Here is an 884,786-nt window from a genome sequence, read left to right on the forward strand (position 1 = left end):
ACATGTTACCCCCTGTTGATTCTCACAACTCTAGGTAGGTCAGGTATTATTATCTCCATCTTTAAGTACTAGAATACTAGAGGGAATAATAATAGGTAAGCTTAGAGAAATTTAGTGATTTGCCCAGGGTCACACAGAAGGCCAAACTAGAACAAAAAAACCCAGGTGACTCTCCCTCAGTGAAAACTTAAGACTATAATACAACAAAGGATATACAGTAGTAATACTGAAGGAAAATAGAGTAATTAAATATACCCTCTCCTCTAACTTTTTATTTCATATTTCTTTTTTTAAATATTTTTCAAGTGTTGATGGACCTTTATTCATTTATTTATGTGGTGCTGAGAATCAAACTCAGTACCTCACACATGCTAGGCAAGCGCTCTGCCACTGAGCCATAACCTCAGCCTTTTTTCATATTTCGTATGCTGAAGCAATCCTCCAGCTTCAAAATTAACTAAGAACATATAAAGAAGTAGTTTTAAAAAACATTGAAGAGAAACCTGAAACCCAGAGTTGTGCAGAAGTCATTTTCTTAAAGCATGTGCTAATCCCTAGCAAATTCCAACTTGATTTTTTAAATTAATTAATTAATTAATTATTTTGATGTGTGGGGGTACTGGGGATTAAACCTAGAGGTGCTTTCCTGCTAAGCTACATTCCCAGCCTTTTTTTTTTTTTTTTTTTTTCGGTACCAGGGTTTGAACCCCAAAACATTTACCCAATGAATCAGATCCTGAGTCCTTTTTAAATTTTTCAAGTTTTATTTAGATACAGGGTCTCACCAAGTTACGTAGGGCCTTTCTAAGTTGCTGAGGCTGGCTTTGAACTTGAACTTGTGATCCTCCTGTCTCAGCCTCACATGCTGCTGGGATTACAGGCATGCGCCACCACACCCAGCTCTATTTTTTATTTTAAGACAGGGTCTCACTAAATTGCTTAGGGCTTTCTTAAATCGCTGAGATTAACCTCCAACTTGGATCCTCCTGCCTCAGCTTCTTGAGTTGTTGGAATTACAGGTGTGCACCACTGTGCATGGCTCAGCTTTAATTTTCATAGTTTCCTGGCACCAGGATCAGGAAAATCAAAGTGCTTGGTAAACTCAATAGGGAGTCCAGTAGGCAATTTGGATTCAAACTGTAAACTGAGACTCTAAAAGAATTCACCTTTGGGACAATGGTAAACCAGGGATAAACCATTTACGTTTACATTAACTGGATGGTTTCAGGGAACCTCAGCCCTTGAAATTAGATTCAGGTTGTCTCCAATTGGTAGTACTACCCCCAAGACCCTAGCAGAAATAAACAGAGGAAGCTACCTTTATCTATGGCCTCGAATTAGTACTTTGAATAACTTTTCAAGTACAATGAGCTGTGCAAAGATAATTGAAGTACATAAGAAAATCTTTCCCTATAAGCAAGCTTAAAGGAAACAGCAGATAGAAAGAGACCCACAAAATTTTATACATGTGCGACAAAGACTATAAAATAAACATGTTGTCTTTGATTAAAAAAATAAATAAAAACTAAGGCAGTAGAGAAGACAAACCTGCTGTGACGAAAAAGCCCACTTGATCCTAATTTTCAGGACCAATTCCAAGAAGGATGAGAGCAGGGAAATTCTTTGTGACCTTTTGGATTTGAAGCAGAAGATGTCAGGAAAGTTACCTCAGCGATTTAAAAAGGTGAGGGGGCCTGAGGGTGTAGCTCAAGCATGCATGAAACCCTGGGTTCAATATCCAATACTTAAAAGAAGAAAAAGACAGCTTTGGAGAACATAAACTACCTAGTGAGATAACAGATTAAAAATGATTATTTTGACTAAATTGAGTAAATTTAACTATTTTGGTTTTTTTCTTTTTTGGTCTCATGTTTGAAACTTTTATCAATTTACTGTGGCCAAAATTGTTAATCTCAACAATCCTGGAGAATATAGATACTATCATCATCTTCAAAAAATCAGATGGGCATGGTAGCCCACATCTGACTCAGGGCCTGTTATCCCAGTGGTTCAGGAGGCTGAGATAGGAGGATCCCAAGTTCAAGGATAGCCTTAATGACTTAGCAAGACCCTAAGCAACTTGGTAAGACCCTGTCTCAAAATGAAAAAGATTTGGGGATGTAGTATAGTGAAAAAGTATACTTGTGTTAAATCTCCAGTACCAAAAATAAATAAATAAAAAAGAGAACAATCACAGTACCACAATGAATGATTATTAAGTCTAATGATACTAATATTTCAACTTGCAATACACCAGATTTATGACCTCCCATTTATATAATGGTAATTTATTTTGACCCTTAAATTATTTTTCTGACATGTCTATCTGTTTTATTTATGTATTTGGTACCAGTGTTGAACCCAGGGGCACTTAACCACTGAGCCACGTCCCCAGCCATTTTTTATTTTTTATTTTGAGACAGGGTCTCCCTCATTTGCATAGGGACTCACTAAGGTGCTTAGGCTGGCTTTGAACTTGCAATCCTCCTGCTTCAGCCTCCCAACCTGCTGGGATTACAGGCGTGAGCTACTATGCCCAGCCCCATCTGTCCAATTTAAAGAGATGAAAATCAACCTTAAACTTACTGATAGATTCCTGCAGCAGGATTAATTTCAACTGTGAGAAATAAGTCTCAACATAGAAAAGACTTAAACAGGTAGACCTTTCTTCATCTCATATAAAAGTCTGCAGCTGTAGTGGGCTAGGGCTATTGTAGATTCCATTACCAAGACTGTGTCATATTCCAACTGGACTACTCCAGCCCTTTCAACCACGTTCCATCTGCATGAATGAGGGAAAGAAGAATCAGAGAGGCAAAGGACACATGCCAGCTCTTTTTAAAAAAGGTTTCTGTGTGTTACTACCCATAAGGAAGAGAGAAACAGTCCCTGGCTTCCCAGAGTAGTCCTAGCACTTGCAGACCTTGATGTTCTGTTGAACATACACAGTTTCAAAGAAAAACATTTGACAAGGCCACTCTGATTGATGGATCAATATAAAAACAAGACTACTGCACAATTATGTCTAAACAGGCGGAAACATGAACATTTTCCAAACCACAAAGTGACAAAACATCTCCCTTATTCTGCCTATTATGGTTTGCTCTCAGTTGTAGCTTTGTCTGTGCCTCATTCCTCCTGATAATGTTTTAAGATGCCCAATCATAGACTAGCTCCTACTTACTAATCTGGAGTAAATCCTTTCAACACTCCCTAAATTTAACTAACACAAAACAAATCCTATAGTGAAACATTTCTTTTTTTTTTAATTTTTTTGTTAAAATATTTTTTATTTTTACAGACACATTTTGATTCATTGTACACAAATGGGGTACAACTTTTCATTTCTATGGTTGTACACAATGTATATTCACGCCATTCTTGTAATCATACATATATATAGGGTAATACTGTCTGTTTCATTCTACTGTTTTTTCCATCCCCAGCCCCTGCCACCTCATTTACCTCTACACCATCCAAAGTTCCTTCATTCTTCTCTTCCCCCTTCTACCCCCCCCATCTCCATATATTGTCATGCACTTATCAGAGAAAACATTTGGCCTTTGGTTTTTTGGGCTTGGCCTATTTCACTTAGCATGATATTTTCCAACTTCATCCATTTACCAGCAAATGCCATAATTTTATTCTTCTTTGTGGTTGAGTAATATGCCATTGTGTATATATACCACAGTTTCTTTATCCATTTGTCAACTGAAGGGCATCTAGGTTGGGTTCCAAAATCTAGCTATTGTGAATTGAGCTGCTGTGAACATTGATGTGGCTGCCTCCCTGTAGTATGCTGATTTTAAGTTCTTTGGGTATAAACCGAGGAGTGGGATAGCTGGGTCAAATGGTGTGTCTATTCCAGGCTTTCTGAGGAATCTCCATGCTGCTTTCCAGAGTAGCTGTACCAATCTGCAATTCTACCAGCAATGTGTGAGTGTGCCTTTTTCCTCACATCCATGCCAACACTTATTATTGCTTGTGTTCTTGATAACAGCCATTCTAGTTGGAAGTTAGATGAAATCTTAGGGTAGTTTTAATTTGCATTTCTCTAATTACTAGGGATGATGAGCACTTTTTCATATATTTGTTGATCACCTGTATATCTTCTGTGAAGTGTCTGCCCATTTCCTTAGCCTATTTATTGATTGGGTTCTTTGTATTTGGGGTGTAAAGTTTTTTAAGTTCTTTATAAACTTTGGAGATGAGTACTCTGAAGTGTGTGTGGAAAAGATTTTCTCCCATTCTGTAGGCTCTCTTTTCACATTGTTGATTGTTTCCTGTGCTGAGAAAAAACTTTTTACTTTGAATCTATTTATTGATTCTTGCTTTTATTTCTTGTGCTATGGGAGTCTTATTAAGGAAGCCTGGTCCTAAACCAACATGATAGAGATTCAGGCCTACTTTTTCTTCTATTTGGTGAAGGGTCTCAGGTCTAATTCCTAGATCCTTGTTCCATTTTGAGTTGAGTTTTGTACAGGGTGAGAGAGAGGGATTTAGTTTCATTTTACTGCATATAGATTTCCAGTTTTGCCAGCATCATTTGTTGAAGAGGCTATCTTTTCTCCATTGTAAGTTTTTGGCACCCTTGTCTAGTATGAGGTTACTGTACTTATGTGGGTATGTCTCTGCGTCTCCTATCCTGTACCATTGATTTACCTGTCTATTTTGGTGCCAGTACCATGCTGTTTTTGTTACTATTGCTCTATAGTAGAGTTTAAGGTCTGGCATAGTGATACCTCCTGCATCACTCTTCCTGCCCAGGATTGCTTTGGTTATTCTGGGTCTTTTGTTCTTCCAGATGAATTTCATGATTGCTTTTTCTGTTTCTATGAGAAATGTCATTGGGATTTTAATTGGAATTGCGTTAAATCTGTATAGCGCCTTTGGAAGTATGGCCATTTTGATAATATTAATTCTGCCTGTCTAAGAACATGGGAGATCTTTCCATCTTCTAAGGTCTTCCTCAATTTCTTTCTTCAATGTTTTGTAGTTTTCATTGTAGAGATCTTTTACCTCTTAGGTTAGATTGATTCCCAAGTTTTTTTTTTTTTTTTTTTTGAGGCTATTGCAAATGGAGTTGTTTTCCTCATTTCCCTTTCAGATGTTTCATTGCTTATGTATAAAAATGCTTTAGATTTGTGTGTTGATTTTATAACCTGCTATTTTGCTGAATTCATTTATGAGGTCTAGAAGTTTTCTGGAGGAGTTTTTTGGATCCTCTAAATAGAGAATCTTGTCATCAGCAAATAGTGACAGCTTAAGTTCCTCTTTTCCTAGTTTGTATCCCTTTAATTTCTTTAGTCTGTCTAATTGCTCTGGGTAGTATATCAAGGACAGTGTTGAATAGAAGTGGTGAAAGAGGGCATCCCTGTCTTGTTCCCATTTTTAAAGGGAGTGGTTTCAGTTTTTCTCCATTAAGAATGATGTTGGTCGTGGGCTTAGCATAAATAGCTTTTACAATGTTCAGGTGTGTTCCTACTATCCCTATTTTTTCTAGTGTTTTGAGCATGAAGGGGTGTTGTATTTTGTTGAACACTTTTTCTGCGTCAATTGAAATAACCATATGATTCTTATCCTTAAGTCTATTGACATGATGGATCACGTTTATTGATTTACGGATGTTAAACCATCCTTGCATTCCAGGGATGAACCCCACTTGATCATGGTGCACAATTTTCTTAATATATTTATGGATACAGTTTGCCAGTATTTTGTTAAGGATCTTTGCATCTATATTAATCAAGGATATTGGTCTAAAATTTTCTTTCCTTGATGTGTCGGCCTGGTTTGGGTATGAGGGTGATATTAGCTTCATAGAATGAGTTTGTTAGGGTACCTTCCTTTTCTATTTCCTGGAATACTTTGAGAAGTATTGGAAAGAGTTCTTCTTTGAAGGTCTTATAGAATTTGGCTGAGAATCTATCTGGTCCTGGGTTTTCTTGGATGGTAGGCTTTTGATGGCTTCTTCTATTCATTGCTTGATATTGATCTGTTTAAATTGTGTTTGTCCTCCTGGTTCAGTTTGGGAGGAGCATGTCTCTAAAAATTTGTCTATGTCTTCCGTATTCTCTATTTTGTTGGAATATAGATTTTCAAAGTAACTTCTCATGTTTTGTAGCTCAGTGGTGCCTGTTGTGATATTTCCTTTTTCATCACAAATTTTAGTAATTTGAGTTTTCTCTCTCCTTCTCTTTGTTAGTGTGGCTAAGGGTTTGTCTATTTTGTTTACTTTCTCAAAGAACCAACTTTTTGTTTTGTCAATTTTTGGAATTGTTTCTTTTGTTTCAATTTCATTGATTTATGCTCTGATTTTAATTATTTCCTGTCTTCTACTACTTTTGCTGTTATTCTGTTCTTCTTTTTCTAGGGCTTTGAGCTGTAATGTTAGGTCATTTAGTTGTTGACTTTTCATTCTTTTCTGGAATGCGCTCCATGCAATGAATTTTCCTCTTAGTACCGCTTTCATAGTGTCCCAGAGATTTTGATATGTTGTATCGTCATTCTCATTGACCTCTAAGAATTTTTTAATCTCCTCCCTGATGTTTTCTGTTATCCATGTTTCATTCAATAGCATATTATTTAGTCTCCAGGTGTTGGAGTAATTTCTGTTTTTTATTTTGTCATTGATTTCTCCTCTCAGTTCATTATGATCTGATAGAACAAAAGGCAGTATCTCTATTTTTTTGCATTTCCTAAGGGCTGCCTTGTGGCATAACATATGATCTATTTTCGAGAAGGTTCCATGTGCTGCTGAGAAGAAAGTGAATTCACACGTCAATGGATGGAATATTCTATATATGTCTCTTAAGTCTAGGTTATTGATTGTGTTATTGAGTTCTATGGTTTCTTTGTTTAGTTTTTGTTTGGAAGATCTATCCAGTGGTGACAGTGGTGTGTTAAAGTCACCCAGAATTATTGTGTTGTGGTCTAATTGATTCCTGGTATTGAGAAGGATTTGTTTGATGTACAGGGATGCACCATTGTTTGGGGCATAAATATTTACTGTTGTTATGTCTTCCTGATTTATGGTTCCCTTAAGCTGTATGAAATGTCCTACTTCATGCCTTCTGACTAACTTTGGCTTGAAGTCCACTTTATCTGAAATAAGGATGGAAACCCCCGCTTCTTTACTGAATCCATGTGCATGGTAGGTTTTTCCCCATCCTTTCACCTTTAGTCTGTGAATGTCTTTTTCTATGATGAGTCTCTTGAAGGCAGCATATTGTTTGGTCTTTCTTTTTAATCCATTCTGCCAGTCTATGTCTTTTGATTGATGAGTTTAGGCCATTAACGTTCAGGGTTATTAATGAGATGTGAATTGCATTCCCAGTCATTTGGGCTTATTTTTGGTTTTTAACTTGACTTGGTTTCTCCTTCAAGTGGTTTTCCTATAAGGTATTTCCTCCCTTTGCTGATCTACATTGTTGTTTTTCATTTCCCTCTCATGGAATATTTTGCTGATAGTATTCTGGAGTGCAGGCTTTCTATTTGTAAATTCTTTTAACTTTTGTTTATCATGGAAGGATTTTATTTCATCTTCAAATTTAAAGGTTAGTTTTGCTGAGTATGGGATTCTTGGTTGGCAACCATGTTCTTTCAGAGCTTGAAATATGTTGTTCCAGGCTGTTCTAGCTTTTAGAGTCTGAGTTGAGAAATCTGCTGATATATTGGTTTCCCCCTATATGTAATCTGATGCTTTTCTCTCACAGCATTCAAAATCCTATCTTTATTTTGTATATTAGGCATTTTCATTATAATGTGCCTTGCTGTGGACCTGTTGTGATTTTGTGCATTTGGTGTTCTGTAAGCCTCTTGTACTTGATTTTCCATTCATTCTTCAGGTTTGGGAAATTTTCTGATATTATTTCATTGAATAGGTTGTTCATTCCTTTGGTTTGTATCTCTGTGCCTTTCTCAATCCTGATAATTCTTTTCATGATGTCCCATAGTTCTTGGAGATTCTGTTCATGATTTCTTACCATCTTTTCTGTTTGGGCAACTTTATTTTCAAGATTAGATATTTTGTCTTCATTGTCTGAGGTTCTGTCTTTCAAGTGGTCTAGTCTTTTGGTGATGCTTTCCATTGAGTTTTTTATTTGGTTTATTGTTGCCTTCATTTCAAGGATTTTCATTTGTTTTCTTTGGTTTTTTTTTTTTGTTTGTTTGTTTGTTTGGTTTTTTTTTTTGAGAATCTCTATCTCTTTGTTGAAATGATCTTTTGCTTCCTGCAATTGCTCTTTCAACTGCTTATTGGTATTATCATTCATTGCCTACATTAGCTCTCTTATCTCATCCTTTGCTTCATGAATCATCTTAATCATGTATAATCTGAAGTCCTTTTCTGACATTTCTTCTACCATACTGTCAATGGATTCTATTAATATAGAATCTAGATTTGTTTGGATCATTTTCTTCCCTTGTTTTTTCATGTTGTTCATGTATCTTCCCCTCTAGCTGTGCAGATCTGGGGTATTGCAGTTTCTCCCCTATAGGCTTATAGTGACCCTATGGGTTTCCAAAACCTTTTCTTTAAGGGGGAGATCAATATTAGCAGTGCCCAGTTCAGACAGTATATAATCCTAGACCAAATAGCCCCTATGAGGACATTAACAATATTGTCATAATAAACAGAATGAGTTCAACTGTTATCTTCAGCATATCAAATAGATTTGCAATAAGGTCTGCAGTTTCTAATGGAGGACAAAGAGGATGCGGAAGGGTGTAGGATGTAGCTGTTAATGGGATAAGAAAAGAATATATAGAAGTTCTAGATAATAGAAAGAGTGAGAGTGTAATCAAAAGAAGTTGGTTGTTGACATGCAAAAAGGGAGAAAGAGACTGAGGGAGCAGGTAAACAAAAGGAAAAGAGAGCAAGAAAAGTAAAGAAATAAAACCTTAAAATTTTTCAATATGGAGAAAAAAGAAAATCTACAGTATAACAGTCATATAGTATTCAAACCTCCCAGTCTTCAGTAGCCTGATGCATGAGAGGTAACTGACAATGAGCTTCAAGTCTCCAGCAGGCATCTCAGGATGGGATTTGCCCCACCTAAGGATCGGAACTACGGCTTCCAGGATTATCCAAGATGGTCGCTCTGTCTTCCAAATGTGTTGGCAAATGGGGAGCTGCAGCTCGGGGTGTGGGCATGGTTGACTGGAGGTCCTGGAGACGGGGTGCAGTTGGTCAGGTAGGGGTCCTAGAGATGGGGTATAGTCGGTCTGGTTGCAGGATCTTGGAGGTGGGGTGCCGTCGGTCTGAGGGTCCTGGTGATAGGGCGCAGTCTTTCCATCTGGGGGTCCTGGTAGTGGGGAGCAGTCAGTCTATGTGAGGGCCCTGGAGGCAGGGAGTGATCAGTTGGGCTGAGGTATCCTGGAGACGGGGCTCAGTCAGTCCGGCCAGGGGTCCTACGGGGCCTCTAGTGAAGGCTTTCTAATGCCCTCTTCACTGAGCTAGCCTGGGTTCCTCATGGTGTTCATTCTCCCTTGTTACAACAAGCAATAAATCCAGCCTATTCAACTGCTAGGCCATTCCTGTGGTCATTGCAGGGAGGGTATTGATACCTATTATTGACAATAAATTAGTTATAGAACTACACTTGTTTTCAAGGGTTACTGAGAAAAGTAGTCTTGTTGGATAGAATTTTAGGAATGCCAAGATGGGGGAGGCAGGGTATAAGAAAGATGCTGCTGGAGGACAAGACAGAGAGGAATCATCATGTCCCTGTTTAGGATAGGTGCCATTACCATGACAACTCCCATCACTGAGGAGTTATCACCATGACAACTCCCGCTACAGGTTCTATATTTTTAAATGACCAACAGGGTAAACTGGGAAGTATTCTAATTAGGTTTTCTAAAGTAACCAATGGGAGAATATTGGACCATATTCTAATCAAGTATCATAGGGTAACAAATGGGAGCAAATGAGGTAAGATCTTCAATCCTGTCCGCATAGAAAAGAGAACACCTCATAGCTCAGCATATAAGACACTAAATTCCAGACATTGGGCTGTAAGCCTCTCTTTCTCGCTTGGCCACTCTATTATACCTATACTCTCACCTTCATTTTCAATAAATCTTTACTTTTGCCTGTTGCTTTTGTGTGTCTTGCTCAGCTCTTTGTTCAGGACACAAGGACCTGCACCCCAGCTGGACACCCCAAACAATGACAGTCTTTTCCTTGGGTCTTTGTGTGCTCAGTGAATGTTAGATTTCTATTGTCACAGAAGTGAGAGAATACAGGAATCAGCTAACCATTCCTTCCATAATCTCCAAACTGAAGAAGCTGAGAAGCTTTTTTCAATGTCTATTGTTTCACTATCTAAAATAAATATGTGTATCAGACTCTGTGGTGCACACCTATAATCCCAGAGACCTGGGAGGCTGAGTCAGGAAGGTCACAAGTTGGAAGACAGCCTCAGCAATTTAGTGATTCCCTCAGCAACTCAGCAAGACTGTCTCAAAATAAAAAATGAAAAGGGCTAGAGATGTAACTCAGTGGTAAAGCATTCCTGGATTCAACCCCTGGTACCAAAAGTTCCCTGGTACAATAAATAAATAAATAAATAAATAAATAAATAAATAAATAAATAAAGTGTGTGTTCAGAAGCAAGAACATAAGTTTAGAAAATAAATAAGCCATGTAATTACCTGACAATCAAAGAAATGAAGTATCCCAGATGAAAATATCAGACTCTACAAAGGTTATCATTTTGGGAGAAAAAAAAATGCTGCCAGTGTAATGAGGGTTTCAAATTAATTATAGTAAAGAAGACAGCAGGCACCAGCACTATCAAACTTTTTCTGTTGTAAAGTATTTTTTTATGTCTTTGGGCCAGTTCTTTTGTTTCTATTTGCCACAGGTAGGTTTATTAGATTTTTTAAAATGGCATCAAAACAAATATCCCTGGGTTTATTGCTTTGAAAAAAAGTAATTGTGACAAACTTAGCTTCTGAGATGTCTCTTCAAAGATACTCATTAAAGTCCCTTTATTAAAAGAAACCCACTGCCTAATGAATTTATTCCTCACCTTCTGATTTTTTGCAGACCCAAAGGAGGAAAAAGTGATGACAAAATTGGAAAACAACATTGCCCCTTGGGTCGTTGGTCATCTATTAAATGCACCAAACACTAAATGATTGATCTCTACCACTTCCTGAATAATAATACTAGCTAATATTTTTGATCCTTTATATACCTTATTTTATTTGGCCAAACAACTCTCTGAATTATTTTTCATTCATTTTAATTTCATGGATTTCAAGGTTACATAGTATTTAAGTGACACTGTCATAATTTTAACATAGAGATATACATTTTAGATTCTGAACTCTTTTTTATTTTTATTTTTTAGAATCTGAACTCTTAACCAACAAGTCTATGATATCTCAGTAATAACATATTGTATAACAGTATATGATTTATAAATAAGTAAATCTGCTGTTTGAGGGCAATAAATACAAAGAAATCAGCTGTTTTGAGCAAACACTATATGCTATGCACTGTATTGTGGCTTCACTTATTTAATCTTCAGATCACCTGCTGCATGATGGTATGTGCAATTCCTATTCTTAATTTATAGGTATGACAACTGAGATTTCAAGAGCTTAGATAACTTATTCAAGATAACTTCAAGGCCATCTGGCAGTAAATTTCCTGTTGTTTATCACTGTAAGTTGTTGCCTGTGAACTCATGATTTATTTTCAATCCTGAAGAAGATTTTGCTATTTTTAGTAAGAGAGTTCTAGGTTAAGTCAACTTTTAGTTTTTTCTACATTTTGTATTTTATGTAAAACATTTTCAATTGCTGATAAGATCTGTCATATTGCTCACAGATGTCAGAGAATAGAGAATAACTTTAATATTGAAATAAAACACCATAAATATGATATACTTGCCTTATAATTATCTCATAGTTTAAGATACTACAAAGTTAAATATAGGTGATTTTTAAAATCATGCCTCCTTGGATTATTCACTATACTATTCCTTTCTGTTAATGAAGATGTAAAATTTATAATTTAAATACTAGTTTCAAAATTCAAAATTTATCTAAATTGTATTCACAACTCACAATTGATAACCATGCTCCTTTAACTAATGTTTTCCTCATCTAAGCTTTATATATTTTTGTTTTTATTTTCAGTGCTGGGAATCAAACCCAGGACCTGTGCGTGCTTAGTGAGCACTCTACCACTATCTACATCCCCAGCCCTCATCTGAATTGTAGATGTGACAAAATACCAAAATGATAGAACCTGAAAACTGAACAAGATTTTTTAAATTATGTAGTTCAGCCTCCCAATTTTATAGATGAGGAAACTGAGGACTCAGAGATTAAAAGAATTTGCCGGGTGTGACAGGTAGTGCTGAGGAGTAACTGGAGGCCTCTACCCCGAGCCATGCACAACATTACACTACCTAAATAAGTAAACATGCCATCTAAATAGAAATGTGCTTGTTATGTAATGAAACTTAAAGACCAAATATCTATTAGAATTCGCCCAAATCACTTCAGCTTTACTTGATAAAAATGTTCGTTGCATAGTCACGGAATCAAATTGCTGTTCCCCTTTTCTTCTATATTAATTCTGAAGTCATGCCTATGTCAGAGCCGCTGACTTCAAGCACAAATTGGTACTGAGTCCACTTATGACATACTTTTTAATAACACTTAGGTTGTGCTCTGGTCAGAGACTGTGGTAAGTGTTTTGTGTACAGGAACCTTCTGAGTTAGGTTCTTCTATCATCATCCCAATTTTAGAGATACAAAACACAAGCACAAAGAAGTCAGAATCATCCAAGTTATATGTAGCAAACTGGGGATTCACACACAGGCAGACTGGGTTCAAAGTAGTGCTCTTAAACACTGTACAAATGCTTCTTGCAATGTAACATCCATAGGTCTTTCCAGAAAAAATTTAAGCATCTGTTCTTAAAATTTCTTGTAATGTAAGTATCTTCTTGATTTATAGTTAACTCTTTTGCTGTAGGTAGAAGAATTCTTCCTTAGAGGTGTTAGACCCTTAAATCATATCGATGGTCATTCCCTTTCTCTATATATTTTCAATAATGAAAAAACTAAAGTAAAATACACCCAATGTAAAAACAATTACACAATGTAAGGGTGAAATTCTTTTTTAACCTCTTCTCCAATTCTCTTTTAATCTGTTTTTTTCAAGTATTTTTCAATCTGTTTTTAAAAGTATATACATAGGTTTATGTTTATATGTATGTGTATACATGTATGCATTTTTATCTACATGCACACAAATATGTGTGTATATATATATATATGAACATGTGTGTATAAATACCTGAAACACATAGGATGTAAAATTTTTTTCTACATATTTTTCAAAATAAATGTACTCAATGAAATATCTACATGTGGTTCTAAAAAAATTAATTAGTAATAAAAACTTACAGAAAAACAGCAGAAGTCTATCTGTCCTCTCCCCATTTATCCTGTCCTCAATAACAGTTGGGTTTTTTGTAATTACCCCCCAAATCAATGTGCTTATAATTTTTTTCTTAATTTATCAATTTAAGACTTTAGATTAGTACACTATTACTCACATGACAAATTACCTAAAAATATAATAGTTTAAAGCAGCAGACATTTATTACCTCACATTTTCTATGGGTTAGGGCTTTTTTTTTTTTTTCCTCGGTCCTGGGGATTGAACCCGGGGCCTTGTGCTTCTGACTGAGCTATCTCCCCAGCCCGGGTTAGGGCTTTTGAGAGTAGCTTTAACTGGGTGATTCTGGTTGAGGACCACAGTCATCTGAAGGTTTGACTGAGGGTGGGGGACCCACTTACAAGATGGCTCACTCACCTGCTTGTTGGCAGGAGCCCCCAATTTCTCAGGGGCTGTTGACTGGAGGCCTCAGTCCCCGACCACCTGGGCCTCTCCACTGGAACTCAGGACACAGCAGCCTGCTCTCTGCACATAATGCAACCCAAGGGAGTCTAAGTGGCAAAAAAGCTTCAGTGATATTTAGGATCTAGTCTACAAGATTACACTGTCACTTGTACTTTATTCTGTTTGTCAGAAGTAAGTTACTAGCTCAAAGGAAGGGGAATTAGTCTCCAACACTTGAAGGAAGAATTATCAAAGAATTTGTGGGGGTGGGGGGGAAGGGAAAAAATAACAGAATGAATCAAACAACATTACCCTATGTAAATGTATGATTACATAAATGGTATGCCTTTACGCCATGTACAGAGAAACAACATGTATCCCATTTGTTTACAATAAAAAAAAATTCAGAAAATGAAAAAAAAAAGAATTTATGTACATATTTTAATACCATCACAGACTATTTACTCTGACATCATAGATGTGAATTTAGAATTATTATTCCCCCACCACCATAGGTCTTCCCTTCTACCCAAGTGACTTAGGTCCTTTTTTTGTTTGTTAAATATAAAGTCAATGCTTACATTGTTATGATTATATAAGTGGTATTCATTATAAGGCCAATCAGGATCCTATGATTACATTTGTTTTTTCTTATATAGTGTTTTATTTTCCTGGAGTTTCCGATTCTCTTTTTCTTCCTTTATCTATCCTAATTATTTTCCCTGAATACCCCAATGTAATGGTTAAATTATGGAATACCAATTTTTTTTTTTCTGGAAACTTTCCTCCTAGATAACAAACTATTTGCTTCATGTCTGCTGCACAACCAGAATCCCAGAATTTCTCTTCACTGTTCCCTCCTGTATTTCTTGGATCCAGTGTTTTCTCTCTATCCGTTTACTTTTCCATTTTATTGCAGCATATATTCAAACTGCTTTCTAAGAAAGAGAAAATGGAAAGTTAACTCCTTCTTATCCTTAGTCCATGTTGTACTACTATAACAGGATACCTGAGACTGGATAATTCTTAATGAACAGAATTCTTGGCTCACAGTTCTGGAGGCTGGCAAGTCTAAACTCAAAGTACCAACATCTAGCAAGGTCCTTTTTGCTGTGTCATCACATGGCAGAATGTGGAAGGGCAAAACACAAGAGAGGGCCAAACTTGCCCCCACACACACAGCCGAAAGTGTGGGGATCCATCGAAGGCCCTAGAGCCTGCTAGGTGAGCACTATACCAGCCGCCACTCTCCCGGCCAAAACTTGTTCTTTAATAACAGCATTAACCACTCATGGCTAGCGACTCCAAAGGACTCCACCTCTCAATGCTATTACAATGGCAATTAAATTTCAACATGAATCTTGGAAGGTACAGACATTCACACTATACCATACCCTATGCTAGAGTTTTTGGGGCCAACTGGTTTCTTTTTTATTAATTGCTGTTACTCTAAACTGTGCTTTCTCATTGATTTCTCTCCTCCATTTCCTTTAGAAATCTATGAAAATCACTTGCTTCTTTTATTCTGGGTCTTTGTTATTGTGGATTTATGTGGTGTTTTATTCTTTTACTATCATTTTAATGAGGCTTTAGTGTAATAAAATTTATATCTTTAATGAAAGACTACCTCATGACTTTTAAAGACTGAATAGTATTCACAGTTTGGATGTATCATAATTTATTTAGCCCTACTCTTATTGAAAGACATTTAGATCCTTAGTTAATTTTTTTGGTGAGTATCCTTACTTGTACATTCTTGAATAAATGTAGAAGTGTTTCTAGAGGATAAATTTCTTCTCTTTCTTTCATTAGTATTGAGGATTGAACCAGAGGTGCTTAATTACAGAGCCACATCCCCAGTCCTTTTTATTTTTTATTTTGTGGCAGGGTCTCCCTAAGTTGCTGAAGCTGACTTTGAAGCATGTATTCTCCTTTCTTAGTCTCCTGAGTTGCTGAGTTTATGGGCCGCCCCCAGCTTTTTAGGATAAATTTTTATAATGTGTTATGTTAAAGAATATGTATTTTTTTATTTTAAAATTTGGTAGTATCTTTAAGAATAGCTGTATCAGTTAATCCCGAAATTCTTTTTTTTTTTTTTGGTACTGAATTTCACCCATTTACCATTAACTTACATCCCTAGCCCTTTTTATTTTGTGTTTCAAGACAGGATTTCACTAAGTTGCTTAGGGCCTTACTAATTTGATGAGGCTGGCCTCAAACTTAGGTCCTCTCATCTCAGCCTCCCAACCTGCTGGGATTACAAGCATGTGCCACTGTGCTCAGCCCATTTTAAATTATAGTTGTTCCATACGTAAACATCCCAAGACTAAGCAAGAATTCTTCTATGCTATATCCTGTTCATGAAAAAGTGGAAGGAAAGGGATATATAAGCTGTTTCCACATCATAATGACAATTCCATCTTTAGTTGGTAAACAGGAAACAGAACCAGAATAAAAACATGACTTCCTTCATTTTCAATGAGAAAAGCATAACACCCTTCCCCCACCTCTGCTTTAAAAAAACAAAACAAAACAAAACAAAACCACTCAACTAAATAAACAGGCTGTCACTTCTACATAGTCACATTCACAAGTAAAATTAAGATTGACATTTTAAACCAAATGAAAACAAGAAAGCTGGTAGAAACTTAAGATAAAACTTCTGCTTATACATTGTCTATATCCTGTCTGGTAACATTCCATTGGCTAAAGCATGACATAGGTCACACCCAACATCAGCGGATGGGGCTACATAATTCTCTTTCAGGAACCCATACTTGGGAACACTCATTCTTCTACTATACAAGGTGACTATATTTTTTATGCTGTGGATATGGATATGATGAAGAGGTGAGAAACAAAGGATTGCCACAATTAAGATCTTGCTCTTCTGATGGGCTAAGAGAAGTGCTTAACAATAATAAGATAGCTGTGCAGAATAAAGGCTTTACTTATATTGCTGTGACGAAAGAAAGAACCAGATTACAGTGCAGTGAGCCTACAATCAATGCATGCATGGACACAGGGTTTGTTTTGGGAGTAATGAAAATGTTTTAAAATTAGAATATGTTGATTGTTGCCCAACTCTGGAAATAATAAAACCATGGAAGAGTATATATTAAAAGCGTTCATTTCTTTTGCTTTAAAAATTTTTTTTAGTTGTAGATGAGCCCAATACTTATATTCTATTTATTTATTTATTTTTTTAATGTGGTGCTAAGGATTGAACCCAGTGCCTCACATGTACTAGGCAAGTGCTCTACCACTGAGCTACAACTCTAGCCCCAAAAGGGTTTATTTCATAATATCTGAACTATATTTCAATAAAACTTTTGTTTTAGTTATACATGACAGTAGAGTATATTTTGACATATTTATACAAACATGGAGTATATCTTACTTTTTAAAAAACAATTGCATGCTGAGATTGTAAACTACTGCCTTCTATAATTTGAGAAACTTCATATTTTTCTTGAATAATATTTAAAAATATATTCAGAAAAATGATAGGTTATATTTATAAAACCCAAGCTGGGTACAGTGGCACACACCTATTATCCCAGCAACTCTGGAGGCTGAGGCAGGAGAACTGCAAGTTAAAGGCCAGCCTCAACATCTTAGCAAGACTCTGAGCGATTTAGCAAGACCCTGTCTCAAATTTTAAAAAATAACTTAAAAAAAGGTTTGGGGATGTAGCTCAGTGGTAACGCATCCCTTGATTCAACCTCCCAGGACCAAAAATAAGATAAAATGCATTTTAATTTTTTCAGCTTTTTGTTATGGAAGATTTCAAACACATACAAACAGAACAGTAAGAAAGTCCACATACCTGTCACCCACCTTCAGCAAGTATCAATTAGCCAATTTTCTCTATACCTGTTACTCGAAGTCCTGAGGGTCAAATTTTATCTGTAAATATTTAGTACATATGTCTAAAAGAGAAGGACTCCATCATTTAAACAAAATCACAATATCATTATTGCATGTCCAAAATACAAGTTTTTTTTTTTTTTAGTATCATTAAATATCTAGTCAATATTCTTATTTTCTGGATCTACAAATAATATTTTGTGAAGTACTTTTCTTACTTAAAAAACAATTTAGTATTGTGAATTATTATAAAAGAGGCTATTCAGAACAATAAAATAAAATTCTTTTTAAACACTCACTAAACTACTCATACAATACTATGTATTTGAAAGGGGATTTCTTTTTGCTGCCTTGATTATGTATCTGTAAACTGATATATAAATATATGTGTGTACCAGGGGACTTCACCTTTATACACAGGTAGGAAAATCTAATCAAGTACAACTAAACAGAGCAGCGAAAGGAAGTCTCCTAGAGGAAGGAGATTGGGAGAGGGAAGACTGGAAGGGAAAAGGGGGATGCAAGGTGGGGGTGGGGGGAGGAATGGGGGTGGATCATTTAACTGAAATCGAATCTGTCCATGTATGAGTTTTTTGGGATGAACCCAACTGCTATATATAATTATAAAGCTCTAATTAAAAAATGTTTATGTACATCTATGTGTGTATTTGTGCATGTGTCTATAGAGAAAATAAATTGGAAAAGAAGGGAAAGATTTTTAACTTATTCTCTCTACTCTTTGAAATTTCTAACTATAGCCATATATTACTTGTACCTTTAAAAACCAAATATCAAAAAGACTTCTCTAGGTGTTCCTTTTTCTTTTTCTCAGTACTCAGGCATTGTATTGCTGAGCTACATCCCCAGTCCTTTTTATATTTTATTTTGAGACAGGGTCTCACTAAACTGCCCAGGCTGGCCTTGAACTTGTGATCTTCCTGCCTTAGCCTTCCAAGTAACTAGGATTATGAGTGCGCATCAGTGTTGCAGGCGATTGTCTTTTTATTTTTCTCTATTCAAATATAATACATGTTACTTTTTAAATAAAGTGTGAGAGAAGGCTGAAACAAAGGACAAAAGTAGCATGAGATGCAGCCAAGACTGCGCGAATACCATTAAGCTTTATACAGTTGCTAAGAATGGACTACAAAATTGTTTTTAGATTTTCTAAAGCTGTCAGTAAGAAGAGAACAAGCTAATGTTTACCATATTTATAAGAGAAAAACTAACAAATTTCTGTGGACAACAGGTTGCTTATTAGTTCTCTTAATAAGGTCAATAGGAAATTTCTTCTCAAGGTCTTCATAAAAGATTCAGCTCTGTAAACATCATGGAATCTACACTCACTACAACTGAATACAGAGTTTCAAAGGCTGCTTTATAGCATCCATAAATATAGGCTGATGACAACTACTAAAGTAAAATCAGTAAGAGAGGCTAGAAAGGCAGCATCATGATGAGATCCTGGTGCTCAGTTCTCTGCTGATCTGATCAATTTTAGGATATTTGTAGGAGTCACAAATGCAAACAATGACCAGGGCTGGATATGAGATGATAACAGAGTGTGTGTGTGTGTGTGTGTGTGTGTGTGTGTGTGTGTGTACTGTGACCACTGGGACCCTCTGTCCTAACTGAATGGAGCAGCAGCCATTTCTCGGCACCTGCAGGTGTTGCCATGTGGGGATACTGAGTACAGAGATGCCAGACCATCTAAATGTGAAATCTCAATGTTTTTTTCAATATAGGCTAAAATTTTTAAAAAATACTGTGTGGGTCAGATAAATTACTACTGTGAGCCAAGTTGATTCCAGTTTGTGACTGGTTATTTAAAGGAATGGATTGATTTCATATCCTTTAGGTAATTTCCCATGAGCACGTTTTCTTAGCATATATATTTGTTTTAATGATTTTCTAAGTTGGGGATGTGATGAACTTCCTCCTGCAAGAATAGAATTGCTTAACTAACATGGGTTCCTGAATAGAAAGCCAAAAGGAAGTGAAAGTAATTCATTGTTTTCATCACTTGATCATTTCTTCTAAATTTTCACAAAATGACCAAATGACCAGAATTTTAATTTTAGAGCGAGGCTTCTTTCACAATGCACCTGAAACTGACCTAGAAGAGGCCTAGCTTATTTCACAGAGATTAAAAATAACCTCGTGTCAGCACTCAGAGGGGACTTCCTTTCCACTTTGGTTCTTGCAGTTATACTTCTCACCACTGATATTAATGCTTGACATTCTTTTACTCATAAGTAGCCAATTCAGAGTTCCTAGATGATGTGCCTGGAACGTTTGACCCCCTAATTTTATTAGCACCAGAGTACCATTGAAATGTCTACATATTTATTCATGGAAGCTCTAGTTCTCACACAGTGACTTCCAGAGCTAAGCCTTTCTGACAAACGTATCACTAAGGCGAAGTCAAGGAGAATGCTGCAGTATAGTGCTCTTCATTAGCTTTGCATCAAGGATGACAAACATTTATATAAAGTTGCATAGCTATTAGATTGACAAAGATCATTTCAAGACGACTTCAATTACTCAGTTAATCAAAATCGACCTTGCAGATCACACTCAGTTAAAAACTTCAGAGACCACATGCAGAAGTATATCAGATTTATTTGTGTCTACTATAAATCAGGGAATAACTAAGATTTTTTTTTAAATCTAGGTATAAAACCAAGTGATTGATAGTAGGAATTAAGGGAATTTTTCAGCATAATGGAGTACATGACATTACATTAAAAGTATACATATTTCTATTTGGAGCTGTTGGACACATTTGGAGGTAACAACCATATGTACTGCTGGGCAGTATGACAGTAGATTACATCTAAGTAAACTCACACCCCAGCATTTCCTGCTTGTGTTGGTGTACTGCTTATTAAGAGTTTTCAGGGCTGGGGTTGTGGCTCAGTGGAAGAGCACTTGCCTTGCATGTGTGAAGCACTGGGTTCAATTCTCACCACCACATATAAATAAATAAAATAAAGATCCATCAACAACTAAAAAAATAAAAATAAAAAGTTTTCAAATTTAAGCTTTAACATATAAGCCCAAGCATGATGTTAGCTTTGATTATAGTAATTACCAAATTAAGAAAAAATAATTTACATTATTTGACAATATACATTTATCTGTATTCTTTCTGAAAAGATTTGAAGTAGATTATAATAAATCACAGAAGCACATTTTTAATAAACAGGAGAACCAGGTGCAATAGTGCATGCCTATAATTCCAATGACTAGGGAGGCTGGGGCAGAAGGATTGCAAGGTTGAGACCAGTCTCTTTGGAAATTTTGCAAGACCCTGTCTAAAAATAAAAAAAATAAAAATGTCTGGGCATGGAGCTCAGTGGTAGAGCACGCTGGGTTCAATCACAAACACCATAAATAAACAAACCAGAGAAAAAGAATAAAAGCCACCTTATGAATAACAGAAGGAGTAGTGATGATGAGTAATTAACCTGAAAACTTAAACATAAATAGATGTTAAAACTAAGTAGAAAATGTAACTCGGTTAACTGTTTTGGCAAACTGAGATTTAAGTTGCATAGTTTTTATTAACTGCTAAAATGAAGCATATTAATGGAGCAAAATACTGTATTTTCTAGCACTAAACTCTAAGCTTAGCATACAGATCTTATTATGAATGATATTAAAGAGACAAAAGTATAATTAAATTGCAATTTTGTAGATGTTAAAATATTTCTCACATGGTCATTTCAACATAGACTTTTGGCAGAAGTTCAAGAATGTAATGTTAAATAGATTTCTATGAAGGTTGAAAAAATGTAAAATAATTTTGTAATTTTGAGATGATGGTATGTGAACAAGGATAGATTCAGTAGTTGCTATCTCTTAAGTATCCCACCCAGTAAACAAATAGTTATTGTTAGTAAATAATTCCTTAGCAAAAGAGATTACTAAATACAACACATTTTGAGATTCACCAATCTTCTGAGATTGCTTATGTTCATTAATTCACCTGGATTTATTGATATTCTTGTTCTGTTACATGCTCCTGAATTTTCATGAACATCTCATCTCTAGCTCGATAGTTCTTAAGCAATTATACATAATGCACATATCCACTGGGCCTAAGGAAAAGCTATACTTACCATAAATTCATTCTGTGAAATGTATGTGTATTGAATTCTGAATTCAACTACTGTTTTCATGAGGTTTATGGTTTAATTTTTACCAATAGTAAAGTGAAGATATGTGGTTAAAAAGAAAAAAAAAACTTCAAGAAAAATACAAGACTTCAATTTGGAAAGAACGTTTTATGTTAATACTATAAATAATTAAAACAATAGTGGGCAAGGGATTAAAAATACCCAGAAAAAGTTTCAGACTTGCATAAACTTTTATCTGGCTATTTGATCTAGCCATTTGTAGTTCTGATATAAACAGGTGTTTTGGTTCAAGTTTGTTTGTATTTATTTTGACCCTTGGCTCTGGGAACCCAAACAGCTAACATACATGCCAGCTGGTTCTGATTATAATAGGTGATAAATGATGCAAGGTAAAATATGGTAATGCCAGGCCTATATCCAACTCTAAAGCATAAATCTAACAATTTTCTCAACTTTTATCCTTTGTTTTCCTGGGAAACTGCATGTGATGTTAGTTGGAATGGATGAGGAGGATCTCCAAAGACACTCAGTAGAAAAGATGAGATTAACTTTACTGAGGCTCTCCTGTAAAAGACACTATGAGATGAGGCAGTACCCTGGACATTTTTAAAGGTATTATATGCTCTCAAATCCCACCCACACCATCTTATACATGAGCAAACAGACTCTTAAGTAACTTGGCCAACAAGGTGAACCAAGTGAATGTTGTAAGGATAGCAATAATGTGAGGAACCTGGTTCCAAAGGGGGTTAGGCAGTCTCCTCAAACTCCCACAGTAAGAAAGCTGAGAACCAGGACCTGATTCCATTGTCCACAGGCAGCACTATCAGCCTGGATGGACACAAGAAACATATACTTTCTGAACTGAAAGAGACTTCACAGATCATTGAGTTAGTTCAACCTCCTATGGCACACCAATTTTACACACACGAACAAATGAGAAACAATATTAATGTGCTTTCAAATGAAGATAAGTTGTGAAATCGTTGGGTCGATTTAATTATTTGCCTAGTATATTATAGGCATTCACATTACAGTGAAGAGGATGCTGTGATAATAATTGTTAATTTTTTGGTGGCAAGAAGGATGTTGCTGGCAGTGGGATGGATAATCACCAGTGAACTCTGACGGCAAAATCTAGGTGCTTGTGCTTTCCTGGGCTCTCCACCAGTATTTCCCCCAAGTCCCCCAATTTCCTGTCATATACTTATAATTTTGTTGAGGCAACTTGGGAAGTTAAAGAAAGTTAGGAGTGAGTTCCCCCCAAATTATCATACTCTTCACCAATTCACAGCTGGGAGTAACTTCTGTTATCTGAAATTATCTAAAATTATGGGAGGCAGTCTCATTAAAATAAGAAATCAGTAGATCTAAAAACCTACACTGGGGCTGGGGGTGTGGCTCGGTGGTACAGTGCTTGCCTAGCATGTGTGAGACACTGAGTTTGACTCTCAGTACCACATACAAATAAATGAATAAAGTAAAGGTCCATCAACAACTAAAATTATATTTAAAAAAATTTAAAAACCTAAACTGTAAAGTGCTCCAGATGGTTTACTAGATCTTTTGCAGAATAAAAATCTCCTGTAGCATTATGGTGTCTGCTTTTGTTTTGGACAGAAATGAATACTTAACTCATATTACATTTTTTTTTAAAAACAGCTCTTTTGCCTTTCATTCACATCAAAACCTGTCCTCCCCTACTGTCTCCAGTCACGTTCAATCAGAGGCACATGGTTTGCAGAGCTTTTTTCTATCAGAGAACTTTTCCCCAAGAGAGAATGACTTCTCCCAAGGTGGAGGAGAGTTCACAGATTCCCTCTTTAAGTGTTTACTCATCTTTTTAGTCAGGAAATTCATCTTTAGATTTACTGTAGATGATTCTACTGCATTTTCTCTGATTCTGGCTGTTGTGCCAACTGGGTCTCACCAGGGAGCTTTTCCAAGCTCTGGCAGATAATGCTTAGTAGAATGGTTGTGGCCATGAAAGGTGCCAGAACTAATTGTGATGTGCTCACCTTGCCCTTTAAATGGGAGTAATCCACTTTTTTCTTTTCTTTTCCACAGTGCTCGGGAGGAACCCAGGGCTTTGAGATTGCTAGGCAAGTGCTCTACCCCCAACCCAACAGTAATCCCACTTTGATGCCCAATTCACACTGGCCACCCATGAAATCTCAGTACTCTCAAATTATTTTATTCCTTATCTATCTCCCACTAGAGCAACCTCTTATTAGGTTTAGGGAACAGAGCAAAGTGATTATCCAATGAAATATTTTTTAAGTTTGATTTGAATGATTGAAAAACTTTTTGCCCTTCCAGGAGGCACTGACTTTTTAAAGTAAGCACCTATTTATTAAGGAATAACATGCTTATTACTGAAAGGCATTAGAAGTTGGGACTAAAATTACAGACTTTCAGGCTTATATCAAGTTTAGAAATAATAATAACAAAGCCCTTAACTGGTTGTATCCATTTGTATCTATTTATTTCAGCAAATCATATCTATTTTTATTAGATTTTATAGTCCAAGAAGTCTTTTGTTCCATGAATAATATTTCCATGACTCTATCTGAAAGGTTTTCTGCTTTATTACAGTCCATATTAATAGCTCTGAAAGACATAGTAGACCAATTAGCTCAATTTAAGAGTGTCCTTATAGATCTGATTATATCCTTTAAAGGTTTTGGTTGCCTTTCCTTATAATCTCAAATTAATCCATAATATATCTATGAACAGTTATTTTTTCAATATTTCTTTAAAATGCATGCATTTTTAAATGTGAAAAGCCAAAATAGAACTATTGCTGTGACTAAGATATAACCAATGCTGAGAACAAAGGAAGGATAACTTCATGGTAAATTTTACTTTGTTCATACATAACAATATTAATTCTTATTTTTGAATGTCCTACTTTCTTGACTCATATTTAGAATGGGGATCGCTCTAATCCTTTATTCTTTTCTATTCTTTCCTAATATAGTTGTATAAAGTATATCCTATGCCACCTTGTGTTTGAACAGTGTTTTTCTTCCCTGAAGTAATTACACTACTATTGTCCCACAAAGTATCTTTTCTCTTCCCATGCATTTTCTCTCATCAGAAGTTTTAATTTTAATGCAATTTTCTTAGCCACTCTACCCAATTTGGGATTACTTTTAATTATCATCATTCAAAATATTAATGGAAGTGCTAATTGGCATAGGGCTCAGGACTGATCCTTTAAGACTATCCTCAATACACAAGTCCCAGTGATCTATGAATAAATGAAAGAAGGTAACTTTGAAAAGGTGGGAAAATGTTTGAAAAAGGAAAGAGATCAGAATGAGAGAGAAGAGTGGAGAAAGATATCCAGAGATCTAAATACCTAAAAAGAAAGATAAGGTTAAATGGGAAAAACATGGAAAAGAAAAATTAAAGTCTGCAAAAAAGAGGGAGATATATGGTAAATAAAAGTTCAATGTATATACAAAGTCTTACAAAGACCTGACAAACCAGATGTCTGTTGTTTTCAGTGTCTATTTTTAAATGCATTTTTAAAAATTTGCTGTTAGAATTTGATAAAAATTCCCCTCAAAAGTTAATCTACTTTTATGTGGAGAAAAATCAGTAACATTTGTAAATGTTTAAATTTGATTAGCATTTCTCATTTAAAATAATTGCAGTAAGTTATGTTAAAACAAGCAGAAGTTTGAGTTCCAGGTAAATATAGGTTCAAATATTACCCTTTCCACTTACTACCTATAAAAGCCACAAAGAATCATTGGCCTCAGTTTCCTTATGTGCAAAATGGGACTAAAATTAAAATCTTTTAGGCCTGTAATAAGGTTTAGAAACAATGTAAGTAAAGTGTTTTAAAGAAAGTATGCATAAAGTAAATCAAAATTATTTTTATTAGATCATATAGTGCAATTAGTCTTGATAAAAGAAGTAATATTTCTTACCTGGATCCTATTATTTCAATTAATAGTAGGACCTATATATTTCCTTACTTTGTGTGCTGTGTATTTTGTCATTAAAAAAAAAGAAATTTTAACATTCAGAAAACTGCCCACAAAAAACTCTAAAACTTTATCTAATTATTTCCTTTTATGCCACAAGTAATTCATGTTTTGCTGATGAACATCACATTAACCCAGTAATGAAATTAATATCACTAATGTGAAAATTCTCATCATATGCCCCTTGCTGTGATGCATTGAAGATACATTATCATTCACTTTAAATATTCTCACCAAAGATAGGTACTTTGATCTAACAATGAGGAAACTTGAAAGAAATTCAAATTGGGAATATTCTCATTCCCTCCCTCCCTCCCTTCCTTATTCCTCCTTGTTCTCCTCCTTCTTTACTCCCCCCCCCCCACTTTCCCTTTCTTCCTCCCTCACTCCCCCCACCTCTTGAGCCTAGGGATGTTACATGAGCTTATGTACTATGACCTACATTCCCAGCCCTTTTTATTTTTTATTTTGAGACAGGGTCTCACTGAGTTGCTGAGGTTCGTCTTGAACTTGAAATCCTCTGCCTCAATATCCTGAGAAGATAAGACTATACTCTTAAAAATTGATAATGTCCAGAAAAATTCTGGGAAACTTTCCAGATTAAAGGAAATTAAAAGATACGACAACTAATTGCAATGAGTGGTCCTGGATTGGATCTTGGAGTAGGGAGAAATTTGCCATAAAAATCATTATTAGGAGATCGGCAAAGTTTGAATATGGACAGTATAGTAATATAATATTGTGTGAATGTTAGCTTTCCTAATTATGTAGGAGACTGATTTCTATATAAATAATACATATGTACACAAATGCAAAGCTAGATAGATTTTGTAGAGAGGACAGTAAAGACAGAAACTGGCAAAGATAGTACTAAAGTAAATGGGTCAAACTGTTAAAAACTGGTGAATCTGGCCAGGTGCACATCTGTAATCCCAGCAGCTTGGCAGGCTGAAGCAGGAGGATCACAGTTGAAAGCCAGTCTCAGCAATTTATCAAGATCCTGTCTAAAAAAGAAAAAAAGAAAGAAAGAAAAAAAAGAGTCTGGGATGTGGTTCAGTGGCTAAGCGCCTTTGGGTTCAATCCCTGGTACAAAAAATATATATTGTTGAATCTGGATGATGTCCTATTTTTTTCAACTCTTCTGTAAATGTGAGGTTATTAAAAAATAAAATGCTAAAAAAAAAGTTTAGAAAGTTTTGTAGAAGGTAATTGATCTCTTGATGCAACTACTTGACTTTTAAAGCAGGATTTATTTAGAAATAGCTAAAAAATCCAAATCAGGCCTTAAGTTTGCCCTTAACCTGTGAAAATTGACCTTGACAGAAGTAATGAAAGTGATGAATTCTCACTCATCCTTTTAGAGGGTGCTTCCCCTAGGCAAGTACAAGGTCATGGATAGGATCTTCATGTAAAAGTTTGCATTATTAACATGAACTGAATTAATGATTAACGAGTATAATGAATGGCTTTGAACTTCCATATGCAAAAGTTGCACCCAGAAAATAAAAATAAAACACCTGTTGGGAAAAATATATCTCAATTTGGCACATTGATCCTCAGAGCAAACAATTAATATATACATTTTGAAAAATCATTTAAATATTTTTAATTGGTTTTCTTTGAAAATTTAAGACATAAAATTTCTCAGAAATCTGTATTTAAATTTCTCAGATTAAATATTACTTTCTGGAATTGAATATTTCCAAAGATAAAAGGGAGTCCTGAATATTTTACTTTCCCTCTTTTAAAATTAAGAATGTAAAATTCCTTATATGTAATAATCAAAATATTTCTTGTTCGTCCTCCTCTCCTCCTTTTTCTTTCTCTTTTCAGATATCACATTCTCTTTATTTCCAAAACCTAGTGCCTGCCATAGTGTGGTGTGGCAAAAAAGCATGAGCCCTGAGTAAGTACAACCTTGAACTTCAAATTTAAGTTCATCATTTACTGATTTACAACCTTGACAAATCGCTAATGCCTTTCAGATTTCTTTTTCATTCTTAGGAAAAAGTGAGCTTTTGTTTTAATTTTTAAAACTTTATTTTATTTTAATCGACACATTAATAATTATATATATTATGGGCTACAGTTGATGTTTCAAAACATTATATATAGTATAATGGTCAAATCTGGGTAAGTAGCCATATCCATCATCTCAAATATTTATAATTTCTTTGTGATGATAACATTCAAAGTCCTCTCTTCTAGCTATCTTGAAATAAGTAGTATATTCTTGTTAGCTATAGTCATTCTCTGTAATAGAATGCCAGAATTTTTTCTTCTTTTATCTAACTGTAACTTTGTACCTGTTGAGCAACTTCTCACCCTCTACCCCACTACCCTCCCAACCTCTGATAATCACTATACTAACCCTCTACTTCTGTGAGATCAATTTTTTTTTTTTTTTAGATTCTACATATGAGTGAATCATGCAGTATGTCTTTCTGTGCCTGGCTTATTTTATGTCCTCCAGGTTCACTCAAGAATGACAGGATTTCATTCTTTTCTATGACTCTTTCATATTCCACATTTTTTTGTCTGTTCATCTGTTGCTGGACACTTAGGTTTATTTCATTTCATGTTTATTGTGAATAGTGCTGCAATAAACATGAGTGCAGATGTCTCTTCAACATACTGATTTCATTCTCTTTGGATGTTTACCTAGTAGTGGGCCTGCTGGATCAAGTAGCAGTTATATTTTAAATTTTTTAAGGAACTCTCCATACTATTTTCCATAATGGCTGTATGAATTTACATTCCCATTAACAGTGTTTAAGAATTCTTGGGGCTGCAGTTGTAGCCCAGTGGTAGAGTACTTGCCAGCAGGAGTGAGACACTGGGTTTGACCCTCGGCACCACATAAAAATAAATAAATAAAGGATAAAGTAACTAAAAAAGTATTTAAATAAAAAAGAATTTCTTATTCTCCACATTCTCACCAACATTAGTTGGGTATTTATTTATTTATTTATTTATTTATTTATTTATTGTCTTTTTGATAATAGCCATTCTAACTGGGACAAGGAGATATTTTACTGTGGTTTTGATTTGCATTTCCCTGATGATCAGTGATATTGGTTGAGCATTTTTTCAAATACCCATTGGTCATTTGTTTGTCTAATTTTGAGAAATGTCTGTTCAAGTCTTTTGTGTATTTTTTGGTTTGTTTTGTTCTTGTTTTTTTTTTTAAATTTTTTGTAGTTTTTTGCTACTGAGTTGTTTCAGTATCTTATATATTCTGGTCATTAACCCCTTGTCAGACTCATAGTTTGAAAATGTTTTCTCCTTGGTGGTCTTCACTCTGTTGATTGGTACCTTTGTTATACAGAAACTTTTGAGTTTGATCTTATTTGTCAATTTTTGTTTTAGTTGCTTGTGTTTTGAAATTTTATCAAAAAACTTTGCCTGTCCAAAGTCCTAAAGCGTTTCCCCTGTTTTCTTCTAGTAATTTTCATAGTTTTGGGTCTTACACTTATGTCTTCCATCCATTTTGAGTTGATTTTTTTATATGGTGAGAAACAGGGATTGGTTTCATTCTTCTGCATGTGAATGTCCGGTTTTCCCAGCACCATTTATTGAAGAGATTGTCCTCCTTTGAATGTGCATTCTTGGGGCCTTGTCAAAAATAAGTTGGTTTTAAATTTCTGGACTTATTTCTGGGTTCTGTATCCTGTTCCATTGGTCTATATGTCTGTTTTTATGCCAGTATCCTGCTATTTTGATTACTATAGTATGTTTTGAAGCCAGGTGGGTAAAACATCCAGGATTTTCTTTTAAGATCGTTTGGGCAATTAAAAATCTTTTGTAGTTCCATAGTTCCATATGAATTTTAGGGTTGTTTTTCTGTTTATGCAAAGAATATGATTGGTATTTTGATAGGGATTGCATTGAATCCATAAATTACTTTAGGTAGCATACACATTTTATCAATATTGATTCTTCCACTCCATGAACACTGAATATCTTTTCATTGATTCAACCATTATATAATGGTCAAATTTGGCTAAGCAGCCATATCCATCACCTCAAACATTTATAATCTGGGTAAGTAGCCATCATCACCTCAAATATTTATAATGTGTTTTCTTCAATTTCTTTCATCAATGTTTTAGTTTTCATATAAAAACCTTTCACCACCTTGGTTTAATTTATTCCTTGTTTGTTTGTTTATTGTTTATTATAAGTGCAACTACTTTTTTGATTTCTTTTTTTCAGAGTTTTCTATTGGCATATGGAAAAACTATTAATTTTTATATTTTGATTTTTTTATTCTGAAACTTTATTGAATTTATTTAGTAGTTCTTAAAGTATTTTGGTGGAAGTTTTAGGGTTTTTTTCTGTATATAATCATGTCATCTGTAAATAGGGAAAATTTTATATTCTCCCTTCTAACTTAGCTGACCTTTATTAAAATATGAAGCTTTCAAACAAAATATAAATGCAAATACTGCTATTTGTATTTGCATCCTTTCTGTATTCTTTACTTTGTTTTTAAGCTATAATTTTAGATTTTGTCCATTAAAAAAAACCAATAAATTTCTTTTATAAAACTAACAAAAAAACAAATGCTAATTTATCTCATATATTTTCCAATTGAGAAATGGTCACAGGATCAAAGACCATGTGTCAATGAGGTCAGAGAAATGGTTCCTATGTTGTGGAATCTGGAGTGCTTTTGTAAGTCCTTGGGTGGTCTGGCTGGATTTCTGAGTTCAGTTATAACAATCTTTTATGTCATGGGATGCCCTGCCCAGGTTGTGCAATATAACCATTAAACCAAGCAAACCTGTTGCTCAACTACTTAAGTCCTGGTTTCTTCTGTTTCTAATGCAGGTTATTTACATTCAAATAGGATTTCATAGAATTTTTACCATCTGCCAAGAAGGATTGTAAAAATTTCTGTGGATTTTCTGATTTAAAAAAAGAGGAAAAACCTATTATGGAAATATGATTTGAGCCATCTGGTGCTCAGAAGTCTTTATTTATTGTCTTGATAAAATTCAGGTTCAGAAAAAAACTGGTGATATCCAAAAATTGTCCTTTACAGAGGGATCACCCTTTCTTTTTTCTACCCACATAGTCTACCCACATGCTCCTTTACTTCTCATCCTGGGACTATGCCACAGGTGTAGTAGGTGTGGCACATGCTTGCACAATATTGGAAGGGATGTCTATACTTCCCACCAAAGCCAAAGGCCAGGTTGGGCATTTGAGTAGGAACCAATGGGGCCTTTTCCTGACTTGGGACAGAAGGTAGGAGGGAAAGAAGAGTACATGAATCACCCTGACAAGAGAGAGTATTAAGTTCCAGACTTCAATAGTTCAATTGTTCCAACATTCTATAGTTTTTATACACAATGACCTGGACGTCAGTCATCTATTTCCTTCAAAGTAGGTGATTCATTTTTGTGTTTTGTGTTCTGGCTTCCAATTTATTTTGAGGAGAATGTGGATCAAATAAATTTTAACTCAGTTTCAATGTATACTTTATTCATTAATTCTTCAACTGTTAATTCCACAAAGAAAAATAAAACAACCAGGAAATTTCAAAAAATTGATTTGGAAAATTCAATTTTAAAAAGAAAGGAAAAATAAATCACTAAAATTTCTTTGGGCAGTTCTGTGTCATAACTTTGCACTGGAACATCCAGAGACTGGGTTTGCACAAACTGCTTTTGCATAAAGTTTTTAAAAACTTATTCTGCAATGTTTAGCGCCCCCGACTACTTTGCTACATTGTGAGGACATCTCAGGGTCTAAAGCATGTAAAGATACACAGATTAATCCAGTCTATGTAATAAATCATTACTGAAGACCCACCATGTGTCAGTCACTGTCCCAGTACCAAAGACACAAAAATGAAGCTCTCTTTCTAATTGGGGGAATATATACATATCTGAAAAGTAGACATAGTCACAGAGATACCTAAAACAGATACCTACTAAGTACAATTGGGGCTAGACAATGGAAAAACTGTGCCAGAGAGTCCAAGAATGTGGTAATATTTGATCAAGGTCTTCAAGGATGACTAGAGATTGACTCAGTAGGTCCACCCAGTGGGAGTAGGCATTCCAATCACAAGGAACATTGTTTGCAAAAAGCATGAAGCCCTGAAATGCAAGATAAATCCCCAAGGTGGCCAGGAATCACTGGAATTTAGGGTGCAAAGATTAAGCATACCTTCCCCTACCCAGCTGGCTGTTTTTCTTAGCTGCTTCTCATATTTTCTTAGTTCCATTCCTGCTTCAGCTGCTATGCAACAGCTCTCCTTTTCTCATTAGCATCTCTCATCATTGAGTAGGTAATTTCTAAGCTGCTTTACATGCATCAGACTCCTTTCATGAAAAGAATACAACTTATGCCTCTGGGTGCATATTACTACCTTAAGAAAAAAAAAAACAGTACTGCATCTGGGTACAGTGGTGCACACCTATAATCCCAGCTATTGGGAAGCTGAAGCAGGAAGATCTTATTTTCAAGGGAAACCTGGGCAATTTAGCAAAACTGCAACACCCCCAACCTCTCCTGCCAAAAAAAAAGGAATAAAGAAAGAAAGACTGAGGGGTGATAGAGCGTGGGGTTCACTTCTGAGTAACCAAAACAAACAAACAAAAAATCATTACTGCTCAGTCTGATTATTCTCACTATTGCAGTTTCTTCCTAAAATATTTACAGTTGTGTAAGTCAAATGTAGCCATGAAAAGTGAAGATTGGTCATGATTTGGGATACCTCGTCTTGAAACATGCAAAAATAAACTTGGGATATAGCAAGACTTGAAAGTAACCCTGATCAGATGTATTCCAAAAATGTTTTGAGAAATACTAGCATTATTGACAGCTAGTTGATGATTTTTTGAAGAAAACCCTTTTTTGGAGGCGGGGGTTTACTGGGGATTGAACTCAAGGGCACTCAACCATTGAGCCACATCCCCAACCTTATTTTGTATTTTATTCAGAGACAGGGTCTCACTGAATTGCTTGGTGCCTCACCACTGCTGAGGCTGGCTTTGAACTGTGATCCTCCTGCCTCAGCCTCCCAAGCTATTGGGATTACAGGCATGCACCACGATGGCAGGGTGAGAATCCTTCTTTATGCAAATAATGGTATATTTAAAAATAAGCCAGGAGCCAGTGTGGTGGTGTATACCTGTAATCCAGTGACACGGGAGGCTGAGGCAAGAGGGTCACAATTTTGAGGCCATTTTCAGTAACTTAGTGAGCACCTCAGCAACTTAGTGAGACCCTGTCTCAAATATATATAAAAAGAGCTAGGAATGTAGCTCAGTGGTAGAGTACCCCTGGGTTCAACCCTCATACCATCTCCCCCCCCAAAATTCATTTTTAGAAGGATGTATATACTGGAATAATAAAGATGAAAGGATGTGGGATTTGCTTTAAAATAACCCTGTGATGGTAAGTGGATGGAGTTGGAGAATATCATGCTAAAGGAAATAAGTCAAACCCAAAAAACCAAAGGGTGAATGTTTTCTCTGATATGAGGATGCTAATTCACAATGAAGGGGCTGGATAGGGAAGAATAGAGTTACTTTATATTAGGTAGAGGGGAATGAAGGGAGGGGAAGGAGCATGGGGGTAGGAAGGACAGTAGAGTGAAACAGACATTATTACCTCATGTACATATATGACTGCATGACTGATGTGATCCTACAATATGTATAATCAGAAAAATGACAGATTATACTCCATTTATGTATGATCTATCAAAATGTATAAATGCATCCTACTATCATGTACAACTAATTAGAACAAATAAAAAATTTTTTAAAAACCCAGTGTGAGGAGTATAGATGAAATTATATTAGTCATATGTTGGTAGACATATGGGATTCATTATACCAGTCTATTTTTGCATATGTTTGAAAATTTCAATAATAAAAAGTAAAAAAAAATAAGTTCACATTGTAGTTACACTTCATCTTGCACTTATAGCAAAGGAATAATCATTCCCACAAATATAAAGATACAGAGTACACTTTACTCAATTCTGTACTCCCTCTATAGGTAGGGGAAATCAGTTCTATTTATAAGGACCTCCAATAACCCTTCACTATAAAGAATTTAAATATATATTCATATGTACATAAGTAATCTTTTAGTAATTCTAAAGGTAACTAAGTAGGCAACTAAACATTTATTGCAAATCTAAGTTAATGTATACTAAAATTTCTTTTACCTCAAAGATCACGTCAGTTCTTATTTTAGCCTCTTTTTTATTTTATAGCATAACTGCCCTAGGAACACTTAGTGGATAAATATTACCAAAAAATATAAATGTAGAAGTGTTTTTCTCTCAGTGCAATATGTCATAGGGTGAATTGCTTTATTTCATTCTCTTTAACATTCTCCTCTGCCTTAAAAAAAAATTTTTTTTAAGAACTCCAGGCATTCTTGGGTAATTAAAAGTTCACCAAAGCCAGGTTTGTCTTTAATTCAATTTGTTTAGCCTATAAAGTAGTTTATATAGTGGGAGGACGTCAGCCCCTGTAGCATATAAAATGTTTTAGGAATGGTAACATGACTCAGTGGGTCCTCTCTGCCCTTGGAGAGCCCATAGACCACGAACATAGGGCAAATTCATCAGTCTCGGCTTACCTCAGGACCTCAGAGATCCTGGGAGATATCACTACAGCATCGTTATGCTTCTCTGGTGCAAATGAACACTGATCTTGTCGTGTATGCACTCTGCTTAAGCCAGCTAATTTACAGACCCTAGTTCTTAACTTTTTCATTTTATGAATCACTGCTACAAATTGCAATTTATGCATTTTCCAACATGCTTTCCCTTTAAGTAAATGATTCTCAAAGACTGACCTAAGGATCCTTGCATCTGAATGATTGATGTTCTGGCTGGGCATCTCCAGAGCCTGGGAACAGGGCTCCTGAGCACATTTAGGACTGACAACCAAGCTTTGCGGGGAATTTGAATATGTAATGGTAGGACCAAGAACAATAGAGCACTACGCTTCTGGCTTGCCCCTTATTTAAAAGCATATTTCCTCAAGTTGTAAGATGCACTGTTGATTTAATGACAGCTTTTAAAAAATATTAAATATAAAAATATCCATTGTTCCTAACATCAAGGAAACTGCTAATATACGTAGGTTTTACAAATTCCCGTCACTTACAGTAATAGTAAACTCTTTAGAAATACAAATATACCATTTGAGATTTAAATGTTTAGTCATTCTCATCCTTTTAACATTCAATTTCAAATTGTGAATATAGAGAAATATACTAATAGAGAAATAGGCAGTGGTCTTTAGACTAGTGTGGTATATGAACACTTTATAAGGGATATGAAGATTAAGAAGAGTTTTAAGAGAGTCAAATTCTGGATATTCATTTTCTCTTTGTCCTTATTTAAACTGACCTTCCTGAGGACACATCTTTTCCACCTCTTCTTTCACATAGCATTCCCCTATTATCTCACATCACCCTAATCTGATTACAGTGTCCCTAGGGTAGAAAAACTTCTGGAACCCCCTGGGATAATTAGAAACATAGTATAGTGATTGGTATTGGTGTTGAGAAAGGAGTTGCATTACTGAATGAGTAACAAACTCTTGTGCAGTTAGATCGTTTTCTAGTTTGCTTTCAATAAAATAGCAGGAAATTCTACAATTGAGTTGTAAATGAAAAGATTATTAAAAATAATTTGTTGTCTGGCAATAGTGTTTGAACTCATGACTTCACACCTCCTAGGCAACTGCTCTAACCACTGAGAAATAGTCCCAGACCTAAAAATAAAATTTGATGCTAGTTTGTCTCAAGATTTTTGTCATGATTCTGACAGAGTGCAAAGAATGAAAGGCATTTGCTTCTATCCCTACCTACTTACCTATGCAAACAAATATCCTCAGCATTTACATGAATAGTAAAACAAAGAAAGGAAGAGGCATAAAACTGAGATTGAACCATGTCTTAATTTAGCAGTAAAGAATTTTTATCTACAAATAGTTGGCCTAATTTTAACAAAACCACAGAGGCCCATCCTGCTCAATAGAGAGACATTTAAAATAAAAATTTACTTTTTTTTGTTCAATAATTACTCATCAAAATTTATAATATATTCATGCCTTTATCAAGAGTATGCTAATAATAATTGAACTTACAACTCAATCTAGAATAATTTTAAACCTAATTTCATTGTCACAGAAATTAAACATACAATTTTGATATATATTTGTATATATATATATATATGTATATATACTTTTATTATGATAACTTAGATAATTGATCCAAAGGCTTTCAGAAATTAAAATATGTCACAATAGAATAAAATTCTTTGGTGAAAACTGAATAGAAATAAACTCAAGGAGAGAAAGTAAAGATGTAAAATCTCTACTAAAGAACAGCTTAATCATGCATTTTTAAAAAATAGATGATGTGGTATTTAGATTCTATTGGATATGTTTTTTGAGTACTATAATCTTATTTTAAAATGACAATATTTACAGCACATTGGGAGTTACAGCCTTTGCAACTATTTTAACTACGAATGAGAAATTTTAAATGTCAGATTAGTAATGTGCAAGAGGATACAAACCTTTGCAAAATTCTTTTTGGAAGCAGTTTCAAGTAAAATGTTTGAGGAACACTATTTTAGGAAACTCAGTTCAGGGGTCAGTGTGTAGAATGAACTAGAATGGGGAAGAATTGGGAAAAATTGGGCAGGTCTCCAGTTAGAAGACAACTGAGGTTTTTTCCAGACCTAAGGAATTTGAACCATATTAAATTCACAGACGCAGAAATGAAGAAAACCAGACTGAAAAAGCTACTGGGAAGTCAGAATTATTGGTAACTGTCCCTGCTTCCTTTTAGCTTAGGTTTTAAATATCTTCTGAACTAAGTTTCCTAATGTTTTCCACCTGTTGTCTCTGTTGTGACCTGGTCCTGAGTTCTTTCCTTCCTTGCTCACTTCCTTCTTTCCTTCCTTTTGCTACTTAGTTGTCAGATGTTCTGTTGGGTGCTGGGGCTTATGAAACAACTGTCAGGTACCTGGCCTCTGAGAGCTTCCAATCTTGTGGAGAAGCTTACAGCTTACTAGGGTGCCGAGAGAGATATCCTGTCTGACACACACCATTAAACCCCTCTTCTCTTTGTAGCATAAGACAAAGAACTGAAACTTCCATTTCCCAAACTGCTTCAGATACTGCATGTGACCCAGCCTTTGTTAAACAGACATATGAACATGATATTTGGATGACAGAAGTGTGACAGAGGTGGCATATCTGCTGTTTACACACTGGCAAGCAGGGACATGGAGATTCCAGTTTTCTGTATGACAATGTAGCAGAGGTCTCAGGGTCTGGTGGCCTACTTCTGTGAATGCCAGTGACAGCTGTTCTGCTTGCACGGATCTGGGCAGTCTGCCTGGAACCAGCATTTTGGGCATTTCCTCATTTCGATTATTCCTTATTTCTGATTATTCCTGAGTTTTCTGAACATGGCACAGGCAAGAGCTACATTGGTTGGCACTTCTGACAATCATTCCTGGAATTTCAGGGCTTGTTTTCCCAGGTTTTCCAACAATTTTATAAGCAGCTGATTAATTGTACAAATGCTGCTTGATTTATCATCAGGTTACATCCTAATAAGCCCATTTAAAGTTGAAATATCTGTAAGTGGCAAATGCATTTAATACGGCTAACCTACTGAACATTATAGTTTGGCAACACAGTATGCTATAAATATCCTGTTGTTTACCTTCATGATCACGTCTGACTCGGAAGTTGGGGTTTGTTGCCTACTGCTCAGCATCAGGAGGGAGTATCGTACTGTAATCACTAACCCAGGAAAAGATCAAAATCCAAAATCTGAAGTATGATTTCTATTGACTGCTGATGCTTTTGCACCATTGTAGAGTTGAAAAATCATTAAGTCAAAACATCCTAAATTGAAACATCACTAAGTCAAGGATCATCTGTATTAATTAAGTTTCTGTGACTTTAAAGTAGCTACAATGGCTTTCTTTTCTGGTGACCACATCCTGACTGACACAGGGGAATCCCTGAATCATTCCTCTAAGCTCCCCATCAGCCTACTGCATTGCTCCCTAGAGCTTATTTTATTATCAAACAGAGCTGGGATCTAGCCAAAAGTGATAACCCTGGAATGTCACATTGTTACCTGACTTGCTACTGTTCCTCTGGTGATTGCTTTAATTCTCAGAACTAGTCTCTGGCACAACTTGTTCTGGTTGGTTCTCCCCTTGAGGAGATAGAGTGTCTCCTGGTCTATCCTGGCAAAGACTATTCATATATGAATCTAAAAGGTGAGAAACAAACCTTTCATGCTGTTTGCTTTTATTTTCTGCCTTGGTTCCACCCTCCTGCGTGGGACTCCATTGCTTCCTCTTGGATCTCAATTGTGCCCTTTGAATAGGGTGTCTTACTCACCTGCTCTTCTTCCTTGCTGTATTTTTCTGTAATTGGGTCATTTCTTTTAGAGTATTGATTCTTTTTAGTTGACTTTAAAAGTCCTCTTGGGATCTAATTTAAAATGCTGATTCCTTAACCAAACCATGATTCAGTAGGTCCAGGTGTGGTTGGAAGCCTGCATTTTTAACAAGTGCTGTAGGGTGTTGTGACTCATAAGGACCTTGGATTTCACCTTGACAACTCTGATGTCCGTGCCTAACCTACATTACTTTGTAGAACTGAGAATAGGTTCTAGCTCCTTCCCTCCTTCTCCTCGTCTCTTGGCTGGAGAAAAGGTGTAACTTGTACTGGGAGGATGAGTAAAGAGTCATCCTAGCTTGTAAACGCGAATGACTAGGATTAAGATTGTAGTACTGGTTCACACAGAGAAATTAAGAAGGGAAACCAGTTTGTGGAGGAAGATAATAAAGTCCATTTGAGACCTGTTGGGGTTGATATCCAAGTGAAGATGATATATTGTTGGCGCTAGTAAAATGGACTTGATGACTCAGGTCTGGAGGTTGATTAGTGGGATGGATTCTCTGCTGAGATTTTAATCACTGCTGTAGCTAAATTATTTCTTAAATATGGTTCAACTATCGTTGTCTTGAAGATGATATAAATCTATTAGTGTCATTCTAGCATGACACTTAGAGTCAAGTGTATATTGTATTTTCTAGTTGGTTGTCTGAAAGGAAAAGTAAGAAGGTTCATGGTAAGAAAATCAGCCTTACAGATGCTTAAGAGATGCTGAAGGTTCAACTCTTTCCCTGAGAGTTGTCTTTCCCTTTCCCCAAATCCTTCTTCACCTTCCCTCCAGCCAACTGGGAAATACATCTTGGTTGGAGAAGGAAAAATTATGTAGGCTAAGTGTAAGCTTATGGCCCACAAATGACAGAGGCAGGAGACAGGAAGCCAACCCCAGATCAGCAAGCTTCGCTTTATTCTTCAGTGAGGTCCATGGATCAGGCATGGGAGGGCCAATTTTCTGGGTATGGAGCTGGCCAACAAGTTACAGAAGGAGTCTGGGTTTTATAGTTTCATTGGAGACTAAGGATGTGCAGCTTGGACAGTCAGGGACTTGTACAGGTTAAAACTTTAACTGAGGGAAGGTAATTGTAAAAAGGTTGAAACTCCTTATTATCTGGGGAGAGAGAGGAATCCAGATCCCAAGGGATGAATACTCAAATCTTACCCATTGCTTTTCTTTCTCTGGGATCTATTGTTTCCCAGAGTTTCAATATTTGTTGTTTAGGACTAATTTGTGATGGGGGAAGGTCAAAGTTTAGGGCCCAGCATTCAGTATTTGCTCCTTTCCTTTAGGGTTCATTGTTATTAGGAAAGGATTTACTGGGAGGTTAATCCTTGACTAGTTTCCCCTCCCTCCTCCTGAGCTGCATTGTCCCTCTATTCTTCTTGGGGAGCTGTCTTGCAGGAATATTATTTTTCATAATCCTTCATTTCAGGCTGTGACTGTGGGAGGAGTGTGTTCTGGGAGGCAGTTTGAGCTGGGCAGATTACTTCATTAAGAACCTGCTTCTGTACAAAATTAAGAATAGGGAGAAGAAAGGTTACTATAAGAAAGGTGAGCGTTAATTAGTTAGTGCTAGGAAAATAATTTTCCAGTGTCAAACAGGACATGTTCTTCTAAAATGCCAGGAATTATACACCTCAAGTATACAGCAGGTAAAATAGTTGGAACCCTATTTTCCTTAATCAAGGCCATTGTGCCCCATTAAACTTAGGGTACACTCTCCATCATTTCAGGAGTTTGGGTCCTCTGAAGCATAGCAAGCATGATTAACTTTGGAACCATAATTTCTGGATGTTTTAACCATCTCCATCCTGCTTGGCAAACTACGTAAAACAAGAACAAAGATAAAATAGTACAGTTATAGCCAGTAACCCAGCTACATGTGCAGAAAAGTATTTAAAAGGGTTAAGAGAAGAAATTTCTTCAGGTAAACTGTCTCAAATGTCTTCATTATTAAAAGTAGGTGTTTTTGCATTGGTTAGGACCAGAACCTGTTAACACATCTAAAGAGGCATTATGAAAAGGATCAAGTCCCTGATCAATATGTACTTGAGTTTGCCAGATCTTAGTAAAATTTTTGAAATTGTTGAAGGAAATGAGTTGTTGCTGCCTGCTGGTGCACTGCCACCACTGCAGTAGATGCAGAGGCGATTATTCCAGCCACGATAACAATGTCAGCTATTAGCCCGCAGATAAAAATGTTCAGCACCTTTACAGGGAGCCAGGTGGCTACTGGCCTTTTGGGAATCATAACAATTTGTCCCAAACTTTATCATATACCCTGATTGACATATTTTTGTACAGATAATAAAACATAGGTACTTAATACACATGCTGTGAAATAGAATTCCTTATGAAAGGAAATATTAAGATGGCTAACATTTTAAACTTATTAGATTGAAAATCACTGTTCCAGATTTGAAAAGTCTCCTGAGTCAGGAATTTTCCATATTCCAGGTGGTCCTGGAGCTGTTTAAACTTGTCTCTTAGCACTCCTGATTGTTTTACATAGAAACAGTATTCTTCCCTGGTTGGTTTTGTAGGACAACAGATGTTCAGGGAGTTCAATTGAATTTTTAAAGTCAGTACCAAATCAGTGACCTGTTGGATATCTGCAATAACCTGTGTTGACTATTTTTATAGTGAATAGAGGTTCCTAATCCTGCTGCTCCTGTGTTAATTCTGGTGGATGTTTTTAGCCCATTAAAAAGGGAATAATTTTTTTTTGTGGGGGTGGCTCCTACATCTAGTGTGTGCTGTTAAGTTTCATTAAAGGAGCTATTGTCTTTCTTTTCAAACCCAGTTATGGCTATATTTTGGTTACAACTGGTTTTGCTAGGTGTTTAAGATCAAACTAGTCAAATTGACATTGTTTTTATCTGCTGTTAAGAGTCAGCTGAGTTTCCATAGGGCTCACTTTTGGGGAACTTGAGAGCAGTTTCTTAGCTCTTTTAGTGCCATCTGCTAGGTAGGGTCTCCTTGATGAGGTGGCTTTTCTTGGAAGTATTAGGGATGTCTCCCTTTTCCAACAATCCTCCTCTTTGCAGCAGGTCCACTGATTGGCTTTCTGTTCTCCAGTGGTCTCATTAATCTCCCTGATTGGGAGGTCATGTGGCCCAGAGTTGCAAAGCTCCTTAGAGAAGTTCTCCCCTCTCCTGGGTTCAGACGGACTCAGAGGGCAAGAGCCAAATACTGGTTTTCTTGACCCTTTTGGGTTAATCTTGATCTTGAACATCCAGCAAGGCAGTCTCACCAGTCTTAAAGTAAGAGTACTGGGCTTTAACTTTAATGTCTATAACCTTACAGTCATTTACCCTTTTATTTAATTGGGGTCTGTATTAGTACTGGAAGTTACCATTATATACTATTTATCCTGTAGGTGATGGTTTATTATCTCAAGTTAACCTAGGTTGTGTGTTCTTGAAGCAGTATCTCTACAAAACATTAACAAGTAACAGTTTTACAAAATGAAATTAGCAAGAGTAAAAATATATTTAGCTTACATAATAGCTATCTTGAATTTTGACTGAGTTATACATTATATTCCCTATTTGAGATTACAACAAAAATAAATCTTTTGAATACAACTTTAAATGAGCTGGAGTCTGGCCTACTTTAGAGTCATCCTAACATGCAGTGAGGTGGGAGGCAGAGCCTTATATCAGATAAGGTGGGGCTCTTCACAAATCTTAGGTAAAGTGTTCTAATTCTGAAACTGATCTTTGCCTCATTCTTAAATGTCATTTTACAAAGTTTACATATATTGTTTCCTGAGTCTACATGAACATTAGTTAACAAATATAACATTATATCTAAAATATGAGTCAGAGAAAGACCAAGAGAGCTTTTAATTTTCCTTTTGTGTAGAAAAGTGGCAAAACGCTTTCATGTTTCATGATATTAACCTTTAAATAGATCAGACTTACATTTTTATCCCAGTATAGAAGGTAACATAAGGTTCAGGTCCAGTTACAGAACATTAAATGATATAAATAAGTCCGCACTAAAATTTACTATTCTTATAAGTTTAAAATTACCATTACAGACAAGTTTAGTTTGGAGATCAGCAGCTTGATAAAAATATTCTTTAAAATTTTCTGCTTTAAAGACTTGTATACCTGGAAGATAAGAACACATTTAGTATGCCATACTGATGTTTTTATATTAACCAAGTTTAGCTTTTAAAGGAAAATTCTTACTCATAATGTAGCGTAATACTCGAAAATAACTGTTGCTGTGCTACTAGTGTTGCACAGATCCCAATTCCTTCAAAAATAGTCACTTTAAAGAAAAATACTTAGTAGACACAATGGTAAGAGTAAATTAGGGCTGGGGAGATAGCTCAGCTGGTAGAGTGCTTACCTTGCAAGCACAAGGCCTTGAGTTCGATCCCCAGTACTGAAAAAAAAAAAAAAAAAAAAAAAAGTTAATTAATGTTTTAAGAAATTCTTGTCAGTTTAACATATAGATTAAGCTTTTTTAAAAAATCTGTATATTAGTATTTGATCATAGGGAAAAACACTAAATAGCTTTAACTGATTGTCTCACATACATATAACAACTTAGTTACACACAAACTTGTTGAAAAATGCCCTTTACTTACACACAGACTTTCTTAGCACTTATCTAGACCCTCATGAGTTTCATCAGATGAAGACTTTCTTACCCAGAAACATTTTCTTTTTCCCTTCTACTAAATATATTTCCATACCTAGAACCTTCTATTTTCTCTTTCCTGTCTGTTGACCCCTCTTTTTGTTCACATTTTGAAAGAACCCCTATGAAATTTCTGACTTTAAATAAATTACTCCATTTTAATAAGAAGAAATAATTTATGCTATTTACAGTACTCTAATTGAAAGGGTTGAAACTTTTGGAACCCTTGTACATATAATCACATCTGTTTATCAATTTATGAAAATACACAGTGTTCAAGTGTATCACCCCATGGATTTCAAGAAGTTAAGAGTACTTTGTGCTATATTTAACAGCATTCTAACTTTGCAAATTAATCAGATGTTTCTAACAAACACATCTATGAAGTTTAATCCCATATATGTCAAATCTCATTTACTTATTAACATAAGAATCAAGGTATCAGACAAGTATATTGAATAGCATTTGTCTCTTCCTTGGTGAAAAAGAAATCCTAGAAATAATGAATTTACACCTTTACATTGTCATCTGTGTACCCAATGTAAACTGAACCTTTTAAATGATGTGAATTAAAGGTGCTTAGATTCATTTTTAAAATTTTAATTCATGAGCACTCATATCTATATGCCAGTTTTTATAGCATGTACATGATATATGGACGTATGCACATATGTAGACAAACAACACAATATATACATAATACAAAAGTAAAGACCTTGTAGCTTTTTGCTGGGGAATCTCCATCGCAATGTTACAGATGTTCAACAAAATGAAACAAAACAAAACAAAAAAATAACTCTAGAGCTGAATAAAAATAGAACTGATCAGAAAAACATTAACCTAGGTATGTAGAATTAAAATTATGAGCTCAAAAAATATAGCATTAGAAAAAGAAAAAAAAATCAAAACAAGAGTCCTAGAAGAAAAAATGATAATGGTCATTAATTATTTTAGTAAAGTAGCTTGAGAGAGTGAGAGAGAGAAAGAGAGCGAGGGAAAAAGAAAGTCTTAAAACCGTTTTTTCTTGTGTTGCAACCCAGGAGAAGTTTAAAATGGACACTTTCTTTTTCTTTTTTTTTTCAGTCTCAGGTCAGTCACTCCTTGGGCCTGCTGGCTTTTGCAGCTTACATTTCAATGCAAACTTCAGCAAGGCTACACCAGGGAAATTGCTGCCTAGGGCTTTTTAACCCTTTTTTCCTTGGTTGGTAATCAGGTCAGGTTTGGATGCTGAAAATTATGAAACATAATCTCCCACTGCTTTTGAGGAATGAGGCTGCTATATCATACTCCTTACTGAGAAATGCCACTGTTTGTTGGACTGTTTGGGTTTTTTTTTTTCCTCTCAATGACAATCAGGTAAAATTTTTCTCCATAGGTAAATTGAGCATAGGCACTTGAAATAAGGCTTTTTACATGACTTTGTGTTGGGACCTCACTTAGAAGTCCCATATTTGGGCATCTAATTTGTATTTTTGGCCAAATTTGAGTGCTGAGCTTAACAAAGTATTTGATTTTGAGGTCAGTTTGGGAATAAAGGGTCTTAAAATTACTAATGAGACAACCCAAAGGGGAGTCCTGTGGAATTGACTGATTCCCATGTTGGGGAGAGGTGATCAGGGTGTCAGAGTGAAACCAAAGCATCCCCTGGATTCTTTCTGACACCATGCTGGACAGTGCTACCAGAAATGGGGGAATGTCTTCACCCCAATTTCAATGGTGGGGGGACCCATACAGATGGACAGACAGTTTTACCTCTCTGGAGAATTTAAAGGCCGGTGTTGGATGCAGGAAGAAAATTGCAAAGCAGTCTCTGATCTGAGGTTTGCAGGGTGTAAGGGAAGGGAGAGGATAGCAAGGATGTGGGAAGGGTATCAGAAAGAGGATGTCTCCAGCACCAATAAAGGACTCCTTGCACCGTCCATGTAGCATAGGTAGTGAAAACCTACCCAGGGTTGGGGTTGGTTATGGGTTGCCTACTGGCAGCTGTTTGGCCAAAGTAGACTCAGAGGGTGTGGAGGGTCTCTTTCTGTTGGGTGGGGAGGGAGGTGAGGGGAGCAGTCAGTCTGGGGATTCAGCCTTAGCTGCATGAGCCTTGACTGGGAGTTCCCCCAAACTCAGAGATCCTTGGCGGTGCTGGACACTTCAACAGTCACTTCCCAGGTCCCAGTGGTTGTTTAACTAGACTGCAGGGGAAGGAGAAGGGTAATGGGGAAGGATCAATTTTACCTTGCTCCCAGTCAGGAACCAAAACGTAAGCTCATGGCCCACAAATGACAGAGACAGGAGACAGGAAGCCAACCTCGGATCAGCAAGCTTCGCTTTATTCTTCAGTGAGGTCCATGGACAGGCATAGGAGGGCCAATTTTCTGGGTATGGAGCTGGCCAACAAGTTACAGAAGGAGTCTGGGTTTTATAGTTTCATTGGAGACTAAGGATGTGCAGCTTGGACAGTCAGGGACTTGTACAGGTTAAAACTTTAACTGAGGGAAGGTAATTGTAAAAAGGTTGAAACTCCTTATTATCTGGGGAGAGAGAGGAATCCAGATCCCAAGGGATGAATACTCAAATCTTACCCATTGCTTTTCTTTCTCTGGGATCTATTGTTTCCCAGAGTTTCAATATTTGTTGTTTAGGACTAATTTGTGATGGGAGAAGGTCAAAGTTTAGGGCCCAGCATTCAGTATTTGCTCCTTTCCTTTAGGGTTCATTGTTATTAGGGTTCATTGTTATTTACTGGGAGGTTAATCCTTGACTAGTTTCCCCTCCCTCCTCCTGAGCTGCATTGTCCCTCTGTTCTTCTTGGGGAGCTTTTTGCAGGAATATTATTTTCTATAACCCTTCACTAAAGGCAAGAGAAGCCAATAAAAGATAGGACTGTGAGTAGTACTGTAATGGTTTCAGTTGACCCCAAGTCAGGTTGGGCAAAAGAATTAGGATCCTGCAGATCTTTGTGTAAAGACCTGTAGAAAATGGATGCAGTGGCACAACCTGTAATCCCAGCTACTAGGGAGGCTGAGGTTGGAGGATTACAAGTTTGAGACCAGTCTCAGCAATTTAGTAGGACCCTGTTTCAAAATAAAATTTTAAAAATGGATGAGGATATACTCAATGGTAGAATGCTTGCTTACCTTATATGTGAAGCTCTGGGTTCAAATCCTCAGGGTAGGAAGGATGGAAGGAAGGAGGGCAAGAAAATGTTTAGATTATCCTTCCAACCTTATTGTAAAAGTTCTGTTTCTGCTCCCTGCAAATAAAAAGGAAGGTTCACAAGCTCTCTTTTCAAATGAAATGTGTAGAAATCGCATTATTTTCTTACTGTAACTGTACTTGATTGAGTTCATGTATGTACCATATTCATCTAAAGTTGTTGCCTGAGTTTTCTAAGAACAATGAAAGTTTATTTATTGTTTTTTGTACTGGAGATTAAATGTGGGTGGGGGAGGTCTCTATTATTGAGCTACATCCCAGTCCTTTTTATTTTTATTTTTCATTTTGAGACAGGGTCTCACTAAGTTGCTGAGGCTGACTTTGAACTTGTGAGCCTCCTGCCTCAACCTCCTGAGTCATTGGGATTATGGGCATATACCACCATGACTCCCAGCTAGCCATAACTTTATTTTCTTTTGTACTGGGGCTTGAACTCAGGGGCACTTAACCACATCCCAGTCCTTTTTATTTTTTTATTTTGAGTCAGGGTCTCGCTAAATTGCTTAGGGCCTCCCAAAATTACTTAGGCTGGCTTCAAATTTGTGATCCTTCTGACTCAGGCTCCTGAGCCTCTGGGATTACAGGCATGTGCCACCATGCCCAGCCTAGACATAGGCTTTATTTTATTTATTTATTTATGTGTTTATTTTAATGAGATTCTTTTGATGGAGTGAAAAATTGGGCCAATCATGAAGGTTAGTGGTAGAAGAGCCTACTGCCTACTTGGCATGTGCTAGGTCCCTGTTTCAATCCCCAGGAACTCAAAGAGAGAGAGAGAGAGAGAGAAGAGAGAGAAATTTAAGCTTGTAGGTTATATGTAAGCAAGCAAATTTATTTCCACATTTGTATTTGTTGTGGGGTATTGATGAAATTCTTATATACTTACAAAAGTAGTTGCAAATGGAACACTTAAAAAGAAAAACATGTTCTGTGGCCTTAGATACTGTAGATAAACAATTCTGAAATCTATGCAAAAAGAATTTAATATTGTCATCAGTTATAGATATTTACTGAATCCTTAGCATGTTGTAGACACTGAGATTCCATTAAGGAACAAAAGAGACACCTGGAATTTATAGCTTAAATTCTACTACTATAAACACAAGTAGACATTAAATAAATAATTGTAAGTAATTATAAGTTCATAATTTACAAGTTGGAAGAAATTCTGAATATACTGGGAATGAATAACAGGAGGCCTTCTCTTATATAAAAGTGGTCAAGTCAGGTGAGGTGGCACATGCCTGTAATCTCTCAGCTCGGGAGGCTGAGGAAGGAGGATTGTGAGTTCAAAGCCAGCCTCAGCAAAAGTGAGGCTGTAAGCAACTCAGTGAGACCCTGTCTCTAAATAAAATACAAAATACCCTAGGTACATGTATGATCACACAAATGGTATGACTCTAAATCATGTACAACCAGAGGAATGAAAAGTTGTGCTCCATTTGTGTTCAATGTATTGAAATGCATTCTGCTGTCAAGTATAACTGATAAGAACAAATTTTAAAAATACAAAATAGGACTGGGGATGTGGCTCAGTGGTAGAGGGTCCCTGAATTCAAGCCGTGGTATATGCCCTGTTATGATTTGGATGTGAGGTGTCCCCCAAAAGTTCACATGTGAGACAATGCAGGAAGGTTCAGAGGAGAAATGATTGGGTGGTAAGAGTCTTAACCCAATCAGTGAATTAATGCCAGGTGGGATTATTTGAAGTGGTAGGGTGTGGCTGGAGGAGGTGGGAATTGGGGCTTGGCTATGGGGTATATATTTTATATCTGGAGAGTGGAGTCTCTCTCTCTCTCTCTCTGCTTCCTGATCACCATGATGTAAGCTGCTTCCCTCCACCACCTTCTCTCGCCATGAAGTTCAGCCTCAACATGAGCCCCAAAGAATGAAAGCCAGCTTTCTATGGACTAAGATTTCTGAAACTGTGAGCCCTCGAATAAACTTTTCCTCCTCTATAATTCTGCTGCTTAGATCCTTTTAGTAACAGCAACAAAATAGCTGACTAAAACATGTCCCCCCCCAAAAAAAGGTTGAAGATGTTTTCCTAAGGATATGATATTTCTATTAAGACATGATAGGTGAATACACAAAGGGAATGGGAATAAAAAGTATTCTGGGAAGATGGGACAATTTATGCAATGGCTTAAAGGTGGGAGAGAGCATGGTGTATTCAAGGAACTAAGTCAGCATGACTTTCACCTAACGACTTGGAGAGGAGAGCATCACAGAGAGACCAAGGAGTACAAGACATTTTAGCCAGTGTATTGGGGGCAGTTTGTAAAGTATTAATTGACGCGTTTTTAATCCCAGAACTATGTTAACCTTCAACCCTCCACCACTTGAACTGTAAGCCAGGAGGCATTTCCCAAAGACAGGAAGAGGGTGCTACAAAGACAGCCGAGAAAAGAAACTTGAAGTTGAACAACTACAGCAAAACAACAAAATAGCCATCCGAGCGCTAGAGAAATGTAAAACGTATACTTCCTGAGTAGGAGTATATGCAGATCCTGCTGGGGTACTAAAGAAATGGACCCGAGCGCAAATTCACAAGCAAGTGGGCTGTGGAGAGGTCGTATTTTCCAACATGGCCAAAAAGTGACTCTTACAGCTGGCTGACTAGGAGGATGCAGATGAAGCCATGGAAACAGCAAACAGTTAGATGAAGAAAGATAAGGGTCAGTATCCTGGTGTGGGGTTGGGGACCACCAGTTAATATTTTTTATGTCATCCTGATATATCTACGTTAAATATTTGGTCATTTTTTAAGATATTGGAAAACCATTGAATGATTTAAAAAAGAAAACTAACATAATAATATCCCTCCTGTTAGGTTTAGATAATGTTCTGAAGGGGTGTTAGACTTAAGTTAGATGGAAACTTAGAAAACTATTGCAGTAGTCCAAGCAAGAGGTAATGGTAGCCAGGTGCTGCAGTGCACACTCTGGAATTCCAACTACATGGGAAGATTTCAAGTTTGAGGTCAGCCTAGGCAACTTAGTGAGACCCTGTGTCAAAATGAAAGGAAGGATGGAAGGAAGGAATGAAGAAAGAAACGAGTTATGAGTCTGTCCAAGGATGGTAGCAATGGAGATGAATGGATAAATTCATTAGATATCTGTCTTAATCTTCATGGACTCCCATAATAAAGTACCATACACTAGGTGACTCCAACAACAGTACTTAATTTTCTTATTATTCTGGAGTCTGAAAGTCCCAGATCAAAGTCTGGCAGGATCAGTGTCTGGTAGGGGCTTTCTTCTTGGCTTTCAGAGACCATCTTTTTGCTGTATCTCAGAGAGAGGAGACAGAGAGACAAATGGGAGGGGGACCCTTCTTTTTATAAATCTCAATCCTATGTATGGGGTTGGGGTCCCATCCTTACGATTTTATTTAGCCATTTAATCTTAACTACTTCCTGAAGAACTCAGATAGAGCCACATAAGATGTTAAAGCTTCATCATATGGATTTTGGGGGGAACATATTGACCCATAGCAATATCTTATGCTGTTAGGAAGTAGTGCTTGATTGGATAGTAGATGAAGTGGAAGGGGAGGAGTCAAAGAAAACATCTAGTTTTCTTGCTTGAGCAGAAATGATGGTGCCATTTGTAGAGACTGGAGGTAGAGAAGATGTGGGGGGCAAATATCTGAACTTAATTTTAAACATGATTATTTTGGAAATATCAACTGAATAATTGATATATGGACTTGGAATTCAGAAAATTCATCTGAAGTACAGATATTGATTTAGGTCTTGTCTGCCTAGAGATGATGTCTTGGTACATTCAGGATGCTTTTAGAGATTAGTATAGACTGGCTTATAGTTAACAGAAATTTATTTCTCACAGTTTTTGCTTTTAATATTTTTAGTTGTAGATGAACACAATGCCTTTATTTTATTCATTTAATTTTATGTGGTGCTGAGGATGGAACCCAGTGCCTCACATGTGCTAGGCAAGTGCTCTTCCACTGAGCCACAACTCAGCCCCTCACAGTTTTTCTTTTTAGAAAATGTTTATCCAATTTTATTATCTGATTGGAAAACAAAACAATCCTCAGCCCAGGAGGGAGGGGTGGGCTTAACCTTCGTCCTCTTCATATCCAGCTCGGACCCCACCTTGGCCCTTCTTGGCATTCTTCCTCTTCTGGTGGTCTGGGGGCTGCAGAGAGAAGCTGATTGGTTATGGAGGCTGCAGAGAGAAGCTGATTGGTTATGGAGGCTGCAGAGAGAAGCTGATTGGTTCTGGGAGTCCAGGCAGACAACAAAGGGGCGAATGTTCACCACCTGCTTGCGGACGCTGAAGTGGTGCTGACGGGGGAGCACGCAAGCTGGATGTAGTGGATGGGAAAGGTGGATGGACTTAGCCAGACCCAGCTTAAAGACCGGGGTCTGCAGGCACCTAAGAAATATTCCAACTTCAGGCCCAATATGCAATCCACCTTCAACTTGACTCGTCCAGCACCGCATGCAGCTTTGCTCATCAGCTTCAGTTCTCGGTCAAGGTGGGATTTATTGAAGGGGCTCTGCAGGGTACCGGCCACTTGACTCCACTTGCTGGTCTGTGCCGTTGGGCAGGTCTCCTAACTGAGAGAGTGATTTTTTCCCTCACAGTTCTTGAGGCAGGAAGTTCAGGATCAAGGCATCAGCAGTTCCATGTCTGGCGAGGACTCAATTCCTGCTTAATAGATGGAGCCTTCTTCCTGTAACTTCATGATGCAGTCGGACAAGGGAGTTCTCAGAGTCCCTCATGACCTAATCACCCTGAAAGGCCCCATCTCAGACACCATTACATTGGGGATTGGGTTTCAACATGTGAATTTTGGGGTCACATAAACGATCAAGCTATATCTCACGTGGTCATTAGGCCAGGAAAGTGAATGAGAATGTCTAGGGCATTGGTTCTCAAATGTTTTAAAACAAACTAACCCCACCATCAAAATTCCTGATAGCATTGTACTTTCAGAGGAAGTATGAACTTTTTAAGATGTTTGAAATATACTGGTAAATTATTTTCCATAGAGCTTATAGGAATTTACACATTTCCTAGCCGAGTATGAGCCATCTCATCTCAAAGTACTGTTTTCTGCATTGAATAGTGTGATTTTTGTAAGTATTAGAAAGCAGATCTCAATACAACTTTATTTTGCATAACTTTGGTTATGAATGTGATGGTGGATTTTTTTTTTTTTTTTTTTTTTTTTTTTTTTTACGCTTAAAATTACTGTTTGCATGTCCTTTGGTTTTTGGTTAAAAAAAACTTTCGGTTTTACACATTTATATTTTAACACATTTATTCTTGGGGCCCTTCAATATACCATTGCATTTCATGATAGGCATGTGTGGGAGACAGTTCATCATGATGAAATGTACCCTAATGTGTGTGAATACTCACTATTAGGCAGGTGTTTCATATTTATCTTTGTGACTATGATGAAAATACTGTGCCACTGATATTTTCCATGTTGAGTAATATGAAAACGTAGTCTGTGTGATTCTAGAGGCAGTTTGCATGTGTACGTAAAAACAAGACATTGTTATTCTAACTGATCCTAGGCTGTCCTGTGGCCTTTTAAGGGGACAGGGGCCCAGAAATTCTTCTTCTAAATGTAGAACATACTTGACTGGCTGTGGCAAACTGGACATGACCTAATGTTCCATTGCACGCAATCCCATTGCATGTGAAAGCCCGCCCAGGATGTTTAGCCAGACAGCAATGAAGTTAATGATGACAAAACCAGATCCTTCTGGGAGCTCAGCTGTCTTGTCTTTATGGCTCTTTCAGTTAAAACAGGGCTACTTTTCTGACAACCTTTTTCAGTCAGTGACATTAGATGTCTTGAAATTATACTTGAACGTATGCTGCAAATGCCTCCTGACTCTTTCCTGGCCCATAGGCTCCCTTGTTAATTTGTCATCACATCTGCTTTGGTCCCTGTCATCACTCCTTTTGGCACCTGACAATCTCAATGCAATGAAGCTTGGATTAGGTCTGGTTTGATGGCTGTGAAGCAAATGTTCCCCAGTCATCATTAAATTGCATGTCTCAAGCACTCACCCTACAGTTAGTTAATCATAGCCAGAAATGTTTTCTGGCTCTTTGAAGTAAAAAATAGCCTGCAGATTTTGCTGATAAAATGCATGTATGGCATCATAGCAAGGTCAAGTCTCTTCATATCCAAAGGACATTGGATTTTACAATGTATTTTCACGTTGAATATAGATTTTGGGGTCCTGCAACTGCTCTTAAATTGGGGAAAGAACAGAGTATGGTGGAAGGGGTGTGAATTCTTAGTCTAGACAGACCAGTCTTTTGGTTGTGTGACTGAGAGCAACTTTCTTCATTTCTCAGAATTGGTTCCTTCTTTTGTGAAGTGGGGTAATGTATGTCTTACAGAACTTTTGTAAGAATGAGGAAGCATGTAAAACAGTGCAGGTGCTCAAATGTCAGTTCCCTTCCCTTATTGATTAGGAGTAACTACCACTTTGTGAGAAGAATTTTTAGTGCAGGACCAGGACTCAGAAAGTAAGTTCTTCAATGAATAGCCTAATTCTTTGATAATAATCGTTCAACCACAGGGCTTGAGTAATTGTTTTATGGCATTGAACTTTCCTTGGCACGGGCCTCACCCAGCCCATATGAAAATGAATACCTGTGAACAGCCAAATGTTCCTCATTCTCAAGACAAATTAGTAGAAAGAAATTCGTCATTCAAGAATCAAGTAACCACATTTGAATATTATGCATGAAGATAAAAAAATCACAAGTCCAAAATCTTTCATATTTCCTACCGTTAGCATAACAATCTCATTTCTCTTTATAGTATATGATAATTAAAGGGGACAATGAGTCAAGAAACAGTGTTCCCATTTGGTGCTCCAACTGAAAGTCTAAGTTATTTTCTGCCAGGTCCCTTCTTTCCCTTTGATGGAGATTTTCACAATTACAGTAACACCTTTATTAGGACTTCCAAAATTCACAAATTTGATAGAAGCTGGCTAGTCTTGAGACTTCACTGATAAAGGAAAAGATGGAACAACTGAGCTTAGACATGTGATTACTAATTCTCCACATCCAGTTATTAAAATAAGATCCTAATGTCTTTGAGTGAGACATGGTCAGTCTAGTCTCATTGCTGTATTTACTCCAAAGAAAAAATTCTTCGGAAGTATTTTGAACTTCACTCTTTTGATCAATTCAGACTGTGTTCCCACACAACCTACAAATCCTTTCAGTTCAAATTTGACAGATGTAATTGCTTGAATATGTTTTCCTTTAAGTATACTGAATAGAGGTATAATTATCACAATTTATAAAATACAGTATAATTTAGAGGCTGGTTATTAACTTTTTGAAAAATAATTTCTTCTCTGGTTGAAACTTCTCTGGTTCAACTAAGTTGATGATAGATATGTTCATGGAAAAAGACAAGCAGGGAGCTTGGGAAGAGCTCTGGCCTAAATTCTAAGGCCGTTACCAACCAGTTTTGTCACACTGGTTACATCAGATAATTCTCTAGTCCTTGGTTACTTAATATTAGGGAGATGAACAAAATATTTGCCATGGTTTCTTTGGTAAATTCAAATTACAGGAACTCAACTATTGTACAAACCAAGACCGGAATTTCTGTCTTGGAAATTCTGAATCTCTTGTGAAATTGTTAGTAGAGTTAGGAATTTCTCGAATTCTATTTCCCATCATTCCTTCTACCATTAAGTGCCACTGGTAACTGACTTCTATATGTTTTATTATAGGAACAGTAATTCAAGGGCATATGGAGAAAAAAAAAGTTCATGTTAAAAGCATTCCTAATATGTCTCATGTGATAATGAACTTTTTCAATAAGGTTGCAAAAGTTTCCAACTAATTCAGTGTTATGTTTTACAACTTTATAAACTCTAATGAATGAGCCGGGCATGGTGGCCACGCCTGTAATCCCAACAGCTCGGGAGGCTGAAGCAGGAGAATCAGGGGTACAAAGCCAGCCTCAGCAACAGTGAGGCACTAAGCAACTCAGTGAGACCCTGTCTCTAAATAAAATACAAAATAGGACTGGGGATGTGGCTCAGTGTTTAAGGGCCCCTGAGTTCAATCCCCAGTACCAAAAACAAACAAACAAATAAACAAAAAAATCCCTAATGAACAATGCCTTTCCCATCTGATTCAAACGTATGCAAACTGATATTAGTGAGAACATTTCAAATCTCATCTATCATAGAGTATGACTTAAATCCTAAATTTAAAATCATATTGCATTACAATTCCCTTGCTTCCTTCTGATACATTTAAGAAGGTTGATAATATTATTGAACCATATCTTTGGACATTTAGGATAACTCTATTTCTAAAAAGTCGAAAGCAGAAACTCTGAAAGGATTGCTTATAAAAGTGACTCGCCCAATTTGGTGGTCAGCCCATTTTAAAAAAATTAGGTTTGAGTGGAAAATTGAGAAAGCAAAAGGCTATTAATAATGACAGGAGGTGGGTGGATGAATAGGTGTAGTAGATTGTGGTGGCAGATATGCGAAATTACTATAATTCTAAAGAACTATGTCTCTGTTTCTTTATCACCTCAGCGAGCTGTGGTTTCATGGTTCGGAAAAAGATGTACTGAACGTTCAGATGAGATCTTGAGACTCATTCAAGGGGGTTGAAAGATTTCAACTTGCTATTTTAGTACTCAAAAATAAGAGTGAGTGTTATTTGTTTATATATGAATTTTATACCCGTGAAGGCAATTTAATATTCTTACAAGCAATTATAATGACCATGACCAGAAAGTCCCTCATTCTTCACGTGAAGGAAGTTATCAGGTGTCGTGGACTCTAAATATCTTCACTTATATTCTCTATTCTCTATCCTCACTGTCACCCCTAGGTGCATTCCGTTACCATTTCTTACTTGGGTGCCTGCACCAGCTTCCTAACTAGTCTGTTTCTAGCACTGGTTCTCCATTCTGCCAACAACTTGATCATCTAAAAACACAATTCTGATTATGGCCCTCTGCCATTAAAAAATCTTCCATGAATTCCCATTGCCTTCAAAATAAAACTCAAACCTTCAGCAGAACAGAAATGGTCTTTGTTACCTCACAGCTGCCCCTCAATTCAGCCTTATCTGCCAGCACTCTTTGTCTCTCTGCAACTTAACTTGTTGGTTATGCAGAAACAATTTTACTTCCCTAAACTTATCACACTTCCATAACTTCACACATACTGTTACTTTTGCTTGAAATGACTTTCCTCACCTGTTCACATGAGAAACTCTTGACTCATCCTCTAAGACTTGGTTATCATATGCTTTCTTCATTTGTTCTCACTTCTCCAGTTTGATTTGCACCAGGATAAGAATCTTGATGTACGTCCCATTGACACTTCCTTCTCTAAAAGGCACTTCATCTTTGCTCTGCAGTGTAATCGCTTTCTTTAGACTAAAACAAGGAAAAAGACTGTCTTGTTTATCCTTTTCCCTCAGCACTTAGTGTAATGCCTGGCACACAGTAGGCATTCTTTAAGTGAAAGTTAAAATAACCAATGTTAAAAGTTCAAGGAGGAAAAAACTCAACATGGAGTGACTTCAAAATGGGATTAGTTATGACAGTTGTTCAAATTGCTTTTAATGCTGTCGAAGCTACTTCAACTTAGAGTAAAAAGGCCTAAAAATAATCTCAATTTGACCATAAAGAACTACATTAGAACAAAAACCTTCCCTGACACTTTTTAATTTTAGTTGGACAGAAAAGACTGATTTTTGTAAAAACTCATAATTTCTTCTCTCAGTCTGCAGTTATCATTAGCATCTTGATATCTCTGAAAACTTATCAATCACATTTAAAAGAGAAGAGATAACTACTGTTTTTGCTCCATTATCAACAATTTCTATAAAGATTTTAGAAATTTTACTTTTATTTTCATATTATAGTTCCAGGGAAAATCCAAGTCCCCAGTGACCTTGCTTTCATAGGGAGAAACAGCTGGCAAAGCAAGATAAAACTCCAAAAACTTGGGCATCCAGAAATTTTATCATATTTTTCTATATGTCTAGAATTCTATGAGCTTAATAGTAAGGCTAAAATAAAAGATGGCAGAAACTTAATCTTGGTCAATTTATGCTTCTTTCTTCTTGAAGTCTAGAGGCTAATCTAGTTGTTTTGTTCTTAGTCTTGTCATTTAACATGCTGTCTCTCAAGTCTTTTTGTAATACAAACATGGGTAAATGCAATACAACTACAGTCCACCTCCAGTTGATATCATCTGAAATGAACTATTAAAGACATTCTAAACTCTGAAAACAAAAGTCATAGCATACTGCTGTCTACCAGATCCAAGTCATAGATTATATTATCTAAGCATCAAAGTATTTTATATGCCTTCTGAGAAATTCATACCAGTTCCAAATAAGTTAAAAATTTTGTACAAGGACAATGCATGTAATAGATTCTAAATAAATTAAACTATTATATGTTTCAAAGTATGAAACATTGTAAAATAAAGTTAAAAGTAGGCAATTTTTATTTCCAGGAAATCCTGATTGCTAAGCAAATCCCAGGGTTGAAATCACCAAGGAAAATAATAATGACTCTACTGAGTACAAAAATATAAACCCACCCAGAACTACATGCATAGCCTTGAATATAACAATGGAAAAAGTCAGGAAAACAAAATGAATTCTGAGGTGTTAATAATGATTGTTTCTAGATAGCAAAATCACTAGTGATGTAATAACTTTTTTCCATTTTATTCATTTTCTAAATTGTCTGTATTGCATATGTATTATTTTTAGAGTAAAAATAAATTGCATCTGAAATTTCTTTCTTTTGAGGGTATCATTACTGAGATAGCAGGAGCTTCAAGTATGTTTGTGCACTCATGTTAATCGTGAAGGCTGTGTAAGGGCAGATTGTACTCTAGGGCACTAGGGAGAAGTTCAAGTGGTGATGGGGAGGGCAGACCAGAAATGTAGGTGAAAGAAGGAAGGGAATGTGGAAAGGATGCACTCTGTCTTAAGGGGGGAAGCTGTTTCACATTACCAGCTGACTGATGCAAAATGAGAATATTATTCTCATTTTGTTAGGGATCGCTGGCTCAGTTGTGGCTCACTGGTGGCTCCCAGAAAAAACGCTCCGCAGACACAAGATCTCACGCAAAAGACTTTATTTATGTGGACGAATAAGGTCCGCTTGGGGTGGAAAAAAGAAAAAATAAGAGATGGCACACGGCTTCTCCCAGATGTTGGAATTTCGCGGGCTCAGAAGAACCAATAGCATGTTAGGACATAACCGTGGGAAGCAGGAAGATGGCGGCAGAGTAAGCTGGAAATTCCTGTAATGTAAGAGGCGGGCAGAGCGTAGATTGACAGGTGGTGGGAAGGCCAGAAATTCCTGTAACGGAAAAGGCGGGCAGAGCGCAGATTGACAAGTGGTTGGGAGGCGGGAAATTCCTGTGACGGGAGAGTTGGGTGGCTTTATACCTTACACATTTTTCATGAGAAACCAGATATCTAGATTTCTATCTGAAAATTGTTAATGTTGAAAACAAATTATTATTTTTTTAAGTTGTCAGCACTGTTTCTGCCAAATCAAAGGTGTCTACAGGCCAGATGCAACTTTTGGGTAGTGTATTTGAACTTCTGCTTAGACATTTTGGTTCATGATTTGATAAATAAATAAATAGCACTTCCCAACATACTTGAACCAGGGCACATAGAAAAATAAGGTAATATTTATTCACCACAGGAAAAGAAGCTTCTTATTGCCTAGAGGTGTCCAAACTGTGGTCTCCCAGTGCCTAGGTCTTAGCCCTTCTGTTTGAATTACTAAGGGACTGAAGAATTAGCTAACTTGGGCATCTATGTAACCCATTTGCAGCACTGGTTGTGACATGGCACACTCTGCATTTTAAAACATGGAATAATGTCTGGAGAAATTAGACGAACATAGCTTTTGGTGGGTGGTAGAATAGGGAACAGGGGTGTGGGGAGAGATCCCTGGGAAAGTCCTCCAGGGAAGCAGAGGGTAATGGGTGGGCTAGAGAATCTCAGTGAAGAACTTGAGACCTGATCAGCTGGTATAAGTTCCTTGAAGATAAAGAGTGTAAAGGAGTGAAAAGGTCCTGGTATCCCTGGGTCTCAGCACAGATACTGACTTTGAAAGTGCCCCCCCCCAAAAAAAAAAACAACCCCCAAAAGTTTGTTGAGTGATGGTGCAATCCCAGGGTGCTGATTGAGGAAGGAAAGATCTGACTTCAAGTTTCTACCCCTTTCTGAGAGTAAAGGTGGGTCTTCCATTCCTGATCTAGCCCACCCATGGATACCTGCTCTCTTTCCTTCTCCTGCTTTTCCCAGTCCCATTCTCTGAGGAGTTTTCCTTACCCCTAAGGTCAGACTGGTGTTTCCCACAATTTTTTAAAAAATACTCTTGCATTTATTACACTTTTCTATTTTTTTTTCTGTCTTTTAAAAAAAAATAGGGTATGAAGCAAGAAAGGAAATGCTGGTTAGTTTAAACCAACTAAGGATATACCACGATTTCTAAGGGGCATGAAAGTCTAAAGAGAGATTTACTGAAATCAGTTTCTGGATCTTCAACTTCCACATTCTCCTTTAAGCTAATCCGCTTAGGACACCCTTGCAGTATCTACTTTCTCTTTTCTTATTTTCCTTTGCTCAATTTCCTTCCTTCCACCACCCACCTTTGGAAATTCAAGACAGTTCTACAGTACATTACCTTGGGGTGGAAAGAAGCTCTTAAGTGCCAAACCAAGAGACAATTCAAACAGTTGGAATGGATAATTCTCCATTATCCATTGGGGGAATAATTACAATAACTGAGTAACAAGTCCTTTTGTAACTCAGGTTTTCAATTCTTTCAGCAAAATGAAAGGAGAAACTTTAATTGAGTGGTCAGTCACCGAGTTATTATAAAGTAATTTTTTTTCCCGTTTTTACTTAAAATTTTTTTACTTTATAATTTTTTGTATTTGTTCTAATTAGGTATACATGACAGTAGAATGCATTTATGCACTTTGATATACATAAATGGGGCATAATTTCTCATTTTTCTGATTGTACATGCTGCAGAATCACATCAGTCATGCAGTCATGTATGTACATAAGGTAATGTCTGCTTCATTTTACTATCCTCCCTACCCCAATACTCCCTCCCCTTCCTTCACTCCCTCTGCCTAAATCTAAAGTAACTCTATTCTTCCCTAGCGCAATGCCCTCATCCCCTCTGCCCTTATTGTGGATTAGCATCGCATATCAGAGAAAACATTTGGCCTTTGGTTTTTTGGGATTGTCTTATTTCGCTTAGTATGATATTCTCCAACTCTATCCATTTACTGGCAAATGCCATAATTTTTAATTCTTCTTTAAAGCTGAGTAATATTCCATCGAATATATATATACCACATTTTCAAAAATTAACTTAAAAAAAATCTCTTTAGTTGTCAATGGACATTTATATGTGGTACTGAGAATCGAACCCAGTGCCTCACACGTGTTAGGCAAGTGCTCTACCACTGAGCCATGATTCTGACCCCCAAAATTAACTTTTGATAATACATTACTATGTGATTTTACTCATAACTCTAAAGGTTTTGAATAATTGCAGGTCATTGCTGTAATAAAACTCCTTCTAGTTTAACTGTCCTTTTATGTGAATAAGTTTTTTCAGAGCTAACATTGAAGAAAGAATAAAATGGATGTCTAATTATAATAATAATTAATATTAACTGACATTACATAAACTAATTGAAAAAAAAGTCCCAATTATCTCACAGGATGCATTTGCAATAAAATTTTAATCACATATATTAATATTTAGCTATATATGCCATTTATCCTGGTGGATCATTTCTGTCCATATAATAACTATTATGACAACTACATACAAAAGAAAAAAATGACAGCAGTATAGAACCAGAAACTATTTCAATTTGTATGCATATTTTAATGCAAAGGATTATGATACAATGGTCAATAAAATATTTTTAAGCATCAAAATATGACATATTAGTATCTAATTTTGTTGGGAGAGTGGAATGAAAATATGAGTTCAAGGAGAAAAGGAAATAATGTAGAATTTCTGAAAATAAAGAAGAGTTTGTTTATATACATATTTTTAAGTAGATGATGATTACCAGGCATGGTGGCACACTGTAATCTCATCAACTTGGGAAACTGAGATAAGAGGATCACACATTTGAGGTCTTAATAATTTGGGAGACTGGTAAATAGTCTTAACAATTTGGGAGACTGGTAAAGTTCACTGGCAACCTAGCAAGACCCTGTCTCAAAATAAACAATAAAAAGGACTGGGATGGAACTCAGTGGTAGAGCACCTGTGGGTTTAATCCCTAATACCACACACACCCGCCCCCCCAAAAAATAAGATAAAATAGATGATGGTGAGTGTTGGGCCTATATGGTATTTAAGTTGTCTTTTCCTTCCTCCTCTTCCTCCTCCCCTCCCCACTCCTTCTCCTTCCTCTTCTTCTCCACATTCCCCAGTTCCACTAAGTTGCTGATAGTGGCCTCCAATTTATGATCCTTCTGCCTCAGCCTCCTGAGTCCCTAGAGTAACAGGCATGTGCCACCCTGCCTGACTACCTTCTCTTGGTTATATTTAAGAGTGATTTTATAGCTTAATTTAAACTATGTCTATATTATAATACACCAGAAATCATATCATATGCCATTAACTAAATTTATGATGAAAAAATTTAGATGACAATTTTAAAAAGTCTGAGGGGATATAAAAAGTTTCAAATTTATTTTAGGGAATATGCAAGCAAAATCTGAAGATCTCTGCCTTAGCATCGGCTCCTAGGACCAAATGGAATCCTGTTTATATTTTTCATGGGTACCATAGACTTGATTTTCAGAATTGTCCTAATCTGCCTTATTGTTTACTTCTTCAGTGGAGCCAATACTAAATGCTACAAGAAATTCCCAGTGATTAGCTGTCACTCAGTAATAAGGAGAAAACATCTTGAGTATTCAGCTTTAACTTCTAAAGGCAGATAATTCATAAACTTGTAATTCTAGTCAGGACCTCTTCTCTGAGTTTTAGATTTACATTTCCAGTGACATGTGACAAATCCACCTGGGCTGTCTCTCAGGCAATGTGCCCACATCAGGTCCACTATTCCAATTCTGATACCGCGATCCCCTTCCCTACAATTGCAGACTGGCTTCCAGCTAACATTTCATCTCAGAGTTTTCAGCGGCTGGGACGCCCTGCTCCTGCCAGTGTGTGGCTGCCACAGATGCTCCTCTTGGCTTGCCTGGATGAGTGGGCATGAGACAATGGAGGAGAGAAAAGGGGAAACAGATGTTTCTCCTGTTTTCTCTAAGCACTGGGGATCTCCTTTTTTACTCCTTGGGTTAGAACTACAAGACTTCATTCAGTTTTTTCCTTGCCTGGTTCCTGCTTCAGGTTTCAGGAGATAATGGAGGGAAAACATAATGGGAAATTCCCTGCTTGTCAGCATGATTTCAAAATCTGGTCTTCTTTCCCAGCCTGCTTGCTGTGATTTCATTTTCATTTTATTTAAAAATTATTATCCTTATTATTAGGTGGTAGGGATTGAATCCATTTTACTTCATTTTTAGAGCTGCCACATTTATTCTGTCCATTTTACATCTGCAGTCAGTGGGAAAGACAGGGTAGAGTCTGCTTATTCAGAACTTCTCTGTATTCTGTATTTTAATTTGTTATGGGATAAACATTGTCCTTTTTTGTTAGTTAACGAATGCATGCTCCCCTCTTTACCATCTTTAACCATCATAACCATTCTTAAATGTATAGTACAGTAGTGTTAACTATGTGCACCTTGTTGTACAACAGATCTTTAGAAATTTTTTTTGTCTTGCAAAACTGAGTCTGCACTCATGAACAATTCCCTATTCCACTCCCCTAAGCCCCTGACATTCACCTACATCACATTCTTGATTGGGTATTTAGTTTCTTCTCAGTTTCTGACTATTATAAATTGTGATGAGTGAATAGTTAGGAGAATTTAGAAAAATCTCTTTTTAGTGGAGCCTAGGCCTTCTATGCAAATTCCTGTTACAATCAGACTTTCTCCTTTTGCTACCAGACTGTCTCTTAATTTAGCTGAAATAGTAGCTTTCAAGTTATAAGCAAGATCAAGCAGCTCTGTTATACTGTAGCAACTGAATTTGGGGACAGAGGTTGTATCTGACCTGTTAGACCACATCTGGCTTATAGTAATGTAATTCAAAGACTTATGTCTGACTGTTGTTAAGACCCATCACGATATCTTGATAGACCTGGAAATACCTGAGCCCTCTGTTCTCCCCAGAAGACCATGTGTTCTGCCTGCTGGAGCCTGTGGAAGACTCTGCTTCCCTCTCCTATAGATTTGAGGCAGATGTTGTGATCTTGAGAGGCTTACAGGCATCCAGATATTTCCAATTCTTTCCATCAGTATGTGCTCTAAATTTTCCCCAGGATAGTGAAAATCAAAACATTTGCTTTCTCTCCTGGGGCAGGGACCTTCATTTTTCAATTCACTAAGTCTGCTGAGGGCAGAGAAGGCAGAAAATTAACTTTTTGTTCTATCTTATGGCACTGGGTCTGAATTCTCTATGTGAATTCACTTGATTAGAGGAAAAAAGAACCAGAATTTAGTTCCAACTTAGTAAGAAATTACTCTGATTTTCTTGTGAGGAATAACCTTGCCATTGGTTAGATTTTTTTTCCAGAAAAAATGATAACAATTTACATTTATACTAAGAATATACAAAAATACCTGTCTCACCATGCCCTCACTATCATTCTCATTCTGTTGTTGCTGTTGTTGTTACTGGGGATTAAACTCAGTGCTTTACCACTGAGTTACATCTCCAGCCCCCCCTTTTTTAAAAATTTGAGACAGGGTCTTGCTAAATTGCTGAGACTGGCCTCCAACTTGTGATCCTCCTGCCTCAGCCTTGCAAGTTGCTAGGATTACAGTTCTGAAATCATTTTACTGCATTATTTATTCTAGGTTTACCTAAGAGAATGGTGGCAAAGGTCACATAAATAACTCTAATCTAGAAAGACTCCAAAGCCTAAATTAAAATAATGACCTAGGCTTTCTTCTTCCAACTTTTTAATCAAACCAGTTACAAATTCTTCTTCTTGCCCTGCCTGCCGTCTGGTGGAGTGGCTAAAGAGCTGGCCAGGAGACCAAGTAATCCCTAAAGGGGATTAGGGAAGAAGTTTCAAGAAAGTCTAAATTGCAAACCACCCCTGTCTAATGTGGAATGAATGTCTATTTCTTGGTTTTTCCAACATTGAATGGGGGGAACAGTATGGGGACAAGAAGATTGTTATTCCCAAGCTGATGCCTTTCCATGGGTACTACTTTCCACCTTTGGTCTTGCTGACCTGGGTAATTCCCACATGGGAAAACCATTTCCCCCATCTTGCAATTCTCAACCTGGAAGAGAACACAGCTGGGTAACGCAGTGAACTTGGAAGTGAGGTTCTGTTTCCAGTATTGGCACTTGCTAGTTAATCAAATGCCCTCAGGTAACCTCTTAATCTCCTGAAGGCTTCATCTATAAATTAAGAATAGTGATATGAATGGGTCTATTGTGAGATTCCAATGAGATAAAGGCAGTACAAGTGCTGTGTAAACATTAAAGTACTCTACAATCCAGGGCAGAATTGATAGAGTGTTGACAACTCTTCTCTCTGAATCAACATTTGACTTGCCTTAGTTGTCTGTGTATTTTAAAATAAAAAAATAATCAACTTATCCTTTTAATCTTTAGCAAATAAATGGAGGCTTTGGTTTCAGATCCGTAGGAAAAGCATGTTGTGTGTCCTGATGTGACTCAGGTCTCTGTGTGTACTCTAGTTTCACTTTCATTTTTGTTTTAACTATAGCATTGAAAGAGTAGAAGGCTTACAGTTATACCTGTCAGAACTAGTCATTACTTAGTGGTTCTACATTTCAAAAATATTGCTCTTGTCTTTAACAGAAATGATCAGAGTCTTTTACTGTTACCTTGGCTAACTCTAAGTTTATTGACAGTGATGATAATGACTTTAATTTTTTTAAACATTTAATTGAAGCTATAATAATTTAGAAGATGTATGTATTTAACAGACTAGGTGTTCAGATTGATGACACCTTTTATTCTGTGTGGCTAAAGATAAATGTGAAAAGTCAAAGAATTGCATACCCAGAGAGTGGAATTCTACATTTTTCTCTCAGCTTCACATGCAATCTCTCATGCCTCCTTCCATCCCACTATAGTAGGGTACATTAGAAGAAAACCAAAAACAGAAAGGTAGGTAACTGAAAAGAGAAAAGACTGTCAGAGTTGCCTGGTCCAAGTCACCACTTCTCTTGCCCAGGTGTTTATAATAGCCTCCTATCTGGTTTTCCTACTTTAGTAACTTCTTAACAGTAGCAGAATGTTAAAATTCAAGTCAGATAATGCCATTCATATACTCGAAATCTTCCTAGGACTTTCCCTCCTTAGTCCTCATTTGTTTGCTATTTCCACAATCCCAGAGTGCTGGGGACTCGAACCCGGGTCTCCAGCATGAGAGGCAGGCACTCTACGAGATGGGGTATATGGTCTGAATTCCCTCCTTAGTCCTCTATTCCTGCCCACCCCTCACTCCCTCAGTCCAGCCACACTGGCCTCCTAGTCTAACCAGGACCACCTCAGCCTCAGAGCCCAGGGATGCTCTGATGTTGTGAGATGCTCTTCCTCAGGTATCTATCTGCACAAGTGGCTTCCTCACCTCTTTCAGATTGATTCATTTTTCCCCATATTCTTATTGGTGCATTAAAGTTGTACATAATGATGGGATTTGTTGTTACATAGTTGTACATGCACACAGTGTAACAATATAATTTGACCAATATCAGCCCCCAGTCTTTCCTCTTTGATCTGTTTATTTTTCAAGTGGGATCTTTTCTGTCACTCTTTTAAAATTCCAGCTCACATGCCATCCTTATAACCCTTCATTTATCACTATCTAACATACAATGTATTTACTTATTTCTTTTGTTTATTGTCTGTTGCCCCCTCTAGAATGCAATCCCCAGGACAGCAAGGGGTTTTGTTTGTTTTGTCAATAGTTGTACCCTCAACATCTGGAAGGAAGTGCTCAATAAATACTTTTTGAATGAATAAATGAAATGAAGTTAAGTTGTGGTCCTACTTGATTTGCAGTACTATAACAGTTGCAAAATGTTCATCAAAACTTTACCCAAAAAGTCACAAAACTTTGGATATCTTCTGTTAAGACCTGTTTACTATAACATCCAAGGGGCTGGTGTTCTCCCCTTGCATATTCCTGCTGCTACCCCCAAATATATTGACCTTTTTATGTTTCTAGAATAAAGATCTCCTTTAATCTATCAATGTCCCTTTTATTATAATTGTTTTAATCATTCCTAATTTTTCATAAGAGGAGAAATGAACTATAATGAAACACCTGTCCTGTACTTTCTTTAATGCTATAATCTCCTAGTGGACTTAGCATTGGTTACCCATTTTCTGACTTCTCATTTTCCCCCATTTCCAAAATATAGGTATTACCAGAGGATTTTACTTGGATTTCTTATCTTGCTTTACATGCTCTTCATTAGCAATCTTACACATTTTAATGATTTCCATCATCTCTTTTTCTTAGGTTACTCTCAAATTTTTAAGCCCAATCTTGAAATTTCTTATTGCTACTAGGTTGGGCTGTCATTCAAATTCACAAACCTCCTGTGTCTAAAACCAAATTTATCTTTTTCCTTTAACACCGTTTCCTGTTGCAGTAATCTGTGTGCTAATGACCTTGTCTTCTTCCAACTTTGGAAACTCTTCTAAGGCTTATAATCATGAAAGGATACATGAATTTCTTCAGTGTCAAGATACTTCTTCTACAGTATCTTTTGATTTGTACCTTTCTTTGCTTTTGGTAGATTTGTGATGAGCCTGAGATCCTGCATTTCTAGTATGCTTCTGAGTTGACTCCTGTTGCTGGTCCATTGGTTACTCCTTAAGTTGCAAGGGCCTGCTCTAGGCTAACAATGGCCATCTGAGCCTAGTCTTCCTGTTCATAACTATAGCTAAGAAAAATTAAATTTTCTTCAAAAAATAGAGATCTGATATTGCCCAGTATTGCTTTAAAAAAGAAAATGGTGCCTGGGGGGTGGTGGCACATGCCTATAGTCCCAGTGACGTAGAAATTGAGGCAGGAGGATTGCAAATTCGATGCAAGCCTCTGCAATTCAGAAAGACCCTGTCCTAAAATAGATATTAAAAAAAAAAAAAAAAGAACTGGGGATGTAGCTCAGTGGCAAAATGCCCTTGGGTTCAATTTCTAGTACCACGTAAACAAACAAAAAACAAAAACCAAACAAAAACAAAAACAAAACCCCAAACAAAAAGAAAAAGGTTGTTTCTATGTCACAGAAAATTCAGATATTTATAGATAGAAGCCATAATGATCAATTTGGATTCGTTCATTAACACATTAAGGTATATCCTTGCAGTTCTTTCCTTCTTTGTATGTATATGCATATTGGTATTATTAAACCATAAAAGAATCATTTATATCTTGTTGCCCAGTGTACAAATTTGCTCCTTAAATTTGTTGAACTTGCTCATTTTATAAAGCCGAATCTTCCCTCTTTTCTCTATATGATAAAAATGCCTGATACTCTTTTTCTCAGCCTCTCTTACAGCTGGGAACTGGGGCCTGAGTGAAGTCAAGCAGATGCATCCTCTCTGGACTTTGATTCAGGAGTTGGTGACTCAAAACAGCAGGGATGACGCAGAGTCCACTCTGGCCAGGGCATAGCGGCCATGGCAGCTGCATCCGGTTTCCAGTGGCAGGGGAGACAGCTGTTCTGTGGCTGTAGGCAATGTCCTGCACCCAAGGACTTGGCAGTGGGAGCCATGGGGTCAGTGTTCGGCAGCTGGAGTGGTGACTTCACAGGACCAGCTCTGTGGAATGATTTGGGTGTGGTTCTTGCCTGGATGATTCTCCTTCCCACCTTTGCTTCTTAAATTAGTTTAAAAGTTGTTTTAATTTATTGGCAACAAATACTAATGCTGCAAACAGTAACTAGCCCTTGGATAGTTACACCCTTTCTATGTGCCAGGTGAATTTCTGAATGCCTTTTGTACATTAACTCATTTAATTTTTACAACAATTCTGAGAGGTAGGCACTAGCATTACCCCATTTTACATATGATGAAACTGAGTTATAGAAAGATTAGGTTATTTGACCAGGGTCACATGACTATAAATGGTGACACTGAAAATCAATCTTGTGTACCTGTTATGAGCCTTGAATGATTCATATACTGTTTTATAACCTATTTTTTCATATAACAAAATTTTGTATTTTCATGTCATTAAATATTCATTTGAATATTTAAAGTAGCTGAACAGTGCTCAATTATAAGGATGACCTGTGATTTTTTTTTTTTTTTAGTCAATTTCCTATCGTTTAACATTAAGGATATCCTAGTGGCTAAACTTTTTCTTAATATCCATGACTATTTCCTTGCAATACAGCCGTAAAAGTAGAATGCTTGGTCAAGGGTATCCAAATTACCTTCCAGAAAGATTTTTCTTATCTGCACTCCTGGCAGTGTACAGAAGTGTCCTATTTCCCGGAATTCTTATTAACATAGAATGCTGTCATAAATTATTTTCTTTGCGGTATTGAAAATGACAGATCATTTTCTCTTAAATTTGAAATTCTTTAAACATTTAAAAATACCTTTTTTTTGGACCATTTGTCCAAAGTCATTTTGTAAATTGTCTTCATCAACTATGGCTTAAATTTGAAATTATTTCAGTTCAAAACTCTTCATACTCTGGTCCCAACTATTTTTCTAACATTCCTACAAGTTGTAAATGTTCATCCTAAATACTCATAGGGATTATTTTGTATTAGATTGAAGTGTATGAATGTGCTACTTTTGTAGGTCAAACTGGCCTTGAAATTGCAATCTTCCTGCCTTAGCCTCCCAAGTCACTGGGATTATTATGGGTGTGTGCCTGGCACACTATAATGTTTTTGCAAATACATTTGCCTCTCTCTGTTTGGTGAAATTCTATTAGTTTTTTATGAGGCTGCTTGTATGGGTCAGGTCCTCGTCACTCTTCTTCAGATCCTCCTTCCACTCTTCTTCACCTTTCCACTCTCATTCTTTTCTGCCATAGTTAAAGAATGGTAGGTTCCAGGACATTGTAATAAGTTTGCATCTGCTTAGCAGAGGGCAAGTTTCCTTTTGTTGTTCCCTGGTGAGACTTTTTATTTTGGCAGCCACAGGGAATAGCAAGTTTCTAGCTCCCCACAAATGCACGACAGATATCTGTTGAATTGAAGAACTAGTAAGTTTTGGGTACAAGAATTGCCTTATTAGCTAATAATACTTGCAATTTTCTCCCATGTTGAAAGAGAAAGAATATTGTAATGTCCTTAAATATCTTCTAATTTGGTTGGTATTTTGTTTGGAATTGGTCCTCCATTTTTTGAATCCTCCGACTCTCTAATTCAGCTTTCCTTATATTTTCAGGTGTGATAATTATATTGCTATTTAGTGAAATTATTTTATCTCATGGCACAATTCTCAAGAATGAAACAACTCTCTAACTTGTTGAATAAGTAATTGGTGTACTTTCTTTTTAAAAATTTTTTAAGATGTCGATAGATCTTTATTTTATTCATTTATTTATATGTGGTGCTGAGAATCGAACCCAGTGCATCACACATGCTAGGCAAGCACTCTACCACTGAGCCACAACCCCAGCCCAGTCAGTGTCCTTTCTAAGGGATAAATTCTATTTTTTTTTCCCTTTAGCCATATTCATCTTTTCTTTTTGGTGAACTTTTAGTGACTTTCAGGAAATATTAATAATGCTAAAGATAGAGTTACAAATTAAACAAACTTTAAAGCACATTAAGTACAAATATTTTTAAAAGGCTTTAAGATATTTAAATTGAATGTTATTCAGACAAAATCTTCTTTTTATAAAAGAGATTGCTGTAGTTTGGATCTGAAGTGTTCCCCAAAGGCTCATATGCTAAAGTCATGATCACAAATCTGTGGCACTGCTGGGAGGTGGTGGACCCTTTAAGAGGTGGAGCCTAGTGGAAGGGAGTCAGGTCATTAGGGGTTTACCATTGGAAGAGATACTGGGACTCTAGTCCCCTCCTTCCTCTCTTTGACTTTCTAGCTGTTATGAGACAAGGAGCTTTGCTCTGCCCCATGTTCCCCACCATGACATTTTGTCTCTGCCACAGGTGCCAAAGCAACAGAGCCAACCAACTATGAACTGAAACCTCTGAAACCATAAGCCAATATAAATCTTTTTTCCTTTAAGTTGATTTTTTTCAGATATTTTTGTTCCAGCAATGGGAAGCTGACTAACAGGGATACTCTGTATAGTCAATTTAAGATATACTTACAAGAAGAAAATCATGGAATTATAGAACTTAAAAAGTGGAAGAGATCCCCAAAGGTTTCAGTATGTGCTCTTTGGGGACAAAATACCAGACAAAAATGTGGAGGAGGAGACAATAGTCTGAGTTTAACTTTGGCTCCAAAGTCCTTCTCAAGTTAATTTGAGTTCTGTCTCAACCCTTTCTCATCTTTTCTCAGCTACATGTCCTGCACTAACCATTCCTGAAACAAGTTCCTGTGGAAACAACTACAATGCCAGTCCTCTTGGTTTATATTCAGAGGGGACTGCTTTATGTTCGCCTTGCCCCTCTTGCCCCACTAAGTCCTGCAGACGTCCAGACAGCTCTGGCCTTTTCTTTCCTGCTTACCATTAGAAAAATATGCACTCAGTATTTTGCCTTTTATAAGTGAACTTCTCTAAGCAGATCCAAAGAGCCAGAAGATCAGTTTGAGATTTGTAACAAGGGGGTGAGGTATTATAATAAAAAGATAGGGAAAGGCAAGCGCTGGTGAGAAGTAGAAAAAATTCCAACCCCATACATTGCTGGTAGGAATGGAAAATGGTGTGACCACTTTGGAAAATAGTCTGTCAGTTCTTCAAATATTTGAACAGAGTTACCATTTAATTCAGCAGTTCTACTCTTGGATATACTCAAGAGAAATGAAAACATATATCCATGTAAGAGCTTGCGTATTAAATGTTCATAGAATTAATATTCAAAATAGCCAAAGAGAAATTTCTGTCAACTGATGATTGGATAAATAAAATGTGGCATTTCTCTAAAATAGAATATTTTTCAGCAATTAAAAGGAATGATGTGTACAAAATGGATAATGATGGTCCAAAATGGATAAATTTTGAAAACATGTTAAGAAACCTATCAAAAAGACCACATACTGTAGAATCTCTATATAATGCACTGTATATATGCGTGCTATAAGTAACTCTATACAGATAGAAAATAGATTAATAGTTGCCTACAATGATGGCTAAGGAGAAAGAAGTTTCTTTTTGAAAAGGATAATGCAAAGTTCTAAAATGGTGATGGATGTACACATTTGTGAATATGCTAAAATCCATTGAATTGTATGCTTTAAATGGGTGAATTATATACTATGTGAATTATTTCTCAATAAAACTGTCTAAAATGAAAATGGCATCTGACTTTTACATTTAATTTTGTCTCTTGGTACTTCTCTGGCTAGCTGGATATTCCTGTGCCTAAGTCTGCTCCAAGACCAGCCAGTAGCTAATGTAGTAGAGTAGAAATTTAACTCACAATACAACTTGGGCACGAAGAGAAAATTTAAGTTATTTATTTAGTCTATCCTCCTGAAGTTCAACTGATGGGGGAAACTAATGGGTGTTGAGTGTTCAGTGTCTGGGAAGGCCACTGTGCTGGAAGGAGTGGCTGGGACTGAGTTACCTGCAACTAACACACAATATTCTCAATATACTCAAATACTCAATTAATACACTCAAATTACTAATGGACAGGGCAGTCAGGGTGTTACTTCGTACATATGATCTGAATTTTTGTCTTGGTTCTTGATTCTGCTCCTTGGTTTGGACTATTATCTGTGTGATTTAGGATTTGCTGTGAACTCCTGCATGTATGTGCTCTGTAGCCTACAAAAGCTCTCTTGACTTCTAACTGCTGGCTGTCTTGAGCATTGGTTCCCTGGCAGTGTCCACGTCTCTGGGTTTGCTCTACTCCTGTGGCTAGTCACAAAGGTTCATTGTTTTGGTGTCTGCCTTGGCTCATCCCATCTCTATGATCAGTAGTTGGCCAGGGTGATAAAATTATTGTTTTGTGGCTTCCTGAAGCATTCAGGCTCAATAGAATACATGCACTTATTCCCTTCTTCCAAAACTATATTTAAAGCACTCTAAAATGTTTTAAATAAAAATTACCATGTTTTTATAATTTTTGTATCGATGATGATATGAACACTTATTTTACTTGTAAACCTGTATTTGTTTGTTTGGAAAGAGATCTGCCCAGCTGTATTGGTGCTTTGGAGGAAGGTACAAAATCATATGACATTAATTGACTCTGGTGGAGATAAATTGTAAAGTATATTTACTTTTCACATTGTTTTATTTTGGCCAAACCAAATCAGTGATGTGATAGTTCAGAATGAAATTTGGAGTACTTACTGGTTTCTTTGAGTTATTTATATTCTAAAGGATTGTGACTTTTATAAGAAACCAAAATTATTTTCAAATTGCTATTCATTCAGGACAACTTTAGAGTATCTGCCATTCTTTTTTTTTTCTGTTTTACAGCAAGCTTATTTCTATGCCATTAAACATTACTCAACACTCCTACTTAAAATAGCTATGCAGGGTTCTGGAGTATTCACTAAATCCCTTATCATGGGGCATATATTTTGCATTGCCCCCTGAATATTTGTGTCTTATGATAGACAATACCATTACAAACAAAACACCTAAATCTTTGCATATTCATTACTCCTTTTAAAAAATTATTTATTTATTTTTTTATATTTTACAAACTTCATTTTGATTCATTGTACACAAATGGGGTACATCATTTCGTTTCTATGGTTGTGCACGATGTAGATTCACACCATTTGTGTAATCATACATGTACATAGGGTAATGATGTCTGTCTCATTCCATGATTTTTCATACCCCCCTCATTTCCTTCTACATAATCTAAAGTTCCTCCATTCTTCTCTCACTCCTCACACCCACAACCCCCATTATACATCATCATTCACTTATCAGGGAAAACATTCGGCCTTTGGTTTTTTGGGATTGGCATATTTCACTTAGCATGATATACTCCAATTCCATCCATTTATTTGCAGATGCCATAATATTATTCTTCTTTATGTCTGAATAATATTCTATTGTGTATATATACCAGAGTTTCTTTATCCATTCATCTGTTGAAGGGCATCTAGATGCAATGTGTTGGTTCCACAATCATGACACGTTCCTTAAGATAATTTCCCAAGTGGAATTTTGAAGTGAAACAGAATGCTCATGATTGAGGCTTTGAATGGGCATTTCCCAGTGGTCCTTGAAAGCGAGGTCTGTGCACAATCCCACTAGCTGCGAAAGAGTGCCCATACCTTACCATCCTGGCTGACATTTAGTAGTGTTGTGCAATTTTTCAATTGGATAGGAAAAGGGGGTTTTCAATGTTCTCTCTTTGTTTACTGGTAAGGTTGAACATTTTCATATGCTTATTGGTAATTCGTTGGTTTTTTAAATTGTTTTTTTTTTTTTTGATGGATTTTGTTGTAAATATTTGAAGTTTACAACATGATGTTTTGGGATACATGTTGGGTAATAATATGGTTGCTCTAAGTCAAGGTGTGTGTGTGTGTGTTTGTGTGAATTGGAGTATCTGACATTCTCAGTACCAATGCCTGGGTGGTCATTTTTATTACAAATAATACTTTAATTTGGAAAAATAGACATTTTACAAGTATTTTAAGAGTATTTTACATAATATGAGTGTATTTTGAGTTTACAAAAAGACCAACGATTAAAATATTTGACCACTAAATGAGTAAGAATTTGAGAATGTATCTGTTACATAGGATTTTTATTAAAGATAAATCATTTATGCCTCTATTACATACATATGTATATATGCACAAACATATTTATTTGTTCCTTTTTAGGAATGTTGCCCTAGATTCAGTGGGATATAATTTTTGCATTATTACCTCAATCAAATCATGCCTAATTCATAAATGTTTATATCTGAGAAATAAAAGGTGAATACAGATGATTTAAAAGAAGTGTACTCTTTTGATTATTTATTTACTTATTCAGATCTCCAAAAGTATTAAGAGGTAAAAAAATGCTTGAGTTATTTCTAACAACTTTAAAGCAGTTGTAGAAGAAATGCTAATAGCGTGAAGTGAAATTAAGCAGATCTCTCGACCTGAATAAATGCAATGGTGATAGACAAAGAATAGCCAAGAAACAGAAGGAATCGTGGAAACCAGAAGATGAGTGAAATGTTAAAGGGCTGGTCTAGCCCAAGCCCCGGATGGATATGGCCATCAGGCAGACGGATATGACACAGGAAAAGTGTGTTACAGCCTTAGCAGTTGCAATGAGTTTATGCGTTATTCTCACACCCTGGGTGCCTCTCATTCCGTTCATCTTGGTTGGGATACAGGCTAGACTCTTGTGTCAACATACAAAGACTCAAACACACCTGGCCCAAGACCTGTAAGGAGGTTTGACGAACTCTGGAGGTGAGGCCCCTTCTGTCCTGTGATTCTGCCATTCCTGAAGGTGTTGCCTTTGTTGTCCACACTGCTGAAGGTGGACACTCAGCTAGGTTCATGTTCCAGTCTGGGAGGAAGGGAAAGGGGGAAGCAGAAGGCCTAGGAAGTCTGATACGGCTATTCGAAAGGGGAACCAGGAGGCAAGGTGTTCGCCAGGTGCCCAATGTGGTTTGAGAGTAGTTAGATTGGTAATTTAAAAAGACCCATGTCATTCTAGGAAGAAAATGGCCAGCCTCTGAGATGCCCCCACCCTCCTGTGTCTCTTCTTAAGAAGATGCTCTGGCGTAAAGGGAGGAGGGACGTGGTTTATGTGTCTCTACTGATGCAGTGTGAATTAGGAAGAATTGGCTGCTCACTGGGCTTGAGGAGGGTTGGTTGCAGAGATCAGCCTTTCCTGGATACTACATGAAAATCAAGGGCAAGAGACTTCTTTGTCTTTGGTATTACTTTGATTTATTAAACAAGGTGGTTCTCAAAGTGTGGTCAGTATTAGCAATACCTGGGAACTTGCCAGAAATGCAGGTCCTAGACTCAATGAATCAGAAACCCTTGAGGTGGGGTCCAGCAACTGTTTTATCAAACATTCTAGGGGATGTGACACAGTTTGAAAATCATGGATTGAATACAATTCTTTGAAAGGGAAAATCAGAATATATGTTTGACTTTTGCATCTTCCTGATCAGAATATATGTATGACTTTTGCATCTTCCTGACCTCTCTCTTCTTTCTACAATTTCTCAGCACTAGAAAGGAGCAAAATTTCCTTTTACCTGACTTAATGTAACATCCTACTACCATAAAGCATGAACCCTCATATCTACATCACATAGCATGAGCAAACAGACTGTGAGAAAGAGCCCGGCAGGCTTGGTTGCACAGAAAGGAAAGAAGATATTTGGAAAATAATCTGGATTCCTGCACGATCCTATTTTGAATGCCAGAAGCTGAGCATTACTTTTGTCTCTGTATCCCTTCTTTAAGATGTATTAATTTCTAGTCCCACTTCCTGAAATGAATACCTTGAACTGACCATTGCAAGGGTCCTGTTCTCAGAGCAGTAGGAAAAGAGCACATTGTTTTCAAAGTGTGTATCACCCAGTTATACATATAGTCATCCCTCACTATCAGCAGAGGAATGGTCAGGACAGCCCCCTACCTTCTGGGACACCAAAATCTGCAGATGCTCAAATACTTTATATAAAACAGTATAGTATTTCATAATAAAACCTATGTACATCCTCTTGTATGCTTTAAATTATCTCTAGATTACTTACAATATTTAATACTCTGCAAATACTATGTAAGTAGTAGTTATAATGTATCGTTTAGGGAATAATGATAAGAAAAAACTCTGTACATGTTCAATAAAGATGCAATTTTTCCCAAACAATTTAGATCTGATGTTGGTTGTATCCACAGATATGGAACCTCCAAATGCTGCCACAAATAGGGAGGACCCACTCTATAGTGTCCACTTTGGGCAGGAGTCTGTCTGCTACTCCTACCTGCTTGACAGGAAGAAGCAGTTCTGAGCAACAACAACAACAACAAAAAAAAAAAAAGAAAGAAAGAAAGAAAGAAAGAAAGAAAGAAGGAAAGAAAGAAAGCTACTTAAGAATGGAGAATTTCTAATTCTGGCTGTTTCTGTCCCAGCATCCTCAGGGGACTGCATCGCTCCCCCTGCTTATAAAATAGGGATAATGTTCTGAATGCAACATTACATAAAATGGCACTTATTTTAACTTCTTCCTTAAATTACTCACCAATAGTAAGTTGTCTTCATTCTCAATGTACGTTAGAACTTGTATTGTCAACAATATAATACAAAACATTTCAATTTTCATTCAGCGATAGTATGTTTCCTGGGAAAAGAGTTGCTTCCTAAACAAGAATGTAATTATTGAAAAGAAATAACTCTAAATGTGCTACATGATTTTTGTGAATGGGGAGGCTAGAGGGAATGGGGCGCGGTTCTTGCCTCTACCCATTCATTCATCTGACTTTTTGAATAATCATTTGTGGAATGTAAATGGCATGGCCCTCTTTCGGGGCTTCCCATTGCATTTTGAGTAAACTTTCCTCACCATGTTCCTTGAGCTCTGCAGCAGCATCTCAGGTTTTTCCCCCTCATATTGAATTTCTCTCTGGTTCTTGAAGAAACTGAATTCTTCCCTATTCCAGAGCTTTGGGATATTCCCATTGTCAGGAAAAGTTTTCCCCTAACCCTTTGTGAGGGTTCTCACTTATTCCTAATTTCTGGTAAATGTCTGTTCCTTAGAAAAGCCAACCATGATTTTAGGATTCTCTGTTACCATTTCACTTCATATGTCATCACAATTTGTAGCCTTGTATTAATTTGGTGCTTATTATTTTGTCTACATTAGATTATAAACCTGAAAAAATCAGAGATCACATCCGTTTTGTTTACTTCCCTATACTCAGTGCTTTGGATAGTGCTGGACACATAGTGGGTGTTCAATAAATATTTAATGATGGCATTACCCAATATCATAAAGAAAATTGGGCACTATGGTTTGAAATATGTGATAAATTGAAATTTTAAAAACATTACAATTTATTAGATTTGATTGTTCACAAGCGAGTTGTATTTCTGAATTTGCAAACCAGTTATTTGACACTCAGAACATATTACTGTATGGAAAACTGTCATCGTTGATCTGGGCCTGCATTTGCTGAAAATAACAGTTACAGATCTCATGCAAATATCTGTATCGTTAGACCTCAGTTTCCAAATCAGAAATCCTAGTTTTCAGTCTTCACATAATTTTTAAGGTCTTATTTTTGTGAATTAAAGAAATAATGTATTAAGATGATTTTTAGTTCTCTCTCCATGTCTTTTTCATGATTTCAATTTTTGCAAGAGAGAGAAAGTAACATTGCTATAAAGTTGTGCTCAGGGTAAGGGGTAGCCTTAGGTATCAATCAGGGAAAAGGGACAACATGCAGTAGAAGTCTGGAATATGTCCTCTGAGCACACACTGAGACCTCAGCACAGGGTGGCGGTGTTTGTGTGGATGTGGGTGGGAGGCAGGAGTGGGCGGGGAAGGGGAGAGATTCTGCTTGGAGGAGGCGGAATGACCCTGGGATTTTTCCCTTGTATGCTGGCGTGTTCCCTGTTTAGTCACAGTGGCAGCTGCACAGCCCTAACTACCATCGGAATGTTGGCTCTCAAAGACTTCATCAACAGGCCCAGAAGTGGCCACCCACAAATGCAGATGTATTTCTTAAAGAGCCCAGCATCAGTGGGCATCATAAGAGCAATTATTCATTGCGGTGATCTCTTCTGGAGTTCAGTTCAAATCAAATTTAATTTTGCTTTCAAGTCCCTCTCAGACACAGAAAAGCATATTAGACTTGGAAAGGCCCGAGTGGCTGAAAGTTTCCTGACCAGAACAGGAATTTCCTCCACACCCTGACAGGTGTTCCTCTCGTTGTTGTTTGCTCACCTCTTTGGACAGCCACTTCATATTTGGACAGGTCTTATTGTTACATATTTCACTTCCTTACCCTGTGGTGAAGTCTACCTCCCTGAACTTTCACCCTATTTGTCTTTGTTCTGCTTTTGGGAGTTATGTAGAATATGTCTAATCCTTCTTCAAAATGGCAGTTCTTCAAGCATTTGAGACAGCTGTCCTATCCCTACCCCTAAATTTTCTTTTTCAGGTAAAATAGCTTCAGATCTTTCAATTGCACCTTTGGTAATTAGTGTATTCACGTAGGGAATATGTGAGCAACAGCTCTAGGCAGACCTCAGCAAAGCTGATTTGTTTATTCAATTATTTATTCTTCTTGCATGTATTCACACACTAATAATAGACTATTAAAATAATGATAACTGCTACAAACGAGAGGGCACGGCTCAACAAGGGCATGCACTCGGGCAGAGGAAACCAGCCCAGGCACTCTTAGGAGGTCAAGGTTGAACTGGGAGCTGATGGACAGGAAGAAGTTAACAGGGTGAAGAGAAGGTGGGGAGTTCTTTCCCAGCAGAAGGAGCAGTATTTATACAGGCTGCTTGGTTGGAGGGACCTGTGATGGAAACATCACTTACCCTCTTGGATCTTCAATCTCTGCGTTTGCAAAGGATTACAATACTTTCTCTCATCAAAAGAATGGTTTTGAAGACCCATGAGATGGATACAAATATACTCTGAGCTATACAGTGTTATTCCACGAACCCAGCCAGGCCTGTTTCCTTACTGTTTACTAAGAGACATTTCTACTTCTATATTTTTGCTTCTGCTCTTCCTTCCCCAGAAAGCTTTTCCTATTTCTCCATGTTTACCCAATCCTTAAAATCTTTACAGTCCATCTTAAGTCCCAATTCCTTTGGGAAGCATCCCTGGGCACTCAGGCTCAGCTCTGTTACTGTAGGATGAGGGCTCAATGCTGGACTTGGAGTTCTGAGTTTGATTTCTGGTTCTGCTACTCACTACCTAATGGACTAATGCAAATTACTTTTCCCATATTCAATTTCTTTATCTGCCCAAAAGGGTTAATAATGGTAACTATTTTATGAAGTGGTGGTAGAGTGCAAACAAAACTATAGAGAACAGTTTCCAACAAAGGCAGGGGGGAGTTTTATTTGGGAATATACAATAGGATTGCAATCCTAGGAACACAGGCACTGGTCAGGGTGGCCTCTGGACTATCCAAGGGACATATGAAACGTTAGCATTTCATTCAGAAAAGGAAAAGCTATGAGGTGTTTTGAAAGGAAGCTCATTGGCACTTGTGCTGTTACATAAGAGTTGGCTAACTGGTTGGTGAGTGGTTGCAGTTATTAGGTAAACTAGTCTTAAAGTCATAGCTGGCTGTTTTGTGGATAGCTGCCAAGTAAAATTAGTCTTGAAGTCATGGCAGGTTGTATCTTTGGATTGATATTAGCAGATAGTTCCTTAGGACACAGGCTCCCTGGTCTGAGGATTTTCCCCTGTGCTTCCTCAACCCCGTTTTAGCGAATGGGACAGAAACCACTCCACAAGGCACAGTAATTTTTCAAACACATGTAAAACAGAGCACTTCCTAATCATCCTTATCTCAGCCGGCAGGTCCTGCACCTTCTTTCTGGCCTGGGACCTCTTACCTCCCACCCTCATCCTGTCCCCACCCCTCATCCTGTCCCCAAAGTCATTCTTTGTGCCACTCTCTCTCTATCCCTACTGACTAGGAAAAACCAGACCAACACCACTAATAACGGAGAAAGAAAATGTTTTCATTTCGCATTGGAAATAACCATCCTCCTTCTTATCCCTTCTGTCTGACACTAAATGGCTCAGTAAATCTTTCAAACATATATATATATATTATATATATATTATATATATATATATATTATATATATATATATATATTTTTTTTTTTTTTTTTTTTTTTTTTTGGTACTGAGGATTGAACCCAGGGGTGCTTAACCACTGAGCCACATCCCCAATCCTTTTTTTGTTTGTTTTTGTTTTTCATATGATTTTATTTTCTCCCTTCAACCATAATAATATGATATCCAAATTTTGTCTTAACTGGTAGATCGGTAAACACAGGTTTATCCATCCCACTTACAGGCAAGGCAAGCTGCTTCTTGAAATGGTCCAACCATGGACCCTCTGGTCATCCAGCACAAGTCACCCCCTCGCCTGGCTTTATCTTCACTATATAGTGTGGCCACTTCATTGACTCTCATTCCAGACTTTAACTTCTCCATTGCTCCCATGATTCTGCCATGTTTCCACATAGAATGTGCCTGACCTTCACTGCATTGCCAACACCCTCGGGTCCCTGAGCATTCTTGTCAGCACTGTCAACCCAGAGGCTGCTCCACCTTTCCCCACTCTTCTACTTTTTCCTTTGGGCGGCATCTTCGAAACTTGCCATTGAACTCTCAACTGCTCTGGTATCCATAAAAGCCCCCCCAACCCTTTTTATATTATATTTTGAGACAGGGTCTTGCTGAGTTGCTGAGGCTGGTTTTGGACTTGTGATCCTCCTGCTTCTACCTCCGAAGCCTCTGGGATTTCAGGCATGCACCCACCACACCTGGCTATATACTCTTATTTTTCTTTTTATTTGTTCTTTTTATATATACATGATGGTAGAATGTATTTTGGCATATTATACATACATGAAGTATAACTTATACTAATTAGTATCCTATTCTTGTGGTTGCACATGATGCGAGTTACCCTGGTTGCATTTTCAAATACAATGATAGGAAAGTTATGTTTGATTAATTCTATTGTCCTTTCTATTCCCCTTCCCTCCCTTATCCCTCCATTCCTCTTTGTCTATTCCAATGGACTTCTATTCTTCCCCTTCCCACTCTCCCTTGTTGCAGTTTAGCATCCACATAACAGAAAGAACATTTGGCCTTTGGGCTTTGGGGGTTAGCTTATTTCATTTAGCATAATATCCTCCAGCTCCATCCATTTACCAGCAAATGCCATAAATTCATTCTTCTTTATGACTGAGTAATATTCCATTGTGTATACATACCAAATTTTCTTTTTTTTTTTTTCATACCACATTTTCTTTATCCATTCCATTCATCTGTTGAAGGACACCTAGGTTAGTTCCATAGCTTAGCTGTTGTGAATTGAGCTGCTATAAACATTGATGTGGCTGCATCACTGTAGTATGCTGATTTTAAGTCCTTTGGGTATGACCAAAAGAGTGGGATAACTGGGACAAATGGTGGTTCCATTCCAAGTTTTCTGAGGAATCTCCATACTGCTTTCCAGAGTGGTTGCACCAATTTGCAATCCCACCAGCAATGTTTGAGAGTACCTTTTTCTCCACATCCTTGCCCACATTTATTGTTATGTGTATTCTTGATAATTGCCACTCTGACTGGAGTAATATGGAATCTCAGGGTAGCTTTAATTTGCATTTTTCTAATTGCTAGAGATGTTGAACATTTTTTCATATATTTGTTGACTGATCATATTTCTGCAAAGTGTCTGTTCAGTTCCTTAGTCCACTTATTGATTTTCCTTTGCTCATTTATTGATTTGGTTATTTATTTTTTTTATTTTGGTGTTAAGTTTTTTGAGTTCCTTGTATATCCTGGAGATTAATGCTGTATCTGAGGTGCAGATGGCAAAGATTTTCCTCCCATTCTGTAGGCTCTCTGTTCGTGTTCTTGATTGTTTCCTTTGCAGTGAAGAAGCTTTTTAGTTTAATACTATCCCATTTATTGATTCTTGATTTTATTTATTGCGCTTTAGAAGTCTTATTGAGGAAGATGGTTTCTAAGCCAATGTGATGGGGATTTGGGCTTACTTCTTCTAGGAAGCTTACAGGATCTCTGGTCTAATGCCTAGGTCCTTGATCCACTTAGAGGTGAGTTTTGTGAAGGGGAGAGATAGGAGCTTAATTTCATTTTGCTTCATATGGATTTCCAGTTTTCCTAGCACCATTTGTTGAAGAGGCTGTCTTTTCTCCATTGTATGTTTATGGCACCTTTTTCTAGTATGAGATCACTGTATTTATGTGCATTTGTCTCTGTGTCTTCTATTCTGTACCATTGTTCTTCATGTCTGTTTTCATCCGCTATATACTCTTAAGAAGAGAGTAGAGAGGAAAGCATTGTTCTTCTCCCAGGTATTTGAAGATTGGGTTTCTAGATCTCTACTACACACCCATTGGACATGCTCTCACTCACGGTGAGCCCACATGCGTATGCTAAGGATCTCTGCACCTCCCACCAGCTGACCAAGCCACCTTATAGCTTCCCACACTGGCTCTAGTTCTGGGTCACTTTACAGGACCAGTGGAATTATAGAAGGCAAAGTATAATTCATATGTTTTAGGTGGCAAGTAAAATCACTTTTCAGAATGTCATATCTGAAGTTTTTCTAGATTAAGGATCATTTTACAGAAACTTGCATGGCAAATGTATCTTGAACTGTTTGTTACTTGGGATTGAACCCAGGGGCACTCTACCACTGAGCCACATACCCAGCTTTTCTATTCTTATTTTGAGACAGGGTCTTCTCTGTTACTGAGTGTCTCACCAAATTGCTGAAGCTGGCCTTGAACTTGGCCATTCTCTAGCCTCAGTCTCCTGAGTCTCTGGGATTACTGGTGAGCACCACTGTGCCTGTATTTTGGTAATTTTTAATAACATGGAAACAAAAGAGATAGCTTTTTAAAGGAACTTACATTTGAATGATGTTAAGTAGGTGAAATTCTAGCAGTGTCTTTTGAAAGGTTGCAATAACAATTGTCAAGACTACAGTCAAGATTGTCAGGACAATGTTCATAGCAGCTCAATTCACAATAGCTAGATTGTGGAATCACCTAGATACCCTTCAATTGACGAATGGATAAAGAAACTATGGTATATGTACACGATGGAATATTACTCAGTCATAAATAAGAATAAAATTATGGCATTTGCGGTAAATGGATGAAGTTGGAAAATATACTAAGTGAAATAGGCCAAGCCCAAAAAACCAAAGACCGAATGTTTTCTCTGATAAGTGCATGACAATATATAACAAAGGGGAATGATGGGGGGGAAGAGAAGAATGAAGGAACTTTGGAGGGTGTAGACGAATATGGGGTGGAAAGGGTTGGAGGATAGAGAGATAGTAGAATGAAAAGACAGTATTACACTATGTATATGTATGATTACATGAATGGTGTGAATCTATATTGGGTACAACCATAGAAATGAAAAGTTGTACCCCATTTGTGTACAATGAATCAAAATGCAGTCTGTAAAAATAAAAAAGATTTTAATAATAATAAAAAAAAGATTGTCAGGACAGTAGTCAAGGTTGTAATGACAAGGTATTGAATTTCCACCTTGTAAAAGCAATGGAAATGTCCTGAACTGATTAACTTCATTGATTGAAAATTCTTTATATTGACAGACTACAGATGATTGTAGTTCAATAGTGGAAGTAATTTTCTTCTTTGTAGAATTAAAAGAATCTGCAAAATAGAAACTCAACCAATACTGTACTAGTGGTTTAGAATTTAACCCCTTATCAGCACCAGTCTGCATTACTTCTGACACTTCCTATGCTCTGCTAGTCAGGGACCATAAAAGCCATATTAGTGCATGTCTACTTCTGCAGTTAATAAAGTTATTTAAATTATCTTCTAACAGGTGAGGTAAAAGATTAGTATTTAGGTCTGGGATTAACTAGTGAAAATAGGCCACTGTGGGATATCCTATGGGACATAGCACAGTTCAGGGTTTAAGGCTCAGAGAAAATCTATTTTGAGACATGTATGTGACGAATACTTCATTATGAACAGGTGTGTATCCTACTAATGAAGATATCTTTTCCTTCAGACCCAAAGGCATAAACTATTAGATATAACATTTCTTTTCCTTACCAGCCTAAATCCTACCAACTGAATATTTTCTGCCTCTTTTGTTTTGAAATGTAGCTTCCAGTCACATTTACTGTGCTTACTGTTTGACAGACACTGAAATGAGGATCAGCGTGTCTACTTGTATGTTGCAACCATTTTGATTAGAAGTATTCAGTATATAAAATCTCACTGAAGCACTTAATTGGGAATATGAAAATGTGGTTTCAACACCAGCACATGATTCTATGAAGATTGAAATTGGCCATTTTGCTTCCTTATGAAATTGGTCACAATGAAAATGTACATTTTGTTCTCTTCATTCGTTTTCTCTTCTCTCTTTAATTCAGCATCCTTTCCTTTGTTCCTCTGGTTAGTTTTCTTCAGACCTACTCCTGAAGGATACCTGACATCTGTGCCCATGTTTTAAACACCTTTCTTAAATGTAATGTCTTTCATAAAAATCCAGGGACATTTTAGGAAGTCAGGCCCCTAATAAATGTTAGCTAAACACATCTATAGCCAAATATCTCTTTTCTTACTGCTTTCACTTTTATTTTGACAATTCCCTTCTCTTTTTAACCATGAGAACTTGATTCATTTTTCCTTATTAATCTTTAAACTGATAAATAAACCCATAAAATACACATACTAATGGAGTACCATGTAGTATTTTGATACATGTAAACTTTCTGTACTGTTTAAATCAGGTTAAACATTTATCATTTCTTTGTAGTGAAGAATTTCAGAATCCTTTCTGCTAGCTCTTTGGAATGTTTTTTGTTATTTTCTGATCAAGAATTATGGTAAGAAATGAAGAAATCTCATTTTTTCTTTTACTACCCAATGTTCTATTTTGAAAGGTTCCAAACTTACTGAAAGGTTGAAATAATTATACAGTGAACATATGCACCTGCTAATACATATTCTACAATGAATATTTACTGTTTATTACCCACCTATGCAAGTATCTCTTCTTTCATCCATCCATCAATCCAACTTAGTTTTTTTAATGCAGTAAGTTGCAGATACTAGTAAACTTAATAGTAAAGACTTCAGAATGTATATCATAAGATTTTTATATTGGTTTATAGTTCTCTGTCTTTCCTTAAGTAATATGTACATACAATGATCTATAAAAATTTTAAGCTTACCATTCACTGAGTTTTGACAAATATCTACACCTGTAGAAAGGGAAACCCTTCTCAGGACATAGATCATTGCTATCACTGTTGTGGGGCACAACTTAAGAACAGACCGATCACCAATGAGAAGTCCAAATTTGAGTCTTTATTAGCGGCCGGTTGACTGTCTCACACAGCGCCCCAAATGGCTATTTGGAGAACAGCTCCGAGGGTAGGATTGCAGAGGTTTTTATTCCATAAGTAAAGCATGTTTGAACATTAATCATAAGTGGCCGTTGCTATGATTCGAAACTACACACTAATATCATGAGATCTAAAATAAAAAGCTGAAGGGGAAAAGGGTTAAAATGAACTTAGTTGGGTCCAAGTTAAAGAATGGTTACTTCACTTAGCATGATATTCTCCAATTCCATATATTTACCTGCAAATGTCATAATTTCATTCTTCTTTATGGCTGAGTAAAATTCCATTGTGTATATACCACAGTTTCTTTATCCATTCGTCTATTGAAGGGTGTCTAGGTTGGTTCCACAATGTAGCCATTGTGAATTGAGCTGCTATAAACATTGATGTGGCTGTATCACTGTAGTATGCTGATTTTAAGTCTTTCGGGTATAAACGAGGAGTGGGATAACTGGGTCAAATGTGGGTCCATTCCAAGTTTACTGAGGAATCTCCATACTGCTTTCCAGAGTGGATGCACCAACTTGCAACTCCATCAGCAATGTATGAGTGTGCTTTTTTCCCCACATCCTCGCCGACACCTATTATTGCTTTGTTCTTGATAATGGCCATTCTAATTGAAGTGAGATGAAATCTCTTAGGGTGTTTTTAATTTGCATTTCTTTAATTACTAGAGACATTGAACACTTTGTCATATATGTGTTAATCGCCTGTATACCTTCTGTAAAGTGAAATAAGCCAATCCCCAAAAAATCAAAGGTCAAATGTTTTCCCTGATAAGTGGATGATGATACATAATGGGGGTGGGGAGGTGGAGGGTAAGAGAAGAATGGGGGAACTTTGGATTACATAGAAGGAAATGAGAGGGGGGAGGGGGTGCGGTATGAAAGATGGTGGAATGAGACAGACATCATTACCATATACACGTGTATGATTACACGAATGGTGTGAATCTACATCGCGTACAACCATACAAATGAAGAGTTGTACCCCATTTGTGTACAATGAATCAAAATGCAGTCTATAAAAATTAAAAATTAAAAAAATAAATTCTTAGCTTATATTGATTCACTTTGTGTTGTAGATTCTATGAATTATGTCAAATAATGTCATTTTCTGCCAAAAAGAGAGAGAATGTATTATAGATTTTTTGAAATTTCACTTACATTCTCTTCATAGTATTGGCTGTTCACTACATATTACCTATGTCTAATATCATCAAGTTAATCCCTGTGACTCAGTTTACCAATATGTAAAGTGGGGGTTATAATATGTCATCATTAGCTGTTGTAAGGACCAAGTAAGTTAACTTATGTGAAGAACCTTGTACACGGTAAGCACTTAATTGGCATTAGCTATTATTATCATTATATGGACTGTACACATTTTCTATGTAAGTAATTATTTCTGTGTTTCTGTTTCAGATTTGAAACCACTAGAACATAGGTCCTCTGGCTATTTACTCTGTTCCTATTCCTCAGTGAACTAAGATGTATGAAGTCTAGTAAATCAGTAAACATTATTTAGAAAAAAAAAAAAAGAGGATGGTTTCTAACATCTAGATAATCGTTGCTGACAGGGTACATCGTCCAAGAAAAACAGGAACCAAAAAGAGAACAATTTTACATTATATAAGAATTGCTGTTTTGTGTTGCCAAACATGTTATGCTAAGCAACTGTGGATGAGCACAGAGGTGGGGTTTTCCCATGGGAGAAGCATTTCCTACATAACATGGAGTCTCAGGGTAAAATGGAGTCTGTTTAGTCATTGCCCGTATAACCTGGCCTATAACGTTTCCATGAACAACCCATCACATATCACCCCGAAACTTTCCTCATGCCCCTTTCTAGTCACCTTCCCCAGACAACCAATGTTCTAATTTTTTTCTACCATAAGTTAGTTTTTCTTTTTCTAGAACTTTACACAAATGGAATCATAAAGTATGTGCCTTTGTCGATAAGACTTCTACCGTTTAGCTTTATGCTTTTTGAGATTCACCCTCATTGTTGTGTGCATCAATGGTTCCTTCTTAACTGTTGTGGGACTATGCCAAATGGTCTCTCCATTTTCCTATTGATGAACAACTGAGTGGTTTGTGACTGTGACGAATAAAGCTGCCAAGAGCATTTTAATACAAGCGCTTTTGTGGACATATGGATAAACAATATTTAGAGTGGAATATCTGGGTCACAGGGTATGTGTAGCTTAATATTATAGAGACTACCACCCTTATTTTCCAAAATGATTATGCTATTTTACACTACAGCTAGCAATCTGTGAGAGTTCTGGTTGCTCCACATTCTTGATGACATTTGGTGTGGTCAGTCTTTTGAACATTCATTGTTTTGGTGGGTACGCGATGATACCTCTTGTGGCATTCATTGGCATTTCCCTGATGACTAATGATGTTCAGTAATTTCCACATGCTTAATGGCCATTAGTGGGCATTCTTTGTGAAATGTCTGTTTAAAATCTTTGGCTCTTTTTATAGGGTGCTTTTGGTTTTTGTTGAGTTAAAGAGGCTCTTTATATGTCCTAGCTCCTAATATCTTGTCAGATGTATATTTGTGAAACCATTTCTCCTTTGATTTAATCTCTATTGACCTTCATTCTGTAGCATAAGTGAACCTGTGCTAAGAGATGCCCAAATAGGTTGCCCAAAGATCCTTATAAGTTTGTGTGATAAATATCTGCCGGGTGAATTTTTCTTTGATGTCATAGCAAGGAAGTAGTAGAGTGCTGGAAAACTGGTGAGTGCCAAGGACTATGCTATTTGTCCTTATCAGCAGTTATTATCAGGATGGAAAATAGTGTTCACTTTCCTACTTTAAAACATTCGTTTATCTAGGAGTCTGTTTATAAAGTAAGAAAAAATGAAAACTAAGAGTAATTGTTTTAAAAAAAAGGAAATAAAAACCCAATAAACATTTTTTGTTTTACTTTATACATAGTTATCTAGGGAAAAAGTAATTAGTGTTATTGTGACTGACGGTAATAATAAAGTCGATGAGAATACTGTAAATATGTGAAGCCATCATTTTTTCCCCAAATATTTTCACATCTTCCATATGTCATTAAATCAAGAAATAAATTTTAGAGTTATCTTCATCTCTAAGAGAGAATTCATATTGCAACTAGTGTAACCATTTTAAATTATCATACTCAGAGTTCAGTTCTTACAACCAAATTGAAAATCTAGCAGAGTGTAAGTACTTTTGCATCATTCATTGCTACATTGTAATTCATAAGATTGGTAACAGTCCAAGCATCCACCTACAGAGTCTGGTTTGAATAAACTATGTTTCAGCCACATCATACCCTGGAATGCTCTCCTTTCTTTGTCTCTTCCTACTGAAAACTTATACTTTTTTTTTTCTCCATGACTTTATAATGATAGGGTTTTTACAGATGGAAAGAACGTTGGGTTCAATTTTGTTCTATCTCCTCATTTTACAGAGAAGACATGGATCAGAGCAATTAAATAATATGCCTCAGATAATAGAACTCACAATTCTGGGAGTTAGGACAAGATATCCATCTTCTGAGTGAATAGACTTTTGGTTTTGTGTTTTTTTCCTCTGTCGTCAAGCCCCGTGCATTTGCATCATAAGTAGATTCTTGCATTTATCTTTTCCTTTCCACCGAGTTTGCCTATATATATGGTCTCTAATCATATCAAAACTGGATTACCACAACATCCTCTTAGCTAGTCACCCAGACTAATCTTTTTCCTTCAAATCCATCCTGCACTCTTGTGTCACTAATTTTCCCAATATAGACCTTTATCAGGCATCCATTTACTCCAGAAGTTTGAGTGGTTTTGTTGAATCAAGTCCTAAATTCTTAAGGATCTCCATATCCTGACCCCATCCTGCCTCTTCATCCTTATTTCTCATTTCCCCCAAATGGTACCTGCTCATCAGAGTGGTCTCAGTATCCTCCAGTTGCATGTGAATTCCTGCTTTGGTGGCTTATTCTGGTATGCCTGCTCTCCATTTAGCCTTTATAACTCTTAGTGCAAAATCCAGCTCAAGTTCCACCAACTCCATGAAGCAATTTGTAATTTTTTTTTTTTTAGCTGCAGTGATCTCATTTTTGAACACACAAGGCAGTGACCCACCTAACAATTGATATGTTTCTCTAGTCTTTAGAAGTCATAAACATTCAAATCTCAGTGGTTTAACACCAGAGAAATTATGCTTGTTTTGGTGGAGGAAGCTGTGTTTTCTGCAGCCCTAGGGACCCTGGGTGAGGGATCTGCCACCTTCAATATAAAGCTTCCAGAGTTGTTCAGGGCAGCAACATTCAGCTAGAAGTTAGAGGGAGAGTAGAGAAGGCACATCTGCTTCTTGGCTGCATTGGTCCAGAAGTACTTTTGCTGGTGAGAACTAGGCACAGGGCTCCACCTTGTGCTAGGAAATGTACCCTTGACTGAAAATCTGCATCCTCTGAACTACTCTCTGAAGCCAAGCACAAAGCTGGGGAGCAGCTGGCTACCTTTGTTACAGTATCACCCTGTTCTGATTTCTAATTGTTTTATGAGGGCAGCCCTAGTATCCCTAACTGCATTTTACACTGTAACTAAAATTCTGCAAATATACACAACAAGATACCCAGCACTTAGTATGTTTTTCAGTGAAATGTTTTTGTTAAATAATAAAATAATTTATGTAGTTTTTTTCTTGAGTTCTTCACTCCTAATGAGAGAGAAAAACCAAAACCAAACCAAAACAAAACAAAACAAAACAAAAACAAACAAACAAACAAAAAACCCAAACTCTAGGGATTCTGACTTTTTAAATAAATAAATAAATATACACATGCCCTTAAAGAAAAGAGTACTTTGCAATACATTTCTCATATAGAAAGCAAAGTTCAGTTGTATTATATTCAATTTCATATTAATATTTTCTACTCTAAAAACTCTTCTCCCTCTTTGGTTCTGGGGATCAAATCCAGGGCCTTGTGCTTTGCTAATCAAGCAATCTACAACTGATTTTGAGGCAGGGTCTAGTTGCCCAAATTGATCTTAAACCCCTGGTCCTCCTGCTTAACCCTCCCAAGTAGCTGAAATCACAGGCACTGGGCTCTATAAAATAACTGGTAAATCTTGTTTCGCTTTCTTTCCCTGTCTTTTTCATTATAGGAAAAATAACAAATATATAACAATAGAGATGGCATTATAATGAAATCCCAGGCACATATCACCGGGTTTCAACGATTGACACATGACCAGTTTTGTTTTATTTATACCATTTCTATCCCACCCTGAACTTTCTGGTGCTAAACATAAATATTACATTATTTCATGTATAAATATGTCTACTTGGATAATAGATAAGGCCTAAAAAAGAACCTCACAATACTGTATTTCTTCGGAAAAAAAAAAGAGTAATTCCTTAATTTTACCAAATAATTCAGTTAGTATGCAAGTTTCCTGCAATGTTTAAAATGATTTATTTAACTCAAGATTCAAACAAGGTCTAAGTGTTCTTATTAGACACACAGAAAAATAAAGAGAAGGCTGGGGTTGTGGCTCAGTGGCAGAGCACTTGCCTAGCATGTGTGAGGCACTGGGTTTGATTTTCAGCAATATATATAAACAAACAAACAAACAAATATTCATCAACAACTAATAAATAAAGAGGGTGGGAGGAAATTTTTGGAGGTCATGGTGGTTTCACAAATGTATGTTCACCTCCAAGCTCATCAGGTTGTATATGCCAAATACGTAGTCTTTACATGTCACTCATTCACAAAAAGGTGGTTAAAAAATATCAAAGGCTGGGGCCATAGCTTAGTGGTAGAATGTGTACTTACAATGAGCAAGGTCCTGAGTCAAATCCCCTGTACTCCCTCAAAAATAATCTCACACAAACAACCGCCACCCAAATTCCATCATTAAGAAACTCAAAAAAAAAAGAACAAAACAATGTCTACCACACTAATGTGTTTTTGACATACCTTTTAAATATTTTTTAAAATTATACCTATCCTCCTCTTCTTTTTCCTTGGAATTTACTTGTTGAAGAAACCAGAACATTTGTCCTGTGATGATTCTCACATTCTGGATTTGACTGATTCTGTCCTTATGGTCCATTTAACCACTTAATGTATTTCTGCTTCCAGCACTAAGAGCAAACTGAAGTTAGGGCTAGAATCTTGATTAGGTTCAGGTTTGATTTTGTTTTTTTTTCCATCAATGGTGGGCCTGTGTACCTCCAGCAAAGGGCACATAACGTCTGGCTACTCTCTTTTGATGTTAACATTTAGCAGGGATTTAAGAGTGGTCACCCTGATCTATCATTATCAAGTTCCCCCTCAGTGTTTGACCTGCTGCTCTCTGCTGCTGTTGATGTCCATTGCCATCCATTGAGACCCATCTTGTCCCTCTTTATGATTCAATCTTCCAAAGTTTTGAAATATTTTATCATTTTTTCTCATTTTATACAATTAAACACATTAAAGACAATTAATCCTTCCCGTAATCATAATAGTAATCATCATCTGTTAGACATCTAACACTTTAACATTTTCAAACATACTGTTTCACAAATATTATCTAATCCTCACAAAATACTCTAGAGGTAAACTGGCTCCTTGACCTTGGTAGAGGTCAGAGATGAGGTTCTTAGATATGAGGAAGATAATAATAGTCTTATAGGATTGTTATGAAAATCAAACAAGGTAAATACATGGAAGCACCATAGAATGGTACTTACTATATTAAGAAGAGTGAAATAAATAGAAACTACCATGATTACTTACAGTTATCTTGCTATCATCACAATTTTTTTAGTTGTGGTTATCAGTGGACCTTTATTTTATTTATTTATTTATATGTGGTGCCGAGAATCAAACCCAGTGCCTCACACATGCTAGGCAAGTGCTCTACCAGGAGCCACCACCCCAGCCCCCACAACCTCTTATAGTTTTCAACTATTATAGTGTTATTTTAGCCTGACATTTCTTTGATTTTTTTTCTAATGATTATGGAGATTAATAGGAACAATTTAATTACTATGATTTCATATATCTTCAGTCTGATCCCCACTCATAAGTCTAATTATCCTATATTAACTTTTATCACTTTTTGCTAAATATTGTTTAAATATTCTGTTTTCCTTATTTTTTAAGAATGATTAAGAATCTTTTTTTTTTTTTTTTTTTTACTAAAACAAATAAACAGAAAAAGAAGATATTTAAGTTACACTGTTTAGGATAGCTATACCATGTTTACTTTTATGAGAAAAGAAGGAATATATTTCATATGATAAGCCTTTAAAATGTTCTATAATAAGCTTCAATGTAATTATGGAATGTTGGAGCTTAAAGAACCTTGAAGAGCAGCTGTGGCACTTCGTTTACAGGCAAATATACTGAGGACTAACCAGGTTAAATGATTTGCCCAATTTGTCCAACTTTACATGATAAACCAATGGTAGACAGAGGACTAATAATAGCTTTTAAATCAAAATCAGCTCTGTCCCCAAACTTTTTACATTATCCTGCAAAATGCTAAACTATTTTAAATGTTTCTCCAGTGACTCCCATACCACTCCTGTAGGAGCAGACTATTTGCAATTGAAAGTGAGAAACATGAACTGCGTGTTGAAACCACAAAAATGTCAGTAGAAGCAGCAAAATGGAACCCAGGAACCTATCCCTGTTTATGACACTTGATTGATGACAGAGAGTAAATGTAAGACTAAATGTACATGTAAATATACATTAATTCATAGGCATAAAGGAAAATGACAATTTTTCCACTAGTGTGCTTAGTAGTTAGTACTTGTCTAGTCCCACACAGTCATATATGAAGATTGGAATTACAAGGAAGATTTTATTTTATTTTTGACCTGTTGGCTTTTTACTTTGAATAGTGGATAATTTTAATTTTGCATAAAAGAACTTTACATAGAAGTAAGACAGAGTGGCACAATGGATCCTTATGTACTCACAGTTGGCCTCAATATCCATCAATCCCATCCCATCCCTCCCCTTGTCCATTCCATTTTTGTATTATTTTGAAACAAATAACAGACATCATATCATTTAATCTTTACCTATTTGAAGCATATTTCTCTAGAAGACAAAAACTCTTTTTAAGAAAGTAACCTCAAGATCATTACCATATCTAAAAATTTAACACAAATTCCTTAATATCATCAAATAGATAGTGTTCAATTTTCCCATTGTTTTAAAAATATCAATTTTTTTTTTTTTTTTTTTTTTTTTTGGTACTGGGGATTGAATCCAGGGGTTCTTTATCACTGAACTATATCCCCAGATATTTTTGTTTTTTGAGACAGGATCTTGCTAAGTTGCTGATGCTGGTCTTGAATTTGGGATCCTCCTGCCTTAGCCTCCTGAGTTGCTGGGATTAGAGGTGTGTGCTGCCACATCTGGCTCAGGTTTTTTTTTTTTTTTTTTTTGTTTTTTTTTTTAAATTGGGCTCTAATCCCATACATTGTGATTTTTTTCTTCTTATTCTGTATATTAATTTTCTTTTTCTCTTCTCTGTGCAATTTATTTGTTGAAGAAAATAGTTTTGAGTTTTAGCTTTCCCTTCAGTTTGTACTCTGCTGCTTACATGCCCATATAAACGTTAAAGAAAAGCTGCATGGGGGTGCAGTGGCATCCACCTATAATTCCAGCAATTTGGGAGACTGGGGCATGAAGATCACAAGTTCAAGGTCAGCCTCCGCAACTTAGGGAGACTGTCTCAAAATGAAAAATAATAAGGGATGAGATGTAGCTCGGTGGTAGAGTGCTTGCTTAACTCACCCAAGGTCTCTGGTTTAATCCACAGTATTGCAAAGAAAACATTCATGTATATTATTATCAGGTTTCACCTAATTTTGTGGGTACTACTTTGGATGCTGATAATAACAGCTGGAAGTGGGGGACACCGGTGGTTCTGGAGAATCCCTGCTGTATACGAATGCTCTGTGACTGCGCAAGTTGTGACTGTCAGTCTGAGTAGGCCAGGGGAGTTCGTAGTGCCCCAGTCCCTCCCTGCTTTCTAATCTAAGTTGGACCTCTTGTTATATCTTCGCAGAACATCCTCTACTTTTCCTTTGAAGCAGTTGTCAAATTTGTAATTGTAGTGGACTTTGACATTTTGGTATCAGAGAAGTCAGGATTGCACAAATGTGATTTTGTGTGTGACTGAATTTTATATAACAAAGTCATAGTTTCCAGCTGGGAATAGGAAATCATAAATTTGACAATTTGTGATAATCACTTCCAGAAGAGAAGTTTTCCTCTTGTGACTTAACACCAAATCAGATGCAATTCTTCCTGCTCTCTTCTCCCTGGGGAGAACTATTCCTGGGCCACGGTCATTCCATATGTATGTCATTCTTTACTCAGTCCTCACCCTTAACTGAAATTGGAGCTATTCCTTCATTTCATAAGCTTATTGTACAAACACTTCCAAGCAGACGGGAAGAAGAGATCCAGAGGAGGCATGAGGAGGGTGTGTATGCTCGTAGATACTAAGAAGCCCCTGGCACCCTGTTTCCTAAAGCGCAAAACAGGGAGGTAATTTTGATACCTAGGCATACTAGGAGCATCTGAGGTTTAGAATAGCAGTAAGGACTGAGGTAGTCCTGGCAAAAGGGGATTATAGACCCTGCACCTTCCAGGGTAGTATGGTGGAAATTGCTGAGACATCCTGAGCCCCCAAGGGGTTTGAGAGTTTCAGCAAAATGCCAAGATGTCCACAGAACCAAGAGAGACTGGGTGTGTGAATCTTAAGGTTGGAAGCAAGGCAGGGATCATAGATAGCAGCAATAGGTGTTCAGCACCAATCAGAGTAAACCACACCTCAGCTAATATTGTGATTCACCAAGGGTAATGTGGAAAATCACACAACAGATGTCCCTTGTCCCCTGATGCTGGGGGGTGATTAAGGCTTCTTGGGGAAATAAGGTCATCATGAAAAAGGGAAACAGAGAAAGGGGGTAGAAAAAATTTGAATTTGAGAGAATATTCACTGAAAGAGACTGAGTTATCTTCTAATAGCAAGACTGAGTTAATTTTCTTCCTTTCAGTAGAAAGGGAACTCTGGAATTGGAATTGAGTTGAATTCCATCAGAAAAGATAAAGGCATATTCCAGTACACATGGGTTATGATTATAAATTCTAAACCCACTACACAATTCACATTTGTGTTTATTTTAAAAGTCTTCCCTAGATTTTCAGTTTCATGAGGGCACAGAACATCTCTTTTTTGTTCTAGTGCTTAGTATGGGAGAGATCCTATTTTAGTCAACTTTTCATCACTGTGACAAAAGATCTGCCAACAACAATTTAGAGGAAAATTTTATTCTGGCTCATGGTGTCAGAGGTTCAGTCCATGGTCAGTTGACTCCATAGCTCTGGGCCTGAGGTGAGGCAGAAAGTAATGACAGAAGGGTGTGGCCGAAGAAAGCAGCTCAGGACATGAGGAGGAAACAGTGGGGTGGGGACATGGGGAGGATGTACCCTTCCATGCCCACAATGATCCACATCCTCCAGACAGACTCCACCTGCCCACAGTTACCACCCAGTCAGTCCACTCAAACTGACAGACTGATTAGATTATAGCTCTCACAATCCAATTGTTCCACCTCCAAGTATTCCTGCATTAATGGGAGCTTGTAAGGGACATGTCACATCCAAACCATAACAGACCTTAAGAAGAAATTTGTCTTTTATCAGACCTACACATCTGAGTACCTCCCACAATACTTGATATAGAACAAGGGTGTAATAAATTATATTTTCTTCTTTCCCTCCTAGGGAATGTATATTTCTTTTTTTTCCTGCTAATAATTCACTCTAGTTGGTAAATTCATTTTTAAAAAATTTTTATTTTTACAGACTGCATTTTGATTCATTGTACACAAATGGGGTACAACTTTCATTTCTATGGTTGTGCACAATGTAGATTCACACCATTCATGTAATCATACATATACATAGGGTAATACTGTCTGTGGGAATGTATATTTCTTTGGGTATGTTCCATCTGACTGGCTGTTGAAAGCTAATTCTGCCTTAGTGGCTCTGAAAGTAAATCCCATTTTGGTCCTTTTATGGGAGGAACATAAGAAACTGAAGGCACAAGGTTTGTCGTCTTTGATCTTATCCAGCATTGAAAGGGTGTACTGGATAAAAAGCTGTAGTCACAGCTGCAACTGCTAATGGGGTATTTGGTGGAAGATCCTGAATACCCAGTCAGTGGTGTTTGCACACGGCCACCAACACAATCCTGGCTCCTAGGTTCCGTCCTTAATTACAACAGTTTTTGTTTGTTTGTTTGTTTTGGTAGTGCTGACGCTCAAATTCAGGGCCTTGTGCATTTGAAGCACAAACTCGACTGAGCAAAATTCCCAGCCCCTAATTTAAATACATTTTATCCCTTTGCCTTTCAGATGCTTTACTGTCTGGCCTGCTCTTCTCCAGTCATCCCCACTCCTGTGACCCCTCCCCTACTCAGGATTCGCTGTGTCATCTCCTAGCACTGCTTCACCTGCAGAGCTCTGTACAATGAGCTCTGCTCTTCCAGAACTTCTGGCCAGAAAGGGGCCATATGTCCAGGATAGTTCTCATTTTGAATATTCATCTTATTTTAGAAAAAAATCACTACCACCACCACCAACAACAAAAAAGGAATTTATAAAATATGCCAAAATTTTATTTTATTTATTTATTTATTGAGACAGGATTTCACTATGTTGCTCAGTCTGGCCTTAAACTCAAGATTCTCCTGCCTCAGCCTCTGGATTTACTGGGATTATAGGTACACACCATCAGGCCTGACTTCGAAACACAGTTTAATATTTGTTCTCTTTAAGCCATTAATTTGCATTCCACCTCATTTATAACAGTATTTGAGGTAAGTGCGCGGGCGTGTGTTTCTTTTTGTGGTCCTAGAATTGAATGCAGGGTCTCACACGTAGTAGCCGAACACTCTACCACCGACCTAAGTTGCCAAGTTGATTCTTGCAAAGCATCTTGCTAAGTTGTTCAGGCTGAACGTGCCATCCTCCTGCCTCAGCTTCAGAGAAGCTGGGATTACAGGTGTGTGTTCCCCTGTACCCAGCTGAGGTAAGTATATCTTAAGTAAGACATTTGTTGTACATAAATTACAAGCCATATACTTTAATCATCTCTGGATTATTTATAATACATAATTAAATGTAAACGCTAATGTATATAGTTGTTTTATTGTATTGTTTAGGAAATAATGGCAAGAAAAAGTCTACATGTTAAGGATTAATAAAACTTTTAAAAAACTTAATCTGTGGTTGCTTGAATTCATAGATGGAGAACCTGCTTAATATATATCTAGCTAAATGCTGATAGTCAAAAAATTCATGGGATTATGAAAAAGATAATATTGACTGATAGATCAATAATATTGATGGTGTCAAAATACTCTGAACTAAAGTAACAACAACAAAAAGCCCTAAAAGAACCCAAGGCTTTGTAAAGAGTACTAATTATAATTATTTCAAGGACCTCCTTACTGTTATATCTTTAAAAAAATTTTTTTTTAGTTGTCAATGAACATTTATTTGTAGGTAGTGCTGAGAATCGAACCCAGGGCCTCACACATGCTAGGCAAGTTTTCTATCACTGAGCTATGACCTGAACCCTTACTGAATCCTTATATCTTTTTACCATGTGACAAAAACAAGTTGTAGATTTTATTTGATCAGAACAGTAACTCTCCCCCTTCTAAATACTCATCTATATTATGTAGCCTTCATAAATAGTGTGTGTAGTATGTTTCCTTCTCAACCTTATAACATTACTGGGAAGGGCAGCTTTTGGGAGGGTGCTATATAGAAGGGAAGGAATAAGGAGAGGAGTCAGCTGTGGGCTTCAGCTGCAGGACAACCTCAGATTCTGGGGGTGTTATGGCGGGGCTTTGTGGAAGTCAGCAGACTGGAGGTTTCTAGACCTCCAGTTTAAGATTCTGTCAACATGTTCCTGACTTAAAAGGTGAGATTATTAAAATTAATAATTCCCAAAGGACCTGTTTTTGTTGTATGACTCTCTTCCTAACAAAACGTGGCACAACAGGAAAGAGGATTAATAGTGCAGGTTTTGGGGCTGTTTTATCTGCTCCTTGGGTCTGTGGCTCTGCTGTTTAGTGTCAGTGATTTGGCTTCAGGCCAGAGACAGCATAGTTTCTAATCCTGTTGCACTGAAAACTATTGTCATTTGGAAAAATTCCCAGTCGCTTGGTACTTCCCAAATGTTGAGTACTTTTAGAGGTTTGCAACCGTGGAATAATGCCTATTAGTTTAGTATTATGCCTTCTCTGCCTGCTTTTTATGTCAAACAATATGGTGCTGGCTGATCCATTGCTGATAGAATTCAGCACCGAAGGGCCTTAATTATGTTATCCAGAAAAAGTTAATTTGGTTTCCATAGACTTGCACTGCTGCTGCCCATATTTACCAGTCTCATCATTTCCTCTCTTTAGAGGAGTTTTGTTTCTCATCACTAAAGAAAGAAAATTAAAAAAAAATAAAAAAAAAAAACAAAACAAAACAAGAAGAAGAAGAAAAAAAAAACCCCAATGCCTTTAGAGGTTCCCATAATACCAGTTTTCATAAATCAAAGGGAAACAGCACTGACAGGAGAGGCAGATCATATTAGAATTATTTGGACCCTTTGCTTGATTTCCTTGTTGGTTGATTCAGTCCAATCCTTTGTGTCGGCCTATCCATCTGTGAAGAGGAAATAATTATACCTGTTCCTTGTTTACCTCGGAGGAATGTTACGGGAATTCATTTAAAAAGTCTATAAAGCTGTATGAGCATGGAGAAGTATAATTACGAGAAAGCATATTTTCATTGCAATGGTCCTTGCAAATCTTGGGCAATTCCAGTTGTCAATATGTTGATGAATATGCATTACTATATTCAGTTTCATTAAATAAAAGTTGATTCTTCATGCTCTGTGATTTGTTCCCAAAGTGTGTATGTCTAAGGAGGGAGTATGGAGGGTAAAATATGAGCCACAAATGTAGGTTTTAAATAATCCTTTTTCTTTTAACTCATCTATGTTCAGGCATGATGCTGAAGGAGGTAAGCTAAAGAAGAAATATGTAGTAAGCAGCAATCCTAAACGCTAATATGCAGACTAATATTTTTCTGACTCATGATCAAAAGTGATCACTTGTGTCAGAAAAGATTTCTCTAGTCAGAAATGTTTACTTCTGTTAAAAAATAGTTTCTGTGTAAATCTTGGCAAAGATCACTTGGACCTTTTTTTTTTTTTTTTTTTTTTTTTTTTTTGGTGCTGGGGATTGAACCCAGGGCTCTGTACTTGTAAGGCAAGCACTTTACCAACTGAGCTATATCCCCAGCCCCTCACTTGGACCTTTTTAACTGATTGGTTTTCTTAATGATTTGAGAGAAAATCAGGAGTCAATTTTCACATTCCTAAAATGTCAGTCATCAATTATCAGTGATATCTAGGATATACACCTATTTCTTTCAAATACCAATTATTAGCTATTATTGAATTTTCATTGTCTTTCAAGGAAGAAAGAAGTAACTCCTGAAAATTGCTTAAATAGAATATGGTAGGCAAACAGAATGAGAAGTACAAGAAATATATACAAACTCAGAAATGCAGAATGATTCCTGTTTCTTCTGTTCCATAGTATACAGCTCTGACCTCTTATTATGAAAATGAATGGGCCAGGCAAGGTGGTGCATGCCTGTAATCCCAATGGCTTGGAGGCTGAGACAGGAGGATGATGAGTTCAAAGCCTCAGCAATTTAGCGAGGCCCTGAGCAACTTAGCAAGATCCTGTCTCTAAATAAAATATAAAAAGGATTGGGGATGTGGTTACGTGCCCCGAGTTTAATCCCCAGTACCAAAGGGATTGGGGGGAAGGAAGAAAAAAGAAAAAGAACAACAAGTATTTGTTAAGTGACTACTGTGTACTGGAGTAGTGGTTCTCCAGAGAGGTTTCCCAAACCAGCAACATCAGCTCCATTTGGGAACTTACTAGAAAGGCAAATTGGAAACTCTGGGGGTGGAGCCCAGTATTGGGTATTTTAACAGTCTCTCCATACCTGCTAAAGGCACTTCTTAGAATTGGAATTTCACAGGGTAGTAGAAGGTGAGAAACAGGAGGCAGTGGTTGATCACACAGAACACTAAGTTTATCCCTGTGACTCATTAAAGGCTGCCCCTCTTTCTGGCCCAGCTCAGGACTTGTGTTTTGGGAGAGGAGTGATTCTCCTCTGGGATTCAGATCTCATTCCAGATAAAATACCCAACTGGGAGATAGTCCAACTTGTGGTTAATACTACATGGCATAAAAACAAAGCTTCTCTCTATGGCTTTCATAACACCCAGTTACAGAGGAAGGGAGAGGGGGAGAAACAGACAAGAGGGTCTAAAAAAGGATTTGATCCCTACCATTGCTGTTGCTCACACCTAGTTCCTCTCCCACTACTCTTTCCTGTTTTCCCTCTTGACCTCCTTGAGTTCCACAAGTAAATGCTGTGAGAGGGAAAAAACTGAAGGTAAAAAATGCATGACAGAAGGCCTGAAAATAGGGTGCACCTGGGCAGTCCGACTAGCTCTTCAATCTGTGTAATTCTGATTCCAAGGGGTGAGTTGCGTCTTAGCTATTCACAGCAGTCTGGTATCCCACCCCACTCCTGTCTTCCTTTCCTCAGACAAACAATTCCTGGAAATAGAATTTGTCTTTCACCTCAACAGGATGTGACTGTGATGTATGTTCCAATTTCAGTTGTTGGTAACCTGCCTCCCCAAAGGAACCCCCATCTCTTCAACTCTCAGTGGAGAAGGCTGGCTGTGCAGCTAGCTTCCCGAGCTTTATGACCTTGTGACTCATAGAGCAGGTTGGTCCTCCTCACACTGTCTTAGCCAGCAGATTTGGTTTCTCATCATACTTGAAAACAATATTCTCCACAGGAAACCTTTCTTAGAAGCTTTGAACATCTTCGCAATATCAAAGAGAATTGGGGAGTGCAGGCTTTAATTTTCACATATGGCTTAAACTTAATATGAAGAAGGGAAAGGAAGCTGAGTGGACTCAGCCACCTGAGACATCTGGCTTTGCTTTATTCCAGTATTAATTTGTTTTTGAGATTATTATTCAGCTGCATTCATGGAAGAGATTTGTGAATGAAAAACAGGACAGAAGATTTGGTATACTTGGGTAGCATACAACTCCTTGTACATTGATTTTTCTAGCACTGAAAAATATCTTGACTGAGATATTTAATGCAAAGTACTGCTTGAATCTTAGATTGAATAGAAGAGTTGAACCACCCCAAAGAATTATTAAGCATTTATCCAGTGATCTGTGGAAAACCTATAATTTGGTTTTTGAGGGGCAATTGAGAAATAGAAGAGAGTTTTTGAAAATTCTCTGTAATATTCCTTAACCTTTAATTCTATTTTTTCTGGTTAATTTTGTGGAATTTATCTTATTTTGTTCCTTCCACTGGTAAAATCTTAGTGTTTTCTTGGTTACTAGGGTTGAAGTTTTATTCTAAGCCTGTCTCCACATATGAACTTGGTGATAAGGGCCTGGAAATGGATTTTTCTGGGGTACTATTTTATTGCAATGATGGTTAAGAATCCCAGAACTGTTTCTAAGTAAAAGGGATCATAATCCAACCTCTTGTATTTTATAAATAAGGGAACCAAGTCTGGAAAGATTAAGTGACTTGCCCAACCCCACGGAGCCTGTTGATGCTAGGACCGTGACAAGAATTCAAGCCCTGGCTCTCAGTCAAGCCCTGAGCACATCACACTATTGCTGGCCTCTCTTTAATACCTGAAATTCTTTACCCTCCTGGGACTCAGCTAGCATCTGGCCAACCTAGTGTTGATATCAGGCTTTTTCTTAGTGACAAGATTTTGATACAATCAGAGAACAACCCGAATGGGGAACTGTACTAGCTGCTCCCAGGGGTGGACACAGATTAGATGGACATTGGAAAACCAGAGGCCCTGAAGGGAAAGGTGACACAGTGCAGGCTTCAGGTTGCCATTAATCCTAAGCATGCTGATGGTGTTGACTAAAATGGTAGAGAATCTGATCATCTTTTTACAAAAAAAAAAACTCTGCAATAGAGGAGATAGGCTCAAAGTTTGAGAAACAGATTTTTGAGAATGAAGAGTCTTTAAAGACATTTCAAAAAAATTATATAAAAGGGGGAACATTCATGAATCCCTCTAAAAAATTTAAATGATTACCTGTAAATCTCAACTTTCACAAATTAAAATTTCAGAAATAACAGGCATTTTTAAAGAATACAGGACCATTTTGGTGAGTGGCTACTTGCAACCTCTTTTGAACACACTGGGCTAGGTTTTCTTTCTCTCAAGTGTCTGTATTGTTAAAATGCACAGAAAGAAAGCTTCAATGGTTCATTGTTTTTTGGCACAAAAAAATCATATTCAAAAGGATTTTCTTTGATAGTCTTTTCTTAATACCTCAGGTCAAGTTATGTAGCTTTGGTATATATCATGATTCATGGGAAGATAAATAAAAAATAAGCCATAATGAAATTTAAGCAGAAGCCACTTAATGAAGAAGATCTTTAAGTAGCTAATGAGTCAGTGTGTATTCATAGAACTTTGATCAACACTTGCAGGGACTATTCTGTGCAGAGAACAAAGACACCAAAGAGATAGCCACTGAGAGAGAATTGGAGCGAGGGAAGAGGCTACCCTGGAGCACTGGAATCAGGAAACATTTCTCAGCCTAATTAGCAAAGCCAAGTGGAGGGGGAGGGTGAAGCTTGGGGAAGAAAAATCAGAGCCACAATCAGGTGAAAATGTAGAAAATGTAAAGTTCTTTGCAAGGAGACACATCTTTCAACTAGGATCATCTATAAAATATTTCAATGTAGAATCTTTTCAAAGAAAAGAGGCTCTTGTGACTCAACCACTGAAGGACAGCCTGTCATTTCCCTTCCCCCCACAACTGACACTTGCCGCAGGGACACTAGATTCCCCTGAATTGTAGCATTACATCTTACAACATTATATTTAATTGTAATCAGATTTATTTTCCTAGAGACATTCAGAAAAGCACACTAACCCTCTACTTTGCAGATGGTAATTTTATTTACTTAGTTTTTATTTATTGGAGACCCTCCTTTGCTGACTTGGTTCCTCCAGGAATTGCCCCTCCAGAGAGATGTGGTGACAATAGGTCTTCTGTGGAGGGAACTACTGGGAGAGGGTTCAGCTTCAGTGAAGGCTGCTTTTAGGGAAAGCTGGAGCTGAGGGCCTGGCTGCCAAGATTTTAATGAATTGCCTCAGATATTCTCTCTGGTGTTTAGAAATTCGAAAAAAAAAAAAATCTGTATATGGAACACATGGCAGTTGGACATTAAAAATCTGCCACACACACAAATATCTATTATACATTTCCTTTTCAATGGCTAAGTGCTGTTCATGGAAATCACAAAGAATTTTATGAAGTCAATGTGTGCATTTTAAATGAAACTCTTTCTGTAATAGACACATTCCTTGCCATCAGTTTCCCCAGGAAATAAAGTCATATGATTGCTATGAAAAAAAAAAAAAAAGTTTAGTTTTAGTAATTTTTCCCTGAGGCTAGTTAATGGAAGTTTCCTAGGCAGGAGAAAAGATAGTCATTTAAGAGGTAAAAATTTCCATCATTCTTCTCCTGTTATTTGACTCTGGCTTATTTCAGCCAGTTTTGGAGAATTAATTTCATGTAGCACAAGGTTAACAGGTACAGCGACTTTCTTCAGGGGTTTGCAGTAGAGTGGAAAAATGCAACCTAATTTAAAGTCCTTGCATCTACTGAAAATTGTGTTTTAAATCAAACCCACCCATGTTACTATTTAAAGTTTGCAAGAGTAAACATAGGGCAATTGGGGACAATAGTTCCTTATATGCGAAAAGAAAAACAAAACTTTATGAGGGTTCTGAAACACCAATTGTTCTGATAATGTCACCGAGGTCTGAGGAGTTTCCAGAAAGGGGGACCTTGACTGAGGACAAGTGGGGTTCTTGGCTTACGTGATGGAAAAGAATTTCAGCATGTGCCAATCAGAGACAGAGAGGTTTATTTAGGAAAGCAGATACACATTCAAGGGAGAATGTGGGCCATCTCTAGAGGGAGAAAACAGCAATCCCTTGGTGTGGGGTGTTAATATTTATAGAGGGATGGTTGCTAGGGGCTGGAGTAGAGGTGGAGTCAGGGCAGAGTTAAGCAATTTTGTGCCAGTTCTCCCTGTGCTTGCTAATTGCCTTCATGTTACTCTTTGCAGGCAAGGAAATGGATTGAAAATATGGGCTAGATTGCTCCAGGATGCTTGTTTTGCATTTCAAAGACTCTTGAGACTTGGTCTATCTTTCCTTTGCCATATTTCCAAATTCCTATCATAATAACACATTTTTAATTTTTTAATTTTTGAAATTATCACAAACTTATAGAAAAGTTGGGAGTAGTAGTATAAATAACTTTTTCCTGAACTATTTGAGAGTAATTACTGATCTGATGTCCAATCACCCTCAAGAACTTTAGCATGTATTTTCTACAAGCAGGATCATTCTCCTATAGAGCCACAGTAAAAACATCAAAGTAGAAAATTAATCTTGATGTATCACTGCCACTTAATCTTTAGATCCACTGAAGTTTATTCAGTTGAACCAATAATAAATTTTAAAGGAAAAAGATTCCAAGCAGAATCATGTGGAGTATTTATGATCATGCCTCTTTATCCTTCTGTTTGGAACTGTCCCTCAGTCTTTCCATGACTTTGACACTTTCAGAGATTACAGTTAAATTATTTTGTAACAGTCCTTCAGTTCAGTTGATGTTTCCTCATGATTAGATTAAGGTTATTTATTTCTGGAAGTGATTGTATCCTATGATTTTCATTTGTCCCTCTGCTGATTAAGGTAGTGAGAACTAGGCTTAATAAGCATTTTGGCAGAGTGGTACTTGGAAATCGATATTTTGTTCCTCATCAAACTTTCAATCTATGTGTATCTTTCCTCATCAAACTTTCAATGTATCTATACCTCTATAAACTCATAGAGTTTATAATTTATATATATTTTTTCTTTTTCTTTCTTTCTTTTTTTTTTTTTAACTATTATTTATTTTGATGTTCAAATTGTCCCAGATCTGGCCAGTTGAGAGCCTCTTTACACTAGCCCCTGTGACCTTCTGACATGTTCCCCTCTTCCTTTGAGCACATTCTTACTTTCTGGTACTACAAGATGTTCCAAGTTCATCTTTTTTCCTTGTGTGTTAATTAATATAGGGTATTGTTGCTCCCAGGTTTCAGTGGACAGAACTAGGAAATACATATATGTATCCTCTATACACATATGCTTATACACATTTGTATTACATCCACATTTCTATCTATTCATCATCATCTATCATCACATATTTCTTTCCAAGGGACTGGGGATTAAAAGGAGAGTTTGGATATGGGTATCCCCCCTGAAACATCCTGTGTTAATGCAGGAGGTGAAATAATTAGATTGTGAGGGCCATGACCTAGTCAGTTCATCCTAATCTGAATGAATTAACTGGGCAACAACGTAGGCAGGTGGGGTGTGGCTGAAGGAAGTAGGTCACTGGGAGTGTGCCTTTGGGTTTATATTTTGTCCCTCAATCTCTCTTACTCTCTCTGCTTCCTGGCTGCCACAAGGTGAGCAGCTTTCCTCCACCATGCTCTTCTGCTATGATGTTCTGCCTCATCTTGGGCCCAGAGCAATGGAGTCAGCCACAATGGACTGAACCTCTGAAACTGTGAGCTCAAAACAATTTTTTTCTTCCTCTAAGTTGTTCTTGTCAGATCTTAGTAAGTTGCCAAGACTGGACTTGAACTTGCAATTCTCTTGACTTAAACTCCCAAGTAGATGGTATTACAGACCTGTACCACCGTGCCCAGCAACCTATCATAATTTTTCCTTGGAAAATTGTAAGTTTACACCAGTACCTTCAGCTCCAATCTGACACTACAAGGTTTACTTATTTTATTTTTTTCTTTTCCTCCTTCTATTTTGTGACTTCCTTTCTAGAAATAAAGCATGCATTATTCTTAATACATGTACTTAACTGGTCAATGCCCATGTAAGTAGCCAATCTCTCGGTTTAGCTGCCACTCCCGTTCCTTCAGAGATGCTTTCTTGTAACCACTTGAAATCTGGTACCCCAGGCTGGACCCCTCCCCTGCTTGGTCCCTGCCCATGTTCCTCTGCACCCTCTTTGAACTCTGATTTGCTGGGCGGTCACTATCTTCCCTTGGATTCCCTCTTTACCCTGTTTGAGTGCTGACATCAAAATTTTTGGTCAACACCTTGTTCTCAACCTACTGGGCAGATGTTTATCTTTTTTTGCCTCACCTGAGTTTTATTATTCAGAAAGAGAAGGGAGAATGAACTAAGGAGGATGAGAAGGAATAAAGGGGTGAAAAGAAAGGCAAAAGAGGAAGGGGGAAGAAAAACATTTATGTGTAAGTCACAAATAAGACGATTTTCTGTTTGAAACATATTTTTTTAAAAAGAAAGAAGAATTTAAGAAACCACTTGAAATGGATTGTTTTCTGATTGACATTGAATATAAATACTTTTTTTCCCCAGCATTGAAGAGCAAACCCAAGGCCTCGTACTTGGTTCATGCTAGGCAGTGCTCTACCACTGAGCTACATCTCCAGCACTTTTCATTTTATTTTGAGACAGCATCTCCCTAAGTTGTGCAGACTGGTTTGAACTTGTAATTCTCCTGCCTTTGTCTCCAGAATAGCAAGCATGAACTCCTATGCCAAGCTATAAATCCTTTTCTTCTAGGTTGTTACAAATAATAAGATCTAGTATTCATTTATCTTATGAAATATCACAAATGGCGACATAATTTTCACATACTTGCATATTTCTTAGATGATCTCTTCATATTTCACACATTCCATTGTTCTTCTTATTTGAGATTTAGTAGTTCCACAGTTTATGCTATTGTTCCTTAACCTTAAGAACTTGGTGAAGCATTCTTGCCGTCAAAAATGTTCAGTACACTTCCTGAACATTTTTGTCCCAATTCTTTCCTATTCTATTGATTAAATCAGGTATAATTGCTTTATAATATTCAAATTATTGCCTAGTTCCTTAGGGCTATACTTTTTCTCCCTCCAAATTATCAGACTATTATTCTTTAGGACGCTTCCTTTAAAAATCTATGTCATAATGAATCCCACTATTATGTATAATTATAATGCAACAATAAAAAAGAATACATATAGCTAAATTGCTGGCAAGGATATAGGGGAAAAGGAACATTTATACATTGTTGGAAGGACTGCAAATTAGTACAACCACTTTGGAAATCACTATGGAGATTCCTCAAAAGACTAGAAATGGAAACATCATATGACCAGGTATTCCACTCCTTAGTGTTTATCTAAAAGAACTAATATCAGTAAACTATAGTGATGCATGCATACCAATGGTTATAGTAGCCCAATTTACAAAGGTCAAATTATGGAACCACCCTGTCAACAGATGAATGGATAAAGAAAATGTCACATATACGCACACACACACTCCATAAAGAAGAATGAAATTATGTCATTTACTGGTAAGTGGATGGAACTAGAGATTATCATGCTACATGAAATAAGTCAATCTCAGAAAGTCACAGGAAGGATGTTTTCTTTCATGCGGGGAAGATAGAAAAAAGAAATAAAGGAATATAATAAAACTAGAAGGGAGATAGTAGAGGCAGGGGATCAAGAGAGAGGGAGGAGAGGGATCAAGGGAGGATACTGGGGAATGAAATCAACCAATTATGCTATATCCACATATATACACAGTGAATCCACTTTAATATATAGTGTGCAAGTTTAAAAAAAATAGAAGTGATACTAGTAGAGTAGAAGAAGAGGTTAAGGGGCAGGGGAAGGAGAGAGGAAAGAGGAGATGTTGGAGAATGATTACTGATCAACTTAAGAATCTATTATGTATAATTGTAATGTGTCGGGGTTCCCGGGACCCCCAGCCTTGGGCATGGTCATGATGGCGCCTGGCACTGAGCCAAAAGCGGCCAGCTATACAGTAAACAACCAGCGAATTCCAATGATTGGCTAGTTAACGATGTGATTAGAGCATGCCCCCCTCGTGTACCTATTCTATGCCTGCAGCTGTCCGCGCGATTACCTCGTGTGCTCTCCCCTGATTGGTTGAAGTGTATATAAGCTTGGTGGGTGGGGGAGTAAGGCGCGGAAGCTGGGAGTAAGAAGAAGCTGGGAGTAAGGAGAAGCTGAGAGAAGAAGAAGCTGAGAGTAGGAGAAGAAGCGAGGAAGAAGAGTGCGAGCGAGGACGTGAGCCGAGCGGGAGGAGCGGAGCGACCGGAGCAGGCGAGAGTTAAGCAGAGAGAAAGAGGGCGAGAGTTAAGCAGAGAGAAAGAGAGCGAGAGAAAGAAAAGAGAGAAGGGGATAGAAAAGAGGGAAAGAAAGGAAGACTGTGCACAATAAACTTCCAAAGCTTCAGACGTTTGTCGTGTCTCTCTCTGCGGCCAGAGGGAACGCGATAGTAATGCACCAATACAAACCATAAAAAAGAAAAAAAATCTGTCATCTTCTTTTCAACAAATGCTCTCACATGCTAACATTGTGCGTGAGAAGCAAGTCAACTTAAACAATCTATCAATCACTGCCAGACTCAGTGTCAACTTTCTTAGAAAACATGTAAAGACAATATTTGACATCCCTTGGCATTCAGCCATCTCTGCAACTACACGGGACAGAAATTAGCATAAGTTTTCAGGAATAATGGCTTCTAACAGTTTGAACAAAATTTTATAGCCAAAATCAGAATGAAGTCTTTCTTTAAAAAAAAAAAAATTAATCTATTTTTAAAAAAACAGAACAATTGTATGATCTAGCTATACCACTCCTTGGCATGTACCCGAAGGAATTAGTCAGCATACTGTAGACACAACTGTACACCCATGTTTATCATGGCACGATTCACAATAGCCAAATTACAGAATCAGCCTAGGTGTCCATCAAAAAATGAGTGGATAAAAAAAATGTGGTCTGTATGCACAATGGAGCATCATTCAGCCATAAAGAAGAAATCATATAATTTGAAGGAAAATGGATGGAACTAGAGATCATAGTGTTAAGTGCAATAAGTCAGACAAATATAGCATGTTTCCCCTCTCATATGTGGAATCTAAGAGGAGAAAAGATGACATGAAAGCAGAGGGAGACTATTAGATAAGAGGAAGGCGGTCAGGGGGAGGAGGAAGAGAGTAAGGGAATGCAGTGGGAGAGGTAATATGCTCAAAATATAAGCATGTATGAATCTGCCACAATGAAACCTCTTATTCTGTATAATTAAAATGTACTAGTAAAAGTGAAAAAAATTAAGCTAGTTTCAAAATTAAGAAGTTAATGCATGCCTAAGGTTAAAAAAGAAAACAAAACAAAAAAATTTCACATAGCTACCACATTCCCCAGAGATAATTCTGGGATGTAGCTCAGTGGCAAAACGTTTGCCTCATGTTTGCAAAGCCCTGGGTTTGACCCCAGGTTCCAGAAAAGACAGAAAAAAAAAAAAAAAAAAAAAAAAAAAAGCTGGGACAAGTTTTAGAATTCTACTTGTAACTAGTAAGAGACAGAACCATATTTTCTATTTTTAAGCATATTTAAATAAGAATGTTAGATGAAGAAGATATATAGGATGCCAGTCCGCTTTATTTTCATCTCTTGGACAGAATTAAAAACTACTGTGAAATGACTACAAAACATTTCACCATTACAGAACTTGTCATTGGCAATTTAGGGTTATCCACCTTGAACATTTTGTATCTTTGAAAAAATTCTCTAGAAAGTTCACATCTTTTCCTATTTCCTGTTGTGTAGATTTTAAGTACAATTCCTAGGATCATACCAAGTAAAACACTGGAAAGGTTAGGAGCAGGTAATGATGATCACCTGGATTTGGGATGCCTTGTCGTTTTTTTAGGACCACTGTGTTGTGCTGAGTGTGTTCTGGAAGACATACTTCTCTGCCCTCTTGCCTCCTGCATCTTGGAGTGAGGCCTCTGCTCTACAAGTCAAGAAAGGCTTGAAACTCAGCAAATCAGTCACCTCAGAGAAAGAAAGGAAACACCTCTTATTTAAGGTAGAAGGTAGCCACACCAGTGCTTCTCAAACCTTAGCGTGGGGGTGAATCATCCAGGGCTCTTGCCTCGGATTCACTGCCTTGTGTCCCAGTGTTTCTCGCCTTTGCTTGCTTCTCTCCTGTAATGTCAGTATTTTCATTTTTGTTCAGGCTCTACTTTCCAGAAATCCAGGCTAAGAGTCTTTTATTTTTTCCTAACATCACTTCCTCCCCGTTTACTGATTCTCTGTTGTCTGCTACTATGACTTATAGCCCATGACCTGGTTCACACTTTTGATATCAGTACCTTACTTTCAGTTTACACTTATCTCTGGACCTAGACCTTTAGCTCTGGGGTATCTCCAAAGTGAACCATCCAAGCCTGCCATCTGTACCAGGCACTCTCCATGGTGGAGTGTAAGGAAGCAATATGGGGTGGGGGGATCATCACATTAAGTAGCAGAATCTCACGGTTCAGATTGTCATCGGTGGATCAGCACCACCTGGGAGCTTGTTAAAAAATGTAGACTCCAGTACTACCAATGCATGCTGCATCAGATCCACCCTTAACAAGATCCTCAGGTGAGGTGTTTATTCATTAAAGTTTTTGTATCCCTGATTCGGGGTGTTTCTACCACAAGAGAAATCCAATTCAAACTGGCTTACACAACAAAGAAAATTGATTCATGTCAATAAATAAAATTGAAAACCCTGCTGATAGAATGAGTTTTAGGTATGATCTGGTCCAGAGCTTCTTAGGGTGTCAGGACTCTGGAACTTATCCTCTTTGCTTATTTGGGCTTTCCCCACTAAGTTTACTCCTTAACATTACTTCATTTTATGTTAATAAAAACAATTTAAGGGCTAAGGTTGTGGCTCAGTGGTAGAGTGCTTGCCTAGCATGTATAAGGCACTGGGTTCGATTCTCAGCACCACATATAAATAAATGAATAAAATAAAGTTCTATCAACATCTAAAAACAAATTAAAAAAAACAATTTAAAATAAAGAACAATGTGTCCATATAAGTTTTTGTTCTAACAAAACAAAACTTAGCATAAAAACTTCTTATGATCCCAGAGCTCTTTATGTCTGAATTTTTGAAACATCACCCCTTAAAACTGAGACCCTTGGTTGCAAGTAAAATAAAATTATGACTCAATGTTGTTTTAACAGTAGGGAAATTTATCTCTATTATTAAAAATGCCAAAAGTAGGGCTGGCTCCAAAAATTACATGTCAGGTTTCCTCTTTTCTGCCATTCTCTGAGCTCTGACTCCATCAGTTGACTCTATTTCAATCTGGTTGCTGAAGTTCTAGGAGTCATATCCAATCTCAAAATATTTAAAGACAGAAAGGGACCATCTTTTTCCATGTCTTCTTTTTTAGAAATAGAGGAATCTCTCCCAGAAATATCACAGCAGAGTTTTCTTCACGGTCCATTGGTCAAAATTGAGTTTCATCCCATAATAGAGATCTCTAGTTGCTTCAGAATATCCATTTTCCTCATCTTATTTAGTAATATTGTCCTGGTTTTTATTGAGTACATCACTGGTCAGGTATATTTCCTTACCTCCTTTGAAACTACATTTGGCTAATGACTGAATTCTGGCCAATAAGATATAAGTAGAGTATAGTGTAAGTTTTGGGAAGCATATACTTAAAAGGTATCTTCCTTTTATCCCCCTACTTCCATTTTCACTTTTGGAATGCAAACCCCATGGCTGAAGCCTTTGCAGTCATCTTGGACATGAGGACAAAAGTACACTCAACATCTGGTGGAGCAAAATCCTGGAAAGTTTAGATGCCTGATGACTTCAGGTACCTTCCCCTGAACTTTTAGCTACCTCCCTCAAGATAGGTGCATGTGTGTTTCATTTACAGTTAATTTGGGTTTCCATTAACTTGTGGTGAACCTAGATCTAACTGATACATGTGCCCATTCCTAAATCGATCACTGGCAAGAGGAACTATTACTACCTCACTGGTGCAAATAGGTTTTGGGAAGTCATAATGACTACTACATGAAATAATTATTTCTTGAAAAATCTATTAAATATTTCTATTAAAAATGAATTACTCTGGGGAAGCAGCATTCTCAATATTTATATCTCACTGTTAGTGCTGTTGCATCTTTGTTAAGAGGCTTAAAACAACATTTCCTGTAAAGTGCAAAGTAAACTTGCTCATTGTGTACCATTTAGATTCTAATGGGTTTTGAGATAACTTCTATTAATTACAAGAAAAAATTCTTGGCTATCCTAATTTCAAAGCCATAGCCTCCAAAGGCAGGTCTATTCACTAGTCTATTCACTTCCAATTTCAAAATACATGAGTCTATTAATAAAAATGGGATTTTTAAGATATTCATTGATCCACTGAATGCAAATTTCAAACCTTATGTCTTTAACCCTTTTCTTAGGCACTGTACAGTTGATTTTGGGGTTACATTTTGTTAAATAGGCTATTCTCTAACTCCTTCAAAATCAAACTATAATCCCATCTGTATATACAGCTATAATGCACCAATACAGATATGTGGGAAGAAAAAAAAAACTTTTAAAAAATGTGCTTTTAAAGAGTTAAAAAAAAATCAAACTATGCTTTCTCATTTCTAGGAGTGGTCAGGAGAGTGAAGGGGAACTTTAAATGTTAATGCCTTTGTTAAATACACTCTCTTCCATATACAAATGATTCACTTAATCCACATTTCCAAATTCTTTTTATTTCCTTCAAGTCTATTTATTTATTTTTTTAATTATTTAGTGGTACTGGGGATTGAACCCAGGAGTGCTATACCACTGAGCTACAACCCCAGACCTTTTAATTTTTTGAGACAGGGTCTCACTAAGTTACTGGGGTTACTGAGGCTGGCTTCAAACTTGAGAGCATTCTGTCTCAGCCTCCCAAGTAGCTCATATTTCAGGCATGCACCACCACACCCAGTCATTTCCTACAAATCTAAAAACTCAAGATGAGCTTACAAAGAATCTGTGCTATTTTAAGAAAACAGTAAGATCCAAGTTTGGTGATTTCTCAGTGTGGTGCAAGAATTCTACCCCAATCTGTGGTATTTCAATAATTAGAAACCTCAGCTGGAAAGTAACTGAAGCTTCCTCTAATCAGTCTGCTGGTGCTAATCAACATCAACACTAGCAGCAGGAAGCTACAGCCTGGTTACCATCCAGACCAGACACCTTTTGAGCAGAGCCTTCCTTGACAATATGATCTTTAAGTCTCTAATTCTATCTTGTTCTGATTTTAAGGAAGATCATGGTTTATTCTTAAAATTCTGCAAAAGCAAAAATATATTTTATTTCATCTGAAAGCCAGTTTTAAATGACTCTACAAGGCAGCTTTTTAAAGACATTACAGTCTCTAGTTATCTCTTCAATAAAGCTGACACACATCCCATCAGTATACTTCTATTAAACCTTCACAAACTTTAAGCTAGTAGGTAACCCTTCATCAGGCTCTTTTCTAATCTCCAAAGTTCTGCCACTCATATGGCATCTTTGTGGTCTGGGCCACATCTTTCTGCTACCTTGTTTACTATTTTGAAACTTCTTTACAATTTTTTAAACTTATTTTGAAGAAAATTTTTATATCATCATTGCATGACTATCAAACTGGTCTTGCTTGACAAAAATAGAAGTTAACTGCAAAGACCAATAAAAACAGCAAATTTTAAAAATTGGCAAGTGAGGACATTTCTGTTTGATAAAGGCATTTAGTTCCATTTGATGTGAAATAATTGTGGCATCTCATGTCTTTAGTGTCCCTTTTAAAATTTTTTTTTTATTTATCTTTTTGGTGGTAATGGGAATTGAACCAGAGGCACTCTATCACTGAGCCATACCACCAGCCCTTTTTATTTTATTTTAAGACAGGATCTTACTAAGTTGCTGAGGTTGGCATCAAACTTGTGATCCTCCTGCTTCAGCCTCCTGAGTTGCTGGGATTATAGGCATGTGCCACAGGACCAGGTGTATTCTTTTATTCATAGCTAATGTTAGCATTAGATTTATCTTCAACTTTCATGCAAATGACAAGCAGGAGGATTTCACCATAAGATCATCCAGTAACCCCTTGAAGACATGTGTCTCTAATTTTTAAAATTTTTTTATTTTTAATTTATGGAGTAGATTTTGAACCATAGCAAGACTAAGGTACCTGAGGCTCTGACTAACTGCCCTGGTCTAGACTAGACACCAGTAATCTGCATGGTAAGATAGTGCCTCAGATAACTTCAGTGCATGTAGTTTTCAGACCCCAACTTTGAGAAATAAATGTAAAAGTAATTCTTTATTTTGCTATTCACCCATTCTTCCATAACTGTTGAACATCTTCCAGAATGCTGTTAGCTCCTCATGGGAGCAGAGGGGATATTCCAAGACTCAATTTTCATGGCATTATACAATTACCATATGAAGTGTTCTATCCATGCCACTCTAGGAATTTAGCCTTGGGAAGGTCGCTGTGGTCTGCAGTTGTGAGAAGGCTCTGTGGAGCTAGGCTGGAAGGACCTGGAGATTTTTCTAGGAGGAAGGAGGGTGGAATCAGAGGACTTCTGGGAGCCAGGTCAGCTAATTTAAGTTCTGGGTGGAGAGACACTTTATCCTGGGGCAGTAACTCAAGGTCTTCTGCACACAGACATGAGGCTAGCTCAGTTTTAGGGAGAGCAGTAATCTGACGTTGACATTCAGGATGGATTAATTCTGACTGGGCCAAGAGCACAGCGAACACTGGATTTACCAATGTTGCATGCCGGAACAAACAGAAAACTAAAGGATGGCCAGATTATGGTAACACGGGGTTTATTTGTGAGGAGAGGGAAGCGTGGGTGGTAATGTGCCCAAGATGACAGGTGCCCCGAAAGAATGAGAGCATTCTTAAAAACAAATCTCCGCAGAGGGAAATCCTAGACTCCAGCTTCCTTAAACTACTGTAGTGTAGGGATTAGTAGGCAAAGAGGACCCTGTTTGTGTTAAATATTTAAGTGTCCAGTGTCTCTCTTAAAATAGAATAACGTCGGGAGGCTGAGGAAGATTCCAAGTTTGCGACCGCCCTTTGCAACTCAGCAAGACCCTGTCTTTAAAAAAAAAAAAAAATCACGTTCTTCACATGCTCCCAGCTACTATTATTACCTAAACGCTACCAATAAAACACCATCACTCCGAGCCGAACTCAGTAAGTCCAAGACCCTGGCTGCCTCTGCCTCGGTAGCGACCTTGAACCTGCTCAGGTGACCCAGCTCTCTCTAGCCAAGTGGTTTCCGGTACAGTGAAATCACCTGGGGTTAAAGAAGAAAAATGCCTACCCTCAACAGCAAGGTGCGGCAGCGTTTGGAAACCAGTGGTCTAGTCACCTGGTCGGGACCTACAAACCCCGCACATCTCGGCTCCTGTCTTCCCCCGGAGGGTGCGCGCGAGCGCTCGCGGCTCGGGCTGGCCTGCGGTGGCGCCTCAGTTCTGCCCTGGCGCAGGCTGCTGGCCTGGAGGAGGCGGTGCTCGGGGCTTCTCAGGCCCAGACGCCCCAGAACCGAAAGCAGCGGGCCGCAGCGGCCGGCCTGGGAGGCGGGGGAGAGGAAGGAGAGGGCGGTCTCTGGGGTAGAAGGGCGACGTGGTGACCCAGGGCCGGGAATGTCCGCGGCGCGGGTGCCCAGAGCCGCGCCGGGGCCGCGTGCGGGCGATGGCTCTCCGTCTGGTGGCCGACTTCGATCTCCGGAACGACGTGCTCCCGTGGCTGCGGGCGCAGCGGGCGCTGTCAGCGGCCGCTGGGGCAGAAGGCGGCGGCGCAGGTGACCGGGGCGAGTCACCTGGGCGGGGGCCCACTGGGGGAGCGGAGTCGGAGCCTAGAGGGCTCCCGGGCTGCGGTGGAGTGCTCCCGGCCCGATGGGGAGCACCCCGAGGCCCTGCCACCCTGTGGAGGTTTGTGCGCAAGGGCGAGCCTCCCTCCCTGGAGCCCCTGCGTCTTTGGCTTTGCCACACTCGCCGCCAGTCGCTGGGCAAGGCTGGAGGAGGGGAGCCCCGGCGAGGTCGCGGCTGGGCTGCGCTGCGCTGCCTCTGCCTGCAGCGTCTGTCTTGCTTGGTGCCCGCAGTAGTTCACCCTTGGCAGAAAGACCCGGGACACTGGTGGGACCCTCAGCGTCTTCACCTCGCGGGAGGGTGTGGAGGAGCAGCTGCGGGAGCGAGAGAGGCTCCTTCTCTCGGTTCATTCGCATTTCACCTACCCAGGAAGGTTCCCAGCCGTCGGATGAGGGCTCTGCAAGGACAGGAGGCTCCTGCATAGTTCCGTTTTGAGAACGGAAAGATGAATTGTGGCTACCGAGAAAACCAGCACAGAGATATTCAACTGTTGCACAGTTTGTCCCCAACTGTGATTTTTGAGCCTTCTCGGCATCAATTTACCTTACAGGGAACTGATTTCCTGTTTTGTTTTGTTTTTTTTTTTCTTTTTAATAAAAGTTCGTAATTTTGCGAGTCTCATTTCTGAACAGTGTTAGGTGGCTTAGGGGACAGGCCACTCCGGATGTGAAGTGAGAAGTGTTTGCTTTCAGGCTTGGAGCGGTGAACTGCGAAGCATCAAGCCCTCCCTACCGCCATCCATCATTACCACCTGTGCAGGCGCCAAGCCATGTGAGACTAGTGATGCTCTGCTTCCTGCCTAGCTTTCTCAGGGTGTATTGGCATACACATTCCCAGCAGTTGAGGCCACAAATGTCTTTTGATTTTGGTGAGGGCGTGAAAAGTGACTTTTGATCCTCCCTAGAGTTGATCTACTTTAAAGAGGGGGTCTGTGATTTCCCAGTTTTTTCTTGTGGGCTTATACAAATCCCATCATTATGGACAGCTATAATGCACCAGTAAAAAAAAAAAAAAAAAGTTTGTAAATAATGGAGCATCTTGGGGTTTAAGGTCAGAATTCAGCTTCAAAGCAGTGGAGCCTTGTACATTAAAGCTGTTCACTTCAGTGTGTTTTTGCTTCGTTTTTTAAATTGAGGATTGAACCCAAGGCTGCTTTACCACAGAGCTACATCCCTAGTTCTTTTTAATTTTTATTTTGAGACAGTTTCATGAAATTGTTGAGGCTTTAAGTTGCTGAGGCTGTCTGGGCCACCACTGCTAGCTAGCTATGCTTTGCCTCTTTTTATCTTTGTTTTTCCTTAAACACTAGACTGCAATACATTTTTTGGGGAAGGGATATCAAATTACCCATATCTACAACTCCTTTTTCCTAAACTCTGGTGAAAGTTTTTCTTTGCTGCATCATATCTATACATTCTTTTATGTGTTAGCAGAATTGTTTGTAGGTTTCTTTGTCTTGGTATGTTGTTAGCTCCAAGTAAGGAGTCATATGTTTGTGTAGTTTCTGATTTGAGTTTGCTGGTAGTGTCATTATTAGTAAAGCATTTTGTGGGCAAGGGGAGGAAGATAATTTAAAAAGTCTCCTGAATGTCTGAAATGTTTTTTTGAAGGTTTAACTTTTTGAGATACAACAGGCAGCTCCAAATCTGTTTTCCACTACAAAGTAGTCCTTTCTTTCTGAACTCTCACCTTATTTTGCTAAATGGCAGGTGACTGCAAATGAGAAGTTGGATGAAGTGTGAAATGCCACAGTTTTATGTTTCAGTAAGTTATGTTGTGATTGAAAAACTGAGTGCCCCAGTAGGATTTTTGGCTTCCTGCATTTTTCACTCATCTGAAGAATTATAAACTTGTATAATGATGTTCCACTGAAAAAAGATACCCCTGAGTCCTCAAAAGGTAAACTCAACTAGAAATGCTAGTTTTTCTGATATTGGTAGTATTGTGTTCTTTCAGAGAACCTTCAAAGCAAGATATTAACCCTGTTATGCTAAAGAATTTCTACCTCTGATAGTAACATAAAACAAAAACAAGTCAGGGCGTCTTCTGTAATTTATTGCTTTGGCAGGGAAATCTGGTATTCTATCCTATTTCTAGTATGGTCATTATTGAAACATTTGTACAAATTATTTTCCTTTCAAAGTTCCAGCCTTACAAATAAAAATTGCGTATAGCTAGAACACTAAAGTCTACTCTCTGCACATTGCTTTCTAAATTTGAAGCTTTACTATTTCTGCACCAACAAATATAATAAAAATTTCATAATTCTCATGAAATGACATTCCTGGCAAAATAGCCAAGGAGTTGAGCTAAATCAGCCTTGGAAATTGGGTGACTACAACATTTTAGTCAACAGGGTCAAAGAATAAGGAGAACAGATTTAGTTACTGCATCTGTTCCTGGTTCTGGGTTGAACGTTGGGAAAATGATCTCTCCTGAAATAAAATGAGAAAATACTCTCAAATCAAAGCAATTATAGATAACTTGTTATAGATAACAAATTACTTTTATATAAGTAATAATAATTTTTAAAGTCCCATGTGTCCGCCATCCAACTTACAACAATTTTAGGACTTTTGAAGACTCTTGTGTGCTTCTCTATGATCCTGTTTTCTATCTCTTGTCACTGCCCCCAGATAACAATGACTTAAACTTTTTTTTTTATCTAAATAGTATTTTGATTTCTTTATAGTTTCAAACCCATTTTTTATCTGAACTTCAAGAAAATTAAAGCAAACTGTATGTTTTCTTTTTGCTTTTTTCCCTCTTCCCAGTATCGTGAGGTTAATTCAAGTTGCCTGGCTATCTTTAGGGCATTGATTTTCACCACCGTGAGTGTTTGTGAATATATACAACATGGTGGACATAGAGATGTAGCCCTTAGATTGTCCTTGCAAGGAAGGGCCCGTCGTGGATGTTGTGAGTATAGTCAGTTCCCTCAGGGTTGCCTCCCCTAACTTCATTCTCTTTTGAGTGTGACCCACATCCAATGAATGATTAAGGTGGGTGTAAAGGCCTGACTATTTTGACTCCACATGGAACAACTCTGGCAATGTGTTTCAGTTCTGGACATCCCCCGCAGGGGGCTCCAAGGTCATTTGAAATTATTGCACCTGGCCTGCTGGCAGCTTGATCTCTCTCCTCCTGCTTCCCAGTCCTTCCTTCTGCAGGTGGTAATCCCAGCCTACTAAGGACGGCCTGTAAACACATACTAAACTGTCTGAATGCTTGCTAGAAAACCAACTTTTACTTGTTCGTTTTTTGGTAGGTGACATCTGGGAGGTTTCTGGATTTGTCATTATAGTCAATGCGTTTGCTAACCACCTTGTGCACATCTCCTGGTACAGGAAGAGTCAAGTTAACCTAGGATTTGTATCTAAGAGTAGAGTTGCCACGTCATAGGTTATGCACATCTTCGCTTTCCCTGGATATCGTCAAATTATTTTCCAAATCGTACTCAGGAACACCCTCATTTTGTGTTTCTGAAGTTTTCCTGACACTCTATATCCTGACAAGTTCTTAATGTAAACTTAAAATTTTTAAATTGATTTAAAATTCCAGATTTTAATTTTTTTGGTCAGACTTGTGAGTCTAAATGTTATTTCATTGCATTCTGAGATTGAACATCACTATTGGCTATTTGAGTTTTCTATGAAATGGTTTTTCATCTTTCTTTCTATTTGATTTTTTAAAAATGATATTGAGGGGGTTTTAAATGTATTCTGGATGCTAGTTCTTTGTTCATGATATGTGTTACAAATATTTTCCCTTAATCTGTTACATGTGTTTGTTTGTGTGAGTGTGTGATGGTGCCTTTGATAAACAGGAGATCTAATCTGAACCAAAGCCTCACACTCACTGAGCAAGTGCTTTATCACCAAGCTACATTCCCAGCCTTTTTTTTTTATTTAAGACAGGGTCTAAATTGTCCAGGTTAGCCTTGAACTTGCCACCCTCCTGCCTTAACCTCTCAAATAGATGGGATTACAGGTGTATGTCAACATGCTCAACCAGGAGATTTTAATTTATGAGTCTTTTTCTTTGATATGTGCTTTTTTTCTCTTTTAAAGAATTTCCTCCCTAGTCAGAAGTCATAAAGACATTTCAAATATTAACTTCTAAAAGCATTACAGCTTTGCTTTTTGCACTTTGTTTTTTCCACCTGGAATTTTTGTGTGATATGATGTAGACATTCAGTTTTACCATTTTTCCATATAATAGCTCCTGTTTCAGTATCACAAACCAAATAGTCCTTTCTGTTCTGACAGCAAAGCTACCTCTGTCAGACATCTCATTTCAATGCATGTGGACATCTTCATTTCTGCATTCTTTTTGTTCCATTGTCTCAACTTGAAATGTCACCATCTAATAACTATCTTTATGTTGAGTCTTTATAATTGGTAGGGTAAGTCCCCTCACCTTAGCATTCTTTGGAAGCATCTTAGTTCTTCTATGTCTTTTGCTCTTTCCTACATATATTTTGTAATTCACCCGTCAGATTGCACCAAGAAGTCTATTAGAATTTTTGAGTTGTATTGCCTCTATACAGCTTGGGGAGAATTGGCATTTCTACAATATTGAATCATTCCAACTATGAACAGAGATAGCTTATTTATTTAGATCTTTTTAAATGACTCTCAAGTCTTAGCATTTTCTTCACAAAGCTTCCACACATTTCTTGTAATTTATTAGGTTATTTCTTTGTTGGTCTCATAAATGGCACATTTAAAAGCATCACATTTTCTAATTCCTTTTTGGGAATCAAATCTTCAAGACACTAAGGTCTAATATAAAATTTGTAAGGTTTAAATTTCATATATACAGATGTTTCTAGATTTATGATGGGGTTATGTTGCAATAAATCCATCATAAGTTGGAAACAGTAAATTGAAAATTCATTTAACATGCCTGACCTACTGAGCATCCTGGTTTGGCAACACAGTTCATGTAGGGTATAGGTTGTTTACCCTCATGATCATGTGGCTGCGGTTTGCTCCTGCTGCCCAGCATTGCAAGAGAATATCCTATTGCATAATGCCTGCTCAGGAAAACATCAAAATTCAGAGTATGGTTTCTATTGGATTTATCTTGCTTTGGCACCAATGTAAAGTAAAAAAAAAAAAATCATAAATTGAAACATAAACCAGAGATCATCTGTATATAATCCTGGGGGGAAATGTGGGTTTTTCTTTTGCATATATTTTCTCTGATTAGTCTTGGATTTATGATATACTAGATCGAGACATTTTTCATATCTTATTTTTAAAAAAATGTACAATTAGTGACTTTGTTATTGTCATAGATGGATACAAGACCTCTATTTTATTCATTTTTGTGTGGTGCTGAGGATTGAAACCAGTGCCTCACATGTGCTAGGCGAGTGCTCCACCACTGAGCCACAACCCCAGCCCCTTTCATATCTTATAGTACACCTTTGCCAGCTAAGTGATGTATTTTGCTAGATTTTGAGAGTAAGCTTTTCTTTGTTGCCTCTTGTGAACCCCCAGATTGATGTGGAGGCCTGCAGTTTGCCTTAGTCTCACTGTTTTCATTTCCTTCACAATTCTCTTGCCACTGTCTTTCTGTTTACTTTTCCTTCCCTTACTTCCCTAATTCTCCTCTCTTTTTATTGTTTCTGAACTAAGTGCACCATTCTTTTTCTCATACACAATATAAAATATAAGTTATGTGATATTTACTTCATAGACTTAGGAGTTATAATATCTGGTCATATTGAGCATGAGGACTTAACAGGTATTATTTTACAGAATAGGGATGTCATAGATATGGTCCAATTTCATTACTACTTCTTTTTTTAAAAAATTTTTGGTACCAGGGATTGAACTCAGGGGCACTTAACCACTGAGCCACATCCCCAGCTCCCCCACCCCCTTTTTGTATTTTATTTAGAGGCAGGGTCTCACTGAGTTGCTTAGGGACTCACTAAGTTACTGAGGCTGACTTTGAACTCTTGGTCCTCCTGCCTCAGCCTCCCAAGCCACTGGGATTACAGGCGAGCCCCATCACACCTGGCTATTTCATTACTTCTTGATCTAAGGTATTAGAAACTAATTCTGATTTTTGTGTAAGTCTTCATGACTCCCCTCTCAATACTCGCCCCAAGTATTGTCATTGGAAAGACAAAAATACTTTCATTTCTGTCTTATATAACAGTTTGGGATAAAATTTATGCATTTGGGATACATCTTCCAGTAAAGTAAAATTGCTTTTGGCAAAGAATAGGTCAAAATGGATGAGACTACCTGGAAAGCCAGCCTCTGTTTTACATGAGCTATGACTTCCCAATACCTTGGAAACTCACCTTTCTTTGGTAGGTTTAGTATGTAAGTATCTAATCTATCAAAATGCTACTTTTTTCCCCCCTTTGTGAGCACTGAGTACACTGAACTATGAAATTAAACCACATTTCCTCATTTGAAATTGCTGAACTTCCTCCTCTGGACTTTCCAGAGATGAACTATTGGGAGAAGAGTCAGAATGAATAAGCAAAGAGGTATTGAATACTTTTTTAAAAAATAGGGTGTGTTTAAAACATGAGCAACTAATTCAGGAAGGGAGGGCCAGTGGGTTAATAGTATGTGGTGATATATTGGTCTCTGGATTTCCAACATTGCCAAACTTGCCTGTTTTACATATTCTTGAAATGTGAGTACTTAACTGCAGGGTTAGTATTGTTTAATGTACTCCCATGAAGGCATTATTTTTTCCAACCCTCTCTACCAAAATTTTATCATATTTTGGTCATAGTTATGCTGTCTAATGTTGCTTAATATGTAATGTAAATATGTGGTTTATTGGTTTGCAATCCAGGCTTCATATTAGAAACACTCAGGAAATAAACACACTAAAGAGAGTGGGCCCCACACTAGCCCAATAAAATGAAAATATCTTGGTAGGGCCTGGGAGGGTATCAATGTTTCTTTAAAAACTTCCCTGATATTTCTCCCTCAGTCAGAGCTGAGAGCCAATGGTTTAATGGAATAAACATGTATCATTTGAAAATTTTTTTTAGTGATTTGAAAATAGATGTGTTTATGAGAAAACTGGGGTTTCTTACCAAGACTTTTTATCAGGGAGTTTCTTATCTTGGTTGAAACCTTTTAAGTGTACTTTTGTGCAAGTCTGTCCCAGCAACCTTATAATCTTGAAAGAAAAAAAAATACTTCTCAAAATATTGACACACTGCATTCCAGAAGTTTTGAGTCATGTGTGGGATCAAAAGGAACTCACTAAAATTCTCTTTAGATGTTTGCATAATCTACCCTAAAAGGATTTTTGAATAATTACCCATCTTCCTGTTGTGAACTTGATACAGGACACTTTGCATATCACTCTGCTCACCTTTTTTAGGTTTAAGATGAGTCTGCCCCATTTTTGTCAATGTTGACCAAGTCTTCTCACTGAAACTCAATTGTGTTATCAGTATAATGGGCCTGCAGTATGGTATTTGTGGTGTGGATGTGCTAGAAACAAGAACTCTGAATTGGGGAGTGCTGTTTAGCAGTAAGATAATTGAATCCTATTCTGCCAAGAGACCAAATGGTTATCCTTATATTAAAAACAGTGTGAAATGTGCCTGATAGGTCAATATGTATTGAAGAAAAACATATATATAGATATATGTAAACTTCTCCCTGTCTCTTTGCCCTGCCCCTAGGATATCCACACAGCTGCTTCTTAGGAGGAGAGGAGAGGAGCTCTCAGGATGACTGAAGTTCTTGGTGAAGCTGCATTCCCTCTCTTTAAATGCTTCCTAGCTCAGCTCAGGTGTCCTCACCAGTTAGCCTTATTATCTTGCTTTTCTTCCCTTTTAAATAAGGAATGCAAAAGAAAATTTGCTCTGAGTTATAGGATGTTTTGCGTGTTTTATCTGAATATTATAATTTGCCAACATAATGTAACATCTAAAAGCAGTATTAATGTATGGAAAAATGAGTCAGTTAAGCAATTTAATTTTTGGGATAGCTTTGAGGAAGCTGAAAATATGCATTTCTCCCCAAGAAGATTGTATCCACTAACACTGTATCCACTAATGTTTGAATCCTTTAGCTGTACAATTAGGACAATACTAAAAGTTTTAGAAGAAAGATGGCTAGTTATACATATTTTGTGTATAGAGTCTGTCCTTCAAAATGTCTTTGATATAGAAAAGTACAAAATCAAATGCACAACTCAATTGCTTTTCTGAGTTAAGCTCACCCGCATAACTAGCATTTGGCCCAGGAATGAACATTAACAGCACCGTGGGGACCCTCAGCTGTCATTCAAACAGCAATGTAGGTTAGTTTTATGTGTTTTTGGAAATGATCGCAGTACTGGGGATCGAACTCAGGGCCTTGTGCTTGCAAGGCAAGCACTCTACCAGCTGAGCTATCTCCCCAGCCCTAGTTTTATGTGTTTTTGAAACATGTATATAAATTGAATCATATAGTTTATTATTTTTATTAGTGTTGGGGTAGGATCTGATCTTCTTTTGCTCAGTTTTTATATTGTTATAGGCTAATTCATTCTCCCACTGTATTCTGTTGGATATAACACAATTATTCATTCTTGAGGTATATTTGGGGTTTTTACTTTGGGTTATTCTGAACCACAGTACTGTAGACATGTGTCTTTTGCTGAACATATGTATTTCTGTTGACTATAGACATGTGTATATATATATATATATATATTTGTGTATATTAAAGTACAGTTACTGAGTCACTTACATTGAGCCTCAATAGATATTGCTAACAGTTTTCAACTTATATCGCATTAGCAGTTTATGAAAATTTCACTTACATCACATTTTCTTGGTACCAGTAACATTAAAACATAATGTTGAGAATGCTCATTATAATCGTTAGGATAACTAATAAAAGAAAGCAAAAGAATACATAATTGACAAGGTAATAAGAATGAAATAATAAACTGAGTAATCAAGAAGAATGAGAGTCAAACAAGCAAGTCACAGAAAGCAAATAGTAATATTATATTAATCCAGTATGTCAGTAATTATGGTAAATGTAAGTGGACTATATATTACAAATAAAGATTAAGACTGTCAGATGAGGGAATCACAAATAGATACTGTTTTATAAAATACATAACTTAAATATAAGGGCACAGGAAGATTACTAATGAAAGAATAGAAAAAGCTATCTCAGATACACAATACTCAAAAGAAAGCTGTTGTAGTTACATTAATATCAGGCAAAATAGACTGGAGTGAAAGAATTATTAGATAAAAATACCTTTTATATTGAAGTGGTTGATTAGCTCCTGGTTAAAAACTTACGTGTGAATTTTCAGACCTGAGTATGTGCGATTATCAGGCTTTACCTGGGAAACTTCACAGGAAAACTGTCCTTCCTGAATCAGACTCGATATATAGCCAAGGCACTGCAGTTCCCAAGAGAGTTGCAGTCAAGCCTGGGCCGAGGCCATACTCCTTCGCCACGGTCTTCCTAGGCCTGGGTGCCTTCATAGCTGCCTTCCTGGGCTTGGGTGCCTTCCCTGGGGGACCTCTTTTTAAGGGTCTTCAGCAGAGACTTTCCTCTGTGAGGGGAGCTTTGATAATTATCTTTTGTCAGTCAGTGGATTCAGACTCCAAGTTGCTCCACATCTCCCTTCCTTCTGTTTCTGTGTCCATGTCATATACTTCTTTGGGGATCCCTCAACAGTCAGAAATTCCCACATCTCTGCTAATCCACCTGATCCTTCACCAAAGGCGCCATTCCACAGGGAAATGCAACAAGGAAGTTGGCACTTTCTCTGTTTAGCCTCTGGATATAGCATCATAGTGATTTAGGGCTTGACTGTTATTTTCTTTTTTATCCCATTTAACAACTGAGACACCTGGCACTTTTGCTGCATGCCTCATGAGTTAATCTACCAGGAAGTTATACCAGTTCTAAATTTGTATGTCGCTAATAAAATAGCTCAAAATATATAAAGCAAAAACTAGTAGATACTGGAAATTTATTGAGGTGTAACATACACAGGAAAGTATGCAGTATAAGTGTGTAGCTCAGTGAGATATTGAAAAGTGTAACCAAGGCATGCAAACCTTATCAACACCAGAGATGTCCAGTCTCTGCCCATTTTCTTCCTCCTGAAAGGTTACTGTTGTTCTGACTTCAGTATGTGAGATTGGGTTTGCTTGCTTTTAATCTGGGTATAATGGAATCATCATTATGAATATTTTGTACTTCTTTCACTAATATTAGATATGTTTTTAAACAATCTTAAATATTAACTGACTTATTTTATTTCAGATGTTTTAGAAACAAATTATGAGAGCTTACGTGTACTAAATGTTGAAAGAAATGGAAATATTATTTATAACTATAAGGTATGTGTACTCTTTATTGTGGTAAAGTATATGCAATAACTTTTACTATTTTAACCATTTATTTTATAAAACTCTCTAATGTATAGAAGGATAATGGATAAGACTTGTTGGTATTTAACCTCTGACCTTGTTTTTGTGTGTGAAAAGACAAATCAGTTTGAATAGACTGATCTAAAGTCCTAAGAAATGTTCCTTTTTAAAAGGAGAAAAAATGTGCATATTTGAAGTTCAAAAATTTGAGTAAATGAACAATTTGACTTTCTAGAGGGAAATGTCAAGATGTTTAAACTTAACAACTGTTAATTTTTTGTCTTTGAAGATATGTTAAATTTGATTTTTCTGTCTATTCAGAATTAGATATTCTAGGACTTTTGAGGCATTATTTGACAATGTGTTTCCAATGTTAAGTGTTCTAGGGAAAAATCTAATGATAACTACTAGAGACACATGAAAAAATAATTCTAACAGTTAGTTTGCACAATGATATCACTGTACTTTTCTTTCTTTTGGTTAAAAAAGTTGTATCTAAGGATATTGTATTTAAAGCATTGTATAATTTGAAAGGTTTTCCTCATAACAATATCATGAATTTATCCTAGCTAATCCCATTATCCATTATATGTATTCTTTGTTTTAGTAGTTATACATGGCAGTAGAATGCATTTTGACACATCATACATAAATGGAGTATAAATTCTCATTTGTCTGATTGCACATGATGTAGAGTTACACAGGTCATGTAATCATATGTGCACACAGGCTAAAAATATCAGATTCATTCTATCATTCCTACTGCATGCCCCCTCCCCTCCCTTCACTCCCCTCAGTCTAGTCCAAAATACATTTATTCTTCCCTCTCCCCCTTATTGTGAATTAGCATCTGCATATCAGAGAAAACATTAGGCCTTTGGTTCTATGGAATTGGCTTATTTTGCTTAGCATAATATTTATCCAGTTCCATTCATTTACCTGCAAATGCCATAATTTCATTCCTCTTTAAGCCTGAGTAATATTCCATTGTGTATATGTACCACAGTTTCTTTATCCATTCATCTGTTGAAGAGCACCTAGGTTCGTTCCAAAGTTTAGCTATTGTGAATTGAGCTGCTATAAACATTGATGTGGCTGTGTCACAATAGTATGCTGGTTTTCAGTCCTTTAGGTATAGACCAAGGAGCGGGATGACTGAGTCAAATGGTGGGTCCGTTCCAAGTTTTCTGAGGAATCTCCATACTGCTTTCCAGAGTGGTTGCACCAATTTGCAGTCCCATCAGCAATGTATGAGAGTACATTTTCCCCCATATCCTCACCAACATTTATTGTTGCTCGTATTCTTGCTGATTGCCATTCTGACTAGAGTGAGATGGAATCTCTGTAATTTTGGTTTTGCATTTCTCTAATTGCTAGGATGTTGAACATTTTTCATATATTTGTTAGTTGTTTGTATTTTCAGTTCCTTTGTCCATTTAATAATTGGGTTTTTTTTTTTTTTGGTGTTAAGTTTTTTGAGTTCTTTATCTATCCTGGAGATTAATACTCTATCTGAGGTACATGTGGTAAAGATTTTTTCCCATTCTGTAGACTCTCTCTTCATGTTATAATTATTATTGATTGTTTTATTTGCTGTGAAGAAGCTTTTTTAGTTTGAGTCCATCCCATTTATTGATTCTTGTTTTTACTTCTTGTGCTTTAGGAGTCTTGTCCTAAGCTGACACGATGAAGAGTGGGCCCATTTTTTCTTTTAGTAGTTGTAGGGTCTCTGGCCTAATGCCTAAGTCTTTGATCCACTTTGAGTTGATTTTTGTGCAGGGTGAGAGAGAAAGTTTTAATTTCATTTTATTACATGTGACTTTCCATTTTTCCCAGGACCATTTGTTGAACAGGCTATCTTTTCTGTTTTTGGCACCTTGTCTAGTATGAGATAACTGTATTTATGTGGGTTTGTTTCTGTGTCTTCTATTCTGTACCATTGGTCTACATGTCTGTTTTGGTGCCAATACCATGCTGTTTTTTATTACTATAGCTCTGTAGTATAGTTTGAAGTCTGGTATTGTGATTCCTCTTGCCTCACTTTTCTTTCTGAGGATTGCTTTGGCTATTCTGGGTCTCTTATTTTCTAAATAAATTTCATGATTGCTTTTTCTATTTCTATGGAGAATATCATTGGAACCTTAATAAGAATTGCGTTAAATCTGTATAGCACTTTTGGTAGTATGGCCATCTTGACAATAGTAATTCTGCCTATCCAAGAAGAGATCTTTCCATTTTCTAAGGTATTCACTTTCTTTACTTAGTATTCAGTAGTTTTCATTGTAGAAGTCTTTCACCTCTTTTGTTAGATTGATTCCCAAATATTTTATTTTCTTTGAGGCTATTTTGAATGGGATAGTTTTCCTAATTTCTCTTTCAGTTGTTTCATCACTGATGTATAAGAACACAATTGATTTATGGGTGTTAATTTTATATCCTCCTACTTTGTTGAATTCATTTACGAGTTCTAGAATTTTTTCTGGTGGAGTTTTTGGTCTTCTAAATATAGAATCATGTTGTCAGCAAATAGGGATAGTTTGAGTTCTTCTTTTCCTATTTTTATCCCTTTAATTTCTTTCTTCTAATTGCTCTGGCTAGAGTTTCCAGGACTCTGTAGAATAGAAGTGGTAAAAGAAGGCATCCCTGTCTTGTTCCAGTTTTTAGAGGGAATATGTTATGGTTTGTATGTGAGGTGTCCCCCAAAAGCTTATATGTGAAACAATGCAAGAAAGTTCAGAGAAGAAATGATTGGGTTGTAAGAGTCTTAACCCAATCAATGAATTAATCCCTTAATAGGAATTAAATGACTGAAGTGGGAGGGTGTGGCTGGAGGAGGTGGGAATTAGGGGTGTGGTTTTGGGGTATATATTTGTATCTGGCCAGTGGAGTCTTTCCTCTGCTTTCTGATCATCATGTGAGCTGCTTCCCTCTGCCACACTCTTCTGCCATGATTTTCTGTCAAGCCTTGAGCCCCAACGAATGAGCCTACTGGCTGTGAATTGAGACCTCTGAAACTCTCAGCCCCCAAATAAACTTTTCCTCCTCTACAATTGTTCTGGTCAGATTCTTTAGTCACAACAGTGAAAAAAACTGACTAAAACAATGCTTTCAATTTTTATTTATTTAGAATGATGTTGGCATTGGGTTTAACATATATAGCCCTTACAGTGATGAGGTGTGTTCCTACTATCCCTAGTTTTTCTAGTGTTTAGAACATGAATGGATGCTGAATTTTGTCAAATCCATTTTCTGCATTATTGAGATAATCATGTGATTCCTCTCTTTAAGTCTATTGATGTGATAAATTATTTTTATTGATTTCTATAGGTTGAACTGGCCTTAGATCCCTGGGGTAAACCCCTTGAATATGATGTACTATCTTTTTAATATGTTTTTATATGCAATTTGCCAGTATTTTATTAAGAATTTTTGCATCTATGATCATCAGGGATATTGGTCTGAAATTTTCTTTCCTTGATGTCTCTATGATGGTTTTGGTATCAGAGTGATGACTAGTTTCATAGAATGAGTTTGGAAGGGTTCCCTCCTTTTCTATTGGTGTTAGGATTGGTGGTGTTAGTTCTTTTTGAAGGTCTGGTAGAACTTGACTGAGAATCTGTCTGGTCCTGGGTTTTTCTTTTTTGTAGGCTTTTGATGATGTCTCCAATTTCATTGCTTGAAATTGATCTGTTTAAATTTGTATGTCCATCTGATTCAATTTAGGTAGGTCATATGTCTCCAGATGTTGATGTCTTCAAGGTTTTCTTTTATTAGAGTATAAATTTTCAAAATAGTTTCTGATTATTGTCTGTATTTCAGAAACATCCATTGTGATATTTCCTTTTTCATCATGAATTTTAGTAATTTGAATTTCCTCTCTACTTTTCTTCATTAGCTTGGGTAAGGGTTTATCAATTTTATTTATTCTTCAGAGAACCAGTTTTTTGTTTTGTCAATTTTTTTGGATTGTTTCATTTGTTTCAATTTCATTGATTTCAGCTCTGATTTTATTTCCTGTCTTCTGCTTTTGGTGTTGATTTGTTCTTCTTTTTCTAGGGTTTTGAGATGTAATGTTAGGTTGTTTATTTGTTGACTTCCTATTCTTTTAATGAATGAGCTCAATGCAATGAACTTTCCTTTTAGTACTGCCTTCTTAGTGTCCCAGAGATTTTGATATGTTGTGTCACGATTCTCATTTATCTCCAAGTATTTTCTTAGTTCATCCCTGATTTCTTCTATCCACTTGTCATTCAGTAGTGCATTATTTAGTCTCCAGGTATTAGAGTAGCTTCTATTTTTTATTTTATTGTTGATTTATCATTTCATTCCATCATAATCTGATAGGATGAAAGTTATTATATCTTTTTATTTGTATTGCTGAGTTGTTTTGTAGAATAACATATGGTCTGTTTTAGAGAAGGATTCAAGTGCTGCAGAGAAGAAAGTGTATTCAGTCATTGATGAATGAAATATTCTATATATGTCTGTTAAGTCTAAATTATTAATTGTATTTTTTAGTTCTATAGCTTCTTTTAGTTTCTGTTTGGAGGATATATCCGGTGATGAGAGAGGCATGTTAATGTCACCCAGTAATTATTGTGTTGTGGTCTCTTTGATTGTTGAAATTGAGAAGGGTTTGTTTGATGTACATAGAAACTCCATTGTTTGGGGCATAAATATTTATGATTGTTATGTCTTGTTGATATATAATTCCCTTAAGCAGTATGAAATGCCCTTCTTTGTCCCTTCTGATTAACTTTGCCTTGAAGTCCACTTTATCTGATATGTAGATAGAAACCCCTGCTTGTTTATGAGTTCTATGTAAGTGACATGAGTTTTCCCATCCTTTACCCTTCAGTCTGTGGATGTCTTTCCCTCAGAGACAGCATATTGTTTGCTCTTGTTTTTTAATCCAATCTGCCACTCTGTCTTGTTGATGAGTTTAGGCTAGTGTTATTATTGAGATATGATTTTTATTCCCTGTCATTTTATTTCTGGTTTTAATTTGAATTAGTTTCTCCATCAATTCACTCTTCTTTTAGTGTAGTTCCTTCTTTTGCTGGTTTTCACTTTTAATTTTCCTTTATTCTTCATGAAATATCTTATTGAGTATGTTTTGTAGTGCAGGCTTTCTAGCTGTGAATTCTTTTAACTTTTGTTTATCATGGAAGGTTTTCATTTCATTGTCACTTCTGAAGCTTAATTTTGCTGGGTGTATTTTTGGCTGGCATTCATTTTCTTTCAGAGCTTGGTATATATTATTCCAAGAGCTAGCTTTGAGGGTCTGGGTTGAGAGATCAACTGAGATTCATATTGGTCTTCCTCTAAATATTACTGTTATTTTCCTTTAGCAGCCTTTAAAATTCTTTCCTTGTTCTGTATTTTTGGCATTTTCTTATTAATGTGCCTTGGTGTGGATCTGTTGTAATTTTGTATATTTGGGGTCCTGTAAGCCTCCTTTATTTGATTTTACTTTTCATTATTAAGGTCTGGGAAATTTTCTGACATGATTTCATTGAGAAGATTGTTGGTATCTCTGAGCCTTCATAGGTCCCAATAAATTTTAAATTTGTTCTTTTCAGATTATCCCATATTTCTTGGAAGTTCCATTCATGGTCTCTTAACATCTTTTCAAAATTATATATGTTGTCTTCATTGCCTGAAACTGTCTTACAAGTGATCTAGTTGATTGGTGATGCTTCCAATTTAATTTTTAATTTGGCATATTGATTCTTTCATTTTGAAGATTTCTATATTTTTTTCAGAATCTCTCTTAAAAGAGAGATTTTCACTCTCCTGTATTTTCGCTTCCTGTATTTTCTCTCTGATTTCACTTCTTATACAGTCCTTTACTTCCGGATCAGTTTAACTATGTACATTCTATATTCCTTCTCTGACATTTCTGTCACTGTCATGTCATGACATGTTCTGTTATATTGCAGTATCTTGGTTTCTTTGGAGCAATTTTTTTTTCTTGCTTTTTGTGTTGTTTGTGTGTCTACCCATCTAACAGTATGGATCTGAGGCAGTAGTTTCTACCCTATGGACTTCCCTGAAGGTTTCCAGCACCTCACCATTTAGGGGGAGACAAATAATAACAACAACCAATACAAAGAATATGCAGTATTAAACCAAATAGTTCCTACCATGACATCTACAATGTTAATTATCACAATAAACAGAAATGATATGGTCAGTTTTTGCCTACAATAAAAACAGCAAGTTTGCAAAAAGATTTACAATTTTGAATGGTGAACAGGGAGGGAAGAGAAGACTCGTAGGATGTGATGATTATGGAGGAGGAAGAGAGAAGATAGAAGTTAAAAAGGAAGAGTGAAAGAGAGACCAATAGAGATTGGCTATTAGCCGAAGAAAAGAGAAAAAGAGAATCAAGGGAAACAGATACGCAAGAGAAAATATATATAAACATTTTTAAAAATTAAAAATAAAAATGAAGGAATACAAAACTACAATATACTAATTAAACATCCAAATCCTCAAAAAACTGATCCATGAAAAATAAGTAGCTTCAACAATGTTAGAAATTAGAAAAAAAAAAAAACCCCAAATATTAGTAGGTATAAATGTCCACATACCATTAAGGTCACAATTAAACAGAGAAAAGGAAAAAAAAAAAGTCAATGAAAAGTTAAAGAGTTCTTTCCTTTGGAGTTCAGAAGAGTCTCAGCTTCTCTTCTTAGTAGTTTTAGGTGGGGATGTCTGGAGCATGATGCTCCATCTTCTGGGTTGCTGGAGTGAGAGAGGTAATCCCAGAGGTGGGGTTCCTGGAGGTAGGGTTTAGGCTTAGGTGGGTTCCAGTCTCTTTGCTGAATGCCATTTGGTCTGGAGATTTTAAATCTGCACACCTCCAGTGCCCAATAATTGCTGGTGCACACTGGAAGACTGTACCCCAGGGCTCTCCTCTGGGTTCCACTCATGTGGTGGAGGAGCCAATTCTTAGTCCCCTGCATCACCTGCAGACCCCATGCTTCCTGGTTTTGGGTTCAGTCTCTAAACTTGGTCTTGCCCACCCCTACCCTTCTGAATTCCCAGCCAGATGCATCTCTCCCAGCTGGTCTTGCAAGCAGCTGGATTGGAGGGGAGGAGTAGAGCTGGGTGGGTTTCCATGAACAGTTGTCCCCTGAGTAAACCTCTCTCCCTGTTTGATTTTTCTTCTGGTCACTTAAGCACTCTCTATGTCATGCAGGGTGTGTTTACGGGACCTGTATTTTGGGACAAATTTGGGTTTGCCATGAATTGCTTCCCTCAGCTGCTGGCCCCCATACCGAGGCTGCAAAATGGTTCTGTCCTTTGTACTCCACACATTGTCTAGAGAAATGGCAGCTTCTTTCCTGAACAAGGATATGGTGCAGCATGCATTTCAGTTTAGTTGGGCAATATTCTTGATCTCTAAACTCAACATGCCTCTGGCCTCCTAGAAATATGGTTCCTTTAATTCTCTTATCCCTCCACTATGCTCACAAAGGGACTGCTCTGGCTGGTGCTTTTGGCTCAGCAGCAGCTGTACCACTGGGAATTTCTTCCTTATTTTATTATATCCAATGTCCTGAGTCCCAGATCTGCTTTGAATGTCCAGTTTTAAATTTCAGTAAAGTCCCCCCCACCCCACTTATTTTTGTTCACCCACTTTGCTGAGAAGTGCCTGTCTGCTTTCTTGGTTTTATGTCATGGAGCAGCCAGAAAAGTGACATCTTTTCTGCCATCTTGAAAAAAACAACCCCTCCTTTAGAGTTCTTACTGCTAAGATTGAATTATTGCAGGTTTGTTTTAAAACTAGTGATAGCCTAACTTCCTAAATTATGAGCTTTAACAAACATCTGTCTCTTTTTCTTTTTCTAGGATGATGAGAGAAATATTGTCTTTGGATTATATGATTGCCAAACCAGACAAAATCAGGTAAACATCACCATAAATCATAGATTACTCATTGTTTACTGCTTTTAGAGTTTTCTTCTGCCTCCTTTGTTTTCTAGATACAAATTCTCACTTTATTTTCTAAAATTTCTCTTTGTCTACCTTCTCTGCTTTTTTATTTATTTATTTTTTTTAACTAGGGTCCATTATCTTTTTGTTTGTTTGTTTTTATACTATGGATTGAGTCCAGGGTCATTTGATCACTGAGCTATATCTCCAACCTTTTTAATTTTTATTTTGAGACAAAGTCTGGCTAAATTGCTGAGGCTTTCCTTGAACTTGTGATCCTCCAACTTCTGAGTCATTAGGATTACAGACATGTGCCACCGTGGCTGGCTTTGGCCCCATTATCTTAAAAAGAGAAAAAGTTGTAAGGACTCCTCTTGAAATAAATGTTATCTGAAATCTTAGTCCTTTGAGATTTAAGTAAAATTGGCCCAAACCAACTTTCCAATATCCCAAAATGAAATAGGAAACCCAGTGCTCTCCCAGGACTTGTATGCACCACGTCATTTCATAATGACCTCTGGCTCTGTGTTCTGCTTGTGCTCAACCATCCCTTGTCTTGCTTTTAGCTCCTTTTCAACAACCCAGTGTGTGGAACTTGACTCCTTTCCCTTAATTTTCTGCAAAGTACTCACATAAGCCTTGGTTGATGTAGATAAGCTTTGTCTAATTGGTGTGTGTGTGTGTGTGTGTGTGTGTGTGTGTGTGTATGAAGCAGGAGTTGTTTTGGGCCTATATGAAAGCAATTTAAGTTTTAACGTTAGACTTCCTCGAACTTAAATGTTCTGTATCAATTCCAAATTTCTCCCAGTCACCTTACTCTTTAGGCTTCCAATATTTTGCTTTGTTAATTCTCTGGTCTTTTTCCTTCCTCAACCCCTTTCATCCACATACATTCATTTATTCACTGATCCAACAAATACGCATTCAGTGTTTCCTTTCAGAGCTTCTGGAAACCCAGCAGTGACCAAGACAAATCTTGTTACAATACACAGTCTTGGGTAGAAGCAGATAATAAAATCTCATGTGTTAGTGCAATTCTTAGCTTAATTTCTATGTGCTATGAATTCTAAGATGACTTGAGAGAAGACATTGTAGTCTTCCATGGTGGTGGGTATTATTATCTTTTGTGGATGCATTTCTCTCTCTGCTAAGGCTGTGAGTGCTTGATGAGTAGCATTTTGCATACCAATGTGTTTCATCCCCGCTTTATTCAGCTTACTGCCTTATAAGCCATAGTAATTCAGTGAAGGGTTTTTACTGAATTGACAGTGGTAGTTTCCTTCCACTGTGGTTGCTTTTCAAATGTTTTCCAGTGACCACACTTCCTTGGATTTCAAAATATGGAGATGATTCTAGAAAATAAATCAGTTAAAGGATAAATTAATGGGAAATTCAACTAGCTTTTATAAATAGGCAAGTTTTGCTCCTAAACCATAGTTACTGACTTGGTCCATTTTCTGCTGCTCTAACAGAATGTTTGAGATTTGGTAACTTATAAAGAACAGAGGTTTGGTTCTTATATTTCTGGATGCTGGGAAGTCCAAGAATGAGTAGTCCACATCTTGTAAGGGTCTTCTTGCTACATCATCTAATGACAGAAGGTAGAAGTATGATAGTGAGAGGGTAGAGGGGACTGAGCTTGCTTTTATCATAAACCCATTCAGTGATAAGTAACCCAAACTGGAGATAACAAAACTAGTCCATCGAAGAGGGCGAATCCCTCATTACCTAATGATCTTTTGTTAGGTCTCACCTCCCAACACAGTTGCAGTGGGATTAAGTTTCAAACACATGAATTTTGGGAGTCACATTGAACAATAACAGTTGCTAAGCTCTCTTTTCCCATCCCTTCTACATACTCAAAAGTCTTACAACCCACTTATTTTTTATTGGCTCTTTGGTTTTATTGAGGGAATGAATTTGTATGCCAAGTCTAATTGGGATTTAAATTTTTAAGTACTGTGTTTTGCCTTGGAAATGTGCTTCCAAGAGAAAGATGGTGCTTTTTCTTGGTGAGAGAGCTTAGTGCCTGAGTCTTGAAGCAAGTTTGCTTTCTTTTCTTTCTCTCTCCTTCCTTCCTTCCTTCTTTTCTTTCTTTCCCCCAAATTAGTACAGTTTGCCCAGTTTTTCCCAGTTATTAGGTCTCGTGCAGTTAGGCATAATACTAAATACTGATAAAAAATAAATTAATAATATAATAGGAAATTGACATTGGTAGAGTGTACATGTATAGTTTTATGTCATTTTATATGTAAACCTATGTGTAGATTCCTGAAATTGCTGCCGCAATCAAGATACAGAACTGTTCAATCACCCCAAAGATCTGTGTCTGTTGACATTTTACCAGTTTGAGTGAAATGTGACATTTTACACTTATCTCCTATTAAGCTCATTCAGTGTCCTTAAACTGAGTGCATTTAAAGTTGTATTCACTACTTTTCTACATTTTTAAAGATCTATATCAGATGATACACTTTTTGCCTTTATTTCCAACTATAATTTAGAAAGCACAAGGGAAGGAAAGTCAATTATGTTTCACCCATATTTTTGTGCTTCTCATTCATTCTTCTTTTCCAATTTTTCTAAGGTTCCTTTCAAAAATAATTTCCTTTCTTTTTCAAGAACATGTTTAGCTATTATCTTAGGGTAGGTATGCCAATGACAAATTCTTACATTTTCCTTCATTTGAGAATGTCTGTCTTTGATTCCTAAAGGATAATTTTTCCAGTAATAGAATGCAGCATGACAATTCTTTTCCTTCATCTCTTGAAAAATATATCACTTCCTTCTGCCTTCCATAGTTTCTTTTGAGAAATCTGTTGTCTTTCAAATTGTTTTTCTCTTAGGCTTAAGTTGTCATTTTTATTTTCTGATTGCTTAAAAATATTTTTCTTTGTCCTTCACTTTCTGAAGATTGATTTGAATGTTTCTGGGTTTGTTTAGATCTTTCCTCTTGGGGTTTGCTACTTGAATCTGCTGTCTTTTGCCTGATTGGGAACATTTTCAGTGACCAGTCATTATTTCTTTTTTCTTTTAATTTTTTAATCTGTTCTTTTTAGATATATATGACAGTAAAGTATATTTCGACATGTTATACAAACATGGAGTATAACTTACTCTAATTAGGATCCCATTCTTGTGTTTGTACACGATCTGGAGTTTCACTGGTGGTGTATTCACATACGAAGAACATAGGAAAATTATGTCTGATTCACTTTACTTCTTTCCTATTTCCATCATCCCTCCCTTTCCTTCATTCCCCTTTGTCTAATCCAATGAATATTTATTCTTCCCTCCCCCTGCTTATTGTGTGTTAGCATCAGCATATTAGAACATTTGCCCTTTGTTTTTTGGGGACTGGCTTATTTCACTTAGCATGATAGTCTCCAGGTTCATCCATTTTACCAGCAAAATCATAAAGTCATTCTTTTTATGACTGAATAATATTCCATTGTGTATATATATATATATATTTTTTTTTTCTTTTCTTTATCCATTCATCTGTTGAAGGACACTTTGGTTGACTCCATAGCTTAACTATTTTGAATTGAGCTGCTATAAACATTGATGTGGCTGTGTCGTTGTAGTATGACCTGCCAGGATTTCTTCAAAATATTTTTTAAAGTCCCACCTTTTTTTCCTATTTTATGGACTTGAATTGTATGATTGTTAGATCTTTTGTTTTAGTCTCACAGATCTGAGGTTCTGTTCTCTTTTCCCATAGTTTATTTTCTGTCTGTTGGGCAGATTAGTTAATTTGTATTGTTTTATCTTTACATTCATTGATTCTCCTGTTCCCTCTGCTAGTATGTTGTATTTATCTACTGAGGTATTAAAGCATTATAATGATGGCTGCTTTAAAATCTTTGTCAGAGAATTTAAACACCAATACCTCTGTCATCTTGGTGCTTGTGCCTATTGTTGCCTTCTCTTTCAAGTTGAAAATTTCCTTATTCTTGGCATGATGCATGGTTTTCCATGTGTCTCAGCCATTTTGAGCATTATGTATAAGAATCCGTATCTTATTGAAATTTTCTGTATTTCCTCTGAAGTGGTTCTTGCTGGAGAATGAAGGCACAAACTCACTGCTGCTAGGTAGGGGTGAAGGTCCAGATTCCTCACTTGGCCTCCTTTGATACCAATTAAGAGGTGTTGCTAGACAGAGGCAGGATTTCAGGCTGCTCTCTAGGCTTCTACTGATATCTTAGCTGGGGATCAGGGAGTGATACTTAGGTAGGCGGAGGTCTCATTGTCACTGGGTGGTAGTAAAAGTTTTGACTTGCCATTCAGTCACTTCTGATACTACTCAGTGAAGAAGGGGAAGGGGTGCTTCCTTACTGTTAGGTGTGGGTGGAAGTCCAGAATGCCCACATAACTTCATGACACTCTTGGTGGGAGGAGGCTCATTTCTATCAAGTGGAGATAAAAGTTTTTATTTCCTATTTGATCTTTTCTGATAGAAATATGGCAGGAATGGGAGTGGTGCCTTGTTATAGCTGGGTAAAGATGGAAGTTTAGTCTCCTCACTCAGCCTTTGCTGGTAGAAGTAGGAGTAGGACTGCATTTTCTCGCATGGTGTTTGGTTAGAGTAGGATGGGTATAGTCTAAAGCTTTTCTGCCTGGCAAGGTTTTCCCTTTCCTGTTTCTTGGCTGGAGATAATGGGTGTGTGTTTCTGCTTGCTCTTGTCAGCATTTCTGTTGTGTTCTCTCCTTTAGCTTCCAGTCTAGGATATAAGACACAAAAACTGACTGCTCTTATTCTTTGGTGCCTGAGGTCCCTAGAGGATCCATGGCTACTTTCATCAGTGCTGGGGATTGAATCCAGGGTCTCATGCATGCTAGGAAAATGCTCTACTACTGAACTACAACTCCAGTTCTTGCTTTCTTTTCTCTACTTTTTGGTCTTCCTTGGTTTCTTCTGGATAAAATGTCCAGGGTTTGTAGCCCTACAATAGGGCTACAAAATGTGTCTACTCCACCTTGGTCTGGATATCTCTTGAATGATCTCTCTTTGCCGTGGCCAAATGGAAAACAATATGTTATGTATACTTAGGCAGGTTCCCAAATCTTTGCTTCCTCCCTTCTGTACCCCCTACCTCCTCTCTGTTTTATGCAGGCCTACCCTTTTAGTGCATACAGGAGTGAATATGACATAAACTGGTTGACTGTAAGTGTTTAACTGACTTCGGGAATTTGTACCTGGACTCTTCCATTGGGTTTGGTGATGGGTAAATGAGGTTGGGACTACTGTGGCTGTGAGGAATAGAACTTGGAACTTCATTGCATGAAGGTTAAAATTGTATTGAACCCAGACAACCAAAAGAATGGTTATTTCCAGTTCTGGATCAAGCCAATGCTGAAGCCATATCCTACTTTATTCAATTCCATGAGCCACTATGTAGTTGTCTTTTTGCATAAGCTAGGTTAGGGAAGAGTTTTTGATGCTCATAATGGAAGAATTCAATACTTGCATACCTTTTGACCTACAAATTCTGCATTGAGGTATGATTCTACAGAAATACCTGTATGGGCTTACAAAGATGTATGAGAGGAAGTACATTGGATCATTATAATACCTGAAAGTGGGAGGTAAACTAAGTGGACATCAGTAAGTTCTTGGGACCTCAATATGACCATTAAAATGTTAAGAAGTCTATAAATGTACACTGGCACAGAAGGCTCTCCAAAATATTGTTACACACAAAAAAAGCACATTGTAAGGATAATACATTCCATTTACATTTTAAAAAACTTAAAGCTATGAAATGTAAGGGCATAATATGTTGAAAATACTTTTTAAAAATTGGGAAGGTTTAGGCTGGGGTTGTGGCTCAGTGGTAGAGCACTCACCTAGCAAATGTGAAGCACTGGGTTTGATTCTCAGCACCGCATATAAATAAATACAGGTCTATCATCAACTAAAACTATATTTAAAAAAAACTGGGAAGGCAAATTATAAACATGCTTCCTTTGGGATGGGAGTTGGGATTGACTAGTAAAATGCAAGAATTTAGTTGACTTGGTCGTGTTTGCATCTTTTAAACACTGAGACTATGTTCATGTGTTTTGTAGTTAAAAGGCTAAAACGTTAAAAACTATCTACATGATCTTTCTTTCTTATACATTAGAATCCCTTGGAGCAAGAATCAAAGAAATCCAGAATTTATCCCAGGAATTCGCTGCTTTCTTATTAACTCAGTTCATCTTTTGGGTTTCCTGACTTCTCCAGCATTTTTCACAATTTTTGGCTGTGCAGTCCAGTGTGCCGGTGCTTTTTCAGTCTACAAGTGCTAATTGCCTTCTAAATACTTCTGCTGTTCACTGCTTCTCTCAGCCTGTTCTCTCCTGAGGTCTAAGACTTCATTGTTCCCTTATCTTCTGGGTGAACTTTAAAAGAGTTTGCTAATGTACTGCAAGTGTCTCCAGTTCCTCAATCTGCATATCACATCCTCCTTCTGCATGACTGTTTTCATTTCCTTTAATGGAATCTTTTGATATTTTGAACAATTCAAACAGCAATAAGAAAAAGATTATAGACAATTTCTTTGCTAATTCTCTAAATATGAATTGTGCTTGTGACAATCCCTGAGAATAACTAATGATATATGGTCAGTTGTGTATTTGATAAAAACTTTACTTAATAATTATAATATTAACATTTGAGTACTTATTATGTGTGGTACACATTGTACTAAAGACTTCATTTGTTATTTCTCATGATCCTCCTAACAATCATATGAGATGGGTATTGTGATTCCTATGTTATTGATGGGGGGATAGATTGAATAATTTGTCCAAAGTGACACAGCTTGCAAGTGACAGTTACAATTTGAACATGAGTCTAGTTTGGCTCTAATGTCTGTGTTTGGTTATCTCATGGCTAAGTTTCAGTGCCAAATATGGTCTAAAATAGCAAACTTTTCTTTAAAAATAATGTAAAATGTCTCAGTATAGATAAACTAGTTCATTGAGTGTTCTTTAGTGAAATATTTAACCATAATACTTGACATAAAGCTCAGTGGGAATTTGTCATACTACTGTTATTTGATATAAAACTTCAAATTAAAAAGAGAAAACTTTTGTTTTAATAGCATTTGTATACCTTTGAGAAAGACTTGCAAGTTGTCAGTTGCTCCGTCAATAGTGAAAGAACGTTACTCGGTAAGTCAATCTCTCTTATTGCTACATATCAAGAACTAAACTACATCTTCTAACAGTTTTAAAGTATTGGATTTTAGAATATTTGATTATTCCATTACAATGACTTCTGGGAAAGAAGTGTTCTTGGGAAATTAATTTTGAAATTAAGAATCTGAAGGGTATACCTACAAAAAAAGAATCCTTTGCATTCTACCTTAATGTTCCACTGACAGATCCTTTAAACTGATTTACTTCAGATAAAAAATGGTAAACTTTAACAAGATACTACACAGATCAATTGCTAATGGGGTTTTTCTTTCTCCATCAGCTGCAAGTTTAGTTCAATCTACTGAAGAAGGTAGAAGGAATGAACTTCAACCAGGTAATGTAATTATGCTTCTCTGGATATATTGGTAGATGATTTATTGGACGCAGTCAAATGCCAAGCATCTTTAGAAAAACTTTGTCTTAGAATGAAAAGGCAGTGATCATTTAAGCATGAACAAGCTTTAAGACTAATTTTTCAAGTAAACATGAAAGTACAGAAAATAATTAAACAGTAAATAGCAAAAGTATTAAGATGATAATTAGCACTTGAAAGCTAGATACTGCAACAACAGTAGAACCCTATGGTCAGCAGCTGTCGAAACAGTTGGGAAAGTCACTAATATCATTTTAAAAATTTCTGATTGAATATTGACTCTTACCTAGCACATTGTGAATAGCCTACCAATACAAAATTAAAAAAAAAAAATCAATTCTCATTTGTCAAGGCCCACTGAGTACTTTATTAGCCATGTGACCCTCATCTTTTAAATTTAACATTTTGTGCCATTTGTCTGTCTATAACTCAACAGTATTGAGGAACAGTATTGAGAACCCCACAGAAACCAGGAAATATTTTCTCTTTTATGGGAGGCAGAAAAGAGTTTAAGAGCTATAGAGACTAGTTGTGTGGTGTAGATCCCCCAAGGGAGACTTTACAGGGGAAGTCACTACTCAGCTCTAGCATTTTGTTGTCATGTGGGGCTGTAAATCCAGTCGGGTCAGCTTTTCAATTTAAGAGGAGCCTAGATTTTTACATTTAAAAAATACAATATGTAAAAGTTGGCCCAAGTGTTTTTGAAATCCTGCCCAGGCAGTTACCACCACCTGTGGGCTGGACCAAGCGTGTGGACTACCACCTTTCAGTCTCTGGTCTAGTGGATCTCATTACAATCCCTTATTGTTGTGATCCCAGGTGCTTTCCATCTGTTCTATATATTTGGCATTTAAATTTCTTTTTTTGTTAGCTTAGTTCCACTTGGATGCATTCTCCTGTGTTTGAATCTGATTGAAAAACCCTTTATACCTGTTTTCCATATGAGGCCTGTGAAGAATCCTGGGCTTCTCATGACATATGCTCCCCGCCCAGAGGCTGCTTTGAGAGGCAAGAGCACCAGAGTTGAGTCTGGATGGGCCCTTCTTGGAGTGCTCAGCAGAAGAGTTTATGGCAGAGCTGGGTGCAGTAGCACACACCTGTAATCCCAGTGACTCGGCAGGATAATTGCTGGTTCAAAACCAGCCTCAGCAAGAAGTGAGGTGCTAAGCAACTCAGTGAGATTGTGTCTGTAAATAAAATGCAAATAGGACTGGGAATGTAGATCAGTGGTTCAGTGCCCCTGAGTTCAATTCCCAGTACCAAAAAAAAAAAGAACTTTATGGCAGGTGTTGGTGGACAGGAGCTTTCCCTGAAATCTCATTGTATTCTTCACCCTTTCCTCTCCCTTGCCATGATATACTGAGAACTCGCTTCTGTGCCATGCCTCCTGTAGGTAGTTCCCAGCACTCTCTGCTCCCCTTAGAATTGGATGCAAAGCTCACTTCAGAGGAGAAGAAACTGGACTAACTTAAGCAAAATGTGATCTAGAACATTGGTGTCCTGACCCCTAAAACCAGGATCTGGCATCCCCTTTGAGAAAGGAACGGCCTCTCTGCTTGGGTTTCTTGAGGTGGTGAGCCTGGGAATCTATATACAACCTTGGATTTGCTCCCTGTATCTCCCAGGTCTTCTCATTCCTTTTAGCCTTTGACATGTTTTTTTACTCTGGTAAACCAAGCTATAACAGTATTTTTTACTTTGTGTTTATCTATGCATGATTGTCATGCAGAACAATAATTATTAGTGACTATATATGCTATAAAACATACTTTCAGATCAAACTTAAAATTTTATTTGATAAAACAGCAAATTCTATACAGATATGCTTGCTCAGACTTTTAAGCTTGCACCTATAATTAGATTATCTGCCTATATCTTTAAAAATATTAGAATGAATATTGTTAGTTATTGTATTGGGTATCTCACAGCTTTACTTAGCTTACCTTTTATGCTGACCACTGGGGTGAGAACTTGACAGTGCCTTGCCTCAACTGCTCTGCCTACTTCTTACTTTCTGCCTGGGGCCTTGGGGAAAATTTTGTTATTATCTATACTTGTCAGCCAGGAAATATGGTTGGAAACGATACACAGTAGGGCAACTCATGATCAGTGGGGATCAAGGAACTAACTGGGGCTAAGTGTTCCCCATTTCCATCCCAAGAATGTGTAATTCTGAGGTGCCCCCCAAGCATACTCAGTTTGAAATGCCTCATAAATGTCATGGTGGAGAAGTGAGGTAGGAATTTGAATGAGTCAGAAGTTCAGCTGAGAGTTTGGGGCTGGAGATAGAAGTAATCAGTGTTCATCATGGGAAGGTTTCATTTTGTTAAATTTCAGAAATGATGTAACCACAAAGCATTATAGAGGCTGTTATGATGTTTTGTCCTTTGGATGGATATTTTGGAAAGACTTAATCTTTCCATAAATGACCTTGTAAGTCATTTGATTAAAATGTATATATATATGTATATATATATATATATATATATGGTTTGCTACAAGGTGTTGCTTAATAGTTACTTACAATGAGATTATTTTTTCCATTGCAAAAGAGACAAATTGTAACTTGTTTTTAGAGTTCTTCCATTCACATACTTTACAAGGCAATTTTTATCAATCGTGCTTCTCTCCTTGCTGTGACCATACAGAGATAATGTTTTATTTAGAAAATGACTTTTCCTAGGAAGCCAGGCTCAGGCTGTCCTCCACACTGTCCCCTGTGGAGTAGCATTTGCCACAGTGCTGACAGAGGACAGCAACTGGGGTGACCACGTGTTGGGGTCCCACTGACTCCTGGAGACCCTTGCCCCATGAGGGGCAGTGAAGTGCTCCAGATGCTTCAGAGTGTGGTTCAGTTCAGGAGCTGCACTAACCTGAGCTCTGCTGACTCTCCCAACCTGGTCACCATCTCTCAAGAGGCACCCTCTCCTGCATCAGACCAGGTTCTTCTGCCACCTTCCTCCCTCTCATGTTATGCCTGTTCTGGGCTTTCATCTTGCTGTGTCCCTGGAACATCCATATTCTGCCTGGCTACATGTTTCCCTTCTGTGATGCCCTCCCAGGCTCCACTGATATCTTGATTTCTCTACATTCTTAACATAAGTTTAGCACTTCATGGAATAGTAGGCTTTTTATGACTTAAAGTGATTATAGAAATAATCTGTTTCTGTAGTCTTTTATTTTAATAACAAGGTATTATGGCCTAGAAAAACTTGGCAATATGTTGAAAAGTATGTTACATTAGTGGCAAAGCCTCCAGAATTCTAATCCAGAATGCTTTCTGCTTCCCTGTGAAGCAGTGCTTCACTGCTCCTGAGGGAGATTCCTGTGTGCAAAGGTTTGCTCTTAAAATTATGCCAGTTATATTAATCAAATGTCTGGACTGCACTAAGGAAGGAGAAAATTAGTAGAGAAAAATACTTCTGTTCTTGAAGATTCTCCTATTTTGAAGATAAGAAAATTTAGTTGAGTATTTTATTTGAGCATAAATTCTAAAAGGGACAAATATGAGTTGATTATTTTTCCAGTGAAAAAGTTTCTTCAGTCTTCCACCCCAATTTTTTTCCCCAGTTGGAATATATGAACTTTTAGGGCAAGAGATAAGATAGTGACATGTCAGCTTGTCCTATTTAATAATTTAGTTACACACATTTAAAATATTGATAGGGAAATTTGCCCCCACCCCACTCTCCCCTTTCACAGGACATTTCTATTCTGCTTTTCTTTTTGTGAATATCTTTGACATCAGTGTCTTTCTCATTCATGGGACCATGTTTTGAATCATCAAGCACATTCCCAAGGCACCTCACTTTTGCCTCTGTCCCAATTATGGGGAATACAACCCTGTTGAAATGGTGTACACACCTGTCACTAGGATTTTTATCCTGAGCTACAAGTACTCTTTTGCCATACATTTGGTTTTTAGTCTACAGTTATAGATTTGTGATTCCACATAACTCACTTGTTCTCTTGGTCTTTCAAGTAACCTTTGAGACATGTTAATAGAACGATTCATCCTCATAATTGTTAGGTCAGATCCCAGAAGTTATTTTACATTCTTTACCCTTTTTTAATCAGCGCTATCATGTTACTTAAATATTGAAAATTGGTATTGATTTCTAGGCTACTGTACCATTCCTGAATGGAATTCCTGAACCCTATTACACCACAATAATATTGTACATTATTATTCGAAATAAAGTCTTTGAGAGAACACCTGATCTTTATTAGAGACTTAAGAACTCAAATACAAGGCAACACTTTGTTTTCTGAGGGTTAGTTATGGGGGAGGGGGACCTTTGACCTAAATTTGGATATCTGTGGTAAACCCCTTCCCGCCTGTGCCCTTGGACTTCCTCCTAATTGCTGTGTTTTATGACATTTCTCAGATGTGACACTGAGGCCCTGAGAGGGCCATTATCACTGAGGGAAACCCAGGCTGTCCTAGTGATAGGTGCTGTCAGCTATGAATATGTTTGTTCATCAGAAATAACTTTATGCTTTCATACACAATATTCACGATTGTGCTACAGAATTGGAGTGTCACTGGGTTGTGCTTATTTGAACTTAGAAGCCTAGGGGACCTGTGAAGCTATGTTAAAAATAGCTGAGGACAATCTCAAAAAAACCAAAAGCCGAATGTTTTCTCTGATATGCGATGCTAATTCACAATGAGGGTCTTGGCTAAGGAAGAATAGAGTTACTTAACAATAGGTGGAGGGGAGTGAAAGGAGGGGAGGGGGTATGGGGGTAGGAAGAAGGTGGAATGATCAGACATTATTACTTTATGTACATACGTAACTATACAACTGGTGGGATTCTATATCATGTATAACCAGAAGAATGAGAAATTATACCCCATTATATATGATGTATCAAAGTGTATTCTACTGTCATGTATAATTAATTAAAACAAAAATTTTTAAAAAATGACTGAGGCTGAGGGAACTTGTTCCTTTCTCTGTGCACATTGCTCTGTGATGTTTTCTCTGTTTCGAAGCCCCCTTCCTCCCCAGCCCCTACATGCTGGGAATCAAACCCAGGGCCTCACAAATGCTAGGCACTAAGCTACACCACCCCTGAAACCTACTTTGGGTTACAAAGGGTAAAAGTAAACTTTAAGAAAATTCCTTTTCTTTAAGGAATAGCTAATGCAGTAGGAAACACAGTTACATTTTCAAAATCCAGATGTACCTACATGCAAATCTTAGAATCACAATCATTTGGGGAGGGATGATGCTGTTAGAATCCTGTTTGTTAGGCACTGGCATTCGTTGCTGGTGAGGGTTCAAAGTAACTTCATCTTCTATCTCAGAAACCCCTGGTGTCTGCTGCTGTTTACAGGGATGGTCAAAGACTTCCCTTTTGACATTTACATTTTTTGAGCATCCTATGGTTCTCATAATAGAACGCAACTTCTTTACAATGTCGAGGGTGTAGAAGGCAGGTCCTTTGCCACACTGATTACTCTTTTGTGGTCCTGGAGTCACACATTATCCCTGAAGTGTGGAATTGGAGATAGAATTACAGTTTATTTCACCTCAAGGGACTTTGATAGTGGTAGAATTACTGTGTGGTGTAATAGGATTCAGGAATTCCTCTTCCTACTTGTTTTGGAAAAGATAATGTGATTTTCTAATGTTTACTTCTAAAAGCCTTCTTTTCTCTGTAGGATCAAAGTGCTTAACTTTGCTGGTTGAAATCCACCCTGTTAACAATGTGAAGGTTCTAAAAGCAGTGGATAGCTATATTTGGGTACAGGTAAGTAAGCTTGTTATTTATCACTTATCTCATTAAAAAAAGGTATGAAACCCAGTGGAAAAATATTTACAAGGTGCTTTCACATACATTATCACATTCAATCCTCAAAGCAATCTTGTAGATGGATACAGCTGGAAGCACCAGCTCTTCCTTTGCAAATGTGGAATTTAAGAACTCAAGTGTAGTTTCTCTGATTCTGCTACACCAGGACTTGTCTGATTGTAAGGGAATATTTTTACAAGATAAAACACTGGATATTAAAACACATTTATGGTAAGCATTAAACGTTTATTTGCCCAGTGCTGTGGTGCACGCCTGTAATCCCAGCAACTGGGAAACCTGAGGCAGGTAGATAGCAAGTTCAAGGCCTGCCTTAGCCTTTTAGATCCTTTCTCAAAATAAAAATAAACAGGGTTGGGAATGTAGTTCAGAGGTAGGGGGCCCCTAGATTAAATCCCTAGTAATTCTCACACACACACACACACACACACACACACACACACACACGGTAATCACATGGTCAATAGACTAATTATCTATGACTAAGTGACTTTATCAATTCCATGGATAGATACAGAAGCATTTGTGTATGATGTCAGGTGGATTACTGTCTTCTTTATTTGCAGATTCCATATTTGCGAATTCTTCTTGCTAAAATTGATTTGTAACTCAATATTAACAGTCAAGGCGCTTTCCCTGTCATTTGCAGATATGCTGAGTAATGAGAAAAATTTGAGTCACCTGAGGTGCACGTCCCCAGCTGAGGCTGAACAAGGAGAGCTTTGCCTTGTTTTGGTTCTCATGCTGTAATTAAGGGGGTGGCTTCACTATCTAGTGCCATGTTATTTTAATTTTTGTGCTTTCATTGGTGATTTCTCTGTTTTAAATGACCTCCCAGTGTATTGTTGGGAGTGTGCTATCTAGTGTTCCTAGGGGCAGGAAGGCTGTGATGTGCCTTTACAGAGAAAATATGTGTGTTGTTGAGGTAAGTTTCATTCTGGCATGAGTCGTAGTGCTCTTGACTCTGAGCTCGATGTTAGTGAAGCAACAATATATATATTATGTAAGGTATCTTTTAAACAGAAGTATGTAAAACCAGGTTATGTATTATCTGTTGACAAAAGTGTTATAAACAGAGGATCACAGTAACCTAGCCTTGTTTTCGCCCCGGGGAAGGTTAGTATACAGTAGACAGTGTTTTGGTGACTTTATGGAACATGGTTGTCATGGATAACAAGAATCAGCTGTGCATATAATGGACATGCTAGGGCTTAATTTCCCTGTGTATAATTTGATACTCTGCTACAGGTCAAAACATTCCTTTTGGTCTACCTGGGGTCCACTGGTGTCACATGAAGTACCTGCTTCTTCCTTCCCACCCCACCTCCACTCCCAGCCAGCAGCCAGCATGTGTTAGGGGAGGGGTTGGCTCCCCTCTGCCCTGGGTCCTCTGAGGTCAGCAGTCCTTCCTGTTGCTCCTAGATGGGGCCTGTCCTGGAGCTCCCAGGCTGTATTTCTCCTCCCCTGGAAAGTCTGTCATCAGTGCAGGGCTGCAGGGTACACTTCTCTTTTCTGGCTTGGTTTTGGGCTCCCTTAGCATCCTCACCCAGTGCAAATAATGGAGACATTATTGAAGGTTTGGGCAACTAAAGGGAATTAAAATGTGGAGAGTTTTGTAAACTTTGCAACATTATGAATAGATTAAAAGTCACTGAAAATTGTGTATGTTAAAGTGGTTAAAATTACAAATTCTATGTGAATTCAAAAAATTAAAACCATATGATACATGTCAGAATCTATAGGCCAAAAGGAAAAAAATCTCCACCCAAACCAAGTACAACCTGCACACATTCTGTGACCCCATGTCAGTTCCTAATCCTGCTCCCTGTTTCTCATGTCTAAGCCTCTAACGAGAGAAAACTCCTCCAAACCTCCATCAGTGGCTTATCTTCACCTTTTCCCTCTCTTCCTGCTCCCCAAATACAGTGATGCCATTCCACAGTCTACTGGGTTCTGACTCTCACTGGGAACTCTCTCCTTTTTCTCATCAAAACATCTGTGGTGTGATTTCCAGTAGTACATTTCCCTGTCTGCATGTGCAATCTTGGTTACCTTCTCAGAGGAACCTCAGCAGGAGTGTTGGGTGGTGCTTGTACCCCAGTCTGGTAACCTTTGAGAGTCTCAACCAACACAAGGTGCATCTTCCAGATAGTTCCAGTGGGTAAATACACAGCCTTCTACACAACTATACAACCTGCCTCCCAAAGACAAGTATCAGTTCTCAGTCTAGCTCTATACTTGTGAAGATAGATGTCTCCCTAAATATGTGAACACCTGTACAACTTCCTATTAGGATGCAAAAAAAAAAAAAAAAAAATCACTTTGAACACTTTTGTAGAGTTGTATTTGAAGTTTTTTTTTTTTTAACTTTCAGGCTTTGCTCTAAGGCTGCCTCATAGTAGGAACAAAAGCAACCATTACCTGAATGGGGTTTTTAAAATTACTTTCTTACTGGTCACCATGCAAAGACCAGGCAGAGAGTTAGAGGTTGACAATTATAACTCTTCAGCACTCATGCTTCTAAATTGGCAAATCCCTGCCACCTTGGTAGACCTAGGAGGTCAAACTGCCTCCTGTAGGAATATTTTCTTATTTTGAAGCACTGGGTACTTGCTCATTGTTATGCATGTGGTGCCAATTATCTCTGCTGTTCTTCAACCCCAGAACACAGCATGTCCTATTTGTGCACAATTTCACAATTATGAGTATTTAGCTCTATACTATTTTTGTAGCCAAACACCACATTTCTATTTATTTTTCAATTTGAGGTTATTGCCCTGAGGAATGGTATATACTTAATGTTTTGGTTTTCTTTTCTGAATGTCCTTTTTGTGTGTGCATGTGAATTGAACCCAGTGCCCTGAGTATACTAGGCAAGCATGTCACCACTGAGCTATATCCCCAATCCTTTGCTTTTTAGTTCTACAAGGGAATTTGGCTATAAGCACTTAAATAAATTGACCAGTTCCTATTTCTAACATTATAAAAAGTTAGGACACTAGGTAAGTGCATTTTATCAAAAATTTTCTTAAGTTTTAGTGAGATTGATGACTATAAAGTAGAAACATGAAAGGTTATGTCCTTTCATAAAGGTTTCAAGCCTTGGGAGCAGGAGAAAGAACAAAATTTACTAGTGGATCTTACCTAGTGAGCTGTCTTTCATGCTAGAAAATGAAATGGCTGATTTGTAGTCACCATTTTGATGATGAAAGAATTAAGTCACTGGAGTCATCCGATGAAGTTTCCCTCATTATCACAGATAATGGGGTCAGGTCTTGTGATGTCAGCTGCCTGCTTTGTCCTATGAGGGCCCTATGTAGACCACAAAGAAGGAATAGGGTGAAATAAGCCTTTTCTTCCCAGTGGAGATCATTTGTCTTTGAGGCTTGTAAATTGTCAACCACATGCCACATCATGACTCACTGAACTTTCTTGGAAAATCCCTAGTTGTGCTTTGTTTCTGGGGTGCGGGAATTTGGAAGTTGCAGTGGGGAGTATATTTACTTGACTCACAAATTATATACTAGGTTTAGTTGTACAACAAATAGACTGATCACTCTATTTTTATACGTGCAAAATAGAATGTACTATATAAATGTTTGCATTGCTTCTTCCAATTGGCTTCAGAATCAAATATTCCAAATAGGAAGTATAATCCCTAGAAGTAGCTCAAACTATTGCTTTATTGTTTAAATGAATGGTGATAGAGTTATGCTCAGGTCAACTTCCTCCTGGGAAAACTGAGGTCTTGAAAATATCCCTTCTTTCTGCTTACTTTGACTTGTGGGGTGTGTGTGTGTGTGTGTTTTCCCCCAAACTATTGTGTGACTTCCAGTCCCCTATATGGTATGTAGTAGTGCAGTGACTAAATGCAACTTCTGAAATATTTGTGCAACCAAGATAGATACTTATGATTTTGATTAATTTGCTTTTTACAGTTCCTCTACCCACATGTTGAAAGTCATTCTGTACCACAGGACCACCTGTTACTGATATCAGAAGAGAAATGTAAGTGTATCTTTAAGTGCTATGTGGGGGCATGTAAATGGCACATAATGAAGTGTGGACATGAGTGAATCTTCTAGATGTCTTTGCCATTGCTAAGGGTCCACTGATCTTTGTTCTATTTCAGACCTAGAATTCTCGTGGAAGAGCTTATCCTTTGCCACCCACCAGTTTCCCTGTCTTGGGAATGATGGGCTCCTTTATACGTAGATCTCCAATTTCATCATGTGGTGCAATGTGTGTAGAACAGTTGGGTAGGCTTCTTAGTCCATCCTTCTTAAGGATGTCTATCCCAGTGGATAACCTTAATATAAGGTGAAAGAAGTTTGAATGGAGAGAAGGGAAGGTTTTGGTTGCTAGAATTCCATGGCAGATCTGAGGACACATACCAATATGGCCAAATTTAAGTAAAAACAAATAAGATTATGTCAGAAGAGCAATGTCCTTTATGTGATGTTTTCAAATTTGGGAAGTGGGGAAGGACAAAACCCTATGGTGGAACTTGTCTAGTGAGCCATCTTTCTTTTATGACTGGAAGAATAGACTTGAGAACTTCGGTGTGTGTTTAGTTCCTGTATTCTCACTCAATGTCCTTTCTCATGTTTTTATAACTAGAACTGGCAGAAGGTGTGACTGAATCAAATTGTTATTGATAATAAGGGATCATATGGAAATTGACAAAGTATTGGGGTTTTGTTCTTGTGAAATTGACCCCAATAAAACTGCCTCTCCCAAATATCTTGTATGATGAGTTTTCTCTATATATTCATACAAACACAAGTTTGATATTTGGAAATTGAAGATAAACCCTGCTAAGGAGCCCTTCTTCACCCTATGAAGACTGATGGCATATGAGAGCAAACACTTGCTGAGGGAAGAGGGACAGAAAGACCACATGCCTCATGCTTTGGTGCTATTAAAGAGTGAAGTAAAAGTGGGTCTTCAAATAGACTATAATGAAAGGAGGAGAAAGGCAGGTTTTTGTGTTTGAGTCTATTGTGAGATTACAGTCTAATAATATTGTTTCACAGCAGTTGTTTAATTAGTTACTTTTGTAAAAATTTGTTCACAACAGAAAAATATACTGATGTTTTTGTTGAAATTTCAATTATCTTTTTTTTTTTAAAGATATTGAGCAATTTCATATCCAAGTCACCCAAGAAGATGGAAATAGAGTGGTAAAGATTTGAAATTCCTTTTTCTTCAGTTTTCTTCTACAAAGAACTATGTAGACTGTTAAAAATTAATGCTGTCAACATGTGGCATTTTCTTTATTTGAAGTTTTTAAAAATTTAAACTTGCTATTATAACATGTAGAACAAAGATATATGAGGAAATTAATTATCCCCTTTATCTCCACATCACCCATGTCAATCTGTCTCTTGGAGTAACTAATATTTTCTGTGGGGTCTTTGCACAGCTTTTGCTTTGCTCATGCAAACTTGTACAAGGTTAGACACACATTTACGGGGAATCAATTGTTCTTACCAAACTAAAATCATAATATGTACCTTTACCTGCTGCTTTTGTGTTTATTTTTTTACTTAATATATCAGGAGTAAATAGGTTACTAAATAGAAAAATAATTGTTTTTATAATTTTATGCATATTACACACATAACAAATGAAATCATAACATTTATGCTTGCAGTTTTCCTTTTTTGTTTCCTTTCCACATCTCCCTTTCTTCTTCACCTCTAACTTAGGTTCACAACCTGCTGTGTATCCTTTCATACTTACAAAATCTCCTAGCCCCACCCCAGCAAACCCAGGGTTGATTGTGATTCACTCCTTACCTCATTCAACTTTGTGGCGTTACCTTTAAGTTAGCTAGAAGAGCTCCAATTCATTCTATTTAGAAGCATGAACACAAAATAAAAAAAAGCATAATTTTTCAGTCATTCTACCATGGATGGATAATCACTTGATTGCCAGTTTTCATTTTTGTTTTTGCTTTAAAAATCATCAGAAACCTGGTGTGGTGGAACGTGCCTATAATCCCAGTGACTTGGGAGGTTGAGGAAGGAGGATCACAAATTTGTGGACAGCCTCTGGAGAGAGTTAAAAAAGATGGGGTCAGGAATAGGAAATGAATGTGAGGACTGGGTGCAGGAAGGGTGATGGGAAGGGCACTTATCAGTTGCCCAGAAAGGCTTTTACTGGCCAAGATGGCACAGCCTTAGCATTTCTTCACCCACATGTGCACTTCCAGGGCAACCCTGTCATTCTTAAAGGTTTCCATGATTGCTGCTTGCAGCAGAATGCAATTTCACATATTAACCACAGCCTCCTGCCTGATTGAGGTTATGGTATCATAACTAACTCCATTTTCACAAAGAAGATGGCAACTAAGACTCACGGAGGTGAGGTAACTGCAGAGGGACAGGGTGGAGATTTGAACCCAGGTATGCCAATCTCATGCCCATGTTTTTGTCAGTATATCCCTTCAGCTGAAAGGGTTCCAAAATCTGCCCCAACCTAACACATTTCCGAAAAATGGAAACAGGATGGGTACACAAGTTTAGAGAAGAACCTTTGTCAGGTGTCACTTTCCTGTGGACTAAATGTAATGGACCTGGCAAGCAAGAAATGGAGATCTACTAATATTTATGCCTTGTATTTCCCTCAGGTTCCAAATTAACATGAGCAAAGAGATTCCTTTTAGGATTAGAGGTTAGGCATGAATATAGACCATTCTGATGTTCCCCCCTTTTCTTCATTTCTTCTATCTTAACCTGTCTTCATTCTTTATTCATCTCTCAGTGTAGAGTATTTTTGCTTGGTAAGCATTTTGAAGAAAGTGAATTAAACCTAGAGTCTCCTGCTCACTAAACATGCACCCTACCACTGAAATGACACCCCCAGGCCCTGGAAAGTGAATTCTTGACTCCTTTTGAGTTATTTTGAAGTCAGCTGAGGTGTCAAAAGGGTACTGACAGGGTGCCAGATGTTGTGAGTCTGGGTCTTGCTGAACTAACTGTACTGCTTAATTTTACCTCTCTGGGTCTCAGGTTTCTCACCTGTGTAAATCAGAGGGTTGAATTAGATGATTTCTGGAATCTTCAGATTTTAAATTTCCATAGTTCTGACTTTGTTACTTAGTAAACAAATATTTTACACCAAACAGTTTGCCTTTGCACACCTTATTTTCCATCTTTTGAACAAGCATTCCTTGAATACTGTTACATGCTAGAAACACTCAAGACATGGAAAAATGAAAGTGCTGTACAAGAATGCAGGCTCGCTGGGGGAAGCTTATAGAATTAGTTAAGGTGTAACTGTAATAGATGCATGCCAAAGCACCAGAGCAATACTGAGGTGAGGAGCTTTGCCTTCATCTTGGGGAGGTGAGGGAAGGCTTTGTGCTGGAGGCAGTGCCAAAGTCAGGTCTTTAGGATGAGTAGTTGAGTATTGTTGAGAAATGGGCAATGCCATCATACTGGTTGTGGAAGACGTAGCAGCATGCCCAAAGTCAGTGGATGGTTTATGGCCAGACTGGGGTCATTGTAGAACTCCCTGTGTTCAGACCTGAATGTTTCTTTGGCATCACAACCTTTTCTTTGATGTTGAAACCTTCTAGTCTGCAGAGGTCTGACCAAGGGGCTTATGTCTGCAGCAGGATATTGTGAATCTTCTGTTAACACAGCTATCAATGTTTTGGTAGGTGTAGTCTTGCCTCCCCAAACCCTGGCCTGTCTATTAAACTAGGAACAAGAATAAAATAGTATATTTTAGAGTATTTGTGAGGGAACTATGCCTTAACTTTTCTGGAAAGCCTGTGTGTTTTGGGATGCAGGAGGTGCTAACAATAAAGTAGAAATATTTACATATATCACAGAGATGGAATATGCAAAATAATAATTCCAGGTATGTCCTTGTAAATAATATTTATAACATCTTTTTGCTTCTTTAGGTAATTAAAAATTCTGGCCATCTCCCAAGAGACAGAATAGCTGAGGATTTTGTTTGGGTTCAGTGGGATATGTCAGAGCAGAGATTATACTACATTGACCTGAAGGTAAAAACTGGCATATGGGCACTCATTTTTACAGAAACAATTTTATTTTGACATTATTATCACTGCAGTTTATTAATCACTACATTTTCATTGGTGGGAGCCGTCAGTAGAAGTTTTTAAAAATAATGAAAAGGTTTTGGTTACTACTACTGGATTGCTTTCTTTTCTCTCTCCTTCTTTCCCTCTTTTCCTATTGTTTTTTTTTTTTTTCTTTGTGGGGGGGATGTCATAATGTTTTCTCTTTTAGAAGTCAAGGAGTATCTTAAAGTGCCTCCAGTTTTATGCTGACCAGAGCTTTGCTTTAATGGTAAGTCCAGAATGATCAGCTGTAGGAAATTTTGTAACACCTTGCCTGCTTTTAAGAGTTGCTACTGTCCACAACATTCTAGCATTTTTGATGTAGGGTTAGTCACCTGCATGAGGAAGTAAAATAGTCTTGCCATCTCAAGCCTTCAACTCTATAACAAATACATGTTTAATATGGTTGAGAAGACCACAGGCGGGGAGTTCTCACTAAGTACCTCACATTATAGGAACAAGCATAAGAAAGGGACTCAGGAGAAGTTAACGGGTGTGATCTACCATAGATGACTCTAAGTGGTTGCAAGTGATTTGACCTCTAAAAGAACTTGTTTGGATTTGGAGATGAGGAAGAAAACCAATAAGAAAGTACAATAAGATGATTTAATTAGCAAATATCCAGCATTGCCCCCAGGAAAGGTACTGAAAGTGTTAGCCTTATAAGGTGTCCTCAATGTCTTTATCTGTGATGGATGGTACTTCCTCCTCCTCCTTGACTGTCTAGTACTAATTGGCTTCATGCCATCCCAGGAATTTCATTTACCCCTTCTGCCTTTTATTTTTCAAATTTTTTTTATTTTAGACTTAGCCATTCTCCTCATAAAGACCCCAGGCCTGCTTGCCTTACACGGTCATTCAAGTCTTGTAAAAGCCTGTCACTTTCAACTGGCCTATTGCACAACTCATTTATGATATTTGGATGTAAGGCAAAGTTTGCCAAGCCTTAGTTCTTTAGGAAATCAGTATACATCAAGCTTGTGGTTTCATGTAAATTACAGAATATTCCCAGTGACTTCCTATGCCATGCATTTGGCTGTCCTTACTTAGTGTCATTCTCTCGCTCTCTCTCTCACACAGTTTGAAACACCTTTGGACATATCATTAAGCAACTCAGGATTTAAGTAAGTTATTCATAAATTGTTATTTTTGTAGATTTTTTTGATATTCCTAATTCATGATACGCAGATAAAGGGAAAGTTTGATATTCTGTGTATCTTATTTTATATTCCTGTTCTCTGTAGGGACTATAAATGACACTGTCAAGCATAAGCATGGGATTTTACATGTAAAGTCAATTTGTGGATTTTCTTAGCCATTTATTGCTGTAGCACATCCCAATTTATGTTGATGTATGGAAGTACCCTTTTCCTCATGATTAAATAAAAAACTTTGTGGACTAGAGAGCTGCATTTAGAATCAAACATCAAAACCCATGTTACCTTAGAGAGCATCTAAAAGGTCCATCTACTCACTGTAGCTTGGCCGAGTCTATTGCTTTACTTTTCTGTTTTCCTTTTTATAAAAAAGGCAAGCTTTCGTTTTTATTCTGGAGTACTTTACATGTAGTAAAAACCTGAGCTGCTTTGGAAAAAACAAACATAAGGCCATCAGAGCACCGTAAAAATAAAAAGTCTTCCAAAATTAGAGTAATGATAATCCTGGCCTGTGATATATTTCACTAGCTTTATCTAATCATATAAATATTTAGTTGTGCTTATTCAGAAACATATGCTTCAGAGAATATCTCTAAATTTAAAAAAATTAAAAATTGAAGTTTTAAGGACTATTTCTCTTGCTCAGCCCACACTATTTATGTACCCTATATTTTTTAAATAAAATGCTGTTGTTTAGCATTTTATTTTATTTTATGTTTTTGGGTGCTGGGGCTCGAACCCAGGGCCTTGTGCTTACAAGGCAAGCACTCTACCGACTGAGCTATCTCCCCAGCCCCAGTTGTCCAGCATTTTAAAAAATTGCTTTTTAGTTGTAGATGGACATAATTCCTTTATTTTAATTATTTTTATGTGGTGCTGAGGATCAAACCCAGTGCCTCAAATGTGCTAGGCAAGCACTCTATCACTGAGCTACAACCCAGTCCTTGTCCAGCATTTTTTAATCAAAAAAAGTAATTTACTTAAATATCTCAGGGACATGTCTCTAATTCTATGGGCACATTACAGTGGTCACTCACATCACTTATGCGGGAATGTACTTTTTAATGCATTCAACTTTTCCTTTATCTTCTCAGGCTTGTCAACTTTGGATATGATTATCGTCAAGACCAAGAAAAATTGTGCAAATACCTGACTCTATGTGTTTTTACCAACCATACAGGTAGAACCACAGATGTATTTATCAACTTATTCCAGTATACTCAAGTTCTATCTAAAATTTAATTATCATTTAGCAATATGGATCCTGAAAATGAAATATAAAAGAACCACTTTATTATATCCTTATTATATATGTACCAAATTGCCTTCTCCACTGTAATTTTATTTATTTTTTGCTTTTAGTGCTAGAGTTTGAACTCAGGTCCTTATGCAGGCTAAGCACATGCACTACCAGTGAATGGCACCCCTAACCCCTCCAGTATAATTTTATACATGTGCTGTCTGTATGAAAAAAGCCACAGTTAACAGGATCAATGTTCTAATAGGCATCATTTGTGTTGTTTTGACAGAGGGGATGGGTTTATATTTAATCCACATTTTCTCACTTGCTTCATCTTTTAACAAATGGTGTGCAGAGATAGGGATGCCTGTTGTATCTTGTTTGCTGATATGTTTGGGTTCTAAACCCATTTTTTGACTTTAAAAGCCATACTGTCACTACTATTCTAACATTCAGAGCTCGACATAAAGTTATCAGGATAGAACATTCTGTTTCTTCATACCTGTTTATTGTAGGCAGAGAAAATGGAGAGGGAGAAAAGAATATGTAAAAATGAGAAGAGAGGAGTAGGATTGCATTCAGTGCCTCTGGTGAAAAAATGTTCATTAACCTCAAAAATCATCTAAATAATCAACTCTAAAACGGAAACCTTAATAGTCATTTTTAATAGTACAATTTTAGCAGACACTATTTCATTTGACTAGCACTTGGGTTAAAATCGTACTCCTTTCATAAATGTATAATTATATCAATGAAAATGAAAAAAAACATGGTCCTTTAAATTCAAATAGTGTACTATTCAAATATTAAGCCAGCATTAACTGAACACTTACTGTGTGCTTGGTTTTGAGGATATAGTGAGGAACAAAACTCAGTCTCTATTAGTATAGAGGTAACTTTTTGGTGTGGATTTTGGACGTGACCTAAGTGCACACATAGTATTTAAATAGAATCATAATAAACATTATGAATGAAAATTATAGGAAGCTATGAGAGCATATCTTTGGGGTTTAATAGAAGACACTGGTATCTTTATGTTCTAGTTTAATCCGTTTCTCTCTCCCTCCAAGTCATCCCATGCCATTCAGTCTTTGTTCTGAAATTGCCCTTTCTCACCATGTTCCTTCATATTCCACCCATTTTCTCCCTGTCCACCCCAGGTCTCCCTCAGGAACATGAGTCCCTTCATAAATCAGTCCTGGGGAGTTCAAGGAAGGACACGATAGTTCAGGTGAAGTTTCTGTGTGAACTGGGACCAGTGCAACTGACGTAGAGTGAGCAAGGGAGGTGGGCAGGGCCAGGTGGTGTGGGGCCTTGTAGGTCACAGAAGGACTTTAGATTTTAATCCCAAAGGTGTTTTCTTTTTTCTTATAACAATTTACTCTCAGAATGCTTAAGCACATCTGAGTACCTTTCTTTAACTAATCCTATCATTTGTAGTGTTCTCTTTTTCTTCCCATAAATAGGTACCATTTTCTTTTTGACTAAACCATTTAAAAGTAAATTGCAGACATCGTAACACTTTACTACTAAATAATTTAGCTTGTATCTCCTTAGGTTAAGGAAGCTCTTCTATATAACCTCTGTTTCATTGTCACTGAAAGAAATAAAAAAAATTATTTCATAGTCAGAATTTCCATAATTGTTTCAAAAATGTCAAATATGTATACGTGTATATGAGTATTTGTTATAAGGGGACACACACACACACACACACACACACACATACATACACATGTTTGTAACTTTTAAAGTCAGGATCTCAACAAGATTCATGTATTAGATCAGAACCAGTCTTTGTAGTCTCTTTAATGTACAATACTCCCCTTTGTCCCCTGCCCTGTCCCTTTTTTTATAACTTAGATATTTTTGAGGAGTCATTTTACCTTAAGGTAAATGTCCCACAATCTGGATTTGTCTAATGGTTTCTGTGTACAAGCCTTTCCCCGCACCCCCGCTCTCTCTGCATTTACTGTGAAGTGGAAGTTTGAGCCCAAAGGTGTGGTTAGATAGAGCTTAAGTGCTTTTGGTGAGAATGCTTTGTAGGTGGTGTCGTGAACCTCCCTTGCATCAGATCAGGAGACAGAATGCCAGGATGTCCTGTTGTCAGTGGTGCTAACTTGGGTCATTTGGTTAAGTGGTGACCACTGTCTCTCTTGTATGTTAAAAGACACATTTTAACCTCTAATTGCATTTGTGGGTGATCTTTGGCACCATGTGACTATCCTATCCCTGACAAACTTCATCTGGCGATTTTAGGGCCCATCGATGCTCCTTCCCAGCAGTGTTTCAATCAGTCAGTGGCATGATTAGATATGTCATGAGATCACTGTGGCTGCTGGGTGAAGAATGGACTGTAGGAGGCAAGAGAAGGGGGAGGTCAACAGTTAGGATGAGACTGTAGTGATGCGTTTTGAGATGATGGAGTCTGAATGATCATGGGCAGTCGCGGTGGAGGGAGCTGGATGAGTTTGAGGTGCATTTTGGCGAGGAAACTGAGAGGACTTGCTATAAATAGATGAAGAGGAATGTTTTTCAGGTTTCCGGCCTCAGCAAATGGGTGAACAGTGGTGTCGATTTCTGGGGTGTAGATGTTTGGGTGGGGCTTATAAAGGAAAATCATGAGTTTTCTTTTGGGCAGGTTAATTAGAAGCTCTGGAATTTAGAAGAGGAGTCACGACTGGTGATGAATGAATGTGGAATTTTTCAGAATATATCTAGCATTTGAAGCCGTGGGAGTGGTTCAGGATCAGGATCAGAAAGGAAGATGTTTAGGAATAAGATCTGGGAGCATAAATGTATTAAAGGTTAGGGGGAGCATCCCAAGGATAAGGAAAATAAATGTCTTGAGAGAGAGGAAGAACACCAAAATAAATGAGATGGTGTGGGAGCAGAGGGCAGAAGGGACTGACAGGAGGTAGTGAGCGGTGGAACCCATTGGGCCTAGCAGCACAGAGGTTATGGAGGTTACTGTGGGATGTCTGTGTGGAGTGATGTAGGTGAAATCTAACGGTGCTTGGTTGAGTGATGCATGCGAGTTGAAAATGTAGCACTGTATAGACACCAGAGAGGCAGCAGCTGAAGGTGAAAGTGGGGTTCAGAGAATATTATTTTTTAATGGTGGAGACTCTAGTATGTTCAAATCCTTACATGATATTTTAATGGAGAGGGAAGGAGGACCATCAGTGGTAGGATGAATTTACTTAGGAGATGCTATGAATTGGGATCCAGAGCTCACAGGGAGGCTCAGGGTAACCGTTTCCCTTGTACTTCATTTTAAATCTGTTACCTCTAACTCTCATTTTAGTCTTTAATTTTATGTAAATTTTTATTCCTTTTCACTTTATTCCCATAGGAATTTCTCCTGAACCATTGCAGCTGTGACCTATAAATGGGCTACCTGTGACATCTTATTTAACAAAATGTTAGCATTTCTGGCAGGAGATAGTAAATCCTTTTCCCCTTTCTCAGCAATGTCTGGGAGAGTAGAAAATGAGACTTGCTCATCACAATAAGCTTTGAAACAGGAAAAAAAAAATGTCTATTGCAAATGAGATGCTTCCAAATGTAAAGATGCAAAAGTCAGAGAACCAGTCATTTGTTTTTCAACTGATAGGTTGCCAGTTCATATATTTCCCAAATTGGTTTTAAAAAGTTTTTTAACCTTTGCGGTTAAAACAAACAAAATCTACTCGAGCAAAGTAGGGTTAGAGATGGGAACGTATAATTGAATCAAAATATGGCTCCACATAGAATAGAACTTAGAAAACATGACTCTTGAAGGAATACAAGACTCTGGGCAAATTCAGTTTATTTCAGCTATTCACACTGATGATGACATAATGATATTTGGTACTCATTGGTCATATCTTGGTTATTTGGAGAGACTTTGTTCTTTCAACATTACTTTTTATGTTTTTGAAAGCATCTTTGTCCTGAATTTGTTTGCCCTAAGAAATGAATTGAATCTCATTCCTCTCATACCTTCTGAGGAATGACAGGTTGAAATATGGATGACGGTTATATTCATGAAAGTTGGTGGTGGGCTTTGAGGTCTCTTATATATTATTTAGCGAGCTCATCTAGGCTTTTCTTTTCTTTTTTTTTTTTTTTTTTTGATACTGAGGATTGAACCCAGAGGTACTTAACCACTGAGCAACATCCCCAGCCCTTTTTTAAAAATATTTTATTTAGAGACAGGGTCTCACTGAATTGGTAAGTGCCTGGCTAAGTTGTTGAGGCTGGCTTTGAACTCATGATCCTCCTGCCTTAGCCTCCTGAGCTGCTGGGATTACAGGCATGTGCCACTGCACCTGGCTTCATCTAGGCTTTTCTGATAAATCTCTTACAATAAGAAGGTTAAAGCAGTCAGAGACTTTAGGCATTAAGAAGGTAGAAAATACTCCATCATGTCTGATAGCTCTGAAGCTGTGCCCACCATATAAGTCAGTGGCTATCGTTCTTTCTCATGTACCTGGTGAGATGTAGTGAGTGGGGACATGTGTACCTTCTTTCCACTTATAAAATTGTAAGAATTGCTCCTTATGAGCAATTAATTTCACAGAATTAGACCAGTGTTTTAGGGTTTTATAGGCCCCTGTAATAACTGTTCCAAGGAGATAATTTTCCTTGGAAAACTTTGTAATCGTTTTCATTGTATAAATGGTTTCTTAAAGGTTAGCCAGTGTTGAGATATTATCTTCATTTTTGATGAATATTTATTTAAATCTCTGGAGCCAGGTGTGGCAGTGCATGCCTATAACCCCAGTTACTTGGGAGGTTGAGGCAGGATGATCACAAGTTCAAGGCCAGCCTTAGGAACTCAGTGAGATTCTGTCTCAAAATAAAAAGGCCTGAAGACGTAGCTTAATGGTAGAGCACTCCTGGGTTCAATCTCAGAAAGGTCTGCATATGCTATTAAGAACACTTTGTTTTTTCAAACTGTGACTTCCTCAAACTTATAAATAGCAGCAAAATTATTCTGAAATAATATTAGCAGCTAACATTTATAGCCAGATATAACTACTTTTTCAGAGCTTTATGCACATTATTTCATTTTATTTTCACATAAGAACCTTATGAAGTAGGTTTTATATTTTCTTTATTTACAGGTGAAGAAACTGAGGCCTAGAAAATTTAATTAACTCACCGTAGTAACTTACTTAGTAAACCCAAAGCCAAGATTCACATCCAGATATGATTTTTAGAAAGTGGTTCTCAACCTTGGTTGCACATTAGAATCTATTATTAGTAGATTCTGATTTAGTTGATTGGAAATGGGTCTTAAACATCTGTGATCTCAAATAAGTTCAATGTAGGGTCAAGGTTAAGAACCACTGCTCTAGAACTGTGTTGGTCCATAAGGAAGCCACTAGTCATGTGTTACCAAGTTCAGATAATTAAAAAATTTAAAAGTAATACCTTAGTGACACTAGCCACATTTTAATAGCTCAATGGCTAGCTCTGGTGGATAGCTACCATATTGGGTTATGTAGATTTAAAACATTTCTGTCATCAAAAAAGTTTACTGAACAGCACTGTAGAGCCTGTGCACAGTCCATTTCAGATGGATGTCTCTCTTTCCCTTTGGGTTTGGGAGACAGAATTAAACCACAACCTAAAAATCTGGAAATATTTGCTTATCAGATCTGATTATGGTTCTGGGTATATGTAATTAGGCACATTCATTTTACATATCACTTTAATTTTCTTCAAAATGACAGATAATTACCCTCATTCTCTAGAGGATGGTGTGTGGAGGATTTTGTTATAATGGAAGTTATGATCTTACTTTGTTGACACTTCATGTTCATTCCTTATGATAAACTTCTAAAAGAATTCTTGAGTTTATAGACCTGAATATACTTAATCCGCTGTAAACCTATTTTATTTATATTTTTATTTTATTGGTACTGGGAATTGAACCCAGGAACATTTTACCACTAAGCTTCATCTTCAGTCCTTTTTATTTCTTGAGACATGATCTCACTAAGTTGCTGAGGCTGGACTTGAACTTGTGATTCTCCTGCCTCAGCCTCTTGAAAAGTTGGAATTGTAGGTGTGCACCACCATGCCCAGCTGAAAAACTATTTTCTGGAGATGTTACACTAGTTCTGTCTTCCACTACTCCTCAAGGATGTTCTTCCTACTGCTCTCTGGAAAGCACTGATTATTGTTTTAAAAAATTTGCTGATTGAAAGACATGGTACCTTGCTTTATTTTTTCTTTAAGTTTTCCTTTTTAATTTTTTATCTCTGCTTGCTAGCAGTTTCTTTCTCCTTGTGATCCTAGAATATAAAAGAATGGAATAAACCAGTGGTTTTCTTTTTTTTTTTTTTTCATTCCCGAAGACATTTATTTCACAATCTACAAGAACAAAGAGCTCTTAACAACCATTGTTTATCTCTTAAGGGATTAAGGGTGACCAATAAGAAGTTATACCCTGAGGTTACACTCAAAATTTAAAAAACCAACAAATAACACACTTCTTCATAAGTCATTCACCTCATGCTGCTGCTCGGTTATAACCTAAGAGGCACCCAGAGACTTAATGGGCAGGCTGAAAAAATGAAGATCCCCTCTCAGCAGCCCAGGTCTATGCATTCCTGTGCTCTCACTACACCCGTTCAGGCATGTAGAATTTGCCCCAGTCTTGCCCCTTCTGGGTCAAGTCATATGGGCTCAGTACTTTCCGAATCCCCAGCATGTTGGCAGTGGCTATACGCTCAAAGGTCCAGGGGTTTTGGTTGTTACGTTCTCTTTCCTCTTGATCTTTGCGCATCTTCTCTAGGGACTCACGACTCACAGCCTTTGCTGGGAAGGGCAACTTGTGGGCAACCTGGTGCAGGAAATGCTGTACCTCTCTGAATTCCCACCGCCCCCCCATCTCAACTATGACGTGACCAGCCTTGACGGGTGTCATGTAGTGATTGATGGCACCTTTGCCTCCCTCCATGCGCTGCCCAATTCCTTTGCAGGTAATGGGCTTGAAGGGGGCTAGTACTCGCCATATGGCAAACATATTCTTGGGGTCATAGAACGGTTGATTGTCAGGTGCATCATTTCAAAATGATCCCAACGGAGATAACCACCTCCCAATGCCAAAATTGCAAAATTGCCTTCTGTGAATTCAGTAGTTTCAGTGGAAGTTCCCCATACGTCACTCAAGTTTTTAGGTTCTCTTCTTACTTTTGGTACAAGTGGTACTCTTTCAACAAATTTAAGCTTGGGCTTTTCAGGAATGGAAACATCTTCATAGGATGGCACTGGGAGCAGCGTCTTTAGGCCAGCACTGGTGGGCATAGGATCTGGCCGATTCCATCCCTAGAGTCAAGGGATTTGCCTTTCTCAGGGTCACAGCACAGGAAAACGGTGCAGTTGATATCGCCGTCTACCGGTGAAGAGTTCTGCTCCTTCTAATGTTAAAGTTTGAACACTAGAGAAGCACGCCAAGGCAAGCATATTAAGCAGGTTTTATTTAAAAGTAGTAATAATACAGACTTTTCCCAAGGGGGAGAAGGGGCCATGGCTGATGTTCTAAAGTTCCCAAACCAGTGGTTTTCAATAATGCTTACTGTATAACAGTAGTCTAAGTGGTACACTGTACTTTTGTAATGCCTATGGTTATTTTTGTTTAAGCTTCAGTTATAAATTACTTTTATTCTAAGTAAGTCTGTAATTTTAAAGAAAAGTTGTTATTGTGTGCTCAGTAACCATAAGAGTAACAGAATCATTACCATTTTTATCTCCTGGTTTTTAAAATTTTATATTTTCAAGATGTTGCAATAAAGTATAGTCTAACAATACATTGCAATTTTAAATGCCATTAAAATAGGCACAACTGAGAAATATTGTAACAGAATGTTTATGAATGTCCTTGAATAGCCTTCCTTAAGAAAATGGACATTTTCCCCCTTCCCTGATTCTTTTATAAAGGAACTAGTGGAGAATAAAAAAGGAAATATTAAAATTCACTGAGATAGAGTAGGGATAGAATTCACACATCTAGTCAGTATGGCTCTGGGACTAGAACCTGGGTTTTCTAACTTCTGTCAAGTTTCTTTCTATTCAGCAATGTCCTATTTCAGTCAGTCACATCAAGCTTAACATAGGGATGAAAGTACAGGTTGAGAGTATTCCTAATTGGAAAATTCAAAATGTGAAATGCATTTTGAGAACAAGAAGAATTGAAAGGTGAAAGTGAGTCCTCCTCTACCCTGGAAAGAAGGTGAGGACTAGGAAGAAATAGCATTTATCAGCTGTGGCAAGACTGAAGATGAATATCAAGGTCATAACTGGTCTGCATCACCTGCAGCTCCCTGGCAATCCTTATTCTCCCTGACTGTGGTTGTCATACACTTCTCTGAAGAAATGAGAAGATGCAAAACTGGTCTGGGAAAACTCAGAATTCCTGACTTCTTAAGGATCTGCTTTCTGTTTTATCTTGCCTGTGACAATCTGTCTGGTGGTCATTATAACAGCAGTTCACCACTAGTATATACGAGTACCATGAATACATTTTGTTGGAGATTTCATTCACATCATCAAAAAGTCCTGTGGTACCACTGACTTCATTCTATACTTGACCACAATCAGAATCATATCAACATTTTCATTTCTCATCTAAACTAACCAAAGAACTATTACCAGCCCTACAGAATCCATTGTCATTGAGAGTCCATGTGCTACAGTTTTTAGTAATATTTTATCTGTTAAGAAGAACATGGAGTCTGGGTCAATTTCTATACTGGTTGGTGGACTTGTTGACTGTGTAGCCCAGTTAATAAGAACAGCTGAAGAGCTCTTACAATCTATTCCACAAGAACAACAAGTTCCTTGTAAAAAATGAAATGATAGAACAGATTGGAGCAGATGCATCTCTGGAGGAAACTTCACTACCAGATCTTGCTGATCTCTCTACTTGGAATCAATACTTCCACTACAAGAAGATGAAGAGCTAATCCTTGATATAGATCAAGACATGTTAGACATGGATGAGCTGTATGAAGATGCATTCTCTCTGATATAAACAATGGTTTAAGAAGTGAATAAGACCCTGTTTGCCCTTACCAACATGTGAGAACTGATCACTGATCTTTTTCTTCAAATATATCTGATTTTTCTGAACATGAGCAATATTTTTCTCCTAGTTCTGCATATTTTCATTATTAAAATCTTATAGAACAAGTAAGAATTGATTTTCTTCCGGAAAAAACTGGTTTCATCTTTGTTTTTATTAAAAAAAACTCTGACTTTAGCAGTGTGGTTCTTCCTTTACTTGTATTTCTTATATTAGGCTTCTTGATGATAAGAGCAAATACTAACCAAGAAGAGAATCTCCTCAACCTAACATTGGATTAAAGTACATATGAACTATCTTACATCTTGGGACCCAATTTCATTGTTCTACAATTAATGGAAATTAAAAGGGGAATATTCCCCAGGATGGTGTTTCGCTGTATTGATAGGACCATGTTAAGGCATTTGTACTTGAAAAGATATAACTCTTTACTGGGTCTTTGAGAATGTGTTAAACAAAAGATGCCCTATCAGACCACCGGAAATAAATCTGAAAGAGAAGCATCTATCACAGAGCAAAACTACAGAAAGGTTTTCAGATGAGTGTTACCAGGGAGAAATCTTTGAAAGAGTTGGGGCCAAGAGGTTCCGGTGCAGGACTGAGTCCCACAAATGCTGATCCATGTTGCAGTTACTTTAAACATTGTCCCCAAAATGGAAGTGGCACAACATACCCATTAACCAAAGAGAGAAGTACTGGAATGGTTACGTGGATCTTTCTCTACAAGGACTATTCACCAATGGAAAGTCAAACGCTTATTGTATAGGCTTCGAGGTGATGGTCCACAAGGGGAAATGGATAAAATATGTCTTTGTGTATATAACTGAGTACAAAATGAATAGTGGGTAGGCTTAGTAGAGTGCACCTGATATGACTTCACCCTAGAAGTGTTCAATATTGAGAGGCAGGAGCAGTGATAGATATAAATAAAATGTGGACTGCCATTTAGCCACAGTAACTCTACACATGCAGTAGTTGAGGCACTTCTACACCCAAACAGAGAGGAACCAAATAAGTGCACAGGAAATTCACTGACTATACCAATTCCATGTTGCATGATCCTCTCACTTCTATCTGAAATTACAGCTGTCCTTCAGCTAAACCCATAGATACTATGCATGACCTTCCATCCTGGAGATTGGCCTTTGCCCTCTCATGACACAAGCAACAACTGGGTAAAGACATAACGGTAAACTATAAGCAATGTGGTCTATGCAAATTGTGAAAAGATGACTCATAGAAGGCAATCCACACTGGTGGGAACTAGACTATACCAATTTATAGAGAGTCCTGAATATGGTCTAGTTGAAAGGATTAAATAACAATTAATACATGATGTCAGATCTAACCACATGACAGATGCTGCATCTAATATTAAATGAGGTCTGCATGCATAGATGATTAGTTACCTTTAAAGATAAATGGGGAGCAGTTGTAGACTTTATAACCAGGTCTTGTTTGGATGACCCATAGTAGGAGTAAAAAATCAGTTTGGCCACTGACATTTAGGATAAGTGATTCAACAAGTTTAAAAAGAGATTGCTATATCTGGAAAAGCTAGTGCAGTTCCTTTTGAAAAATCAGAACAATTTATAGAGCTATTCAACATATTAGTGTGAGAAAGTTCCACAACAGACTGCTTGTTATGTGGAAAGATTGATGAGAGTTGATAAGGTCCCAAGGCACAGGGAGAAATAAAGACAAAAAGGAAAAGGAAAAGTTATGTCTAGAGCAACTGCTGTGGGTAATTACAAGCCATACTGGTAAGGAGATTGTGAGACTTCATGGCTACCGTGACTGAACAAACTGAACCTTACTTTTGAAGTGTAGGTACCTCCAGAGATGTAGTTTATGTCAAAAATGGCAAATAATTGATACACTGCAAAGGGCTGCACCAAATTAACCCAATAGAGTATGAGAAAATAAGAAGGACCTGTGTATCCCCGTGAGCCAATAGAAATAGTCTGCCAAGATTAGTGAAAGCAGTTAAACTAGGACATATATACATTTAATTATATGTTTGTTTCACCCTTAGGACATTTAGTAAGAAGAATAATAAGGGGACTAGATACAATTTAGAAGATAAAACCTATGCTTTAATTAGGAACAGCCAGAGAAGATATACACTCCCCATAGGGAATTTGGATTTTTAGAAATTGGGCTATAATTTTGTGTCAAAACTTGAAGCATCTGTGTACAAGATTAGGAAATATATCTAAGGAGAGATCACTGTTCTTCTATAAACTGTGGTGAGCAGTTTAGCTGAAAAAGGACAGATGTGGTGCTCCTCAAACACAATAGATACTAAAGGGTAGTTATCCATCCAAGTGGAACTCTGTGATATGGACTTTATAACAATTTCACAACAGATTAAGTGTGAGCTTGCTAAAATATGTACATAGGGTAATGATATCTCATTCTACCAATTTTATACACCCCTCCCTCTAATTTCCCTCTATGTAATCTAAAGTTCCTCCATTCTTCTCACACCCCCCACACCCATTATATATCATTGTCTACCTATCAGAGGAAACATTCAGTCTTTGTTATTTTGGATTTGACTTATTTCACTTAGCATGATATTCTCCAATTCCATCCATTTATCTGCAAATGCCAATGCCATAATATTATTATTCTTTATGGCTGAATAATATTCCATTGTGTATATATACCACAGTTTCTTTTTTTGTGTTTTTTTTTTTCAGTGCTGGGGATTGAACCCAGGGCCTTGTGCTTGCAAAGCACTCTACGAACTGAGCTATTTCCCCAGCCCTACCACAGTCTCTTTATCCATTCATCTGTTGAAGGGCATCTAGGTTGGTTCCACAATCTAGGTATTGTGAATTGAGCTGCAATAAACATTGATGTGGCTGCCTCACTGTAGTATGCTGATTTTAAGTCCTTTGGGTATAAACCGAGGAGTGGGATAACTGGGTCAAAAGGTGGTTCCATTCCAAGTTTTCTGAGGAATCGCCACACTGCTTTCCAGTGGCTGCACCAATTTGCAACTCCGCCAGCAATGTAAAGGTGTTAAGATGTAACACTACTCCAAGGAATGGATCATTGTATGAAGTATGTTTGCTGTATGGAACAGAATTAGAAACAGTGTTAATAATGATAAGAAATGTATGTGAAAATAAGAAAATATTTAGGAGCAAGAGCTAATAAGGAAGGTGTTTTCAGGAAAGAGAAGAACATTAACAAATTATTAAAAGTTATGCAACTGTTTAGGGTGGAAAGCCATTGTATGAAGTTAATTCCTAGGCAGGTTTATGAACCAACCCATTTTTGCCTCATGTAAATCTGCCAACCCTGAGATGTTAATAGAAACAACTGGTTGACAGTTGATGAAGATCTTATACCTAAAAGCTCAAGTAGAAGGAGAAGTATTAACTAACTTAGTTCACTGATTGGATACCTCTGATTGAAATCCTGAATCTCTTTGGGGAGAATGGAGAGAATGACTGATCCTTTATACAAATTAGCCCTTTTCTGGAACTTCTTGAGACCAATGCCAAAGCCAATTCTTGTATGGCAAAGGGAAAGAGAGCTGCCATCCTGAGACGAGCTTAAATGTGTTAAAACCAAAGGAGATAGGCTGGTAGATGGCAGTGAAGTAGGTAGCACAAGTCTTGTCCTTATGTACTTTGAATAATGTGCGAGGGCACTTCTGAATACATCCTTGCATCCTTCACATATGATGATTGCTTCCAATTAGATTATAGTTGTTTATGTTCCTTAAGGCTGTTGGTCAAAACAGTTTTGTTGTTTTAATAGTTTTAAACTAACAAAGTTTTCATTCACAAATAAAAAAAATGTGAAATGCTCCAAAAGCTAAAACTTTTTGAGCACTGATGTGATGCTTAAAAAGTTTCAGATTTGAATTTTCAGATTAGGAATGCTCAACCAGTGAAGTCTACCAAATATTCCAAATTTGAAGAATCCAAAATATGAATTACTTCTGGTCCCAGGAATTTCAGAAAAGTAATACTCAACCTGAGTCATTTTAAGCATAATGCCCTCATTGGTACATCATTGATGGACATTGTTCTGTCCAGTTACCAACAACTGGTAGAGATAGTGTACAGTTTTTTGCATAGAGATGAGAGGGCTGAGGGTGTTCTGTGTGTTGGGGTAAGTGCAGCAGTCTGGGCTAATGTGGAAAGACCACTCCACGCTGGGACTCGCCTTGGGACAAACTTTCAGTGACCCAAATATAAGTGGGCATGGGCTCAGACACCAAATTTGCTGTTACTACCCCATAAGATAGATCACAGTTTACCTTTTAGTCTAAATAAACAAGACTGAACACCTTCTGGAAAGACTGGAACACATTTTTGATAAACTGGGTTTATCTAGCTATTAGTAATGATTGAAGGTGGCAAGATAGATAATAGGACAGGGCAGTATGTACACAGTAGGAGAATCTCACGAAGTCTGGAGATGTTTCTAGACTCCCATGACTTCATATATAGGAGTGTGTCTCTATTCATTTTCCTATTCATCAGTAGCCTCTCACAACACTGCTTATACTTGTTGATGATAAATAGTTGTTGATTTGAAATTCTGAGCAACTTGTTAATTGACCACTTCTAGAATTTGGGAATAATCTATGGGGTAAGATGGGGAGGATATCTAAAGGAATAGAAGTGGTTAAGTGGCTTAGGAAAATTACCTATTAACACAGATTCTTTTAATCTTTATTAAATATGTTCTTATTTCCAGGAAGCTTGTGTGTATGTTACAGCCCGAAGTTTGACTCTTGGGAACAAATCACATACTCAGTGTTTTACCTTCATAAAGGTACTTTATATTTATTATATTTTACTTTACATAATTAACTTTTTCCAAATAGTAGCAAATTAGATTTTTAAAGTCTTATTACTTCTCCATTTTCTTCGATACATTCTATACCTGTATACCTACATAATACATGTCTCTGAAGAAATTCACTAGTGATAAATGTTAAGTTAGCTAAATATTACATACTGTGTATTTTTTTTGTTCTGGCCTTTGTCTCTTTGTTGGCCCACAAACCAATTCTAATAGATGTATTTGCCTAGAGTATGTGTGTTTGCATTTTAATTATTAGTAATTAGAAAGTATCTGTAGCTTTAAATCAGATGGTGACATAAGATTTTAGTTTTAACCTAAAATCATAATCTCTGACCTTTAGACCTAAGTTTGTTTATTTCATTTTACACATTGTGGCCCTGAGATATTGATATGGCAGTGGCCTGGGGAGCAGGAGTCAATGCCCAAACTTCTCCAGTTCTGCAGCAGGTCATAGCATGCCCTCTTATTACAGTCTGAACCATAATAAGGAGTACTTCTTTTGCTTGTTTAGTTCTTAAAAATTAGTATTTGTGTAGTATATGGGTGGAGCTAAGTTTTTTTAAAAGATGGATTTTCTTTCCCCAAATATTTAAGAAATTTTACGCCAAGCCATATCACAATTCATTATTCTGCAGGCGTGCCTGATATTACCTAGGTGCTAGAGATCAAGGTAGATGAGTGTGAAAACTTAATAATGGAGAAACTAAAAGTAACTTTTACAACTAGACATATATACATACTAGTATATATGTATAAATATAGTATAAATTTAAATATATATAGTAATTAAATTTATATATAGTATAAATTTAAATTTTTGTGGGATGTTTTCATACATTTTTCTAATGGTGAATGATTCAAACCAGTGGATGAACTATTCTGAAGAGTAAGAATATTAGAGTGAAGCCCAGTCTGCTGGGTTTAGTGGCAGGCCAACCCCCTTTCTAACTAAAGGTGGCATTGTTACTCAGAGGGTCAGGGGGTCTTGATGCCTTCAAGTGTGGCAGTGAGCCTCGAAGCAGAAGGGTTACTGAGCCATCTGATCTCTTAGATCCTTAAGTAGATTTCTTTGGGTCCTTCTCTCCCTGAGCAGTCCACCTCTATGGTCTAAGGTTACACAGGAACTGAAAGAAACCACTAGATCATGCCTGTACTCAGATGATCCTCTTTCGTGCTGGCTTTCGAAAATGAAGGCCCCAGTGAGATGGAGAGAGAAGTCAGAAGGTGCTTGCTCTTTCAGTTTCAGTAATTCCTCCAGTTACTGAAATGGAGAGTGCACTGCCTTATGTCCAGGTCCAGCTCCGTTTCTGACACTCTTCTCTGACTTCCAGGATACAGCAAGACCTTCACTGCTGCTCTTGGGAGTGCTGGCTCACGCGGGACACACGGCATTACTTTTCTCAATCTTGGTGGGTGACGAGGAGAGAGTCTTTCTCTGCTCTGACCTTCTAGTACACGCTGTGCCTCAGCGTTCACGGTCTTACTTTCTTCTCTCTGCACCCCATTTTCTCATGCCTCTTTGGGACTTGGCTTGTGATGCCAGTCACCAACCCTCTTGAAGTCTGATGGGAGAAGGTTTTCTCTGAAACACACTCCTGCACTTGACTCCATTAGCTTTGGTGGTGGGAGTGTATCTTCCCTCTTTAGAGAATCTAGGCTGTGATCTTATGTTTTGGGTCGCAGTCATTAAAACATTTGTTAGTATTGATGTATGATGACCATGGATAAGACATTCCCTAACAGCCTATGAGAAAGGATACATCATCTTGACCCAGAAGGCAGGACCTTTTGAGAGTTGTTTATTCCCATTTGCTAATCATGATAAGGTTTGTGGGTTGCTTCAATGATTTGTGGACCAGCTTAAGCACATGGTTTTCACTGAGGATGTATGGCGATGGGAACCTGATGAATATCAGACTGGAGAGTATTAGGGGGTCTAAAGGTGTCTATTGTATTTCCCTACTGAAAATGGCTTTTCCAGGTCAATTGGAATGTGGACACAGAGTTTGGTATAAGAACTATGAAATAGGACTGTTACTTGCCTACATATGGGACATGGCACAATATTTATTTATAGATTGTATTTTATTTAGTTCATGTATTAATTATTCTTATTTTACTACATACTTTTACATTTGAGGTCAATGAGTTTTTGTACACTTGACTTGGCAGATTAGTTTCATGTAATTGTGTTAGGTAACAGTAAAGGAACAACTTATACAAAGTATTCCATTTGTGAGCAATGGCAAAATATTTAAAGAAGGAAAGCTTCAGGTTGAGAGCACGTGATTACTTAATATCTTTCTGCGTCCCTGTTCCCTGGTCCAACTGCTATCAGGGTAAAGGTTTATAGAAGTACAATGTGAGGGAACTGAAAGAAGTGAGAACCAGAAATGCTAAGTGTATACAAAGGCTTAAAAAAAAACAAAAACAAAAACAGAACTACTTTATTATTCTGTGATGCTGGGGGATTTGACCCAGGTCCTTACACATGTTAGGTAAGCATTCTACCACTGAGTTTTATTTTCAAGTCCCCATGATTTTTATTGATAAAGTTAAATATTTTATGCTAAATGGGCCAATATGTGGCAATTTTAACATTGATCTTGAGACCTATGGGGAATGGTCTTAGAGAGGCTGCCCCCACTGCTTCCTGTGATAGGGAGAGAAATATGAGGCTCCCGGGCCTGGGACCTGATTTTTATCAGAGTGCTGAATCAGCATCCCACTCAAGAGTGTGTGGGAAACTTCCCACAAAAATAACCTAGCATTTTATGAGAGCAAAGATTTCTTTCTTTCCCCACCCCTGGGAATGACTTGGAAAGGGCAAGGCAGGATTTAATTTGTGGCCTTCAGAGTGTAGAGAAGGCAGGAATACTGGAGCTTTGTAAAAACAGGCTATTTGACATAAGTTCTCTCTCCTCAAGCACATTTTGGTTTATAGGCACCAAATTGTACCCAAGATTTTAACTGTTCTAGAGGAGATTTTATTAACAGTAGTACTGGTTTGAAGGATGTATTTTTTGCCTTTAACTGCTGATAATTTCTATGTATTATTACCCAGTTAAATGTGTCTTCTATTGATTGGAATATTAAAGAAATATTAAAATTTAACAAATTTCCATAAGCCTCAGACATATCTACATAAGAGCTCTGCTTAAAAATAAAAAACCTAGTCTGGTACAGTGGTACATGCCTGTAATCCCAGCAATTCAGGAGGCTGAGGCAAAAGGATTGCAAGTTCAAGGCCAGCCTCAGCAACTTAGTGAGTTCCTTAGCAGCTTAGTGAGACCCTGTCTCTAAATAAAATATATAAAAAGGGACTGGGGATATGGCTCAGTGGTTAAGTGCCCCTGGATTCAATCCCTAGTACAAAATAAACAAGTAAATAAATTTAAGAACAATTAAAAAATAAAAAGCTATTATTTAATGAATACTGTAAGCTAAATGTTTTACTTAAGTTATTTTGATTCTTACTACAGCTCTGCCTGGTGAGGGTATTCCCATTTTACAGATAATGAAACTAAGGCTTGGAAAGGGTGAGATGTATGCCTAGACTTCTTTCAGTGTCCCTCATGAGGGACACTATATCAGATTCTCACTGTGGCTGTCATATACCACAAACTGAAGGCTTAAAACAACCCGAGCATTGTCTTGCACCTCTGGAGGTCAGAAGTCCAGAATGAGAGCTGAGGAGCTGAAATCAAGGTGTGGCAGGAAGAGCTCCTTCTGGGGACTTCAGGAAGAATTTGTTCCTTGCCTCCTTTAGCATCTCAGCCGCGTCACTCCAATCACGTTGTCACCATATGGTCCTCTTCTCTTCTGTAGTCCAATCCTACTCTGCCCCCCTCTTATGAGGACTTTTGTGATTATGTCGGTTCCACTTCTGATGTTCTCCCCATCTCAAGATCCTGATCACATCTGCAAAGTCCCTTCCGTCACAGAAGCTACATGATTCACAGGCTCTGGAGATTTGCACATGAATTCTCTCAGGGGCCATCTTTCAGCTTACCAGTGGTCCTACCGACATTTTTGAAGAGAGACTTATTCTTCATATGAGACTGTCCTGCACAGGGAGGGTTGAACTCCTCTGGCAGCCACTCAACAAATGCCAGGAGGAATCCCCTACCCTGCCCCAATCATAGCGACAACCCCAAACACCCTAATACGTTTCCTAATGTCCCCTCCCCAGGAACTTAGTACCATCCTAATTAACTAGTTAAGTGGTTGTCCTAGGAGTTAACCTAGGTCATTCGGTGACTAAACTCTTTCTACTATGCTTCAGTAGGTTATTCCTTGTGTTTTTCCAACTGAAGTGTTGACATTATAATAAGATTATTACGGTCATTTGTGTGAAGCACTTTAACTTCACTCAGTCCATGTGAAAGGATGCTTACCTCATTAGTTTACAGCCTCTTTTCTACAGAATGCTTTCTGTGCCACTGATTAGCACGTGTTTCTTTGCTTCTTAGAGAAAGGAGCTAGCTGACTCAAAATCAAAAAGTTTCTCCTATATGAAATTCACTACTACCACACAAATTTATTTTTTTAAGAGCCTAGAAAAATTATTGGTAAGGGCTACTTCCACCCTCCCATTCTCCAGAAACCTAAATTTATACCATGTTTCAATCTGGGTAAAAATGTTCTGGTTACACAAATATCTAGCATAGGGACCACTAAGTTTTGAATTCTAAGCAACTAGCTATGCAAGGAAACAAATTAGTACTTCAAAATGTTGGGATACTATGGAGATTGCCTTGATGAGTATCCTAGTTTCTGTAAACAAAAGGATGGTGACGACCATGGATGGACAAAGATGGGAAACTAAACCGGAGAGCTCCCTCAGCCTGGCAAGACTACGAAGAAAATCCCATCATAAGCCATTCCCAGCTTGTCAGATTAAGGAATGATTCATGTTGCTCGCTACTTTTGATTCTAGTTTCCTCTGAGATCACATAGATTGACATAAAGCCATGCCTGACTTGGAACAGACTACGGGTACAAACTAAGATAACCATGGTTAAATGTCTGAAGAAAATTGACCACAAATAGAAATAAGTGAGACCTGGTTAGTAAGATGAAGTAGATTAGCATCAGGCAGCTTGTTATTACATTGGCAAATACTTTTGTGTTTTGAGAGGTTAAAATTGGGGTAATGTATAGTTCTGGGCCTTATCTGAACCTGTACGGCTTTTACCACATGTAGATGATTTAAATCTTTCTCTTCTACAGAGTATTATGTGGCTGTTTACTTACCTGGTCATTTCTTTCATTTACTTAACATTCAACATCCAGACTTGATCTGCCACAGTCTATTTCTGACAGGTAGGGATAGAGCTTTTCTCCCATGAATGTGGTTTGTTTGGGTTTGTCATGGCTTTAATATCCACATTTGAGTGAAAGAAGTTTCCTTTATCTGCTGACTTTTTTTTTCCCCAGGAAATGACAAAATGAATGATATGCTACCTCATAGTTCTTTACAGTCACTGTCAGGGTCCCTGGTACTGGATTGGTATTCTGGAACGCTCTACAGAGCACTCCTTGACCAGTCATATTTATTGCGGTTCCTATGGAACACCTGCCTAGACTGTGAGAAGATGGCCATATTGCACTGTGTGCTCTCTTGTGGACGAGATCCACAGTTCCTGGAAGGCCAGGTGAGATCATGGTAAATAGACAACAACAAAAGTATTTATTTATGAGTTGAAAATGACCAGAAGTTATGTGTACTTGTTAACAGTTGAGGGTTATGGTCGCTGTTGTGACTCAAATGTATCCTTCCTTCGCATTTCCTTTTTACGGATCTCTACCAGAACTTGGACTGTGAGCGTGTATTTGTTTTTTGGGTAGAGTAGTCACCCACTGCCTACATCCATGGTTTCACTTTTTGCAATTTCAGTTATCCAACATGAACTGTGGTCTGAAAATAATAAATGATAATAATAAATAATAAATGGAAAATTCCAGAAATAAGTTCATAAGTTTTAAACTGCACGCTTTTCCAAGTAGTATGTTCAAACCTCACACTGTCTTGCTTGGGATTATGAATCATCCCTTTGTTTGGTGTACCCAGGCTGTATATGCTACCTGCTCTTTAGTCACTTAGTAACTGTCTCAGTTTTCAGATCCATGGTTGCAGGGTTGATAGGCTTGTGTTCAAGTCACCCTTATTTTACTTACTGGTCTCAGAGCATTAGAATAGTGATGCTGCAATTCAAATGTGCTCCAGAGAATCTCCAAAATGCTTAAGTGAAAGTTCTTAATGAGAGAAGAAAAAACACAAGCTAACATTGCCAAAGTTTCAGAATAAGACTTCAAGCATCCACTGCGGGACTTAGAACGTATGCCCTGCAGATGAGAAACTACTGTTCTCTTTTCCACATTATGAATGAATGTTTAGCTACATCAGTGACTTTCCAATCAAGTGCTCAGTAAATAGTGAGTTTCTCAGATATGTACTTTTTTTCCTAGTTTATATTTGGCATAAATCTATTACCAAAAGGACTAAAATTTGGTAGTTGATATTTATTGCATTTTTAATGATGATAGCTTTCATTTGTGTTGCATGTGTTTGCAAAACATTTCCACACCATTTCTGTTATTAATTTTTACAGCTAGGCTGTGAAGTCAGAAATCTTATCAGATTTGGTTGGGACTAGTAGGTAGCTGATTAATTGGGGGAAAATACAATAAGCATTTAATTTTAACCTAAAACATATAAAGGTACATTTATTCACCTATATTTTAATGTATATTAAAGTCCTTTCTATGTAATTCAGCTCATTGGAGTTCAAAGTTATTTTTCTTGCATAAACCCCCCAAAATATGTAATCTCTGACATTACTTTCTGAAAAAAAATTATTTCTAAGGAGATCAGTAATTTAAGAATCTTTCCAAAGTAATCTATATATTGGCATTTTAAAAATCCAATCTTATATAGTTGTCTCATTTATACCTAGTTTTAAAAGAAATGTTTGAGAGACATGCCTTGGAGTCTTTCCAAAGCATTCAACTTGTATCGACCCAGCAACATTCTTTGCACTGTATTTCACTTGTCTGTAGTAAATTTTATTAAATTACCTAGTTGTAAAAATAAGTAAAAGTGGTATAAATAAGTTCAGAATAGACCAACATATTGGTAGGAGCAGAAATGTGAACATGCACTTGGGCAAGGCAACCCTCAGGAGACATGGTGCTTTATTCCTCCAGCAGGTGAGGATAGCTGTGGAGATTGTGCTGCCTCCAAGCCTGGTGGTGGTTTTGCTTCATTTGCTCTCGTATCTTAGAGCTCTCCCCACTGGTGCCTTGTGTGACATGATCCATCCTAGCAAAACAAACAAACATGCATTGGCACTGAAGGTTTATCTGGATTCCAGCCAAGGGCATTTATTTTAAAAATGTATAAAAGAGGCCTCATTTATAATACTCTTTCACCCACCCAGAATTACATTAAAAATAGTGTAAATACATTAAAAATAGCGTGTTCTTGGGTAATTCTAAAATATATAATTAAAAAAATTCATTTATATAATGTGTACACTAACACACATGTATGTATATATATGGGCATTTGTACTTTGGTGGTGGGGATGAAGTGCAGATTTAAATACCAACAGAGTTCTGTTCTCTTCTTAAAGATTATTCAATGGATTTCTGAGAATGTCTTTGCCTGCCATTCATTTGACCTCATTCAGGAATTTATAATTGGTAAGAGATGCTGATGTTGTACATTAAGTTGAATACTTGACCCTTTTGCTTGAGGGAAAGCAATAAATTGATAATGAATGCCTCAATCTGTCAAAATGCTGCCTAGGAACATAAAAAAAAAAAAAAAACTATTGCAGTCAGCAGTTAATTAAATTTCATTCTCTTGTGGTTTTTGTGAGAAGCTGTGGCTTTTCAGACACAGATGATATGTAAGATAGGATTTTGATTTTGTAACCTTATTAGTGACTTTTTTTCAATAAAATGTAACTTTCTTAGCTCAGTTTTATGTTGTCTGGCTCTGCATAAAGTGGTGTAGTGTCATTTGGGTAGATGTAGTAACAAATTATTTTTAAAAATTTGAAATTATTCTCACTGTCAAAAGCAGAACCTAAACATTTAGTCTGTAGATAAAATCACAATGGTTAACCTTTTAAGGATGATGAATAAGGCAGTGGAAACTTTGGTTGGTTTGCTTGATTTGGTGGAATTATAATGTGATTCTTATTAAATCATGTCTCCTTTCTCTTTGAAAAATCTACTCAGCTTCTTCCTATTGGAGCATATACGCCAAGACAAGTAATGTGGACACGCTTTTGCCATATTCTTCAGTGCTCACCTGGAATACAGTAAGCTAATACTTTGTATGCAATTAAACTTGATTCATAGTTGTGGGTCAGTTGCAGGACATCCCTGTTATAGCAACCAAGGTTATTTCATTTTTGTTTTGACTGATAAGGAATTGAGTTGGAATTTTATGGCAGAAAAGTTGAGCATTCCTAATCTGAAAATCTGAAATTTGAAATTCTCCAAAATCTAAAACTTTTGACAGCAGGAGTGTCAACATGAGGCCATAAGTGGCAGATGCCACACCTGACCTCAAGTGATGAGTTACAGTTAAAACATAGGAAAAATATTGCACAAAACTGCCTTCAGGCTAGGTGTTTACGAAACATAAATGAATCTCATACTTAGATTTAGGTCCCATGCCTCAGATATCTCATTATGTATGTGCAAATATTCCAAAATATGAAAAATCTCAAATTAAAATATTTCTCATCCCAAGCATTTTGGATAAAGAATGCTCAATGTATAGTGAATCCCTGTCCTTGGCCCAAAGTATTTATAGAAAGAAGTAGAAGTGAAAGAGAAAGTACAGGATATTTGTTACTTTTTACGGCCAGGCAGGACTAAATTTCAATTGTAGTATTTTTATAAAATGGCATTTTTAGTTCTTTATTGCCTTGTGGATTAATGTATTAGGTTTTTACAAATGAGCAATGCCTGGATCGCTGCAGTTAGACTTGGCTGATTAGGACCTTCATGACCTCTTTGTCTAGTCTTGTTGAGAAAACCTATAATAACTCAAGCTTCTAGATCAGTAAAATTCAGAAATTTTAAGGAAACTCACTCCATTCAACCTTTTCTTCTTTTGGTCTTGATTCTTCCCTTTTAAATTAGTAAATGTCCGGCTAAAACACAATTCATTTTCTCTTGAACATGGTGCAATAAACAGTTTTATAGACCAGCAGGTGAAAACTGCATAGCCTGTGCCTGAAAAAGGTTCTGTTCTTCCTTTTCATATTTACATGTTGGAACTACATGCTTAGTCTTGAGGTAGAAGTTGTATCAAATAGGTATTTAGAAAAATAACTTTTATTTAGGTCACACAGACATAGGAAAATAAGTTCTAGAGTAAATTCTGATGCTTTCGTTTTGTGTTTAGACGGCATCTTAATATAGTCCTTAACAAAGATATATCATGTGTTTGATTCACTTCTAAAATTTTGATAGGCACAATGGTCGTGTTTTCCTGAAGGCCCTTTGTTCTTTGACCTTTGTAGTTATTGATTTTCATGCTTCACTGTAGAAGTGTGAGGGGAAAACCTGAACTTGTCTCTCCTCCAGGCACCCACGTTTTTCTTTAAGAACACTTGTGAATATACATGCAGACTCTGTGGTTAGGCGGCAGGAAGTCTGCAGGTTACACCAGTCTAGAGTCAGGAAATGCACACAGCAGCTCCCCTCCCTTCTCACCCACTGTTCTTATGTCCTGTGTTCAAAATGTCCAGGAGGCAGGGCTGGGACCACCCTTCCCAGGGTCGTGCTGAGAGATGGAGCGCGTTTTAATTGAATGTTGTGTGGGGGTATCGTCCTGAAGGGCCACACTTCACTTCTGCATTTCTCAACACCCTATGGGACACAGAAGCCATTGTGAACATATGCAGAGTGATATCAGGAAGTCCCACATAGAACAACAATGTAAAGAAACCCTCTGGCTTATTTGGGGTTTACCATGTTGCTTTAAAACTTCTTGCGGTTGGAGTAGGTTACCTTAAAGTCCTCTTCTAATCCTGAAGTTCTATAAATTTTATGCTTATCTTTAGAAATGATATGTCATTTAATTTCCCCTTCTCTGATTAGCAAATGTTCTTTTTTCAAATTAACATGTATTAGTTGTAAAAATTATCAGATTTTACTGTGATACTCCCATCCACGTATTGATCAGCACTAGTCAGATTCACCTTCTACTCTGTTTCCTCCCCTGGCCCTTTTCTAGTCCTTAATGGTCCCATTTCTACCTTCAGGCCATCTTTGCAAATGTTCTTAATGCTACAACCTTAATAAAAACTTGCCACAGTAGAAAGACATTAATTTCAAGCTTTTGAACTGAGACAACTGACTTGTATTTTTTTAAGATACTAGAAAATATGGTTGCCCTACACTTAGATAACTTGAATTGTGCTTTGCAAATAACGAGAGCTATTTTAAAATGCTATTGTCGTACCTATTTTTAAATGCTATTCATAGCCTAGAATTGCAATATTAATGCCGTTTTGAGGTATTCTGTGTGGTTGAGTAGTGATGTGAAGCTCACAGTACTTCTTACCACGGGCTTCATGTTGCTGTATGGAGACCTCAGTTGTTCAAGTTTTCTGAAAAATTTCTCTATCACTGTGATGCCTTTTTTCAAAGGATATTGTATGTCAGTAAAGTCCAGGCCATTTAAGCTCTAACCAAAGACCAATTCCTATTATTACATAGCACTTCCTAAACTGTCTCTTAAAGGGAATCTGAAATGACCAGATGAGAGGTTAATTACATAGCTACCACAGAGACATATTTTTCAAAATACAGTGAAGAAAGGAAATTTTGGATATCCATCCTTTCAGAGTCTGCTTTAATGCTCATCAATTAAAAGAATGTTGCCCAAATTCCCATTAGTTATGTTAGAATCCTGTTCATTTTGGTTCCTTCTGTGAGGCAAGGGCCAACTATAATACCCATAAATGAAGGAGAAGAAAAGGGAAGAAAGTGCAAATAATGGAACATTTCCCTTTATTATTACATTCGATAGTACAAACATAATTGGCCTCATTTGTTCTTACATAGAAATGTGTGAAGATATATTTGCTCTATTATTTCATAGTGATTTGTTTCTTTAGAGACCCTGTCAATTATTAATTAACCAATATATCAGCCAGATGCAGCGGCATGCCCCTGTGGCTCAGCTACTCAGGAGGCAGCTTGAGCTCATGAGTCATAACCAGCTTAGGCATGCAGTGAGACACTGTCTCAAAAAAAATTTTTTTTTTTCCCTTTTTAAGGCAAGAGATAGGTTGTATTTGCTATTTATATACCCCAGAGTTTATTTAAAGTAGAGGTTAGCAAACTGGAAGCTGCCCTCAGTGGCTGTCTGTGTAGAGAACACTTCCTGAAGACTGTAGCTTGTAGCGGTTGATAGGTTGAGCGGTTGATATGTTTGGTGTGTGTTTTCCTTCCATAGGAAATTCCTGGAATAACCCTTGTGACGGAAGAGATCGAATTGCCTCTCATGAAGGTAAGGCACTTACACTGAGGGATGAAAGCCCAGATGTGCATGACTGAACCTTTGCTGCCCCCAGTAAATGGTGGTTCCAAAAGGGACTGCAGCCTGGCAGGGGAGGACAGGGCCAAGGGGCAGGTTTCATTCCCTGGTGAATCCTTCCTTAGTGGTTGAGTGGTCATTAAGTATGATGCTACGGCACCTTCTAGGAATGCTCTTTGAGAGAGCAGTTTTCTGAAGACAGGAGAGAATTACACGGTTCAACTTAAACCATATACAACTAATACTTGCCACAGTGCCTCAAATCAGCTCTTGCTGGAGTTCTTGTGAATTATCTTCAAGAACCTGGGAGCTGTTTTTTATTTCTTTCACAGTCACTCCTTCAAAATGCACACACATGTACAACGCCTACACAGTTTCCCATCTTAGACTCATTAAGTGACCTGGGCTGGGATTATCTATGGCCTTTGCAGCATTTCTCAAAACTGATCTGCAGGGCTCAGTCAAGCTCTGCACACCTCCTTCCTGTGCACTGAGCTGTGACTATTAGTGTCTTTGTGGTGGTTTCAGAGTAAGATGGGAGGAGTGGCTGGTGTGAGTAGAAAACTAGTTTAAAACTGGGGAGTCTTTGAACGGTTTCCTTGAAGTTCCTCTGTTGTTCTTGGCACTGCCTCCTGGTAATTACAGCTTGGTGCAGACTGGGAAATCTCAGCTTTCAGCAGCAGGCAGCTCAGTGGGCTTGTGCCTTTTATTTACACTTGAGTGTTTTGGATGCATCAGGGGCAGGCCAGGTCTCTGCAGTTGGGGAAGGCTGGGGTTGTCTGAGGTCCTAGTGATGCACCAGGGGGCCAGAGAGGGCAGACCGAGAGCTAGTTTAGTGGTTTTAGGTTTTGGTTCTAAGAAGAGTACCTGAAGGACAGACTGACCAGCTGTCTCTAGGTGGAAGTGTGGGATGACTGTGAAGTCCTACTAATGTAGGAAGATGAAGGGAAAAGAAAGGTTTCATTAATAGGTTAAAAGGTGTGTTAAGAGACTCCATCCTTTTATTTCATTGTTTCTGTCTTTACCAGTAGTCTTACCAAACCTATAATGTGTTTAGTGGACAAACAACAAATTAGTGAAGAAAATTTTTAGAAGAAAAAGGGTATCACCTACAGTTCTACAATTTCTAGTGTATCAACTGTTTATCTCCCCCGCCACAGTCCATTTCCTCTTGATCTTTGTCATAGGCATGCATATTTTACCTGGTAATAATAGTAACCTACAGACATTTGGTAAATACTGCAAATTATAATATATCATAAACATTTTTTTCACATTACTACATAAACTCATGATTTCTAATATGTCTTAATTTATTTAACCAATTTGGACATTTAGCTTATCCCTAGACACCATTAAAAGTTTTTTTTGCTTGCTATTCAAAAGTAATGGTTCAGTGAATATTTTTATACTTATAGTTTTTCTTTTGATTTATTCCCGTAAAATTAAATGCCAGGAATATCACTGGGTAAAAAGACTATGATAATTTTTATGGTTTTTGATTCTTATTGGCAAATTAATATTCAACAAAAGTTGTAATAATTTACACTGTCACAAGGGATTTGTGAGTTTATCAGTTTGACTCTAACCTTATCAACATTGTGCATTTTCATTAAAACTAAGTAGAAAAGAGTGATGGGGAAGTACCCTTAAGATTTTTTACTCTTTGGCTTATTCCATACCTCCTCCAGCAGAGCTGAGGATTGAACCCAGGCAGGGCCTTGTGTGTGCTAGGCCAGCACTCCCAATGAGCCACATCCACACCCACCCCATTGTCCTGTTTAAGAATAATATTTGGCTTTGCTTAGAAACAAAGTAGCTTATTTTTACATTCCAGTGGATTTCTGTGTGTGTATAAAATGATTTTTGTGTTCTGTTTTTCCCTCAGTTGACATTCCCTCTTCTCTTCCCTTTTTTCTTCTTCTGCCCATCATCTTTAGCATTTTGACTCTGCAGAGTGGTTTCTCACTGCACATTCCCACACATGCTTGGGAGTTCCATGTGTATTCATAGGCTAGTAGTTTCCTGGGACAAGTGTGAAGAACCATATCTGTTACTGCCCTCCTTTTCAGACATAATCCATCAGGGAAGACAGAGGTACACGGCCAGGACCTTGTTGGGTGCAGGAGATGCTGCTGCTGGCTTTGGTGTGACCAGCTGCCTCCACTCCCACCCTAGTCATTAGTGTGAGAGACTTTAATCAGTACCTTCAGGTTCACAGAAGGCCTGACCCTGAGGGTTCCCATTTGCTTCTCCCTCTCTGCTTGCATGACGTCTTTGTCTTTGACCTACTTCTATGGACTCCGGGTCCCAGCTTAATTACATTGTGATGGACTGTGGCAGTGGCACCTCCTGTCCTGTCCCTGCCTCTTCAGCCCCAGTTCTGTGTCCATTCTTGCCCTGACTACCTGGTAGGAGCTGGCTCTGGATACTGTGACCTGCATCACAAGTTAGCTTTGGAATGGGTTCTTACGGCAGACTCCCCATGAGGCCCAAGGGCCCTATTCTGTCCGACTGACCGCCCTTCTACTTGCCTTGGTGTAAGAGGTCAAAGGAGGAAAGAACAAGGAAAATAGATGTGTGCTTTCCTCCTGCCCCTTTTGCAAGTAATTTTAGTGTGAAGTAGAGTACTTTACAAATATTTTAATATATTGTTATGGTCTAAATGTCTGTGTCCCCCTAAATTCATGTTAAAGTCCTCCTCCACAAGGCTGTGGCTTTAGGAGATGGAGCCTTTGGGAGGTGATTAAGTCTGAGGGAAGTGTCCTCAGGATTGAGATTAGTACACTGTTAAAAGAGCCCCCAGGGAGCTAGCTTGTTCCTTCTGCAGTGGAAACACAGCTGACTAGGACAGGACTCCTCAGACACCAGATCTGCCAGTGCCTTGAGTTTTGAACCCCTTGGTCTTCAGAACTGTGAGAAATGAATGTCTGTAGTTTATCAGTCACCAGTTTATGAACTAAGGCATATATTTCCATGTTGTTGCAGCAGATAAATCAGTTAAACCAGAAGATTTCAAAATTTGAAAGACAAGACTTTCTCATTTATAGATGGTTTGCAAAATATTAAGCAAGATTCATATTATAAATAAAACATCTTCAAGAGAGACTTTCCTAAGAATGATTTTATCCCTTTGTAAACTGTGGGCTGTTCTAGGGAGCTAGTGACTTTCATAAGAAGCTAAAAACCAGGCTGAGGTTGTGGCTCAGTGGTGGAGTGCTTACCTAAAACAGACAAGGCACTGGGTTTGATCCCCAGCAACACACACACACACACACACACACACACACACACACACAAAAAAAAAAAAAAAACTAAATAAGTAAAATAAAGATATTATGTCCATCTACATCTAAAAATATTTTAAAAAGAAGCTGAAAACTGCCCTTGATTTTATAGTGAGAAGAGAAACCATTAAAACTAGTCAACCACAGGAAGCATGTAATGATTTTTAAAAAAAGAGAACAATAGCTTACTCAAATATAAAAGGAATGTGCTACAAATGGAGAAATGAGGTATTTTTACCAAAGTGTTTTTTAAAATTGGACACTTTTAGTGTATATGATCACTTGTAGAGATTACTGACTACCTTGCTCAGAAATTGGGAAGGTCAGAGAGATTTAAAGGGCCTTCTCACCTATGGCCACTCAGAGGTGAGAATGTTACTGCAAGTATAAATCAGGGGTCTAGAGTTCCCGAGCCACTGGGAAGAGTGGTTGATACCTGGGCTTTTCTCCGTCCAGGGGCTTGTTCATGTGCTTCTTTACTTAAAAGTGAAAATGGTTTAAAAACTGTTTTAACTAGACAGAGCATGAGAATTATTGCTTAGTGAAGCGCACTTTATTTTCCTTGACCCTGCCCAATTCAGACAGATGCCATCACTTACAGATTTGTTAAGCAATCCCAAGTAGCAGCACAATCACAATGCAGTTGTTCACAATTCTTAAAAATCAGAATCACTGCAAAGGTTAGCATTGTCAGAAGTGTCAAGTGGTTACATGGGAAGTATTGATATTTCTCCCCACAGTTCAGTCTGCACATATTTTCTGGGACAATGAGTTATAGCGAGTTCAATTAATATCATGAACCATAATTTTATGATACAACAAAAAATTACTTTTTGGAAACAGAGCTTTGGACTGGTGACCTCATTCCTGCCATTTCTGTGAGATGGGGATATCATCAGACTAATTCTTTGTTGATAAAATTCAGGAACAGACCCCGGATCAAGGAATCTTGTTCTTGTTCCTGTGTCAGCCACTAGGTTGTGCTGCAGTTGTTTATAGTTTTGGTTAGAGAAATAATGTTTAATTTTTAATGTTGAGAGGAGGGCTTTCTCAGGGGATATGCTCTGAGAGAGCCAAATGTGAGATGGAATAGTTTAGAGCCATATTTAGTGATTGCATAAAAAAAAAAAAAAAAAAAAAAAACCTAGCCCATTACAAAAATGGCTAAACCACCCAGCTGGATAAGGAAGTGGAATTTTTTGCTAGATATTGGGGAAGAAGGAGGAAGTCCCAAAGGAGAAGGAGACCTTGAACTTGCAGTTCTCTCAGTGGGCAGCCTAAGGAGTTATAGTTATTTGTGCTTGTTTAAAGTGCCTTAGTTTAGTGTGGTCTCTTACTGATTTTTGTCCCGTGTAGATGTTTTCTATTTTATTCCGTCTATGCTAGAGGTGGTGGATTGCCGCTGTTTCTCTGACTGTAACTAAAAGCTCATTCTGAGATGAGATCAACTAACAAGCCAAATTGGTTTGGCACTTTAGCTCTGCTGGTTGAGTCCTGACACAGAGCGAAGGGTTCTCCTGGAGTTGGCCTCCTCCCCTAAGACTTGTGCTGACGAATCGCCAAAAATAGGACCAATGCCAAGGGGCCTTTTAGAAATGAAAGACAGATGTTTATTCCTGGCAGTAGTTTGCAGATTAACCAGTACCATAGGGCTTTTTTGTTTTGTTTTGCTTTGTTTTATTTATTTATTTTTGTTTTTGGATCTGTTAAACAATTCAAATCATAAATGGGAAACAGTCTGTTAATGTAACACATCAGTGCTTTTGTTTAATTAATAGTTGTGATGGGCTGCATTTGGTAACTGTTTCATGTCATCTTATGAGAACAAATGAGATTATTTCTGAGGAAGAGACTTTTCAAATCAAAAGTTAAAGCTTCCTTTTGTGCAGGAAAGTGCTCCTGGGTCATTCCTTGAGAATTTGATTGCTTCTAATACCAGTCTCCCAGGAGGAGATAAATTCATAGATATTTTGCATATAAAGCATTTCTCTGTGTGCTTTTAAACATTAAGGGCTCTTGTCACGTAGCTGGTGATGTGCTTCTTGAGCTGGTGGTCGCTTTTACTCTGTTGCCATTGTTCTCAATGTGTATAGGACTTAGTGCTATCTTTAAATTCACAGTGATCTCTGAATTTTCATAATTAAAATATTGTATCATTTACTTAGTAGATAACAAATAGTGGCATATGTACTGATTCTTTTTTTTTTTTCTCTCTGTATTCTCTTAGTTTCTGTAAGACACTGTAGCTATTATAATTGGTCAGTGACCTCCCTGAAAGATCATAAGTTCACATGAAAATATTTCTGGGACTTTTGGCTATCAATATTTCTTACTTAAATATAAGTTTTAATTTTGGTTTTGAATTCAGATCCCTTTCCTTTTAACTCCACGGTTTTGGACATTTTAGGCCACGGATTTCTTTGAAGATATGATGCGAGGTGTGAACTGTCTCCCCAGAAAAGTGTTCGTACAAGCACTCGGACTCCATTTTACACACAACCAGTGGGTGCTCAGCGGCTTTGCAGCCTGCCCATGGTCTTGTCAAGAATTCTGTTTGTCTGTTTATTCTTGGCTGACACAGATTTTGAGGAAAGGGATTTTTTTTTTTAATGGAGTGAGGAGAAGCCAGGAAAGGAGGGATTTTAGTGGGGTCTTCTGACAGCAGGACAGCATTTGGCCTGAGGGGAAGAGGCCAGAGGACAGGTAGAAGGTACCAAGCATCTCGCCTCCCCCAACCCCTCCTGGGCAGCGTCTGGTTGAACCACCTCCTGGGACCAGTGGCAAAGCAGACAGGCTTCATAGCCTAAGTGACCAGTAGGTGTCACCACAACACCATCAGGGTTTCCGCTTTTGGCACTGGCGTGCCTGGGCCCAGATGTCGGAAGCAACAAATCTGCAGTGACCTCCAGTCAGGGACTTCATCCTGCCAAAGGCCTGCAGGATTTGTCCTACATATTTTTTCAATACTAAGAAGAAACAAAGGGTGGATAAAGGCACATTCATTATAAATAAATAAAAGGCGAGCAAGGTGGGTCAAGTGGGGAGTCAGATGTGACTTTCTTGTTCCCTTTCCCCCCAGGAATAATACTTTCTTAGTTTTAGTTTTGAGATTTTTGTTATTGTCTTATGTAGCTTTTGCTACATTGATTAAAGATTTTTTTTTTCTGCCTCTGAAAGAAGAGACATTGGCTGAGTAGGCATTTCAGGCTTCCAAAACAAGTCTTAAAATGTTATGTAAATCACCTTACTGGTACTTCAAAATCCATTTCAAACCAACTGTGACTCTCCTTTCAATAAAAATTTAGATGACATGGTGTTACTTAACATAAGAGCACTTTTCTTGATAGGTGTATTTTATTTAAATTCCCTTATTTTCTTGCAATTCAGCCAAGTCTATCATCACAGTTGGCAATAGATCATTGACAATGTATGGTCACACATGTCATCCCTGGCTCCTGTCAAATCTTTTATAAATGTACATTTTTGGCAAGAATGAGTATATCATAAATCCATCTTCCTTGGCTTAAACCAATTTGTGTCAGTATCCTCCAACATTAAGTATATTAGCATTGCATTTTTTTTTATTAAAAATATAATGGGTATATTCTTTCTTCAGAATAACTAATAATAACTCAAAGACCTTAGAAAATCAGCTAATTTTGTTTGGGAGTGTTTGACAACTGAATGTGAAATTAGTTTATTTTATCCCCCATTTTTTTTTTAAATAATTTTTTAAATGTTGATGGACCTTTATTTTATTCATTTATTTATATATGGTGCTGAGAATCAAACCCAGCGTCTCACACATGGTAGGCAAGTGCTCTACCACTGAGCCAGAACTCCAGCCCTGTTTTATCCCTTTTTAAAAGTTCTTTTTAGTTTTGGATCAGTTGGCAACCCAAATCATAAGTGGGAAACCGTCCTTTAATGTAACCATTTGTCCTTTTCCTTAATAGTTGTGATGGGTGGCATTTGATAATAAAATTAGGAAAGTAAGCTTACTCTGCTTCCTCCAAATTTTGTGAATACTCTCTGAACACAGCACTGTTGATACCACCTAAGTCATAAAATGGCCCTCGAGGGAGGAAATGGTTTGCTGTGTTGAGTGCAGGCTTCCCCCATAAGCCTAACCTAGAGAAGTCTGTTGGTTTTGGTAAGTCAGCACAGTTCTCTCTGTTGGAAAGGGGATAGGTAAGAAACAGAAAGTTCAGACTCTTAGGTCTGCTTTAGAATTCCTGTGGGGACCAGACTGCTGTCCTTCTTGTGAAGTATTCACTCAGAAATGCTGTCACCAAGGGCTGGGGAAGTGAGGCTTGTGAATCCTTGCTGGGTGTTTTGAACCACAGGGCCTGTTTCTCGAACTGGCTGATGTTTTTTGTCTCCCACAGGTCCACAGCTTTAAGGGCTATTGGGAAAAACTGAACTCCAACCTAGACTATGTTAAGTATGCCAAACCGTACCTACGATATAACAACAGTGTGGTCAAGAGAGAGTGGCATAACCTGATCTCTGAAGAGGTATGTGTGGGTCAAGGAGAACAAAGCAAGCAGCCAACACACGGTGGGTTAGATCACAAGGCCACTTGATTTTGATGGTGCCAGGCTGTTTATTGTCATTACTGATCTCCTGATAGGTAGGATAAGGCACTTCTATGATCTCTGTTCTTTGAGAAAGAAACTACAGTGCAGATGGGTTAAGGGATACAGAGTATATTCAGAGAATTGTGACTTACAACCATATCTCAGTTGTGTCCTTAGGGTACTTATGAAGTTAAAAGTTGATTTATAAAAATATAGATGTTCAGTGTCTTGGGAGGCTGAGGCCCGAAGGTTGCGAGTTCAAAGCCAGCCTCAGCAAAAGCGAGGCACTAAGCAACTCAGTGAGACCCTGTCTCTAAATAAAATGCAAATAGGGCTGGGGATGTGGCTGGCTCAGTGGTTGAGTGCCCCTGAGTTCAATCCCTGGTATCCCCCTACCCCAAAATCTCGATGATGCTAAATTAGTGATGCTAAATTAGTGATTGAGAGGGAGAAAAGTGGATGTGCACAAGGGAGATCTTTGGGGTGATGGAATAGTTCTGTGTCTTGATTACATGAAGTGACTTGTGATAAAATGACATTGAACTATGCACACATGTTGAGTCAGTGTTGATTCCTGATTTTGAGATTGTAGTATAATTATATATGATGTAAATATTGGGGGAGACTAACTGAAGGGTACCCAGGATTTCTCTGAGTTTCATATATAGTCTCGTGTTGTTATACATAGCTGGCTTGCAACTTCCTGTGAGTCTGTTGTTTCTAAGTAAGATGTTTAAAAAATTTTTTAAAAAATCTGTGTATACTGGAATGGGGGTGTAACTCATTGGTAGAGTGCTTACCTAGCATGTGGAAGGCCCTAGGTTCCATTCCCAACATTGGAAAAAAAAATTTTGGTGTTTTGATTACCTGGAAAGTATATTTCTTCCTTCTGAAGCTCTTAGCCAGAATGCATTATGTCCTTGATTAAAAAAAAAAAAATAACAAAGCCACCCACAAAAGCTTCACCTTCTATACATCTGACAAGTTCTTACTCCTAGAAAACAGGAAAAAGAAGGTCCACGGCATACATGAGGAGCATTCTTGATAATGCAACACGGTAAGTAAAACTAGAGATGGCATCTTACCTTGTTGGCTGCCTTCACAGAAACAGCTTGTTTTTGTTGTATATGCTCAGTAAAATGATGCAGTTGGCTTCATGAGTGCACCTGATGGGGCCCTCTTCTGGATTTGGTGCTGGAGTTCGGTGGGAAAAGCTCATGTGTTAAACTTAAGGACTTGCACCCAGGGTTGGATGACGTATAGTGGCTAAGTGGTAAACAGATATTATTAAGTGAGTGCTCATGAGGACAAGAGCAGATAATAGGTTGATTTTTTTTTTTTTTAAAACTGTTAGTGGGCTGGTGAGCTTGCTCTAATTTTGAAGCCGTATTTTCTGGGTAGATGAGTCATCTGAGTGCTAAAAGTATAGGCCTTGTTCCAACCTCTGTTCTATTTTCTACCTCCATTATTTCTAATAACTGAGAGCTACAATTGTTCTAAATTATTGCCGTTGTTGGCACTTAAAAGGTTTACAGACTTTATAATTGCCTAAATGTGGCTTTTGCTACATTGAAAAGTTTTTGAGGTTTCCAGTAGCCTGAGAACAGTTTCTGCAGTGGTTTTATGTTTTTTTTTTTTTTTTTTTTTTTTTTTTTTTTTTTTAAAAAGGAGGGAATCTTTGTATAGTGTTGTGGTTTTAAGTTTTTTTTAAGTGCTTCCTATGTGAATAACAAGACTAATTTCTTTGTAGGGTGATTTCTAATGTAGAAGCAAGGAATTCGGGTAAGAAAAGATCTCTAATACAGTTGTCTGGGTTTCTGTGTTTTGTATGTAACACTGTTTTTGTCTCACCACTGTGGGTTGGCAGGAAAGTCACTTCCAGTAGTGTAATGAAGGCTGCACCCTTTAATGCTGCCTCATTAAAGTGACCACATAGCCATTTCCATGTCTGTCTTGGCACCAGGACACCCAGGGACAGCTGCCGAATGTGCTTTTGCTGGAGGAGTCCCTGGGAGTTGACCCTCTGGTTTTCATTTTTTCTCCTCAGAGTTGAGCAAATTACATGCCCTCTGGCTGTACCCCAGGATGCACTTTGGCAATTCTCTTGGCTGGGGCTGCTTTCTCTCCAGCTGTCTGAACACACAGGGTCTTGTACATGCCTTCATTTTGGTTGAAACTTTCATTTTGGCAATGCACTGGGCGAGGTACTGGGGAAGCAAGGATGAGGAGTCTCCAGGCTAGCCGTGTGGTTCTGGGGAAGGACTATGGGCTCAGGAACCAGATACAACTGGGCTTAAATTCCGCCTCGCGCTGTGTGCTCCTGAGCAAGTTTCCTGCATTGTCCTCCTCAGGGCAAGGAGAAATGAGGGTGACACCCAGGACCTGGCATGGTGCTTGGTGCACATGAAGCGCTTGCAGTGACTGTTTTATCATTAGTGAGGAGGAAAGGCTAACGAATCATCTCTAAATCAAGCAACCAATATTCTGAAGCCCTTAGGTGCAAGGGCTTAGTCTAGGTGAAGACAGGAGTGGGGATGGCTGGGGGAGGCGAGGAGGCTGGAAGAGGCTTCCCAGAGGGGCATACCTGAGTTTTGTCTTGACAAAGGGAACTTAGCCTGGTGAGGGATTAAGGGAGGGGAATGCTGAGTATACCCAGGTACTAGCCATTTTTTTTTGTAGTTGTCAGGGGAATACTTTCAAGCCTCATGAAGATCAGCATTCACTAAAGAAGCTGTTGTTTTTATATCCCACTCCTGTTCTATGGAGTTGGATATTTTAGGTACGTGCTGGACTGTAACAGAAATTATTTATGTCGCTGCACACCCCACAGCTGTGCACACAGCCTGGTGAACCATGCTGGTGAACTTGTCCTCAGGGGAACCAGTCTCTGCCTGTTACCAGGCCATCTGTGCCTGAAACCAGGGCCTGTGCCCTGCCAGAGAGGGGTGAGTGAGTGATTCAGGCTCACTCTCCGTGCATTGCTGGGGGTCTTGCAATATGGAAACACTGCTGTCTAGTGTGCGGTTTTGATTGTGTCCACCCACTGCCCAGCTCAAGGAGCTCCTCCTGCTTCCCTGCTCAAGCCTGTCTGCGTCATGTTTCCAGTTAGTCTCTCTCCATGCACATTAGTAAACTTCCCCTTCCTCTCATGTGTGTTGTTTGTGCTAGTTTCCTATGAGGACTGCTGTCACTGTCTGCAACAGAACACTGAAATTCAGGCTGTTGAGCTCGTTTTGAGTTGCTTCATCTTAATCATGAAGGTTATGTGGGACAGAGGTAGGCTTTTTCCTGAGGGGTCAAGGAGGAGTCGTCAGCCGGCTGAGCAGGGCGCTTCTGTGCATTTGCCTGGCTCTGGGCCTTAGGTGTTCTGGGAGAGGAAGAACCAAGCAGGAGGCTTGTCAGGGAGCATTAGAGCAGATCTTCCAGCAGAGACTGTCTGCCTCTCTGGTCTTGCTAGTGCAGTATCAGTTATGGTGGGGAAAGTGTCATTTTGATTTAACATTTATTTCACTTTTCCATCTTGATAACTTTTTAGTGTGATAACCTATACTAATTTGTATCACTGACCACTGTAATTGTTTGGTCCCTCCAGCTTATTAACTCCAAATCACTGACGCACAGGGACCAGAGAATAGAAGACAGCCATACAGTCCTTCTAGCGAGCCCCACTGTCTCAGCTTCTGGTCACCTTAGGGTTAAGAGGATCCTTGTCCCTGCCTCTAGTAAGTAGAGGTTCTTAATGGAGAGTTTGTGTTGAAGAGAAATCAACGCCAGAACCTATGGTGCTGGGCAATGTGTTCCTTTGCTTGCTCGCTTTCTCAGTCTTTCCCTCTGTTTCACGGAGCTGTCTCTGGGTGTCACCTGAGTGATAGATTCAGCTGGTAGGACTGGGTCACAATTAGCTATTGAAAAATGTTCACTCTATTGTGCAAGTGGTGTTTTCCAGTAACTCAGAGAAGGAAAACCTGGGCTGACTCTTTTTCCTTCTAATCTATGTCCTGAAAATTATTCTGCTTGACTCCTGCTCTGTTTAATTTCAGAGCCAAGATTAACACTCCTCTTGCAGGAGAATGACAACCACCAGAAGCTGCTCTTGGGGCTGGTAAGTGGCCTGTGGTTTCAGTGGTGAAGGGCTTGACTATATTGGCTCATTCTGTTTGTATTTTCTATTACTCTTTCAACAAAAAGTTGTTGTGGACCCTGTGTGTCCAGCAATAAGGAGTTTACACATGCTTTCTGCCTTCTTGGAATATGTATTCTAATGGTGGAGACAATTAATAAGTCACACCAATAAATTTGTGTTTACAAACCATGACCAGGAACATATGGCATTGAGGAGGTTTTCTTTTTAAAAAAAGGAAATAATAATGTTTTTGTGGTATTTATTTTGAGTTTAAAGTGCAAAAGAATAAAGCATTCCTCATGTTCTAGTGCTAGGATGATCAAAGAAATAGAAATAAATTAATTAAAAAGAAAAATGGATAAATAAATCTAAAACCTTTAAAAATGATTAAAAAGATATATATATATATGTATATATATATATATAAAGTCTAATAAGATATTTTTGGTACTGTGAAGATTTAAGAATGGGACAATCAATTATCTTAGATATGGCAAGTCTAAAAATATGAGGAATATATGTATAAATCCATGTTTATAACTTGGACAATTCAAATTAAAGAGTTTTCTTGACAAATAAAAATTCCAAAACTTGGTCTATGAAGAAATAGAAAAGCTGAAAGCATAATACGCATGAAATAATTTGAAAAAAATGTCAAAGATTATCTCTAAAGAAGGCACTGTTTATTCTTTCAAACTCGTCCTCCTCGTATTACATAAAGTTTTATTTTGAAAGAAGATAGAAGGCTTCTCAGTCATTTTACAGGCCTGTGTAGCCTCAGAGCCAACATCTGCCAATGACCACACTTATTCACGAATGTAGATTCCACAAGCTTAATTAAAGTACTTTCCAGTGGTCTCTCAGAGCCATATATAGTCAAATATGGTTCTTTCCAGGCTTAATATTAAGAATTATATTAGGAAATCTATTGATGAAATTCAACATTACAAAGTCAAAGAAGAAGAAATATCTATAGGTGTGGAAAAAGGATTAAAAATCAAGTTTCACTCCTGGAATATAATAACTCAGTATAACAAATATAACAAATAGTCTAGTACTTAGGGCCAACATCATTTAAGTGGGATGCTAGAGGTATTCCTGTGAAAATCACAAAGGAATTAAGAATTCTTGTTATTTTCACATTGTTCTGAAAATTGTAGCCAATGCGATAAGAAACCCAGGTAAAGGCAGATTTTAAGATTGTCTAATGCAACAAGCAAACAAATTAATCAACTGGAAAAAATGGAAAAGAACAAAGAATTAGTTATTTCTTTTTTAAAAAAATTAGGATTGAGCTGTTAGAAATGATAAAAAAGAAAAATATTCTATTCTGTTCAATTCATCAGTGTTTAGGTTTAATAAAATTATAACCCAAAAGCTGATGAAATTTCTCTAATAATCAACTAACTCACTGGACAGAGTAAGTAGAAGTAGACTGGCATTACCAGATGTCTAAAGGTGTTGTCAATCTATGAAAATAAAAATAATATGGTATACATACAAAAATATACTGTTAGTAGACTATAGTTTAAATTTGAATCTTTAGTGTATGATCAATGAAGTATTTAAAAGCCATGTGGATAGAATTTTTAATCAATTATTAATGGTTAATTATTTGGAGTAGAAAATTAGATTCCTTCTTTCTCAAAGACTATTTTATATTATAAGCTAAGAGAAATGCTAAATAGATTAAGGAATTTAGTTTAAAACATTAAACCATGTGAAGGAATATGAATAAAATAAGTGGATATTAGAAAATACTGCAATAGAAAAGAACTTCAAAATATATTATTGAACGTAGACAGAAAAAGATAGATTTGACCAAATGAAAACTTAAAGTATAAATGGAAAGTAAAAAGACAAACAACAAATTTGGAAAAAATCTGCAACAATGTGACAAATGATTGACGTTTGGTATATGAAAATTATAAATCAATAATAAAACAGTACACCAGAAAGGAAATGGGCAAAGTGACTGGCCAATCAAATTTCAAAAGTAAATGGCCAGCTGGGCGGGGAGGTGCATGCCTATAATCCCAGCGGCTTGGGAGGCTGAGGCAGGAGGATCTCCAGTTCAAAGCCAGCCTCAGCAACAACGAGGTGCTAAGCAACTCAGTGAGACTCTATTTCTAAATAAAATGCAAACTAGGACTGGGGATGTGGCTTAGTGGTCGAGTGCTCCTGAGTTCAATCCCTGGTCCAATAAATAAATAAATAAATAAATAAATAAAAAATAAAAAATAAAAATAAAAATAAAAAAAAGGCCAAAAAATATAGAGTAGGGGAGAACAGAAAAAAAAAATGTTTAGCATTACTATAGTCAAATGACAAGTGACCTTGAGCAAGAAGAGTGATTCTGGGCATATTGCAATACCTGATCTTGAATTATTTCTGTACTATAGGAATAGCATGGTATTGATATTGAAATAAACATGAAGACCAATGGAACAGAATAGAAGACACAGAGACAAACTCAGTCATCTGACAAAGTCATTTGACAAAGATGCCAAAAATATATGTTAGAGAAAAGATAGCCTCTTTTTTTTTTTTTGTACTGGGGATTGAACCCAGGGGTGCCTAACCACTAAGCCACATCCCTAGTCCTTTTAAAATATTTTATTTAGAGACAGGGTCTCCCTGAATTGCTGGGAAAACTGGATATCAACATATAGAAAAATGAAGCTAGATTCCTGTCTCTCACCCTGCACAAAAATCAAATCAAAGTGGATCAAGGACTTAGAAGTTAGACCAGAAACTTTGCAACTACTAGAAGAAACCATAGAGTCAACATTCCAACACATTGGTGCAGGCACCAACTTCCTTAACAAGACCCTGAAAGTATAAGAAATAAAACCAAGAATCAGTAAGTAGGACATCATCAAATTAAAAAGCTTCTGCTCAGGAGAAGAAATGATAAAGAGCATGAAGAATAGGCCTACAGAATAGGAGGAAATCTTTGCCAGCTATTCCTCTGACAGGGGACTAATATTCAGAATATAAAAAGAACTCAAAAAGTTTAACACCAACCCCCCCCCCAAACAAACAAAAACAACAATGAAAATCCAACAGTCCAATTGATAAATAGGCAAAAGAACTAAACAGACATGTTTTTCTTCTTTTTAGATATACATGACAGTAGAGTGTATTTTGACATATTATACATACTTGGAGTATAACTTATTCTAATTAGGATCCTATTCTTGTGGTTATACAAGATGTGGAGCTGAGCAGACATTTCTGAAAAAAGCACAAATGATCAACATATACAGTAAAAAATCTTCAACATCCCTAGCAATCAAGGAAATGCAAATCAAAACTATATTGATTTCCTCTCACTCCAGTCAGAATATCTATGAACATAGACATATGAACAATAAATGTGGGTGAGGTTGTGAGGGAAAAGTTATGTTTGTACATTTTTGGTGGGACTGTAGACTAGTACAACCACTCTGGAAAGCAGTATGGAGATTGCTCCAAGTAGGAATGGAACCACCATATGACCCAACTATCCCACTTCTTACTGTTCCCCCAAAAGATCTAAAATCAGCATACCATAGCACTACAGGCATCTAATGTTTATAGTGGCACAGTTCACATTAGCTAAATTATTAAATCAACCCAGATGACAGTCAATAGATGAATTAGATGAATGGATTAAGAAATCGTGGTATGTATGTATGTGTGTGTATAAAATATATCTTGAAGTTCTACTCAGTTCTAAAAATGAATAAATTATGGCATTTACTGGTAAATGGATGGAAATGCAGAGTATCATGCTAAGTGAAATAAACGAGACTCAGAAACTCAAAGGTTGAGTGTTTTCTCTCCTATGTGGAAGCTAGAGTAAATAAAGGTGCAGAGAAGTATAGGAAAATATAAACAACTGATCAAATAAAAATTGAAGGAAGGTGGAAGGAAGTTGAGTAGAGGAAGAATGGGAGAGAAGGGAGGATGGGCAGGAAAAAGGGGGGAATCATGAACTGAAATCAATTACCATGTGTGTATGAGTTTGTCAGGATGAACCCAACTACTATATGTAACTATAAAGCTCTAATAAAAAACATTTAGTGACATAAATGGAAACTATAACATGAAAAAACAGAGATTACAAAACATTAGAACGGGTGTGCATTGCCAGAAAGAAAAGGGTAGGAAACCAAAATATGAATGTAGGTGGCAGGATTAAGAATGACTTAAAATTCCAACTTTAGACCATCGTGAAAAAGCCAAAAAGTGTGCAAAAGTATGCAATATTTCTGAAGTTAACATAAAAAGTGAAATCAACTAATGCATGCAGGAGACTGAATTGAAACATGATAGCACTGCATCTTGGCCCCAAAAGCCAGAGGGAATCAGCTGAAATAGAAGATATGTGCACGATGATGTTGGTTATACAGTTTTCCTAGGCTTCTGCTTGGTGCAAAGATCTCCACACAGGAGGACCTCTTGCTTAGGAGGACCTCTAGACAAAAAGGGAAAAGAGGAGGAGGGAGAGAGAAAAGTCAAATGTGGGGAGGACCAGACATGTTACCCTCTGAGGAGGAAGGCCCGAGGAGATCAGAGCAGGGATGAAATTGGGTTGGAAGGCACTAGAATGAGTAAATCATTACCTTTGCACGTCAGTGCTGGGTAGAGTGTCTACGAACAGAGGGGCATACCTGATGCACTTCCTTTTTACTACTGCCTCTGTCCTTCCAGATGCCCTAGACCATTTCCCCTTCAGCAGTCCTTCCCTGCTTAAAGTTGTTTGTTTTGATTCCCCAGAGCTCCAGGAACAGATTTCAGTTCTTTGGTAGGTCACAAGTTCACTTTCACTTCTAATTTGTGACCTCCACAGGCATCTTTGGAGAATTCTCATCAGGGCCTAGAGCCTGATTTTGTTGACTCCTTGGCCTTTGGGTAAATTGTAAATAGTTCCTCTTGAGGGATATGTTAGAGTCACCTGGTTTATTTTACCAGAGAAGTGTTGAGAGTTATGCATCTGTTGGTGCGATCATCCAAGACTTTTCATGTTGATAAGTAATGTTAATGAATGGTTCTAATTTAAGTCAGTTGCATGTGTGAGTGGGTAGTTGTGGCTTAACTAAGGCATATTCTGTTTTCAGATGGTGTCTGAGCTGAGAGACCATCTTTTGAGACACCTACAGAGTACTGAAAAGAAGAAAATTGAACAGATGGTTCTGGACTACGTTTCAAAACTGGTTGGATTTACTTTTTCTTCTCACTTTTCCCTCATTCTCTACTCTCTATATAAATCTCAGAATATAGTCCAGTGAGCACATTTGTGTTGTACAAATTAGATTTTAGGAGATCTCCTATCTTCAAACCAGAATATTTGGTGCTGAAGATTGAGGAAAGGGAAATAAGAACAAAAAACAAAGAGAAATTGGTTTTCAAAGTGATTTACTGTCCTCCCTTCAACTAGTGGTTATGTGTTTAAAGAGGCATAAGACAATGAATTTAGGATGGTTGCCAAATGTTCACTCATCTTGGCAACTTCCAGTTCCTTATTAAACACTAACTAGTGATTTCTGTACCTGGAGATTTATGAGAGAATCTGAACTTCAATTCTTAATTAGCTCCAACAGGCCTACTAGGTCAGATTCCAGCTCAGTTGTATTAATACTACCATGTTTGAGCTTGTTGATGAGATAGCAATTCATTACCTGGTAGCCATGTATTGAAATTGTGTAATACAAGTTAATAACATCAGTTCATTTGTAAATAGAAGCAATGTGACAAGATTGAATTAACTTAAGGTACCTTGGGTCTTTCAAAAAGTTGAAGTCTGGTTCTGTTTAGAATACAGAAATAATATCCTTTGACAAATTAAAAAACATTTATAGAGAAAGACTGCTCCATGATTTTTCCAAGTTTGGGTAAGACCACTACACAAAAGAGTCCACGTGTCAACATATTTTTGTATTGAGCTCTGGAGGATTAGTTAAGTTTATTAGATCTGACTGATCTATTCCCTTCAAGTTTAATTTTAAAGTTTTTCATCTTTATTACAGTCATTAGTGACTGTTTTTAAAGTTTGAATTTCTATAGAAAGTTTTGAGTCTCAGTTTTTTATTTTTTTGAGTTTTATAGTTTGCAATGTGTTAGGACATGTTAGTTATTCTCCTATTCTGACATTTATAAACAAGGAATTGAATTTTCCCTAAATAATTTTCCTTCTCAGTAGAACTATAGCAAAGGGGCTCACTTCATGAAAATGATATTGACTTCCTCATCTGGACATTCACTTGCTTTCTTAGAAAGTCTGCTATGTCATAACACAATTATTTAACATCCATTTATCACCTTTCTTTCTGTTGACTTTAAATTTCACCTTCCAAAGTTTTAAGGTTTTTCATTCAGGCATCATTCTTCTCTGTAGTTAATCGCACAAAAGTCATAGCACTAGTGTGCGTTGACAATCACTTAGAACAAGTAGGCCTGGAAATGATACATATGATGACTCAGAAATCTCAGTGTCCCTGACTTCCTGACTCTGCAGTCACTGAATGAGGCCAAATCTCCCTGCCTTTGCCCAGCAGCAACCAGCCATGCCTCCTTCTCTCCTCTGAGGATGGCTGGGCAGTCTTTCTAAAATATATCAAGGACATTGCAGCACAATTGTTGTTTACATGTTATCTTGATTTCCGCCAAAAAATATCACCAAGACTGTGTATCTATGGAGATTTTCTGCCTTGCCCCCTTTCTTAGCCTGCATGTGCGATGCACCAATCCATGGCTGATAGCCCTGGAAACTGCCCTACTGCTGACAAACTTACTGCAAAATTAGAATGGGCTTCTGAATAAAGCTCTAAGGCAAAGAAGGCTATCTACTTTGGTTGATTACAATTATGATTTATTGACCATCAATGGTGCTGATTCTTACAATAGCCCTGCTTGATAGTCCCCCTCATTTTGCAGATGAGAACACTGAGATCTGGGGAGGACAGTAACTTGCCCGGGGTTACACAGCTAGTGAAATACAGGATCTGGACTTGATATCAGCCTCCCACAGCTCATGCTCACTACCTCTATTCTATTGTGTCTTTTTTCTTTGGCTCTCATCTCTTGGGCCTTGCAGTATAATCCCCAGAGCACACTGAGTGGCACTTGACCTTCACTGATGGGTCTGTAAGTGTGAATGATGGGGACAATTTGCCAGGCTGGGGAGACTCAGTGGGGCACTGCCTGCACAGACAGAGTGTGCTCTGTTAGACTCTGGGAAGCATTTTCCATCTTTCCATTTTCGATTCTTGTGCCTCAGAATTGACCTCAGAAAAGCTGGTTCTGTGTCAGGGCCTGAATGCCCGTTGTCAGAGCTGTGCTGGGATAGCTGGAGGGGTCTGGGGGAAAGAATGTGAGCAGTGGTTAACACTCTTTTCTACCCTCTAGCTGGATCTCATTTGCCGCCTGGTGGAAACCTGCTGGAGGAGACATGATCTTCAGTCTTGGGTTTTCCACTTGTACGCAAGTATTTCCCACTGTCCTTTATCGTGGTGTGCAATCAAGCAACAACTTTGATGGCTGCCTGTTCTAGCAAAGCCCTTTTGAAACTACCTAGTTCAAAGCAATTCTCACCTGCCCCAGTACCATCAATCTTAGTTTTATATTCAACATTTAATACTTTAGCCATTCTCTTTCCCTGGCAGATGGTTGATGAAGAGGGAGAGACACAGGAGTACAGTCAGAGAGGAGAATTTCAATTGATACAATTTATAAATTTTGAGCCTACTGTCTGGTTAGATTCTAGGCCTTTGACTGATGGTTACTGTCCTATTATGAGCCTTTCTGCAGGGCCTACCATTTCACAATTAGCATGATCCCCTGTGTGGTACTCAGAGCCACTTCTTGGGGTAAATGGGACTTTAGCCCTGCTAACATGCTGCTTCGTTATCTTTTCCCAGCAACAGGCCTTGCAGTGCTGCTGAATTCGCTGTCTTTCACATCATGACCAGGATTTTGGAAGCTACTAACAGTTTATTTTTACCTCTGCCTCCTGGTATGTCTGGGTTCTTTTTTCTTTTGGTGTAATAAATTTGTTATTTCTTTTTCACCTTGTTCCTAGGCATTGTCACTTTATGAATTTCAAGATGACTGTTAGGAATTGTGTATCTCACAGTGTGTCACTGTGAGAGATGGGTATTGAGGTTGGTCTCTGCTGGCCAGACCTTGCCTGGCTACTAAACTGAGCTGTAGCTTGTGACTGCCTTCAGGAAGTCTAGACTGGACCCCATGCAATTTTCTAGAATAATTTGAACCCGTGGAACTGATCCAGGGAGATCTTTTTCTGAGGTTTTCAGACCTTGTTTATCTGATGGAGACGTCTGGAGGTAAACACTTGTGAGGAAGTGAGTCTGATTCTGTGCCAAGAATTGAGCCAATTATTAAGTGATTGGAAATTATTTCCCTTAGAATTTTGAAATAAGACCAAGTCAGGCTTAAAAACACCCTGAGGACATGCGAATGCAGTATTCATTTAAGTGGTCATTTGTTCCTTCAGTCAACAAACATTTGCAAAACACATTTCATCCCAGGTAATCCTAGAAATTAGAAGTTACAAAGATTACAAGGTATATAAATCAATATCCATAATAAATGAATAAATTCCTGTCTGCTATAAACTGCCTTGTGTTTGTTACATTACTTTTTTAATAGTGAAAACACCTAACATGACAATTATCCTCTTAATAGATTTTTAAACATGCAATACAGTATTAACCATAGATACAGTGTTATATCTCTAGAATTTATTCATGTTACATAACTGAAATATTTAAAACCCATTAAAGAGAAATTCCTCCTTCTCCATTGCCCCAGCCCCTGGTAACCACCTTTCTATTCTGTTGCTATGAGTTTGTTTTAAAAGCTTTAAAAAAAAAAAATCATTCTTTTGAATTCTTTGTCTAGCATCTCATTCACTTTGATATCTTCGGAATGTGTGTGTCACTATGGAATTATGAACTTTAGGAAATGACATTGTATGTTGTTTTTTCATATTTGTTGTATTTTTCTATGTTGAGATTGTGCGTTTGTTCAGACATGGATGCCCTTTTCACTTTTACATGGTATTCTTTTTCGTATGTGGCTTTCTCCTGCCAATGTGCCTTGAGGCATCAGCTTGTTGTATAATGTTGCATTTATTTCTAACTAGACTCTGTACTGTAAGTTCTTGGGTTGTGATTCATGGATTTGGGCACAGAACATACTGTATTGGAGTCAGAGATTCAGTGTCTCTGAAAGTCTCATGAGAGAGGGAGCATTCTGGGATTTGACGTAGATGTGTAAGCCAATAGCGTATGTGGGATGCGCCCTCTGTGGTTATTCCTACTGCAGGAGTTGTAGCACCTGTCAGGAATTGGGGATTTCCACAGGTATTCCCTCTTGATAGCAGCTTTGTTACTTGAAAGTGATTCTGATATTTGTTGTTCCAGTTGCATTGAAGAGCCCGAAGCTCTTGTCCTCTAGAGACTGGTCCTGACCTATGTACTTCACCAGCAGGGAAGGGGCCTGGAATCACAGGTCCCCTTGGGACTCACCTTCAGTCTTATTAATCCTGGGCAAACAGATCAGTTTCTCCTCCAATTAATAAAGAGGACCCGTGTAGAGGTAGTGTCAGCAAGCATTGTATATTTTTTCCCTGTGCAGCTACTGCTGGGGAATCTGTCCAGGAGCTGGACATCCGCCTCCTCCTGCCTGTGCTCACCTGGGAACGGGTCAATAACTGAGAGTTTACATCTAACCTTTTCCTCAAGTGTCCACCAGGGTTTCAGTGAGACTGGGTTGTGGCTTGAGTCGGGCTTAATTCTCAGCAAAGGTGGGGGTATAGCTTAGTAACTGAGCACCTGCCTGAGGAAGCCAGGCCCTGCCCGGGCTTTTGATCCCTAGCACCAGAAGGAGGTGGTGGTGGGGGGAAACAGTAATAATAAATAAATTAAAAATAAAAAGGATAATGAAGAGGAAAAACACAAAAACAGAAATACAAGGAAAAATGAGAAAGGACAAAAATAAAAATTTTAAATAAAAATCAAAGAGAAAAATAAAAGAATTGACAGATTAAAAATGACTCAAAACTTTCTGCGGTGCTTGGAAACGAGTTGGTGTGGCTGGTAATAGCCTGTGCTGACTTAAGTTTCCCTCCAGTCTTTAAAGGTTGGAACCTGCCAGGTATGAGGCAAGTATAGTGGGCAGAGGACACAGTTATGGCAGCTGCTTGTTGGAGTTCTCAGCTTTTGCCATGCTAGTTTGGGTGGAACGCAGGCTGTGCCAGGTGTTTCTTGCCCGGTAGATTAAGGTGGAATGTTGATCACACCAGGAGGATATTCTCTCCTGAGGTTGCTAGTCTGCCCACCTGGGGGCATGGCAAATGCTAGAGCCTCCAAGGGCAGGGAGAGCAAAAGAACCACTGAATTCTTCTTTTGGGGGTGGTTTGTGGAAGCCAGTGATCTGCTACCCTTGATCCCAGCACCTTCAGGCCTGACCCTGTGTGAAACCACGGGACTGGTGTTGCTCTCAGCCACAGAGGGGGAGGTTCCTGGAGGCTTCACTGTTGTAGCCTACACTCCTGGAGCCACAGGACTTTTCAGTAGGTTTGTGTCAGACACTTCCCGATCCAGCAGTGTCCTGTGTGGCCACCGCCTGCTCAGTCAATACAGCAGGGTATCCACAGGATATTATGTGATTGTCAGATTTTCTGACCCCCCCCTGCCAGATCAGTATAATTTTAAGAGGGCTCCTGGCTATAGCATCCTGAGAGTTTACTGAGGGAAATTTCTTCTCTAAAGCTAGCTTGTTATTCAGAGTCCAGGTCACTTATTTACTTAAGCTGTCTCCAGGTTTAACCTTCCACCCTATGCTGTGACTCTTTTACCTTCTTAAATGGGAGAGTCCCCTTTCCCTGACTGAGGACCTGAGCACCAGGAGCTGGGGTATTCCACTTCTCTTGCTAGTCTCTGGATTCACCAGGTTTCATTTTCTGTGCTGTCAGTTTTCAGTGGTCACCCATGGCTACTCACCTCAAGCAGTTGCATGACTGTTGTCTTGTTTCTACTCCCAGAGGAGCAGGCTAGTGCTGGGTGTGTCTATTCTACCATCTAACTCTCCATCTCTCCTTTAAAATTTTTTTTATTTGTTCTAATTAGCTATACATGGCAGTAGAATGCATTTTGATACATCATACATAAATGGAGTATAACTTCTCATTCATCCGGTTGTATACGACATAGAGTTACACAGGTCATGTAATCATATATGCACATATGATAATAATGTCTGATTCAATCTACTATCATTCCTACCCCCATTCCCCCTTCCGTCTAGTCCAAAATACCTCTTTTCTCTCCCCACCTCCCCCTTATTGTGAATTAGCATCTGCAGATCAGAGAAAACATTTGACCTTTGGTTCTTTGGGATTGGTTTATTTCACTTAGTAAAATATTCTCCAGTTCCATCCATTTACCAGAAAATGCCATAATTTCATTCTTCTTTAAGGTAACATTCCATTGTGTATATATACCACAGTTTCTTTATCCATTCATCTGTTGAAGGACATCTAGGCTGATTCCATAGTTTAGCTATTGTGAATTGAGCTGCTATAAACATTGATGTGGCTGTGTCACTGTAGTATACTGATTTTAAGTCCTTTGGGTATAAACTGAGAAGTGGGATAGCTGGGTCCAGTGGTGGCTCCATTCCAAGTTTTCTAAGGAATCTCCATACAGCTTTCCAGAGTGGGTATACCAATTTGCAGTTCCATCAGCAATGTATGAGTATACCTTTTCCCCCCACATCCTTGCCAACCCTTATTGTTGCTTGTATTTTTGCTGATTGCCATTCTGATTGGATTTGCATTTTTTCTAATTGCTAGAGATGTTGAACATTTTTTAATGTATTTGTTGATCGATTGTATTTCTTCTTCTCCGAAGTGTATGTTCAATTCCTTTGTCCATTTATTGATTTGGTGATTTGTTTTTTTGGTGTTAAGTTTTTTGAGTTCTTTATATGTCCTGGAGATTAGTGCTCTAGCTGAGGTGTGTATGGCAAAATTTTCTTCCATTCTGTAGGCTCTCTCTTCATGTTATTTCCTTTGCTGTGAAGAAGCTTTTTAATTTGAGTCCATCTCATTTATTGATTCTTTATTTTACTTCTTGTGCTTTAGGAGTCTTGTTAAAGAAGTCAGATCCTAAGCCAACATGGTGGATCCTTTATGTATTCTTGACACCCTTGTTGAACATTTGTTGCTGGTATATGCATGAGTTTATTATTGTATATAAATTCTAATGAGTGTTGCTATGGTTTGGATGTGAGGTGTCTCCCAAAAGCTCATGTGTGAAACAATGCAGGAGGGTTCAGAGAGATGATTGGGTTGTGGGAGTCTTAACCCAATCTGTGAATTAATCATGTGATCAGATTAATTGGTGACTGGGGGTGGGTGCGGTATGGCAGGAGGAGGTGGGGCATTGGGATTGTGGCTTTGGGGTATTTATTTGTATCTGGCAAGTGGAGATTTCTCTCGTTGCTTCCTGATCATCATGTGAGCCACTTTTCCACTCTACCACTTTTCTGCCATGATGTTCCGCCTCACCTTGAGTCAGAAATGGATCTAGCTGTGTATGGATTAAGATGTCTGAACCTGTGAGCCCTCAATATAAACTTTTATTCCTCTTATATTCTGGTCAGGTCTTTTAGTCACAGCAGCAAAAAAGCTGACTAAAGTGTTAAGCTTTATGATAGCTGTCACTATGTAATGTTATCAGTTGGTTTTATTTAATCACATATATCTACTGATCCATTGTGTTAGCTTTTTGTTGCTGTAACAACTTAAGAGGAGGAAAGATTTACCTTGGCTAATGGTTTCAAAGGACTCTGTCCATGGTCCACCAGCTTCATTGCTCTGGGCCTGAGCTGAAGCAGAACATTATGGCAGAAGGGTGTGGTGGAGGAAAGCTGCTATGCATGTAGCAGCCAGAAAGCACAGGGAGAGGGAGAGGAAGGGGTCAGGGACAGATATAGTTTCCAAGGCTACATCATCATTGCTGTATTTTCTCCATCTGTGCTCTACCTGTCTTCCACTAAATACATTCAAATTATTTATCAATCAAATGGATCAATCCACTGATGAAATTAGAGCCATCATGATCAAATCATTTCCCCTTTGAACATTGCTGCATTGCTCTTAACACATGAACTTTTGGGGACATTCCATATCCAAACCATGTTGTTGATTAGCTGGATGATGTCATTGTGAAAAGCTTAGGCTATAATCCCACCCTGCATTCAGGTTACTTCAACCTGAAGAAATAGAAACTCAGAAAGGCTTAGTTACCTACAGGTGGTAAGTAACACAGCAGGATTGTAGCTAGGTATGCTCATGCTTAATATGGTACTTTCTAATATCTCCACTAAGTTTATTCTCTTGTCTCATTTCCACTTCTGAGAATTGCATTTATTCTTCAAAAACACCCTCAAATGCCATCATTTCCAAGAGGGCGTTTCTAATTCTCTTTTGGTCTGATATCATCTTCCATGTGTCTTACTTTTGTTCATTGCATTATTAGTATATATAGAGCTCTGGGTTTGTGTTTGGTTAGCCCACCCCCTGAGGCTTAGACTTGAGAGAGGGCCTACTTTTCTTTTGAACCCCTATAGATTTGCTATCTGGCCATGTCATGTACATTCATCGTTTCCTTCAGTATAGTCTGGGTAGACTCTAAAAGCCTTTCTCTAGGATATGACCAGAGATTAGGCATGTAAACTGTAACCTTCTGGCCCAGTTTTTCCCCTTTAGCAAGATAGTCCATATCCAACAACCTTTTAACCTGGGCTTATGGAATTTGAGGCTCTTCTGTTCTCTTTCACTATCTTGCTGTTGAAAATATTATTAAACCATAAAATAATTTTATACTATGTAGACCTTGCCTTTGTTTTGCTCAGTGGGCCAAAGAACAAGGAAATTCCTACTTATGGGGAATTTACTATATACTCAGTATGATACTTAGTTTTGATAATACAAAGGAAACATGGACTTTGTCTGCAAGGAGTTTAGTTGGACCTTAGACACCAAAGTACTGAACTAGGTGCTTCATTAACATGATCTGATTCATTCCCTCTGGGATGTTGGAGATGCCAGCTGATGTGTCTACCCTCTGGATCACTTGTCCTAGGTTTCCACACTCTGCATACCATCCTTGGAGTCCACTGTCTTCCTTTGCACAACCTGCTGGATTATATTGACAATGGAGTGTTGCTTCTCACCGAAACAGCAGTCACAAGGCTTATGAAAGGTAAGAGGCTCTGAGTGTGTGAGACCACTGGTTCCAGCCTGGGCACCACCAGGGCTGGCTCCCTGGGGATGTGAACTGTGCAGTCCACAGAGCCTGCTGCTCTCAGAAAGTTCCCATGCTTGGCTTAATGCTCTGCAGCAGATCTTGACATTTGTAATGTTTGAACATGTTACTTGTTTTCCTTTTGTGCTGGTCCCACAAATTATGCAGGTAGTTTTGTTGAGTATAGTCCATTTCCTACCACCATCCTTAGGGCAAACTTGAAGTACCTTAGCTCTTCAAGAAGCCCTGAAGAACTTCTCAAGCCACACACAGCTATTCAGCTCTTTCACTGTACAAAAGAGCATTTGAGACTAGGTGACCCTGTAGGCTTGTTTCTCAAAGTGTCATAAAATGGCTTACTTTCAGCTGACTAACTCTGTCATCATCTCAGTCTTGAAATTCAAGAAAAACCAACGAGAGAAGTAGTATTTACGTAGATTTGACTTTTAAATAAGATCTGTTGTGTAGTCCCTCTCAATTTTGGTATCTTAGTAGATGAATTTTGTTAATACATATGAGAACATTTGCCATCCCTCAAAGTACCTTCTGTTTGAAGTTTGTCAATAAAAGTACTTTGTGATTGGCAGTCTGTTACAGAAAAATCCCTTTTTATTTAGTCATCAAACAAAAATTTCAAAGTATTGATTAACTCAAGAATATAAGATTGGTGCCTATTACCAGGATAAACCACTAAAGTGTTAAAGATTTGCTGAAGTATTAAAATGAGTATTTGTCATTTGCCAACACTTTCTTACAGATCTGGACAATTCAGAGAAAAATGAAAAACTGAAATTCAGTATCCTTGTGCGACTTCCTCCGGTAATCCTGAATTTTATTTTCCCCTAAGTCTTGGCACAACCCTCCTTCAATTTCTTTTTGCAAGAGGAGCATTTACTTGCTTTTGGCTAACGTCAATTTAATTGTTTCATTTTCCAGCCCTTCCCAAGAAATCCCATCCATCCCCACCCTTCTGTTGGCTATTTCCCACTAGATCTACAATGTGCTTGCTTTTCTGGCTTTGCACTGTGTTGGCACAGCCCACTGAGAACATTTAGCCATTTTCTCCTCTTAGGAAACCACACTAATATTTACATCTGAGTCTGAGTAGGAGTGAGAGGGGAAACATGTGCTTTTGGCATTTAAACTGATAAGAAATTTAAATACAGGTGAGGTCAGAAGGTTCTGAAACTGTATTTCCTCCTTGTACATTTCCAGCAGGAAAACATTCCCAGGTCAAAGGTAGAATGAGAAACATGAGGGGAAAAAGTTAGGTGTTTTTTTTTTTTTTTTTGGGGGGGGGGTGCTGCACCCTAATATCTAAGTCTAAAATAACATGAAAAATACAGAATTCCACAGCAAGGTCTTCTGGAGTCTCTGACTTTGCAAACTTCCTGACCCTAAGAACCTGGGAAGCCCTGTCCATGGTTTACCTCCCTTGAGTACTTGGACCTCTAACAGCATCCTCCCCAAGGGATGTCAGTTACCTAGTGGTCTCACTTTGTAATAGTTTCTCCCCCTCATAGACTTAATGAAGCAAAGACAAGAATAGAGAACAAAGCATATTTTCCATGGCTCAGTCTCTCTGGGGAACTTTGTTGAACATTTAGTTTGGTCTCTGATTTTTTTTTTTTTTTTTTTTTGCCTCAGAGAACAAACATATCCTAGGTAAGACAGTTGCAGAGAAGTTGGTATAAACATGTCTACAACCTTTAGTTTGCTGTTAAAATATCACTTAGGTTTGCCCACACATTTCCAGCTTTTAAGAGTAGCAGATAACTCCATTTCAGAAAAAAAAAAAAAATTGGCAGCATCAATGTATCAACTACTTTACTCAGGATAGCATTTGAGGGAAATCTTCATTCAAAACTCAGAAGCATACTTCATAGGAATGTGGCCTTTCTTTTAGAATGTCTGGTTATTTTGGAATAATACTTTTAAAATCGTGAACACATGAGGTATATTTAATGCACTGTGAGATATAGTCTTTACACATTTTTCAATTTGCATGATAGCACATTGGTCAGAAGATCTGTCGAGTGTGGGATCATCCTATGAGTTCCAATATCATTTCACGGACCCATGTGACACAACTGCTTCAGAACTATAAGAAGCAGGTGAGTCTGTGAAAGCACAGCCCCTCCATGGTACCTGGATCCTGTTTCCCAATCAACATATCCCCATGGACGGCAATTGTAGGTCTGATCACTTTTAAGTGCATGATTGTTTCAGAGAATCTGTTAATACCAGGAGTGGTTTCCCTTTTAGTCTCGGAATTCAGTGATGGACAAGTCATCATTCAGTGTAGAATTTCTGCCTCTGAACTACTTCATTGAAATTCTGACTGACCTGGAGTCCTCCAATCAAGGTAATTCACTCCTCTGTTCAAAGGGTTTTTCCCCTTGACACATAAGTCATTCTCTATTCACTTTTGTATACCATAATCTTCTTGAAATATTCCTTAGTTTACAAGTAGGTCTTCACTGCAATTGATTTTCACTAGCCATACACAATTTACTGCCTAAATGACAAAAGGAATAATCACCTTTGACGTTTTAAAAGGTTTAAATCCTGTGTAGTTGATGTAAATGCTCTTGAAGTTTGATGAAATTTCACAACACATTCTAAGAATGTGTTTTAGTAAAATATAAAATTATTCTAATAAGCTATGGGAAAAGTTATAAGTATTCCTTGGTTCCATAGTAACACACATACATGTGTTTTTCCTCCACCAGCTCTGTGTGATTTTGAAGGACATGACAATGTGGACGCAGAATTTGTACAGGAAGCAGCCCTGAAACATACCACAATGCTTTTGGGTTTATAAAAGAAAAAAAAAAAAAAACTCAATTGTAACTACTTGTAATATTTTAATCTTTCTCATTAACCTCTTATTGATAATTCTTTAGCAGTATTTAAAACTGGTAACAATCAAAATATATTGTTGAACCATCTGTGTTTCTCTTTGGTACTGGTTTAGACAGAACTAAACCCATTCCAGTTTTGAACAACCAGTAAGTCGTCAGGTGTAGAGAAATGACAAATGGTCCAAGAAAACCTACAGTGGCATAAACAATGCTCTTCCTAGTGGCCGAGTAGACCAAGAGCTAGTTTCTGTTGAACTCTGGAATAAAATGGACTTCAGAAATGTGGGGAATAGTGCTTAGGTCAGCAAAAACTAAAAAATAACAAGCAGAAAAACTAAATATTATATAAGAATTTTACTTGAGGATTTAAAAAATTGGGCTAAACCAAATCTATCTCCTCTATACCATAATTTGTAACAGAAATTTGTAAATGTAATAGAGTAGGGTTTGTCTTTGCGATAGTTCAAATGGAACTATATTTAATTTTTTTATATTTATAAAAGTTTGATTTAGTATTACTATTAAAAAAACCACATGCTGACAAATTTGGGCTGACTCTTCCTGTTTTTGAACATAGCCTTTTTATCCAGGAATCTTGAGTCCATGAACATTTTCCTCCAGAATTACCCAGGACACCTTAACTAGTTGTACCATTTTTCTGCTTTTCTCTCTCTGACAGTGACTTCATTCTGACCCATAAATACAGTTGCTTCTGGGGCTCAGCTCATAATACTTTTTATTCTCTTCAGTGTTCTTGTGAAAATTTAATGATTATCAATATCACCAATGATAATTCAGTTTTTCTTCTAAACAATCACCATTGTGTCCTACAAATTGCCCTCTCCTATAGAATTTCCTCTTTTGTTCAAACACTTACTGGTCACCAATACTCAAGATCTTGGAAATCAGCAATGCAGTGCTGATTCTTTTGATGAGGTCTTTTTGAATTGTCGTGTCCTAAAGCTTAATTTATCAGACACATATTTAAGATAAACATTAATTTGATCCTCTCACATGCTCAAAATCATTCAATAACTTGCTATTCAGTAAAAGATAAAAATCAAACTCCTTGACATTCAACTTTCTCAAATCCTGAACCATATACCATGAGCATTCTGTTGCAGGTAGGCCAGTTCAGTGGGCCTTGGAAACAACTTTTTCAAGCTCTTTCTCTCACTTAAAATCTCCCTTCACCTGTTAAAATCTATTTCATGCTTAAGGGTCAGATTAAAAGTTCCATTTGAATATAATCCAGACCATTTCAGCACATGGTGGAACTTGCCTTCTCTCAACCAGTAGCACACATAATAGTTGTTGTTATGGTTTGGATGTGAAGTGTCCCCCAAAAGCTCACATGAGACAATGCAGGAAGGTTCAGAGGAGAAATGATTGGGTGGTAAGAATCTTAACCCAATCAGTGAATTAATCCCAGATGGGATTAATTGAAGTGGTAGGGTGTGACTGGAGGAGATTGGAATTTGGGTGTGGCTTTGGGGTATATATTTTTTATCTGAACAGCAGAGTCTCTCTCTGCTTTCTGATGATGCAGGCTGCTTCTCTCTGCCACACTCTTCTGCCATGATGTTCTGCCTAACTGGAACCCAGAGGAATGGAGTTGGCCTTCTATGGACTAAGACCTTGGAAACCATGAGCCCTCAAATAAACCTTTCCTCCTCTATAATTGTTCTGGTCAGATCATTTAGCCCTTGCAGCGAATAGCTGACTAAAACAGTTATGTATCCATTCCTTTGTGATTTAAAAAAAAGTATTTCCTTTTTTGGTGTGTTTAAATTTATGTGCAATTTTTTTTTTTAATCCTTTAAAGAGGTTACGAGTTTCTACAACATAGCTATGTTTAAGTATGTAGTATTTCTTTATATTCAAGTAATTGAATTGCTTTATAATAACTTTGCAAAGCAATTAGGTTAGATTTGGGACTCAGAATGAGAAGGAGATTAAATTTTCCAATTTGACAAGATAGGGGCTTAGAATAGAATATTTAATTCAGCAAAATAAAGGGATGTATTTCTCATTCCCAGCGTTGTGAAATAAAATTTGTAATTACTACCAGTGAATATAAAAACACAGGTTTTAAACCCAATTGTACATCCTTGCATATGAGAAATCAGAATTAGGAAAATACACTTGGTGAAATGCCATAATATTAAAGTAGTAAGTAGAACAGGCCTCATTTTCAGGTCTTCCCTCTCACGTGCAAAATTGTAAACATAGTATTTTTATTGAGATTTTGATAAATCTGTTATTAGAGCTTAAAATAATCATGATTTTATTTGCAGATAATGTGAAAAATCTGGATTCATAAGAAAGACAAATTAAGACAAATATTTGTGTAGCAAAAGGATTCTTGTAAAAAAAAATCACTATAGCATCACATCAGAAAAGACAAGCCTCACTACTGCTTACCTGATTTAGATTTACTAACATGCCTTCAGGTGCCATCTCAACAAAGTGAGTTGTGCCTTTGTGATCCCTGGGATAACTTAAGTTCCGTGTATTCAGTTGAAAAAGAATTTAATTTCTGTACTTTGTTGAAAAGTTATTTTATTTTGCAGTTTTATAGTACCTTGCCTACTATGTATTTCTGAAACTATAAAGAGTGAAAAATACATGAGCAATTAAAATACATGGTTTGAAGTGTAGGGCAATTCTGCATACTATTCAAATCATGTGAAACGTAGTAACTGGTTAGTATAAAAGGAAACCATGTTGTACTTTTGCTGGTTGTGCTTCATTGATCTGCAGCTGTGAGAATGATGATGCTCATGTGCTCCAGCTGTAGTTATGAGGAAGCCTGGGTTGGTTTACATATTCAAATTTCAATTGGTTTTATAACAGGTTTCCTTATATGCCTCATATTGGCTCCTGGTTCACTGGGCTTAAAAGGAGCCAGAGCACCATATGGCTTTGGCAAAGGAAGAGTGGCGTCTGCTTCAGGAATGTAGGCATTTGGACGCTGCTCTGCTGTTGTGTAAACACCATTGGGCAGCAGTTGATTATCTGTTTCTTGAAAATCCTGCAAAGAATGATTTTCTTTCAGTTTTCTGAAAATTCTGAAGTTACCTCACCCTTGGATCCCCAAAGACACAGCTGAGTCTGAGCAGCCTGACACTGTGCTGAATGATCCTCCCCAAAGGGACAGAAGGGTAGGAAGATGGGTCCCCTCCCCCCACATTGCAACTCACTGCTATGAACTGTATTGCTTAAGCATCATGATGATGCTGAGGCTTAGGGTTTATCAAAAACTGCTTGCTGGGTTCTGGAAGCACTGTATTCCAACTCCAATCTCTCATCAAGAGCTAATTATTTCCACATTTTTGAAAATGGCAAGACAGTATTATTTTCTTTGGTAAATGACTGATGAGCAAATTTACAATGGAATAGACAAGAAATAGAACCAGAAGAGAGAAATGGTCAGCAGTTTGAGCCTCAAGGTCTTCAAAATTCTTCCTGTGCTTCTGAAAAATAATCTTAGGGCACTAAAATGAACTCTGCATGATGAAGAGTATAGTCCCTGGAAAGTACAGTCCCAGGTGGTATGGAAATTACAAATCAGCCCTGTGCTCTGGTACTCCTAGGATGGGTTCAGACTGTATATTTTACTTGACTTAGCGAATGAATAGTGATTATTTAGGGACATTCACCTGACAGTCTAAATTGTACCCCCAGGATGCCATCTCCTTGGAAGGAGAGGTTTACTTCTAATCTTAAACTACTGAAAGGTTATGGGTGTAGACAGAAGAACTGGGCACAAAACTTGTAAGTGGATAGAAGTGAGACTTAGGCCAGGGGTGGGAAAAGAAGGAGTGGCATGGAGGCCTGTGAGGCATAAGGGGTGCCATGTCTGTGAAGGCAGTGGCAATCACCTTGATATGCATGATATTGTGGAAACTTAGTGTGCTATGGACACAGAAGGGATCTGGGCAGGGGTTTGAGAAGAAAGACTGGAGACCTATGGATGCAGCCAATGCTGTCATTGCCATGCTGGTGGGAGCCTAAGATGTAAGACTGGGATGGGACTTGGTGCTTATCAAGTGTTCTTCAAGTGAGCTGCTCTACTTTGACTTGTCTATGGAATATAACAAGCTTCCTTTTAATGTCTATTGGGATTGTGTGTAGTAGAGAAAGTTTTTTCATAATGGGCTATGTGTATAAAATGGTACAAAACTCAGGCTATGTGTATAATGTATATATGAAATATAAATAGGTCCCATCTTCAAGATAGCTCATTATGTATATGCAAATATTCTAAAATCTGAGAAAATCCAAAATACTCCTGGTCCCAAACATTTTGAATAAAGAATAGTCCACCTGCATAGGAGGACTGATCCCCAGAAAACAGCCCTTCCTGCCACACTTTAAAAATTTTTTTTGTTGTTTGGTACCCAGGGGTACTTTATCACCGAGCTACATCCCCAGCCCTTTTTATTTTTGAGACAGGGTCTGGCTAAGTTGCTGAGGCTGGCCTCAAACCTGTGATCCTTCTGCTTCAGCCTCCTCAATTGCTGGGATGACAGCGACTGCATCTGGCCCTTCTTGGCACACTTTACAAATGCAATATGGGAGCCAAAGCTTACCCGACACTTTTCAGCAACAGCCAGTTCATACATTTGTTCATCTCGAAGCACTTTCATCCATTGTCTCTCAATGTCTTTATTGAGTGGAAGACCCTTTTCCATCCTGGAACTGCAATAAAAGATGAATTCTTCTTTCTCTCTGACTTCCTTCCGGAGTTCAATGGTCAGGGCTTGCTTCATGGACAGCTCAGCAACAAGAGCCATCATTTTTTCAGTAGCATCTTTGATCTTTTTCTGATAGCCATTCATCTAGAATCAAAGAGCCCAAGGTTTAGTCAATATGTACATTCCAAGAAGACGTGAAGAAAATGGCAGTGTGCTGGCTCTATGTAATGGTGGGGCATTCTTACCTGAAGCAAGGAGGGTTTAACTGACAATTTATAGAAAGTAAGAAATGAAAGAGACTTCAGGGATTGAGCCCAACACCCTGGTTGTGTAAAGGAAAAAATGTTTATCAGTTGGTTAATTTCACAGTGAATAGCATGAAGGGGAAGTTAAGGGTCTATTTTTAAGAAGTGAGAAGAAGAGAAAAGAAAGATTTAAAAAAAAAAATTTTTGTAGTTGTAGATGAACAGAATACCTTTATTTTTATGTAGTGCTAAGAATCAAACCCAGTACTTCACACATGCTAGGCAAGTGCTCTGCCACTGAGCTATAGCCCCAGCCGAGAGAGTGCTCTTAATGCTTCAGTTCTAGTCTGTTTATTAATAGTTTGCATCTCATGCAGCTGTACTAGAGTTTTCTTGGCTATGTCAAAGTGATCACCATTAGAATTTCTTTGACATTACAGGTGCCTTCCAGACAGACATTCGGCTTTGACAAATCAGCCCTCAGTTAAAAAAAAAAAAAAAAAGACTTTTTTCTCAAGAAGGGAAATTCATTTTGCAGAAGGAAGGTGGCAACATTTACAGAAATATGGGGCGTGCAAATTCATGAACTTAAGTAAATCTCAGTGATTATTTTATGAGGTAAAGTTGTGAACTACACAGTTGCCCCTGAACTGATCAGTCTATTAGAAATCACCAGAGGACAAGTGTAAACACCAAACAAAAATGAAAGCACCCTAAGATTTACTAGCTTTCCTGTTTAGTGTGCCAAAACTTTCTAGAACAGGATTACTTATTTATGAATGTTTTTCTAGAGTCTATTCACGTTAGACTGGGGAAACTGAAGGAGAATGAGAACTATTGCTGCCTCTGGAGCCCACAATCTGGGACATAGGCACCACCATCATCTACCTTCTTTTGTCTCCCCTGCTAAAGGGTGTGAGCATCATACAGTGTGGGCAGGGTGTCCCTTCCTCTTTGTGTGCCCTCGCAAGTTAGCATGAGGGTAGCATAAAGCAAGTGTTCAGCGACTGTGGCTGAGTAACTGAAATCCCTGTGTTGGTGCCATGCTGCCAGGGATGACAGGGGCCAGGTGAATGGTCCATCTTCTCATTGCTCAAGGTGCTGAGTCCAGTCCTGCTGTCTGATCACCAGCCTCCCTCCTGTGACTGCTGCTTTTAGTGGTCCCACCCCCAGTCATTTTGACGCTCCAAGTTATCGGCCTTCCTCACGGGTGGTGGCTGCCTCTCGTGGTGTCGTCCGCCTGGGTGTCACACGTCTGCACTGCTCTTTAAGGAAGCTGAGTTCTGAATTGGGGCCTTTCCGACAGACCACTGGATAACTGAGGCCTTCTGTTCAAAAGGAGTTAGGATTTAACTTTGTGCATGAAATACAAAGATAACAGTTTTCATACTTGAGTGGTTGCCTGCTAACTTATTCACTGTTATTGAAAACTTAGGTTTTTCTCATTGTAAGGTGGATTCATTCAGGCAACAAGACCAACATGTTTTGGACAATTCTGAGTCCTTTTATATTTTTATGTTTCTGTATCTCTCCAGTGCTTCTCTCAAGAGACCAACCAATCTGGAAAATGAGAGGTAATGAAGGACTAGGGGCAGAAGAGAGAGGGTGGGTCTTGGGCAGACCTTCTTGGCTAAGAGCAGCGTGTCCTGCTTGCTGGCCTCAGTTCGGTTGCAGAGTCTGTCTGTGAGCCGGGAGACCTGTTCGTAGATGAAATCCTTCTCTAGCAACTTCTCCTCCTTCTTGGCCAGCTGTAGATCCAGCTGTTGAAAACAATTTCAGTAGGGGAAAAACAAACAAACAAACAAACGAAACCAGTCATGCAAGGCACAATCTTCTTTCCTAACTGGTGCACTCTCTGACCACCCCTACCCACACACCCACGGTGGAGGCACGCTACTTTCTCAGTTGCCAAAATACTTCTGGAAAGTGGAGATTGGGCCAAGTCAATACTTCCCTTGCCCCAGCCCCCTCCAGATAGCTCTGGGAGTTCTCCCCCCGTGGCAGACTAGGGTCCTTAGTTCCATCTGGTGTCTACAGTTGTCCTACTTGGGTAGTTGCCTTGCAAAATGAAACTCTGATATATTGAAAAGTTTAGGTTTGCTCATTGCAAAATGAATTCATTCTGGGAACAAGACAAACTTGTGGACAATTCTCTAAATCACTTATAGTTTGTTTCTCTAGATATAAAGTCTAATCTCTCCACTGCTTCTCTCAATTGCTCTAATATAGCACTGGGAATTCTTACTCCCATGGTAGACTATGGCTCTCTGAGCTTTGCCCAGAGTCTAAAATTATCATTCTTTTGGATCAGTAAGATAAATTAATCCATCCAATCAGGAAGTCAAAACTGTTGCTTTTAGCCCTAAGAGAATGGTGTCTTTGGAATCTTGAAGGCACTAGATTTTTACTTTTCATGTGTCTAAATCTATTTAGAAAGTTTTACTAGGTTACAATAAAAGGACTATATGAGTGGCTAGAATAAAGGATAGATCTATCAGCATAACAGGAAACTATCAACAAGAGACAAGTAGATGCGATTTTAAGCAAGAGTATTTACCTCATCTAATTTTTTGATCATTTCTCCTTCGGTCAGGTCCTTCCCTCGAAGGAGACGGATTCTGTTTTTATCCCCAGGATTTATAAACTGTTTCTCCAGGTCTCTTATTCTGTCTGTACACTGTGAAAACTGTTAAATAACAACATTAGCTTTAAAACTAATTCTCCAGCTCAGTAAATCTTAGGCTTGCATGGCCAGGGTCTCTAAAGCCCAGGCCTGCCCCAGACAAGGGTGGAGGAGAAATGTTTTCTTGACACCCATAAATTGGGACTTGTGGTGAATGGTATTTCCGTCACTCATGGAACCATGAGGATGATGCCTAGGGTTGACTCTGCAAGACAAATCTGTCTGCTGAATCAGAGAAAAAGCCGAGTTCACAAACAGCCTTTTGATTGCTTCCCATTTTGTGTGGGATGCTGTGTGGTTGCAGGACTTAAAAGTATACACCCTATCCTTTTGCGTTGTAGATTGTTACAGAGGCCAGAGTAGCTAGTATATAGTATGCTGGATTCCACTTTAAAACCATTTGCTGGCAATGGGCTTAATGGCATCCCCGCAAAACAGAAAGTTGTTAATAATGGGGTCAACAGTGTATGTACACTCTTAGCAACATCAGTCATGTGTATATTTTTTTGTTGAATCTCTAATATAATGTCTGAAACTTGGAGGTGGATGAAGAAACATAGCTACTCCCAAATAGGAATGACAGGCACACTTAATTTTTGCTTAATAAGGTGAGATGTGGAACATGGTGACAATCAAGAGGCATTATTTCAACTTTCTACTGAAGGTTTATGTGATCAGGCAGATCATTTTCTCTAAACCTTCGCTTCTTTGATTGTTACATGGGAAGATATGGCTCAATCCGATGGAGTTGATCCACCAAATGAGATAACAGATTTGAAGTATTTACAACATGCCCAAGAGTGACACAGATAGAATTTCAAAATGCCAATCAGTGTTCCTCCTTCTTATAATTTTTTTTAAATGGTAACAATTGTTTCCTCTCTCTCCACAATCCTTAATTGCCCTTAATATAGACTTGAAGTATATGTGTGATCAAGTATTCAAGTTATATCATCATCTACTTATCAGGCTTTTGGTTTTTGGAATGGAGGAACTTTAGATTATGTAGCAGGAAATGAGGAGGGGTATGAAAAATGGTCAACATCATCACCCTATATACATATATGATTACATGAATGTATGAATCTACATCGTGCATAATCATAGAAATGAAAATATGTACCCCATTTATATTCAGTGTATCAAAATGCAGTCTATAAAAAATTTAAAAAATAAAAAAAAGAATTCAAGTTATTGCTAACACTTAATGTTCCCTTAACTAGAAAACTGAAAAACAAAAATATGGTACTTATCAAAGTGATGCCTTCATTTTATTTTCCTCATTGGTACTTGAGGAAAAACTGTTCACTTTCTCTCTGTAAAAGTGTTCTGGTAGCCTAAAATAGTTCATGAGACTTCTAAGATCCTGAAAATGGAGTTGTTAGTACAGGATCCAGGAGATTATGACTCATGATAGTCCTTATATTAGCCTGTGGGACAATTAAAAACTGTTTAAAATAACTGGGGTGTGTGTGGGGACAAACCTTATTAGACTTCTGAAAAGAATGCAACAAAGACAACTTGAAAAAAAAAAAAAAAAAGCTGAAACACTGCATCTGAAACCAATAACAGGATATGAGGAGGATCCGGCCCTAGAGGACAGAATGCAAACACCGTGTGCTTGAAGCTAGAAATTTCGCATCACATCCTTCCAGAGCACATGATTAGTGCTGTGTAGACAAACAATTAAATGCAGTTTGAAGACTAATGGGAAACTTCCTATCCAACTGTTCCTAAGCATAAAATTCATCCTGCTAAAATAGGTAACTGATGACATGTGGCACACGTCTCCATTAATATGCAGTCAAAACGATAATGGCGCACCACTGTCAGGCAGAGCATTGTAGTATTAAATAATATTTTCCCTTTGGGTAAAACTGAATTCACATTTCACAGTGGAAAACTGATTTTGTCTAATAAAATGCCAAGTATTTTTTTTTCTGAAAACAATTTTCAATGGCTGGAAGTATTGATTTGTGGTTCACACAAAGAATATGCTGACAGAGAAGAAATTTTTCTGTTTTTGATCTTATTGAATTTAAAGTCCTTTTGGGCATGCTGATAGTTTAGAAAGAATGGGCAAAGACAGACCTGAAACTACATTTTTTGGGGAGAGCCAAATTACTCTGTAAAATGCAGTGGGCAAGTATGGAGTTCCTGGGGGACAATATGGAACAATGAGGCTGTGGAAGAAAATGGGAGATGAAAGACCAGCCAATGAAATAAAGCCAGGTGGGGGTGCTGCATGGGGCAAAGCACCTGGGGGTCCATCCCTGAGATAGAGTGGCACCAAAGGACTTTGAAGAGCTTGGATTTCTGAGATCTAATTTGAAGTTCCTTGTGTTTCTATAACACGGAGTTGCTTCAAGTCTTCACTAAAATCTGTTCAAAGGCCTTGATCTTGAGCAGGTGTAGACGAAAGAAGGGGACAGTCCAGAGGCCACACTAATGTGTCACAGAAGTGGAACAGGCACTGAGTCCCCAAATGAACCTCTTGTTAATTATTAAATTTAAGGAATCTCATTCTATGTGATTGCACACTAATAAGGAGCAAGCTTCAGAGGACGAAAGGACCACACATAAGAACTGGATGGTAGCCAAGCTGTTCCCAGCAAGCATCAGCAACATAATTGTGCTGGGGGTAGTGAGAGCCTAGATTGTGAAGTTTTAAACTATGAGGAAGCTGAGCTAGAAAGAAGTTCTAGGGGAAAGCAGGAGATACTTTGTGAGAGAAAATGTATGGCTACGAAGCCTTCTCAGATTCCATTCTGGAGTAGTGTTCAAAGGTATTTAAAAACAAGACATTACTCATGGGTTCTTACAGGTACCAGGAGTAGCATGGCTTGGTTTACATGCAAGAACTCATATAATCTACAAACTAAGGTAAGAGACAAAATGCAAATGGTGTGAGGAAGTGTCCCATGACAGCTCTCCCACCTGAATCTGGAGCACCGCAAGGTCAGAGTCCAAGGCCCTCTTGACTGGCAGTAATTTCTTGGTCACACTAATCTGTCTTTGCTTCTCGGCAATCTTCAGTTTTAGGAATCGGATCTTTTCTTCCAGGACATGTATTTCAATTTCCTCATTTAGTTTCATCTTCTCTTGGATATTTATTTTTTCATAAAAAATGCACACTTCTTCTTCCCGCTCTATGAGCTGAACACCACTGTGGTCAAATTCAAAAAAGAGACTGAGTGCTAAGGCCACTGTTTCACTAGTCACTGTAGTTCCCTCTGGCTTTGGGTACAAAATACACAACACAGTAAAATTCTAGAGGGTGGGAGATACTTACCAATGACTTTCTAGTTAAATTACACACTGGATTTTTCTGGAGAGAGGTGTGTTTAGCAGTTTGACACTTAGGCCAGCCATGTGGTTGGTTGGTCACAGTATTTGTGTGGGTCCCAGAAGTTTTCTGGGGACAGGAAAGAATGTCATTCCCCATGTGTGAACAAAGTAATCCCATAGTCTGATTTTCTGCAAACCTTGTTCTTGGGCCAGATTTGCCAACCGAGTCCTGGCCAGAAGCACACAGGCGGGGGGCCAGAGAATGTGTTTTGGGAATGATTCTGCTCTATAGCAAGTTGCTAGGTTCACTTAGGTCCTTTTAAAGTTGAATGTTTTTTATGCTAATTTCCCCATAAACAGGCAAAAATCTGTCCTTTGTAATCGTGCTGGTGAGTCGGGGTGGGGAGACTCCCCGTTCCTTGAGGGGAGACTATGGGAAAGAAACAAGGATTTTCTAACTCCTACAGCTCTATTCTGACCAGGGCCTGGGAGCACAGGATTTGCCCAAATGCTTTGGTCTGTTCTAAGAACGAAATGGGATATATTTCCCCACCTCAGAGAAAACACTCATCCACCCTCTGAAAAAGTGCTGCTTAAGGACCCTAAGGGTCTTCCTATACCTACTTTGTATGCATCACCCAGAATTCCACCTTTAACTCTTTCTGTCTCCTCTCTCCAAACATGCATGCACATAGTTGTACTTGGCTAATCTTAGCTGTATATTTTGTGTCCTTTCTCTGTTAACGTTTCTCATGATCAAGTTGTTTTGACAGAAGCGAGGGGCAATGTTTTACTGTCTTTTTGAAGTCTGATGGTCAAGCACTCCAATGCCTCACACAGAACAAGAAATCAGATATCAGGGGTCATTACTACAGGGCTCTACAACCACACATTCCAGTTTCTCAGAGCACAAGCAACTTGGGGGAAACTGCTAGAACATAAATTGATTCATGACATAACTGCAGCCTGGAAGAAACAAGACCCTCTAAAGTTCTTGTTGAGAAAACAAGCTAAGGGAATGACTTTGATACATAAGACCAAACTTGTCACCAAAATGAATACCAGTTACAAAGACTTACTTATGTCAATTATGTGAAAAGAATTTGATATTATCAGAGATATTCTGAATGGTAGCACGAGAAAGGACTTTGATCTTCAAGTGAGTAACTTCCTAACCCCTCCTTTTTGCCTGTTTCTTTTACAAGGATAGCAGTTTTTATTTTCGGGTAAAATAGTCATTAGCCTTCTCTAAGAGCTAATGAAATCTGAATGTTACATATCCCTCACTCCTCACTAGGAGGACATATCTAAGTTACGTGTGTTTGGTACCCTGTTTTCATACCAGGTTCCTGGTCTTTACCTTTCATTGCGCCTCTGCACAGCCTTCTCGTACTTTCTGCGAAGTCGCACCATCTCCTCTTCTATCATTGTGAGCATATTGGCGAGTCTGTCCATGTTGTTTAGCTGGGCTTCCTTCTTCTCTTTCATTTCCTGAAGTTTTGATACGATTTTGCACACATCGTTTTGCAAGCTCTCTCTGATAGTAACGTTGTTGGCATGTTTCAGCATAGAATTTTGCAGCTTTCTTTTAAAATAATGGGACAGTGGCTAAGATTATGAGTCCAATGAGGACTTCTGAGACACAAGCAGTTCAAAGTAGCTCTTGGTTTTGTGTGGCTCTTTTGAAATAACAGTAGTAATAATAGTGATACTCTGTATACAATTCAGGAGTTTTTGTAATTGTCCCCAGGTCTCAAACTCTCCTCCCTCCATCCAGAACAGGACACCTTTCCTTTGTGCCCAAGGTTTCTTTGTGCCCACTTTGTCAAAGCAAGAGACTAGTCAGTCCTCCTTGCTCTGCTGTCCTCCAGAGCCCGCTCTCCCAAGGACAAGGTTGTCCTATCTGATGGCATCAACTGGACCTGAGCTGATGCCTGAGCTTCAGTGTGGGCCATAATTCACGCTGAATGAGATCACAGCCTCTGTAAATGGTATTTAACTTTTCAGTTGTGAGAGAACCTGATTGGGAAATTACATTTTTTCTTTCTACACCTACCACTCTCCAAATGAAGTCATTTGTAATATTTTTATTAAAGGAAACTGGATAATGGCCAACAGAAAAAGTTCACATGTGTAGACTTAGGAGATCAGGAACTAACATGGGTAAAAGAGTCCAACGTACCTTGGCACATGGCAAACAATAAATCAATAAAACTACCATTTGCCAGACACCCTTCTGTGTGCTATTACATAGATTAGCTCACTGAATAATAAAAGATCTTATGAAATAAAAACTCTTCTTATGTATAAGGAAAGGGAGTCCAGAGATATGTTAGCTTGTCCAAGGTCAGTCAGCTAGTATGTGGCAGAGCTGGGACTTGTGTCTAGGAAGCCACTTCTCTTAATTGCTCTCTTGTATTGCTTCTCTTAATTACCTCCTGTAGGTACATTAGATGCTTTAACTCTACAACCAGAGGATGCTAATAAACACTTGTTTTCTAACAAGTACAGATTACCAGAGTTGGATTTTTCTAATTGGGCAAATGATAATCATCAAATCATCATATTAAACAGTTATACATTATAGTTGCCCAGCAATGGATAAAGACAGTATGGTATACATACACCATAGAGTTTTATTCAACCATAACAAAGAATGAAATTGTCATTTTCAGGAAAATGAATGGACTTTGAGTATATTATGTTAAGGGAAATAAGTCAAACTCAAAGTCAAGGATTGGATGTTTTATCTCATATGAAAGCTAGAGAGGAAAAAAGAAAAGAAAGGTAGTTGGGGAAATTTCATGAAAATGGAAAGGGGATCAGTATAGTGGAGGGGAGGGAAAAGAAACGCTGGGGAAGGATGTTGGTCAAATGATATTGTCATATTGTGTGCCTGTAGGAATGTGTAACAACCAATCCCACCACTAAGTACATCTATAATGCATCAATGAAAATTATGGACAAAGGGAAAAAAGTGTGGCTCCCAAATGGAAGCATAAGCAATTGTGTTCAGAAGATTAGATTATTATTTAGGAAATAAAGTGTTTAAACAGGGCGGCGTTCCCAGTTCTCTAAACAACTTATTTTCTATCTTATGTTTCCCCAGGTAAGGCTTTGATAGGATGTAACATTTACCTTTCCTGAGTAATCGCACTATTTCTTAAAATTTCCAGTTCACTTAATGACATTTTATGCCTTTCTCTTATTTCATTTACTTTCTGGTGAGCTTTGTGAAGTAGGTTAACAAACTTGTTTCTTTCATTTCGAATTGTGTCATACAATTTTGCAAACTCTCTGAGCCTGTGAAAGTACAAAGTGTTTTTTGAAATGTGTAAAATAAAAAATCAGCTTTGCCCCACCCAAGTAGATAATCACGCGATTCTTTTACCTTCGATGAATTTCACGTTTTTTCTTCCTGTGTATCCTGATTTCAAGATCCTTTGCTTTGATTTCCTTAACAATGCTGTTATATTTTTGCTGAAATGTAAAACTTGTGTATGAAATAACATGAATCCCCCCAGCTGAACCCCATTTCATTCCCATCCATGAAGGAATCGTCTCTCTTGGCCTGCTGGGTTGTGCAGATCAGGAGGAGGGACTCGGGCACATCCGAAAGTTGTCTTTTAGTTGAACAGGTTCACATGGGCCAGGCCAAAGGGTAACATATAGAAGAGAGAGAACCTGCACTGATTGGGTTTGAGGATCTAGTGAGAGAAGAGTGTGGACTGCATAGACAGGGCGAGCATGGAGTTTCTGGTAGATAAAAAAGGGAAGATTGATAGGAAGTTTTGAAAAATTTTATGCACAAAACCCTCTGTGGCATTTCATGAGAAACTGAAACAATGATTAAAGTGCTTTTCCATTGCTCTGTGAGAATGGGTGTCAAGAAGAAACCAATATTTAGGTAACTGTGAATAATTAAATAGATATAAAAATGTAGTGCTGTCTACGGTTTTGGGGGTGATAGATGGCACCACATTTCCTCTTTACCTTTTGTCTCTGTAAATGGCACTACATTTTTCCCCCTCTTTTTGTCTTTTTTTTAAAAAAAGGAATGTAGATGTTGCATGAAAGGAAAATGATAAGCTATAATGCCTTCTGATGGAAATGACAGCAAACTGCGAGGAACATTTAACAGAGCAATTCCCACTGCTAAGAAATTCCAGGAATAAATATTTTCCCTTTATCAATTTCCAGATCTCAAAAGGAAGAATTATTATTGTGCTTCAATATGACTGAGCTCATTTTGATTTTGCTCCTCTGCTCCTCCTCCCCTCAATCCCTCTCTTCTCTCTGGTTGCCTTTCCTTCCCATTCCTGCTTGCCCTTTTTCTTCTTTGTTGGAATCCACCTGTCCCAGGGACTCTGCTGGGCTTCTTACAGTCTTTTGATGGAATCAAAATCATTTAACATGGATTGAGTTACCCTCCCCATCTCACCTCTCCTGCTTTCTGGTTTTGCCATTGGACATCCCTTCTTTCATCTTCCCCTGTGTCAACCATGTTGAACTTCTTTCAGTTTCTCCAATGTTAAGGTGCAAAAATAGTGAATGGGGGATGTGGAGAGTTTGCTATTGGTTGCATAGTTAGATCTTTCTCTCTGTAAAACCTAATCTCATTGCTACTAATGCTGTGGTGTGAGTTTTTTTTTTTTTTTTTCCTGGAAAATGAGAAGATATGTCATCCTCATGTAAATACTCATTCAGAATGAGAATAAAGGTTGCATTTAAGGAATTTCTGGGTATAATCTGGACATAATCCTTCCATGGAACAAATAATTCTAAAGTTAGAATTTTAGCTAGCATGATAGAAGGTTTTGTTTTGGGATGATGCACTGGGCCCTCTCTGGCACTCTGTAGGGGTCTGGGAAAATCATGGAGTGAAAAAGCAATAACCAAGGGTATCCTGGCACTGGTTTGAATATGCTTCCTGGATGTACTTGGGAGGGAGACAGTCAAATGCTACTGCTCAAGTTGTTCCTAGGCAAATCACAGTGGGATCTGAGATGGTAGTGAATCACCAGGTTTTGTCTGTGGCCTATGCACCTACCTGCCCTGTCGACTGGAGGAATCCCCTACCCCCAGTTATTGTTACCCAATCAACATCTGTTCCAATCCTCTCCTTATTGTAGATTGCTGACTATTGCTAATTGAATTCTGGGACTATTTTTCAGTGCATGACTGAGTCTCATTCAGGAAAAATTTATAGTTGCTGGGATATGAAGGAGATTTATAGCTATAGATTCCTAATGAACACTACACCAAAAGGAGGCCCCTCAGAATTCTCTGTAGTAGTAAATGAATGGTTACAAAAATGCAGTTACCTGAGCTTTCAGGAAATCCTTGGACTTTTGGTCCTTTTCATCGATTTTGATTTGTGTCATACGGACAAGGTTGAACACCAATTCTCGCAAGTGTTCTTGATTCTTTAAAAGCTTGTTTTCTTCTATAATTTGCTGTTCTACCAACTTCGACTCTGATTCTGATAGAACTTTCTTTTGAAAACCACAACATAATTATAATTTGTTTGAAGGAACACAATTAAGGATAGTATCTTGGACTACCTTTGTAGTCCTGTGTAGATTTATTAAAACATAAAACAAAGTAACTCCACTTTATTTTCCCTCTGTTTTATGAAAAAATGTGCAAATCAGTGAGTTAACATGACGAAATTTTTTCTTAGACTATTGTCAAATGACCATAAAAAGAGACATGAAAAGTGTTTTCAAATTCGTCAAGAGTACCTTGAATGAACAAACAAAAATTGAATTCTTAAATTAGACATTGGTGAAATAAAACACTGCTGTTTACTTTTTTAATTTTGGTACTGGGGATTGAACCTAGTGCTTTGCACAGGCTAGGCAAGTACTCTACCACCGAGTTACATTTCCAGCCTTTTAAATTTTGTTATGTTGTTTTTTTGGTGCTGGGGATCAAACCCAGGGTCTCATGCCTGCTAGGTAAGAGCTCTACCACTGGGCCACATCCCCAGTCCTTTATTTCGAGATAATCTCACAAAGTTGCTGAGACTGGCCCCGAATCCATATGTGCCACTGCATGTTACCATTTATTTTTAAAGTAGTCAATAGTCCTTTTATTTTAAAATCTCATTGATTTGTATACATTTTGCCAGATCAAACACATCCTTTTTTCCCCAAACTTAGTGTGGGGTTGAGTGAACTTTGAGATAAGAAAGGACTGAGGTGTAGCTCAGTAGTAGAGCACTTGTCTAGCATGTGTGAGGCCCTAGTCTGATCTCCAGCATTGAGAAAAACTTTAAAGAGAAGGAAATACATCCACATTAAGCAGAATGATATTTCTTTGATGACTTTTACTGATGAGGTTTCATTGGAGCACAATTAAAATACCACAATAAGCTGGATCTAGAGTACACACCTGTAATCCCAGCTATGTGGGAGGCTGAGGCAGGAGGATCACAAGTTCAAGGTCAGCCTGGACAATACAGTGAAACCCCATCTCAAAAAAATAGAATCATCAGGACAACCATATTACCATATTGAGAGAGAAGCTTAAATGAGAACTGATATTAACCTGCTGGACCAAATTCCTCTTAGCTACTTCAACTTCCTTGTGGAGTTCTCGCCTCCTCTCAGATAATACAGAATCATCTTTAGGAAATGCTTCCATCTGGAAATCAAAATTTAAAACAGGTACTTATAGAAAAATGCAATCTTTGGTGCCATGTAACCAAACCCATCACATACTTTCTGGAAAAGGCAGGCAAATCATGTTCTCAATCTTACAGGAACTGCCTAATATGCTGAACATTCTCTACAAAGTCATAGCACACTATAACATGAAGAATTGACAAACATCCATTATTCACCAGCTGCAAATATTTCACTTATCCATCATTTTCAAATAAATCTTACTAATAGTTATTGTAATTGAGTATTGAGTAGGTGCTTGGAAAACACTAAGGGCATATATGTATGGTCTTATTTAATCCTCACAATAACCCCATTAGTTTAGATACTACTATTATCTTCAAATGAACAGATGAAGAAAATGAGGCACAAACACATTAAGCAATTTGCCTTAATGGTACAGGTGCAAACCCAGGCAGTTAACCTTGAACCCGTGACCTTACTATAGCATCACACTACCTCTCTAAATCATGCTTCAGCACTTTGAAAACATACATATACTATAACGATTCAAGTGATGGTTATAAAACATGAGTTCATTTATGAAATATTATAGGTTAAAGAAAAATAGAAGCTATTTCTTAGTAATAGTGGGACCGGTTTGATTCTTTCATGTAGTGAAGCCAAGGCCTTGTCCCAGAACAGCAGAGCTGTAGGCTGGGTGGGCTTAAATGCAGGTAGTGAGCATAGGCAACAGCCTTGCAGATCCCACCATGCCAGCACAGGTGAGGTGCAGAGAGCGCCAAGGCAGCACAACCTGGCCTGGTGCAGATGCCCACTTCACACAGCACCATAACCCAGAACCCTGAGCATCCACCATCTGACGACCTTAACCTCCTGCTTCCCAACAAGTCACGGGAAAGGGAAGTGGGGCAGACCTGAATGAGATTACAGGACTAACTAATAGCATTGGTGCTTTTCCAAACCCTGATTAGCATAAATTTGGACCAATAGTGTTGACCTGAGTGCTATAGAAACCCCTAGACTAGCACACTCAAGTGACCACCTGCTATCAGGTCCCCTCTTGCCCCTGTGAGAGTTTCACACTTGAATAAATCCTATTCCTTTCACTCTTGCCTTCTGTTATCCCATGAATTTTATTCCTTGGATTTGGAAGACAAGAACCTGGAAAGAAGTTGGCAGGGAGCGGCTGAGGTCTGTTGAAAAACTGGAGGGCATAGTTTGCTATGTAGAACTGCAACAAAATACTCCATAGTGGTGGAGGAGAATCATGCTTTGCTGGCTGCAACCCTGGAGCTGATGTCTGTAGGCATTCCCTGCTGTGATGAGCTGCTAACGTAAAACAGGCTTTCTTGGCTGCAGAGGCCTGCAGGATACACAGACCCATCCACCATCAGAAGGGGAGATTCATGGTTTGATGAGTAGCCAGAAAGTTCTTACACAAAATAAAAGACTCTTTTCTGTTGATACCTAAATTTTGTTTGCACTTTTCCCTATATTTAAGTTCTTCGGGGAGAGAGCAAAATCTGTCTATGAGTTTTTGTTGCCCTATTTGAAATGATCTTGATAGATTCTTTATGAGGAGGACACATGGCAACTGATATGGGAAGAGGTGCCATCTGAGGCCACAGAGAGGGACACCTTGGGGTGTTTATAGCCTACTTCACTTTGGACCATGTTTTGGTCAGCTATTTCGCTGCTGTGACTAAATGACCTGACCAGCACAGCTGCAGAGGAGGAAAAGTTTATTTGGGGGCTCATAGTTTCAGAGGTCTTAGTCCATAGAAGGTCTTGGGGCTGAGGTGAGGCAGAACATCATGGCCTAAGTGCAGCAGAGGCTTACATGGTGATCAGGGAGTAGAGAGAGAGGTTTCCACTTGCCAGATTCAAAATAGCCATGCCCTCCAGTTACCATCAGTTAATCCCATCAGGGATTAATTCACCGATTAGGTTAAGGTTATAGCCCAATCATTTCTCCTCCAAACCTTGCATTGTCTCACACATGAGCTTTTGGGGGCTGCCACATCCAAACCACAACAGACCATTAAAATAGAAGCATGTGATGCCAATCTGATGTGGCTGATTTCCTACTGTGACAGCACATACTTCCATGCACCAAGGTTAAGTATTGGCTAAAACTTGTCCCAAGAGGGCAATATCATGCTAGTTAGTGATTTAAAGGTCACCTAACAAGATCATTCTGAGAGTCAAGCTGCTGTTTTAAAGTAGTTGAAGTGTTACTGGGCGTGGCGATGCACGCCTGCAATCCCAGCAGCTCCCATGCTCTTCCCATGCTCTGAGGCAGCTTCAGCAACTTAACAAGGCCCTAAGAAACTTAGCAAGAAACCTGTCTCAAAATAAAAAAAAAATAAAGGGTCTGGGAATCTGGGAATGTGGCTCAGTGGTTAAGCACCCCTGGGTTCAATCCTAATACAAAAAAAAAAAAAAAAAAGTAGCTGAAGTGTCTTTGGACACTTGAACCTGTGGATCTGCAGGACCACCTTTTTACCCTTGGGTGCCCAGTGATGTCCTGCTTCCCATGGCCTCACCTACATGGACAGCTAGTTGTCAAGGAGCACATACTTGATTTAGGGAGATGAATCAGGGTCTTGAGACCCATTTAACAATATACAGGATCTTGTGGTCTTAAGGAACAGATAATTGCTATAGCAGATTTGCAAAGGGGGAGGTCAAGGAAGACTTGAATAATCAGAAGAGACTTGATGGAAGGGGTAAGAAGCCAGTGAGATTTTCCACTGGAAACTGGAGTTAAGCCTTTCTGGACAGACAAAGTCCAGCAAGCATCCTGGTTTCCACTGGGTTCTCTGCTACCAGTGGACTAGGAGTGGGCTGCTTCCCATGCTCTCTTCCCAAGGGTAGGCAAATCTGCACATAAATGCTACCTGGGACCAGGAAACCTTATAAACTTTTGACAAAAAATATGATTACACACCACCAGTTACTATGTCAACTAAAGGCACCCAACAGATTTTCCATCTATAACTTCATAAAAGTTAAGAAATTAGATATTATTCTGTTGCTGTAAACATCCTAAGTATTTGGTATCAGGAAACCCCAGTGTTAAGGGTAATGCTTTGATATTTTTCGAAAACATCCATGAGGCTTGTGTCTTAAGTTTCTGGAAGAATCTCTCTGAACAGTCAAATGCCATAGGAGAATCAAATTGTCTCTGGGGAAAATAAATTCTGAAGAATAGCCAGAACCCTCTGACGCTCACTTTTTAATCTTTTTCCTTCTTGGATTGCATGCAAGAATGAAGTGTTCAGGGAGTGACTGGCCTGACTCCTATTTTCAAGTACTGCCATCTGTGGGCAGTGGCCAAGTTAATTAAAAGTCATAGGTCAAAGAGGAAGTATCTTATTGAAACTGTTCTAGGACAATAACAGAGTTTTTTCTTGAAGTCAGTGAAGGGAGAGTATTTTAATACATTTTAATTTCTTTTAGTTTTATATTCATTGATGCTATTTTATGAACTCAGTAACTGATAGTTATAATATAAATAGTTTTTATTTGTCAAGATTTGGACAATGTGAGCGTTCCACTGCAAACTCCTGTTTAGTTAGGGGCCATTCCTATGTACTCTGGGTCTAGCTAGATCAATCTATAAGCCTTACCATTGGAATCAGAGCCTGGTTAGATTTATAGTGTCCCATGCTTAAATAAAAACAGATAGCCAAGGATCACCATACATTGGAGGAAAGTTTTTAATAAGAAAGAGACCAAAACAATCAACACAATCAATGAAATCCAGGAAAAAGTGATTTAAAGAAAATAAAGTCCCTGCAGGAAGAAGTAGAAATCATGACTAGTATCTTCAGTGAGATAAGAAATGAAATATGAGTAAGAATACTTTAGAAAAAGAAACATTCGGGGAACAAAAAGAGCTTATGGAGATATAAAATATAAGAGCCAGATGAAAGAGTAGAGGGTTGAATGGAAACATTGAAGTAATCTCCCTTAGGCAAGTCAAAAGACAAAATGGAGTGGGCAAAAGTAAAGAAACAGTTCAAGACAAAGTCTCAGAACTGAGTGACATGTTTCCACATACAAAGAACCAACCAAGTGCCCAGAAAAATGAATAAAAATAGGAGCTCACATGTGGGGACATCCCTGTGAGATTTTAAAATTCTGGTGGCAAGTAGAAGATCCCACAAGCTTCCAGCATGGAAAAATAAAGACTTCCTAAAGGATCTAGAATCAGAATAATACTAGATTTTCCTAACTCTGACTTCAGAAGCTACAAGACAATTGATCAATGTCTTTGTGCTAATGGAAAATTATTTCCAACTAAAATTCCATATCCAGTTAAACTATTAATTATATGTACAGCTGGTATGAAAGAAAAATATTTTATATCATGCACTTTCTTTTTCTCTCTTTTTTTTATACATACATTTTCGGACACCAAAGCGCTTTAAAAATTACTTTCCAGTGCCAGGCACGGTGGCGCATGCCTGTAATTCCAGCAGCTTGGGAGGCTGAGGAAGGAGGATCTTGAGTTCAAAGCCAGCCTCAGCAAAAGTGAGGTACTAAGCAGCTCAGTGAGACCCTGTCTCTAAATAAAATACAAAATAGGGCTGGGGATGTGGCTCAGTGGTTGACTGCCTCTGAGTTCAATCCCTGGTACCCTCCTACCCTCCCAAAAAATTACTTTCCAGTCTCATTTTCTCATGAAGCTACTGGAAGGCATTCATCCTTTCAAAAAAGGGAGTGAAAGAGAGATAAGATCTGTGGAATATGGAATCTCAGAAGGGAGGCAAAACATTTCACCAAGATGGTAGCATGAGGCTCCAAAAATGAGCAGGGCAGTAGGCACATAGAAAAATAAGACAAGTTTGTAATAGATCAGAGACTGAGAAAGAGAAAAGCAGCCCTGATATCCAGGAGCTGGCTGAGCACTCACAGCTAGGCCTTGGTGTTCTGTTGATCCTAAATAATTTCAGAAAACATCAACTTCTGACAAAGTCACTCTGTGACTATGGAGCAAGACAAAACCAAGACCATTTCATAATTGTGTTTGAATACAGGTAAAAACATGAATGTCATCCAAGCCACCAAACAGCATACATTCCCCACTTACAATTTTCTTTACCAATTTACAGCTTTCCTCAATCTAGTCTTTTCTGTAAGATTTGTTAAGATCCTCAACCATAAAATTACTCTCATCTCCTGACAACATCCAAATTTAAGGCTAAGTCTCATTCCTTAAACCATTCCCCACATCACATGACACAAGTCCAAGTGTGGCTAATACCTTCTTCTCCCTTCTAATTTCCTCTACTGAGACCTCCTTCCTTTCCCTGTGGTTATGTGTTCTCCCTTGCTGCAATGTGTGATTTAATAACCCATTCAGCTACAGGAGTATTCCTGTTATCTTTTGCTAGAGGTCACTGATAATGCTCAGGGATGATTTATTTTAAGAAGATTAAATGTATAAATTATCAAATATGTTTGAACACACAGAGGAAATTCAGGCAACTGGAGAGAAGGGCTTGGGGTTGAACTAATGATAAGTACATAGAAAAACAAGCAAATGAAAAAACAGGATGATTATAAATTCCTGAGACACTAGTTTTATAAGAAAGGACAATTATATAATATTACATGGCTCAGGTGTGCATAGACTTTACATATTCATATCAATGTAAACACTAAATTCTGAACTAACCAAAATTATGACATAAGCATATTGGGCTCATGGAGTGACAAGAAATGTGTGCATGGTGAATAGGGGCCTAAAAGGGAGTTGTATCCTTCAGTTTTAAAACCGAAAACTCAAATAACAGTATTATAAGGGTGTCACACAGGGAATGAAGACATACTGAAAGAACTAACAGAAGGAATAACATTTAATTTGAAGAAAACTTGATGAGGAATAGGAAGTACATAGAAAATCTTTCTTTCCATGCCTAGGACAGACATCACTAATTGACCACAGAGCTCCTATCTGACAAGGCAGTGCTTGGCCACAGAATCCTTGGCAACATGGTCACTATGAGGAGCTACCAACAATTGAATGGTACTGATACTTGGAGTGACATCTATTTGCCTTGATTAGATCATATGATCTTTATGATTCCTCCTAGTTCTTTCATTCTATAATTATGTTAAATAAGGATCCATTGAATGTCTTGCATAGGTGAGTGACATCCATCAATTTTAATTTAGTAGCGAAATGGAATATAGATTGGACATGAAAGGAATAGAACCTACAGAAAACAGCCAGTGGGAAATTGTAGTCATTCAGGTAGTGAGAGGGTACCGAGAAACATTTTGAGGCTCATCAACATGGCCTGATGATGTAGTCTTCTCCACTATAATAAAATAGCCATATTCATAATCTCACCCTAATTATAAACATTTCCTTGGCTTTTAAAAAGGTTTACATATATAAAGACAGAAAAGCAATGCTAGAATCTGGATAGTCCTTGGCTAGTTGGAGGTACAAGCCAACTGACCATATGTACATGATTTGATCTGGTCCTTGATGGTCATAGTCTGCCATGATGCCATTCTGAATCTGACTTTCAACTGACACAAACAGCGATGCACTCAGCCCTACCCTGTAGTGAACCCTCTAGTTTTTCTAGAACTAGATGGCTAGCCAGGCTGCTATCTGATCCAAATAAGACATTTCTCTGGTCTTGGGCTCTTAAAAGAGATTGAAAAACATTATAGGACAATAAACTGTATACTAGGTCTGATGCATTTGAAAACTGCCTTTTTCCTCCTATTTTTCTTCTTCTTTCTCTATTGATTCCAAAAACAATTTTCCAAAATATTTTTACTTCAAAAGATAGCACTCAGTTTAAAAACCAGACAGAAGTTTTCAGCACTCACCTCTAATAGAAGCCTTTCATGCAAGGCTTGAGTTTGAGTGAGCGCATCTGAGGACACTTTCAAGAGCATCTCCATCTTTTTTAAATTTCGAATATCTCGTTCCTTCTCTCTTTGCTTGTGAGAAAGTTCATCATGGTAGTTCTGCTTGTCGATGATATTGTTTCGTATATTGAGATCTAAGATCCCTCTGTCCAGGTACAGGGAGAAAATGAGAGTGATCTGTCGTCAGCTGTCCTACCTGTTTTATAAAACCTATCAAGACAGCATCGCAGTATATATGTACAAAACCATTCTTTTGTTAGAATCATAAATTATAAATAATGCCCAAAGTAACCAGGCTGTGAGTAGATATCATTTGGAGTTATAGTCTTATAAATCCTCAATGTAATAACATTTGGCACAGAGAGAGAAGCCATGACTTTCCCTAAAATTTTATCTAAAAATGGTAAGTTGGGGCTGGGCATGTAGCTTAGTGGTAGAGCACTTGCCTAGCATGCATGAGGCTCTGGCTTCAATCACAAGCACTGGGGGAAAAAAAAGCATGAAGTAAAATTCTCCCAAGGAATCACATCATGAATTTTCTCCATTAGGAAATAGTCATGATTACCTCAACAACATTGGTTGGTGAAATCCCTGAACTGTAGAGCACACACCGGTGATATAATTTTCCAGAAGTACATTTTGGAAACTTACAGCATTTAATGGATTTTTGTCTTTGAAATTTGGTCACAGAGAATTGAGGAAAAGTATGAGTAAAAGATGGAAAAAATGCCTCGAAATAAATTACATATGTGTATTATACATGTATATATACATTTATACTCTATTTATGTATATGTATGTGTGTGTATTTATATGTGTGTATATATGTGTGTGTGTATGTGTGTGTGTGTGTGTGTGTGTGTGTATAAATAAAGTTTTATCTTATTTTATTTCAGTGCTGGGGATTTATTTAACCCAGGGCCTTGTGCATGCTTGGTAAGCACAATACCACTGAGCTACATCCCCAGTCCAATAACATATTTTAAATTAATGGCAAAAGTTGATTAAAAATTCTTTTAATGCCTGTGATACAAACTACTCTGGAACCTGAGACAGGAGGATCACAAGTTTGAGACCAGCCTCAGTAACTTTGCAATGTCCTAAGCAACTTAGCAAGACCATGTCTCAAAATAAAAACTGAAAAGAACTTGGGATGTAGCTTAGTGGCAGAGTGCCCCTGATTCAATCCCCAGTAACACACAAATAAAAAGGAAAAAAGAACAAAAAGTCTTAATGAATCACATAAAAGCATTTGAGAGTATATTTTGAATCCTTGCTTATATGTTGAATAAAAAATTTAGATGACAGAACACACATAAATATAACTGACTTTTCAGTTAATGAAGTGGCTTCATTCTCTCTGGTTAATTCCAGTAGCTTGATCAGTTGGTTATATTCTCGTTCTTTGACTTCAAGCAAGGTTCTTTTGCCTTCGACTTCCTTTATTACATCCTCCTTCTCTTCCACTACAGCACTAATTTTGTTTTCAACTTTCTTTAGGGAGTCATTTAGTTCTTTGACTTCATATTCCAAGACAACTTTTTTCTTTTCCATTTCTCTGTGACACACACAAGAGTAGCTTATTTCAAGACCATGCTCAAAACCTGTCAAAAGAGCTAGTCATTAATTCAGTGATCTCAGAGGTGTGTCCAAGTGCCACTGGTGGCAGAATTTGCCTAGCTTCCCTACTTCCTCCCCAGATCCCAGGTGTTGTAATCTCCTGTACTTCTATCCACATCCTGACTAGCTTCCTGGGACTGACCTAAATTTCTCAACTTTGATGCTGGTGAACTTGGTTTTTAGAACCATTTCTGCTTCATATGCCCCTCCCTCTCTTAAGATCAGTCACCAGAGTTATATTGTTTCTCCATAATACTTGTATCTTCACTAATCTTTGTTCTTTTTGGTTCTTTGAAACCCTGAGAATTTCTTCAATGACCTCTGAATTCAAATCTGTTCCAAATGTCTGAGGGTGCTATACCCTGATTAGATGGCAAAGTGAGGAATTACCATCATTTGGGCTGTTGGCTGGCTAACATACTTCTGGACCATGAAATTCTAACCAACTTAAATAATGTATCCCTACCTCTGTTAAAGTCAATTGAAGTTTTCCATATAAATGATTTATAAATTGGAAACAGAATCTTGACCCATAAATAAATAAGAATGATAGCAATTTGCTGTACCACTTTCTTTTAAAGAACTTGATATACACGACTTAGGGCCAAAAGCAGATATTTCTAGAATGATGATGCTAATTTGATGTGTCCAGTGATTAGTATCTTGATTTAGCCTGCCCATATTACTTGGGAGAGGTTGGGCTGGGAAGGATTCAAAATAAAAATATTAATCTTACACTTTTCTGCGTGCTATTTTTTCTATCTCTTTTACAATCTGTACAGGAACAGTTTGATGGTGGACCACTTCATCCTATTAAAGAAATGTAATCATGTTTTATCATGTAGTCTTGGATCAGAAACAATCAAGATGAGCAAATTAGACAGGAGAGGAAAAGGAACTATGATATGTAGAATTCTTACAATCATGCTGACCTTACGAGACAGTATTTGTTACTATTTTAAAGAGGATGTCACTGAAAGTAACAAACACTGTCGGAGATCTGCTCAGGTTCCTTTACGGAGGTGCTCTTCCCATACATGCTGCAGAGGACAATTGCCAATAGCTCACATTAATCTCTCCATTGCATTGCCACTGGCTGAGCAGAGCTGTCTTGTCAGGGTAAGTGGGTGGTGAGGTGGAGATGGTGAGCAGTCTGTGACAAGTTGCTTAAGGGTCAGTATAACAGCCTATTCCCCCTTGCCTGTGGGCAACAGCCATTGTGGTACAATTCAAGATCTAGGGAACTCCATGGGGTCAAGTTAAGACAAGAGTTCTTCTAGTATAGAAACCGTATTTGGATCCAGCATCTTTCCCAGCTCTATCCTGCTCCCCAGTCCTCTGTGGGATCCTTCTGCAAGCTCTCCCTCAATTACTAAATATCTTAGGCACTGCTTCTAGGGAACCCTGCCTAAGACTCATGCTTAAACCATTTTCCTCCACAGTCAAATAGCTAGTAAATGGCAAGAAATTAAATTTACTATCAGAAGTTAAGTTTGTCTAATACCACTTCCCACCATGCTCTGTGGACTCATGAGAGTTCCCCAAGAGTCACATGTACATGACCTGGTTACCTTAGAGCCCCTTCCTGCCTGAGGATCACACTGGAGTTTGGGACCTGGAGTCACACATAGGCATGAGGTTGAACACATCACTGTGGCAGAACATCCTTCTATGGAAACTTGCTCAATCCTGGGGCAAATTCAAGTTTGTGAGGCTGCCACTTGTACTTGGGAGTCCCACTTCAAGTAAAAAAGTAAAAACTTACAAATGGTAAATTAGGTATAGGCCCTTAGAAGAGGTTCAAATAAGTGAGGGGCCTGAAACTCAAGCTTCATTGGGGTCCTGATAAATCCATCTCTGATTAGTTTCTCTATTCCAGGCAACACCGGGGCACATGTTGACCAACTGCTCTTAGACTCAAGGAGAAAGAGGTCAAAGTATAATACCAGAATTGTCCTCTAAGTCAACAAGGTTCAGCTCATTATAAAAATAACTCTAAAAAAATTATTTTTAAAGAAACTGTAGGTCATATAAATTGTTTTTTGAGAGTTAGTATTATACATTTTTCTTAAAAAATGAATTTTAGGACCAGGTGTGGTGGCGCACACCTATAATCCCAGTAGCTCAGGAGGCTGAGGCAGGAGGATCGTGAGTTCAAAGTCAGCCTCAGCAACTTAATGAGGCTCTAAGCAACTCGGCAAGACCTGTATAATAAAATACAAAAAAGGGCTGGGGGTGTGGTTCAGTGGTTAAGCACCCCTGGTTTCAATCCCTGGTACCAAAAAAAAAAAAAAAAAAAAAAAAAAAGAATTTTAGTTCATTACCTCCTAAGATATAAATATGGGCCCTTTATCATTTTTATGGTAAGAGGAAGAGAAGTGGACCAAATAGACAAGGATAAGGCAACACAAGAACACACCAGAGGTTATGACATTTGATTGCTCTTTAGGGAAACAAAAGTGTTTGTGACATTTACTTTAAATATTGAAAAATATTTGATGACGTCTAGAGAGGCCTGTTTCCCAGAGTCAGGGCTTTAAATTAAAACAATAGTATTTATCAAACACCCCAGAGCTTAGGTTTAGTTTGATAGGATCCTCCAAAACACACATTTGTGTGATAGTGTCCCTTTTTGTATACAAAGATATTTTTATCTCCCTGCAGGTACAGTGTTTAATATTCCTAAACTATAAGCAGCATACCTTTAGGACAACCTGGTGTTCCAGCAATTCTTCCAGTTCCTTCTGCTCCTTTACTAATTGCTTTTGCTTAGATGCCAAATCTTCCCGCAAATTTTTAATTTCTAATTTTTTCTGAATTGTTTCCTTACGTAATTCTTCAGTACTTTCTCTGAGTATTCTCATCTTCTTTTCCATTTCCTTTAAAAGTCATGAAAATTATCAGGTTACATAGTCTGAGCAAACATTTGTCTATGTAAAAACAGAATTAAACATAATTTCATCATTTTGATTATATTTGTTTTGAAGTGCATGAATGCTTCCTCACAAAGTTAAATGTAACTTATGCTTTCTGACATCTTCGACAGGGACATGACTATTATACTGCATGTTTAATTCAACATTTTACATTAGGTTTGGATTTTTTAAACTTATGCTTCATTTTTTAATGTTTCCCTTTCCTGAGTTAATTTTTATTTCATACCAAAAAACATTAATGACAATGTCCATTCTGTTTTTTAGTAGCTTTGTGCTTTGACAAAATCAAATGCAAAAAATCTTTGATATCTGGCTTATGGTTAACTTGAGTCACACATGGGAACTGAAGATAAGAGGGTTCATATTTGAGAGGTCTAACTCTTTCCATCCCCTAACTGCCCCACTTTCTTCTTACTATCACTTCTCTAACTTCTATACATTTTCCCCAAATGCCCTCTACCCTAGATCATAATAGATCATGTTTTATATGACTTATTATTGGGAGAATGCTTGACTTATGGGAGAAAAGCCTTCTTATACTCAGGAAGGCTACATGGTACTCATGTCTAAGTAGATGGGTCTACTTAACCAGCTCTGGGATTTCTGTGTAGCTCCCTCCTTCCACTGCTACCAGGAAAGAGTAAAATTAGTAATCTACAACCTAGAACTGAAATTCAAAATGCTTTTTCCCATAAAATCTCTGTTGTAAATGGTGTTAGATGTACTTATATAGAATTAACAGTATTTTACTAAATGCTAAGTAGGTTTTTGTGGGCTGGCCATGGAATTAAATCATCAATATATTTTAAAAACATTATCATTCAGAAAGCAGATGCAATATTTGATGTATGATGATCTACTTCTTCTCTATGGTATTAAAAAATGGTCACAGATTCCTCCTGTTCCCCAGGATGTGCGTGCCCCTCTGTAATCTGTCTTTGCCATTCTTCTATTAAAGGAAAAACCTATTGTTCTACATCTTGATTGTAGACTTGGCCATGTGAATTGCTTTGACTACTGAGATATTACCCAAAATGATTTAAGCAGAGGTTCAAATTGTTCTTGCCATTGGGATTTGCCCTCTCTTGAGGCTGGACACCCTTCTATTATCATGAGATCGACTAGCAAATGTGACCTTAGACCAACTAATCTTGTGCAGGTTGATATACACCAGCCTTAAATGAGCCAGCTCATACCTGAAGAATTCAGAACTGTAGAAAATAAGAGATGATTGTTTTAAGCCACTAACTTTGGGTTGGTCTGTTATGCAGGAATAGATGAGTGACATTTTTTTTTTATTAAAAGAGTTCCTGTAATAACTTGAGGAGTTCAGAAAGCTATGAGGGCAAGAGTTACAGCAAAAAGAATGTTTTAAAGTGCTCAACACAGAAACTTCTTTTGGAAATGAAACAGATACTGTTGAACTAAACAATTAGATGCCAAATAGCTAAAGCCTGATATGCACCCCTCATATTTACTTTAGAAGTTGCATAGATACTCATTTCCACATCAATAGTCATGACTTTTCAGTATTCAAATGTTTCAGGGTATGTTTGATGTGATGAAGATTCTTATAAAGGGATGTTTAAATCAAGCTGTATTTAACAAATTCTAGAACATCTAATACTTACTCCTGGTTTAGGTATCTTCTCAAACTCCTTTAATATGAGGCTCTTTTCTTCTTTTAAGCTGCCAAAAAATAAAGTTCGACAATGTACAAAAGAGCAAGAACTTTTTATTTTCTCTTCTCACGGTGCCATTCCCAAGTTTATTTGCACGCATCCTGGTGTATTCTTTATGATGGACTTCCTCACTCCCTGGGCCCATTTGAGATGCTTCCTCTTCCCAAGAACTCCCACAATGCCAACTACTCACACCCCGTGGAGAAAGTCATCTTAGCATGTTATGACTTTTAGGGAGCACAGCCCTACCTCTAGACTCAGGCTCCTTCCAGGCAGGCTCTGGGCCTTTATACTACCTGCAATGGACTAGTGGCTGCCTGGGTTACTGCCACAGCCTCCTAACTGGCCCACCTTGCCTCCAACCTTGTTCATGAACATGAATTACCACTCAGCACTCCAGGGACGTTCACTTGGCCCTGCATGCACTGCCTCTCCAGTCTCACTGCCTGCTACCCTCAAGCTCTGGTCGCACGGGCCTTCTTGCCAAACTTGTTCCTATCCCAGGACCTTTGTCCTTTCTGATCCCTCCACTGGCTTGCTCTTTCACAGATCTTTGCACAGCTCACTCCTCACTTCATGTAGAGCTGTTCCTGGGGTCACCTTCTTGCAGAGGTGCTGGATCATCCTATCTAAAACAGTACTAACATCCTTTCCTTGTCCTGATAAAATTCTATATAGTATCCATCACAATCTGAAATTACATTATGTATTTGTCAATTTGACTAGCAGAAAACCTAGCTCCTTGAGGGCAGGGACTTTGTCCTATTTACCACTGTATTGCCATTGACTCAAAAAGCATTTGCATGTAGTTGGCACCCAATAAATATTGATATGAATACACAGAATGACTGAAGTTAGTTTTATTCCTAGTTTCATTATTTGAAGTAACATAGTTTACATGCTAAATGAGAAGGCTATGCATATGGAAATAAATCTTCCCTCAGAATGACCTACTGCATCACATTGTTCTATATCCAGACTGGAGGAAAGGCTGGTGTAAGTCATGGAAGGGAAGACTCCACAGTTGTTCATAGATGTGAAGAAGGGTTATTCCAAGAACTCACTCTAGTTTTGTGTGGCAACTAAATTCCTGAGGGATAATATTAGAGGGGAACACCACAGAGAAAATCATAGGATGCTGGAGCCAGAGGAAACTCAGATCCAGATGTGGTTGGGTAGTGGATATCCAAGCGATTAAATGGAGTTTCAGGTAAAGGACAGATTTAGACCAGGAGGCAAGTGTAAAGAAGTATTATATGTGGGAACTTGAGAACAATCCATTTTATTTCCCTTCCAAACTATTAGGAACTCTAATATGAATTCACAGGAAGATCCTGTGGACATACATTGTACTTTTATCTCATGGGTGTTTGGTTCATAAGAATCTGCCTTTGACCCCTGTGACAAACATGTTACCATGAATTTGTCATGCCATTTTCCCTTCCTGAATATACAATAAGTCCATGTTTTACAGCCTCCCTTGCATTTGGATGGGACTATGGGACTAATTCTCAGCAATGAAAGGGGAATGGAAGTAAAGAGCACTGTTTTCCCAGCCAGACTGAACTCAGAAGGCATGGGATACAGTTGCCAAAGCTATAAGATGGAGGCTATATGACTTGCAATGGACTGCTAGGAGCCAGAAACAAAATTTGGTTATTCCATTGATGTTTGAACATTTGTTACTGCTGCACAGCACAGTTGAAGTCTAGTTTCTTATCCTCTCAAATTAAAACTCATTATCTTCCCCTCTGAGATCTGTTTTTCTATTCTTCCTCTCACTGGTTCAATTAAGTTTTCAAAATTACAAGTGTGAGAGTCATTCTTGAAGCTTCTCCATTCCTTGCTCCTGTCAAGTTTTTTTTTTCCCCTTTGTGTTTAGCTTTCAGAAGTTGTGTTATAATGCACCTGGAAGGTATTTCTTCAGGCTCACCCCGATTGGGGTTCATTGAACTCCTCAAATCTGTGAGTTTATGTCTGTCACCAAATTTGGGAAGTTTTCAGTCATTATTGCTTCAAATATTTATTCATCACTTGATAACTTTTTTTCTCTCTGCAACTCTGATAACATGAGTGAGATCTTTTGCTATTGTCCCATGCATACCTAATGTTGTTCATTTTTATTCAATTTATTTCTCTATATTGCTTAGGTTGGATAATTTCTATTTATTTGTCTAAGTTCAATGACTTCTATCATCTTCAATCTTCTATTGAGCCCAACTACCAAGTTTAAAATTTTTATTCACTGTACCTTTCAGTTCTAAAATTTCCATGCAAGTGTTCTTTATATGTTTTGTTTTCTCAGACTATTTTTCCACTTGTTACAAAGTTGTTTGGAATTGTTTGTGGAGTGTGTGTATACAAGCTGCTTTAAGTTCTTTGTCAGATAACCCAAACACTTCTGTCATCTCAATAATGATATCTATTTTTCGTCTTTTCTCATGGAAGCTGATATTTTCCTGGTTGGTTATATATGACAGATTTTGGATTATAGCCTGAACATTTTGAACATTCTATAATGAGATTCTGGGTCTTACTTAAATTCTTTCACAACCATTGATATTTTTGGTTCAGTAGACCTAGTTAGGTTTGTGTCAAAGGGTCCAGTCAAGATTCTGGGGGCTATAATTTTAATTTCAGTTCAGTTTTCAACACCTTTGCAATACTATTCAGATTTTTCCTGCATGTGTGCCACCGAGGACAAGTTTGGGACCTGGGAAATGAACTCCCTTAGTTCAGTCCTCAAAGACTTCAGTAAGCTGTTTAGGGTCAGATACACAAATGCTGAGCTCGAGAGTGAGCCCAGAAGTTCACGAACATATGAATGAGTTCACATGTACAAGCTCTTCTTCCTCCGAGATCCCTTCAGTAGTTTCTGGACACTTGGATCTTCTGATCTTCCATTTTGACCTTCAGCCAGAGAAGTGAGGATTCAGTTGCCGTGTGCTACTTCTGTAACAGAGCTTATGTCTGGAGCTAAGCAGTGGGAGGACAGAGAGAAAATGAAAAAATAAACAAAGGGAATCTTCCTATTCTTTGGGGAATCATCGCTCTAAAAATAGCGAATTTTCCCTTTCCTTAGAGTTTTGGTTCCTGTGGTCTCCCACTGCATGTGGCTCTGCCATTGCCACCTCGGCGTTGCTTGGGAGCTGAGGAGTGAGAGAATGTAGAGGAGAAAACACCACAATGGGGTTCTGCACTATGAGTTCCTTTCCTGCTCTTTGAGCCAGAACTAGGTTGTTTTTTCTGGACTCTGTCTGCCCAGGTCAATGTCCACTTCGGGATTTCAGCTTTAACATTCAGGCTAAGAGACAGCAGGGGAGGAAATGCCAAATTCACCACCACTTCAGGATTGTTTTCCTCAATATGTTGGCTATTATTTACTTTTAGGAGAAAAATATATGCTACATGTGTTCCATCCAGTTTTATAGTTACGTTTAGTAGAAGAGACTGGCTAATGTGGGATTATTCCACGGTTCCTGGAGTCAGAATCCATGTTTAAAGCCATAGGACTGGATAGGATTACTCTGGGAGAAGGTGTAGATACAGGGCTAAGGACTGATTTCTGGGATTCCAAAATTTACATACACAGAAGATTAGGAGAAACTAGTTAAACAAAACAAAACAAAACAAAACTAATCTAAAGCTATTCTGATTTCCATTTCTGTACGTAAGCAGTTTAGTTTCCACTCCATTCTGGCAACAAGAAAAATGCCAAATGAACTCAAAACTAGATAACTCTTCTTATATATTTATAAGAAAATGAGGTCATAGGGAAAACCACTGCCACTAAAATTGGAGGGACAGATAGCTGAACACAGAGAATTGAAGCCAGAATTAAGGACAGGTAGTTAGTGTAGAAATAAGAAATCGGGTAAATTCGAGGAAATGAAGCCATGAAGCCATCTGCCTCTGGAAGTTGGAGACTGCCCCTGGGAGAATGGAATATCAAGGATCTCCAGAGCCCATTGATTACCAAATTTACCTGCCTTTATCAAGGACTGCAAGCAAGAAGCTGCTAATTAATGCCCCCTGGGCCCTTGCCTGCCTGAATCACCTTGGCCCTCCCTTTGCCCTCCGAACTGCCTGACTGCTTTTCCCCACTCACCCCGAACCCCTTCAGAGGAACAGGATGGCTAGAGTGAGTTCTAGTTGGGGTCTAGTTCTAGTCTTCCATGAGGATGACTACAGCCGACTAGAGTTGGTCATTTTATTTTTCCCAGGTGAGTGAGACTCTAAAAAAACGTCACCAGGCTAAGCGCCAATGGTTGTTTCTCCTGAGGGCGGGTCTTCTTAAGAAGAACAAAGCACCCATCGGAGGGCTTCTCACTTAATGCAAAACCAGGCCTAGTCACTTAGGCAGGAAGGAAAGATAAGGGAGAGAGAACTGGAGAACAAAAGAGACCCTAACCTATAAAAGATGGAGGGTGCTCTCAGTTCTGGGGACTTTTAGAACATCAGTCATGGCCCCCTTCTTCCTGCCGGGAGAAGTCTGTATTATTACCTTTAAATAAAACCTGCTTAATATGCTTGCCTTGGCGCGCTTCTCTAGTGTTCAATCTTCAATTAGAACGGCGGTATCAGATTCACAAGGTCCAAGAGCAGAATCCTCTGCAGGAGCCAGTGTTGGTAGAAAAACCTAAATTGTAACTGTAGCATTGCTGGAGGCTCAGTGTGGATGTCTGGGAGTCAAAACCTCCAGGGGGGCAGAGCTTGTGAGCTTTACCTCATGAGCTTAACCTGATTCTCACGGTGAATATAGGATAAAATCCCTTAGGCATTCAGTGAGGAATGGAAAAGGGAACCATTTTGAAAAAGATGGGTGCTTTGTTCTTCTTAAGAAGACCCGCCCTCAGGAGAAACAACCATTGGCGCTTAGCCTGGTGACGTTTTTTTAGAGTCTCACTCACCTGGGAAAAATAAAATGACCAACTCTAGTCGGCTGTAGTCATCCTCATGGAAGACTAGAACTAGACCCCAACTAGAACTCACTCTAGCCATCCTGTTCCTCTGAAGGGGTTCGGGGTGAGTGGGGAAAAGCAGTCAGGCAGTTCGGAGTTCAGAGCTGCAGGCTCACTAAAAGACTAAAGCCCACACTCAGCACTACAGAATGCCTCCCCTTTGCCGCACCTCACCACCACAGCAGTCCTAGTTACAGCGGTTCTTTTTACACCATGTGTCATGTCTGGCTATCGAGACAAAACTGCAGAGTACACTAAAGGGCAAAAAGCACCATTTGAAGAGACAGAACAAGCACTGGAACCAGATCTGGCCAAGATGGTAGAGGATAAAGTAACACAGCAAGCAAGAAGATGGGCAGCATAAGCAGAAAGATGGAATTCTAAGGAAAAAATAAATGCTAGAGATGATGGATGCCTCTGGATAGCCTATTCGTAGAATGGACACAGGTAAATAAAGAATCCCCATTCTTGAGGTTATTGCAATAGAAACCTTCAAAACTGAGAAAGAGAGAGAGAGAGAGAGAGAGAGAGAGAGAGAGAGAGAGAGAGAGAAACACCCCAGAATATCCAAGAACTTTGGGACAATTACAAAAGCACATGTACATCATTCCAGAGAGAAAAGAGAAAATAGCAGAAGAAATATTTGAAGTAATAATAATTTCCTTCACATTAACTTCAGACAGCAAATTCTAGATCCAGGAAGATCAAAGTACACCAAGCAAGATACTCAAAAAAGCTACACCTAGGACTCTCACATATAAATTACAGAAAATCAATAAAGAAAAATTGCTGAAAGAAGAGGAAAAACACTATATTTACAGGGTAGTAAAGCAGAGAACTATATCTGACTTTTTCTCAGGAATTATGCAAACAAAAAGAGACTGAAGTGAAATATTTAAAGTGTTGACAGGAAAGACCCATATGAAATTATTCTTCAAAAGTTAAGGAGAAATAAAGGCTCTCTCAAACAAAAATAGAGGGAATTTGTTGCCATTGGACTTGCCTTGTAAGAAATGTTCAGAGAAACTCGCTACTGGGAAAATGGTATAGGTCAGACACTTGGATCTACATACAAGAAGAGCATCAGAGAGTAGGTTTAGATAAAAGAAAAACAATTTTCTCACTCTTAATTGATATAATTTGTTTAAAATTATAATAACCAACTATATTCGATTATGTATGCTTATAAATATAAACATTTATGTATGCTCATATGTAGGAAATAATGACACAAAGAATAAGAGTGAGTGAGGAGTTAGAATATTATAAGGTATTTGAAATTATGTGGTATTAATTGAAAGCAATCTTGGATTAGTTGTAAATGTATATTCCAAACTCTAGGCTAACCACTAAAAAAAAGAAGTACAACTGATATGCTAACAAAGGAGAGAAAATGGGATTGTGTAACATTCTCAAAGTCACAAAAAGCAGAAAAAGAGTGGATGACAAATAGAAACAAAGAATGAGTATGACAAATATGGTAAATGTTAATCTAGTCCATCAATCATCACGTTAAACATCAATTAAAAGACTGTCAAGGTGGAAGAACGAAGGCTCAAATATACGTTGTCTGTAAGAGACTCTCTTTAAATAAATCTGTGTGTGTATATGTACATAAATTAAATGGATGGGTAAAGATATACCACGTTAATGCTAATCGAAAGAACACAGGAGTTCACTGTACAGGTTGAGCATAATCTAAAATGTTCCTAAATTGGAAACTTTTTCAGTGCTGACATGATATTCAGTTTCTGATTCCAAACTTTTAGATTAGGAAGGCTTAATCAGTAAAGTTTAGGCAAATATCCCCCAAATCAAAAAATCTCTGAAATCTAAAACACATATCTGGTTCTAAGCACTTAGCAAAAGGGGTACTTGCCTGTTTTAATTCCAGAGAGAACAGAGTACAGAGCAGAGTTCAAAGCAAGGAAAGTGAATAGCGCTAAAGAGGGTCATCACAACAACACTAAAGTAGATTCTTCAAGAGAACATAATGATCCCTTAGAAGTATCCACCCGGTCGACAGAGGGCAAAAATACAAAAGGCCAAAACTGATGAACTACAGAAGAAATAGAAGGATCCACAATTGTAGTGGGAGACTTCAACACTTTTCTACCAGAAACAGACAAATGTAGAAGGCAGTAGGTTAGCAAGGGCACACTTTAATTAAACAGCATCAGTCACTAGGATATAATTCCCATTTGTAGAAAGAAAGGCCAGGGGTTTTTTTTTTTTCTTTTTTTTTCCTGAGAGCCAGTCATCATTGCAAGGTGAGATTAACAAAAGAAACCAACTATTAGGAAGTACAGACAGTAAATGGGAAAATGTACTTTCTCTCACTTAATGAGAATAACAAAGAGAACATTTTTAAAATTTTAACTCTTAGTAATAGATGGCATAATGCCAAAATGAAATTTTAGAAATTGCTTCAAATAGTTAGCCTGAATGTTCTAAACAAAATAAATAATAGTGGGTTGGATATGATCGCTTGTTTATTTTCTTCTTCCAAAACCGTATTTTGAACTCAGTTTTGTCTACTGAACTTCCTGACAGAGTCTAAGAGAAATATTTTCTATTTTTTCTTGTTATTCTGCATTCAATGGCTATTAAGTGTTAAAAAGTCTTAAAATTTTCTACATTTGATCAACACAACCTTTAAAATATAGAAGACCTATAAAATAAAGGTTGGGTCTGCCGGTTATACCAAGGGCCCACTGGTTATATCCACTTGTCAGTAAATCTGGTAACATGGAGCTAAGGCATATGCACATTAACTTTAATTTTTATGAAATTCTATTTACAATAATGTAGATTAAGGATAGGGTCATAATATGAATTTAATATGTTAATTTTCCAGAGCAAAAACTGAAACTAAATTTTCAGAGCTTTGACTCCTTAATGCCTTTGCTTTCAGAGTTTGCAAAATTGGTGTACTTTAATTCACAGATATTAATCCTACACTTTAGTCAAGCTGCCACCAGGGGGTGGTAGTGTGTTGCCATCTTTTGGTTATAAAGGCATTTTGAGCATCCTTGAGTTTCAAAATGGTGTTGTGAAGTTATTCCACAAGGTAAGACTTGTAGTCTTTTCTTTAAATAATCTTCATAAGTTCAAAGCCAGCCTCATCAACTTAGCAAGGCCCTAAGCAGTTTAGCGAGACTCTGTCTCTAAATAAAATAATTTTAAAAAGGGGTTGAGGATGTGGCTCAGTAGTTAAGCATCCTGGGTTCAAACCCTGGTATGAATAAATGAATGAATGAATAATAAATAAATAAATAAATAAATAAATAAATAAATAAATACAGTTATCTTTAAGTAAATACAAATGGCTAATTCTTTAGGACATTTTAAGCTAATTAAATTTATATTATGTAATTTTTACTAACAGACACTGATTTCTATTTCCTTTAAAAGATACATATTTTTATAGAGATAAAGATCATAATCCTAACCTTATCACACCACTGATGATCATTTTAATTTTCTCTATTTTAAAATATTATATTAAAAAAGTGTATGTGTAGTTAAATCCAGTTTTGCCTAATAGTTATTATTTTCCCAAGTTGCTAAACAGACTTCATAATTAATGATTTTAATAGCTACTTTCAAGGTCTTCTAGGCCAGATATACTATATAAAAATAATCCTATATGTAATTTATCATGTATTGAACCTATTATATGCCAGTCATTTTACATATATCATTTCTAACCTTCACAACCTTGCTAAGTAGGTTTTATCTTCACTGTATAAATGAAGAAACTAAAAGTTAAGCATTTTCTCAGTCAGTCAAGGTTAAACTGACATTCAAATTGACTCCAGAGTCAGTATCAAGATACCTCTGGACTGATTATGTAAATATTCCTGTTTCCTAGAAATTCAGACTACTTTTAATTTATCACTTTTATAAAAAATGATGCAATAAATATCTTTGCCTAATATTTCTTTTTCTCTTTTTGGATTTTCATTTTTGCAAGGAATTACTGGAGCAAAACTTTTTTTTTTGTTGTTGTTGTTGTTGTTGTTGTGATGGGGATTGGACCCAGGGTCTTGTGCATGCTATGTAAGCACTCTCCCAACTAAGCTATATTCTCAACCCCAGCAAAACATTTTTGTATGTACCTCTTGGTATATATTAATTCCTAATCTTTTAAACTCACATTAAAATTTAAACATGACATTTTTCAGCTTTCTGGACTAAGGGGTGCTTCAACATCAAAGCTCCTTAGGATTTACTTCCTTTCTGCAGTAAAATAGTCCTAACTGAAGCTAGGTCATTGAAGGTTTTGGGTTTTGGGATCTATGAGAGTAGAAGTGATGCAGGGAGCCCAATATACTGCCATGGGTGAGAGAAATCCTTCACTATAAGAAGTAGAATCAGCATGAATGTGAAGACTTCTGAACCAATCTAATAACCAGCTCAGGGTAGGACCTTTCCAGAATTGGAACTGGTCACTGAGGGAAGCTGAGCAATCCGTATGGATAGTGTTTAAGTGCAGACTGATTGATTACTAAGAGAAGATTCAAGTGATCCTAACATGTAGCTGGGGCTGAGAACCATTTTTGGAATCAATCGTTCTCAAACTCTAATTTGAATCAGAATCATGTGGGACTTACAGAAAATTCAAGTGTCGCACTGGGGTGGAGGCATGGGCAGAAATCAGAATCCTTAATTTCAGGTTTGGATATACCTTTCAAATGAATATCTCAGGTGCTTTTCTTTCTGTTATACTGAGAAACCTATTTTATACTTAAGATATTAGTTGCTACAAGGAAGCAAGAAAAAAAAAGTAAAAGGTTAGAAGATAAAATCTGTTCCAGCTGTAAGTTTTTTCTTATGACTACCCCTGAGAACCTGCCTGCATGCCCCTCTGTCATATTCTCACTTTCTAGAATTCCTGATGCACTGCTAAAATCATCCTTCTATTTCTTACATGATTTGTTTGCTTCTTAGTTTCTACTTTGCTGTCATTATTGGACCAAGAATGAAAAATAACTAATAAGCCCTGTGTGAGCAACAGCAGGGACTACGAGAACCAGCTAAGGAGAGTGAACAGTCACTAAGGTCAGGGTCACATCAGGACAGCCCTGCACGTGTGTGTGTGTGTGTGTGTGTGTGTGTGTGTGTGTGTGTGTGTGTGTGAGGCCTGAGCAGCCCTCCTCTTCATGTCCACACTGTGACAACAGCACTGACTGACCATGGCCTTCTTTTCCCAGTTGACTGAGACTTATCAGAATATGTCAGATTTAGTATGAGAGACATGATGTATTTGCTGTTCATGTTTTAGGACTTACTAGGAAGCAGGGAAGCCAAAGGCAAGGAAAAGCTTGAAGAGACAATTGAAAAACCTTTTCACAGGAAGTTTTTAGAAAGATAATTACATCCATTTTGTTTCAAAAGTATGTACTCAGTAGTGTCTAGTTACTTCATTATTTACTTAGCTTATTTAAATAGGTTACCTATTCTTTCCTAAAGTGCATATTTATCAAGTGGTTGTTGTTAATGAATATAATCCAAAAACTATGACTATTATAGCATAATTATGAACCAACCAGGTAATTATACTGATCATCAGTATTTTTTAAAGGGCTTATCTTATATGAAAACAGGAGAAAATCAACCTCGACCGAGTTACAGAATAAATCCTTTTTCAAGAGTATCTGAACAAGATGTTGTTCTTAGTAGCTGCCAATGATTCAGACGTTCCTAAAGAGGCTGGGGTGGAGGGGTGCAAGTTATTTGGGCTCCTATTTAGACACTGAATAAAATGAGAGTTTATTGTACTGGCCTGACAAATGTCATCTGTATATTTGGATGAATAGTTTTCTCTCACTGGCTTAGTTTCTTCCTTTTTATCTGGGGATGGAAATATCTACTTTTTTTCCAGTGGGGAGGGTGTTGAGTGACTTTATTTCTGTATCATGTCATACTAAGCATGTTAAGCCAATGAAAATACATGGCCTATAACTCTTGCCTGGTATTTCCTTTGGTATCACTTTTTTTGTGTGTGTGAAAATAAGCTTGTTAATTCTTGAGCTGTTGATATTTGAAAATGCAAGGGAGTTGGCTCAAACTAAAGCATCGTATGTCACAAATTAAAAAGAATCCACACAAGGCATTTCTGTAAATGTGCATTTTGGATGTTCTTGTTCACTGTGAACTACCATTCACCATCCCCTCCCTATCTCAAGTAGCTCAGTGAACAATCTGCCCATCTATACCTAAAAGGCAAGAGTTCTTTCTTTCTTTCTTGGCAGGAATACTTGGAAATTTTAAACAATTTAAATATCAACTGCCTTATGTTCTTCTTACCCTTTCACGAAATGTCAAACATTCATACTTTCAATACTAATGAACAACCACCAATTGTTTTAATTTCATTATTTTCTCAGCTGAAAGAGTGCTTACAGAGCACAGAAATAGCTAAGCTTTCTTTTTATAGATCTCAGTGGTGAGTTTAAAACAAGTTTAGACTGAAATAAAAAAATACTGATTTTTTTCCCCTCTAAGTGGAATGCTCTTGATTAAACTGGCCTTCATTATCTATCCCTTGGTTGAAAAATGGACCCCACGAGGGCTTGTGAGGGTTTTGACAAGTCATTTACTGGTCTCTAGGACTGAATTATATTTGTACTGACAACAATCTACCTATTCTTAAAAATTGCTCAAGTTCTGCCACCTTAAATGGTGACAAATTCTAGGACAGATGGTTTGGCTTTCTCTCCAGTACCCAGGCATAGCACAGGGCACACTGTGGCACAAAACCTGAATTGCCATCATTTTGAAATTCAGCCTACATGGTGGCTCTTCTACCCACTTGCTACTCCATGGGAGGAATGTTAGAGATTTTTGGAAATAACATTTGCCCTTCTGGTAACAGATTTCTTTTTTAGTTCATAAAATGACATCCTCTAGATTGGGATAAGTAAGCCACATGTGACCCTTGGCTCACACATGCTTGTTTGGAAAGGGCATGTGGGGAGAAGTGCTCCCATAGGACAAGTGATCGGGGGATCCACACTTCTGGGGATAAGGATGAGGTGCCACAGTCAGGGAAGGGAGAGGGAAAAGGCGTGTCAAGTGCTTGTTTTGTACAGTCTAGTTTTTGGCTGCAGTTTCCAGAGCTATGGATTTCCTGACACACATTAAAAAAACAACAGGATCTCCATCACCTGAGTCATTTTTCCTAGAAGTCAGTTGTGTACCCCTTTTGTTCAGAGACTGCTCACTCCAGGGAAGCGAGGAAAGAACTGAGCTTGTCACTGTCAGCATATGCTATCTCACACTCTTTGTACCTAAAATGACTTTCTAATTTTTCTTATTTCTGTGCAAACAGCTATGCTCATATCTGTCTTCAGTGCGCTTGAGAGAACCGAGCACTTACCTGTTCAGTCTGTACTGATTATGGAACTCCCTTTCCTTCACTGCGTTATATTCATTTTGATACTTGAGCAGCTGTTCTCTCATCTTGGAGACCTCGGTGGAGAAGGCCTCTGGGAAGCTATCAGCTTGCTGTATGTGAAACCGCTGCTGTTGTATTTGCTCAGTAAAACTTTTGGCATTCTGTAGCAGCTGGACCTCTGACTCTTGGGTGCTGGGTTACAGGAGGACAGATTTGCACAATGAGAAATATACACCCTCCATACCCTGGGTTGCTCCTGTGGGCAGCATGGAGCATGTCCACAGTTGCTCCCCATTCTTGGGTTCAGTTCACCTCAGTATTATTTGGGGGCCAAATACTGCACTTGGTGCTCAGGTGAATAAGGCTCAGCTCCTGGCCTCAAGTTGCTCATCATGCAGCAGAGAGAACTGGTAACTGGAATGCCTGCTGACAGGTCCTTCCCTAGATCCAGACAATGGGAGGTTGACAGAGAAAGGACTAAATTCAATGGGAATATGCATATTTCCTCTGACTTTGAAGAATGACCAAGACTTCCAAGGAAGAAGAGAAATAAGGGGAGAAGAGTGGGTCCCTTGAACTGCCCCACCAATCCTGGCTTTCTTGAGTTTCCTGACATGATTATAGGAATATCTTTGCCCTCTTAGGAAGAAATAGAAACTTCTAATGGGACAACACAAGGAAAGTATGAAGAAAAATTTCCCTGTAAAGTTATAATTAGGGATTTTTTTTTATCTTAACCTTGAAGACTTTCTAAAACTAGACTTGAACACCACAGAAGAGGAGATTCCTACAACCCCAATTATATTCTGTGCCCTTGGCCCAATTTGGAAAGGGTGGGCATAGAGGCAGATCTGGGTGGATACAGAAATTGTACTTGGTCAAATCCCCAGAATCTTCTGGAACTCACCAGTTTTACCATCAAATATTACTTATCTTTCTTAGAAACCCTTACATTATCTACTGCTCCTATTCAGAGCAAGGTCTGGCCATTTCCTGTTTTAGAGCCAGTGTTCTCTTTGGCTGTGTACTCCCCACTATCTTCAGATTTTAGCTCATTTGCAGAGTGCCCCATAACTTGATGGAGTCTGTCTCAGCTGAAGTTATCATCTCCACCCATTTCTCAGACTTTAATTTATCAAGTATCCAATGGCATCCAGCAAAAACATTTGCTATTAGCAGAATATGTTCCAGGCACTGTGTTGGGTGCCAAATAGTAACTTACTACAGCTATGGTGACAACACATATAATTTCCGCTAATGAAATTTAGATTTTTTTTTTTTTGGTGCTGGGCATGCGAGGCAAGCACTCTACCACATAGCTACTGGAGTTAGTCTCTTAAATTTCCTTGCATGCTCATATACTCTGTGAATCTAAAGTTATCTACTTTTAATATGACAGACTTCAACTACTAGACTGTGAAGTACTGGATTAGGCCATAGTGCACGTTTTCCCACAGAGAAGAAGGGGACAATGTGGTGTTTTGGGGTCTAGGCAGAACGGAAATGACAACTTTCCACAAGCTCTTAAATATATTTCAGTGGAAATATATTTCTGTGTCTGTAGAAGAGAATTTAACAACTTTTATCATGTGGTATCTATGGAAAACTCAATCAGTTTCACTCTGATATCCAGCCCACACCTACCTGCTGCAGCCCCAACACAAAAGCAGAGAGTGTACTTCTTCATGCCTTTACCTCCCTCCAGGCCGTGGGCATAGGAGAGAGTGGTTGGTGTTTACCAGGAAGAGAGAGGGAACTAAGGGGTCAAGAGGAGGTAAAATGTGGGTAGCAGAAGGGAAGTAACTATTTTGCAACGTGACCTGGAAGCAGGAAGAAATAACACCACAACCTTGCTCCTACGTTGCTATTTGTCACTGGGGCCCAGGGATCCGAGTTGTGAGGCATGGAGCTGTTTGGGGAAGTCAAACCATTGCACCCTGCAAAGCTCCCCAGGGCTCCAAATAAGAGCTATCCAGAGGGTAAGAAACCCTGCAATATACTTGTATTTGCAAAAAGGCTTGAAGGGATGCCCTGACTGGTAGAGTTTTCTGCCAGTAAAAGTAGTTGAGGTACGTTGAAAAAGATGTCTCCAAATTTTTCACCTATAGCCTCCAAATTCTTGAGGACAACTTGCTGGCAGGCAGCACTAACTCTGGGAGAATGGATTCTCCAAGAAGGCAGCGGGGAGGATGAGCCAAGGCTGGGGCTTCCTGAAGGGAGCTGAGTTAGTGTGGAGTGGGGGGCAAGTGAAGTTTGCACAGGGACGCAGCCTGCTCCTCTCCCAGCCATTCACTCTTCCCTCACGCTTCCACCCTCAAAGTACCCAACTGACAAAAGACCCTGGACGTGTTAAGAACTAGGGGCAATGGTTGGGGATTGACAGAAGAGGATGGCTGGGGACGGGTGGGAGGGAGCTTTTGATGAGTACATCATACAAGGCTCTGAGGCAGCTTGTAAGTGTTAAGAAATGGCAGCGGATTTGTCCCTCTCCTTTCTCCATTTCCCTATCCCCTCGATTCCCAGTGCCTAATAGCAGGAACTTGGAAAAGCTACTGCATCATTCTGTGGAAGCTTCTTCTGGTCTGCTGCCGACCTGGTATTGACTAAGGTGAATAGCCTGGAGTAGGAGGAGGAGGTGAGAAGCAAAGACAGGTGTCTTGGCAGATGCAAGTTGGGACCGTCATAGAATCTCTACCTCCGGGTGGTGAAGAGAGGTGGGCAGGAGTCTTGCAGGAGTGTTCTGCAGCACATGGTGTCAGCATGCCACCAAAATACCCTTGTTCCAAGCTTCTGTACCATCAGCAAGCACTTGCATACCTCTATCTCCAGCTATAGAAGCTTGTTTGACTTCTCAAAGGGCAAGCTAGAAGTTCCAGGAGTGAATCTCCCTGGGGACAATCCTTAATCAATGAGGGATGGAAAAACTGGGGGACAAGTATCCCAGTTTTGTCACTCCTCAGTGGCAGAGTTCTGAAGTGCATTCTTCACAGTCACTCAGAAAGTCCTCTGTGAGACTGCACCCCAACTGCCCACAGGGTGAACCCACAGACTGACCCACCCCAGCTAACTCCTTTCCCAGTCTCACTTCCCCATTCTCTCATGACACTTTCTTGAGTCATTTCTCAGACTACCTGAACTCAGTCCTTGCCTCAGAGTCCAGTTTTGGGGTGAACACAAAGATAGGAATGTAGCTATGATGAAAGGTGTCTCCACCTTGGTAAACAGCTTACCTCATCACAGTGTCATGCAGCAAGGTGTACTTGGCTTTTAATTCTGCCATTCTGGTTCCAGGAATCTTTCCCATAGCATGTAACTAGCAAAGAGAACATAAGATCACTGTTAGTCATCACTCCCCTCATGTTGAAGCAGGAGATAATGTGACATGTGGATATCTTACCAAACCTTTCATTAAATATTAGAGACGATACATATGAGGCAATATGACTTATTGGCAAGATACTGGGTGTTTAGAGAAAAGAGGTAGTTCTATCCTGCCTCCAGTCTCTTTGTTCTTGGACAAATCTTTTTGACTTTCTAGGTTGTGACTTTTTCATCTGGTAATTGAAATAACTTCCAACTCTAGAAGTATATTTCTAGGGTTAGCAAACAACATGAATATTATAGATTACTAGGATGGCCATTTGTATATTAAGTGAAGCGATGATTAAACATCTATTATAAATAAGTTATTTATTCTCAAAAAATATTTTGTGAGATAGGGATTATTATCTCCAGTTGAAACTAAAGTTTTGAAGAGTTAAATAATTTGCCCAAAGTTATAGATAAAATGCTAATTGAAACAGAGGCAGCATTTAAATCAAGTGGTCTAGCTTGGAAAACCCAGCATCACTGTTCTTACCTGATGTTTCTGCCTCTACTGTCAAAATATCAAGGAAAGTACCCAGCACATGCAGAGATGTTAATTTATTTCTTTTTCATTTCTGGTAAAAGAAATTTGACTTGCTCTCTGAATAGCATGACAATTAATCAATAACATCATAACATTAAAAACTAAAGTTTTACCTTATTAAAACCATAACACCATGAGTATTTTGAATTAGGTTTGACTTTAAACTATTACTGACATAGTATCAAAAAACAGAACTAAAGAAAAGAATTTTTCAATGCCTTGTTGTTCTTACCTCCACAATATTGCTTGAATCCATCCACTTTCCTCCCTCTCTCTGAACCCACTAGTCCAAGACACATCATCTCTCAGCTGATTAGTATAAAACCTTCTAACTGCCTCCCACCTCCCCTTGTCCCTTCTATCATTCAGGAACCCCACCCATCTACTCTCCATAGAGATCTTTCTAAAAAATCAAGCAAGGTCTGCTGGGCTCAAAACCTTCAAGTGGAATAAAATTTGAGACCATAGTATTCAAGATCCTGAGACCCTACAGGACCCTGCCTCCCTCTCCACCTCTCCTTCCACAGCATCCTCTTCAAGTTCACAGTGCTTCTGCTGCACTGGCTGCCTTTTCTTTCCATAGATGATTTATGGATCTCTTCCCTTTTTCAAGGTCTCTGAATGAACCATTCTTCACTTTTCTCCTATTTCATTCCAACTCTTTCTTTGTGCATTAGTTTAAATATCAATGAAAAGGCCTTCTCTCACTTCCAAATCCCCTACCACCCCAAACTCTGTACTTTATAAAACATAACATGTATGTTCTTTAATAAAAGAATTATTTTCTTTCTTCCCTGACTGGTATATAAGTCCCAAGAGGAAGGGGCTTTGGGTATCTTGTTCTTCATTGTATTCCAGGTGCTCAATAAATTGTTTACATTCATTAACAAGTGAATAAAAGTAACTGACAAAACACAAAAGGTCTACACAGTAAGGCTTCAAGGTCTCTCTACCCAAATCAGGGTAGAAAATGTTAAATACACTGAGACCATTGCTTATTTGTGAGTGTTAGAAATCTTTTATGAGGGCCAGAACACCTAGGTTCAAATCCCACAGCCCTCATTTTTTAATCTGTGGATGAAATGTGGCGAACAGGATCTTTAAGACCTTTCGGGAGGCTTAAAATACATTCAAATGCCACCTTAAATAATAATTTATATGTAACTTTTTTTGGAGGGTGCTGGGAATTGAACTCAGGGGTACTCAACTACTGAGTCACATCCCCAGCCCTATTTTGTATTTTATTTAGAGACAGGGTCTCACTGAGTTGCTAAGTGCCTCACTTTCACTGAGGCTGCCTTTGAACTGGCAATCCTCCTGTCTCAGCCTCCTAAGCCTCTGGAATTATAGGTGTATGCCACTGTACCTGCCTTAATTTATATGTAACTTTTCAACTGAGTTACTTTGGTAAGATGACAATGTTACATTTTATAGACATTTATTTTGGTTCTGTATTTTTTTTCTGTATTTTGAGGCACTGTATAACTTATTTCAGGACTTGGACATTTTCACTGGTTTCTGAAAAGGTGTTGTGCCTTCAAAGTCTAGAAGCAAAAAGTAAATAAATAATATTAATTTGCATATGAACAAACATTTCTGGGAAAAGTTTAGGCAAAGGCAAGCATGTGAGTGTGTTTTTCTATATGGGTATGTACTATGAAGGTCAAGTAAGGGGCCAGCCTTATACCTAGCCAGCTAGTCATCATCTAACCACTGTGTAAATTAACTATGGATTTACATATTCAAAAATACACAAAGTATTTAGTTTTGTTCTTAAGATGGAAAGATCATTACCTTCTATCTACTGCTCCATGTGTAACAGAAACAGAAATGAGTATGACATATGCCCCGCCATAAGGTAAATCACAGTTTGAAGAGAGAAGAAATGACAGAATGTTTCACCTACATTCTGTAGTTTCATAGTTGATAACTATTTGATTTTTTGTGCCTTTGTTTTGGCAGTTATTTTCTTTATATTGTAAGTTAAAGCAATTAAGTAAAATTATAAATTATAGACCACTTCCGGGGGCCAGGAGTGCTAGAATGGTGTGTGAAGAGCTCAATGAATCCCTCTCTCAAACATATTGATTAAACTCATCAAAATAGGCTAAGACAACAATTTAAAACCTCTGAAAATTATTGTAAGGGCATGCAAGAAATGGAGAAGCATTTATTCAGTGAGCCATGAGCTGCATCCATTACCCCTAGAGCTCCACGTTGCCCACAAACTATTTCAGGCATGTTTTATAGTCAGTGAAGTGCCCATCTCCCCACTTGTTGATTGCTCCAGATCTATTCCAGGTGGGCAGGATAGCCTTGGAAAAGAGTAGCACTCATCCACTCACTCTCAGCTTGGTATGCCGGAAGAGTTTTACCAGTGGGTAGCCGCAGCTGCTTGGTAGTACCTATTCCCACACTGAATTGTCCTGCTCTACAAGAAGAATCTGGGCAGGGAAAACAAGAAAGATCAGAGTTCCTCAAATACCCAGTTCCTGTTCAGTAACAGAAGGCTGGGGGCTGAGCAAATTGTGAAGATTTACAGTTCTGCAGCCCTGCCTTTGGTTTTAATAGGAACAGAGTACATAATATCCTTGCACCAGAGCATTATCAAAAATGATAGATATCACAAGAGCTAAAGGGGAAGTTAATAATATCTTTGTGATACCACTTAAGGCAGACCAGCAGAAATATAACAGAGAAATCAGGGCAAGAGACAGTCAAAGAAGGCCCTGCTAAAAATCACTCAATAATGGTGAATAAGGAAGCTATGAAAAAGCCAGAGGCATGACCACCCAGAGTGACCAGAGAGGGTACTTCTACTCTACAGTCCCTGTGTTAAAGTGAGGCAGATAGGTAAACTCCCTGAACTTTAAGAGTGGTCCCCAAGCCACATGAAAAAGGATGAAAACCTTATTTTCTCAGGGAGTTTAAGTACAACCCCTGACTAATCAGTATCTAGCCACTAAGTTAAAGTGATCCAGGAGCAGCTCCCAGGAAGTCAAGCTTAAAAATAATGAGGAAAGGGTGGGGGCTATTGCTCAGTGGCCGAGTGCTTGCCTTGCACATGTGAGGCACTGGGTTTGATCCTCAGCACCATATAAAAATAAACAAATAAAATAAAGGCATGCTGTCTATCTACAACTACCAAAAATAAAATAATAAAAAAACTAACAAGGAAAAAATATCTGAGCAGGAATATCAGAGACTGCATATTGGAGGAGAAATACAATTTACAGAATTAGTTTGGCCAAGTCACTAAACAAGTGAACATATGAACAATAACAAAAACAAAATGTCAACACAATAAACCTGGGAGGATCAAACTCCACAGTTGCTACAATGTATTGTAGACAATTTATAATTTTTAATAAAAAATTATAAGACATGCAAAGAAACAAAGTATTATCTCCTACACAGGAAAAAAAAAATAACTATGTGGAAACTGCCTCGGGAGGATACAGATGTCAGATTTAACAGACTTCAAAGAAGTTATTATAAATAATGTTTGAAGAATGAAAGCAGTATGACATTCATCAAATACAGAATATCAATAAGCAGGATTTTTTAAAACACTACATTGAAATTCTTAAGTAGAGAATTATAATAATTGAAAATTTTACTGGAGGAACTCAGTAATAGATTTGAGCAGGCAAAAGAATTAGTGAACTTGAAGACAGATCAGTAGAGATTATATCATTTAAAAAAAGAGAAAAAGCATGAAAACCCATGAGCAGATCCTTCCAGAAATGAAGGACACCATAAAATCCACCAAGTTATGTGGAACAGGAAAACTGGTGAGAAAGGGGACAGAAAAAATACTTGAATAAGAACTGTCCAAATGTGATGAAAAACATTAATCTAAGAACTCAATGAATTCCAAATAGGATAAACATAAAGATATTTACACCCAGACATATCACAGTGAGACTACTGAAAGTCAAAGATAAAATCTTGAAAGCAAGAAAACAAACAAACAAACAGGAAACAACATCCTCCCTCCCCCACAAAAAACCAACAACAAAGAAACAGGAACCAAAAAAACAGTCCGTTATGTACAAGGAAATCACTTTTAGAATAACGGGTAACTTCTCATCCAAAACAATGGAGGATGAAAAGCAGATGGATGACATACTCAGAATGAAAGATAAAAACAAAACTGTCAATCAAGAATCTATACATCAAATGTATCTTTCAAAAGTAAAGAGGAAATAAAGACATTCTCAGATAAACCACAATGGAGAGCATCTGCTGGCAGACTTGCCTTATAAGAAACATTAAAGCAAGTTCTTTAGGCTGAAAGTAAGTCACGTTAGATAAATCTACATGAAAAAGAGTGTATCCAAGCAAATTGCAAACACATGCTCACACAAAAACTTGGACACAAATCTTTATAGCAGTATCACTTGTAATAATAAAAAAGGAAACAACCTAAAAGTCCATCAGTTGATGAACAGACAAATGAAATGTCATATATTCACAAAATAGAATATTATTCGGCCGTAAAAGGGAATGGAGTTTTGATACCTGCTACAACATGAATGAACCTTGAAAAAATTATGCTAATTAAAGAGGCCAGACACAAAAGGCCATATATAGAACAAAACCTATTGTACAATACCTATGTACAATGCCTATTCAGAATAGGCAAATCTATTGACAAAGTAGATTTAATAACTGCCTATAGATATAGTGGCTAGGGAGAAGGGAGTGACTGTATGGGTGTAGGATTTATTTTTGTGTAATGGAAATATTCTAAAATTAGAACATGGTGATTATATGACTGTATATACTAAAGATCACTTAAAACAAAAGTGAACTTTATGATATGTACACTAGAACTCAGTAAAACAAACTTTTAAAATTGTTAGAAATCAAGATTTTTTTTTACTTTAAAAGATACACAATTGTAAAATCAAAGAAATTGTGAAAACACTATAAAGTTAAAACTGAATTGCAAATACTAGTATCAACTCATGATTCAAAAAAACAAAACAGGCACTGGAGGTGGGGCCTGTGCGGAAGATGGAGTTGCTGCAGGTCTTGAAGTGCGGGCTGCAGCAGGTCAGCAGCCACGGCGGTTTCCGTGGCTATCTACGAGTTTTCTTCAGATCAAATGACATGAGAGTTGGTACATAAGTGGGGGAAGACAAGTATGGAAACAAATACTATGAGGACAACAAGCAATTTTTTGGCCATCACCGATGGGTTATATATACTACTGAAATGAATGGCAAAAGCATCCTCTGGGGTGTAGATGGAAGCATGGTGCTTCCTCAATAGTATCGTTGGCTTCTCTGTAAGACTGATGACCCTCCAACAACAAAACCACCGACTGCTCATTTGGACAAACCATAAGTTCAACGTGAGTGGCACTCCAGAACAGTATGTACCTTATTCCACTACCAGAAAGAAGATTCAGGAATGGGCCCACCTTCAACACCTTACAAGTAAAGACAGTGAAAAGCGGTTTCAGCGTGTAACATATGGGACTTTTCATGGACTTGCACTTTTACTGCTTACCATTAACTTGAATAAAAATTGTTTGATCAAAGCAAAAACCAAACCAAAACAAAAACCTCAGCTCAGTTTTGTCCATTAAAATGGTCTAGAAACAATGCCACATTAGCAACAATGAGCAGACCCTAACAGCCATGTTGCAGTCTTTAATATCACCCCCTACTGAAAGAAACCAGCGCGTGTCAGAGAAATGGCTGAATTTGGGCCTAGTGCAGGGAAGATACAAAGCAAAGTTGACATGTCTGGGCTAGAAAGCAAGTACTGTGTGTAGAATGTAATCTTATTTTACATATGAGGATGTAAACATATAGAGATCCAGAGAATAAGAGCTAAGATGTTAAAATTGAACTTTCAGGGTGGTACATAAGTATTGCTTTCATGTTTTTCTTTTTGTTTGTTTATATCTCCTACTATTTTTGCAACAATAGGTATTGCTGTTAATAAGTCTATTAAATATGCTTGAAAATGATTGTTTACACAGAAGGGAATTAGAAAAGAATGTTGGATCTGGAGAGTGCTGGAGTCTGATCCTAGTGAAAAATACAACCAGATTATAGCTCTGACTTAGTGACTACTCAGCTTTATTTCCTGTAAATGTGTCCCACCTTTAACATAAAGATCTGAAAGTGTAATGGTAGGTAGGCCAGCAAGGCATGTTAGTAATAACAAAATGGAAAATCCACAGGTTTCCTTTTATGTTGGTTGTCCCCATTTCCACTGGCCTTTGAGGTCTCAGGAACCTGCAAAGAAAGTTGATGGGCAAAACATCTTATTTGTTTTTGCAGTTTCTGCACAAATCAGAGAAGTCACAGATGTTCAGAAAGAAGACTAATAAACTGTCACTTGGTCTCCTCTACTAAATGCAAATATTTTAAAGAGAAAAATGATGTAGGACCAAACTGTGAAGAATGAATTTTCCTCCTTAAAATAAAAAAAGTCATAATCTGGTTCTTAAGAAAGTGACTTTATCAAGTTACCAACTTCTCTAAGCAGGTCTGTTCCCGATAGAAACTCCAGATTTGGTTCTAGTAGATGGAAACGCTTCACTCACACACAGTGTAGATGTGGAAAAAATGGTTGTATGTTCACACTGCACAATACAAGCAAGTATGGCAACCAAGTTTGTCATGTTTTAAAAATGCAGAATCGAAGGGATACAGCATAAAGGCCAATCTTAAATGGTCAAAGAGTATACACAACAAAAGGTTAGATATAAAGTCAAAAGTTCATAAATACGATTTCACAATAGATGCTTGTGTTACTGAACTGCCCTGTTGGTAACTGTGACTCGAAGGAAACATTTACACTAGAGCTAAGAGTTTAACAAGAAGAGTTCATGATTCATGGATAACATGGAATGATATGGAAAAAATTTCAAAAATGGAAATTCTAGGACATTCCAAGGAAAGTAACAGCTTAGTAAAAGCTTTGACTAAGTGAGCTTATCTGGAAGAGGGTCAGCATGAGGAAACAACTAGATGTTCGTGTGGGCCTGGGCAGGGGACCTGGCCCTGTCCAAGGTGGCTGTGGTTGTTAGCCTGCCTGTTCTTCTGGCCTCTTTGACATTACCTTCTGGTTTGACCTCATTTGAATATAACAACCTTGAAAGCATAAATTCTTAACTACTTTCATTTCCCTCTCACTCTTCGCCTCTTTTTTTTTCACCGCTGGAAATAAACAACACAGTCATTTGAAATGACTTCCAAATGCAATTGGGCAACACTGCTTCACCACTTCTCTGACATTTTCTTTAGTTGTATATCAACTTTTGTTTTCTCACAACCTCATTCAGCAGAAAAAACTGGGCCACATGAACTCATCCCCAATATCAACAGCGTCAACCTCCAGTAACTTCCCCACATCTCAAAAATTAAGTATTTCTTTCTTCTTGGTTGAGACCAACCCATTTACATGCTCTCACATACTGTCCTACCCCTTCCTAAAATGGTGAATCATTCGTTATGGTTTCTCTCCTCTGTAATCTCTACTTCTCCCTTTTTACTAGCTCAGTATCACACAGTAGTCAAGTTCATGATAAGTGGACTTTGGTTTGAATTCCAGCTCTGCTACTTTTTAACTATGTAACATTGAATAATATTTAACCAATCCATGATTCAGTTCATTCAGTTGTAAAAGAGAGGAAAGTAGTCCTTATTTCATAAGACAATAGTAAAGACTAAATAAATCAATATACATATAGTAGGCAGTATAATATCTTAGTACACAAATAAGGACTTAGTCATTGTCAGCTATTTTATCATTATCCTCAACCTATAAATTTGCTCATCTTTCTTACTTAAAAAACACAAGCCAGTTGTGGTGGTACACATCTGTAATCCCAGATACTTGGAAGGCTGAGACAGGAGGATCACGTTTTAGGCCAACCTGAAACATGTGAGATCCTGTCTCAAAATAAGAGCTGAGATATAGTTCTCTCGTAGAGCTCTTGCTTAGTGTGTGTGAGCCCTGAGTTCAATCCTTCAGTACTGAAAATCAACAACAACAACAAAAACAAAATAAAATCTACACTGGAAACTGTACTCCCATCTAATTACCTGCCTCTCTCTCCTTTTCAGTCAGTTTTCACACAGGTAATTTGTAATAGCTGGATCCTTTCAAGGTTTGCTTTTAACATTTGTTTAAGAGGTCCAGAACAATCTTCTGTGTAACAATACTTTGGTCCTACTGCTGATTGCGCACTCTTACTGACTCATCCCCACATACTAGGAGGTTTCTCTTTGTGTTGGAGGGAACATGACCTGGCCCCGTGTGAGCTTCAGTTTCTGAAAGCTCTTCCCCCAGCCTGAGCAGTATCCCTACATGCATGCACTGATTAATATTCAGATTCTTCGGAGGCCCTCTACAGATAATCTGGAGCTATTTCTGAAACTCTTTCTTCTTATCTGTGTCATTTAGTTGATTTGGCCTATATGAACTCCAAACTCTGACCCCTGAAATCATCACCGTGACCACTTGCCTCTGTGTTTCCATCTGTATGCTATAACCCAGAAAATCTGGGAAGTAAGAAAGGCAATCACAGGTTTCCCTTTGTTATTTTCCTACTCCCTAGGCATCATTTTCCTGTGTGACCTGTGGTCAAAAGTCTGAAAAGGAATATTTAATATGATTTGACCCATTTTTTTTTTTTTTAGGTAAGATGGGAGGTAAAAATGTTTCCTATTATTCCATATTAGTTGCAAATGGAGGTCCTGTAACTTTTAATTATTAAATTCAAATGACATTTCTCTGGCCTTATCTTACTTAACCATTTTGTGATATTTATTACTATATTACTATTGACTTGCTATAGTTCATCATTTATGGAACTCTCCCCTCCTCTGGTTTCTGACATACAGTGCCAGTCTTTCTTTCTTTCTTTCCTTTTTTTTTATTGTAAACAAATGGGATACATGTTGTTTCTCTGTCTGTACATGGCGAAAAGGCATACCATTTGTGTAATCATAAATTTACATAGGGTAATGTTGTTTGATTCATTCTGTTATTTTTTCCCTTCCCCCCACCCCTCCCACCCCTCTTTTCCCTCTATACAGTCTTTCCTTCCTCCATTCTTGCCCCCCTCCCTAACCCTAACTCTAACCCTAACACTAACCCCTTCCACCCCCCATGATGTGTCATCATCCACTTACCAGCGAGATCATTTGTCCTTTGGTTTTTTGAGATTGGCTTATCTCACCTAGCATGATATTCTACAATTTCATCCATTTGCCTGCAAATGCCATAATTTTATCATTCTTTACGGCTGAGTAATATTCCATTATATATATATATATATATATATATATATATATATATATATAACAGTTTCTTTATTCATTCATCAATTGAAGGGCATCTAGGTTGTTTCCACAATCTGGCTATTGTGAACTGAGCAGCTATGAACATTGATGTGACTGTATCTCTGTAGTACGCTGATTTTAAGTCCTTTGGGTATAGGCCAAGGAGTGGGATAGCTGGGTCAAATGGTGGTTCCATTCCAAGTTTTCTAAGGAATCTCCATACTGCTTTCCATAGTGGCTGCACTAATTTGCAGCCCCACCAGCAATGTATGAGTGTACCTTTCTCCCCACATCCTCGCCAACACCCGTTGTTGCTTGTATTCTTGATAATCGCCATTCTAATTGGGGTGAGATGGAATCTTAGGGTGGTTTTGATTTGCATTTCTCTTATTACTAGAGATGCTGAACATTTTTTCATATGTTTGTTGATTGCTTGTAGATCTTCTGTGAAGTGTCTGTTCATTTCCTTAGCCCATTTGTTGGTTGGGTTATTTGCATTCTTGGTGTAGAGTTTTTTGAGTTCTTTATAGATTCTGGAGATTAGTGCTCTATCTGAAGTAGATTGGCAAAGATTTTCTCCCACTCTGTAGGCTCTTTCTTCGCATTGCTGATAATTTCCTTTGCTGAGAGAAAGCTTTTTAGTTTGAATCTATCGCAGTTATTTATTCTTGCTTTTATTTCTTGTGCTATGGGAGTCCTGTTAAGGAAGTCTGGTCCTAAGCTGACATGTTGAAGATCTGGACCTACTTTTTCTTCTATAATCTGCAGGGTCTCTGGTCTGATTCCAAGGTCCTTAATCCACTTTGAGTTTAGTTTCGTGCATGGTGAGAGATATGGGTTTAGTTTCATTCTGTTGCATGTGGTTTTCCAGTTTTCCCAGCACCATTTGTTGAAGAGGCTATCTTTTCTCCATTGCATATTTTTGGCCCCTTTGTCTAGTATGAGAAAATTGTATTTATTTGGGTTTGTGTCCGTGTCCTCTATTCTGTACCATTGATCTACCTTTCTATTTTGGTACCAATACTATGCCATTTTTGTTACTATTGCTTTGTAGTAGAGTTGAAGATCTGGTATTGCCATATCCCCTGCTTTGCTCTTTCTGCTAAGGATTGCTTTAGCTATTCTGGGTTTCTTATTCTTCCAGATGAATTTCATAAATGCTTGCTCTATTTCTGTAAGGTACGACATTGGGATTTGAATTGGAATTGCATTGAATCTGTATAGCACTTTTTGGTAGTATGGTCATTTTGACAATATTAATTCTGCCTATCCAAGAACATGGGAGATCTTTCCATCTTCTAAGGTTTTCTTTAATTTCTTTCTTTAGTGTTCTGTAGTTCTCAATGTAGAGGTCTTTCACCTCTTTTGTGAGATTGATTCCCAAGTATTTTATTTTTTTTGAGGCTATTGTGAATGGGGTAGTTTTCCTAACTTCTCTTTCTGAAGATTCATCACTTATGTATAAAAATGCCTTAGATTTATGTGCTACTTTACTGAATTCACTTATGAGTTCTAAAAGTTTTCTGGTGGAATTTCCTGGTTCCTCTAAGTATATAATCATATCATCAGCAAATAGGGATAGTTTGGGTTCTTCTTTTCCTACTCATATCCCTTTAATTTCTTTGGTCTGCCTAATTGCTCTGGCTAGAGTTTCAAGGACGATATTGAATCGAAGTGGTGAAGGAGGGCATCCCAGACTTGTTCCAGATTTTAGGGGGAGTGCTTTCAGTTTTTCACCATTTAGAATGATATTAGCCATGGGCTTAGCATAGATGGCCTTTACAATGTTAAGGAATGTTCCCACTATCCCTATTTTTTCTAGTGTTTTGAGCATGAAGGGATGCTGTATTTTATCGAATGCTTTTTCTGCATCTATTGAAATAATCATGTGATTCTTGACTTTAAGTCTATTGATATGGTGAATGACATTTATTGATTTCCTGATGTTGAACCACCCTTGCATCCCTGGGATGAAACCCATTTGATCACGGTGCACTATCTTTTTAATATGTTTTTGTATGCGATTTGCTAAGATTTTGTGAAGAATTTTTACGTCGATGCTCATTAAGAATATTGGTCTGAAATTTTCTTTCCTCTATGTATCTTTGTCTGGTTTAGGTATCTGGGTAATATTGGCTTCATAGAATGAGTTTGGGAGGGTTCCCTCCTCTTCTATTTCAGGGAATACTTTGAGAAGTATTGGAAGGAGCTCTTCTCTAAAGGTTTTGTAGAACTCAGCTGAGAACCCATCTGGTCCTGGACTTTTCTTTGTTGGTAGGCTTTTGGTGACTTCTTCTGTTTCATTACTTGAAATTGGTCTATTTAAATTGTGTATGTCCTCCTTGTTCAGTTTAGGCAATTCATATGTCTCTAGAAACCTGTTGATGTCTTCGAAATTTTCTATTTTGTTGGAGTATAGATTTTCAAAATAGCTTCTAATTATGTTTTGTATTTCAGTCGTGTCTGTTGTGATATTTCCTTGTTCATTCCGAATTTTAGTGATTTGGGTTTTCTCTCATCTTCTCTTTGTTAGTGTGGCTAAAGGTTTATCAATTTTGTTTATTTTTTTGATGAACCTATTATTTATTTTGTCAATTTTTTGTATTGTTTCTTTTGTTTCAATTTCATTGATTTCAGCTCTGAGTTTAACTACTTCCTGTCTCCTACTACTTTTGGTGTTGGTCTGTTCTTCTTTTTCTAGCGCTTTGAGCTATAGAGTTAGGTCGTTTATTTGTTGAGTTTTACTTCTTTTATTGAATGTGCTCCATAAAATAAATTTTCCTCTAAGTACTGCTTTCATAGTGTCCCAGAGATTTTGATATGATGTTTCTTTGTTCTCATTTACCTCTAAGAATTTTTAAATTTCCTTCCTAATATCTTGCCAGTCTTTCTTTATTCTTGTTTTCTTTCCTGACCCTCCCTTTAAAGATTGTGTTCACAAGAATTTGACCCTTATCACCCCCTTTTTTAAAATTACTTACTTTCCCTAGGATCTCTTATTTACTCTCATGGTCTGAACTACCAACTATATGCTGATGATTCCCAAACAGAAGGGTTTGTAGGATAAATGTCCTAGAACAAGTTAGATAGGACTTTATTTGGACAGGCACCATGTAAGACCCTTCTAGGGTCTTCTAGGCCCAACACCTTCTAGGCCCAATGCCAGTGACCATTTGTTAGAGGGAAATTTGTATTATGAGGCATTTTAGCTACAGATTCTATTGAATTACATATTGTCAGATAGTTTCATAGAATGAACAATCCATAATGTGCCGTGCATATATCCTTGTCATTTCTTATTGAGACTTTGGCAGTAGCCAACTTCCCTGGCTTTAGGTCTTGTCCTCCTTGAGACTGTTCCATGTACTACCAGCAGACTACTCTATCCAAACACAATATTCATCTTGCTTTAAACTCTTCAAAGGGTCCCATCCCTTCAAGAGGAAGCCTAGGTTCCTTGACGTTGTCTACAAAAGGTCTTCCTTATCCAGCAGCTTCCTTCCTCTCCACACTGTCTCCACCCTCTCCAATCTCCCATGACCATTTCAGCTCTGTAATATCAACTGCAGTTCCTGTGGAGGGTAAAATAATGCAACCCCAAAGATGTCCATGCCTAATCCCTGGAACCTGTGGATGTGTTATTCTACAGGGCAAACAGGTTTCTATAGATGTGATTAAGAGTGTGGATATTGTGTGCTATCTGGAAGGGTCCAATCTAATCACATGAGTCATTAGAAGCAGATAAATTTTTCTTGGTTTTGAATGTGGAAGAACGTTGTCATGAGTCAAGGAATGTAAGTGGTCTCTGGAGACTGAAAAGACAAAGAGTCTGAAGTTCCCCTAGAGCTTCCATTAAAGAATGCAGCCCTGGCCACACGCTGATGGACAACTGACCTACAAAGTCATAAGATGATAAAATTGAGTTTAAGTCACTAGATTTGTTGTGATTTGTTATGGAGGCAATAGAAAATCAGCTGTCTCCAAACCATATCATATATTTGCAGATTATATGCCTTCACCTGCAACTTCTTTCTTTTTTTACTTGGAACACTTAGTCTTCCTTCAAAGTATCTCAGTGGTCACTATCTGTGGTTCCTTCAGGTGAAACCACCAGGGAGAATTAATTTCTTTTGGTTTTTGTATTTTGAGATACATTTGTTATTGTAGACACTGTACATTATTATCAACATTTTAAAATGTGTTTATGGCCATTCACTGTTTGATAGGAAACTTGCTGTATTCATCTTCGAGGTCTAGCATGCAGTTTGGTCTTTTGTAAATTCTCATTAAACTTGTTCATTTAAACTTGTAACTAGGGATATACTTGGAAGAATGCATATTTATTCAGTCACTTTGATTCCAACTAATCTGTCACTAAAGGTAAATGTAAAGGAGGAATAAAGCAAAGTATTTTGGACACAACATGGGTTTAGATGAGCAGAGAATTTGCTGCACAAAACTGGTTGTCTTACCCGAAGCTTCTCCTTTCCTTTCTGTGTGGTTGGCAAGGTTCACAGGATGAGTAGAGAGATCTGGGACTGTTCTTTTGCCACAGCTGTCTGGTTCCTTCTTTGGTGGCCTGCCACAGGAATGTGAGGGGGAGACTAGAGGAGGCAAACAGGACCTCCCAAGAGTTAAGGTATCAAATGCAATGGACATTGTGAATTAACAATGCAGGTGCCAAGCTATATGTATAACTTCAAAGTTAAGTTACAAAAATTTAAAATGTACAAATAACTAAAGCATGCTGAAGCACATACATGTCAATGAGTGTCATTCCTTTAAAAACATAGTTGTCCTTTTGAAACTGCAATTATTTGGATCTTTAACAATTATTTAACCCTTATTTAAAATATCTCTGCCTTCAAAGATCCTGGCTTGTTTTCGGCAGGAAATGAGCCAGACTTAAACCCAGATGCCTCTTTAAGAACTTTCAAAGGGTGAACTAGTGATTAAAAGCAAAGAATCTAAGAGGACCAAAACCACAAAGGGCATTCACGTGAGGATCAGAACAAAACTGGGGTCAGGAAACAGCAAGGTTAAAACAAATGGAATGACTAAAGTCACAGCAGAGGAACCAGAAAAGTTGGGGTGAAGGCCAGATGCTGCATGGGTCCCAGAAATTCTGTTGATGTGACTCCAACCAATCACTCTTAGTCCTTCACATGCAGGGCGCCTCTACCTCCATGCACATGTCAAGGACTGGAGTGGGTTTAGGCAGTGAGAAACCTAAAATGGAACTTGGGCCATCTCTCATGCAAGGGTCACAACTGTGTGAAGAAGATGTGCACAGCAGTCATTTATTCATTTCACTGTGTTGATCACAGATTAAAGCCACTGCCCTGACAGTCTGGAGGGGCTGTCACTGTAAACCTGAGTGAACCCAGAGACAGCAGGTTGGTGCTCTTAGCCTAGCAGCTTTCCATGCTGCTGAGTGGCTTAGGCACCCAGCTTTCAGAACCCCTCTTGTGTCTAGCAGTCAGTGTACCCCAGTTCTAGGTTGTAACAGCTTTAGTTCGGGGATATAGGTGCTCCCTACTTTCAGGTTTTGAAGATACATCGGTCCATGGTGATCCTCCCAGTATTTATCAGTAACAATGTATTTAGCATGGAGGTGACCAGGAGTGCCCGACACTTCCCTCCTAGCAGGCAGCCTGTGAGGATAATGATGCCTTGCCTTTAACTGCTGCACAGAAGTGGTCTTTAAAAAAAAGAACAAAAACTGAAAGTTGCAACTTCAGCTTCTGCATTGATACCATAAAATGGAACTTGAGAACAGAAATGGAAATGTTTGATTTCCACTCACGCTAATTCTCTTTTAGGGGGGTTTTAAATCCTAACAGCATATTCGGTTCAGCCATTGACTTTTTGTTAAATTCATTCCCAAGTATTTTTCTTTTTGAAGCTATTGTAAATAAAAATTTCCCTCAATTTCATATTTTAGATAATTTATTGCTCGTGTATAGAAGCCATTCAATTTATTCACTAAAATTATTACCACATATATAGAGGCTTAAATGAAACAAAAGATGCCATCAAAAGCCTACCATCCAACAAAAGTCCAGGACCAGTTTCTCAGCCCAGTTCTACAAGACCTTCAAAAAGAAGAACTAACACCAATCCTCCTCAAATTATTCCATGAAACAGAAAAGGAAGGAATCCTTCTGAACTCATTCTATGAAGCTTGTGTTACCCTAATACCTAGACCAGACAAAGACACATCAAGGAAAGAACACTTCAGACCAATATCCCTGATGAACATAAATGCAAAAATTCTTAATAAAATTCTGGCAAATCACATACAAAAACATATTAGAAAGATAGTGCACCATGATCAAGTGGGGTTCATATAGAAACCAATAAACGTAATTCATCACATCAATAGACTTAAAGACAAGAATCATATGATCATCTCAATAGATGCAGAGAAAGTATTTGACAAAATTCAGCAGCCCTTCATTTCCAAAACACTAGAAAAACTAGGGATAGTGGGAATACACCTTAACATTGTAAAAACTATCTATGCTAAGCCCAAGGCCAACATCATTCTAAATGGAGAAAACTTGAAAACATTCCCTCTCAAACCTAGAACAAGGGAGGGAAGTCCTCTTTCACCACTCTTATTCAACAAAGTCCTGAAAACTGTAGCCAGAATAATTAGATGAAAGGAATATGAGTAGGAAGAGAAGAACTCAAACTGTCACTATTTGCTAATGACTTGGTTCTGTATTTAGAAGATCTAAAAAATTCCACCAGAAAACTTCTAGAACTCATAAATGTTTTCTGCAAAATAGCAGGATATAAAATCAACACCCATAAATCTAATGCATTTTTATACATCAGTGATAAATCCTCTGAAAGAGAAATCAGGAAAACTACCCCGTTCACAATAACTTCAAAAATAAAATAAAATACTTGTGAATCAATCCAACAAAATGGGTGAAAGACCTCTACAATGAAAACTAGAGAAGACTAAAGAAAGAAGTTAAAGAAGACCTTAGAAGATGGAAAGATCTCTCATGTTCTTGGATAGGCTGAATTAATACTGTCAAGATGGTCATACTACCAAAAGCACTTTACAGATTTAATGCCATTCCTATTAAAATCCCAATGTCATTCTTCATAGAAATAGAAAAAGCAATCATGAAATTCATTTGGAAAAATAAGAGACCCAGAATAGCGAAAGCAATCCTTAGTGAGAAAAGTGAAGCAGGAGGTATCACAATACCAGATCTTAAACTACACTAGAGAGCTATAGTAAAACAAACAGCATGGCAATGGCACCAAAACAGACATGTAGACCAATGGTACAGAATAGAAGACAGAGATAAACCCACATAAATACAGTTATCTCATACTAGACAAAGGTGCCCAAAACACACATTGGAGAAAAGATAGCCTGTTCAATAAATGGTCCTGGGAAAACTGGAACTCCATAGGTAGCAGAATGAAATTAAACCCTTGTTTTTCACCCTGCACAAAACTCAACTCAAAGTGAATCAAGGACATAGGCATTAGACCAGAGACTCTGTGGCTAACTGAAGGAAAAGTGGGCCCAAATCTTCATTATGTCAGCTTAGAAACTGACTTCCTTAACAGGACTCCTAAAGCACAAGAAATAAAATCAAAAGAATCAATAAATGGGATGGGATCAAACTAAAAAGCTTCTTCACTGCAAAGGAAACAAGAACATGAACAGAGAACCTACAGAATGGGAGAAAATCTTTACCACACACACATCAGATACAGCATTAATCTCTAGTATATATAAAGTACTCAAAAAACTGAACACCAAAAAAGCAAATAACCCAATCAATAAATGCACTAAGGAACTGAAAAGATACTTCACAGAAGATATACAATTGATCAACAAATATATGAAAAAAATTTTAACATCTCTAGCAATTAGAGAAATGCAAATTAAAACTACTCTATGATTTCATCTCATTATAGTCAGAACAGCAATTATCAAGAATGCAAGCAACAATAAGTGTTGGTGAGGTTGTGGGGGAAAAGGTACACTCATACATTGCTGGTGAGACTGCAAATTGGGGCAACCACTCTGGAAAGCAGTATGGATATTCCTTAAAAAACTTGGAATGGAACTACTGTTTGACCCAGCTATCCCACTCCTCAGTTTATACCCAAAGGACTTAAAATCAGCATACTACAGTAATGCAGCCACATCAATGTTTATAGCAGCTCAATTCACAATAGCTAAACTATGGAACCAACCTAGATGCCCTTCAACAGATGAATGGATAAAGAAAATGTGGTATACATACACAATGGAATATTACTCAGCTTTAAAGAAGAATGAAATTATGGCATTTTATCTTAGCTCTTTCACTGCTGTGACTAAATGATCTGACCAGAACAATTTTAAAGGAGGAAAATTTTATTTGAGGGCTCACAGTTTCAGAGGTCTCAATCCATAAACAGCTGGCTCCATTCCTCAGGGTTCAAGGTGATGCTGAACATTATGGCAGAAGAGTGTGGCAGGGGGAACAGCTTACATTATCAGAAAGCAGAGAGAGAGAGAGATTCTACTCTCCAGATACAAAATATATACCCCATAGCCACGCCCCAATTCCCACCTCCTCCAGTCATACCCTACACTTCAATTAATCCCATCAGGGATTAATTCACTGATTGGGTTAAGACTCTTACAACCCAATCATTTCTCCTCTGAACCTTCCTACATTGTCTCAACGTGTGAGCTTTTGAGGGACAACACACATCCAAACCATAACACATTTGCTGGTAAATGGGTAGAGTTGGAGAATTTCATGCTAAGCAAAATAAGCCAAACCCAAAAAACCAAAGGCTGAATGTTTTCTCTGATATGCAGATGCTAATTCACAATTGGTTGGGGGGTGGCGCACTAGGGAAGAATAAAGTTACTTTAGGTTAGGTAGAGGGAAGTGAAGGGAGGGGAAGGGGTATGGGGATAAGAAGGATAGATATTATTACCTCATGGTACATATATGACTACATGACTGATGTGATCCTACCATATGTATAATCAGAAAAATGAGACATTATACTCCATTTATGTATGATCTATCAAATGCATAAGTACATTCTACTGTCATCTATAACTAATTAGGACAAAATTTAAAAAATTAAAAACTCAGTCACAGAAGCAACATCAACAGCCTGAAAGGTGTGTATCTGTGCCTGTGTGTGAGCAAAGGGAAAAGGACATCAAGCTGATACTGACTGTGGGAGATTTATGAATTGATTTGTAGTATGTGAATTATACACTCCCCATACCATTTAGAGTGGAATATTAAGAGCCTCTGAATAGAACACTCATCAAATATTTTCTCCTGAAAGTTTGCTTTCCAGGGATAATTCAACATGATATACCTGTCCAAAGATATATAACTAAGCCCATGGTTACTTGATACAAATAACTTTAGTATATAGGTAGGCTAAACTTAAGAATCAGAAAGATTAAAATTCCTGAGTAATGCCGAAAATTTGATGCCTGAAATATTTGAGTACCAACAAATACTTCTTAGTGAGCAAGATAATAGAATTCTAAAATAACTCATTGAGTATTATACATCTAAACCTGTCGTATTCAGCATCTTTTAGTTTATAAACGAATATGAACTAGTTGGCTGCCTTATAAATTTCTTTTAATACTGCAATTCACATGTAACAGAAAATAGTTATTACCCATGGCAATTACACAACAGATTATCCTGTAATTTTCTCAGAAAAGGGTGGGATATTCAGAAATTAGTATTTTTCCAAGAAATTTATTTTTTATGGTAGAGACATGAATGGTTCTTTAGCTTATCTTAATTTCTGAAAAAGCAGGGAAAACCATATAATATCTCTAATATAATGTAAAACTTTTTTACTCAATACCAACTTTCATACTCAAGCAAAGTAGAAACAAAAAAATTTTTAAATAGATTTACCAAACACATCTCCAAGCACAGCTGTTTCTAGTTCACTAAGTTGACTATTACAAAATATTTTAATGTGTTTTCTGGCAAACACAAATAGCTTCATTTCATGGAAATGCCACATTTCCAGTTATTACTGAGTGGTTATAACTGTTTAAGGATATATAAACATTTTTACAGATTTCTATATCATGAAAAGGCATTTAAATCTTTAAAAATACATAAGAGGGACCTTGATCCATGTCATATTAGTATATTTTGCACCAGAGATCACAAATTAGTAGCAGTTTTCAGCAGATGTTTTCAGCATGCACTGTTTTTTTTAAATTAAAAAATTCATTATCAACATTTAAAAATTCATAGCTTCAATTTAAAAATTGTTCCACTTGAGGACACTAGGTTCATATTCCAACATTGTAATCATCAAGTGGTATTTAACACAAATTGACTTTTACAGGTACCAAAAGAGGCTGCTTCTTATTGCTCTACTCATCCGATGTCTACACCATATACTAAGACCTAGTCTGTTTTCACTTATCTATGTTATTTTATGGACTTTATAAGCATTTGAGATTGGGTCTGTGTTAGCTAGTTAGCTAGAAAAATATCATTCAACTGATTGAAAGAATGACTCCATTTCTAAAACTCTAGGGTAAACTTTTCACACATCTTAATCCTCTGGTTAGTATGTTCTGCCTTGCTTATCTCCACATCTACCTGAGCTTAAGGCTGTATGACTGCATCAGCTGAAGTTTTGGATTTAATGCATTAACACTTTAGGATTTCCTTGCTGTTTTTCCATAAATTTATTCAAAGGATTATAAACATAAGTCTGATGCTTTGTTAATTTAAATATTGAATAACTATTTATATTGAAATATTTTGCTACTTGGATATTGACATGTATTTTCAATTCAATAAAAATATACCATGGAACAACAACAACAACAACAAGAACAAATAGCTACAAGAGATTAATTAGAAAGACGCTGTGAGCAAAGGTGTGGGTCAAGCTAAATTTTGTTGGTGCTGAAAAACAGGAAACACAGGTGAAATAGAGGACTTTGCCTTATCTACAAACATCCTTGCAGCTAATGATCTCTTCGGTACTACACTTTATAAACTGACAGAAAAATAAATTATAATTTTTAAGGGAAGTGCAGATAAATTCTGAATAACTACACCCAGAAGTTATTATTTTAGAAGATATTTGAGCCAAAAAAGGAAGTGGAAAACCAGTCATATAGTCAAATGATAAAATCATTTCCAGGCAAGACAAGCACCAGCAAACTGGGGATCCTCAGAGGGGTGTTATGGGGATGAAAATAACTTATTCAAAAACTGCACAAGTTCTTGACTTCTGTTAAGATGGAAGACAGACAGTTTCATTAAGGTAGGGACTATGTCCACTTTTTTCACCATTATATCCCCTCAGTTCAGCCCATGTAGAACTCACAAATATTTGAACAATAAGACTACACACAAGTACCTGGGAAATAGAAGTCATTCCATAAATATTTACTAAATGAATGAAAAATTCAAGAAATGAACGATTCAACAAATATTTATCATATAAATGCATAAAAAGTACAGATTAATAATTCACCTCTTGTATCTCTTTAAATAAAATATCAACCACTACTTTTCTTTATTGAGATCGCTATATATCTACCATGTATTATTTTAGGTGCTTTATGTGTTATCTCATTTAATCCTCACAACACCACTATGAAATGGTCATTATAATTCAAAACTTGTAGAAATAAAATGAATTTCATGATGGTTAGGAAACTTGAGCAAGGTCACAAAGCTGGCCAGAGGCTTGCAGGGATTTGACCACAATTCTATTCCATTACTCAATTTTAAGTGAGTTCAAGATACCCGGAAATGAGTTTTTAAGATTTTACTGATGGCATGGAGACAGCATTAAACACATTTAGAGAACTTTAGTAGTTCAGTTTGGCAGGCATAAGAGATCATTTGGGGATAGATGATGTTCATACGAGAACAGTACGTCAAATTAACATTGGATATTAAGGGCAGGGGGAAGAAGATGTGTTAACTAATTTTACTTAGAGTATGAAACGAAGAGATACTAGTCAAAATTAACTTTTTAAAAAGAGGAGGTATTATATAATAGTATAAGTATAAAAATAATAATTATAAGAAAAGCACAAACCTTCCTAAATTCCAGGAGCTATACTATGAATAAAGAAAGACCTTCACAAATATAAAGGATTAACCTTTAGAGTTGTATAGGAGAGGGAGGGAACAGGGCAGAGGAGCTAGGGATAGAAGCTAGAATTCTTTGAACAGACTTTATTTATGAGCATACTTTATTATGATCTATAATACTATTAACACTGTATAAAACTAAAAAGCAAATGTGAAAATTTGGAAACAAAATAAATGAAACATAACTGTGTATCAAGTTGGTATATCACTTCACAGAGAGGAACCATTCCAATTTTACTTTAAATCTTATATAGGGGGGCTGGGGTTGTAGCTCAGTGGTAGAGCACTTGCCTAGCATGTGTGAGGCACTGGGTTTGATCCTCAGCACCACATAAAAATAAACAAAATAAAGATATACTATCCATCTATAACTATAAATTTTTTTTTAAAAAATCAGAAAACCTGTAAAAACCATCATTTTCCTGACAATTTTTTTTAAATTTTGCATTTTGCAAATTTTTTTAATTTTGCATTTTAAGACTGCATTTTGATTCATTGTACACAAATGGGGTACATCATTTTGTTTCTATGGTTATACATGATGTAGATTCATACCATTCATGTAATCATACATGTACATAGGGTAATGATGTCTATCTCATTTCATTTTTCATAACCCCCTGAAACTGCTTTCTATAATCACATCATTGGTGGTGGCATTATTCTGAAAAAGTTATGTGTCCAATATGGAATAAAGAGAATGAGTAATTTTCTTAGTGTCATTGAAAACCAGGATTTTAATGTGTACAAAAGAAACACATATATAATATTAAAGAGTTTAAGTAAATTTGCTGTGTCATTGACTTTGAATTGGCAGTTTCAAAAGGTATTTTATTTTTTAAAAATTATTTCCCAGTTCTGTTAATTAAAAAGATATAGTATAATGAGCACTCCAGCAATAATTAGTACTTCTAGCCCCCAGATTCTAGTCTCCAAGTACCATTCTCCACTAAAAGAAACAGGGCTCTTTAGAATAAGTGGCTGGTTCCAGGTTTGGAGCATGGAAGCAAATGAGCTTTGAACCTCTTGTCACACCAGAAAGCAAAACAGCTAGCAAAGACAACCAGAAATGGGTCAGGTTGACTGTCAAAGATAATAACCTCAAATGGCTGGAATAAATAAGTTTAAATATGCAAGTTCATAATATGTAAACGGGTGGCAGGGGACTCACCTCTAGAGGAGATTAATCAATTAAGAATTTTGAAAACAGAAAAATCAAGGGAATGAATCAAACATTTAACATGCTTTTCCTGCAAGAACTCTGTCTGTGGGCAATCAAATAGATGATAGGAAGTGTCTCTTTTCAGAGGGGTTCTAATTAATAAATGAAAAAGAAATCATAGCATTAAAAGATTGTCATTTTGTACTCCCCAATCAATTAATGGATCTAGACAAGGATCATCAATGGTGGGAGACATCACCAAAGGGGAGATGACTAGCATATTTGCTTTTTGATGAAAGTTCATGGCATCACCTAAAAAGCATACTTGCAAAAAAAATTACAAAGTAAGAAATTTAAATGTGACCTGGATCAAGACTATGAAATAAGCATCCATGAATGTAAAGGAAATACAGAATGAAGTAAGCAAAATCTAGACTAGGAAAACATAGGGGAAATTGATCCAATTTTTTTAAATAAAAATTTCTACTATACTACTCTGTCTCCTGTTATGTAGGCTAAAAGGAGAATTCCTATTATAATAAAAAATAAGAAAAGGTGCTCACAGGACATGATTCAGGAAATGTTTACCAAGGTACTTAGATAAGAAAATAATATACACATGTGGGAAAGGAAGACAAATGGCCACTATTTGTGCCTGCATGAAAAATATAAAATAATTAATATTATAGTGCACTATGATGACCATATATAACACACACAAAAATACAGCTCTCCTATTTGATAAAAATAGCAAGTTTGAAAACAAAGAAAAAATTTCATTCACAACAGCAAAGGGTAAGATAAAAATATGGAAGTAAACACAACATGAAATGTGAGATTTGTATAAAGAAAACTACAAAAGCATATAGGAAATCATACAAAAAAATTTGAACAAATATCCCAGGATAACAAAAAATACTTTGATAGAAGTCAATTTTCTCAAATTAATCACTAGGATTTGGGGAACATAAAAATAATTGCAAGGAGCAGTGGAATAATAAGTTGAGATTTTGAAATAAAAAGTAATGTGTGAATTTTCCTTTTCAGATTTAAGATGTATTGTAGATATGATACTTAAAAATAACAAAAGTAGCACCAGAATGGGGAGACTATCATCGTAACCGTATAGAAAGCTCAGAAACAATTTTTGTAAAAGTTGTTTGTGTAAATTCAACATATATTAAAATGTGCTATTTTAGTCAGAGTAGGGAAAGAAAAAAAAATTCATGAATACATTATACTCAAATATCTTATTAAAAATGCAATGGGTACAGAGAATTAGCATGTTTGTTGCAGTACTTTTTGCAATAGCCAAGATGTGAAATAAACCTATGTGTCCATCAGTGGATGAATGGATAAAGAAAATGTGGTTTATATACACAACAGAATATTATTCAGCCTACAAAAGGTGGGTATGCTGTCATTTGCACTATGTATGAGCCTGTATGATGTAAGTGAAATAAGCCAGGCACAGAAAGTCAAAACTGCATGATCTCATTCATAGGGAAATTTTAGAAAAGGTTTATCTCATAGAAATAGAGAATTACCAGAGCCTGGAGTGGTTGGGGGCAGGGACTGAAAAGCTGTTGGTCAAAAGATACAAAATTTCAGTTAGATAGGAGAAATAACTTCAAGAACTCTATTGTGCAACATGGTGACCACAGTTAACGATACACTGTATTACTAAAAAAAAATGCCAAGAGTGGATATAACCTATTCTCATCACAAAACAGTGTAAGGGGGCTACGGTTGTGACTCAGTGGGAGAGCACTTCCCTAGTGCATGTGAGGCACTGGGTTCCATCCTCAGCACCACATAAAAATAAGTAAACAAAAATAAAGGTGTCCACCTACAACTGAAAAATTTCTTTTTAAAAAACTGTGTAAGGTAATACATGTTAATTAACCAGAGTTATTCATTCTACCATGTATTTATATTTCAAATCAATGTTCTATACATGGTCAATATATATAATTTTATGTCAGTATAAAAAATCAAATGAAAAAAATGAAGAACAACATGGGTATTTATCCAATTGTAATATTAGAAAGAAAACATAAGGAAAATATTAATACAAAATGCAATACCTAAGATGTTGACAAATCAATACTACAATTACAAATCAAAAGTCAAACTTGAGCCGGGCATGGTGGTGCATGCCTGTAATCCCAGCAGCTTGGGAGGCTGAGGCAGGAGGTTCTCAAGTTCAAAGCCAGTCTCAGCAAAAGTGAGGCACTAAGCAACTCAGTAAGATCCTGTCTCTAAATTAAAAATACAAAAATAGGGCTGGGGATGTGGCTCCATGGTTGAGTGCCCCTGAGTTCAATCCCTGGTACCAAAAAAAAAAAAAAAAAAAAAAAAAAAAAGTCAAACTTGAAAAAAACAGGCAAACACTTGAAATACAAAGTATCAATAATACAGGTGTATAAAAAATGTTTTACAAATCCAAATGAAAAACACAATAGAAGACATGTCATGAAATGTAAGTCACTATATCCAAATGACTAATAATTATTACCTAATCTCATTCATAATCCAGGAAGTTAAAATGAAAGAAATTAGTTATTTTTGGCATACACTCTTGGAAGAGTTTTATAATGATGATGATACTCTGTTTTACTGAATGTGTGAGAGAAAATGAACACGTACACTTTGGGTGAGGATTTAAATATTTAGGCTTTTTTTTTTTTAAGTAGAATATGTGCAATCAGTTTTTTAAAAAGTGCCTTAAGTTTTTTTGAGTTTATGAATTTTACTTCTGGAATTTCACGTTAAGGAAATAATCTACAACCGCCCAGTGAAATGTGTGTTTTGTATATGAATATATATGTATGTTTACATACATATTTTTGCATATCTATATAAAAACAAAAGGTATTGATTATGGCAGTGAAAATTTGAAAATATAATTATTCTCTAATAAGGGACTGGTTAAATAAACTATGTTACTTTTCACTATGCACTTGCTAAAAGTGATTATGTAGATGTAGTTTAACTGCCATGGAAAAACACTAGTTATAAAATAATATACAACTGATAGTACCAGTACCCAGAATGTGGAGATAATAGATTTATTGGAAAGACAATGAAAAGTTCTCTTAAAGTAAAAGAAACACAAACCCTATAATGAAGCAATTAATTTCTTGGTAAATAGCCCACAAAGAGGCATGCACACTTATATCAGGAGACTTGTACAGGAATATTCAAGTAGTGTTATTTATAATGAATGGAAAATCAGAAACAATCCCAATGTCCATTGGAAATATAATAGATATAGAGGCGTAAGCATACAATAGAAAAATATACACAATAATATGATGGCCCTCACAAAAATAATGTAAAGTGAAAAAATCCAAACACTATAGAATGTATTCCATGTGATTCTATTTACATCAAGTTTAAAGATAAGCAAAGGTATGATGCATAGGAATTCATATTTAGGTGGTAAAACTGAGAAAACAAGAAAAAGATGGACATAAAAGCCAGAAGAGTAATTACTTCAGGATGAGTGAGGGGACATGGGGGGCATTTCTGGGAGCTGCCACTGTTTAGTCTTCAACAGGGTGGTGGTTACTTGAGTATTGATCTGAATCATATTTTATATTTTGGATAGTTTGATATATGTGTACACCTCACAATTAAAAGAGTAAAAGCTATTAAAAGGTGGTCTAATTTTTACAAAACTACACAGACATGCATGAATGAATATATATATTTTTTTAATTTATCTTTTAATTTTTTACAGACTGCATTTTGATTCATTGTACACAAATGGGGTACATCTTTTCATTTCTATGGTTGTGCACAATGTAGATTCACACCATTCATGTAATCATACATGTACACAGGGTAATGATGTCTGTCTCATTTTTCATATCCTCCCCTCTCATTTCCTTCTACATAATCTAAAGTTCCTCCATTCTTCTCTCCCTCCTCAACCCCCCTGAATGGATATATTTATATACAAAATTAGATATATATGTAAATATATATAATGTATGTGAATATCTATATAAATAAATTCATATATAATTTATGCTTATAAATTTTGAGAGAAATATTCTAAAAAGTTAAAAGTAGTGTTACATTCAACAAGAAACTCAAATAGATCAATTCATAATGGGCTAAGGAACTGAATAAGACATCTTTTCAAAGACATATACATGACCAACAAGTGTGAAAAATGTTCAACATTACTAATCAAGGAAATGCAAATAAAAAGCACAATGAAATAATACTTCACACTCATCAGGATGGAAATTTTACATATACATAGAAGAAAAAACTAAGTCCTGGCAAGGATGAGGAAATTGGAACCTTTTTTGCATCACCTGGTAAGATTACAAAATGTTGCAGCTATGGAAAACATATGGTGTTTCTTCAAAAAATTAAACATGGAATCACTATCTGATCTAGCAAGTGTACTTTTGAGTATACACAGGACACAAAAAAAGGAAAGCAGGGATTTGCACACCAAGGTTCCTAGCAGCATTGCTCACAATAGCCAAAAAATGGAACCAATCCAAGTGTCCATCAACCAATCAATGAAAAGAAAATGTGAGTACATGTAGAAGTTTGGAACTTACTGCTATCTCTTACCCTGTACAAAAATGGACCCAAGACAGATCAAAGTCTAAATGTACAACCTGAAACTCTGAAACCACCAGTATAGAGGAAATACTTCAAGACATTGGTACAGACAATGATTTTCTGGGTAGGACCCAAAAAGCACAGGAAACAAAAGTGAAAATTTACATCAAATGTGACAGGAAACAACAAATGCAAAGGAAACAACAGAGAGAAGGGACAACCTACAAAATAGGAGAAAATATCTGCTAACTATTTGTCTCAGAGAGAGTTAATAACAGAAATATCTAAGGAACTCAAGAAGAACAACAATAAAACCCCAAAGTAGTCCAATTTAAAAATGGGCCAATAATCTGAATAGGTACTTCTCAAAAGAAGTACAAATGACCAACAAATATATGATAAAATGTTCAATTAACCATTAGGGAAATGCAAATCAAAACTTCAGTGAGACAGTATCTCACCCCATTATCAAAACCAAAAAATAACAAATGCTGGTGAGAAAAAGGAACTCTTACACACTGTTGGTGAAAATGTAAATTAGCATAGTGTTTTAGTCAGTTTTTTTGCTACTGTGACCAAAAGACCCAATAAGAACAATTAGAGGAAGAAAGGTTTATTTGGGGGCTCATGGTTTCAGAGCAATTCATAGGTGGCTGACTCCATTGCTCTGGGCCCAAGGTGTAACAGAACATCATGGTGGAAGAAAGCAGCTCAGGACATGAAAATAGGAGGCAGAAAGAGTGCTCTGCTCACCAAGGACAAATCACATACCCTAAAGGCATGCCCCCCATGACCTACCTCCTGAACCCACACTATATCTGTTTATAGTTACCAACCAGTTAATCCCTATGAGGAGATTAATGCACTGATTAGGTTAAAATTCACATCCTATTCATTTCACCTCTAAACTTTTTTGCATTGTTTCACACAGGAACTTTTGGGAAACACCTAATAGCTAAACCATAACATATAACTATTATGGAGAATGGTATGGAGGTTTCTCAAAAAACTAAAAACAGGTCTACCATATGATCTAGCTTGTATATAATATCCAAAGAATATCTGATATCTAGGTATATATCCAAAAAAATGAAATCAGCATATCAAAAAGAAACCTGCATACCATGTTTATTGTGGCACTATTCACAATAGGCAAGATGTGAAATCAGCTCAGGTGTCCACTGATATATGAATGGATAAAGAAAATACAGTATATATACACAAAGGAATATTACTCAGCCATAAAGAATGAAATATCCCTAGATTTTGAAGATGGTGGAATATAGGAGGTCAGTTTCCTGGCTTCTCCATGGTGTGAAACCAAGAAAGAGATAGGCAGCTTCTCAGTAAGGTGGGTGAATTAAAAAAAAAAAACAAACAAAAAAAAAAAACAGAGGAACTTTACTAGAATTTAAAACTGTACATTAAAAGCAGATCAGGAACTCAGGAGGCTGGATATAATAAAATAAGAAAGAAATCTCCCACACCACTTCCAGTACTAACTGGAGCAGTCCAATGCAGGGATATGGCACTTTTAGGAGGCCTATGGCATGTCTGGGTATGGAGAGATCAGAGATCAAAGGTACTGCTGTACTAATGTGAAAGGCAGGCTGCACGTGAAAGGCAGGCCCCCTCCCTTGACTCCTCCCTTGCAGGACCAGCTGGTAGGGCCATACCCAGCCAGGAATTCAAGAGGTTGGGAGTGGGAGTGACTGAGTTTGGAGACTGAACCCTAGGGACCTGGAAATGAAGGGACCATGGACCATGGAGGGGACAAATGATCACTTCCTGTGCCCCAGAAGTAGAACCCAGGGGAGATTCCTGGCATGCAATCTCCCAGCATGGACCAGCAACTACTGGACCCTGGAGGTGGCTGCCGATTTAAAGTCTTAAGACCAATTGTGATTCAATGAAGAACCTGGAGCCTACCTAGGCCTAAACCCCACCTACAGGAGCTCTGCCTATGAGATGTCCTCTCACACTCCTTCGACCCCACCCTGAGGGTGGAGCAGACATCACACTTCATCCCACCCCACCTAACACTGCTGAGAAGGGAAACTGAGAATTTTTTGAACTCCAGCAGAAACAATTCTTTAACTTTTCATGAGAACTCTTTTTCTTCTTTTTTCTGTTTAATTGTGAGCTGAATGGTTCATGGACACATACATATTTGTCTCTTTTTTCTCATTTCTAGCATTTTTTGAAGGCAGTTACTTTTCATGGCTCAGCCTTTAGAGGGTAAGGATGTTTGATTAGTATATTTCAGTTTGTATTCGTATATATGTGTATATATATATATATATATATATATATATATCACTTATGTTTCCCTCGATTCTCTCTTTTTTCTATTGAGTCAAATTCTATTGTTCTCTTTCACTGTTCCATTGTTTTAACTTCTATTTTCTCTCCTCCTCCCTCATAATCATCACATCCTACATCTTTTCTATTCCCTCACAGTTCACCATTCAAAATTGTAAACCCTTTAGCAAACTTACTATTTTTATTGAGGGCAATAACATATCACATCATTTCTGTTTATTGTTAGAATTAACATTGTAGCTGACATAGTAGGAAATACTTGGTTTAATGTTGTATATTGTTTGCATTGATGGTTGTTATTGTCTTCCCCTAAAATGTGAGGCACTGGTACCCTTCAGAGATATTATAAGTCCACAGGGTAGAAATTCTACTGCCTCAGATCCAAACTGTTATATGGATAGGCACACAAACAACATGAAAAACCAAGGGAACAAACTACCCCAAACAAATCAAAATACTTCAATAACAGAATCCATCAACAACACAATGGAAGAAATGACAGAGAAGAATTTAGAAAGTTCATAGTTAAACAAACCTGTGAGGTAAAGGACAATGTAAAGAGTGAAATCAGACAGAAAATACAGAAAGGGAAAGATTAGTTGAACAAAGAGATAGAGATTCTAAAAAAACATCAAGCAGAAATCCTTGAAATGAAGGAATCAATAAATCAAATTAAAAATTCAATGGAAAGCATCACCAGCAGACTACTAGATCAGACCACTTGGAAGATAGCATTTCAGGCAATATAGATAAAATATATAATCTTGAAAATAAATATGACTATGGAGAAAAGATGTTAAAAAATCATGAACAGAACTTCTAAGAAACATGGGATAACATGAAAAGACTGCAAATATAAGATTTATCAGGATAGATGATATCTCAGAGATACAAACCAAAATAATACACAAAATTTTTAATGACAAGAAAATTCCCCAAACATTAAGAATGAAATGGAAAATCAAATACAGGAGGCTTATAGAACCCTGAATATACAAAATTACAATAGACCCACATAAAGGCACATTATTATGAATATGCCTATCACACAGATTAAAGATAAAATTTTAAAGACTAGCTAGAGAAATATCACAGGTCACATTTAGAGGTTATCCAGTTGAGATCTCAGCTGTTTTCTCAACCCAGACCTTAAAAGCTAGGAGTTTGTGGAATAATAGATAATCAGCTCTGAAAGAAAATAGATGCCAGCCAAAAATACTATACCCAGTAAATTTAAGCTTCAGAATTGACAATGAAATAAAAACTTTCCATGATAAACAAAAGTTAAAAGAATTCACAAGTAGAAAACCTGCACCACAAAACATAATCAATAAAATACTTCATGAAGAAGAAATAAAAAATAAAAGTAAAAACAAGTAAAGGCATGGAAGAATAATCAATCAAAGGGGAAACCAATTCAAATAGGGAATAAAAATCATATCTCAACAATAACATCAAATGTAAATGGCCTAAACTCATCAATCAAAAGGCATAGACTGGCAGATTGGATTAAAAAATGACCCAACAATATGCTGTCTCCAAGAGATTCACTTCATAGGCATAGACATCCACAGACTAAAGGTAAAAGGATGGGAAAAACATATCAGTTACATGGATCATGTAAACAAGCAGAAATTTCTATCCTCATATCAGATAAAGTGGACTTCGGGCCAAAGTTAATGAGAAGGTATAAGGGCATTTCATACTGCTTAATGGAATTATACATCAACAAGACATAACAATTGTAAATGGAGCATCTACGTATATCAAACAAACCTTTCTCAATTTCAAGAATCAAATAGATTACAACACAATAACACTGGATGACTTTAACATACCTCCCTCATCACTGAATAGATCCTCCAAACAAAAATTAAATAAAGAAGCTATAGAATTAAAAAATACAATTAACCATTGAGACTTAATAGACATATATAAAATATGTCATCCTTCAATGACTAAATACACTTTCTTCTCAGCAGCATATGGATCCTTCTCTAAAACAGATGATATCTTACACCACAAGGCAACTTTTAGCAAATACAACAAAATAGAGATAATACCTTGCATTTTATCAGAACATAACGGAATGAAATTAGAAATCAATGATAAAATAAAAAATAGATGCTACTCTAACACCTGGAGACTAAATCATATGCTACTGAATGACCAATGGATAGCAGAAGAAATCAGGAATGAAATTAAAAAAATACTTAGAGGAAATGAGAATAGCAACATAAAATATCAAAATCTCTGGGACACTATGAAGGCAATCCTGAGAGGAAAGTTCATTTCATTGAGTTCATTCATTAAAAGAATAGGAAGTTACCAATAAATAAACTTATATTACATCTTAAGGCCCTAGTAAAAGAACAAATCAACAACAAGCAGAAGAGAGGAAATAATTAAAATCAGAGCCAAAATCAATTAAATTGAAACAAAAATTCAAAATAATCAACAAAACAAAAAGATGCTTCTTTGAAAAAAAATAAATAAAATTGATAAACCCTTAGCCAAGCTGATCAAGAGAAGGAAAAAAAAAAAAAAAAAAAACTCAAATTACTAAAAATTTGATGAAAAAAGAAATACCACCACAGATATTACTGGAATACAGATGATAACCAGAAACTATTTTGAAAATTTATACTCCAATGAAATAGAAAATCTTGAAGGCATTGACAAATTTCTACACAATTTGTAGCAGGACATAGAAAATTTAAACATCAATTTCAAGCAATAAAGTTGAAGATGCCATCAAAAGCCTACCAACAAAGAAAAGCCCAGGACCAGACAGTTTCTCAGTTCAGTTCTACAGGGCCTTCAAAGAAGAACCAACACCAGTCATCCTCAAATGATTCCATGAAACAGAAAAGGAAAGAATCCTTCCGAACTCATTCTATGAAGTTTGTGTCACCCCGTTATCAAGACCAGACAAAGACACATTGAGGAAAGAACACTTCAGACCAATATCCCTGATGAACATAAATGTAAAAATTCTTAATAAAGTACTGGAAAATCACCTACAAAAGCATATTAAAAAAGATAGTGCACCATGATCAAGTGGGGTTCATCCCAGGGATAAAGGTTGCTTCAACATATGGAAATCAATAAACATAATTCATTACATCAATAGACTTAAAGATAAGAATCATATGATCATCTCAATAGATGCAGAGAAAGCATTTGAGAAAATTCAGCAACGCTTCACGTTCAAAACACTAGAAAAACTAGGGATAGTAGGAACATACATGAACATTGTAAAAGCTATCTATGCTAAGCCCAAGGCCAACATTATTCTAAATGGAAAAAACTTGAAAGCATTCCCTCTCAAAACTAGAACAAGGGAGAGAAGCCCTCTTTCACATTCAACGTAGTTCTAGACACTCTAGCCACAGCAATTAGACAGAAGAAAGAAATTAAAGGAATATGAATAGGAAAAGAAGAACTTGGACTATTTGCTGATGACATGATTCTATATTTAGAAGATCCAAAAGATTCCACCAGAAAACTTCTAGAACTCATAAATGTTTTCAGCAAAATAGCAGGATATAAAATCAACACCCATAAATCTAATGCATTTTTATACATCAGTGATAAATCCTCTGAAAGAGAAATCAGGAAAACTACCCCATTCACAATAACCTAAAAAAAAAAAAAATCCTTGTGAATCAATCCAACAAAATAGGTGAAAGACCTCTACAATGAAAACTACAGAACACTAAAGAAAGAAATTGAAGAAGACCTTAAAAGATGGAAACATCTCCCAGGTTCTTGGACAGACCGAATTAATATTGTCAAAATGGCAATACTACCAAAAGCATTATGCAGATTCGTATTAAGGTTCTGATGACATTCTTCATAGAAATAGAAAAAGCAATCATAAAATTCATTTTGAAAAGAGACCCAGAATTGCCAAAGAAATCCTTAGTGAGAAAAGTAAAGCAGGAGGCATCACAATACCAGACTTTAAATTACACAACAGAGCTATAGTAACAAAACCAGCATTGTCTTGGCACCAAAACAGACATGAAGACCAATGGAACAGAATAGAAGACACAAAGATAAACCCACATAAATACAGTTATCTCATATTAGACAAAGGTGCCAAAAAACATGTTGGAGAAAAGATAAGCCTGTTCAACAAATGGTGCTGGGAAAACTGGAAATTGGTGTATAGCAAAATGAAATTTAATCCCTATCTTTCACACTACACAAAACTCAACTCAAAGTGGATCAAGAACATAAGCATTAGACCAGAGACCCTGTGCTTACCAGAAGAAAACTTAGGCCCAACTCTCCATCTTGTTGGTTTAGGAACTAACCTTTCTCAGTAAGAAGCCTAAAGCACAAGAAGTAAAATCAAGAATCAATAAATGGGATGGATTCAAACTAAAAAGCTTCTTTACAGCAAAGGAAACAATGAAGAACATGAAGAGAGAGCCTACAGATGGGAGAAAATTTTTACCACCTGCACCTCAGTAGAGCATTAATCTCCAGGATTTATAATTCAAAAAACTTAACAATAAAAACCCCCATATAACACAATCAACAAATGGACAGAGGAACTGAACAGGCACTTCACAGAAGAAATACGCTTGATCAACAAATATATGAAAAAATGTTCAACATCTTTAGCAATTAGAGAAGTGCAAATTAAAACTACATTGAGATTTCATCCCACTCCAATCAGAATAGCAATTATCGAGAATACAAGGAACAAAAAGGTTGATGAGGATGTGGGTAATATGTTACACTCATACCTTATTGTTTGGTTGCTAATTGGTGCAACCACTCTGGAAAGCAGTATTCCTCCAAAAACCAGTAATGGAACCACCATTTGACCTGGTTATACCACTCCTTGGTATGTACCCAAAAAAGTTAAAATCAGCACACTACAATGACACAGTCACATCAATGTTTACAGCAGCTCAACTCACAATACCTAATCTATGAAACCAGCCTAGATGCCCTTAAACAGATGAATGGATAACGAAAATGGAACATTACTCTGTCAAATAAAAAGAATGACTTTATGACTTTTGCTGGTAAATGGATGGGTCTGGAGACTATTGTGCTAAGCAAAATGTTAATCCCCAAAAAACAAAGGTCAAACGTTTTCTCTGATATGTGGATGTTAACACACAGCAAGCGGAGATGGGACAAGAATAGGAAAGACAGTGCAATGAACTGGACATAACTTTCCTATGTCCATATATGAATACACCACAGTGAATATCCACATCATATATAACCACAAGCATGGGATCCTAATTAGAATAAGATATGCTACATGTATGTATAATATGTCAAAGTATATTCTGTCATGTTTATCTAAAAAGAACAACAATCAAAATAAAGAGAATGAAATATTATTTGCAGCAAAATCGATTGAACTGAAGGATATTACATTAAGTGAAATAAGTCAGACACAAAAATACAAGTACCCACATGTTCTCTCTTATATATGGAAGTTAAAAAAAAAAGTCAACCTGAACGTAAGAATCATGATTATTAGAGACTGGGAAGGTTGTTGGGGTGGGGAAGAGGGTGGAAAAAGAATGGTTGGATTTGATAGATGCACATGTTTGCATATATGGAAATATTACACTTAATCCCATTAATATGTACAGTTAAAATTATTATTATTATTATTATTTTGCAGTGCTGGGGATTGAACCCAGGGCCTCATGCTTGTGAGACAAGCATTCTACCAACTGAGCTATATCCCCAGCCCTAAAATTATTAATAAATGTATGAAATAATCTATAGCAGAGTAAAAATAATTAGTGTACTGTATATCACAAAATAGATATGAGAGGATTTTGAATGTTCTTATCTCAAATTATACTTCAGAGCTATAGTAACAAAAGCAGTACAGTACTGGCACCAAAAAAGAAGACATAGAGACCAATGGAATAGAAGACACAGAGACAAAATCACATACATACAGTTATCTGGTACTTGACAAAGTTACCAAAAAACATGTTGGACAAAAGACAGCCTTTTTAAGCAGAGGTGCTAGGAAAACTGAATATCCATATACAAAAGAATAAAACTGGAACCCTGCCCAAAAGTCAACTCAAAGTGGATCAAAGACCTATGAATGAGACCAGAAACTCTGCAACTGCTGGAAGAAAATGTAGACCCAACACTCCAGCATATTGCTACAGGAATCAGCTTCCTTGACTAAAACTCCTAAAGCACAAGAAATAAAGTTTAAAAATCAATAATTGCAATGGCATTAAATTAAAAAGCTTCCACACAGTGAAGGAAATAATAGCATGAAGAGAGAGCCTACAGAATGGGAGAAGACCTTTTCACCTGTTCCTCAGGGCATTAATATTCAGAATATATAAAGAACTCAACACCCCCATAACTCATAAAAAACCTAAACAGACACTTCCCAAAGGAAAAGGTAGAAATAATCAATAAATATATGAAAAAATATTTACAATCTCTATCAATAGGGAAATGCAAATCAAAACCACATAGAGACTTCCTCTCACTCCCATAAGAATGGCAATTATCAAGAATTCAAATAATAGGTGTTGGTGAAATTGTGTGGAAAATGGTATACTCATATATTGTTGGTGGTACCGCAAATTAGTGCAATCACTCTGGAAAGCAGTATAATGATTTCTCAAAAAACTAGGACTGAAATCACATATGACCCAGCTATCCCGCTTCTCAGTTTATATCCAAAAGATCTAAAATGAGCATACTATAGGGATGAAGCCACATCAATGTTTATAGTAGTATAATTCATGATAGCCATGGAACTGACCTAGGTGCCCTTCAACAGATGGATGGATAAATAAAATGTGGTATATATCCACAATGGAGTATGAGTCTTAAAGAATAATGAAATTATGGCATTTGCTGGTAAATGGATGGAACTGGAGACTATCATGCTAAGTGAAATAAGCCAGACCCAGAAAGTCAAAGGTAGAATGTTTTCTCTAATATATGGAAGCTAGTCCAAAATAAGGAAAAAAAAGAAAAAGAAAAAAGAGGGCACAGAATTTCATCAAAAATAGAAGATTATCAGTGGAGTAGAGGAAGAGGATTGAGGGGGAGCAGATGGAAGAGGGACAGGAAGGGTAAGGGAAATATAGTGCAATGAATCTGAATTAACTTTCCTATGTACACATATGATTATACCACAGTGAATCTCACCATTATGTACATCCACAAGACACTAATTTGAAGAAACTATAAACAAATAGCAGAAAAATTGATACAAAGGAAACAGAGAAGGGGAGGGAAAGGAAAAATACTGAGGATTGAATCAGAGCAAATTATATGCCATACCTTTATAATTATGTCACAATGAATCTTAATGTTATATATAACTATATAGAACTAATAAAAATTCAAAAAAAGATAAAAGTTTAAGATGATAGATATGCTAATTACCCAAGTTGATCATTATCTCATTTACACATGAATCAAAATATCACATTGTGTCTGAACTATGCACAATTTGAGTCAATAAACAAAAAGAACAAATATTTTTAAAATATGATACATACAAACAATGGAATATTGCTCAGTCTTCAAAAGATAATGAAATTCTGATACATGGAACAACATGAATGAAACTTGAAGACACTGTGTTAAGTAAAACAATCCAGACACAAATGGATAAATTCTGTATAATTCCACTCATATGAGGTGCCCAGAATAGTCAAATCCAATAAGACAGAGAAAAGTTGTTTGAAGGAGCAGAAGTTACTGTTTCACAGATAGGGAGTTTCTGGTAAGGGTGATAAAGAGCTCTGGAGATGGATAGTGTAGGTTGTTCAACAGGTGAATGTGCTTAATACTACTACACTGTGGTTAAAATAGGAAATTTTATGTATGTTTTACCACAATCAAAAAAACAATGAGTATGGTTATCATACTCATTTCTGTAGTTTCTAATATCTTTTGTGATGAGCAAGAATTTCAATTATAATTTGAAATTTTTAAAAATGTTTTTTTGTCATATGCCTTGAACAATGCAGCTCTGGGAAGAATGGGCACAAAATGTTTTTTTTTAAAGTTATTATTCTAAGAATTTATCCTCTAAGACAACACACACAAATATAAAAATAGAAAAACAAATGGGAAAAATTTTTAGAAGCAGCTCAGCTTTGCAAACTGAGTCATATTCATGTACAACAAGGCTTGTGAATAGCACATCTGGGGACTCCCAATTGTTTTGAAGGACCTGGAGAAACTGTATTGCATTGGAAAATCCCAGATTGTACTAGGAATTTTGACATGGGTAAGCCCTATTTCTGTAACATTTTTTTCAATATTAAAGAGGTGAATCTAATGAATAGTCTGGAAATTTGGAGACCTAAGCAGCTTCAGTCAGGGTTGGATAGATTAGCTTCTCCAAGATATGTTTCTTTATCTGTAAACTGAAGGGACTGATGTTGATATGGAGTACCGACACTTCCTGAGGTCTTTAGGCATTGCAAAAAATGAGCTTGAAATAGCTGTGTAAACATTAAAGTTGCTTAGCAAACTCAAAAAGCTATTTTTTATATTCATTCAACTTCTACCTGAAAATATTGTTTTGCAATTTTGTGGTTATAAAATATGAAAAACTCAAGAAATGATAATGAATAGCAATGAATAGCAAGCAGTTCCACAGCAGAATTCCATTACACATTTGGAAATTGTGTGTTTTGGCTAAAATCACACTGTTTGTAGAATTAAGCTATTTGGAAACTGGATGTCCTACAACTTTATTTAACTTTGTCCATGGGCATTATAATAGTAGAAGCCAAAGCAACTATTAGCAAGACTGGCCACAGTCAGAATGGAAGAGAAGGCATTTATCTTTCATGCCATAATGCTATGGTTCTCATCAGGTCCTCTAAACTCTATTCTCTTCAAATCCACTCCTAAAAAATTAGCTTTACATATGAACTTAATATCATTAAACAAAATATTGTGTTAATTATGTTCTATTTCTCCCCCTCCTTTCCCCTCTTGCTCACTGTTTGTCATCTTTCCCTTACCACCTTCATCTCTGTGGGTTCTACATCATTCTTCTACACTATATTTCTGTCTTCTACCTCAGGGTGGGAATCGAAGAGAAAATTTAGAGAAGATGGGCCACATAATAAGCAGCAGATGTTTGCTATTTTTGGAGCAACTTAAACTTGGTTTGGGTTCTTCAAGTAAAGACAGACAAAGGAGAAAATCAACGTCTTTTCTCTCCTTACCTCCACTGCTTCCCACAGTAGAAGCAAAGATTTAAAAAGGGGGAGGGGAAAAAACTGGGAAAATAGCAAATATAAAAAACCAGAAAGTTGTAATGTATTTACCACCTATGATTTTATATTTCCAATGATGTAGACTATATATTTTATATATTCTGGAGAATCTTTAATTTATTGAATAAACACCAGACTCAAATTTTAGCCCAGAGAAGCTAAACATGCCATTTGCATGGAATAAGGTTTTCTTTTAAAAATCTTTTTCATTCTAAACAGTTATTTTTCTTCTTTGCAAATGGGAGATTTTGGAGTAGTGGTAGTTGTTGAGATGGGTTAAGAGGGAAATAGAGAAGCCTAGTAAAGAGGAAACCCAGTAAGCTTTCTTCTCTGTCCAGGCAGCATAAATGCACCACAGTGGTAGTTATTTATAGATGCCACCTTTGTGATCTAATTTGGAAAAAATAACCCCAAAAGAGGCCATTTCAGGGTTCCTAGGAGAGGACACTGCCATGACACAGTGGAAGGCAATGAGGGGTTTGAAAATTTGTGTTTACTGAACCATACTCAAAGACTGAACAGACTTTGCTTAAGACTGTGGCTTGAAACTCATTGCTCTGCAACTTCAAGCCCATGAAGTCAGGGAGAGGCCTGATTTTCTATCCTTGTTAACCCCAGGGTTTCTACAGGGCCTGGTTCAATAAATGTAAAACAATTACTTGTTGAATGGAAAAATTGCTAAAAAGAACATCTTTATGATTTTCTATTGGAGTTAATGATTTAATTGAAGGACTGACCATATTTCTGTTTACATTTTGATGATCTGCTCTGCTATTATATGACTTCTGATTAATAACATTCAGCATCATAAAATGTACCACCTGCAAAGGATCTTATAGATTTCTAACTTTCTCATATGACAGATGGGAAAACCATGGCCTAGCTTCCCTAAGCCCTTGTTTGACAGTAAGGGTTAGTGGATGTTTCTTCACTAAGAACTCAGGTTCAGTGATACTAATCTAAAGCCCTTTTAACTTTGTTATATCTTGGTATGTTTTGAGTGATCACAGTAATAAGTGGAGTTTTATTTTAAATCTATTTTTATGTTCAACAGATACAATTTGTATATTTTGACATCTTTCTGTGTGAAACAGCAATTGTTGCAGTTGAACTTTGTTATCAGGTGTCAAAACACATGACATTCATACATGCAAACATCAAAATAATTCTGTGTCAAATCCACAAGCACAGGAAACTGACAAATAATGGTGGCTAGTTTAAAACAATCATCAGTTTTATATCTATTGATAATGATCATGAGTGGTTTCTTTTACTTTGAAAAGTTTTCACTGCAAATAACAGGAAATGACTCAAATCATAGATAATATCAAACTAGAAGCAGAATGAGAAAGAAACTAAAGATTCCACACCTTAGAATGATAAATACTTAAAATCATGTTTAAAAAATTTCCTTAGAAGACCTTGGATGAGGGACTATCACTTTATTTCAAAGCTTGACCATTAAAAATGACATGTATTTCATTTCATAAAATTTCTTTAATTACTGGCACAGTGGAGATGGTCTTTTAAATTTGATGAAAGGTTCATATGCTGATATACATATTTTATAAGATAAACTTAAGACTCTAAAAAATTAGTTTCAAAGCATGTAAGACTAGACATTTAAAAGAGACATATTATGCACAAAATTTGTTTTAGCAGCATAGAATTTTTAGTTTCCCATAATTATTTTTAGGAGCATACTATTTTTATGAATGAACTGAAATTTTTCTTTTCTTCTTTTTCCTTTGTGTGTGTGTGTGTGTGTGCACGGTACTAGGGATTGAACTCAGGGCTTCATGCATGCTAGGCAAGCATTCTGCTACTGAGCTACAACCCCAGTCCCACAAACTGAAATACAACATTATGGAACATAGATACATGCTATAGCCTATATAAATTCATGTTTATATGTTATTTCAAAATGCCAAATACAGACAAAATGAACAAAATCCTAAGGAAAGCAAGAGTTAAAACAGGTAAAATCAAATAACCATTTTAGTTTGGAATAAATGTATAGACATTTCCAATAATTTAAAGTCATGGATTTTAAAAGAACATATATATAGTCAATCCTCATTATTCATGGATTTCATCTTTGTAAATTTGCCTAATTACTAAAATTCACTTGTAACCTGTATTATTCAGCTTTCTGAAACTATAATAAATACCCAAGGTAATCAATTTATAAAGAGAAAAAGGTCATTTTGGCTCACAGTTATAGAGGATTAGTCCATGTTCAGTTGGCCCTATTGGTTTAGGTCTGGGACAACACATCATGGCTGGAGCAAATAGGGAGCAAATCTGCTCACCTCATGGTCAGAAAGTCAAAGAGCAGAAGTGGAATGGATGGGGGTACTGTTACCTCCTTAAAGGGTACATCCCCCATGACCTGAAGACTTCCTATGAGGTCCCACCTTTAAAAGATTCCATAACCTCCTAATAGCACTACCACTGAGGACCAAGCCTTTAATACATAGGCCACTGGAGTACATTCCCATTCCAAATTACAGAATAACCCTAAAAGCAGTATTTGTGAAATCATTTATAGACATGCACAGCTTGATGAAAAAAATTTGAGTTGCCAAACATAACATTGCCAGCTGAAGTCAAAGAAAGCCACACTCTACGTTCTCATTTAAGCTCTCATACTGTAAACAAGTACCCTTTTTGTGCTGCAGTGGAAGTTTTTCACATTTTTGTGGATTTTATTGGTGACTTCACTGTTTAACATGGTCCCTGACTACAGTGCTGAAATGCTGAGTTATTAATCACAGAAAGGTTGTGATGTGCCTTATAGAGAAAATATGCTTTTTTAGATAAGCCTCCTTCAGGTATGAGTTATAGATCTGTTGGTCATGAATTCCATGCTAATGAATCAACAATATACATTAAATAAAGTGTTTTTAACAGAAACACATTAAAAATAAGGTTATGCATTGATTGGTTGATGAAAATTATGGGACCACAAGCTTTTAGAAACATAACTGTGAAAGTAGTGGTTTAATATTTGCTAATTTAATGTTTGTGATGAATTTATGGAATATAACTACCATGAGTCACAAGAAATGAAGAGAAGATGCCAAAGACCACAATTTTATTTTCATAATTTACTATAATTTTATTGTTTGTTTCGGTATATATACAGAAACTAAGATCTTTCTCCAATTTAAGAAATAAATATATTTTGTTTCTTTGATACTGCTTATGACAAGTATTTTAGTCATTTTTTATGTGACTTTGACCAAAATATCTGACAAGAACAACTCAGAGGAAGGAAAGCTCATTTGGAGCTCATAGCTTCAGAGGTCTCAGATGGTTGATTCCATTGCTCTGGGCCCAAGATGAAGCAGCACATCATGGGGGAAGGGCCCAGCAGAAGAAAGTTGCTCCCCTTAGGGTGGGGCCACAGGAGAGAGCAAACACTCTGGTAACCCACCTCCTCCAGAAAGGCCTACTTACCCACAGTTACCATTCAGTCCATTCAAACTAGGATGAATTGATTAGGTTGCAGCTCTCACAAACTAATCATTTTACCTAAGAGCATTCCTGCATTAATGCAGGAACTTATGGGGGTTACCTTATATCTAAACTATAATGAGAAGTTTTCTAAGTTTCTGAAAATTTAGAGATGATAGCAAAATTAGATGCCATATCCATGAATGTCTGGGATCCTCCATGACCCCTGGCTTGGTATGAAACATATAAGAGATTGTGTTGATACATTTTGACTAATGGATACCCCAAGACATCTATGGAATATTCTAGTTTTATAAAATGTTAACACAATGAACCTTGAAGACCCAGGCTATTAGCATAGCAGATGACTCTCATTAGTAGATCTTTGGATATTTCTTCTCTGTACTTCAGTTGGTTCAGGATCCTCAAGGATTCACATAATAGGTCTTTCATGATAGATTCATAATGGAGAAATTTCCAGCCTGAATTTCCTTATCTATGCCAGATAAGAGGGACTTACAACAAATACCAAAGAACTTAACTACTATTACTCTACCTTAAGAAAAAGTGAGGTATTCTTGATCTCTCTATAGGTTGTTGAAATCAGGATTTTGTTTAAAGTTCTTTTCATGAAATTCCATAAGGAATAAGACCCCTAAGGAATATTAAACTTTTTTTTAAACTATTGACATTTAAAATCAAACAATTTAAAAAAGTGAATGTTTTAGTTTTCTTATAAGAAAAGCGCATATCCACTAAAGAATAATTAAGGGCTTCAGAATTTAATACCAGAAACTATAAATGTTAAGTTTAACAATAAAAGAATCTCAACACTATAAAGAATTTCCATTAAATTTACTTACTTTGGTACAAATAGAAACATTTCTTCACAAAAATACTATATGAGGGAAAATGAAAATTTAATCTACGATATGATCCAGATAGAGAAAATGCAAATCCTCTCTGAAATCTATTTTGTATACAAAAAGAAGCCTGAATATGTTATAAATATAGACTGATGAAAGTAATTTTCATATGTGTCTTATAGAAGCAAATCTTATTACTTTGAAAGTTCATCATGGCTGGGTGTGGTGGTGCTCGTCTATAATCCCAGGGGCTTGGGGGCCTGAGGAAGGAGGATCATGAGTTCAAAGTCAGCCTCAGCAAAAGCGAGGTGCTAAGCAACTCAATGAGACCCTGTCTCTAAATAAAATACAAAATAGGGTTGGGGATGTGGCTCAGTAGCTGAGTGCCTCTGAGTTTAACCCCCGGTACTCTGTCCCGCCATAAAAGAGGGGTTGGGGATGTGGCTCAGTGGTTAAGTGCCCTTGGGTTCAATTCCTAGTCCAAAAAAAAAAAAAAAGTTCATCCTGTAATGTTGTTAATTTGTTTAGATTCAAAAACACTTCTGTAAGTGAGTAAAATGTGTCAGTGCTGGGTTGGGGTAGATTTGGGGTAGAAGGGAAGATTCTGACACTGCTGTGAGCGATCAGTAGTAAACACCAGGAGTCAGGGCAGACTGGGTGAGAGAATCCAGAAAGGTTTTTCAGCAAGAGGGAGGAGGCAGAAGGTCAAGGGCAGAGGGCAGAGAATTCCACAGGAGTTGAGGACAAGGATGTGAGCACTTCAGTTTCTGATTTTCTGATGACCTCCTCCATGAAACCCTCTCTCCTGTTTTTCTGACACTGCACTCTCCTGCTTCTTGCCTTATTTCTTTGAGGAGCCTTTTGGTACCTGTAGTTTCAAATTGACATCCACAGCTATGCTGTGCTGATTTTCATATCTCGATGTCTTTTTGCTAGATATTTCTACTTAGTAGTTTGTCAATACTTAAAATTCAACTTAAATACTTAAAATTAAGAATCCTGAGTATCATGTATCAGCGACAATGAAATAAATATAGTATATATTCTACTTTCATTTGGGGAATTTTCTGAGGATCCTAAAGGGACAAGAACCAGTTCCCAAAGGACACCCAAACATTTTAGACAGGTAAATGAGGCATAAGATGTGTACAGCATGCTTGACAAATGTTTGTAAACAATGTTACATGTATACATTCCCCTTTTTTCCTTAAGCACTCAAAGTTTGTGTAACTCTCATTCCTGTATGAGCAAAGAATAGCTAAATCCCTCCTTTACCATATAGGAACAGAAGTGCAGTAAAGTTAACGATCTGTGTATCCAGGGGAAGTGATTCAGAGTTGGAATCCCAGTCTCCTGTGTATTCAGGAGTAAGCATAGTCATGAAAGCAGAAAGAAGTCTGGCACATTTCCAGAACATGAACAGATGAAGGGAGTGTATAGAAAAGTCATCAGAAGTCAGCCTAAAGAAACATATGAGATAGATTACAGAGTGCCTTAACTGCTACAATAAAGAATATGGATTTTTATGTATGTTGGTGGTGTTGAAATCACTTTAAAAGCAATCAAAACCTTTTTTTAAAAGTAAGAAATCTTATGAGATACCAATGTGCAAAACCAATGAAAAGGAGGTGGTTTTTCTGTAATTCAAGCCAGTTCCCCTTCCTGCCTCTTAGCAGAAGAGTTTGAAAACTACTCTTGTGAGTGCTGACATGTTGTGGACAAGGTGACATGCTAAGACACCTAGAGAGCAGGTGGAACCCACTATGGAGGCAGACAACAAAGGCCTGCCTGCCAGGGCTGCTGGTGGAAAGGAGTCAGGAGACACATCTGAAGAGAGTCTGGAATGGGAGGGAGATTCACACTTAAGTCACTGTGGAAGATGGCAGTACAATCACAAAATTGGGAAAAGAGGCAGCTACTGGTTTTGATAAAATACAGTGTTATATTATGAATGTGTTTTAGCCAGTTAGACAATCACATATACTATGCTATGGTTGAAAAAAGGAGAAGGCAGCACTTTTTTTCCCTCTACCAGTTTTCTTCCCTTTTTCAAACAGATGGAACAAAGTCTTTTTCCAAAGAGCCAGAAAACTGTGCTTTATTCTTTTTAGAAACATTTAAAAGTGTTTAAGATTTCATCTGAAAGCCCAACATGGAGAAAACTCGAGGTCCTCAGTGCCCCAATCTAATTTTGAAAAAGGACAACTTCCATTTTTCTTCTTCAGACAGTTTGGTAAAAAATACAATAAATACTTATGTTTTAAAACTCTTTGTTTCCAAAGGAGTTGAGTATAATTAAGTGGTCTATTTCAAGCAAATGTATAACAAATTATTTCGAAATTAAAGATTTTATAAAGCGCAAACTTATTTTACAAAACAAGTCATTAAAGTATATTTTGGCAAATATGCGCATCCCACAGATTAATGTGTATTATTTATTTATTCTCATGTATATTATTTTGGCTGGGAAAGAATTAGGGCTGGATAAACGGCATTTGGTGAGGACCATCTTCCCTTCCTGTGCGGTTCTGAAACTTGTGATGCAAAAGCTCCCGCCCTTTTCTGGAAACGCAGAAAGCCTGACTCAGGCGGCTGCCCCAGTTAAAGCACTGGGGCCCTGCACGCTGCTTCCTTGCTGGGTGAGCGCAACGCAGAGATGAAGCTTCCTAACTGGTACTGGCTGAGCTCAGCTGTCCTCGCGGCTTATGGTTTCTTGGTTGTTGCAAACAATGAAACAGAGGAAATTGAAGATCAAAGAGCAAAGGACGCCTGCCCGGTGAGATTAGAAAACAGAGGGAAATGCAACGAGGCAGGCGACTGCCCCTTCCAGGTGAGCCTGCCCCCGCTGGCTATCCAGCTCCCAGAGATCGGGAGGATCCAGGAGGTGTTCAAAGAAGTTCAGAACCTCAAGGAAATCGTAAACAGCCTGAAGAAAACGTGCCAAGACTGCAAGCTGCAGGCTGACGACAACCGAGACCCAGGCAGAAATGGACTGCTGTTTCCCAGCACAGGAGCCCCGGGAGAGGCTGGTGACAATAGAGTGCAAGAACTTGAGAGCGAGGTGAACAAGCTGTCCTCTGAGTTAAAGAGTGCGAAAGACCAGATTGATGTGCTTCACGGCCGCCTGGAGAAGCTGAATCTTGTAAATATGAACAACATAGAAAATTATGTTGACAGCAAGGTGGCAAATCTAACATTTGTTGTCAATAATTTGGATGGCAAATGTTCATCGAATTGTCCCAGCCAGGAACGAATCCAGTCACAGCCAGGTGTGTATACTGTTTTCTTATCATTTGTTCATGAATGTGAGCTAGTGAGACAGTATCTATAAACATTAACCTGAATGAATAAGTTGAATAGATGATGGATTAAACAAACATCTATTTGTTAAAGTAATCCAGAAAAAAAACAAATATTTTCTCTAATGTGACCACAAAAATGATACATAATCTAATTATAAAAATCATTAGTTCTATATCCATTAGGAAGCACTTTCGATTTCAAAGATCTTAGTTGCTAATGCCAGATCTACACACAAGCAGAAGCACAGAATTTCTTAATGTTTTAGTGCAGTCTATCTCTTCACTGAAACGTTTGAAAACAAGAGATAAGGCAATACTGTGTTTGTGCTTTGTTCATTGGAAATTCGTTTTTCTTGTGGTTGGCTGACTGCCACGTCTCATGTAGCAACAAGTGATCCATGCAGGATTTAGAAAATATTTGCAATTCATAACTTCAAATATCTAATGAAAATGGGAGATTTTATAGATGGAATAAAAGCAGTTTCATGTGCGTGCAAATTTTTTTTCTTTGAGACCTAGTGTTTTAGGGGAGAATTTTGGCATGCCACTAAGGGATGGTACATATTCTTTCTTTTTTTTTTTAACCCTTTGGCAGCATTCAAGCACATAATAGAACCCATCCTCACCATCCAAATTACTTAACTTTAGTAAACATATGTTAAAGATGACAGTCTTGCCTATTCTGTCAATGAATTAATAGTAGTATTGATTCCCCCCAAATTCTGGCTTTCCACCTGGACTCCTGGGACCACTGCTGCTAGTCTGATTGGTCTTATTATACTTTGGAAAGCCATCTCTGCATTAGAACCTCTGCTTACCATGAATCTGAGATTGAGAGAATATGGTAGCAATCACTTAATTTTGGAACAAGTACCCCAGACATGCTCCATCCCCAGGGAATCTGCCTCTGAAGGAGTTCATGGTTTCCAGGACCACTGTTGTCAATACTTTTGGCAGCCTATATCTGAACGTGCTCTGCACATTGCACATCATGTCTTAGGTGACATCACTGGTTGTACATTAAATATGATGCTATATGGTAACTTGTCATGATATGAAAAATATGGTATTATTCACTTTTCTCCTAAAAGTTTTGGGAAAGTAACTGAATATTCCAAGTTCTAAATACACACTAATAGATTTTTGTGCATTGGAGTATCTTATATTAAGCTTATTTGTCACAAATTTTTGTAAGAATTATCTGAAAATAAATCACTGTCTTTTGATTTCTATAAAACTCTCTTAACTGATTACATTTATCCTGAACATGATCACCTGTTGTTTATTTCTAGAAACAAACACATGAAACACTGGCTGAATGTACTTTCCTATATGAAAAATTCAGACTAGTATTGGCAAATTATTGAAAAAAAACACATTTCATGCGGGTTTTTATATAGTTAGGTAAAATCATGTGAATTTATGATCAGTGCTGTGCATTAGAACATTAATGCATCAAACAAAACATATTCAATAAAATTTTCTCACAGTAGGAGTGATCTTCCCCTTTAGGTTAAAGGAACAAGAAGCTTGTATGCCTGGAACGCAGTTCTAGAACAGTTGGAATCATCTGAATTAGGACAAAGGAATGAAATGGTTATGAAAATAAGCTTTGCTATCATGACCAGATCTGAATTTGTGTCCTCACTCTGCCAAATGCTTGTGTGAACTTGAGCAAGTCAATGATTCTTTTTGGGCCTAAATATCCTCATCATCAAAATATAAAAAAATCATAAGTGGCAATAATAACTACATTATAAGATGACATGCTGAAATGTAAAAATGTTATCTAATCTTTGGTAGCATGCTTAGAACGTGGAAGTAGTCCTCATTAAATATTACCTTTACTCATTCTTTTCTTCTTCTTGTTTGTTGATGTTGTAACCATTATTACCAAACAAGAGTATGTTAAAGAGTCTCATCTACTTTATAGAAACAAGTTTTTGTTCTGAGGTCTTAAAAACATTTGCTAATCAGGTTCAGGTAAGTTTATCAGAGCAAGGTTTCATTATCAAAATTATATACGCAAAAGCAGTTTCATAATTTAAAGAATTCCTCAGATGTGTGGTTTTTAACAAAATCCAATGCCTTTCTTTTCTCCCTCCTTCAGTTCAACATCTGATATATAAAGATTGTTCAGACTACTACATAATAGGCAAAAGAAGCAGTGAGACCTACAGAGTTACACCTGATCCCAAAAATAGCAGCTTTGAGGTGTACTGTGACATGGAGACCATGGGGGGAGGCTGGACAGTGCTACAAGCTCGTCTCGATGGAAGCACCAACTTTACCAAAACTTGGCAAGACTACAAAACAGGCTTTGGAAATCTCAGACGAGAATTCTGGCTGGGAAATGATAAGATCCATCTTCTGACCAAGAGTAAGGAAATGATTCTGAGAATAGATCTTGAAGACTTTAATGGTGTCAAACTATATGCCTTGTACGATCAGTTTTATGTGGCTAATGAATTTCTCAAATACCGTTTACACATTGGTAATTATAATGGCACAGCAGGAGATGCATTACGTTTCAGTAAACATTATAACCACGATCTAAAGTTTTTTACCACCCCAGATAGAGACAATGACCGATATCCCTCTGGGAACTGTGGGCTGTACTACAGTTCAGGGTGGTGGTTTGATGCATGTCTTTCTGCAAACTTAAATGGTAAATATTATCACCAAAAATACAGAGGTGTCCGTAATGGAATTTTCTGGGGTACCTGGCCTGGTATAAGTGAGGCTCATCCTGGTGGCTACAAGTCTTCTTTTAAAGAAGCCAAAATGATGATTAGACCCAAGCACTTTAAGCCATAATCACTAATGCTTATTTCTCTAAATGTTCATTATCTAACAGCAATTAATTCCTTCAGTCCTGTAGAACATGCCTTATTTCACCTTCCTTTCTATGGTTAAAAATGATCTCTGAGTAGGATCTTACACAACATAGCATTTGAAATAAAGGTGGAAATATACATTTAAAAAGACTCCTTTGTTGCTATTATCCAATGAATGCTTGCAAGTAATCAAAAATATTGAGAATTATACATTTTATAATTCTTTTAATTTCTATTAATTGAAAAGTTCTCAATGTTTGTATTACTTTCTAAAATTAAACAATTGTTTATTCAGCAAGCTAGATCCTATTCAAGCAGTCTCTATTTTGGCTGTGAATTAATATGCACATTTGAAAATATGTCACTTTTTTCAGCCTTTGAGCAGTTATTTGTATATTTTTCTCTAAACACTGTACCTTTCATTCTGAGATAAACTTACTGACTTTATGGCACTTACTTTGGGTCAGGAAGAGCTTACAGTATTTTAGTTCCCAAAGAAAAATAATATATGTAATTAAAGGTGTTCGTGTAATAGTCACAAAATGCAAATTTTGGCATTAAAATATTGTAAAATGTGGTAGCATGATGTTAGCCCCCCAAAAGAGTCAGAAAATAAGGTAACCTTAAAAACCCTGGTTTAAGAAAATTCATTCATGATTTATAACTTGTTAGATGTCTGATGGTAAAAACTGCTTTAATATATCTTCCTCCTGCTATATCTGCACAGTCATTTTTAAATTAAGATTGCTCACTACTGTGCTAGACTACTGGGAGCCTCTCTTTTTGGGGATAGGAGTGTGTGAGGAAAGAAGTGTTTACATATACTTTGAAGTACAATTTCATACCCAAAGCAATATCATTGAATGATATACTTCATAGGAAGCTAAGTTTTCTAGAATGAATAAATTTATTTATTAAAACATGAATTTTGGAATGTATAGTAGTTTGAATATTATATATTTAAACCCCAAATGGTAGGCTGTTTATTTTACTATCAGAGATAATGTGTTATTTTTTTAACTAAACAGAAGTATCTGGAACTTTTATAATTCATGCATTCTGAATGCTAAGAATCATATAATGTTTAATTTCATTGTCAAAAAGAGGATAATTTCAGAGAAAACAGTATTTTGCTATACATTTAAAAAATGCTCTTGACTAAAATTTGAAGTTATTCACTATATGTATGTGAGTCATAGCAAAAAATTTGACCTTCAATTTCTAGTGTTTGGTTGAAATACGCTAACAAAGTTTTCAAAATATATTCACAAAAATGTATCTTTACCCCTTTAAAATGACTGATGAGGTCAATTATTTTAGGTTAACAATTCTTTTTAAAACATGGCACAATGTTTTCAAGAAAATATGATGAAAACTAAGTTATTATGAATACTTTCAAACCATAGGAGCAAGATAAATGAAAATGTAATCAAATGATTATGAAAATGAAAAATATAGTACCTATTCAAATGCAAAATGTGTATCTATTCAGTGGGATACTAAATGTAAATGATACAATATTTTATTTCTGTCTCTGATAGATTTTGATATTATGTATTTGTTTTGGATAAGGGCATTTTTGTTTACTATATGTAATTATTAATATATATAAGTAATTTCTGTGATAAAATGGACTTATCACAAAATACAGTTCTAAAGAAAAATATATACTTTTATAGAGAGTGCCCACCAATTTTAATGGGAACTTGGTATCATTTTGAGGGAATTTGGTGAATAATCATTAATTCATGTAAATATTCTGTCTTTGCACATTATTTCAAAAGATCAAACATTTTCTATTATACTTCTATAACACTTTTCTAATAAATTCCTTAACACAGAAAATTTTTTGAATCATTGCATGTCACTCATTATAAAATATATTCTAGACTTTGATGCTTTACAACGTATTGATGGAAATAGATTGTATCTGGGCAAGTTCTTTGCCTTAACATAACTATTCACTAATACATGCTAATGTCCATAAATGAGGACAATTTATAAATATTTTTAGATTCTTGTCTTGGTTTCATTTTAGTGGTGGATATTTCTTAATTAAGATAAGACTTTATTTCTAAATACTATCATTCTTTGAAAATGTTGACTGAAACTGGGTCCTTAGAAATTCCAAGTGGAGTAGATTCACCTATCACTGAGGGGGAAATCAAATTTTTCTAATAAGCAGTAATGCTCCAAATGGATTAATGAATGGCACATGCATCCAATAAATATCGAGCTTAAACATACAAAGCATTAGATATATTTGAATAACAATATTTACTGATCCTTATTCTTTAATAACCACTCAATAAAAGGTTTTAAAAGTAAAAGGGATGGGTAATGTCATTACAGTAAGCTTGTTTAAAATTCTTTTGTGTGTATTTAGGGTTATGACTCCTGTCTTTTTAAAGCCTCATAAAATCATGTGTTTATTTTTCAATGTGGAAATAATTATTGTTTGTAAAATATAAATTTGCTCTTGTCTGAAAAATTGTGTGTTTACCTAACCTAGACAATATTCTTTCTTATTTTTTTAGTTGTAGATGGACACACTACCTTTATTTTATTCATTTATTTATTTTTATGTGGTGCTGAGAATCAAACCAGTGCCTCACACATGCTAGGCAAGCGCTCTACCACTGAACCACAACCCAGCCACCAACATTCTTAACTCTTTGAAGATATTAATGAGTGCAATTTCATTAACAGGAAGGTGGGGCAAATAGAGGAACATCATTATCTTATTTCCCTCTAGGATATTGTTGACATGTTTACAATGCAAAATCTTCTGTTTCCTTTTGTGTCATTCAACTGCATCTCTTTTTCTATCTCCAATGTTGCTGATCTGGTTCAGTCATTATCTCCTCAGGATACTGCAAACTCTTCCTATTAGTAGCCGGTATCTCCAATTCCAATCTATGTCCATTCATCTCCCTTATCACTGCCAGAGGGATTATTCAGAAATACAATTCTGATATTTTATTGTACTGCTTAAAACTTTGAACAACTCCTCACTTCCTGTAAGATGAAATCCAACAAATGAGCCCCTCTCTGAACTAATTTCTGCCTACCTTTGCAGTACTATTTTCTGCCATTACTCCCTCCTGCCCTACTGAACACCTTGTTGTGTGAGAACCAACATTACTTTGTGTATACTGTGCCCTTGGTTTAGAGAGAATGCCATCCTCAACTCCCATTGGGTCTTGTCTTATCACCATGTTGGAGCAGGAACTCAAGAGCCAGACTTCTAGCTTTGAATTTCAGCTCCACCATATGCAAACTGGGTGATAATGGGCAAATCACTTAATGTTTTTGGTTCCTCTGATTATAAAATAGGAATAACAGAATCTGCCTGGTAGAATTAATAGGAGGATTCAATGAGATAACATAAGTACCTAGAATGTATATTGTTTGTAATCATCATCATCCTGAATAGTTCTCTCCTGTGAGCTGTCTTCCACGATATTGGGTGGGGTTTCCTCTTGGATCCTACAGCCTCCTATGTATTCCTTATTATGTATTACTGAATAATTGAGTTCTGCGGTGTGTTTGAATAGGTGTAAAGGAGATTTGAGACAGGAGTGTTATTACTTGGTGGTTAAGAATAAGCTACCATTTAAAGCAACCAGAATTGCAATTGGGAAAGGAGTGGACATTGTCAAATCAGAGGATTTGAGAGATTGAATATAGGTGATGATCAAGGAGGGCATATAGCAAGACAATATTATATATTCTACAGGATTGGATACATAATCATGGCAAACTTTTAGAAGAAGCCTAGGGAATATGCTTCTGGGATACATGCCGCATGGAGGTGTTTGGTTGTACCAGGCTGAACAGTGAGTGTTCCACTTTCTGAGTTCCTAAGGAAAAAGCAATCTTTTTCACACTGCTTATATTATATTGTAATTCTGAAATAAATTTTATTCATACAAAAATCCATTAACCTTTAAAAATTACAGATTAGCCTGAAGACCGCTTTGCAAACCACCTTCATTCAACTCCAATCTCCTCCCTGTAACAAGCTGAGGTGGCTGAATCCAAATTCTAATTTCATTCTGTGTATTGCCAAGTTGCAACATCTGTTGACTCATAGCCTTACCATGTCTCTTTTGTTTACTGATTGGAAAGAGCTAGAAATGAGGGAAAATGAGTGCAACTGGAGAACCCAAAGTCCCCCAAACCCTCCAAGGTGACTGAACCTTCCTTAGTACTTGAAGTGGTCCTATTGCCAATGTATGATGAGGCTCTCCTTGTCTTGCTGGGAGACACTGTTGCTTTCTTGCCTGAGGGAAGGATCTTAATTCTCTTTTTGGTTCTTTATCCTACCCATCAGAGACTGCAGATTTGTAATCAGGGCATAGTGTAGTCAAATTAGAAGGAAAAACTTTCACAACCTTGCTAAAGTTATTAAGGAGACAATAACCTTAACCTATTGACAAAGGTTGGGGAGGATGTGTGCAGACAGATTTTGAGGATGCTTGACTAAGGAAGAAGAAATCAAATTTTAGATGTTACTGAATTTATTGATACAGATGTATTTACCAGAAATTATGGATTCAGCAGGGAGGGCTAGATAGAGAATATATATTTTATTCTTACAGTGTGCTTTCTTAGTTAACACAAACCTAGATTTGACAGTAGCTCTGGTTGAGAAGTGAGAAATGCCTTAAAACTCAAAAACAAATGGAGATGGGAAATCTGGGATGGAGTTATCCTTAATTCATTCAACAAATGCTTATTGACTAAACACCATGTACCACAGTTTTCTACAGACTAGAGATATCAATGGCCAGTAGACAAAAATCCTAGTCATTATTATTAAAGACAAATAAATAAGTGAGATGTACCATGAAAAATGAACAGGACAAGGGAATGTAAGAGGGATACTATTTAATACAGAGTGATCCAGGGAGACCTCTCTGTGGATGTGGCCTTTGAACAGAGAACTAAAGAAAGTAGAGAGCAAGGCAGGCAGATACCTGGCAGGCAGGAGAAAAGTGTTCCAAGTCACAGGAGCAGGAGGTACCAAAGTCCATAGTCTGGAGAGTGATTGGCATGTTTGAGGGTCAGCAAAGAGCTCTGTGTGTAAAAGCAGAGTTTGGAGTGGTGGAAATGCAAGAGATAAGATCAGAGAACTTTGGAGGGTTGTGGATGGGGGTGGGGTACTAGATCATCTAGGCCTTGTAAGCCACGGTAAGGATTTTGTCTATTACTCAAGTAGACAAGAGCCATGAGAGGAAGGACATGATCTTATCCAGGCTTCAAGGATCACTCATGTTGAGAGTGGAGGCTAAATCTGGAGCAAGGACCCTACCTCACAATAAAGTATTTGCTATAGTCTTGGTGTGAGATGATGAATACATGCACTCTGGTAGTTTCAGTGAACTGCATCTATTTTGAAGGCACAGTGGACAAAATTTGCTCATCAAAGGTCAGTGGTGGATAGTAAAAGAGAAGTAAAGTGAAGGTGTTACACAAAACCACAACTTTGAAGAAATGAGAAAGCCTTCAGGGAGATCCTATGTGGAAAGTGTGTAAGGAATGGGGTGGGTGAGGGTTGGAATCTGAAGTTTTGAGCATTATTTAAATTTAAATACCTCTAAGACATCCAAGTGGACAGAGGAATTTGGATATTAGTCTGAAGTTCAAGGAGGACACCTAGGGTTCAGAAATACATTTGAGAGTTGCTAGATTGTAGATAAGGAATCCATGAGCCTAGAGGAAACACCTAGTAAATAAGTGTACATGGAACAAAGATTTTTCCAGAAGGAACCTGGAGAAGCTGGCCTTGCAGAGGCTGGAGATGAGGAGGCACTACCACTCCACCCACCCTGTAACTAAGTCAGTTGAGAGATCCCATAGATGCTTCTTTGTAGAAGGGCAGAGATGTATTTCCACTGGAACAGAAATTTATTCTAGGTTATTTTATAGTTGGATTTACTTTTCCTTCCTTTTGACAGGAACACTTTTGTTGAGTTATTGGAATGTCTTATAAACCATAATGGTATTCCATAATAGTAGTCTACAAAATTCTGATCTTGACTTAGGAGGTCATGTCACAGTGAAAGACTATTATATTGATAATAATGACATCTTGAAACCTCAGATATTGTGTCTTCTGGAAGAAACCACCTTGTGAGTTTGGGGTGTTATCATGCAAGACACTGTGTGTGCATACATGTGTGCAAGTGTGCATATAGCAAAAGAAGCATGAATAGAGCTGCAGAACAAGGCGAACACTTTTGTCATTTGTTAGCAGTATCTGTTCAGGTTGAAGGAAGATTTATGATCATTTAAAATCATTATGTTAATAGTTCATTATGATTATAAATCTTTAGCTAAGAAGAGATTGATTTTTCTCTTCTCTATTTTTGAGATAGTAATGATATTCAACTTTGTTTCTTTCACAAATATTTTCTAAAAGTTATCAAAGTTAGCTTTCAAAATGTGAATGGCCATAAATGAATCTGACTCACAATTTTTACTAAAAGTTCCAGGTGCAGGTGGAAACAAATGATACTTTCTGCAAATGGGTATGTTTCCCTTATGGATGGATCAAGATAAATCTATATATGTATTCATGTATACATACAGGTATGTACATATATGTATACATATGTTGCACATGTATGCTTATACATATTACTTGTAACACATATGCTATAATATACAAGGAAACCTGCCCATAAAAATAAAATAGATATGTAACTCTTACATGTAGTTAAAAAAAATAATACACGAAAAATCACCACACTTAACATTCCATGAACTAGCTAACTGGTGGTCAGTATCTTTTAGACATAGCACAGTCTCTCAAAAAGATCCATATTATTAGGCATTTCAAGAGGAAAACTATACCATACATCTAAGAATACTCACTTCTCTTTAGAAAAGAAATAATCACACTTTAAAATAAATGTATAAATCTTTATGTCTTAGTCCTTCAAAATAATCAATATTTCTTTGTATTTATTATTTGAATCCAATATTTACCATTTGTTTACTGTGTGCTTAGTTTCAAAATTATTTTCTAAACTCTCAAAATCTGAGCTTAATCACTAATTTTTAAAATTTTTCCTTAAGGAGAATGATACTGTGTAAAGTAAATAGTTTATTACAAAAGGCAACATATATACAAGTGAAACATATATGGGAACACATGGGATCTCCAAACTGGTTTAACTTTTATCTCTGAAACTTGGCTTTCTCATATTCTCCAAGATGCAAGTAATTTTTGCTTATGTTGTAAAAGTTTATCAAAGAAGAGCCCACAAAATTATTTGCTTACATTTATTTTCCATTTGGTAATGGCAATTTTTTTAATGAATCTAACCTGTTTTTATTTTTGCTTAGATTCTTGCCTCCACACACTAATAATAAGCAGCTGTCACTTGCTGAATGCCAACCCTACTCTGGACACTTTCCTAGGAGTATTTCCAGTGTTATCTCTGCTTGTGATTAATACTCCAGTGAGGCTTTGCACTGTCTTCCTTGCATTGAAGGGGGAGTCTTGTTTATCTATGAACTGTTTATCATTTGTGGACCATTATCCATTTTCCAGCTTTCCTGACATTCTTGGTGTATTTTTCACAAAATGGGCTGATTTTCCATGAAGAAAGTATATATACAGTAAGCCTCAGTATCATCCCTCCACTGACTTTCTGGATAAACCCAGAAAGTGGGAAATGATTCCAATTATATTTCAGTATAAGGTGGAACATTTCTTTTTGTGTCTTATCAAAACAATTATATAATTTTTGACAGGAGATATTTTTTAGATTAATATATTTTAAAGTCTGTTCATGTCCCTACTTAACCTACTGGTTAAAAATTGTCTTCCCGTAGCTAAGTCAAAATTTATAACAACTCTGATAGAAAAGGCAAATAAGTTTTTATGCTCTCCAAACACTGTTTTACTCCATGGTTACGTGGCAGAATTCACTGAGAACACATTCTGCTCACATACAAAGCACTTTTTAAAGTTCTTTGGAAGCTGGAAGACTGCTCATGTAAATGCCAAAGTTCTCATTTTCATTTGTTAAATAAAATAATTCTTGTAAAATATATCACAAATGAATGGTGTTGGTGATGGTTACTTTTAAAATTTCTATCCCACATTGAGTAAATTTTTTAAACCGGATAAAGTCCTCTCTTGGAGACCTAGAGGGACCCCCCCCCTCTATCATGGTAATTATGGATGCTGATAAAAAGATATACCTTCATGTTGAATACAGGGTTGGTATTTAATGTGCTGAGCTGCTACCAGAGGCTTTCAATCTGTCCCCAGAACCCAAAGTTTCTACGGATATATTTTAAGAGTGCCAAAGAAATCAGAGTTGGGGGAGAAGCCAGGAGAATGCAAGATGTGTGAAACACTGTCCAACTGGAATAGTGCTGTTTGCTATATCTTGAGGCTACATCTTTAACTTCACTTTAAGAAAAGGGTTGTGGGCTGGGGATATAGCTCAGTTGGTAGAATGCAAGCATAAGGCCCTGGGTTCAATCTCCAGCACCGCAAAAAAAAAAAAAAAAAAAAAAAAAAAAAGAAAGAAAGAAAAGGGTTGTGTGCATGTGTGATTTGGATTTGATAATCATTGCTTCCATATCACACATCCCTTTGGGGGTTTAACTGACAAAACTGGAATTTCTGGACTTAGAAGTTTCTAATTTCAAAAATTTAAATTACTGAGAACTTAGGTTGAATCAATGTAGAAAATGCATACAGAAACTTGGAAGAAATTTAAAAAGAAATTTGCTTTTTAAAGTGGTGATTTCATAGAGTGATTGTTTTAATGGAGTGTTTTGCTAATTACTATGGATATTTACGTGTTTGAACATCTTGACTTGGTTGTATGCAAGATAGTGAGCTAACTAAGTTTGCCAGGAACATCAAGAAGCGTACCCTTTGCTTTCTGCTCTCAAAGCTCCTGAGGCTACTTTAGATTAGCTTAAAAATAGGAAAGAAGTGACATGAGGTGACTACATCACTGTGGAGGTTACAGAAGCAGAGGTGATTCACATTTTGTCAAGAAGTGACTAGGAAAGAAAAAGGTGGGATCCCAACTGGCCTGGAAAGACCCAAAGAATTTGGAAGTACAGAAATGGGAAGCAGAGCACTCCCTACCTAGGATCTGGGCGGGGAATGAACAAAGGCACCGGCAATGTGGAAAATTAGGAACTAATTTAGCAACAATCATCTAATTTTGCTGCAGCATGGGCTTTGTGGCAGGGACAATAAAAAAAAGGGGGAGAAAGGAATGGCAGATGAGACTACAGAGGGATTTGACTATAAGGTCAAGCAGGTGACAGTCTTTATGATCAAGCAAGGGAAAATTCAGACCCAAGTATCCACAGTCTCCCCAACTACCTACTGATTATTTAGTTCTGAGCCTGGTCCTTTTAGAGGACAACAGGATACTACTGGATGGGAAGGAAAACTGGAGGGAACTCTGAAAACTGCATTACAAAAATAATGAAATGGCCAAAGATATCAAGAAGATGGGTGGAGATACAAAGAAAAACCCAGCCTGAGGGTGGAAAGGCAAGTTTCTGGAGGATTTTTAGAGAGGGAGTGAAAAAATGTGGCAAGGCATCTGCTCTGAGGGAGAATTTTAGGAAGATCTGCAGCTGATTGTGTGTGGAACTCACTCCTCCATTTCCTAAAGGAAATCTCAGCAGGGACATGTTGCTTCCCAAGGCTCTCAGGAGATGGCTCTGTATTTTCTTTATGCTGTGCTGTAAGATGGGTCTCAAGGTGGGGGTGGGAGTAGGAGAGTTGCACTTGGTCTGTCCACAGCAGGGGTTTCCCCAGGGGTGTCTTGGGGCGGGTGGGAGTGGGGCAGGGCTGATGGTGACAGTAGAGAGAAAGGGGAGAGACAAAGGCCTTCATCTTGTGACCTTCACCTCCCCGTCTGCCACATACAAATCCATTTTATATATATGTAGTGCTTCTGTGTAAGATTTGCACCAGAAAAAAATAAAATAAAATAAAAAGCAATCCAAAATGGGAATGAAAGTACTCTATGTACAGAGCAAGAATGAAGAGCCATTTTCTTGGGTCTACTTTCCCCCTTCCTGTTGATCTCAGAGATTATCTTCCCCACCAAGTCATTATGAGTTAAGATATTTTGAACCTGTCCATTCTTAGTTATATCCTTTACAGATAGCAAAATGCCTATCTTCTTAATCTGAGGTTTAATGGCAGGTGATTCTTGTATTCCCTCATTTCCTATTTCTGATGCTGCCCAGGCTTCCCTGTTGCCTCCATCTGGGTATATATGGGCTGAGAATACAAAAAGGACTTTTGCCTCAGTAGATAATGAACTTGGCATTGGGTTCTAAGCTTGTTGCTGGTATCTCCTTTCCATTTCCTTTTATGCCAACATATACACCAGATGGACAAAGGTTAAAATATGATGACTCACATCATCAAGGTACTAGAAGAAAACACAGGCAATAAATTTATAACCTCAGACTAGCAAAAGTCTTTTAAAGTATGACACAAAATCCTGAAGTTGCAAATAAACTCAAGCATATTATTAAAAAATAAACTTCCATATAGGGCAAAACTAAGCATAAGCAAACTAAAAACAAAACAAAAAACCCCAACAAACACAGAAATCAGTGTGTAGTATACACAAAGGCCTACTTTCCAAATGCATAAAGAGTTCCTATCAATCTATAAGAAAAAAAACCAAACCATCAAATAGAACAGAAGAAAGAATGCGAGAAGAGTTCACAAAAATGGGATTACAAATGGGTCTTTGTATTAACCACAACTCTAACTTCTGCAAAGTCAATGCTTTAACATCTGCCTACATATGTATGCCAGATACACCTTGTTCTAGACAACCTGATAAAATGATTTCTGAGTCACCTTGCCTTTGGCTTCCTGCCTCCCTCATCTACCCCTCCCCAGTCCTCCTTCTGGGGGCACACTTTCAAATGCCAACTAATCTAGAGCCTACACCCCCACTGACCCTAAGCAACCCAGTACCAGGTACTAGACAACTAAGGATTGCACCTGTGCCCCAGAACCCACTGAAATTATCCATATGGGTCAATCCTAAACTGCTTACCCTCCTTGCCTGTCCTTTGGCTGGAACACCACAATAAAGTCCCTTGCTCATGGGCCCCTCTTTTCTGTCCTCTTCCTGACCTGCCCCTGTACTTCCCCATGTGACACCCCTCTACCTGATGCCCCCATGGCATAGCATGCCCCCTCCTCTTGGAAACTGAATAATTATCATTTCAGTGGCAACAATCTCCTGACCTATTGGCCTTCCTATGCCTAAAATTTTTGTATTAATATACTTTTATAAACAGTCTTAAACATATTCACTCACTCATATTCTACTCATTTTTAGATAAATATAAAGGCTATGATATAATTACTTTTTTTTCCTATTAAAATAACAAAGGTCAGGTTCCCCAGATTGGACAGGGGGAAATATGGAGAAGAAAGCAGGGATGGAAATGGGAAAGAGAGCAGAATGAGTCAGACATAACTTTCCTAGGTTCATATATGAATACACGACCCATGAAACTCCACATCATGTGCAACCACAATAAGGGGAAGTTATACTCCATGTATGTACGATATGTCAAAATATAGTCTACTGTTATGTATAAAGAACAAATAAAGAATAAAAAACAAAACAAAAAAAAAAGGAATAAAGGTCAAAATGTTAGTCAGCACAGTGCTGGTATGAATAAAGAGATGCCCATTTATGGTGGAAATGTAAATTGTCACAACACCTAGGGAGAATACCTTGGGTAATAAAAATAAATTTTAAACACAGAAGACCACTTCTGGGTATATATCCAAAAAATGAGTCAAAACTGAAAGCAGTATCTTTTTTTTAAAATATTTTTTTAGTTGTCAATGGACCTTTATTTTATTTATTTATTTACTTATTTATTTATTTATATGTGGTACTCAGGATTGAACCCAGGGCCTCACAATGCCAGGCAAGTGCTCTACCACTGAACCACAGCTCCAGCCCTGAAAGCAATATCTTGATATTTTTATACCCATATTCATAGCAGCATTATTCCTAATAGCCAAGAGATGAAAGCAACCTAAGTGTTCACTAACTGATGAATGGATAAGCAAAATGTGGGATAAATATATATTGAATTATTTAGTCTTAAAAAGAACTAATTCAGATGCATGCTACAACATGGATGAGGCTTGATGATATTATTCTAAGTAAAATAAGCCAGTTGCCAAAAGAGAAATACTGTAGGATTCCATTTATAGGAGGGACCAGGAGTAGTCACATTCGTAGAAATAGAAAGTATGATGGTGGTTGCTAGAGCTGGGGCAGGGGAACTGGGAAATTATCATTTAATAAGCACAGTTTGTTTTGAATGTGAAAATGTACTGGAGAATTGGTTGTGCAACAATGTATATATAATTCACACTACTCAACTATAATTAGATAGTATATTTTATCCTATGAAAAATTATTTTTAAATAAGCAAACTAATTGACCCAGCAATGCCATTATTAGAAATTTGCCCTTTTAATATGATTACTCCAGTGTGAAATGATGTATACCTAAGGTTATTTAACCTATGACCTAAAATTATTGTAACAGAACTGGTTAAAGTGTGCTCCATCTTCTGGGCAGGAAGAGTGATGCAGAGGTATCATAATACCAGACCTTAAACTGTACTATAGAGCAATGGTAACAAAAACGGCATGGTATTGGCACCAAAATAGACAGGCAGACTAATGGTACAGGATAGAAGACACAGAGACATACCCGCATAAGTATAGTCACCTCATACTAGACAAAGGTGCCAAAAACTTAAAAGGGAGAAAAGATAGCCTCTTCAATAAATGGTGCTGGCAAAACTGGAAATTCATATGCAGTAAAATGAAATTAAATCCCCTATCTCTCACACTACACAAAACTCAACTCAAAATGGATCAAGGATCTAGGAATTAGACCTGAGACCCTTCACCAAATAGAAGAAAAAGTAGGCCCAAATCTCCATCATGTTGGCTTAGGACCAGACTTCCTTATCAAGACCCCAAGAGTGCAAGAAATAAAAGCAAGAATCAATAAATGGGATGGATTCAAACTAAAAGCTTTTTCTCATCAAAGGAAATAATCAGTAATGTGAAAAGAGAACCTACAGAGTGGGAGAAAATCTTTTCCACATACACTTCAGACACAGCACTAATCTCCAAAATTTATAAAGAACTTACAAAACTTTACACCAAAAATACTAAGAACTCAATCAATAAATGGGCTAAGGAACTGGGCAGACACTTCACAGAAGATGATATACAGGTGATCAACAAATATATGAAAAAGTGCTCATCATCTCTAATAATTAGAGAAATGCAAATCAAAACCACCCTAAGATTTCATCCAACTCCAATTAGAATGGCTATTATCAAGAACAGAAGCAATAATAAGTGTTGGCATGGATGTGGAGGAAAAAGGCACACTCATACATTGCTGGTGAAGTTGCAAATTGGTGCAGCCACTCTGGAAAGCAGTATGGAGATTCCTCAGAAAACTTGGAATGGACCCACCTTTTGACCCAGTTATCCCACTCCTCAGTTTATACTCAAAGGACTTAAAATCAGCATACTACAGTGACACAGCCATATCAATGTTTATAGCTGCTCAATTCACAATAGTTAGATTGTGGAACCAACCTAGATGCCCTTCAATAGATGAATGGATAAAGAAACTGTGATATATATACACAATGGAATACTACTCAGCAATAAAGAAGAATAAAATTATGGCATCTACTGGTAAATGGATGGAGTTGGAGAATATCATGCTAAGTAAAATAAACCAATCCCAAAAAACCAAAAGGCCAAATGTTTTCTCTAATTAGTGGATAATGGTGGGAGGGTGGCAGGGGTGACAAGAAAAGAATGAAGGAACTTTGGATTGTGCAGAGGGATATAGGGAGGGGGTGGGGAAGGAAAGATAGTGAACTGAAACAGACATCATTACCCCCATGTACATGTATGATTACATGAATGGTATGAATATACATTGTGCACAACCACAGAAATGAAAAGTTGTGACAATGAATCAAAATGCAGTCTGTAAAAATAAAAAGAAAAAAAGTATGCTCCATTTTCACTGAAATACCATAAAATATAAAAATTATATGTGTATGTGGGGGAAAAGTAAGTGCATACATCATTATTACCACTTCCTTGTTTGTGCACAGACATTCTATAAGACTGTATAAAGATGGTTAATCATGTTTGCCTCTGGGGACATCGACTTTGGATTGTGGAATGGGGTTGGAGGCTTTGCACTGTATATGTTTCTATACCATTTGAATTTTGTACTATGTGCATAATTTACAACTTTAAGATAGGTTTAAGCAAAAAAAGCTAATTCTGTGACTGAAAAAACTTTATTATCTGGTTCCTTGATACTCTTCTTTAATTTCCTTTTCTGGCTTGCATCTCACTGCTTTACCATTGAAAACCTGATCTTGCTTGGGCAAGCACTCAAACACTGAGCTATACCCCAGGCCTACCTATACATATATTTTAATTGAAAAAGGTTATTCTTGATTTAATCCTTAAGCTTCCTTCTTTAATTTCTAACATATTTGAATAATTCCTGGATTACTAAAGGCACCATGGTTTGCAAGATGTACATTTTCTACTGAGTCACAAATTTTCAAAAGTCAACTTACTTTCTACCTCAAGAATTTTCTTTCACAAATGAAAAAAACAATACCATTAATTATTTCTCCTATTCTTCATTTTAAAATGCAACATCTGATCAAGGTGATTTAAAAAAACTAGTATCCAAATTTAGACAGTTTTCAATATTTATTCAAGTTGTTATAACAGTTGCTTAAAAAATGAAAAATAAAGAATTGACACCTTGTTAAATATAATTAAAAATAAACATGTGCAGATGTGCACACGAGGTTCCCATTCTATCAGTAAAGGAATAGAAAAAGATAAAGAGGAAGAGAGGAAAATGAACCATACAGCTGAGGGACAGCAGGTCCACTGCCACACTTCCCTCTTTTCTGTTGCTTGGTTTGGCATATTGTAGATGCTCAGTAAAGACTTTCAGAATGAGTAATGGAAGATAATCTCATGGACAGAGGGGAGAGGGACTATGAGTTCTTCTCCTCAATTTTCAATGCTCTTCTGACTCCCACTTGCCACAAATCACAGTCTGTTCAGATAGTTTTCTGACAACATCCAGGATTCCTGCTCAGAACCCAGCTTCATGTTTATTGTTTTGAAGGTGCCAAGAATAAAGACACCCTCAAACGAGAACTTCCTTTCTGTGCCCCGTTCTGCAGCACGTAATTTTACTGTTCAAATTTAAGCGTGTTGATCTGCTCTGCAGAATGAAACATGGTCTATATGCTTGTCATCCTAATAAAAGTCTTTAATCTTCATAAATAGATATAATGTGTTAATACCAACATATTTAAAGGGCATTCACGCACATCCCAGGATCTTTTATGATACTGGAAAGAATTTTAAAATTCCACCCCACTGTCAGAGTAAAAGCAACAACAGAAACGAAACAAAACAAAACAGCATACCTGTGTGGATATAGTGGAAACTGTACTGTTTAATAAAATTTCAGTCTATTTAAAGTCTTTTGACGGCTAAATAAAATCTTGAAAAATTATTCTTATAAGGTTTCCTGGATGTGTGATAAAAAAGTGAAAGTCTGCCAACAGAAAGATTTATACAAAGATTTTAAAAATAAATTTCACAGTTTTTTAAAAACACATTCTTTTGAGTATAGCTATTAATGAGGTGTGATAAAGAGAAGAATAGGGATGTGAATAAATATGTAATTCACAGGATGTTACATATTTATCTTTATTTTTCATTTTAATGTAAAGTTTATTTTTAAAGTTAATTTGTAAAATCCTAAAATAGCAGTGTTTAAAAGTATCAAAGCCAAGTGAATAATGTCAAAGGCAATGTGTACTAAGGTAAGAGATGGAAGATTGGCTTTCCTTCAAGGTTCTGCCAGATGTATAACAGGGAAAGTTCAAGTTTTTAGAACATTTAATATAAATGACATCTCAAAATTCCTTTTCCTTATGAACTCATTAGAAAAATTAAATTACATGGTTAAAACTATTTTAACTGTAAGCTCCTTGAGGAGGGAAGACTTATCCTTTCAATTTTGTAACAGGTACTTGATTGAGTTATCAAAGTAATAGAAATCATTTTAATTTCCTTGAAAAATATTTTGAACTTCATTAGGAATTATCTCAAGAAACTCATCAGCGGCTCTATAGAATGTCCAAACTAGAAAATGAGTGAATGTTTGATAGTAGCAGAAAAGCACCAATATTTTCAGGAATTAAAATTTGAATAAAACAAAATGTATTTATCTGGTACTAGCATTAAGAGAACCAAATTATAAAAAATATTTTTTGAGTATGTGAATACTCTAGTAAAGAAGTAATATTTTCCACACTTTTTAAATTGGTGCATTATAATTGTATCTAATGGTGGGATTCCTGGTTACATTTTCAAACATGCACACAAGATATCAATATAATTTGACCAATCACTCCCCAGCACGTCCCCTTTCCTTTAACCTACTGAGCTCTCTGATTTTCATGAGATTCCTCCCTTCCACGTTTCTTTTCCTTTTTCCTCTCTAACTTCCACAAATGAGAGGAAACATATGACCCCTGACTTTGAATTTTGCTTATTTCACTTAACATAATGGTCTCAATCCATTTTCCTGCAAATGATATAACTTATTTCACTTAACATAATGGTCTCCATCCATTTTTCTGCAAATGATATAACTTCATTTTTCTTTATGACTGAATAAAACTCCATTGTGTGTACATACATTTTCTTTATCCATTCATCCATTGATGGACACCTACAGTGGTTTTAAAAGAAGTAATTTTAAAAATATGGAATCAAGTCAATGATGGCAGTATCTTTTTATAAATATGCAGTGGTAGGCAGTGCTGTTCAAATACACATAAGTAGGAAGTTGCAATCCTTCCAGAAAGTAATCTGAAAACTATCAAGTGATACATCTCCAGTCAGGGACTATCCTGGCAAGCTCAAATCCACACACTAACCATTCCCCTCAGACCTGTTGCTTCTTCTGAATTGTCTGTCACTTCTTCTACTATAATTTAGCCCATATCCTACATCAGAATCTAAATAATAATTTAGACTCTTTCCCTCACCTCCATCCATTCAGACATTAAGTTCAGAATTTTATACTTCTTTAATATCTATTAAATGTATTTGTCCCTTTTTCCCATGGGCACTGCTGTAGTTCAGCCTCTCTTCACATCTAATCTCAGTGGAGAGAGGATGGGAACAGAGAAGAGGCAAAGTCAGGAGAATTCATAAGAGAATCAGTTGACAGAATACCCAAGGAGGGTTAGGTCTGGGAAAAGAATCAAGTAGTTCTGATATATTCACTTTGGGGTACCTTGGGGTCTGAAGATATTCTAAGAACATACATGTATGGGTGTGGGCAAAGTTTAAGGATAGAAAAACTCAGGGATATAGATGAAATAGACCCTCTCATGGCTTACTGCCTTTAAAAAGTCTTTCTAAATCATCTGTTCCACAGTGATGGATCCTTCCACACTCACATATTCCCTTTTGTTGACATTTAATATTTTAAGCTTCTTGTCCCCAATAAAAGCTTCCAAAGAGTAGGAGTGGGCTGGGGATACAGCTCAGTTGGTAAAGTGCTGCCTCCAAAGCACAAGGCCCTGGGTTTAATCTCTGGCACCACAAAACAAAAAAAGAAAAAAAAAGAATAGGAGACTTTTTTATGCTTTAGGTCTGTGAATCCCTGAGGTATCTAACACAATCCAGCACACAGGAAGTACTCAAAACAAGTTGAAGGGATAGATTTGATTCCAGTAGCTTTAGTAATTACAAAATCTCCTAGCAAAGTGCCTGGCACTTGGTGGGTGCAGTATCTGTTAAGTGGATTAAGATTTAATGTCCATCATCTCCGTTCTTATCACATCTGACATGAAACTAAAACTTAGATACAAACACCACTATTTATTATACATTTTGTATAGTTTTATATATAACCTGGTTTAGCGAGAGAGCATATTATCAACAAACCCTTCTTCGTCTACTCATCCATAAAATCTCCTAGTTCACACTACTCTTACAGAATTCCCTATTTTATCCTGATTCACAAGTTACTGCCCTAGAGTTTCCTATGGTGTTTGCACTCCCTCTCTGGCCTCCCACATGTTTCTGCTCTGCCTTTTCTCTACCCCTTGGCTAAGTTAAGTCAAAGACTTAATGATTGGCACAAGAATTATTCACAGGAAATGAAAAGAAGGGAGGAGTCAACTGGCCTTTGGTGAGAAACAAAGAGCCAAAAAGCTTAGGGAAAACAATATAATGTTTTGATTTTGGCTGATGGCACTAAGACAAAAATGTTTTTATCACTTCCAAGTCCTAGAAATGTTCACCATCTGACACACTGACACTTGACAACAGAGGTCATTTATAAATCGATGCTGTTTTACATAGCACATACAGACAGAAGTAGGAAAACTGATTTCAGGAGAGTCATAACAATAATCCTGGATGTGTTTCAGCATCTAACATCAGGCCCATCAGAGCATATTTGGTACGATCTCTTTCAGAAACTATTTGCAGTTCTCTATTTAAGCTGAAATAAACCTAGACTATGACAGTAACCCCATGTTTTGGGGGGTACAGGGAATTGAACTCAGGAGCACTCAACCACTGAGCCACATCCCCAGCCCTATTTTATACCTTACTTAGAAACAGGGTCTCACTGAGTTGCTTAGGGCTTTGCTAAGTTGCTAAGGCTGGCTTTGAACTCGCGATCCTCCTGCCTTAGCCTCCTGCGCTACTGGGATTATAGGCATGTGCCACTGTGCCCAGCTATAGTAACCCCATTTTTATGTACATACCCATGATAAATAAAATTTTAAGTACAAAGCATATATAAGAATAGTAGGACACTATACAGGCAGTGAAAAAAGAAACCATTGCCACACAATGATATTTTCATGGATACAATGATGAGCAAAAGAAGTCAACCAGAAGCACAGCATATAATTCCATTTATACAATGTTTAAGGAAGAGGCAAAATAACATATGGCAATGTCACGACAGTGTTTATCTTTGATGAGATCAATGACTGAGAAGGGTCCCAAGGAGATATCTGGATTGCTGGAAATATAATGGGAACATGGTGGGAAAAAAAAAAAAATGAAAGAGATTTTTAAATCCCTAGCTGCCAAAGAACACAGAATTTGGAGAATAAAATTTAGCCCTGAACATAGTGGTAGTAAGCATATGTAAAAAATTCACTGAGCTGTACACTGGCTGGCATGCTATGCATGTTATATACCTTGTCAAAAAAATCAAATAGAAAATGGGATCAAATTACATTTTAAATGGGACAAGAAAAGTCTGTGAAGTTCCAGGCCTCATAGGCAGTGATGGCTGAGTTGGGGAGCAGGTGTCCAGCATTAGCTTACACAGTCCATCAACAGGAGTTGTGTGGCTTAGTGTGCAAGTATCACTCTGAACATTCACCCCAAAGAGTGAATGAACACAGTGTAGTTCCTGCCTTGTTGACTTTATTGCTTATTGTGATCATAATGTCACCAAGGAATGCAAAATTTTCTATGCAATATCTTATAAGATATTCAAAACATCTGTTAATGACTACCAAGTAACAGCTACAGCCTACAAGTGCAGCAAGTTGGAGGTTGGAGAAACCCCTGTGAGCTGGGTACCCAGGCAGTTTCCTGATGGATATGGAAATTGAGCCTGATTCTGAAAGGCTAGGACAGAGCAAGGGTTCCAAGTGTCTTTTAAGAGGCAGTGTGACCAGGCAGATTTGTGGGTAGCCATGATTTTATATCATGCCACAGTGCCAGGCTGACTGTGCAACTAGCATTAATAGCAATAAATGCTCAAGGTGGTTCTGGTTCTTTCAATGTGATGCTAAGCCTCTGAACATTTGAAGGTGGATTCCCAACAGCTTTCTTCCATTTGCCATCTGAACTCTTGTTCAGATGCACATATATGTGGTTTATTGTTAGAAGACTAAAGGAGGACTACTGTTTTAGGCGACTTTTTTTGTTGCTGTAACCAAAGGACTTGACGAAAACAATTTTAAGGAGAAAAAGTTTATGTTGGAGATCCCAGTTTTATGTTGGACCAGTCCACAGACAGCTGGCTCCATTCCTTGGGGCTTGAAGTGAGGCAAGATTCGAGGCAGAAGAGAGTGGTGGAGGGAAGCAGCTCACATAATGATCAGGAAGCAGAGAGAGCCTAAGCTCAGTTTACCAAATATACACTCCAAAGGCATTCCCCCAGTGACCCACCTCCTCCAGCTGCACCCTACCAACCTGCAGTTACCCTCAGATAATCCCTGCTAGGGGATTAATTCACTGATTTGGTTAAGGCTCTCATAACTCAATCAGTTCACCTCTAGACCTTCTTACACTGTCTCACATGTAAGCTTTTGGGGGACTTCTAATATCTAAACCGTAACAACGACTTTATATAAAGAAGATTGAAAACTTTTAGATCATCCACAAATCTTAAGAAAAATGTTAAAAGAATTAGAAAAACAAAGCTACAGGTGTCAAAGCTCAGTAATGTTTTGGTAGTTTTTTGTTTTTATTTTTGGGGTACTAGGGGATAGAAGCTAGGATCTCACGCATGCCAGGCAAGTCCTCTACAACTGAGCAACACTTGGAGTCCCTTAGTAGTGTTTATTATGCAAAATAGTTGTCCAATGCTGATAATTTGTTCTGTAAGATCCTCCAGGTTTGAGGAACAGTTCATATACAGCAAAATTGCTAACGTTGATGTTATGTGTAAGGGTACTGACACTTATTGAAATCTCTTGTGTATCCACTTTCTCAGACTTATCAGAACCAAGGTTAAATAACTATATTTGTGTGTGCATGTATATTGAAAGATTTTTGAAATACTTAATAAGTTGTTAGATTGAAGATAAATATACACAGATTGTACTAAATACTTTGGTTTTTAAAACCCACCTTTTTGTTTCAGTTTTGGCTTAAAAATGAAAATAATTTTTTACTGTTAGCATAATTTTCCTAGAAAAAAACTCAAGTTGTTGTAATTTTTTTTCTTGTTATGATTTCTGCCAAATTTGGTCTTGAGATCTCTCTGTGGAAAGTGGCCATAAGCCAAGACAGCCACTATTTGGATGAGACCTGATCTGGGAGCAAGATGCAGGGAGGAAGTTAGACATGGGAGTGTCAGTTATGTGAGACAATAATGAAGAGGTGTAAACCCAAATACATGAAACCGAAGAAATGTATTACTTACGTATCCCAGAGAGTTTAGGGGTTGTGGTAGAGGGTGCTGGGAAGAAGTCTGGAGCAGGATGGGAGCTCAACCAACGGATAGGAGCAAATGAGAGAGGACCTATCTGTGCCTTAATTAAGGTTGTGGGCCTTATCTCCTAGATATTCCTGCAGGGGTTGTGGATTGTCTGGTTTAAAGAAAACACATGCAAAGGTTGGGGGTGGGGTACTTGAAATGTTCTTGTATTGACCATTAAGCTTTATCATGGCTAGCAGCTATGGGTGTGTTGGGTTTGGGGCCAGTGAGAAGAGGGACAAGTGGGCTAATCTCAATCACATGGAGAGGGGATATTTTAATTAGGTCAAAAGGGACTGGGTTTCAAAAAACTTATGATAGACTTAAAAATGGATGATCTTCTGTATGTTGGTAAAACCTCTTTGGTAGTAATATTAAATCAATTTATGACACAACTTTAGCCTTAGTTTTAACAGAATTATTAAGGATAGATTTTATTGCAAATTTGGACATATGACGGGTTTTAGCAGAAATAGAGAACCATGATCAGGTATAAATGAATGGTTTTAAAGATACACATGTAAAGATACATATAGATATTGATATAAATTTGTGTAGAGGCAGATATTCATCCATCTGTTTCTAACTCTGTCCACTGAGAGGGCCTAGAATCAATGACAGACCAGTAGTAATGACCATACCCAGCACTGGGATCTTAGTTTTCAAATATTATTCTTCATTAAAAGAAATTACAGATTCTCTAAGAAATGGCTGATTTGAGGGCCAGAGGAAAGAAGACACAAAATGAGCCTGGAACATATTATTGTACCAAAAAGTAAGGAATTGCACAAAGACTCATGACAGCAGGCTAAAAGGACAAATGAGCCTACTTAAAGACATGTATACCGGCCAAATTAGGAGTAACTAAAGAATCAAAGTGAATAATGGCAGTAATGGATTATATAACCCACTAAATAAAGCAAAAATCCATAAATCTATGCATAATTCTATTCTTCCCAAGTGCCCACCACCCCATTGTGAATTAGCATCTGCACATCAGAGAAAACATTCAGCCTTTGGTTCTTTGGGTTTGGCTTTTTTTTCTTAGCATAATATTCTCCAACTCCATCCATTTACCAGCAAATGCCATATGGCATTCTTTAAAGCTGAGTAATATTCCATCATATACATATACCACATTTTCTTCATCCATTCTTCTGTTGAAGGGCATTTAGGTTGGTTCCATACTTTAGCTATTGTGAGTTGAGCTGCTCTAAACATTGGAGTGACTGTGTCACTGTAGTATGCTGATTTTAAGTCCTTTGGGTAAAAACCGAGGAGTGGGATAGCCGGATCAAATGGTTGGTTCCATTCCAAGTTTTCTGAGGAATCTCCATACTGTTTTCCATAATGGTTGCACCATTTTTCATTCACACCAGCAATGTATGAGTATACCTTTATACCCACATCCTTGCCAACACTTATTGTTGCATGTATTCTTAAAAATTGCCATTCTTACTGGAGTGAGATGAAATCTTAGTTTTGATTTGCATTTCTCTAATTACTAGAGATGTGGACATTTTTTCATATATTTGTTGATTAATTGTATATCTTCTGTGAAGTGTCTATTCAGTTTCTTAGTCCATTTATTGATTGGGTTATTTGTTGTTTTGGTGTTCAGTTTTTTGAGTTCTTTATATATCCTACAGATCAATGCTTTATCTGAAGTGCATGTGGTAAACATTTTCTCCCAATCTGTAGTCTCTCTCTTTACATTATTGATTGTAGGAAGAATTCCTTTGCTTTCCAATTTACATGTTTGAAGAATAGAATTACTATAGATTAGGTAGAGGGGAGTGAAGGGAGAGGAAGGAGTAGGGGGGTAGGAAGGACAGTAGAGTGAAACAGACATTATTACCTCATGTACATATGTGACTGTATGACTGATGTGATCTACAATATGTATAATCAGAAAAATGAGAAATTATACTTCATTTATGTATGATTTATCAAAATGCATAAATGCAGTCTACTGTCATGTATAACTAATTAGAACAAATAAAAAAATTTAAAAAAAGAAATTCTTCCTTAGAGTAGTCACCTAATACAATGGTAGAAGGAGCCAAAGGTATTGGTGAGCTCCTGTAGCCCAGAACTTGGGAGGCTGGGTTCAAGTGCAGGGTTTGAGACCATCCCAGTAACTACACTGAGACCCCATTTGGACAATGACAACAAAATGTTTGGGCTGGGAATGTGGCTCAGTGGTAGAGTGCTTGCTAACATGGGTTTGATTCCAAGCACTGGAAAAATAAATAAATTCACCATTTGGCAAGAATCATCAATAGACGTCAAACTAAAAGGTGAAAAGTTTTTGTGTAAGATACATCAGTAGTCTCAGATCTCTCCCCATAGAGGTTTATTAATTTCAAACATAAAAATAATGATAATAAATAGAGGAGAAACCTGGAAGTCATCACCTTAACCAAGAGATCAAGGTTTACAACAATAGTAGTAGGACAAATCCACATCCTGTTTCTGCTATCAAATACATAAGAACAACATAACATTGTGTCTGATGATCCTGCCCAAAATACATAACTTGAATCTGATAATGAGAACATCAGACAAATCTAAATCGAAAGAAATTCTATATAATAATTGGCCTCTACTGTTTAACAGTGTCAATGTTATGAACATTTTAAAAATTCTAAGGAGTTATTTCAGATTAAAGGAGACTAAAGAGGTGACTATTGAATGCATTGTATAATATGGGAGTTTCTTTTGATATAAAGAACCTATTGAGATCTGAATAAGGTCTGTAGGTTAGCTAATGGTATTGCAGCAACGTTAATTTCTTGATATAATTGCACTATGATTGTGTAAAAAAATGAACTTATTTTTAGAAAACACACTGGTGCATTTAGTTATAAAAGGGCATCTTGTCTTCAGAGGGTGGGGAAATTGACACAGAGAAAGTAGTAAGAAAAAGATGAAACAAATGCAATAAGATGTTAACCTCAGGGGATTTGGATGAAGGGTACATAGGAATTCTTTGTACTGTCTCACAATTTCTGTATGTCTGAAATTATGTTAGAATAAGAGAATGAAAACTATAGAAAAAGTAAACAACTTAGCAACGTAGATCACACACACACACACACACACACACACACACACACCACTATCATTTTTTTAAATTCCCTTTTTGTTACATTTTATTCCCATTTGGTTTTTGCTTCCTGATTTTGAATAAACTCTGTTACTCCTTGAAGAATTCTTTTTTTTTCTTTTTTCTCTTTTAGTTGACAATGGACCTTTATTTTATTTATTTATATGTGGTACTGAGAATCGAACCCACTGCCTCACATATGCTAGGCAAGTGCTCTGCCACTGAGCCACAACCCCAGCCCTACTTTAAGAATTCTTAAGTTTCTTTTTACTGGATCTGTAAATTGCTTGGATGTTGTTAAAGTTTGGATCTGGACTATTCCCAAAAGGTTCATGTATTAAAGGCCTGGTGTCCAGTGCAGCAGTATTCAGAGGGAGAACTTCTAGGAAGTAACTGGATCATCAGGGTGCTAACTCTATCAATGGATTAATTAATTTATGATTTCATAGCTGAATTGACTATTAGGATGTAGACCCAGTTGAAGGAAGTAGGTCATTGAGGGCATGACTTTGAAGGGTGTATTTTGTCCCTGGACCCTTTCTCTCTCTCTCTGCTCTCTGGTCACCACAAGGTGAGCAGCTCTATTCCATCATCCCTCCCCACCAAGATGCTCTGCCTCACCACAGGCCCAATAGCAAAGGAGCCAGCCAACCATGAACTGAAACCCATGAAACTGAGCCAAAGTAAATCTTTCCTCCTTTAAGTTGTGCATGTCAGGCATTTTGTCACAGTGACAGAAAGCTCACACAAAATGCTTAAAGTTAATAGGAATTCAAATGTCCTCTAAACTTTTCTTTTTAAATTCCAGCTCCCAAGCATGACAAAATAACAGTTTCCTATGTGTTCAGTTTTGTTTTTTTAACCCAACTCTCCTCATCTGGGTATTTCATTTTGCTTTTCAAAAATCAGACAATGAAAGTATGTAATCTATCATATCTCTGTTTTGCTTCTTTGCAAATAGGAAGCAGATTTCAGTGTTCTACTTCAGTAAATATATTTAATTAGGTTAATGAATTTATTATTTTATGACAAGGTCTTTTATCTTCATTTTGTAAAAGCAATTTTAATATATAAATATTAAATATTTTTTATTTCATGTATCAACCTATGAAATGTACTTAACCAACTACATGTACGAAAATACTTTTTGTGCTTTAAAAATATCAGATCCTATACTATTGCATTAATAAGAACAGTATGACAAGCTCTTAAGATGAAAAAGGAGGGCCCATTTTGTTTTAAAGAGTTTCAAACTGTACATATTATCTATAGGATATATGTAATAAAGAATTTTGTTGAGGTGCTGGGAGAATAGCTCTGTGTTGGAGTATTTGCCTTACGTGTGTTTAGACCCTAGGTTCAATCTCTGGGACACCAAAAAAAAAAAAAAAAAAAGAAAAGAAAAAAAAAGAATTTTGGCTTCATCTGAATTTTTAAGCAGATGATGATTCAGATTATATTACAGAAATAATAGGCAGGAGGGGGGAAGGAAAAAATAACAGAATGAATCAAACTCCATTACCCTATGTAAATGTATGATTACACAAATGGTATGCCTCTACTTCATGTACAGAGAAACAAGTTGTAACCCATTTCTTTACAATAAAAAAAAAAGAAATAATAGGCAAAGAGAAATATACCTTATTCAGACAAATGAAAGCTGGAGACTGAGACAAATCCACGAACCGCTCATCTTGAATATTAACTGTGGGCACTATGGCATAGGTGAGGTCTTTTTGATCCTTTTCATCTTTCTCTTCCTCTTCCTCTTCTTTTTCTGTGTCTGTGGTACTATCTCCCATTTTTCACAACTCTGAAATAAAATCATTTCGTATTCAGCTATTTATAAATTTCTTTACTAACTAAGTAAAATTAATGAGAAATAGTAAAAGCAAAACTCAACTGGAACAAGTTGTTTTTTAAACTACATTTTAATTATATGGAGTAATGGAATTAGCTGGTCTTCAATGAAACTGTAAATCAGAAAAGCTAGATATAATGTTATTACTATAGAAGGCTGCTCTGATTCTGGTTACAAAGATTCTTTTTCTTTTTTAATGTTTTTTTCTCCTACAGTGCTAGAGATTGAGCCCAGCGTCTTGAACATGCTAACACTCTACCACTGAGCTACACCCCCAACCTCAGATACTTCTATTATTATAATCAAATCCATAATTCTAATGTTTAAAAATTGGCTATTGTCACATTGATTGGAAAATAAAATATATAACTAGAACATAAATCCCACAAGGAAAGAAACTTAGTTTCTGAATTTACTGAACACTCAATTATTATTATTAAATAAATAAATAAATACAACCTTCACCCTTAAAACATAACACAAAATTAATTCCAATTATTTTGGAGAAATATAAACTAACAGCCAGGCTGAGATGTGGGCATGAGAAGGTTGAGGCTAGGCAGAAATAGGCTCATGAGGAGCCATGTCTGGGGAAGGAAGGAAGAGAGCAAATTCCATTCAGCAATATTTGTACTGGTGGAAGGGCTGGTGGGTGTCTGGTGTCAGGTAGCAGACTGTTCTCCATTAAATGCACAAACAAAAGGATTCCAGTAAGAATGCAAGTCCATACCAGCCTAGACATTCTTGAACAGGTTGGCAGGAACCTTTCCAGCTATCCCATTGGGTTAATCACCCTTTACTTTCTGATACCAGTATAATCTGTACCTGTACACACTTCGATGGCCACCCTTAAAATACTGTATTATAATTTACTATTTTTCATATTGTCTTTTTAAATGGATTGCTTACAACAGAAATTATGTTTATTTTTCCATGTAGCTTCAAAACCTAGCAAATAACACACATGAATGTGTGCAACAAACATTTGCTGATGGAACAAACAAGATTGGCTACCCTTCCAATGACCAATTTGCTTGATTTTTCAGAAATAAAATGCTAAACCAATGAAGTAATAATAAGTCATTCAACTTTACTAGAATGTTAGTTAGTCCAAACTAAAGTTGCAGAGGAGCAAAACTGAAGTTCTTGTGTGTTTGCTGTGCACAATTGCTATTGCCAGCTTTGAAAAATTTTCTTCCTCAAATAATATTGGCAGGCTACTACATAATTTGCAGGGCCCAGGGCAAAAAAGGAAATGAGGGGTTCCCTGATAAAAAGCAAGAGAAATGTAATCTGAAAATTACCAAAATGTAAAATATTCCTCTTAAAAATATTACTCATGAAATGTAATAGGGGTGCTGTGAGACACAACAACCCAAACTTACAAATCAGCAGAAAACACTTGGTGTCATGATTTTTTATAACAAAATGAATAATAATGATGTGATGTCTTGATTAATCACAAGATTTTTCTGGCTCACTTTTCTGCAAATTAATTTATTAGTTCCTCCTAATTATACTTTTTGCAACTTCCTTTTTAGTTGATATATTTGAAAGTGATGTCAGTGGCCCTTGGGAAATACGAGATAACCAAAAATTTTTGACAATTTTTAAATTTGAAAAGACTTTTCCTTGCAGATGCATCTGTTCCTGGAATTGTTTAGAGAATTTCCAGGCTGTGACAGCATTTGGATAAATTTCTGATAAACATTTCAAAATTCATAACATTTAGAGCTGTTAAGTCCCATAGAACAATTTTTCTAAAGTACATGTTGTGATATATAGTACATCTATTTACATGTGTGAACTTTATTTAAAGTGTATTTAAAATTTATTCAATATTCATTAAAATGAATTCATTAAAATGAAACATTAAAATGTTTCCTGTGACATCCCATGTAATTTGTGGAGGTTATGCAAGAATCTATACATGGTTTTGGTTAGTAGCAAAATACTCACTATGCATTTTATTGTTGTATGTTCAATGACAAAAATAAAACAAAAAATGACCTTTGTTGTTAATTCTTAGTTTATACAAAGCTTCACATGAAAAATGTTCTTTATTGTCAAATGCAATGACATTTAAATATCATTTTTATTCTAAGCATGGATATTTGATTTGTAATGTTGTAGCAGTTTTCAAAACTGGTGATTTTTAAACTGTGAGGAATTCTTAATAACTCCCTTATATGCTTTATTGCAAACCCCATGTGTTTGCTTTTATTTTGTAATATTTATTTTAAAAAATGTCTGTCTGAGTGCCAGCAGTTCCTGTCCTTAACGTGCGAATGCCACATGGACAAGTTCTGGGGACCTGCCTCCCATGTTAGGTCCCAGAACTGTCCTCATACAAAGTGTCTTCTGTCTCCTGACCCTGATGGTTGTAGCTTCCCCTACTACTTCTGCTGTTACTGCTGCTTCTACTGTTGCTGTCATCATTGCCACTAATTTGGACCCAGCTGTTTCCAATTTTCTGCTATTATAAAAGAGTTGCGATATATAGTACATCTATTTACCTTAAAATACATTTTAAAGGTTCCTAGAATCTTTATAATTAAAATGGCATTAACTTTGAAAACCAAGGTTGAGGCAATCAAAGCACTGCACTTTTAAATATGGTACAGCTTACCTGGGCAACAAAATATGGTTACTACATTGAATTTGGACAAATTTCTGTTTACTGAAGTTTTCAGTTTCTTTTGTCATGAAACATTCTAACTATTTAGACCAGATAAAGCATTTTACATAGTGAAGCAACTAAAAGATACTTTAACAGGGTTCTGATTGACATCATCAGACAAACTTCAGCCCTTAGAATAAAATATTTGGGCATAAATTTAACCAAAGACATGAAAGAGCTCTAGACTGAAAACTATTTTTTTTAAAAAAAGTGATGAGAGAAATTAAATAGTCATAAATAAAAAGAAAGAACTCTCACATTCACAGATCACAAGAATTAATAGTTACACTAGCCAAGTGAGGTGGTACATACCCATAATCCCAGCAGCTTGGGAGACTGAGGCAGGAGGATCATGAGTTCAGAACCAGCCTTAGCAATTTAGCAAGGCCCTTGGTGACTCCCTGATTTTAAATAAAATATAAAAAATGACTGGGGATGTGGCTCAGTGATTGAGTGCCCCTGGATTCAATCCCTGGTACCAAAAAAAAAAAAAAAAAAAAAAAAAAAAGTATCCATACTATCTAAAGTAATCTAAAGATTCAGTGTAATCCCTGTCAAAATTCCAATGAACTTTTCCTAGAAATAGGAAAAAATCCTTAAATTCATGTGGAATCACAAAAGACCCTGACTAACCAAAGCAATCTTGCCCAAGAAGAAAAAAGCTGGAAGCATCATGCTTCCTGATTTTAAAATACAGTACAAAGCTATAGCAATCATAATAATATGGTACTGGCATTTAAAAAAATAGACCATAGCTACTATAATGCACTTAGGCATAAATTTAAACATTTAAAAATTAAAAACATTTAAAAAATAGACTAATGGAACAGAAAAAAGAGCTCATAGATGAACCCAGGCATATACAGGCAAATAATTTTCAAGAAATGCAACAAGATTTCAAAATGAGAGAGTCTCATCAATAAATTGTGTTGAGGAAACTGGATATCCACATGCCAGAGAGTAAAACTACACCTCTGCCATTCATAAAAATTAGCTCAAATGGATTAAATTTTTAAAAGAATTAGAAAAAAATCCAGAGAACAGCAGCAACAATAAAATGGATTAAAGACTTAAGAATTGAAACTATAGGGCTCCAAGAAGAGAATGTAGGGGAAGAGCTCCTGGATGTTGGTCTTGGCAATGAGTTTTTGGATAGGACACCAAAGCACAAGTAACAACAGAAAAATAAACAAGTGGGATTACATCAAACTAAAAAGTTTCTGCACAGCAAAGGAAATAACCAATAAAATGAAATGGCAACTTGTGAAATGAGAAAATATTTGCAAATCATATATCCAATAAAATGAGACATTAATATCCAAAATATACCAGAAATTTACAAAACTGAATAGCAAAACAGACAAAAACAAAAGCAAAATGTGATTGAAAAATAGGTAAAGGGCCTGAATAGATACTTTTTCAAGATGTAGATGCGGTCAACAGATACAAGAACCGGTGCTCAACATCACTAATCATCAGAGAAATGAAAACCACAATGAGAATCGCCTCACACCTGTTAGGATGGCTACTAAGTACAACACAAAAACAAAAGATAGTATTGAGGAGAATATGACTTGTACACTGTTGGTAGGAATGAAAATTGTAAAGAAACTATGGAAACCAGCTTGAAGGTGCCTCAAAAAATTAAAAATGAAACAGCTTTATGAAATAGCTTTATAATCCAGAAGTACTACTTCTGGGTATATATCCAAAAGAATTGAAATAAAGATTTTAAAGATTTATCAGCACTCCCATGTTCAATCCAGTGCTGTTCACAGTAGCCAAGATATAGCATCAACTCAGTGTCTTAACAGATGAGTGATAAAGAAAATGTGATATGTTTACACAATGGAATACTTTTCAGTCTCTAAAAACAAGGGCATTCTGCCATTTGTAATATCATGCATAAACCAGAGGGTATTGTGCTAAGTCAAATACAGTATTGTATCATCTCATATGTGGAATCTAAAATAGTTAAACTCTGAAACAGAGTAGGATGGTGGTTGCCAGTACTTGTGATGGGGAGAAATTGGGAGGTGGTGGTTGAAGGGAAGGAAATTATTGTTATGCAAGATAAATACATCCTGGAAATCAACTATTTATTATAGTGTCCATGGTTAACAATACTCCACAGTATACTTACAACAATAATAAAAGGGCCAGGAGGAACCTTGGAAGATAATATGTCATTAGTAATAATGATGGTTTCATGGGTATATTCTTATCCACAAACTCATTGACATGTGCATATGAACCATGTCCAGCTTTATGTGTGTGTGTGTGGTACTAAGGACTGATCCCAGGGTGCTCTACCACTTTTATTTATTTATTTATTTATTTATTTATTTATTTATTTATTTATAGACTGGGTCTTACTAAGTCCCAGGCTGGCCTCAAATTTACAATCTTCCTGCCTCAGCCTCATGCCTGGGATTACAGGCATGTGTGACTATACCTAGCTAGGTACAGTTTTTTTTTTTTAAATTAGAGTTTTATAGTTGTACATAGTAGTTGGGCTTATGTACAACTTTTTTATATGCCAACCATACCTCAGTAGAGTGGTTTAAGGAAAAATTAAGAGTGAGTGGGAAAAAAGAAAACATAATAGGGACAAATATAAAAGTCTCTGTTAAAACTTAAGCTAATTAAATAATAGGAAGGAAAAGACTTGAGTGGATAACAAAGTTTAGTTTGTTTTCTGTTTGTGAAACAAAATATCCAAGGATTAGTTAATATAGGATTATAAAATCCATTGTATTGATATTACCATGCTGCAGGCAATATGATTGACAGCTATAAATAAACAAATGAAAAAAAAAACATTCTCAGGCTACAGTGATATAAACTAGAGAATGTTTATAAAATGCCTTGAATTCTTGGTGTGGGAAGAACTACATAGCTGTCAGGTGTAATAATTCTAGAGACTTAAATGTCCAGAATACATAAAACAATGAAGACCAAGAATCTACAACTATGTAAACAACTTATAATCTAAAGAGGAATCAAGGCAGGGAAATAACTAAGCCTGTCATACAAGGTAAGGTAAAATAATTCCCCCCAAAAGCAATGTCCTTAGGTAGGTAGAAAAAAAAATGTCATTTGCAGCCTGGAATTTAGACTTTCATCTACAGGTCTTGGGAACCATTGCAGTTTTTGCAGAGAGGAGTTAACCTGTGTTGTAAAGATACCGGTGACACCAGGAGGAATGGGTTGGAAAGAGTGTGAATCTGAAGGCAAGGAGGCAGTGTAGAGGCTGGGAGCCAGCCACTGTGCCGTAAGAGAAAGATCCTGTGATTAGCAAAACTAGACAAGGGTCCTAGCCTCAGGGAGCTTGGAGACTGGTAGAAATTAATCAAGAATCACAGACATAAATTTTAAAAGTTTATAACTGAAATAGGTGCCATGAAGGCTTGGACTGGAGAAGCTGGTGGTCATGCAGGGTACACTTGCAGGGGCGCTACTGCTGGAAGACTCCAGGATGAGCCCCTAGCTGTGACTATGCTGCAGGCCTCTGAAGAGAGGACATGGTCTGATGCGGCCTTCCAGAAAGCAGAGGACGTGAACCAAGCTTTGACACATATGCTTTTGACCCACACAGAAGCAAAAGACCAGTGAAGGAGAAAGGAAGCTACATATCGAGGTTTCGTTCCATCTAGCTCTATTCTTCATACTACATCCAGGGGTTAAGAAAAAAGCCAAAGCAGGAAGCTTCACACAGAATAATTAAGCAATACATGTTGCGGGCAATGGCTTGTTTTGTAAGACACACCACCATTTCCTCTTTTTGAAAACTAAACAGGGGTGATCATCATTTTGTTTGGATTTTGAACTCTTAAGATTTTTCTTGACGGTTTCAAGGAGTATGTGCAAAAAAGCAAATAACACATGTTCCAGAGAACAGGGCAGGATACACAGTGTGAATTTTGTATGGTGCGATGGCAATGCTCCAAGAAAGATGTTGTAAGAAACCACACTGTCTTTCAATATCACTTGTCACTGGACAAGCACACATTTTGTTCATTTTAGAAGCAGCACGGTATAATTTAAAAGTAAAATATGTTCTATTTCTCGCCTATGTCTATGTGCAACCTGATCATTCGTCAATGTAATTTAGCTTTTCTAACAGCCCTGGAAACAGGATTGCGTGCTTCTTTCCCCAGGAGCCCACTGCTGTAGAAGGTTAGCTGCAGGATTGTTTCCACAGTAATTCAGAGCCAAACCTCTTGGAGGAAGGGAGAACTCTAGGACACTTCCATTTATTTACTTTTTGTTTCAGTTTCCTAATATATTTTTAAAGACATCGAAATGTTGGAACAGCGTCACAAAAATTGTTTAACAAATGCCTCTTAATCCTGTCAGTGTGCTCTTATGTATATTTCTTACGTATATTTCATTAAAAGTCTCCATCGAAGGCCCATTCTAAGAGCACACTGGTCCATAACATGACAGGCTCAGAGTACTGGGCAGCTAATCTGACGTGAGGCATGCCTCAGATCCACTTAACAGACAATAATAATATCGGATATTACAAATTTGGCAGTCCTAAATGCAACAGATAAATTTATTGCATTTATTAATGTTCAGATACTTTATTCTAAGACTCATTCTTACTATAGGAAGATAATATTAGACTTGAAACATTTTTGAAGATATAGATACATGTGTTAAAGAAATAGATGATAAAAGTTTTTCTTGAAGATACAACAAACAAGAACACTACTTCTTTCTGTTCAAAAAAAGAAAAAGGAAAAAGAAAGAAACTATCCTATCAAAAAATAATTCTGTAAAAAGAAAAACCATTGAAGCACAGGAAAAAAAAATGCAGTGGGTATGTACAATAGAATTTGCCTCATTGAAATGTTCAAGAAACAATGTGGGTAAACCACCTTTAAACACACACACACACACACACACACACACACACACATACACACAGGTATGAAAGCAAAACTCTGAGAAGCTCCAAGTGCACATGTAGCCATTAAATGTTCACATATATTAGACAGTTAAATCCTAGATGATATGTATGTGTAACCAATGAGGAATCTGTTACTTGTCCACAACTATGGAGAGTCCACAGCTCTGTAACAGGATAAGTCCCCTCCCTAGGATGGAAGCATGTTGAGTGTACTAGGTCCTGGTTCTTCTCTGCACTATCCTCTTGCCTCTCTGTGCCCACTCCCACCATGTCCCAAGCACAGATCCAAGAAAAGTTCATTTTCTTTTCAAAGGTTATGTATTCTTCCATTTTTTCTTTGAAACCTACATGACCAAAATGAGCTCTATATTAGTCATTTCTGAGTAGATATAACATATCTACGACAGGAAGCGCCATACAAGTGGCAGAACTGTCATAGAAACAAGATTTTATCACTAACACATATTCCTGGTGACCCTTGTCAGTATGAAGGCATTCATGCCCAGTGGTCATCTGCTGTTCACCTATTAACAGCATTTATATAGTTCTTAGAATTTAAACAAAGCTTTCCCTCATCTTATTTCACTGTAATCCTACCAACAACCATAGACCACAAGAATTATCTATATTTTTTTTCTTTCTTTTTTTTTTTATTATTGTAAACAAATGGGATACATGTTGTTTCTCTGTCTGTACATGGCGTAAAGGTATACCATTTGTGTAATCATAAATTTACATAGGGTAATGTTTGATTCATTCTGCCATTTTTTCCCTTCCCCCCACCCCTCCCAACCCTCCCCTCCCTCTATACAGTCCTTCCTTCCTCCAAAATTATCTCTATTTTGTACATGAGGAAACTGAAATTCAGAAAGGATGAAGGTTGTACCCAAGATCACACAACAATAGATGGAAGTATTTATTCAAACCATGTCTCCTAGCTCAAATTCCTTGCCCTTTTACATCTATCACCTTTAAGACTCTATCTGTGGTCTTAGCTAAAGAGCAAGGGTACAGGTAGTCTGGTGGAATCCAACATCTGTCACTTGACCAGTACAGGGTTGGGACTCCTTTAGGAAAGAGCAGGCCAAGATAGTGTAAATCAATCAAAGATAAACTAATTCTGGTAGAGCAGTGATGATTAGGCGGTCTACGAGGTGGGAAGAGTGAGTTGAGCAAAACAATGGGCTACAGAGTTTGTTGCTATAGTTACAAACAAAAGGAAAGGCTTCGCATATACACAGCATGGCAAGAAACACCAGTTTTATATGTGCAGTAATTTGCAGTCCTTCTGCAAGTCTCGTCAGGCTTTAGAAATTCAGAGTGCCTAAAAGGCCCTATCAGTTCCCTTTAGAGTTTCCACATAATTTAGTAGTGAGCAGAGGCTGAGAGTTCCAAATCCTGTAGGAGGTTTGGAATGCCCAAGTAGGTCTAGCTCTGACACTCTTCCAGGTCTGTAAAACAGAGATTCCACATGTTTGAGTGCAATGAAAATCATCACACTGTAGCCACTCCTCAAGCTTGCTATGAAGATACACATTGGAAAAACTCCACCAACCTCTTTGCTTGAATTTTTAAAAATGATACCAAAAAGTACGCTTACAATGTTACAATAGTAGTCTATATATCTTTTTTTAAAACAAGAAAGAAAAACAGATTTAATTATTTACATATGCATAGGAGTGGACTAAAAAATATGACTCCTGGTGATAGCTAGGATTTACGTCTTACACACTATTTTAACAGGGCCTGGGGTTAAAAGGGCACTTCTGGGAAAACAAATCTCTTTTAGGAAAAATCAGTGGACCTTTAGGAGAATAAATGGGAGATCTCATAGATTTTTTTTTTTCTTTTTAAATTGGAACTTTATAGTTATACATTAGGATTCATTTTGACATAATTATAAAAGCATGGAATATAATTTGCTCTAATTCAATTCTTAGTACTTCCCTTTTCCCTTCCCTCCTCCCTCCCCCTGTTCATTTTCCTCTATAGTCTACTGATTTCTGTTATTATAATTTTTTTTGATGGTTGTTTTTAGTTAGGGTCTTGTGGATATACATGATGGTGTGATTCACCATAGTATATTTATACAGGTGCATAGGAAAATTAGGTCAGATCCATTCCACTGTTCTTCCGTTATCCCATCTCTCCTCCTTCCTCCACCTCAATCCCTTTTGTCTACTCCACTGATCTTTCTTCTATTTAGATGGAATTATCTAATTAAGAAATTACCTTGAAAACCTGCTCCTTCAGTTCCCTTTTCTCTTCCTCATTCCCTGGTTGTAGGAATGTTATATCTAGATGGGTCTGTTTCCTGAGCAGAGCACTTAATGAAATATGAATGATCGCTGCTTCCCAGCCACAGCAGCCAGGTTCTTCTCCGGATCCCTGCCTTCTTCCACCTCCTCCGCCTGTATTTTGTCTAAGACTGGAATTAGTGGCTTTAAGTCAGTCTACCAGAATGGCAGCATGGGATAATAGAAATGACTATTTTGGTCATTGCAGGGACTGAATCCAGGAGTGTTTATCCATTGAGCCACGTCCCCAGCCCTTTTTATTTTTTATTTTGAGACAGGGTCTCACTAAGTTGCTTAGGGCCTTGCTAAATTGCTGAGGCTTGCTCTGAACTTGTGATCCTCCTGCCTCAGCCTCCCAAGTTGCTGGGAGTACAGTGGTACATGCACCTGGCCTGAAATGACTATTTTGAAGTTCAGTGATTTAGGCTTCATTCTCATTTCTCCTCTTCCTGTGTGGCCTTGGGCAAGACATTCATCCTCTGAGCGGCTATTTCCTAAACAATAAGATGATTTAAAAGTTGTGAAGATTAAATGGGACAATGAGCATGATGTCCCAGTGCAGAGCCTAGCTTATGGTCCTCAACAAATGTTAGCTTCCTCCCACCACTGCCTCCTTACTTTGCTTTTATATATAATATTCTTTATATTATTTTGACAGGGAACAAATAAATATAAGTCAGTCTGGAGCTGGACCAAACATTTTACATATTAGTGATAATATGTAAGCTGGAAATGATGATTGGTTCTCTCTGTTAGGTAGGAATTTGGGCAACTATAGGAGGGAGAGTGGAGTAACTGAGACAAAGGGCAGCGCGCCACAAGGTCACCAAACGGGCAGGAAAACTTCACTGACCCTTACATCCACCTGTCACTCAGCAGGACCCCTGCCCATTCCGGCCTATAAAGATCCTGGACAGCCAGGGCCATGTGGGATTTTCTCCGGCTCCCTACCCTGACCTGTATCCCAGGGGGCTGGGAATTTTGCCCAAGAGCCAAATTCCAATAAAGCTTGCTTTGGCCGCTTTCTGTCTGATTTCATTTGACTGCTAACTGTGCCTCTGAGCTTACACTCTCCAGTACAAATTTGTCCCAGAGCTCTCCATTAGGTACTTGGAAGTCCTGATCTTCAAATCCCACAGTAAGATATTTAAATGTAGGATAAGAAAGACTGTAGAGGGCATTGAGTTTTTGAGAAGGAGAAAGGGAGTAACACCTTCTTTTTAAGTCCTTAAAAGAATACATGTCAACTTTGAGTCAGGGGAAGAGCCACCTTAGACAATAAGTGATGCTTTCTCTTCCTTTCCCATATGTACAAATTTTACGGCCTCCTATTTTGGTTGCATAAGTATTTCCTGGTCTCAGTTTTTCACTGGTCCTAGACAGATCTCCATTTTATTCTTCCTCTCTCCTGATAGCATCCCTTACTCAATTCCTTCCTCTAAAGACAAAAGTTCATTAATTAGAGGATTAGAAGAGTACTTACCAAGATGGTTTTTCTACTTCTACATTAGAAGAGGAAATTAAAAATAAAAATCTCTGAACTGGGAAATGGGAGAGGTAGTGAGAAAGGGCCTCTGAGGAAATTACCCTGTTTATCCAGGGTAAGTCTTGGGAAAGGAAAGGTGGAACTTAGACATTCAAGAATAGCAAGGGGATGAAGTGCCTCCTTTCCCAGGTTGCTCTCAGGGACAATAGTTAGGTTCCAGAACCATTGCCACTCTTACCTTTCATATAACAAAGTAAAGAGGGCTATTTAGGCAGAGAGGGCCCAAGCGAGGTCACAAAGTGGTGTTGAAAAGATATTGAGGTTGGGAGCACTATAACCCAAGAGCCCTTAAAGTTATGATTTAAGTACACTGCTTTGGAAAGCTTTGAGAACCAGATAGGGGTACAGATTTCTCAGAGGAGGCCATCATGGAGACACTTCTCTGAGTTCCAGATGGATTAACAACCTCAGAAGGGGTCAGTGTGGTCAGATACCAACCACTGATCAGACAACCAACCTGAAATCATATGCTATCTAATGATCCCAAATTTAGGTCTCATGAGAGGAATAGGAAATCAGGAATTGAATTTAAAAGTCACAATTTAAAGTGTATAATTGGATGAGATTTTTATAAATGTTGCCATCACTATCACAAACATTTCCATTGTTCTAAAAAGTTTGTGTCTCTTTACAATCAATCCCTCATCCCACTCCCTCCTACTCCTGTCCCTCCTCTCCATCTCAGGAACTAGAGAACCACCAATAGTTCTGCATTTTCTAAAAGTTCAAATAAATAGAATATGTGATGGAGTGAATGTTTGTACCTAACCAAAATTCATATGTTAATATATAATTTTAATGTGATGTAAAAGGTAAGGGGCCTCTTAGGGGTATAGGTCATATGGGTGGGGCCTTCACGAATGGGACTGGTGGCCTTAAAGAAGGGGCCAGAGAGCTATCTAGCTTTCTTTTGCCATGTGAGGATACAATGAGAAGTTGGCAGTCTGCAATCTGGAAGAGGGTCCTCACCTGAACTTGACTGTGCTGGCATCCTTATCTTGGACTTCCAGCTTCCAGAACTGTGAGAAATAAATTTCTGTTGTTTATAAGTCATGGTCCTTTGTTATAGCACCCCAAACTAAAACAGAATCATAATGACTGACTTCTATCACCTAGTGTACCTAGGTTTTTGAGATTTACCTACATTATTGTGATTACCAATATTTAATTCTTTCTATTGCTGAGTTCAATTCCATTGTACACATATGCCACAATTTATTTTCCATTTGATAGTTGATTTGTTTGTTTCTAGTTTGGGGCTATTATAAATCAAGTTGTTAAGAACATTAAAATACAAGTCTTCATGTGACTATATATTTTCATTTCTCTTGGGTACTACAAAGGAGTAAATTGTTGAATTACATGGTAAATGTATATTTAATTTTATTGATTTCTAAAATGATTGTACCTTTTTATAATCCCACCAGCAATGTACAATGGTTTCTACTACTTTAAATCCTTGCCAACACATAGTGGTGTATTTTTAACTGTAGATATTCTAGTGTATGTAAATAGTATTTTAAGATTTTAACATGCATTTACAATTATTATATTGAGCATCTTTTCATATGTTTAGTTGCCATGTATATATCTTCTTCAGTGAGGTGTCTTTTAAGATATTTGATCATTTAAAAAATCTTTTGTTATTGAATTTTAAAAATTATTTGTATCTTTTGGGTAATATTCCTTTGTCTCACAAATATTTTCTCTGTCTGTGGACTTAATTCTAATTCTCTTGACATTGCCTTTTACAGACATTTTTAATTTTAACAAGTTCCAGATTATCAATTATTTCTTTTATGATCATACCTTCAGAGTTGTAGCTAAAGCATCCTCATCAAACTCAAAGTCATCTAAGTTTTATCCTACAGTTTCTAGAAGTTTTCTAAAGTTTTGAATTTTATTTTAGGCACGATCCATTGTGAGTTAACTTTTGCAAAGAATGTTAAGATCTGTGTCTAGATTCAATTTTTCCTTTCTTGTGGATTTTCAGCAGTATTCCATTCTGATTCCCAGCATACATTTGTTCAAAAGACTGTTGTCTTTGCTCCTTCTTCAAAGATCAGTTGACTATATTTATTTGGGTCTATGTCTGAACGCTCTATTCTGTTCTATTGATCTACTTCTCTGTTGTTTTGCTAATAGCACAATCTCAATTACTGGTTTCAAGGCAGATATTAATGTTTGGGTAGTATCTGTCGTCCAACTTTGCACTTTTCCTTTAATGTTGTGTTGGGTACTCTGGGTCTTTGTTTCTCCATATTAAACTTCAGAGTGAATTTATTTAAACCCACAAAGTAAGCTGCTGAGATTTTGATTGGCATTACTTTAAATCTATAGATAAATTTGGGAAGAAATTACATCTTGACAAATACTGAATCTTCCTATTCATGGACTATCTCTCCATTCATTTAGTTTTTCTTTGCTTTTGTAATCAGAATTTTGTGTTTTCTCATATTGATCTTGTACACATTTTGTTTTTTCTATACATAAGCATTTCATCTTGAGGGGTTCTAACACAAATGGTATTTTTTTAAATTTCAAATTCCACTTGTTTGTTGCAAAATGATTAACTTTTTGTATATTAATCTTGTTTCCTGAAAATCAGTCATTATTGGTCATTAGCTCCAGGTTTTTTACTGATTCTTTTCATATTTTCTACATAGGCAATCCATATCATATGCAACATAATTTTATTTCTTCCTTCTTAAATCTCTATGCCTTTTATTTCCTTTCTTGTTTTATTGTATCATCTAGGACTTCCAGAACAATTCTGAAAAGGAGTAGTGAGAAGGGACATTTTCAGCTTGTTCTTGATTTTAGTTGGAAAGTTTCTAATTTTTCACCTTGAAGCATGATGTTAGCTGTAGGCTTTCTTGTGGATATTCTATCAAGTTTAGGAAGTTCCCATTTACTGAGGTTTTTTAAAAAATTTTAAATCATGAATCAATGTAGAATTTTCTCAAATGATTATTTTTTCTATGATGTAATCATATGAATTTTCTGGTTTTTAGCTTATGGATGTAATGAATTACATTAATTGATTATTCAATGTAAAACTGACATTGCATACATAGAATAAATCCTATTTGGTCTCTTTTTATACACTATTTGGTATTCTTTTTATACACTTTTGGATTGAATTTGTTCAAATATTTTTGAGGATTCTTGCACCTACATTCATAAGAGGTATTGGTCTGTATGTTTCTTTTCTTAATGTCTTTGCTTGGTTTGGATATTAGGGTAATGCTAGCCTAAGAATGGTTAGGAAGTATTCCCTTTGATTCTATCTTCTGAAAAAGATTGTAGAGAATTGCAACAATTTTATACTTAAATATTTGATAGAACTTACCACTGAATTCATCTGGCCCTTGTGATTTATTTTTGCCGAGGTTGTTAATTATTATTCAATTTCCTTACTAAACATAGGCCTATTTGGATTGTCTATCTTCTTATGTGAGTTTTGGCAGATTTCTCTTTCAAATACTGATCCATTTCATCCTAATTACTAGATTTGTGTTTACAAAGTTGTTCATAGTACTCCTTTATTATCTTTCTAATGTCCATGGGATCTGTTGTTATGTCAAGTCTTTCATTTCTGATTCCAGTAATTCTGTCCTTGTCTTTTTTCTTGGTTTGCCCTATTAGAGGCTTACCTTCCTTATTAACCTTTTCCAGTAACTAGCTTTTCATGTTATTAATTTTTCTCAGTTGATTTCCTATTTTTAGTTTCATTGATTTCCACCCTACTTCTTAGTTCTTTTCTTCAGCTTACTTTGTATTTAACTTCCTCTTCTTCTTCCAGTTTCCTAAGGTAGAAACTTAATTTGGGAGCTCTCTTCTTTTCTGATACATGCATTCAAGGCTACAAATTTCCTTCTGAACACTGCTTTTACTGATTCCATAAATTTTGATAAGTTGTGTTTACATTTTCATTGAGTTCAAATTATTTTTTAGCAGTTGAGCATTCTTTGGTCCATGTGTTATTTAGAAATGTGTTAACCTCCAGGTATTTGGGGATTTTTCAGTTTTCTTTCTGTTATTGGTTTCTAGTTTAATTCCATTCTGGTCTGAGAGCAGATGTAAGATTTCTATTCATTTCAATTTGTTAAAGTGTGTTTAATGGCCCAGAAAGTGGATATCTTGGTGAATATTCCATGAGAGTTTGAGAAGAATGTACATATGATAGTTATTGGAAGAAATAGTCCAGAGATGTCCACTATATCCTGCTGACTGATGTTGAGTTCAATTATGTCATTATGAATGCCCTGCCTGCTGTATCTGTCCAGTTCTGATAGAGGGGCATTGAAGTCTCCAACTGTAATAACAGATTCCAATATTTCTCTTTGCAGAGTTCTATTAGTTTTTGCTTCACCTAGTTTGATTCTGTGTTGTTAGGTGCCTATATGTTAATGATTAAGTCTTCTTGGAGAATTGACCCCTTTATTATTATGTCATTTCCTTCATCTCAGATAACTTTCCTTGCTTTGAAATCTGCTGTTTTGAAATTGATATAGCTACTCTCTCTCTCTTTCTTTCTTTCTTTCTTTCTTTATTGGTGTTAGTACAATATACTTTTTTCCATCCATTTACTTTTTTGGGGGTACCAGGAATGGAACTCAGGGGCACTTGACCACTGAGTCACATCCCCAGCCCTATTTTATATTTTATTTAGAAACAGGGTCTCTCTGAATTGCTTAGTGCCTCGCTTTTGCTGAAACTGGCTTTGAACCCATGATCCTCCTGCCTCAGCCTCCCGAGTCACTGGGTCCATCCATTTACTTTTAATTTATATGTGTCTTTAGATTTAAAATGAGTTTCTATTAGGAAGCCTACAGTTGTGTCTTGTTTTTTTTCATTAACTCTGAAAATATCTTAATTGGTACATTTTGACCATTGCTGTTCAAAATTATTGATATAGTTAGATTAATATCCATAATATTTGTCATTTTTCTATTAATTGCCTTTATCCTTTGTTCTTATTTTTGTCTTCAACTCTTTTTCAGTCTTCAGTGGTTTTACCTGAGCATTTTATGTCCATTTTTTTCTCCTTTCTTGGTATATCAGTTACATTTTTTTAAACTTCCTTTTAGTAGTTAATCTAGATTTTGCAATATATATTTCTAACTAATCCATATTTCTTTTCAAATAATACCATATTGCTTCACCATATAAAAATAAAATAATCATAATTTCTCTCATGCATTGTATCACTGTTATTCATTTCAATTATATGTGAACATACATTAGCATATATTTATATGTACAAAATCATACATAATTGTTGATTTTTCAGTCTATTCAGATTTTCACTTGGTAGAATGGAGGAGAGACTTCCAAGTTCCTTACATGTGGAACCTGAAACCAAAAGTTCTTTTATTTCCTTACATTGCCTAATTTCATTGTATAGAAATGCTGATTAGAAATGGTGATAGTTTTTGCAGATCTTAAGAACAAAGCATTCAGTCTTTCATGGTTATGTATGGTATTAACCATTAAGAGTAGATTTTTTTTAATAGATAAAAAAGTGAAGGAAGTTCCCATCTCCTCCAAGTTTGTGAGAGTTTTGATTAGAAATTGTTAATATATTTTACCGAATGCTTTTTAAAATTTCATTGAGGTGATCATATTTTTCCTTTTATTTAAATGTGTGAATGATAATTTACTTTTTTTTAAAATCATGAAACAAGTCCAGGGATAAACTGCACTTGGTCATTATGCATTACCATTTTCACATATTGATGAATTTAATTTGCTTATAAGGTGGTAAGGATTTTACATCTATGTTCATGAAAAATACTATTATGTAGTGTTCTTTTCTGACAATATCTTTTTTTTTTAATGAAGATAATGCTGGACTTGTAAAATGAATTCTCAAGAGTTGTCTTCTAATTTGGGGGAGACTGTATGAGGAATTGGTGCTATTTTTATCTTAATGTTTAGTAGAATCTACCTGTGAAGTCATCTGCTTCTCAGCTGGTTTGTTTTTAATGGGTGATTTTTAAAAATTCATTTTTCATTTACAGAGTAAATATCACTTTTTTGTTTAGTTCTTTACCTTCTATCAAATGGTTGTACTCATATAACACTCAAGATACAAAATAGTTCCTTCCATTCCTCAAAAAATATATGTATTCTATTGTCCTACCCCTTTATAGTCAAATTCTACCTTCGCAAATAACCTATGGTAACAACTGATCATCTGTGTTTCATCCTTTTTGTTTTGCCTTTTCTAGAATATCATATAAGTGGGAAGACAAGATAAAGAAACTATAATATATAAACATGTCAGTTTAAAGTAAGAGAAAGTAGATTTGTAAAAGAACCAAATAAATTTTCTAAGAATGAAAACAGTCACTGGGATGAAAACTCAGTGTAGGTATTACACACTGGATTAGCAAAGTATTAGTGAATTAGAATATAGATTTGAGGACATCATCCAGAAAATGAAGAAGCACATGTCAAGTGAACACAGTTAAGGCACATGAATGATAGAAGAAAAATTTCCACTGTATATCTAAATAAAAGCTCCAGAAGTAAAGATTGGAAAATCGTGGGAAGGGGCTTTGACTTAGTAAGAAGTTTTCCAGATTTATCCATTTTGTTTTATGTACTGTCACTCTGTTTTATTACTGAGTAGCAATCTATTATGCAGATATATGTCAATTTGTTTTTCCATTCATGTTTGAGGGACATTTGGGTTTTTTCAAGGTTTTTGACTATTGGGAATAAAGTCTGATAATCTGAGGTTGGTATCTGTTTTAGTCAGCTTTTTCATTGCTGTGATTAAAAGACCTGCGAGAACAGTTTTAAGGAGAAAAGGTTTACTTGGGGACTCACAATTTCAAAGGTCTCAGTTCACAGAAGGCTGGCTCCATTCCTTGGGGCTAGGCAGAACATTATGGCTGAGGAGTGTGGTAGAAGGAAGCAGTTCACATGATGATCAGGAAGCAGAGAGAGACTTCACTCCCCAGATAGAAAACATATACCCCAAAGGCATACCCTCCAGGGACCCACATCTTCCAACCACACCCTACCTGTTTTTAGTTACCACTCAGTTAATTCCTGTTAGGGGATTAATTCATTGATTGGGTTGAAGCTCTCCAAATCCAATCATTTCATCTCTAAACCTTTTTGCACTGTCTCACACATGAGCTTTTGAGGGATACCTCAAATCCATACTATACATTATCTGTTGATTGTCTCTTTTCTTGAGGATTGGTTAGATTGCAACCAACACCCAGGACGTGTTCTGAGACCTTGATGGTGTTTTTACTGTAGCTCTTTTCTCAAAGCATTAACGGCTTCTTTGGCATATTCCATGTTTCCTGCAGGGGTGGAGTTGACCTTGTTGCTTGCATAATTTCAAACACAGAAACAAGACTTACCTTCTGCAGCTCTCTCCCACATTCCCCTATACTTTCATTTCATGAACCCCCTTTGTTAGGGCCAGAACTAATTTCTTACAATTTTGCCTGATGCTATCATTCAGGTCCGCATAATTGAGGCTGCCCATGAGATACAGTAGCAAAAAAAAAAAAAAAGAGAACAGGAGCATCCCAGCCCCACCCCCACTCTTTTCCAGTTCCTCTATTTAAAGAGTCAGTGTTCTCTTATTCATAAGCATACTCATGGCCTGTCAATGGCAGTACAAATATGTCTTAGGGCAGGGCCAACAGAGAAAAACAAACAGGGATTTCCCTACACTCAGTGTTGTAGAAGCCCCTTCTACAATCTTCTCAGTTCAGCCCACATTGAAGTAAAAGCCAGCAAATAAAGGAAGAAAAAAATTATGGAAAAAGAAAACTCATTGGTCAGGTCTTAATTCTATGGGTCCAGAGATGTTCTTTTTGCTATTCCTTATTCATACTTCATATGCATTCTTCTACATGAATGAATTACTTTACATAAAAGGATATGAAACAAAAACAAAACAAAATAAATTAAAGTTGAAAACTGGCCTCGTGACCATGAAAATTGGTGAAGCTCTGAATAAATTCAAAGTTGTTCTGGAGGGATGCTATCATAATCTGGAATTTAAAGGATTTTCACAAAGAGAATTCTCACTCAAGAGGAGCTAAGAGTAAAAATTTATAAGCCATTTCAGAAAATAAACCACCATGAGGAGTTTGCAACAAAAGAGAAATAGCAACCCTGAAACAGAATGTAATAGAACAATTTTAAATATGTTTAAAATGATTAAAGAGGAGAGGCAAGGTGAAGAAACTACAATATATAAATAGGTCAGTTTAAAGTAAAAGAAAGTAGATTTGTGAAAAAAACAAAAAACAAATTTTCTAAAAATGAAAATACAGCCATTAGGATGAAAACTCAGTGCAGGTATTAAACACTGGATTAGCAAAGATTAGGAAAGAATTAGTGAATTAGAATATAGATTTGAGGACATCATTCAGAAAATGAAGATACACATCTAGTGTGAACACAGTTAAGGCACAATTAGAAGGAACAAATCTAATATACATCTACATAAGAGCTCTAAAAGTAGACTGGAAATGTGGAGAAAAGCTGAAGACTTACAAATTGAAAACTTCAGATAAAGAAAGCAGAATAAATAAAACTCATAATCATAATACCAATTCTCTGCAAATCTTCCAGAAAATAAAAGGAACATTTGTCCCGAAATTTTACAATGATACTGAACAGAAAAAGGCATTAACAAATTTCCAATCAATATCTCATGACTATTGCATATACAAATTCACACAAAATTTTAACAAGCTGAATATAGCAATTTTTATAGAAAGGATAATATAAGATGACCAAATAAAGTTAATCCAGGGAACAAAAAGTGATACATTTGGAAAAATCAACCATTGTAATATAAAATATCAATAAAAAGAAAAACTATATGACTTTCTTAATAGATGCAGAAAAAGCATTTGATGAAATACAAAATGTTCATTCATGCTAGAAAGTCTGAGCAAATCAGGAATGAGATGTCCCTAACCTGATCAAGGGCATCTATTAAGACTACAGGAAATAGTTGTTGAAATACCAAATGCTTTCCCCCATATGATCGAAAAGAAGACAATGATTTCTGCTTTCACTGTTCTAGTTCACTATTGTAGTGGCAGTCTTAGCCAGTGTGATAGCATTATAATTGAAATATAAACCATACAGATTATAAAGGGGAAAAAAAAGAGCATCTCTATAATTTCACATACAGATTTCAAAAGGGTCCATCTATATATTCATTAAATACTTCTTGGTATCCTTAGTTTAGGATTTTGAGTTTATTAATATTTTATTAGAATAATATAAAATCAGAAGACATATTTCTTTTAAATAGTTTATAATTCAGAAAGTTAAATTCTTATGACTTCCTTTATTTAAACAGAATTAATATTTGGTTACATTTTCTTCTGAAAACTCTCTTATGCCCTCTGCTGTCCATTTACTGAACATAAGTCAATAAAATTCATTTAGATGATAAGAAGTCTAATTTTTTGAGTCAGTCTTAGGAAACAATATATGCTGAGAAATGCTCTTAAATTTTTTTCCTTATTGTAAGAAGCACCATATGACCCAGTTATACCACTCCTTGGTATTTATCCTAAAGAATGAAAGTTAGCACACTATAGAGATACAGGCAAATCCATGTTTATAGTTGCACAATTCACAATAGCCAAACTATGGAACCTGCCTAGGTGTCCATCAGCAGATGAATGGATAAAGAAAATGTGGTTCATATACACAGTGGAGTTTTATTCAGCCACAAACAAGAATGAAATTTAATCATTTCTAGGAAAATAGAACTTGAGAACATTAAGTGAAATAAGCCAAATACAGAAAGTCAAGGATGGTATGTTTTCTGATGCATATGAGAAGCACCTGAAGAGTTAAAATATTCTCCAAGTAAACTATGAACAAGGAGAAAACATTATATCTGATTCTGTATTTACAAGGTGAATATTTTCTTTTCTTTCTTTTTTCTTTTTCTTTTTTTTTTTTGGTCAAGGGTGTCAGAAAATTATGGGCTGGGATTGTGGCTCAGTGGTACAGCACTTGCCTAGCATGTGTGAGGCACTGGGTTTGAGTCTCAGCACTACATATAAATAAATGAATAAAATAAAGGTCTGTCAATTTAAAAAATATTTTTAAAAAAAAGGTGTCAGAAAATTCGGACTTTTGGGTCAGATCTTCTAATTGCTTAATCTTAAAGTTTATCAATCTGTTTTTTCATCTATAATGCAAAGGGAATAATAATTGTCCTCCTAAATAAAGAGTGTTTTGTGAGGATACAGTGAGAAGATGCAGGTGAACATGATTTGAAAACTATAATGGCATACAGATGGAAGGCACATGTTTTATTAATCACTATAGGCATATAGACATATTTGATACTCATTAGGCTGTTTTATGTGTAAATAACTGCTTAACATCTTATATTAATCTTGATATCAATAATTTTCTATATTTTCAACCTCATACAATCAGAAAAGTTGTTCCTCTATTTTATTTAGTTTATTTGAAAATAGTGAAATGATTATGTTGACAATTATGGTTGAACTGCCAATTCCATTAATTTAGTTTGTCTCCAGAAAGGAAAAATTACCATATAAGTAATTACTTATTAAGGATTCATATTTCATCTAAAAATATCTAGCACTTACACAGAAAATTTGAGTGCATTCTCAACTTGCTTAATCCAGTTTCTTTTTAAAATTTCTTTTGAAAAGTTTGAAGTTTGAAATCAATGGATTTGCCTGTGGGTTTTCATAAAAAATGATAGTTTGAAGATTAATCTGAGTAATTATGACCACATTATTCATTCATTGGGCCCTTGAAGAGCCTAAAAGCTAGCACCTATCATGAGTCTTCATTAAATGAAGAATATGGAGGAAGGAAGGATTAAGGATAGAGAGGAGAAAAGGGAAACTTAAGCAAGTATTGAATTTTTTTTAAAAAGGCATCACCAGCAAAGAATGGCTAGAACTCAGGAGAACTTTAATCTAGTCTCTTTCTCTCTCCTCTCTACCACCATAGTTCCCAAGAATTCTGGTCATGCACTTGGGTAAGGACTTCAATTCTTGAAGACATTCAGTTTCAGCACTTGTGTTTTATTAAACTTTGTTGTTATTTGGTGTCTTGGCTAAATAATTTTGGGGAATTTGTAGAAGGTAGAGGCAGAGAAAGAGAGAGAGATCAGGCAGGTAAAAAGGAAATAAGTCTTCCACCCTCAACCCCCTTTTTTTACCTTCATAAAATAATAAAATAGAAAAAGAGAGACCCTATAGAGTTACTTAGTACATACATCTTTAACATTCAGAAACAGGATCAATGCTGTTCTCAAAAAATTTCGATTTGTCAAAACTGTTTTGGTAAGTTAGAATCAATGTTTTCCCTAAAATAAAAATACAGTACTTTACATTGCGATTTGTGAACTATGCACCGTTGCCATCCATTATCTCAATTGATCCTCTGACGTAAGGCAAGGAAATCACTGGCCTTATTAAGATCGAGCAATTAAACCCCAAAGACATCCAATGACTGGAGTAAGGTCACTTAGATCAGGGAAAGCCAGGACTCTAACGCTATTCCTACACTGTATTTGTTACAGAAGGAATTTCCTCAAAAGGCACCAATGTGACTCTATTTCTTGTCACAGGATTCTCCATCCCCCAGGGAACCGTCCCCCTCACCCCCTAAACACTAGTTTAGCGAAGTTTGGGTTTAAGCACCCAGAGGGGACTTCTACTTTGCACCTAATTCTCGTCTTTTAAAAGAGCAGCTTCTTACCCCTTCCCTTGGTCCTGATCCTTATATAGGCTCCTATTTTCTTTTGGGGGTTTGACCTCCTGGATCTCACTCCAAAGCTCCGCCCTCTCCAAACACGAAGTCGCGTCCTCGGTCTCCAAGGTGATCACGCAGATTTACCCACTTACCCCTCTCGGGCTTTCCATTGGCCAGCAGGATTCCCATGTAGATTTTTTTTTTTCCCATCCCTCCAATGGCCAATGGGCTTGACGTACAGGTGGCGCGTCTTTCTCGCAGAGTCCAACAAAGCACGTGACCCTAACTGTCCTGCGCATTGCCTCCCGGGATATGTAGTTTCTAAACTGCCAAAAATCCCTGACCATATGGCGTTTCCCGAACTACCTATCCCGTTGGCCTTCGCGAAAGGGGCGGGAGTTAGCAAGGAGTCCGCGTTTGGATTTTGTATTTACAGCTTTGGAATTCCAATTTGCTGCTGCCGCGCAGCTGAGATTTAAATCGCCTAGTCGGGTGAATGGGCTTGCTCTAGCTTCCGCAAACCCTCGCAGACGTCTCCTTTTTGTCTTGAAGCAGCTCAGTGCTTAAGGCGATTGGCCCCGGCAAGGGACGTCGCCGGCATAGTGGAGGTGTTCCCAGGGGTGGGTAAGAGGGACACGTCATGTTCGCCCCCAGTTCGGGCTGGGGGCTTGGCTGCCTCAGGCTTGGTCAGCGCCGTGTGTGGGCTGGCGCTGGGATCTGGACTCTTCGGGCCTGCCAGGCCAGGCGGTACGGCTCAGCTGGGGGCGAGCGGCGGCCGGGATCCGAGCCCGAGGCCTCTCTGCCTGGCCCAGTGCGCCGGACTCTGAAGGAGTGGACGTTCCTAGTTAGCCCGTTCGGTCAGCTGCGGGTGAGGCTCCCCTGTCACCTGTCTGTGAGGCCCCTAGACCCCCTCACGTACCCCGATGGCGACCGCATGCTGGTCGAGGTGTGCGGCGTGGAGGGCGGAACACTGGACCTGAATGACCTGCAGGTGAAGTATGACGAGGCCCTGCAGGAGATGGCCATCCTGTCTGACACCATCGACCCCCAGGCGTCGGTGGAGGTGAACACACCCCTGAAGTTTGGCAAGTGAAGTTTGGGCCCCGAGGACAAACACAGCAACCTTCTTAAATTCGACCAAGTTAGGCGGATGTGCATTTTTGATTTGTCCCTTTGGACCTGACTTTCTAACCTAATTTACAGTTGGCCTCTTTTCTTCTGGACTGCTGAGTTCTGAGTATTATTTAAGAATTAGGTTCCAAATGAAGTCAAAAATTTAAATTGAATGCAAACATGTTTTGGAATAATCCCAAATAATATTTGTGGAGACCTTTATGGGTTTTTTTTTGTCACATTGTCCTTAGCAAACTGTTTACTTTTTAGGGTTGAGGTTCATTGATAATTCATTAAATGGTATGGCAACCCATCTACATTTCCTCTTGTGTACCATCTCCCCTTGCTGTCCCCATACAACTCCTTACCTTATGGGCCGTTCCATATCTAGACTGGAGCAAGTATTTGGTTTCAGAGAGGGACCTGACTTATTACTGATTTCTCTGGTTCTTTTTGGTCAAAGTTCTCCAGGAGTAGCAAGCTTTAAAGAAAAACATACTGAAAGATTGCCTAAGAAACTTCAGAAATAATGGCTGCACGATATGTATTTCCTAGGCATTTGGGTTGTGTTATTTCTTAGGTGCAAGACACTATGTACACATACTTTTCCAGGAAGGACTCCCCAGGCTCTCATTCTTCCAGGAACTGAAGGATGATATTGATGGTGATCACAATAGTAACATAATCATTTCTAATATAATCTTTTCTAATCCTTACTATAAAGTACATGTTATTGTCACCATTCCAGATGAGGAAATTGAGATAAAGGGAGTATCATAAAATAAATATTTATTGTGGATGAACCAAAAGAAGCATGAAATTTACATTCTAGTATGGGGGGGTTAGTAAATTAAGAAATGTCTTCTTTCTCTTAGATATAAAGTGATAGAGCTGGGATTTGAACTGACCAGAATTCACCCAACCACTTTGCTTCTCAGCTTATTTTAACTAGCCCAGATGACTAAGAGATCCTTCCCTAAAAATGTCTGGGAGATGCTAGTGGAAATTTTCCCATAGTACAGAAAGGACTATTTAAGTAGAGCTCAGCAAAATTTATGGCAGCACAGATGAAAACAGATAATATCTTTGTTGGTGATTCCAAACTTCATTATTTGTTGCTGACTCTTTTTAGTTCCAGAACTTCACTTTTAACTTACTGTTTCCATGTTTATTCCATAGTTCTCTCAAATCTACATAACTCGGTTTTCTTCATACTGTTCCTTCAGTTTGTCTGTTAGCTGTTTCAGTGGAAGGGTGAAAGCAGCATTACTATCACTGTCTGGTTTCAGTTTCTTCACTTACCTATCAAAGGTAGAGTATCTGTGTCAGTCATGTTTCTATCACTGTGGCAAAATAACTGAGACAAGAACTTAAAAGGAGGAAAGATATATTTTGGTCATGGTTTCAGAGATTTCAGTCCATGGTCAGTTGGCCCCATTGCTGTGGACTTGTGGTGAGGCAGAACATCGTGTAAGAGAAGGGCATGGTGGGAACAAAGCTGCTCACCTCATTGTGGCCAGGAAGTAAACACACAGAAAGAAAAGGACTGGGGACACGATAAACCCTTCAAGGACACCCCCAGTGACCAATCCTAGTTTTTCACCACCTCCTAGTTACCACCAGCTGGGAACCAAGTGTTTAATACATGAGCCTTTGGGGACATTTTAAATCCAAACTATGACATTATCTCCTTCACTACATATTAACCTATGCCACCTTAGATCCAGGAATATGTTGTAACATTACTGGGAAATAAATTTTGCAGTTATACTTACATCCATGTTTATGTGGCGTAAAACTATCGTTTTATATATTCTCACTTAATCTCAGCCAAAATATTGCTGTTATTTTAAGCCTTTTCAGAGATTGCTATGCAACTGTTTTTGTGCTCAAACTATTGAAATTGTGACATTAGCCCCCCATAGTTTGTATTTGGGGGAACATAGTGTTTACTTCTATAGCCTACATTAAGGAAAATCACCAATATTTATGTGAATTAAGTATTAAATACTAGTATTCTTAATTATTTTATTTTATACAGAGATACCTAAGGTTATGCCTTAAATTGACAAAGATGGTACCTGTGATTCTTTATTTTCTAAACTTTCTTCAAATAGCACTCTTATTTTTTCCACAATCTTATAGTTTTAATACTGTTTAATTAAGTTTTTCAAAAAATTATTTCAAATACCTTGTGATGTAGCTGCATGACTATATTCTCATTTCTTAGGTTTGAAAGGTTAGAGTTAGGATTTGAAGTCTAAGTCATGATCTTATGTACTAATTCATGCTACTCCTGTAATCTGGTTTTAATTTGAGGGAGATTTAGAGAAGAATCTTTAAATTTTCTTGATATAAGAGAGAGACTAGGCTGACCAACTTAAATGATTTATGATAGTGACTCATTAACTCACTGTATTAGTCATTTGTGTGTTTATGGGGGTGTTTCTCAGGGGCTAAGAGGCTTCCATGCTCTTCCATGTGAAACATGAGTAACTACAAGAATTGCCTTCACTTGCCTCTTTTACTTCCCATCTATGTTACTTCCTCTGTTTATTTTTTTATTTTTATTTTTTTTTTTTGGTGCTGGGGATCGAACCCAGGGCCTTAGTGCTTACAAGGCAAGCACTCTACCAACTGAGCTATCTCCCCAGCCCTACTTCCTCTTTTTAGATGATAGAGGCCAACAGAAATTATGTCCAAATACTGGCAGAAAGCCATTGTACTTGATCCTGTTGCCAATTTTAGAGAGAGACTGTTAACCAAAGATGCTCTGTCCCAAGATGCAGTAACATTCTTGACATAACTAAGGAGCTGAATTTCTACGGGGTACTAAAATGCTTTGGAACTCATTATTACTAACTTGTTTTTTTTTTTTTTATTCCTTTTTTACTTCTAGATTTGAATATCAAGTCATCAGGGTCTGGCTGTGTAAAAGTCCAAAATATTCAGTGTGATAATTGCAAAATTGAAACTGAACAGGGAACCAGCATCTTACAGTCTGTTAAGGTATAATCATTTTTCTAGTTATGTTTCAGTTAAAAAAAAAAAACCTTAAATTATGAACTCTAGTATCAAACTAAAGAGATCATTCATTTTTTTAGAATATTATAATTTACTTATGTGTCAGAAATTCTTTGCAAACATTTTGCCTTGACAGCAGTTCTGTTTTGAAAGTAACAAATGTTGTAGTAGCTTTCAAGGTTTTACCTCATATTTCTTTCAGGTCTCTTTTCAAATTGTACAGTAAAACTCAGAGTATATAGTCTTAGTATTCTGAGATCTTACTAAGTTAAAGAAATTTTAGTCTTCACAGTTGTTTTCTTCCATTTATTTAAAAATAAGAAATAGTCTTTTTATACACTATAAATGTGCTTAAAATATTAGGTTACTTTAATCATATTTTTCATGTACCAGGTAGCACTTTTACTTAGAGACTAAATAGCTATTTATGCAAAACAGGTAATTCATCTTATTTTATAATTAACATTTTTATATTTAATTTTCTTTAAATTAGATTGATCTTAACAGTAAATGATTTGAAATACATCTCTGATAGGTAGCTTATTGTTGCGCCTAGTAACTCATAGTCTTCTAGCACTTGCATAGTCAAAATGCAATACTTTTGTGAACATCAATTGAAGGTAATTTTGTTAAAGTGAACTCAGTCATCTTTACTTTACAGTTGTAAAACTTTTTCATTTTTATATCTAAAACACTTATTGGAATGATTAGTTTGATGCATTTTTATTTTTACATTAGTAGTTTTTTATCCATCTTTACTTGCATATCTACTTTATGGTCTACATATGAACCATTTTAAATAAATTTAGTTGTACAAACATAAATAATTAAGAATATCTGCCAGGTGTGGTGGTGCATACCTGTAGTCCCAGCAGCGTGGGAAGCAGGAGGATCACGCGTTCAAAACCAGCCACAGCAACTTAGCAAGACTCTATCTCTAAATAAAATATTAAAAAAGGGACTGGAGATGTGACTCAGTCGTTAAGCACCCCTGGGTTCAATCCCTGGTACCAATAACATAACATAACATAACAAAATAAATAGAATTAAGAATATCTTGACATGCCATTTTAACAAAACAGGTTGGTTCAGATTCTTGTAAAAAGATTGCACTATGAAATCCTCATCTTGACACATGAACTGGATAAGAATACCACAGTTCCTTTTGTCCTTAGAAGTATATTATTCACTTGTTGGTACTCAAGTTTTGGAGAACTAATGTAGAATACCATACTCTGAAGACTCAGAGTTTGGAATTTCCAATTTCACATTGGAAATTAGAATCTAGAATGCTGCTGTCTTTATTTCTGCTGTCATCATTTTTTTCATCTGATAAGTCTGAAAGATCTTAAGAAAAAAAATTGGTTTCTCAGCCTTGGCACTATGACATTTTGTGTCAGATAATTTTTCATTGTGGGGCTATGCCCTGTGCAGGATAGGATGCTTAGCACCACCTCTGGTCTCCAGAAGAATGCTCCTTGGTTATAATAAGGAAAACTATCTCCATACATTGCCAAATGTCCTCTGGGGGAGAAAATCACCTCCAGTTGAGAAACATTCTAGGCTAAGTCCATCATTCTTCTGGTTTCCTATTCTTTTAATGTCTGTCTCTGTCTTTCTCTCTCTAGCATGGTTAGGAATAATCCATGAATAATAATTAAATAACTCCTAGGAGAATGAAGTACAAAATGTTGACATACTAAAAATAAGAACACTATTATCCTATATAATGTATTTTAGATTTATGAAAAGTTCAGTGGATTGTTACAGTAATTTCAAGATAGATTGAGTTTAATTCTATTTTTAAAAAATAAGTAAATTATTTGTTTTTTGAAAGACTTCTAAGAAAGAATAAAAATCATGAAATATCAATTCTTATAAATAAAATGACTCAAATTCTTATAAATAAAACTGGGCCTTTCGTTGCTCTGGTGTACTAAGGGTTAAGGGAATTATTCTTGAGATCTTAGTATTTAACTGACTTAAATTCACAAGTCAGAACACTTTGGTAAAATATTTGGTTTAAGTTTTTAATATGGTACAATATCATCTTGAATTAGTGATCATCTGTTAATATAACTCACTTATTTTAAGGTCTTATGTAGAGTTCTGTGTAATAAAATTTATAACAATAATAAGTATTGCTCATGAGTCCCTTTTATGTACCAACTAAGCCTCTGTTTGATCCTTGAAGCATCTCCATTTTCTCAAGAAACTAAGAGGCATTAAGAGACTAAGGAACTCACTTGAGTTTATATAGCTAAAAAATTTGATCTTGAATCTTCCCAGTCTCTAAATTCATGCTTTTACTACCTTTATTGTTGTAAAATGTATGACAATACCACATTTATTCAACTTCTTTAGGGATTAAGGTAAATAAACTTTTAGGCAACAGACCCTTAGCTCATTGAATGCCACACATTTGCATTTTTAAAGAGTGTAATGATTTTCTTTTCTAAATAATTTCTGATTTAAATATCTATTATATTTATTTTCAATCCAGTTTTATTTATCTTTATAATTTTTCACATTTTGGGATAATTAGATGAGCTTAAAATTATAACAGTAGCTCAGAGTTTTCAAGCCTCTTTGGCCTCTTGGAAAATCTGATTTGTCTTCTTAAAAAAAATGCACATGTACATGAAATTTTGTTTATAATTTCATAAATTTCACAAACTCTTGAAATTCATGGAGGCTCAGTTAATAACTCTTGATTTGAAACAACAGTTTGCTTTTTGAAAATCCTTTAGTATTTGCCTGATGAAGCACATATTAAATATAATTCAACTTCAGACTCATGTCTCTGTGGGCATGAAGTTAACCATACTATCTATAATACAAATCCTTTTGAGAATGATTCATTTTGCTCTTCCACTCAATATTTTTAAAATCGATTCCTGAGCTCTTTTACCCAAAATTGAACTATTTTCCCTGTATGGAAGGCAACCAGAAGCTCCTTGGTTGTTTTGAAATTTTGTATCCCTACCATTTAGACATTTTTCTGCAGTGACTGGTCATAATGGTGATTTTGCTTTTGCTGTTTTTCAGCCTTTGCAACTTCTACTATTTACCTATTTTTTTCTCCTTTTAATTGTAGAACTGAAGACATATAGTAGTTGAGGGAAAGTAAATTACTCTAAAAAAAAATAGACCAAACATCTATTTGCTGAGGTACAAATATAGTTTCTCACTTGTGCCCGGATGTGTGGGGGGCTGTCTTCCATTCAGTGATTCTAGGTTTCTACTCGCTTCTGGCTCTGCCATCTCTCTCTTAGAGCTTTGTTGTAAACTACACTCACCTGTTGGAAGGGGATAAACACAGAGAAGGCACACCTATTCTTCTAAAAACACCAGCCTAGCATTTCTGCTTACATTCTGTTGGTAAGAACTTAGCAACATCTAAGAGGAAAGGGAAGCTGAAAAATGATCTCATCATGGGTCCAGCTACACTGCTTTTACTTTGCAGGTGGGGAAGATTTAGACAGGCTAACGGTAGTGTTTGCCCCAGTTGCCAAGTGCGAATCAAGGTGCACACAATTTGTGTGTGTGTGCGCGCACTTGAGAGAGCAAGCGAGAGAGAACTGACCTGTGACTGCTGTTTTATCTGTGCCTGGAGACATTTTTCACTTGGTGTTAGTCTGCTGTGTGTTGTGCTGCAAAGTTTAACAATGGCCTGTTACCCTAGGTGTAATCTGCCCTCTTCCAAATTGGACTTTGAAATCATACAGAGCTGGATTCTAATTGTTAATTTAGACTTTGTCACCCTGATAAAGTTTTTATTTGTTTCCCAGCACTGGGATCAAAACCTGGAGCCTTGTACATGGAAAGTGCTTGCTAGGAAAGTGTCTCCTTCTGAGCCACACCCCCCAGCCCTTATTTGGAGATAGGGTTTAGCTAAGTTGCCCAGGCTGGCCTCAAACTTGCAATCCTTCTGCCTCAGCCTCCCCAGTAGCTGGGATCACAGGTGTGTGCCACCATACTTGTCTCATGCTGAATTTTGGGTTTCTTCCTCCATAAAATGGAAAAAAGGAATACCCATCTCTCTTGGTGGTTGTGAGGATCAAATGATAAAGTTCACATAAAGCAAGTAAAGTTGTCTGTAGTACTGGAAAACTGCCAAGTAAGTGACAACTATTAATAATAATGATGAATATTAACAATGATTAATGTTGTCATCCTCATCCTCAGTGGTGGTTTGTTCGCTGGTCACAGTAATCTTCAACTCCCAAGTCCTTCTTCACTGAGGCTACTGGAATATTCACATATCTCTTCTTTTTCCCTATGAGTACAGGTGTTTAACAGCAGTCGACATTTCCTTCCAGTTGATGTTATGATTCCACACAATGAATTTCTGTTTCATTACTGATTCTTTTGTTTCTTTATTATTAATAAAAAAGCAATGTTGAAAATGTTTTATTAGTATAAGTCAAACTTATTCTTTTTCTGTATATGTATTTTTGTATTTGTCTTTCAGAGTCAAAAACTACATGTTAAAACAAAAGGAGGCAAAGTGATCTGTCTGGGGACAATTTATGGAAATATAGACATTCATGCATCAGATAAAAGTGTAAGATAGAAATTTTCTTTTTTTAGCAATTGCAGTCTTGCTTCCAGTTGACTCACAAAAGGGTAGCTTCTATAAAATTGGTGCTGTGATATTTCCTTTTTAATACTTTTTATTTCAAATTCATATTTGGAATTGAAGTGATTAAATATTATGCAATTTAAAATTTAGTTTGTGACTTAATACTTTTGACAGTTATAATTCCTTATTTGTAATCAGTAAAAACTTAGTTACCTTTTAATTCTGACGAGATTTTTATTTGATGATCATGGATTAAAATATCTCAAACTACCAGTATCTGGATTGGGCTTTTTCTTATGTGTTAGGTTTTTTGTGTATGGTATTTTCCAAGACCTGTTTACTTTGCCATTAGACAAACTGAAGAACAAGGTTTGGAACTCATTATTCTTCATTATTTTCCACAAGGTGGCATCATTAGATAGCTTTTCTGCCTTCCCAAAACTTTTTTTTTTTTTTTTTTTTAAGGAAGATTGTATTTTTTAAAAAATTATTTTATTGTTTCCTGTGATTTAGAATAGTATTAAGAGTTCAAGTCTAATTTTGGAAGTATAAGTCATCATGCTTTAAAAATATGTTCAATGATGTTTTTAAATTTTTATGAAAAATTTTGGTCTTTTTTTGTGTCTGACTTTTACAGTTTGCACTGATCTTTGTATAAATTCGCTGAATTTCATAGCCAGCTTTATTCTTCCATAGTTGGAGGGGAGTAATTGTGAGCATATCTTATAGGGGGAGTGTTGCTCTTGTAACTAAAGTGGATTATAGCACCGTTTCCATTGTTATTCTCTATCACCTTTCTCTTAGAAACTGTGGGAGCCTGTTTAAATCCAAATATTTGAGTACACCCAACTGCCTTTCAAATTAAACTAGGAAAATCTGTAAGACTTTGTGGCACTTGATGACAGCCCTTTTGAGATGGCATTTAGTTTCACCAGAATGCTGTGGTTTTAGATGTGAAAGAGGGAATTTGGACAACTTTCCAGCTCCTTCAAGTTCAGCCCTTTAATTGATGGCTAACGTATTTGGAATGATCTCTAAACTACCAGAATATTATTTACATTCAAATAAAAGTATCAAATGTTTAAATCATCTCTCAGTTGTTTACTATTTTAAATAATTTAGCCACTCAGTTAGTTATTTGCTCCAACTTTCATGGCTTATTGAGTCTTTATTTCTACTTCCTATTATGCTATTTTACTTCTTGCCTTATTGACTTATACATCCAAAGATTTGGTCTAGATTTTTTCTACTTTTTTTACATATAGTGTTAATTTATAAAGCTTATTCCTAAGCTTGCAGCTTTTTAAAAATATATATATAAAATAAATAAGAAATTCATTAACTTTTAATATCCAACTTTCATAGATATGTGCCTTGGATATTTGAGCGGTGGCATAGGGAATTGGTTAAGAGCACAAAATTGAGAATCAAACTACCTGTGTTTGAATCCTGGTTTAGCCTCCGTAACTCAGTCAAGTTACTAATGAACCTAACTCAGGGTTGTTATGAGAATTGAGTTAATCCAGGTAGAGTACTTACTATCTAACACATAGCTAACTCTATAATAATGCTTGCCCTGTTAATGATAAAGATGAAGGAACTGCGGGAATGATAACTTGACCAATCTTATTAGCTCTACTACTTTACTTCGCTGAGCCTCTGTTTTATTATTCAGAATACAGAGATGGTAGTATTTGCCTATAAACAATAGCATTGTTACATTGCTGTGTTAAAATTATATCATTTATTTTGGTGTACTAAATTTAGTTTTATAACTTAACAGAGAACATAAAAATCAATTTTATCTGACTATTGGGTGAGTTGGTGACATAGTTGTCAGTTTTCCTTTCATTCTTAGTCTGGACTACAAACCCATAGTACTTCCTTATAACTTTTCATTGTTTGTAAGAACTATATAGTATATATGTATAATATCTAAACTTAGGAAAAATGTTCCTTCTTATGTAGAAAAGAAAATTATTTTATAGCAATACCTTTGTCCAGGAAGGCATTGGTTTTCGGATCTGCTGTTGTTTCTGTTTTTAAGTAGCTACTTTCATTAAAACACAAACTCAACAGTTTTTAGAGAATCTACTCATGACACTTCTTTCCATTAACATTTAATGACTATAAGTCAAAGCCTCAGCATTTTACTGTAAACTGTGCTGTCCTAAATATAATTATTCTAGTTAGTATCTGGTGTCGTGCATTACATATGACCCTCTGGGAATTTTTAATTTCTTTGCAATTTTATGAAATGATTCATTAATATTGTAAGGGGGGTTGTTATGGTTTCACTTGCTTTCATAGAGCAGAGTATTTTTCTAGCTTCCTAGAAAGTATAATATTCAGTGTCTAATGAACAATATAAATCTTTGGCATTTTCCAGATGCTTGCAAGGAGTGTCTTGAAAGCTTTATTTGGTTGTTGGGAGAGTCTAAATCATAAATGTCCCTTTGGCAATTCAATTAAGTTTCAAATTTCTTTTCAATATTTATCTTTTGGTGTTCCCTAAAACAGCCTCAAAATCACTGTCTATAGAAAGCCAGATTTTTGCCTGCTTTGTGGAAATAGTTGTAGAATTTTACTCATAAAGCAATTTTTCAAATAATTTGAGTATAAAGCAACCTTTCATGAAGAGACTTTATAGGTAAAGGATAATTTTTTTCAGGAATTTTATACCTTTACTGTAAGATCAAGGAAGATAAAACATTTGTATTCTCACAAATCTGATTATAGGTAAAATATCTCTATATTTGACAGATTTATTGAAACTAATTTTAAAGTAAAAATTCCTCTCAATCCATCATTAGATAAAAAGAAACTATAGTAGTTTAGAAGCAAGTTGGTGTATATAGTATACTTAATAACTGCCCTTTAGAAAAGAAAGTGTATTTTAAATTAGAAGAGAAAGTAATTCTAATTTACTTCCCATAAGACCTCTACATTCTTTTCTTTCTCTTTTTGCACTTTTATTTTTCTTCTAATATTCAGGGTTCTTGAAACTCAATTCTTGTTACATAACATTTCGAACTAAATTTTTGAAGGACTCATTAGGATCAATGCACTAATGTATTATGTATTGAAATCAGTGATGCTCTTTCTTCCAACAATCCAGTGTATAGCTTGAAGTTGTCCCTGGACAAAACTGTGAGAAACCTTCCTGGTGATGCAATTTGTATGTCAACAGTTTTACAGTAATACTTACATTTTTTAAAAATACCATAAAGATGATTTGGAATCCTTAACTAGATAGCTTCATTTTACGTTGTAAGCAGTATTGGAGACATAAATATATATTGAATTTTGTTAGGGAAATCTAAGGATAAATATATAATTTCTCCCATTTTGTTTACTGGAAAAGTAAAGTGGAAAAGTTCTAGAAATAATATATATTCACTACATTAACACACTGAAGGAGAGAAATCATCATAGCTTAATAGAATCATATACAGTATGTGCTAATATTCAGACTCTGTTCAAGATTTGATAAAAAGTAAGAGACATGCATAACAAACATGCTCAATGTTGCAATGCTGTTTTTACTCTGAGAACAAGAATAAGATTAAAATGACTGCTTACATATATTAGCTGTTAGTCACTGTGAATTGGAGGCCAAGGCCAGGTGGTAAGACAAGAAAAAGAATGAAAAAGCAGGGGGAAAGTATTAATATAAGGATTGGAAATTAAGCTATTGCTTGTAGATAACCTAATTATGCATCTAGAAGTTTTTTTCTTTTTTTAATTTTTTTTATTTGTCAGTAGTGGACCCTTATTTTATTTATTTATTTTTATGTGGTGATGAGAATTGAACTCAGTGCCTCACCCGTGTTAGGCAAGCCCACTACCCCTGAGCTATGACTCCAGCCCAAGTTTTTTTTCTTAATACAGATAAATTACTAGAACTAGTGAGTTTATGTGGTTACTGGATTAAGGTCAGATACAAAAGTCAATTAAGATAAAATGAAATATTAAAATGTACCTTGTATAATAACAAATGGAGGAACTGTGGAATGAAATTGACCAAATTATGCTATGTACATGTGTGAATGTACTACAGTGCCCCTTATGTATATCTATAAAACACAAATTTTTAAGAACTATAAATAAATAGAAGGAAGACTCAAAGAATAGAGGAGGGGAAACAGAGGAGAGTGGAGGGGAGGGAAAGAGGAAGCACTGGGGACTGAGTGGAGAAAAATTATATTGCATGCATGTATGATTGTCAAAATGAACCCCAATATTATGTATAACTATAATGCACTAATAAAAACATTTAAAAATCTAATAGGACTAAATATAACAAAAGAAGAAGAGCTCTACATAGAAAATATAAAACAGTAAGAAAAATGAAAGAAGACCTAAATAAATGTGGGGATATATATTGGGTCTATTCCACATTCTACACAGAGTGCATGTTACAATCTTGTAATTAGAGTTAAGAAATCACAATTAAATGATTGTAAAGTATGTAGTAACTTCTTATGTAGTTGCCCACTAATTTCATAGGTATCATTTTGTTTTTTTCCAGTCTTTGTTTTATAATGAACTGATGAGTCTTTCTCTTACTAGACTGTGACCATAGATAAACTGCAGGGAAATTCTGTTAATATATCTACTGAAGATGGTTTGCTGAACGCCAAGTATCTTTATACAGAATCATCATTTCTGTCTTCTGCTGCTGGGGATATTGCATTAGGAAGTGTTCATGGTAAGCTGACAAAGATCTGATACATCTTAGACTTTACACATAGCTTAAATTTTAAGAGATGACATCTGCAGTTGAATAAGGATTAGGAAACTGACCTTCTAATAGACCAGCCATCTTTTAAAAATGCGATGACTCATAAGCTAGCTTAATGTTACTTTGACAAGAAATTGAAGATTATGCTGTTATATTGAAGCTACTATGATTTTTAATAGATTGCCTTATAATAGAAAATGAGTAACAAGGATATATATGCAGATGAAATATAAGCAATATTAAATAAAGATGGGTTTTGAGTGATTCCTTTTATGTTACAATAGGAAAGCTGAAAGTTAAATTAATGAAACATCTGGGTGGAATATAATTATAGCAACTCAGTATCAGAGATACTGATTTGGGTTAAAGTGCTTTATGGGCATTTCTATTGATATGAAGTCCTCAGCACCCCACCATTTTCAGTTTTCTTTGGTTAAGTATCCTCTCTCAATTTCCAAAACATGTCTCTACAGACAGGCATTATTACTTAGTCAATATTTGTATTATTGAAAGTAAAGGATAGAATGTAATGGTGAGATAATATGGCAAATGGTGTCACTCAGCCTGCCTTAAGTTTCCACAGAGCAGATGATTTAAATCCAGGTATGTTTTCTAAAAAATATACAGGTAGAATTAAGAATCACTTATCTCAGAAAGAAGTACAGAATATACATATCTGCTAAATACCTTTGGGCTATAATCCAGGAAATTTAGACTTTAACCTTTTCTATATATGGTCTACCAATTTCACTTCTGTACTAAACTGAATATTGGTATCTGTGCACTCTGGCTAACCCCCCAGATTTTAGTGAGTATAAGATATTTGGTGGTAACTGAAACCATGGTAAGAGCTAGCCATGCTGTGTAGCAAACAGACAAGCCATGTTTTCATTCTTTGAAGAAAAAAAAAAAAAGAGTATGTATATACTTGGAATAATTCTTGAGCCTTGAGCCTAATTTAATGACTAAGCCTCAGCCATTCTTGCAAAGTTAAAATATTATTTGAGCCCAAAATAGCTTGAGTACAAGTAGAGCTGTAGCCAGATAAAACAAATGGTTTTGTTTACTTACTCATTTATTTTTTATTCAGTTGCTCATTAGGTAGTTCTGGCAATTTGTAGCTTCATATTTTAAAAATAAGATATAAGCACTACATTTCTGTTAATTAAAATACTGTACCTGACATACCGAATAGCTTTTAGTGAAAAACAATTCCTTATCAAAATAGATTAACATCCAGAGGAAAAACAGTTCCGTTCTCAGCACTGCTTTATACCATGTTTACACTAAATGCATTGATGTGTGATTTCTTTGCTTTAATATAGATAAGAACTCAAATTGGAACAGGTACACTTTTTGCACTCTTGTTCTGTTGACCACAGTGTAGCTGAAATAGAAATATTTCTAGGGATGAGAGATCATTCCTTGGCTTTTATAAAACCTTTTAATATTTACTGACCTTTAATATTAAGTCAAATACATTTCCATATGTGGTTTAAGCCTAGTCCTCTTTTGGACTATTGTCTGAGGTTGGGGTTCCTTGAAAGCAGATGCTCTTGAGGTAGGAATTAGTGTCGCACATTTACTAGGGAGAGCTCTTGAAACCTTCCTGTGAAGGAAGAAACCCCAATGTCCATAGAGGTTGGACTGTGATACAGTTTCAACAACATCAGGAGGGAGCTCAGAAGCTGGGGTGGTCCCCCAGAGTTGTATGAACTTGGAGTGAGGGAACTGGACTTCTATATTCCCAATCATTAAATGCCAGCTGCCCGAGGAAGGGATGTGATCCTGGGCCAAGATGACTCTTTTCAGCTGAGACAGCTTCCAGAGAGGGCTGATAGCAAGGGCTGTTCGCCTGCAGTACATCCAGCAGCTAGGAAAATAAGGCATACAGGTATGAAGGGGACTCTGGATGATGAGTAACAGCCTCTGCTTCAGTTAAGTCTGTTTTTTCATTCAGCACCTTTATTGACCATCTACTGTGTGCTGAATTTCCTGGCACCAGGGGTGCAAATTAAAGCAGATAATATCTGTCCTTAAAGAACTCAGAGTCTAGTGGAAGGATTGAATGTCCTTTTTTATTTTCTCAGATACTACTGTCCCCTTTGGGATACCACCTCCCCCCTCATCTCGAATTGCCATCCTTTGCCTCGATGCAAAGCAATCATTTAACTGTTTCTCACAGCTCTTTTGCAATACTAGTGTAGCAGTGAGCAGGCATAGGAGAAGGGAAAATTTGATCCACTTGCAATCTTAGAAAAGCTTCCATGTTGTTCATCTCTGCTTTCCCCATCTAGTCCTTGGTCTTCACTCTGCTTTTGTATTTTTCAGTATATACAAGTCACTCCTGAGTCACATCCTAGGCCTTGATTATTTTTAAAAGCATCCTTCAGACAAGCCTGTTTCTTGCCCCTTCTCCCATGTCACCTCACTTTCCATCCTTATCCTGAGGGATTCTGTGAACATACTATTTAAGTTTGGAATGTAGGGGTGGGATGGGTTCAGAAGAGCAAGCAAGGTTTTTAGTCCCTTTGTCTTGGTAGGTAAGAAGAGTAGAGTCATGGCTGGTGAAAGGAAGTCTCTGTATTGTATGTAGCTCCTGAGTTTTGATTGGGACTGGGCCATGTCGCCCAAGGATCTTCTCAAGCTAGAACTCTGAATATATATTTCAGTGAATTCTTTGTTCTAAATACTGGTGGTTATATAACACAAATTAGGTGTATATTTTGGCTATATTTAAATAAGCTGGCGTGGGATCTTAAAACTTGTTTTTACAGAAAAATATCTTGCTACTTCTAAACATCTTGATTGGCAAAAAACAAACTTTGAGAATATATGCATTTAAAGTCCTGCCTGTTCAAGATTTATTTTGGTTGGCTTCTTTTACTAAGGAAAGTTTAAACTGATTTTTTTTCCCAGGTTGAGCTGAAAAAAATCTAACATATAGATGTTTTAAAAAGTCATTTTTTATATAAATATAATGCAATAATTATCTTCTTGGTAGATTTTACTAGGTAGAGGACTTTGGAGCCCTTGTGCCAGTAGGTGGATGGGTGGTTGTTTGAAAGCAAACATGTAATGAATGCCATTATCAGCCAGCCTTTCTCGTTTTATGAACAATTGGCTGTTTACATATGAGGAAAACAAGACTTAGAAATGTCTAATTATTTACTCTCTGATCTAAATTAATTAGTAAAATAGCAAAGATTAAATTGTCTTCTTGACTTTCTAAGGAGATGTTCTTAAATAGTATTCAACCAAATTTGGACCCACGGCCATGGTGAACTTTTTGATTGCACTGAAAATTCCGTCATCACTTTGAGGACTTCCTAGCTCCAGAGATGTTTCCTCTAGGCAGACAGACTGGTAACACTGGCACTTCTCTACCTTGTGCTATGTTGTAATCTTCTTAAGATTCAGGACCATTTATTATTACCTTAGGACATCTGACACAAAATGTGGATGCTCCACAGTGTTCAATCTGAGCTCCATGGTGGCATTCAGGAACTAGACTCCTTCCATAAAAAAAGATCCCGTTATCTTAATTGTATGACTTCTAAGGCTTCCATGAAAGGAGGAAAAAGCATAAAATGTATTTCTTGTCAGCATTTTCCTCATTACTGGGCTCCCTCTAATTTCTCAGCACAGTGGGATGTTGATTTGTCATCAGTTTTTCCTCAGGTCAGCTCAGCTTTGAGACACTCAGAGACTCAGGTCCTTCCCTAAAGGTGATGTTGCCATCTTCAGTTTGTGGCCTCCAAGGCTTCCATGAGGAAGTGCACAGGGGAATCATGCAGGAAGTTTCAGGAACCAGGCCTACTAGTGCACACATTTCTTCTGCCCATATGCCTTTAGAAAGAATGTTTTGGAAAGGCTTTATCTAATTGCCAGAGACTGAGTGAGATTTGTAACATATCAGTATTCTAAGGAAGGAGAGAGGAGCACATAACACTTAATGGGCTTAGGCATCTCTGTCATACCTTATATGTAAATTGTTCTTTTGCAAATGTCTACATATTCCTTTTCTTTCCACCTCTTTGATGTTGGTATTTGCCAGGATTTCATATGTGTCCATTGTACTTTCTTAACATTTGACATCTGATGCACTGTTTAGTCTTAACTGTGCTTGAATCTTGATGATTCAAATCTTTATTTCTAGCCCTGACTTCCAATTTAAATTATCCATCTGCTTGATAGACATAGCCCTTTGGATCTTCACAGGCATCTCAAACTCAACATTCCCAATTTTTTCCCTCTTTTTCCAGCCTCCCAACCTCATCCATAAAGTATCCTCCTTCTTTATTTCCATATGCAGGTTTTGGTATCACCATGTACCTAAATCCCCATGCTATAAATTTATAAGTATCCTAAATTCCTCTCTCTTCCCCCCTGCATCTAATCAATCACTAATTTTTAGGCAGGTTTTATGGCTCACCTAAATATTTCTTCAATCTCTTCCATCATTTTTCTTCTGATACTTCTGTTTCAAATTCTTCTCATCTCTTGCTTCAACTCTAACAGTAACTTTGCCTCCAATCTCGCCTTTTTCAAATCCATCCTCCTTACTGTAGCTACAGTAGTTTACTTGAAATGTACATTGAACATGTCATTCCTTTACTCAGACCCTTTCCTATTGTCTTCAGTGAACTAACTTCCCTTTTCTGACCCTATGCCTTACCTTCCAGAATTACAGTCTCTTTCTTTTTCTCATACCATTCTTAAGCTGTTTTATATGTCTGACTCCTTGATCAGAGCCTTCTATCACAGTGATCATGCTGTTTTTATATTCTGCCCAAAATGCTTTCAAAGCTTTATAACAAATCTCATTAAGTAATCTTTTAGTAATTAACTGAAGCATCCTCACCTTGTCTCTGACTTTAATTCTTGCCTAATTATAAATTCCTCAAAATAAAGGATCATGTTTTATTTGTCCTCAGGTTCTTAGCATTTAGCATTGTGCCTTACAGATAGTAAGGCTTCCTTTCCTGTCTCCCTACTCTCTGTCCTCCAAAATACAGCTATTGAAAACAAGAAACATTTATTGTCCCATTAGGTGGGTCAGGAATCTGGATGGAACTTAGCTGGGTCCTTTACCTCAATATCTCTCACAAGGATGTAATCAAGTCATCTGCTAGGGCTCTGAGCTCATTTTTTTTTTTGCGCTGCTGAGGATTGAACCCAGGGCCTCGTGTTTGCAAGGCAAGCACTCTACCAACTGAGCTAAATCCCCAGCCCCTCTGAGCTCATTTGAATGTTCAACCAGAGGAGAATCTGCTTCCATGCTCACTCTTGTGATTGTTGGCAAAATTCAGTTCAGATCTTATTGGTCAGGGCCTTTTTGGTTTCCTTGCCAAATTAACCTCTTCCATAGGGCAGAGACAACATGGCAGCTGGCTTCCATAAGACCAAGAGAGGACTAGAAAGACAGAAGCCAAAAATTTTTGTTACCTAATCTTGGAAGTGACATTCCATTATTTTTATCCTATTCTCTTTTAAAAGAGCAAATCAGTAAGGTTCAGCATACAGTGAGGGAAGGTGAGTATACAAGAGCATGAATATCAGAGGCAGGGATTAGAAGTCATCTTAGAAGTATGATCTTTGCCCACTATTTGCATGTGATGGTGAATCTATATTTATTAGGTCTGAAAATTGGAAGAGAGTATACAGAACACACCAATGAAGTAATATTTATTTAACACATTTAACAAGATCTTCACAGCCTTATAACTTTCTGAGACTTAAATATTTTATGAGCTTCTGCATACAAACCATGTTTTTATTCCTACACAAATGTAGCCCTTGTTCATATATTTACATGAACTATGATAGAATGTTGGAAATTTGGAAAGAATCTTGCAGTCAGGTACATAAATCAAGTGCCCTTTTTGTTTTTTCCCAGATATCGATACATGTTAGTATTAACAAAATGTAAGAAATAAAATACCTTAGATTAATTCTGAGACAAAATTATTTATTTTTTCATGTAGTTTTGGAACTACATAAGAAGTAATATTATTGCTTACATCTTAAGGGAATTGAGCTTCTGACTCTAGAAGTACTTATATATACACACATAGGAAGAAAAATCCTGCTATTTTTGGTATTAGAGGAAAGGGACTGGGAATGGTTGTGGTATCCTATACTTGACCTGGAAAATGTATTTTCATTGAAAAAAAGGCTTTGAAGCTTTTTTGTTAGTTATACCTCCATGTATTCATTATTCCTATCCCAAACCACTTCAGGTCTTGGCCTCAAAACTACTTTAATCTAACAAACAGATGTGGCAATTGGCCTGATAAATAAATTATTTTTTCCATATGATATTTTAGTGTTACTTGGTTGAAAACAGCTTCATGTGGTCTGATAAATAGTGATGTTTAGGATGAAAATTTATAGCGAACACATTTGATTAATTTTTTATTTATAGGCTTTAGAGATATAATTTTTCCCCACATTGCCAGGAGGTATGGTGGTTTGTTTTGTAGTTATTCTATAAAGAGTTAAGGGTCGGGAGTCGGGTTTGCATAGATGCCTAAAGCTAGATATTTCAGAACTGCAACTAAATCTGGATCTGCAATATTGAGGAAAATTTCCAACAAAAATAGCAGTGTTATTAAATAACATTGTAGATTCTTTACTATGTTTTAGGATTCCATATAACACAATTTTCTTTATAGATTATCCCTAATATATAAAATTATCTTTTTCTCTTTTAGGTAATATAATAATACAAAGCAAGATGGGTAACATCACAATAGGTATGTTCTGAGATGCCAGTTGATAAATTTTTCCTACTTCTTAAACTAGAAAGCCTACAGTTTAGTTGATGAACCTGGCATGATCCTGACATGTAAGTCAAATATAGGCAAGCCCAGTATGACCTTGTCCACTCACAGAAATTTACTTGAACTTGGCATTAAGTAATACAAATTATTTGAGTTCTTCATATATCTACATTTAGTCTTGAAAGAAAGATAAATTACATTACTGGTCCTCACATTTTGTTAACATTGGAAGACAACCCTGAGTATGCTGATAACTAATTGGATAATGTGTTTATGAGTGCCTACCATGTGTCAGGAATTTTTTAAGTACTGGGGAATATGTTGGTTAACAAGACACAGTATCTGTGCCAGGTACTACACCTTCTCTCAGCAGTAGGAAGATAAGTGTGTAAATAACAAAAGGTAGTTTCAGATCCAGATAAGTGCAGTAAAGAAATAAAAAACTATAATGGGACAGAGATCATTTGAGGAAAAGAAAGCTACTTCAGTTAGAAATCAGGGAGGGTTTGTGGAAGGTTATTTTAGCTAAGGCCCCAATAATGGAGAAGAGTCTTGTAAAATTCTGGATGCAGAACACCCACATAGTGGAATAGCAAGTACAAGCCTTAAAAATGGAATGAGTTTATCATTTTCAAGGTGTAGAGGAAAGGCTTATGGGACAGTGGAGGGCGATGAAGTAAGAAAGACTAGATCTTAGTTTGTGACTTGTAGACTTAGTAAGAGTGAGGAGTTCATTCCAATTAAAATGAGCTGTTAGTACAGGACTGATCTAATTTGTACTTGAAAGGGATAACCTAGCTGTTGTTTTATAATGTACCAGAGTGGGGCAGACATGAAAGCAGGTCACTAAAACAGTTTATCCATTCTCCTGTGGATGAACAGTTGGGCTGTTTTTAACTTTTGGCAACTATAATTAAAGCTGCAATGAATATTCTCATAAGATATTATTTTATGGAGAGAGAGATATTCCTCTACTTGGGTAAATATTTAGGAATGGAATTGATAGGTTGAGTAGGTCTGTATATGTTTAATTTTGTCATTTGATAAATTACGTGACCTCTTCGCAAAGTTCCATTTCACAGTTTTATCAAGAGTGCATGAGGGGGCTGGGGTTATGGCTCAGTGGTAGAGCACTTGCCTAGCATGTGTGAGGCACTGGGTTCGGTTCTCAGCACTACATATAAGTAAATAAAGGTCCTATAACCACTAAAAAAACCAAAAAACAAAAAACAAAAATACACACACACACACACATATATAAAGATAAATCTTGTTGCTCCATATCCTCACCAACATTTATTACTGTATTTTAAATTTTACCCATTCTGGTGTGCATGTAATAGTATTAATATCTCTGGTATTAATTTTCATTTCCCTAATGACTAATGATAATCAGCACTTTTGCATACACTGTTGGTCATTAGTGTATCTTCCTTTGTGAAGTTTTTATTCCTATCTCTTGGCTTAATTACCTTATTATTGAGTGGTAGTAGTTCTTTATAAATGCTAAGTACAAGTCCTTTGTCAGATACTGTTTTTTAATACTTTCTTTCAGTTTGTAACTTGCCTGTTCATTTTCTCTCTCTTTTTAAAATTCATTTATTTAGTTTTGGTATTGGGGATTCAACCCAGAGGTGCTACATCTCCAGCCCTTTTCATTTTTTTGAGATAGGGTCTTGCCAAGTTACCCAGGCTGGTCTTGGACTTTCAGTTCTCCTGTATCAGTCTCCCAAGTTTGGGTGTTACAGACTTATACCACTGTATCCAGCTTCATTTTCTTTTCTTTCTTTCCTTTTTTTAATTTTTATATTTCCAGTACAGGGGATTGAACCCAGGGGTGCTTTAACCACTAAGCCACATACCCAACCCTTTTTATGGTTGTTTTTTTTTTTTTTTTTCCTTTTTATGTTTTTGAGAGAGGGTCTCACTAAGTTGCTGAGGCTGGCTTTGAACCTGCTCTCCTCCTCATCTCCTGAGAGGCTTCATTTTTTTAATGGTGTATTTTGATGAGAAGATTTGAATTTTAATGAAGTCTAATTTACCAGTTATTTTTATTCATCCTAAGAAATCTTAGCCTGCCTTCAAATGTGAAAATATTCTGTTTTCTTATAGCAGCTTTAAATGTTTTGCTTTTACCTTTGATACATTTCTAATTTTTGTGTTTAATGTGAGTTAAGAGTCAAGGTTTGTTTTTTCCCGGCATGGAGAGCTAGTTGTTATATCACCATTTGTTGAAAAAAACTTCCTTTCTCAGCATCTTGGTCTAAAATCAAATGACTGGATAATGTGGATCTATTACTGATCTCTCATTCCTGAGTCATTTATTTATTTGTTGATCCCTAGGTTAGTGCTACAATGCCTTGATTACTGTAGCTTTAAAATAGCAAGTCTCTAAACGAGGTAGTTGAAGTCTTTCAAACTTGTTCTTTTTAAGATTGCTTTGGATGTTGTAGGTCCTATGATTTTCTAGTCAGTTTCTTCCCCAAAAATTCAGTTATGATTATGATTGCACTAAATCACTAAATCTGTAGATCAATTTGGAGAGAACTGATCCTCATTGAGTCTTCCCATTCATAAAAAAGATATAACTCCCCATTTATTTAGATATTCTTTAGTTTCTCTCAACATTGTTTTATAACTTTCAATGTAGAAATCTAGCCCATCATTTGTTAAATTTGTGTTTTTGACATTATTATAAATATAATTTAAAAATTTTTATTTTTCTAATCATCTGCAGCTAGTATAGGAAAATACAACTGATTTTTATTTTACTACATGGACCTTATACCTTGTGACCTTGCTAAATTCACTCATTCGTTGTAAGTGGCTTTCTAGAATATCGATTCCTTTTCTATACTAATAGTCATTTCGCCTATAAACAAAAGAGTTGCATCTCTTTCTTTCCCATATGTAATTCTTTTATTTATTTTTCTTGCCCTATCAGGTTAGTTAGGACCTCCAGTACCATGTTGCATAGTAGTGGTAAGATTTGAATTCTTTGCTCTTGTTCTTAATCCTTATTCCCAGTATTGGGGGGACTGCATTCAGTATTTTACCATTAACTGTCAGCTATAGACTTTAACAGATGTCTTTTATCAGATTAAGAAATTAATCCTTTATTCCTAGTTTTCCGTAAAATATTTTCCCTTTTATCATGAATGGGTATTTTGTCAAATATTTTCACATTTATTAAAGTGATCATGTGTTTTTTCTCCTTTAGTCTGTTTATATGATCTAATACACTGATTTAAAAAAAAAATCAGTGTCATTATTTAGTGCATGTGTTGCAATCAGTGAGCTAACCACATTACAATGTATTTAAAAAATTTTTTTTCATCTTCAGTGAGGCATAACTGACATCTATATATATTTAAAGTATATAATGTGATGATATGTTACACATATATATTGTTAAATGATTACCACAAATTAGTTAACATATCTGTCACCTCACTCAGTTATCATTGTGTGTGTGTGTGTATGGTGAGAATATTTAAGATCAATTTTTATAGAAAATCTCAAGTATACAGAACAGTATTATTATTTACTATGGTCACTATGCTGTATATTAGATCCACAGAACTAACTCAACTTCTAAGTGAAAGTTTGTACCATTTGACCAATATCTCCCCATTTCTCCCTGCCTCAGGTAACTGTCATTCTATTCTGTTTCTATGACTTCAGCTTTTTTAGACTGTACATATAAGTGAGATTAGGCAGAATTTGTCTTTCTCTGTCTCACTGATTTTATTAGAATGATGCCTTCAAAGTTCATCCATGTTGTCACAAACAGCAGGATTTCTTTTTATGGCTGAATAATGTTCCATTTTATACATATACCACAATCTATTTATCCATCCATCCATTGATGGATACCTAAGTTGTTTCCATGTCTCAGCTTTTGTGAATAGAGTTGTAATGCACATGGGAGTGTAAATATCTTTTTGAGATACTTATTTTATTTCCTTTAGATATATGCCCAGAAGTAGAGAAAAGGTAGTATGGTATAGGCTGTCTTACATCCACACATATTTTAAATCCCATAATACAATTTGCTTTATATTGTTTCATAGTTTGAAGAATTTCAGGAAAATAATTTTTTATATTTACCTATTATATTTTCTATTATTTAGTTACTATTTCTAGTGATTTTTCAATTCTTCCTTAGATGAATTTATAACAAATCATTTTTTAAATACCAGTCGAGACCACTGATCCAAAATGATTGGGAGCAGAAGTGTTTCAGATTTTGTATTTCTTCAGATTTTGGAATATTTGCATATATATAATATAGTATCTTGAAAATGAGACCCACCTCCAAACACAAATTCATTTACATTTCATATATATATGAAACACACACACACACACACACACACACACCTTACCACATAACTGGAAGGTAATTCTACACAGAGTTTTTAGTGCAGCTACATTTTGACTGTATCCCATCATATAAGGTCACATGTGGAATTTTCCACCTGTGGTATTATTTGGCCTCAAAAATTTCAGATTTTGGATTTTGGAGTCTCAGACTTGGGATGCTCAATCTATGTAATACCTTCCTTGTGGAACATGAGGCCATCTTCCAATTAAAACGAGTTGGCACAAGAAAGCAGAGTTGGTAGTAGATAATGGTGGGGTAGGAGTGCTAATAGAGTTGCTTGTCAAACTTTACTTTTTCTGCCCTGTATTCCCTCTTTTGAAAGGCATTGTCAGAGCTATGTACTGCTACTAGTAATCATATCTTTAAAAAAGCAAACATGTTGAGTGTGTGTGTGTGTGTGTGTGTGTTTCATGTGCCTCTCATTAACTCAACCTCCTGTTTGCTCCCTTCCTGATATAGAATACCTGGAGAGGAGGTCAATTTAAAAAGCTTGAAGTGACCTTCAAATTCTGCCTTTACAAACCCTTATGTCCTTTATATAAAATTTGTTCCTTTTTCTTGCAATTAGTATAGATTTCTAAGTGTATGAATCAGGTTGAAGAAATCAAGAACTGTCTTTTATTTTTTCTTTTATATTTTGAAACTTGAGGTAAAATTATAAAAATTAAGAACTCTTTGAACATGCTTGAGGAATTTTGAGAGAGTTCTCCATTTAGCTAAAGGAAAACAGCAAAATTTGGAACTCTAGTATTTCAAGCATAATTGCTATTTTTCATCTGTTAGCAAAATATATATTACAAATATCTATTTCTTTGGTATGTGTAGTGTTAAGCTAGTGGTTGACATTAGTATGTTCCTTTTGTATATATAATTTTCCAGGAAAACTTGATGATCTCTGTCAGACCCACAAGGTCTTTGCCCAGAATTATAATAATAGATAATTTTCTGTGGGAGACTACTTTTTCCTACTAGTGTCCAAACTAGCAATTTCTATTCACTGCATATTTCCCTTAAGGTTTTCTCCAGCATCTATACAAGTTCTCTACTATGTGAATCAAAAGAAAGAAAGAAAGAGAGAGGGGGCGGGGGAGGGAGGGAGGGAGGGAAGAAATTAATTCTATAAAATAAACCTTAATTCTACTCTTAATAATTTTAATCACAATAATTAGTATCATAAACAAGAAAAATAGGGGTTATTTTTCTGTGTGTCATTTTTAAATGTCATTTTTGCTTTCTCTTTTCAAAACACATCTAGAGTTTTAATTTATATTTTTGGACAGACTGCAGGTAAGCCAGTATCAGAGCTTAAGAACGATAACAAAGATATACTTTGTGACTTAGGATGTAATTATTTAGTTGTTTATTTCTCATATGGGGAAAGGAGAAAGATGTGAAAGTGTTGATTATGAGCCACATAAAAATCTTGTGGTTTTTTTTTTCCCCCTAGAGAAAGCAAGAAAAATCAAACTAATGCTTGTTCAGCCTAGGATAATACATACATTGAATAGTCTGCTATATTTTTTTAACCATAATGTATTTTTACTTGACTTCCTTTAGGATGCAGTAAGAGATTTTAGAAGAAGTTTCTGTTGGTATCTAAGGATTGAGATATCCACCTACCCAGCTATTTTATGTTCTTAATCTAGGAGTTTCATTTCCTACCAGTGTTTACTTCTGACACTTGAAAACTAAATAAATTGGGTCTGATAAAGGGCATGTTGGTATAATAAATTGGAGACAAATTATAATAAATGATCTTGGTGCTAGATTTTGAACAGTTTTTTCCAGTCTTTGTTTGGAGTCATTTAAAATTTTTTAAAGAAAAATGTTGACTTCTTTGTGGATACACTTGTTTTCTCTCCACATTTTATAAAAAGTACATTTTTTTGGACATAAGTTTCCCCACACTCTCTACTTTGCTTCTATTTTTAAGTAGTAAGAATTTCTGATAAAATGTGCTTTTTAAAGAGGCTTATCCCAAAAGAATATGCTATGGCCTTCTCAGGACAGTCAGATAGAATATTAAGGTTCAGTTGCCATGGGAGAAGGGGAGAAAGGAGAAGCCACTTGGACTGACTGAAGTCCTCAGTGTCATTCTCTTACTTCATCCCTGTCTCTGTCAGTTTCCTCTTGAACCAAAATATTGGCTGATTGAAAATGTGTCCTTGACAACACAGAGAAATTTGAGTGTCAAGTAAGAACTGTCAGAACTACCTTATTTATTATTTTCTTACCCTGATTTAAAGATATCTATTCAATTCCAGAAACTTGGAAAGAAATATTAGATAAAAATAAGCTTCATTCTTTAGTGATCCCCTCATACCTTTGTGTCACGCTAAGAAATATGATAAACCTTATGTGTCATAGCTTTTTTTTTGGTTCTGGGGATCAAACTCAGGGGCACTCCATCACTGAGCCTCATTCCAGTCCTATTTTGTATTTTATTTAGAGACAGGGTCTCACTGAGTTACTTAGCACTTCACTTTTGCTGAGGCTGCTTTGAACTCACCATCCTCCTGCCTCAGCCTCTAGACCTGCTGGGATTATAGGTGTGCGCCACTGTGCCTGCATGTCATAAGCTTTTATTATTAAGAGCGCTTTTTAGTACTCACAAATTTGCTAGAACAGGAATTGTGAGAGATTTTGATTTTCATTTACTTTGTTACTGCTTACGTGTGACTGTATATGAGGTATTAAATTCTTGGCAAATATTGCAAGTTACTAAATTTATCAATATGATAATAAATGAAATAGAACAATGACACTTAATGGTCTTGGCTGTCAAGGATCCATCGTTTGCATACCATCCTTCCCTTGATTAAGTTATAGAGTAAACATCTAGCGATAAGTTATTGAGATTACTATAGATATATATTATTATTTTCTAGGCCTAGACTTCTAGATTTCTGATACTATTTACATTTTCATGAAAATGATGGCATTGTTATGAGGAAAATAGAAAACCTTGTAAGATTCTTAATGCCTGTCCTTACATCAAAGCAATCTTTAATTTCACGTTTATATCATTTATTCACATAAGAACAATCGTACTTACAGTTATTCCTTCCTCAGATTCATCTTCAGGATGTCTAAGAGCCTCAGCTCATCAGGGCGCCATAGATGTCTATGTCAGCCAACTGGGGAAAGTGGAATTGAAATCTCACAAAGGTGAGCCAACTGGATCATTTATTTTGATATGTGGTATAAGGAAGGTTTTATGGAACATTGAGGAAACTGATGGTCATATTACCTATACTGATACAGTGACTTCAAGAAACTTTTCTTCTGATAGCACCTGGTTTAAAGGCCTGTCTCCTAGCTCTTGAAACCAATAATCTTTATAAATCCAGGGACAGATGACCATGAAGACTGTTTTTCCCCCTTGGAGGGCAAAATATGTAATATTTTGACTGTTGTAGAATTTTTAGTGTTACTGTGTAAATCTTTTGATTTAGTTTTATGTCTAAAAGAGAATAATCTTTGGAGGGAAAATGTTCCCATGTATTGAAAACTTTCCTACTAGCCTGTATGAGGACCTCCTCAAGCTATGACTGTAGAGAAACAGTTTTCAAAGTGTGACCCTGAAATAAATCTCACCAGGAAGATTCTGTAAAGCCATTGTTAACTTAGTTTCTTTGAGTATCAAGATATATGATGTGCCTCTGTATATAATTGAATTTCTTATACCTATAAGTCACTTACATTGAGTTCAAATTTTTCATAAAAATGGTATACTCTTTATTAATCTGAAAGCTCACTGTCAGCTTATGTATGCCTGTGTGCACATGCATACACATATGCACAGTGATAAAGTGACTTGTGTGGACATGGTGACAAGTGTCTTGGCAACAAGGGCCAAAGTGGCCTGGGTGCAGAAAGTTAAGAGCTATATTAAAAAATTAAAGTCTAGAAGCTGTTGTATATTGATCTGAACAGGACTATAGGTGTAATAGGAAAAAGTATTTCTTTAGAGACTATTGTTCTTGCTATTAGTAATTTCTTTGCCAAGTTCATTTAAGTTTTTATTCAACTAGGCTTTCTTGTCAGAGTTTCAAAGTAGAACTACCAAACACAGAGGTCTGAAACGGAAGTTATTTCTGACACAGAGGTCTGATTTCCCAAGATCACTTTTTTCTTTAAAATAGGATATTATCATGTCCTCATTAAATATGAAAAACTTCAATAATACTATCAGAGTAAATTGTAGACACTCTATGTGTCATATAATTTAACTCACTTATGAAGACCCAAGGGGGAAAATCATAAATCATTTATGTTACTAGTAAAGAGTAAAAAACAAAATTTTAAGTAATCAGTGTGTATGTGAAGTTTATTTCTTCTTTTGTGTGGTGGTCAAAAAGGAAAACAAGACAAAAACTTTGAAACTTTTGGAGATTATTAATCTTCATCTACTTAAAATACTTCTGAGTATTAGAATGTCATTCCAGCAACCTATTGAAATAGCATATAATGTTGCAAAATTTGATTAGGATTACAATTTTGTGTTTTCTCCTTCTGGGACCATGTTACTGGAAGAAGCTTAAAGATAAGTGAAAACAAAGATATCTTCTGATTTCTTAATTCTCATTATACTTGGGAACAGTAACTTTTTAGAGTAATGGAAAGTTATTCAGGGTGTGTTGATTAATGGTTAGTAAAGACATCTGGAATCCATTCCAGCTCTGCCACTGTCTTGCTGAAGGGTTCTGAGACAGCCATTTGAAACTCTGAGGTCTTCATCATTTTGCCATATGAGAAATAAAAATGTTAACAAATGCTTGTTTTCTCTCTCCTTGTGAAAGTGAATAAGGTGACCTTATTCATTCCTTCAGAAAGGCAGTTTGGGCTTTGGAATCAGCCCTGCATCTGAGGACTAACTTTCCTGCTTAACATGTTGACCTTAGGAAAATTACTCATTTTCACGTAGTATGTCTTCAATAAGTTGCACTTGTTAGTATCAGCTCACTTTTGAATTAAGAGGATAGTATTGTGTCAGTAACCATGCAAGGTTCACAAGGTAAGAAGAGGTTGATGGACTAACAAGAGCTCTCCTTTCTGAAAAAGTTTAGTGTTAAAGATGGGACATTGGGAACACATTTGAGGCATGAGAAGTCTTCATTCACAAGCAGAGGTTGTTTTGGTAGTGGTGGTTTTTTTGTTTTCAAAGATGTGAAGGGAACTGGGGATAGAAGAGTTTGCTTAACAGTTTTAAACATTTGACAGACTTAAGATCATGTTGTTCATGTAAAAATAGAAAAGAGTGTTCACAAAACTATCACATTTGATATACTTAGAGATATAAAGTCCTACCATGATTTTCTACTTTTTAAAAATGGGTTCGAGGGCCAGGCATGGTGGCACATGCCTGTAATCCCAGCAAATCAGGAGGCTGAGGTAGGAGGATCTCAAGTTCAAAACCAGCCTCAGCAACTTAGAGAGGTCCTAAGCAATTCAAATTAAAAAAAATAATAAAAAGGGCTGGGGATGTAGTTCAGTGGTTAAGCGCCCTTGGGTTCAATCTCCACCCCTCAAAAATAGGTTTGATAGAAAAACATACCTTCTATTCATCCTGAAATTTTCCAGGTTTGTTTTTGTTGTGTTTCTTAAGTCCTCAAGTCTGTTGTCATGAGAAATCTCCTGACAGTGTTTACATCTGAACCCTGGAAAGCAACTTGTTTTTTAATAAACTAGATCTAATGATATGCTTTGTCCTCCCCCCCCCCTTTTTTTTTTCTTTCTTTTTAGGACCAAACCTGAGTTTATCAGGCAAACTTTTAGCTCTAGTTAGGAAGACTGAGGAGATACCAGTTACTTTAGGCAATGTAAGCAGATGTTAAGCAGACTATAATGAAAACTCAGAACCATAAATAAATACGTCCTAAAAGGAGTTTTTTTCAGCATTCACAATAGAGGTCATTTGACCGTTTGCAGAGGTGAGGTTAAGCTTTATTGTAGGGGACTGTTACTTTATTTGACGAGAAACAGAGAAATTTATGATATATGAGTATACTGGTAAATTTGTACTGCAACCTGTATAATTGTTTTGAAAAATGATTGCACAGCAGTACTTTTTTTTTATTTATTCCTTTAAGAGTTTGAATTACCACCAGAGTATACTGAATCTAGAGTGTCAGGCCTCAGGTACTCAAAAGCCTGTGATCTACTCAAAAAAACATTAGTTGAAATTCAGATAATCCCTTTCTTATCATTATTATTTTCCCTTCACACAGTAAGCACAGTGCTAGTTTTTGGTTGTGTTACAATGATCAGTGAGGTTTTGTAGTATGATATAGTACTAGTGTGTGAAATATTGTGGTGGTTGAAAGCATGGGCTTTATAGGCATTTAACAGGATCTATATTCCAACACTAGAACATGAGAACTTGAGCAAGTCATCATCTGTAAAATTGTGAATATATTAGTACCCCATAAAGTTCATGTGGATATTAAGTGACTGGCTCTTAGTAAATGCTTAATTAATAGTAAATCCTATCTATAAGCCACATGTGTAGCAATCTGCTCACTTCTGGTATCAGATGAACTGGTAGGGCTATTGGTAAAAGAAGAACCAGTAATGTTCCTAATGCCCCATACTCTTGACAGAAGTTACTGTGAATGCCTTGAGAGTAAGGGAACTTCGATCTCTTGGGAATAAAAACAAGGCACTGCTATTTGAGTAAATATGCTGAGGAATAAAAACAGAGTAAGGAGCCATGCTACCCTTTCAATCAAATTTATAATGGATTCTGGGACTTAGATTGCTTTGGACTAATAAACTCTCTTAAATTTATCACAGGCTCTGTTATTGTCAAGGTTCCATATTCTCTTCAAGCTCATTTACAATTATCAGGGAAAGAAGTTGATGTGAACCCAGAAATCTGTGTTCAGGAAATGGCTGAAGCTCATAAGGATGATGGTATAATAATTACTGGTAAGGAGGCTGCATTTTGCTATGTGTGAATACCCATTTTCCACATATAGGGAGAAATGTGTTATAGTTAACCACAATTTTCTTCTTCTTCTTCTTTTCCATTGTCACATTCTAGTGCTGAACACTTTTTCTTTCTGTTGCTTATCAGTAGCAATAATGGAGACATTTTGTTTGAAAAGGCCTCATTAACTCATTTAGGAACGTTGTTCATTAGTCCTGTCCTTAGATAAAATGGATTAAAAATATTTTCTGGAACAACCGTTTTCTAATTCTTAAACTTGAAAACCAGTTGAATACGTATATTATAATGTAAAATTAAAGCTAACTTTGCTTGATTCAAGAATAAGGAATTTGGTTTGTTATGTCCATTGTAAATTTCTTCTTTTAGTATAACAAATTCTTAGTCCTATAAATGTGAAAAATTTTGTACATTTTTCATTACAGTCAGCTGCATTGATGACCAATGCTATTTTTAAAATGTTTATTGTTTAAATGGATACAAAAATTCATGCTGGTTAAATTTTCTTTTAAATTCTATCAGAATGGCATCAAGAAGGATTTGAAATTTAACTGTATAAATGGGCATATGCCACATGCTTAACCATGAGGTACTGAGTAGAAAAAGGAATGCTTGTATATGTGCTGAGGGAACTAGTACGGTCTTCATAGGATCAAGTTTCAGGGTATTTTTGTTGTTGTTTTAGAGATAGGGTCTCATTGCATTGCTAAGTGCCTCACTAAGTTGCTGAAGCTGGCTTCGAATTCACAATCCTCTTGCCTCAGCCTCCTGAGTTGCTGGGAAGTTTCAGTTTTAAATGTTCATTTTGCATGTCATGAAAGTTAAGAAAGCATTCTGTTAAAATAATAGAATATAAACAAAAAGCATCATAGAAATAAAAGGAAATAACTGTATTTTTTTCAGATCTGACTCAATGACAAATAAACAGGCTCTTGGTTACATAATGAAAATTTAATGAAAATCTGAATATATCAAACATGGATAAGAATCAACCTCCTGTGACCTAATTTCTTGAGTTCAATAAAAAGCCAATAGAGTTACCTGTTTTTGGTCCCAGGACTCTAAATCAATAATACAAATTTAAGTAACAGTGCTCTGTATCATAACATAATCTATTTACATGTGTAAGCATGTTTGAATCATAAAGCTATGTTTTCATATTTTTATTAGTCAGAATCATATGCCTTTATGAATTTTAATTTTAAACTTATCATGACTTCAACCATTATTTCTATGCACATATTTCCATCCAAATCAATATCTGCAGAACTGATATCTTTATTATCATTGTCCATTTCCATTTCCTTTTCTTTTTGTTTTTGGAGACAGTGTTTTGCTGACTTTCCCAGGCTGGCATAGAACTTGTAGTCCTTCTGCCTCAGTCTCTCAAGTAGCTGGAATTACAGACTGTACCCAGCTTAATACATTTACTTACTTAGAAACAAAAATTATCTTTCTCTAGCCTAACTCTTCCTTCTCCTACCTTCTCTGTTTTTAAAAATTTGGTCACTCAACAAATGTTTATGGAATCAGGTACTGCTGAAAGGTAGGAGTGCAAACTAACACAAAGTACAATCCCCCTGAAGAGCTTTTATTCCACTGAGGAAAGACACAAACCAGCGTACACGATACACTGGGATAAGATGTTATGATAAAGGTATGCATGTGGCACTGTGAAAGTGGAGAGGTGGTACATCTAAATTAGGCTAGTGAATAGTTCGAGCAAGTGAGAAGTCAAATATGGCCAGAGTACAGAGAGTAAACAGGAAAATGGCATAAAGAGCGCTGGAGAGTTTGGGAGAAGTTAGCTCCCATAGGGCCAACTTAGATTAGATTTTTATATTAAGAGCATTTCAAAGCCATTGAAAGGTTTTAACTTGGGGTTCATGTAATCACATTTGTATATTAGAAAGATCACTCTGGACCTTGAGTGGGGAAAGAATGAAAAGAACAATGGTGGACGAAGGAAAAACTATCAGATTACTGCAGTAATTCAAGAGAAAGAATGTAGTTGGCCTGTCCTCTTCAGAGCTATCTTACACTCGGCAAACAGATTTTCAACAAATTTGGTTGAAGGACAAGGTGAATGAATGCAATGACCACATCAGTGGTTATTATAAAGCTGCATAGCCTATTTAGATTTTTGTATGTGTTATTTTTTATGCCTTACACTCTGGTCTGTGCTCCAACCAAGAAGGGTCAAATTAAAGAAGAAAAATTTTATTTCCTGCTCATAGTGCAAGAATCCAGATAGTGACCTACAGAGTTCTCCTGTAGAGTAGCAGAGGATATACGATTGGGTTGGGCTCCAGATGGATCTGTGCGTTGTCTGTGATATCTGATAAATCCATTAGAGTGACAATGTGGAGGGACCCCAGATGAAGACAGCAGCCGTCCGTCTTGCAGATTGTGTGAATTAGTGATTGGATTTAAAATAAACTCTCCCTAGTTTGATTTTTAAAAGGTCATGGGCCTTATTTATAAAGTGGATGAAATACTATAAGAGTCTTAGAAAATGAGAGCACATTGGGGGTGTGTGTGTGTGTGTGTGCATGCGTGCGTATGTGCACAGATTTCCAATCTGAAACTTAATTTTGGAAATAATGGGAAGCTTCAGTGTAAGTTGTTTCTATAAGCAGCTGAGTTCAGCTCATTTAGGCCTTCCTTATAGAGCCTACAAGGCAAGGAAACAGAGATATTACCCTCCTTGCTAAGAAGTCTGGACTTTATCTGTAGAATGATTTATTTTGTATAATTTCTTCAAGAAGCCATGCCAATAAAATTTAGTCCCTCAAGCTCAAGCTTCCCACAGGGTTTTGACGTGACACCCTGTTGGGGGCTGTGCCATGCAGACAGCACCAGGATGGCGCCTGGCAGTCAGCCAGAGGTTGTCGGCAGCAAGGAGGTTAATTGACAAAAGCACACTCAGGTGATTTATCGTCCACGCACACAATGCATGCACATGTGTTCTTGAGCACTCCTAATCGTGCCTGCTCAGACATCTAGCTTCTTGCCTAATTTTTGCATAAGACATGTGGCCCTACTCTCCGCCTCCTGGAAGTGATATAAGCGGGCCATAGGCGGAGCGCAACAGCAAAGAGCAGCAGCTAGCAGAAAAAAGCGGAGAGAAGCCACTAGCAGAAAGGAAGAAGAAAAGGCAGCAAGCAGATAGAAGCAGCTCCCAGAGAGAAGCAGCAGGCAGTGGGGGAAGGCAGATCACAGAGTGGAGAATTGAGAACACACCTCTAGATCACAGATAGGCAGATCGCAGGACGCAGGACGCATCACTAAGAAGCACCTCAGATAGACGCACCCTTAGTTCACAGGATGCAGGATGCACCTTTAAGAAGAAGCAGCAGAACTAAGAAGATATAGATCTCTGAAAGTGTAGTCTTTCTCTCTTAAGCAAAGTCCCTCTTTCTCTCTTATGCAAAGCCTCTCTCTCTCTCCTCTCAAAGCAAGTAAGCCTCATTTCCTCTATCCTCTATAAACAAGCAAGGAAGGAAGCAGCTCAGAAATAGAAGTAGCTCAGTTTCCAGTCCACCTTTGATAAATACCCGCGCAATTGTTGCCGCGGCGGTAATAAATATCCGTGGACGGCAACATCACCCCTATAATTTTATTTGATTTCCTGCTCCATGGTTTGCCTTTCCATTGCTGTCACTGATACAGACTCTCAGTTGTATAATTCTTACTGTGATTTACAAGTATTGTGTGCTGTTCTTAGACCAAAAGAAAGCCCAAGACTTTCTCAGGCTGAAGAGCTCTGCACAGTATGTATTCTTTGTGGTGCATTCTCTTTACAGAGCTTGGATTTCAAATTTTATGTTCTACCCCTAATTGGCAAATTCAATAGGTTGTGAATGACAGAGGCAACATATTTCTAATAAGGTGACTTCTCTTCTGGGTTTTAGACTTGGTACATCAACTTAGATAAGAAACTGGATTGTGGTATATTAAGCCATTCTCCAAACTCAGAAATGCATGAGGTACAAAGTCCTTTTGTCTTAAAACTTCAAAATTTAGATGTTTAAAGAGTGTTAAAGGTTAGGTGTATTGCAAAGGATTGGTATTTGTCACTGTATTAGCTGGCACTATTAGGTTCATTTCATTTTAGTCAACTGGAAATGTAAAGCATATAAAAGATATTCATTTGGAATAAAAATAAACCATCAAGTTAGAATAGAGTTCTAAGTTTATCTTTAGGCCAGAGGGTTATACATATAATAGTATTGTGATTTACAATGGAAAACTGGTTCATGGGTTATAAAAGAAGTTGGAATGAGACATGGCCCCTTGGATGCTACTTTTAAAATCTAGGAACCATGTTTTCTCTTCGAGTGGGAGGAAATGCAGTCTTTTAATAGGACTTTTAGAAATAACTTTTTTTTCAAGAACACACTGAAGTTGTGATTTTCTCCAAGCTTAGCACACATTTATCAGTTATATATGTTTTAAGACTGCACAGAAGAAATTCACTAACAGAATGATGAATACTGTTAGGTTTATGTCTATCTGCTTAAGAATACTTTGACATGGAATTATTGTAAGATCTGTATTCAGATCATTTGTGCTTTTATGCTGTTTTTGTTTTCCCACCTTTTTGTTAAGTGTAAGATCCTAAGAATATCATGTGTAATCAGACATTAACTTTGTTAATGTTGCTTTAAAAAATTGAGTTTTGTTTCTATTCATCTGCAGATTTTATCTGAAAAGGCCAGATGGTAAATGTGTTAGACTTGGCAGGTCACATATGGTCTCTGTTGTACATTCTTCTTTGTTTTTATTTTTTTACAACCCTTTAAAAATGTGAAAGGCATTCTTAGTCATTCAGGCCGTATAAAATCAATCCTGTGGTCAGATTTGGCCTGTGGACTGTAGTGTGCTATCCCCTAGACTAGAGATCAAATGCAGACCCCAGTCTTAGAGCATTATGAATTTTTGTGATGCCTGTAGGGTTTTGTGTGTGTGTGTGTGTGTGTGTGTGTGTGTGTGTTTGTATTTATTTTGGTCATTCAAGAAATACTGAACCATAGCCAAATCCTTATCCTTATTCACTCTTCCCAGTTGTGAATATTTATGCACACAAAACTTTTCTGCACACCACATGATTTATGGGACAAAAAACTTTGATCATGGAAGATTTAAGAAACAAGGCAACCATAGGAGATATATAATGCAAATAAATACACAAAAGATGTTCAACATCTCTAGCCATTAGGGAAATGCATATTAAAACTGGAATGAAATGCCACTACATACTCACTGGAATGGCTAAAATATAAAATACCGATAATACCAAATATTGGAGAAGATGCAGAGAAACTGGATCTTTCCTACATTGCTGATAGGAATGTAAGATGATACAGCTACTCTAGAATTCAGTGTCAGTTTCTTAAAAAACTGAATATGACCTAGCAATTATATTCCTGAATATTCCTAAAGTTGTCACAACTTTATTTGTAATAGTCCAGAACTGAAAATAACATAAATACCCTTTTATAGGTGAATGGTTATACAAAAAGTGGTATGTCATGTAAAGTAATAATATAGCTTGCCAGTAAAAAGGAACAATCAATCTGTTGGTTACACAACTTAGATGGAACAAGGTACTGTTTGGAGTGAAAAAAGCCAATTTTAAAATGTTAAAATGATTCTATTGGTATAACATTCTGAAGACAAAATTTACAGACAAGTGGTTGCCAAAAGGTAGAGAAGGAGAGGAAGGGAGGACATGACTTTAAAGGGACATCTAAGGACAGAACAGTTCTGTATTTTGATTATAATAAGGGTTTTATTAATCTATATAGATGATAGAATGTCATAAAAGTATACACAAAAACCTACCAAAAAATAATGCATGGAAAAAAGTGGTGAAATGTGAATAAGATTTATAGTCTTATGAATTGTTCTTTGCCAAACAATTTTTTGGTTTTGATAATGCACTATAGTTATGTAAGATGTCATCATTGGGAGAACTGAGTGATAAATTCACAGGACTTCTCTGTACTATTTTTGTAATTTCTTGTGAGTCTGTTTAGGGGTAGGGAAGGGAAGGAGAAAGATCAGAAGGAGTGGAAGAGGGAGACAAAGAAAGAAAACTATTAAGTCCCTCAGGCAAGATGGAGTTAAAGGGACTAAGTTACCCTCCCACCTGAAGCTGTGAAACACATATATTTTTTTTATATATGAAATATACATGAAACAGTTTCCAAGACACTGGACATCACGCAGTAAAGGAAATAGTCACTGAGATATGGGAAACAAATAAAATGAGCCTTGATTACTGCCAAGGAAATCACCAAGCTAAGCAGAGGGAACTATTACTGGCAGACTCCCTGAATTGAAGAGATGCAGTACGAGTCCACAGAGACCAAGACAGCTGAACTTTGCAGAAAAAAGTTCCAGAGGGAGTAGAGCCTGATGCTTACACATGTCTAGAAATAATGCCCCTACCTACTAGACCGGAAACAAAACCCGTAACTTATAGGGCTTTGGGTAGTAGTGGGCAACAAATAGTCCTAGATAGAACTCTAATCCAGAACTGCCAGACAAATCAAAAAAGCAACAGGTGAAAGACTCAAAGTGTTTCCAAGTAACTTAACTTCATTCACAAGCAAAGCTGAAGATTTACAAGAATACAAAGTATTTAGCACCTAAAAAAGTAACATTCACAATGTTTGAAATCCATTCAGAGGCTATCAGACATTCAAAGAGGAAAGAAAACATGACCCATAACAAAAAGAATACTCAATGAAACCAACCCATAAAGGACACAAATATTAGATTAGCAGAGAAGGAAAATAAAATCATCATCATAATTGTTATTCCACATGTTCAAAAAATTAAGAGATATAAGATACAAAAACCAAAATTGAATTTTTAGAAATTAAAACTGTAATGTTCAAGATGAAAAATGCAGTAGATGGGATTAGATATTGCAGAAGGAAAGATATGAGGAAGGAGTCTATGAGATTGTTTCTCAGGCAGAATTTATTAATTGTATTCTTGCTCAATGCCTAAGTCCTGGTAACTTTGTTACTATTCCAGGTATTGGAGAGAACATTTAATGGATGGGTACCATTAAAACTAGCTTATAATATTTTCTTATCAGTAAAGACTTATTGTTAAAAATATTTTGGGTTATACTTTTATTGAGAGAAAACTCTAGATAGTTATTATTGACAAAAATTAAAATATTTGGTTGTGGAATTGTGTTGTTAGGAGTTCAGTTTATGAAATTTATGTGTTAAAAATAATAAAAGTTCGGAGTAATTGTTTTTATGTTGCTTCACACGTGTGATTTCTTTTCCTAGCTTACTGGTAAATCTTGTGAAGACATCAATTTGCCTTTTTATATTTTTTGAATCTCCCTAAAACACTTAGTATGGTGCTTGTGATAGTGCATGGTCCATGGTATTTGCAGTGTGAAAGAGGGAACCCTCCAACTCTGCTGTGCCCGAGTTTAATCTGCTGCAAAAAAGGCAGCAGCAGAAGGGTCTCTGAACCAAATGTAAATAAACAGTCTGTTAGAGTTTTAAGTGAGAGTGGGAAGGGAGACAGGAAGAAGCTTACCTTACTAAGAAGCTTTTTAATCCTATTTTTTAAAAAGAGAAATAAATTCTGCATATCAATCCCCAGAGCCCTGTCTTTGTCCATAACCAGTGTTGATTAGATTAGGTGCCTTTTGAGTTAAGTAGAAAGAACTTACAGATTCATGTATTAGAGTAGATTTGGGGTAGAGGTTTAGAAAGCAAATGGCAGAGTTAAACACATGTCCTAAGGAACCTTTCCTCACACTTAATAGAAGCCACACTACATAGGGAGAGGGTAGTCATTTTCCCATTTCTGGGTCAGAGAAAAAGTACCTTATTTTCATTGGCAAAGGAACATTAAATAAGGAACAAGGATTGGAACCCCAAGTTCCAATATGTGTTGTAGGACTTTCGTGCGAGAATTTATAAACTTTACAAATTAGAATAGATTCACCATAGAGTCAGGCCAAAGTACAAAAAGCTTTCAGTAAATTGCTTATTGGCAAGATAGAGAAAGCTATTTTCTGCACACTAACTGGAATCTTATACACTGTTCTGTCTTTCAAATATTGTCACTAAGCTGAAATCATGCTCATGTGCTGTATTACCAGAGGTGGCACTGTGCTTGGCCTGTCCTGCCTCAGAAGGAAATGTGTAAATAGATAGGCTTCTTGTTCAATAAGCAAGAAATGCATGATCGGGGAGGGGATGAGCTATACAGAAAAAGCTCCCAGATATGTAGGAAGTCCTTACTGTTGCTGATGTTTTATTATTGGTGCTAAATAGTATTAAAGAACAAGTTAAGGATTTCCAATTCTTTCCTTAATGTTTATTTGAATTACCAGAAAAAGAAATTCTGTATTACAAACAATTGGGTGCAAGGTACCTTGAAATCCTGACCTACCAAGTGTAGCACAGCACAAAAAGAACAAAGTTGATAGTACTGAACCCCATTGATGAAAAGTTGGAGGAAAAAGGGAAGCTTCTAACACAGGGATTTACTAAATGAGCAAGAGAAATATTTTATCAGTTCAGCAAAACCAATTGAAACTTTAGCAGAAGAACAAGGGGATACACTAGGAAAGATGCAGTGAGCTATAGGACTTGACAGGTGGTGGCCCAGAGCTAAAGGAAGAGAGGCAAGGATTAAGAAAATAATTTGCATCAGAAAAGCCCTTAACACAAAGATCCCATGGTATAAAGCTGAGAATACCTTATGGTACTAACAAAGGAAGAAACTATACTGAAGTAGAGGATCAATCTCTGTTAACTTGGATTCAATAAGGAAAATGTTTATGATGAACTCCTAACAGTGTATTCACAACTCTCTTCAGTTCAGTTTTGACGGGTTTCTTAAATCCTGAAACATTGGAGCTCCAGAGGAGACATAAGACCTAGTTACTTCAGTTAATGGAGAAAATAAGAACTAGAGGAGAAAATAAGAACTAGAGCAGAGATGGGAAACAAAGAGCTGGGGGAGCTCTGTGATTGCCATAGCTTGTCCCTTGAGTTTCCAGACTGCAGGCCGATGGTAGATAACAGAGCCAGAGCCTAGCAAATACTCAGAGTACAGGAGACGGGAGACCAGGGCTGCCCAGAGCTCAGGAGACAGTTTCTGCAGATGGTACCCATGAGCACCCAACAAAGTACTGATCTCCATGCCTGTGAGGGAACTACTGGATACACAGTCCAATAGAGATGAACCTCAACTAGTAACTGAGTGAAAAGAAGACAGATTTTGAAAAGAGATAGTACATACTGAATGATTCCATATATATAAAATTTCTGAAAATGCATTTCATAGTGACACAAAACAGATCATTGATTGCTAGGGATAAGGTGAGAAGGGACAGCAAGAAGGGAGGGTGTATTAGCTTTCTTTTACTGCAACAAACACTGAGATAATCAATTTGAAAAGAGAACATTTTTTCAAATGTTTTGGCTCAGTTTTGGAGGTTCGGGTGATCAGTTGGTTCCATTGCTTTGGAGCCTGTGGCAAGGCAGCACGTGCAATAGAGCAGAGCTAGGAATTGAACAAGAGACAGGATGAGGAGAGGCATGCCCCCAGAATAACCAGAACTCCTCCCACTGGGCCCCACCTCTTAAAGGTGCCATGCTGGGAACTAAGCCTTTGGGGGACATTCCAGATCCAAACTATAGCAGAGGGCTATGACTGAAAGATTGCAAAGGGGTTAATAAAACTTTTGGGAATGCTGGATTATGTATATTACCTTGAACGAGGAGGCAGTTTCACAGATTTTGAAAATGTATACAATGTAATAAGTTTTGTAACTTATTACATTGTATACTTCAAATATATGTGGTTTATTTTGTCAACTATACTTCAATAAAACTCTTTTAAAACCTTCTTTAAAAATAATGCAAATAGGGCTGGGGTTGCAGCTCAGTAGTAGAGCGCTTGCCTAGCATGTGTGAGGCAATGTGTTCGATCTTCAGCATCACATATAAATAAATAAAACAAAGGTAAAAAGTAAAAAAAGAGTCTTGGGGGAAAAAAAGTGCTCCTTTAAAAAAATACAAATAAAAAGCAGAGCAACTGCCTCCCAGTAAACATCATTTTTTATTAGTTGTTCATGTAACTTTATTTATTTGTATGCAGTGCTGAGAATTGAACCCAGTGCCTCCCACATGCTAGGCCAGCACTCTACCTACCACTGAGCCACAATCCTAGCCCCAAGATTTTTGGTATTCTAATGTATTGGTTTTATTTATTTTTATTTTTATTTTGGGAGGTACCAGGAATTGAACTCTCTAAGTATTGATTTTAGAAATGTATTGGTAAGATTTGTGTGCTTATATGTTACTCTTATCCATTAAGATATAACTTTATGCAATTTTCTATTCCAGGACTCATGAATCAAGCAAGCAAACATGAAAAATGTATTAATGTTGCTGCCCCAAAAGGCACTGTAAGTTTAAGAAGTCAAAGCTGGTTTCAGTCTTTGAAACTACAAGACTAAGAATGGTTTGATCTATATTTGTGCTTTTAAAACAATGATTAGCAGATCTGTAACTATAAAAAAATGTTAATTCTACTATTTATATAAATGCTAAAAACAACAGCATTGGGAATTAATACTGGTAAATAGTTTTTTTGAGGTGGGGGCTTTTTCAAAATTTGTACTTGGTCAGTATGAAGATTCCTCAGAAAACTTGGAATGGACTCACCATTTGACCCAGCTATCCCACTCCTAAGTCTATACCCAAAGAACTTAAAATCAGCATACTTCAGTGATGCAGTCACATCAATGTTTATAGCAGTTCAATTCACAATAGCTAGATTGTGGAACCAACCTAGATGCCCTTCAATAGATGAATGGATAAAGAAACTGTGGTATATGTATACATAATGGAATATTATTCAGCCATAAAGAAGAATAAAATTATGGCATTTGCAGGTAAATGGATGGAGTTGGAGAATATCATGCTAAGTGAAATAAGCCAATCCCAAAAAACCAAAGGTCAAATGTTTTCTCTGATAAGTAGATACTGATACATAATGGGGCCCAGGGGGGTAAGGGAAGAATGGAGGAATGTTGGATTGTGTAGAGAGAGATGAGGGAAGGGGAAGGGGCTGGGGAAAGGAAAGATGGTGGAATGAGACAAACATAATGATCCTGTGTATACGTATGATTACACAAATGGTATGATTCTGCATCGTGTACAACCAGAGAAATGAAAAGTTGTGCTCCATTTGTGTACAATGACTCAATGCATTCTGCTGTCATGTATAACTAAATAGAACAAACAAGTAAAAATTAGGAAAAAAAATATTTCTTGAAAAAAAATTTTAAAAAAGATATTTCTTGAAATAAAGTAATTTTTAAAAACTGTACTTAGACACTATATTCATTTCCTATTGCTGTGTAACAGATAACAGTAGTCCCCCCTTATTCTCAAGGTATGTGTTCTAAGACCCTGCAAGTAGATGCCACAGACAGTACCATATTCTATATATACCATGCTTTTTCTTATAACTACATAAACAAATTTAATGCCTTTGCCATTTTAACTAAGCATTTGTACACTGTAGCTGTAACTTTAGCAATTTGAGTTGCAACCAGAAAACTAGCACGTTTCTTTTTCCTTCTTCACATTTTCACAGACAAAACATTCATTCTTACCATAGATTTTAGCATACTCTTTTTTAACTTATGAATTATTTATTTCTGGGATTGTCATCAACTGCAGGTGACCAAAACCATGGAATGCAAAACCTCAGACAAGGGGGACAGCTGTACCACAAATTTAGCAGCTTAAAATAATACTTATCAGATCACAATTCTGTAGGTCAGGAGCCCAGATGGCTGAATTCTCTGCTCAGGGTATCACAAGGCCAGAATCAAGGTGTTAGCCATGCTGATTTCTTATCTGGAGGCCCTGAGGAGAAATCTACTTCCAGATTCATTCAGATGATAGGTGAAAGCCAGTTCATTTTGAGTTTATGACTGAGAGTTCCGTTTTCTTGCTGGCTGTCTGCCAACAATCACTAGAAGCCTCTAGAAGCCACTCTCATCCCTGCTCGTGTGGCACCCTCCATCTTCAAGCCAGCAATGACACACTTGCATCCTTTTCATGCTTGAGTGTCTGACTTATTTTTTAAAAGTTGGAGAAATCTCTATTTTGAAAGATGAGGTAAGGTCCCCCAGCATAATTTGTGTTTTACCATATGTCACATGATCATGGGACTGGTATTTCATCATAGTCACAGTTTCCATTTCCACTCAAGGTGAGTCAGTCATGAAGGGTAATTATCTTAGAGTTCATTGTGCTATAGCTCTGTAACAGGTTTTCTACTGAATATCTCTTACAGCATCATTGGAAATTTAAGTTGTAAATAAAATAATTGTGAATCAGTTGCTATTGATTCTTAATATCTTTTGTGTAATTTAACATATAACTTGTTAGGAGAAAAAAAAACAGTTATTTTATTGCCTGATGTAGGAAGTGAGATTTTCAATTTTATAATGATATACTATAAAGTTATTTCATGAATTCCATTTCTTTTCAACTTTATTCCTGGAACATTTAAATTATACAATCCTGAATAGACCCGTTTATTGGATTATATTTTTATGAGTAGGAAAAATCAACACTAATTTTTAATAACCATTTCTAAATGCTGTGATGTAGAATAATCTCCTTTTGTTAGTATTTCATTTCTTTGAAGTTCTGTTTTTAACTCCTTAGGTTTGCAATAAAGGCAGCTTTGTGGGATATCTCAATGTGTTCTTTTAGGACGAATGATCTCGCTGATAAGCAGATGAGGACACATAATGGGGGGTGGGAGGGGTTAGCATTAGGGTTAGGGTTAGGTTTAGGGTTAGGGATAAGGAGTGTGGTAAAAATGAAAGAAAGAAGGACTGTATAGAGGGAAAAGAGGGGTGGGAGGGGTGGGGGGGAAGGGAAAAAAATAATGAATCAAACATCATTGCCCTATGTAAACGTATGATTACACAAATGGTATGCCTTGACTCCATGTACAAATAGAGAAACAACATGTATCCCATTTGTATACAATAATAACAAAAAATAAAAAATAAAAAAAATGTGTTCTTTTAATTCAGTCTTCATGAAATCACAATTTATGCAACTTTGAAAGATACACATGCTGGTATATTTGAGGTGGTGTGTGTGTGTGTGTGTTAAACTGTCAAGGAAAGGAAACTGTGAGGCAATGAATCAATTTTTATAATCTTTTTTTTACCCTCATGGAATTATACAAACGTTTTCATGTCTAAAAATAAAGTTGATGACACTAGCCAACATCAGGCAGAAGGTCATGATTATACTTGCAGTCTACCATAGCTAAAATTATGGTGGCATTGTACATATGGTTCCCTGGCATGGCTCATTTTTTCTAACACCTACACTTTTTCTTCCAATTCTGTACCTCTACGTTTATCTCACCAGAATGAATGAATGGGTCTCCTGTTCTTGTTTCAAGGAGAGTGTCACTTAGAGAGTTTGGGAGGAAGCTTTGCTTATAAAGTAACTGGCTGGGTTTCTAGAGAACATAACAGGGTACTTTTTCCTCATCCTGATCTTACTCATGCAGGTACTCCTTTGGAAAGCAACTGCCTCTTCTATAAATCTCTCCAGTTGTGTGCATGAGACATCTAGAAGCTAATTTTTATGCAACTGCCAGAAATTTCCAAATTCAGTTAAAAATTTCAAACCTACCTTAGTCATCTTAAGTCTACTGGCTCAGGTCTTAAGACTTTCTGCTCATTTGACTCCCTTGCTGTTCACTCCCAGGAATCTTTCCACTACTTATTTTAAAAAGTCAAGCAGAGGAGGCTGAAGCAGGAGGATCACAAGTTCAAGGCCAGCTTCAGTAACTTTGTGAGTTCCTGTCTCACAATAAAAAAATAGGGCTGGGGTTGTAGCTCAGCAGTGGAGTGCTGAGTTGAGACACTGGGATCAATTCTGGGCACCACATAAAAATAAAGGTATTGTGTCCAACCTACAACTATAAAAAAAATCTTTTTTAAAGTAAAAGATAAAGGACTGGGGATGTAGCACTTCTGGGTTCAATCCCCAGTACTAAAGGAAAAAGGAATTAAAAAAAAAAAAGGGGGGGGGGGCAGAAAGAAAAGCTCTTTCAAAAAAGAGGGAAGTGATTAGCTGTTTTAGTCAGCTTTTTCTCTGCTGTGACCAAAAGACCTGACAAGAACAGTTTTAGAGGGGGAAAAGTTTATTTTTGGGCTCACAATTTCAGAGGGCTCAGTCCATGGACCACTGGCTCCATTCCTCAGGGCTTGAGGTGAGGCAGAGCATCATGGCAGAAGAGTGTGGTAGAGGGAAGTGACTCAGGACATCACTCCAGGAAGCAGAGAGAGACAGAGCTCTGCTTGACAAGGACAAAATATGTACCCCAAAGGCATCCCCTGAATGACCCACCTCCTCCAGTCATACCCTACCTGCCTAGAGTACCACCCAGTTAATTCCTATCGGGATGAATACATTGATTAGGTTAAGATGTTCATAACCCAATCATTTCACCTCTAAACTTTCTTGCATTGTCTCACACATGAGCTTTTGGGGTACATCTAATATTGAAACCAGAACATTAGCTAACACAGAGTACCCTATGGTAATACTTGTACAGCCCTTTTAAAACTTTCCAAAATAACTTTTATATCCTTAAGTTTTTACATTTATTTCATACTTAAGGTAAACAAGAAGTCAGGGAATAACCCCAATTAAGAGATAAGTAATTGAGGAAATGGGAAAGTTAAAAAACTGTCTAATATTACTGATGCAGCCTGTGTGCAATAGTCAGAACAGAGCTGTGCTTTCTCCTGGACCCTGTCAAAATCAGTGTCATACACTTTAAGGGTAAAAGTCTATTGATGAAAGCTTATTAAAAATTGATATCTAGAAATGCAATTAATAGCCCATACATACCTCCTAGCAAAAATTGAGGGAACATCTTTTTTGACACTGTTTGATTTAAAAATTACTCCATAGTGTAAATTTGATTAAAAAGGTATTTCTGAGACATTATAGGAATATCCTTTCTGTTCATAGACAATTCTTGCTTCTCTTTAATTTCTCCCTGTTAAAGTGTTTAAATGAATCCAGGGTTAATTTGTATTTAATTCTGTTTTGTTGTAGAATATCTGGAAATCACAGAAAAGAGCCCCCTTTCCTTTGAAAATATCTATCTTTTATAATAAAGCTTCACAGATTCTTAAAGTCATTGCCCTGGCTCAAGTTTTTATTTGACTTATATGACCATCCTTGATCTTCTTTCTTGTCTGGAGAGAAATTTACAAATTCTTTTCAAAAAATTTACATCTCTCTGGGTTGTTTCCTATAACATAACCTTAGATTTGATAATGCTGTCAAAATTATTAACTTGATCAAATTAAGTTTAGGGATCATAATTATTTAGACAGAAGAACCAATGTATTTAGAAACATTTGTAGGTGGAATTAGAATCAGAAGATGACTTGCTGCTTGTTTACATTGTTACTGAGATCCAGCTAGAAAATATACTTTCATCAAGTGAAGAAAGGTTGCCAGGGTCTAGATTTTTTTGGTTTTTCCTGCTTGAGACTGAAGGTCATACTGTTTCCTCTTCAATACTGTACTCTGACTCTTTCACTATAATCTCTGGGACTTCTTTAAGTGGTTTTATGTGTTGATCATTAAGAGGTCTGCCATAACAGTCATAGCCAAACCACCTTGGAGGATCGCTGCAGCTGTATTCCTGCTGCTGGACTACAGACGACATTTTGTGAGCTGCCTCCCTGGAATAACAATGATTAGCATTAGCTAGGTGCCAAAGTAAATTCCTAGTACACCATTTTCAATAGTCCACATTTGGAAGTAGAGAACTTTGTCACAAGCTGAATTCACTTCAGAGCTTTCTTGCCTTTCTGGATAATTGGGCTGATTGATAATCAGAATCCCAGCGCCTAAGCAGGTCTGGTTCAGCCAGTTCAGAGTACCAGTGAGTGGGTAAGGAAACTGCATGGCCATGGAGTGGGAACACTGAGATCACTCTATTTAGAGAGCTCTTGAGCAAGCCCTCTCCTGGCATATCCAGAGTTTCTACTGAGGGAGTTACCTAACCAGCCAAACTGTGAAGGCAGACCAGATCCCTGTTGGATACATGGATGAACTAACTTCAGGAAGGTCCATGAGGTCTCTGAAAATCCATGTAGTTTTATCTCTAATATACATTTCCCTGAGCAGAAGGGACTCAAAAGGGTCCACAGCCAAATGATTAAAAATAACTCATAATCTTTCTTAGAAGAAGAAAGGAAGCAAGGAAGGAAGGGAGGGAGGGAGGGAGGGAAGGCATCAGAAAAAAAGTATATCTAGCTTGAAAACAAAGCCATTTTGAGGACAGAAGGGCTTTCCTAGGAAATTGGTTCAAATTACAAGGCCAGTAATTCACTTGAAATGAATAATTGGCCACTTGTGTTGGATCAGAAATGAGTAACTATGATGTAGCCCCATGAAGGGGCTACTTTCCCCACTACTATTGCAATTTGTTACACTGAATTATCAATTATAAAAGTAACTAAGTCATCAATACGGGACTAGTATTACCATACATTTGTAGTTAAGTTTGTGCTAAATGTCCATATGAGTTTAGGTAGGACAGAAAATGGAAAAAGTAGAGATATGTTAGTTTAAAATGCTGTTAATTGTAACCGAACTCAACAAGGAGACAACCAAAGCATTGCCAATTTACCACATTTCTTTTTGGCTTACATATTTGCACTTAACGCACAATTTGTATAAATTTAAAGAACAATTTGAGTAAAAGTAATTGTTATATACTAATTTCTAGTTCAGAATCACCAATCCCCCAGGGTTAAAACTTGGCAAACAAGTGTCTTTTCTTAATATTTATTCTCAAAGTGTGAAAATGGTAAGTTATGGTCAAAAATAAGGTTTTATATTGTTAATTTAAAAAATCTGTTTAAAGGAGCTATTCTGTTTTAAACATCTTATATAAATCTTTCTATGTCCTCTAGGTAGAACATTATGTTTATATAAGAATAAGCTCATATCTTTTGCTTTCCCCATATTCTTCTGATATTTCTTATTTTTTCAATTCTATGGAGTTGAGATGACTATACCTCTTCATATGTCTTCTGCAAGATTTCCCTCCAAAGACTTACCAAAACAAAATACCAAGTGTTGGAGTGATTTGAGGCATAAAACACTGGCATCATCAGTTTCAAAGGGGTAAGATGCTATCAGAAGCTGCAGAACTCTCCCTGTCTTGCCCTATCTCTCCCTGTCTAAACTTTATCCATCTTTCAAAACTCCAAACCAATCCAGCCTCTTGCATAAAGATTCAATCCAACACATTCTGCCTCTGAACTTCTTTAGGAAGTTGATCATATAATTAATTTCTTTCCCATATAGAACTTCATGACATTGTTTATAATTTTGAACTTTGTTATTTTCCTTTGGTTTAAAAAGATAGTAAGTTACTTAAGGCTATAATTTCTTTGTATCTCTCTGAAACCTAGTACTAACTGCCAAAGGAAGAGATTTCAGTAGCTCACACTGAGTGTGCAAGTCCTTTTAACTCTCTTGGCTTCTGCTGGTTTGCTGAGCTAGAAGAGGCATTCTTAAGCCCCTATTTCCAATGCCCTCCTGAACCTTGTCCTTTGAATACAGCTCTGGACACACATACAGAAGTTCACAGATGTTCATTTGATTTAACACCACTGACACTGACCGTAGTACCCAAGTACTATAGGTAGAGACAACAGTGGTATTGAAAGTAAAAGATCTGCAAGTAGTTGACCAAATTGTATGTTACCTTTAGTTTCAGAAGAGCAACAGTTTTTGAGGGTTCTAGATAGCTGGTGTGAGGATAGGTACAGTTATTGCTAAATTTGGCAATGTTTATTAAATATCAGGTCATATAGTTCCTTAGTCAGCTACAATCCAGGGTAAATTTGGTGGTATCTGTGATATAAAAATAGTGAGCCAATAGTGGGGGGTTTGCATACACACATGAAAACTGATGGTGCTAACTCCTTGATAGAGGCAAGAAAAATAGGAAATGAATAGGATGGACACTACTTATTCAATGCAGTGTGACAGGACAGAACCAAAATAAGCTGCATATTGAGCCATAGCCCTGGGTGAAGTGCACAGTGATGTCTGCATTTCTTAAGTCTGCTTATTTCTTGGCCTCCCCCCGTCACTTGCCCTCGCTCTTACTGCTAAGCACTGGTCTTCAGTCCTCCCACAGGCAACTTCAGCGAAAACAAGCATTAGTGGGTCGCCTGACCATTGGAAATGATGCTCACAGATTGCATGGAAGCAAAACCTGGTCACAGACCTCCCTGTCCCCAGTCTCAAGTGCAAGATGTTAAAACTTCCTCTTATCTAGTGTATCTCTAGGGCCACCAGTTTTAGTCCTGTGTACATTCACAAAACATGGCCCTGGGGAAAAATTGAAACTCTGAATCTGTCCTAGAGCAAATCTGGGGTTATTTTTTTTTAATCATTTTATTGTTGTTGTTTATTTTTTATGTAATGGTGGGGATTGAACCCAGCCAGGGCCTTATGCATGCTGGTCAGGTGCTTTGCCACTGAACTATCTCCTCAGCCCTGGGATATTTTTAAAGGGATCTGAATGGTAGTGTAGAGTATCCTCTATTCCACTTCTCCCTGCCCCCCACTTTCAGAGAATCCTTAGTGGATGAACTAGCTGTCTTTGCCACCTTCCCAGGACCTTAGGCATCCTCATGGGGATTGACTCTTCTAAGACTTGGGACTTTGCCAAGAGAACAGACAAGCATGGTGGCTGCTGGCAAGTTTTTCTGAATTTTTTATCATTGTACCCTATCTGTGTAGCTGTATTTGCACACATGCCATTTTGAAAAGTATCAATAAACTTGAAAATGTAGAAACTGCATACTCTTGCCAGAATAGGTTGCCCTCTCACACTTGCTTTCTCTCATTTTCTCTCTAGTAGCTTGGTGCTGTAGTATGGTCAGCACCTGGGAACTAGGAGACATTTAAAAGAAAATGTACACTTGGGAATCACTCTAAGTTCCATAGCGTACATAATGCCTATGTTCCACTCTGTCTTAGACTGTGACTCTAAGACCTCATATGAGGGATTTGGGAACTGAATCTGTCTACTGCAATCATTAGTCCTCATTACTTTTAGCCTGGTGAGAGATATTTCTTTGGATCAGGATAGCAGAGTGATTTTCAAATACAATATGTCATAAATGACTGTGAAGTATCCTATTAAATGGTTAACAATAAGGATGTACTGAATATTTTAAGTTAGTTTTTGTTTTTTATAAATTAAAAGCCACTCACAGCTAAGCCTGTAGTAACATTACCTTCCCTCACTCACATTTCCTTATAGTTTCTTGAATAGGCAAAAAGCAGGAATGTGGGAACCACCACCAAAAAGATTGTTCTATCCACAGTCTCTGTTATGAAGCACTGAGAGTTTATTGGGCACAATAAGGTTCTTATCGACCCTAATTGTTCACATCCCTTGAATATCACAGCAGCATAGTAATGTTACAATCTACAAGGTATGGCTCAGCCTCTTTTGTGTGGGAACTTGGACATGTTATTTAACCTGCTTACAGTAATTTTTATGGTAACAGGCCGTTTGTGCGGGTTGTGGGACTATTGCGATGATCTTTCTCCCCATTCTTTTCTTCCTCTCAGTTACCTTTCTTGCTTTCCCCACATAAGTCGAGTGACTGGCTATCCTATCTGCTCAAGTACAGAATTCTAGATTTCCTTGCCATGTTTTATGATCACAGTTGTTACTAATTCTTTCTTGAATTAAAGAAGGCTTTATCTTGCCTACATGTGGGGATTCTGGGGTCACCTCCTGGGAGCCCTTCAGACCCCAGGATTTGCAGAATGACAGTTACATCTTATGGTAGGAGCTCTCTTGCAAAAGAACTACAGTCACTTTGCTCATTGACCAAGAGTTTGTTCCTCCTCTGGTTTAGAAAGAGTGGGATGAGCAGATCTTTTTGTTTTGCAAAGCTGGTGTAGTGTTTTCAGATTATAGTGAGTATGGGGAAATTTGTTGATAAAACCATTTATTCCAAAAGTGATTGCATTTTAAGGACTGCATTGTATGTTTTCATGTTAAAAAATGATTTCACTTATTGAACCTCTTCCCAAAAAAGAAAAATCTCTTTCCTAGAAGTCAAAGATTTCATTTCACCCATACAAAACAAAACACCTTAGTTGAGGGAACTGCAGCGGTCCTCGCAAGAGCAAACAACAAACAAGGGACTAGAGATTATCTCTTGAGTTTTGAAGGGTCCATGTTATGGTTTGGATATGAGGTGTCCCCCCAAAGCTCCTATTAATAAGGAAGTATTCAGAGGTAAAATGACTAGATTTTGAGAGTGATAACCCAATCAGTTCATTCTAGTTTGCATGGACTGACTGGGAGGTAACTGTAGGCACATGCGGTGTGACTGGAGGAGGTGGGTCACTGGGGACATGCCCTGGAAGGAGGGTTGATCTTCCCCGTGGTCCCTTCCCTGGCTCCCTTTCTCTCTTTCTGCTTCCTGACTTCACCATGAGCTAAGCAGCTTTCCTCTGCTGAGCCCTTCCCCCATGATGTTCTGGTTCACCTTGGGCAATGGAGTCTATGGACTAAAATTGTCTATGGACTAAAACTTCTGAAATCATGGGACTAAATAAGCTTTCTCTCCTTTTAAGTTGCTCTTGTCAGGTAGTTTGAACACTGCCATGCAAAAGCTGACTAAAATAGTCCATATACACTGTGCATTTCCAATTCCACTCAAGAAACTAAGTGGAGAAGAAAACTGCTCTACAGTCTCTAGAGATGACCCCAAATAGCTGCACACAGTCAGGCCTTACCTGCAATCAAACTTCTAAGATCAAATATTTCAGGAGCCCACAGACTAATAAGCAGTACCCTCTTTTAGATGTTGGACATAAAGACAGATGTTCCTCCAATGTTACAGTTTCAAGCACTGAACTTTTCCAGTCACTCTGCTGTGAGTACTGTCTTCCATTGCTAGCAAAGATACTCAAAGGACTCTAGGCCTCTTTCCTTTTTTTTTTTTTTTGCAGTGCTGGGGATTGAACCCAGGGCCTTGGCTTGCAAGGCAAGCACCATAAGCACCATACCAACTGAGCTATATCACTGGCCCAATCTAGGCCTTTTTTCTGCTGATACAGAGCTTCTAAGAAGACTAAAAGATGGCAGTCTGACCTCTTTAGACAAAGAAATGCATAGACCAAGCCCGCCTCCTTCTAGGCAGTAGGACTAAGTTTCTACCTGCTTCTTACTGATAGGGACAGGCAGGCTTTGTAGCAGAAGACAAATTAGGACTTGTTGCTGTCCTGGATTGAATAAAGAGATTTTCTATACATCTACCTATAATTAGAATTTTGCATTGGGATTTGAGAACAAGGCGCAAGTAAGTAATAAACTCTGCCTTGTTTTGGTTTCCTTGCATGTTTTTTTTAATCTAAAGACCCTGAAACAGAACCAAGTAATTAATGGCACAATTTGGCTATTACTGGATATCTTGGGTCTTCTTGACCAGATACCATATTAATCACATGTTAATATTCACACAATGATCAGTTTCAAAGAGTTCCTTGCCAGAAAGTCTCATTCATTCTACCTAAAAATCCTCTTATTAGATGTTCAATAATATTGTCTCCCCAAAATAGTGATTGACAAAATACAATCAAGAGATGAGATGCTAAACTCCTTTGAATAGCACATTATCCATTAACATTGTCATCTTGCCCAGAGTTAGCTGTTTAATGATATAACAAATTTAGCAGGGACTCCTAGGACCTTATTTCATGGCATCTTCATTAAATGAGGTTATTGATATTTCTATCAGAGTTATCTCCAGACTTATCAGAATGGATTGAGTCTCTACCCTTTTTCAAGAATTTTCAAGGACTTGCTCCTTTCTCTTTGACCCAGCTCCAGTTGGCTGCCCTTTTCTTACAGACTTGAACTCAGGCCATGCCTGCTTTACAAATAATTTTCCCTCCTCCCCACCTCCTTCTTTTCCCTTCCCTTCCCTTTCCACACACCTTTGGACCAGAAACCATTTTCACCCTCAAGTGATGAGGGCCATGGTTCAGCTCATTCCATGGTTACTTAATTAGGAAAGTTCATTTATGAAATCTACATGCTTGGACCACATTCTGCCCTTTAGACTTTAATAATATTAATTCTGTTTTTAAAAAAATTTTTTTGGTTATCAATAGACCTTTATTTTACTTAGTTATATGTGGTGCTGAGAATCGAATCCAGCGCCTCACACATGCTAGGCAAGCGTTCTACAGAGCTTCAACTCCAGCCCTAATGTTAATTCTTAATATTAATTTTTCCAGGCTGCAGAAAAGAACCTGACTTTTAGGAAATGGTCAAGGACTCTTCTTTGAACATTTCACAAATTACTTTATCAGGTCAATTAATATACTTATATATTTTCACCCTTAGCAATAGGAAAAAATCTTTTATTGTGAACTTGTTTAATCTGATTATTTCCCTACCCCAGGGGAAATTAACTAAATGGATTGTATTTTGAGAAAGGAACAGTAGAAGACAAGCTAGAGGTAAATTACAAGGGCAAAGTTAAGCTTGGGACACCTACTTGGTCAAGGAAAGGAAGGTGCTTAAAGTAGAAGGGTCACTGGGAAAGGGATATGAAACCACAAAGACCATTTTAGAAGAGAACTTCCACACTTCTACTCAAAATGTTAGCTTTAATTAGGTAAAAAATAAATAAATGAAATGAAATTTCTTAACACTCAAAGCCACTGTGTATTACAAATGTCATAACCACATACAATATTTCTCAGAAAGTCATTCTCAAAGCTCTTCATGCTCAGCAGCATACTTACATGGAAATGTGTCTGCAGTATTGCATCTTAAGGATCCGGAGTTGTTTGCAGCCTATCTTAAGGTCCTCAAGGATTTGGTCAGTAAGTAGGACACAACCAGAGATATCCAAAATATGCAGGTAACGGCATTTTGCTGATAACATCTCTATTGCCAAGTTGGTAATCTGAACACACAGCCAAAGGAAGTGCTGGTTATTCAAACTATCCTACAGAAGAGCAATGTCTTAGTCAGTTTGGGCTGCCACAATAAAATATGGGTGGCTTAAACATCAAGTATTTCTCAGTTCTTGAGGTTGGGAAATCCAAAATCAAAGTCAAGATCAAGATCATGCCTGCGTATTTGATGTCTGATGAGATTTCTCTTCCTTGTTTGCAGATATATCCAGTCTTGCCATATTCTCACATGGCAGAGAGAGAGCACAATACCCTAGTCCCTTTTCATAAGACAAAATCCCATAATGGACGTTCCACCTCATGACCTCTTCTAAACCTGTTTACCTTTCAATGGCTTCACCTCCTGATGCTGTTATATGGAGACGTGTAAGAAAGGTAGAATAGCCAGGTTGTGGAAAGGGACAAGTAGATGAGACAGCTGTTTGGAGGCAGGGAAAGGAGGGGGAACGAAACCAAAAGACTACACAAATCCTACCCAAGATGAGGGGTCCCACATCTTGCAAGTTTGACAAAAGTTTCAACATATGAATGAGGGGAAGGGAAGCCCAAGATTCAGTCTATAACAAGTGAAATCAAGACTCTTGCAGATTCTATTTCACCCACCTGATCGGCCAAGTTAGTGGTGTAATTGCATATCTAAAAAAGATCAGAATAGCAAAATATCTGCCTCAAGTGGCAGTGATTTTGCTGTAATCTTTAAAGTCCACTTATTTGGTTGAGAAACTTCATCAAAATTTCCTTCATGACACCTGTCATACCAAAATAAGCAACTTATGAAATGCCATAGAGATGGGGTTTGGCTTTAAAATCCATTCTAAGGCTAAAATCCATTCAGTTTGGAAACTTATTCTTAATAACATTGTATGTTTCAAACTTATAAAATATATAGCTCCTGAAGTTAACTTGCAAATGAGATCAGATTACTATGAGAAGGGTATAGACATATCTGATGGACTGTGTGTAAGAAAGGTGGCATTGTGGGAGAAAGACGAGCAGAAGCCACAAAGACTATATGAATTCCACTCTCTGAGAAACTCGGGTGAGTGTTCTCAAATCTTGCAAGTTTGACCAGATGTTCTGCAGAGGTAATTTAACTCCACTTCTTGGTTTATTTCACTTACTCAGGGCCTAGCCTTTGAATTTATAGCTGAGCTGAGACTTGCTGCAGAATCAACTAGATTACTCTCCCCAAAGGAATCTTTTTCCAACTGGATTTAATTTCTTATTTTATGTTTGAACATTCTAAAAAACATATGTCATGAAGCTTGGCTTTTGTTTTTCAACATAAAGTCAAGAAAATTATGCATAAAAGCCCTTCGATTCAAAATGTATGCCTTTTAAGTTTGGAAAAATAGATGGTGTCATTGTCTAAGTATGCCCTGTTTCCAGATCATGCTCTGGCCCAAGGTTCAAATTGCAACTGATTCTAATGAAAATGCCTTCAGACATTCCTGTTATGCTATATGGGTCTCTCAGGCTTTGCTATCATTGAGGAAAAAAAAAAAAAGAAAGAAAGAAAAAAAGAAAGCAAAAAGTCCTCAGCACTGTAGATGAAAGTAGGGACAATGAGATGACAGAAAAGTCCAAGGCAGGTGGAGCTCAGGGTATTAGTAGTTTTGCTTAACTATGAGAGGTTGAAAAGGAGCCCAAGATTTCCTATAGATTGGAAGCTCAAGATGTTCAATAAAGGAGGTGACATTTGGGGTATTTATAGATTAAGGGCTAGGAACTGGGGATGGAGATGACTTGGCTACATTCCTAACTCAGATACAAGGTTCTGGTCCCAGCCCCATAGGACAGAGATTATATTATTCCCAACTCACCTCCCTTTGATTCGCTGGAAAAATGTTTAGGGTTATTTTTAAATGCAGTTATTTTATATTTTAGAAATAACAAACACAGAGCCAAATATTAGCAAAAATAGCAAAGGAAAAACAATTACATATTTATCACCTCAACATAACTACTTTTAATATTCTGGAGTACTTCTTAATTAGTGTAATTTAAATTTTAAACAACACAACTATCAGCTTCCCCAGCACCCTTCTTCCTTGCCTTCTTGGAATGTGTTTCTGCCCTATGAATAAGTTCAACCAGGATAAGACCATGTCAAGCAAACAGAAACCATCTCAGCGGAGATCCCTGAACCAATAAGCTCTAAGTGGAACAGATGACTGCGGCTACATGGAAACCGTGAATACAACCATTAGCAGGGAAGAACCACTCAACCCAAACCAAACAGAGATTTTTGTTTTTGGGTTGTTTTTTGTTTGTTTGTTTGTTTTTGTTTTGTACCAGGGCTCAAACCCAGGAGCACTTAACCACTGAGCCACATCCCCAGCCCTTTTTAATATTTTATTTAGACACAGGGTCTTGCTAAGTTGCTGACTTTAAGGCTGGCTTTGAACTCATGATCCTCCTACCTCACCCTCCCAAGCTGCTGGGATTGTAGGCATGCACCACCCAGTCAAACATAGAATTGTGAGCAAATTAAATGGTAATTCTTTTAAGTTATCAAGTTTTGGGTGACTGGTTACATAGCTAATACATTGGCCATAACATGTAATGGGTGTCTCACTGTAAAATATGATCCACTGATCTTATAACCATTTCAAAACCTTTAATTGATTCTCCTATGACCATTTTGAGACCTCTAAACTGAAAGAATTTCCAATCATGTGAGCCAGCTATACTAAGAAAATCAAGATTCAAAAGGGGAATCCTAGAATTAGCAAACATCTTCCTCCTCTCTCTTTACACTGCAAGTCTATGGGACCAGGTTGTCACTTCAGTAAACATTGACTCATTTACCCAGTGCCTTTACCTTTCCACTACTAATTCCCCCATCTATAAATAAGATTAATTAAAAACAATCAGAATGCTAATCTCCCAGTGTTATCGAAGCTCTGGAGACATTTCTGATAATGTTTGTGGTACGCCATTTCATCATATTACCATGAATATGACAGAAATTCTGTGGATGGTCTATGCATGCCTCAGGGGAGAGCGGCAGGGTTCAGTGATCTGTTACCTACAGCACAGTTCTCCTGGTTTATGCCCACCTGGTTCTCATCATTTTCTTGTTTACATTTCTCAAGAATAACTGTAGGCTGTGATGGGGGCACAACATCCTGAGATGGGGTACTGGCTAGAGCAGCCTGGGCTCTGCTTGAGCCCCCTAGGAAGCAGTACGTCTTTCAGTGCTTCAGCTCAGTGTGTCATTTTACCCCTGGGACAGAAAACACATGGAAGGCTATTTTCTGAAGTTCCTCAGCTGTGGTGCAAGTAGAATATGCACTGGAGACTTCATTCCCCCTGGCAGCCTTCCTGAGCACTGGTGGACCTACTCTTAATGAATCCTAGGCTTCTGTTGTCCCTTGCTACTTGCCTGTAATAACCTGCTTCATGTAACTTGTTGCATATGAGTGTGTTCTTCTCACCAGACTCAGACAAGTTGGTGAGCAGCGTGTGATGAACTGCGACACATCGCCTACACCTCCCTGACAGGCAGAAATGCAATTCCACAGCCATGGCTGGGGCTTGGTTTAGATTGCTTTTTCTCCCTCAAGAGTACATTATAGATATATTTTGTCATTGTTGTTTAGGGATTCACTTTAATTTTTCTCTTTTCCCATGCTCATTCTTTCTTTATAGCCATTATTAACTCCTACCTCAAATCATGTCATAGGGATCAAGGATGATAGTGTTAAGTAACAGTTCACTACTGAGGCCTCTGAAGTGGGCCCATGGCCACCAGCCTTTTTGCCTGATTTGTACTATGTTTGCATTCCTTGGCATTTTAGTATAGATATAATGAGGTCACAGTACTGACTCACTGTGGAGGTGAGGTGGCTGCTGGAGAAAACTGACCTTTCAAGACACACAGAAGATAAACACTTAAAATTCACCTGTGGGCTTGTGGGAAACCTTGCCTAGATGATGAGCCAGACACTGGTGTATTTTATGGCCCACCAAAGCAATGCAAGTGGAATAAATTGGACTGGGCCACTGGAGGTGAAATGAGATAAGTTGAGGGATATTCCGATTGTCCCAAATAATGGTCACCACATTTTAATCAGGATGGTTAGCTGACCCACAATCTAATTAACAATTCAGATGGTAAAGTTAAATCTTTCTATACCTTTACAGTGGAGATCTGAAATAATCTACCCCCATTCCTTTTCCTCCCCCTAGACCTTTGATGCACAGTGATACATTTTGTGACATCTTATTTATGGAACATATACTTTAGCTTCCAGGCTGCTACAGAATATCACAGTTTATAGAAAGAATTCCTCAGTTTCTTCTTACCAAAGAAGACAAAACGATCCTCTGCCCTATTTCCTACTCTCATTGGAACCTTTCCTTTTCTCATCCTGCTACTTACTTCCATAGTTAGTGGAGCCACTACAGAGCCCTTGCCCATTGTCCTGTTTTGCAGTCAGGGAAGTTCCCAGCAAGCCATGTGTGGCCCACATGTCCCTTTGCTGTGAAACTGAGAGCTCCAGTGAGCTGTCACTGCTCAAGCAACGGAGTCAGTTGGTCAGTGCTGCTAGTGTGCAGGGTTCCTTGATCCAGCTTCTAGAACCAGGTGATGCTGATCAGAAAGACATCTGGTATCCCAAGCTCTCTAAACAAATATGTTATTAAAAATAATTTTGCTGTGAACTTTCTGGCTTAATTTTGTCATGGTTTACCACATGTCCTCTCCTACTGCCTCCTCCTCTTCATTGTGGCACAATTAGCTACGGAAGATTGAGGAAGTTCCAGCTTTCCTCTCTTAATCCACTCACCACACAAACTAAAAAACAGAAGCTGAACGTGTAGCCTTGCTAGAGTATAGGCATCCTGACAGATGGAGTGACACTATAAATAAAAGCCTGTGGGTGTGCACAGCGGAAGAGAATAAGGTTGCTAATAAACTTGCAGTCCCTGAGGATTTTAAAAAAATATTTAAATATTTTTGAACTTGTGTGTGTGTGTGTGTGTGTGTGTGTGTGTGTGTGTGTGTGTGTGTCTGGTGCTGGGGTTTGAACTCAGGGCCTCACACATGCTAGGCAAGTGCTTCACCATGGAGCCACATACCCCAGCACCTCAAGTTTTTCCTGTTAATTTGCTTTGGTCTTTATCTTCCACATTGGAGACGTTCCTCTCCATCTGGTAATCCTTGACTGTCTGTTCATGATTAATAGTGGGGGGCTAAAAAATGCCTGGAAGCTCTAAGTGCACAGTGTGGAACTTCTCTACCATCCACTTTAGTGAAGGGTGGTAGGATGGTTGGTTGTTGGAAACCCCACAAGGTCAGTATTCTTAGGTCTTTCATCTTGGGCTAGCCAGGGCCTCCAGAGAAGAGGCTTCAAGTCTGCCTGGAGGAAAAGATCTGGTAGCCAAGTTCTGGATGCTAGTGGGGAAAGTACCTGAGTGTCTCTTAGTCACTTCATTCTCCTTTTCACCTTTGTACCCACACTCAGAGCTAAGCACAGCATCTCCCTGCCTGGTTGGGTGCTTCTGACCTAGTGAGTAGATGGCAAGGATGCTATTGAACATCCCACAATACCCAAGGCAACCCCAACCCCACTAAAAAGAAATATCTTGCCTGAAAAATTTAATAGTGTCAGGGTTGAGAAACCTGGATTTAGAAAATTAATTTCTCTTGGGTACAGTGGCCAGTCCTCTAATTCTAGTTACTCAAGAGACTGAGAAAGGAGATGGCAAGTTCAAGGCCAGACTGGGCAACTTAATGAGACCCTGTCTTAAAGTAAAATAAAATGGACTGAGGATGTAGTTTTGTTGTAGAGTATCCCCCAGCTCAATCCCCAGTGGAAGGGGAAGGAAAGGGATCTCTAGGCTTCTGTTTGGGGTTAGGAACAACTGCCCAGAGGTGTAGTATAGAGGAGGAAATCTGAGAGCTATGTGCTTCTCAAGAATTTTTAACTCAGTCTTTCTTACTTTAACCCCTTCTTAAGCCAGTTCCAGAGGTACAAGGTGCTGCCAAGATAAAAGATTGTTGTATAAATCAGATTTTTCTCCCCAGCTTTCTTTACTTTGGCTTAGGATTAAAGCTATCTCTGGTCTGCTAAATTTGTCTATTTTCAAGTTCCCAAAATTTTGTTGCTCTTTTTCGTGTCCTATTTTTCTTATCCACATGGGCCCTCACTCTTCATCTGCAGCTTTCTTAGGGTTTCAAGAACAAAATTGTATTTACATATTCAATCTACCGTGTTCATCCAAGACCTCTAGTTCTTGACATGGGGCTATAACCATACTGTGTTAAGAGAAAAGAAAATAGTTTACAATGTGTTTTGGAAAGTATGAGTTGATTCTTTAAAAAAAGAGAGAAGACAAAATATAAACCTTCTGTAACTGTTTATACCTCTTTGCACACAGAAAAAAAAAATCGATAAAAGTAAGTATAAAATGCCAAGAATGGTTATGTTTGGATAATGGTGGACAGTGGGTTTTTACTTTTTCCTCTAAGCTTTTACATATAGTCCAAGTTTTTACAATGAGTATGTATTTCTTTTGCACAGATTTCAAGAAAAATCATCAAACACTCAAAAATGAGATAAATGATTGTATGATCTTTCAATGTCATACTGGTACATTGTTTAACTGACCCACCTGAGGAAATCTTTAGGAAATCATGCATTTGTTTGACATACTATTTAGTATTGATTAAGGCCCAAACTCAGGGAAGTTACATGTTTCCAAACTCAGGAAACATTAGATGTTAATATTTTGTTTTGATTGAAGAGAAATGCAAATTATTTTTACCTGGTGAACCTATATCCCCAAGGTTATGGTTGTATTTCCTTGTTAACCTTAACCAATTTTAGATCTAACCTGACAATCATAATCTAACGATCTTTCTTCAGTTCCTATACATACAAGTTCATTATAATCCTGTTTGCAATGGCTGTATTACTTTGTTAGTTCTCTTACTAATGAATTAAATAAATCTTTAATACATGTTTATGTTTACATGGGAATTATGTTTTTAACTTTTTGAAAATTCCACTTTAATGTATGTGAACTCCTAAAGCTATTTCCAGTTTGGGGATATGAAAAAAAAAATCTGTAATGAATACCTCAGACACAGCAAAGAAAACCAGTCCTATGATGAGTCCAGCCCATTACTGCTGCCCTGCCTGGGTACTTGCATTTGACATAATGGAGCTCTGACTGCTGCTCATACCTGTGGACAGCCAGCAATGTTGAGAGATGTGAGGTAAGTACAGTAAATGGCCACGGCTTTAATAATCTCATCTGATAGTTGGAGACAATAAGAGACATCCAAGTGTTCCAAGATCACAGAGCTTTTGCAGAATGCCTGCAAGAGAAATCCCTAGGTTAGAGGGTGTTTGTTTGTCTTACTTAGTCTTTATTAAAATGTTGTATACATTTAGAGCCACCTTACCGATGGCAGTTTACTTAGTATACATTTCAATCTCCCAAATATAGATGTTTCCATATTGTCCCAAACAAAATAAAATAACATCAAAAATCTCTTTATAATAAAAGATAGCTTTAAGAGAGAATAAAATTATGGCATCTGCAGGTAAATGGATGGAGTTGGAAAATATCATGCTAAGCGAAATAAGCCAATCCCAAAAAAACAAAGGAAAAATATTTTCTCTGATATGTGGGTACTGATCCATAATGGGGTGTTTTGGGGCAGGGGCAGTGAATGGGGAAACTTTGGATTGGGCAGAGGGGAGTGAGGGGAGGGAAGGGGACAGGGGAGTGGGAAAGATGGTGGAATGAGAAGGACATCATTACCCTAGATACTTGTATGATCACATGAATGATATGACTCTATATCATGTACAACCAGAGAAATGAATAGTTGTGCTCCAATCATGCACAAAGAATCAAAATGCATTCTGCTGTCATGTATAACTATTTAGAACAAATAAAAATAATTTTTTAAAAAAATGTATTGACAATCCCCCACAAAAAAGATATTCACATATCAGTTTGACAGCTTAGTAATAAATTCAATTTCCTACTAATAAAATTGTTTTTCTGAAGTTACCTCTGAAGAAGTTTGACTTATATGATAAATAATTATTAGAGTTATATTCAGCCAAATGAATAGAGGAAGAGACATCTGGAGGTGAGATTAGATAGCAAACTGATTTCTGAGGTTGACAGTGGAAGCTAATGAAAAGAGTATATTCTTTGAGTTTTAATTTCATTTTCAACATTTATAACCACTGAGAACTTAGCAAGTTGCTTGGCTTTCCTAAGCCTCAGTTTCCTCTTCTAATTAGGGAAAATAATATCTACTCCCTCACATTATTCTGAAATTCTAAAAAATATTCATCTGAAATTTCTAGGGCTAATAAAAGACCTGTAAGTCATGAGGACTTAGGAATTCTTCCTTTATCTGGGTATTTCTTAATTTTCATTCCCACTTTTCAGTAAAAACAAAAAACCTGAGTAATAAAACAAACCATGTGAAAATAACAGTTAAAAGTTTACAACTCAGCAGTTTAAAAAGAATAAAATGATCCACAAAGGTAAACCCTAAGAGTAATTACCAAAAAGAAAAAAAAAAAAAAGAAAGAAAAGAAATTCATAAGTCAAGATAAGTAGAAATTGGAAATAAAGAACAATTCAAGATAATATTTATAAGTCCTTTCCCCAAATTTGAAGAATTAGAATTATCTTCATACTCAATCATTCCAGAGGTTTTGCCTAATTTTAAAGCAGCTCAAGTTCTTATTAAATTAAAGATCTCAGTGACTGATAGCATCATTATAATTATAACATTTTAATAAACTTATAGAGTTACTAGTGGAGTATTACTTATTTATATGTAAAAATGGATGTCCATTGAACTGCTTGTCATTTTCCTTTCAAAACTGAGGCAAAGACCTGGGCTACTGGCTCAGTTCATGGCCACCAGGCTGACTCTAGGGGTAGAACTGCCAGTGGGGTTTCTCTCACACTGCTTATGCCTATTTCCTTCTGTTTTAGCTCTAAGTAAGATTGGAAAGAACTAGTTATCCAGTGTTCTTCAGCAAGTTCACAGAAGGACAGTTGCCAGGAAAAGCACTGGGTCGTGCAAAGTGGGGTCAGAAGCCTGGCTCTGCCAGTGTATGGGTTACTCCACCTCTTCAAGACATGGCGTTTCATTGAGTAAAACAGTAATAACATTCATATTCAAGGGTGGTTGTGGAGATGATATGAAATTATACGCGCACACACACACACACATACACACATATATGGTTTCTGCCACAATATAGATTCTCAAGCAATCTATAAAATTTTATATTGTATGCAGTGTTATTTGAGAAGTACTATGTAGCACATGGGTTAGTGCTTGGTACATAGTAAGCACTCCATGCATTTTAATTAGTGTTTCAGCAACACATACATTAAATTGGAATCACACAGACAAGGTTAAGTTGGCCTGTGACCAAGGATGACATGCATTTTTTTCCCCGTTAGGAGGGAAAATGTCACGAGACCTACTATACAACAAACAGGGTTACTATAGTTAATAATAGTGTATTTTATACTTGAACATTTCTGAGAGTGGATTTTTTTTAAATGTGAGAAATAATGATGACATGATGGGTATGTTAATTAGTTTGGGGTAGCTATTCCACTGTGTACTCATATATTGAAACATCCTGTTATATTACATAAAAAAATATAATTTTGTTAATTAAGAATGTAAAATCATTAAGAAGAATAAATGTTATCTCTTATTAGGATTTATAATAATAATAATAATAATGAACACTTATGCTTTCAGAAAAACCTGATACTGGTTATTTAACCTTAAATCATCTTTTTCTGACCACAACAGCCAACAGTGATTATTCCTTAACTGTGTGATCTCATGCAGAACTTGTCCTTTTCAACTGATTCAGCACTTATAGTATTTGACTCATTCTTGTTATGGCTAACTTTGCATGGAAATCTGTCTTGTCTAGCAACTACATGATGTCGAAAATTGGAAGCAACTACTAGTCAGGTCCCTAACACTGGAGATAAACAAGCCTAGGGGGCACACCCATGATGACACAGAAGGGAAGCTACCTTCAAATGTTTGGAATCAATGGTTTTGAATCTAAGCTCAGAGATTCACATGCTATTCAATAAGAATGCAGTAAGTCTCATGGTATTGTCTGCAACTCTGCTAGTTTTAATACCCCTCACAGACAACATGTGTAGAACATAATAAATTCTCAATAATTGCCAGGTGGTTGGTAAGTCCTATACAAGTGTCTTCCAACAAATTAAGTCTATTTTAATAATATAAGAATGTTGCAGGGAACAGGGTAACATTGTTTTCAACTGAGACAATGCATAGAGTTTGAGGAACCAGAGAAAATTGATAGCAAGAAAGAATATTTAAACTCAGAATAATTTACTGAAAGATGAATAGTTTTAAAGGGAAATTAAACCCTCTTCAATAGCATCTGCCAATGTCTTTAGCATATTCAAATCAATTCTGTTTTATGTCTTTTTAAAGCTCTTAATGTTCTTCAAAATAATTTCTCCAAGGTTTTAAATTAAATAACTTATAAAATGATTATAAGCTGCATGATACATGCATGGTAGCATTCTCATCCATGGAAAATCTGAGGCACAATGATTGGTTCAAGGTGTATGCTAAATCAGTGACAAATCTGAGAACTAAAGTCAAAACTTTTCCTCTCTTGCAATTCGCATTTTCCTTAAGAGACATGGAAGTCATGTTAAGTACTTAAGTCTGCAGGCAAGTTTCAACATAACCACTCATTAATCTCATTTTCCCCTACAGATAAATTTATCTTATGCACTCTGACTTCAGTGCTACAGAATCATTCATATATCAATGCCATATATTTTTTCTTTTCTTGGAAAATGTTCACTAAACTTCTTCCAAGTCAAAACTTTTATAGTGAGGACGGAGAGAAAATGCAAAAATTCTCAAGTTTGATTCCCATCCCCTGTCACCAGTTTTGCTCTGGATTAATAATCTTAAAGGAAACTTCCACGGCTCCTAATGAGTTAAATCATTTCTTCTCTGTGTCTTCTGAGCTGAGTCACATTGTGGGGGCTTAATGACTACATTCCTACATTGGGTATGTAGAGGAAACTTTCACTCACAGTTGTTGATGGTCACATAATGGTTTCTGCCAATATCCTGACTTAAACCACCTCGACAGGTGGCAGTTCTTAGCCTTCTAAAAGCGCATTTCCTGGTTCATACTCATGACACATTCTCTTGACTCTTTGTCTCATTAGGTCCTGATTAGTCTACTGAAAAGTTAGTTTGTTTTTTCTCCTTATCAGTTGATAACTCTGGTAAAATATGGTACTTTCAAGAACCAATTTCTATAATGAAGGCTATTTGGGGCAGATTTGAAAGCTAAAAAATACAACTTTCACAATTTTAAGTTATGAACTGAATATAAAACTGCAGTTTCTTAGGCCTCATATCCCATGCGGTGTAGAGGTACAGTCCATCAAGATGGTGTTCTTCCCACCAGGCGCTGGAGTGGGTAGGTGTGGTCAGGACTTGGGCAACAAAATCCAGTCTGCAGAAGAGCCTGAGGACCCTCCTGGTGAGATGCCCCTCCTGACTCCTACCCGCCCTGTCAGGAAACCAGGCTGAGCAAGACCGAGCTAAGGCCCAACCTCACAGGATCACCCTGATTTTTTATGTGTAAAGGACTCAGTGAAAGGGAAAAAGGGCAAGACCAAGACCCAAAGAAATTATTCCCAAAGGTACTCTCATAATAAAATTTGCTATAAAATTACACCATGCTCTGGGGGAGAAGCTTTAGCTTCAAATCAGCTGATATGTGGCTTACTCTACTGCACAGAGGCTTCCCAATTCCTCATGTGGCAGAAATGCTTCTTCCAAAGTCTTTCTGCCCCCATTTTAGTTTTTATGTAACTGTCTTATCTTCTGCATTGACTGGAGTTGTTTGAGGGCAGAATCAATGTCCAATTTCTCTTTGTAGCCTCCACACCTGACCTGTACACTTATGCAAGATGGGAGAGTATCTTAAGGGAATGGAGAATGCTTCTTAGCACATTTGTAAGGGTAATGAATTCCCATAGAAGGCAGCCCACAGAACATTGTCTGGTCCTTCTTTTCATTTTGTTCAGTAACTGCCAAAGGCAGTGTACAGGGTTGGTTAAGAACAAGGCCTGAGGGCCTGCCAGCCTGAATTCAAATCCTGCCACTAGAAGTCCTTTGTCTCTGGATAAGTCACCCAACATTTCTATGCCTTAATGGTCTCTTCTGCAACATAGAAATCACATGATACCTTAATACAGCACTTTCATAGAGTTTTTGGGGAGATTAAGCAATTTAATATGAATAAAGCAATTGAATAGTACCTGGCACATAGTAGGTCATCAGTAAATAGTAGCTAGTAATACTTGTCATCATTTTCCTTGGGGTTCTAGTTGCCAACTTTTTAAAATCATGAATACCACAGTAAAAATATTTTCAGCATATACTTTCAATAAATTCATATTCATGTACTTTGATATAAAACTTTAAATATTTTACATATTATAAACATAAATGAACAAATGTATATGATAAAATAAATCTAAATAAAAGACCTAGAAGATCTAACATATTTTCATCACAATAAAATACATCATCTTGTTCATTTGCTTTCTCTGGGGATCCTACTCAATAGTAAACCTTTGATTATCAATAAATTTTGACAGATTACTGTCTGCACAGATCCTGGGTATTTGGTGGAAACAAGGAAATTCTTTTTAAAATATAAAATGTGATGGGAGTGATGGTTAAAGAATGGAAAGGGTAATGAGAGAAAGAGGATATATATTGGAAAAATTTAATGGAAAATGACCAGGAAGAGATCAAAACAAAATATCTTTGAATTACATTTGGTAATTAGAATTTGTTGAAAGAAACAAAGGTTTATATTTTATCTCCAAAATAAAAATGAGCCATGGTTGGACAAAGGGCAATTAGGTTTCTGTTTTGTTTTATTTTTGTGGCCTGTGGCATAATCAAGATTTTTTCCTTTTTTGTTTTGTTTTGTACCGAGGATTGAGCCCAGGGGTATTCAACTACTGAGCTACACCCCCAGCCTTTCTTGTATTTTATTTAGAGACAGGATCTTACTAAATTGTTTAGGACCTTGCTAAGTTACTCAGAGCCATGCTAAGTTGCTGAGGCTGACATTGAACTTGAGATCCTCTTGCCCTAGCCTCCCAAGCCACTTGGACCACAGGTGTGTGACTGTGTGTGTGTGACTGTGTGTGTGTGTGTGTGTGTGGCATTTTTTTCCATTTAAGATAAAATTTTAAAAAATTATTGTCAGTGGCCCAATTACCTGGCACTCCTCCAGGAGCCTCTATGGGACAAGAAGGTCAGGAAAATAAAATAAGCCATAATTATCATCCTGAAAGAGTTGATGGTTTCTGTTTACACAGTCAGCCACCCCATTTGTTTTTTCTTTTTCTTATACTTTCTCAAGAAAATGGCAATGCAAAACTTTTACTCTAAAAACAAAGTCACAGCCTCCTCCTATTTAAGGATTTCTAAGAAACAATGAGCTCATGAATCATCAGTACTTCTTTGACCTCCCTCTACTTGGGGACTTAACAGAATAAATGATGATCTAATTAAGTCTGTTAGAAAAGCACAGGGTCAGGAATCTGAAGTTGTATCTGTGAACTTAAGCAAGTCACCTGATCTCAAGTTTCTTCATCTTGAAAAGGAGAATAAAAACAAACCTATGTGTCCCACAGGCTTCTTTGAAGATGGAAAGAACACACATACTCTAAAGTCCCTTGGCAGAAATAGCACTGTGTAAATGCTGGCTTTAGTCTGTCAACAGTGGACCCAGAGAGATCCTGGAAAATCCTGCCTACCACTTTAAGACTTAGGAACATCACCTTCAACGTGATGAGGGCTTTAGGATGGAGAAAATATAGTGAACAAAATTAAACTGCATTTGATGGAGAAGGTTATTAGAAAGCATAACATGGATAATTATAGCTCTTTAAGACCTGCCAATGGCACTCAGTTCATGTCAGGTAAGGCACAATGAGTAAATCCCAGGTATGTTACATAGAAGAGGAATCTAAAACAGATTGGCAGGGATGCAAGGTTGGTTCAACATACAAAAATCAATAAACATAATTCATCACATCAGTAGACTTAAAGACAAGAATCATGTGATTGTCTCAAGAGTTGCGGGAAAAGCATTTGATAAAATACAGCATCCATTCATGTTTAAAACACTGGAAAAACTAGGGATAGTAGGAGCGTACCTCAACATTGCAAAAGCTATCTATGCTAAACCCAAGACCAACATCATTCTAAATGGAGAGAAATTGAAAGCATTCCTTCTAAAAACCACAACAGGACAGGAATGACCTCTTTCACCACTTCTATTCAACATAGTGGTGGAAATTCTAGGTAGAGCAATTAGAAGAAAGAAATTAAAGGGATACAAATACAAAAAGAAGAACTCAAACTATCACCATTTGCTGATGACATAATTCTATATTTAGAAGACCCAAAAAAAAAAACTCCACCAGAAAACTTCTAGAACTAATAAATGAATTCAGCAAAGTAGCAGGATATAAAATCAACTCCCATAAATCAATTGCATTCCTATACATCAGTGATTAATCAACTGAAAGAGAAATTAAGAAACTATTCCATTCATAATAGCCTCAAAGAAAATAATATTTGGAAATTAATCTAACAAAAGAGGTGAAAGAACTCTACAATGAAAACTACAGAACATTAAGGAAAGAAGTTGAAAAAGACCTTAGAAGATGAAAAGATCTTCCCTGTTCTTGGAAGGTCAAATTAATATTGTCAAAATGGCCATAGTACCAAAAGCACTATACAGATTTAATGCAATTCCTATTAAGTTTCCAATGATGTTCTTCATAGAAATAGAAAAAGCAGTCATGAAATTCATTTGAAAAAATAATAGGCCCAGAACAGCCAAAGCAATTGTTAGTAAGAAAAGTAAAGCAGGAGGTATCACAATACCTTAAATTATATGACAGAGCTATAGTAACAAAAAATGGCATGGTATTGACCCAAAACCAGATATGAAGACCAATAGTACAGAAGAGAAGACACAGAGACAAACCCACACAAAAACAGTTATTTCATATTAGACAAAGGCACCAAAAACATACATTGGAAAAAAGATAGCCTCTTCAACAAATTGTGCTGGGAAATCTGAGAATCCATATGTAATAAAATGAAATTAGACCCCTACCTCTCACCCTGAACTGCTGAGAGCCATTTATGAACAATGTGTGTAAAATGAGAGATGTTGAAGCCATTAAGCAGGGAAAACGTGGTCTTAGGAACTCCCAGTCAGAATCCACTGGTTTGAGAATGCCTGATTCAAGTGGCATCCCATCTTAGTTCACCACTCAGGTTTAAGTCCAAGCACTGGAGATGGGAATGATCTGCTAGAGCCACACGGCCTGCTCACCCCCACCCCACCTTGTTTTTCTTGAAGAAGCTTCTACCGGTCCCTTTTGATCTGTACTGATATAAATAAAGCAAGTGTGTTAGAGCCAGACCCTTCTAGGCAGCTCAACTGGTAATGCCTTTGCTCTTAAGATATTCTTGCCTTTTGTCTTTATTTCTGATATAAAAATTTCATAGCTTTTATTTTGCAGCCAGCCCATCCCCCCAATTCATATCCTTGCCCACAGGGGATGTGACTGAGATTGCACAAAACTCAACTCCAAGTGAATTGAGGACCTAGGCATTAGGCAAGAGACTCTGTGCTTACTAGAAGAAAAAGTAGGCCCAAATCTCCATTGTGTTGGCTTAGGAACTGACACCCTGAACAAGACTCTTAAAGTGCAAAAAGTAAAATCAAGAATCAATAAATGGGATTGTAGCCAACTAAAAAGCTTCTTCACAGTAAAGGAAACAATCAAGAACAGCATGAAGAAAGAGCCTACAGAATGGGAGAAAATTTTTGCCATCTGCACCTCAGACAGAGCATTAATCTCCAGCATATATAAAGAATTCAAAAAGCTTGCCACCAAAATAAAACAAAACAAAACAAAAAAATAACCCAATCAATAAATGGGCAAAGGAACTAAACAGACACTTCACAGAAAAAGAAATACAAAGGATCAAAAAATATATGAAAAGCTATTTAACATCACTAGCAATTAGAGAAATGCAAATCAAAACTACACTGAGATTCTATCTCACAGTCAGAATGGCAATTATCAAGAATACAAGTAACAATAAATGTTGAAGATATGGGGGAAAAGGTACACTCAAACATTGCTGGTGGGACTGAAAATTGGTGCAACCACTTGGGAAAGCAGTATGGAGATTCCTTAGAAAACTTGAAATGGAAGCACCGTTTGAGCCAGTTATACCACTCCTTGGCATATACCCAAAGGACTTAAAATCAGCATACTATAGTGACATGGCCACTTCAATGTTCACAGCAGCTCAATTCACAATAGCTAAGCTATGGAACCAACCTAGGTGCTCTTCAATAAATGAATGGATAAAGGAAATGTTGTATATGAGTAATGGAATATTACTCAGCCATAAAGAAGAATGAAATTATGGCATTTGCCAGTAAATGGATGGAACTAGAGGCTATCATGCTAAGTGAAATAAGTCAATCCCAAAAAACCAAAGGCCAAATGTTTTCTCTGTTATGCAGATGCTGACTCACAATAGGTGGGGGGCAGGGGAAGAGTGGAGGTTCATCCCATTGGACAGGGAATAAGGAGGGAAGAAAGCAGGGATGGGAATGGGAATGACAATAGAATGAATTGGACATAACTTTCCTATATTGATGTATGAATACATGACCAGTGTAACTCCACATCATGGACAACCACAAGAATGGGAAGTTATATTCCATGTATGCATGATATAGCAAAATACATTCTATTGTCATGTATAACTAAAAATAATAAATGAAAAATACATATTAGATAAACAGATTGGCCACTTAGTTTTAAGAAGCATAAACTCATATTATTAGTAGAAAAGTGAAATTCTGATATTTGTTTTCCCTGCATTTTTATTTTTGCCTTCAAACAATCTGACAGGCTTTGTTTAACTTTCATCTTACATGATAAACTAATGTTGCAGGGATAACTTAAGGGGCAGAAGAGGCCTCCCAGGGATTATCTGCCTTTTAACACGTTCTCATACAGTTCTTCTCTGTGGTTGCACATGATGAAAATAGCAGATGTGTGCATGATTTAGCAACTTCAGCAGAACTGCAGTTGTCTGAGAGTGGTTCTCCTCAGTCGGAGTGGGCAAGAAGCCAGGACTGGCGTGGGGTGTTCTCAGCTTCAGCTGCTTCTTAACCAAGAAAACATGGTACCCATGGCTCCAGAATCCCTTGGAACCTTACAGACTCTGAGAAACTGACAAGCTTTTAAATATCATACCCTTTGAAGTCTGGCAGATTTCTAATTTTGTTGAATTGCCAGAACATACTAGAACAGTGTCAAGGGAAACAGAATACTGAGTTTGTTTCTTTTGTCAAAACCTCTGAAGAAAGAATAATACCCTGGGATCTTGGCAGGAGTTGACTCCCAGTTGATGGCAGGTGCTTCAAGTCTCCTGGGGGTATGCTATTTGATTATAACGTGTAGGAGACCTTCTTTTTATGGATAGGCAGAGCACAGATTTTTCCAGGTTTTGTGGGGGTTGCTTTTCCACAAGGTGCCAAAAGATTGTCTCTTTACTTCTACAAGAGGAATTCCTTACCTCCCTGTCCTTAGACTCTGTAAAATAATTCAGAAGCTGAGACCTTCTGGGACCTTCATCATAGACCTGTTAGTTCATTTCCCAGTTCTACTCTGAAGTATCGGATGACATTACAGACTTTCCTGAGCAGTAGGACCAAGAGATAAGGGTTCAAATGTCAAGATCTGGATGTTCCACCTTTCCATACAAGAGATTTCAGAGCTTCTGGTGCACCAAAGACCAATGATTAAGGACATTTTGGAAAGGAATCCTCCCTTGCAACCCACAAACATAACTTTATCCCTGGAGAAGAGGTGGAGTTATTGAAATCTCATGCTTTGATAATTATTGAATGACTTAATCTTGGAAACCAAATAGAAATCAATGTTGACTTTTCAAAAAATCGTTGCTATGTGGCGCCAACACATCTAATCCATCTTTGGCATTATGAGTCAGTATGTGTCAACAGCTACCGAAATCAATTTTGGTTGAGCACTAGGAGGTGGAGTCCATGAACTGATAAAAAAGATTAAAGAGACTATTGTATAAACAACATTTTATAACTAGTTAGAAAGTTTAGTGAATCAAAATAAGTATTTAAGATCATAAAAGATTGATGGGAGAGTAATTCACAGTTTGGTGTTGGGCTCATGATCTCAGTCCTTTTTTTTTTTTTTTTTTTGGTACCAAGGATCAAACCCAGGGGTACTTAACCACTGAACAACATCCCCAACTCTTTTTTTAATTTTTAATTTTGAGACAAGTTACCCAGGGCCTCACTAAGTTGCTGAAGTTGACTTTGAACTTGCTATCCTCCTGCCTCGGCCTCCCAAGCCACTGGGATTTTGGCATGTGCCACTGCACTCAGGTGTTCTTATACTCTAGAGAAAATAAAAAGCAGGCTGTCCATAAGCCATAGGCCACCATGTGGGGGAAGACTCAGATACGACTGCTGCTGAATGAAGTAGGTTTCTTCTGGACCTTTCTCATATGGACCATGTGCTAACTGATTGCACCACTGGAGCTCTGCCTTCTGGGCCTTTCTAACTGAGTTTCTATGTAGGTCTATGCTAGTTCCAGTGGTTTCAGTTTTCAAGCACAGATGGTCCTGTGTACAAGACTAAGAACTCAACCACCAGCTCCCACTTATACTTTGCCACTAGCCCCACTTCTACAGAACCACTTGACTTCCTAATCATAATGACTCCCACTGAAAGGCAAATAAACAGCAATGGTTCTTGCTCTCCTGTTCTCCCAACTATGAAATAGTTCATGATCTTTCCCACATGGCTATTCTTCCCAGCCACTAATTCCTTGAGTCCTCTTGTCTACCTCCCTTTATATTTGTAAATCAAGACAAATCTGTTACTAAAGATCAAATAGAAAAGAAAATCATGTTTATAATATAAAATAATGGATAACAAGAGGTTAAAAAATATTGAATTTTATAGGAGAGAGTAACATGTTATTTCAAATGTCTAAGCAAAGCCAGAGCAAGATTGAAGTTCTCCAAAAAGAAGGGACCCTGAAAGGACAATGAGGGAAGTAGAGGTTCTAGCATTTCTCCTGCTGCCAATATTCCATGAAAAGACATTGTCAGATACCTTTGTAGGTCAGAGAACATGACATTGATCTAAGCTATACTGTTAAAAGTCATTAGTACTGCCATTTGCAAGATACCAGAAAACCAGCTTGGGAAGAATCAAAGGCACAAGCCAAGCACAGAAGACACATAAGACAACAGATGACACTGGATATTTCTCTTGTGTAGTTATAAATACAATTGTTATGATTTGGATATGAGGTATTGCCCAAAAACTCCTGTATTGATACATAACTGTGAAATAATTGGATTGTAAGAGCCATAACCTAATCAGTCTATCCTAGTATAAATGGACTGGGTGGTAACTGTAGGCAGGTGTGGTGGGGTTAGAGGAGGTGGGTCACTGAGGTCATACTCTCGAAGGGTGCATATTCCCTGCAACCCCTTGTCCACCCCCCCCCCAAGCTTCCTGACCCCACCATGAACTGAGTATCTTTCCTCTGGCCCTTCCCCCATGATGTGCTGCCTCATTTGGGCCCAAAGCAACGAATTGACCATTTATGGACTGAGACCTCTGAAACCATGAGCCCCAAATAAACTTTGCATCTTCTAAGTTGTTTTTGTTGGGCATTTTGGTCACAGTGATGCAAACACTGACTAAAACAGAAATCGGTACCAAGAAGTGGAGTAGCTGTTGTGACTAATTTGACCATGTGGTTCAGAACCTTTTGGAGCTGGCATGTGGGAGGAATTTTAAGAAATTTAGAGATACAAGCTGAAAAAGCTTTAAAATATTGTAAGCGGGCATTCAGAAGACCAGACTGCTGACAGGAATGTGAATTGTACTCATGAGACTTTGGAGGAAAATGAGGGCTCTAGGGGAACCTGACCAGAGGTCACTCATGTTACATTCTGGCAAAGAAGTTGTCCACATTTACACATGTCCTGAGACTGTGTGAGGCCAAATTTAAAAGTGATGGACTAATTAATCTGGCAGAGGAAATTTCAAGGCAACACAGCATTCAGTCAGTGGCATGAATATTGCTGGGCAGCTTTTATCCAGGTTTACTGCAAAAATTGGGAATAGAAAACCAAGCTAAAGGATTTTAAAAACTTGCAGTTTGGCCAGAACAGTGCATGTAGAGTTGGGTCCAAGGAAGGTGTGCTTACTGAAGAGATTATAGCCCCTCCAGAGAGGTCAAGTATTTTGTGCAAAGATAATGGGAAAGATGCCTCAAGGGCATCTTAGGAATTTGCAAGACTATACCCACTACAGACTCCAGGATATAGAAGAGAAGACTTTTTTGAGAATAGAATATGGGGGCATCCTACTTGCACAGGGATGCAAGTAGGAAGCCTAGGAAGTTATTTCCTCATGCTGAATCACACAGGCACTCAGAGGGCACTGTAGCCTAATTCCAGAGGGCCTAGGTATTGTATGAGCTGGCAACAGACCATAGCATCATCCATGTAGTGTTGATTCTTCAGCAATGCAGGCTGCCAAAGTTAAGGGGGCATGGAGGCTTTCATTGAGATTTCAAAGGAAAGTCTGGAGGCCAGGCAAAGTGCAGCAAGGTCTGAGTCCCTGAAGACTGTCCCTGAGAGGGATATGCATGAAACTGTGAAGGTAAAGATAAAGCCAGAATGGAGACCGCAGAAATTAAGAGATGCCAGTAACATGGACTATCTGACAAGAAAAACTGTTGGCTATGGAGAGAACCAGGCTAAAAGAGAGAACCCATTTGTGCTGGCAAGACCAAAAGGGTGGGCTGCCCAAGCCCTTTGGAGAGTACATCTTCTTGTTATGTGTCCTAGATGCTGTATATGGAGTTAAGGGACTTGTTTGCCTGGCTGGGTTTCAGTCTTACTTTGGCCCCATTCCTTCTTTCCATGCCCCTATTCCTCCTTTTTGGGATTGGAATGTTTACTCTGTGACACTGTCATTAGATATATGTAACTTGTTTTTTATTTTTACAGAGTCTAACTCTCAAGAATTTTTCTTTAGTCTCAGAAGGAGACTTTGGACTTAGACTTTTGAATAATGCTGACACTGTAAAGACTATGAAACTCTTAGAGATGGACTAAATGCATTTTGTGTTGTGAGATAGACATGAGCTTTTAGGGGTCAGGGCAGAATGTTATGTTTGGATATGAGGTGTCCCCCAAAACTTCCTATGTTAATGCAGGAATGTGAAATGATTGGATTGTGAGAACTGTAGCCTAATCAGTCCGTCATAGTATGAATGGACTAGGTGGTAACTGTAAGCAATGGGGCATGGCTGGAGGAGGTGGGTCACTCAGGGTGTTCCCTGGAAGGATGTATCTTCTCTGTGGCCTCTCTCCCACTGCTTCCTGATCCCACAATGAGCTGAGAAATTTTCCCTTTCTGGACACTTCCCCCATGATGTGCTGCCTCACCTTGGGCCCAGAGCAATGGAGTCAGCTGTCTATGGACTGAGCCTCTGAAACTGAGCTCCAAATAAACTTTCCCTCCTCTAAGTTGTTACTGTCAAGTATTTTGGTCACAGCAACACAAAAGCTCACTAAAATACACAACCCACTGCATTTTGGTTCCAGAGTTTTAAAAAAACTTGTCCATCTATGTTAGAAATACTTTTTTTCATAATTAATAAAAGTTAAGAGGGGTTATGTTTTGGTTTGGAGAAAACTGACAATTTAAGTCTAAATCTTCTCCTCTCCAAACCACAAGATCTCTGGAGAGAACAAATAAAGCTGTACAGGACTCATATATTCTTCGTGACTAAGAGATGGAGAACACTACAACCTTCAAATTACCTGTAAATAGAGTAAAAAAGAAACAAATTCCAACAGAGTTTCCTTAGCCTTCCTTAAGCTGCCATAAGCCTGTAGATAGTATGAGAGGAGAAGCTTTAAAGACTATCCTAAGAGTCGAATGTGAAGGGAGCTTAGAAGATACACAGACTCAGAATCACTTTTTTTTTGGTATGGAGATTGAACCCAGGGGCACTTAACTACTAAGCCACATCCCCAGAACCCTCCCTTTTTAAAAAAATTCTGTGACAGGGTCTTTTTAAGTTGCTTAGGGCCTTACTATGTTGCTGAGGCTGATTTGAACTTGCAATCCTTTGGCCTCAGCCTCCCCAGCCATTGAGATTGAGGTGTGTGCCACCACACCCAGTAGGGTCACATTCTATATAGGAAAAAAATGAACTTTTTTTTCTCTCTCCACACACCACTCTCAAAACTTCCAAGACTTCACTTCTAACACCAGATATGTGGTTTTTTCACATGTGGACCGATTCTCAGCTGTGTTCCCACAATGGAACTTAAGTCTTCTTTTTCAAAAAAAAGGTTTTAGTTGTAGTTGGACACAATATACTTATTTTATCTACTTATTTATTTTAATGTGGTGCTGAGAATCAAACCCAGTGCCTCACACATGCTAGGCAAGGGCTCTACCACTGAGAAACAATCCCAGCCTCACAATGTAACTTAATTCTGATACTAACTGGAGTCAGTGTAGATCCCACAGGTTAAGAACTTAATCCCACTAGACTATTCCCCACTTCAGTTGCCAATTGCAAGACCCAGGTTGTGACTGGTATAGCTGATGAATTGGATACAAATTAGGGTTCATACAATCACTTTCTGGAATTTGCTAGGACAGCTCAGAGAACTCAAGGAAGCCCATTTACCTAATGTTTATATAATAAGGGATATGATAAAGGACAGAGATGAGCAGCCAGATGAAGAAGTACACAGGGAAGACCTGGAAGGTGCTAAGTGCAGGAGCCTCCGTCCCCATAGAGTTGAAGCACATCACCCTCCTGGCACATGGATATGTTCACCAACCTGGAAGTTTTCCAAACCCCATAGTTCAGGAATTTTTTACATACATTTATCAATTATTAGCTCAATCTCAAGCTCCTTCCTCTTTCCCAGAGGATGGGATGTGAGGTTAAAGTTCCAACCTTCTAATCATGGTTTGGTTTTTCTGATGACCAGCCCCCAACAAGGAACCCTAAAGTTCCTTTAGGAGTTCTGTGGAACAGTGTCAAAAACCAAATATTAGAACAAATGATATACGTAGTTCCCCTACTGCTCAGGAAAATACAAAGGGTTTAGGTGCACTGCACCAGGAAATAGAGACAAAGACCACATTTATATATTATAAATCACACATTCATAGGAAAAGAAAGTGCAAAAATAAATGCCAAAATGCTGAATAGGACTTGGTAGCTCATAAACTTTGCTTGGCTATGGGAAAGGTCCTGAAAATGGAGTACCACCAATCTCCCCAGAAGCCAAGTCGGGTGCATGGACATCATTTCAACCACATCTCCACCTTCATCCCCCATCCGAATTATCAACAATTCCATGAAATTTTCTATCTAAACGTCCTTTCTTGTTCAGGTTGCCATCCTCTCATCCTGGGCATAATAATACCTCTAAGCTTACATTTATACCTTCATTGTTTGTGCTTTCTTCTCTCCCCCTTGCCCTTCAATCAACCTTCCATGCTGCTTATTTAAAAGATATTCTGACAGATAAACTCCCTGGCATGCTGAATTAGGTACCTCTACTATATTCCTTCCATAACTTCCTACATGCTTTTATCAAAACATAATGACTAAAGGAATCACTTTGGAATTAAACATTTTACACCGTAGGTTATGTGCTTACTTGTTTCATGAATTGGGGAAACATTTCTAACTTCTATGAACCTAGTCTTTAAAATGTAAGTATTACTAACTCTTAAAGTATATATGATTCATAGAAAATACAACAAAGCCTAACATGTAGTAGGTGCTACATTAATGTTACTTAAAATTGCCACATTCTAGATTTTTCTGATTATAAATGTGTCCAACCCACTAAACCTTGCCTTGTCACTTAAAATAATTTATAATGATTTCTGTTATTTTTTTAAATAGATGATTTCAGCATCTACTATACAGAAAACTCAATTAAAAATGCTCAGATCAATCACTAAACACAAAGGCGCATTTTCGCAAAATTAATTTATCTGAAATAAGATAGTTTTAGATGGTCTTACATGGCATAGCATGGTCTAATTAATCATCTAAGTTATTTCTAACTTGGTAATTGCAAATAATATCCTACTATTACTAAGAAAACTTAAGAAACCTTCTGAATGGTACCAAAGTAACTGAACTTTGAAGCAGCCATAGACCCCACCTATTGAGCCCAGCCCACCAGGTTGCACCCTAGAGAGCACAAGGGCATGTTCTTACCAGCCCTGGTACAATGCTGGCTGACACTGGATGCCCCAAAATGAGTCAATTATTTCTTTGAAGAGCATTTTCAAAATTATCTCCTTATGAAGAACACTGGCTGTCAAGATTACCTATGTTTAACCAAGTGCAAATCAATTATCAAACTATTATACTAACAATTTTTTTTTTGTGTGTGTGTGGTCCTGGGGATTGAACCCAGGGCCTCGTGCATGCGAGGCAAGCACTCTACCAACTGAACTATATTCCAGCCCTTATACTAACAATTTTTAAAAATTTACTTATATATGTTGGTTTTCCTTTTTACTATATAGAATAACAGTTATATACACTTTGTTTCAGGAATCATTCCAAGTACTTAGACTTTTCATAACATTTAATACAACATGAAGAATATTTTAAAATTATGCTCATTTTTACAAGTAAGGTACCTAAGGCCCAGGGAAAGAAAGTAACTTACCCAAAGTCACACAGCCCAACAGAGCTGAAGTTGGAAAGTCCTGTCTGACTCTAGGCCAGATAGTGGGGCCAACCTATCTGCCATCTATTTTTTTTTTTTTTTTTTTTTTTTTTTTGTGTGGTGCTGGGGATTGAACCCAGGGCCTTATATATGCGAGGCAAGCTACCAACTGAGCTATATCCCCAGCCCTGCCATCTATTTTTTTATGGTCCATACACCAAGATTTTTAAATGGTTGAAAAATAGCCAAAGAATAATATTTCATGATGTGTAAATTACATAAAGCTAAATTTCAGTGTCCATAAACAAAATTTTATTGGAAAACAGACACTCATTTGTTTCCACATGTCTACGGCTGTTCCCACATAACTGCAGCAAAGTTTAACAGTTGTGACAGAGATGATTTGGCTTGCAAAGCCTAGAATATAAACTACCTGGTCCTTCACAGAAAAAAATTACAGACAGGTTAACAAAAAAACCAGCTCCTGCTCTAGAATGGTAGCCCCTATGTCTCACAACTGTAGTCACAATAACAGTGACAAATTGCTGGGAGGCCAAGTACACTGTGTACAATCATGTGGCCATGTGGAAGGCAGAATCTGTATAAAAATCAGGACAATGATTATAGAGTCACAGGAAGTTACCAAAAAAATGTGCAGGGTGGTTCCATGTACTTTTAAAAAAAATAATCTATCAGTGATTTATTAGGACTCCAAGATATATAGTACATGAGAAAAATATTTTTAGTTTATAAATCTGTTGTTAATGCAATGACAGATGCTCACATGAAGATATACCAAATAAAGAATGGATTAATGAAAAAAAATCAGGACTTCTGACAGCAAGGACCACATTACCTATATTACATAATTATCCTGCCTTAAGAAAGTTAATCCATGCACTTCCATAGGAAAAAGAACCCTGCAATTTAAGTGGATGATTAATTTTTGAAATCAAAGTATAAACAAAAAGGTCATTCATTAACAAACTAATTTTTATTTTTGCTTTCAATACTGATCACAATTTACTAATTTTAGCCTTAAAACACACACACATTATACACACACACACACACACCTATACATATATATTATAGAATACAATCTTATAACATCTCTAAACACAATTTGAATGTAAAAAATACATTGACATATGTATGATATGTAATATATACTAAGATATATAGATACATATATTTAATTTACACACATATACTAGATGCATAGTTATACATTTGCATATATACTTACATGTAAACACAATATCTAACATGAAGTGTATATGCATGTAATTTACACATACTACACAATAGGTATGCATTTATATACACGTTTACATGTAAACATGCATATTTGCACATTTTTCACTGCATACATGTGTTAGGTTTTTGGTGGGTCACATGAAACCTGATTTTCACTTCCTAATTCCCCTTCTTAACTGCTTCAACCTACTAACACTGAAATAATCAGAAAATGTTTAATTGCAAGATTTTTACCCACAGATACTCTGCATAAAGAAAAACATATACCTTCATATGAATGGCTATTACATTACTGTTATTTTAGCATACTTCGTAAAAAAAAAAAAGAGAGAGAGAGAGAGAGAAACAAGAAGTGTGACCTAGCTTAAGGGAGTATAAAAAGTAACCAGAGTAAATAATTGGATTTATCCCACTGGTTCTATCATAATAATTTAATACAGAATTTGCAATTTATCTGTCTTGTAACACTTCCATTTAAACTTATTCCTTTGCCAAACCTGACATTCTATTGTTTAATTTCATAAAATGCTCGAGAAAAATGTTACTTGAGAAATGCATGATTACAGTCATCAAACATTTCTTCCAAAGTTGCATTTCAAGGGCACCATATAATTTTAATTTACCATAATCATTGAACATATAACATTTTCAGAGAAGAACTAAAGTTGGAGAAAGTAATTAAAGCCAGATCCTAAAAGTCAATATATCTGAGGCCCCAGACACACAATCTGCAAGAGCTGTAGCTTCCAGTAAAACTCCAAAATGAGGTAATTTTTTTATTATGTTTACAACTTTTGCAAAACTTAACTAGGGTAAAATCTTTCATTTCTCATAAATGTACTGTAGGTTTTCAATGTCTCATGATAAAAAGAGAATCTCCCCTACCTTTTATAAGTAGAGAGAGAGAATTTCTGATGGATTATGAATAATATAAACATCTAATTAAATTGTTATATTTTACTCTTTTACTCTCTCTTTAATAAATCCAGATAAGGAATTGTGAAATTGGCAAAAGTCACTTTCTCCTCCCCTTTCTTTCTCTGTTCCTTTTTGAGACTAAATTCGGCTGGAGGAGGGAAGGAGGAAAAAGATTACTGCATGCCCAGAAGTGGGAACCTTGGAAGAGTTAAAACTGGCTAAAAAAAAAAAAAAAAACCAATACACACACACACAAACACACACACACACACACACACACACACACACACACACACCACTTCAAAAACAGAGAGAAGAAAAAGAGAAATGAGAGATGATGAAAACAAAATTAAATTTCCTTTTCATGAACTTGAATAAAATAGTTATGCAACTAATAATTGTGTAATTATGTATTTCCATGTTCCTATATTCTATGCTCCTTTTAAAAAATTCTCTTTTTAGATCACTGAAATTACAGACATACTGATTTTTAAAAGGTTAAATTTTATTGAAACTTTTAACTGTTTTGTTTTATATTGACCTTTATTCATTCATTATTTACTGAACACCAGTTATGTACCTGCAACTATAGTAACTACTGGAACTATAAACTCAAATAAGGGATGATCTTTTCTCTCAAGGAACTTAGAATCATGTTGTAGAAATTGGTTTCCCAACCTCAGTATTATTGACATGAGGGTTAACTCATTCTTTCTTGTGGGGAGTTCTCTTGTATACTGTAGGATGTTAATATTGCCTCTGGCCCATGGATAGATGAATAAATGGATGTGTTAGTAGATGGAGAGATGCATGGATGGGTGGGTGGATGGATTAATGGATAGATGGATGATGATTAATTAGACAGACAGAAAAATGGATAGGTAGGTAGATGCATAGATGGATGAATATATAGGTAGATAAATTGCGGAAAGGTGGATGGCTAGATGGGTGGGTGGCTGGATGGGGACACATTGTATTTGTGTACTTAACTATTGTTATATACCTCATAAACATGTACAAATATTATGTGCCAATTAAAAATAAGAAGAAAGTGAGCTAGGGTTTACTTCAGTGGTAGAGTGCTTGCTTAGCATGTATGAGGCCCTGGGTTCTGTTCCCAGAATCACGAAGGAAAAAAAAAAAGAAAGAAGAAAGGAGCTGAGAGGAAGACAATCAGTTCTCCATAACCTGGCTTTCTGGCCACAATTTCCTGGATAGGTGTGGACTGATCTGGGGCCAGAAAGAGCAAAGCATATATAAGAATAGGAAAGTTATGTCCAATTTATGACCAGTGTAACTCCAAGAATGGGATCCTATTTAGAATAAGTTATACTCCATGTATGTATAATACACTCAAACTACACTGTACTATCATGTATATCTAAAAAGAATAAATAAAACTAGGAATGGAACCACCCTTTAAAAGAAACAAACAAAAAAAGAACAAAGCAGAATACTTTACTTGTGGGATTAATCCTTTTATCTCTGTAAGAAAGTTCCTTCCTCCCTTTCTTCCTTTCTTCCATGGTTTAGCCTCAGGTTCTCCTATGTGGTGGGGTCTTTAAAACTTTCAAGACACATTTATCTGGAGTTTCCAATGTGTTTAACAGTTTCCACATGCCCAGGTTACTGGTTTCTTCCTCGTTCTCTACATGCCTGACACACTATTTTGGTGTTTTTTAATCTTAACAACCCATTAAGATGCTTAATGTGCTGAAAATGACACTGTGGCTTGCGCACAGTGTCTACTTTATGACTTCCTGCACATCTCTCAGGACCAGGTCTAGGAAATGACCTTCCTCACAAATTACTGAAGTATCATTTGAGCACATAAACATTTATCATACCCAATTACTTACCTTATGCTGTCCATTCTGATAAAGAATGCTACCAAATATTTTGAGTAGCTTAAGTTCCAAATTGTTAGAGATCTGGTATAGGTTTTTCAAACTCCCTCAAGTGGGTTAGATTATATAACATTTTTATTCTATTGAACACTCTCTATACATGAAAAGACTTTTAACACCTAGCAGTTCATCACTGTCCAAGTAAAATGGCCCTATTTATCCTGAGTCTGACATGAGGAAGAAAGAGAAAAATGAGAAAACAAATCCTCTCAGTCATGTTGGGCTGTAAGACCCAACAAAGAGCCCAGAGTTGATCTTGGCTCAACCACAATCACATATGTGTTATTCAATTTCTTACCCACTTCTTTTATCTACTATGACCTACAAAGTTTATTCAATTCGTTCTTAGTTTCCATCATAGCTCTTTAACAGAAGACCTTAATTATCTTACCTGAATTCCAAAATCAGTGATTCTATAACATTCAGATAAAGAAAGTTCCTTAAGTTTCTTAAGTCTGGAAAGCACTATCAAACCCTGAAAATATAAAGATCATTTTGTGATTATAATTTAGTATGGATAACCATTTGTGCAAACTAACAGCATTTTAAAAGATATGTGCAAGCAAAAGAATTTATGTCTCTACACTTGGCAAAACATAAAATTAATTTCTACATCTCTACACTTGACGAAACATAAACTCAATTTGGATAAAAAACATTATTGAATAATGTTTGTCTAATATTTTGTCTCTAAAATTTTACAAAAAGTGTTGCAGAATTCCAGAGCCAGAAAATGCCTTAGGAAGTTATTACATTGCTACCTGTTTTCAGACAGATGTTATTTGAATCAATACAAACAACTCTAACTTCCTTTATCTTGAAGATACTTTATGTAGCTAATGAATTTATTTGTCAATAAGTCCTTATTTATTCCTAACCTACAAATCTCAAAATATTTAACTCATTTTATGATTCTTAATCCATTGAAGAGAAAGGGACTATATCTTTATATAAAGACCTACAAATAATCTCTCACTAATAGCCCACTTCTCTTCAGTTTTAACACATTGTTTCTTTTTATTGAATACAAAATAGATTGCACTTTTCAGCTCTTACATTTTTAAATATGTGGTTGTGGTGTCCTTTCTCAGTACTTTCCCCCCTACACTTTCAGATAAGAAATTGACAAATATGGCTTATAGATGCCATCTTCCGGTTTTGCATTCAAGATCACATTACTTTTATAATTCCATAAAATACACATCCTGAATCAATCAATTCCCCCCATACTTTTTCTTTTCCATTCTATGGTTACAGAGTCAGATGGCAGGGAAAATGCTATAAATAGCTATAGCTTTGTCCTTTTTATATTTTGTTTGTAAGACTAGTTTACACATATTGATCTTAAATGCAACATTTAGGTCATAATTGAAGATGTGGAGTCCGTAAATATTAGATTTTTTTTCTCTCTCTCTCCTTTAGGCCCTTTCATTTAAAGAAAAAAAAAAAAGCCCAGATAAAGGGAAAAAATGCTTGATTGAAGCCACTGTTTAAACTGTGATTTGTAATTTTGTTTGATGGTTTTATACACCACCCCAAAATAAAATCACTCTGTTCATTCTTTTGATTTAATTAAGACTGTGAATTCTTTTGCTAGGACATATTATGTTTTCTGCCTCCTTCTTTCAAAACAAAGAATGATCAAACCCTGTGGAGCTATTGAATGTGGTCTGGGTTCCAGATGTGGAAGATATTTTATTCATGTTAGAAGAATTGGAAGACCTTAGCTATTCCCCCAATAAAAAAAATAGTTTAAATGAAAATATCAAGTAAGAGATGCAAAATTTGTCTCTTTGTCCTATAGTTGATAATAGCCAAGTATGTTAAATATGTTTTGCTATCCTATGGGAAATTTATACTATGGAATTATACCTAACATTTTCATTTAGACTTTACTTTCATGTAGACAAGTTAGAATTTTTAAAGATTGACTGCAATTGAAGTACACTTGCTAAGAATGACATTTATCAGCCTGTGTACTCTTTATCATTTTATCAAAATTATTAAAAATTAAAATATTAAAATGGAATACCATGTTTAATTATAATTGCTCACTAAAACACATTTTCCCTTTTTTATTTAACACAATTGCCACAGAATTCCTCTTAAAAAGGAAACTATTGACCTTGTTGATATTACTGCTTGTTTTGCTTTGCTTTACTTTGTATAATTTGATACCTGGTACCAAGCTTTTACTTCTGGAAGGGATGGACAGAGTAGAATGGGAAGACAATAAGGAGGAGAGAGGATTGAGCAAGAGGGGTGACTGGGCCTCAGGTTGATGCCCACTTCCAGGGAAATTTAGGTATCATTGTAATGTAAGTCCTCCTTGGTCTCCAGAGTCAGTCCAATACCCGAGTCCTTTTACAGGAAGGTTTTTGGTTTATTTTCCCAAAGAGTCAAAAGGGGTTAAATTTCATAATCAGGTGAGGAAGCACAGAGGAAAGCGTCCGGTGTAGTAGTCTGGTGAAGTCAACTGCAGTGCAGATTGTGTGGGAATGCAAGGCTCCAGAAATTTCCAGCAATCCTGGGGAGCTCTCTGCTCCTTCACAGCCATGGACTCAAGGGATCTGCCTCTGAGAGATCTTGAAGTCCAATGCAAACTTGGCTTATATTATAGCTCCAGTATCAGGTTCATTGACGGGAGTGTCAAGACAAAAGGCTCAAAAGAACATAGGCACCAAGTTGCAAAGTCCCATACATTATTCTAAGAAATTTGGCTTGTGTTTCAAAGACGATGTTGAATAGAAGTGATTAAAGAGTGCATCCCTGTCTTGTCCCAGTTTTTAGAGGGAATGCTTTCAGTTTTTCTCCACTTAGAATGATGTTGGCTATGGGCTTAGCATAGATAGCCTTTACAATGTTGAGGTGTGTTCCTACTATCCCAATTTTTTTCTACTGTGTTAAGCATGAATTTGTATTTTATCAAAGGCTTTCTAAGCATCTATTGAAATAATCATATGATTCTTAACTATAAGTCTATTGACGTGATGAATTATGTTTATTGATTTCTGGATGTCGACCCAACCTTACATCCCTGGGATGAACCCCACTTGATCATGATGCACTATTTTTTTAATATGTTTTTGTATGCAATTTGCCAGAATTTTGTTAAGGATTTTTGCATCTATGTTCCTCAGGGATATTGGTCTAAAATTTTCTTTGCATGATGCGTCTTTGGTTTTGTTATCAGAGTGATACTAAATTCATAGAGTGAGTTTGGAAGGGTTCCCTCCTTTTCTATTTCCTGGAATACTTTGAGGAATATTGGTATTAGTTCTTCTTTAAAGGTCTTGTAGAATTTGGCTGAGAATCCATCTGGTCCTGGGTTTTTCTTGGGTGATAGACTTTTGATGGCTTCTTCTATTTTGGTGCTTGAAATTGATCTGTTTAAATTGTGTACCTCTTCCTGATTCAGTTTGGGAGGATCATATGTCTCTAAAAATTTGTCAATGTCTTCAATATTTTCTATTTTGTTGGAGTATAGATTTTCAAAGTAGCTTCTAATTATGTTATATATTTCAAAGGTGTCTGTCATGATCTTTCCTGTTTCATCATGAATTCCAGTAATTTGAGTTTTCTCTCTCCTTCTCTTCATTAGTGTAGTTAAGGGTTTATCAATCTTGTTTACTTTTTCAAAGAACCAACTTTTTGTTTTGTCAATTTTTTGAATTGTTTCTCTTGTTTCAATTTCATTGATTTCTGTTCTGATTTTAATTATTTCCTGTCTTCTACTACTTTGGTGTTGATCTGTTCTTTCTCTAGGGCTTTGAGATGTAATGTTAGGTCATTTAACTGCTGACTTTTTATTTTTAATGTATGAATTCAATGCAATGAACTTTCCTCTTAGAACTGCTTTGAGTGTCCCAGAGATTTTGATATGTTGTGTCATTCTCATTTACTCTAAGAATTTTTTTTTATTTCTTCCCTGATGTTTTCTGTTACCATTGCATCATTCAATAGCATATTATTTAATCCCCAGGTATAGGAGTAGTTTTTGGTTTTTATTTTACTTTGATTTCTAATTGCATTCCATTATGTCTGATAGAATACAAGGTAGTATCTCTGTTTTTTTGTATTTACAAATGGCTTCTTTCCGGCATAGAATATGGTCTATTTTGGAGAAGGATCCATGAGCTGCTGACAAGAAAGTATATTTGCTTGATGATGGATAAAATACTCTATACATGTCCATTAAGTTTATATCATGGATTATATTAATTAATTTTATAGTTTCTTTGTTCAGTTTTTGTTTGGAGGATCTATCCAGTGATGAGAGCGGTCTGTTAAAGTCACCCACTATTATTGTGTTTTGGTCTATTGGATTCTTAAAATTGAGAAGGGTTTGTTTGATGTGCAGAGAAGCTCCATTGTTTGGGGCATAAATATTTAAAATCATTATGTCTTGTTGGTTTATGCTTCCCTTTAGCAGTATGAAATGTCCTTCTTTATCCCTTCTGACTAACTTAGGTTTGAAGTCCACTTTATCTGATATGAGGATGGAGACCCCTGCATTTTTACTGAGTCCGTGTGTATGGTATGTTTTTCTCAGCAAGTAGCAGGATATAAAATCAATATGCATAAGTCTAATGCATTTTTTTTGGGGTGCTGGGGATGGAACCCAGGGCCTTGTGCTTGCAAAGCAAGCACTCTACTGACTGAGCTAGGCTCCCAGCCCCAATCTAATGCATTTCTATTCATAAGTGATGAATCCTCTGAAAGAGAAATTAGGAAAACTACTCCATTTACAATAACCTCAAAAAAAAAATACTTGGGAATCAATCTAACAAAAGAGGTGAAAGACCTCTACAAACTACAGAACACTAAAGAAAGAAATTGAAGAAAATCTTAGAAGATGGAAAGATCTCCCATATTCTTGGATAGGCAGAATTAATATTGTCAAAATGGCCATTCTACCAAAGGCGCTATACAGAGTCAATGCAATTCCAATTAAAATCCTGATGACATTCCTTAAAGAAATAGAGAAAGCAAAAATGAATGTCATCTGGAAAAATAAGAGACCTCGAATAGCCAAAGCAATCCTGAGCAGAAAGAGTGAAGTAGGAGGTATCATAATACCAGACCTTAAACTATACTACACAGTAATAGTAACAAAAATGGCATGATATTGGCACCAAAATAGACAGGTAGACCAATGGTACAGAATAAAAGACACAGAGACAAACCTACATAAGTACAGTCATCTTATACTAGACAAAGGAGTCAAAAACATGCAATGGAGAAAAGACAGCCAATCAACAAATGGTGCTGGCAAAACTGGAAATCCATATGCAGTAAAATGAAATTAAACCTCTATCTCTCACCCTGCACAAAACTCAACTCATAATGGATCAAGGACATAGGAATTAGACCAGAGACCCTTCACCAAACAGAAGACAAAGTAGGCCTGAATCTTCATCATGTTGGCTTAGGAATAGACTTCCTTAACAAGACTCCCAAAGCACAAGAAATCAAAGCAAGAATCAATAAATGGGATGGATTCAAACTAAAAAGCTTTTTCTCAGCAAAGGATACAATCAAGAATGTGAAGAAAGAGCCTACAGAATGGGAAAAAAATCTTTACCACATGCGCTTCAGATAGAGCACTTATCTCCAAAATTTATAAAGAACTTATAAAATTTTACACCAAAAATACAAAGAACCCAATCAATAAACCAAGGAACTGGACAGACACTTTACAGAAGATGATGATGATGACACACACAGGTGATTAATAAATATATGAGGGCTGGGAAGATAGCTCAGACGGTAGAGTGCTTGCCTTGCATGCACAAGGTCCTGAGTTCGATCCCCAGCACCGCCAAAAAAAAAAAAAAAATGAAAAAGTGTTCAACATCTCTAGTAATTTCATCTTGCTCCAATTAGAATGACTATTATCAAGAACACAAACAATAATAGATGTTGGCGTGGATGTGGGGAAAAAGGCACAGTTTTACATAGCCAGTGGAGTTGCACATTGGTGCAGCCACTCTGGAAAGCCGTGTGGAGAATCCTCAGAAAACTTGGAATGGACCCACCTTTTTACCCAGTTATCCCACTCCTCGGTTTATACCCAAAAGACTTAAAATTCAGATACTACAGTAATGTAGCCACAACCATGTTTAAAGCAGCTCAATTCACAATAGCTAGATTGTGGAACTAACCTAGATACCCTTCAACAGATGAATGGATAAAGAAGCTGTGGTATATATACACAATGGAATATTACTCAGCCATAAAGAATAATAATATTATGGTATTTGCAGATAAATAGATGAAATTGAAAAATATCATGCTAAGTGAAATAAGCCAATCCCCAAAAACCAAACGCTGAATGTTTTCCCTGATAAGTGGATGATGATACATAATGGGGATGGGGGGAGGAAGGTGAGATGTGAGAGAAGAATGGAGAAACTTTAGATTATGTAGAGGGAAATGAGAGGGAGGAGGGGGTGGAGGTATGAAAGATGGTGAAATGAGATAGACATCATTACCCTATGTATGTGTATGATTACACAAGTGGTATGAATCTACATTGTGTACAACCATAGAAACAAAAAGTTGTACCCCATTTGTGTATAATAAATCAAAATGCAGTCTGTAAAAATAAAATAATAATAATAATAATAATAAAAATCTGACTTTGCCCTATGCAATAGAGATAAACCAAACTTTCCTTTCTATGGGATATGATACACAGTGACCATAAAGTAAGAATAGATACATGTTTAAAGAGATGTACAGGGACCACACAGCAAGATGCAACTGCTTCCAGTTGGGAAGAAAAAGTAGTGGTTTAGAAAAGACTTTTAAAGAGGAAGGAGAGTTTGAGTTAATACTGAGTATGATTCTGACAAGCAAGCAAAATAATGGTAACAGTGTTTTCAGGCTCAGGAAATGGCATGAACAGAGACTTCATTTGGAAAGTGTGAGTTGTTTGGAAGTAGTTCAGTTTGGGGTCATTGGGATTAGTGGGAGGGAAGATGGAATACATGCACACACGACATTTGGGAACAGAAAAATCCTTGAATGCTACACTTTCCCCCCCAATTTTACATCTGGAATTGTTTAGTTAATGTAGTCAGACGTCAGCAATGAATTAGTTACCAAATGTTGAAATGGTATGTGTTTGTGTGTGTGTGTGTGTGTGTATGAACTATGTGGCTGAGGTGTACTACCCTGGTTTAGAATATCATCAACATAAACATAAAACATCCTTCTCCCAACTCTTTATTTTGAAAATATTCAAATTTACAGGTAGATTCAAAGAAAGGTACAATGAATATCTATATATCCTTTACTTAAATTCACCAGTTATAAATATTTTGCCATAAATTGCTTAGTGACTTTGTGTATGAACATATTTTTATTCATATATGTGTGTGAATATAGTTTTATATTTATACATATATATACCTATCTTCTTTTATATATTTAAGTTGAAATTTTCTCCAAATCTTTGAAATATAAGTTTAATACATTATAGTGCTTTGCCCTAAATATTCTGTATGCATCTCCTTAGGAATTTTTCTTTATAACTCTCTCTATATATAATACACACACACACACACACACACACACACACACACATATACATATATGTCACTATCACATATCTAAGAAAAATAATAGTAATATAATTATGGTCAATAAAAATAAATATTCACTTTTTAAAAAAAATCTAGGACCTAGTCATAGCTCATACATTATATTTGGTTATTATGTCTCCTATAGCTTTCTTTCTTTTCTTTTCCTTAAATTTTGTCTTTTAAGGCATTGACATTTAAAAAAAAATATTTTTTTGTTCTAATTAGTTGTACATGACAGAATGCATGTATACATTTTGATAGATCATACATAAATGCAGTGTAATCTCTCATTTTTCTGATTATACATATTGCAGGATCACATTGGTCATGCAGTCATACATGTACATGAGGTAAGACATTTTTTAAGAGCCTAGGTCAGTTATTACTTAGAATGTGCCACACTCTAGATTTGTCCAGTTTTTCCTTCTGACTAGATTCAAGGTAAGCTTTTTTTTTTTTTTTTTTTTTTTTGGGCAAAAGTACCACCTACATGCTGTGACATCCTATTGGGAGGTGCAAGTCAGTTTGTCCCACTATTGGTGATGCCACTGGGTCACTTGATTCAGAAGATGGCCACTAGATCTCTTCCTTAGAAGAAATATATTTCCCCCTTTTTGTTTAATAGGTAATCTGTGGTGTGATTCTTTGTAACTTCAGGGACACTATTTCCCAAAAATCTTTCAGACAATGATGTTAGTATTCATTGTTGATTTTTTTAAAAATATCTTTTAGATGTTGATAGACCTTTATTTTTTATTTATTTATATGTGGTGCTGAGAATCAAACTCAGTGCCTCACACGTGGTAGGCAAGCACTCTACCACTGACCCACAACCCAGTCCCTCACTGTTGATTCTTGCCTAATCAAATATAACACTGGAAGTTGCAAAATGCTAATTTTAAAGCCTATTCTTCATCTACATTTATTTGCTAATATTTATTTAAACATTCTTTTTATTGTCATTTCCCTTTAATCCTGTTGAAAAACTTTTGAAGATATTTTGAGTAAAACAAAATTATTCTATATACAACACTAACTGTTCCAATTCATTTTTTTGTGTTATCTATTAATAACTTTTTTTTTCCTTTTTGGTGCTGTGAACCCAGGGCCTTGAGCATGTAATGCATATGTTCTACCACTGAGCTATATTCCCAGTCACCTATTAATAATAGCCTTTTAATTTTCCCCAAATTCCTGTTGGGAAATTTACAAAACAGAGTTATTACTTTGATTGGTTTTATTATTATTTGTTACTTATTGTCAAAAGATGATTCACTGACAAAAATAAAAGCAACAATACCTTGTCCTACCATAAGACTGAACATTTGACCATAATTCAAAAACAAACCATGTTTTGTATATAAAATTGAAGTGGGTGAAACCTTATTAAACGGAGCTAACATTCTGGAAATAGATTTATTCTTTATAACTTGCATATGGCTTTTCTTCTGAGATAATTTACTTTTAGAAAATGTCTGGAAAAAATTGCCTAGGCATTATGGAATTTGAACATTAGAACAAAATATAATGTTGTAATTTATCTGGCTGCCGCATTGCTATAAATCATTCCTGTTTGTAGTTTGTTTTAGTTTAGAAACAATTTAATAACAGGCACAACAGAAGAGTAAATAAGCATAAACTTTAAAGACTCACTCTTAAAAAACTATAAAATTACAAAAGATTGCATAGTTAGTCCACCTTTTAAATCATTTTTCTTCATTTTTCAATAGTCTTCAGGAACAGTAGCCTGTGAACTTTAAGATAGACATGCTAAAACAAATCTCCACAGTTGTGAGATAAACCATTGCAAGGGAATAGCCTGGGGACTTTATAAGTAAAGAGATTTATTTGCCTTCTAATCCTGGCAGCTATAGCCTCCAAACAGCATGGTGCTGGCTTCCTTGTAGGGGCCCTCTTTACTGAGTCATAACAGAGGAGTCCAGGGGCCTTGCTCTGTAACAACCTACTCTCAGGAGAAAATTTTAATTCATTCATGAGGGTGAAGCCCTCATGACCAAATTACCTTCTACTAAGCCCCAACTCTTAAAGCTTCCCTGACCTTAATATCACCTCACTGGGAACCAAGCCTCCAGCACATGAACCTTTGGGAACAAGCCATATCCAAACCTATAAGGAAATCAATTGGCCGAGGCAACAACAAAATGTCCAGTTCAACAGAAGGGGAAATGAGGTAGAAAAATCCCCAGAATTATAAAATCTTCAAGGCTGGTGCCTACTTACTCCTATTTTTACACTTAAACCTAGAAGACTGCCGTAAATATAGTAGGAACTACAAAGAAAAGGAGGGAGGAAAGAATGAATTAATGAATAAATGAAGTTTCTTGAGAGTGCTTGCGCATCACATTCCCTCTGTCCTCAGGGCATGCTCTTTAGCACTGAATCACCATGGATCCCTTACAATGAATGACCCTCTCTCAGGCCTCCATCCCTTCCCACCTGCCTCCTCCTCCACTGAGAATGAACTCTGCCTCCTGTCAAACACACCTACTGCAGCTTTCAACTGTTCTTCAAAGCCAACAAGCCTCAGCTGCTCCACCACAGAGACAACAGACCAGAAGTGCTCACACCCCAACTCACTGGAGCTGCTGGCATGCCTGTCTCCCTCGCTGCAGCAAATAGACCTCACTGTGTCCTCATTCAAATCAACAGTCACTGAGGTGCACTGAGAACTACCATGTGCCAGGTACTATGCTGGACAGTGTGTTGTCTTATTTAATTCTTACAAAAACACTGTGCAACAGGCAATATTAAAATTACTGTTTTAAAGAGAAGGAAATGGAGGCACAGAGAGGTTAAGTACCTTGTGCCAAGCCTCAATGTGGTGGCACTAACCAGCAGGTGAGCCCACCTCTGAACTCATGCTTTTCGTAACTTTTAACAGACAGTGTCGGTTTTCTTGTTGTTAGTTTGCCACTAGACTGTACCTTGACACAGGACTGTGTCTTTCAGTTTAGTACTCTCAGAACTTAGCATACTGTCTGATATACAGTTGACTGTGGATAAATATTTATTGAATGAATGAGTAGTCTGTGAAATTATCTATTTTTTATGGACCCAATTTTATCTTGCTGGCATGCTTTCAGAATTCTTGAATGGAATGTACTTCCTTTTGGAATTGTTTGAATCTGTGTCTACATTCCATATGTCTCTCTCTGAAAGATCTGCTCTGTTTGTTGCTGCCCACCACATTCTTTTAGGAATAAAGAATAAAATTTGGAAATATGAATCATCTCAATTAGCACAGCCTCTATTATCATCAACAATGCTGTCTTGCACAATATTCTTGAAAATTTATCTTAACCTCCCAAGAGATCTTCCCTTTTATACTCTAATTAGCAATTATAATCTTATAAAAACAATTTACATTTTCCTCTCGATTATTTTCATTCATTTTTACTTGTTACTCTGAATTTTGTACATTTCTTATTTAGAATCTATCAGCCTTTCTGACCTAGTTCACTGACCTACAAGTCTGAAGAATAGTAGAGTTTGTCCAACCTATAGAAAGAGGTCCCCTACTTAGATGAGTGTGGAGGGAGAGAAAGTTGGTGTCTGTGTTACCTGGCTTTAGAGGAGCTCACTTTGAGCCTGCTTGCCACCACCTAGTGGGAGTCAATTGGAGGTTATGCTGTCAAACATTCTTCTTGAGGGAGGTGACAAGCTTCTGTGGTCACTTCTGTTTGCAGTTTTTAGTAGGTACTTTGTTGGAAACAGGAGACAAGGAACTGAAGACTGTTTGACTAGAAACCGCTGTCATGACTTAAGGGACCAGCAGATTCACAGAAGACCCCTGGCTGACTTCTTTTTTTTTTTTTTTTAAATATATTTTTTAGTTGTAGGTGGACACAATATCTTTATTTATTTATGTGGTGCTGGGGATCGAACTCAGTGCCTTGCATGTGCGAGGCAAATGCTCTACCACTGAGCCACAGCCACAGCCACAGCCCCCTGGCTGACTTCTTGTTACGTGCCTTTTGAAAATTCAAGGCGAATTCTTTTGTCTCCAAGTTACCCTGCTTCCTTTTAACTCTCATTCTTCCTCTTTCTTGAATCCCAAGTGATTTCGTGTGCTTCCTGCCGTAGAGGTTTGCTTCACTGAACCTCGGGCTTATTTGTGTGTGTTCTCCGCAGATGGGTGGTCTCTTGCAAGTGTCTCATCTGATTAAGACATGCAGCTGTAAGCGCTCCCACTCCAGCTCAGGGTATTGCTGAGAAAATGTGGAATTTAAAGAAACCTTAAGTGTTTGGTCAAGAGGAAGGAAATGGTGCCAGATCCTTCACTCACTCTCTCACTCACTCACTCATCGAGCACTGTGTGTGCCTCCTGTGAACCCTTGGCTTTATGTTAGGCACCCTAAAGATGATATGGTCCAGCCTCTGCTTTCAGGAGGTTTACAGTGCTGTTGGGAGGCAGGTGTAGAACAAATAGTAAAATATAACAAACTGCTTTGATGGAGGCATATAGGAAATGCATTAGAAATCAGAGAAAATTCTATGCCTGCCCAAAATTTCAGGAAAGCCTCTCAGAGATGAAACTTAAGGGCTAAGACAACTTTAGGGGTGGACAAGTAAGAGAGAGGGAATAACTTGCAGAAATGGGGAAGCTGGAAGAACATGGCGTGTTTGAGAAGCCATAGGAGGGTCAGCTCAGTTTCTGGAGCCGAAGGTGAAAGGCAGGAGTCAGCTTGAAGTAGGAGTTGCAAAGATGAACAGGAACCCTTTGGCAGAACAAGGTCCATCACACTAGGCTGTGCAGATTTCATTCTATGAGCAGAGTGGAGCCCCTGTAAGAATTCTGAGTAAGGAGACAATAGGCCCCAAGTTGCATATTGACAGATCACACTGCAGCAGAGTAGAGATTAGATTAGAGGACAGTGGTACTGAAGGCAGGAAAGGTTAGTGAGAGCAACAGCACTGTGCTAAGACTGTGGCAGTGGGGATGGGGAGAAGGCAGGGGGCAGATAAAAGAGACAGACTAATAGGCTATAACCAAAGATTGCTACAGTTTTCATATTGTCTTCTTTCTATTTTAGCATATAATTTATTCATATACTTTTTGGTTTGGTTTTTGTTTTGTTTTGTTTTGGCTAAAAATACTGAAACTAGACAGCCTTTTAACACATACAACTGAAATTAACATGGAAACAATTCCAACATTCATTTAGTATTGAATATTTATTTATTTATTTGGTACTGGGGATTGAACCCAGAGGTACTTTACCACTGAGTCACATCTCCAGTCTTCTTTTTATTTTGAGGCAGGTTCTCACTAAATTGCTTAGGACTTTGCTTAGTTGCTGAGGCTGGCCTTTAATGTGTGATCCTCCTGCCTCAGACTCCCAAACCTTTAGGATTAGAGGCATGTGCAACTGCACCCAGGTTGGAATTTTTTTCTTTTTTCTTTTTTCTTTTTGCAATTCATTTTGAAAACAATCTTTGTACTACCAATAATTTAAGAGGCAACCAAAACCTCATGTGGGAGACAATGCAGGAAATGTTCAGAGATGAAATTATATTATGAAAGCTGTAACCTAATCAGTGGATTAATCTACTTGGTGAATTAATAATGTGAATTGACTACTGGGTGGTAATTGTAGGTAAGTGGGGTGTGTGCCCTTGGGGATATATTTGTCCCTGTGCTCACTCTCTCTGTTTCCTGGCTGTCATGAACTCAGTAGCCTTCCTCCAGTTAGCCCTTCTGCCATGATGCTACACCATCATCTCAGGCCAGAGCAATGAAGTTGGTCAACCATGGACTGAACCTCTGAAACCATGAGCCAAAATAAACTTTTCCTTCTCTAAGTGGTTCTTGTCGGGTATTTTGTCCAAGGGACAAAAAAAGAAACCTATCTAACACAAGTCATTATTTCTATGAGATCATCTAAATAGATAATTAGGGACTGTGTTGTAATGTGACAGAGGTAAGATAAGGAACATTAGGAACTAAATGTCACTTATTTAGAAAGGCATCTAGAGAATTAATGTCACCATATGATTTGTTTTCTTAAATAATGCAGCAATACGATAAAACCACTGATATCACACAGAAGTGACCTAGATTGAGAAGTGGTTTTCTGATAATTATGGACAGCATGACTGATGTTTATTATAGGGAAAATAATGCCAAAAATATTAAAAGGCACTAACAGCTATTTCAAGCTCCTTTAACTCTTGTAAGTATTATCAGTCATTACTTGCTCAGCATCTACCTACTCAGGCAAATGAAGAATAGAAGGAGGAATATCCCAGAGAGAGGGAAAATATGTACAAAGGTCCTTAGGTAGGAAAGAATTTGGCTTAAGGAACTCAAAGGAGGCAGAAGGGGTAAATGGAAGGGAATGACGGAGTAGGGCTATAAAATACCAGAGGGGTAGATGGGTATCTATTTGATTAAGAGTGAATGTTCTTTCAAATTTTGATCTTTTCCTGATTTTCTCTGCTTTACTATACACTGTTATTATTCCCACTTCACTTCACACTGAGCTACACTCATTTGGTTATCTTAAATCTTCTTCCTCATTCCCATGGTCTCCCCAAGGATCTTGGCCTTAGTCATACCACTGTGCTAATGACTCCCACAACCTGCAGCTCCAGTTCCCATCTTTTTCCCAGGTCTTTGGCCTGCATATTCCACAGAGTCCCAGTCTGATAAAACTGAAATGATTTTTCCCTCAAAACTTGTTATATTTTTTTCTTTTTTGAAGTAGAACCTCCATCCACCCAAAACCAGATTTTTCAAATTATTCTTATCCTCTCACCCTACCCTCAGATCTTCATTTTCCATAACCAATCACCAAGTTCTTTCAGTTTCACCTAATATTCTTGAATGTTATTTCCACACTACTTGTAGTCTCTGACCTAGTTTCAAGAATTCCTCATCTTTTTCTTTAGTTATGAAAATACCCCCAACTGGTCTCCCTGCCTCCAGTCTTTCTCCCCTTTGATGTATCTCCCAGAGAACAACCAAAATAATCTATCTAAAATAGGAGACTGCCTATGACTTCCTGACAAAATGCCCTTTCCTCATCTATTGGTTCAAGCCCAAGCCTTGGCACAGCATGAGATACTCAGTGATCTCTCCTTTTCATAGTACATTCTAGCAGGACTGCATAGAATTCCCTGAACAAGCATGCAGCTGCATGCCTCTGTTGGGCAGGCTGAGATAAGAGATCCTTTCCTCTGTTTACCTCCATTACTACACCTGCCACATCCTATTGAACTTACCCATGCCTACCCTTTCAAACTGGGCTGCAAAGAAAAGGTGTCATTCCTGTTTGGTAACTGTTCCTTCATTCAATGAGGATTTATCAAGTCCTACTACTTTCCAAGGTTCTGGGAAAAGAGCAGTGAGCAAACCACAGTGTCAGTCCTCATGGATCTCGCGTTTGTGAAGGGACTCCAGGAGATTACCTACATGCTAGGCACTCACAACCTATTACTCACAATGAAAATTTTTGAAATTTGGGCAAATGAAAGACTCTTCTTAAACCACTAAGCACAACGTCTGGAACATTTGCTCTGACTCATTTTTCCTTTAAACAACAAATATGGCAGTGACTAAAGCCACTTAAACTACAGATCGAACTGCTCTGATTGTGAGTCCTGTCGTCTTCAGTAAATCCTAGTATAAAACATTTTCCCATATACATATATATATATATATATATATATATATATATATATATATATAAAACCTCAAGTTCAAACAATGCTTGGGGCAGGAAGGGAAAGAATAACGTTCCATTTAGTTAGACATTTCTAAAGGCTATAGAGGATTAAAGATTTCTAAAGGTTCCTGGCCCCTGACTGCCTCCCAAACAACATTTCTTAACGCTCTCCTCACTATCAGGTCATATACAGTTATGTGGACTTCTTGATGCCACACATTTTTAAACCTCCATATCTTGGCAAAAGCTGTTTCTTTTGGCTCACCATACCACCCCCACTTCCTTCTCACTTTCTTTCTTTCTCTGAGCCAGGTGAGGATTCTCTTCTCTTTGTTCTCCATACCCATCATACTTCATAAACACATGGCCCACTAGAATGTAGGTCCCTGTCTGGTTGGTCCACTCTGGCATCCCCAGCACCAAGTACAATACACACTTGCTAACTAAATTGAATAGTGGGATTTCAACTGAAAACTCACTTAGAAGAAGTGAGAATTAACATAATTATTAGAAAACATAATAAATGTTCTCCCTAAAGGCACACACAATTGGTCACATTTCATTTCTGGCAAATATCTACAACATTCCAAAATTTAAATTCTGAATGTTAAGTCTGTAGTCAAATTTGCACTTCATTAGACTTAGAGTCCAGGCTGGTGTTTAGCTGCCCAAGTTGACATCTGGGCTGACTCATTCTAATTTGACTGTTTGAGGTTAGCATCACAGCTGTTATTGTCAGTCATTTGATTTTGAGATCAGAGTTTAACTGACTCAGAGGAAGAAAACAACAGCCTTCAGAAGACCTGCTTTTCAATCATTCATCAGAAAACAATTAGTGTTCTTACCCATGGATGTCTGTTTATAGCTCTTTCATGTATATTCTTCAGAAGAAAATACAAACAGGATCAGCTACATTCTTCAGTTTTAAACTTAAACACAGTTGGTAAAATTTTAATATATGTTCTTTGGAAATTAAAAAAAAAAAAATTTGAGCCTTCACTCCACTTACTCAGCAAATGTTCTCCAGGCACTTCAGACTTGTGATAAATGCTATGGCAGAATTAAATCTTGATGTTTTGTTATGTGCTTTCATCCTCCACCTCTTGTTACTCTGTGACCCTTCAGACAACAGCTGGGCACTCTACTCATATGTGTCAGGGGAGGGTTTTGACAGCAGAACAAGGAGAAAGAATCCTGGGCCTTTGAGCTTCAAAAGCCTAAGCCCTGAAAAACTTGGGGCATGACATTTTTAAGAACCGTGTAATCATTTTTCCATCCCTAGGTTAGATCAAGAATCTATCCAAATCGGACATAAATTTCCTATGTTCATTTGTGAATACATGACCAATGTAACTCCACATCATGTACAACCACAAAAATGGTAAATTATACTGTATGTATGTATGACATGTCAAAATATATTTTACTGTCATGTATAACTAAAAAGAACAAATAAAAAATATTTTTAAAAAAGAATCTATGACCAAAGAGAATAAGAAGAGCAAAAACGAGAGAAGAGGGAAGTAGAGGAGAGGGGGAGTGAAGAGGAACTATCAGAGGAGAGAAAAAGGGGAGGAAAGAAGAGGAGAGAGGAGCCAGAGGGAAGTAAAAGGAGGTAATGCTTGGGGATTCCCCATATAGGGGTCTGTTCTGGACTTTTCCAGATCTGTTTAGCTGGACCTAAAGTTGGAACCTCTGGATAAGGTTGAGAATCTCAGAATAAATGAAAACCTAGTCCACTTTTCCATTGTGGGTTGAAAAAAATCAACTACACATAAGAATTTTTCTATGCTCATTATTTTATCAGTTAAGATTCAATAAGGAAAATGGAAACAACTCTAGAGTATGCAAAACTGAGGGAATTGAATTATAAAGGGAATTTGCATCCCATTTGTATACAAAAATAATAAAATAAAATAAAATAAAAGGGAATTTGCCATATCTGTGGTAGACAAACTGAGAAGCTAAATAGTCTAATGGATTCTAGATAGTCTAGAGCTTCACAGTAGTAGGAAGCCACTACTGCCACTATACTGGAAGAACAATGAGAAGAGATGGGGTTTTTGAACCTGAAGCAGAGGTCACCCAGGAGAGCTGAAAGCACAGCAGGCCTGCTCAGAGAATAGAGCTCAAAGGTAATGCAGCTGATGATGATAATGCAAGAAAGAGGGTTGGGGGATGCCAGCCTTCCCTTCTACAAACCCTCAAATCCCTCAAAAATGCCTCATAAGTACCAAACTCAACTTGGAATCTAGCTGACATGGGTCAAGCACTGTAGCAGAGCAAGGGGAGGTTGTGGCATGAATGTGTGACAAACACACCCATGATATAAGAGCAGAATATCTGTAGGAGTTGTCTAGGGCAGGGGACCTAAGGCAGCTTTGCAGGATCACCATACACCAGCAAGACCCAGCAAGGCAGACATGACAATGCATCTTAAAAGCTTGAAGGAGCCTTGAATGTGGGACAAGGAAGACATATCAGATCTACTTAGACAGGAAACTGAAGACAAGATGGGTCCTTGGACACCTCGGTGAATTCCAGCCTATACAAAGACAATATTGAGAAGACCAGACACTGACTCCACCATAATGAATCAACTACATATAAACTTCCCATGCCAACTTGCATATTACATTTGGATAAAACTCCATGGAAGGAAGAGGAGACCATCTACTAGAATGGAGGCTTAATCAAAGTGCACATGGATAAAGACAAGAAAGAACCTAGACCAGTAACAGACACACCCTGCATCTAAAAGAGCCCACTGAATGTGGGGGAAGGATAGACACATAACACAATGTCTGTAATGCAGTGAGAAACAGATCATGTTAAAAATATACTGAGGCTGGATATGCACATAGAGAGGTTCAATATTTGCCTGCCAGGCAGGGCTTCTCAGAAAGATCTCATGGACAATTAATATTGGCTCTCTCAGTCTTTGAGGATGAATGGGAATTTAGCAAGAGAATGAGGAAGGATTCCTCACCTCTGCTCTTTTCCTGTATCTTTCCCAAAGAACTGACTTTCAAAAGGAACCTGTATATTTTACTGAACTACAGTCCATTAAAGTCTTTCAGAAACATGGTCAATCTCTCAGGACTTACCCTCATTTGATCTGGTAAATGAGGCAGTACTAGTAGATATGGCCTGGGTTTCAACTCTGATGAGTAGTATCCGCCACTAAAAGGAAATGAGTTCCTTAAAAAGTATCCTTCTATGGACCTGATGGGGCCATTTCTAGACTTTGATATTGAACTAAACACATTTCAAGGCACTTAAGTAGTTTATAGAATGTATAATAAACAGGAAAAATATACTTAAGCTACTTAAAATATATTATCTGCACACTGACCAAACTTCTTTGATAAAACAAATTTCAGACTCTCATGTAATACTTTGATCTGTTGGAACTTCGCTGTGTTTTTTTGTTTTATTTTGTTTTGGGTTACTGGGGCTTGAGCCCAGGGGTTCTTTACCACTGAGTTACATTCCCAGTCCTTCTTATTTTTATTTTGAGACAGGGTCTTGCTAATTTGCTGAGGTTGGCCTTGAACTTGCAATTCTCCTCTTTCAGCCTCCAGAGTCACTGGGATCACACTGCTAGATTTTGCTATTTTTTAAACACAGAAATAAGACTTGATTTACAAATAATATATTTACAAATAATAATATTCCTAAACTTTGTTCATAATCTAATAACTTAATAAAGCTAATTGTTGTTCTCTGTTATTTACAAAGCAGAAAATGCTTATATTACAGAAAAAATAAAAGTAATTAAACTGTTTTGAATATCTTTTTACCTCATTAGAGATGACTGTTCCAGAAAGATCTAAAGATATCAAGGAAAAGATGTTTACAATATGTTCAATTCCTTGGTCAGTCAACTGTTCACAATTTCTTAAACTCAAGTAGTTTAAATTACGGCAGCTGAAGGGAAGCAGCATAAAGAATTAATTTTAGTTTTCAATCACATCAACAGTATCAATTTCTTGAAACAAAGATCTTCTTTTTCTGAACATAAATGTAAACATAAAGGTAGAAAATTATGGCATTTGCAGGCAAATGGATGAAATTGGAGAATATCATGCTAAGTGAGATAAGCCAATCTCAAAAAACCAAAGGACGAATGATCTCACTGATAAGCGTATGATGACACGTAGTAGGGGGTGGGAGGGAGGCAAGAATGGAGGAAGGAGGGACTGTATAGAGGGAAAAGAGGGGTGGGAGGGGTGGGGGGGAGGAAAAAATAACAGAATGAATCAAACACTATTATCCTATGTAAAAGTATGACTGCACAAATGGTATGCCTTTACTTCATGTACAGAGAAACAACATGTATCCCATTTGTGTACAATAAAAATAAATTAAAACAAAACATAAAAGTAGAAATTAATTTGGCATTATAGAGTTAGATAAAAGTAAGTTAGATTATCGTGACTTTCTTTTGTTTTACTTTGCAAATTTTAACAAGCAAAACAAACAAAAAATGTACACAATACTACCATGTATGTACCACAATGAATAACTACTAAAAGTGCAAAGTTAAGGTCCTCACTTAATCATTACAAGTTTGCTGCAGGAATTGGATTTCATCCTTGGAGAACACAAGGCCTCTGCCAAGAGGATAAAACATACTCCTTGGGAATGCTGGCGTAAAGGTTTGCATACAAACAATACGTTTGAACAGTACAGAAAAATCACACTTATCTATATTTTCATTACTTTATGAATAATTCCATTTCAAACTTTCTCTTGGGTGACAATAGTAAAAAACATCTCAGATGTAATCAAAAGATTAGTTCAGTCCATGACTTTATCTTTGATTTGGTTTCACTGAGGATAAGAGGACTGGATCAGCTTCGGGGCATGTTCTCCAAATGGTTGGAGTTTTTTGATTTTAGGTCTAACTATGATCTCTTCTATTAGCAAATATACAATTACTTATGCTGTGTTATATAGGATTTCTTTATCATACCGCTCTGATAGTTTCATAATAGAGATATCACCCAGTTGCAAACAGTTACTTAAATTGAGTTCTCTTATCCTTATGCTTGAAGGACCGTCAAGAAAGTGCCTTAGTCCCACATCACCAATCCTGTAGAAAAGAGTGAGAAAAGCTTCACTTGTAATTTATATGTATATGAATATATACACACACATATACGTAGGCATTAAAGTAATAATTTCTATAACCAATATATTTTAAAAATAGAAAATAATATCTGTATAGTGGTATTTTGTTAACATTTTAAAACCAAATTTATGTAGAATTTAATATAATAGAAAAGGTATACATGATAGTAATTGGAGAAGTATTAATAAAAACATTATTTGCATTCATTTGCCCATTTAATTAGGGCATAATAATTAATAACACAGTCTCTTTCTCTCAGATTAAAATGTGATCAGATTAAGCAAACCCACCTATGATTTCTATAAAAGAAAAAGACCAAAATTTAGGAAAGGGAGAACCAAGACATACGGACTACTGCCATAATCTTGAGGAATTTTCACAAAACACAAGGTCAATTCTGCTGGATTGGAAACTCAGTAGGTGACCTATGGGTCCTTTCCTTCTGAGTTAGAGAAAACCTGATACTGGAAGAAGACCTTGACCTCAACCTTCCTACACTGTCCCAATCAGAAACACCCAGCCCTCCCTACCACGTCAGTCCTGCTTCAGAAATGGATGGAGATCTTTTTGGCCCACCAATTCCATGTCTTCCACTGGGACTCCTACTTCTAACTTCAGAGACCACCAATTCCTTTTAAAGACCATTTCAGGAAATAAATCAGGATAAAAAAATTATACCATTGTAAACCTAAGAGGTGTTTTCACACAAACATATGGGTGGGTGTACAGCCAGGAAGAGTTTGGGAGCATTACAGGCTGGTTGCTGACACCTTCTATGCCCTCCTTTTGGTCAGATTTTCAAAGAACTGAGCAGTAAAGAAAGAAGGTGATATCCTGTTGGAGCTGAATGGACTGTAATGTGAATAATACCCTGCAGTGCCAGTACTTGGGAAAGCAGTTGAGGGCCTGGTGAGAGGGTTTGGTAGGGGACATAGGGAGGAAGAGAGTCCAAATACAACCAATTAACTTATCTACTGGCAAACACCAGGACTGGAATATTCACTGAGAAATGTTTTCACTAAAAACAAAATATGGCACAGGATTTGTAAGACTGAGAAAGCATACCACTAGAAAAGATTTTAAGAAGAAAACAGAAAAACAGTGGAACATTTTGAGAAAGAGGAGACAGAGAAAGAGAGAGGAGTAATTAACAGAACTGACTAAAATAAAAATAACCTAAGTTGCATTCTGTGATGAAAACATGGCAGCTAGAGATAAGAAAGATGACAAAGAAACTAAATAAGAATAATATCCTAACTTGATAAGAACAATAACCTAATTGAAGGCATCAAAACCAAAATTGACCTTTTTGAAAGTAGAGAGCATATTTGAAAAGTTCATTTGGAATGTTAAAGATAGGATGAATAATTTAAAATAAACAAGATAGAAAGTAAAGAACCAAGATTCAACATTGAAATAAAGATTCTTAGAGATGGAAGATGACAGAGTAGAGGAAAGCTGCATCCCAAGCCGCACTGTAGTGTGGAACCAAAGCAGCAGGTACATATATATATATATATGTGTGTGTGTGTGTGTATATATATATATATATATATATATATATATATATATATTCAGCAAGGTGGGTGAAAGGGGCTTTCATTAAAATTTAATATTGGACATTCAAAGTGGCTTAGGCACTCAGAAATTTGGGTATAATAAAAAAGAAAGAATACATTGGAGCCAATGCAGCAGTTCAATAGGCAATACTGGCACAAATTCACCACAGAGAGAATGACAGGGAACATAGTTTTGGTACAGAAAAACCTGAGATAAAAAATGCTGCCTAATCTTAGCTGATATGGAGACTGCACTGAATGCTGGTGCTTGAAAAATGGGTTCTGTATCTCAACTGGACTGAGAGAGCTGAGGTGGAGCTATTTTGGGGCAAGAGGCCCCTGTAGTGATTGTAGAACCTGGGAGACCGGGGGAGGGGGAAATAAACAAACAAACAAACAAACAAACAAACAAAAACATAGTCACAATACCCCTGGCAGGTGCTTATTGAGTAATTTAGGCTGGGTCTAGCAGACATGAGTAAAATAAGCACATAGTAGACTGCACCCAGGGGAATTTGAGTCAGAAGGGTGAGGGGGAGCCCAACTTACTTTTCTTTTGTGTCTGGTGGCTTATATGACCAGCTGACATGGGTTGGGAGTCTGAGACAACAGGCGTGAATACACTCAGGGACTAAGGCCAGGAAGGGGAATCATCCCCCCTCCTGCCCCACAAGTGAATTACTTAAGAAGCCCCTGAGAACCAGACCTATATCAGAGATCAGCTATTGTCCAGCCCTGAGATGGGTCAATCTAGTCTCGCTAAAGAAAGTACCACACAACAAAACTCCTGAGACCTAATTAGATGTAAGCCCCATCTGCTGGGGCTTGGGTGGGTACCTCAGCCCCAACACCCCTCATACCACGCTGCAGAAGCTATACCCTGGAAATACAAGGAACTAATCCCTATGGATGAAATGCCAACTGACAGTACTTCCTAACCCATTTCACCTCACACTGGTGAGTAGGAAGGCCGAGTCTTATATCAAGCAGCTTCAACCTTAGGCTGCTCCAACAGGTAGTCCAGAGAACAACACAAAAACAGGAAAGGATACAAGAACTTTGGGACAACTTTAAAAGACCAAACCTGAGGATCGCTGGGATGGAAGAGAACATGGATATAAACTAAAGGCATAAAGAATATTTTCAATGTGATAGTTATAGAAATGATATAGACATCCATATACAGGAGGCTTACAGGACTCCAAATAGACCTAGTCAAATAAGAAGCTTTCCAAGACAAATCATAATCAAAATGCCTAACAAATAAAATAGGAAAAATACTAACAGTCATGAGAAACATCAGGTCACATTTACAGACAAACTAATAAGGCTCACTTCTGATTTCTCAGCTCAGATCCTAAAATCAAAAAGGGACTGGAATATTTCATTATAGTCCCTGAAAGAAAACAACTGCCTGCCAAGGTTACTATGCCCAACAAAGCTCAGTTTCAAATTCAACTTTGAAATAAAAACTTTTCACAACATTAATTAACTAAAAGAATTCATGAGCACTGAGCCAGCACTACAAAGAATACTCAAAGATAAACTGCACAGAGAGAAATTGAAAAACAATTCCCAAAGCTCCCAAACATAGGAAGTTCAATAGTAGAATAATTCACTTAATGAGAATCAAGACAAGGATAAAATATAACACAAAAATCAAAATGGCTGGAAACTACAAACATATCCATACTAACACTGACATGTTAATGGTCTCAATTCCCCAATTAAAAGACACATTTGAGCACAATGGATCAAAACCAAGATCCAACTATATGCTGTTTACAAAAGACCCAAAGGCTGAAGGTAAAAGGATGGCAAAAAATATTATATGCATATGAGTCAAGAAAACAAGCAGGAGTAGCTATTCTCATACCTGACAAAGCAGATTTTAAGCAAAAATTAATCATAAGAGACAAATAAGTCCACTACATCCTAATAAAGGGAAAAATCCAACAAAGATAAAATGACAGTAAACATTTATGCTCCAAATGTCAATGCATCCAATTACATGGGAAAAAATTCTCCATGACATTAAATCCTACAAGGACCACAACATAATAACACTGGGTGATATTAATATACCCTTATCTCCAATAGACATGTCATCAAAACATAAAATCAACAAAGATATCACCAGTCTAAACAACATTATAAATCAGATGGACTTTATGGATGTCTACAGAATATTCTGCCCACAAGTAGCTGAATTTACCTTCTAGTTGCATGTGAAACTTTTTCCAAAATAGATCACATTCTAGGCCACAAGAATATTAAGGTTTAGATGTATTCCCCAAAAGCTCACATGTGAGACAATGCAAGAAGATTCAGAGGATAAATGATTGGGTTGTAAGGGTCTTAACCCAATCAGTGAATTAATTCCTTGATAGGGATTAACCGAGTGGTAATTGTAGGCAGGTGGGGTGTGGCTAGAGGAAGTAGGAATTGGGGTATGACTTTGGGTATATGTTTGTATCTGGCAGTGGAGACCTCTCTCTCTGCTTCCTGATCACTATGTGAGCTGCTTCACTCTGCACTCTCTTTGGCCATGATCTCAAGGAATGGAGTCTGCTGTCTATGGATTGAGATCTCTGAAACTGTGAATCCTCAAATAAATTTTCCTCTCTTATGGTTGTTCTGGTCAGGTCCTTTAGTCATGGTGGTGAAAAAGCCAACCAAAACAAAGCAAATCTTAGCAAATACAAAAAAATGATATAATCCTATAAACCCTATCATATCATAATGGACTGAAGTTAGTAATCAATAGCAAGAAATAGAAACCACACAAGCACATGGGGATTAAACAATACTCTCTCTCTCTCTCTCTCTCTCTCTCTCTTTTTTGGTTGTTGTTGGTAAGTGGGACAATTTATTGACTGGAAGAAAAAAGATAAACTGGCATTCCTAACATTCACAAGTGGCTATTACAATATTCTTAGCAGATCTCACTTCTTTATACATATTTGAGATGGCAAAATTCCATCTTAAACTGAAATAAATTACAGAAACATGAAACAACATGGAAGAGACAACAAAACATTGAATCAAATAAGCCAGAAACAAAAAAATTCATGGTATATACAATTTGTAAAGTTCAAAGTCAGGTAAAAATAATCTATACTGTTAGAAGTCAGATTATCTTTGCAGAGCAAGGAGACATTAGAAATTGGGAGGGATTATGATGAGTCCTTCAGGGATGGTAGTCGCATTTTATTTCTTGATCTAAGTAGTGGTTACATAGATAATGTGTTCCATTCATAACAATTCATCAAAGTATATACTTAAAATTAGTGAACTTTTCTACAGATATGTTACTTTCTCACAAAATTGGAAAATCATAATCCACAACGATACCACAATATTGGACAGTGATCTTATTAACCATGTAGCTATTATCATTTCTTCTTTATATATGAACTTGTGAATTATGTATGATGACCTAGTTTGAAGCATTGTTTTGTACTTCTGCAAGTCCCTTAAATTATTTTATTCTTTTGCTAGCTATTTCGAGCGAATTAACAACCTCTGTCTCTTGAACATAAGCAAAGTCTGATCTACAATTAAATGTGGACTGACTTACATGCATTGCTCATTGAACAATACTCTCTTAAATGAAGAATGGATCAAAGATGAAATAAGAACAGAAATCAAGAAATTCTTAGAAATGAAGGAGAACAGAGATACAGCATATCAAAATCTCTGGAACAGTATGAAAGCAGTTCTAAGAGGAAAATTTTTAGCACTGGATGTCTACATTAAAGAATTCAGAGAGATCCCAAATAAATAAGTTTATGCTCCACCTCAAAGGCTTAGAAAAAAATTGACCCCCAAGCCAGAAGGAGACAGGAAATAATTAAGATCAGAGCTGAACTAATATTGTCAAAATGGCCATACTACCAAAAGTGCTATACAGATTCAATGCAATTCCAATTAAAATCCCAATGATGTACCTTACAGAAATAGAGCAAGCAATCATGAAATTCATCTGGAAGAATAAGAAACACAGAATAGCTAAAGCAATCCTTAGCAGGAAGAGGGAAGCAGGGGGTATCGCAATACCAGATCTTCGACTATACTACAAAGCAATAGTAACAAAAACGGCATGGTATTGGTACCAAAATAGGTAGATCAATGGTACAGAATAGAGGACATGGACACAAACCCAAATAAATACAATTTTCTCATACTAGACAAAGGGGCCAAAAATATGCAATGGAGAAAAGATAGCCTCTTCAACAAATGGTGCTGGGAAAACTAGAAATCCGTATGCAGCAGAATGAAACTCAACCCCTATCTCTCACCCTGCACAAAACTCAACTCACAATGGATTGAGGACCTTGAAATCAGACCAGAGACCCTGCATTTTATAAAATAAAAAGTAGGTCCAAATCTTCAACTTGTTGGCTTAGGATCAGACTTCCTTAACAGGACTCCCATAGTACAAGAAATAAAAGCAAGAATCAATAACTGGGACAGATTCAAACTAAATAGCTTTCTCTCAGCAAAGGAAACTATCAGCAACGTGAAGAGAGAGCCTACAGAGTGGGAGAAAATTTTTGCCACTCATACTTCAGATAGAGCACTGATTTCCAGAATATATAAAGAACTCAAAAAACTCTACACCAAGAATACAAATAACCCAATCAACAAATGGGCTAAGGATATGAACAGACACTTCACAGAAGATCTACAAGCAATCAACAGACATATGAAAAAATGTTCAACATCTCTAGTAATAAGAGAAATGCAAATCAAAACTACACTAAGATTCCATCTCACCCCACTTAGAATGGTGATTATCAAGAATACAAGCAACAATAGTTGTTAGAGAGGATGTGGGGAAAAAGGTACACTCATACATTGCTGGTGGGGCTGCAAATTAGTGTAGCCACTCTGGAGAGCAGTGTGGAGATTCCTTAGAAAACTTGGAATGGACCCACCATTTGACCCAGGTATCCCACTCCTTGGCCTATACCCAAAGGACTTAAAATCAGCATACTACAGAGATACAGCCACAACAATGTTCATAGCTGCTCAATTCACAATAGCCAGATTGTGGAACCAACCTAGATGCCCCTCAATTGATGAATGGATAAAGAAATTGTAGTAGATATATACCATGGAATATTACTCAGCCATGAAGAATAATAAAATTATGGCATTTGCAGGCAAATGGATGCAGTTGAAGAATATCATGCTAAGTGAGATAAGCCAATCTCAAAAAATCAAAGGACAAATGATCTCACTGATAAGTGGATGGTGACACATATAGTTGGTGGGAAGGGGGCAAGAATGGAGGAAGGAGGGACTGTATAGAGGGATAAGAGGGGTGGGAGGGGCGGGGAGAGGAAAAAAAATAACAGAATGAATCAAAAACTATTACCCTGTGTTAATGTATGATTACACAAATGGTATGCCTCTACTTCATGTACAGAGAAAGAAGATGTATCCCATTTGTTTACAATAAAAACAAATTTAAAAAAAAGATCAGAGCTGAAATCAATGAAATTGAAAATAAGAAAAAATATACAGGATCAAAGAAACAAAGAGTTGTTTCTTTGAAAAGATAAATATGATTTACAAATCTAGCCAAATTAATCAAAAGAAAGTATGAGAAGACACAAATCAAAAAGATCAGTGGTGATATCAAAGGAGATATCACCATAGACCATTCTGAATCCAGAGAATTATCAGAAACAATTTTGAAAATGTATACTCCAATAAACTAGAAAATTTGGAAGACAGTATCAAATTTATAGACACATATGACCTGCCCTAATTGAATCAGGAAGATATAGAAAACCTAAATAGACCAATATCAAGTAGTGAAATTGAAACAGCAATTAAAAGCCTTCCAAAAAAGAAAAGCCCAGGATTTGATGGATTCTCAGTTGAGTTCTACCAGTCCTTTACAGAAGACCTAATACCAGTCTTCCTTAAATTAGTCCATGAAATTGAAAGGGAGGGAATACTCCCAAATACTCTTTATGAAGTCAGTATAACCCTGATACCAAAACCAGACAGACACATCAAGTAAAGAAAACTACATACCAATATCCCTGATGAACACAAATGTAAAAATCCTTAATAAAATATTAGCAAATCACATTAAAAATACATCAAAAAGATATTACAGTATGATTAAGTGGGGTTCATTCCAGGATTCAAGGTTGGTTCAATGTAAGAAAATCAATAAATTTAATTCATCACTTAAACAGAATTAAGGACAAAAATCACATGATCATCTCACTAAAAACCTTTGATAACATCCAACACCTATTCATGATGAAAACATTGGAGAAACTAGGGATAGAAGGAACTTACTTCAACATTATAAAGTCCATTTATAACAAACCCAAAAGCCACGTCATGCTAAATGGAGAAAAACTAAAACCATTTCCTCTAAATTCAGGAACAAAAGAAGGCTGTCCCCTCTCACTACATCTATTTAATATAGTTCTTGAAATGCCAGTCAAAGCAATCAGACAAGAAAAGGAAATTGAAGGGATACAAATAGAAAAAGAAGTCAAACTATCTCTGTTTGAAAACAAAATGATCCTATATCTAGAAAACCCAAAAAAATTCTACCAGAAGATTTTAGAGCTTATAAATGAGTTTAGCAAAGTAGAAGGATACAAGATCACCACCCATAAATCAATAGCTTTCCTATAGTACAACCGTGATTCAGCTAAGGAAGAAATCAGGAAAACCAGCCCATTCATAGTAACCTCAAGAAAATTTAAATACCTGGAAATTAATCTAATGAAGGAGATAAAAGAGCTCTCCATTAAAAATTATGGGATGCTGAAGAAAGAAATTGAAGAAGACCTTAGAAGATGAAAAGACATCCTATGATCTTGGATAGGTGGAATCATATTGTCAAAATGGCCATACAGCAAAAGCAATATTCAGATTCAATACTATCCCCATTAAAATACCAATGACATTCTTCACAGAATTAGAAAAAAAAATCTTAAATTCATCTGGAAGAATAAGAATATTTGGAAGAATAAGAGACTCAGAATAGTCAAAGTAATACTAAGCAAGAAAAGTGAATCAGGAGGCATCACAATACCTGATCTGAAATTATACTACTGAGCTGTAGTGACAAAAATAGCATGGTATTGGCATCAGAAGACACACAAAGACCAATGGAACAGAATAGAAGATACAGAGAAATATTCACAGACCTACAGCCATCTGATATTATTTTGGTGCCAAAAATATTATTTAGTTTAGCCTTTTTAACAAACGGTGTTGAGAAAAGCAGGATAGCCATATGTAGAAAAAAGAAGTTAGACCCCGATTTCTCATCCTGCTCAAAACAAAGCTTCTATGGATAGGTATTAAGATCACATGAATAAGTGTTCACAATTAAAGATTGTCAAATACACGAAGGTATGAATCACTGTGAAAATGGGTCACCAGAAATAGCAAAACAGATTTGACAAATAATTCATACATAGGAATTATCAGACACACAATATTAAATTACTACAAAGTTACTACTTATAAAATGTTTGAAGAAATAAAAAATTGAGTCAGAAATATGAGCAGGCAAAAAACATGATAAAATTATTAGATTTGGAAAAAACTTTCAGAAGTAAAAAACACAGGCATTGAAATAAACTTAAAGGGTATACTCGGCAAAGGATATAATCAGTATTTTGGAGAGAAGTATGGAGCTGTAAGATAACTGTGAAGAATAACATGAAAAAATATGAGTATATAATCCAGGGCAAAAAGGCAAAGGTTTAATATCAGTTTCAGATTAGATTTTTTAAAATTTACCTATAAAAGATTCACCTAAAACAGTAAGCTTGAGAGTCAAAGAATATGTTTTGTTTTGTTTTGTTTTGTTGGTACCAGGGATTGAACCCAGGGGCTCTTAACCACTGAGCCACATCCCTGACCATTTTTGTTTTTTATTTTAAGACAAGTATTGCTAAATTTCGCAGGGCCTTGCTAAGTTGCTGAGGTTGGCTTTGAACTTGCTATCCTCCTACCTCAGTTTTCAGAGCCACTGGGATTACAGGAATGTTCCACTGTTTACAGGCATGTTCCCAGAAAAAAATTGCATTTTTGTCAGATATTTTAGTTCTTTAAAATGGAACATGTATGAAATTTTTGTATTGTAAGTTCTCAAAACACACTAGGACTGCTGACTTTCATGTTTATCCCACCAACCAATGAGCTTCTTGATGGGAGAGAGGGGCATGTCCTGGATAAGCAGTATTTCTTGAATCCACAACTGAATGGCTTCTTACCTTACACAGTTTGCCAAATTCAACACAGTCAGGTGCTTCAAAGGTGAAAGTGATTTGAGGCTGCCATCAGTTATTCCCTTGCAGTCCACCATGTAAATGTGATGGATATTTGGATAATTCTTGTCTATAAATTTGAAACATGCATCAGTAATCCTTTTATTTCCTGCTTAAAAGAAGAAAAAACAGGTACTGTATACATAATGCTACAAGAAAAAAAGTAAAAAATAAGGTTGAACCACATTTTTGATATCACAGACCTTCAAATCGAATCTTTCTGAGGTCACAAGTAGAAAGAGCTTTGAAAGTACCATCAGAAATATGTGGTGAACCAATGAAAACCACTGATGTAATACTTTGACACTTCTCAACTAAAGCCTTTAGAAGAAAAAAAGATGATTAAATAAATTAAACATAGTATACAGAACAAATTTAGCAAGGTAATGATGTCATATTTTTCTCTCAATATTTACTGAAACAGACACAGTACCTATTAAATATCCCTAATTTCAAAGAAAATGGGATTTTTTAAACATATTTTAAAACGTTCACATTTGAGTTATGCAGAGGAATCAGAATTAAATCATGTTACAAGATTATGAGAAAATGGAATGCTGAAAAAATCACTACATTTGGCAGTTTAACATAGAGAAATAAATTTAAACTAAGCAAGCTTGTGCCTGGTTAGTACTTGGATAGGAAAATTAAAGTTAAATTTTGTATTTAGGCTATAACATCACTGAAACAAAAATATTCTAACTATGAAACAAGGTTTCTTAGTATTTTTAAGGATTTAAATGTTCAAGTGTTTTTGGAGGGGTGTGTGTGTGTGTGTGTGTGTAAATTTTTAAATTATTTTCTTACTATTAATTAAAATGAAAATGTTTCAGTGATTCAAACCATTAGAATGTGTACTCATCTAATGAGACTGAGAAGAAAATACACTTTCCACTACTTACTTTTACACAGTTGTCCGTCAGAGTTGGCATATCATTGATGGTCAGATGCATGACTCCAGAGCAGCTGCTCGCAATGTTCTTGAAGCCTTGGACTGAAATCTGTATTGCACAAAGTAAGAATTTTAAGTGAAAATCAGAGGAGAACCTATTAGTATGACCTCTAATAAAACCCCAAGATATTAATAACCAAAGGTATGTCATCATTTAGTTGCTGTTTTAAAACTGAAACCATAAAAATATGGCATATATAACAGGGGAAGAGAGGATCTAGTCTTGATATATTATTTGTTATATCACGTTTTTTAAAATTTTTTTTTATTTTTAGCTGTAGATGGACACAATATCTTTGTTTTATTTTTTTATGCAGTGCTGAGAATTGAACCCAGTGCCTGGCACATTCTAGGTGAATGTTCCACCACTGAGCCACAACAACAGCCTTTATTATATAATGTTTTGATGAGGTAAAATTCACATAACAACTATTACTTAAAACATTTAACTATCTACAATGTTGTGCAACCACTATCTGTATCTAGTTCCTAAAATTTTTCATTAACCCAAAAGGAAACTGTAAGAAGTTGCCCCCTACATGTGCCCCTTTTCTCAGCCCTGGCATCACTGGTCTGCATTCTGTCTCTATAGATTGACCATCTGTGACTATTTCATATAAATGGTATTATGCAATATGTGTCCTTTTGTACCTGACTTCTTTCACTTATCATAATGGTTTTGAGGCTTAACCACACTAGAGTATGTATCAGTACCTCATTCCTTTTTATGGATTTATTACTTTTGCTAATAGTCTAACATATGGATATATTACATTTTGTTTATCCATTTGTCTATTGATGACTATTTGAATTGTTTCCATATTTTGGATATTTTGGACAGTTTTGCTATGTGTGCACAACTATTTGCTTGAATGCCAATTTCCAATTCTTTGAAGTATATACCTAAGAGTAGAATTATTGAATTCTGTAATTCTAAGTTAACTTTTAAAGGAAACACAAAAATTCTTTCTACTGTGACTCTATCATTTTACATCCTTACCAACAATCTAATTTCTACAATTGCAAATGAAAGATTCCAATTTCTACACATCTTTGCCAATAGTTATTTTCCATTTTTTCTCAAGAATTTTCTAGAGGGTTTGAAGGGTTAACATTGTCATTTTAATTTACATATTCATAATGACTAATAATATTGAGCATCTTTTCATTTGTTAGCTATCTGTATAGCTTCTTTGGGAAAATGTCTTTTTAAGTCTTTTGTCTATTTCTAAATTGGACTTTTTTGTAATTGAAGTGTAAAAATTCTTTATATATTCTGGACACTATACCCTTACTGGATAAATGATTTGGAATTTTTTTCCACAATCTATAGTTTGTTTTCTCATTTTAAGAAATAATGTCTCTTATGAATAAAAGTTTCATTTTGATGAGTCTAATTTATCTTTTTTTTCTTTTATTGTTCATGCTTCTGATGTCATATCTAAGAATTCACTGCCAAATCCAATGTCATGAAGATTTATCCCCAATGTGTTCTTCTAAGAGTTTTATCATTTTAGCTCTTATATTTAATTTCTTTATTGGTGTGTGGTAGGGGTCCAACTTATACTTTTTTTGGCATGTACACAGACAGTTGCCCAAGCACCAATAGTTGAAGAGAATACTCTTTTTCCCATCAAATGGTCTTGACACCCTTGTAAAAAATCAATTGACCTTGGAGCTGGGATTATGGCTCAGTGGTAGAGCACTTGCCTAGCATGTATAAAGTATGGGGTTCAATTCTCAGCACCACATAAAGATAAATAAATAAAATAAAGGTATTGTGTCCATCTATAACAAAAAAAATTTTTAAATCAATTGACCATAAGTATATGGATTTCTAGATTCTCAATTTTATCCCATTGATCTGAACTTATGTCTGTACACTGGTCTACATATGATATGTCTATACATATGCTAATACTATATTCTATTGAAAACTATAGCTTTATAGAACTGATTTCTTTTAAAATATCATTATATTAATATGGTCAGAAGTGGTAGAAAGTGTTCAAAATTATGACTAATCAAAAGATCAAAATATTTGCCTATGATAAATTACCTTAAAATAATTTGTTTTCCTGTAGCAAATAGACATGACTGGAACATCAGATGGATGGGGTCCAGTTTTAGTAATGAGAAAGCAAAACTCCACCCAGGAGCAGATGGAAGGGGGAGCCCCCCCTGAAGTGCCATCTTCACAAGAGCATGGCAGGGAGATTGAGGTACAGCAGCTACAAAGGACCTCTTGGGACACCCTTGGAGATCTCATGTGCATCATCTCTCAACAAGGTTACTTCCAAGGTTCTGTCATCAAAGCCTCCACCTATCTGAAAATGACTAATCAAAAGTTAGGGAACTGAGGGCCACATCTTCAGAATAACTAAAACTCATCTCAAATGTCACTTCCTCAGGAAGAGTCCTTGAGCCTTAGATTAGAAGAGGTTCTTACTATACACTTAGAGTTAATTCCCTTCTACCCCAATTCCCAGCAGGGTGTCTACATCATCAACTAAGTAGATAATCAAGTAATATCTTTACATGAATATATGGGAGAATGTACAAATGAATTCAGAGAAATCTGAATATATGGTAGGTTCTATTGCCCAGAAGACAGGGACAATATAAGCACACAGTCACAAGACCAGGGAAGTTCTTGAAACCAGAGAAAAGCATGTAGACTTGAGTTGGAGAAGCTGCACTCAGGCTTTTGGGTATGAGTATATTTTAGACAATTTTTTTAAAGAATCTTTTGGAAATTATGTTTCTAAAACCTGAAAATTTTATCCTATTCTGGCCTAAGAATTCATCTTTGACAAAATTATCCTAAGGAAATAGTTTCACCCTAAGATTTATGTACAAGAAAACAGTCATGCATGCCTTAAAGATATGGATACATCCTGAGGCATGTATCATTTAGATGATTTTATCACTGTATGAATATCACAGTGTGTTCTGACATAAAATAAGATTGCTATAACATCACTATGGGACAGCTGTCTTATACCCAGTCCATGGTTAACCAAAACATTATGCAGCCCATGATTGTATTTATCACAGAAATACATAATGGTGAAAAATTGACACCAAACTAAAATTATAGAAATTAGAATTGGGTTAACTGAAGTATAGAAATTCTTCTGATAGAGTGTAATACAGTTAATACAAATAATGTTTTAATAGAATAACTGAGATCATGACTAGTTTAAAAAAAAGTTGATTAAAGTCTTGCTACTCAAAATGTGATCCACAGAACACAGTATCAGCATTATCTTTGAGTTCATTAGAAATGCACAATTGCAGCCCACCACCTACTGACTTGGAAATTGCACTTGAACGGGATCCCCATGCAATTAATATGCACATTACAGTTTGAGAAGTACTAATCCAAAGGAAATAAGTAAGTAGAAAGAAGATATATTAGTCAGGGTCTTCAGAGAAAGAGAACCAACAAAGTAATATGTGGACAGATAGATATAGGGAGAGATTTTAAGGAATCAGTTTATATGATTGTGAGTGCTAGAAAGCCTAGAATCTGTGGAACAGGCCAGGAGGCTAGAAATTCAGGAAGGAGCTAATGTTGTAGGAGTGAATCCAAAATTTGCAGACTGGAAAACTCAGATAGGTTTCTATGTTACTGTCTTAGCAGAGTATTACTTGCTCTTGGGGAAAATTGAGTCTTTACTTGTAAGGAATAGACTTCTACCCACATTATGGAGCTTAGTCTATTTTACTCAAGGTCTAATTGAAATGTTTATCAAACTAAAAAAAATGAAAACTTTACAGAAGCTTCTATACTGGTGTTTGACTAAATAACTGGACACAATTAGACTAGACAAATTGGCACACAAAAAATTAAACATCACAGAGGGAAATGCAGTACACCAAAATGTTAATAGTGATTATTTCTGAAGAGTGGTAAGTTTTGCTTTTTAAACTTTCTACAACAACCAGGTACAACCAGAAAAAGTAACAGAAAAAAGCATCTTTTGGAAAGGGTAGCATGAAGAAGCCCTTGGGCAATTTTTGCATAATGCACTACCACACACCTCTCTTTGTAGGGAAACACCCAGAATAAATGGCCCAAAACTGTGTCCTATAATCTGTGCATCTTATTTTCCCCCAGGAGAGGATCAGACATTATTTTTAAAAATTCTTATTGTGTTGGACAACTATTAGGTGATGAATGAATTACATTGAGGAATAAAATGAAGTCTGAGAAAGAATGTAAAATTTGAATATAGGCAAGATTTTTTTTTTCTTCTTTTTAAGACTGGGTTCACTAAATTGTCTATACTGTCCTGGAACTTGTGATTCTTTTGCCTCAGTCTCCAGAGTAGTATGCACAACTAGGCATAAGAAAGACTGAAAATGATTCCAAGTGGAAAGTAAAGCACAAGCAGAGGAAAAGCCATAGGAGTACTGGCCTTGGATGAAATGGCAAAAACACTCTTATATGATTAAGAGAAGTTTAGTAGTAAGGATACAGGTAAAGCTAATGAAAGACTTCATAAAGCAAGAATGAGGGATTTTTTTATATTGTGTTACCATGAATTCTTGAGTAAATTTTCCGTAAGTACTCCCACAGTACTTACGTGAATGAACACGTAAAAACATGGAGAGCAGAAGAGGAGAGAAGAATGTCGGATTTGAAGTCAGCAGAGCTGAGCTGGAGTCTCACTCTGCCTCTTTCTCATTTGTAACAAAGTCAACTCAACTACTCCAACTCTTAGTTTCATGTTTGTAAAACAGATATAATATCTGTTTTTAAGAGATTCTTGAGAAAACAAAGTAGGCAACGTACACAAAAGTGGTTAGTCAGTACAATATCTGTCCATGGAATATCAGATATCACTTTTCCTGTTATTGTTCTTCTGGGCACAATCTGCTCCCACAGAGAAGTCAAAAATCAAGAACCAGGGGTAGAGGACCTTGATAATTCATTGTGGTGCACTACAAATACAAAGAAATAGTATTCAAAGAAGTTGTGTGATTTGGGAACAGATTCTTTATTCCTCACAGTGTGTTCCCACTGCTAAACAGAGTGTCTGACACAGAGGGGGTAACATAAATGCTGAATGCATGAATAAAATGTCTTGAATCACACAGCAATGGCAGAGCCAAGGCAGAGATTACCTCTTCCCATTATGACACATGACTCCATGAGAAATGTTGCTTTTGACAACACTTGTGAGTTCTACCACTTTATCTCAGACCCCAGTCCATTCCCTTTGCACTGGTATGTGAAATAATGGCTTCCACAAAACAAACAAGCTTTTCCCTCTCAATGTCTTGGAAACATATTCATGACAAGATTTCCTGAATAAGAGGAAAAAATGATAGCAACAAGCAGCCACAGCTGGGTGATTCCTTGCATTGCAGCCAAAAACTTGATGCTATCAACCAATAAGATTAGTTTCTAGAAAAGAAACCTCTGAGAAGAGACTTTTAGCTTTGTCCTGGCATGAAGTGCTTAGTTTCCCACAAAGTTTATATTAGAATATCCAAAAAGATGTTTGGCTAATATTTTATGACTCAAATATTCCTGCCAGAATCTTTTCAGTCAAGCAATTAGTTGTGCTTTCTCTTCACTGAAATAATGAGGATAAAATCTGAAATTAAAATTTTCTCTTTAAAGGAAAAAAGCAAAATATTTTACCACTTTAAAATTCCAAGCCTCATCCCAGTTGATATCTGTGATCTTCTGTGTAGGATTCTTTCTTACATACCTGGGATTTGATCTCTTTGTTTAGCTGAGAAGTGACTGTGGCTTCCATTTTGACACCTACTGGAGCCCTGCCACCCTGCTCTTTTCTGGTTAAGATCTCACTGGTTGGAAGTGGGAGAAACTGTCTTTACCAGTGGTGTTCCAATCTCCAGGCCAACCAGACAGCTAGTACTCCTAATAGGGGTATAAGAGATTTGGTGATTCCAGGAAAGTTCCCTCCAGCAGCTTCTGAGTGGGTCTCAACCATCAGCACAACAAGACAATTGTCTGTGAAGGAAATTAGTTTTGTGTGAACCCCATGAAATGAAGACCAAATTACTGAGCACCAAGGATCAGCTCACATCTCTTTGCCACTCCAAGGTGGCAAGAAGGAGGAAAGGATTTGCCACATGGATGATAACATTTCACCAACCTTCTGCTTTTCACTCCTGTTTTACAAACAATGTCTCTGAATCAGTCAGTTTGGCAACACAGAAAAGATATATATGCTGGACCAGACCCTCTGTGACAGCAAGAAATATCCATCTTAGGTAGACATGGCCCAAGCTGTGTTCCTGTACCATTTCCAGCTGTTTCTCTCATTCTAAAAGCACTGTATCCAATGACTAATGGGTAATGTAATGACTTTAGTCATATCCATATATCCTTCATGACCTCTCAGTGACTTTGAAGGAGCCTGGCTTAGCAAATAGAATGAATTACTGGAAAGAAAAGAAAAACTTTCCTCCAAAACACTATGGAACATTCTGTTTTATTGCATTCAAGTGCACCACAAGCATCTTCAACAGCAATACTTCCCATACTGTCTGTGCTAAAGAGGGCTTGATAGGCTCTCAAATATTAGAAGTCCTGGTCATGGTCCTTTTGAGGTCCTGCCAACTCTCTTTGAACAATCCTATAGTTTCCAGGTCTATATATTTCTCCTCACTGCTCTTATCTCTACAGTCTAAATTTCTATCTGTTCACTAATGTCTTTCTCCTAGGTAGCCCTCCCTCACAACTCAGGTAGGATGATATGATAGTATGAGGGTCATCTATGCACATGTTCAGTATCCCTGTGGAGGAACATGGAGAGCATCGTAGAGTAAACACAGTGCCTGATGCAGAGAATGCTATGACAATGGTTTGCAAATAAACCAAGTAGTTGTTGAACGAACTGTTTATAGAATGTAAATTAGAATTAGTAGTTCTGAAGGGAGTGGTGGTCAACACAACCCATTGTTAAAACTGCCATATTTATCTAAAAACATCAGACAATCAAACATTTCATTTTCTGATGTGAGTGAGGAACTAGAACACAACATGAGTGAAGCCTGTAGATGCCAGGAAGGCGAGTGTGCTGGCCAAATCTTGTGTGTATTCACAGCACAATGACTCATAACTGCAATCTGCCAGAAGCAGGCTGGCCCATCCTGAACTTTTGTCATTCTTGTCTAGGACACACTATCTTGTTCTCTTCCTCAGCCAGTGGTCAAATGGCTCACAGCTTCTCCTGTATTATAATTCAGCTTCATTTCTTTCAAAATTGAATCACAACCATCATATATCCTACTGCAACACAATGATCCACAGAGCTACTTGGTTTGTCTAGAGTAACAGGCTGGATGGTGGTTTACAGCTACCACATGCTTTGCCAGGTCCAAGACCAAAATAGAGTTTTGAGAACAGTTCATGAAATTCTGTGTGTAAGTCACTTCCCAAGATAGGGAACACAGAAGAAATTTAAGTAAGTATGGTTTTCAGAAAACATGAAAAAAATTTTCAAACCTTTTCTTTAGGAGTGGGAAACATGATCTTACTCCTCTGAGACTCATCGTTTTGTCATCTGATTCTTCAAGAACTAAAATTGTTGCCAGATGTTTCAATTTTGCTACCTAATATAATAAAAACCCTTACACATCTTGACTACAAAGACATTATACTAAGCTGGGGATGTTAAACAATAGGTGTTTGTTTCTTTGCTTTTATTTTTTAACTTGAATTTTATTGGTTCTTTTTAGTTACACACAATATTAGATTCATTTTGACATAATCATAAGAGCATGGAATACAGTTTGCTCTATATGCTATTACAGTTTTTTTCAAATTAGTGTTTTACAGATACACATGATGGTGAGATTCAGCATAGTTATATTCAAACTAATAATTATAAAAACTATTTAAATTTACACAAGATAGATAAAAAAGTTTTAAATGCTACAAATTTTTTCAACACAAGTTGAAGTGTGGTTCAGAAAGGACTATGTTAAAGCATCCCTTTTACAGGGAAAATGAGGTACAAGAACTGAGCCAAAACAGCAGATATGGCACTGTGGTTTTTCCGACTGATTTTCCACTAGAACTCCTTATTAAATGATACTTAAGATCACACAGTATTTTTCAAATCCAAAATGAATAATTTTTTTCATGATATGCAATATAGCACTTTACAGTTAAACAAATGATAGAATAGTGGTTAAGAGTCTGGTCTCCAGTATTAGATGAATGGAAGTTCTAACCTTGGCTAGACATTTTCTGTGTGATCTTAGGCAAGTTACTCCCCTATTTTAGCATCAGTTTCAATGCTGTGTGAACCAGCTCACACCACTTGTGAATAAAGGCTAAATTTAAGTGTTAAATTTTTTTGATTGTTTAATTTTCAGGAACTCCATAAATGGCTGTGAAACACAGCCATTTAAAAAATTAAATCATATAAACTTGAAATTAGGTAAGTTGTATTAAAAACAATGGTAATGCATACTCAAACTCATCACTTCTTAATTATTTTGCCACTTTACCATTATCTATGTTCTTGAGGATATTTATGGCTATTGTATCTCCATGATGAAAATATTATATAATGGTGTGCTTCTGCACAGCTCCCCCCAACTCCCCATTCAGTGACTTCAGTTGGTGACTTCAAATAGGCCATGATGAGAGTATTTACACTACGGATTCAGCAAATATTAATATTCTGCCCTTTATTATTCTCTAGAATGTAGGAAAATGAAATCAGTCAAATATAAGTACATTATGACTTTGAATTTAAGTTACCAATTCATTTTGATATATAATCTGCTCATTCGCAATTAGTTTAGCTGATTAGAAAACTTTTTTTGTTCCATGAATTAACCCTTGTTGATAAACTCCCAAATTTATAGTTCTACACCCAGCTCCATTCCAAGAACCAGACTTCTACTTTCAAGTAATTCTTGTTATTTACACCCAGATGTATCACAAGAACTTCAAATTCAGCCTTTCTTTTCTCCCAATCTTGCTCCCTCTGTGATTACCTTGGTTGGTCACCACATAGAAACCAAAATCCTAAAGTTGAAAAAAAGGCTCAGAGATCATCTAGCCCAGCCTAGCAATGCTGCAGATGAGGGAACTGAGGCAGGAAAAAAAAAAAAAAAACAAGTAAATGCCCAAGGTCACACAACTGGTTAGGGTCATAGTAGGATGACCAGATTCCAGGTCTCCCAAATTCAGTTTGGGGTCCTTTCACCATCCCACTGCCTTCTGATGCATCAAAAGAAAGAAAAAGGGAGAGGAGGAAGGAGAAAGAGAGGAGGGACAGAGAGAGAGAAAGAAAGGGAAATCCCTTCCTAGTTTAGCTTTGCTTATGTGATCTCTGTTCAATTTGGCTAGTATACTTGTCCCTGGACATGGCTGTGTGGCTTTCTCCCACCTCTACCACAAACCCCAGGGGTGAACAAATAAGACCTTCCATGAGTTCTGTCTCTATGAAAGGGAAGACTGGAATTCATGTAGCCTTGGAAGAACTGAAATGACCTTGGAATCTTTCAGTGTGCACAGTCTTCCTTTAAGTTTCATGGGTCCCAGAGAGATTTAACAGTGTTACTGATAAACCATTACTCTGAGTATTACAATCACTTGAACATTTCTGGGATGCAGTCTGTATTCATTTTTATTTATTTGTGTGTAGCAACGGAAATATAATTGATGAAAAATACTTGGACTTTTTATTCCATAGTTTCCTAGGCTTTTTGCTTCCTCAAGTTTGAAGAAATGTCACACTCACTCCTTTACAAGAAGAAATCATCACACCTTGCTCCAGAATAGGTGGTCAACTCCCCAGCTACCACACAGGCCCCCCACACTTCCATATGAAGCACCTAGCTAGCCATGCCCTGAAATTCTCTGAAACCTCATTCACTAAGTGATTCATCAAACACTGATCACAGTGCTACCATGTCATGATTAGTATTATATCCTAAGGATACAGATATGTAGATAAACAAGGTATCATTCCTGCCAGCAAGACACTCACACTGGGGAGGGCAGCAGATCACGGAATACATAGAAACTGCTTATGAAAGGTCCAATAATCAAAGGATGCACAGGTCATAATCCATATGGGAGGGTTGAGGAAGGGCTTCCTAGAGAAGGTTATGACTGAGCAGAGTCTCAAAGGGTAAGTTCAAGTTAGCCTGGTGAATAGGAGAGAGGGATGGTATGGAGATGTCTAGGGCAAAAGAACCTAGTGAAACAATTAGGCTGGAAATGAAGAAAAAGGGGGGCTCAGAAGCAGATATCCTACAGAAAGCCCTCTGATTGTCCCTTTAATTATTCAGAAGCTGCACATGCAAATCTGAACGTTGGTCCAAATTCCCTACTCTTCATCTGGCTCCTTCTCCAATTCCATGTTCAGCATTGTAGCATTCTGAGCATTTGGGTTTCAGTCTGAGCTTGGCTTGGACACAGCCATCCTTCCCAACATGTCTGTGGTTATCCACACCCAGCTTCCTGCACTGTGCCATACCCTCTGTTATGCACAGTTGAAGTTACATGAATCTGCAGGGAAAGTAGCTACCCCAAGTTAATGTCAACAGAAGACTCCTTGGAGTTACAAAAACAGAGCAGATGTTAGTGGGGAACAAGAACCAGGAATCACTGCCCTCCCAACTGGTACTTTCTCATGTACAATAGAATAGCTTTGTCCTCTCCAATAAAACTCTTAATTCTATTCACATTTTCCATTTTGGGATTTTGAGAGAAATATGAACTTATTTTAGAAAGCTCTAAAATGAACTAATGTGGATCTCTTTGGAGCATTTTAGCTGTGCCTTTTTATCCATTTATTCAGTCATTCATGGGAACAGTTGAGGAAAGACTTAGAGAAAGTTAACCATACAGATATCTGCAGAAAGAACATTTCATGCAGGGACAATAACCAGTGTAAAACCCCTAAGGTGGGAGCTTGCTCTTTTTTTTTTTTTTTTAAGAACAGAAAGACAGCCAATGTGGCCGGAACAAAATTGGCAAGAGGGAGAGTCAGAGGAATGATGTCAGAGAGGCAACTGGAGGACAGGGCAGATTACATGGGTCCTTCCAGGTCCTTCTAAGGCTTTTCTTTTATTGAGTCAACAGGAAGCCTTGCCAGGTATTTGAGCAGAGGAAGGACATTAACTTGGGTTTCAAAATGATAACTCCACATATGGTGATGAGAGCACACTTGTACAGGGCAGGGGTGAAAGCAGGGTGACCAGCTAAGAGGACCCCACAGTAACCAGGAGATGGTGGACACCTGGACTGGAGTGGTGGCTGTGGAGATGCTGAGGGGTGGTCAGATTCTGCTGAAAGAGTTAACTGGACTTTCTAACACAATGGATGTGGAAGGAAGGGAACTGGGAGTTGGGGGAGTGAGTGAAGGCTGATGTCTTAGTTTGACATCTTGGGTCTCCTATAACAAAATAACAAACTTGAGGGTTTAAACAACAGAAATTCATTCTCTCATAGTTTTGGAGGCTTGAGATTTGAGTTCTAGGTGTCCACAGATTTGACTCCTTCTGAGAGCTCTGAGGAAAGAGTTTGTTCCTAGGCCTCTCTCCTTCTTGGGAACTGTCTTCTGTTCACAGTGTTCTCACTGTATGCTTGAGTCCCTGTTGAAATTTTCTTTTTTTTATAAGGACACCTAATCATATTGGATTAGGGCACACACTTAATGACTTCATCTTACTAATTATATCTGCAGTGACATGTGTTTGAAGTATTGGTGGCTAGGATATCAACATATAACTTTGGGGGGAGGGACACACAATTCAATATATAACAAATGACACCAATATTTTTGGCCTAAGCAATTATAAAGATGCAGCTTTCAGTAACTAAAATGAGAAAGGCTGTGGTGGAGCAAGGGATTATTTTTTAGGCCAATTTTTTTAAAGGTATGAGTCCAAAATTTGAGAAAGAAGTCTGGGTTGGAGATATATTTCATATATATGAGATTTTATAGTTATATAATAAACTTCTATATATATATAAATATACATATATTATATACAAATATGTGTATAGATATGCATGTGAGCATAAATATGTATATAAGTATATAGATGTATATGTATGTATATGATTTTATATGTGCATGTGTGTGTATATGTGTATACACGCACACATATGTATATGCTTATTTTTGTAGGTGATAAAAAGTCAGAAGACAGGATGAGATCCTCAAAGAAGTAGATGTAAGCCTGAAAAGGACTCAACCTTGGGGTTATGATTTTGAGGCTGGAAAGAAGAGGAGGTGACTTAATCAAGTACTTTCAATAATATTGTCAGAAGTAAGAAACAAGATACATAGCACAACATAATTTATGAGACTTAAAATGCTAAGACAGAGAACCACAATATAAGAGTATTAGAATACACATAGATTTGAGGAAATACATAAAACAGATTAGAGGAGTGGCTTGGGTGGGGGGTGGGGAAGAAGGGAATAAATAAAACAATAGTAGCACCCTGCACAGACAGATGAAGAAAGTTGCCTGAACTGAGAAGTACAAGCAAATCTGCTCTTGTACCTAAATTCCAAAATGAACAAAATAAATCCAATATGAAATAAAATAGAAATGCCTACCTACACTTCTCTTGAGTATTTTTTTCTCCACTGCAACACTGCAGAAAAATCACAACATTTTTATTGTATTTTATTTATCATTTATGGTACTAGGGATTTAACCCAGGCATACTTTACCACTGAGTACCTCTCCAGTCCTTTCTATTTTTTATTTAGACACACTGAGTTGTTCAGGGTCTTGCTAAGTTGTTGAGGCTGGTTTCAAACTTGCAATCTTCCTGCCTCAACCTCAGGGTCACTGGGATTCCAGGCTTGTGTCACTATGCACAGTGAAACACAAAAATTTTAAACTTCTCAATTTCTTTTACTGAAAATAGTCATCAGTAGGAGCTCCTTACTGGGCTCTGACAGTCTGATAAGAAAATTTGAAAAGGGAAATTTAATGAAACCTACTTACTGTGGAAGAGAATTTAAGATGAATAAATACGTATTGCTAATTTTTGAGAAGGAAAGAGTGTTTAGCAGAGACCCACTCCAGGTTTGAAAATTGTTCTCCTACCCCTCTTATAAAATCCTTTAAGAATAGTGTTACTGTGAAAATAAATGACATGAGTAAATAAGGGGAGTAAACATGGGGAGCTGCAGCATCAGCTTTCCTGCAGAAACCATATCTCTATTATTTTCTAAGTCATGAAAATGTCACTAGGATTGGTATAACCACTTTGGAAAACTAACAATATCAACTAAGGCTAAGCATACATGTACCATTCACTCATTTGACGTCTCTGTATATCCCCAGCAAAAATATGTGCTATATTCACCAAAAAACATGTACAGGAATGTTCACAGTACTTTGTGTACTTTTCTGTATATATGTTATATTTTTGCAAAACTTAGTATGGCAAAACTTACTAAAAAAATTCATTAAAGAAGATCCAAGATGGCAGACTAGAGGGAGGTTGCGTTCCTTGTCGCCCATAACTCTGGTTTCAGGCAGAGGATATCTGTTCCTTGGTGAGGCAATTTTTGCTGCTTATTGATCCCCTGCTGTTTACCCCATTTGTCTACTGTGATCCCTGCAGTCTGCCAGCATATCGACACCTTTTTTGAGTGCAGATTGCTCACTGTCAGGTGCCTATCATCTGCCATTTTCCTGCCTCTTGCCTGTCCATTGCCTGCCTTTCACCTCCCCATCACCCACCACCCTAGGTTCACCTCCCCATCGTCTGACAGCTGCCAGCAGACTGACTGCAGACCGCCAGTGGAGTGCCAGCTGCCTGCTCTTGCCTGGAAGTTCTCTGTCACAGTACCTGCAGGTTTGGTTACACGTGGCTGCCGCCATTTTGAGACAACAGCCAAGCCCCATAGGACCCCTGGCCAGACTGATTGAGCCCATCTCCAGGATCCTTCAGCCCAACTGATCACTCTCTGCCTCCGGGCCCTCACATCAACTGACTGCTCCCTGCTATCAGGACCCCCAGACCAACTGACTGCGTCCTATCACCGGGACCCCAGACTGACTGACTGAACCTGGCCTCCAGGATCCCGCAACAACACCAAACACTCCTGACCTCCAGGACCCCTGCCTGACCAACTGCACCCCGCCTCCAGGACCTCCTGCTGACCACAGCCACACCCTGAGCTGCAGCTCCCCATTTGCCAACACATTTTGAAGCCAGAGCAGCCATCTTGGATAATCCTGGAAGCTGTAGGCTCCAAATTTTAGGTGGCGCAAATCCCATCCTGAGACGCCTGCTGGAGGCTTGAAGCTCATTGTCAGGTACCTCTCATGCATCAGGCTACTGAAGACTGGGAGGTTTGAATACTATATGACTGTTATAGTGTAGATTTTCTTTCTTCTCCTTATTGAACAATTTTAAGATTTTATTTCTTTACTTTTTTTGGTTCTCTTTTCCTTTTGTTTATCTGTTCCCTCAGAGTCTCTTTCTCTCTTTTTGCATGCTAACATCCAATTTCTTTTGATTACACTCTCACCCTTTCTATTATCTAGAACTTCTGTATATTCTTTTCTTATTCCATTAACAGCTACATCCTACATCCCTCTGCATCCTCTTTGTCCTCCATTAGAAACTGCAGACCTTATTGCAAATCTGTTTGTTATACTGACGATAATATTTGAACTCATTCTGTTTATTATGACAATTTTGTTATTGTCCTCATAGGGGCTATTTGGTCTAGGATTACGTAGGGTCTGAACTGGGCACTGCTAATATTGATCTCCCCTTAAAGAAAAGGTTTTGGAAACCTATAGGGCCACTATAAGCCTATAGGGGAAATCTGCAATACCCCAAATCTGCACTGTTAGAGGGGAAGATACATGAACAACATGAAAAATCAAGGGAAGAAAATGATCCAAACAAATCTAGATTCTATATTAATAGAATTCAATGACAGTATGTTAGAAGAAATGTCAGAAAAGGACTTCAGATTATACATGATTAAGATGATTCGTGAAGCAAAGGATGAGATAAGAGAGCAAATGCAGGCAATGAATGATAATACCAATAAGCAGTTGAAAGAGCAACTGCAGGAAGCAAAAGGTCATTTCAACAAAGAGATAGAGATTCTCAAAAAAAAAAAAAAAAAAGGAAATCCTTGAAATGAAGGAAACAATAAACCAAATAAAAAACTCAATGGAAAGCATCACCAAAAGACTAGACCACTTGGAAGACAGAACTTCAGACCATGAAGACAAAATATTTAATCTTGAAAATAAAGTTGCCCAAACAGAGAAGATGGTAAGAAATCATGAACAGAATCTCCAAGAACTATGGGACATCATGAAAAGACCAAATTTAAGAATTATTGGGATTGAGGAAGGCAAGAGATACAAACCAAAGGAATGAACCTATTAAATAAAATAATACCAGAAAATTTCCCAAACCTGAAGAATGAAATGGAAAATCAAATACAAGAGGCTTACAGAACACCAAATGCACAAAATCACAACAGATCCACACCAAAGCACATTATAATGAAAATGCCTAATATTCAAAATAAAGATAGGATTTTCAAGGCCACGAGAGAAAAGCATCAGATTACATATAGGGGGAGACCAATACGGATAGCAGCTGACTTCTCAACCCAGACTCTAAAAGCTAGAAGGGCCTGGAACAATATATTTCACGCTCTGAAAGAACACGGTTGCCAACCAAGAATCCTATACCCAGCAAAACTAACCTTCAGATTTGAAGATGAAATAAAATCCTTCCATGATAAACAAAAGTTAAAAGAATTTACAAATAGAAAGCCTACACTACAGAATGTTCTCAACAAATTATTACATGAGGAGGAAATGAAAAACAACAATGTAGGTCAGCAAAGGGAGGAACTACCTTAGAGAAAAAACAGTCAAAGGAGAAACCAAGCCAACTTAAAAATCAAAAATAAGCCCAAATGACTGGGACTACAAATCATATCTCAATAATAACCCTGAATGTTAATGGTCTAAACTCATCAATCAAAAGACATAGGCTGGCAGAATGGATTAAAAAGAAAAACCCAACAATATGCTGCCTGCAAGAGACTCATCTCATAGAAAAAGACAACCACAGACTAAAGGTGAAAGGATAGGAAAAAACCTACCATGCAGGAGTTTCAAGATGGCGGACTAGGGGGCGGCTGCATTTCACGTTGCTCCAGGACGCAGGATTCAAAAGAGGAGATAGTGAGAGACTTGGGACCAACTCAAAGTCGCTGGGTGAGTCTCTCCCATTGGGGAGACGACCCGGATGGGGCGGTAGCCCCGGAACGCAGGGAACTCTGTGAAGTAGAGTTGCTCGGTGAGACACCCCTCCCCCCACTGGAGCGGTAAACACAGACAACTGGGATCATCGTAGAGGAGGCGGCTCAGCACAGCGCTTGGACTCGGAGCAACCACTGGGGCTCTGGGCGCCTGCCTGAGGAGGAGCTGTGTGGCGAGCTGTTTGAACTCAGAACGACCGCTCCTGAACACCGAGAGGTTGCCCGGAGGAAGAGGAGGAGCATGGCGGGTCGCTTGGTCTAGGAGTGACTGCATCAGAGCCACAGGCGGTTGCCAGAGAAGTAGCTGCGTGTCGAGCTGTTTGAACTCAGAACGAGCGCTCTTGAACACCGGTGGCCTGCCTGGAGGAGCGTGGTGGGTCACTTGGTCTCGGAGCCACCGCTCCTGAACACCTGGGGGGCTACCCTGAGGAGGAGGAGGAGGAACAGGGCAGGTCACTTGGACTTGGAGTGACTGCCTAGGGCTACGGGCGATTGGCGGGAGGAGGAGATGCGAAGTGAATTGCTTGGGCTCCTAGTGACTGCGTCGGAAACCTGGCCACTGTCCGGAGGAGGAGGTGTGTGGCGGGTCTCTGGGTATCGGAGCTATTGTACGGGGCTCCAGGTGGCGGCTCAGAGGAGGGGCCGCATAGCCAGGCGATTAGGTGCAGAGCAGGGTCCCAGGAGCTAGGTGGCTTCTTGCTGGAAGAGTCGCACAGAGACACGCCTAGGGGCGGAGCGAAGTTTCCAGGGCTGCGGGCAGATTATCTGGGAGAGGCAGCCTAAGGAGACTCGCCTGCAAAGGGTGAGGCTCCCAGGCCCAGGAGGTAGGTCTGGGCCCCTGGGAACGTTGCAGAGGAAGACAGCCCAGCCCAGGTGGTAGTTGTAGATTGAGGGGAACCTCTAGGAGGGGAACTGATCAGCAAGACGTCCCCACCGAGTGAGTCTTCCCTGCCGGGTGAGGTTTTCCCACAGGGACGGTAAAACCAGAGACACAGGCACAAACAGGACTTGCCTCAGCCCACAGCCTAGTTCCCCATTGGATGACCATTGGTCAACAAGTGGAGGCACCTCTGCCCACTAGCAGGGAATATACCCACCTGAGGGTCACCACCCCTAGAGAGGCAGCTTCTTCGCGGAGCTCCGCATTATCAACTTCCTCCAAGACTTCAGGCTACTGAAGGATAAGAGGGGATATACTAGCAATCTTCAGGGACATTATAAGTCGATAGAGGAAATCTGCAATATCTTAATGACCCACTGATTCCTGAACAATATGAGAAAACAAGGTAAGAAAATGCCCCAAACAAATCTAGATGTTACATCAATAAAATCCAACGACAGCATGGCAGAAGACATGACAGAAAGGGAGTTCAGAATGTACATAATTAAAATGATTAGGGAAGCAAACAATGAGATGAAAGAGCAAATGCAGGCATTGAATAATGAGATGAAAGAGCAAATGCAGGCATTGAATGATGAGATGAAAGAGCAAATGCAGGCATTGAATGATAGCACCAATTGACAGTTAAAAGAGCAAATACAGGAAGCAAAAGATCATTTCAATAAAGAGTTAGAGATATTGAAAAAAAACCAAACAGAAACCCTTGAAATGAAGGAAACAATAAACCAAATTAAGAACTCCATAGAAAGCATAACCAATAGGATAGAACACCTGGAAGACAGAACTTCAGATATTGAAGACAAAATATTTAATCTCGAAAGCAAAGTTGAACAAACAGAGAAGATGGTAAGAAATCATGAACAGAATCTGCAAGAACTATGGGATATCATGAAAAGGCCAAATTTGAGAATTATTGGGATTGAGGAAGGCTTAGAGAAACAAACCAAAGGAATGAATAATCTATTCAATGAAATAATATCAGAAAATTTCCCAAATCTGAAGAATGAAATGGAAAATCAAGTCCAAGAGGCTTATAGGACTCCAAATACACAAAATTACAACAGAACCACACCAAGGCACATTATAATGAAAATACCTAACATACAAAATAAAGACAGAATTTTAAAGGCTGTGAGAGAAAAGAACCAAATGACATTCAGGGGAAACCAATACGGATATCAGCAGATTTTTCAATCCAGACCCTAAAAGCTAGAAGGGCCTGGAACAACATTTTTCAAGCTCTGAAAGAAAATGGATGCCAACCAAGAATCCTATACCCAGCAAAACTTACCTTCAAATTTGACGATGAAATAAAACCATTCCATGATAAACAAAAGCTAAAAGAATTTACAAAAAGAAAGCCAGCATTACAGAACATTCTCAGCAAAATATTTCATGAGGAAGAGATAAAAAACAAAGAAGCATATCAGCAAAGGGAGGAATTATCCTAAAGGAACTGTCAAATAAAGGAGGAACCAAGATATGTCAAAAAATAAATAAATAAATAAATAAAATTTTAAATATGAACCAAATGACCGGGAATACAAATCATATCTCAATAATAACCCTGAATGTTAATGGCCTGAATTCATCAATCAAAAGACATAGACTGGCAGATTGGATTAAAAAGAAAGAACCAACAATATGTTGCCTGCAAGAGACTCACCTCATAGAAAGAGATACCCATAGACTAAAGGTGAAAGGATGGGGAAAAACATACCATGCACATGGACTCAGCAAAAAAGCTGGAGTATCCATCCTCATTTCAGATAATGTGGACTTCAAGCCAATGTTAGTCAGAAGGGATAAAGAAGGACATTTCATACTGCTTAAGGGAAGCATAAATCAGCAAGATATAACAATCATAAACATCTATGCCCCAAACAGTGGCTCATCCATGCATGTTAAACAAATCCTTCTCAATTTTAGAAACCAAATACACCATAACACAATAATACTAGGTGATTTTAACACGCCTCTCTCACCACTGGACAGATCTTCCAAACAAAAATTGAACAAAGAAACCATAGATCTCAATAACACAATCAATAATTTAGACTTAACAGACATTTATAGAATATACCATCCAACCAAGAGCGAATACACTTTCTTCTCAGCAGCACATGGATCCTTCTCTAAAATAGACCATATATTATGCCACAAAGCTAATGTCAGCAAATACAAGAAGATAGAGACACTACCTTGGATTCTATCAGATCATAATGGATTGAAGTTAGAAATAAATGAAAGAGTAAAAAACAGAAACTACTCCAACACCTGGAGATTAAACAATATGCTATTATATGATGAATGGATAACAGAAGATATTAGGAAGGAAATTAAAAAATTCTTAGAGGTAAATGAGAACAAAGAAACATCATATCAAAATCTCTGGGACACTATGAAAGCAGTACTTAGAGGAAGATTTATTTCATGGAGCGCATTTAATAAAAGAAGTAAAATTCAACAAATAAACGACCTAACACTACAGGTCAAAGCCCTAGAAAAAGAAGAACAGACCAACACCAAAAGTAGTAGAAGACAGGAAATAGTTAAACTCAGAGCTGAAATCAACAAAATTGAAACAAAAGAAACAATACAAAAAATTGACAAAATAAATAGTTGGTTCTTCGAAAAAATAAACAAAATTGATAAACCTTTAGCCACACTAACAAAGAGAAGATGAGAGAAAACCCAAATCACTAAAATTCGGAATGAACAAGGAAATATCACAACAGACACGACTGACATACAAAACATAATTAGAAGCTATTTTGAAAATCTATACTCCAACAAAATAGAAAATTTCAAAGACATCAACAGGTTTCTAGAGACATAGGAATTGCCTAAACTGAACGAGGAGGACATACACAATTTAAATAGACCAATTTCAAGTAATGAAATAGAAGAAGTCATCAAAAGCCTACCAACAAAGAAAAGTCCAGGACCAGATGGGTTCTCAGCCGAATTCTACAAAACCTTTAAAGAAGAGCTCATTCCAATACTTCTCAAAGTATTCCATAAAATAGAAGAGGAGGGAACCCTCCCAAACTCATTCTATGAAGCCAATATTACCCTGATACCTAAACCAGACAGAGACACATCGAGGAAAACCAGACAGAGACACATCGAGGAAAGAAAATTTCAGACCAATATCCTTAATGAACATCGACGCAAAAATTCTCAACAAAATTTTAGCAAATCGCATACAAAAACATATTAAAAAGATAGTGCACCATGATCAAGTTCCTTTCATCCCAGGGATGCAAGGTTGGTTCAACATCAGGAAATCAATAAATGTCATTCACCATATCAATAGACTTAAAGTCAAGAATCACATGATTATTTCAATAGATGCAGAAAAAGCATTTGATAAAATACAGCACCCCTTCATGCTCAAAACACTAGAAAAAATAGGGATAGTGGGAACATTCCTTAACATTGTAAAGGCCATCTACACTAAGCCCATGGCTAATATCATTCTAAATGGTGAAAAACTGAAAGCATTCCCTCTAAAAACTGGAACAAGGCAGGGATGCCCTCTTTCACCACTTCTATTCAATATCGTCCTTGAAACTCTAGCCAGAGCAATTAGACAGACCAAAGAAATTAAAGGGATACGAATAGGAAAAGAAGAACTCAAACTATCCCTATTTGCTGATGATATGATTGTATACTTAGAGAAACCAGGAAATTCCACCAGAAAACTTTTAGATCTCATAAGTGAATTCAGTAAAGTAGCGGGATATAAGATCAATGCACATAAATCTAAGGCATTTTTATACATAAGCGATGAATCTTCAGAAAGAGAAATCAGGAAAACTACCCCATTCACAATAGCTTCAAAAAAAATAAAATACTTGGGAATCAATCTCACAAAAGAGGTGAAAGACCTCTACAATGAGAACTACAGAACACTAAAGAAAGAAATTCAAGAAAACCTTAGAAGATGGAAAGATCTCCCATGTTCTTGGATAGGAAGAATTAATATTGTCAAAATGGCCATACTACCAAAAGTGCTACACAGATTCAATGCAATTCCAATGAAAATCCCAATGATGTACCTTACAGAAATAGAGCAAGAAATTATGAAATTCATCTGGAAGAATAAAAAAACCCAGAATAGCCAAAGCAATCCTTGGCAGAAAGAGTGAAGCAGGGGATATCACAATACCAGATCTTTAACTCTACTACAAAGCAATAGTAACAAAAACAGCATGGTATTGGTACCAAAATAGAAAGGTAGATCAATGGTACAGAATAGAGGACATGGACACAAACCCAAATAAATACAATTTTCTCATACTAGACAAAGGGGCCAAAAATATGCAATGGAGAAAAGATAGCCTCTTCAACAAATGGTGCTGGGAGAATTGGAAATCCATATGCAACAGAATGAAACTAAACCCATATCTCTCACCATGCACGAAACTAAACTCAAAATGGATTAAGGATCTCGGAATCAGACCAGAGACCTTGCATCTTATAGAAGAAGAAGTAGGTCCAGAACTTCAACATGTCGACTTAGGACCAGACTTCCTCAACAGGACTCCCATAGCACAAGAAATAAAAGCAAGAATTAATAACTGGGATAGATTCAAACTAAAAAACTTTCTCTCAGCAAAGGAAACTATCAGCAATGCGAAGAAAGAGCCTACAGAGTGGGAGAAAATCTTTGCCAATCATACTTCAGATAGAGCGCTAATCTCCAGAATCTATAAAGAACTCAAAAAACTCTACACCAAGAATGTAAATAATCCAATCGACAAATGGGCTAAGGAAATGAATAGACACTTCACAGAAAAAGATATACAAGCAATCAACAAACATATGGAAAAATGTTCAACATCTCTAGTAATAAGAGAAATGCAAATCAAAACTACACTAAGATTCCATCTCACCCCAATTAGAATGGCAATTATCAAGAATACAAGCAACAACAGGTGTTGGCGAGGATGTGGGGAGAAAGGTACACTCTTACATTGCTGGTGGGGCTGAAAATTAGTGCAGCCACTCTGGAAAGCAGTGTGGAGATTCCTTAGAAAACTTGGAATGGAACCACCATTTGACCCAGCTATCCCACTCCTTGGCCTATACCCAAAGGATTTAAAATCAGCATATTACAGAGATACAGCCACATCAATGTTCATAGCTGCTCAGTTCACAATAGCCAGATTGTGGAACCAACCTAGATGTCCTTCAATTGATGAATGGATAAAGAAAAAGTGGTATATATATACAATGGAATATTACTCAGCCATAAAGAATGATAAAATTATGGCATTTGCAGGCAAATGGAGGAAACTGGAGAATATCATGCTAAGTGAGATAAGCCAATCTCAAAAAACCAAAGGAAGAATGATATCACTAGTAAGTGGATGATGACACATAATGGGGGGTGGGAAGGGTTAGTGTTGGGGTTGGAGTTGGGTTTAGGGAGGGGGACAGGAATGGAGGAAGGAAGGACTGTATAGATGGACGGGAAGGGTGGGAGGGGAGGGGGGGAAGGGAAAAAATGGCAGAATGAATCAAACAACATTACCCTATGTAAATTTATGATTACACAAATGGTATGCCTTTACGCCATGTACAGACAGAGAAACAACATGTATCCCATTTGTTTACAATAAAAAAAAAAAAGAAAAAGTGGTATATATATACAATGGAATATTACTCAGCCATAAAGAATGATAAAATTATGGCATTTGCAGGCAAATGGATGAATCTGGAGAATATCATGCTAAGTGAGATAAGCCAATCTCAAAAAACCAATGGACGAATGATATCGCTAATAAGTGGATGATGACACATAATGGGGGGTGGGAGGGGTTAGTGTTAGGGTTAGAGTTAGGGTTAGGGAGGGGGGCAAGAATGGAGGAAGGAAGGACTGTATAGAGGGAATAGAGGGGTGGGAGGGGTGGGGGGGAAGGGTAAAAAATAACAGAATGATTCAAACAACATTACCCTATGTAAATTTATGATTACACAAATGGTATGCCTTTACGCCATGTACAAACAGAGAAACAACATGTATCCCATTTGTTTACAATAATAAAAAAAAAAAAAAACTAAAAAACCAAAAAACCTACCATGCACATGGACTCAGTAAAAAAGCAGGGGTTTCCATCCTTATATCAGATAAAGTGGACTTCAAACCAAAGTTAATCAGAAGGGATAAAGAAGGACATTTCATACTGCTTAAGGGAACCATAAATCAGGAAGACATAATGATAGCAAATATTTATGCCCCAAACAATGGTGCATCACGATACATGAAACAAATCCTTCTCAATTTCAGGAATCAAATAGACCACAACACAATAATTCTAGGTGACTTTAATGCACCGCTGTCACTACTAGATAGATCTTCCAAATAAAAACCAACCAAAGAAACCATAGAACTCAATAACACAATCAAAAACCTACACTTAATAGACATATATAGAATATTCCATCCATCAATAAGCGGATTCACTTTCTTCTCAGCAGCACATGGAACCTTCTTGAAAATAGACCATATGTTATGTCACAAAGCAGCCCTTAGGAAATGTAAAAAAATAGAGATACTGCCTTGTGTTCTATCAGACCATAATGGACTGAGAGTAGAAATCAATAACAAAATACAAAACAGAAATTATTCCAACACCTGGAGACTAAATAATATGCTATTGAATGAAACATGGATAACAGAAAACAACAGGGAGGAGATAAAAAAATTCTTAGAGGTCAATGAGAACAACGATACAACATATCAAAATCTCTGGGACACTATGAAAGTGGTACTAAGAGGAAAATTCATTGCATGGAGTGCATTCTAGAAAAGAATGAAAAGTCAACAACTAAATGACCTAACATTACAGCTCAAAGCCCTAGAAAAAGAACAGAATAACAGCAAAAGTAGTAGAAGACAGGAAATAATTAAAATCAGAGCTGAAATCAATGAAACTGAAACAAAAGAAACAATTCAAAAAATTGACAAACAAAAAGTTTGTTCTTTGAAAAAGTAAATAAAATAGACAAACCCTTAGCCACACTAACAAAGAGAAGGAGAGAAAAAACTCAAATTACTAAAATTCATGATGAAAAAGGAAATATCACAACACTACTGAGATACATAACATAATGAGAAGCCAATTCAAAAATCTGAATTCCAACAAAATAGAAACTACCGAAGACACTGACAAATTTCTAGAGACATATGCTCCTCCCAAACTTAACCAGGAAGACATACACAATTTAAACAGATCAATATCAAGCAATGAAATAGAAGAAGCCATTGAAAACCTACCATCCAAGAAAAGCCCAGCACCAGACGGATTCTCAGTCGAGTTATACAAGACCTTCAAAGAAGAACTCATTCCAATACTTCTCAAAGTATTCCAAGAAATAGAAAAGGAGGGTACCCTACCAAACTCATTCTATGAAGCTAATATCACCCTCATACCCAAACCAGGAAAAGACACATCAAGGATAGAAAATTTTAGACCAATATCCTTGATGAATATAGATGCAAAGATCCTTAACAAAATATTGGCAAACCATACCCAAAAACATATTAAGAAAATTGTGCACCACGATCAAGTGGGGTTCATCCCTGGAATGCAAGGATGGTTTAATATCTGTAAATTAATAAACATAATCCATCATGTCAATAGACTTAAGGATAAGAATCATATGGTTATTTCAACTGATGCAGAAAAAGCATTCAAAAAAATACAACACCCCTTCATGCTCAAAGCACTAGAAAAAATAGGGATAGTAGGAACATATCTGAACATTGTAAAGGCTATTTATGCTAAGCCCATGGCCAACATCATTCTTAATGGAGAAAAACTGAAAGCATTCCCTTTAAAAATGGTAACAAGACAGGGATGTCCTCTTTCACCACTTTATTCAACATTGTCCTCGAAACTCTAGCCAGAGCAATTAGACAGACTAAGGAAATTAAAGGGATATGAATAGGAAAAAAGGAACTTAAGTTGTCACTATTTGCTGATGACATGATTCTATATTTAGAGGATCCAAAAAACTCCTCCAGAAAACTTCTAGACCTCATCAATGAATTCAGCAAAATAGTAGGCTATACAATCAACATGCATAAATCTAAAGCATTTTTATACGCAAGCGATGAAACATCTGAAAGGGAAATGAGGAAAACAACTCCATTTGCAATAGCCTTGAAAAAAATAAAATACTTGGGAATCAATCTAACCAAAGAGGTAAAAGATCTCTACAATGAAAACTACAAAACATTGAAGAAAGAAATTGAGGAAGACCTTAGAAGATGGAAAGATCTCCCATGTTCTTGGATAGGAAGAATTAATATTGTCAAAATGGCCATACTACCAAAAGTGCTACACAGATTCAATGCAATTCCAATGAAAATCCCAATGATGTACCTTACAGAAATAGAGCAAGAAATTATGAAATTCATCTGGAAGAATAAGAAACCCAGAATAGCTAAAGCAATCCTTAGCAGAAAGAGCGAAGTAGGGGGTATCGCAATACCAGATCTTCAACTCTACTACAAAGCAATAGTAACAAAAACGGCATGGTATTGGTACCAAAATAGAAAGGTAGATCAATGGTACAGAATAGAGGACATGGACACAAACCCAAATAAATACAATTTTCTCATACTAGACAAAGGGGCCAAAAATATGCAATGGAGAAAAGATAGCTTCTTCAACAAATGGTGCTGGGAAAACTGGAAATCCATATGCAACAGAATGAAACTAAACCCCTATCTCTCACCCTGCACAAAACTCAACTCACAATGGATCAAGGACCTTGGAATCAGACCAGAGACCCTGCATCTTATAGAAGAAAAAGTAGGTCCAAATCTTCAACATGTCGGCCCAGGATCAGACTTCCTTAACAGGACTCCCATAGCACAAGAAATAAAAGCAAGAATCAATAACTGGGACAGATTCAAACTAAATAGCTTTCTCTCAGCAAAGGAAACTATCAGCAATGTGAAGAGAGAGCTTACAGAGTGGGAGAAAATCTTTGCCACTCATACTTCAGATAGAGCGCTAATCTCCAGAATCTATAAAGAACTCAAAAAACTCTACACCAAGAATACAAATAACCCAATCAACAAATGGGCTAAGGATATGAACAGACACTTCACAGAAGAAGATCTACAAACAATCAACAGACATATGAAAAAATGTTCAACATCTCTAGTAATAAGAGAAATGCAAATCAAAACTACACTAAGATTCCATCTCACCCCACTTAGAATGGCAATTATCAAGAATACAAGCAACGATAGGTGTTGGCGAGGATGTGAGGAAAAAGGTACACTCATACATTGCTGGTGGGGTTGAAAATTAGTGCAGCCACTCTGGAGAGCAGTGTGGAGATTCCTTAGAAAACTTGGAATGGAACCACCATTTGACCCAGCTATCCCACTCCTTGGCCTATACCCAAAGGACTTAAAATCAGCATATTACAGAGATACAGCCACATCGATGTTCATAGCTGCTCAATTCACAATAGCCAGATTGTGGAACCAACCCAGATGTCCTTCAATTGATGAATGGATAAAGAAACGGTGGCATATATATACAATGGAATATTACTCAGCTATAAAGAATAATAAAATTATGGCATTTGCAGGCAAATGGATGAAATTGGAGAATATCATGCTAAGTGAGATAAGCCAATCTCAAAAAACCAAAGGACGAATGATCTTGCTGATAAGCAGATGATGACACATAATGGGGGCTGGGAGGGAGACAAGAATGGAGGAAGGAGGGACTGTATAGAGGGAAAAGAGGGGTGGGAGGGGTAGAGGGGAAGGAAAAAATATCAGAATGACTCAAACACCATTACCCTAGGTAAATGTATGATTACACAAATGGTATGCCGTTACTCCATGTACAAACAGAAACAACATGTATCCCATTTGTTTACAATAAAAATAAATTTAAAAAAAATTCATTAGAGAAGTTCCTTTGTTTATGAGATCTCAACTGTCAGTGCAAGGCAAAACAGAAAGCAGATTTAATCAGGTCTCTTGAGTGATAAGGATTGCTTTGTGGCCAGTCACAAACATGTTCAAAGCAGCAAATTCATTGAGGTCACAGAATGTGAGTATGTGATGAGCCATGAGAAACCTTCATGACTTTCTCACTTGAACTTTAGTCTTATTCTTGAACAGGGCTGTCCAGAAAGCCCAACCAGAAATATTTTTTTTAACACCAACTGAAAGCCAAATAAGAATAAAAGCCTTGCCAGTTTCTTCCAGATGCTGTAATAGGAACCCAACATAAGCTGGTCTAGCTAGAAGAGGAGAAAAGGAGCCCCCAAACAAAAGGTCAGTTAAACAACCTTTTACCTCTCCTTCTCAAACACATCATCTCCCCCTCAAAGACTGGCTTCTTTGTGATGGCTTCATTTTGTTCCACTGCAGACAAATTTCTCCCATGTTGCTGAGGAAGAGAACTACAAAGTAGCTTCAACTTACATGCTCCAGGCTCTGTAACCTCAGGAGCACAGAGTCAATAACCCCAATTTTAAGTACCTGGAAAATTCCAAATGATTCTTTTAGGGTCACATATACTCCTTGGTCAAATTGCAGCCATTGGGGATATAATTTATGATCAGCTAGACCTGGACCAGATGACCAGTAGCCATGAAAAAAAAAAAAATTATACCAGAAACCTAATAATTTTAGCTAAGGTGACTGAATATTTAGTATGTACCAGTCACTGTTCTAAGCATCTTAACTACATTGAATCATTCCACTACCATAATATATTTATGAGATAGATATTAGTATTTTCCCCATTTACAGATAAGGAAACTTAGGTACAGAGTGGGATATACTGCACCACTCCCATAACTAATAAACGACAAGTTTAGGATTAACATGCAGGCACCCCAGAACCTGTGCTCTGGATTCCTCTGATGCTCTGAGGGTACTATGAATGACAGCCACCCAGAACCATATGGGATGGGAAAGGAGTGATGCCCTGAAGTAAAGTATGACGTGAGAAGGAAAATTATTATCTCAAACAATGATCATTAGTTTCACTTATTGAACTAAACATGAAGTTAAGTATCCAATAAACACCTGACAAATGTCTACCATGAGTGAGGCCACACAACAAAATGAATGAACTCACTGTCGCCATATGTCTCCCAGGCCATAAATAACTAAGGAACACAGGGAATAGGTACTTTCTTTACATGATAAAATCATTGTGCCTTGTGCTGGGGTTGTGTCTCAGTGGTAGAGTAGTTTCCTAACACATGTGAGGCATTGAGTTCAATCCTCAGTCCCACATTAAAATAAACAAATAAAATAAAGATAGTGTGTCCATCTATAACTATGATAGTATAATACCAGACTTTAAACTATACTACAGAGCTATAGCAACAAAAACAACATGGTATTTTCACCAAAATAGACAGGTAGACCAATGGTACAGGATAGAAGACACAGAGACAAACCCACATAAATACAATTATCTCATATTAGACAAAGGTGTCAAAAACATACATTGGAGAAAAGATAACCTCTTCACAAATGGTGCTGGGAAAACTGGAAATCCATATGCAGCAAAATGAAATTAAATCTCTATCTCTCACCCTGCACAAAAATCAACTCAAAGTGAATCAAGGACCTAGGAATTAGACCAGAGACCCTGTGCCTAATAGAAGAAAAATAGGCCCAAATCACCATGTTGGTTTAGGACCTGACTTCCTTAACAAGACTCCTAAAGCACAAGAAATAAAATCAAGAATCAATAACTGGGATGGAATCAAACTAAAAAGCTTCTTCTCAGGAATGGAAACAATCAATAATGTGAAGAGAGAGCCTACAGAGTGAAATAAAATCTTTACCATACTCACATCAGATATAGCACTAATCTCTAAGATATATAAAGAACTCAAAAAACTGAACATCAAAACAACAAATAACCCAATCAATAAATAGGTTAAGGAACTGAATAGGTACTTCACAGGAGATATACAACCCATCAATAATTGAAAAAATGTTCAACATCTCTAGTAATCAGAGAAAAACTAGTCAAAACTACTCTAAGATTTCATCTCACTCCAGTCAGAATGGCACTTATGAAGAATACAAGCAACAATAAGTGTTGGCAAGGATGTGGGGGAAAAGGTACACTCATACATTGCTGGTAGGACTGCAAATTGGTACAACCACTCTGGAAAGCAGTATGGAGATTCCTCAGAAAACTTAGAATGGAACCACCATTTGACCCAGTTATCCCACTCTTTGATCTATACCCAAAAAACTTAAAATCAGCATACTAGAGTGATGCAGCCACATCAATGTTTATAGTAGCTCAATTCACAATAGCTAAACTGTGGAACCAACCTAGATGCCCTTCAATAGATGAATGGATAAAGAAACTGTGCTATATATACACAACAAAGCATTACTCAGCCTTAAAGGAGAATAAATTATGGCATTTGGAGGTAAATGGATGGAGTTGGGGAATATCATGCTAAGCAAAATAAGTCAATCCCAAAAAAACCAAAGGCCAAATGTTTTCTCTGATATGTGAATGCTGATCCATAATGTGGGGTGTGGCAAGGGAAAAATGGAGGAAATTTGGATGGGGCAGAGGGGAGCAAGGGGAGGGGAGCAAGAGGAGAGGAGGAGGCAGGGGGTGGGGAAGATGGTGGAATGAGGTGGACATCATTACTCTAGGTACAGGTACAATCACACGAATGGAATGACTGCATCATGTGCAACAGAGAAATGAACAGTTGTGCTCCATTCATGTACAATGAATTAAAATGTATTCTGCTGTCATGTATAACTAATTAGAACAACAACAAAAATTCCTTGTATCTCCAAATGGTCTCTCCAAGTTGTGTTTGAATAAGTTATTAAAACTTTTTTGGCACAAGCTAATATTTTATAACTTTGAGGGAATGGTAAATGTAAAAGAAAATAAATTTGTTCAACTGATTTATTTCTTAATGAAATCAGAAATTTTTATAAAATAGATCTTATTTTCCTTCTTCTTCTAAAAAAATACTATAAAGAAAATTTTGTTCTCCATCTCTGAAGGAAAAGACAATTCAAAGTGACAAGTTTAAGAGTATAAATTTGCCAGGATTAATTAAAGAGCTCACCAGAGGGGCCTTCCCCTGCTTTGGGGTGAAGTATAAGGGGAGAGTTTGGGGAGGAAAAGAAAGTGGGAGAGGATCATCTCAACTTCATGAAGGAAGACAGAACGCAGGTAAATGTGCAAATGCTGGCATTCATTAGAAAATCAGTCACATTGCTTAATGAACCTGGAGTGTTTATAATTCCCAGAGAGAGAGGAACATTTCTAAAACATGTAATAGGTTTTCAATTTTCATTGTAGCTATCCACCATCTATTATTTTTTCCCAACAAGTCTGGTTAAAGTTCTTTCACAATATTGTATAAATATTTTTATTCCTTTTTCAGGGCAGCATGACTATATTAAAGTTTCATCCTTGGCATATCTTATGTTAATTCAACGTTCCTAAAGGACAGGGATGCTGTTTTAACCATCCCTGTGCCCAGCATACAGCAGGCACTCAACGAACACTAGCCAAAAGCATTTAGGTGTAAGCTCCTCTTCTCAAGTCATTTTCTTACTAGGTCCTCTCTTCTTGGCTAGTTATATTAACACTTGAATTCCTAGTACAAAACTCCAAACTTAGAAAGTAGATTTTAGTTTCCAAGATAGAACCTCTAACTTATAGGGGAAAGTCTTAAAAATCTGCAAATCATCAAATTCCTTCTTTGAACTCAGAATTGGGGTGGTGAATGCCGGAGCCTCCTCACAGGCCTTTAGAAGTTCCTCAGCCCCAGTAACATTCGAACTTTACAGATTCTTTGTGAAGCAACAGCAGTGGCTGTTACTAAGATCTGGGTGATTTATAACAGGCCCATTTCTTATTTCCAGTGGGTCTAAAGGGGCTCACATGGCTCAATTCCCGATGCCTAAAACAGTACCTAACACCATGAGAGAAATCTCTACTGAAGGAAACAAATGGAAATGGAAACATGGTAAACATAATGATACAAAATACGAACATCATCAGCTTGAGATTTACAAATTAAGGGACAATTAGGAAAAGAATTCTCTTCTTTACACATTCATGCCAACTTAAATACTGACCAAGGGCAGGCAGGCAATGAATTAAGCAGTTAGAGTGTAGGTGTAAATGCACAGATTTTACTGAGCAGATGAGAGGTTTGCACACAGAAGAGATCATGAGCCACCTCAGGGGGGTAAGACTGACTCAGCTCCAGCCTGTTACTTCACATGGGGGTGCAGCTCCAATTCTGCTAGTTTTTCCATATTTTTTTTTCCTTTTAAAAAGTCTAGATTGTGTGTATGTGTGTGTGTGTGTGTGTGTGTGTGTGAGAGAGAGAGAGAGAGAAAGACAGAGATAGAGAGACAGAGAGACAGAGAGACAGAGATAGAATGAACTCTAAAACTATAAATATTGACTCAAATGTATGTTTTGATATATGTTTTGCATGCACATTTGGGCAATGGATAACAAACATGAAACCTTTGAGAATTTTCTGTGTCTAAAACTATTTATCCCGTGTGTGTGTGTGTGTGTGTGTGTGTGTGTGTGTGTTTTGTTGTTGTTGCTGCTGCTGCTTCAATAACCTTGTGGAAATGGAGAAGAATAAGGAGGCAAGTTATACTGTGGGAGGGATTTCAGCAGAGTAAGCTACTATAAAAGCACTGGAGGATTCATGGTTGGAGGAAGACTGATTAATGGTATTTGTCATGCACATTACACTATTCCTGAATTTGCAAATATTTTTCTCTATGAATAGGTCATCTGTGTTTGCTACTCAGTGCCCATCAAAGTTAGGCCCCTATCCTCCCACAGAAACTGGGAGATAGGGTATGATATTTTTTGATGATTATCAAAGGGAACCTCCCAAGTCCTTGATTTTTCAAACGAAGCAAGCAAGAAGCTTCTTGCTTTTGAAAAAGATTTACATCTGAAAGCAGGCAGAGAAATAATGTCATTCTTTCAATTTCTTACAATTTTAAGTTTTTTAAAGGGAATGCTGTAAGATAAAGGAGGTCAGGAGGCTGTCTAAAGTTCAGCCAAGTGGGTAGTCAAGTGTAGTCTATATTGAAATTTAGCAAGCTACACATCAGTGGGCAAGTTTTAGAGAAAAGTAATTTCTAGACATTCTTAATCCTAGTTTAGAATTCTCCCCTCTTTTCCCCTATATCTAATGTATCAGAAAACCATGGTCTGCCCGCCTTGATGTTTACCAAAGTTGTTTTTAACAGTGTCATAAGCTTTAACCAACTGTGCAACATTGGGCAGTTTATTCGACCCCTCCATTTCTTAGTGGAAATAATACATACATACTACACCACATTCTAGGAAGAGGAAATCTTATCTGTGTAGCACTCAACACAGTGCCTGGCATACAGTAACAACTCAATAAATGGTAGCTATCAATATTTCAGCTAGTTCTTACCTGTGTTATTATGTTGTTCCTAAGCAATAAGAAACAGACCATGATACCAACATCAATAAAACACACAGGGAGGTGGAAGAAAATAAGTTAGAAATTATGGCTTAAATCTATTACAATTAGAGCAGAAGAAACCAACAATGATGCATTAACTACTACCAGAGCACTTACTCTGTCCTCCACAACTTTACCCTACTTTCTGCCCAACTTTCCTAACCCTGTTCCCTCAAACTTAAAATATTTTCCCACATAGACCCCAACACGATTTTTAAAATTGCAATTGTTATATTTTCTTCCTCACATTGATCACCTGTAGCATTTCACTCACCCTCTCTCCCCAAAAATAAAAACATGTTGGAGTTCATTAGCTATTCAGGAATTCTGTGCAAAATTTCCCCCAAAGGTTTTCCTTTGTTTGTATGTTAGTAGCAGCTCTAAGTTTTCAAGATTTGGACTCTGGTCTTAGAATTGTGCTCAAAGTATCTCCACAGAAGTGGTCCGTTTCATCATCCAATGAGCTCTGCCTATTGGTCGATGTGACACTCTAGTGGAAGGAAGCCAAGAGCCTATAGTAGCGATCCTGGGGAAAATTTAAGCAGCTGTGGCCATGTAATTCAAAACCTCTGAAAAGTGTGCTGCGGTCCGTGCACAGCATTAGTATAACATGAGGGCTGGATGCAGCTTGTGCCCCGGAGGACGTCCTTGCCTGCTGCTGGAAAGAGAAAACTGAAAGACAAACCTGGGTGCAGCCGGAAAGGTCCAGATAGATGAGCTTGTGGCATCCATTCCCTAAATTCAGGTACTGTAAACCTTTGTCTGTGAACTTTCGGCAATAAGCCAAACTAAGATTCTGTAAGTTGTGGAAGTGTCTGAAAAGACAGGGCGAGAAAAGAGAGGAAGGAAAATAATTATACTTCAGCTGCTCTCTCACATTTTTCTTAAGCCACTATGACAAAGGGAACTGTATATTAATTTTTTCTCCTTGCAGATGTTCAACAGTTTAACTCTATGGTTAACTCTTGTTAATTAAAGGAGACCTCAGTAGTAAAGCAAATAATGCATAATTACATTTCAAGTGAGCAGCATTAAAAATATTTGGCTAGATTTTTAAGAAAGTTGACTGGATAAAGCTTTTTTTGGCAATCCGGGGGAGGGGGACTGCATTCACATTGTTTGGAAGTTAGTTTGTTTCAGAAACCAAAAGTGAGGGTTTGCTTTATTGTTGTTTTTAGGTCTTAGCTTTGGAGCACCAAAATAATGTGAAAAATGTCTACAAAGCCAACCCTTTTTAAAATGGAAATTAACTGTTCTATGGGAGTGAGGATTTGGGAAAGAAGGCAAAACAACATAACAGTCTCTTTAAATGGATCTGATAAGTAAATGGTTTGAAAAATATAGACTTAAATATGCATGATTTTATAAGTAACAGTTTTATTATTACAGTAAAAATTTTTAATAAAAAGGCATTGATATATAGAACTGAAACATAGGTGTAAGAAGAACTGCTTGCAGAGGAGTAGGCGACACATGAAAAGAATAAAAACGACACCAGAGACTTCAATCTTACAGAGTTGAAACAAATGAAACATGGCACTACCCACTGACCAAAATGAGAGCTTCCAGAAAAAGGAGGGTAGTTAGGATGAGCTTATACTACTGTGGAAGGGCTCACATTTTGAGTACACTCTATGGACACGTTTCCAATCCCTCCTCAGCTGTGTATTTTAAAAGCGCAAGGACTCCCACTACTGCCTGCTTTTGTAATGGTATTAGCAACTTGCTCTTGGTTTGTGATCTGCAACAGTTTAGCAGCAAATGTGGAAGTGGGGAGAAAATGCCTGTCTTGCCCCTTAAAAGCTTACAAATAAATTTAATAAAGTCTACTTCCCCCAAAATGGAAAATAAGATATAAAAGTATGGAACATTCATTAATCAGAGTTCTAAAATCTGAAAAACACATCTATATGTTATAATGATTCCTATTCTACAGAGAACTGTTTGATTCATAACTTTCCCCTCCAGGAATGGCTGTATACAAGAAATTCCGCAGGACAGAGAGGGAAGCCCAGACTGAGACAGCACTATCCTCTGTAGACTCACCCCTCTCCCCAACTACAAGTGAAGCCAAAGTCCTCCTTCTTTTCCTCTCCCTTAAACCCCATGATTCAACTGAGTCAAGAACAGTTTTCTTGGAGTAGGGGTGGGGTGTGTCATTTCTAACAAAACTTCAGCTCTCTAATGTAGAAAAGAGTAGTGAGGTAGACAGCACCATACAATGAAAAATACACCGGGTTGTGGAATGTGACCAAACTAGATTCCAGTCCTAGCCCTGCACATACTGCAACTTAACTCTCAGATTGTTTCCCCATCTGCTAAATGGTGATAAGAATTTCATCTCTAATTTTTTTTTCTCCTAACCAACTTTGAGACTACCAGCTTTACTAACCCTCAGTCTTCTCATCTGTAACACAGAATATAATCCCATCTCCTCTTTCCCTTTAGAAGTATGCAATTAAATGAAAATACAGACATAACAGTAATATCTTGAGGGTGACTTTAACAATTAAAACCAGTGGGGGTCAGGCTGGGGTTGTGGCTTAGTGGTAGAGTGCTTGCTTAGCATGTGTGAGGCAGTGGGTTCGATCCTCTGCACCACATAAAAATAAATAAGATGTACTGTGTTCATCTGTAGCCAGAAATATCTTTAAAAAAAAAAAAAACGGTGGGGACATGGTAAAAGCTTTGAGAATATATGCATTATTATGATTGCTACTACTACCACCAAATAAAAACAACATAGTAACTTTTTTATGGAGTTTGGACTATTTCTTCCATTTAATGCAATAGATACTCATCTGACCAGAGTGGTGCATATAGATGATTTCAAGAGTTTACGGGATGTCACAGTGTATGCCCTGGCCCAAGCCTATTGTTCCATTTGTTTAAATCCATGTGGTCAGTTAACAAGAAAAATGAGAATTGAAGGGGCTCTTAACTTGTTACAGACACCATTAGCAGTCAAGGAAGGTCTAAGATTCTTAGTATAATGCTTTTAAATTCATAAAATAAAATATATAAGATTAAAAAGCAGCCAATTATATTGAAATACCTAATTATCAAAATATTTTTAAGCCAAATGGGTAGAACAGTAATATATGTGCTTCCTTCTTAACAAATTATATAACAAGATCTAGTGGCAGTTCTAATAACTACTGTGATTGTGAAGGAGTGATGAATGTCAATAATATTTCAAACTATGTATAACAACTATAACATAAGAACGTATTTGTGATTTATAAGAGAAAAAAAGTCCCAAGTATTAGCAGTTGCTAATACTGCTCAGATTTTATACCTACATTTCAGTTAGAGTTTAATGAAAATAAGAGTGCATTTTCCCTCCATCAAAATTCATGGATCCTGTAAATTTCATCCCTGGTCCCTTGGGGGGAGTTCACCAACCCCAGGTTAACAACCTCTGGTTCAGAGAGAAGAGGTTCCTCATTAGACTAAATGACCCCTGGGTTGAAAGGCTCTGGATGGCTGTCTTCAAAGTGGAACCTCATAAGAACCAACCTGAGTTTGAAAGCAAAGTACAAGAATCTAGACTGACCCTATAAGCCTGTCTAGTGATTTACTTGTGGCATACTTAAAGCTGCTGGAGATGGGAAAAGTATCAGTTAACAGTGAAATCACACTTGGCAAATTTTATGCAATAGTGATACTTTTTATTAAGGATTTTGGCAAAGAAACGTGTCTCCTATATGAGTAAGGTCTGATTCAACATTTTCTCAGCGCAGAGACTACTTGACAATTCTAACTCTGTTTTGAGGCACAGTGTTTCCAGTCTTTTAAAATCTTTTCTTAATTATTTAGTAATTTAAGTTTTTCTTCTTGGAGAATGGGTTTTCTCTTTATGGTTTCTTTATTTTTCTGCTACTACTAAATGTAATAAATTACAATTCTTATAGAAACTATAGAAATTATTTTTTCCTTCTTTCTTCTGATTTTGTTTCCTTTAAAGAATTGAGGCATTCTACAGTAAATCTTCAACACCTGAGGAATTGTAAAATTATGTATTTTAGTGAAAAATTCTCTTAAAAATCACTAAGACAAGACCAAGTCTATAAAAGGGGCAATTTGCATGTGAATTCTTTATAGTTCAGTGTTGGGCTTTTTAGTTTCACAGAAGCAGTTTCAAGCAATAGAGTTCTGCAGAAAAATCTAAATAGAGTGATGTGGACTCTTATAGGGTTAATTTGAGGTTGTTCAGTGAGGACAATGGCTTACTTTGTCTGCCCCACATTCATGGGTACTGATAAGACTATATAATCTCTGACAATAAGAAATGATATGGTTGTGGTGGCATACACCTATAATCCCAGCAACTCAGGAGACTGAGGCAGGAGGATCACGAGTTCAAAGTCAGCCTCAGCAACTTACTGAGGCCCTAAGCGACTCAGTGAAACGCTGTCTCTAAATAAAATATAAAAAGAACTGAAGATGTGGCTTACTGGTCAAGTGACCCTGGGTTCAATCCTGGTACCAAAAAAAAAAAAAAAAAAAGGTATGTAAAAATGGTAACCCTGATAATAAGAAAGTTCAAAACCAATTGAAGGATCAATTCATCTATATGAAAAATAATTAGACACCACTCCACTATAGCATATTAAAGGACAAAGATCAAGTCAGGTACAGTGGTACATGCTTGTAGTCCCAGTTACTGGGAAGGCTGAGGCAGGAGGATTACTTGAGTTAGAGGTCAGCATGGTTGACATAGTGAAAGAGAAAAAGCAGGGAGGGGAGGTGCGGAGAACACAGATCATAATGGCTGTACTACCAACTAAATGTCATTGTGGTTGGTTAATATGTAGTGAATAAATGAATCGATGTGGCTATCAGAACGCAGGGAAGGACGAAAACACTGGACTTCTGGCAGATGGCATGACTTGAGGCTGAGGATTAGAAAAGAGAAGCAGAAAGGCTTTCCAGCCATAGAGAAGGCAAGCAGAGGACCAGAGTTAAGGACTTCTCTTGGAGAACTTGGGCGGCACGTTTGACTGGTAGGTTAAGGGACAGTTAAAGAAGAATGTAGACACCATAAGAAGATTGTTCTAGGATGGTCCATCTGCAGCATGAAGAAGGGCGATTACAGGGAAGAAAAACCGAGGTGGGACCAGCAGGAAGCTGTGCCAAATAAGGAGTTGAGAGTGCCACCTAGGTTGTAACAACAGGAAAGGGCTGAATTCAGGAAATAATAAGAGTCAAAAAATTTCCTGAAATGGGCATGAATTGTGGCAGCCCTCATTTTCAACTTTAGAAAATTAAGCAAGTCTCCAAAGAAGTGAGGAAAATGTTTCAAATAAAAAATGACAAATCAGTGTGGCCAAAAAGGCCAAACAAATTATATTTTTCTTATGGCAAATGATTTCTTTGGAAAGAACTAAAGGCAATGAAAAGAGAATGACAGCAGCAACAACCAACGTCTCTCTGGTTATAGTTTAAAGAACACTTTCGCATATCCAAGCATGTTTGAAACAATGGAAAACAGAGCAAAAAAATAGAAAATCATTATAAAATTTTAGTCAGCATATATTTTTTCTACATGACAAAAAAATAGCAGTATTAAGTAGCATTTAGTCTGCATAATATTCTTTCACTGGCAAGATCTAGAAGTTAAATAAAAGTAAAATTCTTATGGGGGTCCTACTTTTCTATCTATTGCCCACTAAAAGTATAGTTTTGTTTGTAAAATAAACAAGTTATGCATAGCTAGAATACTACATTAAATTTCTTAAGAGAAAAAAGTTATCTAAAAGTATGGAGAAAATGTTTTAAGTTAAAAATAATCTGTAATATGATGTAAACCACTCTCAAATCATCTACTTTGTAAATTCATATTTTCATAAATGGATTTTATAATATATTTTGTCTGTCTGTCTGTCTCCATCTTCCTTCCTCCCTCCTTCTCTCTCTATATACTATTGTATAGCTATTGTTACTATTCTATGTAGAAATCTCAATAAAATCTAAAGAGTAGAAATAATTCATATGTATATTAACATATATTTAGGTAGAGAAACTGAGATTCATATGCACATAAATATAATTATATTTATATACTTCAGTGTGGAATGTCTAAAGAAAAGTCCTGAATGAAATTGTAAATCACAGAATTAAAGGACCTTAAGGAATTTCTGCAAGGGTCGCCGGATCCTCACAGGCCTCCCACAGTGATATTATTGGAGCTGGCCTGCACTAGCTCCAATTGAATTTTTTAACATCTCCCAAGTCCACATTAAGTGACATCTTGTTGTGGCTTAAAATTGGCCACAGTGGGACTATTTATACCACAGAAATCACGCTTCTACCCACCACCCCAGCCAGGTTGCAAATATTTGCCAGAACACTGCTGTCTTCAGAATGCACTTGAAGAATTACTGATTATAGAGAAGGTAGATTGCTAATGTAACTACATATATAGAAAAAAATTATCAGAAAGAATATGGCAGCTTTGAAGAGTAGGAATAAAATATAAAAATAAAAGGGGATTCTTAAGATAAACTTTGAACAAATTAATAGAAGCATTAAAAAGAGAAATGTCTTTCTTGGCTGAGAAAAAAATTTCAAGTTTTAATGTTCAAAAGGTTTACCATGTTCCAGGAAAAATTAATTAAAAGAACACAATTAAGCTTGGAGAATGTCTTTAATTTTTCACAGAAAAAGAAACTCTTGGAAACATCTTGGGAGAAAAAAATAGGTTACAAACAGAGGAACAAAAGATCATGCTGGTTTTTAGACTTCCCTTTCACCTGAAACATCAAAGTTTATAAAGCAGCACCTGAGAGTTTTAAAGATAAAGTAAGGGACATGACTGAAGAACCATACACCAGGAGAAGTTGTTGTTCATCCTCTAAGATAACAGGCATTTTATTTTTTATTTTATTTTTTTTTATTATAAAATTGTAAACAAATGGGATACATGTTGTTTCTCTGTCGATAACAGGCATTTTAAAGAGATAAATGGCTGAAAAATCTAACAGTCATGCATCTTTCTTAAGAAAGAGTTTTAAAATTTTATCTCCAGTCATCATAGGATGAATCAAAAATAAGAGCTAAAGAATAAGGCAATTGTGGGGGAAGAGGACTTCCAATGAATGAACTAAACTAGTTAGGGTTACATAGTCATTATAAATATGATTACAATATTAAATGTAAACACTAAAAATCAATATGAAAAGGAAAGTTAAATGATTAGCAAAAGTCATGATTAACAGAACGTATAATACCTTTCAAATACCTTTACGTTATAAAACTAGATATAGTTCATATAGCAAAAGTCAGAAAAACTGGGTACAGTGCAGTAATAGAAAAATCAAAATAAGGCAGTAAAAATAAGACCTCATACTCCATTTTTACAAGAATATTAATATTTTAAACTGTCTTCTTTAAGAGGCAATGAGAGGGAAATTTCTAAAATATTTTAAAAATTTAAAGTTAACTATGAGCTACATATAAGAGACAAAACTATAACCCAGTAACACAAAGGTTTAAAATATAGGAATATATACATTAATTCCACAAAAAGGACAAGTGAAAGGAAGCATAGGTGACTATTTTAATAGCAGATTAAAAAGAATTCATGACAAAGAAACAACCAGGAAAAAGAATATCATTTTATGTGAATAAAAGCTATACTCTGTAATGAAATGTGATACTTATGAGCCTTAATGTATAAAATAACACAAAAATAAATTGAGAAGTTTGACTATAATAAACCACTAATATATCACTATTCTATGACAAATCAAGAAGTTAAATATATACCCACATATATATATATATGTATATATATAAAATATATATACATATACATATATACACAGAATTTTGTTCTTAAAAAGAAACTGTCTTAGATGAATGGATAGAGAAAATGTGGTACATATACACAATGGAATATTACTCAGTCTTGAAGAATGAAATTATGTCATTTGCAAGCAAATGGATGGAACTAGAGAATATCATGCTAAGTGAAATAAGCCAATAACCAAAGAGGCCGAATGTTTTCTCTGATAATCGAATGCTGATCCATAGTAGGGGGTGGGTAGGAAAGAATGAAGGAACTTCAGATTGTACAGAGGGAAGTAAGGGGAGGGGTGGGGCAGGAGGGGATGGGAAGGATGGTAGATTGAAACAGACATTATTGCCCTACATACATGTTTGAAAAAAATTTTTTAATATTTATAAAAAATAAAATAAAAGCACTTATGTGATTTTTAAAAAACTGTCTTAAACATTTATAGATGATTTGTTGAAAATAATTATAAACTAGTTCACCAAGAAATCTCAATAAATTTCAAGAAGTAGAAATAATTCAGTCCACATTTCTTGACTACAGTGCATAATTAAAAACAGAAGCTTAATCAAAGAAATGTCAACCACTTGGAACCAAAAGTTCTCTTCTAAATAATTATTGGGTCAAAGAGGAAAGCAAATATAGACTAGTTAGTTTAGAAAATGAAAATAATACTTACCAAAATCTTATAAGCTTTGCCCAAAGTATTATTTAGAAATACTTGTATAGCCCTGATTTTCTTTTAAAATAAATCTATTAAATCATTTAAATAAAAAGTTTAAAAAGATACCTGCATCTCATACTCAAGTTAAAAAGTGACCATTTGGAAAATATAATCAGAAAGACTACCATTCACAATGACAATTTAAAAGACGCCTAGAAATAATTTTCACAAAAAATATCCATGTGAATAAAATAAAATTGTATTGAGAGGCTTGATAATTTTGAAAAAATAGCAAGAAACTATGTTCCCGATAGGGAAATTCAATTTTGTAAAAATATAAATCAGTTCCTGGTTTATGTTTATCAGTTTACTGGTAAACAAAACAGCTAGCTCTCCCCAAATAAAAGCATATAAATGTATGTAAGTTTACTATAAAATTTTGTATCTTACTTATTTTACAAAGGCTGAATAACATACAATTTACAAATAATAACAAAACACACAATACTCTTTATTATCAATTTCATATGCCAATTGAGTTTCACACATACTACTGATTCTTTCACCAAACTCTTACAGCCAGCCCACCAACAGTTGCAATTGAGAATGAACATAGCTCCATATGGATTACATTACATTCATTCACATTAAGGAGTTAGACAAAGATGTCTATCCATACTTCACTCATTCATCAATGACGTGAGTGATGCCTTTGCTGAAATCAGTTAATAATTTTAAAGTATTGAAAGAAGTATGCCCTCAGTTTTTTTGTGCTATTCACAATATTGTTACTACAAACATGACACACTTTTAAATTTAATCTGCTTTATTTATTGTTTTTTTCTATCCCTTTCTCAAATCTAAACAATTGACAAAACAACAAATCAAGGCCTAATTTATAATATTTGCCATTTTCCATGGTGTGGATTACTCCCAACTAGCTCATTGCAAACTACCAACAAGAGGTCACTAAACATGGAGCTGTATGACAGCAAAACACCCCAGAGGATTTTCATCAGAGACACAATGGACATAAAGTAACATGAGATAAAACATTACAAGGGGATGAGTTTTAAAAATGCATTGTCTGCATAAGAGTTTTAGGTATATAAGGAAGAACCAGATACCACTTGATAGTCAATGAATGATGCTGGATAACTGATTAGTTATTTAATACTTAAAGTTAAAACTACTCTTGGCTTATGGACCTACAAAAGCAGGCCTTGGGCTACATGGGTTGTAGTATGTTGACCCCTGATTCAAAACATTTGCTTCATTCATCTACTAATAATATAAGTTCCAGATTGATTACATATTTGAGTGAAAAAAACCCAAGTAAATGTATATTAAATGCCTAGAAAAGGGAAGACTATGTTTAAAGTACTCAGAGAAATTTCAAAGGGAAGTTTCCATAGATTTGACTAAATAAAACATGGTAATTCAATTAACAGGATAAATGGAAAATATGGTGGCTCTTTTTTGAGGTTTGCTTATTTGTGGAAAATGGTTAGAGTCAGAAGATAAAAAAAAAAAAAAAAAAAAAATACCACCCAGAATTTTCTCTAAGCTTTTCCAAATGTCTCACTGCTAGTTTTCATAGGATCTCAAAAAGTTACATCCTCTAAAATAGTTTATTCTTTCACAGTATTTTAAGAAATGTTTTCTCAAAGTCAAATTTAAATGTCTGCCAATGATTGTATACTCTTCCTAATTTTTCTTTCCATAATGCAAATAAAGAATAATTGAATGACATAAATTTATAGTAAGTTTGAATATTCTGACAACTCTTGTGTTATTCTGTCTCTTCTGATCCAAAGAAATGCTGGCTGAGGAGAAGCAACATTTCATGCCCAGGGATGTCAATAGTCCACAAACAGTCAAAAACCAAGTGTCAGATTCCCTGGCTGTGGTGAGGGTTTGAAGAGGTAGCCAGAGTGACAATGAACCTGGGAGAGTGGTGCTCAAAGTATAGGGAGGCAGGATGTTAGGGTTGTGTTATAAAGAAGTCCCAAACACAGACTGGAATTCTGGTGCCAAGGTCCAGCATCCAGAAAGGGAGACTGAGAAGAGATAGGCGAGGTCAAATTCAGGCTACTTGGCACATTGCTATAAAAGGGACAAAAACACTGGCCAGGACAGAATACCACTGATCAAATTGCACCTGCCAAGTGAGAAGAGTGCTGGCACCAGCCTGGGGAGAAGTCCTTTATCAGAACAGCAGGGCCACTGCAGTGAGGTATTGGTAAAGAGAGCACTGCCTTTGGGGAATGCTAAGATCATCAGGGCCCCGTGGAGTGTAATACAAACAACACAAACATTACTTTGGCAGAAGTCTCATCGTCTTATTGGTGATAGTTGTGTTAGATAGATTGAGATACAGGACCCCAGGACAGCCCTCGGAAATGTGTTTCATTGATTCATCCTGCATAAAAAACAAAGGGAAGAATCTTATGAAAACCCTAATCGGCTTGGCAATTTCTCCATTTTCTATCACTTCTCTTTCTGCCCCAGGAAAAATATATGCAAGACTTAGTCTCTTCATATTCTTTGGTATCAGTTTAAATCAAATTAAATAGAAACTAATGGTTTTGCTTGAAGCTTTATTACTCCCTCCTTTTCCCTTTCTTGAGAAAGTCCCAATTCGTCACAAAGACATTTTATTAAAATGTTAAGCCCTGCAAGTTCTACTCTGTGACAAGAAATTTGAACATAAATGTCAAACACACTTGACTTTTCAGGTGCAGAAAAGTGATTAAAAACTGATCCCTTTTTAAATGTAATAAAATTATTCTGAAAGATGAAAAGAATAAACACTCTCAACTGGGCTTCATTAAAAATTAGTCAACATTTACACACATATATTTTATATACTTTTATGTGTGTGTGTGTGTGTGTGTGTGTGTGTGTGTAGCGAAGTTTCTGTGATTGTGATACTGAGCATATTAAAATGACTGGACAGAATTTCACCATATTTACAGAAGATGGCCTAAAGGAAAAATATAGACTAAGCACAAGGTGGGCATGAAATTCAGTGCTGGAGAAGGTTGGGGAAAATCTCAACATTTCAAGTAATCTTCCTGCAGAGGGCTGAAATGGGTAAGTGAATGTGAAATGGGTGTGACTGTGACATGAAAGAGACAGGAAAACAGGGATTTTAAGCACTGACCCTAAACTGAAATTTATAAAATCAGATGAATGGCACACAACCATAAAATGTGGCACTGTACTTGAATACACACAAAAATGTTCAGTGTACCAATCAAACATCAAAATGTTTATGTACTAGTGGAAAGACGTTGGTTAACAAACAAGATGGGGCAAGAAGAGATTAAAAAAAAAAAACAAAAACAAAAACAAAAAAGCTTGCTTATCCACCTTTAGAAGGACAGGTCCTGAGAGGATGAAAAGGTGAGGATCAGGAGGAGGACAGTATGTGCTTTGCGTACTATAAAGGAATTTGACTTTCCCTTGAGCTGAGGAGGTAATCCATTCTCGAATTTTCCTGCTTAGAGGAGCTTGGACATCCAAACAAATTCAAACCACTCCAATTCCCACTAAAAAAGCTCAAAACCCAGACACCAAATGTTTGAACACATAAATGCAAACATGGTGTGAGTGCCTACATTGCAGAATAGCTTATGAATTTATCCACAATGTACAATACTTAAATCCTTCTGAAAGTAATGTATTTCACAAGACAAGCTTAGAAATCAAAGCTCTGTGTATGAATGTTACCCAACTCCTTAAACGTAAGCCTGTCTTTCAGTCTATGATTCCAAGAGAAAAACAATAGTAAAATGTAGCTGGACAAAATTATCAACCCTTTATAGACTCCAAAATTGGACAAGACTTTGATGTTAATAAATTCAATGCAGAAAGCATTGTGTTCTAACTTTCCTAATAGAAAGCCAAATTCGAAGAATATGATCTTTTGCTCATATGCAGAACTGAAACTCCCAGAAGGCAAGAATTAAAGACTGATTCTTTTTAAAATCCCTCTAACACCTAACTGGATGTCTTTAACATAGTAGGTGTTATGTATATCCTCAGAGAGAACAAAGTCATTGGACAAACAATCTCATTATAACCACAGGCAGACATCCGGAGAATATGGTAGCAAAGATTTAAAATCTCTCAACAAAGGAGCCCATGTTTACTTTGCTGGTAGAGGAAAAGTAGAGAAAAAGTAGAACTATTTTTTCTCTGATGTATGTCTATCCCTCCATTTCTTGGGGGCACTTTTGAACATGAAGAAGCAGTATATTTATGTTAAAGTATAATCCTCTGAAAAGATACTTAGCTAATTTCATCTAATGTGGTCCTCTGTGGTCTGATGGACAGAAACTAAACTACTAATATAAATGCTTAATTTGTATATCATGGTAAGAAGTGGAAGAGTTCTGGGGGTTTTAATGTTTTTATGTACACATTTTATTTATTCAAATAATGTTTTCCATCTTTTAAAAAATATTTTGCTGTAAAAATGGGAAGTGGATTTCATGGAGAAAACACTGAGGGAGAATTTTCAAAGCGTTCTTACTTCTAAAAGAGGATATGTATAAACCCAAGTTTAAAAAAGTAGAAAGTATAAATAATGAAGTACTGAGTATAAATAATGAAGTTGCACAGATACAACTCAGGAGAGGAACAAATTCATCCTGTCAAAAACTGAACGGCATTCCAAGGGGTGGGAGTTTGCGAGAATATTAGGAGTGACTGTTAATGTGTGTGGGTTCTTTCAGGGATGAGGAAAGTGACATAAAATTGGTTGTGGTGATTGTTGTACAACTCTGAATATACCAAAAACTATTAAATTATACATTTGGGGTAAATTTAATACTGATATCAATATAAATTTATTAATATCTCCATAACACTGTTTTTAAAGATCTGTTTCTGTTTTTATTTTAAGTAAAGGGAAAGACCCAACAGAGTTAAAGAGTATTTTAAAGGATGAGGAAGTAGTAGTGGGTTTGGATGGGGGTGGTAGGAAGAGTACTCTTTTGGGCAAATAGAAAAATGGATTAAAGGACACAGTGTAATAGCATGACAGGCTCAGGGAACTTCAGGTGATTCAGGATTGAAATTGAGTAGAAATTTGAAAGAAAGTACTGTAAAGAGGAGGCTGGGGTAGTAGGGAAAGGCTACTTCATGAAGTCTTTTCACCTGTGCCAAGAGGCTTGGTTCTCATCCTGAGTTGTGGCCAATGAGGAGACTCACACGATCAGGCTCTTTATTCTCTTTCCTCCTGTCTCCTCAAAGACTTGCTCCATTGGTTACTTCAGGAGAATTTCCACCAGCTTCTATAAGCCTGTTTCCATTTTCCTGCCCCTATTTTCCTTCTATTACCACCTTAGCCACATTTCCAGAAAGATCAGTTTATGATAAATGCCTCACTTTCTCATTTCTTGTCCACTTTACTGCAATTATATTTCTGTTCCAATATTACACTGAAACTGCTACAGCAAAAATCACTTTCTAATTCTCAGGTCTAGGAGATGATGCTGAGTCCTTTTCTCAATGGCTCACTTTGGCCTCTTTTCTCTGATACTCTTTGTTCTTGTGCATTTTGTGGTACACTTTCATTTTCAACCTATTTCTCTTATTATTCCTTCTTATCATCTTCTGCCTGCACCTAAAAGTCAGCATTCCCCAGGGCTCAACCCTAAGTCCTTTCTCTTCTCATATCTTCTCTTTAGGTTGATCTTACTCTTGTAATGTTAATTAAGATTTATACTTAGATGTCAACCAGAGATGGAATCTCAAGTTTTGACCAATGGTGATCATTACCTACTAGGCATCTCCATATAGTAGCATTCATTAAACATCACTGAATACTTACTAGAAATCAAAGTCAGTGCTGTGTGCTTATGACTATCACAAAGAATAAGGCACCTCCCTTGCCCTTTGGGTCTCTTAGGCTAGTGAAGGAGGCAGAAATACTATGGTTAGGACTACTTATTTCAGGAACCAGAGGAGCAGCAGTGAACTCTGCCCCAGGAGCCAGTAGTATCTTGTTAGAGGAGTGATGTGTAAAATAAGCTTTAAAGCCTGTCAAGGAGAAAAGTGCCACTTGAAGACAAAGGCAAAGGGCACTCCAAGCAAAGAACACAGTTAGCAAATGAGAAACTGCAAAGAGCAACTTGGTGCATTTTAGCAAGGAAAACTCAAACAGAGGCTTGGGGTCACTGAATCTTTTAATATGTCCATGGGACTGAAGCAAGATAGGCTGGAAAGGGAGGCAAAGGCAAGACCATATAGGGTCTCTAAGGTTTGGTATTGTTAAAAGAACTCCAGTGGTGTAGATAATAGGAGTGTGTGGCTGATAGAAGATGTGAGTGAAGTGATCAGATCTGCCTTTTAGAAGAGTATTGTGCGCTCACAGCATGGAAAACAAATTGGGAACAGAGGAAAAGACGGGGAACAGGGATATACATGTTCTTTTCCATCTTCTTTGGTACGACTATTGATATGACTGTTGATAGCCATGAAAACCACTATGATGAGTCTATCATCTCTTTTGGGGCCCAGCTTCTTTTTCCTGTCTCATACACATATGCATGAAACACAGTTCATTTTTATGTAATCATTAAAGAGTTTCCACTTGCCAGAGGCTCCAACATTGGGCATCCATCTGCAAGATTAGTAATAGCCTTGTACAGATGGAGTAAAATTTCTTGCCAATGTTTAATAGAGTTTGCTTTTTTCCACTTCAACCCTAAACACACACACAGGCATGCACTCTCTGCATATTGGCTCTCCAATGAAACAAGGCACAATCTATATAAACAACAGTAAAATAAGCTGCTCATACTCACAGTGAGTGTTGAACAGTCAGAGACATTCAACTCTTGTAAGTTTCTACAGTGGCCTAAATCAAACAAGTTACACATTACTAAACAACATATTACAAATGTTTAAGTTTTTAAACATTTAAATAAAAATTCAACATTTCAAATGGAACTTTTGAAGTTTTTCCATCCTTCATTCAATGTGATGTATTCATTAGAAAACAAACAGAAACCTTGGAAGTCATGAGTGTCTTTTTCCCAGAAAAATGACTTTTTGGCTTTAAATACAAAATATATACACATATTTATTACTCTTCGAGGCTTACCAGAGGAAGGGGAAAAGAAAAAAATACTACTTAGGGAAAAACACTAAATACTTAAAAAGCTTTTAGTTTGGAACACTTGAAGGAAACATACTTGCTTTTTGTGCATGGTTTTTTTATTTTTATTTTTTAACATGAAAAGTTTCAAACACATAACAATTGAAATAGTTGTATAATGAATACTTATAACCCCATTATGTAAATTATAATTTATATAATACTGAATTTGTTTTATTATATACACCCATCCATCTCTCAATACACACCTCATTCCATCTTTTTTCTTTTTCAGTGCCGGGGATTGAACCCAGGGCCTTGTACTTGCAAGGCAAGCACTCTACCAACTGAGCTATAACCCTAGCCCTCCATCTTATTTTTGTGTACATTTCAAAGCAAGTTGCAGACATGAGCACACTTCCCTCCAAACACTTCAGCATGCATAATAATAAACAAAACATTTGTTGTGTTTTGATTTAGATTTAGTGTTTTGTTTAGATTTACATACAATTTACAATGAATTGTAGACAAAGAATTGGAGGGTTAGAAAGACTAAATGCCTGATTAGATTATCTCTAGGACCAGAGACCACTGCACAACTTATCGTCTCTTAGGGAAGACAAGACATGAGCATTCAATTAATTCCCATATAATGTATGATTACAATGCACCAATAAAAAATAAAATCAATCATATGGGCTGGGGGGGTAGCTCAGAGGTAGAGTGATCCCCAGCACTGGAAAAAAAAAAAAAGATGTAAATATAGGCAAAACAAAAAGACACATGCACAAGTAGCTAGACAGCAAAGTATAACACAATTAGTGCCTTGAAAGCAGCTAGGGAGGATACACAGACCAGTGAATGGGGAGAATGCTTGAGAAGAAGGAAGGCGTTCTAGGTGGAGGAGACCCCAAGAAGAGGGAAAACCCCAGGCAAGAGGTGGTACTAACTTCAAAATGCTACAATGAATAGAAAGCACATCTGTCACTCATAACCATATAACCCCATGCTAATAACAGACATGTTATTAGTTATAAGTCCATTTGAACATTTCTTCCTTTACCAAGAGTGAACTATATCCTAAGTGATAAATGCCAATCAGAAACATTTTCAGAATTGTTTTAAAAAATAAAAAGAATGCTTAAAAATGTGCAGATCATGGAAGTCCCCAGTAAAACTTAAGAAAAAACTTGATTCCCCAAACAACATGGTAGTTTATGAGATAAATGTTCTTATAGAATGGTTTTGTAAAAGTAATTCATATTTTCAACACATATTAATCAAAGAAATACAGCAGTGAGCAGAATAGACAGCCTAGCTGTTAGGGAGTTTATTTTCTAGTTAAGGAAGACAGTGAAGAAAATAAATCAAATAGCTACAGTGACCGATGCTGATGAGTGCTATGGAGAAAAACAAACCAAGAAAATTGATTTGGGAGTGCCTGACAAGGAGGAGGGGTACAAGTCTAAATAGGCCTGAAAGAGAAGGCTTCAGTTAACAGGTGACATTTGAACCCAGACAAGCAGGAGATGACAAGAACAAAGTCATTTACTCTGCGTATTTCTGGAGACCACAGTCAACATGACTAGGAATTGGAAGACAGTAAAGGAAAGAAACACAGTCGTTAGAGTCTTACTCTTCTTTGCACATCTCAAGGATATGAGGAGAATTCCTTTAATTTCCTAAATGCAATGTGTTGATGAACTACAGGTTTCACTATTCATCCTGCTGAGTCCTAACATTTGTGGAGGACTTCCCCTAGGCTGGTATTTTACATGCATGAGCCCATTTCATCCTCCCAACACATTAAGGAGGGATCCTTGGTCCCATTTTATGGATGCTGAAGATGAGGTTAAATAACTAGCCCAGCATCACACAATCAAGCAGGTAAAAGAGTCTTGATCCAAATTGAGGGCCCAAACATAAGAACACTAAGCAAGGCAAGAAAGAGGATGAGGAGCCTTCTATACCACTGATCTGCAAACACCTTTTTAAACTGGAAACCCTTTGCTTTACAGATTGCTATTTTGGCCACACACAGTATTCACAATAATTTTTAACTTTTAATGTTTTTCATTTTTTTTTTTTTTTCTCTCTATTCCAGTCTAGGAACTCCACATAGTCCAGCTGGGTCTTATTGTTCCTGAACTGCATTGAGTTAAGATTACCCAAACTTGGATTTCAAAGGAATACTTTCTTTGTTCCATCTGTCACACCAAAGAATTGGGGCCAGCTGGATGTCAGGATGCGCGTGGTTACTATTGTAATATTGCTCTGCTTTTGCAAAGCTGCTGAGTTGCGCAAGGGAAGCCCTGGCAGCGTAAGAAGCAGAACAAATCATGGCCGGGCAGGTGGGGGCCGAAGAGGCTCCAACCCAGTCAAGCGCTATGCACCAGGCCTCCCCTGTGAGGTGTACACATACCTCTATGAGAAATATTTAGACTGTCAAGAAAGAAAATTAGTTTATGTGCTACCTGCCTGGCCTCAAGATTTGCTGCACATGCTTTTAGCAAGAAACAAGATCCGCGTATTGAAAAATAACATGTTTTCCAAATTTAAAAACCTGAAAAGCTTGGATCTACAACAGAATGAGATCTCCAAAATTGAGAGTGAAGCCTTCTTTGGCTTAAACAAACTTACCACCCTTTTACTGCAGCACAACCAGATCAAAGTCTTGACAGAAGAGGTGTTCATATATACGCCTCTGCTGAGCTACCTGCGACTTTATGACAACCCCTGGCACTGCACTTGTGAGTTAGAAACACTCATTTCAATGTTACAGATTCCAAGGAACAGAAATTTGGGAAACTATGCCAAGTGCGCAAGCCCCCACAAACTAAAAAATAAAAAACTGCTGCAGCTAAAAGCTGAACAGTTATGTAATGCAGAAGAAAAGGAGCAGTTGGACCCCAAACCCCAAGTGTCAGGGAGACCCCCAGTCATCAGGCCTGAGGCAGACTCAACCCTGTGCTACAATTACGTGTTTCCCATACAAACGCTGGATTGCAAAAGGAAAGGTATGCTTCCTACTTTTTCATTTTCATGGCCTGTTAGACATGTTCTTTGAGTCTTAAAACCCTCCTTACACCCCATTATACCTTCAGATTTCTGTTACTTCCACCAGAATTTTTTTCCCAATGACAACAAAATCTATTTCAAGATTTTCTGGGGTCAAACTCAAGGTAATTGGCAATCACGGGACAGGAAAGGAGACATGAAGTATCTCCTACAAGGGCAGCAATTTGGATCCTACCCATTTGCTCATCACAAGTTGTGGCTATAAGGAATTCCTTTTATCTTAAATTCAATTTAACTTATGTAGGTAAAAATCAATGGGTATGAAAACAGGTACAAATGCCATCTACATGTATGTGACCTGATTTACATCAATTAAAGGTAAAACATGGTGTGCCTCTGTGGATGGAAAACCCCAAGGAAAAAACATCTGCAGAATAAGACAGGACAGCACTCTGTGACAGAAGGCAAGCACTATCGTGTTAGTGCTTCTGTATTTCATGCCATTTAGTCACAAGGTTTTAATAAATACTTGCTAGTGTCCTATATCTTGATGGTCCCCATGTTATTCAGAAAAAGACCAAAAAGAATATTTAAAGAACCAAATCTAAATTATTTAATCTAAGAACTGTGAGACTAAGGAAATCTTTCTGGAATATTACCTACTCTCTGCAAATCATTATCGGGTTCTCTATCCCACACAATCCTGTGCTCATGCTATACAGGATTTGAACATACAGGATAAAGTCCTCAACTAAGAAATAGATGGGAGATCTTACTAATGTTCTTGGCATGTCAGTGACGATGGGTATCATCAAAGTGTGGAGCAGAAACTGTTAATCTACTGCATAATAACAAACCATTATGACAATGTTTATATGGGTCATTTCTGGCATTGCCTAATAATTTATTAGTAATAACAATTACTATTTACAGTAGTATATCACAGGATTAGAGTCATACAGAGCATGGTGTCATTTCTTCCATCTATTTTGGGAGGATTTGCTTTGTTTTGTATTTGAGGGCAAGAGAAAGGTGAAGTTAAAAGGGCCCTAGAGGCCCCTCTCAAGAGAAAACAAGGCAGGAATTTGTTAATGGTGACAAATCAGGCAACGTGAGTCAGGAGTACATTTGTTCATTTCTCAGCAAAGTTGTGCTTAAGCTTCGCCACTCACTCCCTGGCTCTGAAGGTGGCACCTGGATAGAGCACACCACAGCCATGTGGCACAGAAGATTTGTCTACAAGTGGCTTGTGATTTGCATGTAATTTGATGCCAAAGAGGAGCAGTTATGGCCTCATAACCTGGGACATACTATGCTGAGCTCCTCTGAATTTGAGAGAAAATGTTAACTGAAAACCTATTATGCTCCAGTCACCCAACCCCAGTTTTCAGGATGGTAGTAGAGTGCCCAAATATAGGTGAGGAAAATGAGGTTCATGGAGGTCCAGTCAGTAGATCAAGGCCTCACAGGTAAGCAGCAAAGCAGTATTTGAACCTTGGTCTGAGTCCCAGTGAGCATCCTACTTCACCATGCTATCTTCCAGAACTTATCTGACCATGTTCAAAACAAGTATTGCCTCAACAAGAAGCAACAGAAAATAACAAAATACTTGGTATATGTAGTTTCTCTGTAGCAATATTGGGTAGAATTTCCCTAGTATTACTATGGTGAATAATTAAGGCTTCATGCTAAAGAATGTATTTTTACTAGAATTTCCTTTGTGAAGCTTAGAATTACACATTTTTTAAAAAAATACAAAGCAACTATCCTAAAGTTGTCCTAGAATACTTTATATGAAGTTCTACACTCCAGCTTAAGTGAATTTGTCCTTCCTGCCCCAGGTATCAAAGAGATAAGTAGGATTAAGTTCATTAAATATCTGAGAAAAATTTCATCTACACAAAATTTTAAACTTCCACAGCTAGACTATACTGTGCTCTATGAAGAGATAACCTAGTTTTCTTTTTTTACTGTCTTTTTATTCTTGCCTCTTTAGAGTCTGTATATGTAGATGATTTTGTTCTGTTTCTTTTTCTTTTTTCCATAATTTTTTCTTTTTCTCTTGGCAAATATACATTTTTATGATGTTCTAGTCTCAACTTATTGTTGTTTAAACACAACCTTCCAGGCATGCCCCATAAATTCACCCCCTGCTTCAAAAATACACATATTATTTAGTGGAACACAAAATGAAGTTTCATGACATACAAACTTGAATTATCCAATAGCAGATCATACATTAATGGACAACTCAAGTTCCCCTAAATGTCAGTGACTATGTATTCGATTCAGAGTCTATATTTTACTTTTTAAAATACACTTTTAATCTCAATTGACAGTAATTATATATATTTATGGGACACAGTGTGACATTTTAATACATGCATATGATGTATAATGATCAGATTAGGGTAACTGGCACATCAATCATCTCAGATATTTACCATTTGTGTTGGGAGCATTCAAAATCCTCTTTACTAGCTATTTCAAAATAAACAACTAATGTTGCCAACCACAGTTATTCTACTGTGCTATGCAACATTAGAAGTTATTCCTCCCCCCATCTGCACCCCTGTAATGGTTAACCATCCACTCTCCATTCCCCCTCCCACACCCTTCCCAGGCAGAGTCTATACTTCTAGATTATAAAATGAAGAGTAGTTTTGCCTTTTTAGCAATATAGATGGCTTTACCATTGTTTATATAAATCTATTGATTCACCTGATCATTTATTTTTCATTTTTTATTACACTGTTGATTCCTGTGTAAAGGCAGAGGGCTTGTCTATTACACTTCCTTTAGTTGTGCCTGGCACAGGGACGTGTACTTTAGATTGGTAACAATAATTCAACTGTTTTCCTTTGCTCTTTCAAAAAAAGCAAAGAAGCCTTTAAAAGTAAAAATACATATAAGTTAAAAAGCATAGCTAGAATACAAGTATGACAACTTGAATTTAATCTGATCTAATTTTCCTTATTCCATTTTATAAATGGGTAACAAATGTTAAATATGAAAAATAAATGCTCAGCAATGTACATCTCTAGCTCCCTGCTGAAAAGCAGTAATACTTTTGACTATCATGCTTCACATTTTAGACACTATACAGAATCTAAAGAGATCTAAAGCCTGTTATCAAGAGAGGAACTAGCAGTAATATTAGTGACTAATAGCTAGTACCTAAATGTTCCCTGGCAGTGAGACAGAGGTTTATATGCATTGTCATTTACTGCTCACAACCATAAAAGAAGTACTATTACATTCATTTTATAAGTGATGCATATCTCTATACCTTCTCTGAGGTATAGAGAAGTTCAGCTGCCCTCACAGGCTGTCAGAAACTCAGTTTTCAAGTCATTGGTCACGAAGTAATGCCATCTCTCCCTTCAAGATCTGGCTATATCTATTACACAAAAAGAATTATTAATGTCTCCTGTATAATTCCTCCCAGTATTGAAGCTTCCTTTTAAACTCTGTAGAAAAATACACATAAGTGCTTACAGAGAACCTGCAATACAGATCCCTCTAACAGAGTTGAGCCTTTCCTAACTGACTTAACAATGAGTCAGATGGTATGTGTAGGGTCCCTAATGTGTGCCAATTCAACCATACAGACCTCAAAGATCACTATTTTTGCCTTAAACATCTGAGATCAAGAAAAAAAATAATAGTTTCTTCACTGAGAGAGAGGCACTTTGCCAACAAAACTTAGTCTTTCAAAAGGAATAAAATGTGGGATTAGTTGAAAGGTACATTTATGCCATATTGAGATAAATGGATTTGCTAAGATCACATGAAAATCAGGGTTCTTAAACTGTTTTTAACTTCAGATTTATAAGGACAATTTATCATTTTCACTTCTGAGGTCAGGTGGGGGCAAATTATGTAGGTAAATTGCCCCCAGCTGCCTCTGAAGTTAAGGACACACTTTTTTTACCTGGATTGAACTGTTAAGAATTTTTAAATTTGCAATAAACAGGGTCATTCATCTCATTAATTCCTACTACCAAGCCTTCAAATTAGTTCTGAGGTTGCTGACAATCAAGATAACCTACTAAATGGGGAAGTTACATGGAGAAAATTTCCCAATTCCCTCCTCAAAGTCAGTAAGGTTTGGTTGGAGGAGAAGCAAGACCTATAAAGGGTGATAATCAAGCAAACATGGCATTGTCGAGACATTCAGGAAGAATTTGGGTGGCAGTAAACATGAAATCTGGATACCATGTGATGCCTGATCTAAAAATGGGGATACTGATGAAATTTGACTTCTGGCCTAAGGAAATATTTATTTATACATTCTTTAATGAAGACAAACATACTTTACATCAATATTTCTAATTCTTATTCAAGTTCTCAGTAAAGAATTATTTTTACTCATCAATTCAAGAAGTAAGATTTTCCTTCTTTTCAAAGCAATACTAGTAAAGGCATTGGTTTACATTTCCTGGTACTACTTGTGGATCCTATTTTTATCCAGGATTGCTGCTGACAACTCCAAAATTGGTTTTGTAATTCACATTCTTTTTCCAACATCCACAGGTCACCACTTTGCTCAAGCTGGGTTCCAGAGTGTTCTCTGGAACATTTTTTTCTACCCATTTATTTGTGGCTAACCCACTTTAGCTTGTCCTTCAGAGGCTGTGTGTCATCCACCCTCATGTCCAGCCTAGTAGATGTGAACTTGGCAAGCAAGTTCTGCTAAACAGGCTGATTTCTAGAACCTAGAAGGTGCTGACACTGGTGGTAAAGATGCCTTACAATTCTCAATGGCTTTGTAGGGCTTCAGTGAGGATTTATCCTGACTTTCATTTATTTTGAGATGGGAAGCCATTGGAGGATTCTGCCATCTGGAAAAGTGACATGATCTGCCAGGATCACACAGGTTTAGGACATCATTGGAATAATCCAGATAAGAAGTGATGGTGGTTTGGATTAATTTGGTAACAATGGCGGAAGAGAGAAGAGGTGGGATTCTGGGTATTTTGAAGTAAAACTGCTCTGCTTTTTTAAGCCTCTATTACAAGACACTATGGCCATTCTCAATAATTATCCTAAATTCTAAATATCAAAAAATCATCTCTTCTGTTTTTCCTTAAGACTTCAATTGTCTGTGGTTTTCAAATATTACTAAGATTTCTTAGTAATATTGCTGGCTACTGGTCACTTTTAATTCCTTGCTACATGGGCCTCTCTAACATGGCAGCTCACTTCATTGAAGCCAGTAAAAGAGAGATCCACTAGCAGGATGAAAGTCACATTCTCTTGTAACCCAAACACAGAAGGAATATCCCACCAAATTGGCTACATTCTCTTGGTTAGAAGCAAGTCACTAGGTTCATGCATACTCAAAAAAGAGGTTCACCTGCAGGGGAGTGGACATCAGTAGTAGGGATCATTGACTGCCATTATAAAAGTTATTAACCTACACACCACTTATCTATTTATTCTGGCATTGTCCTAAGTCTCCCTCATGAAGCTTCCTTGGAGGCAGGGAAGGTAGGGGAGCAAAAACAAGGGGGAAAAAAAATCAGTAAAATGTATACCATGTCTGATGTTGATAACTACCACTGAGAAAAGCAAGTCATTTAAATTAGGACTTGTTTTAAATAACTTTTATTACAGCACACTGTTATAATTATTCTATTTTATTATTGGATATTATAGTTAACCTCTTACTGTGTCTACTTTATAAATAAAACTTTATCACAGGTCTATATGTATAGGAAAAAACCTGGTATATCTGGAGTTTCATCTTATCTGTGGTTTTAGACATCCAATGTGGGTCTTGGAATGTGTCTCCTGAGGATAAAGGGGGAATGCTGACTACTGTTGCTTAAGATCATGGAAGTCATGGGCTTTTTATTTTTTAGATTGAAGTGAATTGAGCTTATTTGTGGGCAGAGGAGATCTAAAAAGATGGATAAAATGAAGGTGCAAATTAAAAACCAATAATTTATAGAAAGCTCAGGAGTAGAAAGAGAGTGGGAGGGGGCAGGCTTATAGCAGTTTGATTTATAGGTTTTATTTTGATTCTTTTTTCAAAAACTTTCCCTGGCAACTACTGGGTAGCCAGGACTAAGTCCTATCTTGCCCCTTGGCTACCTACAATGCACTGCCTGCTGGTCCTCCTCTTGTTTTATTGCCACTGCAGTTAGGGAATTTCTCTGATCAGCTCAATAAGGGCTGACAGCCCTTCCTGTAGATTTGATGCACTTGATTCACTGAGCGTTGACAGAATTTAGCAGATGTTAAGACTTGTTCATACCAGTCTTCTCTGGCTTTAGATATCCCTCAGCTCTCTCTTTAAGAGTTGAGTCTTCAACCAAACAGGTGAGGCAGTGAAGAGAGAATTGGAGCAAGAAAAGCACCAAAACTAAACACAATAACCTAAATACTATTAATTTTTCCAGAGTTGAAGAAAGTTCCAAACAATATCCCTCCAGATATTGTTAAACTTGACTTGTCGTACAATAAAATCAACCAACTTCGGCCCAAGGAATTTGAAGATGTTCATGAGCTTAAGAAATTAAACCTCAGCAGCAACAGCATTGAATTCATAGATCCTGGTAAGTTTCATGGAATATCAGCCCCTTAAACAGAGCTGTTCTGTGATTTCTCTCCTATGGCAACATTTATAGTAAATACAGTTAAAAAAAATAAACACTGGGGCTGGAGTTGTAGTTCAGTGGTACAGCACTTGCCTAGTATGTGTGAGGCACTGTGTTCGATTCCCAGCCTCACATATAAGTAAGTAAAATAAAGGTCCATTGACAACTAAAAAATATTTTTAAATAAATAAATAAACATTATAAAAAAACTAAGCTAAATAAGTTAAAAGTATGAATTTTAATTAAGCATGACATTTAAATTAGGACTTGTTTGGCACTGAAAGAAATATTTGCAAAAAGTGGCTTTGTGAAGTATGTATTACATTCATCCCTTATTGTAAAGGGTTCTTGGATACCAAAATCAACAGATGCTCAAATACCTTATATAAAATGGCATAGTATTTGTATATAATCTATATATACCCTCCCTATAAGTCATCTCTAGTTACTTTTATGATACAAAAATCATTTACATGGCAAATGCCATGTAAATAGTGATTAGACTGCATTGTTTAAGGAACAATGACAAAAAAAAATCTGTTCAATTCAGCACATGTTCAATACAGTTTTCTCAAATATTTTTGAAAATATTATTTTCAAATATTTTAAAAATATTTTTGATCTGTGATAACTTGTATCTGCAAATATACAACCCACAGATGCAGAACACTGACTGTAATATTCATTTAGCCCAAATAGTTAAAATGTTTTATAGAATAGATTTTTTAAAAAAATAGAAAGTATGGCAAGTGGTCAATGAAATACTGAACACATAACAATTTTTAAACTGAAATTCAAATTTGGCATTTTCTTTGCCAACTTGTTTAGAGTAAATTTGGAACTAACTGCTAACTACAAACCTCACAAATTAAGATAAAATATGCTCAAACCAGAGCAAAACGTGCTATTTCTAATCCTAAACCAGGATCAGTTCTCTTTCAACTTCAAATCTCTTCTCTATTTGCTAAGAAAAGCCTCTGGCAAAAAAAAAAAAAGAACTTAAAACACACAAGATGTGGAAAGAACTGAGAATTACTGAAACATTGGCAAAGTGTACAACAGACATGATATATGTGCCTTTCTGATGCTACTTAAATTTGAAAAGTCCTAACTATAAAAAAACCTAATATTATTAATAATGAAATATAATGTTATAAATACTTTGAATACAATTGTTTCTCTGACTTTTCTTAGTGGTAATCTAATACCATTAATAAAACATTAGAATTTTAACATGATAGAAGTGAAAATTAAGAATTAATATTCTGGCAACACAAAGGCATATTTTAGGATTAACATCTTTTTAAAATATTAGAATATTATAATTTTTAAAATTTCTTAAGGGGACAGCATTGTGCTACACTTACACATTCACCTGTATATATACTGCAAACTTGAGATTATCTTTGGCAAGACCAAAAGCAATTTTCATTTCACATTAAATAAGCACTACAGAGACACTCTTGTCCCACATAGGTGATCATTTTCCTTGTGAGCAGGTCAATAAACAGTAGTTAATCTCTACAAGCCAGGCCACAGGGTGAAAAATCTGAAGGTGGAGATGCTTTCTTGCCCAAGGAAAACAAAGACCGACAGGACAAGTATGCCCTGGCAAAGGTCCCTGGGTCAAGTGTCTAATTTCTTTCTGATGCTGTCTCTACAGCAATAGCTTATCAACTATCAGAAGTATAGGTGCAAGAACCGGGGATGTGGTTCAGAGGCAGAGTGCTTGGCCAGCATGCAGAAGGCCCTGGGTTTGATCTCCAGCACTGGAAAAAGATTGAAGGGGTGGGTGGAAGTCAGGAAAGAAAGAAAAGAAGTATGGATCCAAACAAGTTTTAGATCTCTCTGAAAAAATAACTGAAATGTTATTTATTATGTGGCCCAAGTTAAACATACTAGCAATGAATAATAATGCAATAAAAGTTACAATTACAGGAAACTATGGTATATAAAGAACACAAGTGAAAAATGAAAGGAGACAATACAGAGACAGATAACAGTTGGACAACGGATTTACTTTACTTCCATCATATTTTTCCCTCATCATTTATGAAATTCACATAATTTCAAGAATTTCTTTCCCATCCTTGGGATCCTCTTAATTTTTACCCTATGCATTTTCCTTGCTGACATTTGACCTAATCCCTGTTTATCGGCAGTGGTACTCATTTTTTAATTAATTCATTCAATTCAATCCAAGGAAAGTATTTCCTATACTAATAAATATGTATTGAGCACCTGCCAAATGCCAACCACTTTTTTTTTTTTTTTTTGGTATGACCTCTAGAACAAAAAAGTATCTCAGCACTTAAATAAGGCAAAATAACCAAAAGGAGTTTTCAGATAAAAGACCTACTGTGTTTTAGGATCTTTGAAATGAAACTCTGCCAAAGTAGACTTACTTTAATGATTTATACTGGCAAGTATGCAAATGCAATGAGAGTTTCCAGGATTTAAAAGGCATGGAGTGCCAGGAGTTATTGTGGAAAAGGGAAAGAAGTCACCTTACTGGGGGTTTTACCTCCTTTAAGAAATATGAAAACTAGCTTTCCAAAGTGCCTAGATATATATGGTTTAAGTAACAACTACAGCACTTTTAAAATAAAATCTAAGAATGTTTACACATGCTTTTGGGCTGAATCAGTTTAAGGAAAGACAATTTGTGAAATCATGGACCTATAGAATTTTAGCAAACAGAAAAAAAATATGTAATGCCTTCAGAACTACAATCACAAGGACTGAACTTCTGTCTCCCTCTCCCAGACCCCCAGGCCATGGCTTTGTATTAAAAGAGAAAATATTCTTTTCAGGGGGAATTTTGGGTTTTGTCTGAGAACAGATGATATGAAAATAGTTAATGGTACTGGTATGACAGCATATTTTCCAAATACAAAATGAGGATACTATGCTCCAACAAGTATCCTTAAACATTTTTTTAAAACAGTAATGAGAAAATCACTGAAATAGAAACAAAATATTTGAAATCAGGATAGACCTATAAATTCTGGGAAATCTGTTTAGTTCATATCAACTAAAACTGGAGTAAGTTAGGGCATTTCTTTGCTCTGGGAGAAAAAAAAAACTTTTGTTATTTTATTTTGTTATGTGTTTGATATTTGCTCACCCTCCAGCAAAATTAAATACATATGGATCCAAAACTGACGGCTTCCATAGCTTGCCAAACACAGCCAGATGTTCTCATAACATTGGTAGAAATTGTTTTTGGACTCTACAGAATTAGAATCTTTCCCCCCACCAAAACTGGGGAAAGATTGTTTTCTAGGCATTTTTAGAACTTACTGATATGATATCCCAGGAAGCTACTTTTCATTTTTTCTTTACTCAAATATTACATTTGAAATATTTTCCTTTCTCTCTCTCTCTCTCTCTCTCTCTCTCTCTCTGTGTCATATTTCTATTACGTGTAAAAAAATGCATATCAGAAAATTTTTGTTTTAAAAGCTAACTTAAAGTTGACTTCTCAAATCAATCACTTACTCTAATCAATCTAATCAAGGGAAAGCTTTGTTTGAATAAAAATATATTTTAGAAACTATGCATTTAAATACACATACATTGGGAAAATAGAATTTTTAGAAAATCTTCTCCCAACCCAGACATCCTCTCCACTTTCATTATTGAATACACTTTATACCAGAATGAGAAGCACAGCATGGGCACTCACTAACAGATTGTAAAGAGAAAGAATCTTGTCCTTTATATAGCTAAGTAGATACTTACCCATCACGTACATGTTTTCAGGATAAACAGCAACTAGTTTTCAAGTAAGAGAACTTGATATTACATTTTATTACATATAGCTCACCCTAAGTTTATCTGTAGCTCATTGACTTTTTCCAGAGAAAACTGGTAGTCTTGCAACTGGAGGCAAAATACCACCAAAAGCCTTAAGGAAACTGGGATGGATACAGGGGCCTTATCTTCATTGATGTTTACATTTCCAAGAGATGGCTCCCAGGTCCTTGAGAAAGGCATTTTCCTGGATTTTAATGATCACAAATGGCCTATCTAGTCTCCAAAATTAAAGACATTTTAAAAAGAGGAGAAAGTAGTTATATTTACAAGTTTTCTGTAAAAGCCTGAGAAAAAGGAGAGAAGGGAAATCTTCCTTTATTTTCAACAGGGAGAATCAAACCTCTTATTTTTAATTTGTATTTATCCTTAAAACTCACGATAGACTCAATTATTTATCAGTTTAATTAATATTTTCTGTTTCTAGCTGCTTTTTTAGGGCTCACACATTTAGAAGAGCTAGATTTAACAAACAACAGTCTGCAAAACTTTGACTATGGAGTATTAGAAGACTTGTATTTTTTGAAACTCTTATGGCTCAGAGATAATCCGTGGAGATGTGACTACAACATCCACTACCTCTACTATTGGTTGAAGCACCACTATAATGTCCATTATAATGGCCTGGAATGCAAAATGCCTGAAGAATACAAAGGATGGTCTGTGGGAAAATATGTCCGGAGTTACTACGAAGAATGCCCCAAAGACAAGTTACCAGCATACCCTGAGACATTCGACCAGGATACAGAAGACGACGAATGGGAAAAAATACACAAGGATCTTACAACAAAGAAGCAAAGTGTAAGAATCACTATAGTGGGATAACTCAGAAACTGTTCTGGCTGTAAATAATCTCCTATTTGCTATACTGGTGTCAGAAAACCATATGTTTACATTTCGAATAACTGTGTAACCTATTTATGCAGGGTTATCTAGCTATGGGAAGGTTTCTTTAATTATCTCATAATTGTTATTACATTATGACAATTATAGTAATCAAGGGAATATTGTCATCCTGCATGCCTGTCCACTGGTGGAGCAGCCTCTGCTGATACAAGATTCCACGTGGGAACCTTGCAGAAACTGGGTCCTCATAATGGCATTAGAATTTCATAATGTCCTGTATAAATGTTTTTACTGCTTTTGGTGGGGGTGGGGGACTTGGTTTGTTTTAACATTCCTTTTGATAGTTATCTGTCCATATCTAAAGATGATCAAAATGAAAAGATACAAATGTTTAATCATAATAAAATGTTATTCCCTCCTCCATGCACCCCCTTTTATTTCATAAGTCAACATAAACGTTAAGCAAATTCTCATTTCTGACTCCTGTACAATCCAAAATAAGGGCCTGGTAAATTCAAATTCTTAACCACTCTTTATTGATCCTTGCAAATAACTATCAAGCTAGACCTAAAAGGCAATTGTCACAATAAGCAATAAATAGTGAGTGAGAATTATATTATTGGAAGTTGGTCAAAAAATGGGCTCTGAAAAGCAGATGTAGATGGTATGAATCATGACCCTTGAGGAGGTATAAACACTAGTGAATGTGGAAACAACATTATTATTTTTTCTTTGTTTTGCTTTCCGAGTAGAGTTCAGGAAGCCACCTGTCAATGGTGGACACCCTGAGTACTTCCTGACAAGCTAATGTGACAAGGGCTATAAAACAAAACATGTTCCTATGTTCCTTATTATATTAGATTATGATTCAAGTCAGAACTTGGGATGAAACCAAACCCCCCCAAAAAAATATAGGAACTAATTCAGAGGCAACTGAGGGAGGGAGTGGTGTTCAGGAGACCCACCATGATTTGGGCTTGCAAATTCAAATTAGCTCATCTAGAGAAACAGATCACCAGAAAAAGAGGACATGCATGGAAAATTTAAACTTCAGAATCCATCAGCTTGCATTTCAATAGTCAGCTGTGCTCCACAAAGAAAGAAAAACAAAGTGAAAAGAAACATATTTGATCTTAGTGAAATACTATTTTTTTTCTTTTATACAGATTTCCTTTTCACACAGAGTTGAATACATTTTCATTTCTTATATCAAGATCTTCCAACAAAGTTTAGCAACGGGTCTTAAATGATACTTGCACAAACTCCCAAAATATGGAAGATAGTATATGATAAGTAGTACTGAGCACTTTTTAAGCACCTAGATGCTGGTCACTGTGCTAAGAGTTTCACATACTCCACTTGTCATTCTCACAAGATCTATCTGGGGAAGTTAATGTTATCTGCTTTTTATAGATGAGGAATTCAAGGCTTAGCAGGTAGGTAACTCGAACAAAGTTACAGGACTGACAGGTGACAGGGGCTGGGTTCAGGTCTGTCTAAACCCTTTATGCTGTGCAGGTTGTACAGAACTCTAAGAGTTAGGGACTCAGTCTTGGCTTTCTCACATCAGAACTTCCAGAACCAAACCTCCAAAGAGGAGCAGATGCCAAGACGGTTAATCCTTTCTCTCCAGGAGTACCCATGAGAGCAAGTGGCAAGAGAGTCTTCAGTCCAAAACATTTACATTTGTATTAAATTACATAGGAAACCAAGATGGGGAAGCTGGAGGAATGGCCAGAGCTGGTGGTTTAGGAAATGACTGGATTGTGAGGTTCTAACTACTTTACCCATCTCATCAGTGGTTTGATTCAGAGGTGAAGACCTTGAGATACTGTTTCTCAATGAAAATCCCCCAAATCTCCATATTATTCATGAAATTAAAGACAGTTGTCAAATTTGAAGTGCTACCAGAGAGATGTAACAAAATAATGTATTGTTCATGAGCCTCAGAGTGCAATATTAAGAACATGGAACCTAAAACAGCCAAGATTTGGTGATGAGAAAGGCTGGGGTGAAATCAGTAGGAGACAAGAGGATCACATACTGGGGACAAGAGGATTCTGGAATGAAATGGAAGAGTTAATCTGAATCTGAGAGAGGACCTAAGGTGTTCTCTGGTTTAATTTTTATAGGATAGTTGGGATTGAATTGGTTAATTTTCATATTCAATAGTATCCCCAGAGTTCTATTTGGAAATAAAGCTCTAGAATGCATAAAAATAGAAATTAATACAGACCATCCAAAAGTTACTTGGAGCTGCTAATATCTTTCAGGACTTTAATTGAAGCATATTTTTGAAAGGTTACAATTTTCCCCTTCTGTGTATCAGAGTTTATACTTTTCAGGGAAGTATTTTCAATCCATGATGGAATGAACAATTAGATAATTCCTCTTCTACCAATTTCTTTCTTGATAGTTAACTGTAATAACTTATCTTTGGACTTATGTTCTGTAGATGATGAATTCAGGAGATTGAAAAATAAGTATACTTCTTGCTAGTCAAAAATATGATAATCCTGAGATATTCATGTTTGAACAAATATGTACATCACTTGAGTATTTAGATAAAATAAGTTTTTTATTTAAACTTTCTTGCTGGACCTAAGATTCTCTGATTTCTCTGAAGTAAACAAGATTAACTAGGAACAGAGATCTCCTGAATCCTAAGCCCATTATCTCTGACTTAATGCCTGATTATTTGGGAAAGATATTTAACTTGCATAGCTTTGGATTTTTTTGTTGTTGGTCGTGGTGTTGGGTTCTTTGTTTGTTTGTCTGTTTTCACATACTATTTCCTACTCTGGAGCCTATACCTAGATTAATTCATGTGTTTTGGAGAAATCTGAAGTCTCCTGTTCTGGCAAATAGAAGAAATTCAATAATAAGAATCCACTTACCTTCGATCCCCAGCACCAAAAAAAAAAAAAAAGAATCCACTTACCCAAGTTCTATGGACCTGTTCCCTCTTCTGATTTTTAAATATTTTAAGATAACATTTTAAGGTTACTTTTATTCGAAAGCTTTTATTGACATAAAGATTACAACTGTTGTGCTCAACCAAACAACCCCAAATATTGGCTAGTATTTATCTTCAACCTAGAAATCCAAAAACCAAACTTCTTGAAAGAAATGTGTATATTTCTATACACACAAATATATAAGCTAGGGGGAAAATGGAAAAGTTAAAACATCTCTGAGAATGGCTTTTATCTTTAACACACTCAAGCTTGCTAGAATTAAAACTGGTTTAATTAAATAACTGGTAGCAAATTTTAAATATTACAAACATGAACTGGACATTTATTTCCTTTAAAAAAAAAATCAAGATCTGTTCAGCCTTAGTGCTTAAGTGTTTCTGTGATAAAGGTATTTGTACCAAGAATTATACTTCCAGATGAAAACTAAATATTTTTAAATAGACAACAAAATATCAAAAAATATAAAGCAACAAAATATTTTTGGTTATCGTGACCTCAGATCCCAGTGTAAACTACTACATATATTACATGTCAGAATATAAAATGTGCCATTATTTGATATAATGAACATATAGTCAACATGCCTACTGCATAATAGAGTTTAATATATGCATTTTTGTCATCTGACCCTCTTTGTACTTCACATAAGTTATAACCTATGTTGCCCATTTTCCTCCTATCCCAAACTTTCCAGTGAACCTGTGCCTGAGCATCAGGAAGCTTTTATGTGGAAGCAGTTTTAAAAAAAAATGAGGGAAGTTTATAGCTGTATATGCCTACATTTTAAAAGACTATAGATTAAGAGGATGAAAAAACAAGCCACAGATTTGGTGGACATATTTGCATAAGACACATCTAACAAAGGACCATTATTCAAAATATACAAAGAAATTTTAAAACTCAACAATAAGATAGCAACTTGATTTAAAAGTGAGCCAAAAACCTTAGCAGACACCTCACCAAAAGACTTAGGTGTATGAGATCCTCCACATCTTATGTCATCAGGGACATAAATTGTAAAAACAAAAATGAGATACCACTACACCCTATTAGAATGGCTAAAATCCAGAAGACTGACAATACCTTATGCTGGAAAGGATGTGGAGCAATAGGAACTTGCATTCATTGCTGATGAGAATGCAAAGCTGTACAGCCACCCTAGAATACAGCTCAGTAGTTTCTTACGAAACTAACCACACTTTCACTACACAATCTACCAATCATACTTCTTGTTTTCTAACCAAATGAGTTGAATACTAGGTTATAATTTGGCTATTAAATATCTCCCAAAGGCTTGGTCACAATCTGTGATGCAATAGGGAGGTTGTAGAACTTTTTAGAAGGTGGGGCCTAGTGAAAGGAGTTAGGTCATTGGGGGATATCAATATCCTGAAGGGGATATTGGGGCCCTAGCCCCTTCCTGTTTCTCTCTCTGCTTCCTTGCCACCACCAGGGGAGATGCTTTCCTCTGTCATGTGCTTCTGCCATGATATACTGCCTCTCCATAGGCCCCAAAGCAAAGATGCCACAAGAACACAGACTGAAGCCTCTCATACCACTAGCTAAAGTAAACATTTCTTCCTTTTAAGTTGTTTATACTAGGCATTTTATCACAGTGACAGGAAGCTAACACAACTTATGCCCACAGACAGATACATACACACACACAAACACACACACACCACACACACACACACTCACACAATTCACACATACAAACTCACACATTATTGTTCAAACTTGGAAGCAACCAAGATGCTATTCAATAGATGAAGGGATAAATAAATTGTGGTATACCTAAAGGATATGAAAAGATAAGAAACTTAATTGCATGTTACCAAGTGAAAGAAACCCATCTGAAAGGCTACGACTATATTATCCCAACTTTATGCCATTCTGGAAAAGGCAAAACTATAGGTACAATAAACAGATCAGTGGCTGCAAGAGGTTGACAGGGGGAGGCAATAAATGAACATAGCATAGAATTTTTAGGGGAATGAAACTACTGATTTTAACACTTTAATGGTAGAAATATATAATGATAAATTTATCCAAATTCCTAGATGTACACCACCAAGATTGACCCCTAAGGTAAACTATGGACTTTGAATGATAATGATATGTCAATGTAGGTTCATCAATTGTAACAAATGTGTGACTCTGTGGGAGATGTTGATAGTGGGGGAGCTAAAATGTGTGGGGGTAGGGAGTATAAAGGAAATTTCTATACATTCTGCTCAGTTTTTCTGAGAACCTAAAACTGCTCTAAAAAATAAAGCAGAAGCCGAAGATGATGATGAAGACAAAGAAGAAAGGCCCCAAATCAGCAACATAATTTTTCACATTAAGAAACTAGAAGTAAATTGGATGCCTATAATCCCAGCAACTCTGGAGACTGAGGTAGGAGAATTACAAGTTCGAAGCCAATCTCAGCAGCTTAGGGAGAACTTCAGCAACTTCAAAAGACCCTGTCTCAAAATAAAAAGGGGTGGGGATGTGGGGATGGAGCTCAGTGGTAAAGTATCCCTGGGTTCAGTCCCCAGTACCAAAACGAAACAAACAAACAAAACTAGAAGTAGAACTGCTGCACAGGAGGGTGAGTATAAATAATGACAAGGTTCTGGATTTTTTTTAAAAACCTAGAATGAAGAATTTTTAATATTTTTTCCATAAAGAAATGATAAATGTTTGAGGAGACAGATTTACCCTGACTTGAACACTACAAAAGGTATCAAAACATCACATGGTTTCTCATAAGTGTGTACAATTTATATGTACCTGTTAAAAGATAAATTTCTGTCATTTATAATTTTTTAAAGTAACTAGAAAAAGATGATCAAATGAAGCCCAAAACAAGCAGAATAATAAAGATTAGAGATAAACATATAGAAGAAGAATTAGAAATTGTTTGAACACCTGTATTCACAGCAACATTATACACAGTAACAAAAAGGAAGAAACAACCTTAGTATCTATTGATGGAAGAACTGTAAAACAATATGCGGTACACACACAGACACAAATATTATTCACCTTTAAAAGGGAAGGAAATTCTGAGACATGCCCCAACATGGGTGAGCCTTGAAGACATATGTTTAAAAAAAAAAAAAAAAAAAGCTAGTAAGAGGACCACTACTGTGTGATTCCACTTACTTGAGGTAGCCAGAGCCATCAAGTTAACAGTGACAGACAGTAGAATAGCAGTTGCCAGAAGCCAGGAAGGAGGAAATAGGAAGTTAGTTCTAAATTTGTACAGGTTTTGATTTTGCAGGATGGGAAAGTTCTGGAGATGAATTGGTGATGGTTGACAGAAATGCAAATGGAACTGTGTAGAACAGTACAGTTAGAGGAATTAAAACCGTTGTTCTGATATTCTATATATTTTATCATAATTAAAAAAAGAAACAAAAAGTTGGTTGGTTGAAACAGTCAGCAAATTTAATAATATTTTAAGTAGATTGACCAAGAAAGGACTAATGTTACTAAATCAGAAAGTATATATTAGTATCCAGTTTACAGAAATAAAAAGAATTATCAGAATATTATAAATAATTATACCCCAACTAATGAGATAATCTATGTGAAATGGACAAATTCCTAGACATTCAAACTACCAAAACTAAGAAGAAACCAAATCTAAACAGATCTGTAGTAACAGAATTAAGTAAGCAATTAAAAAAAAACTCCAACTAAGAAGAGCCTAGGACCAGATGGTTTCACTGGCAAATTCCACCAAACATTTTAAGAATAATTAACACCAATCCTTCTCAAACTCTTAAAAAAAAGAAAAAGGAGAAAACACCTAACTCATTCTATGAAGTCAGTATTACTCTCATAAGGAAAGCAGATACCAAAATACCACAAAAAAAGAAAACTACTGACAAATATTCCTTTTAAAATGGAGATAGAAATATCCTTAACAAAATATTTGCAAATAGAATACAGCACCTTATCAAAAGGATTATATGCCATAAATAAGTAAGACTGGTCTCAGAGATGCAAGGTGGTTCAATATAAAAAAAAATCAATGCAATAAATACCATATTAATAGAATGAAGGAAAAAAAAACAACTAAGTTGATGAAGAAAAGACATTTTGCAAAATCCACTGCTTTTTTATGATTTAAAAAAGAACACTCAACAAAGGAGAAATGTAAAGGAATTTCCTCAATACAAGCAAGGGCAATATTTTTTTAACACTTACTTAATTCTTATTTAATGGTGAAAAAGACTAAAAACTTTCCCTCTGAGATGAGGAACAAGACAAGGATGTCTGATCATTTATATTCAAAACTGAAGTTTTGACCTGAGCAGTTAGGCTAGAAAAAGAAATAAAAGGCAGACTGAGTGTAAAGGTTCTTTTTAGGCTAATGAAAATATTCTAGAATTAATAATAGTGATGGTTGTACATACTAAAAACCAATGCATATCCCTTCTATACTCAGAGGTTAAAACAGTAAATTTTATGTTATATGAATTTTATCTCAATTAACAAATAAATTACATAAAAGTTTCTGGAGACCCATGAATTTTCATTCCTCAGAAATTCATTCCCCTGTTCAAATATTGCTGCCATTAAAATCTTAGGTCAAAATGGAACCTCTAATGTTGCATCTTGAGTCCATTTTCTTTTTCAAAAACTATAGATTTATTTAGTAGTATATTTTTATGTATTTTTCACATGTGTATGTAAGTATGTGTATATACATATATATACGTAGGGACAGAGACAGAGTGTTTGGATGGCTACCACATTAAGGTTTATAAATATTTATTAATTTTTAAGACTACAAAAGTAATCATTTGATTCAAAATGGCAGACTAAGCACATGATCAGTTTCCCTCTCTCGCCTAGATTCAAAAAACTTAAAAAATTTTCCCCAAAATCTATAACATCACTAGAAGACAAAGTGGTAATGATCATGGTAGATCAGAAATTAATAGTTCCTAAAAACCCAAAGGCAGGGGCTAGGGTTGTAGCTCAATGGTAGTGTTTGCCTTGCTTGGCACCACATATTAATTAATTAATTAATTAAAGGTATTGTGTTCATCTACAACTAAAAAAAATTAAAACTAGAAGCAAAATCAAGAATCAATAAATGGGATAGCATTAAACTAAAAAGTTTCTCCACAGCAAGAGAACAATCAAGACCATGAGAGTCTACAGAGAGTCTACAGAATGGGAGAAAATCTTTACCACCTGTACCTCAGATAGAGCATTAATCTCCAGGATGTACAAAGAACTCAAAAATCTTAACACCAAAAAAACCCAAATAACCCAATCAATAAATGGGCAAATGAACTGAACAGGCACTTCACAGAAGATGAAATACAAATGGTCAAAAAATATTTGAAAAAATCTTCAACATCTCTAGCAATTGGAGAAATGCAAATTAAAACTATACTGCGATTCCATCTTACTCCAGTCAGAATGGCAATTATCAAGAAGACAAGCAACAATAAGTGTTGGCAAGGAGGGGGGTTAAGTACATACACTCCTGTACCCTCATACATTGCTGGTGGGACTGCAAACTGGTACAACCACTAGGGAATGCAGTATGTAGATTCCTCAGAAAACTTGGAATGGAACCACCATTTGACCCAGTTGATCCCACTCCTTGGCTTACATTCAAAAGACTTAAAATCAGCATACTGCAGTGATGCAGCCACATCAATGTTCATAGCAGCTCAATTCACAATAGCCAAGCTTTGGAACCAACCCAGGCGCCCTTCAACAGGTGAATCGATAAAGAAAATGTGGTATATGTACACAATGAGCTATTACTCAGTCATAAAGAAGAATGAAATTATGGCATTTGCTAGTAAATAAATGGAACTGGAGACTACCATGATAAGTGGAATAAACCAATCCCCAAAAAACAAAGGCCAAATGTTCTCTTAATAAGCAGATGCTAACACACAATAAGGGGAGAAGGAAGAATAGAAGTTCATTGAATTAGACAAAGGGGAATGAAGGGAAGGGAGGTGGGATTGGAATAGGAAAGACAGTAGAATGAATCAGACATGATTTTCCTGTGTTCATATATGAATACCCAACCAGTATAACTCCGCATCATGTTCAACCACAAGAATAGGACGAAAATTGAAATGGGTTGCACTCCATGTTTGTACAATATGTCAAAAAAAAAAAAAATACTGTCACGGGTATCCAAACACAAAACAGAACAAAAAAACCCAAAGGCAGATATGACCAGACTGAATAAGAAGTAAATGTGCAGGAGAAAGCTACTGTAAAAGTGAGAATAGCATTATATCCCCAGACAAGGTATAGTCTGGAAATTTTAAAATGTAATCATATTAACATTACTTTCATTAAAAATATGAAAAGAGGAGTCAAGAACATGCATAATTGTTACCTATCTCTGCTACTTTTCAACTTTGCAAAGGGTTCTAAGCAATGTAATCAAATGGGGAAAAAAAAAGACATAAAAATACCATTGAATGGAAATAAAACTGTAAATAATCCCAGATAATATGACCATTTACCTAGAAAACGCAAGAGAATCAATTGACAAACTATTAAAACCAAGAACTGAATTTAATATGTGGTTCAAGACAATAACGTCATCCAAAAAGAAAACCAAAACTATAACTTTCTTTAGCAACAGCAATAATCAATCAGAATTATTCCATTCTATATAATTTCTTTTTTCAATAAAAAAGTCTATAGATAACAGTAGTAACTCCTTATATACCTCATCTCCATTTTATTAAACTCTCTTCACCCCTCACATTATCTTGTATTTGGAGTTTTTTATTTCTATTCATGCTTTTTATGTGTTAGCATATGTGCGAGTTATGTCCTTAAAAAACATAAATGTGTATATGTGTATATATACTTGCAGTAATTTCAAATTAAAAGTAAAGCATATACATATTAAATTTTCAAATGGAAAATTTGTATTAAATTATATATGTGATATAATTATGTGTATGTATATGTGTCATCCCGCAACTTGATTTTACCCATTACTATTTTTAGACTTATTCAAGTTGATATTTATATATATATGGCATTCTTTCTCATTATCTGGAATCAGCATGGATATATGCTTTTTTAAAAATATAATTTGTTTCTCTCATTTCTAGAAACACATGTATGGTAAGTAAAAACCACATCTCAAATGAGATGGAAGTTAAAGACAAAAATCACAGTGTAAGTAAAAGCAGCTTGGAAAAAACAGAAATAACTTCCCTGTTCATCAAGAGGAAGGTTAAATAAATTATAGTACATTTATAAAATGATTTTACAGTATTTAAAAAGAATTTAGTAGGTCTATATGTACTGACATGCCAAGACTTCCAAGACATAAAAGAAAATCTAAAACAATATGATCTCTTTCATGTCAAAAGTTAAAACTATATTTTATATCACGTCTATGTAAATGTACCTTAGAAAAACAGAAGAACAACAATACTAGGTACTTTTCAGTAAGTGAATGGGTTTGAGGGAGATGAAGGGAGATACTTTTACTGTTTATTGCTAGATTTTTTTAAGTGAGGTTTTTTGTTTGTTTGTTTGTTTGTGGTTCAGAAGATTGAACCCAGGGACTTGTATATATGCAAGGCAAGCACTCTGCCAACTGAGCTATATCCCCAGCCCTGAGAATATGTTCTTAATAGTGTGTGTGTTTGTGTGTATATGTGAAAGAGAGAATATCCAGGGGCCGTTAACACTGAGCTACCTTTCCAGCCCTTTTTATTTTTTTTTATTTTGAGATAAGGTCTTGCTAAATTGTTGAGGGCCTCACTAGGTTGCTGAGGCTGGCTTTGAATTTGTAATCCTCCTGCCTCAGCCTTCTGAGCTGCAGGGATTACAGGCCTGCATGTATGTTTTTAGTAGATAAATTGATGATACATAAATAGACAAATGCAAGATCAAAAATTGATCAAGAAAAAGAACAAAGGACCAGCGCAGTCCCGGAGCATACAATCAAGTAAGAGCTAACCATATTGTAAGTTTTTAATGTGGTTGCAGTCAGTATTCTTATGACATAAGATTATCACTGAAGTTTCCCTTTTATTTATGTTTTTCTTTACATTTATTTAATTAGAAAACAGAAAAGCAAGACAAATATTGTAATGAACATACTTACTGACATATTTCAAAGTTTTGGGTCGGAGAAGACAACCACGAAAATTCAAACACAGCACATTTAGACGCCACCTTTGCAAAGTAGACACTACAAATTTATCTGTAACTGTGTTCTTCACTGTGGAAAAATTAATCTAAAAAGAATAAATAAAAGGCATTAAAAATGCAAAAGATCTGTTTCATATAAATATTTTAAAATTATCAAGTACTAAAAGCTCTCCATCACATCATTCCGAAATAGAAAAAAGACTAAAATATTAGAATGTTCTACTAGAGCATACAAATTTCATAAATTAAAAAGGAATATACATGCATACAAGCACAATTCCAAAAATGATCTCAGTTTGCCAATAAAAAATATAGCACATTAGGATAGAAAATGTAAACACAAATGGCTTTGGGTATGTTTGTGTGTGTATGTTTCTGGGAATAAAAGCACTGTATATCAAGAATGGGAAGATACGCTTCATGTATATATAATATGCCAAAATACATTCTACTGTTATGTGTATCTAAAAAGAACAAATAAAAATTTTTTTTAAAAGCCTGTGCATGCTAGGCAAGCATTCTACCCCTGTGCTATGCTATATTCCCAGTCCACAAATGGCTTCTTAACACATGAGACAACATCCAGTCTCTCTTGTGAGTGAAGACATACAAAATAGGATAATGATGAGATGATAGATTTCAAAAAGCAGAGAGAACTTAAAATGTTTTGGAGCAAAAGTCACTTTATAACTCCACATACTTTTGTGATTATAAATCAATTCAACTTTTATCATAAATTTGTTACCTTTAGGAATTTATCCTGCAGATACAATCATGTAGTTGTAGATGGACATAACACATTTATTTTATTTATTCATTTTTATGTGGTGCTGAAGATTGAATCCAGTGCCTCACACATGCCACGCAAGCACTCTATCACTGAGCCACAACCCCAGCCCACAATCATGTATTTAAAAAAAAATTTTTTTAGTTGTAGATGGACACAATATCTTTATCTTATTTATTTATTTTTATGTGGTGCTAAGGATTGAACCCAGTGCTTCACAAGTGCTCTACCACTGACGAACAACCACAGTCCCACAAATATATGTATTTTAAAATGAGGAAAAGGATGTACACTATAGGATTTTAATAGTAAGAAAAAGAAACAAGCTAAAAGATTAATTAAATAAATCAAGGAACTTCTTACAACAAAACACTGACCAATCGCTGAATTTAGGGTAAAAAAGCACAACTTACAGAACACCTAAAGAAACAAGGTCCAACTTATGTTACTCTCTCTGATTGTCTAATTCAGCCCAGGAACAAAATTCAAATATCTAGAGGATTTAATGGACCAAATCCTTCATGAATATTACTCCTCAATGCCAATCTTTTGATGAGAATTGGTTCTCAGAGTTCAAGATTTTTTTTCCTGCAGGGCCTCACATGTGCTGGGCAAGCACTCTACCACTGAGCTACATCCCCAACCGTTTTTATTTTTTATTTTGAGACAGGGCCCTGCCTCAGCTTTGCAGAGTGAATGGGGTTACAGGTGTGTGTCATCAGCCCAGCAAGATTCTGTTATTTTAAAAGAACCTAGAAAGCAGAAATCTTGTGTAGCCAGGAAGGGGAAAATCAAAAATGGTATTTCCTTAAAAATATTTGCTAATTAAGAGTATGCTTTGTAGTCAGAGAGATCAGAGTTACTATTCCAACTCAACCACTTAACAACTTGGGCTATTATTTGACTAAGCCTTAGTTTTTGGGTTTTTGTTTTTGTTTGTGATTTTGTTTTTCATTTGTAAAGTGAAAAAAAATAATAGTTCCTAACTTAGGAGATTACAGGGAAAAATCAAGAAAATGCGACTAACGTGCTAGTACATCACTCAATGTATATTGGCTGTTATTGTTCAATAACATAACAAAACAACACAAAATATGAGTATAGAAATTTTTAAAATTGATCAGGGAATAGGATAAATGTATGTAACACATAAACAAAGCCTGCTTGATATTGTCAGTGCATTTGCATGCATGCAGACACACACACTGGCATTTTCCAAAGTGAACTTCTAGACTGACATTTCAGTACTATTCTTACCCTCATACTATTTTTGTAACTTGGATCATGCCTGTGTTTCTTATTCCAAAAAGACTGGGAAGAGAAGTCATCGACAATAAAAAATAAGCACATATGACTTATCTTGTTTCCTGGATAACGTGTAATCTCAGCAAATATGATTGTCTATCAATGATCAATGGCCATCATTTTCCCTGTTGTCTAAAGTCCAGTCAAAAGCTGACCTTATTGCTAATGATAGAGGATGGATGATATCCTATGATATTCACTGACTTGAGAATAGGGGGCCTGACACCATTTTCAGAATCTCTAAAACTTACAGAAACTAAGAGGAGTTGACAAGGTGCCAGGAGCCCTAATCCCTAAGTCAACCCAACATTTTTATATATCATCAGAGTATTCTCCCCATTCTTGGGTGAATTGTTCTATTCGCACTCTGTATGACAACATCAATAAGAGAATTGATTCCATCTGAGCTAACAAATCAGATATTCATGTCTTAAGTTTATTTTTAGTTTAGGGCAGTGATTCTCAGACTTCAGCCTGTATCAGAATCATCTGGGTGGACTGTTAAAACAGATTGTTGATTTGCTACTCCCAGAGTTTCTCTGGGGTGTGGCCTGAGAATTTGCATTTCCAAGAAGTTCCTGGGTGTTGCTGATGCTTCTAGTCTCAGGACCACACTTTAAGAATCACTGGTTTAAAGGAATAAACCTTATATTTATGTGTCAGATGTTTTGGGATGTTGCTTTTTGCTTTGGAAAACTCATAAAGAAGAAAAAATGAATCCAAATGCTCTGGAGGAAAAATAATATGTGCAATATTAAGATCAGGAGGAATCCTGCAGAAGCCTGGCAGAAATTAGAAAAAGCCAGCACTTCCGCCCTCATTGGATAAAGATGTAGAGAATATAAGCACAAAGCAGTGAATAACAAAACCAGAATAGGAAGTTGAATTTATTTATGTTCAGCAAATTTCTCTTTCCATAATTATATATTGGCCTTCATTTTATTTTTGCCTTTATCTGTGAATGTTTAAATGTGTCACAATTATAACAAACATTTTAGCATAATCAATAACTTTGTTCAGAAGGCAATCAGAAATGACAAAATGAGGAATTGGATACTCACAAATTGAATGTTTCAGCTAAAAACTTAAACTTTTAACAAAAAATTATGCCAATGTTATGCTATGAATTAAATTAGCAATCAGTTCTGTCCTTTCAGAGTTCAAACCCCTCATCTTGTCAGTTTTACATACCATCAGCTAAGTACACTAAGGTCATTCTTTCTTCTCTCTTTTTAGTAGAATTAATCCTTCTACTAAATTATGAGTTATGAATATGTCATTACACAGTACACTTTAAACTGTCTTCCTCATAGGCAAGCACTCAACATATACTATCCTCATGAAGGAATCAGGCACACATTAACAATGAAGCCAGGCTAGAGTATAAAATTTTCAATAAAACAGGCTTTGCTTTAATCCTAATACAATATTCAATTTATATCTACTATTTAAAATAATAATATATCTCTTAAAATAACATTATTTTCTTTTTTATTTCTTCCACCAAGCTTATGCCCAGACTAAAGAAAAACAATGCACTTGTTGCTGGTGGTCATAGAGTAAGGAGCAAGGAAGAAGGTGGTCCCTATTAAAGCAGGTCTTACAGCAGCCCATTTGGCTTTAAGGACTAAAATAACCACATAGTTCAGAAAGTAGCTACTTACAGCATTCCACAATTTAGTAATTTGTATCATCACCATCCAGGAGTGGCTAACTTGACCACATATTACCACATCTCTTAAACCAAGGTGTGAGAAAATCTAAATGCAAAGAAAACAAATATACAATTTTGATAAACATATAAACTTTGATGTAAATCTTCCCACTCTGTGTGTGTGTGTGTGCATGCATGCACAAGAGTGAGCGAGATTAAATGGTAATATAATCCATCTATTGTAATAGCAAAAGTTTAAGCACTAGAATTTTATCTGAAGATAGAAATTTTATCCAAAGTACTAGACTTATCTGCTGATGCCTTTTATATAATGTGATCCTTTATTTATTTTTTATTTTTTTGGTACCAATGATTGAATCTAGGGGGTGCTTAAAAGCTGAGCCACATATCCAGTCCTTTTTATTTTTTGTTTTGAGACAGGGTCTTCCTAAGTTGCTTAGGGCTTCATTAACTCGCTGAGACTGGTGTCAAACTTGTGATTCTCCTGCCTCAGCCTCCCAAGTAACAGGGATTACAGGCATGCACCACTGCACCAGCTCCCCCCACCCTTTTTTTAAAAGATGTGTTGCACACTGTGTTCTTACAGTAAATTGAGCCATGCACCAAAATATGACTTCTGCAATGCAGTGTTTTTTCATGGTTCTTTGCAGTTATTTCTTACCATTTCTTTTAAAGGACTAAGGAGTTTACATAGACATCTTTATAATATGAATCTAAGAGTATTTCTTAAATGCTGCATTTTAAACTGTGTCCTTACAGTGAATTAAACTCTGTACCAAACTGTGAACTCTAATGCAGTGATTTTTCATGGTTCTTTACAACCTTTTCTTACCATTGAGTTTAAAGGCCTATTACAAGGAGTTTATACAGACATCTTAAAAACATTATGATGTAAACCTTTTAATTGATCATTGCAGCAAGATGGTGAGAAAGATAAGCATATTTGTTTTATTTTCTGAATGAAAGTAGAATTCTGCTAGAAAACTAGTGATTTCTCTAAATAGCAGTTGGTCCAAAGAAGGCATTCAATAATTATTTGCTGATTTGAATCAGATCCCTGGGAAAGATCAATAAACCCACCTGGCTTCTATTTCTGAGAAAATAGTAGACTATAAAATCAAGAAATACTCCTGATAGAAAACATCAGTAAATGCTAAAACATTTTTTTAAAAAAAACACAACTCAGTTTTCAAGAAAGTAAGGGAAATCTCCATGACCCCAAACCTTACAAACCCAGACAGGGAATAGGGTGCTCATGCTATAGTTGTTTGGGGAACAGTGGAGGATGGTAGCTACTTTTAAAGTTACCAAGCCTATACAAAGTTTGGAGTTGTAACAGAAAAAAAGGAAGACAAGGAGAGATCAGGATTGAAAGAGAGAGCTATCTCTTGGCAAAAGAAAAACTAAGATATCAATCTTGGATGAAAAAAAACAAATCTCCCAAAGAAGTAACTAAGGACTAGCTATCATGTATATTGAGATTTGAATTTTAATAATTTGTGGGGTTCAACTGGAATTTATTAGCTTTGTATCTGGGTTTGATATAACAACATACAAAGGGGTTCCTGGTATAACTCCGGGATACTTGGCAGAAATATTATTCTCTTAAAGAGACATACTCAAGTCAAGCTTTATAGGATTCCCACAATTTAATCCCCCCCAAAATGAGCTTCTAATCAAAAATTGAAAAACATGTGAGGTGGAAAAAAAAGAAGAGTAAGCAAATAAAAAATAATAATAGCATTGTCATATAGTAATTATAAAACTTTTAAAGTGATAAATATATAAAGAAAAATAAAACTTTTGAGGATACTATCAAAAAAGGACTGGACAGATTTGTAAAAGAACCAAATAAAATTATTGGAAATTAGAAATAAAAGTATTGAAACTAAAAACTTAATTAGATGAATTAAACAGTAGATAAGACTCAGATGAAAAGAAAATCAGCAAACTGAAATACGTATCTGGACATTACAGAGGATAAGGTACAGACAGTAAGGAGATGGAAAAATACAAAGGAAGTTAAGAGACACATTACTTAACACAAAAAAGGCCCAGTATACATTTTTACAGAATTTCCAGGAGGAAACGGAAGGAATGAAATTAAAGCAAAATTCAAAATACCACAGATTAAAATGTTCCAAAACAGATGAAAGGCTACAATTCTCAGATTAAAGAAGTATAAGAAATTACAAGCAGGAAAATGAAAAGATGCCACATGATTTATAATGAAATTGCAAAAGTCCAAAAGCAAAAGAAAAATTGAAATGCAAGGAGAGACAAATTACCTACAAAAGGCTGTCACTTAGCCATAACATAAGGCAGAAGTCAACAGTAAACAACTATCAATCTCAGATAACCTATAGAAGTAAATCACAACTCAAGAATGAGCATTCATTTGATGTCAGTCTCAGCAATTTAGTGAGACCCTCAACTTAATGATAGCCTGTCTCCAAATAAAAATAAAAAGGACTAGGGATGTAGCTCAGTGATAAAGCACCCCTGGGTTGAATCCCCAATACCCACCCCTAGAAACAAACAATGAACATTCAGTAAAAACATAAAAAGACTGAGAGAGTTTGCCTCCAACTGACCCTTCACAAAGGAACTTTGAAAGAACACTGAACTCAGAAGAAAGGAAGAAGATATAAATAATAAAGATGGATGAAGAATTTAACATGGTAAGTATGTGGTAAAACACACTAACCTTATAAAATAGTATTATGATAATGATTAATGCAGAGGTACAAGAAAAGTGTAACAAAGACACCAGATAATAATGCCCTATGAATAGAAAGAGTGATCAGAGTTAAAGCTTTCTAAATTTCAGTTCTATTCAAGAAGAAAGTATAGGTGTTAATTCAGTTTAGGTCTTATTAATAATGCAAAAAGTTTGAAATATCTAAGAGTAGCCAGTGAAATGGTAGAAGTAGGATGTATTTTTATAAAACATGGAAGTAGGAAAAAGGTGGTAGATTTAAAAATTCAATAAATGAATAAAGACATGAAAAAAGCATTAAAAAGGAGAATATATGGCATAAACAAATAAAAAAATGAATTCAAATATATCAATAGTCACAATAAAATTTTTAAAGTCACTGGTCAGAAAATAAAAATTATCCCTAAAAATACATTTGCTATAATGTTTCTCCCCTGATATTAGTATAGATACATTTTTCCTTTCATGTGTACTCATTTTGTTTAATATTGTAATTAGGTGAATTTTTACATCTGGTTAAAAGTATCAGCAAATAACAATAAAAGAAACTAATTCAAACAATTCACTAAAGATATCTAAATATCTTAAAAGTATATACAGCTAATAATATAACCACAAAGTTACAAGAAGAAACTGACAAATCCATAATCAAGATTAAAGACAGTATCAAAAACATCTCAACAATGTTGAGGTATGTTCCTTCTATCCCTATTTTTTCTAGTGTTTTGAGTATGAAGGGATGTTGTATTTTGTCAAATGCTTTTTCTGCATCTATGGAAATAATCATATGATTCTTAACTTTAAGTCTATTAATGTGATGAATTACATTTATTGATTTCTGGATGTTAAACCAACTTTGCATCCCTGGGATGAACCCCACTTGATCATGGTGCACTACCTTTTTAATATGTTTTTATATGCGATTTGCTGGAATTTTGTTAAGAATTTTTGCATCTATGTTCATCAGGGTGAAATAAGCCAATTCCAAAAAACCAAAGAGGAAATGTTTTTTCTGATAAGTGGATGCTAATACATAATGAAAGGGAAGAATGGAGGAACGCTGGATTGTGTAGAGGAAAATGAGGGGAAGGGTAGAGGGGAGAGAGGAAAGATGGTGGAATGAGACAAACATCATTATCCTATGTACATGTATGATTATCCAAATGATGTGACTCTACATTGTATACAACCAGAGAAATGAAAAGTTGTACTCCATTTGTGTACAATGAATCAAAATGCAATGTACTATATAACTAAATAGAACAAACAATTAAAAAAAAAAAAAAAAACCAAACATCTCAACAGCTGATAGAACAGTGTGAGGAAGTAAATTTTCCCTGGATTTCTCAGTACTTCTGTAAAAAGTCTTAGCCTGGAAAGACATGGAAATCTGTACAATAAAAAGAGATTGTTTTGCCTTTACTTTCTCTACAAACATTTTACTTCCATTTGCCATCAAGATTAGATCTATAGTCATTTGTCTAATTAATTGAAGTGATCCAAAAAGGATATTAAAACATCTTTTATCTCTCCAAAAATGTCAAATGATTACAGTCTGGACTAAAGCTCCCAAGGTACCAGAAAGATCCTTAGTCATTTACATTTCAAGAAGTAATGAGCCCCAGGACCTTGGAGGTATCTCTAGGTCTTGAAAGCTGGAGATAATAGAGCTTATCTGGCCTTTGGAAAGATAGATGTATTAAAACACAAGAAGTCCTGCTCCCCTCTTTTACTTATAAGGATCCTATAATTTCATTGGGTCCTTTTGCTAATTTGTCCAGCTCAGGATCCTCACCTTAGTCATATCTTAAAAGGTTCTTTTGCCATGTAAGGAGACATAATCACAGATTCTGAGGATTAGGACATGGACATCTTCAGGAGGTTAATGTTGTGCTAACCATACTATGTAAGGGAATGAAAAACACCAAATTTATGATGCACATGGTGGTACACACCTATAATCCCAGTGACTCAGGAGTCTGAGACAGGAAGATTGCAAATTCTAGTTCAATCTTAGCATTTTAGCAAGGCCCTATCACCAAAAAAAAAAAGAAAAAGAAAAAGGAAAAAAGAACTGAAGAACTGGAGTATAACTCAGACGTAGAGTGACCCTGGGTTCAATCCCCAGTATCATAAAAGAGAGACACCATGACTGGGGTTGTAGATCAGTGGTACAGCACTTGCTTAACACATGTGAGGCCCTGGGTTTGATCCTCAGCACCACATAAAAATAAATAAGTAAAATAAAGGTATTGTACCCATCTACAACCAAAAAAAAAAAAAAAAAAAAATCACCAAATTTAAGAAGGTCATTATCTCAGGGGCTTGGAGAGAGACAGAATGTGATCAGAGAGGCCTTAATTGTACTTATCATGCTTATTTATTAAATTGGGTGGTGAATACACAAGTATTCATTTTTTAAATTTGTTTGCATGCCTGAAATATTTGATATTAATAAAATCACTTTTGAATAAAATACATAGGAATAAGTTTAAAAGGGTGAAAGAATCATATTTGAAAACCACAAAACATTGAATAGTCCATGTTTGTGAACTAGAGGCCACAATAACAACAGAAGGAATTGAATCAGAATTTTAAATCTGCCCCTGAGTAAACACCAGACAAAAGCTCAGAGTGTTTTATAATAGTATTGTATCAAATATTAAAAAAACAGATAACACTAACACTGATACCAGTTCTACCCAAAGTGTTCTATAGATCCAATGCAACCCTATTAATTTTTCAGCCTCCTTTTACAGAAATGGAAAAGTCAACCCTCAAATTCATATGGAATCACAAGGGGTTCAAAATAGCCAAAATAACTTCAAAATAGAAGAAAGTTAGAGGGCTAATACAAAGCTACAATAATCAAAATATCAAAGTACAGGATAAATATATGGACCAATGTAATAAGACTTGAGAGTCCAGAAATACTTAGCATCTTTGATCAACTGATTTTCAACAAGAAGCCCAAAACAATTCAATGGGAAAAGAAGAGTATTTTTAATGAATGGTGCTAAGACAACTGGATATTCAAATATTAAAAAAATGAATTTAGATACCCCACACTTTATTCCATATTAAAAAAAAATTTGAAATGAATCAATGGCCTAAATCTAAGAGCTAAAATATCAAATTCTTTAAAGCAAACATGGGGTAGATCTTCATGACCTGGGGTTTAACAGAAGTTCTTAGCTATGATAGCAAAAATATGAGCCACAAAGGAAAAATAAAGTAAATTTCATCAAAGTTCAAAACTTCTGTGCACGAAAAAAACATTACACAGAATGTTAAAACTTCCCTTTTTTCTGTATATATTGCTAAAGGAAAGAAATAGGCTACCAATTAAGTCAATCACTGAAATGGCCAAGAACCCTTGGAAAGGTATTAATGGTAGATGAGGTGACCTGAAAAGTGTACTCGTCATTTTCTACCTGTACTCTTGTTGTACAGTATTTTTAAAGGGAGGAAGTATGATAAGTAGGCCTATGTCCAGAGAGGTAAAAGCAACCTAGAAAAGTTAAGTGGCCACACTTCTATGGGGTCAAATTTCTGAGACTGCAGGAGACAGATGAATGACTTGATTAAAAGCTGTATAAGAACAACCTAGATAAAGAGTGAGTCGGGAAGCAAAGTCCTAAAGGCAGAAAACTATAATCCAACCAATTAAGAAATAAAATTCCTAGAGTACCTCCAAGTCCCCACAACACACATGAAGGCTTTTATTCACTGAGCCTTCATTACAGAGATCACCTCTCCTTAGAAGGGTACTATACTACCCTTAGGGTTACCATAACAAATTGCTACAAACTGGGTATCTTAAAACAACAGAAATTTAGTCCCTCTGTTCTGGAGTTTGGAAGTCTAAAATCAGAGCTGGGAGGGTGGTGCCCCACTGAAGGCCCTTGCAGAGAGTCCTTCCTTGCTACTTTAGTTTCTGTTGGTTGCCAGGATTCTTCTGCATTCTTTGCCTAACAGTTATATCACTGCTCCAACCTCTGCCTATTATCACATGGCCTTCTCTCCTGTGTGTCTGGTTCCCTCTTTCCTTTCACAAAAACACCAGGTATTAGATTTAAGACCCAATAAAATGTTGCATGACTTATTCTCTGCAAAAATCCTATTTCCAGATTTTCAGATAAGGTCACTTTCTGAGGTTCTGGTAGTACATTAATTTGGGGGGACACTATTCAACCTAGTACAGTTACCTAACTCCTCTCAGTCTGTTTCCTCATCTGTAAAACAAGGGTCTTTGATGAAATAATTTCTAAAGGCTTCTTCATTCCTAAAATTTTGTGATTACTTTTGTGATTTATAGCCAGATAGTTAAAACTAGACTCTTAATTGTATTGCCACACAGTAATTTTAATCTCAAATTTAAAGGATCTACTTTTTCCATATTGTATGATTAAGTTATTCTCAATTATGAATTCTAAGAGGATATTAAATACAATGAAAAAAGCCCATATCTAAATGGATCATACCTATCATTTACATGTTAAATTCTTACATAAATGGATTCAGACTTTTATTTGAAAAGTATACTTGCATTGTGGTCCACATAGTAGAAAAGAAAAAGACGATTAGAATAAGACTACATAATGCCTTTCCCAACGTGGGGATTTTGATGTCTTTTCCAATAAATGAGGAGCTATCAATTTATTCACTAGCTCATTTAATACTTACTTTTTTAGCATATACTTTATAAGGTCATACCACATTAATTCCATAGAACTCTTCCCAGAAATATTTAAAAGGCAGGTGTTCCACATTCAATGTAGAATAAACTGTTTCAAAGAATTTAAGTGCAATTACTACAAATCTATAGTTTCTCCTAAGGCGGGGGCCCCTACTATAAAATATAGCTGAAAGTTTTAAAACATTCATATGCAATTACATTTAGAAGTACTAGAAATAAATTCCACATGGAACACTGACTGTTGCCAATATGGCAACCTGGGAAGAACATCAGGGCAGAAGAGTACGATTTCTAATTCAATTCCACAGATAATCACCAGGTGGTTACTCTGTGCAAGACACATCCTAACCCATAAAATTGACAACATGTAACACAGAAAAGGGGGCATTTTAAGAAAACCATATGCTACTGAAAGTCTATATAAGGATGAAATCTGAGCCTACTCAATCCTGTTAATATGTTTCAGCACCCACTCTGAGCCAGGGCACTTCGAATTTCAGGAAAAAGAACATCTAGTGGTCCATGAAGAAGTATTGGGATGAGAAAGGATAAAGAAAACCCATATCACAAGGGAATTGGAGGTATGTAACAAGAGAACAAACTGAATACCTGAATCCCTGGCAGAGGGAAAGAAAAAGAATCCACCAGTTCAAGCAAGCCAACTGTGCCTCAAAGAAATTGAAATGGTGCCTCATGAGATATGATGATCTCACTTACGGTTACAGAGGCAGCTGCAAGAAGTCACCCTAGACCATGATTTTCAAGCCTCCAGTCTACTTCCCACTTTTGACTTAACGTGGAAATGAATGATACTCTTGGAAGAGACTAGGGGTGGTTCCTGGGATGGGGAGACTGAATTGTTTACAATACACTAAAGCACCAGAAGCGCAGCAGTTATTTTCATTTCGACCTTAAATGACAGAACCACAGTCCCTAGAAGGAAATCAACAGCAGTTTTCAGCTTTACATCAGGAAAGACCTCTAGTATCTTCTAGCACAAAAACTATTTTTAATACCATACAAAACAAGCAAGCCCCCCAAAAAGAAAGTACAATGTTCATAGTAAGAATTAACTTTTCTCTAACACCTTGTGGCATTTATTTGTATTAGAGGTATCAGCACATGTGTTCCATACAAAAGCAGCAAGAAGGAGGAAGGAAGAGCTAACACGGCCAGTTGACCAGAAAGGGTGCCTATTCACTGAGTATGAGGAAGCACTGGATGTCTTCAGAGGGCATTCTGACTTTGAGTGGAACAGCCTTTAGGAAGATATGCATTCTAAGTTCCCTTCATCACAAAGTTTCTGTGATTCTAAAACTTTGTAATTCCCTGGTCTCCAAGATGAGTCAGCTCTCAAAAAACTACCTGAGGGCTATGTTCTCTAGTAGTACCAGTACTCCCTACTTATTTGTAAGATTTCCTAGATAGTACTGCATTTCATACGGAAATTCTTGCTACAAACACAGTAGAGAACAACAAAATAACTCCAGACCTAATAAGCAAGGAAGGAAAAAAGTTACAGTATAAATCTAAATTAGACACAATTTATGTATCACAGAATTATGTGGGCACCAACAACCAACCACAGAAATACCTCTTAAGCAACTAGACAGCACTTAGTATATGAATGTGTAGTGGCCAGGTCATTCTGCAAGGACAACATGGTAAAGTCAAGCTGAAAAAAGTGTTCCCATTAGGTCAAGATATCTACATTTCTTGAAGCTTGTAATTTAGGAAAAAGAAGAAATAAAAATATTCCTGTGAAGGGCTGGTTTTCTTTCAGCTAAATCAGGTACTTCCCTCTGGCACTTCTATCCACTGACTGAGTAGGTGGTCCTACTCCTAACTAGGAGACTATACCTCAAAGTTAGAAAAATGGGAAATATCCTTTTTCTTGATGGAAAATAAAATATAATAAAAACATTAAAGTTGAATTTTGGCCCATTATACATTAGGTGCCAAAGCTTATGTCACAATCTTCAGGCAGGCCTGGTACTTTGCCAGGAACAAATGAAGATGGTGGATCTTTGCCCCTTCCTACAGCCATTAGATGGAGCTGAATAAAGTAGGTACCTGCAAGGGGGATGGGTACTAGAATGACACCTTTGACCATGGGAAATTGTCAAAACCCAAGCGAAGTGGAAGAATGTCTCCTCCAGAGAATGCATAGTGTACATGTCTGAGTTTCAGACGGGGAGGGAAATTTCCAAACTAGATGGGAGGGAGGGACCTGGCATGGAATGTGGGAGCCCAAACTACAAAAGGAGGCTGGTCTGGGTGGGGGCTACACCCAGGAAACATAGAAATGGGCCAATCAAAGAGTAAGGACGCTGGAAAGTTGATAAAGCACATAGTCACCCTGGGGATGACAGTAGAACTTAGTACAGTGAGTAGTGAAGTTACTTGTGGGATGAGGGGCTGACCTGCATGGCCTCTCAGGAAGCAATGGAAGTGAAGGGGCATTTGCATAGGAAATATAGCCAGGCAATGAAATCTTGGTACCTACGGGGCAAAGGATAGATCAAAAAGTAAAGTATTAGGAAACTGGAAGTCAGACTTCTTGGTATAGAAAGTATTTACAAGTATGGAAGAGAATAATACTAGAAATAACTCTGTAGCATTAGACTGCAATTGGGTATTACTGGGAAGTTGTGGTTTTTAATATATACAGCTTTGCTTCTGGTTGAGAAATTTACTCCACAGCAAAAAGAAATGCCTCCTGGAGCCCATGTTGATGGATTTCACCAGTCTCACATGTTCTCCACCACCCTGAAGTTGCTGGCTTGATAAAATGATAGAATGGTCTTGTGAAGACTCAGTTACTATGAGAAGTAGGTGGCAATACATTGTAGGATTGGCGCAAGATTCTCTGAAAGCTTCTATGTCCTCTGAATCAGCATCTAATACTGTCTATGATACTTTCCCCCATATCCAGGATTCACAGGTCAGAAATGGGAGTGGTATACTCATTACCCCTCATGACCCACTGACATGGGGGTAATTTTTTGCTTCCTTTCCTATGACCTTATTCTCCAGGCTCAATATTTTAATAAACACATTTGAAAGATATTGGCCTAAAGTCCTAGTTCCAAAAGAAGGAATGTTTCAACCAGGAGATAAAACAATAATTTCATTGAACTGGAAGTTAAGACTATCATTCTACCATTCTTATCTTCTTACGTCTCTGAATCACTAAGCAGTTCATGTGCTGGCTGGGGTGATCCGTCCTGATGATCAAGGAAAAAGTGGACTGCCACTCCACAATGCAGATAAGGAACAGTATGTCTGGAATACAGGAGACCCTTATAGGTGTCTCTTAGTGATGCCCTTTGGTTAGATAATAAAATGGAAAACAACAACCCAATCCAAGCAGGTCTTCTAATGTACAATGTATTGCCACCTACTTGTCATAATGGCTCAGACCCTTCAGGAATGAAAGTTTGTATCATCATACAAGGTAAAGAACCATGATGAAGACAAAGGGAATATAGAACAGCTCATGGAAGCAAGTAACTATAAATACCAGCTATAACCTCATGATCAGCTATTATTTCTACTTATGTTGTTATAAATATATATCAAATATCTGCATCATCTATGTACATCTCTATTTTTTGTTTTCTTCCTTCTCCTCCTGTTATCACATAACATAAGATGTATTGACTTTACATCATAGTATTCAAGTATTTTTAGGGTGTTTAAATTATGGGATATCAAGGAGACAATCAACATATTCAAGTATTTAATCTCCTCTTTTGGGAAGGAGTTAATACCTTTATGGTTATAAACAGGTCAGCAAGATCATGTTATGAAGAATTATGAACTTATTATTGTCTTTATTGAGAGATCAAGTATGGTTCAAGGAGATGTGTTTGGGTGCCAAGTCGACAAGGGTGGACCTGAGATGGTAATTTTATGTGTCAACTTGACAGGTTCATGGAGTGCCCAGATATTCAACTAAACATAATTTCTGGGCATGTCTGTGTGAGTATTTCTGGATAAGGTTAACATTTGAATCAGTAGACCAGGTAAAGCAGTAGCCCTCCCTAATGAGAGCAGGTCTCATCAAAACCACTGAAGTACTAAATAGAATGAAAGACAGTGAGAAATAATAAGTCTCTGTCTCATTATCTCTCTGACTGATTATCTTCAGGCTGGGACATAAGTTTTCTCCTGCCCAAGGACTCACATTGGGCCCTCACCAAGAATGAGATCTGCAAGCAATCTACAGGCACCTAGGTCTTAGATTTCCCAGCCTCCAGAACTCTGTGAAATAAATGTTGGTTGTTCAAGCCTCCCAGTTGATAGTGTTTGTTATCACAAGCCAAGATTACTAAAACCTTGTGTAACCTGCAACATGTAATTTAATCTGTTTAATCTCTATTTTCTAGTTTGTATAGCATGGGTAAAGTTAATGTGAGTGATAATGTTTGTGAACAAGCCTATCAACACAAAACATAGCTAAGCCAATATTGAACACTACTGGGTAGATATCAATGGTGTAATGGACCCAAGAGGTTTGCTATGACATTTAAAAACACATGTCCCAAGCAGCTTAACAGTGACCCAAGTTACTAGCAAATGTTTGAATGCATTCACATTCTAACAAAAGTCTATTTTTAATCTCTGGAAAATATGAAAACTGGCCCCTTTGAGATTAATGTAGTGTAGCCAAAAAAAGATCTTTAGGGAATTTTCTAAGTTTGGCTCAATCTAATTGTTCTGATGACATGGGTCACCCTCTGGGGAAGAATGTCAAGAAGGGAGTAAGATTAGGAATTTGGCTTACCCTGAGGGATCTTGCAGATGCCATAGATCTATCAGGTTAGGTTCCAGAAGAGTTATCAAGCTATGTTCATAATGGGGTTGCTGGGGATAGGGGTTGTCTATAGCAGGAGTTGGCAAACTATAGCCTACAAGTCAAATTTGGCCACACCACTCCAGCTATTTTTGTAAGGATCTCAAACTAACATATTTTTTTACGTGTGTTAATATTTAAAAAAGAAAACTATTAGCCTTTTGGAGAGAAGAACTTGCTCAAAGAGTTGAAGACATTGCCTCTTGGACCACAAAGTTTAAAATATTTACTTCCTAACCATTTTTAGAAAAAGTTTGCTAATAATCCAGAAGTTGGCCAGTAATTTAGAATTATGATAGGTTAATGGGTAAAACTCAGGAAATGAAGTCTAGAGAAGACAAGATATCAAGCAAGTATCAATGTGAGCTAAGTTCTGGGGATAAGGGCATTTCCTCCCTCCTTTGAGGACCTACTGGGGAGTGAACTGGAATGATGCTGGCTACTTAACAATCAATCCCTTCCAAAAGAACCTTGATCTGGTTAAGGAATATACTCTCCATAAGCTTCAGTGAAGTTTTTTCTCACACCAAGCCACACTTATCTATCTAGTTATATGTATTATAAACCATGACATTCCATTGATATCCCAATTACAATCTAATACCACAGTGTTCATTCTAGTGTTTACCTCTCCATACTTTTAAATACTTTCTAGAGCAAGAAACCTGGCTCTCAATTTCCTAATAAATACCAAGCTTCCATTGATTGGCTACCTTTCCTATTCAAATACCCCTTTACCCATTTCTCTCTCTGACATTACAGACAGGTCAGTCCCTCATTCCACTAGTAAATTCACTCTTCCATGCACTAAGTTCCACTGTTTATTCCCAAGGGTGACTACTAGCCTTATCGACTTTCTCGAGTTCTCACTCCTTGACTAGACCATTTAATGTTTCCTTGGGCTCTAAACCCCATGCCAGACTAGGCTCCTTATGTAGTTTGGGCTCCCACATTCCACAATAGGCCCTCCCTCCCATCTAGTTTAGATGTCTTCCTCTTCCCAATGAAGCTCAGTCGCTTGCATTGTACAGCCTCCTAAGGTAACATCACTTGGGCTTTGACACCCTCCTATGGTCCGTTACCCCCACCCCTTTTTCAGCTCTACTTAATGGTTCTAGGAAGGGGCAAGGATCCACCACCTGCATTTGTTCCTGGCAACGTACCAGGTTTACTTGAAGACTATGATATAGGCTTTGGCACCTAATGTATAATGGGCCAAAATTGAACTTTTAATGTTTCATTTTATTTTATTTTCCATCAAGAAAAAGGATCTTTTTCCATTTCTCCAACTTTGAGGCATGGTCTTCTAGTTACAACTAGGACCACCTACTCAGTGGATAGAGGTGCCAAAGAGTACCTTCAGCCTTTTGTAGAATTTTTTTTATTTCTTCTTTCTCTTATTTTATAAACTTCAAGAAATATAAATATCTTGACCTGATTGGGAACACTTTCTGCCATTTGACAAAGTAACTTTAGTATTTAGACCTTATAGAATGATCTGATCCGTAGGCATGAATGTTTTTGAAAACTAAGGGCTAAGCAATCACTAAGGAGGCATTGTTATTGTTATTTGATAGTCATATAATTCTTTGATGCATACATTGTGTCTAATTTTAAGTTTATACTGTAACAAAGCTCTTAAAGGCTGTTGGGGCTTTCCTCACAAATGTATTTCTCACAGTCATGGTGAAAGGAGTAGTAGTTGTGCCTTCTGGCTATTCCCAGTGGGGATGATTAAGTTGAAATTACAAATCCATTCTAAACTTCCAATCTCCTAAGTCTTTGAATCCTTTCCTTTGCATTATACAGGACAAGTCCTTAAGTTCTAATATGCTGTCACTCACCATTTTGTTTTGTTGCAGTCAACAAACAAAATTGAACTGCTGGAGTCCTTTCTGACTCTCTAAGCTACAATATTAAATGCAGAATCTCTGTTGTGTCCATGTTAACAGATTCAACCCCTTTCAATTTTATATTCCTTCCATCATTATCCCATATGTGTTTCTAAGATTTCTATCTTTATAAATTAGGAAAAACCTTCTTTTGGAATGTAGAGTACTTTCTTATGGGTTACACTTTGTCCTTCACCTTTAGGGGCATGCTGAGATGAGTCTAGTTATAGATTTAAAAGCAAAGAGAGGTAATAGAAGTGGGTGCTGAGGAAAATAAACATTGCCTTTCATGGTAACTGCCTCAAAGGAGGCCATTACAGTTTCCTCATCAAGTGTAGGGTTAATCACCTCAAACTGAGGTGGAAAGTCCTCAGTACCCCCAGATTAATCAAATCTTCCCAAACAATTTCTTTCTTGCAGGATCTCATTCTTTCCCTATCAATGCCTTCACATAGAGAAGCTGTGAAGCTGAGAGTTAAATATGCATGGTCAGCTGTAGGATAAGATTTTGCATTTGATTTTCATCAGTCTCATTCCTGAGGTTATAGGAGATGAATCTCTCTCAGGGCACACACAGAAATTTTTAGGTTATTTAACAGTGCTTGAACTGAGAATTTGAATATTCTCATACTTTTCTTTTAATACATTGTCCAGTGACATGAGAAGCAACCAGTCAACCTCATTAGAGGTTAGTTAGAATTCCAAAACTGCTCAAAAGTATCATCGGTAGTACCAAGCACCTTTCTTCTAAAATAAGGAGGTGATTAGGAGTATCCACTGGAGATTATTAAAAAAAAAATTTTTTTAGTAGTAAATGGGCACAATATATTTATTTTATTTATTTTTATATGGTACTGAGGATTGAACCCAATGCCTCACACATGCAAGACTAGCGCTCTACCACTGAGCCACAATCCCAGCCCCCACTGGAGATATTTTGAATATCTCTGTTGCCAGATCATTTCATGAACCACAAATGCTCTTTCTAGTAATGGAAATAGTCATTGGAATATTTAAATCTAATCACATAAAAAGAAAATTCCAGAAACTTCAGAATCAATTAAGAAAATTCATCCTTAAAACTCTGTTCTTCTAGAACCACTCTTATTGTTAAAATCTGTGCTAGTCTGGGTTCTCCAAAGAACCTATGAGATGAGATGGGGGGGGTGTTGTTTACTTTAAGGAACTGGCTTATGCAGTTATGGAGGCTAGGAAGTCCAAGACCTTCAGTTAGCAAGGTAGAGATCCCTGTAAGCTAATGGCATAGATCCAGTTCAAATCTGAGTAGAAAGATAGGAGAAGACTGATATCCCAGCTCAAAGACAGTTCACTCATTTTTAGGACTTACATGTTGTTTTATTTATTACAACTACCTAATGCATTTTTTAAATGCTGTACTTTCAAAATGAAGGGTAAAAAAAATGCGTAGAGGTAGAAAGAAGTTTTATCTTTCTTGTACACTTCCTGTATGCTAGGCATTTTAACCCTTCAAAGAACCTTCAATGTTTTAATTATTATCTTAGTTTAAAGAAGGCAAATACAACTCCATACCATTGTCCAGTTCTACCTAGATTAGGGTTATTAAATAAAGTACTAGATGCCCAAATAAATTTTTAGTATAAGTAGACGCCACAAATTGCACAGGACTCATTAATACTAAACAACAAATTTGTTTATCTAAAATTCAAATTTAACTGAGAATCCTGTATTTTTATTTGCTAATTCTGGCAACCCTGACCTGGATTGGGTTTCTGCATTGCTTGTGCTGGTCCTCTTTCTCCCTTAATACTGCAGACAGAATTTTGCTGCTTGAGACCTGATCACCCAATCCCCAATCACCTAACTGTCACCAAGATTACCACATGTTGACAATTCCTATACCCACATCACTGTGTACTATCTATCTGTAAGAATCCTTGGAATTCCTGCATGCTCACTACCTGGCCAGGATGTAGGTAGAGCCCTTGAGTTACTGTCAAATCCTCTGGAGACCATGTCCTACCACACCCAGCTATGGGAAAATCTGTCCCTTACTTCACTGGGAAGCTGTACCACCCTGTTGACTATATTTTTGACTGGGCATCCCACCAGCATACAAACTACCCCATATTCCATACAACACAAGATTCTGTGGGAATGTACAAAATGTGAATATATTGCTAACAAAAAACAAATCCAGAGAAGTATGTCACAGGGGCAGCAAAAAAAGTTCCATAAAGAGGGAATAGATAGAATTTGTGTTCAACATTTTTTCAATATGGATAAGAATATAAGTATCATGTTTATCAAATCAGTGAATTCCTCAAGGCTGAAAAACATAACTAACTCACTGAATTCTTGACTCAGAACCAAAATCAACAACATGAAATTGAACAGGAATAACAAACTATTGTGCTTATGTTGAAAATACAGTGACATAAGGTAGAATTGCTGGCCAGCAGTTCAGATAAAAACCTCAGCATTTTGGTTCAACACAAGATCAAGGACAGTCATTACCACATACCAGGGGGGAAATAACAATACTTACATTCAAACAAACCCTTTCTTGAATTCTGATGTCACCACTAAATTACCATGAGCCAACCTACTGTCTCCCCAAGATAAAATGGGCATAATACTAAATTCGCTAATTTGTGAGGATTAATAAGATAACACATGTTGAGTCTGAACAACGCCTACAACATGGGGGACATTCAACGAACACAGTTCCATACCCCCATCCCTAGTACCCAGCACAACACCCAGTCATCAATATGTTTAGTAGAAAATATCATAGCATTTGACAATGGTGGACAATATATTGAAGTTAATTTTGTTTGGTTATCTTTATTGTAAGAGGCGAGAAGAATGGGAAGACATTAAGATTTATGTGGTAATATTTGAGTCCTTTAATGACATTTATGTGGCAGGGCCAAAAGCAGAAGCTGCCATTACCCTAAAAGTCAAACTAACTCCACAAAAATACCTTGCCTTAGAGAAAGAAATCAGATAACTAGAAGTGTGACTAAGGGTGGGGGTAGATTTTAAGCAATTCCTGAGACGTAGGGAAGGAATCGAGGCTTACAGCGAATAGCTGTGTTACATTCCCAGGCAGACCCTCCTAAGAAGGGACAGGCCTTCTAATGAGTGCTATCAGAAAGCCATAGCAACTGACCACCAAGAGGCCTGCTGGACTCAGGAACTGTGGACTTTCCTGTCCCCAAGGACCCTGTCGAATTTAGGAAGTGAGCTCAGCCACTTTAGTCAGATCTCCTTGGATATATGGCTGTGAAAGACCTCTAAGATTCTTACACAACCAGAAACAGGGGCCATCAGGTTATTTGATGATAGACAATAAGTTGTCTGGCTGTCAAATAAGTGAGGACACGCAGCAGACAGATCTGATGTACAGTAATAAACATGATACTGTTTCCATCCAAATATCAGGGTGTATAATTCACACTTCATGAAGTAGAAAGGGCTTCCCCAAGCACCCTTTCTTTCATTTGCAAAACAGATAAAGTAATATGTAATTCAAAAGTATTTTGGGAGGATTATATGATATAATTTGTATAAAAATCCTAGCATAGATCTTAGGGTAGTGTGGATGCATTTTATACACATTTGAGTTCTGTGGACTTAAAAACTGGGAATATGGAGAGGTGGTGAGTAGTGTAGTACTCTCAGAGGGGTAGGTAAGCATGTCTTCAAGTTGAACACTCTGGGTGGCAGATGCTATAGAACGTGCAAGTGGAGTTATCCAACAGGCACTGCTTGTAATGACCTGGGTCTCAAAAGAAAAAGGTAACTGGAAAAAAAAATAGATTTGAGAGTCTCAAGTAAGCAGAATACAACCTAAAACACATACTAAAATCATCAGTAATTGAGGATGGAGCAAGAAGAATGGAGGAACATTGATGGAACCTTTACAAACACCATCATAAAAGAAGCCATTGAGGATATGTTATCCCTAAAGGAACCTAAAGAGAAATTTGAGAGATGGATAGAAAATTAAGAGGAAGTATTGCCACTAAGGCTGAGTTTCAAGAAAGACTTAATGCTGAATAAGGTGCCATCCATGTCAGAAAAGGTAATAGAGCTATTAAATTTTCACTAGGCCAATAGCGAGTCTAGCTAGCACAGATTCAGGACTGGTAAAGACAAGCTACTTAAATATCTGATTTAATGGAGGTGAGATTTATACTGGATGCTGCAATAATCAGCTCAAACTTGGAATATTTTTTCTAGCTCTGAGAGCTGTTAAATGGGAAGGACTGATTGAAGGAGAAGGCCTTTGGCTAGGAGAAGCAGAGACATCATGATTAATAACAGAAACAGAAAAATTAGAACATTCTGGAAAAAAACAAACAGATCGGTCATATTGTAGGGAAAGGAGAAAAACAATACAATGGGGAGAGTGTAGAAACACAGAATGGTGTATATTCTTTTAACCACAAGAGTGATAGTAACCAAGAACATAGTGGGAACCCGATGGGAATCAATCCCTGTGAGTTGAAAAGTCTCAACACAGTATATTATTTGCTCCAGGTTGCTCTGGCAAAGGACTCCTTTATCATGCAAACAGCATTAAGAGGAAATTATCAAGCTGTGAAATAAACCATAACTGGTACAGAGACTTAAATGATCTAGGTGTCTCCAACGGGGAGAGAATGCTTTCTTTGCAAAATGGATTAACTTGAACCTGGGTGCCCAACAGACACCCTAGCCTACAGTGCTGCTTCTCACACTGATTCTGATCCCACTAATTCTGAATCAGTGTTGAGTAATAAATCATGTAGTTGTATCCTCACATTATCTTGTGTAGTTTCTTTTCACTTTGCTACCAAAAGGGAAACTTTAGGGCCAGGATAAAAAGGAAATGCAGGATAGGATATGAAGTAATTCAGGCAATTTATTACTTGGAGATCTCCCCTGCCTTTCAGAAGATTGGGACTACTCTGAGCAGAGGGTAAAACATAGTTGGATCCACTTTATGAGAAACCTACAGAATTCCTAGAAGATGGCACCTTTCTAATTACCTTATCCTCCCCCAAAATGGAAGAGAATGCATCCCAAACGGGGTGTGGGAGAAAAAACTAGGTTGACAACTCAACTTCTGCTCCATCTTCCTACTCTGAAAGCAAGATGCATGCATCTTGGTCTACTTTCTGCAGCATGGAGGAAATTTGCAGTTGTCCAGCTGTGCAGTGACTCAGGGGTGAGTATATCTGATGCAGAATCAAGAGAATCAAGCCTTGGTCACTGATCATAAGCCATAATCTCCTATCAGCTATATCATATAATATTTCAATCTCCAACTGTCTCCTTGTCAGTTGGTCTCAAATTCAGAGGAGGAAGCAGGTATCATTATACTGTTCTCTAAAACTTTAAGAATATCTGTGAGGAATATTGTCCTGGGAAAGAAATTAAACCTAAAACTCTAAAGTTGTTCTATGTGAAAGGATTTTGTGACTTCATGACTTTTTAGATATTTCCAGGACTAACTTAATGCCTTACTGACATTTCAAATTCAATGATTCCAAAATTAAATCTCTTATTCCAAATCACCTCACTCACCCAACACATCAAAAGTATCATGGGTCTCACACTCATTAAGATTTAGAAGTTGAAGCTACTAAGTGGTAGAAAAGTTAGAAAAGTCTTTACTGTGATTCCAAATCAATACCAACATCATAGAGTGGTGTTTGAAAGCCTGACTGTGACTTCCCTGAGCTAAAAGTACAGAAAAGAAAGAGGGCCAAAGTCAATATTTGGAGGTACAGTCAGAGGGGTTGGTGGGGATCAGGAAACCTTTCATGAGCATAGAAAACAACGAGGAAATGTCATGTCATCAAGGCTAAAATAAGCATTTCAAGAAAGAAGCAGAAGGGCTGAAGTTATAGCTCAGTGGTAAAACACTTGCCTAGCACTTTGTTTGTGTGAGGCACTGGGTTCGATCTTCATAAAAATAAATTAATTAATTAAATTAAAGTATTCTTAAAAAGAGAGAATCAGAATCGAAAATGAAAAGTGAGCACAGTCAACAAGCACTAAGGGTTGAAAAATTCAAAGCAGGTAACACCATGTCCCTGCCCTCAAGGCATGTATAGTTAAAAAAAAAAAAAAATAGACCATTATAAGAGACACTAAGAGTGCCTTGGGGACTCTGGGAACATACAGGAAGAATGACTAACCAAGAATAGGCAAGAGAACAGAAAATGTACGGTAGCCTTTCTGGAAGAAATGATATCTGATCTGAATCTAAGAAAGAATGAGCCATGCAAGGAAGAACAGAGGGCCCTACACAGTCAGGGCATGATGGGCAGTCATATGGCCAGAAAGGGTGTCTTTTTAGCTGGAGATTGCCAGTTAAAAATGAAAAAGAAAGTGCATTGGGGGATAAAGAGAGAAGTCAAAGATAATTTGCAAATTCTGGCTGAGTCAACTGAGTAGATGATGGTGCTATTCATTCAGAAACAGGATATAAGAGAAAGAGAAGGTTGGCCAGGGTATGGGAAAAAGAGAAGATTGAAGGAAGGAAATGATGAGTTCTATTTTGAAAATGATGAATTAGCTCGTGCCTTTGGAACACCCAGGTAGAGACTGCTCAAAGCAGTTTCTGAGTGATTCAGTGAGCAGGTGGGAGGGAGTCAAGAAGTCTAACAACACATATAAGGGAAAAATAGAATACTAACTCAAGAGAGAAGCAGAACTGAGAAATGTTTTTTTGGGGGAAAGGAGTGAGTTGAATACATTTATAAACTTGAAGGAACAAATTAATAGGAAGAAATTGAAGTTGACAGACCTAGGGAAGGCACAGGAAGGAGCAGGGTCCACAATTCCCTCCTATTTAATGTTAACTCTAGAACAAAATTTTAAAAATTATTTTTTACATGTAATTTTTAAAAAGAGGGTTATCTTATAAAACATGAACTCTTGAGATACATTATTTCACAAACCACATCAAACAAATGGGAAGCTGCTAAAATGAATTAGGCTCCACCAAGCATTTAAATAGAAAGGAAGTCACTTGGCAAGACAGGAAGTATGAGTCAGGAATCAGTGGGGGGTCAGGGGGGTGAGTCCTACATTTAAGATCAACAAGGAAGCGGGCTCTGCTCCTGGCTTCATTCTTCCTGAATCTCCTGCCCCTCTAGGTGCCACTCTCAATTCTGCCCTCTCAAAGCACTGCCTCACTCACCCTTTTACTCCACATACTAGAGGTCCTGGGATTCTGTTAATCCTTTTGTTCCCACAGGAGTCCTTTTTTTTCATTCCCACTGATGCTATCCCAGGGCTCCTTCTTAGAGAAATTTCCTTTGGCTTCTCACCTTCATTCAACCCTCTCAACATGGTAGGGGAAGGGGAAAAGGTAAGGAAAGGGGTAAAGGAGAAAAAGAATAGCTTTCTTAATTTGTCATGGTTTTACTGACTTAGAATGGTTCCTCAATGCCCACCAATTAAAGCCCATCTCTTAAGTGGCCCCAATAACACATCTTTCCAAATTTATATCTTGTTACTCCCAGTATAAATTCTCTATTCCAGCCAAACTGACCTACTCAACCACCCCTAAAATATTTATCTCATTTTCCTGGCTATTTAAAAAAAATCTTCCAGCAAATACCTTCCAGAGAGAAGCCTTCCCAACAGTACTGTCGTAGTAGCATACCCCAGTTGCTCTTCATTCTATACCCTGGTTTCTTTTTTTTCATAGCATATAATTGTATGTGGCATGGTTTTATGTGTTTGTTGACTTTTTAGTATCTGATTCTTCACAGCAAGACATAAATCCCATAAGAGCAAGGCTGCTATTTATCTAATCCACTATTTCCCAGCCCCTAAGATGGAGCCTTATGTATTGTAGCCATTCAATGGACAATAATAAATTAAATGAATAAAATCTTGATTGTCTACTTGTGAGTATCCTAGGTATTAAAAAAAAAAAAAGATGTAATGCCAGAACCCAGAGAGCATATAATTTAGTGTGACATACAAAATTAATAACTAGGAATATTGTCCTGGGAAATAAATTAGACCTAAAACTCTAGGAATGAAAAGAACAAGATCCTACAGCAGGAATTGATTTTGGAACTGGTGGTCCAAAGAAGCCTTTCTGATGGGTGACATGTAAATCACTACACAGAGAAAGAGCCCCAGTCAGTCTAACTTGAGTGGAGGAGTATATTCTAGGCAGGGAAGAGAGCATATATAAAACCCTCTCTAGGTTTTTCTGAATTTGCTCCTGATGTTGTATTCATTTCCATCCAAAATTTATAGACAGGTAGAGATGGAAGTCATCCTAGCCTATCCTCATTTTATAAGAGAAAACACAAGTACACATTTTTGCTAGGGATTTTCAAAGTCTTTACACTGAGATGGAGAGAAATTGGATGCCTAGAAGTCTGGCTAACAGAGGCAGCAAAGCTGAGTTTAGAATCCATTCTTCCTAACTTTTCATCTGATGTTTTCTCCACCATTCAGTCTTCTAAATTCAGTGGTTAATAACAGTAACCTCTATTGAGAAATTACTATACACATGGCATTGTCCACAGAACGTCATAAGTATTAACTCATTTAATCCTCACAAGAGCAAATGCAGATCATCATCATCATATTATCATCACCACTACCAATATCACCTTCACCATCTTCACTCTCATCCTCCTTTTACAAATGAGACAACTTAAATAGAAAAAGATTAAGCAGCATCTAGAATCAGCCACTCAGATTCCAGAGCATATCCTTCCGTTTTCCTTCTGGCCGCTTCCATGTTACAGTTTTTCATTTTACATATGCGCTATCATTTTTGTAAGGATGGGTCCTGATAAAATTAATAAGCTTCTATAATTTAAAAATCATGAGAATTTTAGGTTAAAGTCATTTTTAAACTCTTCAATTTTGAAGTATTGATAATGTGGACATAACTTTCCTATCCTTATATATGAATATATGATCAGGGTAACTCTACATCACTCGTGTATAAAAAGAATAGGATCCTAATAAGAATAAGTTATACTCCATGTATGTACAATAAGTCAGAATACTCTACTGTCATGTATATCTAAAAAGAATAAATAAAATAAAATAAAAATATAAAACTTGAACTTTATGAAAGCAAACATAAAAGGCAAGACAGGACATTTTTAATAATATATGATTTGCTTGTATATTTTAAATTTAATTAAAACTGAATTAATCATCCTGCCTCTCAAAAAAAAAAAAAAAAAAACAGGAAAAGGGTAAGAAAAACACTTTTCCCTCAGTCGTGTTTTCTTTTCATAACAGTGTGAAATATCATGTTGACCTTTGTTATTTCTAATCCACTGAGATTTGGGTTAAATGACTTGCTCAAATTTGAATAGATAAAATTGAAAAATCTGACCTAAAACTCATAACTTTCCAGCTTCGAATTTAAATTACTTTCCTATTACAGGAATTTAAAATGACCATGTGCACACATAGGCATGCATACACAAATGCAAACATAGGATTTAATTTATAAGTTAATTTATTGTATCTCCTAGGAACCTTATGCCTACAATACATGTTAATACCACTAGATGACAGTAACATTTCAGAATGAAATATTGATCTAAAATAAAATATTTTGGGGCATTATAAAAACAATTCCAAGGAATATTTCCTTTCTAGAAAAATATAACATAGCAATATAGGACTACAGCCAATTCTAGGTAATGAAATTGAAATAAAGAGACATGATAATGAATCTTATCCCAATCGTCACAGAATCACAATGTGCCTGCTCCATGATAGGCTCTTCTCTTCCCTAGACTTTAAACAATAGTCAGAAAAAAAGTTCTAAATTAATTTTGGTAATCAAAGAAATATTGATCAGTGTTTCCTGTCAACAAATGTTTTCTCATGGGATCACTAGCACCCATTTAATGTTTAATTTTAGATATTGCTGTATTCTCCAATGTGTGGCAAGTTGAAGAACAGCCCTCAGTGCCCTAAAGAGAACATTGTGCCAGGTACTAGACTGTAGTTATCACTGAAGTTCTAATCCTCTCTTCACTAAATAAAACCTAAGGTGCTCTAACCATTTCCTGGAACTAATAAACAAGATGAGAAGAGGGAAGACTAAATAGGATATGCTTAGTCTATGAAAATATTGAATAGAGAACATTTTTTTTTTCTTTCTTTTCTGATAGATTTTTTGTTGTTGTTGGTTCTTTTTAGTTACACATGACAATAGAATCCATTTTGACATAATTATAAAAGCATGGAATATATCTTGCTCTAATTCAGACCCTTGTACCTTTCCTTTCCTTCCCTCTCCCTACCTCCTGCTCCATTCCCTCTATTGATCTTTCTGCCATTTACCCATAGTTACTTTTTAAATTAATTTCTTGTGGATGGGTGAAAGCAGGGAGAATAGAGAACATTTTTAGGGAATACTCCTGGGAAATAAATCTCTGTAAAAAAAAGGTCATGTTTCCACCTATCAGAACATTCAGCCTTTGGTATATGTCAAAACACACTCTATTGACTCTACTGACATGTATACCTGAAAAGAACAATAACAACAACAACATAGAATTACTGATTAAGATTGGAGTGATGAAAGCTAGGGGGATAGAGGTAGAATAACTTCTACCAAAAATAAATTGTTCCTAAAGCAATTTTTATGTGTCTTGCTTCATCTGCTTTTTCACCCACATAACAAATCAAGCCAACACACACAGTTCCTTGATGGAGCATTGTGGTTTTAGAAATTTCCCTCATCTGAAATTCATGCAGTACATAGTTATAAAACTTGGAACCACTCTGCTTCAGTGAAGTAAGGTCAGACTGACCCCTGAGGTTATCAAAACATGGATTTAAGAAGTCATTGAGAATACTCTTTGTTTTACAATTCCAAGTACTTTAATCAAACACAAGCCTGAACCATCTGGTTCCTCTACAGCATGGTAATAGTTTTAATAGCTATCCAGGTTTTTTCCCCCAAGTGAGAAGATGAGACAACAGCACCATAAAATCTAAAGGTGATTTTTATAACTATTTACAAGTCCACATACTTTATATCTTTTACAAACAAATAAAAAGTCAGTTGCTTGAAACGAAAGACAACCATAAGGCAGCACTTACATTATGAAACTAATCAAAAAATTTTACACTTCGAGACAACTGCATTACTTGACTACATTATTTAGACTTTCCAAATTCATCAACAAAAGGTTTTTCTCTGTATTATGTGCCAAACTACACAGAAGGATTTAAAAAAAAAACAAAAAACAAAAAAACTTGTATTTTCATAGAAAATGGTCTTTGTCAACCCTCCCACTAGCTCTGAGTTTGGCCGGAAGCTTGACTGATAGTACATGAGCCCTACCATCTGCTAATGAAGCCAGAGCAACCAGAGGAAAATAAATATAAGGAATGTAAATAGGAAGGAAATAAGCCAAACTATCCTTGATTGCAAATGATATGATTCTATATGGAGAAAAACCTAAAGAGTCCACCAAAAGACTCTTCAAACTGATAAACAAATTGAGTAAAGTAGCAAGACACAAAAATCAACATACAAAAATCAGTAGCTTTTCTATATACCAATAACAAGTTTGCTGAGAAAGAAATCATGAAAGCAATCTGATTCACAACAGCTACAAACAAACAAACAAACAAATCCCTAGGAATAAACTTAACCAATAAAGTGAAATATCTCAACTTTAAAAATTATAAAACACTGATGAAAGAAATTGAAGACACAAAAAAGGTGGAAAGACCTCCCATGAATTGGAAGAACTAATGTTGTTAAAATGTCCATACTACCCAATGCAATCTATAACAATGAACTCTTCATTAAAATACAAATGACATTCTTCACAAAACTAAAAAAAAAAAAATCCTAAAATCCATATGGAAGAACAAAAGACCCCAAGTATCAAAAAACAATCTTGAGCAAAAAGAACAATTCTGTAGGTATCACAATACCTGATTTCAAAACACACTACAAAGCCATATGAACAAAAACAGCATGCTATTGGTATAAAAACATATAGAAACCAATGGAATGAAACAGAAATCCAAAAATGAATTCACACATCTATAACCAACTGATTCTTGACAAAGGTGTTCAATATCTCTCACCTTGTACAAAAATCAACTCAGGATGAACCAACTGTTCTAAGTGTAAGATCAGATATTAAACTCTGACAATATAGAAAAAAACACATAAGGAAAAAACTTCAAGACAATGAAGGTAATGATTTTCTGGATAGGATCCTAAAAGCACAAGAAACAAAAGCAAAAGTTGACAAATGGGATTATATCAAACTAAAAAGTTCTGCACAGTAAAGGAAACAATCAACGGAGTGAAGAAACAACCACAAAATGAGAGAAAATATTTGTCAACTGTTCATCTGATAGAGGGTTAATATCCAGAATACATTAAGAACTAAAAAAAACTTGACAATGAAAAATAAGTAATTCAATTTAAAAAATAGGCAAATGATCTGAATAGGCACTTCTCAAAGAAGAAATAGAAATGGCTAACACATATAAGACAAAATGCTCAATATCATTAGCCATTAGGGAAATACAAAACTACAGTGAGATACCAGTTAGCATGGCTATAATCAAAACAAAAAAGTCAAAAAATAACAAATGCTGGCAAGTGTGGGGGAAATAAAGAAACTCTTACATATTCCTGGTGGGACTATAAATTAGTACAGTCACTATGGAGAACAGTATGGAGGTTCCTCAAAAAACTAAAAAGATCTACCATATGATCTAGCTATCCCCACTTATGTGTATATATCTGAAACAAATGAAGTCAGCATACAAACAATACACCTGCATATGCAAGTTTATTATAGCACTATTCACAATAACTAAGGATGGAATCAGCTTGGGTGACCATCAATAGATAACTGGATAAAGAAAATATGATATATCCCTATATCTATATATATATAAATATATATATATATATATACACACACATACACACGCACACACACACCTATATATACACAACAGAGTATCAATATCCATCCACAAAGAAGAATAAAATCCTGCTATTTGCAGTAAAATGGAATGGAACTGGAGGACATTATATTAAGTAAAATAAACAAGATACAGAAAGACAAGTACCACATGTTCTCTTTAATAAGTGGAAACTAAAAAATGTCACTCTGAAGTAAAATCATGATTATCAGATATTGGGGGTGGGTGTAGAAAAAGGGAGGCTTGATTTGATTAGTGTATACTATATTCATGTATGGAAATATTACACTGAACCTGATTAATATGTATGATTAATACCTGTTAACAAAATTCTGTACTGAAAAAAATGCAGTGATTTCCATGGTCCTAAGCAACACCTTCTCAGTGATCTACAAGCTTCCCATATTCTGAAATGGGATTTTGAGAAGTGAATCTAAAACTGTGGTAAACCAATATGTACTTTTCCCTGTTAGTACAGGATTTGGTGGGGAGCCAGGAGGGGGTAAGTAATTTTTTTAATTGACACACAATAGTTGTACATATTTATGAAGTAGAGTATGATAATTCAATACATATATACATTGGGTAATGATTAAATAAAAGTAATTAGCATTTTCATCTACTTAAACATTTATCATTTCTGTGTGCTAGGAGCATTCAAATTCACTCCTTTTAAAATACAGCTTGTTGACTAGCAGTTCAAATATACATCCTGTGAGGCAGACTCTGCCGAATAACTCACTCAGCTTCCACCCATAGTCCCCTTCCTCTATAGCAGTTATACATGTATGGTCTTTTGGCAAGTTGTAGCCCAAAGTGCATCAGTGGAAATCTTGACTGTTTAGCTTTTATAACAATAAGGACAGACAAACATTTTGCCTTTAAACACTGTGCTTTACACCTGGTAAATGAAAAAATGACTGGAGATGAAGCAAGCCATATTGCAACCATGAAACAACAAGTAAAAAGATCCTGAGCATTGTAAAGACAGACTCGATTTTATTAGTATTGTGGATGACTAACTTTGTACTACATTCTTTCGTACTTTGTGTTATATGAAACACAGAGTTCTACCATTAGTCATGTTTTATTATCTTGGCAGGCAAAAATGGTACTATGGGATACACTGGAGTATTACTGAGCCTAGAATGTTGGGTTTAAAATAGTTATTTTGGAACCCACTGAAGAGTTTACAACTCTCGGCATCAGAGATTACAGATTTAAATGTTTATCTTCTCTTTAAACCATACAAAGAAAGATGGTGGTTTGGGGATATAGCTCAGTGGTAGAACACTTCTTTAGCAAGCACAAAGCCCTGGGTTGAAGCCCCAAAAGTGAAAAAATAAGAATAAAAAAAGAAGAGAAAGAAGGAAAGATGGTGTTCTGTGGCACAGGTAGGTGAATATAGTTAACAATAATGCATTGTATATATCAAAATAGTTAAAAGACTGGGTTTGGGATGTAAAAAATCACTGTAGAAATGATATAAGTTTAAGGTGATGAATATGTTAATTGCCCTTATTTGATCATTACCCAATGTAGAGATGAATCAAAGCATGTATGAATATTATGTGTCAATAAAAAATCTTAAAATTTTAAAGAGAAAGATGGTGTGCTCTTAAGAAATATGAAACTTAAAGAATTTCCAAAATCTTATCCTTTCTCTTCTGTTTCAGTCAGCACTAGGCTATTTTTATAATTATTAGAAGCTTATTTTTTATGCCCATGCATCAAAATTGTTAAGAGATTTGATATTAACAAATACAAGGAATAGCCTAAGGAAAAATTTTTAGATTTTTATTATAGGTCTGCATCATCTTTCCTAACATTGAGTTGGAGCAGCATGGAGTAATTTCTCAAATGATATATTCATTCACTTGATAAATATTTTATATAAGCTTATAAATCAAGGAACATACCATAAATAAGACATAGTCCTAGACTTCCAGGACTTACTCAGTATGAGTAGATTGAGTACGTTGGTTCAAAGGCAACAAAAATTATGTTGAGAAACTCTTACATTTGAATTTAATTATGCAACTTTCTGTCTACTACTCTTCACTGACTCAAAACTGATATTAATAACATCCCAAAGTAGACTGAATCACTACCCAGAGCATGAAAAAAAAATCTGGTATAAATAATTCACTTACATAGGCAAAATCTCTTGAGAATATGAAAGGAAGGAAATATGGTATAGATGATACATTTGAAAAGAAGGTAGGGAGATCAGGAAAACAGGATTGAGGAAAGGGGTCAAGAAGTCAAGCTGAAGGAGCATCTACCTAATGGCATATTATTTTCTCACTGAAGAAGGATGGAAGGTGAAGGTGAAGGGTAATGCAGTAGGGAATTTCATACAAGAAAAATAAACTAGAGTTACATTAGTCTGCATAAGCCATCATAATAAACCACCACAGGCTAGGCTGTTTAAACAACAAAAACTATTTCTTACAGTTCTGGATGCTGAGCAGTCCAAAATAAAGATCCCAAGCTAATTTAGCTCCTAATAAAGGCTTTCTTCCTGACTAGGAAATAGCGCATTGGTGATTAAGACTTCAACATAAGAATTCCGAGGGAACACAAACATTCAGCCTATAACAAGAGTTTAAATAGACTGTCAGAAATGGAAAGAAAAGGAGACTCCTCAAAGGACAGCTAAAAACTGTCTGGGCTGAAATTGGCTACCATGAAGTTTCAGAAAACCATTAACAGTCTTCTACTTCTAGCTATGATGAGGGAACTGGCACCAGACTATCATTCCCACCATAAAATACTAGAAAATGGTCAAAATACATGAAACAATTGATTTTAGGTGTTGGATAACAGGCAGCACAATACTATGACCTCTGAAAGATAGGAAATAAATGCAGTGAGGCCTACGATAGTCCAGATATTCTACCTAAAAGCATTTATTAGCTACTTTTGAGAGAAGAGATGCCAGTCTCACTAAGCTGAAGAGTTATTATAGGAGTTCAAGGTTGTTGAGGTGGCTGAAATTTATGAACAGAAAAGTGGCAGCTGCACAGAAAAAGAGCTTTAGAAATCTGCATATGGGTCTTCTTTAGTCTTTGACTATATTTTAAGTTGTGTATGTGCAGAGTGAGACTCTATGAGGTCTGACAAAAAGTAACTACCAGGAACAATGGATCTATCAGGAATCTGTAAACTAAGCTACTACTAGAGTTCATACATAATTGAGAAATTTATTAGTGAAGACAAATCAGACTAGAGACATGCCATTCAACATTAAATAAAGACCCAGAAAGTTCTCATGATAAGAATAGGGATACACTAGTCTTAGTCTAAAAGTCACACTAGACTTTCCCTTAAACAAAGCTTCAATACAATCTGAGAAAAAATTGAGCTTGGGGCTGGGGTTGTAGCTCAGTGGTAGAGTGCTTGCCTAGCATGTGTGAGGCCCTGGGTTTGATTCTCAGCACCACACATAAGTAAATAAAATAAAGGTTCATTGACAACTAAAATTTTTTTTAAATGACTGAGTTTATCTTCAAGTAAATTAGTTGAATACCAGAATAAAATTCAACCTTTAAATAAACACAAAAACATCCAGATACTAAGAATGTAATTTATAAAATGTCCAACTATAATAAAAAAATTACCAGATCTGTAAAGAGGCAGGAAAATGTGACACATAACCAAGAGAAAAAAAAAAAAAAAAAAAAAAAAAAAAACAGAAATATAGGGAAATAGGAACTAGTAGAAAAAAGTTTTTGAAGAGCTGTTATAAAAATGTTCAAGGAATTTAAGGGGAAAATGAACTTTAAAGGAAGGGAAAGGTAGTTTGTAAATGAACTGAACATATACAATATGTATAATTTAAAAATTCCTGAAAGCTGAGCAGGCTAGCACATGCCTATAATCCCAGTGACCTGCAAGGCTAAAGCAGGAAAATCACAAGTTTAAGACCAGTCTGGGTAACTTAGAAAGACCCTGTCTCAAATTTTAAAAGTAAATAATTAAGTAAGTAAAAAGAGAACTGGGGGTGTAACTCAAAGGTAGAATGCTCCTGGGTTCAATAACCAGTACTGAAAAAAAGATTCACTGGAACAGCTCAATAGCAGACTAGAACATATATTTAAAAATTAATGAAGAAACATTAATAAACACTACACAAAATGGAGCACAGAAAAAAAAGATAGCAAAAAGTGAACAGAAAATCCATAAACTTTTAGACAAGTTATCTAACATGCATTTGAAAAGATGGAAGGAGGATGCTCAATAAAGAAAGGAAACCTAGGTTTCAAGATGGTGGCCTAGAGGGTGGCTGCATTTCACGTTGCTCCAGGACGCAGGATTCAAAAGAGGAGATAGTGAGAGACTTGGGACCAACTCAAAGCCGCCGGGTGAGTCTCTCCCGTTGGGGAGGCATCCCGGATAGGGCGGTAGCCCCGGAACGCATGGAATTTGTGAAGTGGAGTTGCTCGGTGAGACGCCCCTCCCCCCGCTGGAGCGGTAAACACGGACAACTGGGATCATCATAGAGGAGGCGGCTCAGCACAGCGCTTGGACTCGGAGCAACCACTGGGGATCCGGGCGGCTGCCTGAGGAGGAGCTGCGTGGTGAGCTGTTTAAACTCAGAGTAATCGCTTCTGAACACCGGGGGGTTGCCCAGAGGAAGAGGAGGAACATGGCAGGTCGCTTGGTCTAGGAGTGACTGCATCAGAGCCACAGGTAGTTGCCAGAGGAGGAGCTGCGTGGCGAGCTGTTTGGACTCAGAACAACCGCTTCTGAACACCGGGGGGTTGCCCGGAGGAAGAGGAGAAGCACGGTGGGTCGCTTGGTCTAGGAGTGACTGCATCAGAGCCACAGGCGGTTGCCAGAGGAGGAGGCGAATAGTGAGTTGATTGCACTCAAAGTGACCGCTCCTGAACACCGGTGGCCTGCCTGGAGGAGGAACGCGGTGGGTCACTTGGTCTCAGAGCCACTGCCCCTGAACACCCGGGGGGCTATCCCGAGGAGGAGGAGGAGGAACAGGGCGGGTCGCTTGGACTCGGAGTGACTGCCTAGGGCTACAGGCGGTTGGTGGGAGGAGGAGACGCGAAGTGAATTGCTTGGGCTCCTAGTGACTAAGTCGGAAACTGGGCAGCTGTCCGGTGGAGGAGGTGTGTGACAGGTCTCTGGGTATCGGAGCTATTGTACAGGGCTCCAGGTGGCGGCTCAGAGGAGGGGCCGCATAGCCAGGCCATTAGGTGCAGAGTAGGGTCCCAGGAGTTAGGTGGCTTTTTGCTGGAAGAGCCGCACAGAGACACGCCTAGGGATGGAGCGAAGTTTCCAGGACTGCGGGCAGATTATCTGGGAGAGGCAGACTAAGGAGACTCGCCTGCGGAGGGTGAGGCTCCCAGGCCCAGGAGGTAGGTCCGGGCCCCTGGGAACATTGCAGAGGAAGACAGCCCAGCCCAGGCGGTAGTTGTAGATTGAGGGGAACCTCTAGGAGGGGAACTGACCAGTGAGACGTTCCCACCAAGTGAGTCTTCCCTACCGGGAGAGGTTTTCCCACAGGGAAGGTTAAACCAGAGACACAGGCACAAATAGGCCTTGCCTCAGCCTGCAGCCTAGTTCCCCGTTGGATGACCATTGGTCAACAAGTGGAGACACCTCTGACCACTAGGCAGGGAATATACACCACCTGAGGGTCACCACCCTAGAGAGGCAGCTTCTTCGTGGAGCTCCGCATTATCAACTTCCTCCAAGACTTCAGGCTACTGAAGGATAAGAGGGGATATACTAGCAATCTTCAGGGACATTATAAGTCGATAGAGGAAATCTGCAATATCTTAATGACCCACTGATTCCTGAACAATATGAGAAAACAAGGGAAGAAAATGCCCCAAACAAATCTAGATGTTACATCAATAAAATCCAACGACAGCATGGCAGAAGAAATGACAGAAAGGGAGTTCAGAATGTACATAATTAAAATGATTAGGGAAGCAAACGATGAGATGAAAGAGCAAATGCAGGCATTGAATGATGAGATGAAAGAGCAAATGCAGGCATTGAATGATCGCACCAATCAACAGTTAACAGAGCAAATTCAGGAAGCAAAAGATCATTTCAATAAAGAGTTAGAGATATTGAAAAAAAACCAAACAGAAATCCTTGAAATGAAGGAAACAATAAACCAAATTAAGAACTCCATAGAAAGCATAACCAATAGGATAAAACACCTGGAAGACAGAACTTCAGATATTGAAGACAAAATATTTAACCTCGAAAACAAAGTTGAACAAACAGAGAAGAGGGTAAGAAATCATGAACAGAATCTGCAAGAACTATGGGATATCATGAAAAGGCCAAATTTGAGAATTATTGGGATTGAGGAAGGCTTAGAGAAACAAACCAAAGGAATGAACAATCTATTCAATGAAATAATATCAGAAAATTTCCCAAATCTGAAGAATGAAATGGAAAATCAAGTTCAAGAGGCTTATAGGACTCCAAATACACAAAATTACAACAGACCCACACCAAGGCACATTATAATGAAAATACCTAACATACAAAATAAAGACAAAATTTTAAAGGCTGTGAGAGAAAAGAACCAAATTACATTCAGGGGGAAACCAATATGGATATCAGCAGATTTTTCAATCCAGATCCTAAAAGCTAGAAGGGCCTGGAACAACATTTTTCAAGCTCTGAAAGAAAATGGATGCCAACCAAGAATCTTATACCCAGCAAAACTTACCTTCAAATTTGACGATGAAATAAAATCTTTCCATGATAAACAAAAGCTAAAAGAATTTACAAAAAGAAAGCCAGCATTACAGAACATTCTCGGCAAAATATTTCATGAGGAAGAAATAAAAAACAAAGAAGCAAATCAGCAAAGGGAGGAATTATCCTAAAGGAACTGTCAAATAAAGGAGGAACCAAGATGTGTCAAAAAAGAAATAAATAAATAAATAAAATTTTAAATATGAACCAAATGACCGGGAATACAAATCATATCTCAATAATAACCCTGAATGTTAATGGCCTGAATTCATCAATCAAAAGACATAGACTAGCAGATTGGATTAAAAAGAAAGATCCAACAATATGTTACTTGCAAGAGACTCACCTCATAGAAAGAGATACCCATAGACTAAAGGTGAAAGGATGGGGAAAAACATACCATGCACATGGACTCAGCATAAAAGCTGGAGTATCCATCCTCATTTCAGATAATGTGGACTTCAAGTCAATGTCAGTCAGAAGGGATAAGGAAGGACATTTCATACTGCTTAAGGGAAGCATAAATCAGCAAGATATAACAATCATAAACATCTATGCCCCAAACAGTGGCTCATCCATGTATGTTAAGCAAATCCTTCTCAATTTTAGAAACCAAATAGACCATAACACAATAATACTAGGTGATTTTAACACGCCTCTCTCACCACTGGACAGATCTTCCAAACAAAAATTGAACAAAGAAACCATAGATCTCAATAACACAATCAATAATTTAGACATAACAGACATTTATAGAATATACCATCCAACCAAGAGCGAATACACTTTCTTCTCAGCAGCACATGGATCCTTCTCTAAAACAGACCATATATTATGCCACAAAGCTAATGTCAGCAAATACAAGAAGATAGAGACACTACCTTGTATTCTATCAGATCATAATGGATTGAAGTTAGAAATAAATGAAAGAGTAAAAAACAGAAATTACTCCAACACCTGGAGATTAAACAATATGCTATTATATGATGAATGGATAACAAAAGATATTAGGAAGGAAATTAAAAAATTCTTAGAGGTAAACGAGAACAAAGAAACATCATATCAAAATCTCTGGGACACTATGAAAGCAGTACTTAGAGGAAGATTTATTTCATGGAGCGCATTTAATAAAAGAAGTAAAACTCAAAAAATAAACGACCTAACACTACAGCTCAAAGCCCTAGAAAAAGAACAGACCAATACCAAAAGTAGTAGAAGACAGGAAATAGTCAAACTCAGAGCTGAAATCAACGAAATTGAAACAAAAGAAACAATACAAAAAATTGACAAAATAAATAGTTGGTTCTTTGAAAAAATAAACAAAATTGATAAACCTTTAGCCACACTAACAAAGAGAAGACAAGAGAAAACCCAAATCACTAAAATTCGAAATGAACAAGGAAATATCACAACAGACACGAGTGAAATACAAAACATAATTAGAAGCTATTTTGAAAATCTATACTCCAACAAAATAGAAAATTTCGAAGACATCAACAGGTTTCTAGAGACATATGAATTGCCTAAACTGAACAAGGAGGACATACACAATTTAAATAGACCAATTTCAAGTAATGAAATAGAAGAAGTCATCAAAAGCCTACCAACAAAGAAAAGTCCAGGACCAGATGGGTTCTCAGCCGAGTTCTACAAAACTTTTAAAGAAGAGCTCATTCCAATACTTCTCAAAGTATTCCATAAAATAGAAGAGGAGGGAACCCTCCCAAACTCATTCTATGAAGCCAATATTACCCTGATACCTAAACCAGACAGAGACACATCGAGGAAAGAAAATTTTAGACCAATATCCTTAATGAACATCGATGCAAAAATTCTCAACAAAATTTTAGCAAATCGCATACAAAAACATATTAAAAAGATAGTGCACCATGATCAAGTGGGTTTCATCCCAGGGATGCAAGGTTGGTTCAACATCAGGAAATCAATAAATGTCATTCACCATATCAATAGACTTAAAGTCAAGAATCACATGATTATTTCAATAGATGCAGAAAAAGCATTTGATAAAATACAGCATCCCTTCATGCTCAAAACACTAGAAAAAATAGGGATAGTGGGAACATTCCTTAACATTGTAAAAGCTATCTACGCTAAGCCCATGGCTAATATTATTCTAAATGGTGAAAAACTGAAAGCATTCCCTCTAAAAACTGGAACAAGGCAGGGATGCCCTCTTTCACCACTTCTATTCAATATCGTCCTTGAAACTCTAGCCAGACCAATTAGACAGACCAAAGAAATTAAAGGGATACGAATAGGAAAAGAAGAACTCAAACTATCCCTATTTGCTGATGATATGTTTGTATACTTAGAGGAACCAGGAAATTCCACCAGAAAACTGTTAGATCTCATAAGTGAATTCAGTAAAGTAGCGGGATATAAGATCAATGCACATAAATCTAAGGCATTTCTATACATAAGTGATGAATCTTCAGAAAGAGAAATTAGGAAAACTACCCCATTCACAATAGCCTCGAAAAAAATAAAATACTTGGGAATCAATCTCACAAAAGAGGTGAAAGACCTCTACAATGAGAACTACAGAACACTAAAGAAAGAAATTCAAGAAAACCTTAGAAGATGGAAAGATCTCCCATGTTCTTGGATAGGAAGAATTAATATTGTCAAAATGGCCATACTACCAAAAGTGCTATACAGATTCAATGCAATTCCAATTAAAATCCCGATGATGTACCTTTCAGAAATAGAGCAAGCAATTATGAAATTCATCTGGAAGAATAAAAAACCCAGAATAGCTAAAGCAATCCTTGGCAGAAAGAGTGAAGCAGGGGGTATCGCAATACCAGATCTTCAACTCTACTACAAAGCAATAGTAACAAAAACGGCATGGTATTGGTACCAAAATAGAAAGGTGGATCAATGGTACAGAATAGAGGACACGGACACAAACCCAAATAAATACAATTTTCTCCTACTAGACAAAGGGGCCAAAAATATGCAATGGAGAAAAGATAGCCTCTTCAACAAATGGTGCTGGGAGAACTGGAAAACCATATGCAACAGAATGAAACTAAACCCATATCTCTCACCATGCACGAAACTAAACTCAAAATGGATTAAGGATCTCGGAATCAGACCAGAGACCTTGCATCTTATAGAAGAAAAAGTAGGTCCAGAGCTTCAACATGTCGGCTTAGGACCAGACTTCCTCAACAGGACTCCAATAGCACAAGAAATAAAAGCAAGAATTAATAACTGGGATAGATTCAAACTAAAAAGCTTTCTTTCAGCAAAGGAAACTATCAGCAATGCGAAGAAAGAACCTACAAAGTGGGAGAAAATCTTTGCCAATCATACTTCAGATAGAGCACTAATCTCCAGAATCTATAAAGAACTCAAAAAACTCTACACCAAGAATGCAAGTAATCCAATCGACAAATGGGCTAAGGAAATGAACAGACACTTCACAGAAGAAGATCTACAAGCAATCAACAAACATATGGAAAAATGTTCAACATCTCTAGTAATAAGAGAAATGCAAATCAAAACCACCCTAAGATTCCATCTCACCCCAATTAGAATGGTGATTATCAAGAATACAAGCAACAACAGGTGTTGGCAAGGATGTGGGGAGAAAGGTACACTCATACATTGCTGGTGGGGCTGCAAATTAGTGCAGCCACTCTGGAAAGCAGTATGGAGACTCCTTAGAAAACTTGGAATGGACCCACCATTTGACCCAGCTATCCCACTCCATGGCCTATACCCAAAGGACTTAAAATCAGCATATTACAGAGATACAGCCACATCAATGTTCATAGCTGCTCAGTTCACAATAGCCAGATTGTGGAACCAACCTAGATGTCCTTCAATTGCTGAATGGATAAAGAAAATGTGGTATATATATACAATGGAATATTACTCTGCCATAAAGAATGATAAAATTATGGCATTTGCAGGCAAATGGATGAAACTGGAGAATATCATGCTAAGTGAGATAAGCCAATCTCAAAAAACCAAAGGAAGAATGATATTGCTAATAAGTGGATGAGGACACATAATGGGGGGTGGGAAGAGTTAGTGTTAGGGTTAGAGTTAGGTTTAGGGAGGGGGGCAAAAATGGAGGAAGGAAGGACTGTATAGAGGGAAAAGAGGGGTGGGAGGGGTGGGGGGAAGGGAAAAAAATAACAGAATGAATCAAACATTACCCTATGTAAATTTATGATTACACAAATGGTGTGCCTTTACGCCATGTACAAACAGAGAAACAACATGTATCCCATTTGTGTACAATAATAAAAAAAATAAATAAATAAAAAAAAAGATGGAAGGAGAACAAAATAGTTAAAGAAATAATGGCTGAAAAATGTCCATGTTTGATAAAATATATATACCCACAGATCAAGAAAGGACAAATACAGAAAAAACTATATGAAAACATATCAAAATAAAATTTCAGAGAAGTCAAAAAAAATCTTAAAAGCAACAAGGGAAAAAGGGAGAAGAATATCCAGCCACTGACTTACCTAAAACAATGCAGGGAAGGGCTGGAATGTAGCTCAGTGGTAAAGTGCTTGCCTCACACATGCAAAGCCCTGGGTTCAATCCCCAGTTCCAAAAAGGAAAAAGACAGAAAAAGAAAGAAAGAAAAAGAAAGCATATAAGCAATGCAAGACAAAATAATGGAATCACATCTTGAAAATAATAAATGGTATTAAAAATGAAAAAATTGTCAGCCTGGAATTCTATATATAATGAAAATACCTTTAAGAATGAAGACTTTTTCAGAGAAATAAAAGCTGAGAAAATTCAACGAGAATAGACCTGTATTTCAAGAAATGTTAAGAGTTTCATCATGCTGAAGGAAAATAACTTCAAATGAAAACTCAGATCTAAACAAAAAGAGCACCAAAAAAATAGTGAATTTGTGGGAAAATATAAAATACTTTTCTCTGGAGTTTTACTTTCTTTAAAATAACTTTTCTGTTCTCTATCCCCTTCAGTCCAGTCGTAAAGCCACTAAGTGGAGCCAAGCAGAGGAAGCATCTATGCAAGGTATGGGGAACAAAAGAAGCCCAGGAGGCCCACAGCAGGGTATCAAATTGAGTGTGGAAAGGGCAGTGTCCACTCAATGGAGCAGCCTGGCACAGTTTTGGAGTCCAAGAAGTGTGAGAAGGTTGTTCCCAAGGAAGAACAGCCCCAAATGAAATGTTGGAACCCAAGTTGGAAAAGGAAGGCAAACTGAGGAAATGTGGTTTATTGTGGGTTACTGGAGCCCAAAGCAGATTATATTCCAAGAAGAGGTCATCTGCCCAAATCTAAGTCCTGAGTCACTGAGAGGACACACTGAGAAGAACACAACATAATCATGTCTGTATGCTCTAATAAAAATGCCTAAGGTGAATCTACTCATGAGGAAGCATAAAAACACACCCAAATTAAGAGAATTTACCATAAAACTTGCCTAATTTTCATGTCAAGGTCATTAAAATTAATGAAAGACTGAGAACCTGTTCCAGACTGAAGGAGACCAAGGAGACCTGACAACCATTTGCAACATGTGTTCTGAGCTAAATCCTTTTGCTAAATCATCACTGGAATGACCGAGGAGCATTGAATTAGGTCTAAGGATTTTGATTACTGACTTTAAGACATATCATGTCAGCAACTCATTCTCAAAAATTTAGAAAAAAATTCTTTGTAACATACTTGCAACTTTTCTGTAGGTCTGAGACTGTTAAAATTTGTTTTTAATTATTCTGGATAAAAGACAATTGATTAAAACAAATATAATATATTATATTGTGAAGTTCATAAATATATAGAAACAAAATATATGACAATAATAGATAAAAGCACAGGAGAGAAAAAAATAAAAGTTGTTAAATTCCTACATCATATGTAAGTGGCACAAATTCTTTGAAGGTGATCTGTGATATCTTAAAAATGCATAATATAAAACCCTAGGAAGCAATAAACAAACATTAGCAGTCAAGGTTAGAAGTTCTTAGAAAAAAAGAACAGCTTCACAAATGTAGGAAGAGATGTGATATGGCTTAGAAAATCATGACATACTAATATTGTCACATTAATACGACATAAGGAGAATCATACGGTGAGAGTCATAGACTTTATTAGTCAAAACTTTAAATTTTCTGTTATCAAAGGACTCCAGAGGCAAAATGAAAGCCTAAAATTTGGGGAAAGTAATCTCTAAATAGATTCCAGAAAAAGGGATATGATTATCATTATATAAAGAGCTATTAACAAATCATTATGAAACTTATAGCAATTATAACTGAAAGAAAAAATATGAGCTGCTAATTTGTAAAATAGAGAATAGTGTTCAAAAATACAATTATTTTAATTCCCAAGATATACATAAATGGTAATATTATATAGTATATAATTAATTCATACAAACCTCTAATATTACTTTTTCGGGTAAATGTGAAATATCAAATTCTGTAGTTTTACCCCTGATAACAGCTTCAGAGAAATGTGGTCCAAAAGAAATGGATTCTTGAGAAGTTACTTTCATTTTTAATCTATTTCTCCAGTTTTTCAATTGAAATTCATGTTTTAATATCTGCAATGAAAATAACTTACAAATTCCATGGAATTATTAGGGGTCAGGGTCAAATGAGATGACAGCATAGTGCTTGATACAATAATAGCACCAACCTAACATTATTTATTATCATTGTTATTACATAAATTATAATTTTCTATATGCATGCTGAATACTTCCTGAACCACCAAAGCTTACAGGTCATTTCTATTAACTGTTATATAACATTGGCACAGCAGCCACCTTAAAGACCTGGTCTCCAGTAGAGTAGAGGAAGGAGAATAGAGGGAGGGAAGAGAGGAGGGAAAGGAAGGTACACTAGGGACTGAAATGGAATAAACCAAATACCATGCATGTATGGTTTTGTCAAAATGAACCCAACTATTATGTGATGTACTAATAAAAGAAAAAACATAAATCCATAAAAAAAAAAAGATTGAGTCTAGCTTCCTCTAGTATATATAGCTGAAGAAACTGAGGCCCACAAAGTGAAGGTTCTGATAATAAGAGAACTGGTATGTAGGGCATGGAAGGGAGGTAGTTAACAGAGAGATAGCAAAAATAAATTAAAGTTGAAAAATAAAAGGAAGGGGAGTTAGAAAGAAATTATTTGGGGATTTGCCTGATTTATCATTTCAGGAAGTATGCATTTTTACTTGGATACATTCCTGAAAAAATGTGTAATAAATATAAAGCACTAAAAATAAACAAGCATTTCACACCCACACACATGCAATTTCCATGTAATTAATATATATAGAGAATATATATATATATACACACACACGTGTGTGTGTGTTTGTGTGTGTGTGCGTGTGTGTATCAGAGTCTAAGGAAAAGCACATGTTGAAGGGCCAGCACAAGCAGATGTTCCCCGCCTCTGCTCCCAGCACATACCTGTCATCCTCACTCCATTTAAGTGAATGTAGAATGATTAATGACTGTTGGTCAAGAAATTGTATAACTAGAAGAAAGTATTTTCTCTAAACACCCAATTAACTATGTAATACACATATATATTAAGAATAATATATTACTCTTATATAATATGTATTCTATATATCAACTAGAATGTGCAAAACATTATACTTGGTGTACAGGGAAGATGGTGAGAACACTATCTGGTTTCAAGGACATTCAGCTTAAGGCGGGGTATAAAAGGGGCTGATTGGTCATATGCAGTTACCTATTTCACCATTAGACAATTAGTGATCAGGCATAGAAGACAGTAATCAAAACACTAACTTAATACTCAAAGTGGTACAAAGCACTGAATGAGCACACATAAAATGGTACCCAAAGTAGTACTGTTCAACTGGCAGTGTTGAATAGGTATCCACAAAAGGCAAAAGCTAGAGTTCAGTGCACAAAAATGCCAGCTCAATACCCATAGATTACAAATACTAAAGAGCAAGAACTGTGCTTTAGCTTTTCAGTATTCTGCACTAACTCTAGTGCTATTTCAAGCATAATGTGAGTAAAACAATCTCATATGCTATTCCTGCATATGTGGTATGGTCAGTTTTAACATTTGAACCAATTTTGGGGGAGTGGGGACATTGCTCATGCCCTCCAAGGGCAACCACAAAAGAGGGGGATTTGATTTCATCCTTTTTCCTATTAATCCCAACTTAGTATTTTGAAGAATATTAATAAATATTGCCTACTAAATAATATAACTACAAAAAATTCCAACCTGATCCTAGTGCTCTGAATATTCTAAAACAAAATTAAGTGATGATATACTGAAAATTAGGTAAACTACAGTGTTCTTATGCTTAGAGGTGTTATCTTGGGTCCTCTATTTCAATTGTTTTAATTCCTAGTGAGTGTTCCAGTTAAGGATGATTCTTTAAGCATCCAATTTAGTAACTTAATAAATCATTTAATGTTAAAGTTGTGATTTATTAAATTCAATGTTGAAAAAGAATAAATAAATAGCAATCTAACCTTATCTAAAAAGGAATTGATTGATTTAATCTTCATCATTTATTTCTTTAAATCATATCAGATAGTTTCTCATCCATTTCAGACATCTACCTGATTAAATATTTGTTTAAACAAAACTCTTAGATTCTTTATCAATAAATGCAAACAAAATGTTAAAAGATCTTTCCTTGATTTGCATAGTTCAAATTAAACAAAAAAATTCTAGAAATATTTGGGATATGATGATAATGCACTTAAAAATTTAAAAACAGAAAGATAAAAAAATAGAAATAAAAGAGCAAAAAGAAACATTTGGAATAACTGATGTAGAATTTAAATTATTATATTATTAAAATAATAATAATACCACCAAAAGTACATAATATGCAGGATTTTAACATTTTCTACATATAGCATTATTGAGACAACATGATTATAACTAAATCAGATTCTTTAAAAAAAATTGTTTTCAATATACCATACCAGCTCCTCTTCTCTTATTTTTTTTTTAAGTCTTGCTGCATCCCGCCATTTTTGTAGGAAAATCATTTGCCTTTTGTAATGGAAGATTTTTCGTATCCGCATTAGTGCATCTGAAGAAAATTAATTAAGTTCCTATATAATTAAAACTGTTTCAAAAGAACCCAAATGATTCAATATTCTGTCATGCTTACAATATGAACCAATGCTGCATCTGATGTTTTTGTTGATTTTAATGACATCCAAAATTAATTACTTTGACATGATTAAAAAGTGTTCCTCAGGTCTTATTAACCTGTAAACATCACCTTTGCTCTTAGAAATAAAGATGTAATAGAAATGTCAAGTATGTATCATTTATTTTTTAATAAATCTATTTCTTATAAATCAGAACTTCTAAAACTTATTCATAAGAAATGCAATCATGAGACAGTATTCAGATCCAATGTTTTCTAATTTATTATATGCTATAATTATTTAATTAAATGGATTTCTTTATACATGTTAACCAGGGGTCCAACGTTCAAATACAAGGGCCAGGAAGGAAGACAAGAGAAGCAAGCCTGAGGATAAGGCCATTGGAGGACTGCATTTATATTCCTGTTTGTAATCTAAATTAACTGCAGCCAAGTTTTCTCAGGAGTAGAGATCTAGTTTTGTTTTTGCTTTTATAATCTTTAGATTGTTTTTTGTTTTGGATTTTGTTTTGTTTTTCTTTTCAAAAGAAGCTGGATGTCTGGATTTTACATGACTACTTTTTTTTTTTTTTTTTTTTTTTTTTTTTGGTGGTGGTGCTAGGGATTGAACCCAAGACCTGTACATGTGAGGCAAGCACTCTACCAACTGAGCTATATCCCCAGCCCCACATGACTACTTCTGACATTCAAAAAACAAATTTTTAAATTTGTTGAATATTGTCAAATAGAGAAAAATGTGTTACCAGTTTTCAATATCACAGTCACAATTTTATTTTTATTTCATTTTATTTATTTATTTATTTATTTACTGGAGATTGAACAAGAGGTGCTTTACCACTGAGCTACATCCCCAGCCTTTTTTATTTTTTATTTTGAGAGAGGGTCTTGCTAAGTTACTTAAGGCCTTGCTAAGTTGCTGAGACTATTCTCAAACTTGTGATCCTCCTGTCTCGGCCTCTAGAGTCACCACACAGTCACTACCCACATTGCAATTTTGTCCTCAGATCTAATCTCTTCAAAAAGCCTAGAACTCATCTAGTTTAGCTAATTAATAGTTCTCAAATTGAGCTAATCTAATTTAACTGAGAAATGAATAAGCAATTACCATTGCATATCTGTTCAGTTCACCTAATCATCTATAGAGTTATTCTTTTCATTCTGCTTAAGGTGTTCGGTTCAGTCTAGAAAGCTGAATTGCACAGAACAATTTTAAGTTCAGCTCCCAAACAGAGGAACAAACAAAACCAGATCTTTCTACCATGTTACTTCAGTTATCTTTTTCAAAAATAATTATCTTAGAAATTTCAACATTTTTGAATGGGCATATAAGATGATGGCTTAAAAAGCAATGATTTAAGCTAATAAGTTTTTCCATTTATTTTCAGTTAAATGCCTTTTGTTTGAATTACTTTCCCCCAAAATACCCTTCCATACATTTAAATACTTAGGTTGATTTTAGTTTTTATCCTTTAAGTTATAATGAGTATAAAATGAAAACATTTGTGAGAAATTATTAAATTATTTTATCAGAAACTTATCTATATACCAATATTCTAGATTATTTATATAACCTCTGAATTATATAGCTTATAATGATATTTCAGACTTTAAGGTTTTATTATAACATTATATAAATGTGTCATAAATACTTAAATATTAATAATTTTATTAATTTCTGTTCATTTTAAAGCTACCACTTTGGGCTTTTTTTTGTGTGTGTGTGTGGTGCTAGGGATTGAACCCAGAGCCTTGTGCTTGACAGGCAAGCACTCTACCAACTGAGCTCTCCCCAGGCCCCACTTTGGGCTTATTATTTGGGATTCCTGACAATTCTCAACCAAGATTTTAACTTTTTTCATGATCAAGGTATATAGAACATATCCTGAACACTGAGGATAGAGCAGGAGGAATAGCATCCCTGAAAGGCCACAATGAAAATGTAATTGAGATGTTTTTAAGAGATTATGCAACTTTGAAATTACTTGTTTTAGATTACAAAGAAGAATACAAATGTTTGCTGCACAAACACAATAAATAATTTAAAAAATAAATGCTCCTGTGTTAAAAGATGGTGAGTTAGATATAAAAAGGAAAAGAGCAAGAGATGGAAGAGCAATATGGAAAAGAAACAAGAGGCTGGAACTAGTGAATAAAGGAGAGTAGAAAGAGAAAGAAGGATGATAGAAGTAAAGAATATCAACAGTTTTCACCTAATAGGGATTAGGAGCTGAAAGGTACAAAAAGCAAAAGAGACAAGAGATAGAATTAGAACAAGAGAAGGAAGATGCAGAAGGGAGAGAAATTCTGAAAAAGGGAAAGAAAAGTGAAAAGATAAACTCAAACCAGGACCAAAAAACCAACAAAAGAACAGGGAGAGGTGTTGAGACTTAGAACAAGTAGTCTAGAAGTGGAGAGAGAAAAAAAATTCTAATACAAATTAAATTGCTTTTACTACAGAGCTTGCGATTCATCCAAGATAGGAATTTTGAAGATAATCACCCCCTACCATTACAACCCTGTGAAATGCTAATTAGCTAATTAACCCGTTCCTAATCCTTCATTACATTTATGTTAAAACCTTCAGAGAATCCACTCTAAGAGGTAAAGACATCAGCTGGCCAAAAGGAAATGATTTTCTGGTTTGCACAGAAAATTCTAAGTTTTCTGATTCCCTGAATAAGTAAATTTTTAAAAAAACTATTGCTATCATGTAAGGATTTACCTTGAAGTTTTGCTTTTCGAATTTTTGTATAAGTGTACCAGCGATGAAATGAAGATTTTTGAAGTCTAGAATTATAGTAAGTTATTGCTTTTTCCATTTTTTCAGCTAGGGTATCATCTTCATTTATATGAGGCATTACTATTTCTTTCCAAGTGCTATAGGCAGAAATACAGAAAAATAATATTTTGATGTCAGAGCAGAGCAACACATGAGTAGATAAATTAAGAGGAACGAAAAGTAACACTTCCTTTATCTACTCAAAACCACAGTATAGAAAGAAACTTCTATAAATTTGGGTGACCTGAAGAATTCCTAATGGTTACAGAGGAAAAGTTATATGACAGTCTTATTTCTTTTTGGATAAGATAAATAAATCATGGAATAATGTCATGTTATAACTTCAATTTGTCAAAATAATTGCCATATGATTTAAAAAAAAAAGGGAGATCTAAGAAAAGATCAAAATGTCTGTCCCCAAGGATTTCAGATAAGTGGATTATGGACCTATACTCTCAGTTTTGAAATTTTATTTAAAAAAAAAAAAGGGAAGACAAAAGTTATATCTCAAAGAAGTAAAGAATATATTTTAACCAAATATATTCTGATTAAATATTTTTAAAAACATAATATGAAATGGTAGGGCTGGAGTTCTGGCTCAGTGGTATAGCACTTGCCTAGCACATGTGAGGTGCTGGGTTTGATCCTCAACACCACATAAAAATAAATAAACAAAATAAAGGTATTGTGTCCATCTACAACTAAAAAAAAAATGTTTTTAAATGAAATGGTAGAAACTTGCTTAAATAGATAAAATCTATCTGGCTAAAAGTGAGTTTTTCTTTGTATGGAGAATCATGAATAAAAACACAAAGAAATAGTATATTAAAAAAATCACATTCTTATCATAAAAGTCACATTCTTACCAAAAATAGGTCTTTACTAAATTTCCAGTATAAAAGGTGCATGCTTTTATCATCAATTCTGTAGTTGTCTAAAATAAATAATTGAAATAAACATTAGACATAAGTAGAATATACAGGTTATCTGAACAAGATACACAAGGAAATGAGAGCAATGGTTGCCAGTGGGGAGAGGAACTAGGGATGTGGGAAACAGGAATGGATTGAAAGAACTACATATAATTTATACACTTAGGAATTTTATTATATATACCTAACATCTATTTGGGGGGTTACTAGGGATTGAACTCATGGGCACTCAACCACTGAGTCACATCCCCAGACCTATTTTGTATTTTATTTAGAGACAGGGTATCATTGAGTTGCTTAGCACCTTGTTTTTGCTGAGGCTGGCTGTGAACTCATGATCCTCCTACCTCAGCTTCCAGAGCCACTGGGATTACAGGCATACACCAACATGCCCCGCCTAACATTTATTTTTTTAAAAGTTAGAATCACAGTTTAAAATTAGCCCATTACATCTCACTTTAAAGCATTTTTAATGTACATATTATGGCATTTTTATTATTAGCTATATTTATAAAAGTATAGAACTACAGATTTACTGGTCACAATTAAGAGTGATTTTGCTTATCAAGGGTATGACATTCTTTTCCCTAAAAAAAAATAAAATTTTAAAAACTGTGCAGAAATGCCTTACCAAGCAGGAATAAGAAAACAATATAAATTAAAAGTCTAAACTGTGGAACAGGTAGGTGAAAAGAGATGAGGAGCATCCTTTTTGTTGAGCTCCTATTGTGTGCAAAACACTGTTCCTGCAAGGCTATAAAGCCAGTTGTTGAGTGGTGAGAGTATTGACAATGGAAGTGAAACCATGTGAAGGCCAAGTTAGCCAGGCTTGTTCCCAATAATGGTTGCACTGGCCAAAGGTTCCAATGAGCTCACTAGAGTCAACACATGCCTTAGCCCAAGTGGGGGACAGAGAGGCCTTCCTGAGTTAGAACACTCACTGTCAGATGTTTTCAACCACATTCATTTGATCAAAAAGTATACTCATTTGATGATCTATACTATTTGTTGTAAATATTTCTATAGCACTTTGCAGGTGATATCATCTAAAGAGGATCGGGGTAGGAAATTTAGGGACTTATAATAAAGCTAAACAAGTGCAATTTACTGCTACCACCTAATCTCTTTCCTGGTTTCATCTCCCCTGCTATTGTATTCCCATTAATCTTAGGGATGTGACTTAGTGGTTAAGCGCCCCTGGGTTCAATCCCCAGTACCAAAAAAAAAAAAAAATCAGATGACAGAAAATAATAATCTTCTTTCTATAGTAACACTGACTATAAAATGGCCCCAACTCTCCAATTAAAAGGCACAGACTATCAGAGTAGATTAAAAAATAGTAATCAATGATGTGATGTTTACAAGAAATTCAGCTTCCAGGCAAAGACATACACAGCTCTTTATTTTTTTTATCTTTATAAAATTAGCATTCATTTATAATAAAAATGAATATAATAGTCTACAGTCTCAGACTAGCAAGGAATATCTACAGAAATGACAGCAGCAACAACCATAGTAAATACTTAATTTGGAAACATTGAAAGGTTTTACTTTAAAATTGGGAAATAGAAAACAATACCTGCCATTAGCATTTCTTTCTTTCTTTTTTTTTTTTTTTTTAGTGAAAGCTCTTTAGACCTAAAAAATATACTATCAATCAAACATACCTATCAGACATCTATTGAATATTTCATCTATCAACAACTGAAGTCACTTTCTTCTCAATTGCACATGAAACCTTCTCCAAAATAGACCATATATTGGACACAAAGCAAGTCTTAGCTAATTAAAGAGAGAGAGAGAGAGAGAGAGAGAGAGAGAGAGAGAGAGAATTCCTTGCAACTTATCAGAACTTAATGAAATAAAATTAGAAATCAATAGTGAAATAAAAACAGAAATCGTTTTATACATGGAGATGGAATAACATGCTTTGCTTTGAAATAAGGAATGGTTCAGAGAAGAAATCAGGATAGAAATTTTAAAAATTTAGAAACAAACAAGAATAGAGACACCATATATCAAAATCTCTGGGACACTATGAAGGCAGTTCTAAGAAAAAAAAAGCTTATAGCACTGAATACCTACAATAAAAAAAAAAAAGGGTTGGGACTGTAGCTCAGTGGCAGAGCACTTGCCTAGCATGTGTGAAGCACTGGGTTTGATCCTCAGCACCATATAAAAATAAACAAATAAAAAATAAAGGCATTCTGTCCATCTACAACTACCAAAAAAAAAAAAAAATTAAAAAAAGAAAGATCCCAAATAAACAATTTAAGGTTACATCTCAAGGCCCTAGAAAAGCAAGAACAAATTAATTTCCAAACAAGTGGAAAACAGGAAATAATTAAGATTAGAACTGAAATTAATGAAATTGAGAACTTAAAAAAAAAAAGTGTTTTCTCAGTTTTTGTATCACTGTGACCAAAATACCCAACAAGAACAACTTAAAGGAGGGAAAATCTACTTAGGGATCATGACACCAGAGGTCTCAGTCTGACTCCAACGCTCTGGGCCCAATGTGAGGCAGCATATTATGGGGGAAGCGCCCAGTGGAAGAAAGTCATTCAGTTTATGATGGGGTCAGGAAACAGAGAGGGGAAGAGGCCCAGGGAAAATGTGCCTTTCCAGGGCATCCCCAGTGACCCAACTCCTCCAGTCATGCCTAACCTACCTGTAGTCAACACCCAGTCAGTCCATTTATACTAGGATAGACTGAATAGGCTATATCTCTAGAAATCTAATTATTTCACCTCTGAAATAATGAGTTTTGGGGGACAGCTCATATCCAAACCATAACACAAAGAATCAATGCAATAGGGCTGGAATTGTGGCTCAGTGGTAGAACACTCACCTAGCATGTGTAGGGCACTAGGTTCAGTTCTCAGCACCACATAAAAAAATAAATAAAATAAAGACATTGTGTCCATCTACAGCTGAAAATACTTAAAAAAAAAAGAAAAAAGAATCAATGTAACAATGAGCTGGCTCTTTGAAAAGATAAACCAGATTGATAAAAAATCTCAGTAAAACTAACCAAAAAAGAAAAAAAGACCCAAATCAAGAAAATTAGAGATGAAAAAGGATAAATCACCATAGACATTTCTGAAATTAAGAGGATCATTAGGAACTATTTTGAAAACTTATATGCCAATAGAATGAAAAATCTTGAAGATATTCAGAAGTTTCTAGACATACATGATTTACCCAAATTGAAACAAGAGAATATAGAAAATCTAAACATATCAATATCAAACAATGAGACTAAAGCACTAATAAAAAGCCTCCCAACAAATAAGCTGAGTTACGCCAGAACTTTAAAGAATAACTAATGTTAATCTTCTTCAAATTATTCCATGAAATAGAAAGGGGATGAACACTCCCAAATTCATTCTACAAAGCCAGTATCACCCTGATACTAAAACCAGATAAAAACTGTCAAGAAAGAAAACTAGGGGCTGGGGCTGTAACTCAGTGGTAGAGCACTTGCCTAGCACATGTGAGGCACTGGGTTCGATCCTCAGCACCATATAAAATTAAATAAATAAAGATGTTGTGTCCACTACAACTAAAAAAAAAAAAAAAAAAAAAAAAAAAAAATTAAAAAAATAAAGAAAACTATAGACCAATATCCCTGATGAACATATACAGAAAATTTCTTAATATTAGTAATCTGCATTCAAAAACACATTGAGAAGACTGTATATCAGGATTGAGTTGGTTTCATTCTAGGAATGCAATTTTGGTTCAACATATGCAAATCAATAAGTGTAATTCATCACATAAATAGAATAGAGGGGGGAAAATCACATGATCATCTCCATAAATGTAAAAAAAGCCTTTGACAAATTCCAGTACCCATTTATGTTAAAAGTGCTGGAGAAACTAGAAGGAACTCACCTCAACATCATAAAGCTATACACAAGAAACCCAAGGCCAACATCACAGGGAATGGAGAAAAGCTGAAAGCATTTCATCTAAAATCATGAACAAAACAGGATGTCACCATCACCACTCCTATTCAATATAGTTCTTGAAACACTATCCAGAACATTCAGGCAAGAAAAGGAAATTAAAAGAATACAAATAGAAAAAAGAAGAAGTCAAATTATCTGTTTGCTGATGACAGGACTGCACTTAGAAGAGCCAAGCTACTCCACCAAAAGATTTTTGGAGTTAATAAACAAATTCAGCAAAGTAGCAGAATATAAGGCCAAATATAAAAATCTGTAACTTTCCTACACTCCAAAGATGAATAAGCTGAGAAAGAAATCAGGAAAACAATTCTATTCACAGTAGCCTCCAAAATAATAAAATATTTGGGAATGAATCTAACCAAGGAAGTAAAAGACAGTGAAAATCATAGAACATGAAGAAAGAAATTAAAGATGGTCTTAGAAAATGGCAAGGCCTACCATGCTCTTGGATGGGCAGAATTAATTCTGTCAAAATGGACATAGTATCAAAAGTGATTATACAGATTCAATGCAATGCAAGCCCTAACAAAATACCAATGACATTTTTCACAGAATTTTTTTTTAATTCTAAAATTCATGTGGAAGAATAAAAGACCCAGAATAGTTAAAGCAATAGTGAGCAATAAGAGTGATACTGGAGGCATCATAATAATTGATCTCAAATTATACTGCAAAGCTATAGTAGCAAAACAGCATGGTATTGGTATAAAAACAGACATAAAGACCAACATAATGGAATAGACAATGCAGAAAAAATTCACATAGATACAATCATCTGATCTTTGACAAATGTACCAAAAATATATGTTGGTGAAAGAGAGCATTTTTAACAAACGGTAATGGGAAAACAGGATATCCATATGTAGAAAAATCAAGCTAGATCCCTAGCTCTCACCTTGCACAAAAGTAATCTCAAAGTGGACCAAAGACCTAGGAATTAAATCAGAAATGCTACAACTGCTAGAAGAAGACATAGACTCAATACTCCAACATATTGGTGTAGGCACAAACTTCCTGAGTAAGACTCCTAAAATTCAAAAAATAATGTCAATAATTAATAAGTGGAATGCCTTCAAATTAAAAAGTTTCTGCACAGCAAAGGAAACAAGATTGTGAAGAGAGAGCCTGGAGAAAAGCTTTGCCAGATACTCTTCCAATAGAGGATTAATATCCAGAGCATATAAAGAACTCAAAAAACCTAACACCAAAACAGTGAATAACCCAAAAGCAAGAATCAATAACTGGGATAGATTCAAACTAAATAGCTTTCTCTCAGCAAAGGAAACTATAAGAGAAAGCCTACAGAGTGGAAGAAAATCTTTGCCACTCATACTTCAGATAGAGCACTAATCTCCAGAATATATAAAGAACTCAAAAAACTCTACACCAAGAATACAAATAACCCAATCAACAAATGGGCTAAGGAAATGAACAGACACTTCATAGAAGAAGATCTACAAGCAATCAACAGACATATGAAAAAATGTTCACCATCTCTAGTAATAAGAGAAATGCAAATCAAAACAACACTAAGATTCCATCTCACCCCAATTAGAATGGTGATTATCAAGAATACAAGCAACAATAGGTGTTGGAGAGGATGTGGGGAAAAAGGTACACTCATACATTGCTGGTGGGGCTGCAAATTAGTGTAGCCACTCTGGAAAGCAGTATGGAGACTCCTTAGAAAACTTGGAATGGACCCACCATTTGACCCAGCTATTCCACTCCTTGGCCTATACCCAAAGGACTTAAAATCAGCATACTACAGAGATACAGCCACATCAGTGTTCATAGCTGCTTAATTCATAATAGCCAGACTGTGGAACCAACCTAGATGTCCTTCGACTGATGAATGGATAAAGAAACTGTGGTATATATATACAATGGAATATTAGCCATAAAGAATAATAAAATTATGGCATTTGCAGGCAAATGGATGAAATTGGAGAATATCATGCTAAGTGAGATAAGCCAATCTCAAAAAACCAAAGGAGGAATGATCTCACTGATAAGCGGATGATGACACATAATGAGGGGTGGGAGGGGGCAAAAATGGAGGAAGGAAGGACTGTATAGAGGGAAAAGAGGGATGGGAGGGGTGGGGGAAGGAAAAAGTAACAGAAGGAATCAAAAACTATTACCCTACGTAAATGTATGATTACAGAAATGGTATGCCTCTACTTCATGTACAGAGAAACAAGATATATCCCATTTGTTTACAGTAAAAGTAAATTTTTAAAAAAGCAAATAACCCAGTTAATATATGGGCAAATGAAATAAACAGGTATTTCTCAAAAGAAGAAATGTAAAAAACCAAAAATACATGAAAAAAATTTGTGCAACATCCTTAGCAGTAAGGGAAGTGCAAATCAAAACTGCACTGAGATTCCATCTCACTCCAGTTAGAATGGCAATCATCAAGAGTAAAAATAATAATAAATGTTGGTGAGGATGTAGGGGAAAAGGAACACTTCTACATTGTTGGTGGGACTGCAAATTAGTACAACCACTATGGAAAGTAACATGGAGGTTCCTCAAAAGACTAGGAATAGACCCACCATGTGACTGTGCTATCCCACTCCTTGGTATTTATCCAAAAGAACTAAAATCAGCATACTGCCAATGTTGATAGAAACACACTTCACAATAGCCAAGTTATGGGACCAGCCTAGTTGTCCCTCAATACATGACTGAATAAGAAAATGTGGTATGTATACACAATGGGGTTTTTCTCAGCCATAAAGAAGAAGAAAATTATGTCATTAGCTGGTAAATAGATGGAAATAGAGGACATAAATCTGAGTGAAATAAGCAGACTCAGAAAGTCAAGGGTCAAATGTTTTCTCTTATATTCAGAAGCTAAAGATAAATAAGGAATTTTTTAAAAATAGAGAGGGGATCTCATGAAAATAGAAGGGAGAATAGCAGAGTACAGGAAGAAGAATGTGAGGGAGAGAGGACAAATGGAGGGAGGAGGAATGGGAAAGGTGAGAAACAGCAGCATGAAATTAACCAAACTATTCATGTACATGTAAAAACATATCACAATGAATTCCACGTTTATGTATAACTATTTAATGTTATACTTGTTTTAAAAAAATCAATTAAAAATGTTTTTGGAAAAAAAAAAAACACATGCTATGAATAGTTGCAATGCACTATTGCAACTATTACAACTATTGTTGTACCCCAAACACCTTATAGAGTTAACTTTTTCAAACTAGAATCCAAACAAGAACCACACACACTTGCAATACAAATTCTATTTATGTGAGGAATTTCCTCCCCCACTTCAATATTTTATGAATATGAGTAGCTGTGGAGAGAGAACCCCAACCTAAACTTAAAGAATTCAAGTTATCTGAGCCTAATAAATAGTTTTTAAGTTTTAAAAGTCATTTTAAAGATTTTTATTTTGAATTTGTTTTGATGCTAAGGAAGGGGCTTTCTTGCTAAGGTAGGGGGAACATGACATCTGTCTCAACCACATGGATTGAGAGTCGGAGACACAGAATAAACTGCAAGCAGAATCCAAAAGAACTGCTGCTAGGAGACACACACTGCTACTTGTGCAACACAAAGGAAAAGAAAGGAATTTTCTTCCCTCTCTACAGCATACGTAGCACAGTGCCAATACAGTTCACATGATTTTAAATTTTGCAGACTGGAACAAATGTAATACAAAAAGTATTACAAAAGCCTTACTTTAACCGGTGATGATGGCATATGCCTGTAATCCCAGAGGCTCTGGAGGCTGAGGCAGGAGAATCGCAAGTTCAAAGCCATCCTCAAAAATTTAGTGGGACCCTAAGCAACTCAAGCAAGATCCTGTCTCTAAATAAAATATTAAAAAGGGCTGGGGATGTGGCTCAGTGAATAAACATCCCTGGGTTCAATCAAAAAAAAAAAAAAAGTCTTACTTTATGCCAAATTTTGAAATAATGCAATCCTCCAAATCAAAATTTTCTTGAGAAGCACTTCCTTTCAAAGTGTTCAGGGAAATGAATTCAAGGTTTTATTTAAATTCTTGCCACATAGTGGTACTATTTTAGCAAAAGCTCTTGCCAATAGAGGTACTATTTTAAATAGTGGTACTATTTAAAAGAAATGTGACTTTAATCCTAAAGTACAAGTTTGACTAATTAGAGGATTTCAAAATCTCTTGTGAAAAACTGTGATCACCTGATATGGTTTGAGTAGAGTTAGGATTCAGGGAAGGGAAGACCATTTTGACATCGTCTGTATTTGAAGTGGTAGAAACCTGGAGCACCAGCTCAGCCAGAAGCCAGAGTTCTCAAGGAGACCAGATGCGCAGTGCTAAGGGCAACACTTCAGATGGCCTCACAAGCTTGGGATAGATACATGGTGGTAAAAACAAGAGCAAAAAAAAGCTATGTTGTTTTATGCAGCTTTCACTCTGCTGTTACTTAAAGACCTGACAAGAACAAATTTAGAGAAGGAAAATTTTATTTGGAGGCTCACAGTTTCAGAGGTCTCAGTCCCTAGACAGCTGGCTCCATTCCTTGGGGTGTGAGGTGAGGCAGAACATCGTGGCAGTAGTGTGTGGCTGAGGAAAGCAGTTGTGAACGTGGTATCCAGGAAGCAGAGAGAGAACTAAGCTCAGTTCACAAAATATATACCTGAAAGCCAGGCCCCCAATGACCCACCTTCTCTGTCACATCCTACCTGCCTACAGTCACCACTCAGTTAATCGCTATCAGGATGTTAACCCACAGATTAGGTTAAGGTTCTTTTGACCCAATCATGTCACCTCTAAACTTTCTTGCACTGCCTCACATATAAGCTTTTGGGGGATACCTAATATCGAAACCATAATATATGTCTTGATTACAGAGTGAGCAGTGTCTGTATGCACAGCATCATGGTAGCATTTAAAGTGTTAGATTTTTCAGGATGAGTCATTTTTCTTATTTCTTGATCTTCTGCAATTTACTGAAAGACTTATTGTTAAGGGTCTTGTGCATAGAGAGAAGCACTATTTTTTGTATTGTAATGCTCTATTTAATAAACATGTTTAAGTAAATACAACTTAGAAAAAGCAATTTTTCTTAAACATGTAAATATTTATTTCCAAGTTTATTACACAAAGTCCCTGAAACAATTTAAACTATAATTACAAATTTACAGCAAAAGATTTTCTTCAGGACATCTTGAATGCCCATAAACAGCAGACAAGATATAAGTAACTTGTCATTAACTATTTTAGTCTACATTAGATTAAACTTATCTTCTTGTTTTTGTAAATTACTGGGGATTAAATCTAGGGCTTTGGACATGCTAGGCAAGTACACTACCACTGAGTAATATCCTTAGCTCCTACATTAAACTTATCTTAAAGTAAATAACATGAATCCAGCTCATATTATTATTATGTCTATGCTTCATTATTTTTACTCCTTCCAGATTATAGTAATACTAAATTTGATACTTTCTTAGGAAATAGTAATGTATCTAAATTTAAAAGACAAGAAAAACAATTGTAGAGCAGCAAGCTTCAGGATCTGGGCACCAAACCAGTGATTCTTGTTTGGGGCACAGAACCTATCTGCCTTTCCCAAATGATTGAAACCCAACCCCCGGGTCCTAAAGTTTCTTCATAGATAACCTTTATTCATATCTGTAAGACAATTTAACTCCACATCTTTCATTTAGATTTTAGGCTTTTGTTATTTGGTGCACTCCTGTGACAGTGTCATTTAAAAAGCTGTATGTGGAAAGGATCTCCTGAACGGGTTGAGTGAGAAAAGCGAGGTTCAGAAGGCTATATCTAGTCTCCCACTTCTGCATAGGAAGTTGTAGAGGAAAAGAATATAATATTTTTGCTCATATATTTCAAAAAAGAAACAATGGAAGAATAAACTAAAAACTACTAAATGTGGTTACCTAGAGGGAAGGATGGAATAAAAGGATAATAGGAATGGAAGCAATACACTTCTCTGAGTATTCCTCATAATGTTGTTTTATCATGTTACACATAACTAGGAAGACACAATTCTATTAAAGAGAAAAACTTAAAGAACAGTTTAGGTAACAACAACAACAAAAAAAAAATACTTTTTTCTACCTGGTAGAATATACACATCTTAAAGGCAAAAAGAACTGCATATTTCCTAAACTGTATTCAGTATTCTTACTGTGAGTGGGTCTCTGGTACTGTTATTCTGAAACCATTACATGTACATTATAGGATACACTAATAAGCAATTATATAAAAGTCTGTAGGGCAGTTAATGGTTCAAGTCATTAACATGATTAATGATTATGATCATCAGTGATTAATTTAACTTTTATGTTAAAGTATCTAGAACTTTTAATAATTCAAGATTCAGTAAAAGCAGGTCAACCAGACCAAGTGGGTCTCTTATGTGATACTCCAAGAATTGCACAGCACCCCTATGCAGTACTCACGTCACAGAAAGAAAAAAGTGGGGAAAGAGCTTTAACGGAATCAAGTTTCTAGATTTAAGTACCAGCTTACAGGAAATACAGGGAACAGAACAGGTGAAATGACATCACAGGAAACAATGAGAATGTGGGCCATTTTACAACATACTTTGTTTCCTTCAATTAATAAGCAGCTGGGGATATAGCTCAGTTGGTAGAGTGCTTGCCTTGCAAGCACAAGGCCCTGGGTTCGATCCTCAGCACCCCAAAATAAATAAATAAATAAGCAGCATAGGAAAATAAACAGAGTCATACATAAAAAGATATTTTTGAGATTACTTAGGGAACTCAAATATAGAATATATATCTGAATATATTCAACAGATGATGTTGAACAATTATTACTATTTATTATACAAAACAATGATCCCTTTTTCTTTAATCTTTACATAAAAATAAAATTGTATATATTACTGAGACACTATATTATGTTTCAATATGTGCATGCATTGAGTATATATTTAAAGACTAAGGATATTTATCTCCTCATTTATCATTTCCTTACAGTGTCAACTTTCAAAATCCTTTCTTCAAGTTCTTTGAAATGTATAAAATTAACAGTGCATTACTGTTATCTATAGTCACCCTACTGTATAAAAGCACACCAGCACTTCTTATTCCTAACTATAGCTTAGTACCCACTGGTTAGTCTTTCCCTATCCCTCCCTGCACTCTACAATACCTCACCTCTGGTAACCACCATTCTACTCTCAACTTAAGTGAGATCAACTTTTTAGATTCCATGATGAATGAGTTCATGCAGTAATTTTTTTTCCTACACTGGGCTTAACTGAATATAATGGTCTCCAATCCCAAAATGCTGTCACAAAGGACAGGATTTCATTCTTTTCTATGCATAAGTAGTATTTCATTCTGTACGTATACAAATGGATATTCTTTTTGCCCATGCATAAGTTGATGGACACTTAGATTGTTTCCATTTCTTGGCTATTGTGAATAATGATGTAGTGAACATGGGAGTACAGAAGTCTCTTCAACATACTGGTTTCATTTCCATTGGACATTGTTATGGTTTTGATATAAGGAGTTCACTGAAAAGCTCATGTATTAGGCAATGCAGGAATATTCTGAGGTGAAATGATTGTGAGAGCTATAGCCTCATCAGTGGATTAATCCATTTGGCAGACTAATCATTTGAATGGACTACTGGTTGGTAACTGTAGGCAGGTGAGGTGTGACTGGAGGAAGTAGTCACTGGCAGTGTGGCCTTGGACTAATCTCTCTGCTTCCCAACTGCCATGAATGGAACAGCTTTCTTTTGCCATGACAGACTTCTGCCATGATTGACTGTCTCATCCAGAGCAATGGAATCAGTCAATCATGGACTGAATTTCTAAAATCATGATCCCAAAATGAATTTTTCTCCTCAAGATGTTCTTGTCAGATATTTTGGTCACAGTGATAAAAAGCTGACTAACAGATACATAGCCAGGAGTGGGACTGCTGGATCATTTGGTAGTTGTAGTTTTCATTTTTTGAGGAAAGCCCAGGCTGTTTTCCATAATAGTTGTACTAATTTGCATTCACACTAACCTTGTCTCCACATCCTTGTTAGCATTTGTTGTCTTTAGTCTTTTGGTTAGTAGCCTTTCTTACTGGGGTGAGATGATATCTCATTGTGGTTTTAATTTGCATTTCCCTTTTGATTAGTGATGGTGAGCATTTTTCATGTACTGGTTGGCAATTTGTATGTCTTCTTTTGAGAAATGTCTATTTAGAGCTATCATCCATTTTTTATATGACTTATTTATTTTGATTCATTGTAAACAAATGGGGTACAATTTGTTTCTCTGGCTGTACATGAAGTAGAGTCATACCATTTGTGTAATCATACATGTACATAGGGTAATGATGTTTGTATCATTCTGTTATTTTTCCTTTCCCCCACCCCTCCCATCCCTCTTTTTTCTCTATAGAATCCATCCTTCCTCCATTCTTGCCTCCCTCCATCCCCTCATTATGTATCATCATCCACTTATCAGAGAGATCATTTGGTCTTTAGTTTTTTGGGATTGGCTTATCTCACTTAGCATGATATTCTCCAACTTCATCCATTTGCCTGCAAATGCCATAATTTTATTCTTCTTAATGCCTGAGTAATATTCCATTGTGTATATATATACCACAGTTTCTTTATCCATTCATCAATTGAAGGGCATTGGTTCCATAATCTAGCTACTGTGAATTGAGCAGCTATGAACATTGATGTGGCTGTATCACTGTAGTATCATCCATTTTTAATCTGATTGTTTAGGTGGTCTTACTATGGAATTTTCAGAATTTCTTATATATTCTGGATACCAACCCATTGACAAATATATAGTTTATAAATATTTTCTACCATTCTGTAGGTTGTCTCTGTACTCTGCTGATTGTTTGATTTGCTCTGACAAAGCATTTTAGTTAGATATAATCCTATTTGTCTATTTTTACTTTTGTTTCCTCTGCTTTGGGGGTCTTATCCAAAAAGTCTTTGCCCATGTCAATGTCTCAAAGCATTTTTCTTATTTATTTTTTTTTCTAGTAGTTCCATAGTTTCAGGTCTTATATTTAAGTCTTTAACTCATTTTCAGTTGACTATTGTAACTTTTGTAACTTTTGAGAGGTAAGAGTCAAGTTTCATTCCTCTACATGTGAGCATTCAATTTTTCCTAGCTCTATTTAAAAGTCTGTCCTTTCTCCAATGCATGTCCTTAGCACCTTTGTAAAAAATCAGTTAGCTGTAAATATGTGACTTCACTTCTAGGCTCTATTCTACTCCACAGGTCTACATGTCTGTTTCTACATCAATATCATGTGGGGGTTTGTTTTGTTTTGTTTGTTTTTATTTCACAATACTAGGATTGAACACAGTGGTACTTTACCACTGAGCTATACCTCCAGCACATTTTTTTCATTTTGAGACAGGGTATTGTAATGTATAAAGCTACTCCCCTGCCCATTCCATTGCAGTCATTTTCCCCGCCTCCCAACCACTTGTCAATCTGTGAACATCCTAGCTAGCTATTGGTTCATCAGTCAGCTTGCAAGTATCCTTCTCCGATATTGGTCCTGTTAGCCCCGCAAAATTCAACCGCCATCTTTCCTCTCTTGCTTCTTTCTCCTACACACTTGCTTTTCCTCCTCCTCACTTCCCACTCTTTCTCTAGCCCACGCCCTTTCTCTTTCCTTTCTCTTTTCCTCTCATTTTCTCTCTTACCCTGCAGGGAGACACTCTGTTTGCTTAATAAATTCCCTTATATGATTTCCCGTGTCCATCGTGGATTTCTGGGAGCTACTGTTGAGCCACAACTGAGACCAGGCATATGGAGCGCAGTTCCATCGGAGGGGCTGGAGCTACTGTGGTCCCGAGCTGAGCTGCATTTTTCCTTTCAGGTATTACCAAATTGCCAAGACTACCCACGTACTTGTGATTCCCCTGCCTCAACCTCCTAAGTAGCTAGGATCACAGGCACGTGCCACCAAGCCCAGCTAATACAATTCTGTTTGGATTGCTATAGCTTTGTAATATGTTCTAAAGTCAGATACCATGATGCCTCTTGCTTTGTTCTTTTTCCTCAAGATGGCTTTGGCTCTTCAGGGTCTTTTATATGCTTTCATATATAAAATTTAGAATTGTTTTTTCCAGTTCTGTAAAGAATGTCATTGGTATTTCTGACAGGGATTGCGTTGAATCTGTCAATCACTTTGGGCTATTTTAAATTCTTTGAGCATTCTCTAATACTGATTATTAATGGGTCACTTTCTGGTACCTTATTTTGAGTATCAGCTAAAGTCATAGTTTCCTAAAAGCTTTTGATGCTTGCTGGCATGCAGCATCATTTGGGCATTGGAGGATTAGGTGTTATTCCAGACTTCCTATTCTGGCTTTATTTGTGCCTGTTTTCCCAGAAATTCTAAGTAGGCTGCTTAGTTTTATCTCAGACTGTAGTCACTTCCACTATTTCAGCACTGAATGGCACTCAGGTTCAGATTTACAGGGAGTCTGCTGTTGGTGTATTGTCACTGTTTCAGTTCTAGAAGGTAATCCCAGTTCAAGTTTGTCCCAAATACATTGTTGGTGTGCTGTTCAAAATGAACCAGAATAATACTAGAAAGAGTAGGCTGTCCCCACAAGCCTTTCCCTGGGGTTGGGGTAGGCCCAGATGCCTCATCCTGTGGTCAGGTACTATGGGATTCTAGTCAGTTCTGGGCAGAGTCACCATAGATAGACCATTCCAGGGTCCTATGTTACGCCTGTGGCTACCAATGCCACTAAGTTGTGTCACACCTTGAGCCCATTACCCATAAAGATCAGCACAACACTGGGACAGGATCAAACTCCACACTGATAAGGATTGCCTATGGCTGAGATGGATTTGCAACCCAAGATGCATCCAGGTGATACTAGTTAGAATAAATTCAGATAGATTTGTGCCATGTGTCTTCCCCTTGGCCCTGGAGCTGTTCTAGAGGCTCTATCTGCTGACATCCCTAATGGGATAGGGGTCATTAGGATAAGCTTAGTGTTAGGATTTACTGGCCCAACACTAAGTTCCAAGGACAAAATCCTGTGCTTACTCTCTTGTTCTACCCCAGCAAATGGGATTTTATAGTACACTGTCAGTCTGAGATTGGTGTAGTGTTGATGAAGCAGTCCCTTGCCACCTAAGCTGACACTAAGTTGAGTCAAGCCTGAGTTCTATAGCCACAAGAACCTGTGTAGTCTTAGGGATATACTGGGGCCCACATTGCAGCTGGCAGTGATGAAGGCAAAGCATAAATTTGTCCCACTGGAGTACAGGTCTCTGTCTGTTGCCAGGCCATTTCTATAGCACAAACTCTAAGTTCTGGCCCGGCAATATCTGTGCTGCCTAAGGTTGGGAACAGGTAATGGAGATACCAAGGTTGTTGCTAAACTATGGGACCTGAGTCTCATAGCTTCAGGGCCTGAACTCTCTGTGGAAGAGGGTGGATGTGCCCCTGGTCTGTATCATTTGAAATGATACAGGCAGAACCTTAAGTCTGTCCTTGCATTCTAGCTTCTGCCTGATATAGGGCCTGGTCTTTGACCTCTGGCCTGAGTATGTAGCCTTCAGTTTCTACTAGGCACCCAGCCCTGTGCTACCTTTTGTGTGCTACTCCCTAAGGGATAGAGTCTTGTTCCCTAATCTGCTGCACTTGGAGGAGGCATAGTAGAAGGAGCCAATCTCCTGGTCTAAGACAGTTCCAGCATCTCGGTTAGTCATAGTCTGCAGATATTGGCCTGGCCAGAGGGGTCCTGAGTCTTGGCCCATTACTAGGTTTTACTATGGCAGGCCTGGTACAGGGTTTCAAGTCTAAAGCCTGGACTTAATTCTGTTGACCTGTCCCAAGCAGAAGGCAGCTTTCTTCACACTGGGATGTTTGCAGTTAGAGGAAAGAGTGATGTGGGCAACTTTTTTATCTTTCTGCTTTCTTCAGTACATCTTTTTGTTCTGTTAAACTAAAAGCAGGCACTATGATCTCTTGCCTGATTTCCTTAGCTCTTGGGAAGGTCATTTGGTGTGTGAGTAACTTTTAACTTGGAGTATCTGTGGGGAGATGATCATTTGAGCATCCTACTCAGACACCATCTTGCTCTGTCCTTGACACTATGTATATATTTTCTAAAGATGCCATTTCTGTCAAAGATGCAACAGAAATATTTATTGGTATATATATATATATATATACACACACATATATACATATAAATATATATAGAAATAAAATTTCTGGAATATACTTTCTAATACTCCATTATAAAGGGTGGAAAGAGGACTAAATTAACAAGATTAGCAAAATGTTGATCATTGCTAAAGTTGGATAATAAGTGATGAATATGATATTCTCCTTTTGCATTGTTTCAATTTTTCCATAATAAAAAGATTTTTAAAACATTATATGTGCTGTTTCTTATAATTAGTCTGTCCATCTGGAGACTTAATTTCCTAAGAAATGAGAATTAAGTCTGTGAAGTTAGTTTCCTCCTTACAACGGCTGATTCTTTCATCTTGGAACACACAGTCTTCCTCTCTACTGTGATGAGAGCAATTCAGTTTTATTTGGTAACTATTTGATTTGTTCACAGTTTCCTATATTCACTCTTCTCTAAGTAAAAATACATATTTATGCTTTATAAATAAGCACATGTAGGCAGCCCTGAGAAGGACTGTATAGTATGAGACTGTAAAACCCTATAAAGATATCTTAAACAATGTGAAAAATTATAATTGTTTATGATCTTTAGGTTTTTGGTTAAAACATTTTACATCCTTTTACTGCAGTTATAGCTGCAGAGGAAACGACATGAATGGAAATTTTTTAAAGTGAAGTTAATATTTAGTAGCTATGATTTAAAATATCAAAAACACTGAGGATTATAGTGTTTTAATTTGTTCATACAAAAAAAAACACTTCATTTTTCTCTGAAAGTGAAGGAGAAATGGATGAATGAATCCAAAACAAGTGTAATTGAGCCCTCTAAGCAATCATAGAGCTGCTAGAGTTTCACATTTTCATATCTAACCTTAATGAATATTTTCCTCATCACCCTTGCAAAATCTTATCTTCTTTCTATTTATTTCCACTTATTGTATGAAGTAAGCATCTTTTCTATGCCTTGGAAAACTTATATTTCTTTCAAAGTTTGAATCAGCTTCCATCATTTTTATTCTTTGTGCTTTCAATATCATGAAATGTCTGAGAATTCCTTTTCTAAAACAACTTTAGGTTTGAAGCAGCTATGAATTCTGGGCAGTTATTTAAAAATTCCCTATAGGCTTCCATAGACAGTGGAGACAGCATGATTTTTAGATCTTATAAAATCATTGTCAAAATACTGACAATGAGGTTTATCCCTCTAGATCAGTGGTTTTCAAATATTTTAGCATTTTTAAGAAATGGTCTTTAGGCTCCCCCGCCACCAAGCAAAATTATACTGAAAGCAAAACTATCCTACAGTGAGGAGGTAGGAATGAAGTCTCAATCCTATCCCCTGGGTTTCCCCTTCAGTTCTTCAGGTGACCCCCAAACATCATCAAGAATACAGTTTGCAGATATCTGCACTCTTTTGTGGATCAAAATTCTGTGGTTGATAAAGGACAGTCATTAATTTATACATCATGATGCAGAACATGATGTATAGAACTAGGATCAGGCATGTAGGTTCTACCCAGTGTACTAGCCCCTCCAGTTCATCCCAGAGTTGGTGCAGTCATATCATACCTCTGTTTCTCTATTATAGACCACTGATGAGGAGCTAATAGTACTTTCCAACAATCCTTGTATATGGATATTTCAAATCGTTCCTGACTCTCTGCACCTACTTTGAACCGATTCCAACTTTCAATCCCCAGCTTGACCTGCAACTCTCAAGCCCTGACCAGAATTAATCTGGGATTAAAAGGTACTGTACAAACATGGAATTTGTGTTTATATTTCTCTCCCTATATGCTTTTTGCTATTTTAGCTCCTCTTACATACGTATCCTTTATTCTACAAATCTCTATCTCCTGAATTACTTCATTGCCCACTTACAAAATCAAAAGCAGCTGCTGGGAAGGGTTGTTCCTTTCAGGAACAGTAAAGGTCTGACTTTTGAGTGAGACCTCATTTAATGTTTTTCCCATGTCTTTTTGAGTATGATTCCCTTTATCCTCATCTGCCACGGCAGCCAGCAGAGACAATGAAGCGAGGATGGGACTCAGAAGAAAGCAGATTAGAAAGAAAGGAAGACATCCTGTTTAACAGTCTTCCATAATGCTGCTTCTGTGCATGAGAGATGAGAGAAAGAGAAAGGGGAAGGGGAGGCATTGAGCAAGAGGAAAGAGCAAATGCTCTTGGAAATTTGAGGCAGTTACTGAGTGTTGGCTCTGTGTGTGTGTGTGTGTGTGTGTGTGTGTCTGTGTGTGTAAAATTCTTTAACTTTTCTAGGTGCCCCCGGTTCCAAAAACAGTTTGACCTCATACCTCCCTTAATAAGATCTAAAATCCATTTGAGTTTTTCCATCAGAATTCAAAATGTATATTTTTAAATGCTTGGTTACTAATAATTACCAGCTGATCATCCAGTCCAAAAAGTTGTTCCAGGTAAGTTTCAGATAATCTTCGAATTTTTTGTTTCATCAGTGGATCAATGCACGTATCCCTTTAATAAAACAATAAAACAAGGTCAAAATTAATTTCATTTCATAGTAGTTCTGTTAGGGGACAGACAAATGAAGATAGTGGGAACACAAGGTTCAGAGAATAATTCTATCAGATGGGCCCACTGTGCTGACCCCCACATGATTTCTTTCCCAAGAAGCAATTTACCTGCAACCCTGACTGGTCACATGGACAGGATATATCACCTTCCTCAGCAAACTACCTGTTAACTGCAGGAGAAATGCAGGCCCAAGATAATGTTGATGGGAGGAAGCCAGAAGACTTTTGTGACCAGATCCTGAAACTCTGGAAGATAAGGATAGTTCTTCCTAACCATAAAATCTATAAGAATGTATGGTGAAGAATCCAATTAGAACCAGTCAGCATGGGCCAAGATGACCTAGAGTTGCCATGGCAGTGGGTACCTGAAAGTATGATGTCATTTTGCTGTCAGTCTAAAGTCAAGAGGTGGACCTGGGTGGGGCTCTCTGGAAACTTCTCTAGGATCCCCAAAAAAGTTGGAATGTAGGAGAAGCACATTTTCCCTCTCCTCTGAGAGGACCCACTCTCTCCCTTGAGAGTGTCCCCTTTCCCTTTTTCTATCCCTCCAATTACTATTACTCTGCACGATGTGTCTAAAATCCTCTGACTTGATCACAAGAATCAGGATTTAAAAGGGGGTCTTTGCACTGCCTCAGTTTCTTGGAAGACCCCAGCTCTGTAACAGTTTCATAATTAAATCATTTTTTTTTTTTTTTTGTGGGTGGAGAGGAAGGGAAGAAAGAGGAGAGACATTCCCTTTGAGAGAAACAAATCAGAATTACCTGAAAGTCTTCTTCATACTATCTCCCCAAGATTTTGTTGAGACCTCAAGGAGAGTGTGCCTGCCTTTCTTTATCCCCAACTTGAAATAATCTGCCCTATGATCATGTTTCTCAGGAGAATATGCTATATATCTCAAGTTGAGAGCCAGTGAACATGTTATTCATATCCTAGTCTGTGGGACTCAACAGCCGATAGGAGAGGGACAATGTGCTTCTCCTGCACTCCAGTTTTATTGGGGATCCCAGAGAAGCCTACACTGATTTTTGTTAACAACTGATATTAGAAGCATTCATTGGTAAGACCTTATTTTGATACTATACAATGAGTGTTTTGCCTTCAAAATAAAATATTTCCCAATCATAAATCAAAACGATACTTACCAACGAAGACTTTCAAGACCATTTTCAATGATAGCCATGATCATTTCCTCTAAATATCTCAATGGATCATCAGGACATGTAACAAGTATACCACATAACAGTGCCTGTAAAAAAGGAAATGGAATCAATGTTTCTGAATTTACGTGTGCTGACTTAGCAGCAAATGGACTTTCCCTAGACAATTAAAAAGTCCAATTAATGTGACAAATAAACATGCTTTTTCAATAATAGATGTTGGAGAGAAGATTGAGAAAAAAGGAACACTTTTACACTGTTGGTGGAACTGTAAATTAGTACAACCACTATGGAAATCAGTATGGAGGTTCCTCAAAAGACTAAGAAATGTAACCACCATATGACCCAGTTATACCACTCCTGATATTTATCCTAAAGAAATTAAAGCCAGTACACTATAGTGATACATACATACCCATGTTTATAGCAGCACAATCCATGACAGCTAGACTATGGAACCAGCCTAGGTGTCTTTCAATGGATGAAAGGATAAAGAAGATGTGCTAGCTGAGCACAGTGGCACACACCTATAATCCCAGTGGTTCAGGAGGATGAGGCAGGAGGACTGCCAGCCTCAGCAATTTAGCAAAGCCCTAAGCAACTCAGTGAGACCCTGTCTCTAAATAAAATATAAAAAGGGCTGTGGTTCAGTGGTTAAATACCCCTGGGTTCAATCCCTGGAATTAAAAAATAAAAGGGAAAGAGAAAAAGAAAGTCAAGGGCCTTATGTTTTCTCTCACATGTGAAAGCTAGAGAGGGAAAAAGGAAAAATGGGAGTTGGGGAAATCTGATGAAAATTGAAGAGAGACTGTTATGGAAACTGCAGTCAGCAAGAGACCAAGCACCACTCCTAGGGTTGGAGAACTCAAGTTTATTTACACCAGCAGACCCAGATGAGCTAGTGCTCTGAAGTTCTGGGCCCCAAACTGAGGTTACGTAGGGTTTTTATAGGAAATTTGACATCGTTTTTAAAACCATTACAACACTGGTGGGTTTGAATTCTTGGCCTACGTGACCAAAGACCATGCACAGGGAATTTACCATAAGTAGTTCATAGGTATAGAACAGAAACTGTAAAATACTTGCAAGTGTGGCCTTCACCACAGGTAGCAAAAATTCAAGATAACTTGAGTTTACCTCCCTAAGATGTATATTTTTAAGAACTAAGCCTATGAGGTTATAGTTTAGACAGCAGTTAACTGGCCCAGCAATTAAGTGATGTGGTTATATTACTACAGTTTAAAAAGTTACAAAGTATAAGGCATCTATTGAATCTCTGACTTTGAAAGCCTTGGTACGGGGTGTTTACATTTCAGGAGCGGGTAGGCAGACTCTAGAAGCAACTATTTACAATCCAATAGGTAGGGACCCATAGTTAATTAGGTTCCCTACAGAAAGGCTGACAGGTGAGGAAAATTAACCATTTCCCCAGGCATTGGTTCTTTATCATAATGTTCTTATAATTTCATTTTATAATTAGATCTGGTTTCTCCATCATGAGACCAGTAGAGTAAAGGAAAGGGACCAGGGAGAGGGAGGAGGGAAAGAAAAGGGGAAATGCTGAGGAATGATAATGACCAAATTATATTGTTATAGTGTATGCATGTACAGATATGTAACAATGAATCCCACCATTATGTATAATGCATCAATAAAAATATGGAGTGAATAAATAAATAAACATGCTTTTTATATACCCCTTCTGTATTTATCTAGGGTTGATATTTTGCTAAAGACAAATCAAAATGCAATGTACTCTGCCTCTTTCCAAAAATCCATCAGAAATAGTCAATAGAAAGTCTGTACACCGTTACATGGGGAGTTAAAATCTTTATACCAAAAGCAGTTTTTAAATTTGGGGAAACCGTGTTTTTAAAGTCAAAAATTTCCTCAGATCCAACCAATCACAAAAGTGATTAAGAAAATCCACATCAAAATCGACTGTGAATTGAAAAACTCTTGAAAATCATTTGTATTTTATCATTTACAAAATCCAGAGTATATACTTTGAAAAAATTGTAGCATAGGTGGGAAACAAATGACTCACCAAATCTAAGCTACTGTTTAAAAAGCATGTATGAAACTCAAAAAGCTAAATCGTCTCATTTTCCTCTATGAGGTCCCATAAAAGAAGAAACTTCTCATTAAAAGTATTGATGAGACATGCAGAAATTACTGCACATTTCTCCATTTGAGACAAAGAAGAAGGTTTTACAGCACACCACCCACAGAAACCACCTGGAAATCTCCTTAGGCATTTGTCTTTTCCTTCTTAGCTCTCGGTATCCGGTGGGATCTAGCATGTGTTTGTTGGGGGTGGGGAGGCCTTCTTTGGCTCTTCTCCCAAATAGGATCTACTCCTGCAGGCTTTTTTTCTGCTTCTTGTATTTCAGAAACAAATACAATAGCTTTGTGTTCCCCTCTTAGTGTGCAGACTATAGGCTAGGAATCTACTCCTTAAGACAATAGCTAAATGTCTTAGACATTGGATCCCTCTTTCTTCAGCTCTGCCTCCTGAGCTAGTCTCATCTGAGTTGCTCACAGGTAACATTCAGCCCTCTGCAGACTGATTTTCTTTTCCCACAATCCAAGAGATTATGATTACACAGTAGGTTAGTGGTTCTTACCCAAATGGCAAGCTGGGTTTGAAAAGGTGTCTGTTAACTAAAAGACAGCAAGGGTGGGTCCTACGTGGACCTAATAGAAGGACTTAACTCTTCTAACACCTCCCTAAATAGCCCTGATGAAAAACCCATCAGCTCTGTGGCACTTGAGTGCCTGGGTCTCCAGTGCATTGAGTTTCTACATTTCCCACTCCATGTTCTCCCCTCCATCTTATTCTGATCCCCTAAGGACATCCACATCAGAATCACCTGGGAAGCAAACAGTTCTCTGAGGATGGGACCAAAAAATCTATATTTTAATAGAATTTCTAGCCCATGAAAATGTGAGAACTAGTGCCTTAATGCAGTTTGACTTTCTGAATTTAAATTTCTGAATTTTTAAGAAAACTGAGGTCTAGTTAATGAATATTAGAAATTGCCTATTTCTTTATATTTCCAAGCAGCCCAATTCAGAAAACTACTTTTCCAAAAAGTTCTTGCAGAAGTCAATTTGAGAAGATAGTTTCTGAAATGCCCATGAAAGCATACTGAACTACCATTGGATGAAATGCTACATCATGAGGTTTTTATTTATTAATGAATAAACAGTTCATATTAATGAATCAATAGCTTTTTTCCTGCTCTATGAAAATAAAACTCACAAAACAATTTAGTCTTTATTATAAGTAGAAGCAAGATATCCAAACAGTCTCACAAGATGAATGTGTGACTCAGAAACATTAATTAAGGTTTTACTACTGTTAGTCAGCTTTCTCAGTAAAAAACAAACATAAGGACAAAAAAAAACCATGACTTAACTATCACAAATGGCTTTCTCAAGCTTGTAAATTTACAGAACAATTATGCAATATTCCACTTTCAATTGGTTCTACTTCCCTAATCCCCAATATTTCTCAAATATTCTGAAAAATATCTTAGGTACTGAGGACAAAGATGGGTTTATCCTGGACAGTTACTTTCACTCCTTTCCACTACTTGCTCTTTCAAAGAGCAAATCAATGCATTCAATTGGATTCCAGTGGAATCCAATTCTACTGGATTTAAATCCTAGGTCTGAGCCAGGCACAGTGTACATGCCTGTAACCCCAGCAACCTAGGAGGCTGAGACAGGAGAATTGCAAGTTCAAGGCCAACCTTGGCAACTTAGGGAGGCACTAATCAACTTAGTGAGACTGTTCAAAATTTAAAAATATAAAAAGGACTGAGGATGCAGCTCAGTGGTAAAGTGCCCCTGGGTTAAATCCCTGAAGGGTTATGGAAAATAATATTCCTACAAGATAGTTTCCTGGGAAAAACAGAAACAGTGTGACTTGGGAGGAGGGAGGGGCAATTTAGCCAAACATTGAACCTCTCTGAGTACATCTTTTCCCAGTAACAGTGGGCCCTGAGGGAAAAAGCAAACTTTCATCCGTTCCCCAGTTCATCCCCAGCATCTCCACCAAAAACAAACATTTACCCCTTCCCAACCACAATGGGTCCTGAAGGGAAGAGGCGGATACTGAAATGCTGAGTCCGGGACTTTTATCCTTCCCCATTGCAGATGAGTCCTGGAAGTAGAAAAGCAAATAGTGAAGCTCTAGATAACAATGGGTCCTGGAGGAAGGAAGATAAGCTGTGAATCACTGAGTTGTGAGCTTTTCCCAGTGACAATGAGTTTCAAATTGTTTACAACTACCTTCCTGAGTTAAAATTTTAATGTGCACATCTAGGTCCCTGTCTGAACAGCATGTTTGCAGTATCCAATGATTAATTCACCCTCAATGTAAACTATAAAACTCAGACTCCTTCTGTAACCCAGGGGCCATTTCCATACCCAGAAAATGAGCCCACCCCTGCCTGAAGGATTGACTTCGCTGCAGAATAAAGGAAAGCTTGCTGATCCAAGGTTTGCTTCCCATCTCCCACCTCTGTCATTTGTGAGTTCACAAGATTACAATCCCCAATAACGGGGGGGGGGGGGGGGTGTGTGTAAAAAAATCAATAATTATTCAATCCTGGGTCTGAAATTTTCTAGTATGTAACTTCTGTTGATAGATTATCTCTTTGTTCCTCTGTTTCCTTTACCAAAATGGGAAGGCACACACGTTACAGGGTTACCATGAGAATTAAATGAATTAATATATGTTAACTGCTTTGAATAGTGTCTAGAAAAAATTAGGGACTCAACAGGTAATAATAGCAAGCCATTATTAATTTTAACCATTCCATGGGTAATTATTACCTTCATTAGAAGAAAAGACTTGCAGGAACAGGAAATAAATTTTCAAAAATTTCCTTTATACTACTCAAAGTTCACTGTGATGACACAGAGAAAGACTGACTTTATACCAAATCAAATAGAAGAAGTTAGAGAAAATGCATTTAGGGGAAAATGGCTAGGAAAGAGAACTTTATTGAACAATATTTCAAATATAAACGGCAAGATAGTTACTGTCTACTGTAACTCTGAGTGGTAATACCACAGATGTAAGACATTTAAAAGAGCAAGTCTCACTCATCTTGTTAGATTCTCAAATAAGCATGGTAAAATATGGTAAGGTCCTAAATAGTAAAATAAAAATAATTTCTCTAAGAGTACAGAGCTAAAAGTGCTTATCAAATGCTTTTGGGGTCCTCAGTAGTTGGAAAGAAAATCCAGGTGGCAAGGAGAGGGCAAGGATATCCAGGTGGGGAAAGAGGAAAAGCTAAGCCCCAGAGTAGAAATCAGTAATAAGGGATGAATGACAGAGGGTCACAGATGGGGCCATTCTGCAAAGAAGCTGGAAACCCATGCCATGACCTGGGACCTAGCAGGTGATTGTCTTGGTCTATTTTCTCCTACAATAACATAATTCCATAGACTGGGTAGTTTATAAAGAAAAGAAGTTCATTTGGGTTCACAATTCTGAAGGCTGGGAAATCTAGGAGCATAGTGAACAGTCTTCTTGCTGCTTTATAACATGACAAAGGCAAGAGAGAACCAAGGAAGCTGAACTTGATTTTATAATAATCTGCTCCTGTGAGAATTCATTCCTGTGAGAAAAGCATTAATCCATGCTCCTAAGAACTAATTACCTTTTTAAAGGTCCTGTACCTCTCCATATCATTGTATTGGGGAACAAGTTTCCAATACTTGAACTTTTGGTGGTCATGTTCAAACCATAGCAGTCATTCATAATTAAATCTCAGCAAGATCAATTACATGACCAAAAGTTACAGATAACCACATATTGGGGAGCACCAGTATACTTTGCTTTCAACATCCTACTATGGATGACCTTGACTTTTACAGGGGATAGTTTTGCTTATGGATCTCACAGATGAGTCAAAGAAGAATCAAACAATTCACAGAGCCAGGTTTTTAAACTATAAATCCAGGGTTTCACCTTACCCTATTGTGTACTCACAGAAAATTATTGAGTACATATATATCTTCCTCCAGAACTTGGGATGGGGTGGGGCGATTCACTGTATCTGGAAATATTGTGTTCATATACAAACTCAGAAAAATATTATTTCAAACAGGACAATCAACATACTGTTTTGTGCAATTTTTTTAAAAAATGAGATTGGTTTAAAAATGCAATGTCAGGGGCTGGGGTTGTGGCTCAGTGGTAGAGTGCTTGCCTAGTATATGTGAGGCACTGGGTTTGATCCTCAGCACCACATAAAAACAAGTAAAATGATGTGTCCATCAACAACTAAAAAAAATGCAATGTCAGAAACCCATTTACTTAAAAATTTAAGTTCCTAAATGCTACTCAAAGTCCCTTCTACCCTACACACCCCTTCCCATTCCTTGAAATAAACCAAAATGGTATCTCCAAAATGATTGCCACTTCCATCTGGGGTGATGATGGAATTGACATGCTGTTGGTTTGGGGAAAGTCTTAATTTGCATTTATGGTAGTAAAATAAAAGCTTAAAATAAAGGGCTGTCTATGTCTTGTCAACATTTAAATAAATGGTGCTTTTTTTCTATTTTATAAAGTATAAATGAAAGTGTTATCAAGATTATTGAAAGGAACTAGCACTAGCAGGCTTCAGTCATACAGAAAGAAGCTCAGGGAATGAAAGGCACCACTTGAGGCCAAACTAGAGGATTTTAAGGTAGACTGGATAGCTGAGGAGTGGTAGCTTCTGTGAGGTGAAAGCCAATGGTTCAGATACCTGCCAGACTACATCTGCTCAACAGGGAGGTAGTCCCAGGCAACTAATCCCTAGATAAAACATTATTGCTAGAGAATAAATGACTCACATACATTTTGTTTGTTTGTTGTCCTGTGGATTTGTTTCAGGAACTGCATCTATGAACTAACTGTCCTCTAAAGAAGTCACAACTTTCTCACCTCAGGGTTCAGTGTAATGAGTTAGTACAACCAGCTCCTCTCCTTCTAAATTGGCAGGGTGGACCCTTACTCCATAGTAATTCCTGATTCTTGCATCTCTGACAAATATTTGCTTTTTTGCAAAAATGGTGCCTACTCTGACCTCCAGTCTCAGCCTTCCTAGTATACCACCTCACTAGTATGCCATATTTTGCATCTCTGACAAATATGTGCAGCCATAGGTCCTTTTTTAAATTCTTAGTAGTAGAGCATAGTGATTAGAAATAAATGTACTATTTTTAAAAATTGACAACTTGATCTTGAAAGAAACAAACCATAAAAACTTTTTATAAAATTATGAAAGAAGTCATTTTTTTTTTAATCATGATTTGTAGCTTAAGTCCACCCTCTGCTGGGCAGATCTAGTTTTGCAAACTCATCATCTCTCCTAGACATTTAACTGAAATCTGAACTCATGAATGAAGAGCATTTTCTTCATCTCAGTCTCTACCTATACTTGTTTAGGAATTTTGTAGATACTATAACCACCATATCTAGCTCATCTCCATCTCTATGGGGCAGACATTGGGCATTTGTAGAGAGTGTGCCAATTTCTGCCTAGTAGAAAACTGAGGGGAAAAACACAGACTTCTAAAAATGTTTTGAGATCTACCATCTGAAATTCTACCAGTAGGGCATCATTGTGTGGACTCTTATCTAAATTATTTATTTGAAAATCTAAATGTCTTTGAGTAGTGTCTTTGAGTAGTAGTATCTCCTAAAATAAAAAAGCTGGGCTGGGGATATAGCTCAGTTGATAGAGTGCTTGCCTGGCATGCATAAGGCCATGGGTTCTTTTATTCTCCCAAATGAATTTTAGGATGTCTTTTCTAATTTTGTGAAGAATTTCATCGGTATTTTGATTGCATTTAATCCATATAATGCTTTTTGTAGTATGGCCATTTTGACAATATGAATTCTGCCTATCCAAGAGTATGGGCGTTCTTTCCATCTTTTAATGTGTTCAATTTTCTTCAGTATTCTACAGTTTTCATTAAAGAGATCTTTCACCTTCTTGGTTAGACTTATTCCCAAGTATTTTTTTAGATTATTATTTTCCTAATTTTTTTCTCAGTATATTCATTATTCATTATTAGATGATAGGAAAACAATTGATTTATGTATGTTGACTTTATATCCTGCTACTTTGCTAAATTTATTAGCTCCAAAAATTTTTTGGTGGAGTAGTCTGGGTTTTGTAAGTACAGAGTCATTTCATCAGCAAGAGATAATTTGACTTCTTTTCCCATTTGTATCCTTTTAATTTCCTTTTCTTGCCTGATTGTTCTGAAGAGTTTCAAGAACTATATAGTGGTAGGAGTGAACATCTTTGTCTTCCTGATTTTAGAGGAAAAGCTATCAATGATTCCCTACTCAGTATGATGTTGGCTTTGGGTTTGTTGTATATAGCCATTACAATGTTGAGGGAAGATCCTTCTATGCCTACTTTCTGCAGCACTTTTAACACTGCTGGGTACTGAATTTTGTCAAAGGCTTTTTTTGCATCTATTGAGATGATCATGTGATTCCTGTCCTTGATTCTATTTATGTGATGAATTACATTTATTGATTTGCATATGTTGAATTGACCTTGTGTTCTTGGGATATAACCCTCTAGATAATGGTGTACTATCTTCTCAATGTGTTTTTGAATGATTTTATTAAGAATTTTTGCATCTTATATTCATCAGGGATATTGGTCCATAGTTTTCTTTCTTTGATGTGTCTTCATTGGCTTCATGGAATGAATTTGGGGGTCTTCTCTCCCTGTTTTATGGAATAATTTAAAGAGGAATGGCATTAGTTCTTCCTTAAAGGTCTGGTAGTACTCAGCTACAAATTTAACTGATCCTGGACTTTTCTTTATTGGAAGGCTTTTCATTTCTGCTTTAATCTCATTGCTTGATATTGGTCTGTTTTTCTATATTGTCATGGTTCAATTTGGGTAGGGCATATGTGTTTAGAAATTTGTGATTTATTGTGGGAAGCCATCCATGATGACTCCTATGAGAACCGAGCGTAGTTTGAGCCATCAACCAGGAATATCTGGCCTCAGGAACTCACAGTGGGATGACTGTTCGAGAATGCCTGAATCACATGGTTATCTTGTATTAGCTTACTGCTCAAGTTCAAATACAAGCATCAGATGTGGGAGTGACCCACTAGAGCCAAATGGCTTGCTTACCTCCACCCATCAACCTGTTTTTCTTGAAGAAGCTTCTAAGGTTCCCCTTTGATTTGGTACCACTATAAATAAAGCAAGCCCAGTTCCTTCCTTTGTTACAGCCAGACCCTTCTGGATGGCTCAGTCAGTCATGCCCCTGCTCTTAAGATAATTTTGCCTTCTGTCTTTATTTTCTGATAAATTTCATAGCTTTTATTTTGCAGCCAAGCCATCCCTACAACAGGAACCCTTTCCCTCGTCCACACAGGATGTGCATTGAGAATTTATCTACTGGATTTTTCAGTTTATTGACCTGTAAGTTTTCAAAATAGTTTCTAATGATTCTCTGGATTTTAGAAGTGTCAGTGGTGATATTTCCATTTACCTTTCTAATTTTGTTAACTTAGATCTTTTCTTTCTTTTGGTTAGTTTGGTTAAAGGTTTATCAATCTCATTTACCTTTTTAAAGAATCAACTCTTTGTTGCACTAATCCTTCATATTGTTCTTTTATTTTCAATTTCCTTAATTTCAGCTCTGATCTTAATTACTTACTGTCTTCTACTGATTCTGGAATTAGTTTGTTCTTTTTCTAGAACCTGGAATTATTTAGAATCTATTTTTTAAATATGGGTACTCAATGCTATAAACTTTCTTCTTAGAATTGCCTTCATACTGTTCCAGAGATTTTGATATGTTGCACCTCTGTTCTCATGTTTCTAAGAATTTATTTCTCCCCTGATTTCTTCCATGATCTGCCTTTGAAAGTGTATTATTTAATCTCCAGTTGTTAAATGCTTTGTTTTTATTTTGTTACTGATTTCTAATTTTATTCTATTTTGATCTGATTGGATACAAGGATGTATATCTATTCTTTTTCACATTTGCTAAAACTTATTTTATGTTCTAAAATATGGTCTATTTTACAGAAAGTTCCAAGTGCTGCTGAGAAGTAACTTTGGTTGTTGATGGAAAATAATATTCTATAGTTATCTGTTAGGTCAACTTGTTGGACAGTATTTAGTTCTAATGAATCTTTACTTAGTTTATGTCTGCATGACTTATTTATGGATGGGAGAGGTGTGCTGAAATCACCCAGTATTAAGGTAGTGTGCTCTATTTGATTTTTTATTTTGAGCAGAGTTTGTTTCATGTATGTAGGTGCATCAATGTTTGGAGCATAAATATTTACAATCAGTATATCTTATTGTTGGATGATTCCCTTAACTACTATTAAGTGACCTTGTCTCTTCTGATTAATTTTGGCTTGAAGTCCATTTGTCTGATATGAGAGAGGCTAACCCTGCTTACTTCTGGTCTCCATTTGCATGGTATATCTTTTTCCATCCTTTCACCTTCAGCCTGGATGTCTTTGCCTATAAAATGAATTTCTTATAAATAACACGGTTGGATCTTATTTTTTAATCCATTCCACCAATCTATATTGATTGGAGAATTAAGACCATTTATATTCAGTGTTATTACAGAGAGATAATTTTTATTTTCTATCATTTTGATTAATTTTGAAAGCTTAATTCAGACTTCATTTTCCTTCAAATAACTATTCTTCTAGTGAGATTCATCCATATGCTGGCCCTGATATTTATTTTCCATTTCTTCAGCATGAACTATTTCATTAAGTATGTTTTGAAGTACAGGCTTTGTGGTTATGAATTTTTTTAGTTTCTGCTTATCATGAAAGGTTTTTATTTCATCTTCATTTCGGAAGGATAGTTTTGCTGAATATAGTAACTTTGGTTGATACCTGTTTTCTTTCAGAGCTTGATATATATTATTTCAAGCCCCCCTGGCTCTAAGTCGTCGCTGCCCACGGCAACAATTGCGCAGGTATTTATCGGAGGGGCCTGAAATAAACTATTTTTCCTATATTCACTAATTCATAGAGGAAGAGAGACTTTGCTTATAGGAAGAGAGACTTTGCTTAGAGGAAGAGAAACTTTGCTTAGAAAGAAAGTTTTAGAGAAAGAGAGGCTTCTATGCTTATCAGAGATCTATTTCTTCTTAATTCTGCTGCTTCTTCTTAAAGGTGCATCCTGCATCCTGTGAACTAAAGGTGCATCTATCTGAGGTGCTTCTTTTCAGAGGTGCTTTCTATCTGCTTGCCACTTCTTCCTTTCTGCTAATGGCTTCTACTCCGCTTCTTTCTGCTAGCTGCTGCTCTGCTAGCTGCTGCTCTTACTCTCCCGCCCCCGCCCACTGCCCGCTTATATTCCCTCCAGGAGGCAAGGGCGGGGCCATGCCAGTTGCTATCAGGCGAGGAGCATCACGGCAAGGGTCAAAACGAGCAGGCCCCAGCAGGCACGCTCGGGAACACCTGTGCACGCATTGTGCGCAGTGGACTTAATACGTCCAGTGATAAATCACCTGAGTGCGCTTATGTTAATTAACCTCCTCACTGCCATGTGATCAGGCGCCGTTCTGGCTGGCACAGCCCCCAACACTAAGTGTCTGGGCAGAAAAATCCATAGGAATTCTAACAGGCTTACCTCTAAATGTGACCTGCCATTTTTCTCTTGTGGTCTTTAAAATTCTATCCTTTTTCTATATATAGGCATTTTCATTATAATGTGTCTTGGAGAGGATCTTTTTTGATCTTGATTATTTGTGTAGTTCCAAATGTTTCTTCTATTTGAAATTGCATCTCATTCCTAAGATTTGGAAATTTTTATATTATTTCATTGAAAAGGTTGTGCATTCCTTTAGTTTGTATTCTGCTGCTTTCTTCTATGCCAATGATTCTTACTTTGGTCTCTTAATGTTATCCCAAATTTCTTGAACATTCTGGTTATGGTCTCTTAACATCTTTTTTTTTTAACTGTCAACTTTATTTTCAAGATTATGTACTTTGTCCTCAAAGCCCGATAATCTGTCTTCTATATGTTCTAACCTATTGGTAATTCTTTCAACTGAAGTTTTAATTTTATTGAGTCTTTCAAGAACTTAGTTCTTTTCCAGAATAAATCAAGCTCTCTCTCCCTCTTGAGTTGTTTTGCCTCCTTTATTTTCTCTGTAAGTTCATCACTTACATCTGTTTAGCTCACTGAACATTTTAACTATTAAATTTCTGAGATTTTTCTCCAATATTTCCTCCACTGTGGTTTCAATGGAATCAGTTGTTGCAGTGTTGTGGGCTGTTTGGGGTGATTCATTCCCTTGCTTTTTCAAATTGCTTTTGTGTCTACCCATCTTTTGGGATGATTAGCCTTTTTATTTTTATGCAAGTGACTATTTAGTGAGCTTATTTCTCTTAAGTGCATGACTGGGCAAATATCCAGGTAATGATCATTTCACTCAATGTGTATCCTCTGTTGTTCCCAGTATCAGCATCACTTTGAGAGAAGATACTAAACCCTATTAACTGCAATAACTTCAGAGCAAAGCCACATACGATAAAACTTAGAAAAAAGTGTTGAAAATGTTCTTCACAGTTTCTCTAATCTGGGTATGTTCTGGAATAGATTAAGAAATTACTTATTAAAGACAGTAAAATTACTATACTATATAGGGCTGAAAAGGGGAGGAGAAATTGGTCAAATGAAAAAAAAAAAAAAGAAAGAGAAAAGAAAACAGAAAATAATAATAAGCCATGGTAAAAGGAAGAAAAAGATTGGTGGGTGATCTAGCCTCAATACAATCTAATTCTGCCTGGGATTGATGTCACCAGCTCTTCCTTTTCTTATAGAAAAGAAAGGAAGACCCTTCTCTGTTGAAAGAATATATCACATGGAATCTCTACATTTTTTTTTTACATAATGTCCAATAAAATAAACAACTAGATATGTGCAGACACAGTAAATGAATAAATAATCAACTGAAGAAAACTAACAGAAGCAGACCAGATATTCAAGATATTCAAGGTACCAGGCAATGGTTTTAAAATAACAATTGTTAACACATTCATGAAAACAAGATAGACAAAATGAATGAATGAATGAAAAGATTCATAATTTTAATAAGTGAAATATATTAACAAGAATCAAATGGACAATCTAAGACTGAAAATATACTGTCTGAAATTAAGATTTCATTAAGAATTCATTTCATGTATTTAACAGGAAGATGGACACAGAAATAAAACAATTAGTAAACTTGAAGACAGTCAATGAAAATGATCCAAAATTGAGCACACAGGGAAAATTAAAAAGAATGGGAAAAAACAGAACAGACAGAAAGGTATATAGAAGTAAATAATAACAACAACTGGATTCCCAGGAGAATTAGAGAACTAGAGAAAAGCAATATTTTTAAATGAACAGTTCTAAAATTGATGAAGAACATCAATCAACTGTTTCAGTAAGTCCAGTGAACCATGCAGAATGCCTTGTGGGGGGTTTTGTTTTTTGAGACAGGGTCTTGCTATGTTGTCGAGGTTGGCCTCCAACTCTTGGGCTCAAGCAATCCTCAGTCGACCACATAGGTGGAGCTACAGGGTTTGCACCACCACACTTAGTCAGATTTTTTTTTTTAAATCAAACTTTATAAGTTTGCAGGGAAATGATATTGTAAGTGGACAAAAGGTTTTACTTAGGATACACAGGTGTTCAGAAGAGGTCAACTACACAGGGAAATCTATGATGAAAGATTGTTTATGTATTCCAAAACCAGGAGATCAATTTTAGAAGACTATAAGTCCTAGGAAATTGAGTCAGATAAATAGATGTAAAAAGATAGGAAGCAAAATGAAATTCACCTTAATATTCTTTCAGGGGAAGTGGATAATGAATTTAATGTGTCTGTGTGGAGCCCCAGGAGACAATGTTCTCTTGCACCTGCTGGTAATGTAGGAGTAGAAGTGAGTGAAAGACTCCTCAGGGAAAAAAACAAAAAACAAACAAACAAACAAAAACACCTAAGGCAAAGGGGAACAATTGTACTTAACATTTTATTAAATACTCCTAAGTTACCTTCCAACACGGTAGAGGGCTGTAACAAATTGCCCTCCCAACCGCACAGGTAAGTCAACTACCCTCAGCTGGGCTCTTTTCTTTCCTTCCTTAGGTATCTCTAATTTTCCACTGTAACTTTGCTCAAAGTTCCTACTGCACTCCTCCCCCGATTCCCCATCCAGACATACACCCTCTTGGCAAGCATCTCACTAACAATTTGCAAAGAAAATAGAAGTCTCCAGAGAAGAACTTTCTCTGCTTCCTGTCCCTAAACGTACAAAACCTTCTATTCAACCCCATACTATCCTCCTACCCATCAGTTTAAATGCGGGTGGGGGACAGTCCCTCCTGTTCAAAGGCAATCCTGAGTGTGAGGGTCCGTCCCCACAGGCTTATTCTGAGACAACCACAGAAACCCCTGTAGATCCTTATCTTAGACGATCACGACCCACTCCCTCCTTTACACACTCTCCTGATTTTCCCCCCGGTTCCTTCTCAATCCTTCTCTTGTCCTCAGGTTCTTGTTCAAATCTTAAAAGTTGGGGTTTGGGGTTTCCGTCCAGGGCCCTGTGCACTTTCTCCCTGAGAGGTGTCACCTACTACGCCCCCACACCCAACACGCACACCTGCAGTTTACCACCCTTCAGCCTTGGATCAGTATCTCGGGTTCAGACCGCTGATTTACCTAAATTTGACTTCACCCTCTCCTATTCTGCGGCTCCTTCCCGCCACTCCTCCCAGCTCCTATAGGAAGAAGTCTTCCCGGACTCCTCCCCTTTCCACCTCCCCACGCTCGACCCCGGTCCGCAGTCAAGTGGCTCCAATACCTCGCAGATCTGAGGAATGTAGTTCTCCTTGAAGTAGTTCCTCAGCCCGGGGGTGGCAGTGCGTAGCGAGGCCATGGTCAGAGACGCGACAGAGAGAGGGCGCTCTGTCTGCCGACGGCGCCCGGCGCCTCAACGCTGCACAGGGAACACAGACTGGCTGCGACCGCGCGTTGCCCGGCAACCGCTGGGCTGGCTACCAAGCCGCACGCAGCCCTCGCCCCCACTGGGGGCGGGGAGAGGGGCGGGGAGAGGGGCGGGTCGATGGGGGCGGGACTGGTGTCCGCGGGCTGTGCCGGGGACTAATCCGCGGGAAGCCTCGCCCAGACGCTGCGATGCAGCTTCTCCGGCAGTCAGCTCCCGGGCCCGCCTGGTGGAAGCCTCAGGGACCAGCGGGGTCGAGTGGGAGGGTTTACGATTTTAGCAGTGCCGCTTCCGGGAGGCGGAGTTCAGGCACCCATTTTCTTTCTCTCGGCCCTGTTGAGCTCCAGACGCGGTGGACCCGCGTGCGTTGGGTACCCTACGTCGACCCTTTCCTTTCGAGCTGCCTGGCCAGGCCGGGCTCCCCCCGGCGGCAGCATGGGAGGCGCGCGGGGCGCGGGCTGGGTGGCGGCGGGCCTGGTCTTGGGCGCCGGCGCCTGTTACTGCATTTACAGACTGACGCGGGGCCAGCAGCGAGGTAGCCGTGCGCGCCGGCTGCGCCCATCGCGGTCCGCAGGTGAGGCCGCGGGGTGCCCGGCAGATGGGCCGGGACCCGGTACAGGGGCCATCCCAGGCCAGGATGGAGCCGAAGATGCCACCGGCACGAGTGGCTACCCTGTCCTTGGAGTAAAATAAAGGGCCGAGCTAGAGGAGGGTGGAGAGGCTGCTCAGATGCGCGGGGTCCGGAAGCCCAGGTGGAGAAGGCGGATGGTCCCTTGACTTGTCGGGTGTAGGGGGCCCCAGCCTCTTCACGGCCTCCCCTTCTTTGTTCAGAATCCGGGCCTGGAAAAATTCTCAAAAGCGTGTTGTTTTGCCCCTCATTTTAAAACTTATTCTGGGCCTTTGGGTTATCAAAGTCATACTCCCGATGGATCGAGGGAAGGCTAGTGGGGCCCTGGAGCCTCAGAGGGAATTGTTTGCCTTATAGAAGGGACGCCAAGGGGCAGTTCTGCTCCCTTGACCCGGCGCAGGGAAGAGGGAGGTACCTTAAAGTCACGATGACTACCATCTCTCAACTTGGGAGTGGGGTGTGTATTGGTTATAGGAACGATTGTCAGCACGAGGCACACTCCCCCAGGGAACAAGTCCATGATGAGGTTTCTAAAAGTTGATTGAATCGGTTCATTGGGAATTCTAACAGTTTGCTCAGTGCTCTGAAGGGATACTTCAGGTCATGGAAACTTTAGGAAAATAATTAAAGTCTGTCAACCAAGAAACTTCCACAGATGTAAAGAACCAAACAGCTTTATTATTGAGTAAGCATTAAGCCATATTGCCTTAAACATCACAGGCAGTCTACTAATGGAATCCCAAAACAAAAGGCTCACCTCTGTAACGGGCCATATACAACTCAAATAATAGCTTGTCCTTAAGAAAGAACTCACTTAAGGAAGAGAACAGCACTGTTTGGCTTTTACATCACAGATTCACTGATAAATAGGGCGGTTATTTGTGTTAGCTAGTTGCCTTGATCCAGAGGGGGTGGGAGGGAGACCTTTATGATAAGCAGGTAGTTAAAAAATGGAAGCAGGCACCTAGGCTAAGTTCCCACAGAACTAAGGGAATTGGGGTTCTACCTGAATGTGTCCATTTCAAGGCGATGGCTCCCAAACCTTTAAGAATAACTGTCCTTGGATTGTAAACTTGGCATTTATTTTTTAATTTACATTCATATCAAAGGGACAAAGGATTTAAAATTACAAATTTGCTCAAGGGAATGTTCTAAGAAAAGGGAGTTGGGGTGTCTCTTGTCACAAGGAAAAATAATTGAGGTGTATATTTACCCTTAGCCTAATTTGTGGACTCTGTGTCAGAGATATTTTTGTGTAAATAATTGGGGAGGTTACCTGGTCACTTATCCTGAGTCAGCATGGTGAACTCTTGACAAAAGTTTAGTTTTTTGGACAAAGGGGAATGAATTATTACTTTAGTTCAGACAACTTTAAAAATTGCTCAGAGACCTTCCTGAAACTACACCTTTATTATTTTTTCTTTTTTAAAATTTGTTCTTTTTAGATGTATATGACAGCAGAGTGGTTTTTGACATATTAGAACTATATGGAGTATAACTTATTCTAATTAGGATCCCATTCTTGTGGTTGTATATAATGCGGAGTTTCACTGTTGGTGTAATCATATATGAACATAGGAAAGTTTGTCCTTTCATTCCACTGTCTTTCCTATTCCTGTGCCCCCATTTCCCTTCATTCCCTTTTGTCCAATCCACTAAACTTTTTTATTCTCTCCACCCCTGCCCCCACCCCTTGTTGTGTATTAGCATCTACACTTCAGAGAGAACATTCAACCTTTGGTATTTTGGCATTGGCTTAATTCACTTAGCATGCATGGTTGTCTCCAGTTCCATCCATTTACCAGCAAAAATCATAAAATCATTCTTTTTTATTTCATTTCCTTTGTCCATTCATCTGTTCAGGGGCACCTAGTTTGGCTCCATAGCTTAACTATTGTGAATTGTGCTGCTATGAACATTGACGTGGCTACTGCAGTATGTTTATTTTAAGTCCTTTGGGTATACAATGAGGAGTGGTATAACCAGGTCAAATGGTGGTTCCATTCCAAGTTTTTTGAGGAATGTCCACACGGCTTTCCAGAGTGATTGCACTAGTTTGCGGTCCTACCAGCAAGGTATGAGTGTACCCTTTTTCCCCCCATATCCTCACCAATGTATATTGTTGCTTATATTCTTGATTGTTGCCATTCTGACTGGTGTGAGATGAAATCTCAGTGTAGTTTTAATTTGCATTTCTCTAACTGCTGGAGATGTTGAACATTTGTTGATCATTTGTATTTCTTTTGTGAAGTGCCTCTTCAATTCCTTTGCCCATTTATTGGTTGGGTAATTTACTTTTTGTTGTTAAGGTTTTTTGTTGTTGTTTTTTGTTTGTTTGTTTTGCGGTGCTAGGGATTGAAACCAGGGCCTTGTGTTTGCGAGGCAAGCACTCTACCAACTGAGCTATATCCCCAGCCCATGTTGTTAAGTTTTTTGAGTTCTTTATATATCCTGGAGATGAATGCTCTATCTGAGATGCAGGTGGCAAGGATTTTCTCCCATTCCTAGCTTGTGATTGTTTCCTTTGCTGTGAAGCTTTTTAGTTTGCTACTGTCGCATTTATTGATTCTTTTTTTTTTTTTTTTAATAATTTTTAGCTGTAGATGGACATAATACCTTTGTTTTACTTATTTTTATGTGGTGCTGAAGATCAAGCCCAGGGCCTTACATGTGCTAGGCAAGTGCTCTGCCACTGAGCTACAACCTCAAACCCCACTTATTGATTATTGATTTTACTTATTGAGGTTTAGGTGTCATGTTGAGGAAGTTGGTTTCTAAGCCAACATGGTGGAAAGTTGGTCCTACACTTTCTTCTATAAGGCAGAGGGTCTCTAGTCTAATGCCTGGATCCGTGATCCACTTTTAGTTTTTATACCTTTATTTTTTAAAAGACTTGAGAAATACCCATTTTGTCATCATCACACTTAAAATTCGAAGGGTGATTCTTTTCTTTTGTCTTAAACTTTGAGAAATTTGTAATTCCCATACTGTTAAGACGGTTAGCATTAAAGAAAGATGGGAATCATTCAACAGTCTCATACAAAAACCTGACAAAGTAGCATGGAAAACTGTAAATCTGTCTCAATAATGAGTAAAAATAAAAATCTTAAAATATTAGCAAATCTATCAGGGAAAGAAATAATAAATATACCAAGGCCAAGTGCACATACCAGGAGAATTCATAGCAGGGAATATATATCATTTATTGTATTAATATATTAAAAACCTGGTGATCTCATAATAAAAATATAATTTGATGTGTGATAATATTTCTGATTTTTAAACTGTAGCAAGTTAGGAATAAATAGAAGAAATATTCTTAAGTTGATGAAGAGTGTTCTTCAGAAACCAAAAGTAGGGTTGGGGATGTAGTTCAGCGGTAGAGCACTTGCCTAGCATGCCCCAGGCCCTGGGCTCAATCCCCAGCAAAAACAAAACAATACAAAAAAAAAAGACAAATATATTTTACATTGTTAAATTCAAGAAAAAGACAAGTGTGACTACTATCATAGCTATTATTCAGCATTGTCCTAGAGTTACAGCCAGCTTGATAAGAATAATGTATGAATATTAGAATGGAGGCAAAATTATAATTGTAGATGACAATTTTTATTTGGGAAAAATCCAAAATAATTAACTGAATAACTATTACAAGCAATAACAATTTAATGAAATAACCTGAATATAAGATAAATATAATTTAATCGTAACTTCTTGTATATATGCAATATACAAGAATTAAAAGTTTAAAAACTAGGAATACATTTATCAGGAAGCCTGTAGAATGATAATTTTACTTTTATCACTACCACAAGTAGGATTGTTCGTTATTCTAGCATCCCAGTCATGCCTTGTTCCTTTAAAACACAAAAATGCCACATGGGCAGTATACTTGGGTTATTTCCACAGCTTCTCTACCTGGTGTGCTCTTAAAATTATAATCACAAAAGTTCTACTTAATACAAAACCTGTTCCTTAATTAACCAATGCCTATGGGCAAGTGTTACTTTGGGTGGGTGTGCCTGGTTTTTAAAAGTAGAAACAAAATGCTATCAGCATTAGGGGTGTATCTTATTTGCATGCAGTGTCTTACTAATAGGCATTGACCAGTGACTACTTGACATCTCTGAACTTTAGTTTCTCTCTTACAAACAGAATAATAATTTCTTCTTTCTAGAGTTGTTTGAGGATTAAATGAGATAAAACATGTAAAGTGCTTAAAACTATGCCTAGCATCAGTGTGTTATTGATACTGTTTTTAAAATAAAAACTCATGTTGATTTTAGATGAATTTTAAATGTTTTCTTCTTATGCAGAAGATTTAACCAATGGTTCATGTGATGATGTCCTAAGTGCTGAACAACTTCAGAAACTCCTTTACCTGCTTGAATCAACTGAGGATCCTATAATTATGGAGAGAGCCTTGGTCACTCTGGGCAACAATGCAGCCTTTTCAGCTAACCAAGTAAGTACCCTCATTCAGCAAACAAGCTCCTTCTATTCTTACACACTAGCAGTAATTGTGACCCTGGATAAGTTACTTAATCTCTTAGAGCCTCAATTTCCTCCTCACTTGCCTACAACATAATGTTTGTTTACTTCTGAAAACATAGCCTAGCAGTAATATGTTTATTACTATGTTGCTAGATCCAACATTTATCAGTGCATAGCCTTTTAAGTTATTTAAAATTTAGCAGTGCTTCAATAAAACAATAAAAACATCTAACATTTAAGTACATGCTTGAAATTATATAATAGATCTTTACAGTATGGCTCTGATATAGGTGGTCCCTGGATCACTCTCTTAGCCCCTAAATCAATGTAAGTAGCTTTTACAAGTAGAGACTTGAGAACAAGACTAATGAGCTTAATTTGAATACTTCCTTGTTCCTTCACCCCCCTTCCCCATGGAGAACAAGTCAAAACATTTTTATGATTTTTTTAATCTCATGCCATTTGTTAATATCATAAATTCAAGGTTATTCTGAGTTTATACTTTCAGTAGAGTTTTCTCCAGAATGGCAGGGTTTGCTGATTGGTATGGAGACATACAAAATGTTTATACATTATTCTACTATTTCAGTTGCAAGTGACAGAATCCCACTTATTTTAAGCCCAAAAAGGACAATACTGGACATCTAAGAATAGCACTGGCTTCAGGCACAACTGAATCTAGTTCAAGGTTGCACAAAATAGTTATCAGAGCTTGCTCTCTACCTTTTGGCTTGCTTATGCCAGTCTTTGGCCACGGAGCGATTTGCTTCAAGAAATAGAAAGAAAGCTGTTGGCCTGTCAGGCTTTCATCCTTATAGCTCATGATCTAGAATGTAGTATTGTTCTCCCAGGATCAGGTACCTACCTTTGGATCAGTCTCTGAGGCAAGGGACTATGGACCATGGTTAGTAAGGCCTGGCTCACACACAGGAGGTATGTGCCACACTAGCAACACAATTAGTGAACACTTAGCCAGTAGTCCCACTAGGGAGCTATGTGCGGTGGAGAAGGTGCCAGTCTGACCCAGTGGGAAAAGGAGAACCAGGCAATAAAAAACAGTAGATGGTGACTAACCTGTTAGCTTGCCTATATTGGAATATTTCTGATACCATAGTTTTCTATCTCTGATACAAGTTGTAATCAGAGTGGGTCATAGCCACTGATGAATAAGTATTCCCTTGAGCAATGGAAATTAGTGCTCCTCACTATCAACTATGGTGCCTTGATGTGCTTCAGCAGTATTTATGGTGTATAATGACCTTTTATGATAGACTGTATTTTCCATAGCGACCCAAGATTATACTCCTGAGGCACTAAGCAACTTAGTGAGACCCTGTCTCTAAATAAAGTACAAAATAGGGCTGAGGATGTGGCTCAGTGGTTGAATGCCCCTGGGTTCAATGCCTGGTAACAACAACAACAAAACCAGACAATAGTTGTGTACTATATATTGCAAAAAGGTAGAAGAAAGGATTTCAAATGTTTTCACTGTAAAGAAGTGGTATTTGAAGAAATAGTATATTTAACCTGGTTACACAATATATAAATGTATCAAAACATCACAGATTATTCCATTAATATGTATAATTTTTGTTTTTATGTAACATTAAATTTTTTTTTTAAAATTAGGTTTTTTTTTTATAGATTCGTATATGGGAAAGTATTTCTTAAAGTGATTAGCTTTTTCAACTGATTGTATTTGTAGCTCACATACAGTTCAGTGAAGGGGATGTATATTGAAGTTATGGTCCTGTTTTTTTCCCTATTCTAGGTTATTATCCAGGAATTGGGTGGTATTCCAATTGTTGGAGACAAAATCAACAATCCAAACCACAGTATTAAAGAGAAAGCTTTACATGCACTAAATAACCTGAGTGTAAATGTTGAAAATCAAATCAAGATAAAGGTAAGCTGTCTGAAATAAAAAATACATAAGGTTTTCTACATATGAAAGGGAAAATAATAATAAAGTAAGTAATGAAACTTCAGTAGACTATCCTGTATTAACTTTATAGCCGAGAACTAACTTTGAAGGAATGGAGAATAAAGCAGAAGAAGAAAGAACCTGAACTAGTATGAAAGAGGTGCAATAGACTTTTGTAATTGGGGTTCAGTTTAATGCAAAGGTGCTAAAAGAACCAGGCCAGAATTGGAAAACATCAGGACACAATAAATTAAGAAATTACAGAATTCAACATTTATTGAACTCCTGCTTTGTAGTACAGAGTTTAGACATGAACAGGACACTTGCTCTAAGAAAGTCAAGGTGGGTAAGGCAAATCCATAAATAAGTTGTAATTCAAGGCAAAACATGATGGAATGCTTTAAGGAAAGATAGGTAAAACATTGTTGAATGCATGGAAAGGAGAGATCCCATCCAAAAATATTCTGTAAGAGGTGGAATCTGACCTGGCTCTTAGAAACATCTAAGGTGTCTATAGGTGGAGTTGAAGAAAAAGAGAATTCTGAAATAATTAGTTGAAGTGGGCACAGCTCTAGGAATAACAGTGCTGGCCCATTGGGTAAGCTTATTACTAGAATTGAAATGGTGAAAAGATTCATATACAATAAGGATATAATATTCAACAATATTTCAGCAAGTGCTTTGAAAGACCTTAGCATTTTACAAAAATATATGACTTATAAGCAACTAAAAAATGTCACTTTTAAAGGACAGGGTATATAATGAAATTGTGAGCAATGAGAGCCAGTTGACTTGTAAATAATTTGGAGCTTAAATGTTTAGATTAAAAGTTTAATCTCTTTACTTTATTGCTATTACATTAATGTCTTTGGCAACATGGATACATTTGGTTTTTTTTGTTGTTGTTGTTTTTTAATTCAAAATGGTTTATTGGACAGTTGATCATTTCTTAGCCCTTCAAATTAGAAAATTTTTCTTACCAGTTAGAACTTTTGGTAGAGTTTAGATTTGGTTATGTGAATACCAACTGTCTGTGAAACATAATTTTTCCAATCTAGAAAGATCATGGCCAGACACTGTTTTTCTGAAAACAGAGTTTCAGAAAACTTTTCTTCATACTGGTTTTGTTCTCTCATATGTGAAATATGAGTTCTACCGGCATTGCATTCATTACTTTTTGCCAGTATTGATTAACAACAACAAAAAGGGGTAAATATGTACATATATCTAAGTAAATAAGAAAAAACTTGAGCTAAATATAATTTTGCTCAGCTTACTTTTGATAAAAATAACTCTAAAGAAAAGTTCTATTTCATGTTTTCCCACCATTCTTTACTTCTGAAATGGTGCAGCTCTCAAAACCCTTCTGCTAAGGTATTTACCATGATACAAAATACCTTGCACATCTTCCTCCCTGAAGTTACTGTGCCCAGACCAGTAAAAAAGGTGGATTGAGTTGGGAGACTCCCTTCAACAAAGGCCACTGGTGTCCAGAGCATGATCTCTGAACTTGGACATTGTTCCCCGCCACCCACTGCTATTTGACATTGTACAAGGTCCTGAACTCCTTGAAGACTTTAAAGTCCCTGGCTATAAGTTAACCATTATAGCCCCCACCTCATTAGAGTTGTCTTCAGGATTATGTGAGGTATATTTAGAAAAATGCTCAGCACAATGCCAGATGTAAACAAAGGCAGCTTTAAAAAGTCACCGAAGTTTGAGGGCTGAGTAGAAATGTCATCTTTTTGAGGAACCAGTTTCATCCTGAGCAGTTGCCTTACTCCACTGTGCAGAAAAGTTTTGGAGATTCTAAGATGCTAACTCCCTACCTCTGCTTTCAGGTATACATCAATCAAGTTTGCGAGGATGTCTTTTCTGGTCCCCTGAACTCTGCTGTGCAGCTGGCTGGACTGAGATTGTTAACAAACATGACTGTTACCAATGACCACCAGCACATGCTGAACAGTTACATTACAGACCTGTTCCATGTGTTACTTACTGGAAATGGAAACACAAAGGTACAAAGTGAAGTGGTTATTACTTGCAGGTCAAAGAGCTATTGTACCTATAATCCCAATGGCTCAGGAGCCTGAATAAAGAGGATCATGAGTTCAAAGCCAGCCTCTGCAAAAGCGAGGTGCTAAGCAACTCAGTGAGACCCTGTCTCTAAATAAAATACAAAATAGGGCAGGGGATGTGGCTCAGTGGTAGAGTGCCCCTGAGTTCAATCCCCAGTCCTGCCCTCCCCCCACAAAAAAGAACTATTTCATTAAGCTTATTAAGGTTAACATTGAAAGCCAGGTGCAATGGCATATGCCTATAATCCCAGAGACTTGGGAGACTGGGGCAGAAGGATTGTAAGTTTGAGACCAGCTTCTGCAACTTAGCCAAGACCCTGTCTCAAAAACATATATATGTATGTATGTATAATGTATGCATATACAAACACACTATATATATATATATATATATATGTATGTATATAGATATACACACATACACACTAAAACCATGTACCCACATACACATATACAAAAAAAAAGATTTTTAAAAAGAACTGAGGATATAGCTCATGGTAAAGCGCCATGGATTCAATCCCCAGTACCAAAAAAAAAAAAAAATACTGACATTGAATTTCCAGGCTATCTATCTTATGTTGATGTCCCTCAAAAAAGAAAGTTTAGTCAAGATTTATTAAAAACCTTCAACTGGGTCTAAAATGTACATTGTTTTTATCCCCTAATATTGAATTGCAGAATTAACTTGTGAAAATTATCCAATATTTCACTTATCTGTAGATTGATGTTCATTTGATTTCATTAGAATCAATAAAATTACCTTTTACTGAAGTGAAGTAGCTATCTTCCAATTCCACCACAAATAGAAAAATTGTGATTAAAAGGAGTCTAAGTAATAGTGGTAGTTCAATTTTTTATTTCAGTGTTAACAAGACTTTTTTTATTCAGCTATTTGTTGAAAATATTTCTAAAACCACTTCACACAGTAGTAAATGAAGTGAGTTAGAGATAAGAAATGTAGTGTAGTGCTTCACTTTGTCCAGTTATGCAGATAGATGTAATGCAGGTATCTGTTATGCAAATAGTTCTGTAGATAGGAGACAATAGAGGTGGGGCTGAATTAGGTAGGCTCAGGAGCTGCCCTCTGGAAGTTTCTTGAGTAAATCCCCTGTTAACATAATTGTTGTCATTACCATTTTTCAAGAAAAGACTGCATTAAACAGAATGTAGACTAATCAAAAATTCTCATAAGTTGGATTGATTACTCATCAGGGTCTCACTATATTGGTCTGTGTTCTTTGGGATAGTTTTTATAAAAATGCACAATCACTTTAGAAGGATTAACTATGAAGCCATACTCCAAATGTTCACTGTTGATGCAGTGATTTCTGAGGTTATCAGAATGTGATTATGGGAGAGCCTCACTACAATCTGTGTTTTTGAAGTGTTTGTGTGGGCTTGTCCACATTTCCTACAGCCAAAAATTTTGGATCTGGTCCAAAATTTACCTAGAGGCATTCAAAATTAAATGTAAGAGTTGGCAGTCCAGGAGGCTGAGGCAGGAGGATCACAAATTCAAAACTACCCTAAGTAAGGACGAGATACTAAGCAACTCAGTGAGATTTTGTCTCTAAATAAAATATAAAATAATGTTAGGGATGTGGCTCAGTGGTTGAGTGCCCCTGAGTTCAATCCCTGGTGTTATAAAAAAAAAAAAAAGTAAGGACTAAGGATGTATCTTAGTGATAGAGCACTTGCCCCACATGTGCAAGGTCCTGATTTGTGATCCTCAGCACTGCAAAAAAAAATAAAGACCTTAGAGTAATTCCTCTTTTAGCAATACTGCTACATCTCCAGGCAATTTCAAACACGCATGCTCCTATCAACACTCTCTCCAGTGAAGCAAGATGACCTCCAACCCCTGAGGACCCATGGAAACTCTCTCCCTCCTTATCTCATGGTGTGGTTACTATAAGAAAAACCTCTCCTCAGCTTGTCTCTACCCACTTTATCCAGAACCCCAGGAGAAATTCTGGTTTAATGTAGAGCCAGGCAGGTCTGGCCTTGGGCCTGAATGTATCTATCTGAGACATGGTTTGTGTTGTAATGCAATTTATGGCTTTTTTAAAAAAGACTCACACCACAATAGTATGTTTTATTTTTATATTATATTGCATAAAATATTTCTGGGATAGAGAATTTCCTTTTTTTTTGTCACCTGGGAACCTTGCCACGAATCTTAATTGTTTCTCAAAAAAATCAAATTTAAAATTCAAACTTGCAAGTAAGCTTTTGGAGTCATGTGTATCTATTTTAGATTTTTTTTTCATAAATAACCATCAGAGTGACTTTTTCAAAATTTTACTTTGCTTAAGCGTTGATTTCACTGTTCTGTAATGGCTTTGGGTACACCATTCATTTATAACTAACTACAAATATTGGAAGGTTAATTAAAATAAACCCTGAGCTTGCTATATCTGCAATGAGGGAATAAATTATCAGCTTAAAATAAATGTTCTGTAGTCACCACAAGATGGCGCAGATGACAAGGAAAACAGGACTTGAGCTTTTCAAACCAAAATATAGTGTGTGTTTGTGTGTGTGTATATCAATAATTTTTTATCTTTAACCTATAGTTTTTCTCTAACTTTATATATTATTTTCTTCCTGTTTAACTCTCTTCTACATAGGATAGCATCATCACCCTTTAGTACAGAATACTAAATACGTATTGCTTTTTTTTCCTGGTATACCTGCCCTCCTTGGGCCTTTTAGGATTTTATTGATTTTATCCAGACTTATTTCATAGGTTCAGGAACATCTCTTTCATACCTCTTGTTCCTAATCCAAATTTTGCTGATATTGGAGCGAGGTGTTTTTCCCCTAACGTTTATTCTTGGTATAGACAGCCAGTTAGATGAGATCTGACAGTTACCCTCCAGGAGAGCACTAGAGTCAGAAATTTCCTTTACTTATCCGCCTTAAGAGGCCATGATTTATTAAGAGAATCTGTTTGAAAAACACGATCTCTATGTAAGTTTACTAGTGGTGATCACTAAACAATAGCTTTTATTTTTACCTTATTCCCTTCTGCACCGTTTGACATTTTTTATCACGATCATGTATTAATTTTATAAAAAATAAAAATGGCTGATAAGATTAAGCAAAGCCTTATATCCTTCTCCCTTACAAAATAATTAGTATGTGCATGATCAAAGGAATTGTAAGCATATAGTACAGGATATGGGCATAAAGACCAGAAAGAAAACACTAAAACTTCACAGTGACCATTTCTGGTCTTAGAAATATTAGTCAACTTCTTTCTTTGTACCTTTCTATATTTAAAAATGTTCTAGTACTGCAGGTGTAGCTCAGTTGTGGAGCATTGCCCTACATGTGCGTAGCCCTGGGTTTGATCCCCAGCACTGAAAAAAAAAAAAAAAAAAAAAACCTGCAGCAAACTTCTATTGCCTTGGTAATCAAAAAAAGTTTTATAAAGTAAGCATCTATGTTCCTTCCTAGAGCTAGTGAAAAGCACTTTTTTCACTTTTTCCTGACTTAATACTCTCCCTTCTTATTTTAATTTCAAGTCTCTTATAAAAAGTATAGTTTACTTGTACATGTATTTAAAAGGGAAGTTCTGACTGGTGGGAGGGGTTAGCGTTAGAGTTAGGGTTAGGGTTAAGGAGGGTGGTAAGAATGGAGGAAGGAAAGACTGTATAGAGGGAAAAGAGGGGTGGGGGGGGAAGAGAAAAAAAATAACAGAATGAATCAAACAACATTACCCTATGTAAATTTATGATTACACAAATGGTATGCACAAGATTCCATGTACAAACAGAGAAACAACATGTATCCCATTTGTTTACAATAAAAAAATAAAAGGGAAGTTCTATTTGAATATTTTTATTCTTGATTTTTCAGAACTAAGTGATAAGAATGCTGGTGTTTTAGCTAGTCAGCTATTAATTAACATTTGTTTGCTAGTTATATCACTGTGCCTATTTAAATGATTATAAAATTTTTTCATATAAAAATATAACATCAAAGTCAAGTAACCTAGCAAAAAAACAAGGCCATATTATTTGTTTAATCTTGGTCACCAAACTGTTGAAAAATTTTCATACTTTGGGTAGAAATAAACTAAGCTTTGAGAGATTTGTTCCAAAGATCACATTTCACTGTACATATTTCACATTTCTTTCTTTGTAAAGATCATTTAACATGTGAAGCCTACCATATATTAAGTGTGTTATGTCTGTGTGACAGTTACAATATTCTTCCTGTCTCAACAGCGTAGTTGGAAAAGTGAAGGTTAAAATAACACTGCTCGATGCTAACTGCTCTGAGATTGATGCCAAGTGTTGTAAGAGTTCAGAGAGAGACTTCCTGGAGTAGAGAGAATTTGAGCCAGGCCTTAAAGCACAGGCAAGACTTTACAAGGGAACATGGTGAGAGGACAGCATGCTGGGGAAAGAAAAGTCATGTTTACTGGTCTGAAATAAACCAATATTCTTATTTCAGGTTCAAGTTTTGAAGCTGCTTTCAAATTTGTCTGAGAACCCAGCCATGACAGAAGGACTACTCAGTGCCCAAGTAAATAGATTACATACTTGTTTTATAAATACACTTATATAGAGATTTGAACAAATAGATCTGGAAAGATTTATCCCAAAATGTTGACAGAGCTTATCTCTGAAGAACAATATTAAGTTTTTGCTTTATTAGTTTTTGTGTATATGAATTTCCTAAATTTTCTGTAACAAGCATATTTATTTTACTTTTAAAAATCATTTTATTAAAGATTCTTCCTAGGAATAAGAAATTGTTTTTTTTCTGTCTCTGCCGAATTTTGAGTTCACTTGTAACATCACATCTTTTATAGTTGGCTTCTTTGTGTGCACGTCTTAGCATCCACTGAAACAGCAATACTGAATCCCCAGTATGTGATAGATGCTGGGCTGAAAGCCGAGACACACCAATGAGTACATGGTGCTTGTTCTCCTGGAGCTTATGGTGTAGTGGAGACAAAAATATGTAACAAATGAAGAAGATAATTAAAAGCTGTTGTGAGTGTTCCGGAGGAAGCACAAGTGGTGCTAAGATGGAGTGGAGTTCATCTCCTACAGAAAAGGAACCATCTGGTTCATCTGCTCATCCCTGTTCCCTAAACCTGTGCCAGAATTCTAATTGATGGTGTGAGCAGTAAATATTTGATTAATTAATGAGTTCTCATGAAAACTGTATGATGGATCCTAAAGAAGAAAATGGATGTTTCTCCAAATGACTGCATTCTGGGATTCCAAGGAAATCATTTTTAGCTAAAACACAAAACCTTTTGTTATCAAACATAAGGGTGCCTAAGATTTACACATATAAGTTATGTAATCATAATTTTCTGATAGGATTTTTAAAATGTAAAATATGACAATGATATGCTTGCTCTTCCAGGTGGATTCATCATTCCTTTCCCTTTATGACGGCCATGTAGCAAAGGAGATTCTTCTTCGAGTACTCACCCTATTTCAGAATATAAATAACTGCCTCAGAATGGAAGGTCAGTTAGCTACTCAGCCTCCTTTCCCTAAAGGTTCATTGTTTTTCCTGTTATATGGAGAAGAATGTGCCCAGAAGATGAGAGCTTTAGTTTATCATCATGATGTGGATGTGAAAGAAAAGGCTGTAACAATAATACCAAAATTCTGATTGGTTGGTCATATTTTTCCAAAGAGTAATGCAGTCTGGAAATTAACCTTTTGCTTATTAAATAACCCTCTACTCTTTTTTTTTTTTTTGGGGGGGGAGGCGGGGTTTGGGAATTGAATACATAATGCTTAAACACTGACTCACATCCCCAGCCCCTTTTTTATTTTTTGAGACAGGGTCTCACTAATTGCTCAGGGCCTCACTAAGTTGCTGACTCTAGCAACTTGTGAACCTCCTACCACGGCCTCCCAAGCTACTGGAATTACAAGCATGTACCACCACCCCTGGCCCCCTTCTACTCTTTGAAGTGAGTTTGCAGTTACTCTTCTGAGATACATTAGTATGAGATTAATTTTTTGTTTCAGAACTACCATAGAATGGCCCTGGTTTTTTAATATCGATGAGATCATGAGCTCTCAAATCCACCTTTCAACCCAGTCTTACTGCTTTCAAAAGTCTTTTAATTATCAGAATCTATTCTTATCACCTGGATGTGGTGGCACACATCTGTAATCCCAGTGGCTCAGGAAGCACAGGCAGGAAGACTGTGAGTTCAAAGCCAGTCTCAGCAACTTAGCAAGGTCCTAAGCAACTCAGCAAGATCCTGTCTCAAAATGTAAGAAGGGGCTGGGGATGTGGCTCAGGGGTTAAGTACCCTGGGTTCAATCCCCAGCACCAAAAAAAAAAAAAAATCTATTCTCATCATTCCTAGACAATGAAAAACGTAAACTTTTAGAGGAAAATGTTTCTTAGTATTCACCCCTTACCCTTCAGTATGCCCGTTGTAAAGATATTACATGTAAAACACTAGGACCAATCAAAATGTCCATCCACAGGCAATGGGTTAAATGAATTAGCCAGTCTTTTAAGAAAATATTAAGTGAATCTGAATAAGCTGATATGGAAAGACATCCATGAAATATGGTTGTTTTTTAAAGTACATGTAAAAGAATATATGTATATTATGATCCCATGATTGATTTTTTAGATGTAAATTATTTATGCTTATACATGAATAGAACATTTCCAGAATGATATCCAAACTCCAGAAATAGGACTGGGATATGGGGCTATGAATTTTCTGTGTATACCCATTTCTACTGTTTGAAATTTTTTACTTTGGTCAGAAATTGTATAGTTGTTTTTTTTTTTTTTTTTTTTTTAATAAAAAGGAAAAAGTTACCAACAAGTCTATACATATTTTCTCCCCTTAATTGACAGTACTTTATTCATTTTCATCCATATTTTACTGGACTAGAATTACAATATAAAGATGTCTTAGCTGTTACCTATTGAAATAGTATTTTTATCCCACAGGGTATTAACAATTTGATATATCTGAATGCAGTCAGGATCTATAATACACAAGTTCATAGTCCTCATCATGCTTAGCATTAAGTAAATTAGTAGGCAAGCAAAAGCTTTATATTTTTGAACTTACAACAAAGCTTGGAGAGTGCTTTAAGTTCATTTGCCAATATACAGATATAAACTTGTTGCCACAAGAAGTCACAAATCCTCAAACCGAAAAATGTGTGTCCTCTAGGTTATCCTGATACAGAAATAGAACTTTGAAGAAATACTTTTACAGCAGAAAAATGGTGCAATATAAGATGAAAAAAGGGAATTCCCAATGGGCTACAGTAGTAATGTAATATGATAGCTAAGAATAATACTTTCATATGTTGGTGACACAACACAGGTATTAATTTCCAAAAGGCACATTTCTTTGTAACAGTTTTTCTAAAACTCTGTCCCCTACTAAATGAAGCTATGTGTTCAAAATGTGCACATATTAAAAACCAGGATTTGTATTTAATGTGCTTTAGAAGCACCAGATTCTAAAACTCCATATCTTTTCCTCTCTTAGTAATTCAACACTAAGATGTTGTTAATAAGTAACGATACTTCCTAGAGATCACAGCATTGATTCTGAAATGTCAGTATGCTAAAGAAGGGGGGAGTAACTTTTAGCTTCTTCAGAAGACTTCATAATAAAAATACACAAATAGATCTTTTCTGTGTAGGTCATCACATCTTTACCTTTTGTGTGTTGTAGGAGTGCTTACTGGGGATTGAACCCATGGGTGCTCTACCATGGAGCTATATCTCCACCATTATATTTTGAGACACGATCTCACCAAATTTCCCAGGCTCGTCTGAAACCCACAATCCTCCTACCTCAGCCTCCCAAGTAGCTGGGATGACAGACATGAGCCACCACACCTAACACATCATCACTTTCAGTAGGTGGTGTGTCTAACTGATGGACCTACTCTTAGGCAGTAAGGTATATCAGAGTAAGCATCCTCAGGATGCTTGCTAATTAAAGAACATGAAATTGACTTAAACCCTTCAAAATGTAGGTAAGTGAGAAAGTGCAAACCACTCGGTAGGGTGGTTGTGATAAGGAACAATGAAGTTAGATGTAGTTAATAAAAATTAAGTACATTAAAGTTAATGTAAAAAGAACATGAATGGTGATGTACCAATAAAAAATATGGGGAAAAAAGATGAATGGCAATAAAAACCAAAGCAAGGAAGCCTAGAAAAATAAGGTTGGCCCAATTAAATGACATTAGAATACAATTTAAAGTGCTTAGATACTGAATTAAACAGTACATGTGAATACAAAAATAATGTTAAGGCCATTCATTCATGGAGAAGAAATACCTAAGATACACTTGGCTTGTTCATAGCAAAGAGGTAAGGCATGAATTTCAGTTCAATGTGCAACAAGGAAGACGATCACAAGAATGCTGACTAGTGTTAGGGCAGTATGCCTCAAGCTAAACCCACCCTGACCCTAACATCTGGATTCACATCTGCTTAGAGTGAAAAAGTTTATGCTTATTGTTTTTCCTGAAGTTTATTTTTCTTTTTGGGGAATTTTTGTGCTTTTGAGCCCCCAAATCATACACATTCACATACATTATACCCACATATACATTGTGTACACACTTCCCCCTTGACTGATTTGAACCTTTTTAGATAAAAATATTAAATTACAAGAGGTTACTTATATTTGCTATTACTCTCCAATTCTACAAAATGAGTGAGATGTTTGGTGTCCTAATACACAGGATGCAACAGGAACAATGTTATAAAAAGGATTAGCCTACTTTCAGCTCTCAAATGTACCTATCTGTATTAGGCAGTGATATCTTAAATCATTTTCTCCCTTAGAATTCTAAAGTGCTTTTAAAAATATTTATCCTACATGTTTTGGAGGTAGGAGAAAATTATCCTCTTGTTGCGTGTGAGGAAACTGAGGCACAGTGAGTATAGGTGATTTGTTTTCGATGACAGAAAATCCATGATGAAATGATGAGAGGATTAAAATTAAGATTTAGTGGCTAATTTTTGGCATGCATACATATGTGCAAATTATAGAGCACTGTGAGGCTGTATATTTAGTGTGGAAAACCTATTCTAATTATTTTGTATGAATAAAGTTTATTTTACTATGTCTGCAGATAAGGTAAACAGAACAGGCCTCCATTAGCATCTAATACAGCTCACTCCCTTAAGAAGTTTCAGGGTAATCAAGTGAATACAGAGCCTTATTTAAGACTAAAACTCAGGTCACCAACAACCAGAATCTCTGTTTACCACTGGTATGCCACACTGACTTAATAAAAGGTACAATCATGCTTAGAAGTCATTTAATATAAAAATATATGACATCTGAATCATGTAAAACAAAGTATTTATAAAATAAATCTTACTGATATATTTAGAGTTAGAGCTGAGAGACCAGGAAAAAAAAGAATGTATATACAGAAAATAGAGAAAGTAAAATTTAATTCAAAGTATATGAACCTATTCACATTTATGATCTACATTTATTTCATCTGTAAAATATTTCATTGTAGCTATATTTGTGCTTATGTCTTTTAGATTAAAAATAGAAAATTTCATAAATCATGTTCATATCCATATTGTTTCCCTTCCTCTGCCCAAATAAGGCTTTTAATTTGGGGATCATAGAGGTGCAGTAAAATATACTATCCCCTCTTAGAAATTTAAGTTTATGGTGATCATGGCTTCACAAGAATGTGAATATAAAAGGACTGTACACTTTTTTAAATGGTTAAAATGATAAATTTTAGGTTATGTATATCTTGCCACAATAAATTTTAAATATCTTTTAAAATGATAACTTAGCCCAAATCCTATATTTTTATGCTTAACAAAATAAATCACTTAACATTTAACATAATCTAGTCTTGACAGAGCAAGAACTGCTGTTTATAAGCATGTGGGAATCAATTTTATCATTTACTACTATGTAAACATAAGGAAGATATGAGTGTATGCATATAGGCCTCTGAAAAAATCTAGGTAACTAGAAAACCTTGATTCACCTTGTAGAGATCCTGAAAAACAGACAAACAAATGAATCTTTAATAAGTTCTTCATTACCTCAGAAAATTCTACCACCATTAGAATATAATGCTTTAGTAAAAAATTTCTATTGCAATGCTTATACCATTAATATAAGATTTTTAAATCCACATTGTCAAACTCATCATTTAAATACCTCACTCCGGAACTCTTATATAAGCTAGTTGTCATATTAGTAAGCAAGTTATTACACAAAACATAAAACACTTGCAGAAGTTTTTTTCCCGGTGTCATAATATTCATGAATTTCTTTTAAGTCTTTTCATTTGCCTTCAAATTTACATCCAATGATGTTTTTTTCATTGAAAGCTCCTGTTCTCATATTCAAAGCTTTCATCATCATTACTTAAGTATCTTGATTCTCCATGCTTCAAGACAAAAAAATCTTCAGTCTTAAGTCCATATCTTTCTAGAGCTTCACTTAGTTTCGCTGGAGGCTCTAAGTAATGCTGGTAAAGGGCAGAGTGAAGAAAAATGAAAAAGAAATTAATAATATATGTTTAGGGGATATTTCAAATTAAATACTTCAAACTAAAGTAACCAACAAATCCTATATAAAACAATGCCCTTTTAATTGAGACATTAGCAAATGAGTCACTCATACTTGTTAATATATAATCTTGAGTCATTAGTTAGGATGTCAATAGAAATGTCTATTGCAGATACAAATCAATGTATCTAAACACCTGTATGTCAAATGTGGTGCCACCTTAGACTGAACACCATTAAGATTATATGAAATCTGATCTGTTGAAGTTTCATCTAAATGGAATCAGTGTGAAAAATACTAGAGAATTGAATGTTAACATTTTTGAAGTATACAGAAATCTGAGTGTGTGTGATATAAAATGCTAGTACAAATATTTTTGGATGAAGAAGGGGTGATATAATCAAAAGCTCTAGCCTCGTATAGAAACTAGTCTGCAGACAGAACCCCAGAGAAGAAATACTATGGGTAGGTTTCCCTAGTTCCCTTGATTTCCTCAACTTTTCATAGCTCAGTAAAAAGGGAAGACAGCATACAGTATGTTCCAGAATGTTTTCACCCACTCAACTGTTTTTTTTCCCAAATAATTTGAGTCCACTGAATATTGACTAAAGTAGTTACAAAGAAATTAAAAAGTATAAAGCTAAATAATTTCATTAGTTTTTGGTGGTGTTCTCTTTTTGTTTTTTGTGGTACCAGGGACTGAATCCAGCAGTGCTATGCCACAGGATCTTGCTAAATTGCCCAGGCTAGACTCAAACTTGCAAGCCTCCTACCTCAGCCTCTCAAGTCACTGGGATTACAGGCATGCTCCACCACTGTGCCCAGCTGGTTATTTCTCATTTGGTCTAAACCTTTACATTGTATAATAGCTATTTTTTTCTTCATTCAAAGTTGCCCTTCCCCAATTAACTTCAATTAGAAAAGCTGTGAAAAAAGGAGTCATGATTTGATTCAAGTTGTAAAGGTCACTGTCCTCTACAGTGTTAAGCAGACTGTAAGGGGCAGAGTGGTAGTAATGAAGGAGGTAAGAAGTGTATAATCTGAATATTAAGCTGACTGTGTGTAGGCAGGGTGGGTAGGGGGTACTAGATGAAGGACATGAATAGAAGTTAAGCTTTTGGCTGAATAACTGGACAGACAAAGTTGCCATTTACTGAGATGTAAGAGAAGTTTGAGGGAAGATCAGAAAGTTTGGTTTCAGACTTAAGTTTCAGATACCTAGTGGATCTCCAAGGGAAGGTGTCAAGATACAACTATAGACATATCAATGTGGATGATGGTAGGGGAAGGGAGGGTGTGAACTAGAGAGGCACAGTAGGCAGATGGTATTTAAAGCCACAAGGCTGGATGAGATCCCTAAAAGGAGACACCAAACAGAAGAGGTCCAAGGATTAATGGCTGCAATGTTTAGGGGGAGGGAGATGAGAAGCTAGCAACAGAGACTTAAGAAGGGACAGCCAGTGACAAACAAGTAAAGCCAGGAAACATTTCTTGAGACTTAAAATGCATTTGCAGTATTTCCCCCTTGCTCACTTGTACATTTAAGGTTCTGTTTACAGGGTTACCAATGTCTTTCCCTAACTACTGAAGGCAACCAATTAATGAATGGCCGAAACCAGGAATCTACTTTTAGTCTATTTTATACATATAGAAAGGAGATTACTAATCTAGTACCAATAGAATTTAACTAAATAAGTCAAGAAATTTCCCTTGTAATTTTTTAGAAAATATTTCAAAATGACAGAATTCTTTCATTGAAAAATAACTACTTTTGTTAAATTCTTTTCACTCCAACAATACATATACACCACCACCTTCCACTGGTAATTTATTTACTAAGCTATAACTTTTGTGTGAACCATGTGGTGGTATGTGGATTTAGTGTGAATTCTGATGTTGTTTTAACTGGGAGTAGTAACTCTTTGCCTTTAAACCGCCTAGATTTAGCAATATTGTTCTAAGTCTTTTCATAGGCATAAGGTTAATTCTTAGCTATTTCAACTGTCTAGAAAATAAGCCTGGAATTAGGTAAGAAAGCCTTCTGAGTAATGATAATAATCTCATAATCCACAAAAGAGATAAAAATGCCCTACAGCCATGGGACCAAACAACTACGTAAAAGGCGTGGTAGTAAATCAGAAATCAGTGAGGGTAAGTGGGGAAAACAGAGTTCCCTGCACTCCAGATACAATAAAGGAAAGGCAAGCAGTCCTAGACAACAACTAAGTTCTAAACAGGATCCCTATTTTAGAATCTTCTACAATAGAATTCATTAAAAATAAAGACCCTGGTTACTTAGAAAGCTAACTTAAATATTATGTAACGCTTCAAATTTGTTTCCATCAAAACTAGTGATTTAAGTTTTGAAACTTAACTATATCATCTAGGAAATCCACATACCATTCCTTAGATAAACTGGATATTGCTTGTACATAAAATTTTTGAGTCTTGCCAAGTTATGGAATCTTATTCTGCTAATAATACAGTGAGTAACTGTTATAACTGCTTAAATGCAAATAGTTTTCAAGTGTTCAGAAGTTTAAGCTAAACTTCTCTGAAAATCCAATCTACTTTAATAAATTCATGTTTGTCCTGTTTATTCAACTAACATCAAAATGTGAACTACATTCAAAAGATTAAAAGCTATGAGTTTTTAATTATATGTCTGATTAATAAATAGAGATTAGATTTATAACAGGAATAATACATTAAGGCTGAATAACACAATGATTCTTTTTTTTTTTTTTCTTCTCAGTACTGGGGATTAAACCCAAGAGTGCTATACCACTGAGCTATACTCTCCAACACTTTTTTTGGGTCCTTTTTTTTTAATCCAGGGGCACTTAATCATTGAACCACATCCCCAGCCCTTTTTACTTTTTCTTTGAGATTGGGTCTCACTAAATTGCTTAGGACCTCACTAAATTGCTGAGGCTGACCTTGAACTTGGAATTCTCCAGCCTCAGCCTCCCAAGTTGCTGGAATTACAGGTGTGCACCACCACACCCAGTTCCGATACTTTTTTATTTACTGAGAAAGAATCTCACTAAGTTGCTGAGGCTGGCCTGAACCTCCTGCCTCAGTCTCTGGGATCACAGACATGTGCCACCACACCCAACTGACTAACAATAATTCTAGACTGAGGTTTTGATCCTCTTCTTATCTTCCCCATGTATCAATAAAGATCACAACTGCCTACACAATCACTCAAGTTAAAAATCTAGGAGTCAATCTCAATTCATTTCTTTACGTAGGTTTAATAAAATACTATTGCTTCGTCTAAGTCACTAACACCTATTATATATGATGTCTCTCTCTCTCATTCATTCTCTGTACCCTCCAAAGTTATTCATTTATTCACTCATTCTATTCCATCCCCTGACAGTATGGCTAAGAGTGTCTACATCATGACTCAGAGTTGGGAATTCTGATTGAGGGAGTAAAGAAACAGGCAAGCAAGGTACTATGTAAATTGGAAGCAAGATGCTGAAGGAAGAAGGCAGGCCAGAAATGGGACAGAGGAGGAGAGCCAAAACCAGCAAGAAAACCTTGGGTTCCTGCAGAGAGGCCCTAGGATGTGGAAGATGCCACAGAAAGTAAAGTAAGAGAAGTCACATTCCAACCATCCCTTTCTAAAGTTTGCTGAGGGCAGCCTTGGATCCAGAAGAGAAAGTTTTAAGCTCTCCCCTCCTTGATCCCAGAACTCTAGCTCGTAGCAGAGTTCTGGGGTTCAGCTCCCTTAAGGAAAAAAATCAGCTCCTCTGGTTTAGTGTAGGAAGAAAACCACATTTATTCCAACATCTGGTACACACCAGACATTAAACTAAATATGAATAACATTTCTAGAAGATTCCACAGTGTCTGTCTAGCCTTCTTCCATTGACCTCCATGCCATCTACTGTCCTGCTTAAAGGCTCCTCACTATTCCCTGCACGTATTACCTCCAGGCCTATACTCTGCCCTTGATCCTCCTCTGGAAAAAACTCTGTCTTGCCTCCTCATAAGCAAGTTCAAATGTCATTCTTCCATGCTACCCTGATTACCTCATCAAGGATCATCCATGATTCTGAGACCAATTAATCTGTCCCACGTTACAGCATTTCCCCTTCGAACATCTGTATCACATACACATCTTCTATATCCACAGGAATGGAAGCTGCCTTGAGGGGGGAGACATGATGGTTTGTTCTACTCCCCACTCTATACACAGATTTTTGGTTATATAAACACATGCTTCATTAACTACAGTAATTAGCCCAAAAAATAGCATACAGGGTTTCTCCCTGTATGTGAGTTTTGTTTTACTGATTAATAAGGTTTACCACCCTAACTCATGTTGTGATGTGATGATTGCACGGGGTCTGACTCCATAATCTGTCTCTGAAAGCATTTCTAGGAGACAGTGATGCCTGAATCCCATCAGTGGTCAAACACATCATCAAAGCTATTTTTATCATGATCAAACTCACCTCATTTGCTAAGGCAAAAGTTCCCCAGTGAATTGCCACAGATTTCTTTGTTTGAACATCGATGTGAATCCTGACAGCTTCTTCTGGGTCTACATGCTGGTATTTCATAAACCACCTGATGAAACACAGCAATTTGTTAATTCTGGTCTTTGAATACACTCTGGATTCTAATTTTTGCTTTATTTAATCAAACTTTAAGACTCCGCGCAGGCCTATGGGTGTTTGAGAAATAAGAAGCAGCTTAGTGTGGTTATTTTCAGTTTGCCTCCCTATTCTTCATCTGATTTTTGATTAGTTACCTAAGAATTGGGCTAAGGTGCCAAAAGAATAAGCAACATACACCAAGTGGCACCTCAATCACTTTTTAGGCCCTGGACTTACATAGAGAACTTTAAATAAGTATTGCTACCCAGCCTGTGCCCTCAGTGATTCTGATTTAATTGTTCTGCGTTGGGACCCAAGCATTAACATTTTTCAAAGTCTCCCAAATAAGTTCAATGTGTAATCAGAGTTGAGAACTGCTGGAACAGAACATAAGCAACGCTATACAGAATGAGCCAGAAACCAAGCCGGGAGGCCAGTTCAAAGCTTAATTGTTAAAAGAAAAAAAAAAAAAAAAATAGAAAGAAAGGAAAGAAAAGAAATTTAACAAAAAGATTCTGAACAGGAAAGAAAAATCACAGTAGGCAAAAACATCTCTAGCCAGGCAAAAAGACCCCTGCCTGCCTGCAATCAGATCAGGAGGCTGAGACAAGAGGATCTCAAATTCAAAGCTAGCCTCAGCAACTTAGCAAGACCCTAAAAAAAAAAAAAGGGCTGGGGATGTGACCCAGTGGGTGAAGCACCCCTGGGATCAATTCCTAGTACCAAAAAAAAAAAAAAAAATCTCTACTAGTACTTTTCTGCTGGGGGAGAAAAAAAAAAATAAGCAAACATCTTTCTTGCACAAATTGCTACACAGTACTTGAGTCTCAAACAAAACTCCTCTGTGAACAGTAAACCTTTATTTCATGTATATTGTTATTTTACTGATGATACATTCTGAATACATGACTTCTTATTTTAAAAAGTAGATATTTTGAAATCCTGGGTACAAATCAAAAACTGAATAATGAGTAAAGAACTGGAAACCAAAATTCGAATGGCAAAAGAATCTGAATATCCTATGGAAGCAAATTTATTTTGACTTGCTAAAGTGAAAAGCAAACAAAAATCAGTGTATAAAATTTAAAGAGCAGGAGTAAAAATAAAATTCTATTACTATTCAAAAAGTTTTATTTAAATATCATAAAACTGAACATGGAGGTATTGGTTTCACAAGAGAGGCCTAATGAATGACTGATTAGAGATGACGCAGAAGCACTGAAAGGCTGCAGAGAGCAAGGACCTGGGCAGGAGGCAGGCCTGGCTGTGAATTCCAGCTCTTATACTTCCTGGAAGGCCTTTAGAAGGTCTCTTTGAATTCTCTGAGCTTCCATTTCCTTGTTTGTTAAGTATAAATTTAAACCAATTCTGTGTAAAGGGTGTTACAAGGATTAAACAAAACAATGTTTATAAAAGCATAGCGCATACCACCTACTCCATAAAATTCTCCCAAAAGAGTACAGTTGACAAAATCAACACTTTCAGGAAAAAAAAAAAAAAAAAAAAAAAATTACTATTCCTGATAAAAAAGAAAAAAACATACTGTCTACAAGCAAGTTCAAAGCTAGCCTCAGCAACTTAGCAAGACCATTTGCTTTGCAAGCCATCAGTTTGGCAGAGGAATAACGACAGTCTTCAAGTCATTTTTACATCCTGATCGACCAGGGCCTACTAATGTTACAGTAAAACTAATGAGCCTGGATTCAGCATAGGTGCTTCTGCACTTCACAGAACATCATGGAGAAATTCATCCATCTGTAATAGCCAAAGGGTGTGTTATTTACCGCCAGCAGTGGCTGGGTCCTAAGGGAGCCCAAAAACAAAGCCACTGTGTTCTCCCCAACAGAAGATTACAGAGGCACTGTTCTGCCATATCTCCTGACACAGAATTCAAGGCAGATAAAAACAGTTTTCGGTGTGCCTCTCTATGGATTTTTTGAAAGGTCCTACTGCAAATCAAAGGGATAGACATTCCTTTCTATTCTTATGTCTATCTGAAATAAATTTAAATTTTCGACTATATGAAACAATCAAAATAAAAATGTTAAATCCCAACAGACTTGGTGATAAGAGATCTCAAAAGTAAGGACAAAGCATTCCCAGTACATCACTGAAAATCGTTCTTGATGCAAACATCTCACATTTGTAGAGCACTCCCAATTTTGTTGAAAGGATACTTTAATTTCTGAAATAGTTAGTACTGATCAGAGAAATGGACTACCCAGGACAGCCTGCCACATTTAACTCTCTTAAAACAAATAACATCTTCCTTGCCCTTCTCCTGTCTTAGAAACAAACATGGCCCCAAAGAGAGCAGGAAGGAGGAAGTAGGTAAATGTGTATGTGGTCTGGTTTATCAACACAAGCACACATATCAAATATGTATATTGCTACTTATGAAGACTTACATAATTATGAGAGATATTCCATTATGTTAAGAACATGTGCTGAGTAAAGACCAATACTACATAAAATTGATTAGAATAGTTCTTAAAAAAAAAAAAAAGGTTATTTTCAGAGCTTCCTTATAATTAGAATTATTTAAGTGGAAAAGTGAAATTCAAGCCCTAATATTGATTTATGCTAATTTTAATATTATCAGGCACCAAAAACTTAAATTATGTGGCCCCAAAATTAAGTAAATAGCAAAAAAATAAAAAGTGAAAAATAAGTGTTAATAAAGATAGGGAAAAATGGTGTAAACTTAAAAGGTTAACCAATAAGTACAACAAAACCAGATGGAAACAAAAGATGAGATTCATATACTCCATGCATGTGTTAGAGAAACACTAGTTGTTCTGTTTTGTTGGACTGCCTAAATAAAATGAAGTTGTACCCATACCTGCAAGCATTGTAAAATGGAATAAACCATTTTTAAAATAATTTAAATTAGCCCTTACTTTGTTACCATCAGTGTTTATTTTCTCTATACTGCACATAAAAATCAGAACTGACTGAAATCTAACTGAATTCTTTGGAAATCACTTCTCTTTTCCCTAAGCAGACAGTGTTAAGGAAAATGCAGATGGTCTCCTAGGTGATATGTGGCCATGAGCTGCTCTGAAAATATGGTGAGTGGTGAGTGGAGAGCGGTGCAACATCATGACCACACACCCTGCAGCGCAGACTAAAACGGTGAAACACAACAGGCCAGCTCTGGCTTTCTCTCCGCTCCACACAGGAGAGCTATGAGACAAGGGATCAGTACGTTCCAATCATGGAGTGAAAAGTAGTTATACAAAGAAAGACTATTCCATGTGAAAGGAAGCAATCATGGAGTGAAAAGTAGTTAAACAAAGAAAGAATATTCCATGTGAAAAGAAGAGTTAGGCTTAATTCCTGGCTTATCAGTTTAACTTTAGTTGGAATGACACGTGAACTTTGCGTGAGATAAGGTATTTCTTTACATCCTGGTCCTTCTTGATTTTGAGTAATTATTTAATGGATATCCTATGATTTAAATATTTAAAATTTAACAACATCTAATTCAATTTGACCCACCCAGCCCCATCAGTGTATAACAAAGTCCACCATTACACAGTTTCACAAAACCTTTAAAGTTCTAAACTTATCATGCAGCGGAAATGTTTTCTTTGGAAATTTACAAACCTTGGTTCATAAGCTCCAATGGGAATAGCAGCAAGGTCAAAAGGTCCGAATCTTCTTCCTATCTCTTCAAAAGCAGGGCAATAACCAGTATCTCCTGCAAAAAAAAATCGATTCCAAGGCCCCAAGACAGACCAGCTTCCCCAAAGAACCTTGTTATCATCCATTAGGGTCCTTTTACACCAGTGCTGGGAAGGTGTAAAGACAAAGGTGACCTTATCATGGCCAGGGACACAATTCTCCTCCCACCAGTCCAGCTCAATCACGTTCTCACAGCCACATTTTTGCATCCAGTCGAGGAGACCCAAAGGCACAAACCATCTCAACTCATTACCAAACCGCTCATTCAAAGCAATGACAGAACTGTAGTCCAGGTGGTCATAGTGGTTGTGACTGATAAGGACTGCATCTATTGGGGGGAGTTCACTTATTGTGCATGGGGGACGGCGAAATCGCTTTGGACCCATGTACTGTGAAGGAGAAGCACGAGAGCTAAAGATAGGATCTGTAAGAAATATGAGTTCGTCCATTTCCACCATCAGCGTGGCATGTCCCAGCCATGTGACTCTGAGGCCAGCTTCCCTCACTCCAGCTTCTCCAGGGTCATTGATAAAATATGGTTTAAGCACTGGGAGTTCTTTGTCAAGTTCCTGTGTATGCAAAGAAAGACAAAGCAGCAGTTAGGAAAAGAAAGGTATTATATCAGCACAGTACAGAAGGTCTATTTTGGGACAACTGAAATTTTCAATAAACTTGCCATTTTTGCTTTTCTCTTAAAAATGCATATTTAACTTCTTTTGGGATCTGAATAATATAATAATCTTCTTAGTCCTTAATGCAACGGGCAAAGGTAAAATTAAACTTAAAACCCCGAATACAGCTAAATTAAATTATTTTAATGGCTTTCTTCTGAATACCAGAAGCACACTGGCCTGGATGCAGTTATTTTGCTTCACTCAGCTGATGTACTTGGTGCTGAAAACAGCCTCAGAAGCAGGTCAGTCCCTGAAATAGTGAAGAAAGCTGATGAAGACTTATTTGTGGCTCTTGGATGGCAGATAAGAATCCAGCTTTTCGAGCTCAGATGATTCAGTGTGAAGCACTGTGCTGATTCCTGGACAAATCACAATCATCAGTGATCTTCCACTGCTTACCCACTAATCAAACCTGAGAGAAATAAGTCACTGCCTGTGAAAAGCTGATCATTTGGTGGGGGATGGTAACTTAAATATACGTCAACGTGTGGTAAGTATTGTTCCTTTGGCTACTTGACATTTTATATTTGGATTAAGCTTGAACAATAAAAATCTGTTCTAGCGTTTAGTCCTGGCTTTTCTAAAACTACTTTTACTAAACTATGACCTGGTGTCTTGCCATACAGCAGCTCTGAGGTCTCTTCAGGAAGCTGCCTCTTGAAACCTGCCATGCATGCTGAAGACTTGTACCACCTTCACCTCCCCACTCACCCCAGAAACATCTCTCAATTCTCAGAAACAGGAAAAGCTCTTCTCTGGAGCAACTGGCTTTCTCATTTGACTGTCACTGGGAGAACTAACGATTTGTGCTTCTTCCCTCTTTGTTGTGACTAGGAAATTTAGAGCAAAATCTGAGGCCACCTCCAGTAATGGGCAGGGCATGATGAAGGTATTTCCATACTTCTTCTTGGCTTTATTTTTCTACCCTTGTAGTCCATTTGCTCTTACATGCTCATTCGTCTTTCACTGCTATATGCATTTTTATAAGTTTGCCTCAAATCAATTTTGAAAACTATGGTGTGAGATAAGTAATTAAATAAAATATGATGTGCTGTAGCCTAAGAAGGAATAAAGACCCCACATGTCAATGGCATCACAGACGCAGTGACCTGTGTGAGTGCTGAAGAATGATGAGAAATTCATGATGGAGAGAAAAGGAAGGAGTGTATTTCAGGAGGAGAAAGTACCCATGCGAAGACATAGAGCCAAAAAGGAACAGGGGAGCAGGGAACAAGCCAAATCTAAGGGATAAGAACACAATAAGAGCCTCCCACACTCAACCCACAGATAATGAAGAAGCATCTTTTTACATACATATACGCAAAGACATGACCTGACTTATGTTTAAGCAACACTAGAGTCTTATGATGACATCTGAGAAGTAGCCCAACAGTTATCATGTTTTGAAGAGACGAAGAACTGATAAAAGAGACAGCAGTGAGCTGGGACAAGAGGGCAGATAAGGGAGACGCTGAAGAAGGAAAACTGAGAAGTTACTGGAACAATCTAAATGGGAAGAAGGCCTGGTCAGGGAAAAAAAGCAGCAGCACAGGAGGAAGACAAAAAACATTTCTCTTAGCTACTCCAAGTCTTCGTTTCCTCAATGTAAAACAGGTAATAATAACTGAACACACACAGAGACCTGAATTAGGAGTGGCTGGCATTCAATAAGTACTCTACAAGTATTAGAGAAAGAGCAAACAAGCCCAAACTCTGACAACCAGTCACTACCCACCTTATCAATCTCTTGCATTTCTGCAAAGTCAACCTACTTCCGATCTTAAGTAACATCTAGACACTTCAAAGCTCTCTCAATTATTCAACTGATGAAGTACCTAATATATCAAATACTTTAGTATAAATAACATTAACAACAACAGCTAACATTTATGGAGTTTTTATGTGCTCAATACTATACTAACTGCTTCACAAACTTTTTTAAATGTTATAATGACCAAGACAAGACACTGGAAGTACTGTAAACTGTCTCTTTTTTTTTTTTTTTTTGGTATCAGGGATTGAACCCAGGGCTACTCAACCACTGAGTCACATCCCTAGGCCCCAGCCCTTTTTACTTTTTTATTTTGAGACAGAGTCCTGCTAAATTGCTTAGAGCCTCACTAAGTCACTGAGACTGGCCTTTAATTTGTAATCCTCCTGCCTCAGCCTCCTGAGTCACTGGGATTACAGGCGTGCACCACCACACCCAGCTGAAACATCTCCATTTTTATAGAACAGAAGAATTAATTAACAGCACTCCCATAAGATCTCCTTGCTGGTCTCCAGATTTATTACCTCCCTCCACCATACTTTCAATCTTGATCTCCCTTAATATATTCTTTTTGTTTGTTTGTTTTTAAAGTAAGAGCTGAGGGATCAAGTGGGGAGAATAAGTGGAGATGGAGTACAAAAGATCAAAAGAAAACACTTGGGGATGATGGAATGTTCCTTATCTTAATTGTGGTGATCGGCTCCAGGTATTTGTGTGTATGTGTGTATACATACATAACCACCCATATGTCACATATACATATGTCAAAACTGATCTAATTATACATCTTAAATATGTGAAGCCCAGACTATGTTGATAAAACTATTTTTAAATGTTTTAAGTAACATTATCTATAAACAGAACATTGTAATCTCCTATAACAAAATTCCCTGAAAACTGTTGCATTTTTTTCCTCTAAGTTTAAAAGCCATCTAAAGTTTAAAATTTGGCATCATCTGACTATGCAGGAGGAAAGAAAGTCTTCAACAGAGCAATTCTGGTAGATATGACTTATGCCCAAAAGTATTAAAATGATAAATGTATTAAAAGAAAATGCTAAATAAAGCCAGTCACAAAGGCCCACGTGTTGTATGATTTCATGTATGTGAAATATCCAGAACAGGTAATTCCAGAGAGACAGAAAATGGATCAGTTATTCCTAGGGCACAAAAGAGGGCAAGGGAACCGGGCAGTGATGACGCAGGACATGGGTTTCTTTTGGTGTTGATAATGGGTTTCTTTGGGAAATAAATAAAAATTATGGTGATTGTTGCATAACTCTGTGAATATACTAAAAACCACTGAATCATGGACTTTAAAGGGTCAATTACATGGTATGTGAGTTATATCTCAACAAAGCTATTTTAAAAGGAGGAAAAGAAGCAACATGAGATCTGAACTAACAGGCACCTGTTTCTTCCTTTTCCTTTCTTCATGCTGTGTAGTTTCCATTCCTATCACACAAGAGTAACTTATTTTTAAGAATTTGCTCTCTAGCACTACCATCCCATGAGAATCTATGCTGACATTCCAAAGGGGAAAAATTCATCTTTTACTTTCTATCCTAATCACTAGAGTTTGAAAAAGCATGTGGAAAGGGGATTGGGTTGTAGAAAGGGTGCTGGAAGATCGCCTGAGGGTCTTTTCCTCAGGAAAACCACACTGAGAAGCCACAGAAAGCAAGAAAATAATAATGGCAAATGCACACAAAGTCAAGTAGCTGAAAAAAGAGGTATTACTAATATCAGGGTGAAGAGAGGAGACACGGCCAAAACGTACATCATTTGGTTCATCAATGAACAATATCAATACAGTCACAAAAATGTTAACTGTGAAATCAGAAAGGTAATTATAGTTAATGATATTACATTATATAAATTGATATAACTAGGAGAGGATTTTAAATATTTTTATCACAAAGAATTGATAAACATTAGGATAGATAACCTAAATATTCTGAGTTTATCAATACACAGAATATATTAAGTGTATTGAAGCATCACCCTGTACCCTATAAAGATGAACAAGTATTATCTGTCAAAAAAAAAAAAAAAGAAAGAAAAGAAATTAAGAGTCAGGCATGGTGGTAAGTGCCTAAAGTACCAAATATCAGGAGGCTAAAGCAAAAGGATCACTTGAGCTCAGGATTTTGAGACAAGCCTGGGCAACATAGCAAGATCTCATCTAAAAGAAAAACAAAACAAAAAGAATATATCTACTGTAGCAGAAGAGAAGAGTTACTCTAATAATCCAGGGTAGAAGTCAGTAACAGAAAATGCCAGGGAATGGCATATACTCTTTTTCCTTTGAAATAGGAAGGTAAATTCCAGAGGAAACTATTTAAAAGCACTGAAAGCTGTTGCCTTTGAGGAGCAGAAGTGGTGGCAGCGCCTAGTTAGAGGACTGGCAATTTCCTTATAAGCCTTTCAGTGCTATGTCTTTGTAAAGACAATATGTACTTTTTTTCTTGCTAAAAATTAAAAAGCAACCTGTATAGGTATACCTGTGATATAATTTGGATGTTACATTTTTTCAAAGGGCATCCTATTCCTCAGTGTCATACATCTAAGAATGCATTATACTTTCAAAGTAATTTCATGTATCATGTGAACTTCAAAACAAGACTAGTGACCCAAACTAGTTTATTCTTTTTTTTTTTTTGCATGTTTGCTTATTTTTGTTTTTTTTTAATTTGGATTCATTGTACACAAATGGGCTACAACTTTCATTTCTCTGGTTGCACACCAAGTAGAGTCACACCGTTTGTGTAATCATACATGTTCATAGGGTAATGATGTTTGTCTCATTCTATTATCTTTCCTTCCCCCTGCCCCCTCCCTACCCCTCATTTCCCTCCATACAATCCATTTTTCCTCCATTCTTGCCTCCCCTCCATCCCCAATTATGTATCATTATCCACTTATTAGAGAAATCATTCAGCATTTGGTTTTTTGGTATTGGCTTATTTCACTTAGCATGATATTCTCCAACTCCATCCATTTACCTGCAAATGCCATAATTTTATTCTTTACGGCTGAATAATATTCCATTGTGTATATATACCATAGTTTCTTTATCTATTCATCTATTGAAGGGCATCTAGGTTGGTTCCACAATCTAGCTATTGTGAATTGAGCTGCTATAAACATTAATGTGGCTGTAGTATGCTGATTTTAAGTCCTTTGGGTATAGGCCGAGGAGTGGGACAGCTGGGTCAAATGGTGGTTCCATTCCAGGTTTTCTAAGGAATCTCCACACTACAGAGTTTTTCTTTATAGGAAAAAAGATGTAGTTTGTGTTGGTCAACTTTCCATTACTATAACAAATATCTGAGCTACATCAACTTATAAAGAGAAAAGATTTAGGGGCTGCAATTGTAGCTCAGTGGTAGAGCGCTTGCCTAGCGTGTGTTAGGCACTGGGTTTGATCCTCAGCACCACATTAAAAAATAATAATAATAACAAATAAAAGGTATTTAAAAAAAGATTTATTTTGGCTCAAAGTTTGGGGATTTTCAGTTCGTGATTGAATAGCCCCATTGTTTATAGACCTGTAACACATCATGGCAGGGAACACTCCACGAAAAGCCTTCACCTCCTGGCTGAGAAGTGAAAAAGAGGAAGAAGGTGCTGGGGCAACTTTGGGAGAATCTATCTCAAAATAAGATTTTTTTAAAGGGCTGGGCATGTAACTCAGAAGTAGAGTGCTTCCCCACCACGTGCCAGGCCTTGGATTCAATCTCCCGTACTGCAATAACCATAAAACATCGGCTCACCACCTCCCAATAGTACCAAGCTGGGGACTAACTCTTTAACATGTGGGACTTTTGGGAGAACCAAACTATCACAGAATTCCTTGAGGGACTGTGATATAAATAGGTCACACAGTCAGTAAGACTCCTAAACCTGAGCCTGGTTCCAGACCTCCTGATGTCCTGCTTTTTCTACCTGGCCATGCTGTGGCAGCCTGTCCTGTGTCTCTCAGACTCCAATCAGGTGTCCTGTGTTAACTTCTGTAGAAGTAACCAATTAGGTCAGCTTCCTTCAACTAGGGAAACCCAGGAAGTGCCTGCCTCCTCCCACTCCAAAATTCTCCAACAGTCTCCTTTCCCCAGACTGTCAAGTGACTGTGATCAACAAAAAAAAATCAGACAAGGTCACTAAGCCAACAACGGCACAAAGCAATGACAGCAACTGAACAATGTCCAGCTGTGAACTGGCATGCTGCACTAACCCATGAGCAGAGACAAATGCCAGGAATGGCCCAAGGAGAGAACCACTGCTCCCCACCAGGCAACGAAGTTATGCAGCTCTGCTTATGACCTACTTTCACTTTATTTAGACCTATCAGTTAATGTATATTTTAATTATATGCTTCTTCCAAAACATTTTCAAATTTATATACCTAAATAACAATATAGCATGATATATAATTATCCCGTATACATCATATTAGTCTGTCTCTTTCCAAAAAAAAATATTTTTTAGCTATGGTTTACTCACTAAATGCTAGCTTCCCAATTTCTAACAAAAACAACTTCCAGAAATCTGAATTCTGAGTTGATCCAAGCACATGAAGTAGGCCTTCTGCACATAGTTCTTAATGTGTATTTTTTGGAAAATGCAGAGCTCTCTCACATCTGGGAGTCAGCAAAAGTTAATCATTTCAGCAATTTATTTAAAGAGTTGAAACGAAGAGTTACAGTTATTCCTGAAATAAGAGAGGTCAATGTGCATTTGACCTAGTTCTGGGCTTTTATTGAAAACAAGGAGGAAACAAGACGGAAATAAAAGAGATCAGAAATAAAATATAAGTTGAAATAGTATAAAAGTGTCTTTTCTCTCTTCTTTTATATGATGCTGAATTTGTTTTTAAGGGGTACGTTTCAAGACATGAAGTCTCCTTTGGCATTTTTTAAAAAAATATCCTGACTTAAGGACCAAAAAAAGGTGGCTGGGAGATAGCTCAGTCGGTGGAGTGCTTGCCTTGTAAGCACAAGGCCCTGGGATCCATCCCCAGCACCCCCCCCAAAAAAAAAAAAAAAAAAAAAAAAAACCTTTCACATCATTAAATAATACAACCCCACTTCCACCACTCTTTCTTCTGTTTTATTATTCTCCATTGCTCTTACCATGTTTACCACACAATTTACTTAAGAATTTTGTTAACTGTCTCTCACTAAACCTTAGGTCCAAGAGGGCCAGCATGAATTTCTGCTTTGTCTGTGACTCTGTTTCTCGCACATAATACAGGGTACCTAGCACACAGCTGGTGCTCAATAACGCTAGCTAAATAAATGAGTGAATGAATGGACTTGAGAAGGTCCATAAACTGTAAAGTTACACAAACAGGCAACATGCTAATGATGTACATGTTTATTACTCCAAGAAGATGGTCCACAGCTTTCATCGGCTTCTCAAAGAGCCAGTATCCAAAAGAGCTCAAGAACCACTGGCTTGGTGAGTCTGCAGAGATTCAACTGAGTTTCTCAAACACCTCTTAAGTCATTAGAATGGAGAGATGTATTTCACTTTCATGTGGTCATTTGCTCTTTAAAATGAAATAAAACTGAAGATACTATTACTAGAAGCTGTGACTCAAAAGTCAGGAAAAATTACCCCAACACATACCATATGTCCTGACCCTCTGCCCTAACCTTCCTCTTCACAGCTTGATACCATGTTTTTCTTCAGATGGGGTTCACCTGGAGGAAAAATCTTTCCCTTTTTACCATCCTCAAAAGAGAAAACAAACTTTCAATAGGCTTTTATGCCTAATTCTAAAAAGGTGCTAAAAACCGATGTTAGGCTGGGGACGCACAGCTCAGTGGTAGAGCATTTGCACAGCAGGCCCAAGGCTCTGAGTTCCATTCCTAGCACAAGCGTGTGTGTATCTGTCTGTCTATCTAGACAGATAGATAGATATGTTGCAGGGAGGCTGATGGGAGGCATGCAGTTAACTTAAGCAAGGAAAAAGGAGAAAAAGATGCCACTGCAACTGAGAACCACCCACTGCTGCCATTCATACTTTATGAATAAAGTATATCCTACTCATCTAATAATCTCTATGCTAAATGTTAATAACTTTCAACCTAAGGAAAGTTAGCGTATTTAAAGGCAGGTTACAGTCAAGTTTTAAAGGTCTGGAAAGATCATCTGAAGATTTCTTTTACAGCTCTGGCAGCCTTATCCAAGGATTGAAAGCCACATACTCTATGCCATGCCTTTACTGCTCATCATTCATTTTCCAAACTTACCAGGTAACTACTATCTAGAACACATCATCATGCACTTTCTCACCTTCAAGATCTTGTTCATGCCACCATCTATCTGGAAAACCACTGTCAAAAGACTTCTTAGCTATTTAGGCCCACCACAAACATATACCTCTTCAGTGAAGCCCTATCTAACCCCACCAGTAAAAATCACTTCCTTTAGTTGCACCTCTAAAACACTCCAGATAGAGATGACTTTCCATGTGTATTCTCCTGCTGAACTAGGAACCTGAGGGCATGGGTTACACTATTTACTTTGTCCACCCAAAACCTTTCCTATCATAGGAAAGTGCAATTAACTAACTTGAGTGCACCACTCATAGCAAAGCTTAGTAATGTATGAATTAAGAGTACAAAGGACTTTCAAAAGACAAGTGCTACCTCTTTGGAACATGGAACACTGCTGTGATCCTTCTCCATTATCAGCCATCTGAGAACATTTGAAATAGAGAGATTTTTCCATGTTGGCCAAGGGTTAACAAATCTCCCATCTTTTCCTTTCTTTGACTTAGTTACATCTTCCTCTAGTCTATAATCCAGCTTGAAGCTTTTCCTGGAAAACTTAGAGAAATCACTTCCTCCAGAATTCCGAGCTGAATTTTGACGTTTTCTTACTGCTTCTTTAGGATACTGGCTGCTTGTCATCAGGGACTGGCTGCTTTCACCTTCATCCATATCCTTTGGTGAAGAACTTAAGGGAAAAAAAAGAAGGGAGGAGTTTAACATAAAAGCATTAAAACACATTACACAGTATTATTTCTTAGTCAATAAAAACTGTCTAAACATAAAAATATTGTGGTTATTAACTCACACTTTCTTCCTAAGAAATGGTTTTAGAATCCAGTATTATTGCTTGCCAAATAGAAAAAATGTTCACCTTACTATTAGCCTAACAGTCACACCTTTCAAAAATCCCTTCTCTGCTGTAATCTAAAACCACATAGTTCCCTAGCCAGCTTTTAAATATATGAAATCTTTCACTTCAATGACATTCTGTCAATTAAAGTACCTTCATGAATCTATAATATTTCATATCTAAATTTCAGAAATACTGTTAATAATGCATAGGAAGGATTGCTTTAAGATAACTAGGTAATTAAAATGACTTACTGTTTTAGTCAACTTTTTTTGCCACTGATCAAAAGACCTGATAAGAACAATTTTAGAGGAGAAAAAGTTTATTTGGGGCTCACAGCTTCAGAGGTTTCAGTCCACAGATGGACAACTCCATTCCTCAGGGCCTGAGGTCAGGCAGAATATCACAGTGGAAGTATGCGACAGAGGAAAGAAGCTCAAGATATGGTCACCAGGAAGCAGAGAAAGCTCTCTGCCCACCAAGGACAAAATATAAACCCCAAAGGCATACCCACCCCGATCTACCTCCTCTAGCCATATCCCACCTGCCTATGGTTACCACCCAGTTTATCTATTCAAGTGAATTAATGGACTGATTAGGCTAATGCTCTAGTAAGCCAATCACTTTAGTTTTAAACCTTCTTGCATTGTCTAAACCATGAGTTTTTGTGTGACACCTCATATCTACACCATAACACTTACACATAGTCATTTTTATACTGAAAATAGCCTGCTACCAACACTCCTGGAAAGTGCAATGAGTCCAAGTCCCAGGAAAGGAGAAGACATTGACAGACATTTCAATAATGTATTTAACTGATTAAAAATATAAATTTGAATTAATTCAGATTTAGAACTGCCAACTTGGTGTAGTATGTATTCTAACTATGTGACTCTGGACAAGTTTTATACCCTCTCTGTTTCTTGATTTCCTCATCTGTAAAATGGGGTTTAAAATGCTACCTGCCCTGGGGGTTCTTGAACAGGTAAAACAAGTAAAGCACTTGGAGACAGAGTGACACAATACACATGACAACAGCTCAATGCTGGCTGTTGTCAATGATTATGTCCTTATGGTTACTACTCTACCACCACTGAGTGCTTGACTCAAGGCACTGAAATCCTTGAATGTGAACTATTCAGAACTGCAGATACATCACAGCGATAAATAATGTATTAAAAGTATGAATTTGAGCTGGGGTTCTGGCTCAGTGGTACAGCACTTGCCTGGCATGTGTGAGGCACAGGGTTCGATTCTTTTTTAAAAAGAGTATGAATTTATCTGCCATAAACATCATTTCTTTCCTCTTCTGTTATACATTTGCTTTCTGCTTAATTGCTTTACATACAATGCATACACATAACACACTTTATAACCCTAAGAAAATAAGCACAAAAACAGAAAGTCAAATATTATTTTTATGGCTACAATGGTAATTAAATAGAAATATTGCCCAGCAGAGAAAGGGAAAGAACACAAACCCCAGAAAGTACACGTATGATAAACCAAAACTTCTTTTCCCAAACTTTAGAGTAAACAATCTATATAGCCTGGGGAATAATCACCATGAAGAAAAGAAACCACAGCAGACAAAAGCTAAAGCACTCACTGCTGCTTGAGGGAAAGCCTAACATCTGAGCAAGAGCCTAACAAGCTACGTATCCTGGGCATTAACCTTTCTAATTCTCCATTTTCTCACCTGTAAAATGCCTGCCTACCTGTGGAGGTTTCAAAGGATTAAATGATACAATGTACATAAAGTGTTTGGCACATACAATGCCAATTCCTTTTTCTCTAGCCCTGTTAACTGGTCAAACATCTAAATTCTTTAATTACCGTGAGAACTTCAAAGTGATCTGGGTGAGGAATCTCTACTCCCACCGAATCCCTTTTTCTGGGATTCTAATTAAGTTCAAACTCTCAAGGTAGGTATTAAAATCCCCATTTTTTAATTGAAGCATTCAGAAGTAGACAGCCCAATCGAAAGACGATGAGGCAGTGACCGACCGGGAGAAGGAAAAACAAACAAACAATAAATGCAAGAGTTGAGAAGTGGAGTCAGTAACTCTTGAGGGTATTCATACGGCCACAAATTTTGGACACTTCGTAGGGCAAGTGGTAGGAATGTGTAACAGAGTGAGAGGGGTCAGAAACAGTGGCATCAACTGATCAAGTTGGATTTCTGACCCAGTGACTTTCAGATCATGGGGATGCAAGAATCCTAGAGGATGGCTGGGCATGGTGGCACACACCTGTAATCCCAATGACTCGGAAGCTAAAGCAGGAGGATCACAAGCTCAAGGCCAGTCTCAGCAACTTGGCAAGGCCCTCAGGAACTTAGTAGGACCCTGTTTCAAAATTTAAAAACAAACAAACAAAAAAGGCTGGGGATGCGGCTCAGCAGTACAGCATCTCTGGGTTCAATCCCTAGTACCAAAAATAAAAATAAAAAACAGAGAGAGAACTTAAGAGAATGTTACTCACTGACCGCCCAGCAGACACACATAACCCTGGGAGCCAAGCTGCTGTGGCGAGAGTGACATGAGAACAGAGAGGGGCCTGGAGAGTAAAATGGGAGTGCAACGTGGGTTCAGTGATCTGCTTTTTCCCCAGAAAATAAGGTTTTTCAAAACATTCTATTCATGCTACCTCCATTTTCTTACATCCCATCCTCTCAAGCTTTCACCCTAATCACTCCATGAAAACAGCTCCCATACCCAAATAACCAACCTCTCTTATCACCTCCCCATCCTCCCTGCACAAACCCACACAAAATCCAGTCTTCGGGGGTGACTTTTTAAAAATACTTTTTTAGTTGTTGATGGACCTTTATTTTTTATTTTTATTTATTTATATGTTATTTATTTATTTATTTATTTATTTATTTATATGCAGTGCTGAGAATCAAACCCAGTGCCTCACACATGCTAGGCAAGTGCTTTACCACTGAACTGCAACCTCAGCCCCCAGGGGTGACTTTTTAAAGTCAAATCTGATACAAACAACAAACCTAAAAGGAAAAATGTCCAAAGGGTTCCTTCTGCTTTGCAAGCAAAGCTCAGTAAGATGACTCAGAAAGGTATGGGTTTCTAGCCCTGCCCTCACATGCCTCTGCTCCAAATACACAGCCGTCATCTGACTTTCTCAGATGCATAGTGCTCCTCCCTTGAGGGCACCAAACCCAACCTCACCATCTGTGAACACCAAAGATAAAATGACATAAAAACTAGAAGAAGAATGAGTGATATGCATGCTCCTGAGAGTAACTAACCAACTTTGAGCTTTCAAGTTATTTTATTGCAAAAAGGACAACATAAATTCCATTCAGTAATTACCAAGCACATTCTCTACATTTCTTTGAAGATTAGTTGCCTATTTAATTGCAGGAGGACTCAACCCCTAGATCTTTAACCAAAGAGAGGTCTGGACTGTGACATTTGGTGAAAGAAGTCAGCCAAGTACAAATATTTTACTTCAATAACTGCACACATGGGTAAAATGCTTTCCAAAAACAAGAATTCTCTATTAAAAAAGCAAATGTTTCATGCGTTCATTCTTTGACATTTAAGACTTGCCAACTCCCTAGAATTCAATGTACTGCTTTATCATTTAAAAGTTAATGAAAAAGTTTTTAAAAATCACAATAGTACAACATGTTTGGGATTTCAACATACTCATAAATTATAAAGTAGCAAATCAGCATTCCTAGAGTAGACATTTAATAAACCCTAATTGAGTGGACTATCCATTACAGGACAATAAAGATGCTGACATTAAATTTGAGAAGTAAGAACTGTATTTTCATATATCTAGTTGAATTATAATAAATTTAGAATTCTGCATTTTCTTTCCTTATTTCTACCGAAGAGAAGGTTCCTTTTTGATTTTGTGACAAGTTCTCACTATGTCACCCAGTTTGGCCTCAAACTCCTGGGCTCAAGTGATCCTCCCACATCAACCCCCCAAAAGCATTCACCACTGTATCCAGTTAGAAAAGGGTCCTTTTAATACAGGGCTAGATAACATAGCTAATAAAACCATTGCAGTTCACTGAAATGTCTGCAAAGGGCTTCAGTAGAGTAAAATGAAACTGTTCCCATCTGTCACCTTCCATCAGACACCATGTGTGACCAACCCCCACATAGACACTGAGGCAACTGGTGGGAGGGCAAGTATGTCCAAGCATGGGAAACACACTAGATAATGAAAAGGAGAATGTGCCGTGGGAGGCAGGCACGAACATAAACAAAACAAGAAAGTTCTGCATTGTTTACCCCTGAATTTCATTTTTAACTCATTTTATCAACCGGTTTTGCTAAGAAGCTAAAGGAAAACAAACAGAAAGTTCATTATACAGTGCCAAGGAGTACACTAAACACAAGTTATGACAACTTTTAAGAACAATTATTGAGTAAAAAATATATTGGAATTAATGTACATACACATGTACATATAATATAAATCTATATACCTCACCAACCAATTTATATTCACAAGAGTAAAAAGAACATTAGTTGGGAGGGAGGAAAACAGGACTCCAGTACTACTACTACTAGCTAGAGGTATTAGCTTGGGGAGACGAAATCAAACTCTCTAAACTTGGGTTTACTTGTCTGTTAAATAAAGATGGTAACCTCTAAATATCTTCTTGATGGACTGTAGTAAGCAAATTATGCCATGGGTTCTTTGAGGTGCTGTTACTTATAATAAGTAGAACAGTAAAAAACACATGATAAATAGGACTTTTTGGTCCAAGTGAGTCATTTTTCAGGTGAAAGATATTCTAGAATTATAGATAGATTGAAAAACCTAGCCAGGCAGAGTAGTACACACCTATAATCACAGCTACTCAGAAGGCTGAGGCAGGAGGAAGCAAGTTCAAGGCCAGTCTAGGAAACTCAGCAAGACCCTGTCTCAAAAGAAAAAATTAAAAGAACTGGAGAGGTAGCTTGATGTGAGTGCCTTGGGTTCAATACCCAGTACTAAAAAGAAAAAACCTAGGTTACTGAAATGTTTCCATTGTTCTTCCCTTAACAATTTTACGTAACAAAAGCACCTAGGTTTTTTAAAAATCTTTTGCAAAAATTACAGCATTTCCTATTATTTAAAAGAAACTTTAAATTTGCCTCACAACATATTCAACTATAAGACAAAAAAATTATTTGAGATTAATAAATCACAATGGAATGCTAACTGACCGAAAGCATATGAGACTTAAAAGAGAGTTTGGAGAATGACTACAAAACACCATTCCATTCTTTAGAATACAAATTTTGAGAACACATTTTCTTTCAAAAAGTAGTCAAAGTCAACAAATGCACTTGACCATAGATTGCCAAAGGCTTTGAAATTTCTTAGTTATTAGATAAAATTCAATATTTTGAGTTAAAAGTCATTTCGCAGGCTCTCAACAGATTTTAGGTCACCAAAATACAAAAATACTCTGGGTGCTTCAGCTACAATAAGAAGTTTTTCCTAAACTGTTCTAAGACTGTTGTAAAATAAACAACGGGCTTAAAAACAAAGCCAACAGCTCAGTTGAGATAGCTCAGTTGGTAGAGTGCTTGCCTCACAAGCATAAGGCCCAGGCAGGGTTCAATATCCAGCACTGCAAAAAAAAAAAAAAAAAAAAAAAAAAAAAAGCCTATTTTAAAATACTATTAGCAGTATACAAGTGAAATCCTTAGGATAATCAAATTTAAGTGTCACATTATGGAAAATTTAGAAAATGTGCATAAAATGTTGGAGATGACAGCTATCACCTCTTTAATGCCTCAAAAATAATTCTAAACACAAATTGTACATTCATTTCTGGTATAATCAGTAATACCGAAATGACATGCAGAACTGTATAGTTGAAAAAGTTGGAGGAGGATAAAGAGGAAAGAAGACTAAGCTGATGTCTATCAAACTTGAAAATACATCCTAAATAGGCTAGGTGGTCTTAAATGTTCATTCACTATTGTTTACGCCAAGATTTAACAAAAACTGTGCTTCCAAAACATGATATTCTCTCTGCTGACTCTATATCAGTCAATTATGCAAAAAGAAAGGTTTTCTGTATAGAGCATGACCCATGAGGAAAAGAACGCAGCAGTAACTGTCTTTGTAGCTCCTAGAGAGAAAGGATAAGGAAAGAGAAAAACGATGTGCAGTTTAACTCTTTCTGGCATCAATACCGGCTTCAACTCTTATTCTACTGAATTCTGTAGCCTTTAAAAAGCCGCTTATAGGGGCTGGGGAGATAGCTCAGCTGGTAGAGTGCTTCCTCGCTAAGCACTAAGGCCCTGAGTTCAATCCCCAGTACCGCAAAAAAAAAAAAAAAAAAGAAATGGAGAGATTCTAGCAATCACTGGCTGCACCAAGAGCCAGCTCATGCCACTCAACACCTTTTCCTTCTAACTGGGCCTTGGCCCTGGCCAGCCCCTCCCAGTTTCCACTCCCTCAAAGGAAATTCCTGTGACAGTAGCTCAGGTCCCGTCACTTGCCCCACACTGAACTGGAAAGGGATAAGCAAAGTACTTTCACCTGAGAACAGTAACATTATCTACTGGAAGAAAGTGTCATTTCGGGGGTATATCAGGTAGACCAGGAGGTTATTCAGGACATGAAATGATATTTCATGACAAATCTGATACAAACATCCAAAATACTTTCAACTATATATATAAGAATCTGACAATTTGTGGGAGCCTCTACTTAAATCATTTGTAAAGGCATGTTTAACAAACATTGTTTAACTGCCTACTTTATTTAAGTTCTAGCTCTCCAGGTACTGTGGGGAATATGGAGCCCTTGACCTCCAGGGATTCAAAATCCATTAGGGAAAAAATCATAAGCAACCACACAGATTGTGGCTTACTATCTGTTTCTAGTAGGGTTAGATCTGAATAATAAAAATGGTATAATAAGTCATAATGCTAGAATAAGACACTTCTCCAAAACCCACTGGCCCAAATCCTCAGAACAGCCAGGAATCCTCCTCCTCCGGGGCTGAGTGGTTTGCATTGACATAATCAGTTCTGTGATCCATGGGGTCAGTGATGCTGAAGAGGCGCATAATTTTCTGAATGTGGCCAACAAGTAAAAGGACCCCTGATGCCAACAGAGAGGGAGACAGAAAGCAAGAAAGTAACTAGAGAGGTTACTTAAGCCAGAATGAATTGCCAAAATGGCAAACTCGTTATTCTGTCCTGGATGTCATGCATGACCCATCCTTTGTAAGTAAAGGGAAAATGACAAAAAACAAATCCGACAGTGGGGGCTTTTACAAGGAAATAAGGCCTGGGGTCCTCTCTGGGCCAGACCCTGCTCACCATCTCCTGCCTCCTCAGCACAGAGGAGGCCTGGAGGCAGTCCCAAACTAATGGAATCCTGAGGTTCAAAGGGACTTTGTAACCCCTGAGTTCAATTCACTACCCTCTATTTAAGAATAGCAGGAAGGGGCTGGGATTGTGGCTCAGTGGTAGAGCACTGGCCTAGCATGTGTGAAGCATTGGGTTTGATCCTCAGCACCACATAAAAATGAATAAAGGTACTGTGTCCATCTACAACTAAAAAAAAAAAAAAATTTTAAAGACTAACAGGAAGTATGTGGTAAATTATAAAAGCATATTAAAAATGAACATAATTAAAATATACTTGACTTGGTTATCAAGAAAAAACACATTAACAGGAAAAGGGCACAGGGATTAGAAAAATTTTTAAGTAAACATCTTCCCTTCTAAGTCCTAGTTTCATATATCTTAGTTTAGTATCTGGTGCGTACTAAGTCCTCAATAACTATAAAATTGCTGTTTTATCACACTACAAACACTATCTAATAAAGGTTAGTAGGATATGTATACCATTTAAAATTTTTACACTAATAAGGTATATGGGCTAAAAGCAATGGAATAAACTCTGGTATATGTTTTTTGTTCTTATATTTGAGTAAGAGAAGAAATTCACATAAATCTTAAAACAAATAGAAAAGAATAATTCTCCATAGGATTCCTACCCAACCCCAAAGCTCCTTGCGGCCTCACCAGCCCTCCTGGGTTCACCAGGAGACTCTCATAAACCCTGATAGTTTTCTGTTTCTGAAAATAATAATCCCCTCTACCCCACCTCTCATCATCTCCCCTCATTGCCCCCAGGGGTGAAAATTGCAAACTTAATACTAATATTGACCACAAGTACCCAGCACTTTCCCCAGGACCTAAAACCCCAGTTAAGGTAGTTCTTTTACTCAAAGGAAAATTTTCCCCAACAGGAAGAGATAAAAAGGCAAGAAAGACCAGCTCCAGATAAATCATACATAACTAAATTTGTCCCTAAGGCATTTCAGTGTCTTACCTCTCCTGCCCAAGCCACAGATTCAACCTCAGAGCTCTTCCCACCTCCTCTCGGTGGTGAAAACTGGAAGGATCTAATCTACAGTATGCCACTAATATTCCTCCCTATAGAATATTTCTTATCCCACCAGGTAAAAACCTTAAATCTGTGATTCTTGATGCTGGCTGTCCATCAAATTACCTGTGGAGCTCTTTAGACTACACCTGAGTCTAATGAATGAAAATGCTGGGGGGGCGGAAGAGGTGATCCTCAGGGAGTTTTTTAAAGCTCTGCGTATAGGAAAGAATAAGAACTACTACTATGTTTTTAAATCATTAGTCATCAACACAAAATTGGGACACTTACAAAGGGTCAAAGGGACTTTCTGGTAGCCTACAATTTATACTAGCCCGCCAGCTGCCTAACATAAAGCTACTCTTCCTATCTGTTCCCCACTCAAATCTAGAGAGGTGGCACACTGAGACACAGTACTAAGACTAGGAAGACTATCTTGCTGTGTAAAAAGTTTGACAGGTTACAAACTTGTCAGAGTCACAAATTCAACTCTGTGCTCCCAGGAAGCCAAGAAGGAAGGGAAAGAGGGAGGGAGGGAGGGAATACAATCAGTAATGATTCACACTGTCTACAACAACACATATCAGCCTGTGCACAAGTGCTCAACAAATATTTGCAGAATGAGCAAATGAAGAACAGGAGTTTAAACTCCACAATGCTCATCTTTTTTTTTTTTTTTAATCACCTGCAGGGAATCAAATAATAGGAGAAGCAAAAGGAACTGAAGGTCGGAGGCACAAAAGTCAACAAAGGGTACCCCCACTGACTGAAAAGTCATGGGGAATAGCTGAGTGACTGAATTCTGTGGTGGTGAAGTGGTAAAAGAGTGGCAAAGTCTAGAAGACACCTACCATAAAATCTAGTCTCCTTTCTCCTCAGGAACAGAACCCCTGTTCTCCTCAGGATACATACACGCACCAGCTAAGCGACCACACTCCCCAGCCTTCCAGTGAGAGATGGCCATGTTGGTGACACTAACCAATCTGTTCCCAGCACAAGTCATATATGGTGCTTCCAGGAGTTTCCTTAAAGAAAAGGCAGGCATTCCTGATTCCTCCAGATCCTGCTGCAGGTAGCCATCTTGAGCCACATCCTGGCAATGGCATAGAGGAGACAGGAAAGAACTTGAGGGCCCACCATACCAAGCCTGAACTAACTCTGCACTTCTCTCATAAACAGGGATACATATTTGAGCAATCTTTCAACCTGCCCCAAATTAATCCTAACTGATACAACTGCCATAACTGGGAAGTTTAGGGGAGTTATAAAAACATTAAAGGTTGAAGCTGGGGTGCAGCTCAGTGGTAAAGGGCTTGTCTAGCACGTGTAAAGCCCTGGGTTCCATTCCCAGTACAAACACACACCCCTAAAAGCAGTACTCTCCAAAGTACAGCCTTCCTAATTTAAACCATGGGTACATTGAGTGACACACATACTTGTATCCTTTATCATTTATTAAGCATTTATTATGTGCCAAGCACTTTATATATTATGTATGTAATACATAATAAAATTAATCTAACAATATTCCTACAAGGTAGATATCATTATCCTCAAATTAGCTACAAACGATGTAACAGAGGTTCAGAGTTTAATAGCTTGCATTAAGTAAAAAATCTGGCAATTGATCAGATGCCAAAGCCCATGCTCTTTCCATGTACATGTTGAATCTACAAAGAAAACCCAATAAATTTATCTTGAGCAGATAACTATTTCCTATAGTTATCATCATTTAGCTAATGGTTATGGTCTCACTAACAAGGCTAGTCTTTTTTGCTTTTAAGAATTTTTTCTCTCTCTTTTCTTTTCAAAGTTAAAAGCTCTTAGTAGACAATACATACCACTTACCCCACAAAAACAAACCTTTGAATTTTACATGGAGACAGCTTCAAATGATTTAGCTATTTTAGTTAATTGCTCAATTGTTCTAATTTAAAATTAAAAGGAATCATCAACAATAAATTGATTATATATTCCAGTCATAGAAACAAAAAATATACATGAACCTTGAACTCCCCTTGGTTTGAAAGGTGTCTGTATTTAGCCAGCTTATAACATAAAATGACCTAGCATTTTATCCTTCTAATTGTGAAGAATTGTTAGTCAAACCCCAAAAAGAGATAACTTCTAGTAGGGAGACCAAAGCATCTGGTCCCTGGGGATTTTCCAGTGTTCACATTAAAAGTTCTGCATCCTGGGAACCCTATCAGTCCTGCAAAAACCTAGAGGGTTGATCATTCTATGCATTAGGGTACCATACAAATGCACTTATGTCTTCAAGAAAATTTATAAAATTGTGGGCATTATAGATGAAGCATTAGCCAGGCACAGTGGTACATGCCTCTAATCCCAGCATCTCAAGAGGCTAAGGCAGGAGGATTGCAAATTCAAGGCCAGCCTCAGCAACTTAGCAAAGCCCTAAACAACTTAGTGAGACCCAGTCTCAGAAAAATAAAAAGGGCTAGGGATGTAGCTTAGTGATAAAGCGCCTCTGGGTTCAATCCCTAGTAGAGAGAGGGCAGGGGGATATATATATATATATATATATATATATATATATATATATAGAGAGAGAGAGAGAGAGAGAGAGAGAGAGAGAGAGAGAGAGAGATATGAAGCATTATTATTAAGTATGGTTTCTAAATATTTGGTTGGCTATGCAAAAAGAAATTACAAACCTCTACATAATCATACTTAACCATGTTGCTGAGAATATCAAAAGTTTTAGTTGAAATTCTTCACTGTAATGCTATTCATTACGTGCGCTTACAGAGAAAACTAAGACACTGTACGAGACAAGACTAAGAAATCAACGTACTCAAGAACTTTAAAGTATCTCATTTATGTGAAATGGTAGAAAAATATAGGTCTGACATCGCAGTTTTGAGGAATCATAACAGGTTAAACTCTTATGAGGGTAAAAATAGACAATTCACAAGTTAAAAGCCAGACTAAGCACATACCCTTCAAGGTCCCTTCCAAAAAGAACATTCCAAGACAAAAGTCATCACTTGTATGACTCTACGGGCAAAGCAAGTCTGTCCAGAGAGTTTCGTGCCATCCTAAGGGTCTCTGGCTGGTGATGGAGCCAGAACTGTCTATTAGCCATATTCTCATCTTTATTATGCTTAGGAACAGTACCCAAAGAGCGTATGGTCAGCATAAGCAGATAAATGACACATTTCACCTCATGTGGGGTATTTTACTTAAATCCTCAAGTTTAAAAGGAATTTGAGTTCAGCAATTCTTGAAGATTTCATTAGGTACTTAACCATACATTAGAGGGGTGCCTTCGTTTTTTTATGAACTCTCTAAGCAAACCAAAGGAATGAACACAGAAACTTGAAACAAACATCTTCTCAATTTGAAGGAGCTTCAAAATACAGAAAACACCTTTAAAAACAAATTATTGCTGTCTTTCAATTATCCTAGCAAGGGTGTCATAAGCAAAACAAACAAGCATGTGCCCAGTTTAAGGAGTGCTAATAACAATGAAAGAGTTTGGAGTTTCTTTATCCCAATAACTTTATTCTTTTAACAGAGCAACTACAAAATCACACAGAACTTTGCAAGCATTCATTGTTTGATCAATATGTTATTGTCTGTTAATCTGGGAAGGTCCCCAAATTAGATAAACATAAAAATCTGCTGCCTTCAAGAGGAAAGACAGATTGTTCTAGATAGGGGGGACAGTGTTTTTTAACCAAGCTTTTTAATTATGCTGATCCATCTATATGCCAACGCTAGCCTCAATCACCAATGGTACTGACAGTTCACAACCTAGGTTTAGGATGCATGTCTAGATGTATCAGTGACACTCACCACTCTTCCTCAGTTTCTTCAGTTCCCTTGTCTAACAAGAGTGGGGGCTGCGGAGCTAAAGGACCTTGACCAAATCACTAAAATCTCCCAAGGTCTCAGATTCCTGTTTTCCTTATCCATGGTAAAGGGTTAATAATCTCATATTTTTATGTCTGTAAAGTCAACTAAAAGTAAATATATAAAATATTTGAAAGAGTTTTTTAAATGATAAAGTTATAATACATTATTTAATCAGCTAAGTTTGAAGATCGTATCTATGACATAGAACTGCCCAAAAGATATCTGATTATATATAATCTGTGTGAAACACTGTTAATAACATAAATATACAATAAATAGGTAACAAATTCAAAAGATAAACTAAGCAAAGCACTATAAAACCACAGACTGTAGAATTCTCCAGGATTACAGAAGGTAGAATGAAATATTACTTGAACCTTATGTTGGAAATCACATGAGTGATTTTTTTATGCCAGTTTTATGCATGCCTTCACAGACTGCAGAATAAAAATGTTCTTTAATGATTACTTATGTGCAAAGTTCATTTCCCTAATAACACTTCAGGGAAAACACTTTTTACTTCTTGAATCTAAAATGCCCAGATCAACACAGTCCTCCATATAGTCATCTGTAGTCACACAGAGTAGAAAATGAATGGAAAAGCCCACTGTATCCACAGCTATCCACCACTACAAAGAGAAATCAAAATCAAACAATAAAATTAAAGGCAAATAGTGCTTTTCCAAACACAAATTGAATGTTCATAAAAATCCCCTCAGTTTTCTAAACTCATAAATACCCAAGTAACATAATGATCCTTTCAAACAAGCACATGAGGATGACTGTATCAAAGTATAACCAAAACCCTATGGTGGAATGCTTATGTTAAAATGTCCTTTACATAATCATAACTAGACTAATTAAAGAATTTAATCTTACAACGTAGAATCTGTCCAATATAATTTGGAATTGTGAGGGAAAATAGGGCTATGAGAAATACACTAAGTAATTTCCTCTCTTGGAGACTTACCATAAATCTTGCAGCAGGAAAGCCTGCAAAATAAAATCCTTGAAAATCATGGCTGAATTTTCAGTTGACATAACCTGTTTTAATCCCCCAATCTCTCTCTTAAATTCTCATGTTAAATAAGTATATCTATTCTAAATTTCTTCTTTAACAGATCTAATATTTTCTTGCAATAAAACCAGACTATTGGAGATAGAGGTAATCTTTCTTTTTAAAGATTATATAACTTCATTCTAAATGAGGCTGTTTATTACTAAATCATAGCCAATGTAACAAAATAGAAATGGAACTGTTATACTTCCATCTGTTAACAAAGATGGAAACTACTTCTTAATTTGCAGAAAACTATCTCAAGAGTGACTCTCTGAATAAATTAAACAGGTTTATCAATAGCAAACACTTCATGCTAAGCCAAAGCCAACCAGACAAGTCATATTATAACATATACAGAACCTACATTATAGGGAAAGGCAAGAACTAAATGACTTTAAAAGCTGTTAACTTTTCTCATTCTCCTAATATTTTCCAGGTTCATTTGAGGTGTAACACATCAGACCATGGAGGCCCCGTGGAAGCCCAACTATCAGGGCCAAGTCTAGTTCCATCCAGAAAGGAAAAAAAAAAAAAAAAAACAACTATCTAAATTCGTGTTCTGAAAAGCCTGCAGTAACACCCAATTTAAGAAAGCCAACAACCACTGAATATAAAACTCAAGAAGGCACCACCTCCCACCACCCCTCCCCACCTTGTCCCTCCCTCGCTTCATTTCTATTCTGTGATTCAATAATTAAAAGGGGAGAAACCTGTTGGAATGGATCTTTAGAAGATACATACTATACATGAAGCATAAGTAAGTTCCTCTGAGGAGTTGTAGACCCATTCACATACATAAAACCAAAAGAAAATACACCCACTTGTATTCCGATCAGTGAAGAGGCAACCTGGTAACTTGCAGGAAAGGTGGGATCCCAGAGACAGCTACTCTCCCAAATGGGGCAGAAAAAACACTGTAGTTCTTCACTCAGGCAGCGTCAAAGATGCAGGCTCCGCAACTCGCGAGGTGCGGAAATTCAAATGAAGCCCTGCCACTCACAAGTGCAGCATCTCCAGGAGGCAGGGCTTGGGGACCAGGAAACAAGCTCGCAGCACGCTCTGCTCCGACAGCCTTAGGCTAGGGAGTACGGACTGCTCCACACAGAGACCGCGGAGGAAGCAGCACAGATGCAGGAGAGAACCGTGGCCGGGACGAAACCGCCTCCCGCCAAGTCCCGGAGCGTGGGGGCTCCCCGACGCTTGGGCTCCCGGGGGCGGGCGCGCGGCGGCGGGGGCGGGGTGAGGGCGGGGGCTCACCTTGTGCGGGCCGCGGCCAGGCGCGCGCGCCGCCGCCGCTGCTGCTCCTGACCTGCGGGCCACAGCGCCACCGGCCACACAGCTCCAGTGCCCCGGGAGGGGCCGCGGCGTCCGGCGCCTGGGTTCCTCCGCCCCCGGCCCCGCCGCGCCGGCTCCGCCGAGGGTGCCAGCAGCTGTAGGCAGCGCCGGAGCACTCGCCGCCTCGCCATACGTGGAGTGAGCCGTCGCTGGGGCGGCGCGCAGCGCACCGGGCGCCCCGGGGCCGGAGAGGGCACGGGTTACAGCAAGGTTTTGCTCCCCTTTGCCCGGTGACTCTCTCATTGTGACCTTCGAATCTGGTGGCCTGGCCAGCGTTGCCCCGCGGCCGCCGCTGCTCTCGCCTCTACCAAGATGGTTGCCCCGCGGGCTGGGCGCCGAAGCCATCTTGGTAAGGGAGGCCCGCGGTCCTGGCCCCCTCCCGCTCGCCCTGCGACTCGCTCTGCAGGCATTCTGAGGACGGTTGGGTCGCCTGTCCCAAACCAGCAGTTAACGTTCAGATCACATGAGCACCTTTCTGGACACCAGACACAATTGCTAAAAATAAATGGAATCCCTTTGACCTACAGCCTCCAGACTGCTCAACCATAGAGAAGTATTGACATACTTACTGCCTCATTCCAAGAACCTGGTAGCGAAGAAACTAAACTCATTTCGTGTGTGTACAGTGGATATTGAATATTAACGACAGCTCTGCCTTGTCATGCTGTGCTCACTTTTAGAATGATGTCAGAGCCTCCTGGTACACACAGTTCTCTTCTAAATCTGCATCATTGTAAAATCCCAGGGTAATAACAAAAGAGCATAAAAATGTGATTCCGAGTTTCTTACCGGGTTTGCTTTTTAAACTGCAGGTCGAAATTTGTAATTTCGAGAAATATTTACATGGCTAAGGATGTGACTTAGTGATAGAATGCTCGCCTGGCATGTGTGAGGCCCTAGGTTTGATCCCCACCATGAAAAAAAATTTATTTACGTATAGTCAGATTGAAATAGAATTCAATGATAGGTGGTTGGGTAAAAAGAAGCCTCTATAAAAGTCCTGAAGTTGTGTGCTATGGGCCAGAAAGAAAGTCTGCCTAGGGTTTTGTTATCAAAAAAGAAACAAACACAGGCCCTAATGCAGATATGATGGGAATGCAAACCTAACTATTCTGCCTTTTGAAAGTGAATGTGCATGGTGTAATACCGCAGGGGGGTAGAACTTTATGTGACTGTGGATTTTTTATCTCCTCAGGCCAACTTGAAGTTGTTGCTAGATATTATTCATTTAAGTGTGATTAAAAATTACTTGCATGTGCTGGCTTGGGCAACACATATACTAAAATTGGACTGATACAAAGAAAATTAGCATGGCCCCTGCACAAGGATGACACACAAATTTGTAAAGTATTCCATATTTTTGTGTGATTCTACATCATGTACAACCCGAAGAGTGAGAGATTTTACTCCATCTATGTATGATGGGTCAAAATGCATTCTGTCATGTATAACTAATTAGAACAACAAAAAAAAAACTACTTGCACTTGGGTGGGACTGAGACTGCCAAGCTGAATAATTTTGTGTGCAACAAGAAACTTAAAAAAAAAAAGTGACAGTTCTACAAACCCAAAGGGAAGACTGAATTTAGTAATCAGAAGTTACTGCTCTTAGCTAAAGAGATTTTAAAAGATACCATTTCTTCCCCTCCCTCCCATCCTTAATTTATGAAAAACTCTCAAATAAAAAAAAAAAAAAAAAAACATGTTTTGGGGGTTTTGTGGTGTTTTGTGAGGTTTTTGGCAGTACTGGTGATTGAATCTAGGGGCACTTAGCTACACCCAGGTATTTTTTATTTTTTATTTTCAGACAGTATTGCTACATTGACAGACTAGCCTTGAACTTGTGATCCTCCTGCCTCAACCTCCCCAGTAACTGGAATTATAGATGCGACCCACCCCACCTGACAGATAGGCTTTTTTGTAAAACCATTTGAATAAGTTGGAGACACCAAAATGCTTAAGCCTTGCTTCATAAGCACAATATCATTCTCACCTAAGAAAACAATTCTCTCAGATACTTAATATTCAATCCATAGTCAAGTTTCCATGTTTAGACCCATAATGTCTTACATGCTGTTTTTTCTTTTGTTTTTTCCAGAACTAGGATACTAGCTAGGCGTATTAGTGCATTTGCTTATTATATTTAAAAAGAAGCAATTTAAGCCAGGCATGGTGGTGCACACCTGTTATCCCAGTGACTCAAGAAACAAAGGCAGGGGGATTGCAAGTTCAAGACTAACCTCAGCAATTTAGGAAGACTCTAAGCAACTTAGTGAGACCCTCTCTCAAAATAAAAATACAATCAGCCAACAAAAATATGAAAAAATGTTCAACATCTCTAGCAATTATAGAAATGTAAATTAAACTACACAGATTTCATCTCACTCCAGTAAGAACGGCAATTTTCAAGAATACAAACAACAGTAAATGTTGGCAAGGATGTGGAGAAAAGGTACACTCATACATTGCTGATGGGACTGCACAGTGCAACCAGCATGGAAAGCAGTACAGAGATTCCTCAGAACACTTTGAATGGAATCACCATTTGACCCAGTTATCCCACTCCTTGGCCTATACCCAAAGGACTTCAAATCAGCTTTCTATAGTGATGTGACCACATCAATGTTTATAGCAGCTCAGTTCACAATAGCTAAGTTATGGAATCATCCTAGATGCCCTTCACATGTGATTGGATAAAGAAAGTGTGGTATATATACACAACAGAATAGTACTCAACCATAAAGAAGAATGAAATTATGGCATTTGCCAGTAAATGGGTGGAACTGAAGGCCAAATATTCTCTTTGATATGAGGATGTTAATACACAATAAGGGCAAGAATAGAAGTTCATTGGATTAGACAAAGGGGAATGAAGGGAAGTGGGGATGGGAATAGGAAAGACAATGAATTGGAAATAATTTTCCTGTGTTCATATATGAATACACGACCATTGTAATGCTACATCATGTGCAACCACAAGAATGGGAAGTTTCATGTATGTATGTCAAAATATACTGCCACGTACATCTAAAAAGAACAAATAAATAAAAATTTTAAAAAGGGCTGGGAATGTAACTTAGTGGTAAAGTGCCCATGGGTTCAATCACTGAGGGGAGTGAAGAGGGGATAGGAGGAGGAGGAGAAATTTTGTCTTGCTGTTTTCTATACACACTGTTGTCCAAAGAGGTACAGATGATTGGGGTCTTGTAATTTGGGAAACTCAGATTTCAGTAGATCTAGAATTTGTGCCATTACAGGGAAGTTTAAAGAGTGTTTCGGGCTGGGGATTTAGCTCAGTTAGTAGAGTGCTTGCCTTACAAACACAAGGCCCTGGGTTCAATCCTCAGCACCGCAAAAAAAATAAAATAAAAAAATAAAGGGTGTTTCAAGGATGAGAAAAAAAATGAAATTTAAGCAAGTTACATAGGTTGTTTATAAAAAATTCTGATTGGAGAAAAAATTACTTCTATAGGTCATCGGTCTAGTATAGAATACTAGTATAGTATAGATCATACCATTGTTCTAGGAAAGAATTAGTCTCTGTAATCCTTAGAATGTTCCTTCTCAGCAAAAAACTTTCTTTTGCATGTCAGCAAGTGGTCACCTCAGTACAAGTTGGAGACCAGAGGTTAAAAAATGCAGTCAACTTTCTTTTACAGCATCATACAGCTGTCATGAAGAGACTAATATTCAGATGGTATTTTTCACTGAGAGCAGGTACTTTACATAAGCACTATTTTGTGTATACCAGGAAGGCCTAGGAGGAATGAATAATCTAACAAAATGTTGACATTACGATTAAAGCTGTATTAAGTAATTCTTGTGCATTTTAAAAATATTTTCTAGTTGTAGATGGACACAATACCTTTATTTTATTTATTCTTTTATATGTGGTGCTGAGAATTGAACCCAGTGCCTCACATGTACCAGGCAAGTGCTCTACCACTGAGCCACAATCTTATACTTTTTTAACTGATGAAATATAACTTAAATTTTATGGATTATTTTATAAATTTTATAAACAAAATTAATAAAATTATTTATTTTAAAATTTTATAAATTTTATGGAATTGGTGAGTTTTTTCTAAACAATGAAAAGAAACAGTTTAGTTTAACAGTTTATATCATGCCAGGCAATACCTCTAGCTTGCCCTGCTTTACAGTACAAAAGGAAATGAATTTGCATCCTAAGCATTTTACTCATGGTTTAATTTTAGATTCTGACTTGCTGAACTGGGGTTTATCTGTCTTTTCTTTTGTGTCACCTCTAGGAAGTCACCCACTCAGCACACAATAAATATTTATCTTCTAAGTAGTTTCTTAATTTTTAAATGTTAATTATTCCTGTAAAGAAGAGACAACTTTTCACAATTCCATAAAAATGGAATTAAATAAGATACTGTGTCTACACCCAAATAAAATATTGTTTTCCTGGTCATTAAGCATCTATAAATAACTCCAAATAGCAGTAGGAGGGATCTTGGGCCACTAAATTCCAATCACTGTTCTGTCAATAACTACCTCTTTGACTTCAGAAAATACCCCTTCCAACCTCCCCAGACCCCTGACTTCTCTCCCACCACCCCCAAGTGTCTCAGTCTACATTACTCTATAGAATAGCTTTGGGACTGAGTGTGGTTGCACACACCTGTAATCTCAGCTACTTCAGAGGTCATCCTGGATAAAAACAAGTCCCTGTCTCAAAATAAAAATTAAAAGATGAGAGAGACTGGGGATGTAACTCAGTAATAGAGTTACCTGCCTAGCAAGCACGAAGTCCTGGGCTTAATCCCGTGTGTTAGTGTGTATATTAGTGTGTGTATGTGTGTGTGTGTGTGTGTGTCTGTCTGTCTGTCTCTCTCTCACACACACACACACACACACAAAGGTTTTGGAGAAAAATAAATGCAGGAGGCAAGTTCTGATTACAGGAACATAGGATTGTGTTAGACCACAGGTCAACAAACTATGAGGGCCAAAGCTGATCATCTACTAGTTTGTCACTATATTATAACAACGTTTTTTCTATTTTATTGTCCAAAAAAACCAAAGCACATAGTTTACCACCTTAACCACTTTTGACTCTATAGTTTGGTAGAGTCAAGTATAGTCATATTATTGAATAACTAATCTCCAGATTGTATTCATCTTGCAAATCTGAAATTCTGTACCCATTAAACGACTTCTCTTTTTCCTCCACCCCCAGCCTGTGGTAACCACCATTCAACATGATTTTTCTGTGAATTTGACTGTTTCAGAGGGCTCATGTAAGTGGAATCCTGTAGTATTTACCTTTGTGTGACTTGCTTATTTCATTTCACATAATGTCCTCAATGTTTACCTTATTATATCTTGTGACAGGACTTCACATGCAGAATAATATTTCATTGTATATATACCACATTTTATTTACCAGTTCAATCATCAATGGACATTCAAGTTACCTCCAACTCTTTGTTATTATGAATGATGCTAGCCCGGCATGGTGACACATGCTTGTAATTCCAGCAATTTGGGAGACTGAGGCAGGAGGTTCCCGAGTTCAAAGCCAGCCTCTGTGACTTAGCCAGACCCTGTCTCAAAATGAAAAATAAAAAGGGCTGGGGATGTGGCTCAATGGTTAAGTGCCCCTGGATTCAATCCCCAGTACCAAATTAAAAAAAAAAAAAAAAAAATAGATGCTAAGCATTTTCCATAACTAGGTAGCTTCCAAAAAAGGATTTATTTCTCATAGTTTAGAAGCTAGGAAGTTCAAGATCAAGGCGCTGACAGAGTCAGGATCTGGTGAAGGCCTACTTTCTGATTCTCACTGCAACCTCACATGTAGGAAGGGACTGAGGGGCGTTTTTTGATGGGGGAGCTGCTTATATAAGGGCATTAAACACACTAATCATCTCCCAAAGCCCTTACGCCTTAATACCATAACCTGTTGGGTTAGGATTTCAGTTTGGGGGACACAAACATTCAGACCATAGTACCATCCATCCCCAACAGAGCTGTCCGCCGTGACCAGCCCTGGGCCTAGGGGAGCACACAGCAGTGATGCTGCCTGACCTCAATGCTGCCTGACCTCAATGCTGCTTGACCTCAATGCTGCTTGACCTCAATGCTGCTAGACAAAAGACTGACATAGGTCCTAGAAGTAGACTTGGGACCACTTGGACAGGACCCCAAATTCCTGTACCTAGAGAATAGTTGGGGAAAGAGCTTAGGGTTCAAATGGGCTTATCCCCTTGGCATATGTCAGTATAGACACAGCCAAAAGAGGCTAGAATGGGTTCTCAGGTGCCGGGTTCAGATTAAGGGCCTCTCTTTCTGGGGTCTAAGGGCAGTTCTCCTCTGAAACTGTGGCATAGTCTGGATTTTACATGCAACCAATCCACAGTCAGAAACTATGAACTCCTGCGTGTTTACTTACAAAAATAAAATTTACTCTCACTGTGTAACTCATCATGGGATTCTGTTATCAATGACCACCCAACACTAACTTCAGTTCTCCCTCAACCCTTTTAAAATTGCCAAACACATTTCCAGCCCAATGTTAATGCAACTAGAAAGGCATTTACTAAGAACAGAGAGAAACTATTGCCTTCTTCCCTGTAAAGATCAGACCAAAGATCAGACCAAACCAATTCAGAATATCTTATTCTCCACAGACTGCATTAAGAAAGGTTACTTGCAGCTGAACTGCATACCGAGTGGGCAAGTTGGTTGTAAGTTCAGTTGTACCCTCTGATGACGCAAAAAAAAAAAAAAAAAAGAGAAAAAAGTATTAAGTTTCACAAGCTGTTTGTACTCAAATATATTTTCTCAGTTTCAAAAAAAAAAAAAAAAAAAAAAGAAAGGTTACTTGCCTCAGCCCTTACCCCCTACCCTTGAATTCCTAAGTCTCCAGCCCCAAGCTTGGATGTATCTTCTGCCTGCTTTCAATTTGGGACAAAGAACATTGCCCCAAAAAGATATCCACTTCCTGATCTGTGGAATCTGTGAAATTTACCTTATGTCACAGGAGATTTCACAGAGTATTTAACTTAAAGATCTTTTGAAGGAGGCCCAAAGGGTAATCATGAGGTTCCTCATGACAGGGAGACAAGAAGCTGAGTGAGGAGGAAGTGTGACAACAGCAGAGGTTAAAGCAATAAAAGCACATCCCAGGAAGGTGGGCAACCTCAGCAACTGGAACAGGAAAGGAAGGAATTTTCCCCTAGAGTTTCTAGAAGGAGCCAATCCTGCCTACACCTTGACTGTAGCCTGGATAAACTGATTTCAGATTTTGGCTTCCAGATCTGTTAAGTCACCAAGTTTATGGTGGTTTGTTTGAGCAGCAAGAGAAAACTAATGTTTTAAGTCTGATAACAATACATATAAAATATTCATCAAATTTGGGGCTGAGGATATATATATAGCTCAGTGGTATAGCACTTGCCTAACATTTGCAAAGCACTGGGTTCCTTCCCCAGCACATACATACCTATATGCATACCTACATAAAGTCAGTCAGTCAGTCAGTCAGTCGGATTAATTAACACAACATTCATGAGCAGATGTAGCACTATAGATTTAAACTCCACACAGTGGCTTATACGTTTCCAGGCTTCATAGGACCAATTTTCCAGGTAGGTGCTAGGAGGTGTGGCCAGAGGCCACAGACATCAGGGCAGAAGACATAGAATTGGGAGAGACTGGTTCTGCTCCTATCCTGAATAAGTCATTAACTGCCTTATTAACTGCTGGTTTTGTTTGTTTATTTGTTTAAGGCAGTTTTTAAAAAGGATCAAACCCAGGGCCTTGCACATTCTAGACAAGTCCTCCATTTGAGCTGTATCCTCAGCCCAAGCTTCAGTCTATCTTATAAAATGAGGAGGTTAGTCCACATAAGCTCTAAGATTCCTTCCAGTTCTAAAATTCATACCTGTAGCAAACTATTTTACCTTTGGATTTCACATTCACTGTTCTCACTAGCTCTCCATTATAATCTCTCTCCAGTTTCCCTGTCCACCACGAAACTTACATGTCAATCACATGCACATCCAAGCTTGTGTATACATTGTTTCTGCTGCTCAGAATTTTATTCCCAGCCTTTACCCTCTCAAAACTCAAGTCAAAAATTATTGCTTCTGAGAGACTCTCCCACCTTCCCAAAAAAGAACAGTCATCTCAGTCTTGGTCCATTCACAGATCTTTTAAATCAGTTATCAAATTCTAGAGTAACTATCTCCATTTCTGTGTCTCAAACCAGAATGTGAACTACTGGTATGCAAATACTCTGATCCATATTTATACCTCTAGCATCTACTTCTGTGCTTGACATGGACACTCATATCATGTCTATGAACTGAATAAACACATGAATGGTTATTCCCTGAATTGTGAAGAGCCTACTTGGGTTGGTCAAGGGTGGAAAGTGAAGAGGGTGGGAGGTGAAGGACAAGGGGATAGGAAATTCATGGTTCAACAAGACATCCAGAAGCCTGGAGAAAAAGATGAAAGTTGATTTGCGTAATGATTTAATTCAAGGCTATCCTCAGATACTCATTGTACATGCAATTTAGCATCTCTCTTGACCTTGCTTCAAAGTCAGTTTCTAAGTGGAGCTAACAATATTAGCTACCTCGCGAAGCAATCTGCTGATTAGGAGCTCTTAACTGGGGTGGATGGCAGGCAGCCACACATGATTTGTCAGTTCTGCATCCCCGCATGGCTCTAAGCAGAGGTTGGCCACTTTAGAATTTTATAGTAGCTAGTTAAAAACTGTCCTTATAGATCTTTCTGAGTAACAACTCATAAAACTATGTATATCCAGTTTTCCTTCTTAGGCATAAAAAATACCTCCCTTGAATATTGCAGACATATCTTCCTTTTTTGTTTGTTTTTTTGGGGTACTGGGGATTGAACCCAGAGACACTTTACCACTGAGTTACATCCCCAACTATTTTCAGTTTTTGTTTTGAGATAGGGTCTCAGTAAGTTGCCCAGCCTGGCCTTGAACTTTTGATTCTCCTGCCTCAGCCTCCTGAGCAGCTGGGATTGCAAGTGTTCATCACCACATATAGTATATCCTTTTTCTTTATACAAAGGACAAAAGAAAAACCTACTCTGAAAATGTCCTTTTAGTAGAAATGAGATTGTCAACTTCACACACCTAGAAAACCTATGAAACCATACTTTTCATAATATATAGAGAGATGTTAACTTATAACATACCTTTGATCACATACCACTCCTTATGACATAGTTAGCTCTGTGTGTTCCTTTGATATTTTAAATTACATATCCATGTTGGTTTAGAATTTTATGTCTAAGATCGGGCTTATTGTTTTAAGGTATCGCTTACGGAATAATTTCCAAGTCAGACCCTTTGCTAAGTGCTTCACAATTTTCATTTAGTCCTCATAAGAACTTCAGGCACTGAGCATTACTATACACTTTTCATAGACGAGGAAGCTGAGATTTAGAGGCTAATTAAGTTTACTAAGGATAGCAGGCTCTTAAATGTGGAGAAAAGGTTCGGGGCCACACCTATGGAATGGAGAGATCTATAATTAGACTATCCTTTTTCTTGTTTTCCACAATTCTCATTTGATATTATATCACTTAAATGTCATTCAGAAATTAACAATAACGTGTGGGGGGAGAGTGGAAAAATGTAACTGTTTTCCAAAGTCAAAACTTCCACAATTTCCATTGAAAACAAAATGCTAGGGGCTGAATTTTGTCCCCCAAAATTCATATATAAAAGCTCCAACCCCCAACATTATTTGGAAATAGAGTCTGTAGGAGAGAATTAAGATTAAATTAGGTAATAACTGTAAGGGCCTTAATCCCACAGAACTGTGGTCTTAAAAATGAGGAAGTTATAGGAAGAAAGGGTTGTACTCCCGACCCTCCCTGTTGGCCTGTGAAGACACACAGAGAAGGCAGCTGGTTGCAAAGCCAGGAGGTTTCACCAGAAACCACCCATTCTGCCACCACCATCTCCAGAATTGTGAGAAAATAAATGTATTTGGTTTAAGCCATGAAGCTGAGGTATTGTGTTATGGAAGCCTGAGTCGACTAATACATAATTCATCTATTCTGTGTTGATCATCATGGCAGGTAAAGCTGTGGATTACCTGTGCTCAGTTTCCACGGCTTTAACAGTTGGTGGTAAACCCACTTTACTATAAACTACTGTTTGTTTTAATTTTTGAAGATAGAGTGCTAGAGCCCTCAGAGCTCCTTCTATCAATCTGGGTCAAAAACAAAGATAGGCCTTGGGCTAAGGATGTAGCTCAGTGCTAGAGCTTTTGCCTACCATGTATGAGGCCCTGGGTTAAATCCCCAGCAGAGAAAAAAAGAAAATGAAAGAAAGATAGGCCTATAAATTACACCTAAATGTATACTGAGGAAGAAATTATGCTGTATAGAAATTCAGATTAGCCTATGACCCCTGTCCAAGTTCTGTGATATCATTATGATGAAACTTTGTAGATTAGGTTTTATTTATTCCTTATTTTGTTTTACAAGAAGTATTGGTATACCGCAGCCCAGGTTTTCAATGGAAGGATAAGGACTTACAGGAAAACAGTGAATTTAGGGCTTATAGAATGTCCCAAAATCTTGAGGACAGTTCTGAGATTCACTCTTCAATTGGTTTTGGTTCCTATAAGATACTACTCAACTCCCCAAAGAGCAAGAATCAGACTTTAGTTCGTTCCCCCAAATGGCTGTGTATAAACCCAGTTGCTTGCATAAAAACCACTGGAGAAGTTTATTGAAAATACAGACTGACAGACCTCACTCCAGAAGTCTCAGTAACAGCAACAACACTAATAACAGCTAATATGTTGACGGTGTTTCCTACATGCCAAAGATTGTTCTAAGTACTTTACAAATATTTATTCATGTAAACTACTGAACAATCCTGTGGGTTAAACTTTATTATTATCACCATCAATGAGAAAACTGGAAGAGTAGGATAAGGAACTTGCCCAAGGTAACTTGGGGTCAAGGGAAGAATCAGATTTAGACACAAACTGCCTAAGTTCAGAGTCTTCACTTTTAACCTCCATCCTGTGCTCCCCATAACTGTGTTGTAACAAGTTTTCCTGGCAAGTCACATGCGCAATGAGACCTGGAAACCTTGACAACCCTCATCTGACACAAGAATCTCCTTCTCTTGTAACCCTTTTCTAGCAGTCCGAGCTAGGGTTGAAAGTTGATCACCTCAGAACAGCTTTTTTTTTTTTTTTTTGTCATTCTAGGAACTTGCTATTTCATCTCTGCTCTGTGGAAACAAAGTCTGGATCCTGGAAGAGACACAATAGGATGGAAAGAGTGTGGGCTCACTTGGAAACAGATAAGGTGATATAGTGGAACTGGATCATCTGGCTTGGAAGAACCATTTGTGTGCCTCTCTTCCCACCCCTGTGTTTAGTGATGTCATGTTGGGGGCTTGAAATCAGCCTCAGTGGAAGTATTTACACCATGGAAATTAGCAAGCACCACAAACCATGGCTTCTTTTCTAAGCACTTACCAGCATGCCACTGTGTTTGTGTCATAATCCCCATCTCAGCTACCTATTAGCTACATCGCATCAGGCCATTCTAAACAATCCAAGCCTCAGCTTTCTCATTTGTAAAAATGGAAGGAAAAACAGCTGTGAGAATCAAATGAGAAGTGGAAGCATTTGGCATAGTGCTGAACAAAGGAAGAGTAGGCAATATTCCTTTTTCTTTCCACTTTCCCCATTGTTTTCAACAACTAAAGTCATCTATCATATGTTTCCCTTTTCCCAGTTCAAATTTCTTTCAATTATTATTTGTTTGTTGATGTCTCCAGATCCTTTTTCATATTTTGGGATATGTCACAGTTCATTACCATTCCAGCTCCGTTAAGAGGCATTTTGGGGCTTTATCTAGTCCCCAAAGGAATCTTCCCTGTGCTTCCTGGTCAGCGGCCTTCCTGCTCCACCTCTGTCCACTGGTGCTACCTCTGTCTGTGGTTCTGTAACCTGTGTCAGACACTTCTGCCACTTCCATGCCCCGTCACTGGTGCACCAGACCCCAAGAAGGTTAGAGTTCTGTGGCAAAACTGGAAGACTGCCTGTATTTCCATGGGGATGATTATTTTCCATAGGTACCAAAGACATTTTGGTTAGACCTCTAAGGCCCCAAAATCTTTTTGGTGGGAAAAAAAATTTTTTTGGTGAGTTTTGGTGAAATTGCTGTTTTAATGATCTCACTCCCATCCTCTCTTTGAAGGATTCAGGTATGACTTTGGGGTGGACGAGGGAGTATGTCTTAACCCATTTAATAAAACCATAGACTGGGTAATTTATAAAGAAGGGAGTTTACTTGGATTATCATTCTGGGAGCTATAAGTCTAAGGGCATGATGCTAATATCTGGAAAGGGTCTCTGTACTACATAATAAAATGATAGAAGGGCAGTGAATCATACACAAGAGGGAAGAGGGGTCCCTCTTAGAACAAGCCCATTCTCAAAATAACTAACCCTCTCCCAAGGTAATGGAATTAATCTATTCATGAGAACGGAGCCCTCATGACCTAAACACAAACACCTCCCATTAGTCCACACCTCTCAACACAGCCCCACTGAGGATGAAATTTCCAACACATGAACTTTGGGGGCTCACTCAAACCATAGTATGCTTTCCCTGACTCCTAAAATCTATGTCCTTCTCACAATGCAAAATGAATTCATTTCATTCCAACAGTCCCAAAAGTCTTAACTCATTCCAGCATCAACTTAAAGTCCAAATTCCAGAGCCTCATCTTAATTAAATATGGGTGAGACTTCAAAGCACAATTCATCCTGAAGGAAATTTCCTCCAACTGTGAACCTGTAAAATCAAAACACATCATCTATTTCCAAAATTCAACTGTGGGACAGGCATAGAATAAATATTCATATTCCAAACAGGAGAAATAAGCAAGAAGAAAGGGGTAACTGGTTCCAAGTTAGTCCACATCCAACAGGGAAAACATTAAAACCACAGTGGGGCTAGGGGGCAGGGGGTTTCCTGAATCAGGAGATAAATTCAGGTGTCAAACAAAACTTATGCCAGATCACTCTCCCTCAAGAAGTAAGGCTCTGTAACAGGGCCAAGTTTAACTGCCTGGCTCTTCTTTCTGTTTGTGTTCTCTCCGAAGAGGATCATTTGTCCACTAATCAGACAGTCTATCTGACCTGCAAAGGTGAAACAAATAGGTTCAGCCTGAGGCCTTCTCACATGGAAATTCTCCTAAGTGTGTACCTAGGGCTGAAAATCACATTCCAGGTGAAGCTAGATGTGCAAGAGGGAGGCTGAGAATCTATCTCTTCTTCAGCATATAACACTATAGTTTTATAAAAATCACCTTAGATGGAATCACTTCCTTTTAATTATTATGCTATTGATTTATTTAGTACACTCAATTTGAAGTTGCAAAAAAATGCTCTTAAGTTGCTGTTTAGTCCTATCTTCCACTAATCTCATGTAAATTCAGCCTGTTCTTTGGACATAAAGGGAGAGCTTTTATGCTTGTACCTATGAAATCTTGATGTATTTTATTAGGTCCATCATCTTAGCTTTTTGAGGACATGTACATCTCTAAAATTTGGTCCCTATCAAGCATTCTGTCATGTGGCAGAACAAACAAACAAAATAAACATTTGGATTTTAATAAAAGATATAGCAAAGGACTTAAAGAAAACTGGACAAATGTTTATCATTTAGGATTCAACTGAAACTCTAAGCATCTTTAGTGACCCAGAGTTAGTCCAAATGCTAGTGACATCACCATTTTTAAGTCCACTCAAAAATGGTTTTATAAGCATCCTTTCAGTGTTCTTTTCTTGAATTATGGTAGAAATATGTCTATTTTCTTTGCTATCGGATTTTCTGTTAACTCCACTTCTTTTGCCCCCTCTGCTGCTACACATTTCTATTGCCTTCCCTCTACATTTTGGATTCAGAATACCCTTAATGTGAATCTGATTTGATGTGATGGTTGCACACCATCTGTAGCACATGGCTGGGCAGATTTTCATGCAGACCACTTATAGGTCACTATTCTACCATGAAAAGCCAAACAGACAATTTGGACTAGAACAGCAATTTCTATTCCCTTCAGATGTGGCCAACACAATGGTGTCACTTGACAAAAATGTGTCCATCCATCCATCCATCCATCCATCCATTTTTTCATTTATTAATTGAGGACCTCTTGTGAGTCAGATGTTGTTATAGGTGCTGGTGGTACAGACTAAGATGCTGCCTTCATGGTGCACTTACACTAATGGGAAAGAAAGACATAAAACAAGTAATCAAAAAATTATCTTAGGACTGGGGATATAGCTCAGTGGGTAGGGTGCTTGCCTCACAAGCACAAAGCCCTGGGTTCAATCCCCAAGCACTGCAAAAAAACAAAAACAAAACCAAAAAACATTATCTTAGTGATAAATTAGATTAAAAAACAAGGTAAGGAGTTAGAGAGACTGAGCTGGAGATAGGTTTTTAAGTAGGACTGGCAGGGAAGCACTCTTTGAAAAGATAAATTTTAAGCTGAGACCTGAATGATGAGAAAAGGAGTTATTATCCTGGTTGGGATCTAAGAGCATCCAAGCACATTCTAGCAAAGGCCTGGGTGCAGAAACAAGACTGATACTAGGGAATAGGAAAAGGCCAGTGTGGTGAGCTGTGGAGAGTGGCAGATGAAATTGGAGAGTTAGGCAGGGGCCACATCATTAGGAAATCTGGGTTTTATTTTAAGTGCACTAAAAAGTCACTTGACAGCTTTGAATATGGAAGATGTGTAGGGGGAGAGCCACATGATCTGGTTGTAACAAAGACCAGAATATGGTAACATCAGAAAGCACTGGCTGGAGTTGCTTTATTTAAGGCATTTGGGCCTGGCAGGCTTTTAGTTTTCATAACTTGTTCAATCCAGTCATCCAGAAAGTCTTGTGGAGGGGCAGAACTTTCTGGATGAATGGACTGCACAATTTATGACTTTGTAGGCATGTTTTCAAAGGCAAGTTTATGACTTTATAAGCATGCTTTCAGTGTTCTTTTTTGAGTTATGATAGAAATGTTGCCTCAGAGGATGGGATTGAAGGTTGCAGTCACCAATTTTGATGGGAAGATCAAAAACCAAGGACCAAATATTCCGTAGTTTGAAGAAGAGTCAGCTATGACTGAGGGAATCTCCCAACTTTCCTTCCCGAATGACCCCAGTGCTTCTGGTTCCAGAACTGAAAGATGAAAAATCAGCTTCAACTGAAAATGAACAAAAAAGCAGGTTCATTGAGCTGGGAGAAAGGGGGTGAAGAGAGATAAAGCTGGCTGCAAAGTTGACAGGGAATGTGTTTCTCCCAAAGTATATGGTAGCTGTAAAATGCCAAAGCAACCCTCTCTGTGAATGACTATTGCTTTCTTTCTAGTGATGTCCCTGACCCATTTTATGATTCCCACATCTTACAGGAGAATCCTAATTGCTAAATTACCCTAGCCTCATGATAGCATCCAAGCCCTGGTCCACGCCTATTTCTCTTTAGCCCACTGCAGAAAGGGCAACCAGTGTGGAGTTGATCTCTGCCTCCCCAATGCCATCCACAGGGGGAACACAGTCCTTACCAGAAATGCTTCCCTCCTTTTGTTGACCTGTTCTCCCTTTTTGAATGGGGTCAATAAGTCTGATTTTGTCAGACCACAGATGCGTGCTTGGTAGTCTTAACCATCACTCTCAGTCTGTCTTCTCCCTGTCTCATTTCCCTCATGGACCTGAAATATGGTCATGGTCATGGTGAGGTAGTCAGACAATTTTGAAACCAATCTACTGGAACTCAGGACTGGAAATAGTGAAGATACAGTCTCTTCTTCTCTTTCTGCTTTTCAGTTTTTTGCTGGAAATGGTGATATTACTAGTTTACCAAGGGAAGGGTGGAGTTGGGTCCTGATGTGCTTCTCAGAAGCCCACAACCTCAAATTTTCCCACCGTGATTCTTGTTCCTATTGATCATCGACCTCAATATATGATTTTCAAACTACTCTAAGTTCTTTTTATAATGACTCCAATGGCTACTAACTGGTATTAATCTGTAGGACCTCCACAGAGTTAGCAAATGGCTAGCAAAAGTATTGAAACTACTACCAGTTTGTCACTCCAGGACATGTTTATACATTCCTAAGGTAATTACAGACTTTCAGCTACCTGCAGCATGAAAATACAATTATATGTTATTGATACTATCAGCTTGGAGCTTGAGCTTACTTTTCCATGAATTAAAATGTTTACTATTTTTAAGCATTAATTATAGGTTGTTAGCATGATGTTGCCCCTGAGTGGAAAGAAAGACAGAAGGAAAGGAAGGAAAGGAGGAAAAGTGGGAAGGAAGGAAGGAAAGGAAAGGGAGGAAGGAAAATTTTGGAATGTGTTGTGCTCAGATGTAATAAATAGTAAATATGTTCATGGAGTAGCAGAGAGACCATAGGTTTAGAGTTGGGGATGGGAACCTCAATTCACCTCTTCTTAACTCTATGGCCTGGGGCTATTATCCTCTCTGAACCCCAGTTTCTTCATTCATAAACTGGAAATAATAATAATACCCACCTTCCACGGGTGTTGTGAGGTTAGTGGTCATGTATTCAAAGTCCTAGTGTAGTGCCTGACATATAAGTACGGGCTTAGTAAGCAGTTGCTATTTTTATTAATGTCAACTAACAAAAATATTAACTACTTAATTCCTTCTCCCTCCACAAGTCCCATGCCACTTTACCCCCTCCAGGCCCCGCTCCCCACCAGGTGGCTCAACTCTGAGTCAGTGTTTAGGCTATTCCTGACCTTCATATCAACCCGTCTGGGCTGCTGGTGTTCCTGCTCACCTGGTTCTGCTTTGAGAATTAGACTTCTGCCCTGTTCCCATGGGCCTAGTCTTTGATGCTCCATGCAGAACCAGACCTCTCTCTTTGTGACCTGGTACCCACAAGGAGGATCAAGGATAACCATCCTGTTCATGAGGTCAGTCAAGGATTGCAAGCCTTCTTGAGTCCACTCCCTGGACCTCCAAGTATTGCCTGCTCTGGACTTCCAGGCCTTGGTCCCTCCAAGGTTGGGATATCTCAGTTAATCAAAGTTAAATTTTCTCTCACTTGACTTTGTCATTGTGTCCTGCCTCCCTGACTGTACCTTTCTCCCAGTACCTATTCTGAATATCAACCAATTCCAACTCAGTTATCAGGTCTAATTCTGGAATGGTGTTTATTCTACCAATTCAAGTTGGTAGAAGTATCAGGAGAGTAAAATTACCATATTCAAGTCTTTAATTGAGGGTCACATTGAGGTAGATCTGTTGGCCTTGTAAACGGTAATGAATGGGGCTAATGCAAATTATAGTACTGGGGTTGCAGAGGAGTTGCTTCTTCTGTGGAGCTTTAAATTAATCTGGAATGTTGGTGTATTAAAGAGCAGGATACTTCAGCTGCTCTTACCATTAAACAGTTCACTGAAGGTGTAGTTTCAGTTTAGATTGAACATTAGTGTCACAATACCGACAGTTCTCAAAAAACACAGTTGTTTGTTACCGACTATGTTTGGGAGCTGAAGGGTAATAAAAACAGCCATAGCTGGTACTGTTTTGTCAACATTGTCCCCAAAGTACACCCAGCTCAGACCCAACAAGCCACTGGGCTCAGTAACCCTTTCTTCCTTAGGAAGAATCAGGGAAACAAGAGTTCGATGTGTTGTTGTTTTTCTAATTCAACCTGCCTGATGCCTGATGGCAATAATCTAAGTTGGGAAGAAGACTTTTTTTATTTTTTGGTGGTACTGGGATCAAACCCAGGGCCTCGTACATGCTAGGCACTGCTGTACCACTGAGCTATATTCCTGGTCCCAAGACAATTTAAAAGAATACTTTCTGTGATAAAACATTACCTGTTTACTCTTAGAACATAGAAAAATACACTGAAGTATAAAGAAGCAGATAAAATCACCATCCATCCCAGCATACAGAGATAAGCACTGCTAATATTTTATGCCTATTATGCTTTTTTTTATTATTGTATACAAATAGGATACATGTTATTTCTCTATTTGTACATGGAGTCAAGGCATACCATTTGTGTAATCATAAATTTACATAGGGCAATGATGTTTGATTCATTATTTTTTCCCTTCCCCCCCACCCCACCCACCCCTGTTTTCCCTCTATACAGTCCTTCCTTCCTCCATTCTTACCACCCTCCTTATCCCTAACCCTAAACCTAACCCTAACCCTAACACTAACCCCTCCCACCCCCCAATATATGTCCTCATCCGCTTATCAGCGAGATCATTCGTCCTTTAGTTTTTTGAGATTGGCTTATCTCACTTAGCATGATATTCTCCAATTTCATCCATTTGCCTGCAAATGCCATAATATCATTCTTCATTGCGGAGTAATATTCCATTGTATATATATGCCACAGTTTCTTTATCCATTCATCAACTGAAGGGCATCTAGGTTGGTTCCACAATCTGGCTATGGTGAATTAAGCAGCAATGAACATTGATGTGGCTGTATCTCTGTAGTATGCTGATTTTAAGTCCTTTGGGTATAGGCCAAGGAGTGGGATAGCTGGGTCAAATGGTGGTTCCATTCCAAGCTTTCTAAGGAATCTCCATACTGCTTTCCAGAGTGGCTGCACTAATTTGCAACCCCACCAGCAATGTATGAGTGTACCTTTTTCCCCACATCCTCGCCAACACCTGTTGTTGCTTGTGTTCTTGATAATCGCCATTCTAATTGGGGTGAGATGAAATCTTAGGGTAGTTTTGATTTGCATTTCTCTTATTACTAGAGATGTTGAACATTTTTTCATATATCTGTTGATTATTTGTACATCTTCTTCTGTGAAGTGTCCATTTCCTTAGCCCATTTGTTGATTGGATTAATTGTATTCTTGGTGTAAAGTTTTTTGAGTTCTTTATAGATTCTGGAAATTAGCGCTCTATCTGAAGTATGAGTGGCAAAGATGTTCTCCCACTCTGTAGGCTGTCTCTTCACATTACTGAGAGTTTCCTTTGCTGAGAGAAAGCTTTTTAGTTTGAATCTATCCCAGTTGTTGATTCTTGCTTTTATTTCTTGTGCTATGGGAGTCCTGTTAAGGAAGTCTGATCCTAAGCCAATAAGTTGAAGGTTTGGACCTACTTTTTCTTCTATAAGATGCAGGGTCTTTGGTCTGATTCTGAGGTCCTTGATCCATTTTGAGTTGAGTTTTGTGTACGGTGAGAGATAGGGGTTTAATTTCATTCTGTTGCATATGGTTTTCCAGTTTCCCCAGCACCATTTGTTGAAGAGGCTATCTTTTCTCCATTGCATATTTTTGGCCCCTTTGTCTAGTATGAGAAAATTGTATTTATTTGGATTTGTGTCCATGTCCTCTATTCTGTACATTGATCTACCTGTCTATTTTGGTACCAATACCATGCCATTTTTGTTACTATTGCTTTGTAATAGAGTTGAAGATCTGGTATTGCAATACCCCCTGCTTTGCTCTTTCTACTGAGGATTGCTTTAGCTATTCTGGGTTTCTTATTCTTCCAGATGAATTTCATAATTGCTTGCTCTATTTCTGTAAGGTACATCATTGGGATTTTAATTGGAATTGCATTGAATCTGTATAGCACTTTTGGTAGTATGGCCATTTTGACAATATTAATTCTTCCTATCCAAGAACATGGGAGATCTTTCCATCTTCTAAGGTTTTCTTGAATTTCTTTCTTTAGTGTTCTGTAGTTCTCATTGTAGAGGTCTTTCACCTCTTTTGTGAGATTGATTCCCAAGTATTTTATTTTTTTCGATGCTATTGTGAATGGGGTAGTTTTCCTAATTTCTCTTTCTGAAGATTCATCATTTATGTATAAAAATGCATTGGATGAGCATTGATTTTGTAATCTGCTACTTTACTGAATTCACTTATGAGTTCTAAAAGTTTTCTGGTGGAATTTCCAGGTCCCTCTAAATATATAATCATGTCATCAGCGAACAGGGATAGTTTGAGTTCTTCTTTTCCAATTCGTATCCCTTTAATTTCTTTGGTCTGTCTAATTGCTCTGGCTAGAGTCTCAAGGACGATGTTGAATAGAAGTGGTGAAAGAGGGCATCCCTGCCTTGTTCCAGTTTTTAGGGGGGATGCTTTCAGTTTTTTACCATTTAGAATGATATTGGCCATGGACTTAGCGTAGATGGCCTTTATAATGTTACGGAATGTTCCCACTACCCCAATTTTTTCTAGAGTTTTGAGCATGAAGCGATGCTGTATTTTATCGAATGCTTTTTCTGCATCTATTGAAATAGTCATGTGATTCTTAACTTTAAGTCTGTTGATATGGTGAATTACATTTATTGATTTACTGATGTTGAACAAACCTTGCATCCCTGGGATGAAACCCACTCGATCGTGGTGCACTATTTTTTAAATATATTTTTGTATGAGATTTGCTAAAATTTTGTTGAAAATTTTTGTGTCGATGTTCATTAAGGATATTGGTCTGAAATTTTCTTTCCTCGATGTGTCTCTGTCTGGTTTAGGTATCAGGGTGATATTGGCTTCATAGAACGAGTTTGGGAGGGTTCCCTCCTCTTCTATTTCATGGAATACTTTGGGGAGTATTGGAATGAGGTCTTCTTTAAAGGTTTTGTAGAACTCAGCTGAGAACCCATCTGGTCCCGGACTTTTCTTTGTTGGTAGGCTTTTGATGACCTCTTCTATTTCATTGCTTGAAATTGATTTATTTAAGTTGTGTATGTCCTCCTCGTTCAGTTTAGGTAATTCATATGTCTCTAGAAACTTGTTGATGTCTTCGAGGTTTTCTGTTTTGTTGGAGTATAGATTTTCAAAATAGCTTCTAATTATGTTTTGTATTTCACTCGTGTCTGTTGTGATATTTCCTTGTTCATTCCAAATTTTAGTAATTTGAGTTTTCTCCCTCTTTCTCTTTGTTAGTGTGGCTAAGGGTTTATCAATTTTGTTTATTTTTTCAAAGAACCAACTATTTATTTTGTTAATTTTTCCGATTGTTTCTTTTGTTTCAATTTTGTCGATCTTGGCTCTGATTTTAACTATTTCCTGTCTTCTACTACTTTTGGTGTTGGTCTGCTCTTCTTTTTCTAGGGCTTTGAGCTGTAGTGTTAAGTCATTTGTTGATTTCTACTTCTTTTGTTGAATGCGCCCCATGAAATAAATCTTCCTCTAAGTACTGCTTTCATAGTGTCCCAGAGATTTTGATATGATGTCTTTGTTCTCATTTACTTCTAAGAATTTTTTTATTTCCCTCCTGATGTTTTCTGTTATCCATTCATCATGTAATAGCGTATTACTTAATCTCCAGGTATTAAAGAAGTTTCTGTTTTTTATTCTGTCATTTATTTCTAATTTTAAATCCATTATGATCTGATAGAGTACAAGGTAGTATCTCTATCTTCTTGTATTTGCTAACAGTAGCTTTGTGGCAAAAAATATGGTCTATTTTAGAGAAGGATCCATGTGCTGCTGAGAAGAAAGTGTATTCGTTCTTTGTTGGTTGGTATATTCTATATATGTTGGTTAAGTCTAAATTGTTGATTGTGTTATTGAGATCTATGGTTTCTTTATTCAATTTTTGTTTGGACAATCTATCCAGTGGTGAGAGAGGTGTGTTAAAATCGCCTAGTATTATTGTGTTGTGATCTATTTGATTTCTGGAATTGAGAAGGATTTGTTTGACGTACGTGGATGAGCCAATGTTTGGGGCATAGATATTTATGATTGTTATGTCTTGCTGATTTATGCTTCCCTTAAGCAGCATGTAAAGTCCTTCTTTATCCCTTCTGACTAGTTTTGGCTTGAAGTCCACATTATCTGAAATGAGGATGGATACTCCAGCTTTTTTGCTGTGTCCGTGTGCATGGTATGTTTTTTCCTATCCTTTCACCTTTAGTCTATGGGTATCTCTTTCTATGAGATGAGTCTCTTGCAGGCAGCATGCCTATTATGCTTATAGTCTAAAAACAACTCCATTTGCAATAACAAGACGGTTATTAGAAAAACTGGGGGGAAAGTAATAATAAAAGCAATAGCCATCATTTATTAAACACTTATTATGTGCCAGCTACCACACTAAGTGCTTTAATGTGTATTAACCTATTTAATTGGCCATGCAGTCATGAGTATGCTTGGGCTTCAGAAGAGGCTGGCCTTCAGGGTCCTCCACTATGGCAAAAAGGTCTTGTGGGACCCAATGAAATCACAATGCCAGGTCCTATCAGCAGATCCAGAAGTTGATCAAGGATGGGCTGATTACCCATAAGCCTTTGACTACCTGTTCCCAGACTGAATGCCAGAAAAACACTTTGGCCTGCAGGAAGGGCAGGCCTATGGGCACAGGTGAGTGAAGTGGGGTATAGCCAATGCCCGAATGCCAGAGGAGTTCACCCGAATGAGGAGGATGGGGTTTCTGCCCAGGCTGCTATGATACCATTAGTCTGCACTGAAGGTGAAGGGAAATGTGTTCAAAACCAAGAGGACTCTGGGAACACATCCATAAACTGAATGCAGACGAGGTTGGTAAAAAGGTCCTGGCTCTCCAGTTTGAGGCCAGCAGCTCCAGAGCCAGGAAGCTTACAACTTGGTGAACAGTGACTCCAGGCCAAGAAGAGGGAAATTATAAGGACCGTCAAAGGAGGAAGGGACCACAAAATAATGTCCCCCCTCTCTTGTCTGTATATAGAGGTCTCACTATCACTGAAATAAAACAAAACTTCATCTGCTTGCCGATAAAAAAATAAAAAAACCAAAAACCAAAAAACTATTTCTCCCAAAATCCCTGTCAGGAAAGTTAGTGAGGTAAACAAAAGTGATTCGAACCAGCAGCCTGTCTGGAACATATGCCCTTACACAACACACTAGGAAAGAAGAAACCGAGGACACTCAAAAAGTCGTGACTCATAGAACCACTTCAACACGTCACTTTTCAAGAGAATTATTTCAGAAACATCAGAAAAATATGTGGTACAAGGAGCAGGGGATATTAAGCACAATGTATTGTTATTAAAAACATGTTAGTCATTTATTCATTTGTATTAAACATTTATTAAAACATTATTAGTTCTTTGCATACAGCACTGCTGCAAAGTAACATTTTCTCTCACAAACAGCATGATGGTATAATAAAGAACCTTTCGCCCATCCTTTTATCCCTTGATGCCGTCAACCTATTTTAATAGCTGGCCTCACTATAGATGATACTGCACAACAGGGACTAAGGGAGAAAGTCTGAACATCAAGGGAAATAAAGAAAGAAAAGAGCAGCACCTAATAAGCTGGGTTGAGAACACCTTGGAGATGTTTTCTAACTGTGCACACTAAAATTTGCATCTTCCAGACTAGATTAGTCTTCCATGGACTCTGGTAACAGTGGCTTCACTGGTCTCAACCAGCATTCTCTCTGATATCATTCAATCCATTTTCTACATACAGCAGTGAGAGTTGCCTTGTGAAGCACAAATTTAGGTCTGTCACTTCTTGGAATGAAGACCAAGCTCTTTACCTGACCCACCAGACCCTGTCAGGATTCCCAGGTGCACACACTGGCCTCCATAGGGTCTTCTTCCTCTTTCTCCCTCCAGACAGCCTCTGCCAAGCCCTCTGCTTGATTCCCTCCCCATAGTGTTTTTTCTCCTTTTTTGGCTTGTAGGATGCCTTTCCCAACCTCCCTGAATAGGCCAAATTCCCACTTGGCAATTACAGCACTGTGCACTTCTCCTTCTTAGCACATGCCACGATCTCAGCTTTATATTTATGTATTTGAGTCCTTATTTGGTATCTGTCTCCATGTCTAGATAAAGCACCCCATGAGAACAGCCTCCATGTCACCAGGTTATACATTCAAGATTTTAGCATGGCAGCTGGCACAGAGCAGGGACTCAAAAAATGAGTACAGGAATCACCAAGTACATCTTTACTTGTAAGTTTTCTGGGTGCTATTTTATTTTTATTATCTTAATTTTTGTGATACTGGGAATTGAACCCAGGACCTCACATACACTAGGCAAGCACTCTACCACTGAGCTACACCCCTAGCCCACTGGCTGCCATTTTGTTTTAAATGAGTTGCCCATTGAATTACTATATGAATGATGAGATAATAACAACATGAAGGCAAAACAGTCTCTGAGACTGAGAGAGCACTAAGCTGATTTTACTGTCCAACACAGAACAGGGAGGGGTGCAACCCTGGGATGAAGCCTCAGGGAATGGAGGTGATACAGGGTTTTAAAACTGAATCCACAAATGCTCCATAGTGAAGTGTCCTGATTGAAGTTGAATCCAGACAGTATGTTGAGTCAGGCTGCAGACAGTGACTATTTCAATATCAGGGTGCTTTTCTGTTGGTTCTTAACAGTATTCTGAGAAAACACTTTTTTTTTTTAAAGTCCCTGTCCTTTTCTTTCAGAGTCTTTACTGCTGCTATCTCAAAATTTCTTTGACTTTCCAAAGTTGAGAGTTCTGCATGTTGTGACTTTGAGGATTCATCCATAAAGACTATACTTTCTTGTTTTTGCCTGGTTGGAACAATGGTTTATATTCATCTCTAAGATGGCCAATAAATAATAATTTCCTCAAAGGATTCTCATAAGCATTATTAAAATAATTCAATGAAGGAAATTAGTAAGTGTACTATAGTAAATACCACTTGGATATTGTTGAAAATGCTATTAGCGGTTTATAAGAGAAAATTCTCTTTGAGGATAGTATGCAGGGCCACTAAGCTGTACTATGCTAATAAAGATTACACCCATTTCTATATTGATCCTTTAAGCACAATATAGATAATATCTTATGGAGAATCTCCATGAACAAGTTTTATTCATTATGTTAAATGAACTCAGGCCTTCAGTACTATAAAATTGAAGGTCAATTTTTCTTGAAAGTTTCCTTAGACAGTCATCTTGGGAGATTTAGAACAGTGGAATCCAATAAAGCACACAATAAGGTCAGAGTTCTGAGTTCTTTTCAGCATCTCAACTTGATTTTTTATAAAATATGTGATATTAGGAAAGTTTCTTAACTTCTCAGAGCCTCCATTTCCTCATCTCTAAGAGAATAGTAATAATACAGGTTGAGTGTCCCATATCCAAAATGTTTAGGGCCAAAAGACCTTAGGATTTCAGATTGTTTTAGATTTTGAAATATTTGCATGTATACAAGGAGATTTTTTTTTTTTTGGCGGGGGTGGGGGAACTCAATCCTAAACATGAAATTCTTGTGTTTCATATATCCCTTATGCACATAGACTGAAAGCAATTTTATGCAGTATTTTAGTAAGACTGCATTTTGGCTGTGATTTATCACATGAGGTCAGGTGTGGAATTTTTCACTTATGATGTCATGTTGGTGTTCATAGTTTCAGATTTTGGAGGATTTCAGGTGTAGGGTTCTGGGACTAGTGATACTCAACTTGTAATAGCTTGATATATCACTAAGCTATATTGTAAGAAGTGAGAGAGAAAGGTTTCATGGAAAACTATAAACTGGTATGTAAATTGAGCAGTTTCTTTATGGACTGAACATTTGCATCCCTCCTAAAATTCACAGGTTGAAGTCCTAATTCCAACAGTGCTGGTATGGAAAAGGGACCATTAGGAGGTAATTAAGTTTTGAAGAGATCATGAGGGTAAGGCCCTTATGATGAGATTAGTAGCTCTAAAGAAGACCTAGGAGAGATCTGGTTTCCTCTTTGTTCTGTCTTATGTGGATACAAGAAGACAACTGACTGTCTACAAACCAAGATGTGGGCCTTCACCAAAACTGGATCTGCCAGCCCCTTGATCTTTGATTTCCCAGCCTCCAGCCCAGTGAGAAATAAATGTTGTTTAAGTCACCCAATCTATGGTAATTTTTGTGTAGCAACCCAAACTAAGACAGATTATTAGTTGTATGTAGAATAACATTAGTTTTACATACAATAATGATGATAAAAAATCTGTGCCTAATTCTCCATAGAATCTACAGTCATAATAACCTACCTATTGGTATAGTAAGTTGGTCATATGACCTTGATAAAACCCAATATATTAAAGCATTGTGGGAACCAAAATGTAAATGTAAAAGATGAACAAATTATCATTTTGATGTTTAAAAATCATAACATTGGCACATTATTAAAGGTAACATCCTCTCTAATCACCCAGAAAGGGGACATGTAATTAATGAATTCAACGACCCTTAACCTGTTTAAAGTCAAAAGTATCATCTTATGTTATTGCTATGTCAATGCTAAGCCAAATGAAATATTTGTAAAGAAAAATACGTATACGTATACAGGATTTAATGTAAAATAAGCACAAGTAAATTGTCTAAAAACAAATACATGTGTCGTTAAATTTAATCCTACATTAACTTGGTAAAACAGGATTAACTTTCTTCCCCTAACCTAGCAGAGTTATCTGTCCTTGAGTATATACCCACCATAGGAATAAAGTAATCCAGACTTTGGGGATGGTAGCAGAAATTCTTAGAAATGACTATCTCCCAAATTAACCAGTGAATTACAACTCCAACAGAGAACATGTGGGAATGTAGCCTTTGAATCACCTCTTTAAAAACCCTCTGTTCCTGCTGATGGGCAAAATCACAGCCTTTGGGGACAGGCATCCCCTATATTTCTCCTTTGCTGGCAAAGCAATAAATCTTCTTTTTTTCCTTTTAATTAAAACAAATTATTCCTACATTAATACTGGTTTTAAAGTCTCTAGATAGAGTTATACATGAGAAAGCATTTGAATCCTCTGTATATATGCAGACAGGTATATGTGTGCATGTAAACCTACATATATGTACATGTGTACAGCATATATTTCCCTAAAGAAGTTCCATTTATGTCTTGCAAATAAATGAATCATGTGCTTGTCATTTCCTTCATTCTTTCATTTTTAATGTGGAGAAAGGATTTCATGAATCATTCAAACTCTCTTTTTATGCCTAAGAAAGGTCTGCTTATCTTAGAAACTGAATGATTTGAGACAAACTGACAGGTCTACTTTTTGTTTGTCTTTTACCATCCTTGGTAGCTAATGTCTAGAAGCAAAAACTACATAGACATTGCAGCCTGATTCTCCCTGAAGGAAAATCCTAAGCACTGATTTCAAAAGCACAAGCTTTGCTAATGAGCAACATTGCAATCTGCAGCCATTATGCTTTACTTACACCAGATTTTCTTACAACCTAAAAGTACAAAAAATCAATCTCAATGCCCTGAAGACTCTTCAGGCTATTGCTCAGCAATTAATCATGGGGGAAAAAAATCCCCTTTTTCCACTTAATTGGTTGGAGGGCAACCTATAGACATAAAAACTGCAATTCATGGCCACTAATGAACAGCTATGCAAGAAAAGCACACACTGAGAACACAATTTATATATATATTATAAGAATGTATGTATTATAAGAATGTAACCGCTTAATTCACATAAAATCTTTTTGGTCTTATTTATTTGCTATATCTTTTCAGTTCCTATCTGCTGCTTCACTGAGTGAAAAGAACCTCTAGGCAGAGCTATTGAAACACTCTTAAGCCCTGCACTGCATTTTTATTAAACATTCCAGGCCAAATCACAAGTGCTGATACTGGCAAAATAGTAACAGTACAATAAGGGGAATTTTAGATTATTTGTCTTTTCAAAAATTTTTTATTGCTGTTGTTGTAAATCTTTGGTGATCAGTTATGGTTTGACTGCCTGTGTAGCCAACTTTACCAAGGCTTAGAATAGTAGAATCTCTGGTTCAGAAGGGCCCCTCTAACAGAAAGGATCCAGGCAGCATACAGAACTGCATGCCGCACACCTGGAACAGTTGGGCCATTGGGAAATACAATTGTTTGATTCAAGTTAACAACAATCAAAGGATGGTTTCCTAATCACATTTGTTTATGTTTTAAGTTATAAAACTACTAAGATTAGCTTGCTATTGGCTCATTCATTTTGATATGTTTCAGTAGAGAGTTCCTGGAGAAACATTTTCTCAGTTAGCTTAATACTGGAAATAGGAAAGATACTAATTCTGATTCCAAAGGCAGGAACTCACACAGCATTACCCTTTTGAGGGGTACAGGGTGAGATCCACAGGTCTTGTCCAACCCACATCTTCTGTGCTGTCAACCCTGACTTTGACTCAGAAGATACTAGAGAATGGACTGTCTGGTCTCAGACACACCTTCCAACCCTCAGACCATGTCACCTTTCCTCCTCAGACTGAAAGAGAGCAGATGGTGACAGTTCATTGTACTTAAAGTTATGACTTCAGTTTCTTTTCTTGGATTTCTCCCATACCAATGATATGAACTTGGGTTAATCACTTAGTCAGGGCCCAATAATGTTACTTTTTTTTTTTAATGGTGAAGAGTTTATTAAAATTGAGTTATTAAAAAAAAAAAAAGCTCAGCCATCAAGAGTCTGGTGAGTACTCTGCAAAATCCAAATCTCTGCAACACAAAATGATGATGAACAAAAACTTTGCCAATCTTCAAAGAATCAAATGAAAAAATGGCATTTTCTTTTTCACTAAATTTGAAGATTCTTTTATCCCAATAGAAAGAGAAGAATTTCAAGTTTTGATACAATCAGGATAAAACCCCTATGGGCACTCAATCCATCCTTTGAGTAATTAACTAAATGATATAAAGTTGCTTTCTTTTGTTTTAAACCTATTTTCCCATTAAGTTGACTTTAAACACATACTCTTTCTGTGTCAAGTTTAGGTAGCAGGCCACCTTTAACTGTTATATAAAATGTATGCACCTTCAAGGTTTTTTTATTGTGGTTGTAAATTTTATCCTTACAGGGATAAAGTTTGTGCATTTTTATACTTCTCTTAAAAACACAGAAGTAACATTTTCAAGAAATAAAATAATAAAAGACTCTACTTTTTCTACTCTCTGACCCAGAACTGCAAGACCTTTGAAAAATAACAGGAATAAAAATAGTGACTTTGAGACCAAGTCTGTCATAGTTTTTTGGAAACTTTTTTTTTCTTAGTCAAAAAGCTATATATTAAATTGATTTGAAAGAAGAATTTCAAAATAAAAACCTGCAAGACCTTAATGTTATTTTTTTAACAAATTATTCTTTTTTTTTTTTTTTTTTTATACTGGGGATTGAACTCAGGGGCACTCAACCACTGAGACACATCCCCAGCCCTGCTGTGTATTTTATTTAGAGACAGGGTCTCACTGAGTTGTGTAGTACCTCGCAGTTGTTGAGACTGGCTTTAAATTCGAGATCCTCCTGCCTCAGCCTCCCAAGCCGCTGGGATTGCAGGCGTGCACCACCATGCCCAGCCCACACCTCTATTAAGATGTTTCATCTGTCTCACTAATACACAGCTATGTGGCATGAGGAAACTGAGATTTAATGTATGTGAATGTGTTTTAGGAACAATAAAGCATGGAATAAATTTGTCATTATTATAAAAAATAAATATCCATAATCATTCTGTCCCAGATGCAAAACAGACTGTCAAGTCCTAATTCATTAGGTCATCAGTTAACAATAAAAAACAAACAACAAATGCAAAAGCAAAAGAAGACAAAATAGCTCAAATTAATTTCCTTTATTCATGGTGAAATTAATGTTTAACACATTGACTAATGGTGATTCATAAGACTAAAAGAATTTTTAGGTTTGTGTCTGGTTATGACACTTTTTAAGTACAGAAGTTTATGTATAAAAATTCTATTTATAGATATTTAGTCAAGATAATAGAGCCAGATTAGTAGCTTTGTGAGAAAGAGAGCAAAATGTAATGGAAGAAAAGAAACATGCTTTTTATTCAAAAGGTCCTCAATTAGGGTCACTGTTCAGATTGATTTCAGGAGTGGGAATTCACACTTATTTATTTTGTGCCTTGGGCAAAGGACTTATGTCCCCAAACCTGGGTTTTCTTATCACTATGTATAAGGCAAATAACGAAATACCACACTTTTATCATAATTATTTTCTTTTTCTTTTCCTCTTCCTTCTTGTTCTTCTTGGGAAACAAGATTCTAAGTTAATGAAGCCTTGTTTTCTAAATGCTTCCAGTCAGAAACACATAAAGAAAAGCCATTATTGTAATATTATTACATTACCATTTATTGGGTTATAATTATGCAATGGTGAACTCCAGTGAGGCCTAAAGAGGCTTTCCCTGACTGCTCTGTTGAACAGAGTCTGTCTGTACCTCTTGCCTTTCTTTATTTGTCAGAGCTCTTATCACTGCTTGTCACGCTTGTCTCTTTATCAATTGACCATCCTTCCCCAGTAAACTCTGAGCTTTTCCAGAGTAGGCATCTTGTCTGCTGTTGGGTGCTATAACCACAACGACCAAAAGAGAGCCTGTTCCTAGTAGGGTCTAAATATATCTGACATATCAATGGACAAAGAACTGAAAGGACTCATGTTATAAAATCTCTGTAAGAGCATAGACTTAATTTATTGGAATCATGAAAAGCATTATTGTTAGTGTAGAGGGTATTTTGTACTCTCTAGGGGGAAGAAACACCTACCTTGGTGCCCCTGGAGAGGCACTGGAGGTGATTAGGGTATGCTACCAGAAAACTAAACCCAAGCTAGGGCTTTGAGAACCATCTGGGTTTCATACAAATCATGATCTGAGAGAAAATATAAGACCCTGCATCCATTGCCAGCTATATTTATCCTGAAGAAAGACACCAAATCTACCATTGGTTCAGCCATTCAACAATTTGTGAGGCCCAATGGTACTGGGCCTGGCTTTACTGGTGGGGACACAGTGGTAGATGAAACAGGTATGTCTCTACCCTCACAGAGCTCACAGCTCATCAGCCTAACAGCTAATAGGAAATAGAAAATGAATGAATTCACAAACAGATATAAAATTGCAATTTTGAAAAGAGCAATGAAGAAAATTAGGTATATGAGAGACAACAATGGGCACTGTCATTTATGTTGGGAATGTCTACGGGCAGGTGCCCTTGAATTGAGTCCGAAGTGGAGATGTTTGTGCAAGTGATTCATCAAGAAAATACTCACAGAAGAAACTGTAAGGGAGTGAGAATAGCAGTTTTAGGCAGGGGAAGAATTCTGAATATGGTTTCAAAAGAGGTCTTGGCTTAGCCTGATCCCACACAACTTTGGAGCATGAATGGCTGGTTGGAGTTTGTCCCATTCATCCTTACCAGTTGGTAAGTGGTTCAAGAAGCCCTCTGAAAGTAAACTTCCAGGCATCTTGCAACAAGGCATTTTCCATCAGTCAAAGCCAAAGCTCTGGAGAAAGGTGTACCTGTGAGCAGTTAGCAGTGGCCACACCTGCAGTACTAAGGTTGGAAGCATTAGCTGGGTATAGGTGATAGATGGGCTATCAATAGTATCTGCCAGAATGTCTGTGGAAGCCTTCCCTGAGAAGTGATTCTGAGGTAAGACTTGACAGATGAGTAAGAATTAGGCAAAGGATCCCAGCAATTTGGGAGGTTGAGGCAGGAGGATCACAAGTTCAAGATCAGCTTGGGCAATTTAGTGAGACTCTGTCTCAAAATAAAAATAAAAATGGCTGGGGATGTGATTCAGTGATAGAGCACCACTGGGTTCAATCCCCAGTAACACGAAAAGAAAACAAAATAATAATTAAGCAAAGAAGATTCCAGTTTCAGGTAATGGACATGGGTAAAGGCCTCAGTCAAAGAAAAACAAAAAGAAGATCAGCAGGATTAGAAAACTGTGAGATAGAGGAAACAGGGTCAAGATTACTTTGGAGAGGGCCCAGATAATTTTGAAAATGATCCTAAGGATAATTGGAAAACCATTGAAGGATTTTAAACAGAAAAATGACATAAATCTCCTCCCAATATTTTAACATCACTGTGGACTGGTCAGGAAAGGGAAGAGAGAAAGAAAAGATGCTGAAAAAACAGATAAGAAACTGGTTCATAGTTATCTAGGCCATAAGGAACAGTTGTTTAGACGAGGGTGGAATGGGCATTGAATTTTGGACTCGATATATTTTGGAATAGAATTAACAGAATGTGATAATAAGTTATCTGTGATGAGGATAATATTTTGGGCAGGGTATGGAAGATCAAAGGTAAGAGTTTGTATCTCTACTATTTCCTCCCCCACCTTGCCTATCATATGCAAAATATAGGCTTAGAGCCTGGTGTAAGCAGTGTTTTTCCCTGTCTATCCCTGTTAGTTGTGGTACATACTGAAAGAGACTAACAATAAAGAAAGGTTAAACAGCTCTTCTGCAACAGCCAGCCAAACCATAACAGTAGACCCTTTCATGTAATTTGAGTTCACATCATGCTTTCAACATAAACCTTGCTACTGGACCACTGGTGGCTTATTTTAAAACGAATGTGGTTTTCTTTCCCCGCCCCCACTACTTCCTCTTCCCCTTCCCAGCTACTGGGGAGACTAAGGTTAACATTCTTCCTGCCCTAAGCCAGCTTATGTGCACTATTTCCACTCACTGTCCACAAGAATAAAGAAACTCCAGACCTGGAGATTGGAACAACAGCTCTTTCAAGGATAAAAGTTAAACATTAATTAGATCTACTGATAATGATATTTGGAAAACAGCCCTTGTAACCCCCTTTTGAAGCCCTCTGTTCCCCCTGTCAGAAGGTTAGCCTCTGTGGTCTGAGTGTTGCTTTTCTCTTTTGCTAGCAAAGCAATGAAATTTCTTTTTCCTTTTTCTCAAAACTGTCCTCATTATTTGGGGACAAGGACTGAGCTTTTGGTATCAAAACTTCTGGAAATTAAACTTTTACTTTTTTATTGCTGCATTACAAAGTAATACAAATCTACTGGTTTAAAACAGTATTTTGCTTTCCTCAGCTGCCGCCAAGATGCTCAGTAGTACTTCTGAGCCAAGGTCCAGTGGGGGTGAGGCCCTCACTTCATCTGCGACAGCACTGCATCCAGTAGTCAGCACCCTGGCTCTGTTTTGGAGTTGGCCTGCTTCTACTCTGCCCTCATCCTGCATGTTGACATAGTGACCATCACAGAGGATAAAATCAATGCCCTCAATTAAAGCAGCTGGTGTAAATGCTGAACCTTTTTGGCCTGGTTTGTTTGCAAAGGCCCTGGCCAATGTCAACATTGCAACGTAGGGGCTGGTGGGCCTGCTCCAGGAGCTGGTGCAGCACCAACAGGAGGTCCTGCTCCCTCCACGGTGGCTGAGGAGAGGAAAGTGGAAGCAAAGAAAGAAGAATCCGAGGAGTCTGATGATGACATGGGCTTTGGGCTTTTTGACTCAATTCTTATAACATGTTCAATAAAAAGCTAAACTTTGCTGATAAAAATAATAAAATAAAATGAATAAAATAAAACAATGTATTATCTCACAGTTTCTGTAGATCAGGAGTCTGCTCAGGGCTTCGTAAAGCAGCAATGTGTTGACTGAGTTGGTATCTCATCTAATGCTGGAGTCTTCTTCCAAGTGTGCATGATTGCTGGAAGATTCATTTACTTGCCACTGTAGAGTTCTTGGAGCCTCTCTGCTTCAAGGCCAGCAGGAGAATCTTTACTTCAACAGCTCATCTAATTTAAGTCCCCCAGGATAATCTCCTATTGAATTAGTTTACAGTCAACCAATTAGGGGGTTTTGACACCATCTGAAAAATCCCTTCACCTTTGTCGTGTCATGTAACTTAATCACTGTTATGAGGCGCAACTTAAGAACAGACCGAGAAGTCCAAATTTGAGAGTCTTTATTAAACTGGCCAGCTGACTATCTCACACAACGCCCCCAAAAATGGCTATTGGGAGAATAGCCCCAACCATAGGGTAGCAGGGGTTCTTATACCAAAAATCACATCAATCATAAGTGTCTGTTGCTATGATTCGAAATTATAAACTAACATCATGAGATCATCAACAGATGGGGAAGTGGGTCAAAATGACCCTTACCTAGGTACAAACTAAAGAATGGTTACTAACATCCACACAATCACTGTTCACATGGTACATTGTTTAGGAGCAATAGGAATCAAAAGAGAGCAATTTTTCTTTACCTAGGAATTGTCATTCTGTATTGTTAAACATGCCACACTAAGTAACTGATGATGGGTACAGAGGCGGGGTGTCCCTAGGGGAGAAGCTTATTTCCTACATAACACTGGGTCTCATGGAGTCTGTTTAGTCATTTCCCTTAGAGTCTGGCCTATAACATTCTCATGGAGTCAGATCTGTCAGCCCATCACAATCACAAGGATGGGATTTTATGGGGAGGGAATTATAAGGGCATGGGGACTGGGGTTCATCTTAGAATTCTGCATATCACAAACTGAAACTAAAAGATATCAATAATAGAAGAGAGTCATGCCATCTTAAGGGTTTCGTTTTCATCTTCTGGTTATGAAGCTTTTAAAAAAACAACTTTAAAATTATACTTCAGGATTAGAGCTCTCTATCCAAATTTTATGAAATCAGCAAGGGACAAAAAGGGAGGGCTGCATAGCAGATAGGGAATCAAACTGGTTCGACTAGCTTTTCTCCCTAGAAATTGACACTAAAACAATGCTCTAATTACTGGAAAATCTTCATCCCTATAATTTCTCTGAATCTCCTGTTCTTTTCTCAGATAACATATAAATGAGCAGATGTTAGAAGTAAGTTTAACCTACTTCTGTAAGAATATAAACATTTCTCAAGAAAAGTATCTTGGAACCTAAGTGATTTGAAATATTTGCATTTGAGATATTTATTGTAGTTTTCCCACAGAAGGTAAAATCTGAACTTTGTCCCCATCTGTATTAGTCAGCTTCACATAACTATAATGAAATACCTGACACAGTCTACTTATGAAGTGAAGAAAAATGTATTTTGGTTCCTGGTTCTGGAAATTCAAGTTCAAGATTGGTTGGCCCCATTGTTTGGGCTTCTGGTGATGGTGGCACATTAAGGCAGAAGCATGTGGTGAAACAAACTGCTCATATCACAGGAGATAGGAAGCAGAATGAGAAGACAGACCAGGGTCCTGCAGTCTTCAGGGACATATCTGAAGTGACCTAAGGTCCTCCCACTAGGTTTCATCTCCTAAATGTTCACAGCACCTCCCAGGACTACCAACCTGGAGACTAAGCCTTTAATATATGGAACTTTCAGGGACACTACCCACATTCGAAGCATGGCTCCATCCTTATTCTTCTTTACCAGGCCCCCTTGCTACAGTTACCACTGGAGACATCTAGAGCAGAGATTCTATCTAGAAGGCCCTGCTGGTCACCACTACAGACAGAATCTCCAGGAGTAACTGGAAGCTAGAGGCAAAAGTTTTCAGTACACATCAATCCAGTGTCAAACAAGAAGCACTAAATGGAAAACAAAAGGAAGTAATTCGAGATTCACACACCCCTGAAAGACCACTGAGTACAGACATTCACAATTAGGGGTCATCTAGGACCGGGGAAATGAAGATGAAGAAGACCGAAAATCAGATTTTACTTGCATAATAAATACAGGGTTTAGTTTCTTTTGGAAGACATGGTGGCTTGCATACAGGGTGAGGGGGAGTTTTTCAGATACTACTTTTCTTATACTGTACTTGATTATAGTTGATTCCTAGTTGACAGGCACAAACCAGAAAGGATGTGAAATAGTTTGTATGGAGTGTCCCACGTTTTCTTCTGCTTCTGTCCTTAAGGACAAATCAGCTAACCTATGTATGTACACACACTGGGGCAGAACCATTGAGAATACAGAAAAGTGCACAAGAAAGACTTTGACAATAGACATGTGGGGGCCTTGGGCCACATTCCCAAGGATTGATTGTAGCCTCAGTTCCCATGGTGATTATATATTCAACTCAGGGACTCCTTCCTACTCAATACAACCTCCATTAAGAGGCAAGATACAAAAGGAATAAAGCCAAAGCACTTCAGTGGGTCCAGACCGCACAAAGGCTGTCAGCACCACTGCCAGACACAGGCAGCTACTTACACTGTCACATTACACATCTCATAGCACACTAATCGTTACCTCATCACCAGGGGGCCACTGTAGAAAAGGCTGGATCAGGAAAGTTTTTTGAAACATGCACAGATTTTTTGCTCCAATTCATTTGCAGTTCTCTTTATTACCTTATTAGTTACGGCCAGATGAACAATTCTGAAATTCTCTTCCTATTTCCATTTGTGTAAAAATCCTTGTGATTGGTGTGTATAAGGGATAGAGACAGACTGACAGACACATCAGACAGAGTATTCGAATGCATGGCTATGATAGATCATGGTCAATAGAAACAAGGCAGTATTCTTTCCCTGCTGTTCGCCTCCCATAATTTTTTTTTATGTAACCTTGTTTTTTCTTTTAATTAAATTTTTTAAAAATTTTGAGATAATTCTAGTTTTACCTGAAGTTGTAAGAAGTAATACAGAGATATTACCCCAATGGTAATATCTTACATAACTATAATATCATATCATAAACCAGGAACTTTATGGTGAGACAATTGTTGTGGCTTGGATGTGAGGTGTCCCCCAAAAAAGCTCTTGTGTGAGACAGTGCAAGAAGGTTCAGAGGAGAAATAATTGGGTTGTGAGAGTCTTAACTTAATCAGTGAACTAATCCCTGATGGGATTAACTAAGTGGTAACTGAAGGCAGGTAGGGTGTTGGCTGGAGGGAGTGTTTCATTGGGTGGTGGCGATGGGGTATTTATTTTGTATCTGGAAGGTGGAGTCTCACTCTTTCTCTCTCTGCTTCCTGATCACCACGATGTGAGCTGCTTTCCTCTGCCACCCTCTCCCACCATGATGTTCAGCCTCACCTCAAGCCCTGAAGAATGGAGCCAGCCTTCTATGGACTAAGACCTCTGAAACTGTGAGCCCTCGAGTAAACTCTTCCTCCTCTATAATTGTGCTGGTCAGGTCCTTTAGTCACAGCAGGGAAAAAACTGACTAAAACAACAATCCACTGATCTTGTTCGTATCTTACCAGTTTCACATGCATTCATTTGTATGTATTTAATGATATACAACAATATCACGTGTGTGGATTCATGTAACCACACAAGAAGATAGAGAATGGTTGGTCAAGATAGAAAATGATTTTATTGCTTCCAGGACCTCTCCTGCTCATCTCCCTCTTGTCCTTGTCCTCCTTTCCCCCTCATCCCAACCCCTGGAAACCACTAATCTGTTCTCTGTCTTCATAATTTTGTTATTTCAAGAATGTTATGTAAATTGATTATATAGTTGACAATCTTTTGAGATTGGCATGATACCCTTGAGGTCCATTCAAGTTGTTGCATTTATCAATAGTCATTCCTTTTTAGTGCTGAGTAGTATTATGTTGTATGGATGTACCACAATTTGCTTAATCATTCACCTGTTGAAGGACATTTGGGTTGTTCCCAGCTTCGGGGCTATCATGAATAAAGCTGCAGTGGATATTTGTGTATATGTTTTCGTGTGATCATAAACTTTCATCTCTGGGATAAATGACTAAGATTACAATGCCAGATTGTTTAGTCAGTGGCTATACCACTCTGGAATTTTATATTCCCATAAAAAAATGCACGAGTGATCTTGTTTCTCTATATCCTTGCCAGCCTATCACGGGTTTTCATTTGACCATCTTGCAATATGTGTAGTAATAACTCATTATTTTAATTTGCATTTATCTAATGGCTAATGATCTTGGGCATCTTTTCATGTACTTATTTTCTACCTGTACTTCTTCAATGAAATATCTGTTCATGTCTTTTGCCCATTTTATCATTGCATTATTTTATTTATTCATTTTTCTATTTTGAAAGTTCTCCATATATTTACACACAAGTTCTTTGTTGAGAAAGTAGTTTGCAAATAGTTCCTCCCAGTCTATAGCTTATCTTTTCATTCTTTTAACAGCATCTTTCACAGAGCCAAAATTTCTAATTTTGATGAGGTCCAATTTATCAATTTTTTTCTTTTAGGAGGGTGGGTTATATATACCTATTGCTGCAGTAACATCTGTTGAAAAACCAAAACAACAAAAAGAGCAACAAATGTTTGACAATGAAATTGTCAGCTAAGAGATCAATCAAAATAAAGAATTTTGGATAGAAAAATCACAAAAAAGAATTGAGGATGAACATTGATCCATTTAAATATTATCAGCACCAAATAATTGTAGGAATGATGATTACAGAACATAGTATGAATAGAATTAATTTGAGCAAGGAAAATAATAATAATATAACTAACAAAAATCAAGAGATGGAGATGAGTTCAAAGGAAAGGAGATTTCAAATGCCTTTATTTTTCAAAGCTGGGAGTCAAGAACTATTGTTCAAATTGAAACACCCATTTAAAAATCTCTAAGACAATTTTTTAAAAATACACATTTCAACATACAACAATAGCTTTAGACCTCTAAAGCAGTAGCTTTTAGGAAATAAAATCTCTTGTAGTGAAAAAATATCTGAAGTTTGGCAACCCCTTCAGTTTTACTTTTGTTTTTTTATTTTCCATTAAGTTAAACAACGCACTCACCAACAATAATACTAGTGAGTCAGTTTTAATCTTAGTGCAACTTAAATATTAAATGTAAGGCTGATTTATGCTAATACTGATTAACATAAAAGCTTTGTGTCTATATATTTAAGTTGACTCATGTTAAGGAGGGTTTAATAAAAGGACTATTTACCGATGTAGTAGGTTTAGAGAAAACAGCAAGGGGAAGTATGGTGTTCAGGACTAGCACCAATAGAGATCTGTCTCAACTTACACCCAAAGAGAAGGAAAAGAAATGGTCCCCAAACCTCAGAGAAGATAGCTATATGAAGGTTGGGTCTTTGGGAGACCAATGCATTGACCTCCAGGAAGGAAGTTCAGGGAATAAAAACATCTATCTCACCTCACCAGGATTCTGTTGCTCTCATTAGCTAAACCCAACTAGAAACCTGAAGAATAAAGCAGTCTGTGCAGATCAGTCCCCTACAGCTCAGAGAGGAAAAGGGTAAGGAGTGAATCTGGAGGGATAAAAGGCATTTTTTTTTTAAATAAAATAGCACTTATTATATTTTCCAAATCTTAGAAAGAAAGTTCAGTCATTATACCTATCTATCCTTCCTTTCACCCATCTACCGTGCTAGTTACATATATGGGCAAAGGAAAGTATCTGGAATGCTATTCTAATGTTAATGGTGATACTTTTTGGATGGTGGAATTTGGGGTATTTAAAAATTTTAGATATAACTTAAATACCAAAAAATTTACTTTTAAAAGTATAATACAGGGGTCTGGGATTGTGGCTCAGTGGTAGAGCGCTTGCCTAGCATACGTGAGGCACTGGGTTCGATTCTCAGCACCACATATAAAAAAATAACTAAATAGAGGTACATCGACAACTAAAAATATGTATAAATTTTTTTTAAAAAAAGTGTAATACAGATTGTGCTTCCATAATCCAAAATTCCAAAATCTGAAACATTGCATCTTTGATGTGATACCACAGGTGAAAAATTCCACTCCTGACTGTGCATGACAAATCTCAGTTGAAATGTAGACTTACTAAAAATATTGTATAAAATTGCCTTAAAGCTATGTATACAAGGTATATATGAAGTGTAATTGAAGTTTATGTTTAGAGATATGTACCTTCTTTTTTTTGTTGTGGGGAGAGTTACTGGGGATTAAATGCAGGGGCTTTAACACTGAGCTACCTCCCTAGCACTTTTTTAAAAATTTTGAGACAGGGTCTCACTAAATTGCTTAGGGTATTCCTAAATTGCTGAGGCTGACCTCAAACTTTTAATTCTCCTGCCTCAGCCTCCTGAGTCACTGGGATTACAATCTTGTTGCCACCACATCTGGCTCATCCCCCAACTATCAATCTACTTTCTATGGCTATTGACTTCTCATTCTGGATTTTTCATATAAATGGAATTATATAATATGTGACCTTTATTACTGGCTTCTCTCTTGTCATATTTTCAAAGCTGACACATGACATAACATGTTAATGCTTCATCCATTGTTATTCATGAATATATAGTCTAGTATATATATATATATATACTAGACTACATTTTGTTTATCCATTCATCAGTTAAAATATATTTGGGTAGTTTACACCTTTAGGCTAATACAAATAATGCTGTTATAAACATTTGTATATAAGTTATACAAGATTTGTATTTAGTTTTATATATATATAAAACATTTGTGTATAAATTTATATATATGTATACATAGATCTATGTATATATCTACTCACTCCTTGTATGTATATCTGTGCTATCAGCTTCTCGTTGCTGTGACCAAAATACCTGGGAAGAATAACCTAGAGGAGGAAAATTTCATGTATCTTTCTCTCAGAGGCTGCCCTCAGGGAGTGACCCTGACTGGCTTTCTGGTCCTTCTTTTGCAATCCCAGAGGAAACCTCTATGACCCCATAACTCCAGCATTCTGATTCTCGCAGAACCAGCACCATGGGAATGATGCCAAGATTTACTATCAGCTTGAACAGTAGATAGGCTCCCTTGGAACATGACTGCAGTGTCCTTTGAGTGTCTATGAGGCTGAAGAAGGCAAATTAAATCCTATCCATCCCTCTGAGAGCAAGGTGCTCTTGTGATCTCTTAAAAGAATGTTCACTTTTATATCCTTGAGCCTGCAATAGATGTGGTCTTGTTGATTCTTGAGATGCTCAAAAGGCATCTTTCCTGTGTCTCTGTGTACTTAGCTTCTCCTTAGTGACAGTAATCTCTTCAACAACCGTACATTCCTTGGTCCTCATCTTACAAGTGCTTTCTTTGGCCAAACTGCAAGTTTTAAAAATCTTTTCACTCTGCTTTCTGCTCCTGAATATTACAGTAACCCTCACTAAAAGCTTCCAGAAATGCCCAGACACTGCCTGAATGCTGTGCTGTCCTGAAATTCCCTCCATTAGATTAATTAGTCCATCTCCTTTAAATTCAGTCTCACAGAAAAATCACAGGACATGAGCAGAATGTAACACAAATTTCTTGTTCAATTTCCAATAAAGTCCTCATTCCTCTCAGAATCCTCATGAGCACAGTCTTTACTGTCCACACTCTTAGCAGCATTCCAGTCTGAGCGCACAACAGACTCTCCAATTAAGCCCCACTTACAAATTCTAAGGTTTCTCCAGCCTGCATCTCCAAAATTTTCCAGATCTCCTGCAAAACAGGGTCAAAGGGTTTTGAACCACATGGTTAGATATAATTATAGTGACAAAACCATTCCTGGCACCAGTTTCCATGTGACTCTGTTTTTCATAACCATGACCAAAATTCCTGAGAAGAACAAGTTAGAGGAGGAAAAGTTTATTTTGGCTCATAGTTTCAGAGGGTCAGTCCATGGTCAGCCGATTCCATTGCTCTGGACCTGAGGTGAGGCAGGATATCATGGCAGAAACAAATGATGGAGGAAAGCTGTTCCTGCTCATGGTAGCTGGGAAGTAGATAGAGAGAGAGGGAGAGATATATAGAGAGAGAGATAGAGAGAGAGAGAGAGAGAGGAAGGAGAACCAGGGATAAAATATGATCTCCAATTCCCACAGGCACACCTCCAGTGACATACTTCCTCCAGCAATGCCCCACATGCCTATAGTATTCTTAATTAAAGTAATCTTAATTACAGTAATCTTAATTAAATACCCAGTAATCCATTTAACTCCTCTGATTGGGTTACGGCTCTCCTAACCTAATCATTTCACCCCTGAACATTCCTGCATTGTCTAATATGAGCTTTGGGGGGAACACCTCATATCCAAACCATAACAATACCTAAGCCTGTAATTGCTGGGATATATAATAATTCTGTTTATGAAGAAATTTCAACTTATTTTCCACAACAGTTTACACCATAACATTCTCCAGCAATGCTGAGAGTTTTGATTTCTGCACATCCTTGTCAATACTTGTTATTTTGCTATTTGTTGCTTATCTTTTTCATTGTAGTTATCTTAGTGGTATAAAATGCTATTATGATTTGAATTTGCATTTTCCTGATGGTTAATGATGGTGATAATCTTTTCATATGTTTATTTGTATGTAGTTTTTGGAGAAGTGTCTATTTGAATCCTTTGTCCTTTTTGTTTGTTTTTCTTTTTTGGTAATAGTTTTATTGAGATATGATTTATGTGTCATATAACTCACAGACTTTTAATATATTCACAGAGTTGTACAACCACTAATTCCAGAAAATTATTATAGCACAAAAAGAAAACTCATATCCTTTAATGTCAACTCCCAATTCTCCCATTTTCCTCAACTCTAGACCACCCACTAATGTATTTTGTCTGGACATTTCACATAAACAGAATCATAGAATACGTAGTCTTTTTTGACTGGTTTCTTTCACTTAACATAATGTTTTCAGTATTCATCCATATCATAGTCTATATTGGTCCTTCACCCATTTTGTTGTTTAATGATACTCCATTGTAAAAAAATTTTTTAAGAAATAATTTGTACCAGTATGGCAAATTTTACTTACTTATTCATCAGTTGATGGATATATGCGTTGTTTTTTACCTTTTGCTATTATGAATTATGTTGCTATGAACACTAGTGTACAAGTGGAAACATACTTTCATTTTTCTTGGGTATATACCTAAAAGTGAAACTTCTGGGTTAAATGATATCTCTATGATGAATTATTTGAGAAAATACTAGACTACTTTCCAAAGTGATTATACCATTTTAAATGTCCACCAGTAGTGAATAGTAGTTATAATTTTTCCACATCCTCACTATCTCACTACTACTGTCTTTTTTTTTAAAAAAAAAAGACATCCTCATGAATATGAAGTACTATCTATTGTGGTTTTGTTTTTTATTTCTGAGATGACTAATGATAATGATAATTTTTCACATAACTTTTAGCCATTTATATTCCTCCTTTGTCAGTTTTTTTTTTTTTTTTAACCAGGGATAAACCCAGGGGCATTTAACTGCTGATCCACATTCCCAACTCTTTTTATTTTGAGAAAGTGTTTTGCTAAATTGCTGAGGCTGGCCTTGAATTTACAATCCTGCCTCAGGATTATAGGCATGCACCACCACACCTGCGGCGGGGGAATATATATATATATATATATATTATATATATATATGGCACTGGGGATTGAACTCAGGGCCTCACACATGCTAGGCAAGCACTCTACCACTGACCCACATCTCCGCAGCCCTCCTTTGTGAGTTGTAAAATTTGGCTTGGTTGTCCTTTTACTTTTGAGTTGCAAAATTCTTTATATAATCTAGATGAAATCTCTTATCAAATATATGATTTTCAGATATTTTCTCCCAAATGTGGGTTGTCTTTTCACTTTCTTGACAGATTTCTTTTAAGCACCAAATCTTAAAATTTTTATAAAGTTCAATTTATTTTCTCTTTCATTGCTTGGGCTTTAGGATGTCTTTCCATTTATTTAGATCTTCTTTAGTTTCTTTAAAAAATATCACCTAATCCAAGGTTCTGAAGTTTTACACCTATATTTTCCTCTAAGAGTCTTATGTTTTTTGCACTTACATTCATATTTTTAATCCATGTTGAGTTAATTTTTGCATGTGCTATGAGGTTAGGATCCAAATTTATTCTTTTGCATGTGCATGTCTAATTGACTCAGTATTAATGTGGACAATACTATTCCTTCCCCATTGAATTGTTTTGACACCCTTGTCAAAAATCAGTTGCCTAGGGCTTGGGTTGTGGCTAAGTGTAGAGCACTTGCCTTGAATGTGTGAGGCACTAGATTGGATTCTTTTTTTTTTTTTTTAATTTGAAAAGTTTGTTTCTTTTTTTTTTTTCTTTTTTTTCCCCTTCCCCCCCACCCCTCCCACCCCTCTTTTCCCTCTATACAGTCCTTCCTTCCTCCATTCTTACCCACCTCCCTAACCCTAACTCTAACCCTAACACTAATCCCTCCCACCCACCATTATGTGTCATCATCCACTTATTAGCGATATCATTCGTCCTTTGGTTTTTTGAGATTGGCTTATCTCACTTAGCATGATATTCTCCAATTTCATCCATTTGCCTGCAAATGCCATAATTTTATCATTCTTTATGGCTGAGTAATATTCCATTGTATATATATACCACATTTTCTTTATCCATTCATCAATTGAAGGACATCTAGGTTGGTTCCACAATCTGGCTATTGTGAACTGAGCAGCTATGAACATTGATGTGGCTGTATCTCTGTAATATGCTGATTTTAAATCCTTTGGGTATAGGCCAAGGAGTGGGATAGCTGGGTCAAATGGTGGTTCCATTCCAAGTTTTCTAAGGAGTCTCCACACTGCTTTCCAGAGTGGCTGCACCAATTTGCATCCCCACCAGCAATGTATGAGTGTACCTTTCTCCCCACATCCTCGCCAACACCTGTTGTTGCTTGTGTTCTTGATAATCGCCATTCTAATTGGGGTGAGATGGAATCTGAGGGTGGTTTTGATTTGCATTTCTCTTATTACTAGAGATGTTGAACATTTTTCCATATGTTTGTTGATTGCTTGTAGATCTTCTTCTGTGAAGTGTCTGTTCATTTCCTTAGCCCATTTGTCGATTGGATTATTTGCATTCTTGGTGTAGAGTTTTTTGAGTTCTTTATAGATTCTGGAGATTAGTGCTCTATCTGAAGTATGATTGGCAAAGATTTTCTCCCACTCTGTAGGCTCTTTCTTCGCATTGCTGATAGTTTCCTTTGCTGAGAGAAAGCTTTTTAGTTTGAATTCATCCCAGTTATTGATTCTTGCTTTTATTTCTTGTGCTATGGGAGTCCTGTTGAGGAAGTCTGATCCTAAGCCGACATGTTGAAGCTCTGGACCTACTTTTTCTTCTATAAGATGCAAGGTCTCTGGTCTGATTCTGAGGTCCTTAATCCATTTTGAGTTTAGTTTCGTGCATGGTGAGAGATATGGGTTTAGTTTCATTCTGTTGCATATGGATTTCCAATTCTCCCAGCACCATTTGTTGAAGAGGCTATCTTTTCTCCATTGCATATTTTTGGCCCCTTTGTCTAGTATGAGAAAATTGTATTTATTTGGGTTTGTGTCCGTGTCCTCTATTCTGTACCATTGATCCACCTTTCTATTTTGGTACCAATACCATGCCGTTTTTGTTACTATTGCTTTGTGGTAGAGTTGAAGATCTGGTATTGCAATACCCCCTGCTTCACACTTTCTACTGAGGATTGCTTTAGCTATTCTGGGTTTTTTATTCTTCCAGATGAATTTCATAATTGCTTGCTCTATTTCTGTAAGGTACATCATTGGGATTTTCATTGGAATTGCATTGAATCTATATAGCACTTTAGGTAGTATGGCCATTTTGACAATATTAATTCTTCCTATCCAAGAACATGGGAGATCTTTCCATCTTCTAAGGTTTCCTTTAATTTCTTTCTTTAGTGTTCTGTAGTTCTCATTGTAGAGGTCTTTCACCTCTTTTGTGAGATTGATTCCCAAGTATTTTATTTTTTTCGATGCTATTGTGAATGGGGTAGTTTTCCTAATTTCTCTTTCGGAAGATTCATCGCTTATGTATAGAAATGCCTTAGATTTATGTGCATTGATCTTATATCCCGCTACTTTACTGAATTCACTTATGAGATCTAAAAGTTTTCTGGTGGAATTTCCTGGTTCCTCTAAGTATATAATCATATCATCAGCAAATAGGGATAGTTTGAGTTCTTCTTTTCCTATTCGTATCCCTTTAATTTCTTTGGTCTGTCTAATTGCTCTGGCTAGAGTTTCAAGGACGATATTGAAAAGAACTGGTGAAAGAGGGCATCCCTGCCTTGTTCCAGTTTTTAGGGGAATGCTTTCAGTTTTTCACCATTTAGAATGATATTAGCCATGGGCTTAGCATAGATGGCCTTTACAATGTTAAGGAATGTTCCCACTATCCTTATTTTTTCTAGTGTTTTGAGCATGTAGGGGTGCTGTATTTTATCAAATGCTTTTTCTGCATCTATTGAAATAATCATGTGATTCTTGACTTTAAGTATATTGATATGGTGAATGACATTTATTGATTTCCTGATGTTGAACCAACCTTGCATCCCTGGGATGAAACCCACTTGATCATGGTGCACTATCTTTTTAATATGTTTTTGTATGTGATTTGCTAAAATTTTGTGGAAATTTTTTGCGTCGATGTTCATTAAGGATATTGGTCTGAAATTTTCTTTCCTCGATGTGTCTCTGTCTGGTTTAGGTATCAGGGTAATGTTGGCTTCATAGAATGAGTTTGGGAGGGTTCCCTCCTCTTCTATTTCATGGAATACTTTGAGAAGTATTGGAATGAGCTCTTCTTTAAAGGTTTTGTAGAATTCAGCTGAGAACCCACCTGGTCCCGGACTTTTCTTTGTTGGTAGGCTATTGATGACTTCTTCTATTTCATTACTTGAAATTGGTCTATTTAAATTGTGTATGTCCTTCTCGTTCAGTTTAGGCAATTCATATGTCTCTAGAAACCTGTTGATGTCTTCGAAATTTTCTATTTTGTTGGAGTATAGATTTTCAAAATAGCTTCTAATTATGTTTTGTATTTCAGTCGTGTCTGTTGTGATATTTCCTTGTTCACTCCGAATTTTAGTGATTTGGGTTTTCTCTCGTCTTCTCTTTGTTAGTGTGGCTAAAGGTTTATCAATTTTGTTTATTTTTTCAAAGAACCAACTATTTATTTTGTCAATTTTTTGTATTGTTTCTTTTGTTTCAATTTCGTTGATTTCAGCTCTGAGTTTAACTATTTCCTGTCTTCTACTACTTTTGGTATTGGTCTGTTCTTCTTTTTCTAGGGCTTTGAGCTGTGGTGTTAGGTCTTTTATTTTTTGAGTTTTACTTCTTTTATTAAATGCGCTCCATGAAATAAATCTTCCTCTAAGTACTGCTTTCATAGTGTCCCAGAGATTTTGATATGATGTTTCTTTGTTCTCATTTACCTCTAAGAATTTTTTAATTTCCTTCCTAATATCTTCTGTTATCCATTCATCATATAATAGCATATTGTTTAATCTCCAGGTGTTGGAGTAGTTTCTGTTTTTTACTCTTCCATTTATTTCTAACTTCAATCCATTATGATCTGATAGAATACAAGGTAGTGTCTCTATCTTCTTGTATTTGCTAACATTAGCTTTGTGGCATAATATATGGTCTGTTTTAGAGAAGGATCCATGTGCTGCTGAGAAGAAAGTGTATTCACTCTTGGTTGGATGGTATATTCTATAAATGTCTGTTATGTCTAAATTATTGATTGTGTTATTGAGATCTATGGTTTCTTTGTTCAATTTTTGTTTGGAAGATCTGTCCAGTGGTGAGAGAGGCGTGTTAAAATCACCTAGTATTATTGTGTTACGGTCTATTTGGTTTCCAAAATTGAGAAGGATTTGTTTGACATACATGGATGAGCCACTGTTTGGGGCATAGATGTTTATGATTGTTATATCTTGCTGTTTTATGCTTCCCTTAAGCAGTATGAAATGTCCTTCTTTATCCTTTCTGACTAACTTTGGCTTGAAGTCCACATTATCTGAAATGAGGATGGATACTCCAGCTTTTTTGCTGAGTCCACGTGCATGGTATGTTTTTCCCCATCCTTTCACCTTTAGTCTATGGGTATCTCTTTCTATGAGGTGAGTCTCTTGCAGGCAACATATTGTTGGATCTTTCTTTTTAATCCAATCTGTCAGTCTATGTCTTTTGTTTGATGAATTCAGACCATTAACATTCAGGGTTATTATTGAGATATGATTTGTATTCCCGGTCATTTGGTTCATATTTAAAATTTTATTTATTTATTTATTTTTGACACACCTTGGTTCCTCCTTTATTTGACAGTTCCTTTAGGATAGTTCCTCCCTTTGCTGATTTGCTTCTTTGTTTTTTATTTCTTCCTCATGAAATATTTTGCTGAGAATGTTCTGTAATGCTGGCTTTCTTTTTGTAAATTCTTTTAGCTTTTGTTTATCATGGAAAGATTTTATTTCATCGTCAAATTTGAAGGTAAGTTTTGCTGGGTATAAGATTCTTGGTTGGCATCCATTTTCTTTCAGAGCTTGAAAAATGTTGTTCCAGGCCCTTCTAGCTTTTAGGATCTGGATTGAAAAATCTGCTGATATTCGTATTGGTTTCCCCCTGAATGTAATTTGGTTCTTTTCTCTCACAGCCTTTAAAATTCTGTCTTTATTTTGTATGTTAGGTATTTTCATTATAATGTGCCTTGGTGTGGATCTGTTGTAATTTTGTGTATTTGGAGTCCTATAAGCCTCTTGGACTTGATTTTCCATTTCATTCTTCAGATTTGGGAAATTTTCTGATATTATTTCATTGAATAGATTGTTCATTCCTTTGGTTTGTTTCTCTAAGCCTTCCTCAATCCCAATAATTCTCAAATTTGGCCTTTTTGCTATCCCATAGTTCTTGCAGATTCTGTTCATGATTTCTTATCCTCTTCTCTGTTTGTTCAACTTTGTTTTCAAGGTTAAATATTTTGTCTTCAATATCTGAGGTTCTGTCTTCCAGGTGTTCTATCCTGTTGGTTATGCTTTCTATGGAGTTCTTAATTTGGTTTATTGTTTCCTTCATTTCAAGGATTTCTGTTTGGTTTTTTTTTCAATATCTCTAACTCTTTATTGAAATGATCTTTTGCTTCCTGTATTTGCTCTTTTAACTGTCGATTGGTGCTATCATTCAATGCCTGCATTTGCTCTTTCATCTCATCATTTGCTTCTCTGATCATTTTAATTATGTACGTTCTGAACTCCCTTTCTGTCATGTCTTCTGTCATGCTGTCATTGGATTTTTTGATGTAACATCTAGATTTGTTTGGGGCATTTTCTTCCCTTGTTTTCTCATATTGTTCAGGTATCAGTGGACTGCTAAGATATTGCAGATTTCCTCTACTGACTTATAATGTCCCTGAAGATTGCTAGTATATCCCCTCTTATCCTTCAGTAGCCTGCAGTCTTGGAGGAAGTTGATAATGTGGTGCTCCACAAGGAAGCTGCCTCTCTAGGGTTGGTGACCCTCAGGTGGGGTATATTCCCTGGTAGTGGGCAGAGGTGCCTCCACTTGTTGACCAATGGTCATCCAAAGGGGAACTAGGCTGCAGACTGAGGCAAGGCCTGTTTGTGCCTGTGAATCTGGTTTTACCGTCCTTGTGGGAAAACCTCACCCGGCAGGGAAGACTCACCCGGTGGGGAGGTCTCGCTGGTCAGTTCCCCTCCTAGAGGTTCCCCTTAATCTACAACTACCTCCTGGGCTGGGCTGTCTTCCTCTGCAATGTTCCCATGGGCCCGGACCTACCTCCTGGGCCTGGGAGCCTCACCCTTCGCAGACGAGTCTCCTTAGGCTGCCTCTCCTCAGAGAATCTGCCCACAGTCCTGGAAACTTCGCTCTGCCCCTAGGCGTGTCTCTGTGCGGCTCTTCCACCAAGAAGCCGCCTAGGTCCTGGGACCCTACTCTGCACCTAATCGCCTGGCTATGCGGACCCTCCTCTGAGCTGCCACCTGGAGCCCCGTACAATAGCTCTGAGACCCAGAGACCCGCCACACACCTCTTCCTCCGGACAGCCGCCCGGTGTTCCGACGTAGTCACTAGGAGTCCAAGCAACTCACTTCGCATCTCCTCCTCCCGCCAACCGCCTATAGCCCTAGGCAGTCACTCCGAGTCCAAGTGACCCACCCTGTTCCTCCTCCTCCTCAGGGTAGCCCCCCGGGTGTTCAGGAGCAGTTGCTCAGAGACCAAGCGACCCATTGCGCTCCTCCTCCAGGCAGGCCACCGGTGTTCAGGAGCGGTCTCTTTGAGTCCAATCAACTCACCACTCGCCTCCTCCTCTGGCAACCGCCTGTGGCTCTGATGCAGTCACTCCTAGACCAAGCGACCCACCGCACTTCTCCTCTTCCTCCGGGCAACCCCCCGGTGTTCAGAAGCGGTCGTTCTGAGTCCAAACAGCTCGCCACGCAGCTCCTCCTCTGGCAACTGCCTGTAGCTCTGATGCAGTCACTCCTAGACCAAGCGACCCGCCATGTTCCTCCTCTTCCTCCAGGCAGTCCCCTGGTGTTCAGAAGCGATTGCTCTGAGTCCAAACCTTGTTTATTTTTAAAAAGCAGATATAATGCAGACTTTTTTCAGCTCTTCAAATCTTGCATGTCCTTAGCAAATGGATCCATACAAATTCTATACCGGCTTCTCTGGAATTATTGCATGACCAGGGTGCGGGCCCACAGACACACACGAGACCCCCGACGTCCAGCCGTGGAGGCGTTTTTCTCACACAGAAGTGAGTGCGGCGCCGTAGGAGTTCAGCCCTACCCCCACCTTCGCCCCCCAAAAGTACCGGTCCAGTCCTAGATTGGATTCTTAGCACTACATATAAATAAATGATTAAAATAGAGGTCCATCAACAACTAAAAAAATTATTTTAAAAAATCACTTGCCTATAAGTGTGAGGGCTGAGTTTGGGACAGTTGAGGGCATTTCGGCATACTATACATACATGGAGTATAACTCACTCTACCTTGGATCCCATTCTTGTGGTTGTGCATGATGTGGAATTTCACTGGTGGTGTATTCATAAATGAACACAGGAAAGTTATGTCTGATACTTTCCACTATCTTTCCCATTCCTATCCCCCTCCTTTCCTTTCATACCCCTTTGTCTAATCCACTGAATTTCTATTCTGTCTTCCCCCTTATTGTTTGTTAGCATCCACATATCAGAGAGAACATTTAACCTTTGCTTTTTTAGGATTGGCTTATTTCTCTTAGCATGATAGTCTCCAGATCCACTGAATTGTCAATTCTGTTCCATTTGTACATGTCTATTCTTATGCCAATACTGCACTTCTTGATTACCCTTGCTTTGTAGTATGTTTTGAAACTGAGATGTGTGAGTTCTCTAACTTTGTTCCTCTATCTTAAAATTATTTTGGCTATTCTGTGTCTTTTGCATTTCTATATACATTTGAGTATCAGCTTGTTCTATGAAGGTTATATGAAGAAGACAACTGAAATTCTGATAGGGATTGGGTTGAATCTGTACATTAATCTGTGGAATATTGCTACTTAAGAACATTAAGTCATCTAATACATGACTATGGAATGTCTTTCCATTTATTTAGACCTTCTTTAATTTCTTTCAATAATGTTTTGTAGTTGCCTATAATCCCAGCAACTTGAAAGGTTGAGGCAGAAGGATGGCAAGTTTAAGGTCAGCCTGGGCTACTTAGTGAGAACTTGTTTCAAATTAAAAAATAACAAGGACTGGGAATGTAATCCCCAGTACTCCCCACACCAAAAAAAAAAAAAAAAAAAAAAAAGAAAAGAAAAAGGAAAGAAAGAAAGAAATGTTTGTCATTGAAAGTACAAGTTTGCACTTCTTTTGTTAAGTTTATTTCTAAATACATATTTCTTAATCTACTCTAAGTAGAATTGTTTTCTCAATTTCATTTTCAGGTTGCTATACTTCATTTTTGAAGGATCATTTTGCTAGACATAGAATTCTTAGTTGACAACCATTTCCTTTCAGCACTTTGAGTATGCTCTCCCACTATAGCTTCCATGGTTTCCAGTGAGAAATCAGATATTGTTCTTATTGAAGATCAAACATATGCAATGAATTGCTCTTGCTGCTTTCGAGTTTGTGTTTGGCTTTCTATAGTTTGAATATTATGTGTCTAGATATGGATCTCTTTGAGTTTATTTTACTTGGAATTTGTTGAACTGTTTGGCATATGCATTATGTCTTTCATCAAATTTCAGATGGTTTTGGTCATTATTTCTTCAAAGATCCTTTCTGCTCCTTTATCTTTATTCTTTCCTGATACTTTCATTATGCATGTGTTGGTACACATGAGAGTGTCCCACAGGATTCTGAGACTCTGTTAATTTTCTTCATTTTTCTCTTTTAATTCTTCATATTGGATAGTCTCAGTTAACCCATCTTCAAATCCTCTGGTTCTTTCTTCAGAATCTTGTTAATATTTGCTATTGTATAACTTCAGTGATTTTGCTGCTTTAGTTATGCCAGAATTTTGATTTGTTTCTTTGTAATGTTATCTATCTCTTTATTGATATTCTGCCTTTGGTGAGATATTGCTCTCATAGTTTTGCTTAGTTTTTTGACTCAAATGTCAGCTCTTCTCAGTAGCTTTTCCTAAACCTCTCAACTCAAAGCCAGAAGCATTCTGTATTCCTGTAGCATTTCACAAAAATTTTTTTGGGGGGTGGATTCCTAAGTGAATTTTTTTCACATTTTTATTGGTGCATTATAATTGCACATATTGATGGAATTTGTCATTACATTTTCATACATGCACACAATATAACAATATAATTTGGCCAATATCACACCCCAGTCTTTCCCCTTCCTACCCTCCCTCCCCGTAATCCTAGATTCCTCTCCCCTATTGGTCCCCCTTTGATTTATAAGAGATCCATCCCCACCTTTGTTTTCCTTTTTCCTCTCTAACTTCCACATATGCAAGAAAACGTGAACCTTAACCTTCTGAGTTTGACTTATTTCACTTAACATGATGGTCTCTAGTTCTATCCACTTTCCTGCAAATGCCATAATTTCATTTTTCTTTATGGCTGAATAAAACTCCATTGTGTATTGATACCACATTTCTTTATCAATTCATTCATTGATGAACACCTAGGCTAATTCCATAGTTTGGTCATGGTGAACTGTGCTGATATAAACATGCATGTAATGCTGTAATAAGATGCCTTTAATTCTTCAGGGTAAATACCAAGAAGTAGAATAGCTGGGTCATATGGTGATAGACTATACTAGTTTCCATTGTACTAATTTACAGTCCCACCAATATTGGAAAAGTGTTCCTTATTGTCCACATCCTCTTCAGTATTTACTATTATTTGTATTCTTGAGGACTGTCACTCTGACTGGTGTGAGATGAAATCTCAGTGTGGTTTTAATTTGCATTTTCCTAATTGCTAATGATTTTGAACATTTTTCATGCTTTTTTTTGCTATTCGTATTTCTTCTTTTGAGAAACTCATTTGCCCATTTATTGATTGAGATATTTGATTTTTTGGTGAGAAGTTTTTGACCTCTTTATATATTCTAGATATTACATCTCTGTCAGAAGAAGAGTTAGCAAAGATTTTCTCCTGTTCTATTGCTTCTCTCTTCACATTTCTAATTGTTTCCTTTGCTGTGCAGAAGCTTTTTAATTTGACATTGTTCTATTTATTAACTCTTGGCATTATTTCCTAAGTTTTAAGGGTCCTATTGAGAAAGTCATTGCCTGTGCCTAAAAGCTGAAGTGTTGACCCTATGTTTTCTTCTAGGAGTTGCATAGTTTCTGGTCTAATTCTGAGGTCTTAGATCATTTTGAGTTGATTTTTGTGCAGGGTGAGATATAAGGGACTAGTTTCATTCTTCTACATATGGATAATAAATTTTGCCATCACAATTTGTTAAAAAGGTTGTCTTTTCTCCGGTGTATGTTTTTGGCACCTTTCTCAAGTATCAGATGACTGTATCTGTGTGGGTTTCTCTCTGTGTCTTTTATTCTGTACCATTGGCCTATGTGCCTGTTTTTATGCCAGTATCATGCAATTTTTGTTATTAAAGGTCTGTAGTATAATTTGTAGTCAGGTATTGTGATGCCTCTAGCATTGCTTCTTTTGGCTTAAAATTGCTTTTAAGGTCTTTTATTTTTCCAAATAAATTTTAGGACTATTTTTTCTAGTTCTGTGAAAAATGTCATTGGTATTTTGATGGGAATTGCATAGAATCTGTGTATTGCTTTTGGTAATATGGCCATTTTAACAATATTAATTCTGCCTATCCATGAACATGAGAGGTCTTTACGTCTTCTGAGGTCTTCTTCAGTTTCTTTCTTCCATGTTCTTTCGATTTTATCGTAGAGATCTTGCACCTTACTTGGTTAGATTTATTCCTAGAGTTTTTTGTTTTATTTTGTTTTGTTTTAGGCTATTGTGAATGGAATAGTTTTCCTGATTTCTTTCTCAGCAGATTCATTGTTGGTATACAGGAAAGCTATTTTTGTATGTGATTTTGTAACCTGCTACTTTATCAAATTTGTTTATTAGCTCTAGCAGTATTTTGGTGGATTTTTTTTTTAATCTTCTAGGTATAGGATCTGCAAGCAGTGATCATTTCACTTCTTCCTTTGCTACTTTTTTTTATCCCTTTTATTTCCTTCTCTTGCCTAATTTCTCTAGCTAGAATTTCTAGCACTATATTAAGTAGGCTGGTGAAAGTGGACATCCTTGTCCAGTCTCAGATTTTAAAGGAAATATTTTCACTTTCCCCATTTAGTATGAGGTTGGCTTTGGTTTTCTCCCATAGAGCCTTTACAATGTTGATGTAGATGCCTTCTATTCCCATGTTTTTTCAGTATTTTTATCATGAGTAGATGCTGAATTTTGTTGAAGGCATTCTTTCCATTTATTGAGTTTACAAAGTGATTTTTGTCTTTTATTCTATTAATGTGATGAATTACATTTATTGATTTGTGTATATATATTAAACCATCCTTGAAAGAAGCGCACGGAGCCACAGTCCAAAGCAAATCACCGGAGAAGTTCCGTTTTATTTTAAAAATGCACACACTTATATAGGGCCAGGAAGAGGCTGATTGGTTGGGGCATGAAACGGGGTGAGAGTTGATTGGGAGAGCCTTGTTGCTGGGGGGTGGGGCGATGGTTGATTGGGTGAGCCTTGTTGCTAGGGGTCTGGGCGGGGTGTCCAGAGCTGATTGGGTGCGAGTTCCTGCAGGCAGGAAGAAGTTATGAGGAGTAAAATCAGGAAGAGAAACTCGGCCAGCGCCATGTTGACACCTAAGGGTGGGGGGTGACCTTATAATCCTTGCATCTCTGGAATATATCCAACTTGGTCATGATGTACGATCTTCTAAATGTGTTGTTGAACACAATTCGCTAATATTGTATTAAGTAGTTTTGCATAGAATCAGTGATATTGGTCTGTAGTTTTCTTTCTTTGATGTGTCCTTTTCTCATTTTGGTATGAGCGTGATACTGGCTTCATAGAATGAATTTGGAAGTGTTACATTCCTTTCCATTTCATGGAAGAATTTGAAAAGTATTGGCAATATTTCTTCTTTAAAGGTTTGGTAGAATTCAGCTGAGAATTCATCTAGTCCTGGGTGTTTCTTTGTTGTTAGTTTGTTTTATTTGTTTGTTTGTTTTATTACTGCTTGTATCTCATTACAAGTTATTTGTTTATTTAGGTTTTCTATGTCTTCTTGATTCAGTTTTGGCACATCATATTTGTCTAGAAATGTATCCATTTCTTCTAGGTTTTCCAATTTATTGGAGTATAAGCTTTCAAAACAGTCACTAAGGATCTGCTGGAGTTCTGAGATGTCTGTGGTGATTTTTCCTTTTTCATCTCTAAGTTATTAATTTTGTTTTTCTCCCTTGTTATTTTGTTTGGTTTGGGTAAGGATTTATTAATCTTGTTTATCTTTTCAAAGAACCATCTCATTGTTTCATCAATCTTTTGTATTTTTTCTATTCTTGATTTTATTGATTTTGGCTCTGATATTAATTATTCCCTTCCTTCTACTGGTTTTGGAAATAGTGTGTTCTCTTTTGAGGGCCTTGAGATGAATCAATAGCTGTTTATTTGGGATCTTTCTGATTTTCTTATGTAGGCACTCATAGTTATAAACTTTCTTCTTAGAACTGCCTTCATAGTGTCCCAGAAGTTCTGGTATATTGAATCACTATTCTTGTTTGAGTCTAAGAATTTTTAAATTTCTCCTTAATTTCTTCCAGTGCCCATCATCATTCAAAAGAGTATTGTTCAATCTCCATGTGTTTATATAGTTTCTGTAGGGTTTTTGATTTCTAAATATATCCCATTATGATTTCATAAAATGCAAGGAATTATATAAATTTTTTTTAATTTGCTAAGAGTTGTTTTGTGGCATAAAATATGGTCTATTATGGAGAAGTTTCCATGAGCCACTGAGAAGAAAGTGTATGCTGTTGTTGAATGAAACAGTCTATAGATGTCTGTTAGGTCCATTTGATTTATAATATTTTTCAAGTCTAATGAGTCTTTACTGAGTTTATGTCTGAATGACCTATCAAATGGTGAGAGAGGTGTGTTGAAATCACCCAGTAATATTGTACTTTGGTCTATCTGGGCCTTCAATTTGAGTAGTGTCTCTTTTATGTAATTAGTTGCACCCACATTTGGGGCCTATTTATTATTGTTATATTTTCTTCTTGGATTGTTCCCTTTACCAATATGATGCTCTTTGTCTCTTCTGATTAATTTTGGTGTGAAATATGCTCTCAGATATGAAAGTAGATACTCTTGCTTGTTTTTGAGCTCATTTACATGATATATCAATTTCCATCCTTTCACTGTCAACCTGAGGATGTCTTTGCCTGTAAGGTGCATTTCTTGCAAACAACATATAGTTAGGTCCTGTTTTTTAATCCATTCTGCCAGTCTATGTCTTTTAATTAGAGACTTGATACCATTTACATTCAATGTTATTATAGAGAGATGTTTATTAATTCCTGCCTTTTTAATTTATCATGTTTAATTTGGTTGTGTTTATCATTTACTTAGCTACTCTTTAAATAAGATTTGTTATTTTGTGAGCTCTGAGGTTTTTTATTTCTTCCATAGCAATATTTCTCTAAGTAAGTTCTGTAGTGTCAGTTTCATAGTCAATAATTCTTTTAGTTTCTGCTTATCTTGAAAGGTTTTTATTTCATCCTCAAGTTTGAATGATAGCTTTACTGGATATAGCAGTCTTGGTTGACAGTTATTTTCTTTCAGGACTTGAAACACATTGTTCCAAGCCCTCTTCGCTTGTAGAGTTTGTGCTGAGAAATCAACAGTGATTCTGATTGACTTGCCTCTGAATGTGACTTTTCTCTTGAGGCTTTTAAAATTCCATCCTTGAGCAGAACAGCAGCACAGGCCTGTAATCTCAGTGACTTGGGAGGCAGAGGCAGGAGGATTGTAAGTTCAAAGCCAGCCTCAGCAATTTAGCAAGACCCTATGCAACTTAGTGAGACCCTATCTCAAAATAAAAAATAAAAAGGTTTTTGGATGTGACTCAGTGGTTAAGCACCCCTGGGTTAAAGCCCTGGTATAAATTAATTAATTTATTTGTTAATTAAAAAAATTATATCCTTGTTTTGTGTTTAGACATTTAATTATGTCATGGAGAGGTTCTTTTTTGATCTTGTCTATTTGGGGTTCTAAATGCCTCCTGTATCTGGATGTCCATTTCATTTTGAAGACTGAGGTAATCTTTTGTTATTATTTCCCTGAGGAGTTTATCCATTTCATTAGTTTGCATCTCACAACCCTCCTCAAGTCCAATGATTCTTAAATTTGGGCTCATCATGTTATACCACAGAGTTCTTGTATCTTCTGATCATGGTTACTTTTTTTTGAAAATACAGTCTGAATGTAAAATACTGGCCACTCTGTCTTCCAGCTCTGAGATTCTACCTTCAGCATGGTCTACTCTGTTAGAGACTTTTGACAACATTTTACTTGATTTTTGTGTCTTTCATTTCCAATATTTCTTGTAGGTTCTTTTTCAATATTTCTGTCTCCTAATTGAATTTCTCATTAATATCCTGTACTGACTTCCTTAATTCATTCAGTTATCTTTCTGTGTTATCTCAGACTTCATTGATCACTTTTATAATGATTATTTTGAATTCCTTATCTGATATTTCATCCACTTCAATATTTTGGGGGTCATTTGCTGGTGAATTATGGTCTTTAGGGGGTGTTGTGTTAGCTTAATTTTTCATGTTTCTTGTATTCATTTAGGAGTTTTTGCATCTGTTCAAAGAGATTTCTCTTCCATTCTTATGTGTGGGCATTTTTAGGGCAGTCTTCAGTTGCTAAAGAATCCTAGAGTAATCTGGATTAAGACCTCCTCATAGGTGTGGGGTACACAGCCTTTGTGTTATTTCTCTCTGTTTTTGCTATAGAAATGGATGTCTATAGTAGGACCTGGGGGCTCAGCCCTAGCTTGTCTCTACTTGGAGGCTTGTCATTAATTTTGTTTTTGTCTCTTGTATTCTTTATATTAAAGTATAGGTGAAGGATTAAAGTATAACTGTGGTTGGAGCAAGTTGTGCTGTCTTTTGTTTGAGTTTAGTTCAGTAGCAGAGTTTCTATGGTGTGAAATTGCAGTGTCCCTACAGGTTCCCAGCACTTGTAGGAAACAAACAATAGGAAAAACCAATGCAAACAATATAGAGCATTAAACTAAATACTTAGTTCCTACTATGACATTTACAATGTTAATTGCCACAAAACCCAGAAATGGTAGGGTCAGCAATTGCCATCAGCAAAAACAATATATAATCATGAATGTAAGGAATCTGGCCTCCCAACCACCCGTCAATCTGCATTACGCCTGCCTCTCCCGTTACAGGAATTTCCGGCTTACGTTGCCGTAATCTTCCTGCCTCCCACGTTACGTTCTAATATGTCATTGGTCCATCAGTCAGTCTGTAATAATTCTCCTCCGCGATTGGTTCCTCCCAGCCCGCGAAATTCCGATAACTGAGGAGAAACCCTGCACCATCTTCTTTTCCTTTCCCCTTTTCCCCGAGCGGGCGCGATTTGTCCACCTAAAATAAAGTTCCTCGTGTGGGACCTGTGTCTGTGGAGTGTTTTTCTGGGAGTTATCGACGAACCAAAACTGCCCCTAACATCTGGCCTAACAATGAACTATATTTGGCATTAAAGCAAACAACAGATGCTAACTATGGCATCCACTGCAGTAATAATTGAGACAGCATTAATGGTGTGGGCAGGAGTTATATAAACCATTTAGTTTAAAAGATGATAAGAATACAGTTAATTAAGAGAAAAGAAAATGTAATAGGCAAGTAGAAAAAGAGTTTACAATCTCAAAAAGTGAACAGAAAGAATGCAGAAGAGACATAAGATGTGATGGTTATAAGGAAGGAGGAGAAAAAATAGAAGTAACAAAGTAAAGGATGAAAGAGAGAACAATTGAAATTGACTGTTTTTTTTTTTTTAATTTTTTTTAGTTGTTGGTGGACCTATTTCCTTTATTTATTTATATGTGGTGCTAAGGCTCGAACCCAGAACCTCACATGTGCCAGGTAAGCGCTCTGCCACTGAGCCACAACCCCAGCCCTGAAATTGATTGTTAAAAGAGAAAGAGAAACAAGAGAAACAGACAAATGAAAAATAATACAAAACAAAACCAAAATATACTAATCAAAAACCGTATCTTCCAAAAACAAAGCAAGGAAAAGTAATTACATTAAAAAATGCTACAAATGTGAAAAAAAGAAACAAATATGCATATGTAGCTATGTCCATGAACCAATCAATACATCAAACACACACACACAAATGAAAATAAAAGTAAAAGAAAAAAAGGTCCTTAATTAAAAATTAAGAAATCATTTCCACTGAGATGGTCAAAATAGTCAATGAAAATAGATGGTCACTGTCTATGCCCGACTATTGACCGTTTCTTCTTGAGCTAAGTACTGAGTGGGAGAGCAAGGGCTGATGTTGTTAACCTTCCCTCTTTTTGTGTTGCTCACCAAGCTGCCAGTTGGAGTTCAAAAATTCTCAGCTTCTCTTCTGCCTAGTATGAGGTAGGATGGGATGGAAGTACTGTCATCTGGAGTTTGCACAGAGCAGATAAATACACTCCCAGGGTGAGGCCACTGCAGAGTTCTGTGAGTGGAGTTCCTGCAGGTGAAACTTAGGTCTAATCAGGCCTTACAGGCATTGTTGGGTGGTGGCTGCGCAGGAGAGATTAGGTCAACACACCTCTGGGACCTGCCAGTTGCCTCTCTGTTGGGAGTCTGGTTCTCAGGAGTCTCCCTAGGATTCTACTCAGGTGTGGGGTGGGGGATTCTACTCACACGTAGGAATTCTACTTCACTCCCTTTGCTGCCCAAGAACACAGGCTTCCCAAGCTTAGTCACTGAGTGTATTCACGCCGGCTGTTCAGATTCCTGACCTACTTCAGCTGGTCACTTGAGCCACCAGACTCAAGAGGGAAGCTCCCCTTCACTTTTCCAACTTGAATCCCCCTAGGTAAAATATTCTCTGACTGTTTTGCTCCCAGTCTGCTAGCTACACCCTAGACAACATGGTAGCCATGTTTGCACAGATCCCTGGGCTCCAGCTGCAGCTGCAGCACAGCTGCCTCAAGATGGCGCCACCTCAGCTCTCCATGGCCAGTTGGGAAGCACTGGGCACTTTTCATTCACCAGTGTACAGTGCAGCCTCTGGATCAGCTAAAGGAAGGATGCTTTTCTGTTTTCAGGATTTTCCATCCTCTGTTGTGTATCTCTGTGTTCTCCCTCTCTCTGTGCTGAGGTAGGGCTGCTGCTGCTGCTGCTGCCTCCACAGCTACATCCGGCTTGGCTCCAATGTACTCTTTCTTCTTTTCAGTGTACCCAAATTTCTGAGTCTCTAAGACACTCTGACTGTCCAATATTGAATTTTAGAGAAATCCCCCTTTTGCCCACCTCACAAAGAAGCAGTACTCCTGCTGCTCCAATCGTGGGTCAAGGAGTGAGGGGGAATGTAGTCACCTTCCAGCTCACCATCTTGAATCTCCTCTTGCTTAGTTTTTCATATGCTGTTTCCTTTATTTCTTTGAAGATATTTAAAACAACTTATTTAAAGTTTTTGTTTAGTAAGTCCAACAGCTAGACTTCCTCAGGGACATTTTCTATTGCTTGTGTGTATGGGGAGTGTGTGTGTGTGGTGTGTGTGTTCTCCTGTATATGACTATATTTCTTACTTCTTTGAATGGCTTACACATACTTTTTTTTTTTAGAATTGGACACTTTAATTAATATAATATGTCAATTCTGGATAGTGGATTGTTTTCCCTGGGCCTTGTTGCTGTTTGCTTGTGTAAGGACTTTTCTGAATAAATTCCTTAAAGTCTATATTTTTATAGAATAGTTTTTGCTTTCCAGGCAATGCTTTTATTCTCAATTACTTTTTTTACTTAAATATTTTTTATTTTTACAGACTGCATTTTGACTCATTGTACACAAATGGGGTACAACTTTTCATTTCTATGGTTGCACACAATGTAGATTCACACCATTCATGTAATCATAAATATGCATAGGGTAATACTGTCTGTTTCATTCTACTATCTTTCCATCCCCTACCCCCTCCCACCCATTTTCCTCTACACCATCCAAAGTTCCTTCATTCTTCTCTTCCCCCCACCTCCCCCTTATATATCATCATCCACTTATCAGAGAAAACATTCGATCTTTGGTGAATAGGCTTGGCCTATTTCACTTAGCATGATATTTTCCAACTTCATCCATTTACCAGCAAATGCCATAACTTTATTCTTCTTTATGACTGAGTAATATTCCATTGTGTAAATATACCACAGTTTCTTTATCCATTCATCAATTGAAGGGCGTCTAGGTCGGTTCCACAACCTGGCTATTGTGAATTGAGCTGCTGTGAACATCGATGTGGCTGCATCACTGTAGTATGCTGATTTTAAGTCCTTTGGGTATAAACCAAGGAGTGGGATAGCTGGTTCAAATGGTGGGTCTATTCCAAGTTTTCTTAGAAATCTCCATACTGTTTTCCAGAGTGGCTGCAACAATTTGCAACTCCACTAGCAATGTATGTGTGCCTTTTCCCCCACATTCACACCAACACTTACTATCACTTGTGTTCTTGATAATAGTCATTCTAATTGGAGTTAGATGAAATCTTAGGGTGGTTTTACTTTGCATTTCTCTAATTACTAGGGATGATGAGCACTTTTTCATATATTTATTGATCACCTATATATCTTCTTCCATGAAGTGTCTGCCCAGTTCCTTAGCCCATTTATTGATTGGGTTCTTTGTGTTTTGGGTGTAAAGTTTTTTAAGTTCTTTATAAACTTTGGAGATTAGTGCTCTGTCTGAAGTGTGTGAGGATAAGACTTTTTCCCACTCTGTAGGCTCTTTTTTCACATTATTGATTGTTTCCTTTGCTGAGAAAAGCCTTTTTAGTTTGAATCTATCCCATTTATTGATTCTTGCATTTATTTCTTGTGTTATGGGGATCTTGTTAAGGAAGTCTGGTCCTAAGCCAACATGATGGGGATTTGGGCCTACTTTTTTCTTCCATTTGGTGAAGGGTCTCAGGTCTAATTCCTAGATCCTTGTTCCATTTTGAGTTGAGTTTTGTACAGGGTGAGAGATAGGGGTTTAGTTTCATTTTACTGCATATGGATTTCCAGTTTTGCCAGCACCATTTGTTGAAGAGGCTATCTTTTCTCCATTGTAAGTTTTTGGCACCTTTGTCTAGTATGAGATAATTGTACTTATGTGGGTTTGTCTGTGTCTTTTATCCTATACCATTGGTCTACCTGTCTATTTTGGTGCCAATACCATGCCGTTTTTGTTACTATTGCTCTATAGTAGAGTTTAAGTTCTGGTATTGTGATACCTCCTGCATCACTCTTCCTGCCCAGAGTGGCTTTGGCTATTCTGGGTCTTTTGTTCTTCCAGATGAGTTTCATGATTGCTTTCTCTATTTCTATGAGAAATGTCATTGATATTTTAATTGGAATTGCACTAAATCTGTATAGCATCTTTGGAAGTATGGCCATTTTCATAATATTAATTCTGCCTGTCCAAGAACATGGAAGATCTTTCCATCTTCTAAGGTATTCTTCAATTTCTTTCTTCAATGTTTTGTAGTTTTCATTGTAGAGATCTTTCACCTCTTTGGTTAGATTGATTCCCAAGTATTTTATTTTATTTTTTTGAGGCTATTGTGAATGGAGTTGTTTTCCTCATTTCCCTTTCAGATGTTTCATCGCTTATGAATAAAAATGCTTTAGATTTATACATGTTGATTTTATATCCTGCTATTTTGGTGAATTCATTTATGAGATCTAGAAGTTTTCTGGTGGAGTTTTTTGGATTCTCTAAATATGGAATCCTGTCATCAGCAAATAGTGATAGCTTGAGTTCCTCTTTTCCTATTTGTATCTCTTTAATTTATTTAGTCTGTAAAATTGCTCTGGCTAGTATTTCAAGGATGATGTTGAATAGAAGTGGTGAAAGAGGGCATCCCTGTCTTATTTCAGTTTTTAAAGGGCATGCTTTCAGTTTTTCTCCATTAAGAATGATATTAGCTGTGGCCTTAGCATAGATGGCCTTTACAATGTTGAGGTATATTCCTACTATCCCTATTTTTTCTGGTGTTTTGAGCATGAAGAGGTGTTGTATTTTATCAAATGCTTTTTCTGAATCCATTGTGATAATCATATGATTCTTGTCTTTAAGTCTACTGATGTGATGAATTATGTTTATTGATTTTTGTATGTTGAATTAACCTTGCATACCTGGGATAAACCCCACTTGATCATGGTGCACATCCTTTCACCTTTAGTCTGTGGATGTCTTTTTCTATGAAATGAGTCTCTTGAAGGCAGCATATTTTTGGGTCTTTCTTTTTCATCCAATCTGCCAGTCTATGTCTTTTGATTGATGAGTTTAGGCCATTAAAGTTCAGGGTTATTATTGAGATATGATTTGTATTCCCAGTCAGTTGGGTTTATTTTTGATTTTTAACTTGACTCCATTTTTCCTTTGATTGTTCCTTTAAGGTAATTCTTCCCTTTGCTCACCTACATTGTTTTTTTTTCATTTCCTCTGCATGAAATATTTTGCTGAGAATATTCTGTAGTGCAGGCTTTCTATTTTTAAATTCTTTTAACTTTTTTTGATCATGGAAGTATTTTATTTTGTCTTGAAATCTGAAGGTTAGTTTTGCTGGGTATAGGATTGTTGGTTGGCAACCATGTTCTTTCAGAGCTTGAAATATGTTGTTCCAGGCCCTTTAAGCTTTTAGGGTCTGGGGGCTGAGAAATCTGCTGATAACCATATTGGTTTACCCCTATATGTAATCTGATGCTTTTCTCTTGCAGCCTTCAAAATCCTATCTTTATTTTGTACATTAGGCATTTTCACTATAGTGTGCCTTGGTGTGGACCTGTTGTGATTTTGTGCAATTGGTGTTCTGTAGGCCTCTTGTATTTGGTTTTCCATTTTATTCTTCAGATTTGGGAAATTTTCTGATATTATTTCATTGAATAGGTTGTTCATTCCTTTGGTTTGTATCTCTGTGCCTTCCTCAATCCCAATAATTCTTAAATTTGGTCTTTTCATGATGTCCCATAGTTCTTGGAGATTCTGTTCATGATTTCTTACCATCTTCTCTGGTCAACTTTATTTTCAAGATTAAATATTTTGTTTTCATTTTCTGAGGTTCTGTCTTCCAAGTGATCTAGTCTGTTGGTGATGCATTCCATTGAGTTTTTTATTTGGTTTATTGTTTCCTTCATTTCAAGGATTTCTGTTTTTTTTTTTTTTTAAATATCTCCTTGTTGAAATGATCTTTTGCTTCCTGCAGTTGCTCTTTCAACTGCTTATTAGAGTGATCATTCATTGCCTTCATTTGCTCTCTTATCTGATTCTTTGCTTCACAAATCATTTTAATTTTGTATTCTGAGCTCCTTTTCTGACATTTATTCTACTATGCTGTCACTGGATTCTATAGCAATTTTTAAATTTGTTCTAACTGGTTATTCATGACAGTAGAATGCATTTTGACACATTGTATACAAATGGAGCATAACTTCTTATTTCTCTGGCTGTACATGGTGCTGAGTCATACCAGTAGTGTAATCATACATGTATATAGGGTAATAATGTCTGTTTCATTCTACTGTCCTTCCCATCCACGCAGCCCTACACCTTCCCTCACTTTCCTCTGCACACTCCAAAGTTCCTTCATCCTTCTCTACCCACCTCCCACTATGAATCAGCATCTGCTTATCAGAGAAAACATAAAGCCTTTGTTTTTTTGGGACTGGCTTATTTCACTTAGCATGATATTCTCTAGTTCCAATCATTTACCTGAAAACGCCATAATTTCATTCTTTTTTAAGGCTGAGTAATATTCCATTGTGTAGAGGTACCACATCTTTTTTATCCATTCATCTGTTGAAGGGTATGTAGATTGGTTCCATAGTTTAGCTATTGTGAATTGAGCTGCTATGTGCATTGATGTGGCTGCATCACTGTAGTGTGCTGATTTTAAGTCCTTTGGGTATAAACTAAGGAGTGGGATAATTGGGTCAAATGGTGGTTCCATTCCAAGTTTTCTTAGGAATCTTCATACAGTTTTCCAGACTGGCTGTACCAATTTGCAATCCCACCAGCAATGTATGAGTGTACCTTTTTCTCTACATCCTCGCCAATATTTATTATTACTTGTGTTCTTGATAATCGCCATTCTGACCATAGTGAGATGCAATCTTCAAAAATCAACTCAAAGTAGATCAAAGACTTAGGCAGTATAACAGAGACCCTGCGCCCAATAGAAGAAAATCTTCATCCTATTGGCTTAGGACCTGACTTCCTTAACAAGACTCCTAAAATGCAAGAAGTAAAATTAATAATCAATAAATAGAAGAATTCAAACTAAAAAGCTTCTTCTCAGCAAAGGAAACAATCAATAATATGAAGAGAGAGCCTACAGAATGGGAGAAAATCTTTACCATATGCACCTTAGATAGAGTACTAATCTCCAGGATATATAAAGAACTCAAAATACTTAACACCAAAAAAACGAATAACCCAATCAATAAATGGGCTGAGGAATTCAACAGACACTTCACAGAAGAAGAAACATAATCAATCAACAAACATATGAAAAAATGTTCATCATCTCTAGCAATTAGAGAAATGCAAATCAAAAGTACTCTAAAGTCTGTATTCTTTATCATGCATAGTGTTTGAAGTCTCTGCTCATTAGCTTATTGGTCAGCTAATGATGGGACAGATTTTCCTTAATCTACATTTCATAGTGATACTGGTCCTGAAAATCAGGATCAGGTCCTTGTTCCCCCAGTGTTGAAGATTAAATACTGGAGAAATGCTGATGCAAGAAAACAAGTTTTATTTAAGGCGTAGAACACAGAGAGAGAGACTCCCCCAGAGAGGAGGGAGTCCAGAACTGGCACTGTGGAAGTTGGGATGTCTGCCCCTTTATTGATTTTAGATTTCATTTCTTCTCATGCCCGCTCCGCTTCTTATCTTGCCCGAAGTGACAAAAGGTGGGAAAGGAGCTGCCCAGGGGATGATTGCTTGTGTTGGAAAGTGCATCCTTCCCCTCCTGTGGAGGCTGTTAGCCACCACTTGACAGGCAAGTGCTATGTACCCATTTCCTTTTCTTTGATAGTCAGCTACCTGTCCTTTGCCCCAGTCTCAATAGTCTTGTTGGGAAGCTCTGTGTGTGTCATACCTTCAACTTTCAGCCAGGTGATTGACAACTGTACTTTAACTTTTTTGCTTTCTGCTTGCTCAGAGACTCAATCAGTCACAGGGAAGGGCATAAGCGCCTTCTTAGGTCTTTCCTGGGTATGTGTAGGACTGGGGCACTTTGTGCAGTCCTTTGTGTGTGCATGGCCTTTTAGATTCCCAGGAATAGGTTTGAGCTTTTCAAAACCTCCATAAATGTTTCATGCCTTAGCTTTTCCTTTTAAACTTTTAGGTTAGACTACTGTTTGCCTCTACTTTATTTGCCCTCTTTATCCATGAAGTTAAACAATCGCCTCTGAATATTTTCAGCTAACACTCCTAGAAAAAGGGTTTTAATTTGAGTGAAATAATTTCAGTTCTTCACATTTGAGGGAACTCCAATGCTGTCTTCTACCCTCTTTGGTGACTGCCAGGCTGATGATTTTCATCATGGTTTTGGAATGTGACCATGCAATTTGGGAAAGGGGTTCAGAATATGGAAAATTAAAATGCTACAAAATGCATTCTTCTTACTAAGATTTAGCTGTTTTCTAAGATTTTTCAATTAATAAATAATTATATGTCTATGGGGTACAATGTGTTTTGACATGTTTACAATGAGGAATGGTTGAACTGTGTTAATTAATAAGTTCATCACCTCACACATCATTTTTTTGTAGTGAAAACATTTAAAATATATTTAAAATATACCCCTTTAACAATTTTGAAATATAAAATGCATTATTATTTATTATAGTCAACATTCTGTGTCAGAGATCACTTACGCTTATTCCTCCTGTCTAAATGAAACTTTGCACCCTTTGATCAGCATCTCCCTTTTCCCTATCCAGCTCCCTTCCCAGCTTCTGATGCCCATCATCATTCTCCTGTATACTTTCATGAATTTAGCTTTTTAAAATTGAATTAAATGCTCCCCAGATTGCTACACAACTTCAATTTCCAGAGGTTTGAAAATGTTGATTCTGATTTTTTAATGAGTTTTTTCTTTTCCATTTCTTTGATGGAGGAGTGAATTTTTAATGGTCCCTACTCTGTCATTATTCTTAACTTCATAAATTTATGAATTTAAATATGCATATTTATATATTATTTCCTAATTTATTCCATCCACTTGTGAAAGAAGCAATGGACTTGGGAAAACTCTTAGTGAAAAAGATTGTCATTACTAATGTTCTTAAAAATGTTAGGATTCGCAGGAGTTTCTTGGCTCTTCTTTGCAATAAATGATTGCAGCTAGTACTTTCTTTTCTCCTGACTTCCCCCATCCCCACCACTATGTTCAATCTTTAACTTTGAGCTCTATAGGAAGGGGAAAAAATACATCGAAGTATAAAGAAACATAAAGTGTTTTTATTATCAAATCTTTTTCTGAGCATGATTATAGGGATGCACAGGACAAATACCAAGTCTTATTTAGTTTTATGAGAGTATAACAGTAATAAGGGGTATTACTGGGGGTATGAGGACATTTTGATGTCAGTCAAGCACTTTGATTTCTTAACTACTCTGGTATACTTAATTTCTGTAGGTTTTATGTTCTACTATATTAACAAATAAAATTAGTTTAATGTTAAAAGGCAAATAAAAATTCTTAAAATTTCCCTTGTGGAATTCCACCTCATCCTATTTTTTAAGTGTAAATGATTTTTTTTAGAAGTGAAATCATTTGCTGGTTGTTTATTTTTATGTACAACCAGAAAATAGTGGGATAATGAATTATGGAAGGCTTGGACTGTTGGTGTCAGCTTAACATTCCATAGGTGGGGAGTTAGTTTTATATCCTACAACACAAAGCATATTAAGTGGCAGTTTGGAGTCACAGTCTTGCATTTAATGTCTTGAATATCTTAAATTACTTCTATTCCTGTGTTTTTTTAGAATTGTTTCCTGAAGAAGGCTACTACTGGATCATTGCTGTCAGAATTGTGTGTACTCTGTAACAACTTTGGTTGTGGAAGTCTTAGTTTTCCTAATATTTTTAATGTGCTGTGAAAGGTGGAAAGCTTGAATGTATAGTGTGTGTGACAAAGTTTTGAATTAGTGGGACCTAAGTAAGAACAGCAAAGATACTGGTATTTGATAGTCTATTAAGAAAAATTTGACCCCAAATTCAAAGGTGGAAAGTCACTGCAATAATTGAAAAAGAATCACAGTATAAGTCTTTTATATGTGTGTTAAGGATTGTATACAAAGTGAAATGTCTGTGTACTGATTCTCAATGCAACCAATAAAATCTCAAATATGAAAAAAAATTTCCCTTGTGCTTCCTGTGATTATATCTAAACACACACACACACACACACACACACACATGCATATTTGTATTTCTTTATTTTAAAAACACATTTGTTTTAGAAACATGAGCGAATCACCTTGGCTGTCCTTTATTACACAGCGAATTTAATGAGCTGAACTTGTGAATCACAGTAGAGGGAATAGGTAGCAAGAGAAAGAATTCCAGAAAGGTGAGTGGGAGTCAGATCATGAAGGGCTTTATCTGGTTTGCTAGAGACTTTGCTTTTAAGGACTGTGAGTTCTGGATCTTATTGCCACTTTTTCCAATCAATTCCATCCACCAATGGGATAATATATTGAATATGTTTGAATCCGCCATATTTATGCCTTGCACATTGTAGACGATCGATAAAAGTAACTGATGATTCAGAGGCTTGATCAGTATTATTTGGTACAGACCACTAACATCCCGACCAGGTCCCAAATCCTCCCACGACCGCTCAAGGGATGCTATTCCTTTCACGGCCACCAGGTGGGGCCCACCGTCTGTTCTGGGACCTCGGGTCACAACCCCGGAAGCACAATCTCCGACTTGCCCTCAGTGGAGATGGCGGCAGCAACGGCGGCCCGAGCGGTGATGTTACCGATAGCGAGGCGGCGGTTATGGAGTTTCACCCAGAGGCTCCTGGTCCGAGGCGCCGCCGGGAGGGTGAGCGTCCCTCCACTGATCTGGGTCCGTCCGGGGGCCGGCCATGCCGGGCCGCGCCTTAGTCCAGCAGACCCGAGCGTCGGCCCCACGGATCCCGACGGTTAGGTCAGGCCTCCTGCGGGCCCAGGAGGCCTGGAGCCAACGCCTGCCGGGCCGCCAGCTCGCCACGTGAGCTGTCAGTGAGGTGTAGGACGACCCTGGTCGCCTCTCCCTCAGCTAGTCCTTGTAAGGAGTGCCTGCTGACCACCGAGAAGGTAGTGGTTGCCAGTTGGGAGAAACCCGTTTCTTCCTAAGACTGAGCCCCGTCACCTGCTGGGCTTCCCACGAGCCTTGGGATAGTTAACGTAAAAATTTGTCTGTATTTGCATTTTTTTCATGGGACAGTTTCTAGCTTTCCCCAGAAGGATATGGGACTTTAATATATATATATATATAAAAGGAAAAACGACCGAAAGGCGAATAGTTCAGTCAACAAGCCAGTTGAGCTAGAGTGTGTTGGAATATCTGCACTAATTCCTATGCGCTTCCATTACCCTTTGTAATTCATTTAGCTTTTCTTGAACATTGACAACCCAAGTCTCATTTCTGTGTTAAAGTCGGTATTATATATTTTACTGACTCCCTCTCTCCGTCTGTCTTCTCTATTAATAAAATGAAATATTTCTGTGAGAGGTTTTGAAATAAAATTTGTTTCTTTCCGGGTAATGGTAATAACTGCTTAGCTTTCCTAAGGGAAGGGCATGTTTATAATGTTGCTAGCCTTAGGATAGTGATTGGTTAAGGAAGGTTTCTAGGTTCAGCAAAAGGGTGGATTCCAGTAGAACCAAAGTTAAGGAGGAAAGATTTTGTTTTTGTAGTACTTGTATCTAGCCAGGGCCCTGTAATTCCAGTGTTCTATTAAACTGAGTTAAACCCTCAGCCCAGGAAGGAGTATTTTACGGAGGGAGTCTATTTGAGATGAATTTGATGTTCTAATCAGTATTTAATACCAGAATAGTAATGTGGTTTGCTTCCCTCTCTTCCTCCTACCCCAACCAGTCATTGCATTTTGGAGGGACTAGATTGAGAAGTACACAGGCTGCTACACAAATTGTTCTGAATGTTCCTGAAACACGAGTAACATGTTTGGAAAATGGACTTAGAGTGGCCTCTGAAGACTCTGGACTCTCAACATGTACAGTAAGTGACTCAGGCAACCTCCTCTTGAGTCATGCCTTATTTAGGAAAGAGAAAACTAGTTAACCTTTAACTTTTCAATTGGCTTGTAGTTAAAAACAGTGGTGGTTATTTTGCTTTGATAACTTTCTCTGATTTGTGAACCTTTCTTCCAGTTATACTTCCATACTAGGTGCATGCATATCCTGTTTTATTATTTGTATCTGTTTCTTATAGGCTTACATTACTTATTTGTTGGTAGTATTGATGATAATGAAAGAGATATACTTTCTGTGTGAGATTTTTTGCATATGTCTTACTTATTTGATTTTTAAAACATTTCTTTGCAGTAGTCATCATCCCACTTGTTTTATATTTGAGGAAGCTGGTTCAGAGAGGTTAAATGGTTTTGTAATGTAGCTAATACATGGATTTCAACCTGAGTTTTCTGTCAATCCAGATTTTTGTCATTGTTTTGTTTTGGTGATGCTGGCAGGGCCTTGTGCCTGCTTATCAAGTGCTCTCCCACTGAGCTACATCCTCACTAACACCCCTCCCCATGTTCTTTATACCACAATTATTAATTGGCAGTAGTAGTGAGTGAGTTAGACTAATTTGGGTCCTTACTGAAACTCACAGGTAGATTCTTGTAGCACCCAACACCAGCCCAATGGTCAAAAAATTTAAGTCTCAGTTCATAGGACTGAGTGTCTCAGTTTACTCAGGTGAAGAAAACCTTAATGTTAAGACTGAAAAACATTTGTCAGAAAAGGAAGGAGACTGTCTCTCTCCTTCTGGAAGAAAATAAATGATTGTTTTACTTAGTTGTTCTTTGATTGCATTAAGGTTGGGCTCTGGATTGATGCTGGAAGTCGATATGAAAATGAAAAGAATAATGGAACAGCTCACTTTCTGGAGCATATGGCTTTCAAGGCAAGTTATAGACTTCTTGTACAAAAATGCATTCTCTTTAAAAGGCAATAGTGCGATTTTCATGCTTTAAAGGCAAGCACTGCACTTCAATAGTATGTCATGCTTTATTTTTATTTAGAGCAATATCTGCAATAATTACTGATAATTGTTTTGTAAAACTGAAATAAAATTTTTTTTGGAGTACAAGGGTTATTGGAATGAATATCATTTTTGAAGCCTAATCTACTTTAGAAACCAAATTTGTCCTTGCATGAAACTGACATGGCTTTATCCTCCATGTTCATTATCTGAAGTGTTTAGAGTAGATGAAGGATAAAGTAATAATTTGTTTTTATTCTTTCATTTCAAGGGTACCAAAAAGAGATCGCAATTAGACCTGGAACTTGAGATTGAAAATATGGGTGCTCATCTCAATGCCTATACCTCCAGAGAACAGACTGTGTATTATGCCAAAGCATTCTCTAAAGATTTGCCAAGAGGTATTATTTATACTGCAGATAATGTAATTTTCATGAGGGGGTCAAAAATAACTTAGTACTGTTTTTATGTGTGTCATAAGAGAGTAACCCCCAGAAATATGAAAAAATGAGCCAATCTCTGGGAAAGACAGAGAAGCCTCTGCCACTGAATACGGAATAAGTAGGGGCGCAGGGATCCTTGACAAATCTGAAGTGGAGGTGCTCTCTGAAGCAGCTCCAACTTTGGGGATTTGCTTGAGATTTTTATCCCCTCAGCTGGATGAAGTTGGTGTATGAGGTGATAGTTAAGGTATTTGGACTATTGGTCTTGAGAAATTTTTGTGATCATCCATGTTTCTCATCAATATGAAATTTATCATACAGTTTTGTTATGTATATATTTATAAGTTAAATACATTACATTAGAAAGAAAAGAGATTTAGATTGAAATTTAAAATACTAGGAAATAGGAACCCTAACTGCAGTTTTGAATGCTATCAGGCTAGACTTCCAATCCCACATAAAGGAGAATTTTTTTTCTTGCCATGCTAGGGATTGAACCTAGAGCCTCAGGCATGCTAGGCAGTCTGTCTACCTTTGAGCCCCAGGAGGATCTTCAGAAAGGAATTCTGCTCCCATATATCTGTGGGCTTTTCCCCACTCATCTTCCTGAACCATGGTTCATCTGTCTGGACAGATGGGTTTTATTTGATTTCACTGATAATTTTAAAAAGTAATTTTATTGATATTTTCATTTTGGTTATGATTTCAATCCCAGTTTACTTTAACACTTTGTTATGTTCTTAATATTTGAGCATAATTGATTCAGAGGCAAGTAAAAATTTAAAGCCAGGGTGTAGAAGTTTACTGTAGAGCAAAAAATGAATCTGAAGATAATGTTTATTTTGTATTTAGTAAAATTTATATTGTGATTACAACAGACATGAATTAGGTTTTGTAAATTTTTTTTTGGAGAGGTATATGGTTTTTCTTGTAAAATCACTTTACTTTGGCTTTTTAGCAAATTAGGGTTTGAGATTCTTACAATTCTGTACGTGGTTCATTGGAGGCATGTTTTAGACTGTGGTGATTCTTTGCTTCTTTATGTAGCAGCCTCATTGCTTTGGGAAATTAAAAAACAACTTCGGCGATATGAATGCTTCTTATATACCTACTTTTTTTGGTCTTATACAGATAATTTTCTATTTTGTAATTTTCATACAGAATAATCTATATTAATGTGCAGATTTCCATGTTTTTTTAAGTCATTACAGAGTGATTGCAGCTTGAAGATTTTTTTTTTCCCCCCAAGCTCTTCTTTGCCACAGGGGTTTATATTTTACATTTTTAATTTTAATACTGTCCTTTTAGGTATATTGAATATTCTCAGGTTAATCATTTAGTATCAAATGATGGTCATTGTCATGGTTTCTGATATTGCTTTAAGAGATTTTAATAGTAAAAATTAAGATTCTTAGTGTTTCTGCTTATGTTTTAATTTCAATTAGCTGTAGAAATTCTTGCTGATATAATACAAAATAGCACATTGGGAGAAGCAGAGATTGAACGTGAGCGTGGTGTAATCCTTAGAGAGATGCAGGAAGTTGAAACCAATTTACAAGAAGTTGTGTTTGATTATCTTCATGCTACAGCTTATCAGAATACTGCACTTGGACGGACAATTTTGGGACCAACGGAAAATATCAAGTAGGTGTAATTCTCACATTTTAAAATTTTTGAACAGAAATTTTATGACATTCACAAACTTTCAAAAAGTATGTTTCAAAATGTTTTTTGCCTGATAATATGAACAAAATCATACAGCTTCACTTTAACCTCATGTAACTCCCAGGTGTCTGGGCTCAGAGCTACTTCTGGAATAAGCAGTGGTGTCAGATTGGTCTTTATTGATATAGAGTTGAAGTTTTTTGATACTTGTTGCCTATTTCTGATTGCTTGTAACTCTTAAAATACCTGTAAGGTCCTGTTTGATTTCAAATATATTATGTTAAGATCTGTGCTTTTTATTTCCTTTAAAATTGCTTTTCCTCATTTACAGATCTATAAATCGTAAGGATTTAGTGGATTATATAACCACACATTATAAGGGGCCAAGAATAGTGCTTGCTGCTGCTGGAGGTTAGTCAGTTTAAATTTCTATAAATACAAGTTGCTGGAGTTGTGTGCTTATCAACTTAATCCTGTTAGGCGATTTCCTCAGTTTTTATTTACAGGGAAAATTGTTCAAGTGTGTTGTGTTAGGCATTTCCCTGTCGTCTTTTAGTAGGTTTCATTTATAGAAAAACTTAATGAACCATTCCATACATAAAAATACATAGTAGTATTTACTTATAAGACTAATTTACTTATAAGGCTAATGAGTGAACTGGGAAATAGTTATACTTGGAAGTTAGTGTTCTACAATTAGAGACTCTCTTGAGATTTTAAATTACTCCTTGAGGTACAGCTTCATCCTTGGTCAAGCATGGAATGGGTATGTTCATTAATTCTTTCATTTGCTCAATCATTCACTCAATAGATCTGCTGATTACTGAGTACATAGGGAGCCATGAGAATGTGTAATGTGAAACCAAATATGCAGGTGGCATCAGATTTCCTTGGAGAGTGTGTGAAACCAACTAATCAAAGAAAATGCACTTCTGCTACATTTCCTGGCAATGTGAATTTATACCAACAGTACTTTTTTTGTGGGGGAGGCAGGGGTACTAAGGATTGAGTCTAAGGGTGCTTTACCACTGAGTTACATACCCAATCCTTTTTTTCTCAGTGCTGGGGATTGAACCCAGGGCCCTGTGCATGCAAGGCAAGCACTGTATCAACTGAGCTATATCCCCAGCCCACCCAATCCCTTTTTAATACAGGGTGTGTCTAAATTCCTGAGGCTGGCCTAGAATCTGTAATCCTCCAGAGTTGCTAGGATTATAGGTATGCTCCACCACACCCAGCTCAAACAGTACATTTTAATTGGTGTCTTGTTTTCTTTTTCTCAGTCTTTTAATTCTAGAGCACAGTGAAGCTAGATGGAAGAGTGTATGTCATTTTTTCTTTAAATTACAGTATATTAAAATTCTGGTTCCCCTGGATATACTTCTGAGCTGATTAGTTGGAAGTAATGGAGAAGATAAAAGTGAAGTTTAAATATCTAAAACATGTTTTTCATTGTGGCTCTTAGCTAAATCATGTTACCTTTTGTGTGGCAGACAGTAGCACTGAAATTTTTGAATGCCCAACATTGTTTCTAAAATGACTGACGCTGACTGGGGCTTAGTTAGATGGGGCCTCAGCCGCCAAGCTTTCTGGGACCTCTGCCGTTATTGGTGGCACATGGACACATTATTTATGGCTTTCAGGTTGATGAAATTCAGGTATCTTAGTTAATGGTGTGTCAGATTTATTAGCATTTTATTGGTATATAAATGTTGATCTGCCTTATAAATAATGGCATCTTAAATTCAATGAAATAGGCCATTTATTTTACTCTTCTGTTGTCCTTTTCTGAGTTACCATTTCAGCTACCATTTTTTCTTTTTGGTAGCAGGGACTGAACTCAGCCCTTCTTATTTTATTTTTTTGGGTACCAGGGATTGAATCCAGGGTGCACTTACTCATTGAGCCTCATCCCCAACCCTTTTTTATACTTTTATTTAGAGACAGGATCTTGCTGAGTTGCTTAGGGCCTAAGTTTCTGAGGCTGTCTTTGAACTTGTGATCTTCCTGCCTTAGCCTCCTGAGCTGCTGGGGTCACAGGTGTGTGCCATGACACCCAGCTATCATTAGTGTTTAATCTTCAGGATTTATAGCTTCAATTTGCCTAACAAATTTTTGTATTTCAGTTTCATTAAAAAGAATTATAGGTTCACCTGCATTTTAGATTGGGGTAACTAGAGGTGGTAGTGGAAGAGGAGCCAAGTATCTGTCCTATACAACCAAAAGGGTAGGGTAGGTAAGTAAAGGTAATAAAATAGTTATGTTATCAGGTGCTGAGAATTATGTACCTTATGGTCTTTCACTCTGCAACTGGCGCCACCACAATTTTCTGCTTGTTGTTGTCCTCTGGATTAATAATCCAAGGTGACTCTCCTACATAGTGATTCCAAAAATAACATTATTGAAATGAGTTTTGAGATGAAACTTGATTCTGTTTCTGCTGGCAGGTGAAGTCTGCACTCTGCAGCCAAGACAGTGCAGCTCTTAATGGCTCCCTCCAGTGTGGCAGCAGACCCCAGCAGCTTATTACCAATTTCTTCTTTCTGGGTTCTTGTCTTCAGAATCCAAAGAATGAAATTCAGAGACCAGGATGAGTGAGTGTAAATGTAGGATTATTCAAGTGTTCACAGAAACACAATTCCTGCAGGGCTAGAGAGGAGCTGACAAGCCTTGCTATCTCAGTTTGCTAGTCCTAGGGGTTTATATAGCACTGGGGGTCAACACTATTGGTCCAAAATTATGCTAATTAGGGTTTGAAAAAGTACTAATGCTATTGGTGAGCCCTGAATTCCATTCAGGTTCACCTTACATTTTCTTCCCACTTCTTGGGAAGTGAGAGATTGAAGTCAGTGTAATCATGCATGCTTGGTGGGGAAGGGGGATCTGGACCTGCATTGGTGCATGGAGTAGGTGTCTGTATTGGGCCGGTTAGATCCCTGGCAGGATGACAGGTTGGTATGCATTGGCTCACCTGTGGCACTGGCCAGCCCTGCTTCAGGCCTGCATAGAAATGACAGGCTACCCACAGTTGCAGCCCACTTGCCTCCTGCACTCCAGCCCACCTAGGGTGTTGCTGTGCTGCCCCACTGCTGCTTCTTGGCAGGGACCAGTGGGCTGGTTGGGTGTGTGGCAGCAGGGGAGATGTGTCACCATCACACACTGTTGCTTTACACCACAGATTTGGAAAATATGGGTATAATTTGTCTTTTATATCCTAATAGAATATTTAAAGAAATCTTATAACAGTATATTTTAAAGCACTTGCACATGTGTAAATTTGTTTTGTAAGTTTATATTTGTGTTTAAGAATCTTTCCCTGGGTTGGAGTTGTGGCTAAGTGGTAGTGCACTTGCCTGGCATGTGTGAGGCCTTGGGTTCAATCTTCAGCACTGCAAATAAACAAATAAACATAAATAAATGTCCCTTGACTCCCCCCCAAAAAAATCAGTTTTGGGTATCAAGTATTCAGAAATTTAGATGAAACTTTTGTTGTATTCTGATAATAAAATTTAAAGAATAAAGCATATCCGTGTATCCAGCTTTCTGTAAATGAGATGGAGTCCTTATTTGTATTCTTTCCTATTTAAAAAAATAACCTATTAAAAATGGACCTTTTTTGCTAGGTTGCATCCTAGAACATTTTATAACTTAATATAATGTTTGCATAGAATATGGTATTTTCAAATTGAATTACTGTCCTAAGTTGTAAAATTCATATTGATGAAACTCTCAGTTCTACAGAATGAGAAATCTGCAACCACAGCCTTAATAGTGCCAAGGAAGTAAGTGTTATGAGCCATTTACTCTTAAATGGCTTTTAATGAATTTGTGCAAATAGTTCATGTGTAGTGTACATCACATACCACCTAGAGTTTACTGAAAAGTAAAGTATTGGCAGTTAGTTGTCTTAGATTGTACTGCTATTACATACAAATGAAAATCTGTTTTTTCAATTTAGGTGTTTCCCATGATGAACTGCTTGAGTTAGCGAAGTTTCATTTTGGTGACTCTTTATACGCAAATAAAGGAGAAGTGCCAGCCCTGCCTCCCTGCAAATTCACAGGAAGTGAGGTAGGGTAAGCCCCTAGCTATAAATTAGCCTTTTATATCTTTCAATTTTGAGATGGGGTCTTGCTAAATTGCCTAGGCTGGCCTTGAACTTGGAATCCTCCTACTTCAGCTGGGATTATAAGCCTGCTCAACACTGCCTGGCAAAATGTGCATATTAATTATAGGAGTAAGATAGAAGAAATCTAAACTGAAACAAAAAAGGCAAGAGAATGGGCGCATTTGCTTACATTCCTTCCTATTCCATGTTATTTAACACTACTTATTTTTCTTTTGGAAGGAAGAAAAGTCTTAAAAGCAGTGTCGTAATTTGATCTGTGTTTTTCTTTGGCACTATGCCCATTTAAATAAAGTAAAGTATAAAATCAACCTTATAAAGGGCCCCGAATTTTAAATCTTAACTTGGGTTTACTTTTGGCTAAGTTCTGCCTACAGTACGTTTCTGCGGGTAGCTGTTAAAGCCAGAATTTGCAGGGAATCTGCTACTTGTCAGCTATACCCTTAAGCCCTGTTAGTTTGCCAGTTAGGGTGATACTTGAAATAGTATGTGGAGAGGTCTGATGTTGGAAGCTGCACAGAACTGTATTATTGGCAGTACAAAAATAGACCTGTAATGCCATTATTAGTTTAAATTTACATAGAAAAGTTCAGATTGATGAACACAGAAGGTGAAATAATGCAGTTCTTTTGGACCAGGTGAACAATCTGTAGTATTTTGGTTGGAGATCTTTTGGTGAAAGTAATTATTCCTTAACTTGTCAAATTCTTCCAAACTGTACAGTGTAATGAAGCCTGATAGTTAAGAAACAAGTATCATGGTGATGAGCATTTTAACTCTGCTAATAGGACTGGTGAAATATATATTATGGTAACCTTGACCAAAAGTTGCCCCCCCCCCCCCTTTAGATTCGAGTGAGGGATGACAAGATGCCTTTGGCACACCTTGCAATAGCTGTTGAAGCTGTTGGTTGGGCACATCCAGATACAATCTGTCTCATGGTTGCCAACACACTGATTGGCAACTGGGATCGCTCTTTTGGAGGAGGGATGGTAAGTGATTTTAAGAGTAACTTTCTGTACTAATTGGAAGATAACCATGTTTTCCTGAATATAAGTTCTTTGTGTAAGAATCCTCCCTTTTGAAATGGCAAAAATGGAGCTTTTGCTCCGACTTTTTTTTTTTTTTTTTTGGTACTGGGGATCAAACTCAGGGGCATTCGACCACTGAGCCACACCCCCAGCCTTATTTTGCATTTTATTTTAGAGATAAGGTCTAGCTGAGTTGCTTAGCGCCTCGCTGTTGTTGAGGCTGGCACTGAACCTGTGATCCTCCTGCCTGAGCCTCCTGAGCTGCTGGGATTACAGGCTTGTGCCACCTTGACTGGCTTGTTCTACAACTTTTGCCTTATAAAAATAAACTGATCATGGATTGCATCTGGGCCAAGAAAAAATCATCTTCGCCAGAGTTTACTAGTGGAATAACTGGCAAAATAAGGACAGAATTAGTTAATAATTACTACTATAACATTAGTAATGGTAGTTGCTAATAATTATTGCAGTAACTATAATAGTTACTAATGGTTAATAGTATATCAATTTTCATAGTAATGAGGTGTTGTAAGAAAAGTAATACCTTTGTATTTTCATTAGTGCACACTAAAGGATTTAGGGACAAAGAAGACTATCAAAAGATTTCTCTCAAACTATTGAAAAAAACATGTTTAAAGAAAAAGATAAAGCAAACATGGTAAAATAAGTTGTTAAAGAAATCTGGATAAAGAGAAATCTTTTTCATATAAATACCTTAGGCTTCACATACAATATCATTTCAGATCATTAGGCATATGTAACCAATAGCCCTACATATGGGTTGATAACAACAATGTATTGTTTTATAAGTAGGTGCAGCTACTACATTAATTACAAGAATTCTTTGCTTTTACATTGTGCATTGAGCCAGATGAGCATAATTCTTAGTCTCATTGAATTTTAAGTTACTGAGATGTTGCTGGATAAAACTAGGAAACAGCTTTTTAGGGCATTTGCTATTTGCCACATATCTCATTATTCTTTCTGGCAATTTAGACATGCACTTAACAATTCTCTTCAACTATTGTTTTCCTTATAGAACTTATCTAGCAAGCTGGCCCAGCTCACTTGTCATGGCAATCTCTGCCATAGCTTCCAGTCTTTCAATACTTCCTACACAGATACAGGGTTATGGGGAATCTATATGGTTTGTGAACCAGCCACAATTGCAGACATGCTACATGCTGTTCAGCAAGAATGGTGAGAAAAAGAATTTTAAGTCATTTATTATCTAGGATTCATATTCTAGGCCAGTTTTCTTTTTATATTTTATGATTATTCTGTGATGGTAATTTTAGCTTTTAAAGTAGTAGTAGCAATTGTCATGTTTGTTTTTTTTTTTGTGCCCAGGGCCTTGTCCATGCGAGGCGTGCACTCTACCAACTGAGCTATATCCCCAGCCCAGTTGCCATGTTTTTAAAGATCATAGGTATTTCCTCCAAGCTTCCTGAAAGTTGCTTTATACTATAAGACAATTCTTAAATCTTTTAGAAGTAGATTACTTCATACAGAAGATCCTAAAACAAACTAAACAAAAGTTGCACAGAAAATATCTCTAAAAGTTATCTGACTTGGAAAGGTAGGGTATGAAATTGAATGAGAAGTTGCTTTTGTTAAAAGAAAATTTAATGTTTTAATTGAAGACTAGTATTTTCAGTCAGGAGATAGGCAGAAAGACTCAGTTTCTTAGAACTGTTTTTTCTTAAGCTGTTACCTTTCCTCCATCATTCTTAAGTGGCTCACATCTCTTATTATATATAGGCGATAGCTGTGACTATAATTTATTAGTTTTAAGTTAGAGTCTACTGATTTTGAGAAACCAGTGAATGACCCACTGACCTATCCCCTAGCATATCAGACCCCAGCAGGTAGGAAGGTGAAGTTTCAAGATGATTATAGAATTTCTCAAACTGTGATCAGCTTATTTTTATATTGTGCTGAACCTTAGTCTCCTATGAACAATTACATAAATTTATATGCATGATTTGAGAAAATAACAATATCCGGAAAAATAATTATTATTTTAGCTTTTGCTTAGTACTGGAATTATTATTAATTTAAACTTTTTACTTAGTTGAAATCAGAAATGCTTACATATTGTGGTCTATGTAGAATGTTACTTCTCTCCTTAAGCCACTAATTTATAAAATCACACAGCATTTCCCAGCTATTGTATAATACCAGCTTCTCAATGTTTCTTAGGACGAGGCTCTGTACAAATGTCACTGAGAGTGAAGTTGCACGAGCCAAAAATCTTCTGAAAACAAACATGTTGTTGCAGCTTGATGGTAAGAGTAAAGTACTTAGGGGCTGGGGATGTAGCTCAGTAGTAAGGCCTAATATGTACAATGCCTTGGGTTTGATCCCCAACACCTTAAAAAAAAAAAAGACTTTATACCAATACTTAAATTTTTTCTTCTCTTTAACCAGGTTCCACTCCAATTTGTGAAGATATTGGTAGGCAGATGTTATGCTATAATAGAAGAATTCCCATCCCTGAGCTTGAAGCAAGAATTGATGTAAGTAGTCCTTAGACATAACTGGATCTTGTGTAAAAACATTGTTAAAAAGCTGAAAATACAGACCCTAGGGCTTGCTTTAGTTTTTAAGATTCCAGACGTAGAATTTGTTTTTACTACAAAAAACTCTGACAGACAGTATCTTCCTTATTTCAGGCTGTAAATGCTAAGACAGTTCGAGAAGTATGTACCAAATATATTTATGATAAAAGCCCAGCTATTGCTGCAGTTGGTAAGCTGGTTTTCTTTTCTACTATGCAGAAAGTTGGCCAGTACTTCTCTACTAATTTAAGCATCTTCTTTTTCATCCACAGGTCCCATTGAGCGGCTACCAGATTTTAACCAGATTTGCAGTAACATGTTCTGGCTTCGTGATTAAAAAGTGCATAATTTAATTATTTTAAACATATTTATAAAACTAAGAATCTTCATTTTAAACTATCAATCCCTAAAGGAAAATACAAAAATGAAAGTATTTGGAAATTTGAAAGAAGTCCTATGTCATACAAGACCACCACCCCGATGATCATTTTAACAATCTTTGTGCTCTGAAAAATTATTTTGGAAGGAGCACTTTGATACCATGAATATAATTTTGAAAGTGAAAGTTTGTATAGTATTTTCAGTTTTATTATAAAAATGCACACAATAAAGATTGTCATTATGTCATTTCTTGACTCTACTTGCATTTAACACTTGCTCTTGAGCAGCTTTCTTTGCTTTTACCATCTCGACGAGTTCCTAGAATGGAAAGGTAATTTAAATTAAGAAGCTGTCACTTTAAAAACAGACATATCCAGTATTTGGTATAAATATGTAAATAATTCAAATTGGATGAACCTTAAAAATTAAGATGGTACTGAAAAAATAGTTGATTTTACTAACTATCAGGGCTGGAAAGCTTCTAAGGTTTCTGTAATTTTGGCCCATAAGTATGGACACTGAAATAAACACAATAATCCATATTATTATCCATTTACTAAAATGGTAGCTATATTACAAGTTATAATATAAATTATAATGGAATCTATAAACTCAAACTTTACTACCTTATATCGTTTCATGCAGTCCTTCTTTGTTCTGCCAGGAACTGCTTCTGCTATTTTTTCCCATCTTTCAGGTGTATTTACTGGGTATGTTTTCAAAGCTTGTTCCAAAAGCTTCTGTTCTTCTGTCGTCCAAGGGGTAAAATCTGTGCATGGACCTATTTAAGAAAAATTTTTATTTGGAAAATCTTAGCCTAATTGATAGAAAATTATCTTGGAATGCCTTCCTAGTAAGTCTTTTGGTGAACAGTAATCAAGTGCCCACTTGGGATATGAAATTTTGAGAAAACTTCTAGAGATGAGATATATATAAATGAACACCTCTAGTGTTAGAACAATTTCTTACATTTCTAGAAAATTAAACATCTCAAGGGCCTTTAAAACATGGTATAGTAGGAAATATCTACCTTTTTGATGGTCTCTTAAAATCTATTATACTTACCTACACCTCATTTTTTAAGCTAGATTTAAAAATTACAGTATTCTTGGGCTCAAAAATACAACTAAGACATTTAAGATTTGTTTATTCCTTATAGGAAAGGTTACACAATATTTTCTTGGATAGGCTCCTGGAAAACACTGTCATTTACACTGGAGGAAATGAGCCCATCAAAATTAAGTCAAGTGCCCAAGGTTTCAGTGCTGTAGAGACAAGCTGAGATTAGTTTTCACCACATTTGCTAAAATCTTGTGGAGTGGAATGCTAAACACCTTTAGCATTCAACTCAATGCAGCTCTTCAACTCAATTTTTTATTGTTGACAAACCATTTAATGCATGTGGTCAGAGACACATTTCTTAAGGATATTAAGTTTTAGCCCACTTCTGTATGTGAAATGAGAATGTTAAAATGATGAAAAGCTAATTTGGTTATTCTAAATTATAATGGACTACTGGCAATCTAGTTGCTTCAGATCATGCAGTAAAAACAGAGTAGCACCTATATACTATCCATAATCAGACCACTATTTGAAATTATATTCTGTGAGAAGACTGGGTACAATATTAAGCTTAAAAATCAAAGTTATTTCTCAATTAAAAAAGAAAAAATGACACCTACTCAAAACAAGGCAGAGAACATATCCGTATTTGAAGGAGATTAGCAGCATTTTCTGAGGGTAGCTTTTAAATTCCAGGAAGCCTTTAGCTGGATTTCTTTTTATTGGTCTAAAGCCCACCTTAATACACATTTACTTCATTTCCTCGCAGAAAAAAGATGGAAGTAACATGCAATTATTTTCTGAAGTTCTCTAGTTACTTAATACCCAAATAAAGTAAAACAGTGTTATAAAATTCCTATTAGAAATCACTTTTCAAAAAATGCTGCCAGAGCTGGGGATGTAGCTCAATGGTAGAATGTGAGCCTAGCATGCACAAGGCTCTGGGTTTGATGACTAGCACTTAAAAAAAAAAAAAAGTGCTGGCTTATTTAACTGGAAAGGAAGTAGCTTTCCTATTATATCCATGAAAGAGATAAAGAAGTCACACCCAGGTAGCAACACTGCCAGTCATCTTGCCCTCACAGGGTCACTCACCTCTCCTCACAGAAAGAAGACTGGATGTGGGTACAAACATCAGTGTCTCTCTCCAACATGGAAACAAGTTCCATAAGGAAGGGTTGGGAATAGTGTGCTAGTATCTGAAAAATGGTATCTTGTGGAGGAGATAAAGGAGAAGAATAAACTCCTTCAAAAGTGCCCTCCAAAGGGGTGTTCTGAAACTTCCCCTTGTTACTTATCTTCATTAAAAGCCAAAATAATACCTAGCTCAGATGACTCATCCTAGATTTTTATAAGGACAGAATGATTCCCCTTCCTTTATAGAACATTCTGAGTCTCCTCTATTTTCAAACTGTATTTGAGGATGATTGCCAGTCTAAGAATACAGGAAAAACTGGGAGTGTTTGAAGACAGGGACAACTTATGTACAATGAAGTCCATTACTTAATCGAAAAAACATTTGGATGACACAGAAAGCATATCCAAGATTAGTTTAAGGAAAGAAAGGACTGGGGACTCAATTGCATAAAGAGAAACAAGTTTTTCAAATGTTTTTGTCACAGTTAAAAAATAACTTTGAGCCAGGCATGGTGGCACATGTCTGTAATCCCAGCAGCTTGGGAGGCTGAAGCAGGAGGATTGCAAGTTCAAATCCAGCCTCAGCAATAGTGAGGTGCTAAGCAACTCTGAGACTCTGTCTCTAAATAAAAAACACGAAATAGGGCTGGGAATGTGGCTCAGTGGTCAAGTGTTCCTGAGTTCAATCCCTAAAACAAATTTGTATCATATCCTCTAAGAGATACACACACATATACACAATTTCACATGTAAAACCTGTGTTTGTAGGTGTAACACTTGCTGATATTTTGTATTCACAACCCACTGTGACTATTATGGGTCATGATTTGTAGTTTGAAAAACACTGGTCCAGGATAATCAAATTAGGAAGAATACCCAAAACAGTAACAGCATTCTAACGATTTTTAACTTCTTGTTTTGAAATACTTTCTGGAAAGCAGGAAATTCTTGTTAATTCTACCTAGATTCTCTAAATGTAAACGTTTTTGCCATATTTGCTTATTTTCTTTATGTGTGGAAATGTATTCTGAACCATTTTAGACTATACTGTAAACACGAACACCTTTCCTAAATAATTTGATACATTTTCATAAAAACGGGCATTTTCTTCATAATAGCTGTACATGTTTCAAAATCAGGAAATCAACCTTGATGAAATGCTATTATTTCTTCAACCGCTCCCATAATATCTAATAGTCATTTGTAGTATCTGCTGAACGAGGATAGCCCCTCTGGGTGGCACCTAAATTGAAGAACTGCACATCTCAACTATTAATGGTCAGCAGAAGTAAATAATGCAACTGTCCTAAAAATGCTGGCTTTACATTTTCCTGTTGAACATTTTATTTTCCAGTCATTCTGAACACAGACCCCAGGTCTTGTATATCCTTAAATAGCCTGGAAACAGCTAGCATTTTCTACTTCTAGAAAAAAACTTACCTTCAAATCGTTCTGAAGGTGTTGCATTATCTGCTTGAGGTACCACTCCATGTTCTTTCTTAAATTTATCAAAAGCTTTTTTGTTTATGTCATCTTTTTGATGAGGGTCTGAGGAATGAAAAAATGTTATAACATTAATAGACCATATCATTTAGTTTTTAATTAAATTGCAAAAATTTACCTTAAAACCATGTATCCAAGGTACCAAACTGTAACTCACCAAGTTTCTGGAGACTCTTTGCTTTACCAATAACATCTTTGGCAGTTCTTTTCATGCCAGAAGAGGAATGTATGTTCATATAATTAGCAATAACTTCCCATCTACAACAACAGAGGTAAGAGTTTAACAATATTAAGGAAAAAAACAGATACCATTAGGTTTTTATTGCTATACACTGGTGGTCTAATTATGCCATTATTCTACATTACTATTGCTTGGAGTATATAGTTCTTGTTTTTCATATGTTGAAATCAACTATCCATAATCTTAGTTTTAAGTATGCATAAAACCTTATGATTCTGTGTACAGATCAACAAAAATAAAATAACACATTTATGTATACTTGCCAATTTAACACATACTTTAATAAAAGGAGAGATCACTATGAAAATAGAGCCTGAGTTTCCATTTCCACATAACAAGAGAGGCTAAATCTCTAACGCTTCTTTGAGTCTCAACCTAGAACTCAAAAGTTAGCTCTGGTTTATGGAGGGAAGCAACAAACTGATGAAGCATCTTGCTGTATGTATGTGCTGGTATAATGGATAAGACTAATAGGTTTAAAAATGCATTATGGAACAGAATTTAGTGGAAATCAAGTTTTAACAGACTCAGGCTTATTCTACAAATTAATGCTATATATAATCACTGCTCCTATTTGGATTTATGTGTTGAAGAAAAGTTTCTTGAAAACCAGTACCTTGAATTTGTCCCAGCAGGGAAGAGATTCACAGCTTTAATTAGCAATTGCAGATCATCTTCTGACCAATTTTTACTGCTACTTCCACCTCCACCAGTTGATTTCTCTGCATTCTTCGACGCTTGTCGCATACGAGCCTCAGCTTCCTCTTTTTCTTTTCTAATTTGTTCATTTATTTCTTCTATCTACACAAATATTGTATGTAAATCAGGAACTTAAAACATCCTGCTACTCTATACACCCTTTCTGGCTGGGGTTTTGTGGTCCTTAACTCTCAATGTTAGTCTCAATTCTCACAGTCATCCTCATTTTGACACTACATACTTCTCCCAAGCCAACCCCCAAAGTGGTATCAGCTTTTCATTCTGGCTTCCAGGTTACACAGGTATGCTTAAGAATAGCCACCCAAAGCCTGACCTGCCCAACACTCATGTCATGAGATTTCTATATGCTTTAGACATATTGTCAAGTTGCTAATCACTGGGTTATCACACACAGGGCCAAGCTGTACCTCTCTTTAAGCTCCTATTTACTCTTAGCAAATAATATCATTTATTTGTTACAAAAAGATAAACATGCAGAAATTTGCCCTCTGTTTAATCTTCAAGTTCTATCCTTCGTTCCTTCTAGTCTACCTTCAAATGTGCACCAGGAAACCTTTACTTGGACCTTGAGATTCCTGTCAGCGGCTGTCATGGAATCATGTTTAACTCAGTTCCCTCGTTCAATTCCTTAGAACCAGTTATGAAGTCCCTGATTCTAATTTTGAAAGGCTTTCCCCATTTCCCATCATTCATAGTCCAGATCTTTAGGAATATAATTAAAACTAGTTACTTAATATCTACCTGATGCATCCTACCCACCAATGCCAAATAATCAGTATCATTTTGGACCTTCTGCTATTCAAAGATCCTGCAATAACAGAAACTGGTCACAATAATATTAAACACCTGCTTAATTTGGCTCTACTTTTCCTAATCAACCTCATTTTTCACTCCTCCTCCCCGTAACTTTCTACTCTTTTACAACTTTACAATTCATGCTGTTTCTCAACCTTCATTTTAACACTGTCCTTCCTCCAAGGCTGGTTCAAACCTTTCACTGACTATTCAGATGTGGACTTTCCCTTACTATCTGACATTTAGCACAGATCCTCCATCTTTTGATCCTCAAGCCTTTTTTTTCAGCATAACTTTCTGAATTCCTTTGTGGAAGCAACAGCTTTAGGTGTTTCTCCAAGAATGCCTAGGCATAAGTTTTATATATAGTAAACCAATACTTGTTGAACTGAATTTAACTTCTAGGCCTGATTCTTCAATGTAAAATCAAAAGTACACTAAACAAACAAAAATCTCTTTTAGTTCTAGATGTAATCCTAAGAAAATATTCAGGGATAATTAAAAACCGGTGATTAAGGAGTTAGACGTGGTGACACAAGACCTGTATTTCCAGCTATTCAGAAGGCTGAGGCAGGAGGATTACAAGTTTGAGAAAACTCAGTGAGACCCTGTCTCCAAATTAAAAAAAAAAAAGAATTGGGAACATAGCTCAGTGGTAAAGTGTCCTGGGTTCGATCCCTAGTACCAAAAACAAAACAAACTAGTGAATAATGTGCTAGATAACATAAATGTAATGTTATACATGGTGAAAAACATACACATTAAATCCAACTTAAATCAGCAACAGCACTTTATATAAACAAAACAAAGTGGGAGACAAGAGAAATCAGATATTCTTTGCCCTTAGTAACCTACATATTAGGTGAAGAAGAGTGAGATAAAATAATTAAATGCTAAATATAAGCAGCAATGACACATTCTTCCATTACCTGTTTTTCCAGAGCAGCCTTTCCTACTTCTTTTGTAGATGATGTGAGTGTTTCATTCAAGCACTGTAAGCTAAAGAAAAAAGGGATGAGGGCTTGCCGGTGTAGCTCAGTGATAGAACATGCAATGCATGAAGCTGTAGGTTCAATTCCCCAGCACCACACAAAAAAGAAACTTTATCTTAAGGCCCCAAAAAGACTACAACAAGCCATTCTATACATATACCTTGCTAGTTCAAGACGATCACAAAGTTTTTCCACTTCTTCCATCATTTTAACCCGTTCTGCCTCATTGTCTGAAAAGTGATTCCAGGTCTAAAAGCACAAACACAAACATTTTATATCTACTGATAAACTATATATCCAAATATATCAATATGATAAGCATAAGCTGCTTAGGAGGTTCTTCACATGAATGTAAACAATGTCCTTGGGCCCGTTACTAACTATATTCCCAGCATATGGCCCAGTGTTCTCCATCATCACCTTCCAATATTATACCAAGTGTAGGCAGGGGTGTAAAACAGAAAAGGAGATGGTGAATAATACCCTCTGGATGTTAAAACATTAGAACTGGTCTTCAAAGAACCATTTAAAGTTCAAGCAATTTGTAGGCTGACTCAAATTAAAATTTTTCTTTCAGCTGCCTGTTGTAATGCATACTTAACTGGAAAATCTACTGGAAATGTGAAATTAAAGAAACATTATAACATATCCTGCTAAGGGACAGGAGGTATTATAAAAAAATCTGATTAAATATTAAGCTAAGAATTGAACAGCATGATGTAACTGGATTACAGGAAGTAACTGGAAAATACTTCTCGTGTTTAAGTTGCTACTGACATATCTCCTATTCCTTACTTCTTGCCTTCATCCATGTGATTTGGCTCTCACCAAAGTCTCAATGCTTCTTTTACTGCTGATACTTCCCAAAGATTCCAAACGCACTCATGATTTTCCTTCTAGCTATCTGGTTACTTTTCAAGTTTCCCTTCCTTTATAAAAGTACCTTAAGCACTGGTGTTCACTGGAGTCCATTCTCCACTCTCCTTACTCTATATTCTCTCCCAGGGTGATATAATCTGCCTGCATGGTTTCCAGTGCCACAAGATGTGCATGAGTCTGTGATGATCCTGCTCTTGAACTCTAGCATGATCTGTATGCCCAGGGTCCCTCCATTTGAGTGTCCCAATAGGTTCAGTGTGCCCTAAATTGGACTCATCATTTTCCCCCAAGTCTTTCCCTCCTCTGTTTTCTATTTCAATTGATGCTATCACCATTCATCCAGTATTCCATGTTAGAAACCAAGGCATCTATAAACTTTATACCTTCCATGTTACCTCCAACACACAATCAGTTCCAATAGTCAGTAGCCTATTAATACTTCTTAAATATCTCTTCATTTCATTAACCTTTTCCCATTCCCACCATTTCTACCTTATTGCAAGCCAGACCAATTGGAATGTGCAAAAAAACTCCTGATTAGTCTCTGTGCCTCTCGTCTTCTCTGAGTGCTCTAACCAAAGCCAACTCAGAATCACATTAGACTCTTTAGCAAGACATATAAAGCCCTTCAAACCTTCTCCTCCTACAAGTTCAGGTGCTTCTTACTCACTAAACCTCATTATCTTGCATGTCTGTATTCTTTCAATATTCCTCCATCTCTCTTATCTGGTGTACACACTGCTTTGCCTGGCTAAATGCTACTAGTAGGAAAGGCTTCCTTGACTACCTTTTTGGTATCTTTTCACCCTAGTGCTCATGCTCATCTTCAAGTATCTGAATGGCTTGTTTGTCATTATCTATTACAAGGAACCAGTGGATTCCTTGAAGGCAAGGACTGTGTCATGATTATACCCACACTAATTATAACCGCTTGGTACATGGTAAGTGTTCATCAGATACTTGATGACTGAATAAATTAACTTATGCTGGGAAGGAGTAATAAAACAAAGTTACTAAATATCAGAACTTTTACCCTCACTTATGTATAATCTCTAAGAACTATTCAAACTTTCTACTTCCTACCTGGTCTTTTCAAGGTTTTCATCAAGTTCTCATCATATTGCTGAATGTGCCAAGTACATGCGAATCATTTCATTCAACATTCACAACTCTATTATCTCAGTGACAGTATAGGTGAGGAAAGTGAGGCACTAAGGTGTTTAGGTAACCTCCAGGTGGTCCCACATATAGTAAGTGGTAGGTAGAGAATGACTTCAAAAACAGACAGCCTGCCCTGAGTCCATGTTCTTTACCACTTTGATACACTGCATGCTCCTGAAAACAATCTTCCACCCAGGGGAAATGTGAAGAGAATACTTTATTTTTTCCATTTAGATTTTCCTAGTTTACCAAAATGCCCAAAGAGACAACCAGTACTTGTTTTTTTATTAACTCTCTTTCAAAGTTTATTCATGGCGCTGGGTAATTTCAATTGTTATTAACTGAAAATTTAAGATAGCATATTTTATATTATACATGCTAGTGTCTAGAGCTTTCTGGACAGTCATGTGAAGATTACATGATTTTTTTCTACACATATTAAGCATTAACATATTTCTTAAATTTAACTACAATGGTACAGTATATAATATTCTCTTATAGCTATCTCTATTATAGCTTGGAATTTCACAAATATACTCATTTGATGCAGTTTAATAAGGTGCAATATTGCTCTCTGAATTTGCCAATTTTAAAAATGTAAGAACATCTCTTACACAAAATTATGTTACAAAATTGTTTTTTTTTGTCAATACTTTTAATGAAAATTGTATTTGAATGAAAACTACCAGTACTCACCCAAATGATATCCCTTTGTTTAGATAAAAATGAAAGTGTAACTTCTAATGGAACTTTTTCTAAGATAAAAATTAACTTTATCCATTAGGAAGCAATGAACAATCAAATTGTTGCATTCTCAGAAAATAATATAGTTTCTCCAACAAACATGGCCACAGGGGAAGGAGAAGTGATGGTAGGTGGGTTGTTACATAATTAGAGATTCTTAAGAAAAACAATTAGAAGCTACAGTAACTAAAGGCTTCATACTGACCTTATTTAAATCCTAATTTGTTTAAATCAACTATTAAAAAATTGATAAAATCAGAGGGATTTTCTGAATTTAGAAGAGGAATTGGAATATTAAATAACTTTTTGGTTTCATAACTGCATGACATTAAAACACTATTCTGGATTGTATACTGAAATATTTGCACACAGAATTATAAAAAATTAATCTAAAAACAAATTTACATTTAAAGATAAAATGAGGACATCTGTTTATATTTGCATAGTATAAGAAAAGAAATAATCTTTAAGCTTAATCAGCCACCGAGTTTACTGGTGACTGGTGTCTGTTCAGTCAGACATACCTTGCATGAGTTTCGAAGTTTTTGCCTCTCCTTTTTAATGGCTTTTTTCTGGATATCTTTTTCCTTCTTTGCCAATAATGCTTGCTGTCTAACTTCCTCCTCTTCTTTCTCCTTAGCCAACCGAGCAGCTTCTAATTCAGCTTGTCTTTGCTTTAAAAACAGGGAGCAAAATCATTTTGATAAGAAAATTATAATTTCAAAATGCTCTATAATATGATTTAAAAATTCAATCTTTTAATTAGTTGCAAAAAAGGGGGCTCGTCAACTTATTGAAAACTGAAGGCTGAACTAGAAGGGACAACAAGCTACTCAAGTTCTATAAGCATTTATCAGGAAAAAAAAGACATATTAGCAATAAGCATAGTAGAAAGGAATTTATATGATATTGTGTTTTTGTTGAATAACAATTTGCTATTAAGGAAGATCTAACTTATCAATTTTACCAGCTTGTCAAGATTCATTTATAGTAGTACCCAATTTCCTGCTCCCAGATTATTTTAACTGATTTTAAATGATTAACAACATTTAAAGTCCAACATAATCAAACGTCGCCTTACTTTTTCTTTAGCTTCTTGTTCCTTCCGTTTTGCTTCTGCTTTTGCTTTCTTTTCTGCTTCTTTCTTGGCTTTTTCTTCTTCTTTAAATTTTTTTATCCTTGGATCACAGCTATAAGCATTGTCTACCCAAAAATATCAGTTAATCTTTTAAATGCTAACATTTAAATAACTTTAAACACCAATTATAAAAACATTAATTATACTTACCAACTAATGTTCTTATTCTGTTCATTTCTTCTTTTTTTCTTTGTGCCCGTGTTGCTCTGTTCTGTTTCTCAATCCACCTTCTCTCATCACGACTATATAACAGAAAACATTGGAAGCAAATTAATGTTTATAAAGATATGACTGGAAACGGTAATATTTTATAAATATATAGGCAAATAATGTCTTACAAGGTTAAAAATGCTGTATCACTACTAACATTAGAGTGTGCTTCTGTTTATTGATTTTGGTTAGTTTTCCTCGACATGCATGTCAAAGAATTTCCCTCCATACTCAGGGGAAAAGTAAAATAAAACCCAGGTTAAGCAACCAAAAGAAAAATTTGCTGAGCTAAGCTATCTTGACAATTTTTGGACAAGGAGAGTAATTAGGGAACCCAGAGGAGCTTTACCACACAGTGAGCTACATCCCCAGCTCTTTTTAAATTTTTAATTATGAGAAAGGGTCTCACTAAGTTGCTTAGGACCTCTATAAGTTGCTGACGTTGGCCTTGAACTTGTGATCCTCCTGCCTCAGCCTCCTGAGCTGTGATTATAGGGTGTGCTGCCCTCTTGGTAAGCCTAACCAGTTACTGATTTGACCCCATCTACTTTAATTTGTATGGAGGAATTTCAAAATACTGTGTCAGAGAAAATAATGGCTGGGGAATGTAGCTCAGTGGTAACACACATGTGCAGCATGCACGAGGCCCTTCTTTCAATTTCCAGCACCAAAACTAAAACACACACACACACACATGCGTAAATATGGCTTATTTTTATATCATCACAAGTACCAAAGAACCAAAGAAATGTGTTCCTTTATTAATGATTTGCATACCTACCATTCTGCTTTTTCTTTTTCTTCTTCATCTAAATATGAAAATTCTCTCCAAGAATCAAAATTATACCTAATGTAGACAGAAAAAAATTAAGGCAGAATAAAAACATTCCTTTTAAAATTAAGTTAGATACATACAATTTTAAAAAACAATAATGGCAAGTAGATAATAAAACAATAATGGCAAGTTAGTCTGAATGGCTTCTTCCCTCCCTTTTGGTATTAAACCAATACTATGCTCAAGTCCTCAATGTCATCATCTCGTTAGGTGACACGGCATTTGGTATGAAAATTTTAAATACATTCATTACCCTTAAGTCAAAAATCACACCTTACTGTCCTCTTCTCTTTCTTAGGTTTGTTTCTCTCTTGCCTAGGACTTGTTAAAGTTTCCCCTGCCTTTTCACTTTCACTTTCTGTTAAGTTTTAAAGTAACTCCAGTAATGGTTAATTTATTGTACAGACAACTGGCCACTAAATCTTACAAGATTTTTTCCCACAGTGATTTTATGTTCCATATTTATTAGATATTTAATAAGAAAACATAATAGTAATAAAATGTGCTAAATATTGTGTTTATTGAAAATCAGTCACTTAAAAAGCAATGTCTTCCTCAAATACACAAGCACTTTTAATGGGAAGACAGCTAAGTGAAAATGTATTAATTTTCATTGAATTCAAATGATTACTCAGTATTTTAATTTTTATCTGCTACAGTGCACTTATAATCTATACCTAATTAATTGAAAACAAGCTAAATAAAACAGTCATAAAAGCCTCAATATCACAGAGAAGATATAGAACATTATATGAAATCTTTATTCATTTTAGAACAGTGCTTTTGTTCAGTAAAGGTTCCATGATTCACCTATCCCTCAATGAATTTATAAAGCATCAAGTATTTATTGAAAATGTAAAAAAAAATGACAGCATCATAGAAGCATTCACTTACCAGAAAGAATAAAATGCATCTACATCTTCAAATGATGAATTCATATCGCCGAGTTTAGGGACATTTTTTTTATTTGACCACCTGATATATTAAAAGAAAAATTCAACTAAAAAATTATGCACAAAAGTTCTACCTCCAGCCTAATTTATTAAAAACAACAACTGCCTTTACCAATCCCCTCTAACCTCCCTCCCCAATAACCTCTGCAATTAAAGATGAAGCTGGAAGGTCAACAGTCATGTGACAAACAACAAAGGAGTGAAGAAAGTGAGGGCAAGAGTGGAGTGGAAGGTGGCAAGAAACAATGGAATAACCTTCAAGTTATCTTCAGTTCCAAAAAATACAATGATTTTGTTGTGCTGGTGACTGCATCTAGGGCCTTGCATGCATCACTGAGCTACACTCCCAGCCCCAAAATACAATGATGTGGTAGCTGTCAGGCAGTTTAGAAAAAAAATGGCAACTAGTCTTTTTCCCCAAGCTCACTTACTCCTGCTATAAAAGGCAGCACAGAAGCCACATTAATGTAAGGCCTGGCCTTTAAAATAAATTTAATATTTACGGAAAGAATTTTTATCCCTCACCGACTCTGCTTTAGAGCTAGACTTCTAGGCTTGGCATTTCAACCATCACCTCTGAAAAGGACCCTAAGACTGCTATTGACCCATGTTTTCTACTTTGTTAAATCACTACACACAAAAATACTATATCCTAGCCAGGTATGGTGGGGCACATGCCTGTAATCCCAGCTCAGAGGGAGTTCACAAGTTGGAGGCCAGCCTGGGCAACTTAGTGAATATGAAAAATAAAAAAGGGGCCTGGGGTTGTGGCTCAGAGGTAGTATGCTCACCTAGCATGTGTGAGGCCCTTGGTTCGATCCTTAGCACCACATAAAAATACAATAAAGGTATTGTGTCCACCTACATCTAAAAAAAGTATATATATATACATATATATATACACACACACACACACACACACATATATATGTAACGTACTATCACCTAACTATCAACGTCACATTATATAATGCCAGATACAGTTTTCTGCCAAAGGAAATTTAAAAGAAAAATATCCCATAGATCATAAGAGGAGTTTCTCTAAGGGAAGGCAGAATTTTGTTCAGAGACAAAATAAATAAGTTTACCAGAGGGCTCAATAAAGGAAGAGGAGGACAAGCCTGTGGAAATAATTTTATAAATAAAACTAATAAGCCAGGCATAGTGGCGCATGCCTGTAATCCGAGCAACTCAGGAGGCAGGAGGATCACAAGTTCAAAGCGAGTCTTAGCAACTTATCCAGGCACTTAGCAACTCACTGAGACTGTCTCTAAATAAAATACAAAAAAGGCTGGGGATGTGGCCCAGTGGTTAAGCACCCTTGGGTTTAATCTCCAGTACCCCCCGACCCCGACAAAAAAAACCCCACCAATTAAAAAACAACCTAGTATCAGGGCAAAACAGCAGAAAATCTGGAAGACTACACAAAGCAAGCTAAGAGAGGCTTTTATGATTAAAAGGGGAAATGATTTAAACTCACCTGGAATTCCTTTCAAATACTGGGGAAAACACTTCAAAGAAATTATCCTTTGCTTCACTTTTAGAAGGAACTGAGTTATCAAAAGTAGGATCTACACTGTTAAATGCTCGTCTTTTCACTGGATCAGATAACATTTCATAAGCTGAGGGGAAAAAAAAACAAGATATAGCACTATAAATTTACCCATTTTTTTCCCCTAAGAAAACAAATATCCCATTCCTTTAAAAAAGTGATTAATTTTCATATTTAAAATTTTGGGGGGGGGGTGGAGAGGATTTAATTTAGGTAACACCAGCTCTAGCACTACTAGATATAACTGGACTTAACTCCTTCAAGTACTTCTGATAAGCAAGTGACAAAAAAAAATTTAAATAGTAACTGCTCAAGAATAGATGATGACCCTGGAGGAAAAGAAACAGTTAGGAAATTAACTATTAGATCCCAAGGCTGTAAAAGATGGAAGGTTCTTAGGCTTCTACAGTAATATGTAATAGTTATGTAATAGAAGTGGATTAAGATGAGGAATTTTTAAAGTGCATATATAATTATTTAACCAGTATCATCAAAATGTAAAATCACATTTAGGAAACATTTAGAAATGGTGGTTACTATTTTAACTTGCTTAATGAGCATATGGCTATGTAAACAGCAATAAATAATTATGGTAATTATATGATTAACGTATTTTTTTTTTTCCCCTAGTGCTGGGGATGGAACCCAGGGCTTTCTCACACATTCTAGACAAGTGTTCTGCTATGGAGCTTACTTCCAGTTCCCAATTTAAATTAGCAAAAGATGTAAAGGACAATTTCCTCTCACAAGAAACTAACATGGCAAAAGACTTAGTAGTCTCATCATTAAATATAATGCTTATATGAATCAACTACAGAATACACTTCTGGTAAGAGTCACCTGAGGATCCCTTAAATTGCAGATTCTAATCAGTAGGTTGCAGGGCCTGAGAAGCTGCATTTCTAAATAAGCTGCCAGGTGTTAATACTGCTGGCTAGGAGAACCTCATTTTGTTTAGGGAGGCTCTGTGAAAATAAAAATAACCTCATATAATTAAAAATGTTTTAAAATATCATGGAATAGTAAATGAACTACATAACACATAGGAAACCCAACGGTAGCCTTTATTAAATAAAATTTTTAGAAATTCCTGACTAAAATATTTTCTTACCTTTAGTTATACAAGTGAAGTAATCATTGTCTCCTTCTTTTATTGGTTCACCTGCTGCTTTCCGTTTGTCTGGGTGATGTTTTAAGACCATTGCTTTATCTACAAAATGAGTCAGATTTGTCACTTCAGGCATCAAAACTAAAAATAAGGATGAGCTAAATACAGACCATCTCCAAACTGCAATGCTAATTTTAAAATCTTTTCTTCCAAGGTGCAATGTGTACTTATTAAGTATGGAAATTACAGAGCAAGTGAAAGAATTATTTTGAGAAATCAGCCAAAGGTGCTAGCACCCAAAGACAAATACATAATATCCTTGTGTATTTATTCATAGGCATTGTTTTCCCTTAAGCACATGCTTTAAAGAATTTAGGTGTGCTGAGGGGTGTAGTTCAGTGGTAGAGCACTTGTTAATTTATTAACAAGGCCCTGGGTTGAATCCCCAGCACTGCTTTAAAAAAAAAAAAAAAAAAGGTGTGAGGATACTGTATATACAAATTTATATTGTTTTTGTTTTTAAGTTAACATTATATCAATTTCCTTTTTCCATTTTTTTGGTCAACTCTTCAAATTTTCTTTTTAGTGACGGTTCAGGACATTATTTCAAGTAGAATTGTCATAAGATAAGCATTTCTCTACGGCTGGAAATTTGGATTGTTTGCAATGTTTCACTATTATAAATTATTTCAACCTGAATCATTTTGAATATTAGTACTTTCCCATGTTTAGGACTCTCTTTCTGAAGACAAATTTATATAGAAGTGGAATTAGTGAATAAAAATGTAGGAACAAGTTCCATTACAAAGTTAGAGTATTTCATTTTCTTACGTGAATATCTTTTTCACCACAATCTCAACTAGCACAAGGTCTAAAAAAACATCGATATAAAATACTACTATGAAATAAAATTATTACTGGTGCTTAAAGTTTTTTGTTTCTACCTTTCATCTATCTATAGAGAGAGGAGGGGTTATCTGTTTTGTGTCACTTTACAATAAAATATTAGCTATTGATAGTTATTGAGCATTTGTATGAGCCAGGCCTATATATGTCAATAACTCTATGAGGAAAGCATTATTTGTTTCTTCAATTCACTGATGAGGAAAATGAGAGAAGTTAAGAAACCACAATTTTTGCAAACTAAGTTCTGGCCAAGTCAGGCTCTGATTCAAGCAGTCCCTGACTCCTTGCCCTGTGTGCATGCTCCAACTCTTTATACTTGATGTTTGTTGCTAATGTTTTTCCCCCAAAGTGTTGTTTATACACTTACTTTAAAAATTCATTTTTATTTATACAATTTCTTATCATATTCATGGATAGCTCCTTCCAGTATTTATAATTCTTCTAGTATCACAAATGTTTTCTATGCTGAGATTTAAGAAAACTGAATTCCTTAAATCTTCTCTGGAATTTAATACTTGAGGAGGTATTTAAACTTGTCATTTCTCAAAATTCTAATATAATCTAATAATACTTCCCTTTTCCACTGATTTGTAATGCCTCCTTTCCTTTATCACAGTAAATTTTATAAGGGCTTGTTCTAGTTACTCATTCTTGCCCCGGGGTTATCTTTAAAATGACTATAGCTATCTAATATATTTGATGGTAACTGCCAAAAACCATAGGTTTCTTCTACCTAAAAAAAAAAAAAAAAAAAAAAAATCTAATAGTTATCTCTTATTTAGTAATTTCTTTCACTGACCCAAACTCCCAAAATAGCATAAAAAGGTTAGATTCCCCAGAATCTAACAGAATAGTACTTAATTAACAGTAATAGTACTTATGCCATAAAGTTGTTTGCTAGTTGTAGGCCTTAAGTACTTATCAAAGGGAATTAACTACATTTCTTTTCAAAGTTCTAATCAAAAAGGAAATGTGTGTTCATGTACTTTCACTATTTTCTTAGAAAATCACAGACTTAATATTATCTAAACTATAAACAGATTTAGCTGTATTAATATATTTTCTAAGTTGATTCCTGAGAGAAAATCTACTTGTTCATAAGCTTTATTAATCTTTTAATGTACTGGTAAATTCAATTTGCTACACCTTTTTTGGGGGGTAGGGATGGGCAGTGTTACAAATAAGATTTGTCTGCAGTTTTTTTTTTTTTTTTTTTTGAGTTCCCTTTGCTAGGTTTTCACACTAGGCTTACATTAATTTCACAAAACGATTTGTTCCATGCTAGGTGTTTAGCTCACAGGCAAAGCACATACTTAGCACAAGTGAGGCCCTGGGTTCAATCCCCAGCACTGCAGGTTTAAAAACAAAAAAAAAACCCAAAATGAACTGTTCCAGTCAAGTCCTTGAACACATGAAATAATTCACCTGAAAAATTACCTGGGCCTAAAAATGGTTTTTAGAAGGTAATTCTTTGGTAACTTTAAAAATTTCTTCTTCAGTTTTTACTGAAATTTTCAAATTCACTGCATATAATAGTAGTTTCAATTAAAAGTATCTTCTATAAAGGTTTTCATCCTTTGTATAGTTCACTATTTTTTTTCTTCTTATAAAACCCATTTTGGAATATTGTTTTATCTCTTCTATTTCCTTCCTCCATCTTCCTTATTGTTCTTTTAAACAATGAAATTGAATCTCTACTTTATTTTTTCCCTGTTTTAAAAAAAAGTAACATAATAGGTTAAGGCAATGAGTTGCTATGGTACAATTCTAGTTGCCATTCCTTTAACTTTTGATAGGCGACAATCTTACTTTTGCATCTATAAATACAATTTTTATTTCCCTAGGCCCCAAAGTATTTTTAACTTCCCAAGTGATTGTTTCTTTGGTGTGTTTCACATCTACTTCATCCAGTTGAGATAAAATTTAGAGGAATAAATTTCAAGACTAAAATGTTCAGATATTAAGTAGTCAATTTAACGAGTTAACAACTGTATACAGCCACGCAACCTCAGTAACACCCAAAAGAAATGTAGGCCATTTCCATTATCCAGACTTCCCTTGTATCCTTTCCCAGGTGACTCCCCATCCTCTACCAACTAGGGCAACCACTTATTGATCTGTCACCACAGATTACTTTTGTATGTTCTTGATCTTCATATAAATGAAACCTATAGTATGCTATTGTGTCTGACTTCTTTAGCTCAACATCATGTTTTGAAATTCTTGAGTATATTAGTAATTTGTTCTTTTTTACTGCTGAGTAGGATTCTATGTACTAAAATACTGCAGTTTGCTTATTCATTTTCCTGTAAGTGAACACTAAAGTGATTTCCTATTTATGAACAAGTGCTGGTATAATCATGCTGGTATAAACATTTCTGTGGAAATTTTAAAATCATTTTTACATAATCTGCAAAGGTTCAGAAGTGTTGACAAAAACATCTGTTTTCCTGAGGTCCAAGATCTTCCTTCCTTCTAGTTAGATATAGCAGTCATTTCTCTACTAACACTGGAGAAGAGGCATTTTTAAATTTTAGCTGGTTCAAGCAGATATTTATTAAATGTTATTAGGTAGTTCAAGAATTTTCATGAGAACCAAACTATCAAGTTTGGAAGCGCATGATTCCATTTTTACTGGACAGTTCAAAAACACTATGATCCCACCACTGATGGGCACAATCACTGTGCCCTGTAACTGCTGATACTGAGCACAAGCTATGACCCCTGCCATGTAGCCCATAAAAGCCTTAAGTTTCACTGTGCAGAGCTCTTCTCCACTTGCCAGCAAATGGATTTTCTGCAGCATGGCCTAACTGACTGCTGTTCTCCTTCGAATCTGAAGTTTGTGCTAATTAGTGAAACCTGTGTCACTTGTCTATACATTCTCAATCTCAAGACATAAATATTTTTAAAACTCTGGAAAGTTTTCTGATTTGCAGTTGTTTCTGATTTCTTCTTCAGGGAAATCTTGCATTTCTTTATTCTTTTCATTGGAACCTTGGAAATATTCCTCAAGGTTATCTTTGGCTTTATTGTGTTTTCTAATTGTTCATCAGCCTTTGTAATTTCATATTCTGCTCCCATATTTTTAGTTTTCACACAGCCTCTACTTATTTCTCCCTAGTCTTCCTCTGCAATGCTAACCTCATCCTAATACAGTGTCTTCATATTTCATTGACAACATGCAGTAGATACTTTAGTTTTCTTTTGAACATCAAGATAAAGTCTGAAAGATATAACTCACTTTTTTGTAGAGAAGAGGATCAAGTTTGTCTCCTGTTAGGCTGCACTATTTTTTCCTACACGGATTTTTTTTTTGCCTAATCACATTTAGGCACCCATGTGTATTAGAAGGTTCTTATCACTCTACTTATAAACTGTCCCTGGGAGTGACATAAGATGTTACCCAATTTAAGAAAATAAAGACAACCAAGACTGGCCAATTTGAAAAAGAAAGGTAATCTGGGAACAGCTGTTAAAAATGTACTGAAATTTCAGTCAGGCACAGTGGTACATGCCTATAATCCCAGTGACTAGGGAGGCTGAGGCATGAGCTTTCCAAGAATGAGGCCAGCCTTGGCAACTTAGTGAGACCCTGTTTCAGTATAAAAAATAAAAAGGGCTGGGGGATACAGCTCAGTGATAGAGTGTTACTGGGTTCAATCTCAAATACCATAAAAAGGAAGGAAAAAAAAATTTCAGGTATCCTTCTCCTTTCTTCCCCCATGAAAAAACAAGTTTCTCAGGTATTTTGAGGCTATACCAGTAAAGGAGCTTTTATTGTATGTAGCAATGTTGCTACTGTTACAAAAAGTCTTTAAATAAAATTTTTAAATTTTGAAAGGCTTGAAAGTTTTCATTTTAAACTATTACAAATAATTAGAGTTAAGAATTTTAAATCTGGAAAGCCCAAATTATCTGATTATTACTTTCATGCTAAGAATATGAAACCTACATATGGCATTTGCCAGTATGTACTTCAAGAACATAATTACATAAAGAATTCATTATCCCCGCCCCTTTTTAAAAATATTTTATTTAGAGACAGAGTCTCAATGAGTTGCTTAGGGCCTTGCTAAATTGCTGAGGTTGGTTTTGAACTTGTGATCCACCTGCCTCACCCTCCTAAGCCACTGGGATTACAGGCATGCAACACCATGCCCGGCTGTACATAAAGAATTTAAATACTACCATGCGTTTGTAATATGATGTAAGAACTCAAAGGATCTCACCTAATATCAGACTTACATTATAAAAATGCTTGTGTAATAATCATGGATTTACAAACAGTAACTGCATTTTCACTTTTGGACTAGACTTTTAGAAAGTAATAAGTAGCAACAGTCTATTTTGTAGTTCCAGGCTACAGAACTATTTAAATAACTAGCTAGTTTATAGAGGTAAGAGGATGACAATATCCTTCTGAATAAATACCGATACTCAACAAGGTATGGAGTGAATCATAGTTCCTCTTATGGTTAACAATATGCATAGGTGGGGTAAGATTGCTCTATAAAATACTCAAAAATTAATTTCTATTATGTCAAGAAAAAGTGTGGACTTAACAAAAACAAATGGATATTTCTTTTATAATTTATTGCTAATTTTTTATCCTTTAAAGACAAAAAGAATTCCTTCATTTTAAAACAGCAACTATTTTCATGGTTCAAAAATAATTTCTAAATTTTTTTTTTACAAATTTATATGCACTATGACATATTTACTTATATGCTATTCTTTCAGTAAGTTTTTCCATGGCAAATAGATTTCTCTCACATTTATGTGTATTGTAATGACTATTTGTACTCACTAACATATATTCTATCTAAAATCATGCCAGCCATTTAAGAAATCCAGTAATAGGTACAAAATAATCTGATAAATCCCTTCACTATTAAAAAGTATTTCCTGTGATTTTCCTAAATATAAGCATCAATGGGAAAATTTTTGAGTTTACTACACTAAGTCTCAACCAGTATTTTTCAACATAAGTTCTTGTTTAGCCATGTTCATCCGAGCACAATACTTTCTCTTCTTGGCTGGCCTTGACTCCCTATTCCTTTTCCAAATGGCCACAATCTTACCTCCTCTGACCTCAATATCCATTCTCTACAGTGGAGGGCAGAACATTCTCCTAAGATAAAACACAGAAAACTAATCACCTTCACCTTTTTCATTAAACTTCACTAATCAAGGTGCTTAAGGAATTATGTCCACGGAAATGCAAAGGATAGGACATTTAGGTACATTAAGGGATGGTGTCTTTTAAGGAATATGACGTCTCAGTTCCCAACATTTTCCTCCCCCAGTATTTAACCTTGACAAAGAAGGTAACAATGAAGCATTGGATAACTCTTGGGCAGAGGAAAGGGTGGCATCAACAAAGGTGTGACCTAAAACCACAAAAACAAAGCAGGGCTTCCACTAAGTATAGCTGCCCATACTTCCAAAGAGAGGTAAAATACTTTATATAGCTTGCTAATGGGAGTATTCTTTATCCTGCCTGCTCCTCACTCTTTACTCTGTCTCTCTCTCTCTCTCTCTCTCTCACTCACACATACACTCTCTCTCTCTCTCATGCTGATTTCTTATCCCTAATGAGAAAGTCCATACATCATTGATTTTTTTTTTTTTTGGTTCAGAAGGCAAAGGAGACCATGGTCTTACATTTATGTTGCTATGGCAATTACTACACATACTGTTAAATGTAGAGTTATGGTGACAGATGATGATCTGCACATTTTTTCAAAATAACGTTTCCTATGTCAAATATATGATTATGTCAAAATAACTAAGTACTTACGAGCTGCTTTGATCTGTCTCTGTGTAGCTTTGTATCTTACATGGCCAAGTCCAAGAACTGCATAATGATCTTGGTTCTGATAAACACACAAAAGGAAGTCAAGTTTGAAATGGAGAAATATATCCCATTCCTTATATTCTGGTACCCTAAAACAGTATTTCCACAGTGACACTATAATAGCAGGAGTCCAATGAGAGGTTCTGAATAAAATGGGATTTGTGGGGCTGAGGTTGTGGCTCACGTGGCTGAGGTTGTGGTATGCATGAGGCCCTGGGTTCGATCCCTCAGTACCACATAAAATAAAGGTTTTAAAAAAAAAAAAAAAAAAAAAAAAAAAGGGATCTATGGTCAAGTAAAGTTTCAGAAATGTGGATGACTGTATAGCCTTCTTGATAATTTGTATGCACATAAGCCTGATAAGGGCTCTAAAAAGTCCTCCAATTACAAAAAAGGAAAAAACCAGATGCCTGTAAAACCTAGCTTTTTCAAATTACTTGAAAGTAAGCTTTTCTCTCTTAACATCTGTTAATATCCTATAGCCCTCTGAAAACAAGGTACATCCAGGAACATTTCAGAACTAAGGGGAGCATTACAGTAGCCCCTGTAGGTCAGTGGACAATGACACCACAAAATGAGGAACCACAAGGAGTAAAGAAGGTAGGCTGGGTAAAACTCTGGAGAAACTGAGGGATGATGTTTCTCTAGATAGAAAGTACCTGCTTTCATTTCTCCTTTGCTTAAAGATCCTAGTGAATTTAGAAGTTGAGGTAGCAACGGGAGAGAGGGCTCCTTACAGAACTCAAATTGTGCTTTTAGTCTTGGAGAATGAGAACAGCTATCAGGTGAAGAGGAGTTGAGGGCACACGACATGGGAGAAAAACGTCAAATAGGGCTGACTAGTTTTCCTTTAAATTTAGGATCATGAACATCACATGGATGGGTTCCTTTATTATGTATTGAAAAATCAGTGTTCCAATCAGTTCACTTTCCCACTCCTTAGCTATTCCAAACCTTCTGTCCTCTAGCACTTCCTCATACTTCATACACCTTCCTCCACCCACAAGCTGACAGCTGTGACTCCTGCTTAACTAAAAAAATAAATAAAGCTATCCCAAACTAAATTAGCTGTACAACAGGGTTATTTTTGTTGTTGTTGTTTACTAATTTGACCTCAATAAAACCATTAAAAATTAGTATTATCCTACTTGAATGCCAGAATCTACCAATCTCTTTGCACTTGGACACCTTCTCTTCTTCCCTCCTTTCACAATTGAGAAAGCCTTCCTTGTTACGATGAATTACTTCATGCTTCCCTTGTTTTGAAGCCCATCCAAGAGCTTCTCAGGATAGCATCTTTCGCCTTCTCCTAAATTTCAAGTGAATTATTTTCATCAGTACAAAAGATGCCATTCTCTCTCATCCTTAAAAACTCTTCCAAGACCATCCTTCCCCAAAGGTCTGTTGTTAAACTTCTTGAGAAAGCTGTACACACCACATTCTTATTCTCTCGCATTCATTTTTCAACACACTTCAATCTGGTTCTGCTTTGACCATTTTCACTCCAGGTGCTGAAACTTGTTTTTTCCTCAGTATCAATTTCCACCCTCACTTGACTTCAACTTCCAGTGGCTGTCCTCGAAACACTGTCTCCCTTAAGCGTTTCTGTGAATCCATTCTTCACATCCCCACCCGACACCACACACACCTTCCGACAGTCATTTCTGTTACCTTTACTGGCTTCCTGAAGACTTTCAAAGGTCAGTCTTGGGGTTTGTTTTTCTCACTCTACACTTTGATCCTATGGGATTTCATCCAACGTGATGCTGTGATACATAATACTCTGTATATGCTTTAGACTCCCTAACTAATTGTAGTGTTCCAGTTCACTGAAGATGCTGAGCCTTTTCTCACTTCAGGGCCACAAGCTTTCCCTCCTGTCTGGCATATTCTCCCCATACCCATCCTAGTTTTATCCTTCAGGTCTCAGCTTAAATGAGACCTACATCTCTACTTATTTGGTTGTTATTTCCTCCAAAGTTCCTGAAAATGACCAGTGCTTAAAATGCTCTAATGTCTTTCCACTGATTATTCCTTCTTGCCCCTCCCTTCCTCTGTTGCAGCCACTTGCCTTGTTTCAGTTTCTTCTTTTTGCCTCTGCACACTCTGTGTGAAATGCTATTCTCCTTCATCTTTGCATATCATTCATGTTTTATCTTAATGTCAACTCTCAGTCCTTTCTCATCTACTCAATCTAAAATAGTCACCTCGACAGTTTATTCATATCACTGGTCACGTGTTCTGCATTATTTTTTTCACTGTCTGCTCACTGGAATATAAACTATGCGGAAACAACAATGATGTCTTGTGGGGCACAATATCCTTGGTACCTAGAATAGTGTCTGACAAGAAGCAGGTGCTTGATTCATACTTGATCAAACAGTTGGACACTGAATGAACTCTTACTATGCTCTGATGTCAACTACTTCTGATGTCATTTCTATATGTACAACTTTCTTCTCAACTTCAACATTCCCCAATTTTTTTCTTCTCCTGGCCCTGCCTTTACCTCAAGTTACTATCTTCTCTCACTTTCTTTACAATCCAGCTATGAAAGTATTTTACACCTACATCTCTACATCATCACCCCCTAATCACTCCGCAACCCACAAAGGATTATATTTCCAATCCTTTTACCAGAATAGCTTTCAAAGAAGTCATCTATACTTGTTTCTCAAATTCAGGGAGCTTTCATCATTTTTCATGTTATGTGAGTGACCTCTCTCTGAAGCTGTGATACTGGTGAACACTTTCACTCCTTGAGACTTCTTCCTCCCTTAGTTTCTGGAAGAGTACAGTGCCTAAAGTTCAATTATCTTTGTTGAACTAATACGTCTCTTTTATTTCCCCTATTTCTTTCACCCTTCCCTTGCTGTTCCTTTTCTTCCTACTCCTTAAATATTCATGGTCCTCAATGATTAGTCCTTTTCCTTTAAAATTGATGACAGGAAAGTCAGCTAATAGTTTCTGAGTGTTTATTTGCTTTTTCTAAAGGGTTTTATTCACATACCCCATTTAATTCTCAAAACAACCTGAAACAGGAACTCTTATTATCCATAATTTGTTTAGCATTCATCATGTGCCAAGAACTAAATGCCTTATATGTATCATTTCATTAATTCCCATTACAATCCTTTAAGCTGCTAACAATCTTACTGTTTTAACAAGGGAAAGGAAATGCTGAGATGTCCAATAACTTTCTCGAGGTCCCAGTGCACACACTGGTAGAACCAAATTTGAAGTCAGGCACGTGAATTCTAATTCCACGACATACATATATAATACCTGTTTGTTTATATTCTTCTCAATAGCTGATGTCATTTAATTTTTCACAGCCTCAACTACCACCCTGTGTCAATGAGTTCAAACTTCTTTGGCTCTAGTATCTTTATGGGATCAAAGACCATCTACTAGACAACTTTACCAATGTGGTTACTAACCTCAATTTTATTTTTTTTTGGCAGTTCTGAACTGAATTCAAGGATGTGTTAACACTGAGCTACATCCCCACCTCTTTTGAAAATAGTGTCTTGCTAAGGTGCAGAGGCTGGCTCTGAACTTACAATCCTTCTGCCTCAGCTTGCTGCATTGCTGGGATTACAGGTGATTCCACCATGCCTGGCTAGAACCTTAATTTCTGACATGGTTAAATTGGGACACAGATAACATTCTCTACAAAGCTCCTTATCCTACATCCCAGTGTTGGTTGCTGACTCCAGCAGGTCACTCAAGTCAGAATGCTAGAAACCTTCTGAATACCTCCCCTTCTCCTGTACCACACAATTAAGGTCACCAAAGTCTGATAATTCTGCCTTAAAAATAAACAAATAAAACCTGTCTCTTTTTGTTCAAAATCCAGTAACAATTTTAGTTCATCTCCTTATTCATAGGCTTGGGTTACTGCACTAGCCCTATCTGAGTAAACTGTTTACTTCCCTCTAGGCCTGTCCCTACTTACAACTTTCAAGCACTTTTCTGCCAGGAAAATCATTTTTCTACAATTAGCTTAGAAACCTGATGACTTCTACTGTCCTGAAAAATAAAATTTGAATTTCTTCTTCAGCATAGCATAAAAAGGACATAACAGAGTTTGGTCTAGAGTCCATTTAAGGCCTAATTTCTCACAACCATCCCTCATCTATCCCACTCTACTCATTTTTAATCCTTTAGAGGTGGTACATATTCTTTCTCCTTTGTATCTATACCCATCTAGTTTTCTTTGCTTCACTAACTCCCACTCATCCTTTGAAGACAGCTTAAAATAATCTTTCTTGTGAAACCTTTCTGGATTTCTATGGCTAGTGCTATCCCAACTCTGGGCTTAACAATCAGAAGGTGCTCAATTATGCTTATCTTGTTGAACCACCTAAAAACATGGATGCACAACTCACAGGAACACTGCCTATCAATATGCACTGACAGAGCAAAAGATTTGATTAAATACCTTCCAGTCTTTTGGATCAAGTGTTTTCAGCATGGGAAACTCTTCCAACTGCAATTCCTCATCTTCTGATTCCTCTGATAACTCTTTCTTATCCTCCAGTTCCTGAAAAGAGGCAGAAGCATTTCTGGTTCTCCTCTTAACAAAAGCTTCAAACCATCTTCCCACAGGTTCAACTCGACAGAGTGCAGAGGCTGTGATTGAAATTGGTAAGAAAGGCTTCAATGTATTACAGGAAACGAGTGTGTTTCAGGGCAACACATTTTCTTAGGAAGAACAAAACTGTGACACCATAAGAATATAATTTTAAAATCATCACCAACTATACAAATAATTGCAGTCATCCCATTTACATGAGGGTTAGCAAGAAATTATCATTTCCTAGTTATTTGCAGAGTATTCCATCAAACTTGTCCAGTTAACTTAAAAAAAAAATATATATATATATATATATGTATATATATATATAAAACCATTCAGAAATATCAATAATAGACCAATACTTTTCCGTGGATAGGAGTCTGGCAGGGAACAAGAAATGCTGCAAGCTGCTTTACTTTTAGATCAATAATGGTAACAAAGCAATACATAATGATAAAATGTCACTAAGAACAAACCTCCAAAAAAAAAAAATCTAAAAACAACTCAAACTATCTCAATTATTAAAATCTTGAATTAAAATAGCTCCTAGCCATTTTAAGGATTCACCCTCAAGACTTTTCTCAAAGATAACTTTACAAGTAGCTGATGGGGACTTACTAATGCAGCTGTGCTGTTGTTAGACAAGCTTGGGATCTAAACTCAGAAGTTGGGGCTTTAGTCTAGCTCTGACAATGTGCCTTGAAATGATTCAACTGTAAAAAGGGAACAATATCTATATTCAGCTCCTAGGATCAAGAATGCATAAAAGCACTTTGAAAAGTACAAACTTGTAGAGTAAGTATTATCTATTACTGGGAAGTGGGAGTAAATCACTGTATATCTGTATATTGGTAACTGAAAAATAGCAATTTGGGTCAAGGAAAATAGTAAACTCTTATTTTTAATTTCACATTCCATTAAAAAAAAAAAAAAAAAAGAATTTTTCTTCTGGTCCAGTAATGAATAATTCAGAAGAGCCTTTATCCTTGTACCTAAAGGTCAGTTTTCTTAAACAAAAACGGACTTCCGGTATTTTAATTGGTTGGATGGGGGGCGGTTAAGATTTCTCCACCTTACACATGAGTGAATTTCAGTCCGAGAAGTCCCACCTGTGTAGCGGGGGTATGGCTTTTTAAAAACTTAGCATTTCAAGGGTTTTCCTCTAGTTTTAAGATTACTCACGGACCCACAAACCCAATACGTGCCATGGGATATAATCAAAATCACATTTAACAAGCGCCAATAAAAGAGGCAATGGGAATTTGAAACCGGAGACTTCCACGACTTTCCTGAGCTATAAATCTAAGAATCTATGGCAGGAGGACAAGTTTCACTTGTAATGACTGCCTTTAAGTCTATCTCCGCCAACCTTCCCCGCAGCACAAGGAAGGGTCTTTTAATTCTAAGGAGCAGTGTCTGAGTTCTGACATTTAAACTACAAAGCCAAAGCAAACGTAGGGAAAGAAAAAAAAAGTGTTTAATAGAGCCAAGCGACAAGGCTTTGTACAATCCCAGACACGTGGGTGCTTGCAGCTGGTAGTCCTTTCGCCGAAGGCAAGGAGATGCTTATGGGAATCTTTCTGAGGTACTGGAGAGTTCGGTCCCGAACTGCTCTGACGGATCCATGAGTCAGCAGCCCCAAGAGAAGGAAGCAACCTCTGGGGCAGAAAAAAGATGCCCCCAAGCCCCTCAGTCTTCCAATCTAAGGCAGGATTACTTTATAGCAGGGAGCAAAAGGGCACTCGTGACGGCCCCACAAGACCCGGAGCTAGTCTCCGGGGTCAGGGGTAGCGATATCACAAGATTGCGAGAGGGAAGACTGAGGCAGGGACGGCTGTGGCGGGACGGACCCGGAGTTGATGGGCACGTACCAGAGGTCAGAGCGTGGGTGATGGCGGTGCCCTGGCCGTCCGCGGCGCTCGGCAGGAGCAGCATGATGGCGCTAAGGCTAGCCCCCCGGGCGCAGCGGCTCACGTCCCGGGCGGAAGGCCCTCTGCGTCCCCTCCAGCTCTACCTCCACGTCCGAGCCTCGCGCCTAGGCTCTACGACGCCCAGGAACCGGCGCATGGACACGAGCAGTAAGCACTTCCGGGATGGGTCTTTCGTGGTGAGGACGCCAATCCCACCCCCACCCATCCGCGCCAACGTGTGCGGCAACCTAGTTCCTCTACCCGCTCAGATCCGGCTGGAAACAAAGGCGCACGAAGGAACGGTTCCTAGACTCGTCAGTACCAACGTAAAAAGGATTATTTTTACAAGCGGTAGAAAATAACTTGAAAGTTATTTGCATACGTGCGCACGCACACACGCGCAAAGTAAAAACAGTTGCTTCTAGATTGTAATTTTCAAGTTCCTTCTACTTTATATATTAGCCTGAACCTAACCATTAATTTTTCCCAGTAGCTCTACTTGTATAAATAAAAAATAAAAGTGCAGGAACCAGTATCGACAATGCTTAGTACTGTTGTGTGTACACCTCTGATGCATTTCGGTTTACCTTAGTAATAACGATAGCAGCTAGCATTTATCATGCTAGTATTCATTTACCTGCATATCTCTTTTAATAATCATTCGGAGAAGAAAACACCCTCTAGTGCTAGATTCTATTTCAAGGTCAGCAATACTTTTATCCTAACAGAATGAAATTTTACTTCAAGATATTTCCAATGACAGAACTCTGAGGATTTTGTTTTACGTATAGTAAAAGTGAATAGTATTTCTACTATAAGCTTCCTTCTAGGACGGAGGTCAAAAAAGCCAAAACGCGCAAAACAAAACAAAACAAAACAAAACAAAAAATCAGTTTTCCAGAACTATACGCCCATTCTACATTCCCACCAACCGTATACGAGGTTTCACCCCCTCCACATCCTCGCCAAACTTACGTTTTTTAAAAAATTATTTTATAGTAACCATCTTCAATGAGTTTGAGGTGGTTTCAGTTTGCCTGTCCTTAACAGCGATGTTGAACACCTTTTCACGTAGTCGGTCATTTGTATACCTTCTTAGAAATGTATACCTAAGTTCTTTGCCTTCCTTCCTTTCTTTTTCTTTGCCCATCTTAAAAATCAGGTTGTTCTATGGTTGAGTTGGAGGAATTCTTTGTATAATTTGGATATTAATTCCTTTTGAGAAGAATATTGCCTTTGTTCTGTTTATAGATCTATCCATCACTTGTGCCAGAGATTTTACACTGTTATTTGGTGGAAATTAAAATTCAGAAATTAAAAAAATTAACGCAAACTGGCCAGATTAACTCAGAATTTAAACTCATCATCTGAGCTAGGATTGGTCCTGGAATTTATTGCTACGGGATCTCATGACACTAGAGACTTTGAGGGGCCAGAGTAGACCATCGTTTTCTTCTAACAAGTACTCTTTCCTCCAGCCACGACCTGGGCTCTAACGCGTTCCCCCTACAGGGCACTCGTCATCTCGCAGGTGTAAACTGGCACCAAGAGCCGGTTCTACTTCCGGTGGGGAAGGGAAAGGGAAGGCACCACCGGAAGCGGAGAAGATGCTGTGTAATCACTAAGGAAATAAGGCACTAGCATCTCCTAAAAATGCCGGATTACCTCGGTGCAGATCAGCGGAAGACCAAAGAGGACGAGAAAGACGACAAGCCCATCCGAGGTCAGTTGACATAGGCATGAGCTCGGAGCTGGGTGGGACCACTTTTGACGCTGGAGAGGAGTTAGATTCTCGTCCCGACTCGGTGTTCTGTTCTTTTTTGACCCCGTAATTTAGTCTGGGGCGGCAGTCCCGGGCCTGCCTTCTCGCGCCCCCTCCTCCCGTTCCAAGTTCTGTGTTCATATTCTGCTGGTCGATTTTTTTTTCTCGAATTTTTAATGAATTCTCAACTCTCAAGTATTGAAGAAGTTACGCACTCTGCAGGGGCCTAACGGGCCTTCAGAAATTTCCCTGCCTGGCGCTGTTTTGGTTACTTCATCCTGTTTCTTGATCGCCATCCACCCAACCCCTCCAACCGTCCGCGAAGTGTGACAGTTTGGTGCTATAACTGTGTGGCCAGAATCCTGAGACATAATTGCCTTTAAAATAACAACAACTTATTTGGATAATATATTCACAAATTTCAAAATTCGAGAGTTAGGAAAGACATTTTGAAGTCTCCCATCTTTTGCCCTAGACACCTTCTCCTCGGAAGCAGCCATCGTTGACATTTTACGTATCTTTCTAGACGTTTTCTGTACAAATGCAAACAAGTCATATATTTTCTATTTTTTACACAAATATAGCATGCTGTACATACTTCAACATCTTGCTTTTTTAAAAAATATAGCTTTAGAAATAATTTCATTGTAATACTGTTTGTCTCTCTGCCTCTGTATAGTATTCCATCTTATGGATGTATGATAATATATTTAATAAAGCATTGATGACGTTTAGATTCCCCCCCGGGCAGTCACCGTTATAAAGCACCTTGTTTGTATAACTTACCACGCGAAGTGGTAGGGTAAATTCTACAAGTGGCGTTGTCATTTTGATAGTGCCAAATTACTCTTCATAGAGACTATGCCAGTTAACTTTTTTTTTTTCACTCACAATGTGTGAGATATCCACCCACCCACCCCCATTTTTGGACATGGTTTCTCCCCAGTGGCCCCTTGTATTCTTGTGTTCTTTTATCGGTCCTTTTGAGCTCTTTTAAAATGTTGTTATGGTGTTTTGAAGTGTTAACTTCAACTTGTCCTAGCACCCTTTATTCACCATTTACATCCTCCTCCCAAAGAAAAAGCATTTTCTCCCTGTTTTCATCCCACTCTCTACTCCTTCTCTTGTACAGTTGAACACTTCAGAGGTACTAAGTACCTAATAGAAAGCTTAATCACAGAAATTTACAGTTTGATATGTATAGTGATCCATGTAATTCTCAGTATTTTGTTTTGTAAAATTGTTAATAAGTTTGGACATAGTTATGACTAATATGTATATAGAAATTCAAGTGTTTCTTCATCTCTATCTTATTTGATCTTTACAGAAACACTGAAGGTAAAATGGTGTTATCTCTGTTTTTCAGATGATGAAACTAATACTAAGAGATTTAACGGTTTTTACAAAGTTATCTAGCAAATACATGACTGTTTTAGGTCTAGCTCCAGGTTGTTTCATTCTCAAACCCCTCGATGTTCTGGCCTACTGTTCTGATTGTGTGGCATCATTTTGAGTATTTTCAGCAATTGAGTTGATGATCATTGATCATCTCATTTCTGGCAATTTCTGTTATCACTGCGCTTTAACCACCTAAGGAGTTGATACTATTAGACTTTATTGTTAACAGAAGTTAATTAATTTCTAATATATTAAACTTACCATTTCTCTTCTCATCACAACTTTTTGCTCTTCAGTCTTTATTACCACTGAACCTTTTAACCTGACCTGTCTTTTGATCTGTTTCAATCTGGTAATCTTCTGCTTCCCTGTCAATTTCTGTTTATCTGTTGTATACTTAGTATCCCCTATTTTTGCTCATTGCGTTTTTTTGCTCTCCCCTCTTTAATTCTGAAAGTCTCAGTGTTTCTTGTCTTTCTCTGCTCATAGGCTGCAAACATTGTTCAAACAAGTCACAGAAATCTCATTGATTAATTTACTTCCCATTAAAGCTTTCAGATCTCAACTGGGACCTATTGCTATTGACTATTTTGTGAAATATGTATTAACCTCCACTTTGTGGTTGTTTCAAGTCTTTTACATGTTTCTCAAGTCTTCAGTTAGTCCCTGTCTTCCTGGGTGATGATTTTTTTCTCTCTGATGAGAAGATTGAGAATGTACTGTTAACTGCAGTATTATCTTCCATTTTTTGTTTTGGTCCTGCCTAAGAATGTGATGTCATTTTCTGTCAAGTCTTAACCTTCCCATATCTGTTCCTGAACTTTCCCTTCCTTCTCTGGGACTTTGTTTCATCAGTTATCACCTCTTTTGCTGTTTACTTATGGAGCTTTTTCCTTTTGTTCCTGTGAATATTCTAATATCCATTTTATCTTAAACACACACATGCAATTGGGAAAATTAGTGGTTTGTGTGTGTATGTGTTTGTTTGCATGTTTGCAGTGCTGGGGATTCTGTCCTCACATGTTTTCTCTGAATTTTTGTTACTGATGATTTCATTCTCATCTTGGACTGCTGCCTCTCAAATATAATTTCCTAATCAATCTTTTTTACTTCATACACTGGCACCTGAATTATAGAGCCAGATTACTCTGCCTTCCAGGTTGCTGCATTGGGATACACTGGTGTTAGAGAGTTCCTAAGATTATGTCCTCAGATTCAGTAAATGGTCATTAGGAGGACTCACAGGACTTAGCATACTATTGTCCTCATTACTCTGATTTATTACAGCAGAAGAATACAAAGCAAAATCAACATAAATTTTTGAAGGTTTTTTTTTTTTTTTTTCTTTTAGAGTCACACAGGTGCTTCTAATTTTCACAGTAACAAATTGTGACAGTGTGTAAAATATTACCAACCAGGAAAATTTGTTAGATATTCATCGCCCAGTGTTTTTATTAGGGACTGTTGAAAAGTTCAAAACTGTTGAGTGATTTGCCTGATACTGTTCCCACTAGAAGTTTCCAGAGTTGGGATTCAAACCCATCCAGCTGGTGGCTAAATTTCTTGAACTATACTGCATTGCCCCACCATCTCCATCCTGTGGTCTTCTGTATGAGAACTGAAATAGGAGGACATTCTGCGCATGATCCCAAATGATCGCAAAAGCACATTTGGGAATTTATAAATAAATTTTAGTGACTAGACATATTCACTAATGCAGAATTGCCATTTAAAGAGGATTGACTATAAATCATCTGACATTTCTGATAACCACTGTTAACATTTAGATGAATACCAGTTAGGGCTACTCTTCATATTTGTTTTAAAGAATTTTCATATAATAACAAATTATATGCACATCTTGTTTTTTTAAACCTGCCTGTTTTACTTAAAATAGTACTTCTTTTAGCTTTTTACTATATTAAGTTTTAATGACTGCATTGTATTTCATTGTAATAACATAGTGTAATTTACTCAACCAAGATCTTTAATAGAAAAAAAAAAGATCTTTAATGGTTGTTTTATGTACGTACTACATAAAGTATGTAAAATGTTAATCATGTATACTATGTAATCTATTATTATTATGAATTATTCATCTTCCCAATAATTAGGTAAAATTCCTTAAATCCAGGAATTATTTGATGGTTGTATTTATATCATCATAATTTTACTCAAGTTTTAGTACTTGAAACAATCTGAATTGAACAGAAATGTTCATCAGCTCTCAATTCTCTTTGAATTTCATGTATTGTCTCTCTTCTTTTAGCTCTGGATGAGGGGGATATTGCCTTGCTGAAAACCTACGTAAGTTTCTTAAAATATCTGCAAAATGTGGATGTTTTATGTTAAAATAAAAAAAGTTTTAGTTTTGTCCTTCCAGACTTAGTTAGAGGAGAATGTCTGGCAGTTCACAGTAAATCTTCACTGGAAAGTTACCTATCCAAACCTGTCTAGACTAGATCAGAGCATTCAACAATCTTAGCTGCTTATACATTGTTTTTATAGTTTTTATAATTAAAGTGTGGTACTACATGGGAAAATATTTGAAATAATGTACAGAAATATTTACTATATTTACTGTGTATGTAACTGAGTTAGATTTGAGATGGAGAGTTTATTTTTATTATTTATTTGTTTGTTTATTTTGTGGTTCTGGGAATTGAATCTAGTGCTTCATTGCCTGCTAAGCAAGCACTCTACTGCTGAGCTATATCTCTGGACCTTGAAATGGAAAGTTTAAATGCATAGAAACAGGTTTATTTTTATTTGTTATCTTGCATAATGGCTGATGGTCTGGGGAAAAGTAATTAACTTAGGAATACTTATGAAAATGATACACACTCCATATTTCACTTCACAAGCTTTAAGACAATAAATATAATAAGATTGTAATTATTAAAAAATGTTATTTGTTGTTTAATAAATTGTTGATATCTTGGTGTTTTAACTATACTGATCTTCATCACCCAGGGCCAGAGCACTTACTCTAGGCAGATCAAACAGGTTGAGGATGACATTCAACAACTTCTCAAGAAAATTAATGAGCTCACTGGTATGTATTTTTTTAAATTCCATTTCCTCTCTTTAAATGTAATGCATTAATCATAATAATTTAAATACAGTTTTCACTTCTTCATGAATTACAGATTTTAAAGAAATTATTATTCTTCCTACCTGTTAAGAAATTGGATCTCACTTAACAGTCTCTTTCGCTACTTTTTACAAGGCTTAATGCTTGTGCAATTAAAAAACATCATCATCCTCTAAGCAAGTGATGTTTCTATTGATCAAGGCCTAGTTTAGTAAACTCCAACAAACACATCAAATTTTTGAATAAAAACATTATTTCCCATAGTATTGCTTAAGTAAGTGGATTATTGCCTGGTAGTGGAAACTTTTTTTTTGGGAACTTGAACACTGAAGTTTTACATTATTTGACCTGCATGAAAGATGTCAAATATTTCATTAAAATTTTGGTTTGATGATTACTTTAGGGTTTGATTTTCAACTGGGGTGATTTTGTCCTCCAGGCCTTTGACAATGTCTCGAAACCATCTTGAGTCTTATGACTTAAGGGAAGGTATATTAGTGACATTTTAGTGGCTAGAGGCCAGACATGCTGCTAAATGTTATACAGTGTACAGGGTAGTCCCACAACAGTGTTACAACATGCCAATAGTGCTGAGGTTGAAAAGCTTATTATTTTAGGGTAATGGATGACATTTTGGTGAATTTTATTGTCTTGTAGGTATTAAAGAATCTGACACTGGCCTGGCCCCACCAGCACTCTGGGACTTGGCTGCAGATAAGCAAACTCTCCAGAGTGAACAGCCTTTACAGGTTGCAAGGTATACACAGTTTTCTGTGGAAATTTATTGTTATCTAGTATTTTCAAGCACTTTTTAGACTTTTAGGGGTAATACAGTAGTTTATAGGGAACTTTTAAGAAAAAAGAATTTTTTTAGTTGTATATGGACACAAGGCCTTTATTTTTTATGTAGTGCTGAGGATTGAACCCAGTGCCTCACATGTGCTAGGCAAGAGCCCTACCACTTGAGCCACAACCCCAGCTCCCTTAGGGAATTTTTATTTCAAATTTTGTATAAAAAAAAACTTTCTACAAAAGTATCTGCAGGTAAAATTTTATGCCTTAAACAACTATTCCAAAACACATAAGGTCATAATCAAGTAAAAGATTAAAATATTATATATTAATATTATATATTAAAATTTTATATTATAAAATATTATAGAAGGAGACAGAGGATATTATGAAAATTTCCCTCCTCATTTTTGCTCTCCCATTGCCCCTTCCTTAAATGTAACTACTGAAAACAGTATGGTCCTCCTAATTCTCTGTGTATCTTTATGTATCAGCTTGTAGAGAAACATCTGGAGGTTTTTTAGACATAACTACATGGTTTGGAAATCTTCCATTGTCTTTAACATAGGTGTACTTCTTTAATTTTTTTTAAAAGGGGAAAAATCTGTTGACACAAGCTGTTTGTACTTTCTGTTATACATAGTGCTATAATTAAATATTTCTCTGTATGTGCATACATTTCTATAGGCTAGATTACTTGAAATGATTATGGGGTCAAAGTCATTTACAATTTTGAAAATCTCTGAAACCAAGTGGTTTGAACAGTTGACACTCTTACTAAGAACCTTTGAGTCAAGTGCTTGTTTGCCTGATAGATTTTTGCCACTTTGGGAGAAATTTTTTATTTTAATTTGCAGTACACTGATTACTACTAGTACTTCTTATTAAACGTTTCTATTTCTTTGACATGTTTTGCTCGATTGGGTTCTTTCTTGTTAGTTTTTAGAAGTATTTCATATGTTGTACATATTAATCTTAAATATGCTACATTTTTCAAAGTGTTTCATTTGACATTATGCTTTAAGGAAAAACAATGTTTGCATTGAATTTATTGTCTTCAACCACAGGTCCTTGGAGGTGTTTTGTTGTTTTTGTTTTTTTAATATGATGTGAGGTAGGATGCTAGCTTAACTTTTTTCTGACTAGATAGCTATTGTCTCAGTGCCATTTCTCTCAGACTTAAAAGGTCACCTGTATTATAATCTAAAGTCCAAATTTGTGTTTGCTTTTGAATTTTCATACATGAACGTTTGTTCCTGTACTCAGTCAATCCTTTTAATTACTGTAGCTTTACAAAATACCAGAAGGGCATTTGTACTTCTCCTTCCCCAGTTGTTATTTCTCTAAATTCCAACTAGTATTCCTAACATGTTTTTTTGTTTTGTTTTGTTGTTTTGCAGTGCTTGGGATTGAATGCAGGGCCTTACATGCTAGGCAGACATTCTGGCACTAAGCCAAACCCCTAATCCTCATGTTCTCCTTTTTGATACATAATTTTTAGAATTGGATTGTCCCAATATTTTGAAATTTGATTAGGATTGCCCTTAATTCATAGTTTGAGGTAGACTTTTCAAAATACCTTTTTTTAAACTCCTGAAATATGTCTCCTTTATATTTAAGACCTTTTAAGAAATTTTTGAAATTTTCTTTATATGGCTTTTACACGTTTCTTTTTTTGATTGGTTTGTTGGTGGTGCTGGGGATCAAATCTAGAGACTTGTGCGTGCTAAGTATGAACTTTTGCACTTAGCTACACCCCCAGCCTTATACATTTATTGTAGTATTATTTCTAAGTATTTTATAGTTTTTAAATTGTTACTTTAATAGAATCTTTTAAAATTGTTTTTAATTGATTTTTTTTTATTGATACGTAGGAAAGTTTTTTGTTTCCCTCTGTTGGTCTTGATATTTAATTCTAGTAGTTTTCCAGTTGGTTACTGTTGATTTTTAGGTAGAAGTGTGTCTTCCACAGATAGTCTAGGATTAGAATTTGATTCCAAAATGAATTCAGTTTGGCAGATTTAAAAATTCAAGTAAATTTCTGAAGGCCTTACGAAGGGAGTTTTTGGTTTGTTTGTTTTAGTAAAGAAGTAATAGTTATAGGAAACTTCTTTGCATGTAGATTTTTTTGGATACTTATTTAAAAGATATACCAGCTTTCCTCCCCCAACAAACAAGATTCTAGGCCTTGTACAAAACAAAGATTATTCTCAACAAGTTCTCGTTTGATTTTTAGTATTATACTTTTTGCTTAAAACTCTTGATAAAATGTATATATGTAAATTTAAATTTTTTATGACAGTCTTAATAAAATTCTCATACCATAAAGTTCATTCTTTCAAAGTGTATAACTCAGGGGTTTTGGTATATGCAGAAAGTTGTGCGTTGATCGGTTATCTAATTCCAGAATAAAATATTGTTATCACACCAAAAAATGCCCTTTGCAGTCTTTTTTTTCCTCTCTCCCCAACCTCTGATAACTACTTATCTTTCTATTTCTATGAATTTGCCTATCCTGGGTATTTCATATAAATGGAATCATACAGTATGTAACCTTTTGTTTCTGACTTCTTTTGCTTATCATGTTTTAAGGTTCATCCATGTAGCAGCATGGATCTAAACTTCATTTCTTTTTAAGGCCAAATAATACTCCAGTCTAATTTCTCTCTTCACTGATATTCAATGGTTTGGTGAAACATTGTTCTCATACTTCTTATTAATTCTTTAGGCATGACTTCCTTTAGTTCTTTGAAAATATTTGTGATCCTGATTTAAAGTTTTTGTTCAGTAAGACCAACATCTGAGCTTACTGAGGGACAGTTTCTGTTGATTGCTTACATTTCCCGAGTCCCTGGGATTACAAGTGGGATTACAGTGATTACACTTGGTTATATAGCAGATCTCTAGTGTGAGTTGTTTTTTATTTTCTTCAGTAGACAGGTATTGTAGATGCCATGATGCACGTGGTCTAATAAATTCACCTTCACTAGACTACACATAAAGTCAATACATTTTAAATTAAAAATGGCAATAGCAATAAAAACGGATTTAAAGAATAAACGCAGGAAAAAATGAAAACACATTTATTATTGAATTTGATGTGAGACAATATGGCTATCTTCTTACAGGAAAAATAAAGCGGAAGTCAAGGTATAAAGTGGTATCCCTAATAATAAAATAGGGAAAAATCAAGAAATTTGATAAAGTATTTGGGTTTAATTTTCCAGGGGTATGTATGTATCATTTGGAAAGTTGATTGCTTGGCTATAGTTGAGTGGATCCTTGGGCCAGAGCATAGAATGGGATCTTCAACAGTGACCCAGTTTCTGAAGTTCTACTTTACACTTGCTCACTACTGTACTACATGTCCTGGAAAGAATCTAGTTACTTGAATTCATTATTAATGGTTTAGATTCCTTACTCTAATCAAGCTTTTTGCTTTTAGGTGTACAAAGATAATTAATGCTGATTCGGAGGACCCAAAATACATTATCAATGTGAAGCAGTTTGCCAAGTTTGTGGTAGACCTCAGCGATCAGGTGGCACCTACTGACATTGAAGAAGGGATGAGAGTTGGGTAAGATATCTGTATACAATAAATATGCTACTTTCATTGAAGACATCACATCACATTCACATCCTTGGCTTTGATGTGAATGAATAAACGGAGTGCCATGCAATACCAAGGGATAACCTAGTATTATATAGTACAGTTGAACATCTTTTTTTTTTTTTTTTTTCTGTCTACTCCCTAACTTCCCACCATTGTCCCTCCTTCCCACTCCTACTTTTACTTTTTATGTGTGGTTTCAAATGTCATAAAGCAAGAACAGAATTTTTACAGTTGAATTTACTGCTCCATTTAAGGTAGGTGATATGGCATAGGTAAAAGAGGTATTTACTTGAGAACAGTTATAAGAAGTGAGATAATGTCTGGAAAACATAATCCATTCAGTAAATTTTTTAAATCTCCCCTTCCTTCTTGGATCTAGGGTTTCATTGCATTTGTGTAGGTTGTTTGCCATGTCAGGCTGGTGTTTTAGTGTCCTGAGTTTTAATGTTTCTCTTTGTATAACTTTAGGGACTCTTTAAGTTTCTCTTGGTTGCTTAAAGTATGGTTTTGAGGATTAAAGACTAAACATAAAAACTGTTGAAAGCTTAAAGAATGTGTTAGTGAGTATGTTTTTACCTCCTTAGTGTGGACAGAAATAAGTATCAAATCCACATTCCACTGCCTCCTAAGATTGACCCAACAGTTACCATGATGCAGGTAAGAAACTACGGGAGGGAAAAGAATCGGTTGGCATGGTTTCTAATACAATTGCATCTGTCCCTAAAAGTTTAAATATATGGGCATGTATCAAAATGATTTCCCTGATAAGTGGATGATGATATATAATGGGGGTGTGGGGATGGGGTGTGAGAGAAGAATGGAGGAACTTTAGATTACATAGAGGGAAATGAGAGGGAGGAGGGAGTGGGGGTATGAAAGATGATAGAATGAGACAAACATCATTACCCTATGTACATGTATGATTACACAAATGGTATGAATCTACATCATGCACAACCATAGAAATGAAAATTTGCACCCCATTTGTGTATGATGAATCAAAATTTGGTGTGTAAAAATAAAAATAAAATGTCCCCGTTTGAAATGTAAATATATATATATATATATATATATAAAAATAGTTAAAAAATTAATTTTGATCAACTATGCTGGAAAAAAATTGCCAAAAATTTTAAAATAATTTTTCAGATAAGATAGTCCTTATCAACCGTTATTTTGCTTGTCTCATTTATTAATGTCATAAGTAATCAGCAAATAATTCAAGGACACTGGGCAGTGTACTCCATTTTTATTAAAATTCTTTTTATAATTCTGATTTTTCTTTTATGATATTGAGTCTACTGTACTGGACTAGTTATTCAAAAAGTCAATAACTATTTTAAGCAATGTTATCTCTCTCTAAGGTGGAAGAAAAACCTGATGTCACTTATAGTGATGTTGGTGGTTGTAAGGAGCAGATTGAAAAATTGCGAGAAGTAGTTGAAACCCCACTACTTCATGTAAGTAATTCAGTATTTTTTTTCACATTTTTGTGTAGAAAGATGTAATTATCTTTTGTGTATTGAGCACTAAAATTGCTCACATATTACATATGTGTTAAGGTTAATATTTTCCTGAATGAAATTTGAGAGGGTGGGCAGGTGTGGGAGATCAGGTGGGAAGGTAAGTTTCAGAAGAGAACAAGCAAAAAGGAAAGAAAGACCTTCAGCCAGGCATGGTGGCACATACCTGTAATCCCAGCAGCTGAGGAAGCTGAGGCAGGAGGATCGCAAGTTCAAAGCCAGCCTCAGCAACAGTAAGGTGCTAATCAACTCAATGAGACTGTCTCTAAATAAAACACAAAATAGGGCTGGAGATGTGACTCAGTGGTTGAGTGCCCCTGGGTTCAATCCCCAGTACCAAAAAAAAAAAAAGAAAAGAAAGACCTGCTACTTACCACCAAAGGGAATTGAGGTGGTACCTCTAACACTAGGTTAAATTTATTATAGGTTTATATAGAAGAAACTAGGTATACTTACTAAAGACATCAAGAGGGAAAAAGTTAAAGTTAAAAAGATTATGAAAAATTGGGTATTGAATACAAGATAATACTTAAAATTCTTTAAAAATTAATTTTTTTTTTAAACAAGAAAAATATTTTGTTAGCAACTGGATAGAAAAAGCACCTTTAAAAACCATTCAGCCTCTGGGGCTGGGGTTGTGACTCAGTGGCATAGTGTTTGCTCAGCATGCCTGAGGCACTGGGTTCAATTCTCAGTACCACATATAAATAAATTAATTAAATAAAGGTCCACTGACAACTAAAAAAAACCAAAACCAAAAACAAACCATTCAGCCTGGGCTGGGGCTGTAGCTCGGTGGCAGAGTGCTTGCCTAGCATGTGTGAGGCATTGGGTTTAAACCTTAGCACCACATAAAAATGAAACAAATAAAATAAAGGCATGCCATCCATCTGCAACTACAAAAAATAAATAAATTAAAAAAAAACCATTCAGCTTTACATCTTATAGGTAAAGTAATATTTCTTACTAGATCAAGTATATAAATTATGGGCCTAATATCAATGTAGACATAGTCTTATTTTTATTATACAGAAATGGTAAATGTAAAAATTCTGTTTCTGTCAACAGCCAGAGAGGTTTGTTAACCTTGGCATTGAGCCTCCCAAGGGTGTGCTGCTGTTTGGTCCTCCAGGCACAGGCAAGACACTCTGTGCCAGGGCAGTTGCTAATAGGACTGATGCTTGCTTCATTCGAGTTATTGGATCCGAACTTGTACAGAAATACGTCGGTGAGGTAAAGTAAATTCATCAAAATCAAAGCATATATAGGTCTGTTGAGGCTATATAAAGTATGAATGAAATTAAAATGGTAATGCAGATTGAGGGATCGAGGCCTGAAATTTCTTGAGTGTGATTGTAATTGGTAATTTAGAAACTCAGAAGTCAGCAGTCACTTGTGGTCATTTGGGAAAAGACAACCACTTATAATTTTACAAAGATGGTCAGGTGCAGTGGTGCACTCCTATGAATCCCAGTGACTTAAGAGACTAAGGCAGAACAATCAGGAGTTCAAGGTCAACCTCAGCAAGTTAGCAACTTATTGAGACCTTGTTGTAGAATTAAAAAATAAAGTGGACTAGGGATGTAGCTCAATGGTTAAGTGGCCCTGGGTTTAATCCCTGGTACCAAAAAAAAAAACCAAGAGATTTGAAGGATGACATTTTGTACAAATCTTGTTTGTGAGGTAAATGCCCCAGAAATGCTCAGTGAATGAAATATCATTTCAGGGACAGTGTTTTGTGGTCTAAAGAGAAAAAGAGAACATCAGTTGCCCATATATATATATATATATATATGCGCATGGGTGTATATACATACATATCTGTAGATATTTAGGCAGTATCTAGGACCATGAAATCTATTAATGATAAGTATACTTGAAATAAGAATTAGAAAAGAACCATACAGGTTGAGATGTACTTTCATTTTCTTATCCATACTTAAGAAATCAAATTTGATAATTAGCAATTCCAAGTGATGGGGGGGCAGCTGTTTTTATTTCCTTAAGCTAGTACTATATAATAGAATCATGGAAATTAATATTGTTTTGAGGCTAATAAGATCAATTTGATGATATTAGTAACAAACTTCAATCTTTAAAGGAGATTTAGGTAGATTTGGGGTTATAGCTCAGTGATAGAATGCTTGCCTAGCACATGTGAGGCACTGTGTTCCATCCTCAACACCACATAAAAATAAATAAATAAAGGTATTGTGTCCATCTACTAAAAAAGAAAAAAAACATTTTCTTTTAAAAAAAAAAGGATTTAGGTAATGATGGTTTGAAAATACTCATAAGAGTAAGTAGTGAAACGTTTGAAGCATAACTTTCTACTGTATGTTAAAATATTAAAAAATGAACTCTGAATTAATGAAATTAATTTTTCACTTTAGGGGGCTCGAATGGTTCGTGAACTTTTTGAAATGGCCAGAACAAAAAAAGCCTGCCTTATCTTCTTTGATGAAATTGATGCCATTGGAGGTATGAGTGGTATTTTATAGAACTTCTTTACGACTGGATTTCATGAGAGCTCTAAAGTGATATGTATTAGAGTTCTATTTTGTTCATCTTTTGCAAAATTTTAATTCCAACTCCTTTATGAGCTCTGGGACATTGATATCACAGATCTGCTGAACAGTAGGGCTAAACCATAAAGGAAAAAAGAAATACTATATAACACTGACATTTTTCAAAGCCTTTATTTTTGTATCATATCATTGTTGTGACCTGTATTTCTGCACTTGGATTAATAATTCCTAAATTGAGATGCATTATTCCTTAATGTGATAAGAAAGCGCTTTTAATTGGTGGTGGTTTGTCTTAGTTTTTATAAAATAATGTTATTGTTAGCCTCATAGATTTGATGAAATACAGTATTAGTCTAGGTAACTTACTTTAACCTTCAAGCCTCAGTTTGCTCAAGTTATGAAAGAAATGATAATTCCTGTCTCATCTTATGGGTTTTTGAGAGGTTCAGATTAAATAATAAATATGATAGACTTTGAAAACACTGAACTCTTATATAGGCATTGACTATTGTTGTAGTCCTTAGTAGCTGGAGAAGTATCTTATTTCCATGTAGTCAATTATTATTCAATGAACTGAATAACAAAAATGACTTGAAAATAAACTATTTGGATAATAATGTTAGGTAGCTAGAATCTTGGTTTTGGATTGCATGGGAATTGTTGGGTTTGGACATTGTGCCACTAATGTTTTCAGAAGCCATTACTTGGCTACAGAGTAATGATGCAATGTTCCACTCTAAAATCATCTATAATAGTATCTTTGGAATAAGTCTTATGATTTCAGGGTACTTTGAGGCTGTGGTTTCCCAAGTGGATTGTGTAGAAAGCAATCTTTTCGGGTGTAGGAAGAAAACACTAGAATTTCCTTTTGTATTTTTAATCTCATTTTTTAAATGCCCATTTTTTTGTTTTATTAGTGTATACATTAATAATAAGCATTTATATAACTTGTAAGTGAAAAAGTATATTTGCTGGCTGTCCGCCCCCCCCCAATTTTTTGCTGTTCTGGTTGAAATGAAAGACTGACATGAACCTAGAGTACTTTCATAAATCCAATTCAGCTTCATAATAAGCTGCTATGGTTCCACTATATTATTTATTTAGACACTTTAAAGTACAATTTTAAGAAATTTAAAATAGTATGATAGTTTCCTGCATATATTCAAACAATCATGGTAGTATTTAATGCCTTATTCAGGTATATATTGTATTAAACAACATAGGTGTTCAAGTGATTTGTACAACAATTCCTTAAAGAGCTTCAAAATACTGTAAAGGAGCCAGGCATGATGGTGCATCCCTTTAATTCCAGCTACTCAGGCAGTGAGGCAAGAGGATCACAAGGTTGAGGAGACCCTCAGCAACTTAGTGAGACCCTATCTTAAATTAAAAAAAAAAAAAAAAGAGGTACTGGTACTGGCAATGCAACTCTGTGATAAGTGCCCCTGGGTAATCCCCAGTACCTAAATTAATTAATCTTTAAAGAAGACTATGTTAACATAAATCTTTGGTGAATTCTTTTAAAAGCAGAGTTTCAGTTTCTGATTAGTTTTGTGTACCTGATTTGCTTCAAAGTGAGATGTGCATTTGTACTAGAGGTGATTTGAGCTGAGATTAATAGTACCATCAAGTAGTGCTACTGTTGGTGGACATGAAATATTTCTCTCTTGTTTTCTCAGGAGCTCGGTTTGATGATGGTGCTGGAGGTGACAATGAAGTGCAGAGAACAATGTTGGAACTGATCAATCAGCTGGATGGTTTTGATCCTCGAGGCAACATTAAAGTGCTGATGGCCACCAACAGACCTGATACTCTGGACCCAGCGCTGATGAGGCCAGGGAGATTGGATAGAAAGATTGAATTTAGCTTACCTGATTTAGAGGTAAGAAAATTGTTTCATTTTGAAAAAGGGATTCTTAAGTTTTTTCTTTCTGTGATCCCCCCATTTTATTACTTGTCAATTCCTTTATTTTTAGGGTCGGACTCATATCTTTAAGATTCATGCTCGTTCAATGAGTGTTGAAAGAGATATCAGATTTGAATTGTTAGCACGACTGTGTCCTAATAGCACTGGTAAGAGAAAAGGTCTTGTTTATTTTGCCAGTCTGTCTATTTGGACTGCTTTAATTAAGTCTGTTTATTTTCTTTTTGTTCAACAGGTGCTGAGATTAGAAGTGTCTGCACAGAAGCTGGTATGTTTGCAATCCGAGCACGGCGAAAAATTGCTACTGAGAAGGATTTCTTGGAAGCTGTAAATAAGGTCATTAAGTCTTATGCCAAATTTAGTGCTACTCCCCGCTATATGACATACAACTGAGCCCCAAAGGCTTTCAATGAAAACTTCAGTTGGAATCCTAAGTTTATAAAAACTTAATAGCACCTCACAAAAAAAATAAATGGTTTCAAAACTGTATGCTTTTTTTTCCAGATTTTTTTTTTCCATAGTTTCAGTTGTGATGTATAGGCAGAAAAGCTTGTTGCAATGTATGTTGACTTGTTTTTGATCCACTACCATTTAAAGAATTCAAATCAAGTAAAGTACTTTCTTAGACACATATATTCTAGGCTTATGGTGTCTGGGTGCTCTGTCATTGTGTCCTCCCATCTCCCCAGTAAAGATCAAATGGGTCTTGAATTAATAGATGCAAAAACTTTTCCTACCTAATTTACTTGCAGTGGCAGGGCTGGGATTCAAATCTAAGTTTGTTAGCTCCTTTACTATGCTCCTATTTTGCTCTTCTGCCCTTCATTAAAATAGCTCATCTACGCATAGGACCACATGCATTGTGATAGTTTTCCTCCACCATGTTGAATAATTAACTTTTGGCCAAATGTTTTTTTAAAGTGAAAAAAAAAATTTGAAAAATATTTTGCTTTTTTGTTTGGCTGATTTCAAATGATTGAAGAACTGGTGATTTTAATTAATAGTGAAGTGGTATCAGGTAAAGCAGAAATTAAAATGTACACATAACTAATTTAGAAAATCCAGAGTTGATTTTATCTAGATAAGTGATTATTTTCAATTTATAAATTTGTGGCTCAAAGTTTTGGTAAACTTCTATAGTGAAGTATTTTTAAAATAAAGGTTGCATTAGAATTCCCAGTAGATCTCTTTAGAATTACTTTTTGTGCAACTATCACCAAATCCCCTTTTCTATCGTAGTTACCCATAGTCCCCCAAGTACTGAGACCAAAACACAATAATGAATGTTTTTATTGAATTTCAGTAGTCATTAATAAATTGCAAAATTGAGCTGGATAAATGTTTAAGTCACAGAAAAAAGTCAATAGCATAGAAACTGCTTGTTATATTGAAATATTTAAATTTATGACAGTTTTCAAATAGAAAAGTTAAAGCCCTTCATTCATAAAATCCATCTGATAGTCTTCCTTGATTTTTGATCAGAAAAATTTCTAACCCTGTCCTAGTCTTTCTTGAGGTATACAATAGAACAAACCATTTCCAGGTTATGCTTACAATAAAATGTACTCAAGTAAATAACTGGAGATGCATGTTTTTGAATTGTTTGATTAAATAAATTATTAAGAATTTAGAACACTCTGCTCTATCCCCTTTTTCATATAGCCACATACTCATGTACACCAAGGCAACATTGTACACATAGGCCTAACATTGATAAAAACTAAATCTTGACATTTTTTTTAGGAGCATGAAAAGTTCACATGACTGCATTAAATACTCAAAAATTATTTGAGAAATGTTATTTTTTTCTGCCTAGGTATATGTATGCAGATAGCATCAATACTACGTAGATCAGTATGTTTGTACCTTTTAAAAAAGATAAAATACACATTTACTAGTAATTCCTGTCTAAAAAATATATGTATGCATATACAGATAGTCCCCGTGATTTCTTTATAATAGGGCAAAACCAATACATATTAAGTAGAAAACTACTTGGAATTTTTCCTGCGTTATGCAATATGGTACTCTCGTGATGTAGGACAGCAGCCAGTCACAGCTCCCTGTCAGCCACATAATCATGAAGGCAAACAATTGGTACTCTGCAGTGTGCTAGGTTGCTACAATGTTTGGTAGGGTAGATCTATTAAACACATTTTGGTTTACAATATTTTCAGTTTATGATGGGTTTATCAGGATGTAACCCCATCATAAGCCATAGAGCTTCTGTACATGTGTGTAGATGCATATATATGTGTGACATATACACAGGCACACACATACCTATATCAGGGTGCTGATAAATTGAGATGAGGGTTTATGACATTAGAAAAATATGTAGAGTTCCTTTAAAAAGATACTTCTAACATTTAAAAGTCATGTTTACATTTTGTAAAAAATTAATTTCTGGAATCCTTCTTGGACTCATCTATTGCATAAAGTGAAATGCTCACCAGCCAGTACAAGAAAACCCTGGCAAGGCTTTCTTGAAGACAAGATGGGTTTTTAAGATGCTCAAACTTGATTCAATCCAAGTAAATAAGTAGGCATGTTAGCTGATGCAATGTGAAATTTTGGCCATTTTGTTGGTGGAATTTGAGGGGTTTCAAAACGACTGCATGTGTTTTGGTTGGCTATATATTTGGAGAATTAGATAATTCTTTTTTCAGTTCTCAAACTTATCAACACTTAAAACATTAAGCATCTAAACATGCTGAATCCAAGAGCATTCCTGAAAGGTGCATTAAAAAGACCAGCAGCATTTTTTCACTCACTAAAAGCACACAGAATCACACCAAGGAAGTTTTGTTTTAGAATTTAAATTAATTCACTATCTTTAAAAGGGCATGCACAAAGATAAGGTCCCCCCCCCACCCCCCCCACATATCCTTCCCTCATTTCCCTCCCACATTCCCACACAAGGGCACAGCCCCCATTCCCCAACACACAGAAAAACACTCCTATACTCCAGGGCAGATTCTTTGGGTTTGCTACCTTCATGCACATAGTAGGGCAGATTTCATTTTCTCAAACACAGGCAAATACCTACTTTCTCTGCTAAACAGGTAAGCTACAGGATCAAACCACATGGAATGTATATTTTAGACATTACCTAAAAACTGCAAAATGAGCTACTCCCAGGGATTGAAGAGGATCAACATCTCACTGATTTCTAGGCCCCACACCAGATGATACTGGCAATTGGGATCCCACTCTTAATTACCATATGCTTTTACAGAGTCAGTGTTCATAACATGCATTGGAATTTTCTTGGCCCTGGACTGTGATTGTTTTCAAATATATTCCATTCATCCATAATGCAGAGGTCAATCACTGTTATAGTGTGCAGGATTTGAGAAAGACAAAAGATTTCTCTTTATGAGACCTTCCTGAAAATGGGGTTTCCCCATACTGCCATAAAATAAGGCTACTCTAGGCTCTATTACTGTTAATGTAGACAATGCCCATTTTGATAGGGCAATATGAATCTGAGTTTAAATCAAGGCTGAAAACCATAGTCAGACATACAATAATAGCTATTAATGCCCCAGAACAAATGAGTGAGTTTACATATTAATTCCTTGAAAGAAGACTATGAACAAAAAAAGGTCAGAACATTTTCTACTATGTGAAAAATTCCAGGTAAAGCATTCAGACATATTTACATATAGATATTTTCTGAAACACTATTGGATGCATTCTAAAATAAAAATATATTTTCCCACTTTCAGTAAGTGCTTTTTATGTATATGATGTCCCTGCATTCAAACAATTCAAAAATAAAAGAACAGAAAAGTAAAATATAAACATGTAAGCTACTACCAAATATTTTGTACACTGTTTATTAGCCACTAGGATGATGGACATTGTCCACATTATCTACTGTGCAGGTGGCATCTGTTGAAGACTGGTGCTAAAGAATAAGCAATGAAGTCTTCTATAATATTGTTTAAATCTTTAAACTCTACTTAAAATGCTGAAATGATGTGGGTCATTTTATAAAAGTTTCTAGTATAAACAGAAGTTCTACAACTACATGCTCTTTCAGAAGGCAGTCTGTGTCTGAATGCAGATGTATCTGATCTTGTGTATAATGATTGCAAAGGAAATAACTGGATATGAATCTAAATTCATTCTAAGTCAAGATAAAGAACTGATTAGAAGGGAAGGCTCTACTTTGGATCAAATTAGTATACTCACTGAGAAACCTAACATATTATACTAACAATTCTATTAGGGTCTGACCACTTTCCTTCTGGTAGTTCTTCATGAAAACTGAAACAATGAGGAAGTAAGAAAACAGAAAAAGACTATTACCAGGAACTCTTAGCAGAGAAGCTTCAGACAGGTTGGCTAATGCCTGTGCTTCATGAGGAGGTAATTAGATACTAAAAAGAACTCTTAAGTGCAAGAACTACTGATGACTAATTACTTAAATGCCTAGTCCCCTGACCTCTGAACATTCCACATTTCTGTATTAACTATAAAAGTATGACAGATCATTAATTAATAATAGTTATCAACTTCTAAGGAAGATATTAGTTATACCTGGGCGTTAGCTTTCTTAAAAACCATGGTCTTTGAGGCTACTTCACTATTAACAACAACACTTCTAGGGAATCCTATTAGCCACAGTTGTGACAATGGAGCATCATAAAGAAAATGATGATGTGAAACACATTAAAACTAACAAAATTCACAAGACTACAATAATGCTAAAAAAGAAATCTATAAAAATCCTAATTTGCCACCATCTAGTAAACCAATTCCTTACTTTAAAGTTGATAATTAAATGGAAATAAAGCATTTATCCTGCCTTTCCTATAAGAACTGTATTTAAAGATGATCAAATTGTTCCAAGTTGAGGGAAAACTATAGGTTACATAAATTAACCAACTAATAAATACAGAAGAAATGAGAACTGCAAAAAATTTCACAAACAATACAATTACTGATTTAGGCAAGGATTATCACTTGATGTTACAATTTCTGGTTCAGTTGTTAGTGGAGAACTAGACATTGATTTAATGTGAAAGAAGCATCGTGTGTATCAAACTTGTCTCAAATGGGAAAATCAATAGGAGGACCAGACTGTCATGCTGATCCAATGATCTATATTAATACTGTTAGTGGCAGGTGAATGTCTTGGTCAGCTTTTTTGCGGCTGTAACTAAAGGACCCGAACAAAACAATTGTAGAGGAAGAAAAGTTTATTTTAGGGCTCATGGTTTCAGAGGTCTTAGTCTATAGAAGGCTAGCTCTATTCCTCAGGGCTTGAGATGAGGCTGAACATCATGGTGGGAGTGTGTGGCAGAGGGACGCAGCTCACATCATGATCAGAAGCAGAGAGAGGTCTCCGCTTGCCAGATACAAATGTATGCCTCAAAGTCACACCCTACCACTTTGGTTACCTCTCAGTTAATCTCTTTCAGGGCATTAATTCGCTGATTGGGTTAAGACTCTCACAACCCAATCATTTCTCCTCTGAACCTTCTTGCATTGTCTCACATGTGAGCTTTTGAGAGACACCTCACATGCAAACCATAACAGTGAACTAGATATTATATTTTCTGATGTGATGCACAATTAAGCATGGATCTTATCTACGATATATCTATCATATCTATGTTTAACTCAAATCCATGAGCCTTCAGATGGAACTTTCAGACTGCAGGTAGTATAGGGAATAGAGAAACAAACTAAACAACACAGTGAAAAAACTAGACAAACTCACAAGACATGAATTTTGTTTTTGTAGTGCTGGGATTGGACCCAGGAGTACTTTGCTACTGAGCTATATATCTTCATCCTTCTTAACTTCTTACTTTAAAACAGGGTCTTACTAAGTTATTGAGGCTGGTCTCAAACTCAGGATCCTGCTGCCTCAGCTTCTCAAGTTGCTGGAATTACAAGCAAGTGCTATCAAGCCTGGCCACGAGATGGAATGTTAGAAGACAACTTTTCCCCAGTCTTTTTAACAAGTAAATGTCGTGAAAAAAAGCAACCATGCTAGATCAAAAAAAGATTTAAGGGATATGAACAGGTACAATGTAAAAATCACAGAATGAATATACCAGTTTGGACAAACCAACTGCAATTTTGGGGACAACAAAAAAATTTATAGTCTGAGGTAAAAACGTTCTGGAATAGAAAGTGGAGATTGCTGACAAAAATGACTATAAAACACTAGGTAGATATGATCTTATTTTTGTTAAAAATGTGAATATATATGCATAGAAAAAAATCCAGAAGGATATGCATTAAGCTGTTAATAGTGGCCATCTCTGAGAGGAGGTAATACAATGTTTTTATTTTCCTAGTTTTGCTTATCTACTTTTTTCCAAAATGTTCACAACGCACTTACATCTCTTCTGTAATGAGGAAATGTCATTTTAAAACAAGAACTTCTAGAAAATTGTGGATTTCGTCTTCTAAAGGTAACTGATTATAGACAATCTGTAGCCAAACAAGTACAAAATCAAGGAACCACTACCCATCTGGTGACAGCATATTCTATTTGTCAGTAAAGTACTTAAATGAAATAAATTTTTAAGTGCTTGGCTTGCAGAGATAATACTAAAATGTAACAGAAATATCACTGCACAAAAAAGCACAGGTCAATTATCTTTGAATTATTCAATCAAAAAAAAAAAAAAAAAAAAAAAAAAAACACCCACAAGAAAGATACATCATGCTACGCGTCATTCACCCTCCAAATCAAGCTGTAACTACTAATATTTACTCTTAGGGGAAAAAATATAGATCCTAGTATTTGAAAGTGTAAATTAGGAATTTCTCAACAGAGGCATGCATCCCAGACCCATCCCAGGCCAAGGTCCTCATCTATGCTTCAGGCGTTGTAGGAGTGGCATTGGGCTCCAGATCCTCCTGGGGAGGGGGAACTGAGGCTTCTTGTTCAGCAAGTGCCTCTCGGACTTGGCTGCCTAAAACTGCATCATGGATGCTATAGAACAGCAGCTCCTTTAAGGCAGGATTTTCGAAAAATCTATTTTGAGTGAAGTCATTCACAACTTGCGCTATAAAAAGAACAGAAAATTATTCCGTGAATGCTATAGTACATCTCACTCCTATTCCTGTCTTTATTACATCACACCTCCAGACCCAGGAAACCATTTTATTTCTTCTTGTGTATTCATCCAGGATTTCTCTATCCAAATATAAATATATATTTTCATTTTCTCCCTTTTTATTACCCAAAAGGTACATACTATATTATTCTGTACTATTTTTCTTGTTTTTTTTCCTCTACCACTACATGGTGCTCTATTGTATAGATCTACCTCAGTTTATTTAAATGGTCCCTTTTGTTCAACACTCAAGTTTTTCTAGTCTTCTGCTTTTATAGACAACGTTATGATGAACAACTATGTAGATATGCCATTTTGAATGTGTGCAGCATGAGTTTGCTGTGTTAAATAGCAAATACATCTGTAATTTTGATAGATAATTCTGGTCTGCCCTCCAAAGGGGCTGTTCCACTTCATACTTAGGCCTGTTACATGCCTATTTCTCCACCAGATGCCTGTGAAGCATGCTGTCACATTTTTTATTTTTGTCAACCTGACAGGTGAAAAATTATGTTTTTAGGCAGATTGCATTTTCAAGTACTGTTTAACCAAAATATAATATAAAATAAATAGCAAAGTATTCCAAAACCATTGGATGGAAAAACAACCAGAATGATTTTATAAAATGCTTATGGCAGCCATTAAATACTAAACAATGGTTTATCAGCTCCTTCCCTCCAACTCCTGTTCAGAGATTTGAATGCCTGTGACTAATTTCAAAGCTGGCTTTACAGTGACTTTTGAAAAGAATGATTTTCATTTTTATAAAAAAAATTAAATTACAGGAAAAATTGTAAAGGCAGTTCTTAAAGAAAACTAAAATGTTAAAACATTTCCCCTTCCTAAAGGTATACTCACCACTGCATCCTGCTAAATACACATAAATACCGACGTCTCCATATTCTTTTACAATCTGTAATAATGTTGAAATAAAGATTAGTTTCTCTTGACTCTGTGCCAGATGCAAGTAATTTTCTATCAATATTTAAGGGCTACGAGACACTAATTCACTCTTTGAGCTACTTAGCTTCAATATTTATGCCTTATTGAGCTAATCACTTAAAAGTAATTCTGTATTTCTTTTTGTACCAAAAATATTGTTTTACTTAGGTGTAATAAATGTATTATGGTAATGATTTTTTTTAGAAAGAGATAGATACTGAAATATTTACAGATGATGTGATAACTCAGTTGTGCTTCAAAATGAGAGAACAGAAAGTGGGTGTCAGGTATAAATGAAATCAGATTGGTCAAACTGTTAACTGTTGAAGCAGAGTGATGGGGATTCATTATATTGTGCTCTTTATTTTATTTTATTTATTTTTTGGTACCGGGGATTGAACTCCAGGGCACTCAACCCCTGAGCCACATCCCCAGTACTATTTTGTAGTTTAGAGACAGGATCTCACTGAGTTGCTTAGCGCCTCCCTTTTGCTGAAGCTGGCTTTGAACTTGCAATCCTCCTGCTTCAGCTTCCAGAGCAGCTGGGATTGCAGGTGTGTACCTCCACATCCAGTTTTCACTTTTGTATGTTTATTTTCCATAACCAGAAGTTGAAAAAACAACAAAAAGAATTTTAAGAGCTGAAAAGGGACTCTCATCAGTTTTCTGATGTGGCTGATAGAGACAGTGGACATATAGAAATGACGTGGTTAAGGCGATGCTCACCCCTGCCAGAGTTTTCACTCCCACAGAATCGATAAAATTGACTTGAGTAAAATCCAGGATGATGGTGTGAACATTATCCCCTGGTGGCATAAATCTCTGCAATTCTTCAGGAAAAGTGTTTTTGGTGACTATTGGGGGATATTTTACTTCATCATCCTCTTCTTCAGGCTTGGTTCCATCTTCTCCATCTACTTCTGCATCCTATGTCAAAAGTGAAACCAACCCAGAATTCTATGAACAACTCACATTTTTGGTTGTGAGAAAGAATTATAATGGAAAATAAGCCCTTATATTCTCAAGTCATAGATTATGTAAGATCCCTTCTAAAATATTTATCATTCCAGCCTCAAAATGACAAAAAGGGGTGTGTACATAATACTTAGTTTTAATTCAGTTTCTTTTCATCTCTTCCTTTTTTTTATTGGTTCAATAAAATCTACACTCCTTGGTCATCCTCTTCATTTCCCTCACTTCTAAAATAAAGTTCCATTAACTTCAGCATGACAAGTCACAAATTACCATCAGCCTGAACAGCAAAAACCTTTGAACTTCTTTACTATCAGCTAAATAAATCTGTGACAAAATATGAATGGTAAAATTTATTAAGGTACTGTGAGATTCTTAACTTTGCAAACAATATTTTTACTCCTTATTGCAGACACATCTTCAAACTGGCCTAATTCATAGTTTTAGTACATGAGATCCTTAGATGATTTCTAAGTTTTTCTATTTTAGTGACTTCATGCTGTGTATAGACTTCAACCATAAGAAAAAATGGGAGAACACTGCGGATCAAGAGAAAAGGGAAAATGACAATGAAAAGCACTCACCGCTTTGATCACAGTTGCATTGGCCATGTTTGCATTCCCAACTTCCTTGGCATACTTCCTCATGGCCTTTCTTCTTGCTCCCATTATGACTGCTGGGTTCACTCCAGTCTTTAAGAAGAGCAATACAAGCGAATCACTTCAAGGCTCCCAGAGACTTACCACATGTTATCATTCTTCCAATCTCCCCCATTTAACTCATTTCTATGACCGATTATCACTCCAACTCTTTTTTTTTTTTTTTTAGAATAGTGAAGATTTTTAATACTTTGGAATAACTGCTTAAAAGTTAAATGCACATATTAGTTACATCAAGTTAAATATTTGGGATTTTTGAAACCAATAATTTAGTCCAGATCACATAATTAATTTGTTTAAAAATCAACAATTTAGTATCTCAGTTCACATCTGACATTCCTATTTTATTTTTACAATGATAATATTTTGATTAGTAATTAAATATAATAGAGAAAAATATGTCTTTCTTGGGGTTTACAGCAAGGTCATCATGATTTCTTTTTTTTTTAAATTTGTTCTAATTAGTTATACATGACAAAGGAATGCATTTTGACACACTGTACACCAAAGGAGCACAATTTCTCAATCCTCTGGCTGTACGTGGTGCAGCGTCACCCCAGTTTGTAATCATACAGGTATATAGTGTATCACCTCAACTCTTATTCTATCTCTCCCTCAGATGTCCTGAGCTACTCCCTAAGAAAACATTAGTAGCCTTTCTTAGTCTTTATTCAAGATAACTAGTTTCATGTGTTGATGGGCAGGATAGGGTTGAGTTTCAGTCAAGACCAAAGGAACTCACATGATCCCCAAAATAAGAAATCTAAGACTATTGTTTTCACTTTCTTTTGTTAAATGTTTTCCCAAAATGTAACATATACATATGACTAGAGAGAATGAATACTGGTAATGGTTGCACAACAATGTGAATGTACCCACTGGGTTGTACACTTGAAAATGCTTATTGTGGTATATTTTATGTTATGTATATTTTGCCACAGTTTAAAAGGGAGGGGAGGTAGAGGAGAAAATAGTCTAATATTATACACTGGGACATTTAAGTGACCTCCCATTCCTGCCAATCCACACATCCCCTCCCCAGAAAGGATCACTCTAATTTCTTGTGACTCACCTTTCTTTTTAATGCGTTGCTATATAAGTCACTATTTGCATAGTAAATGGGGGCATTTATTTGGAATATTTTAATTCCAGGAATTTCTTTCACCTGAGAAATAAAATATTAGTGAATTTAACACCTGGATATATTTCAGAATCAAAACTGCAATTGTCTGCCTCCTCCAATACAAAAATGAATAGAGACGCTGGGAATGGCCCTCTTAAGTGTGTGTGGATAAAATGTATCAAATCAGGCTGAGAAAAAAGGTTTTTAAAAAAATATTTTTATTAGTGCATTTTAGTTACACATAATAGTGGTGTTCATTTTGATATATTCATAGATGAATATAACATTATTTGCTCCATTTTAATCCTCAATACTTCCCTTTCCCATCTCTCCTTTTTCGTATAACTATAATGCAACAATTTAAAAACAATAAATAAAAGGAAGAAAAGAGGGGTGGGAGGGGTGGGGGGAAGGGAAAAAAATAACAGAATGAATCAAACAACATTACCCTATGTAAATTTATGATTACACAAATGGTATGCCTTGACTCCATGTACAAATAGAGAAACAACATGTATCCCATTTGTTTACAATAAAAAAAAAATCTATCAAATTAGGAATCACGTTAAAAAAAAAAAAAAGGAAGAAAAAAATTTTGAGGCAGGGTCTCTATGTTGCCCAGGCTGGTCTCTAATTCCTGGGCTCAAGCAATCTGCTTGCCTCAGCCTCCTGAGTATCTGGGACCATAGGTATGTGCTTCCATGCCCTTCTTTTAAGTCTTTAAAAATGTTCATCTTCTCATTTCTCTTGCAATCTGTCTTTGTCTCATTTTTACCATTAAACACACAAACAAAGAAGGAACTGAAAATCATTCAAAAAGAGAAAAGAAAATGGATAGGAGGGGGAATTGCAGCCAGATGGGGAGAAGCAGTTTCACAAAGGGAACAGAGGTTGGCACTGGTATGAACCACACACTGCGGGAAGGAACCAATGTGGACACAGGTAACATAGATGGTCTGTTTTACAGAGAAGCCTCAAGGAGGAAGTCTAGATGCAGTTTGGAAATGAGTAATTCACCACATAATTTTCTGGAATGAGGAAAAAAAGAGCAACCCTAACACCAGGATTATTTCTTAATACTGTTATAGTAAGTCTGAGAATTTCTTCCCAAGCAGGAAAAAAAATAGTTTTAAAAGATTGTTTTAAAAATGTTTTTGAGGTTCCACTAGAGAAAATAACCTTCATAATCAAGGGAACTTGAAGTCATACTTTTACTCATTAAAAATGAAATGGGAGAATTCCAGAGCCCTAGATTTTACACAGTTAAAATTAGTATTTTAACATCAGTTTAAAACTATCAAAAGAAAGTCATACACATATAAACCATTCTCCCACTTTCCCATTTTGTAAATGTATACTTTAATCCAAGTAATATATGTTTAGCCTCATCAAAAGTGAGGAAATGTAAGTGTTAGGAAGCTGAGTCATTAATGCACGGTATAAACTATAAAACTGAATCCTGACAGTAAGTTAAAGCTTGGGATTTTCACTTTGACCACTATATCTCCCTCCCCTTCATCCCTGGTTTTGTCCTGGGCAAAAATACTGCTTAGCCAGTCACATCACACTCTTACAATTTTTAAAAATGTTTTTTAAAAGGTCCTACCTCCTCATATGCGTCTATGTCGATATACACGTCAGTGTCAGGAAGCTGTCCCAGGACTTTGTAGCTTGGACTGGAATGGAGAGCATGTTAAAGCCTACTGTGCGGAGGGGCAGTGTGTGCTTAGACATGACAGCGTGGATTTGCTAGCGCATTCAGAAATACATGATCCATACAAGGCGCCTTGTGGAAGGGCTCCTTACATATTCTCAGTGCCATTCCGTCCTCACATGAAGTGCGGTTGTGGGTCCACAGGGGGAAGTAGAGATCCCCCTAGCTAGGGGAGCTGGGCCTCAAAGGATGAGGAGTTCAGCAGGCAGAGGAGGAATGGGACTTCTGACCACCTGGAGTGCCCTGGTACTCCATTTCTGTGGGTCTAAATCCTACTGCTCCTAGCAAAGGCCAAGTCCTGACTATGTCCTTACTGAAAACAGGAGTAAGGAAGTCTCTTTCCATAAACAAAACACTGATTAAGAATCAGCTTCTGGATTCACAAAAATGAAAGTTTAAGTCATGATCCCACCACATACTGTGATCTTGATAAAGTTATCCAATCACTTTAGGAATCAGTGTCCACGTCTGTGAAATGAGGGTATTAATAGTCGTCAGATTGTAAGGATGAAATGACATAAAGCATTCATCTTTGCACAGTACTGCCATTACTTCATTGTCATTATTAACATCATCACTGTTACTGTGGTCTGTGATCCTTAGGAGAATGCAACCTTTTTGAAGGGCAGGACCATGTCTTATTTACTGCAATATCCTGAAATCCTGAAAGGTTACTATGTCCCTGGAAACACAGTAGACCCTCAGCAAATAGCTACTCGATGAAGTTTATAATTATTTTAATATGTTTTATAACACAAACTAAGCTGTAAGCTCTTTGGGGGCAGAAAGTAAACCCCTGTTACACATTTAATACATGTAGTTTTAGCATGGAAGAGGCCATTAGAGTTATTTGCTGAATGATCAGAACAATTTGGTTGTCTTGTGACTATGTGCACTCTGAAGGAAACTTGAGTATTTGAACAAGCCAAAGCCAATGTATCTCTAGCCATCTCCTGGAAGAGTTCCCTAATCACAGAACTGAAGCCAGCTGAGTCACCAAGTATCCTGAGAACTGGTCTCCCAAACTCCGCCCTTCAAAAACCCAGCAAGATCCACCAACAAAGAACAAAACATACAAATTCAAACCTACTCAATTAACTAGGGATAAAGAGAATTAAACTCCTAAAAAAAAAAACTTACCCAACCTTAAAATTTATAGGAAACCATAAAATTCTGTTCATTAAAGAAAACAAACAACAGCATACTCTCAACTTGTAGACTGTAGCTAGTTAAAGGACACAGATTTTAAAAAAATTTTTTTTGGTGATGGGAATTGAAACCAGGGCCTTGTGCATGCTAAGCAAACATTCTACCACTGAGCTATGCACCCAAACCCCCCTAGATGTTTTTAAACCATGATGACGACCAAAGTTCTGGGGCAAAGAATTCCTATATGTACTAATAATATTTTTAATAAAAATAGGGAAAACTTCTTTTAGATAAAAATTGGCAACAGTGTTATTACATGGGATTCCTTCCTTCCTTCCTATGCTAATGATGGAACCCAGGACCTCAAACATGCTAAACCCACTTCCACCAATTCAAATTCAGCCTGTACTTTAAGTCGACATAGGAATCTCAGTCAGGACATTCACCCCCACTTCAGTCTGGGCACTCACCTCTGTGTTCTGTAAATCACAGTCAGCAAAGCAATGATCACTGCAGTGATCAAGCCGTAGTCCAATCCCAGGAACAAGGAGGACACGAATGTGGTGAGCCAGATAGTCTAAATAGAAGTCAGAAAGCTTTATGGGGAATCATGTTAAAAATTCCAGAAGAATTAAACATCCATGAGTTTTGTTCATCTTGCCTACCTGGGTACTGCCCATAACTAACCACATTAACATCTTTCCCACATTTTGATGAACTTTAGTAATAGTTGCTGCTATGACATATTAACCTAAGCATCTCCTTTACTTACCAGCTCTATCTTGCTGGTTCTCCAGAAAAAGGGGAGATCTGAGAACTGCATAAACATCCCTTTCAGATTGACGATCACAATGGCCGACAGCACAGCCTGAAACACAGCACATCCATCCATGCCTCTCTTCTTGTGTCCACAGAGCCCTGCTGCTGGGTCCTCACTGTCCACCTGCTGCCCCCGGCCCCCCACGTCTTCTCCCCACTGATTTCCTACATGGTGCTGATGGTAGCTTTGGAGCCATGGACACCTGGGTACTTAGCACATGGTTATCTAAAATGTGCCTGGAAAACCAGGTTTATATCCTATATGGTAGTCAAGAGGTTCGGAATTAAACAAGGTTTAATTAACTCAAGGATTTCACCCATGGTCTTCCTATTTAAGATTTTCTTTACATCGTTTCTGACCTCTCCTAGATTAAATAAATCAACACATAAATTTCTTACAAGTATAGGTCACCTCAGATTTTTAATGAAAGTATAAAGTCATAGAAGGTCAATGAGAGAAGGACCTTGGAGACTTCCCAGTTCAATCCCAGTTTGCAGATAAGTGAACTGAGACCAACAGGAGTTGAGATGGCTTTCTCAAGGTCCCAACTGCAAGTTGATTATAGAGCAGGCTCTTGCTTCTAGCCATGGCTCTTCTCATTCCTTTCTGCTATGATTACAGTAAAAACCCTTACCAGCCACAAAAACTTAAGACAAAGTAGCAAGATCTCTACACATGGAAAAACCTCACACCAAGACCACACTACAAACCTGGGGTAATGATTCAAAGAGGAATCCAGTGGCTAATATGACCAGCAGAATCATTAATGAGGCCAGACAACCTGCAAGCTGAATGAGAGAAGGCACAGAAAGGGACTTTTAGGAAACAAGAATAAAAGGCAGGGGATAGGTTGGTCTTATTCTTTCTACATCACTGTGGGAAAATCAAGAAAATATAGGTTAAAATAAGGCATCCAAACCATTATATAAACCTATAACCCTACCCTGTTTCCTCTTTGAAGTTGTGATTCTTCTTATAGCTTTTCAGCAGAAATGGAATACTTAAATATTCTTACTGAAAAGTTCTTGTAAGAGGTGGGAGAAAGATGTCTGGTACCAACCTGAGACTGACCAGGAACAGAAGAGTCCAAATAAGTGATTATATTCAATACAGTAGCCACTAGCTACCTGTGGCTACTTAATTTTTTTAAACTTAAAATCAAATAAAATTTTAAAAATTAGGTCTTGGTTCTACTAGCCACTTTTCAAGTTGCTAGGGGTTGCTGCATTGGATGGTGCAAATAATTGAACATTTCTATCACTGCAGAAAGTTCTTTTGGATGGTGCTGGCATCTTGCACACACTTAGTCTCAGATTTTAATGACAATGTTCCATGTCTGAACTTTGAGGTTTACTGGTAGCCAAGGGAGCAGTATATAACTTTCCGATTTAATTGGAGAATATACCTCTTTTTATAGATTCAGTTTTTGTGATTTGCTTCAACCAATCATTGCCTTTCTCTGATTCACTACACTGCTCACTGGAGCATGGGTCTGCAGGCAGAGTAGCTTTGTTTGGATTCAGAAGTGAATCAAGAGATTAACATTTAATTACCATCCCAAACATGAGTTCTTAGAGGCCTGTTGTATACCCACCTGTGTCTTCCCTCCGGTTCCCTCCTGAACAAGGCTTCGAGACAAGGAGCAAGAGATTGAAAAGGTCTGGAAAAGTGAGCCAATGGAATTGCATAGTCCCAGGGCAATGAGCTCCTTTTTCATGTGGAAGCAAAAACACAAAAGAGAAGGTCATTTTTCGGGGGTGGGGGGACATGTTAGTTCATTTAGCAAACATTCAGCAGTATAGCCTGTCTTTTCATTTTCTCTTCAGATACAATAATTTGTTTAGTTCACAATAGGAATTGTGGTATATTTTATGATAGGACAAAAACACTTTGAGTTATTATAATTTCTGTGATCCCCACCCCCTCCTTCTTCCCAAACATACTCTATACAGATAATACTTTAAAAGGAAATTTCAGTAAAAGGGAGAAAATACATTTGTTAAGAGAAAGTTCTTGATGTATGATTACTGGCATCATTTTGATACTGGGTTATTTCTCATCAACAAGTACATGCCAGTGTCTTCCTAGGACCAGTGAGTTCTGCTCTTGAACCACTGTAGGTATTTCTAGTTTGATGAAAGCATCTCATGTGACTGGGGGCATCTGGTCTCCCCTTAGAAATATATAAGGTGCTAAAGGAGACACTGTCGGGTCAAGATAGCTCATGGTGTTTGGATTACAGACCTCAAAAGTAGCTATGTTAAAAAAGAAGGCATCAAAGAGAATACTATGGAGTTTGGATGATTAATCATACGCCTAAAGTTTAATGAACAAATATAAACCTTCCTTTGGAGTGAAAATGGTTCTGGAGACATATTTAACTCCCAGGTTGTGGGCTTAAAGCCCACACAGGGATGACTTGGAGTATGGCAAACCTCGTGTCACCTTTGTAGCTGAACCCCGGTCCATGAGCTGAGGGAGGGCTCTGTACTTCAAGGTTTGGATATCTAATGCTCATAAATAATCATAGCGTTTAAGAAACACATGGTTCAAATACATCCATTAACAAAATAAAGGTTTTTCTACCAAGATAGAAATCTAGTTCATTTGCCTTCCAGGACAGAGCATGATGATTGCATACCACTGTGAAACGTCCGCAGGAAATGATGATCTTTACCTGATTGCCATCGACCTGGTAGCCATGTTTATTTGCCAAGGTCTTGGCCATTGAGATGGTCACTGAAAATCCAACGATGGCTATGGCAATGGCATCCACATACACGAGGTGGAAGAGGCTGGTGTCTGGATTGGCTGGAGGTAGTAGCCTGAAAAGCCAAGCTGACTTTAACTCAAGTGCTTTGATCACCAGGAAACCACTGGGAAACAAGAACATGACTGGAGGGGAGCACTAGAGAGGGGCAGTGTCTACAATGAGGTCATCGAGGCTCGGGTACTTGTCTACTCTGGGTTGGCAAAACAGAGGGCCCTACTTGACAGAGAGAGGTTCTTTCCAAGCCCAAACTGTAGAGTGCCAGTGCACTACCTGAATGGATTATCAGCAGAGATCAGAGGCTGTTTTTTTATTTATAAAGGAGTAACCTCATACCACATGGCACCCTGTTGGTAGGTGTAAATAAGACACAGAAAAAGGAAGAAGAGAGGGTCAGCAAAGCACTCAGTTTAAGACATTTAAACCAGTCTTGAGGTGGGGAGGATGTTGGAGGGACAAGGACTACCTCAGAGGAGAATTACTGTCATTGTAACATGATTCATTCCTCTTGCTGTTATTCAAGGTAAGGACTCCTAAGTCTGTTAACTCTTGCCATGTCATTGTCCCTTCAGTTCTAACATGGGAAAGGAGCAGGAGCCAGTTATACTCCTTGGATCTCGTCTAGGAATCCTGGGAATCTGGAGGAGCCAAAAGTGGAAAACTCCTGCACCCCACAATGGGAACCCGACTTTGGTCCATTCGTGTATTTTGGGACACTTGTCTCAATGAAACAGGATAAGGATTCCCTAAAATGGAAGGAGCAACAGGGATTTTCTAAGACATCCTGCTAAATAACAATCACTTAATGGAGACACAATAATATTATTATTATAAAACAACTATTTATTAAGTGCTCCCTTTATGCACTCTGTGAGGTATCATTATAATCTTGATTTTACACAAGTGGGAAAAATGAGGCATAGTGAGGTTAATTAAGCATCTTGTCCAAGACTAAACAGTTCTGCTAGTTACAACAAAACCAGGAAGAGCCTGTCTCTATCTATTTCTCTCACCATGCTATGCACAGTGATAGAAGGGACATTTCAAATTCTTGTGTAAGAAAAGGCAGGGGAGGAAGGGAAAGGAACTAATATCTGTTAAGGCTAGATCACATACTACATGTTTGATATAAGTCATCTCACTTATATCAAACAGTCACAACAGTCCTGTTCAAGAGGTACCACTATTATCCTAATAGGATAAAAAGAAGGATATTTTTAGATGTTAAGTGATTTTCCCAAGAGGGAGTAGAAAGTCAAATGCTGGGGGCCTGAATATCAAATTAGTTGTCTTTTTCCTGCCCTTTGCCACACAAGTGTTCACCAGAGGGAAGGCCTAGTGGCAGGTTTGGGCCTAAGGAATAAAAATGTAAGAAATGGATGTGTTTTGGAATGAGTTCAGGAAAGTAAACCCCAGCAGGTCCATTCCCATGACTGGGATCTTAAGAGTCAGTTGCCACGTTCTGGGCCCTAAAGTGTGTTTGGCTTAGGAATGTGTACCATTCCTCTCATTCTGGTAAGTGCTGGCAGCTTTTCCCATCTAGACGTGGAATCCATTTGCCTTCTTGCTGAACCTAAGCGGGCCTTCTGCTTTGCTCTGTCCAACAGAATGTGGTAAAAGAGATGCCACATGAGTGCCTAGAGAGGCTTGGCAAATTCTCTGCTCTTCTTTGTTGTTACCCTGAGCACCATGTAAACAGGTCTGGCTACCCTGCTGGGGACACCATGTGGAGAGAAGAGTCAGCCCCCAGATGGTCTCCACTTCAACTGAGGCAAGAAACATGTAAATGAAGCTCTCTTGGATCCTCCAGCACCTCTATAGATCCCATCCTATACAGAAGAATCATGAGCAAATTAATGACTGTCATTTTAAGACACTATTTCGGGGTGGTTTGTTATAAAGTAGCAGTAAGACTCACAAGTAAGAGGAAGAGTATGATTGTTTGCAGACGTGCAGGTAGATGAGTATTTGTTACCTGTCTGTTTGGGGCAAAGTTCCAGAAGGACAAAGTTTCTGGGTAATCAAGTTCCAGAATGGTAAAATGTTTTTGTTTGTTTGTGTTTAAAGTTTAGCTCTCACATATAAAATGAAAGCAATATACCTGGATATAGTACAACAGGGAAAGGCAGGCATTAAGTGGAAATTATGGTGACAAATTTTAAAGTATATTTTTAGAAGGAAAATTCAAAGTGTAAAAATTTTGCATTTAATCTAATTATTTGTAATGGGAAAGTGAATAGGGTTATCTATTTGATCTAATCAAAGACAAGTGTTTATCAGTGACTGACTGTGTTATAGATCCAGGTGTGAGGTAATGGAAATATGGACATCAGCAGACCAAGTTCTAGGTCCAGGTTGGGACTCCCAGAGTCACTAAAGCTCATTTGTGTCTCTCAAATATCACTTCCCTGGCCCTTAAAACAGTAACCCCAGTTCCTCCTATGCCTTACTTGACTTCTCTTGTTTTCAAAGCATTTCCCATTTTTTGCCTATTGATGGATTGTCTATATCCCTTAGAATATAAGCTCCACAAAAGCAAGAACTTTTAGCTTGTGTGTCTGTTTTTCTCTTTAATTGCCTGGTACATAACAAGCTTTCAATAAACAGATGTTCAATGGATAAGAATAAATGAACTTTTCTGTAAAATAGGGATAATAATGCATCTTGTCAATAGAGTTGCTGTATCAACTGAGATGGCAGATATACAAATATTTTATAAATTATAAGTCAAGGTTGAAAAGCAAGGCATTATTACTGTGCCATAGCTTTACTCTGAATCAATATAAGAGACATGTTCACTGATTTATTATTGTGAAGTTTACAGGTAGAGTGCAATCTTCCTCCTTCAACACTTGTTCTACGGGATGAGCTTTGGCTTAAAGAACATCCTTTGCTCCCTCTGCTTCCCAGGAGATCAGACAGGACTGGAAGGCAAGGCACGATGGAACATGGGAGATTTCCTCAATGTCCAACATCTGAGCAAATGCCTGACTGTTGGTTGGGAAGAGAGAAAGAGAAATAGAAATAGAAAGACAGGGACACACCTAGAGATTCAGAGAGGGTCAAAGTGGGATGAGCAGAGGTGGTAGTCATTCTTGCTCCTTCAAATACAGAAAGATTAACCAATGTTAAAAATGTAGAATAGGTAATATAGATGAAACACAGAAGTAAGCAGCATATGATTTGAAACTAGAAAACCCACAGCAATAGCAGATCTCAGAACTTCCAGTTAGACTGTCTTGAATGTGCACTGTGCAGGTCAGGGCTGCATGGGCTCTGAGCATGGTCTCCTGCCCTCTCACAGGTGCCCCGGGAGAAGTAGGGAGTACCATGTCCATCCTGGAAGGCAGGGACACTGAGGTATTGAGAGGATAGGTGACAAGTATGAGTTAGGTCTTTTGTTCTTAATTCCTGTGTCACTCAAGGAAATGTTTTAAAAACTCTCAAGGAAAACAAAAGTAAAAAGAAAAATCATTTCCCACTGTTGGTGGGATTGTAAAATGGTGCAATTGCTATGGAAAGCGGTATGTGGTTTCCTCAAAAATATAAAAATAAAACTATCATATTACCCAGTAACTCCACTTTGGGGTATATACCCAAAAGAATAGAGAACAGAATCTCAAAGACATATTTATGTATCAATGTTCATAGCAAGTACTATTTACAATAGCCGAATGGTAGAAGCAACACAAATGCTCACCAATGGATGAATGGAGAAACAAACACAGTATACATACAGTGGAATATTATTCAGCTTTAAAAAAGGAAGAAAATATTGTTATGTGCCACAACATGAATAAACCCTGAGGACATCATGCTAAGTGAAAACAAACAAACAAACAAAAACCAAATACTGTATGATTTCACTAACATGAGGTACCTAGAGTGGTCAAATTCATTGAACTAGAAAGATGAATGGTGGACACAATAGCCTCAACCAAAATAAAATACTTGGGAATCAATCTAACATAAGAGGTGAAAACCTCTACAATGAAAACTACAGAACACTAAAGAAAGAAATTGAAGAAGACCTTAGAAGATGGAAAGATCTCCAAAGCTCTTCAATAGGCAGAACTAATATTGTCAAAAAGGCCATACTACCAAAAGTGTTATACAGATTCAATGCAATTCCTATTAAAATCCCAGTGATATTCTTCATAGAACTAGAAAAAGCCATCATGAAATTCATTTGGAAAACTATGAGACCCAGAATAGCCAAGGCAATCTTTAGCAAGAAGAGTGAAGCAGAAGGCATCACAATATCAGACCTTAAACTATACTATAGAGCAATAGTATCAAAAATGGCATGGTATTGGTACCAACACAGACAGTTAGACCAATGATACAGAACAGAAGACACAGAGAAAAACCCACATAAATACAGTTATCTCATACTAGAAAAAGGTACCAAAAACATTCATTGGAGAAAAGACAGCCTCTTCAACAGATGGAGCTGGGAAAACTGAAAATCCATATGTAACAAAATGACATTAAACCTCTCTCTCTCACCCTGCACAAAAATCAACTTGAAGTGGATCAAAGACTTAGGCATTAGAACAGAGGCCCTGCACCTAATAGAAGAAAAAGTAGGCCCAAATCTTCATCATGTTGGTTTAGGACCTGACTTCCTTAACAAGACTTCTAAAGCACAAGAAATAAAATTAAGAACCAATAAATGGGAAGGATTCGAACTAAAAAGCTTCTTCTCAGCAAAGGAAACAATCAATAACGTGAAGAGAGAGCTACAGAATGGGAAAAAATCTTTACCACATGCACATCAGATACAGCACTAATCTCCAGGATATATAAAGAACTAAAAACATTTAACACCAAAAAAACAAATAACCTGATCAATAAATGGGCTAAGGAACTGAACAGATACTTCAACAGAAGAAATATGACCAATCAACAAACATAAAAAATGTTCATTATCTCTTGCAATTAGAGAAATGCAAATTAAAACTACACAGATTTCACCTCACTCCAGTCAGATTGGCAATTGTCAAGAATATAAGTAACAATGTTGGTAAGGATGTGGGTAAAAAGGTACACTCATACATTGCTGGTAGAACTGCAGACTGGCACAACCACTTTGGAAAGCAGTATGGAGCTTCCTCAGAAAACTTGGAATGGAACCACCATTTGACTCAGCTATCTCACTCCTTGGTTTATACCCAAAGGACTTAAAATCTGCATACTACAGTGATGCAGCCACATCTATTCACAATAGGTAAACTATGGAACCAAACTAGATGCTCTTCAACAGACGAATGAATGAAGAAAATGTGGTACATATACACAATGTAATATTACTCAGCCTTAAAGAAGAAGGAAATTATGGCATTTGCAGATAAATGGATGAACTAGAGAATATCATGTTATGTGAAATAAGCCAATCCCCAAAAACTAAAAACTAAAGGCCAAATGTTTTCTCTGATAAGCAGATGCTGATCCACAGTGGGGGTGGGTAGGGAAGAATGAAGGAACTTTGGATTATGCAGAGAGGTATGAGGGGAGGGAAGGACACGAGATAGACATTATTACCCTATACACATGTTTAAAAAAATTTTAAATAAATAAAAGCAAACAATAAACAAACAAAGAGTAGGAGAATGGATGACTGCCTTGTTTTACAATACAGGAAAGGCCAGAATGTTTGAAGTATTTGTTGTCAAGTGCATAATTGACAATCATTAGAGGCAGACAGAAGCTCTGTTCTGATATCTTAGTCACTGGCTGCCATACGTGATCTTTGAGGTTACTTGAATGCACTTGTAGTAGATTTTTACACCCTGCACGGATGCTAAAAAAACAGTTAAAGTGTTATCAAAGACTATGCTGAAAACAACATCTGTATCAGATATATACCTCTGAATAAAAGGATATCTGAAATAACCAGTTTTTTTAAAGCTGCTATATCTTAAAACACGAGTTGACTCATATCTGAAGATGGTGCTAAATCTAGCATTGTTTCCAACTTTGCTTTTCCAAGTTGCCATGGATGCTAGGTACAAACTATGTTATTCTGTGTGCATTTCAGATCATTGGTTTGTAAGTTTTTTGATGTTTCTGAAATGTACGTAATTGACTTTGAGCATATAAGTGTTACTAATTTGAACAATAGGAAACACTAAAAGTAAAACATTTTTATAGCTCATTCACTAAATAAATCTAGACATCTGGGGTTAAAAAAAAAAGATGAATGGTGGGGCTAGGGGATGGAAAAGGTGGAAGTTATTTAATGAGTATAGAATTTCAGATGTGCAATAAGGAAAAGCTCTGGAGATCTGTTTTACAATGATATGAATATACTTAACATTATTGAACTGTACATTTAAAAATGGTTAAGATGGTACATTTTATTAACACCCACCCCCACTCCCAACCCCTAACAAGGAAAAGATTATTTTCCATTGCAACAGTCCTTCTAGCAGAGGTTAGAAACAACAGATCCACTTATTATTCAAGTAACCCAGTACCTAAAGTTAACTATTTTCCTACCCCAGAGGAAGTGTTCCAACGACATCCACATTGTATGATTCTTTCAAGTTAAATCCAGCTGAGATGCCAGTTCCCATTACCACCTAAGACAGACACAAATTCAAATGTACCTTCAGAGATGAATTTTCAAATGTCACAAAAATAAGCTTTGAATACTTTCTTAGCTAAGCCTAACCTAGTCTCACTTTTAACGTTCAGTTTTAAAATGAGAAATTTTTGTTAGTTTCCAGCAATTTTAATTTCTCTCAATAACTCTACGCCATGTAACTAAAATGGGTTCTACAGTTTCCTCGAGGTCTGGAATGATTTTCTTCCCACTTTGGTCTGTTCTCTACCGAGGTATTGGGGTAATTCAGTGCAACAGAAAGATGATGTTAAGCTTCTCAGGGGTTGCCCCTACCTTGGGACAGGTAAAAGGAGTCTCTGGCCAAGATATCATGACGAAAGATATTTAGCTGTGTGTTGGGAGGGTGGCATCAGCACAGTATATCATTATGAAATGAATGACCCTACTTCTAAGGCAGCAGCACTTCTCCAGGGCCAGACCGCATGCACCCTAGGGTGGTGGTGAACCTAAGGCCACCCTGGATGGTCAGGCCCCAGATTTACTTGAGAGATGAAGCTCAACCCTTAGAGAGACACAGTGAGACAGCAATTTGTTTTCATCTCCAGTAACTACAGCTCATCTTGCTTTCTGAAGGGGTTATCCAGGAGAGAAGGAATTAGACTATCTCTTACAATTTTAGAACCCCTTCTCTTTCTGGGACTGGGCATGTAGTCCCTGATTCCACTTGGAGTACCAAGAGATTCTAAGGCCCTGTGTACGGGAAAGAAGGTAGGAAAGCCCTACTCATCAAGTGAGCAGTGAAAGTTGCCTTTTCTACCCAGGCTACTAACTAGTCTGTCCACTTCCCAGATTCCCTTTAAAGACTTCTTTGTTTTTCAGGGGAATGGTTGGTCAGAATTCTGTCATTGAAATGTCTTGTCTTTCAATAATAACTTAATCCATGATTTTTAAACTCCTTACCAAAGTTATCCATAAGAGCAAAGAAAATAGAAGTCATATTGGAAAGTTTGGTGATAGAGTCTTTATAATTCCCTTCTCCTTTAAGCAAAAAATAAAATATTTTTTATTATAAAAACATTTTTTGAGCTTTGCATTCTATTTTATAACACACCCTTTTTATCTATTGGACACTATATAGACTTCTAATTGAAGGAAGCTCATAGTTTGAACATTAGTTCATAGTATGTTCCTTTTGATAACATCATGTCTTTACCAAGCTGGGTGTTTAGTGGTTGCTATGATTTAAAAAACAAAATACAGGAAATGAAGGTGGTGGTGTCCAATCAGGTTCCAAGGTTTGAGGATTTGTGCAGTGCTCAACATGTGTACACATCCATGAATGAATGGCTATAGTTATTCGAGAAAATATTTTTATTTTTATTTTTATGTGTATATTTTTACAAAAAGCTACCAAGCTGTTAGTCATAAGTATGTATTAAGGTGCTTGGACCTAACTACTTCTTGAATGGAACTGTGAGGTACTTCTTTGGCTTAGGTGTGCCTGGTTGCTAAGAAAGTTTGGGAACTTTCGTTTTTTTATTCTTTTCAAAATGGAGACAGCTTTATCTTTCTTGGATTATTAGAGCAATATATACTCATTAGAAAACAGATTATTAGAGCAATATATACTCGTTAAAAACAATTAGATAAAAAATTTGAGGAAAACAAATCCTCCAAACTCCCATCACTCAGAGATAATTAAAGTTAAAATGTGCATTTCTGGTTTTCACCTATATTTAAAAGTCATATATGTTTATGTTTAGATGCTTTTTCTTTCTACTTTTTTGTTAACTATTTTAACAGAACTAAAAGAAAAAATAAACTCTCTCTGCTCCTCTCTCATCCACTTCAAAATTCCTCACAGAAATAGGTACATGGGTTGTAGGAGCTGAATAGATCATATCCATGAATGGACTTACCGCAAAGAACTCTAAAGGAATGGGTGCTGGCAGTTTCTCTTTAAATCTCTCATTAAACTCCTTTCCACCCAACAGCAAACCAAAAACCATCAGACCGACGCCTAGGGAACACACGTTGAGGTTTTTAACATTCTGCAACACAGCAACTGTACTCTGTAACACAGTGAACACTGGAGTTTACACCAAGAAACAGCCCATGTATTGTGTGACTCAACACATACAAGTTACCTAGAAGAGGCGATTTACAGAGACAGAGGTAGAGGAGAGGTCACCAGGGGCTGGGTGGAAGGGAAGGGAGGTGTTGTTTAACGGATGTGGAGTTTGTTTGGGATGAGAAGCTTTTGGAAATGGGTATTGGTCCTGACGGCACAATACTGTAAAACATGCACTTAATGTCACTGAACTTCATACTTTCAAAATAAAGTGGTAAATTTCATTATATATATTTTACCACAATAAAAAAATCTCAGATGAGCTGAGAGAGAAAATGGGGAGGGCAAGGGATATAGTTCAGTGGTAGGGCATATGCTTAGCATGCTTATTTCAATCCCCAGCACTTAAAAAAAAAAAAAGTAAAAAAAAAATAGTTCCTAATTAGCCCTCTTATGTTTGAACATTTCTAGTTAAAAGTTCTCAGAGCTGGGAGTGTAGCTTAGTGGTAGAGAATGTGCTTAGCAAGTACAAGACCCTGGGTTTGATCCCCAGCACCACAGGGGGAAAAAAGTTTTTCTGGCTAAAATTTCTTTGTAGCTTCCACTAATTAGCTGGCATTTTGACCTAGTCATACAACTTTTTAATTGTAATTCTTATTCAAGTTTCTTATAGTGTTTTTTTTTTTAATATACTGTTATCTCAATGTATTATTATAAAATTTAGAAATAACCCTGAGGCTGAGCTGTAAGCATTAGGAAAGAATTAAGGATTGATGTCAGCAAAATACTACAAAGGAAAATACACAAATTTTTAGTTCAGAGAGGGAGAAGCTATTGTTAGCAGGTGAAAGAGAAGTCAGGAGGACTGTGAGGACAGGGCATGAAGTTTGGAAAGGAGCCCAGCAGAGTCAGAGAAGAGAGCCACTGGGTTATATCCCAAGCTACAGTCTGGGTACCCCAAATATAGTCAGTTCTCATCTCAATCCAACAGAGAAGACCCCCTTGAAGCCCAGACCACGAACCCTTTCCCATTAATGCCTAGAAGACAGTCAGGTGTACTTGGATGTTGTATTTTATTTTTCCATAAGCCATTTTGAAAAGTCTCAGAGAAAGAAGTAAGTTATCAGCTATTACCAGAAAAACAGTTTAATTATTTAGGGTATATTCTTTCATTCTAATCAATCAAGGACTCAAATTTAAATGTCACTTCTAAGTGACTTTCCTAGGTCTCCTATTCAACTTTTAGAACAATCTGCACCTTCATAGCATTTAACAATTTGTAATTACTTACATACTTGTGCAATTCACGATTTACTAATTATCTTCCCATTGGAATGTAAGTTCCAAAGGGCATGGGCTGTATCTGCTTGGCTCACTGCTTTATCTCAGGGCCATATACCTACAAAGCCTGTAGCAGCATCTCTCAAGTTTTGATATCTAGGATTTCCACCATCAATTGTTTCCTAATTTCCACATTAACTGTGGGTCATTTAGAAATGTGATTATTGGCTTTCAAATGCATCAGGGTTTTAAAAATATATTTAGGTTATTGATTTCTAGTTATATCACACTCTGTGAAAAAATGTTGAAATTTCAGAGTTTGTGAACAGTTTTGTATAATCAGTTTCAGTATGGAGAGTTATTACTATTGTTCCCCATGTGCTTGCAAATGATTTCTATTTTCTCTGAATTGTATGCAGTCTATGCATCTTTTATTATATTAAATTGGCTAACTGTGCTTGTTAAATCTTTTATATCCTTATTCATTTTTTTTTGGCCTCCATGAGTTGGCAGTTTTTGAGAGAGGTTTTCCCATTTTGTCTTTAATTTATATGTTAGTGTCCAAAAAGAACAAAATTTGTTAAGAAAAAACTATCTCTTCACCTAATTAGAGTAATGATAGCATCACCAAGTAAAGACCTAACACAAAATTCTCTGTAATGTAGAAAGAAATCGCTATCAATAAAATAAGATTTTAGGGTTTAATCCTTGTGGCACTCTTCATAGAAAGCCTCAAAATAACTCTATTTCCTTTTATGGAAATCCTTGAAAAAAAATAATCTAAAGTTCCTCCATGAAATGAGAGGGGGGTATGAAAAATGGTGGGATGAGACAGACATCATCACCCTATGTACATGTATGATTACATGAATGGTATGAATCTACATTGTGTACAACCATAGAAACGAAATGATGTACCCCATTTGTGTACAATGAATCAAAATGCAGGCTGTAAAAAATACATAAATAAATAATTTAAAAAAAAAAAAGAAAAAGAAACCTTGAAGATAAAAGACAGAAGAGAAGGAAAAATAAAGAAGGAAAAACCAGTTCCACCAAGTCAGAAGTTGCTTACTTACATACACCACTGAAAAGATGCCACTGTACCGCTTTGTTTTAACCCCAAACAGGTATTTTAACATGGAGGTGAAGACGTGCACAGCTGCGGCAGTGGTAAACCCCCGGACCAGAGGCTCTGTGAGGTATATGGCAACAAATCCAAACCTACAGACACCTAGACAAAACTTTTTTTTTTTTTTTTTAAAGACAAAGAAACAAACAAATCACATGATAGGTTAGGAAGTTAGGATCAACAGAAACATAAATGCTTTTTCTGGACCACTGTCTATTATTACAAACTTGCAACTTATTCAGTAGCTAACAAATCAATCACTAGTTATAGATAAAACAATGGAAGGTGTGGAGTGGCTTGGAGCCCCACGGAGCAGTGGTCACAGTGAAACACCCAACTAGGGACATGCTTAGTCACACAGACTGTGGTGCCTGATCACAGTCATTCCTTCCAAGCAGATAAGGGATGTCCTCTTCCCTATATGAACCAATCCTACTGCTTCAAACTTGTCTTACTTTTGGGATCTCTAAAGCAATTGGGGACTTCTTCCCCAATCGAAGCTTGCTGGTCACTCCTAGTTGTAAATAAGGTATGCAGTTGGACTAGTGTTCCTGAACTCTGTAACCCTGAGCTCTGGAGTTTCACTGGTTGGCCCTGCTCACCATGTAGTAAGATTCTTCCACTATGTAGTAAGCTTATCCTAGTAAGATTATCCCTACTACATGTTTTCTTTTATTAGTAAGTAGCCAAGAATGTTCAATAGATATTAGATGAACAGGTCAGAAGCCAGTTCCCTGTTTTTCCAGTCTTACCTGAATGATTCCTGAAAGTAAGGTCACAGACATGGCGACTTTTACTCTCAAGGCATCTCTGGCTTCTGTACCATTGGTTGCATTTACTCCTCCCGGAATGACAATATCATCTGGTACTAATCGAACAGCCACACCACCAATCATCAAGCTAATAACGGCAAAAGGACCTGAAATGATGAAACATGAATGACCCTTGTCAGGGGCTTAAGGGAATTATTCAATGTACCAGGTGCGACGAGCATGTATGATTTCTGTTCAGGGGTACATGAAAACTCTCTCCAGTGTATCTGATGTGGTTATTGCCAGTATGCCAAGAGACACAGGTGAGGTCCATTAGTCATCCTTGGACGAAGACTTCCCTGCCCTGCTTCAGCACCCTGCCCCTGGTGTGTATGTGCAGACTGTGCTTCCAGTTTATCCCGTCCCACATACTCTTCCAGTACCTTGACAATTCCCTGCCAAGAGATGGAGTCTAGTTCCTCTCCCCTTGAATCTGGGTGTCCTTATGACTTACTAGAAACCCACAGAATGCAGCAGGAATCACACTGTGTGACTTCAGAAGGTAGGTGATGAAAGGGGATGCAGGTTCTACCGAGAGCTATAAAACTTATGCTGGAGCCTGGGCCACCATGAATAAGAAAGCTCCAACCAGGCTACGTGGAGAACTCGTAGGACTACATGAAAAAGATGGGAGGAAGGGGAGTGGACAGGAAGGAAGAAGGGAGAGAGGAGGAATTACCCAGACAACCTTTCCCCAAATCCTGACCCACAGGAACTGTGAGAGATAATAAAATCACTGTTTTTCATGTTTCCTATTTATTTATTCTTTAAGTATTGAATTTATTTTAAGAACTGATACAGAATATAAGCTGCTAAATTTGGGGAGCATTTCTCTCTCCCACAATAGATATCTAAAGCACTGTGGTGGTCTTAAGGACCACCAATACTATGATGAAATTCACATGCATCCGATCCTAAATACACTACAGAGAAAGCATGTACAATTCAGAGCCTAAAATATGATGATAGTGATACTCATACATAGTGATTAGGAGCTTGAAATCCCACTATTAACATAAAGAAGGCAAATTGTATTGGGAAATAAAGCATTTACCTTATTTCACAGATTTCAGCAATTGCTCTTTTACACAAGGAACTTGTTCTTTTTAATTTCCCAAGATAAAAATTTTTAGCCCTAGAAACCTTGGCAGAGTCTATTTTTTAAAGAACTTGTTGTGTATTCAGTATCAGAAGTTATCATTAAGTGGATGCTCTATGATACTATTTCCTTGGTACACTGCAAAGCTTGGAAATCCAAAAGGAAAGGTACTAGAATATCAGGTATAAGCTTTTACCTATGGATATGTGTCTGGAGGTTCCAAGAAAACAGTACATGATAACAGGATAAAATGAAGAGTACAGGCCAAACACCGGAGGCACAGCTGCCAGCATTGCAAAGGCTAAGCCTGTGGGGTTGAAAACCAGAGAGATGGGGAGATCATTAGAAATCAAGGGGCCATACGAAATTCTCTTGGTTCTATCTGATGAGCATCTTAATGGAAGCGAATGTGTCTAACCTGCCCACCCTTCCACCCGGATACTGCATGAAATCTTGCACCTACGGAGTGCAGGCTGAGACAGTTTTCCTTGTCATCTCTGCTTTGCCAGTGCATGAATATTTTCTACTTTATTCTTTCACAAATAAAATAAGAGCAGGAAAAAAAATCTTACTTGATTTGATGGGTGCAGTTGTAGTCTGGTGTTGATTCACAAATGCCTGCTCTTTCTCCACTGGGGCATTTTGGTGGGTTTTTGGAGATCCTTTGCTATTAGAAACCCACTGTACCATTCCCTGGCCTATGTGATGCCCCTACACCTGACCCTTGGATTCCACCGCTGGCTCCTTGTTGGAAGGTACGGTCTTCCAGGTTCTTTCTGCTGGCATTTGCTCATCCTGTGGGCAGGCACCTTTCAAAGGAGCCAAGCCTGGTTACCCTCCAGGGTCCCCAGTTTTACAATGGGAGAGCTTGGCCTTTTCCCCCAGAAACTTTACAAATGCAGGTCATACCAACTGGAGGACTCTTTCTTCATTCTGCTGTCCCAGGGACTTCACATCATCCTTTACTTGTGACTTTCTTTTTAAAAAATGAACTTAATTGTTAGAGAAGTTTTAGATCCATAACAAATTGAATGGAATGTCAGAGATTTCCCCACATATGAATAGCTTCCCCCATCACCAGCATCCCCATCAGAACGGTATACTTGTGATAAATGAAAAACTTATACTGAAGCACTGTTATACCCAAAGCTTATATTAGGGTTCACTCTTGGTGTTGTACATTCTATACAAACGTGTAATGACATGTATCCACCACTACAGTACAATACACGGTAGTTTTCATCAACCTAAAAATTCTTTGTGCTCCGCCTATTCATCCCCATTTCCTCATAAATCCCTGGCAACCACTGCTCTTTTTATTGTCTTCATGGTTTTGCCTCTTCCAGAATGTCATATGGTTGGGATCACACTATATGTAGCTATGTCAGATTGCCTTCTTTCACTTAGCAATATGCATTTAAGCTTCCTCCATTCTCTTTGTGGCTTGATGGCTCATATCTTTTTAGTGGTGAATAATATTCCATTATCTGGATGTACCGTTTACTTACCTATTAACCTACTAAAAGATATCTTGGTTGCTTCCAAGTTTCGGCAATTATGAATAAAATTGCTAGAAACTTCCATGTGTAAGTTTGCATTTCCAGATTTTTTTTTTAAAAAAAGAGACTATTTTTTAGAGCAATTAGACATTTTTCAAGCTGGATCAGGCAGCAGTCTCCACAACTCCAGGGGACACTGCCCAGTGCTGTGAGTGGTACTTTTCTCATCCTTATTTGCCATTAGGTGGAAGGGAAATACATAGGGTCTTTAGAAAATTCTCATTCCAATCTTATGTCAGTCTCCTCTTCCTCTTATATGTTCTGTTGCAGAATAAAAGAGTTTGGATGTCTTTCGCTCATAGTTTTGCATAGATGGTCTGACAACCCTTCACAGTGAGTAGGCTTTTGAATGCATTAAAGACAAAATGGTGATTCAATCTGCCATGCTTACCCCCAAAAATCCTTTCAGATATTTAAATCATTAGTCAATCACAATAAATTTACTTTTTCTTAGATTTTTATCTTTTTTACATTTTGTCATATTTAACTGTCTTCATTGATTAATGATGGGCAAAAAACAACTTTTCAATAGAAATTTGATTGTGGGATGATCTATACCTCTTAGCAGCCTCTGCTAGATCATTCCATGTTTTGAAATAGCTTCTTCCTTTCTGTAATACCACATAGGCTCCTGGTTTTCCTTCCTTTCAGATCCTTTTCTTCTCAGTCTCTTCTGCTGGGTCCTCATTCTCTGTTTGGCCTTTAATACTAGACGGAGAGCGATCTTGGTTCCCTTCTCTTTTCACTCCACATTCTCTCCCTAAGTGCCCTTATCTCCTGCCATGGTTTAAATGCTCTATATATGTTGAAGATTCCCCAATAGACATCTCTAGGCCATACCTGTTTTTTAAGTCTATCACATTTTGAATATAAATGTGAAATATCCAATTGTCTATCTCACAAGCATCTTAAATTGCACAAATTCAAACTTACCCTTCAATTCCATTCCTGTGATCTTTATTCCCATGCCACCCATCACTTCCATCCCTCAGGCATTTGTAACAGAAACCCGGGAGTCATTCTTGACTATTCTTTAGAGTCCCCTCATCCAATTCAACAGCACAGCAAGCTGAAAGCTATCCTTGACACCCCTTCCTCCCTTGTTCTCCCTAAATTAACCCAATGGCTAGTCTTACTGATCTTACCCACAAAATACATATCACATATCTTTCCAGTTGTTTCCATTTTGATGGCCATCACCCTAGTTCAAGATGAAGAAAGCCAACTGGTTAAAGGGAGTTTGTGAGAAGACTGTGAAAACCAAACGAGGCAAAATTCTGAGGATTTCTTTGAGTAAGGGTTTATAAGGTTCCCTGGAGGCACATCCTGTAGCTGTGTCAGTTCAGCTTCACTGAAGGTCAGTTAAGCTTCTGTTTCCCAGTGCTAATGTTGAGGCTTTATCTTCTCCATACCCTGCTCTGGCCTCTGACTTTGAATCTGTCCCTTTTTGTATTCTTGGGGGTTATGGTGCCAAAATGGGTGTGGGAAACTATCCTCCACCTAGTCTAAGATTTCAATAGAGTTAATGGTGTGATAAATCAACCACTTGGAAAATTTAAAACTCAACCATTTGATTGTTAGGGGAAGCATTTTTCTTAGAAATTAATTTTGGGATCAGGTATGGTGGTGCACACCTATAATCCTAGCAACTCAAGAAGTGGAAGCAGGAGGATCTTAAGCTTGAGGCAGTCTTAGTAACTTAACAAGGCCCTGCAACTCAGTAAGACCTTGTCTCAAAATAAAAAATAAAAAGAGCTGGGGATGTAGCTCAGTAATAAAGTATCCCTGGTTTCAATCCCTAGTACCAAAAAAAGAAAAAGAAAAATATCATTAGAAATTAATTTTGGGGAAACTAGATAGAAGATAATAGATTTTTGGCCAGCTAACTTAGAACCTGTTCTTTTTATCACCTTTGCCTATGCAAAGCCACTAAGATGAATAAATTAATTGATTTTTTTTTAGTTCTTATATCACATATAAAATCACAGTATATCATGATCCCTTGTAATTAGAGCATGAACTTAGAGGACAAGAACTTTAATAACAACCATGTCAAAATGTTGATTGACTTAGCAAGGTAATGCCAAACCAGTATATTGATATGCCAATAGAACCACTATTTTCTACTGTGAATATTACTGGGACTTTTGAAGGGCAAAGTTCTGAAGAACTCCTGTAGGAAGGTAAAGGTTAAGCGAATGATATGATAAAAATAAATTTGCAATCATGATGGAAAAAGGTCAAGCAACTGTTTAAGGAGATGGTAGCAAGGAAAACGAAAGAAAGAAAAACAACAACAAAAGAAAAGAAAGATACTCTACTAACCTTGAGGAAGCTGAAGCACTCCAGTGCTTATGCCTGAGACCAAATCACCCAACACATACTCCTTGAATTTATATGCTGGCAACCATTTAGTTATGGGCAGAAACATATAAATGATATTTCTAATTTTTTTAGGAGTACAGCTGTGAAGATAAAAATGAGATAAAGTCATAAATGAGGAATATCACTGCGGGGTTCACAGCTCAACATTTCCCCTTCCTCATATCCATGAGTGAGAAGGAAAAATTCACAGGTATTGCTAAATAGGGTCAGTCAGTGGGGGCAAAAAGACAGAGTGACCTGGACTTTCCTGGGAGGCAGAGTGAAGAGGTGGATATTTCAAAGGTGGGTGGAGAATTATAAAGTGGGTTATTTGAGTAAACCTTGTTAATAGACAAACTGACATCCATGGTGAAGGTTCAATCAAATGTCTAACACTGAACTGCTGTGGCTGGCTTTGCAAATCAGGAGTGCTCACAATTCACTCCCTCCACTTCACCATGGAATGATACAATAAAGGAAGCAGATAAGAATACCACATACGTGAATGCCTGTTTCAGTTTATCACCAATGGAATCCGAAACCTTGTCCTTCGTGTGTAGTCTTTCCTGGAGGACTGGATGACTAAAGATGGGCCTTTCCACATAGTACCTCTGGGTTGCTGCAAGGATTTCATTTTCTTCAGCATGATCCATAGTACTCCAGAATTATTCATTAACAGCAAGAGACAAGCATTTCCTGAGAGTCACTATGGAAGAAAATTAAAGCTCCATGTCAGATGCCAAAGTCCTACTGTTCCTAAGCATCTCTTCCTCACAGTACACCTAAGTTCTGAGGACTTCTTGAACACCCAGGACACCTAACCTATTATTCTGTATATAGTAGGCACTGATAAATAGAATAAAATAAATAGAATAACAAACATAAATGTGACTTATTTCCTCCCAAAGTAATAAGTGTGTAATATGCATACTTTCAACAAAAACTCATATTAAATTCGGTGGCTAAATGATGCAGATAGTTGTCTCTAGTTCATACTTAGGGGAACTGTAAGTCAGACCAATGCTGGCCATCTGTTTATGTCAAATAAACAGAATGGAGAGGAAGACTGGACCTTAAATTGATCCCCCATTTCTGAAAGGTATATCAGCTTCCTTTCCCAATTCCATGCTTATGATTGATTGCTCCTCAATCATAATTATTCTATGGTTCAGAGTTGATGTTCATGTTTCCATGAAGGTCACAAATTAAAAACTTCAGTGCAATAGTATAACGTTGTTTTAAAGGTGATTATATTGTCAAGTGTTAGACTGTTAGTATGGCTGATCTGTTTTCATGAGTAGTAGTGAATACTACTTATATAAATAAAAGAAATAACTGGGGAATAAAAATCTAACACGTTTGTGCGCACGGAGATACATCTAAGAATATTCACATAGTTTTATGATAGTAAACAATTGATAAAAAATCCAAACGTCTACTTACACACAAAAAAAATACATTTTGGTGTATTCATAAATTGAACACTATGCAGTAGTTTAAATAAATGAAACAAATTTATGTAATTATCAATCTCAAAAATGTAATTTTCAATAAAAATGTAAGGTACAGATAGATGTATAGAGGATGCAACTGAAATTAAACACTTACAAAGCAAAAGTGTATGTTGCTATCGCTGTATATTTATACATATACGTGTGTAAAAGTACAAAAGTACAAAAGCATGGGTGACAATGATAAACAGTGAGACCAGATGGTGCTACCTCTGGAGAGAAGGGGAATGAGGCTGTGGAGAGATAGCCAGAGAGCTGCAACTAACTGCTATTGGCAATGTTAAGATTGTAAAAAGAACTGGCCCCATTTTTGGTATTTTGTTATATCAGCACAAATGAACTGGCATAAATGGAGCAAGTTTAAGATTTTATTATGGTGAGTGGTAAGTAAACTGGTGTTTGCTACATGATTCTTTGTACTTGTCTTTACATTTGAACTATAAACTCATAATAAAAAGCACACAACCCAGTATTAGCAACAGAATGAAGTCAACAGCAAAGGAGTTGGGGCTAACATGAATGCATGGTCAGGTTTGGGTGGCACCTATGGCATTGGGTCACTAATGTCAATACAACTTCCTCATGGTGAAAAGTTGGGTTTCACCAAACTGAAATAACATTAAAACTGAAACCAGTCTTGTGAGATTGACCACAAAACAGAATGCAAAATAAATATGTATGTTCAAAGAGGATGAAAAGTCAAGAGCCTCGAACAAAATGAAATGTCACAAGCCAATGTGACCAAGTACCGATAAGGATGGTCTTTAAATGCTATGGTTTGAATGTTTTTGTCACTTCCAAAATTCATGTTGAAACTTCACCACCTATGCCATGAAGATGTGTGGCCAATGGGAGTGACTGAGCCAGAAGGACTCTGCCCTCATAAATGGGATTAGGTGGCTTTATAAAAGAGCCTGATGGAGGGAGCCTGCCCCTTTTTGTCCCTACCAACTGAGGACACAGTGTCCCTCCCATCCAGGAGACACAGCAACAAGGTGCCATCTTGGAGGTGGAAAGACAGGGCCCTCACCAGTGGGAAACTTGATCTTAAACTTCCCAGTCTTGAGAGCTGTGAGAAATAAATTTCTATTGTTTACAAATGACCCCATTTTGGTATTTTGTTATATCAGCACTAATGAACCAACGCAGGAATGATAAGTCTGGAGAAGAAGGACTTTGCAGCAGAATCCGATGAAGATTATACATCTTTTGTTTTAAATTAGCAAGGCTGGGTGGCCACCTCTCATCTGACTTTTTATGGCCACTCCTAGGAACCATTATAATACACTGAAATATAGCAGAGGAAATAAATATTAGACATTCTTATTTTTATTGTCAAGAGTCCTTTGGCTAGCCCCAACATCAGGAATTTCTCATCTATACCCATTAATCTGAAGGTCACCTGCCACCCCCATTTCTCCTAGAACCTCAAAATTCCTCCCATTTCATTAACCAGAACAATTATATGTATGTTTTAAAAGTTCCCAAGACATTCAAACGACCAGGTAGATAGGCACCTGACACTTAAAACGCTTTCAACTGTGGCTAGACTGGACTTTCCTCAATTACTAAAACACTAAAGCATGGTTCCATACCTGACCTGTTAATGAGACAGCCTTTAGGAGGCAAGACCCAGAAACTGTTTCTTAAAGCATCCTGAGATGATTCTAATGAGGAGTTTGAATGGAAAGCCACTGGTTTATAATCTCAGAGAGACAGAGAAACAGATATAAGAGAGACAAGCAAATCAAGCAGTGTTTGAAAACAAAAGCAAATGACAAACTTTGAGGAAATTGATAATGAATCAGTGACACAAAGTCAGATTATTTTTTAAAACTTTATAATATATGGCATAATAGAGTAACATAACATAATAAATATGGTATAAATAATAAGCTTACTAAGAAGTACATGAAATCAGCTTTGAAAAAGAATTTTAAATATAAGGACATGCTTTAGTAATAAAAATGTTTCTCTGAATTGGATATTGTCACTCAGGACATTGGTTCTGAGCCCTGGCTGCACAGTAGAGTGACTTGGGCAGATTTAACTACTACTGATGACACCTAACTATATAGGTAGGGAGTCTGATTTACTTGGTCTGAGAAGCAGGCAGATTTAAAAAGCTCTCAGGTGAAGCTACTGTGCACCCAAGGTTTGAAACCAGTGACTTAGGAGATGACAAAACCTATGCCCACCCATCCAGCTATCTACCTGCCCAAACAAAAAGGAAAAATCTGAATACAGTGTAAATAGTATGCAGTGCATTGTATCAGCATCTTTACTTGTGTGTCTTTGAAATATTTAAAACAAAATTACAAAAGGGTAGCTTGGGTTTCTCAAGCAAAGTCTTGCTTCTGAGCTTATGTTCTCACAGCAGAAGGGAGTTCTGTGTAGATGGGCAGTGCACTATTTCCTGCATCTTAGACAAATGCAGCCTTGATTGACAGACATTTCATTGAGGAGAAAATTTCAATGCAATTCAGATCTCAAACATTAAATGGAATCAGAAAAGCATTAGGACATATTTTCTCCACAGGGTTCAGAGAAAGTACATGATGTCCAGTACAATTTGTGTGTCAGATACACAATATATTTTTCAGTGTAGTATGTCCCAAATATTACATGTGGCACACTTAAAAATTTATTCTTTGTGTATCTCAACTTTAACTGGGTATTTTATATTTTTCTTTGCTAAATCTGGCAACCATAACACCTGTAGGTTAGGAAAATACACAGTATTTCTGAGGTTCTATAACCCTGGCTATAACATGTGTCCTCTTAGAGATCTGTTAAACAGCTCAGAGTGTCTCAACTGGGAAAGAAGAGAAGAGAATGTAATAATAAAACAGAGAGGCAAAGAAACCAAGAGACAAGACAGACAATGAGCTTCCAGTATATGAATTGAAATGGTGAAACACTAAGTTGCAAAAACTACACAAATCCCTATATGAGGAAAGTTACTTCTAAGATGGTTTAAAGGAACAAATCTTCTGGTTGGTGCTCAAGCAAAAATATGAAGGAGGCAAACTGACCTAGAGGTCAAGTCCCATGTTCCACAGCCATGAAAGAAGGAATTTTAAAATAATTTATAACATCTGTACTTCTGAATATTTAGATCTGAAAATAACCTTGGAGAGCATCTGATTTAACTGCATCACTTTGTATATGAGAAAATGGACTCATTTGCACTCACTTGGGGGTAAGCAACTTATCCAAAAATATTCTCAAAACACAAACCTTATTCCCTCTTCAAAGTACTCATCAAATTTTAAAGACTAAGATACTTACAAATAAAAGTATATTAAAATGGTAATAATATTTTTAATTTCAAACTAAGAGAATTCATTGCTTGCTAACAAAAGAGCTTCACCCTGGTTTCCTGGAAGATGCTCCACACTGGATGTCAGGGTTGCGTTCTGGCTGTTCTGAGCTCTCTACAGTGTCATGCTGTGATCAGCTAGACCTGGTCTTCCCGTGTCTGGTAACATGTCAGAATCACCTGGAGCTTAAAGATTTCCAGGCCCTCCAAGGATTCTGACTTAGTAATTCTGGAACTTGTATTTTTCAGGGTTTATGGAATGAGTACAAAGCACAATCTGCTGGGAAAACAGACTGAAGTCAGTGAGCAAAGAACTCCCAGTACATTTCAGTGCTGTACAGTGTCTTGTCCTTAGGGCTTAAAAATGCTTGTTGAATGCACATGGAAAAATAACTTGCCTCTCTGGGTCTTAGTTTCCTCATCTTTATTTATTTACTTTTAAATCACTTTATTGAAGTATGATTGACATTAAAAAACTACACAGTGTAAAAACCTTGATGAGTTTGGAGATAAGTACAACCCTGTGAAACCATCTCTACAATCTATACTGTATGCATATCCATGACCTCCAAGTATTATTGTTTTTATTATTTTGTGATAAGAACACTTTACATAAACATCTATCCTTTTAATAAAGTCCTATATGTACAATACAATGGGTTCTATGTGGAACAGATCTTTAGCATTATTCTTTCAAAACTGGAAAAAAAACTTATAAGAACAAAGAGTAAAATTTAACATTAAAATATTAAAAAGTAAATCAGAGGCTCTTTGCAAATAACAAGAAGATGACCGTGTTTGTGCCTGGATTGAGTAAGGGGAGTCCATACCACAAAATCAAGGCTGGTTTAATGCTCATAAAGTATTCAGTATAATATGTTATACTAGCTGTTGATTAAGATAAAAATATTATTATATCAATCATTAGCATGCCATTTATCATTTGGCCAATATGACCATATCATCAGATCAACAGATGAATAAGAAAATCATATGATTGTGTTAATGGATACAAAAAAGTGATTTGACATATTCAATACCCACTAATGATAAAAATTGTCAAAAAAAAACAAAACCCTGGAATAAAAAGGAACCACCTTAATCTATTAAAGTTACATATTAAAAAAAAAAAAGCTGAAACTTCGACTAACATTTCCCTATCATCCCTTCCCCTGGGACCCTGGTAACCACTATCCTACTCTCCACTTCTGTTTTGTCTTTAATGTTTCCAGTGAGAACATTCTGAGAAGGGAATTTGGAAAACCTGTACAAAATACCACCTAAATCTCCTTGTGCTTAAATCTCTAGCTAGCATGGATTCTGTAGTCTGAAACTAAGAACCCTCACTTCTACAGTAATGCTTTTCTTTGTTAAATGTTTCAAAACTGAGTATTTGTCTCTGTGGTCTGCAGGTAGTGGAAGAAAGTGAGTCTCATGGCAGCCATCCATCTTTTCAGAGTAACTAACTTATGTATTTAAAACTTGAATAATGCATATATTAACATTTTAATTTCAAATAGGTAAGCACAGGCCCAAGCTAACCATCTTTCATATATATACTCTATGGGTATTAGCATGAACATTTAACAAAAATAAATGTTATTATGAAGTTTTTTTGATTCTGCCTAGAGAAACAGCACTTAAACTTTAAAAATAAGTACATAGCATATAGCAAAGGCCTTATTAATTATAATCCAGGGTGTGGGAGATCTTCACTTAGGACTTTATCAACCAGTTTCTATGCAATGGGAAAAGTTGCTTTCTCTTTATGCTTCCGAGAATATATTATCTGCTTTTCCCTATTAACAAACATTAATTAGTGGCCCAATATGTAGAAAGAGCAAAAGGTCTTAAAATCTGTGCAAGCTGCTCTTGAATAGCGCCTATAAGCTCTGTGAGGGCAGGTCTCTTGCTCCTGAGCACACAGCACACAGCTGACCCATAGCAGCTCCCAGGCAATTTCTGACTGAATGTTTTGAGCGTTATTTGATCCACAGAGGTCAAAGTTTCCAGAGCATTTAGCCTTGGGCTCTGCCCAGCCTTCTCCCTTCCTCTATACAGATCCTCCCTCCTTAAATTCTTCTGCCAAAGGGTACCTAGCTTAGTGTCCAAAATGCAACACCCTATACTGGGTTTGGGATTCAGAAGGCTGTGTTTGGAGGTAGGAATTGGCACTTAACTACAGTGTGTTGTAGATAAGGTTTTTATTCCTGGATTTCCTTATCTGGGAGTCTGGGTTATGGAATCACTCTATGGTAGTTGGCTTTTGTTGCTATGACCAAAATACTGGACAAGAACAACTTAGAGGAGGAAAAGTTTATTTTGGGCTCCTGATTTCAGAAGTTCGGTCTATGATGGGCAATCTCCACTGCTGTGGGCCTGAGGTAAAACAGAACATGGTGGCAGAAGGGCCAGGCAGAGGAAGGATGCTTAGCTCATAGCAGGCAGGAAGCAAAGAACAAGGGACAAGAGCAAGATATAGTGACAACCCTAGTGACGTACTATCTCCAGCCCTGCCCCACCTGCCTACAGTTACCACCCAGGAGTCCATTTAAATACTAATCCATCAAATGGATTAATCCACGGATGAGGTTACACCTCCCATGATCTGATCATTTTCACTCTGAACATTTCGACATTGCCTAACACACGAACTTTTGGGGAGACGTTAACAATTCAAATCATAACACATCTAGACCAATTCAAGTCCTGGTTCTGCCTTTATGCTGGGGTATCAGGTGAGCTACTAGACCTAAGTAGGGTGACCGTAGGTCCTTGCTTCTGCCTGCTGTACCAGGGGAATTATCACTCCTAAAAGTGTAGTATATTATGGGTAATAAATTATGTTCCCTTCAGATTCCTCAACTATATCACTACAAGGAATACCTCACTCTAGATCTGTGAGGAATAAATTAGAAAATGTTTCTAAAGTAATTATCATGAGGCCTGATATGCAAGAAGTACCCAACAAATGTAACTATTATTACTACTGTGGGCAGGGTACTTAATTTCCTTCAAACTCAGACTGCTTATTTGTAAATGAGGATAATTGTTTTCCTTTATTTTTATTTAATTACCATCTGAACGTATTCACAGGGCTCAAAAATTTATATAAACAAAGAATATGAAATTCCATGACTGAAGGTCCCCATTGTGCCAGCTTCCTGTGTGTCTTTCCAGAGGTATTTTATATGCACATAAGCAGATATGAACACGTTCTTTTTCCTATGACCAGCAACATACCTTAGTGCTATTCTACATGTTGCCTTTCTCGCATAATCATATATCCTTGTGATCTTTCCATATTAGATCAAAAGAACTTCCTTATTCTTTTATGTTTTAAATAAGCTGCACAGCATGCCATTCCATGGGGCTTCCCTCATTTGTTTTAATTTAGTCTTAATAGTGTTGAGGCTAAATGTGTAAGTACTTAGAATAAATTTTATTTTTTATTTTTCTGTTATGGGACTTGAGCCCAGGTCTTGCACATTTCAGGAAAGTACTCTACTACTAAATTATATCCCAAAACCTTTTTTTCTATTTTGGTAGTATCTTGTTGACCTTCAACTTTAAATTCTCCCGTCTTAATGTTGGGAGAAATCCTAGTTCTTGGCTTGAAGCAGTTAATGTCTAAAGTGTGTAAACTTGCAGAGAGGAGCATTCCGCTCTGGCCACCTAGGAATGTAAACGACTGCCCCAAGTTGACCTAGTGTTACCAAGGGAACCTGTATAGGGACCTGGTGGTCTGATCCCCTGTGGCACATTGTGATTGGGCAAGAAACTTATAAAATGTATACCTGTTCCCGCAATAAACGAGTTTGCAGGCTGCTTACCACAAGCCTGCTTCCACCTAACTCCCGGAGTCTGGGGGTCTTGACTCCGTGGCCCTTACCTGCACCTAAGCTGGCCTGGCACCCCTACGGCTTACCTTCCCAGGTAACTGGGATTACAGGTGTGGGTCTTTACTGACATGCCCAGCTTTAGAATATGGTTTTTATAATTCAATAGGCATTTATCACCCAATAGATATTTATTATATTTATTAATTATTACTTTCATTCTCTTTTTATTTTTTTTTCTTTTTTTGAGATGGGTGTCCCTTATGATACCTAGGCTAGCCCAAGCAATCCTCCTGCCTCAACCTATCACATAGCTGGGACTAAAGATAAATACCTCTGTAATTGGCTCTCTTATAACCCTTTAAATTTTTTTTTAAACAAAAAATTTCATTTTTATTGTAAACAAATGGGATACACCTGTTTCTCTGTTTGTACATGAAGTAGAGGAATACCATTTGTGTAATCATACATTTAGCTAGGGTAATAGTTTTTGATTCATTCTGTTATTTTTTTTCTTCACCCCCACCCCTCCCACCCAACCCTTTAAATTTTTTTTTTTTTTGCAATGGGTATTTTTTATTTATTATCGTATACAAATGGGATACATGTTGTTTCTCTATTTGTACATGGAGTCAAGGCATACCATTTGTGTAATCATAAATTTACATAGGGCAATGATGTTTGATTCATTATTTTTTTCCCTTCCCCCCCACACCTCCCACCCCTCTTTTCCCTCTACACAGTCCTTCCTTCACCATTCTTACCACCCTTCTTATCCCTAAACCTAAACCTAACCCTAACCCTAACACTAACCCCTCCCACCCCCCATTATATGTCCTCATCCGCTTATCAGCAAGATCATTCGTCCTTTAGTTTTTTGAGATTGGCTTATCTCGCTTAGCATGATATTCTCCAATTTCATCCATTTGCCTGCAAATGCCATAATTTTATCATTCTTCATTGTGGAGTAATATTCCATTGTATATATATGCCACAGTTTCTTTTTTTTTTTTTTTTTTTTGCGGTACTGGGGATCGAACTCAGGGCCTTGTGCTTTCGAGGCAAGCACTCTACCAGCTGAGCTATCTCCCCAGCCCTGCCACAGTTTCTTTATCCATTCATCAACTGAAAGGCATCTAGGTTGGTTCCACAATCTGGCTATGGTGAATTGAGCAGCAATGAACATTGATGGGGCTGTATCTCTGTAGTATGCTGATTTTAAGACCTTTGGGTATAGGCCAAGGAGTGGGATAGCTGGGTCAAATGGTGGTTCCATTCCAAGCTTTCTGAGGAATCTCCATACTGTTTTCCAGAGTGGCTGCACTAATTTGCAACCCCACCAGCGACGTATGAGTGTTCCTTTCTCCCCACATCCTCGCCAACACCTATTGTTGCTTGTGTTCTTGATAATCGCCATTTTAATTGGGGTGAGATGAAATCTTAGGGTAGTTTTGATTTGCATTTCTCTTATTACTAGAGATGTTGAACATTTTTTCATGTATCTGTTGATTGCTTGTACATCTTCTTCTGTGAAGTGTCTGTTCATTTCCTTAGCCCATTTGTTGATTGGATTAATTGTATTCTTGGTGTAGAGTTTTTTGAGTTCTTTATAGATTCTGGAAATTAGCACTCTATCTGAAGTATGGTTGGCAAAGATATTCTCCCACTCTGTAGGCTCTCTCTTCACATTACTGAGAGTTTCCTTTGCTGAGAGAAAGCTTTTTAGTTTGAATCTATCCAAGTTGTTGATTCTTGCTTTTATTTCTTGTGCTATGGGAGTCCTGTTAAGGAAATCTGATCCTAAGCCAACAAGTTGAAGGATTGGACCTACTTTTTCTTCTATAAAATGCAGGGTCTCTGGTCTGATTCCGAGGTCCTTGATCCATTTTGAGTTGAGTTTTGTGTAGGGTGAGAGATAGGGGTTTAATTTCATTCTGTTGCATATGGTTTTCCAGTTTTCCCAGCACCATTTGTTGAAGAGGTTATCTTTTCTCCTTTGCAAATTTTTGGCCCCTTTGTCTAGTATGAGAAAATTGTATTTATTTGGGTTTGTGTCCATGTCCTCTATTCTGTACCATTGATCTACCTGTCTATTTTGGTACCAATACCATGCCGTTTTTGTTACTATTGCTTTGTGGTAGAGTTGAAGATCTGGTATTGCAATACCCCCTACTTCGCTCTTTCTACTGAGGATTGCTTTAGCTATTCTGGGTTTTTAATTCTTCCAGATGAATTTCATAATTGCTTGCTCAATTTCTGCACAGTATATCATTGGTATTTTAATTGGAATTGCATTGAATCTGTATAGCACTTTAGGTAGTATGGCCATTTTGACAATATTAATTCTGCCTATCCAAGAACATGGGAGATCTTTCCATCTTCTAAGGTTTTCTTTAATTTCTTTCTTTAGTGTTCTGTAGTTCTCATTGTAGAGGTCTTTCAACTCTTTTGTGAGATTGATTCCCAAGTATTTTATTTTTTTTGATGCTATTGTGAATGGGGTAGTTTTCCTAATTTCTCTTTCTGAAGATTCATCACTTATGTATAAAAATGCATTGGATTTATGAGCATTGATCTTGTAACCTGCTACTTTACTGAATTCACTTATGAGTTCTAAAAGTTTTCTGGTGGAATTTCCAGGTCCCTCTAAATATATAATCATGTCATCAGCGAACAGGGATAGTTTGAGTTCTTCTTTTCCAATTTGTATCCCTTTAATTTCTTTGGTTTGTCTAATTGCTCTGGCTAGAGTCTCAAGGATGATATTGAATAGAAGTGGTGATAGAGGGCATCCCTGCCTTGTTCCAGTTTTTAGGGGGAATGCTTTCAGTTTTTCACCATTTAGAATGATATTGGCCATGGGCTTAGTGTATATGACCTTTATAATGTTAAGGAATGTTCCCACTACCCCAATTTTTTCTAGTGTTTTGAGCATGAAGAGATGCTGTATTTTATCGAATGCTTTTTCTGCATCTATTGAAATAATCATGTGATTCTTGACTTTAAGTCTATTGATATGGTGAATGACATTTATCGATTTCCGGATGTTGAACCAACCTTGCATCCCTGGGATAAAATCCACTTGATCGTGGTGCACTATCTTTTTAATATATTTTTGTATGCGATTTGCTAAAATTTTGTTGAGAATTTTTGTGTCGATGTTCATTAAGGATATTGGTCTGAAATTTTCTTTCCTCGATGTGTCTCTGTCTGGTTTAGGTATCAGGGTGACATTGGCTTCATAGAACGAGTTTGGTAGGGTTCCCTCTTCTTCTATTTCATGGAATACTTTGAGGAGTATTGGAATGAGCTCTTCTTTAAAGGTTTTGTAGAACTCGGCTGAGAACCCATCTGGTCCCGGACTTTTCTTTGTTGGTAGGCTTTTGATGACCTCTTCTATTTCATTGCTTGAAATTGATTTATTTAAGTTGTGTATGTCCTTCTCGTTCAGTTTAGGTAATTCATATGTCTCTAGAAACTTGTTGATGTCTTCGAGGTTTTCTGTTTTGTTGGAGTATAGATTTTCAAAATAGCTTCTAATTATGTTTTGTATTTCACTCATATCTGTTGTGATATTTCCTTGTTCATTCTGAATTTTAGTAATTTGAGTTTTCTCCCTCTTTCTCTTTGTTAATGTGGCTAAGGGTTTATCAATTTTGTTTATTTTTTCAAAGAACCAACTATTTATTTTGTTAATTTTTCCGATTGTTTCTTTTTTTTCAATTTTGTTGATCTCGGCTCTGATTTTAACTATTTCCTGTCTTCTACTACTTTTGGTGTTGGTCTGCTCTTCTTTTTCTAGGGCTTTGAGCTGTAGTGTTAAGTCGTTTATTTGTTGATTTCTACTTCTTTTGTTGATTGCGCCCCATGAAATAAATCTTCCTCTAAGTACTGCTTTCATAGTGTCCCAGAGATTTTGATATGATGTGTCTTTGTTCTCGTTTACTTCTAAGAATTTTTTTATTTCCCTCCTGATGTCTTCTGTTATCCATTCATCATATAATAGTGTATTATTTAATCTCCAGGTATTGGAGAAGTTTCTGTTTTTTATTCTGTCATTTATTTCTAATTTCAATCCATTATGATCTGATAGAGTACAAGGTAGTATCTCTATCTTTTTGTATTTGCTAACAGTAGCTTTGTGGCATAAAATATGGTCTATTTTAGAGAAGGATTCATGTGCTGCTGAGAAGAAAGTGTATTCGCTCTTGGTTGGATGGTATATTCTATAAATGTCTGTTAAGTCTAAATTATTGATTGTGTTATTGAGATCTATGGTTTCTTTGTTCAATTTTTGTTTGGAAGATCTGTCCAGTGATGAGAGAGGTGTGTTAAAATCGCCTAGTATTATTGTGTTGTGGTCTGTTTGATTTCTGGAATTGAGAAGGATTTGTTTGTCGTACGTGGATGAGCCAATATCCGGGGCATAGATATTTATGATTGTTATGTCTTGCTGATTTATGCTTCCCTTAAGCAGCATGTAATGTCCTTCTTTATCCCTTCTGACTAGATTTGGCTTGAAGTCCACATTATCTGAAATGAGGATGGATACTTCAGCTTTTTTGCTGTGTCTGTGTGCATGGTATGTTTTTTCCCATCCTTTCACCTTTAGTCTATGGGTGTCTCTTTCTATGAGATGAGTCTCTTGCAGGCAGTATATTGTTGGATTTTTCTTTTTAATCCAATCTGCCAGTCTATGTCTTTTGATTGATGAGTTCAGGCCATTAACATTCAGGGTTATTATTTTTTGTTTGTTTGTTTGTTTGTTTTGGGTGCTGGGGATCGATCCCAGGGCCTTGTGCTTACAAGGCAAGCACTCTACGGACTGAGCTATTTCCCCAACCCCCAGAGTTATTATTGTGATATGATTTGTATTACCAGTCATTTGACTCATTTTTGTTTTTTGACATGATTTGGTTTCTCCTTTATTTGGCTATTCCTTTAGGCTAGTTCCTCCCGTTGCTGATTTGCATCGTTGTTTTTCATCTCTTCTTCATGGAATATTTTGCTGAGAATGTTCTGTAATGCCGGCTTCCTTTTTGTAAATTCCTTTAGCTTTTGTTTATCATGGAAGGATCTTATTTCATCGTCAAATGTGAAAGTAAGTTTTGCTGGGTATAAGATTCTTGGTTGGCATCCATTTTCTTTCAGGGCTTGGTAAATGTTGTTCCAGGCCCTTCTAGCTTTTAGGGTCTGGATTGAAAAATCTGCTGATATTCTTATTGGTTTCCCCCTGAATGTAATTTGATTCTTTTCTCTTGCGGCCTTTAAAATTCTGTCTTTATTTTGTATGTTAGGTATTTTCATAATAATGTATCTTGGTGTGGGCCTGTTGTAATTTTGTATATTTGGAGTCCTATAAGCCTCTTGTACTTGGTTTTCCATTTCGTTCTTCAGATTTGGGAAATTTTCTGATATTATTTCATTGAATAGATTGTTCATTCCTTTGGTTTGTTTCTCTAAGCCTTCCTCAATCCCAATAATTCTTAAATTTGGCCTTTTCATGATATCCCATAATTCCTGTAGATTCTGTTCATGATTTCTTACCATCTTCTCTGTTTGGCCAACTTTGCTTTCAAGATTAAATAATTTGTTTTCAATGTCTGAGGTTCTGTCTTCCTGGACTTGGAGCTGGTTCTGATCAGAAAGACTCTCACTGGGGCGCCTGCTCCGAGAGCTGGAGAAGCTGGCGGTGTGGGAGGGACCCACCACTGGAGTGCGCAGGGCTGCATGGGGGAGAGTCTAGCTGCCCTGCCCTGCTCCGATAAGCCACCTGTATCTGGGCCTGCTGCCCAGGCCGAGCTTTACCCAGTGGGTGAGACTCACCCGTGGCTCTATTTTAGTTTGAGTATCTCAATGCCTCCCCTTCTTGAATCCTGGGTTCTGGAGTGACTAGAGATGCAGTCACCCTCTAGTCCGCCATCTTGGATCCCCCTTTAAATTTTTAAAAAATATTTTTAATTGTAGGTGGACACGATACCTTTGTTTATTTATATATTTTTTTATGTGGTGCTGGGAATTGAACCCAGTGCCTCACATGTGCAAGGCAAATGCTCTGCCACTGAGCCACAATCCCAGCCCTTACCCTTTAAATTAATCTCACAGTTGTTTCTTTTTACCCTGCTTTGTTTCTAAAGGCCTTAGATCTTCGTTTATTTATCAACTCAATATAAATCTATTGAGCCTATTTACATATTTGGCTGTGACATGTAAGTTGGCTACATTTAAGAAATCAGTAAGCTATAATTTATGGCCTTAGGAAACTTGTCATCTGATACCTGCAGATCTACTTCCTTTTAAGGACTTCTCCCAGGTAGGAAAAGTCACAGGAAGTGATGAAGTATGTAGGGAAACATGGGAAGTTTGGGAATGGGACTTAGAGATTGTTGGTGAGGAAATAGGACCTTCAGGAAATTAGAGCAAGGGCCTTTCATATAGAATATGTGTTATGTTTTTCTTTTTTATTTCTATATTTTTTCCTCTTATTTTGTGGTACTGGGGATCAAACCCAGGAGCATTCTGCCTCTGAACTACACTCCCAGCTCTTTAAAAAATTTTATTTTGAGACATGGTCTCCTTAAGTTGCCAGTGATGACCTTGAACTTGTAATATTCCTGCATCAACCTCCCGAGTTTCTGGAATTATAGTTGTGCACCACTGTGCCTGGTTACTTTTTTTTTATTGTTGTAAAATTTAATATAGGACCACTGTGGAAATTTAGAAATTTATTTATTTTTCTTGTAGTTCATATTCTTTGTTTTTTGGAAATTTATTTTTCCATTCACAAATTATATATATTATAAATGCATACATATACACATATGCACATATATATATATGGTATATTTACATGGATGAGATGCTATCTTGACAGTTTTGGGTTAAAAATTTTGTTTTTTACTTAATATTGTATCATAAACATTTTCCCATGTCATAAACAGCTTCATAAGTATAATTTCTAAAGATTGCAGGCTATTTTCTAATATGATGCATGCTATTTTCTGCCATGATTTTACCACCCCCTTTTGTAATAATTAGGCTATTTTCAATTTTTTTGTTATTATAAATGGGGTTTTTGCTTTTGAGCTGTGAGTTTGTATATGTCATGATAATAAGTAGTTCATATTTAAACACTGCTGATACAGATTTATAAGTACTAGATGACTTACAAACATGTAAAACAAACTGACAAAATAATGTGGATGGCAGACACTGATGGGAGTTTCTTATTTGTCCTGAAGTGCAACAGTAAAGTAATTATAGTAGTTAGAACTTATGAAAACTGCAGTTAAAGATTAGCATCCATGTAAGGTATGCCCATATTTCAGATGAAGTATCTGAGGCTCTGATGGAGTAACATCAGATGGGACTGGAATTCAGTTCTCATTTCAGAAACCATCTTCTCATCTTACCTCATCAAGTGTGTATCAGATTAATTATGTCACAATGTTCATCTAAATCATATTAATTACAGGCATGTAAAAATTTTGTTTTTTACTTAATATTGTATCATAATATTAAGTATCTTTATTGTTTAAGAAGCACAGTGGTTTGGAACAAATGAGAAGCAAGGCAGGAAGTCAAGGAAGACTTCGGCAAAGACACTGGATTTTAAGTGGCTATAGAATAATGGACAGAAGGCAGAGATGGGCATATGACTCTGGATGGACAGGTAAAAGGCAGAAATTAATAGGACATGTTCATGGAATACCAAAATACTGGCAGAAATTGTCCTTTGGGCGGTCACAGGAAATGGTCTTGAAGGATCATAAAAGGCAGGCTACAGGTTCCAGTCTAAAGCCATATGCTCTTTCATTTGATCATATCCCAATCCTCTTTTGTTCTACATAGAATTATTGGTCAAACCACCCTACTGGGGCTGGGGAGATAGCTCAGTTGGTAGAGGGATCGCCTCGCAAGCACAAGGCCCTGGGTTCGATCCCCAGCACCCCCCCCCAAAAAAAAAAAAAAAAAAAAAACCACCCTACCATGAAATTATTCAGTTCTGTTGAAGAAATTGAATCCCTTCCAGCACTAATTTGCTGTGACTCCATAAGTTGAAAAATTGCAAGATTTATTTTCCAACTAGGAACACTTGAAAGATCATTAATACTACAAGACATACCTCCAGAATCTTTGTGGTAAAAAGCCCAGTAATTCAAACTGGTACTTAAGGTTGGATGACAGATTCTTTAATAAGAAAAGCTCTCTGAGTGAAAATAGGAGAACCTACTGGTTGACCAGTCATTTTTTCCTAAAATAATTTTTAGTCAATGTAATAGAGACATGATAAAATTGTAAGTATTATGGAAGGGCTAATAATGAAAAGCAGTAGTTTTCCACCCTACCTCTCTCCAGTCCTTGTTCCATTCTCCTAAAGCAACCACTTTCTTGAAATCATTTTTGTTATCAGTTCTTATGATGTTTATTTTTAACTCTAAACCAGTATTTCTTAAAAGAAAAAAAAAAAGAGAGAGAGAGAATTTGGTATTTAGGGTGGGATTTGTGTGGGAAGATTCCATATATTTAGCATCTTTGTTCTTGACATTAATTACTAATAGTACCCCCCACTCACCACTATGGTACAATTCTAGAGCTTTAATAGACATAATGGGTGGTTTCTCTGTTTCTTATCATCCCTGGCGTAGTCTCTATAGCTTTGACATTTAGCTATGCACTCTACAAGATTTCAAAAACTGTATCTTTTAGTCCTTCTAAGAAATTATTATTGTTATTTTTGAGAAAGTGTCTTGCTGTGTTGCTCAGGATGGTCATGAATTATTTTTATCTAAATAAAATCATATAAAAATGTTCCTGATTTTTTTTATTGCTTCTTTTAAATAGCATTCTGTTTTTATTGTCTGGAAATATTAACATTTTAATCACTCTAAGCATACTCAGATTTTTTAAAAAGTGATTTTCTTTTCCCTATATTATCTCTTATCTGGTAATAGTAATTGTTTATCTTCATTTTTTCATGTTCCTTAATATGTCATGTTCTTATTTACATATTTTCTTTATAAGTTAAGGATTTCATTCACTTTTTTTGCTCATTTATTTCACTTTCCTCCATTCCATAGTCCTGTATATATGTGTGTCTAGGACAGGATTCTTCCCTGACAAAATGAAGATCAGGAGACTTTGGGTACCAGAGTTGACTTTGTTAGTGGCTCAATTTATTTTAGGGTGAGAAGACAAGAACCAGCCTGCAGACCAGGGCCTACCATCTTTCTAAATCTCAAAAAGAAAAAGATTTACAGTTGGTCCTCCATATTTATTGGTTCTATAGTCACAGAGTCTACCAACCACAGATAAAATATATTTGAAAAAAATTGTGCCTGTCCTGAACATGTACAGACTTTTATTCTTGTATTAGTCCCTAAATGATACACTAGAACAAGTATTTACACAGCATTGACATTGCATTAGATATTACAAGTACTATAGAGTTTAATTAAAGCATTTGGGAGGATTGTGTAGACTATATGCAAACACTATGCCATTTTATAAAAGGAGCTTAGGCATCTGTGGATTTTGGTCCACAGGGGGAGGTTTAGAACCAATCACCATGGATATTAAAGCACAACTATATCCTACAGTGTCAACAATCAGAAGCCTCTGCTCACTGTAACTAACCCAGGAAGACTCTCCATTTACTTCTCTGCCTTCAGACCTGGCTGCTCATACATGTTTTCTGCCTTTGCTGATTCCATGCTCACCGCTTCTCTGGGGTTCTTTTTAGACCATTATTTGCAACCCCATGGTCTTTCTTGCACTAATTCTTGGTTCTGTTTCATCACTAACTTACTTCTAAACATTTTCCTATATCATTCCCTTCAGAGTGTTCCTCTGCTTGTATAGTCATGTAAATGGAGTTATGGAACAGAAAGAAAACAAATGCTTGTGCTTGCCCTATTATCTTTGATCTCTGATTTGTTATTATGGTCCATTTTACATTGGGCAGTCATGTGCTACAATTCATTAAGTACATTTTTTTTTTTTTTGGTACTAGTGATTGAACTCAGGGGCACTTGACCACTGAGTCCCATCTCCAATCCTATTTCATATTTTATTTAGAGGCAGGGTATCCTTGAGTTGCTTAGCACCTCACTGTTAGTGAGGCTGGCTTTGAACTCATGATCCTCCTGCCTCAGCCTCCAGAACCACTGGCATTACAGGCATGTGCCACCATACCTGGCTCAAGTACATCTTTAATATGAAATATACAGATGTATGAAGAAATATTTGAAAGCATTTCCCATAAAATGGCTAACAGAAGCTGTGCTGATGGTGCTGACACTTTTATTTTTTTGTTTATCTGCATATTCTAGGATTTCTACATTAGATACTATTATTTTAGTAAATGACATAATAAACTATATGTTAAGTGCCAATAACAAAATTAATAGGTACTTTCTGTTATCCTCTTAGAGGAGTCTGCAAATATAGGAGACCCTTGCTATTTGAGATGAAAAGTGGGAATTATGAGCCAGTTGTGGTTGCTCAGCTACTCAGGAGGCTGAGGCAGGAAGCAACTTAGCAAGATTATGTCTCAAAAGAAACTAAAAAGGGTTAGGGATATAACTCAGTGGTAGAGTGCTTGCCTAACATGTGTAAAGCCCTGGATTCAATCCCCACTACCATGCACATGCACACAAAGTGGTAGTTATTATGGCCACAGACCTTTGGAGATTGTCATTAAGAGTGTTCAATAAAACAGGGACTAGTTAAGAAATTCTATCATTTCTAATCATTTTACATTTCATTGTTTTGAGGAACTAAAGATCATAGTTTTAAAGACTGAAAAAGCTAATTCATGATAATCCTAAGGAGCAGTAAAACTCTGTTTTTATCATCTTAAAAACAATTGTTTACATATAAACATTAATAAGTCTTTAAGTTTAGCAAGTTTTTCATTATTGTTAAGCTTATGTTGACAAATCCATCTTTTCCTAGTGCCTTTATTCCTGCCTTAATTTGTTTTAAAAAGTGGATAAAGAATAAATTATGAAATAATAAAAAAGCATGTGCCAATATCATAAAATCTTTGGAAACAATGATCAGTGAGAAAGACATAAAATCAATGCAATGCTAGAATTTTATTTATGCATTTTTTAATGACAGTGGGTAAAACCAGCTCTAGGTGGCTGGTGTGGTAGAGGCTGGGCTGATTCTTTAGGGGTGCACTGGAGTTTTGAAATCAGGTCTGGGCAGCTCCTCTGACCTAAAAAGGTAAAGAATTCCACTGCTGATAGCTTTCTGCTCCAGAAAAAAGTATTCTCCGACAAATACTAATACTCAGATATTATTTAGTATTCAGTCAGGCCCTGGGACTGGTGAACACTAGATTAGATCAGGTGTGTGCAGGCCACCAGGTCACCCTTGGAGCTACCACTCCACATTGCATATGGAAGATTGCAGGGAACAAGCAGGAAATTCAGAGCCAGGCGAAGCCCACATTCACCAAAAAGTAGGATGTGATGATTTGCCTACATTTTAGAAAGCTTGAAAACAAGCTTGTAGCAGATCAACCCAAAGAAAGGTTAAATGTAGTTCCCTGAAATGCATGTGCCTCTTACCCTAGCTTAATGCCTTCCCATTTTTTTTGTCCATTCATGTCTGTCTCTTTTGTACTGTGTTTTGTCTTTGAGGTATTTTCAGAAATGTAGGGTAAAAGGAGAACAAAGAGCGGGATAAACAAAGATCATGATAAACAAAGATCATGGATTACACTTTAATAAGTTTTATCTTTATAGCAAGAACAGTTTTCCAAGTGTGAACATCTATAAAAGTTTCAATGTAACAGCAACAAGATTGAGTCCCAAAATGAGTAAGTAAACCATGTGCTCTTTTTTCCTCTCCCAGTTCTGGTAACTCAATCGTCTGATTACTTGAGAAGGTGTGAGGATCATTTTATTTTATCTCAGCTTGGACACAGAGGCTCACATTTCAGCTACCATCAAGGTGATCATCCTTTCCCTTGTTGACACCTTTCTTCCCTACCCCAACAAGTCACAGATCACTTCTAGGAGACAATTTCAAGAGGCTATTAAACACTGGCATGGATACCCAGAGAAGAGATGTATCATCCCTGAGGGCCTTTGGAATAGAGGCTCATTTTGGATAGTCAGAGTTACACACCTAATTCAGTCCATCAAAAGGCACCTGGAGCTGAAAACTCAGCAAAGCACTCTGGGAACAGAAGGTGGTGAAAAGGAGCAGCTCTTTCCTGAACATACTAAAATGGTTTGGTCTGGACTACTTCTTAGAAGGGGCATAATTCAGGCTTGCTTACCCTGCACATGTGAAATGCAGGGTAAGGCTATGTGTAATGGACTTTTTTGGACCTGCTTTCTGTCCTAAGATTACAAAATCTCAGAATTGGTTCTTTGTGATTATTTAACCAGTGATTCTCTACCTTGACTGGATATTAGTATTTACTGGGGGAACTTTTGAAAGATATCTGGGCCTTACCTTAGTCCAATTAAATCAAGTTTTTTGTATTTTGTTTTTTAAAGTAAACTTCCAGGCAGTGCAAGTATATAATGGAGCCACATATTATAGTTGAGAAACACTGGTGCCATATGCCAGCCTACTTTTATACAAAGCAAAACCAAGGTCCAAAGAATTTAATTGACTTGCTGAAGATTATAGCTACACAGCCTGGCAGGGCCTGGATTAAAACCATAATCTCTATGAATTTAAATATCCAATAAACATCTATCAATGATATTCTAAAGTTGATTACCAGTCACTGGTTGCCAGTCAAGAATAAGGTCAGTCAAGGTTGGTTGATATCTAAGAATCAGTTAGACTGATCCTGATCTAAGTTTAAAGGTGAGAATAAGGCTTAAGGATTTTGACATTCTCTCTTATATTTTTCTTCCAAATAGTGGTGTATGATTCACACTTCTGGAAATTTTAAGGATTCCTTTAATCTAGATAAAATCTGTCACTACCTATGTCCTACTATCTCATTTTACTAGTTCCAGGAGGCCCTTAACTTACCCAGCTCCAATGTGCAGTACAACAGGCAGGGGACAAGATGCCAAGTTGGGAGCTCACTGCAGTTTAGTGAAACCCTTGATTGGTGGGGCTGAGAGTTGAAGGGACAGCTCACTCCTCCCCTGGATAAAGAAGAAAGGGAGTTAGCACAGCATTTTCTGATTTATTCTTAGAAGTCACGTCTAAAATGCCTCTTCAATGCTATTCGTTGGTTCCTAATTCTAACCCACTCTAAGACACAGCTACTGCTATCACAGTGGTTTATACTACTGTATAATATAATACTCATACAGAATATAATACTCATACAGTAAATAAAAGTTAAGTATACAAATCAATAAATCTTTCTAAAGGTGAATTGCTAGGGTATGTGGGAGACGAACTCCTCAATTTTTTAATTCAACCTATTCCTATAACTTGGTAACTCATGGTTAGAAAATCCTGTGTGAGAAACTATTCCCCCAAATGGGATATCAGTACTGGGAACAAATCTTAGAATCACTTTTCTTGAGAAAAGCAAGAAAAATTAAAAAATAAAGTGAGGTGTGGTGGTGCACACCTGTAATTCCAGCAACTCCAGAGGCAGAGGCATGAGGATCACAAGTTTGAGGCCAGCTGGGCAACTTAGCAGGAACTTTCAAAATAAAAAAACAAAACTTGCTGAGGATGCAGCTCAGGGGTACAGTGCCCTTGGATTCAATCCCTAGTACCCAAAACAAAACACACACAAAAAAAGAGCATGGCATAATATTCAAGAAAAAGAGTTGATCTTGCTCAATTAAAAATGAATGGAATTTAAGTGTCTTTAGTCTTTCACAGATAATCCAGAACACTTACTCAAGAAGCTGAGTATTTATTTCATGTGAAAGTAGAACAATACACTCAGTTTGTGGATTTACCCACATCTCTGCCTCATTTCCATTTCCCTCCATCTATCCACCCTCTGACTTATTTTGCTGTCCCATTCTAAACTCTTAACCCTGACGTGAGGAATCCTCTGAAAGGTATGCAACATTTTGAAGAGTTGTGCATTTTTTCCTGGAGATGAACTCCCTAGTGTTTGATAGGTTTTGAAAAAGGCATGTCCCCTCTCTCAAAGTCCCCACAAAACAATGGTTTTTCAAAGGTTGATTTGAGCAGTAGAGAATAATATTGATGGTTCTTGGTACCTAAAAGGAAAGATTTCATGAAATTGTCCCCTGGAACTAATTTCCAAAAGAAGGAATAAAAGATTTAATGAAATTGAGTCCATCTCCGAAAGAATGGACTTAGATAAAAGATAGTTTGGGAGGTCCCAGAGGATTAAAGTTATCCATGTTTACTATCTTCCTTCATATAAGATTATACTAGTTTGAAAGCAAAGAAAAGGAAAACCATCATTTCATCACCTTTTTTGTTGATTTTAACTGTATTAATTTAATGGTAATGCAAACCTCAGGAGAAATGGATGTATCTTCTTAGTTACATTTCTGAGAAAACGGCTTACTTTGGAATTAACTAAAATGCAGACTACCTACTACTACAAAATGATTAAGATACCCACCGGGAGACATGAAAGCATTGAAAATGAGATGAAAACTCAACTGATTTTGATTTTCAATCAAGTAGGCAGTGCAAACCTGTATCTACACCTTACAAGTCAGCCTGCTGTTGTTTTAATTAGAAATTTCCCCAATCTTCATTCTTCAGTTCTTAGCCAAGTGCTTTTACACAGAAGGCACTTGAATACTTACTGGATTGAGTCAATTCTTTTGGTATCGCTCATAAATTAGTGAGGAACATGTAACTCTGTATAGTTTCAGAGTAGTTAGAGTGAGAAAAAAAAAGAAATCCTAAGTAACAGAATTGGGGCCTCAGGTGTTACTTAATAGACTAGAAAGCTTTCCAACAGTGCACTTAAGATATCAGCCATAGCAACTTTACCCAGGAAGTCTTTACCCTAAGTTTTTTTCTAATGCAAATTAGTTTGAATTTCTTTTTCCTCCCTCTTGTCCCTTCTGATACAAAACAATACTACCCTACAGTAATTAGAAGGATCTAGCAAAAAGTATCTCAGCTGGGACTGCAGCACAGTGGTAGTGCTAGCATGTGCAAGACCCTGAGTTCAATCCCCAGCACCATAAGGGAAAAAAAAAAAAAAAAAGGTATTTCAAATTTCACTTCCAATTGCATATTTCAAACCCCCTTCCACTTCTGGGTTATTAGTCCCTAAGTTTACTTTAGGTAATAGATTTAAATATAATGCACATTGTTCCCAGTTTTCAAATAAGAAAAAGCAGAATCTCAGCAATCCCCAAAACATTGCCATTTTTGTTGCTGCAGTTGACAAGAGTCTTCATTAAAATTCTAGACTCTAGAGCTGCCCACAGTATTCATCACAGGTGGAAGAGAATCTTTCCCTCCTCACAGTTTATCTGGCGGTGGCCTTCTTCACAGCAGTAGATCCTTGCAATTTTTCTAATTTCACTGAGAATGGCCAGGTTGTCTCCTTGGGGGTCCGCTCCCGAGTGCGTACTCAACCAGGCATAATCAATACAAGTAAATTGGTCTCCTAATCAACTGTCCTCTCTACCTACAATCACTCGGAACCACCATTATGGTAGAGAGCCTGCTACGGTAATGACGAGGAGGGCATAGGATTTTTAGACAGGAGGCCAGTACCACATTTCAGGGCAGAAAACTTTTTAGAAGCTTCTTCATTAACAGTAGTCGAATCAAGGGGTCAAGCTATGTTGTGTTGCGCGGAGGGGCCCAGTTTTGAACTGGGAACCCCAGGCAGTCAGTCGCTAGCAGAACCCGTCGTGACTGGAGGCAGCAATGGGCTCCAGAGAGAAGGCTGAAGGAATTGCAGAACAGGTTTCTGTTTTGTTAAATTGGATTTTGATACAAACAGGCTAGAACTAAAAGGGACTCGAAACTGGCCATATCAGGGCAAGTATGAAGTATGACAATATTTTGGAAGCAAGGTCAGGGCGCACAAGAAATTATGAACACAAAACTGTAAATAGCAAAGAGCTGGGTTAGAACCAAAGGGACTCCGAGAGGCAAACGTCTAGTAAAAATCTCTCTGCAGCCCCTGCAGAGGTGGAAGGAGCCAGTTAGGGGAAAGCAAGGGAAAGCACGTCCCGAGACTATCCTGCAGAGGTCAGAGACCCGCAAGGCGTGGGCAAGTCAAATGTGTTGGCTGCTAGTTTTAGAAGAGTGAGAAAGACTGGAGGTAAAGCTCGAGGCAGAGGGATAGACCCACTAGGAGAGGCGGGGACCGCCCCAGCCCAGGTCGGGTGGGCTCGGCGCCCGCTCCCCCGGGGCGCGGAGCCGGAGGCCCCCTCGCGAGCTCCCCCGACCCGCGGCCGCCCGCACACTCACCGGCCGGCGCTGCCCGGGGCTGCCCTGGGCGGAGCAGCCGCTGCCGCCTGGACGCCGCGCCGCTGCCTCCCGGTGCGGCTCTCGCAGGAGGCGCCGGCCGGCCGGTGGAGGCGCGGCGCGCAGCAGCTCCCCGGGTAACCCGAGCCCGCCCCGCCCCGCCGCCGAGCCCGGGCCGCGCAGCCCGCCCCTCGGAGGGCCAGGCCATGAGCCGCCGTCACCCCGCGCCGGACCCTGGGGCTTCGGGCTTCCCTGCTCCCCAGAGGGCTCCTAGAACTTTCTAAGGTGCTTGCAAATGAACAGTGCAGTCGACAGGCCAAGAGGAGTTACTGAGGCGAGACCCGCTTCCATCCCTCATCGCCCATGAATTTCTCCCGACCGGATTCATCGTAGCCTTAGGATGAAAAGTAAAAGGCAAATGTAGAGGTCTGAGGTTCAAGAAAGCGTGGTAAACGAGCAACAGTATTCAAGGGCAAAACATTGCTACTTTGCTTATTATTGAAATGAAAACATCCTGATACTTAAAAAGACAGTCTTACGGAGACACAAGCATAGGAACATTCTAAAACTTAGAAAATATTGAATGAAAAAAATGCATTTTTTTTTCTTTAAAACAAGCTTTGGTGAGCTGTGTGATTAACAATTTACTTATGAGTACTGACTTTTGTGCAACAAGGCAATGATTGGTAGGTTATTTTGCAGGCATTCGAGTTAGAATTTACAAAAAAAAAAAAAAACCCTTTTTATTTATTTATTTAAGATGTTGATGGACCTTTATTTTATTCATTTATTTATGTGTGGTGCTGAGAATCCAACCCTGTGCCCCACACATACTAAGCAAGTGCTCTACCACTGAGCCACAACCCCAGTAAATTAATCAACATGTTACTTAGGAGAAAGGAATATAAACGAATGGAAGATGAGGAACAGAAAGGGAAAGAAAAAAAAAAAAAAAAAAAAAAAAAAAAAAGAAAGAAAGAAAAGAGGAAGGAAGCAACCTGTTTTTTGTTTTTGTTTTTGTTTTTTGTTTTTTCTGACAGCTCGGCTTCAGGAAAACCCTGTTGCCAGAGTGCCAGTATCCAAGAAGGTAAGGGTAGAAAATTATTTCCTTTCAGACACTTTTTTCTGGTTTTATTGTTTAGCAAGAATTGTATCTGGCTCATAAGGAACACTTTTTTTTTTCTGCTTTGTGCATTTCTGTGCGTGTACACTGTAGTATCACAGTGGCAGCTGGTTTTAAAACCGGAAACCCGGCCTAGAGACTCCAGTGGCTTCAGAAAAGGGGTACCTTACCTTCAGAACAGAGGCTAGACTCAGCCCCAGGTGCCCTTTATTGTAGAGGAGAGGCCGCAAATTCCTTCTGTACACCACTGGAGGGCACCCTTTTCAAGGGTTCGAGAGCACTGCGTGTCCAGTGCTCTGGAGCGACTGTTGAATCTGGGCATTTGTATAGAAGCGAGTTTGATTTTTGTCAGGTTTTTGAACATCTCTGAACAAATCCTAAAAGGAAGAGTTACTAAGGAGGAGTTGCGCTCCTGGGCACGCATTTCTGGTGTCTTTCATTTGCCATTTGGCCTTTACTCTCTTGAGATACCTTGTCACATACGTGTCCTGTAGCACAATACTTAAACAACCAGTATATGAATCACCTGTAGATTCCATTAAAAATGCCCAGTCTGATTTAGTAGGTCTAGTCTGGGGCCTAAGGCATCTCTAACAAGCCCCTAGTTGAGGTTGATGGGCTTTTGAAGGACCAAACTTTGAATAGCAACATTGTAGACAGAGAGAGGGTTTACAGAATGCTTCAGGGGGTAACTCCTAGGTTATAATCACAATAGAAACACTGTTAACCGTGTACAGTGCTTACCTGTACTAAGTACTGTTCTAAGCACTTGTTCTGTTAATTCATATTATCACAACTTTGTGAGTTAGGTACAGCTATTATTTCTAGTTCAGGGATGAGTTTACTTTCAGTTTTAGTCCCCCTCTACCCCCAACCTTTTCTTGTCCTTGGTGGCTTACTTCTACTCTTCAAGTTTGTGGAACACGAATATGATTCAAAACATGAACACCACACAAAAAATTGACTCAGAGAAGTGTATTTCTTTACCAGTTCCATCCCTTCTACTCAGTCCTCTGAGCAAACAACTTCACAGTTTTCTGGTTTGTCTTCTGGGTTTCTTTGGTAAAGCGAAGTGATACATGTGTGTCCTTTCCCTGCTTCTTTCTCATGCAAAAGGAGACAAGCTCTACATGCTTTTTTGCACTTCTTTCACATACCAGTATCTTAGGGAGTGCACTCCATGTCACCTCATGGAGATCTTCTTCATTCTTTTTTACGACTTCATGGGCCATCACATACACATTCCCTTGTGTGGTTCCAATAGTGTGTTCAAATAGTGACCTTGTTTGGACATTTATGTGATTTCCAGTATTGTCCAGTATTGTGCAGTTACAAATGACTGCAGTTAAGAGCCTTGCGCATGTATATTTTCATATTTTTGGAGGTATATCTATAGAGTAAATCCTTAGAAGTGGAAATGCTGTTTGCTGGGTCACCTGATCAATGCATATATAGTAATTTAAAACTTCTTCTTTAGCTGTTGACATAGTCCTCTCTTTAGAGCTTATATCATTTTACTTTTCAACATTTTACACAGCAACATATGAGAGTGTCTGTTCCACAATTTTTCTAAGTTTGTATTGTCAAGTTTTTGAATTTTCCAATCTGGTGAGTAAGAACTAGTATCTCAATGATGTTTAATTATTTACATTTCTATTATAATAAGTGAAGTTGAACATCTTTTTGTATGTTTAAGGGCCATTTTTATGTGTTTTCCTTAATGATATATTCATGTCTTTCGCTCTTTTTTTATATAGAATTTTTGGTTTAGTCTTCAATTTTAAAAGATCTTTGTAAGTTAGGGATATTAGGTTGTTATCTGTGATAAGTGTTCCAAATATAATCTCTCAATTAATCATTTGTATTTTGGCTTTAAGCCATTATTTCTGTTGACAGGAATAGCTGACATTATTTAATACATATTCATGTACATACACATATGTAATTCAATTGTGATTACTTAACTCTCACAGTAGTTCCATGAGAAGATGTTATTTCTTCCATATTGCAAACAGCAGTCTAATATTAAATGATTTGCTCAAGAATCTAATGCTAATAAATAATGTAATTTTTGGAATACTTACATGCTTATTGTTTTTATAACTGTTACTTTTCAAAACACCATGTGGCAGGCACTGAGACTATAACCGTAAATTGTATCAGGGGACTTTATAGCCTAGCACATGAGAAGCAAGTGCTTTGTCAAAGATAATCATATTAATAAAAGTGTAATTGCAAACTTGAATAAATGCTTTAAAAGGAAAAAAAAAAAGATGAAAACATTTAAATAAAAACCTAATCCAGATAAGGAAGGGCTGAAGTATCCAACATTAGGCATAAACTAGATCAAGATGGGGGGGAGTTGGGGAAGAGCCAGCATGTGTGCAAACCCACACATATAGAATTAGCACTTTAGGAACAGAAGAAAGCCTGAGAGGCCCCTGTGAATGTGCACAAAGAGCAGAGTAAAGATAAAGCAGGCCAGAGAGGGTGAGCCTGGGAGGCCAGGATGAGAACTCTGTGTTCTGTCCTAAGAGCAATGTGAACTCTTTGGGAAGTTTAAGTAGGAGGTGACAGGATCAGCCTAGTTGCTGCTTAGAAAATGGGTTGGAAAGGACCAGGATGGATACAGAGGAGGGCCAAATCCTGGTTACTGTAATAATTTTCTATCAATAAGTAGAGAGACTAGGAAAATGTAAGAGGGAAACTAGAAGAAATAAAGGACAAGGGCATCATTAGATTTTATGAGAATTAGAAAGAAGCGCCTCTCTAGGGATGCCAAGTTGTAAAAAGTTATCTCCAGACAAGTGAGATGGTGCACAACTATAATTCCACACTCTTGGGAAGCTGAAGCAGGAGGATTACAAATTTGAGTCCAACTCCTTGCCTCAAAATAAAAAATAAAATGGGGATGTAGCCCTGTTCAATCCCAAGTACAGGTGAAGACAAAAGAAAGGAAGAAATGAAGGAAGGAAGGAAGGAAAGAAAAGGAAGAAAAGAAAGAAAGAAAAGCATCTCCTTTGGCAGAGGCATTCCTGTAGATGCAGGGCTTGGGCAGCAGACAGTGGCACTGCAAGCATTAGTCTTCCCCTTCCTCTAGAAAAATCCAGCTCCACACCAGGGCATTGATCAGTTCAGCTGTGGGCTACATTTCTGCGCCCATCACACCCCAGATCAGGCATCTTGACACAGCACAAATTGCATAACCAAGTTCAGTGTCCTTGGCAAGAGAAGAGAATGTAACCAGAGGGGTGATATGGTCAACTGTGTCAAGGCAAAGTCAAGAAGAACTTCTGACATTGGAAGAGGACTGACTAATATTTATTTGATACAAGAACATGGAAATCCTTGGGAACCTTGAGCAGGATCTATTTTGATAAAGAGATGGAAACAGAAGTCACATTGAAGTGGATTGAGAATCAAATAGTTGGAGAACAAGATGTTAACTTGTATAATTACAACTTGCAAGGAATTTGGTTGTGAGGGGAAGGAGATGTGTGGTGTTGAAGCAGAGTTAGCTTGGAGAGGCGTGGGAGGCATGAGGATATTTGCAGAGTGATGGAATAGGATCTGGTTTATGGAAAATTGTGGATTAAACAGGAAAAAAAAAAAGGGCTGCTATAGAGTAAGTACTTGGAAACAGTTCCCTGTGGATTTTGCATTTTTGTATATCTTGTGAGAGCTTTGTTCCAGACTGCCTTTTCAGAGATATTTGTATAGCAACAGACTTGAAAGATAGAGATGGTATCTCTCCTCAGAATAGAGGGCATATATGTTTGAAATCCAGGATAAGATTTCCTTCCAGAGCAGAGTGGGCAGTTTGCTAGTGGCCCATTTAAAAGACTGGGGTTTCCTAATCTCTGGATTCCTCAGCTGTGACACAAACCCACTGCATACAGCATCTATTGGGTCCATCTCTACATCACTTCCCACCCATTGAATTTAGGTTGGGGAACAGGGTAGCCAACTTACACATGAAGCTCATGCTGTCTTCTGTTCTGTAAGTCAAAATCTTTGTCTCTGACCCAAGATCTATGAAGAGGTGGCAGATAAACTTGTCAGCTTGCAAACTGACAAGTTTGCAACTTGTCCAGAACCTCATAGTTCTTGACAGTAAGTTTTCTGAGAAAGTAAGACACTGTGAGGAGATGGCGTTAGACCAGGTGTGGGAATATGGTTATTTGAAGTTTATTTCTTTATCACCAATTTTCATTCACTTAATTATGATATGCCCAGGAATGTTTTTTGTTTGTTTGTTTATCTCGCTTGAAATTTGCTGAGATTTCTTGACCTGTGGATTTATATATTTCATCTAATTAGAGACATTTGGGAGAGGTTAATCTGCAGGATGGGAACTCAAGCTGTCTTTCTGGGTATGGGATTTGGACAGGGTTCTGGTTGTGTGGGATTGTGTCTCAGGGAGAGGGCCCAAAGACAGCTTTCCTCTTTTGCTGTTTTACCAAGCTCCAACACAGAAGATAATAGATTACAAGTATTCTGTTAGAGTCAGGACATTTAGAGGAAGACCAAAGAATCAACTTCAATCACTGAAAATACTAGTGCAGAGGATATTTCATTAGGAGTGACAGAATTTCTTTTTCAGCCTTTAAGGGAGCTGTGTAGTTTCTGCTAGCTGATTTTGGAGGTATTAAATGTCTGATTTGTCACAATGTCTGCTGTCTGTGGGACTAGCATATCTAGTGTAAGTTAGCTGACTGTCGCTAGGTTTGCTGAGGCAGAACCTGTAGGGTATTATTTGGAATTGACATTCTCTATTGCTAATTTGTTGATTTAAAAATTTTCTTTTTTGTTTTCACTGGAATGATGATGCTCAGATTTAAACCAAGTATATAGGTACTTTGTTACAATAAAACTACATGTATACACACACACACACACACACACACACACACACACACATACATACACAGCCGCATGGTATATTTTCCAGGCTTAACTTCTCTTTCTCTGATGTTTGGACATAAAGCTGGTACAGTGGGTACAGACACTGGAATAGATAATAAGGCCACAGGAGAGTGGCAGGCCTTCTCATTGTCACTGCATAGTCTCTTATGTCTATAAAACAGCATCAATTTCCATTCATGTGGGATTAAAAGAACCGTAAAAATTCATTTCTAATAAGCACCCAAAGGATTAGATAGAAGATGCAGTAATAATAACACCTCCTCACTTCTGAATTGGAAGGCTCACAATGACAGTTTTTTCTTCTTCTGACCAATAAACAAAAGTATACTTTTTATTTTTACTACTATATTTTGGTATGTGAGCAGTTTTCAGTGACCCTTGAGAAATATGAGGCCTTGGTAAAATCCCTGTCAGATTATTTAAAATGATTCCTCAGCTGTTATCCCAGGTCCACCTAATAATTCTAGTCTCTCAGCTTCTTTTCTTAACTTATTCCAACCGTCTCTGTACATTGGCCAGAGAAGACTAATGGAAAGGTATCTGCTCAAAACCCACTGAATGCCCCTTGGTTAAAGCTGCATTTGATTAATATGAGAGACTATTTCCATCTGTCACTCCTTTCCCCCAGCAGCATGGGCCCTGGTCACAGCCCTTGACAGTAAGTTTCAAGCTGCTCTTTATAATATAAGCCGCTCAAACCTAAGTGATCTATGACTCCCTTAAGGAGTGAAGCTAGTTCCTGACTTTGCATTTTTGTACATATTGCCCTCTTCCTAGCATATATATGTCTCTACTGGGTCTGTGAGAAATCCTACATATTCTTTTTTTTTTTTTTCCTAGCTATAATAATTTAGAACTTCACATAGGAATGGAGAGTAACACAACACATTTGTATGCATACAACTCTTAAACATTAACATTTTGACTATTTTATTCTGACTTTTTTTTTTTTTTTTTTAACGGTGCTGGGATTGAACCCAGGGCCTTGTGCTTGTGAGGCAAGCACTCTACCAACTGAGCTATCTCCCCAGCCTTTATTCTGACTTTTTAAGAAGAACTAAAACACTTTAGGTAGAGCTGATGTCTTCCACATAATGCCTGTTGATCTTATTCCCCTGCCTGAGATAACCACTATTATGGATTTGTATTTATTCCCACACATGCTTTTATACTTTCACTATGTCTGTATTGATAAGCAATACATAGCATTTGTTAGAAAGCTTTAAGATTTGGTAAATGACTCTTTATATTTGTAATTTTACAACTTCTTTTGTTTTTGATAAGCATACTCTTCATGCCATTTGACACTTTTTTTATACAAATAAACAATAATGTATCCATTCTCTTGATGAATATTTGTTTTTGATTATTTGCAATTATTAAAAAGAAAATGTGGTATATATACACAATGGACTATTACTTAGCCTTAAAGAAGAATGAAATGATGGCATTTGCCAGTAAATGGAGAATATCATGCTAAGTGAAATAAGCCAATCCCAAAACATCAAAGACTGAATGTTTTCTCTGATATGTAGATGCTAATTCACAATAAAGGGGGGGGGTTAGGGAAGAATAGAGTTACTTTAAACTGGGCAGAAGGGAACAAGGGAGTGTAGGGGGCAATGGAGGTGGGAAGGATAGTAGAATGAATTGGACATTATTACCCTATGTGCATATAAGAATACATGACTGGTGTGATTCTACATCATATACAACTAGAAGCAGGAGAAGTTATACTTTATTTATATATGATGTGTCAAAGTGCATTCTACTGTCATGTATAACTAGTTAGAACAAATTTTTAAAAATGAGGGAAAAAATGTGAACTTTCTTACACACATCTCCTTGTGTATATATATATATATATATATACACACACATATATACATATGTATATATGTATATATATGTGTATATATATGTATGTATATATATGTATATATGTATATATATGTGTGTATATATATATATATATATGTATATATATATATATGTTCTGGTTTAGACAGTAGGCATCCCCCAAATGCTCGAGTATGAGACAATGCAAGCAAGTTTAGAGATGAAATGATTGGGCTATAACAGGTATAACTTAATCAGTGCATCAATCCCTTGATAGGGATTAACTTGATGGTAACTGTAGGCTGGTAGAGTGTGGCTAGAGGAGATGGGTTTATATTTTGTCCTTGTTGAGCACAGTTTTATCCTTGCTTCATGGTACCATGTTCCTAGCTACTTTCTTCCACCATGCTCTTCTGCCATTATGTCCTGTCTCACCTCAAACCCCAAGGAATGGGGCCAGCCATCTATGAACCGAGACTTCTGAAACAGTGAGCCCCTCAAATAAATTTTTCCTCCTCTAATTGTCTTGTCAGGTCCTTTGGTCACAGCAACAAAAAAAGTTGACTAAAACAATGTATGTAGGAATTTCTCTATGATAATTACCTAGAAGTAGCTGGGTCGTTAGTACATATATTCAATGTTACTGATGTTACACTGCTTCCTACTGATGTTTGTATTAATTGTATGGTATTTTCTTAAGTGTATTCTCTAAGAGAAGGAACAAGACAAGAAGGTCTGCTTTCATCACTCTTATTCAATATAATATTGGAAGTCCTAGCTAGAGAAATTTGTCAAGAGAAAGAAATAAAGTGCATACAAACTGTGAAAGAGGAAGTTTAAATTGTCCCTGTTTGCAGATGACATGATCTTATGTATAGAAAAACTTAAGGACTCCATCAAAAAATTTAGAAATGATAAAAATAATTCAGTAAAGTTGCAGGATGCAAACTCAACATATAAAAATCAGAAGCATTTCTATACACCAATAATGAAATAGCCAAAAAAGAAATTCAAAAAAATAAATTTCATTGTATAATACCTAGAAATAGATTTAACCACAGAGGTGAAAGATCTCTGTAAGTATAAAACACTGATGAAAAAAACTGAAAGAGGATGCAAAAGGAAACGATATCCCATGTTCATGGATTGGAAGAAATAAAATGAAATGTCCATACTACCCAAAGTGATCCACAGATTCAATGCAATTTGTATCAAAATGCTAATAACATTATTCACAAAAATAGAAAAAGCAATAATAAAATTCGTATGGAACTGTGTAAGATCCCAGAAACCCAAAACAATCCTGAACAAAAAGAACAAAGCTGTAGACCTCACAATACCTGATTTCAAAACACAGTATAACGTAAGAGAAACCAAAACAGCCTGGAACTGACATCAAAACAAACACATAGATCAAGGGAATAGAAATAAACCCATGTACTTACAGTCAACTGATTTTTGACAAAGGTGCTAAGAACATATATTAGAGAAAGGACAGTCTTTTCAACATACAGTGCTGAGAAAACTGGATATCCATATGTGGAAGAATGAAACTAGACTTCTGTGTCTCAACATATACAATAATCAACTCAACATGAAACAGACTTAAATATAAAACCTGAAACTATGAAAGTACTAGGACAAAACAGGGTATGAGTCAGAACACTGGCATGGTGGTGGTGGTGGGGCAAAAAGTTTTGGGATAAGACCTCAAAAGTGAAGGCAACAAAAGCAAAAATAGACAAATGGGAATATGTTAGTTAGCTTTCCATTACTGTGACAAAATACCAAAGATAAATCAACTTGTAAAGAGTAGTGGTTTATTTGGGCTCAACATTTCAGAAGTGTCAGCCCATCATCTCTAGGCCCCTTTGCTTTGGGCCTGCACATTATAGTGAGAGTGCACAGGGGGGCAGTGGAAGAAAAGAAAGACACAGGAAGAGCTGGGGTTGCAATGACCACTTCCAATGACCTAACTTTCTTCCTGATGATGCTCCTCTTAAAAGATTCACCACCTCCCTGTAGCATCACAGGCTAGGGACCAGACCTTCAATGCATGGACATTTTAGGGACCTTTCAGATCCAAATTATAGCAGGGATTATATCAAACTATTTTCTGTATACTTACCACCCTGGCATCTGGGACCTCACTGACTAGACAGAGGCCACCCATCCCAGGGTTAGCCAATTCTCAGCAATAGCAGAGGACACACAGGAGTACACTGATTCAAGTCCATATTCCCTACCACTTCCTCTACCTGGCTTGGACGTTCTAGGAGGCAACAGTCCTAATCATTCTAGGTACAGTGGGAGACAGCCCCTAGGCCCTAGAGACTGTTAAAATTATTCAAACTGGACAATCCTCAGCCTGCTCACTCAGCTTATCTTCTTCCTTGAGATTACAATAAAGGCTCCTGATCATGCCTTCTCTTCATTCCTGCCTCAGGACCAACTCTGTTGCTCCCCTGTGTGACCCTGAGTCACCTGGCATATCCTTTCCTTTATATCTGTGAGTGACAAACTATCTTTTCATGTCTGTCATCTTCTGACCTGTTGGCCTCACCATACCCAAATAATCATGAAATCTAGATTTTAAAACAATACAGCCCAGCAGTGTGTTAACATAAGAAAGTTCTTATTTCCAGTACCATTATGAACAGATTCTTGATTTTTGCCACCCTGATTAGATACGAAATTATTTGATGTTTTAAATGATATTTTCCTTATTTTTAATGAGACTGAAAACCTTTAAATCTTTTATCATTCCAGTGTTTTCTTCTATGAATTTCTATACTTATGATTGCCATTTAAAAGCATTATCTTTGTTTTAGTCAGCTGTTTTACTGCTGTGACCAAAAGACCTGACAAGAACACTTAGAGGGGGAGAACTTTATTTATGGCTCATGATTTTAGAGGTCTCATCTACGGTGATGGCTGACTCCATTGCTCTGGGTCTCAGGTGAGGCAGAACATCATGGGGGAAGAGAGTGGTGGAGAAAAGCAGCTCAGGGTATGGCCACCAGGAAGCAGAGAGAGAGACAGCTCCCCTCATCACAGAAAAAATATAAACCCCAAGAGCATTTCACCTCCAAACCACCTCTTCTAGTTGCACGGTACCTGCTATGGGTACCACCCAGTTTATCCTTATAAGTGGATTAATGCATGTATCACCTTAAGGGTCTCATAACCCAGTCATTTTACCTCTGAATGTTCTTGCACTGTGCTCACACAGGAGCTTTTGGGGGACACCTCATATCTAAACCATGACAGCCTTCTTTTATCCACTTGCACAAATTCTTTATATATTCTAGAGTCTAGTCCTTTATACATTATTACTTTTTCTTCTTCCAGTCTTCGACTTTTTTTCTTTGAAACTTTATGCTCTTTTCAGTTACACAGTTTTACAAATTAATTCATTAAAACTACAGGTCAACAAAACAAACAAACAAAAAAACAAAACTACAGGTCAGTATTCCCTCAATTTTTCCCTTATGTGTATTTTGTATCATGTTTAAGTATTCCTTCTTTCCCCATGATCACATTATTTTCTTCTAAAAGTTGTAAAGTTTTATATCTTTGATTTTTGTCTTTAATCCACCTGGAATTAACCTTGTGTGATGGTATATCCATGGATCTATGTGTTTAAAATTTTTTTTTTCTATTACTCTTGTGTTCTTAAAAAACTTGTTCTTTTTAGACATACATGACAATAGATAGTATTTTAAAAAATATTTTTAGTTGTAGATGGACATAATACCTTTATTTATTTTTATGTGTGCTCAGGATTGAACCCAGTGCCTCACACATGCTAGGCAAGCATTCTATCACTCAGCTACAACCCCAGCCCCAGTAGATGGTATTTTGACATATTATACATACATGGAGTATAATTTATTCTAATTAGGATCCCTTTCTTGTGGTCATACATAATGTGGAGTTTCACTGGTTGTGTATTCATATATGAACATAGGAAAGTTATGTCTGATTCATTCTACTATTTTTTCCTATCTCTAGTCCCTTCCCTTCATTTCCCTTTGTCTAATCCAATGAACTTCTATTCTTCCCTTCCTCCCATATTGTGTGTTAGCATTTGCATATCACAGAGAACATTTGGTCTTTGGTTTTTTAGGATTGGCTTATTTCACTTAGCACGATAGTCTCCAGATCCACATCCATTCATTTACTGGCAAAAGTTGTAAAGTCATTCTTTTTTTATGGCTGTGTAATATTCCATTGTTTATATATACCACATTTTCTTCGTTCATCTGTTGAAGGATACCTAGGTTGGTTCCATAGCTTAGTTATTGTAAACTGTGCTGTTATAAACATTGATATGTTTGCATCACTGTAGTATTTTAAGTCCTGTGGGTATATACCAAGGAGTGGAATAACTGGATCATATGATGGTTCCATTCCAAGTTTTCTGAGATTTCTCCACACTACTTTCAGGGATTTGGGTTTATTTAATTTGAATAATGAATTGTTTTAATATAATCCTTTCCCTACTTGTTACAAATAAAACTGCTATGACTACATGCTTTCATTTCTCAAGTAAATATTTATGAGTAGACTAGTTAAGTCATATTTAGATGTATGACTAGCTGACATTTCGGTTTTTAATTTACCAGACTTTCATTCCTAGAAATTCAATTTCATTTTCTTATTTCTGCTTATTTATCTTTTAGTGTCCTTAAGACACTGCCAAACTGTTTTCCAAAAACGATCTGTATGGTTTTACAGTCTCATCAGCAGTATGAGACAGTTTTCGTCCTTGACAGTACTTGGTATTGTTAGTCTCTTATCAATACTAACAGGTTTGCAGTGGTATCCCAATGTGGTTTTAATTTGTATTTCCTCATGCTTAACCATGTTGAGCATAATTTCATGTGCTTATTTCCCTTCCTTATATCTTTTTTGGTGACATGTCTGCTCAACTCTTTCCCTAGTTTTTGTTTATTGGTTTGTTTTCTTATTTTTGCGTTTTGAGAATTCTTCATACATTCTGGGTACAAGTCCTTCATCAGATATTATTTTGCAAGTATTTTCCTCTTCTGAGGTTTGTCTTTTACTTATTTTAACAATGTTTTACAAAGAGAAAAATGATTTAATTTTGATAACATTTTAATTTGCTGGTTTATGAGAGAAATTTTATGTATTTTTGGCATCATCAACTTAATGTTCTCCTCTGCTATTTTTTTCTAGAAATTTCATATTTTTTTGTTTTATATTTTGGTCTGTGATCCATTTGGAGTTAATTTTTATATATCATGTTAAGATAAAGATAGAATTTTGTTCTTTTTCCATTTGCATATATAATTCCAACTCCATTTATTTAAAAGACTATCCTCTAAGCAACTTAGCAAGACCTTATCTCAAAATAAAACACAAAAAAAGGGCTAGAGGGATGATATAGCTCAGTTGGTAAAGTGCTTGCCTCATGTACATAAGGCCCTGGGTTCAATCCCCAGCACCACCAAAACAAAACAAAAAACAACAAAAGATAAAACTAAAAAAGGGCTGGAGATGTGACTCAGTGGTTAAGCACCCTGGGTTCAATCCCCAAAAGACTATCCTTTCTCCATTGGATGCCTTTGTACTTCTGATAAAAGGGAAGAAAAACAAGTTGCCCACATATATTGGCCTGTGTTCCTGGACTCCTCACTCTGTTTCATTGTTCTATTGTCTGTCTTGAGGCCAGTACCACATTGTCTTGATTACCGGGAGAAAGTAGTTCTCCATTATTCTTCTCTTTCAAAGTTGCTTTGGTTATTCTTGGTCCTTCGCAATTCCCTATGTCTCAGGATCAGTTTGTCAACTTCTATAGAAATGTCTGTGGGAATTTTGACTGGGAATGCACTGGATGTTTACATCAATCAAGGGAGAGCTGACAAGTGAACACTACTGAGACTGCCAATTTGTAATCACAATCCATCTCTCCACTTAGTGAGGTTGGTCATTTCTCTTAGCCACACTTTGAAGTTTTCAGTGTATAGGTCTTACATGTAACTTTTCAGATTTATCCCTATTTCATATTTGTGATGCTATTATAAACTGACTTAAAAAACTGCCATCTCACTTCAGTGGAATCTAAAATAGTCCAACTCAGAGAATAAAACAGAGTGGTGGTTTCCAGGGCTGGTGGAAGAGGGAAACAGGGAGATTAGTTAGCCAAAGGGAACAAAATTCCACTTAGGCAAGTATGTTCTGGAGAGCTGATGGACAGCCATGTGACTGCAGTTAACAATAACGTGTTGCAAGCTTGCAATTTATTTAAGAGATCTTAAGTGTTTTCATCCTCCCAAAGGACTATGTATAATAGGTATGTGATGAATGAACACATAAATGAAATGACTGAAGTGGGCTATGTAGGAAAATCCTCTGAAATCATAGTTTCATCTCTCACATTTGATTGTTTCAAAAGTTACTGTTCTCCCAGGGGTGCAGTCTTCCTTCAAAAGATGGGTAATTCATTAATTGAGAGCATATTTAGGTTCAATATCATTAATGTCAAAAGAGAGAAAGTTTACCATGGCT

The 884,786-nt window shown here is 37.0% G+C and overlaps 12 protein-coding genes, 1 non-coding gene and 6 pseudogenes across 23 annotated transcripts; 12 read left to right on the forward strand and 7 right to left on the reverse strand.

Annotated features, from left to right (window-relative positions):
* Positions 1 to 79,444: 79,444 nt before the first annotated feature.
* Positions 79,445 to 79,848, reverse strand: LOC124990624 (peptidyl-prolyl cis-trans isomerase NIMA-interacting 4-like; annotated as a pseudogene).
* A 35,276-nt stretch (positions 79,849 to 115,124) lies between these two features.
* Positions 115,125 to 212,562, forward strand: Gsap (gamma-secretase activating protein). 2 transcript variants are annotated; one of them, XM_047560808.1, is made up of 31 exons: positions 115,125 to 115,584; positions 125,932 to 126,008; positions 133,899 to 133,955; positions 141,074 to 141,143; positions 141,451 to 141,504; positions 147,215 to 147,303; positions 151,302 to 151,371; positions 152,497 to 152,546; positions 155,282 to 155,386; positions 155,634 to 155,693; positions 156,545 to 156,588; positions 157,716 to 157,801; positions 171,666 to 171,743; positions 173,108 to 173,185; positions 177,009 to 177,101; positions 177,216 to 177,433; positions 179,414 to 179,483; positions 180,027 to 180,109; positions 183,268 to 183,321; positions 191,024 to 191,152; positions 192,214 to 192,272; positions 192,966 to 192,997; positions 195,256 to 195,317; positions 200,444 to 200,539; positions 202,731 to 202,801; positions 203,249 to 203,337; positions 209,498 to 209,617; positions 210,417 to 210,478; positions 211,672 to 211,773; positions 211,925 to 212,024; positions 212,392 to 212,562. In XM_047560808.1, exons 1-31 carry the CDS (start codon positions 115,476 to 115,478, stop codon positions 212,481 to 212,483), a joined length of 2,559 nt encoding a protein of 852 aa, XP_047416764.1. In that variant the 5' UTR covers positions 115,125 to 115,475; the 3' UTR covers positions 212,484 to 212,562. The 2 variants fall into 2 exon arrangements, with proteins under 2 accessions (XP_047416764.1, XP_047416763.1); XM_047560807.1 differs by having other exon boundaries at positions 115,127 to 115,584; positions 203,243 to 203,337.
* On the reverse strand, positions 164,441 to 165,165 carry LOC124990623 (39S ribosomal protein L16, mitochondrial-like; annotated as a pseudogene).
* Positions 165,912 to 166,889, forward strand: LOC124990469 (putative uncharacterized protein TRPC5OS; annotated as a pseudogene).
* Positions 212,563 to 214,542: 1,980 nt separating the features above from the next.
* On the reverse strand, positions 214,543 to 358,429 carry Ccdc146 (coiled-coil domain containing 146). Of its 3 annotated transcripts, none has more exons than XM_047561032.1 (19): positions 358,340 to 358,429; positions 334,918 to 335,090; positions 258,803 to 258,885; positions 255,555 to 255,764; positions 243,159 to 243,216; positions 241,294 to 241,470; positions 239,328 to 239,401; positions 238,302 to 238,529; positions 236,930 to 237,116; positions 229,992 to 230,087; positions 228,764 to 228,934; positions 226,831 to 226,919; positions 226,578 to 226,742; positions 224,800 to 225,024; positions 223,089 to 223,317; positions 220,026 to 220,154; positions 219,091 to 219,228; positions 217,119 to 217,367; positions 214,543 to 215,557 (listed from the first exon to the last, which is right to left on the reverse strand). In XM_047561032.1, exons 2-19 carry the CDS (start codon positions 335,077 to 335,079, stop codon positions 215,354 to 215,356), a joined length of 2,874 nt encoding a protein of 957 aa, XP_047416988.1. In that variant the 5' UTR covers positions 335,080 to 335,090; positions 358,340 to 358,429; the 3' UTR covers positions 214,543 to 215,353. The 3 variants fall into 3 exon arrangements, with proteins under 3 accessions (XP_047416988.1, XP_047416989.1, XP_047416990.1); XM_047561033.1 differs by lacking the exon at positions 358,340 to 358,429 and adding an exon at positions 273,269 to 273,400 and having other exon boundaries at positions 334,918 to 335,033; XM_047561034.1 differs by lacking the exon at positions 255,555 to 255,764.
* LOC124990744 (NADH dehydrogenase [ubiquinone] 1 alpha subcomplex subunit 12-like) lies at positions 264,505 to 264,933 on the forward strand (annotated as a pseudogene).
* Fgl2 (fibrinogen like 2) lies at positions 305,221 to 311,254 on the forward strand. The gene is made up of 2 exons (XM_047561035.1): positions 305,221 to 305,894; positions 308,038 to 311,254. The coding sequence occupies exons 1-2, from the start codon at positions 305,282 to 305,284 to the stop codon at positions 308,742 to 308,744; spliced, it is 1,320 nt and encodes a 439-aa protein (XP_047416991.1). The 5' UTR covers positions 305,221 to 305,281; the 3' UTR covers positions 308,745 to 311,254.
* A 310-nt stretch (positions 358,430 to 358,739) lies between the features above and the next one.
* Positions 358,740 to 400,692, forward strand: Fam185a (family with sequence similarity 185 member A). 2 transcript variants are annotated; one of them, XM_047562527.1, is made up of 8 exons: positions 358,740 to 359,418; positions 362,346 to 362,455; positions 366,945 to 367,037; positions 371,628 to 371,766; positions 378,516 to 378,557; positions 386,044 to 386,139; positions 389,767 to 389,901; positions 400,324 to 400,692. In XM_047562527.1, exons 1-8 carry the CDS (start codon positions 358,974 to 358,976, stop codon positions 400,434 to 400,436), a joined length of 1,173 nt encoding a protein of 390 aa, XP_047418483.1. In that variant the 5' UTR covers positions 358,740 to 358,973; the 3' UTR covers positions 400,437 to 400,692. The 2 variants fall into 2 exon arrangements, with proteins under 2 accessions (XP_047418483.1, XP_047418484.1); XM_047562528.1 differs by lacking the exon at positions 378,516 to 378,557.
* A 4,322-nt stretch (positions 400,693 to 405,014) lies between these two features.
* Fbxl13 (F-box and leucine rich repeat protein 13) lies at positions 405,015 to 632,412 on the reverse strand. Its single transcript, XM_047561512.1, has 21 exons — positions 632,265 to 632,412; positions 617,363 to 617,466; positions 616,068 to 616,158; positions 597,482 to 597,549; positions 596,559 to 596,713; positions 593,643 to 593,752; positions 591,084 to 591,248; positions 550,810 to 550,905; positions 547,007 to 547,139; positions 521,335 to 521,387; positions 516,838 to 516,938; positions 506,740 to 506,869; positions 473,275 to 473,373; positions 472,576 to 472,693; positions 472,319 to 472,481; positions 462,334 to 462,453; positions 461,159 to 461,285; positions 442,470 to 442,553; positions 420,230 to 420,364; positions 412,861 to 413,024; positions 405,015 to 405,734 (listed from the first exon to the last, which is right to left on the reverse strand). Exons 1-21 carry the CDS (start codon positions 632,337 to 632,339, stop codon positions 405,548 to 405,550), a joined length of 2,478 nt encoding a protein of 825 aa, XP_047417468.1. The 5' UTR covers positions 632,340 to 632,412; the 3' UTR covers positions 405,015 to 405,547.
* Positions 506,592 to 536,322, forward strand: Lrrc17 (leucine rich repeat containing 17). The gene is made up of 4 exons (XM_047561511.1): positions 506,592 to 506,799; positions 523,732 to 524,644; positions 531,053 to 531,208; positions 535,494 to 536,322. The coding sequence occupies exons 2-4, from the start codon at positions 523,873 to 523,875 to the stop codon at positions 535,889 to 535,891; spliced, it is 1,326 nt and encodes a 441-aa protein (XP_047417467.1). The 5' UTR covers positions 506,592 to 506,799; positions 523,732 to 523,872; the 3' UTR covers positions 535,892 to 536,322.
* A 196-nt stretch (positions 632,413 to 632,608) lies between the features above and the next one.
* On the forward strand, positions 632,609 to 661,630 carry Armc10 (armadillo repeat containing 10). Of its 2 annotated transcripts, XM_047560313.1 has the most exons (7): positions 632,609 to 632,979; positions 637,350 to 637,498; positions 639,299 to 639,433; positions 641,293 to 641,469; positions 645,994 to 646,065; positions 646,921 to 647,026; positions 661,212 to 661,630. In XM_047560313.1, the coding sequence occupies exons 1-7, from the start codon at positions 632,841 to 632,843 to the stop codon at positions 661,253 to 661,255; spliced, it is 822 nt and encodes a 273-aa protein (XP_047416269.1). In that variant the 5' UTR covers positions 632,609 to 632,840; the 3' UTR covers positions 661,256 to 661,630. The 2 variants fall into 2 exon arrangements, with proteins under 2 accessions (XP_047416269.1, XP_047416268.1); XM_047560312.1 differs by lacking the exon at positions 661,212 to 661,630 and having other exon boundaries at positions 632,612 to 632,979; positions 646,921 to 647,258.
* On the reverse strand, positions 648,331 to 685,204 carry Napepld (N-acyl phosphatidylethanolamine phospholipase D). Of its 3 annotated transcripts, none has more exons than XM_047560310.1 (5): positions 685,185 to 685,204; positions 669,473 to 669,782; positions 660,295 to 660,941; positions 656,542 to 656,656; positions 648,331 to 652,031 (listed from the first exon to the last, which is right to left on the reverse strand). In XM_047560310.1, exons 1-5 carry the CDS (start codon positions 685,190 to 685,192, stop codon positions 651,882 to 651,884), a joined length of 1,230 nt encoding a protein of 409 aa, XP_047416266.1. In that variant the 5' UTR covers positions 685,193 to 685,204; the 3' UTR covers positions 648,331 to 651,881. The 3 variants fall into 3 exon arrangements, with proteins under 3 accessions (XP_047416266.1, XP_047416265.1, XP_047416267.1); XM_047560309.1 differs by lacking the exon at positions 685,185 to 685,204 and adding an exon at positions 684,538 to 685,051; XM_047560311.1 differs by lacking the exon at positions 685,185 to 685,204 and adding an exon at positions 684,102 to 684,514.
* A 666-nt stretch (positions 685,205 to 685,870) lies between these two features.
* On the forward strand, positions 685,871 to 685,977 carry LOC124992076 (U6 spliceosomal RNA). The gene has a single exon (XR_007110071.1). It is a non-coding gene; the product is annotated as a U6 spliceosomal RNA (small nuclear RNA).
* A 20,806-nt stretch (positions 685,978 to 706,783) lies between these two features.
* On the forward strand, positions 706,784 to 707,320 carry LOC124991737 (60S ribosomal protein L19-like; annotated as a pseudogene).
* An 8,452-nt stretch (positions 707,321 to 715,772) lies between these two features.
* Positions 715,773 to 717,918, forward strand: LOC124991319 (60S acidic ribosomal protein P1-like; annotated as a pseudogene).
* Positions 717,919 to 753,781: 35,863 nt separating this feature from the next.
* Pmpcb (peptidase, mitochondrial processing subunit beta) lies at positions 753,782 to 766,523 on the forward strand. Its single transcript, XM_047561063.1, has 13 exons — positions 753,782 to 753,906; positions 754,945 to 755,085; positions 755,908 to 755,994; positions 756,344 to 756,473; positions 757,961 to 758,159; positions 758,512 to 758,591; positions 762,139 to 762,251; positions 763,155 to 763,298; positions 764,377 to 764,537; positions 765,540 to 765,625; positions 765,768 to 765,856; positions 766,013 to 766,088; positions 766,171 to 766,523. The coding sequence occupies exons 1-13, from the start codon at positions 753,805 to 753,807 to the stop codon at positions 766,233 to 766,235; spliced, it is 1,473 nt and encodes a 490-aa protein (XP_047417019.1). The 5' UTR covers positions 753,782 to 753,804; the 3' UTR covers positions 766,236 to 766,523.
* On the reverse strand, positions 766,465 to 794,810 carry Dnajc2 (DnaJ heat shock protein family (Hsp40) member C2). 4 transcript variants are annotated; one of them, XM_047561059.1, is made up of 17 exons: positions 794,529 to 794,810; positions 792,520 to 792,710; positions 788,019 to 788,094; positions 781,313 to 781,411; positions 780,130 to 780,271; positions 778,591 to 778,671; positions 777,643 to 777,708; positions 776,802 to 776,893; positions 776,595 to 776,716; positions 776,038 to 776,187; positions 772,890 to 772,978; positions 772,667 to 772,736; positions 770,839 to 771,023; positions 770,139 to 770,239; positions 769,919 to 770,026; positions 766,906 to 767,060; positions 766,465 to 766,597 (listed from the first exon to the last, which is right to left on the reverse strand). In XM_047561059.1, the coding sequence occupies exons 1-17, from the start codon at positions 794,590 to 794,592 to the stop codon at positions 766,523 to 766,525; spliced, it is 1,866 nt and encodes a 621-aa protein (XP_047417015.1). In that variant the 5' UTR covers positions 794,593 to 794,810; the 3' UTR covers positions 766,465 to 766,522. The 4 variants fall into 4 exon arrangements, with proteins under 4 accessions (XP_047417015.1, XP_047417016.1, XP_047417017.1 ...); XM_047561060.1 differs by having other exon boundaries at positions 792,520 to 792,621; positions 794,529 to 794,809; XM_047561061.1 differs by lacking the exons at positions 792,520 to 792,710; positions 794,529 to 794,810 and adding an exon at positions 787,300 to 787,349 and having other exon boundaries at positions 788,019 to 788,083.
* Positions 794,811 to 796,151: 1,341 nt separating this feature from the next.
* On the forward strand, positions 796,152 to 811,842 carry Psmc2 (proteasome 26S subunit, ATPase 2). Its single transcript, XM_047562586.1, has 12 exons — positions 796,152 to 796,290; positions 799,997 to 800,034; positions 800,701 to 800,782; positions 801,479 to 801,578; positions 805,059 to 805,190; positions 805,811 to 805,883; positions 806,591 to 806,686; positions 807,818 to 807,982; positions 809,143 to 809,230; positions 810,957 to 811,159; positions 811,254 to 811,350; positions 811,437 to 811,842. Exons 1-12 carry the CDS (start codon positions 796,221 to 796,223, stop codon positions 811,592 to 811,594), a joined length of 1,302 nt encoding a protein of 433 aa, XP_047418542.1. The 5' UTR covers positions 796,152 to 796,220; the 3' UTR covers positions 811,595 to 811,842.
* Positions 811,843 to 817,904: 6,062 nt separating this feature from the next.
* On the reverse strand, positions 817,905 to 870,462 carry Slc26a5 (solute carrier family 26 member 5). The gene is made up of 20 exons (XM_047561193.1): positions 870,368 to 870,462; positions 867,005 to 867,123; positions 845,826 to 846,030; positions 845,286 to 845,425; positions 841,598 to 841,708; positions 840,243 to 840,409; positions 839,438 to 839,602; positions 836,926 to 837,078; positions 834,940 to 835,022; positions 828,346 to 828,493; positions 827,263 to 827,376; positions 826,379 to 826,456; positions 825,621 to 825,716; positions 825,319 to 825,425; positions 823,592 to 823,661; positions 821,935 to 822,027; positions 820,788 to 820,895; positions 819,958 to 820,158; positions 819,148 to 819,202; positions 817,905 to 818,238 (listed from the first exon to the last, which is right to left on the reverse strand). Exons 3-20 carry the CDS (start codon positions 845,975 to 845,977, stop codon positions 818,045 to 818,047), a joined length of 2,235 nt encoding a protein of 744 aa, XP_047417149.1. The 5' UTR covers positions 845,978 to 846,030; positions 867,005 to 867,123; positions 870,368 to 870,462; the 3' UTR covers positions 817,905 to 818,044.
* Between the last annotated feature and the right edge of the window lie 14,324 nt (positions 870,463 to 884,786).

This window comes from Sciurus carolinensis, chromosome 8 (genome assembly GCF_902686445.1).
Source record: "Sciurus carolinensis chromosome 8, mSciCar1.2, whole genome shotgun sequence".
In the NCBI taxonomy this organism is placed as follows: domain Eukaryota; kingdom Metazoa; phylum Chordata; class Mammalia; order Rodentia; family Sciuridae; genus Sciurus; species Sciurus carolinensis.

What these genes read in the sequence shown, in the direction of transcription:
- Fgl2 (XM_047561035.1), top strand. Translation starts at nt 305,282, where the DNA reads ATGAAGCTTCCTAACTGGTACTGGCTGAGCTCAGCTGTCCTCGCGGCT. An exon ending in ACGAATCCAGTCACAGCCAG is followed by an intron (nt 305,895 to 308,037) that starts GTGTGTATACTG and finishes TCCCTCCTTCAG; the next exon opens with TTCAACATCTGATATATAAA.
- Lrrc17 (XM_047561511.1), top strand. Translation starts at nt 523,873, where the DNA reads ATGCGCGTGGTTACTATTGTAATATTGCTCTGCTTTTGCAAAGCTGCT. An exon ending in GCTGGATTGCAAAAGGAAAG is followed by an intron (nt 524,645 to 531,052) that starts GTATGCTTCCTA and finishes TAATTTTTCCAG; the next exon opens with AGTTGAAGAAAGTTCCAAAC. An exon ending in CATTGAATTCATAGATCCTG is followed by an intron (nt 531,209 to 535,493) that starts GTAAGTTTCATG and finishes TTCTGTTTCTAG; the next exon opens with CTGCTTTTTTAGGGCTCACA.
- Napepld (XM_047560309.1), bottom strand. Translation starts at nt 684,746, where the DNA reads ATGGCGAGGCGGCGAGTGCTCCGGCGCTGCCTACAGCTGCTGGCACCC. An exon ending in ATTGGAGCTTATGAACCAAG is followed by an intron (nt 656,657 to 660,294) that starts GTTTGTAAATTT and finishes GTGTTTCATCAG; the next exon opens with GTGGTTTATGAAATACCAGC. An exon ending in CTTTTGCCTTAGCAAATGAG is followed by an intron (nt 652,032 to 656,541) that starts GTGAGTTTGATC and finishes GCCCTTTACCAG; the next exon opens with CATTACTTAGAGCCTCCAGC.
- Psmc2 (XM_047562586.1), top strand. Translation starts at nt 796,221, where the DNA reads ATGCCGGATTACCTCGGTGCAGATCAGCGGAAGACCAAAGAGGACGAG. An exon ending in GAAGAAGGGATGAGAGTTGG is followed by an intron (nt 805,191 to 805,810) that starts GTAAGATATCTG and finishes TTACCTCCTTAG; the next exon opens with TGTGGACAGAAATAAGTATC. An exon ending in TTGAAACCCCACTACTTCAT is followed by an intron (nt 806,687 to 807,817) that starts GTAAGTAATTCA and finishes TTCTGTCAACAG; the next exon opens with CCAGAGAGGTTTGTTAACCT.
- Slc26a5 (XM_047561193.1), bottom strand. Translation starts at nt 845,977, where the DNA reads ATGGATCATGCTGAAGAAAATGAAATCCTTGCAGCAACCCAGAGGTAC. An exon ending in GCATCTTTTCAGTGGTGTAT is followed by an intron (nt 837,079 to 839,437) that starts GTAAGTAAGCAA and finishes ACTGTGTTACAG; the next exon opens with AGTACAGTTGCTGTGTTGCA. An exon ending in GTATTTAGCAGGATGCAGTG is followed by an intron (nt 818,239 to 819,147) that starts GTGAGTATACCT and finishes TTCTTTTTATAG; the next exon opens with CGCAAGTTGTGAATGACTTC.
- Fam185a (XM_047562527.1), top strand. Translation starts at nt 358,974, where the DNA reads ATGTTCGCCCCCAGTTCGGGCTGGGGGCTTGGCTGCCTCAGGCTTGGT. An exon ending in TTCATGCATCAGATAAAAGT is followed by an intron (nt 367,038 to 371,627) that starts GTAAGATAGAAA and finishes TTCTCTTACTAG; the next exon opens with ACTGTGACCATAGATAAACT. An exon ending in TGCATTAGGAAGTGTTCATG is followed by an intron (nt 371,767 to 378,515) that starts GTAAGCTGACAA and finishes TTTCTCTTTTAG; the next exon opens with GTAATATAATAATACAAAGC.
- Gsap (XM_047560807.1), top strand. Translation starts at nt 115,476, where the DNA reads ATGGCTCTCCGTCTGGTGGCCGACTTCGATCTCCGGAACGACGTGCTC. An exon ending in CAGTGCTCACCTGGAATACA is followed by an intron (nt 180,110 to 183,267) that starts GTAAGCTAATAC and finishes TTCCTTCCATAG; the next exon opens with GAAATTCCTGGAATAACCCT. An exon ending in ATAACCTGATCTCTGAAGAG is followed by an intron (nt 191,153 to 192,213) that starts GTATGTGTGGGT and finishes TCTTACTCCTAG; the next exon opens with AAAACAGGAAAAAGAAGGTC.
- Fbxl13 (XM_047561512.1), bottom strand. Translation starts at nt 632,339, where the DNA reads ATGGCCTCGCTACGCACTGCCACCCCCGGGCTGAGGAACTACTTCAAG. An exon ending in CAGAAAGATTCGATTTGAAG is followed by an intron (nt 472,482 to 472,575) that starts GTCTGTGATATC and finishes TCTTTTAAGCAG; the next exon opens with GAAATAAAAGGATTACTGAT. An exon ending in TCACTGATTTTGGAATTCAG is followed by an intron (nt 420,365 to 442,469) that starts GTAAGATAATTA and finishes TTTCTCTTGCAG; the next exon opens with GCATTCTGCAAAAGCTCTGT.
- Dnajc2 (XM_047561059.1), bottom strand. Translation starts at nt 794,592, where the DNA reads ATGCTGCTCCTGCCGAGCGCCGCGGACGGCCAGGGCACCGCCATCACC. An exon ending in GATGCATTTTATTCTTTCTG is followed by an intron (nt 777,709 to 778,590) that starts GTAAGTGAATGC and finishes TGTCTACATTAG; the next exon opens with GTATAATTTTGATTCTTGGA. An exon ending in GAAAAAGAAAAAGCAGAATG is followed by an intron (nt 776,894 to 777,642) that starts GTAGGTATGCAA and finishes TCTGTTATATAG; the next exon opens with TCGTGATGAGAGAAGGTGGA.
- Ccdc146 (XM_047561032.1), bottom strand. Translation starts at nt 335,079, where the DNA reads ATGGGAGATAGTACCACAGACACAGAAAAAGAAGAGGAAGAGGAAGAG. An exon ending in AGAAGATACCTAAACCAGGA is followed by an intron (nt 241,471 to 243,158) that starts GTAAGTATTAGA and finishes TGACTTTTAAAG; the next exon opens with GAAATGGAAAAGAAGATGAG. An exon ending in GTGCAGAGGCGCAATGAAAG is followed by an intron (nt 223,318 to 224,799) that starts GTAAAGACCAGG and finishes ATTTGACCACAG; the next exon opens with TGGTGTTCAGCTCATAGAGC.
- Pmpcb (XM_047561063.1), top strand. Translation starts at nt 753,805, where the DNA reads ATGGCGGCAGCAACGGCGGCCCGAGCGGTGATGTTACCGATAGCGAGG. An exon ending in GCTCTTTTGGAGGAGGGATG is followed by an intron (nt 763,299 to 764,376) that starts GTAAGTGATTTT and finishes TTTTCCTTATAG; the next exon opens with AACTTATCTAGCAAGCTGGC. An exon ending in CATGTTGTTGCAGCTTGATG is followed by an intron (nt 765,626 to 765,767) that starts GTAAGAGTAAAG and finishes CTCTTTAACCAG; the next exon opens with GTTCCACTCCAATTTGTGAA.
- Armc10 (XM_047560312.1), top strand. Translation starts at nt 632,841, where the DNA reads ATGGGAGGCGCGCGGGGCGCGGGCTGGGTGGCGGCGGGCCTGGTCTTG. An exon ending in CAGCCTTTTCAGCTAACCAA is followed by an intron (nt 637,499 to 639,298) that starts GTAAGTACCCTC and finishes TCCCTATTCTAG; the next exon opens with GTTATTATCCAGGAATTGGG. An exon ending in AAAATCAAATCAAGATAAAG is followed by an intron (nt 639,434 to 641,292) that starts GTAAGCTGTCTG and finishes CTCTGCTTTCAG; the next exon opens with GTATACATCAATCAAGTTTG.